Source organism: Apis cerana, linkage group LG15 (genome assembly GCF_029169275.1).
Source record: "Apis cerana isolate GH-2021 linkage group LG15, AcerK_1.0, whole genome shotgun sequence".
Taxonomy (NCBI): Eukaryota; Metazoa; Arthropoda; class Insecta; order Hymenoptera; family Apidae; genus Apis; species Apis cerana.
This window is the reverse complement of record NC_083866.1, coordinates 199,139-1,203,326: the sequence shown is the minus strand read 5'-3', so window position 1 is coordinate 1,203,326 and position 1,004,188 is coordinate 199,139. Positions and strand designations below refer to the sequence as shown.

The following is a 1,004,188-nucleotide window of genomic DNA, read 5'->3' as shown; positions in this document are numbered from 1 at the left end:
ATTGTTACAATTTTTGATATATTTTCAATAAAAGCAATCATATAATATTAGATTAAAATTTAAAAACGATCTTTATAAAAAGAAACAATATTTTTTATAAAAATGTTTTATAAAAATATTATTGTTTCTATAAAATATCTATAAATTTGTGAGTCATTTAACATTTAAAATATATAATAAGTAAACCAATTAAATCCATTTCCTCATCAATTTTAATGAGCATTAGTTTCAATTTTAATAGCTTAAGCTAAAAAATCTGCGAAATATAAAAATAAAATATAAATTAATTCTTGAACAAAATTAGAATAATTGAATAATAATTTTTATAATTATTCACAGTTTACATTGCAAATTCTTCATTTTAAATATACGAGTTAGATTGTATAGATAATAAGAATAAGATTGATTGAGAATGAAATTAAAAATTAAAATAAAACAGTCTTCAATTTTTTTAAAGACTGGCAAGAGAGATAGTTTTGAAATAAGCAAATAAAAAAAATTATAATAAATATATGTAAATATATTATCTGTAGTATATAATATATAATATATAATATATAATATATATTATATATTATATATAATTATATTATATATATATATATATATTATATACATATACATATTATTATATTATATATTCTATATATAATAAATATAATAAAATATAGTAAAAATAAATAAGTTTTTTCATTCTTATATTATTAAATGTAACAAAGTTACCGAAAATGTAATATTAATATACATATAATGTACATATATATTAATAGAAAAGACTAAAATAAATTTATTAATTATAATAATTATTTATAATTTATTATAATTATCGATAAGTTATTGATATTTTAATGATACATCATTATATTGAATATCAATAATTATTCTGACTATCATTAATATTATTAATATTTATTGATAACCTTGTGTTATTCTACACATCTATCTCATGATCATATTGTTAATTTAGTTATATCTTTATAATTGATCTCCAATAAATCTAAATCAAGATCAATATTCTTTATTGTCACTTGAAAAATAAAAGTTGATATCTCAACGGCTTATGAAAAAATATATATATATATAGCATTTTAAATATAACTCAATATTAATTACAAAAAAAAATAAAATATATAAACTTATATATAAGCAATAAAAAATATAATTTTATCTAAAATATAATTCTGATTTTTATAGAATCATAGATTATCTCAAGAATCAAATAACAAGGTCACTATGTAAGTCACGTTTCTCAATACTAATTTCGACCATACAACTTTCATTTGCATTCAAGTTTGAAATTTTTTTCTAATATTTATCATTACGTGTAGATAATTAAAATAGAGATATTGTATACATTTTATATAAGTTTAAATAACAACATAATTCAAATTATATAATAAATTGTAAAAATTAGTAATAATTCTGTTTTATATAAAACACATATGAATATGTAAAAATATAATATATTAATAGTATATAACAGTATTAATAGTATATAATATAATAATATAATATAATTAATATAAAATCTTTTTTTAATATAAATTTGTAACTTACAAATACAAGATAAAAGAAGTTTTATAAAATATTTTAATGTCTTATTACTATTGTTAAAGTTTTATTGTCCTATTAATCTTTGTAAAATGTATTAGGTGAAATTATATTAAAAAAATTAAAAAATAAAGAAAACTTGAAAATACAAAGATTTTCCTTTGAAAAAGAAATTGTTATATATATCATTTATAATGCTCTATTTATATACGTACAAGTTTTCAATAAAATCAAGATTTTCGAATTAAATTATTTTTATTATAAAATAATACATGAAAACTGTTTATAAATGATAGTATATCTTTAAAAAAATAAAAAAATATATCTTTAAAAAAATAAGGAAAAATTACTAATAAAATGAATTTATACTTAGAAACTTTAAACTGCAATATTTTTTATTACCATAAATATGTATTAAATATAATACATATTTGTATGTATTAAATATAAATTGTAATTTATACTATATTGTAGATTAAAGCATTAAATGAAAAAATAATCACTCAATTTGAAAATTGTGCACAAATAAATACTTTAAATCTTGTATTACAAAGTTATTTAATATTTTTCTTACAATTTTTAACAAAAACTATATAAATCAGTAGTTTAGTTTTTAATATACTATATTAAGTCTTTATCGTATCTTGTTTAATAATATTTGTGACATAAATACGACAAATTACAATAGTAAAAATAAATATAAAATGCTTAGATTATAACGCATAATTTCAGAAGAAATATGAAATAATAGCAACAAATGGACATTATGTTGTATGGCCTTGACTGAGACTTAGTCTTTATAATAATATACTTATATATAAGAAAATAGTTATATTTGCAAATATAAAATAAATATAATTATATAAAAAATATTTATATTTATATAAAACATTATATATTTATATAAAACGCATGTATACTTCAGTAAATCATGCATTAGTGCATTTTTTGTATAATTTTTGTTAACATTGTTGCTAATTTAAAGATTATATCGACTTAAACTTTGAAGTTATTTATAAGAAAATAAATTAAATATTATATAAATATTATATAAATAATAAATTCAAAAACAATCTATTATATTATATTATATAATTATTATATTATATTGATATATATTTACAATAATAATTAATTAATCAAAATTATTAAAGTACGTGAAATATATGAAATATATATGTATAACATGTTTATATATGTATATATATACTTTCAACGTCACATTCAAAATCATTCATTATTTTTAAATTATATTCATATGATACTTTTCGAAACTCTATTCTAAGATCAAAATAAATATTATAAAAAGATTAAGATTCACTAAATTAAATTATATTATAAGCATTTATTTAAATTTGCATTAAATAGAACGAGCTATAAAAAAATAGAATACAATCTCAGTATAACAGAAACAGAATAATCTCATTTCTATCTTAATATAAAATTCAATTTCTTATAAATAATTATATATTAATTTTTTATATACACATTTTTTATATACATTTGTATATTAATTTTTTAGTTTTAGCTCTTAGAATTAACGCTTCAAAGAAATTAAAACTAACTTTGATCATTACCGCATTATAATATAATATAAATATTCTATTCTATTCTAATACAAAATTTTTGATACATTAAAAGTTATATATACAGATATTATATAACTTTTATGTTAATATTAACATAATATAATATAATATAAATTATGTTTATATTGAACGCTGCTTTTAATATTTAAATATTATTAATGTAATGTATTTTTCACTATAATAATAATTAAATATCAAATAATCGATGGCTACGTCAGCTTCATATTAATAAAGAATCCTATCTATAATTCACAAAAAAATTTAATCGTTTTTAAGATATTAAATACATTATCAAATATAAAGTGATATTAAATATTATAAACAATAGAAAAGAACTAATTTAAATAAAAATATTTGGCATACAAATATAGCCGTACAATTAGTTATGAATGTTATTTTGAACATATTTCTAATAAAAGCGATTCTGTAATGAGTACTGGATTAAATTAGAAATATCTATGAAATAGTCTATGAAATAGCTGTTAATATTTGATTTTTCATAAAAGTAATTAAAAGTTTTATATTTCCCTAAATGAGACTTTGAGAGTGAAAATATCTATATAGGACAAAATATACTATATAGTACTGAAAGTTTTTCATTAATATTTCAAAAAGATTTAAAAAATTTATTTTAGTTTTTGGACTAAATTTTCCAATAATATTCTATATTAAATATATTAATATCCTATTATTACAATTGTTGTACATAATTACAATAATAACAATTATAATAATATACAATATAATACAAAATAGAAAAATTAAATAATATAATAATATAATTTTATAATATATATGGAAATTTGTATACACATATACATATTATAAAATACATTATTTATAGTTACAATAATGTTTTTTATAATATTAATTTTATAATATTACATATACTTTGTTTATAATATATTTATACATATGTATAATATATTTATATATTATATGTATATGTATAATATACAATATATTACGACAATATATTGTATATTATACATAATTAGATGTAAAATAATTAAATAATTAATAATATTATGTATATATTTTATACAAAATGAGTAGAATTTTAATAAGCAATTACATTGTAAATAATTCTCATACTAACTTAAATTAATAATAAAATATACGTTTTACTTCAAAAATAACAAGGAAGCAAAGAATTAAGTGTATTCAAATATGTCTATATTATAATTGTTGTAAATTTATTATATTTATTATAAAGATTATATTATAAAAATATATTATAAATAAAAATTAAAAATGATTTCTTCAAGGAAAATATTTTATATTCCATGTTATAATAAAAAACAAAAACTTTAAAATATATAAAAAACATTACATTTTTTTAATTTTCTTCTATATAATTTGAAATTTGTTTATAATTTATGTTTTAATGTTTTAATGTTTTAATATTTTTATCTATATTAAAACTTAAATAATTAAATTTATATTAATTAAGTACATTGGTAAGTATATTAGTAGTATGTATACTACATACAAATTAGATAGATAGATTATTGTAAATTTTTATTGATTGATAAATTATATGATCACGTTACATTGTTTCCATTTAATAAATTTTAAATCAAGCAAAATAAACTTCATTAGATGCACTTTAACAGAATATTTAGAAAATAAAAGCATTTTAGAAAATAAAAAATTTTTTCAAAAAATAAAAATAATAGATAAATCAATTAAGGATTACAATTGAATATCTGAAATATACAATAAAATATTTAATTTGGATAAAATTTTTATAAAGTTTGATATAGAAGAGTGTATACAATTTTTATTAATTATATTGAATTATATTGAATTGTTAATTATATATGAGAGTAACTAATCTCAAAATTTTAATTAATAAGAGAACAAAATTTTCAACAATAGATTTTTTCCTACGCATCTTCTCGTTTTATTTCTATCTCACTTCAATGCAAATTTAAATTATTTATAATTTAATAAATAAATCTCAATTAATATTTTTACGTACCAATTTTTGTGTTTATTTTTATTTCTAAAATTGACCAATATATAAAAATATATCCTATATATATTAATAATATATATAAAATATGTAAAATATATTTTAAAATAGATATATATAAGATCCTATCTAATTCAATTATCTTGAATATCTTGTTTTTGATAATTAAAAAATATTTCAAAAATAATTTGAATACTTTCAAAAGAGGACAATTGAATGATTATTTCTTTAATCACTATAATTCGAATTTTAGAAAAAAATTTTTTTTTACAAAATACATATTTTTCTACAAATTATTTTGCCTTGTACATTTTTTTAATTTTAAAGAGATTTATTGAATAATGTTGAATATATATATATATATTTATTGTTGCTTTTTTAAAACAAATCAAAATTTTGTTCATCTTCTAAAATTATTATTTTATTCGTTATTAACATAAGGAAATATTGCATAATTTGATTAATAATATATTGTTTAAAATATTCACCATTAATTTGAACACATTTCAAAAATTGCTTAATCATTAAATTTATAACACTGCAGAATATGACAATTGTACGCACTGCAATAATTTCTTTTTTCACATTTTGCATTATCGTTTTGATTTGTAAGACTTTACATCTCAAAACATGACATTGTACACAATTGCACAATTGTGACAAGCTGCAATAGTTTATTTTTTTATATTTTGCATTATTATGCAATCTTACGTTGCATTTTAATTCTTAATATCAACACTTTTGTTTCTATCTATTTATTGTGATTTAAAAATAAATATCAACATTAATAAAAAAATTATTGTAAAATATCAAAAATTATACAATTATATAATATTATAAAAAAAATTGATACTATAAAATATAATACTGAATGTTGTAAAAAATGCAATAAAAAGAAACGTTTATATGTATATTATTCTGAAAGGTTTTCAACTAAAAATTAATCATTTTAACTAAAATTTAAAAAAAGCAGAAAGTTTTAAATCGAAAAAATTATTTGAATTTGATTTAGGCTTTTTTAATTTAATTTAAAAATTAATTATAACATATTTCAAAAAATATTTTAAATCTATCATAAATAAAATGAACAATTTCTTTAATTTTTTGATATGATATTTAATTCATAATAAATTATCAAAATAAATTATCAATTATGTTATATATAATAATAATATCTTTTAAACTTTTTGGCTAAAATAATATTCTTTTATAGGAAACTGAAGTTCAACTGAATCAAATAATAATAATATTAAAAAATAAAATATATAATTTCATTTAAAAAAGCATCAATTATCTCCATATGTTTTCTACGCATTACGAAAGAATCAATCGTATCAAATTATATCTTTTTCTACGCATTACGAAAAAATCAATCATATCAAATTATATTTCTTGTAATCATTCTTAACATATTTTTTTTTAAGTAATTTTTTATCAAACAAACGAAATATTCCAAATGATTAAATTAAAATAAAACATTTTGTATAAATTACTCAGAAATTAATCGATATCCTTTCTTCTAATCGATGAGAATAAACGCATATGTATGAGTAAACAAGAAAAGCAAAATATTATGAAAAGGACAGAGATAAAAATTTAGATTCAACACCATTTTTAAAATATATTTTCTTCAGAAGATATGAAGCATAGATAAGGAGAACAATAGAAGATTAAAAATAAGATTAGAATTGATTATTAACGCCATCTCTCGTAAACCATATATATTTTTTTAAAAAGTAAGATATAATGAGAATTGAAGACCGATATTCTTGAATGTTTAAATATCAAAAATATCTTTAACATTTAAGAAATAATGTTAAGAGAAGCAATTCTTATGAGAAATTTCATCATGAACATTAGATGTAAGAGTAGATCAATCATATATTTTTGTGTTTCCAAATTCCTAAAACTCTTCCCATTACTATTTTCATGTTACTCGTATCATTACCAACAGTAGAATTTGATTCTAAACATTTATCTGACGAGAATTATATCATATTTCCAATTGAAGAAATAAATGATACTTAAAATAATAAAAATCTATAACATAATTAATTCTTTAAGACTATTTTGCATGATAGCAATGAAAAAAACAAATCCAGATTAATAAAATTTCTTGAATTTTTTTAATAATAATTTTATTTTTAATAATTATTATTTTTATTAATTAACATTTTTATAATAAATAATTATTTTATAATATTTTATAATAATATGAATAAATATGACACATATATAAGAATTAAAGTGAATTTAAGAAAGGAAGGAGAAAATTCCAAATATAAAATTTTAATTTTAGAAATTTATTAGTTTTTAAAATATTAATGAGAATTTTTAATAATTGAAAACTGCGTTGAAAAACATTAATAATACATTAAATGTTGTTTATTCATCTCTTAAACACAATTATAATACAATTTTTTTCGCTGATATTATAATTTAAAATTGAGTTAATAATTGCCTAAAAATCTTATTCTAAGTTAATATTCAACACACTTCCTATTCAAAGTTGCAACATGATAAATGTTTTTATCTGCATTTTTTGTATTTCTATTTGTTTTTAATATTCCTCTAGAAATAATATGAATTTGAATAATTTAACAATAATCTTCGCGAATATTTATCTATTTAAAATGTTAAAATATAACATTAAAAAAATAATTCTAAAAATAATTTTAGTAAAAAACAATCAGTTTGCATATCATGTGTCCGCAAATATAGCCACAATTTCATTCCCTTTTAGTTTGCATGACAAAAATCATTTGTCTGTATTGTAATTGTTTAGTGAATAGTCCATAAGTATTTATGGTTCACTTGGCTCTTGCTAATATTTTAATAATTATTTTATATTAATAATGAAATATTATTTCATTCATGAACAGAAGACATTGAAATCATTAATATCAAAAGTCGATATGGCAGTTATTTGATTCTTGAAAATATAAATATAAATATTACATTTTATATCTTGAAAGTCTATAAGCTGATTAGTTTATTGTTACGTTTAATCTAACCTATCAAAAATACATTTTTCGACAAAATAGTTGAGAAAATAAAAAGATGGTTACATTTTTATGCTTTTCTATCTTTTTGTTTTTTTATTTATATGTTTCATTTAAGCTTCTAAAGATGGCACTAATTGTCTAATTATTATCCTATCTCTATCCTTCTCTTATTACTTATTTGCTTTTCTTGTTACTATAATAATATAATTCTTGATATAAAATTACTTACAAGGCATTAGATATCTGTCATTTGAATATACTTTTATCATTTCTTTTATCATTTTTAAAATTGATGGTGTGTCTTGTTTTTTTAATGTAAAAAATATAAATATTATCTTTTATATCTTTAAAACAATTATAAGAATAATAATAATATATTCTAATATACGATGCAAATTTTTTGATGCAAAGCATGATAACGATGATAACGATAAAATTTAAATAAATAAAAGCTTTAATCTAACAACAAAATAAGTAAGAAGTAATTTTGAAATATTGATAACCATCATTTTTTTTATATATTGTAATTTTGTATCTGTTTTCTATTTTGTATTGTAATCTATTTGTAATTTTGTACAACATTTTTAAATACAGTTAATTATTTAAACACTATTTAAACACTATCTATTGAATACATTTAATATTGTATAATAAGAATTTGATATCATATTTATATAGCTTTGTATATTTAATATTATATAACAAAATTGTATCAAAATATGAAAATATATTGAAATTTCAATGTTTTCATCCTCTCAAAGAGATTTTCCATTGATAAAAAATTATACATGTATGTATATTATCTAAATTATAATTATTTTATATATATAGAACATAAACATATATATATCATATATATGTTTTATATAATTATTTAGTTTAATGAAATACATTTGAATATTTCAAAAGAAATAAATTAAAATTATTATAAAAATATTTTAAGAAAAGTAGCTTGGTTTGAATAAAGATTTCATATTATCAAGATTAAAGTCGTTTCTTTATAAATAATACTATAAAAGTAATAATAATAAAGTAGTAAAAATATATAATATATAGTTTATAATACAGTTTATAATTTTTAATACATTTTCTAAAATTTATTTAAAAATAAAGTATTAAAAACTATAAATATTAAACTAAACTATTAAAAATTATATATAAAAATATAATAACTTATGTTAAAAAATCATTGATTTTTTAGCTTAAAATATACTCATATATATTTATAAATATATATATAAAATTTTAAAATGTAAAAAAACTTTAAAACTTACTACTAAAAAACAAAGATATCATGAATAATATTGCATATTCTTATTTCTTTCATTATAATTCATAATTTTTTTTTCCATTAATATTTTCCATTAAACTATTCGTTTTAATAAATATAAGTTTTAAGAATATTAATCTTTATATCATAAACATCAAAACTAAATGGAAATTTATATATAATATATTCAGAAAACAAAAATACTTAAAAATAATTTTAAATTTATTTAGATATAGGTATATAGTAAAAATTTACAAAAACATATATTTACTTATATTTATATAACATGTTATAAAATATATACACATATATATAAGTAATAACAAATATCTTATAATTATTGGTGATATTTCATTCATTTCAACAAATTACATTAAATTATGTTATCATATTATATTATATTAACGTTACTATTCGAATTATTTTTTTCTAATTAAACATAATTAAAGTATACATAAAGTATATATATAAATTTAATTTTAACATAAAGTTAAGTTTTAATATAATATTAAATTAAATTTAATAAAATTTATTTTTATCCAAGAAATTGAATTAAAAAAAATAACACATAATATAAAATCTAACTCAAACTTTATCAATTCCAGCATAAACACAATTTATACTTATTTAATTTAAATCTACCATAAATAAAATATTTGAGAATACTTATAGAATAGAATATATAAAAATATATAATATGTATTGTATTGAACATATTTTTGTTTTCATCTCTAAGATTAAAGTCAAATCGTAATTTCAACGAATTTGAAAATCATTTTAAAATTGATTAATTGTTCCAATAATTATCATAATTATATTTAATATATAATACACATTTATATTATATTGCATATACAATATACATATTGCATGGATAATATACATATGAAGATCATTATCAATTTAAGTTTTTAAAATTCTTTTTTTTAAGAACTTAACAAATAACAAAATTAACTTCCAAAATTTTGCAAGTTAAGATTAATAATTATAAACAAATAGATTAGAATAGATTACAGAATAGAATATATCTTATATTATATTCTCTTTTTTCAAAATATATGTTACAAATTTATAAAAAATAAAAAATAAATAATATAAAAATTAATAATTCTTTTTCTAAATAATTTATAAAAATATCACATCACTAAAATATAGAAATAAAATTTATGTAATATTATGTGTTAAAAATAGTATTAATTATAAAATTATAAATAAAGTTAAAAAAAAGAAAATACAAAACTGTTGAAAATAATAAATGATATGTACAATAGAAAATAATTAAAAATTAGAAAAATATATTTAAAAAAACTTAAAAATATCAAGAATTGTCAAGAAAATGTCTAGAATTTTTTAGAGATTAGTATTTTCAAAAATATATTATCAAAAAATTACGGATATTATACATACGTAACATAAATATATCTAGAAAACTTTTGTAATATATAACATAATAGAATAGAATATATTACTATTAATTAAATTGTATTTAATTATAAAGGGGAATTAAAGAAAATTAATATAGACTGTAACTCTGTTGCTAATGAAGATAGAAAAAAAATATAGAAAAATTTTGCTTGACATGATCTATTATAATATACAATTTTTTCCAAAAATACAGTAATGCAATTAGAAAATGGAATTTCATTTGTTTTTTATATAATGTTTTTTTTCACATAAATTGATTTTCAGCATAATTGTAAATAAGATCAATTATTAAAAACTTCATATTATTATTTTCTAAATAATATATATTATGAAAGCTATTTCACAAATATATTAATAAGTATATTAATTGTTACACTATTAATGTTATAATGTCATATCCTATATAACATCCAATATAAATTTAATATTGTACTATAATATCTTATATATATAATTTGATCCTATATAAATTTTCCTTATTGGAAAAATTAAAAATCATAAAATTAGAATTATGTTCCTGACAATATATTTCAAAATCTATATATTCTTTTTTAAATAATTATTCAATTTTTTACAAATATCTCAAAATATAAAATCAAGTTTTAATCTTATTATTATTTAATTATATACTATTTAATTGTAAATATTGTTTCTATAAACACATTTTCTCATAAATTTTGATATGAAATATTTCAATATTAATTTATTACGATTTTGAGAATGCATAGATTCTTCAAATCTGCAGAATGCGAAAATAAAATATAACAATTTTTGCGCGATCAAAATTGCAACAATAGATATTAAGTATGATACTGATGTCGTTATATTATTTTTCAATTTTTGTAATTTCATCTAAGAAATTTGTAGAATGTCCAAATTCTCTATATAATTCTTTATATATGATAAAATAACCTTACTTGTTATATTTTCAATTGCTGTGATATATTTGTAAAGATTAAATTAATGCATATATTATATATTTCTATATATTGGCAGAATATGATAATATAGTATCAAAAAATTTTTGTAAATATTTTGAAAATTAAAGCCGATCATTAAAAATGTATAAATATATATTGAAAATGTTATTTTTAATGACATACTTCACTTATTGAGATCAGTGAAAAGAAAGTTAATTGGTAAATGACTTGATTTTCAATTCATTAAAATTATTTCAATGAAAATAAATTTGACAGTTAGTGGCTAGTATAAATATAAATCTATAAATTCCTAGATTCTAAAAAATAATTTAAAAATTTTTTTGAATGTAAAAATTAAAAATATTATAAGTTTCAATTAGATTTATAATATTATTAAACAGCTTATGCCAGCCTTTAATTATATAATGTCAGTAATGTATGATGCGCCGAAAAGAATGCGTCTACATTTCTACTATACTTTACAATAGCGGAAAATGAGATTGTCATTTTTTTCAGAATTTTAGCCAATTGAAGTCAGAAAAAAAGAATATATATATATATATTCTTTACATACATGTATATATGTATATTTTTGTATTTTTTCGTAATATATCATAGTTATTTTTTTCTGTTATATAATAATATAATAATAATTATTAAAATATATTTATTATTATTAAATATGTATATGAATATGTGTAATAGTTAATATGAAAATTTTGTAAAAATATTTTTGAATTTTTCCTACGATAAGATAGAATGCCAGTATATCAATATAAGTGACATTAATCATAACGTTGAGAATGAGGTAATTTAACCATCTATAGTTTAATTTTCTATTTAGATTGGCATATATAAGAATTATATATATTCGGTTACTGATAAAGTTCATAATATAAATAATTATAAGTAATATCTTGTCTAAATCAAAAGAGAATATCGAAAAAAAAATGCGTGTAGAGAAATTTAAAAAAAAAAAAAAATGGAGAAAATAATATAGGAAAAGGAAGGATTTTGCAATAAGAAGAATTAATTCTGAAAAATCAATGATAACATATATGCATATATGCATATATTATTTTTTAGCTTTAAATTTTGTATTAAAAAAAATTAAAAATGCAAAAAGGAATAAATATAAATGTATATTTAATTAATTTTTAATTTAATTATATTTATACCTAATTTTTTAAAATTCTTATATTTTATTATACAAAGCTCAATAAAAATAATATAATATATCAGAAGAAATATATATATACTATATATTATATACAATATACAAAATAAATATAAGTTTTTAATTATAATAATATATTTTATTATAATATAATATAATATAATAATTATTAAAATGTATAAAATTATATGTAAAAAATGTTATATATGAATTTTTATCGATATAATATAAAACAATAAAAAAAAACTTAATGTATTTTTTATATACATTTCAAAATAAATGATTATGTTTTTCAAAAGTTTCCATATATTTTTTTTTCCCCTAATAGATTACATTGCATTGCAAATATTAAGTATAAATAATAACAATTTATTTGAATTATTAATAATATATAACGTATAATTTTATATTGAATTGTACTTTGTATATTTGGAATTGTAACAAAAAAAGATCATTAGATAAATATTTAAAAATAAGTACATACATTAAAATATATCTGATTCTTATTATATATAATAATCCTGAATCCTTTTATCATCTTCAATTAATAATATTAAAAAATTAAAAAGTTAAAAGTTAAAAAATAATATAAACTTTTTTACTTTTATATCAATATAATTTAATAAATTTTATTTATAATATTTTATTTGTTTAAAATTTATTATTTTTCGAAAATTCATTAATAAGTAACTTGAAAATTATAATTATAAATAGACTGTGATCAAATTAAAAAAAATAAAAAATATATATAAATTTAAAAAAATAATACACGTATTTACAATGCACATATTTCTCATTAATTTCATGCACATTCTAATGATGGTAAAATATATCTTTATTATAATATGATTCATTTGATATTATTCAAAATGCGCAATTTCCATTTAAATGTTGAATAAATTTAAATAATTTTTATTTATTCAGATTAAAAGAAAGTAATATAGTTGAAAATATATTTACTAATTGTATAAAAAACATTGTCATAAGATAAAAAATAAAATTAATAAGAATAATTCGTTATAAAGCAACTATGTTTTACTTCTATCAATGTGTAATATATGAAACAACATTTTTAGATCACTTTTTTTTTATAATCATTCTCTTACTCAATTTGCACTAAAAAAGATATCTCAATAAAGTTTTATTTTGATTATATAATTTTAATAATTTTATAATAAATTAGATTAATAAATTTTCATTTTAAAAGTTGTTATTAGATACTTTTTAATAATTATTTATTAATTTACTGTTTCATTAATTATTTATTATATTTTATTATTTATTATAATATAATACATATATATATTTAAGTCTAAATTTAAATTTAATAATAAAACATTATATGTACATATAATCAAAAAAATTAAAGAAAAAATCTTTTTTATTTAAAAATGCTATAAATAAAATTAAATTTAAATAGAAACATTTAAAAAACAAATATTTATCAAATTATGGAATATTTTATAATTTTAAAATAATTGAAAATATTATAAATTTTAAAATTAGAAAATCATATTTATATGATATTTAATAATTGAAAACTTATGAAGTTAATATCCTTAATTTAGTCAAAATTAATTATAATAATGAAAATGCTGTTATAAGAAACAAAAATGAACTAATGATATAAATTTGACTGAAATAATTTCTGAATAATATATTAGGATATTTTATTGTTTTAATTGTCATTAAAATATTTATCTTTTTGTGGAAAATTTAGTTTTCAAATTTTTCTTGAAATTTTTAAAATTTAATAGTAATAAGTGTAATATTTAAAACAAAAGTATTGGATATTTTATTATATATCAATATCTTTTATTGAAGATTTGTCAAAATTTAAAAAAATATATACATAAAGTAAATAAAATAAATTATTATTTTTTTATAATGTTATTTTGATAGTAAAAAAAATAATAATAAAGTGTATAATAATAATAATATAATAATAAAATATTCTCAGATTTTAGATTTTCAAAATGTTTAAATTTAATATAAATCTTATATACTATTTATTATTTTAAAAGAAAAATATTTCGTATTTTATTATATTATATTTTTTTTACAAATTTGTCAAAAATTGAGAAATTTAAACTTAAATATATTATTTTCTTATATGTATTATAATAGTAAAATAATAAATAAAAAAATATTTCTTTTATAATTGAAGTTTAGAAACATATTTTTTAATCAATATTTATTTCACAATGATTTTTTCAATAGAAAAAAATTATAATATAAATATTTATGTATATAAATTATGTAGAAAAACTAAATAAAACATCTGACGTCATTTACGGCATTGACGCAATTTTTTAATTTTTTTCTCCACTTCATTTTAATTATTCATTCACTTCATTTTAATTATTCATCAATTTTTTTTAACTTTTTTGAAAAAAAAGTATATATGTATATAAATATTCAATATTGAAATTAATTATTTATTAAATTATTTCTTACTTATTGATGCTTATATATATTTATTATTTTAAATATTATTTAATATTTTGAATTTATTAAATTAAATGAATATAATTTATTGTACAGACTGAATTTATTTAGACAAATTTCTTAGAAATTTCAATTAAATTAAATTCAATTCAATTAAATTTATTAAACAATAATGCTAAAAAATATTTGATATTGTATAAAATGATATTTTTATTAAACTTGTTAAAAATTTAGAAATTTATATTTAGTTTTAATTTATTTAAAATTAACAGTATATATATATATAACTAATCTAAAATTTTACATAATATTGTGTCTGTACTATAAAATTTAATTTTCCTACATACTTTGATTTATTTGTAATCTAATAATATTTTACTATAAAAATTTAATAAATTTTTAAAATTATTAATTTTCATGATTTTTGATTTTAATATAATTTTAAAGTTTTTTTTAACACATTAAAGATTTTTTAAAATTTAAATGCAATATAAAAAATTTAAGTATAAATAAATTTATTCTCAAATTATCTATAAAAAATTTAAATATATAAAAATGTAGAAATATATCTTTATATAATATATAAAAATATTTAAAATATTTAAAGCAAAATATTCATTATAAAATTTAAAAGTTTAGATTTCATTTGTTCAATTAATAACATAGATATTGGATCAAAATACAATTAAATATTAGAAATTATTTTGTAATTTTACATTATTATTAATGTCGACATATCAATCAAGGCAATAATTTCGATGATTAAATTATTTGATAGAAAATAAGAAATAAATATTTACAGGTTGATCGACTGAAAATGAAAACTGGTTTATCATATTACTTGCTGACCTTGCAGTTCTTCGCGAAATGTGTCAGTGCCATTGTTTCATGTTTCAAGATTTCTAATGTTTCATTTCAATTTCACTTACATTTGAAAAATTATCAAATTTGAAAATTATTTGAAAATAAAGACTTAAACAAAGACTTAACAAAAAAATTATTCAAAATTAAATAATATAATAATTATAATAATTATTCAAAATTATAATTATTAAAAGTATATAACTATTAAAAGATATATAAAAAATTAAGTAATATTTAGTTTTTTAAAAAATAAAGATAAAACTTAATATTTTAAAACTGATATTAAAGATATGATGTTTTAAATAATATAAAAAATTAAAATTGATTTGAAACTTTTATTTTAAATTTAATTTTTAATTTTAAATTTAATTTAAATTTAATAACGCATTAAATTTATCAATATATAATGTTGAATTAATATAATAAATAGATATAGAAATAAATATATAATCTATTAAGATTTTGTTTAAAATTTTTTTTTGGAATTGAAGAATAAAGTATTAAAGTAATATTAAAGTAAACATTGATATTCTATTAATCTAATTTTTTTAATTTTTATTTTTGATTCATCTTTTTATATGGAATTATTTATTTCCTCATTACATTTATTTAAATATTAATATTTAATAATTAAATAATTAAATATTTAATAATTTTGTATAATAATCAAGTGTAATCTAAATGATTTTAATAATTTTTGTATGCAATTAAATGTTATGTTAATTTACTGATCGTACTTTTTGTTTTGTTCATTATTCATAAATGATGATGACTAGCAAAATGAAAAATATTTCTAATCTTATTTTGTATCTTTAATCCTTATGAGAAAAATAAAATATAATTACATAATTACTGAAAGAAGTCAATGTAGATCAGACAGCATTATAGTTCCTGAATTCGATAAAAATCCATTATATTAATTCATAACTTTATTTCTCTTTTTTTTTTTTCTTAATGAATACAATATAATCGATTTAAAAAATGTCATTATATTTTTGTTTTTTTATATTCAAGGAAGCGAAAAGTCATAAAATCATAATTAATACTTAGTTTTTAAAACATATTTTTTTATTTCTTTTAAAACAGGTAATTAACAAAGCAAATAAAATATTAATATATATTTTATATTAGATTCCAATATATAAAATTCACATTTTTTTATCACAATTTATAAATGCTATTTTGTTTTTTTATTAAAAAAGATTAATTAGTTATCAATTTTGATTATTTTTATTTATTTTATTTTACATTATGCAATTTTGATATACTTTTAAAATTCAAAATTTTTATATTATAATTATATTATTAATACTTTTTAAAAATATATTATTTTGAATGTTATAAAATTTGTTCGCATTTATAATATATTTTATTTCGAGTTTTCTTTTTTTAATCAATTATTGAAAATTAATATTTTATTATTTTACCTTTAAATAATTTTTATTTAAAAATATAAAATTTCTTATTTTTTAAATTTAGCATTTTGTCTTTTATTTTTTTTCTTCATTTATTCATATCTTTCGTGATATAACAATAGATATTTTCCATAAGCAAACTTTGTAGATACTTTACTCCATGTCATCTCTTTAAATATTAATATCTTCTTCTCGTTACGTAAATGCACGTTTCCTTTCTTCTAGAAATTCATATAATAGAAATGTGTTACACAATAGTGGCAAAAATATAATTTTTATTTCTTTATTTTTAATTTAATTAATTTATTTCTAATAAGACAAATACATCTTGAATTTTCTATGAATTTTTTTCTTTTTTTGAGAAAGAATCTTATTTTTCAATGTTATTCTTAAATGTATATAATGACATATGTATATAAATAGAATTTATAGATTTAGAAAAATTATTTATACAAATATATGTAAATAATTATTTAAATTTTTGAAATATCTTCATTTTGAATTTAATTATATTTTAAAAGTTATTATTTGTATTAACAATTTATATTATAAATTTAATTTATAATTTTATAATTTATAGCTTATTTTTCAAATTACTTTCTTCTTTCACTGATTTAAAGAATTTTTATATTTTCATTTTATTATGCTTATTTTAGTAAATTAATTAATAAAATCATATTAAACTCTCATCTATTAAGTGAATATCTCTCTATAAACATTTTTATCGTGTAACTTGAGTAGAATACAAAGTTCATATTATGATTGATACATGGACATATGATGACACAAAATATAAGAAATAACATTAGCTTAGTCTTTGTAAATTTCGATTTTTATGTGACTAAAATGAATAAGAACAGAAAGTATATTTCTCATGAACTTGTCTTTAAATGATTTATGTTATGTACACTTACGTGCACATATACACATATTTACAGAATTCTTGACATTCTTCTTGGTATTAAAAACTTATTTCGATTCATGATAAACATGTTGACTAATAAAATGATGGAAAATTCTGTTTTTACGTTTAGAAATATTGAAATATATAAAATATTAATTTTTTATTTTATTAAATCTTAAAAAATTAAATTTAAAAAATTAAAGAGTTAAAAAATAAATCTATAAAATAAAATAAAGATATTTAAAAATATCTTATTAAAAATATCATATTAAAAATATATATTATATATCAGAATTTTTAATTTAGCTTAATAGATTAAATAAATTACATTTTTATAAAATTTAATAATAATTTAATAATATTTAATGATATTTTATTTAATTTTTTATAATTAAATTTAATAATATTTTATAAAATTATATCAATTATCTAAAAAGAAAAAATAAAATTTATAGGAAATTAAATTAAATTTAAAGAAGTTAAGTTTTTATAGAAAAATTAAGTTAATAAAAAATAAATTATGCAATGCAATATATTGTGTTTATATATTTAAAATTTTTATTCAAACTAATTAATATATAATTGTGTAATTATTTAATTTTCTCCCAAAATCAGATATTATATTAAATTATTAAAAAAAATAATTAAAAAAACTACAGAATAGAAAAAGTTACAAATTTAGGAATACAAGTTTAGGAATAATATAAAATTTCTAGCTAATTTGATTTGTACAATTTTTTGATTTTTATATTTAGATAAATAAATTCTACATTTTGTATGCTAAAAATTTTCAAATATAATATAAATGAATATTAAATGAAAATATGCAATATTTTCACATAATTAATTCAATATGCATATCGTAAAATGAAATTTCACTATATAGATCGTAAACAAAGATTTTAAAATTTATATCAAAATAACTTGATTCATCGTATATTTTCCAACCATTTTCGGTATCTATTCTTTTTCGTTCAAGGCCACATATGCAATTCATCGTCTAAAAGCATGCTAATAGTATTAGAGCCTTTAAATCGAATCATTTCCTTGACAAACCATATAAAGCACATTCTGGTAACAAAATACGCGCGTATCGATAATCATATTGCAAACCGGATATTCTCATTCGTCCAAAGACAAATTGGAATGGCATTAAAATAATGTATTCATGTCAGCTATGATTAGATTTCAGATTCCTATGTAAATGTATATTTTTTTAGCAAAATCAATGACAAAGTGAAATTTGAACAAAAAATATTTTGTATTATTATTAACTTATTATTAAACAAAAAATATAATATTTTTGAAATATATTTATATATTTCTGAAATCTGCAATAATAATTTTAAATTAAATTTTAATATATTTATAAATATAAAATGTATTAAATATATATTGAAATTTATTGTGAAATTTCTGATGGAGGATATTATTATATCCTTATTATAATTAATACTTAATACTAATTGATATTTTAGATATAATAATTAGATATATCAATGTTAAATAAATAATTAAATAAATATTAAATATTATATTAAATATAATATTAATTCTTTTAAACATATCATGCCTGTATATGTCTGTGTAAGAAAATTTATAAAGAATTCTTCAATTTTTTTCTTCGAAAAAAGAAATTTTAATCAATTTAGTTTAGTTTAGTTATTATAATGAGAACAAAGATGACATAAGTAGATCAACCTTGAAGTTTGTAAAATAAATTAATAAAATATAATTTCGCAAAATCAATTTTCCTCTGCAACACTTTCCTTTTTTGAAAAATCTTTTTTCAAATATATTATATTGATACTCTATTATTATAAAAATATATATATATTTCTTTAAAAAAATTAATTTTATTTTTATTTAAATTTTAAAGTTTCATAAACTGTTTTGATTATTGATCTTTATTATTAAAAAGTAATTTGAATATTGCATTAAGTAAATTTGATAAAACATATTTTATAATTTTTATAATAAAATAGTTTTAAATTTATCGAGTTATTTCTTTATAAATATACGTATAATTGATTTTTAAAATTTTATAAGTTTTGCACTTTTTTGATTTTAAAATATTAATTTCTCATAATTTATCTCAAAAAAAAAAACAAGATCAAACTTAAATTTGCATAACTTATATATTGCAATCATTAATTTTTTTTATTATAAAAAGTGAAAGTAGATATACCTATATTTTTATATTTTTTTGACACAAAAAGTTAGTAAAAAATTTGATTAAAGTTTATTTATTAAATTACAATGAAGTTTGCGTTAGAAGCGAGATGGAAATAGAGTGAAAGCGCTTTGTATCTTTCATATCGTTGTTACGCTCTATTTCCACTTCGTTTAATAACAATTTAAATTATTTATAATTTATTAAAAAACTTTCAGTCGATATTTTTTATATTTATTTTGATTTCTAGAATCAATCCTCCAAATATTCCAAATATTAAATAGAATATACTAATACTATGTATATAATTAGAAATTTAAGACAAATGAAAATTTTATCAATGTGTATTACATATTTTTATCAATATAATTTTTGATTCTTTATGAAATCAATTGCAACGCTTGAAAATCTCAAAATTTTTAATTTTTTATAAATTTCGTTTCACCTTATATCTCAAACTGGAAAAGCTTAACAATAACTCTATATTAAATATATATGTAATAAAAACTGTGAAAAAAAATTTTTTTCTCTGCAAAATCCATAATTCTTTGCAATTTTATTATATTATTAAAAGATTAAATCATTTCTTTTTAGCTATTATATAACAAAAAAAAGAAAATTAATTATCTATCTATTTATCTTGTAGTCGTTTAATTTTTTTTATATATCATATAAATACTTCTACATTTTCTTAATGTTATTTTTTTTTCGTAGCTTGTTACAAAAGAAAATTACAAATTGATTATTCTTTGGAACAATTGCTATATAGATCGATATAAATGCATAATAGCACAGTTTCGCACTTGATGCATCAAACAACATTCATTAAAGTATTAGGAAATCAACTAAGGAAATCAAACTAGTATTCACTTATCAAGTGCTATTTACTTATTACACCAAATGTTTCGATACAATCGGTAGTAACAAGTGTGCAGTAAAATACATATATTGGAATCAAATTTCCACTTGGTGAACTGAATTCATTAACCGGCACTCAATTTACACCACGTTGCTGCTATTGCTTTATACAAATTATATTTTTGAAACAAATAGATTATTACAACGAAAAATAAACGATAGTCAATAAAAATGGAAAATGAAATTAGATTTGTAAGTTGAAAGTTTAATCCTTATTGGAAAAATGAAAATGAGAATTGAAATAATTTAAGCTACAAAAAAAGAAACAAAACTAGAAATTGATAGAATGTTATGTAATAATATTTGTACTGGTTCATTATGATAATTTTTTTTTATTTTCTTTAGAAGAAAATAAAATTTTAATTTTATTAATTAATTTAAATTTTAATTTTAATTGATATAGGTAACATTTGATTAATATTATGAATTATTTTACATTGAGATACACAATTAATTCGAAAGATTAATATTAATTGATAATGAATAATATTCTTTCATTTTGTTTTTAACACAATTTTAAAAAAATAATATTTTAAAAAAAGATTTTATTTTATTTCAATATTGAAAAATAAAATGAAAAATATAAATTTTATGGTAAAATTTATTTTTTTTAAAAAAAAGTAAAAACTATTAATTAAAGAATTTATTATTAATTAAAGAACACAATGAAATAGTGCATTTTTCAAGTATGAAATAAATACATGAAAATAATACATTTAATTATAAATTTAAGTTTATTTGATAAAACTTTATTTTAATAATAATATATAGTAATAGTTTTTAAAATTATGTTAAGATTAGATATTTTAATATTTAGAAATTTACAGATTTTTTATTAAGTACAACTTTATCTATAATTTCTTCAATATACCTTGTAATATATTCAATCAATATATTATCTATTTGTACTATTTTCTTCTCAAATTTGTAATATAATAAAAAATGAAAAAAAGAAATGCTTGGAACAAAAATTATTCATATTAACCAAAATTAAATCAAATTGTAAAGACAAATTTGCTTTCATTCAGATTTTATTTGACATTACTCAGATGACATTATTCTTTTTGGTAAACATTGGTAAATTATAATTTATTAAAATAGTAATAAATAATTTTTATAATAACAAAAAGGAAATGAAGTAATATTTAAAATGAAAATTCATTGATGTTTTATTCTTTGAAAATTAAAAATAAAAAAAAGAATGTTCAAAGAAACAGTAAATAGCAATTATGAAAAAAAGAATATTTGATTAATATTATGAAAAATAATGTGACGTTAATTTGCAATTGTATTAATTAGTAAATATATTCAATATATTTATTAAAATATTCATTATATTTGTAAAAAAAATAATAATATTGAATTATTATAAACAATATTAAAAAAAACAAATGATTTTAATAAAATTGTCCTCGATCTTTTACCGATCTTTAACCAAGAAATATTTTTAAAATAAATAAGAATAAAATGATGTTTATAATTTTAATTTATCCATAACTTAATATAATGAATATTTTGAAAAATATCGAACATTTGATGTTATTATATATATATATGTAATATTCCAGTTCAGTTCAGAATTTTAATTAAATTTCTATCTATTGAAAATATTAATAAAAAAAAATAAAAATAATAGTTAAAAATTTTTATTGTTACATTATATTTATATTATTTTTATTAATATTATATTATATATTTAATAATATTTGTATAATACAATTTATATTTTTATCATTATTTATATCTTTTATCAACAATATAAAATCGAATGCTATTATAAATAAATAAATATTATTGTTACATATTGAAATATAATTTGATAATTAAAAAATAATTTTTAATAATATTTATTTATTATTTAAGTGTTATTTAATCTAAAATTGATGAATAATATGACCAATATAAATAAAGAATTTAAAATGTACATAAATATCTTTAGTAAAATAGCCGAGGAAAAAAGAGATCAATTCATTGAGATCAATTCATTTCCATAGATGAAAAAATAAAATAAATTGTTCATATCTCGTTAATCATTCATGAGAGACCGTTTCAACAAATTGAAATGATTTCATACAACTAAAAAAGAATTTATCTAAATTTTATAAGTATTATGTCCTCGACTGCTGAAGGTTAACACTCTTGAATTTAATCTTATTGCTTTCCATTTTATTTTTTTTTTATTTAAAATTACAATTTTATTTAGAAATAAAAGATATATCATATTCTTAAAACGTAATGAGAAACATACTTATACTATAAAATGACGAATAATATATAAAAATAATATTATATAGATAAAATAAGAAAAAAATTATGATGAAAATAAAATTATTAATTATTATTATTAATTATTAGAATTCTATAATTTTTTATTTAAAGAAAAAATGAAAGTAAAAATATTTAGAAATATAAACATAAAAATGTTTTCAAATAAATTGCAAAATTATATTTAATAAATAAATTATTTTTATATATTTTATTTTAAATTTAATATTTAGATCTAAATATTAAAAAAATAGTTTTAAATAATAAAAATTGCAGATAGAGAAACGTATTTATTAAAAATGAATTATTTTAAAATTTTGAAATTTTGTAATTCTTTGAAATTTAAGAAATTTTTTTTAATTTTTAAAACTTAAAATTCAATAAAAAATGTCATTATTAATAATTTATTTGAATTTAAATATTAATTTATTTTTGATTGATACGATTTCATAAATTCATCAAAAATTTGATGAATTTTATTAAATAAAAAATGAAACATTAAATAAATATTTTGCGTCAAAAATTACCTATGAATGCTATCTATGAACTTAAGTATTAAGAATTTTAAAAATTAAAATTTTTTTAAATTTTATTTCTTTTTTGACAAAATAAATTTAATAAAATAAATAAATAAATGAAAGAAAAAAAAGGAAAAAAATAAGTATTCTGAAATTGAAACTTTAAATAGTTATGAGACTTAAAATTTCAAAGAATAAAATTTCGTAATAATAAAAAATATGATAATATGATAATAAAAAAAATATGATAAAATTCAAATTTTATGAATCGAAAAATCAAATTTTTAGAGGATCCACTTATATTTTCTTAATAAAATCACAAACATTCTAAATAACTCTCTAGTCTAACTCTCTCTAAATAACTCTAAAATCTCTCATAAGATTAAATAAAATCAAAATTTTATTCAAGTATAAATATTTAATTTAATATATAATTTAATATATAATATATAATTGAATTTAAACAAAAGATTCTTATTCTATTTTAATCAAGATTTATTATCAAGAGTTGTTATCTTTATCAAACTTAGGATAATCTTACTTATTAAGTTACATATAAAGAGAAAGGAATCTTGTTACTCGACTTCCGCTTTCGCAGAATATGAATGTAAAAAATTGATTATTTTTGCAAAGATGAATGAAAAAAGTACATTCTTATACATTTTTTTCAATTTAAGATTCATCAATTATATATTTATATAATAATCAAAAATAATCGTTTTTGTATATTTAATAATTTTATTTAATAATTAAGTAAATAATTAAATAATAATTAATAATTAATAATTAAATTAAAAAAATACAAATTTATTATATTTTTTCTTTTTTATCATTTTTTTACCATAATATAACAATAATGTAAATTATAAATTAAAAAAAATTGAATCTAATTTTTAGATTAGAATATGAAATTTGTAATATAATTCTATTTTATATATCTAATCAAGTAGATTTCATAATTAACATAATTAATCAAAGAAATTAGAATAAAAATGAATGTTTATAAAACTTACCTTGAATATTTAAACTGACAACGAAATTCAACATCTCAATTTTCTAATAGATATTTTTACTAGTAATTATTGTTTATAATATGAATATGTTATGACAAATACATCTAAATTACGTAATAATTTATGATCATTTGTATCGTGATACATAGATGTTTAGATAATTGCACAGAATTATTTGAATATATAATATATTACAAAAAACATTTAATGTTCTTTTTTCTTATTTGATTCATGATCAATATAAAATACGAACATTTCCAATGCAAAATTATTCGTGTTTTCTTCTATGGAAAAAAAAGAAAATGTTATATAATATACAATATTTTTAATTTTAAAAATTACTAGAATTTTATTTTATATGTATATTATTTTATTATATTCTATATTTATGTTTTATATTATATATTTATAATTTTTGTTTGTTTTATTTAATATATTTTATAATATATAATTATTATATTTATTAATTATTATATATTTATATATTTATTAATTATTATTTTGTCTCATAATGATTAATGAAATTTTATATTGATATTAGAAAAATAGAAAATTATTATTTATTTAATAAATCAAGATACTAAGTTTAAAATAATATATGTATATATATATAATCATTATATATTATATTATATATATATGTGTTATATACATATATATATTATGATTTGTTATAATAATATAGTATAATTGTATGATTATATATATAATTATTTAATTTAATTATTTTTTAACTATTATAATCTATTAATTATTATAAATATTTAAATTAAAATTGCTTAAGTTAAATTGTTTATTTAATTGTATATTTCAATAATTTCTTATATAAATATTTATATGTGAAGATTAAATGTAAATTTTTCTATTCTATTTTAAATAAATATTAAGAACAATAAAAATGAATAAAAATAAAAAATAATAATTACTCTAAATAAAAAACAAATTATTAACTTTTATTACTTCGATTTTCTGAGTATATCTATTATTTGAATATTCGATTATTAGTGACAAAGAAAACGAAATATGTATCTAATATATTCTATATCAATTATATATTAAATTGAACACATTGTAAATAATATCATATAATGGCTTAAAAATAATGTTAAATATGTTAAAGTATATAATTATCATAGAAATTATTAAAAAAATTAAAAATAAATTTGGAAATAATAAAAACAACAGGGATTTATTCATAAACAATTTTCATAAACAATATTTCTAAATATTTCTAAATATTCATAAAAACTCATGACAAAAAACTTACATAAAATGCAAAAATAAATAAACTACAAAATTATCAATTTAAAAAAGAATAACTTGGCATCTCAAAAAAATGGAATAAAAATCGTAAAAAAAATTAAAAAAATATTAAAACATTTAATTAATGTTAAAAAATTATTTAAACAAATGTTTAAAAATGTATAAATAATAATAATAATAAATTATATTTCAAAACATAATCATAATTTTAATTATTCAATTATTTAAAATTATTTATTAAAAAAATTCGATTATCTGATTTTCCTAACATTAATTATTTTAATCAATTGACATTTTGTTATAGTATATGAATACAAAATTTATATTTTCTTCATTATTTGTAGAACATTGTTTTTTTTTTTAATAAAATGAATTGAAAATCAAAGATTATATAAATAGATAATATGTAAATATATAAAATAATAAATAAAAATGTTAAAAAAAAATTATACTTTTATTACATAAACTTAAATCTGACAGAATTTTTGCATTTATCTAATAATATAGAATAATATTATATGATTGAGAAAATATGCTAAAATTATTTTTTAAATTTTAGATTAAATAAAATAATGATAAAAAATAAAAGATAAAAATTAATGAAAATTTTATATAATATCAGAAATGAAAATCTAATAACATTAAAAAATAAAAGAAATAATTTATAATTTTTTATACTTATAAAATTATTTAAAATTATTTAAAATAGTAGAATAAATATTAAGTGAAATATAAATTGTATTTAAATAATATATAAATGTATTAATTACAAATTTATAATAATTATGTATTGACTATAACAAAAATTTATAATTAATAAAATTATTATTGGAATTATACAAAATATAATTATTTTTAGATTTATATCATGTAAAAAATAAATTAACGTAATACATACATAAGTAAGATTATGCTGAATATTAAAATTCTTTATCTTATGATTCACATTTCTTGTTCCTGAAAAATCTAAATAAATTTCATGTTATAAACTACTTAACAGAAGAAAAAGATATAAAATAAACAAAAAAAATGGAAAACTTAAGAAAATTTAATAAATAATTTGTAATTAATTATCAATTGGCAAATCTTAGGTTGAAATAAAATAACAAAGAAAAGCAGAAAATATTTTGTAGTTTCCTAACAATCATTGGCAAATCCTGGCTTGATTTCTAATTCTAATTTCACTTCACACTTTTTTCTTGCAATCTGATTTTAAAATTATGCTCTTATATTGTAAAATTATAAAAATAACATATTAATATTTTATTATATCTGTATCATAATAATTATGGAAACTATTAATTATTATTTAAATGTGTTTTTATCATTAGAATTAATTTTCAAAAAACATATATTTATTACATTTATTATATTATTACATTTATTAATCTTATGAAGAATAAAAAAATTTTGTTTTTAAAATTTATTTATATGTATTTATATTTATATTAATTTATTATATTAATTTATGTATATATATAATCCAATAATATTGGATTTGATTTGAAATTATTTTTTTATTTTTTCAATATATATCTTTCAAAGTATTCCTTAATATAAAGATTACATTAATATATATTATAAAAATATTAATTTTTTTAGCAATAGAAAAATAATGAATAATCACGAAAATTCATTATATAAAAATAAAATCATAAAAAAAATAATTAAAATAATTAAAATATTTTACGTTTAAATTATAAACTTTAATTGTCTCAATAATGATCATTATATAATCATTATATATATATATATATATATATATATATATATAAAATACTGATAAAAATAGAATTCATGCGAAATAATGGTGACGTTTTACGTTTATTATAAACTTATATAGTTTATTGCTATATATTATAGAATTCAGACTATCAATAAAGATAATACAAATAAGATAAAAATTTAAAATAAAAAAATTGTATTAAAAACTATAATAAAATAAAGATATAATAAAATATTAATATGTTATTTATTTTTTTCAAAAATAAATTTAGAAAATGAAATGAATGTAGAATAACATCTTTACGTTTACTGTCTATTTTTTAAGAATTTAAAAATTTGCTGAATAATTAACTTGATTATTCACATTCACTCATAAATATGAATATGAGTTTTGGCTATTTAATATATTTACATATTTCAATTTGATAAATTTCCATGATTATCATATCATTTAATCATAATCAAATTCATAAATTTTCCAATCTAATTTGTTCAGAAACGAAATTTCTAAAGCAATTTTATTCTTCTTGATTTTCATTTTATTTTGAATCATGCTATCTCTCTGATGTTATGACATCATTATATCACGAATTTTGATTTATAATATATGTCAGCAGTTTTGGTAAACTTGGTAAATTCTTAAAAGTCACGAAATCTTTATATGCAAATAAGTAATTAAAAAATTTAATATTTATTGCTTTATTTATTTAAAATAAATTTCTCTCTAAAAGATTTGAAGATTATTAATAATCAATTTTAATAAAAAAAAATAAACAAAAATTAATATATATTACAAGTTTTGATTTTGAGTTTAATCTTAAAGATTCTTTTATGTATAAAAATAAAAAAATTATTTAAAGAGAATTCATAATAATAAAAAGATTAAAAATTCATAAACAAAACATTAAAAATCTTTAGTATAAATATTGTATTTATATTAGTAATATAGAAGAAGATGACCAAAGTTAGATAAATCTTTAATGATTTTCCTTGTATAATTTTCTTAACATTTTATCTATATTTTATAATTATTTATTTAAAAATTTACTATATCAAAATTTATAAGAAATTATAATGAAAAGTGTTTTAAAATTTACAAAAAAAAATATAATAAAAAAAATGCTTCAACATCAAGTCTCTTATTTCTTGCATATTAAGATTATTTAATATAAATATTTTGTATACAGAAAATTAAAATATTTTGATCGTATAATAAAATGAGTTATTATTTAATATAAATCTCGAATAAATAAATCTTCTTTTGCCAACATTATTTGTAAAAATCAAAAATATAATTATAATAATATAAATATAATAATTTTCTATTGCGATTTGTTTTATTGTTTAATATTATTTTCCAGCTTAAAAAGAATTAGAAATAAATTAAAATATCAATATTAAAATATCAATAAAAAACATTGCAATTTTGATACGTCTAGTATCTAAATCTAAAATTGATATTCAATATAGGAAAAGATAAGTATTTAAAAAATATCTTTTATTATTATTTTTAAATTAAATTTAAAAATAATAAAACACTATATAAATTTAAAATACTATATAAATGGTTATTTTTATTCTATTCACAAATTATAAGTAGCAAATAAATGCTTATTAAATTAAATTATTCAAAGAAAAAAAATAATGAAATAATTTCATAGTATAAAAATCAATACATCATTCACAAATAAATAAGAAATAAATAAATAATCATAATTTTTATACATATATATATATATGTATTATATATTTATATATATATATATGTATATATATGTATATTATAAATATACAATACATATATATATATTGTATATTTATAATATTTATAATATTACTAATATTACTTAATATTTATAATTACTAATTATTTAATTATTATTTACATATATAGATAGATTATATATAATTAATTATAATTTATAATAATTATATATATACAATTATAATTATTACATGAATTATTATTTATATATATAATTATATATAAATAATTAATATATATTAATATATTATAATAATATATATTATAATATATTATAATAATATATTAATTATATATAAATAATTATATATATATAATTATTTTAAAATATTTGATTCACTTTTTATATGTTAGCAGCACTTTAATAACACCAAAATAAATCAAAAGTAAATATCAAATTTTGGTCATTTATTTTTTTAAGATTATTTTTTAATCCAAAGCATTATTTTCAATCTAATAATATAAAAATTAATATTTATTAAAAATTAAGAAAAAACTAAACTTATAAAATATTTGTAACATATATCAATATTTGCTATCATAAATTCGTATTCGAGCAGAAACCTATTTATATTGGTAACTTTTGATTGAACTGAATTTTTCAGTTTTAAAGAATTTACACTTGTTCGTGTAAATATAAGATAAATTAATTCGAAATATTTTCGAAATAATTTTTAATTATTCAATCAAAATCCATTCATTTATTTTTAGTAAAGTAACTTAATCGTTCGAAAATGCGACTTTATCTGCTTTATCGACTATTTAGTAATTTCAACGCCTGTATAGAAAAGCTCGACGAACATGCTATTTACATAATCAACGTTCCAACGCATATATTTCTCATAGAAAAGTAAATAATTTAAAGAATTATGTATACATCTGACGTATAATCTTTTGCAATTACGCAAGCGCTGTTACTTTTTAATACGTGAGCAGAAATTGTATGAATTATTTCGATTCAACCGAGTTTTCCAAGGTTTTATAGAAAGAGTCTATATTTTTATTCAAGACATGTTTTTTATGAAATTATTTTGAATTGTTTTATAATACTTTCATAATTTCATATGAATTCTTCTAATATGTAATAAGTTACATCATTATTTATACGGAAGTTCAGATACTTTCTTATTATCAGATAGATTAAGCAATGAAATTATTTATCAAATTTTTCTTTTTATGCGAAGAAAATAAGCATATAAATTTTCTTTTTATATATATATTTTTTAATTTCATATTATAATAATAAAACAATATTTTATAGTAAAAATTGAATTTCAAAATTAACATTAATATTTCAAAAAAGTCTTAAAAATGAAAGTGCATAATTATAAACTTATCTATATCTTTTTCGACAATAATGAAACATAGATTGAAAAAACTTTCCAGTGTCTGCAATTCACTTTCTCATAACACTGGCATCATTTAAGTTAAATCGAACAATTGTTAAACAGCTATTTGTGATTAATTATAATATTATATTTATATTATCTATTATATATATTAATTATATAATAATTAATAGAAAATAAGAAAACTATTTTTTAAAGAAATAATGATTTTATCATCCTAGAATCCTCAATAAAAAAATACTTTAAAGAATTTAAAATGAATAGATTTATTGTCATATTCAATATTAAATTTTGACTTAATATCAAAATTGATATAGAGAAAAAATATCCACAATCAGTAAAAATTAAAAATTACATTGCTAAAATTGAAGAACGAAAAAAAATAAATGTTTACTTGAATAGATATAAAAAATTCTGAATGAATTATTTTAATTGAATTTAAATTCTTTCTAAATGAAAACATATTAAAATTATTAATTATATATTAAATTTATATTTTTTCATAATCTAAAATGAAATTTTATAAGAATATATTTTTTTTAAATTTATAAAAAAAATAATATTTGTTTTTTATTCTTTTATTTTTCTTATACATGTATTCAGAAAGATAAAATGTATATAGGAAAGATTTTTTTGATTTTTAATATTACAAAAATTATAAAAATAGATGAATTTATAATTATTTATTATATTTAATATATTATTATATATATTGTTATATTTATACTGTATTTCAATAAATTATCAAATTACATAATTATAACATAATAATTTTCAATGGTATATTAGTGTATCATGAAAATTTTAGGTGAATCTTAAATTTTTGCATATAAATTAAAGAAAAGTATCATAATAAATATTATTACTTTCAAATTTTTCAATATTTTATTTCTGCTTTGAGCAAAAATGAAAAGAAAAATATTATTTCTTTGGGAATTAATTACATAGGTTATATTACATTAGTTATATAGGTCCAAAAATATTGGAATACCTGTAACTTTGTGCTCGATCATGTTGCGTATGCTACTGTTGCGGCTTGTCTGCGATAAGCTACGTGTTCTGTGATTGATCAATATTTTTTATTAACTCACTAAGTCATAGCTAATGTAATATTTCTTTTTGCAAAAGAAAATAAAATTAAAATTCTTCAAGAATTTTCTATATTGAAATATTCATTCAAATACTTTGGAGACACCATGTATCATATACATTTTCTCGTGAAATCGAAAAATAATTTATGAAATTTTTTTTTTAAATTCGTATATCATTTTAAAAATTAATTTGTATCTGTCATATGATAAAAAATTGCTTTTGATATAACAAATAAATATGTAATTTTAATAAAATTTCAATTAATTAAATAAAACTTATAAAATATTACAAAAACAATTATTCTCTAAAGTTTTCTTTATAAATAATTTTAGAAATTATAAATTAAAAATTTAATTTTTTATAAAATTTATAATTATATAAAATTTTTTATAAATATTTTTAATATTAAAATCTTATAAAAATGGTATTACATTTTTTTAACTTTTATAATTTATTTACTTATTTTTTTAATCAAATTTAATTTTTTTAATCTTTTTTTAATTTCTTTTATTTTTTAATCTAAATCTAACAAAAATTTTTATAAAAAAAATATCATATTGATAAAAAATTTCAAAAAATTCTTTTATCTTATTGAAATTTTATTTCTTGAAATTCTTTTACATTTATAAATGAATCAGAATATATCATAAACTTAAGAATGAATCTAATCTTAACCAAAAAAATAAATTCTTTTTTTCCAGTGATTCCAAGAATTCCGATTTGCCAATAATCTGACTTGAAAACAACTAAAATATTTTCAAGGAATTCCAGTTAATTTTTAAATTTTAAAAAATATAAGAAAAAAGTAAAATAATTTAAATTTTTCATTTTATCGAAAAAAAATTATGAAACTTAAATTCCAAAATTTAAAAGATAAATGTTTTAAAATTTAATATTTATATTATAAATTGTTATATTTGTTTAAATTTTGAAATCTGATATTTAAATTTCGAATTTTAAGCATTAAATTCTAAATTTTGAATTTTGAATTTGCAATTTAAAATTTACAATTTAAATTTTTAAACTTGTAACTGTAAGTTCTAAATCGTAAATTTTTATTATATAATTTTATTATATAATCTAAAATCTAACATTTAAAATTGAAAAATCTAAATTTTGAAATTTGGTATTTATATTATAAATTTTTTCTAAATTCTGAATTTTTAAATCTGAAAGTTTTTGAGATTCGAATTTTAAAATCTAAAATTTTAAATTTGACTTCTGAAGTTTAAATTCTGATTTCTGAATTCTGAGAAATAATTTTTAATTTTAAATCTGAAGTTTGCAATCTACTTTGAATTATAAATTTTGAATTCCAAATTTTCTATTCTGTAATTTTAATAGAATATTTGTTCAAAACAGATAGAAAATTTAACAATTTTAGAATTTACAATAAATACAATAAGTATTCTATTGAAATTTATTTTTTATGTTATAAACAATTTTATTTTATATTAAATGATTAACATATAAAATATGATATAAATCTATTCATTCTTCATCTTACGATAAAGCAAAAAATTAAATTATATAAAATAAGTTGAATTCCTTAAAAAATAATATTTCAACATTTTATATCAACATTTATATTTATATTTATATTTTATACAAATATTACATATTACATTTTTATTTTAATTTTAAAAAATCATTCCTTAAATTTTTTACTTAATTCCAACGATACATATTATAATTCGGATAAATTGCAAGAGCAGTAGCAACTTTTTATTAGTTGATACAGATGGTACATGTTCTTACAAAAAAAAAACCTCAATCTGCAAATACGCAGCAAACCAGTATTTTTAATAGCTATGGTTCGCAATATTCCCCACTGCGAACTGGCTGCCCGTTCCTTCGGCGGTGAATACGGCTGAAGGTGTTGCACAAGCATTTGATTCTTTATTCTGTAGCCAGCTAAGTCAGTTCTCAGTGATACTTCGGCCAGGTCACTTCATCACCTGTTTCCTAATTCATATTTCTCGACCGGTTCATAATTTATGTCATTAATGACGGTTCGAATAATCTTAGACTAATTATAAAATTTCAGAAAAGTAAAATAATTAGAAATCATTTGTTCTTTATTTCGTGTGAAGAAACAATAGATTAAGAAAAAACTGTCAGTTTCTGGGAACATTGTTTTGAATAAAATAATAGAGTGTTATAATAAAAGAAGAATTTCTCAAGTTGATTTGAGTTAGTTATTTTGATAAAGTGATTAAAGAAGAATGTCGGACTAATAGTGAAGTTTGATCGATGATTATGGAATTAATGGTGAACAATCGAACCGCGAAGTGTAACTGACTGAAAGAAATTTGATTTAATGATCATTGCTTACTAAGAAAGAAGCTTATATTCGACGTTGCTGGAGTCCGTGTCACAGGTTAGTGATTGCATGCTTGCATTTGTTAGATCAAAAAGTGAAAATAAGAGAAGACTTAATGATGACAAAGTGAAGGAGAAAAAATTGATGTTATTATTGCAGACATCGAAGAATTATTATAAATAAATAGAATTTTAATATTGGAATTACAATTTAAAAAATAATTTCAATTTTTGAAAAATTTTTATAATAATTTAATTAATGTATTTAAATTAAGAAAAATAAAATAAATTTTTTAATAAGCATTCGATATCAAATTAAATATTATAGGAATTTTAAAAATAGAAATAATACTTTTCAAAATTGATTAAAATTTTTGTAAATAATTTATAAATAATTATTTTTCTAATATAATTATTATGAATATAATTATACATTATTTAAATTATATGTAATGCTAAATTGATTATTAATATAAATAAAATGCGAATATTTGTATAAAATTTGAATAAAAATTTAAAGAATGCACATAACATGAAAAAAAAACAATAAAATATCCAAAATATTATACGTATTATAATATTTAAGAAATAAAGCGAATTTTTATTTAAATCTTATTTATTTAATTACATTCATTATAATGTGATTTTTCATAAAAATCTGTAATCTAATTGTATGACTTACAACTTATGAAAATAATTTTTTTTACAAACTTTCTTTAAATCATAAATAATGACAAATTGAAATATTTAATTATTTATTTTAATAATTGATAATTATAATAATAATTACAACACATTGCATTTTGTAAAAAAAAGAAGATCACATACAATATAAGTATTTTTTACGATTCGCTACGTTATTTTATGCAAAAAAGTAGAACTTTCATCCGAAATTTTATGTCTGAATTTACATTTTTATTTCGATGGATCGCATGAAAAATTATGCAAATATGCCATTATTACTCTATAATCTGTATATATATAATATGACTAATCAATAAAAAAATATGATAATAATCATAAATTTGATTTAAATCTTTGAAATATAATTATATTGAAAATCTTATTAATAATACAAGAAAAAAATTATAAGAACATTTAAAATTCCTTAAAAGAAATAATAAATATTTTAATTTAAAAAAAATGAAAAATTAAAACAAGAAATATCATAGAAATATATATTTGGAAAGAATTTCTAACATTTTTGTATCTTTTGATAATAATTTTATATTTCTTCTTAAAATAATCTCTTCAAAAATTATTATAAATACATATATATAATATACTTTTTATTTTATATTCATGGATGTATTACATATAAAATATATATTATATGTAATATAATATCAATCAACATTAATATCATATTATCATTTAATTTTAATATTATATTTTTTATATTATTTTTTAATATCATTTTTTATTTTTATTATTTATTATTAAAATTACGGAATTTGTAAAGGAAATTAACAAAAAATATATTTCGTTATAATTAATTCACTATCAATTATTATAATTAAAGTTATTATAATTAAAATTTTTTAATTCAGTTTTAATAATTGGTCCATATTCATACATATATATTCATGCAAGAATGTCACGCATATAGTTAAAAATTTTGTTATTAAAGATATTTATAAAAATATGCAATCATATTGTAATATATAATATATTAAAATATAAATTTTATAATACTTTATAAAATTTTAATGATATTATATAATGATATAATAATATTTTTAAATAATTTTTAAATAATAAATAAAATATAGTTCACAACTGATTTTTATTCACAAGACTTCACAATTATCTTAGCAATTTAAATTATAATTATAACAAGTGTAATAAATAATTGCGATTTAAATTGCTGTAAAAAACAGAAATAAACAGAAATGATTATTTAATAACAATATAATGATATGATATAAATAAAATTTTATAAAATTTTATAATTTTATAAAATGATGATTTTATAAAAAACATAAGTCTAAAAGACAATGCAGAAAAAAATATATTTAATGATTATTTCTTTCATATAAAATTTTAATGAATATTATAATCAATAATAAATTAAATAGTAAATAATATAAATAAATATATAATAATATATAATAATATAATATAATAATATAAATAATATGTATAATATTTATAATTATTTATAAATTACAGTATATAATTAATATTGAATGTTAATCACCGAAATTAAAATTTATTGTGATTCATTAACGTAATCATAGTACATCTTTTCAAAATTGGATTCAATATAACAATTAAAATAAAATTATATTATTGTTTAATGATTAATAATCATTGATTAATTAAAAAAATAATCATGATTATTGTCAAAAATCATAATCAATTTACTAATCATTAATTATGAGATTATATTGATTATGATTGATTACATATAATAATTTTTTAATATATATTTATTAAAAAATATATATTATAATTTAAAATATTTATATTCACATAATTTATATCAATATTTTAGAATATAAAATAAATTTTTTACAAATATTCGTAATTTATCTTTCTATTCTAAATTATAATATTTCAACATTTTCAATAGACATATAAAAACTTATAAAACATATAAAACATATAAAAACTTTTAAAATCCAATGAATTTAAATCCATAAGATGATTACGCAATATAAATCTTTTATATCCAATTTATTTATTTATTTTCCAATTATCTAAAATTTTCTTATATCTTATAAACGAAGACAAATTGCATATAATGTTTATATACATTTTTTTCATTTTATTTTAGATTCATGACTGATATAGATCTAATAAATTACAGGATATTTTGTATAATTCTCAATTTTAATTATAAAATTGTTAAATTGATAGTTTATTTTATTACTTATTATTTTTATAATTTCTTGATAATTATAGTATTTATTGTAATATATGAGAATAATTTCTCAACAAAACAATAATTGCATATTATACAAAAAAAATATTTTCTGTGAATAAATATTAAAAAATATTTAAATTTATTATTTACAAGTTAAATATATACACATATATGTATATTTTTGCATCATCTCAAAATTTAATTAATAATAGATAAATAATAGATAAATAATTAAAAAACGTCCTTTGTACAAAAAACTAGAAAATTAAAATATATTTTGTTTATTATTTTTTTTATTTTTAAAAAAATTACGTTTATACTATTAATAATTATATAACATATTATTAATAAATAATCAATTTTAATTTTTTTCCATCCTATTATACAAAAATTAATTTTAATAAAAAATTCTGAAAATTATAAGAATGATATAAATATTATAATAAGTTTTTTTCGTTAATATCATTTCATATATATATATATATATATATATATATATAGTATGACGTTTTCGCATACGTGAATTGCATATTTAAATTTTTTATAAAATTTAAAACATGCACAAACATATAATCTATAAATTTTTTATAAAATTTAAAACATGCACAAACATGTAATCTGTAAATTAAGTAATAAGATAATATATTGCTTTTAAATGATTTTAGTTATTTTCTTTATTTTCTATTATTAAAATTTTATTTCTTATTTATTTTATTTTTTTTTTTTGTCAATTATAATCTTTAGCTAATTTTAATTATTAAAAAACAATAAAATAAATATTGGTATAAAATAATAAAATTATAAAAGTAAAAGTTTTTTTATATTATTATTTATATTTATATTTATATTATATTTATATTATATTTTATATTTTTTATATTATATATAATTATATAAGTTTTATAAAATCAAATTAAAATTATCAGAAGCAAAAATCATAATAATTAAATCAAAGAAAAAATAAAATTGCGACACATTATTCAAATATTTCTAATGCAGTTTGTTTTATTATACATATACAATTATTTACGCAAATAGATTATAAATTAAATATGTAATTCTTAAATATGTAATTCTTAAATATTCTGATAACTTGATTGGAATATGATTTTTAAATTTTAAAAAATTTTTTTATTTATAAGATACGATAAATTTCTTACTTGTAATAATTAAAATGATATTTCAAGAATAAAAATAAATAATATACTAAATTATTGATTTTTATTTCGATATATAAAAATATAAGTTAATTATTATTAATTTATTATTTATAAATAATTTGTATTTGCTTTTTCATTATTGATTTCATAATATTTGTAAAATTTTTATTACATTATGTATGTATATATTTTTATGTATAAATAAAGAATAAAATAAATATAATTAAAGTTATGATATATACATATTACATGTATATATATATATATATATATATACACAATGTATGTATATATATTTATTTTTTAATTATTATAATTCATGTATTTACAAAAAATATTTTATTTAAAATGTTTAGTATATTTTTATTTATATTTTTATGTATAATTTTAACATTTACAGCAATTACTACTAATAATAATTCATATTTTTATACATATTACATATAATATTATATAATATTACATATTAATTATAATTCAATTATTACTTATATCTTTAATTGAAAAGTAATATTAATTTTTATAAATAAAAATATTAAAATATTCTCATAATATAAAATATTTAATATATAATATATAATAATTTATTAATTATTAACTAAGCCATATTTTTCTAACAAATATAATAAATATTTTATTTAAAAAAGAAATATAAATTTTGTAATAAATAAAAAATCATATATTGTTTATACTTCAATTAATTAAATATAAACATTTAATATAAATACATTTTTATTTTATACAAATTGCTTAAATGTTCAAATAAAATCCAATTTGATTCATAAAGATTTCATTTAATTATCGATTAGTTACAAAAATTCAACTATCTAAGATTATACCAAACACTTTCCTTTTTGGACTTTCATGACAATTCTTTTTCAATGATTTGTGTCTAAGAAAGATATTTCAAATTGCATAATAAACTCTTTAATTCTTTATATTTTTATTTTTGCAATATCAAAATTTATTCTTTGTATATTTTTTCTTTTAAAATTTTGCCTTTTATAAAATTAGAGTTAGAAAATAAATTCTAGATCAGAATCAACAAAAAATTAAAGGATATTAAACACATAAAATTTAGATTAATTAAAAATAAATATTTATCTTATATATTGTATATAGTAGAACAATTAATTGCTTTTTACTAATTTTATTAGTTTTAACTTTTTTAGCGATAAATTTTATGATTCTTTTGTTAAAAATCTTTTGTTAAAAAATATGTAATTTAAAAATCATTTATAAAATTATTATAGCGTACTTATAAAAATAATTATTAATAATTATTTTATTTTGTTATTTTATTATTAACAAATTATTTTATTATTATTTTATTATTAAAAAAATTATTGCACAGATATATAATTTCAAAATATGAATATTTAATTGAAGGAAAGAATTTCGCAAAAAAAAACACAAATACAAGATATTGATTTTTATTATTTGAAATAGAAATTGGAATAATATATTATTCTTCAAACATATGTAGCATAAAATATAATAATAAGATGTTATCTTTATTATTCAATATTGCTTAATAAAAAGAAATAATAATAAATGTCAAAGTAAATGAGTTAAAATAATTATTATGAAATTTATTCTTGCTCAATTAAATAACATAAATTGTTTTTTTAAAATGAATGTAATGAAAGTATTATATTATAAAGCTAAATGTTATGGAATTAATTTTAAATTTATTTTTATACATTAATATATGTAAAAACAATTATATTTTTTATAATTTTAATTATAGCTTTTCTTACATAGAAATATTAAGCCTTAAAATTATAAGTTACATATTATAATAACTAATTTTTAATGTAATTGAAAAATATCATAAATCATAATTTTATATAAAAAAAATTTTGTTTATAACAAATTTTATTATAATTACTTTAATTCTTACATATTATTTAGATCATTTTTTTAGTAGTAAAATATTTCTTAATACAAATAATTGAAAAATGACTCGATTTCAAACTCAATATTAAAAATTTTTTAAAACCATTATCTTTTTGTAAATAAGATTCAAAGGAATTTAAAATATAAAGATTGTAATAATAAAAAATACTTCTTAATATGGAATATCCTTTTCTTTTGTTTCTTCTAACTAATTTGCATTGACGAAATTTAAAATGTTAAGATTGAATTATGATCACATTTGTCAATATACAGAGCTAATGAGGTCAGTTTGAATGGATTTCACGATGGTTTTTTTGACAGTATATGGTTCTGATTAAACACATCCGGTCAATCTTCGAAGTGAAAATGTAATGATCTTGCAAAATGAGGTTTCGTAAACTGTCTTGCGCTAATCAGTATTTTAATTGTATAGAAACCAGAAGAAAGTTGATATAAAACATCATGATTTGCAAAATCTTTTATGTAATTATGTACTAAAAACTAAAATTCTGAAAATGATAAATTTTTAAATTTGAAAAATTTAATTGTTATATAATACTAATTAATGAAATATTTGTGGAAGAAAAGAAATTTACATAATTTTTATTTATAAAATAACAAAAAATAATTTTTTAAAATAATAATTTATTCAAAAGAAAATGAATTAAACATATATTTATAAAATATTATCATAAAAATTATTATATAATATTACATAATGTTACATAAAATTATTATAAAATTAAAATTAAAAATTATAATATAATATATATAATATTATCTATATGTATATTATCAAATATATTATATTATTTAAATTTTATTTATATTACGAATTTTTAATATTTCTTAGATAATCTAAATAATGGAAATTTTTCGTAGAGAAAATTTCATGATTACAATTTATGATATTATTAATTTAATAATATAATATATTTATTTTTCTCGTAGAGAAAATTTCATAATTACAATTTATGATATTATCAATTTAATAATATAATAATATATATTATATATAATTTAATAATATATATAAATATTTAAACAGTGCAAAATTAATTTTTCAATTATATGTAATTCTTTTCATAAATTTATTAGTAACAAAATAAAAAAAGTTATTAATACTACATAATGTAAAAGTAATGAAATTTAATTCATTATATTTTATTTCATTAGTGTAATTGTACATTATGCAAAAAGAAATTATAAATTATTAATATATCAATTTAGGTTTAATTAATTGTTATTTTCCATAATAATCTATTCTTTAAAAATATAGTAAAAATTTATTATCTTTATCATTATTATGCTATAATCATTATATATATATAATATATTATAATCATATTATATATATCATCGATTTATAATTAAAAATTTTGTTATTATGTTAAAAGAAAATTTATTTTTAATAATTTTTAAATTATTAAACGTAATATATCTAAAAAAAAAGTTATTGTGTGCTGTAAATTAAATACAAAAATGATGCAAACTAATATGTTAATAAAAATAATAAATGTCATTAAATATAAAAAAAAACAAACGATTATCTATATTTACTACATTTTGAATTATTTTATGTATTAAAAATTAAAATATAGATTGTTGTAATTTTGTTAATAATATAAAATGATATCATTCACTCTTAAAAGAAAAAAGAATTTCTGATTAATAAAATTACAAAAAATAAATTAATCAATAAATTATGTGTTTTATTGTCTATATAATAAAAAATAATTATTTTTTGATATTTTGGAATAAATTCATGAACAATTCTAAAAATTAAAATTAAAATTTATCAAATCAATAATTATTAATTATTATGTAAAAAAATGTATTTCTTCAATTAGTTAACATAGCTTTGATTTTTTATTTTTTATTAACAACTAATGTTTTATTAATCAAAAATTTTCTGTTCAATACAAGAAAAAAATTCTATTATAATTATTAATTTTTATTATATCTTTTTATTATATCTTTCAATATTATTAGTAAAACAATAATGATTTGTATTCTTGATATACAAAACACCCAAAAAATTCATACACAAAAAACCCAAAATCTATAATAACTTTTTTTTATTAATATCTGCATTTAGATTACTATATATATTAATAAATATAATTCTCTCTAATTATGTTAAATTGAAGCAATAATTTCATACGTTTCTTCTTTCTAATTTCTCTAAAGTTGTTATAAATGAATCTAATTCTTTCTTGTTACAAAATCTTCAATTTCTCTACTCCATCCTATTTTCACTTTTGGTATTTCTAAAATTACGTCTCGTCCTTGAAAAGATCCATTCGAATGGACTGCTCTTATCCACTTCTCAGAATCGAAATTACACAACGTAGTTGAAAACGTAAAGAAAAAAAAGAAATAAATAAAAAAAGCATTAAAAAAATGGTAAAAAGTATAAAAAAGAAATAACTATTAGTAGAGGATCGATCGACTATTTAAATGGACTCGATAAATAAAAGAAAATATGTGAGAACGAAAGCGTTTCTTTGAACGCACTCGAAACCACTTTCTTCGGTTGGCTGGTCCAGCCAACGAGATAAGTGAGAGTGAGTTTGTTACAAACGTTACATCACTCATGAATTACATATACATGATTGAGCATTGATTACGTATGAGTGAGCTTCCATTGCTTTGGCCTTCATTACGATTTTTATAGGTGAGATTTTTCAGAAAGTCTTTAAATTATAGATTGAGAATGAGTGACGATGATAATGAGAAAAAAATAGATTTTTGTTTGAATGTTTAATTTTGACAAAAAAATTATTATTTTTTGAAATGAAAATATTTCTTTCTGAAAATATAATTTTTTTTTAAAATGAATATTTTTTGGAATTAAAATATTCTATTCGAGAGAGAATTATGAAATGATTTTTAGAAAATCGTTACGATTATTTTTATTTATAACTATTTATTATTAAAATTTATTTAATATTTAATATTTAATAAAAATTTTTTTTTTTATTATTCAAATTTTATATTTAAAATTTGTAATTCTTATTATTTTAATGTGAGAATACATAAATAAAAATATCTTATAGTTTATGAATATCCTAGCCTATGAGTATTTTGGTGAATATTGAAAAAAATATTTATTATAATAATATATAACTATTATAATTATTTTATGTTTGCTATGATAGATTTTTATATATAACTATTTCATAAATTTTATTTTTATATATAATTAATATTTCATTAATACTTTGATTCCTAATTAAATATGTGATTCTTCACTGAAAATAAAATATTTATATCTTATTTGAATATTATAAAAAATCATGTCCCAAAAAAATCTTAAAAAACATTGATTTTAAGACATTAATAATTTTATAGAGAAAATAATTAGTTATTGATTGAAATTATAAATTCTTAATAAAAAAAATATTTTTTTTTATTACAAGTTTTTGTATTAATTTTTTAGAAAAAAATTTAGTAACTTATCTACAAAATAGATTATTTCTATTTTTAAAAAAAAATTTTTAAATTTTTAAATTTAAAAAAATTAAAACTGATGCAAAAAAAAATCTGTATGAAAATATTTTTATTAAATTTGTTCTATAATTTCTTAATCTAATAAAGTGTTTTTATCGATTTATAATACATAAAAATCAACTTTTAATTAATATTATTTTATAAATTATTGATATATATGAAATAAAAAATATTATTGATATATATATAAAATAAAAAATATTTATTGAATGATTTTTAGATTTGAAAAAACCAATATCTCTAAAAATATTAATAATTTAAGTATTTTTTTATAGCGAAATATATGAAAATTTTATGTTAAATAATTTATTTTGTATACGTCTAGTAATTCATGTGATATACATAGAAATAATTGCATTCAAATATTACTACAGTTAATCACTTTTACTTTTGATTCAGCTATTATTTCAATTAGAAAGTAGTATATAAATTTTTATTATAAAGATTATAAAATTATATAATAATCATACATAATTATATTTTAAATCGAAATCAATTTCAAAATATTGTTTATATTATTGCTAAATAATAAAAATTAGTAAAAATAAATATTTATTATTTTATTTGATTTCAAATATCATTTCAAGTTTTGAGATTTTTTTAATTTTTTGAAACTTAAAATATATTTTAAATAGCATCTATAAAGCATATATCAAATGTTTTTTTTTTAAGTGATTATGATTACATAATTATGAATAAATAAAATAATCTCATTTGATGTCATTTTAGATAAAAAATAATTTATATAAACTAAACTGATTTTTAAGTATATACATAAGTTTAAAATTACATAGATTCAAACAATAATTTGGATCGATGGGAACAAGATAGACAAGATAAAAAGGAATTTGAAAAGATAAATATATTCTTTTAATAAATTTATACCAAAAAGAATAAAAAAAATATTTGAATTAAAGATTATACAAATATAAAAAATAATATTTAAAATAAAATAAATAATTCGCAATAATTTTTTTGCCAAAATTGATCATCAAATGATTCATGAAAAGATTTAATTTTAATTATTCAGATTTAATTTGATTAATTTGAATAAAATAATAGTAAAATAAATAAAACAGACAAAAAGATTCAAATTATTTGTATTTAAAAAATATCATTAATTTTATATTAACAAAAGTTATTATTAAAAATAAATATAGAAAAAATACTTTTAATTTAAATATTAAATTTATATTGACAAATAAATTCAAGTTATTTTAATTCAAATTTAAACTAAATTCAATAAAAAAGATTATACAAATTTATAAGTAATATTATATAACAGATATATATATATATTTTTTAAATACATAATATACATAATACATAATACATAAATATAATTTGAAATATACATATTGAGACAAATTATAATTTTATATTACATTAAATGAGACAAATTATATTTTTAAATTTATAAAAGAATTAAACTTTTTATTTGATAATATTAAATGCAATTTTAAGCGATAGAAAAATATAAAGAAATATATTTCAAATAAAAAAAATTACAAAATTTAATACATTATAAATTATTTGAATTTAAATCAAATCAGCATTTTTCCATTTTTTATTGTGTTATCTATTTAATATATTCTTTTTTAATGATAATATCATAGTTAGCGTATCATAGATAGTGTACCATAGATATAATATATTGAATATTTGTAATATATTTATAATTCAAATATTTGTAACATAAAATTTTTAAAAAATCTGATAAATTAAAGTATATTATTGTATAAATTGTATACTGTATAAATAAATAATAAATAAAATTATGAATATTTATATATAGCTCCATTATGTTTCGAGCATTTAATTATTTTAAATATTTAACAAGAATTTAGAATATTTTAATAAAAATTTAATAAAAATTCGAAAATTTTTGAATAATTAAAAGATATATAATAATTTTATTTTTTGCATTATTATTTATAAGTTGATTTTTATATATTTATTATTTTTCTTCTGGACATTGTTAAAAAATTAAAAATATATATATAATCAAAATAATAATAATAATTAATAATATATAATATATAATATAATAATAATATATAATCAAAATATTTATCGTATTTTTATTATCGATTTTCCATAGCGAATTATTATTTATCTATTCTAAATTTTCCATAATATAATATTTTAATAAAAATTTAATATTTCAATATGCGCAATTTTTTACCATAATTTTTTTTATTATAATTCAACGAAAGCTTTATTAAGTTTTCCGATTAGTCGATCTTTTTTATCATTTTTCATAAGGAAAGAGTTATAGAAAATATATAAGTTATATTATTGCAAAGATAATAATATTAATATATTAATTTAATAATATTTTTAATAAATATTTTCTAATTAATTTTAATATATTTAAAAAAAATATTTTGATGATTTATACAGATAAAAAAACTATAATATAAATATGATAATATATTTAATAATATATTAATATAATATAAATATTTAAAGTAATTTCATCACTTATGTTTCTTTTATAATTTTTAAAAATTAATTAATTAATCAATAATTAAAAGTTAATTATTCTATATTGTATACATATATTAGGTTAACTATATTGTTATATACAATATAATAATTATTATCATATATAATTATACATAAAATTAATAAAAATTAATAATTATAATTAATTCTCTTAATCATTAAAAATTTAACAGCAATTGGATCACGAAAAAATATAAAAAAGACCAATAAGTTGAGAAACACTGTTTTAGACAGTGATCATAACAAGCGTCAAATGCTTCATCGATTATGAATCACTTTCACGGAAATACTAAGTAATTGCTTCTTTTACCTTGTAGAAATGGAGACTACCAACGAGCCACCGGTCATACGGACTGCTTCCTTGGAATTGAAAACCCGAAGACCACAGATGCAAACACAGATCTCTTCTGTGGAATCGATGCAAAAACAGGCAGTCTGTGTGAGAAGAGCTTTCAAGAAATATGGCAACAAAAATAATCCCAATATTATTTTAGATGGGTTGAACATGACTGTGCCGAAAGGCACGATGTAAGTTTCATAACTTGATATAAAAACAATTTTTTCCACATGTGACTATGTAATAAAAAAATTAAAATATATAGAAGAATCTAATACTAGTGATGATATCTGATATCGTAATATCAGGCAAAATAATTTTGATAATTAATTGATAATGAAATATTTCAAAATAGCACTAATTAGTTATAGAATATTAAAGACAAAAGAATTGAAATAAATAATAATATTGTATTTAAAAATATTTCAAATATTTCTTATGTATTTAATCCTCTATATATATATATATGTATATATGTATATAAACATATATATATATATATATAATAGGTATACAATTTAGTATAATAATATGTATATAAATATAATAGATATAATAGATATTTGAAAATTAAATATTTTAAATATCTGGAAAAATATGGAATGATATGAAAAAAATATTCTAGATAGAAAAACATTTGGCATAAAAAGATATGTTATAACTATTAATATTAATAGTTTTTTATAAATTGATGCATAGAAATTTACTTTTTTTAAATGAAATTATATAATTTTTAATCAATTGATATAGTTCATTATTTCTTATAAAAAAAAGAATTACATTATGTTTTGAATTAAAAATTTTTGAAGTTCATAAAAAGTTCTTATCATGTAAAAGAATAAGTATTCTATTGTTCTCGTTCTTGTTTGTTTTTTATATTTATAAAAATAAAAAAATACTAAAAATTTCGTAATCGATTTTACTCTTAAAAAAATTTTTTATTGAAAAAAAAATGATTTCATATATAATTGCATTATTGCTATACTAAGAATTTTTTGGAGAATAAATATATATGTAATGTTAAATAAATAATTATATATAATATTAAATAATTAATTAAAAAGTAATGGTAAAATTTTTATTTCATACACTAATGTTCAAAAAATTTGAAATATTTTTTATAATATAACACTAAAGTTGGAAAATTTATAAAATTTTTTTTAGTTTTGTTGTTATAATTGCTAACTATAATTTTAAAATAAAAAATTGTTTATTATATAAATATTTATTTGTTTGAAATATTATGAAAAATAATAATAATAAATAATAAAATAAAAATAATAACAGTTAAAAAAAAATGTTAGTACATGTTAAACTACATTTATTATATTTAGTAATATATTACAATATAATATTACAATATAACAATAAATCTAACAAGTCGAATGATGATGCAGAAAAATATGCAAAATAGAAATTCTATATCATTTATGAATCATTGTTTTTCTTCATTTTACTAGTTTAGTAGTTTAGTTTACTAATTTAAAAAAAATTTTAATTATATAAAAATTGAGTCATGTTATATATATGTGCTTAATCTTTTTTATTTAAAAAACTATTCTTTTATAATTTTTTTTACCTTATTTTTTTTTCCATTGAATACAATATGTTTCAAATTTCAAACACATAATAAATTCTTTTACATAATAACTAAAATTTTTTCTTTCAGAAAAAATAAACAATTTTCCATGTAATTTTATTGAAACTAAGAAAATTTCCATTGAAAAATAAATTTATCTTCAGTTTATTTTTTACTTTTGCCTCCCGAATAACGAAGAAGATTTTGAATAAATAACGGAACTGTTAATTGGACTATATGTATTCATTAAAAGTTTAAGATATTCAAAAGAAGATTATAAATAATTATTGAATTAATGTAAAAGTTGTTTTTTAAATTATAAAAATATAATTATAAATTATAAAAATAATAATGATATAATATCATATTAAAATGTGTAATGTAAATAGTATGTATGTAAAATAGTAATTATAATTTCTGATAACTAGTTGTTAAAACAATTTTAACTTTTAAATCAATATTTTTATTTATTTAGAGAGATAAAATTAATTGCAGTATTAATTTATATTTTGATGCATGTATATTTTGTAATATAATTAAGAATCTTATAAATAAATTTCAACTCTGATTAAATTTAAATATAAATAATATATATATAATAAATATTTGGAAACTAATAATATTAGTATATTTAAACTTTTGAAAAAAGATTTACTTTTTATGTATAATTCAATTCTACAAATTTTATTTCTATCTTTAAAAAATTCTATCTCTAAAAAATTTAAAAATAAAAATATTTACTAAAACAATGAATATCATTAATAAAAAAAAATAGACTAAAACTAAATGTTTTCATATTATTTTTAAATACTTACAAATTAAAAAAATAAAATGCAATTACAAATATTATATTAAATATATTATTTAAAATCTGTTATATAATTTTAATTTCTAAAATTTAAATACTACTGAACGATTTCTTTTTTTCTTACATTAAAATATTTATAAATATCATTTTGAAATTTATAAAGACTTATTCCAAAAATGTTAGCTTATATAAAATGAATATATTTCAAGTGTATATATTTCATATGAATATAATTATTAAAACATTATTACTTTTAAATAGTATTTAAAATTCGTGAAATCATGAAATTGATTCCTAATCATTAAAATTCATATTCATACATATTCATACATATCATACATTCAAATATATATTGAATTTAATTCCATTTTTATTTATATTATTTTCAACATATTAGAAATTAATCCTTGAATCTATTTGAAGAATAAAATTTCACTTTAAATACCTTAATTGATATTTCAATTTTTTTTAAAAAAACTTATAATAATTAATTTAAAAATCAAATGATAAAATAAATGATAAAATATTATAAATATATATTATATATTTATAATAAAAATAATAAATATTGATAAATAATTTTTAATTTTTTAAAAATTTTTATTAGAAAAATCTAAAGTAAAAATAAACTGAAAGACAGTAATGAAATCTTTTTCAATCTTAATGTATATATAATAATAATAATTAACAAAATTAAATTTAATCTGATAATATATATAATCAATAGTATAGTATTATATAATAGAATATAATATATATTAGTATAATATAGAATAAATTATAATTATAATAAATTGTTACATTATTATAATTCGTATATTTATCTATAGATATGGTTTACTTGGTGCAAGCGGTTGTGGAAAGACTACATTGCTCTCTTGTATTGTGGGTCGAAAGCGACTGAATTCCGGTGAGATCTGGGTGCTCGGTGGTCGACCAGGCTCCAAAGGATCAGGTGTTCCAGGCCCACGTGTGGGCTATATGCCACAAGAAATCGCATTGTATGGAGAATTCTCCATAAGAGAGACATTCATTTACTTCGGTTGGTGTGCTGGCATGAATACAAAACAAGTAAATGAAAAATTAGATTTTCTTGTAAAGGTAAGATTATTGAATCTTAATTTTAATATTATGTATGACTATATTTAAAAGAAATAAAAAAATAAATTATCTCATTTTAACAAATCAAGATAAACATCATAAAACAAGATCAAAAACAAGATAAACAAGAAAAATGAATTTAATATGTGATGTTAAAGAAAAAGAAAATAAATTAAATTGAATAAATAAAAAATTAAAATTCTCTCGTCTTAATAGTATAAAATGAGCAATGTATAATTTTAATATCATATATTTTAATATATTTTAATATGATATAAAAAATATTTCATTTTAATTTGCGTATATTAATATACAAATAATCAATTTCAATAAAATTGTTGACATAATCTTTTTTGTTTAATCGGATGATAAATACAATATTTCAATTAACATATTTCAATTAACATATTCATAATGATGATGATTATATATATATATAATTTTGTTATATGCATTAAATATTACGCAGAAATACATCTATTTAATATAAATTAATCACAGAGAAAATACGATATTTTCCTATAATGAGTTGAAATAAATTAAAAGTTTATATCATATAAAAATCTTTTTATATAATGTATATAATAGATCTTTAAAAAGTATATATATGATGAATAATATAAATATAAATAACTGTTTAAATATTTATAAAATTACCATAAATATTTAGTTATTAATCAGATTTTTTTAATTATTCTGTTTAATTATTATTTTTGAATAATAAAAATTACTTAAAAAATTACATAAAAAAAAGAAAACAGCACTTAAATAATAAAAAAATTTAAAAATAAATTAAAATTAAATTAAAATTATGTAATTTAAACATATTTTATTATTTATTAAATATGTTTACTATTTACTAAAAATACTTTGCTATTAACTTATAACACATATTTTAATTTTAATAAATATTTTATTCTAAATATTAAGAAATTAAAGAAATTTACATTAAAATGAAAAGAAAAAATAAAAATTAATGTAATTATTAGCATACAATTAGTAATAGTGAAAAAAATTTGTTTCTAATTTTAATTTCTAATTTTAATTTTTTTAATTTCTAATTCAGATTTAACATAAAAAAAATAGTTTTTATGAAATTAATTTTGAAATGTTACAAAAGCTTTTAAATAATTTTAATTTTTTTTAATTTTTTTTTATTATAATTATAATGTTATTTTCCTTAATTTTATACAATAAATATTGATAAATATTGATATTTAAAACATTATGAATATGTAATATTTAAAATAAATAAAATTAAAAATACTTATAAAATAATATTATTCTTTGATTTATTCAATATCTAAAATTTTTTATCCAAAGTTTTTATATAATAAGAGATATTATTTACTGAAAACAAGAATTATATTATTGTGAATTTTTGAAAAAAATTATAGAAGAAAGATTTTAATTTAAACATTACTATGGAAAAAAATTTTTATTCATTAGAAATTAATAATAAAAAGGAATAATAAAAATATATATATAATTATAAAAAAGTTAATCTAATATTCAAGTATAAAACAAAATAATTTAATATCGTTTGAATAGTTTTTACAGCTGCCATCAGAAAATCGTTTCGTGAAGAATTTATCCGGTGGTCAACAGAGACGTGTATCTTTTGCCGCAACTCTTTTGGCTGATCCAGAATTGATGATTCTGGATGAACCTACGGTAGGTGTAGATCCTGTTTTGCGACAAAATATCTGGGATCACTTACTCCACGTAACAAAGGACAAAAATAAAACCATTATAATCACTACTCATTATATCGAAGAAACAAGACAAGCTGGCATGATAGGTTTAATGAGAGGTGGTAAATTACTTGCTGAAGAATCGCCAACGAAGTTAATGGAAATTCACAATTTAGATACACTAGAAGATGTATTTTTAAAGCTAAGTAAACGACAAAATATAGGTCTTCGAAGAAGAAGTAGCATCCTCAGTAGTGTTACTGGTGTTCCTCCTGAAAGTGTATGTTTTCCATTTTTTATTTCTTAATTATCTTAATTAATTAATCTTTCTTAATTTCTTAATCTTTTAATTAATTGTTTATAAGTTTTTTTTACAATTTTTTATTTATTTAAATTTTATTTAAATTTGCTATAATATCCGCTTTGTCAATTTTTCAAATATAAAAATTGATTTTTAAAATAATTTTTCACATAAGTTTTTAGTATATTTTTTCTTTTTCAATAAAATTTTTTAAGAATATTTTTAATTGGCATTAAAAATTCATTTATTTTATATTTTTTTTTTCAGACAAACGTAGATGACGAAATGAGTGGTGAATTTGGTGACAATATTAGTATTTCTAGTAAAAGAAAAAGCATTGTGATCGATGAAGGAAATGTACGTTCATTTCTTTGTTTTTTTTTTATTATGTTTTTTTGTTTTAATTCTCTTCCACTATTTATTTTTGGGGGAATTTTAACAAATAATTTCGAATAAATAATTTGAACAGATTCCAAGTATGCCACCAGAAGAAAAAGGCACCACGAGTTTTAAGATGATCGATCCACAGCATATGAAAGCTCTTATATGGAAGAACTTTTTATGGATGTGGCGAAACGTAGCGTAAGTATAAATAAAAATAAATAAAACTTTTATAATATTAGTATTTTTTCAATTAATATACAAAGTATTATTTCTATTCGTAGAAACTTTTGATGAGCAATTTTAAAAATCAAAATAAATATATAAGATATATAAAAATTAAAAATTATTTATTAAAATAGAAGCAATTTAAATTCAAATGAAGCAAGCTGAAAATAAAATGTAACAGCGATATAACGGATAAAAAAGTCTTATTCTCTATCTAATACAAACTTCAATTATTTAATAAATAAGTCTGATATTTTTATATACCAAATTTTATGTTTATTTAGACCTTTTAATTTAATGTTAAAAATTCATATTTTTTTGAAAATTAAAAAATAAAATTTGAAAATTTTATTTTCTAATTTGAAATAAAAAAAATTTTTGAAAAAAAAAAATAAATATGGAAAACGTATTGAAAATAAAATAGAGATATATATTTATCATGAAAAATATGTTCATAAATTCCAAAAATATAATATTTCACTATTAAATTGAAAATGAAATTGAATAGATTAAATATTTAATAGATAAATTTGATTATTAGCATATAATTACTTTTAAATTATTCTTGTTACAAAATAATAAGTAATTTAGTTATAAAAGTAAATTAATAAAAGATAAATCATGTAAAAAATGAAATTTTAAACACAAAATAGACTTATAAATTTGACAATTGCAATTGCTTATGATTTTTTGAAGATTCAAATTTACACAAGAAAATTTGTATTACGCAAAAAATATAATTTAAAATTAGTCCTTAAAGAAATAACAGTAAAATATTACTAAAAATATTTGTTAATTCATTTTTCATACAATATTAAATAACTTTTTTACTATATACTCTTTAATTTTACTTTAATAATGAACTTTTAATTATTTGTACTATTTCAAAAAATTATAGCAAAGTATTCTAATAAATTAAATTTTATATCTGTTTTTATGTATTTTTAATGAAAATTGAACGACATTCAAAAAAAAAGAAAGAAATGTATCAATATATTTCACATCAAATATTTATACATCTGTTAATTTCATAAGCATATTATATATTTATAAGCACAAATTACATTTTTTGATAAAATACATTTATCAAAAGCAAAATAATTTAAATATAATACTTTAAAAATTATATTATATTTGATATTATTTTTTTTTCAGCATGATGTTATTCATTATTGGTCTGCCAGTTGTTCAAATTATTTTATTTTGCATTTCAATTGGCAGAGATCCAAAAAATTTAGAATTAGCAATAGTAAATTATGAGTTGAATAATAGCATGGAACCTTGTATACCAGCAATAGATTGTAATTGGACTCACTTAAGTTGTCGATATTTACATCATTTAGAAGAAAGATCGATAAAATTTCTACCATATGATTACGAAAAAGATGCTAAAGAAGCTGTGAAACGAGGCAACGTATGGGGTGCTATAATTTTTCCCTGGAATTACACAGAATCTTTAGAAACAAGAATTACATATGGCAAAAATACTGATGAATGGAGTACAGAATACTCTAACATGAATATCTATATGGATATGTCTAGTGAGTTTATATATCAAAATTTAATTAAATTTTACGAATCATTTTTTTTTCGAATTTTTTTATCAATTTTTCTAATCTATAACTAATAATTAATAAATAATATTATATAATCAAATAAATAATTATTAATAAATATTTATATAATCAGATAAATTGAAATTTCTTCAGATAATATGAAATTTCATTGAAAAAAAAGAATCTTTTTTCTTGATTCTTTTTTCTTTTTTTAGATCAACAAATTAGTCAACTTCTTCAAAGAAGTATTTATCTTTCATATGAAGCATTTGTTAAGGAATTATCAATTGCTTGCAATTATAGTGAGAAAATAGCAAAAATACCAATAGATGTAAGTGGGAAAATTTAAAAAGATATTATGATACAGTAAAAAAATTTATAAAAATATATATTTATATAGTTTAGAACACCAGTTTATGGTCCTCTGGATCCAAATTTCACCGACTTTGCGGCACCTGGTGTTATTTTAACGTAAGTATTTATTAATAAATATTTGCTCTATATTTAAAATAATATATATTTTTTTTCTTTAAACAATTTTTAATTTTTAAAAATTGTTATTTTATAAAAGTTTTTATATTGTAGAATAATTTTCTTCTTGTCGGTTGCACTGGCTTCTGGTTCCTTATTGTTAGAAAGAAATGAAGGTCTTCTTGAAAGAAGTTTAGTTTCTGGTAAATAAATTTATTATGAATAAAAATGATTGAATATATCTTATAAACTATTTTTTACAAATAGGTCTCACTGGAACAGAAATTCTTTTTGGACAAGTTATAACTCAATTTACAGTTATGACAGGCCAATCTATTATGGTTCTTTTAGTTACATTTGTTGCTTTTGATATCACTAATGAAGGAAACATTGGTTGGATTGGTACATTGACTATTCTTACTGGATTATGTGGAATGTGTTTTGGTATGAATCATTTTAATAATAATAATTATCATTATTTATTAATTTAATTAAATTTAATTTTTAGGATCTGTTATTGCTTGTTGTTGTGAAAGCGAAAGAACTGCTACATATCTTGCAATGGGTGCTTTTCTACCTATTGTAATGTTATGTGGAATAATATGGCCTATTGAAGGAATGGATCATGGATTACGATGGTTTAGTTTTATCTTACCTCTTACAAAGAGTACAGCTTCATTGAGAGCTATGTTGGCTAGAGGATGGTCGATTTCAGACCCTACCGTTTACAATGGTTTCATTGCTACATTTATTTGGATAATTATTTTTATGACTTTGTCTATATTATTACTTAAATTTAAAAAAGGATAAAAACTTTTAATTTGTTTAAAATATAAATCAAATGATGCATTAGATATTCTAAATGAAAGTATTTTATAATACAAAATTTATTAACATACAAAAATTTAAAATATGTAATAAAATTATGTATATTGTGAGAAGAAACATAAAAATATGCTGAAGATGTAATACATTTTTTTTGCTCAATATGATTATATGTTATTGAAAATGTGAAGATATTATATATTTATATAATATAATTATAAGTAGGATTCAAAGTAAATGTAAAATTAAATTAATATAATATTTTTATAAAAATTGAATCATTGATATAGAATAATCATACCAATGATCTCTTCCTTTATAAATTATAATAAATTCTGTTCATATTTTTTTATATTATATAATGAATAGTTATTTTTATATATTATTTTATTCTTATATAAATACATTTTATAACATATAATATAAAAAAATGTACATATAATTAAATATAAAAAATAAAAATATACAATAAAAAATTTACAAATTTTATTTATATTGAAAAAATTTTATATAATTCATTAAACATTATAATCATCACATGTAATATTTTATGCAAATTCATATTTTATTTATTTTCATTATTTTATGGATTTTGAAGGACGTAAAAATTGTTCATGCAATGTTTTATGGATTCTTTCTGCTTTTTGTAATCCAATACCAGGACAAAGAGCTAATGTATTTGACTGTGTTTTTATTAATTCACTTAATGTTCCAAAAGTTGATAAAAGAGTTGTGGCATCTGTTTTATTAACTGATCGAATTGTTGTTAAAGCATTAACTAACTGGAAAAAAAACATAATTATAATAAAATAAAATTAAACAGTCTCAATATAATTATATATATCTCAATATAATACTATTATTAATATATTATATATTATATTATATTATATTATATTATTAATATATTATACACATACTTTTTGATATGGTGCTGTATCACTTCGATCCATAATTGCATCAGGTGGTTTATTTTCATAAATTTTATATGTTTCGATAATTTTTCCTGCATCTTCTGGATTCCATGCTAACATTAATGTCAAATCTGCTAGAATACAAATCCTTGTTAAATGTTTTAAAGCATGATGAGGTTCTGGCACATCTACCTATAATATTTTATTAATGTATATAATTATTTAGTATTATATATAATAATTAAAATGAATTAAAATGAACCTGTACTAAAAGTACTCTTAAATTATACATGTTTCCTAAGATTTTCAAACGTTCATGAATATAGTCAGGATTAAGTTGATGATAACGTATTGACAAAAAAAGAGCACAAGTAGTTTTTCCCATAACATAATCTGGTACAATTTCAGAATATTCCCAAGGGACATTATTTATAAATTTCAGTAATGGATTACCTTTCTATAAAATGAAATAATATTTATAAAAAAAATTACTAAATAACAAAAAAAAGTACATATATGTATCTTACTTGTTTTAAACTAACTAACAATGTACTAAATTTTAAAGAATCTTTGGCTTTAGAAGGACCAGGTATAGCTTCATTAAAAAATTCTGATTTTCTTAATTCGTTAAATGCAGCTGTATATAAAATATTAATATTTAATATTTTCAATAAAAATTTATATATTAAATTTAAATTTAAAAAAATGATATATAAAATAACTCACATTGAAAAGTAGAATCAATTTTAGTTTGTTTAGGTGAAGAGACTTTTTCTTCAATTTCATCTGTGTTTTCCATATTTAGTACTTATTTATTTCTACTTCCAAAATTTATTATTTAAATTACTCTTATAACCTAAAAAATTCTTAAAGATTATATCATACATATAACAATATTATTAAATTAATTTTAATGTATTAAATATCAAATTTATAACATTAAAATAATCTTTTATTTTATGAATTTTTATTTTTAGTATAATCTTTTATATATAATATTATATAATATTTTATATATATTACGATAAAATTGAAATAATTAGAAATTAATAAGTTATTTACAAAGTTAGCAAATAAAAACAAACATAATATATATTAATATATGTTATAATATAGGTTATTTTAATAATGAAATAATGAAATGATGAAATAATAATAATAAATAACAAATTATTAACAATTAAATTTTATTTTATACAATAATATTTTGATAAATAAATTATATATACCAATGAATTAAAATAATTATTATAAATAATTATGAATTCATTAAAATGTCATCACTATTATAAATATTATAAATTATATATATTATTTATAAAATTTTCATAATGAATCTTCATTAAAAATATACAATTATTACATCTTTAATTAAAAAAAAAAATTAATAATATATAGTATCTTTTATTTTTCTATTGGTAACACTGTCAATTGATAATATTTGATAACATATGTAGGTATTAATTTCACATATTTTTTTATCAACTGGATTATTATTTTGACTATATTTGACTATATTTTTGTTAGAAATAAAATGGGATAAATGTTCGCGTATATTTTAGAATTGAGAAGACTCACTAATAACAAATCTTTGTAGATGTAATAAAATATTAATATATTCTTTAAATCTAACCTAAAATTTTTAAATGAACAAGGAAACGTCAGAGATTAAAAATGCTAAACATCCTCCTTGGAAGGATGTTGGCATATCAGATCCACGAGCACGATTGAAGTCTCTTTCTGACTATGCTTCCACTGTAGAGATGGATCGTAACATTCCACCACAAAGGTAAAATTCTATAAACCATATATTGAAAAACGAATTTAAATAAATCTAACGTTATTAATTAATTAAATTTTCTTAGATATTACCGTTCTGGTGTAGAAATGATTAGAATGGCAGACATGTGTATGAAAGATAATAATCTTGAATATGCATATTTTTTATATGTCAAATTTATAACGTAAGACATATATATATATAGTTTTAACATATAATACAATATATAATTATTATATTTTAATTATTATATAAGTATATATAATTATTATATTTTAAAATATTAAAAATATTTAAAATATATTAATATATTTTAAAAATATATTATCACAGAATTTTTGTTGAAAAAATAAGAAATCATCCACAATTTGATACAGTACCATTAAAGGATAAGGAACATAATCAACAAACATTACGGAAAGTACTTCCCAAGGCTGAGGAATTAAAGAAACAATTATTAGAACAATATCAAACAGAGTTAAATAAATATATGGAAGATGTAAAAGAAAGAGAAAAAATTGAAAAGGAACGACAAAAACGAGAAGAACTAGAAAAGTATTTCATAATATTTTAGAAATTGTATAATATTTAAATTCATAATATTTCATAATATGTACATATAATATTTGTTTAGATTGAGGGAAGAAGAAGAAAGGAAGAACAAATTAGCTGCACTAGCAGCTGTTAAAGCAGCAAAAGCTGCTTTATCTGTGACCATTGAAGATGACAAATCTAAAAAAATATCCACTATATTATCAAAACCAATAGTAACTCCATCTATTGATATAACTGCACAAACATCAAAAGAAAAGTAAGTGTAATATAAAAAAAAAGTACTAAATTATAGCAATTTATAAAAAATATTAAATTATAAATTTATATTTTTTACTAGACCTATTATAGATCGCTCAACAAAACCTTCTTTGCTTTGTGACACTTTTACTTTAAGAGATATAATACTGCCAACTAAATTAATGCATAACTTTCTCATGTTGGCTTTCACTAATACCATGAATAATAAAGAAACTTGTGGTATACTAGCAGGAAAATTAGAAAAAAATAGATTACTAGTTACTCATTTATTAATTCCTGAACAAACTGGATCTCCAGATTCTTGTGTAACACACAATGAAGAAGATATATTTGATTACCAAGATCAACATAATTTGATTACTCTTGGTTGGATACATGTATGTATTTTTTGTATTATCTAAAATCATTATTTAAATTAAAATCTATATGTCAAATATATAAATTGTATTCCAAATAGAAAAGATAATTATATTTCACAGACACATCCTACACAGACTGCATTTCTGTCTAGTGTAGATCTTCATACACATTGTGCATATCAACTTATGATGGCTGAAGCAATTGCAATTGTTTGTGCTCCTAAATATGATGAGTAAGTAAAACAGATTCAAATAGATTCAAAAGAATATAAAAAATAAAAGAATGAATTTTTCTTAATTCAAAAATAATTTTTTATTTTAGAACAGGATTCTTCATTTTAACTCCCGAATATGGATTAGAATTTATTGCAAATTGCAGAGAAACTGGATTTCATCCACATCCAACTGATCCACCACTATATACAGTAATTATATATTATACAATTTGTGTAAATATTATATACATTTAAAACTATTTCTTTTTCAGAAAGCAAAACATTGTAAATTGGACGTAACAGCAGTTATAGAAGTAGTGGATTTAAGAAGAAAATGACATCTTTTAGATATGTATACACATATTTTCACATGTGTATATTTTAAAATGTGCAATTAATGTATAACAAGTTATATGTATATTTAATTATCAAATACGTTATATCAAGTAAAAAAAGTGAAAAATTGCAAACACTAGCTTAAATAGCATAAAGATTTAGCAGTTCCAAAGCTTTCAATATTTTTATGATAAAGTATTTAAAGAAATCTTTAATATATTTAAAGTAAAATTATGCATTTAAAATCGATAGAATGAAATTAGTTAATCGCAATTAATATAACGCAATATTTAAATGATAAATTATAGTAGATTAAAAAGAAGAATTTTTATATAATTTAAGAGATTTAAACAATTAATGACTAGAAATTATTTTGACTGAAACTAAACATTATCATTAAATAATAGTATTAAAATTTTCATTTCATGAGCATTGAAAATTTTCAAACTCTTGTAATGAAAATAAAAAATTTGTTTACATATATAATTTATATGAAAATAGAATATTTATAATAATGAGATATAAATGTGCTTCTATTACTTTTTCATACTATTTATATTTATTTACTCAGGTAATATGTTACACTATGCGCCAGAAAATAAATGTACAACAAAAATTTTTATAAATATTAGCGGTGCGCAAAATCTGTGTATAAGTTTACGTGCCTTTCATGGAAAAATAATGGTGTTCATAACCTCATGCTAATCATATGAAGTATGTTCCGCGTTTAATAATTGTAGATACTGTACGACATTGTCAAATAACATTAATTATGATCAAATGAATCAATGGAATCGTATCATTACGTAAGATCGTAATCGAAAAATCAATAAATGCATTAACATACTGTACTAGTCATAATTTAATACATGGGCTTATTATGAAATATATTGATACTTTGAAATCAATATACCAGTTTTGTGTGATGCTTCTTTGTACGTATTTTATTAAAATACTGTATTTAAAAACTGTACAGTTCTAATAGATATTGTGTTAAATGATATTGATATAAAAAGTTTATACTAGTAGGTACCTGAGATAATTTTTGTGTACTTAAAGGTTAAATTACATACTGTTTATGAGATATATATTATTCACTCTCATAAATACGCAATATTTTGTATATAAATAATTATTCATTCCTTACTAAATGTAATTATTCAGTTTATAATGATAAATATTTAAATTGCCAAATCGTGATCAAGCACGTGCTATACATTGAGGGACGTAAATGCTAATTAAAAAAATTAATTCTAATTATAGAAGATAATTTATAATACTGGCCTATGTTCGTACCAAAAAATATTTAAATATTATATTGACTACTACATACATATTCAAATATTATTAATTATAATAAATAATTGAATGTTAATAAAAAATGTATATATTTCGCAAGGAAAAAATTATAAATTAATAATATAAATATGAATAAAATAATATAATAAATATATTATTTTTTATTCTTTATTATAACCAGAATTTTTAACAAGAAAATAAATTTTTATCAAGCGTTATAATTCATCTGTACTTTTTACGTGTATTAAAAACATCTGAAAACAATTATTTGTTATATATAACAAAACGAAATTATTTATTAAAAAGAAAAAATAAAAGAAAATTATTTATAATCAGGATTCTAAAGAGAATCCATTATAAGTATACATCAATACTTCGTGAGAACCCATTGTAGATATATACTAATACTTCTTTTCATTCACCTCTCATATATATTGAATTACTTACATTGAAGGGTTTCGCGCTTTACAGGTTTTATCGACAGGGTCAATCTATTTTTATATAGCTTATATATTCTTCATTTTAACATTTACAGATCAGGTATAAATCCACGTATAAATATTCTCTTTGTGCATATTTCTTTATTTATGATTTTAGTTCTTTGTACTATCTCTTGATCATTTTTTAGCGTTTATTGATATATTAATATAATGTTAGAATATTTATTTAATAATAAAATTTATTTGGAATATTAATAGTTGAATAACAATTATAAATTATTTTTGATAATATTTATTAAAATAGATATAAATAAAATATAAAATCTATTTCATTTGTGGTGTAAGATAATAAATAATATAATTTTCATTTTAAAATATTTTCTTGATCTTGAATAGCGTTGAAATATTTATAACATTACTATTAATTATGCAGAAATATTAAATATATACTTATTTTTGTATAATTTCTAAAAAATAAAATGAAAAATTATTAAATAAAGAATTGATTTTTTTTAAATACAAAATTGTAAAAAAACATTAATCACTGATATTTAATCTTTATAATTGTATATTTAATTAAAAATGTATACATTAATATAATGATAAACTATTTTTGTTTAATTACGCATATAAATATTAAGTATACAATAATATATACAATATACAATATATATACATATATACTACATATACAATATATACAATATATATTGAAATTTAAGAATTAATATTTCTATAATCTTAGAATAATTATAAAATAAATAAAAATTTAAATAAATAAAAATAAGAGATAAGAAAATTACTTTCAATAATATAAAAAACATAATTTCCTTTTGAGAAGTGAAATAAATCACAAACGTTTACTTTTATTTTACATTCTCAATCTTATCCGTCACATGTTTAGAATAAAAAATCTCATAATTCAATTCATGAAATCATTTATAATTTTAGATAAAACGATCAAAAAAATGAACTAAAGTGCATTTAATTATTCATTACTATTCAATTATTTTTCTTATAAATTCTTTTTATATAGATACAGTCAAATTTCGAAAATAATTAAGAGATATAAAAAAAATATTCAAATAAAAATGAAGAGAGCCATAATATAAGTATAAATATTTTTTTTACCGATAAAAAATATGTAAGATTTCAAGATGAAATGGAATAATATATATTTTTATATATAGCATAATAGTGCTAAAATGAATCCAAATCATTACAAAATTACTTTATTTAATAATATATTATAAAATTGTTGGAAAATCAAATAAATATATGTTAAATATGTTAAAATTAAAATTAAATAATATATAAATACATTTTCAGACAATTAAATAACTATTTCATATATTATTTTTGAAAATGAATTTATTTATTTATTGTTTGATAATAACATAAGTTTATTGATAATAACATAAAAATAGTTTACGAATTTTCTATAAAATTTCAATTTAATATAAGTTTTTAAAGAATTAAGAAATTAATTGAAATTATTTATATTTAGATTTGTATGCATACATAATTTGCTTTGTGATAATTACACACATATCTTTCAAAATTGTTATTTTACGAAATAATATAGTTGATCAATATAGATAATTCAAAAGATTAAGAAAATAAATTTTAAGATTTTTTTTTAAAAATTGATTTAATTAATAATTTAATAGATACATGATCACTTTATTTTGAATCTTTTCTTAAAAATCTCTTAGAAAAATCTTTTAGTAAGAAAAGATTAATCAACGATGGATATGGATAAACGAGAAGAGAATATAAGCAAATATGCAACTTACTTTTCAAATTTGTTTAATGATGTATAAAATACCATAAGATAAAATTATATTTATAATACTATAATATTTATAATACTATTTCCTCTGTTTTTAATTTTTTTGTTATTGTCGGATATTGAATAGTGGAAACTTCAATATAAAAAGTAAAACTATTTCATGAATATGAAAAGCTAATATATTTTAATTGTTAAAAATTAATATATAATTATCTAATAATAACTAATATTCATTGAGAATTCAATTATTATAATAAAAATTTTCAAACAATGTGAAAAACTTAATAATTGGAATAAAATGACATATATTTGTAATAATAAGTGGAAGTTATATAAAATACATAAAAAAATACATAAGTCGATGTAATGAAGTTTGAATAACTGTCAACAACAATGTCTCTGAGATTTTCGAAATTCTTTTTTATATTCTATACATATATAATTTAATATTTTATTTCAAATAATGTTTTAAAGTAGCATAATTAAAATAGTTAGTTAAATAGTTGAAATTTTCAACTTTATCAAAATTATATTATCAATATATTAATAAGTTATTATATAATATATTAAAATTATTGATTATTTAAAATTAATTTGCAATTATAGATATCAATTAAAAACAGAACAAAGGACCTAAATAAATGATAATAATAAATAATCTAAATCTAAATATTCATCATTAGAATATAATTCTTAAAAAAAAAATTTGTTCTTCAAAATAATCTAATTCTTCATATTTTATTTATAAGATATACATATATATATAAATTTATACGTAAACTATTTATAAATAATTTGAATAATCAATTTGGCTTATTTATATATTATAGTTTGAATAGATTTCGAATTTTGATGATCGGTAATATATATTTTTATTATCAATTTTATTAGCCAATTATATTATTTATATATGATAAATTTATAAATAAAATAAAATATCATAAATTGTCAAAATAAATTTTAATATTTTGTTTTTTTTATGTTTATATATTTGCTTTTTCTCTTAACTCGATTAATATTCAATTTAAACTCAATAAATTCAAGATAGTTAAGTCGAAAATAAGCTAAAAAAAGTATTCAAGAAGATGTCACTATTGTCGATGCAAAATTGTTTTTTATAATTTTAATCCTAACCTATTTTAATAAATAATTTCAAATGATTATATTAAAATTTCTTATCTTTTAAGACTCCACTTATAATACATAAATAATGACTTTTTTAAATCAACTGATAAATAAATACTATTAATACTATTATTTTATTTTTTTTTGTTTTTACATGTTATTTTATTACCCTTTCGTTGCTATTATGCTGTCACTATTATACTTACTATACCTACCTTTCCAGTCGCATAGAACGTACAGTAGTATGCTGTTTCTTTCAAGGGAAAGAACAACTCTTAGTGTAGTGGAAGTTAATTTATAGAGATTTTAATTTAAAATTATTAAACAATAGTGTTAAACAATATGGAATAGAATAGTAATGTGTAATTCGATAAATTAAAATATTTTAAAATTTATTTATCATTTTATTTTTATTTTATTATTAAAAATGTATTTTAAATATAATTAAGAAAATTATAGTAGTATAAATTATAATAATATTAAAAATTTGTTTATTTTTTAAATTCATTTTTAAAAGTTTCAAGCATTTTAAGATCAGATACTTATTTATTATGATCATTTTTTTCTGATAATAAAATGATAATAATTGCTAGCTCAATTAATCGATTAAAAAGTGTTAATTCTTTAAAAACTAATATGTATTAAAGAAATATAGTATGTTAAGATTTTAGCTGTTTATTAAAATAACGTATAAAATACAATTGAGAATTCAAAAATGAATAACAAGTGAAATAATTTGTGTATATTTTTTTCTCCTATCTTAGAAGAAATAACAATCGATTGTGGGATATTGCAATTGTCGGTGTAATTATCTATACAAATGTGAATCTATACAAATTATACGACGATTATTCTTCGAGTTTTGCCCTTGTTTCCCGGTTCTCTCTTAAATGCATAACGATTCTTCATTAAACGATTACAAATAGAGAAAAAGTGGAGCATTCTACTTTCACGTTTGACGAAGGTATGAACTTTTAAAGATTATATTATATATTGAAAAATAAATTAATATATCGTTATATATGAATTATTTTATCCATCAGAATTTTTCATGATTGTAATTTCTGTACTTTATTTCATCAAAATTGAAATGATTAAGATTGAAATATAAATGTTTCATCATAAAATATATTCAAAATACGTGACCAACGATTACATTCTATTGCTTTTGGTTATTTAATATGTAATAATAAAAGTGACATATTAATTGGACTATAATACACTCTAATTATCGACATCATTGTCAAACAATTCTGCATGCAATTATAATTATTTTTTTATTTCTTTTTTTCATTAGTATAAAATATGTATTAATATATAAATAATAAAAAGAAATAAACATAGAACAAAAACAGATCAAAGATTAAACAAACAATAATAAAATTATTTTTCTTACTTTGAAATATTTTTTTTATTTTTTTACTGAATATTTATCAGATATATGTTTACAATATATATATTTATATTATGTTCAGAAATTATTAAAATTCATATTATACTTTTCGTGAATCATTTTGTGTATAAATATGCATATACTAATTATATAAGTTTCTTCAGTTTTCTTTAATTTCTAAGAAAATAAAAAATAAAAAATAGAAAATAATAAATAAATAATTTCTAAAAAAATACCATCTGCATTTTAATTTTATAAATAATCAAAAAATTGTAAATCATTTAAAAATATTTCTTATTTTCTGTTCAATATATTGCTTATATATGCGTAATAAGACAAGAATTTCAGTAACTCATAAAACTAGAGAAGGAAATTTATTTCTGAGAAACAATCTTTATTAAAAACACTTTTACATTTTTGACATAATAACGCGTGAAGAGAATTTCGACAGATTTCCTGCGTATACAACATACTAATTCTACTACTATATTTTTGTAATGAAGCGTCATATTTTTTAATTTTCATTTTTAATGACATATATATATAATCTTTTTAATATACATATATAAGATTTTTTAATAATTTTTTATTCTTAAAAAATACAATGTTCATACAATAAACATCAACATAAAATAAAAGTGAATATTCATTGATGTATTCACATTATATAAATAATATAGCAATTTTTTTTAACATTGTAACATTTTTCATTTTTCTTTATGAAAAATAAAATATATAAATATAAATATGTATTATAAATATTATAGTTAATTAATTATATATATTATATAAATCATATTAATCATATTAATTAATTAAAATAAAGTTTATTTTATTAACTTTTTTAAATAAATTTTTCAAATATTATTCAGTTTAAGATATAGATAAGATAAGAATACAATATATATTGTAGTATTATAAGAAGTATATATCATGTTTTAAATTATTTATATACAAGTATAAATAATAATTGATTTTTTTTTATTTATTCATGGATAGCAAATACTTTGAAGTTCAAGGAGAAAAAAAATTAATAGGTAAGTAACTCAATTGGTATAATAGTAAACTGACAAACGGAAGCTGATCAGTCAAATCTATTTTTTTTTAATTTTATTATTTAAATTTTTTCTTTTTTATGTATCTTAAAAATATAATGTTTACAACATGTGCTACTTCGAAATAAAAATACAAATATAAGAGTATATTTATAGATGGCGTTACCTTATAGATAATTAAAATTTGATAAACAATTAATTTAATAGAGATATGTAAGATTAATAAAAAATAAGAGATAGATAGAGATAGAAATATAATAACAAATAAAAAAATTTTTTTTAACACAAATTTTTGGCTTACAAAATTATACAATTCATATAAAATTTATAGTTTTGTTTTAAATATTATTATTATTAATTATATTATCATAAATCATTAATTATTATTTATTATTAAATCATATAAATATTTAATAAAAAATTTCTGATTATATTGAAAAATCACTCATTCTTAAATAAATAAATTAATGAATTTTAATTATATTTTTAAGTTTACTTATATATATACATATTTCGAATTCAAAATATTAAAATAAGATTTATTATATTATATATAAATCTATATTATATAAAAAAAATATATTTTAAAACATTATTTAATATTTATTTATTTAATATTTATTTATTAAATTTAATATTTATTTTGGAAAATTTATTTTGGAAAATAATATTTATTTATTAAATTTAATATTTATTTTGGAAAATTTATTATATTTATAGATTTAAAAAAAATCTTAAAAGAAAAATATATATAAATATAAATACAAAAAAAATTATTTTGATATAAATATATTTAAAATATGCCAAATACACACACACACACACACACAATATTTACAATTATAATTTACAGTTATGTAATTAATCTTTTTTATAATCGAAATTAACACATTCAATAAAAAATATTTAGAAATTGATATTGATTATTTATTCATCTTATTATTTATTTAATTAAATATATTAAATCAAAATATTGAAGTCATTATTAATATCATTAAAATGCTATCGTACAATTAAAAATATATTTGTTTGCCTAAGTTTATCTAAGATAACAGATAAAACGAATAGTAGATGGTGGGGTTTTAAAATTGATAATTGCAATCAATTTGATTTCAGGTTCGATTCTGTCATAGAGATTAAAACTTGGGAAGCAATAATAGAAAGTGCAAAAACGTAACAGTTTAGAATTCGCAACAGTATAGAGAGATAAAAAGTAGAAATAGTAGAACAAAGAAAAAAATGTTTCACTTGTCGGTGACCTTTGTTTTGGTGATTTTGTTTGGTAAGAAGTGCTATGATATTTTTATTATATATCAATGATTAAATTAAACATTTGTTTAAATATGATACTCTAGCTACAGATAATGATTTCCTCAATATTTTAAACAATCGAATTAACAATAGATTTATCAAATAATGTAAAAATAAAAATATACAAACTTCTTTTATTTTTAAAATCAGAAATAGTTTTACGTAAAGTAAGTGTATGGTAATTGACGAATATTTATATGTTGTTAATTTTTTTTTGTATATATATTTTTATAATAGAATTAAGAATTTATTATTTTATGGTTCGTTATTAGTTGGTAAAGTATCTTCACTTCCACAAGATAAACAAGAAAATAAAATGAATATTGTAATAAACTTAAACAAAATGGCTAATATTTTGAATAATAATAAAACAATTAAATCTTCAATGAAGACTATAGAAAAGGGTAGGTAGAAATAATTTTTTTCAATTCGATTAAAATGTGTAGGATCAATATTTTTATATAATTTACACTTAATGATAGATAAATTATTGCTGTAAAATGTACTGAATATTTTACTATTTTTATTTTAAATATAGAAACAATAAACGAAAATAATAACTTTATATTTAAAAATTCAATCAATACAGTTGTAAGTACAATTGAAGTAAAAAAAAAAAAAAATGAAATACAAAATTGTACTTCTACAAAAGAACAACACGACATGCTTAATTGTAATGTGACACCACACGATGATGATGATGAAGACAACATAGAACAAATTCCATTATTAAATTTTACAGGTTTTTATTATAATTATATGAAATTTAAATAATTACAAAGTTAAAAAACGATTTATATTATTTGTATTATATATTATTTATACATTTTTTTTTACAAGAATCTACGATAACAACTGTGGATATTACGAACATTAATGTTGAAACAGATCACTTCATAAATAATAATAATTCAGGTATAAAAATATGTTTTATCGCAATAAATTATTTTCTAAAAATAATGCAATCATTAAAAATTAATTACATATTTTAAATATTATTTTAAATAAAATATATATTTTATTATAATAGATACAAGTACAGATTTAAAACATACTACTAATATTAATGAAGCATCGATTGATTTTATATCGCCATTGCTAGTAGATAAAGTTGTTGCAAATATAGGCTCTGAAAATATTATTAAGACTATGAAATCTGTCAATCATACAAACAACAAACATATGTCTTCAGGAATTATAGCGTTAATTACCGCAATCAGTTTTGCTGTAGCAATTGCATTGGTATATATTGGTATGATCATTTGGAGGCGGTATATTGAGTGAGTATAAAATTTATCAGTTTTTATTATATGATATAAATTATTTTATTTAAATATTTATATATTTTAGATATCGATATGGACATCGGGAATTACTTGTTAATGAATTAGAATTTGATACTAATGATTTGCGACATTTTGAGGTATGTTAAATAAATATTTAATAGATTAAATATATAATAATTTCATTTTATATGTTATAGCTGTGATTTAACAAATGCAATAGTTTGTAAAGAAAAAAAAATAATAATAATAATAATTCATAGCCAAGGCTGATAATATAACTATGAAGATTTATTGATCTGTGATACTAGACATGCATTGTGTCAAACAATCAAGACACCAAATATATTTGGAATAATATTGTACATTTCTTATAATATATAAATATAAATGTTTTATATATATTATGAATTTATTTTTTCAGCTTATTGATTATTTTTTCTTTGTCCTATAGAAATTAAAATAATGCTAAATAAATAAATAATGTTAAATAATATAATATTATAAGTATCAATTAAATGTTTTATAAAAAAATTAAAGATATTAAAATAATCTACCAATTTTTTTTTTAAATTAGTGTAACCAACAATCTTCATTTTTTTGCAATATTTAAAGTTGTTAAAAATGTATTAAATTAAATCTTTATAATGTATTGTTATCATTTTTTCATTTGTTTTTATATTATATAGAATGGATGTATAAATATTTTAATCAATTAGTGAATTTTAGAATTATTATTTTAATAACATTTTTTTAAACAATTTAATTAAAATAAAATAATATAATATTTATCTATTATATAGAAAATTACTACATTTATTGGACATTTTTGGAGAGTAATTCTAAAAATCAAAATAAACACAAAAATTGATATAAAAGAATATCAGCTTATTTATAAATTATAAATAATTTAGATTTGGATTAAAATGAGAGTAAAATGAGATTTCTATTATCTGACTTGTCTTTTGCTTCATTTAATGCAAATTCCAGTTATTTATAAGTTATATATAATAAATAAATTTCAATTGACATTTTATGTATTTATATATATATATATTTTTTATTTATTTTGATTTTTAAATCTTTCAAAGATATTTCAAAAATATATTAATATATAATTATATAATTAACTCATAATTATGTGATCATATATGACTTAAGTTACATAATTATTGACAAAACAAATATTTATAAGAATAAATATTTATTTATAAATTAATAACAAGTAACAAATGCGTATTTTGCATCTTGTACTTAACATTATTCTTTTATTTATTTTGAATATTTATCTACATCAATATTTAATGCATTTTTTTATAAGACACCTACATTTTTGTTTGCAGAAATAGTTTTTTTCTTGTTATTAATCAGATTGAAAGTACATACAATAACATTTGTGTATGGTACACATTAATCTTTCTTTCTTGTAATTACAAGAGGACCCACATTATCATTCATTTCTTGATTATGACGTCCATGAGCACCATCGCAATATGGCCACTGATATAATAAAAATTATTGTAAATATTAATCACAATTTTTGTCTGTCAAATTTTATTAAATTAATATTAATATTTTTTATATGCATATAATTTATATATAAACAAATTATTTAATTACATATTTATATGACTCAAAATTATTTTTGTATATTTGAAATATAGTTAATTAGAATGAATCAAATACAAAAATTTAATAAATAAGAATTCTTATAAAAAATATATAAACTTACATTTTTAGATCTCCAACAACGACAAAATGCAGCTTTTTCAGTAATATCTTCTATATCAACTGAATCTACTACTTTATTTACATCTTTTTTTACACTGAGATTCACAAGTCCACATGGCTGCATATAGATAAAAGATAGATAACATAATTTATTAATTATTCAATACAAGGAATTCTTTGTAAATGATGTGCATTGTAAATATAAATTTATATTATTATAAATTCATACAAAAGATAATATTATTTATATATAAAGAAAATACAAATGAAAATATAAATGTCTGAATATTGTTATATAATTAAAAGAGAATAAAATATAAACTAATATTTAATCATGATGTCCTTGATATTCTATAATAATAATAAGCAAATATATTATACTTACTGATCTAGCCAATGGACAAAATGCTTTGTATGACATGTAACCAATACCTGCTACTAATGCGGTAGGTGGAATTAAGGCAATCCAGTCTCGTACTAAATGAGAATAAAAAAAAATTCATAAACCCACACTTATAAAATTGATAGAGAAAGTGGTACAGTAGTAATTTGCAATGTCACGATTAAAATTTATTTCTAAAAAATATTCAATATGATTCTACTAAATTATTAAATATATTATAATTATATTACTTAATTTCTTACTTCCAAGTCGAAACCATCCTCCTATAGAATCTGGAATAGGTAATCCAGCTAAATAATTTGGAAGAGTTACTTTAACGAGATGTGCTATTGGCATCATGATTGTTACTACTATAGTCAATTTACAATTTCAAATGCAACTTGTACTTTGTATTTGAATAGTGATTATTTTTTTCAAATTTACAAAGAGAAATATATAAATTAAAAATACTTTCATATGCATTTATATAATATCTTTTAAATACAATATATAATATATTGCATTTTTAAACACTTTATTTATATAAAATTATTATAATATTAACTAAAATAACAAATTATTTAAAATTTGAAATACTTAAATATAATATTATATTTTTCTATATCTGATTCTTTTGTATCTATTACTTTTATTTTTATATTCAATTATTTTTAATTATAACATATACATAATATATAATATATAATATATAAACATACATCGCATTGTGTATATATTATAGATCATAAACTTTTTAAATCTATACAAATTTAAAAAAATTTTTTTAAATTCATCTAATTTTTAAAATCATTATAAAATATACTATTATAAAATAATACAATAAAAAATATTTATATTATATGTATATTTTTTAAATAAAATATATATATAAATAGTTATATATATTTTCAATTCTATTATTGCCGGTAAATTTTGATTAACGTAGTCAGAGAGGTGAAGGACCGGTAGGGTTTGTGAGATGCCTTGTAAGTGGCGCCATCCAGTCGCGAGGCATTCGCCGGGCAGAGTGGAGGTGGTTACGTTGTCCGCAAGGATATGTGGTCGGTTACCGCGACGCCGCCGCGGTTCGCGCAGGCACAGGTACGAAGTGCGCGCGTTTTCGAGGCGGTATCACGAAAAGCGCAGGAGTGGCGTTTCTACGTATTGTTCCGATATCACTGCTACAGTTCATCGTTGATGTACAGTGGGTAGTAGGAAGTTCGTAAATCGAAAAAGAGAGGAAAGACGAAAGGAAAAGAAGAAGAAAGAAAAGAGATAGAGCGCGATTCTATCGCGCGGTGCAGTGTGAAAAGTGTTCGCGAAGGGGCTTTTGCTTCCTCTTGTGTGTGCGTATACGTGCGTGTGCCACAGCAAAAGCACGTAAAACGTAACTAGTGACACACGGAAAAAAGAGAAAGAGAGAGAAAGACGAATAAACACGGGTCGCCGGATAATCCTTGTGTACGGTGTGCGGGTTTCGTGAATGTGCGTCAAATGACAGTGAGGTGATCAATGTGCTCGAAACATGGCTGAGGAGCTGGTGGTCACTCTGAACCGCGGCGACTCATCCGGATTCGGGTTTTCGCTCCTTGGTACCGCGGGTTTGCCGCACGTCATCTACGACATCGTTGAAAATTCGCCGGCAGCAAAGAGCGGCAAGGTGAGTATTTGCTTCAATCGTATTTTTTATACATTTGTGATTGCCTATTGCAAATCACAAATAGAGAGAGAAATTTGAAAACATTTAAAGATTAGGGAAAGAACAACCCCAAGTTCTACTTATACACACATTACGTGCTTGTCGAAAATCCTGCGAAGGCTCCTCAAAATAACGCCCGGTGTATATCGACCCGTGTTATTATCGCGAGCACCCTCTGTCGCCCTGTCTGTTTCTTGACCTCTGATTATTTTTTATTTTTACATTTTATAAGTCGTTGCTAATGTTTTTTATATTAGATTGTAACATTTAAAACATCCATTAAATATTTTATGTTCTCTATCAGGAACAATCTTAAGATTGATATAATATTGTTCAGGATTGGAAAATTACACTAAACTAAGAGAAGTTGACATCATTTCTGAAAACAATATTTGTATATGTCGCATAAGCTATATTCTGTAAGATAAAATGAGATAAAGCGATAAAGCTTTGTTTTAGCGAAGCGAAATGGAGATGCAAATGTTATACTGATTTGGAAAATATCGTATATATATATTATTTATCTGTAGTATGATTTATATAAAATACTGAATATCGATATATGCTCTTTTGTTTTGTGCATTTTTATTTTTTTTATTTTATTTGAAATATTATCAACTCTTTACAACGATATAAATATACATGAAATTCAAATCGTTTTCCTTTTATTCTATAATCAAAAATTGTGATAATATTAACATAAATTAAATAGGATGGTATTAAAAAATTATTATTACTTTGTATCGGTTTCCTAAAAAAAATCTTTTGTAACGATATTAATTTTGAAAATAAAAAATACAAATTTTATGAAATTCGTAAATAAGAAAATTATCATCGATAATTTTAATTGAATTTAATCGAAAAAAATAATATTATATTTCATATCTTAGTTAATATGTATATTACACCCGTCTTAACGTCGACAGTGCGGAGATGCTGATTGGTTGGGTGGGATCGGTTTAACGGCCACATTCCAGCCTGTCGGTCGGTCCCTCTGTTCGTATGCTCTTTCTCCTTTCCTTTTTCCCTTCTCTTTATATCTATCTTTATTTTTCTTTTTCTCTTTCCTGTTTCCTGGGGAAGGTATTTCTTCTCAAAGATCATATGAATCGGAAAATTTGAATTAAGAAAAATGGATATTTTATATATTTCTATATCTATATCAGTTTTATCTGATATCGTTTTTTTAAATGATTTCTCATATTTTCAAATCTGAAATATTTTTAGTTAATATTACAGTCGTTATAACTAAAAAAACGAAATTAACTTATTTTATATAAACAGTAAATCAATTTATAGTATCATATTTAATTTTCCAACATCTTTTATTTATATTTATTTTATATATTTATATTTTATATATTTTATATATTTATTTATTTTTTATTTTTTATTTTTTAAATTTTGAATATTCCAGTAATTTTTCATATCTTTATTACAAAAATATCAATATTAATTAAAAAAAATGTTATTTTTATAAATAAATATAATCAAATTTAATAAATAAATATAATCAAATTTTTCAATAAAAAATTTACATCAAATAGTATTATAAATTGATTTGAAATTATCAACTAATTTGCACATTTCAAATATGTATATTTTTATATATTATATATTTTTTTACGATTAATAATTTTTTTCATAATATCTCATATTTTTTTATGAATCGAATGTATTCTTTTTCTCTTCTTTTTTTTATTTTTCTCTTTTTTGATTTTAACATAGAATAGATCGATTATTTGTTCGTTTGGTTTACCAACGTCGGTAAAAGATACGAATTTTGAATAGCAGATGCAAAATAGATTAACCGTCGTTATGTGAACCAGTTTCACAACAAGTTTATAGACTACAATGGTGGTTGCAATATCGTAAATAAAAAGAACCATAAAAAATAAATTTAATGATTATTATAAATGATATATTTTTTTTCTAATTATGAAATAAATCAATATGAAACATTTTCTTGAAATTTTAACAAATTTCTTCAAAGATTGAATTATTTCCTTCTTTTTTAATTTTATGAATAGACATTTATAGATTAGTTTTATATGAGTGAAAATGTATATTTCTATGTATGGCACATTGGAGTGTAATACATTCAAGCAATCAAAGAGAATGTCTCAAAAAGAGCAGAGCGCGCATGCGTATAACTTTTTGTTCCGCATAACTGTCATTCGCAAGAAGAATGCATATAACAAAGGAGTAGTCATTACGCGTGATTGGAATGTTACTATATGTATACATATAGTTATCTCTTTTTCCTACTTTCCATTTTTTTTTTTTTTGGAATTCTTAAAATTCTATTAAGTAAAATGACGTGGTTAAAATATATATTATTCATGTGATTATTATCATATTTTGTGATATTAATTTTAGATCATAGTAATATATATTATAAATATGTGTACCATACATTTCATAAGTATGATGGACTTTGGATATCTTTTTAAAAAAACTCTTTATATAAATATGGCAATGATGAATTGCAATTCAAAATAGATAACATTAGATAACATTACTTATTATGAAGATATGAAAATATTTTTTGTTTCGATACGAAATACAAATACATGAAAGAATATAAATTCATAAAAGTCAGAATTAAATAAAATCATTTAAAAAAAATAAATAGATATCATTCATTATTATTACTGGACTGTTACTAATGGATATTTTCCATAGAAGATAAATATTTTCGTATTAATATAGAATATATAACAATATTGTTTATACTAAACAAAATAAAAATTTAATTTGCCATCATCGTTTTAATGATTTCTTAATTCATATTGATATTTTCCTCGCAAAAAATTGGAAATATTTTATTGGATTTATTTCTTTGGGCATAGTGATGTGAAAAACGAAATTGACGAATTGAATTATTTGTTTTATTTTAAAATATATACCATAAATATCATTGTGAATCTTGGAAGCAAATTAAATCACAATATTTAAGATTCATTATTTAATTATTACAAAAAGCATATATATTTAACAATTTTCTTAAAACTTATATTATAGTATTTGTAAAATTGTTTTCTTGCATTGATTGTAGAAAACAACATCAGAACAAGGTTAGAACAGTTGCTATTTAATGAGTCATGGCAAATTTCACGTTTAATATATGCTATTTTTACCAGTTATTTTGAGTTATTATTTTTACATAGAATTAATAACTGCAATATTAAACTTAATGAAAAAAAAATGCAAATATAAAATGCAAACAAATATGAAGCATTAAATATTTAAAAAATATTGAAATATATAAAATATTGAATATAAGTATTTTTACTAGGAAAGAAAATATATTTAAAATATTAATAATAATTTAGAATATCAAAATATTTAAAAAATTTAATATTAATTTTAATATTATTTAATTTGTAATATCATAATAGTATAATAATAGTATTAATTAATTATTAATATTTGCAGATAATTTTGATATTTCCAACTCAATATGTATAGAATAAAAAGGAATAACACTCAAATAAAAAGAAATTGAATTTTAATTTTTTAAAATTTTCCAAATAATATTCAATCGCTGCAATCATAGTTAATAATTAAAACAATTAAAACTACATTAAAATAATTTATTTAATCAATTCATTTATATTAATTTTATGATTTTATGATTTCATATTAATTTTGTAACGATTTTAAGATTACAAAATGTTAAATATGTTAAATGTTAAATGTTAAATGTTAAATGTAAATGTATGATTTAATATATGAAATTATATGTAAATATATGATTAAATATATGAAATTTTAGATTTTAATAAATTAATATTTAATATTTAATATTTAATATTTAATATTATTAAAATTCGGAATATTCAAGATGAATGTAATTTGAAATATTCTATAAAACTTATTAAAAAAATTATTGTGTATCTCTTCTATAATGTGAATTATTAATTAATTAATAAATAAAAACAGAAAAGTGAATATAGTGAGTACGAATTGTTTCATGTATCAAATGCAATATGCAACTTAAGATTTCCAAAGTTATATTTCTAATTATTGCATATAAATTTTAAGATTTAAAATTGATATTTATCTAAGATGATTATTCTTATAGTGATTTTTTATTTTATTTGATTAAGTTATAAAAAAAATAATTTTATTATTACTTTTTTAATATTATAAAATAAAAATTGGAATATTGTTATTTTAAATTATTTACATTGTAATAAAATTATTACTTAATTTTTCAATTAGATTAAAGTTTCAGATATTATTATTTGAAATATAAAATTTTATTATATTATTTTATATTATAGTTTTCCTATATTATTCACTTTATTCGTTTTCATTCTCTATAAAATTTTTATTTATTTTAAACAAACAGATATTTTAAATATGCTGCATTTCCTCCATTAATTTTGAATTTATTTTATTCATGTTAATTTTTTTTTAATATATTGAATTTTAAAAAATTTCAGTATTTAATTATTATATATAAAATAATAAAATTTAATAATAATATATAAAATAATAAAATAAAATTTTAATTTCGTTATTTACATCCTTTATTAATAAAAATTTTTAAATTAATTATTGAATAGTTTTTTATATTACAATCAATTTTAATTTTTGTTTATATAGATATTAATATTTATTGATATTTCTTGAAGAGAAGAATTTCTTTTTCTTTTTCTAGAAACTTCAATATATTTTTTATTTAATATTTCTTTTTTTTTGTTATTCAAAATTGAAAAAAATTATTTTTAAATATAACTAATGATTCAATTAATTCGATGGCTATTATTTGAAGGTACTTATTGTTATTTTTTATTGAAATAATGTTTTTATGTTGAAAATGAATGATTTCTGTATTAAGAATTTTAGATATTCAATTAATCAATTCACAAAAAATTATAAATTTTATTAATGTTTACAATTTTTTTTCATTAGAATCAAAGAAAATTATCAAAAATCATTATATATTTACTACATTATATATTTTATAAATACAAATAAAATTTTATATTTCATTTCAGAAAAAAATGTAAATTAATTAGAAAATTCAAAAAAGATAAAATTCTTTATACAAATTTCAATTTCACCAAAACAAATATATATTTCATTTAATAAGAAAAAATTTAGAATTAATTAAGTATAAAATTAAAATAAATATAAATTACAAAATTTAACTTCAATAAAAAAAGAATAAGAAAAGAATAAGAAAAGAATGTTTAAATATTTTATTTAATAATAAAAAACTTATTATAAATTATATATTATAAATTATAATTAAAATTATATTTAAATATAAATTTTGATTTTTAACTTCATTAATGAAAAGATTTATATTTTTTTACATTTATAAAATATATCCCAAATCATAAAATAAATTTATTGATAAAATAATTTTTAATTTTATCAGTAAAACAGAAGATTTATATTAGTTTCAACAATACATTTAATAATATACCGGTAAAAAAATAAAGTTAAAAACTTTTTCACATTTTAATTAAAAAAAAAAAGTAAATTTATCTTTTCATTTATCATTTATCTTTTAGATACAAATGGATTTTATTTTTTATTCCTCCATTATTTTTAAATATAAACATAAATTCAAATAATTAATCTAGATTTATTAATCTAATCTTAAAACAATCTTCAATCCATTCGATCAATCAAAAATTTCCAGATTTATCATAAACTACAATTAAAATAGAAATTCCGAACAGTAATATAATTCTTCAAGTTTTCGAACTTTTTTTATCAACCTCTGCAAAATCATATGTTTTCACGAAATATATTAACAAACTATCGTGAATCCATTTCATTGTGTATCTATTATTTTATAATATAAAATATACAAATATGCATATAAGCATATTTTTTCCTACTATATGCGATGCATGCTTCTGATCAACTTTCTTCTTCCTTTTAACTATGAAATTAATTTCGACCTATTTGTTTTTAGTAATTAAATAACGTATATATATATCCACCTGATAAGATACACGTAATCGCAAATGTGCTCGTTAAAATGAAAACGAACTTTGTTTATTCACAGAACTGAATTTTTTTTGATCTCTTTTTTTTTAATAATGATGATTTCTTGATTAACTCTATTAGTTTAACTCTATTAGTAAATTAGCATTGGATAATAGAGCGTGATATACTTGAGAGATATGATAATTTAAAGTAAAAATTTAAAAATAACTGAGAGGAAATATAAATTGAATTTTGTATATTGTACACATAGAAATATTATTAAATTAATATTATTAAATTTTATAAATATCACTTCCAAATTCACTATCCCAATATGGAAAATATTATAATATTTGTAATATCTGTAATATCTGAAAAATATTTTTAAATCTCCAAAATCTCATTTAAAAAATTTTTTAAAATTTATATAAAATATAAAAAATTTTTTTATAAGATAATTATTAAATAAAAAATTAAGATTTTTTGTTATATATATATAATTATATATATATAATTATATATATATAATTTTGTTATATATATATAATTTTTAGATTTTCTTTACAATTTTTTAAATGTAAAATATTGGAAATGTAGCTAATATTGGCGATTTGACAATATAAATTAATGATTTGATAGCTTATTGAGGAGACTATGTTTGTTCAAACTCTGACAGCAATAGTTTTCATTACGGTTTTCTTTTCATTTTCATGATACATCGCATGTGAACTACATGTAAAATATGCTGACTTATAAAATTTTTCTTCTTATGCTTCTTTTTTTCATGAAAATACCTCAAAGATACTTGTTTATCTATTATTTCTTACTTCGCACTATTATTTTATAGTTGTTCAATCATAAACATATACATATATGCAATTATGTGAAAGATTATTTCAAATAATTATAAAAAAAATGTCATAAAATAAATACTTATATTTTATATCAGAAATCTTTTCTATTAGGATGTCAATAACTGATTGATACCTTTGCAAAGATTATAATATTTGAAATGAAAATTTTTTTTTTGGTTCATAAAATATGTGATATATATATATATTATATTTTTTACAAAAACTACTTTCTATTTAGCAGATTAGTAGTTTTTTTTAAATAATTATACAATTTTAATTTTTTTTGTTTTATCTATATCGTATAATCATAATTGAGATTTCGATCATTATATATATATATATATATATATATATATATATATTATACATATACATATACAATATATATACATTATATATTTATACAAATATATATTTCTTTGAATTTTTCTGTGACAATTCAAAATAATTATGGTCAAATCACTGACGGATTTTACGATCTCAGTATATCGCATCTCGTTTCAGGTATAATTCACTGTTAGAATAGTATTATGCAATGGTTGCGTGATAACATATACGACAAAAGAAGTTGAAGTTTCTTGATAGAACCTGCACGCGAACCTGAACAATTAGTCTGACGCGCGTATACATCGTCGAATTTCTCGAATTTATCGATTGATCGCCTTGATAGCTGGAAGACGAATGATCCTTCCTGGTTTATGTAATTAGGGTTCTTGAGCCTGTTACCATGTCTCGGTAATCTTGTGGATCGGAATAACGATTGATGATGTAGAATCATTCGAAGATTTACTGTACATGTATATTAGAAATTTAATAATGTAATATATTTAATTGTTGATTTATATAATTAATAGCATAATTTTAATATATATATATATTTATGTTATATTTTTTTATGAATTATGAAATTATATTTTGTTATTATTTATATTTTTTTTTATAAATAATAACAATTTAATCATTAAATATAATTTAATTTAATCATTATTATAATAAGATTTTAAATATATTTTATATATTTTAACAATTAGAAGTAAATTTTTAAATTTATAAAACATAAAATTTAAATTTATTTTATTGATTCTTCACTTATTAAATTCTGAAAATTTAATTATTAAAAAGAAAATATTTAAATGTTATCTAAACAAATATATTCAAGTTTTCAAAATATTATTTCTTAAAAATATTTAAATCTTTTTCAATTTCAATAAAAAAATGTCTAAATCTAATCACTTAAGAAAATAGCTAAATTTTTTACTAATCAATATTAATTTTCTATAAAAATATCTCTAAATTTCTTAAAATTAGATTTTAAAATCTAAATTTTTTAAATTATAATATTTTTTAAAAATATTTCTAAAATCTGATTTTTTTAAAAAAGATATCTATTTCTATAATTATTTAATCTTAATCCTTCATAAAGATATTTTAATTTCTAAATAAAAACATTAAATCTCTAAATTTTTATATTTCTTAAAAATATATTTATTGACTTTTATTATATTATGTTTATGTAAAGCAACAACACGCTGATTTGTAGTAATGAATATAGCGGGTCAAAGATCAAATTTAAACCTTTTCTATATATCTATAGATATTGTGCCAGAGAACTGGCAAAATCGAATCTGAGAAGCCGTAGTTATTTATCCACAGCTTCTGCAATATCGGATCGACGTTACGATCGATACTTATATCTTACATCGTGCACTTATCTGACGTATTAATTTCCGTTGAATTTCCAAGGGGTAATTCGATCTAAATCGATCACGATCGAAAGTGGGACATTGCGTGTAGATCCTCGTGTCAAGGTATGTACTTCCATGACACTTTATTTTCTACAACAGTATTTCCCAATCTTTTTTGAGTATCGAATTTTTTTTATATTAATTTTCTGTGATATAGAATAGTATAATTAAATTTAATGAAATAAAAAAAATAAAAAATAAAGAATAAATTTACATTTCAAAATGTAATTTTAATTTAATGAAATTTAATTATTATTTTTTTTTTACTTTAATATATATATACTTTTTAATCTGAATATTAGAAGATAAATATGTTTTTATAATAGAACTTATATATTATAAGAGAACTTCACGTTTATGTAAAAAAATTCCATAAAACTTTTTTTTTTAAATAGACAATAATAATCAAATATCATAAATTTGGAAACAATTTTATAATAAATAAATTACAAATATTTATGCATTTACAAAATTTGAATGTTCAAAAATTCACTGAATACACATAACATATAAAAAGATATAAAATATCTGAAATATAACATGTATTATTATTATTATTATTTTGAAAAATGAAGCGAATCTCTATTTAAGTTATATTTAATCATGTTTATAAAAATTTAAATTTACATAAAAATCTGCAGTCTAATAATAATGAATTAATTTTTTACTTATTTTCTAGATATATAATAAAAGATGTAATTTATATTTCTAATTGTATTATATTATATTATAAAGACATTCACATCTACATGTATCTACATTTGAAATGAATTATGTACTTATCTGTTAAAGTATTCATTATTGAAAGAAATGTTTCAAATAAAAATTTATTTTGTTTCAGGAAGACATATTATAACATTAAATAGACATATTATAATATTAAAATTTTACGTAATTGAATGTGCCTTAGATATTTTAAAATAATCTTTATTTTTTAAAATGGAATTATATATTTTCAATTGTATATGTTCAATATATTGTATATATTTAAATGAACTTATAACATCTTTTATAATGAATTCATCGATCTAAATATATTAATGTTCTAAAGTTATTCAAGGTTATTTGTTTTTTATTGTTTTTTAAAATTTATCTTTATCTAGAAATTATTTTTCAATTGGTATTCAAAATGATGATCCCAATTAATGCATGGATTTACTTTATCTCTAAAAGATATCTTACATTTTTAATATTGTAGAAATAATTTATTAGTAATCATTCTTTATGATTTTTTATATTATTACGAATAGGAATATTTCTCTTTCATAAATCTTTTATAAAATTTCTTCTATGAAATTCCATAAAAATACATATTATATCTACATATTATATCAAATCAAAAATCTTATAATTATATCATTAGTGTAATTTAAAATAAAATTTTAAATTATATTTACAATTAGATCAATGAATAAAATCTTGGAATACTCGAAAAGTTCTGAACGAAAGTAAATAACTCTGAATGACCTTGGAAGACTAATATATTGAAATCAATGAATTATTTATAGAACTACATATCTGTATGAATAAAAACATGTAATTCTATTAAAAAAAAATAAAGATTATTATTGAAATATATTTTTTTAATAATAAAAAGGTTAAAAGATAATTACATTCATTTCAAATACATCTTGTATAAATGAAATGATGTAAATAAATGGAATTTATAAATTAAACTCCAGCCATATATTTAATAAATTTATTCATGTATATAATATACATAATATATTCAACAATAATATAGTGTTAAGTAAAATTAATGATTAATTAATGATAAATAAATTAATGATTACAATTAAATTTTTAATCAGTTGCGATTAAATTAATCGAGAAAGATATTTGAGATCTAATTGAGATTAAAATAGGATTTAACCATTAATATCATAAATAATTTTATCAATTTAATTGTGATTTTTTAACGATTAATGTTATATTATGATAATAATCGTAATTTTTATTTTATCAATATCTAAGTTTTGTCACAATTGATAATGGCAACATTTTTGATACTTATCTCTCGCTCTTATTTATAATTATAATTTTTAATTATTTATAATATTATATTAGTATATTATTAATAAAATAAAGTAATATAATAAAAATATAATTAAAATAAAAATAATGACTTAAACAATATTTTGCGATCTCTATAATAATTTTATTATTCAAGTTTTTTGACATTATTCATATATTATAATTCTAAAGTTAATATTAACGATTTAAATTCATTCATTTTTGATTTATTTCAATTTTCAATTTGATTCATTCTTTTGCACTGCAGAGATCTTTAAAATAAAATTAAGAATTAGCCAATGTTAAAAATATTTCAATAAAATATATTCAATAAAAATATTTACATAAATTCAAGAAAATTATTTTTTTATAATTTCTATATTCTTCGATTACTAAATGAAATAATATAAATTTCTCAATTCAATATTTTCAATTCAATATTAGTTCATTTTTGTATTAGTATTTTTTCTTAAATATTTGTTTAAATTATTTTAATATTGAAAAATATTTAATAAAATTAATTAAAACTGATTCTAATGAAATACGGTTAAAATAAATTTTAAAAAAATTGATAAGAGAATGTAACAATTTCGTTTGAGATTTTAAGTAGATTTCCGAAATTTAAGATCCTAAGAAATTTAAATCAAATGTTCAGAATTTAATTTTCTTTCTCTAATATCTTAAATAATATCTATATCTAATATCTATATCTTAAATCTTAAAATATTTAAAATTCGATTTTTTTAAAATATTTAAATCCATGAAGAAAATCTTTCAATTTACGCTAATAATGAGGGAAACTATGAAATTATAAATAAATTTATTTAGTTTAGTTATATTTTTTTTGAAATCTGAAAAATAAGAAATAAGAAATAGATATGATGAAATCAATAAATATACAATACGTAACGAACAATATTCAACTATATATATAATATATTATCAGAATATAATCAGGAATTCATTATATTCTCAATATAAACATGAGAAAACTATCCTTCATGATTATTTTTCGATAGCACAAAACTATTCAGCTTGTGATATTCGTGTCTAAATCAAATTAAAAGATAATGTGATTATTTTTTCGAAAAATTTTCATTAATAAAACGTTTGAAATAAGTTTTTCAAAATATTTAATATTCTTGTTATAAAAAATAAATGTTTTTTTTTAAAATTAATTTTAATTATTTTTAATAATGAATGATAAATAATGATAAATAATAAAAAATGAATGGTAATTTCTATTAGTTTCTTTAATTAATGCATTCAAAATCAAATTAGACATAATATTTGTTTGAATTCAGAATTATATATCGCTTAATAAATATTTGCTATATATTAATAAATTTTTCAACTATATCTCAATTCGCTATGTATTAATAAATTTTCAACTATATCTCAATAATGATTATATTAAAGAAGAATTTGTTTCATTTTCTAATTATTATTTTACAATAAGTTTTAATAAGTTTTTATTTTAGTTTATATTTAAGTTTTATATATTATATATTATATCTATTTTATTAAATTTTTCATAAATATATAATATATAAACATATTAATACATAATAATACGATTCTATCAAAATATGTAGAGCATAAAATATAAATTCAAATTTTTTAATAAAAATTTTATTGTCTTTTTTTTTCGTTTATTCAATAAAATAAAAGTATAATATTAAATAGTGATTTTAATTACGTTGAGTTGAAAAAAATTGTGAATAAATTAAAATAAATATTTATTGTAAAAATGATTCCATACGTAAATATTATGGAATTAAAAATATATAAAGATAATATTTCATTTAATCTAAAAATTATGAGTATATTTTTATTATTTATATATACCAAGAATCAATATAAATAAAATATTTATTTTTTGTTTCTTTTAAATAAGCATCAAAGATAAATATGTTTTATCTTTCTTATATTTTTACTTTAAATGATGGAAATAAATTGAGTTTTTTTTATGTTATGTTATATAAAATTTGAAATTTGAATCATTATAACAAAAATATAATCAATATATTGTAAATATTATAATAAAATTATAAAGTTAATTTCTCTTCAAAATAATTGAGATATTATTTTTATATATATATAAATTTTAAAGAAAAATTTAGTTTCAAAATTCTGTATTGTTTGAAAAAATTTTTATTTATCTATTTCAAAAATCTATTTTTTTCAGTTTTGTATCAAATATAGTTTTTTAATGATCTATTGTTCTACAAAGTAGCGACGTGGAAAAAAATAGCTTGATATGGACTTTGCATAAAAATATATCCTTGAATCGGGAATACACGTAACTTTGAAGTATAGTTAAGCAAGTTGTATAATTTTCCTCATGCTACTTTATCGAAATATATCATTTTAATAAAATTGAATAATGAACGGTATTGAAAACTAAGCCGTAAAGTATTTGTTATGTTGAAGATATGTATTCATAAAGTTGTTGATCTCTTTTTAAGATATTTCTATTGTTTTTTTTATTACTTTGTTAGAAAATGTGAAAATGAAAAAATAAATATATTTATATTGTTATTATGTAACATTTATTAAAGCTACATCAAAGCAAATTATAATTGCTTTTGTCAAATTTTAAATTTATTCATTTCTTTTAAATTGTTCAGGGAAACAACTTAAAATTACAAAAACTTTTTAAATTTTAAACTATTGTATATATATATATATATAGTATGTATATACTATAAAAAAATTTATATGTATATATAAAAATGTATATAGTAATTTCTTAATTTCAGATTAAATTTTATAAAAGATAAAAATAAAATAAAAATATTTTAACTTAAAATCCAACTAAATTTTTTAACTTTGAAACTAGAAATAGAATAATATATGAAATAGATGATATATAATTTTTTTAAATGCAGAAATTATAATAAATTTTATATCTTTTTTTTTTACTTGAATTGATATTTGGAAATCAAGTATAGAATCATACAGTTTTGAAATATTAGTCATATTCCATATATAGATAAGATAAAATATATCTTCTTCTTTTCAACATTTTATTATTATATTTTTATTAGAAATATAAAAATATAGAAAATATAATTCTTTTTATGTTAAAAGAGAAAAATTAAATAAATAAATCATATTTAAATAATTGATTCAAATAAAATATAATAGATAATCTGATTATTTACAATTTCTTATGATTTAGTACTTATTTTTATTTTAATTTTGTAAAAAATTTATATTTTTGAGATATTTAATAATGTTGATAAAAAAATCTTATTTAAATACTTCTTCAAGTATCAGAAAAAAATCATTTTCTTATTCAAATGAACTGAAATACTAATTATATAAAAATAATATCTATAGAAACAAAATATATTTATTTATATATATAACAATTGTTTAAATATTGTATTTAAGTAATATTTATTTATTACATTAAATTTAATACTATATTCTTATAATATAATATTATAAGATTGAATAATATTGTACATAACAATATATAATAATAATAAGATTCGATTGAAATTAAATATATCATAACGAGATATCAAAAAAAATGAATAAATAATTAATTTGAATTGATTATCGTTATAATAATAATAATAATAATAATAATAATAACTTATTCTATGTTATTTATAATATATTTTTTCTATATAATATTTATATATAATTTATAATAATATATATATTTTTATATATTTTATAATACTAGAAAATTGAAGGAAATTTTCTTTTTGTTATTTATGATTTGTAATAACGAGTAAAAATTGCTATAATATTCAAATTATTAAAATTTGATTTGATAAATTTTTCAACAATTTATAATATCATTTTATTTTTAATTTCATTATTTTTAATATTTCTTTCGGAATATTTGGAATATATTAAAGAAAAAATTATTTACATTGCTCATTTATATTGTAAATATCATTTTTTTTATTCATTTCGAAATATTAATAAATTTACGATATAAAATTATAATATAAATATAAAATTAAAAGAAAAAATATCAAAATTAGTAATATAATAAAAATAAAAAATCGATAAAGTCTTGAAATATTAATTAGAAATTCTTCTCTATTCAGAAATTAATTTTATAGAAGTTATGTGTCTAATGGAAAATTAGAAACAAATTTTTTAGATATTATTAGAAAATATTATTATAAAAAATATTATTATCATAAAATTTTGATTTTTTTTTCATCTTATTAAATATGAATTTATGAATTTCTTATAATATGATAATATTGGTTGAAGATTGCTGAATTAATGAAATAATTATTTTTCTATTAATTCGTATTGTGCCATATTATATATAATAATTCTGTAAGTTATCGACTACAATTCTTTACCTTTGATATTTAAACACATTGATTCTCTAATGTGCGCCAATGTCATTATCATTGCAGTTTTAAATGTGCAATCATGCATTGTATGATTAATTATTATGCCTAACGAGACGCACGATTATCGGGGAATTAAGAAATTATTGGATTTCATCAGTACGCGAAAGCTGTCTAAAGACATGAGTCGAATGTGAAAATCTTGCTTCTTTTAATGGTGAAAATTGTTAGTTTAAAGGGAAAGTTTCATTCCATTAATAATTGATTTTATGCATGTTATTAGTGAAATTGCGTTTGAATAAAATTATAAATTATCTAAAAGTTTTTATTGTAATATAAAATATTACATATGGATATATATAAAATATGTATTATAAAAATATGTATTGTTTTATATATTAAATAATATTTTATTGAATTGTTCGTTCCAATTCCAGATTATTAAAATTATTAATTCAATATTTCATTGTTGAATATAATGTAGCAATTCTTGGAATTCTGTATAGAAAATTGTTAATTTAGAGAATTTTATTTTAATTATTTTTTTATAATTAATTAATTGATTAATTATAAATTATAATGCGATAATAAAAGAGTAAATATATTGTATTTATTTTATGTTTTAAAAATCATAAAAAGAAAGAAATAAATAAATAAAAAAAATACTTAGAAAAATATTTAAATATTATGTAAAATATTTTATATAAAATTTTTATATTATAATTTTTTTCAATTATCTAATATTTAATATTTTTGAATGATTTATAAATTTTATTCAGTAAATTGAGAATAGAACACTTAAAAATAGAATATCTATTATCAGTCAAGTATATAACTTTTTATGAAATATATAATTATCATAGCTTCATAAGATTTTTCACTGTTATTATACATATGGATATATACATTTAACATTTGATTTTGTGATTTCATAATATACATCAATGAATTCATAGAAAATTTCTATTTAATAAAATTTTCAATATTAGAAAAACTGATATTATAAATAGTAAACTGAATTCAATAAATTTATGATTAGATGTAGAAACTCAGTAAAACATTTTGTGTTATTTTTTTTTTTACTTTTATAAAAATTATTTATTTAGAACTTTGTATATTTTATTCGTGATAGTAAAATATTTTCAAGATGTAATGAAAAAAATGAAAAAAATGAGTTTAATAAATATTTTTAAGAAAATTTGAAATAATAATTATATATCATATTATATCGTATATATCAAATATCATATTAACTAAAAAACAAAACTAAATATTTATATCTATATAACTAAATGTTTATATCTATATTTATATTTGTTTTTACTAAAGCAAATACAATAAATACAATAATATTTTTTTTCAAATTATATATAGATTTATAAAATATAATTACAAATTATTATTATGTTATATTTTCACTTTTTTTTTTATTTTAAGGTATTTCATATTGTTAATATAATAATGTAATAATATAATAATTTTATTGAGTACATTATGTATTTTTAGTAGTAATTGCTCCTGGTCAAGAATTCACTTGTTACAACAGAGTCTTATCTAACTGTCAACGATGATAATCAAAGCAATCAGGACAGTAAAACAGATCACTTTGATTAATAATATATGTTAATCTTTTATATCTTGAATAAATCTAGATTTTAAATCTAGTTTTCAGAAAATTTTTCAAAATATTTATGATTATTAATTATACACTATTTTTTAATATTCAATATTACATCATTGTCAAATATTTCTAAAATGACTCGTACAGAAATAAAAGTTAAAAAAATTTTGTTAGAACCAAAAAAAATTTAAAAATCCTTATTTAATACTACAATGTATATTGCTATGATTTTTCATGCATTTTCAAGTAATATGAAAAAAAGTTATATAAATATCTAATTAAACTAATCTATTATAAATTGCAATATTAATAAATTATAAATTTAAATTTAAAAAAAATTTATATAATAAATAATATATTTTAATGATCTTGAATTCAAATATAAGATTTAAATTATAATTTTTTTAATTATGATAATATTTTGATAATACTTTACATGTTTTATATTATAGATTTGCAAGAATAATTAAAATCTTTAATTTATTAAGCATTTAATAAAGTACAAATATTTTCAAATTTTAAAAAAATTTTTTTTAAATGATCCACATTTATAATAAAAGAATTAAAATATAATATAAAAGAATATTTCACATATTAAAATTGAAGGTTGACTATAATAAAATATCAAATAAAGAGGAATCAATATTGAAAAAAGCATTCACTAATAATGTCTTCTAAAAAGGGGAAAAAAATGTAAATATTTGAATAATTGAAATTTAAAAAATAACAGACGCAATATTCTACATGTATATTCTAATATTCATAAGAACTTAGTAATACTTCCAAAAGTGGATTGTTTTCGTTAGAATAAAAATGCGGTTTGGCGAACATTTCCAAAGGCATATTTTGCGCAGTCGCTTTCGATTGCGCGCCTGCGCGTGCGCTTGCACGTGTGAGAATTCAAAGATTCGTCCTGGTTTTAATTGGTTCTCGTAAGTTGCGTTTTACTGGCACAAATACTCGGCATGCCATGCGCTCATTTCTTCTTTTCTTTCCGTTTCTTTTTCGTTTTTCTCTATTCGTGACTAAGTTCTGTTTGCTGCCACTGTTTCTCGATTCCTGTACTTCTACTCTCATGTGTCCGCTTTACGAAAAAAAGAGGTCAACGACTCACGCTAGAGGTAAAATATTCTTATCTCACGTTGCCACAAAATAAATCATGATAGATAAAAAAAATAAATTTTTGAAATCGTTGTTGCTGAGATAGATGACAATCGATAGAATTATTTTATAAGATGGTTTTTAAGAATTTGATTAAATTTTGTTGATATATGTTAATTTTTTAAAGATAAATAGCACATCCAAAAAAAAAAACTTAAAAGGATAATAGAATTTTTACCTTTTTTTTTTTTATATTATAAATGGGAGAAATATGAAGGATTTATAATTAGAACATAAAATTCAATTAGAAACGGAAATTACATATCCAATTTTAAAAATTGATTCAGCATATTTTTTCTTTCATTTACTATATCTTTATGATTTTGTATTTACTATTAAAAAAGTTTTGAAAAAATAAGAATATTGTATTATAGAATTATAAATATATTATAATTTATTTTAAAAGATGACTAAAATCCAATAAACAAAAAGTTACGCTAATTTTAATTTTTTTTAATATAAATTAGACATTGCTTGTACAAAAATTATTTTTTTTCATGAAAGTATCATAAAAAGTAATTGGTTATACTTTTGGAAATGATTGATTTATATTTTTTTTAAAAAAATTTTATAAATTTATAAAAACGCATTTTTCATGAAGAAAATCTATTACAATTTTATTTATTTTTTCTAAAATAAAGGATAATTTAAAATTGAATAAGTCTAAAATCTTCTTATATCTCATATATTAGATGAAGAGAATTAATATTTGAACATCATCAAATATCATAAATGAAACTTATTGCTCAAGTAGGATAGGCAAATAAGCAAATGTAATTGTAATTTGATCTTATTGTTAGTGTTAAAGTATGAAATATGAGATGTTTCTCATGTATCTGGTTAAATTTCAATGATATGATGTATTACTTGCAGTAACATATTTGTGATTGTATATCTTTTACAATACAATTAAAAAAATGTTTTAATCAAATTTTTAGTTTGATAAATAATTCAAATAATTTAAATAATTACAAGTAATGAATACTATTCTATTACAAATATTTTATTTTTAAATTGAACTTCAAATAAAAATTTAATGATTATGAAATTAAATTATATAATTAGTTTTTGTGAACCATATAATTTAAATAAGAACATCCCAATTTTTTATAGTAATTTTAAAAAAACAGTTTGTCATGCTTTATATATTTTATTCTATCTTTATATCTTTTTATTATATCAATTTTATTATATCTTTATTCTATATCTTATTATAAATATAAATTATTTTTAATAATTATTTTAATTATTCTATTAATATAATATAAGATTATAATATATTTTATTTCTACAATATAAACGGAATTAATGTTACTACCAAAGTTATTAAGATTTTTATTATTTTATGACTGCAATTATTTATGTGTATTTGTGATTCGATATAATATTCATTATATTTCGAATTTCAATGTATCTCAATAATTGTAGATATGTAAGTATTTTATATGTACATAAATATGGTTTAAAAATTTAAAATGTCATTAAAGGATCTTATTTGGAAAGATCTAAAGGAATTCGAATACTATTATGAATATAGAAATTATTCATTGGTAAATAATCTATTTAGTTACATTTAGTTACATTTAGTTACATTGTATTATAATAATAATAATAAAATAATATAATATAATAAAATAATAAAATAATATAATAAAATAATAATAATAAATAGCATATAAAATATTTATAATAAATATTCTGAAAGTATTTGATTAATAATAATAATAATAATAATAATAATAATAATAATAATAATAATGATAATAATAAAATGATAATAAATAGCATATAAAACATTTATAATAAATATTTTGAAAATATTTGATTAAATAATAAATTTAATAAGTAATATATTCTATTAATTATGATAATACATATTAGATTTTATATTGTAAATAGAAAGAAACATAAAGTACAATTAAAATTTAATTTTTTATTTTTAAAAAAGTTTAATTTCAAATAATTTTAAACAATTAAATATTTTTTTGTTATTTAAAAAAATTTTAAATTAGATTAAATATTTTCGAAATACTATATGAATAATGAAATGAATATATTTTTCATATCATTTGGTGAAAATTTATAATATTAAATATGAAAAAATATGAAAAAATAACACATTTAATCGTAAAAAAAGAAATAGTAAAGTATTTTAATACATCTTGTGTACATTATTTGTATAATGATCTTATTAAAATATTTGAAATTAAATTAAATATATTCACTAAGCAAAAATAAAATTAATCAAATAATTAAAATATTAATATATAATTGTTTATTATATGATAATTATAAATTAAATAACTAATCTAATAAATTAATTGTTTAACATATAAAAAATTTAAGAAAGAATTGAATTTTATTTAATTAAATGAAATTAACAATTATTAAAATAATTGTAATTATATTATTGAAAAATTAATTATTTTATTATCTAATTTACTATAATTTATACTATTCTAAACAATATAATATTATTTATTCTGTATTAATTTCACTATTTATTTTCATCAAAATTTTTATTATATTATTTAACTATGTTCAATTGAAAAAACAAACTTGAAATTACATTTCCTTTATTGTAATAAATTATTGTCGAAAATAACGCCTGGAAACAAAAGAAGAGAACTTTTGGAAACTCGTCTCGAATTGGAATGGTCTAAACGTGCGCATTGCCTTCAACCTGCGCTTGCACTGTCTGTAAACTATTTTTTTTGCCTCGAAGGCACGGCACGAATCTCGAGGAACGTCGTAGTAGAACGAAGAAAGGAGAAAGAGAAGTTAATGTGCCAGAAAGAGAGAAAACAAAACATAGAGCGTTCTGTTTCTTGCGCTCGTCTCTTTTCTGTGGCCTGCTTGGCACGAGACTGGAGTGAATAGCGAGCAAACGATATCTGAAAAACGGAATGGGATGCAACGTCCTGCATTGTGAACGGTGACGGTAGAACGAGTCGATATATCTTTTTCTCGAGGTGAAGTATCACCGGAGTAAATATCGTCTTATCTGCACTGCGAATAGAAACGTGCCGCCAGCTAAAAAACAAAAGACCTTCCATTCGAAATCTCACGAAGTTCGATAGCATACCATCGTATGTGAAATTATCGTGTGGAAGTGCTTTTCAACGATATCAGTTGTCATGATTTTGCTTTTCACTGCGAAATCACAGTGAATTAATCTCAGAATGCTTAATTTATTTTAATCTGTTAGTTTTTTTAGGACAAATGTTTGAAATTGAATTAAAATATATATATTATGGCGGAATTTAATTATTAAATGCGATTTGAAGTGATTAATCTAAGATTAATAATTAATGTTTAATAATTAATAGCTAATAATTAATGTTTCTTAAAAAATTTATAGCATGAATCGAAATTTTTTTAAAATAATATATAATTGTATATTATTATATTTTATTATATGTATAATATATTAAAATCGAATGATAAAAGACTAATATATAAATTTGCGAATTTAATATTATTGATTTGGAAAGTATTATATTTAATAAATATAAATTATTTATTTCTTACTTATCTTTTTCTATTTAAAGAATAAATAAATAAAAATTAGATAGAAAAACAGAAATTTTTTTACTAAGAAAAATTATTTTAGAATATTTTTTTATAATAAAATTTATATAATTTGTATAAGATATTAAATGAGATTATATACAATATATAATAATATTGAAGCATTAAAGTTTATGAAGCATATAAGTTTTCAATAATGTTTTGTTTAACAATATTCCATATTTATACTGAAATTGTTGTTTTTAATATAAATATAAAAAATAAATAACTCAAATTTATTGTTATCTCGGTGGAAAATGGATCAATTGATATTTGTGAGTAATTAATTTTTATTTCATAATTATTGTAGCTATCGAAAAAACATTTTTGTACGATGTTACATATTCTAGTTATATATATGATAAATATATTATATACAAGGATAAAATATTATATATACTGCATCTTCTTTATTAAGTCTTTATTGTTAAAAGACAATCTTGATATTTTTTAATCGCCTAATATCATTATTTTTATTCATTTAAATTTCTAATTATTTCAAAAATTTCTTATACAATAAAATAAAAATAATTTGATATAATAAATAATACGGTTTTTTTTTAAATATTAAATCATAAGTCATTTGATTTTAAGAAAACAAGTATTTATTTGAATAGGTTAATTTTGTCGAGAGTTTATGTTTCCTTAGGACAAACACCATGAACGAGCTCACTACGGAAATGGGTGCGGCGATTCTACAAGTATATTATACGAAGTCTGTCCAGGGCCGTGTTTTTCGCTAAACATTGGAGGCGCTACTCTTCGAAGAGAAAATAGAAAAGTTGGAAAGCTGAGTACAGCTTCATATTAAATGAACTCTAATGTATCATAGAAGTCATGTTGGAAATTAATTTTAAAGTGACTTTATTTATTTTTAAAGAATATTTCTTAGAAATTGGAAAAGAAGATTGAAATATATTTTTAAATAAAATTTACTTAATTTACACTGTTATCATTATTTTACAATAGTAATTTTAAAATTTAAATTTTAAAATATAATTTTTAAAAAAGCTTGAAATGTTTTGATTTTTTATTAAAAAATTTATAAAATTTTTTTATATAAAATTTCTTAAACTTATATAATATATTAATCTAATATTTTCAAATAATTTCAAAAAATATTTTCAAATTTAAAAAAATTTTAATTTTTAATATTATAGTGATAATACTTAAAATACCTATAATATAATTTTCATCTTTTTAATATTTTCATATTATGAAAAAATAATGAAAATATTGAACAGAATTAATGTCATAATAAATTTCATATGAGCAGAGGTCTGAGTAAATTAAGACACAGCAGTGATATCGTTTGACCGATTGTGTTTACTGACGCGAATGAATTAGCTATTATACTGTGTATTAGACAAACATTTAGATAAATGTTATATCTAATAAGTATGTTTGCAATGTTTCATAATATCAGGTGCAGAATCATGCTTTTAGGGTAATAAGAGAGTTAAAAGAGTAATAAAGAATATAATTTCGATTCAAAACATTTTTGTTACTTTTTGATTTATTAAAAATAATAAAATAATAAATAACAAATTCTAAATTGATAATGCTAATTATTAAACATTAAAAAACATACATGGCAAGAAAGTAAAGAAAATGTTTTAATGAAACATAAAACAAAATTAAATGTAAATAATTTAATAATAATTTTTAATATTGGAGAAAATATATAGCATAATATAAAAATAAAATATGAAATGAATATCTAGAATAATGTTCATAATATTACTTATAATAAATGATATGAATGATAGAAATGAATGATTATTAATTCTATTAAACTAGAACGCTAATATAGTTTAATATTCTCATTTAGCAAATAATCTTATCTAAATGCGGACTATAAAAATTTTATAAATAGATATGTCAGAATTGAAAACATATCCATTATTTGCTTAAGTAAATAAACCAATATAAATTTATTTATAATAAATGGAATAAATGCTTGAATACAAATAAAGAGAATATATAAAATAAATATTTTATAATGAACTGTTTGAATCTATATTAATTATATTTGAATTTATATATTTTTTTATGAATCGAGTATTAACAATATTTTGACAATATTTATCAAATTGAAATTTTTTAATATTTCAAATTGTCTTCAATAAAAAAAATTATTTAAAAGAAAAATTAAACAAAATATATCTTTATTATATTTTTTTAAAAAAATATATTTTCTGTTTAGAGATATATATACAAAAAATATACTTATAATTGATAAAAATAAAAATCCTAAGTATGTATATATATAGTATTAAAATTTTGTTCTACGATAATAAAATATTGTTCAAATTGTAATATTAGACTAATAATATAGTTTATATAAATTATGCATAATGTCAATCATAGAAATTTTTGTATACTTTATACAAATTCAACTAACAAGTTGTAATATCAAAATAATAAATTAATTTTATATAAAATTTTGAAATTTTGAATCAATTTTTAAAAATTCCAATATATTTTCTATTTTTGTTTTTAAATATAATAGTATGAGATAGAGAAATCTTTTTAATCTAGTATTTAATAGTAATTTAATATCTTAGTAATCTAATTATAAAATATTTAGATTTTAGTATTTTATTACTATTGTAAAAAATATTCTTAAGCGAAATTATATACAAAAGGAAAAAATGAAAAAAATTTGAGATTTGATTTTATTCCTTCTAATTAATATTTCGTTCTGTGACAAATTTAGAATTAAAAATTTAATTTTTGTTGTTTGGTGGTCATTTTTATCGTATTTAATTCATTGATAACGTCAATTAAATATTTTATAAAAAATTAAGTAACTTTTAGCAAGTTTAAATTTATCAATGTAAACTATTTTTGATTCAGTAATTTCAATCAAGTCCATATTTCAAGAATTAAATGTAATTAGTTTTCAAATTTTTAATCTTTAAAATATTTTTAAATCTTTCATTGTAAGAGGATATATTTCATGATTCATCGAAGATTAAATGTGATTATGATTTTAGATTTTTTTTATCTTTAAGTTTTCGAAATTTTTGAAATTATGAAATTATAAGAATTGAATCACATTTAATCAATTCAGATTATTTTATATATTTTGAGAATTAAACATAATATTATGATTGAGGCGTTTTCGAATCCCTTATTATTTTAAAATTATGGCTATTATCAAGATTCTGATTTTTTCGAATTTTCGTACATTTTTGAAGATATAAAAAAAGTTCAGAATGGAAACTCTTCACTTTTGCACTTTTATCCATTGTCTTTGAACCGCCGCTTTATTTTCTTATCCGAAGTAGAGCATCGATTCCGGCTATCGAAACCGATTTATACTTATATTCGGAGAAGGGTCCGGAAGATGAAGAGTGCTTTGGTACCTGAGGAACATCATGTGATGATAACCGTCTTCTTGGCGCCATCTGACATCTTAGTAGGCTGCTTGAGCCTTCTCGATACTTATCGAAAAGAATCGACTGTTCCATAAGATGCAGCTAATTTCCGTTAATTCATTCTGTCTGATGCTTCACTTGCAATTTTCTCGAATCAAAAGAATGGTTTTTCTTTTGTATCTTTGTAGGTAAAATTAGATTTGAGTTAATTGCAGACACGAGAGTTTCGAGAATCAAATTGTTTGATTAATAAAGATTTGATTAAGGAAGGAAAGCTTTTATATGTTTTGATAGTTTAAAATTTTGATTAAACATTGAGATAAAAATAATTTAAATATTTCAAATTATTTTTCAATAATGTCACATAAATATGCTAAGTTAGAAACATGAAATTTATTTCAAATAAAAATTTAAAAAAAATTATTTTAAATAACATTAATTATAATTTGATGAATAATTTCAAATGATGTCATTTTGTCATTTTATTTAATTAATTAAAACTTGAGCAATATTTGGGAAAATAATAAATTGGAAAATTAATTATTTGAGGAACTATTTTATATTTCATGATTGAAAAATTCTTGAAATAATATTTAAAATAAGTAGATATATTAGATAATAAATATAATAATAATTGGAATAATGTGTAATAATAATAAAAAGCAATAACAATATATTTCATACATATTAAAAAATGATTATTTTTTTCAAATAAACTTTTAATTACAAATACATTAATTTATTTTTTATATATAAAATACTACATAAAATAGGTTATTTTAAAATAATTAAAACAAGTAATAATGATAATCAAAAGCAATAATAATATATTTTATGATATATTAAGAAATAATTATTTTCATCAAATGCAAGTATATTAATTTATCTTCATAAAGTATTTATTAAATTTTTGAATTTGAAAATTTTGTTTCAGAAAAGTTTTAAATCTTTTACTAATAATACTATTCTAATAATACTATTATTTTAAACAAATTTTATGTAGAATTATAAATGCTTTCTTGTAATTTAAAAAATGAAAGTGTCTATATTCTTTCGATTTTTATTATCTTATAAAATTAACCAATGTTCCTTTTACTAAATAATTTAATTGTTATTTTTAAGATTAATGTTATTATTAAAGAATTTAACAACAAACATATTTTTAGAGTGATAAAAACTTTTAATAATGAAATAGTAAATAATGAAATATTCATATAACTATTTTATTATTTACATTTGATATTATGATATTTTATTATTTACATCAAAAAAATTTTTTTTAGAAGAAAATTTATATATAAATATCTAAAAATATTATTCTTAGTATTATGACAAAGAAAACTTTTTTTTATAATGATTAGATTAAAGAAATGATAAATAATATTTTTCATTGTCAATTATGTGATTGCAAATAAATCGCAAAAGTGCATAAAATGTGAAAATGACTATTCAGAAAAGTTTTAAATCTATTATAATTTAAGAAGATTTATATTACTTGCATAAAATATCCTCTTACAAAAAATTGAAAATCATTTAATTTATAAAAAAACTTATAAAATAATTATTTTATTCATAAAATTATTATATTAATATTATATTAGTTTCAAAATTGATAAAAAATTTAGATTCGAATTTACATATAGATTTTCTTTTTTAAAATGTTTATAAATCATTCTAAAATATTCATAATTAATTAAATCTAAATTTCTTTGCAAAGTATTTCAAAAAATTTGAAATAATTTAAAATGTTAAAAAAAATATTTTTATAAATAAATAAATACTATTTGAAAATATATTAGTTATTAAATCATATAAAAAATACAATTTATATTGGGATTCGATATAAATAAATATTTTATATTTAATTAAAATAAAATAAAAATATCGAAAATAACAATGTTTCGTTCTTATTTTTTAAAATATTGAAAATGAATTAAGTTTTTTATGTTATATTATATACATAATGTTATATTTATATTTACATTTATCGTGTTATATAATATGTTAAATTATATATATATATATTTATTGTAAATTTATTACAATCTATTCTATTCAATATTCTTCTATCATTAATTCATTAATGATCTTCTGATTACTATTTGAGATTGTCCACTCCCCTACGAAACGAACTAACTACTTTTGTCCACGAACTACCACTTGTCGGCTCTCTCTTCTGCATTAACTCTTCTGATGACAAATGGTCTGGTCGATTTGCTATTCTTAAGCCATTCGATCGAACATGATAATAAGGCTGTGACAAAATGTATTAATTAAAGATCATGAAGCCGCTGAAGGTACTGCTCTTTATTAAAGAAAGAGGACATCGTTAACGTTCTGCTACGGTTTAACGAACGACGTTGAAGAGCAGCTTCTGGGGATAGAAGATCATGGAGTTAGAAAGAAAAAACAGAATTAGAAAAAAAAAATAAGATAGAGAAGAGATAGAAAATATATAGAAAAACTAAAAAAAAAAAATAAAGAAAATATAGAAACATAAAGAAAAATAGAAAGAGTAGAAATATAGGAAATATAGGAAAATATAGGAAAAGAGGAAAAAATAGAAAGAAGGTTAAAAAATAATCTTCTAGTAATAATAGAAAAAAAAACAAATAATTAATAGAAAAAAATGATGATAAAATATAAAAAAATATAAATGAAATAGAAAAAAATGAAAAGAAAATAGCAGAAAAATATGAAGATAAATGAAAGAAATAACAAAGATAAAGAATAAAAAAAAATTAAGGAAAAAGTGACGAAGCAAAAAAGATAAAAAAGATAAAAGAGATAAAGATAAATTAAAAAAATAAAAAGAATTAGTAAAAAAAATAAATAGATTGATAAAAATAAAAAAGGAAAAGAGGTAGAGAAAATAAAAAAAAATTAGAAAAAATAAAATGAAGAAAATAAAAAGATAAGAAAAAGAGCGATGAAAAGAACAAAATTAAAAAAAATGGAAGAAGAAAAATGAGAACAAATAAATAAAGAACGAAAATATAAAAAAAAAGGGAAAAAATACAACAGAAGAATATAAACCAATAAAAAAAAACTATATTAACTATAAAAAAGACGAAGATTTAAAAAATAAAATGGAAAATAAAATTGAAAGAATGAAAGATAAAAAAAAGAAAGATAGAAAAAGTTATAGATAAGATAAATAGATAGAGAAGGTGAGGAAAGAGAGAGAAAGAGAGAAAAGTGGGAGAAAAAGCTAAAGCATTATGTTGCGTTAACGTAACATTGCTGCGAAATGGGTTAAGGACGTTAAAACCAACCCTCGTCATCAATCGAGAGAGAGTAAGCGGAAGAGGATATACCCTATGGCGATGCTCCACCGAAGAGAGGAAATTCTGTGAACTAAGCTTTATCTACAATTATTCGAGGTTAGGTAATCTCTACGAAAAATTTGCAATCGATTCTTATTTCTAACTTAGATATGTCCATATTTGTCATCCATAATATATATTTTTGTTATCAATCGAAAGTATTCTTATAATCCATCTATAAGCTAATTTTTTTTAATTTAAAAAGATATTCTTTGTTTTTTTTATATTTTTTTATTATGATTTTTCTTTAGGTTGTTTATCTATAAGTTATGATGTGTAAATATGAAATTCATCAATAATATAGTGATTAAGAGAAGTTTCAAAAATAAACTGCAAATATATAAATTAATTTTTTTTTTCTTTTGATTTATTTAATGCATTTTGGTTAGTTTGACTAATTTGATATTTTTGATATCATCATATATAATATGAGTATTATATATAATTTACGATAATTTGTATCTATGAATATAACAATATTTTTTAATTTCATGACATTATTTATCGAATTAATATTATACTCGATTTATTACTAATAATAACGTACATCAAATTTTATGCGATAATAAAAGTATTATTTTCATTATTTACATATTATTACATATTATTTACATATTATTAAAGATATAAAATTTTTAACATAATTTTTTTGTTACAAATATTAAACATTAAAAAGTAATCAATTATTTTTTTGTATTTACAGAATACAGAAATTCTTTTTAAATATACATAATACATAATTTTAAAGAATTAATAATATTTGTTAGAAGAAATAAAATAATAATTTTAATTTTTCAAATTTAAAATTGTATTATTTTAATAAAATGTTAAGTTTGTAATAAAATTTTTTATGGAACTTTTTATAGGATTTATAATTAGGATATCAAGGATATATATATATATATATTTATTTATTTATTTTTAAGAATATCTATATTTTTTGAGTATAATAGATTGTTTTTGATAGATTTCATTTTACATATCTATTATTATTAAATTTTAATAAAACTTAAATAAGAAAATATAATAATTTGATCTTTTTATTTATAATTGGATTTTATCTACTAAATAAGAATCACACAATATTATTATATTTAATTTTATTATTTGATTTTGTTAAGTACTCTTCAATATACGATATACGAATTCCTTCATTGTATATGCAGTTCTCAATTATTTCAAACATGAATGATACATAAATCTATAATATCAAGAACACCTGTGTCTCTTGATGCACAATTGCTTAATGATATAAGACCAAATTTTATTTAAACAATTTATAATTAATATTATAAAAAACATTCATTCTATGGAGCAACTTCTATAATATAAAAATTATTATATCGAATCTATAAAAATAGCTACCGATTATGTAGAAACTCGTTTAGTTAAAGAAAAATTAGAAGCTGACCTGTTATTCTGATCCAAAGTGAAAGTGTATTTAATACCAAGTCTCGTATCATTTACGTCAATGGTTTTCTTTTGATATATGTATGCAAATAAAAGTTGTACATATATTTATAATTGAGGACTATAATATAATTATTATTTGGATTATATAGATCAAAATTTTACGGAAACAATCTTTTTATTTATATAATAATTAATATATATTTATATAATTTATATAATTTATATAATTAAAATGTTATTTATTAAAAAAATATATAAGAACTTAATTTTCACATCCATTATTCATTATCACTTTCCATTAATTTAAAGTAACTGAAGGAATTTAAATAGAAATTTGTATTTTCATTCCTAAATATTACAATGAGTATTTTATAACAATTATTTTGGATATCTTATGTTCTTTTATATTATTTTATACATTAGAATTTCTTATAAATATATATAAACATTCACAATTAAAAACATTTAAAATGAACAGATTAAATTATAAAAAATATAAATATATATATAATATGTAATATTTTATATTTTTAGTATATTCATAGTTGCAATAATACAACAAATCAACTAATCTCTCTTAGAAGAGATAATTGAATAATTTTGGATTATTCAAAATTTTAATTAAATTTTCAAAATATTTTAATAGATATTTTAATTGAATTTAAATTGTTCAAATATTTTTGTGTAGTTATATATATTTACATACTTATTTTATAATATATACTATATATTTTCAAATACTTTTATCTTTTAATTATATTTTCGTTTAAATATATATTTTAATAACATATTAATAATATTAATAATATTTTTCTCTCTTTCTCTCTATATATATACATTGTACCATATATATTAACGTATACACATGTGTAGAATTGAAAAAACGATAAAGAGAAACATTTAGTAATAACAGTAAATGATTTCATTTCATTTCATAAAATATACATATGTATATTTAATCTGACAGAATCTGGCATCGCGAAGGTTAAATATAAAATTAGTTGTATCTGGTTCACATTTTCAGTGCAAACATAACTACACTTATTATTATATTATAACTACTATTAAATTATACCATAATTGAAAATTAACATAACGATTTTAATATAGATTATTTATATCGCATTAGATAAATACGAAATTGGCGCGAAGTAACCACATTGATCTCATATAAAAATGATTTTATTAGGAATATCTAAGAATGCGTAGCTTTACTTGTATAAATTTTATACGAAAATTTGAGAATTTTATTATTTAGAGAGTCTTATTTATTTTATATAAAGTATTTAAATAAATAAGGATCTCAGATTTTGAGAGTTTCACGAATTAGTATAATTATATTTGAAAAATTATATTAATATAAAAAGTAATTTAAAATTAGTACTATGTATATGTTTTTCTTTATTTTTTAAAATTAAGTTCATTAATATATTCTTAATCTAAATATTTATTCAATTAGAAATTTCAGTTACTTTTTTTATTCTCCAACAGATATCTTACTGTTTTCTCATTCACTGTTCGCTTTTAATTTTTGCTTCAATATATATATTTTAAATTATTATGAAACGTGAATCTTTAAAAAATATTTATTATAAATCAATTGACATTATAAGATCAATTTCATTTTCTGATTTTCCTTTACTTACAACATGTACATTATAATGAATCAACTAATACTTTTCACTACTTTCACAAATAATATTTAAATTCTTGGTGCTATTCAGTATTGTCAAATTTTAAATTATATATGTATTATTAATCTTTATAATGTTTGTGCACAGATTCTGATATCGTTTCCAATAGCCAAAATCGGTGCATCATACATTTTTATTTATTATTATATAGAAGAATTAAAGATAGTTAAAAAAATATGAAAAAATCTGAAGTAACAAATTGTGATAATATTTATAATGCCATTTACAGTGCAGAAATAAGATATCATCTGAGAATTGGGTCATCTCTGAATGGAATTTTGATCCACATATTCGAATACATACATATGAATACTAAGATGATTCATTCAAATATTTGGTAATGCTATCCAAGATATTAAGTAATTATTATTACTTCAAGATATATTTATATTTCAAGATATTTCAAGATATTGATATATATTTTTGAAATAAAGTTCAGATTATAATGAGTATTTCAAATATTTAGATATTTATGTTTCTCTTATTCTAATACTGTATGAAGTAATTTGAGAAAAGATATCGAAATTATTTAAAGTTGCAAACATAAATATATATACATATATGTGTGGATCTTATTACGAAAATGGAAATCTGAATTATTAAATAAAAAATCAATATTATCAGATTCATTAGAATGAATGAAATTTCTAATATACAATAAATCAATAGCAATAATTTTTGCGGCTATTGAAAAATGATTATGCATATTTCTAAAAATAATGTCATTTGTTATTTTCAGTGACTTTGACACATGTAAATAAATGTTCATAAATGGATAAATGTTGCATTAATGGATATAAATCATTTATCCATATTTTCAATAATGACAGATCTTTGAAAACTTCAATATTTTTTTATGATTTTGTTACTAATATATGTATATATAATGAGGATTTTTATATTCAATGAATTTGAGATGGATAAGTGCGGGAAATTTATTTTGCAATTCATTGGAATCAGATTATTGAAATAAATTATTATTTAAATAAATATTCAAATAAAATTTGTATTTTATATTTTATATTATTATATTATATTTATATTATATATTACATACATAAATCATTTTAATATTTGTTAATTTATTTTGATATTTATATATTGTTATTTGATTTCATTGAAAAAAAAAGAATACATATATATATATATATATACATATATATATTATAATATATTATAAATAATATTAAATATAAATAGCATTCAATAATAATAAAAAAAAAGTTTATTTTTTTTGTTCGTGATGACAGAATAATTTTTCTATGTAAAATATTTATTTTTCAAAAATATTTTTTATCTAAAACTAATAAATATATACATTTTTTTTCTATTTTTTAATTTGAAATGAAATCTTTATTTTTTATATAAGAAGATTTTTATTATTTGTTATCTTTTATTTTCTATTATTATTTAAAATAATCAAATTATATAAATATTTCATAAAATAAATTATTTGAAAATAATTTATATTTCTTATATAAAATTTTAAAATTCATATCTTTATTCTAAATAAATTTATTTTTATTATTTAATTATTTTATTTTTTATGTTATTTATTAAAATAAATATTATTAAATATTGAATAAAACATAATTCTTTCTATTATTTTTTTTTAATCTTTATAGAATTTTTATTGCAATTTTCTTATACATATATATATTTTGTATTATATTATTTTATTATTTTATACATTACATTATATTGATTTTTATATATATCTTCACATATCTTGTGGAAGAAATATAAATATAAAATTATTTAAATTTATTATCATATAATATATATACATATAACTTTTTTATTATATTTTTATAATTTTTAAATATTATAATTTTTATTATTTTTTTATTATATTTTTAAATATTTTTTTATGTGTATAATTGCTACATAATATAACAATTTATTGGAATTGATTACATTAGAAAACTTTCCTTATGTATTTAAATTCATATTATGTTTCTCTCTTATATTAAAAGAAATATTTCAAAATTTGTGAACTAGTTTATTTATGAATTATTAATAATATATTTTTCTAATATATATTTCATTATATTTTTTAACATAATAAATTATTTATTATGTTTTTTAATAATATTGGTCATTATTATCATTATTTGATGTATAAAAAATTAAAATTGTTTATAAGATTATAAAATTTATATATAATATTATTTAATATTATATTCATTATAAAACGATTAATAAATATCAAAAATATTATAATTATATAGTCATTTTATTTGTTTGTAATAAAGCAAAATAAATATATTGTATCTAGTGATTTTTTTCCAGACATAAATATATCTTATTCTTATTCATTTATATAAATTAATAAAATATAGTTGAATAAAAAACTATTTTTAAAATAATATATATATGTAAGTATATATAATATAATAATATATATATAATAATATATATAATAATAAATATTTTTGAGTAATTAATTTAATATTACTATAATTTATAGAATATAATTTTAAAATTCATTCAATATAATTTTATTTTTCATAAAATATTAATTTGTACAAGAAAATATTAATATTTCGTGGCATTTTATTGTTATTTTTAACAAATGTTTCAGTTTTTTTATTTACATATAGATATTTAAATTTTGCAAGTCATAAAATGGAGATGACAACAAAGAAAAATAAATGGAGAAAAATTGAGAGATTTTGGGGGAAGAGATGCAATGGCAATCGTAAAATAACATTTAAATGAGTTTACTCACTCTTCTCTGGTACAGAATCAGGATAATACGAGTATACTCGCGGAGTTATACGACTTTTTCGCTAAATTTAGTTCCTGGTAGAAAGAGTAGAGAAAACAACGATGAGAAAAGCTGTCACGTAAAAACCGAATTACCACTTTTTTCAGCATTTTTTCGTGTATATATAAATTTTCCGTCAGATGAAAATTTTGATAAAGAATATGTTGTATTTATTTATATCAAATAGAGAGATATTTTAAACCATGGTAAATAGTAAATATTAATATAACATAAACGGAATTATTATTTTTTTGTTAAAATCGTATATATATATATATTATATATTAATTTTGCTATTTTTATTATTATTCTTTAAATGCAATGAATATATAATAATAAAAAAAAATTAAACTTAATCTTAAATATTTAAATTTTATGAATTCTTAACAATTATGTTAATTTGCATGGAATAACTTATTAGATAAAATGAATTAAATTTTTTTTAGAAAGTTTAATAATTTTATATATGAATTCATATTATCTATTATGTTTTAAATAAATCGAAATCATATATAAAAATTAAAAAATTTATTATTGTTTTCTATATAAATAAATTATTTTGTTTTTATTTCATATTATTGAATAATGAATTTTTTTCTTATACTTATTTCTTTTTTATTAAAATTAATCAGTTTTTGATTTGATTAATTTTTGAAATCAATATGAAGTATAATTTAACATTTTTCTCACAATATATTTTTATAAAAGAAAATAATTTTTTATTCTAAATACGCGAATCAATATTAATATTAATATTATAAATAATTTTTTAGGATACTGATATTGATATTGATATTACGATATTGATATATCATATATATATATATATATATATATATATATGTATTTATTTTGTTTGTTGGATACATACATAATACATACATAATAATAAAATTATTTAAATTTATTATCATTATATTATTTATTATTATAAATAAAACATTCATTTTTTTTAGCAAAGTGTTTTTACTAGAAAATTTTATTTGTCCGTGATTTAAAACTTTGAAAAATAGTACGGAATATTAATTCTAATTTGAAAAAAATATCGTGATTGGACTGTTGTCATAATTTGTCGTGAACATTTGGATTTGCTCTCGTTTTATTTTGAAAAATATTACATTGATGAAGTTTTAAATCAATAAAGTTGCATGGATAAAATAACAGAATTCTACATGACCTCAATTATCTGTTTCTATTTCTGATGATTTCCTCATTTATTTTTTTTCTCTTGTTTATTTATTTTTATTTTTTTCTTCTTTATTTTATAAAATTTCATCGTATTTTCTCCATAAGTAGTTAGATAGTTTCAATAAATATCATTTTAAAGTAAATGATTTCAATAATGATATATAATTTCTTTTAGAAGAAATTTTTAATTTAAAATTTTTAACTCTATTATATTTGGACCGATATATTTTTAAAATTATGTTAAGTTAAAGTTAAAATATTAAAGATTTACAAAGATAGACATGCAATAATATTGTTGACCAATAAAACGAACTCTGAGCATTTTTTTAACGATTAATAATTCGGAAACTAAAATATATGTGTATAGAATACATTTTGTATCAGAAAATTATAAAATTTCAAGGATCAAGATCTCATTCGATTCTATCCAAATTTTTCCGATTCATCTCGAAATATTTGAATTTTCGAAACTCGAATAAGATGACACATTTCTCACGATGCAATATATATATATATATATATATATATATATATATATATATATATATATATATTTGTGGAAGAATAATCTTATTTGCAACGATTTCTGTCAAACTTTTACATCATATACATTAAAAAAATTGGATTCATGGAAATGGAATGAATTGCAGACGATTATAATGCGCACGCAAATGTATACATGCTAGTGCACACGTGTATAATATGCATATAATTATATTCATAGCGCAGGAAAATTTGCGCTATGAATTTGCGCTTGTAGTTTTAACGAACTGGTACATTGCCGCTGTTGCTACCTAGTTACAATGAAATTGAATCAGGCAAGAAAAACGAAACCTCGATGACTACGGATGTGATGGATGCGACATTATGTTCGACAACTATGCTGCGTTTAATTGAAAACATTATTTTTTTTCTCATCACTCGAATAATACTTCGTGTGACAATGACTTATTATCTTTTTGATTATTGTTTTAACTATATAACGTGATTCATTGATTTGTTGTATGTTTTGCGTTACATATTTATTAATTCTTTGAATAAATTTGAGTCATGTATTTTTTGAGTCATAGTGTATAATAACAAATCGAAGTGAATTGAGACAATATTTAGTAAATTTAAATGCATCATTAAAGTCCAAGAAATATAGCAGAAGATATATACTGCAAACATAAAATTAACAGAAACATTGTCTGATACTTTTACATATGTCTATTTGGAAAATTTCTATTTTGAAAATACATTCTTCAAAATTATTTGTAAATAACTTATTATTATCTTGAATTTGAATTTATTTATTTTTTGCAATATATAATAAATTTTAATAATTTAAAATTACTTTAATATTTACTTTATAAAAATAAATTAATTTTTACATGAAATTTATCGATTTATTATTAGTACGTTACAAAAAAATTAAATTTAATTCATATGAAATATTTCTTCACATTAAATTCATACTTATTATATTTAAGAAGTTAATGATATTTATATTGTTTAAAAATTTTTAAGAAAATTTAAAGAAGATGTTGGTATTGGTTATAATGATTAATGATATGAGTTCTACATGTAAAATTTGGAATATTTTAAATATTTCAAACGATTTTAGAATATTTTAAAAAATTTTTAAATTTTGAGATTTTTATAATATTTTATAATATTCGAAATATATGGTGCTTAATATTTTAAATTTGAAATAAATTTATTAATTTTTTTTTAAATTTAAAAAATTTTGAAATTAAATATAATATTTTCTTTAAATATTTCATACATTTAAATATTAATAAATAATTTCAAATGAAGTAACATACGAAGTAAAATATGGAACAAAATATTATTAATTTGAGTAAAAATATTATTAACAAGCACGCGAATATTTATATCCATTTTTTTAAGATTAACTTTGTTATATTTGAATTCTTTTCAAAGTAAAGGAGAAATAACTCGATTGAAAGTATTGACCTCGATAAGCTTGCATGAAGTAGAATTACTGCTATCATTTACTATTAAACTAACAAAGCAATGAAGTTTATATTTTATTATAAATGACAATAATAAGAAGTCAATAATGATATTTCTTTACATTTATTTATCTTCAATTTTTTATATTTCAAAAAAAATAAATAAAAAGTTGCAAAAAATTTAAATTGCTATTTTTTACGTTGATTTGAAAATTAAGAATTAATAAATATAATAAATGATATAATAATAAAATATAATAACATATAGTATTTGAACAAATAATTAAAATAAAATTCAGAAAAAATATAAGTATGTACAAAATGTTAATAATATAAATATTCGTAGATATTTTTAGAGGGTTAATTCCAAAACAAATTCAAAAATTGGTATACAAAAATATCGATTAAAAGCGTTTTGGTCACTTTTATTAGAATCACACTATTAACTTATGAATATATTAACACTTATATTATAGAAGTGCGTTACTTTTATATATTAAAAATAAATAATATAATTTTATGTCTTACAAAAAAATAGATAATATAATTTTTTAGCTTCTTTCCACATGTTGAACTAATCTCACGTGTAATCTTACACAAACTAACTTCGAATCTCATCATGTCATACTCAAATAAATTATCAAATTAAAAAAAACTTTTAATCACAGCTTCAATCTCATACCAATCAAAATATTAAAATATTAAAATATTAAAATTCGTTGTATATATAATTTATCCCCGTATTCCTCGATCTTGTTTCTTATTCCACTTTTCCTCCAAATAATCTCTCAGTTGATTCAGTTGTTCAATCCTATCATTCCGTGCCCCGAGGAAAATGTTAAGTTTTTTCAAATCTCCAAGCGGTTCGCCGCAAACAGACGAATTTGGACAAATGGTCCATACTGGGCCATCGTTCCACAATAAATCGAATCCACCGATCCTTGTTTCCCTACCGCAGAAACGTCCCTCAAAGTCGAGAATGTTCAACGTGTCATCGAGGAGATCGAACTTGAGCCGATAATCTTCGCTATCGGTGCCGGTCAAAGCTGGTGAGGCGTTCACTTCGAGCAACCAAGGCTTCAAATCCTCGTCGAGCAGTATATCGTAGCCGTACAACTCGAACGAGTTTCTGCCTTGCATGATCACTGACTGCACGGAGAGCAAGCTGGCCATTATTACGCCTATAGGATCGATAAACGGTTTTATAAAGAAAGGTTAATAAATCGAGAAGAGGAATGATGTTTCATCTTATTCTGAGTGAAATATTGGGATTGGTTGAGATTCTATGAGGATTTTCTTTTTTTTTTTTAATATTGCTTGAGAAAATTGAGGATTATTTGTGGATGAATGATTGGATACGCTTACGTTTCATCTTACGTAGATTTTCGTTTTTTTTAAATCAAGATAAAGATATTTGTTTCATGCAATATTTTTATAAATTTATCTTTAAATATTGATGGATAAAAGATTAGATACCTGATTTTAAGAAACTTTTTTTGTTTTTTTGTTAATTAAAATTTTTTATCTACTTTTTTTATTTTTCAAAATGTATTAAAATATTTGAAATATTTCTATGTTATTTAATTTTTATATTAAATTAGAAAGCTTATATTATTATATTATTATGATAATTTTTGTAAGATTTATCTGTTCTAAGAAAAATAATGAAAATGAAATAATAAAATTTCATATGTCTTGAAATAATAGTTAGAATTTTAATAATTAAGAAAGATATAGTATTTTTAGATACTTTTCTAAATCGATACAAAAACATCCATTTAATATTTTTTTACATTCATAGAATTTATTTCTTGAATTAAAAAAATTGTTTAAAGTAAAAATTAATTGAAAATTAAGTTTAAAAATAAAAATAATTAAATTATTAGATTTAAAATATTAATTATCTATGTCGAGTTGATTTTCTAATTATTAAATTAATAAGGAATTAAAAGTAAATTATGAATTTTATTTAAATATTTCTATAATCTTCATATTCTTAACCTTATATTTTCTTTTATAAATCTGTGAGCTTAAAAAAGTATAGAAAAACAATCAAATATTCTAGTAATAAAATATTTTAAATATTGTATTATTTAAGATTATTATTTGAGACTTCCAACATTTAATAATATATCATAATAAATCAGATCAAGTAAAAATATTTTCCTAACGTTTTAATAGCAATGCAGCTAATTCATTCAGCAATCAAAACATATAAAGGTAATATAAGAAATATTGAAAAAAAGATAATATAATTTCATAAATTATAAATATGAAAATTAATATTCTCTGATATTGGATGAGATGATCGAATAATATGAATGATTATGATTTTATTATTTTAAAAAAATTTTGCTTTATTTATAATATATATTTAATATTAAAAATCATAAAACAAATCATAAAGAGATCAAATTTTTTTTTTTAATAACTGCTCGAAGTTTTGATACTAACCAGCGATTCGTTGGAATAAAATTTCCACCTCCTTTGGCCCGTGTCTCGCAGTCAAATATTCTCTAACTTTGATCAGCGCCCACTTATACCCTTTTTTTGAATGATTCTTCTTTTCATCACCATGGATCTTGAGTTGTATAGCCATGTTGGTCAGATGCACTCTGCTATCGTCGATATTATCCAGGTCGAATAATTCGCTCGATAATCGTGCGAAACCTTCTCTGGCCAGCCATGCTTTCAAGGGATGAAACGAGGTCACCAGAGTGTAAATACGTAGATCGAATTTCCTTCCTGAAACATAGAAACGTTTACAAATGCTCGGTCCTATTCGACATTGGAAAAATGGCTTCTGCTCTCTATGGCTGGTAAGCCCATCGAAGAAAGTGCTTTTGAACGGTTCTACATTCAAGTATTCTCCTTTCGGCGACGCCATTTAGCACAATGATTTCAGCTTCCGGCTATCCATCTCTTTCGAAGATACCAAGACATCCTCGACAACACAGTCATTCTTCGATGGCGATAAGCGAAATGAAAGGCAAGGAGAATTGATGTGTGCGGCACGAACCTGCCAAGAGGTAAGGATTCTCCACGTATTTTTGCACGATGAAAGTTTCAATTGGGGATAATTCGATCTGCGAACCACCGAATTCCTTGCTGCGCCATTCGGATAAATCCTTTAGCTTCCTGAATAGGAAGATACCTGTTAATGTGGGGATGTATATTTTGAGGTTCTTTTGTTTGTTTTAGTGATATTTTTATTGTTTGATTGTGAATTGCTTACTCGAAGTTATTGATAGATTGCTAGTGGATGATAGTTAGATCAATCATATCATTGATTAGTGAATTCATTAGAGTGCGAATACGAATTAGTGAATTCATTAGAGTGCATATATATATTTGATCGTAGAAACAGACGAAATGCATTATTAAATGGCATTTATTCACATGATAAGCAATATTAGCATAATTTTTATATAAGCAAAATTTATTGTAAACTATGTTGTTTTTTACAAACAATACAAACAATAATCACAAGCTTTAGTATATTTAAAATGTTGTTAAATGATTTAACTGTTATTCTTGAAATCGAAGAATTTATTTTCATATTTTCTAATGTTTTCAAGAAATTTTGTGAGACGTTTTTAATAAGACATTCAATATTTTTTTTTTTAAATAACTTCATAATTATAATAGTTTTTTTTAATTATATAGATTTTTTGATATTTTTTATTATTTTGTTTGAGAATTCGATTGACAACTTTCAAGTTTTCGATTCATATTTTATCAATATGATTTTTTATTATCGAACGATAGTCGTCGATAATATCATATTATAATCATAGTCAACAATACATAACAATGTGCGAATTAAAAATTAAGATTATGGTTATTATTGAAAATATGTTTTATTAAAAAAAGATATTATTATGTTATTATATAATATTATAGATTATAACATAAGTTCTATCCTAAAATATGTCTTTTAATATATATATATATTAAATTACAAAATCTTAAATTTAAAAATTCTGAAAATGTTAATCTGCAAAGTATTTTGTAAACTATAGACATTCAATTAAAAAAGTAATTCCATATATAATAATAAACCGGAAAAAAAAATTTTTGTTTGTTTGAGATTTCGTTTTCGAATATTGTAAAATTAGCTAATTTATTAGATATCAATGAACTTGAAAAAGATTATTCTAGACGTGAAAATAAATAAATAAAAATGTAGAATAAAATTTTATTGTATAATTTAATTATATAATAAATTTGATTTTCATAAATATATAGAATTACCTTCTATTTATGGATCATTTGTATCCAATTAATAATTAGCTAATTTTGAACTTATTTACTGAGAATGAAACTTTAAATAAAAAACTTTATCTTTATTTTTTTATTGATTTATTGTTGCATGTAGAATTAATCTTCAATTCATATTAAGTAGACTGAATATTCTACCTCATTATGTTGATATCAAAGTTATTAAACTAATTTATAATACATATTAAACTAATTTATAAATTATCGTTTTAACATATATTATTTAAATACAATATTGTTAAAATTGTATTTATAATATTAATATATTTGTGTGATACTTTTAAAAGATTGATTCTAGGGATCAAAATAAATGTTAATTATAAAAATTATAAATATATAAAAATCGGTTGAGTCTTATTTATTAAATTATAATATATAAAGTTTGTATTAGATGAATCAAAACAAAGATCATCATCATTTTATATTTTTTGTTATAAAATTATTTGTATAAACTAAATTTCAATCGGGTAAAAAATTTAAATGATTGGAATTAATATGATTTAAAATTATTTTACATAAATAAAAAAATGATATTCGTTAAATTATTTTATAATAAAAATTGTATCAAATTTAAAGAACGTAGTGAATATAATATAAGCAATATTCCTATTTTAGCTTTAATATTGTATGATTTCATGTATTCAATATGTAAATGTAAAAAACTCTTTCGATTTATTCAAAATAATTTTTTTATTTGTATTTCTTGCTACATTTTTTTTTAGCAATATATATTAGTAACTGTTGTAAGTCATAAAAAATTTTTTAAGTATGGAACTAATCTCTTTTGTTTTATTACTTTTATTTAGCAAAGCTTCTATAAAAAACCATCAAACTATTAGTTTTATTTAACAATATAATATCATATTAATAAAATTTATATAGAATAAAAAATATGATAGATATTATTTAATGTTCTAATATATGCTTATAGAAATGTAATATGTATTTAATATTTGTTATTATTATGAAAAAATTTTTTATAATATATTTATATATAACATATTTTGTTCATCTGCAATAGAAAACTTATTTTTATTTTTATATATATTTTATAAATTATATTTAAATTAAAACCTTTATTTTCTAAAACTTATAAAATGTGAGAACATTTTTTTAAAAAGTTTCATATCATAAATAGAATATTTTTCACAAAAATGTAAAAGATACCTCTGCCCTGTGATCTTCCTGCAGGTTTCACAATCCATGTAGAACCAGGTTGCTTATGATATTCTTCCGTGAACAATCTATAGTCGTTCGGCAATTCAAAAGTCAATGGCATACTATCGCACATTTGAGCCTCGTCGATCTTCTTCGATTTCATTAACAGCTTCTTGTATCTCTTCATGTTTCTGTAGAGATAATTCTTCCGCGTCAATTCATAATGATTGCGAAAATGAGGTATCTTTTGATGCGTAGCCAACTTCATGTCCAAAGCCTGGCGAACATCGTTGATCTCACACCACCAGAGATGCCAGTTCTGGTCGATGGGGTCTGTTACCTTGAAAAGAGGTTTTGAGAATTGCGTGGGAGGACTTGTCGACGTATTAGTGTCAGGAAATGTAATTTATTCATGGATATGATTAGGACAATTATGGTGAATAATAAATTATTTCCTGCTTCTGGAAGTAGTAACGTGATGAGGAACTTTTTGAATAACTTTGGAATATTTTATACCATCTGTGTAATTTGAATGAATCAAAAACTTTCTCTTAGAGTTACTCTGTAATTAATCTATAATAGAGTTAGTCTGTAAAAATTCACGAATGACTCGTATTATTATAGTTAATTTATTTATTTATTTTTTTTTTTTGATTTTCATTTATAATTATTGAATTGTTCATTCAAATATATTTTTCGATTTGTTTTATTCATTTGATGCTAAATTAGCAATTTGATTATTGATTTATATTTATATAATTATATCTAATTTATTTAAATTAAATTTTTATATATAACATATTTAAAATAATGATACATTATAGAATATAAAAATAGTAATAATTAAAAAATATATTTGATGAATATGCGTAATAAACATAAATATACAAATATTTTTATAAACATTTTTGCTATCTTTTCTATTTTTTAACCAAAAACTAATTATCTTTATTTAAATTATCTTTCTCACTTCTGTAAAATTTCATAAAGTAAGTCGTAAAATTCATTTTATCGCAAAATTATTCTTTTTTGTGGATTTCCAATTTACAATAATAAAAAGAAAAATGAGATAATTCTTCTCTTTTATCGTGCTATGTATATTATAATCAATTTTATACAAAGATACATTTTTTTTATTATAAGATTTTTTAATTATTAATTTAATTATTATATATTATTAAACTTTATTTTTTATTATTAAAATTATATATATTTTATAATTTATATAATTTATATAACTTAATTTATTACTAAAAACTTAAACTTCCAAAATTAATATTTCAATTATGTAAAGAATCAAATATGTAAAGAACAGAAACCTGTCGAAAAACCACAAGTTAATTACGTTGTAAAAACAAAATATCAAAGGATTAAATTCATTTTCGTATACAATAAGCTTCATATTAGACAATTTAAATTCAAGGGTAACATGCGGTCATCCTGTAGAACAATGTGGATTTTCGCATAATCACAAGTTTTCTTCACATCCTTTTTTAAAGCGGTTTCGTTTAAGTCATGAAAGATCAAGGGGATATACGGCTATGATCCGTTCCCACCCTCCGCTCGTTAAGATCGAAGCGTAAACAGGGGACATTCCATTACCTGGATCCATCCTCTAGCTAACATCACCCTAACCTGCGTTGAGGGAAAGTCGCATCGGAACTTGATGACCTTGTCGTCCCCGTTCAACCTCTTCTTCGTGGTGATCATGGCTGTTGTGGCCGAATGCCTTGCGGACACAGGTTCTCTTCGGCCTTTTTCTTGCGGAAACGAGTTCTCTTCGGTCTCATGGATCAGTTCTGTGTTCTTGGACATTTCTCAATGAATAGAACTATCATGAAGCGAAAGTTTTGTTTAATTAATGGAAATTAATAGTTAAAGTCGATTTGATTATTGGTTAAGATGAATAGACTGATATTGTTGCGTAATTTTATTTAATCAAGTTCAGAGTTTAGATTTTTGGGTATAATGAAGATTGTTTGATAGTGTTTTGCATGGATTTTCAATTGAGTTATAATATTGAGAGTCTTTGCTAATATTATATAATAATATTAAGTACAAGTTGAAGTAATGAAATTCTTGTTTGTAAATTTATATTTTATTATTTTTGGAAATTAAAATAGAAGTTCAAATTTGAATTTGAAAACATTAAAAAATTAAATTAACAAAAAGAAATTAATTTGAAAACATTAATAATAAAATAAATAAAAGTTAATTTAACTAACGCAATATTTAATGTTATGTAAATTAACTATAATCTTAAATAATTTAATAATGTTTTTAATAATTTGATAAAATGACTATTTGCTTTGAGATTCAAATTTGATAAGGTGGCAGCAAAAGATTATTATAATAATAATTGATATAAAAAAATATTTAACAATCAACTATAATTAAAGTGAAATTAGATAAAAATAATCTATATGTAAAATATATTATAATATAAAATATAAACAACTTTACTTTTGTAATTACTGCCAAAGTTTGTATAATTTAATTTAGAATATTCAAAATCAAATAAAATACGTTCAGCATTGAATATATAATAATGATATATATAAATATATAATAATGAAATATTATTTATTTTATAGTTTTATTACTAATTATAATTACATTATTATAATAGTTATTTATAATAATTATTTTATTATCTATTAATCTATTATTTATTAATTATCTATTATAAATCTATTTTACATAGATAATTTAGTTTAATTAATATTGTAATTTGATTAGAAAAATAATATTTGATTTATTAATTGTATATATTTCAAATTAATTATATCATTTTTTAATTAATATTAATTATTTAAATAAAAGAATTAATAATAGAATAAAAATCTATTATAGTTGTCATATGTCGATGTATATCTCATGTATCTAAAATATATTTTAATTAATATTATTATTTATAATTTATAATAAATATTTAAAAATTTATAATAAATATTTTAAAATTATTTATAATAAATATTTAAATATATGTAATTTGATTTCTTTTATTATTGAAATAATTATTAATTGTCAATTTTATTTTAAATTGTTATATATGAAATTATATAATTATTTGATGTAAAATGACCAATTTGCGCTTGAAATTTGATGATTAATAATTGTTTGAATATTTTAAATTAGAAAATATAATTATAAAAAATAACTATAAATAAAAATTTTAGAAGTTATTAATAATAAATTAAGTATTTAAATTACAATAATTAATCTTTTTCAATAATGAAAATATATTAAATTTATTGAATCAATAATATTTTTAATTGATGTTATTTCCAATAATGTTATTAAATATTTTACTAACAAAGATTTTATTAAGAATATGATAAATTATATTTAATATAGTTGATTTTATTTTAAACATACTAAAAATCTTGAAACTTATAATGATAATGTATATCAAAAAATGTGTATTTGTATTAAACTATATTAATATATATGTATTTAAATAAACCATATAAATATATTTATTTTTTTGTGTAAATTAAATATTTCTAATTGTCAAAATCTTTGAACATGGATGTGACTAAATAATATTAATAAATAATATAATATTATGATCGATATTTCGTTGTTTCATACTATGTAAAATATCGAAGATAATATGTATTGTTGACTAAGTAATTAAGAATTAAAACTTTTATTTTCATTTTCATTTTATAAAATAATTATATAATATAATATTAAAAATATAATATAATATAATATTAAAAAATATTAATAGTTATTAGTTTATAAATAATTTTTTAATATTTCTAGAAAATTTCTATAAAAGAATTTTTCTAAAAAATCTACTTTCAATTCTGTCAATTTCTTACGAAACTCGTAATATAAATTTCAATTATGCATGTATGCAATTTAATTTGTGTTTTAATATGAGATTAAGATTTTTATCATTCTAAAAATATTTATTTTATTATAAATAATGAATAAAACAACAAAATATTGGATAAAAAATTAATAATTAGAATATAATATAATTCAATGACAAAATGTAAAAATTTAGAAGTATATTTTTGTGAAATAAAATTTTTTGCAAATATTATTAATTATTTAATTTTATAATTATTTTAGAAACATTAAACATTAAATATATATTGAATATCCATTTGTTTAGAGATAATAAAAAGAAAAGATAATCATTTTAATGAATCTGATTTTAATTTATATTTTAACTTATCAACATTTTATGGTTGTTTTTATTTCAGTATATATTATTTTGTTAAATGGACAAATATATTGAAAATTAAATATATTTTATAATTAAATATATATATACATACATATTTATATATAGTTATATACAAGTGTGTGTGTTACAATATATTTTATACAATAATTTTATTTAAATATCATTGCAAAAAATATTTTATATTAGATATATATTTGTATAATGTAAAAATCTTTAATTATTATATCTAATTTTCCTTTGATTTACACACAATAAAAAATAGTGGGTATAAGTAAAGTATCACAATGTTTTACAAATTAATCCATGAATTAATTTTATTGGAATCGTATACTGCAGAATATGAAAGAAATTTACTAAAGTTTTATATTGTTTTATCTTCACTTTGCTATCCCGGTACCGGCATGGTGCAATATCGCTGGTAATATTGGAGAGGAAGAAGGTTAGATAAATGGCTAGTCATTAAACAAAATTTTGAGTTGCTTTCCTTTATATTTAATAATAATATGATTACAAACAAATAATATAGTTTATGTGACTCAAATGAGGATGCGAAACAATTGATAGATAATGTATAATCGATGTGCCTTCTATTTTTTATTTGAAGAAAATTAAAAAATCAGATGGATATGATTGAATAATTAATCTTTTTGAATATATATATTTAATATTAAAACTAACAGTTATAATATGTATATAAATATATTGTAGATAAATAATTAAAAATAATAAAATTGAATGTTTAATTATTAAAATATGATTATAAGAATAATTATTAATTTTATTATATAAAAAAAGAGGGATGGTAGAGATATATTATATTCATAGAACACTTCTGATGGTCAGTTTTAAAAATTTTATTTAGATACAAAAATATATATATTATTAAGGCTTTATAAATTAAATTGTAAGTAATTTTAGTTTACGTTAAATAAGTAGCGAAATAAAAAAGAAAATAGAAAGATAATATACGTATTTACATATACACATTATTAATACTGAGTATATATATATTTCTTTCTGAATAAAAATGAAATATAAATTTTGGAAATTGCATATTTTTTTTTTAAATTATATAAATAAATGCAAAGTAAAAAATGTTATTTGATATTTATTTTAATATTTATATTTTAATGTTAATAATGAAATAAATTATTATTATATTAAGAATTACATATTTTAAGTTCACAAAAAACAGAAAAAAATCTTTATTAAAAATATTAAAGATTATTATATATATTATTATATATAAGATTATTATAATATTATAGATTATAGATTATATTATAGATTATAGATTATAATTAATATATTATAGATTATAATATTATAAAATTATATAATAAATATTAAAAAAATGAAAATTCAACGCATTTTTTTTTCCATCAAAGTTTGTATTGTGAAATATTTTTATAAGAATCTAAAATTTTATTGAAAAATTTATTTTTCTTCTTAAACATTAAGTTAATCTGTTTAGAAATCGAAGATACCATAAATATTTCAACGATGCAATGCTTTCACGATAATTTCCATTCACTTCAAGTAGTGAAATGTTCTTCGTTCTATATACTACTTTTTACACAAGTGTTAAATCATGAAAGTGAATCAGATATAAAAAATTTCTAATATAAAAAAATGATGTTTTATATTATATTTTTATCAAAATTTTTATTTATTATTTTCCATATATCAAGTAGAAGATATCTTATTAAATTATATTAATTTATTGGCTATTCATCATGCATTAACTTTTTTGCTTTTTATGCGAAATAATTTTTTTTTATTTATGATATAATATGCAATATTATAAAATATAATAATTGTAAATTTACAAATTAATTTTTTTTCTTCTGTATCCAAAACATTTAGTAAAATGGAATGACGAATTTATTATGATATTATTTATGAAATGGAAATATCTATTTCTTTTAATCTTTCTTTCATCTTGATAATTATTTCTTCATGTTTTTTAAAATATAAAGAAAGTTATATCTATTAAATAATTAAATATCTATAAAAAAATATTTATAAAATATATATTATTAAATTAAATTAAAAATATATATTCAAATAATTATATTATGAATAAAACTTTATTATTATTTTTTTCTTATATTTTACAAAAATCCACTATTTACAAAAATAAAAATAAAAACATTAAATGTTAATATTGAGAATAATCTATATAATATAGTAACAATTAGATAATTGTATGGAACGATCTATGGGCGTAAATGCATAATAATCATTTTTATTGATTATGAGCAAAATTTTCCTAACACATGACGAATATCATTGATATGTTTATTTTAATTTTCTAATTTTTATTATACATATTTTATCATGTACTAAAACTTATATACTAATAAATAATGTATTCTTGATATATTTTTAATATATTTTCTTCTAATTTTTTTCTCAAAATAAAAAAAAATAAAAAATGCTAAATACTATATTAATAATATCCTGTGTAACATATAATATTTTGTTAGCCAATATTTTATTTTAAGAAAATCAAAAATTAAAACAAATTTTAATTTTATGTTAATTATTTATTTCTTTATAGATGTTAATATTTAACTCAATTATATTTTTCAAATCAATTATATATAAAAAGTAGAAATATTATTTTCTTGTTATAAAAGAACAAGAAAAAATAAGAATTAAATGAAAAACCAAAAGATTAAAAAAGACATAATTTAACATTTATTATAATAACAATATATAAAAATTTATATTTTCGAAAAATTAAAAAAGTTACATTAAAATATGAAAATAAAAATACTGTGAAAAGAATAAATAAAATGAAAAAAAAATTAAATTTATTTTTTATGAATATTTAAAAAGTTATAAATTATATTTATAATATTTATAAATTTGAAAAGTTGACAAATAATTTTTATTGATATAATAAAATAAATTTACTTCCTGAAATTTAAATAGTTTTGACATACATGTAAAATTACAAAATGTTACGAATTAGAAAGATATCATATTCTTAAATTTGACTTATTTTGAATACATCCATATTTTTATATTACATTTCACAAATCTAAAATTATTTAAAAATAATTAAATATACCATAAAATATTTATTATATGTTAGTTTTTAAACTTTTTAGTTTTTAAAATTTAAAATTAAAAAATATAAGCTGAATATTATTATATATATAATATTGTTATAAAAAAACAAAATGTATATAATGAATTATATTTTATTATATATATATGATTTTTTATTTAAACTACTTAATTTAAAATTGAATATTACATATAAAAGATTGTAATATAGTAATGTTAATAAAATTTACGAACAAATTGCGTTAAAGAAACAAACAATCTTTCATTGGTACATAAAAAATTAGAATTCATAAATATAATTATGAAATTAATCAAATCAATAATTTTAAAAAAAGTTGAAAAAGTCAAAATATGTATATTAAAAATTCAATCATTTCATGTGCAACAATCTAATATTAAAAAATATCTTCCTAATCAATTTTTTTCATATTAACAAAATATTCATTTTCATTTAATTCATATTCTTTACATACATATATACATAAAAGAATTAAATCCAAGCATGAGTATTCACGGAAACCATATATATAAAAATATCTCTACATTTTTCCATTTTTTTTTCTCTAATCCCCAAACACATTCCGTATAGATTATACACATTCTCATGAGAAACTGGTTTCTTCCTTCCTGAATACATTTTGTGTCACGGTACTCAAGATTAGCGATGTTTGTTCAGTAACCAGTAAAAAAGGAAAAAATGTACAAGCTCAAGGATGGCCGGGTGCGATCACATTGTAATGTGTTTCCAGGTAAAGTTTTGTTGTATCAGTTGTAACGGTAATGCACGTGCGATGTGCCGGATGCATGTTGTCGCAGCTTGCATACGCGATATACAGAAACGGTATATCGTCTAGTCGCATTGTATTTACCTGTTCTTTCAGATGTTAAGATCCTCTTCTCAGAGCTCGAGGCGTTGATCGGGTTGAGGATTGTTCAAGAAACTTATGTCGAAATGATTGGAAATATTTAGATAAGAGGATATATCAAGAGTAAAAATAATATAGGACAAAAGCGTATTAAATTTTTAAAATATTTACAAAGTATATTAATATAAATTTTGAATATCGTGAAAAATAAATATACATGTTCTAGTATACATTAGACCGAAATAAAAAAACAAAATTATTTGATTATTTTTTAATAAAAATTTCTCATTTAATTTTTCAAATTCAATACGCAAAAAATAATTTTTGTAAAATCAATTTTAAAGATGCTAGAAGAGTTTTTTAATAATTATTATATTATCAATTATAAAATCTCTTTTTATTTCTATATTATAATTATATTTATTGATACTTTAAAATAAACATGAAAAATTTATTAATATAAATTAATTAATATAATTAATAATTATATATTAAAATTAATTAATATAAATTTTAAATTTTATTTTAAATATCATTATAAAAGATAATTGTTGCTTATTATATTTATTATTAGAAAGCAATTCAATCATCCAATTGCCATTCGATTTACAATATTTCAATAAAAGATATTTTTATTAAGTATTTAATAAGATTTCTATTCATCAATGCTAAATAGTTTTGATAAAATCAGTTTTCAACAATATAATTAATGATATATTTTATAATATATAAATATATTATCCTTTTAATTTTATTTTAATAATATAATATAATGATGTAATTATTTAAAATTTTAAAAACAACAGAATATACTTATTGAAATAAAACATAAATATAATAAATAAAGCTTATGAATCATTTTAAAGTATAAGAATGCACATTTCATTATTCATTTTTTTATTTTTAAAATAAATAATATATAATAAATAATATAATAAATAATAATTATAAATATATAAATATAAAATAAATATTATAATATAAATATTAAATATATATTAACATAATATTATGACCAAAAATTATGTTAATATCATTGCTAATATGCCATTTGTCATGAATTTTCGCATAATAAAATATTAATAAAAATATAGTAAAAATATTAATAACTATTTTCTAATTACTTTCATATTTTTTTTAAATCTTAAACTATAGCTAGAATATATATATATATAAAATATATAAAAAAAGAGCTTTCTTAGATAAAAAAAATTGAATAAAAAAAAATTGCTCAAATTAAATCATCAACCCAAATTTAACTTGCCAAAATACCAAATAATCGAATAAAATCTCTAAACATGTCCTATCATCCTAATCCCTTAAATAGATTTGTTAAATCTTTTTCTTTTTCTTTTATAACATCATAAAATTTTCTATTCAATTTTCATTTGAATTTGCCGAAAAAACATTACCAGCGAAAAGCAATGAGAACGCGTGTTTCGGTTCGGCAAACCTCTCGGCCGATAATTGATACCGATTTTATCCACGTAAGAGTTGGCCGTATGCACGTAAGCCGATCGACGCATGATCCATGATCCATCGAATGCTACTCTCGAACGCGCCGACAATGTTGATCGTCACGGTAAGCAGAGCCACGTGGCTGGAAAATAATAGCTATTTATATGATGCCGTTATCGGACGAACTGCGTTTCCGCTTGACGCTTGCCGCGTTGATGATGGCTCTCCTTGATGAACGTGCACCGCTCTTCCGCTTTGAGTTTTTATAAGTTTCTTTATGATATTTTTAATCTACTGGTGTTGATTGGTTACATGCATACACGCTGTGTAATATTTTTTTTGATTCTTTATTTAGAATATATTAGATTATTTACATAACTAATTTTAATAATAATTAACATTTATATTATTTTTTTATATTTATAGTAATTGATAATATAATTAATATTTGTTGTTTGAGAAAGTTATTTTTTTAACATTTTAATCTCACTTTTAGAAAAATATTTTTTAATATTATTTTTAAAAATTTTCAAAAAATATTTAGTAAAATGAAAATGTTTGAAATTATTTTATAAGTTAAAAGTAATTGTCATAATTTGAGATAAATAAAAATAATTAAATAAATAATAATAATACACGAATTATATATTATAAAAATAATTCATTAAAAGTTTTATTTTAATTAAATATATTATAAATTAATAAATTAATGATAAAATAAATAATAAATCAGAAATTATATTAAATAGAAAATGAAAATAGAAAAAAATAAGTAATAATTTAAAATATAATAAAATATAAACATTAATTTAACAGTTATTTAACATTTAAAATTCAGATTAATTATCAAAATTATGTATATATAAAACTTCTAATCTGTCCAAAAATACGAGATGAAAGCAATTAATCAAACAATTTTATTATGTCATAAATTTTTGGTGATGAAAGCAGTATAGTTGTTATGGAATCAAGAAGGATGTCGAGTTTCCTAAGATGAGTAGTAGGTATAATAGGGATGATTGGAAGTGTTCACATCTGATTTTGATGGGTTTGTTGAATAGGTAATAATATATGGATTATTAGACATAGCCATATGAAAGAGATTAATAGTAAGCATTTAATAATAAAGAGATCTAAATTGTTAATGAAGTGTAGTATTTCAAATATACATTTAACTGTCTACTGTCTATAAATCACTTCTTGATTTCATCAATTCTTATACTTATAATATATATAAGGCAGAATAGTACAGAATAGTGTAATTACAAAAACAATAATAAAAAAATAAGATAAATCATTTTTATTAATTGTTTTATAAGTATTTTATATAATATATTTAATTTTATTAAAAATTTTATCATAAATTTATTAACCATAAGAACTGTACAATCTTACGCAAATTTTGATATCAATATTTTATTTAACTGATGAATAGATTAATAGAAAAATATGTATTTAATTTTTATAAAATTATATATAAAATGTATATTCAATTAATATTTAATTTATAATAAAATTTTTATAATTTTATACAAAATAAACTAGTATACAGTATTTATAAAATTAATTATATTTTTTTAAATTAATTCTTTTTAAGTCATTCTTGATTGAATTAAAAAAAAATATATTTCATAGTTATGTTTCCTATTACTATTATTATTACTATTATTTTATTTGTTAATAATTACATGTTAATAATTAATATGTTTATTATAATGTGTATTAATGTGTTATTATATGTGTATTAATTATTATTAATTTATATTATATTTATATTTATATTATGTTATATATTATATTATATATTATATTTATATTATTTTTTTTTTTGATAGAATAATTGATGATTTTTAGAATTTGATTAATAGAATAATTTTATTAATAGAATCTTCATTGTCTTAGAATAAAAATGAAAAAAGAAATGAAAAAAAATATGCGTAACGAAAGATTTTTATTAATATCAAATGAAGAGAATTTAATAAACAATAAGAAAAACAAAAGAAAATATAATTAATACTTTTTATTTTTGCAATTCTAAAAATTTCTACATATAATTTCAATTAAATTCTCTTCTTATATGATATGATTTTAACTCTAATTACAATATATTAAAAAGAAAGTCCAAAACTTTAAATGCTTATAATATTCATCAAGAAAAGAAAAAAATATTTAATCAACATAAATTGAATAATCAATGTTTTCTAAATATAAATGTAAATACTTAAATGTAAATCCTTAAAATTTTTTTTTTAACATCGCACATTTCCTTAAAATTATATAAATTTTTATAATATTAACTTTTATCTTTAATAATAAATAATGCTCTTTTTAAAAATAACAAACATTTTCGTTTTATTTTCTTTTTTTTTTCTTTTTTGTCTTTTTTGACTATAATATAAGTATATGTACAACTCGAGAACAGACAAATAACATTCTGCTACTTTATTTACTACAATCTTTTTGCAAAATTTTTTAGAAGCACAGGAATCTGTACAGTTAATTTTTAAATAATGCATATTTGAATAGTGTGATTTTTTTGTTTAACACTAGATTTACGGAACTCATTAATTTGACGAGTTTTTAATTTTATGTTTAAAAATTCTGAATATGCAAATATTATTCTTTAAACATTATATATTGGTTTTTAATGATATAATGCAGCAAATATATATTTCCTTTTATTTTCTCTGGAACATTTATATTTTATTATTTCTAAATGTTGTATATCTATTTTTAAATCCGTCAATTTAACGGGTTAATTTATATAAATCATTTGTTATTGCGAAATAACAAAAATGAAATAACAATGAATAAGAAAAAACAATACCAAACAAACTGACGACTGTTTAAGAAATAAATACATAATCAAATAAATTATTTATAATTGTGATATAATAATCCCTTCAATGATGAATTTTGCAGAGAAAAGAAATGATTTTTTTAAGTGAATCTGTTTTATTATTTTATAATAATAAATAGATTTACGTGAAAGATAATTTCAACAGTTTTATAAAAAAAAAAAATAAATAAATGCTATTTGGAAGCTTAACAAAAATTTATTTTCGTAAATGAAGATTTGAATTTTTCAAGATATTTTCAAAACCTATCCAAAAAAATATATTTTTTTACATTTATATTATTATGGCCAAGTCTTCAAAAGACATGAAATTGATAAAAAAGTATACTAAAAAGAATAATAAAAAGAATAATCAGCATAAATGAAGATTAATCTGGGTTAGATTCTAATATAAACGAATTATAAACAAAAGCGACAAAGAACATAAAAGAATTTGAATAAATAAACGAAATTGAAAATTCTGACATAGAAATGAAAATTATTATAATACATATCGTAAAAGAAAAAGATATTGAAAGCGAAAGTGAAATAAAAGATGTTGATAATGAAGAAAATATTGTGAATTCCATAGATGGTTTTTTCATATGTTTTATAATTGTTTTTAAATTTGACAGCCATTAATGCCTGGATTATTATACAAAGAGATCAAAATTGTAATAAATTGGAGTAAACAAAGTTCAAAAGAATTTTCTCTTTCAATTAACTGAAGGATTGGAGAGTAACCATTACGAAATACTTCAATTCAATTTGGATCTATTTATCTATATCTAATATATTTGCATTATATTTGCAATCTAACTATATTTGCATTAAATCTTATATTATATATGCGGAAAGTATATATTCAAGATAGAGTTTACATATAAAAAATGTATTGAAGATAATAATGAATTAAAATCTATATAGATTAATATATATTTTAAATAAATAATTTAAAATTACATTTTAATATAAAATGTAAAAAAAACGAATTTCAGTAAAAATATAGGTATATAATCAATGTTCGTAAATCTAATAATCTGATGGTAATCTAAAAAATCTATTAAGTATTTTCTAGTCAATTATATCCTTATTTAATAATTATTCTATTCAGATTCTTTTTATTTGTGAATTATACTTAATATAATTATAAACAATAATATAATACGATCTTATTAAGTTATAATTTTTGTTTTTTAACATGGTTTAAAATAATTGCCAATAGATAAAACATAGTAGATTTAATTATGATCTTAAATTTTAACAGAGTTCTTTTTTTTTATCTTCTTTATATTTTATCTTTATTTTAAAATATTATAAATAATTATGTCTATTATTAATGTCTATTATTAATAGTTAATAAAAAGATTTTCCTATTAGAAATAATTAAATTATATTATGCTATGCTCAAGACAAAACAGCCTTTATTTATCTATTTATTATATAAATTATAATATAAAATGATTAAAAAATGTTTTTAAATTATTCAAAATTGTTTAAATCATTAAATCTTCATTAAAAATAGATAGAATAAAACAGCGAAAGTGTTAAATTTTTATATTTGAACATTATGAAATAAAATAAATTATAAATATTTGAAAAAAATATACTTATGATTTATTTGCAAATAAAAAAAATGTAAATTCCAATTACATTAAATAAGATTGACTATTAAATAGATCTTATTTCCTATTAAAAATTATGAAAAATCCTAATATTTATAATTTCGATAAACATATATAATAAGTGGCAATATTATATTTTTGCAAAAATGAATTATGATCGGTATTGAGGTTGCAAATATTTATGCTTATATTTTATAAAAAAAACTTCAATTCTTTTTTTTTTTTTTATATATTAGATGAAAAAAAATTTAAAATGGTAGAAATTTTTCTGTCAGAAATTATGAATAAGTGAATATGAGTGAATATGAATTTTGTAATATATTTTTAAATATTTATATATTTCAAGTTCATAAATATTAATAATGATACTTCTTGCATCAAGCCACAGATATATAATCAATATCTTCAATTCTCAAAATGCTCGTGAGTTAATGATATATTCCTCGACACTTGTCCAAGGAAAAGATAATTCTTGTTATGTGAGCCATGCGTAAGCAAAACGAATCATGAATTCCAATCGTCATCCCGACTACTTCTCGTCTACCGACAATGAGTCAGAACCACCTCTTGATTCGTCATCGTCGAAGTGTACGTATGTCCTCCTCCGAGTTGAAGACTTGTCTGCACGCGAAATTAATTCCAACCAGCTTCCCCCCTCCTTCTCTTCGGTTGCGCCTAGCCGGCGTCGAATTTACATTTATTTCTTGCCGCACCGGCCGCTCTTCGGTCTGGCCCTACCCAAATTTCCATATTTCCAACCTCGACGTCTCGATATCGATCGCGCTCGTCGTATAAACCTATTCGACGAAGCGAGCAAAGTGCTCGGCTAGACGACGAGAAGCGCTTTGAACGTGGCGACGACGAACAGAGAAAAAGAAGCCCCTATTGCCTTCGTATTTGGATCTCCACCGTGAATCGTAATAAGGGGGATGGAGGCAAACACTCGGTTATTCTCGGTTGCCTTCTTACTCTTTTCTTCGAAGGTGCTTCATTCTTCTTTGTCGTTGTTGTTACTCTCGTCAACCTTTCTCTCGTGTTTTGCGGATTGAGAACGGTTGAGAATGGTGAGCGAGAAAGAAGATTGCTCACGAAGATGATAGAGATGGATATTAAGTGGAGCTTTGATGGTTTTCAAGACTATTTTCCCGTTATCGAAGTTGCATTTCTAAATGTTTGGTTTTTGTCTTTGAAGTTGTTGTTTTGATTGTTTTTGGAATATTTATAAAATGAAGTTGTTGAAAGATGTTGGAGAATACTTCTTTAAAATTCAGTGAGAATTGATAGAGTTATTGATAAAATATGATAATTTCATGGAATTATTAAATATATCTAATTTTCTATATCTATATATCTTTTTAATTTTAATTATCTGTATATTTAATTTTATTAAAACACAGATCTTAGAAATAATATATTTTAATAGATTTGAAATCAGGTAATGTATTTTATGAAAATATTTTATTTGTTTATATTTGTCTGTCTTTATGTTAAAATTATTTAGAAAAAGACTTTCATACATAAATAGAAAAATTGTTTGTTTTGATATTATTTATTTATTTATTTATATATAAAATAAAAAAAAGAATTTCACTTTATATATATGTATTCTCATAAATAATTTTAAATCAAAAAAATATAAGGAAATAAAAATATATATAAACAAAGAAAAATAAATATGAACAAATTTTATAGAAATAATTTTTTAATTATTGATATCATGATAAATTATAAAAATTAAAAAATTAAAAATTATAAAATTATTTTAATTTTTTTTAAAAGAAAAATATTAAAATTTAATAATATATTAGTAATAATAAAATTTAAATATATCATATAAATAATTATATATTTTGTATACAGACGATTATTAAAATTATATATTATCATCAACAATATCATCTATTAAAATTAATTAATATAATTTAAATAAAAATTAACTAATATTATTTAATATTATTTAAAATTATATATTACAAAAGAAATAATTTCTTAAAAAATATCTATATATATTTCAGTAATAAATCCTTCATTTGAAAAATTTATCTTGTCTTGAGATTTTAAATATTTGCTTTTTCCTTTGAAGTTGACTTTTCGATTATTTTTAGCTTAATCACGAGGTGTGCTATTAAAGATAAATTGTTATTAAATTGCAAAAAATTTTATTGCTTTTGAATTTTACTTTTTTGTAGAAGTGATGAAAGTGATTTTGATGATGAATATTTTATTCAATAATAAAATATTATTATTGCCAAAATGATTATTTTCTTTTATTTGATTCATTACTAATTTATTGCTAATTTAAATTTGTAATTATAATCTTTCCTTTACTGATCAACCAATATTTTCTTTTACTCTATTTCGTTGAAATATAGGAATTATAAATAATATAAATAATATATTCATATTATACTATTGTATGTTACTTGATTTTTTGCTAAAATCATTAATCTATAATTAATTTATTTTACTTAATTATAAACATATATTTAAAGTAATCAATCAATTATTTTATTTTATTTTATTACAAAATAAAAGAAAAATAAGATAGAATAAAATAAAGAAATAAGATAATAAGGTAAACATCATATTTAGTTAAATTTCATAAGATCATAAAAGATAATAATAATAAAGATCATAAATTCAAGAAAAAAATAAATTATCAGAATTTTACTTGCGTGTATTGAAAAGATAAAATTATCCAACTCAACAAGGATATCAGTCATGACGTTAACAGGAATACCGTATTTTATTGGTTTGTATTCTTAAGAGCTCTGCCAACTTTGTGTTACACGAGTAAAAGACAAGGTAATGTCGGATAAATTTAGATTTGCAGATGTTTAATTGAAAAAGTATAATTTATTTGTTTAATATGGAAATACCGATAATGGTTTTTTTTTAAGTAAAATTTAAGACAAAAATAGATATACATATAATTTTTATTTTTTATATTAATTTATTGAATTGAATGTATTATATATGTATATTATATATTATATATATCAATTCACTAAATAAAATTAATGAAAAATTAAAATAATTTTATATAATAATAATTTTCAGATTTGTAAAACTTAAATTCAAAATATTCGAATTTTCTAAAATTCAAAATGCTTATTATTTTTTTCTGGATAGAATAACGATAAGAATTAAAATTTTAATAAATATCGATTTTCGAAATTTTTCAAATTTAGTTTAATTATAAGTAATACTTTTTATAATGCTTTTATAATTATATATTATCCTTTTGATTTCGTAAAAAATTAATTTTTTTTTATATTTTATTTTTTTTATAAAATACTGTAATGAGTGGGAGAAATTAAAATGAATCTAAAAATCTAAACACAAATAATTAAATTATTATTGATTAAATAAATATTAATTCCTTATATAATAAATAAGCTTCAAATTTCAAAAATAGAAAAATATTCTGGAATTGAATAATTCGAATTTTTTTTTGTTTCAAAGTATAATATTCTGAATTATAAAAAAATAAATTGTTTGAATTTAACAAAGATTAAAATAATAAATCTAATAAAATTTTTATTTTTCTAATAATTATTTATACTAATATTGAAAGAAAAATCGTTTTGAAACAATGCAAATTCAATTATGTAATTCGGAAAAAATACTTTCTGATTCTTCGTGGGAAAAGTCGAATGTCGCAAAGATTGGAATGCACGGAATGACCCATTTTGCGTTATAAATGGATTTTACGATCGGAAGCTGCGTTGAATCGTAAAAATCGAATACAGGAAGGCCTGGTATAAAATAGTTCGAGAGATTTGTTAGAATTTCGGGGAAAAAAATTGACTGACAGATTTAGTGATGAGTCTTCGAGATCGTTTAACATTTTTTAATGCTTAATAGTCTGTTAAACTTGTTCAAAATTGATAAGACGAAAAGATAACGAAAAATCTTTTGAAAAAATTTAAAGATAAAATATTTCATTATTGTGAAATAAATCAAATATTTATAACAAAAATGATCCATGTTGAATTTTAATTATAAAGTTTCTATTATAACTTTCTAATTTAATATATACTTCTTTGATATTATAATTAATAATAGATAATAGAATATTTATGTAACGATGTATTAAATATGTGTGTAATGAATATTTTATTAAAGAAAATTTTAATTTCTATTCAAGAAAAATTAAAGATTTTGAATTATTTTTATATTTTTCTGTAAAAAAAAACAAAAATTCATTGTTTTTTATATGAATTTTGAAATTGCGTGATTGCATAAAATTTAAATATTTTAATATTTGATTTCAGTTTTCTGAAAAAATATTATTGAAAAAATAAATCACCTAAAATAAGTATTAGACGAGAAAATATCTTAGCCTAAAATGAAAAATTTAATCTTTAGAATATTTGTCTAGAGATTATTTATCTTGTAATGAGAGATTTTCTTTTATTGTGGATTTCATCTTTTAAATAGTTGTTTCATTTCTATATATACAGACATAAATTGTATTATCTTTATATATAATAAAATAATTGTGATGAAATAATTATAGCTTAAATTAAATTAATTTATTCTTAATAATATTTAATTCTATGATCGAAAATGTAGTCTGATTAAGAGATAAAATTATTCACTCATTATATTATTCGTACAGAATCATTAATTCTGGACAATTAAAAACTAATTATATTTTAATCAAAATAAAACATCTTTTTTTTTGTTTAATTATAAATATGATATTAATGATATTAATATAAATATAAAATTTATGAAATTTCATAAGAAACTACTTTTATATTTATAATAAAAAATGAAATATCTTCATTAATGGTTACATAATTTTATACAGGAAGAATTTTAAATTAATACATAACAAACATAAGTTTATATTATACATAGTTAAGGTTATGAATTTTGATAAATGAAAACTATACATATAAGTATACTTAATTTAATTTAATTATCTTTATCGATATTTTATTAATTTTTTAAATTAATTTAAATTTTTAATTTCTTATTACATTCTTCTTTGATAAGAATTTTTCGATGAAATCTATTTTTATATTAAAATGGGTCGTGTTGCGTTTCGTTAGTACTGATGTGATATAAGATATGTTATTTCGATTTAAATTTCAGGGTCCTCAGCGAAAATGAAAGTGAATATCTGTTTAAAACCTTGAGAACATATATTCTTTATTGCATCACGTTTTATTTCGGTTCCTTTATCGTTCATTTTACATGTCACAAAAACATATGGGAATTTGAATTTGTTTGGAAAATTTTTTTTAAATATTATAATTGAAGCATATTTTAAATAATAAAATAGAAACAAAATAAGACAAATATAATTTTAAAAAATATTTGCTATTTTCGTTATTATTTTTTGGCAAAATTTTGACCATCCATTGAGCATCCATAGAATATATTATATTAGTTATATTGACTATTAGTCAATGACTCTAAATATTTTTTATCATTTTTTTACTTTTTTTTTTCAATAATAGTTGATGCTATATTATTTTTCATGTTATACTTATCGTAAATTCTATTTTGCTAATTAAAATAATTTAAATTCTTACTTAAAATTTTTCGTACTTTTACTAAAAAATTTTTATTCATAATGATTTATATTGTCAGCTTCAAATACATTTAAGAATTTAAATTTATTAATTAAAAAATTTGTATTTATAATTTTAACATAATTTTTTATTATTAATTTTTAAAAATTTTTTCTTTAAAACTTTTATCTAATAAATCTAAATTATTAAAAGTTTTAATAAAAATATAAAATTTCTACTCTTTTTTCCTTTTATAAAATAAGACAAAATAATTCTCATTTTTTAAATTGAAATCATCATCAAAAAGGAATAAAAAAAAAAAAAATTAGAAAACTCCAAATTTAATTTTAAAATAAAAAAATATATATATTTACGATATTACAAAAAGTATGATAATTTTATTTATTAAAAGTTCGCAAAGTTCGCAAACTAGACAATGTTATTTAATCCTTTCGATCAGAATCGAGATTGTAATTTAAATTCAGCGCGCCGAGAGATCTCCCTCTCTTGGGAGAGGATGATAGATGACCTTGAACAGTCAACAGGAGATGGCACGGTTATTCAATGATCGGAAATGGTTCGTCAATGGTGGTTAACCTAACGGCTTTTATTACGCAAAACAGTCGACGATTATGGTTGCTGTGTTACGCACGAAAATGTGTGTTACTTCTTTCAATAACTATTTATAAACTGGGTGTCAGCGATTATGAACAGCGTTACAACAGTCAATTATGGTTCATTGTAATGATATTATAAATGCATTTCTAATGAAACGGATGATGAATTCCTTTAAACGGCTCCATTATATTTTCCCGATGACGAATGAACTTTTCGGTTCATTTATTTTTAATCACATATGTATGGTTGTATAAATGTATGGGAATTGTATGCATTTATTAAAAAAAAATCACTGCTTAAGTATATTCGTATTTTGTATACTTCCTATATGTAATATATATTCCTATATGTAAATAATCTTTTTATACGATAATTAATAATATTAATAATACATTGACAGTTTTTTTTAATAAATTGAAGTTTCAATTTATATATTAATAATAATTTATATATAATTTATAGATTAATTATTTTTAATATAATTTAAATGGGAATCTCAGAATAGATATATATATAATATATATATTTATTATATATAAAAATCAAATAAATAAGAGCTTTGAAATAAAAAAAATATTAAGAAATGTTATAAAAAATGTTGAGAAATGTTGTTTTTTCTAAACTAATATAAGCAATATAATTTTTTAAGAAAAAATGCAAATAAATTATGAAACTGTGATGAAATGTTAATAAAGCTTTAATGAGATAAAAATCTCAATACAAATCTCAAATATAATAATATTATAATTTATTATTTTTTTTAATATGATAATATGATAAATAATAATATAATTTAATATGATAAATAATTATACGTATAAATTCCATTCACAACTATTTATAACAAATACTGATTTTTAGAAGATTATTTTAATCTTAATTTTATTTAATACTTTTAATCATCGTTAAAAATATTATTATAGATTAAATTAAATATTATAGATTAATGTCTCATATTTCTATCTTCTTTTCTAATAAACGTAAAGTTATAAATTATTATTAATAATTTAATATTTAATAATTTAATATTTAATATTTAATAATTTAATAAGTTAATTTATTTATATCATCAAATTAAAATAAAATTTTCTTTTATTTTTTTTCCTTTTTTTGTTATATTAAAAATATTAAAGATTATTATTTTATCAAATATTATACAAAAATTTCGATCTATTTTTGAAAAAATAATTTTAAAATGTATAATTGTAAATAGAAATTGTGTATCTTTTATAATTTTATAATAATAATAGAAATAAAAAAAAATTTTTTGATTTTTTAACTAATATGATAGATAACAACTAACAAAATGATAAATAATTTTTATTTTCTGATAATAATTATTCACAATCACAATTTAAATAATAATATTAATTTTATCATATTATGATAATAGATTTCTTGCATAAAATTATGCAAGAGAAATGAATAATTCATATCAATATATTGATATATCATATTTTCCAATATTTCTCTTTCTTTTTTTTTTTTTCTTTTTCTTTCCCATTCGGCAAAATGCCGCAGAAATTTGACGCAGTGTATCGATGTCCAATTGGTCGATAAAAACAGGATTCGGCAATGGCTGTGTGGAAAAGTGATCCAGGGCATTAATGTCTTTGGGCAGTGCTTACAATAGTGGTATTAATTGGCGCTTGGCAATCAGCTTTAATTAAAATCGTTTTTTACCATCTTCATGAGCAAAAACAATACCGATGATGACTATGTTATTGCGATCAGTTATTAAATGATTTGGATCGATACTAAAATATTTCAGAATTGGAAGCAAAGAACAATTTCGTCAATAATATTAAATACTATTCTTTCAGGAATGCTCATTGTAAATTAAAAAAATTATAATTATTAGTTATTATTTATAATTATTATTTATTTTCATTGTACAGAATGTTCATCCAGAATATTAATTAATTTGTGGATCATCTTTAGAATATCAATTTTAGAAACCAAAAAAAAACGCAAAAGTAAATATATAAAAATATCGGTGGAGACTTATTTATTAAATTATAAACAATTTAAATTTGTATTAAATGAAATGAGATGGAAATGGAGTGAGACAATAGAGAAGTAGGAGAAGAAATGGAATTATTCATTTTATCTTACTTCATCTTGTAATTAGTCTTTTTTCACTCAGATTTAAATTATTTATAATTTAATAAATAAACTTTAATCAATATTTTTATATATCAATTTTTGATTTAATCTCTAAATTTTTAAAAATATAGTTAAGTTTAAGACTCGCTTAAATTTCCGATTCATATTACAACTTTTCGTAGAAATTACTGCTGTTATTTTTAGTAAAGCAATTTTATTTATTTCTTTCATTATAATTACATTACTATATTTCATTATTGGATTCCATAATCATGTATCAAGATCATTCTCTTTAGTCAAAAATGGTGACGTTAGTTGTTTCATGACGATAAAACTAGTGCTAGTTTTTTTTACATTTTTCCTACCTTACATGGAGGAAAGAGGTCGAGAGTAATTTACATATTACGAAAGAAGGTCATACTTCAAAGAAGATCGAAAAAAACTATTTTATATGTCTTTTATAATATAAATATTACAAATAATTTTTTTAATTTTCTATTATATTTGTATATATACTATATTTGTTGAAAAATTAGAAATTATATATTTTTGAAATCTGATTTTTAAATGATTAACATTATATTTTTTACAATATATTTTTTAATATTATTATTTAATATGTTCCAAAAGAATGAAAAAATATGAAATCATGCAAGAGATTGAACATATTTATATTCTTCTTATATATGTATGTTTTATATATAAAAATTATTATAGAATTATAGAATTATTTCAATATATCAAATATAATTTAAAAATTAATATCCAAAACAAAGAATATAAAAATATATAAAAAATGTATTTGTTTTAATTAACGATATATTATGTAATAATTATAAATATGAGTTTTTTAAAATTTTTCTCTATTGGTTCATTTATATTATTATTTTTTCAATCTATTATATGAATGTAAAGTTATCAAAAAATACAGATAATATCATTTAGACATTATTTACTAAATAGTATATTACTATATACTATATTTCAAATATAATTCTAATTAATCTCATTAAAATTTACTCTAATATGTAAAGAAGCGATTTCATTGAAACAATAATGGAAATATTTTATTGCTTATTATTATGTAGCATATTATATGAAATGTTCAAATTATAAAAAAAAATATGAAATTGTAAAAACATTTGGATTCATACTAAAACTATATTTATTCCGTTTATTAAAGAAACACATATTCCGATTACAATTACAAAGTATTGTAATTACATATTTTTTATTCTTCTTTCATTTACCAAACAGAAACAGACAATAATAACATTTGTTACTAATAAAAAAAATTTCAAAGATACATGGAGAAACATTTAGCTATTTTTTTTTTATTATTTTTTTCAATAAGCATACTAATGGAAACAAAAAATTATGAATCAAAAATAATTTCTATAAAATTAAAAAATAATTATTAAAAAATTAAAAAATTTAATTTGTTATTTTTTAAAATATTTTTTTAAATATATTTTTAAATATATTTAAATCTTATTTAAATTATGACTTTTTAAATCTTATTTTTATTATATTACAAATTATTTTTATTATATTTTAAATGCAAATTAAAAATTATCTTTATTGAAAAAATCTCTATACATTTTAGATTTATTCTAGATGTAAAATTTTTTTACTTAAGAAAAGTTCTTATATAATAAAAAATATTTAATAAAAACAAAAATAAATATTGTAAAATACAAGAATTTATAAAGTTAATGAAAATGATAATTTGAATGATTTGCGATATTTAGATTACGAAATTTGTTTATATATAAATTTCCAAATACAGCTTGTACAAATACAAGATGATAAACATCTCAAATCATAATAGTCAGTAATATTTTTGTAATTTGTAATTATATCGATTGATTCAAAGATGAGTGATATAATTATACTGATACTTGTGATTTCTGATAATTATTTATCTAAAAAAAAAGAAATATGAATATGATGTTATTGTGAAGATATATTCATGATTGTGTCATCGAAAGTCTCTCTTCAAAAAAACTAATACACAATTTGTTTATGTAATAATAATATTCATATAATAGTAGTTTACATATTACTATATTTTTTTATAATTTCTCTTTGCTATTAAAAGTTACAAATAGCAAAAGAATCAATTGATATAACTTTGTATTGATATTGAATTAAGTTTTCAAAAATTTTGAGAGTGGTTATAATTTTAATTTTTCTATATTATTTTTTATATTATATTTTCTTAAATTTATTCAAGAATTTATTCAAATTACTGCAATTATTCATATATTAAGATATAAGTCTAGATAAATATTAAATTATGTTATGTTTATATTATGTTTAGATTAAATTTTGATTTTAATTTGAAATAGGCTAATAATATAAAAAATATATAAAAAGCTTGAATTTTTAAAGACTTTTGATGTTATTTTTTTGAGATCATTAAAATTTTTAATGTGTACGTCATTGTGTATATATATTAAGACACTTAACAGGGTATAGAGTGATGTTATGTAAGTGTCATTTTCATGAAGATTTAGAAGATCTTTGGAACTGTATATTTTTTTAGAAATATTTCAGCATAGCTGGAGTGTGAATGTGACTTGAGACGATATTTCCTAGCCATATTAATCTCAAATGATAATCAGCATCACTTTACATTCTAGAAAATTTATTATAAACAGTCGTGGATTAGTTTTCTAGGAATAATAAATTCTATGGTCATAATCATCAGTCTAATTCTAGGAATTTTCCTTAGATTGGAGATGTTACATAATCAAGAGAAGCTGTGATCATTGGCCGCTAACCCATCAAAGATCCGCGATTCTTCAAAATAAATATGGAAGGAACCTCAGAGGATACGAGTATTTTATAAAACTCGAAGAAAAATTAAAATTTAAAATTATTCGAATCATTGAATAATCCGATCTAAAAAAATATTGAACTATTAAAGTATTAGGACGTTTAATCTCGAATTTACAAAATTTTTAAAATCTCTTAAATTCACACATTCATTCAATAATAAATATAAACTTTCATTGAACTTTGTCCTTGATCATTTAAAAATTTTAAATATAATTTCATTAACAACAGAACTACATAATAAATCAATTTTATTAATATTGGCAAATCAATAATGTGCAATAATTTATATTAAAATTAATATTGATATTTCATTTTTTTAAAATCATTAAGATCTAATTATATAATATTACTTTTTTGATCTTAAATCAAGATTATAATTATATATTATTATAAATATTATAATTATATTATAATTAATCTTTTAGAATTAATAATATTACAAGTTAATAAATTTGTTTCAATAATTATTATATATACATATTATCAAATATATATATATATAATATTTTGTATATATTTTTAAACATTATATTTAGTATATTACAATGAATATTTTATACATCTATTTGTATATAATCTTATATTTCTTGTCAAGATTTGAGCCATACAATTTCTTTTTAGATTAAGAAAAGTCTCGTACAAATTCCATTTCAATGAAAAATAAATCAATATATCGACATATTCACTAAATATATTTTTATGTATAATTCGAAAAGATAAATACGTTTCGTTTTATCTTTGTCTCATTTTTAAATTTAAGTTTAATTCAAACTTAATAAATAAATCTATATTTATTGTATATTTGTATTGTATATCAACTTTGATTTTTGGCTTTGAGCGACATATTTCAAATTATTAAAATCAATAGTATTGTTAAAATATTATCTTATCAACAAATTCACTCAAAAAAAAATTATTGCTATTATTTCATTTCTAAAGAACATTACTAGTAGAAATTCTTATCAGAATTGAAGTTGATCAGTATATCATAAAATGAAAATCGTGATAGTTTAGTAAAATATAAAATAAAATTAAGCATAATTAATAATTTCAAAATTTTTTTGAAGAATTTTATTTCATTTAACTATCATAATTCAATATTGTTTTTTCCAATCATAATTAATCATTTATGTACGCAGTTGTCTACATTCGTTATGCGTATTCTACTGCTATCTAGTTGGACAGAAGCCCGAGGAAAGTCAATGTCATGGCATACAAAAATACTACTATTCGGCTGGCATCGGGACGCCGTCTGAATTCTGATCCGTGACCGAGATTCTCGATCAGTCGGGATTTCGCGGGCCACGTAGTTGCGGTGTTGTTGTTGTTGTTCTTCCTTGGCTGCGTCGCATAGCATTGGGACGTGCCTTCCGCCAAATGCCCAATTTCACGTATTGCCTGTGGTGCTGCTGCCGGCCCTTTGATCGATACTTATCAAAGCGCGGGGACAGCTTCGATTACGTCAAGTATATGCCTTTGTATCAGGTGAACACGCTTTATTGAATGGCCTCTATCACGGTATAATATACGTAATTGGTAGATGGACCATTGGAACGATATTTTTCTCGATAATTTTTTCTTTTTTTTTGTATTTGATTTAATCCTTTGAGTAATGTAGGATAGTATGTACTATCCTTATAATTAAATTTGGTGAAGTTGGAAATAGAATAAGTAAAATGTAAATGATAGAAATACGTCATTTTAATTCTGGATAAAATATTTAATGAATCATTTAGTTATAATATTTAATTCAATAGTTGAAATTTAACGAACTCCATGAAAAGTATTATAATTTGCATTTTGTTTGTACAATTAAATTATATAAAAATCAGAATACAATTAAATTAAATTTAATCAATTAAGTTTTAAATTGTTCAATAGAGATATATTAATTAAATATTTTTTGTTTTTCTTGATAAAAAAAAATTATAAATTCTATGAAAATATCAAACTTTTGCTTTAAATTATAATTAAGTAAATTCATTAATATAAAAATATAACTAATAATAAAGTATTAAAATAAAAAAAAAAGAATATTTCATCTTTTATAAGTATATAGCTTCTAATATACAATAATATTATAATTCAAAGAAATATATAATTGAAACTCAAAGGATTAATTTATTTTAATCAAAAATTTTTTAAAATATCACCACGAAGTCGATAAGGATATGTTTTTGCACAATTTTGTTTGTGTTATTGTTGAGTGATTTTTCTTTTTGCATATTATGTCTTTTAATGTATTTTATATATTTTGATTTGATCAGTTGTTTGAACTTGTTTGAACATGTGTGATAAAATTTGCTTGAGTTATTATGGAATATATGCGAATTCTTATATTGAAATGGGAAGTTGTTATAACGAATGAATATTTTAGGAGTAAAAGCTGGGACATTTCGAGTATCTGACTTTCCTTTGGCAGCTGTCCAATTAGTTAAAAATATGTAAGAATATAAAATCTAATGGATTTTATGAATTTAATGTTTTTATGAATTGACAAGATGTTTATACCATATCATATAATAAATTATATTATGAGAAAAATAATGTTAATTATTATGAATATTATGATGCGTTGATGTAATCAATAATATTAATCTGATATCTAATTTTCATAAAAAATAAAATTTGATTTATTTATTTATTTATTGATTTCCTTGTATGTATTAAAATAAAAAATTAAATAAATAATAGATAATAGATTAATTGTAAATTCTGATAAATTTAATTGATTTAATAATTTTTTAAATGAAATATGAATGAAAAATAATAATTTTTAATTTTTATATATGAAATAATTTTATCAACATATAATTAATTTTTTTTTATGTTATTTTTGTATGAAATGTTATGAATATTCACGAAGAAAATGAAATAAAATAATTATATTTTAAAATTAATTATTCTTGTATTATATTTTAATTCTTAGTTTCTGACTAAAATAGCATGTCTTATTTTCATTATTACAATATTTAATTACATATTAATCAAATAAAATAAATTCATCTATATTGTATAATATCATATTGTAAAATATTCCATTCTTCAGAAATTCTATGAAAAATTTTTTTTAATAAAGTATACAAAATATAAAGAAATTTATGAAAGCTGAATATATTGGAAATGATTTCATATTGGTAAACTCGATTTTCTCTAGTTTATGATGCAAGATGACTTCTTTTTGTTCATAATAAAAGATAAATTATTATTACTGGAAAATTCTAAATGTACATGTAAAATTTATAGGTTTGTATTAAATAAATATCAATAAAATAATGAATAAAAAAAGTATTATGAAATTATTTTAATTATTAAGTACTAAGAACTATAATTTCTAAGTTTTTTTTTTATTTATTTTTCTTAAATGATTCTTAAATGAAATGAAACATTTAATATGTAACTTTCTTCGTTTACGTAATTAAAATAAGAAAACAAAATTATTAACAAAATTTTAATGTTTTTGATAATTTAAAATATTTTTATTATATAGAGTCATTTAATTAATTATATGTTTAATTTATTTGCAAAATATTATTGTATATAAAAATGAATTAAAAATATATAATAATTTTTTACTCAATAATCAATATTCATTATTTAATTATTTAATATTCTTAATTTATTATTTAATATTCAATATTTTTTCGAATTGTACATTCAAATATTATATATTGTTATTGAAAAAACTCAAATTCATTTTCAAATTAAATGAAAAAGCGAAATATTAAAAAATTAATTATTCTATTCTATGCTCTTTCTGTTTACTAAACATTTTTCGTTTAAAAGATTTTTTTGTATAAATAATTATAAATTACAACAAATTATAAATTCCAAAAATTTAAAAAAATTGAATGATTTATCTTATGACTTATAATGATTTATATAAGAAACATAGTTAAGTGTTTACAGACAATAAAACAATCCAAACGATATATTATAGCTAAAAAAATGCTCTATCATTTTTATGAATTTTATGAATCAATTTCTATGATTAGAATAAAATTATGTTTTCTTAACTTTACATTAACAACAATTTAAAATTCAACTTTAAAAATTCATAATCTTTATTAAACATATATGTGTATATATGTTCTCGTTATTTTATTTTTTAAATTAAAAATTATAAATATATATTTTTACAAATTTTTTTTTTAAATTTCGTTTAAAGACAGAAAGATTTTAATTTTATATTAATTTTAATTTTAACAAAAATATATTAGATTTTGCTATTTGATTATAAAAATACTAATTAAATATACAAAATGCATATACGCAATTAAGTAAAAAATAAATGGGATATGGATTAAAATATTTCTTCATTACAAATTTCTCATATAAGATTGTTATATAAACCTATAAATACGGCGAGACCCACAATTATATAGCGTACAATCGCCCACGCGTAAAATCGGTATGCATAAAACTGCAAGAAATCAGTACTCGATACTAGATAGTTGACTGGAGGACGAACTTCTCTCACGAAATTGTTTTGCAACACTAGACTCAACTTGAGAACTTTCACGGGACGTGGATGAACTTTCTACGTCTTATGCCGACGATGTTATCAAGATTTTGATTTATCAGAAGGAACGAGTATTAGAGCGTCACTTAATGAGGTCGAGATGAATTAATCTGATGATGTGAGCTTTTTTGAAACAATGGAGCAATAACTCGAGAATTTTAAATAATAAGCCTCTCTTAGATTGGCAGACATCTGAAAACTTGTTTCAGATTCCATTGAGATATTCTGATTTTTTTTCTATTTTTTTTTTTGTTGAATTTTCGTTTATTGAAAGAAAAAATATGATTTAAAAAAGAAATTAATAAAAATATTATTTTATTTTCTCGATAACGAATTTTTATTTATTTGAATTTAAATGAATTAAAAGATGAAAATGTTTACGATTCACGAATATTTATTTTAAATTGTCTTTTTTTAATAAACAAAAAAATTTTAAACAAAAACAAAAAAATTAAATGTTTTTAGAAAAATTTTAACATAAAATTGAGATGAAATACATTAATAATTATTCTTTGATATTTATTTTGCACATAAAAGATATTTTTAATAATAAAAGAATATTAAAAAAATTGTTTCAAAAATGATTTAAAATAATAAGTATAATAAAAAAAAATTTTTCAAAAGAGAAAAAAATCTATTATGACATTTTATAAAATCATATTTCCTTATAAGAAATTTTACTTGATTTTTAATTACAGCTATGGTGGCTATAAAAAGTATTTATATACTGTTTTATTTTTAAATTTTTAAATGTTTTTATTATTAAATTCTATACTTTTTTATAGTTGTATGAATATATTATTAAATGATTCAAAATCGTGGATTTAATAAGTGCGACATTTTTACTTTTTAGAATGATTTTAAGGTAAAAAATATAAAAGTTGGTATGCAAGAATACAATGTTGATTAAGACATATTTATAGTTATATAATATTATAAGTTATAAATAATTTAAATTCGCATTACACGAAGTGAAATAAAGATAGATATAGAAAGTGAATCACATTCATCTAAGGTAAATTTAAATTGTTTATAATTTGATAAATAAGTTTGAATTAACATTTTTATATACGAATTTATTATTAATTTTGTTATTTATTATTAAGTTTATTAAGTAATTTATATAATATTATTATATTATTTATTATTATTATATTAATATAATATTATTATATTATATTATTATATAATATTATTAAGTAATTTATTATTAAGTTTTTAGAATTGATTTTCCAAAAAATATATTTTATAAATATATTAAAGTAGATATTTTATGATACTCATTGATGATAATGGAAATAGAAATGGAGAAACAATATTTCATTAAATATATGGTACGGATATATATATTTTCATAAATAGAAAAAAATAAAAATAAAAGGAATATAATATAATACAATAAAAAGAATTTTATATTATATTTTATTCTAAGATATTCTTCATTTTTTACTTGATAACTTTTTTTAACCATTAACCTTTTATAATGAAATTCTAGATTATATTTGAGAATTATAATGAAGTATCCGATTGCAAATAATACACATAAAGTATACATAGTAAGTCATCTGATATTATCATCTTGGCTTACATCAATATTATCTTAATATCAGTATTATTTGTAGCAAATAAGGATGAAATAAAAATGTTTTCGAAAAAAATATATTTTGATATTATTAGATTTTTTGAACGAAATATTTAAATATTATATTATATTACTTCTTCAAATTTGACAAAAGTTGAATTAAAATATTTAAAATTTTTATACATAAATTTTTTTATAAGGAATATGAAATATCAATATGTAATATAAATTAAGAAATATATATATATTTATATATATATATATATAGATCAATTAAAAAATAATATTTAATTTTCATTTACAGAAAATATATATACAGAAAATTTAACAATCCTTTCTTCTTATCAAAATCATTTAATCTTTATTTGAAAACATCTTTAGTTATAGATAATATTATTGATATAAACCGAAATAATATCATAACCGAATATTACATTGTATAATAAAAAAATAAATACTTATATATAATATATATTAATAAAATTCCATATCATTTATAAATATATATATGTATGTATATATACATATATATAAAATGTTTGTATAAAATATATATTAAAAATTGTAGAACAAATAATAAAATAATTTATATTCAATTTATCTTAAATAACAAAGTATAAGTAAAATAAAATATGCAATAAAAATAAAATATATGAAATGAGTATATAGTAAATAATAAAAAATTGCACATAGTGTAATAATATAATAATAAATTAATATATAATATATAATAAAAATAATATAACAATAAAATTAATATATAATTAATAAAATAATACAAATAAAATATATAGAATACTTAAAAATATATATAAAATATTAAAAATACGAAAAAAAAGTAATATTTCACACGATTAAAACTAAATGTCATTAATAGCATGAAAGTAAAAATACATGTGATAGAAAAACGTATGTATATACATATATATTCTGATGCTGTTACAACGCGATTTCACACATCGATCAGTGGCATGAGGACACGAAGGTCGAGTCGGCCGACAAGCCTTCACTTGTAAATCAATTTCGAGGGTGCACTCGTGTAAACGTCGATGCATTCCGTAATAGATTTCGACTAAACAGGTCAGAGAGAGATCCGACGGTTCTGAAATTCGGTGTAAACGCGCCAGACTCGGTCAGCGTACAAAGCGTTTTGGAGAGATGTAACATCCATTTATGAATGCGGGCCCAGTAATTGGACGATGCTCCTTCAAGAAGAGAATAGCTTTCTGACGCCTGTCGATTTTCGTAATGAAAACTCGTATATGCTTAAAATTTGTGTTATAATAAATTATTGGTTTAGATTCTTAACGAATATTTTCTTTATTTTTTTTTTGAACATTCTTTTAATGGATTTTTTAATTCATGAATATTTAATTTTATTTAATAATTAGATTTTATTTTATTTAACAGTTTATATTATATTATTAAAAGTTTATAAGTTTGTAACAGTAATATTATAATATCATTGGATATAAGAAAAATATTACTTTTTTAATCTTTTAAATATATTTTTTGACAATTAATTTAAAAATCCTGGAATTTTTCAGTATTTTTAAAAAATTAGATTATTGAGAAATTTTAAATGGATAATGGAATTAAATAATTTATCATGTACAAATCATATATAAATTAAATGATTTTTTTTGTTTAATTAATTTTATTTTCTTTTTTTACGTATATTTACATATATTTTTATATAAGAGATTTTTACGATTTGTACTTTATGAAATTCAGTTATTTTCAATTTTATTATTTACTATAAAATTACTATAAAATATTAACAATAAGAATAATACACGAAAAAGATTCGAGATTCGCTTCTGATATTTTTCGAAAATAGAAAAAGCATTGTTTCTCATTACAAATATTAAATATATTTACGTAATCTTACATATAATCTACCTGTATTATTTAAACAGCTTACGTTTTTATTCTTTCTTAATAGTTATTCATTTTTCATTATAAATGCATAATTTAGTTTTACATTTATTACGAAAAAAAATAAATATTTAATATCTCTTCCCTTTCGTTTAGATTTGCAGATAAAAATTTACATTAATTATATCTTTATAATATATATCTTTATAATACATAATACATAATACATAATTTTATAATAAATTGTAATAAATCTTAAATTCTGTAATAAATAACATCAATTATCGTCATATTAAACTATTTTTATAGTTATAATAAAATTATATATATTAATTTAATTATATAAAAGAGCTAAATTATATAAAAGAGATTGAAAGAGATTGATACATTTTTGAAAAAAAAGATTATAAAAAATATTAAATAACATTTTAATAAATATTTTTACATTTTATTTTACAAAAACAAACATAAATTTTTTAAATTTAGAAAAATATATATTATAAGAATATTTTCTTGTAAATGATATGATAAAATATCTCAAATATCTTCCCTAGATATGGAAGAATTATTATGATATGTATTATAATTGTAGAAAACATAAAAACAAAATAGTTTATTTCATATAAATTTTACAATAAAATATTTTTATTCAAATATTAGTATACGTGTGATGCCATTTGGAAGATATGATATTGAATTCAATAATTCAATTTATTTAACTTCAAATGTAAATATAAAGAATTATGATAAAAACTTTCATTTTTATGTATATTCTTAATATGTGTTTCATTTTCAAAGTAATATTAATATCGTTATCACCTAACGTAACAAAGATTATAATTAAGATTTGTTAAAGTTAATAAACATTCTGCAAATAATTTTTCTTCTTTGTTAAATTTAATAATAATAATTTGTGATATTATAAAATTTGTATACATATAATAATAAATATTAATTTTTTAATAGAATTTTATTATTATTATTATTAATTTAATAGAATTAAGATATAGAAAAAATAAAGATTTTATATTAAAATACAATTATGAATCTTAATTTCAAGGTTATTTATGTTAATTAAAAGTAAAAGTTATGAAATGATCCTATAATAAAAGTTAAAAATTAATTTTTAATTCTTTGTCATTTATTAGATGGATATTAATATTTTGTGATATAGCCAATATTGACTCTATTCTATATTTATATTATATTTTATAACATATTTTGATAAGAAAATATGAAAAAGCATAAAATATATTACACAATAATACAAAATATGAATATAAAATAATCTACGTTGTTTTATAATGCGTTTCTTAAGTTTCTAAAGACAATTCTAAGTGTAATTCAAAAACTGCGATTTTAGATTGAAAATTAGGATAATTGCATAATTAAATGAGCAGAAAATGCAATGAACATTATTATGAAAATTAAAATAAATATAAATGCATAAAAAAAACTCACAGAGCTTTTGCTTTTATGATAACTAGAATGAATATTTATGAAAAATTTAAATTCAAAGAAATTTGTAGAATGTATATAATAAAAAGACAAGACAAAGTAAAATACATATTTAAACCATAAAACCGATCTTTATTCCATATATAATTGTGTTTATAAAAATTTTAATTTGCATAAATATTTGCAGTCTAATGATAATAAATTTTCTTAATTTATTAATTATAATAATTGTGTTGCTCTTTTCCTACTTAAGAAGTAAAGTGTAAAATCGTTTTTCAATGAAATTAACTTATATGACGTTTATTCATTTCTGATAATTATGATACCTCTGAAATAGTAATATCGGCATCCACATGATAATCCGAGCTTAGGAACACGTGTAAGCGGTAAATATACCATGAACGTTGAAATACAGCAAATGTCACAGGCAATGGCAATTAAATTAGTTTGCGCCGTCGATAATACACTTGTGAACATTGTTGCGCAAATAAACTGACCTAATCTTCACTTATATATGGGGTGTTTTTTATTATCGACATATATTTCGTTATTTTTTAATTATTAAATACGATACATGAATTAATTTTTTAAAATAACATTGTATTTTTGATTTCAACATAAATTAAAAATATTTTTTTTTATAAAATTATTTAATTTTTTATAAAATTTTATATTTTATTAATTATATAATATTTTTAATTAATTTTATCTTTTATCTCTCTTTTCAAAAATTTCATAGAATCATATTTTTTATTAATATAGTAATAATAATAATAATAATAATTTTAGTTTTGTATTTAAAATTTCCAAATTTTTCCATGTTGACTGCCGTATTTCCAACGAAATTTCCTTCAAACTACGCGTATTGCTGTATGATGATTGCAAGAATCATCTTTCGCATCATTTCTATTATTACATTTCTAAGGTCCTCTATTTGTTATCTCTACACGAATAATTCGAATTTTTGTCGAGTAATGAATGGTATAACTTTTAAAATTTCTGCCCTAATTCGTTTTAATGTCAAAAAAAAAAAATAGAAGATTTATAGTTTAGTGAATCATATAGTAGACATACAGCAAACAATTTTTTGTCCAAATTATCCTGACTAACTCCAGCTTTGTATAGAATGTTTTAAAGTTTTATATTTTAAATAATTTTTTTAATAAACCATTTTTGTATTATTTTTATAACAGTTCGATAATTTTATCACATCCTGTTGAATATTTTTCTATTATTTTTTTTATAGATTTTCCCAAAATAACATTATAATCCCTCATTATTAAAAAAAAAAAGTTTCCATATTTATTTTCAAATTAAAACTTTTTCATTTAGAAAAAAGGAATAAAAGAAATGAAAAAAAAAACAAATTTTTAAGTTTCAAAAAAAAACTTTTCAGTTTCAAAAGGAAAAAGAAAAAGAGATGGGGAAGAGGGAATGGAAAAAAATGAAATTCCATGAAATTTTTCATTCGGTCGAACAGCAATAAAAATCACTTTCGACATAATTCGCATAGAACACACGGTATATTTGAAAAATTTACATTTTCCGTCCAGCTGAGGACAATGTTTCACAGGGAAGTATGACACTAAGCGACTGTACATCGAAACAATAACGCGAGACGGTCGCATATATGCTGGAGATACACATATATCTACGTGCACTTCTACGTTATTGTTAACGCAAAGTACGATACATAAGTGCATGCGACATTCAAGCTATGTACAAATCCAAATTAGACGGTGTATCTTCCATGATAAACCAAGATTGCATTTTTCGTTATCTTTCTTAAATTGTGATTAAAATTGTTCATTATTATTGTATTTTGTATTGTATATTGTAACGATTAAAATCGTTCGTTTTGATTAAACGTAATGATAACAATATCAAGACTAGAAGTACAAATTTTATTATAGCTTTTTATTTATATTATTTTATTGAGAAATAAATACTCTTTTGTATTTCATAAAATATAATTGATTTAAAAATAGTAAAATATTTCCAGAGAAGAAAAATTTGTTTTTTTATTATAAACTTTAATGTATGAAAAATGATTTTAATGCAATTTAAATTTAATATTTGTAAAGCAGCCTGAACTTATAATCAATATAGGAAAATTATTCTATTCAAAGTGAACGAAATAAATATCAATTGTTTTCTCAGAAATTATTATTAAATATCGACATGATTTATTTATTTATTTTTGTTTTATTATTTAAATTAAATGATATATAATCAAAAATAATATACAGTACAGAGTCAAAAATTAATAAAAAAAATTATGAGAGTAAATCTCAAAGGATGGAAGAGATACAGCTCCTTTTTTTAAATAGAATATTATATTAATTTTTTGTTATTTAAATGCATCAAATTTGATAATTAATTTCTTTGAAACATTTTGTTTTATTTCACATAATTAAAAAATTATAATATTTTACATATAATAGAACATAAAAAAGAAAACTTACATTACTAATGATATAAAATTCTTTTTATTATTTATAAAATTTATAAAAAAATCATGTAAATGTCTGCAATAGTTTTAAATAAAAAACTATATTTTATAATATTCCATATTATATTTACAATAAATAGTTTTATTCCATTCTAATTTTATTTTTAATTATTATTCGTATTATAAAATTTTTTTAATAATTTTAATTAATAAATTGAAAATAAATCTGTGGATTAAGAGATTTAATTCTCGCTTAAAATGTAATCATATTATATTTTGTCATAAATTAATTGCCTCTGTTAACTTCGATTACTTCGTACGCGTCAGCTGCTCCTTTGTCAAAGAAGAAGGAAGGAAGCATTTGTCCGTGTTAATAGAGCTTCCATCTAGCGTTTTATCTGCCTTTCTATTCATGATGGATAGCTTCGTCTAAACAATTTCGTTTTCTTCTATTTCACTAGGAACGACTATTTGCTCAGAGGCAGGCCGCAGGAAATCGAAGAGACGATAACGGAAGAAATAGGAGAACGATTTTTCAGAGAAATTCGAACCGCGAAGTAATGGCGTTAAACTATATGGAAAGTTATATTTCAGATGTTCAATGATTAAAATATATTTCATAATTCTCCATGTATTTAACCTCTATTTCGCAGAACTACTCGCAGAATTAAATATTTTAATAAATAAAGAAAATAGTATTGAATATAATAAAGAATAATAGTTTTCTTGTTTTGAATTTTTTCAATCATGATTTATATTTATATTACATTTTGTATTAAAATATTTTATATTAATGATAACAAAAAATATTCCGAATTTTTATTTTTTAATAAATTTAAGTAATATATATATTTTTAAGTTTTTATTATAATTAGTGTTGAAATATTTACTATTTCTTTTTATGAACAAGGAATTATCATTAATGTTAATGAGTTCATTAATGAATGATTTTATTTATGAAATATTCAAAAATATTTAAAATTAAAATTAGTTATTAATTATTAAATATTTATGATTAACTATTGTATTAACTATGTAATACAATAATCTTATAAATTAAATATATGATATTTATTTTGTTTATTTTATTGTAAAATAATAAAGTATAATAGTATATGTAGTAATATTATATTTTAACTTAATTACTCTATATTACATTTAATATAACGTAGTATAATATAATATAATAATATATTACGTTAACTATTATAATTTAATTTTATTAACTATAATTAATAATATTAACTACTAATATGCAGATAAATAATTATTATATTATGTAATATAGATTTTATTATATATAAAATATTGACGTTCTTTCACATAAATATTTAATATTAATAAAATTAAATTAAATTAAAAAAAAAGTAAAATTAAATTAAATTAAAAAAAAATAAAATTAAATTAAATTCGTCTTTATTATATTAAATTCTTATATTTCTATTTAAAATAACTTTAAATTAATCTTTCGAATTTTCGTCACAATGACAACATCGAATAAAAGTTATTATAGAATATAACAATGTAATTCGTCATCATTACATATTCGAACAATAGAACCATAATAATATACGTTGGTCCTTGTAAGTGGAACAATTCGTACCACTTTTCTGATTGCAATTAAAAAGAAATGTTGGAGAAAAAAGATGAATGGTTTAAAGAGGACGATATTTTTAGTATAATATTTTCTTCTCAAGTGTAATGGTGCATGTTCATTTCACCGTTGCATTTCTTCTAAATTAAATAAATTAAATAAATGCAAAAGAAAGTTTTTTTTATAAATTTTTATTTTCATTGAATCAAATTAATTTATTTTAAAATGAAAAGAATTTGAAACAAAAGTTTTGGTTTTTAATAAATTAAATATTTTTTAAAATATTTAATATTTTTATCACTATACTTACATCACAATTTCAAAGAAGATAATAAAAATTTTTTATATAATAAAAGATAAATGAATTATTATTTTAAAAATATTATTAATATTAATTATATATTAAAAAATATTTAAGAAATAATTATTTGATAAAAATAATAATTATAATAATATAAATTATTAAATTAATTAAAATTAAAATTAATGTTTCTTTATTTTATTATTTAATAAAATTATTATTTTTATAAAATTGATAAATTTATAAAATGTATAAAAATTTTTATAGATTATTGTAATATAATTAAAAAGATGATTTCTTATAAAAAATTAAATCGAGAATACATAATAAAATTTTATATATAAATCTTTATTTAAAAAAACAATTATTTGAATATCTTATGTAATGTCTGCTTAAGTAAAAAAATTACTCATAGTAATAAAAAATCAAAGCAATTGGTTAATTGATTAAAATATCTAAATTTTAGAAATTACTCTAAATTTCAATATAATAATCGATAAGAACTCATAAAATAATAAGTTAATTCCAATTATTATCATACTACAATATCATCTAATATTAACAATATCATTTTTATTTATATTTCTGTAAAATAAATTAGAGAATAATATTTATTGATTTCGTATTATAATATTTGATCAGATATTGCAAATTACAAACGTATAAGTTATATAAAGTATATTCGTTTATAAAGTACATTCCACAACTGTTCCATTCAGCTGATGATACGAAGATTACGTATTGTTACGCAAGGCGTGGGAATAGTATAGCAAGCCAAGTTTTAGCAATAGTGGGACTACTACGATTGTTTGATTTACTTGTTCCAGTAAATCGCTGCTATTGTTGAATAACCAGCGAAATATCATTGAAAACTCTGTTTTGTTACTATGTTAACCACATTGATTTGATTTCTCGATGAATGCTGAGATAAATTTTAATACTATTTTTAATATTTTTAATATTATTGAGATATTATAAATTTATTATATTCTTAGAAATATTTAAAATTTTTTGTAATGATATAAAAAATTATATTAAATGTTTAACTTTAATTTCAAAAATGTTATTATCATATAGTAAAATGATTATTTTTATCAAATTTAACTCTATTCAATACGTGTTATTATAATTCAACTAATTTTTATAACTTTCAATAAGCATTATTTCAATTTTATTATGCTGTATACAAATCTAAGGAACTGTTTCTTTTTAAAACACAAAGTTTTTGAAAATTCAATTTAAAAAAAATTTTAATTTTCTAAATTTGAAAGTAAAAATTGAAGTTTTGTGATTTTATAATATTTAATAATTACTTTTAGCATGAAATGATTTTTTAAACTATTTCAAAATAACATAAATAATTATTAGATTACTTAAATATTAAACACTTAAATATATTTAAATAAGATCAAATTTAAAAGGACGAAAAAAATCCATTTTTACTGATATTTTTTAATTTATTTCAAAAATTAAAAATTGAGAAAAAATTTAATCTTATATAATAAGATTTTTTTTATCTATATTGAAATTATAAAAGCATTAAAATATTAATAAAAATTAAAAATATTTAACTTTTGAAAGATGAAAAGAAAAATTTTCGTGTATATAGTGAGTTATTTTTAATTTGCAATAAAATTTTTCTTGTTTGAATTATAAAATAAATTGACGAATCATTTTTCCGTAACAGAAACTTTTTTATTTTTGGATTAAAAAATTGATGTTGGATGGATGTTGAGTTTTGATAAGAAAATTTTCATAATAGAATTTTTTATTTGAGTTATTGAGTTAGACAAAATTTTTCTTGACAATATTATTTATTTTCGAAATGAAAAATATTTAATAATAAATGTTCAATTCAATAAAATAGCAATATATAATTCTACATATTTAGTACAAAAATCCCACGTATTTCTTTTTGAAAGAAATGCATATCATAGTAGCGAGATATTTGCATAAAAGCGATTCCGCTAATCTATGAGCGAGAATTCGAATTGCTGAAAGTCATAGAGCGAATAAGTTTCTTTTGTTTCTTCTCACGGCAATTTGTCATTCCTGACCAATTGATCTTCAGCAGAATGCGTTTTCATAGAAACGGTTGGTTTTGCAGGTCGAGGCCGGCGACGTCATACTCAGGGTGAACGAAGTTGATGTCAACCGATTTAGTACTAAAGAAGGTAAGAACCGACCTGCTTCAGCCTCTCTCTCGCGATATAATGCATATTCGACGGAGTGCACTTTCCTCTTTTTCCCTCTCTCTTTTTTTTTTATAATCTCTCCACTTTTGTTCTTGTTAAAATGTATCGCATTTTTACATTATATCGAACGAAAGTATAAAGTTTTTGTGTGTTTGATAATTCGATTGATGATCAATTAAGATTATTTTTGCATTTAAAAAATGTATGTTCTGAATTTTTAGAAAGTATTTCGAATTTTTTGATAGCTTTTTTTAATTTTATTTTTTAAATTTTAATTTCCCTTTCTATATTCGAACGATAAAAAATATTTTCCTATAAATTGTTTATTTATTCCTATATTTGCTATGAATTAAAATTAATTTTTCTATGAATTATAATTAATTTTATAAAATATATATAAAATATATATAATATATATAAAATGAAATTAACGTATATTTAATTAATGAAAGATATTTTTGTATAATTTAGTAAAAAATTATTAATATTAATATTTATATTATTTTATAATTGATATATTTTACAATTATTTTTTAGAGTTTTATATTTATTTATTTAATATTCAAGATATTTTTTTTTAAAACATAAAATTATAAATTGATCAATTTCAATTATATCAAATAAATATTAAAATATCAAATAAATATCAAATATGAAGTTAAATTTAAATTAAATTTCAAATACAAATAAAAATTTAATAAAGAATAATTTAAATATAAATTCAAATTCAAAATAAAATCAATATAATTTATGTTATTAAAAATATAATAAAAATTCATTAAAGAACTATATACTCAAACTTTTTGACAATATATTTCTTTCTTTAATTTTTGTTCATAAATTCACAATAATTGAAATATAAATTTAATTTAAATTACATCAAATATATATTTATATTTAAATCAAACATAAATGAGAATTGAATTTAACTTTAAATAAACATAAACTCAAATACTAATACTATATACTAAAAATTATTAATAACAAATATTTTTTCATTATTGTCCATAAATTCACAATATTTAAATTCAATTGAAATACGAATTCAAATTAAACTTCAAATAAAAACTAAAATTTCAAATTTAAATAAATTTATTATAAATTATATTTATAAATTCAAACAAATTTAAATAAATGCTAATTTATATGATGTAAAAACTTCATTACAAACAATTATATATTCAAAATCTTTATTAAATTAAAATATAATACAATTAGAATTTTTATCAAAATAAAATTTCTCAGTATAGGAAAACGAAATCTTTAAAGGTCAATGAGATTAACTTTCTCGTAATTGCTATATCCGGGATCGAGCAAAGAATTATGATCAAAAAAGAGAAGAAAAATGATCGATCGAATGAAAGTCAGCTCATGGTTTATCTCTTGATTATTCTTGTTTTGAAGGTCAATGCAACCCGTATTCGAGTGAAAAATTCCCAAGAGTTCGGTTTTGCTGATCGTAAAGCAATCGGAAAATGCTGCATAGCAAAAGGCAAAGATTTACGATTCGCGTTTCGCGACGCGTTTCATGTTAAGATGGCAAATAATTCGCGAGGATTGATTGGTTTATCAAGATTTATTGATAGATTATCCGATTGAAATTCCATACACGCAAAAATTCCTCCCCAAAGAGACGAAATTTATACAGTGATTTTCGACAAAAGTCGATCTTTAGAATATATATTAAGAAAAAGATCAAATGTTTGTAAAGAATAAGAATGATAAATAATTTTAGGTATTTTTATGATTGAAATTTTTATGATTGAAATTATGAAGTTTAAATATATATATATATATTTATAAGTAATAAATGATATATCTTGATAATGTAACTAAAATAATACATAATATAAATATTTATCTTATTTCTAATATTGAAAAATTTTATTTTAAATTAAACAATTATTACATTATAGATTATTACATTTTTTTTAAATTTAAAAATATTTATATAAATCATATATAATGAAATTATATAAAATTTCTTTATTTTATGACTATTTTATGACTTTACTTTATGAATTATTATTAATATATTTCTTATAAAAAATATATTCTTAAAAATAAATTTAATTATATAATGTTTTAATATAATGTTAAATTATATAATAAAGATATTTCTTTTTAAATTTTAATTTATATTTGATTAATCGAAGATGTTGATTGGCTTTACTTATATAAAATATGAACTTCTATTAAAATCTAGTAATATCTAATATATAATATAATTAATTAATTCTAGTAATATCTAATATATAATATAATTAATTAAGATTTCTCTAATTAATTTAATTTAAAAATATATTTAAAAAATAAATGTATACTAACTTAAAAGTAAAATTTGTACAAAAAAAATCAAAATTAAAATTTATTTTTTTTATAGCATATCTATAGCATATCTTCTTTTTTTATATTGCAAAACTAGTATCTTCAGATAATTATTAATTCAAATGGAATAGATATATTAATTTATTCAATCAACAAAATAATTAAAACTTTTATTATAAAAAATTTATAAAATCTAAAAATTACATAAAATAAATACATAAAATAACATACGTAATAAAATATTTAAATTAATTCATTATAAACACAATTTTATAAAACTATTTCAAATTTAAAAGAATAAGAATAAAAATATTCCTTCATTCAAAGAAAATATTTTCTAAGGTTTATGAATATCAATTTAAATTTAGCATCGTCAATGAATATCATATAAATATATATAATCACATATCTCATATAAATAATATTATTAATGTATGCAAATATTTTAAGATTCCTTGAAGAATTTCATCTGAATTCTTTGACCAGAATCATCTCGATCTTCGTTTCATTCTGGTCGCGTTTTGTCCGATTGGTATGGATCCGAATTTTTTTCTTTAATTCATCGTGATTTTTGAAGAAAATTTGTGGAACATCTAAAAGTAAGATGGCCATTGAAATTGAACTAGATAACACCAAGGAAAATCGTATATGTAAGCGAATAGTTTATTCCTTTGAGATTCGAATCAAACGTGAGGTTAAATTCACTGCGTGTAGCTTAACCTTTTGATTTGTCAAGTGTGTTCCATTCGTCATGCAAAAAATATTTATTCGTAGAACTTCTCGATATTCGAATAATAAATATCGATTAGACGTAGAGATTATAAGAATTGGAGTTGGATTAAATTTTATATTTCATTAATATATCGTTGTCCTTGAATTATATATGGTTGTTTTTCTATACAAGATTATGACTGTTTTATAAAAAAATTATTTGTAGAAAATGATTGATTTATGATTGCTTTACAAAAGATAATTTACAGAAAATGACAATTTTATAACTGTTTTATAAAAAAATGATTTATAGAAAATGATATAAGAATTTTATATTTTTGTTATTGATTTATTGTTCTCATATATATTTTATATTTTTTCTTTTTTCCTGAATTTTGTCTTATATATTTTTATTTATTGATTTATTTTATGCTTTTAAATACTATTCTTTTTTCTATATAATTTTTGTTTAAATAATTGTTATAATTTTATATATGTATTTGTTATTTTTTATTTTATTTTACTCCTTTTATCTATATATAAATCATATTGTTTAAAAATACATTTTATTATATATTTTATATATTATATATTTTATATATTTTATATATTTATTTTATATATTTAAATCATGTTATTAAAATATATTTAAAAAATTATATATTTATAAAAATTAAGAAAGAAAGAAAAGTATAAGTGATACTATTCAACTTGAAAAATTGTATGTATTTTTGAAAAATATGAAAAATTTTTCTACTATTAAAATATATTTTTATGAATTTTTAAATCATAAAATGAAAAAGAAAAATAATTAATAATTATATTTATTTTAATTTTTCATTTTTATTTTTTTAATATATTATTTGATTAAATATAAATCAGTTTTATATTGACAAAATTATAGAATTTTCCTAAATAATTATAATATAAATAAAATTTTTTATATAGATTAAAATAGAAAAATTTGTTTTTTATTGTTATAAAAAAGAAGAAAAATAAAGAAATGGAATTTTTTATTGATCATTTACAATATTTTTTTATAAAAAAAAGAAAAATTTTAACAAAAAAATTTAATCTATTTTTAATTTAATCTATTATTAATTCAAGAAAAATTTTCTAAATATTAATAAACGATTTTTATTAAAATTTACACATAATTTTCAAAAGAAATATTTAATTTTTTAATATTTTTTTATCGGTAATTGTTAGAAAAAGAATAAAAATTCAAAGTTAAAAATATTACTAAATCATTTTGAATAAACATAACAAACAAAAAAAAAGAATATTTACATGTACAGAATTCTTTGTTTTCTAGATGATCTTGCAACAAAAAGAAAACAAATCCAATTTTTATGTATAATATACTTAAAAAATTTTAAGTATATTATCTAATATAAACTATGATTTTGAATTTTTTTACATATTATTTCATGATATAAGAATACAGAAGTAATTTTAATCTGTTCATTTTCTAAATCTGAAGAAAAAACGACATTTTTGATCAATCAAACAATAGCAAATAAATTCATATATTTAAATTTCAGTAAGAAATTAACATTACTAATGTAGTAACATTAATAATTTACAAAATTTATACTAATAAATGAATAATAAATGAAATATATCATATTTAATCTATAATATTTCACAATGGATAGTAAAGCCCTTTCATACGTTTTGATTTTAATTTTCGAAAACAATAATTACATACAAGCTAAAATATATTTTTTCATTATATATAATATAAATAATATATTTTTATTTAATTTTAATAAGAGAAATTTTTTAATTTCAAAGTTTTTTTTAAAAATGACAAAAAGTACATTACTTTTTTAATTTTTCTTGATTAATTTCTATTTCTAGATAGGTATCGCTCAAATATTATCATATTAACCATATTTTCATTAATAAAAATAAAAATTTATTGGCTTAATAACTACATTTTTTTAATTATTGAAATATTTTTTCTTTTCAATTTTCTTTTTTTTTTTACATTAAATCAAAATAATAATTTTAAAATAATTTCAAAGTAAGTTTTTTGTAATTATCTTAGTTTCATTAAAAATGAATTCGTTCTTCTTGCTACGAAGTTCTCAATTTTTTATCATCAAGGTATCGAGAATTTCATACATCCGAATAAAACATCGACGAACCAGCCCATTAGTGGGAATTTTACGATGACATGATGTTGAATTCGCATAACATACGCGAAATAGGACACTTGATTGACTACATTATAGAATTACAGGTAATCTACGAGTTCGGTACATCAAACGAAATAGCTTTTGATTAATTTTATCGACAATATAGTTACTTTTTGGCCTTTTTGACCTATTCTTCATTTTGGGATGTCGTTACAACGTGATGAAACAAAATTTAAAAAAAAATATATTTATTGTGTTTTTTTTCCTGTATTTTAAAATGATTAATGATTGAATTTAAGAATGATATGAAATATTATATAAATTCTCAATTCAGTTATTTTAAATTTATTATTGTGAATGTAATTGAAACAAAATTTTAATTTTACAATTTTCATTTTATCTTGTTAGTTATTAATTTTTTTTCTTTTTTTATTCAACTTTATTTTTTTATCAATTATATTGTTTATTTATCATAGTTTATATTTTTTATTTATTATAATTTTTTATTGCTATATATTATTATTCAAAATATATTATCAATGTTATAAAATCTAATTTTCTATATTAAATGAAAAAGAAAATTTAATAAAAATGAATGAATTATCTATTTATGTAAAAAAATTATCTGTCCAATAAATCAATCAACGTACAATGTGTAACAATGTTTCAATATCAAATCAAACGATGTTTAATAATAAGGTGATTGTATAACAAAATCATTCACGTTTATTATATATTTTTAATACAGACATCTTATATATAATTATCTAATCAATTATATTCAATGATTTTGTTCCAAGATTTTTTGCCACTTGATCTAACCTTGATAGATCAATAAAGTAATAAGATAATGAAAATGAAAAAACTATTCAAAATTTTAATTATTTTTAATGGATATTATCTTTTGTAAAGATTTTGTAAAAATTATCTTTATTATGTATATAAAGATAAATTATAATAAATAAATGATTATAAATTAATAATAAATAATACAGTAGTATCTTCTTCTTGATCGAAATTTTATTTTAAAAAATTGGAAATCGTTGTTTCTATCACTTCTTAAGAATGCTTTCATGAAGAATTATCAAACATTCTTATATAAAAAAAAAATATTTAAAAATATTTAAAAATAATGTAAATAATATTATCTCATTTTACTTTTATTTTTATCTAATATTGAAATAGAATTCTTGATATAAATCTTGTTTTGCAAATTTCAAGTTTAACATATAATTAAGCAAAGTTTATTTTAATAAATCGTAATAATGACAATAAATGAAAGTTATGAAATCAAGTATAATAATCCATATACGTATGATAATTTTATTGATTAAAAATAATAATTATTTTCACAATAATTGCATTGAGCAAATAATATTTCTTTCATATCTTGATCAATGAGACAGCTTAGATATTCATGACTTGGCACAACATCTTAAAAAAGAATGCAACTAGTGTTTCGAAAATAATACTGTGTCTTTCAATTGCGTAGTTAACATTAAGCTAAACATACCTACTTAATTGATACATTCTGGCATCTATTATTAATTATAATATTGTCGTATTAATATCATAATCATAATTTTTCTAATTATTATCTATTATAAATTTGTTATGATTTATTGTATGTTATTTGTTATATTTTATGTAATAATTAAGTAATTTTGAATAAGCCTTTTTTCATTTTTTTTTCTTTTGTATTTTCTTTTCTTTTTACTTTCAGATCAGTTTTGAACATTTTTAATTTGTATTTTTATAATGTACTTTTATGACATACAGTTAAAGAACATAAATTCATACATCTAGTTTTTTCATAATTTTATATAAACATATAAATGCAAATAAGGCTAAAAGTAAGATTAAAATTATATTGTTTATAAATATATAAATTAAAAATTAGTAATATCACTTGATAAAGGATACAGAAAAAGCAATAAAATTTTTATATATTTGTAACTTATTAGCAAGAAATATTGATATCAATATTTATAAAATTAAGATATTAATTTATTTTATTTTAACATTTAACAATATAAGATCTTATAAAATTGATAATTTATTATAAATAATTTTTTTTAAATATTATTTATTCATAGAAAATTGTAAAAATAAATTATTTGCTAAGAGAAGATATTTCTATATATATATATTGAAAATTTATTTAAAAACATATTTTTATAAAAATACTTATCATTTATTATAAAATAATCTTATATATAATTATAAAATATTTTAAAATACATTATCCAGATGATATTGATAAAAAAATGATAAAATATTGTCTAGAAAATATTAGATATCATGTTCATACAAACATATCATAAAGACGCACATTCAAATCACATATTAATTCTCATAGATAATTGTAATAAATCATACATGTATGATATACAAAGATTAATTTGAACAAAATTGTATAAAAAAAATTTTAAAATTTAATAAAAATTTTTTCAGATTAAAAAAAAGAATTTTGCAAATTCTTATGATTTTTTTTAAATAAAATTAATCATGTTTAGTATAATATTTAGTACAATAATTTTAAATTTAAACTTTCATAAGATTTTATTCATGACTAAAACAGTCCTTTAAGAATTTGAAAACTAAAAAAATATTCCTAATTATGATTACTAAAAAAAATTATTTGTAAATATTTGAATATTATTTATTAAATCATGTTAAAAATAGAAAAGATCAGGAATCAAGTTCTCAAATTATATACTACTATATTATTAAAATCAATATCAAAATTTAAGATTATTAAATTTTAAATGAAAAATTATCTTTCAGTTATAATCTCAAAAAATTATATATCTTCATTTTATAGAATAAAATTTATTAATAAATAATAATAATATTATAATTTTCATTTTAAAGAGTTTTTATATTTTTATTTTCCTATTCTTGATATATTTTTCTCAAAATTATGTAATACAATTATGTGATGTTTAGTTTTGGCGAAAACTTAATTACATGACTTATCTCTAATATAGTAATGGAAATAAAGTTAATGATGTTATATATTTTTTTCCTAAGGAAATTCAAACATATAGAAGAATTGAGTTTTAATAAAACTTTTAATAAAAGAGTATTGTTATTATTTTAATTGAATAATTGTTAAATCTTGTCTTTCTTTTAAAATAAAAATAAGAAAAAAGGATAAAAAATAAGAATATATTATAAATGTAGAGATTCTAATGGTGAAAATATTATAAATGTTGAGAAATATTGATAATTTATAATAAGAAAAAAAAAATATTGCATTAAATATATGATCGAAAAATGCTCTATAATAATCGAAATAAACTTTAACATATTTTTAAATTATTGTGATAAATAAACTATTGAGCAATTGAAATTTGGAAATATTCAAAGAAAAAAAAAGCTATGAAAATGAAAAATATGATATTTCAAAAATAGGTAAATTAAGAATTTTCATTTTAGAGAATAAAATTTTTTTTTTGTTTGGAACAATTTTTATTTTATAGTTTTCTTCTAGAATCGATTTTCTAAAAATCTTTTATGAATATAACAGTAACATTTTATTTATAAAAAAAATTCATATTGTTTTATTATTAATTAAATAGCATTTCTTATAAATCGGCACACTTAAATTCACATGATTAGATTTACATAAGAAGAACAATAAAAGATTGGTCAAGGTGTAGGAAACAACGAAATAAAATTCCGGCAATGCTTGTTTCGCAATGGTTAGTACAAGGAAGAACGTTTACATAGCCGAGCGTAAAGCGGCCGAGGCAGGGCAATATCGGGCACCAGCCTCGTATTTTCTCCTAGTTCCCGTTTAATTTGACAAGCTGACATCACGTACAGAGGCACGAGGCGATATTTCAGTCCTGTGAACCGTGAACTGTTCAGCGTCTCCTCGATTCGCCGCGTTTGCGTTTCGAGGATATAATTGGTAAACTTGGCCAAACTGTTGCCCGGAAACGGAGGACGCTTCGGATATCTATTCCTTTGAGACATGCGCTACATGGAGATGGGAGAGTGAAAGTTTGACGAAAGTCTTGGGAATGAGAAAATTTGTTCTTTCAAACTTCGAGACTTTTTTCAAAATGTTGGCTGTTTTTTAAGAACGACAATTTTTTATGGGTTTTATAGAAGATGTTTTTTGGTAGAAGATAAGCTTGATATTTATTAATATGCTCTTTATTCTCTAAATTTATAATAGCAACTTTTACTTATTTTTGTTTTGAAGAATTTTGTGGAAAAAATAATTTAAATTTTTATTATTTTTTTCATATTTAATTTTGCGTATATAATTTTATTAATTATTATTATTATTATATTTATTAATTATAATTATTATTATATTTATTAATTAATTATTAATTATTATTAATTATATATTTTGCGCTTCAAATTTATTCTTTTGCAAATCAAATTTTTCTATAAATTTGTTTTATTAAATTATTAGAGTAAAAATAAAATCCAATTTAAATTTATTATTTCAAAATTTAAAATTTTATATATATATATATATATACACATATATATATCTAGCAATGAACAAAAAGTACTTATTTAAATAAACATAACTTTATTTATAATTTATAATATATATATTATAATTTTATTTATATTTATTTATATATATGTTATATTATTTATATATATAACATATGTTATGTTTATATAAGCTATGTTTATTTAAATAAGTATTTTATGTTCATTGCTATTATATAATATAATATATAATATGACAATTTGAAGAAATTACAATAGAATGATTAATAATATTTATTAATTAATTTGTGATACATTTCTCTTGCTAATTTTTTATACTAAATATATTTTTTTATGTGATAAATATTCATCTTATAAATATTCATCACATATTAAATGATTCTATTTAAAAAAAATATAAGTCTTTTATATAACCGCATTTATTTAGAGAAAATTACATTAAATTATATTCCTATTGTAACATTAAATTTTAATCTAAATTATTTTTATATATAGTTAAAATATGAGTAATTCACTTATATCAGATTATTCTATAAGTAATATTAATTTAAAAATCCATTTCAGTTGCAAAGAATTATTTATAATAATATCATTAATAAATTATTAATATAAAATTTTGTAAAATCAAATTAGTACAATTGCAATTTATAGTAAAAAATAAAACAAATAACTTTAATAAACGGATAATCGATAAATTGGAAAGTTTACCATTGATACTTGATTGCAATGAGGAAAAGAATAAACAATTTAATTAATATGAAATATATTGCATCTATTTTTTGTTAATAATTAATTACCGTTTAAATATTTTGTTCAATATAAAATATTTTATAGTTATAGTAATTTAAATTTTTAAAAAGAAAAAAATTTTTTTAACTAAAAAGATAGAAAAGATAAAAAAAGATTAAAAATGTGCTTAAAAATGAAAAATATTATAAATTAAAAGCACAAATATTATTATTTTTTTATTAAAATCAATTTTCTAAAACATTTATTTTTAAATATTTATAATTAATATAATATTATTAAATATATAAAAATATTATTTATGGTATTATTTATAGAATGATCTAATAAATTAAAATCGAACATTGTATACTTATTAATCGAATATTATTTTTTATTTCATTCCTTAAACAATTTTAATATAATAAAAAGATAAGATTAATTACAATCATAAAAATTTTTACATGTTATACAAGAAGATATACTTATCTTGAAAAATCTGATTTTAATGAAAATTGATATACATACAAATTATAGTGAATTATAAAATAAAATTTATTTTTCGATAAAAAATCTCTTTGAAGAATATGAAATTAACTCTCAAATTTTTATCATTTTTTTGTTTGAATACAATTTCTACTAAAAATTTTTTATAATAAAAGAGCATTAAAATTTAAATATTTTACAGCTTACAATTTTAGTTTTTTTTACTTTTGTATACAAAGTTATATTTAAAAAATAATAATAATGAGATTTTAATGAATGATTTCATTTCCTTTAAATATAATAAAAGAATTAATTCATATAACTTATTATTATTTACATTCGAACATAAAATAGAATTTTTGATTTTAATAAAATAAAATAGTTAAAGAAAAATTATATTAATTAGTTAAAGAAAAATTATAAACAAAATTATACAATTAAAATGAAACAATTGAAAGAATATTATTTATTAGTTGAATTTATATAAAATATGAATATTTTTGCATATTATATATTTGCAATATCTTCGTAAAAATCTCTAGCATTTTAACAATTTTTAGTAATCAAATATATTTCTAAGAAAAGGTTCCAGACAAACAGAACGTTTAATTAAATCATCCCGTCTAGCATCTTAATCTCGCTAAACACACATTCCTCCCATCTCTCTCATCCCAAATTCATCTTCTCACAGTGTCCTATTAACGCGTCAAGTTAAATTTTCCATTTTGCTCGGCTTAAAACCGAGTTTCGCACGAAACGATTTAACCTTACTTTGAAATTGCGATCCATCTTTTTCGCCAGGAAGCGCTTCATCCTTTTCTCGTTAATCCAAGCATGAGAGTAAACCAGCTTTTCCAAAAATAACAAAACGGAGAACGTCCTTAAATTCCGCTTGCAAACACGCAAGGAACACACGGCTCGATCTAACTACTTTTCATCTTACTTTCTTTTTTTTTTCTCATTTTTTATTTTTTTCAATCTTTTGCTTGATATGATATCTTTTCTTATGATATTCCGTCATTTTATATTTCAGTGCTGAAATGTCTGCGGCTCTCGTCGGATCCCGTCACCCTGAAGTTGAGAAGGGGTAAGTGAAGTGCGTCTACAAATTCTTTTATTCGCGCGAAGACTTATGTCGAGTCAGCTATAACTTGGATCATTAAAAGAATTTAGACTTAACTGATTTTTCTTTTGTTTGAAAGATTGGTGTTGATAAATTTTCAAATATTAACAATAATTGTTATTATATATATTAAAATTAAAATTGATCATTTATACTATTTAAAAATTGATATTTTTTTTAATTATAAAAAAAGATTGAAACTATTAAAAATTTTAATATTTTTATAAAAATTGATATAAAAAGCGCATTATAAAAATATAAATAAATTTCATATAGATGAAATAGCGAAGAAAATTTCAAAATAATTTTTTTAAATAGCATTCTATATTTTTTTATTCTTGCTGTTGAAACAAATTCAATTTATTTACTATATCATTTCATATAATAAATTATGATTTCGACTTCGAAGTTATTCGAAGTCGCATCGCTTTATCATACATGATTTAATCAATCGATGTTTAAAATGACATTACTGCATAGATTTGCAATTAAATGTAACACTTTCTATGTTGAAGTAATCAGCTTTATGTAATGCTTAAATTAATTCATTACGTAATTATTTACGTTCATTATTAATGTAACGATGTAACTGTGTAACATTTACAACTTTGAATTCTACAATTTTATAATATATATCGATATGTTATCCATAACAATTGATAACATTATTATATTGTTGATAATTCATTATTATATTATTGATAAAAACGTTAAGATAATATGTTAAGATATTGATAAAATCAAAATAACTATAATTCTTATTTTCTTTATTCAAAAGTTATTGTTAAAGATATTGTTAATAATTTTCTATAAATTAACTAAATATTTTTACTGATTTTTGATATATTTAAAATATCGTTAAGATATATTTAAATAATAAGATACATTTCAATAATAAGAAAGTGATTTAAACTATAATATAATTTTTTTATTTTTTCTATTTTTATTGCAACATTATATAATAATGTTTTTATGCGTTTCAATAATAACTTTTAATAATAATAAAAAAAACTCATTTCATCTATTAACAATATCTTAACGATATTCAAAAACTAAGATAGTTTAAATTAATAAAAGTAATAAAATATGAATAATCAATAATTATAATTCTATTTTATAGTCGCATTTCGATCAAGATTAATCTTTGGATCTTAATCTATCTAATTTTAATATATCTATATAATTTTAAATAATATTTTGCAGATTAGAATCAAGAATATTTGAAACAATATTTATTCTTTTTAATCTATGATCTTATTTATATATATATCTCCAATAAACAAATATTTCTCCTTTATTTTTTTCAATCTTTTATTATTTATTATTTTATCAATGAAAATTCCGATAAAATTACAGATATCATTAAATTAGAAAAAAAATTTTTGCAACATTTATAGTAATTTTTATGATAAAGATTTTTTAGAGATTAGAGAAAAATCTAGCGATAACATTATTAAAAGTTATTAGCACTATCATTACATTAATGTTACTATCGTATAAAAAATTTGAAGTGGAAATTGCATTATTGATAGGACATTGGAACTTTAGGAAAATAATTGAATTAATTTGAAAAATGTATTTTTCTAGAACAAAGTTCATATTATTTTACGATAAAAATGTAATTATAAAGTAATAGAATGTAATTAAGAATAGTATTAAATAATTCTCTATAATTCTCGATAATAAGCTGGAATTTCTTTATAATATGTTTTAGATCAATTCTTTCATTGAAATTAATTCTTTTTTTCCATATAGTAGTGACAAAAAGATATATATCAGGATTTTTTATTTTTATAATTTATAATTTTTATAAAATTCATTTTTTTATCAAAATTTATAATAAAATTTTTATTTAGATTCCATATTTAATTAATTTCTTATGAAATTACATATTTATTTTTTAATTTTTTATTTTTATCATTATTTATTATTTATTATTTATTATTTATTATAATATTTTTCGTTTTCCTTATTTTTTTTAGACTTGCATTAAATTTATTAATATTTTTAAATGAATATTATGTATATGTATATAATAATAATAAATATATATAATATATATATAATAATGATCATGATATAAATGAATAAATTAGAATACTTTATAAAATAATTAAGAAATAGTAGTTTTCTTCAATCTTCTCTAAATTTAATTTAAATCTTTTTATTTAAAATTATTTTTGAATATTAATTCTATTGCTTAAAAAAAATATTATTTGTTAAAAAAATTAAATTATTATTAACAAAAATTTATAAAATCAATAAATTTTTTATTCAAAATTATTTCTACATAGAAAAAAACATTATTTTTGTTAAAAACAAAAATTATTTGTGTAAGTTTTCAAATAAAAATTTATAAAATTCACAAAAATAATAAATTCTATATCCAAAATTATCCAAAATTATACAGAAAGAAACATTATTTATTGAAAAAAAATTAAATTACTACTATTGAAAAAAAAATTACTGAAAAATTGTAAAAAAAATTTGTAATTAATAAAAATAATTTTTAAAATATTCTTCACAATATAAAAAGAATTTGTTAATCAAATTTATATTTCAACAATTTATACATTATATAGAAAACAATTTTACAATTGAAATTCACGAAAAAAATTTTATCTCTCGTTTCGTTCTACTCTAATTTACTCATACGCGTAAATATTTATAATCTATTAACTTCTTTCTTTTAATTTTACTTCCTTCATTTATAAAAATCACTTTTTTCTTTAAATTTTTATCTAATTTCAATTTATAATTCCTTGTTAAAATGTGTATTAATGATCATTTCATTTAATGTTGTACTCATTAGTTCCTGAAAGTTGGTGAGAAAGATCTCGTCGGTGAAAGTATTTGTATAGTAGGGATAAGTTGAAAGAAATATCAGTAGACCATGTTCTGTGATACACATATGCTCTGTCGATAAGCGTAATCGATATTGCGTGAGTGGTGAACTTAGCCGTTTTTCCAATCCTCCGGAATTCATGAAGCGTATCGTGCCACGCGCGAGTCCGCCTCGTGCATTCCTGTCAGATGGATGCAGTTGAAAATGTGCCAGGAATGCAGAGGAAGTTGACGTGTTTGGCCTGCTGAGGAAGTTCCGGTTTCTGGTGAATGTAAGACAGGAATTTTGTAGTTGAATATATTTCTAGAGGATGGAATCGGCTATTTGTAAATCGATGTATTTTTTGTTATAAAAAAGAATAATTGGTAATTGATCAGAATTTCTTATTTTCTTGTTTTTAAAATGTAGTAGATTATTATCCAATTATCGCTATTGGAAATATTTATATCCCATAAACATTTCAATATTGCCAAAAATATTTACATTTTAATGTTCAACATTATTATGTATTTATATCTATATATTTTTAAAAATTATTTTTAAATTTAATTTTATCAGATAATAAATTTCATAAGATATAAATACTTTTATTATTTATTATTTTCATTATTTATAAATACTTTTTATTTATTATATACTTATTTATTATTTTCATTATTTTTATTTAAATATGCTGACAATAAGCCAAATATATCATTTATCTTAAAGATACTGCTTCTATATAATATTAATAAGTTTGTTTTTTAATATTTAATTTAATGTAATTTATGTTAAATCAATTATAAAAATATTGTGGTGTTAATAATGTAATATTGGTGAATAATACTTATATATGTTGATATATATATATGTCTATGTCTATGATATATGTCTATATAAGAATATCTTACCAATTATTTATAAATAAATCATATTACTTATAAAATGAAATTATGTATAATATTTTCCGTATCGATTCGTTTTTTTATTCAACATAAATTTATTTTCTTCTTTGATTCATAAAATATAATTAAAATAAAAAGTGTCTTTATATTTTATTAGATAAAAATGATTCATTATAAAGACAGTGAGATACATGTTATTCAAATTGTAACGAAAGAAACAACATTTATATATTTTTTAATTCCATTTTACATTATAATAATCATCAAAAAAACATATTTGTATAAAAAGGACAATGCCAAAAATCGATTTTTTGCATTTTAAAATCGATTTCAAAAATCGATTTTTTGTAGCTTATTATTTGTTATGAAGAAGAATTATTTTTATTTTTCTTATAATCTTTATAATTTTTATAATTTCTTATTTTAATAAGAATTTTAAAAAATAATAGATTGCATTGGATGAATATAAAATAAAAAATTTTATAATTGAACTGATTTGTAGAGAATCGACTTTTTATAATATATCTTTATATAATGAATGTATAATGAATGTATCTTTTATTATGAAAAAAAAATTTTGTTTATTAAATTAAGAATTTTTATTTTAGTGAGAATCTGAAAAAAATAAGAAAGAAATAGAAAAACATAAATATAAAATGGAAATTCTATAATTAAAATTGTTTTTTAACAAAAATCAAAATCAATCTTTCATAACTTTTATTATAATTAAATAATATATTTTAAAACCTGATAGATTGTATTAAATGAATGTAATGGAAGATAAAAATTGTGTAGTTAAAAAACTACTTTTAAAAAAACTCTTTATAATTAAAATTATAAATTAAATATATTTTTCATTATAAAAAAGAATTATTTTTGATTGATATGAATTTTTATTTTAGTAAAAGTTTTGATAGGTAACAAATTGCATTAGATGAGTATAAAAAAGTTCTATAAGTAAAGGTATAAATGAGATAAAATTTTTAAGAGAAAGAGAAAATCATTTTTTTATAACTATCATTATTCTCTTTGAGTATCAAAAAAAAATAAAAAAATAATTATTTTTTTATTCATTATAATTTTTTATCTAAAATAAAAATAAAAAGTAATGAAGTATATGTATAAAACGGATCATATAATGGAAATTTTATTATTAAACATGTTATTTGGAGAATGGAATCATTCCGTTGTAGCATATTTGTTTATGAAAGAAAACAATTATATTTGATTGATTATAACTTCTTATAATAATGAAAGATTTTAAAATGTAGATTATATTTATAAATTATATATATGTATAATATATATGTATAAATTATATATATGTATAAATTAATATTTATATATCTTTTGATTAAATGTTTTTAATAAATAATTTTAAATAAAATTTTTAAGTTCTTATTAGTTATTACTCGATAATATTTTGGTAATTTTATTTTTTATAATTTATTATTATTTATTATTATTTATTAAAGAAATTTAAAAAATTAAAATATTTATTTTTATATCTTTTATCCTTTAAGTCTTTTCTCTCTTCGATATTATTTTCTCTATATTATCATATCATAATATTATGATTTAGATTAAACTTCAATATTATTTCTGTTGAATCTATTCCATTTCTATCGAATCATTGCATTTTTCAAGTGTTATTTTATTATTATATCTCTATCAAAATGATCACTTACTTTCATAAAATTAAATCGATTTCGATTTTATTTCGCTTTTAAAATTCTATTATATTAATATTAATATTGATTATGAATTATAATTTTTGTTTTCATAAAATTAATATTTAATATAAACTAATAAATTAAATTTAAAATTATATTCCAAGTTCTTTAATAAATATTGTATTTAGATTTATATTTAAAATTATAAATATATAATCATGAGATATACACTTTCACAAAAAATAATTTATATATTATATTTTTATATTATGTAAATAATAATAATATTCTATTAATTTTTCTTTAAATAAAATATCTATATAGATAAATCATCAATTATTTCAATTGGAGAATTTCATCAATTAAAAAAAACTAAATTCATTAGGTGTAAATATATAATGTATAATATAAAATGGAATAAGTTATGAATATATTGTTTTTTTTTATTAATATATTAAATTTTTATGCAAAAGCATATTTTAATATTATTTTGCATACTTTATATGTATGCAAATTAAAAATATTTATTAATGTTAAAAATTTATAAATATTGTTAATTACAATAAAGAGATTGAAAATTATCAATCCATTATCTTTAATAGATTCTATGTAAATTATATTCATGAACTGCATTATTTATTTAAAGAATGTATCCCATGGTAAATAAATTCGAAAAAAAATAAAAATAGAATGCAATTTTTGAAAAACAATCCAGATATATTTAAAATATTTAAAATTGTAAACATATAGCGATGATAATTAATTTTTATCTCAATAATTAGTAGGGAAGAAATTTTAGATAAAAAAATTTTCAATAATGAAATAAACTTTTTTTTAGGTAAATTATTTTAAATTTTAAGAAAAATAATAATCTTGTTTACAACAAAATTGTAATAATAATATAGAAAATGATTTTTATTTATTTTATGAAAATTAAAGATCTCTCTTTTTAATTGCTAAATTATATAAGTTTCTAAATTTACAAAGCTAAATAAAATTGTATTTCAAATTATAAAATTGAGTTTCAAATCATTTCTTTTTTCTAGTTTTTCAAATGCTTCAAAATGAAAAAAAATTCAGATTTTGTTTCTATAGTTAATATTAGTTTCTATAGTTACATGTTTACATTTTTGTCATTGTATATATTATATATCAATTCAAATCAAATTCAATGTTAATTTCAAATTAAATTTTATTTTCATTATTGTACTAAGAAAAAATATCTTATGTTTGTATTATGAAAAGAAATAAAATATAATAGTCAATAATAGAATCGAATAAATATTAAAGTATTGAATCTTTAAATAATAATATATTTGGATAATGAATATTGTTATAAAACATATTACAAATAAAACATATTACAAATAAATCGTCTAATTAATATAATAATTTATTTTTCATAATTAATAATTTATTTATTTTTTTATGATATATATAATAAAATAATGATATTATTCCAAAATTATTTTTTAAGTAACTTTAAAAAATAACTTTAAAAATAACAATATAAAAATAATAATTTAAAAATTTCTTGAAATATATAATATATATTATTATAATATGTATAATGAATTTAATTTTTGAAATATTTTCCTTTAATCAATAATTCATAAAATAAATTATTATTCATTAGTTAAATTGCATTTAAAATTCTATTCACCGCACTTTCTTTTCATGAAAATTCTTATCCGATTTATAATACTGCAAATATATAGAACTGATGATACAGGACAGCTGACCACGGTTGCGTGAGTGGAATCATTGTGTAAACCTGCCAAGGGACCAGATACGATGTTACTTCAGAGCAACCGTCGTGTTTAACCGATTTACACCGGATTATCGTTATCAGTGCATGCGCACCTTGAATTCATTCGATGTTAGAGGTTAGGCTCTATCCTCCTAGTGCTGTCCGTACTAATGAAGTCTGCGTTGAATAACCTGATGGCCCTGTTGAACGATTACTACGTTCATTCATTGGATGATAGGAAAAGCTTCTTTGATAATCTAGATATACGGAGAAACAAGAGAATAGGATAGAATTGAATTTAAGGAATTCGTTCGAAATGAATGAATTTATTTTGTTATTTTTGTAGATTATGAATTGCGATTTCGAAAATTCAATCATTAAGAGATTAATATAGAAATGTAATTATTTTAGAAATCTAATTATTTAAAAATATAATGAATTTGAAAAGTAATTTAACATTCAATTGTTATGATATGATTTCATATTTAATTAGAAATTAAGTTTTAATATTAAAATTTATTTAATTATGGAATTTTTTTTAAATTAATATAATTTATATATAATAGTATAATTTTAAAATCATGTGCAATTTTATTATTGTTTAAATAAATTTTGTATTTTATTTTAGAGAGTTAATATCGAAGTAACTTATAACAGATATTTGTTTCTGAAATTGAAAAGTTTTTTTGAAAAGTTTTGCAACTTTAATTTATTTTTCTATAGTATTTGAAGAATAAGAATATAATTTATAAGCTTTTCTATGAAGTATAAATTTTTATTTCATAATAAAAATTATTATTTCAAATGTCATTAATTTAAAAAATGAATATTTAAAAAAAATCATAAAATAAATAATTTAAAAAATTACATATATATATATATTTTATTTTAAAAATTGGCATTGCAAAATCTTATATCTATTTTTCAAAATATTAAAAAATTAATCTTAATTTCAAACAAATTTATACTTTCTGTATACTACTATATTTTACTTTTTGTATTCTTTATATTTAATAAAAATAAAAAATAAAAAAAACAATTATTTTACACAAGATAAAATATAAATTTAAAATAAAGATTTATGCAAATAAATTGCAAAATTTATTCAAAAAATAATTTAATTTCCAAATGATTTATTTATTAAATATTTAGTTATTTCAAATAATAATAGAAAATAAAAACAATAGAGCAATAACAATTTTTTTTAATATTATAAAAATTTTATCTCAAAATTAATTTAAGAAATATGAATATCAAAAAGTATTTTAAAGAAAAAATAATTTAAATAAATTTAAATATAATTTTCAATCTTTAAAGAATAGAAATTCCATATAAAATTCTATATAAAAGCACATTTTTATATGTTGTAATAAAGTCTAAGAACAAATATCTAAATAGAAAATTAAAATATCAAAAAATAAAATATAATAAAAAAGAAATAATATAAAATAATATAAAAAGAAATATAAAATAATCTTTCAAATTAATATTCAAATAACATTATTAAACTTAGCGTTAAACTTAAGCTTTTTGAGAAATTTAAAATTACACTATTTTACTTTTTAAAATTTTTAGAAAAATAATTTATTTTATTAATTTATTATTTTGCCAAATATTTATCTATTTTATTTCTTTGAATTGATTAAATAAAAAAATATAATTTCAATTAAAATATGCTAATAAATAAGTTTTTATTTAATCTTAATTTAAAATAAAATTAAATTTAGAATTAACATAAATTAATTGATATAAAACAAAAATTGTTTTCATTATTGATTTCATAATTTATAATTTATAATTTGGATTTGGATTAAGTCAGATCAGATTAGATTAATAACTTTTTAATAAACAATTGCGCAATAAAACTTTTACATACTATTTATAATGACAATCTTGACAACATAAAAAAATCATTAAAATTAGAAAATGGTATCTTTTTCTAATAAATTTACCTATATTTATCAAATAATAAATAGCTTTATTTGAAATAATTTTTTAATTATTTGACATAAATTTTATTTAAATTTGCAAACAATCGATATAGAGAATAACATAATTCAAAAAATAAATGTCCAACTTTTATAATAATATTCAGTAATATAATTAACATATTATTGATTGTTGGTTTGCTAATCGGTCTCTGGCAGCGTTCAGTAACCGAACATCGGTTAATTGGCTTTTCTCACTTATGTATACGAAAGGGATTGCAGGATGCCGGGGAAAGCAGCATATCGATTTAAGAGGTGCATTAAACGCAAAGGAACCCCTATCAGCTAATTTAGCTGAGAGTAAAAATGAACGAAAGAGAGAAAGAGATGGAAGAAATGCGATTCAATGATTTATTTTGCGGAAAATGCATATATGATCGAGATGATGAAGGCGAATGATTGGTGCGCGGTAAATCAATCGAAGTTTAATAGAAAATTGTCGTTGAATATTATCGGGTAATTGGATATAAAAAGAGTTGATAAATCATTTCCTCGTATGAAATTATTAAAAAACAAACGGATAATATACTATAATTTCTGTGACGAGGTATTTTCAAATTAAAGAAATATATGAATTGATAATTGTTTACTTTCAAATACGTGTTTGGAATTGTTACAATTTCTAAAATTATAATTTATTGATTTTTTCGTTATTTAGTAATAAATAATAGATATTTTTCTTTTTTTTTTAGATTTGGATTAAATTAAATTGTCCAATTTTAATTTTGATTAGTATTAATGTGATAAATTAATTTTTTTTAATTAATCATTACGTCATTTTCTATACATCATAGATTCATTCTTTTTATTTTATCTATTCATCAAACTATATTATTCTAATATTTTAATAAATATTATATATAAATATAAAATTCTGAAATAACATGTCTCGAGAAATTTTCTAATTTAAAATCAATTTCTATTTAAAAAAAAGAAACTCAATATATTATTGTGCAAAATTGAAAAAATTACTATTAAAACATATTTAGTTAAATACATTTTAGCAACTAATGATATTACTGATATATGAAGAAACGATGCGATAATCTATATGACGTAAAGAGGTCGACGACATGTAACGAAACCGCAATCTATATGACATATGAAGGACGTCCTAGTAATTCTAAGCAAAAAAAAATTGAAACAGTTTTCATTATGTATAAAATCTTTTCATCCATATAAACTCGAATGTCTCCATCATTATTTTGTGTAAAATATTACAATGTATATATTTGATATATTAATAGATATATATTTTATATATATTATATATTATTAAGTTATTATTATTTATTATATTTAAATTTTACATGAATTTTAATAATTTATAATATCATTTTAATACTTTATGAAATAAATATTATATTGAAATGTTTAAATTAAATGCTACAATGCTATTACATTACATTATTAAATACTATTATATTAGATGTAAAAAAAGATGTATTAAAAATCACTATTATAAATTTTCATCAAAATTTTTTTCAATATAGTTATCTTATTAAAATAAGATAATATAAAATTTAAACAAACTTAATATTAATCTTTTTTCTCATTAGTTTTCTTCATAATAAATTCAAGAATTTACAAAGCAAAAAAAATCCAATATGTCTCTGATCGATAAACTATTCCGTGCTAAAAGGCAAACTAATTACATCCGTGTCGTAATGTTGATTAATGAACCAGCATATCTCGGTAATCTAAAATGCTAGATTCAACTTGGCTTTTTTCTCTCTTTTCTTCTCTTTTTCTCTTTAGGCTACGAGCCGTCTTTGCCATAAAATATGCGTTCGCAGTGTATGATAATCGCGCGAGTTATCTCGTGACAGTTTAATCCTTCTCGAGGAAATTGAACGATGCCGCAAAGCACAAAGAAAAATTGCCATCTAAAGCTTTGGGACTAACATCCTATCTAAGTAAATGATTGTAGTCTTATTGGAAATGCATTTGATTGCATCAATATGAAAATTTTCGACATTACTGTTTTGATTACTATAATTTTCTGATATCTGTTGTAATTAAAATATATTTTTTTTGTTTATATATTAAAAATTTGAAATTAGTTTTTTTTTATATCAATTTATAATTTTGTTATTGATTGGAAATTAATATTATTTTGTTAATATTATTAATATTAACAGGTTTCATTTGCTTAAATAGAATGATAGAATTTAATCTAAGCTAATCTATTTTTTAAATATTTAAATTTTATTTCTCATAGAAATTTTTAACTTTTTTTTATTTTATATTAATTTTTAATTTTATTTTTATTATTATTATTATTAATTTTAAAAAATATTAATATTATAAATTAATATTATTAATTTTATTATTATTATTATTATTATTATCATTATTATTATTATTATTATTAAAAATCTTATATTATAGATGTTAATAATAGATTATACTTAGTTAAATAAATTCTCTAATCTAACCTAACTTAATCTTAAATTTAAAATACTTAAATTTTATAGAAAATGAAATATCAAAATTTCTAATTTTTTTCTTTTTATATTAATTTCTAATTTTGTTATTAATGTTAGAAATTATACATACATTAGAAATTAATATTACATACATTAGTAGGTTTCACTTAAATAAAATGATAAAATTTTCTAATATAATGTAATCTAACGATTTTGAGCTAACTATTTTTTATAAATAATAAATATTTATGGATTTGATACAATGTATAATGTATATAAAAAGAAATTTCATTTATATCACAATTATTTAAAATTTAAAAAAAATTTTCATTACTTTTAATATAGTTAATTTAGTTCTTCCAATTAATGTTTTTCAAACATTTAAATGGTATTTCGGAATCTTAGAAAATTGATTCTTCTGATCTTTAATTTTTCTTGAACTTTTCTCTCAAAAGTCGTTCAAATTCTAAAAAAATTTATTCATATATATTTTTGGTCTATTTGGTCTACATTATATTAAATGTTCAAAAGAATTTCTTTTTTATATTTGTTGCGACATAATGAAAATAAATATCTTGCAGAGAAAAATTGAAAAATTTTTATGTATTATTAATTAATATAATAAATAGGATTGATTTAATGAAATACAAATCACAAATTAAGTTACTGATATTGATACGAAAAAATTATAAATATCTTTTGTATATTTAATAATAATAATAATAATAATAATAAAATAATAAAATAAAATAATAATTCTTAAATTTTCAAGCAATAAAAATTTAACAATAAATTTTTATATATAATTAATAATTTCAATAATAAATTTTTATAATATCATTTACTTTTATTTTCATTTTCATTAAATATTATAAATAATAAATTATATAATTTTATTTTTTCTTTATTACATTATTAAATTATATAAATCATTTATTAAGTAATAAAAATTGATATATTAATTTTTTATTGCGCATATTCTTTTTTTTATTTTTATTAGTATTCGATTACTAACTCATTAATTAGCTTAAATCTTAATGCTTTATTTAATATATCTTATTCAAGGAAATATAATTGATTCAGGATATATTTGTGTCATCGGAGTAAACTGGGATTTACTTAATACGATAGATTGTTCTAATATAAATCTTGGTTGACATAAATCTATTAGGATTACAATTTCAAATATCGAATTATATAATAAGACTTATATTATAATTTAATGCTAATATTTGGTATTAGAAACATTTACAAGCAAATATATATATATATATGAGTATTTTATAAATTCTGTATAATTATTGTATCAAAGAAAAATTAATGGAAAAATGAAACATAAATATATATGAATAATTTTAATGTTGTCAAAATTATCTTTTATGTGTTTCTTGAAATAATTTAATTTAAATAAAATTTTAAAATTTATTTGTATGTATTTTCATTTTAGATAAAGTTATTTATTTTACTTAATAATTCTTTGTTTCTTTTATTTGTTATTTTTATTCCAGAAAAGATATCTTCTATATAAGATAAATATCATCAAAGAGCATTTCAAGTACTATTATAAATTAATCGAAAACAGTTTTAAATGGTCACCATGTCCATGAACTGTAGACTGGTTATACGTCAGCTGGTGACTGAACTCTGACGATCTAATGATAGAACTCGTTACACGCGCATATAATCGCTCTTGAACTTGATCATAATAATAGAATTACGCGATAATAACTGATAGAAAACGCGATCATGCATCTGCTCACAGCTCCTTAAAGCATCGATCATCGTTTTTATCATTTAGTATCTACTAGCTGTTGTTGCGTATTCCATGCAAGAATATGAAACAACATGGTGAAAAAAAAAAAAGGGAGAAAAAAAAGGGAGAGTGTCGAGAGCAATTAATTAAGCGCATGAGCCAACGATCAAACGACGCGTTCGGATAACAAACGATTTTCTATCAGAGTGAATCATTGATTACTCACGGTCTGCAGGAAGACGATGCACGGAAAACTCGGTAAAAAATGAAGGAAATAATTGGGATTTGTAAACTTGTAAATTTATAGGTAAAATTTACGGAAAATTTTATGAGCAATTTGTAATTTTATAAAATTGTTATTTTATTAAAATTAGAATTTTATTAAAATAATTCTAATTTAAGAATTATTGATTTACTAGAATATGTATAATATAATTATTATCATATTAATAGATTGGAAATGTTTGTTTGAAATGTGAAAATGTTCATACCTTTATGTACATTTTTATAAAGAATTGGAAACAATTTGAATTAGAAGAATTTATTCGGAAAAAAATAGATAAAAATGCAGATTAAAAATTTATATATTTGATATTGATTTAAATTATTAACATTTTTAATAGTTTGTAATTTAGAAATTTAAAGAATAATAGTTTATAATATTCTTTTTATTCGTATTCAAAGTTAATAAATGTTTTTAAGTTAATAAATATTTTTTTAAAGAAATTATTATATTTTATTAATACTTTGTATTAAAGTAAAATAAAAATTTAAATAAAGTCTTTATATAAATATTTAGGAACAGAAAAACATGTTATATAAAATCTTCATTAATAATAGAAATATAAAAATAAAATTATACATATTTATAATCAATTAAAGATTGCTAAATCACTTTCAAATATATACATTTATTTTCTACTTATTATTTTCCTTTATAAATGAACGATAAAAGTTTTTGTATAGTTGAATTGAATTTGAAAATTAGTAGAACTATAAAAATTGTAATTTAGAAATTGTTATTTTCGTATGAATAATAATAAAATATTTTATTTAAAAAAAGAAAGATGGATAGTTAAATTGTATAATTCTTTGTTATTATTTAAAATAATTCAAAATTTATCCAATCTTTTTATTTGATATAAATTTAAAATAAATATGAAATCTTATAAAAGATGAAAAATATAATTCTGGTTTTTATATTTTATAAACATAGTTATATAATATATATCTATATTATATATTTTTAACATCTGAAGTATTTATAATTAATTTATTATCTTTTTTTATTAATAATAATTTATTTTTATAATTGTTTTACTAATAATAAAATTAAATAAATTAATTAAAATCACATTTCCGACTTATTTTGTTAAATAGATATTGTTAACAAATGGAATAAACATTTAAAAACTGAGATAATAAAATAACATTAATTTTTTATTTAATGAGTTATGTGCATAATTTCTTTTTTAAACTAGTAAATATTCACTTTTCATTTCTAATTATGAACTTCTTCTATAATAGAAGAGAAATAAATATTTGTATTATATCTATATAATAAATATATTTAACTATTTCTTAATAATAAAAGATGATGTGTTTTTATGTATTTCAAATTCGAGTTCCATATATTCTGAAGTTGAAACAATTTTCATCAAATTTTAATATAGTCAATTTATTTTTATGAATTTCTATAAACAATAAGAAAAACAGAAACTCTTTAAAGTAAAAAAAATTTTAGGAATAGAAAATTATATTTATGATTTTTTGAAAAAAGAAATTAATAAAAAAAGTTTTCAAATTTCCTAAATAAATTATTTTATTATATAAATTTCATTTATTATACAAATTATATTATGTAAATCATTATTAAAACATTTATTTTAAATCATCATTTGATATTTCATTATGTATTCTCAAATATTTTTTAATATAATTTTTTATATAAATTTTAATAAGACACGTTTTTAATTAAAAAACTTTTTGCTTTTATATTGAAAAATTAATTTTAATATAAAAAATAAGGAATTTCAAGAAATAACCGTCTTTAATTTATTTTATCTCTCTTCTCTCTATTTCTCATTTAATCCACTTCTATTTCAAAAATGATTCAATAATATTCTTTTCCGCTAAACACAAGTTAACAAACACGTAACATTCATTAAATTTCATTTACAGAGGAAAATGTACTCTTTGTATTTCTGGAAGTAATCAGACATTAAGCATAAACTAGATATTGCATTTCTTGATGACGGATCATAAACCCGTTGAATGGTTGCTCTCGTTGTGCAGAGTAAACGTAAAACAGTGTGGCGAGTGCAGCCACCGTTGGTCGAATAACAGCGACGAGACATAAGCATAAAACTACATTATTTAAGGGCGAATTCTGTCGCTCGCAAATCGCATTCTCGGCCGAGTCAACCCTGCGGGAATCGAAGTTCCTCCGCCGCATTTCCATCGAATCCAGCGAGTTTTCTTTGGTGACGGTTTTGGGACTGGTGGTCGACTGCTTTGAAATTCTCTACGCACTGGCAATAAATTTTCGTGAAGGGAAGCTCTGTTTTCTCGTTTGTTTCGTATTGCCATGGTGATTTTTTTTTTTAACCCTACTGGCACAAGATCGCGCGGAAAATTGCAAATTAAAAACGTAATGAATATTGTTTAAATGAAAGTAATTAAAGTAAATTTGAAAATGAAAAAACAAAAGGAAAAAAAGGATATTCGTTTTTTTATTAATTAATGCGAATTATTCGTAAATTATTGTGTAAAAAAACGAATAAGAATTGGTTAAGAATGGTTTCGAAAGTAATATATAAGTAATGGTGGAATTTGAGATAATTTGAATCGTTTCAAATTTATTTATATTTATTTTTATATTATATGAAAAATTCAAATCATTTTGAACAATTTTGATTTGAAGTTCAAAACTTTTGATAAATTTTTTTGAAATTTTTAAGTTACAATAATGTTTTGAAATTTTTAAGTTTTAAATATAATTATATAAATAACTTAAGAACAATAATGTTTAGTCGTTGTGATATGTTTATAGAAACAGTAGATAAGCAACAGTGATATATTGACGCACATATTGTCATATATATGTATATTTTCGAAATTTAATGTAATAATAATAATTTTTTTTCGAAAAAAATGACTTGAAAAGTATGGATAAATAATGGTTATATAGAAAAAATATATAGAAAAAAGTTATTCAAAATGTTTATTTCTGCAACATATTCAAAAATCATTAAAATTGAACATGATAATTCTAAATAATTACTAAATATAATTATGATAATTTTCTGGATTTCAGTTATTCTGAATTTCTTATAATAGATATTTTACATCAATGAATCAAAGTAATTAAAAATAGTAAGATATTGAATACGTATCACAATTCTTAAGATTTTTAAGACATCTAAAATAGTTAAGACTTTCATAACTTTTTAGAATTTTTTAAATGATTCAAATTGAATACTTGATATACAATTCAAAAGTGTTTGAAATCCTATCATGAATATACTTATAAGACTATTAAACAATTTGAAGCAATTTAAATTATAGTTGTTAATAATATAAACACTTTTACGAATAGTACTAACAAATATTTTCTAAGAATGATGATAATGAATTATCTAAGGTGATGAAAAACGCCTTAAGATAATTAGTGCTTCTGTAAATAGATAGAAATCATATCATGATGATATATATATTTTTTTAAATGAAATTTTTAAATAATTTTTAATTATAATTTTTGCATGATCGATATAATTTCTTATTGTTTTCTATAAAATTATTAAACTATTTATTAATTGATATAAATTATTATGATTAATAATTGCATATAAAATAATAAAATAATTGTAAAGTAATAAATTATTTATTATTCGTTGCAATAATTTAAATTAAATGAATATTTAGATATATTCTCATAAGTCTTAATTAAATTTGAATATATTCTATTTTAATATTATTGCAATTTAAATAACTATTTCAATATTGATATTTATAGCTAATATTTATAATGGAAAATTTTATAATGAAAAATTATTATTTGAATATTTGGATCTAAATTGACTAAACATCTGAATCGATTAATTAATTGAATATTTAATCTAAATTGAGTGGATCAAGAGTATTTACTCACCACAGATTCGAGCATTAAAAATTTTATTACAATTTATAATTAAAACAAAATAATCTGCTAAAGAGATATCAATAAGATATTTTTTTTTCATTAGAGTAATAACGAAGAATTTTTTATTATCTCTTTAAAAAAAAAAAGAAAAAAGAGAAAAAAAAGTTTATTTATTTCGTTTTTGGATAATCAAATTTACATATATTATTCCCAACGAAATAGATCCAAATATTAAAAATAGATATGAATATTATTCATATTTGAATAGTAATATGTTTAACAAATATTCAAATAATTGAATCTACTTTTAATGAATATATAATATGAACCAATAACTATTATTTAAAATTTCTATTGATTTTAAGGAATACATCGAATGAATGCAATCAAATTTTTTTATATCTTATTTTTTATAGCGATGTTGGATTCTGAAATATATTGATTTTGAAAAAGACAAATTCATTTTTAAAAAAAATCAAATTGCACCGATTCAATGTATCACTTAAAAATTACATGACACATTAAAAAAAATTTTGATATAATCAATAAATATAAATTTCCATATATTAATAATTCTTATTAATTCATCCCATTATTTAAATATCCAGAATGTGTATTTAAGATTAGCATCCCAAATAATAAGGAAATAGTAAATTGTTCTCAAAAACTTTACTCTCAAATTTATTTTTATAATTAAGTATTTAGTCCTGAACTTGTTAGTGAATTCATTAATAAATAAAACCATCTAATAAACCTTGAACTTGTTTCATTAAAGCAGAAACATTTTATTCCATATTCCAATTTCTTGAAAAAAATGACTTGCTTTTTTATATTTTTGATAATAAAAATAGGAACTTACTAACTAATAGGAACTTTTAATTTAAAAATATTTTTAATATATTTAATATATTTTAAAGTTAATTTAATATATTTAAAAGTTTATTATTATATTATATTATTTATTTAGTAATATTTAGAAATTTATAAATATTTTGAAATTTGTAATGTTAAAGGATAAGAAGTTTTTTTTTCGTAATAAGGAATTTAATGCAGTTTTAGTTAGATACAATACAAGATTAAAAAATATATTTATAGAAGATATAAATAGATATAATATATAGATATATAATATAATATAGAAGATATAATATAAATATTATGCGAGCATCAGTGAAAATTATTATTTCCTATAAATTTTTTTTATGGCGATTATAAGAATCTATCATAAAGATTTTGAATAAAAAACAATTTAATTATAAACAAAATGTGATTTTTCACTTATCTTTATATACATGTACAATAATGTTTTTCAAGCTTTTCTGAAATATAAATACAATTTTACAATAATCAAATAATTTGTCATCTCTTTATTTTTCACAATAAAAACATATTGTTAATAAGATAAAGTACATAACTATAACTACATAAGAATTTTATTTTTATAATATTCAAAATTCTTCAAATAAGTTTCAGTAAAAATTAAAAAAATTTATAAGATTAAGATCATAAAGATTATTAAAAATTACAACTATATAAAATATTCAATATAATCAAATATGAATCTTTTATTAAATCAAATATGAATCTGAAAATTTTTACTTTATGATATATATAAATATAATAAATATTTTTTATGTAAATACAATAATTCCCGAATAACTATCACAAGACGTATTCATTCAAGAAGCTAAAAATTCTGAGAATTATTATTGAGAGTTGAGTATATTCTTTCTTGATTTCGCTTACTTTTATCGTGAGAAAAAAACATTGCATATGAGTGAAATAGAAAAAGAATGTTTGTGTTTTTTTACGATATTTTAAATTTCCAAAGATATATACGTGTGTTAAAAACTAAAGTTTTCATTCCAAGTACTATTAGCAAAAATAATTCTATGACAGTTAATCAAATGAAAAGAGTGAAGGTTAACCAAGCATTATTATTATTATTATTAATTACAAATATTACAAATATTTTTATTTTATAAATACTTGTAACCTTTTTTAAAATTGTTTAGGAATCCATGATGTATAAAGTATTCTCAGAATGTTTTATTCATATATCATTAATTTTTGAACTACAAATGTTACACAAATTTTTTTATTTAATAATTATTTTTAAAAATTTCAGATTCTATTGTTTAGAATTAACAAATTTTTGTATTTATTAATTTTACTTGTGAACAGCAAATCGGAATCGAAAACAATTTTTAAAAGAATATATAAGAATATATATAAAATGTAAGATTTCGTGATTGATATATTCAGATGAATTTTCTAAAACTAAAATAGAAATTTCTAAAGCTTTAGAAGTTCTTTAAGAAAAACGTATCTAAAAAATGGTTTGTAAGGTTCGAAATTAACATGATTTCGAAGTTTGAAGTTTCGTCAGAACTTGCAACTACATGAGTTGCACATTTTTTTGTTATTAAAGATAATAGTTCTTATGAAGAGAAAGAGAAAAAATATACAACAAAAAAAATAGAAGAAAAAACATTTATATTATATCTATTTATATTTATTTGAGTTTTATTTCTTTATCTTTTGTAAATTTTTTTAAAATTTGAAATAAATATTTTTGATATTCGAATTTCTTATTTTTAATTTTTAAATATTTAATATATATATATAATATGTTGAAAACTATATATTAATAACTAATATATAAGAATTAATTAAGTTAATATATAAATTATAAATATTAAAATTTATTAATAATATATAAAAATTAAAAAATTAACACTAATAGATATTAAATAAGTATTATTATGGATATTATTTTATTCAAAATTAATAATTTATTCAAAGCATTTACTTTTTAAATTTATAATTATAATAAAATAATTATAATAAAATTTATAATTATAATAAAAAACACAATCAATTATAATTATAATTCTTGTTTTATATATATCAAGATTATATATAATTTATATATATATAAATTAATTAAAAAAATTTTAAATATAGTTTATCTTTTTTTAATGATATTGTAATTACAATTACAAGTAAATAAAATTCTGATTAAATACAAAATTGATAAATAATTTTAAATATATAAAATATTAGAAGAAATAATACACATCAATATAATACAAGTCAATGTAATATATATAACAAGCAAAAACATTGTAATGTTATGGACAAAATATATAAAATTTAAAATATATACAATTTATCGAACGTTATTTTGATCATTATTTCAACAGCCATAATTACCTTTAAAATCTAAAATTTTTATCTGTTATCTATTTCAAATCAATTTATCTATTTATCAAAATATCAAGATTGTAATTAATTAAAAAAATTTAAAATATATTTTATCTTTTTTTAATTACAATATTATAATAACAAGTTATTATATAATAATAGTAACATATTTACATTAATAAAATTTGAAAATAAAATATGTACTATTATTAAATATTTTTTTTAATCAAATAATTTAAAGTTTAATTATATATATGATTAAAATTAAAAATTAAAATAAATATTAAAATATCTGCAAAAAAAGTACCGTTTCTTGATCTCGACGTTTTTTTAATATATTATCAAGATTATCATATTGAATAATGTTGTGAAGTCGCTGACAGTTGTTTATTAAAAAATTATTAACCTAACTCAAATCCAATATAAATCATAAAATTAAAAATTAAATAAATTTTTATTTGACATTAATTAATTTATGTTAATTCTAAATTTAATTTCACTTTAAATTAAAATTAAATAAAAATTCATTTAATTGCCGATTTAATGATTTGCATTGGATTTGGACTAGTTTTCTTATTTCTGTAAGATGATCGGTCATCAATTGTGATGATAAAACCAACCTGACTTAAATTTTTTCAAAGAAAAATTTTTATTAATATCTTTTTAACGAATCGCTAAATAAAATCTTCATAATATTATTCAAGGTAATGATCTTAATAATATATCAAAAAGTCATCATCGGATGATATCTGTTTGTAGATAATTACCGAAAATTTTAGTTTTTTTAAATATAATTTTTTCGGAAATGTCATTTTTCATTATTTTACATTTAATTCATTTCAATCAAGACATCTATCTATCTTCCACTATTATCATCCTAACTCAAAAAAAAATCTATTTTCTCAGAATACTCTAATCTTCTATTTTACTCCAAAAAGAAGAAAAAGTATTTATTATCTCAAAATACAACCTTTAAATACGAAAAATCACAGTTTAAATAAAATATTCATATCATTTTTTTAGATCCTGCAATAAAAGCTCATGTGCGTCGATTATTATCACCTGGACAACCGTTATGTGACGAAACGGATTCGTCGAAGATATCTCTCGAGGCAACAACACCTGTGAATAACCCTAAAACAGTATCGTCCGGCAATGGAGAGAGCACGGAACTAAGGAAACCTGGAACGCCAGAACTTCCGGGAGGTTCGCCACAGGAACCAACTGGGGCGACACAATATGCGACCAGAAGCAATGGATCCTATAGTGATGCCTCTGGTTCCTCCGAGTTAGAGGCACTACTTCCACCAATGGATAGTTTCAAAGAAGAGGAACGCGCACAATGGGAGCCGCTTTCCGGCGACAAATTTTCCAGACAGAAGAATACGCCTAGGTAAGTGACAATGAAATTTTTTTTTTATAAGAAAAAATGTTTAATTGATATTATTGATTTTTTTTAAATAAATATTTTTCTTGTTTTTAAGATTATATTTGTTTTTGTAAAGAAATTACAAAAATATGAGATAAAATATATATAAAAGAAACATGAAAGTTTTGATTATTTGATTTGATATATTCAAACAAACAAAATAGAAATTACAATGATTTTTTACTATAAACATTATTTAATATCTTTTTATTTAATATGATTTTTTTTTCATTATAATAGGAAATTTTTATGTATAAATATATACTTAAATATAATTTTTTCTGGCTTTTTTAATTTTCAAAAAATTAATGAATGTAAATTATTGACACAATAATAATTTTAGAATATATATACAAAACAAATGGACATTTGAAATATATTTTGTTTTTGATCGTTATAATAACGAAAGCAAAATGTAATCATTCACATATTAAAAACAAACTTATAAACTTATAAAAAAAAAAATTTTTTTTGAAAATCAAAATTTGCTATTATGGATTCAATATTTACAGATTCATGCGTGATTATGCAAAATGAAATTTATATATATATATATATATATATATAATTAATTTTAAAATATTATATATATTTTTTAAATATATTATAAATATATTTTAAATATATATATATAATATTTTAATAATTTTAAAATATTATATATAAAATATTATATATATATATATATAATTAATATAAAACAAGATAAATTGTGATTTTGTTATTTGATTTGATATTTATATATCATTGAAAACTTATTTATTAATTATTTATTTTAACATTGTTTTAATTTATTTTTCTTAATTTTTATACTATTGTATTATTTTATAATACACTTATTTGATTTTAATTTAAAAAAACAAATAATTTTTAATAATAACTTTCTTAAAATATCTATATGATATTATGTTTATATCATTTTTTTCATATTATTAAAATTATTAAAATTATTTGTTTGATTTCATTATTTATCCTAAAACTTCCTATATAATATATAAGAAAATACAAAATAAAAAGAATATCTCATATTTTCTTATTATAATTTTTAAGAAATTACTTCAATTTTAAAAAGAGATTTTATATTGTATTTATATTATATTCTCTATCAAATAAAAATTTTGTTTTTATGATACATATGAAAATATTGATATTATTTTAATTTATTGTTATCTTTGAAAAATATGAACATAATAATATTGAATTTATTTAAAATATTCAATATTATTATTATGTGATTAATAATTGATTATAATATTACATATACAATTATAATATTATTATAATTGATTAATTATATGATTAATGATTAATTCTAAAAGTTCTAGATAATATTCTCCGAAGAATTAAATTTTTTTTCAAATATTTCTATTTTTTGTGTGAAGAAAAATATTGTATAATGGAAGATAACAAAGTATTTATCATCATATTTAATGTAGAAGTTAAAAAAAAACATTTAAAACATAATAGATTATCAAAAGAAAAGCAAAATTGTCATAAATATAAAAATTATATTTACAAAAACATTTCATTATTATTATATTATGCCAAAAAAATTGTAACAATAAAGTTCAGTATTATTTATAAATATAAATAAACCAATACAAATTAAAAATATATACATCTTGATTAAAAGATCTTGATTAAAAAACATACTTACGATATATTTTTTAAAAAATATTTTTCAAAATAAATATAAACAAAAAAATGATTTTCAAAAAATCATTTGTTTAAGATTTCGTGTCATAAGTGATTCATGGATCATAAATTTATGATTTTATTCTATACAATTAAAACTGTTTGAATGTAAGAATTTTATTGAGTAAAATATAGAATTGAAAATGAAATCATATTTTCTAAAATTAAGTAATTTGAATTTATATATTATTTATCTATCTTAATATTATAATATTTTTCAATATTTGTTAAAATATAATTCCCTTATATGTAATAGCTATATAAATTTCCCTTCTTTTCATAATAAAAATGCATTTTTAATGGAATAAAATAAATACAATATTTTATTTTTAGGAATGTAAATCGTACACATACTGCCCGATAAAAATATTAATGAAATATTAAAAATTTATCTTATTTTTTTATAATATCCTTGCTTAAAAATAAATGGCGAATATTTCATAAATGATAAAAAATGAAAAATAAGTAATTCTGATAATCTTTTAAAAAATATTATATTTTAGGAATCGCTAATTCATTGGTTCGAAAAATGCAATATTACTATGATTTTAATTTTTTTACATTTTTCTAACTTTATTTTAAAGAAACAAATGAAATTTTTAGTATTTGAATAAAAAACAAGTTAAATCAACTAACCGAAGTTTATTCGACCAAATGGGCCCAGGTTTGAAGCGTACATGATGACCGGTGATCTAATGTTGAACCTGTCGCGCACTCAGCAAAGCAGCAGTCTGCTCCCGAAGCACCAGAAGAAGGTCGACTCCCTGAGGTACAACAATCATCACACCCACCATCACCATAATCACCACAATCACCATCATCATAACTCGGTACCTACCAGTCCTAACGAGATGCTGGGCCATCACCGTGCTTACAAGTGTACCGGTTCGAATTCGGCCAGCACCTCACCGGTCGGGATCAGCAAACGTGAAAGCGGCCAGTGTCCGGGCCAGAGCGATAATAGCAAACAAAATACCGCGAGTTTTGGTTATTCGAGCGGTTTCGTCCGCACCTCGCGCTCCGAGGACCATTTGCAATTCCAAAAGGATCCGTCGATGAGCGCGGTGGACATTGACATTGACGATGACGTCACGTCCAGCCTAAACACCCTGTTGGACACGAGGCCTGACAGCGGCCAAGGTTTGTCCAGCGAGAGGATCGTCTGGACGTACAACGCGCCGGTCAGCTCGCCATCAGCCTCGGAGCGCACCTCCTGCTGCCAGAATGGCAGCTCCTCGCAATCCTCGTCGAGTAGCTCCTCGACCGAGGGAACTAGTCCCCAAAGATCCTTATCGCCAACTTCCCCTACCTCGGTCTCGTCCTCCGTCATGTCCTCCAATTCTGGATCCCGTAGGTTCCCACCGCCGGTACCCACGGGCACCACACCGTCAGCCCTGGGACCCTCCGGCGACGGAACCGCATCCTCGGCCTCCGGCCTTCATCCCACCAACGGCGACCTCAGCCAGTCCGAGGCGATCAGCAACATGTCCAGTCCTGACTACAACGACGAAGAGACTATGGACATACTGAGTGCACGCGATATCATGATGGTCAGTGATCCGAGTGACAGTGACTCGACGATACTCGCCAGCGAACCACCTCAGAGGAGGCTGAAGGCAGCTGCTGCGGCCACCGTGCAACAAACGTCGAACGTTTACGCATCGGCACAGGAGAATACCGAACATAGGATAGTAATACAGGTGAAGGGGCCGGACAAGGACATCGCGGTGGCGAGGAATACGAGTCCAAGGCAGAACAGGAGACGGGGAAATCTCGGTAATCCGGAACTCGTAGCCACGTCCACAGCGCAGAACATCGTGCAACGTCCGCCCGGCAATAACATCGCTGGGAATGTTACGCCTGAATTCGTTGGGTATCAGGTACGAAATTTAACTTTCATTCGAATCTTTACATTTTTCTTAAGAATTAGTCACGAATGGAATATTGAAAATTTTTAGAACTCCTTGAAATTCAAAAAATTTGATCTTTTGAAAAAAATTTGTCAAATGCTTAATTTTTCATGAAATAAATACTCTTTGCGAAATAATTTATTCAAAATTAGCAATTGAAAAAAATATTTCATTTGAATGTTTGGATTTTTCTTAAAAATTAATAAAAATAGAATACTGGAAAATTTAAAATGTTTGATTTTCTGAAGAAATTTTAATTTAAGACAAATATAAATATAATAAGTTATAAGACAAATATTTTTTACGAGAAAAGTTACTTGTAAGAAAGAAAATCAATTAAAAATCAAAATTTCGAAGCTATGATTAATATGATCATTACAATTTAAAATTTGTGAATAAATTATATTCAAAAAGAATATTTTTCAATGTTTCGCCATTTTTTTATATGACTAATACTTGAAAATATTAATTTGTAAATTGCAAATTATCAATTTTTAAAAATATTCTAAAAAAATTATTATTAGAAATTATAGTATTCTATATTATAAATTCATCTTATAACTAAAATAAATGTCATTGGCTCAAAAAATTTGAATATTGGCTAAAAAATACTAAAATTCGCTATAAGTGATTGAAATGAGTATAAATATTTTAATTTCATGATTTTTTTTTAAATTTTAAGATATATCATTCTTAAGATTCTATTCTTAAGATATATCAATAAAATAATTGATAGTCAAAAAAAAAAAATTGAATAATAAATATGTTTTTTGTATTTATTTCAAAGTTTAGATATTGATATATTTATAAACGAAATTAATTTTTTTATTTTAATCCAATTATTTTATATATGTATATTTAAAAAACATAAAAAATAAAAAAAATAAAAAAAATATTCAAAAAGTTATCAATTCTTATTTTCATTTATATCGTGACTTTACCATTTCTCTAGCACGTTCAATGAAAATTAATTATTAATTTGTAATTTCATCTTCAATGATGAAAATTTCTTCTTACATTTATTAATATATAATTATTATATTAATATAATTAATATAATAAATTTATTTACGAAAAATGACAATGGCCCGAAAATTTTAATTTTAATGAAAGATTATATGTATATAGAGCATAATAAGTTAAATTAATTTTTTTGTTGATGAAAAACCTCTTGGATAAAATGAAATCAATCCTCAAAATTTTACTATATTTTCATGTTTTGAATATATTTTTCTTAAAATTTTTTTATAAAAAGTGATAGAACTAAATTCTAAATATTTTATTGTACCATATAAAATTATATTTAAAAATAAATTCCAATTTTTTTTAAAAATGCATTCCAATTTTGATTTCATCTCCATTGTGTTCTATATATTTACGAACTTTCATTAAAAATAAAAATTATTCATTAATATATTATTAAAAAATATTTAAATATTTTCATGAATCATTACATATAACAATAAACATACTCAAATCATAAAATTTTTCAAGCTAATGATATTCATTTTAGTTAGATAGAATATTGTAATTCCTTTTCAATGCATATTTATTTTTTCAAAACTAATTAGTTATCTTAATTAGTTATCTTAGTATCTTTTCTTATCTTTAGGAATTAATAAGAATGAGATATGAGAAATCTTAAAATTCTTTAAAGTTTCAAAAATTTCAATTTTTCAAATCAATAATTTAATTTTCTGAAAAAAAAAATTATTAAAATCTTAGTTTCTCAATATAATAAATAATCAAATAAATAAATCAATAGATATTTGTTAGAAAAAGAAAGGAAAGAATTTCCAAATTTCAAGAATTTTGAAATCTCATAAATTATTTTGAATTTTGTGAATCCAACATTCATCTATTTGTTTCTAATTTTTGATAAATTTTAATTTAAATGTTGAAATATATAATAAATTTGAATTAATAAAATTTTATCTCATTCATTATCCACATCTGGAAATCTTGAACGATTTTCAAGGAAATTTTCATTGAAATTTTCATAGATAACTTTACTTTTGGGAAATGGAATTTCAGATAGAATTTAATCATAATATTAGAATTTAATAGCTAAATCAATGTTATAATATATTTTTAGAAAAAATAGAATATTCTTCTTCCTCTATATTTTATACATATTGTACGTATCTTAAATTCTAGGAGTTGAAAGAGAGTGAAGATGAGAATGAAGCTCTAAATATTGGAAATTACGAAGATAAGCACGCGTCGCCACCACAATCTGCAGATGAAGAAAGCGATATTGAAAGTCTACACAGCTTCCATTATAGTCCAAAAGCAGTGGACTTGCCATCAGCCGTTCGATTAGCCAAAAGATTATATTCCTTAGACGGTTTTAAAAAGTCTGACGTCTCTAGACATCTTAGCAAAAAGTACGTAATATTTATTTAATTAACATTACTTTTATCAGTTTAGATAATTAAGTTGAATCAGATTAGATTCGATTCGATGGACTTAGCCGTTCAACTAGCCAACTATATTATTCCTTAGATAACTTCAAAAAATCTGACGTTTCTAAATAGCAAGTCTTAGTAAAAAAAATATATAATAATATTTTCTTAATTGTGATATTTATTATTTTAAATGGTTAGGTTAGATTCGTTCAATGGATTTATCACTAGTCGTTTAACTGGTCAAAAGATTATATTCCTTAAACGGCTTCAAAAAGTCTGACGTCTTTAGATATCTTAATGTATAACAGTATTTATTTAATTATGATCATCTTTGTAAGTAAGAATATATTTCTTACGGCTTCAAAAAATCTGACGTTTCTAAACATCTTAACATATAATAATATTTGTTTAATTATACATATTTTTATTAGTTTAAATAATTCCATATTCGTATCAATTATTTAAATATTACATATAGTGTAAATTTTTTGATTTTCATCTTTTTGATGAAGATTTAATGATTTGAAAATTTTTGAATAATTTAAAAATATTTTGTAACTTTTTTTTGTATTATTTTGTATTGTAAGATTTATAAAATGATTCCTATTATTTTATGTTTATTTTTTTTAAATAAATTGTTAAAAAATAAAAATTATTAATTAAAAAAATTTTTTTATTATTTTACTTATCTATTTTTAATTTTTTATTATATAGAAATTATTTTACTTATCTATTCTTAATTTTTTATTATATAGAAATTAATATTTTAGCATAAAAAGAAAATCTTTTATTAAGTTTTAATTAATTATTGTTTTTTAATACTTTATATATTATTATTTATTATATATTTATATTTTTTATATTCTATAATAAAGATAAAATTATTTAATTATTTTATATTTTTTGTCTAATTTTAAAAAAGTAATTTATAACTAGAATGTTTATTAGTTTCTTCTTTTATAATAAGATATTTCTGTATCTTTTCAATATTTCATGTATCTTTTCATTTATTAAAAATCAGCATTGCAAAACTGAAAAGTTATGTAATACTTTCTCTGCATAAAAGTAATTGCAAATACTGCGGTAACTCTATGATTTATAAAATCTATAACTTAACTAACAAAAGTAAAACTTTCTCTGAAGAGTTAGATTGAAAAAAAAAAAAAGATAGAGGAAGTTATAAAATAATTGCAATTTTAAATAATCATGACGATCTCTTAATCTATAGGACTTTTATATTTGATAGTTATAGTTTGATTGAATAAAAGTGAAATTTCTCCAGAAAATTAAGATCAAGAAATGAAATAAATGATAGAAAATGTTGTAAAATATTTTCAAATTTCAATTAATTAATATAGAATATAATATAAAACTTTTATAATCAAAGTAATTAAATTTATATTGTATGAGAAAAAGTAAGTAAAATATATCTTATAATTAATTAAAAACATTATATGATATTAGAAAACAATGAAAACTAATATACCATCATTTATATGCTTAGTCAAGACTATATTAAGACTATATAAAGACTTCGTTTTTAATTGATCAATTTATATTTATGTTTTTACTTTTATTCAAAAGTTTAAAAATATTTTCTAATAAAACTTCAGTATCAAGAAATACATTTTAATTGCACACAATTTTAAATAAAATTATAATAAATTAATCTCTTTATGGTATGATATATTACATTTATATATAATAATTTTTTTAATTTTTATTAATTACTATATTTTTCAGTAAATATAGTAAATATTCAAAGATTTTTACCTAGATATATTTAAAAAAATATATTCTTATATATTAAAATATCTTTGGAAAATCAATTTTAAAAATTTTATCAAAATAAATACAAAAGTTAATATATTAAAATTTTAGTTAAGGTTTATTTATATAAATTATAAGCAATAAATTCACATTAAATAAAATAAGATAGAAATAGAATAAAATTACTTTGAAATAGAAATAGAAATTTAGAAATAGAATAGAATAGAATAACTTTGTCTCCATTACACTATTACCTTATTCCATTTCTTCATATAATCTAATTAAATAACCTTTCACTTATTATTAATAAATAAATTATAATTAATAAAAATTGATATTTTTATACATCAGCTTTTGCGTTTATTTTGATCTTTATTGATTTTTCAGAAATGATCAAATGATCACGAATATATATTTCTCGCATAATGTAAATAGCATAGTAATGAAACATTATTTTCAAGTACTTCATTACTTCAAAGTCATATTATATTAATAATATTATGATGTCAAAACTATCTTAACTAAAATCATTCTTTTATCATATTAAATTTTATCATTTAAATTTGTTTTATTATAATATATTCGTAAAGAATCTTTTTATAATATCCCAGTATCAATTTCTTGTAATCAATTTCTTAATAACTTGCATCCTTCTCAAATTTCATAAAGCTATTATGATGCAATAGAAGAGATTCTTAGATTCCAAAATTTATTTCATCATGTTTGAAATTGTTCGCATCTCACTGGTTGAGACACGTCTAACATGATGGATATCCCATTTGGGTTTCAGCAACGATTTTAGTAGAGCGGTAGCCGAAGAATATTTGAGATACTTCAACTTCGACCGAGACACGCTGGACGTGGCTCTTAGAAAGTTCCTTGCCCAGTTCTCTTTGACTGGGGAGACCCAGGAAAGGGAGAGGGTTCTTGTACATTTCTCCAAGAGATTTCTCGATTGTAATCCAGGCGCTTTCAATTCTCAGGGTAAATATATTCCTTATGAAGATATATATGAGATCTGATAATAAAATTAGCAAACTTGTTAAATAATCGTATATATGAAGAAATGCATTACTATGGTTTCTCTCCTTTGAGAAGCTATGTCTATGTACATAAGCAATGCCAAGCATTTCGGTTATTGCAATTTTACAAGTTTAAAAGTAGTTTTACACAATGATCTTCAAAGTCATTATTTTGTTATTCTTAACATCATTAAAATGTTTTTTTTTTTTTAAGAATTATAATTTTTAGCTAGTAAAAGAAATAAAATTGGAATGATTTTTTTATTTACAAGATATAACACATAATGATTTTTTTGGTTTACAAAAATAAGACATATTAATGATATTAAAAAATTAAATAAAAGTTACTATGAAAACTATTCCATAAAACCATTTTTAAAATTGTTTTCGAGATTAAATATTAACATCGATGTATGATTTCGAAGAAAATTATTTCAAAAGCTATATATCTCAATACGCAAATATATTTTATTAAACATATTAATTTTATCACAATGAATTCATTATTAACATACGTTACATATTTCTAATGGTCTAGTATTATATTTGTTGTTTATTGTATTTATTTCAGATGCTGTTCATACTTTAACTTGCGCTATAATGCTGCTCAATACCGATCTTCATGGTCAGAATATTGGTAGAAAGATGTCGTGTAACGAATTTATCGAAAACCTCTCGGAACTGAATGATGGCGATAACTTTCCTAGAGAGGTGCTAAAGCAGCTATATAATGCCATTAAATCGTTCCCCTTGGAATGGGCCTTGTGAGTTTGATTGAATTTTTTAAATTTTTTCATCATTTTTTTTTACAAATTTTTGTATAATATTTTTTAACAAAACTAATATTCACTAATATATTCTATAGAATCAAAAAATTTAAAACAAAAAGGATTAGAATTTTGCTAGGATTAGAATTTAGGAAATTCGTATAAAAATAAATAAAATTGGTCATAATATTTATGGCATTCATTTCAAATTAATAAAAAAATTTGATATTATAGTTATAATTGAAAAAATGATTTCAAACTTTTAACCCATATATATTAATATATTTTGAAAAATTGAAAAATTTATAAGAAAAACTATTTTATTAATTTTTGAAGATAATAAAAAAACATTTTAGAATTTATTTTTATTTAATAGATTGAAATTTTATTCATTACAATATTTATTATATGTATTATATAATTCAGATGAGTATTATCTCTAATTATTATATATTGCAGAAAAATTATTTGCATTTAATTAAAATATGAAATATTGTTACAATTATTTTTGTTGTGATTTGTTTGTTGATATTTGTTATGTGTGTGTGTGTGTGTGCGTGCGCGCGCGCGCATATTATATGTAGTGAGCGCATGCCTGCATTTGTGTAACTTTTATTTTTAATTTTAAGTATGATAATTTATAATTTATATAATTCTAATTTCTATTTTTACTATTTTTAAATATTTAAATAAAATTCTAAATTTAAATAATGTATAAATAAAGATTATATTTTCACAATTTTAGCTAATAGAATTGATAATATTTCAAAAGTGAAATAAAAAAACAAAAAAATTGTATATTTTTAATTAAACATATTTTTAATTAAACGAATCATAATTATAATAATTATTTCATTATATTAAATAATTAATTATTTCATTATATTAATTAATTATTTGAAATAATTAAATTATATTCGTAAATTGTTTATGGACATGAAATTTTTTTATTGTTTAGAGATGAAGAAGGGGATGAAACTGCAAATCAGGCAATTCAACAGGGTGACGGTCCAGCAATATCGGGTACCGGAAATCCATTTCTTGATGTGCCAAATGTTACAGGTGCTACGGAGTTCAAGAAGGGATATGTTATGCGGAAATGTTGCTTCGATTCCAACGGAAAGAAAAGTATATATTTTATGATTTTGTTGATATTTAATTTGCTACATATAGATTTGATTACAATTATTTATAATTATTACTTACATTATTATTACAATTATTTAAATTATAATTAATTTAGTGTTTTTAGATTTATTTATTTCAAATAATTTTAAATTCAAATATTTTTCTGCTTTATGATAATTTTACCAATAATTATTAATTTTATGTGAAGATTATAATAATAAAAAAGCATCAGATTATTTTAAAAAAAGTACATATCTATATATAAATGGATTTATTATATCAAATAAATATAAATAACTATTAATTAATTAATTGAAATTATAATTAAATAATTAGAAGTGAATTTCATATAAAACACATAATCAATTCAAAATTAATTTTCCTCAATTATTAATTGATTATAGATTTTATTTTACAATTCTTTTAGGTAAATTATAAAATTTTATTTTCAAAATTAAAATCAATAATCATAATTTCTAAATATAAACTTGTTTAGAAATATTTTATCAATAATAATATATTTAATTAAAAATATGTGTAATATATTATAATATAACAAAATATAAATCTTTAAAGATTGGAAAATTTAAATCTTTTCAGCACCATTCGGGAAACGTGGTTGGAAGATGTATTATTGTACATTGAGGGAACTTGTATTATATTTGCACAAAGACGAACATGGCTTCCGTAATGATAGTTTGCATAACGCGATACGCATTCATCATGCGTTAGCTACTAAAGCATCTGACTATACGAAGAAGGAACACGTGTTTAGGTTACAGACTGCTGATCAAGCAGAGTATCTCTTCCAAACAAGGTAATTATAATAAAAATATTTTTTGTTAATCATTGATTTTTTTTTAAAATTGTGTAAAATATAATATTATAGTAGTTACAAATTATTATATTATTATTATTATGTTATTCTTATATTGTTAATTATAATATATATTATATTAATGTGATACTCAAGTGTGTGTGTATGTGTGTGTGTGTGTGTGTGTGTGTGTGTGTGTGTGTGTGTGTGTGTGTGTGTAATGACTTGCATTTTTTATTATGATTAAAACAAAGTTTCAACAATAAATACAATTATATATAAAATTAAATTAATAATAAATTAATTAATATAAAATATTGTTCATAAAATACATAAATATAAAAAGAAATTAAAATATCAGAAATTCAATACAAAAATTCAATACAAAATTCAATTTTTTTCTATTTAAATTTTTTCTTTTAAAATATATTAAAATTATATTTGATAATTTAGAGATAATAAATTAAATTAATTCTGAATTTAAATATATCGCATATATATAATGTTATTATATTTTTAATATATCATTAATTTATTTTTTATTAATTATTTTTTATTAATTATATGTGATTATTCATTATAAATGATTAAAATTATAAGGTGAATTTTCAGTGATTCCAAAGAATTGCAGTCGTGGATTGACACGATCAATTTCGTGTGTGCCAGTTTTTCTTGTCAACCATTAGCAGGCGCGGTTGGTTCACAGCGAAAATTTCAACGACCTCTACTTCCGTGCAGCCACACGAAATTATCTCCTGTAAGTAATGTTCACAAGATAAAAGAGATTAAGAAAAGTGGTTTCTTCTGCTCGGTTACGCAAACGAATATAATCTGTCTTCATTGTTTCTTTATTTGCAAGCCTTCCTCCACTATTCCCGAAGCGAACTCCGTTCTCTAAGTTCTCGTACTCGAGATACGGACACCAGAATTAGAACCGTCGGAGTGTAGTGTACAAACGTATTAAAATATACCAATTTAAATGAACAAAGTAGAAAGATAGATTTTGTTTCGTTGATTTTTTTTTCTTCTCAAGAAGATTGCGCAAAAATGACAGTTTGTTGGATTTTTTTGACGTGTTATCAGAGAGAACAATTACGGGACCATGAGGAGAGAGTGAGCAAATTAGAAGCTGAATTGGAAGAGCACAGACGACATCCGCCTGAGAGAGGAGCTAAAGCTCTTACTGTACAGAATTATAAGGAAAAAGATGCTTATTTACATCATGAGGTAATATATAGTAATAAATAATAAATATTATTTTACATGTATGTGTTTAAAAGAAAAGAAAAAAAAGAAAATTGGAATTTATAATATTATTTAAAAGAAATTTGTGATTATAGTTTAATTAATTTGATGTTTCAGTAAGTGAGATGTAGAAGTAAATTCTTATTATGCAATAAAATTGTTTTGCATTTCCTATACTCTATGGATCTCATGTTTTATCGAATCGGAGCAAGTTACTTAACATTCAATGAGAAAAACAAAATTTGCAAAGAGTAGAAGAACGTGATACTTTCACCATGGTATATTTTATGGTTTTCAATTCATAACCATTTATATAAGTTTAATATCAAAGTGCAGTTCTTATATTTTTTTCTCATATTGTCTTTTTATTTCCAGTAAACATCTATTCGCTATTAATTAAAAAACAAATCTATTTATATTGTTCTTAAATTAAAATATAATTGATTTCCTTTTGTATTGTCCACATTGTTTAATTATTCCAGTAATATAATTCTTTAATGCAATAAATAATATTATTCCTATTTGAAATACTTCAATAAAAAATGTTTAGAATTCTCCGTTTTAAAACTTAATCATATTAAATAAAATATTTAGTTTTTCTTTATCTAAACTTAATAAGAAAAATAATAATTTATATAATTTCATTAATTTATTATAATAATAATTCATTCATTTAATTTCAATAATAATTTAAATATTTCAAATTTTATAAAATTGTAAGATCTATTGTATATGAAAATAAAAAATATTGGAATAAAAATAAATTCTTGGAATTTCTTTTTATAATTATTAAATTATTGAATTAATAATCTACTATTTAAAATTTTATTCTTATAAATAGCATTCAAATAAATTGAATTCTATTATAATGAAATTTCTTTAATTTTTATAATCTATTTCATATAATTCAAAATTAATAAATAAATTTTGTTACTTTATCATTTCAGCTTAAGAGATATAAAACATACGCATACCTGTTACGATCCAGGTTGGCTTTTACTGAAGTAGAACCATCGTTAGTTGAGAGCAGTATTGGGGAGGTGGATGAGGGAAGCGGAACTTTGTTGAATTCGGATGTTGCACTGGTACCACCGCCTGTTCCTGATCGACCAGCCATAAATAGGTACAGTTACAGGGCTGCCATTTACAACCGTAATCTGCTAAATGGTCAGGACTACGGCGGGGACATTGGTTGACGTGTGATGGGTGTCTTTTCAGCATGTGTGGTCTAATCTGACCTGCATGTGCAGGCAATAAGAACAGCTGAAATTTAGAAGAGAATATTAATGAAAAAAATAACGATGTATCCGACGCATCACTTGTTAAGTACTGTACTTTATCGTATCATGTACTCACCATTCTCTTTTACTATATTTAATCGTAAATTTATCAGCGGCCATTAAAAAAAAATACCGATAGTGTTAGCATTCGTAAGGTGCTCTAATTACAGCAGCGATTTTAATTTTTTTTGTTAAACTATTTTTTTATTATTTAATTCTTAATATTATTAATATTATTTTACTTTTTTAAATAAAATATTCGAATTAATTTATCATTGCTCAAGTGCCATATTTATCAATTAGTTTGCACATAATTGAGCATATAAAGCTGCTGTTCTAAGCACTCATTCGATACCGTCAAATTGGTGATTGGGTCAGGGTTCGCACCTAACTCAATAATGTAGTGTAAATGGTTCACTAATTATACCCGAGTAGATTGTTAACGCGTTGACAAAAATTTGGCAAGGCCCGATTCAGAATTCGTGCCTTGACTGAAGATAAGACCAGTTATGTATAGAACAATATTTCAACGAATATAAAGGATAGAAACAAATATATGGTGTTCGAATGTTGAATGATATTATTTATTATATCGTAAAGAAAAAAATAGACATATTGTAATCATTAATTTCAAATTAATCTATTGTATAAAAGATAATGAGCATATAACAATTTTTAAATGTATTGTAAAATTTGATCAAATTTTTCTGTATTAATAATATATATTGTATAGAAATGACTTTAAAACGAAATTGTAAAATCATCTCACCAAAATAAACAAATTATACGATACTTTGTTGCTATACTAAACTGTGTCTGTCTTCATATAAAAAAAAAAATTTTACATGAGCATCTTCTCATGCTTTCCGCTTTCAGTTCGCTGCTAACAATTTTATAACAAATATTTAACTATTTAGTTATATCGGGTATTTAGTGGTAATTGGTAATGCGAAGTAATATGTCTGCTTTTTTTGCAGTATTGAGAAAGTTTCATCAAAACTGTTATTTGAATGCATTTCCTTTTTTTTCTCTCTTATATATATATATATATATTTTTTTTTGATTTTGTGTGGTGCTTATTCTAGAATAGAATATAACAACAGACTGTTATCGATATATTTCCATGATCAATCACTTTCATTGTTTTTTATTTATCGTATCGATTTTCTTATTATTAATCGAAGAAATATGTGAAAATAGAATTTTTATAGATTAATATATATTAGAAAAAGATTGATATTTCGCGAAATTCTAAGATATTTTGCATATTGTTGATTATTTATTTAAAATTTGAATAGATATATTTATTTTCTAATTGAAATAAATTGAAAACGAAAAAAAAAAAAATAATAAATAGAAGTTAAAGAAAAATTAAAGAATGGCGCTTTTTTGCCATGATATCAGTTTTTACTTATTAGTTATAATGAAGATGATTATACGTTGGAAAAGAGTTTAAAATATAATAATGTATTATAAAATTTAAGACTGGATAAAAAAATCAATTAGGCGCGTAATCCCAATTCAAAAACTTATGTTCAGTTATAATGAAATTATGTATCAGCCATTTTACACTCGTAAATGTATGATATATTTTTATATTTGATATATTTATCACGAATAATTCGTGTCTCTGTATTATTCCATTTCATCCGCATACCCAAATTTTTCTGTGTTTTGTATGATTGATTTGTGCGGATGATCGATATATTTTTTCTGTGATTGCATTGTTGTTTTTGACGAATTTTATTAAATTGGTTGATATGAAAGAAACTATATCATTCCGATAGTTTAATTAACAACGATGATGATAAAATTAAAAAAAAAAGAGAAAAAAAAATCATAAGAGAAATCGAATCTTTCGTTTCTCGATATTAATTGAAAATAACACAGATAAAGACCATAAAGCCTCATCTTATTCTAATCTATTCCGACTTTACGTTTAGATGCATAATAAGTAGCAAATTATCGGAAATTATTCTAGCCTTTTTAAGTGCAAACTATCCAGTAACGTATATATATATACATGTATTATATGCACATATATATATATACTATTTTCTCGCATAGAATGTATTACGTAACAGGTTGGATGTTTTTTTCGAACGTAATTATTTTTTAAGAAATAACAAGTTTTTATTAAAATGTACAAAATAAAAATTTGTATGTTGTGTTAACAAATCTTTGATCTTTGATATATCAATATATTTAAAGAATTAAAATTGTTTTGAACTGTTTATATATTGTAAATATGTTGTAATAATAATTATTAAATATAATAATATAAAAGAAAACTTCGTTATCGATTAAAAAGCATTAAAAAGCACATACAAGTGTTACGTAATTATTTTATGCTAATAGTCTGAATTTAATCAAGCGATATTCTATACTCTTGAAAAAGCAGTATTAGAACCTTAATTTCATATTTTTCAATTAGAAAAGAAAAATAAATCAAAATACATGATTTTGAATTATGATATTAAATGAAGTTTAGCTTTTTAGTATAATATTTATATTATAAATTGCAAACATTCCAGTAAGATTTTTTTTAGAAGATCAAAATAAATCTGTTCATTGACTAGTCGAATTAGCATTTTTAGATATGGTTCCTGTAAATCATGTTGCTGCTCAGTATTTATGAATACATTAATTTTTAAGTATAAATGAATAAATTCTATTTCGTTATTTTTGTATTTTGATTGTAGATAGTCGCTTTGATTATTCGTTTACTATTTATTAAACATCATTCATTTATATTGTTCTCAAAAAGTTGTTCACTACATCTAATCATAGTGTACACTAGATCCCTTGTAAATAAAACTGTATTATATGTGGATAATATAATGATTATTATAAACTATATAAAGCTAATGGCAATAAAGATAAACAGTCTTCAAATTATGTAACAGTCTTCAAATTATGTTTGCAAATTTTATATATAAATCCCTGAATTTCAAATACTAGCAGGTATTTCATTAATATAATATATGTACTCACATTTTAGAATGCATCTTATTAATATTGTACAATGCCTATTTTTATTATGCATGCGTAGTATTTCCAATATACACTATACACAATATTAATTGTATTTTTAAGAATTAATATTATATTATGTTTATATTATATTTTATCTTTTATAATCTTTGTAAAAAAATAACTGCATGTATTATTAATATTATCATAATGTATAGTTATGGTATTGTGAACAATATTATATAAAAAAATTAATATTGTTCTCAATAATAGTCATTGTATGATCTATAAATCCTATACAATTAATTTACTTTATTTTCTTTAATTTTTTTTATTTATTTAAAATTATACTATTAGTATCAATAAAATTTAATATATGCAAACATTATAAAATATATATTGATATAAATAATTTTATTAAAAATAATATTTAATTTTCTATTGTATGATATATGTATGATATTTTCAAAAATTCAAAATTTAATATTAAATATATAAGATAAAAATGAATCAATTTCAAAATTTTTTAAAAAAATATTCTGAACTTAAAAATTTTTGCCAATAATTATTATTAATAAAATAAAAACTTTATATATTGATTCTTTTATTAATTTAACAAAAATTAATTATAATAAATTTTAACTTAAATTTTGTAAAACAAATCTAAAAATGAATCTTTATGGATCATATTAAGTATAGATTTAGATTTATTTGTAGATATTAATATGCAAAAATGAATTTTTAATAATAATTATTTTTTCTTTGCTCTTATTATTAATTTTATTATACTCTTATAATATTAACTTAAATATTAATTTAAATATATTTGCTGGAATTTTATTTTTATTGTATATATTAATTAATATTCATTTAATGATTTTATTTAATTTATTGCATGCAACAGGATTGAGCCAGTATCATCATAAATGAAGAAAGCAGACCATCATCAAAACTGTTTCAACATGCAGAAGTAACGTATTTATTCTTTTTTTTTAAATAAAAACTTATCAAAGATAGAACATATTTGTTCTTATCTATTACCTTAATAAGTATTTTCTTTTATTAAGAGAAAAAATGTTAAAATGTCAGATGCGAATTACCATAATATTGAAAAATATTGTAAGAATTAAAAAATTAAAAAATTTTACAATATTATTTCCATTATTATAGAACTTATTAAAGATTTAAATTTTCATAATAGAATATTTTTATTTTAATTAAGTTGAATAAAACATTTAATTTGAATTAAGTTTTTTAAAAAAACAAAGTCATATTGTCAGATTATCAGCAAACAAGTTTATTACAACTTAATTTTTAAAATTAAGACATGCCTCAAGATTTAATTACAAACTGGTACTAATGTCACCGATTAAATCTTACCTAACGAAGATTTTCTAATTGATCTGAAAAAGATAAAATTTAAGAAAAAAAAATATGAAAAAGTATTTAAATGATAAATTATTCTTGAAAATCATTTGTTATATCTATTAAAGAAACTTAAGTATTACGTTGAGAAATTATTGAATAAAATATTTTTACATAAATACATATCAGCTATAAAATTTAATAATACATGAAGTTGAGAACAAGTTGCATGGATTGCCATTATAATTGTATTATATATTAAAAACAAAAAATATCGCTCAACGTATTAAAGCTTTTTCTTTTTTTTTTCTCATTATTTCTTTTTTTGTTACATAAAATATTTAAAAAATCCTCGCTAGATGAATCATCACATGAGAAAGAATATACAATATACAATAAGAATATATGTTTAACCGCGCAGTATATACCAATTGAGTATGAATTTACAAAATCTGCGGGAAGCCGATTTTTATATATAGCAAATTTTACAAACGCAATATTGCTATTTGAATCCTCGATAAAAGTATACACAAATTTTTTGTAAGCGTCATATCTTGTCTTCATATTTACTTTTACGCTTAAGGTGATAGTTTTTTAAATTGTACATAGATCACACTGTGTATTGTAACGTTTAGACCGCCTTATACTTGTATCGTGCATAAATGCCAAAGAATCATATTTAAAAAATACATTTTTTTTATAATGTATTTTTTTTCGCATTTACTTTCTTATATATTTTTATCGATTACATCTTTATTCGCTTTTTTGTATATTATTGCATATTTTTGCATACTGCGTTTATCGTATTGCTCTTTTTCTATCTGATTTATTTCAAAATGCTTGCGTATTTCACAAATACAAAAAGCTTATTGAAATTTTTGCCAATTTTTTACTCTTTTTTGCTTCCTTTTTTCTTATTTGATTACATAATTAATTACATAATTAATAAGTGTTTCAAAGATTTCATCAGACATATTTGTTCTGTAATCGTGATACATTTTTATAGTTAAATACTCATTGTACATATTATTTTAGTTTTGTTGTATTTCTTTCTTATACATTAATCGAAACTTGAAAAACGACTATGTACTTTGTGTACATGAAATATATATTGCTTTGTAAATATTATTTTACAATTACGAAAATAAAATTGTAAACATGATCTGTTTTCGTTCTTTTTTTCACCTTAAATTATATTCTCCTTATACCTCTTTCTGTTACAAATTAAACAAACTAAATGCAATATACAATTTCTTAAATATTTCTTTTGTTACGTGATAAATAAAATATTAAAGTCGATATCAGAAATATTACAGTAGAAAATTGTATCTTAAAAATTTGATTTATAGATACATATATGAATATGTAATGTAAAGAATAAATTTATCTATTTTACATTATATGATTGTATTATATTAATGTTAAGTATTTTGAAATCTTTATAGTTTTAATAAAAATATAATATATACATTATTTGTATACATAAATTTGTAATTTATGTATAAATAATACAAAAAAAATTATTTGACAATGGAAGAATATTTTTTCTTTGAAAGTTTTATCGAATTTAAAAGTATAAATATAATTTGAGAATTTAAAGTTGATATTTATCACGATAAAAGATTCGAAATTGAATAATGAATACAATTTACCTATTAAACACTAATAAATCGAAATTCACAAAAAAAGGTATTTACAAAAACGAAATAGATCAGTAGATTTTGTACGGATTTATTATCATATAATGAAATAGTTATAATTGTATATAATTCTAAATTAGATACTGTTATTTTACATAATTCATCTGGTGATTCAAAATAACATGGATCTCTACTTATGTACAGATACAGTGCAATGTATATGCAATAATAATTAATAAACGATTTATATTACAATATTAGTCAACTAAATGTTGACTCTATTCAACATACAAAGATACAAATTTCCTGTATACATACACACGACTCATAAAATTTTTTTTCGCAATGTGTGTCGTGTTTTTAAAGAATGTCCGTAATATACAAGCGATCAATGTTTTGTAAAGTAAAACTAATATTGTACAACTTTGGAGGAATGTTGTGATGGCATAGCACCAACTTCACTATGAATCAATTAGTCAAACTGCAATGGCACTTTACAAATTAAATAATGTGTCTATTATATATATATATATTTTTATATGTATATATATATAATTTTTTCTTCATGTAAAACCTACCCAATAACGTAGTAACAATAACAACGGTGGATCGAGCTTTAGTTCATCCACTTGCGGCAGTTAGGCGCGCCACATGCGCATGCTATCTTGTGCTGGTCATCTTCAATATCGAATTTGTAATCATATGCCAGCTGTAAAAATAATATTATAAATTTTTTGTTTAATACTAATTATATATAAATAACTTGTTAAATAAAAAAAAAGATGTACCTCCTCGCCACGTGAGATTCTTCGTTTTGCAAAGATTATGATTCTAAGATCACGTTCGACCTCAACAATTTCAGCGACACAATTCGGGTTACAAGAGTGATTGATATATCTTGCGAGACCTCCACACAATGTTGCATCGACCACTCTTTCTTCATCCAAACGAAACATATAAATACCACGATTCTGTAATAAATATATTTCTAAAATTTATTTCTATTATTAAGATTAAATTACGATTGTAATATCGTAAACAAATAAATTATTATTATTTATCCTAATATTACTTATAATACACATACAAAATTGAATATACATACAATAGAAATATATTGAAAAAAACAATTAAATTACTAAAGATATCTTAAACTATAAATTGCTATTTTATTATTATATATTAAATTATATACTATAATTATATATTAAATATTATTTATAATATTATTTTTTAACTTAACATAAATTTGTAGATAAGATAATGTACAGTAAGATAATATAATAATAAATCAAATAAAAACATACCCTTGCTTCATACTGCTTTTCTCTCGTCTCGGCCAATTCAGTACGAATAATTTCTCCAATGTATTCAATAACCATTGTATGTTTCTCCAAATCACGTGCAGCATACAATCCCAAACCTTGGATCTTAGAGCGTGCTAAATAGACGTTATTCCGCCATTCTTGCTTCATTTTTTTGTACTGAGAACTCTTAGAATGAACAAATTGTTTCGAATAAGGACATGCCACTTCTCCAGCAACAGTTGCAGTTGGAACGAAGGCTGCTCGAGCTGAAGAACCTGTGCGCTGTGTGTGTGGCCTTTTCCAAGGAAGTTGATTTCGTAAACGAGCTTCCGTTCTCGCGCTGCCAGTAGGATTGATTGCTAATGGTAATTCTAACAAGGGATTTCGGCCGTATTTAAATCTATAATCGGTTAAAGTTTCAATGCCTGGAAGACTTTCGAGAACACGAACGACCGCTGGCTCAGTAAGTCCGAATAAATCTTCGCCAGAAACATAACGCGGAAATAGCTGGACACTGTGCGTCGATCTTCGTAACTCGGCAAGAGGTTCAAGGATTCTGCTCCAGACAGCGCGAGGAGTGGCGTCACGTAATTCAACGTCTTCTTGTAAAGGTTCTTGTACTAGAACACGAAATTCGGGTCGACCAGAAACATCATGGATAGAACACACATATCGGCAGCGTTTATTTGGCCGTCTCATACTCCAATAAAATCTGACAATTTTGTATCCAACTGGATATATATAATTTGGTGTGTGGAAATTGGCGAGCTGATGTGGAAGCAATTGTCCGACACTTAAAAATATCAAACTTCCGACTCTAAGCAGATGATTATGTTCTGAATGATGCATCACAGCTGCAACTTGTCTATTCTCGTCACGATTGACATACACTCTTCTGTAGACGGAAAGTGTAGTTAGTTCGTTATCTTTTTCGTTTTTTTGTACATGTTGAGAGCAATAGGTACTCTAAAATAAAATAATATATTTATAATACATATTATAAATTTTAAATATTAAATTCTTTGAATTTGGTATTTAATATATATTCTTATGATGATCTTTACCTTATTTTTATAAAAAACACAGCCATCTTTAACAGCGCAGCCAAGGTGGTACACATTGGTACAACGCATTTTAAAACATTTTACAGTAGCTCCTGGTTTCTCGCAAACAATACAATTTAATACAAGACTATGTTGCAAAGCAGTATCGAGATTCATCAAGGCACCATTTACAGTTTCATATACATTTTCCGACCAAAGAGCACAATTTAAATGTACCCATTTATCGACGTCAAAATTGAGTAATCTAGCAGGACCATCGGCTGTACCATCACCTTGACTGTGACAAAACATGCATCGTCGACTATCTTCTGCCTTAGCAGGTACTACGGTTACTCCCATACGGAAAAGCATCTATAAAAAAAATTTTATAAATATATTTTTTATTTTATATTATAAATCTTATTTAAATATTATATATATTTAAATCTTAATTTTAAAAATATTTTTATTCATACCTCCGTGATTTCTTTGTCTGTTGGTTTTTTGTATTTTGTTGTAGGTTGCATTAAGCCAACAGACCACGTCTTATACCGTAAACCTTTCCATACTTTCGCAGGTGGTTGTGGTTCAGTCAATTCAGTTAGAGATTCTTCTGTGACTGAATGTTTTTTTGCTCGTTTCTCTTCTGTGATTTCTTCTTTTGCTTCAAAAATATCATGTTCTTCTTTCTCTGTTTTTATCTTAATTTCTATTTCCTTTTCTGTTTGATCGACTTCCATACTTTCAATATGATCAATCGGTTGTTTGATCACATATTTTTTCCCTTTTTTGAAATCGTCATCCAATACCTTAGTATCTATCTTGTTATGACATAGATGATCTACTATTGTTGCAGCCTAATAAAAAAAAATATATTAAATTGTTTATATAAAATTATATAAAAACTTAATTATATAAAACTTCGTTTAAGATTTATTTATTTAAACAATTTAAGTTTGAATTAAATAAAATAAAAGGAAAATAAAATAGAGTAGAAAATGATTATCTCCACACTGTTATCTCATTCTGTTTTGCTTTTATTTTAATTAACACTAACTTAAATTATTTATAATATAAATAATTATAATATAAATAATAAATAATTAACTGATTTTCTAAAGATATCCAACAAATATATTAAATATATTAAATATAATATATTTTATATATTAAATATTTTATAATATATAATATTATTGCATAATATAAAATGATTACCTTATCTTGTGTATTCAAAGGTGTTCTATGCATGAGAGCAAATTGCATGTAACAGGCTGCTGAACAGAAACATAACTCATCGCCGGGTTCAGCCTCTTCTTTGCTTAAAAATGGTAAATCAGATACTTTTTTTCTTATCAAGCTATTCAATATCACAACATCGCAATGACGGCAGAATTTCGCGGCGCCATTTAAAATACTTTGTATATCAATTGGAGCTGAAAATTTAGACGTATATTATAATATCTTTCACTCGTTTGTAATAAAAAAGTAAATAAATAAATAAAAACCTTTCTTAGTTATTTTTATGGGATAAAAATACACACCTCCCTCTTTACCATCTTTTCCCTTGATTCTATAAAGACCTAATTTTTGACTAGGGGGAGTAGTAGTACGTTCTACTATCTGGTAACCAGTGGGAGGAGCAATATTTAAAATATTAGCCAAATCTTTAAGTACTCCCATTATGTCATCTGCAGCCTGACTATTCAGTGTTAATGTAACTGTTACGTTGCCATCTCTTAAAGGTATTGGAGGTGATTTTCCAAGTCTATTTTTAAATTATTAATATTATTAAAAATATTTTCAGTTTACATAAAATATATATATGAATATGAAAAAAAAAAATTTTGTTTTATACCGTGGTATTCCTAAATTCTCTTTATCCTGTTTGGCGATATCTTTACCGATATAAGTTGGTTTTAATCTAATTGGTATCGGTGATATTAAAGGTATTACAGGTGATACTCTTTTCAACCAATCTGATTCCTCATCTGATTCTTCTTCAATCAATCTTAAACCAGGAAATCGATGTATAAATTCTGGAATAACGCATTCTGGTGAAGATGAACTGACTATTGTATCAGGGGAATCCACATCGCGATTCATTGATAAGGAATTCTCTTTTTTATCGTCGGCTAAAAATTTAATATTTATATTATTATTAGATTTCTATCTACAAGAAATAAGATAAATTATTAAATTATAATAGAAAAAATGGACTCAGATCACTCGTTTGTTTTTGTTTGTTTTAAATATATTAAAAACCATTATATTAAATATTAATAATTTTTATATTAAAATTCACTAATTATGAGTTACAATAATTTTTTCTTTATACTATTTATTTCATTAGTCTGTAATATTTACAATTAATTTTATATATCAATTTTATATAATTATAAAAGAAATATTATTATTATTAACAGCTTTTAAATAGAGTTTATTTCAGTATTTAATATATTATTCAATAATATATTAAATATTGAATAATAATATATTATATATTGAATAATAATATAATATTCAATATTTAATATATTAAAGCATTTTTCAAATCCAATTTCTTTCTTTCATTTTAATAGAAATACTTACAATCGTCCAATTTAAGAGGTGGAAATTCTTGATCATAAAATCCTCTTTGAGTAGAAGCGGGTTGTTGAGGTGGTAAAGGTTCCAATTCACCAAATGGTTGAGTATTATAATGATCAGATACACCTGGTAATGTAGCAGATCCATATGAACCGATTAAATCACCTGTCCTGGTATTATAATCCTTCTGACTGCTTATTTTCGACAAGTCTCCCGAGCCAAAGATAGGACAAACGCCATAATTTCTACCTAGAAGTGGTTCTAATACTGCCATTGGTTGAAGCTGTCGTAATTGTGCCATTAAATTGTCAATGAACGTGTCATAATCCTCGTCTAAACGAGATACTTTCCTAGCACGCTTTTTTTGAGTTGCTGCCGTCGCGTCCTTTCCCTGGCTTTGCTTCCGTTTTTGTTGATACTGTCGCCTTTTCATCTTCTTGAGATCTATAAAGATAAAATTATGCATTTAAACAAAATATATACTTATTCTTATACAAGTAATAATATGATATATTTATTCTAACATTAGTTAAATAAATTTTTATTTTTACATATATCATATAGAAAATTATCAAATAATATTATCAGAAATAAAGAATTAAATTATAAGTTTCATTTAATATAAACATATTAATAATAATCAACATTTATATTTATATAATATAAATATTATATAATTTTTAATTTTTTAATTTATATTTGAATTATTTTATTTATGTATTTATGTAATATTTATATATTTATATATTACATACCAGTTTTATCATCAATCGATCCATCAATAAGCTCCTCTTTGGCAGTAACAAAGTCTTTGGTATCGGTTAATTGGGTAGGTGTACCACTAGATAGAACTTCATCAAGTACTTCTTTTTTGACTTCCACTAAAGGCACTGTGTGTTGTGCATTTGCACCCTGTGACGCCTGGGCTTGGTGACCCACTGTGTGAGACACTGTATGAGGCACTGATGGCGGTATTGTGTTTACATGAGGGGGTTGTTGTTGAGTCGAGATAATGGATTTTGGGGTAACTGGTATTTGAGATTGAGTCTGTGCTTGCGTTTGTTGTGATGATGGTGGCTGCACGGTTGTAATAGTTGTTAATGATTGTTGTGTCACTTGAATAGTACTAGATACTTGTGTTGTGGATTGAATACTTTTACTCGTTACAGTTGTAATCACAGGTTTTGTTTGTGATACTACTCGTGACACAGTTATGGGAGTTGATATACATTGTTTTTGGATTGGAACAGTATTACTAATAACGGCATCACTCACAGACTTTGCAGGTGACTGGCTAATAGTAGTTGATTCTTGTTTTATAGAAGTTGTAGTTTCTAAAGTTTTTGTCGTAAGCGGAACTTGCTTGGTCATTGTTATTGTTGGTTGTTGGTTTGTTTGAGTTAAAACAGGAGTAGTTTTTGTAGATTGCGTAGTTATTTGTTGTTTTGGAAACGAATCAGCCATAAGTTGCTGAGATAAAACTGGTGCAGAAGTTGTTAATGGCGGTGGTGGTTTCGGTGGTTCTTCTTTGGTTGGTGGACTTTGCACTTTCAAAGGTATTACTGATTGAGATAAGAATGATGTCTCTCTGTTTAAAACTTGCTTATTACTAGTAGTTTTAGGTGCTGGTACTTCATTTAATAAAGGTGGTAAAACAGAGAAAGGAGTGGGTGGTACTGGTCTTGCTAATTGTGCTTCTAAGGATGGTACTAATGGCAAACTAGGACCTTGTGAAGAACTGGAGCACAATGTAGTTGTTGCACATGCAGTATTTTGGAGCAATTGTTTCAATAATACATTTTGTGATTCCTCCATTCTATGAGTAGAATTTTTATTTATTTCCAACTCAGATCTAGTTGTTGATGGTTTTTCCAGCACTGATTGAGATTTGCAGTTAGATTCTTCTGACTCCTTTTTAGATGGTGTGCTCTGTGCCAGTCTCTCAAGATCATTTTTATTGTCTAACGGCAAATGACTGGTTGATTTATATTGACTTTGACCAGAAGTAAGCTGAGAATGCAAAAGAGTTGGTGTTTGAGATAAAGTAGACTGAAGTATGCTAGTAGTAACACTAATGCTGTTGGTGCTTGTAGTCACTATTGAAGGTACAATAGTTCTGACACATTGCATAGATGTAGTGGCTGTTGTCGATGTAGAGTTTACAACCACGCGAGAAGATGCCGAAGAACAACTTGAACTTACTTGTAGAATAGCTTGTAAACTTTGTGTACGTTGTACAGAAGTCGTTACCACTGAACTCAATAAGTTACCAGCTTGTGTAGGAGCAGTATTCGTTCGAAGACCAGCAATTGAAGATTTTGCTGAATTTGTACCAGACAACATTGCATTTAGCATTGCATTTGACGTAATCGAGATACCTGAATTTGTTGGTGGCCTGGGAGTGATCACAGATGATGTTTGTAGGGACAGACTACTACTAGCTTGCGACTGTACTCCGCTAGAAGTGACTCGTAAAAATGATTCCGAAGGTGTAACCTTAGTTAAAGTAGAAACAACGCTTACTGTAGAATTTGTACTTTCTTTTGTATGTGGGATATAACTGGTTGTCGTATTTTCTAATTCAGATTTACTTGTAATTGTAGAATGAGATGTGGTGATAGAAGTCTGTAGTCGTACATTTGTACTATTATGAATATTATTTACAGAGTTTGGTGAGGATGTATTGGTTGTAGACAGTATGTTCCCTACTTTTGATCCTGAGATCGCTGAGGACACCATAGTGACGATGGCGGTTTGATTTATAGTTGTACAGTTTGAATGATTTGTTTGTAAAGAAGAAAGTAATGTTCTCAACTGATGTGATACATTTGCAACATTGGACGTTAATTCTGTCGGTTTTGATAGAGGAGAGAGATGAGGCACTGTAGTCGTGCATTTCTGCAACTGTGCTATAGTACTCACTACTAAAGGAGTACTTTGATGTGGGATTGGCGAGCTTTTCTTAGGAGCAGATTCTACAGGAGGTGAATTGGCTGATCTTTTTGGTTCTTTTTCATTTGATAAAAGATGTTCATTATCTGAGTGTTCTTGATCTAGATCCATTAAAGAATCTTGAAGAATATTTAAAGGCAAAGTATCTAAAGGTGTTGGTAATTCATACATCATACTTGATTTTCTGGATCTATCTTCTTGAAGCATTTCAGTGTTAGCCATTTCTGGCTTAGAGGATATAATATTATGTAACATATCTAATATGTCATCAGATGATTCTTCCATTATACTCTTTTCTTCATTGAGACAATGCTGTATATAAGATTTACTAGTTTCAATTTCTGTACATAATTCATTGTGTTTTTTTTCTTTTTGAGAAGTATTTAAATTAGTATTTTCTACAATGTTAGTTTCAATTTCTTTTGATTTAATATTCATTCTTTGAGGTTCAGAAGTTACATTTTCTTCTTTATTTTCATTTTCAATTGATTCCGAATCATTTTCTAAAATATTTACCAATGATAAATCATCTGTAACTGGAAATATTCTTTTCAATGAAGAAGCAGTATCTGTCTTGTTTTCTGAATGAGAATTCTCTCTATTTATAGTGTTTTCAGCAGGATTATGAATTGCTTCAAGCATACTTTCTAATTCATCAGTAGTATTCAAAGGATCATTCTTCTTATCATCAGATGAAGTCAATTCTTGATTCACAGCTATACTTGTAGTTACACTGACATTTAAAGTATTTGATTCCTCTGAATTTTTTGTCGAATGATCAGGTTCATCTTTTTCGTTTTTAATTTTTACATTTTTATCTAAAATTTCTAATTGATTTTCTTTTGTTATTGTAACAGAATTATTTTCACTTTCTTTTTTAGGAAGATCAAGTATGGACATTTTAGGTGTTGATAACGTGACAGATGTTGGTTGCACACTTAATACTAATTTTGTAGGATTATTTAATATTTCCATTGTACTTGTAGCAGTATTTTGTAAACTTTGTAAACTAGTGAATTCATTCTGTAAATTAGATACTGATGTTATAGTTTTTTCTGAAATTGTAACTTGAGGTCTAGAAATTTCTGTATTTGATGAAGTAATTTTGGATAATGATTCTATCTTTGTAATACTTTGCTGTGAACTAACTATAATGTTCTCCAAAGCTGTTTGACTGAGTTTAGCAGCAATTTTGGCATCGGCCACTATACTTGCCATTGTTGATGGTAGTTGTTTTTGATTATTAAAAGAAGAAGATACTGTTTCTTTCGTTATGCTTAAAGTTGTAAAAATTGGAGTTGATTTAATGGTTGTATCAGTCACTATCAATACACTGGTAGAAGTAGTAATGGCATTTGTATTATTAGTATTAATAGTTGTATTTGCACAGGATGACAAAGAAACTGTAGACCTGCATGTAGATGATACATTAATGTTAGCATGATGAATATTTGACGGTGAAATTTGATTATAAAGAACTTTATCTGAGAACAAAAATGATGTAGGACTTCTATTTGACTTTAATTCTTTTTGTGATTTTGATTGATCTTCAGTAACATTTTCCGTGACAGTATTTTCTTTTGATGATTCGGAAACATTAATCGTATCTGTTTTTTCTATTTCTTCTGTGCATGATTCTTTGGATAAATTATCTTCAGGTGATTTTGTACTAGGATCAATAATTACTACTTCAGATGCACTAACAAAAGATACCATGAGATCTTGCTCAGGTGATTGATCCATATAAGATCCAGGCGATGGATTTACGCGAAGTTCTTCTTGATCAGGCGATTCCGGAGTATCTGTGACAGCTACGAGTCTTTTTCCTGATTGTAATGTTCTTACTATGTCTAATCTTAAACCTTTTTTATTTCTTGTATGGGAGGGTACTAAATCTTCATCACTTAACATTGGTTCATCTGTCTGAGATTCAGGATTTTCTATTTGTAATATTTGTACTAAATCGTGTCCTTGACTACTTTCATTAACCAATGCATGACAAAGCGAATCATTACTATCTGCTGATAAGTCTACGACCATTCCAGGCTCGAAAAGTACATACTCTTCTTGCATGTCACCTTCCAATGTTCCTGATATCACATCAACCAATTCAGAATCTCCAAACTGGTCTATAACAGTAATATCATCACTATCTCGTTGAGCTGTCGAACTTAGAGTCACTTCTGTATTTACAATAGTTTTATCATCATCATAATCAGTAGTATCAGGTATGGGTTCCATTTTATTACTAGGACTACCCAATGTTAAAGGTCCATTATCAGATAATGAAGTGGTTTGTTTGATTTCTAAACTTGTTGGTGGAGTTTGAGGTGGCGTATGTGAGTCATCATCGAAATCATTATAATCTGCACATACTAAAGAATTAATTTTTGACTGTGGTATGCCAGTTTTCCTATGAACAACTACAGATGTGTTTGGTTTTTCATCTATGTTTAAAAGATGCGATTCAGAAGTTTTTCCTTTACTCGTCTCTGCTTTTGTAGACCACATAGGAGAACCGCCTCTTAATCCAAGTTTAATATATCCAAATCGCCCGAAGGGCAATGGATTTAATGGATTATGAGGATTTCCTCCACCTCTATTTGTGTGATCTGTTGCAGTTGGCTGTTCCTGTGTAATAGACTGTTGTTGATGTGATTGTTGCAATTGCTGCTGTTGATCATTTGATACTGCATGATTATTTGAAGTTTGAGTTGTGTAAGAACCATGTGATGTATGTGGCGTATGAGGGGTATGTGGTGTTCTTGGTGTTCCTGGATTTTCTACACTTTGTGGTCGATCTGGCATTGCTGGACTATTTCCAGTAGATTGTCTTCTTTGCATTTGCATAGGCGAACCTCCAACCATTGGGCTACGTGGCATAGGAGAGCTAGGTGGTTGCGACGTTGGAGGATGATGTGCGTTATTTAATTGATGTTGAAGCATAGGAGATGTCGAAGGATGATTACGTGACATCGGACTTGGTGGTTGATATTGTGATATCATTGGTGAATTCGGTGGATGAGGATGAATTCTAGTATTCATAGGACTGGGAGGTTGCGAAGTTTGATTTAATTGTTGTTGCAACATAGGTGATCCCATGGTTTGTTGAACCATAGGACTACGAGGCATAGGAGAACTTGGAGGTTGTCCATAATTCTGTTGCATTTGTTGATGAAGTTGCGGACTTGGAGAATTGGCAGGTTGAGCTACCATTGGAGAACTTGGAGGTTTTTGCATATGTTGTTGTTGTTGTTGTTGTTGCATTTGTAAAAATTGTTGTCTCTGTTGTTGAACTATTTGTTGCTGTTGTTGTTGTTGTTGTTGTAGCAATTGTTGTCTTTGTTGTGCCATTTGTAACGTACGTTGAGTCATTGTATTTTGTCCATCTTGAAGAATTGTAGTATCATGCTGTTGTTGAATTTGATGTGAGATCTGTTGTCTTTGAAGCATTTGTTGATGCTGTTGATTCATTAATGACTGTTGATTAGGTTGTGGACTTCCAAGTGGGGAACGTTGTCCATATACGATCCCTCCTTGTAATTGCATTTTGGGTCTTTGTCCAGGTTCTACGGCAGGTGGACGGACAAAACGTTGAGTGAGACTATGGACTCTAACTCCTTGATCTCCGATAATTTGTTGTGTATTTCGTGTATCTGGAGTAAAAGCACCTGGACTAGTTGCAAGTCTTCCACTAATGATTGCACGATGCTGTGGAGACGTCATTCGAGCCGCTGAAGGACCACATATTCCTGGTGAGGGCATAGCACCAGGACTAAAAGGACTTTCTTCATTCTGTGAATGTGGAGTGCCAATTCTGGGTGACTGTTGCATGTTATGAGGTGATATTGTTCCTGGATTTCCTGATTGAGGATTACCAGGACTGTGTTGTAATAAAGGTGTATTAGGACTATGTTGAATGATAGGAGTTGCTGGTGAATGTTGTATTATATTTGTTGGAACGTTTCCAGGGCCTGGACTTTGTGAAACAAGTGCAGCAGGACTATGCATCGGTGAATGTTGAGAAGGCGACATCAGCGGTGAACATGGTTCGCTGCTTTGTTGTTGAGGTTGTCTTTGTTGCTGTTTACTCTGATATTCCTGTATTAGCATGCCATGTTGACGAGTTTGTTTGCGACTTGCATCTAGCTGTTTTTGCAATATTGCTTGCTCACTGGAAATACGTTGTAATTCAGCCGCATCATTTTCTGCCAATTCGTTGCCGGATTTTCGTAACTGTCGTTGTTTGCTATTGAGGGACTGTAAAATTAGAATAATTTAACTGTAACATGCCTGTATGATTTAAAATGTCAGAAAAACGAAAACGCCGCAACATAAAAACATTCTATCCTTACTTTTCGTATTTTACGCAGCTTTTGTACCTCAGTTTCGTAATACTTCAACTGCTGTGTCAACACTTGATGCTGATGATTTAGCCATTGCTCGTACTGCAGTTGTATTTGACGATCCTGTTCATTCACAATATTTTCCGGAGGTGTAGGCGGAGCAGGAATCTGGGAGATATTAAATGTGGCAACCCTTGCTATAAAAAAATTTTATTTTTATTTTATATTATTAAATCATTATCACATTATGTGTATAATATATTTCACATAAAGTATTCATAATACTAACGTTCTGGTGGTGTCTGAGTTGCAATTGGTTGTCTAGGCACCTGAGCTGTTAATTTCGTCGCATCCGGTACTGCTTGCTGCCAATTGGTACCTGGAGTGGATGGTGGGCTTGATGTACAAGATGGCCTAATTACAGGAACTCCTCCAGGTACTGATGTAATTCCTTGTGGAGGAGAAGCAAGGGGTGCAGAACCCAAAACATCTGCATTAAATTGTTCAAACTCACTGTCACTTAGAAGGGATCCTCCAGGAGTTGTAGTGTCACTTTGTTGTTGTTGTTGCTGTTGCTGTTGTTGTTGTTGCTGCTGCTGCTGTTGTTGTTGCTGCTGCTGGTGCTGCTTTTCTTGTTCTCGTTTTTCTTGCTCCAATAATTCTTCCAACAATAATGGTTGTTCCTGTAAATACCACTACTGACAGCTTATCGAATCTCCAATCAATTTATGAAATATTATGGAAAAATTTATGTGTTTTAATGAAAGGATTAAAAAGTGATATATAATTATATATGTACTAAATTCCTACATCATAATATTTTATATAATTACTAATTACATATTGAAACAAGACACACTAATTATCCCAACAAATGAAAAAAATAAATACAAACATGCAAATATTTTATTCCTAGCAATTATTAACATGAATATTATTTAGATAAAATGATGTTTATATAAAATATGAACATAAATTTGTAACTATAATAAAGCAAATTAATACACAATTTTTGAAGCTTAATATTTTCTATTTAAAACATACATGCACACATAAAAATGCAACATTTTTTATTAACAATATATATTATATAATTGTATAAAAAATCTATTAAATCTACTTTTATTTTTTATTTTAAACAAAAATTATGCATTCTTTATTTTTTAAATTTATTTTATTTCTAATGTGATATAGATTTATATTATTAAATTATTTAAAAATTAAATAATAAAAATAATTATATTATAATTTTATTAAAAATAATATAGAAAGAAATATTTTTAATAAATGTAGATTATGAAAGATTAAAAAAATATATTTTTAAAATATTAATATCTACATCAAAAAATAAAATAAAAAAGAAAATAGCATTAATAATAAAAAAATTTCCATTTTAATATTATATATAACAAATTTATTTTAGATGTTACTATGATTTAATGTTTATTGTTTGAGAAATAATATTATTTTTATCAGCAACAAAATGGGAAATAAAAATGGTGCAAAAATACTAAAAATAATTTATATAATAAAATTTTTGAATTTTAATATCATTGCAGGTGATATCATGAATGCTGAATGCTGAAAAGTCCCCAAGTCTTGCTCACCTGCAGAAGCAAGGGTCTTCGGTGAGGGTGAGGTGTCATTGCGGGCGTACCAGTATGTACCACAGGGGCCATTGGTGGACCCGCCACCGGTACTGGGTGCCCTATATGGATTGGGGGCCGCGTCATACCCCGCCCACCTGGACACAGCCCCATCTAGACATGCACCAACACCAATGCATTGCAAACACCCAGGCGAAAACACCATTTTACCAGCCAATACTTTTATATACTTTTATATTAAATTACTTGCCTACATCCTACATTCATAACAAATTTGAGATTTCCTATTCTTGTTTGTTATTATATTTAATAAGACTTGATACTTTATATTATACACTTATGATAAAATTCAAGATACTATAAAATTATAAAATTAAAAGTAATTATTTGACATTAAAAATACAATATCCGCGCGACCGTATATCAATTTGTATTGAATTATAGTATATTAATAAATATATATATATATATATACACACACATAAAAAGTATATATTATATAAAAATCATAAAAATAATTGTAAGTAATAAATTAATCTAATATATACTAAACTAAGATTATGATATTTAATTTTTATTATAAAATCAAAGATTGATTTTGTAATTTGTGTTATTTGTTTTTTGAAAAGCGATCATTATTGATTGCGAGATATTTAGTATTTGTGGTTAGAAGAAAGTGTTATTAGATATAATTGCATAAAAATACTCAAGATTAAAGCGATGCAAAAACATCAGAACATCAAGAATATGTCTAACATATACAAACCTGTATAGGTCCGGGATAAGGAGGTGGTGGTCCAGGATATGGAGGCGGTGGTGGTGGTGGTGGTGGTGCAAGAGGCATTCGAGGGCCAATCATATGATTTACAGCTACCACTCTACCAGCAACATTTGGTACTGTTACTCTCATACCAAGACGTTGTTGCTGTGATACTATAATAATAGATTTAAGTTAGAAACAATATTTAAGATAAGTTATTTAGAATATTGTAGAATTATGAAATTATGAACATATTTTAATATACATACCTTGGATATGTGTTTGTGGTATTCTCTGAGGATGTCCAGGAAATGTAGATGGATAACTGACTGTAACAGTGTTAGTTGATGTAACAACGCCAACTGCTCCATCAGGCGAAAGCAAGCGAGTTCCTGGAGGCATTGGCCTACCCATTGCTGCAGCTTGCTGTACATGCTGATGCATTTGTTGTTGTACAACAACTGCTTGAGCATGTGATTGAGGCATAATCGTAGATGACTGTTGTGATGTTTGTGATGTTACAGTAATAGGTGTTACTGTTTGTGCTTGCGTTGGAGCATTAGATGTCTCTGTTGGTGTTTGTACTGTAGTTGTCGTACACGTGTCATTTATGTCAGTGTGCACCGCATTCGTTACATTTAATTCTGTCGATTTTCGCTCTTCATCCTTAACCTCCTTCTTTTGTTTTTCGTCCTTTGTCTCTACTTCAACTTGTTCTAAATCTAAATCAAGTATATTTGTTTTCTCACCACCAGTAATGTTGTCTAATTCAGGATCTGCATATTCCAAAATATTAAAATCTGCTCCCATTTCAGCTGTAACAAAATGAAGAATTAAAATTTATGTTCAATTTTGGTATATAAGGAATATTTATTGTAATTATTTTTCCGTTAATCTAATAAAGAAATATTTTAAATAAAAATTCAGTTTGCAACAAGTTACAAAAATAAAAGCTTTTTCAATTCAAATTAAAGTTATCTTAATGATTTTGAAATTACTTTGAATTTAGAAATCTGGTATAATTATGTAAAAATATTAACTTGTAAAAATGAAATTTTAAAATTATTAAATTATATTAATTTATAATTTAGATACAATATAATAATAATAATAATTATAATATACAAGAATTTGAATATAAAATTTGAATCTAGTCAATATATTCATTATTTACATTAGAATGAAAACATCAATAAATTATGTTCATATTTGATTTTATATATTAGTAAAATAATTTCCTAAGTTAATTTTCTTAATAAAATATAAAAAAAAATTGATTATGAATGTAATATTATTAGACTTTTATTTTTAGACATTAAATATCAAATAAAAAATTTTTATTGAAAAATTCATTATAAATTAAACATGAAACTATATCAAACTTTTTATATATTAATGATATTCCCAATAAAATCAATATATTAATAATAAATCAATAAATTAATAATATTCCAAATAAAATCAATTCAGATTTATGAATTAATTGTCATAGTGTATAGATCATTTCATTTATCTTATATCAAATACAATTCAAGTTAAAATGAATATCAAAAATTACATAATACTATTTAAAAAGATTAAGATGATTTTTTATTGAAAAAAAGTTTTTTAAAAATATTAATATTTATTATTGTAATTTATTTGAAATTAATTAACTTTTTTTTAATGAAATTGATTTTGAAACTTTGAAATAAATAAAAAACCTAAAAAATCGTGATTATTATTATTATAAATATTCTATATATTTAAAAATAAAACAACTTGTAAATTATTACATATTACTTACCAAGCAGTTCATCATCATCATCTCCTAAGTCTCCCAATATTGCACTTACGCCCTCGACCTCAACTATTGGTGCTCCTTCTTGCTCTAACTTTTCAAGTTCTGCAGTAACATTATCAGGAATTTCTGATGATTCAGAAGGACTAACTGTGGCTTCGTTAACCGTTGTTGGTATCAAAGGAGCTCTTATACCAACTCCTTGATTTAACATTCTAATTCCTTGATTTAAGTTATCTTGAGGTGTTCGTACTATACGTTGAGTTATATTTTGTCCTTGATTGGGATCTATAAATAAAATATTTATTAAAGTATATATAATATAGGAACAATATCATATAATTTCAAATTTCATATACCTGGAAATCTTTGTTGTTGTAAGACATCATAAGGTTCTGTAATAGAATTTCTCACAGCTGGCATACGTGTTTGTAAAGTCTGATTTCCTTGAAAATGTTGAGGTATAGTTGCAGTTACTTGTGGTCTTTGCAAAAGCATTCTAGTTCGTGGATCTATATTCTGTATTCTGGCATCTATATTTCCTGCCACAGGATGTCTTGAATTTATTCCTAAGCACATATTAAGTAAAATTAATGAAATGAAATGACAGCAAGTATTTTGTAATATTATGAACATTTTCCACTAAATTGATCACTTTTTTCATTGATGTCTTGAATTTTGTTCGAATTGAAATATAACGTAATTCATATGAAATTAAAAAGATATAAGTCATCATTTTTTTCATTTTGTATTTATTTAAAATGCGAGATTTATAGTCTATTTTTATATTAAAAATTTTATTAGATTTTTCTCAAATCATGAAAAAATCTTTTTAAATATATTTTTTCGGATTACAATATTATTTTTTTAATATTAAAAATTATAAACAAATTTTTACTTTTTAATTTTTAATTTGAAGTCGACTTTTTTAAAAAATATTTATTTCAAAATATTTAATATTCAAAAATATTTATTATTTAAAAAATATTTATTTTATACATATTTCTCAAAATGTTTTTTATAAAATAGATAAATTTCTCGTTTTGTTATATTATTTCAATTAATAAAATAATGAATTGACAGCAATAGATTTCACTTTAGGTAAATAAACCATATATAATAAATAACAATATATATATTATAAAATATATAAAAACAAATTATATATATATATGTTTTTATATATTATTAAAAATTAATTTAATTATAATCTTCTGTGAGAAGAAAATTACAATCTTCAAGAGAAGAATATGGAAATATCAAAAAGAATGTATGGATAAAATAATTTTAAATAATATAGAATTAAAAATCATATATATAAGAAAAAATTAAACTGTTTTATGTACTTTTTATGTATTCTTTAACAAAAACAATATCATTATTAAATAAATAAATTTTTCATAAAGTTTTGTGATATTGCATAAAATTATAGAATTTCTAATAAGTAATGCAAAAAAAACATAAATTGATAGTATATTTTATTTGTTCTTTCTTATTTGCATCAAAAGTAATATTTGAAAATGATATTTTTATTCATTCAAATAATTCTCTAGAAAAAATTTGATTATTTAACGATTTTTACATTATATATATATTTTTTTTCAATTTTTTAAAATCTCAAACTAAAAATTGCAAAATAAAAATTTTTAATATTAAAAAAAATAATTTTTCGATCCAAAAAAAATTTTAAAAATTTCTCCATTTCTTCTAAAATAAAAAAAAAAAAGAAAAAGATGAAAAAATCTGATAAATATTTTCAAAATAAACATTCAAATCTATGCAAAATTCAAAGACCTATAATTTTTAAACAAATATAAAACCAGTGATAACTCATATCCCTCTAATTTTATGTGAATATTATTACATTTCATATTATATCTTTATATATCATATTATATTATATCGTAATTTGAAAATCCAAAACAGCGAAGAAAAAATAATTAATTTAGATATGACATGATCCAACAATAAGAAAAAATAAAAAATATAGAATATTACCAATTTGATTTCTTATTAAAACATTTGGTTGAATAGGCATCCTAGCTCTAACAATACCAGGAGGTAAAGGATGCCTGAAAGTACCTTCACCAGTACTTGTCGCTTGTTGTGGAAGTTGTACATGACCTGTATCAAATTGTTGATTGCTTTCCGTATTATTTTGACTATCTAGAAATTGATACAAACTTACTTGAAATGTATGATTTAATAAAATAAAATGACATAATTTGCTATATAATATACCTTGATTCCATGTAGTGCTCACAGGTTCCATTTTTTTATTAAATTGTTGTCTTTGCAAAAGATCACGTAACTGTCTATTATTAATCACTTCTGATTGTTGATTGAACACTTCAGGTTGTTGTGAATCTTGTCGAGATTCTGGCCTTGGTGAGGAATAATTTGGAGCAGGAGAAGGTGTGGGAGGCTGGCTACTGTATGGATCAGGTGTACGAGATGGTGCATATACATGAGTAGAAGGACGAGTAGTAGGAGCATTAAACATAGGCCGTGGTGTACCTGGTGGTTGAGAAAAGACATCGCTTCTTGGAGAAGTGGAGTATGATGATGTACCACTAATTTGTGACCTAGGAGTTTGAGAAGCTTGAGAATAAGCTTCAGTATTATCAAAACGTTGAAAATGATCTTGAGATTGTGATGAAGCTGGAGACTGTGGAAAATCATGAGGAGACTGTGGCGCTTGCGGAGAAAACGGAGAGGGTGGTTGTGTAAAATTATTTGGCATTCCTGGTCTAACAACATTTCCAACTGGACGTGTCATTGTTGTACAAGGTTGACTGGGTAAACGTGGTATACTCTGATGAGGACTTTGAGGTGCTAAACCTCGTGTAACTTTTATGGAAGGAGCGGCAAATGTATTGCGTGATCCTGGAGATGGTGAAGCTAATGGTCCCATATGATTTCCATCCTATAAAATAAATAATATTTATAAAACTATATTTCGATCATTGCAAAACATTATAATAATATTAATTAAAATTTTACTTGTGATGTGGAAACTTGTAGTTGTGTTGTTAATCCTGTAGTATTGTCGGCATTTACTTGAGTTGTATTATCTTCACTTATTTGTCTATGAACTCTAGTAATAGCTATTAAAAAACATTCGTAGTATAAGTTCAAAATTTAAATAGCGTTATAATGTGTATATATTTTAGTTTAGAATTACATACCATGTACACGTTGTTCGTGAATAACTTGTTGTTGCATTTGTGCTTGCTGTTGACGCAATGCTTGTAATTGTTTCCATTGACGTTCTTGTTCAGCTTCTCTACTGGAACGATCTCTATTGGAAAGTCTCTCTTGTTCCTGTTAAAAACAAATTTTATTAGATCTAAAAATTAATTATAAAAGAAGATCATTATATTCTTACAATCTGTGTCAATAAAATATTTAATACGAATTATTTAATAATAATAAAATATTTTATTTCGAAATTTTTAATATTTAATTATTTAATTAAACGAAATAATTTAAGAATATAGTGATCCATTTTTTCTTAAAGCAATATAAAATATACAATAAGGCAAATTGACAATCAGCCAAGTGTACTTTAAATTCAACATTCAAATGATATTACTAAATTAATATAATTAGCAAAATCTTAATATTTATATATGCAACAGTTATAATAACCAACCACCATCTAGAATAATTATTTAATCAAAAGTTTATATATTTTTTTTACCACACAAAACACCCATAAACATTTATTTCAGATTAATTTATAATATTTCCATGCATCATTGAATAGAAAAAAATATACTTTGTCTTGTATCAAAGATACAAGATCATTTTTCTTGTGCATATTAAATCAAATAAAAAAAATTTGTTATATTTATAATAAAAATCATATACAACTGAAATCATAAATATTTTAAAATTAATTTTAAATATATTGTTAGCAATTAAAAATTTAAATTATATTATTAAATATGATTAAATAATAATAATTAAATATATATAATCATAATATATATAAAAATAATAACACTAAATCTAAAATACTGTTGTGTTTATACTACTAAAAACATAAGCATCTGAAAATGTAAAAAGCGACAAACGTTAGTAAAATTAATTATAATATCGTTGTAGGGTATAACATATTACATTCAACAAATATCTACCAATAATTTATAACACAATTTAAAAAAAGCAATATCATATGGATAGATAGGAAGTTAAATATATTTATTTTTATATGAAATATAATTATATTTATATGAAATATTTTTGGAATGAAGGAATAGGAAAAAAGAAAAATATGTGCTACCAGTTGTCTTTCACATGCCATTACAATATAATGAGCTATGCAAAATAAAATATTTATAATAGTACAATCCAACAAATTATCTAATATAAAATTTATATAATAAAAAGTGTCTGATCAATTAAACTAAATATTATTAAATAAAAATAATATATATCTTAACAACATGAGATATGATTCATTACATGAGACTATTTATCATATCAATAATGCATTAAGAACTGGAATATTCTATATTTTTGATAAAAATAACTAAAGTATCATTGAGATTAATGCATACACAACAATAATTCTATTATCTTTGTTCTAAAAACGGAAAGGACACTAAATGACGATCAGACACGTGGCACAAAGCAAGACACTAGAGGCACAGAATAGGTGGCTCACCATAGCCGGGGACTGTACAGGTACAGTGTGAATAATTGCAGTGGGTGGCGGATCGTAGTGCTCCTGGCTGAGGGAAGGAAGGGTGCGCATGATTTCAGATGGGGTGAGCACTCTAATCTGGTGGTCTACCGAGGATAATTGGCGAACAGGACCTACTCCCACCATAACGTTGGTAGTGGGGGATGCCTGAGAAATGCTCAGACTGTTAGCGATAGTACTGGTACTGATCGTAATGTGAGCAGGTGTAGGACGTTGCTGGGATGGTGACGTTTGATGCTGCCCTTCACCGGCGCCCATGTTGCAGTAAGAAGCAGTTGCTGATGTGCAAGGCGTGGCTGACGACTGAGCTACTTTAGCCTGGCTACCGGATATCTCTTGGTGCGCCAGGCTGTTAATGGAATTAATAGAATTCACAGAACTGGGCCTGGGTGAAGAAGAAGGGGTTGTGGATGTTGGAGAAGGACTCGGGGAAGTAGATGTTAGCTGCTTCGGCGGTCCCTGCACCGCACACACCTCCGCATGATGATTACTGCTAACTGTTGATACTGTCACTCCTGCTGTCGACACAGACATTCCATTCTTTTCCTGTGTCTTTTCACTGCCCACTGAGGTCAAAAGTCCAATCTGCCTTTGGTTGGAAGCCATAGCTACTACTGGAGAAACTTGAGCTGATGTCATAGTTGTGACAGGTTTGGTGATGATGGTAGGTGCACTTGTTGCAGTGACTGGGGTCGTGCTTGGTATATCCTTGGATATCTGTCGGTTCAAGGGGTGCCTCGTTCACACACTTACATTATAGTATTCATGGCTTACATATTTCGAAAATACATCATACAAAGGTAATAATATAAAATTCAATTCTTCAGAGGATTCTAAGGAAAATGAAGGACCACTATTGGGAAAAAACTAGATTTAAATCGGTATTCCTAAAATTATCAAATTAGCATCTACATTTCTAATGAAACATGATCTGACTGAAGATATGATTAAATATTGTTAGAGAAATGATGATTTATATTTAGAATGTAAGTAAAGAATATATTTCAATATAATTAAATAATGTAATAACATTCATCATGATGATTAACATAAAGATAAAGCAATTGCATATTATGTCCAATATAAAAGAATAAATATATTTCAATGTAATATAATATCAAAAAATAATTATAAGTTAACATAATTATGAATTTTTTATATTGCAGTTAATTATCTATATTTTTATATTATATTATCAAGTTTCTTCTTTAAACAGATCATGTAAATGAAATTTCAATAATTGTAAGTACAGGTATTGGACACAAAGGACAAGCTGTTAGTTTGACCTGTGTGTTAGCACAAGACATCTTTAAAGATGACAATGGATACGATTCACATAAAGATTCACGCTTTTCTAGCACTTATATTCTCTTTAAAAGTATTCTAAAAACTATTCCTACCTGCTGAGTCTTTTTCATTCGAATTGCAGCTCTATTATCTCGTGCCAGTGTTAGATATGGAGCTTTTTTATCATTGGGCAATGCACGCCATTTTTTCAATATTTGTTTACATCTTTCTGACCAAGCTTAAATAATATATATAAATACAAATTAATATAATTATTTAAGTTTATATCTAAAATATATTCAAAATAAAAAATAAAATAAATATACCTGGATATTCTGTTTTCCATTCTGGATGGTTAATATTTGCATAAAGTACAGAAGATATAGTAGCTCCTGGACCTAAAGCTTCATCAGCTTCCATTTTAAGATTACTTCTTTGGTTATATGAAATTGTAGTATTGCTTGTTGATGAAGTACCCTCATCATCAGGATTAACCCATGGACTTCGTGGTTCAGAGAAAGCAGGACTAAATTGTGGACTACTATAAAATATAGAAAAAGAAAAAAGAAAAAGAAAAAAAAATTATTTAAAATATTTTACTTTTCAATTTTATTATATATATTGAACATACTTGCTGTATTCTGAATGATATGGAGATGGTGGTGGAAAACTCATTGGAGAATTTAAATTAGATTGACCAACAGAAGGTAGTGTACCAGGTACTTGAGGTCTTGCTATAGGCATTGTTGTCTGTATACCTATTATATTTTTTATAGAAATTATGTATTTTAAATTATAACTTTTTATCAAAAATAATTATTAAATTAGTTTACCAGGATGTGGTAATGGAGATACAAGAGGTGTTGTAGAAGATGTAGGATGTGGTGGTTGAGCTTGAACAGGAAAGACTGATGATTCTTGAGATTCTTGAGATTCATCAGTTAAAACCCCTTTAAATATTTCTTCAATATCTTTACTATCCATGTTAGGTAAACCTAATAAAAATGTAACTGATAATTAATATTATTATTATTATAAATAATAAAAAATTGATAATAATCTACCTGTATCTCTGACCATTGATTCTATATTAAAATGTGGACTGAGAATATCTGTTAATTCATCTTTAGTCGTTCCTGGTGTATCATCCAATTCATCTAATGCTTCACTAGCTTTTGCTAAGTCTTCATCTGGTTCATTCATTATAGTATTAACAAGATCATTGTCAAGTAAGTCACCCGAAATAGGCAATATATCACCAAGAGCTTCAGTATCACTACCTTCATCATCTACAATTTCTTCACGTTTTATAGGTGCTTCTGGAGGTACTTTCTCTTCTTCCTTTTCTTGTTTAGCTTTAACTTGTTCCATTGCTTTTAATTCATCTTGAGATAATTGAATAGTATCTGCATTTCCAGATACATTTCGCTCACTATCTGATTCACTGCTACTTTCCAATTCCTTATCTTTGGTTGTATCCATAAGATCTTTACCAAAGAACGCCTCTTGCATGTAGAGAGGAAAACATTCGGAAAGTTTTGTCTTTGGTTTTCTTCTCTGTGGTTTTCTACGTGGTTTATCATCGCTTACAACTGTTGAATCCGATGGTTTTTCTGTATCGCCATCATCTTCTTTATCTTTGCGAGTGCCTCTTAATCTAACAATAAAACCACCGATGCCTAACTTTTGTAAGTTACGTTGTCGTTTACGTCTTAAAATTGGTATGCCATTTTCAGTTGTATAAATACTAAAACCTTCTGGTGGTGGTTGATCACCACGTGGCGTCCATACCATACCTTCTTTGAGTACTTCTGTTGGTTCATCTTTAACATCTGCTAAATCTATTTTTCCTCCGTTTTCTTCTAAAGAATTATCTAAACTCCCACCAGCAACTACAGATTCTATAGTTGCCATTATATCTGCTTCTTTATCAATTAAAGGATGTATTTTTCTTCTTTTCTTTCTTGTTTGTTGATGTTCTGAAGTCAATGATTTTATGTGATTCATACCAGCTTCAGATAAATAAACGCCATCAATTAAATATTGTTGAGGAGAAGGTTTATAAAGTTCAGGACTGCGTGATGTCGGTGGTGGAGAGCGGGGATATTTGTTTGGTTGAGGTTTTGGTTGACTACATAAAAGATGGGGTGGTGGAATATCTCTTGGACGACAAAGTATACAAATATAGCCTTCTTCTGCACATTTTTCAGCTTCTGCTTCACTTTTAATCGAATCACATGCACAATGCAACCATCTTTCACATTGAATGCATTGTATTATTAAATCACCTTCATTATATGCTTCTTGACAAGATATGCAGGCAGTGTGAGATGCACAAGGACCACACTGTGTATAATTTTTTTGCCAACTACTATTAAATCCTGGATCATTTGAACCACATGTTTGACAATGGGCACACCATTTACACTTCCATGTTCCATGTGGTACATAATCTAATGGTGGATCCATGCAATAAATATGATAACTGATATCACAATCATCACATAAAATCAAACGACCTTCGTCATTTCTTTCACCACAACCTTCACATACTGTACAATCAAGGCACCGCCAACCTTTTTGTAATATTACTTTAGTAACTTTGACATTAGCGCAATAAGGATGATAACATTGACCACATTGTGCACAAGCAATTAAACATCCTTCTTGGTCAGTGCCAATTGCACCACACATTACGCAAATATCTTGAGTCAATACAAATTTATCTTTTGCAGAACATAATACAAGTCTATTTTCAATACCTGGTTCATCTTCTTTTGAAAATGAGTCTGACATTGGTCTCTGTAATAATTGATATATACAATTAAAACATATTTATTTTTGTAAAAGAAAAGACATTAAGATATTAACAACTAATATAAATAATAAATTTTACCTGTAGTCCTACACCAGGTACACCAAAAATACCTCTCATTTTTGCTTTGGGTCCCCTTTTTCTTCCAAACTCTGTCATTTTTTGTCGTTTTTGATATCCAAGTTTACCAATTCCTTTTGGTCGGCCAATGATTCCACCTCCAAGTCCTAGTCGCTTCTTTGCAATTTTAGATGCACAAAATGGCTTTCCTTTTCCAAGACCTATAGAATACAGTGCTTCCTCTGATCCTCCTTGATAATCAAATTCTGATGAATCTCCATCACCGTACAGACTTTCTTGTGATGCACTTAAACTCAAATCTCCACCATAATCGTCAATATTATCTTTTCTTTTTACAAGTGCCATATTTTTGCAATGTAGACAAACATATTCATAATCAGGTTTAACTTCTTTACGATGTTGATAAGTTAATGGATCAGCCTCAGGATCACAGGTACCATGAACAAATTTTTTACATGCACTACATTGAACCATTTCTCTATACGCGGCAGCTCGATATGCCTTTCTACAAAGAGGACACGAAAAACCTTTGTTCCTTTGTTGGTAACACGAATCACATACAGTGTAATGGGAATGCCACCGTGATGAAAGACCAGCGCCTGGTGTACGCGAACCACAGTCTGTGCATACACGGCAGCACTTACACTTCCAACCATATTTAGGTATAGATGTAACAATTGGTCGTAAACAACTAGGATGATACGCTTTTTCACAACGTTCACATAACATTACTTTTGAAACATCTTCTGGTTGACGGCACACTTGACATACTCTGCAAGATGCACACTGCCAGCCAGCTCGTACACCAGGTAATAATGCTAAACCAACACAACTACCATGGTAATGTTGGCCGCAAATGGAACACATTACTAAGTTGGAAACATCTCCCATTCCACAGCACTGCATACATGTAACATCACCGTTCACTAAAATAAAAGAGAATATATAAATATGTACATTTAATGTACATAAGTATTCTACACAAATAGTATACATATCATAACATACACAAATATTATATATAAATTTTTTAACTAAATAAACGATTACATAGCACTTACATAGAAGTGGAACCTGTCCCAAATGTTGACTACAAAAGAGAGATAAACTTTTTGTATCTTGGAAACAACTTGAAGCTGCAGCACATGGTAAATGAAAATAACGATTGCACGATGCCACCTATTAAAAAGTAAAATATATATATTGTATTTTTTATTATAATTGATTGTATTCTGTACTATGTATTAAAACAGATCAAATAAACAAAAAATTTAGCATATAAATCAAATGCTGAAACTTTAACTATTGGTTAGAGAATCAATCAATTGTTGACCAAATTTGTATTGAGCAAATTATGATATTATCAATTGAGTATTTTTTATAAACTATTAATAAATTTTTATCTCATTTTTATTGATTTTATTTTTCTTTATTTCTTTTTAATTTAAAAAATCTAATCTATTTTAATAATAAATTAATATTTCGAAAAATATTATTACAAAATATTAAAATATATTAAAATATTATTATAAAAATATATATTTTAAAATCGTTTTTATTATTTGTTACCTAAATTATATTTTTTTATAGTTCTTGTATTAACTCTTTATACAAAATATATACAAAACAATTATACAGAATATATAAAAAAGATTTAAAAAAAGAGAGCAAAAAATACTGACTTTGCAAGGAATTCCAGCTCCATAATGAGAACAAAAAGCGCAACGTCTCGATGAAGCTTGAACTATCGCTGGACTTAACAATTCCGTTGTTAATTCTTGAGTATTGCTTGACCATACTGCACAAGATTGGTGAACATAATAGTGCCCAGTTGATTCAAATAATGTTCCTATTTCTGGTTCTTCCGAATATCCTACTATAGTTAATTCTTCCACTGGTTCCGAAAAATTTGTTAGACTAGTATTTCTATAAATAATAATTTGATTATAGTTAATATTAAAATAATTACATATATGAAAATTTATTGTATCTAAATACCTGCACTTAGCTAGACTTTTTTGTCTACGACAAGTGACAGCACCAGGACCTGCTGCACGTGGACTTTTGTCTCCAGTAGATATATCAATAAGATGATCAGTTATTTCGTCGCGATTAGTTGATTTTTCAGGAGTGAAACCTTCAGGGCAAGTAAATCTTAATAATTCACCCTGACCTAATTGACTTCTTTCACCCAAATTACATAAAGCACATACTTTTCCTGGCCTAAAAAAATGATATTTTCTTAATAAATATTTTCTTTGTTACTTATAATGTAATTAATATAAAAATATAAAGAAAAATATTTAGTATTCTTACCATTGTTCTAGAAAATATGGTGGTTCTTCTGGTGCTGGCATACATCTTTCAGTGTTAGATGTCTCTCCATCAGGAGTATCTTCACCAAGACGAAGAGGACTTGGGGATTCTGAATGTGTATCATCATCTTTACTTTTAGTACGGCGTGGTACACCTCTTGCATATCCAAGACTAAAAAATGAAAAGAAAAATTAAATATAATTGCATATTACATATAAATTAATTTAATATAAAATATTATATTTCTGCATTTCATTTTTACAAAATACTAACCCTTTACCCCTAGTGGTCCCTCTTCCAAAAGGTCTACGAGTACCTCCACCACGTGTAATACCAAGTGGACGTTCTTTTCTAGGTCTACCTGGACCTCGCCTAATATTTAAAGGTTTACCTCCAGGAAGTGGAAATTTCTGGTACCGTAAAGGATCATGAAAAGCTTCATCTGGGGTTACTGCAAGAGAAACAAACTTTTGTGCTTCCTCTGAAATGATATATAATTTTTATAATAACATTTTATATTAAAAATATTAAAAATGCAATATAAATTATTCATATCATAAATTTATTAATATATATATATATATATACATATACATATATATTAATATATATACTCACTATTACCAGGAGTTGTTGGTACAGGACCAAGCAATTGATCTGAATTGGCTGGTGATACAGGAATTCCTGTTGTTTCTTCATCTTCATCCTCACCATCAGAGGCTTCATCTAGTTCCATTTCTTCCTCACCCTCAAGACGCTCTTCATCATCCATGGCACCTCTACTAAACCTCTGTTGCTATGTAGTCCTATGTAAATAAAAAAATTTGTATTATAAATGTGAATTTAAAAATCAATTTTTTGTAAATTTATGTTTATATTAAAAAATTGAAAAATTATAATGAAATTTTTAAATATATCTCTTAAATTTAATATATTTTTTTTCCTAAATTTTTTTGATATATTAAACTTATTGAACCTATTAAAATATATATGCTAAAACAATTAATAAAATATTTTATATTTAATATTCTTTGCATTATTCATAATTTTATAAGTTATTAACTATAATAAATTATTGTAAAATTATCATAAATTATATTTTTCAATTACATATATTAATTATATTTAATTATAAGTTTTCTTAATTTATAATTTTTCATCTAAAAACATTATAATTTTTATAAAATAAATTATATTATTTATTTTTACTTAATGACATTTAAAAGATAAAAATATAATATATATGAATTATATGTACATAAAAAAATTAATGACAGTTATAACAGAATTCATTATAAAAAAAAATACAAACAAATTTTATAACATATATAATATTATATGTATTAATTTCAATCTTGACTTTAATCTCAATTTCATATTTTTATATTTTTTTAAATAAAAAAACATATTTTTCTCTTTTTCTTTTTTTTAAACACAAATGTTTTAAAGTAATTTATACATAAAATATATAGTTCTATAATTAAAAACTTATTTAAACTTATTAAAATTTTTTTAAAAATAAATATTTTTTTGAACAAAAAACAAACTTTTAAAATATATTAATACATAATCCTAAATAAAAATTCTTCTTTAAAATAATAAATTTTCAATTAATAATTATTCATATATTAAATTATTCTTAAAATGTTCTTATTATAAAGATCTATTTTTAAATAAAAGAATGTCATATTTTACATAAATATATCTTAAATATACATAATCACAATATATATAATCACAATATTTATAAAATTTTATTTTATATTTATTCTTTCATTTATTTTTCATCTTTTAAAATCTTAAAATAATATTTATAATTCATAATTTTTTAAATTTATTTAAATTGTTACTAATAATTCATGTATAAGCGATGTACAAAACACATCAATCATTTTCTTACGTGTCAATGCTTATTCCTTAGTCTTATCATAAATTCCTATACTAATATTATTTTTCATAGGAAAAATTTGATTTCACTTAAAAATTACTTTCACTGTTAATAAAAGACACAACCTCATTTTTGGTACGAACTCACATAGTTTTTAATCTCTTTATAGTATAGTCCTCAGTCAGCTACAGCAGGATGGCGTGCCGCTCGACAATCGGCGGTCATTCCACAGTGGGGAAAACCGAGGCACTATAATCACCGAAAAACGCCACTTTTCATCACCAAAATTCACAAACTGTATTTGTCACTATGAACCGTATCATCACATACGAAACATTGTTTTGTGATTAAATTCTCGCGTGCACAATTAATTTAGATTAAGTAAGGCAAAGAACAATTTTGTTGGCACGGCCTTTACGGCGACAGTACGCCATTGCTATGTCAGAGTTTGCAGGCTATAAACATACCCGGGCCGCTCGTAATCACGCCGGATCACGTACCTTCCAGTTACTGTTGTCTCCGTAGCAGTTTCATGGCGGCTTTGCACGCGGAATTATCGGGATCCTCGTTGAAATTCGCAGGACTCATCCAAGTAAACATCTTGTAGTAACAGAAAAAAATGTCATAAGCTGCATGAACGGAAGAGTACGCAACTGACGAAGCGCTAAAGTCACGGAGTCCGGATGTCGGGACAAAGCCAGAGTGCGCACTCGCTTAGAACTGTACATGTGCTGCCATCATTGAATGATAGATGAAAATGCAAAGAAAATATTGAAGTAGAGAATCGGCGAAAAAATTCACTACTAAAATTTATCAGATATAATACTATAATATATTAATAATTGCATGCGGTTTTAATTTTATGAAAAATATGGTAAAAAATAAGTTTTATTCTACAGAAATCTTTAGAATTTTTTATTTTCACGATTTAATTAGTGATTTTTCTAAAAAAATATTATATATTTTTATACTTTCGTAAAATACTTTATAAATATTTTTATATTTAAATAATGTTTTATTCAAATAAAAATAATTTGCATTAACTATATATATACTTATTAATTAAAAAAAACAATATCATTATAATTTCTATGTATTATTACTAGAAGATATAAAGTTGGTACTTGAAATGTCACTACAAAATTCGAAACATTTTAAAATGTGTACATGTATAATATTCTTCTTATTCAATTTATGCAATAAATTTGTCGCAATGATGAAACTTCTGATGTTCCATGTTCTTCTAAGAAATTGAATATGTTTTTTACAACTATAAAGCAAAAGTATTGTAATAATTATATAGATATCATTTAATATAATTTTCATTGCGAATATACCTTGTTTATCTTCGCTACTCATAAACATATTGATAATTGAAAAACGCTTCATCTGACTGATTGATTTTAAACAATTATTCAAAAGTTCTATATTGTCAGATGTACAAAAATACTGTTCTAAACAATGCAATATGGTACTGAACTTGTTTCCATCTAATTCATTTCCTAAAACTAAAATATTTTTATACAATAAATTTTATACAGTTGCTACATTAAAATACAAACCTAAATTTAAATCTACTGATCTTAATAATTGAGCATATACTTCTAGATCAAAATCATTTTTCGATGAATTATTTGTAACCTTTGTAATAGGTTTCTCTTCTTTACTAGTTTTATTTTTATATTTATCTGCCATTTCTATTTTTCTAGGCTTCTCATTTAAATAATATTTTTCGCAATTTTTAGTTAGATTTTTAAGTTTTATTTGTTTATCGGATGTTTTATTTTTGTTCTTAATTTTTGTATTGGATATATTTTTATTCGTTGTTTCCTTCGATTTGATTTCAACATTTATATAATTCTTGTTACTAGATTCATTAGGCAATTCTTCAATAATAACTGAATTAGTTCCTATGGGAGATTTTGTACGAGAAAAAATTGATTTATGTTTTGCTGTTAAGGGATCAGGATCATTTTTTTCTTGGTATAATTTAGACACATTTGAAGAATAATTGTTAGAAGAAGAAACTGGACTTTTGAACAGTTCAGTGCTCACATTAATTACTTTTTGAATATTTTCAGATTTCTTTGAAATAGTATTTTTAATTATTGTTGTTCCTCTATTATTGTTTTCAAGACAATATTCAGCCTTAATATGTGGACTTGGATTTAAATTTCGTGATGGACCTGGTGCTTTATCGCAATAGCATATACTATTCGTGTTAAATTGTGAAACATAATTCTTTTTTTCTTCAAGTTCATTTAACTTCGATATTAATTTTTTATTTGTATCTTCAGTTTGTTCTTCTGTGATAGTCATTCTGAAAATGCAAAATTTATTTAAACAATTTAAATATACTAAATAATTATCTTTTTATTGTACCTTATTTTTCTAGATTCACAAGGTTTTCTTAATTTCTTTACACCTGCAATCGCTACAGCATTAGTAGGTTCTAATATCAAAGCAGCTTCACAATCTGCCAATGCCTAATAATTATATGTGTATAATTATATATATAGTATAATTAATAAAAAAATATAATTATATAATATAATATATATATATATATATATATATAATACATATATATATATAATATATATATATATATAATATATATATATATATAATTACATCATTATTTTTCAAATTCATGCAATCAAAGAAAAAAGTTTATTTGAAAAAATTTTTATTTGAATACCTGAGATGATTCTCCAAGATGATCTAAACATAAAGCTCGACGAAGAAGAGCTTTAATATTCATACATTCTACATTGAGTACTATATTACAGTCTTTAAGAGCATCTTGATAGCGTTGAAGTTTAATATCTGAAAAAATATAATTTAATCTGTAGATTTTTTTTAATAACATAAGTAAAATTAATTTTATTTACACGTCATTGCTCGGTTATTATGTGTAATTATATTCGAATTCATTTTTATGCTAATATTATAATGTTCCAAAGCTTCCTCGTAATCTCCAGCTCTATAAGCTTCGTTTCCTTTTTCTCTTTCTTGATCTGCCATCACATCTAATTCTGTTCCTGTTAGTGCCGCTAATACAAAATTATTTTCTTTTAGATATATTATTTATATATATTTTAAATAATTAGAAGCTTATTAAAATAATTATTACAATTTTTTTTGTTTTTTATTTTATTACTCTTTTAAATTTAAAGATACTACTATTTTAAATTTAAAGATTGCAACATACATGTATTGATAATCGCATGTTTTTCCAGCTTCTTTTTTTCTATAATTTCTTTTTGTTTCTGTTGTAATTTCTTTGTTTCAAGTTTTTGCTGATCTTCTCGTATATCTATTTTATTTAATTCAACATCAACATCATATTTATCCCAAGCAGAATAATCACAAGAAGCAATTCGTTTATTTTTAGTATTTTTTAAGTTTGTTGCAAAATTTTTCTAATTAAATTAAACAAAAACATAAATATTTTTAAATAATGATATATTATAGTTAATATGAAATTATTTATATAATTAAATAATATACGTAAAATATATAATATAATTTATATAAATAATATATGTAAAATTATTATTTATATATAATATAATATATATAAATAATATATGTAAAATTAAATACTTTTAGAGATTCTCCTTTAAATTCTCGGATGTTTGGTGAAGGTAAAGGATTTAATAAAGTTGTTTTCCCTTCTTCTAAATCTTTTTCTCGAATCTGCATTTCAGACATCCAATCATTAATATCTTTATCAATTTCTTTACATTCATTTGGTTCTAACATATCACGTTTAAGAATGGGTTCGGATTTTCTTAAAATTATACTCGTTGGCTTAATAACATTTAAACATTTTTCTGCATGTTTTGTTAAATCTGGATAAAATCCTTCTTCACCAGAACTGCGAACAAAATGTATCAATGTATAAAAATTTAAAATAATATTATAATAAAATATAAACTATTAAATATTAAAATATATAAGAAATATTAAAAAAATATTCAAAATAAATATATATTCAAAAATTTATTAGAATTTAATTTTTAAAAATCTCAATTTCTACTTACCGCAATATAGTTACTATACGCTCCAATTTTTTTGCATTTGTACATTCAGAAATATATTCATATGAAAGATGCTCGACCGGTATATCATATCTTTCGAGCAATGATTTTTGTCCACATTTTGTATTATGAATAATATTTGTATCTGTTTCGACCATGATATCAAATAAAATATTTATTCTTTGGAAAGAATATTTTTCTGTTACAATAAAAAAGAGAATATGTTTCTGTTACAATCTTCTGTTTAATTAGTTGCTATGGATACACGCATACCAAATTATCAGCTTTATCCACAATATCCTTGTATCAAACTCAATCGATAACATAGGGAGTATTTATGATGCATTTTCAACGAAAGATCAATAACAAATGCATATGTATATTCGATCATATTTTCGAGATCTAATTTAGTTTAAAATTTATATAATTGATTTAAAAAGTAATTTATTCTATATTATTTAATATTAAAATGTTTATTCACATAAATATATTTATTTAAGCCAAGCAATATATAAAAAAATTTAATAGTTAACTATATAGATTAAAGAGATATTTTCAATTAATGGCAAATTTAATATAGATTTATATAAATATTTATATTTTTATATAGAAATATTAATATTATTAATCATTATTAATTATATATTATTAATTATAAATAAATATAGAAAACATATTTTATATATATATATACATATATAAATTATATATATATATATATATATATATATACATATATATGCTCTATTTTAAATCGCTTTTAATAAAAAATGTTCTTCAAATTAATAATGTCAATATAATAATTCGAAGCAATAGATTTTATCTTATAAAAGTAAGCGCTTGCGTAGTTACTTGCATTAATGGACATGCGCTTGCATACTAGTGCTCGTGTGTCGGTCTACGCTTACCTGTTAACACAGCAGTCACCTTGTATTGTGAAGCAGTACGCCATGCCGTGATCGAGACGTGCTCGAGTGGGTATGCTGGAGAGTGCATATTAGACAGTGCGAAGCGCTCAGACTCGAGCATTCGCCGGCGAACGCTCGGTGAGTTCGGTATAGAGATGTTTTTTGTGTCGTACATTTGCTCGTTTTCGTTTGTATATTTTCATCAGTGATGTTTGTTTCGTCTTTTCACATATCATTAACATTATTGTAAACAGTATCAAATTTATGCGAACAATAATTAATTAAATAACTGGCAACAAATTCAGGAAATTTTTCATCGAGTGAATTTATTATCACAAGTGGAATACAGGTATTTATTTATGCGAATTTTTCTACGTTTCATATTTTTTTATGTCGAATCAATTGGTATCATCGAAAGGAGACAATCAACTTTCTTGAATAAATATAAATGACATCTGTTCATTGTTTAATATTTACGTGATCGACTTTCTAAAGATCGTGTTCATTTATGAGAATTTTATTTATTTTGTTATACTTAAATAATATTCAAAATAGTATTCGTTTATATATTGAATTTAATCTCTTCTCGCTTGGTTGGTCTCGCTCATATCATGTAAAATTTTGAGTATCTGTTATATTTCTATCAATAATAAAATATTTAAGCTGCAAACGAACGTCAAGTTTTTATAAAGGAAATGTTAAAAAATTATGTACACGATTTATCGGCCATTAATAAACAAAATATTGAAATATTTCTATATTCTGAATCATTCATGAATATTCGATTCCGTAATTTTGATTCTGTAAAGATAAAAATATATTACTTCTACGGATATATAATATAATGTATGATGATACTAAAATGTGTTATCTAATCTGTGACTTAAAGAACGATAAAGAAACAAAACATACAACAAATTGATTCATGATACCATTTATGGGAACGATATAAAATCTCATAAGTCTGGTGAAAATAATTTGACGACCATACGATGTCTCATCTGAAAATACATGGATATCCGCATGCACGATTCTCATGTATGTCAGGTTTTGTAAAATTCTAACTAATAATTTTTATTAGTGTTTGCGCGTGAAACGATGATTTGTCAACGATTTCATTTGACAAAAAAAAACGCATTTTGCAAAAATCCAATAAAAAAAAAATTTGAACGCGTCGCAAGAATTACAGGAGAGCACGTGGGCGGTGCTTGAAGTCTAGTTCTCTGCGCCTCTCGCTTCCAGTATTCGTCTGCCCGTCCGAGGGAGTGAGTGTTGTTTTGTTATAGCACTGGCGATCGCGCGCGCGCCTTCTAGCCTTTTTTCGTAATCCGGACGAGCCTGACGTTGGCGGCGCCAAGCGAGAAGAGAAGATGAGGTGGGAGGCCGTCGACCCGTTATAAATGGAACTAGCAAGACAGCATTTCTTGAATCGTTTCTTGTGTTATTATTCGCAGCGTGTCGGCGTACTAGCCCGCATGTTTGCTCGCGGCGTGACCGGAACGTCATCCACCGATATTATTAACTCCATGGTCCAGAGGATGCAATCGAATCGTGGCGATCGTGGAAAGTGAAGTTTTCGAAAGGAAAAAAGAGAAATCGAAGAAGCGAGAAATCGAGAGACAGAAAGTGGCATTTTTGATGACGCGAGAAACGATGATCGTTGTCAGTGTGAAACTCTCGACGCGTATTATAGTGCTGCGATTTCAGTAAGCGCAAACGAAAATTCGCGAATATACACAAGAGAAGTGACAATATAGAAGTGGTGGAATTTTTAAAGCTTGAAAACATGAAAAGTGATCAAAATTTGAAAATTGTGTTTCATTGTTGGTCAATACACGATAAATTCTCAGTTTCGTGATTGCACGCTCGTTTAAATTGGCTGTCACAATTCGAAATACTCGGTACCGATTTGTTCCCGAGAAGATTGCAACCGTCGAGCCAGTGAATCACATACGAGAGTGATATTTCGAAAGATCGATGTGTTGTTGAACTTAAAAAGGCTCTTACTCAATGCCGTTTATCGCGCTATTGGAGAGCATGCTTGGAATGAACGTTGCATATTCAACTGCTATGTGAAGTTGTCTTACAGTTTGAATGTGATTAGTGGATGTGCTGCAAGCGACCGAGTGTCATCGGTTGCTTTGCAATGCGAGTGTATAGAAGCTTCGTGCAGAGACAAAACAATTGAGAAACAAATTAAACAAGTCAGTTTATAGCTTTTCATTTTAAAATCTTTAATTCAGTATATATGCATTTAAAGGAAATATTTATAATCAACTTATAAAAATTGATAACAATTTTTTTTATATATGAATGTCAATATAAACTATAGTTTCTAAAAAATTATAGTTTTTGAAAATCACTCAGTATTGTGTTTATATTTATAAACATTTATTATATTATTTTTTTGTGTCACATATGCGATATGATGATTAGATTTTAATCAAAATAAAATAAACTTCCGATATAGTGGAAAATAACGCATAAAGTGTTATTCAGAACATATAATGTGCAAGCATAATTCGAATGACACTTAAGATCCACGTCTGATGACAAACGTGAACAGGATCAGGGTGGTCGTCCTCGGCGGCCCCAGAGTTGGAAAATCAGGTAACCTAAAAATTCTTTATTTGAATTTTTTTTAATAATACATATGATCCTCAATCTTTATATAGAAAATCATGTATGAGTGTTTTATTAATATAGTAATTAATACTATTAATAAGAATTAATAAGAAATTACTTTTTTTTATATTATTTATGATCTTTTAAAGCATATGTCTATAATTTAAAATGTAAATATTCAATAGATAAAAATATAAATATACTTAGAATAAATATAATATATAATAGAATAACGTGCTTTAAACTCAAAATCTTAATATTTTAAACAAAAAGAAGCTCTTGCCATTAAATTTAATTTTTCTATGTTTGTATAAAATCGGAGATTGACAAAAAAAAAATATAACAAAATGCATTGTATTATGGTAAGGTCATTAAGAATCAACACTTTTTGTTTTAAATATCTAATCCATAAAATTTATTGCTTTATCATAGCAATTTTTGATTTAATCATTCAATTTATCTGAATATAAAAAATGTATAATGTATAATGTTATGTGGACTGTATAATTATGGAAAAATATATTGAATTAATGGATGTAATGTCGTTAATGACTAAATGAATTTTTATTTATTAATAAATAGAATTTATTTATTAATTAATTATTTGATTAGGATATTTTATTTTTGAATATGTTTGATTTAAACTTTTTTTATTCATTATTCAAAATGAACATTTATTTATTTATTATTTCTATATTCGAAATTATTATATATTTTTTATTTTTATTTTCGAAATTATTCTTATTTTTGTTATCGAAATTATTATTTTTATATTTGAAATAACTTTTCTCTAGATTTCATATTTCCTATTAAGAATGTTTATTTATTTTAACTATATCAAATTAGTAAATATATATTTTTCGGTTTGTGTAGATAAACATCAGAGAGATATTAATTATAGTAGGTTAATATTGTATATAATACTAATATTATGTTGTGTAAAGCATGTAATTTCTGCACGTGTAATATCGTAACGACAGATTGAATGAAAGTGCCGTTAAGATGAATATATAGTCTTCGGTATAATATAGTACATTAGTTAACTGGACAGTCGTATGATGCGTATAAAGTAACCAAATAAATACAATAAGGGTAGTTCATCGACTTTGAAATTAATCCTATTAATAAATCATAGAACCGATATCGTAATCGAAGTATAATTGAAGCAACATTGAATTAGATATTAAATGATTAATATTTTTCGCTAGATATAACTATATGAAGAAAAATTAAATGATAAATAGAAAATTTTTCTGAGAAGAGAACAAATAATTTAATATTTTCTTGATTAAATGATTGATAGATTGATATAAAATTGATGATTGATATAAAATTTTTAATAAAATCACGATTAATTATGATATTTAATTAAACTATAAAACATCATAAGATATAAACATCAAATATTTTCCATTGTTTAGAATGACTGGAAAGAGAAGTTATAGATGAGATTATTGGATTATTTAATGAAAATAATGAATTGGCGATGAAGTGTAAAAATAAACTATGTGAGTATCGCTTAAATTGATAAAATTATTAAATAACAATAGATTTTCAAGAATTAATTGAATTATTTATTAAATAATTTAATTATGAAGTTTCGACTTATTAAAATTAAAAAACTTGAATTATAATTCATTAGAATGTTAGAATTCAAAGAAACAGGAAGAGACTTTATTTTTATAATAATCAAAAGCATATAGTATTTTTGATAAAATTAATATTTATTATTATTGAGATCATGAGATAGGTACTTATTCTCATCATATTTAACCTTCATGGATTGTTTAGTAGGAGTGTTAATGAATAACATCGGATTATTTTTGACTCATATTATTTTTTCTATAAAAATTGTATTTTATTAAACTCACTGAATGAAGAAATAATAATGTAAATAATAATATTGATTATTTAACTATATATTTTTATTATAACTTTTTTAAATTAGAAAACTTAATATAAAAATTAAATATAATTTTCTTATAAAATTCTTACAATTCTTAATGTGAAATTTGATATATCTTCTATTATCGATATTCAAATCGATAATACAAGTTTAAATATTTATTAATTTTGAAATTTAATCTTAAGATTATTTTGATTTTAAGTTCTTTGATGATATCGAAATCTTTTATAAATAGTATCACGTTTTTTTATATTTATTTTTTAATCAATTAATCAATTTTAAACATTTCTCAAGTGTTAATTGTTTGCTTTTGATGAATGAATCACAATTGTATTTTGAAAAAGAATTTAATAATGATGAATCATAATTTCAGTTTTGATACAATAATAAATCATTTTCATAATAATTCTCCTAGTATAAATTTTGATATATTATAATCTTATCATTTATTATATAATATTTATAAGTATCTATATTAATATTTTTTAAAATAAAGATATAAACAATTATATTTTATTTAAATTAGATTGAATGGGATTTATTTTTATTTATTTTATTTATAGAATATATTTTATATATTTAATAGGATATATTTTATTTATAGAATAAAATTATTCATAATATTGTTCAAGAAATTCTAAGAAATCTTATTGTGATTTTCCTTACAAATAATATTCATGTATTTGTACTTGTAACAAAACAAATAGATGACATCTATTATTTTTTTACGTTTTCTTTATTATTTTTAATGAAATATAAATTTCAATTTTACAATATTGGATATATTTTTTTCGTTAAATAGTTTTGCTGTAACGTATTTTATTTTATTTTTTATTTTTGTTATAGTTTTTCGTTTCTTTTAATTTGAACTCACAGAAAAGTATTTGGTGGAAAAAATCTATAATAATTTTATTATTTATGAAAAATCATTTTCAGTAATTATTTACAATAGATAAAATTTTATTGATTTTTCATTGATTATTCAGAATTGTTAATCTTAACAATTTATTTTAGGCTCGCTAAAATCGATAATATTTTTGTAATTAATGTAAAATCATTTATATGATATAATTATTATCAATTTTAATATCATTTATATATTTAATAATCTCAACATAACTTATAATTATAATGTATATAATAAAAAATATAATAATCTCAATAAAATCATATTTGACTTAATAAATATTTATATTAGAACATTTAATAATTTATTTAAATTAAAAATATATAAATTTTTTCTTTTCTCAATTTTTATTCACAGAAATTATAAAAAGAAGAATCATCATTTTTCAATTATAATAATCATTTTATCCCAAAATTCTTTCTTCTCTTCTATATTTTTTCTGTATGTTCATATCATAATATAAATATCTCAATATGATTATAAATGACCAAATAAACTTTATTTATTTTATTTATTAAAAATATAATAAAATATATAATAATATACAAAAAAATAATGAATAAAAAAATTATATGATTAAATTAATTTTAATGATTTACATAATATTGAATTATATAATATTAAATTCAGAAACATAAACATTTATTAGTATTTAAAAATTATTGTTAAAAAAATGATGTAAAAATTTTTTTACAGAATTTTTTTTTTGCATAAATATTTTTTTTATTATAAAAAAGATTTAAGCAATATTTTATTTCTTAAAATGAAATTTTTTTAATGTTTATTGAAAAAAATTTATTTATATTTTGTAAATTAGGAATTTTAATCAAAATGATCACGTTCAATACTTATTAACTTTGCAGTTCAGGCCTGTTTCGCTCGGTCGAATCAACAACTCCAGATGATTCGAACCCGCGTTCGGTGTATTCAATAAAATTTTTTATAGCTAATTTATGATTTCACATACAAATTAACGTATAAAACTTTCATATTTTAATATTTTGTATATCTTTACATATAAAGAAAAAAAATTATTGAATATTAAAGTCTATATTGTTATTTTGTGCGATATTTTATGAAACAATCACCAAGATGCATCCTCGGTTTGTATAGTTTTCTTTTCTTCTAATTTTTTATTGTATAATTATTTGCTTTGCGCATTAATAAGTTCATTAGTAAGAAATAATTTAAAAAAATTTAATGGTTCATTTGTATTCGAAAGTATCTGCGATCCTGCAGATTTTTCGTCGGGTACAAATTGTATTCTTCGCGGTATATTTTCCGATTTTCTGCATATTATTCATTTGGAATTTTCTGTATCTTCTGCGATATTTTTACTTCAACTATTGCTTTCACATTCGTTATCTATTATTTTTATTTTTCGCCTTATACCTCTTATTTCATTTCCATGTTCATCATGATTTTTTCTATCGTTAATTTCTTTATGAATAGAAATAATTTCATATTAAATAACAAAATTCATTTTTACTTGAGCTAATTTCATTAACTTATTTTATGCTTATAAAACTCAAAAACTTTGAAAATAATATTTCTATTGCCACAACCATCAAACTCAGCTGAAGATATCGTCTGATCCGCGATCACGATCTCTAATTTGAGATAAAAAATCTAATCATTTAACAATATATTATTTTATATCTCATAAGATTATACATAAAGAACTAGGAATCCATTTATGAAACAATATTCTAAAAAAATCAAACATAAATAAATATTGTTGCTGCATTAATGTAAATGGTCACCGCTGGAGTTATGATATTAACTCAAGTGGTGACCGAAAGTCACCGTTAGAACGCAAAGAATTAATAAATTATAGTTGAAAAATTGTGTCTTTTTGTAAGTTCTCTCGTCCTTCTTCATCATTCTATTATCCAAATGATGGTTTGATTAAAAAAAGAATATTTTTCGGATTCGAGAAATCCGTAAAAATCATGAGGAAAGATTGTGTATAGTAAGGATCTCCGTTATCGGATATCAAGTGAAGAGATTGGTCAACGGGTCGTTGGTGAGTCATAAAAAATTCTGTATAGCAGCAGGTTGAGAGATCTGGACATTCGATATATTCGAGCTTCGTTCGTTCGACCCTGAATAACCTAAGTTTACGTATTTAACGTGCTTTTTCTTCCTTTATCGACTTCTGGCGAGTTCATGATTTTCATGCATCCATATGAACATTAGCAATTAGATATTAATTTTTCTTTTTCTTCTTCTAATTAAATAAAGTTTTATTTAATTATATTTGTAATAGAAAGAGAAAGAATAAAATGTGATTTATTGAGGCATATATGAGAAACTATCCTATGTATTTAATGATAAATAGTTAATATGTAAAATAAATTAATTTATTCATGATATTGAAATTTTTTAAATTTCTGAAACCAAATTATACGTACATACTAAATTATATATTTACTATTCGAAACAATTTATATAATAAAATTCTTGTATCATTTATTCTATTATTTATATTTATATCATTCTATATTCTATTATTTATTATTTATATTATATATATATCATTCTTTTAATTATTTTTGTTTAATAAAATTTTCTTATATTTCTAATCATTTTAAATATTTGATTTTGATCAATTTCTGTAAATAGAAAAAAATATAGATGAATCGATATTTTTCTCTTTTTTTTAATAATTAATTTTTTGCAATTAATCTCATATCCTATTTTTTTATGATTTTAATTTAATAGAAAAATTAATTTTTTTATTATATTTTAATTTAATGGAATTGAATATATTAATGAATAAATATCGTTAATTTAATTATGTATTATTATAATTAAAAAATAAATTGTTGAGTATGATTGTAATAAATAATTGCTGCTTGATATGAAAGAAATTAATTTTTTTAGCGATTAAAATCGAAATATATATTTATAGATATTATAAAAAACAAGATTTTTATAAAATATTATAATATTTTTTACATATTTTTGATAAATATTTTTGTTGATTATGTTTTCGTTCATTAAAAATTGCAATTTATGTAACCATTATAAATATGTATATTAATTTATTTTTATAGATTTACTTTACTGTTTTATTGGATTAGAAAAATCTGGATAAGACAGTGGAACGTGAAAGTGGATACAATAATACTTTCACTTTATAAAAATAGTACTAATTGATCTTGAAAAGAATATATAATAATAATATAATTTTTAATAGTTAACGTAGTTAATGGAATAAATTTTATTTAATACAGAAATATTAAACTTATTAAATTAACTTATTATTTTAATTAAAAATAATTAAAAATAGTTAAAAGAAAGTATTTTTTTTTATAAAAAAATTTGAATGCTTGTACATTTTTTGTAATAGAAATAATAATGATAAAAATAAAGTATAATAACAATAAAAAAATATAATAAAATTAATTCTCTAAAAGATTTTATTTTTATGACAACAATCGGATTTTTAACACTGATGTATTTATTGATTTTAATTAATCTAGAATTAAATAACAAATAGATAAACATATAAATATTATTCATAAAATAAAATTTATAATTTTATGAATAACTGTTATTGTTATATTTGTTATTTTTGTTATATATATATATTTGATAAGATAAAATACTTATATATAATATTATTATAATAAAGCATTATTATAATAAAAGAATATTTTAATAAAAAGAAAAATGAATAACAAGTTATTTTGCTATTATAAAAGAAAATCTCAAAAAAGTTTAAGAAATATTATGTCATGTGAAAAAATCAACTCAATTTAAGGCTATACTTATATTTTAAATTAAAATCTTTTTTTATTATATTTTAATTAATCTTATGAGAATTATTCCGTTTTATTAGGGATTTTACATTGATAAAATTAAAGAGATTTATTAATAATTTTAAATATTAATGAATAATAAATACTTATTTACTAAAAACTATGGAGTTGTTATTATTGTTAAATACATATATATTAGAGATGAATTAAGATTCAGTTATCAATTAAAAAGATATATTAAAAATTTATTATAACAAATATCATAAAAATATTTAATACATATGATCATGTGATTTAATATTTTTTCTATACGTCCATTACAATAGATTATAAATAATTTCTAAATGAAATAAATAAAAAATACTGTTAATTTTCATTATAGAATTTTCTATATAAGTAATCACAAATATAAATAATTGTGATGAATGCATAAAAGACTATTTTTCGATTTTCTTGAGGATGATACCCATAATTTGAGAATCCATGGTATAGTATTCATAGAAACGATAAATTTTAAAAGAATGAATTTCGCAATATTTAACTCATCAATGATATGATTTTATAAAATATATTAATAGAAAAGCTCATGATAGTAACAAGAACATCGATGATTATGGTTAAGGGCCATTTATCTGCGTTAACGCCTATTGAAGCAGCAATTGGGAGCCGGTGTGCATTTACATGTCGCGTGAAGTATACATAAATTCATTTTGGCCGAACGATTCACTTTATTACTAACTCGTTAAAAAGCATGATTCAAACAAATATGGAAAAAAAATTTTTCTTCTTTTTTAAGTTTTCTTAATTTTAATTTTATTTTGCTTATTTTCTTTCTATATTCTAATTTATTAAATTTAATAAAATTTATTAAATATTTAATTAAATTTATTAAATTTTTTAATCTTTTGGTTTATAGCCTTTTTTAATATTTATAGAGTTTAATAATTATCATTTCTGCAATGGAGTATTTTTTAACTTTATTGAAGTGTTGTTTGTTATATTATATCAAACAAATGAATAAAAAATTTTATTGCATACAATATAGAATCAGATACTAAAATATTCTTATATATATATAACTTATATATAAAAAACATTGAATTTTTTGATATAAATTTAAAAAATATTATAGAAACAATAAAATATTGAATAATACAATTAATTATACAATATTAAAAAAAAATTAAATATAATAAACAATTATATATATATATATTGAAAGAAAGAACAAATAAGATTTAATTATCTATTTTGTATTTTATTAATTATATTATTTTGAAAGAAATTTTTTTCATGAAAAAAAATTATTATAATTATAATAATTATTAATTATCTTATAATTATTATTTTTTTCTCTTTTTATTAGAAAATTTAATATTGTGTATTGTAAAATTTAATACTAATTACTTTATATTTAAATAAAGTATATAATGAAGTATTCAATATTTCTTGATTTTATATTAGAAGTTTAATATTTTTCATGTATATATTTTTCTCTTTTAATATCTTCTGATTTCTTTTGATTTCTTTTGATATTATGGCATTCGATGTTTTTTCTCGGAATAAATTTTCTGTATTTAGGATTTAATATTTAATAGTTTTAAATTTTAATATTTTTCAATATTGTATGAAAAAAATACATGAATATTAAATTAATAATGTTTTTTATTTCTATACAAACATTATTTTTTTTATATTTAAATATTTTCGAGCGTTATTTGAATGTTTAAAATTGTTTGACTTATATTAATATTCTATATCTATTTACATTTGAATATTAAATATTTTTTTATCTCACTGAATATTAAATATTTTTTTATCATAAACTTTTTATCATAAATTCAATATTTTAAAATTATACATAAGAAAATTAATAGTGATTTTATCTTTAAATATTCGATAATTTTATATTTAAATATATTTTAAAATATTCAATAATTTTATGTTTTATTTTTTTCGTTTTAGTTATTTTTTTTTTAAATATTTAATATTTCGTAATACTTCTATACTATGAGAATATTATCTTTTATTTTTATATTAAAATGTTTGAAATATTTTTCTTATGCATTTTATTATTTTTTGAAGTTTTTTACTTACTATTATATTTCATATTTATATATATATATATAAGTAGAAAACTCATCTTAATTTTATATTATATTTACATATATAATATACATACGCACAGTGAGAGTGGGAAGGGGAGGGGGAGAGATTTTATATTATATTAAAAAATTTATTTTTTATATTTTCAAATATTATAAAATTTTTTCTAAATAATGTTTAAATTTCTAAATATAGTATTCTGCAACTTTTAAATATAAAAATGAAATTCTCAAATGGTTTCTTTTATTTTGTTCGAATTTAAAATTCTTTATTTCTTTTTAGTATTTAATATTTTTTATTTATGATATTCATATTTTATATGATATTATATAATTTATTAATATTTAAATTAAATTAAAAAATTTCCAAATATTAAAATGCACAAAATTGAAAGAATAAAAGAAAATAGAATTTACTAATAAATAATTTACTAATAAAATTATATAATATAAATTTAATAAGTCGAAATAGTAAGATTTTTACATAATTTATATAATATAAAACTGAAAAATTAAATATTACATTTTAAAATTAATTGAATTTTAAAATTAATTTATTAATTGAATATTAAACGAATTATTTATTTTTATTTCATTTCAATTTAATTTCCTAAAAGACAAGATTATTCTATTTTTTGGTATTCAATTTAATAATCAATTCTAATAAAAAAATTTTCGATTTATTTTTTCTTTCATTATCTTTAAATGTAAATGTATGGTTTATATTCATAGATAAACTCACCTAGTTGTTTCAATATTTCATAAATATACAAATTTAGCAGCCTTATGAATTTTTATTATGGATTTTTATTGCGGTGAGAAATTTCTTCACGCGCCTACGCATCTATTTCACAAAAATGTTCCAATAAGCGCACGCGCGTTCATAAATGAGCATATAAAGAGTGAATCAGCGATTCGCGACGATTTATTATCGTAGATAAATTCACAGCCTAAAGCATCTTGATTCATATGACTGGGTCGAACCCTCAAGTTACAAATATGAATAACCAAACAGAATGATAGAGCGCGCGAATAAAAGGCGAACCGACCATATTGTATATGTAGGTTTTATATGATGTTGATAAGAAAAAAGGTGATGATTAAAAAAAAAGATTTTATATTTCATGTGAGTTGTGTTAATGAGTTTCGTTAAGAAATAATTGTTATTTCATTCTCTTATAAGTTTATTTAGCTATTATATGTTTATTGAATTGAATGAAATATTTTTGTTAATGAAATGTTCATTTTGTAAATGAAAATTTAATATGAATTATGATATCTTCTATTAAAGAGAATTCAAGTTATTGAAAAATCTTAATGTTATAGATTTAGAAGTAGAATTGAAAAATTAATTAATAATATAATATTAATACATTATAGATTAAAATTTAAAAATTGATATTGTATTTTGTTTTTATTGAAAAAATTTATATATTAATAAAATTACTAAAAACATAAGAAAATTAATTAATTAATTAATTAAGAAAATATCTATATTTTGATTCATATTTTTAATCATGAAAATATTTTTAAATCATGAAAAAGACAATCTTTTATAATTTTAAATAAGTTTTATTATTAGAGAAATATCGCATTTTTTTTTTCATATCATAATTAAAATAAAATACAGCAACAAATGCTATGTACTGATATGTATTATGAAAATATTTTCAAAATTTACTAGAAATTCCATAAATTCATTCTATTATTTGTATATAAATTCATGTAAATTATAGAAAATATACTACTAAAAATAAAAAACAATATTTAATATAAAATAATAATATAAAATAAAATCTTAATTATATTTCAAGTCACTTAATGTCATATTTACTTCAAAAATTTCAAAGATCACACTTCATCAAAAGTGTTGATGATCGATCGAAATCATAAATTAAACAATATGAAAGAAAAGTAGATTAAAAATAATAATAAAAGCGATTAAGTCACTCTTCAATAAACCACGTTTTCCAGTCACAGAAATAGATTGATGATAGCATCCGCTTGCATATACTGGTCTATAGATAGATTCATGGTAGATAAAAACCTAGTACATATAAGAAAATAATAATTATGGCACGATTACTATGGATAAAAGAAGCAAGATAAAAGAAATTTGATTCATAGCATAGTAAGTGTTCCGGAGCATATCTTTTTGCTTATGTTTCGGTTCAACTGGCTGAGTTTTGCCGCGAATCTTCGTCATTGCTCCAATAAAGATGCATGTAATGCTCTCAATGTTTATTTGCGAAAGAATTATTCGTTTGGAGAAAAAAGATGTGATTTTTAAAAATGAAAAAGTGAAGATGAAGATTTTTAAAGATTTCAAATAGATTAATTTGAATTTGATAATATTTATTTGAACTTCTCAATATTTATAACAATTATTATAATTTATAAAATGTATTAATCTATAATTTGCAAAATATCCTAATACATAATAATGTATAAAATATTAAAATATTAAAATACTTTAATAGAATAATATTCTATCTAACGTGTTACGATAAAAGAAGAAAATCAAAATTATGATTATTTTTTAAAAGAAAAAAAATTCTTAATTTTCCAATAGTTTTAGCAAAATATAATTTTTGTAAAATTAATTTTTAAAATGTTGCAAAGATTTTCAATTTTAATTTTTTCTACTTTTCAAACATTTTTATGTATATTCTTTGACTTTTTAATTAATTTTAATTCATTTATTATTAATTATATATTTTATATCATTAATTATATTATTTTTTCTCTATCTTATATTGTAAATTTATTTATATTTTAAAATGAATATATAAAATAATATTCACGATATAAATATATATATGAATAAATTAATATATATAATATATACATATAATAAATATATACATAAATTAAGAATACTTGAAAAATAATTTTTTTCAATTTATATTCGTAGTTCTTAATTTATAGTTATTTTTGCATAATAAGAAACATTATTATTAAAAAAATCATTATAAATTACTAAACAAAAATTCATAAAATCAATGAAAATAATTTTTATTTTAAATTTATCAAATTTAGATTTTAAAATTGAATATTATAAATAATTTTTACCTGTTACATTCCTTTGAAATAATGAGTTTTAATAAGTTTCACGGGCATATAATGTGAACATTGTTTTAATTTATAGTAATATTTGCATTAAAATTTTTTTTATATTGTTTATTATTTATTTATATATATAACAATTAATTAATTTTTTTAATTTATTAAGTTCAACTTTTTAAATATGATTAAACAAATTATTTATTAAAATTTAATTATCATGATTGATATATTGAACATTTATAAAAAATTATTTTTATTCTATGATTTACAAAATTTACACAAAAATCGATCTATTAACATAAAAAAAAATATTTTAAAAAATATTTTATTCAAATTTATTATTCAAATTATTTCATTTATAATTCCAATATTTTTTATAGGAGTTTTTATATAGCAATGATTTCATTTACAATACATATTGAATTTAACAGATTGAAATAATGATTTTTCAAAATTTTGTAATATTTTCATTATTTTTCCGCAATTATACGATAATTATACGTATCGTGAAAATACGTGCTATCTTAAAACGCAAAAACATATATGGACGTGTTCAACTTAACGATTACGATTGTCCGCCCCGTGAATTTGTTTAACGATATGTATTATCATGTATCTTTGAGCACATAACGCCATATTTATGAGCACGTCCGCGATTCAGCCACGATAAAAGGCCTCGTTGACGCGTTCAATTCACTCTGTGTGCACGCGAACGGGTCATATTCACGAAGTCTCGAGAATACGACTTTCTTAAACCGACTGTCTTTACGAGAGAAATAATGAGAAATTTTTTGTTTCTACTTATTCTAAAAGATGTTCAACAAATATCGAATTGTAAAAATACTTTAATCATATCAAAATAACATAATAAGACAAACATTTAAATTTTACCTCAATTTAATTTATAATTAATTAAATCAATTATGTCAATGTGTATATAATTAATTATTAGTTGAAGTATATTATTATTACAAGATACAGATTTTTCTTTGATTTTCTTTGATTTTTGCATTAGAATAAAAATAAGCAATTTTGTAATAACAATAAAAATATAAAGTTCAATATTTCGAAACTGAAAATATTATTAATCATTAATGACGAACCTCTTGACATAAAAAATTTTTTATTGCTACTTCAATAAGAGTTTTTAATTTTTTCAAGTTCAAATTAAGCAACATTCAACATCATCAACATTGTATAAATTATCCGCATAAAATGTTACAATATTATTGTTCGATTATTCATAGACAATATCATGTCTCCATATTTAACTATAGTATCTTTAATTATATTTCTAAATATGATTGTCACGATTTATGGAATATATCTGTTTTTAAATTTATAGAAAAAAATAATAAATTATTAAACAATTATAGAACGTAAATTCTTAGTCGAACTTTATCGGTATAAAAATAATCTTCTTAAAAAACTAAATTAAATGAATTTTAGATTCAGAAATTTTGTGAGGATAAAAATGATTTTGAAATTTTATTAAAAAGTTGGTTTAAAAATAGAAAAATATATTAACTTTCATGCAAATTCTTGTTGAAATATAAAATTAGCTGTAACAATAAGATATTTAGTATTATACAGTAAGATTACAGGAAATTCATTTACTAGATGCATGTTTCTTGCTGCGGATATTATCTTTTGTTTTCTATTCCAACAAAAGACTATATAATTGTAGATTGTTCATAAATTTTCTTAGATTTGTATTTTGTTTAAATAGTCTTAAAGATTATTTGTGAACAACGTATGCGGATTATTTGCAAACATATTCTTGAACAATTCAGAATAAAAGTTATGCCAAATATTCAAAATATTTAATAAACTTTCAATATTGAAAGATTTACATTAATTTTACATCTTAGTTATTTATATTAGTTAGTTATTTTTGATTTATAACTATATATAAAAAAATTAATTAATTAATTAAAATTTCTGTTTATATTGTAACTATATTAAATGATTATATATTATTATATTATAACACATTAAATGATTATTTTCTTTATATATTTTTTTATGTAAAATTTTATATAAAAAACATTTATTATTATTCTTTATTATTATTATAGAATTTTATATTTTTGCATATAGATATGATTTTGTAAAGAATGACAAAAAGAAAGATATTTGAAAGATATTTATATAATATTTATTTTATTTACATATCATATTTATAAAAAATACAGAGCTAGATTAGAAAAAAATCAATGATAAAATAGAAAATATAAAAATAAAATTAAAATTGTGCTATTTTTAATTAGTTTATAAAATTATTAAATAGAATCTTTAAAATTTCCATTTAAATAAACATTTTAATACTTACAATTAATAATAATAACTAACTTAATAATAATAATACAATTAATAATAATAATAAAATATATAATAAATCACGTTTTATTAATTAAAATAACACTAAATAAAATATTTTAAAAATAAAAACTTGATTTAATTTTAAGATTTAAATATATAAAAAATAAAATAAAAAATGAAAGAATTTTCCAGACTTGCACTATTTAAATATAATCAAACAATAAATATAATCAAATAATGTAATTAAAAAATTGCAATTTTAATCACATAACTTAATTTTTATTGAAATATTAACTTTCATAAAAGTCTTAATACTACCATTGTAGTATAATTCCTTTTTGCATTTGCCTTTTCAATTGTCAAGACAAGGTTTTAGCGACACGTTCTCGCACAACGCAACACGATAGAGGAGAGTGCATAGCATTCTCGCGTATGTATATGGGATTCTGAGATGCGCGAGACGCCATAAATTTCCATGAGTCGTCGCGACGAACTTCTACTACGTATCTTGATACCGTGTGTCTCGGATTTCCTTCGACTCTGAACTTTCGTTTACGCTACGACTAGAGAGTTTAATGCGTATTTTTCGTTCGATACAAAAGTACAAATTGCGAATGACTAGAAATGTCAGCTACTAGGATTTCGTGGCGAATGTGCACCGTGTGCCATTTTAACGTTCGAAACGAGTTTTATGGCAGGAACAATTGAGCGGTCGATTTAATGCGATTCGTGACAAAATAAAAGCGAAAAGAGAAAACAGAAAAATATAGAAATAGTTAGGAATATTTTATTAAGAGATAATTGATGTTTTGAATTTTGATATTTTATTTTTATTTTATTCTTTTTCTTTGCTTTTTCTTTGGAAAAATTGAAATTGAATTTAAAAGAGGAAATTATTTGAATATTTTATCGAATAGTAAATATTGAATTTTTGATACTGATAATTTTTCTTTGATTTTTTTTAGTGAAAGATTAAATTTACAAAAGATTGTATAGATTATACATTGTATAGATTAGAATATTCTATTGAAAGGAATTAAAAAGTTTTAAACTTAATATTTTAATTTTCTTTTTAATTGCAGATTTTTCTTGTTTTTTTTTGTAAAAAATATGTAAGAAATAAGAAAAAAATCTATGCGCTTTTCTATATCTTTTTACTTTTTTGCTGTTATTTGCTGTTTTTTACTTAATTGAGCATTTCTGATCCTAAATTAAATTTGAATTGAGAAATTTTATTTTGAAATATTTTATTCAGAAAGAATAAGAAATTTTTGATTTCTTTTGATATTAGATTTTTTTTTATTCTTTTTAAAAAAAGATTAATTTTGGAAGAAAAAAAATTTTTTTGATATTTCTAAATTAAAAATTGAATTTAGAAGAATGAATTTAAGCTATTTTATTGAAAAATAGATATCTTGAATTTTTGCATTTTTTTTTTGATATTCGATTCTTTTTTATTTTTTTATTGAAGAAAATGATTGAATCTCGATGAAGAAATTTTATTTCTTCTGAATATATAAAAGTAATAAATGTTTTAAATTTTCAAAATTTTATTGATATTCTCTCATTTTTTTATCATAAATTTATTTAATTATACTATATCTGTATCTAAAAATATTCAGATATCACAGTTTTAATAATGATTAGAAATCAACATAAAGATACTGTGAGAAATAATTAATAATTGATAATTTAATAATTCATACGTAAGTTTTGCAATTCTAAAATTATTTTTTTAAAAGAAAAAAAAATAATTGACTTTGAATTATTTTTTTTTCTTTTAAAAAAATAATTACGCCTAGAACGAGTTTCACAAACTTACAAGACTAAAACAAGGAAATTCATTTTGTGTTTTCTGTAAACCTAACTGTTTGATGAAACTAAAAAATTTGCGTCAAATACATAATAATGATAATTAATGATCAGTTGTACAGGAAATGTCATTAAAAGATATGTTCGTAGATCAGCGATCGTACATATGCGGTCCTCGAGGACACATCGCTTCATAAATTTCTTCGTTGCTTCACGAAACATACGAGAACTTTAACATGTCGCCAACATGGCTGTCTCTCTCTGCCGAGGTTCGACCCCTCGAAGACTTATTGAGTACATAGATCGGTGCTGGTCCTGTACTCTCGTCGAGCTCTCGTATATACACCGTTTATAAATCTGTCGTCCATAGTCGATGCTAGAAGAAAGAGAGACCTCGAGCTCTAGCAACCTGGACCACTGTGAACATCGTGTTGATTCACCAAGTTAAGAGCTAACTGGTTCCTCTTTTACGTATGTTTTGTTTGTTGAGTCGAAGCAAAATCGAAAGGATTTTTAATAATGGCTGATATTTCAGATAAAACGAAATGTTTTGTTTTAGTGAATACCAAATAGAAAATCTTCAATAAAAAAAGAAAAAGTTTAATGTCGAAACTTAATGGAATTTAATACTTTATTTAATATGTTATTTATAACAGAATAGATAAGAGTTAATAATAAAAATAATTTTGTTTGTAATCATATTCTAATTTAAATTTATTATATGCAAGGTAAACAATATCTATGTATGAACAAGATATTATTCGTTAGAGCTTAGAAAACAAATTTTCTTTATCATATTTTACTTCAATATGGTTTTTTGATAAATTTTAATAATCGCTCAAATACATCATTTAACTTATTGATATCTTTTCAATTATTGAAATACAGATTTAATTATTATTAAATCTATTCTTATAAATATTGCATTTTTAAATATTTGTTTAGCATCTTTCAGCAAATCTCAATTGTCTGAGTATCAATTATGAATTAATGTAGCTATATATATATAATTGTAGCTATGGTTAACAATTAAATGAATATAATCTGAGTTCAATATGTCTTTATTCTTCGAATATTTTTTTTTTTTCATTTATCATCCAATTCAATCTAAAGTTGCTTAAGCTCAAAATATCCGCACAAAAATATTTATATTATTGGATTTCGCTTTCCATACTGAATACATACTGAATAAAAACAACTCATTACAGGATTTATCATTTTGCACAAAATGAAACGAATCTGATTTTAGATCTATTTTTTTATCTTTTTAAATATCGCATAATATCGCAAATTTCGATATATATGAGAAAGAAATGTCACAATCATTTCTAAAAAAATATTTTTTATTTACAAGAAATTTTTTTTTATAATTTTATTTTAATGTAATTCAATTATATTTATTTATAAGTAAGACATTGTTGATATTTTAAGATAGAGATTTTTAATATCGAGAATTTAGGATTTAATATTTTATTATAATAAAATATAAATATAAACATAATGTAATTGCTTAATACATGCATTATATTTAATAAATATTATGAGACAATATAAATGTATGTAAAATGATAGAAAAATTTGCACTTTATATGTTGATAAAGAATAAGTAGAAAGTTAAGATAATTTTATTGAAGAATAATAAATTTTGTCTCATATTCCAGAGAAATTTTAAAAACAAAATTAGAATTTTCATATTGAAAATTTAAGAATTAATATTTTAATATTTTAAATTAAGTTGCATTGTTATTAATAATAATAATCATTGAAATTAAATTTAACGTACTTACATTTAATACTAAGTATTAGTTATAAATAATAAATATTGAAAAGTATTATTATTAATATTATTGAAAATTATTTATAATAGCCGTTAAATATTTTATTAAATTTTAATATAATATATTGACTTTCTATAACAATGATAAATTAACATTTATTATTCAAAAATATCTTATTATTAATAATATTAACTTTTAAATAATTTTTGAATTTAATATTTTTTACATTTTATATATGTTATACTACTTTTAAATCAAGAAGGATTATATTAAATATATAATAGATCTATGTAAAAAGTTTTTTAGTTCAAGAATAATATTTAGAACAAGAATAAAATAGTTAATGTAGAATTTTAAATTTTTATATGGTAATGTACTATTTACATAATTGATAATTCTCTATAACCTGATAATTAAGATTTTAAGATTAATTGAGAGCATGCTTTATAAATTTGAATACTGATAATTATCAGAAATAATTATAATTTATAATTATTCAATAAAATAAAATATAATTATACAATTAAATAATTACTCCTAATTTAATTAAAATTTAAAATTAATTTAATTAAAATCATTCTATAAATTCAAAAATTTCAAAAATTAATAAAAATCAATGCAAATTCTTTTTTATTTTCTCAAATTTGTTATTTTAATTTAATATTTAATATTATATAATATTATATAATATTATATTTTAATATTATATAATATTATATAATATTATATTTTAATATTATATAATTAATAACTCTCATGAATTTAAAATGGAAAAAAAATATATTTATATGTATTTATTAATAATAGTTTACTATATATATGTAAAATATCTAAATTTATGTATATAATGTATATAATGTAAATAGTTATTAAAATTAACTATTCAAATAGGAAAAAATATAAATTAAAAAACAATAATATTAAAAAAATTAAATGATGATAATCTTAAAATATTGCAATTTTATATTTATTAAAATTGGAAAAAATTAATAAATATAATCATTAATAAATATTTAGAAAATATAAGATAAAATATTAAAATATACATATAATTACAGTCTTTGATCTTAGAATTAAACATTTTTAATATTTTTTATTTTTTTAAAAAAATTAAAAAGGATGTTAAAATTTTTATAATAAAATTAATTAACAGAATGTTATAAACATTATATTATAAACACAATAATAATATTTCATTTTTTAATCTTATTTGTAAGATGCAATTAAAATATAAATATGGATAATCATGACCTTATCTTAATTATTAATGAAAAAAACTTTATTTTTGTTAAACTCTGTAACTCGAAATAGTTTTAAATACTATTTTTATTTTATAATTTTTAAAAATTATAGATAATGATTAAAAGATATTTATTTATTTGCATATTTATAGCACTATAGTGTAATTAATAATAAATAAAAGTTAAACAATACAAAGAGAGATAGTAATAATTAATTATTATGAAATTTAAAATAATTATACTGAAGCATTTATTCTATTTTAATAATTAAAGATTATAAAGATTATAAAATTTACGATATTTATAAAAAATACTAAATTTTTATTAAAAATGATGTTATAAAATATTTTCTAATTCAATCAAATAAATTCCAAAACTATGTAATATTCGTTTTATTCGAATTCTACATATATTCCTTTTCTTAAATAACTAGATAATTAACATATATATAGAATATAAATAAATATTATGAATATAATACAATATTATTAATTAACTTTACTTCATTAAATATTAAATATAAATGATAATAATTATAAAATTATTAAAAAAAAGAATAAATAAAATAATACTATAATATTAATAAAATAAAAAATATATTAGAATAATAAATAGCTTACTTACTAAAAGTTTTTTAATATAATTTTATTTTTTAATATAATTTATTATAAAGTAATATTATTATAAATATCGATTTTCATTTTTCCAAATTTTATAAAATTCTTCGATTTATAATTAAGTTGAAAAAACAAATCATTATGAAAAAAATATTAAACAAATATTTAGAATTTTATAATAGCTATATTAAATAAGAAAAAATTCACAAAATTCACAATGTTAATCATTAATAAATTAATGAATATATGTATATTTAAAATTAACAAGTATACTATATGTATATATTTAAATTTCTTTTACATGATATTATAAGTTTCATTCATACTTGTATGATCAATATCGAATTATTGAACAAATTGAATTGTTTAAACGATGGGGCGATTGTGTGAAAGAATCTTGTCGAGTTTATATATGATAATTGATGTCCATGATTCAAATATTAAACGATATTTATATTGTTATGTGAAACAGAAACCTTAGAAATCATTTTCAAATGCGCAGCATTTTGACGAAAGCAGATTAATGCTCGCGATGCTGTGTTATTTTCAAGAGATTGTATTTGTTGGAAAGTAAACAATCCCAAAAATAGATCATTGCTGGGATTACTGCGAAATTTTTCTACGAATCTGCAAAAATTACCTTTCAGCCAATCTTTTTCTCTTCCTTTCATTTTACTTCGATCGCTCATTCGTGAGCTTATTTTTCAAGGTGCTAGGTCATTATAGCCGTGTAATTACGGATCGATAGGATAGCGAAATTGATCCTTCACGAACTGAACCTGTGCGAAATTGCAGGGTTGAAACGGAAAGCGAAACGAGAGAACGTATTTCTTCTCGTGTCGGTGAGCTGTCGACAGGAGGTGTGGTGGTTAGTTTAAGAGAATACTTTTATCGCGATTAATAACATACGATTCTCATTCTGTCGTTGGATGTTCTCTTCAACTTTGCACGCCTCTGAACATTCCCAAATACCGAGCGAAAATTCAATTAATCTGTCACGCGCGAATACGAATAATCCTTTCCCGTGTCTTTTTAATTAATTCCCTCATCTCAAAGTGTGCGAAAAACGAAGGAAATTAGTAATGAGAGAATTATTTACTGCCTCTATCGAGTTGCGTATAAACTAAAGTTGAATGAATCGTTCATTTTATGTTATGAGATGAGAAATTGAGTCTATAGATAGGAGAGAAGATTTGAGTAAAATAGTGATAATGAAAGAAATACATGATAGAAAAATAGAAAGATATGAAGGAAAGTATAAATGATAAAAGAATAGGATTATATGAATTTTTTAAAGAATCATGATTTATAAAATTATTTTGAATAAAAAAAATAAATATTTAAATATATTAACACTTAAACAAGTAAGATTGAACATTTTTTATTTGAAATGAAGTATGAAAGTAATTATTTCAAATAAGAAATAAATTTTTTTGAGATTTGCAAAAAAAGAAATAACAATAAGAAAATAAAGAAACTAAAATTGATTGGATTTTTGAGGAAATTATAATAAATTATAATTTGAACGAAAATTTTATTCATGTTTAAATCAAGATTCATCAAATTCATGTTTAAATCAAGATTGAGCATTCTTTATTTTAAATAAAAAACCAAATAACTAGTAGAAAAATACAATAGGAAATAAATTTATTTTTATATAAAAATGTAAATGTAAAAATAAAAATCAAAAATTTTAAAATTTAAAAAATAATAATTATTTTTAAAAATTTTGTTTATGAATTATCAACTTGATTAATTAAAATAGTAACAAATAATAAAAATTAAAAAGATAACAAATAAAATATATAAGAAATATTTAAAAATATTAAAAAGATTTTAATCAAGAAATAATATGAAAAAAAAATAGATCTAGATACAGAAAAATTCCACAGATTTTTTATAAAAGAAAAACATCTTTATTTTGCAACAAAATTAAATAATAAATATTTAATATTAAATTAAGTATCAAATAAAATGATAATTAAAATATAAAATATAAATAAAAATTAAATGATAATTTATTAAAATAATTTTAAACATATTATTATTCAAATAAAATTATTTAAAATAAAATAGATAGTTAATCAGTAAAAATAAAAAATGAAATAATAAAAATTTGAATAATAATTATATGAATAAGATAATTATTTAATATCTAAACTTAATTTTAACTTCTTATTTTATTATTAAATTAAGAACTTTCGTAAAGTAAAGAGTTTTAGTCAAGCTTAGCTTTTGAGCATAGGAAATCTTTACTTTTAAAATAAAAATCAATATTGATATGAATTCAAAATTTTGAGAAATGAGAAATTATTTGAAAAGTTTATATTTTATTAAATTTAAAATATTTAAAAAATACAAATTTGAAATACAAAAATAAAATACAAAAATAAAAATATGAATTGGAAAAAAGAAAAATGTTTTCTATTAAAATCTTTTTTTTTTTAGAAAACTGAATGTGAAAATTTGAAGAATATACATGAGATTAAATAGAATTTCTAAAATTTTCCATTAATTGATTGTTGATAAATAATGTAATATAAAAGAGCATGCTAAGAAACGGACTTTCTAATAATTGAGATACACTTGTCAAATTTATCGATGTCAATTAACCAGTTTAGGCAGGAAAAGTATGTTAAATATTGACATAAGTATATGTGACAGGCATTTTTAAATTATACTCTAATAAAGTATATTGATTTTGACGTTTACAGTAAATTTCTTACAAATTCATTTTCTTTATTATAATATATTAATCTGATAAAATAATTATATTATATTATAATGGATTAATAAATAGTTACTTATACACTAGTATTTTTATTTAATAACAATAATACTCAATAATAAAAATTTTACTTTTTCAATAATATTTTTAATATATTTATTTATTTTTAAAATTTTTTAATATATTTATTTATTTTTTAGAAATATTAAATAAAATGAGTTATATAATAAAATGAGTTTTTAAAAATATTAATATAATTTTAAACAATAACATGAATTTTTTCTTTTAATGACATTATATAATTAAAAAAATTAAGTAAATAATATATTATATAATGTATTATATATATTCAAACATACTAATTTTAAAGATACCAGATTGAAAGTTTTATAATAATCAGCAGTTTAAAAATTATCATGAAGTTTTTCATTTTTATGAAGTTGAAAAGCTTTTTCAAAAAAAAAGCTTGCAAAGATATGATATGATTAAACAGAGAAATTGTGCGATGATTAATTGCTTTTCACTTATATAAACCTGTTTTCGTTAAAATTAAGAAACGAGCAAAACTTTCATTCAGCCTGATAACGACAAGAACTCTAACTAAAATATATTTAAATTAATCTGAAATTGTGTCACCTCCGATTTTAATAAGCCAAAAGAAAAGAAAGAAAGAAAAGAAAGAAAAAAAAAATAAAAATGAGGAGAAAATAAATTCAAAATATTTTAATTTATTAAAAAATAATTTATTTGAATTTATTTGAATTATTGCTCCTATAAATAAATAATCTATTAATTTCTTTAATAATTAATCTTAAATTTACATATAAAATGCAAGCTAATATTTTATTAATATTATATATTATTAACTATATATATAATATTATATAATATATAACTATATAACTATATAATATTATATATTATTAATATTAATATTTTTGGGTCATGGATGACCGAATACTTTAAATTAGATTTGAATTAGAGTTCTTAATTTTAGATTATTTTTTCTCATAGATTTATATAATTTGAGTTAAATTTATGCTAAATTTATTTTTATTTTCATTTTCATTCTAAAAATATCAAGAATTCTAATGTAAAAACATTTATAAGTATTTGCACACTATTATAGTACATACAATTATAGTATTCTAGAATAATTTGTATTGGAAAAATTAAAAAAAACGTACAAATTTATGCAAATTGTATAAATTTTTAGAAAAAAAATATCATAAAACAATAACATCAATTAAACAATTTGTTATGATAAGAAGAAAAATATAAAACAACAAAGTTATAGATAATAATAATAATAATAATGATAATGATAATATAATAATAATAATAATGATAATGATAATATAATAATAGATAATAATAATAATAATAAATAGATAAATAATAAGAATAGATAATAAGTATTTATATTTTGTTAATATATAATTATATTAACAAAATAATTATAACAATTTTAATAATTATTAATATATAATTAATAATAATATAATATATAATAATTATTATAACAATAAAATAAAAAATTTATAAATAAAATTTATAAATTTTATAATTTAAATATAAAAAAAAACAAAATTTAAGTTATTAAAATATAATATAATAAAATATTATTAAACTTATTAAAATATAAGAGATCAATGATAATAGATAAATTATAAAAATCTAAATAATACATAATAATACGAAATTTAAGTAATACAAAATAATAAATACAATTAATATAAAATATAATAAATATACTAAAATATAATAATAAAAAATTAATAATAGTAATTTTACTATTTTTCTTAATTAATTCTTAATTAAGAACAAATTATAAGAACAAGAATAATTAAAAAATAACTATATAATTGTATTGTATTATATAACTAATTATAATATTATATATTTCTCGATTATTTTTCAATAATTATACAATATTTTAATTATAATTATCATGAATAATAATGAATTATTATAATATATAATGTTCAACTTTCACTTAGAAAAAAATCACATTATTATCTGCGATCAGCTTATAATTTTAATTGCCTCGATACTTATCTCTTTAAAAATATTTCACACGTTTAACTCTTATTTTTCTTTTCAGCCGTGGTAGTACGCTATTTGACGAGGCGATATATTGGCGAATACAGCTCAACCAGTGGTAAGTCGTTCTTTTTTCTGTTTCTTTTATATTTTTTATTTCTTTCATAACTGTCTGTATGCCGTTCTTGCTATGCGTTACTCGAAAATCAAACCTTTTCTCTCGTTACTTTCATTTTGACTATTGTTTTCAATATTTTGCATTATGGTATAAGTATAAAGTATGGTAATATGGTATAAGTATAAAGGAATTTAATAACTTATTCGGTGAGTTTTTTTACGATCTCTTTCTACAATCGATTGATTATTTTATTATACTAAGCCACTTTGTATTTTTAACTGCTATATTTTACAATCGAATAAAGATTTCATTTTTATCTTAGTAATACAAAATTATATTTTAATGGTATAGAATAAATTATTTCTTTCTTAATGAAAATAGTTGAAGATATTACATATTAATTAATTAAATTTTATGTTAGAATAATTATTTATAAAAAAAATCCTAATTTTGCTAAATTTTGAATATATTGAAATATTGAATATTGAATATATTATAGAAAAAAATATCTGATCTTGAGTTATCTATACATCCTATTTACAAATTATCGGTAGGTACTCAAATATATTATAATTTCAGTAATCGTAATTTCGATCATTATTATTTTAATTGTTTAACGATTATTTTATATACTATTTTTGGATTTCATGGATTCTTTGAATAATCCCAGATGATAGTTGTAGAATATGCTATTCTCTTTACCATCAAAAATAACTCAATTCTCTTTTAACGAATTCTCGCATGAGAAGAATATATGACATCATATATGACATCTTCACTATGACTACTAGATTAGAGCAAAGTCAAGTGTTATGTTACGTGACGTAATTTTGCTTAATCTAGCAATAGCAATGGGAATAATGTGACATCATATGTTCATATAGAAATTCGAAAAATTTGTTGTAGAAAAATTGAATCGCATTTAATAATAGAGGAAATACGATTCATGTCCAATAATATTGTTTTTTATTAAGAATGTAATTAATTCATCGATTATGTGTTTTGGATATCGGTTTGTATTTATAAAATAATAGATATAGTATATTTATAATTAAATATGCAGCGGTTTCATATTGATACATTATGAATGTATAAATGGTATAGAACATTCAATATATAATAATAAAAGATTTTAATATTTCGAAAATCAATATTCGCAAATAAAATTTTATATTTAATCTTTTTCTCACGCCATTAAAATTTTGATTTAATAATACTGGTTGGATGATATTTTATTTCTTTTTAACAATTTTTAATAGTACAGTTTTAAATCTGTATGTAACATATAATGATTTATTTTAAAACTATTAATTGAGAAGTATTAAATTATTCAAAATAGTCTTAAATTCATTATCATAATTAATTTTATAAATATATTATTAATCATAAAAAATATATTTTTAAATTGTTTTTAATATTTGATACAAAAAAATTCAATATTTTTTAATTTTTAAAATTGCTTAATTGATCTAATAAGAAATTCTTAATATATTTAAAAAATTCTTGAATATCGTTGATTATTTATTATCGAATTTAAAATATCAATTACTACAGTTATTCATAATGGATTTGTACAATTATTATTTTTGACTTCTTAGAACTTCTTATATCTTCAAGTTATTTTGATCCGTAATATTCAATAGATCATTTTTCATTCAATATAGATAACAATCAAAAGTATATATTTTAAAACAATTTAAATAATTTTAAATTTATATTAATTATTTATATTAATTTTTTTATTATTATATCATTATTATTTATGTTATATATCACTCATTTGTTTCTATTATGAAAAAATTAAAAATTTTTAATTTTCTGATAATTTAATTTACTATATATGAAATATGATACATTATATATGAAAAGAAAAACAAACTATAGAAAAACATGATTAGAAAAAAACATGTTTATATTAATTTTTAGTATATTGAAGCAAAATTTCAGAAAAATATTCTTATACAATTATGATAATTAATTAATATAAATGATTTATCGAAAAAAGTCTATGGATCTATAAATTATTTTTTTAGAAATACTTCATTAATTATAAGAAATTACAAATTAGAATTAAACAAAATTAAAAAAATATTGTTATATCATTAACTACTGTTATAAACATTAACTATAAGGCTTATAATGTATCATCTTCCAAGAATTCTCGAGGAATTACAAGAATATACGTTGAATTATAATAATATGATTAAAAGAGATCATAGAGATTACATATGATTTCTTTTCACGGCTCTGAGGACGATCATTGGCCGACCGTGAGTACAAATTGAACGATCGTGAAAACGGGCCTTGAGAGCATGCAACAACTTCTTCCCCGTAAAGTATCGAATTCTCGGAATGCGGACCATCGTATAAACGTGATTATCTAGACTCCTTTTACTGCGAGTTCCAGTTCCTCTTTAAGCTATGCATACCGAGAGTCGTGGCGAGCAACGACAAGATTTTCAACAATATTTGCCTTCTCGCATTTTTACTCTCGTATTTTTCTTCGTTTTTGCTTGGTTCATTCTTCTTTAGTATATCTCTAGGGTGAATTTTATGAGTATACGAAAGGTAAAGGTTAAATTATAAGTTCGAATGTGTTTTAATATTTGTTTTAATATTTTGGAATAATTATAATATTATAATATTATTCGTAATAAAATAAAAATATTAAATTTTGTTATCGTTATTTTTGAAAATAAATGATAGTCAATAAAAATGAATTTCGATTATAAAATATATATGTATATGTATTATGTAGTATTTCTTATTAAAATGAATTATAATATACCATAAATATATCAAAAAAACTTTATTAACTTCGTTTTTGAAAATAAATGACATATGAATATGTGTACATGTATTCAATGAATTCTAATTATTCTAATTCAATGATTCTAATTATAAGATCATGATGATAAAAAATTAATATTTTCAGGATTTATTAGTATTAAACATCTTTGTAAGTTAATTATGAAATATTTTTTTTACAATTTGTTTTTTTATATTTTATAATAAATTATAATAAATTATAATATTTTATAATAAATTAAAAGTATAGAAAAATTTTTATTTTCAGTGAAGATGAATGATATTCAATAAAATAAATTTTTATCATATATATAAAATGTTATATGATATTATAATATTAACAAAAAACTAATAATATTTTCAGACTGAAAAAATATAAAATATTTGTAAAATCATGGAATGTGCATTTCAAATTTGATAATTAAATTTTGAAATTCTAATTTTCGATATCTTTGATGATGAAATAATTTATTTATAATGAATTAAAAATCATGAGATATTAATAAATGTATTAATATAAAAATAATATATATTTTTAATTCTTTGATAAATATTACTGAATGCATCGATGGATTCTGTATATAAAGTTCGATTGAATGATTATATTATAATGATAATCACAGAAAGATAATTTCTGTGCAATTACTATATAATATAAAAAATGTATAATTTAGTTAATAAGAAATTTATAAAAAAAGATAAAAAGAAAGATGAAAATATATTGATATGAAATCGTTTATAAATTTATGAATCTTTTTTATGAAAATTGAGAATCTCAGACATAGAATTATAAATCGAAATAATTATTCATAATTAGATACTTTACGAAATTATATATATATGTGTATATTGTTAAAAAATATTATCAAGAGATTAAATTTTCTAGCAGAAAATTAAAAGAATATTGATTGTAATTCAATATCTTCGAAATTTTTGATATCTTCAATAAGATTCTACATCAAATTTAAATTTTAAACAATTTCAAAGAAATAAAAAAAAATTATAAAAAAACTTTAAAATATCAACATGTTTTCTAATTTAATTTTTTTATTTCTTCATAAAAAATTTTAATATAAACAAAGATATTAGATTAAGTATTGTTCTAAAATAATATTTAGATAATTTAAAAATTTAAATTTAAAAAATTTTGGTTTCAAAATATTATATATATTTTTGTATTACCTTGCAAATTGTATTACCTTGCATAATAAACACAAAATCAAAATCTTTCACTTATCATCTTTCAAATCATAAACTTTAGAAACTTATAACAAGCCGCTCATAGGCAAGAACGTTATCCGCATCGTGCATTATTTCAGCGCGAATCTCGCCAATGCGATAAAGAATTTAATTTCTCCATAGCGGCGCGCTGCCTGATGTCATTCACATCTTGAGACAGCACAATGGTCCATTTAATAGATCGCTTTTGTTAATCGCGCTACTAGAGGCGTTCCGCCATTATGGTACCGCGAAAACAACGCGTATAGGACCATGTAGTGCTTTGTGAGGGCTTGTATTGCGCTTATTATCAAGCGTTTATACACATTGAACGAGCTATAATTGATCTTTGAGCACAATATAATTAGATATTTTTAAAATTATTATTATTACAATTTACAATATAGTAAATCGAAGAAAAATACATTTTGAATTTATAAGAATATTCAAGCATGTTATAAATTTGTTATCTAATTAAAATAAGTATTTTTTTATAGTATGAATATTTCAATAAACTGAAATAAAATAAATATAATATAAATAAAATTGGTAAAAAATTTTAATGCAGAAAAGTGAAATATAATAGAGGAATAAAAAAACTTATTCATTAATAAAAAATAATTTTTAATGTTTAAAACTATTTAAAATATATTTATCAAAAAAAAAATATTAAATCAAATGATTTTTTTTTTAAAAAAGATTGCTATTATTAGTAGTTATTATTTTGGATTTATAAAAATAAAACGAATGATATAAAAAGATAAAACGATATAGTGATATTTTTTAAAAATTTTTATTATCGATTGTTTATTTAAGAATATGCAGAAAAATACATTATTTAAAATATATTTAAATTTGTTTCAATATGGTATTATCTATTCTATTTTCTGAATTTATATTATTACATATTTTTATGTCTAATATATCTTATGTTGAATTAACTCTTTATTATAAAAAATTTTTTTATTATATACTTATATTTATATATAAGATATATTTACATATATATCTTATTAGATATATAATTATTTATATAAAATATGCAGTATACATACAGTTAAAAATATAAATATAAAAAATATATATTTGCAGAAAATAATTTTATGTATTTGCAAAAATATATAAAAATTCGCAATTTAGCAATATAAATAAAATTAGTAAAAAATATATATAACAGAGAGAGAGAGAGAGAGAGAGAGAGAGAGAGAGAGAGAGAGAGAGAGAGAGAGAGAGAAATAAACTCAGGTCTTTGACTTAGTCTCGGTTTTCACTTGGCTAAATAATAGAGATCGCTCGATTTCACCTTCTTGCTTTCTGACGAATGTATTACGTTAAGTCTTGCCTACCTGTTTTGCCGGCACAATCAATTTATGATTCTCCTACCGCTCGGCGGATCTTGTACTTACATACGAAGAAATCTCTCATACTGCTTTCCAGGGAAGTTGTTCAAATTAATTTTCTTAATTCTTGCGACCGCTTTTGGCACACCATTTTCTGTTTGTGTTTTCGATTCTTAAACGTTCTATTGTTAATGATGATGCCTGATTTTGTTTTGATTGAATTTTATTGGACTTATTTCCATTGTGAATTTTTCAGGAAGGATTTTTTTATCGTTTCAGATTAGAAAAATTCTGAGATTTTGTTTGTATAGATCAATGATTCGGATGTATAGAGATTAAGATCTTAAGATTTTTGTTATGATATACATTTTTATACATAAATTATTGGATTAATTTTAAGCACGAAAAAATGAAACTATTTATGATGATAAACTTTATTTTTAATTAAATAAAAGAAATTACTTAAAATTTTACATTGAATTTATATTAGTTTAATATATTTTTTTGCATTTATGAATTACTATATTTAAATTTTTCTCAATAATTTTTTTATATTATTATTATTATTACTTAAAAATGAATATTATAATTTACGATAACTTTAATTATTGCCAATATTATAAATATAATAAATATATTATATATTATAAATATAATTTATATATTATATATAATATATTTTATATATATATATATATAATATAATATAATATATACAATATATATATAATATATATAATATTATAAATATAATATTCATTTATTACTCTGAAATTTCTATTTATTATACTCTGAAATATATTTATTATCTAAACCTTAATTTATTTATCTAAACTTTTTTATTTCAATAATTCAAATTTTTTTTAATAATGATGTTATCGTATGAATTTACGAGAAATTAAAGTTTATTAATCGTAATTTTTTAATTAGTTAGTAACTAATGCATATAGGATTTTGAATTTTTTATTATATTTATATGTATATTGATAATAATTTATGTAAGATTTTAAAATTTACTATTTTTATTGTTTATTTTTAATATTTTTTTCTTCTATTTTTAGTATTTTTAATATTTTTTTTAACCTTTCGTAATTCTTTTTTTATGTTTTTTATTTTTTTGGAAAAATAAATAATAATTATTTTAGAATTTTTGATTTTTTAATTTTTCTTTTTTTACTATTCGATGCATGCTATTGAGAAAATTTAAATATTATTTTTTAAAATATTTTTGTAAAGTAAATATTATATCGATAGAAAAATTATTTATGGTAAAAATGATCCAATTTGCAAATATTAATTTTTTAATCTCTATTATTTATCTCTTATTTTCTTTTTTTCATTATCTTCCGTTTACTTGTTCTATAGTCTGTTTAATATTTCCTTTTACAAATTGTTTCTTCCTGTTATACAATGTTTCTCTAATATCAATAAAATAGTATAAAAATTAAAGAATTCTCTATAGTAAATCTCTAATTAGAATTCAAATTATATTTCCATTAATTCATTTTCATATATTGTTAATAATCATTATTTTAGAAACAATGATCTCGTAGATCATTTATTTTTGTAATACTTTTAAGTTACAGTTATTACTCGAAGTAGCTTCAATTTAAAAAATTCTATGCTGTTTTATGAATATTGTGAAACTAGTCTAAATAGTTAACCAGATGAACATATATTAATTGAACATATATATCATTTCAGAACTAATTTTTGAAAAAAATATTGTAAAAAAATCATTTTAACTACTAATTTAATGTCTTTCAGTATATTTTTAATAAATAATAATATGTTTGTAATAATCTTATAATCTTAAAATTTTTTAAATTTATTTCATAGTTTTTTATTATTATAATTTATTGTAATAATATAATATATGTATTATAATCTTTTTTATTACAATGCATAATTTTAATATAATGATATTATAACGTATATTTATGTTAAACAATATATGAATACAGAGTAATTTGAAAACTTTTAATTTAAATAAATTCTTTTTTGTAATATTTCTATTTTTCCATTATTCTATTTTTATATATTGAAACTTTATTGATTTCATTTTAGTACAGTAAGTAAATAAACTTTAAGAACATTAAGATATAGATAACAATAAGATAATACATATACAATATAGAGCAATAAAATAATTGAATTTGAAGATATACTATCTAATGATAAGTATTATCATTAGACTTATCACTAGAGTGCGAATATTTATACATTTATGTATATTATATGTATTATATGTATATTTATATAAATAAATAAATATATACATATAATATATATATAAATAAATTATACATTTTTATAAAATTTAAAATATAATATAAAAAATAATCATAGAATACTCATAATATGAAAAGATACAAAATATTCAATATAGTTCGCATTATAATATTTGAAGTAAATATTTTAATAAAGTATTTATTAAGTTCCATTTTTTAATAATATTCATGAAAATTTGATTTCACATAAAAATTCGCAGATTTATAACACAATATAAAGAGAATTTTGAAAATTTTTAAATATAAATTTATAAATGTAAATGTTAATTAATATTATAATTATTTATTTTATTACTTTTATATTTTATTAAAAATGAAATTAAAAAAATTATTTTATTTTATAAAATATCTATCTTTTTAAGAAATTTAATAAAATTTAATAAAAATTTAGTAAAATTTAATAAAAAAATTTTAAGTACAAATATTTTATTTTTTCTTTCTTTTCATAGAATAAAAAAATGAGTTGTTTTTGAGATAATTTAGATTGCAAGGGTTTAAATGAACAATATATGAAACAAATAATAGAGCTAGAACATTGAGAAATTGAAAGGATTCCTTTGATTTATAAAATTTTTCTAAATCATTCCAATTTCTGATTGCAAATTTGAATTATACAAAGTCTTCTAATTTTTCTCTTTCTTTCTTCTAACAAACAAAAAGAAATTTAAATATGAGTTATAATCATAAATAAATAAATAAATAAAGTTTATATTTTTCTTATATTTGTGGTTTTTCATTCTTTTTCTTTTTTTCTCTCTCTTTTCCATGCATATATTGATATGAATCCTTAAATTCTTATTTCTTAATTTAATTTTTTTTTTTACGAAATACTGTTTATAAAATATAAATGTATATAATATATACAATAAAATATAATGTATATAAACTATAAATGTATCAATATTTTTCAAAAAATTATTAAAAAGATTAAAAAGATTAAATTATTAAAAAGAAGAATTTTCATGTATAAGTTAAAAGAAATTTTTTTTTTGCATAAATCAAAAATATAATATTTTAAAAATAAAATTATAAGAAATGCGCTTGAACATAATAAATAACAATTAATTAATAAATAAGAATTAAATTAAAAAATTTATTGCATAATTTGAATATTTTCTTATGTTTTTAAAAAAATTAATATTATGAATAATTTTCATTAAAATGAAAATGAAAATTTCATGAAAAAAAATTCATAATAATTATTTGCTTTTATAATTATTATGTAAGAATCCTCTTTTTAGCTATTGTCTATGATTGAATTAAAAAAAATGTATTTTGAACACTACTATTTATTATATGGAATATGGAATATATATGTATATATATATATATGTATGTATATTGTATATAATTGTGTATAATTGTAATTTCAATACAATTTCATCTATAAATCATACTTAATATGTACATAAGTTTCAGAATATGGAAAAAATGATTATAATGTTAAAATATGATTGTAATATAATATTAATAACAATTAGAGAGTAATAAATTAGATACTATATTTAAATATATCTAATATGATTACTATTATAATATATCTATAATTATAATATTATTATATTATAGAATGTTCATTCAAACTTTGATGGTATACTCTATAAGTCAAAATAAAAAATATATATATATTATTACTAAGTATATAAAACGTTATAATAACAATAAAATAAAATATGAAATAATCAATAATACGCGTATATTATATTTATAAAATATGATTAGATCAAAGCAATATTTACATGAAGTAATTGACAAAACTTTTTACAGTTTTAACATAAATACAATTTCATTTTAAAATATCTATCATTATTATTTGCAGAAATAAAAAAATTAAAGTGAATTGCAAAGAATTTTAAATTCAATCTTTTAATTCTTATACTTGTATTTTTAATATTTTTAATATGAATATACTCTAATTTATTAAACATCAAAGATTAATAATAATATGTAATATAATTGTAAATAATAGTAGTGTAAATAATTTGTTACAAAATTATTAATTAAATTAAATAATTGTATAATACAAATTAAGTAATTGTATGAAAGAATAAAAAGTATATTAGATAAATAAATAATAAATTACATAATTTTACTTCATTATACAAGTTTCAAGTATTCTCTTAATTTAAAAAAGAATTAAATTTATCATAGTATTATAAATATTTTTTGATTTTTTTTTAAATTTTATAAAATTTCATGATTTATAATTAGATAGAAGAAAAAATCATTACGAAGAAATATTAAATGAATATAAAATGCATATATATGAGTAATAAATAAATTACAGATTTTTTTAAAAAAATTTTATAAATTAATTAATTAAAAAAAATTAATAAAAAATGTATAAAAAAATGTTTATAATAAAATTTAATGTTTAAAAAATGCAAATAAGAAATATAGATTTGTGAAAATTATAGAAATTGAAATATAATTTTTATTTTAATTTAAAACAATTCTTAATAAAATTCTAATGTTTTTAAATTTCATAGAATATCCAGCATTTTAATATTTCAAACGTAATATTTGACTCCTAAACGACTCTAAAATTTTTCCTTGAAATTCTTGAATTAGAAACTAAATTATGAATACTTTTATTATATCTTTCCTCCATATTTGCTTTTGCTTTTCACTCTTTGCCTCTTTCGCTAGAATCATTAAAAATAGTGTTACGAAGAAAATTGTCAAATGGATCATTCCTCTTTTCAAGGAAAAAATCTTTTCAAGCATTTCGCACAGATTTTGATAGTATTTTGTTCGAATACGTTATTATATCTTTCCTCCATATTTGCTTTTGCTTTTCACTCTTTGCCTCTTTCGCTAGAATCATTAAAAATAGTGTTACGAAGAAAATTGTCAAATAGATCATTCTTCTTTTCAAGGAAAAAATCTTTTCAAGCATTTCGCACAGATTTTGATAGTATTTTGTTTGAATACGTGGGCGGTAAATGTTATTCGTGTATAACAATGTTTGGTAAGGAAGAGTTCATTTCATATCGTTTCTGTTGGAGAAACACTGTGTTCCGGTGAATGGAGAGTACGTGCTTCAAGGAGAATATGCCGGGCCTTGGATTTGTTTTCATTCGTTTTTCTTTTCGCGCATGGGTGGTAGAAAATCGAGAAATGTTTATGTTGACGGTGAATAATTTATGGAATAGTAATAAAGATCATGTTCTCTCTGCCGATGATTTAAGAGCAACGAACGTATAGTTATGCAACGTGGTTATCTAACTTATAGAGTTCGAACGGTGATTTTTTTATGTGGTGTATAGTGTTATCATGCGAAATGCAATTAATATAATACTTCTAAGCAATAGATATGTTTCTTAATGTTTTCTTAGATAAGATTTTATTTTATAATATATTTGTATTTTAATATATTTTAATATATTTTATTAATATATTTAAAAAATATATTTAATATTTAATTAATATTCAGATATTGAGATATCTTTGAAATGTCGATTTTAAAGATTGTAATAAATACAAAAATTGTATACAAAAATATTAATAATAATAAAAAGAAATAAAATGAAATAATTGTATCTCTATCATATTATCACATCTAATGTAAATTTAAATTACTTATAATTTAATAAATAAACCTCAATATTTTTATATAGCAATTTTTGTGTTTGTTTTTGTAGAATCCAAAATATGTCTCACAAATATATATATATTAACTTATATATTATAGAAAGATTATTTTCAAATAAAAACAAGCCTTATCTTTTTGTTACTTAAAGATAAATTTTTAATAAAATAAATATTTTTATTTTTAAAAATATGAATCACAAATAAAAATACAAATAAGAATAATTAGTGAATAATAGCAAAGTATTAAAAACACTATCAAAATATATAAATTATAACTATCAAAATATATATATTGAATTATAATGAATTTTTAATATTTTTTCAATTTACATTACAATATACTAATTTATCACATAATTATATAAATTTCATTTATTATATTGTTATCTATATAATTTATTGAAATAAATAAACGCTGAAAATTTTGTACATTATTTAAATTTATATTATTATAATATAATTTTACATATTTTATTTTATTACACATTATATTTGATAATTGATGATTAAATATATTATTCTTAACAAATGAAAAAAGGATTTTTTTAAATATAAAAGTGAAAAATATTTTGATTATTAAAAAAATTATATTTATAAGATTTATACTTTTCAACACGATTAAAATATTTTTATTTACTTTATATATATTCTACTGTAACACACAAAAAATAAAATAATTCCTAATTAATTTTAAAATATAATACTATCTTAATTCTCATCTTTTAAATCTCCATAAAATTTTACTATTTCTTTTTTAAATTTCATTTAAAATTTTTACTAAAGACCTTCACTAAATATCCTATGTTCTTTTCATAAATCCTCATCAGAAAAAGCAAATACGAAACTATCTTTCTTTACTATCGATTACAATCATAATGTTCAATTTTAATCATGAACTTTTAATCATGAAGAAAATCTTTGAGCAAAATTCTCAGACAATTGAGATATAACAACCTCTTGTATTTAATTAATCGTATCTGATTTCTCTTCTCATTTTATATACTATATCTATCTGCAACAATACGAAACGCAGTTGCAGAGGGAGTTTTCGTTTTCTCAAAACAATGTTATAATCGTCAGATTCTTTGTCGTTTTTCATGGAACAAGAGGCTATAAACAAGCATGGATGGTATTTTAACGCCATCGGTCTCGGTCAATGTTCAAGAACTGTAATTAGAAGACTTGATCGATGGAGCTAGACAAGAAAGTGGATGAAAGTCTTGTCCCGTGTCTACAATCTATGTGTTCTTGAATATCTGGCGAAACGGTTATCTCCGAATCTAACTTCGAAAACAATATTCGATAAATCTTGCACTTAGAAGGAAAGAAGGAAAGTGCTTTAATAATTTATTGATTTTTTATAAGCTTTTGATAAGCTTTTATTTATTTGTTTTTTTGATAGTTTTTAAGGTTTTTATGAATAAGACATTCTAAAAATGACAGTACAATCGTAAAAGAAGTGATTCTAAATGAAAGAATAAATCGAAAATATAGAATAAAATTTTTTTGAAATTTTGTTTTGAGTAAATCAAAGTTTAAACAATTTTTAAACGAAATTGGTTATTTTCTGATTAGATATGAATATATTGAAAATAATTCTAATAATATAAAATAATCCCAATAAAATAAACAAAAAATCTAGAAAAAAATTTTTTTATATAAAAATTAATTCGCAAAATTGAATTTAAAAATTTATAAATTTATAATTTATATAATTTACATAATATTTTGATTGTATATATTTAATTTCGATTTTCATAAAAATCAAAATAAAATAAAATTTTATTTATATTTTTTTATTTATTTTTATATATAGTTTATTTAGAAATAAGCTAATTTTATTTATATTTGAAAAATTCTTTATTTTTAAACTTGATTTAATTGAAAATAAATCCTTAAATGAAAAAATTTTATTCTATATTTTAATTTTTTCATGTCATCTTTTCTATAATTGTATCATCTATGAAATATTCTGTATAAGTAATTCAAATTTTCTTTCTTAATAATATTCTTTTTTTATTAATGTTATAACATTCATATAATATTATCTTACAATCTTATTAATATTACTATCTTATTAATATTATAGAAATAAAGTTAAGCAAAAAATCAATATAGAAAATAAATTATTTATTATTTAGATATTATATCATAGATCTATTATATTAAGATCACATGTTTACGAGGAATGGATTAATTATTCGACTTCAACGTTTTAATTTTCCTAATGATATATACAATCATTACAAAAAATATTTCTATATTTTTCATTTTATTATGTACATATAGTATATTTCTTATATTTATCATTCTCTCGTTATTATCATCCAAATATTTTATCATTTAAACTATATATTAAAAAAAGATATTTTTAAATTATAAAAGAGTTTATTGATGCTTTTATAACTTTTATTATAGCAACATAAATATATTTTTATATCATATCAGACTTCTATTTTTTGTATTCATGAAATTTTATTAATTTTGTTAATTTACATTTTTCAAGCGATTATAAACAAATGGTTTATAGTTATCTTCAAAATATATATTTTCTAAATCTATTCATATAAATATATAATTTTAGTTTATAAAATAGAAGTAATTATAAAAAATAATATTGATAAAACATTTTTCAATAAGAAATTTAAATTTTTTACTGTAATTTACTGTAATAAATTTGAAATAATAAATAATCAGAAGGCGTAAAGGCATAATAGACATAATATCATTCGGAATAATAAATTGAAATCTAAATAAGGTAATATTTAATTTTCATTCTTAACATAATATAATTTCTATTACGAAAAAAAAAGCCATTATCCACTCGATCATTCACAATACATCATCAGACGATAAATCTGTTAAATTCTTTCACAATCTAACCATAATTCACTCGTCGATATAACCGCAGATTATATACCGTAAGGATCTCAGGAAGAGATCAAACGAATCTTGTGGATCCGATCTAAAAGCGCCAACAGTTTATGAAAACGAGAATTTACGATTCCGCGTTACCCGTTAATCGGAACGGAATTATTCCGTCCAGCTGGAAGATATATCGGTGGAAAAACACCGAGTTCTCGACCGATTAACTATATACATCACGGAATTACTCTTCTGGAACTGATTGATCTATCGGATTAGAGAAACTCTTGTGTGTCGCCGTAGGCCTCTGTGTCGCGTGTCCCATGACCCCGTTTCGATCTCTCGTTCAAGAAAAGACTGACCATCTATTTTATGGGTAAAAGGATCATTTCTCGCACCCTTTCTTACGATACGAGTGCAAAGATCATCCAATCGGCTCAATTTCTTGATGCATGTGAAGTTGATTGCGATTGATTAAAATGTGATCAAGTTACGATAATAATTATTTAAAACTCTGTAAATGTCTATGTATATAATATTTTGTAATCTATATAAATTATCTTGATAAAATATTTTTAAAATTTAATAGAATTTAATTAATTTAATTAATAAGTATAATTGCTTTAAAAAATTTTTTTCTTATTCTTATAAATGTAATAAAGTTTTCTAAAACTTCGAAGAAAGTTTAGATATTGTAATTGTGTATTCTTTTATATTTTTTGGAATAATTATTTTTTAAACAAAGAATCTATAAAACTGTATCTATAATCAAATTTTTTTATACATATACTATATATATATTTATATATGTTCTAATGATAAAAAGTGAGATTTTAAATTATTTCTAATATTATTTATAATGAAGTGTAAATCGAAGATACATAAGATAAAAATCTAAAAGATTTAATATCTTAAAAAACACACACACATACACACAACATAATAAATATACAAATATAAAAAAAATATATTTAAAATTTATTATATAAAATTTTATATTAGTTGTTTATTTTAAATTTTGGTGTTACTTTGTCATATATTTAATGTTTGTATTATAAACATAAATTATTATTAAAAAAAATTATTATTACAACTTTGTTAATTATAATTATAAAATGTTTGTTAATTATAATTACAATTATAAGTTATAAATATTAAATATTAATTATAATCAGTTAAAAATATAAATATAAAAATATAGCTACAAATATGATTTTGAATACTGTAATTATTGATATTTTTCTACTAATATTTAGAATAATATATTTTTTGTATTGTGTATGTAGTAATATTCTGAAATGATAAGATTTATTCTATTGATGAGTTTTCTTCAATTTATTAAATATATTAAATTTTTTTCTTCTTTTTTATGATTCATAATATCTGCAGTCAAATATTTAATTTGATTAATTACATTTTTTTCCTTAATTATGCCTTTGTAAATAATATATATTTATAAGTATATTTTAATAATATATTTTAATAATATATATTATTTAAATTTATCATTTATATTATTTAATTTTAAAACATATCAATGGATATTTGTCATGAATAAAATTTTAACTATTTTATATTATATTTCTATTAAATTTGCTGGAATATTTCCATAATTTTATATCTATATCTATATCTATATGAACTTTATAATTGATTTGTACATTATAATTTTATTTTTTAAATAGTAATTTTTTTATAGTTATATAAATATATATTATAATATATAAATATATATAAATATATATATATATATATATATATAGTTATATAAATATAAATTATAGTTATATAATTTTTTCTTTAGATATCAATATACGTATATCTTTTGTTTTAAGATCTATTTAATTTCTTCAAAGAAAAAAATAATAAATAATTCATTTTCTACAAACTTAATTAATTTCTCGAGAAAATCGCAAGTAATCAGTGAATGTAATTAGGAAGCATATAATCTTGCTATATATCATATCTAAAGAGGAATAATCGCTTAATCGATCCTTAAAATCGATTACAGATCAATATTGATCAATATTGATCAATATACCAATATTCTATGTACGATGAAAAACTAGAATGAAATCAAAGAAGGCATATTGCATAATTATTCTGTACTCTAGATAAAACGCAAGAAGATCGAAACTGTAAATCTAACAAGAAACTTTTATGATTAAGATAATTGTAATCGTAAAATCAAATAAAAACTAAATAATATTGTTTATTTCTTTTAAAAAATCTATTTTTATGACTTATTATGTAATTTAATTTTGAATGTTGGACGGAAGAAATGATAATGATTTACATAGTTTATTACAATTATTGATTTTCTTATTTTATTTTTTTTTTTATATATTTGAACGTTTTAGAGTATTTTATAGCATTTCAAAAAATTTGGAAAAATAATATTTTCAAATAAGAAATAGATTAAAATATTTAAAATATTTGATTAAAATTAAAACAATATTAAAAAAATATAATAATGTTTGGTGATTATATATAATAATTATAATTTATTATAAATACATAAAATATTTCATTCATGTATTTAGTAAAACTAAAACTAATATTTTTCTATTGCTTTTCTTTCCTCTTTATCTTTCTTGTTATTTTTATATTATTATTCATTATTGTTCTTTCTATCATTGTTTCTTAACTTTTTTAACTTTACTTTTTTCTCATTCTATCGTTTATCCTTTCTCTTATCTCTTTTTTCTTTTTCTTCTTTCTTTCTTATACTTGTTTCTCTATCACTACTTTCCACTGTTCCACTTTCTTTCTCTTTTATAACCATATTTTTATCTTTCCATTTTATTACAGTACTTTCTTTCTTATTTTTAAATTTCTTATTTTTATTTCTCTTTTTTCTTTTCTTCCATCTTTATACTGTGCTTGCTATTCCGTACATTCTTTAATCTTCTTTGTTTTTTCAAAATTTTGAAAAATTTTGAAAAATTATTCAAAATCATCTTTTTTTTTAAATTTATATTTATTCTCTACTACTTATATAGCATTTTTAAATCGAAAGTGTAATTTAAAATTAATAAGTTATTAAACTGAATTTTATAAATCTTTTATTTATTTTATTCTTTCCTCTTTTTTCAGAAATAATCATTTTCAGAAATAATCTCTGAATAAAGAAAAGAATTATATCAAATAGAACAGAATTAAATATAATAAAATTTTTAATTTCATTTTAATGATTCTCCAAATTTCAGTTAGATTAGATTAAGTTAGATAAAAATAATTAATTTATTTTTTGTAATGCATCTCTATTATAATAATTAGTAATTAAATTATTTAATTTTAATTTTTTATGTATTTATAAATTTGCTAGTTGTTTCTAACCGATTATTGAAAAAATTTTATCTGAATAAATTTATTTTTCAATTAGTTGGGATAATCGATTTTCTCTGTAACTCTGGTCTAATAAAGATGTCTAAAATACTCAATGATCGCACCATATGTCGGAAACACTAGACCAAGTAAAATTCACTTATATCAACAACTAATCAAATAGAAAGCAGAGTTTTCTCTATCCTACAGAGAGTTTATCGATTTTCAATCAATTCTATATAATCTAACTAGTTCCATACATTCTCCATATATTTTCATCACTATTCATTATCTTTCTTCAGGAGAATAATCTGCATGGATAAAAAATAATAGTTAATCGAATATAAAAACACGAATTAAATTCTATTCATCTTTGAAGTATTGAAACAAGAACTTCGATCCTTATTGATAGTAATATACAAAAACTATTATTTCTTATCAAATGATCATGAAAAATAATCGATATTTTTCTATGTATCTATATCATTTCAATTTTCGATTAACAATATAAATTAATTTTATTATATGCACTTATTGAATGGAATAATTCTGGATGATGATTAGAAAGTAATGCACAAATGAATCCGTGTATCGTCTATAAATTTCGTGCTTTATGAAAACGTGGTCCAGCTGGAAACGCAGGATTAGATTGTGCATTATAGACAATCAATAGATCATTCATGTTCGATTGATAGATTACGTATACCAGTTGCTAGTTGCATAGTATATAAGTACATATATGAAGGGAATAGAATTAGATTAGCTATTAGAAATGATTCTCTTAAGCAATTGCTTGAGAAAACCGAGAGTGGAGGAAGTTTTGTAAATGTTAAATATTGATTAATCAAAATTGAATATATTTTATTTCAAATTAGATAAAAAATAATTATTTGAAATAATGAATTATATATGAAAAATAATTTTTTATTTCAATATTATTTATTTGATTCAAATAAAATAGCAAATAAGTTGAATAATAAGATATTTTATTTAAATTAATTAATTAAAAATATGGAAATATTTATAATTTTAATTTCTTCTCAAAAATCCAATTGTAATTTGCGAATCTGTTTCTGCAGTTTTTACATATTTATTCTTCAATAATATATTCTCAGCTTATATGTAAACCATTATATGAAATTTTGCATTTCAGGCATAGTCGATATAATTAAAAAGATTTTTTTTTTATTTGAAAAAATATTTGATTAAATAAAAAATAAAATATAAATTAAAATATTTCAAATGAATTTTAAATAACGAAATAATTTAAAGAAAAATTATTTTATGTGAAAAAAATTATTGTATGTTCAAATAAATTAATATATAATTATTTTCTATTGATTAATAATTATTTTAAATAATATAATATAATCAGATAAAATAATAATATAAATAATTTTATTTATTAGTTTTATTTTAACAAAAATTTTTCAAATAATTTATTTAAATAATATTTAAATTTGCGATTAATATTATTAAAATATCGATTATAATAATTTGATTTAGACAATTTAATTTTTTAGTATTTATTTATAATTGATAATATAAAAAAATTTTATCGATTATAATTGCTAATATGATTATATTATAAATCATTAATGATCATGATTTAATTTTAACTAAATTAATTTGCACTATTTATAATTGATATTCCATAAAATAAATAAAAATAAAGATTTTTTAAAAATGAAGTAATTTTTATATCTTTTACAAATAATAATAATCTTCTAATAATAGAAATTAGAGATTTATTATTAACAGAAATAATAGAAATTAGAAATTAAAAAGTCCATCATAGATAGTTATTATTATGAAGTATTTTGAAATATTATAATTATTTTGTTTGAAAAAAATTTGATTTTGCAATATTAAGAAATAAATATTTTAGTGATGAAATAGATTTGAAATATTGATTAATTTTTAAGATTGAATTTTACTTTTTGTCTTTTGTTTATTTTTTTTTATTATAATGGATAGATAATTTAATTTGAATATTTATTTTTTATGTAACATTTCGAAATTAATTTTTTATTTTTATTTTTATATGAAGCGAACAAAGGAGAACGATAATAAATAAATTATAATATTATAATATATGTAATATATAATATTTCTTATCTTTTATTTATATTTCTTTTTATTATATTTGTAGATTATATAAATTTTGAATATTTTCGATAAAAATACGATATTGTGAAATATTGTGAAATATGTTATAGAATGACTTTCTAAAAGAATAATTCATTACTTATGTAGTATATGTAAGTATATATATACTATCTATATGAAATTCATTATTCGTATTATTCATAATTAATAAATTTATTATTATTGAACATTCATTACAATCAAAATTAAACAAATACACAACTGGAATATTTATATATAACTAGGATATGAAAATATATATATAATAATATTCAATCTCATATATTTAATCTATTGTTTAACATTAACAATTAATCTATTTTTTATTATAAAAATGAAAATATTAAAATATAAAATTTATATAGATTATCTGTTTTATTTAAATACAATGGAATATTTTTGAAAGAAAGAATGTCATGAAAAATATACTATATACGAAATATAATCTTCAATGCAGAATATTAATTTTTAAATAAAAAATTAAATTTTTTCTTTCTATTTTCTTTATTAATTTTTACGTTTTTTTCCTTTTTTTATTTATGTTTAAGATATTAAGATAAGTTCTTTTATATAATAAATTTTGTAACAACAACTATATAAGAAATTTTGTAACAAATTTTGCTTTATTTATTTTCATAAAATTTTTTTTTCATGTTTTAGTTTTTTCAAACACAAAAATATTGCATATCATATATATATCATAAAAATCGTGTTTATTTTCTATTTTAAATCTATTTTTTTTTTATTTTACAATAGCAACATATATTGAAAAATCAACGTATATTGCTCAAAACATAATTTATTTTAATAAATATAAGCATTTGAGACAAACAATCATTCATAAATACTTACATTACAACATAAAAAAATTAAATTGTCTAAAATTTATAATATAAAATGTTTATATTATCTTTATAAGCTATTTATTAATATAATTATTGAATGCTTTTGAAGGATCGATTTTAAAAATTAAAATAAATATAAAAATTATACAAAAACTAAAAATTGCACGATTTTTATTAAATTAAGTATTATTCTATTTTACAATTATATATAGATATATAGATATATCATTTTTTGATGCATTTTTCATATACTTAGAATTGCATTTAATATATATTAATTTTTCATTTGATAACAGATAAAAAAAACAATATTTTTTATTGAATATTTTTTGTTAGTTTTAATGTTACAATCATTCTCAACTATGTTTTTGAATTTAGATTGTAAATTTTAATTAATAAGGTGCGGTTATAACGATCAATATCGTATCCAAAAAAATTTAAAAATTAAAAAAAAAAAAATACTTGCATATATAATATAATTTCAAAATTTTAAAAGAAAGTTATTTTAAGGTATCAAAAAATCACTCTTTTTATTATTTATGTTTAATATTAATTAATATTATATATATAATGCATATTATTAGGATTATATATATAATAGGATTGATGTATGTATCATATATTTAAAATTTGCTATAATGATTATATTAAGTTTCAAATTATTTTTAATCTTGAAATAAAAAATATTTCTTTTTCGAATCCTTTAAATAACAAATCTCAACCAATTGTAGTCAATTATTTCAATCCATCTCTTTATTTTTTATCTTATCTCTTCAGAAACATGCATTTGCACGAAGCTCATATCAAAAAAACCTCTCGAATTTCTCTCTTCGTACCTATCAAGCGCGCAATTTAACTACGTAGATTCACATGACATCGCATCACTTCGAATAACAGCAATGAAATGTTTGAAGAATATACACTTCGAGATAAACCACCAGATTTGATAAGCATCCGACTCCAGTGAAACTGATAATGCACACTATCTTGAAGCATTGATTCGCCTCGTTTCACGGATAGAGGCGGAAGACGATAGGCAAGTCGAGAATTAAATTTCTTTTAAAGTCCCTCCAGTCTTTTTTCTTTTCTCAAGTCATCACCCACACGCGCGGCGCCTTCAAGGAAATGATCGAGGAAATAATCGAGAGGGGACCGCGCACAGCTTTCACCGTTCGAGGGCGTTTCTTTGGAAAAGTGATGCTCGAACACGAACGAAAGTGCAATGTGTCGGGATCGCGGAGATCACTGACGTATTTTCGATTCGTTTCACGCGTGATGCGCGGATAAGTTGAGAGAAAATGCATGCTCGCGTGCGACTACCGGTTGATTTGATCGCAGGATGTAAATTATCAGGAGATAAGGGAATTCGCGTGTAATGTATATGCTATCGATAGCTTTTTGTAAGAAAGATGACGGTAGAAAGGAACAAGGATTATTAGAAGAAATATAGAATAGATAGGTCAAGAAATATATTTATGATTTCAATTGATGAATTGATTAATTCAATTGATAACAGTGAGAAAGAAATATAAACGGGTCGGAAGACTTTTGAAGAAAGATGTGAAAAAAAAATTTGTTAAAAATTTGATGAATGATAATATATTAATATTTAATTGTAAATTTTTGAAATGGAATTAAATGAGTTTTTTAAATAAGATGCGATAAAATATTGAACAGAAAATTTATAAAATGTTTTATAAATATTTATATTTTTGGAATATATATGTATACTAATACAAATTTATTTCATAAATATTAATAATTATTAATATAAATATTGTTTAAAAAGCAATGTTACTATCATATTATTATTGTATTATTGTTCATTTTTGTTAAATCTGTAAGAATTGAAATAATCTAGAATTGAAAAAAAAAAGAGATATCTGTGAGATATCTGGCAAGAAATAACTGTAACTGAATTTTATTAACTTATTTTTATTTCAAGAAATCATATTTAAGTTTTAGACGAAATTAAAATAATCAAAATTAATTTTCCTGTTTACATATATACATATATAATTTTAAACAGAATATATTTCTTGAAGTAAAACGAATGGACTGTCTTATAAAAGGTTAAAGTTCTTTAAAAAAAAAAAAGATATTATATACTATAAATTAATTTCTTGCAAATCAAATAATGAAAAACATTTTAAAATCAATTTTATTTTTTTAAATATATATATATATATATATATATATATATATATATATATATATATAATTAATTTATTTGGATATTCTGTATTCATCTATTTACTTATTTATATCATACATTATAAATAAAGTCTTAAAAAAGTGGGCATTCAAATCTATAAAAAAGTAGATTTTCAATAAATTTATCCGTTATATGTGTTTATGTTGTCAGTTATCCTTAAATTATAATCATAGTGATGCATTTTGATTACTATTAAATATTACAAAATAATATACGAAGATATTATTTCAAAAAAAAAAAGATTCACTCACTCATTTCACTCACTTTTTTATTCTATGAATATTTTTCTACTACATTGCAATAAATTTTCCATCTTTACGCTCGATTAAATCATTTCCCTATCGGTATTGTCCGGTAATAAAACTTTCTCGAATGTAATAACCGCTAATGCAACGAGCATCCTTATTTGCTTTCCGCACGTTTGATGCTCTGACATCGTTGACTAAGAGATGTTTATGAGTTTATTTATCGTTTATTTATCGTATTCGCCTTACAAGGGCTACTATTCCAAGTGATTTCCGTAGTCACATGTTTTTTTTTTCCGAGGAAACGTTCTTTTCTCTTCTAACGAATATTAATTTTGTTTCATTGAGAGAAATGAAATTGACTTGAGGATTCTCTTTGGAAATACAGAAAGTTTGTTTATATAATTCATTTTATAATCTATAGCAGCGGATTTTCAAGATATAAATCATTGAATTCAATCAAAAAAATAGTTCTTGAGGTTTGTTATTATTATTTTTATTTGCAATTATTATTTGCAATTATATGAAAAATTTTATAATGAATTTTTTAACTTATTTATTTTCAATATAAATACAAAATATAATGAATAGAAATAACTTGTTGTCATTAAATATTATAAAATGTTAATCATTTCTAATTTTATCCTTATCACGATAGATTGATATTTTTTTTTATTTTCTGAATATAATTTATTTCCAAAAATAAAATAATTCATTTAATTTGTCTTATCAAAAATGCATTTTTGTATAATGAAAAAAGAAAAGTCACAGGTTATTTCTTTAAAGAAGATAGTATCTCAAAAAAAGATTGAGAATCATTGATTCATATGAGATATTTTTATTATTTAAGAGATAACAAAAATTTTGTATAATATTTAGTAATAATTATAATTTATATTTTAAATTATTATTTAATCATTTGTTAATCATTTACTTTATTTTATAATTATTTATTAATCATTTAATATTTACATAATTCTAATCTAACAATGAATAATGAAGACTATTTTTTAATGTTTAATTTAATATTAGTATTATTCTTAAAAAAATGATTTTTTGTATAATTTTTTTAATTCATCTCATTATTAAAATATACAACTGGAAATAGACAAATAGATAATATTTAAAAGAACTTCTTATAAAAAAATCTTCCTCTTATTCTTCAAATTACATTATTTCTAAAAATAATGTATTGAAATAAATATTCTATGTGTAAGTTACATATAAAAATTAAAGTGATATCATAAAAATATATTTCTATTTCAATAAAAGACAATCATAATTACTAAAAAAGAAATCTAAAATCCATCATTTTAATTTATAATAATTTTTTTTTAGAACATTAAATCATATAATTTAATTAAAACACACATGTTTTGAATATAATTTGAATATGTTTCCAATAGATTAAGTTAGGCAGCTTTTATTATTCAATCTTATTAAAAATTTATGAGATAATATTGAATAATGAGATAATATTGAGATCCATGATTTATAAATTAAAAAACTATCTATTAATTTATTAATTTTTTTAAAAAATTCATATTAACGAATCTTATCTTAAAAAAATCTTATAAAAATTTTACAAAAATACTTATCTTATCTTCAATAATTCAAAAACGAATACAAACAATTTAGCTTCATTTCATTTTATGCAAGATGATAAATTTTTTAAGTATATTTATGTATTCGATGTGAAAAGAAAATGATATATTTATTTTTGTATAAAAATTTAGATTAAATTAACTTAAATTAAAATAAATGGAAGAAATATTCAAACATTAAAAACATATTGAACTCAGACTATGTTCACTATATTCACATTGCGATATGAATTTTGTTAAATTACATTGATGCAAATACTCAGAAAATTAAAGCCTAATTGAGACAGAAGAGAATACTAAATAGAAATTTAAAAATGTAAGGAATATATAAGGATAATTTTACCCGTAAAAATAAATTTTTTCAACAATTAAAAGAATATGAAAAGTAAATGGGTTGAAATGATGCAATTGCAATGAAATAGCTATTATTAAAAATCATTAAAGAACAATATTTATATAAAAATCTAAATAAATATAATGAAAAAAATTTGTTTTCTAATTTTCTTGTTGTTTCTTGCACAAAATCTAACATATTTAGCTTATTTATACTTCTCTATTGATATTCTAATGATAATTGATGCTTTAATGAATGATACTTTGTTCATAAGGACTCATCTTGCGTACAATGAAATCTAATCAACGATTTAAAAAACTAATTTTTCGAAAAATTTCAAAAACCTTTATCACGACTTCAGGGCGAAAGCAAACGCATCATTGTCAGTGGTCGTAATGACAGAGCAGCGTCAGCGTATCAAATCGAAATTATCGTTAGGAAACTGGTCCAGTACTTTCGCGCATTAGCCGCATTTTCTATTTGCGGGAAAATCTCTGTTCATTATTTGTAGTTCCTGTATGAGAGAACTGTCGTCGTTCGATTAACTAATGCATACCATTTTTCTACCCGAGACCGAGTTTCTTATCTTGCTTAATTAATCATCGATTGCGATTTCTTCTATTTGCATTTATAGTAGAGATAGGATATAGAAACTTCGTATACAAAAATAATTTTTAATTTTTTTACGACTACAAATGCGTATTTTAAATGAAATATTTATGTAAATAGTTAAAATAATTAAAAACTTATGTATATTTGAATAAATTTATAAATCAAAATATATAAAAAATTATTTAATAATTAGAATCAACAAACTGTAAATTGAAATTATTTGTTATAATTTAACTATTATATAATTCTTCGATTTTTCGTATAACATTAGATTATTGTGAATTAAATTACAGGTGATAACATGATAATTAAAATTATATAATTTTATAAAATGAGCTTATGTTTCGAATTAATATGGAAGTCTATATAAAATAGGAGAAACAATAAAAATCATATTTAATAAAAAAAAAAAGAAAGAAAGAGAAAGAAAAAGAAAGCTATAGCTAATGCTCTTGATCAAGATTCCCGAAATATACATAATATTACGCATTCGTTCGATGTTCGATGTTCTTCCTTGATCATAAATGCAACAAATTTTTATTCCACAATAGGATGTTCTTATTTATACTAGTCGTACGTATATTAATTTTTTCTCCTTAAGTAAATACTTAATTGTGAAATATAAGTAAATACCAATTAGTCAAACTCTATTGTATTCGACAAGTATTAATAATTTCCAAAAAATAAAAATCTCAATAGTAAACAACAATACAATATTTCCAATCTTTTTAAGTTACGACTTCCTTTTATAATATTCAATTAACTTGCAATTCTTTTCTAACAAGTAAAGAAAATAATAAAAATTAATATTATTTTATCACCTCAAAATAATTGCTTTTGAATAAATAAACGCGGAAAGTTATTAATTAAAAATAACAATAGCTATACTTATAAAAGAATTTACAATTCTTATAGTCGCAATAGAGATAGAATTGTAATAGGATTGACTACAACATTTATATCATTGTTTTATTACATTATTCCGAAATAATTATTTTTTTCATAACTGATCTAATCCTTTCTTTAAAAATAAATCAAGATCTAACTTTAATATTTTCATATCTACTTTTTTTTACATTAAATTAGATTAGATGTAATAGAAATACTGATTATAATAAGTATATATAATATATATAAATATAATATATAAGTATATATAATAAGTATATTCATTCAGATATTCCAAAATATTTATTCATCGTTAGTTTATAATAGTTTTTTGAAAAAGTAAATTAAAACCCAACTTTAATTATAATTATTTTTATATTTCTTTTATATTAGAATGCAATAACTTAAAAACAAACAAAAAAAAAACACGATTAAATTGTAATAATTTTCATCATAATTCTTTCAAAATTGAACATTCCTCACTTGCAGTATTATTCGTCCCCAATTAATCTCGATTTTCAATATCTTCTATTTATCTATTTATCTCTTTGTTTATCTACTACAAATCTCTTTTCTATAATGATCTCTATATAAATGGCGTGTGTAAATCACACAGAGCTAAGAAGACTATGTCGAGAGAAATAAGAAATGATAACGATTTCAAGAATTAACAGGGATTTAGCTCGAGCAATCGTTTCTCGATTCTCACCATGCCAGATCGATCTCTCTTTCTTTCAGTGTTCAATTTCAGTTATCGTTTCATAGATCAGTCAAGCAAGGACGAAGGATAGATCCAATGATTCGCTAACCAGTCTCAGATCTCTCCCGATCCTCGAAGAGGACTGACGAATCGATTTCATTATCGTTGGAAAGCGAGATCGTACATCTTCCCTTAGTACCTTTTTCGCAAAGCTCTGTAGACCGAGATTAGTGATAGGGATACTCAGGAATATCATTCTTCAAGTCGAATAATCTCGTTTCTGTTCTGCTTGTTACAGATTTCCTGTACCGGCACAGCGTTACCATCGATAATGTTAGTACCGAAGTCGAAATACTGGATACTTCCAGGTGCGAGGTAAGTTCTTTAAATGATCGAGAAGAAAACTTTGGAAAAGAGTTTGAGTGTTTTTATTAATTGAAGAATTTAATGAAGAACAATATAAAAAGTGAAATAGAAGTTGATTTTTAAATTATGAGATCGGACAGAATTTTATAAGAAGTAATGAAGCAATTAATTTCTTATGTTATGAGATTGCACGTTACAGTGAAGTTAAATTATATATTTTGATTAAAGAAAATATAACAAATTATGAAATTAATTTTTTAAATTCCGAGCTTTGAGAAAATATTACGATAGATAATTTTTAAATTCAATACTTTTTAAAATATTTTTATTTATTTTAAAAGTTTAGCATAGAGAAAAATATTGTAAGAAATATTAATTGATTTTTAGATTATAAAAATTGGAATATATATGATGAAAAAAAATTAATTTTTGATTACTGACTTAATTGATTAATTAAGACTTTTAGAGAAATAATAAGTTAAAATAAAATTGTAATTTATAAGAAACAACTTATTATGTATTCTTCAATCTCAGTTTAAAAATCAATATTATTTCTTAACATCTTGCTCTATATTCTTCAAATAAATAAAATTTAAAAAAAGAATTTATAAGTTTAAAGAATATTATAATAAAAAAATATAATAAAAATGATAATGTCAATTTTAGTTAAGATTTTCAGTTTTTAAAATTAAAAAATTTTTAAACAATTGATTATAAAAAAATATTAAATTTAAAATATTATACAATATATTTTTTAATATTATACTATAGAACATGTATATATTTTATTATATATTATATTTTACTCCTAGTGGTCACAAATCTTTAATTAAAGCTTCTATCAACCATTGCCACTTTTGCCAATGAAAAAAGGCAGAAAATTAACATATATCTATATGGCTATTATCCATGCGTAATCTTTCTTTGATATGTAAAACAAAAGCAACAATAATATTTCTATAGTATTTTCTAACTTCAGATTTATATCATAAAAAACATTTAACGAATGAAATTCTTTGTAACACCAATCGCAAATTATCATTCAAAATTTTTTCTCTCTATGTTCATTAAGGAAAAGGAGTGCCTAATGATCCCAAGGGATTATTGATGGATACATGACATAGATTGGCGTTAAAATCTCACTCGGACGAGAACGGTGAAAATGCACATTTACGAGTGTATGTTTATTTGACAGACTGATTTGCCTGCTTGAGTTATGCCTAGTCTCATGGTTAGTTGTAAATTATTATACGGTTAAAACAAGATTGTCGATCTTTAATTTCTGTTTTACTCTACTTTCTGTCAGGAATTGACAGATTTTACGATTGGTTCGTAAAATCAGTTATATTTTTATGATGATTTTATATTTTATATTACTAAATCTTTCATCGGTGTCGGTTATTATATTTCTCATTGATAATTATTATGATCGAAATAAAATTTCTAATAGATTGTGAATTTTTAATATTTTGTCTTTTTCATATTATATATATTTTATATAAACAATATAAATGAATGTGCTATAAGTATATTTATTTTCTTTATATTAATTTTATTTATGTAATATTCGAATATTATAAACAAACTTAATTCTAAAATTTCTGATTATAATATTAAAAGTTGAAAAAATTCGAAATAATTTATATATAGAAGCATTAGAAAAATATGCAATACATTGATTTTGAAACAATAAAAATATTACATGATGTTTGTGAAATAATTTCGTTTTAATTTCTTATCCCATATTTTCAAATAAAATTAAATTTCAAATAAAATTAAATTTACCATAAAATCACGAGAAAAGCTTTATATAATACTATAGTTTTATATATTATATATTTATATAAGTAAATATAATAAAATTTTTTAAATTATTAAAGTCTTGCAAATATTGCATAATTTGACATATTTTAATATATATTTTTATATAATTAATAATCTATTTGAATATTTGAATTTATTTAGCTGCATAAAAATTTACAGTTTATAATTAATTATTTATAATAACTTATTTTTATTAATATTAACAAAATTTTAAATAAAGACAATAAAGACTCAGAGTAAATAAAAAATAAATGATTTAGAGATAAAAATTCTATAATTGATATAGTCGATCAAAAAAATAAGATATCTATATATTTTATAAAATTGTATAATAACAAATTGTTATTACAAAAAATAATTATTCTGTTTTATATGAAATTTTATAAACTGATATGTATTATATAATATATAAAGCAATTTTTTATTTGTTTTTTATTATTTTCGAAAAGATAAAATCAATTTTTAAAATCTCTTTTTTTTATGATTTATAATTTTTCTTTTATTTTTATAAAAAATTTTATAATAATATGATACAAATTAATTAAATAATACAATTTTCAAGCTTACTTTATTATTTTATTATAATATTTATAAACGAAATTAAAAAAATACTTAAAAGATAAAAGAATAATGAAAATGAAAATTGATTTCAAGAGATTGAAAAAAAAATTACTATACGTATTATCTATTATGCTTTATATATAAACTTTTATTAAAATTATGATTTTTGTTTTATAAAATTTGTTAGATTAATTAATTTAGATTTAATGATTAATTAATAAGATTTTTTTATTTTTAACTAACAAATGTCTTCATACTAACTAAATGACTAAATCTAAATTAAATTTCTTGAAATTTAACTTAATGCATTTATAACAGATAATTTTCATTAAACTTTATGATCTTCTTATGACCATTTAAAATCAATATAACAAAATCTTTTTTTATTTAAATTTTAAATTCAAAATTAGAAAAAATGAATTGAATAAATTATTTTTTATTTTACTTATATATTAAATATTGTTTCTTCAAATTTATAAATAAAATTATATAAGTTTTATATTTATAATTTTACGATACAGATTAGATATTTTTATATTTTATATTTTTATATTTTATATATGAAATTTAATTATAAATAATTTATTAAAAAAAGATCTAATAATTTACTGAGAAAAAATGTTCCAAAAAAAAGATAGATCTTCTTTCTTTTTTTTTGAAACCTTCTTGTTTAATTTCAGTGAATTTCAGTGAACAATTTTTTATTTTTAAGTTTTCTCACTTTACATCTCCATTTTTAAATAATATACATAAAGCAAGATTATTCATTTCTCAATTTAAGTTTCCAAAGAAGAATTAATATAAGAATGAATAGTAAAGAGCATATCGATCCTCTTTTAAAATCGTCCACGGTATCAACAACGATGATTAGTTCATTGTCGATCAAACTTGACCAAAAATAAGATTAGTAAAAATCTACGTTCTTTGCTCAAAAAAAAGTTTGTTTCGTTTTGAAATATCAAGTATAGGATAAACGCTTGTTTCCTTTTGCATTTTTTTTCGACGTTGTATGGAATCGGCGCCTTTTATATTATATCTTCTGTCAACGTTTGTAAACACGACTATGGTAGTCCGAACCGATTTCGTGAATTAAACAATAAAAAACAGTTTTTTCTTGTTCATTGATTATCTTTCTCCTCTTTTTTTCTTCTGTCAGAGAGTCATTAGATCCTTCGTCATATTCATTGTGAAAGTCACGACGAATGATTTGCTCGCTGGACTCGAAGAAGTTTCATAAAAGATTTTTAGAATTTTAATAAGAATTATAAATATTAGATTTTCCATTTAGTACGAGCTTTTTGCTCATTCTGAAATTTACTGGAAAAAACAGAGCATTTCTTTTCTTGATGAAATCATTGATGATTGTATTTCTCACGTTTCTATTCGGAAAAAATTGATTTTATTAAAAATTGAAGGAATTGGCGATTGATTATTCCAGTTTTCAGATGATTAAAAATTGTAATAAATATTGGATCGGAGATTGAAAAATTTATTGATTAATCATAATCCTTACTTGTGAAAAAAATATTAAATTTTTTTCTCTTAATTACTGTTTGAAATTTTTGCCAAAAAATTTAAATTAAATTTATTCAAAAAATTTAATTCTGATTTGATGTTCTTATGATATATTATTGATTACTAAAAAACTTTTATTTATTTTAAATGATAGTGATGATAATTTTAAATAATATCTTGGATTTTAGATTTTAAATTCTGAAAATCTCATTATACGACTCTTTTAATTGATTCAATATATAAAATAATTTTTAAAATAATAATAATAGTATTATTATATTATTATATATAATATTATATTAAAATAGAAACAAAATTAATAAATATAATATTCTTTATGTTATTCCTTTTTATTTAATTTTATAATCTTAATTTATATTAAAATTAATATTATAAAATAATAGTAGCTAAAATAATATTAATAATAATTAAGAAATATTCATTATTTTATTTATTTTTATTTTAATTATATAATGGAAACAAATTAAAAACTGAAAATAAAAAAATCATTATTATTTTTAAAAAAATAATTTCTTGTTTATTAAAATGTTAATTAATGTCAATAATATCATCATTAATTTTTGATTATCATACAGATTTAATACTTATCTATAAAGATTAAAACTTCACAAAAATTTCTAAATACATTTACAATTTCATTCATGAAATTACTGAAAATATATATGTATACATAAATAAAATATTTAATATACAAAGTTCCTATTTTAATTATATTCAAGAATCTTCAGTTATTGCACTGGATATTATTTTATTTTATAATGCTATCTTTACTTTATCTTTATATATGTAGTTTATCTTTATATTATATAACTTACAATAATTTTTCATTTTTTAAAATGTTTTGTATTATTCTTTATATTAGGAAAAGAATTAATTTATATTAATTTATGAAGATTAAAGGTTTTTCCATATATTCTTACTATGCGATGTCATTCTCGAGTCTAAAATTCCATTAAATATATTTATAAAATTTATATCTTATTTCAATTATATAATCTATTATTTTATTAATTATATATCTAACAATCGCTATTTGCTTCATACATTATCTATAATAGAACCAAACAACACAGCCCTCACAATGTGATCTTCTAATAGCTTAATGATTCATGCACAGCTTTTAAACCGGGCTCGATTTACGATAATTTACAATCTCGAGAACAATGGCCCTTCTCTTAAATCTTCTCTAACAGAAAAAGATCCGGTGCAGTGGAATCTCAATGAGGATTCCACTTTATCTGCGACAGGTGAACACGCCGTTTCATGGACGTGATCGGAGTTACTCGACTTCTTCATTGGTATATACGTTAACTATACATGTGGCCTATGTATTCTCGCGCGCGCCAACTTGTATAAACGGAATCACCTAGATTCGAATTTAAAGGCAATCGTTATTCAATTCAAATACTAAAGCTAACGGGCCTTGTCGTAAGATTTCCGCTTCGATGTATTTCGCGTGCGGGTTTGTTACTATATTCTAGAAGAAGAATCGGGTTAAGGAAGGTCAGGTCTGGGATCCGATCGACCTGAAACTGTGGCCGATTCCGTCGAGATTTGGGTTAAGTAAGGTCAGGTCAATTCAAACGAATCAAAAGGATTGGGTTGTCGATCGATATTTGGAACATTGTCGATGAGCCATTTTTTTTTTGAATCTCGTCAGTATTTCAATTCTGATGTTTCAAAAGTGTTGGAGATGGTTTTGTTTTGCTTTTTTTTTTTTAGATAGTTTTTTTGTGAATATTTGGAAAAGAAATGTATACTGTTTCGTTTGATCACTTGATAGATCATCGAACTTTCTTTGTGTGTTTTTTTTTTTTGAATGATTGAAGATGATAATATAATAAAGTTTATTTTTTTTTTATATATATATATATATATTTTTTTTTTCCCCATTCATTTAGTCATTTTTTACTAGTTTCTAAATAATAATTTGATGAAATTTAAAGATGATGTAATCTTTTTTTTATTTTTATTTATTTTTTATTTGAAAATTATTGATGTAACACGATTTTTTTCTAGCATTTATTTATTTTTGATTCATTGAACTTTTTTCTTTATGTTTTATGAAAAATTTGGTTTGAGGCAGATTCATGATTAAATGAGATTTATAATTTATTTTTTTGATTTAATATTTTCTTCTTTTTTTAATTAGCCATTGAAATTTTTATTAGTTATCTTTTGTATTTTTTAGAAAATTAATTTTAGAGACTTTAATGAAATTTGTAGTTTATTATTTTAATGATATAACAATTTTTTTATATCGTTATATGTTTATAATTGATTTTATTTTATAAAAGTAATTTAGTATTGAGATGATAAATATTTTGAAATTTTTTACAAGTTTTTTTTGATGTAATAATGAAAAAATTTTACTAGTTTTTCAAGATATTAGTATGAGAAAAATTATATTTTATTTTGAAATTTCAAAATTATATAGAAATTAATATTTCTAGTCTATATTCGCTAAAATTATAGAAAATTATTGTATTTATTGTAAAAAAATTTTTGCTTTTTCATTATAATAAATAAAATTTATTTCTCATAATGTAGAATTTAAACAAATAATATAACTAATATCGTTTTTAATAGTTTAATAAATATTATAAATGTTTTTGTGCTTATTTTTCATTTCTCGATATAATTTTTACCGATAAAATTTTTTATCGAGCAATTATTTCTTTTCATATAAATATTCTAAAAGAATATAGATACTAGTAATTATAATAACAATAACGATTGGAAAAATATTTGTTCTTAAGAAGAATAATTATCGTTTTTTCTCTAAATTATATAATTGTAAATTATAATAACAAAAATTTAATAATGTTAAAAATAAAGCATAATAATAAATAGTCACAAACCAAATATTAAATTACGATTGCAATATTATATCCGAAAAAATATTTCTATAAAAAAAATATTAAATTATATTTTTATAATTATTACAGAAAAAAATTTCCAAAATTAGTGAAATAATTAAAACTTCTAATTTTCCATTTTCATGTTATTATACTTCCAATAATATAGTAACTTTGATATTTTCGACAGATTAAATATTTCCTTTTATTTCAATAAAAAAAAAAATAATAAAATCAAACGCTGGTTTATCCATCGTTCGATAAAACGAAGAAAAAAAATTGGTAAGAAATAAGGAAAACGAAAAAAAAAAAAAAAAGAAAGAAAAAAGAGGAAGAAAAAGAAATGAATCAACGTTCGGGAGCATGAGTATATATTTTCTGGTCTGCAAAAGGAATCCAACATATTCCTTATATGTTGCTCGTATACACCGTACACTGACTCGTCCCGGCTTATTCGGTAGCCCCGCAACAAGACACGATCGAGAGGCCAGGTTGTTTTTAGCAAACTGGTTTTTCTACCCGGGGCTTACAATTACTGGCTTCCTTTTTTGCGATGCTCCCCAAATGTTTGCACCTGTCGCTTAAAAGGCTGCGAACCATGGGCCAAGATGGCATACCTGACCGTTTCGGATTAGTCCTTGGGATTCGTAGCTAAGAATATTTAAAGTACCATGCCAGAGATTTGATCACGTTGATGTCTACGGATAAAGAGCGATTCATTCATGGAATTCTAATCATTCATTCATGAAATCTTCCAAGTTTTTATTCGTTGTTATCAATGATTATTTGATTGTTTATAAAATATATAATTCGTAATTTTTTTTTGTGTGAATTATAGTTTCTGATCATTGAATAAGAGTTAATAGAATAGTATAAAAAAGTCGTTAAATTTTAAAATGTCATAATTTTGTTAAAATTTAGTTAAAAAATAATGTAAAAAGTAAATAGACTTTTTTGGGATTTCCTTTAAACGATTTTCTATGTAATTTTAACACAATTAAATAATGATTTCGAAATTTGACAATTTTTTAATTATTATTCAAATTCTAATTGGATGATTAGAAACTACAATAAACACAAATAAATGATTAAATTTATGTCATACATATTTTTATACGCATATAGAATTTGAATATTTATTTATTTAAATATTTTATCTAATTTAAATATTTTTTTATAAAAAGTACGAAGAAAATATTATTTGTTTTATTTATTTATTATTTTTGAAGATTTTAAGATTATTGATATTTGAAATCATATATTTATTATCTAATAATGATATAATTTTAAATGCGAAACTTTTTCTTGAAATGTTTCTTAGATAATAATATGAAATCAAATACGGAATATTCATTAATATTAGAATGACCAAAGTCATTAAAATGATGAATTGCAGATTTTTAATTTTTGCACTTATTAAAATAAACTTAAAACTTCTGACAAAATTAATGTTGACTTTTATTGAGATAAGATATAGGTATTATTTAATTATTTCTATTATACCATTATAATAATAAACAGTTATACATACTATATTGAGAAGTTAGTAGGTCTAGTGTTAATAATAGTCACTATTGTTTATCTGTTCTTCATTTTCTATTTTCTTCTCTCTATCTTAATGTCCGAGTAGGATTCCTATCCATTCTTACAATGTAAAATCTTCTATTAACCTAGTGATTTAACGTTCTTTCTAAAAGTGAACCTCTTTCTTTTTAACCTTTCTACATAACCTTTTTTTCTTTTTTTAATTAAAATCACGTCTAGAAGTTTGGATTTTTTCCCATTATGATGAATGTTGTTTGGGATTATCACCATGAAAGAGAATTTAATTAATAAATGAGTGTGCATTTAAGAAGTTAAAAAAAACTAATTTAAAGCTGAGATTAATTCTTGATCCATTTATGGCTACTTTTTTATATCGGAAAATTGGTTTTAAGAAGATAAATGATAGAATTGAACATTCTTGTCGAATCAGAAATTAGTTTTCTCAGGAAACAATTTTTTTTAACTCTTTTGAATTTGCAATTTTTCATAAAAGTAACTGAAGATATTATATAACACATATATAAATTAAAATCGATTAAATTCTTGATGATGGCAACTTCTATAGTAAAAATTAGTCATGTCTCTAAGCGGAATGCAATATAATACTGAAATTTTTCATTAATATCTCAAATTATGAAAAAAATAATAAATAATTAAAATTAAAGTTTTATATATTGTTTTCCCTTTTTTTGATTTATTACTTTTGATTTTTATATTCTTTATATTTTATTTGATTTATACCTTTAAATTTCATCGAATCGAATCAATTATCGAAGATTTTTGGAATTTTATTTAAAATATATATTTAAATCAGAAAAAATATTAAAACTATATTTAAAAAAATACAAAATTAACTTTAAACTTTAAACATTTTAAAAATTAATTTTCTATCTTTTATCTTTATTTTTTATTTTAATTTTTTATCTTTACATACTAAATCTGAAATATTAAAGATAATAATTCTCTATTAAAAAGTAATTATACAATTTTTATTTTTTCATTCATTACACATTCATACTCGTAACGCGAGAGGAATAATAACCAAAAATTAAATGTAAATTAATAGTAGAAACGCAATCATATTATTTTTGCTTACAAACGATACTGGCGTGCTATCCCTTGTTTTGTAACACGCATTCTATTTGTGTCGAACATTCATGGGACGCCATTTCTAATCTAGTGCAGCTGATGCAACGGCGAAATGCAACAGTGTAAACAATGGCGGAGTGTTACACGAAGGGGACGCGCGAGGACGCATGCACCGTTACATAGATTAGATAAATAATACGATACAGGAAGCCGTGCCACCGATTTGTATGTACGCGCTTACTAACTGGTCTCGTGCGGCCGCCGATCGATCTGTTCGACCCGCCACTCTATCGCGAGCTCGATCTTGACGATCATTATCGATCGGGCCAGCGATTTATTGGCGACGACGCGTCTTCGGCTCGTCGTGAAAATTTGATTACTTTCTACGATAGCGCACACCGATCGATTCGATCGTGGATTTCGTTTGTAAAAGTACTATTGGGAGACTCGTGAGATTTTGAATTGGTTAGGATAGGTCTGGAACGCGAAGCGAGGTTTCCTTGGTGGATGTTTAAATTTTAAGGAAATATGATTTCGCGGATGGTTTGGATATTTATTATTGTTATTTAAAAAATTTTATTGTAACTTTATTATATAGTATGAGTAATGAATAATAATATTGTAATTGAAAAATTTTTTTAGAAAAGAGGATATAAAATAAAATATTATAATATTCTTTTTTATTTTTGTAATTTTATTGTAATTTTAAAATATAATTTTTAAACTTCGGTTTGATATTTGAATAAATAGAAAAAAAATTGAGCAAAATCTATTTTTAATATAATAAATTGGAACAAAAATTTGAAAATCGAATGAAAAAACACATGTCATATAAAGACATCTTTACATACAAATATTAAGAAATTATTAATCTGTGGATTATTGATTTAAAATACAAAGTAGAGACATGGCATTCAAATATCGCAGTTGTGAATAAAAGTATAAATTTATTTAATAATATCTATTTAATGCAATATTTTAGAAAAATTTAAAAAATAGACAATAAGATTAGACAGATCTTTCCAAAAATAAAATCAAATAATGAAAATATTAATGAATTTGAACTTTTAATTAATAGATTGCAAATAAAAACGATTAATAACTATTAATAATTATATAATATATATAATAATTATTATTAATTGATTATTAATATATTATTATCAATAAAAACATTTAATTATTAAATTTTATTATTATTATTATTATAATCTTTTAAAAATAAATATTTAAAATATTTTATATTATGTAAATGAGACGAATTAATTCACTTTACAGTATTTCAAATCAGGAAATTTAAGTCAAAATACATATAACTTAAAGAACTATCTTTAAAATAGATTGTATCAAACTCCAATTTCTACAATACAATCTAATATACACATATATTAAAGATATATCAAGACATATAAAAAAGATATATCAAATAGAAAATAAATTTTTTTAAGATTTCATTTTCGAAAAAATTAAATTTAAAATCTTGTTTTGAATATAAAAACACGTCGATAATTATCAAATTACGAGTGGATTATTAGTAGAAAATCATTTCATAAAATATATAAAAATATACAAAAACTAGAAAATATACAATAAAATTTTTTTATTTAAAAATTAATCTTTAAAAAAATCAATCTTGAAAATTTCTATTTTTTTGCAATATAGATTCTCAAAAGTTACAAAATAATATTTAAAAGATTAATACATTTTTATTTACAATTATTTATATATGTAAATATATACAAATATATACAATATTTATATTTATGAAGTATATTATTTATTATATATTATATACATTATATATTATATATTATTAAAGTAAAAATTTGTAATGAAAATTTTTGGGATGTATATATTGCACCATATTATAATAAATGGATTTATATTAATTTAATCTATCATTTAATAACTCGTTTATTACGAGAGAAACTGAAAAAATATTAAAGAATCTTTTTAATTTTTATTAAATCCTAATTCATTCTTAAAAATAAACATATATTTTATCTTATATTGGTTATTGATATTATCCTATATTTTAATTATTTTATCCTATATTTTAAAATTATTTTATATTTTATCTTATTAAAAATGCAATTTTAAAATTAAAAATTAGAATAAAAAAGAGGAATTGTAGATTACTTATCTACAATTACTTACATTATAAAATTGTATCGCTTTTTGTGGTAAAAAAATTACTGTAGAAAATATTTTTAGATATTTCTAAATATTAATATATAAAAATCATTATTGGAAATATAAATATTAATATATAAAAATTTTATTGCAATTATTCTATGTTTTAATTTCAAAAATTTCTAAGTTAAATACTTCTAATTGTTTTGTAAATATTTTCATGACTAATAACATTTAATACTTTCCTCATGCATTTGTGTAACTTTTTTTTTAACAAAAATATCAGTATATTTTGATACGCTATTATACTTGTTGTATATGTTTCATAATTTTTGTTTTACAATTACAAAAAATATTATATTTCATTAAGATAGAAATATAAATAAATATACATATTTATATTTATTTTCATCATATCATATTAATTATAATCATTTGTATCTATCTATATATATATATATATAAAATATTTAATATCTATTATAGATCGATATTGCTAATTTTAATCAAAAATTCAGTTGCATCACTAGTCATTCGTATAACCCAAAACCTGCTAACGAGAACCATTATACACGCAATTTTATTTATTATCTCACTAATAAATTCTACCTTATCCTCTTACGAAATTTCCTTTGCAATATATATACACTAAGCTCTAAGTTTTCTCCTACCAACTAACGAAGAAAATTTATTCGATGTGGCTAACGCGGAAAAAGAACCACCTGACAAAATCCCCCCAACTTGGTCCGGTTTAATGAGCCTCTATACAAAAGGAAAATACGAGCCACGAACAAGATTAGACTGTATTGCGTACAATGGGATTTTCTAACGGGCGCGATATATCGGCGCGAACGAACTAAAGTATCGCTGTCGGGTAGCGGATTTAACGATCTGTCCGGAGTGTGTACAGTCGGTGAGCTGATCGCGCACCACTGCCACACTGATCCACATCGATATTGATCTCTGTAGATCCTGTTCTTACCGATACTGGTCGTTGCACTGTGAATGGAAATCGGATTTGCCCACCGCGACGATCGTTTTATGCGAGACTTAATCGATGATTGGGAATTTTCTGGGATGTTTATGAATGATTATTTGTTCAATATTGTTATTTTTTTTATGATATATTTTATTTATTGAGATAATAATGATATTCTAATATAATCTTAAATATCTTTTTCATTTAAAGTAAGAGAATAATATTACTTATAAATTGCAGATTTTATACAAATACTTTTTATTTTATATATGTTTTGCACTTCATATAAATGATATAAATATTATACATTGACATTAGGCATTGAATAAAATATTAAGTATTAATTATTAAGCGTGTGATAAATAGATATATATAATGTAACAATTCATAATGTGAATGACACATTAATATGATATAATGATATGATATAGGAGCAAATTTAAATTTATTCTGAATATATACATATAAATATATAATCTTTTTTGGTTTACAAAGTGATTTTTTTAAATAAAAATATTTGTATATATCTTAATTATAAAAGTATAACTAAAGTAATATAAATAAATAAATTTGTTTATCAAATTTTATATTTCATTTTCAAATTATCAAATTGTATAGAAATAATTGTATAACTATATATAATATAATTGTATAACTATATATACAATTGTATAATTATATATAAAAATATTATTGAATGTATTTAATTAATTATACAGAATGTTTATACAGAATATAAAATTATACAGAATATATTCGTGAAATATTTTTAGAAGATCGATTTAAAAGATCAACACAAACATAAAACTTGGTATACAAAAATTTTGCTTAAGACTTATTTATTAAATCACAAGCAATTGAAGTTTGCTTAATTAGACAAAGCAAATATTATTTAAATACAATAGCTGTATAAGAGTTTGAAGATTAATTATTTATAATTAAAAAATATACTTAATAACTTACCAGTGCTTATTGAAGTTTGGTAATATACAATTAAATAATAAATATAAGTGTGATAAATACAAATAAATAAATGAATGATATCTTTTATTGGTTTTATCATTATATATTCATTGCGAAATAATAAAAGAAATTTTAAAACCTCTTAAAAATCTCTTAATATACCTTTACAATAACTACAAAAAAAATGAAAATTATAATCTTTAAAAAAAGAACAAGAATCTCATATACTACAGAATATTATTTGAAAAAGAAATTAAAATAATATTAATAGAAATTCTTTCTTTTCTTATTCCATTTAATTCTTATTTATTCTTTTATACATTAACTTTTTTACTTTAAATTTCCTATCTCTTATTGGATATTATTTATTATTATTATTATTACTCTAACAATTTGTACTGATCGGTACAATTAAAAAATCATCTAAACACAAAAATTTCGTTAAAACACTGTTATTTTTTTATTTTCAAAGCACTATTTTTAATTATCTCTATTTTCACCATAAATATAATCAATAACGAATGCTTAATTTTTGGATTTAAATAATTTGTTATTTTTTATTCGAATATCAAATATTTTTATTACATTTAGGTTTCAATATGAGTAGTAAATATTCCTTTTCTAGAAGCTAGACAACAAATGCGCGACTAGCCTCAATAGCATTTAACAGAAATGTCAAAAACACAGCGATCGTGATCAATTATTTTCATATCGAACAACGTTCCATGTCAACAAATTAAGTTGCATCGTGCATTCACTTCTTCTAATGGAATCTTGGAGTAAGAAGAAAAATTCATGATTGCGCCATACTTAGTATAATGTTTTGGTAGGTCTATTTCAATTACTTTTTAACTGCGACCTGTATAAGAGATAGAGACTCGAGATCGAATAAAGTTCAGTTCATACTTAATAATTGAATAAGCTTGCAGGTAGATTTATTTTTATCAATTTCAAAGAAATTAAAAAAGATTCTTGTAAAATTATTATTTCGAATTAATAATAAAACCTAATTAAAAAATATACTTTTTTATATAATATATAATTCAATTAAATAAATAAATAATTTAATTAAAGAAATAATTATTCAATTAATAAGTAATTTTTTGAATTTTTTAAAATTTAAAACATGTTGCTTAAAAGTATAATGAAAATAATCTCATAATTTACAATAAATTATTAATTTTTTATCAGATCTGTATCAAATACTTTGTTTTGAGAGATAAAAAATAATTTGATTATCATAATGTATCAATATATTCAATTTTTAATTCATTTGAATTAATAATATGAATATATATCATAACTATTGCTTTGTTTATTTTTAAATATTTTTTTTGTATTTTTTGAAGTGTTTGCTAAGAATTTATAAATAATATGATCATAATTTGGAATTTGATTTTTGTAAATTATTTGCACATAAATACATTTATTTATAAAATTTATTTCAAAATTTATTATAAATATTTTTCAAGAATAATTGCATTTATTAATTTTTTTTATATATAATACAAATGACTAAAATTTGTTTTATCTTATATTTAATTATATATAACTAATTTATCGATTTCAAATTCGATATTGATATCAATTCATTGATTTTCAATTCAAAACTTAAGAATAGAATATTTTATGAACACAAAATTTTTATAAAATAAAAATAAAACTTATTATAAACAAAATTTGAAATTTTTTATTTTATTTAAATTGAAAATTAATATAATTTTCTTACATATTGATTTAATACATATTGATTAATATGATTTGATTTTGATTTGCTCATTTTTATTAAAATATTATTAAATTAATATTAAATTTTATATAAATATTAAAGAAAAAGAATTCATTAAAAAGTATTTAATTTTTGCTAAAAATTTATATTATAGTGATTTTATTTTTTTACTTTTTATTTAGTGATATAATTGTAGACTTTTCAATAAAAGTTTTTAAACTTTTCAATAAAACGATAACAAAAAATCTTATATCAAGTTTTAAAAAAATCGATCTAAAAGAAATTTTAATTTTCAAATGTATCATGATTTTAGTTTTCAAAATAATTTTTTAATATTTTTAAAATCATTTGAATTGAAAAAATTTTCAAAGAATGAAAAGCATCTTCGTTTCTTCATGTGATATAAAAATTGGAGAAAATAATAAAGGATTCTTAAAAAATAGAAACTTTATTTTTTAAAATGAGTTTAAAATAACGATATGATTTTTTTATCATAAATTTATAACAGTTTAAATATCAGTTTAAATATCAATTTTGATTAAAATTTATTACTTTTTCAATTTTGTACTCCAATATATTTAAAGATTGCAACTCATTTTATGACTTTAAATGATCTTTTCAAAATTATTTTGAAGAAAAGATTTCAAAGTTTTAATGGTTAGTCTATTTCTGTGTAGTGATTAGATGCGCCGATCAAGTATGAACCAGGCTTAAAAGATTCCAGTGGCGCGGTAAAATGCATCGCAACAAGCTACGGTATAATCTTTCCAATTATCCAACAGCAATGCAACGCATCCATTTATTGTCCAACTGTAGATACAACGGAGAATATGCGCATTCTCTAACTTCTCTAGTATCGTATCTAGCGCGTAAAATCCTATGTCGACGTTTCTACTATGAACATTACAGGAAAAATTACTAGCATGTGAGCGTTTGAAACTTGCTATAAGTCTGCCCACCAAACTTGTTCTAATCTCCCAAATTATCAATTTTCTAATCGCAAATAGCTGATTCGTGAATATCTATTCTATTGAATATCTATGCAAAATCGAGTGAAGAGAATATTTACTTGATATCGCGTAGTCAAAGAAGAAATAAGTCCTCATGAAATTTATTTAAATAGATCTTAGTCAATAACCTCGATGGATTTCTATATTGTGAAAAGAAAAAAGTTGAATGTTTCATGGTTTTTGCGACAAAACTAAGATATGCTTTAGATGGATTTGATCGTGGATTAGATTTATTAAGAAGAATTATTAAGAAGCTGAATATTGAAATAAGAAATTATGATTTAGGATACGATATTTTTGTGGATTGAATGAATTTGAATATTATGGTTCTATAATCTAAAAATTTTAACTTTGATAATAGAAATTTTGCATTATAATTATAATTATAATAATTATATTGTATTATAATTATATAATCTAATTATAAAGATAAAAAAAACTTTTTTATTTAAAATTTTGTTTTTAAATAATTTGAAATATAAATGTAAGTATATATAATATATATATATATAAAATTTTTGATTGAATATAAATAAATTATTGATAATAAATTATTGTGTGTGTATATGTGTGTGTGTATGTATGCGTGTGTGAAAATAAGTGAAAATTAATTTTGAAGAAAATCACATTTAAAAATATTAAAAATATATTTAATCATGATTTTCTCAAAAACAATAATTTAAGAAAAAAAATTTATTTTATGCTTTTTAATATTTTTATGTTTTTTTACAAAATAATTTATCAATAGTTTGTTCATATTTAATCAAGAATTAGTCAATTTTTTTTATTTGTATTTGAAAAGTTTTTAAATTTGATTTATTTAAAATCAATAATGGTTCCAATTTAAAAATGTTTTTTTTCATATTTATTTCTGTATAAAATCATTTCGATTGTATTATGATTTTCAATGCATTTTTCTATTATAATTTTCTATTATGTTCAGTTATTTTTAATATTTTTAATATTTCTTTTCTTAGTATTATAAATTTATTGATATTTTAAAGTATTATGTATATAAAATATATAAATTATATATATAAAATAATATTCACAATATAAAGCAGCAAAATGATAATTTTGTTAATCTATTCCAAGTCTAATCCAAATTTCTTTATTTAAAATTATTCATATATTTCAAAAAAATTTCTTTTTCATTCGTATTTCTTAAGAACAGAGATTAAATTACAGTAAATTATTAAACAGAAATCTATAAAATTAATGAATAATAATAATTTTTAAATCACTTGCGGTACTTTAAGTATTACTGGGTATATAGTAAAAGATAATTTTTGTACGCTATTAGAAGTTACGAATAATAAAAAAGAATTTTGCCCGTATATTTCGTTTCACTCTAAGTATACATATAATACGACGCTACAGCAATACTTAATACTTACTCAAGTAGCTATATACCTATATTGTAAAGAAATCATAAAACAAGAAGTTAACGACGAGGTTTCCGCGTTTGATCACCTTTGACCGTCTTGCCCGTTTAACGACGAATACCGTTCTAACATGGTAGTCAGTTTCGATTCATCATGCCCTCTTTCGCGGTTCAATTACGGCCATTTTGAAACCACGACTCTGTTCTCCCTCCGAGAGTTGATCAGAACTTAACCGCGATGAGGTTGTCGCGGTTTCTCGTCTATGACTTCTGCATTGACTGTAATAACAAAACTCAATCTGTTTTCGCATTGCACTTTTTTCTTGGGACAGTTGCAGCGAAAATAGACATTGAAATCTAAAAATATTCAATCGAAAAGCGAGTCGTTTCGTATGAAATATATCTTTATAAATAATCTAGAATATTTCATGTTTTTTTCTTATTTAATAATTATATAAATTGAAACTTTTAATTTGTTAAATATAATATTTTATATTTATTATTTATAATATTTGCTGCAAGAAATATTATGTCAAAATGAAAATAATTAATATATGTTTAGAAATTATGATATTCAATGATAATGGTTTTTAAATATAATAAATGTGGTTTAAAATTTTTTAAATTACATAAAAATTACAGTATATTTTTTGAAAAATTATGATATTATAATATAATATAATATTGAAATTATTATATTATACGAGAACAAAAATAATAATAATTTTTAAATGTAATATTTTACAAAATATAATATGTTTGATATGTTTAAAAATGCTTGAACAATATTATTTTAATAAAAAGAATTAAGAAGTTTTTATTTAAATATTGTTTATAAATTTTTTATTATTTAAAATTGAAAAAAATATGACAATAAAAAATAAATGAATCTATAAAAAATATGATAAAAAACATATTTTATTCACAATTTTATCTATTATTATAATATAGTGATAAAGTTAAATGTTATTCATGTTTGATATTACATATAATTATATTTTAATTAGTTTATAATAGTTAAATAGTTAATTAAATAATTAGATAATAGATATATTTTATTTTGATAAAATTTTAGTAGTTTGATAAGTTATATCTTTTTTACAAGAAAATCGCAGAAATATATATTCCTATCATAAATAATAAAAAAGAATCTTTCGTTACTCTTAAAAACATTTAATTTAGAAAGATTTAATTAAAGATCAATTGATAATTAATCATATAATAATTTATCAAATAATAATTTATCAAATAATAAAAAAGATTGTAAACATTTACAAAAATATTTAAAACAATCTAAACATTAAAGTAAAATCGAAAAAAATAAAATCGAAATGATATTCATAGTTTTTTAAATAACTATTATTCATCAAAATCGATTTTCCTTCTTAAGCATAATATCTAAAGTAACATCTTAATGTTCTTCTCATCTTAATTCAAACTTAACTCACATCTAATCATCTGAAATAACTATTAAAAATTTTTTTTTTTCTGACTCTAATATCCGAATATATATTTTAATATTGATATGTTAATTCAAATTGTTGATGAATTTATATTTTTTAAATTTAACATCGATATTTCGATACTCTAATTCACATTTACTTAGATTTGTTCTAATTTATTGATGAATTTTCTTTATTTTAATCAGATATTTTATTTTTGAGATATTTGTAAAATCTTTTTCTTTTTTTTTTTTTTTAATAAAATTTGAAATCATTATTAATAGGAAATTAATTGTCAATAAAAATTGTAATTTTCACAACTATGAAAATAAAATATATTTTACTAAAAATAAATTAATATAATAATAAAATTTTTCTATTTCAAATGTAATTTTAAAATATTAAAATAAGAAATTATTAAATTAATAAATTAGTCGAATATTGTAATTATAAATGATAATCTTATTTTATAATTAGAAAAAAAAATAGTTAGAAAAAATCGAATAAAATATCATATTAAGAAAAATATTATAAATACTATTAATACTTTAATACTTATTATTAATAGTATAAATATTATTAATATTATAAAATCATTGATCTTTTATATAAATAAAAAAATTGAATTTCAATATTATAATAAAAATTAGTTTACATATACATATATACATATACATATATATATGTAATATTTATCATTAATTTTAACAAAAAAATTATCTATATATTTTTATTTCTAGGTTTTTAAAAAATTCTTTGATGTTGATATGTTTTTTATTTATGGTTTACTGAAAACAATTTTAATCTAATTGATGTTTCTTGTAAAACTATTTCGTTTCATATGATTATATTCTATTTATATATTATATATTTATAATTTAATTTTTTAATTGTTTGCATTAATATATCCGTTATAACAGAGCATAAAATTTTGTCATCAATTTATATTTGTCATAATTTATAATTTCTTTCAGCAAAAATTTATTTATAATTATATTTTCAATATATTAAATTTAAAAATAAATTAAAATTTCTAAATTAATATTTTCATTATTTCATGTTATTGCGTTTATATTGCTTAAATAAATTATTATAAAATAGCGGTAATATTTTTGTGTTAAAATTTTCATTATATTGAAAATTAAATCAAGCGTATAAAAATGTTATAAAGTTTATTTTTGTGAATTCTGAACTATTTTTTCATTATCTTAAGAAATCAAAATTATATAAACTAATTGCATTATATTATATTATAAGTAACATAATTGTTTCTTATCAGACATTATATTTAAATGTCATAATTAAATGACTAAAAATATAATAACGTTGTTTCATAAGATTATACAAGTTTTATACTATCTACATAAATTATATATAAAAAGTTAAACTATTTTATATGTTAGATGAAAAATTCTATTAAAATAAAAAGATAAATAATAGTCAATATTAAAATCTTTGATCACAGATATATACATATACGCATTCGTAACAATTTTAACTATTTATTTCTCTTCTAGTTTATAAATTATTTCTATTATAAATTATTATTATCGCTCTGAAAATACAAAATCAAATTCCAAATAAATTCAAAGACAATTGTATAATTATACTTCACATCATATAGTTTTAATATCCCCCATCTCTCCAACATCTACCAAACATTTCCAAACCGACATTCATCATGGCGAAATAAATCTCATCAAAGATTCCGCCATCTTCTTTTTATATCTTTCTCGTACTTCGATCACAGTCCTGCAAAAAAGCGCGCGCGGAATATACGTGGAGGAAAGCTGTCGGCCCGTTCGGCACGCGCTGCTGCTGTGCTTCGAGTCACCTAAGAATGAAAGGAGAACGACGACGAATCACGACAGAGACGCATCTCTTTTTGCAACCATTCGCAGGCCGGTCTGTGGTGCGAGCAGCACAGAGAGCGAGCAGCAAGAGAGCGCACCGCGATCGTGATGTCAATCACCAATGAAGACAGTTACCACGCTGACTGTCACCACGACGATCTCCATCGGTGACAGCAGCACGCGCCTTAAGGCTTATTCACAAGACACGAAAGATCCAGTGCGGTTAAAGCAATAAATTCTCTCTCTTTCTCTTTCTCTTACAGATGCTTGTTGCATGTTTCTCTTGTAAGTGAGGCTAACTGATGTAAATGTCTGCTTCATTCGTGCTGGAACTTAATTAATCTTCTTCCCATACCTTTTTCCGCCCTTACGCTATTCATTTCAATCGCGATCGATTGGCAGATCATTAATCATTAATTGTTTTCTGAATAATCGTAGACGTGATGGCAATGGCGATAGACTGGTTTCCATCCTCGATTAAGTATTTAGATTCGAATTTTTATCTCTTTTAGTTTTTTTTTTTTTGAAAATGAGTGAAATTTTTAATTTCATTTTTAATTTGGTTTATTGAAGAAAACTTTCAACGATAGAATTAGGAACTTATTTTGCTAATTTTATAAGAATTTTTGGAAAATTAGAATAAAGATATAACTGTGGAAAATAGATTTAAATATCTATAATTATTTAAAAAATTGTATTAATATTGAGGATTGGATCTATTTATATATGAGTAAAATTTTATTTTTGAATTTTTAATTTGTTAAAGATAGACTTTTGACAATTAAATTAGAAAGAAATCTCTTATTTGTAATAGAAAAGCAGATTAATATAAGAATGTATATCTGAATTTGTGAAAGACTAATTATGAAAAAATTTTGAACTAAAATGAAACTAAGAATTGTATAACTTGGTGAAAAGATATTAAAGAATATTATAGAATTAAAAATTAAAAAAAAAAATTTTTAATAGAAATGACTTAATTTTTTTATAAATAATATAGATATAAATAATAAATATAAATAAACATAGATATAATTATTATAGATATATATTCATAATAGATAAACATTATGAATTTAATTAATATTGTGAATAGATCTTGTTAATATTTTTTAAATTCTTCTTTCTAAATTTTCAAATATTCTTTTATGATGAAAAATATTTCTAAATTAATTAATAAATTTCTTCAACATTAAAATAAAAATCAAAATAAAATTTCATTTCTGCTCAAATAAAAAAAAAATCTAATTTAAAAAAATATGAAAATTAAGTTTAGAAATATAATCTAGAAATAAAATCTAATTATTCTATATATTACATAATGAAGAATATTTTAAAAAAGAAAAAAAAAGAAAAAAAAAAGAAAAGAAGAAATAAATGAATATAAATATCCCAACTCTCATAATCGTTCTAATCGGTATAATTCTCACGCCAAAAAAAATCTTCCTTTCAATTTCTTTCTATCCATCGACAGTCCATTGTATTTTAATCGTCGTCGATTTCGCAAATAAATTCTCCGCATCCCAGTATCATAATGCGATCACGTAGCATGGCGACACGGCATCTACTTGATAAGCCGTACGTGCCACTATTAGGCGCACACGATAATTTTATTTACCGGTTACTCTCGGCTCCCCTTCCCTATACGTATACGGTACTTGGCGGGTGTTTGGCCATGCGCCGGAACGTCAAGATAAATGATGTGAACGCACTCTTAGCGCTCATTTGCATCCCAACAGAGAGAAGCGAACCACCACCAACCACCACCATCAGCCATCGAGTACCACTAACATATAACAACAACAACTATGCGGCTGTCGCGACTCGGGAATGATTTATTCCGATTTTAATCCGCGACGACGTTGAAACCTCGATGCTCTCCGCGCGATACACGATGACAGCTGGCCTCCGCTAATGATATTTATGAAAGTCAACTCAATTTTCAAAGTAATGTCTGATGTAACGCGGAAGCGAAAGTTTCTCTGGGACTGTGTCGTTAAGAGGAAGGTTTTCTCTTGGAACATTTCGCCCGATTCGGAAGAAATCATTGTCTCGTCCTTTGTCAATAACCTGTATGAACGATCGCGGGTATATTTTGCATGTATAAGATGTAGCGATCGTAAAAGATTAGTTATTCAAGAATCGAAGATTACTTGAGAAGATTGATATAGAGAATTGAAAAGAAATCGAGTTTTTTATTTAAAATTTATTGTGAAAAATGGAAATTAATCATAACTTTAAGTTTTTGGAACGAACTTAAGAATAAGGAATAATGATAGTTTGAATGATTGCAATAGTCATAAGATAGGATGATTCAAATTGTTATGACTAAAAATATTTCGAAACATATTTACATCATATATATAGACACATTTTCTATTATTAATAAATACTTTATTTCTTTTTGATGTTTTTACATAATTTTAATATTTTTTATTATCGATTGTCATTTATGTACTTTAACATATTAAGAAAAATTATTCAGAATGGAATGAAATGTCTATTCACATATATTCTATATTCTATTATAAAATATAAAACATACTCATAAAACATCATGGTATACGAAGAAATTTAAGTTATTATAGATGGAATCATTTTAAACCTTTTTCAACAAGAGAAAATTACAAGAAAATTCCTTAATACAATTGCACAAAAACATGATATTCAGAAAATTTAAATAGAATGAGAATGCTCTAATCATTTTTAAGATAATTTGAAATCATCTCTTTTTAAGATAATTTGAAGCAATAATATTCAGAAATAAAATCGTAATATTATATATATTTTTTACAGAAAAAGATCACATTTTATATATGCATATTTTGCATATATAATATTTATATTTTGTATATTTAGATTTATTATAGAATAAAAACCTCAAACTTTAAGCTATGTAATATCCAGGAAGAAGATCACACTCTGAATACTTTACATATTTAGATATCTCACCCAGTATAGAAAGCAGAATATTGAAGGAATGAGAGAAAAATACAGTTCTCTGGAATCTTTCTCTTTCTCTTGTGTATGTTGTTTCTATGCTACGCCCAGCTTCCAGAGGTTCCACCAGAGTTTGGTTCGCGGTCTCCTGGTGCACGATTGATCACGAGGATCGCGGTAGGTATTCCAACGGGTATAATAATAACCGGCTAACAAGGGCAGCCAGAGTTCAGGTAGGCACACTTGGAGAAGCACACACAGTGCACGTAGGAAGTCGAGCAACAAATGGCTAGGTGACTGCTGCTTGGGTCCCGACCCCGTCTCGCCACGATTAATATTTCCATCATGTATTGTTCCTCGTCACGTAAATCTCTGGTCGGAGAGATAAGCACTTTGGAAATCGTTTATAAGGTCGATTTGTATCGTATACACGCGGTCTATCGTGACGAGAGAAACAGATTCGCCGAGTGTCTCCTCTTATCTTGGTTATCTTTCACGCGATTATCTTTGTGAGAAATTTCAATATTTTTATACTCCTTTTTTAAAAACTGTAATTAGAGAAATTGATGAAAGTGTTTATTATTTGGATTAGTTTCAAATTAAATTCTCTCTAGTCTTTAATGTTTTGTTTCTTTCTTAATCTTTAATTTCTTGATTCTATGAGAATGTAACTAATTTCAATCCATGATAACTTATATATATTTACATATTTATTAATAGTATATATAAGTTATATAAATTTTTATATATATTTACATATATATTTACATATATATATATAAATTTATATAATTTATATATACTACATTTTAGATATTTTTTCTTACTGTGTTCAATTTTATATAACATTATATGGATAAATATTGTTAATGATCGAATGTCAATTGATAAAACATTATATATAATATATTATATATAATATATTTGGATTCAGATTTTAACAATATTTATCTGTAAAATTCAGAATATCATAAATAAACTGCGGATTTTTTATACGATTTTTTTATATCTTTTTGCAAGTCATGAGAGACAGTATAGATTTTTTTATGTTCAATTTTTGCATAAATATAAATCTAAATTTATTAGTTATCACGAAGTTATCACGAAGATCTCAAAAATCCGAAAAGTAAAATAAAAAATGTCATTTTAATAAAATTTTTTAATAATTATAATTTTAAAATAAATTTTTAATTTAATAATAAAGTTATGAATATAAGAAACTTATTACTAACTTATAGAAAACTTTGAATGGAAAAGAAAAAATAATATAGTAAAAATAAAATTTGTATTAAAAATAATAATATTATTATTATAAATCAATATTTAATATGTAATAATTATATTTAATAATTTATAAGATAATTAAAAAAAGTTTTTTTAGAATTAATTTTAATAATAATAATAATTAATAATATTATCGTTTAAATGTAATCGATGTACTGTAAGATTTTTAATATTTTTAATTAAGAATATATTTGTTTTTATTATTATTATTATTATTTATTATTTATAATTTTTGAGTTTTTTAAAATTTTTCTTAAAAAAAAGTATATTTTTCAAAAGTGCAAATTAGTAAATTTTTTAAATATAATAATATAATAATAAAATATAATAACATTAATATAATAATGTAATTTTCAATAAGTTAATAACTACATATTAGTATAACAAAATTAATATAATAATTAGTTACATAATTAAAAATTGTAAAAAATATATTATTTCATTTAAAAATTATTTTAGTCTGGAACAAACAACAACAATTTAATATATTAAATTTTAATATAAATACAAAATCCAAATAAATTTGAATTATTTCAGAGATTGGCATTAGATCTCTCATTAACTTCTATTTTCTGATAAGTATTTTCTTCTAATTTGTATGTACAAATTTTAAATCATATTTAAATAATTATAAATCATCATATTTCACTGTATGTTTAATACAGATATTATTTATAATATTTATTTATGTTAATAGTAAATGTAAAAATATGTTTAAAAATACGATTATCTAAGAAAAAACTTATTACGTAGTATAACAATATTTTTAAATGAAAGAAAAATATTTTTTATTATTTACTTATTTTTTTATTTTTCTGGTATAATAAACTTTTTTGATCTCATTAAAATTGAAATTGGAAAATAATTAATTCTAATTTGAATTTAATATTTAAGAAAGTATATAATGTACTTAAATACAAATTCAGGCAAAAGGGTTTGTAAATTTTTTTAAATAATTAAAGTGATCAATTTAAACATTATATTGAATTTTTCAAAGATTAATTTGAATTGCATCTTATTTATAATTATTTTGTATATTTTTTTGTCATCACTCTTCTTTTCTTTCATATATACATATTTTATCTTTTTTTTATTCGTATCTTCTTCACCAGTATTAAGAAGTCAGTATGTCTAATGAATTATGATCATAACAATACATATTCTAAGAATTCGCATTTAAAATCACATCAATTCGATGATACACCACACGATCATTCGGAAGACATAAATCATGATGAACGATGTTTCCCCTTTTGTCAAAGCCCAAAAAATTCATTGTGTCTTGTGTTGACTATCGCGAAACTCGATTTTTGTTAATGCATCATGCTGAATGTGAATCAAGTGCGCATTCCTTGGACAGGAACGCGATGGATGTGGAGAGTATGTCTCTCGTGGCACACTTCCCCAATTCTCTCATTGTTTTGGTGCGCGCTCGCTCGAAATAAACGGTTCCCTTGGGCGGGAAGGTAAAACGAGCGCCTCTCGGCTGGATCGCGATCGTTCGAAACGCGTGGGAGGGCCATGGTTAATTGATAATTAAGCGCGACCGGTCTACTGGCCGCTGGCATGGTTAGTGCCGAATTTAACGACGCCATTTCTATGCGGCGTTAATCATTCGATAAATCATCGTAACGGATTTGTGGCCCGTATCCTCTTGGAGATCGTTCGTTGGTTGGTTCAGCCGCATTTTGCATTTAAGCAACTTCAATTGCATATTAAAAAAATTATACTGTTAAAATTTTTATTTTTATTTCTATATTGGAAACATTGCAAGTTTCTTGATTTTATAATATTAGAAGAAAATACAAAAGAGAGTAGAAATATAAAATTTTGATTTGTACATAATGATAATAACTATTATGTATATTATTATATATATATATATTATATGATCTTTAATGATAATTAAAATTTAATCGAAATAAAAATTGCCCAATAGTCAAAACAATTACATTAGTGATTTTTACTTCCTTTGCAATAAAATTTTTGTATGTTATTTTTAAATAAAATTTATTATTTATTTTCTGATCTTAAACGAATATAATATTGTCTTATTATTATATTATTATTATATTATTAGTATAATAATCTTTATGATTTTATTTATTATTTATTTATTATTATTAATATAATAATTTTTATATAATAAAAAATAAAATAATGAGATGATACTATAATGTATGAAACTTAAAGTATATTAATAAATAATAAAGTAGATTATATAGAAAGAAATTTATGTATGTGATCATTATTATAATAAATAAAATAAATTGTGATTATATTATTGGATAATGTCATGAAAATTGGCTTATTATTACTTTAACAATTTTATAATTTATATGTCTCGAAAGTTACTGTTTCTTTTTACTATCTGAATTTCTATTTGTTCAATTTTTTTTTAATTTATATAAAATAAAAACTTTATAAAATAAAAAATTTGTTTACGATTATAATATTTATGATAATATTTATGATTATCATATGAAAATTATTCTTCATGAAATTTCTTAAAATTATTTTTTTACTTATTTCTATATCAAATTTTTTTAAATTGAAAAATAAAAAAATGTCTGGTATTTTTATTTTTTTTTATATAACATTTAATATATTTAATACATTTTTTTATATAACATTTAATATATTTTATACATATTTTATTTATATTATACTTATATATACTTATTATACTATATTTATATTTTATAGTGGATTAATAAAGAAAAATAGATATTAATTTTTGTAAATATATTCGTTATAACATATTAATATTGAATCTATAATATATTAAATTATAAATATATATATTTGTGTACAAATTTTAATATTTAATGATATAAAGATCAATAAAATTTAAAAGTCAATAAAATAATAAATAATATAAAAACTGAATTTTCTAAAATAATTTATTATTTGAAATAAAAAGTTTCAATTATATTCTCTTTTCATTATAAAGATCATTACAAAAATTTCTGGAAAATAACCGTGAGAAACAACCGCGTCAAAATATCAATTTTAAAAAAAACTCATCGTTGTTTCTTTGAAAATAACCATGGATTGGCAAACAAAAAAAATATCGTTGGTAGGGCCATTTTTCATCGGAACAACCCAACGTTATAGCCAGCATTAATTATTTCCCTTCAGCAGATACCTGTAACGGCCACGTGACTAGTTGGTAATTAAGGTCAAGCGAAACGAGAAAAGCTCTCCATAGGATTTTATACCATGTGTTGTCCATTCTGTGCAACACTTTTTTAGGGATGTACTCCATTTGGTATTCATTGTCCGCCTTAATGAACAGTAGATAATAGACATTGGACATTCATGATAATGTCTGTTTTTGCAAAGGATAGATAAAAAATCGTGCTATAGGAATCGTTATTAAAAGATTTTAATAATGTATCTTTTATTTGCATAAGTATTTTTTATTATTATAAATATATAATATATGTATATAATAATACATACATATTATATATCTTTTATATTAATTTATGTTAATTATAGAAATATATACATATAGAAGATAATATTATTACTAAATATTTTTTTATAAGAAATATTGCAATTTAAATTAATATACAAATAATAATAATATATTGTAAATATAAATATGTATTTTCTATATTTTGTACATTGTACATAAAATTTAATAAATTCTAAATATTTAAATATAATATTTAAATTGTTTTTATATAAATTATTTTGATTATTTAATAATGTATCACTGAATTTTATTAGTAAAAGCAAAAATTTTAAAATACATTAAAAAATTTTATAAGAAATCTTTTTTTCAATTATCATAATTCTATTTTATATAATAAAATTTTCAGAAATAAACAATATATACATATTGTTATGTAACAAAAAAAGTGATGAAAAAATTTAGCTTATTATTTAATACGATAGAATGAATAAATTATCTTTTAATAATAAAGAAATTTGTCTTTAACATTCTAAATTTTATACATGAAATATATCTTGTATATATTTATAATATATTTGTAATATATCTAGAATTTCTCATTTTGAAATTTTAATTTTAATTTTTAAATTTTTTAAAATGTATTTACAAATATATGTATATTTTTCTTAATTCTTCTTTTCATTATATTATCAATTATAATATTTTTTCAATTTCAGTTTTTATATTATATATATATATATTTTATATTATATATATATAGTTTTTTATATTATATATTCATTAAATATTTAATATTTCAAAATGAATGTGTAAAATAATATTCATATTATAAATAATAAATAAAATAATAAAATAATAAATAATAAATAAATAAATAAATTAAGAACTTTTTAAATTTAATTTAAAAAATTTTTTTTAATTTATTCTAAATTTAATCATCTAAAATTGTTTTCAAATAATAAGAAATATTATTTGCGAATACAAAATTACATTAGTATAAATCATTATAAAAATTTATAAAATCAGTGAAAATAATTTTTAAATATTTTGTGACATCTTAAAAGATTATTAATCAATTCAAATTTATTATTTAAAAATTTCAGATAAACTATACGAAATAACTTTTGTTCCACCCTATTACTTAATTTTCTATGATATGACGTTTGCTGACAAGCATTCTATCCGGTTACACAGGCTGTCTTTATCCGCTAAATGTACTGTTATTCTTTATATAGACGTCCACCTAGCCGTATCAGCTGTAAGATAGAATATCGGGTCGCGCGTGGGTTGTTGGCGCGAGTTTAAGACAGTTTCGGTCGCGTACTACCTGACGATGAAAGCGGTGTGTAATGCGATACATAAGGGAAAGGTAAGAATATCTCGATTCCATTGAACTCGCGTCACGAGCCAACGAAACTGGTCAATGGATCTGCATGCTCAAATCGAATTTCGATGTTCGAAATATAACTTAAACGATTTTTTATTTTAAGTTGTAAGAAGCAATTTTGAAATTACTAACGTTGATATTGACATTGATATTGATATTGATATTGATATTGATACAAGAAAAATTGATATTTCGGAAATTTCAATTTATTTATTTATAGATACTAGAATCTTTATTAATATAGAAAGAAAAGCTATAAATAAAGAAAAATTTTTGATAATAGATTTTTTTTTTGAATGAATTATTATTTTGTTTTAAAGAAAAAAATACTTATTTACAACAAAATTGTGATAAAAACAATTTTTATTATAAAATTAACACTTTTTTTTAATATATAGAGAGTATATAAAGAAATTTACATATTACAAATAATTTTTTAACATTTTATTCTTTCTGATTTTATATTAATGATCATGGATTTCTCATGTTCTATATATTTTTACCACTTCTATAATATTTATTTATTATTTTAATTTATTAACATTCTTTATAATTTTTTTATAACATTCTTTATAATTTTTAAGATTTTATTTTAATATTAAACATGTTTACAAATATATGAACATGTTCTATGTTAATTTAAAATTTTTTATTTTTATTATATCATGGTAGTAACAGTGTACAGTTCGAGTAATAAAATGTTTTGAATAAGATAATCTGATATAAGATAATAAATATTTTATTATTTAAAAATTGGCAAATTAATATTTTATAACATTGTTTTTTTCTTTTAAATTGCTATTCTCTTTAAAGGAAATTTATGATCTAAAACGATAAATTTTTTCGCTGTTGATATTTTTTTAAGCTTTACTTAATTATTTAAGTAATAAGATGATTATCTTGATAGTTTCGTAGAATATGGTAATGTAATTACAACTTTAATCTGTCGTTTGCTGTATTGTAATTTTATTTGTTTTTGTATAATTGTAATATTAAAATAAATAAGTACAAAATGTCATGAATTAAAAATGGCAATCCTATTATAGCTCATAATGTAATTGTAAAATTGTAATATAATTGTAATTTTAAAAGTTATAACAAACAATACAAAATTATTAAATTGATATTGATATTGAAAAAATTATTTTGGAAGTTATATATAATATAATATATATATAATATATTATAAAAAAATAAATTGCATTATATAATATTGTATGAAATTTTATAAAATTTAAAAATTGTTTAAATGTAAATATATATATATATATATATATATATATATATATATATATAAATATTATAATAATATAATTTATTCATTGAAATAATTTTTTTTTAATGAAATTTACAATTCTTTAAAGCAAGAAAAATAAGTTTATTTGTACTGTCATATAAGCTAAGAAATTTTTATTAGTGATTTCATTCTATATACTTTTTCAAAATTATTTGGGAATTTTTAAAAAAGGCATTTACTGCTTTATGTTATCTTTGTTTTCTATTATGCGTATGTGTGTATATATATATAATTTTAATATAAGTCTTTATAATTTTTCTTATGACAAATAAATATGATTATGATATATGATATGACTTATGATAAATAAATATGACTGTATGTATTAAGCATTCAATATCATATATTCAATATAATATACTTATATTAATATATATATTATATACCTATATCTAAATGTTTGTAAAAATTTGAATTTTGTAAAAGATATCTTATAAAAAACAAGAACATGAATAATGTTGCTTTATATGTTTCTTGTTCTTCATATAATAAGTTTTATAAATTTTAAGTATAGTATTTTTTAAATTAATGATTTTTTGATATAAATAATTCAATATTTTTTGGAAAATAACAACTGTATTGATTAATATATATATAAATTATATTATATTATGTAAATTATTATATTATAAAAATTATTCTATTGCAAAAGTCAAATCTTCATGTACCTATTTAAGAAAAACTTACTATAAATATATCTTATACTAAACAATTTTTATAAAAACTTTTTTTTTATAATATATTTTCTCCTTAAAAATATTTTTACTTGAATTGAAATATCTTATATGATATATGTTTATAATATATATAATATTTATAATATAATATTATAAGAAATTAAATTTCAACAAATACTTACAATTATCTAGAAGATAGCATGATACAAATTATATAAATAGTTATTTATTTTATCATATAATTTATCATATATTTTATTATAATTAAACTAATAGCGCAATTTTTTCGGATACTTGATTTAATTACAACAATTGAGAGAAGTCAAATATGAAATAAATGTCACTTAGTATGGGGATGATTTTCGAAAATTTGATTTTAGTACCTTGGAAATTCGAGTTGTAAATGTCATCGATTTTATGAAAGATCATTCAGCTTTTCCCCATCCACGATAATAAAATTTGTTTCCTTCACAAAGAATATTAATCCGCTGTAAATTTCATAGTATGGCGTGTCCCTTATACACTCATTTAAAAGATCCATTTGTGGGAGATCGATAAGCTGAGTTCTTAGTTTCCGTAAAGAGAATAAACTAAATCGATGAATGAAATTATGATGAAGTATTCTTCACTGTTTCAATTTTTCAATCATTTTCTTTCTTTATAAATTAAAGTTTTTCCTATTATATATAAATATATCTATTAGTTAGAGTTTGTAAGAATTTGAAATAAATCAAAATAAATATAGTCATGCTCCGAATTATGTCCTAATTGATTAGAAGAGTTAGTCATAATATATTTTTAAAAAGAATATTTTTTTCCTGTATTGACAAATGTGATATAGATGCTTAATACAATTCTAGTGATGGCTATGATTGAAATGAATATATCTATTTGATATTTAAACAAGAATTGATGAGTAAATGAGAAAGAAGAGAAGATGAGAGATAATTAAAAAAATATTATAGAAAGTTTTTTGTAATTCAAAATATAATTCAAAATTTTTTTATAATATAAATCAATATTGAATAATCAAGCATTGCTTTTCTCAATTTGATAAAAATAATGATAAAAAATAATTAGAATAATTTCCTTCTATTCAATATTGATATCTATAATTAAGATTATATTGCAAAGATTAATTGCAGTTTGTTCACATATTATATTATATATAATGATATGAATATTGTATCAATGAATATTGTATCATATAAATATTAAGTTATATTATAAAATTAGATTCTAAAACTAATGTAAATAGAAATAGCTAGAAGCAAAATTCTAAATTTTTATGAAATTAATTTTTTGATAATTATCGAATTCTAATCAATTAATAAGGTCAAATTTTGATTAATTTCTGAAACAATATATCAGTCAACAAATTTAATTTTTAGCAATTAAATTTTGATCAATTCTCAAAGAAAAATCTTAATTAATTAATAAATTTAATTTTAAACAATTAATGAATCCTGAATTAATGATATAAAATCGTATCTAATTAAAAAAACATTTTAATTATTTTTTATTAGAATAATTGTTTAATAATAATTCTAACGTTTTAATATATTTTCTCTTTCATAGTCAAAGATGATTTCTCTTCCCAATAATTTCAAGATACATAATTATAATCGTTCAATTCGTCACTTCGATTCTGTATGTCGTAGAGATCTTAACATAACTATCGTTGTATTAGTTGTAGGGTTAGCTAAGAATTAACCAGGATCGTGGGGAATCCAGTAGAAAACAGTATCATTATAAAACTAAGAGTAATAACACTGTAATTCATTGTCATTGTGGTCGAGTAATAACAGTGACTTCCCGCGGAAACGGTTGTACATTGATTTTACAGAAATGTTCACTAGGAAAAAAAAATGAAAAAAAAGTGTGTTATTATAGACATATATTTTTTCAAAATGAATATTCTGATAACAAAAAATGAGAATAATTAAATCGATATTTCTTTCCTTCTTTTGTATTGATTTTTACATTTTTGCATACAAGCTTCTTCTAATTTCATTATATACATAAAATTTTCAGAACTGATTTTTTTTTGAAATAAAGAAAACATTTATTAATTATTCATGGAAGTATATGTTTTGTAAAAAAAGATATATATTAAAATTTGAGATCTATTTCACTGAAAATGAATATATCGATTATTAATTATTTAGTAATTAGTATTATGAAGTATTATGAAGTAATATATCGAGCATAAAAGGATTAAAATGCATTGGAAACTTATATCATAAAATTTAAGAGTCAATGTACGTACGCAGTGCAAAATATTTATTTTTATTAGAGATATGATAGTGAAAAAACAATATCTTTTTTAACAATGAACTTATATAATTTTATTTATTTCCTCCTGTGAAAATGAAAATAATAAAAAAATAAATAAATAAAATTTACTTTAATTCGAATTATTTGTTGCATATCCATTATTTTATCTCAATAACCATATTTAAAATAAATAATTTTTATAAGTCGAACTTTTATTATTATTCCTTTTGCAATTTAAATACATAATTATGTTATAAAATATCAAATGCCAATTATTTGATATGTATTGTATTTTTTTTTCATCTATTAAAATTATCTCAAATAATATAAGATAAAAATTATCAAGATAAATTATATATCTATTTCTTCATTTTTTATATGTAGATAAATTCATAGAAAATTATTTTTCGTTAATTATATAATAATTATATTTATATATTTATATAACAAAAGCTGTATATTATTTATATTGTCATATTATATAATATTTAATAAATAATTTAATTCTATCATAATTGAAAAATTATTAACTTTCGCATAAAACTTCTGTTTATTACTTTTGTTTATTGCCACGCCTAATTTTAAAATGTCTTTCCTCATGCCATCATGCCACCATATTATATTATTCTTTGGAATTTCAAAAACTTATTTCATGGTATATTATTAGATAACTATGCTGTTTACATACTTTTAATCTTTAACGTGCCACTTAGGTCAAAAGAAGCTAAAGTATTTTGACAAATTGATATAAAATAATGATAAAATAACATGGCGTATCAAATAGCAATCAATGTGTTAAATCTCCTTCATTAGAAAATTTCAATTAGTCAAAATCTCTATAACTCGAAAATTTTTAGCTCTTCTCGTAAGATTTGAATTATATATGTAATATCAAAAATAAAAATAATATTTTGGATAATAAATTTAAATGGATCTTGTATAGGTAATTATATTATCAATGATCATGTTAATCAATGGTTCCAATTTATAAAACTTTTTCAAATCTCTTTTATATTTTAATTTGGTTCAATTTTTATATCGAATTGAAATATTATATTACAATAAAAAAATATTATATCAACATTCAAAAATGATCGATTCATGTATTCTAATGGAATCGTAAGTTAAACCATTGAAATTCTATGCAGTATCGAACGGTTCGCAAAATACATGAATATTTTTTTTCATTACATTGATAGTTACATTGCATATGAAGTTGGTTACATAAGAGAAAAGTGGAAAGTCCACGATACGATATAATGTAACCTGACAATATCTTTTCTGTTTCTATCGTGTCTTTGAACATTTTTTCCGCAACGAAACAATGTCCCTTTTCAAGGGCACGTTTAGAAATAACAATCACATGGCTATTTACTTCAAGGGAATATAATTAGAGGAAAAAGGAGAGAGAAAGACACAAAATAACTATGGATGAAAGAAAGAAATTTTTTTCTCATTAGATGGTTCCTCGATCGAAGGATACAGGTGTATGATGACGATGATGATTGTTCAAATAGGAAAATGACAAGTAAGAAAATATGATTAACAGTAATTATTTACCTGTCAGAAAGAAAGATTTCAGATTTCAGATTTTTCCGAAATAATACTAGAATACTAGAAATATATAAATATATATAAAATATATAATATATAATATATAATAAATATATAATAAAGAAATATATAAATTATTAAAAATATATAATATTATAATTAACGTTGATATTTTAACTGAAATCATATATCAATGTAATAAAATATCTTATTTAATCTTATTTAATTTGAACATCACAAATCTTTTCTAAATTTTTTATTGTACGATTTCCATTTAAATAAACTGCAATTCTTTTTCCTTTTTTAATTAGTTATTTAATAAAATATTAATAATAATATAATAAATATTATTTAATAACAAATTTGTATTTATTAATTATATAGATATGTATTTTTAATGAAATAAAATAAATATAACATTATTTTTAAAATGAATTGCACGCATATATATACAATGAAATATTAAAAATGAAATATTAAAAATCTATTGTGAATATGAAATATTTAATATATAACATATAAGAAAAACACTATTTATTAATGTCTTCGATTTTTAATAATATATTTATATTAATAATTATTTATTATTAATATATTTAAATAATTGAATTAAAATAAATAATATTTAAATATTGTATGGTAATATTTAGCTATCGTACAAGATATATTCGTTAATATATTCGTCGATTATTTTTGTCGATTTTAGAGATCAAAATAAAAATGTCAATTGAATCTTCTTTATTAAATTGTAAACAACTTAAGTTCATTAAATAAAAAACAGGGATAGTGCTACTCTCTTTTTTATTTCATCTAATAAATTTCAATTGCTTATAATTTATAATAATTATATTTATTAATGTTTATTAAATAAATTAAATAATTAAATAAATTATTAATTAAATTAATATATTTATTAAGTTATATTAATAAATTTGAAGAAAATCTTATTAATTTGAAAAAATGTATTAATTTTATTGTAATAAATATTGATAATTAATAAATTAAATAAGCTAAAGAAATATAGCTTTTCAAATAGAAAAAGATTTTTTTACTGTTATAAGATATTTTTATAAATTAATTCTATAATATCACATTATTTCATTATAGATAGATATAATAATCATAGAAAATAAAATTATTATATATGCAATTATATCAAAAAATATTTTATTAAAAAATATATATTCAGATATTTTTGAGTGATAGCGCATCTACATATAAAGAAGTATGAATAAAAATACCGATTATTAATCTGTAATAAAAAATTAAATAATAACAAAAAATTTTTTATAAACATTAAAAAATTTAAAAAGTAATTATTAACTAATTATTAGTTAAATATTAGTAAAAAACTCTAAAAAATAGATATGGATAGAAATGGAAGATTTTTTGAATAAATGCAAGTGAGATATGTAGTTAGTAAGTTTATATATATATTATTTGAAAAATTTCATAAAAATTATTCTAACATTTAGAGAGGCTTTTGTGAAGACTTCGAAGCATTTCTGCGTAGCAGGTATAATCATCGCTTCTGTCATTCTAGTATATCATTATTGCTGGCAAAATATGCACGTTATTCTCTCCAAGCCATGACAAACAGAAGTAACGCGAAACGATCGTTAGATAGTGAAGTGGACTTAAGTTTTATGGTAGTTTTTTAAAGACATCTGTTTGATTGTGCTTGTATTATTTCAAAACCCGCAAAACATTTGTAACTGAAGGTTTGAGGTTAAAAAGAATGGAATGGATGAAATTTAAAGCAACTATTTATATATAAAGAAATTTTATTTCTTTTTTTAAATAATTTTCTTTTTCTTAAAATAATTGTCTGCCTTCTTGTAGAGAAATTTTTAAATTTTTTTTGACATGAGATTTTTATTGTACAAGTAAAATAATATTTCTAAATATTTTATTACTTTTAGTGTTAAAATGAGAAAATAGTTTGATATGAATGCTATTTTTTTTTACAATTTAGTATTTTAGAATATAGCGATGATATCTTTCATAAATGATTGCTTAAACAATTGATAATATTCCTATAATAAACAATTAATAATATTTCTTATTAGATCTTATTAGAGCTAATAATAATTCTTATTAGATATTTTATTAATTTTTCACAAGTACTCGCTTTCATCTCATTTCTTGTATATAAATGTATATAGGATTTATTAATATATTCAGAATAACTTTGAAAGATCGTTTTTCGAATTCAAAACAAATGCAATTCAAAATGCTATATAAAAATAATTAAAACTTATTTATTAAATTATTTATTAATAAACAATTTGAATTTCATATTGATGAAAATAAAGTATAAAAGCAATAAAACGAACTATTTTCGTGTAACACAAATTATTTATAATTTAATCTTAATAAATAAATATAATTGATATTTTTGTATCAATAACTTTTTATAAATAACTTTTATATTTATTTTGATCAAAAAAATTGATTCTTTGAAGATATTATTTTCTCGAATATATTAATATTCTATATTTAATTAATTAATTCAATACATTTAATAATATTTTTAATATATAATTATAAAAATTTAATAGCATAAAAATTAAATCTAATCTAAATCTATCTAATCTGATAAAAAAAGATTAAGATACATAAAAATACTTTTATCTGAAAAAAATAATTTGCAGACTGAAAAAGAAAAATTTGTAAATTATTCTACTATGAAAAATATGTATATTTATGTATAAATAAATGTAAATTTATTATTATATCATATTAATTTGTCATTAACATGAATTATATGTACTATATCTCTTTTAATATTCTATTTTATAATATTTATGCGTTGAATTAGCAGTAACTTTTTATTGCAAAAAATTTGCTTATTATATATTTAATATTTAATAATATTTATTATATATAATAATTTATTTAATAATATTTAATATATCGTATAATATTTATATTTATGTGAAATATGCAAAATATATTGTTAATGCAGATGAAGAAATCTTACACTTGTTTCGTAATGAATTATTTATTATCGATTAATAAAAAATTAATGAACTTTTTTGTATATTTAACTTATAAGTTTGTTTTGATCTCTAAAATCAATCTAAAATTTAAAATATTAATACTCTCAAAAATATAATATGAGGATTGGCTTGAAAATAATTAATTTTTTTCTGTATCTCGAAAACGAAAATAATTATCGAATTAAAACAAAAGGGAAATGAAAGTACGATTATTTAGTTACCATATTTATTTTTCAACATTTATATTTGACTTTACATTTTTTAAATATATGATAAGTTTTTTTTCTCTACGAAAAATTCTGTCAACTTCTCATAAACGAAGTCATGTCTTAAATTCACCATCCAACTGAAAATAAATAGCTTTGAATATTCTTTTCAATTATGAAAAGAAATGAAAATCTGAAGGAATCAAATCTGAACTATAAGATATGAATTGAATGCAAAATGAATTTCGAATTTTAAACTCGGAACATCTAAAGTCGTGCATATTCTATTCAGCATTTTCATTGACATCGTATATATTCGAATTTCATTCGGAATATTATAATACTAGAACATTGTTTGAAGTTATATGGAGCAAAGTTATTTGTATTCAATATGTTTATTTAAAAAAGAAATACACTTATAAACAAAATATTCACACAAAATTATTATTTCATCTATAGGCAAAAATTCATTACTTTTTAATTCTCAAATTAACCCTCGTATACGACAAAATCTCTTAAACAGAAAAAGAAGAAAACAATTCAAAATGCAAAAATTTAATACTATTCAAATTAAAGCAACCTCATATTCCAACAATTCAACATTAAAGCCATAAATCGCAGCATGACACAATATCTAGGAACAAACTCAAGCGCCACAGGATACCGGAATTCAAACGTGTTTATGGAACCGCGAGAAGAAGAACCCAGCAGAGAGGTCGCGACGCGAAGTCCTGTAATCGAGGGCTGCGTTATTAGCAGACAATATCGGTATCTATTCTCGCGAATAGCAGCGGATCGTTATCTCAGTGACGTTACAAACAGCGGAGATATAACTTGTCCCGTACGATCGTCGCTTATCCTGTGGAATCGCGTGGGTGTTAAAGCGCGCGGTTCACTCGCCCACTTGAATCGATTTCAAATGGACAAGCGCACATGTCGTTGTTGCCTCGTTTCGACCTATTCGCATGTCCTGTTAACGCCGTTAAAAACCGACACTGATTTGCCAACGATTCTTTCTTACGATTTTTTATGTTTCAGAACTCAAATTTGTCGTGAATGCTCATTTGAGTTGATTGATAGGATTGTTTCGTAGATTAATAGGAACAATCATCGAATTTCAGGAAGATAATGATGTCTCTTCGAGATGAATTCTATCTTTTTTGAAAAAATTAAGAATATTGAAGTTTAAGAAAATATGATAGATCGAGTGATCAATTTGTTTATCTTTTGAATGTTATAAGAATTTATTAAGAATATTATTAAGAATTTATAAAAATATTAATTTATTAATTTATTAATTAATCAATTTATTTATTGATTAAGAATGAATTGATTTAAGATAAAGAAATTTTTTACACGAGCCTGATTTTGTTGTGTATTAAAGAATAAAATAATCATAGTTAATATTCAGCCTTAATGAATGCATTGAATATCTGCAAAATGCATATACAAGTAATAGGCAATCTTTCTTCACCAAATAGCAAAATTAAATTATTTTGATAAATTGATTCGCGCGAAATTTTTTAAATTACTTATTATTATTAAATATTTAAAAATATTAACAGAAAATTATAAAATAAAAAAAAACAAAAAAAAATATAACATAATTGTTATGTCAAACAATTCTTAAATTACGCATTTTATTACACAATAAAAGATATAATGAAATGTTTGCCAAATTAAAAAAAAACAAGATACATCGATTTCATTAATTAGTTATACAAAATAGATTTAATTTTTTTATTTAAGTATAATTTAAGTATATTTTATGTTAAGTATAATATTAACTATTCTATGTTAAGTAATAATATTAACTATAAACCATAATTAAACAATAAAAACACAATTAAAATAATAATAAAATATTTTAAGAAATAAAAAAAAGATAGTAAAAGATAAAATATAAAAGATTCTATTTTTCATATTATATTATATTATATATATTTAATGATAATAACTTAATAATTTAATGTAATGAATATAAAAACAATTTCTGTAATAAAAAATCAATGACTCAATTATATTTTGTTCTATCTACCAAATTTATAAGCAAATATATAAATATATAACGTATGATTATTATTTTTAATTATTCATCTAATCCAAACTTTGCATAAAGCCTTTGCCATTCGATCTTCAGACACACCTACGAAATTCCTTCGAAATTCTCTGGAGACCAACTTCTAAAGTCTCTTTGTCATTCAATTTCCGACATTGTTCTTTCAATCTTCAACTGCTTGTCGTAATTATATCTTGAACGAGTCGAGGAATTCTGATACCAAGCGTCTGTATCCGGCATTATCACATACGCACTTCAATACTCACATAACTTCTCCAAGATTTTAATCGCTCTAATATTGACAAGGATTTGCGCTTCTCTTGCAATTTTTAGTGTTAATATTATATCTTATCAGGGTTAAGATATTTATGTATAAAATAATCATTTTTGAAATAATATTTTAAATTGTAAAGGCCAAAATAAGCAAAAGTTAAAATATACAAAAATATTGATTAAAATTTACTAAGTCATAAGCAATTGAAATGAAGCGAAAAGTTGTTTCATTTTCTTTTTATCTTCTTACATTATTTAACGTAAATTTTAATTGCTTAATAAATAAGCCTAATATTTTTATATATCAAATTTTATTTATTTACTTTTTAAAACCAACTTTCCAAATATATTTTATAAATATACATATATAAGATATTTCTTTTAATTCTATAATTACTTATTATGCAGTTCTATTATTACTTATTATACATGTATGCAGATAATAAATATATTATTATTAATATATAATTATATATATATATATATATAATTAAAATATGAATATATAATGAAATAATAAAATACAGAAATATTTCCATTTATAAATATTGTTTGAAAATACTAATTTCATTTTGATCAATTTAAAATATCATTAAAAATATTAAATATATGAAATAATTTCTTATATTTTAATAAAAATAACTTTAGAAATGTAAATAAATTGATATTAAAATGTAACTATATTTGAAATACTATTTTTTTATATAACTAATATTTTCAAATTTATTTGCAAAATTCTATCATTCAAAGTACAAATATATTTGTACTTCTTGTACTTTTGTTTCTCATAATATTAGAATTTTATAGAATATTTTTTTGTATGTTGTCTATTATGAATTTAGCATGAAAAAAGAAAACGAAATGTTTGTATATAATCATAATTCGAGTAATTGAAATTAATAAAAATTGATTTTATGATTTTATTGATTTTATATAATTTTATATTATTTTGATTATAAAAATACTCATAACTCATAAATAATTGAAGAATAATAAGGAAATAGGTACATATTAGTAATAGGAATGTAGAAAGTAAGAATAGTGTAAGAAATATAAAATAGCAAAGAATAGAAATAAAAGAAATTAAACATATAGTATATAATAAAATATTAATAATAAACATAATATAATGAAATAAAATATTAATATTGTAATTTTATCTAGTTATCTAGTTATAATTAGAATATCTTATGACAAAACTCATTAAAAAATATTTTTACAAAATTTGATATAAATAATTTATCAGTAAATAAAATAATAAAAGAGATTTCAAAATCAAGTTAATTTTTCTTAATTATACGCTTATATTTTTTTTATGTATAATATTTTATAATTTAAAATTTTGTCTTATCTTGTAACATTACAAAATTATCTAAAAAAAAAAAAAAAAAACAAAAATTGTACCAATATTTTAAGAATTAATTTTATTCCCTTGAAGTGATTCAATTAAAAAAATTATTTCATATACTGTATAATCCATTATATATACATATATATAAATACATATATATAAATATATATATATATATATATATAAATATATATATATATATATATATATTTATAATTTATATACTTAAAATTAATTTTATATAAAATAAAATTATTATTAATTTTGATGATATTTACTCAATTTATTAAGTGAACTTTCATAAGATATATGAAGACTTATGTGATGATTGTATACGTATAATATATATATTCGATACCACTATATATAAATACATATATTTAACGATTGTAGTTAAATCGAATTGCGAAATGCATTCACGCATCATACATTTTACGAAATCGTTTATGCGATAACGCGAATCATTGCACTCGATAAATATTGGAACAATTCACAACGATTCCTGGAACGATCATGCAATTTGTTATTGAACTGAAATGATTTGTCGAGGATTGGTCAATTAGTTGGTTAATGTTTTGAAAATATAGGATGTGTTGCAAGTGTTTCAGGGAAATTAACGGAAATGTTTTCGTTGGTATTATTTATGAAATATTACAGAATATTACGACGAAGATTATGGAAAGATTTATAATATTTTGGAATTCCACGGAAGAGTGTCATGTATGAACTAAATATGCACGTTTTGTAATTATTGTGATATAAATTTTGTTTTAAAATTAAAATTTATTTAATATTATTTATTATTAAATTTGAAATTATTATTTTAATTATTTTATTTATTTTAATTATTTATTTATATTTTTATTTATTTAATATTTTAATAAATTTATTTATTATTTTAATATTTATTTATTTTAATTATTTTAATTATTTATTTTAATTATTTTATTTGAATTATTATTAAATATGTTCAATTAATACATAGTAAAATATTCATATTTACATTTCATATTTTTTTTTAGTTTATATTTTTCTTAAATTATCTTTAAATTAAATTAAATTAAATTAAATTATCCAGAAGTTCCTGAAAATTATATTATTTTTTTATTCACATCATATCACATTACTGTATATTGCAATATTCAATTAATTAATTTTTCTTTTAGTTATTTTATGAAACTCTTAATCAGAATCATTTTATTTGACGGTTTTACAGCAATCAATTAATTACTTATCCTATTCAATATTTTTTCCTGTTAGATTATAATAATTCTTATGCTCAAATTAACAATATAATGACATGACGATGGCTGAGAAATTGAAATATTTAGTCATATATATAGAAAGAGCTGCGAATTTTGTTTTTGCGTGTCTCAATTATTTGCAATTTTTATTTACGATCATATATTAAGTGTTAATTCAATGAATTTGATCATAAATAACAACTATAAATACTATATACTATATATAAATACTTGATTAATTCAAATGTATATCTCTAGCTATAATAAATTCGTGCTGAATACGTAGTGATACGCAAGATAGCCAAGATTAAGAAGATAAACATCGTATATTTTATCAGATTGTTTTTTCAATACGGAATATCAAATCAGTTCACGAACCATAGTTGATCATTATGTTAACCTTTTAAGTTTCAAATTTTTCAATTTTTTTGACTTGAAAATTGTAAAACTGATTTTTGTACATTTTGATTTTAGTATTGGAAAAAATTATTTTTTTTTATTTCGTTTTTAACTAAATTATATATGTACATTTTGGAATATTTGTATTAAATAATAAATCATTTTACAGACTGAGACGATTATTAGACGATACGAACAATAGTCTATTGGAACTACAAATCTTAGAAGAATCTGCAAATTATTGAGACACTATTATTATTCATTTAATGACAACTAAACTAAACGCAGTGAAAAGAGAATGGAAACGGACTCAATTGATGTAACTGGAGACATTAAATTAGATTTAATAAAAGATTAAATAAAATTTTTAGAAATCCAATGTAAATATTTTAGAAACTAGAAAAATCACTTTCACAATCTTCCAAGCCATAAATGCACATTCAAACTCGTATGGGATAAATAATCGCATGTACTTGTAATCCCACAAATTTTGTGCAATAAATCACACAATTTTCTGCAATGCTGTTAAGATTAATTCTGTATGAATCGCGCAAGTACAAAAAATAGATGCGTTTTAATTGGCATCGAATAAATAATAATATATAATAAATAATATATAATAAATAAATATAATAATAATATTATAATAATAATAATAATAATAATAATAATAATAATATAATAATAATATATAATTCTTGCAGAATTTACATAACAAGACAAGAAACATAATATATCACTACATGTCAAACATAACAATTACAATAGAATATGAATTGATTTGAATATGAATTATAATACATTTTTGACAATAATAAAAGGGACAGTGAAGAAGATGTAATAGACAAAATCTACAACTCTGTCATATTTTTCACAATTATCTAGTAGGAATTTTATTTACAGCAGTAGTGATCGTAAGAGATCAATATAGACTCAAACATATACGGGGCACTGTTGGATTCGAGCTCTCAATTACATTTTGTAATTGTAATAGTAAAAAAACTTGGTTTATCTTGCACCGACTTGGACATATGCGTTGGCAATATGGCAATTGGGGATTTCGCGCGCGGAGTATAATGTAGCATAATGTAGTATAATGTATATAGAGATAGCGTTGAGATTTTCGTCACATCATACATTTCTCATTTTGCCTAAAATTATTGAATATATACCAAGAATCATATCAATTTCGATTAAAGGAGAAATCTAGATCCACACTTCAATAAATCTGGAATAGACATAGATAATCGACATATTATTGTGGGATCTCCAATGTATTGATAGACACTTATTGGATTCTAATAATCCTATTCTACAAAAAACCAAATTGAGATGGATTGTTGCAGATAGATTCATATTCTATCGTACAGTACACAACAAGAGTTATAGTTATTTTGCAATTCATTATTGGTGATAAATAAACAATTTCATCGAATAATTTTGGAAAATAGCATATCCAACAATCCAAATTCGTTTGTGAATGACCCAGTTGAAGAATACTATTTATAACGGATATTTTGTTGTAAGAATTCTATTTAAGGAAACAGTAAATAAATCAGGGGACTCTTAGGAATAGGCACATAAAAAGTTTTTATCACTTGAATAGAAACTAGATAAACATCCGAAACTAAAATACCAATATATAGAATTCATGAAATACAAAACATTAAGACATATGCATGAAATTAGAAGTCCAATAACTTTTATGAATTGAACACTATGATTTATGGAATTGTATCGGTATCTTTTTTAATGATCCGAGCGTTGCGACAGCTGGTTGAAAATTACAGCAACAACTTCTCTAGAAGCAGTCAAATCATTATTCGAAATTTTTATGTCGATGATCTGTTAATAGGAACAGATAATTTAATATATACATTAATTTTTAAGGACTACAATTTTACGTTCTGCAAGTTTTACACTTTGAAAATGGGCTACCATACTGAAATATTAATCCTTTGTGCTCCCACCCTTTTTCGATGGATCAAACTAACAATTCCAAACGATTTTCTGTACCTATTCGATAAATTTTTTATAGTTAACTTAAAATGATTTCACACATAAATTAATATATAAAACTTTTATATTTTAATATTTTATGTATTTTTATATTATATAAAGAAAGAAAATTTGTCGAATATTAAAGTCTATATTGTTGTTTTGTATGATATTTTAATAATAAAGCATTTATCAAGATTCATCCTAATAAAGCATTTATCAAGATTTGTTACGGCAAATATCACAATAAAATGTCATTTAATATCTTTTATTTTTCTTATTTCATTAAGAGCAAATCTCATATCAATAACATGTTCTCACATTCACTGTCTTATTCTTATTTTTTATCTTTTCTTATTACATCTGTATTTTCATCACTATCTTCTTTCTCTTTATCATCAATTTCCTTCAATAACGAAAAATCAAATTCATCTTATTTGAATTAATTTCATTAACGTATTCCATGCTACAAAATTCAAAAACTTTAAAAATAATATTTCTAAATAATTTCCACGACTGTCAAACTCGGTTTAACGCCGAAGACATAGTCCAATCCGCGATCACAGTTTAATTTGAGATAAAAAAAAGTTTAGCCATTTGACAGTATATTATTTTATAAGATTATACGTAAAAAGCTTAGGAATCTATTCATGAAGCGATATTCAAAAAAAATCAAAATGTTAAAGTCGAAATTGTGAATGACTTTGAATATTGCACAAATGGAGTGCTTAAACTAATATTAGGACAGTATATTCATTTGAATTATAAGCTTTGAGTGAACGAATGATGGTACGTTAATTTTTTGCGGCTAATGATTCTAATTGTATCCTGTATCGTTGCTAAATTCTATTTGTTTAATTTTTTATTTCTATTCTAACTCAACTGAAAGCCTTGGTTTTTCCTTCAACTCTTGTTTTTCGGGAAAAATGTACATGAGGAGTTGGAGGGGTCAATAGTCGCGTTGAAGGACGGTTTCGAAGGATGCCCTCGCGTCACATTGCACCAGGACCTTTGCGTTTGTTTCCACAGTGGTCCATCGTATGGCGTGCAAATGTGATTTGTGAAGTGGCCATTGCTGTGATTTACCTTTGTTTAAATTAAAGATCTGGATGCCCGCTCATAAATTATTGTCAGGCTATTAGAGGTAGTAGAATTATTGAAAATAAAAGCCAGACTCCGCTTCAACCGCTTCACGAGTGATGCCAGAAAGTTAGAGCGCAAAGGATAAACTATGGAGAAAGATCAGAAGTGGGCTGAAATCAAATCGGAAAAGGAAGCAAAAACATTGGGAATGTTTTGTGGAATGCGTATCGAAATAAACTATATTATTTTATAAGACCTTTCAATAGATTTCGCGTAATGAAACGCATTATCCTCTCCGATATATCACGGATATTCGACTCATTAGATTTATTAACCAATTATTACCAATTATTACCAATTATTTTGCAAATTGCTGCAACAATTAAAAATTTCCTGCGACGAATTTCTTTCCCAGGATATTCATACTTCATGGATAAATTTCCGGACTTAATTAATAGCATTGCGATCTTCAGAGCCATAATCGATTAATGAATTACATAGATTTTGTGATGCCTCAGAAAGGCCACATCTACTTGCCTGCATCTACTTACATTCATAATGGACAATGAAATATATATTTCTTATATACCAAATCAAGAATGGCATCATTAAAGAAAACAATCTACTCTGCAGGTTTGAAATTCTGCGGTGCTTTACTGCTTGCACAACTTATGAAAAAAATACGATGCTGGATTGTAATTTGAGTTAAGAATTCTGCTGGATCGATTTTATGATTGTGAATTAAAATACCACCATTACAATAAAAGATCATCGTAATAAGCAAAACTAAAAAAATACAATGATTAGGATGTATCATTTGGAATCATGTTTCAATGAATCAAAACCAAAATGATTTCCCGAGAGAGATCTTCTTTCACATAATTATATCTATCTATTAATATATCTTCTTTCATATAATCTTCTTTCATAGAATATGGCATATGATAGAATGGACTAGCATGGTTGCTGCAAAATTACATTCGATGGCTACAAACAGATTTCTATATCGAAGAACTATTTAGAAGAATATACAAATCGTGACAATATAGTCACATTTTTCTGATAATTGAAAATAAAGAAATAGAAATTTTTTCAAAATTTTTATTCTATAGTCGACTATTTCGTATCACCGCCTATTATTTTTGATTTATTGAAAATATACGAAAAAGATTATGTAAGAGAAATCTATTCAGAAATGATTCGATACATTTATCTCATTTACTTTCTCATACATATGAACTCATGCATGCACGGAAAGCGCTGATCAAAATATCACAACAAACGCACTTCAAATTAGAAATTCAAAATCTAAATAACAATTTAGATTTCTTAATATTAGATAGAAATTCTTAAGGGCAATGCACTGCAGTACACATTAATTCCATTCTTAGATATCTTTGATAAATATCTCTTAAGATAAATAGTAGATTAAGCAATTAAATTTTAACAAAAACAATTATCATTTATCCAGAACATAAATTAACTACTTATTGTCCACGAATACATATAATTATTGCATGCGGATTATCAAAGTGTTTTTTTTGCGCAAAAAATTTTAGATACTATCTTCTAGAAGAATAGTGAAGAGAATTTCATTCAGAAATGTTTAAGATGTTTTCGAGTGAAATTCAAAGTAATAATGAAAATGAATAATTCAATTTCTGGTTCATTTCTGGATGTTTCCTTTGCTATCTACGGAGTGGACTACGTAAATTCATATTTAATTAAAGATAGGACATGCACTAAACTCAATAATAATAAAGAGTAAATATAGTAAAATATGCTTTATTATGTTTTATAACAAAGACGGTTCATATTGATGCATTTCTAAATTCTACATAAAAATATTCTGCTTAAAAAAATTACCGAGAAAATTGCCGAGAAATTGTGCCATGATATTTATTTTTTTAAAATAAAACTAATTTTGTTGGGACATGAAATGAATTAATTGAATTTAAAAAAAGGCTCATCTCGAACAAAGAAAGAAATTAAAAAATCACACAATTTCTTATAAATAAAGAGATATAAATGGTATATGATTCCTCTTCATGTAGCTCAATTTGGGGATTTATGAGAAAGGGCTATAAAATCAGCGAAATCATATTTGAAGCGAGTCATCGGGGATACATATAAGGAATTATATATTTCTTGGTATAAGTAAAAGTCCTTAATTTTGATTTCCTAAGACTCTTATTATTCGATTCTGATGACCTAATTTCTTTCATATCTGGATTCCTTGAACCTGACCTGCAAAATCTAACAATGAATAGACTGAACAGATTCTAGGATATATGATCCAAGGGAGGATACAATATTTTTGCAGACGATGATAGAATGAATACAAATGAATGTATCAACTACAATAACGCAACTACATCAACGCAATAAATAGCATGCGATGTCGACTGGCAAATTTAGATTTGATATAATAGTAGTTATCAGGGATGATAACTTTCCCCTACTACGATTAATATGAATTTTAGAATTATATTATATGGAAAGGACAAAATCGCGAAGATAGCAATAATTAGAATAGTCGATGGGACAATTAAAAGACCGATAATTAAAGTCTATATTCTATCTCCGGACGAAGCTGCACCACTTTAGGATACACAAACCGAAAAAAACATCAAGAGATTAACTCAATACTAGACTCATATTTTAACATATTTTTTAATATAATAAATGTAATTGTGTGTGTAAATGTAATGTATTTTATATATTCTATTCATAATTCTAGAATTATTTACAATTTGTAATATATTGTATAAATTGATTTCGTGCACTTGTTCAATTTGTATTATGTGTGATTGAAAGTTGTTGCAGCATGTTCAGAACGGATAGAACAGGATAATTCTACATCAATGCTCATTGTGAGAGAAGAATTTGGATGAGAGAAGATTTGGAAGATTTTTCGCTTTGTATATTTATTAGAAACAATTCGGCGTGGTTGGAGTGTTAATTTGGTCTTTAGACTTGAGATAACATTTTCCAATTATGACAATCTCAATAGTAATCAGCATCATTTTTAAAATTATTGCAAACATTCTTCAGTTTCTTAGAAACAGCAAACTTTATAGGCTCTCTTAGTCTCATTCTAAAAATTTTCCTTAGATTGAAGATGTCGCTCAGGTATCACAATGTTTTCGCTTGTATATCTTAGAGTAAATCTATAATCTCGCAAGATGAGTATAGAGTACTTCTAGAAGGTATGAATGTTTTGAGAAAATTTTTTGAAATTTTTCAGAATTTTTTTAATTTTCAGAACTTTTTAAATTTTTGGAATCTTTTTAACATTAGAACCCTTTCAAAAAACTCTTATAAATTTCTTACATATAGGATTTCTTACATTTTAAAATCTTCCGAACTTGTAACTTTGAATCTTAGAATATTGTGAATTTAGTGATAAATGCAAATCTTAGCATGTGAATTTTACTTTTGAGTTTTACAATAAAACTTGTTAAAATTGAATTTGTAATAAATTACTACATAATAAATTACTACAGCTCTAGGAACTAACAATCTGTTAGATAAAATATTAATTTGAAATTGAATTTAACTTTTGCGGTTTAACGATGACTTTTAAGCACCATGTGAGTTAATGCCGTAATTCTCAGGTATTTGATGTGACGATTCGAACGGCGATAATATTTATTTATGTTTGATTTTTGAAATAGATTCATAAATTGGTTTTTTAGATCTTTACCTATAATCTTATGAGATGTAGACTAATATATTGTTAAATGGCTAGATTTTTTATCTTAAATTAAACCGTGATCGCAAGTGCGATGACATCTTCAGCATTAGTCTGAGTTTGACAATCGTGGCAACAGAAATATTATTTTCAAAGTTTTTGAGTTTTGTGAAATGTGTTAATGAAATGTGTTAATGAAATTAGTTTAAGTGAAGATTTGATTTGATTGAGTTTGATTTTTCGTTATTGAATGACGAAATAATTTTTATTCATAAAAAAATTAACGATAGAGAAAACAATGATGAACATGGAGATGAAATAAGAGGTATAAAAAGGCGAAAAATAAGAATAATAGATAGTGAATGTAAAAGCAATAATTTAAATGGAGACACAGAAAATTTCAAATGGTTAACATGCACAGAATCGGAATACCGCGAAGAATACAATTTATAAAATCTGCAAAAAATCTGCAGGATCGTAAGTATCATGAAATATAAATGAACCATTAGATTTTTTTATTAATAAATTTATTAATGAAATAGTGCACAAAATAAATAATTATGAAATAAAAAAGTTAGAAGGAAAAATATTATTGCTCTATTTGCTCTGACAAATCGAGGATGCATCTTACTTCGTAAAGTATCACACAAAATAACAATATAGATTTTAATGTTCAATAAATTTTATCTCTTTATATATGAAGATACATAAAATATTAAAATATAAAAGTTTTATGCGTTAATTTGTGTGTGAAATAATAAATTAACTATAAGAAATTCCACCGAACGCATCGAATGCATCGAACACAACGAATATGCGGATCCGAATCATTTGGAGTTGTTGGTTCGACCAAACGAAAAAAGCTTGGAGCGCAAAGAGTTAAAATATTTTCGAAATAATAATTACAATATTGAACTTATTAAAGAGTTATGATAATGAATATCGAATCATAATAATGATATGAATTATGAATTAAACATAATGATATAATATATATTAAAAAAAAAATTTTAATTTCGTTACATTTTAATAAAATCTAATTTTATTTAAAATTATAAGATTATAACTTAATGAAATATAACTCATATTGCTTCAAATTTATAAATTAGATTTGTATTGTATTAAATCGAAAGTAAAATTTATACATGCAAAGTCATATAACAATGAATTGATGTTATTTTTTTTAATAGTGAATAGAAAAATTGGATTTTTTTAATATTATTTTATATTTTGATTTAATTATTGTAGATAATTATTGTAGATAAAATAATTATTATATTATAAAACATATTAATTATATTTACTTATATTATAATGTATTATAGATTCATCAGTTTTTTAAATTTTGTAAAAGAATTATTATTTACAATTGTAATAGTACCAAATGCAATAATATAAAATTTTAGAATAATATAAAAATTAAAATTATAATAGTATATAATAATATAATATGCATATATAATATAATATTTATTAATATTATTAAATTATATTAGAATATTAAGTATAATTATATTTATATTGAAATATAAATCAATTATAGAAAAATGTAACATTATATTTATATTAGAATATTATTATTTATGTATGTAATATTATATATGTAATTGTCATAGAATTATATATATTATATTAACTATAAAATTTAAAATTATAAAATTATTTGAAGATATTGAAGATATTTAAAATATACAATAGCTATATATATATATACAATAATAAATATACAATGGAGGATTGTAAAGTGTTAGAAAGTATATAAAGAATAGATATGGGTAATAAATCATAAAGTAGTCTGTGTCAAATAGTTCTTCGATATATTATTATATGAATGAGTATTTATGGAAATATTGTAAGTCTGAGAAATTTTTTTGAATATTCACTATGATTGAGATATATGAAAAATGAGGATTCGAATGAGATTGACTACATATAAAAGTTATTTTTTCGATAGTTGAAAATATCGAAAAAAAATTTTCGATAGTATGAAATTTTTAAATAGTTCTTATCATTTTGATTTATTTCCAAGTTTTTGATTTTTTTAATTATTATTAATTATTTTTAATTATTGTATATTTTTGTTGTATATTTTTAAATTTTACATTACTTATTATATCTAAAATTATTCTTTAAAACTACTTTTCTTCACTTTTCTACTTCTTTATCCCATTATCTTAAAAATTCTCTTTTGAAAAAAATTCAAATAAATCATTATCTTTCAAATCTCCATTTTTCTAATCAATTAAAGTTTCTATAAAAAATTGTTATATTTTTAGAATTATAAGATTAATGACTGAAAATTTTCCAAATTGATATTAATAATATCTATAATTTAATACATAAGATTGAAGATTCTTTAAATTTATATTAATGATATTTACAGTAATTTTTCAATTATTCAAAGTTGTACTACTTTCTCTACAATTTCATCTCATCATTTCAGTTAATCTTAAAAAATTATATATTTTTTTTATTATCTAATTTCTATCATCTAGAATTTTTTTTATCAATCTCATAGAGTATTTTTTATATTTTTAGTATCTACTGTCACCTGTTTCTTATTTCATCCGCCAAAAGATTTTTTTTTCTTTCTGATAAACGTCTTCGAATTGTGCCAATTATAGAAACTAGATGTCAATTCTGGTTTAGCAAATTGAAAAAAGTTCATGATCAAGCTCGCTTTAATCGATCTCGTGAGATTAATACGCTTAGATCCTTTCTTGCTATAGATACCGATCGCCGATGATCATGATCCTGTCAATCCTGTTCCCAGATAATAATTACTGGCTAGCTGTCAGTGCCAGGTCAATGGAAAAATATTGGAACAGCCATGAGAATTGACAGCTTTCGTGGGTAGTTAAACCTGAAATACTTCCTCGCTACCATCAGAATACGTGGTTCCCTGATCTTTTCATGATTTTTTCGTGATCGATGCATTAGCAATTAGAATCAATAGATCAATTTCTTGGAATAATTTTGTGTTTTCTTAAATTGCGTTTACATTAGACAATTTTTTGTTAAATTATTGAATTGATCAATTCGTTCAGTCGTTCATAATTACCTGTATAAATTAATCCATGAAATGATTTTTAATTGTAAATTAGAAGTAACTTGTTTAATTTTGATTAATAGATTTGATCGTTCGATAAAAAGTTGTCTAATGTAAATATGATTTTATATATTGAAAATCGATGTACAAGATTGATTTAATTTTAGATTCTTTATATTTAGTTTTAATTAATTTTACATTGGCAGAAATTAGACTCTTTAAAAAACATATTTTTTTTTATATTTATATCTTTAAATTATTGTTATTTTTGGAATATTATATTGAACTATAAATATATTAAAAATTATATATTAAAAATCGTCAATTTAATTTGTTAAGTACTATTATTTTTATTTTCATTCTTTTAGTATGTATATATATTAGATTGATAAAAGAATATATTTAAAAAGATAGAAGAAAATAAAAATTATATCAATATAATATTTTTGATAAAAATTTTTATTATAATGTAATATATTCTTAAGAATTATTAAACAAAAAAAAAAAAAAGAATTGATATACGAAAATGTAATTAAATATGGTTTTTAATTTTTTTTCGCAAATATTAAAACTGAATTTTGTTTTTACTTGTTCTTGTGTATTGGAATTAATAATAAGACATATTATAATAAGACATAATAAGACAAGAAAATATTAATGTGTAATATTGATTCATATTATTAATAAATGATAGTCAGATTGAATATTATTTTTCTCTGCATAAGAATAGAAAATATTGAGTACAAGTGAAATAAAAATAAAGATTTGTCGTTGATTTGATTGGATGTTAATAATTTGAAATTCGAATTGATTCAAGTATTATTAATATTTAGGAATTTCTTGTTCATATGAAAATAATTAAAAAAGCGTCATGCATATAAAAACATATGTAACCTTTCTAATTCAAAATATTATAGAAATATTTGATTTGCTTTTATGGATTTCGATAAGGTAAATTGAATACAATGATTCATTTATTTTTAAATAAAATATTGTGTAATCATCATATAACTTCAAATTGTGAAATTTAATATGATTTGTTTGAAATAAGTTTCTGTTAAATAATAAATCACATATTTCAATTTGCATAATTAAAATTTTTTTTAATGATATAAAAATGTTGTATAATTATATTACACGATATATATTGTATATTATCTTACATTGAAATTCATTTGAAATTATCAATTGTATATAAAAATAATATCATATTTATTTTTATTGAAAGGTTCCATAACATTGACATTGTAACATGTTACTATCGCGCATTTCTTCTTTTTGCTCTTTTATTATCTCACTCTATTTAATACAAATTTAAAATGCTTATAACTCGTTAACTTTATTAGACATACTTTTAAGAATTATTGAACAAAAAAAAAAGGAATTGATATATGAAAACGTAATTAAATATGGTTTTTAATTTTTTTCGCATGTGTATTATATGTATGAACTTTTTTCATTGTTTAGAATCCATTCTTCAAAAATGTCTTACATTTTTACGAACACTGTATTAATATATTATATTATATATATTGATAATATTATATTATATAATATTGATATAGATTCTTGAAATAAATATTTTAAAAAATTTATTTTAAAAACTTAATAAAGATAAAACATTAATTATATTGTTAAATATAATTTCAAAAAATTATAATATGTTATTTATTTAATTAAATTGATATATAATAATTTCTGAAGTTTGATAAGATAAATAAGATTTAGTAAATAAGATTTAAGCTATAGTAATGGATGCTCAGATTAGATTATGCTCTTTCAAATTTTAAGTTTTAAATCATAAATATAAATATTTATTGAGAAAACCAAATGATAATTTAAATTTAATATATTGAATATTTTTTTATATAAAAGTTTATTCAAAAATTAAGTATGAAATATATTTTACTCCTTTTGAGAAAATAAAATATTATATAAATTAAATATAAATTTTTGAAAAAGTATTTTTTGTTGAATACTTAAAATATATAGTTATATTTTTTTCTTCAATAAACTTATTTTTAGTTTTATTTCAATCTATATATATATTTCGTATTCAAAGTAGTTAGAGTTATAAATCTATATTAATAGCGACACACAGTTATTTTTCTCTATTGTCATATGTTTGATTAGGAAAATAGTACAATGTTCTATTTTATAACTCGAGTAACATTGTTTCATTTTAATTTCCTATCAATATTCAATGAATATGAATTAAACAGCTATATCAATTTAAGAACAATCTTAATATAAATATAAATAAATATAAATTAATATAAATATAATTTATATATTTATATAAATAGATTTGCAATAGTATAGAATAGTATATATATACATATATATATATAAATTATTTCTTTAAAAATACTTAGTATCATATTTAATATTTATATTTTAGAATATATTTTAATCAAATGTATTTAAAAAATAAAGAATATTTATTCTCTTCCACTCATAATGAATTCTTTGAATAGATGGAATAGATTTTCAAATACTTCACAATTTATAATGATTAATTTTAACAATAATTATTGAGAATAATTACTTATTCATTTTAATGCTGTTAAAAATATGTTGTCAATATTTTTAATTTTGAAAAACTTTTTTCTATATATATAAACATTTTTCATTATATAATAACAGCATATAATAGTTTTCGAAACATATACAAAAATGTTTGTGATATATATAATTACCCAAAAATTATCCAAAGTTTGGAATAGATGAATTTAATATAATTTTAAGTATTGAAATGTATTTAAATTAAATTCCTAATAAATTTCTAAATTGGTTAGATTTAAATTAAATTAAATTATGTTATTATTATTCTATATAATTATCTTTATTTTCATTGTGTTATTCTGTTTTATTTTTTTATCAATTCTTTTTTCTGTTGAAGAATTTAATCGTAAATAGATAAACATTATTATTATCATTAACAGAAAGCGAAAGTTCGTTTTCATTGAATAGACACGATTCTCGAAACAAATAGAAAAAAATCGAGAACGAAGTGGCTGCACAGCCTTCTTCTTCTCCCGAATCATCGGATCGGAAATGTTTCGAGCATCGAGGATCGGTCGGAAGGTCATAGGCCAGCCTTCGAATGTGCCTTGAAAATAGAACGTGGTTAGTACCGATTTAGATTGTTTCTATTTCAATTATCGTCGCGACCAAGCAATTTGCTGGCGTTTAATCGATGCCGAATCGTCGCTGCTTACTTCGGACCCAGATTATAATTCTTCGATGTGTATACGTGTATGTAACATATGTATGTATATGTAAGGGATAAAACATAAAAGTGAAGCGTGTGCGCGATCATCGAAGATCTAGATCGGAACTTTCCAGCCGCTTTAGGAATGTTGATTAACGTGTTAATTAAGCGGTGCCCTGGATGGAAAAATAATGATTAGAAACGAGATGATCAGAAACGAGATGAAAATTTATTTTTTAACATGAGTTTCGTTCTCTTGTAATGCTTTTTTGATATATGACCAGATGATTAAAAATAACTAGAAATTAATTAATGAATTTTTTTTATATTATTTACTTTATATAATATTTTAATTTCATAATTTTTTAGTAGGAAATTGAATTATTTTTTACATTTTTATAAAATTATGATTAAGAAAATAATGTATTTCTTAGTTCTAATATCCTTTCTATATACATTCGTTATATTTAAAAATAATTCTTTTATGGATAATCAAAAATAACGATAAATGAAAATAATAAATAAAAAATAATAATAATAAAATGAATGAAATTAAATACGAGTTTTTATAAAAAAGAAAAACAGGAAATATTTTTTAAAATGAAAGTCTTTGAAATCAAAAATATAATAAAGTAATAACAAAATTGGTAACAAAAAAAAATATAGCTTATATAATAAATTATATAATATATATTATATTACAATAATAATAAGAATGTTCTTTATAAATAATATAAAATATAATGAAAAATAATAATAATAAATAAAAAATAATATATAATAAAATTAAATATGATTTTTTACGAAAGAAATTCTTTGAAATAAAAATAAAATATAAAATATTTTTCTATATATAGAAATAGTTTTTTCTATGAAAAATCCTTTTTGTTATTAGAGAAATATTTTTCTATATTTCTATATATCTATACTTTTCTATATTTTCTATATTAAAAAAAATCAAAATCATACGTTTATAATTTCGTCTGTAATTTCTAAATTGCGATATTGTAAAAAATCAATTATATAACAGCCATTTTTTTTTCAAATTTTCTAAATCTAGAATTTTAATCGACGATCAGAACTATTTGATAAAATTTCGATTAAATAACGAAAGAAATTAGAAGGTCGATTATATTTTAAAACATATAATTAAAACATAAGTTTATTTTTTTCATATGATTATATTTTAAGATATATAATTAAAATATAAGTGTATCTTTTTCATATGATTTTTTAGTTTTAAAAATAATTCATAGAAGATAGAGATGGAATTTATTTTAAATAATTTGAAAATAATTATTTCAAACATTAATTATATATTATTTAAAAATATATTTTAATTGTTATCATATTTCTTATTTTGTCAAATAAAAGAATTTAAAAGAAGATATATTAAAAATAATAAAGTGAAAAATTGATTATTTATATTAATGTTATATATTCTTTAATTGAAAATTTATTTCTGAATATTCGAAGTAAATAATAATATTAGTAAAAAAAAAATAATATAAACGTTTGATGTATATTAAAAATCTGTTATTTTCATCAAAATCTGTTATTTCATCAAATAATAAAATAACAATAGAAAATAAATAATTTATTTTATAAAATAATACAAAATCATTTAAATACATTAATTCATTTTTTCTAAATTAAATATTTTATAAAATATTAATATATAATAATTTTAAAGTTTTTTTAACAATTTTGGTTTTAATGATATAAGATATAATAAAATAAAGTTAAACAATTAAAATAATACTTAAAAAATTGAGATTGATAAGTTAGTCTATTTTATTAAGTAATATCAATTTAATATCATCAGTATTAATTATATATAAATGATATATATAATTATTTTTAATATTTTTTAATTAATTTTAATTAATACATAATTAACAATTATTTTAATTAATATTATTAATACTTTAATTAATATTAAAAATATTTTTTTTAATTACCAATAAAAATTCACATAGACTTCAATTCAAAATAAATAAAAAAATTTTTTTAAATAAATAAAGAAATAAAAAATTGATTCATATAGAGTCAAAAAGTCAAATAATCTTAACTAAATAATTGGATTTTATTTCTGTTTCAGGAAAATGGTTGTCTATATTCTCATATAAGATGGGGCGAGGCTTTCGTAATCGTTTACAGTGTAACATGCAAACGAAGTTTTCAGGAAGCCCGTGGATTGCTGAAGCAATTGGCTGATTTACGTTTACCATCCTACTTCACTGCTCTGTTGCTCGGCAATAAGAGAGATCTGGATCATGCTCGGTAAGTGTGTAATACAAGTTATATTGCAGAGATTAACAACCAAGTGAATTAAAGATCACAACGACCAAGAAAAATTATAATTTAAAATATGAATCGATAAATAATGTGTTTCGAATCCTATTAAAAGTATCGTGAAAAGAAAATATGTTATTAAAATTGAAAAAAATTGTAAATATAAGATATTGCAAGATAAATATCATTGATAGACTTCGTCACATTGATAAATGAAATAATATAAAATTAAATATGATAAAATGACTTGACTGAAAATATTGTAATTCAACTATTATATCAAGTGACAAACTGATATAAGAATAATAATACCAATTAATTTATTTTTACATAATATTTGGTATATTTTTTGAAGTCATTATACAAAATGAAAATAATATTTTTAAAAATTGGAAAAGTTTTCAATTATAACTCTCAATTAACTTCATTAAAGATTAAATTGAATCTTTGTTATTTTTACAATAATAGTATCACAATTTTAATATTATTGTTTTATTATTTTTTTTATATTAAATTTAGAATTTTATTACATTATGATAAAAATTGAGATTTATTTTTATTGAATAATAAATAGGAATATAAATAATTGGAACATTTATCCGCTAGTGAAAGTTTCGAACTGATTTTTCTTTTGAGTTCATTGATCACAAACAATATACTCGAAATATCTAACAGTTTCTATATAATAGTACATACATTCTATAATAATACATCTACTAATCGAGTATTCGATACTTCTAGTTCATAATGTAGGATGATAATTGTGCATTTAATTCTTTATAATTTTTTTAATTTAATTTTTTTATAATTTTTGCTAAATTTGAAAAACAAAATTAATAAAAATTACAGAAATTTTTAATTTTCATTGTACAATGCTTTGATTTATTTTTATATTTATTTGAAAGTTTATATGAATTTGAAAGTTTTTTGAATGATTGAAATTCAAAAATTCTGAAAAAAGATAATATATTTTATATTGTTTAATATAGTATAGATTTTGAAGTTAATTGTTAAGAGATTTTTTTTAACAATAACAATAATTTTTTCAAAATTTTTTTCAAAAAACAAGCAAAATTTCAAATAAATTTTTATTTTATTTTTTAAGTAAGTGAATGGAATATTCTCAAAGAAATCGAAATATAATGAAGAGTACTATAGAGAGTTAATTTGATGCTTTTTGTTCCTGTCATGCATAAACATTGAAATGGAATACCTAACGGTGCTTAGAGATGCTTAAGAGTCCTAGTTCGCAATTCAGGTGACAAATTACAGTCAGAGGTCTTTAAGAAATGACTATCATATTGATCTTTTTTTTTTATTTATATTAACAAACAATTTTACATAAAATATTATGTTATTATTAATAATATATTTTTATGATATATAAATAATAATCTAATTTTTTATTTGCAAATATTAATATAATGATATATATAATGATATATATATAAAACTAAATTTATTATTTTTTTGAAATATATAATTTATCAAAAATTTATCAGAATTTTTTATATATATATTTATAATATATACATATATTTGAATTATATTATAACTAAAATAAATATATATATGTATCATGAAAATTCTTTTATATTATTTTATTTAATATATCAAAAAAATATATAATATAACAAATACAAAATTTATATATAATGAAAAATTCATTTTACTATGAAACATTTGAAGTATTAAATTATTTATACAAAATTATAAACTAAATCTTTATTAATCCATTAATCTTTTATTATTTATATTTAAAGTTAAGTTTTTTATCTTTTTCTCAAACACTATTTAGTTTCAACTGTTAGTCATTATCACTTATTAATTTATATTCCATATTTTAATATTATATATATTATATATATTATATATATTATATATATTATAAGTTTAATATTATAAAATTATAATAAAATAAAAAAAATAAATAAATAAAAAATAAACGATAAAAAATTTTGAATATCGATAAAAGTATTATATTAATAACGATATTTTTTCAATGATATTCTTTATTTAAATTAATCTAAATAACAATTTTTAATTTTTAATGAAAAATTTTTCGAAAACTTTTATATTTATCTGTTTTATTTATTTACATTAAATACATTATTTACATAGAACATTTATCGATATCTGTTAAACAGATATATTCCTTACCATATTATTCTATGATATTCTACAAATTTCTTTAGAAAAAATAACAATTATTTTTGATATTTTGATAATAGCAAAAATATTTTTAGAAACTTTTGCGTTTGACTATTTTATCTATTTATAATCCATTTTAAATATCTATCTATGACTTACATATATTATTTTTCACATTTTATTACTATCTAATTCTTCTCTTTTACTTCTCAATCGTATAAAATTCCTGTCATAATATCATAACTTTCTTCGATATTCAGCCTATTAATCTAACAGTTCACTTTCCCGATGTATATTAACTTTGTTGCACGCATGTAGATGCGCTCTCACACATATACTTCTCGCATGTGTCCGGTAACAGAATCTTCGCGAAACGTTTCCTAGACGAGGCAAGATTTCGCGTGCACCACGCAATTCGCAGTCTACCGTCCTTATTTTTTTTTTTTCCTATCACCTGCTCTCTCATCATGTCTCCTCTCACGTGATCCACACACGCACATTGTCTATCCACAGTGACTTGGATCCGTGCCTGGTGGCGTGAAACGCGAAACGAGGCGCCACACCGACCGCACTCTCCGACATCAGAGACCATTTCGAGCACGACACCCGGTAGTGGTTGCGATTGCTCGCTCATCTAGAAACTGTTCACGCGATCTTCGCTCGGACATCGATCTGTTTACGCGCGCGAATCGTCCAACGATCGGTTGGCCGACTTGGACGAGCGAGTTAGACATGTTCCGATCGGTGGTCTATACTAGCGGACCGATTTAAATTCCGGATTCTTCACTTGTGGGTCGAGACCTCTGAACAGTTGAATGGTTGTCGACTCTTTTTGTTGTTTTTTATGTCTCTAATTAAGATTATTTTTGTAAGAAAGAGGTTTTTGTAAAATTTCTTGTATTTCCTTCACTAGTTTTACTTATTTTGCATTCCTCTAAGATATAAAGTTTAACGTTGTATTTGAAATATTTTTAGACGTATTACATTTATTAAATAGACATAAAATGTCATGAAAGTTCGAGTGATAATCATTATAAACATAAGTGGAAATTTAAATTCTTCATTTATAGCTAAGAATTTGTATATTTAAATACTGATGATCAAATTGTTATTATAGATATTTTTAATTAATCTTCATAATATCGAGAGGTATAAGTATATATAATTTTTCCACTTTATTATTTATTATATATTTATTTTTTAATTTAATATATAAAAGAATTTAAGTGTTAATTGTTTTTCTTTTGATTTAAATAAAAAAATCTGAATCAAATCTGAATAAAAAATAAAAATAGAAAATCATGAGATTTGCATATAATCAATATATATATATATATATATATATATATATATATATGCAAAATATTCTAAAAATATAATTCTTTTAAATTTATAGTTATAATATATAACATATTTATTTTTTTATCTAATTTTTTTCTATCTATTTTACTTACATATACATTTAGCAATAATTATAATAAAAAGAACATTAAATACAGAATATAATTGTATCCTATTTAATATGAGATCATGAAGATTAAGATTATTTTTAAATACAAGATTTTGTTAAGAAAATTCAATTTGAAATTTAAATATGCACCTGCAATTGTTAATTCTATTATTATATTTAACATCATTTTGCTTCTATATTATGTAAGCATATAATATTAAATAAAATTTGTAAAATTTAGTTGATAAGAAAAAGAATAAGAGTTATTAATATAAAGAGTTAATAATAACTATATATATATTTTCATTCGTTACCAGATTCTTAATAATTCATTTTAAATAAATATTAATAAAATATGAAATTAATTAATTTTTATGTTATAAAGTAATACTATATTTTTAACATAATATGATTTTAATATAAATTTATTTTATTTCGTTAGATAATAATAATAATATTATTAACATATATAAATAGAATAATTCATATATTATTATATTAAGATAAAAAAATATACTAGGTTAGATAGGTACAGTAAACAGTGCATTACAGAAAAATTTTCTTATTTAAAAAAATATATATAATGTTTGAAATATTTTTATTTTTTTAAATATTACATTATGGAATTTATGGAATGAAAGAAATAATTATTTCAAGAAGATAACAAATATTTTTTTCAGAAATAATTGTATTTAACTTTTCTTAGATTCATATAATACAAATGAAAACTAAATTGTCTTGTTTTATGTCTGATTGAAACAATTGTTTAATCTATTTTCAAGCTCAAATAAAAATAGAATTTTTTATGAACGTAGAAAATCATTTTCCATAATAAATTTATCATATAAATAACAATATGTATTTGAAGTTATCATATTTCATAAACTAATAATATTAATAGATGATATAAATAAAATTATCTTATATAGTGCTATGCTAAGTAACAATAAAAATAAGAAAATAGGTATTTCTAAAATATTGAAATTTAAAATTAAATAATAATAGTACAATTCATTATAACCTTTATGTGAATTATAAAGGATTGAATATCTGAAAAATTATCTTATTTTCCTTTCACCAATCCTCTTATCAATTTTTTTACAATACAAATTTCATTTTTGATCTGATACTAAGATCGTTAATTACAATAACACTTAATTTCAAAATTCAATTATAATTCAGATGATTGAATTAGTTTTGTTGAAATGATTTTTTTTTCCATCCTACGATAAATAAAAAATAATATAAAAATGAATTTAGTTTTAATTGTGCATTTTACGTAATCCCTGTTTTAAGGCTTAACTTAAAGTGCATCATCTAACGTTGCGTGAGTCGAATAGGAGAAAGTTAGGAAATCAAACCAGTTGCTATTTTTTTTTTATATCTTGAACGTTTATAATAAAAATCTATGAACAGCCACTTATTAACCTTGTCCAGCTTCTGTAATAACTTGATAGCAATGGATTTCGATTTGTTAAAGAGAGCTATATAATAAATGGAAGATATCCATTCATGTAATTATTGAAAAAAATTATGTATTAGTTAAGTTTTCTCATTTTTATTTTTGCAATGGAGATATTATATTTAATTTATTGCGAAGAAAAATATTGAATTATAATAATTTATTATTATTTATAGTATTTGTATGCTATTATTTATGTATAGATGTTTTATCATATTATATTGTATTATATTGTATTAAATAGTTTATTTATTTAATATGTAAAGATAAGATATCTAAAAATAATAGAATCTAATATACAAAAATATAAATAAAATATATAAATATAATAAATACAAAGAAATAATTTTAATAAATTATGAAATATATATATTAATTTTAATATAAACTTATACAAATAATAACAGACATAATATATAGAATTTTATTTTAATTTATTTTAATAAATTTCAAAAGAGATCAGAAATTTTCTTTTCAATTTTTTAAATTTTTTCTCCATAAAAAAAAAATTTTAAATCTAAAGTTTCAGAAAATATTTTTCAATACAAGATATATTTTTTATTTAGTATTCAATTATGGAATCGAGTAACTGTTGCAAAAGTTTTAAGGATTGTATCATAATTGTATTAAGAATTGTATCTGTTATAAATGATAAGTACAGCTTTTAGCAAGCTTATCAAAATCATTTAACAATCTCTTGAAAAGATATCTTAACTTGAAATCAATCAAAAATTGACGATGGAAAGATACACGATTTCGCTTTCATGGCATACAAGATTCACACAAAAGAGGGAAACTCAATTGCATTTCGTCTCGGCTCATTCGTCATTCCAATGTACTGAATGAATACTACGTATAGTAGAAACTTTTTGAACAGTCTTCAGGCTCCTTTCGAGCCTGTTTCATATGCAAATCTCACTATATTTTTCGCATCTTTTGAGCAGTCAATATCTGAAGACTACTCAAGAGTGAATCACACGGTTTGCGTGTTTTGTGTCGAATGAAGAGAAAGCTGGCAAACGGTAGTCTTTATCGTGTGTATCTTGCGATAACCTTCCATTTCCAGTTACAGATGGTTCCCTTAAAAATCTATCGTTCGTGATTGATGGACCGTTGAACGATGTTTAATCGTTCTTGAATGGAAAATCACGCGATGAAAATCTCGTGTTGAGAATCACGAATGAACATTTCTAAAACGATTATTAAAAATATTACAAGTATTAGGAGAAATTTTGATAGTTAGGTGATGCGATAAAATGAAAAAATTAAAGTTAATAAAAAATAATAAGAAATTTAATTTTAATTTTTCATATTTAATTATTATTACTATTCTATTATATTATAGATTCTTCAATTTTCTGTTAAAAAATAATAATTTTCATTAAAAAATTTTTCAAAAATATTTTGTAAAAAATCTGAAAAAAATCTGAAGGATTTAAAAAATTATTATTATATTATATTATTACTATTATATTACTATTATATTATACTTTTATATTATATTATTATTATTTAATTATTATTATTATTATATTAAATATAAAAAATAATTTCTGTAAAATTAATTTTTGAGATGGCGCAAAAACTTTGAAATTTTAATTTTTAATTTTACTATACCATTAATTATTATATTATTACAAATATTCAAATTCTACAAATTACACAATTTATTTTGAACTTTTATATACATATTCTTAATATTTTTATCTTATTGTAATTATAACATTATCTTGATAATCCAAATGTAACACATATTTTATTATTAAAAGTTTAATAATGAATATTGGAATATTTTTGTGAGCCATTGTATATTTCTTCAATTAAAACATTAATAATTTTCATTCAAACTTGAATATTGAACAAAATATCATTTTTTTATCAATTTAAATTATATTCATTATATTATATTTTATTATATTTTTTATATATAAATACATTTATACTTTTAATTTTATTGTCTATTATTATTATTTTATATCGAAATAAATAATGTTTTCGTATAAAATAAAAAATAATTATAAATACTAAGATGAAAAAAATAAATTGCATTTTTCTTTTTCTATTAATAGCTCAATAAAAACATCAAAATAATTTTTACTATTCTTATATCATTTGTTAATCGTTGATGACTAATAATCATCTATCTATATTTTTTATATAAATAAATAATGATACTTATATAAAAAAAAATATCAAAACTTTATATTATCTATATTTACATATTTTCTTCCATTTTATAATTTCATATTTAAATCAAAAAAATTCTCTCTATATGTAAAGAATTAAAATCATCCAGTTTCCACTATGATAAGCAACAAAGATGTATTTCCACATGAAATAGAATTTGACACGAATGCTTTCGCTTATCCTTGGTTAGAAAAGGCAGTGACACGTAGGTGAACCGGATATCGATATCTTATAGGCTGCAGTCCTGAAACAGGAATTTCCTGGGCGATCCCCATAGGAATGCGGATCGTCGTTAGCGAAGACACGTTTCCCACTTTTTTACTCGTCGCTTGTGTTCTTGTATTCATTTACCAACTTCTCTGCATACTCAGTTAGAATCCGATAGATGATCTAACAGCCATAATGATACCGTCACTCTGTTTCTTCTGTATTTTTTTCTTTCTAGTATTATTTAGATTACTTTCTGATCTTAATTGGAAAATTCTTGAATTTTTTTCGTTTCAAATTTCTTATTTTGTAAATTTTTTTTGTTTTTTTAAATTTGCAAATTTGTTTTCTTTACTTATTAAAAAGATTTATATAATTATATTTTACACAAAGAAGTTTATTTATGGACAATTTAAAAATTTATTAAATATTTTTTAATTTGATATACAATTTTGCTTATTTTCTTATATGTTATATTATAGTTTTAACTAAAAAATTTTCAATTTTTTAAAATTTTTTATTTTTTTTAAATTTTTCAAATTTTTTTCAGATTTTTTACAAAATATTTTTGAAAAATTTTTTAATAAAAATTATTATCTTTTAACAGAAAATTGAAGAATCTAAAAAAATTTGAGGAACTAATAATTGAAAAAAATAAATTTTTAAATTAAGATAAGAAAATAATAAAAAAATTTTATGTATTAAATAATATATATAATTATCTAATCTATTACAATTTAGATTATTTTTTGACTAGATAAAATTGAAAAATTTTCAAATTTTAATATAAAAATTTTTCAAATTTATTTAAAGTTTCAAATTTTTTTATTATTAAAAATATTTTTAGAAAATATTTTATATAGGAAATTTATTAACAAAAAATTTAAAAATTTGTCAATTATTATCGTTATGTACACTTATCTTTATTATATATAATTTTCTATTTTTTAAATCTCGTTTCCTATTGTTTTCATTTTAACGAAAATGATATTAAAAGAATTTCTTAATCATTATTATTTAGATCAATATAAAGAATAAAAAATAAATTCTAAATTGACAGATAATAGATAGATTGCTTTTTAATTCATTTGTGATGACATAGTAACTAATAAGTCATAATAACAAAAGATTTTTATTTCTTGCTTGAAATAATATTATTTATACTTATTTTTATTAATACTTTTATTTATACTAATTTTTATTAATAGTTTATAAATATAATGTATCATATAATTAAATATTTTTTTCCATTATTGTTTATTTTTATATTTTTATAAAGATCAAATTTTTATACATGAAAATTATGAGAAAACTTATATAAATAACAATCTTTAATTTTAGGAAAATAGTTATTTATTAAAAATTATCAATTTTTTTTCAAATTGTCAAATATCTTTAATTTTATTATGTTATTTTTTTTTAGCTGTCTCAATGGCATAAAAAAATTAATAAATATCAATTTATCATGCTTTTCTTTTAATTTTTCAAGTATCAAAATTGATCAGAAATTGAGAAATGATTCTTTATTAAGAAATGACTAAAGTAATAAATAATATAGTATAGAATACTAGTAATTATTTATTAAAAAAAAAAATCTAAATTCATTATAATACTGAAGATAACAATGTTCAACATTCCATGAAATGATTACTTTATTTTTTGTTTTTTTATTAATTAAATTTCGTTTTTTTTATTATTATTATCTAATAAAATATTGTAAGATTATAAGAAATGTATATATTTATTATTCATGTATATATTTAAATAAATAATTATAATAGCAATTAATAATTTTATACTGATGTTAAATATATTATAATATTTTAGCTATGGGATTGTGAGGAAAATTTTATTTAAAAAATGAGAATTGCATGACATATATGAATTTGATCTTCAAATAGCCATCTTAAAATTTTTTAAAGAAAAATATCATAAATAATATTAATATTTATTTACTGCGAATTCAAACTATAATCTATATGTAAAACTAAATTTAAATCTTGATATATAAATCTAGTTTTATTGAATATAAATCTATGTTTATTTAAATCTAATGATATAAGTCAAGTATAGTATATTATATTTAAATTTTGTTTATTATAAATATATAAATTAATATAAATATATAAATATATAAATTTCAAGATTATTAGGCTACGCGTCGTGAAAAACAGTTTCAGATTGCAGTTTTTACAACGTTTCATCTTTCAGAGACTCGCGGAGTCATTAATCATTATGGATTATCTTTCGTCATTGTGTATCCTTTTGTCTGCAGTTAATCTGTCAGGTAGATTAACGTTGGAATTACAAATATCATTTCATATTTATTGACTGTGTTTTTATAGCATCAAATATCACTTATGCTCGGGCAAATTTGTTTTTGAGGTTACCTATGGACTATCTATGATTCACTGTTTCTTTGAATCTCTTCTTGCAATTGTTTGTTTCAAATGTAAAATGAAAATATTTAATTGAATAATAATAATAATAATAATAATAATAATAATAATAATAATAATAATATAATTGAAATAAATATTTAGAAGAAAATTATTTGTACAAATTAATTTAAAACAAATTAATTTAAAAAACTATTATATAATGATAATATATAAATAATAAAATATTATGTTGTAAATATGGAATAAAGTAAAAAGTGTTAAAAAAATAGAAAAAAACAAATAAATATTTGATATTAAAAATGAAATTTAATAGAGAGAATCCAAGAAATTGATTATTTAATCCTGTTATACTTAAATAATTTAAAAATTCAAATAATTTTACAACTATTTCAATGATTTTATAAAGAATGCAATTTTAAATGATTTCAAATAATTCTGAATATCTAAAATCGATTTTAAAAAAGAAAGATTTTATTTATAATTATTTAATTTTATTAATAGTGATTGATTAGATATAACTGTAATTAAAATTACAATGTATTATATATTCTTTATTTATTTTTTTTGTATTACTCTTTATTTTCTAAGCGATTTTACTATTTTAAACGATTTCAAAAGATTTCATTTTATTAATATAATTTCATCTATTTTATTGATTTCAAATTGGTTTCATTTTTTAGAATTTACAAATTAATTTATTAAATAATTTAAATTTAAATAATTTTACAAATGGATAATTTTGGTATTATTATTAAAAATAAAATTTAATTTTACTTGAAAAGAAAAGGAGAATCTTCAAATCCACAAATAAAATATTTTTAAATTAGAATTATTTTTTTATAAAATTCTCGAAAAATTATATGTTTACGCATAATCGTATTTTTAATAAGAAAATTTTATAATAATAAACTTCGTTAATTCTTTTTTTATTTGTTATTGATTTTAATATTAATCTAATGAATATTTTTTAAATATAATAATTTAAAATTAAAACTTATTCCAAAAATAAATATTATTATTTAAATAAGATACCTTTTTATATTTTTTATTTTATTTATTTAAATAATTTTTGTATTTTGGAGTATAAATATATATTTTCTATGAAATCAATAATAAAAAATCAATAGTAAAATGTGCATTTTTATATATTATAACTAAAAGCATTTTATTTTATTACTTTATCTAAAATTTTTTTTAATTACTTTTTGAAAAATTAAATAGACATTTATAGTTCATATGGTGGATAAGAAGTTAAAATTAAATTTTAAAAAAATAAATATTTATAATTGAAAATAAAATGAAATGAAAGTAATAAAATAAAAACAAAAAATCATATAAAAATAAGAACTTTATAAGAACTAATATGTAATTTATAAATTGAATTATTAGAATTCTATTATATATTTAATAAATAAAAAAATGTTTCACAAATTTATTTTAATAAAGATTAATAAAGCTTATATAGTACAAAAAGATAAAAAAATATAATTATAAATATAAGAAACTTATAGTAACATTTTTATGAATAATATTCATAATATATTGTTATGTTGAATAAATTACTATATAATTATTGATACATTTATCTTACACGAATAAAACAAAATTCTTAAAGATGTAATTCAGAAGTGAAAAAAAAATAATTTTTTATGATATTAAACACAAATATTTTTTTAGACTATATTTTTTGTTTATTAATTTTATTATATGATAAATTTTAAATTTTAAAGTTAAAGTAAAAGTTAAAATTTATAATACTTAAAATGATTAAAAAATTTTGTATAAACATTTCTAACTTGTAAAAAAATTATAATATTTATTGAAATCAGGGAATCGAATTCGTGTGTGACTTCGAGTATAAAATATATATGTTTGATTTACAGTATTTAGAAAAGAAAAAATGTTTTCATAATTCATTATATATATATATTAAAAAAGAATATTATATGTTTTAAATTAATGATACTCTTACATTCAATAGATTTAAAATATATTTCTTTTTTATATTTCTTTTTTTTTTTTTTTAAATTTAAAATTCAATAAGATATTAATTCTTTTGTGACAACAAAATGAAAATTATTAAGACAAAAGTTTATTATTAATAATATATTAAACTACTTTGAATAATTTTTTAATTTTTAATTTGTAATTTTTTTGAATAATAAAATAAAATTTAATTACAAATAAATATCTGCTTATGGAAAAGAAAAACTTATAATAAAATTTATATTTCAAAATATATTTTTGAAATATATTTGAAATATATTTTTTATAAAAGAAAAATTATCTACATTATTTTTATAATGAATTAGTTATAAATAAATGTTAACAATAAAAAAGTTATAAAAATAAATATTGTTTTTCTATTAATTAATCATTAAAAATATATGTACAATAATGTAAAAAATATATGTAAATAATAATCTAAGCTTGTTTATGATATTTTTTATTAAAAATGCAATTATTTCCATTCTTATTTCTGTAGAATCTGAATCACTATGTGATATTCAGTCAGTTCAAAAATTTGCATTTGAGTTGCAGAGTACCGTAGCGAAAACTTGAAGTACCTCCTTCTCCTTTTCCTCCTTCTCCTTCTCCTTTTCCTCCTCCTCCTCCTTCTCCTTCCCCCAATCCTGACCAACATCTGCCAAAAATATCCTTGATCCATTACCATATGCACAACCTTCCTCATCCTCTTTCACACACTTACATATAGCCAACGTTCATCCAATGGAACGAGGAAAAAACTTGTTATTCTTTTTTGCGATCCGCTCAAAACGCGGCTTTCCAACCTCTCGTCTCGGTCGCGATTTTCAACTGGCGAACCAGTTTGTCAGCCAACGAGAGTCTTGCTCCGAGGGGATTCGCCAGCTGATATTTCGCGATAAGTTTATCGATGGACGATATTCGCGGCCGGACGCTGCCTCGAATGTATCTAAAGCGGCGATAACTCGTTCCTTGGGAGAGTGGTTTCACCGGACCCTCCAGCCAACCCAGCCTTCCTTCTAATCTTTATGAACTCCATTAAGACGGCAGTACTGGCTACCGGTCGCGACTGCTTACTAACGTCCGAGGACACCACGATTCTTTGCGAATCTTGGTGAAAAATCATCTGTTAAAAAATTTGAGTAAATTTGGTTAATTGGTTCACTATGAGATGGCAGCCGTTGTTGTTAGAGAACTTTGTGTTATTTAATGTATTTGATTTTATTTAATATTAATATATAAATGTTAAAAAATGGTGTAAGAACTAAAAAAATATGAGAAAAGATTAAATTTAAAGTTGAATAAAGAATATTAAATTTAAAGTTGGTTTTTTTTAAAACATACATTTGTTTACGAAATGTGTATATAAAAAGGAAATTTATTAAAAAGAAAAATTTATTAAAATTTAAAAAAGTTATTCTATTTTACGGTGCATTTTTATTTCCTTTATATTTATTTTTATTTAATATTTATTGACTTTGATTCTATATTATTATCAAAGAATTTGTCTAAACGATATTTGTTCAATATAATTTCGTTTATGATAATGGGATTGGTCTTTTTAAATAAAAATTATTGAAAAATATGAAAAATATATTTTTTTTAAATTATATAAAAAACTGATTTGTTTTGAAGATACAAAAAATATCCTAATATTTTCTAGATTTCGTATAATGAATATAAAAATATTAAATAATTATGGGGAAGTTAAGAAAATGAGAAAATTTTAGGATTCAAATCCTGATGACAATCTGAAAAATTTTGGTTTTTTAATATTATTGATTTTTTTAATTTATATGAAAATCTGAATTTTACAAAATTGAAAAATAAAATATGATAAAGCAGCATTATAATATAAGTTAAAATATTATGAAATTAATTATAAATTTCGTAATATGAATATTATAAAATTTAATTATTGATATATATATATAATTAAATTAAATTATTGATATATAATACTAATTATAATATTGATAATGTTTTGATTTATTAAGACTTAGGTTTTTATCAAGAATCTATTTATTAGAGTTATACATTACACTCTGTGATTAGAAACTTATAATCTTGATATTTCGTTTAGAAAAAATAAAAACAAAATTCTAAATGTTAGCATTTTTTATGTCAATTTAAATTTAAATTTTATGTGGATCTGATTTAATTTCTTATACATATAATATTACACATAAAATTTATTTATTTCTACAAAATAAATATAATATTAAAATGATTCTAAAGTATAAAATATATTATATATTGCAAAAAATAAATAAATAAATTCATTGAATAATATTTATTAATATTTCTGAAAAATATAATATTTTTCAGCAATTTTTGAAAAATGCAATATTCGATATTGTTTAGTAATAATGTTTAGTAATATTATTTAATAATAATAAATATACTAAAATGAATAAGCACAGTTAAATTTAAATTTGCTAAATATTGTCAATTATTCTATACATATATGTATGTATAGAATTTTATATATATAATTTTATATATATAATTATTTTGCATTTTATGGCAGAAATGTACAACCAGTTTAATAATTTATAATCTTTTTAAATGATATAAGTTATACAGCATTTCGAGATTGCTATTTTTTGCATATATATCTTTTAAAGTATTTCGATCGTGTTTTGGAATGACTTTGGTTGAGTTCAGAAATACAGCACTTTGACGCGACTGGCGCCAAGTAGAAAGCACATGTCTCGCGCAAATGGAGGAACAAGTCAAGCTGCGAGATACTATGTAGGTGAACAATGTTTTGATATTAGTCTCTGAGGGTTCCACATCGTTGTTGTAATTTCTGAAACTTTATGAATGAGCAGATGATATAATTGAATATTTAGAAAAATATTTTTAAATGATTATATTAAATTTTTTGTAATAATATAGAAGAGGTAGCAATTATATAAAAAAATTATATTAAAAAATTGAATATTTAATTTTTCAATTATTATTTAAATTTTTTACTTTTTACTATTCTTTTTAACTTTACTTTTAATTTTCTTGATTGATTTTATATAAGTATCTTTTCAACAAACAATGTATATTAATGTTTGTAAATATTTTATTAATATTTAATTTTACTAATTTTATTGTTTTATTTTAGTAGTAATTTTCTAATCAAATTTATTAACAATTTATTATAATCATCTTTTATTAACTGTCATCTCCAACTCGTTTCTAAAGATATGATATGTAGTAATAAAAATAATTTATTACAAAGTTCACTTTAACAAGCTTTATTATAAGACGATTAGTAAACTCTATTATATGAACAAAGTTCATATAATAATGAAAATTTACATTTATTACTAAAATCACAATATTCTAAAGTTCAAGATTATAAGTTTTAAGAGATTTTAAGATGTAAGAAGTTCTGAGGGTATAAGAGTTCTTTGAAAGAATTTTGAGATTCAAACAATTCTGAAGTTGAAAGAGTTCTGATGTTGAGAAAATTCTGAAGTTCCAAAAATTTTACACTCGTATCTTTTAAAATCCCTTTCATGCTTCTATTTCCCGAGATTGCTTAGAAGGAATTCACAAATGGTTAATAACATCATGGACCAGCCCCTGATTGAGTGATATCTCCAATCTAAATTTCTAGAATGAGACTGAGGCTATGCTATTCATAGAGTTTACTATTCCCAGGAAATTAAAGAAGTGTTTGCAATAATTCTTCTCGAGTAGGATAATGTTGATTGATGTTGAGACTGGCATGACTGGAAAATATTAAATATCTCAAAACCATGTTAATATTCTAGTCACGTCGAATTTTAACAAATATATAAAGCGAATATTGTTCAAAATCTTCTTTCACAAATAGCAGTATCCTGAACCATCTGTTCAATGTCTGAAGAATTATCTTTTAGCTAATTAAAAAATAAATTTCTTTTTTAATAAAACGAATCTGAAATTTCAGTGCATTATGTTTTTTTTTTTATTACAAAAAAATATATATTTCTATTATTAATAATGTTATAAAAATAATATTTATTTCTGTTATTATAATATTAAAAGTTTCTATTTATTATATAATTATGTATTATATAATTATATATAATTCTTTAATTTTGAAATTTATTTTTCAATTTTCCTAAAATTTTTATTTCGAATTAAATGTAACTTCTACATATTAAATTTGGACAATCATAGTAAAAAGTGTGGAAAAAAATTGTTTATTTCCTGGAATTATGATTTTTATAAAATTATATTCTTTGTTAAACAAAAATTATTTTAATATATTATTATATTTTTAAATTATTTAATTAAGTTATATTATTATATTTTTTATATCTTCATTTATTTTTTGTTATAACCTAACAAAAAATAAGAAAATTTTCTTAATTATATATTACAAAAATAAAAAAATTTATTAATTTTCAAAATTCAAAATTAAAAAGTATATGAAAAAAGCAAGAACTGTCAAAAAAATATATATTATATATTATATTTAAATATTAATATTAAAATTATATTATATATATATATATAAAGTGAAAAACAGAATAAAAAAAAACAGAACATATAATATGTATATTATAATATAATTTTAAATATTAAATTAGCCTTTGTTCTATTTTTTATCTTTTACTACTCTCTATCGTTCTCCTGTTTTTCCATTCAATATTCTAATCATTTATTCCACACTATATATCTCATCATAAAGATCATTTCATATCTTTCTTAGCGTAGAGAACTAAGTGCTAGGAAAAATCCTCTTAGTATGTTTTGGAACGCCAGTTAATCTTCAGATCATGCAAGTTTCCAGTCGTCGAATATAAGGAATCTCTGACGATTTGTTCAATGTAATTCGGTCATCGTGCTATGGCTCTTGTTCATCGTGGTTGTTTAAAGGTCGCATCGTTATTTCACCAGCTAGTGAAATGTCGAACCTCTCCCTTCGCCCAGTTATCATTCCTATACTACAGTGTTTCCCAACCGTTTTTTAAGACACCTTAATTCTATCATACGATTTCTATGTTATAATAACTAAATAATTTGAGATTTTTTTTCGATCTTTTCATAATTACAAAAAAGTCTTATAAAAGAATTTACGTGATTTAAAAATTTGTATTTTAACAAAAATTTATATCTATGTAAAGTATAACAGATGATTAGAATATCAAATTCTAAGTATTTTGTAATTTAAAATTTTGTATTATCTTATATTATTATAGAATATTTAAAAAATGGGAAAAACAATTCTTTTAAAAGTTATTCCAATGTTCTATGTACAAGATATTAATATATTCTTGAGATTTTGCAAAATCAAATCTATAAATTAAAATAAACATAAAAATTGATATATAAAAATGTCAATTGAGATTAAGTTATAAGCAGTTTGAGTTTATGTTGAATAAAACAAGATAAAGATAGAACGAAATAATAGTATGACGGAGATAGAGATGTTTCATTCTATCGCTATCTCGCTTTATTTAATATAAATTTTAATTGCTTACAATATAACAGATAAATCTCTATTATAATTCTTTTGTATCAATTTTTGTTTTAGTTTGTAGAATCGAGTCTCTAAAGTATTTCTTAAATATAAAAATGTAAAAATATAAAAATAGTCTATATATATCTATATATATCTTGAATATAAATAGTCTCTTTATACTACATATCATTATTAAATTAGAAATTAAAAATAAGAGAAATTTTTTATTTTTGATAAAACTTTGTGATTATATAGACTAAAGACTGTATTTAAAAACTATTCAATATTTCATAAGATGAAATATTGAAGATGGAGGTTATTTTATTAAAGAGATTTTCTATTAATAAAAAAATTGCTCCATATATAATTCATATGTTCTACATATACATAAATCTTTATTAAAAATTATAATTTTTAAATTATAAGATAAATATTCTTATAAAAGTATATGAAAATTCATGTTTTTCACTATATATGAAAGTATATATTAATAATGTAAAATATATAAATATATTTTATTTTTAATGTTCTTTCTTACTCTCTCTTTTTAAATTAAATAAAATTAAAAAAAAAATATCGTAATAAATAAAGTATTAGATATATGTAATATGAATCTAAAAAAAATAATTAAAATCCCTCATTAATAAATATTTCACAATAATAAAAATAATTTATTTTTGAATATTTTTTCATATTAAGTTGTATAAATATCGATTAAATTATTTTAATATTATAAAGTATTTAAAATTATACAATATTAATCTTATTCTATTTAAATATAAAAATGATAAATAGTACATTATTATATATACTATCGTAGATAATATCTATAAGTAGAATCAATAATATAATATCAAAAAATAAATAATTCAAAAATTGTATTAAAAAAAAATGTATAAAAAAAATTTTATCTATATATTTCAAAATTATTAAAATTCATGAAGACAATGTTGACAGATTCACATTGTCTCTTTATTATACGTTTAAGATCTGTAATAATAACTCTTTCTTCATCAAAATTATTTAATTTCCTTCCCATATAATTTTTTTTTATTTTTTTCTCGAAAGAAGATGAAATCGTAGATAGATAAAGAAAGAAAAAAATTTTGCTTCCGAGAGAGCGCGGAAAATAACACAGACAAACTCTCGAATCTAATACTGTACTTCGTAAAGCGGATCGCCTCATATAAAATAAAAGGGGACAAATTAACGACCGTGAAACGTGGGCTCCTGCTCTTTCCCTTGTGCATGCATTAGATGTATGCATGATCCTCCCACGTGCCACCATCTCTGTCTTTTTTTCTTTTACTCGCAATTTTTCATCTTTCTCGTTTCCTGTTCGACGCTTCGAGAATATCATGTTCCTGCGAATTTAATTGCCTCCATAAATATCGCGGGGCTTCTATGGCCGAACAACGTTGAAATACAGACGAACGATGGAGGTCCTAATTCCCCTTCTCTTTTGAATCTTCACGATGAGGATCCATGAAAGAAAAAAAAGTAGATTATTGTAAGCGATAGATAGTAGTGATCTTGAGAATGCTACATTTTGATTGGGAATATTTTATGAGGATTTCAGGCAGTCAAGAGGTAAGATCATAGATAAATTTTTGGTGAATATATAATATAGCGATAGGGTTTATTAAATATCTATATATATTTTTTTAAAAGAATTTATGAAAAAATATTTTGCATAGATGATAAAATCATTTTTAGAATTTTTACTTCAAGTATTTTTATTTAAATATAGAAATTTTATCTTTGAAATTATTATTTTAATTTGTGATTTGTAATAAAAAAACTTTATATATATGTTTTATAGAAATAAAAATTAAATAATAATAATAAATTAATTAATTAAAAAATAAAAAATAAGAGAGAATTTTTTTAAATATATTTTTATGCATATATCTATTAAGTAAATAAAATTGAAATTATTTTGAAAATTGTAAATTATTTTTGAAAAAAAATGAACTCGGAAGAAATCTTTAAAATAATAAAACAATTATCAATTATTTAATTAATAATGAACATTAAGATATAAGATATAATAATTTATTAATATATAAATAGGTATATAAATAAGTATATAATAGAACATTGAAAAATATTTAAATATATATTTTATCTGTCTATATTATATGCATGATATAATATTGCATGATATAATATTCAAAATATGAATAAAAATTTATTTTATATTAAAAAATGAAAGAATATACAAAGAAACTTTGAACAAAAAAGTTGTTTGTCTTTTTAAAAAGAGAAGAATTTTTATCAAATTATAATCTGTATATTAATATCTATAGAAATTAATTAATTAAAATTTAGAACTTTGCAACAAAAACGGAATAGTTTCATTTAAAACAATTTTAGAAGAATTAAAAAGAAAAATTTCCAAATTTTTTCTAAAAGTTTATAAAATTATTGCTTTTATTTAACATTAATAAAAAAACAATAATTGAAAAAATATATTTTTTACAATAATTAGTAATCTTAATTTTTTACAAATTTTTGAAATTACTCCGATTTACTGTAAAATATCAAAAATAATGATAACAATAATGATTATTTCTATAAACAATAAACACTAAATTATATAAATTATTATTTATTAATAAGAATTCATTTTATTAATAAAAAAAATTTCTATAGAAGTAAAAAAGCATTTTTATTTTGTAAAATAATAAAAAATTTAATAAATCACTTATTATTTATTACATTGTTAATTACATCATATAATATAAAAATTTTTTTTATATTTTTATTACAAATTTTTTATAACAATTTTATCTATGTCAAATTTCTAAAGTAAACTTTAAAATAATTAAGATTATTAAAAACGAGTAAGTGCATGTAAAGTAAATAGATTATAACTATAAAAAAATATATAAATTTACATCAATCATACGTGTGAAAATATTTTATTGACTATGAAAATTTTTTTATCATTTTCGAATAATAAATTAAAATCGTTTCTGAACGAAAACCATGTACGAACCACTAAAAAATAATGAATACATTAATATATTATTTCTTTAAAGATAGATATTTATGATTCAAACTATATTTAATTATATTTTATTTCAAAGTATTCGAAAGTAAATTTGTAATGATTATAAATTAAACAAGTCTGGCGAAATTCCAACGATTCAAATTCTTTTTGTAAGTTTTATGATCGTTTGCTTTGCTTCCGTTTGTTTGAAACACGTTATTTGCCAAGAAATCGTGACCAGTCTATTCGTTTCGATTTCCGTTTCGCGGACCTTGACAACTTCCGTTCATCTGCGACAACCAGAATTTATGGACTTTGCGATTTTCCAAGAAATCGTTACTCCGTCGAAAATTTGTTTCCTTCTTATTTCTCCATATATAATGATTCTCATGTTTCGAAATTAAAATTATTTTAATTCTTTAAAAATTTCATGAAAAATATAATAAATGATTTCATTAAAATTTATCGATGATTCTAATAATAATAAAAATTTTTGATAGAGAAATTATTGAATAACATTTTGAAATACAGAAAAATGTCGCTAAAATTCGAAATTTTATTGTTCAAATAACTAATTAATAGAATATAGCATTTATATTCTGGAACACGTATTCAAATAACACGAATTCACTATGTCTAAAAACAATTAATTTATTTTTTGTAATGTTGATTTTTTTATACAATGTTTATTTTTTATAAAATAATTATGTAATACTAAATATCTATATATAATAATAAAAAACATCTTGAAAATAATTTATGTTCCAACTCATTCATGAAGCTATGATATGTAGTAATAAAATTAATTTATTAGAAAGTGTTCGCTGTTAACAAGTTTTATTATAAGACAAAAGCAAAGTTTATATATTAACTAAAGGTTTACGTTTATTACGTTCATTAAATTCACAATGTTACAAGAGTTACTTTGAAAGAGTTTTGAGGTTTAAACAATTTAAAATCAAAATAGAAATTGAAAAAGTTCTAAAAGTTAAAAAGATTCAAAAAGATTTGAAGTTGAAAGAGTTTTAAAGATTTTTTTTTTCAAAGTTCTGAAATTCAAAAAATTCTCCCAAAACACTCATATCCTCTAAAGCCATTCATACCCTCTCACGAAATTGCGGTCTTCGATGAAATACACAAGCGATCGATAACATTGTAAACCAGTCTGATTGAGCGACACTCCCAATCTTAAGGAAAATTTCTAGAATGAGATTGTGGGACTATGCTACCCATAGAATTCGTTGTTTGCTGAAAAAATTGAAAAATATTTACAATAATTATTCTCAAGGATGATTGCCGTTATGTCATGTTAAAACTAACATGACTAGAAAAGTCAAGTTCTTCAAAGATTGAGATTCCAGCCACGCCAAATTGTTTTTAATAAATATATAAATCGAACGATGTTCAAATTCTTCTCTTAAACGATTGTTGCTTGCAGCATCAGCATGTACTATCTTTTCAATGTTTGAATAGTTTAATCTTTAATAAGTTCATATTGACAAGAGAAATATTGACAAATTTGATTTTTTTGGATGATCATTTAAAACTATTGATTCAAATTTATTTGGATTTATCTTTTAATTATTTTGGATAATTAACATTTGAATATATTATATTTTGAAGATTTTTTAAATTATATATTTGTATATTATATATTTTTACAATATCACAATTAAATAAACATTAGTAAATTTTATTGCTATATATAGTAAGAATAAAGATTAAAATTAATAATGAAACAATATAATATAAAATAGAAATAATATAAAAATTAGCTAACAGAAATTTTTTTGAGTAATATTTATGAATATTATTAATTTTTAAAGTTTGATATATTGTATTTATAGATATTTGTACAATTATTTATAATATATAATTTGATTTTTATATAATTTATCAAAAAACATTTTATATATGTATATATTTTAAAAAAGATATTGAAATATAAATTCTTAAACAATCTTCATTTCTTAATATTTTTAAATTGTAAAATTAAAATATTAGATAAAAAAATATAAGAAAAAGCAAGATAGTAAAATAATATATACTTTATAAAATGTCACATATATAACAGTTATATAATTGAAAAATTGCGATTTTAGGAAGAATGATTTTTAGAAAAATTTAATGATTTAAATTACATAAGAATCTCATCAAAAAGCTAAATTGAAAGTTCAAAATTGAGAACTCATTTACAGCTACTAATAATTCTATTAGTAAAAAATATAAGTAATAATAGTTTTTTTTATATTAATAATTTAAAAACTATAAATTAAAATTATATTATTTCTTAAGTTCCGTAAGTTATATTGATATTTTGATAATAAATTCCTATTAAGGAAGACAATAAAATTATACTTTAAAACTAGATTAATTGAATTTTAAAAAAATTCAGTAATATATTATATGTATATATTATTATATTATATATTATTTTTTTTCTTTTTCTTCTCTCTTTTTCAAAGAATTTATTTCTCTGATTTTTTTTATATAATTTAAATAATTGAAAATATATTCATATTAAATAAAAATCTTCATTATATGAATTTTGCATTTTTTACTCTATTGATGGCGAAAAAAAGACTTATCTGATAAATACAGAAATAAAAAAATAATAAAATTCTAAAATTCATCAATAGAATTAATCAAATGCATCAATTATTCTGTTCCAGAGAGGTGTGCGTGGACGAAGGCCAGCAATTGTCCTTGGCTCATGGATGTCAATTTTACGAGGTTAGTGCGGCGGAAAGTCCTGCGGGAGCAGCACTGGCATTCCAAGCGCTGCTCCGTGAGGCAAGATCGGTTCAATTGCTCCGAGCACTTCCTATCCGTCGAAAATTGGGCGTCCATTCGGTTTCGAGGGTACTCGGCACGATCTTTGGCAAGAATACGACGAAAGACCGCAAAAAGAGGCCCTCGTTAAGCATATGACGCCTTCTCTGCGCCCTCCTTCTCGGAGGTCGTGACGAACCTGACAGAAGGACCGATGTGATCGTTCTTACCAGCAACGTCTATTCGAATCATTGACGAGGACATGGAAAACGATCATCTGATCAACGTGGATCAACAGTCGCCTTTTGATATTTTCTGAAAAAAAAGTTCCTGGCGTTTTGATTCAGTTTCAAGACTGATATAGAGAAATATTGGGACGTTATCTGGCGGACAGGTAAATAGAAGGATCTATATCATAATTGAAAAAAAGTTTTGTATGTAGAGGATAAAAAGTATCTTTTTGCTACAAACGAATGCCATTATTATAATAAAGAAGTAATATTTGATGAATATATGTACTTATTATAGTCAATGTATGCATTTGAATAAAATTTTAAATCTTAAAATTTTATTTAATTATATTGTTCATATGAGAAGTATAAATGTTTTTTATAATACATTAGTATAATATGTGTTATATTTTAATTTAAATGGTCAGGGTTAATGTCTGACTTTATTGTCTCTTTATTTAGAGAGAATATATTAATAGGACCAAACAATATATGCATTTTAATTATATTAAAGAACTCGATTTTTATTTTTAATTAAATATGTCGAATTAAATCGCATTATTTAATGAAAAAAAGAATATCTTATATCTCATATATAGAGATATATATCTCATATATATGAGATATATATCTCATAATGACTCTGATCATTTTGATTAAATTTCATTATTTAAAAATTTATAATAAAACTGTGTTTATACAAACAAATTGAACAAAAATATTAAATAAAATTTTAATATCATAAGATAATATCTTATTATACAAATCTAAAAAAAATTCCTCTGAAACGAATAAAAATTTGATTGGTTAATTTTGATACAATTATAAACATATATATTTGTTAGTTTCATATCTATAAATAAGATTATATAGCTATGTGATAGTGAATAAAAAAAATACTATTTGTTTTATCTCTGTATCTATTTGTATCTCTGTATCTTCTTAGAAATTTAATTTTTAAATCCAGAATATAGAATTTAATTTAAACATAATCATAAAACACAAATACATAAATCTATTTAACTTCAGTTTTCTGAACATCAATTTCTATTGAAACTAATAAAAATAAATGAAGAAAATAGCTAATGAATTTATATTTTAAATTATGAATATAGTTAATTAAAAATGAAAACTCTCGAAAAATTTTTGCTTAATCATTGAAGTTGTTCTTAAATGAATTGATGAAATTTGAATGAGATTTCATTTTTACTGAGTTATTTAATGGAGCAAAATAAAAAAATCAAAATTATATAATTATTTTTTAATAATGAAACAACTATATTTTAATATCTACCAGATTATATAACAAATAATTTTTATAAAATTAATTTTTTGAAATTATTGATTACAAATTCTATTTTTTGAAACATCGTTTTTATACATTTTTTTTTATTTTCTAATATTATTATAATAATATTAGTATATTTTTTATTTAATTCTATACTATAATATTTTAAAAAGAAATATATAAAATGACATATAAATAAATAAATTATAAATATTTGTACATATAAATAAATTAGAAATGATAATTTTTTTTATTTATTCCAAATTTTCAAATATTCAATAATTCAAAATTTTTATTCAAAATTATTTTTACACGATAAAAATGATAAAAGAAATATTTGCTGAAAACAAAAATTATATTATTGAATTAAAATTTATAAAATCAGTGAGAATAATATCTAATCGATTTGTAATATTTAAAAAAAATTTGTTATTTAAGTTTAGATTAATTTTTAATAATTTAAAAATTTCTATAAAAGACAATTTTTGTTCATATTAAAAATTACGAAAAACTGAAAAAACAATCTTATCCCTATATTATCTAACCCAAATTGTTTAAAAAATAAACAAAGTTTTACTACATCTACCAAATGAATACATACATTGACTATTAAATATACATTATATTTGAATGAATAGATCTACCACAACATCATAATTTTCTTGACTGTTCGTCATTGGGTGAAGAGAGGGAGAGGGTGCAGTAAACGCGTATCTAGCGAACACCAGCTCCGTTTCACGCAATTTATAAGAATATTTCGGGAGTTCGATCGGAAAACGAGAGAATTATCTGGAGAGTATTTGTCTAGCGTTTCACTCGAAATTCTCAGGACATTTTTATTTAATATCCGTGAAGGAAAAAATATCCATGAGAAAGTCATATGAAAGACTGTCGTGAACGTGAAAAAAACGACAAATGACTTTATAAAATCGGGTCAAGAACCGAGTTATTTTGTCTCTGTTATATTTCATGTTCTTATTCTTCCTTTTTTTCTTTTTTTCTATTTTTTTCACTCTTTTACTTTTTCTATATCTTTTTGGTTCTTAGAGTGATTAAATCAAGTATCTTCTTCGAGGAATAAAGCCTCGAGGTATCAGTATTTTCGCAATTTTATCAGATCTCAACGGTTTGAGAATACCGTACTGCATGTGACTGTTGTTCCTGAACGTAGCTTTAACCTGAAGTCGAAATATGACTCTCATCAGGTGTTTTTTAGAATCAATAGTTCTTGAAATTTTTGTTAATTTTATTAAATATTTGGAAAAATATTTGTATTGGAATTGCTTTGATTTATTATTTTGATAATTAATTTATCATTCATTCATATATTGTTGAGAAAATAATTGAGAAAATAATTTAATTTTTTGATAAGAAATTACATATTAAATACAACTTTTATAAATATTTTGTTCGAAAAAAGAGAAGTTTTTTTCATGGAAACTAAATTTATATTTTTATATTCTTAAATCGAAATTTTGTTTGTTGTTTTCTTGTTTTTGTTTTACAGAATTTCATCACAAATATATATGTATATATATTATTTTTTTCTTATTTTTAAATTTAGTTCTGTTTTTTCATTTATATATACTTTAAAATAAAGTATATATATATATATATATATATATATATATATATATATATATATATATTATATATATATATAAATAATTTTCATAAATTTATAAATATTTTTTATTTTAAATTTTTTATTTTTTCTCAAATTATGTAATATTTATATTAATTTTTTTTTATATGTATTTAATATAAATTTATATTATAAAATTTATAAAAAAATATAAAATGCAAATCATTATATTATATTATAATATTAAATAATTTGAAAAAAATAAAAAATTATAATAAATAATATTTATAAATTTATATTTTATAAAATAAATTAAAATTACATTTTATGCTAAATATAGAATAAAAATAGTCGTGTTTTGTGCCAATTTCTATCGCGCACGTTTTTTAAATAAAGATGCTTGAAATTTAATCGTTTAATCTTTAATTAATTCTGTTTAATCAAAATAAAAAATTATATTTTCAAATTTAATAAACAATATTAATATAACATAAAATCGATAATTACTAAAGATAAACCGCATATAATTTATTTTATTTTCCACCTATCATATGAAAAACATAATCATTAATGAAAATTGTAAAATGATGGATTAATGCCTTCGACTATAAAACAAGGTGTTTGCTTTAAATTATGATGAATTATTCAATTTCCATTTCAATTGTATAAAAGAAATTATGAAATTCTGACTTATTCATTGTTTCTGAATATTTAATTTTAGTAAATGCAGATGAAAATATTACTAAAAAATTTAATATTATTCAATATAATTTAATATAATTTAATTTTATTTTATTATTATATTATTATTTTATTATTATTTCATATAAAAATAAACATATTGAAGATTTCTGACTGCCTCATCCTTTTTACAACAATCTTTGTTTTCATATTTAATCTTCATCATAATTGTCTTAAACAAATTATGGAAATATATAAATAAATTTATTATTTAATGTATGAAGAATATTTTAATTTAATATTCAAAATGGAATTTTTTAAATTTTTCGAAAATTTATATTTTGATCTCAATTGCTTTGATTTTTTAAACAGATTTTTAAACAGAAATTTTTTTAATATTAATTTTTCGTACGAAAGAAAATATCTTAAAATCAATTTCTGACTACCTCATCCTTTTTATAACAATCTTTGTTTTCATATTTAATCTTCATCATTAAATATCTCGTCCAATGTAAATTTATTTTATACAATTAATTAATAAGTCATTTAACAATTTTCCAAATATCATATCTGATAATTTTTTTCCGTTGCCATGATTTCATTTTGTATCTACGACGGATGTCATCAATTTTGAATTGATATAGTTTTAGTTTTTTCATAGGTAATTTTTTTTCCTAGTCCAAGTTTTATAAACCTCCCTGAAACTTTTTGTAAAGCTTCTTTAGATTATTAGTAATCGTTGTTATCAGATTAATTATTAGTCATTTCGTTTGATTCTGACATTCTGATAGAAAGACTATAATTTGATTTTGATCTTAATATTATTGCTATATTGCGAAAATTCCCATTGATTTCGATTTTCTTCTCATTCATATTCATTCATAAATATTCATTGTTAATAATTCTTTTGAACAATCAAATAAAAAAATTTTTTTTTGATTTGCTTTTCTTTAGAATTTTTTTGCAACCAATGCAATAAAAACATTTTGCATTCGAATTCTTTAAGATAAATCAATATATTCTCTTATATAAACGAATAAATAGAAAATCTACATATCTGAATTACAAATTTTATAATCTAATATTAAATAAATATTATAATCATATAATCTCATGATAGTATTGATGTTACATTGATTGTTGAGTTTTATTTCAATTTTTGTTTTATATCGTTTGAGTTGAAGCAAGAATATATTATACGGATTTTTTCTTGCATCAGTTTTCTGTATATTTTAATCCTTTTTGAATAAGTTCAATCTGTTTTAATTAATAATTTATTGCAATCTTGAATGTCAAAGTCTTGTTACAATCATTTTTTCGTATTTTCGTATTTTAAATCTCGACACACAAGCATGTAAATCATTATATTATTCGTTCAATATATTTCAATTCAGTTCAAGCAAAAGTATTTTTCTGCAATGTTTATACTATCAATTCTGTTTGACAATAGAAAGTGACAAATAGAAGATATCTTATAAATGTAAAATGTTAAAATAGAATTGTCATTTGAAAACGTTATTATGATATCCTATGAGATATTAAATATAAAAAAATATAAGATTTCAAAAAAATTATATTTTTAAATCTAAGATAAATTGCTGGATTGAATTACAATAATATGATAACTATTTTTTAATCTTAAATATTAAATTAAAAATAATTTTAATTAAATTTAAAAATTATTAATAATTAATATAAAATACTTCTATTTTATATTTAATAATTTTTTAATATTTGTACAATAATTAAAATAAAAATGTGCAACATAGATTAGATTTTGATCGATGTCTGGAGTGAAAGCAGAGATTTCTTTTAAATATATTTCTTTTTTTCAAATATGATTCAGACACATATTGCTTTAATTAAAATATTCTTCATATTTTCATTGTCAATTGCTTAAATTTAAAGTATCTGAACTTATGTAAACTTTGTACAAAATGTTAATACATTTGAAATATCTTTGATTCAAAAGTAGATTGATTCAAAATAAACATAAAGTTGATTAAAAAAAAATGTCTGTTGATGTTTATTTATTAAGTTATAAATATTGAAATTTATATTGAAAGAGATAAGATAATATGACAAAGATAAATATTTTATTTTTTTGTATCTACATTTCATTTAATTATTTAATTGCCTATTGTAATCTTATATTATTTATCATTTATAATTTAATAAATCAGCCTTAATTGGTATTTTTATGTTTATTATAGTCTCTAGAATTTGGTCTAATAATGGTCTAATAAAATATTATATAAAATTTTATATATATATCTATATTCAATAATATAAAAATATTTTATTTGAAACAAATTGAAATCGTGCTTAAACAGTTATATAAATTGATTTTTATTGATGTTAACTTTTTTGAATTTTTCCATAAAAATTCTTTTAAATCTATTTATCTTAATTTTTAAAAATGTTCAAATATTTTTTAATATTCAATTATCAAATCAAAATTCTTTTAAATATTGAGATTAGAATTTTCCTTAATTTTTTTAAATTAAATTTTCTAGTATTTTCTAAAATTTTTGAAATATTTCAATATCTGCATTTAATTTTTTTATTATTTAATTATTTATTATTAAATATTTTGAACGTCATTCTATTTTTATCAAACAATTTTCACTTATTTAAAACCGATTTTATAAAGAATTTGGAAATAATAAATAAATTGAGATTCCTAACTTTTGAAACTTGATATATCCCTGATGAGAGTATTTCACATTTCATGCGTGAATATTGTTCGCATTCATATCATCATCAAAATCGCGAGAAACTTCGATTCGATTTTCGATGCGCGTATTATCACCATAGAATCGGAAACAATTCGCAAATGAAACCCAATAGTCTTTCAAATAATCTTTCAAATTTCACAATCTCCGTCGAGTGAAGCATATTCATTCGTGTGGATAGCGCTGCAATATACTCAGTTCTATCGTGCTCTGTCTTCTATCGAATAGAAGAGTGTGTCATATTTTAGACGATTGAGACACGTGAATTTTTGTAGAGTGAAACAATCGAGGAACAAGAAAAAGTAAATTTAAAAATAAAAATGAATTATTATTTTATGAGCATTTATAAATTATAAAGTTTTAGATGATTACAAAATGTTTAAATCATATCTCTGACAATGATTGATTTTATTATAAGCAATGAAAAATTTTCCAACATCGAAAACTTTTTGCTATTTTTTTAATTTGAAAATCTTAAAATTAAAATAAATAATAACTATTATAAATAATTGAATTTATATAAAGATTTTAGATTATAATTTATATGGAGGAAAGATAAAATATAAAATTTTAATTTTTTCTATATCAAAAAAATGATTATTTATTATTAGATTATTATAAAATTTGGAGAATTTCAGAAATTAAAATGTATTAAAATTTTAACTCTTAATAAAGAAAAAAAGAAAATATACATTTTTGATTTTAAGATTTTCAAAATCTTGGAAAGCTTCGGATTCAAATTTCGATTAATTTTTAATTTTAAATCCATTATTACAAATGAAATGAAGCAATAAATAATTAATATATTAAATATAAAAATCATGATCAAAATATCAAAATTCATTAAACACGCATATTCTCATTAAATAATTATCATTATGTACTTTAAAAAAAGAAAAAAATAAGTAAATAAAAATAAGTAAATAAAAATTTTATTTATCTACTTTCATGATTCTTCTTGTTTTCGATTGTAGGTAAAGGCAAGAATATAATATTAAATCGAAATAAAACGCGAGTCTCCGTTCTCGAGATCGAACTTCCGGCTTCTGAATAATCAATTCGACAATCTTAATGTTCCTACTGAAAGTAGCCTAAGTGTATATAGCGCACATATATTCGCCGAGTATAAAATTCTCAAAAATATTCGATCGATTCATGAATTCGCAAGGTGGAATATAATATATTATATATGAATTGTTACGAATGTCTATGTTTAGCTACATATTAAACTCATAAGAAAACATATCAACAAACTAACCGATTTTATATGAAAAATATGATTTGTAATTATTATGCCTTTTAACGTTATTTTCAGAATTTTTTAATTAAAACAAACATTTTTTCTATTTCATTCTACTTTTCAATGTATTCAAAGTATAATTAAATTTTTTTATTAATAATTATATTTTTGCAAATAAATATTAAAATAAATTTCTAATTAATTCATTTAAAAATATTGAAAATGAAAAAATATTTAGAGGCCAATTATTGCGTGTTTTAGAAGATGAGAAATCATTATATTGATTATTATGTTTTCGTACCGAATATTGTACCAAATATTGTGTTTGATATATTGATTGTTTTGAGTTATTTATATTTTATTAAATGATTTTTCGTAATGACCAAAAAATGTTAACTAATTATTGTGTGACATAATAATTGGGAACAAATTTAAAATTTGTTTTAGCTATTCAAATTTTTTTTAGAGCACAATAATCGATACAAATATTTTAAATCAAAAAAATAATCAAATCATATAATGGTGTTCAAATAACTGTTTCTTGATCATCGATTTTCTCAGAAAATAATAAATTCCAAGAATTATTGGCGATTTTTTTTTAATTTCATTTGTTTCATTGAGAAATAAGAAAAACATTTTTTATGATAAGATAGAAAGATATATATCTTTCTAAATATAGGTAATTCGAAAATTGGAATTTTTACCAATTTCAAATGGTAAAAACAACTAAACACTATTAAATTAATTTTATCATTATTATTTTTGAAAAAAGTAAAATTAGAGAATCTAAAGCATATTTTTTAGAATATCTAGTGCAGAAATAGGATAAAAATTTTGTAAAAATTAGTCATTCTATTTTATAGCATAGAGCATCTAGCATAAGAAATATATAATAGAAATAAAAAAATTTCACAATTAATGACGATTTAAATAGATAATTGGTATTCTCATTGCGAATTCACGTTATTGTTCGTTTTCATTCGGCGACGAAACAACGCCATAGGTTGGAGCATTTTTTTTGTAAAAAAGAAAAACAAGAAAAAAATAATCGTTTTTTTCTATGATTATAGTAAACATGTAACTTAAGTCGAGTTTTTAAGATTCTTTAAATATAAGTCATGTTGTATGCATAGTTTCAGTGCCTTTTTGTATTGTCTCTAATGTTGGATGTACGAGAATTTATTTGGTCTCACGAATCTATCTTTTCTCAATTTCTTTCACGAATAAACTTCTATTGTCTATAAAATATCATAAATTTATATAATATACATTATATATTGTAATTATATTATCATAGCATATAATATATGCTATAAAAATTATAAAATGAAAACATGAAAAAATAACATGAAAAAATCTTTTTTTTAATCTTAATAAGCTAAAAAAAATTAAGCCTATATAATTATAGATATTTCTCTTTATATTATATAAACTGATTTGATCAATTTCAATATTTAATAAATATATTTTAGTAATGAAAGAATTATGTTATAATGAAAAAAAGATATTAAAATAAAAAAAGAGAAAAGATTAATTCGCGAATCATATAATCAAGGGATGAAAGTATGTGCTTCCAGAGCGTGCCTAAAAATATCGATACATTCCAAAATGTGTGAAATCTAATGTGGTAAATATATAAAAACGAGCGTGAGTGTGTCATGCGATTTTCCGAATTCTGGCTGATATCGATCGCTGTATTTGAAGTGCTAGTCACTTGTTATCGTGAATTGAAAAAGAATAAAATTTTTTTGTTAATTTGAGAGAATTTGATTTTCCTACATATCAAATTTTCCTTCAACCATTTTTTTATTTTATTATATTTCTCTATATCAAAATATATTACATATAAATTATTATTTAATTTTATTTGTAATTAATCCATTTAAAAAATATTTAATAATTAAAGGTATTTCTTAAATTATTCTTTTTGTATATTTCTTAAATTTTTTTTACATTAAAATTTATAAAGTTGATTATTTATAATTAAATTTATAATTAATTATTTTTTTATATTTATTATTTTTTTTCTAGATAGATTATTAAAAAATAAAAGAACTAGTAATCAAAACAAAATTTTTATTCACTGAACAATATAAATTTCTGATGATAAATTTTTATTAATTTAAATTTATTTTACTTATCTATTTCTAATTTTGTATAACAAATATTTTGAAATAAAATTATTGCAATTATATTTAAAAATAAAAAAAATTTTAGCTTGAAAATATGATAATTTAATTATATTCATGTTTCTTTTTTAATTTTTAAAAAATTGATTGTTTTATAATTGAATTTATTAAATATAAGATATTAATGGAATTATAATTTTTATTTATATATAGTTTATATTTTTTATCTAATATATTTCATGTTTTTTAAAATTATTTAAAATTGTAAATATTTGATTATATATTTGATTTACAATTGTAAAAATTATAAAAATTGTCCATTTTTGGATTTAAATTTGAATCATTTTAAATATATCGTATATATTATAAATTTAATAAATTTACTAAAAAAATTATTATTTATTATTTTTTGATCTGATTTTTATATATTTCATATATTCTTCAAATGATAAATTTTAAGTATATTTCAATAGATCAATATTCTTAATCTTTTTTTTTTCGTATAGTATATATTTATTAATATAATTATAAAGAATTCGGAACATTTCTATATTTTTCATGGATTATTATCTTTTGATTTTTTTCCTTTGGATCTCTTTATTTAATTATTTTTTTTTATATATAATATTTCATATTCATTTAAAAAAAAAATTCAAAATATTTTTTTATTTTCATGTTTCCTTTGATCTCTGTTTTTGCAATTTAGTAGTTTTTTAATTTCTTATATATAGTAGTTCTTCATATTTTTCCTTTGTTTCAAATTATAAAAAATTATAATGTTCTTCATTATTATATTTTCTTATTTTTTTAAATTATTTCATTCTTTTTGTATTTTTTTCATTTCAAATTTATAATTATTTTTATCTTAAAGTTTGACAAATAGATTTTTTAAAATAAGTAAATAGAATTCAATTCTTATTTTTTTTATTTTTATTTTAATGCAAATAATTTTTTTTTAAATAGTATAAAAAAATTTTAATATTTTAAATACAGAATACTTTATATAATCTAAATAATAGAAAAAAAAATTAATAGATCATAGGTTAAATTTCATTATCTAATAGCAATGATATTTCTATAGGATATATTATTTAGGATGATATATTCTATATCCTGATCTAAATAATAAAAGAATAAAATTAATGAATTATAAATTACATTAGATTAAATTAAATTTCGATAGTTTACACAATCGAATCGGCAAATTAATTTTCGTTTGATTAAAAATCTCTAATTATTTACGATAAATATTATATATTATAGTAAATATTATATATTATTATATAATATTTATTATATATTATATTATGCTATATATTAAATATATAATAAATATTATATATTTAGAAATTTATATAATTTTTAATAAATAAATTTCTTATTTAAAAATCTTATTTTTTTATAATCTGCGACTAATTCGCAAATACAGTATAAAATTTGCAGTATAAAAATATTTTCATTATTCCACTATCTAATGGATCACCATTGTAAATATAGTAATTGATTCTTCCAATGGAACATATAAATATTATGAATGAGTACTGATGCAATATTTTTTCTTTATATATCAACGTGTTTTTGTAGTCTAAATGTAAAGATCAAAAAATTTATCTGATTTTATCTATCAAACAATTCTTATTTAATTTTATATATCAAATATTAGAATTAATTTTATTAAAAATAATGATTCTCAAACTCAGTCTACAAAGATGTTGTTGATTTTATCATTTTATATACATATGTTTGTCGTAAATAATAAAACATTCGGAAGAAATATATATCAAATATTTAAATAATAACATAATATTAATATAACATTGAAAAAAGTGGAATATTATCAATTATAAATTCAAATTTATTAAAATTTTTGTAAATATCTTGGAAAGTCGAGGAGATAACATATTAAAGTAGATAGCAAAAAGAGAATCATGACATTAATAATATATTTCAAAATTATTGAAATTAATGAGAAATATACTTTTAAATAATTACAAAAAACCAATTTACTTACTGTATTAAAAAGAAATATGATTATATACAAAAAATTAAATAAGAAAAAAAAATTATGTAAAATTTTATATAAGATTATCTTATATCTTATATCAAAATAAAATGATATATCTATGATCTTTATGATTAGAAATTATAATCACTGGAGGGTTAAATCTTCTTTTATTTTCTGTCAAGAGACCATATACATATTTTTTGCAGAATTCAAAAAAGGCACTTTCTCTTGGAATAGTAATTTGTGAAATATAGATCTATTAGTTTATTGAATATGACGTAGAGGCAAGTATTCTTTTTTTTTCTTCTGTTTGGTTTAATTTAAAATATCGCTGAAACAATGCCTCTTTTAGGAAGCTAATTTACGGTTGACTAAGTCGAACAAGAATTCTCTCTCTAAATAATGAATAATTATATCTTAGATTAGAAGAATCTTTTGTGTTTGGGGAAATTACTTTCTCTTTGGAGAAATGCAATTCATCTTTATCGATTATATATGTTTTTTAATTTTCAAAACAATGCTCTTTTAAGATAAATAGCTTGTCTAATAAATAATTTGTTACGATAGTTAATGTAAAATTTTATTATAACCTGGAATTTTGTTAAAAAAATTATAAATTATTATGTTAATAAATGAAAAATATAAAATTTTGAGAAAAATAATTGAAAATATTTATTTTATGATAATATTTAGATAAAAATTGTAAACTTTTATTTTAAATTTTCAATTTTCAATGAATATTAATTATTTTCAATAATTCTTTTATGATTAAAAAATATATTTATAATATAATATATAATATAATATATTTATAATATATTTATAATATATAATTAAAATAATTGTTAAGATTATCTATATTTTGTAAATAAATTTGAAAAAATGTTTATAAATGTGAAAATAAATTCTAATAATAATTAGTAATCTAAAATATTTAAATCTTTTAGAAATGTGAAATAAAATCTTAATAAAATATCTTGTAAATAAAATTTCAATTGTTTGAAATCAATAATTAGAATGATATAAATATTCTATTCATCATACTATCGATTCTTATATTGTAATCGTGATTCAAAATAATGACAATATCAATCAAATATCAATACCATTATCAAAATTAATGAATAATAATTAATATAATTATTATTTCGAATTTTCATTTATTAAAAAAAAATTTTTTAACTCTAAAATTTTAGTTCTTTCTTTGAAATTCAAAATTTATTTATTGTGGTTTTACCATGTCCAAGAAAAATATAAATTTGACAAAATACATACCATGTGAAAGAGATCTTTGAACTTCTAAAATTTAAAACTGTTGCATTATATTTTCATACTTTTGTATAAAAGTCTAAAACTATAATTTCATCAATCTTATAAAAACATTACTAAAAGTAGTATAAGTCACGGAAAATAAGTCTTTGTATAAAAAATAATTTAACAATTAGAATTTCACTGCATATCACAACGAAGACAATAACTACTTTTGAAAGATAGAATTTAACGTTTGATATCTAAATGTCAATATTAAAATTTACGTGAATTTTTTAAAATTTCTCAAATAGATACCATTAGAGACTAATTTATTCAAAATTGATGTTGATAAAACGAATGTTTACAAAAACATTTTTAATAGTCGTAAGTCAGGTATTGACTGATACATTATTGGTTATTATGGTATATGATATATTTCATCGGAAAATCGTTTCTTAGTGAACTTGGAAGGGATTTATGAGGAAACTCACATTAAATACGAACTCACATTAAAAAATCAATCGGATCACTGGATATGATTAATAGATAGTTTTCTTGTAATAATATCATGCTGTAACCATCAGACACAATTATGTATCATGGAATTATGAAGAATTAATTAACAGTCTAATTAACAGTCTTAAAAAAATAATCTTCGTTGTGAAAATGTATATATATGATAAAAAATAGTTAGATAATTTTTTGTAATTATACATCGTCAGTTTCTAATCGTCGAATCAGCTCTCGTATAGACACGCATACAATATTTATAATAGAGTCGTTAAAAAAATACATCACAAGTTTCTAGACAAATATATATTTTGATCAAGGGAGTATTCGATACAAATATGTAATAAACATTCATATCGCGCACTATCGCGGGCGCGAATAGTTATAAATAATTAAAATTTTATATAAAATATTAGAATGAATGCGAATTATAGACAGCAATATGATAGAAATAGAGCTATTTTATTTTATCTACATATTACTTTATTTAATAAAGTTAAATTACTTATAATTTAATAAATAAGCTTCAATTGATATATACTAACTTTTATATATTAACTTTTATGTTTATTTTGGACTCTAAAATTAAATCTCTAAAGATGTCTGACGAATATATTAATATTTTATATATTTGAAATATTCATAATTATATTGTCATTATAATTAATTAAGAAAATCTGTAAAATTTTGTTTTTTGATCTTCTAGGAATTGATTTGTAACATATTATTGTTATTTCATTGATATTAAAATATCGTTGAATTGATATGTATATTTCTTCTTTATGCATAGCGAATTATTTTTTTCAATCGGAGCTAATTATAAATCAGATAATTACAATTTATCTCAGATAAATTGATTGAACATACATATTTTATTTTTGTGATGTTTAATTTTTACAACTGCACTAACAATAAATATCATATATTGACTTTATTAATATTTTGTATAGAAAAAATTTATTATCCGAATAAAAAAAACACAATTGAAAAAAAAAATCATTTATTGATAAGGAAAATTACTTGTAAGGAAATGATTGATAAGGAAATTATTGATAAAATTATTGATAAGGAAAATTGTTGCATAATAATATTACGTTACATATTGTTCGAATCATTCAAAAAATTATTCTTAACTTAGGCTTGAAAAATTTTTCTATTCATAATATATCTTCGAATATAATATCAATGAAACTTGTCAACTTGTCAACTTCAATATTTTCAAATTAAGTCATTTTTTTTATTATCTTTTTCAATTTACCAAAAAATTATAGAATAGAAGAAACATAGTAATTTAAAAAATTGATCACAAGTTATCTCTTATCTATTTATTGATATATTTCTGGAAAATCAATAAATTGATTTTGAATTAATTCAATATTCTTTGTGACAGAAAAATTTGGACGATTCTTCGCTTTGTATATTTATTAGAAATAATTCAGTTTAGTTAGATATCAATGTGGTCTTTGGATGATATTTTAACAATCATGACAATATTTTGATAGCCATAACAATCTCAATAGTAATCAATATCATTCTTAGAGAAAAATTATTGCAAACATTCTTCAGTTTCTTGGGAAACTTTGTGCGCATCTCTTGGTCTTAGTCTAAAAATTTTTTTGAGATTGAGGATGTTGCTCAATCAAGATGGTCCACAATGTTATCGTTTGTATATCTTAGAAAAAACGCATGATCTCTCAAGATCATGGACAAGAGCATGGACAGAGCATGGACAAGCTTTAGAAAATACGACCGTTTTGAGAGAATTTTTTGAATTTCAAAACTTTTAGAATCTTTTTAATTTTCAGAATTTTTTGAACTTTTGGAAGTTTTTTAATATCAGAATCCTTTCAAAGAACTCTTGTAAGCTTAAAATTTCTTACATCTTAAAATCTTCCAAACTTGTAACTTTGAATTTTAGAATATCGTGAATTTATAAATGCAAATCTTTTGATCGTTTTACAATAAAACTTGTTAAAAGCAAACTTTGTAATAAATTACTATATGCTATAGCTTTAGGAACTAATAATTTGTTAAATAAAATATTAATCTGAAATTGAATTTAACCTTTCTGCTTCAACGATGAATTTCAGGTACCATATGAGTTAATACCGTAACTCGAATATGATTCTCAGGCATTTGCTGCGATTCGAACGACAACAATATTTATTGATGTTTGATTTTTTTTGGAATTTCATTTCATAAATAGATTCTAAGATCTTTACTTATAATTTTATGAGATGTAGAATAATATATTGTTAAATGGCTAGATTTTTTATCTCAAATTAAACCATGATTAATTAACCATGATCGCAAGTCGGATGACATCTTCGGCATTAGTCTAAGTTTGATAGTCGTGGCAATAGAAATATTATTTTCAAAGTTTTTGAGTTTTGTAAACATAAAATATGCTAATGAAATTAGTTTAAGTGAAGATGAATTTGATTTTTCGTTATTGGATGACGAAATTATTTTTATTCATAAAAGAATTAACGATAGAGAAAACAATAATGAACATGGAAATGAAATAAGAGATATAAAAAGGCGAAAAATAGGAATAATAAATAGTGAATGTGAAAGCAATAATTGAAGTGAAGATATCGCAGAAAATACAAAAAATTCCAAATGGATAATATGCACAGAAAAATATATCACGAAAAATATAATTTGTATCCGACGAAAAATCTGCAGGACTGTAAATATTTTCGAATATAAATAAACCATTAGGTTTTTTAAACTATTTCTTTTTAAATTATTATTAATGAACTTATTAATGAAATAGTGTGCAAAACAAATAATTATGCAATAAAAAGTTAGAAGGAAAAGTATTATTGCTCTATTTGCCCTAAATTGAGGATGCATCTTACTTCATACAATATCATACAAAACAACAATATAAATTTTAATATTCAATAAATTTTATTTCTTTATATGTAAAGATACATAAAATATTAAAATATAAAATATTTTATGCGTTAATTTGTATGTGAAATCATAAATTAGCTATATGTGAAATCATAAATTCCACCGAATGTATTGAACACATCGAACGCGAGACCGAATCGTCAGGAATTGCTGGTTCGACCGAGCGAAACAGGCCCGGAATGTAAAGGATTAAATTCTTATTATCCGAATTATTTGATTATATTTGATTCTATTCGAAAGCTTTATTTTCAAAAGATATTTGCAAATAAATATCTAAAGCGATTGATACGATATTATTATAAATTAATAAAAATTTAATACTATAATATATTGCTTACAACACAGCATAATTGCAGTAATGTATATATAGTATTAATAATGTAATATATAATATAGTACCAATATATGAAAATAAAATATCAAGTAAATGAACTTGAAAATGCAAATACATTAATATTATACATTAATATATTTATGCTTTAAATAATGAATTAAAAATAATAATAAAATATTTTGAAGCAATATTTTGAAGCAGTTCAAATTTTAGAAATAAAATTCAAAATTATGAAGTACAATTTTGGAAAAGGAGACTTTAAGAACTTTATCAAATTATTAAATCTGCTAAAAAAGTTAAATAATATAATAAGTAAAAAAATTTGGAATCCATAAATTTTTAACAAAATTATATTTCATTTCATTATTAATGAATGCTATTAATATTATTAATATTTATGTGTATTGAAGATAAATATATATTTCGACAATGATAACTCGTGGCCAATGTCAATACTGTGGAAAAAAACGAGAGGACGAAGCTACTTAATTTGAATAGAAGGAAAAAAAATGAAAAAAATAAGCGGATGAGATTTCTCTATTGCATAAATCACGGATTAATAAATTTCGAAAAAGAAACTGTTTTAAGCTGCGGAAAAAAAAAGGAAGAAAAGAGCTTTTGTTTGAATTCATGGTAAGAAAACTTTATTTTGTTCATTAAAAATGAAATTTCTATATAAAAGAATCTGTATATAAGAATGAATTTTTATATCGTTACTGAAATTGGATGAATTAATTGTTTTTTGAATTTTTAACATTGAATAATAAATAGGAATAGAGATATGAAATATTTTTTTTTAATTTTTTGTTTTTTAACTTAGCGAATTTTAGAATAAATCTAGATCAAAAAATCAACGAATTTTAGAAAGTTTATATAAAAAATATAAATATTGCTAATTTTTGTAGATTTTTTTTTAAATCAAAATTAGACAAGAATAGAAATTTGAATATAATTTCTGAGAAAGATAAATTACGAATATAATATAAAATGAAATTCAAATGTTAATAAATATATTTTAACGAATCTTAAACGATATAATAATTTCTAAATAGGATAAAGAAATATGTAATGATATGATTTTTTGAAAAAATTTTTAATGAATACAGTGAATATAAAAAATATTAATGTTTATTATAGAAATTAATTTTAACAAAATTATCAAATTTTATTTTTAATATAATAATTTCAATTTTTGTAACTTAACATAATTTTAATATTAATATAAGTAATATGTATATTCTTAAAAATCTAACAGAATAGTTCACAAAAAAATTGTTAATATTTTATGTTGTTAAAATATTAAAATGTTTTTTATATGTATTTGTTTGTAATAAGTATAATAATCTCGAATTTTTAGTACATTTTACATATACTAGAATTTACTCTTATTTGGATTTACCAATATTAATTATAATATATTAATATAATTATAATATTAATATAATCGGAATAACTAAATTATTTGAATATTTAAAAAATTTAAATTATCATTCAAAATTTCAGAAATAGTTATATTATTTACAAAAGTGATTTTTTATACTAAATGTTATAAATTGACATTGATAATTCTTAAGCAAAAAAAAATTAATGAATAGAAAATTCATAATTTATTTAGAGACAATAAAAAAAATTATCGTTTTGATACATCAAAAATTTGATTTTAATATTTATTTATCTATTATTTATCTATAAAAAAATTTGATTTTAATCTATATCATTTCAGTGAATTAAGTTATATATTTTATATATTATATATTTAAGTTATTTATTATTCAAAGAGTTTTGGTTAAAATAAATTTAATACATGATCATTTTTAATAATTCTATTTGAAATTTCTTAACAATAATGTACATTCGGATATCTGAATATTTATTTAATTTAAATATTAGATTTGAATATAAAAATACATTAATTTAAATTGGAATATTCAAACTTATTTAATTTTGCAATTGAGTATTTGCATAAATATATGTATGCACATAAAAGATGAAAAAAAATTATATTCAAAACAGATTTGTAGATAATTATTTTTATGCGATGGATTATTAACAATTATTAAAAATTAATTATTGAGACATTAAACAGAGAGCACAGAATGATGTTTCGAAAACAATGTCGTTTTTATAAGAAAAATTTGTAAAATTTTTGGAATTGTATATTTATTAGAAATTTAGCGTGGTTGGAACTTGGTTTTGGAACTTGAGATATTTTTCAAACGTATCAATCAAACCACAGTCATTCTAATTGAAAAGAATTATTATAAATATTTGCAGATCAATTTCTTGAGATTTTGTATCAATCAAAAAGTTGTTTCACATTGTTATTGGTCGCATGTATATCTCACCGAAGATCCGTAATTTCGAAAGATGAGCGCGGAAAGGATTTTAAAATTTAGGGAGAACTTTTTGAACTGTTTGAACCTTAAAATTCTTTCGAAATCAGAATCTTTGTAACACCAGAATTTTTTAAATCTTTAAATTTTACAATTTTAGAATATTAGAATATTCCGAACTCTTGAATTTTAACTTTTAATAAACAGAACTTTAGAATCTTGTAAATTTAATGATAAATTTTCATTATTCATATGCATTTTGTTCTTGTTTTCAGATAGAACATTGTTAACAACGAATTTTGTAATAAATTAATTTTATTAAATTGATTTTATTTATTTTATTTATTATATATATAATTAATTGTATAATTAATTTTATAATTAATTATTTATCATAGTTCTAAAAGTAATAATAACATATATATTAATAATATATAATAAATAAACTTGTTTTTATTATATTATAACAGCAAGTTACTATCTTAGAATATATAATAATAATGTAAATAAAATATTACTTTTTATTATTTTATTTACAATTGCTCTCTTTACAATTCAATTACAATTCAAAAAAAAGAACATTATTAAATTTAGTCATGATGAAATATTGGATATTCGGATCCAAGTACGAATACTCAAATCCGGATTTCAATTTAAATTTTATATTAACAAGTAATTTGAGAATTAAGATAGTAAAAACACTAGTGCAAATTTGACTATTTAAATTAATCTCTGGCAATCGAAAGATAAATCAAAAATTGCGAAAGAGAAAAATAAATCCCTAAGTTGATATCTTTTTATTCTATTATTTACTAATGTGAGTAAAATTATTAAAGTTCTAATTTCATTGATTGAAATACGTTAATTAGAATATTTGTTAGCAATAGAATGTGTATCTTGGTGAAAATGACTCTCGTTTCATGGCAATAAATTGAACTAGGGCATTATTTTATAGATGTTCATGGATCGTTTGTCTTGTTCGTAGCAAAATAGCGACACAGTAATATGACCACGACTCACAGGGAATTTTTTACCGAACATTAGAACGAGTTCACCATTCCGGAGAAATCCTAAACCTGATCATGTTTTTAGTTCTTGTATCTGTCGGTTCGTAACATCGACACGATTGTCTTCCATGAGACCCTTATTTTAATTGAAAAAATCCCAAATCCAATTACTATTTCGACGCGTGTTTTGGTCCAGGTGAAAGTCAGCAATTGTGATATTTTTAATAGATGATTTTAATTAACTTCTGTAGAATAGTTTGTATTTAGTTAGTCGTTATTAAAATATTTAAAAGAAAATTAATAATTTTCAATATTATTAGATTTGTCTTGCTCTAAAATGAATGAATTAATCTAAAATGAACGAAATAATATGATTAATTATGCAATTTTTCAATAGGAAATATTGCAACTTATTTGTTTGTTAAATCAATATTAATCAATTTTGAGAAAAAATTTTGTTAATTAAGAATCTTTACAAATATCTTTTTTTTATCTTATTTAATTTGTATATTTTTTCTTAACTAATCTAATCTATGTAATCCAATAAATTTAAATATATTTATGCTACATAATGCATTTTATTTATATTTCTAATTTTTCATCAAATAATTCTCTTTTATTTCTCATTTTAACATTTTTTTACTGTAAGAAAATTTTTATAAGCCTATAATTAACTATTATTTTTTAACCATTTTTACATATGTAATAAAAATAAATTATTATTTCTATTTTCTTTATTTTACGAGAAGATTATTGTAATGATTTATATAAATTAAAGATTTAAATTTCATTTCGCAAATATAATAATTTCATTATTTTGTATTTCCTTTCTACTTTTTCAAAAATTAATTAATTGTCTAATAATTGAAGAAAATACAATAATTAGATCGTTTACTTTTTTCATAATTAATGAATTAATAAATTATTCATATACATAGATATCTATGTATAGCATTTATATGGAATTCAGAATCATAATTTTGGTTTCGTTTATTTTTTGTGCGATCTATCACAATTCTTCGAACCAAGATTATTTGTGAAACAAATAATAATATTTACGATAATTGCAGAATCGCAGTAGATTGAACGAAAAATGTACAACAAAATTACTATTGGTTATATATATTGTACATGAATTGTAATTCACGAATTGCCATGTGATAATGAATACTCGAATGGATATTACATATGCGAATCTCGTATGAAAGAAGTCTAAAGATAAATAAAGAAATAAAAAAGACAAATAAAGATAAATAAAACACAATTGATTATCCGAATTGAAATATTTTCGAATAATCAATTAAAAAGAATTATAAATACGTCATGAAATTAAAAATTAAACAATTTTTAAATGTGAATGTTTATTACATAAAAAAATAGATATTACATAAAAATTAAAAATATTATATAAAAAATTAAAAAAAAATTAATCATTTTATATTATTGAAATCTCAGATTATAAATATTTTTAAATATGTTAATTCAAATATATAGTGTTTTAATAATAATCTTGTATTTTAATAATCATGTATTGAACAATTGAAATTTGGATATTGATTTTAAAATAATTTATATTTTACTATATGTAATAATATTTTATAACTGCATTGAAAAATTGGAAATTTTATACAAATATAAATTATATAAATATTTTATGTCAAAATATTCAAAATATTATTGTCATCTTTATTTTTATTAATTTTAATAATCAAAATTTTTTATATATAATTTTATTAAATTCTTTTTTCAATTATTTTTCAGTAGTGATCAATAATGATAAAAAGAATTTAAAATATTTTCTATTTGAATTGAAATTGGATAAAACTTTTAGGTGCTTACTTAAAATGTTTTGAAATATTAATTTAGCTTTTATTTGTGAAAAAAAATGATAAAAATTAATATAATTAAAATTAGAACTACTAAAAAAATAAAAATATTCTATTAATGTTATTTTTTTCTTATATTGTATATGCATTATGTATTTTATATGTATATAGAATATATATGTATATTGTATGTATATATAATGTATATATATATATTAATAATATACATTTGCAATCTATTCATGATATTCATTCATTTATAAAATGTACCGAATATTTCTTAATAAAATAAAACAAAAATTTGTTTGATTTCTAGTATTGAAATGAGTGATATTGATTAAATCGTATTAGATTCTTTCGTAGAGTTACAATTTGTGTATAATATATATATATATATATATATATATAACGTGTAATGTGAAAGATATATATTATCAAGAAAATTTATTGTGAGAAGAATTTAAAAATTTCTTTTTGGCTATTTTATAATAAATATTTAAAATAAAAATCATTTTATATTAAATTTTATTCCTTTTTTAATTTTAAAAACTTTTAAAAATAAATAAAGTCTTTTCAAAAAACATTTTGCATTCTATGCTTTTTTTAATCAATTCAATCTAAAAACCTGCTTAATCAAATAAACTGAAAAAATCTATTCAATTTTTTCTTATGAGAAGCACAAAATAAATACTTATATATCCTCTATAACCCTATATCGCTCGTGTGTTTCTTTGTTCCCATCTAATTAATGACGTGGTGGCTTACGATTTTAACGATTATTACGATTATTACGATTATTACGATAATATACGATTATAAATTCAGAGTGAGCCACGCGGCTTACCGACAATGACCACCTGCCGATCACGATTCTAGAGGCCGCTTTCAACAAGGACGATAACGCTTTGCGACCATTGTGGAAAACGGCAAAGAACAGAGAAAGGGAGACGGTCGTCGATGAAAAAGAGACGAGGCTTGACAAGAATCGCAGCACGATATTTGCATGGCGAAAGCGATCGAACGGTTTTCATCAGCATTATCTGACTCAATGGTGAAAACGATGGCTAGCCGATATATTGTTCTTTCTTCTTCACTTTGGCTAGACTGTTTCCTAGATAAATCGGAGAGAGGAATAGAGAGATCAATCGCGCATTGAACGAATGGTTTGATTATGAAATATATAGGGTATTAATATTATTGAGTATTCTTGGGAGAATAAAAAGGAAGCACCTTTGTTTTGGTTCAGTCAATATAAATTTTAATTGCTTACAATTTAATAAATAAGTTTCAATTGATATTTTTGTAAACTAAGTTTGTTTGTTTTAGCATCGAGAATGAATTCTTTAAAAACATCTCACGAACATATTAACATTTTGAGCATAATTATTTATGTGATTATGTGAGAAATAGTTTGGTCAAAAAACTAACAATATTCTGATTTATGAATGTTAGTCACATTAGATTGTAAAATAAACTTTATGTTTCTTTATAAGAAATATTATATAATATCTTATAATATTATTATTATTTAATACTTTATAATATTAAATATAATCGACAGATAAATATTCTAAAAATATTGAAATTAGAAATTATTTTTGATAATAAATATTATCATATTATAATATTATATCTATATAGTTTTATTAAAATCAGTTGATATTAAAAGAGTTATTTAAATATACATATATAATATATAAAATGATATGCAACAAAATATCATTATAAAATTTTATGAAAATCTATGGAATATAAAATCTATGGAAATATAAAATTCCAGAAATATTAAATGAAAAGTTCCAAGTATTGAATAAAATAAATTAAGAGATTTTGCAGTTCGTCCATAAATGCGAAGAAATAAATAAATAGTATATGAAAGAAGTATATAAACAAACAGAATATAAAAGAATATGAAAGGTATTCAAAAATAAAGAAATTAATAATAATCACTGTTGTCCAAAATACTGAACAAATAATTGATCATTTTATTGACTATCATTATTAATTATGTATTTACACATTTATCATAACTGGTTCTAGATAACATATTAAAAGAAACTTTGTTTATGATAAAATATTGTGGTAACAAAGTATAAAATTAAACAAATAATAAAATATAAATATAAAAAACTCTTTTTATTAAATAAAATATCTCTAAATATTGTCTACATTCCTTAACTTTTCTTCTCAGATCTGAATATGTTATAATTCCAAATCGAGATTTCACTATTAATTTTATATAAAATTCAGATTAAAATTATATATATTATTTTATTTTATAATTTTTTGTTATTTTTTAAAATAATATATTTAAATATTTTTTCATTATAAAATTAGTCTTTTTTATTTAAAAAAGTAGTGTGTATTTATATTTTTGATATTTTTGAATAGTTTCTTTATTAAGAGAATTTTATAAAATATAAAATAAATAAAAATTAAATGAAAAATTTGATAAATATGATGCAAAAGATAAATCATTTCTATTGCTCATAGGAAAAATCACTACTTTTCTGCTATTAATCATATGACTATGTAAGAAAAATTCATAATAAAATAAATTTTTATAATTTTATCAAAAACGATGACACAAATAAATTTATACAATCTAATAGATCTTATGTATGAAAAGATATATTATTTATTATATTATTACCTTATGAAAGATATAAATCACATTGTAGAAAGCAATTAAATAATGATATTATATTTATCATCTCATCTCTAAAAAATAATTATTATATTAGAGAAAACATTTAAATTTTTGGCACATATCATTTTATTCAATAAAGTTAAATATAATACAATATAAAATATAATATAATATAATATAATATAAAATATAATATAATATAATATAAAATATAATATAATATAATATAAAATATAATATAATATAATATAAAATATAATATAATATAATATAATATAATATAAAATAATATAAAATATAATATAATATAATATAGTATAATAGAATATAAATAACATATTTAAAAATGTTTAATTCTAAATAGCTATTATAGACGAAATTTCACTGAAAATAAATATATATTAATAAATATAAATATTTTCTTTGATGGTCTTTTAAAAATTAATCCTTTAAATAGGAAAATGAAGATTTATAATTTATATAAATCTATAAATTAATTTTTCTGGATATTTGAAATAGTAATATAATAATATAAGTGAATTTGTTTAATAAATATAATTACTTTTCTTGCTTAGAGATTAAAGTAATATTGCTGATTCTTTTAATTATAATTAATAATATTTTACGGATTTTTAAATGTATATATTTATATTTAAATCTAATTTTTTTGTTTTGTTTTTCTATGTTATGTATTATATTTAAAGATAAACAAAAAATTGAAGGTTTCTAGAATTTTTAATATTCAAATTTGAATTAGATTGTTTTGTGAAGATGCTGAAACTGTTTTATAGGTAAAAGAGATTTAGAATTATTAATTCTTTTAATAGAAAATTAATTATTAGAATAGTATAAAAATTATTAAAAAATTATATATTTTAAAGTTGTATATAATTGTTTTATAATTAATGAAGTATTTAAATATTAATTATAAAAATGTTTTTATAAAATTCTTTCTTTAGAAAATTTATTTTTTCTTTCTTAAAAATGATATTTCTTATTATATAAAATATGATATTTTTTATATATATAAAATATATATATAAAGAGAAATGCAAATTCCTTGTCAACAAAATAATTATATAATAATTAAATTTATTTATTTATTATTCCCATTTTATTTTTAATTTATTTCATCAAAGAATTTTAAAGAGTTTCTCATAGTAACATCAAACACATATATATTTCTAATCATGACATATAATATTGCAAAAATACAAAAAGAAATCAGAATGTGTTTCATATAAATCTATTATAAACACATATGTATAAATTGATTCAAATTCAATCTAACGGTATTCAAATAAATCTATTTCTAATCTCTTCAATTTATAATTCATCAAATTTAAAAAAATCATACATCGCATTGTGGACAAAATTGAGTAACTTAATTTAATAAATAACAAAAAATCAATTTAATTTAACAATTTTATAATATTTTTTTCTTTTATATTAGAAGATTTTAATATTATGAATATCTTGATTTATGCATTCGACATTTATGTATTTAATAAATTTCATATTCACTATATGTTTAATTTTATTTTGAAATTTCAAATATTTTTTTGCGAATAGAAAAAAGATTACATTTTTTGATTTCAACTACCAACAATTTAAATTTACACATAATAAAGAATTATTTTTTTTATCGATCGATAGAATCTTGATTAATATTAAACCATATTTTAGGTCATAGTATATTTTATAGAAAAAATTGGAAAACTAGAATTCTGTATTATTCTAAATAGATTACAAGCAATGATAGAATAAATTACTTAAACTGAAAAATAAAACGATTACTTTATAATATAATTTTTAATTAATTTGCCTACATGATGAGCGGTTCGAAACATTAAAAACAATGAAGTAAATGATATGAAGTGTGTTATATAGATTTATTTATATATTCATTTCGAATAGTTTTCTCTTGAATCCATTCTTCTTAAATAATTTATTCTAGACCAAAAATCTCGTATCTATATCAGCCATGCATAATATTGCATGAAGAAGAAGGTGCGAGGAAACAATATTTCACAATGCACGCGTGCATCAGCGACGAAGACACAAACACAGCCATTTTGCACGCCTCTTGGTTGGTGGATGGTCGTGACTTCCAAGGTCGTAGGTCGGCTCAATGCACCTTGCATCTCTAGCTTCGAAGCTAGAAACCAACTGTGGCGTGTCTGACCTCAGGCGAGAGTTGAAATTTAATACATGCGCATAAGTCTCGATATTCATTCTTGCCTAAAGGATTCATTCCTTCGGCAATCATTGGTGGATTATCATGCTTCGAAGAATTCCATAGAGTCAATCTGGGTTCGAAAACGAGCCTTTAGGTTGTTGCGTGTATTGACTAGGCACATGATCGATTTGCACGTTTTTGTCTATGGGATTATATATGGAGGCTTGAAAGCTTGAATGTGAGAGATTGATCTTGGGTTTTTGGTTTTGATAGTTGAAATGAGTCTGATTGAAATATAATGTTTATGAGGATTGGTGAAAATGTTTGTGAAAAATTAATAAAGAGAATTTTATTGAGTCCATTAGTGTAAGTTAGAAATTTGCAAATGTTAATAGTTATAAAACAATAAATAACGAAAAAAAACTGTTTAATTAAATCTTTAATAAAAATGATGAAACTTAATCATGAAACATGAAATTAAAAAATTATATTTAAATAAATATCAAATGTGAAAAGATATTTTTCACTAGGACAAATAAACTGAAACAAAAAAAATTATAATTATATATATATATTTATTTTCTAATAGAAAGCAATTTATCTTTAAATATTCAGATGCAAAAAATTTTTATAAAATAAATTTTTTAAGTACAATAAATATTTTCTTCTACTTTTTTTTGACTTTTTAAATAAATATATAAAGTAATATTATATAAATATGTTAATTAAAAATATTTATTTAATCTATTTAGAATTTTTATTTTCATAAAAAAATTGTTTTATTTTCTAAAAGTAAATTGAATTATTATAAATAAAAATTTAAATTAATAAAAATAAAATAAGAATAAAATAAAATCAATAAAAATAATTTTTAAATAATTTGCAATATCTTAAAAGATTTATTGATTAGATTGGGATTTTAATATATAATTATAACTTAAATAAATGTAAAATATAATTTTTATTTGGTATTATAAATCACAAATAATAAAAAAAAAATTTATCTTTATTTTTTTTCTCTATTAAAATATGAATATAATTTATAATATTATATAATAATAATAATTTATAATATTAAATAATTAATTAAATAATACATAAACAAATAATAAAAGATTAAATAATAAGGAAAAATAGTTTATATATTTTTATGTTTTATTAATTTTTGAAAAAACGTAATATGATATCGAATGAAAAGACAAAAAAAATTTATTCATTTAGAAAGAAATTTTCATATAGATTTGTATCCAAAGTAAGAAAATTAATTTTTTATTTAAAAATATATTCAAAATTTAAAAAATTTCTCTTCATATAAAAAAAATAAAACAAAGAATAAATACGTTATTCTTGTTTACATAAATGCTGATGTTATCAGATTCTTTCAGATGTCTTTTTACTCATAGATATCATTTTCCATAGATAGAATTTAATATTCTTAGGACACGATCTAGACAGATTTTTTATAAGAGATTATTACGATATTATTTTCTTAATTTAAGTTTCTAAGAACCTGAGAAAAACGAAGACAACCACTTGAGACAACCAATAAAATTATTATTCTGATTATTCTGATTTAACATTGAAAAATAGTATTAGTCAAAAAGATATAGATTTTTTCATATTATAAACAATAATTATTGAATTAATATATCTATCTATTTATTCTATTGAATTAATATATCTTATTGAATTAATATATATTTCATATTTTTAATAAATTTTTTAAATTTGCAATTGTTTCTGATTCACATCAAAATATAAAAAAAATACATTATATTTTGTTTGTACAAAATAATAAAATAAAATTTATTTAATATAAATAATGCTCAAATCGTTATTCCATAGAATAGTTTAAAATTTGTAATAGATTTTTATCGATATCTATAACTAGCTTATCATAATGTAGAATTTTTAATGGACATATATATTTGATATCTATAGTATTAAAAACTATTAAAAATAGATCTGTTTTTGTTATATATTTTTGTTACCGTAAATTAAAGAATTCAACCTCTAAAGTTCGAAATCCAATCAATTTAATTTTAATTGATTTTACAAATTAAAACTTACAAATAATTAATCTTATAAATGTCAAATCCATTTAATTTCAAATCCACAGAAATAAAATCCAATCAGTCCACTGCTTATGTATTTTATGCCTAAATTCCGTCCAATTTTTTTTTATACTTTCAATAATTTTCGAAATTATTTTTAGTCGAACCACTATTGTAAAATCCCATAAAAATTCTATGGTACTCGTCGTAAAAGGTACAGAAAAAGTCAGTTGACGACAGTCAGAACGAGCGAAAGTAACTCCGGGAATTTTCGGCATCAGACGTGTCATTAAGGTAAATGCTCGCTTCAATTCACTTCGCTTCGGTTATGAATCCCTTTTTCGTTTAAGTGAACTCGTAGTTCTACCGCAAATATAAGGATGAGAAACGGTCTGCATTGTGGCGTGATAAATCAAGCTCCCAGGTTAACCGTAAACGTCAGAGATGACGGTCGTCGAGACTGGTCATTTTCAGTAGGTAATTGTGATGGGTTCTGATCAGGATTTGAAACGAGATGAACGCGGGCATCTAGCTGAAAAAAAAGATAAAGAAAGAAAGAAATGAATACGTCCACGTGTCTTGGATAACGAAGAACTACGATTTATCGCGATATTAATGACATTGTGGTCACTGAAAGATTTATGCCTAGTGAAGTACAATATAGGTGAAGATAATATAAAGGAGAATATGAAAATGTTATATTTGAAAGTGTTATATGTCAAAATAATAAATAAATTGATGAAAAAAATAGATATGATGAATTTTTAATAGTTGTAAATATCATTATTAAAAAATTATTAAATTTTAATGTGACAAAAATGATAAAACGAATATTATTTTATTAACAATAAAAAAATGTCTGATTTTTATTATATTATAGAATTTAGTACATATACTAATATTACATAAAATATTTCATCAAATTGAATATACAATATATTTTAAAAGAAAAAATCGTATAATAAAAGAAAATAACTCAATCAACTTTGTTTTTGACATCATAGTTAAATATTATTTCATCTTATAAGTGATAAGATATATATATTTCATCAAGAAAATAAAATTTAAATTAATTTAATTTAAAATAAAATTAATGAAAAACTAAAAATTATGAAATATTCAGGAAATACTTTTATAGTCAAGAAAACATATAAAAATATACAATTTAAAGAATATAAATATATATTACTTATGTATAGAAAAATATAAATCTTATTTAAATTTTAATTAAAAAAAATATTTAATTTATATAAATTCACACAAACAAAAGTTTGTTTTCAGTAAAATAATAAAAATTAATAAAATATCTGATTTTTATATAGAATATATATTGTATTTTAAAAATATAATATATGCATATTTGTATATATATTTTCAAATAAATAAAAAATAGATTTATATAAAGAAAAAAAAACATTTTATTAATATATTTATTATAAACTGACACTTCAAATATATCTTCCAACATCCATCCACATATTCTCTCTTTTTCTTTTTTTCTCTTTTTAATTTTTTATATATCTCGCATTCAATTTCCAAAAAATATGTATCAAGTTTATACTTGATACAAACACTTATAAAAATTCTACAAAAAACACTTGTGTCACATTCATTTGTAATCTTATTTTTTATATATTTTTTATATATTTTATTTATATATTTATCTTATATATATTTTTTAAATTTTATCAATCTATTCTTAAATTATATTTAAAAATTTCAATTCAAAATTTTATTTGTTATATTCAAACAGATTCCTATAATAAAATCTATAAAAATTCTTCTATCAAAAATAAAAAAGAAAATATATTAAAAACAGTTGATACATAATTAATTATAAAAATATGTTTATATGTTCTTATACAAGGAAATTTAATTTCAAATTAATATGAAATTTTTTAGTTCATGTTCTAACTCAATACTTAAAAAATTTCTATATCTCTTTCAGTATAGTAATTAATATCAAATTCTAAAAAAATATAATTTAAATATTTTGTCTTTTTGATTTAAAATATTCTATTTGGTTAATTTTTTTTTATTTTTCAAGAAATATTTAAATGTATTCTTTAATCTTTAAACAAAATTAGAAAGTCCTATATATGTATTTTTTAAGAATTCAGAATCAGATTTAATCTAATCTAATCTAATAAAGAAAATGCAAAGATAATTATAAAATTTTTGTTTTTTTTGTATATTAAAGTGCTAAATATTATGTTATAACTAAGAAGAATAATATTTGATTTCAAATATTTTTAATTGATCCTCAAAATATTCAGATTGTCCTCTTATAAATATATAACCTATGTTGGGAAACACTGATCTAACTCAAAGATTCTGATCTTAATGAAAATTTTATATACATTTTATATACAATTTTATATAACATATTGAATCAATGCAATAATTTTTTTTGTAATAGAAAATCTCTGCATATAATCAATCCTTAAATTTTCATCATTTTTTTTTATTTTTTGAATATAATTTAATTTAATTAATTTGACTTAAATAATTTGATTTATATTTAATAAAAATATTCAAGATAATATAATTCAAAATTCAATATTTTAAATATGAATTTAAATTTTTTTTCTGTATATACCAAATTATATTTTTAAAAAATGAAAAAATATCAAAAATTTAATTTCATTATTTCAAAACAATTTCCATTAATGAAAAATTGCTATATATATAATATATATATAATATATATAATATATTATGTTTTCTCACAACATTTCATAAAATTATTACTAGTTTTGATGATATTTATTATTGAATTTGATTTTATTATTGAATTTATTTGAGATGTATAATTAATTATATATTGCTCAAAAATTTTAGAATACATTGTTTTTAATAAAATTCTATTACATAAATATCAAATTGTATATATAATATGATATATGTTTTTTAATATAATACATAATAATTAATATATATAATTAATATATAATAATTAATATATTAAATATAGAATTTATATATACATATTTTTAAATAAAATTATTAATATTCTTTATTACATAAATATTAAGCTATATAATTTTTTTAATAATTTTTAATCAGGATTAGAAATAATTGTGAAATTATTTATATCTATATATTCTATTTATAATATGAATCGTTGAATTTTTTTACAAATCATTATTACATTATATTATATGTTACAACAAGAAATATATGAAAATAAAGATTTTAATTTAAACAGAACTTATAACAACAGAAAATATAAAATTATTTTATTATAGGAATAAATATTTCGTTTAAATATTTTTATAAAGAAATAAATATATTTTGTTGAAAAATTTATTTATCAATAAATTGTAATGAATACCGAATATTATTTAGTGAACAGTTCTATAATTATATTTTTTATTATTTTTTATTATTATTTTATTTTTATTTTTTATTTTTTTTATATATATAATATTATAAATATATTAATAACATTATATTAAATAAAATTTTTATAATTTTATTTATTTTATGAAATCTTTTTTGATAAACGTTCCAAAATATCTTATTTTCATAAAATTTTTATTAAAATAATTTTTTTAATTATTATAATTATTATACAACATCTTTTTATAAGAACTTTTTAGAAAAATTTTTAATAATGATTTTTATATTCCATAAAATTTTTAAAAGAATAAATATTTTTTTAAAGAAAACATAAATTTGGATATATTTTTTTCTAAAAAGAAAACAAAATCATATTTTTTTTAATTGTTATATAATTTTCTCGAATTTTGAAATAAATAAGTCATTTCATAAATAATATCATTTTAGAAAAATAATTTCAACATGTATAAAAAAAATAATATTATTTGTGCTTTCAATCTAATTATAATAATAAATCTAATTATTAATTGTAAAAATCATATTTTATGATTGAAGCAATTTTTTAATTCTTTTTCAAACAAATTTTTTCAATTATAAATTTTTTTTAATATTTTGTATAATTTGCCATTTAAAAAATTCTTTAATAAAAATAAATGATAATATTTTAATAACAATTTAGAAGGATATGGTGAATTTGATATAATTAATATTAATTTTATTATTTAATTCTTGTTATTAGTGTTATTGTATATAGTCATAAAAATTACGTATAGTAAAAATAAATAAAAAAAATATTTGAAAATTTCTAATATAATTATTTATATATCAAAGTTGCATTTAATTTAATTTAATTTTTTACTATAAACTATTTATGATGATTTGTTTTAAAAACTTACAATAAAATTTCTTTGCAATTTTTAAAACATTATTTATAGAATGATCTGATATATTAATTATTCTAATAAGGTTTTTACTGAAGATATAATTCAATGGTGCTTAAATTTGTAATTTGCAATATCTTTTGATTATGATGATGATCATATTAATATTAAAACATTACGATTCGAGATCGTTAATTGGTTTGTGCAGGTGTGTTCGTGCAGTCGCATTCCAACACGATAAGCGAATCGCGATGTTTGCGCAAAACAAAACTCGTCGCCGAGTCGAGTGACAAGAATGTGAGATTAGAATGCCACGACTTGAAAGTCGTATTTCTAACATGATTGTACAGTAACGACAATATTTTGTCAGCTGTTACTTGAAAACTGGGACCAACGTCATCTGAAAAAAATTTTAGAACGAACAATGATATCACCCATTGAATCGAATCCGGAGAATCGATTTTGAAATGGAATAAATAAAATTTATTCTCATTGTAATATATGAATCGAATAAAAAAATTCGAATAATGATAATTATTAAATATTGTCAAAAATTTAGTTTAGTTGAATTTACAATTGATTAATATAATATAATTAATTAAATAAAATTTAAAATTAAAATAACAATATCAATATTATGATTATGGATAAAATTATTATATAGATGGATTAATAAAATCAGAATTGTATGATTATTTTTTAATAATAAAAAAATTTGTTTTCATTCATTAAATTTTTCAAATTTAATAGTAATAATTTCTGCAAAATTAATTTTTGAAACTGAAAAAATAAAACTCATGAAGTCTTTTATCTATCTATCTTCTTAAATATATTTTAAATACATTTTTTAACTTTTTATTTTTTATTTTAATTATATTATTAATTATAATATTTTTTATTTGTATATATGAATATTATATATTCTATTTATTATTTTTAATTTATTAATATTTTAAAATGAATATGTAAAATAATATTTACAATAAATATACAAATATTTGCAAAATTATTTTAATAATTTTTTTATTTATTTCAAATTTTCAATTTTATTTAACTATTTGATTTTATTTGACTTTTTTGTTTCTAAAATTGCTCTTATATGATAAAAATATTATTTACTGAAAATAAAAATTCTATTATTATAGATAATTTACTGAAACAAAATTTATAAAATCAATAAAAATTTTTAAGAGATCTATAATATGTTAAGCAATTTGATTTTTATTGATCTAAATCTAAATTTTAGAAATTTAAATCATTATAAAAACAATTTTTATTTACTATGTACTACAATTTTTATTACTTAAAAGTTATAAATATTATAAAAGAATTTATATTTCCATTTTATTTTAACATTCCATTAAATATATTTTCTAATTATAAAATTATAAAATAAAAAATAGTTTAACAATAATAAATTGATACTTGTGGTAGAGATAAAATTGCAACATTTGATAAAAATCAAATATTTTTTCGAAAAGCATGTAAAAAATCTTTATTTAAGAATGATAACATGTCACAAGAAAAAGGGAGATGAAAAATGAAAGATGATGAATTTGATAAAAAACAATTGTTTAACGTGATTTTATAATGTCACTGATAAAGTTGAAGAGAGTTACAATAGAGCGATAATAAAGATGATTACAGATATTATGTATTTTATATATATCAATTAATATTTAATTGCTTTTTTAATACAAATTTTAATACAAATAAAAATAAATTAATATTTAATAACTATAATAAAAAATGCTATTTATTAAATTTTTTAATATTGAAGGATTGCTAAAATTTTTAGAAAAAATAACAATTTTGAAATAATTATTCAAGACTTTTTTAATATTAAAATCTATTAAAACAAAATAAAAACTTAATATTAAAACAAAATATTCAAGTTTACATTAAAGATTATATATAATATATGTAATTAATAAATTTCAATAATATAATTATTCAATTATTAGATATTAATCTTGTTAATTTTTATTTAATCTTATAAATTTCCTTCAAATGTAAATATTTTTTAAAAAATAAAAGAATAGGATTGAAAATCATTTAATATATCAGTTAATATTATTACAATTATTTTAAATATGTTAATGATAACAAATATATAATAACAATTTCTTTTTAGAACTGGAATTTTTATCATTGAATGGACAAAAAATATTTTTATATATTTAATGCATATACTTGTTATTAAGTAGATTGTATAAGAAATATATTTCCGAGAAGAATGAATTAACTTGTAACTAAGAGGCATTATTTAAATATTTCTGGCATATCAAAGAGATCATGGGACAATAATTCACCGATTGCAATTATCTTTCATCAACGTAGCACATTTCGATAAAAATATTTTCAACAACACAGACGAAGGAAAAAATTGTTCCAACAATTATCTAACGTGATCATAAATTTTACGATTACGGCTCAGCAAAATTTAAGTTCTGAGAAGCATCGAATTTGTAATTTTTTTTAAAACTTGAATCTTCTGCCAATCAATTCTAACTTTGAAATAAAGAAACCATGACATGTTCCAGAACCAAGTGATTCATCAAATAGCCAAATTTACCATTGAAATCGGCAACTTTTTCGAAGAGAAAAATAATACCAATGAACCTACTTGGCAGAACTTTATCTTTATAAAGAAGCGTTAAATTTAGGAACTGCAATCAATGTAGATAATTTTTTCAGTTTTTTTTTTTCAATCTGAAAATATAACAGAAGTGAAAAATAGAAGAAAGAATAAAAAGGAAAGATTGGAAACAATGAAAAATAGAAAGAAAAATTGAGAAAATTATCATATTTTTTTTTTAAATTCATGAGTTTATTATTATGATTTTTATTATTAAATTATAAAATACAAAATGTCTGTTTCAGATTATTTAAATTTTTGATTATTTATATTGATTATTGATTATTTAAATTTAAATTTCATAATGAAATATCGTTTACTTGCAGAATGATAAAATTAAGTATCGATATCGATATTTAATTCTTTCTTTTTATATCTTTTCTTTAAACTAATGTTATAATATAAGGTTTTTTTCTATTTGTTTTCTATATTTTTTTCTATATATAAGAATATGATAAACAAATATGAAATTTAAATCAAGATATTTTTTCCTTATAAATCTAAAATTACAAGGACAGTTTGGAAAAATCTCAAAAAAAAGAAAGTTCTGGATATTTTTAAAGAGTGATTTTATTCTTAAAATATTTTTTATAGGAGAAAAATTTTTGAAAATGTGTTATGTTTATTTCGAAAAAATTTTCCTTATTTGCAATTTATTCAATAATATTTGATAAAATGATTGAATAATAAATAAAAATTTTTATTTGCATATATATATAGGGAATGAAAATATAATATTTAATTGGATATTAATAATATATATTTCAAAATATTTTTAATATTTTATATAAAAATAAAATATTTAAAAATAAAAGTTTTATACTTAGAGCAAAACACAGGAACAAAATTCTTTTTTTGCTATTTATGATTATTGATACTAAATAAAAATTAATTTCTTAATATTTAAAAATAATTAAAATCTCAATTTGATTGACAAACTCTTTAAAATTGTAAATCATTTTAAAATTATTTTCATTAATTTTATAATTTTTTTTCTAATAATTTACAGCAATTTAGTTTTTTTAAGTAAAAAAATAATATTCATTTTTATATATAAAGAAAAAAATTTAGATTAAATTTAGAATAAATTAAAGAAAATTATCATTTCACAAATATTTTGAAATAATTTATTGATTTATATTGTAAATAATATTTTAAATATTCATTTTAAAATATAAATTTGATAATAGAAGATTAAAAAAAGAAATTTTATAATTGAATTATAATATAATAAAAATAAGAATTAAAAAATCAATAAAATATACAAAAATATGCTTGAAGAAAGAATAAAAAATTAAAATCTTTCAAAATCTTATATTACTTCGAATATTAATTTTATACATATTATTTTTTATAAATTATTATTATGAAATAATTATTAAAATTTTTAAGAAATATAAAGAATTAAGAAATTAATATATTAAATATATTAAAAAATAACAATTAAAATTCTTTAAGATTTTTTTCAATTTTCTAAAAATTGAAATAATATTTCTTATAAATAATATAAAAATATATATCAATAAATTTTAATAATAATAATATAATATAATATATAATAATATATAAAAATATAACATTTATTTTAATTTAATAAAACAGATATCTAATACTAATAAATAATTTAACAAATGTGACATATATTAGTAAAGCATATAAGAAATGATCCATTACTAATCATTTAGATCATTAAAATAAATTCATTTAGAATAAATTCGGAACAACTATAGTTGTATATTGTTCGCTGGTAGACGCCAATAAATGAATAAATGAATAGATATCATAACATTAAATCAATGGAAGAAGTATATACAAATATTTTTAAATAACGAAGCATTAACGTAGTGTGCATCGGTATAATAAATATATTGTATATTTGCAATCGTATGTCGCAATAAATATAAATATAAATATAAATATAAATATAAATATAAATATAAATATAAATATAAATATAAATATAAATATAAATATAAATATAAATATAAATATAAATATGAATATGAATATAAATATAAATATAAATATAAATATAAATATAAATATAAATATGAATATGAATATAAATATAAATATAAATATAAATATAATAAATACATTTCTTTTAATGATCAATTTGGAATCTCATGGTGAAAACATGGTGATTCCGAATAGAATAATTAACGCGTATAGATTAACTATAATTTCGTTCCAGTGCAGTTGTCCAGGTTTTTGATTACTACTCTCATTTCGGTTTTTTAAATGGATGTCTTGCCACTGACCTAGATTACTTCCGCTGATATTCCTTCCATGTGCATAAACGTCCTTCATCTTGATTCCTTTTGCTTGCCATTCTTTGTGTAACAGTTTGGTTTGTATTGCTTAGCTGTGAAAATTTAGTTTGCTTTTCGTGATGAAAAAATGTTGTAAATGATATAAGTTATTTAAATGATCGTGCCTCGGAAGTCAAAGAAAGTGTGAATTCCAAAGAGAATATAAGATGTAATATAAGAATGTTTTTTGAGATTGTTAAATAGATCGACAGATTTTTTGAACATACGTGACTGGTTGATTGTTATCTAAAATAAAAAATTTTGTTAATAAATTATGATTGAATATAAAAATATTTATTTGTATTTATTGATATTTCTTTTAAGAAAAAAATTGTTAAGTAAGAATTATTTTATTTAATTCTATTTAAGAATTAATATTTTCTCTCTCTCATGTTTTTTTTTATTATAAAATGATTGATATATTTTATTTATAAATTATTAATTTATTGAAAAAAGTTTTAAATTTTATATTTTTTAAAAAGAATATTTCATTTAAAAATATAAAAAATAAATAAATGAGATATTAAAATAATAGAAATTTAAAATAAAAGAAATTAATTTTCAAAAATAAGAAAAAATGGTTTTTTTATTCAATTTCTTTATTTCTCAATTCCTATAATATTTCTTTGTTGTTTGATGTAAACTTTGTTATTTTGTACAAAGTTTATAAATACAACGAGAAACACTTAAAATATATATTAACGAAATTTGTTTCTACATTGTTATATAAGCTTGAGAATACTGTATGTTTGTATTTAAGGCAAAGATTTGTATTAATTCAGTGTCGTGTGGAAATTGCTCACGTAATTTGCGAAGCTAAGCTAGAAGCTAATGAGATTATTAGAGTGAATGTAAAAGAGAAATCACATGAAATTCTGATGTAACATTAAAGTAGTTATTTATAAGGAAATGAAAGAAAATGCATTTTGAACTATTGGAAAGTTCATGATAAAATTTCACAGATATTTATTATTATTATTTTTGTTTATAATATAATTAAAACTAAATAGAGTTTCTTAGTATTCCCATATTTTTATTTATGAATTATAATTATGAATTATAAAAATTATAAATAAAGTCAGAAATATTCAAATGAAATCGCATGGAAGAGTTACGACATAAATGTTATTTATATTTATGGAATGAATAAATTGAATTGTCGGTATAATAAAAATTTATAAATGTCTACTCCTGTCTTTAAAAAATATTTTATAAGATAATAAATAAAACAATATTTAAAAACTATTAGCTTTTATATGTGAATAAATATAAAAATATTTTTGAGATATAATCTAATAAAATATAATATTCTAAATGTAAAATTTATTGTTAATATTTTCACATTTTTATATTTAAAAAATAAGAATAATAATAAATAAAAATACAGGTTGAAATAAAAATCTAATGAAACAAAATATATGTATCAGAACAATTTTCTATAGATATATTACTCAATATAATATAAGTGACATTGAAAATATAAATTCTTTCTCATTTTTAATTTAACAGTGTTCATTTTTATTGTGAATTCTAAAAGAATATATATCAAAGAGAATTAAAATGAAATACAATAAAAAGATTTAAAAGTGTAAAAAATTTAAATTAAAACTAAAATTTGTTGAATATATGAACATTTGTTCATTATGTTCTACTAATAAAATATCATAATTAAATATATAATTTTTTTTATTATTTTTAACGAAATAAATAAATATAGATAAATTATTAATTTTTTATCCAAAATTTAATAAATATTATTTTTGTAACATATTATATTAACATATATAAATAATAAATATAACTTATAAATGATATAATTTTATATTTTTGGATTAATCAATTTATGAAAATTAATTTATTATGCTTAAATTTACTTCCCAGAATATATATTTTAAATTTTATATTTCACAGGTTCTTTAAAACATTCAATTAATATTTATTATTATTATTTTTATGTTTAAAATTTAATTTGGAATTAATTACAGTAATGAATTTTTTATAAAGAAACAGTATTATAATTGAAATTTCAAAACGAGCCAACTGCTAATGTTCATTCATCTTTTAAACCGTTCGGTCAGTAGCAAATCTCATCTCAAAATAATCTAAATGTTTCGTTTATTATGTTCATCCTGCCAATAAATAAAATCATCAAAAAGGTGTATAAATCGCATGAATATATGCGGTGAACATATTTCACCTGGCGGGCGCAAAAGATTTAAGCGCCATTGGTGACACTAGCACGAAACAGATATTTCCGAGACCGATTTGTTCTTGATTACACATAACCAAGGATCAATCTATTAATCGTTCGTTGATCGCGTGGTGTTTGTTAAAGAGAAGTCTCGTGCGATTCTAGTATCTCAAAATATATATCCGGTCTCAAAGGCAATCATATGACGTTTTACGATTGTAAACGGTGCGTAGGAGGCCACAAGAGGAGCAAACGGCAGAAAATACTAGGGCGACGACGAGGAACGTCAAATACTTTCCCTCTTTCCTCTCTTTTCCATTCAAACCACTGTTTGGTTCGAAAGACAAGCGCATGGCAAATATTCTCGTGTTTGTGATTATAAAATTAGAAATATCGCAGTGCTCGGCAAGACGCCAGTTTCTCGGTCACTCTAGTTCGCTCTTTGACATTTTCGATGATAATGGGGAGAATCTTACTTGTTTTGAAAATTCTTTTCTTGCCAAGTTTTGGAGTTTGTATTTTCCAATCGTGATGTATAGTTATGTATGCATTTCTGTTTTTTTTTTTTTTTTAGATTAGGTTCGCTTCCTATAATATATAATATAATATTGCATTGAATGTTAAATTATTACAATTTGAATTTTAATTTAAATTTTATTATTTTAATTATAAATTTTCATTAATCATACATAATCAAAAATAAAAATAAAGTTACATAATCAAAATTATGTAAACTTTTGAATTTTTTATATACGAAAAATGAATAAATGATCAATGATAAATTAATGTAATTGCTTAAACTGAGAATTTCTAATAATTTCTAATTTCTAATAATTTCTAATGAATAATTTATAATAAGTTTATGGTTATATTTATTATATTTTATATTTTTTAATTTTTTGAATATATATATATACACATGTATATTATTTTAGAAATTATAGAGAAATATTTTAAGAATGAAAATTATAAAATATTATTATTCAAGATAAGTATTTTCTATCATATGATTATAACCTGTTAAATTATTCACATAATTTTATTTCTAATATCTAAAGAAAATTAAATTATAGATAATATATTTTTATATACCATCTTATTAATGTGAAAATATATAAAAAATTAAGTAGACTGATTGCTGCTTTATATTTCACTAAATTAATTTAGCGACAATATATTTGATTAAGATTATAGAAATTTGCACGATAAATCTCTTCCAAATCATTATCTATAAATCATTATCATTATCAAAACACAATTCAGTCTACTGAGCGACGATCGTACGCGATATCTTAAGAATAGTAATTTTAGCCTTTGCTTTACGATAGTCTTTTGCCTTCTGTATCGTAGTGGTTACTATTTATCTGACTCCATTGTTCAGTGTAGAAAGTCTTGCTGGTGGATAATCACTTCTAATTATCACCGGTTCAGAAGCACGATCGTGATAATCGTATTTCCTGAAAATAAACTCGTACATATCGAAATCGAAGCAGTCACGCTAGATTTCACCCGGAAATATTTTCCATTTTGTCTTAGATTCACAATTTTTTTTTGAATAGCAAACGTCGATAATCGTATTCCACGCGTGTGAATTCACATGTATTACTTACTAATAGATATGATCAATTGTAACTATGCAAAAATTATTGCACGCGACATTTGTTATCATACAACTGTAAATTTGCTTTTATTAATGAGATCGTGAACTACTTGTATGAATATAATTTCAATGAATGAATAGTTGCATTTTTTGAAATATTTTGTATCATATATGAAGCTATTTACGATTTCAGGTACGATAAAATAGTGCGTAAGAATTCCGAGTGAATAGCATTACTGAATAGCATTGCCTCGAAAGAGCAACTGAAAATAATTTATAAAATAGACTTTGCCATCGTTACCGATCGAATTACTGTCGATAATCATACTATTCAAATGCAATCTAGTTTTAAATTTTCAATATTGTCTATCTGTGATGTTATCTATGAATAATTATCTTTAGAAATATTCATTAAACAAATTCAAAATCTAATTTAAATTCTTTTTATTTTTTATATTATCTATATTATCTATATTATTTGTATTAAATAATCATAATATTTTTACCAATTATCTCTTAAACATTATTTTTCATATTTTTTATCTGTATTATTTATATTAAATTATTGTAGTATTGAAACATTATTTTCTCTTAACTCACAATATATATGATTTCATTCTATAAGAATAAAAATTTATCAAAAATATTGAAAATGAAAAAATAATGAGATAAAAAAATGGATATGGCAAAATAAGCATTTAAATCGCAAAGAGATATGACGTGTTCACAAAGAACATTAATCGGATTGAATTTTTCTTATACTATGCTTGTTAACAAATAATTTTATTGTTGTCATAGAAATGCAATCATGTATAATTCGAAAATTCATCGGCATAAAATGTAAAGTAATGTCATTTAGTAATCAATGATTAAAGAAAGAATCATATAAGTAAATACTAATCTCTAACGAAGCAATAGATTATCTTTGTATGCAAATAAATAGGGTTACATAGCAATAAACATAAATCTGCTACATTCGCTTTTTCTGAATATTATGCGAGCGATTAGTATTTTGCTATAATTATAATTCTATTACATGTTAAGTGTGGTATCATATGCTAGTCTACTTTTTTGCATTCATAGTTGTGACACTATATTATCGATTGTTTGTCAAGAATCGTGAAACGAATATATATCGGTTATGGATTGATTTTGCAGTGTTTCAAAAACGGCTTGTTAGATAACTTCGTAAATTTACTGTGATCTGCATAAAAACTTAATTAGATGTTTTTCCCTGTTTTATAGTTAACTTATATATTAAACTGACACCTATATGCTATTCGAGATCGTGTATATTTAATAAAATCATTAAAAGTGAATGCTGCTGATCTGGATCTTTTTACATGATAAATTTTTTAATATTTAATAATATAAATATTATGATAAATTGTATTTGATTTTTACTATCAATGAAAGATTTATTTTAATTTTTATTATTAGAAATTATTTAGAAATCGATTTTGTGCTGCTTATTTTATTGAATATATATATATATATATATATATATAGACATTATATTGTTTGATTAGAATATTTAAATGTAATATTAGTGATGAGTGTAACAAAAAAAAATATAAAAATAAAAGATAAGATAATTTTATTTAATGTATAAAATTGTTACATTTTTATGTTTTATATATAATTATTACCTAATTATGTAAAATATGTATCTTAAATATGTAAATATATATATATATAATATAATATATATATTAAATAATATTAATATATAAAATTATAAAATATCAAATTATTTTAATTATTAATTTATTATTTATAATTTATGTTTTTGATATAAAATTAAAAAAGTTAATAAAAAATATTAATTTAGTAAAATTTTAATTTTAATTGAAAAAATAATTCAATATTTATAATTGTATCCATCTTTGTGTTATATTTATTTTAATTCCTTCTGATTGAATCTTTTGTAATTAATAATTAATATTAATCACTTTTCTTGGAATTATTTTTTTGACAAAATACATTAACAGTTTATTTCAATAATATTAATATATATTTTTTTATGATAGGGTATACATATTTTAAATATATAAATATATATATTTATATATAATTGTTAGATATAATATAGATATAGTTCTTTTCAAAAGATATTTGTTAAGACTGTCAATATATCATCTATTTTTTTTTTAATAACTCAATATTTATTAATTAAATTTAATAAATAAGCATCAATTAAAGTATAAAACAAAATCTTAGTGAAATTTATTTAATATTAAATCTCCCGATATTAAATATAATAAATTATTATTTTATTTATCTGTTTTTTTTAATTTTTCATAATATAAAATACTTTTAGTACTCAAAACATTTTAATAAAATCTTTATTTTATTAATAATTATGAATAATTATTATTTTTTATTATTTTTTTTTATAATAAAAGTGAACAAATTAAATTATTTTACAATATATTTATAAAAAATATATATACAATATTATTAACGCAAAGTATATACCTATTTTTTATATTTATTCCTTAAAATTTAATAATATTTAATAAAACATTCTTAACACATTCTAAGAGAATCTCTAAAACTTTTTACGATTAACTATTTTTATTTTAATATAGCATTAATTATAATTACTATTAGTTTTCCAAATTTCTTATTTTATTTATTTTATGTAGCAGTTTCAATTTTTTTTTCTCAATAAAATATTCAATATTTAATATTCTGTAATAATATATTAATTATTTATGCAATTTTTAGCATATCTCTTTCTCTTGAATGATTTATTTTACAATCCTTTGATATCATCCAAATAAACAAGTTTTATTTACGATTATAAATTTATTTGTGTGCATATCAATTACTTATTTTAATATTTCTGGATATAAATATCTCAATAAATTATTAAATACTAAATACTAAAATTTCTAATAATCTTTGTATGAATATTGAGACCAATTATGCAATTCTCTAAATCAATTAGAGAGATTAGAATGTTTAAAAAATATTTTTTGATCTACATAAATATTTTGATATTTAATTACTTAACATTGTTCTTCATTAATTAGCTTATATATCTTTGCAGATATTTCAAAATTATTAATTATTATAATATATATTATAATATAAATTAAATAAATATTAATTTATATTTTAATTTTAAATTATGATAGAAATCATTATTCGAATAGCCTGTTCGAATAATTTCTGAAACTATTATCAATGTATAATATTTTCAAATTATACATCGAAGAACTTTTTTCAGGAAATGATTATTTCTTGGATATTTGCTTCTGTTATTTGTCTGTTGAAAATTGCACTTTGTGAAACAGATAAAAAAATCAGATAAAAGTTTCTATAATTTGTAAGTAAGACAATGTAATTGCAATATTATTATAAGTATTTATAAATAATGTTATGTAATTATATATTTTTCATTTCAACAAAGCAAGAATTTTTTGGTTGACATGTTAGAAAATTGAGATTATGATATGATCATATTTTTTTATTCTTTAACTTAATGAAATTAAATTTTTTATAAAAATTATTTATGAAAATAAATATTTTTGAAAAAAAACAATTTTTATATAAACTAAAAAAAATAGGCCTAAACAGAAACTAAAAAGAAAATAAAGAAAAAAGAGAAAAAAATTTTTTTAAAAATAAAACAAAGCAATGAAATAAAAGAATGTAAAGAAAGAAAACAATAAAAAAAATAAAGAAAGAAAAAATAGAAAAAAAGATCTTTTTTTTCTTTGTTTTTCTTTATTTTCTTTTTTTTATTTTTCTTTCTTTTCTTTTTTTATTTTTCTTTCGTTTAATTCCTTTATATATATATTTATAATATATATTATATATATTATATATATATATATTTATATATTATATATTATATATATATATATATATATATATATATTTATAATATATATTATATATATTATATATATATATATATATTTTAGTTTTAGAAAAAACTTTTCTTTTTAAATAGGAGATCTTTCTGAATTTTTTCATTTGTTTCATTTTTCTTTTTATTTAGTTTTTTTTCTTTCTTTATCTCTCTTTTCTATATTTCCCTTTTCATTTCTTAACTCCAACTTCAATTTTATTTAATATAAAACGAAAAGAAAATTCAAAACATAAAATGAAATAAATAAAAAAATTTAAAAAAGAAAAAAAAATGGAAAAGAAAAAATTCGTCACTATATAAACTATATCGCCATTTTGCCATTTTCGATCTTATTGCTTCAATTTCGATAGCCGTTTCTACCGCGCAGTATTGGATAATGTGATTTCTATATATTGTCTCGCATGAATGGCCATTCTTGCAAAATGTGCCTTTATAAAGAATGATCTCATGAGATCACGATTATATTGTTGCCATAGTGTTGTTGCCATATACACATCTCACTATCCATTATGTCAATAAATAAAATAGAGATGTATTGTCCTTACATATGCAGTAAATTGTATGTCTGCTACATTGATTATTTATTATTAGTTAAATAAATATATTTTATTGATATAAATATGTACCATCGACATGTAGAACTGAAACTAGGACGTGTTCTCTTATTATACCAGGAAACGCATAATATCATCGTTCTTTTTTTTCTTTTTTTTTTCTGTTTAATTTCTTTTTTGGTTTGGTACACAAATACTCAATAACGTTTCTGCTTTCTGCAATTGTGACTGGTAATCTCTTTTTCTTTTAAATTTTATGATTTATTTTAATATTTCGTTTTGATCTGATAATTGGCGAATTAGTAGATGAGATTATAAAATTATGAAAATTAAACAAATAGAAGTTGAGAAATTAGAAAAGAATTTTAATGATTTTTTGTGATTTAAATTTTCTGGTAATTTTAAATAGTTTAGTTTAATTTAAAAGAAATATAAATATTAGAGTAAAACGAAAAAGTTTAAATTATATGATTATTTTTTAATAATAATAAATTTATTTTTATTTTCAGATTTCGTATTTAAAATATAATTTGTATAAAATTATTATATTAATTTTTAAATGTTTAAAATATTTAGAAATTTTTTTTTAAACAAATTTTTATGTCTTTTTTAAAGCATATTTTATATATGTATTTATGTCTTTTTTAATTCTTACTTTTTTTTATATTGTTAATGAAATAATATATTTTTTTATTTTTTTATTTTAATCTTATATCATAAGTTTATCGATATTTTATAAAGATATGTATTATGATGTTTGAAATATGAATTTATAAATTATGAAATTATCATTTGTTAAATGATAACTTTTTTCAGTTTATTTTAGATTTAATCATTCAAAATTATTTCTATATATATAGCAGGAAATTTTATTTATTAAAAACAAAAATTACAGCTTAAATTACTAAATTCAAATTTATTATTATTAAACTAAAATCAATGAAAATAATAATTTTTATTTTATTTCTAACATTTAAAAAAAAATTGTAGTAAGATATATTTATATTGTTTCTTATTTTTGTTTTTATAAAAATATAAAATAAAAAGAAATAAAGAATAAAAAGTAAATAGAATAGAATTTCACAAATAAAATTTCTAAATAAATTTCATAAATTAATCTATTCATTTGATATTTTTAAATTATGTACAATATAGATAAAAATATTATTTTATTTTATTGTTATTTTATATATAATATTTAAACAAAAATTAAATAAATTAATTAATAAATTATTTGATTTACTAAATAGAAGTTATTAGTAATAGTTTAATAGTATCTATAATAATATTTACTAATTTAATAGAAATTATTAATTTATTGTTATTAAATAATTAACTAATGAATATTTAATTTTAATATTAAATTTAATTTTAAAGAATGTATATTAAAAGAAAACAAAAAAGAAAAATTAGAAATATAATATAATAATGAAATATAGTATTGAGTTATTGGATATAAAATATTTATTAAAATATTTTATTAAAATATAAAATGATTTTTTATCACATAAGTTTTCATATTTGTTTTTAATAAATTTAATAATATTTGTTTATCAATGTTTTTAATAAAATTATTTAACAAAATTTGTTAATTGTGCTTATACTTTTTAATATCCAGGATTTTATTATTTTTAATTTTATTTTAATTTTGTTATAATAAAAAGTATTTCATATTTTGTTCGTATATTTGATGATATACACATGATAAATACACGTAAATACGTGATTGTAACGTAGCTAAAAGAAAGTTAATTTTTAATTTAAAAATTTTTTACTAAACAAAATAGAACATTATTTCAATCAATGTTGTCATTTATAAAAAATAAAATTAAAAAATTTCTTATGATAAAGAAAATATATAAAAACATTATATAAAATAATCAAGCATTTTGATAATTGATGACTTTAGTCTATTTTTAGTAATATATTTATGATAAAAAAATTTGTATAAATATCTTTACTTTTGCAAAAATTTAAATATGTATTTTAAATATATATTTGGAATTACTTTGAATATTTTCTTTAAAGAATTCTTAATTAAATAATTAATTATAACAAAACTATTTTATTATATATAACTCTTCACAAATATTTGAATTGTCGTTCCTTTATCGTTGATAATATTCGAAAGTGTTTTAAATTTTTTCCTTATAAATGTTTAAAAATTCTTATTTTTTTCTAAACAAGTCGCAATAGGAAGCAGCAAAGCAAATATCTCTCGTGCACAGAGATTTAATTACTTTCACTGTTGCGCACGCAGCCCAGGGAAGTTAATTAATTTTTTCTTCAGCCCAATCGATCTGGACTAACAATCGTATTTGTTACCAATGTCTGAACTAATCTAATTCGTTTAAATCATTTCTAAGATTGTTACGAACCAGTCACGGACTGGTTCACGATTTTGCACGTGTTCTCGCAGTCGAATGGAAAGGCAATTAACACGATCTTTTTCGATCGATAGGTCGAGACAATTGTTTAAATAGCAATTATCAAAAAGAAATAGCGATGAACCTTTTATTTTAGATTGTGATTGAATCTGATAACATTATCATATAGAAAATTGAAAAAAGAAAAAAAAAGAATTTATATTATAGATTGTAATTTTAATGGAATTAATTTTTTGAAAACGATGTTATTTAGGATAATTTATAATATAAGGATAGATATATAAAATAATTTTTATTCAAATATTTTATATAGTAGAATGAAAAAAGTAAATTTTTAATTAAATAATGAATATTGTTGATATTTATTAATATTACAAATTAAATAATAAATATAAAAGTGAAGTGATTTTTTAAATGAATTCATATATTTTTTAATAAACTTATTGAGAAACTTATTGAAGTACTTATTCTCTATAAAAAAAAATAAAATAAATTTTTTAAAACAAAACGTTACTAGAATTTTATAAGTGATAATTGTAAACAAAAAAATCTGCCAAAGCTAAATTAAGAAAATAAAAAAAATTATTACATATAATATAAAAAGTATAAAAAAATGATTTTTCTATTTAAAAATCTTGATATACTATATGCATGCAGATGCATTGTTATATAATCATTATATATAAGTCATCATCTTCAATAACGTAATCAAGAATAATAAAAACAGAGTTTTTTTTTGCTTGAAAAAATGTTTATAATAATTATTCGCAAGTATTTATTACTCGCAAATTTTATAAACAGTTTATTTGAAGAAATTCCTGGTATAGAAACTCTTTTCTATTATCGCTTACAGATTTCTCTTAAGTCTAAATAAACGATGATATTATCTGAGAAGACTGTCGTTTTTAAGAATTTGCTTGACGTTTGTAATTCTATATTTTTAATATCAATCTGGCTGGACCAATTCTAAGAATGACATATTTCAGGTATAATTTTCAACAATCAATATTCTAATGGAATTTGAGAAATTTTTTCTTAACTTGAGGATCACGAATCAAGCACTGATATTATTGATTATTATCATGTCTCATTAAGAAACTGAGATCTTCCCAATTGAATTCGGGAAGAAATTCTTTATAGGCGTGAGCTTCACTTGAAATAAAGTCGCATGGTGAATAGATCATACTTTAATTGCTGTATACGACAAATAGATAGTTTTAACATCATATCGTGCTCTGACTATCAAACATGATTATTGTGACTTGAAAGAGAGTCTAATTATCGCTTATTGTGAATATATCGTAATCTGACTGTTGGATACAATAATAGGTAGTTTTTTTGTAATCTGCATCTGATCGTCGAACACGATATTTATTATGACATTATGAAAGACTAACTCTCTTATAGATATGTGTATTGCACTTGTAACGGCACTAATACAGGTCATTCCTGTAAAGAAAATATATCAATAATCATAAGTACCAACTTATTCACACATACACGCACACGCATACACACACACAGACACACACAGACACACACACACACACACACACACACACACACAGACATCAGTCAAAAGAGCAATCGATACATATATCCATGCACTTAACGATATTACTACTATGGATACAAATAATAATTATCTTCCTTATTCTTAATTTAGTATTATCTAATTTTCAATATCATAATTAATTACCATACCATATCATATCATAATTAAAATTAGGAAGATAAATCTGAAATATGATATTCAATAAATTATAATAAAACAATTCATAGCAATTTCTAAATTCTTTTAATAATTAAATAATCATTGATAAAAAAAATAATAATGATATACATATTGAATTGAATTCTTCAAAGATTAGTTTGAAGAAAGAAAAAGAAATAATTTTCAGTCTTATGTATAGTTATTTTTATATATATTTTATTATTTTCTTGTTACACTATATAATCTGATCAAAAAATTGGAATTATTCATAATTTTCAACATTTTTAAATAAAATTTAAAGGTTTAAATAAAATTTAATTGCAAATCTTATTAATTATGTATAATTGTATATTATTAATTATATTTTATTTATTTTCTTTAATTATATATTAATTATATTTCATACATAATTTATATTAATTTATATTATAATACATAAGATTTTACTATTTTTTATATATTCTATACCATACAATAATACAATTGAATTTATAAATTCAATTGAGAATGTTTGAATATCTAAAATATTTACAAATATATAAATCATCAAATTAACCAAATTAACTGACTTAAAGAAAAAAATTCTTAATATTTAATAAAACTATTTAAAAATAAAGAATTTGATAAAACAGTGTATATAAAATGTCGGAAAGGATATATACTGTAAGAGAAGAAAAATAAATTATTAATGTATATATATATAATACTTAATAGAACTTAATATTTAATTATTATTAAATTTTATTAAAAATACGAAAAATATTGAAAATTATGAGTGATTTTAAATTTTACTGATTAAACTTTAATATTATCTATATTTTATAAAAAAATTTCGTTTTATATTAAAAATTCAATATATACAATTTCATATTTCTTTTAATTTTTTTTTTAATCTTCTCTATTGACTATTTCAAACGATATTATTATGAATTAAAATAATTTGTTTCTCTCTCATTAAATTTTCTCGATAAATCTTATAAATTTCACTTCATATACTTCATTTTCCATAATTATTCATCCATATTCATTTCACAAAGCCATTTATTCACGAATTCTTATTACCACTTTTTCTTTAATTGAAATTCCCTTTGCAGGTAGGAAACGATCCAGTCAATTTCGAGGCGAAATGAAATGATATTATAATATCGATGATATACATATACATATACATATACATATACATATCGATAAAATATATAATTATTGCGCGATTATTTCTTAACGTAACACAATGATCAATTAGACATAATTCCTTTTTTCTTTCGTGCACACATGGAATGATTCTAATCGTTGGAATAGACCGATAATTGAAATTTGTATGATAATTTCACTTAATAACGCTGTTAACATCCGCACTGATGTTGCGTTAATCAAAGTGCAAAAAAAGAAGTCGGGAATTCACGATCAGTTTTAGAGACAGGAATGCGTACGCGTATCTCTTTGTAAACGTGAGTAACAGACGGAGAGTGACCTAGAAACACATTATCACGATACATAGCTCCTCGTCGACCCATTGACGTGACACGCCTAACAATCGATGTAAGTATATATATATAAACTATCCAATGGAGCAATTGTAAAAATACCTATAAAAGATAATTCTATTCTAAAACAGAATATTTTCGTTCTAAATTTCGTTTAAATTTTCAAGTAAAGTTTAAAAAATTTTCAAATGAAATTGTTTTAATTAGATACTTAATTAGATAATTAGATAATTAAAATGAATTATAATAAAAGATAATTTTACATATCAAGATAAGCAAAATAAAATAAATTATTTTCATATAAAAATTAATGATTCCTTATTTCTTTAATTCTTTATTGTCTCCATATTATGATTCATAGAACATTTTATATAAGTGTTTATATATTTTATCATGTTTTTACTTTCTTTTGAAATGTTTGTTAGAATTATATAATTTGGGCTGAAATTGAGATTTTATATATTTTCATCAAATTTTATATATTAATAAATACTCAAAAGTATTTTTAGCATATGTTTATTATGATTTTATGAATTAATTATGATTTTTATTCAGAAATATAATTATATATTATAATTAATTTATAATTTTAATTATTGTATATACATCATATACATATCATAGCTTTTTGTATCTATCTTTGTATTTGATTTTTTCTGTGAGAAAAAATTAAATTATATGGACTTAATTAATTATTATTAATTAATTTTTAAGAATATCTGTTTCTTGTCAATATTCTTATGATAATAAAAATAATAATTTCTTTTTTTTTTAATTTTAAACAATAATATTAGAATAAAATTCATTTTATTAAAAATTATTTCATATAAAAATTTTATATATTTTATGAATATTTATAAAAAAAAACTTATTAAAATTTTAATATAAATAATATTAAAATAATATTAAAGTAAGTTTTTTTTATTTCGGTGAAATAGAATTATTATTATTAAGAGACTGAAATATATGTTTTATTCTTGTGTCATCAAATATTTAGATATTAATTTTAAACATAAGTTTATGAATTTATTATTAATTAACATTAAGAATTCTTTTTTTTAATATTATAATTATAACATTTGAAAAATTTATTTTAACATTTTCTTCTTCTATTAAAATCTTATTAGCTAATAAAATATATAAAATTGAAAAAAAACAAATTTCTTTTTTAATTTATATGTTATGAATTATTTATTTATTTTTACTTATTATTTTACTTATTATTTATTCTTACTTTCCTTATTTTAATATAATAATATGAAATATGAATTCATTTAGATTTATCAACGATATTGTATATAATTTATATATATGTTTATATTATATATTATATATTTTATATTATATTATATATATATTTATATAATTGTATACAAATTATTTATTAAAAGATTAAAATATATTTATATTAAATTCATAAAAATATAATTTTTTTACAATAAATACATTTCTTTAATTAGTATCAATATCATATTAAAATTATAATATTTATATAATTGTATCTTGAAATATATTAATAAGTGACTAATGATTTAAAAATAATAATATATTTTTTCAATTTTATAAATTTTAAAATTTTGAAATTTTAAAATTTTAATTATAAATTTTAAGTATTTTTTATAATTATAAATTTTTAGTATTTTAATAATCTTTTAATAATCTTTAATATTTTATCAATTTATAATTATTAAAATTATTTTTAAATAATCAAAATCATAACTAATCTGTGGATATTCATGCAAATATATATTTTCATAGAAAATAAAAAATAAAACAATGAAATCTAAATAGTAATATGTTTTATAATTATAAGTTCTAAAAATATATTTCATATATTTTTTGTGTATTATTAACTTAATTTGCTTAACGATAAATTTTCGTATACGATTATATGTATTATATTAATAGTATATTAATAGTATTAATAAACAACATGTAATCAGTTCAAATAAAATCAGGATTTTGTATCTTTGAATTAATTGAGCATTAGGGATATATTTATATTTTAAATTTGAACATTATAATTTAATGCAATTATTGAAATGATAAATTTTGTAAAAATAATTGTCAATATTTAAAATATAAAAAGTTTCGAAAAATAAAATATTATTAGGAAATTAGATTAAGAATGATTCCAATTTCATTGTTAACAAAAATAATTATGAAATATTAAATAATATAATTAAAATTGTAATATAAATATAAAATTGTAATTAATATTATTCTGACGTAAATTTTCATGTATATTTGCATATCATGTCATACTTTTTGTATATTTATCATGCATAACATTTACAGTTTAAATATAATCTCTAAATAAATATTCCTAAAAAATCGCTCAAAATTATATTACTATCATCTATGTCGAAATAACTGTTTTCTTAAACGTATCCTCTTACGAGCGAATTATTTCGAGTCGATCGATCTTGAAAATGAGCTTGGATATAACTTTGGGAGATATTATAATCGTTGCCAGGTTTCCAAATTTATCCGTCTGTTTGTTTGATCGGGCGACTTTTGGTCCGTTTCAAGCGTCATTCGGCTACGATAATACACGAAATGGTTATTTTCATCGTGGTAATAACCGAAAATAGAAATAGTATTTCTTATTGACTGGATAATAATAATAATAATAATAATAACAAAATTAACGAACTCCACGAACCGAATTTAGATTGAATCTAAATATATGAACGAACGCTTTCTATGTCAATAACAAAAAATCTAAAAAGAATTTTTTTTCTTCTTTTAAATAATTTTCTACAAAGTAGTTTTATGTTAAATAATAGTAAAATATGATATTTTAAAAAATTTAATATTTTTAAACATTTTTTGTCTTTAGCAAATATATATTTGCTAAAAATAATATTATAAAATATATTTTTTTTAAATTTTAATAATTGAAATCTTTATAGTTTATATCAATTTTGAATAAATACTTCAATAGATAATTCCGGGATAAATAGATATAATAAAAAAAATATATTTGTAATACTTTTAAAAACATTTATTAAATGTTAATATTAGTAGCATATTTTAATTCGGTTCTTTTAACAAATATTGATTATTGTTCTTTTAACAAATAAAAACTCATATATTAATCAAATAAGTATTTTATATTTTTACTTTAAGTTGGATATAAAAATTGTTTGCTTACAATTCCATTTTTGTTATATATTTATTCCAAAATATTCTTAAATTATATGTAAATTTTTTTAAATATTATTTTATGTAACAATTTTCGAATTCTATTATTTAAAAATAAATCTTTAAAAATAAAATACAATATTTTTTCAAGACATAAATATTTAATAGTAATGAATTATGAAATAAAAATTATATAAATTATAGAAAAAATTATAATAATTAAACGAAAAATATAATTAGCATTCTGAATGTAAGTAATATAGCATTATAATTGTAAGTAGATAATTATGAAAATGATTATGTAAAATATGAATTTAAGCAATTATATCAAAAAAGCTCAAATTATAAACAAAATAAAAATTATTATTACAATAAATATAATATAAAATTTTATTCTAGGCTAACATAAAGAGATGTGCATATTTTGTTTTTCAACATCAATTCATTTCTATGATTCAATTAATCTAAAAATAAAATATAAGAAATATAAAACACTATTATAATTATTTATATTGTTAATTATAAAAAAATAATTATAAAAATAATAAAAAAATAATAATAAAAAAATAATATATTGTTAATTATAAAAAAAAATTTTACTTACTATATTATGTTAATAATTAAATATTATTATCATAATTTTATTAAATGTAACATTATAGATAATAGTTCAATTAAATTTATTGCATTATTTATAAAGATAAATTTAATAAATTGTTAATAAATTCATCATAGAATATTTTTGAGGAATCAAAATAAACATAAAATAAACATAAAAATTAATATATTTAAAGGATTGATGCTTATTTATTAAATTGCTTATTTATAACCAATTTAAATTTACATTAGATGAAATGGATTAAAATAGAATAAGACATTTTAATATTATACTTCATTTCGTTTTCATATGTAACTTAAATTATATTTTGTTAAATTTTTATTTTTTTTCATAGAATTTCAAAATGTCTCATGAATATATATAATATTCTGTATTTCATTTTTAAAAAAAAAAGTTTTTTTGTCTCAAATTTATCATTATTATTTTGCCATAGTTAGACAATTCATTTAATTTTCACTAATCGAAGAAAAAAAAGAAGAAGCAAAGAAATAAAAGAATTGGTGCTTTTGATTAAACATTGTTTTCGATAAAATATGATAGATTATAATATGGAATTCAGAAGATTAGGAGATAACAGTTGCGATTATTATCATTACATAAATCTATCTATTATATTTGCTATTTTTTTACCATCTTCAATTTCTTCTACTTCTTTTTCATGATAGCTAATCTTTTCTGAGAAAGGAAACTATCTGAACTATTCAATTCTGGATGTCACTATAGATTTTGCTTTTGAACATGATAAATTAATAATAAGTGTTTCGATATTTAGATACTTAACTTATTTGAGTGATATTATTTGTTCGTTTTAAGAGGATTTATGAACATTGGTTTGAATGAAGACATTTCGGTTGACGTTGATCATTTTATTTAAAACGATATTTTCATAGAAATTATTTGATTTCGAAGTTGGTAATTGTTTGTTATTTTGATAAGAGATTAGAATTTTTTTTTTTAGATTTTATAAATATTTTTTGCTTGGATAGTTAGAGAAATTCGATCTATAAGTTGTAATAGAAGAGCTGTTATCGTGAATAAGCAGTTTATTTTTGTTAAAAAATTCCAGGAAGATTAAAATCAGAAGTAAATAATAATTTGATGTGAAAGGCAAATAATATTTGATAGCAAAAAGATATGAATTTTCGAATTATTATATTATTATTATATTATATTAATTATATGCATAATATATTTAAAAAACATTTATTGAAAACGTATAATATAAGTTAAATACTCATATTGATAAGAAACGATTATAAGTTTTAGTCTGTTTTGTATAATAAAAATTATCTATCACTTTGTTATAGAAAATGATATTTTTAATTAATAAAACAAAAATGAATCAAAAAATTATATGTTTTATTGTTTAATGTTAATAAAAAATAAATATTTTTTGAATATTTTGGATATTTTGGAGCAAATCAATGATAATTATTGAAATTTGAAAAATTCACTAAATATTGAAATAAATTTATTAATTCTATTAATTATTGCGCAAAAAATTTTTTTTTCAATTAGTATTTCTTTTTTAATATTAACTCAAATCAATAATTTTATGTAGTTTTATTTAATTATCTTAAAATTGGATCTGTTCGTTTCTTATTAAAAAAAATTTAATTAACTTAAAAATTTTGTTCTTTTCATATCATTTTATTCATTGTGAATAAATAGAATAATTTTCTATTATGGAATTGTCACCGTGCAATTGAATTCATGTTAATTTTTGAAGTTAAAAAATTCTAATAAAACATTTTCATTAGAAAAAAAATTTTACCATTATTAAAAAAAAGAAAAATACATTAAGAAAAGAAATTTCATATTATAAAATTTCGTAAATTTATAATTTCAAGTAAATTGAATTAATTAATTTTCATTTATCTTTCAAAACTCGAAGCAAAATAAATCTAAGAAAAAAATATAAAACAAGAACAATTGAGATCTAAAATCTATTTCAATTTGAAATTCAATAATTATTACATTATTATATTTTTTATTTATATATGTATGTATGTAATTTAAATACCACTAAATAATATAATCGCGGAATGCACAGAATGAATCGCTTTTTATTATATATATCTTTAATATATCTTTAATATATCTTTTTTCGTAAATTTTTCTAATGAAAAATTTTAATTTTTTATAATTTAATAGAATCTTATCATCCTATAATTAAATTTTAAAATTTTAATTAAAAATTTTAATTTATTATATTAAATTTATTATATAAATTTATTATAATTTAAACACAATAATTATTTCATTAATTTATTTATTCAATTCTTCAATTAAAAGATAATTTATTATGTTATTTTTATATACTGTTATATATAATTAATATACTATAATATTAAATTATAATTATAATTCATAAAACAAATTGATCTAAAATTATTGACCTAATATTCTATAATATGTTTTTGATGTTTTTGAACAAGTGAGTAATATATTTGTCGAGTTTCTTTAAATTATTAAATAAATAAATTATATTATTAATAAATAAATCTCAATCGTTTTTTTTTTGTATATCAATTTTGTGTTTGTTTTGATTTATAAAATCGATCCTTCAAAAACGAATATTTCACGAATATTCCCAAAAAACATCAAAAAGATAGTATGCTTTATGATTTTCAATGTTTCTCGATATTAATGTCATTTATCTAAATTTTAAATATAAAATATATTTTCCTTAATAATATAAATATAATAAAATAAATATAATTATATATAATAATATAAAAAAATTTTATCTTATTCATATACAATATGTTAATTTATTGCCAATTACGAATATAATCATTTGTAGTTATTGATAAAATATTATATATCAATATGAACATATTCGTATTTTATATATATTCTAATATAAAAAATTTTGCATCAGCAAATTTTTTTTGCAATATAATATAATTTAAAATTTTTTTTGATATAATTTTTAATTTATTGTTGCACTTAAATACGCGAAATGTGAAAAAAATAATTTATTTACATTCCCATTGCCAATCATAGTATTATATTAGATTTTATACATGCAATCAATTATCTATGACAAAATATATATTATAAATAAATTTAAAGATTATAGGAATTTAAATAAATGCAAACAAAAATGACAATTCAAATAAAATCGCATAATTGGAGCACATAAGTTGGCAACAAATGAATTAAAGGATATTTTATATTTATTTAAATATATATTTTATATATTTAAAATTTTGATAAATTACGTTAATATTGAAAAATAGTAGAAATCATTGTATCTTATATTCTTTTTATTCAATAAAAAGTAAATTTCTGAAGTTCTCATTTGTTGGATATTTTTAACTTTTTTATAAGGTTTACAAAAAAATCATATCAGATTATTAAATTTAAAAAATTTTGTCAGAGTAAATGTTTTAAATTTTTAATTGCACTAGATAAATTAGTAGTTAAAGTTTATTTCTTTTAAAAATTAATTATTTTCAATTTGACTGTGTTACATTTATTACATATGCGCATATATTTATCATATATGTGCAAAAAGCAGAGATATAATAATTAATATAAATTGTTATTTCAATAATTATATAAGTATACATAAATATACATAAATATACATAATTAAAATTTGCATAGTTCTTTAATTATTAATGTAATTGTTAATTATTAATTTGTAATTGTTAATTATTAATCTGATAAAGTTTTATAAGTAAATTTTCAATTTGGAACTTTATCGTGATATTTTTATACATTTTTATAATAACTGGAAACATTTTTCCTAAAATTATAATTTTTATTATATCATTATTGTAGCAAATGAGTAAAGTAACGGAATGTATGTAACCGAAAACATGTTGTTTGTTGTTGAAATTTAAATTTTAGAAAATGATGCTTAGTTATAATGTTTATTTTACCGAAATAAAAAATCAACGTAATGTTTTTATCAATATAATATATATATATGTATTAAATAAAAATTTGAATTTCACTCAAATTTATCATAAAAAAATAAATATAATGTCAGACGAATTTTTATAATATTGAGAAAAAGTTGAAAGAACTTCGACAAAAGCAACAATATTATGATTCAGTCGAGCATTTCTTGTACATAGAATTAAAGGGATGGACCTCGCAAAACAACTTTAACGATTTTAATTAACTCCGTTAGTTCGTGGAGGTCTTGCATACGTAAATGCACGAGTTTGTACCGTTAGACCTTCTGATAGAGAAAAGATGCGACATTCCTTTTCGTGTTCCAAGCAGTGGAACGAATCTTAAGAAAAATCGAGAACATTGATCACGAACTCATCGTCCCTTCGATTCATATATTTTCCACTCGCGGAATTTTTCTTGACTGTATGCATAGGCTTCAACATCTCTAAGTTACGATCAAGATTCTCTGATCGGAGATGTGATCTTAAATGAAGAAACGTGTTTTTAAACTGTTTCTCAAGTGATCAAGATTTTTTATTGAACTATATTGTATAGTATTGATATTCTTAAGTACTCTAAAATCCAAAAATTTTTTATACAATCGAGATTCTTATAAAAAATATAAAAAATTTTTAGGATTTGGACAATTGAAATGAAAATAACAAATAAAAAGAATAAATAATTATATAAGTTAAAATAAAAAGAAATTATTTGGGATAAGAATATATATATAAATAAATTCTAAAATCTTTTAAATTATTTTCAAATGATTTGTTTATCAAATAGCTTATCAAAAATTTGTTTAATAAATTAATTATGTATAATAAATATAAAAGATAATAAAAAAGTCCTTTATATCAGAATTTGATATATTTTATTATTTTCATTTTATTATGAATAACACATGAAAAATAATATTATTTTATTCAAATAAATTGTTTTAAAATAATTTTTTTATTTTGAATATTTTTTTTTATTTGATTCAATTTCATAATAATTTTTTTTATTTTATTCGATAAATAAATGATAAAATAATAAATAATTTGATATAAAATATTGAACTGAAATAATTAATTGAGAATACAAAAATGTTTGCTCTCAAAAGTATGATTTGCAAGCAATTCATCAATTTATTTTCGCAATTTTTATTTACATATATTATTATATTATATACATTATATATTATATATTATATATATATACTAATATATATATATACTAATATATATACTAATATATATAATATATATACTAATATATATATATATATATATTATATATATATATTATTATAATATATATATACTATATATATTATATTATATTATATATTATATATATTATATATATACATTATATATTATATATATATTATATATACATTATTATATTATACTTATTTCTTAATAATATATGATTTCAATTCCTTTAGAAATTACACAACGAAAAATTATTGCATCGCAAAAAAGTATTTATATTTTCATAATGATATTAAATAACAAATATCTAAATATCGAATAAATTAATAAATATTAAAGTAATTTATTATATTATTATTGATACTATAAAAAAATTTTTAGATTTTTAAAATTTTTATTAAAAATGATAAATTTTATAATAATATTGTTGAGAATATAATTGATAGATAATTGAAATTGTTGTAGATTTATATTAATTTTTTGTATTTGAATGAAATCGAATTTTTTAATAAATAATTTATTTATAGAAACATTTTTGAACTTTATTTTTAGAATTTGTTGATTTTTATGAAACTTGGGATTTAAATTTTCGTGACAACAATATCATTCTTTTTAATATTGTTAATTTTTAATGAGAAAAGAGTTATGTTTGACTTTTATAAAAATTTATACGAAAATTATTCTAAATACACATTACAAATTTTATAAGGAAAATATAAAAATATAAAAAATTTGATTCAGAGGAATATTTTAAATATAAGTTTTAGATTCGACTTTATTAATATAATATTTTTGTGTTACATAATATTTTTAAATTTTTGATAAGTATTACATAATATTCTCTTCTAAAAAATAATATTTTATAATTTTATATATTTAATAAATAATTCTAATTTTTTTAAATGTTTTTTCTCTCATTTATCATAAATATAAGTGTATTTTATTTAATTTTCAAAGAATTTTATAAAATTTTCTATCTATATATTTTATTATATATTTTATACTTATTACATTTTTTTAGAACGATATCTGATTTTCTTTACAAATTTTCATGACTGTTATATAGAAATTTATAAATCGTACATGAGAAAAATTGGTCGAGGGAAGACAAATCGACCTATTAATAGGATTTACGGATTTCAACAGTCAGCGGTTTGGCATTTGCAGATATTTTGGAACGATTTCTCGTCGTCATATCATCAAACTTCGTAACGATATGAAATATATAAAAAAATTGTAAAGATAATTCGTGAAAAGTTAGCCGTATATTTCCAGCAATTGTGAAATTACATCAAAGAATTATTTCTTAGAATGTTGTATGATATGCATCTTATTTGTTCATACCATTGTATGTAATAATTGGGATTCAAAGGACCATGCAGAAATAAGGATTTGGATCTATATAAGAACATTTTTTATATTAATTGTTGAAATGGCTTCCCCACTGTTTTTTAATAACTTTGAAAAAATCGTCATTCTGAACAATTTTTTTTATATATATTTTCTATACATCTCTATGTGGTGTTATCATTCAATTTTAGTTTCCAAGATATTTGCAAAAAAATTTTTTTAACTTGTGAATACATTTCGTATGAATTTTGATATAGGCAGTCGTTTAAGCATATTTCTTTATAATATAACTTACACAATAAAGAAAAAATTTGTGAGTTATAAATTAAATTAATTTATATTAAGTTTTATTGGTTTATTGTCTAACTGTTTTTTTATATTTAATCTAAATAATGAAGGAAAAAAATTATTAGATTATAAATAAGATTAGATTAAATTGAATTAAGTTAAATTTTATTGCCTAATAATATTCCTATACAATTTAAGTTAAACAATGAAAAAGAAAAATTAATATTATAGATTAATTAATTAATTAATAAATTAGTTTTTACAACTTTATACAATTTTTCATAATGAAATTATTTTTGTTTGAAACCTTCCTTTAAAACTTGTAACAATTTATCAACTTATTATCAAATACATTAATCAAATTATTAAATACATTATAAATTTATAATTTCATTATGATTAAACTTCTTAATTTTCTAATAATCTTATCATTTTATATATATATATATATATATATATTTATCGTTCATAAATTAATAATTCATTTGAAAGAATTATATATCAAATTTTTAAGTATAAACAATATCTGTCATAAGAAATAGAATATATATATATTATAAATTATAAATCAAAGTATATTAATTTTTTTATAAATATCTCGAAAATTAAAGCTGAACAGCAATCATATATATAAAAAAAAATTATTCAGAATGATGATTTTGATAATATATTTCAAAATCATTAAAATCGAAGAGATGATCATACTTCTAAATAATTATTTTTTCCGGGATTATTATTATATTAAATGTCTTTAAAATAACACTCTATAAAATAATATAGAGAAAAATATAATATAATTTACATAAAAGATATCTCATTTTAATCTATCCATATAATTATCTCTTAAATTAGATATTATTCATTATTATTATTTAATAAAATTTATATAAAATTTATTATTTTTATGAAAACATCTTCTGATGACTAATTTTCGAGATCTCAAGATTTTTGTTTTTTTAAATAAAATTATATGTTTTTATTTAATTAGAATTATAATTCATTTCGAAACAAATTCATTAACAATTATATTGATTTTTGAATCATTCAAGGTTATTTAGAATTGTTTAAATTTTGTTTTATTTAGATTAGAAGATTTTTCTTATTTTTGAATTGAGTCATTGACATAATGTATAGTATTAATCAACATTTATTATATTTATTTACATAATTTTATACATAAAATATTTATTATTAAAATTACTATTTTACAGTATTTATTTAAAATTTTTTTAATCTATTCATGAGAAAACATAAACTAAAAAAAATTTTTTTAATCTATCCATGAGGCAACATAAAATAAAAAAATTAAAAAAAAAACCGGTTGATTTTTATATATGAAAATATCTACTAACAAATTATTTTTAAAAAATGGAATGTTATTTAGGAATAGAATAAATTATATTTTGTACATTGCATCAATATACAAAATATTCTTTTGAATATAAAATATAAGAATAATTTTTATATAATTAACGAAGGTAAATTTTGAATGAGAATGAATGATCTTGAATGATTTTCAAAGACGAACATATTAACATATACATCAATGAATTCGTTTCAAATGGATTACAATTCAAAATAAATAAAAGCATATAAAAGCATTTCCTTTTCAAAAAAGCAAAAATCATTTTGAAAAATCACAAACATCTCTATATAGACAAATTTAGGAACAAATCATAAAATATTTCTTAAAACATAATAAATATAAAATATTTTTTTCAATAATTGAATTTAGGAGATAATTGCATAAGATAATAAATTAAAATGAAATGTATTTTATAATAAATATAATATAATAATAAATAATAATAATAATAATAATTTTATAATAAATATAATAAATATAAATAATAAATAATATATTTATATGTATTATGAATATATAGTTTATTCCAAAACATCTTCACTAATGATACTAACAGAAACAAATTATTATCAATCATGTTATTATTATAAAAAATAATTATTATAAAAAAATCATAATAAAAAATATTTTTGCAGAAATTATTAAATAACTATCGAATTATAAAATATTCAGCATTTCCATTATACAGAATATTAAAAAAAAAACTCAAGATTTTAAAAATTTTGTAGCACTTACCAAGAAAACCAAAAAAAATCTAATCAACATAGCTCCCATTATTAATTTTTTCAAAATTAAATTTTTATTTATAAACATTCGATTTTGACTGATAACAATGAAAATGAATTGCAATGAATTGCAATAGCTTATATAATTAAATAATTAATTAATAAAAAATTAAATAATTATTTATTTTCTAATTGGGATATTGCTATTTTTAAAATTTTTATTTTTGATAATTTTGTTAAAGTATATTAATTATAAGTATTGTATGAAAAAATTCTATTTTAGATTTAAAAAAATTTTAAAGGAATATATAATATTTTGAAAGGAATATAAATATTTTGAAAACTTATAACAATATTTTCTTCTATATAACATATCTAACATTTTAATTTAATGTTCGTAAATATATAAAAAAAAAGAAAAATTAAAATTACTGTAATTTAAAAATTATTAAATTGCAAAATTATTAAAAATATCATCTTTTCATATTCTTTTATTTAGTCAAATCACGCGATCCAATAATTTGCAAGAATTCTCTTTTTTGAATAGATTTCCAATAATTTATGCACTTCTGTTGTTATTCAACAAATACATAAGAATGTATAATCATTACACGACCAATCTTGAATCGCTGTGCTGTTACGTCCCATCTTAGATAAAGTAGAGACGCGCAGTAAAAAATCAAAGTCTTGACGTTGAGCACGAGCATAATTTCATCGCTTTTCCCGAGATAATTTGATCGTATTTTCTTATGGTAGACGCGAGTCACGTGGACAGGTGTGTTAGACCCGTTTTGCTCCATTCTGATGTCATGGTGACGCGTTGCTCACATCTGTATTTTGCCTGGAAAGTAAACCGATGCTATTGAGAAGACCCCCTCGTGATGCGCACAGGCACATTGCATTTGTAAGTGCGAGCGACTATAAATAATCGGCGTCTACTTCGCTACCTGCACAAGTTACTTACTGCATACGGAACTGGCATGGTGTATATGTATACAGTAAACGATTGCTCATAAATTCGTCTTCATGGCGAATTAGATATCGAGGTGAATGGGTTTAACAGGCGACTTGGGATTTTTAGGATATACTTGGAAGATTGGTATGTTTGAAAAATATGAAAGATCTATTACAAATTTTTATTTTAAAAAGATTTTATATAAAAGATTAATGTATCGATTCTAAAAGCTGAAAATTAGTATACAAAAAATATTGATTAAAACTTATTAATTTATTATTTGTATAAGTTTGCCTTAAATAAAATGAGATAAAATGAGATTGTGACGAAGCATTATTTCCATCTCATTCCATCTCATTACTTATTATTAACATTATTATTATTATTAATAATCTTATTATTATTAATCAACATTATTTATTAATTTATAACTTGATAAATAAATTTCAATAATCGATGCTTTTTATATATGAGTTTTTGATATTTGTTTTTGTTCGCGAGTACTTATTGCTCGCAAGATTTATAAACAATTTATTCGCAGAAATTCTTCATAGAAATCTTTTTTTGTTATATTTTCTGTTTTATTATCGCTCACAGACCATTATTAAGCATAAACAAAGAATAATTTTATCTCAGAAGATTATCATTTTTTTGAGAATTTAGTCGACACTATATTTAAATATTTTTGACATATTTTAGCCTAGCGGAGCCCGATTCCAAAGGTGACATCTTTCAGATATGACTGACTTAGATATGGCAACCAACATCATTCTAGTTCGAGGAATTTTTTTCTAAGTTTTTTTTGGGAGTATTGCGATTCAGGCATTGACAGCGATATTATTGGTTATTATCATGTTCTATTAGAAAAATGTGATCCTCTCAATTAGGAGATTAGAGATTTTCTGAGGATACGAGCATTACTTTAAATACTGTAAATAAAGGTTCAAAATGAACACGTACTCTGATCATTGACAAAGTACAGTTCGACAATTAGCTTGTAAACATATCATGCTCTGACTTGGATTACGATTATCTATCGTTAGTTATAAAGTCTCATTGTGAACAGGATCTGACCGCAGGATACGGTATTATATGGTTTTGTTCTAACACTATATTGTATTCTGACCATCGGAAACAATTAGCTATCGTATTTTATTAAAAAATTAAAAATAAGATATTAAGATAAGATATAAAAAAATAATTTATAAAATTCAATTATCTTCTAAGAAAATTAAGAAATTCAAAATTTAGTTTTTTAAATTAATTATTAGTATTAAAAAATTAATAACAATTGAATAATGAATTTATGAATTAAAATTGTAAATTAATAAAAAGATATTTGACTAAAAATTAATTAAAAATTCGTTATTTGTATAAATTATTTTAATATTTCTTTAAATTAATTTTTATTAATTAGCTTTTATTTTTCATAGGCAATAAATAAATAGATATAAAATAATAAAATAATAGATCGAAATTTTAATATACTTAATATTTTTAATATTTTTTCCATTAGCTATTATTTCATTTCAAAAAATTCATTTTTGTCGTATTATACATTAATTAATTGAATTCCTTTCAATTAAAACATTAATGAAAAGAAAAATAAATCAGTCTTCAGAATTCTTTGATCAATAAAAAAGAAAACATAAATTTTCTCAATTAAAATAAATTTTAATTATTAAAATTTTAATTATTAATTAATAAAATAAATTTCAATTAACGATATTTGAAAAATAAGCATAAAAAATCAGAGGAAAAATTATAATGCAAATATATAATCGATTGCGACTACCGTGTATCCTCTCTCTAAGGGCGTAGAATGTTCTCGAAAATAAATCGTGGATGGGCGCTTTGTTATTTTTTTAGGGGATCCTATGCGGGGGTTTTCCAGCTTTATGAGACTATTTTAAATCGAATCGCATGTTGAATGTATCTGGCCAAGTATTAACACAGTCATATCATGGCTGACAACATTGTGTCACCAGAAGTTAGCAACAAAGCTGGTATGAAAGAAAAAAATATAGTTGGATGAGCCTCTTCTTATACATGCGAAATATTCGCGGTAATCATATGTACAAATGACAAAATGAAAAAATATTCGCGGTAATCATATGTACAAGTGGCAAAATGAAAAAAGGAAATTTCGTAAAAATGAGAGAAATAATTTTTGAAATCTTGATAGGTATTATCGTGAATCGGATGACTAAGAAAGAATTGAAGATATTTTACTGGAGTTATACATTGGATATATGTTTCGAAATGAACGACATAAAGTAGAAGTATTTTTGAAATTGTTAATGATAGATTTTTCAGATAAAAGTTTAATATCTTCAACAGGAATACAATATGGAAGATTCATTCTTGTAAATGAATAATTTTATTTTATAATAATGTTATATATTTTTGTATTAATCTTGTCTATCTTTAATTATTTTAATTTAATTTTTTTAAATTAAATTTAAAAAATCTTTAATTTTTTAAATTAAATCATATTTTTTCATTTATTTTTCAAGATTTTTTAAAGATGATTTTATTCTTTAAGATCATTCTATATTATTATTATTTGTTCTTAGATATTTTTCTTTGTTAAAATTACGATTTTTCAATTATAATAGATTGTGATTCTTAAGACTGAAGAAGTTGGCAATGATTTTATGATTTTTAATTATCGATTTTTAACATTTTTTTTAATATATATTTTTTATATTTTCCTATTTTAATATAATATTGATTTTTTTATAAATAAAAACAGGACGAAACATAGAAAATAATTAAACATAGAGAATATCATTAAAAACTTATAAAATAATATTGTCGTTTTATTCTTTTAATTGTAATATTATCGATTAAAAATATTTATTAAGAAAGATAATTAAATATCAATTAAATATCAAATTAAATTTATATTCTGAAATATTTATTTTTAATATATTTTTTATTTTATTAAATTTATTATATCTTACATAGAACAAAAATGAAAATATGAATTTTTTGATTATTTACAAAGAAAAGACTAATAAATATATATAATGAATAGTATATATAATATACTGAATATATATATTTTTGAATTAATAATTATTATTATATATCATTTATATATTATATATCATTAAACAAGATATCTAATATATTAAACATTGATCTATAATAAGATCGTTTTTTCAAGTTTATCAAAATTGATCGAAATTTTCTTATTGAAAAATTAATCTTATTTGAAATTTATTTTTATTGAATATTTCAATATTTCAATTTGCAAATATTATTTCCAATTCTTGATTTATTTCCAATTTTTCATTTATAGAATTCACATCTATTGTTCGAGATTTAAGTCTATATGAAAATATTGTTTTTTCTTTCGAAATCTAAATAATCCTGATTGGAAGATTCGAAATATAAGTAATTCTGATATAAATATTGTATTTACTTATACAATATATTTCGATATATGGTTCATTAATTGTATTTGTAACTTATAGTACTTACATATAATATGATTTCGATATATTAATTTATATGAAATCATTTGTTTATTTTTTAAAGAAGAGTATGTATTTATAAATAAATTGTAAATATTTATATAAATGCATATTTTTATGAAAGTCATATAAAATAATACGAAAATATAAATTATATTTTGTAATTAAAGGATTCTAAAAATATGTTTTTTATTTTACATTTTATTTTACATAATGAATATGTGTTTCATATTTTCCTTTAAAAATATATATAAAAATATAAATACATATATTATGCATATATTATTTTATATATGCGTGCATTACGTCAAGTTTATATAGAATATTTCGTTAAATTAATTTTATCGATTAATTTTCAATTATATATCGATGATAATATACACAATATATATTCAAATATACATATTCAATGCTGATTATATATCAGATCAAACTATATTTGTACATTTTTGAATTAATTAAACGTTAGATATAATTTTATATCTCAAATTTGTTCAGTTCAATTGATTGTTGCAACAATAAATAATATTTTCTAAAAGCTGGCTTTTAATGTACAATAATATTAATGAAAATAAAGAATTGTAATTTTTATTTTAGTGTGATTTTTATATTATATGTATGTTGTTTGGGAGCAAAGAAATTAATAATTATTTTGTAGATTTTTTAGTAGATACAATTAGTGAATTAGTTTTATTCGTATCGTAATATTAAATAGTAGAAAATTTTTAATATGTTTATTTTTCTTTAATTATTCATTTTATGAAAATTTAGAATTAAAATAAAATTGTTATAATATTATTCAACAATGTATAATAATATTTATTAAATAACAAATTGTTTTCTAAATCAATATTTTCTAATGATTTTTTTTCAGAATTTTTTTTTAGTAGAAATAAATTATAATTTGTTTTTCTTTCTCTTTTCATAATTAGATTATAATTAGATAAGAATGTATTTTTTATCAAATAAAATATATTTTTTACGAATCAAGGTTAAAGCATTAATAAAGTATTAATCAAATATTAAAAATTTTTAAATTTTTATTTCAAATTTAATATAAAATATATTGTTTAATATTTTTTTAACATTTGCCATGTATTTTTCCTTTCCTATTCCTTTATTATATTATTATATAGCTATTGAAAGAAATAAGTGCTAATATTTTCAATATAAAATTTTTTTATAATAAATAATTGCAAATAAAAAATTAGTAATTTTTTAAAATCATTTCACGATCCACATTGAGAAACATTGTTCTAAATTCATTATCTAAAAAAGAATATTTTGAATAAAATTTATTCCGTTATAATCCTCATATCAATATTTAGTATGTAGTTTGTACGCATTTTTGTACTTTTAGTATTATAAATTTTGTTTTTTCTTATCAAAAGTTTGAAATTCTGTTGAACATATTTAAATTATCGTTCATATATTTTAATATTTTTATAATTTTTTTTTTGTTATTTAAAAAGTATTTCTGTCTTTATTTAGGTGTATAGCCTACTTTGACGAGTTCATTGACTTCTGGTAAGTACGTTGGTCTTGCAAGGTCATTCAAGGTCATTTACATTCGTTCAAAGTTTTTTTTCCTTTATTAAATTATTTAAAACTTTAATTATTGATTATTTAAAATATTTAAATTTGTGTCATAAATACACATTTATAAAAAAAATATAAATTTAATAATATTTTAATTTCATTATAATTATATTTTAATTTAATATTTAATTTAATATTTAATATTTTAATTAATATTTTAATTTCATTAAAATGAAATGTTTTTTTAAGATTATAATGAAACAAATTTTGATAATAAAAAAGTAATAAGAAGTTCGAAAGTATTAAATTATATAAATTTTTTATTAAAATTCATTTTACGATTTATTTTGTAATTTTAAATTAATTGAATTGAAATATCTTAATAAATATAAATATTTTTAAAAATGAAATAAAATGTTGTGCCGAAAATAAAAGTTTTTTAGATAAAGTTTTGAAGAAAATTTTAAATATTTGCCGATACATATTTAACTATGTCTCGGTCTAATATATCTCGTACAGCTTATTCTTTCTTATTATATCAGTTTAATAATCTTATTATAAGATTATTAAAGATTAAAGATTAAAAGATTAAAGATTAAAGATTATAAGATTATAGTTATTAATCATTCTATGAATTCTAATAAATTGATAATTAAAAAATATATTTATTATTATCCTGGAAATAATAGTTGTTAAATTTTTAAAGATTAATAAAATAATATATATAAAAAAATAATATAAATAAGATATAAATGAATAAAATATAGAAAAATATAATTTTATTATTAAATAAATATATTCCTGAGAATAACATTAAATTATCAAAGATAGTAAACAAAATAAAACATAAATAGTTAATTAATATAAATATAATATTAATATAAATATAATCTCATAATAAAAAATATAATTTTATTATTTAATATATTCAAGATAATAATAACTATTATAAATTAATAAACAAGATTTATACAAACATTTATATTAAAAATAAAATATTATTGAATATAAATATTGAATATAAAGATATTATGAACAAAACAGATTTATGAGTTCATATATACGAGCCGGATTCAGATTTTTAATGCATCGTATACCATAGCAATTTTATTGGAATTTGGGATACTTATATATGCAAATTTCACATGTAATCAGACTGCGATTTACAAACGTGAACAAGAATATATTTCGATGTTTCTCGTGATTGTTATTTTCATTCGAAATTTGTTCCATCATTTTCCGAAAAACGGGATCTTCACGTGCATCTTCCACAACTGGAAACTTTATCGCGAGATCGGAAATCCATAGGAGTGAAGAGCTACATTCGTTTTAGATCCTTAAAAACACGAAGGAGAAGAGGTACTTTGAAGATAGCGATTTTTTTTAACAGTATCGTTATCGTTGTCTGCAAAGTAGTATCCTTGTAAAAGTATAAATCGCATTTTCGGCAACAAGAGTGAACGTTTGTTCCGACTCTTCGGTTTTTTCGGATTTTTTTTAAACGTCTTAGATACTCTGATTTGTGTTGACGATAAGGAAGCTTGTTTTAAGTCTACTACATGTAATCTTATGGTAACTCAGAGAGTTAACGTTGAATTTTCCTGAATATAAATTTCTTTTTTAAAAATACCTATTATTATATATAAAATATATTTTAATAAATATGATATATAAATTTATTTTATATTTTTTTATTAAAAATGTATAAAAATTTATATATATTTATGTATATAAGGCAAAAAAAAAACATATATTGAAGAAATCAAATGTTTTTGCAATTTATATTTGATAAATATATTTTTTTTCAAAAGATTGTTGTTCGCGATTATTATTTTATATTCTTGATCATTTTTTATATATTTAAATAAAAGAAACTTCTTTTCTATCATTTTATAATATTACTTTATTATGTAATAATATTAAATTATTTAAATATTATTTTTTCGTATATTAAAATACATAAAAATTAAAAACTCATTAGAAATAAATTCATAAAAATATGTATATAAATTATTACCAATGTATAAAAATATAAATATAATTATTTAATATATTTAAATACATAATGTCAATAATATAAAATTATATAGTATGATTTAATTTCTAATAATAAAATTATTTTAATAATCAATGACGAGATCTCTTCAAATGATTTAAAATTAAATATTAATTACATGATTATAATAAATATTTACATACTAATGATTATGTAATTCTTCTTGATCTTGAAATTATCATTGCTTTTCCAAATTATTTTTATACATACATATACAGGACTAATAATTACATCAAGATTACATATCTGTACATTTTATGATTTTCAAATGACCTTACTATTGGCATGATCTTATATCTTATGTTTTTTCATCATTTGCATTTTTATGATAATTTTTAATCTTAAAATGACATTAGAAACTTTGATGATTTCCAATTTATTGATAACAAACATGATCTTAATAACTTTTTTTGAAGATTAAAGTAATTTTATATGTCAATTATACAATTTCGATAATTTTTTATTTTTAGAATAATGTACATCATATGTTTAAGATATTTATAATCTATTAAATCATTAAAATTAAAATTTTGTGTAATTTATTGATTGTTTTCAATTTTATTATAGATATTTTATTAAAAGTTTTATTTCATTAAATAAAATTACATAAAGTAAAATTTCAAAGAAGCTCAAAAAATTAAAATATTTTTTCTATTTTATTACAAAAACATTTTTTCATTATATATATAAAAATAAATAAAAATATAATATTTTTTCTTTTTAATTTAATTTATTTAAAATTTACCAAATTAATTTATATTTATATTATATAATAAATAAATTTCCAATAATAATATATTAATATTTTTTATTTATATATTTTTGAATGCAATATTTTTATAATATAACTATAATATAATTATATATATTAATGTAATTCTTTTTTTGATTGCTTTTTTTGTTTTAATAATAATAATAAGACAACTTTTAAGAAAAAAATCTATAACGATATCCTTAAAATTGAAATAAATCACTAAACTAAACATATATTTTGATTTACAATTAATTTAAATTATAATTTTAAATTAATTTTATAATTTTAATAAAAATTATTTATTTAAAATTTCAAAAGCAATATATTGATATTTACAATAACTAGATTATCGAATAAAATTTTCTGGATTCATTAATACTATAAATTTCTATACTTCCAAATTTTTATACTTTCCATTTATCTAACAATCTTCAATATCAAAAAAATTTTTTTTTTCATTTCTTCACTTCTTTTCAGTATGCACAATATCTTATACCAAAACATTTATGAACCATTCTTTCAAACGTTTACATCTGCAATTGATTCAGCGTTGAATATATTAATATAAGTCCAATATTCAATGAACGAAATTATGATTAATGATCTACTATATGGATAACATTATCTATTTAATCGATTCCTATTCCTAGAGAAGAAAATTATTACGTAAATGTAACCATTTAGACAGTACTATTATTACAGATGCAAATATCACGCTTACTCAGACATATATCTCAGACATATATTGCCACCAAAAGAATTATGAAAGACAAGATTAATGAGACTGTTTGGATAATCGCCACTGCCACGACCATAGTTTCTGAATAAAAAAAAGAACTTTCTTCATAGGAAAGATATGAAAATGGGATCTGGACGAGATTTGAATACAATTGCACAAAACAATTTTAGATGAATGGAAAGGATGACCCATTTCCGGATGCTACATAACGATGATTCTTGACTCATTGGTTGTATGTTCTTTCTTACACCTCTGCATTCGTTGAAAACGAAACCGGTTGTTTTTGTCTTTTCTTTGCGAATAGTGGTCAAACTTTAAGCGAAAGTAAGTTATTTGGTAATCGTTGTCTCGGATATCTTTGTTTTGAAAGAATATTTGTAATGTGGAGAAAGGATTGGTTTATTTTTTATTTGGCTGGTTGTAGATTTTTAAGAACGTTTCAAGTGTCTTTGCGTTGATGGAATGATTGAAAGGAAAAATAAAGTCGTATGTGGAGATGAATTAAAAGAAATTTGTGTTTTAACATGGAATAAGTGATGAGAAACTACACATGAGTCAGAGTATAATATATGTTCAGATAATATATGTTGGACATATATTATCAGTGACGCAAGATTGTTAATGATCTTGGAAAATATTTTTGGCAAGATATTATTATTCAAAATGAGTCAGATTTGTAGGTTTTTTCGAAGAGTATTTAAAACTTGAATATAATACTTTTAATGTTAATTTTGTTATAATTTATTTAAATTTTCATTTTCTTATACGAAATTGTTTTTCTTTTTACAATTTACTTTTATAGTAACTAAAAAAAAAGAAAAAATTCATATACACTATATACACTAATTTATTTAACTTTAATGTGGAATTATATTATAATGATAAAATTAAATTAAGGTTCCTTTACATCTAAATATATAAAATGATTATAATTTTCCATCAATATATATTTTATTATTTGTTTAAAAAAATGAAATGAATCATATTAATTATATAATTATATAAATATAAATTAATATTTAATTGAATATCCTTTTGATTTTATAATTGTTTTAAACAGTATTTTGGCGTTTAAAGCAATTATAGAATTTATTAAATTATTTATTATTATATTATCTATTTTCTTTTATTTTTATATTAAAATTTGTTTAAAAAATTTTTTCTGATATTCTTTTTATTTTTTTTACAAATTTAAGGTTTAATTATTCCTATATATATATATATATATATATATATATATATATAAATTTTGAAATTTATATAAAAAAATATCAATCATTTAATGATGGAAATTAAAATTTTCATATAACGACATACAGTGACTTCTCTTCATCGAATTTCGAAAAAATTTTATTTATAATTCATTTTATAATAAAAAAGAATATTATCAAGAGCACATTAATAAAATATTAATAAAATATTAATAAAATATTAAATATCATTTAATCGTATTAAAATATATTATTATTAATTAAATATTATAATACAAGTAAAAGAAGTATATAATATTATGTAATATTAATCTTATATATTATAATATAATATTATATATAATCACTAATATAATTTCTATAATCAAAAAATTAAAATTTTTTAATATTTTCTATTTTTTAAAATAAAATTTAAAAGCATAAACTAAATTTAATTACAACTTTGATTAATTATTAATATATTTAATATACATATTAATATATATATATATATAATTTATCATTTATATATATATTATATTAATAATATAATATTAATTTATATTATTATAATATAATAATAATATTATATTAATAATATATATATAATTATTATATATTATAATAATTATATATATTTAAATACTATATTTAAATAATATTTTATTATTTTTTATATTTATAATTCTTTTGATATAAATTCAATTGAAAATTTCTTAAAGTAAAAATATTAAATAGTGTAAATATGTAAATATACGCATCAATCATCGCAATAATTAATTTAAAAAAAATCCTCAATATTTGATAAAAAAAAATTAAATAAAATCAAATAAAAAAGTGAAGAATATGATGAAATAATGTACACTTTATATATTGAAAAGGATATGTAACATGCAATTAAAATGGATAATATTTAAAGGATGCAAATACGAATTATTATGTACTTATATATATTTATATTTTTATATTAATTGATAAAAGTAAGAGTTAATAGAATCTGATAATCAAGCTAATAAAAATTATTACTAAATGATAAATGCCATACTAAAAATATTGAAAATTTTAATGTTTTAATGTGTTTATTAAGATACTATATATTTAATTTTTATATGTCAAAATAATTTTAATGTTTTTTTCAGTTAAAAAAAAGTTGTATTTTTTTAATTTTGTAATTTTTTCAATCGATTCTGTTAAAGAAATAAATAATTTTATCTATAATAAATATAATAACATCATTGCTAATTGATAATGTAATGAAATGAATATATTAATTAGTTATAATTATAATTAATAGCAATTTTGGAATATAAAAATAAATTTAAAATTTTCATGAAATTTTTTCAAATTCTGGAAATTTTGAATTTTATTTAAATATGAAATGTTTAAGGAATGATGTTGATGAAGTATTTTGATGAATTATAATGTTTTTTAAAATAAAATAATTAAAATAATTGTATTATTATTATTTCTTATTATGATAATTTTTCTTTTCATATTTTAATAATATTAATTTTTAAAAAAGAACAAAATAAAAAAATATTAATGACATTTTTTGTATATTTAATTTTTTGGTTACTATTCTTTCTTTCAATAAATAATTTTTAATTTGCTATTTTATATAAAATTTGATTTGATATATTCTTCTATTTTAATTATTTAAAAAATTTTAAATATAAACATTTAATTTAACTATTCATACACTACATACACTAAAAGTCATAATCTTTTAAAATTCATTTTTATAAAATTATTATTTATAAAAAATAATTCAATTATATAAAATTTATATATTAAGATAAAAATACAAAAAAAATTATTTTTATAAAATTTAAAAGTTAGAAAAAAATAAAATCATATCAATATGGATAATTCATTAATTAAAAAATTCTAAAAACACAAGTCCAACAATTTTATAACAATTTATGAATGTAACACAAAATACAAATTAAATAAATTAAAATACCATGTAAATAATAATAATACACATTAAGAACACAATAAGAATTTTATGTAATTAAATTTTTTTTTATTTTTTTTTTGTTATCTATTACACTTTCGTAATATTATTTTCAATTAAAATCTACTAAATCTAATAAATCTAAAATTTAATAAAAAAAATATAAAAATATATTTAGAATTTTTTTATATTTCAAGATATATTGAAATATTTGAAGTTTTATTTAATTTTTAAATAAATGTAACTTGTAATATCCTTTTAAAGAAATTTTAAATAAAATTAAAAGCTTTATGTGTTTCTTAAGATTCTATAATTAGGTCTAATTTATTTTTCTTAAAAAAAATAATATAAAATAAAAATTTCAGTTTTTTGATATATTTTGAATCTTTAGTAGAATATAACAAATATATGACAATTAATAATGGAAATGTAGAATCATATATTGATATATATAGATTAATATATTTAGAATATATTCATTTTAAAATGTCTTTTTTATAGTTTATTATAATTAAAGTTGATATATAAAAATATCAAATAAAGTCTATTTATTAAATAATCAAATTTATTATTATATAAAGAAAATGAGTAGAAAGAGTAATGTAAATAAACAGACAAAGCTATCTTATTCTAATTTTTTCTTATTTTCTCCAACAATAACTGAATTTAAACTTGTAATTTAATAAATAAATTTTAATTTTTTTATATATCCTTTATTGTTGTTTGTTTTGATTTATTCATATTAGAGTCAATCCTCTAAACATATCGTATAAATATAATATTCTATAATATAAATTTAACATTTTTATAATACATTTTATAATATTCGTAAAAATTGTTCATTTTACTCAAAGTATATTTTTTTGACATTAATATATCACATCACGCAAAATAAATCGGTCAACGCAAAAATAAATTTATAGATCTGCTATTGAAAGATTGCTGAATATTCTTGTCATGTTTGGAATATCATTATAGTGAATCGGATTCATTGATATAAATATTTCATTATATTTTTAGTTTTGAAAAGACAAATAAATTAAAATAAAGAAAAATACTAATAATCATAGAGATCTAAGTGAAGAATATAATAAATACTATTTATTTTTTGGCTAAAAATTCACGATCTGAAAAACAAGTACGTCGTTAAGATACCGTTAATTCGATATATTTTTGAAATGAGATATAATATTATTTTGGAAAAATTCTTTTGTCAAATATAATACGAAATTCATTAAAAATATTGTACAATAAAGGAATGTTAAATTGGTATAATATGAAATAAATAAAAAAAATTTTAATTATATTGTGTATATCGTGAAAAAATAAAAAATATAAAAAAATACTTGTCCAATAAAATTTTTAGAAAAAATATTCATTATTATGAATTAGAAATATAACGAAATAATATTAATAATATTTAATTATATGGACTAATAATATTAAAAAATCTCTTTTTTAATATTCTTTGATGTTATTAACTATTAAGTTTTTATATTGTTTTTTTTATATAAAAACATTTGAATTATTTCTTTTTATTTAAATTCATATCTGATCAATTTAATATTAATGAGTTTGATATTTATATTATAACATTTTATGTCATAAATAATAATTTTATTTTTAACTATAAAAAAACAATTAATTTACCAATTTTATATTTGATAATTCAAACAAAAACAAACAAACCATAAAATTCTTTATTTTTTCTTATTAATTAAACTCACTGTCAATATGGCAGTCTTTTCTATTCTATTGGATTTAAATTATAAATTTTAACTTTAACGCTTAAATCATTAAATAAATATTCAGTATTATTGTTAAATAAGATCAGTATTATTTTAAAAAAAATCAGATTATCAGATTTAAAGATTAAAAAATAGAAATAATATTATTTGCAAAGAGAATATTTGTATTATAATTTTAAATTAATAAAAAAAATTATTTTGTTTAATATATGTGTTTATTGTTTATTTGCATATAAATATTATTTGCTGTGGATGAATATATTTTAAATTTTTCGTATCGTATGTTGAAAGTTAATATCCATTATATAGTTTGAAATATGTAATATATCACATCCCTTATTCATTATTCTGATTCTACTTATAATAAAGTATAAATTACAATTTTTATATAAAACAAAATTATATTATTGTATTATATTTGTAATTTAAAAGAAAATAATAAATTTGTTCGTTATTTATAATTTTACATTATATTATAAATATTTAATGAAAGCGCGATTTATGTAAGAATTAATTTAATTATTTTTCAACTTGATTATATCATATAATCAAAGAAAATAGTTTAATCCAAATATTGGCTAGCCGTCACACAGTGCATCGGATATCACGTAGAATACCCCGCATTACGTGGGATTACGTGCACTACGTGATTCTATCCTAACGTCTCCCGTAAGCGACATCTTTTCTCTTCTGCCTGGTACCAGCTCGCCTCGTTGCCTGAGGCATGTCTTCAATGGTGAACACGCTGTTAAATATAGCCAGGGCATTCATAAATCAGGCGAATACCGGCGATGTTAAAGGGGCGGTCGACTCGCGTGGGTAGGCGAACGCGAATGCGAGGAACGTTAAGCAAAGGATAATAACCACGCCGGCAAAGACCACGACTAAATTCTTCCGGCGTGATACTGGGTCTCCCTTCCTCCTTGATATAACACACACGAGTGGAATCTTTTTCGAGTTTTTTTTAATCTTTTTTTATACATTCTGATCATGAACCTGTAAATACTCTTTCCGATACTCGTTGATCAATATGGAATTGATCGAAGACAATGATATCTCATTTTGAATCTGGAAGGTTGACAAATATTCGAAATATGAAAATATAAACGGAGATTATTAATACAACGAGTTTAGCATTAATTGATTAAAATTTTTAATTGATTGATTAAAGCTTACAAATGATAAAAATTAATTAACTACAGCTTATAAAATAATAAAATTGATATACTTGATTGATGAAATTGATAATTGATTTGAATAGTTGATGAAATTAATCGTTAATTGTTAATGAAGGAAATTAATTGTAAAATTTATTTAAGCAATTAATCATTAAATTTATCATTATAATGACTCATAGATGAATGCTGTTTGCTGAATTTTATAAATAAATTAATATAGAAGAATAAATTTGTATCTATTATTTGTTATTAAATAATAATTTTTTTCAAATTTTTCAATTATTATATAATATATAAATTTAGAAAATAATATTATAATTGATTTTATAAAAATAGAAAATTAATTCCGAGTTTCAAATTCATGTGTTTAATTGTTAATAAAATAAATATTTTTTCCTTTAGATTTGAACTGGTTAAATTTCAAAAAAAATATTGTTAATTTTACAAATTAAATAGGAAATTTATTAACAAAAAAAATAAAAAGAATAAATAAAAATAAAAAATTATTTAATTATGTTATTTAATCTTATTTAATTTAAATCACGGATATAAAATATTTATTTAATAAAAAATTAATTTTTTTTAAAATCGATTTATATTTTTTAAACAATTTAAAAATTAATAAAATGATAAATTAAAGTCTTTTCTATTTTCATATGAATTGTAACAATTTAAAAAATCCTAATTATTCATTAAAAAATTTAGTAATTTATTAAATAATTTAATTTAAATATGAAATAAATTTTGAATTATAATTTTTTACACTATAAAAACAAATTTCTTTGAAAATCAATTTATTAAATAGTTTTATATTTTATATTATATATTTTAGGATATTAAAGAAATAGATAAACTATAATAAAAATATATTAAAATAATAAAAAAAATATTTTATTATTTCATATAATTTGTACATTACAAAAATCATTTATAAAAATCTAAAAAAATATATTTTAAATTTATATTCATATAATATAAATTTATATTTAGAAAATATAATATTTATATTTCATATTTTATCTATAAAATGCAATAAAAAAATATTTCATTATTTCATAATTAATTCATAATGAATATTCTTATTCTTAATAGACATTTCTAATATGGATACATCAGAATTTTCTTCGAAATTTTCATTTACTTGTGGAATCTTTCCGTGGATGGAGAACAACTTTATCGCAAGCTTATCGCGTCAGATCGCTTTATCTTCCATAGAAAATTCGATGATGCTATTGTTATATTTCTCTCAACTTACATCTATTGAAGTCGATGTTCTTCAGAAAATGTTTGGGTGATTCTCGAAAAATTCGGAGAATTACCCGAATCATCGAAATAATTGAATGTTGTAATAATTGAATTTGTTTGCTGTAATAGAAGAATATGGATGAATGGCTTCATCCGTCTGCCTTGGAAAATAGGTATTTGAGAAATTTGAGAAATTTGGTTTAGTTTGGAAATATATGGGTGATTTGGAATTGTATTTGTATTTGTATTGAAAATATTGGATATTATAGTCCAAGTATATATTATACATATAAATTTGATTAAATTTTTGATATATTTCTGATATATTTCTATTAAAACTTAAAATTGCTTTTAATGAAATTAAAATAAAATAAATAAGATAAATTCATTTTATTTTAGAGAAATTAAAATTAATAAAATTACAATGTTTTTATTTAATTTTAATAATAAAATTTTAAGAAGAAATAATTGTATTTATATTTATTTTTAAGTTACAATTAATTTTCAATTTTTTAAATAGTAATAATAGTATAATATTTTTCTAATAATAATAAATTCTCTTTTCAAAAAATATTTTATTTTTTTAAATACTTTGTATTAATATATTTCTTTACGTCTAATAATTTTTGTAACATTTGTTTCATAATATTTTTTCGTTAAAAGATATTTTTCTATTTTTAAATAAAATGAACATTCCGACATTACATTGGATAACTAACAATATCATTATTAGCTAAATTATTTATTTTTTTTATTATTGCTTTTTTTATATATATTATATATATTTATATATATATATATTTTTATATATAATATAATTTGATATAGTTGTAAAAAAAATTTATTTTGCTGATCACTTATTTATCGAAGGCGTTATCTTACTATTAATAATAATTGTAAAAAATGTTGAATTAAAAGTTTATAATAAATTATTTTTTATAGCTGAAATAACATTATAAATATGATCTAAATATTTTCATATATTGAATCATAAATTAACTAAATAAATAAAATAATTAATATATAATTCAATATTTGAATTTAAAATTATTTAATATAAATATATTTTATATTTATAATAATAATTATATTTTTTTTTTATTTTAATATTTGAGAATTTTTCAAATTTGATATTGATTTTTATTAAAAGTAATGTAATTTATATAATAAAAAAGTAATTTTTTTATCAATAAATAATAAAATACACTATTTATTGATTTATTATGTATTTACTATTATTTTATTTATAAAAAAGGAAAAAATGATTACTTTTATTATTATAGAAATTATTGTTATAAAATTTATTGATTCATTGTTATTTTATTAATAAAAAATATTGTAATGATGCAAAAAAAAATTAAGTCTATATTTTTTTGTATTCTTATTATTCAAAATAATAACAAGGCAGTATTCAAGGTTCATAGTAAATTACTTGTTTTCTTTCAAGATCTATAGTAAATCGATATCTACATTTAAATTATATCCCACTAATGTAAATTTTTTTAGGTATATTACATATAATAACTCAACAATTGATCAAAAATGAATATAGCTTCTTTTTGCAACAGTTTTTTGTTATTTTATTACACTTGTTAATAACATTTACGATCATTGATATAATATATAATGCTTTCGGTTAAAGTAAAATTTTCTATATTTATTTTAAGTAATGATATAAAATATAATTTGAAAGCAAACTTTTCAGTTTCTGTTTTCTATGTTAAATGCATAACCTTCTAACTTTTAATTTCATAATCTCGAATATGTTAATTAATTAGTTTCCTTAAATCATTTTTTTTTCTTTCATTCAAGATTTAATATTTACAATAATTCTTTATAAAATTCTTTATAGAAAATAATTAAAATAAATTTTTTATTTTATTTCTAATCATATTAAGACAAGTTTTTTAAAAGAATCATATATTTATATATTTACATATTCTCAAAAATGTTATTTATTTTTATATTTATTTATTTTTTTTATTTCTTTTTTTTTAAGAATAATTTTCTTTTTTTATATTAATAATCTTTCTTAGTCACTTACATTTTTATTTTTATTAATGACAATTTAAAATTTTGAGAGTTTATAATGTCCTTTACTAATGATTTTTTCAATAGTATTAGATTTAATTTAGCTCAAAATTATAATGAAATAGCAAGAAGAGAAAGTATGAAAGAATAATAGTGCACTTGGAAATAAAAACGTTTTTAGCAGTGATACGTGATTAGTCGTTAATTATAATAAAATTTATTATAAAATATTACTACATATTTACTATATTTATTATAATTTATTATATTTTTAATTTATTTATTTAATTTATTATAATATTATAATGTTATAATGTTATATTATAATGTAATATTATAATTGTATTATTAATTTAATATTAATTTAAAATACTATATAAATTAATTAAAATTAAAATATTATAAAATTCGCAAATATTATAAATTATTATAAATTCATATTATAATATTATAATATTATATTTTGTTTTTACGTAATATAATTTATTTTACATATTTGTTCACAAAGTTGTTTTTCTGAAATGAAATGAATTACAATTATTCTCGATTAATATTTTTAGACAATCACTTTCGACGCAATCTTCATTTATGAAAAACATAGAAAACTATTTATAATAGTTTTCTCAAATGGACATATATCTTCAGATGTGCATAGAAAAACAAAATATAAATATTTTTTATTTCATTTTTTTATTTTTATGATTCTATAAAACGAGCAATATTAAAAAGAAAGCTATCAATTAAATTATGGAAATATTTATTTTCCCAAATAAACAACATATTTCAGATTTAATTCTCATTCAAAGACTACGATAGTTATCTGGGCATATTATTATATATAGATATGAAAATAGATTTTATTTAATTAAAAAGACAATGATCTTTAATTCTTTTCGTCTTTTAATCCTTAGTTTCAACGTGATTTATTCATTAATTTTGAATTAACATTTATACGATTAGTATATTCTGATTAATTTGTAAATATCTGTACTCAACTTTTTTGTTTTAACAATTGTTTTGCGAACAATATTGTTTTATAAACAAAGAAGAGATAATCATTTAATAATATGCATATTTATTAAAAAAATATTGTAAATATTTAAGATTTTGAATATAATTAATTATTATTTATGAAAAATTAAATATAATAATAGAAAAAAATTGTATAATTTTGATTGAAAAAGTCAAAGTCATTCCATTTAATTTAAGCGAAAAAAATTTATATTTTAAATTTAATTTATAAATTAGCTAAGTCATAAAATTTTGAAAATTTTGTAAGGTTTCAAAATTTTTGAAATTCAAAATATTTATCTTTTTCTTCTTATTTTTCTTTTTTTTCTATCTATTTTTTCACAAAACTAAAAGTTTTATCAATTTTTGATTTGATAAAATTTAATAAATCTAAATTTATCAGCCAATACAATAATAATAATTATTATTTTTCCTATAAAAGATTTAATTTTTATTTATTACAAATTTTTTTCTTATAAACTTACAAAATGTTATACAAATTATTATATATATAATTCATTATGTTTCGAAAATTTTAAATCACAAAAGTTACAAAAATATAATAAAATTTTATATCATTTATTTAATAATTGAAAATTTAGAATGTTTTGAATGTAGACATGTAAAGAAAAAACTGATCTATAGAAAATTATGATGTCAATTAATTAAATAATTCAATGATACAGAACTGAGAAATGATCACAAAAATCAGGTTTTTGTTTGCATATGCACATCTTCTCTCATTAAAAACAGATACATGCATGTGTACAAAAGATAATCTTGATCATCAAAAAGTTCATATTTCATAATCCAGCTATACTTCTCCAATTCTGTATTGTTTTACAGTGATGTTCTTGAATCGAAATATAAGATATGAATTAGACGGATAGTAGCTCTCATGTCGGCACTAAATATAGTCATCCGTCGTTGTTTCTGCTTAGATAACACTATGCAACTTCTTTTTGCGGTTGATCAATTTGTTTGCCGATGTTGATTTGTTGCATATTATTTATTTGTTTCTCTCGTCCGCTAAATCATGCTTCTTCACTTCTGTTTTTTTCTCTTTGACTTCTTTGTCTTGTAATAAGTCGAGTACTGAGAAGATGCAAAATGTATGTGTGCATGTGTATGAATGATATCTTATTTAGTTTAAAATGTTACGAATGGTTAAATTAAATGAAAATATATTTTTTTATTTTTTTTATTTATTTATTTTTTTTTTTTGTTACAAATGAAGAATAGGATAATTGATTTGAACTATCTTAGAAAATAATGTTTTATATTGATGGTACATGGTTATGTGTATTGTATATGTGAATTTTGTTATGTGTATAATATGTGAGTTTTCAATGTATTAAATATTCTATATATCATGTAGATAAACTATAGGCTAAAATATTATCTTGAAAACCAAAAATTTTACAATGAAATAAAACAATGTGAAATACAAGGAAAGAATAAATTAAAATATTGATTTGCATTTTTATACTATTATTCATAGACTAAATTTAAAAAATTTATTATTGATTTATTAATATAAAATAAATTTTTTTTATTAATAAAAAATATTATGTTTGAGATAAAGAATCTATTTGATCATCATCTAAAGATTAAAAATAATAAAATATATGTATAAGATTCTAAAAAATTATATATATCTTTATCATTCGAAATAATTTATTTGTTTTTAATTTTATTAATAATATTAAAAAATATTTCAAATTAAAAAATGAAATAATTTCAATAGAATGATTTATTTTTTTTATAGATAAATGCAAAACTCTTAAAAAATAAATATTAATTTTGTTTTTTTAAATGAAATCATATATTTTTAAATATGTATTAGATTGAGTTACAAATAAACTAATTTAATACACCAGAATATGTATCCTCCAACGAAACAATTCAATTTTTGTCATTATTAAAAACAAAAGAGATGCTAGGTAATAAAATTAAATATATTATCCTGTACATATATACTTATCCCTTTTTTTTATAATTTAATTATATTTTGTTATTCTCAAATAATATCCTAAATAATAATTGTATAAACATTTTATAGAAATTTAAAATCATATTTAAATTTAAAAAATTTTTTTACTACTAAAAATAAATACGCATACAATAGATTATTATTCGAATCATTTTATTCCATATATGAGGAAATTTTTTCCTACTATTTATATAAGATATAAAAAATAATAATTTTATATGTTTAAAATAGAACAAAATATATTTTTTGTACATGTTGCTAAGAGAAGAATTAAAATTTTTTTTTATAATTTATTTATTACATTTATCTTTGATATTCGTTAAATATGTCTATTCAAGCTAAGATGATAATATATAAAATTAGAAAAAAAAAGTAAAGATGCAAAACTCAAAACTTCAAAAATCTCTGAATCCTTTTTAAAAAAAAATTTTAAACAAAAAAATAATTGCAAGTTTCCAAATCTCACAAAATTTCAGATTCGAATCTAAAAATTAGGTTTTAATTTAAAAAAAAAGAGATTATAAAATCAGGTTCAAAAACAACTTTGTCCTCTTTTCATGGTGTTACCGCAATCTGCACATTTCTGTGTTCTAATCCCTGTAATACCTCGAGCCATAATAATTTGCATACATTAAGTCGATCAGATAAGGATCAAAGTTGAGTCCACGATGGCGTTATCCCGGATCATCGAACACTGGTATCAGATATCCTATTACGCGTGGCACTGTCGCCATTCTTCATGGGAATATAAACCTCGTTATAATTTTCTATGCATTGCACGTGTTTCCTTTTGTTCACTATGCATAAATTATTTAAGCATATGATTATAATGGAGAAATCTCAGAAAAAAAGAAACTTCATAAAAATGTTTTTCTATTTTATTTCATTTTCAAGTGAATGATATTTTATTTGGAAATTAATAAATTTAATAGAAATAAAATTTGTAATTGAAATGGTATATATAATCCGATATATTTTTCTATAAAAATTGATTTTGATTTGGATAAATTCTCATTTAAAAAGTTAATATATTTTTTGTTAAATTATTAATTATCATCATGTACGAATGAAGTATTAAAATTTTTTTTTTTTATTTATAATTAAAGGAAACTGTTACTAAAAATTGAAAATAAATGAAAAATAAATTATACATACAGTTACAATTATATTATATTATACATACATATATTATATTATACATACATATATTATTATATATATATTATAATGTATACACATAGTTGTTTAAAATTTAAGTCAATTTTACAAATATAATCTTTTAGTTTCGAAATTATAATAATTGTTACAAATTGTTCCAACTGCTAAAATAAAAATAGTTAATGATGCTTATTTACGTATATACATTTCAAATTAATACTGTCTTGAAATTATCGATTATCTCTTCGCATAATAATGCAAAATCATCGTCAGACCTATTGTCTGTATTTATTTATAATATATTTTATTTTTTAGAGTAACATAATATTTCTTTTATTTAAAATCTAAATTGAACATATTATTTAAAATAAAATTACTTTATAATTATTTCTTTAAAATAATAATAATTATATTTAGTATAACTTATATATAAAATTATATTAATAATTATATATAATATGTATATTAATAATTTGATATAAATTTATTACATTATTACACTTCGAAGAATTCGATAATATCAATTAACAATTATTTATTTATTTATTTATTTATAAAATAAATTCTTTATTATAATAAAAATGAATATAGAGAAAATAAATACATATTCAAAAACAAAAAGAAGAAAATAGATAATAATTCAAGAATGAATTGATACAGATAAGAATATTGTATACATTTTAAGAATTGTTTTAAAATATTTAAAATATGTATTGAAATCAAAATTTAAAAATTTCAAAATATCATGTATAATATATTAAATAATATATAAAATGAGTGTCTTATATATGTATACAGCCTTTTTAAATTATTCATTTGCTTGCTAAAAGATTAGCTTCTTATATAATTTAAAAATATATAAATATATAAATAAATAATATTAATATTGTTATTAATTTCTGGAAATTTCTAACATTTTATTTAGACTATGCTTATTTAGAATTAAGATACTTGTATATTATAACATTAAAAATATGTATGTATATTGTATATTATAATCTTAAAAATAAACTTTCTGATAACAAACTTCTGACAAAAAAATTTTATACAATTATTATATAAATTACAATAATAAATAATATGGATATCATTATTAGAAAATACAAAAATATATATTAATAATAAAAATTTATTAAATAGAATTTTCTATTAAATCGAGCTAAAATATTTGAACATTTAATTTATAATAATAAATTATAATTTGTGATGATATTCTTATCACAGTATGAAAAAAATACATATCCTGTACATTAATAGTTAAAATAAAAAAATTACTATTTTCTTGTTTCTAAATAATTTCAGATAAAATAAAATAAATATATAATTTTTTATTAATAGCTTATTTAATTTTTCTAATTTGTATGAAATTTTATATCAATCAAATAACTATTATTGGTGATTATTTACTTTGCAAACAAACAAATGTATTACTTCAACAACGTATCTTCTCTGTTTTATTAAAGACACAAATATACAATTCAATAATTTATTGATGTTCATATTTTAAATATAAAATATAATTATTGAGAACAAAATTTCCGAAATGCCAATATTTATTTCAAAATTAAATTTCATTTTAAAAGATTGTTTATTATCATGAATTGAAATTAAATATAAAAAAAAGAAAAAATTTAAATATAAGAAAAGTTCATTTTTTCTTTTTATTCAAACAGAAAATCTATATATTCATGCCTCTAGTATAGAGAAAATGATATTTTATAATTTTTTCATATTTTTTAATTATTATTTATTGAATTTAGTTATTGAATTTGTTCATGAATTAATCTTCAATTGTTCAATTGTTAGTTTGTTTTGATTTTTCTATATCTTTATTATTCTAAAAAATATCTAAAAAATTTGTTAAATTGGAAGAATAAAGAGAACTAATTCTAACCAATAATAATAAGTTCATTAATTTTCATATTTTCTGTTCGATTGATTTTTAAATAAATTTTTATAATAATTTGATAACATTGATTAATTATATTAATATATGTTGAAATATTTTGTATTAAACTATAATTGATATAACATGAATTAATAATTAATAATTAATAGTTAATAATTAATATAATTTCAAGAAAATAAAATGATGGCAAAACAAAGAAAACTATCATTTCTTCATTTATATTTTATACAAAATAATTCATAGTAGAAGTGAAATTATAACAATATAATAATATGGAAGGAAGATTCTATTTCAAAAAAAAATTTATTAAAAATAATAAAATTACATTAAGACTTTGATAAAATCGAATTTAAAAATTTATTAAATATTGATTTAAAAAATTCATTAAATATTTTAATATTTATAAATATTTGATAAATTTTCGCTCTTAGATACGATTAGTAATCAATATTATAATCTATCAAACTGAAATATGTTGATCAGTATTGATTATTCAATCAATAATCAATAATTAATCAAATTAAACAGTTAACAATAGTTAATTAAATATATGTAATCGATGAATTTTTAAATTTTTAAATAATTTATTTTTAAATTGAAAATTTAAATAAATAAATTTTCTTATATATTTTTTATTTATATTTTCATATTTTTATAATTTTTACTGATCTTTTTAATCTTTATTAATTATCCAGTTAAAAATATATCAATTTCAGTTTTACTTATTTCTTTAAATATATTTATTTTTTTAAATATGTTTATTTATTTTTATTAATTTTAAATATTTCTTTTTTTTAGAAATGAAATCTCTAACCCAATTTTGTTATTTTTTATTTTCATTTTATAAAGTATAGTTAATTATCTTATTGAATATTAGTTAATTGTTTTATTGAATAATTACTATGTAAAGAAATTCTACCTATATTATAAATAGACTAACTTGTATAACATTCTTGATTGAATTTATTCACATATTCAATATTCAATGTTACTTTCTTATTATTCAATGTTTGAAGATTTAATTTCTTAATTACATCATAATAATATGTACAATAACATTTCTATCTTACATACAAAAATTATTATTGAATTAAAATTTGATCAAAGATTTTTGGTAACAACTATACGACATCTATAACATAACAAATCAAATTTTCAGTTTCATCTTTTAGTGCGTGGTCACGCGAGTTCGATAGCTAATTACAATTTCAAAGAACAAAAGAGTATTATCGGTGACATAAGAGCATGATTCGCTGACGCAGTTGGTATACGAATTATCCACTCGTTATCGTGGCCTTTCGGTATTCTCCTGGCGTTATTGGGCGCCGAAGCCGTTCGTTGGATCCGCTAAAAGAGCTGGTTTCTATCAAGATCTACATAGTTGCATAACTTGAAACGAGGCATCGATTCTCGGAGGTAAGCCAGTTGATCGCGATACTCAAAGAAGGAGAGCCAAGGCGTGATGAGGCCGGTGCACTCGACTCGATGTCCGATAACGAACCACCGGCGCTTACCGCTCCAAGAAAACGATCTTACTCCGTAATCATCTAATATGAAAGTCTTCTGGATATTCGATACTTCTTCCCAGATATATGATATTACTTTTCGAGATTTAAAGTTGCTATTCAAATTTTTGACTTGATTTAAGTCGGAAATTTTTCTGTATTTACGTTGAAATAATAACATTTGAAATGGATGAAATTCTGTTTATGTGAACTAAATTTTATATATCTTTAGGCGGAATTCCAAACTTAAATTGAATTTTCATTATCTAACTAGCATCGAATGTCATTTTATTTATATAAACTTTATTATATTTTTACAACACTATAATATAATTATATATGTATACTATTATATTTAATGTAAAATAGATAAAAAATTATGTTTGTAAAATTATTTTTAAATTTATAATATTTGATATATTATTATACATTTTAAAAACATTTTAAAAAAAATGTTTCATGAGATTTTTTTATATAAATTTCTTAAAATTATTTGTTTGATTTTTCTTATTTAAAATTATTCTTTCTAAGTCAAAAAATAAAAAAATATCTTATATTTCTCTTTTCTTTTCTAATAATCTCATATAGGAAGTCTAAATAGGAACTAAAACAAGATATATAAATATATAGGGAATAAAACAAAATAGATAAAATAAGATATAATAATAAAATGATACAAATGATTTCACTACAAATGATTTAAATACATGAAATTTTGATATAAAAATAATTTTGATAGTTTCTCTATAATAATATTTCTTAATTTTTAGATTTTATTTCAAGTTTCATTGTTCATTGACATTTTACAATTTGATTTCTTGTAAATTATATTTAAAAAGTTGAAAACATCAAAAATGGCAATTATGAATCTAGATTTGATGGTTTTAAAGATATTAATAAATTCTTTTTAGAAAATATTGATATTGATAGATATCGATAATGGCAGATTATTTTTTTAATTCAAGATATAATAATGATAATTATTTCTGTAATAGAACATTAATTAAATAATTATGTTTTCTAAATTAATATTTTATATTAATAATAATATTATATTAATAATAAATTAATAAATATAGAAAAAAAATAATCATTCAATTAATTATTCAATTATGTAATTTATCTTTGTGCATATTTTGTACGGGTGATGCATCTTTGAGTTCATTCATTTCTCCATTTTTTTTGTCATCGGGATCATAAGAAACGAATAAAAGATGTCTTTAACGTCTTTTTAATTAGTCGACAATGTCGGCGATTACAAAGTCTTTTATATTGCAGCCAATTAAAGTAACCGATGCAACAGATTTGCTATAGTCGCGTTTCATTACGTATGCACAAATATCTATCATGATATTTCTGAAAACTCCGAAATAGCCAATCAAAAACAAACTATAAAAGATTACATTTTATAATTCTATAATATATTAAATTTGTTTCACGCTTAAAATTTTTAATTGTATTTAATATTTCTATTATAAATCTTCATTTTTATTTAATATTTAACATTTCTATTATAAAAATTTCATGTTTAGAATTTAAAGATTTAATATAGTTGGAACGTAAATAATACAATTAAATTGAAATTTCTATAAAGTGAAATATTTATAAAACTATTTACAAATTATTAAATTTGTAAATTATCATCTTTTAATAAAAATTATAAAATTTTACTATTTTTAAAGTTTTATACTATATATTCTATTCTATCAAAATTTTAATTATTCATTATGCAATAGCTATATTTTATAAAAAGCCATATTTAGTATATACATATATAGCACAATTTTAATTTCGAATTTAATAAATAATATTGTATTGAATTTTTTAATAATAGAATTTTTCCTAAAATTTCCTGAATTAATATGTTTTAGAGAAAACAATATGTTTATTTTTTTACAATAAAATTAAGATAATAGTGTGAAAACCGGTTCTTATTATAAATTAAAAATTCTATATTTTTTTAGATAATATACATAAATATTTTATATAAAATATATGAATATATAATTACACATTATATACACATTACATATAATATGATATAAAATAATATAATAATATATATAATGTAATAATATAATATTATTATAATATTAATATAATATTTGTATAATATTACACATTATAAATAGTTTTTTATTTTATTCTTTTGATTTTTAATATTAATGATTTCCTCATAATATATTTATTAATCCTATAATATATTTCCTGTAATCCATAATATATTTACTAATAATATTCTCATCGTTTTTTAATTTTATAAATATTTTTGATTTATTTCAATGTTTAATTCAGATATATATATATATCTGTGAGTAGAGATAGTTCACAGTTTGGATAATAAAATGTTTTGTTAGTAGAACACTTGGAAATAGAGATTTTGTTGTACTGTTATTTTCCAAAGCATTTCATAATATTTTTATATTTTTTATATTTTATATTTTCATAATATTTTTTTTTGACATTAAATGTCATAATGTTTGACATAAATGATATAAAATTTTAATATACTCGAATCTAATTAATTAGTATGTAAATGTTATATAATAGTATGTAAATATGCAAATATTTTTTATTTTTAACAATTTATAATGATTTTTTTTATGCATATATCTTAGACATATACGTTTTTATATATCTTACAAAAAAGTAATATTTATAATACTTTATATCTATAAAACAGTAATAAGTTAATATTGTTGAATTGATTTCTTTAAAATTTATTAAACTAGCTTTTTTTATTCATGTTAAAAAATTAAATTTAAAATTAAAAATTAAATTAAAAAATTAAATTACGATCTCAGTAATGTAATTTTTCTTAATACTAATATTAATATTAATACTAAAATTATTATTATATTAATATCATTTTGATATAGTATATATATAATTTTTCTATAATAATAGAATATTAATATGAATAATAATTCATATTAATAATTTAATCAATATGATGTTTAAATGATTCTGTTTCATATAGAGCATGCAAATATTTAACAATATAAATATTTTACGAATTTTCTACTATTTTTTATCTCTTCATCTTGAATACTTTTATTATCTAATCATTTCATCACCATTATTTATGCAACAGATTGAAAAGTAGTGAAATTTTTGCGTTTTACTGCTCGCTTCTTGCATAGAATGGATCAACTATTATATAATATCTTTCGAATGCAAATATTTTATGCTGGATGGATTTTTTATTTACTCTTAAGATTTTGAATGGTTTGATTACATAGTCTAAAATTTTATCCTATTTAAAATTACATGTCGATCGGATTTAGGCAATGTTCTGATATATGAATTATATCAAATTTTATTATCACATATATAATTATAACAATATAATTGTATTAATTAAATTATTATCTATACAAACAAGTTCTGTAAAATGGTGAACTTTTTCTCTCTATCACCTTCAAACAATATCTTTTTCATGTTCTGTTTACAGAGTTATATACGTTTTAGAATACTAAAATCGTAAAATGTTCAAGGTCAATTTAAATGAAAGTCATTTTATATCTATATAAAAAAAATGTTAAAATTTAACTTATTAATAGAAATAAAACTTAGAATAAAACTTATTAACTTATTAATAATATTATAAACTTATAATGTTTTATATAGGATGAAGAATGTATTGTATTAAAAAATATGAAAATAATATTACAAATTATTTGTGCTATCGAATATTTTATTTTTCTGATTTTTACATCTATTTATATCAAACATTTATTATATATAACAAGTTTAAAAAAATAAACATATAAATTAATATTAGTTTTAAAAGATATTTATCTATTTGTTAAGAGCCAACTAGTTTTAATAAATCAAGATTATATTTTATTCCAAATCAATGATTATTTATATATAAATTTTTATTAATGTTTATATATAAAAAATAATATTAATTTATAATATTAATTTTAATATTAATATTAATAATATTAATTTTAAAAAATCTAATATTTAATTTGAATATTTATTTATTAATTGATTTAATTTTGATGAATTAATAAATTAATTTTTAATGAATTTATTTTTGGCATAAAATGGAATTATTGTTCTTTTATACAAACTTTTTGTAGAGAATGTTAATACTCTTCTGAATATATAAAGTATAAAGTAAATAATAGTTTTGTATATTATGTATTCTAAGTATTTTTTAATCTGTTAATAAAATAAATTTAAAAAGATAATTATTTAATCTGATAAACTTTTTCCAATCTTGAAAACATTCATATAGTTTTTAATTTTAATTTTTGTTTTATTGTTTATAATAAGATTTCAAGTTCTGGAAATATATTTGATTTTTATGTGATTTTAAACATTATATACATATATATATATATATTCTTATAATAATATTTATAATTGATGTATCTATTAAATATTTATTAAATCCAAAATAATAAAAATTTTTTATTGAAAGAAAATAATTAGAATATCTTCTGACTAATTTTATTAAATTAAATTTGAATTAATTTGAATGCTAAGGTTATTTACCTTAATTTATAAAATATTATAATATATTATATAATATATTAACATATTATTTACATTTATATATCATATTAAATATAAGGATTATATTAATATTATTTATTCTAGATTTAAATCAACATTTATATTAAATTTATTATATTTTAATTTGTTCTTATTTTATGAAAATGGAAAATATTATATTCTTTAAGTTTTTCTGATTGAAATCTTTTTTTTTAATAATAAAATAAAGCTTTTTAAAAAACTAAAAGTAATATTGTCAAAATTAAAAGAAATCTTTAAATTAAACATTAAAAAAAAATTACTTAAAATAAATTAAATTAAACTAATTTTAAAGAGTAAAATATAATAGTATTTAATAAAAATAATTAATATTTTAATCATTTCATGTATTATTTTATAAGCATTTTATAATACATTATAATTATTTTAATAATACCAATTAAATGTTTTTATTTATTTTAATAATAAATAAGATTTCAATAATAAAAAAAAGTTTAAAAAATTAAAAAAAAGAATATGTAATTTTTTAATAAGACATTTTTCAATTTGAAAATCTAATAAAAGTTCTTATAGAAAATATTATCGCATACATAGAAAGATCTCCATTATTAGCAATCTTAAGCTCATAAACAGAAAATTTAAAGATATTCATAATTTTGAAATGACACAACGTAGTATGGCCAATTAAATAGCAAAATCATATAATTTTACAACGAGGAAAAATTAATTGGAGTATTTTAATTAAATATGTTTTAGATGTTGCAGAATGAGATTTTATGTGCTATAAGAATCTCGTATATCGCATGCATACGATGGTCAGCCTGCGAAAAAGGAAATGAGAAGAAACTGGTAACCAACTACTGTGGTCTACTGCAATTAATTTCTATTAATTAGATCTCGCGTGCACGCTAGAAAGTTATCCGAAACATGATTTATTACGTTGATTCTTGTGTCTCTGTTTTGATGATGATTTAACGATGTGCGTTTTAATTGGATTCGTGATTGTGATTTTTTTTTGTAATTCTACTAATTCATTACTCACTTTTGTATTGTAGTCATCCCAGCTGGAAATAAATAACACTTCGTGAAAATGTTGGAGATTTAATCTTTGTTTCATAAATAGATGTGGATTTTTATGCACTTAAAATATGTAATATTGAATTCTGATAAATAATCTTGAAATATTCAACTCTTAACAAGTACAAGATATATAAAACAATAATGTAGAATATTAAATAAATATTTTATATATACATATACAGTGTAATATATCTTTTATAATGCGAAAAGAAAATCTACATAAGTAGAGATATTTAATATAATTTAATAGATATATAATAAATTAATAGTAAATAAATATATGAAACTTAATATCTAATACGATATATAATAATTGATATACAATATTAGTATTAGTTATTTACAATAACTAATTCATGAATTTTTGTTTATTTTTTATTATTATTTTAGATTTTTTTAAAATTTCTATAAAAATGTATAATATTTAATGAAACAAAGTCTATAATATATTTAAAAAATATCTACAATATAAAAAAAAATCTTATAAAAAAATATCTATAATCTTTTAACAGAAATTCTGAAAATAATATTAAGAAGCATAATATTTAGACATATAATAATATTAATATAAAATATTAATTATCTATATCAATTATCAATTATTCAAATTTTGATTATTCAATAATTGACTATTTTATTGTTTTACAAATTTGATTTTTTTAAACTGATTATTCGAAAAATCACTCATTCAAAAAAAATTGTCTTAAAATTAATTCGAATATTTAATGTTCTATTACAAATATTTTATTTTTTATTTAAAAATAATTTTTAAATAATTTTTAATAAATTTTTAATAAAATTTTTAAATAAAAACAATTTTTAGCAATGATCTTAAGCTCCGCAACTCTTATAGCGTTGACCGCTCTAGTTGGATTCACGTAGAACGTGGGTGCGATTTTTTTTTAACATCGATTTTAATAAGAACAACGATGACGAGACGCTATTATGATGGCTCGAAGACAGTACAGTAAAACCAGATGATAAAGATATGCGCATATACTCTGTTGAACGGGATAGTCGCACGACTTGCGTGTATTTCGCCATTCTAAGAGAGGTCTCTTCTCCGAGATACTGTTACTAAGTATCGTAAAGTTTATTGCAGGGACTTTGCGCACTCTGGTGTTGGGGATGAGTTCATTGTGGATGCCTGGTTTTTAGCCACGTGTCTGGACACTTCACTTCTTTTTTCACTATAAATATGGCTCACCCTCCGAAAGCAGAATCTTTGAATTTATTATCGATCTTACTTATTATTTATTGAATAATTAGAATTTTTTAAATGGAATTTTGAATTATTTCTTTTTATTGAAAATTTTTTATTCGTTGATTAATCTTGTGTTTATTTTGAATTATTGAAAATTATTCTTGTAATTTTTTTATTTATTTAAATTTTTTGAAAAATTTTTTAACTGATTTATTAATTGATTGAAAAATTCGTCTTTTGTTTTTTTTGAATTATTATTATTTTATTTATTAAAAATTATTAAATATTATTATATTTTTTTATTAATAATTTTTCATTTTCTATTTCGAATCTAATTTGAAAATTAAATTTTTTTTATTTAAAATTCTGAAATGTAATTTGTTTTTTCAATCAAAAATTTTTGTCAAAAATCAAAATTTTTTATATCAAAAATTTTTTTTTAATTAGAAATTCTTTTTTGGAATTCAAGATTGAAATATGTTTATTTTTTTCATTTTGTTATATTTTTATCAATTAATAATATGGAAGATATATTTTAATAAAAAGAAAATATGTAAAATATAAAATCTTATATGATAATATGGAATAATAGTTCAACAACTAATAAAATGTTAAACTAATAAAATAGTAAAACAACTAATAATATGTTAAGATGTGCTTTCTTAAATGAAAAAAAAAAAACGAACTTCTCATAAATACATCAAAGATATTTATTTATTATTTTGAAGATAATGAAATCAGCATATTTCTAATTTTCTTTTTATTGAAAATTTTTAATTCTCTAATTAGACATTTAAAGTTCTTCTTATTTACAATATTATTTACAATTGAAAATTGAAATAATGATATTTACTTTCAATTTTCCTTATTGAAAACTTTCATTCATTTTTTATTGATTAGAAATTTAAATTTCCATTTATTTTGAATATAAATTAGAACATCACTTTTTGGATTCATACTTATAAGATTTTCTATGTATCTTCTTTTGTAGAAATATTCTATATGTATAGATTATTTATAAATAATTTTAAATATATATTTTTGAATTATATATATTTAAATTAACAATGAATATATAACTTTAATACAATATTCAATATAAATAATTTTTTTACTCTATTTCACTGAAAATATATTTAGCTTTAATAACAATCTTTTCAGATTTTGACTTATAATTTGTTAGATATCCAAAATATATTGAAATTATATAAATTCTACAAAATAAATTTTGCAAAATAAACTTCATTTTTCATCAATTTTATGTTCTTCAAAATTCAATAATATTACCATAGAATATAATAAATTTTTGCATATACACAAGGCAAATCATAATAAGCCAATAATAAACCATAATATTAATAAACCATAATAATAAATATATAACGTAAAAACAATATATTTTTTTCATCGCGGTTTATTAATTTCGAGACTAAATAAATATGCGAAAAAAAAATTTTAAAAAATTCAAGAAAAATATATTTCTTCTTATTTAGGAACATTGAATCTTTGTTGGTATCCTTGGGAATATAAAATTTCATGCGTCATAAATACAAACGAAGGAGGATGATTAATATTTACATGATATAGGGAATTCTTGAAATTTTTGCGTACATCTTCTTAAGTGGATTTAATTATCATGGCTCCTATTATTTTGTGTTTGATCGTCAAAATTAAATAACGCCTTGGCCTAAATGATTTTAACGTATTACACAGTAACTTTGCATACAAATTACATTTCGCAACTTTTTCATTGTCAATTTTTTGAAAATAAAAAAACTAATAAGATATTAATTACATTTTATGTGTGAAATGGTAATCAGTTAATTAACAAGACCTATTTGATTTTTTTGTAATTATTGAGATAAAAGTCATAATTAAAAATAAATTTATGAAAAATTAAAAAAAATTGAATAGAAATGTTTTTTTTATTTATTTTTATATGTATTTTTAATTTAACATGTTCTTTGCTTGTTTTAAATTTTCATCAATGAATATAATAATTAATAATTTTAATATAATTTTTAATGTAACAGAATTTTTGATGATTGTTATTTGTATTAATATTATTATTATTATTTTATAAATTTATTTTTTTAATAAATTTTCTGTATAATCCAATTACTATAATAAATTAGTTAGCTTAAATTTAATTAATAAAAAAATATTTTCGAATTTTGAATGATGTGCACATATAATTTTTGTTTAATTTCATATTCAATCATTGAAATTAATTTATACTTATGTTAAGAAATTATTTATATTTGTTAAAATTTTTTTCTTAAAAATAAAACATAATAAATAAATAAATATTAAATATCAATCAAATTATAATATTCTCAAATATTTTACATTCAACAAAACTCAAATCAATTGAATTATATTTCTCTATCTCTAAAAAAAACTTAAACTTTAAAATTCAAAAAAAATCTAAAAAATAGAAAAGAAAACAAAAATTAGTATAAGATTTAATTAACGTTTTTAAATACTTTAAAAATATTTTTTAATTGCTTACATTTGAATTTGTAAAAATTTGTAAAATTTGTTATCTTCAATATTCATTTTTTTCCAATATTTTTTTCACAATTTTGAACAAATCAAAATCAATAAATAATTTTAAAAAGTTTGCATATGCACAAAAAAGTATTATATTATATTTACATATGAAATGCTTGTGATGACAAGAGAATATAAAGAAATAGATAAAAGAAATAATGAAATAAATAACCAAACATGTTTAATAGATGCATTCAATACAATGCTAACCAATTTCCAAATAAATTCATTATTATTAACGAATTATCGATTGATTATACTTGAATAAAGAATTTAGAACTTATGGAAGATCATATTGTATACGAAATTATAATAATTAACAGCGTTTAATGAAACCGAAAAGATTGAAAGATGTTGAGACAAAAATATCATATCGATCATAAGTCTGGGCCAGGATAGATTTGATTTTATAATTGATCATATACCTAATTTTCATTTTTCCTTACTTTTATTTTTTTTAATGAAGAATATATATACAAGAAATATATACAAGAATCATCTAAATGAAATATGGTGATATTGTTTATCAGTATCAATTTTCAGAGAATACCAATGTTAAAATGTAAACATTTGTGATTATAATGTTAGATAAAATCTATTTGGAAAAAAACAGAATAAACAGAATTTAATAGAAGATTTTAAACTAATAGATTATGTTATTCATAAAATTGTTTTATACAATATTTCATATATTATTTTTATTTATTTTTATTATTAATTTGTGAAATAATAATATGCCAATTGTTGAAAATTGAAAAATCTTTTGATTTTATTTTTGTTTATAAAAAATTTTATAAAAAGTTCATAAAAATTTAATTTTATTTGTGTTTTACGTATTGTGATATGTTATTGTTTTTTGTTTCAATATAAATTTAATATAATTTATTATAATTTTTGTGTGATCATGATCAATTAATACTACAATTAATACTATATAGATTTTCGCTTCATATTGTTTCTGTATTTTTATAATACCCTATACATATAATAATAAACTATATAATTAATATATATTTTGTATGAAATAAAATTATTTTAATGGACTATCATTTTATTTAACGATATTGAAGATATTATTGTTTCTAAAATTATAAGAAATATTTTGCATATTCTTTTAAAATATATAGGCAATAAAGATAAAATATTCCACAATATATTTCAAAATATACTTTAATTTTATATAATATTTTTTTGTATCATAAAATAAAAGGATATGGTTAATTTTATTTTTTCATTCTGAAATACTAATTAATAGAAATAAATCTTTTTTTCACAATACAGTGATTCGATAACAAAATTAAATTTTAAAAATAAAACAGATTATAGAATATAAATATAAATATTATGTATAGATAATTTTCATACAAATCAATTGTCAAATTCATCATATCTCAAACTTATTATATTTAAAAAAATTTTCTCACAATATTTTTTTTCTTTCAACTTATAATTTATAAAGATAATAAAATAAATTTTAATAAATTTGATTATCAATTGATTGATAAACATAATTTTTTGAATTTTTTAAAAAATTTTAATTTTTAATTTTTACTGAAATTTATATAAAGAAAATATAAAAAATATTTTTATATAAATTATATAATTTTATATAATTCACATAAATATATTTTTATAGAGATTTTCTATATTAACATTTTCTTATATAAATCTAAAAATTGGAATCCATTCTGGAAATATATTATAGAAATACGGATATATACATAAACGTAAACGTATGTTTATTTTATTATTCAATTCAACTTCTATTGATTAATTATCTTAATTTCATTTATTATTACAAATTATTATATATAAAGATTTTTCAAATCTTTATATGTTATATAAAAATATTTTAATCTCTATAAAATAAATTTTGTCACTGACATAAAGAAAAAAATCTTAATTAATTAAAATTTTTAATTTAATTTTTAATTTTTAATTTTTAATTTAATGTAAAATTTAATAATCATTATAATGTCAGTATAATATCAATATAATATCATTGTAATCAATGTAATATCAGTATAATGGTAAAATAATAATTTACAATAATAAATATATAAAAAGTTTTAAAAACATATAAACTGGTTAAAAGATTTATTTTTTACAGATACTAAAAGCTAGAATAAAAAAATAAAATTCTTCTTCTTTTATTTAAATAAAAAAAGTATTATTATAACATATATTACTAATGTATAATTAATGAAAAAAAAATAAAATATGAAAATATTTTACATTATAACTTTATGTGAGAATTAATTTAAAAAATCTATTTTTTCAAAAAATATTTCAAATCTAATCTAGAAATATTCCCATTGAAAAATTAAATACTTTTTAAATTCAGTGTATACAAGAAATCCCAAAAACTAAAATATGAACTAAAAATATATGAATTATTATTTAAGGAGATGGAGATTTTTAATAATAATTTCAAAAAACATTTTTTGTTTGAAAAAATTTTCATTTCGATTTTATTAATAAATTATTGGTAAAAATTTCTTCAATCATAGAGCTCGATTTGTCGAGTTGCATCAATAATGTTGAAAAATGTTCATTTTGTGCAAATTGATAAATCTTATAATTAAATATCTTTATATATTTGACATAAAAATGAAAATTTAATGATACAATTTCAGATTTAAGTTAAGTAGTAAATAAAAAGAATATTTAAAGATTAAATACACGACGGACTCAGATTATGTTGACTTAACCATTAGTTATAACGATGATTTCATTAATCGTGCAAGAACTTAAATAATTAAAAACCTGCTGATAAATAGAAATAGAGAAATGATAAATAGAAATTTAAAAATGGAATCCATAAATCTTTTTTTCAATGAAAATAATGCAATCAGTAGAATAAATCCATTTGAATAACTATTACAGATTATTAAAGAACAATAATCTTCTATAAATCGAAATAAAATATAATAAAGAAAGTTTATTTTTAATTTTCTGTAATTTATGCTCTTTCTGTACAAAATCAAATATTCATATTTTTCTATTGACTTAACGAATCTAATAATATTTTGTTCATAGAAATCGCTTGCATATGATGAACACAACTTTCTAACACAAGTTTGGATATGCAATTTGTTTATTCAATTCAGTTTATTCAATGACCGAAACAAAAGTTTTTATAAACAAAAATGTTGTTTGAAATTATTTTAAAAATTTTCAATGAAAGAATCCAAATTTTTGAGACATTTTGTATATCTTGTGTTTAAAATAAATCATAAAAAAAATTCGTGCATTGATAAAATACTGTGTTGCAAAAAAAACCTAATTGGTCGCCATAGAATTATTTCTTCAATGAAAAAAAAGATTAATGACTATATTTAAAAACATATGATTAACGCAATATTCGCTGTTTCTTTTGAATATATGATTTCTAGAAGATGGAAAAAATAAATCGAACAATCGGAACGAGAATACTTTCATATCGAGTTTATTGGATTTTCGTAGCATCTCGAGAGCACGAAACGGATGTGTTCAACACAATTCAATAGAACTTTTTTTTTTACGATGTAATACAATGCAGTTAACAGATTTAGAAAATAGAAACCCTTTTCTTTGGGAAAAAGAAATTTTATTTCGGCCAATGTCTTGAAATTCATGGATCATATATAAATTCAATGATCGAAGATATTAAAGATTGATTTTAAGAATAAGATTATATAAAATTGAAGATATGTGGCTAAAGAAAAAATGCAAGAATTTCAATACGCAATTTTTTAAATGAATTAGTTAAAAAGTTGGTATTCCTTTTGTTTTTTTTTTTAATACAGAGAGAATTTTTATAAACAATCTATACATATCTGGAAAGATATATATAATATTTGTGAAAATCAAAACTGGTAAACGATTTTAAATATTGCACAAACTGATACTGTTCGAAAAACCATTTACTACCGTAAGACTATATATTCGTTTATATTATGAGCTTTAAATGAATGATGATACTTTGACTCTTTGCAGGTAACTAATAATTCTAACTGTATTTTGATGTACACTTTATCATCGAATTCTATCTTCTATTCTCTTCTCTTTCTATTCCTATATTAAGTTTATTGTAAGACTATCGTGAGCCTTGGTTTTTTCTTCAATTCTTGCTTTTCGGAAAAAATACACATAAAGAGGTGGTTAAAGGAATGGTCGCGTTGGAAGCCTCGAAGGATGAGCTGTTGCGGGGTTGCGTCGCAGCGCGTGAGGATCAGGATCTTTGTGCACACTTCCATGACGTGCAATATGGCTCGTGAAATGACCATTGCTGTGATTCCTTTGTTTAAATTAAAGATCTGGAAAATGTTAGAAAAACCATGTCTAAAATTTATTATTAATATTCATAAATTATTGTCAAGTTATTGAAAGTATTCGAAAATATAGGCTAGATTACCCAACCGTTTTGAAGCCCTGTTCTTAACAGAATGCGTTTAATTTTCATAAAAAAAGATAGAATAAAAATAGCAATTGTTATATTTATTAAGAATATTATAAGAATCTTTTATTTTTTCTTTTTTTTGTCTTTTATTTTTTTCTTTTTTTTTGTCTTTTATTTTTTCTTAAAATATTATATTTTATTTTTATTAATTATTTTTATTAATAAAAAATTTCATATATAAAATATATCATTTCTTCGTATATAAAATGTTTAAAACAATTCTAAATAATATTAAAATAATTAAAAAAAGCTCTAACTATGTTCTAAAAAATCTCTAATCACAATCATTTTGATAAACATTTATAATCTTTGTAATTATAATATGATTATCATGAAAAATCTTACTGAATTTATTATATGTATATACAATCCGATTTATCACATAAATTTCATGATGAAATATTATCGTGTGAAAAAGATGTTAAGTCATTGAGGTGATGCTACGAGGACAATGCCATTTTTGAGAGAATTTCGAAAATTCTTGAAATTGTATATTTGTTATAAAAAATTTTGTTATAAACTTTGGCATGATTGGAATATGAACATAATCTTGGGATTTGAGGTGATATTTTCCAGCTATGTCAATATCAACAACGATGAACATTATCCTATTTGAGAATTATTACAAATATTTCCGGATCAGAGTCCAAACAGCGAACTCTGTGAATAGCATATAGTTTCTTAGTGTGATTCTAAAAATTTTCCTTAGATTGAGGATTTGAATTACTCAATCAGGGAGCTAGTCTGATGGTATTGGTCCTATTCGATCGAGATGAACAAAGAGGATTTTAGAGGATACGAACGTTTGAGAAGAACTTTTTGAACACCAAAATTTTATAAAATTGTTTAAACCTTAAATCTCTTTCGAAATCAGAACTTTATAATCCTAGAACTTTTTATTTTAGAATCTTCGAACTTTTTATTTTAGAATTTTTCGAACTTTTGAACTTTGTAATCTCGAAGGAACAGAATTTTAAAACATTGTGAATTTAGTGATAAATATAAATCTTCATTACTATAAAATTTGCTCTTAATTTTAGAAAAGAAGAACTTTGTTAACAGCGAACTTTGTCATAAATTAATTTTATCATTATATAACATAGTTCTAAGAACGAATTAAAACTAATATTTTGGTCCTTCGAGCCGAATTTTGATATTAACCAAAAATTTAAAAAAAACTGTAAAGTGTAAAATTTGTGCCATTAAATCTGTCGTACTCTTAGTTCAACACAAGAATTTTCAAAATATATTTAAGATTGCTATTTGCTACTGTAATCAAGTGCATCATTTGTTCATTCTGCCAGATGCTTAATTTTTAAGGACGCTTGCATTCTATCAAACTACAGATCAACTCTGAGATATCTTCAATGTAAGAACATATCGTCTTGATCATTTCAACTTCTTTTTCTGTAAATCTTTTCTACTAAAACTATATGGAAATGTCTCAGTAGAAAATGCGCCTCGTGCAAATTTACGTTGATTTGCTTCAAGTTTTATTTCGATTGAACTTTGGGTTTACCTTCACGCTTAAGATTCGATTAAATAAAATAATTCCAGTTTTTGAAGCCTTTTATACAATTCAAAAGGCTATAAGAAAGATAAAAAATATGGAATTAGAAACAGCTTATGTCACAGTATGAAATGAATTTGAAAACTTGTATTGCAAGATGTCAAGAATTTTATAAATCAATGGTAATGACTTAATTCTGTTCAGATTGTATCTATTGGCGTATTTATATCTATAGTATCAAATAGTACATATTGCAAAATTAGTAACAATAGAATTATTAACATTCGAAACTAATTATTGAATTACAGATACACAATCAAGTCACACAATCAAGTTAATATACAACAATGACGTACTGACAAACATTGAAAAATTCCATTACTTTAATTTTTCTTTACAAAACGTTGAAGCAAGAGTTAAATAATCTTTCGATGTTTTCAAGAGTAATTACATGGTTAATTGTAACTATGGATTTAAAAAAAATTACTGAAACAAAATCATATATACTTTGGAATTTTTCCTGTATTGAATAAAGAATTATTTTATGATCCGTAAATCTGTAAACTACTACTAGAACATTATTATTATTCATTTAATCAAATTAATCAAATAACAAAATTATAAGCAATGACGAACAGAAAGCGGACTCAATCGATTATAATTAGAGGCAATAAATTATTGCATTTAAGAAAATTTTTAGAAATGCAATAGATACGATTTAGAAAGGATAATTATAGAAAAATTATACCATAAAATTCCTGTAATTTTTTTGCAATAAATCGCACAGTTTTTTGCAGTGTAAAAAGTTTAAAAGATTAATTCCAAGCACACAGATCGCGTAGGTAAAATAATTATAAATAATAACAATAAAAAATAAGCACGAGTTTTAATTATCTAAGTACTGGACATCGTAATAAGAAATGTATGATTCTTGTAAAACATCAAACATTATACTTGTGCATATCAAACATAGTAACAACAATAGAATACGAATTGATCCCGTAACAATAACTGTATCTCCGTCTTCGATAAACAAAGAGACAACGAACAAGACGTAAATGACAAAACCTATATCTCTATTACATTTTTCACAATTAATTAGCGGATTTTGTTTATTTATTTTGTAATTTTATTTATAACGGTAGTGATTATAAGGAATCAGCACAGAGTGCAAGCATGAGTACAAAGCATTGTTAGATTCGGATTTTTTTTGTAATTAATGCAATAGCAAAAATTTGATTTACCTTGTACTAATTCAAACATATACGTTATGGGAATTGGAGATTCCGCGCGCGGATAGCAATACAGTATATAAAAAAAAAATAAATGAGTTGTCAGATAGTCAGTAGATTGTCAGTAGATAAATTTAGCACAGTAGAAACACATTCATACTGCAACATATTGATAACAAATGGATGGCTTTATAGATAAACAAAACAATCTTGATAATAACTCAAATAATAAAAATTCTGAATTCAACGAACTGAAATTAATTAAGAAACATTTTATAAGATATAATATTTATAAGAAGCAAGAATGTTTCATCAAGAGGTTCGCTTAAAAAAACAAAAAATAATTCAAAAGATTTAGACAAAAGAATATCATCATCAAAAATTATCATGCAAAATATAACGGATAAAAAACAAAAAAATCATATTTTTTCCAATCGAAAATTGAATGATGTGATTTTTTGAAGATCTCAAAGTTTATAATTGGATTAATGGCGACATTGTGTTGAAACGAACCAACGCTTATTGAAGGAATATATATAATGGCCATGAACAAGGAAATCTTTTGCGGAAAGAACATAATTCTGTAATATTAAAATTGATAATAAAATGGAATTCTTTTAAATTTTAAGAACATTTATCGTACTTATTTCTATATACGAATTCGTATATGAATCCAATGAAATATTAATCACAATGTACTGTATTTAATATATTTATTTTTGCACATATCTGGATTTTTCAAGGGATTTTTCAATTGAACTGCACTTGAACTTCAAATAATAGTTTTTCCTATAAACAATTTTATCTAAAGATTTCTTTCAGAAGAGCTTTCGTATAAGGAACACAATAGATTACCGCGTTATACATTTCTGTATCCTTTGTGATATGATTTAGTTTTGATTTACTTTCTCAAATAAGTATATAGGATCGCACTTACTTGAGAACACATAATTACCTTGACTTTTTTCGATTTATTGGATAAGAGTTATGCCATGATATTTATTCGGATAATGGGACTAATTTTGAGGTACGAAATGAATTAACATTATGAGTTAAATTTAAAAAACTCATCTTGAATAAAGAAAGGAATTTAAAAATAATTTCTTATAAATAAAATAGCATCTTTCTTTGTGCACCTTATTTCGAATTTGTGGGAGAGGATTATAAATTCGGCGAAATTGTACTTGAAACAAGTTATCGGGAATATTATCGGGGATAGCGATATTAACATATGAGGAGCTATATACTATCTCGATATACTGTCTCATACAGGTAATAATCCTTAATTCCTATCCTCTAAGTTCTTTATCATTCAATCCCGATGATATTCTTGATCACTTCCTAGTCGATGATTCATTCTGCGCATTTGAATATGACCTACAAAATCTAATAAAAAATAAATTGTACAGATTTTAGATCCAGTAAAATATACAAGATTTTTGAAGGTGATTGTAGAATGAGTACCTGAATCAACTACGACAACGTAATAACGACATACGATAACGGTTGGCAAAATTTGTGATGAACGATGATGATTATCTAAAAAGAACTACATTCTAATTGGAATCATCCTAAGGGACGAAATCACTAAAGTAACAACAATTAGAATGATTGATGGATTAGGGTTGTCATTCATAAGGATGCTAGTCCATGGTTATTGGCTGCTTGTGTGCTTCACTGAAGATTCGTGATTTCATGAGATAAGCATGATGGGAATTTTGGAAAATAGGATTATTTTGATAGAACTTTTTTGATCATAGAACTTTTTGAATCTTTCAAAATCAGAATTTTTGTATTCTCAGAACTTCTTAAATCTTCTAACTTTATATTTTAAGATCTTCTGAACTTTTGAACTTTGTAACCTCGAACGAACAGAATTTTAAAATCTTGTGAATTTAGTGATAAATGTAAATCTTCATTACTATATGAATTTTACTTTTCATTTTATAATAATGAACTCTATTATTTTATAATAAAATTTTGTTAATGATGAACTTTATAGTAAATTAATTTTATTATTATATAATAATTAAAATTAAATATAGTTTTAGGAATGGGTTAGAGATAACATAATAAAAAATAAATATAATAATAAAAATAATATAAGTAGATAAACATCGTTTATTCTGATTTAACGCAATGTTTAGATACAAAATGTTTCAAATATAACAAATATATTATAAATTATGATTCAAATTTATTATATTTTCTTTTCTATTTTTTATTATTTCCGACACATAAATAACATCTAAAAGAAACTTATAACAAGCAATAAAAAAAATCATTAGCAGTGTAATTATATAAAGATGATAAGGCAAAAGAATGCATTATTTCTAATAGAATAGAATAATTAGAACATTTCTAATTAAATTTATAATGTGTATATATATATAAAAGTATTCGTTTTGATGCAAAGTACATTACATTCTAAATGAGATGACAACATAATGATAAGTGAAAAATGAGAATATCCTGTTATCCCTATACTATTCTCATATCCTCTTTTTCTTTTATCCTATTTTTTATAATAGCTTTTTGTATAATAGCTTATAATAGCAATATAAATAAATGATATATTCAGGAATCAATTAAGAAATAAAAATATAATACGATAGAAAAGATTTATTCGATTAGATTTTTTTCCAAATAAAAAATTGCCGATTAATCACTGAAATAAATAGAATTTATTATATGAGATGAGAAATAGATGACTTGAATATCTTGACTGTTACATGCAACATTTCAGTTGCAAGACAAATTGGCGAGACCGATTCCTATTTTGTCATGAGAAATCGCGGATATCTTTCCCCAGACAAACTTACTCTAGAGTTTCTCTCTTCAAGAGAAGTGTATAAATCCTGATTGCGTCTTTTCTGCGTTTGATCAAACGATTGCCAATCATCGATTTGGTCGATTTGAAATATGTAACCGACAATCACACCATTCAGAGAATATCATTACCTGTTTCTACAATTGAATAGCTCGAGATCTGTAATAATTATTATTAATTTTACTATAATAATTACTATTATTATTGCACATTACGCAATTACAAAACTAGATTTATATAATAAATTTTTTAATAACTAAAATAAATCAAACCATTATTTATTTTATCACTATAATAACTAATTTATAAAATTATTAATTATCAATTATTATATCAAGTATTGTATTGTAATTACCAATTAATATAGATTAAACAAATTTTTTTCAATTAATTGTTTTTTCTTTTTTAATGTTAAGTTAAAGTAATAATTTTATAGTCTTTTTTTAATTTTCATAAAATTGTTACATATAGATCTGTTTTCTTTTGTCATAAGATTCTTATTTAATAAAATGATAAATAAAATTATTAATATATAAAAAATATTAAAAATTCTACAAAATCTATAATTTTAAGAAACTATGAATAAGATTGAAAGAAAAATAACTATTCAAATTAAATAATTATATATGCTATATGTATGTATATAAATATTATTTTTATATTTTTTAAAAAAATGCATTTTTCCACTGAATTTTTTAATTATATTAACATTTTTTTCTTTACTTATAATGAGTACATAAAGTAGAAATTAGAATTGCTAAATATTATTTGTTCATTAAGTTATTCTATTACATAAGAACAGAAACTATAAGAGTCATTTATAAAAATGACTATATTATTAAATAGATATTCAGAAAGATTATAAAATATTAAATATCTACTTTTGCATATGATTTAAGTACTTATTTACATTGCAATTCTTATATTGAATCATAATGAAAGAACAATTTTAAAAACAATTTTCAATTTTATGAATTGATTATCACATATATTTTGAATTTTAAAGCGCGAAAAATAAAAAAAATAAAAAATCGAATAAATGTGAAAAATTTTTTTATGAAATTTTCTTATTCAAAATATGCATGAATATTATTTAGAAATTTTTAATTTTATTTTTAAGTATAAATAAAATAATGTTTTTATTAAAATTTTATTTTTCAATATTATAATCTATGACGTCATGAATACCTCTAGTTATTATTGTATTTCTATTTTTAGACATATTCTTACTTTTTTTAGTTATTTCCGTTTCGCAATCCTTTTAATTATAATTTTATTTAACATTAATTTTTAAAAATTTATTATTATCTTCTAAACATGTCCCTTAAAATGTTTATATAATAATATTTCTTACTATTTATTTGAATCATTGAATATTAAATTGATTAAAATTTAATTTTGATTAAAAAACTTATTGATTTTGTTAATTTATTTTAGATAAATATATTTTCTTTTTTTATAACTGCTAAAATATAAATTGTAAAAAGACATGTTGTTGAAAGAATTGGTTGTTTCAAATTATTTTTTATAACAAATATATCTTTATAATAATAAATTTGCTAGATACTAATAGTTTCACTTAATTATTTATTTTAATTATTTATCTTCTTTTATTACATTTTCTATATTGATTATATAGCAAATTTATAAACTATAAAATTATAAAATTTATTTAAACTATAATTTATAAATTATAATAATAATAATGAAGATATATAATATTTAATAATTAAAATTAAAAAAAAATAAATATTAAAATAAATTGAAATACTATATTAAGATACTATTTAAAAAAAAAAACTAGTATTCTTACATTTTTATATTTTAATATTGTGTTGATTTAAATTGTAATTGTAAAGATTAATTGAGTATTGTTTTTCTTTAATAAACATTGCAATATGCAATTTCTGCATGATAAATATAAAATCAATTAGAGTAAAAAAACGCGATAATTTTTTATTAAGTTTAAAAATTTTGAATTTAAAAGTTTTGATATTCTATTAGTAAATTGATTTTTTTGTCATTTAAATTTAAAGAATTTTATTATGATACGTACTTAAGTTATATTCTGAATTATATTTTATATAATATATAATATTATATTATATAATATTATAATAATTTGATATTTTTCACGAGTTTTATGGCATATTGAAATTTAAATATTTAATAGTTTATAATTATATTTATATTTATTATATTTATAAATTTAATTATATTATAATTTAATAATTATTTCATAGAATAAAATGAAATAAAATCAGTTACACAAATTAAATTATGAAATAGTTTTTTTTTAAATAATTAAAATAAAATTAATAATTTAAAATAAATTAATATTTATCAAAATGAATTAAAATAACTTTTTTTATTATATTTTGAAATAACAGAAGAAAAAGTTTTGTAGTTCCATTTTATTTTATATTTCTTTAAAAGATATTTTATCCTCATTCATTTTTCCCACGTATTTATAAATGAATATTTTCAAAAAATTGTATTTTCTCTTTAAATTAAATAATTTTCATTTCTTAATTTTATAAAGTTTAATTAAAACCTTCATCTTTCAAAATTTTCTTTACCATTTGATTTTTTACTACCAGTTAAAAATAGATATTTGATTTAAAAGTGCTAGATTTAAAAATACTAGATTTTGTCTCATATTTTCTATATTAAAATAATTTAAAATAATTTGAAATAATTAAAATCAACATTTCTATTTTTTGATTGCATTCATATTATTATTCTCAAGTTTTCAAAATAACTCTGAAAAAAACAGAAAAAAGTTCTCATCCATCTTACTTTATATTCTGTAATCTCAAAATTTCTTCCGTATTTCTATTCTCCACTTCTAATCAAAGAAAATTTCCAGTAGTCTCGTACCACAATGTTCATTATCGACGGATTGATCCATTCAATTTTGATATTAAATCAAAGTTATAAATCCTATGATCAATAATGCAACATTGTGTTTAGTGAGAAATCATCAAATGCAATGAATTCAATTTCCATTCATTGAAATAATATAATCGTCGTTATGCATCATAGATGTATGTTTGATTATGTCTCATGATCCTCGAATCGGATTTTTTTGATACATGATCGAGAAATTAGCAGTAGAACGATAAATTAAATGGATGTACATGTCGAGGAAGGAAGTCGTTTTGCATTGAAGATTTCCTGAGTAATTTTATGCCAATTTGTAGATACTTATAGCTTATACTTAAAACTGTGTTCAATTCGCTGAGTTCTTGATAGAAATGTTGTTGTACATACGTATTACTTGTTTAAGTAATTCGCCATGACGCTTTGAATAAGTGGAAATGATGAGATTTGAAAAGCGGAGTCGAGTGTTACTTGATTTCTTCAGTTAACTGAATTATGTGCTATTTCTTTAGGCTATTTTTACAATTGATAAAAAATTTGGAAAAGATAACTTATTTTTTGATGAAATTTAATATTTTTTGAATTGTATAATATAAGAAATGAAATATATATATAATAAATTACATGGATTTAATTATGCAGAAGTAAAAATTATATATACATTAGGTATTATATATATATATATATATATATATATACATAAGATACATTAAGATATGTTACAAACATGTATGCAGTATATTATTATTATATATATATTATTAATATAAATTATATTATTATTATTATAATACTGCATGTTTAAAACATATTTTAATGCATATTTTAATATAATAAAAGTAATGCATTAATATCAAAAAGTATGATACATTACATATACTTATATATACTTTTATTGTTTAAGTAATCATTATTTTATTATATTTTATTTTTAAAATATTTTATATCTGAAAATATTTAATTAATAAGTGATAATTATTTTATGTAATTAAAAAAATTTTTGGAAAAAAAAATATTTTTTAGCATATTATTTTTAATTAATTTTGTTTTATCTATAATTTGTTTTATTTGTATTATATTATTATCTATATTTCCATAATAATTATTATTCAATTTTTCAATTTTTTTTATTATATTTATTTATAATACATTATTAGAAATAGTATTATATAATATTACTTTTATATTATAATTTATATTTATAATTTTTTATTTATAATTTTATAATATTTATAATATTAAATTTTTCAATGTAATATTCTTTTAGAAAGTTCTTTAATCATATATTTAAATTTTATAATCAAATATTTAAAAAACTTAAAAATTTTTTTAAAATAACAAATTAATGAAATTGTAATGAATGAAATGAAACTTAAAATCATTTTTTATCATTGTTGAATAATTCAATAAATTTTAATACAATGTGATTAAATAATTTTTTAAATAAAAAATATTTAAAAAAACAAGTTGGATATAAAATAGAAATACATTAATTTGGAATTTGAAGTTATTTATATTTTAATTAAAATTATTAATTATAAATTTAGAAATAATTATTATAATTTCAACAAAATTTCATAATCAGAATAACTTCATAATTGTTGCACGATAGGAATTGGAATACTTCAATCAGAATAATGCATAAGTTTCTTCTCTGGAAAAATAGATATTGTATTGTGAGAATAGATAAGTTTTCTTTGATTTTACTTTTTTTTGGATGGAAAATAAGAGAGAGAGAAAGGGAGAGGGGAAGAAAGAGAGAGAGGGAGGAGAGAGAGAGAGAGAGAGAGAGAGAGAGAGAGAGAGAGAGAGAGAGAGAAATATTTCTTATGAATGAGATAAAAAAAAATGTTCATGTTTTGTTTTAGATGTGTATCTTAAGTTTAAAGATATATACATATTTAAAATTGGAATTGTTTAAATAATTTCACAAAAGTTAATCAAGTACTATTATATTCCAGTAATATAAAGTAATATAAAGTATAAATAAAATGTAATATATTATTTAAACTATATATCAATATAATATCAATATAAAAACTATATAATATTTTTAAAATTTTATTATATTTATATTATTGTATAATATTATTATACAATATATATATTTTATATATATAATTTTATTATTAATATAATTATATATAATAATTATATATTTAATAATATATAATTTTATTATATATTATTATATATATTTATTATATTTATTTATTATAAAATTTGTATAACAATATAAAAATAATTTTTGTATGTGTTTTCAATTAAATTATGTTTAAATTATCTAAGAAGATCAATCTGAAAAAGATATATTTTAATATTATAAATTATAACATATATTATTCAATATTGTATTAAAATTTCTTCTGCTCTTTCTATACAAAATTATAAAATTCGTCTCAGGTTTCAATATTATGTTATAATCAAAAGTTTTCAGAATATGATTAGACTTCTTTATAATATTTAACTGTAGCTGAAACGAAAAGACAAGAGTATATTAAATAAGATTAAATATAAGAAAGAGAGATAGTATTCTTTTTTATTTTTAATATAGAAAATAACATAGAAAAAAATCAAATAGTATTCAAATAAAAAAATAATTTTATAATATAATCGGTTTTATAATCTTTCGATATATTGCGAAATATTTTATAAATTTTTAAAATAAATCCTATTTTAATTAAAATATAATATAATCAATCAATATAATCAATATAATCAAATATAATAATTATCAATAATTACTTATCAATTCATTTATATATATATATATAAAATATAAATAATTGAGAACTATACGCTATATATAAAAATTTTACAAAGAATTTGTCCAATAAATCATCGATATTGAATATTGAATATTGAATATTCATTTATATCGTTTATTTAAAACATATAGAATATATAATATAATATAAATTATATATTTCTATAACAATAGACAATAGTTAGAGAAATTTATAACTATAAAACAACTATTTAAAATTACGATATAACGATATAATGATAAAACTATTTAAAATTCGAAAAACATGTTCAAAGAATAAATTATTCGTTATATATATATATATATATATATATATATATATATATATATATATATATATATGTGATATTGATACGAGGAACTGATGAAATAATATATGGTTTATGGTAATCGAGCGATTAGGCATTCTAGTCGATTTCACGAGAGGATTTGCACGCTCGCTAATTTAGTATTTGCGTGCAATAAATTAACGAGTTTGTAAGATGTTTTTAAAGATGTTTCGTTGTCACAGTGTCAAACGAAGCACATCGATTAATGTTACGCTTCGAAGTGATGGTTTCTTGAGATGCTTTTCAATTCGTTGCTAAGATTGTTGCAAATGAAATGCATGATTTCATAAATATAGTAAATTCATTCAAAATTTATTAATAATTCTATTAAATAATATTTATTACATGTTAAGTTAGAGTGAATGGATTAAAAAGAAATTCTTTAATAATAAATATTTTATTAATTATTTTATTGCGAAAATGAAATAACTGATATTAAATTCAAGAATTTTAAAGTTCGATATAAAATGATAAAAGCTTTGAAGAAAGTTATATTAAGAAATTATTAATATGATTTTAATTGAGAAAATATAAATATAAAAAATAATGCAAGAAATATGATATTAATAATTATTAATTAAATATAAATTGTATAATTTAATTAATATAATTAATATTTATATTAATTATTAGTAAATTATACACTTAATTAAATTAATTAATAATTAATATAAATATAATTAAAGATAAATGAAATAATTCTTTTTGTAACATGAAATTTAATATGTGATTTTTTTTTTATGCTGAATTTAAATTTGTAATTCGTTTTTATTCTTATTTCGTGTTTATGTATTTGATATTTGGTACATTATTTGATACATTTTAATATTTAATATTTAATAATCTTATACGAAACAGGATGTTGATATTATTACGAACAGTAATATACAAAATATCAATAGCCAACCAAATTATATATATATAATTATAATTGTTTGCGCGATATATTATAATGATGATAGTAGATGTAAGCTGAGTGCTGTAAAATGTCCTTCCACAAATGACGTAACAAGTGATATATTTCTTAAAGATGAGTGATTACATGTGCAAAGCGCGTGTCTATAAGTGAACAGAGTTTCTCACAATGTCGCAGGTAATCGAGTCCGATGATCAGAGCACGATGTAATGTTAGAATAAAACTATGTAATCCGACGGTTAGACATGTTCACAATGAAACTTTTTTTACAAGTAATGATCGCTAATCGTAAACGGTCAGAGCACGATGTAAGTTATCTAATTGTTGTATCCGGCAATCAGAGTACGACGTGTTTATTCTGAATCTTTATTTACAAATAATATTTTTGTCTTCAGAAAATTTGTTCCTAGTTCAATTGGATTTCAGTTTCTTGATGGAATACAATAATAATCAATAATATCAGTACTTGACTAGCAATATCCCCAAGAGCAAAATTCTTCAAACTAGAATGATGTTGATTGCCGTGGCTGGAGTAGTTCACTATTGAAATCGGGTTCCGCTCTAGCCAGATTAAAGTGTGTAAGAATATAAAATTATAAGTATCAACTAAATTCTTAAAAACAATAGTCTTCTCAGATAATATCATTCTTTGCTTAAGCTTAATAAAAAATATCGGCGAGCGATAATAACAGAAAAAGATTTCTATAAAAAATTTTTTTTTCCGAATAAGCTTTTTATAAATATATATTTATAAATCTTGCGAACATTAAATATTCGCGAACAATGATACTATGATACTATGATACTATGATACCCATCATGATCTTGCGAAATATAAAATAGGAAAAGAAAACTATATTTCAAAAGAAATGGACTAATTATAATATGAAAAATAGAATCGTATGAGTGAACCTCAATGAGTGAAAACGTGTGTATGTATTTAAATTTGTATAATCGCTATATTTATAAATTATTATTATAACTAAATTATAAATAAAATAATCCAAATGCAACAATATGTTTTTGAAATAATTTTGAATGCTCGATTCTAGAGATTAAAACAAACATAAAAATTATATAAAAATAGCATTAAGATTGATGTATAACTTAATTGAAATTTGCATTAACCGACATGAAATAAGTGAAGAAAATGCAAATATTTATTCAAATGATTATACTTTATAAATAATGTTTTTTCAATAGAATCTTGTTTATTTTTTACATAAATAATTATAGTTTCTATCATGAAATGATATCATAAGAAGAAATTTAAAAAATATATATCCTTAAGTTTGTATCAAATATCAATAAATTTTTCAAAAATTTGACAATTCTCTTTTTGACTCTTTGAATATTCAGTAAATAATAAAATTTATCAAACGAATCGAAAAGAAGAAATTTTCACTTATTTTTTGTTTATTTCCGATGAAAAAATTTGAAATATATATATATATTAATTATAATTTTTCCGTAATTAAATTATAAAATGTTATAAAAATAAAATAAAATTATAAAAATTATATAATACTATTACTTATGAATAATAGGTAAAATCTGATTAGAATTCAGCATTAAAAAATATATAAGGATTAATGATGTGCACGGTATGATGTTTACCGATATAATTAATTAAAAATTTTAATTATAATAATTAAATTTATTAAAATCTTAATTTATACAATGATCAAATACATTTTATGCATTATATGGTAATAAAAATAAAATATTATTTATATAATTATATAATTATAAATGTATAAAAGAATATCATTATTTTAAGTAAAATAAAAATATATATCTATATTTGAAAACAAGTAATAAGTTCTTAAATTGAAATTTTATTTTTAAGAATTAGATTACTTTCAAATCAAATATTTTTTTTTTTTAATTTTTTGTTACATCAAATTAAATTAAAAAATTAAAGAAAATAAATAATAAAATTTATTAAATAATAAAATATTATAAAAATATTTTATGATATGTTGAAGTATAATATATAAATTTCAAAAAATAAAAAAATTTTTTTAATATTATATAAAAATTTTATTAATATAAATTTAAAAAATTAAAAATTTTTATATTACAAAGATAATTAGATTTTTAAAAAATATTTAAATTAAAAGGAAGTTAAGAGAAATCGAAACAGTAGATTTTATAAATATTTAATAATTTGATTTAATGTTTCTTTTGTTTAATAATATGTTTTGGAGAATTTAACATATAATTTATTAATTTTGTTAATAACTGATTTTATATTTTATTTATCTATTTTCTATAAATTAAATTTATTATTTTATTTTAGTATTTATTGTTATTTTTCATATATTTTTAAATATTTCTAAAAAGAATATCAGAACAATAATTTTAGATGATAGAAAAATTATTTTAATTAAAATCAATCAAAAATAAAGAAAATTTTTCTTGTATTTTGTCAATTGATACAATCATCCAATTGTTTTAATCCTCAAATATAATAATCTATTAGTGATTTGATAAGGTAGAAATAGTAAAAAATTGTCGAGATCTTTGTAATTTTTTAAAAATTTGTTAAAAATTAATTTCACAATAAACAAATTAAATATTAAATTTTTTAGATATTTTTTAATTCCTTATTTTTTTAATTAATTAGAATAATTTTAATTTTCATTATTAATTATATTTAAATAATTTAGATTTTAATTTATAATACATTTTAAAAAAGTTCAGAAACAAGTTTGCAGTTTAATCATTTTTCATTTTCATTCATACTTAAATAGATCTAAATCAAACATTTAATGATAAGAGATCAAAGATTATAAACATTCTATTTTTTCTTATAAATTTATGTCAAATAAAATATCCAAATAATTTGTAATATATAAATAGATTGCAGATATTAATGTATTTATATAAAAATTTTATGCAAAACATTTATAATCAGACTGTGGATTTATGCATTTATATAAAATTTAAATATAAAGTTAAAAAATCTATATAATATATGTGATATCTAAAAATATCACAAAATATTAAAAATTATATGACTCTACTAATAATTAAATAAAATAAATCTTTATTTAAGCTATTATATAAAGATAAATATAATTTGTATATAATCTTTAAGATAAATCTTTATACAAACTTTTATTTTTTAAATCTCATTTAATCTCGTTCATATTCATAAAAATTTTACTTAAATATTCGCCGTTTGTTTATAATTTATAAACTTTTATTTGTTTTGTTATGAAAATTATTGTGTATTATTATTATTGTGTAAAAAAAATCATTAATATAATTATAATTAATATATTAATATAATTATCTTGCTAATTAGTATATTGCTAATAATTCATTCGTAATTAAATACTTCTAAGATTTTATTATAATTTCTATTATTATAATTATTTACTTATGCAAAAGAAATTTGAAATTTTTATATGATTATAAATAAGTATTTTTTTCTCTTTCTTTGATTTTTATCAATTAACAAGTAATCAGTAAATCTCAGTTTAGAGTTTCATTATTTATGAAATAATGCACAAAATGGTATATATATAATTTATATATAAATATTATTTCAAAATAATAGTGATGTTAATTTTTTGTTTTTAATATTATATATTGGTTACTTAATTATTTATCATATTATATTTTAAATATTATTATATATATTATATATTATATAAATATATATATATAGATATATTTATATATTTTTTGAATAGTATAGATCATATTATATTATTGAATATAAATTATTAATTTTAGTATATTCTTCAAGAAATAATTTTTGTATTATAAAATTGCATTCTTCAGAATTTCAAAACAGTTTCAAAATAAATAATATTATTCTTGAACAAGATATATAAATTATAAGTTAATTAAAAAATTAGACACAATTGAGATCTGAAAAATCTGTATGAACTGATCTGAGATTTGAAATCTATCTGTATGAAGTAAAAAAATCAAATGATAAAAATATTTATCAAAAACGAAAATATTAAGTAGAATTTTTATTAGATTTGTGTATTAAATAATTAAAATTTTTACTTATATTTTTAATGATATTCTATAAATTTTTTCCTATATATTAAATATTTCATTTTCAAATTTTTTATGAATTTTTTCATAAAATTAATAAAAATATTTTCAAGTTTTGTTAATCGAAACATATTAAATTAAAAAAAAAACATTATTAAATCAAAAAATGATTTAAAAAATATATTTATTATTTATACTTTTTTGTTATTAAATAATAAATTTTATTAAAAATTAAAAAATGAATTTAAAATAATTAAATATATTTCTTAATAAAAAGCTTAAATCTGTATTTATATAGATTTAAGCTTTTAACTATATATATACATATATATATACAATAAAAATTTTTTTTAAATTTAAAATATATTTTTTTGATACTAATAGGTGTTTTATGTAAAGTAAAATTTACATGAACATTAAAAAGATTAATATTTTTAAATTTTATAAATTATAAATTAAAAAATATTATAATTTATAAATTTATAAATAATTAAAATATTTATGAATTTAAATTAATGTGTTCGTTATTTCTGCATATTATATTTTAATATTTTGAATTTTTTTGCATGTCATGTGTATTCTATAAATTTGTAAATTTGTAAATTTTAATAATTAAGTTTATTATAAATATATATATATTTATAATATATAATTTTATAATATATAATATAATATATAATAAATATATATATATATATATATATTTGTAATCTAAATTTTTAAATTAAGTAATAATAATAATTGAGATTTTATGAACATTATAAGTAACATTGAACTATAAATTAACAACAATTAACAATAATTGTGTTATAACTTGTATATATAACTATACTTTGTCATCTTACGATATCATGCTATTAAAATTTAATTTTTTTTTCTATTATCTCATATATTAAACAATATTTGTAAATATTATTTCATGATACAATATAATTTTCAGTATAGAAAATATTAAGAAATTATAATAATCAGAGACTATGTAAAATATAAATTTCATTGCATTATGATGTAAGAAAATATGAGTATTAAAAATTTGAATTTCAATTGAAAAATTTATAATAGAAAAGTAATAATTTATCATTAAAAATAATAATTTATCATTATTCATATTTAAATTCATATTAAATGTTGATTAATATTTCTTTCATTTTTCAATAATTTTTCAAAAAAAAATAATAAACATAAAAATATAATTAATAATTAATAAACTTTTATTTATAAACTATAATTATTAATAAATTTTTTATAAATATCAATATTATAATTTTAAAACAAAAAAAATTTTAAATTATCTTCAAATTAATCAAAAATTTTCAAATCATTATGCTTTTTAGTTTAAGATTAAGATCTCTAAAAATTTGTATGTTTGAAAATAAATCTTCAAATATTATAAAAATATTTCAAAAATATATATATAAGCATTATTATAAGATATATATTATATATATATAAGAATTATTACGATATCATATTTAGATATATATATATATATATATATTTCGTTTTTCATACAGTATCGATTGATTCTAGCATCATCAAATATTTTTTTCTCAACGAATTCTTGCAGCACCTTTTGATTATCGAAAATAATATTTAAGCGCTGCGCGCATTGAACAAATTGTGTCGTTTCCTACGTAATTTTCAATGAGGATTCACCTTTAATATTGATGATTATTCGCAATGTACCATTTTGGAATTATATCTCATAGAAAAATTAAGATTGACACGATAAATCTTCACTATGTTCATTCTAAAGATTGTAAAATTACTCATAAACATGTTTTATATTTTTTATTTTAAATATTCTAAATAGTTCCTTAAAAGATTTGAAAAAATTTAAGTATTTTGGTTTTTTTTATTCTTATTTATAGGATGCTTATTTCATTTGAATACAGTTAAATATTTCAAGAAGGATCAAAAATATAACAAAACATAATTACTGCCACATATCTATTAGACATATATGAATATTATAATTACTTTAAATTGAATAAATTTTATTTCTAAGAAATATAATAGTTTCATTGAAGGAAATTAGTTTTTTAATTTAATTAAATAATAATTTATTTAGATAACTCTATTATCTATCTTATCGTAATTTGCATGTTATTTATAATATTTGCATTAGATATTATTTATAATATTTAATAATCTATAATATCATTTTGTTTATCAATTTTATAAAATAATTTATTTTTATATAATTTTTATATCATATAATTATTTTCAAATATTTTTCTTACTCAAAAAATTTTTCGAAAAAAATATAATGGAATAAATGAGAATAAATACTACAAATAAATAATATTAAGAAATGCTAAGTGCAGCATTGTTTGCTAAGTATGATATATTATAATCTTACTTTTTATCGATATAATATCTTAGTTTTTATCGATATAATTTCTATTTCTTTTTATTTTTATACACACAAAATCTTCGTCTTATTTTTTATTTAGCAGTTATTATATATTGCGTTTTTCTTTTAACGCATAATTTGTAATAGCAATGGATGAGATTGTTACATTAATATGCAGCATTTTTGATATGTTGGTTTGAGAATGTAATGTAAATATTGTTGAACAAGAAAAATACTTGAATTTAATTAATTTAATTAACTTTGAATGATGGTAAAGAAACATCAATATAGATTAAAATATAGAGATAAAATTTTCCTATCATTCATGATTTCTGATAGTGATTAAAAATTATATATTATATTATAGAACAAAAATTGTTCTACAGTAATTTTTAAATTATAAATAATATATTTTTTTAAAGATTGCATATAAAAATTTTATAAATTCCAATTTTATGAATTCCATTCTTGATGAAAATGACAATTAACAATTAATAAAAAAAATATTAAATAAATCCACAATTTTATAATATTTTTCTTAAATTTGAAAAATGAAAGTTAAAAATACATTTATAATTTCTATGAAGACTTAAATTTTCATTTTCAATTATTCATGAAAAAATTTTAAATTTCAGTTATTTAAAACATTTTTCTTTATTATAGGAGGAATAGAATAAATTATTGTAATTTTATCTTCAATGACAAAAGTTTTTTTTTCCTTGTTTTTATTTGATCATAAATTTACTATTTCATATTTATATTAAATACTGAAAAAACGATCGAAAATCATTTGATATTGCATTGTATTAATTTCATCAAAGAGATGTTCAGGAATCTTTTCAATATACATATATATCGACTTCGCACAAAATATATTAAAAAATAATAAAAATAAATAAAAATAGAAAGGAAAAATAGCAAAATCAAAATAAATTATTTAAATTATTTAAAAAACTAATACTTTCTAAATTTCTATTTTAAAATCAAAATGAATAATACATAATTAAATAATTAGTTTCAATAGAATTAATCAATTTTATTTTTATCAATTATATTTAGTTCAAATAAAGAAACAAAAAAAAAAAAATAAAAAAAAAATCATAGAAATTATAAAAATATATAAAAATTAAGAAGATGAAAGTTTCTACATACCCAATAAAATTTAAAATATTCCAAAAAAACGATGAATGCTACAAAATGCATTTTGACGAGCAGATAATATCTATCGAATCTGTCCATAATTTTAAATTGATGCAATAATTAAGACGCATGAAGACTGATACATGGAAAAATGGTGATCGGTACGAGTCATTAAAATAAGCTTTCTGTTATATAGACAAGAGCTACATTAAATGCTCGTTACCAGAACGCATGTTGTAATTCAATTTCACGCTTTCCTGCTCTCTAGCCTCGGAATGTTATCTCATTTCCATCAGGACCAATATTGTACGTGTATACACTAGTTGTTTTGTCTGTTGCATTGGATCTATTGTAATTTCCGTGAGAATTTACCGTAACGGTTTCTATCGTGATTTTCTTCATAATCGTCAACCCGATGATACATAATCGAATCACAATCAACAAACTTTAAGCTTCAGATCGAAATGATTAAATATTCACGTTCATATGACATTAATTTTATACAATACAATGATTTATATTAATATTCCGTTGTCATTCATAAAATATTATCATATTAAATACAGTAATATTAATATATATATAGTGTGTTTATTTCATTTTATTTAAATATAATGAAAATGGAAAAAGTATTGTGAAAAAAATATTTTTACAAAATATTGTTTAAATATAAAAAGAATAATATTAATATTAAAATTATTCAATTAATTAAAGTTCATATAATAATTCTATGGATTGATATAAAAATCATATTGATCTTCATTTTTTTTAAAGAAATTATGTAATTTTTGTATGCACCAATTGAAACAATTTCTTAATTTCTATAAGAAAATACTGAAATATTTATATCGAAAAATCTTTAATTTAAAAGATACTATAACTTAAAATTTTCATAAAACTTACACGACTTGTATGAAAGACTTATATAAGACTTATATAAAGTATATAAATTTATATGAAAGATACAGAACAATATTATTCATGCTTTTCTTGTCTATGAGTTTTAAAAATTTAAAATATTTTCTAAACTAATGATTTTTCAATATAAATAGCTTTTTTAAAATAAGGAATTGTAATAAAAATTACATGATTCCATTTAAAAAATTAATTTACTTTCACATGATCTCTATATGTCAATCTTTAGAAATTAATTATACTAATACTATTCTTTTTATTAAACAATTTTTGTAAAAATATAAATAATTTATTAGAGAATTAAATATAAATTTTTCTCAATATTCTCTTAAAAGATATTTCTTTATATTTGAAACAGACATATGTCTATATTATTAATCATTTATTTAATAATAAATATATTCATTATTATGTTGCGCGATCGAACCACAATTGGTAACTTTTTAGATTCAGATTGAAAAAATGGAATGTTCATATTATGGCGATTAATTTCATGTAATATAATAACTCTACTAGAGTATTAATATTTGAATATATCTTCATTATTATTTATGACACAGTATCATCATTATGATATTAATATTTATAATATAAATATTATTAATTGTTTATTCATTTAAAAACAATACAATTTCTAATCTCCAAAAATATAGTTATTATATTCTTTAAAATATCATATAAAATATATAACTAAAATTCTAAAATATACTAAATTTTTTATTACAAAAATTATACAAATGAAGAAATTATAATAATTCTAAAAAATAAGAAAATTTTTTAAGAATTAAATATGAATTAAATAAGAATTAAATATAAACTGAATAGAAACTGAATTTAAACTGAAAATGATAAAAATAATATTTCACTTTAATATTTTCCTTCAAAAAAAATTTTAGATAAATTATAATATAAATATAATAATAATATAATAAATATAAATTAAGTTTATAAATTTTTTCAAAAACTTAAAGATATTTCTACGAATGAAGAAAAAAAATATTTAATATTTCTGATTTGAAGTAAATGAATGTCTGTATCTAATTTATTTGAACAAATAAAGAGATAATTTTCAATATATGCATAATATACATTAAATATAATTTATGGAGAGATAAAATAAATTGAAAATTTATATTTTATCTTTTCATAAATTATGAATTTAATAAATATATAATATATAATTGCTTTATGAATTATAAAAAAAATGATAAAAGATTATATTTTTTAAATAAAAATATCTTGATATATTTCATTTCTTTCATTCATATATCAGATAATTGTCAAACAAGAAGAACTTATTTTTGTTATAGTATAATTCAATATTTGCTAGTGACCAATTCTCCCATAGTGTCAACGAATTTGTTTCTAGAAAATATTGACTTTCTGAGAATGAGTTTAATTAATCGCACGATAAACGTAAGTTCAAATAAAAACTTTGACTCTACTGCGAATTTGTTGTTGTAATTTTGACTATTATAAGTATTAAAAGTATTAAATGAATAAATAGAGAATGATACGATTTGAGATTTCAAATGAAATGAATATTGAAATAGTAAAGAATATTATATTCTATAGCGTCACTTATAATTATTCTAATTACAATAGTTTCTAGTTATCTTTCTTTAGCGTGCTTATATTTAAGATGATAATCAGATTAGTAAAAATTCTAATAAAATATAATGAAAATTATTTGTTTAAAAATGGAATAAATAATTGTTAAATAATTTTATTGGTGATTATATGTAAGAGTGATCTAAACAGTGAATAATCATCTAAATATTTAGTTTATTTACATATGGTATAATGGTATAAAAAAAATTGTTTAATTAAATATTAAAAAATTGTCACTTTAAAATTATTATTTTAAAGAATGTACATAACGATAAATATAAATAATATTTTTTCAAGATTATTATATTTTTGCAAGATATTAAACTCATTGTTTTCAACATCTATGTTTTTCGATATTGTTCAAAAATAAATTCAATTTTATTTTAATAATTATATGTTTCGATATGATTGTAATTGTACATTATATTTGATAATATTTAATAATATTTTTAAAAATAATTAAAATTTCTTAAAGATTTATTATATTTCACTTTTCTATTATTTCAATATTAAATATTTTATATATAAAAATAACTAAAATAATCATTTTTATTATTTCACTTAACATAACTTTACCTAAATATTTTTTTTTACAATTTTTCAAATGATCAATACGAAAAAATATCTTTTCTTTATATACTTTAATATATCGCAATATACCGCAATATTCTTAATACACCGCATTAATAGTAGCATAAGTTAAAAAATTTTGCTTTTATTATAATAATAATATCTATTAAATACAAAGTTTACATTATATATTTAAATATATTAAGTATATATTAATTTTTATATAAATTTATAAAAAAATATAATTAAACATAATTAAAAATTCAATAAAGTCAATAATAATAATAATAATTAATAGAACTTGTATATGTATTATTTTTAAAAATGTAAATTTTAAAAAAGCTTTTCTTTAAAATTTACATTTCTAGTTGTGCTATTATTAATGCCAAGTGATGTATGTATTATATATATATATATATATAATACGTGATAAATTCATCATTATCATAATCGTTTCGATTTTTGAATTTTTTTCTAAAATAGTCTCGAACATGAACGACTTATGAATCTTCACAAAAAGGAATTGCGCGACCTCAAAGAGATCAATATTTCAATATTTGCATATTTGAAATTCGCTTTGGTTTGGTCCATCCATCAGAGGCGGATTGGAAGCAGGATGGTGATGACCTTGGTCTCCTCTGCAATGCTTAGGAAGACTCTCGAGGTGGAAAGAGGACACTGAACCCAAGGCTTCAACCACTATTTACATATTTGTTTCGCTAAGTGAAATGCCGTGTTCACGGCTCTATATTCTGATTCCTGTTTCAAATTTTTCATTCGAATAAACTCGCTTCATGAGAATATAAGACAACCAGAATAATCGTGATGAAGGGAATAAGAGATAGTTGGTTTCGTTTTTTGAATAAGCGACAATGTGAAGTGACAATTTGACTTTCTAGAATTTGGGGTATTATAATGAATTTAAAATTATAAAATTATATATTATAAAATATATATAAAATAATACGATTTTTACTATTCTATATTTAAATGTTCATTCATTTTGTAAAATTATTAGAACTAGTTTTCATAATATGAAATACTTCTTTTATTTTACTTATTATATTTTATTTTTATTTATCTATTTAAAATTTTATAAAAATTCAAGTATAGATTTATTGGAATCATAGTCTTTTATCTATCATATTTTAAATCATATTTAAAATATAATAATATAATAATAATTTAAATAAAATTTATTATTTGTCCATATTTTTCATATTAAATGCACAACATTCATAATATTATACTTGTATAATATGAAATAATATATTATATAATAAAATTATTTACGTTGCATTAATAATATATTTATAATAAAAATATTATAATTTAAATTTTATGCTAAATTGAATAATAAATATCTAATGAATGCTTTAATATCTTTTTATATTATTATTTTTATTTTATTTTATTTTTATATACTTTAATATACTTTGTATACTATATTGTTATATAATATACATAAATATATTATTTTTCTCTTTGTTATATTATAGAACTATCTATTGATTTGAGAATTTGATTTCAAACTTAATCTTGGCAGAAAATATGAAATCTGATCTCATATTTTATTTTAGTTTTGCATGCATGAAATTACTGTGATTGCCGATAAAAACTAGTACAAATGCTTCTTGTTTTGTTATGTTTCTATATATATCGATTCTTTATTATTAATACCAGCAAATAAATTAGAATCCTCTAATGTTTTCTATCTTAAGAAAAAAATGGAAAAGAATTATTAACCTTAAATTCTATTATAACTATTTTATAAAACAAACTCACAAAAAAAAATACTGATAAAAATTAATGTTATTCAAATATATTTTGTCATTAAATAAATTTTTTTATAAATTTGCTTTTATAATTATATATATATACAGAATTTTAATAATGAATCCTTAAAAAATATTTCTTAATTATCACATAATGTCATAATATTTGAAACTATATCAATCAGTTAAAACATAAACTATTTAAAAATTTAAGCGAAAATAATTACTCCAAAATAAATCGAGTAACAAATAAATTTATTTAAAAATATATGAAGTTTAAAATTTTATTTGGGAAATAAATTATTTACTAAATATCTGATTAATTCAAATTATAATAAATAACAAAAAAAATAATAAAATAAAATAAAAGATAATAAATAATAAAATCTATATGTAATGTTCATATAGTATTTTAATATTTATATTTATAAAAATATGGAAAGATAAACATCTTTGGATGATAGATTCAAAATGATAAAAAGAATTTATATATATATATATATAATAAATATATATATTTATAATAAATTAATAAAACAATTAATCTCTCGAGATTTATATCAAATTGTTATTTAAATTAAAATAAGATAATATATATCTTATTATACAGTCATAATTACTGATTATTAAAACAATTTATAAGTTATTTATCATTTTAATGTTTATTAAAATTTATATTAACTATTTACGTTAAGCTTTGATCGAATAAATAAATTTTAATTTATATTCTTATATTTTTGTATAATATTTATGAGTTTATTTTTTTCAAATATACTATATTTATTTTTAAAATCGATTTTATAAATATATATTAATATATATATATTATATATATATAAATATATTTTTAATAAATTTAACTTAACGAATAATATAAAAGAAAATTATTAGTAGTTTTATTATTAATTAATTTATATTGAAAAAAAAACTATTAAAAAAATCAATTTGGAATATTATTTTTTTTTATTTTTGTTTGTATAATCTGATATTAAATATAAATAAAATATAATAAACAGTTTTTAATATTGGAATTGAATTGTTCAAAATTTATTATCTATATTGATCTATATATTATTAAAATTTTGGAGTACTATATGATTTACATTGTTATATGATTTATTTTATACATCGTTATACATTAACATTTATAATTAGATTTATTCTTAGAACACTTGAACATTCCACAGATTTTTTGATCCGCAAGAAATTTTAAATATAAAATAAAATTTTTGAGTGATTGAAATTATAATGACTGAAATTATAATGACTGAAATTATAAATAAAGTATAATCATAATGATATCAGTTTCATGCTTTATATTTATATTATATGTATATTTAAAAACATTATAAAAATATATTTAAAAATCATGAAATCATTGATGATACTTTTTCTATACAATTATTTTCAATATTTATGACAGTTTTAGTTTTCATTTGAATAATAATAAATCATATTTACAAATCTAAATAATTGCTGCATATCTAGAAATGATAAATTACAAAATTTTCACAAAACAGAATTAAAACTCAAGAAAGCAAAACTCAAAAAAATATAAAAACGTATTATAAAGTGCAATGAATTTTGAACACTGAAAAATTATTCAGTTGTTAAAAAAATTGCATTTTAATGGTTATGTAATGGTTATATAAGATCTGTTGTTTACACTTATAGCAAATATAATAACGTTAATAAAAATTTATAGTTTATCTTTAATAAATTATTTACGTATCTTAGTCAAAGAATTAGTTAAAATTATCAAGCAATATATAATTTTTAAATAAATACGTTAATAAAAATTTATAGTTTATCTTTAATAAATTATTTACGTATCTTAGTCAAAGAATTAGTTAAAATTATCAAGCAATATATAATTTTTAAATAAATAAATTCCGATATTAAAAATCATTTATATTTATTAATAATTATTAGATTATGCAAAAGAAATTAAAAAAAAATGATATTCCGAATCGAAATTTATTTGAAAAATATATATATAAATACAAGAAGAATCTATTGATTAAAATGTTCTGAAAAATTGGATCACTGTGCGCACGAAGCACATGTATCATCATATCAAAAGAAAAAATAAATATTATGTAAAATATTCATGCAACACACAGAATAAGAAATCGAAAGTTTAATCACGAATTCAAAAAAATCATTTATAATTTTATATATATAAATGTGTATTTTATACATACAATTAAATTAATTGCTTTATAATCTTAAAATATTTTTCTATATATATAAATATTTTATAATTATATTTGAAGAAAGAAGCTACATATAATTAATTTTTATAAAAAAAAATATAATTCTTTATTCTTTAAAATATATATATATATACAATTATATATTATAACAATTTAAAGATTAGATTTCCCATCGGTCGTTAATTCTCAATAATGTTCCTGGATTTAAAATGAATCAAGAAAAATGAATTCTTTGTCGAAATGAAAAAAAAAAATCATGATTCGCATTGGTTAATACTGATAGGAATTACTTTCACGATATCAGGTGATCCATGGAAGGTTTATTAGCCAATGGAAATAGGCGCGGCCGGAAATGTCAGTTTCGTGCCGAGCTAATCCTTGCTGGTAATCGAATTCTCCGCGTGTAAACGCGTGTCTGTTTTCTTTTACTATATCCACAAATTCAATTTGAGCGCCGTTAATCGTCGGTTGTGTTCACCAATAAATGAACCACTATTGGGAATGTTTATATAAATTGAAAAAAAATTACATTTGATAACCGTATCGTTCGAATTGTTTTTGCATTTATCTTGTAAAGATTTATTTTCAGATTCTTCAATTGAATAATCAACTTTATATTTTATATTATTTTTATTATATAGATTAAATTGATATATATTGATGACAGTTTGAAATAGTTTGAATCACATTGTGAGTTTTATTTTATTGTGGAACGAATTTCGTAATGAAGAAATTAATTAATAGTGATGGAAATTTATTTGAGAATTTGATTTTTATTATACATTATTTTTATTATATTTATTATATTTATAGAAATATATTTATAGAAATTTATTATATTTATATTTGAAATTTATTATACATAGATATACTATTATTTCTTATATGAATTATAGTATTTATACATATATAGTATATTATGTAGAGGATCCCAAAAATGAGAGAACATTCCTTAACTGATGATATCTAAGATAATTTTAAACAACATTTTTTATCGTAAAAATTTTTATTGTGGTTTCGTTATTGAGTTATTAACAGTCAATCATGAAACACATAGATTAATCAAACCGCGATAGTATAATATTGAGTAAGAGAATCTAATTCATACATTTTTTAAAAAGAAGATTGTATGACAAAATTAAATAATATTTTAATGATTTACATATTTACATTCAATATTCTAGTTTTTAATAAAAACAAATATAAACTTTTTAAATTTAAATAAAAAATGTTTAAATGTTTAAAAAATTATTTCGTAAATGATATAAAATATCTTAAATTTTTTTATTTGTGGGAAAATTGATATAATTAAAGAACTGCAGAAAAAAATTTTTTTTATTAATTTCACAATAAAAGATTTTAAATATATTTGACATTCAGTCTAATGCTCATTTGATTAAGCATAAATATAAAAAAAGTTGCAATGGAAGCTACATCTTCATCTTTGTCTATGCTCTCAATACTCATTCTCAAAATCTGTAAACATAAACATTAATATTAAATCTATGACATATGCATATATATAACAAATACCACAATTAATAATTAAAGTTTGCTGAAATTAATAAACATTTTGTAAATAATTTTTCTTCTCCGTTTATAAATATTTATGATGGTATAAAATTTGAATAAAATAAACTATATTTTTATTATTTTTATATTTAATTATATATCTTGATAATAATAGTTATTTTATATTTTTTATCCGTTATTTTTATTGGTTTATTTTTATTAATAATTTAATATAGCATTTTTAATATATTATTAAGTGAATTTTTTTGATAATCCTTAGATTTCCATTTAAAAGGCTATTTAAAAATCTATTAAAATATATAAATTTCTACTATAATTTGAAGAATATTGATTATAAATTAAGACTTAAGATTAAATTATTTTAAAGAAATATGGTATATATCAAACTTGTCTTGACTACATTGCTCACATTTTCTCAAATGTAAAAGATTAAAATAATAATTCTAAGAGTTTAATTTAATTAAATTTAATCTTAAACTGAAAACGAGTTGGCATATGAATATAATATTGAGTGTATTTTCATATAAAATTAATAATATTAATATACAAATCAATTCGATAGACATTTTATACAAATAAAATAAAAATATACCTTTCTTTCAATATAAATGTATTTTAATGAAATTTCAAATTAATAAATTTGCTTAAAACAATTATAATTTAATGTGATCTACAGAACATTTTATATTAAAATATACATTTCTCTTTTATTTTTAATGTAAAAAATATGTAAAAATTAAATCTTCCTATACATTAATTCTTTCCATATTCTTCTATGATGCTGACTGATGAAACTCGAAAAAAATTAAAGCAATAATGTTCAAGCAAATTCAAATAAAAAAATCTCAAAAAATATCTTCAATAATATAATAAATATATAATAAATATAATATTATATAATAATATTATATAATAAATATTTTTTATCGAAAAAAATTATATCAAATTATATTTTATTCATGAACAAACTAATTGAACATGAATAAACTAATTAATTACTTCACAAAGGAGGAATAAATTGAATTTATTTATCATTTAAAATGAATAATGTAAAATGATAAAAAGATAAATATAAAACAACAATTTTCTAACAATGCATATTTGAAATACATAATAATTACAATCTAATTAAATTAGACAATTAAACAACTCATCAAGTAAATAGATAAAATTAATCAAAGTCAATCATTCACTAAAAATTCAACTCGAATTTTGAAATGTATTAATGAATGTGTTAATAAATGATGAATTAATTAATTCTTTAGATAGATTTGCATGTCACAATAAATTATAAATATGGTTAGAAATAAAATATTATTAAAATATTATTAAAATAATACACACAATATATCGTTACATCATGTATCTACGTTTACTTCATTATATGGTCAACATTTATCAACTGATTATTTATAATTTAATAAAGTCAAAAAAGAATCAAGATGCTTGAATTATTCCTTCGTTAAAATAAAGTAATTAAAATAAAGTAAAATAAAGTAATAGTTCTGAAAAGGATCGATTTTTTTTATGATAAAGAAGATTCGATATATTTTTGTTTTATGGTGATAAAATTATATAATTTTGTAAAATACTGTATAATTCTTATCAGCGCTGTATTTTTTTTTGTACATTCGTAGATAACAATACATCTCATTTTTTAAATATTATCTCCAGAAAAAAGTTCAAGCGATTTATATCCATTGTTCATCACGCTATAAAATTGCCATGACCAATCCATTCGTTTTGAAAGTTTTCATTTAAATGTGTCCGAATTATTCTAACGTTTGGATTGATATAGATGGCTCTCTATCATGGAAGATTATGTTTAAGATTTCTAATGGGATTTTTTCTAAAAATTCCACAAGATATCCTCCAGAAATACTTTATATATTAAGTTATCTAGATTATCGAAAACATATTTCGTCACAAATACTATAAAATCTATAAAGTGATAAATTTTTGCCAAATACAAACAAAACGCAAAAGGATTTTCGTATTAATAAATAATTATTAAGTCCAATTCGTTCCTGAAGTTATAATAAAATTAAATAATAAAATTATTACAAAGTTCATTATTAATCAAATTTTATTTTAAAACAATCAAGAGCAAAGTTCATATGTTAACAAAGATTTATATTTATCAGGTTTTAAAGTTTTGTTCATTCGAAATTACAAGTTTCAAAAGATTTGAAAATGTAAAGTTGGAGATTACATAAATTCTGGTTTTGAAAGGTTTAAATAATTCTGATGTTCAAAAAGTTTTTTCAAAATATTCATATTCTTTCTTTATTCATATTCTTTAAAATCTCCCTCTATGCTCATCTCGCGAGATTGCAGATTTTCAATAAGTACATAAGCAGCCCATAACAGTCGCTTGATTAAGCGACACTCTCAATCTAAGAAAAATTCCTAGAATTAAACTGAGGGACTATGCCACAAAGTTCAGAAAACTGATTGTAATAATTCGTGAAAATTGTTTGTAATAATTTTTCTTAAATAAGATGATGCTAATTGTCATTGAGATTAGCATGACTGGAAAATATTATCTCAAGTCCCAAGTTCATTCTTCAAGCATGTCGAAATATTTTAACAAATATACAACTCAAAATATTTTAACTAATTACAACTCCAAGAATTTTCCAAATTCAGAATTGGATATTAACCTGCTGAAAAACTAATTAAGTTAAAAGTTTCGAATAAAGTTGCTTTAAGTAATTACTTATTAAAATATTTGAATAACATTTATTCGTATTAGTTATTATAATTGATTCGCTTTTCATATACTCTCGGTCGTTTGCTACTACAGTTATTTGTGATAACTATTATGTTTTGAACAATAAATTATTGAAATATATTCGCGCAACAATATTATTATAATGGTGGATATAAACTAAAAGGTGAATGCTTGTAGAATGCTTTTCGACAGATATTGTAAGAATGATATATTCTATGGTATATTTCTTAAAGATGAATGGACTATATAAGTGATTATATATGTGGAGTGCATGTCTATTAGAGAGCAGATTCTTTCTCAATGTCTCAGCAGTAATTGCGGTCAGAATATGATATAATGTTAGAATAAAACTAATTTTTGTATTTGGTAGTCGAACTATGATATCTTCATAATGAGACCTTTTTAAATGAAATTCGTATTCTCAGAAAAATCCCTTTAATTTGGAGAATCACAGTTTACCGGTGGAGTATACCAATAATCAACTAATAAATTCGCGATACCCTCCAAGTTCGAGAAAATTCCTCGCTTGAATAATGATTTGTATACAAAGATCTTACGATAAATAAGAACAGATAGACGCATCTCTCTTATAGATTCTTTGAAATAAAACAATATTATTTATCGTTGAATCAGTCGCGTTTGGAATATATCATCAGGATCGATTTAGCTAATTTTAAAGTATATCAGAAATATACAATAAGTATCAATTAAATTTTCAGAAATAGTTTTCTTGAATAATATTATCTTTTGTTTAGGCTTAAGGTCTACGTGTGGTAATAAGAAAGAGCTTTTTATATAAAAAATTTCTCCGAATAAGCTATTTATAATATATTTATAATATATTTTGCGAGTAACTATCGAAGTAACTTTATTCATAACTTCAACTTAAATTAAATTTTGCTTATCATCCAAATTCTTTTCTCAAAAACAATATTGTTCTCGCAACATTATCTTGTATTAATTGTTCAACTTTGTTATTACTTATATAATTTATCTTAATAATAATAATATAGATAATAGATAATAGTAACAGATATTATCATGTATTTTTTTTTATTAGATTTTAATTTTCTAGATTATTATTTATTCATTATTTAAATATTTATTATATAAATGTTCTATTATTTTAATATAATAATAATTGTTGACTGGACAGTGAAAACAATAAATAAAAATGGGTTTAGCTGAATATATTTGATTATACATGATTGCGCATATCTATTTACAAAACATTTGAAGGATGCGTGTCGAAGAAAAACAAATAGATACCAATTATAAAGTAGTGGTATTGCTTGAATAATAAAACCACAAATAAATTTTCAGTGAACTTTAAATTCCATAACAATAATATTTAATATTTAATTAATATATTTTCCATATATTCTAATTCAAGCTGTTTATTATCAAAAATTATAAATTCTATTTTATTAGATGCTTTCTAATATAGATTTTTTATTCAAATATTTTATTATCCATAATTTTTTTTATTCAAGTATCCTATTATCAAAAAATATACTATTTAAATTCCTTATGAATTAGATTTTTTATTGTCTTATCTAAATATCTTATCTAAATGTTTTTATTTGAATATTATATTATTCACACATTCCATATTAAAAGTTCTATTCATATATTTGTTGCTAAAAATATAAATATTATTCAAGTATATTTAAATTTTTTATTTGCAAATTTAATTTTTATATTTTGAATTTTGTATTATCCAAATATTCTAATATTCAAATATAAATATTTATATTATATAATATAAATAATATCATATATATATATATTTTATATTCATATATTTTACTGTCAAAATTTATTATCAATATGTTATACTATTAAATCATATAATATAATTCAGATTTTTTGGATAGAATAGAAATAGTTTTTTAAATCAAAGAATATTTCATTAGTTGGGCATTATAATTATAATCGTCTTTTAGTTGTTTTTTGTCAATAAAATTCTAATAAACATTCTAATATAATTCTAAAAAAATTTCTCTTTGCTCTTTAGATAATAGATAACCTATAAAAATATTTTTCATTTCATTAACATTACGAAACTTATTATTAATACATAATGCAATTAATATTTCAATCGGCCATCATTAACATAATTAACAATAATGAACAATTTTGTTTATTAAATTTTTTTCCAGAATTTTTCAAATCTTTGATTTCAATCATCTATGATTTTTGTTTATTAAAAGTTCTATTATCAAATTGTCAATATTATAATATGGGATATATTATTATTCAGTTTAAATCTATAAGAATCAAGTTTGCAAATAATTAGAAATTTAATATTTTATATTATAAGATCTAATATTTGAATATTCTATTATTAGAATTTTCTATTATTCGAATCTTATCTAAATATTTTGTTATTTGACTATATTTTCATTCAAAAATTTCATTATTTTACTATTCAAATACTTTATTTTGTTTGATAATATTTAAAAATAATTTTATAATTAAGTTTCAGATATTTATTTTTACGTATACAAATATTTACAATTTTTAATACATTCATTTCTTACTAATTTTGAATTTTAAATTTATTTTATAATAGAACTCAGATATGGAATTCAAAATAAAATAAAAATTAAATTGTAAAAAAAATTTCATAATAATTTATTTTATGAAATTTATTCATAATAATTACAGGATGTTAATTTCGTTAAATTTCATAAATTTTATAGAATAAAATTAGATTTTATTATTTCTTAGAATATGTTCAAATTAAACTATGAATACTCTAACATCATCCAAATGCACTGAGTATATATAATTTCTCTTGATTTTGCAAGAGGTTTTTTGTCTAAAATAAGTAATAAAATATGAAAATATAAATAGAAATTAAAGTTCTCATGAAGTGTTAAGAACATTTTATCATGATAATCAAGATCTCTTCTTTATTTTTTTCTTGTGTATCTTGTTCCACGTAGAAGTGAAAACTATGCTCGTAACCACGTGCAAATAGTAGCTATTGTAAATACAATTGATTGAGTAGACAAATATTTATTTCTAAATGAGGCGAAGAGTCGTAAATCATTAATAGACCAACTCACACATGGTTCTATCTAATAAGAAGTTGACAGTTAATGACTTAAGAGGAAGTCAAATACTTGTAAATTCTGAAAAAAAAAATACTTACCATATTAAATAAATCATAAACTGATTATAAAAATACAAATAAATTGATAATTATTTGTATAATTACGTATTTGTATAAAATTTAAATAAATATATTTATATAAAATTTATAATTGTGTATTATATAACATAACAAATATTATGTTATGTTATATGTATATTATATATTATATGTTATGTATATTATATTATATAATTATAAAATATAAGTAAATGACAATGAAATATATTGCTAAGTAACAAAATTATGAAATAACAAAAAAATAAAAAAAATAGATCTATCTTTTGAATTTAATAAGAGATTGATTCTGGAAAATTTAGTGTTCTTTTGTAATTTCTTTTTATGGTAGAATGAAATTAAGAGAAGATTTGAAATAAAATTTTCATTATAGAGAATGAGTCATAACAAGAAGAACATCTGAATATTTTTTTGAAATTTAAAGGTATGAAATATGAATATTTTAGAATTAGAATGGTTTTGAAGAATGCAGATCGCTAATAATATTATTTTTTTCAATGCAATTTTTTTCGATATTTTTAATAACCAAAAAATTTTTTAAATGGAATTACATACTTCTTTTCTTTGTATATTATAGGTAATATCTAAACGAGTTCAATCATGTAATACAATATAATCTTCAAATGATCTTTAAATCACTTTCAACCCAGAAAAATGAAATAAATAAAATTCATTATATAAAATTCAATATATTGTATTTTTAGAAGAATCGTTTAGAAGAAAATTCTCTTGAATATTAAAAAAAAAATGTACTATCAATATGATAAATATCCATTCTATTCTTTCATTTCGTATCGCAACACAATTCTTAAATCACAAGTTTTTAAATCGTGAATTTTGAATTTAATGTAATGGATTCGTATTATCCAGATCGCATCAGATTTTGCTTCCTTTGATTTCTATCTGTGAGAAAAAATGAAAAACGAAGTTGTCATTAGTCATGAATCAAGCATTAAAGAACATGAAAAATTATCAGAATTTATGCGTCGATTTTCTCAGAAATAAATTATAGAGCAATATATTCTATTATTTTATGGTTAAATAAATATATCACAGCTTAAGAAAATAATTTTGATGACAATCTGAATCTTTAAAACCATTTTAATTTTGATATATCCATATTTTATATCTTTAAATCCAATAAAGATATTCAGGCGTTTTCATGACTTATCCTGTAAAAATTTTGAGATATAATTTTACATTTTTCTTTTTCTTTTTTTAAAAAAAATGTTAAATTATCATAAATAAATGTTAAATGTAATATATAATCAATTTAAATAATCTTTTTTGCAATAATATTTCATATTACAAAAAAAGTAAATATTTTTAATTTTTATATAAGATTCATTAATATTTATTAACATAACAAAATAATAAAATAACATAGAAAAAAACTATTGTTGAAATTTTATAATTTTGAAACTTCTAATTTTTTTTTTTAAAAATTAATGTAATTATAGAAAAATATATGTAGTAGAAAAAATTTGTAAAATTATTTTTAAAATATTTAAAATTATATGTATTTTTTGCTAGATTATATTAAAAAAGAAGTATCTATCAAAATTTGAAATCAATTGGATGAAAATTATTATAAATTAATTTAATTAATATAAATTAATATAATTAAAATAAATTAATTAATATAAATTACAAGACAATATTTATCAGCTTTGAAAATCTAATTTTTTGATGAAGTTATAATTCATGTGAAATGTTGAGAAGAATTACATATAAATTATATAGAAAATTGTATAGATTGAAATAGTAAGATTTTCTAAGGCCAATGAAATATTTTAATTACAATTACAAATTATTAATAAGAATAAAAAAAAGATTTTTTTAAACTTTTAAAATAATCTAATTCTTTAATTTATTCTTGATTTAGAAAAAACACTGACGCTGGACAGAATGATAAGATCCTGCAATTTTTATTGTTTTTAAACTAATGCAATATATTTATATTTTCTGTTTCGATTTTCTAATTTTCTAATCATCAATTTAATTTAATAAATTAAATAATTCATCAATTTATATTAAATTTTCAAATAGCTTTAATTTTGAAAAATATAAATATTCTAATATAAATATTTTTTACTTAAAATTATATTTATATATTATAATTATATATTATATATTATTCATTTAACTTAAAAAATTTTGGATAAAATAAGTTTTCTTCTTTCAATATACAGTGATTGCGCTCGCAATAATAATATTATAATAGTGGATAATAATGGATAATAGTGGATAATAGAATATAGTGTTAAGTATATGTATACATACTTACAAATACTTTTTCAACTGAAGTGTATATATATGTATGTAAAAGATTATTTGTGACTTATATTTTCTTCACGATGAGTTAATGATGAGTTCAATGCATTATCAGTTATAGTGCAGTTAATAAATACGATACATATATCTATACAAAAGCTGAGTCTCTCATAATGCCACAATAGGTAATTGTGTCCAACGGTCAGAGCACGATGCATAATTACAAGAAACTATCTATTGTTATATCCAGCGGTTAGAATATGATATGTTCACAACGAACTCTAATTAGATTTTATCTTTCAAATAAGGCTCATGATCTCAAAAAATCTCTTCTTAATCTCTTCTTAATTAGAAGTTTTCCGGTGAGGCACGATAATCAATAATATCACAGTTAGTGTTTTACATACCCCAATTAAAAAAAAAATTCCTTGAATTAGAATAATATTAGTTGTTGTTGAATCAGCCGTGTCTAAAGTATGCCATTCTTAGAAAGGATCTACTCCAATCAGTCTGAAGTGTCAAAAACAAATAATTATAAATGTTGACTAAACTCTTTCTAAAAACAGCAATCTTTTTAGATAATATCATCCTTTGTTTAAGATTAATGGAAATCGTCAATCCATTATAATAGAAAAGGATTTCCATACAAACAATTTCTTTAAATATGCTGTTTATAAATCTCACGAACAATAAGTGTTCGCGAATACATAGAAAACTAAAAAGTTATAAAAATTATATTGTATACTATATTGTAAACTCTGTGTATCATATCATTTATTTCAATAATCTTCATCAAAGACGAACTCAAATTCTAATTATATTTACTTAATTTATATAATTCTTCTTTTCAAATTCTAAATCGATTAATTTTGGAAAAGAAAAGTTCAAAATTCATAAGCTTCGATCAAAAAGCAAAGTAAGCACTAAATTTGATTAATAAGCAACGCAATATTATATAGTAAATTTAATAATAAATTTATTTCTAGCATTAATTTTTTTTATAAATATTATAAATTTTAATTTTATTTTATTAATTTTATAAATATATTAATTATTAAATATATATTTTCAAATATAAAAAATATATTTTTTTATTATCATATTTATTAATGATCATATACAAAATGTAAAGAAAAAAAGAATTCAAAATTTTAAGAACTAATGAGGATAATATTCATTAAAAAATGTCGAATCAACATAAATCATACAATATTTTCAATGTAAAATAAATTTTTAAAAATTGATTATTCGATATCGTGAATGAATTTACAACATAGTAAATGCAAATAGAGGAATCGATTTAAACATTAATTTAAAATTTTCAAAATAATTATTATTAATATTAACTAATATTAACAGAAATTATTTCATAGACATATAATTGATAAAACAAAATAAAAACTATTGATAAAATCATATATAAAATATATATTTGCTATTTTCATGCATGTTTAAATAACAAGCAGATATAAATTGATCGGAGAACTGAAAATAATGTTTTCTATGTTCAATGTCAAATGAACATTGAAAATTTATACTTTGTTTATATGAAAATAATTTCTGTTAGTATAATAATTTTGTGTTGACAATCTTGAGATAATAAACTTTGTTGTTTCATAAAGAAAAAATTAACTCATTTATATGTATATGTTTACCAATATTAAAAATCGATTTTATATCGAAAGAATTGATTGGAGGAATCTATGTTAATTATATCTATGTTAATTAAATCTATGTTAATTAAATATTTTTTATTCCTCTTGGTGAGTATCATAAGTTCTTAAGTTTTAAATATTAATTCTTTTCTTTTTTCATATACTATAAAATATAACATAAAATATAAAATATAATTAAATAAAAATATGTCATACATTATATTTTATATTTATTATAACAAAAATATGGGAATACTTGTTAATTGAAAATTCTTAAAGTAATTTCAAGCAATATTTATAAAAATTTTTTATAAATATTTTATAAAAATTTCGTTACAGTTTTATTAATAAAAAAAGTCAATCACAAATGCGTAACTTAATCGAGTCACGATGTTATATCAACTATGTGTCATCAACTGAGTACGAACAACATTTGTCAAGAAGGTGTATTCAAGTAAAGGTGTATAATAAGTATTTTTTTATTAACATAAATTTATATAGAATTATATATTATTTAACAATGAATAAATTAATAAACTATTCTTCGTATAAAATAAATAAATTAAATTTATTTTTTAATTAAATTTATTCAAAATGAAAAATATCAAATAATATCAAAAAACATAAAAAAAATGAATATGAAACTTTTATATTAAACAAACAATAAATAATGCATATTTAGATTAAAAAATAAGCAATGCATTATAGCCTATTAAATTAAAAAATAATTTATTAAATAAATAAATAATAAAATCAATCATCATCGAATTCATTTCGAAACTTGAAATTCTTCTTTTTGTGATAAAATATAACAATGTGGAAAAAATTTTTTTTTAAATTTAATTCAATTTTTACGGGATTACAAATGATTATAATTGATTAGTATTGATAACTATGCAATAAAATGAATGATAGATTTGTCGAGAATATTTGTATATTTACATATATTATTTTTCGGTAATATTTGATCAATAATTATATTATATATAATATATATAATAATTATAAAAATCTATCTCAAAAATTAGTTCAATACTAAGAAAGAATATCTCTTAGAATACTGCCAATATTAAGGAAGAATATCCAAGAGAAAGGATTTCAAAGCAAATTGAATTTTCAATAAATTTCAATAAATGATTTTATATACTTGTTTGATGAATAGTTTTTTAATTTAACATAGATTGTAATATATCATTTATTTTTTATTTCAAATATACATTATTTATGAATCATTTGTTAGAAAAGTTTTATATTCGTTTTTTTTTATATCACAATTTAACATTTTTCATTTTATTCTTATACTAATAAGACAAATAAATTAAACTAATAAAATTTATTAATTTATTCATTGCTCATTCATTGTTTATTCATTTTCTGAATAAAATGTAATTCGATATAATTTTTTTGTTGATAAAAAATATTTATTATATTTAACATGTTCTTCAACACATATTGTTTGGATTTCTTTGTGCTCGATCGGCGCAGCAGCATGTAATCAATACTCGTCATGATTCACTAGCTTTTCCATGATTGGCCAATATTTGTTATTAGTAACTCGTTAACAAAGTCAAATTTTGCAGATGAAAATATTATTTGAAATTACTTCAGAAATTTCCAGTTAAACATATCTTATATTTTTGGGATATTCCATATATATATTTTTGAATTTATTTTGAATAATTTATTTCAAATTTATTTTATTATCTGGTAAAAAAAATTGATATAAAACAGAGAAAAAATTTAATTCTAGAAATTAAAATAAAAATGTTAATTGAAATTCATTTTTTATTTACTAGACGAAACAAAATGAGATGAGACAAAGATAAAGATATCTCATTTTGTTTTCATCTGACTGACTAATGCAAATTGCTTATAACTTAATAAAAGTAGAAATTGTCGTGTTTTTATTGATTTTATATTTTATTCTATTGTTTCTTTTGTTTGTTCTATAAGAATAAATTTATTAAAATCTCTTAAATTTTTATCAAAATTACAATTCTTAAGTTAAGCGAACTTCTGTGTAAGACAATATGAATATGGAAATATAAATATTCAAATTTGATTTTTGTTAATAACAACTATCGTCAATCATATACAAAATGACAACTTTTATCAATTAACTGTATATACAGCAAGTGCACATAATGTAGTCGAATCAACGCTTTTTATATTATGAAAATAGATCAAGAAAGAATTCAAATTATGCGATCTATTAGATCACACATACTACAATTAATCAATATTCGAATTAAAAATCCTCATGAGAAATGAATACAATTTCATATGGATGGATAATAAATAAGTTTCAATGCTATGTCCGATGAATAATAGATTGTTCGAATTAAAAATACTTCAAGAACTTTCACTACAGTCCGATGTAAACATGCTAAAATAAGTTATCTGCTTTCGAACTACCGGTTTTCGAAGGATTAACAAAACTAAGTAACTTTTTTCTGATTGATAAAATTATGTCGTTGTCGATGATAACGTTGTCGACTAATGGATTGTTATAAAATGATTTAATATGGATAATGGACAATCGAATGGATGAAAATTATAATTAAATTATAATTAAATTATTATAAAAAAATTATAAGAATTATATAAATATTTGAAAAGAATAACACATTTAAAGCAAGAAAAAAATAGCAAGAAATTCGCAATGATATTAGAAATTTACTATATAAAATTACTGATTTGACTTAAAAAAAAAATATTAATTGAAAAAATATAGATACATTTTCATTAGTTATTAATTATTATTTATTAAATTAATGTTATTTCAATTTTTAAAATTTGAATTTATGTTTGATTTATACCTTTATTAATTTTTTTATTATAATAAACAATTAAATATATGTTTTATAAATTTATTTATATCCTTTCTTATTAGATACAAAAAGAAGCAAATCTGAATTTCCATCAATATGCATTAATAAGAAATCTGAATTTCTTATTACATAAAATTGTAATGATCAACATTTTTATTTTATAAAATAGTCAAAAATAAATTGCTTTGTTTATTATTTATATCTATAATTAATTTATATTATAAAATATTACATTATAAAATAGTAGAATCTTTTTGAATATATTACATGCAACAACAAATTACCAAATTATAAATTATCAAAACTAGATTCCCCCCTTCCCTTGAGAATAAGATTTTATTATTAAAATCAATTTTATTATAATAGATTATACTCGAAATGAAATATTTGTTTGCTATACATGAAATAAAAATCATATATATTAAAACAAAATATTTATAGTTATATAAATTGGATATTTATAGGATAGATCATTACGTAGATAACAAAATAAAATTATAGTTAAATAAAATCATAATCAAATAAAATCATTATTATAAAAATAAAATAATAAAATAATTTTGTGGAATACATAGATAACTATATTATGTATATTATTATTATTATTATATACATTAATTATTAATTAACTATTATTATTATTAATTATTAAATATTAATATAATATATATAATATACATATAAAAGAATGAAAATATATATAATTAATATATAAAATATGAAATAAAATATAAAATATAAATAAAATCTCAAAATTTTATATTTAATTGTGTATAAATAATTACATTCATGATCATTAAAAAACTTAAAAAATGCAACTCACAAATCGTAGAATATAGGATTTGACAATATATAAATAGTATTTAATCTTTCGTGGTCAATCTGAATCTTTTAAAATAAAATTTTATTTTTGATTTCTTCGATTTTTATTTTTGTTAATAAATCTTTCCATTATACACTGCATGAACAATATGTAATGAAATAAAAAGTTTAATAAGTTTTGGAGTTTTTTAGATATTTTGAAAACATAAAAATATAAAAGAAGTTACGAACATAAATTTTAACCTAATAATTATTTTTGAATATTGATCGCACTATATGTAAATTCCTTATTACAAATTATTATTAATTTTTATTATATTGAAATACATAAATGTTTTTATGTGTTGGTTTCAATATACAAAAATTGAAGAAAAGAAAATAAATCTAATTTTTATTGCTTTTGAGTTATTAATTTATTCTACGAAAAAAAAAAGATTTATATTGTATGTAATGTAAGCTATATTACAAAAAACAATTTATTAATTTATATATAATTTTTAAGTTGTTTTGTATAATAAAAAATCTAAATTTTTATTATTTTATGTAATAAAAATATACATATATTTAATTCTATTTTATATTTCTCTTTTATTATACAATATACTATATATACAAGATAATATTTATAATTAATAAAACAACAATAAATCAATAAATCTTTACATTTTATTGTTTATTTTTAATAAAATTAATAATTTTTTTTTTTAAATTTTAGTGCAAATCAGAGAATTTCGATTATTATTGTATAATAATATATTTTTAATTAGTATTTTTAATTTGTATCTCTTATTAATGTTAAAACAATAATTATATAAATAGTTTTTTTAATTTCCCTAAATTCTCAATTAGACTCCATTTACAGGAACTTAGATTTCATACTTTGTATTTTACACAATAGTATATTTGAAATGGATAATAATTATTATTTAAGTATAATAACAGCTTTTATTTTTATCTACTAAGTATATTTTAAAACCTTTTGATTATTTTACAAATCATCTTATCAATTTTTATATATGTAAAAAGTTAAAAAATGACAATATATATACAATTTTGTTGTTTTTATGAAAAATTATTTCTTTATTATAACGATCAATAATTAATTTCACAATTTCAAATTTTATCGTAGATATTCTATCTCAATAATTTATTTATTAATTTATTATATAATAATAAACACTGTAATATATATATGGAATTCAAAATTATTTAATATATTTAATATATATATTTAATATATATATTATATAGAAATAATTTATTGATAAATATTGATTTTTTAATATTACTATAATATTTTGATATTTTTTTATTTTTTCTTTCAAACAACAAAAACTTTAAAAAATAAGAGAAAAAGAAAGGAATTAATTTATCTACTATATGAAATAAATAATCATTATATAACAAACAAGAATCGAATTAATAAATCGATTTGATCAGGATATTATTGACCATAAATCCAATTGAAGTTTAATTGTTTCTTATTTTAATCGATTTTGATGGATTGCGACTAGTCACTTATCTCGAGTTCTAGTTATTAACTTTCTAAAGATCATTTCGAATTTTGATTTGATTGCTAACTGACTTATTGATTGATTTAATTGTCCATTACTTACTAATTGTTTTTAATTTGATGTTTATTGTTTATTGTTTATTGTTTAAACTAATTGATAATTTATTGTAATTTTTATACAATTCTTATTACACAAACATTTATCTAAACATTTTTCTAATGAAAATTTTGAATAAAATAAATAATAACAAAATAATAATAAAAAAATAATATTAAAAATAATAATAAAATCAAATAAATAATAATAAATAATAAAAAGAGAAATAAAAAAATAAAATAATAATGATATTTAATAATTAACTCGCCTGCTTTTTAAAAATATTTAATTAACAATAAATATTATTGCTGATTATGTTCCAAATTATTTTCATTTTTAATTTATTTATATCATATATTTAATTTGATACAATTAATTTTAAATTTAATTATTAATATGTACATAGTAATATCGTTTTAGAATAAAATTCTTTTGTATTCTTGCAATTAAAAATCTAATATATATATGAAATTTTAACATAAATAATATTTTATTAAATATTTGCATGTAAAATATAATATTATACATTAAAATATTGTTTTATATATAATGTTTTGTTGTTGATATATATAATGTTGTTGTTATATATAATGGATTTTAAAAATCAATTTCATGAATCCTGTTAATATTATTACTTTGATGTGAATTATTTTATTATTTTATGGAATTAATTGTACACCGCAATTAATTTTGAATAATAATGTTAATTTTTTATTTATATATAATTTTTTATTTAATATGATTTATTGACTTCATATTTAATTCAGAAATTTATTATCTTAATAACATCACGTATGCATTTTGATACTTGATATAATGACTAGAACGGACATCTTATCCTAAGGATATACTAAAGATAACATAACTAAGGCAACCAACATCATTTGAGGAATTTTCCTCTAATTTGAAGGTCTGGCACAGATCACGATATTATTATCATATCTTACCCAAAAACTGTGATTTTTCCAATTGAACTGATATTTTTTGGGGATTCGAGCCTCATTTGAGATTCAGATTGTAAACATTGAATGCCAGATACAACAAATAAATATTGTTCACGCCTGCAATAATAGTATTGTAATGATGATGGTGAACGTAAGTCAATAGCTGGGTGTTTACAGAATGCTCTTCGACAGATGTCATAACAAATAGTATAATTCTTAAAGATGAGTGGATTGTATTATATAGTATGATTATAGATGTAAAACGTGTATTTATAAGAGAGCAGAATTCTTCACAGCCGGTAATTGTGATCGAGTAAATTTATCATATATATAATAATATTATATAATAATATTATTATTATATAATATATTATAATATATTAATAATAATAATATTATATAATATATTATATATATAATAATTTATTATACATAAAATTATAATAGTAGTAAATATTGATATTATCATTGCAAATTCTAATTTCTTTTATAAATTTTTTCTATTCGTTAAAATATAATAATAATAATTTGAATAACTTTATTTTAATTAAAAAAATTTATTTATGAAATAAATTTTAAGAACAAAATTTAAATATTAAATAGAAAACAATTTTTTCTACTAAATAACAAATTTTTCGTTAAGAGTCATGAAGAGTAAAAAGATAATAAAACTATTTTGTATAAAATAATAAACTATATTATTAATAGAATAAAAATTACATCATTGCATTTAAAAAATTAAAATTGTTTTTTTATGTAACTTCTATACGTTTTTCAATAAAAAAATCATATTAGATTATATGCTCCATAAAACTATTCAACTTTTATTTGAAATAATTTTTTTTATCATCAATAATTTGGTAAATATTTGAGTGGATTGATTTAAATGAAATATTCTATAGAGCTTGATATATAGCATTATATAAAATATATTATATAGCATATATAGCATTTTATAGAATAAATAGTATGAAAATGATATTTTTGTTTCGAACAAAATATAGAAAAATTCACTAATATAGAAAGATTATTCTATTTAATAATATTGAAAAATCAATTATTTGATAATGTGTACGTAGAACTATTAATTCTTTTTATTTATAAATTTCTTATTATTTATATAAATTTATATTTATATAAAATTATATTTATATAAATTTATTATTTTTATGTTATCATTATGTTTTTTTTCGTTTCTTACAAAAAATATATTTTATTTTTTTTATAAATTAGATATATTGAAAGAGATATATTTATGAAAGAAACAATGCAATAAAAGAGAATAATATTAATATTATTTCATTAATTGTTGTTTCTTCAAATACCAAAATTATAATATTATCCATTTATTTCATAATCAATATAAATACTATACTATCATTAATATATTTTTCTTTTTAATAAATTTTTGAATTAGTTTATTGAATTCCTTAATTTTTTAAGATGTATAACATACTAATATATAAGTTTTTCAATCTGGACATAATTAATTCGTAGCATATTTTTTAAATTTTTAAATAAGATTTTTTTATTAAAAAATAAAATTTTTTATCTATGATAAATATTTATGATAATTCTAATTTTAATTTTAATTTTAATAATTTTTTATCTATGATAATTCTTCTATTTAATTTATAAACAATGAAGTTTTCAAATTAATGTGTCTAACTAATTTAGATAAGATTAATAAATATAATTTAGCTATATTAGACTTTATAATCGATCTTATTAAACTTTCTATGTATTATTTCGTTTATTTTATTTCTTATATTTTATCTACATTAATCTGTTACAATTTTTTATATGACAAATGTTCAAAACAAGAATTTTTTAGCATAATAGATGCACATTCAGAATCGGAAAAAAATTTTGATAAGAAAGCGATGTCTCTTTCATAATTATTCATTGTGTTCTTTTTATAAATCAGGCAAATAAGTAAAAAATTAACTTAATCAACAATTAGTGTAATATTAAATAAAAAATATCGAACAATTCATATTATTATTTTTGAATATATATCTATTTAGATGTAGAAAGAAAATTAGTTTTTAATAATAATATTTTGCAAAACATTTTTGAAATTGGCAATTTTATTTTTGATATCGAAAAAATTCTATTTTATATTATTATTATGCTTGATAAGACAATAATTTAAGACTAAATATAAATATATATATTACAAAAAAAAAATAATTATCTTAACTATTTTCTATTTTAAAAAAATTTATAATGTTTGATTTAATACGTGTTCTTTTTCATTACTTTTTTTCCAATATGATAAATTTAACATTTTTATATTTAATTATTTAATTCTATTTATAATAATATTAATTTTGATACATTGAAATTATAACTTCAATATAAAAATTCATAAATAATATACAGTGTTGAAATAGTATTTATATGGTATTTATATTTATAATTTATTTAATTAATTAATCTAATCTATATCGAGAAGATATATTTTATTTTTTAAAAATGATATTTTTTAAAAAAATAACATAGAAAACCTTCTGAAAAACATTCAAGACACTAATATTGACAATATATTAAATTTTAACATATCAAAATCAAGATCATTGGAAATTCCTTACATATTATAATAAATTAATTTATTTTTTAATTTACTTTTTCAATAAATCAATAATAGTCCAAGATACATCAAATGTGGATCACTTCGCAGGAACTGCGAACATTGAATAAATACTGCTACGAAGTGCAAACATTTAATACTTGGAAAGTACTCGTAGCCTTTCGTTGCATGTTAAGTAATTCTTATATACGTATCGGTATACACACACATCTAATACAAATAAACGTGTCTACTACGGTACTAAACAATTGGTAGATGTTTGTATCCCCTGTTAAAGTACGTGAGAAGGAAGCATCATTAAGATGCGTCTAGGTTTCGAGGTAATGTACACATTCGATGGAAAGTTGGACAACGGTTTTGACTCTAAAATTTCGTGATCTTTTTATTCACAGAGATTGGTGAAATATAAAGGAAAAGTATTATTCGGCTAAATTTTTTTTAGAGAAAGTTCTGGAATATGAATAAATTTAACTATGATGATTCATGAAAGATCGATTCAATGTAACAAGTCAAAATAAATAAAAATTGGAGAATAAAAAAAAATTAATATGTATTTAATTCATATTGAAGAAAGTTTAGTTAAAGTTATTGCATTAAAATATTTTAAACTTAATAAGAATTGTTGAATTTTTTGTTTTCTTCTTCTGATATATTAATTTCTCTAAATAAAAAAAACAGAATATAGAAATATATAAAAATTCTTTTTTGTTTTTCATTGACTTTTAATGGCGAAAACTTCTAAAAATTGCTTTCACCGATATTTGAACTATTAAAATTTGAAATTCAATTAAATGAGGATTAATATAAAAATAAAAAGAATACTAAACCAAAAAAATAAAAATTAAAAGAATGAAAAATATATCAAAGACATATGTTTTAAAAAACCAAAAATTAAAACTTTAAAGTTATTGGAGTATCTCAAAAATTAATTTTATAGAAACTATCTATTGTAACTATCTATTAAAACTCTATAGTAGATAATTAAAAGTAAGTTTTTTTAAATAACTATTAGAAAATAACCATAATTTTAACTTTTTATTTTCCTATTTTAATAATTTATGAAAAATATTTTGTAATTTCGTAAATTTTTTTTAGTTTGAGTTAATAAATAAAATTTTAATTAAAGATATTTCTGTGATCAACACTAAATATCTTCTTTTCTCAATGATATTTCTATTAAATATTTTAAAGATTATTTTATGATATTGTTTACTAATAAGATTTTTTTCTATATAAATTTTAATACATAAATTTCGTTTCAAATAAAATTATCCAAATTATTTTTCAAAATACCATTTTTAATTCAAATTATATTTTCTTGTTCTTAAAAACTTATAAAAAAATATGAAATAATATTGTTAATATAAATATCTAATTTTTCATTATTTCAATTATTTTTATTTATTACTTTTCATTAAACTTATAAATATTTTTATTGTTATATTTATTATTATATTTTATTGATAACATTTATTTATATAATATCAAGTTATAAAACACGAAATTTTTATTAACATTCATTTATTAATAATATCAAGTTATAAAACACGAACTAGATATAAATTAAAAAGTTAGATATTATTAATTATATGATAATTCAAAATTTATACAAAATATTGAATAATTATTTAGAATTAAAGTGAATATTTGAAATTAATCAAGAACTTTGAAAATAGAAAACAAATATCCTGATTCATTCATATCTAAGTCAAAATTTAACTCTTGAATTTCTCTTCTAAAAAGAAATTTTTATTCTTGCTAATTAATTTTTTAAAAACATAATTGGATGTATAATATAATAAATTTAAAAAGTAATTCAATAATTTTTGGAATGTTATAACAAAAAAAAAATAAATATAAATAACTTAAAGTATAAAAAATACATCTACTATTTACATCTAATTAAGTTGACATAAAAAATAACAGAAGTAAAAAATAAATTAATGAATTGAATTTGGATTCCAATATAAATAAATAACACATTAAAAATAATTTTTTAAAATCAAACTTATTATTATTAATTTTAAGAATTTTAATAAAGTGTAAAGACTTTAACCATTAAATGAGTTACTATCATATTCTTTGACATTTAATATTAATATTAAAATATTTAAACATGAATATATATTTCTGTATGAATAAATCATTTTCTTCTAAATTATTGAAATAATTAAAGAAAGACTATTTTATTTTATTATAATATTTATTATATATATATTATATAAATATAGAAGAAAATAATATAAAAATTGTATTTTTAATAATAATATGACATAGAATAATATGATATAATATGATATATATTAATGTACTTAATAGATTTAATATATTATAAGCTTTGAAAAGTTACTAATTATCAAAGCAAATATAAATGGCATATTATACACATTATACATATTATACATATTATTAATATAAATTAAACATTATATCTATTAGACGGCTTTAATATATAGTTAAATATTGGTTTTTATGAAATGACCCTATATAAATATAATATAATACCTAATATATATAAAACCATAGTATGGATGAATTGTAGGAATCGCTAGTAATAAAAGTGTTAATCATATAGAACTTCGATAAATTATGGAATGAAAGAGCAATCAACTTCGAGAATTATTTGTCTATTACATATGGTTTTTGGAACACGATACATGTATTTAAAGAGTAATCGTTGATATGTTATGTGAATAGACAAGCAAAGTTCAGATTGCTGCAGATTTATCTGCGAGCCATACCAATGATGAGATTGTGAAATGGAACGAAATAAAATAGTTAGGAATGCATAATTAAGAGATACTATAGTCTAATAGTATATAGTGATTAGTATATGAGTAGAGGAATGACTGGATAAGAAACTTGACAATTTAGAGAATGATAGATATAATTGATTATTTGGGAATGTGGAAACTAATTCAATTCTATTATTAATAATTGCAATTATGACAAGAATTTGAAATGGATTTTTTAAGAATTTCTAAGAACGTAATTATTATTTAATATGAAGAAAAAGAAAATTTAATTTATTTTAAGTAAAATTTAAAAAAAAGTAGTGCAAGATTATGAAATAAATATTCTGAAAAAAATGATTTGAAATAAATAATATGATAATAAATAAATTTTAAGTTAAGTTTATCAAATCAAAGAAATAGCAAAAAAATTTCTTCATTCTTTGTTCAAAAAAGTAATATGTATTTTAAAATTTTTAAAGAAAATATATATTTGATACTTTGTGATTTTATAATCTTATGAGTGAATTGTTGAAAATTTATTAGCATATTTTTATCTTTATTAATTATTAATAAAGATTTAATAAAGAAATATAATAAAGATTAATAAAGATTCATTTTTTAAATCTTTTTTTATTTTTTTCTTTTTTTTATTTTTAATTTTTTTACATTTTTTATAGATGTTTTTTTGTTTAATTTTTAATATATAATAAAAATAACTATTAACAATGTAAACTTCTTGTTTTTCAATATAAATTTATATTTAAATTTTTTTAATCTTGAATTTTCATAATTTCTTTCTTTTGTATTTTATCTTTTTTATTTTATTGTATTTTTTCTTCAATGTATATATTTTATATAAATTGCAATATAATTAAGAAAAGTAATTAATTAATATTGAAATATATATCTTTTTATCATTATATTAATATATATTTTATTTTGGTTTTTATTTCTATTATCAAGTTTCATATTCTTTTCCTTTTATTTTATAATATTTCTATATCTTTCTTATTCAATTTATAATGTGCAATGAAAATGAATATTTATTATGATACGAATTAATATAAAATTAACGAATTTAAGAAAAATATATAAATGCTCAAGCTTCTAAATAGAATCAAAGAGTGCAAATATCATTAGAAATATAATCAATAAATCTACTAAAAAAAATATTAAAAATTTTTAAATCTTAAAATTGTCGTTAAGATTAATTCAAATCTCAACTGAAAAATTTAAAATAAGAACTTTAAGAAAAAGTTTAATAATTAATATTGAATTTAATTTATAATTATATTAAAATTAGGAAAATATAAGATACTAAAGTTTTGATTTTTGTATATGAGTCTCAATATGATTATTTTAAATAATTTGTAAATTATTTTTTTTATATTGTGTTTCATATTAAAACTTTATGATGTAGAAGGAGATATAAGATATAATATGGTGTTATTAATTATTTTATTAATGAATGAATATATTTTATTTGAGAAACATATGAAAACCAAATTTGTCTTTTTAAATATATATATTTTTATTTATATTTATATTATATTTTTATTTATATATTTTTTTAATTTATAAATTATTTATACGGCAGAAATTTATATTTTTTGTAACGGATATATAATATTCTATGAAATAATATAAAAGATAAAAAAAAAAAAGATCTCACGTTCGGAATATTTTTATAAAATATTTTTTGTCTAAATATTTAAAATATTTATCTCAAATGTATCAATCTAAGGAATATATATAATATATAATATATTATAATATATATAATATAATAATATATAATAATAAGATATATATAATAATATAATATAATAAGACTAAAGCATTATATTTCATTTTTTAAATATATATATTCTCAATTTTATAAAAAAAAAGCAAGAGAAGATATTTGTATTTGCACATTATTGCTTGCATAGAAATAAAAATAAGAAGAAAGAAACAACTTAAAATATTGAAAATAATATAGAAAATATAAATTATGAATAATTCATTATTTTTAAAAATTAAAAAATAATAAAAAAATAAGAATATTTAAATCATTGATAATTGCATAGAAGAATCGAAAAATGTATGAAAATATAGGAAGAAGTGATGTGAAAAAATTATTTTTGTTTTAAAAAGAATATAAAAAAAAAGACTATTTTATTTCTAATTAATAAAATTCGAAAGATCAATTATCTACTTAAGTATCTATGATATTTTTAATCTTTTTTTATATTTACGTATTTTTTTTTGGTTTTTTAAAAAAGAATGTATCTCGTTTATTTCATAAATTGATTGTTTAAAAAATAGTGATATTTATAAACAAACAATATAATAATAACATTATTTCATTAATTATTATTTTTTCAAATATCAAAATCACAATTATTTTATCAAATTCTATGTTATTATCTACATAATATATATTTTTTTTAAATAAGTTTTAAAGTCAGTCTAGATTGGTTTTTTAATTTTTCACTATTTTTTTTTTAGATGTAATATACAGACATATTTATTCTCTATTCTGAATATAATAGCAATTTTTTAAATAACTTTTAAATAATTTAGAAAACAAAATTTTTATATATGATAAATATTCTTCTATTATTAATATTTCATTCATAAATAATTGAAGCAGTTTCGAAATTAATCTGTCTAATTAGTTTAGCTAATATTAACAAATATAATTTACTTATATTAAAAAAATTTATTATCGATTTATATTTTCTTTCTATATTATTTCATTTATCATTTTTTGTTTTTTATTTGCACTGATACAATTTTTTATGTAATAAAAAAAGAAGTTTTTAATTTTTTATAATATATATTCAAAATCGAAATAAAATTTTGGAAAAAATAATTATAATGAAAATGATAATAAAAATAATATTTCTTTCATAATCATTCGTTGTGTCCCTTTTATAAACTTGATAATTTGGTGATAAAAGTTGCAAACTTAATCAATTAGTATAATTGATACAATTATATTAATATAATATTAAACAAAAGATATTGAATAATTCATATTGTTATTCTTGAATAAATATGTTAGAAAAAATTAGTTTTTAATAACATTTCGCAAATATTTTATGAAACTAGCAATTTTACTTTTGATGTCGAAAAAATTCAATTTTGTTATTATTATATTTGATATAACAATAATTTAAAATTAGATGGAAATATAAATGTATGAATCTATCATTATAAAAAAAAAAATAATTGTCTTAAATATTTTCTATTTTCAAAAAATTTATAGTGTCCGATTTAATAGGTGTTCTTTCTGTGTCAGTTCTCTCTATAAGAGAAAATTTATTAAATATTTTATATATATATATTTAATATTTAATATTTATATATATATATATATATATATATATATATATTTTTGAATGAATAATATTCGTATAGATTGTATAGATTTTTATGTGTAAATAATTTAATGGAAATTCAAAAATCAATTATATTGTCATATTCTCGGCTTATGGACATACAATCGTACAATTTAAATTTCAAGAAAGAAGTTTAAATTATATCTTAACAACTATCATAAATGATGGATTAAATTTTATAATAATTTTTTAAAAGATTTCATAACAATAATTTTTTTCATCCACTTGAATGATTTTTTTCATTCCCTATTATTGTTAATGATTTTGTAAGTTTATAAATATTGCATTAAAAGTCAATAATTTAAAGATAAATGCTTTATTATATTTAAAAAAAATAGCAATTTGTAATTTTGGACTAATTATTAAAAATAATTAAATTATTTTGAAATAATTTATTTGTTTCGTAATATTTTATAATTTTTTTTCTATGCGTTCGTATTAAATTTATTTTTTGATTTTAAAATATTATTTTTTTTTTAAAGAAATATATTCATTCTTGAATTAATGAACGAGTAAAAACATTTGAAATTCATTAATAAATAATAGAAATTGATTTCAGATTTTAATAACAAATTTGAATAAAAAAAAAAAACATTCAAAAATCTGATTCTTGGAAAAAATGGAATGTAGACTTGTTACATTTGTGAATTTATTATATAAATTGTCAATGATATAGAATTCCAAAATTTTTAAAAAATAAAATAAATTATGATTATGTTATTATATTTTGATACTTATGTGTCATTAAAATTTATGTATCAATAATTTATATTATTTCAAATTATTATTCAATAATATTTATTCCGGTAATTCAATTCTGTTTTTTGTTTAAAAAAATTCAAAAATTTTTGAAAATTCTTATGAACAGTATATTTATATTTATATAAATATATAACAATATATTATATTATAATAATTTAATAATATATTTATATTTATATATTTAGAACATTCTACATAAAATTTTTTCAAATTATTCATTTGATTTTTTATTTAATGTTGTTAAAACTTTCTAAATCATAAAACAAAAAAGGTATTTTTCTTCTATTATAAAAAAAAAAACATAATTAACAAGATTGCGAAAAAAATATCATTTTTAAATTTAATTCAAATTTCTAAAAAAAAATCTAAATAAATTATCTAATAATATCCAATTTAATTAATATTAATGCATTGCAACAATGTTGAACATTAATCCAAAGAGACATGAAATGATTGGGTTAATCCAGGAATAATAAATAATCTATTTGTGTTTTCTTTCTGTGAAGACGAGATTTCGCTGCGAATTTTATCCAAAAATCCATTGATCGAAAATGAATATACTCGTGATATATTGGACGTACTTCATTTCGTTGGAATCTCTGTTAATTGCCAGCAAACATGCTTCCCGACATGAGAAATTCCCTGGCGCCGTCTTGTTGGCACTGTCTGGGCAAAAAACCTAAGTATATACCTAAGCAGAAGGTACGGACGATCATTGAACATATTTGTAAGGCATTGACATTTGACGAATTGAACTATAGTTATGATGAATATTTTTTCTAAATTGAAATAATATTGACATAATATAAAATTAAATATTTTTTTATTAAATTAACAAGTGTATATTGAAATAATAAAACATATATGTGACTAATAAATTATTTTGCTTTTTAAAAAGAATTATTAATTATTAATACATTGAATCATTTCATCTTTTCTATAAAGCTATGATTCAGAAAAGATTATCTTATTATTAAAATAATAAAATTTTTTAGATTGTTTAAAATAATGAACATTATTAATTAAAAAATTTTATCAACATAAATTAGATAATAATGTGAAATAAAAATTAAATAACAATTAAATATTTATTATAACATATTTTATGAAATTATATATCTATTTCAAAGAGAAAATATAATAAATAATAAAGAATATAATTAATATCAACAATGGATCTGCATCTAATCTCTTGATTAGTAAATTTTATTTATTTATATAATTTTTTATCAGAATAATAACAGTATTACAAATTTAAAAAAGGAAAATGAAACATTGAAAAAATTTTTCGTTATGTTAAATAGTTAAATTATAAATAAAGTTATAAATGGAAATCTTTTTTCTGAAAAATAATAGATTGTTAGATTAATAAAATTAGTAATGTCAATAAATAGATCAATGAAATAAATATAAGTTTCAAAAAAAGTTTAGTAAAAATTCATTCAAATAAAGAATTTATTTTTCAAGATAACAATGATTTTGCATATAAAAGTATGAAATTTCTAGTATTTAAAAGTTATTGAATTACACAAATAAATGACAAAAAGTTTGGATTAAAACTCAATTAAAATTTTGAGAAATTTATTGAATTTTAATCTCTTTTTAAATAAACGGAAAAATAGAATAGTTTTTTTAGCAATTTAAAATAAGTATTTAAAAATTTAGTATTTAAAAAAGATTACTTAGAAAATTTAATAAAGAATAAAAATATATCAATACAGATATAACATTATAACAAGAAAAATATATTAATAATAATTTAATTTGAAATTATTTTTTTCCATTTTTTTGTCTATAATTTTTTATCTATAATTTTTTCTACAAACTTAATTTATGGTAATATATAATCTTAAATATTAATTTTAATTATTAAATAAATAATCTATATACTATAAAATATAAAAAGCGAAAGTATAAGAAATAAAATTTAATTATATATACACAATAGTATGATTTTTATTAAACTTCATCATTTTTATCATTTAGTAATTTTGGCTCTGACTGTGTATATGTATATATTTTTTTGAAATAATATTTGTTCACTTACATTTCATTACTTGTTAAATATAATGCTAAATATAATGCTTACTTGTAATATTTTTGATGAACATTGAATTAATACAATATTTCATTTAATTTTTTCTCTTACATGATTGAATTTTGTGTTTTAATATTATTTTTAATAAAATTTCAAAGAGATTTAATATTTTTTCATCATGATCCTAAATCTAAATCTTACAATTTTACAATTCAAAAAAAATATTTATATAAAATTTATAAATATAGCTGAATGAAAATTATATTTTTCTTTAAATTAAAAAAAATATTATATATAATATAATCTTTCGATAGATAAGGTTCTAAAAATTTTTAAGATCAAAAGTAAAATCTTTAGAAATTAATTTAAAGATTCTGGAATATGATACACATGAGAAATTGCAAGGAAATATATATTTAGTTCTGAGAAATAAAATCAATATTAGAGATTTTATTGTTTATTAATTAATTTAGAAGGAGTTCTATTTGTAAATTAAATTATAAATAAATATAATTTTTATTTTTTTATTTAAAATTTTAATTTATCTGTTAAAAGTAATAAATAATTTATTTATTATTTTTTTATATATGATATTTCACATTTTTAATAAAAATATATGTATTTAAACTATTAAATAATTTTTTTTCTTTAGAAGAATTTTTGTAAAATTCTTATATAATATATAAATATATTTTATCATTTTTTAAATTTGTAATTTTTATATTGTTTTCGAATTTTTAAAATTAAAATGAATTTATAACATTCAAATTTATATGATAAAATCAAAATCATTCAAATATTTATTTATCTCTTTGTCGAAATAAATTAAGATTTTATTGAAAAAAAAAACAAAAGTCATCTTCTATTCCCAAATTCATAAAAGCTAAAAGCATCTAAAATCTGATAATTGTGAATATCAAAACTAAATAAATATTATATCGAAAAAAACCTATGATGAAAACAAATGATAAACAAATGTTAATATCTAAAAACAATAATTAAATTAAGGTTCAAATAATAAAATGTTAAATAAATAAAAAAAATACATTGGTTAAAAATATATTAAATGCTTATTAATTAACGAAAATAATAAACAAAAAAAATTTATAATACAACTGTTAAATATAATATAAGCAATGAAGTTAGATAATTTAAATTTATATATATTCAAGCAATTTATAAATTAATATATAATAATATAATATATAAAATTAGAAATAATTATAAATATAATTTCTATAGATAATATATAATAAAAATATCTAACATAATACTATGTATTATAATGTCAATACTATCTAATACGGAAGAAAATTGTACTAAAAATATAGAAAAACAATTTTCTTATATTTTTAAATAATTTTTTAATATTTTACATTTTTACAATATCAAGTATATAAAATATAATATTTTAAAAATTAAAATATTTGTCTTTACACAAAACATAATATAAATAAGAAATAATATAATAATAAATAAATAATAAATATAAATAAGAAAAGCAATAATTATATTAATAAAATTATTCTTTATTATTCTTTAGAGTATTAATAATTGAGACAATCATGAATAAAAAATATTAATATTTATATCAATTTATCATGAATGAGTTCTTTAATAAATATATAAATATATTTTTCATAGAATAAACGAATACTAAAAATTATCAAATTTTTATTAAACTTGATTGTAAATATTTAAATAAATCTTGAAAATGATATTCACAATTTTTCAATAAAATTGAAACGTTTAAATTTAGATTAGGTTTATAATATAGATATATAATATAGATATAATATAGATTAGGTTTATAATAAATTGATAAACATTTAAAAACATTAATTTCTATAGAAATTATTAGCTTCATTCCTGAAGTTATGATATATAGTAGTAATAAAATTAATTCGTATATTAATGAAGATTTATATTTATCACTAAATTCACAATGTTCTAGAGTTTGAGGTTAAGTTCGGAAGATTTTAAGAAATTTTAAAGTTACAAGAGTTCTAAAAGTTTTAACAGTTCAAAAATTCAAAAGGTTCTGAAGGTTAAAAAGATTCCCAAAATTCTAAAATTCAAAAAATTTTCTGCTCGTATTCTCTAAAACCTTCTCTATGCTTATTTGCGAGATTGTGAGTCTTCGATGAGTATATAAGCAACCATTATAGATCAGTCCCCTGATTGAGCGATATTTTCAATCTAAAAAATTCCTAGAATGAGACTGAAAGGCTACAAAATCTGATATTTCCAGGAAATTAATCTGCGAATATTTATAATAATTCTTCTCAAATAAGATGTTGATTATCATTGAAACTGGTTGGAAAATCGTCTCAAGTCCCAAAACTATATTGATATATCATGAATTATTTCTAAATATAGAATACTAAATTTTTTTCTAAAAAACTATTGTATTCTTACAGCAGTTTGAACCATATATTTAATTAATACTGAACTTGTCTGAACAGAAACAGAGATTATTATATTATGATACAATAAATATCAATTATAAATAATATATTAATATGAACAGATATAAAGTTAATAATCAAATTCATAATTGTATGCAATTTATATCTTGCATATATTAATTGCGAATTAGGATTCTATTAGGAATAGAAAAAAAATATTTTCTTCCCTTATCAATGATAACAAAGACTAAAAGTCTTCGTTCAAGGATAAAATAGTACATGATCGATTTGAAACCAAACACCCAAAATTTTAAATTTTAATAAATTTCCAATATAGAATATTTATTATTCTTCAATTATTAAAAAAAATTCTATTTTTATTTATTATAATTTAAAAAATTAGATTAAATCTATAAATTGTATCAATATTGCTGGATATAAATGATATTGTTGGATACATATAAATTTGATTTCACAAATATATAAAATCATTTAGAATTAAAAGATTATATTATTATTTTATTAAATACAAATTTTACACATTTGAGACTTATTTTATTGGTAATAATCTAATATTAATATAATTTCATTTTCATTAAAAATAATTTTTTAAACGTCATTATTTTATTATATATTTTTTATTTTTTTTTCTTTTTTTATAAAATATTTCTAAAAAGAATATAATCTTATATTTTTAATGTATTTATAATAAGATATTTATAATAATATAGCAAGAATGTTATATAATAGTTTCATTAGATATTATTCTGTTTTTTTTTAAATGCTAATAATTTGCAAGAATAATTAAATATGTATTTTAAAAGATAGAAATTCAGAAACTTTTGAAATTTGTTTAAAAACATCGATCTCGATTGATTTTTCTAAATATATAGATTTTTTTTTTAATCATTTCTTGCACAAAAATGGAGTAAATAAAAAAGTTTATAACCATATTTTATCACTAATTTATAATAATGGTATTATGTATTATTACGTATATATTATTTTATTTTATATTAATTTTATATTATTTTAATATAATTATTTTAATATTATTTTAATATATTATTTTTAATATAATAAATCCTATAAGACAAGAATTAACAAGTTTTATTTCTGCTATCAAAATAATTAAAAAATCCATTAGAAAGAATCAAATCTTTTTCATAAAAAATTCTTAAAATAAAAAAAACATCCGAAGCTCAAATATAGATTCCGGATTTCTAATGTCAAAATAATTAAAAGAAAAATTGAGAAAGAAATTTATATTCTTTTAACCAAATATTCCGAAATTCAAAGTAGCAAGTGAATCGACACGAAGTAAAACCGGTAGCTTGGTGATTGCCAGCAGACGTCTTCTTTTATCGATCAACAGACAACCGTTTTCATCGTGGAGATGAGTCGACATAACACGTATTCGGTAACATTCGGGAACATCGACAACGGGTTGCGCGCGCCTTCTTTTCCGTCCCTGTATTATTGCGTTCTCCTTTTTCCCGATTCGTATACACGTCTGGGGTCAGCACGGAATATAACGGGGACCGCACAGTGTTCCTCACCATGGATTATTTGACCTCGAGCCAAGCGTTGTAAAGGAGGCAACTTCCTCGTATGTACATACACGTTTTGATCGGATCACTTTTGAAACGAACATTCGCAGCTCGAAATCGTCTCTTTTCGCGGCCGAAGTGACGCGAACCTGCAATTTAAACTATATATTCGTCCGTTATAATTGACCATCGACGACCGGCACTGATTTCCTTGATATAGGATAGAACGTTAACAATAGGATTATTGATATATATTTATAGTTAAATACTATTGATTTGAATTATGTAAAAAAAAGAATGAATATATGTTATCTTTTGTTTATTTATAATGAAGCTTATAGTGGAATGAAAGTGAATTATTATTTAATTAAAATTTTATAATTTTTAATTTTTAATGCTATAGTATTAAGACTGAAACAATATTCTTGCGAATATTCTTTTTAGAATTTCAAATGAAAAATCATTCTATAGAGGAGAAATGATATGAAAAAGAGACGTATCAAAAGGAATATTATAAATTTTTTAAAGATGGTCAGAACACAATTATAAACTCTTTTAATATAATTAAGTTATACTTATTAAAAACGTTATATATATTAGTTAAACAGACTAATTTGAAAATTTCATTTTTGAATCAAATATTGATAATAGAAGAATATTTTATTTTAGAATATATTATGAACTTAATTATTATTAAGTTAGGAAATTGACATATCAGTATCTATATATCTAAAAAAAAATACTAAAAAATTAAAAAAAACTAAACTGAACTTAAAAAGAAAGAATATAATTGATAATAAAATAGATAAAGAATATTATATTGAGAATAACATAATATTTATATTGATAATGAAATAAATGAACAATAAACTTTAATATCTAAAGAAATAATTAATTAAATGATATTAAAATTATTCATTTTTATTACAATTTCTTTCATATATATCATTTTCTCTTTAAACCAATTTATGAAAAGGATATAATACACTTTTTAAAAATGAAATAAGAGATAAAAAAAATATTAAAAGAAAGTTAATAATAAACGTACATTTATAAATAGATACTTGATCTTTTCAACGTTATCAATTAAAAATAAAATAGTTCTTTTTATATCTTATTCGAAACAAAAATGTTCCTTTCATGCCACTTCTTCCTATAAGATCAAATTATAAGCTTATAACGAATAAAATTTTTAATTGGAAAAAATTTTTAAATTATTAAATTATTTTTATATAAAATAAAATCAGAATTTTTAAAAATATTTTTTATATAATTATCGACTACTAGAATTATATTTTTTAAAACAGATTCCATATCAAATATGATTTTTTATAATTTTTTTATAAAGTTATTTTCAATACAGTTATTTTTATTTCTTTTCTATATATTTTCTTATTATAATAAAAATATAATAAATTAATTATTAAATAAATAATCTGATTCTTCAATAACTTATTTATAAGTTATTATTCTATTTACAAGTTAAAGTTTATTTATTATTTAATTATTTAATTAACTAATTTAAATATTTGATTATACTTATATACAACATATCTAAATAATTCGTTTTTTTAATTGAATATAAGAATTTCTTGTTTATAATTTCATATTTATTTTCTATTTAAAAGTGGAAATATATTATATTAACTTTTTTTGTATAATATATCAAAATTAATAATATAAAAATATTTATAAAGTATTTTTATAATATAAAATTTATTAAATATTATTTTATACAAGTAGTATTTAAAGCTGGTTCAACTAACACTTTAAAAATAGGATTTAAAATTAATAATGAAATAATAATATTTTCATAATATTTCTATACATTTGATATTCATTAATTTTTATTACAAAAAATATTTTAAATGAATTTAATACATTATTTGTCCAAAAACTTTACAACAGAAACATAAATTAAAATAGATTTGGATTTGATTATGTTATAGTTATAATTCTAGTATATACTATAACCTAGTATATACTATATATCTAGTATATAGGTACTGCATTCTATTTAAGTTATCAGCATTAATTTATGGAAAGATAAAATACAATCTTTTTTATTTTTTATTTTTTTATTTTTTAATCATTTTTTAGTGAATTGATTTTTTGTTATTAAATAATTTTATTTATTCGTCATATTCTATTATATGAATAATATCTTTTTGATGCTATGATATAGTTATAATTTAAAAAAAAATTATCAATATTTTGGTGATATTTTATGATTCATTCAAGTTTCAGAATGAATAGAATATTTTTCAAGAATTCCAAATCCAGTTTAATAATTCAAATTTAAGAAAACTTAAATTTTAATCAAATTTATTTTATAAAACTTATATAATTTTATAAAAATTGTATAAAATTAAACATCAATGTTGCAAATTCTAAATATATTTCCGAAATTAAAGATACAACAATTATATATAATAAATATATAACATTATAATAAATATTATATAAATTATTAAATAATATTATATATAATTAATATTATATATATATATTATATATAATTAATATTATATATATATATTATATATAATTAATATTATATATATATATTATATATAATATTATAATAAAAACTTTTTAGAAAGTTGATTGAGCATTTCAAGATCATTGAAATCTCTATTATGCATAATATCTAAATAGATACTTCTATAGATAGATCTAGATAGATAATAAAATATATTGACTTTAAATTGATTACGAAATAAAAACTCGTTTGTAACTTTATGCAATTCCTCTATAAAATTTGAAAATATTGTCTTATAACAGTTCTATAGGATACAGAAATACTATCAGATCGTATCAAATACTATCTACGATAGTCTTGATATCCTAGCATAGGCATAGATCTCTTGTTTCTCGCACTATCCTATTCGAGACGACGAAATGTGTCGCCCTGTGCCTTCTGGGTTTCGTTGAATAATGGGAATATGCTCGGATAAGCGGCATATGGTTTTCTAATACTGCGCTAGCAGTCGTACGGAAGAATACAGGTGGCTCGACGAACAATGCTCACGGTGCAGTCGTTACAATGGAGATCATAATCAACCAGTCGACGTGTAATGACTTATGGATCGGCTTCAGTCGTCCGCGTGGCGAACAATAGATCGACGACAGAGATGTTTATGGCGGGAAACTATATTTAGCTCAACTCGTTTCTAGAAGAGACTGTCCTGGTCAGAAAAGAAGTCGCGAGAAAATCGACCTTCTATTCCTCCTGGAATCGCCTCTCAGATCTTTTGTGAGTAAGAAGATGGAAAAATTGGATCGAATAATGAGATTCAATCGTGAATCAAGTGATAATTTGGGAAAACGAATTTCAAATGATTGATAGAATAGTATTTCGCTAAAATATATATATATAAAAGAAGCAAGAATACTATTCTTCATTTTTTGTATTTTTTATTCTTCATTTTGATTTTCTTGCAAATATTAATAGAAGGATATTATTGATAGATTGGAATTCTTTTAATAAATGTTTCAACAAATGAAGCAATATTTTCAAGTATATTCGAATTTACATTTCATCTAAATCAATAAAAAATTTCTAATAAATTATTCATAAAGCTTCAAATTTATTTGACCATTATCCGATCTATATATTTCTTTAAAAATATTTTTTTTTATAATTCTGCTTTATAAAAATGTATTATTTTTTTGGAAATATTGTATATTTTTATCTTTTTAATGAAATTATATTGTAAATTATATTGTAAAAATATTATTTTTAAACAATTACAATGAAAGGAAAAAAAAGTAGAAAAATATCTTTTTACAGTCTATAATTTTCCAAAATTTCTCGAAATTTTAATAAAACATATCTGATTCTAATATCTGATTCTAATTCAATTACTACTTATATAAGAGCATTTTTTCTAATATCAAAATATAATAAAATCGAACATTAATTATCCAAATTTTGAATATTTAATGACGATTATCGAAAAGAAGATTTGCATAATAATATGAAGATTTGAAATAATATATTTGAAAATGTTTATAATTTAAAAAACGTATTTTGTGATGGTACTTACAAATGAGATTTTTAATGAATGAAAATTTAAAAAAAATTTTTTAATTTATATTTCATAATTTCTTTTATAAATTGTGTTTTTTTACAAATAAATGTTAAAAATAATTATTTAATTTTTAATTTTATAATTTTATTCACGTATTCATAAATTTAATTTTTTTTCAAATAATTATGTTTTCTCTTCTATTAATATTAGATGCAATATATTAAATTAATTAAATTAATATTTATCATTTTAATTATTAATTAAATTAATATTTAATATTTTAATTAATAATTATATAAAGAAATTGTATAAAATATTAAATAAATTTTAAAAAAATCAATATCCTCTGCTAACGAAAACAATTATTTACGCAATATATTCATATTTAAAGATTATTAATTTTCTATTTATTTCATGATATATTTCTAATTAGATTTTTCCCGATTAATTATCAGAAATAATTTATTTTTTAATTAATTCAATAATCAAGTATTTATAAGTATTTCAAATTTTCAAAATTATTCTGAAATTTAAATTTAAAAAGGTTAAATATTTTATATTAATTATTATACTTTATTAATAAAATTATTGTGAAAATATTTCTATAAATATTTTGCATTATATTTGATTTAGATTTATAAGTATCTTTTGAACTTCTATTATTACCTGCAAACAAGTGAATGAAAATCGAATTGAATAACGAGATTCGATCATAAATATAATGAATAATGTAATAAATAATATAGTGATGCTTTATTAACTATTATCTCTATTAATTCCTAAAATTGGTTTGTGAAAAACATAGGTTATGTTTATATAAGTGTTGACTGGATAGTGAAAACAATAAATAAAAAATGGATGGGTTTAGCTGAATGAATATATTTGATTATACGTAATTGCGCGTATCTGTTTATGAGACATTTGAAGTATGCGTATCGAAGAAAAACAAATAGATACCAACATGAAATAATGGTATTGCTAGCAACATTGAATAATAAAACTACAAATAAAATTTCAGTGAACTTTAAATTCTATAACAATAAGATAGATTGAAAGATAAATTATTAAATTTTTTTTAATTAATATACAAATTTTAATGATAAATTTTAAATACAACGATGGAATCGTAATTTATTTCATTTACTAATATTATATTTATTAATATTACTAATATTACTAATATTATATATTACCTAACATTTTAATTAACATTTTAGCACCTGTTATACGTGTTCCCTTATCGATTTACTGCTTTTTTACCGTTTATAGCTATAAAAAATATTTTGAATTATAATTGAATGGTCTCAAAAATAATATGATCGATGATAAAAAATATTCTGAAAATATTTTATAAATTAAAGTCATTTTATATAATATAAATAAAATTATATGTCGATTATATTTTAAGCCATTACAATTCAAAATGTTTTTTGTTGTTATATGATGTGACTACAAAAATAATTACGTTATATAGACACTCCTTCGTGACAAACATTAATTATTAATTTTCATGATATTTGACAAAATTTGATTATGCATATTTATATATATAAGAATAATTAACTATACTTGCCCGTTATACTTTTACATTTTTTTACTTTTCTCTTTTATAAAATTAATATAATTAAAATGTTTTGAAGACAGTTTTGAAGTATTATGATTTTTAAATAAATTAAATTGCGATAGCGAATGTATTAATAATTAATAACATTGATATATAAATTTTATTTTGTTCAAACATAGTTTAAATTAAATTAATAATTGAATTTTAATTGAATTGAATAAATTTCATTGTAAGATAATTTTTTTCCTTTCAAAATTGAAAATTCAAAAACTTTACCGAAAGTATAAATCCGAGTTATTAATTATCATTTCTCTTTTTTTAACTCCATCTTACTTCAATTACTTTTAGATATCGGGTGATATCGGATGATCAATTAGAATCCGTAAATTCAGAAAACGATTAGAAACGCGGGAAATATTCACGAGTTGGCTACATGACTATAAATAGAATCGATTATAATTTTTGTAACCATCAAGATAAATAAAGGATCATATATTAAGAGTGCTTTTTTTTTACACATTGTTTCCGTTTATTTGACTTGCTCTTATAAAGCAATTCGAAACGATCAATCAATAAACAATGAATCGAGGAAAGTATGTTTATTTACAAAAGCGTTGAATCTGGTAAATCCAATAGAAATCGTTGAATCATTCTAATAAAATTTGCAAACAGTTTCGATACAAAACGGCTATTTTGTATTATTATTCTGGTTGCCGAATGAAGTTGATGGAAAATCGTATTTATTAACTCCATGGACAAGTTTAGAATGGAAGAAAAGAATGAGTTTTTTGATCAAAAAATAATTTCCTGTTACTGGAATTTTTAATTCATTTATAATTTATTGTAATTTATAATTTATAAGATTATTTGTAATGATTTTTTAAATAAAATAGATATATAATAATAGATATAGATATAGATATAGATATAGATATATAAATACAAATTACAAATATATAGAGATTTTAGGAGTAAAAGATTTTTGAAATTATAAAAACAAAAATTTTAGAAAGAAAATTATGGAATTATGGAATTATGGAATTATGAAAATATAATGTATTTATAGATTTTAAAAATAAAAATGAAATCGAAAATTCTTAAAGAATTTCAATTTAAAAAATATTTTAATTTTAAAAAGAAATAGAGAAATATATAGATTTTAAGGATTAAAAAATATTTCTGATAAAATTTAAAATTTAACATTTAATATTTTCAAAATATAAGATATATAGAAAAAATTAAGAACACATGTAAATTTGAAAAGTGAAAGTAATTTTATTGAAAGCAAATAGAATTTAATATTCTTGAAATCTAAAACCAACGAAAAAATGAGAATATATATGGATTTTAAAATAAAGGAAAAAATAAATTTATCAAGAAAATTAGAAACATATGTCAATTTCATAAATAAAACTATTTTTAAAATTATAATAATATAAATAAATGGATCATATTAAAATTCTTGAAATTCAAGAGAATCCTAACGAATTGTAAAGTAAAAATGTAATTATTTATATTAAAATTTCAATACAATTTTTTTACAAGTTTATTATAATTTTTTTTTTAAAAAATATTTTTAAAATTAAAAGAAAATACTTTATAAAAAAATTAGTTTTTATACTATATAACTAAAAGTTTTTTAAAATTTAAAAGAAATAAATTATTAATATATATAAATTACATAATTATAAATTTGAAAAATAACTAACATATTATTTTTTTTATTAAAATTGAAATTGATATATTTTTATATATATCAAAATAAAATGTTGTAATTCAAAATAAATAATAAATATTATGTAATTAAAAAAAACAATGGAAATAGATTAGATTTTTTTTAGAATATTACAAATTTTAAAATTAAAATTTTTTAATTATTATACTATATATTATATACTATTTACTATAAAATTATTATAATAATTATTATAAAAATTATAATAACTATTTTATGATAAAATTATAAAAACATGACATTATTGTAAAAACATGTTTTATTGTTATCATAAAAAATATCTATAATATTTTAATATGAAAAAAGTGCTTTATTTTAAATACTTAAAAAATTTATGTATATATATGTATATCTAAATTTCTTAAATTTTTAATATTTTTAAAAAAATATATTTGTATATACATGTAAATATGTATATATAATTTGTATATATAATATGTAAATATAAATGTAAATTATAACAATAAAATACATTAATACAGATAGATATCTGGATAAATATGTTTTCAGGATGATAAAACAAATAAAAGTATAAATATACAATAGTAAATTAGATTAAGTAGTAAATTAAAAACAGTAATAATAATAATATTTCAATGTATATTAACATGTAACAAAACAGATGATTTTAGTCTATAAAAATACTATATGATTATACAGATTGCGAAATAGAAAGCGAACATAATGATGAATAACTTGGAAAATAACTCCCAAAAAACAATCAGATCAACTTAATGTTTCAATGATTCATGATTCTCTTAAGCTAGTTATCACATATAGTTTTATAGAACTTTCGTTTTTCCCCCTTTCAATAATTTGTGAAATTAGAAACAGACACATTTTTATTCTGTAACATATGAAAATTTAATTTCACACTTAATTTATTGCTGTGTTTCATCAGAATAGTCATTGTACAAATCAACAAATAAAATTCTAAGCAATCTAATGAAAATATATTTATATTGCTAATTTTTATCATAATATCAAAATGTTTTCCAATAATTTTATTTTAATTTAATATTTTAATATTACAAAATACAAAAAATACGATTTTAATATTAATTCTCATAACATGCAATTAAAAAAATTAAACTTTAAATAATAAAGAAAACTTAGATTATAGATTATAGATAAATTTGGAATCATTAACATTGTATAGAATCCAGAAACGCATAAAATTTAATTATTAAGTTTAATTAATAATTTTTATATTTATATATTTATATTTTATTTTTTATTTTATTTTATATTTATATAATTTTATATTTATACTTATATTTATATTTTTATATTTATATTTATAATTTTTTTATAATAATATTATTTTTTATATTATTATATTTATTATAAATTATAATTAATATGATAAAATATTATATAAAATTTGTTTTTTGAATTAAAATAACAAAATTAATTAATATTATTGTAATAATAATAATAACAATATTATTATTATTATTATTATTAATATATAATATTATGTTATTATTATGTACATTTCGTTATTTTAATTCAAGAAAACAAATTTTCTAAAAATATTTTAATATAATAATAATAATAATAATAATAATAGTAATAATAATAATAATGATGATGATGATGATGATGATAATGATGATGATTATGATAATGATAATGATAATGATGATGATAATGATAATGATGATAATAATGTTTATAACATATTGTGTAATTAATTTTAATATCTATAATATTAATTTTGAATTAATAGTAAATTTAATAGAATCAATATTATTTATTGATAAAATAATTTTAAACTTTAAACCATTAATGTATATAGTTTGAAAGATTAAATATATAGAAGAATATGTTGATATAAATTTTATATTTAAATATTTTTAATAGAAAATAGAAAATGAATTAGAAAAAAATTTTAATATTTTTAATTTCTAAAATCAAAACAGTTTCTTACGTATATTTTGAAATAATGTGAATTTTATATTTATACTTTTCATGTAGATATAAATAATTGCTTTCTAAATTTCATTACTTTAATTTAAAAATAACAAAATATATAATAATATAATTTTTTATTATTATTATTGTTTTTATTGTTATTATTGTTATTGTTATATTAAAATACATTATAAAATTTATTTCTTGAATTAAAATAACAAAATATAAACAATTATTCATATCCATATAAAAAGTATAAATATAAAATATACTCATATTATGAATTACAATATGTGCATGTAAGAAACTGTTTTGATTTTAAGAAATTAGACTACTAAAATTTTTCCAATCCAATATTTATTAAAAATATTAAAATATTAAACTTACGTCAATATTTTTCTATGTATTAATATATAATAATAATATTATTATTGTTATTAATGGTAGAATATTATTATTTATATTGAAATATTACTACTACTAATAATAATAATAATAATATTATTATTATTTTGACATTCTTTTCTTTCGAATTATTATATTTCGCTAAAATTAAAATTAATAATGAAAATTAAAAAAGATTGTAATATTTAACTCAAAAATGTACTTTTTCAAATCTTCTGAAAGAAAAAATAAAAAAATTGTACTTAATTTTTAACATTTTTATGTAATACTTTTTAGTTATCTTATCAAAAGATAAAATCATAATTTACTTATTTTGTTATTATACATTCATTTTTTGTTACATTTCTTATTTTATTTATTATATTTTATTTTTATTTATTTATTTATTTTTAAAAATTTAATATATACAGAAAATATATTTGGAATGGCTATTTTAAATAATAAATAAAAATATTTGCATAGAAATAAATAATATAATATAATTAATTATAATTTATTATTATTTTAAATACACATTTTAAAAATATATAAATATATAATAATTATTTTATATATTTTAACTATTTGATATATTTTTTAATAAATCTAGCATAATTAATTAGATGAGTACTTTCTTTTATTCATTCATCATACATATAATGAAATATTTAATTATTGAAGAAATTCTATTTATTATATTTTATATTTATATTTATTATATAATTATATTTTAAAATTCATATTTAAATTTCATAAACTAATGTGAATAAGAAATTAATATTTATTTAATGTTTATTCATTGACAAAAAAAATATAAAATGTTTATTCCTATATTTTTATTTTATACATCTATTCTCTTTAAATTAATGAGACTATAAGGAAATAATTTTCTTAAAATTTTTACCAAGAATTCATAAAAATACTTCTAACTTGAGAAAAATTTTCCGACTTTTCTAATTTAAAATGCTTACACTAATTTTTGATAATATGTAGATATATACATATAAAAACATCAATATTTATAAAAAAAAACATTAAATATAAAATAATATAAAATATTACATATATGAAAAAGAATATTTATATTTCATAAACTTAAAATATCTTTTATAATCCAAATTAAAAAATAAGTGTGATAAAAATGAATATAATATATATTTATTATATATAATATATATTTAATTGAAGAAACTATATCTATATATATTTTTATATTCTATATATATATATATATTAGTTTTATTATATTATTATTACAATTACATAATTTTATTTTAATCATTTTAAGACATTGTATTACAATGTTATAATTATTAGCAAATATTTAATTTTATATAAAATAACGATTTGAAAAATTTGGGTTAAATTATGTGCCTTTTAAATTTGCCTTTTAAATTTTTATTTTTAAATTCACTTTAAAATTTTTTATCTTTAAATTCATTATCTTTAAATTTTATCTTTAAATCCTATTTAAAAAATTGTTTTTCAGTTTTATAACCATTTTATAATGAGACTTAATAATTAAGAGATTTAATTCAAAAAAGCTTAATTTATTTCTAATTATATTCCTTATTAAATAATAATCATAAAAAATAATGTTTAAAACAATCAATACAAGATAAATACATAAATGTTATTTCAAATAATTATTTTTAGTATAAAAAAAAAATATCATGAAAATTATTACTTTAATTAATAATTTCATTTTCTATATTTTAAATGAATATTTTCTGTATTTATAATTGTATTTATCAATATGATTGAAAGTCTTCAAATATTAATTAATTCCAATATTTTTTCTTTAAGATATAGTATTATTTGATAGAGTTGGAGAAAATTTGAATCTGTTTAAGACAAAAATTTATTTCCATGAGTAAATTTAAAATAATATTTCATTTAATGTTTTAATTTTGATATTAAATATTATTTATTATTTACATTTGATTATAATATTATTTGCTATTTATTATTCATATTTAATTATAGAAAATAAGAAATCGAAAACAATAAATTTAAAAATAAAATAACACAAAGATTAAATAATAAAAAATGCAAAAAATAGAAATATTATAAAGTATTTTTTGTCAAATATTATATTAGTCAAAATAATATTTGAATAAATATTTATTTATTTCTATTAATTAATTATTTCAAAAATTAATTTTTTTTCTAGTTTTACATCGGAAGTTAGTCTCTCAAATAATTGCGAATAATCATTCCAAACCTAAGATTAATGTTGAAATCGTAGCAAACTGGGCAGAATCGAGTTTCATCATCCGGTAACATCATCCAAACGAATCTTCTGAATTAGAAGATGCGCGATTAGAGTCGTAGAGAGCCGTCTTGCATAAAGGCAGTTGCGAATGCAGATGTGAGAATCTGGCTGCTCCTTTCTATTCTGCTTGTCTAGATGTAATATTCCTTCCGTAATTTATAATTCATTCTATGGATAGATACGGAGGCTCCATCATGTTTCTCATAATTAAATCTCACCTCCCTTGGCCATGGCAGTTTCTCTCGTCAAGTTGATAATTCTGTTTCATTTCTACGTATGATCCTAATTTCCTTCTAGAAATAAACGCATCTTTGATGCATCAGAAAATGAATATAAACTTTTCTCATGAATCTTTAAATTTTTTTGCTATTACAAAAGTTAGAAGTTTTCTATTTTTTATTTGTTGCGTTGTTAATAAATACGTTGTTAGTTTATAAATTGTCTTTACTTTTGTGATACAGTAAAATATTATGAAATATCAATATATTCTCATTTTATGATATGGAAATTAATTATATAATATGTATTTATATTTTTTAATCGAAAGATTCGAGTTATCATTCAATCATTCATTTAATATATATGTATGGTTACATATATAGTTCTATAAATCATGTTTTTTTGCATTTAGAATTGCAGAATTTTTCATTAATAATTTTTTTTTGTACATAATTTTTATATTATACACAATTATGTATGTAATATGTACATATATTTATATTATAAATGTTTAGACAAAAAATTCTGCGATTCTAAATATATAATATATATAGATATCTTATATTTATATTTATTAATTATATATATCTTTCTTTGAATTTTTTTTTAATTTTCATATCATATATAAATATATTTAACTATAATATATAATGAATGAAACATAATACGATATTCTATATGAAATATTCCATATTAAACTTATTGAGGTATTCCATATTAAAAAAAAATCATTGTTTCAATTTTCAATTTTCAAAATATTATATTAACAAGATAAAAATTAATAAATTGAATTTTGATTGATAATCAATTGAAATTGATAATTTTACAATCTCCATAACTTTAAAAAATATTTGGATGAAAATAAACTTGTACTTTTTCATTATATGAAATATTACTTCAAAAATTCTTTTTTTTAAAAGAAACTGAAATATTCATTTTTTCAAATATTTTATATAATTTCTTCATATGTACAGTTAAAGTAAATGATCTTAATGTATTATATTCAATCAATAAATAATTATATTAAATCATATTTAATCATATTAAATCAAAGAGTGACTTTAATATTTATACAAAAAAAATTGCCTCAACTAAATACCATTAAATACTTAGAAGGATCCATAATTATGATTATATAGCTGTTTTTAATGACTTTAATAGATTCATTCTGTTTTTTGCAGCTGACTGACGACTGAATTCTGTGATATTTAATTGTGATGTGATTAACTTTTGTTTTCTGATTTCTGCACTAATTGTTATCTGATTAAATATTTTGAATATTTTTCGCGGTTTCTGTTTGAATTCTTTTTTCTTTTTTAAGAATTATGACGGATTTTAGTTTTTTTTTTTAATAATTATTTTCAAAAATATAATTAAAAAGAAATGAAAGAGAATCAATAGTTATTTTGAAAAATAGTTTCCAAGAATAGCCTTTATGACATTTTATTGCATGAGATTTAGAATCTTTATGATTGCTGTGTTTCATTAACCTGAAATATATCATTAAACTCACCCGCTATTTCTCAAAAAAAAAAATCTCATAAAATTTAACAACGCCATATATAACCTTTTCGCATATTTCGTTGATACGAATCAAGATTAACAAACGTTCGTTTCATATGTTATTTGCAGAAAATATTCCACATACAATGCAACATTAATAAGTCTTCCTTACAGTAGTAGTTCCTCCGCATGTCTCGTGGTCTTAAACAAGTTTCAACTCTAACGAATAGCCGGGCTAAGCCTCTGAGCGTCTTAATGTCCTTCGTAATGATCGTTAGAGAGCCACTTAAATGGAATTAAGGCCTTCGTGAAGAGGAATTCTTCTCTCTGCTAGTGATCTCGCACATGGACACCTCGTTCGAGTAATCGTTAAAATACGAGAAAAAGTCGCGTCGTTGCGAATAAATTCGGCAACATTACCGTCAGTTGGGCTAATGTTCCTTGGAAGGATTGCCAGACAGAATGCTTTTAAAAAGACAGACAAAAATAATAATTTCCATAAAACATTCGCTCATCTCTTTTCATTGTTTCATTTCTTTTTCTGTTGTTTGAGAATATTTTAACTGTTTCTTCATTCGATTACGCATTGAAAGGCGATGATACGGAAATTGAATCGGATAATGAATGTTGTTTGCACAATTCTTTTTGTGAGTATTTTTTGTAAAGAGAAATTATTTTAGTTCGTTTTGATATATTATATGTGGTTGACTGTATTAAAAATGAATTGAAGGAACGTTTGGTTTGTATTTTATAAACCCTACAAGATGAATCGTTGATTTATTAGACGAATAACATAAATAAAGAATTTATTTAGAGATATTTGGAAGTATTAAATTTAAAAATTAATTTCTGGATTTGTAACAATATTAAACATTATTAGAAATTAAGAAGTACATTAAGAAATCTTAAAGAAGTTCTATTTTGAAAAATAATTATTTATATTTAAAGAAATATAATCTAAAAATTAATTATTCATAACTCTAAATATTCCAAAAAGTTTCATTTTTTCTATTCTTAAATCTACCATAAAATGAAACTTAAAAAATTAAATGAAAAACTAATTATTAAATTTGTAGTTCCAGAAATTTTTATATTATCTATCTAATTCTTTCATTTTTTTTTAATATATATGTATATTTTATGTATGTTTATTATACATACAAATTACAATATAATATATACAATATAATAATATATAAATATATATAAATATAATATAATAATATATAAATATATATGATAAATCTTTCATTCATCTTTCATTTAGTTCATTAAATAATAGTATGATTATAATTACTAATAGTAATACTAATAATATAATTATATTGATTATTTTTAAAATATTAAAATATTATTTTTAAAATATACTAATAGTATAGATATATAAATATGGATGTATTAAATAGATGTATTATATATATGATATAATGGATATTATATATAACAATTAGATTACAATAATTTTAATATTTTATTTAAAATAATTTTAACTAACATATAACAGTTTGTAGAAATCAAAAATGGATATATTTTTATATAATAATAGATAATAGATAATAGATATATTATATAAAAACTTTTTTTTCTTATTATAAAATATGAACAAAATTTATTTATAAAGAAAAAAATAATGAAAACATATTTTCAAATATTTATAAAATTTCAAAATTAATGAATTTTTTAAAGTAAGATTCATTGCACATCATGAATTTAATAACTTGAATAAAATATTAAAATATTAAATATTATAATATGTATGAGTAAAATTAATATAAAATAGAACAATTTATAACAAATATCTCATATATATAATTAATTCTCTCATTGATTATGTATTAATGTCCATAAACAGTAAAAGAAATATTTTTTATATTCAAATATAATTAACGATTAATATTTACTATTTATTATTTACATTCAAATACAGAAAATAAGAATTATTTAAATATTATAATATATATAATATATACAGGAAAAAAGTTTTCAACTTATAAATTCTTAAGTTAAATTATTATTTTTAATTTAATTTAATTAATTTTTTTAAATTTATTTACAATTATAAAAAATTAATGAATTATTCAAATAAAGAATTGTATTTGATTGTTATTTATTATTTACTGTTTATTCTAATAAATAAACTATAGATCTTTATACAAGTAAAATAATTTTAAATATTCAATATGTAAAAAAACATTATTTAAGATATATGTTAAATAATATAATATTTTATTACTAAATGTTAATATCTAATTTATGTGCATTTTAATATTATGTAAATTAAAATAGTTTTTCATAATTTTCTAATAAATTGCTATTGCTTAAAAAAATTAAATTGATAACGTTTATTTTATAAAATGCAATAGAACATATTATTTTAATTGAAAGTTTTCCAATTTTTTTTATAGATAATTTCAAATTAAAATTGTTTTATTTTTCAATATTACATAACAATTAGAATTTTTTATTTAAATAATATGACTAAAATTTATATAAAAAAACATTAAATAAAATAATATTAAAAATGAGTAAATATATATATATATATATATATATATATATAGCATGTACATTTATATCATTCATGTAAAATATTTCATTATGAAAAATAAACCATTTGTAATGTGAAAAATATACATTACATAAAAATCTGCAATTGTAATAGAATTTACTATAATAGAAATTCTATTGAATTTTACAATCAAATTTGATCACTGTGCATGCATAAAGAGCAAGAAAAGAATGATATGCCTGTCAAATATTTGCTTTCACTGAGTCCGTAAGTGACCCATAAAGTGTTCTCATTTATGTTCTGGAAATGTAGATCGGACCAGGTCGAGCATGATTTATCAAAGATAAATTGGTTTCGTGAAAATATTGATTGATTTTTAGTTAATATTAAGATAGAGAAAAAGATTCTGAAAATCTGTTTGATTCGATTCGAATATTGCGCAATTAAACATAATGAAATATATCAATTAACTATTAAAAATTAAAAAGATTATATGATATAAAACTATGATATAATCAGCAATTAAAATTACATTAAATTTTTCTAATAATAATTTTTTTTGATAATTTGTTAAAATGATTATTTTATTTTATAATGAGATTATATTGAATATGCAAATTTCTGTTTAGTATTTTAAATATTCTATTAATTATTCAAGAAATGAAATAACTATTAGGAACAAAAAAATCTAAATTTTATAATTATTTTTTAATAATAAAAAAAAATTTGTTGTTGTAATCTTCCATATTTTATACAAGATAATTTTTCTAAAATTAAAATTTTGATCTTTTAATTTTTCTAAACATATTTTTTAATTTGCTAATATTTGTTATAATTTGTTATAAGTTTTACTTTTATTATATCCTCAATTATAATATTTTTCTTAATCCAATATTATAATTTTATTGATATTTTATAATACAAAATAATGTTCAAAATATAAATATACAAATTAAGAATTTTTATAAAATTATAAATCTTCAATCTATTCCAAATTAAGAATAAATTTTTTTAACTAAAATTATTCTTATACGATAAAAACATTATTTGTTAGAGACAAAAATTACTGAAATATAATATAATAAAACTGGAAATAAATTTCTAAAAAATTTTTATAAAATCAATAAATATTATAATATTATAATCAATAATTATTATAATAATAATTATAATAATATAATAATAATTTTTAAATTTGCGATACAAACAAAAATTATTTAATAAAATATGGATTTTAACAGATTAATATTATTATTGAATTATTATAGAATTACTATAGAATATATTAAATTATATATATATATATATATATTTCAAGTCAAATATTTCATATTTATAAATATGTATTTAAAACTTGGAAGTCAAAATGGTATAACATCTTTCAATAGCTATTTTGTTCAATATAATGTTTATAATTGCATTTTGTTTATTGATTTTTTGTAAACATTTAAATATAATATTTCATTTATAATTCTTGGTTTTAATTTATCTTTTTTTTTGAGAATATTCTTTCTAAAAATACAAAATACAAAAATAATCATTATAAAGATAGAATTGAAAAATTGAATTATGCCTAAAGATAAAATAATCGATTTTAAAATAACAAATTAGAAAAATTAGAACGATTAGAACATTTTTTAGTAAGATATTAAAATTATAAAAAACCAATTCAATCAAGATTCTTCAAGATATTTATGAAAAATTTGAAATTTAAGTGATCAAATTTCAGTTTTAATTCTTGAATAAATCACTAAATTATTAAAATTATTAAAAAAATTATTAAATTATTGAAATTTGCTTAAATCTTTTTTTATTCTCATTATCTTTCTCATTTCATTCAAACGCTAATTCCTATAATTTCAATTCTACAATCTCTATATATATACATAAGAATGAATTTATTTATATTATGATGCTTTGATGTATTTTGATGATTCTTAAATATATTTTAGAAAATAAAATTTTGTCCTCTATATTATATTTAAAAATCATAAAAATCTATCTAATGAGATCTATCTTTCAATCTCTTTAAGCACTATCAAAGCGCATTTTACAAATCTTAACTTATTCTATATCATCTCAAAGATTGTAATCACACAATGCCATCATACTTCGGAAAAACGAATCACGAAAAAAATTTGCCAAGGGCACAGACATTCTTTACATTATTCTTAGCAAGCCGGTTGGAAGAATCAACAATAAGAATGCATGATGAACGGTGGTTCCATCGTGCGTCTCGCGTGAAATATTTTATTATCGAAGACCGCGCGAGAACTGTCAAATCTTTGCTTTCACTGCGTTTGTATATGACCCAGAAAAAATTTGCATATATGGCAGCGGTCTTCTCCCTGTTGACCGACCACATACAACCATGAATTATCAATACTGAAGAAGATATGGGGAATGCATGCGTGAGAGTGAGTGCGAGCTGCTACTGTATGAGCTCATTACCGGCGCAGTGCGATGGAATATCGCCTCGTGACTCATGGCACGTGAGTAAAAAGTACAAGTAATGAAGCCTCGTGAGAGATAGACCAAAAGAGAAAAGAAATTCGGAGGAAGATAATCGACCACCAACTTCGAGAAATGGAGATTCGAGATTCAGAGAATTGGGGGTGAATTTGTGATGGTTAATATATTGGATATATTGGATGAAGAAGTTAATGGATAAATGGTTTAAGAAAAAATTACGTAAATTATAGTATTGTAAATAAATTGAATTTTTTTCATCTAAAATCGAGATTTTTTTGTTTTCATAAATTACTTGTAATAGATAAAAAATAATTTTATAATTATTTGAATCTTGTTTATAAAAGATTTAATAGATTTGAAATATTGCGAACTCATATTGGATATATCGATGTTTTGAATCAATCTTTAAGAAAAAAGTTTCATTATGTGAATAATTGAATAATAATAGCAAAATTTTTTTTAATTTAAAGTTGAGATAGACTTTTTTAATAAATTATTCGTAATCATTAAACAACTTTTATTCTACAATTATTCAAGTTTTATTTGTCAAACATTGAATATTTAAAATATTTTAAATAGTGCAAGTTTATAACAAGAGTTAAGTTTATAAAAAAATTGCTAATATATTGATATATTGAAAAGATTGTTGGAAATAAAATTAAAAGGCAATTTGTGTAGATTTTATGATTTAAAAGCTATATCCTACAAATAAAATTTTATTTTAAAAAAATATTATTTTAATATAATTTTCATTGATCATATTTATTAAGAATTAATATTTTGATTATTGTACTATTTTGATTTAAAGTTGAAACACAAAATTTTTCTATGTTATATATTATTTTGTTGATTTATTCAAAGTTAATGATATACGTTTTGGTTTATAAACACAATATAAAAATAATACAGGATAATTTAAAATTTTTAATTTTAAAAATCGATGAGGAAATTGACGAATATGGTTTGAGAAAATTGAATGTTTGTTTTTAATTTTTATAAAAGAATTAAATTATTTTATTCTAAAATCAAGAAACTGTAGAGTAATTTTTGTCATTTATTAATTTATATATAATAGATGATTATTCAAAAGCACCATATTTTTAATTTGAGATATTTAAAATATAAATAAATTATATATTTAAAATATTTTATATTTTTTCATTTTAATATAAAATTCATTTTGTGACATTAATTATGAAATATAATATGCATTCAAAAAAATCTTTGATTTTTTCATGAATTTTTTTTGTTTTATTTAATTTTCAATTATATTTTCGCATAGCTTTATTTTATTAATATATTGTTTTTCAACTTATCATTGTTATTTTTAAATTATTAAAATAAATTTATAAAATAATATAAATTTGTAAGATAATGTCATATATTTGAAAAAAATTATAATATTGTATAATTATTAAGAGAAAATTTCCTTTATTTCGATCTTGAAATAAAATAGAGATGTAATAGAATGTAATTCCTATATTGATAATGTAGCTTTTTCATAATTTTTCATATTTTCATATGAAAAATTATATATAATATATAATAAAGATATTTATATTATATAATATATAATAAAAATATTTAAGTTAGAAATATATTTACATTTAGATTTATATATAAGAAAATATAAATATTTTGTAATAGATTTTATATCATATAATAGGATAATATATTATGTATACAATATCACTCAAAATTTAAAAATTATTTTAATTTTTATATATCTATTACTTGGTTTTAATTTTAAAAATATTTTTAATGTTACACATTGTAAGTTATTATACATTTTTAAAAAATCAGTTCGTTTGTCTTTCTAACTTTAATTTTTACATATGTTCTACGAATTATCCTAATATGTTTCAATAATATTATGCAGATTTTTCTTATACATGCGTCATATTATCATATCATATTATACATCTTTTGCAATACTTTACAGATTAAAGTATTGAATTTGAAATAAATTACATTATAATTTTGTTTTGATTTAAGTAGTTACTTCAATTTTTATCAAAATTAATTTATGGAAATATGAAATTTTATTTTAAATCATCTTTTATTGAATTGATGTTGAAATAAATATAAATATGACAGTTTACATCAATATCGATTTCAAAAACAATATAATAGTCACATATATATTTTTATATTATAATTTTTTTTATACTATATAATATAAGTTTTTCTAAATTATTATATACTATACTATTAATTATAAATTATCATATTATACTATACTATTTTAATAATAATATAAAACTTTAAACGAATTATTTATTATCTAATTTAAGCTAATCTAATCTAATTTAAATTAAACTTAATTAAAGTTTATTTTAAGAAATACGATATGTGCAATATATATTTTATATATTAAAAATTAAAATTGAATAATATACTTATACATATAAAGAAAAGTTATTCCAAATATTGACTTTGATAATATTTCAAGATTGGTGAAAAACTTCAATTTTCAAAATTATTTAATTAACCAAATAAAGTTTATATCAATAATCTAAAAATGATTGATGAATTAAAAACAATATTATAATAAACATTAATAAAATAAAACTATCATAATGCAAAAATATATTGTGAAATTATGTAAAATTAGTTAAATTTGTGAAAAAAAAGATTATTTAAATGATATTATATTCTATAATAAATTTTATAAAATGGATTTTATATTAGAATAAGAAAATCTTAAATATATCAAATAGTTTGTTTTATTTCAATATAATAATAATATTTAATTTAGATTTATAAATATTATTCAATAATATTTATTTTATTGATTCATTTAATAATAGATTTAAAATATGTAGTAGATTGAAAATAATAACAAATAGTAATTTTTCGTAAAATAAAATTAATATTTATTTTACGAAAAATTAAAAATTAGCATATTGTATTATATTTTATGAGAATTATAATGTAAGGAATAAATTATTCCTTATATTGTCATAAAATCTCTTTAGAAAACTTTCCCAATATTCTTATTTAAAAATAGGTTTAAATTAATGTTATTGGTTAAGCAACACCTCCATCAAATGTTTATTATAATTTGCCATCATGAATAACTATACTTCATTCATACTTCATGTATTATTCATGTAACTTCACGTATTCATACATCAAAAGCAGCTAATAAATAATCTGCTTTCTAGAGGAAGTAACTATGAAAAAATCTCTCCACGAAATTCTTTCAAAAGCTATGTATTCAGCTTTAGTTTTAAATCCGTTCTTTTATTTTAAATATATTTGTCATTTTTTTAGAAAGTATATGATTTCTTATAATTAATCATTTCTTATAATTTATCATTTAAGAATGGCTCATATTTAAGATCTTTCTTAAAATTATTTTTATTTATGTAATTTGAATAAATACGAAAAAAAATTTGTTCAATTTAAATCTTAAATAAAAAGAAAATAATATTATTTTGAAAGATATTTGAAACTCATTTAAAGATAATAAAAAAATAAAATTTAATTAATTTAGATTTAAAAAAATAATTATATTATTTTGACAATATACTATAAAAATTAAATTGAATCAATTCAAATTTCAAATGAAAATAATTTAGATTATTATTGAAAATATATAAATAATATTGAATTTATATCATAATTAAATATAAACTAGATCTGAAAGTTTTTAAAAATTTTCAAATTATATTATTTTAAAATTGTTTTTTTTTTAATTTAAAATTTGAAAAACTTTTTATTTTTAAAACAACATAAATATTTCAAGTATTTCGAAGTATGAAAGATAAATTAATATATTTACAATTAAATGATTTATTTGTTATTTGTTTTTTATCATCTATTTATATTATTACTATTTTTTAATAAGATTATTATACATTTATTTTGATTGTAGAATATTTATCGTTCGATAAGTATTTATTTTGAATATCGAGGAATAAATTTTTAGTTAAAAAGTAAAAGTTATTGTATCAAATAATTAATTTCTCAGTATTCCTCATAATTTTATTGATAATTATTATTTTTTTAAGTATTCATTTTATCTCAAATTGTTTTAATTTACCAAAAGAATATAATATAAATTAAAATACATTATTTATTAATAATAATTAGTATTATTTAAAATGTAATTGATTTTTTTATAATAGAATACTTTATATATATAGGTATTTTAACATATATAATGCGATATATATATCATAAATTATAGTAATTTTTTATATAAATTTATTTATAATTTTTTATAAGTATATATATCAAATAATAAAAAATTTCATAATACATATAAAATTTCATAATATATTCGTTTTTAGTATTAAATGAAATTTTCAAAATTAAATAAAATTATGATCACTTTATTTTGATTTGATAAATAAAATTTATTATTTTTGTTATTATATTTTATTTTGAAAAATTGTTTTTATACATAAAATCAATTTTGATACAAAATTTAATGCGATTTTTATAAATTTTTGAAATCTAAATCTTTCATATTATACAAAGATGATTCATAATTATTACTTTTAAATTGTTATTTGAAATAAATTTTGATATTATATAAAATATTATATAATTTTTATATAAATTTAGAAATTACATCTATTTTAGAATGTATATTCAAATGCTAAAATATTCGTATCTTATAAAAAAATTCATTTTATTTAAATATTTTAATTTTATTTGAGAAGTTTGTATATATATAAAATATAATGAATTATGTATAATAATTTTTTTTTCAGCAAAATATTATTTTAAGAAAATTAAATGAATACCTAAAGTTTTAATATCTTTTCTTTATTTTCAATGTAATTTTATAACAATAATAGAATATTTAAGTTGTAAAATGTTTGAATCTAGAGTTTTATCATTTTGTTGTTAAAAATCTAGATAAAATTGTATCAAAAAAATATCGAAACTTTATGATTTTACACTTTCAAAATCTTTCAAAGAGATTTTCTCTAATAAAAAAATTGCTTTATTATACTTATTATATGATATTATATATATTTATTTATATATAAACCCTATATATAAACTTAATAAAATCACTTTCAATAAAATCAATTTATAATTAGATAATATTTAGATAAGATTTTTTTGTAAAATTGAATTTGTAAAATTGTAAATTATAAAATTGTAAAATTTATAAAATTTTTATAAAATTGAATAGAATATTTAGATAAGTTTTTTTTGTAAAATTTAATTTTTTAAATTTTTTATGAGCTATACTTTTGCGATTGATTAATAGTTCAAATATAATTATAATTTCTATATAATTCTTTTTCTTATAAATTATAACTTTTATTTGTTATTTGTTTTATGACAATTATAATTTTTATGACAATGAAATATATCTACAAAATGTTATACTACAATTCATTATCAAATATAAAAAAAGAAAGAAAAAATTGGAAAAAAAAATAACATTTCGATTGATTGGTATAAATATAGCAGGAATTTCTTGGTGAAAGTATTTATCATCGATAAGATCGAAATTAATTCCACGCAATGGCAATAATCGATCGACGAAAACTAGTGAAACGACGAAAAGAATCAAACAGAAATACGTATAATCATTCGATCGAATAAATTTCCAGACACCACCCGCTGAGAAAGCAAATTCTTTGTTCGATATTCAACGCGACTCTCAAGCTACGTTTTAGTGTCAATTGTTAATTATTATGTGAAATACGGAAACAATCAAAACGATAAATTGAGTTTTCAATTGATATCTATTTTAGAAAGAAGTGATTACTATAGTTATACAGTTTATGATATGTTTTATTATATTTTTGAAAAAAATTTGGCAAATAATTGATCTATAGTTACTGAATTTAATTTTAGATAATGTATTAAGAAATGATAATTATATAATAAATGATTATATTTTTGCATATGATTATTTTTTTAATTTTCTTAGATACGATTAATTAGAAATAATAATTATTTGTTTCTATATAGATTACATTTTAATTATTAATTAATTTATATTATTTAAATATAATTGATGAATATTAATAATTTTTAAAAAAAATATTAATATTATAGTATTAAAAAAGTCTTTTATTATATTTTAAATAAATTTAAATATATTTTAAATAAATATTTTTCTATGAATTATTATTAAAAATAAAAAATAATAAAAAAGTCTATAAATATTATAAAAATCTATCAATTTTTAAAATTTTATTTTAACAGAAATATTTTAATAATTATAACATTTCTAATATTTTTTAGCTTACAATACATTAGCTAAAAATAGCAGTTTTAACATTGCTGGAATTGAATAACTTCTATTGATTTTTGATATAAATAAGTTAACACTTTTTTAAAAATAAAAATAAATAAAATAAATTGATGAAATACCTAATACATAAAAATTATATAATACAAATATATTTAAAATTTGTTCCATTTCAAAAAATGAAGTTAACTTTCTTCATTTTTTAATTTTTAATTTTTTTAATTTAAAAAAAATGTTTGCTGTAAAATATTTGACCATATTTAATTAAATAAAATAATATCTATATAATACAAATAAACCTTCTTTTAAATAAAAGTTAAAAAACGGTATTTTAAATAATAATATTTCAAATAAACAATTGTTAACATTAATATTATTGCAAAAATTATATTATTATATACTATTTTACTATATATATATATATATATATATATATATATATATATATATAATTTATTATATAAAAAATTCAATCTATTTTCAGTAATGGAAACAAAAAACGAAAAATGAGTATATATTCATTTTCGACATTTATTATGTTTTGATTGAAGAAAAAAAATATTATATAGTTTATTTACATTAGATAAAGTATTATTGTTTATGGATTTGTGTAAATTGTTTTAATTTCAATTTATTTAGATATTATTAGATTTATTTGAAATTATTATTGTTGTTATGTTGTTGTTATTGATAATGTTATTGTTGTGATTATTATTCATTGTTATTGTTATTATTATTGTTATTATTGTTGTTTTCAATTAATAAAATAATATACTTAAATAATATTTTTTATGGAAATAATATTAATTTATGGAATAATAATTTAAATAATAATTTAAAATTTATCTTAATTCTTTTGAAAAATAAATTAGATTTATTTTAATAAAAAATTAAGCAAATTTTAAATATATTATTAATAATATGTTTCTTTTAATTTTTTTAAAATTTGTCTTAATTTTCTGAGAAATGAATTAGATTTGTTAGAGAAATAATAAAAAAATTTTAAATTAAATTAATATACAAATAAATTTTTTAATTTTTTTTAAATTTCTTATTTTGATATTAATTAGAATAATAAATTTATAAAAAAGATTAATTTTGATTAAATTAATTTTAGTTATGAAAAGTATAAAGAATGTGAAATCTATCACATGAAACTTTATAACTTCATTTTTTATTTTCGATAATTTCTTTATTCTAATAATTTCTTAGAAATAGATTTTACAAGAACCGATATAAATGTATTGAATTTATACTTACTATAAAAATTAAAAAATTAATTAATCATTTACAAATTTCTTTATATTTTTTTATCTTTATTTGATTTTTATAGAAGCATATTTTAAAAAAATATTATTTTAAACTTATTGTTTATTGATTTGTGTAAATTGTTTTAATTTCAATTTATTTATTTGAGAAGATGAAAAAAAAATAAATTTACAAACAATTGTTTTTTAATTTTTGTCAATAAATATATATTTCGTATTGCATAAAAAATTTTTAAATTTTTAAAGTTTTATTTTAATGTATTATTTATTATATATAGGAAGGAATACTTACTTATGAGAAGAATTTTATATTTTGATTTTAATTCTTTATAATTAAAAAAAATATATTTATTTATTTTTTACATTTTTATTATTTATTATTTTTGTTCAGAAAGTTTTTCAATTTACATAAGTAACTGTTATATAATATATTATAAAGACAATGATAGACATTGTATAATTACATTATTGTGTTGACTTAAAATGACTACGACTTTTATATGTTAAATAAATATATAAATTAATTAGTATACGATGATACATTATTGTTTCTTACTATATATATTGTATATTATATTAATATGGTATATAATAATATATACACTATATATATATTGTATATATTGTATATAATTATTGTATATAATAAACTGAGGAATAAAATGTTAATTAAGCGAAAAGTGTTAAATAATTAATTCATAAAAACTTTCATATATAATACTCTAATATATATTATTTGTTTATATCAATGCAATACAGCGGATTTTTTTTAATTCTATTATTAATTCGAAATCAATTTTATTAATACCAATAATAATAATATTTTTTATAATAGATTTAAGTAATAGATTTTTTATGAAAATATAATCTAAACAAAATTTTATTTAAATATTTTTCTTAATTTTTCAAATATAACTTTGTTTATTAGGATAATGAATTGAAAATCTTCAATTTTATAAAAGATGTTAACGATTTCAAATTTTTAATCTATATATCCCGAAAAAATACATTAGATATATCTTTTAAATATATATCATAATTAAAGAAAAGTAATATCATATTATAATATTTCTTTAATATCATATTTTTTTATGTGAAATAAATGAAAAAGATTAAAACTAAATAAAATTAAAGATAAAATAAAGATAGATAAAATTTTTTGATTTTGCGAAATTGGAGTCCAAAATTTTTTAATGTTTTAGAATTCTGAAAATCTGGTATTTCTATTTTTTTCCTTTTATTTTCTAAAATATAATTATTTTGGAAAATAGTAAAAAAATTTAAATCTTAAAAATTTAAATAAATTTTAATTTCTTCAAATCTTGGGTTTATTTTTTGAAATAAAAATACAAAATTTAAAAAAGATAAAATTAAAGTCAATCACATTATTATAAAAATATTTATATTTCAGGTATTTATAAAAAATTATTTTATATTAATATATTATATTTTTTTTCAATATAAATAATAATCGATAAAATCGTGTTTATTGTAAATAATTCTAATCTAACATTAATAAATATTTTAATTATTATTAATTAAATAATTAAGATAAATATAAATATTTTTGCAAGCTTTTTATACAAATTATTATAATAATTATTTACAAAAAATCGATTTTGATGACCTTATATCAGAAATGATTCTAAATAATTTTCCCTTATACTCTTATGTATCCCTTATCTTATATGACATCTTCGCTCGGTTTTAATTTTTAGCAAAGATACATTAATGCAATATACATATATATGGAATCATGTGTAGTATACTATATTATATATAGTATATTATCATGTATACATAATTTTTAATATTTGTAATATATATATATGAAATTAAAATTGTTTAAGTTAAATTAGATAAAATAAAATAACAAATTAGATTTAATAATACTAGCCTAAACTTAATGGCTGGCAAAAACATAAATTGCTACAATTATAAGTAGAATTCTAGAGTTATCGATAATTTTTTGAAAATATCTCAGAAATAAAATTAAGTAACGATAACTTATACAATGAAAAGTTGTTCAGAATTTTGATAACGTATTTAAAAGGAGGATTTTTTAAATAATTGCTATTATTATTTGGAGGTTTCAAATATTTTAAATTATAAAAATAAGAAAAATTCCAAATTTTTGAAAAGTTTAAAGATTTCGAATGTTTCATTCCTAATTAAAATTACTAAACACTGTCCAACAAAAGTAAAATATTCATTTTTTTATATCGAATCCTAATCAATTCAATAAGGATTATTTAAATCAAAATATATTTTCAGCAATGAATGTTATCAGGATTATTACATTCGATTTCGTAAATGGATTATCGCTATACAATTATTGAATTAAGGATTTCGTGAATGAATCGATTAAATTCAATTGATTCTTGATCTTTGTTTTAATTAATAGATATGGAAATCTTTTAGATGTTAGGATAATATTATATATTCAAATAATATTATATTATAATATTATAATATTATATATTCAAAAAATATTCGCATATGATATATATATAATGAGAATTGATGTTTCTCTTTGGATACTAATTAAAATTATCTGAAGCAGAGAAGAAAATACGTTTTATGAAAAAAAATTTATTTTAAGAAATAAAATGATGATTTTGAAATAAATTTGTGATTTTGTGATTATATCTTATTCATGATTTCTGATATGTAAAAGATCATGATATTTGTTTAAACGTTAATTCAATTGATCGAATTGAATTGCAATATTTGAATTCTAATAAATTTAATTATAATTTTTATTCTTAAGTTAAAGTTATAAATAATCTTATGATTATTTTATATATTTTAAAGAAGTAATATAATTTGATCTAATAAGTAGACTATTGATTTTATATTTTGATTTGATAATTTAAAATTTTATGATCAATTATAAAAAAAAAATTCAGATAAGTATTTCTTTTATTCTTTATAATATCATTTATTATAATCTCTATTATAAAATATAATATCTATTATCTATTATAATAAATATTTTTTGAATATTTTATGTTGATATTTTATATTATATAATATGTCATATAATATGTAAATTTTTTATAAATTTATAATTTATTGATAGGTATATTTTTAAAATCAAATTAATTCAAATTTCTATATCTCTAAAATAGTTTATGTAATTTCGAAAAATTATTTATTAATAAATAACATAAAAGAAAACATTAATTAAGTCAATAATTACTAAACAAAAGTTAATTAAGAGATTTTTTGTATTTTAATATATTTTATCTGACAATATATTATACAATATATTCTATAATAATATATTGTAAATAAAACTGATTATTCGAATAATTAAAAAATAAATTTGTTTTGATAAGTGATCAGGAAAATTAAATTTAACAATTTGATATAAAAAAAAATTAAAAAATTAAAAAATATAAATATTTATTACGTAAAAGAATACATAATAAATAGTAATAGAAATAATAAAATAATATAATAAAAGAATAATAGAAGAAATTCTAAAAAATAAATTAATTATTCTTAAATTTTCTTAAATTTTTCAAAAAATTGGTTCTAGATAGATATTCTAAAATATAAATATCATTAAATATGATAGTTTAAATATATATTTATTTAATATTCGGATAATTGGTTATTTAAATTGTTAAATAAATCCCGACAAAATTTGATAATATTCTATTTATATTTCTATTTACATAGTATTTATATTTTTTATAATTTTTTAAAATATTAATGTAATTAATTGTTCTTTTCTGAAATAAACAATCTTAAATAAATAATTCCTTTTTACAATTTTTTAATTCTATTTAATATTAATAACAGAAATTTTTTATTAAAAAGTTATCAGATTAATAAAACAAACAATAAAAACAATAATAAAAATGAGAAAAAAATGATTGTTTTCTACAATTTTTTAATTCTAATTGACAGATATTTGTAAAAATTTCAATCTAAAAAATTAAAATTTATAAAAATTAAAATTAAATATTAAATTAAATATTAAAAATATTAAATCTACTATTAATAAAAGTTTTCTTATCATAATTACTAATCAAAATGCAATTTTAATAATATAAACGATCAAACAAGCATTCCATAAATATTTTACAAACTAATTTTTACTTTCTCTATATATTTCCTTCATAAATAATTTAAAAATCAATACTTTAATAACTATATATATATATAATTCTTCTTCATAATCATATTTTCCATATATGCAAAAATGTTCCCAATAAATATTTGCATTTTACCGTATAAAATTCACTTTAATATCAATCTTCTAAAAAAAGAAATGAAGAACCTATTTCCATGAACAAAGAATCGCGCAGAAAGCATTCGATTTATGAATTTAATGCAAAGTAACTTCAGATTCAACTTTTACCAGATCATGAAAGCTTTTCGATGGAAAATATACAAAAAGAATTCGTTGCCTCAATAAATTTTATTTTTTTATTTTTGGCAGTGTCATTGTAAGAATCGGGAAGTAAGATTGATAGAATTGATAGTTCGTTATAAACAACATAAAACATAAAAATTCTTATTTTTTAGGATTTTTTTTTCTTTTCTAATAAAAATCGACCAAGGATAACCACGGTGTGACGTCGGAATTCATATCATTTTATTTCGTGATAATTAAAATGCGAGGATGAAACGAAGAAACAGAGAAAAATTTAATTTTTATAAAATTACTTATAAAATATATATTATATAACATATATAACATATATAAAATTTATATTTATAAAATTATTAAATTTATAAAACTTGAATGAAAATTATTCAATTTATAAATTATAAATTATAAATCAAATTCGAACATTTAAATTATGGAATTTTTCTTTTATATATTTCTTCTTTAAACAATATCTATATATATTTATATAATATATCTAATATATATCTAATATATATCTAAATATGATTTATATAACACAATACAATAATGATTTCATTCTGATGAATGTGTTTTGTTAGTTTTCATGTAAAAAATTAATAAAATATTTAATTAAACCAAATAAAAAGAAAATTATAAAAAATTAAGAAAAAAATTAATTATTTAAATTATAGAATAATTATACTATTTATTCAAAATAAATAAGATTTCATGTTATCATATTAACATGATAAAATTTTTAGATATAATAATTAAAATTCTTAAGTAAATAAGCTTAATATATTTGTAATAATTTTAAAGAAATTAAAAAAATTAAATTAAATAAAATTATAAAATTCTCAGTTTAACAAAAAAAATCTTTATTTTAATTTTCGATAAATTTTCCAAATTTGAAACTTTTCAATTTATAAAATATAAAATAATAAAAATAAAAAATATTTTTTATTATTATATAATTATATAATATAATAATATATAATAAATATATAAATAATTTCTATACAATAACATATACAATAACATAAATAATATAAATAAATAATATAGCATATAAATATAGCAATATAATGATTTGCATTTTTATTGCATAAAATAATTCTACATTAAATCATTTATCTTTTATCAATTTAGTTTATACCATAGTTTATACCATACGATATAGATTTTTTTTTAGATATATTAAGCATAAAAGATATAATCTTACTTTTGTTACATAAATGATGTTCTTCGTTATTTTTAAAGATTATATTGGACATTGTTAATTTGATTCCGTTTTGAGATGATGAAAAAACCTTTTTGCTCATAAACTTATTTATTAGGAATGATAGTGATATTACTCATAATATACAGATAAATATTCAGATGTTTTGAATTTCTTTAAATGAGGATTTATTATTGCCTAAATCAGGAAATAAACCTTGAGATTTTATCTCATAACTTTTACGAAATATTTAGTTTTATAAAGCGATATATTTCATTAATTTTTTTATTCCTTAATTATAAAATAAATACTTGTAGCTTGTAAGTATTACAGATATTTAAAATAAGTTAACAAATAAACAAATTAATTCTCCATTCTAGATTTATTTAATTTGTCTTTGAACTTCTTATTTATTTTAAATTATACAGAATAATTCAACTAATATTATCATTATAGCAATAAATATTTGAAATAAAAATTAGATAATTTTAAAAAGAAATCACATTTAAAAAATTGGTAAGAGTTAATTTATTCTTTTAATGAAATCATATATTTTTTAATACAATAATGTTAAATTTATATATATAAAGATGCAACTCATATCTTGTATATTTATGTTTGAATTGAATATCATTATTTCGATTCTGTTTTGTCTATTTTCCTTTGTCTATTTTCCAACCGCCGTGCGACTCGATATAGTAAACTTAAATAGTAGAACAAAAGCATCAGTATGATTCACATGTATATAATATAGTTTATTCTTATTCTTCTTTAATAAATATATTTCTTTTTACTGTTATTTTTAGTCAAATCATCTATTCCTATATAATCTATTCATCAATTCCTATTCTATATAATCTATTTCCTACTATAATAAATGCAACTTAACATTTTCTATGATGATAATCTATTTATGTAAAAAACTATTAATTAGAAAGATATTTTGACTTGAATTTTGTAAAACTTAAAGTAAAAATATCGTATAAAAGATGAGGAAAATATAAATAGAAGAATATTGTTTTATATATTCTTTATCTTTTTTTAGTTAAATAAAATTTATAAAATTCATGGTAAAATATCTTCTAAATTAATAATTTTTATTCATATATTTAGATTAATATTTTTTTTATAAAGAACATTGAGTATATTTTTAATATATTATAAAATATATGAAATAAATATATAAATATCCAGAAATACCATTAAAATATTTAATCTTTACAAATTTATGTATGATTAAATAATATAAAAATACTTGCCATGGAAATATTTTTGTATTTAAAATAATTTTAATTATAAATAGTAATATTGATTAATTATAAATAGTAATATTGATATAAATTAAAATGAATAATCAAAAATCAAATGAATAATCTTGTATATTATATATATTTAAAATATAATAAATAATTTACTTATTTATTTTTACATAAATAATTTATTTATTTATTATTGTAATGCTATCAATAATTATTATTAATAAATATTTACTTTTTAATTTTATTATAATTATTATTATATTATATTAATTTTAATATAACTAATTTTAATATAACTCATAAAAAAATAGTAATTATCTAAAACAGCAAAGAATTTAAAAACTTTTTGAACTATATAATAATAAATTTATTATATATTAATATGAAATTTCATGTTATTTAACTCAACCAATACTATAGATATAATAGTTTCTTTTTCATTAGATCATCGTTATCAATTCTCTATCGATGAGGTAATAAATATATAACATTTCATAACACATGTTATATATTTATTATTGAGACAGAATTAATGGAAATTTGATTTGCATTGAAAGTTATTGTTAAACATTAAATTTTTAAATTTCATCAAAATTAATTACATTTCAATCCTTCATTGATTCAAGTTTTCTTTAATAAGGCTTTTCGCATTTTTCTTGTATAACAAGAAAGCTTTGATACATAAAAGCACATCCAATGTAGAATCAAGCGATCAATTAAATCAACATCAAAACAATTGGCACTCGATTTATTAAAGTATTCCACCATTGAAAAATCAGCCATCGAAAGTTTACCTTTCTCTATATCTTTGTATGTAGTTCGTATATATTTCATTACTGCATTAATTGGCTGCATATTTTTAACTGTTTTTTAGCCATTAATAATCGGAGATGACTGGCTGAAAATCAATAACAAGTACGATTAATGCAAGAATCATATTTAATTCTTTATTTCTTTATTTCAAATTGTTAACTCCAATCTGTTTGCGGAGCTATAGTAATAAAATTGATTTATTACATAATTCATTGTTAACAAAATTCTATTTTAAATTAAAAACAAACTTCGTGTGTCAATAAAAGTTTACTTTTGTCATTAAATGAATTTATAAGACTCTAAAAATTTTATTAGTTCGAGATTAGAAAGTTCAACAATCCAAATGTTTTTTTCTGTTCAATGATTGAAATAATTCAGAGATTCAAAATGTTCCATTAATCTGAATAGTTCTATTAATTTAAAGTTTAAGGTAATAATTGAAGGTGTTCTCTTAATATTGGCTCTTAATTTGGAATAGTTCAAAACGTTTGGATATTTCCTCGAATTTTACAAACATTCGCGCTTTTCATGTTTATTTCACGAAATCGCAGCCACATAAACCACCAATTATACCAACTGATACCATACTGAACCAATTCCTGGTTGTGTGAATTTCAACCTAAGGAAAATTTTTAGAATTAGGCTGAAGAACTATCTACAAAATCCGCTATTTTCAAAAACTGATCTGCAAATTGTAATAAACTTTTTCGAATAGAATAATATTGATTGTGGCTGGCTAGAAAATGTTGTTTCAAATGACAAGCTTATATATTTATATTTATATATTTATATTTTAATTATGCTGGAAGCCGAAGTGTTTCTAAAAAATATAAAATTTTTCTCTCAAAAAAAAATATTGTCTTTATGCAACATTAGCCTGTACCATCTTAACATAAATTGAATATTATTTATATTTTCTTATGTTTTCTTTTATTATATTTATTTACTTGTTTATTATTTAGGAAAACTTACTAAAGAATACGTAATTACAAAGAGTAAAAAAAAAAATCCATATACAAGATATTCCATTTGAAATAAACTAGAGGATTATCTTCGAAACTCATTAATCATTAAATTCGTTATAAAAAAAAATGTAAAAAAATTTCAAATAAAACTTTGTTTCAATAAAGATCTTATGATAGTCATAAATATTATCTAACATGTTTCTAAGATTTCAATGTGATTTTTTTAAATGTATCTCATTTCATCAAATCATCATTCATCAAATATGTTGATATTTTCAAAATCATTCAAAATTATTTACTGTTTGTTACAAACTTATTTTTATTGAATTTTATTTTTATTGTGCAAATATTTTTTATTATCTTTTATATTCAAAATAATGGCATTAAACAATAATAAAAATGCCATAATTTATTCTATTTCTAAAATACAATTGCAATGTTTTAGAAATGTTGACAATATATCTCTTATACAATTTTTCATACCATATTAGAAGTGGTCAGTTTTTTTTGATACATCTAATTTTTTACTTCTTAAAAAAATTTGTAAGTATTAAATTTGTAAGTATTAAAATTAGATATTGACAAATAAATATAAATTTAGATATTGATAACAAAGATTGCTTGCTCTCTCTATACAATGACTAAGAAATGTAGAAAAAATGCAATCATGTTTTAGGGATAGAATAATAATACATTTGATATCTAAAATCATTATTTGGAATACGAAAGATAAAGAATGATAATAAATGATCTTGATTGATCTTGAAACTAACATACTTAAATGAGTTAAAATAATTATGAAATAATTGAAATTATTACTGTTGAGACATTAAATAGATGATATAGAGTGCAAGGCAATACCGTTTCTGAGAAAATATATTAAAGAGCCTTTAAAATTGTATATTTGTATATTTTAGAAATTTGGCATAGTTGGAGTATAAGCATGGTCTTTGAACTTGAACATTGAATATTCTCCAGCTATGTCAATCTCAATGGCAATCGGTATATCTGCTAAAAAAAGTTGTTATAGACATTTCTGAATCAGTTTCTTGGAAATAGCAGACTCTGTGAACGATATGTCTCCTGAATCTAATTCTGAAAATATTTCTTGGATTAGAGATAGATATCGTTCACTCACGAAAATGATACACAATATTATTGGCCGCTTGTATGTTCCATTAAAAAACTTTCGACCTTGCAAAATAAGCATAAAAAAGATTTTAGAGTATTGTCATATAAATGTTTCGGTGGAATTTAAAAAAATCAAAATTTTTTCAACATTAGAACATTACATTTTAGAATATTTCAAATTATTGATTTTTGCAACCTTGAACAAACAGAATTTTAAAAAAATGAATTCAATGATAAACATAAACCTTCATTAGTATATAAAGTTTGTTCTTTGTTTGATTTAAAATAGAACTTTGTTACAGAACTTTATAATATCATATATCAATTTTATTATTATATACCATATTATATACTATAAGTTTAGAAATGAGTTAACAATTACAATTAATTAAAATTATACATTATTTTACACATATTTTATATAAAAAATAAAAATATTTTGAAATTTCGGAGACATACTCATTTAAACTACATTTTCATGTTAATCTAATATAAGATGTTTCTTTCAAAACAAGTTTTATTTGAAACATTTTTTTTTCTTAACAAACAGAAATGATTATGTAAATATGATTCATTTCTAATAGGACATTCTATATATAAAATGAATCATGGAAGACCATTTTTTTTAAAGATTTTAAATAAACAAAATTTGTTTTTTATAATAATGTTTTAGTCTTTAAAATCTGAATTTCGACAAATTTTTAAAATATTTCAAAGTATTAAAGTATAAAAAATTATTATTTTTATTAAGATTTTTAAAATTTTTATAATTTTTGTATATTTTATAAGTTTTTGTTGTGTGTCTTAAATAATTTAATTTTTATTTTTTAATAAATAAAATTTCCTATTAAATATTTCTATCTATATCTATAAAGTCATGGTGATATTTTTAAATAAATTTTATTTTTAATTAATTTTGCTTTTAATTAAGAATTATCTCTTACACACTAAATCTAAAATTAAAGATAAACTTTTTTCATTATTAAAAAATAATCATAAAATTTTTAATTTTTTGTTTCACCTCAATAAATATATTTAAAAGTTAATTAATTAATGTGAGTAACAGAATATATTGCTCGAGTTTTTAATATCAATAATTAATAGTGGCAATAAAATATATGAACTGTCCTAAGATTAAATATCCAATAACGTAAGTTATTTTAAGGATATTAGAATATTAACTCAATTTTTGAATAATATGAGACTAATTTAGATATTAGGCCAGTATTAGATTATCTCAAAAATCCTTTTTATTATTTGTAAGAATAATCATGATTTAACAAATATAAAATCTTATTTATTTTTTCTTGATATTAACCATTTAATTTTTCTTTTTAATTTTTTTTTGCAAAATTTTTCAACTACTGATATTAGAAAATTAACAATTTACAAATTGATTATATTTTATTTTTATATTACTATATTATCATTATAAGTTAATATAAAATAAAATAATTAGATGATTTATTTTCCATAAAAAGAGAATTTTTTAATTTATATTATAAATCGTTTTGAATATTTTAAAAATGAATTAAATCATTTTGAAAAAATAACTGAGTAAATTCTACAATAAAGATCTTTTATTATATTATATATATTTTATTATTATAATCAAAATATATATATATATATATATTATATATTCTATAGATTTTTTTTTATTCTCTAATTTAATAAAGTTTAATTAACATAACAAGTTTAGTTAACATAAGCTTATAATAAATAAAAATAATTTTACTGTGATAGCTCTAATTAAAATAATAAATTATAATAATAGTTAGAAGATTATTTTTGAAATATCTGTAAAATATCGTAAAATGTCGTTTTTTAAAGAAATTCTAAGTATTTCATTTTTATTTTTTTATAAAAAAAATTATATAATTCAATAATTAAATTTTTATCATTATTACCTATTATTATTATTATCTATTTTGAAATAATAGTTATATTTAAAAATGGTTATATCTATAAAAATTATATTCATATCTAAAGATAAAAATATTTCATTTTAAAAAGAGAATGAAGAAGAGAAGAAATTATTTTCTATTTTTATATAAAATTAAAGATTAACAATAATAATAAAAAAAAAAGTATAATAAAATATAGAAAGTAATTACTTTATTTATCGAAATATTTATTTTTAATCATCTATAGAACCAGCATATTAGAATTAGAGATGCAATGAAAATATCAGAAATGATATTTTTTATTATTCAAAATTAAACTTTTAATATATAATTATATTTTTATCAAACACATATAGCTAAAATTAATCACTTCCTATAGTATTTAACATTTCCTATCCGTATTTAACATTTTTATTCTATTTAAATAATATTAATCATATAAATTTTTTATTTTGAAAGATTATCAATTAATAAATACTATTAAAGAATTTGAATCAGAAAATTATTATAATCATTTTATTATAATAATAGTATAGTTTAATATAATAATAATAATCAAATAATTATAATCAAATTATAATCAGAATCTATAAAATTATTTTCTTAGTACCAATTATTCCATCTTATTAAATACTAGTTTAATTTCAAATAATAATATTTATTTGAAATAAGAAGTGAAAAATAAAAATTGAATATAAATATTTCAATAATATATTAATTTATATTAAATATTATTATAGTTTGAAATAATAAATTTTATATTAAATATAAAATTATAAAAAGAAAAATATAAAATTATAAAAATATAAATTATATATAAAAATATTAAATTCTATTCAAATATTAATTTTAAATTAATTTAAATTATAATTTAAATTAATTTACTATTTTAAATACTATTTTATAAATATTATTAATAAAATTTTAAAAATACGTAATATTTAATTGTGTATTTTTTTAATATAATATATATGTTAATATATATATATATATATATATATACATATATCGCTGTTTTCCGCGACAATTAAATAATGATTAAATATCTAAATAAATTCTGATTTTCTAGAAAAACTATCACAATCAACTTTCTCTTCAGTAATTATTTTTAGCAAAATAATTGATAGAAATTAATTAATAGATAATTAAGATAAGTTAAAAGAAATTAGTGATCGCATAGAAGAGTAATTTTTTATCTTTTTCAAAGATGAAGCCTCATAGAATTGCATTGTGTGAGAATCAGAATTCTTAATCAGTGGCAAGGAATTTGGCGCACAAATATGACTTGATTATAAAATGGCCATTGTTCCTTATTTTTTCGAATATTTACTTGCTATTGAGAGTTTCATATAATATAAGACTGTATCATATATCATAAATATATAGGTACATATATATAATAAATTACTTTTAAAAATTTTATTCTAAATTACTAAAAACTACTATCCACGATGCTGAATCTATTAAAAAATGAAATTCGAATTATTTTGATCTTTATAAGTCAGTCTTGATTTATGTTTTTAACATAAGGTTATCAATATTGAATTTAATACTGATCTGTGCATAGATTTAATAATAAATAATAAAATATATTTTATAAGTGCATATAATTGATATATAATATTAAATTTCTTCATATTCTCTCTTCATGATTATAAAGTTTAAACAATTATTTTTGTTTTTTATTTTTGTTTTTCATTTTATTTATGCGAATTTTTATCATGTTCTTGTAAATTTTCTCTTTGCTTGTGAATTTTTTTTTATTTGCAACTTTTTTCCTCATTCACGCAAATTTTCTCTTTATTTGACTGATTTTTTTTCTGTCCTTTGCACTTTTCTTTCTATTTGCATGAATTTTCTTTTTGTTTGTGTAAATTTTCATGGTATTTAAACGATTTATCTTTCTATTTACGAATTTTTTTTTGTTTTTTTATTCATGCAAGTTTTTTTCCTATTTGCACAAATTTTCTTTGTGCTTGCGCGAATTTTTCTGTCCTTGTATATATCTATCATAGAAAATCATAGATTTTATACTGTTTTTAAGTATTGTGTCCATCCCTGTCCATCCCAATTGCTCAGATTCTTCAGAAAATTTCTTAAATTTTGTCAACGCCTTGATTGTATTGAATTCATTGACTAATATTTTCAATTGAGTTATTATGTAAAAATCTCTTTCATTTAAGATATGAATTTGCTTATAAGAATTAGAATAAAGAAAAAAAATTAGAATTTGAATAATTTAATTAGAATTAAAAGATTCTAAAGTTAGAATAGACGATGTTACAAAGTTGATTATCACAGCATTGGTTGCTATAGAGATATCATCTGAAATTACTGTTGTGTTGCATTGCTTAGATCGAATAGATTCGAAAGTTCGAATAGTTTCTTATATTGTTAATTGTATTAACTTTTTTTTTCAGGATGAATCAAAAACACATTGATGAATCTTTGGTATTAATACTGAATGAATTCTTTTCTAATGATAAGAATATTAAGTTGATTGAATTCACTATTGAATACTCATTTTTACTTTTTATTGTTTCCGATTATATCAAACAATAAAGTTCAGAGATCAAATGATAAAATTCAAAATGTAATTTTAAATATTGCAAAAAAAGGAGTTCCTGAACATTATCATTATCACTATCACTCGAAAGAGCATTATATTATCGGAATTGTTTATATTGTGAGCTTCAATGAATAATATATCGCAGGATTTATTGTCTCTTCAATAATTATTTTCAAAAAATAACTGAAGCAGATGAAAGAGAAATCAATTATCGTGAAAAAGATATGAAACGGTCTATAAGAATAAATCTTTGTGATAGAGCATCAACTGTGCATTTATTGATTGCAAGATATTTGACGCGTAAATATGATTTATAAAGTCATTGCTATTATGTCTTTATATTTTATTAAATAACTGAGAATTTGAAATAGTATAAAGGAACTATACTCATTCAAAAATTACTAAATTATTAAAAAACTAAATTAATGAAAATATTAAAATCTATTAAATTTTTATAAAATCAATTCTAATCTTTAACAATTAATAATTTCATCAACGATCATAATTTCAAACAAATTTTTTTATTATAAAAATATTTATTATTATATTATGAAATAAATATTTAAATATTATTTTATTTCAATAAAATTATTTCAATAATTCATTTTAGTACATTTTTGCCACTTAATCGTCATTAAACTTATCAGAATCGAATAAAATAATTAACATTCTTCATTCCATTTAAATTTCTATAAATCTACATTTAATTATAGTTGCATTAATATATTGTAAGTAATTATTGATTAACAAATAGATTAATGGAAGTCCAATAGATTCAGTGTTCGAGCAAAATAACAAAAGGATGCAATAAAACCGATTCATATAAAAAGCTCTATCACCTCCGCGCCCAAAATTTTCATAGGTAAGCATTTTCTTAGAACTCAGTAAGAAATCTTTAATTTCTTGTGATGTACTGTAAAAGCAATTTGCTTTCGGCTATTTCTTTTTTATCTTTTTTTTGATTATCGAAAAATTGTTCATTAATTATTATTTATTAAATTACTTATTAATTTATTAAAACGTAATTCAGCTTTATATATCATAAGGAATAATGAACATTTTCGATTCATGACATGAAAAATTGGAAATTGATTGTTTAAAAAAGTTCATTGCTTTAAGTAAACGAGATCAGAATAAAATGGCGAATGTAATTTCTTCTTTTCTATTATATTATATATTCTATTATATTATATATTAATATTATACATATTATATAATATATATATTAATCAATATATTAATTATACAAATCAATGTTATTATTTATATATTTTTATATATGAAGTATTGTAATAATATATTCGTGAAACATCTTTTAGGAGAATTGATTTTAAAGAAATAAATACAAAGCTAATACAAAAATTAATATATATCTTATTATTATTATATATTTTATTATCTTACTTTATTATCTTACCAAATTGAACTATTTTTAACTTATGTTTCTGATAAATAATATTTAGCATTTATAATTCCGAGATAGAACAGTATAAAATGATCGGAGTCAACTATTTTTTGATTGACGATTGAATGATTAAGGTATAATCAATTTAAGTTTTCACTAAATGAAATGACAAGCAGTCACAGAAACGAAACGTTTTATATAATGTTTTATCCTAAAATAGACTCAAATTACTTATTAAAAAGATATTAATTACAAAGATATTAATAAAAAGAAAAAAGTCAAATCAAGATAGATCTCGTAATCAATTTTTTCGACGTAAAATTAATTTTTATTGTTTATTCAGTATCGTAAATGAAATTTTTCATTGGATGTAAACAAAGGGATTAATTGAGAAATATTAATTCAAAATTGTTAATACTAAATAAAAAACTGTTAATAATAAATAAAATTATTACTAATGTCAACAGAGATTATCCCATAAATGTAAACAAAAAACTATTGGTAAAACCAAAGTAAATACAAAATATTTCTATATTCGAATAATAAAGAGACACTATTGTTAATAAGAACAATGCTTTCTTTTGTTGTATTAGATACAGCGAGACGGCAAAAAAGCGAGAACGCTTAATTGGGTGCGCAGCAATACTGTATTGCAATATCGTTTGCATAACAAACCTCTCAATAAAAGTAAATACATTGATTTTCTTTTGTATATAGATGATTATTTCAAATTAATTTCAGTGTAATATAATATAATATAATATAATGTACATTTTATGTAACTTCTTATTTAACAAAATCTTACCTGGAATAAATTTTTGTAAATTCCAGAATATTAACATATACATTTTATATAAATCCATAGATAAATTATTTTATGGTACAAACATATTATTTAAATCCATAATTGAATTATTGTATAACACTTAATCTATTTATTTACCGAAATCCATAGAAGTAAATCAAAACACACTCCCATAAAATTTCAGATTAGAAAGGTTGAATGTATTTTTTTACACATAAACTTGATTATCCTCATATATACAAAAAAGTCACTAATGATAATTGAATGAATTTGAAATTCATAGACCAATTGAAGCATCAATTGAAAAACTTTTGTTTATATTTCACTTAAATTCAATATAATATAATTTTCATATAAAATTAAATTATATAATAATAAATAATAATCGAAATAATTTTATTCAAAAAAAATTAATGTGAATAAAAGAAATTTAATATATAAGAGTAATATAAAAAAAATATAATGCTAATATAATCTACTATCTTATATCCACTAAAAAAATCATATAAGCATTACATTTTTTTTATATTACTATTATATATTAGATTTTTTTTATTCATATTAATTTCTTTGAATAAAATTATTTCGATTATTATTTATTATTATATAATTTAATTTTATATAAAAATTATTTAATTAAAATATTTTATTTTAAAAAATATTTAAATATGTATTATTTCATTAAATTCTGAACTGATTCCGCGACACAACAATATGTTACTGAAATAGCGTTGCTAACAATTGAATTGAATACTAGGCGTTAAAAAAAAAGAGTTGAAAGACTTGATAGAAAAAAAAATGAGATAGTAATATTCAAAATCAAATGTTATGTTTGTATGTTTTAAGTATAAAAATATGAAAACCTAGGTCAATAATCTTTCCCGTGCAATAGTATTGTTTTGTTCTGGATTCAGTTCGTTCGTAACGTTATGTATACGTATGTACGTATGTATATACGTATGTAACGTATACTAGAAATAAGAGTGTGAAAATAAAATTAATGAATTTGTAATATTCATTCATAAAAATAAATAAAAATTCATACATAAAAAAAATAATTGCGATATGTATGCATTTTTTATGGATATGTGATAATGTGTAATATTGATTCATATTATTAATAAATATATTCAGATCGATTATTATTTCTTTTTCTTGTATATATGAAAATAATTAAAAAAACAATTGTGCATATAAAAACACATTCAATCTTTCTAATTCTTATAGAAGTGTGTTTTGATTTGCTTCTATGAATTTCTATAGATTTCGAGTAGGTTGAATGAAATACAATTCATTTATGATTTTAAATGAAATATTATATATCATATAACTCCAAATATTGTGGAATTTGTTATAATTTCTGAGATAAGTTTCTGTTAAATAACTAATTAAAATTACATAGATTTTAATTTACATAATTAAAACTTTTTTTTAAATGATATAAAAATATTTCATAGTTATATTACACGATAATTATATACATTGTATATGTACATTGTTATCTTATATTAAAATTCATTTGAAATAATTAATTGTATATAAAAAAATATCAGTATATTTATTTTCGTTTCGTAATGCAAGCGACATTACAATATGGTACTACCGCACAGCTGAGCGTTTCTCGTTTTTTTTGCCGTCTCGCTTTATTTAATACAAACTTAAAATGCTTATAACTCGATTTAATTATATATGTATATGAACTTTTTTCATCGTTTTGATCTAGAATCGTCTAAAGTCCACTCTCTAAAGGTGTCCCACATTTATTAATATCCTATATATTCAGTAATATTTATATATGTCATTAATTAATATTTAATATGTCATTATAATTAGTTTATATATGTTAAAGTGTAACTCATATCTTGTATATTTATGCCTGAATTGAGAATCATTGGACACGATCGCTGTTTCGATTCTGTTTTGTCTGTTTCCCTTTTTGAACCGCCGTGCAACGTAACATAATGATAATATAATAAAGATATCGGTACGAGCCTCACATTTATATAACATGATTTATTTTTATTTTATTTATTAAATATATTTTTTTTTTACTGTTACTTTTGGCTATAATTCTAATAGATTATAGGCCTTAATAGATATAGTGTCTTCCATTATTGTATAGTGAGTGATTTGATACAGAAAAATAGTAAAAAATGTATAGCTGTAAAGTTTTGTGATTTAGTACGAAAGTATGTTTTAGTACCTGTTAAAAATTAAAATTAAAAATAAAATAAAAATGTAGCAAAACTATCACCTTCATCAAATTTTTCAATGGACGAAACTATTGTTGACTGAGCAGTGAAAAATAATAAATAAAAATGTACGGGTTTAGCTGAATGAATATATTTGATTATATGTAATTGTGTGTATCTATTTTCAAAACATTTCAAGTATGCGTATCGAAAAAAAATAAATAGGTACCAACTATGAAGTAGTGATATTGCTAGCAACATTGAATAATAAAACTATAAATAAAATTTCTTTACTTCTGAACTTTAAATTCTATAACAACTATCAACTTTGAAAACTACAAATGGAAATTTATATGATAGAAAATAAATTGAAAATCGTATTAAATTGTATATCGGTTTGATTTTCAGATCTTAAAAAGAAGCAGATACTGGATTTAAGATATCACGGATTTAAAAAAAACTGAAGCTCAAACATTTTTGATAAGAAGTCTTAAATTCTATCTTAAGATATGTTAAGTTATTTATCGGATTGTTCTACTGTTGCATAAATATGAACAAGATTGCGTATTGTATACGCTGAGAAAAGTGATCAATTGGTACAAATACTTTTGAATTAATTTATAAATGCAAAAATGGATCCAAAAGAATCTATCGCAAATCACATTTTGAAAATAGTTTCGCTGGTACAAAGACTTAAAGATATAAAAAGATCCTGTTATCATTGACAAAATTTTATCAAATTTAATAACAAAATATGATAATAGCCTATGCCATGAATGTACAATTTTGAGTGATTAACAGATCATTTAATAAATGAAAAAATGGTGTTAAAAATGCGAGGTATATAAATATCCTATGAAGAGACGGAAGAAGCCTGCAAAAGGACATCAAAAAAATTATATTCGCTGCGATTCTCATGATTTTCATATATCGTGGTCCCGATATAGATATAAAAAGAAATAATATCTTTTCTAGAACTCAGTTATTGAGTTTGTGATTGTATATTGAAAAAGGCATATAGAAAAGAATAATCATTGGTAATTCAAAAGAATGAAAAAAAAATATTAAACATATTGTTTTAGTTAAATTATTTAACGTAAAGAATGTTTTATAAATGAAAGATAAAGATATATGATTTGACTGACTCGGGACGGAACTTAACAGAAGAAAATGAAAACAAAAACATGAAATAATACGTAAAATACATAAATATATACGGTTTGTGTGGGCTATGACAGTAATACAGTGTGTTAAAAGCAAAAAAAGATATCGATATTGAAGTGGTAAATAATATGATAAATAATATGACAGAATATATACACGTCACACAATTGATGAAATATTATATATATTGCAATTAAAGAAGAATTTGTTCAATCAGATGTGCTTCTAAAAAAGGAATGAGAATTATTTTTTAAAATAATGGACAAAGTGTATATTTCTACAGAAACGATAAATTAATTGTTAAGAGAAATAAACTTAATAATAAATTATATAAATTAAATTTTACCGATTCTAACAGAAGCAAATGTGCTAATGAATCTTACACCAGAACATAAAAGATTAGGACACATAAATTTTAAAACATTGCGATACATGATAACGAATTCGAATGTGCAAGATTTAAAAATCGATAATAAGATCGGTGCAAAAAAAGTAATATTTTTTGAAGGATATTATATATCCCAAACAGATTGGATAATTTTTTCAAAATAATGACAATTTGCAAAAACCAAGCATGCAGAAGAAGTGTTTCATGCCAATCTATAGTTATGCAATAATATAAATCATCTATTAGAGAATTTCTTATTGAAGAATAATTATTCAAAGTATTTTTATGTTTATTTCTTGAAAGAGAAAATAGAAGTTCTCAATTATTTGAAATAGTTTTATGCTAATGTACAAAACAGATATAATGTAAAAAGACTGAAAACTGATTGTAATTTTGTAATAGAACAGTCAAAAAATTATTTACTTTCGAAAAACATCAAACATGAAACACCATGTATAAAATAAAATAGATTTATCAAGAGATAAAAATTGTTGAATCAGCGAAGTTTATGTCGCATGCAAAGAAGTTATCATTGTATTTATGGATTGAAGCGACGGCTACAGTTGATTACGTTAAAAATCAGATAACTATAGAAATCTTAAAAAGATTAATGCCATATGAAAAATGGTATGGCAGAAAGCTATCTAATTTATGAATTTATGAATTTTTGGAAGTAACTATTATACTCATATACCGAAAAATCAAAGGAACAAATGGGAAATAAATTTAGAAAAATATTTAATAATAGATTACAGCGATGCAAACAAAATTTATTGATTATTCGATTGCGAAGAAATGTTATAAAGATGTTAGAGATGTTATTTTTAACGAATCCTACAGAGATAATTGATAACAAGACAGATAAAATAAATGTGGAAGCGGATAGCAAGCGAATAAAATCAATAAGGATGAATCTATATCGCTATTGAAAAAAAACGAAAAATATTCGACAATCAGATCTCTATCTGCTTTGTGGAAAATGTCAATAGAAACGCATGGAATGGTTGCAACATTTTTAGCTATTTATGAGTTACAAATAGTTCAAGAAGCATTAGAAGCAGAAGATTCGAGAAAATGAGTAAATGAATAGAATCAATCAACTAAGAACTTGAATCTCTTGAAGAAAATAAAACGAATTCTGAAAGTGTTTTAAAAGATTTATGTAGAAAAAGCATTAGATAATTTTAATCATATGGACTTTCCCAATTGCAGTGTCTGCTTAATGTTAAATTCATCAAGATTACTGATAGAAATGAAAAGAATGTTGAATCATTTCGTTATAGAAAAGATATTGATTCCTTAATGTTTTTAATGATGACTACAAGACCTGATCTGACATTCATTATAAACATGTTAAGTCAATTGCAGAAAAATAGAAATCACTAAAATGAAATTAAACGATTTAAAGGAACGAAAATTTATGATATAGTTTATGATTAAGCGTCAAAATTTTAATTGCATATTGTGATTGTGATTGGACAGGTGATATAGATACCAGAAAGAACGCCATTGGCTGGATTGTCATTTAAACGATATCTTGTAGCATGATTATGACACAACAATTAACGGTTGTTATCTAAGCAAGAATTTATAGCTTCGTATTATTTTCTTTCGACAACAAAGAAGCTATGTAATTAAGATTTAAGTATTCTTCTTAGAGTTAAGTTGTTTTCAAAATTTGCCAACACCGATTTATTGCGATAATCAAACTGCAATTATTTTAGTAAAGAATCTAGAGTCATGTAAAAGATTTACATATAAATACATAATATTATTTTACTTGCGAAAAATATAAAATAAGAGAAATGTTAAATATATTAAAATTAATAAACAATTAGCCGATCGATTTAAGAAAACAATCAAAAACCGAAGTAAAAATTTCAGAGTTTATTATCTCAGAATGGTATTAAAAGAATGTAAATATAATTTATTCGACATAAATGCATAATTTTATAAAGATATTCGAGAGAAAATGTTGAATTTATATATATATATAGAACAAAGACATGATCCACATCTATATAAAATAGTTTATTTTTATTTCCTGTATTTTATATATATATTTTTTACTATTACTTTTGGTTAAATCATTTCACAATCTATTCCCTAATAAATCTGTTAATCTAATAATCTCATGTTGGTAATTTTGAATTAATGTATCTCTGAATTAATTCCTTTAGATTTATTGTGTGAAAAAATTTATTCATAATATGAAATATTATATAAATAATAAAAATCAATTTTACTTTCGAAAGGATTGAAAGGTTGATTGTTAGTTTATATTGATTGGATTTTTGTTTTATATAAACCATTGTTTAATATAAACCATTAAAATAAATTAAAATATATATTTCCTTTTTTTTAATATTCTATATAATTAAATCTATGTTTATTAAATTAATATATAATTTTATTTTAAAAATATTTTAAAAATTAAATAAAATGACGAATTTAATCATAAATTAGTTTTATACATAACTGTAATAAAATATATTTCTTTCTAATTACTTTAATTGTTAAATATGAAATAAGAAAGAAAATGTTGATTTTAGAAATATTATAAAAAGTTAATGTTGTGTATTATAAAAGTTAATATAAATAAGATTTATAATTTTGTATTACTATGCAAAACTGATATATAATTTTTATTTTATATAACTTTTATGAAAAAATCGATATTCTATTTTCAATATACATTGAACATTTTATCTTTTATGGTTTATATTATACAGAATTCATTTTATCTTAATTTCAATAATTTTAACTTTTAATCAAAGATAAAAATTAATGTTTTAAATAATATGCATATAAATTGCATATTCAATTTTATTTATTTTGCTATTGCATTTTATATTTTAATATTTTAATTTTTAACATATTAATTATTTTTTTAAAAAATTATTATCTATATTGGGAAATTGAAAAACTGAATATTAAACACTGAAAATATATTATAATATATTCAAATAATTAAATTACAAAAATTGCAAAAGAAGATTGAATAAACAAATTAAACATTTAAAACATTTATCTTTCTTTTCCATGACATTTCTTTTCTGTCATTATTCATGATTATATGGTATGTAGTCTTTAAAATTTCTCACAAATTCCAGTCATCATAAAAATTTGACTTTCAACGGTCCATACGTAGAATTCGCAAAATTTCTCATCGTCGTAATCGTAGGTCATAAAGTTTCACGAGCGGCAATAACTTTACAAAGCCGGAAGCGCACGTGCTATTGATATCCGGATAACGGCGCGGAACTAACAGTGCGTTCATCGAAAGTTGTCAGGTGTCAACTGTCAACCATTTTCACTTGTACGCTTGATTTCTTACATAAAATGATTTTCTAGTCTCGCATTTCTCTCGTTCTTCGTTGATTATTTATATAGATTTTTATTGTTTCTTACGTATATTCTTCCGTATGCCATGATAACTGAAAGAGGACGCAATTGAAAAATTAATTGCTATTATTTGCAGTGAATGTGCAATTTATATTTGATTAAAAAGCAAATAATAGAAATAATACTTTAGAATTTAGTTTATGTTTGAAAAATGTCTTGCAATTAAAAGTTATGGAGCAGTATTTTTTAATTTAATATATCTTTTAATTTTATTATATATATATATATATATTTATATGTGTTAATATTAATAATATATGCAATTTAATATTTTAATTAAATAAACTAAATGATAATTAAGTAAATGATAGAAAATATTTATATATTAATCACTGACATATTGCATAATTATATGTTCATTAAATAATATAGTATAATATAAAAAAATATATATTTATATATAGGGAATTAATATATATTTATATAAAATTTTTGAAAAATTGATTCTAGCAGTCAAAACTGATTGATAATAGTCAACAAGAATATAAAAATTGATATATAAAAATATCAGTTTTTTATTTATTAAATTACAAATAATTAAAATTTATGAGCATTAGACGATAGGTCTAGGATAAATAGGTAATATTCTGCTTCACTTTATCTGATGCAGATTTAAATTCTTTTTATTTTATATATTTTATATTATTTTATATAAATTCTTTCTCATTTTTATATATTATTTATATTTATATATAATTGATAGAATTTTTATGAAAATAATATATAACAAATATATAACAAATATATAAAAAAAAATATATAACAAATTATATGCAAAATTACAAAATAATTATGCAATATTATGAATGTAATTTTGATTGATTTGATTGTTATTGTTATTATTATTTTTAATAATTATATTTTTAATGATCTAAATTTTCTAAATATATAATATTTATGTATAATATTTAAAAAATATATATATACATAATATATATACATATTTAGAAAATATATATATATATAAATATATACATTTTGTTATTTCTCTTTTTTTTATTTATTGAATTTTATTTTCAATTTCGTTTTTTGTAAATTAACTATCTATCGTAAGGTAAATTTAAAATATTTTTTTATTTGAATTAAAATTAAATAAGAAATTAATAGTGCAATTATAATGTTTCAAAATATTAATTTTTTATTTATAAAGAAATATTTATAAAGATATATATATATATATATGTATACTTCACAGTTGTACATCTAAAGATATTATGAATTAAAAAATAATGAATAATATTATAAATAAATATTAGTCTTGTTATACATAATTTTATGATTTTATGATAATTTCATATTAATTAATAGTATTTCATATTAATAATTAAGTATATAATAATCATATTAATAATTAGTTAAATAATTAATAGTATAATATATCAATTATATAATTTAATATATAGAAAATATATAAGGAATACTTACAATATGCAATATGCAAAAAATATGCAATATTCAAAATATATTTTTTTGGATCTGTTAAATAATAAAATAAATTTTTATCTTAGTTTCATTTCTTTATAAAAATATGTATTTGTACATATTGCAATTTATTTATAATTTAAATATGAATTAATAATTATATATAATATGTATTATAAAATTATATTATTATTATATAAATTAATAAGTTTTAACTAACATTTAACATTTTTTAACATTTTTATATTAATTTTTATTAATCAATTATTTTTATAATAATTTTGTACCAACTTTTGTTTTTATATTTATCTCTAGAATTGAGTTCGAATTTTCTTTCAAAATGTTCTAAAAATATATTAAATACCTTGTATATTTAACAAAGTTCTTTGAAGAAATATTAAATATTAAATAAAAGAAGAATATTAACTTTGTTTATATAAATATGAAATTAATAATATAAAATAGCAGAAATAAATGCTATTAAACTAATTAGTATTAGTGTAATCTTATTTTGATTTTATTATAAATTTTATAACTTAAATGTCATAAAAAATAAAAATTTATTTAATATTATCTGAATTTTTATGATCTGTTATTTATTATTTACGCATTTATTATTCACGAGATTTATGATCAGTTTATTCAAAGAAGTTTCTCGTATGAAAACTTTTATTATCATCGATTTCTATTAAGCCTAAATGATAATTATGAAACGATCTATTTTTAATAGTTCGAATACCTCCAAAAAAATAACAATAATTTATGAGCGGGCATAGCGTTTTTCTAATGTTTTCTAGATCTTCAATTTATACAGAGACATCACAGCAACGACAACTTCACAAACTATACTTAGTGAAAGCGAGCACAAAGATTTTCCATGCGATACAACGCCCATTCTTCGAAACCGCCCGAATGCGACAATTGGTCCTTTCAAACACTTCTCAATTTGCATTTTCACGAAAAGCAAGGATTGCAGGAAAAAAATAAGGTTTGCGAGAATCTTGCAATTAAGTTAGAATATAAATAAAATGCAAAGCAAATAAAATTCAGCGATACATTTTATATTAAAATATAATTAAAATCACTACAGTTAATTGTAAAGAATTAAAGTGTCACTATTCGTTCATTCAAAGTTCATAATATAAATGATTATATAATTTTATTATATAAGTAATTCTATATAGGTATTTATTATATATAGGTAATTCTTCGAGCAATAGAATCAGTTTAGGCATTACATTTGTGCAATATCCAAAGTCGTTCATCATTCTAGGAAAATCACCATTTTGAGGAAATTTATAATAAATATACGCTAATCAATTTCTAATTATCAACATCCTGATATTTTTATACAGTAATCATCTCTATTCCAGAAATTTTTTTCTGAGTAACTAAAGGCGAATCGCGGTTGTTAAAGTCTAAACTGAACGACTTTAAATATTGCACAAATGTGGTGCTTGAACTAATGTTTTTATTTGAAGAGCCGTATACAGTAGAACTGTATAATCGTTTATCTTATAAGCTTTAACTGAATAAATGGTGATTTAATTCTTTGCAGACTGATAAATATAATGATTTGTACTTTGATACGAATTTTTATTGTTTTATTTCATTGTTACTGGATTTTATCTGCTCTATATTCTATTGCAGCGTGTGGAGATTAGAACTTGTATGTTCACGGTAGTCCATCACAAGACACTGAATGCGCAACCGATGAACATTGTAACTTCTTTAATAGCTGTTATTGCTCTGTTATATCTGTTTAAATTGAGGATCTGAAAAGCGTTACAAAATACCTGCTCACTTTAAATTACCGTTATACTATTGAAAATACTTGAGCTGTTAAAAATAAAATCAAGCTGTCTAACCGCTTTACGTCTTGGGTTTGTATATATCTTAACAACAAATATTATTAGTTATTATTATATATCTCATCGGGATCTTCTCAATTAAATTAAGAGATTTACTGAAGGCACAAGTCTCACTTGATGGAAAGTTTAATAAGCATTCGTTGTGTCTCATTTCAATCATCGAATGTAACAAATAAATTTTTCTGTAGCTACGCATTATGTTCTGATCATTAGACACAATTAGCTAGTTACCATAATATTATGAGACGCGTACCATACTTGCAATATAATCATAATTTATCATTAAGAAAATCATAATCGCGAACATATGTATATTTTATTAAAACAATATATTCGTTTTCAATAAAACAGAATTCAAATTTTTTGTACATTAAATTTTTTTACAATATTTTCTTTTTATGTTGAAAAAAATGTATAGTAAATGTATAGTAATAGTTTATAAAAAATAATTTTTTCTAAAAATTAAATTTAAAAACAATTAGAACCGAAATATAAATTTACATTATATACATATAAGATGTACTTAAAAATATAAGTCACCTTTTGAGGATAGATTTTAGACATCAAAACGATAAAAAAAGTTCACATATGTCCAATAAGAGTTAATTAATGAATTATAACCATTTTAAGTTTGTATTAGATAGAGCGAGACGGCAAAAGAGCGAGAACGTTCAGCTGATGCATAGCAATCGTAATATATATATTATATTATATTATATTATGTTATATTATATTATATTATATCATATTATGTTATCTTATATTATATAAGAATAATATATTTGCGATACATGTTTCAATTCTAGAATTTAAAAATTTAAATATACAATATATAATATAATAAATTAGCGGTTATTTATTAAGTTATATATAATTGAAATTTACGAACAAACTGGAATAATACAAAAAAAAGAAAAAATAATGTTATATATCTATATAACATGTAATATACAATATAAAACAAAAAATGATTTTAAACAAAGAGAATGAAATTGTTGGAAAAATTTTTATTACATTCAGTCTTTATTCAGCCTTGTATATCTTTCATTATTTTTGTATTGATTCATTTAAATGTGACTTTATATTTTTTATAACTTAATAAATAAACTTTAAAATTTTTTATATCATACTATTTATGTTTATTTTAAAATCTACAATTATATAATAGTCTTTCAAAGATAGAATTTCACGAATATATACATTAATATTTTGTATACTATCTTATGTGTATAATATAATAGATGTATTTTATGTAAGTAATAATCTCTTATATTTCGTTTTTAAATGAAAATATATTGTAAATTCATAATGCGTAAAAGAATTATTATCGATATATAGTTATATATACATATTTAGCTGATATTTATATATATTTATCGATATTTTTATTTTCTCAATTTTAATTTACATTACAGTTTTTTTGAAGATATTAAAAAATTTTTTATTTATCAAAGTAAAATTTGCGAGATAAAAATTCGAAAATCATTATAGAATTAATTAATAACAAAAAAAAAATACATTTTTGAGCTAATAAATTATTAAATCTTTACGAATAAAAAATGATCATGAAGTATTCCTAACATTTTAATAAAATATATCGCGTTAATATTTCCATTATTAATAAATGTAATATTTTCTTAAAACAAATTATCGAATTTCATAAAGAACAAACGTTTTTTCTAGCATTCTATTTTTTAGTGATCATAACTTTGTTAATATCGTGTTATTCTTTCTGGAATAATTTATGAAAAAGATATCCACTCAATTTGAAGAAAAACTGAAAATTAGTAAAATTAGTAAATTAGTAAAACTGGAAAGAAACTTTCCATTTCTTTTTACTATTATTATAATAAATTTTGATGTTTCTTATTATGCTTAAATAAATAAATATTGAATAGAATATTTTATATTTAAGATAATTTAAAAAATTTTTTTTCAATTCATAACGAATTTTTCAAATATAGATATAGATAATAATAAAAATTAATATGTATATTATATTAATAATAACTTTATGTTTTTTTATAAAAGTATAAATTATAAAAGTTTTTAAGAAAATGAAGAAAAGTTATTATTTTTTTATTGATTCAAAAAATTTTTTTTCTGTTTTTTCAAATCATAAACAATCAATGAAAATGAAGAAATACAATTATTATTTTATTAAAAAATAATTTACTCAATATCATCAATTTTAGAATGATAATTTTTTTTGTTCTAATAATACAAATGATAAATATCTATTTATGACTTTTTTCAATTTTGTTATCATTTTAAATTTCATTTAAAAAGAAATCTTATTCCATAAATAAAGAATTTCTTAATTTTAATTAAAAATATTTAAAAAATAATTTCTATTCATTTTTATAAAATAAAAATATATATAGTATAATAATAAATTTAATATTTGCATGATTTGATATATTTTTACGAATACATATATAATATTTAAATGAACTCCGTGCATTTAAGTCCAAAAAGAGTAAAAATGTTCAATAAACAAAATATATTATGTATTTTAAGACATGCAAAAATCAAATGTATAAAATTCTTTCTTATTTCAAAAAAATAATAAAAAATAAAATATTTTTCAAATATTAATATTTTGTTTTAATGATAGAAATTTAAAAAAAATCTGGAATGAATCATAAACAATTTTCAAAATTGTTACTAAAATAAAATTACTAAAATAAACAATTATTTATAATTTGAAGTAAAAAAAATAGTAATATGAATTTAAATTTCTGTTATGATTTTTAAATATTTAAAAAATAAAAAATAAAAAACGATGAAGTTATCTTAATACATTTTTATAAATGATTACGTCTTATTGCTTAATTTCTAAATTGTGTGATATTATCCTTATTTAATTTTATGCAATGATCGTTCTGGATGGAAATCATTTGACTTTCCAAGTGAAATCCGTTTGTGGAACGCGCATCATTGCGGTGAAAACATGAATACAATGTATTTACATAATTCGAAGAATGATATATTGCAGCCATACATATTGTAACATATAAGTATATTCTCATACATGTAAGTGCAATTGTTTCAACTATCAAGTTTACTTGTCAATTTTAATTCTTCTCTTTTTTGCTTGTCCATTACATTTAATGAAACACTTGGCGGACTATTTCTTAGAAACATTTTATTAATGATAAAATATAGTGACAAAGCAGAAAGATTTGGTCAGGAATAATTCTTTGCTTTTAACTTTTTTACAATTGTAAGACTATACGTGGACTTCAGAAGAAATGTTTATCGTGAATTATAATGTGTTAATATTTTAAAATTTCTTTAATTACTTATATTTGTATTTTACTTATATCAATTTATATAAATTTTTACTTATTTTATCTTATATAAACTGAAATGTCTTATCTATGATTTTGAAAGGAAATTACTAGATTATTAAAAGACTAGATTATTAAACAAATTTTTATTCAATTTATATTCAAACAAATATTCAAATGAAATTTTTTCTTTCTAATAATACATCAGTAATATATGATAATATACATTTGAATAATATAAGATAAATTTCTTTAATAATATTTGATTTGATAGCTAAGTATTTGTTATATAGCTATAATATATTTTATATTTTAAAAAATATTTTATATTTTATATTTTAAAATTTAAAAATAAAGATATTTTTTATAACGAATTATAAATTATAATTATTATAATATATTATATTATTATTTAAAAATATAATTATAATTATATTTCTCTATTTTTCAAAATCATTGTAATTAAGTCTAGATATATTCTTTTTTATATTTTTTGAATTTCTTTATTAATCTAAAATGCAATTTTCTTATATATTCAAAATTTTATTATTTTTTATTTTTCAAATATGATTTTAGAATTTATTTTTACACATTCAAGTAAATATACTTTTTATTTCATTGGATTTGATTTTTTTTTATTTCTAATAAAATGTAATAATATTATTTGAAATATATAAAAAAACTGAATTTATAATTTTCTGTCTTAATTATAAAAAATTACAAAAAAATTATAAAAAATTAATTATAAAATAATACATAAAATAATACATAAAAATAAAAATATAATTTAAAATTCCTAAAAACTTTTAAGAATCTAATTTTATTTCTAACTTTATTTGAAAATTAAAAGATTTCAAATGTGAAATTAGAGTATAACTTCAAATAATTTAATATATTTTGAAAAAATATAAATAAATAAAGAAAAAAAAGTATTTGAGATATTTTAATGGAATAATGAGAAAGAAAAATAGGAAAAAATACAAGAAATTTATTAAAGCAGGAAATAACTAGATATTCTTATAATCCATTTATATATTACTTTACTTTATTTGATTCGTATTTGATAATTATTCGCTTTCATGAATTGTTCATTATTTAGTTATATTTTTATAATAAATATTTATATATATATATTTTATAGTTTTATAGTTTTATATTTTTATATTTTATAGTTTTATATTTTTATAGTTTTATAATTATCCATATTTTATGAGTTATTGATATGATTCTAATTTCTTATTTTTTAAGAATTTTAAATTTCAATTAAAAAAATTTTTGTATTATTAACTTATTCTATCTTAAATTTCAAAAAATTATAAACTATATTTTTATAAATTTTTAAATTAATATATATCAAATATTATGAAAATGTATTACGAAAATAAACATTGAGGGATTAAATTAAATTTTAGTAATAAAGAAAACATATTTGATATTTTGCAAATAAAATATTAAAATCAAATAACATAAAATAATGTCAAGTCCAATTCAATAATATTACAAATGTTACGAATTATTTACTAAAAAGAAAATAAATAAAAATTAAATATATATAAAATATTCGTCAAATAGTCATCAATATTACAGATTAATTATATTTAAAAAAAATAAAAAAATAATTAAATTATTCAATCTCTCATAATTAATTCATTCATCTTATTTTACTTAAAAAATTATTATTAATTTTAAAAAAAATTTTCCTAAATTCCTAAATAAATTTATATTTGAATAAAATTCGATATCAATATAAAATTTAATATAATAAAATTAAATAAAATCATTTTCAGAATTTAAAAAAATTTGAAGACAAATTTATTTTCTCCATATCCATCTCCATATCATAATATGTTTATCGTTAATTTAATTTTCTTCGTTAATTTATTCACGTTAACAAGTATCGCATCGATTATCACATAGTTATTATTTGTTTCAATTATGATTTCTCTAACGGAATCGATTAATGATATCAGTTATTCGATTCTTTTTTTCTTCAACTCATCTGTCGATTTCCAACTGATCGATTAAATTTTTCAATCCATTATTGAACACATGGCATACGAAACAAGATGTATTTATGTTTTTAACATAATATTCTTCTTCTTTTATATAATTGTTCTTCTATATAATTGGCTATTAGCAAACAGATTTTAAAATATGGACCAGATAATTAACTATAATAAACCTTTTAACAAATTAATGCTGCTAGATAATATATTCTTAATAAACAACAAATTCTACACGAGACATTAATTTGTAGAGAGAAGGAAATTGCTTAATAAAATTATACCAATATCGTTAATTAATTTGAATCCATTTTGATTATTTTGGGAATATATCATAAATAATTTATATCATAAGCGTGAAGACGCTTATGATATTTAAAAGTAAGATTCAAATTGAATGATAAGATCTTCTAAGTTATATAATTTTTACAATAATTAAAATAATTCAATTAATTTCTAAAAATATATGATTTTATTTTGATTTTGGTAATATAAATAAATTTAATCATTATTTAAGAAGAATTATGTTAATTATGTATTTAGCTTTATAAAAGTATTTGTTATAATTAATGTTTTTAGGAAAATAATATATTAGATTGATTGTATTCTAATTTTTTAATAATTATTTTCATGATTGTATTTTTTTAGACATAATTATTATTTAAATAAAATAGATAAAAATTATTTCTCATTTTTTTCTTTGAAATTACTTTAGTAAATTTTTATACTTACTTTAATAAATTTATTATACTGCTTATTTACTACAATAATAATATAAATAAATAATATAAAATTCTAGATTTTGAGTTATTGACATAAAAATAATTATCTTTATATTTTTTTTCTAAAATTTTAAAATATACAAAAATATATAATAATATATAATATATAATATATAATAATGTATAATAATAAAAGTACTATTTCTAAAATATACAGAAATTCCAATTTATAAATTAAATTTGATATTACTGTGCATTTTTAGATTGAAAATATTCAAATAATTTTTCTTTCTATTTTCTATTCTTTTTTTTGCATTATATTATTGATACAGCAAATAAATATAAATATATAAATATATATATATATATATATATATATATATATATATATATATATATATATATATATATATATATATATATATATATTATATATATACATATATATATAATAATATATATATTTATATATATATATATTAATATATATATTTATATATATATATATATATAATAAAAATATATATATTTATAACATTATTATAAATATAATATAATATAGTATAATTACAGTAATATATTCTGCATTATATCATTTTAGTAATAAAGCTAAAAGTAAATATAATTAAATTTTATGAAATGATAAAAAAAATTATTAAAAATAGAGATATTAATTTTAATGATTTTCAAATATATTGTTAAAACCATTGCTTTAAACAGTATTCAGTTTTAATTTCGAAATATATGTAGAAATGCAAAAATTATTTTTTTATTCTATATTTCGTATTAAGTATTTGAATGAAGTTTAAATTAAATTTGTATGCGGACGGAAATTTGACATAGATTTCAGGTTTAAAGTTTTAAATTAGATTTTGATTATTTTTCTAGATTCAATTTCTAGATAATTTTTAGATAATTTGATCATCGTATTTTCTGTTTAATTAATTTTTATGTTAATTTGGCGGAACATTCATATATTTTTCCTTATAGATTACATTTCTTTAATTGAGCCATTTCGCAATAGCAATTAGTTAAGTTTTAAATTAGTTAAGTTTTAATTTGATAAATTCAAATAGAACTAAAAATTAAAATTGATGATTCCTAAGATTGATTTAAAAAAATAATCTAATCTAATTGAAATGTAATTTAAATTTAATTCAAATTTATTTTAAATCTTAAAAATAAGATAAAGTTTCACATTACTTTGCTTTATGAAATAAAGCAAAATTAAATCATTTATAATTTAATAAATAAGTTTCAATGGAAATTTTTGCAATATATATTAATTTTTATATTCAATTTTTAGAATTACTTTTTACATTTTTTACTATTTTTGTCTAACAATATTATTCCTATATTGTTCTATATAAAATGCTTAACACCTTATATAAAAAAAAAAGAAAAAAGGAAAAAAAAGAAATTCTATTTTTTTAATTCTTTCTTTTTTTTATAAATATTCATCAAAACTTTTTCATTTCCATATTTTTGTCTTTTATAAATTAACATAAATAAATAAATATTTCTTCGTTCGAAAACATTTTATAAAAATTATTAATGATGTGGTCACATATTTTCCTTTCTCGATTAAAATGATTCAACAATAAAATAATGAAGAAAAGATATTGATCGGCACGAAAAGAATCACGCAAAACAAAAATTGTGATTTACATGTTCGAAGTATGGGAGGACAAATAAAATGCCTAGAAAGGGAATTACTTTTTAAAAAAAACCCACTCAACTCCGCCTGCTCATACTCCCCATTTACACAGATAAATTTATATGAGGTATTATTATTTATTTTATTAATTCTATAATGCACGAAATATACGATTATGATTCGTTCAAATATCGTGGGAACACTCTTACTGCTGATATATACTCGATTATCTTTTCGACTGATTCATCGTTACGATTCGAACATTAGATTGTAATTTATTATTTCTGGTAAGATTAAATTAATGCCGAAATCAGTCAACGAACTCTTTTTTCAATTTTGAATATGTGTACAATAAAAATGATATTTTAGTGAAATTTATTTTTAATGGATTTTTAATAATAAATGTAACTTTTTATATCGTTTATTATTCCTTATATTAAAAATAACATATAAAATTTTATTACATGATATAAATAATAGCTTATAAATTCTTCTTAATAGCAATAATTTTTTTATCTTAAATCATTAATTATTTTTTCTTATTATTAATTTTTATAATCCTCCAAATTAAATCAATCGTATTGATCAATATTTATTAATTCTTACAAATCTCTGCTTATTTTTAAATATATTATTTAAAAAATTGTTTTTTCTTTTTTACTTAATTTTATTTTTACTTTTTTAAAAATTAATTTTTTAAAACTTTTCTTTTAAGATTTTTTTTTCTTTTAAGATTCTCAAAAATTCTTCAATTTACAATTTCTTACAATTAGTCAATGTATACGAATCTTTATTTATTTTCCTATAATAAAAATATATTCTTCGATGTAAAATCAAATATTATTCTTAAAAATATTTTTTTCAAATATAAAATTATATCACAACGTTAAAAATGTTTTAAATCAATAGTTATCAAGTTAGAAGTGTAAATTGTGAAATATAAATATTTTATAAAAATCACTACTGTTATTTTTGATGACTCTTAGTACTTATTACATTATAATATTCTATGATATAAGAGCGATCTTCTTATTATTATTATTTAACATAAATATTTTTAGTCATTTTGCTACGATAAAATTTCTTCAATCAAAATTTCTTAAATTTTTCTATGATCTTATTAAATTCATTACTGTTGTTCATTTTTCTCGATTAATAAATCCTTATAAATTCATGCTCTTTTTTCTTCTGTCTTCAATTTCAAAAGTTTAAAAAAGAATTTTTATCCATCGAAAAATCAATTAAAGCGAAAGTCTTTACAGCTATCTAATTTTCTAAAAACTGATATGAGGTGATAATTCGAATCTTATTAATATTTTTAAAAATATCTCAGGAAACGTTCATTATTATTCAAACGCGAAATCTCTAGTTAATTAAGCACATAAATATAAATAAATTTATATTTAATGAGCATTTTTTAGTGTAATATAAAAAATAATGCAAAATAAAAAATTCAAAATATAAAAATAATATGTATAAAATATGTAAAAATATGTAAAAATATGTAAAAAATATGTATAAAATATACATATATAATTTCTAATTGAAAATATTATTATAATATTCAAAATTCTGCAAAATTTAATATACTTTCATAGTGCGAAAATATTGTTGATGAATAGAAATTCGGTGCATTATGTACAAAATCAACTCACTTATCTATATATCTACTTATTAGTTAAAAATATTTTTCTTCCCTTATATTAATATCAATTTATTTGATTATTGTATAAGTTTCCTAACTTATAATTTCCATAGATTTAATTTTTGAAACGAACTTATCTTATATATATTTTCCATCATTATTTTTATCAATAAGAACATTATGTATTACGTCTTTTTTAATAAAAATATTTAGATTAAAAAAAGTTATTGCATTTTACATATAATATTATTATTATGTTTTATGTTATGTACTTATATTACATATGATATGATTTATTATATTTTATGATGAATTATGTTTTATTTTATATTTACATCGTATAATATTCTATTATATATAATATAATATTGTAATATATATTTTATTTTTTATTATATTTATTATTTATAAAGATTTAAATTGTTATTTTATTCTTAAAAAAATAGTTTTCATAAATAGTTTTTTTAACATTTATATGTTAAATGATATAAATAATATATTAAATGATATGATTTATATTTAATTAATTAAAAATTTTTTAAAAAGTTTATTATTAAAATAATGAGGATTAAAATAAAGGATGATGTTTAATTAATATTTAATATCACATATAATATTTAATATCATTTTTGACATTATTTTATACTGCCAATAATAAAATAATATTATTTATATATATATTATTTTAATAATAATATCTTTATAATCCATATCTATAATAACTAACTACGATGATGGAATTAACTAAAAATCAAAGAAAATTTATTATATTAGCTTAATTTTTAATGTAAAGATGTCTAAAATTTAATAGATAATAATAATGTTATTTCCTTTGAAGTGAGTTATTTTTTCGATATTTTATCAGAATAACTAAAGAAACGAACAATACAATATTAAAACTATTTATATTTATCATTATGTTTCTAATTCTATTGAGTAATAAGTTGTAATAATAAAGTAAAATAACGAATACATATGTAACATTATAATCTAAAAAAAACAATCTCTATTTAGTCGAAAAATCGATTCGAGCATCAAATTATTTCAAATTGTTTAATTGTATATAATTATAATTATAATATAATATAATATAATATAATATTAATATAATATAATATAATATAATATTATTATAATATAATATTAATATAATATAATATTAATATAATATTATATTATATAATATTAATATTAATATTATATAATATAATATTAATATAATATAATATAATATAATATAATTTCCAGCAACTGAATAACCAAACCATATTGATCAGACAATCATTATTGATCGAGATTGTGAAACGAATACGGTAGCAATCTTGGTTCATTTATTGGGTTTTAAAATAAATCTCTATTTAATATAATAAATATATTTAATAAATATATGATATATATATATATAAATCTTAGTAAATATATGATAAATATATTTAATATAATATATAATTTCGATGCTCGAGACAGGAGGAAAGAAACGTATTGATTCGATATAATTTGAATAAATTCAGTCACGCAATTATCTGCGTCTCTGATTGATTGCATTAATTCTATTCTTTAATGTTCGAGTAGCTTTGGCCCTATATGATTTCTTTGGAGACAAATGAATGAAACAAGAAGTGAAAGAAGAAGAAGAAGAAGAACAAAAAGAAAGGAAGAAGAAAAAGAAGAAGAAGAAGAAAAAGGTTTAGTTGATATCTTTGCTTTATGGCAGTTTTCATGTATTAAGCAGCCGGAGTAAATTGACGCAAAAAGTGCACGATTACTTCCAATACCTGATGGTCAACTTTCTCAGAAAATTCTTAATCATCCTCGGAAATGAATGATCTATCGTAACATTAGAAAGAGTTGAGAGAGAGTCGTACGAGATTGGGATTTTTGAGAAAAATTTTATTGAAGATTTGGCGTTGGTAGAAGAATTTAAAATAATAAAAAGATTCAATAATTGGAATTAAGAAGATGGAAACGTGTAATTAATTTGCGATATTTGTATGAAGTTAATTGATTTTAAGAAATTTCTTCGATGATGATAATATATGGTCGATTAGTTTAGATAATTTGTTGTTTTACAATAGTGATTCGTGATTTATCGAATTTTTGTGAATAAATTGGATCGTCGTCATTGATAATATAAAATTTTATCATTAAACTTTTTTTTTAATTTTTATTTTTATTGAAAATAGATTAAATTTGATTTAATATAAATTCATTGATTCATAATTCTGTTATAAGTATAAAAAATAATTAACAAAAACAAAACAAAGAAATAAATAATTTAAAAAGAACTTGAATTTTTTTCGTATAAAATAGTAATAAATCGTAATATTTCTCAAACGCTTTTATCGATTTTTAATCGATAAAAAATTGATATCGCGTGTATATATAATTTTCTGGTTATCAAAAGAATTCAAACCATAAATAATAGTTATTCATTATTTCGAAGTTATATAAGTAAAAAGTTTCTAGAATTCACTTGTTTTCATTTCTCCATATTTTAATTTTCATTCTATCCTTGTTTCTTATACTTGATATAAATAAACAGAATATAGAATGTTTTTTTTTTTAAGTAAGAATGCTGAAATTCCTTAAAAAATTAAATTATCAAACAAATATTTTAATGTAAATTATTTCAAAATATGTAAGTTAGTTCAAAAGGCGACCATAAATAATATTGATATAAATTATTTTAAAAAAATTCGGAATGTCAAATATCTCAAAAACAAACAAAAAATATTTGAAAAAAAACTTTTAAATTTAAGTTTTAAAAGTAAGTTTTAAAAGTTTTATTAAATGATCATATCTATTTTCATATTTTGATTTCAGTAAAATTCACATAAAAATAATTATCATTTTTTAAAATAAAATATATTATTTTTTATTATTATTATTTATAATTATTTATAAATTATTATATTATATTAATTATTATTATTTAATAATTATTTATATTTTATTATTGTCTATAAATCTTTAAAAATATTAAATAAAGGATTATATAACGAAGTAAAAATTTCAATTAATATTTCTCAAAATTTTTTGGATTTTTCTTGAAAATCTAGAAATAAAAAAAAAGAAATAATAATAAATGTGGGTATAAATAAGCTAGATTGTCCATGAAATATACGTCCATGAAAAATATATTTATATAAATATAATCTATAAAGAAATTTGTTAAATATTATTTTAATTGACAATTGACAAATTAGATCATCAGTCTGTATCGTAACACAAGAAATACAGGATTGTATAACTTAAATGTTTGTCAATTTTTCATAAAATTAAAGGTACCAAGGACAAGAAGCAGAAAAATGAAGTAAGAAGATTTAAAAAAATTATTTACATTCAGATTAGTATCAAGATATAAAATAATGAAGATTGCACGACGATCAATTTTTGATTTTTCAATAGTTACTTTTGCATCCTACTTTTGTATCAGTCAGAAATATCGTTTTTCAATTATTAGCATAATTGTGCAATGCTTAATTGTACCCTGATCTTTTTCTGCTTGCTATTCGAAGAATGCGGGTAATTATCTTTTTATAAAAATACATGTCTCTCGAGCTCGAAAGATGATATGATTACGTATTTCATTACGGAAAGAAATTCACGCGCGTCTTGCAGACGAAAGATCCCTGTAAAAATTCGTTCAGAGTGTTGCCATTTTGATTAATTGAATTAATTAGGTAAGATACGAGGAAAATTTGATGAATAATATACAAACAATTCAGTATGAAAATTTTTTATTAATTGTGGTAAAAATTTAACTTAATGAAATAAATGAATTTATTTTTAAAATGTATAATTAAGATTAAAAATTTATAATTTATTCAATTACATATATATTATTACATATATATATATATATATACATACATATTAATTACATATATATATATATATATGTAATAATTACATATATATTTATTTATAATAATTATAAATTATTTATTTATATTTATATTTATATTTATATTTATATTTATATTTATTTATAAGTATTTATAATAATTATAAATTATTTATTCATATTTATATTTATTTATAAATATTTATAATAATTTTAAATTTTATTTATTAAAATTTAGAATTATTTTTTATTAAAAGTTTAATTTAAAAAAAAAAAATATTATTTATTTTATTTTAAAAATTTTAAATTTAAATTTTAAAATTATGATAATTGAAAACCAAGAAAACTTGTAACTAAAATTTTTAGAAAAATGATTGATTCTTTCAATATAGAAATATATCATAATCTATTTATGTCTATTATTGATCATTTATTTTGACGTTTTTATTTTAATTATTTATTTTATTTTTATTTATTTTATCTTAATAAGTTAAAGTTTTAATTAACAAAAAAAAGAAATTATGAAATGTATTTATTATATGTTTTTAGTGTTCTTTAAATATTTTTTCTTACTATTTTTATTTAGTTAAAAAAAATAGTTTTATTAAATATAATATAATATTTACAATATTTTTTATTATTAATTGAGTTTTTTTTCTTAAGAGATATAGTTCATAAATGATAATTTTAGAAAATCTATGAATTATAAATTTTTATATTTAAATTGAGATTGATTTAAGCAGGTTAAATATTCAGTTATTTCTCGAAATTGGAACAGATTTATTTTAATGAAAACAAGATTATAAAACGACTGAAAGATTTGCTATGTGAATTGGAAAACTATAGAATTGAACTCGAAAGAGATCCAAAAAATTCAAGGATACCGATAACTTAATTTCGATTTTGTAGCGCTAGTTTAATTGCATTTTTTATTACAATTCGAAATTAATTTATTATGAATTTAATAATGAATTCAATTATTATTATATTATATATTGCTATAATAATGTCTATGATGTATATATTTATTAAACTTATAAATTTTATATTTTAAAAATTTATGAAGTAAATTTTATGTTTTAAAAATTTTAAATAAATTAAAATAAATATTTTAATAAATATACAAATATTATTTAAAAATATTATTTTATTTAATATCTAAATCATGAATAAATGTACAATATTTATTATTTACACTCAAGATTGATATAAATAAAATATTTTTCATATAATTGAAATACGGTAAAACACAAAATTAAAAATGATTATGTTTTATTTTTCATTTCTTATTTTTTACGCATTAAATAAGATTTTTCTATATTATATATACAATTTTTTTTTGTTTTATATTACATGCAATATTGTATAATTTTATTATATTGCATTATAAAATAACTATAATTACTCTAATAACTATAAATACTATAATTAATAATGTAAAAATTAAAAATTTCTTATTTAAATTATATTATTAATTGAAATATTAGATTTTTAATTGTATATATAATAAAATTATATTATAATATATTATAATATAACATAATTATAATTTTTTACTCCAAATTTAATCTAACATTTAAAAATTCTTTTCTCATAAAATCTAGTTAAAAACAATTAAAAATTATAATTACAATTAAAAATATAATTATATTATTAAATCATTATAAAAATAATGATGAATATCATTATAATAAAATAAAAAAATATAAAAAATTATAAAAACAATATAAAATAATTTTATATTAAATAATAAATATTTAATATTTTCGTTTATATAATATTTCATTTTTAATTCATTTTTCTTAAATAATGAAAACAATTTAAAATGTAAAAACAATATTTCATTATAATGGAATTATAATTTAAGAAATATATTTAACATTTATTATATTTATATTTATATATTTACTATAGTAAATAATAATTATATTTATAAATATTGCATTATTTTACTGCTTGATTTTTAATAGGTTAATAGACATATATAATTACTCAATATGATATATTTAACTTTAATTTAATTACATAATAATAATAAATATAAAAAATATAAAAAAAACATAGGAAGAAAAAAAAAAATTTTTTCAAACATTATCAATAATTATCTTAAATAACAAAGATTCTTGATTTTCGAAAAATTTCTTCTTTCTCTTTCGTATTTTTTACCGTGCGACATCTCATGGCGCTATACATTATCGTAAACTGAACTATCGGCAACAATCGAAAGAGACCATGAAAAGTCGCACAGTGAAACATAAGAAAGAGAAAGAAGAAATTCTGCTCCAGCTGTCGATTATTTCCGTTTGAAATTTACAATCAGTTGGCAAACCGGTTTTTTCCTTCATGAAATCATTTTGAATTCAATTGAGGTATTTTTCAATGTTAATCAAATTATGTTTAATTCTTATTCATCATTTAAACAATAGAGATTATTCATTGGATCTTGGATGAATAATTATCAAATTATGATATTTCAATAAAATTGATTCGAATTGCCATATAATAATGACTCTTTTTTAATTTTTAATTTTCTATTAGTTTTCTTTTTTTACAAGTAATAATTAGAATTCTGTTTGAAAAAGAAATTTTTTGAAGTATAATTATATATATATTCTGAATAATTAAATCTTTATTAATATTTGATTAGGAAATAATTTTAATTAATTTTTAATTGTTTTTATTTTTTTTGTCGATTAATTTTATTTTTATGGATAATTTGTAAACTATAGATTTTTATGTAATTAAAATTTAATTCTATTATAAATTTTATTATTATTTTATTAATATTTTATTATAAATTTAATAATATTTACATATATTATATTAATACCTAGAAATAAATAATAATACTTCTCAATCGATGATCGTCACGACATATCAATTAATATATGTTATTATTTCAAGTATAAATAAAAATTTTTATATTAACAATTATATGTGCTTTAAAAATCTAATTGATTGTAAGTCTAATTAAAAATTTAACTAAATATTAAAATATATCCAAAAAGATTAGAAAACATTAATATAAAAAAATATATACCAAATTATGTAAAATATATGCACATAATATTATATATAAGTATATATCTATATATTTTTAGAAATTCTATTAATATTATGTATTGTTTATTATATTCTAAAGTTTCTATCATAAATTAATATTTATTTAAAATAATATTATAATAATATAATTTTAAGAAAATTATTTTTACATTGCAAGCTATAATTGAAATATAATTATATATAAATTTGTCATTTAAAAAAATAAATATATATCTAATATAAAAATTATATATTTATACAATTTAATGTCTCCTTTTTTGAAAAATTTATTTTTTTTACGAATTTGATGAAATGTATATATGTATTTTGATTATATACTTCTATCGATATTAATTTATTGGTTTTATTAAAAAAAACTGGACAAAATATCTTAAGACGATAATGATTATTAATACATATATATATAATTATAATAAATATTATTTAAAATATTGTAAGAAGAAAAATAAAAGATAATAATAAATTAACTTGCATTTGATTTATTAATTTTTTAACATATTATACAAGTGAATACAAGTGAAACAAAGTGATATAATACTCATTCAATATGAAAATTTTTTAAGATTAAAAAGACAAAAATTTGATTCTAAATAATTTAAGCATTATATTTTTTGATAATAAATTAATTCTTTACTATTGGCATAAACATATAAAAATATGATAATTAAATTTAATAAAGATGATTTCATTAGATTTAATTATGGAAATGAATTAAAATTTTTTTCTTATTAGCATTAAAAAATTAAATTCAACAACAACAAACTGATATATGAAGAAAATTGAAATATTTTATTGATACTTTCAACAATATCTCGATAAACGTTCAAACGTGAAATCTCAATCGGAATAATCAAGATTTTTATACGATTATCGTCCTTAATAGTTTCGAATACAATCTATATAGAGTGTTTAAGCAAATATGGTCCAAGTTTTTGAAATAAAATATAAATTTTTTTTTTAAAAATATGAATTTTGATTCTTCAAATTTCAAATTATAAGATTTTATTTTAATTCGATAAGAATTTTAAATTTTACATTTTAGTAATTTTTATATTATTATCTATTTTAATATATTTAATATAGTTTTCAATTTATTACAAATAAATTGTAATAAAATAAATGTATTTTTATATATATTTAAATTATTATATATATCTAAATTATATTTTTATATTATATTATATTTTTCCAAATGCATGCGCATTAGTACATATATATACATATATAATTTAAGAAACTATTAATTTAAATTGCACAAATTTTATTTCAACTATCAAAATATCTTTATCTAAATAAATCTTTATTTAATTAAATTTTTATTCAATTAATTAAAATTTTCCAATATTAATATCAAATTGTTTTGATAACTTTTGAAGATTTTTTTTATTTCTTAATAATGTTTTTCTAAAAATATATTTTTTTTTAAAATTTAATTTTTTTCTAAATATTAATGTATCTTATAAATTTTTTTAAAAATATTCTCTTTTATAAAAAATAATCATTCAATATAAGTTTTTTCATTCCTGTAACGAGTATAAGTATTAATGAAAGAATTTACAATAATAAAAACATAACTTTAGTTTTTATATTTTTCATTTTTATATTTTTTATGTATATAATATTACATTTAGTATAGAAAAGAAGTAATAAAATAATAAATATAATAATGTTGAATATCATTATGTGTTTCATATGTTTTATGTAAAATTGAAATCTTTATGTAAAATTTTATCAACAAAAAATAAAAAAGAAAAAGAAATATTAATTAAAAAAGAAATATTTCATTACAAAATACTAATATTAATTGCTACTGTTAAATTAAATACTACTGTTTCATTGCAAAAACTGTTATCTAATTTAAAAAAGAACAAAGAATGCAACAAAAATTATAAACACAATAATAAAAGTTTAAAATGAAATAATAATGAATATTAAAAAAAAAATTGATAATATATAAGAAATTGATTTATATATTGAAATTAATAATTGATTATAATAATTTTAAAGCAAATTTTATAATTCACAACTATTAAAAATTGTAAAATATAAAAACATGTTACAATTTGCAAAAGAGTATAAGAAGAAAATAAAATATGATTTTATAATAAACTTATATCTTATACCTTATACTTTATACTATTCAAAGTTTATATTAGATGACTCTGATGATATAAAAGATATATAATATAACAAAAGATGATTTCATAATTATAATAAAATCATTGGAATATTATTACTTCTAAATATCTAAATATCTAAATATATTGATTATCATAAACGTGTTTTGCATCTTTAGAATATTTGATGAAAAAAATTTCTTGCAAAAATTGTTCTTGAATTTGAACTGTTTTTGCATTTTAATGTCAAATTTTTATATTGTTGTATCGTATTCTGTTAGTACTGATTATGAGGATAAAAAATCTTAAAAGAATTATGGATTATAAATGATTTTCTAGAAATAAGAAAATTGTAAAAAAATTTTATTGATGTTTTAATTTATTTTATTTTATTAATATTTATATTTCGAATAAAATTAATAGTTATTTAATGTTTTTTTCATGTACTATAATACTAAAATTATAAATAATTCAATATTAACAAAATATAATATAAAAATCAAATGTAATCTTATTTATAATAATAAAAATATTCATCTTCTATTTCTTCTAATTCACAGAAATTATTTTGATGTATCTTAATTGTGTTTGAATATCTTCATATAAGTTTATAAATCAGAATAAGATTATAAATAAATTATTAAAGCATTATAAAAGATAAATATTATTTTGCTGTATTTGTATATATATATAGATTGAAATTGGAAATATATAATATTCAAGATCCAAAAACTTATTATTTATTATTTATTTAAACAGTAAAAATATGCTATAGATTTCATATTCAATACAAAAGTTTATTAACACAAATATTAATTGTCTATAAATTCATAATAAGTTTAAGTCACAGTAAATTTAAAACAATACTTGATTTTTAATTATTTCTTTTTAATTTAATTCAAATTATCTAAAAATGAAATTGCCTTTTTTCTCTTGTCATTAACAATGAATTCTTTTTGAAACATCCTATATTTTCATTACGTCTTATATACGAGCATGGCACGATTGATCGCATTTTTTTTAATCGGACACGTCATCAATTATTGGCGTTTTATTGTACGTTATGATCTTTCGAGTGCGGGGCGTAAGAAAACTAATAAGACGAGGTTGAAAGTGAATTAAGTATGACAAGGTTAACAACCGAAACCCGTATGCTTTCTTCTTCTTCGTTGTGATGACGACGATAATCTCTGAAATGACTGTCGCATATTTGAACAAGTTCTGTTTCGTTATTGAATATTTAATATCCGAATAAATTGTTCACGCTACTGCTCATATGGTTAGATAGATATCTTTGATAGAAATTATTCTAAAAATCATTAGACCGTTTAGTAAAAATAATCTTTTAAATAATCTTCGACGTATTTATTTATGTAATTAGAAATATTTTTTAATTTCTTTTTAATGGTAAAGTAGTAATAAAATTTCACTTTTAAGCTTTGATATCCTTCACATTCTTCCCTATGTTTTATTTGTAATGACTAATTTTTTTATTGAATTTGATTTATGATTATTATGAACAAAAGAAATTATATATTTCATTTTTTGTTAATATATTTTTCTAATTGTAAAAATTTTTCAAAATGATTAATACATAGCAATTATCAAATCAACAAATTAAAAAATTGAAACTGTTAGTCAAGAATTTTCTGAAATAAATTTTTATTTTTTAAATTGATAAAAAATATAAAGTTAACCATTTAAAAATGATATTTTAATATGATTTTAATATTTTCTGCGCATATTATTTTTTAATAATTTTGATTTTTTTGAATTTTCTTTTAGAAAAAATTCAAAAATAAAGTTTCTTTTAAAAAATTTATTGATTATAATGTAATCAATTAAAAAAAAAACATTTCATTTATTTAAAAAATAAAATTCATCATTAAAAACAAAATTCATTAAAGTATTCTATCAATTTTTTCTTTTTTTCTTTATGGTTTTTTTCTTTTAATGATAACAATAATTTTATTTCAAATTATAATAAAAATAAAAAATAAAATTGTATCAAAAAGAAATCATTGAAATAATTATAATTATATCACATTAATCATGAACATTATAAATATTTTTTATTATTTTATTTAAACATAAAAGAATGATTGATTGATCTGCATTAATATATAACATATGTTGTATATTTATAATTTCCTAAATTCCTTAATCAAATATAATAGATAATTGTGACATGTTTTTAGTTTTTTTTATAAAACATATGAATTTATTCTTTGTTTGAAAGAATAATAAAAAATAAGTTTAATATTATAGATATTATAATCTAGAAATAATATAATCTTGCGATTCTGATTGATGGAGTCAAAATAACTTACCATTTGAATAACTAATAAACTAATAAAAAGAGAATAATAATTCAAAAGATAATAATTTTATTGTCAAATATTTTTAATTGTAAGATAATTCAAAAATAAAATTAATTATCAAATATTACTTTGATTGAGTGATATAGAATTAAACATTATTTATTAAAAATTATGATTTAGGTTTATATGATCTATTATGTTTATTCTTACTTTCTTATAATTCTTGGCATATAACTTAAATTGAAAAATGTAAGTTTTTTGGCGGAAAGTTTGAAAATTAAATTAGAATATTTAATTAATTAATTAAATTAGACTCTCTAATTAGAGAAATGGTAAACATACAAAATATCTAATTTCTTAAACATATGTGTATATATTGAGCGTAATTATCTATTACAAAATAAAGAATATATAATAAGAGTATATATTTAAAATATTTAGAAAGAAAAAATATAATAAAAATATTATTTATAAATATTTTATAAATATTAAAATTATTTCATTGTAAATTATATTATATATTTATTTATTTATTCTTCTATCTATCATCTAATTGTCTGCCTATTATTTATAATAGATCTATAGTATAGTGAAGTATAGTCTAACTTTATAAAAGAATTATGATTTATATTATTTGATGTTTAATATAAAAGGAAAGTAGAAATTTATCTGTCAATATAATATTTTATTAAATTTTATATCAATAATATATTAATAAATTTTATATCAATAAGATATATAAAGTAATATTTGAAAATTAATTCGTTTTTTAATAACAATAATACTAATATATAAAAAAATCATGAATGAAATATCATTTTAAGTTCATTTAAATATATTTAAATTCTATAATTCTTATTAAATTTCATCAATAGTAATATTTAACATTTCATTATTTTTTAATAGTACATGTATAATAACACAATTGCGATATTATCATTTCAATATTACCTTGTCTTACAAGAATATTCAATTTAACAGAGAATTCTTAACAAGGGAAACAATGCTTAATTTAACACACACCATTAATTTCCTTTCAACAAAGTGCAGAATCCGCACATTTTCCCGGCTATATACGTTCCTTCAAATAGATACACGTGTTACGTCAGCAAAAATTATATCGTATGACCGACAATAGTTAACGGATTGCATTGTTTTATTACCGATAATTTCATGCAATTTCGCATTGACGATGTTTTACGCGGAAACTCGGTGCCGGTTGATTTTGTTGCTCAAGTCCGCTTTCCATTCGCGCAGTGCACCCGTGTCTCGTCGGCAATGTGTCATTATTGTTAACGTCATTACCGGCAGTGCGGTTAATGCTTGTTCGTGGCCGTACAAGAGGTAATGCGGTTTTTCCTTTCAAATACTGATAGAAAAATCTTGGACAGAGGTACGAAACGTGGGATTTCTCTCGCATCACGTCTTAATTTTACGAGACACCTCGTCCTCTTTTCTTGTCGTCATTCTTTTTTTATTCTCTTCATTTGTCCTTTTCATCGTTAATTATAATTTTCATTCTTCTTTGCTTGCTTAGAATTCTTTTTTTCTGTTTACAACTCTTCGAATCATTTTCCAGCCAATAATATATTTCTGTTAATTGTTTCTGTTAGTTAATGATATTTCAAATTTGAATAAAATATAAATCGATGCATATATAGTCAATAATTGAGAATTGTGCAATAAAATCAATTTTTGACAGTGAATTTTTATATCTATTTTAAATTGTTATATTTCTTATTATAAAAAAATTTATATTTTAAGCTAAATTAAGTAATTTATACTGTAAGTTAAATATCAATAAGAAAATAAACGATTTACTATAAAGTTTAGATTTTTGTTTATATTATGAAGATACAATTTATTACTATATAAAAATAAATAATAAAATGTAATAGGAATGCAAGGAATAAAAATAGGAATGTAATAGGAATAAAAATATTTTTAATTAAATAAAACAAATATATATATATATTATTTATAAACCAAACCAATAATTTTGTAAATAATTTTTAAAATTTTTCTACAATTAATACAAATATATCTGATTTTTTTTTTATTATAAGATTTTCAATCATAATTATTATCATATTTTTTTGCTAATATAAAATTCTTTTATGTTTATATATATATATATATATATATATATATATATGTTATGTATATATGTTTTTCATATTTTTTAATCAATAAAATTAAAGAATTTGAAGGAAATATAAATATATAGATAAAATACATAGATAATTGTAAAAATTTTTTTGAAAAATCTTTTTACTTTAATTTATTAGCACGTTATCTCTGAATATATTGTAAAATTTAATAAATACTTCCAATAAATATATATTTATTCGTTTGGCATCAACATTGATCAAAAAAGATTCTTTTAATAATCATATATAAAAAAAACAAAATATATAAAAAAATTTTATTTTTTAAAATAATTATTGTTTATAAAAAAAATTATAAATAGAGATTTTAAACTTTATAAAAGTTATTATTTTAAAAAATTGGAAAATTTTTTTCAAATACTCTCTATTTTTAGTTTTGGAGATGATTGTCTAATTAACAAGAAAAAATTTTCATCTACAAATTTTAACTTTTTCAGAATTGCTTTGTGAATTTATTGATTATATGAGCATAGAAATGCATATAATTCTAAATATTATCCAATACATTCAATTTTAAATCTCAGCAATTGTTTTAAATCGTTTATGTAATCGCTTATAATATAATTTTTTTAGATGGTTATTTATTATTTTATTTTATATATTTTTTTATTACAAAAGACAGAACTTTTTTATTAGTTATCTAATAAATAAATTAAAGTATATTTCAAGTGAAAATTATATACTTTGATGATTAATAAGGTTATGAATAAAGTTATAGAAAAACTTTACAAGTCAACTCAATTTTTTAAAGTGGAATCACATTTTAATATAAATTAGAATATTTATTTTCTATATAAAAAAGTATCAATTATATTAATTTAAAATATTTTAGTTTAACTTTTATATTGTGTATACATATTGTACATATTTTATGTATTTTATGGATTTTACATGGAATAGAATTAATAATTCGAAAAATTTATATGAAAAAATCATTAATAAAAATTATTTATTATTCGTCGAAAATAATTTCTAATTTATATTAAAAAAAAAACTAAAAAAAAAAGTAATACAATTTATAAAATTTTGTTACTAATTTTTATTAATAATAGTCGTTATGTAATAATCGTAATTATATTATGTGTATACACATTTATTATTAGAATGGTTTATATAGTCTATATATATGGTCAATATATAGAATATTTAATGATTTTAATAAAATATTTGTCATTATTATATATGATATCTTTTCCTCTTTGCATTAAAATTTCTAATGAAATCATTGTTAATCATTTTTCTGTGTTATTATTTTTATGAACAAGCCAAAAAATGAAAAAAATGTTGAAAAAAATATAAAATAAAATTCTGTTACTGTTATTTAGATACTGACAATTTCTGATAAAAATATCTATGCTCTGAACTTTTTATAAAAAGAATTTCATTTATTCATGTATTCATAGCATACATAATTTTTTATATTATGATATGAATATAATAAAATTTTTATTATAGTTTTTGATTAACTACTAATTCTATAATAAAAGAAAAGGAAATAAATTAAGGAAATAAATAATTAATTAATAAAAATATTTTCAGTAAATATTTTCTATATTTAAAAAAAAGAATTATTGGAATTATTCGAACAGATAAAAAAGTATTCAGATTTTATTTTAAAAATATAATTTAATTATTTTATGTTCAATCAATGTTCAATTTTTTAAAAACTTGATTGATTATGCGATAAGTTGAGATTAGCAAAGTGGTTAGTAGGAGATAATATAATAATTATATCATTAATTGTAGAATACATTTATATTTAACTATAATGCTACAAATATGTATTATTACAAATAAAATAATCAAATTTTTTAATAAGAATTTATCTATTTAAAATCTTTAATTACATATTTAATTAATTAAATTTTGATTGAATATATTCATTTTAATTATCAAAATTAAAATTATCAGAATTAAAATATGCAATCAATCATTATTAATAACTTTTTTATTTTTTTATGTTTATATTATTTTTCATATCAATGCCATTAAATTTGGAAACATTATTACTTGTTTATTGTATATATATATACTCATATATATATAAATAGATATATGAGTATATATTTATATAAGTATTTATATAAGTATATATTTATATAAGTTAATTTTTTAAGTAAAATTTAAAACAATATTGATTAATAAATTTTCCATTAAAATCAAACAAAATTCTAATTCAAAATGAGTTAAATCTCTTACGAAAATTTAAAACATCTGAAATCACTCATTAATTATCAAATATTGGGATCAGTTCTAATTCATTTTTCTTTTTCTTTTTCTTTAAATTTCAATGTGAGTTTCCAACTGAAAATGGGAAAAAGGAATAAAACCTGACAAAATGTATCGTCGAGCTAAACTAAGAGCAAAATTAATAGCCGACTTGTCATAACAGGCAACGATAGAAGGACCTGGCAAAGCCGAGAACCGGATTTTTTCTTCTCAATGTTCTTAAGCATAGATATGCATCATGTTGAGTTCCAAGCAATTCCCCATGACGAATTTCCTACATTAACTCAATTCTCTAAAGAGTCTCCTTTGCCCGAATGACGTATGCAAATCAGTCCTTTGCACCATCCAGGAAGCTTAATACCTTTGAACTTCTGTGCTACCTTTGTGTCTCTTCTTTTTCTTCACGATTCTTTTATTTTGCTTCAACGAAATCTTATGCTTTCCACTTTTTTTCTACTTTTTTGAAATTTATTTTTAGATATGTTTGCAGTTTTTTGTGATTATTTCTTATACAAGTTATATATTATAATCATTTCCTGATATAATAAATATAATATAATAAAATAAATATAATAAATATATATACGTATATAACAAATATTTATTTTATTTATTATTAGTAATAGTCTTATTATATTTTAATCTATATATAATAAAAATTTTATGTATTATAAAATACATTAATATGTTATTTAAATGTTATTAAAAAATGATTGTATATATAAAAATGTTTACAATTACAAATAAGAAAAAAAAAATAAAATTAGTCAATTTAATTTGAATTACAATTTCATTTGAAAAAAATTTTGATTATCTGAAAACAAAGTTTAAAATAAAAAAAATTTTATTTTTTTTTTATTTATTTATACATGTATTATTTTTTGCGTATTTATATTATAACATATTACATAGAATCTTAATATATTCTTGAACATTTTTGATCCTAAAGGCTTAAATAAACATAAAAATTAATAAAAATATCAGATATTTATAAGCAATTTAAGTTTGCGTGAAATGAAGCTAAAAAAAATAGAATGCGATGCTAATGTAATGAAGATAGAACAATCTCAATTTATTTGAAAATATATAAAAAACACATAAAAATCAATTTTACTTTTTTATTTATTATAATAATACTTACCACAAATATATTAAACTCATCATATAAAAAACAAACATATGAAATTAATGTGATTTATTAGCAAACAGTTTATAAATATTGTTTGCAAATAATATTCATTGCGTACAGTTTGCAGAAATATTTATAATATATCAGCAAGCATAACTTAGGAACTATCTGCCAATGTGAATTGTTGAGTTATTATTATTGAGTTATATTTAACTATTAAATTGTTGTTCACGAATAGCAATATAGATTCGGTTTTCTGTTCATGTTTTTTTATCATAAATATATTTTTTTATAATAAATTTTTGAAAATTGATTTTACAAATTAAAATAACAATTTAATTAATTAATTTAATTATCTAAATTAATAATTTTTATGATAAATGTAGATTTAGTGATATAAAGATAAATTTAGTAGATTTTTATTGATTACTAATTTTATTAATCGTATACTTATCAACTTACAAAAAATGTATGATTTTATTTAAAAAATAAGATTTTTTATTTTTCCTATATATTTATAAAATTACATATTTATAAATTTATATATATTTATTATAAATTAATTTATAATATATTATAGTTTAATTTATAAAATTAAATTATAAAATTAAATGTATAACGTATGTTATACATTTATTCAAAAAATAATCATTAAATTATTTTCCTTTTTATATAATGCAATTTTTCTATAAAATATATTTTTATAAAATAAATAATTTACAAATTAGTTGAAATATTAAGTTATTATATATAATTAAATAATTTTTACGTTTGATTTTTATAACAATAGTACTAGATATTGGTTTTTTGTAACATCAAAACGATTGCTATGATTTTAATTTCGAATTTTTTTATTTAATTTATTAAGAAAAATTAAATTCATTAAAATTACTATGATATGATTTTACTATATTTAATGTATATTTATTATATATTTTATATAATATTTTAAATATTTATTATATAATTTTCTATTAAATATTTTAATTTTATTTTTGTTAAAATATTTTTGATAAAATATAATAGTAGTTTATTATAAATATTATTGTTCTAGATTCTAATTCATAACTTTTCGAATTTATTGATTCTTTATTTATTCTTATTTATTAAATTCATATTTTTTTAATTATTGATTATTTATGCTAATGATCTTAGTTTTATATTATTTTTAGGCATCTATCTATTATTTTTTAATATTTAAATTCTTTAATTTATTATTTATATAGCAGATCTATTTTCTATTTTTCTATTTCTCTATTATTTATTTTTCCGATTATATACATTGTTCATGAATTTCTATTATTATATGTTTTTCTATTTATTTAAAGATATTGCCTTCGATTATAATATATTTTATCTATGATAGAAGTTTTTTAAAAATTTTTAACTTTATTTATTGATTAAATTATTTATTGATCATACAATTGAAAAAATCAATCAAAAAGTGAATAATTCAATGATCAAATTAATCGTTTAATAAAGAAAAATAAAACATTAAAATTAAATTTAAAGATATATTTATGAAAATTTCTAAAATTTATCAGAAGTAATTAAAAATAAAAAAGTTTTATTTCATTGAATTAAATATCAATATTGGATGAATCAGGAACATAGATTATTTACATCGATACTTTATCTTTAACGCAATTATTATTGCGAATGGCATTAAAAATAAACCGAAAACATTTCGGTAAAATTCAGATAAAATACTAATTTTAAAAAAAATTTCATTATTCAATTATTTAATTTACAGTTAACTTTTTCATATGCCTATTGACACATGTGTATACATTCTTTTTCAAATTAAAATTATTCTAAGAAAAAAAAATCTGAAGAATTCTTTATTGTAAATCTTTTAATAATAAAAATAAAAAACTCGAAACTGATAATTTTATTTTACTTAACTAACTAACACTATTTTGAAAATATCATAATGATGTCTTTGATATTTTGTGTCCCCGAATTAATAATTAAAATTAAAATTTTAATTATTAAATAAGAATTTAATCTTTGATTAAATTATTATTCAACTCTATTCTTTCACTATAAATATTTTCATATGCAATACTTATTTAAAAGAAAGATAAAAAATTTGTATTATAATACTAGTTATATGATATCGTTAAAATTCTTTAGCAATTCAACACACAAACAATCTGTGTACTTCGAATTGATTTAAATTCTTCTAATGCAACTAACACACCGCGCGAGATGAAAATTGAAAAGAAAGACAACTGTGCATGTAAATCAAATGTTTAAGGAACTAAAATAGATATAATAGATTTTGACAAATGAGGGTGAAGTTTGATGTAAGATTACATGCAAAGTAGTTTTTGATTTTGATTATATATGAATCATGAAAAATGATGTTTGATAAAAAGCGTTAAGAATTACAATATCATGAGTATTATATATTCAATGTAATTGGACTGATGAAAAAAATTGATGTAGAAATTTATTGAAATTGTAAGACATAGAAGGAACACTGAAATTTGAGAATGATATTCATTTAAAAATGTGTTAATAAGAAAAGATTCTTGATTAACTATTTCATAATCATATTTATAATATTTCATAAATATGATATGATATGATATATTTCTATAAATTTTCTATTTATTATTGAAGCAAATTTATTTAAAAAATTTGAATTAATATTTTTAGAGCTATTTATAAATACATTATATTTTTTTTATGTGTTTATTTTTAAAGAAATATTTCAGTTTAAATGTTTATATAAAAAGAGAATTAAAAGAAAAAAAATTACTGCAATTAATATTATAATAATCCATTATTATAGTGTAATAATAATAAAAAAAAAATTTATTCCTATTCTATTTTCATAATTTATTTTATTTTCTTTATTTTGTTTGTCAAAAAATATTTAAATATGGTCTTTTTAAGGCATTCTTATTTATTAATAATATCATGGCTCTTTATGACATTGTTATTTGTACTATTATATAACAATATTTTTCTTGTAAATAATAAATATTAAAAAAATTTTTTTTAATTATCTATGATCAAATATTAGCATATAATATTTTTTATTTTTTATAATATTTTTTAATATTTTAAAAAAAACGAAAGTAATCTTTAATTTTTTTAATGAAATATTATATACTTTTTTATATTATGAAAATATAAATCAAGCATGAATTCATCCATATAATAATCTTTAATGTTGAAAAATATAAGATATATTTTGAATATTTCATTGTTTTTTATTAATTTAACAACTTATTTTTTTATTTTCTAATTTTTTTTATTATAAAATTATAAGATATGTATATAAGTTATTTAGAATATTGTTTTCTATATTAAAAAATTTTATAATTTCATATCTATTTTATAAATTGTACAGTGATGTATTATCATAATTTTATAGAAGAATTAATTATATTTATAAATACAATAATAATAAAGAAGATACATTAAATTAAAATAATACATAATAAAATCAAATATAAATAAAAATAGAAACAATGATAATAAATGACAAACAAAAAAAAATAAATGAAGGAAATAATAATTAAATTTAATAAGAAATATTTGTAAAAAAATTAGAATTTTAAAAATTATTGTATAATACATAAAAAAATTTATATATTTTTGAATATATTCTAGAAATCAATATTCTAAACAACTTTTTTCTGTGCATGTTATTATCACTTGGTCTTAGTTTTCGATATATTTATAAAAAAATTGCTACTAGAAATTCTTTTATAATTATTTATATTTATATTACTGTCATACATTTTTTAATATAAATTTCTTTAATATAAATTTCTTCTTAATATAAATTTCTTTAATATAAATTTCTTCTTAATATAAATTTCTTTAATATAAATATAGTGGCAGTAAATAAAATGAATGAACTAGTAAAAAATCTACTTTCTCGTACATCTATTACAATAGATTTAAAATCTAAATCTCTCAAATCCAGTGCTCAATAAAAATTGGAAGAAAAAGAAGATATAAAATAATTTTTTATGATTGAAATACGATTGAAATAAAAATAATACTGATATTGAAAAATGAATATCAGTATTATTTTCAGTATTTATCATTGGAATCGATTTATTATAATTTCAGTCATCTAAAACTTATTTTATACTTTATTTTTATATCCGAGGAATCCGAATGACTAAGTTTAATATTAGATTTAAGACATTTTAGATATTTCCTTTATAATACTAAGTAGTTTTTTGATCATCTATATACGGCACAGACATATATGTATACAGAATGTTCTACAAATATGATAACATTCATTAACTGAAGATTCCTAAGTTAATATTAAGCAACATGTTCCTTTCCAAAAAAACATGTTCCTTTTTGTTATGATTTTGTTAATGAATTGTTAACAAAAAAAAAATTGGTTAAATCCATCATGGAGCACATTAGTCGAATGGTGATGATAGCGTTAACTATATCGCTGATCGAACATGAATAAATAATATATGTTGACAAAAGTATATTGAATATTATAATTTATTTATTGTTCATAATATAATTTATATATAATTTTTTTATCGATAAAAATTTGTTATATTCAGATATTTTTTTCGATATATATTGTTTGGATTTATTCGTGTTTGATTGATAGCAATCAACGCTATGTCTTGATTATGCGTTCTATGATTAGCCAGTATTTTTTATTAGTAACTCGTTAACAAAATATTATAATATTTTATATAATATTTAAGGAAAAATGTTACTTGAAATTACATTAGGAATCTCTACTTAATGGATATTCTGATTTTTTTAAGATATCCTGTAACAAAAAATTCTAAATATGCAATAGTAATAATCTTTTTTTTAAAATAAATCGAAAATTAAAATTGAGCGGTGTTAGTATAAAGATAATATGCAAGAAAAAATTCTTGAAAATCTTTTACAATATATATCCAAAAATTATCGGTGAGAATAATTCCAAATAATCAATTTTATATAAAAAATAAAAAATCATTTTTGTTTTTATTTTTGTTTTAAAAAAAATATATTGCAAATGTAAAAGAATTCATAATATTATTATATTGATAATAGGACATTGCAAAATTTTTTAATTTTTTTTTATACTTATCACTGTTTGCTAAAAATAATATTAACGATACAAATGTGTATATATATATATATATATATAATTTAAATTATTTAATTATACTTATCTTATGTATGTAATTAATCTAATTTTATTTGTTAATATCGACCTAATTTTAACATTCATTTTCTGAATATATGTATAATATAAAATTATTTCTTATAAAATAAAATACATTTTTACTTAATTATATTTATCTCATACATATGTAATTTTAACTTAATTTCATTTATTAATATCGACTTAATTTTAATATTCATTTTCTGAATACATGTATAATATAAAATTATTTAATATAAAATGAAATATATTTTCATTATATCTTTATTTATTTTATTTATCTCAGAATTTAATTTTGTTAATTTTAATTATAGATGAAAATTTTTTACTTATATATAATTTTTTTTATGGAATACCAAAATGTATATATATATACATTGTTAAATAAATTATTTTAATTATTGCACAAAAAATACTAGAATTAATAGTTGTTTCTCCAAGGACTATTCAATAATGTGGAAATTTTTATCTATTTATGTAATAAGCCTTCAATAAAGAGTAATAATTACTTAAATTTTTATTAAATTTTTAAATTTTTAATTAAATTTTATTTATCTAAAGTTATCGCGGATGTTAATAACAATTATAATCCCCAGCGAAAATAAATGAAACTTAATGAAAGTGAAAAAGAATTAATAATAAGAATGCTTTTGAAAAATGAATACACATTATAGATATTGCATCGTAATGCATAGTTAAGTCTCTTATGACTGTTTCTTCGGTGATCGATCACAAAATATTTGATGTATAAATGTAATTGAAATGATCATTATATTATTATTATATTATTGTATCTTGTATTAGTTTCTTCGAACTATATAAAAAAAATTTACTCGTAATTACTATTAAAAAATTGAAAAACTAAAAATTATTAAAAATATTGAACTATTGAGAAAATGAAATATAAGTTTCATAAATCAATTTTGACATCTGTTTTTTATATTCTATAACATATTTTTTCAACATATTATAAAAAGTTTTTAATGTTTTCTAATCCAAAAGTTAAAAGTTAATTAACTAGTATTTTATATAAGTAATTTCATATCCATTTTTTTCTTTAAAAAAATAAAATAGTTATATATTATTATTATTATATATGTAAACTTTTTCACTAATATATCAATGGAATATAATCAAGAAAATATTTTAGAAAGAGTAAATAAATAGAGAAAAAATTAAAAGTTTTGATGATATACTATTAAAAATGAAAAAATACGAAGCAATAATAATGAAAATTGGATTATGTACAATATATAAATTATGAATAATAATTATATAAAAATTACATGTAATTCGAAAACCATGCAATTTATAATAAAAATTAAAATTATAAAATAAAATAAAATTTTAATTATATTATAATAGTTATAATAAATAAAAATTTTTGTCGAAAAAAAATATGTGTAAATTTTTGTTTTGTAAAAATCTATTTATTTCTTATGAATTAATTCAATTAATTCATGAAGTAGGAAATAAATGAATTATTGTTACCATTTTTTATGTCTTTATGTACACAAAAATATAATTTTTTAATTGGATATTATTGTTATAAATTCGTCAAACATATTATATCATATATAAGTGTCGTTTTATTTTATTATTTACAGATGTAATTTGATTTAAAGAAAAATCTACTTAATTATTATATTCTTAATTATCTAGTTTTATTTATATCATATTATTTATAGTTTTATTTATATTATATTATATTATATTATGTTATGTTATATTATGTTATATTATCTTATGTTATATTATGTTATGTTACATTATGTTATGTTACAATATATTATATTATATTATGTTATATTTAATAAAACCTCAATATTTCACATAGTATTCTTTTATTACTATTTCTAACTTGGAAATGATTTCAGATAAGAGACATACCGCGTCATAGCAAACAAAGCAATGCTCTACTGTTTTTTCAATTTGTTAGATGCTGCTAAACCAGTATATCATTTATTTCGATGTGTATCAACATATGTTTGTTGAATGTAATCGCCCATGACTTATGCTGTTTTAATTACGTATATAATACACGATACAATGATTTAGTCTCGTCGGTTCTTGAACATGTAATTGCGTTATTCGGTCGTGATATCGCTTAGGATGATTAATACCATTAGTAAAGTTCCGATTATTTGTATGAATGATTTCTAAGTATATTTTAATTAGCCTATTTTGATTAAATATAATTTATCTGAGTGCCCGTATATCGGAATATTCATTAATAATGAATTCGATTAATTTAATTTTTCTGTATATATTTTATTATTTGATAATAGCGAGTATATAGAAATATTTCTATTCATAATGAATGTTGCTATATATGTAAAATAAAGGCAAAGAAAAAGTCGTTGAAATTATTTTATGAAAATATAATTTATATAACAATTTATATAACAATATATGTTCATGGATTACATAGAATTACATAGAATTGAATAAGTATGAAATCAATTTTTATATATTTTTTTTTTACTTCAAACTGGAGAATGCGGTGATAAAAATTGCACAAAAAATGTTTTAATAACAACAATTGCTTTAAATTTAATACATATCAAAACTCATTTCCATAGTTTACCACCTATAATACAGAAATTGAAAATTATAGGCTTGCCATTAATCGATTTGATTTTATATATACAAATATAAATTTTTTATGCAAATAAAAAAAATATATATTGTGCTAAATAAATAAGAAAAAAAATACATGTTAAAATAATAGTTTTAGATTTAATAATAGAATTACTAAAAATTTTACAAATATTATAATAATACAATGAAGATGTAAAACGACCAAAAAATTATAGGCTAGGTAAATGTAAAACATTATAGTACATTTAAATATGTTCCAATTACATTCAACAATGGAAATCATTTTCTGAATATTTTTAATTAATTTTATAGATGAACATGAATGAGAATTGAAAATATGAAAAAAATATTTATAATTTATTGTAATGCAAACTATAATTTGAATAATAAATAATGTTATTGTTAAATATACATTTTATTTTATTAATGGAATAGTATTTCAATTAATAGTCATTGTCAAAAATAAATTAAGTGTATAATAAGTTAAATGAATCTATTCAAATATTCAAATATATTAAATAGGTTTAAATTAAAGTATTCCAATAAGTATTCCATTTATTTATATTTATTTAAACACACTAAAATATCTATCATCTGAATCCAAAATATGCTATTCTGATAATCGAATAATTTTTAAAATTTGTTTATTGTGAAATTGAATATTGAAAATAAAATGAAAATGAATATTGTAATAGTTAAAATTTATTATAGATATTAAAAAAAAAAATTTTCTTAATTTTCTTTAAATTTTCATTTTAGCTTTTCAATTTTATTAACTACAAATTTGATAATCTTCTTAATATTATTATTTCATTCGTATTTTTTTATTATATTTCTATTTATATTTCAAATTATTTTATTTCGAAAGCACAAGAATATTTTTGAATATATATAGAAATAGAATTCGAATTATTATTGGATTCATCTTCTATTCTCTGTTTTCACATTCCACAATTTCATTATCTTTTCATTGTTTTTTTTTTATCCTAATAATATTACACACAATTTATTCTAATAATATTTAGCTATTCAATTATAACATATATATACTGTTATTTAATCTCCTACAATTTAATATTTTGCATAAAAATATATAGTAATTATATAATAAATCTTAGTAATTAAATTTTTTTCAGATATTATCAATATTTTCAAATTCTTTATATTTGATAACAATATATTCGAAGATAATATAAATAATGATTAAAAAAAGCAAAAGAGAATAAAAATACAAAATAAAATCGTATTGAATATATATGTTTCTTTCTTATTTCTTACATTGAACAATATAATCAAAATTCTAATAATTTAATTTTTTGAATATATATGTATATATATATGTATACATTTCATTATACATAATATGAATTCTAATAAATCAAGATTTTATTATATTATTATATTGGAATCTAAATTAAATGAATTAAATAAATAAGTAAATAAATGAATTAAATGAAATTATATGAAATTATTTTATAATTGGTTATTTTGAAAAAAGATATTATATGTCTTTTAGAATTTTTAAAATCTTCAAGAATCAATTATCGAGATTCTATTAGAATTTATTGGAATGGTCTTTGAAATTACTTAAAATTATATGTATTAATTTAAAATATTATGGAACAATTTCACAAATGAATTTTTTAAAATCAATTATTGAAAATTTTTTAAAATTGAATATTTGGAATCTATGAAAATTACATTATACCTAAAAATAATAGAATTGCGTCATAAAGTTTTCTGATATTAATTAATTGAGATCTTTTAAAATGAACTATTTGGAGTATTTTAGAATTAAATCATACTGTTCTTACCCTCAATAATAATATTGTAGATTTGATGGATGTAAGCTAATAACTAGATGCTTGTCGAATGCCTCTCGACAGATTCACAAATGTATAATTTTTAAGAATGAGTGAATTGTATAAGTAATTATACATGCGGAGTGCGTGTCTATTAGAGAGCACGGTCTCTCATAAAATCGCAAGAAGTAATCATGTCCATAATCAGATACGATGAGATGTTAAAATAAAATAATGTAATTATATTTAGCGATCGGACTACAACGTGTTCACAACGAAATCTTCTTAGCAAGTAACGTCCGTACCCTCAGAAAAATCCCTTTTTGATTAATTGGAAGGATTGAGATACGCCAATAACTAATAATATTATTGTCAATGCCCGGTTCGCGACAACCAAATTCCATGCTTGGGTAATGATCTGTATAACGATTTTATAAAGAGCGCATCGTTCTTATAGACTTCTTGAACTAGAACAATGTTATTTGTTTTTAAATCGCAATTAATTAACCGCATTTGGAATATGTCACTGTTAGGATTGGTTCAGCTGATCTGAAGTACGTCAGAAATATACAATTATAAATATTGGCTAAATTCTCAAACACAATCTTCTCAGATAACCAGCCTTTGTTTAGGCTTAATAGACCCGTGCGCGGTAATAATAGAAAGAGCTTTTTATATAAGAAGCTCTCCGATTAAACTGTTTATAAATCTCGCAAGTAATAAATATTCGCGAACATATACTGAAGTTATTTTATTATTTTTTTTAATATAATAGTAAAATTTTAATTATCTATTGAAAATCTGGAATTGATTACTTGTTTCATTAATTATTGATTATTAATTATCGTTGATATTCTTTAAAAATTATGAAAATCGAGAATCAATTAAACTTTTTAAAAAATTATTTTTGAAAAATGTTTTTAATTTGTTTTTTTAGTAAAAATTGTAAATCTGAGTTCAAAAGAAATTGTATTAAATTTGTAACGATTATGAAAGAAATTATACAAGATTATACATTAGACTATAAGTGTATAATATAAATTATAAGTGTACAAATAACTTTATCATACACAAAAAATCAATTATTGATTGAAAGATTATGATAAACATAAAAATATTTCAATAAATATTTCAATTTTATTTAGTATTTTTTATTTGTTAGGGAAATTTCAAATCGTAACAATAAATCAAAATAATAATAATAACATAATTAAAATATAACATAAAGATTTTATTAATCATTAGTAATAACTTTGTTTGTAGTTAATTGAAAATTGCAATTCAACGTATTCTTAATTAATTTTCTTAAAGTTTCGTTGCATGAATGTATAGCATCTTTTAATTTTTAATTTTCAATATAAATTTTTCTAATGAGCATATTCTAAATATTCTCCATTTAGAGAATAACTTATTTAAGATTATTAATTTCATTTACTTCATTTGATGGTTATTTTATTAATGTGAATTAATAATTGTCTTTCTGAATTGTCCATTCAATCTTATCTTTTTTGAAGAAAAAATATTTATTTCTAAAATTGTCATATATTTGATGTCATTCATTCTTTTAAAAAAGAAAATTTTTTAATTTTAAAATTTTGTAAAAACATTTTACAAAAAGTATCCTAAATTATAATCACCGAAATATAAATATTTTTTTGAAAAATATATTAATATATTGATTTATATATAATATATAATATACAATATATTGAAATATATTGATTTTAGGAAGATTTCATCAATAGAAATTATAATTCATTAAGATTAAATTTATTTTTATTAGAAAATATTATCTAAATAACAGAAAAGTTATTTAAGATAGTTATATTATTTTATTTAATTTAAGAGATTATAAATCAAAAAAAAATTTTAATATTTAAAACTGATTTATTCTTTTAAGAATTTCTTTTTTATATTCTCTTTCAATCTCAACAATCCATGTTTGTTTCTGCATATTCTACATTTGCAATTTTGTGTTTTGCGAAAAATAATACGAATATTAAGTTTTGTTTTACAATAATCGGATTTCGTTTAAGTATTTACATGATGCATAAACTATTACAAAACATCTTTTATGTTCTTTTATAATTCAATTGCTTTTTAAAATTATTGAAAGTTCTTTTTGCATATGAAGAAAAGGTTCTCCTTTTTTATTCTTAGATATATTACTTAAAAAAATAATTTAAATATATTAATATATTAAAATAATTTTATGAAATTAACTGAATCTATAAGAAATTTTTCTGATATTGATATTTTTTTTTTGTATGTTAAAATCTATTTTTTCTCTTTAATAATATTATAATAAAGTAATGTTAAAACATGTTTAAACATACATCTTGGTTACATGTTTCATATTAAACTTAATAAAACAAATATGAATTAATATTAATACTATTGTTATATAATAAATAAGGCTAAAAGTTGTAAAATAAATAAAATTATTTTTTTTTGATATTGTTTGTTGATATTGTTATATTTCACAAACGATAACATCTTCAATAATTTTTTACTGATCTTCAATAGGTTTTACTGAAATTTATTTTGTTATGCCTTTTTAGTTCATATAATTGGTTTTTTCACTTTTTATTCAATATATATTTTATTATATAAAAATATAAATAGTGTTAAAGTTACACATTACATCTTATATTAAATATATATATATAATATATATATTTATTTACAAAGCGAAAATAAATAATTCATGAAATAAAAATTAAAGTGTTTCTTAAACTAAGATTTTTACAAAATATTCGAAAATAAAAATATTATTATGTGTTATGTAATGCATTATGTTAATGTATTATGTGTTGCATTCATATGCATATATAAATAATATATTTTGTAGTCATTTATATGCAATATGTAAACATATTTTGTAATGAATATTAAAAATATATATTAAAAACAAATTGAATTAATACATCTGCATACATGGTAATTTATAAAATTGAGATTAAAATCTCTTTTAAATAAAAATTTTTTACAGAATTATTTCACTATCCTTTTTGGGGAAAAATAAACTATGTTTATAAGTTTGTAAGTTTAGGAAGTGAATTAAAATTAGAATTCACTGATAATATTTTTTATTTTTTTATTTAGTATTTTTTTTATTTAATATTTATTTTTTTATTTATATACGATTGCATTAAGATATGTTGTATTATGCATTTATAAAATATAAATTTTTAGAAAGAAATATGTCTTGATGTAATTTTTTAAATAATTTTTTATATGTACATGATATATATTTCGTATAATATATGGTATAATATATGAATATAGAATATGTGTGAAATACACTTCTAGAAATGAATTTCTATTTGAAAATTCAAATATGATCTTCACAAATCTTTTTAAAATATTGCAAAATCAAATAAATATTGGCATCACATATTCTTTAATAATTCTAAATTTAACCAAACCTTATATTTGTTTTAAATATTTTTCCATCTCATTCATATTTTTTAAATTTTTCCAAATAAATCACACAATATGACATTTTTAAATTTTAAATAAATCTTATCTTATCTAATTTTCATATTCCTATAATTATATTTTTTAAATAAATATAATCAAAAATATCTTAAATATCTTAAATATCTCTATGTGATTCCTATTTTTTTTACTTTCTTTGATTAATATTTTTTTTAACTTTCAAAAATTTACTTATCAAATATATAAAAAAATTTAATTAATATATAAATTCAAATCGAAAGTTTTCTCTTATCTTTTTCATTTTTGTAAATATTTAAGAAAAGAAAATTGAACATTATATTAAAAGACTTCAATTTGAATTATCTTCTAATTTCACTTCGATCTAAAAATATTCTGTACAAAATTACATCAATCCTATTTTATTACATGCGGATATGCTTCTCTTTTATTATTCTGGAGAAAGTAAGGATATTTCCAGACATATAACATATTAAAGTATTAAAGTATTGAGTAAGAAAGGAAGAGTTCAAAGAAAGAACGCGAAACATAACCCAGAACTGAGACAATGATGATCGTATAAAAAAAAACAAAAGAAATATCACGCGCATATATTAAAGCATTAGAAATTTTTATTGCTATGTTTCTAGAAAGATCGATTTATAAGACAGTTTTAACATATTAAAAAATATCTAACTATAATGAAAAAGTAAAATATAATGATAAATATAATAATGGTTTAAACTTCAGTTTTTTTTTCCAGATTTCATTTAGATTTGATATGATTTCTATATGTTCGAACCATATCAAACATTTTAAGAAAATTCATTTATGTATATTTATTCTGAGGATATATAATTAGATTTTTAAAAAATAATTTAATTAATTTTATACTAATTATATCGATTAGAATAATAAAAATAAAATTTCTGCATATAATAAGAAAATTTGTTTTATTAGATTTTTATTAGACTTTTAAAATTTCTAAAAAAATTTAAGTTATTTATTAATAGATGAATTACGTAAATGCATATTTTTATTGAAAAAATAGATACAGAAATGAAATTAAAATAGAAATTTGTTTTATTATTTAGGAATTCTAAAAAAGTATATTTTATTTTGTATATTATTATTTACTATGCATATTTCTTACATATTTGATTTTTATATTAGACTATAAACGATTCACTAAATTTGAAATTAAATCACAAAATTTTTACATAATATTTATTAATAATTTTAATATTTTTAAATTCATATGTTTGTATATATAATGAAATATAAATATCGTATAAATGTACATAAATATATATAAAATATATATAAAGAAAATGTAACATTAATGGAATGCTCTTGTTTCTGCAATTTAATCATAATAATTCTTTCAATTAGAATTAGCAGCCATCTATTGTCTTCTTATAAACATAAGTAAAATTAATATTTCAAAACGCTTTAATTATATTATGGCCTAATTTTAATTCAAATGAGAGAAATATTTTAAATTCTCTTTACTATATTGCTTTTCTATGAAAAAGAATTGAAAAATTATAAAACAAATTTTAATAAATGAAAGGAAAAATGAAAATATACAAGAAAAATTTAAGTTATTTAAAACATAACTAATAATATCAATAATATATATCAATAAAAATTAGTAATATAAAATATTATGTAATTATTTTTTATTTTGTACATTTTATCGTTTGTGTAAAGATATAATTTTAACATTCACAATCTATATATTATTCAAATTTCTATTTATTCGATTTTATCTTAAAAAGAATTTATGTATTTCTCAATATTTATGTTTATGCAATAACATTTCATATAAAATATTCTAATTATTTTATTGATTTAAATTATTTCATTGATTTTATAGCTATTTTAAGTTTCCTTAAATAAAACAAAAAAAGAATATCTTATTCGTACATTTATCATCTTATCGTACATTATTCGTACATTTTTTTGCTTAAAAGAATTAAATAAAGAATTAAAATTAAATAACTCGAACGATTTTTCCTAAATCAACAAATTTCTGTCTAATTTTTCTAATAAATTTTTTAATAATATTTTATAGAAAATATTATATCTTGATTATTTATCAAAAGAATTTCTGTAGCACAATAGTTCAATTTTTATGACAAAATTTTTGTCAAAAAATGTAGAAAATTATCTGGAATAAAAAATTGAATTATCTCATGATTTCTGTTTTGTCAATACGTTAATTATAGTTAGATTCATGATTAAATACTGTGTAAGCAATTATGCATGAAAAAGATTTTACCTTAAACATTTTTTAAATGTAAATTTAAATTGAAGCTTGAAACAAATATAATTTGTATTTATTATATTTGAAATATAATCTTAATTAAAAACTAAATTTTGTTAAATCAAGGAAGATAAATAAATATTAAGCTTCATTTTATTAAAAATAATTTATTCAAAAAAATAAAAAAACCTTAATATTAATTTTCTTCGATTTAATAAATTTTATTTGTTATCACATATATTTATAAAATTCTAATAATTGTTATTAATAAATTTTAAAATTTGAAAATAAAATTTAAAAATTTTATTTTTCGAATTATTTCGTTATTTATTTTTTTGTTTATTTCTTCTATTAAAATTTGAATAGATTGAATAACAAAATTTTTTATGATATAAATTTTATTGATAAAATTATTTTTAAATTTTAATAGAAGAAATAAAAAAAATAAGTAACGAAATAATTCGAAAAATAAAATTTTTAATGAAATAATTTTCATTGTACGAATTTCAAATCTTTTATTTCAAATGTACGAATTATTAAAACTTTACTTATTGATAAAATATTTTTAATATTTTTACTATAATATATAATACATAATACTATAATACATAATATATACATATTATCAATCTAGGAAAAATACAAGGAATGTCATAAAAAACATTTAACAATTAACATGTTAATTTTTTATTAATTAAAAAAATATAAATCTTATATAATAAAATTAATTACATAAAATTAATTCCATATATTAGGACTAAAATATGATATATAATATATAAAAGTGAAAGTGGATGATAAAACATGAAACTATTTGAAGAAAGTATTAACAGTTAAACGAATGTCGCGATTTATATGGTATTTATTGCAAATATAAATAATTTGCAAAAAATATATTAGCTAATATATATAACATATAATAATATATATAAATAATATAAATAATCGAATCGATTGTGTTCAACAGATTCATCCACGATATCGTAACGACATTCTCGCCCGCAAGACGGATATTCGCAAACACGGACAAATTATATAACAGCGCCATTCATTTCCAATCATTCTTTCCATTTTCAGAATTTTGCATTTTGAACAATTTTATCATCGAAATTTTAATAATAATTTGTTTTGACTACTATTATATTAAATATATTATATATAAGAATGTATCAATGAAAATATTTATTTATTAAGAAATAAAATTATATTAAATTTTTTAATTGAACAATTATATCTATTATTTTTTATTAATTCTTTTAAAAAAAAGAAAAAAGATATTTTTCTAAACTTTTATATTTCAAATTCTCTTTGATTATAATTCATTGAGATGAAAAATTAAATATATAGATGTTTTGTAATGTAAAAAAATTTTTATGTAAAAAAACAATTTTGTTTATATATAAATATTTTGATCATAGAATTGGAATTGGAATAAATTAGAATAAACAACTGGAATAAGAAATGAATTAATAATGATCGAAATTGAATTTTTAAGAAAAGGAAAAATAAATAAAAAATCTAAAAATAAATGAATAAATATCTGGAAATTGAATACAATGATGCCTCTGCGAACTATTAATTGAAAATATTTTTTCTTCTACATTTTTTCATATATAACGAATATATATATATCGTTATATAGAACTAACAGATTAATATTTTTATCTTATTCAACTAACAGATTAATATTTTTTAATTCCATTTTTTAATTATTTTTTTAATAATATTACTTATTTTTTCTTATTATAATTTTATTATATTTATCATCATATAATTGATGAAATAAAATATTACTACTTATTAAATATTATTATATTTAATTATAGTATTGTTTAAACTAGAAAAATTTTAAAAAAATCAGTAACATGATAGCAAAATGAACATCAAAATAAAAGAAAGGAAAAAAAAGAAAGTGAATTGAATTCCAGAGTAAAAATTCTCTTAAAATTCGATTAAAAATATTTCTGCTTTTCCTATTGATAAATTAAAAAAATAAAATGAAATTCCTTTGGCCTCATAAATATTTCTTAAGCATTGTAATAACATTCTAAAAAATTATTTCTATCGATTAACTTAAGCTCATAATTGGAACATTTGTTATTATATAATTGGAACGCTTGTTGATTAATCTAACTCGATATTAATTTTATTTAATATCATCCTCCGCTAATTCGCATGATTATAACTTGAGACATTGATTTTTATTATATGTAAGAAATTACAAATATACTGTATTTCATTTCAAATTTCAGTTTAAACTTGCAATTATCAGACATATATTTCATTAAATAATTTTAAATTATTTGATATTCAAAAGTATTTTTGGAATATTTTATTCTTTCTTTCAATATATAAGTATGATTGAGAAATTTATGACATAAATATTTTTTGTAAATTTCAAATATAAGATTTATAATTTTATAAGATATCATTATTTAATATAATTAAATGAAATTGTATAATATTATAATTATAGTTATCTATAAAAACCTATGTATGTATTTTATAAAAATATTACTTGTATTATTATAAAATTATATAAAAATCAATGTAGTATTTATATATTATATATTAAAATATAAATATAGATTTATTAAAAATTATGTATTAATAAATAAATAATAGTCTTTTTATAAAAAGATGTTTAAAGATTTTTCTGAATGATTTTATAATAAGATAAAATGAAGAATTAAAATGATTATCAATATTATAATTATCAATATTAATTAATATAATCAATTGATTCATATATTAAAAATGAATTGATTTTTCGATAAAAATTGAGTCAATACTGTATAAATATTTTTAATGAAAAATTTATAATAAATTTTCAAGATTAATAGAAAAATTCAATTTTTGTTAAATACGTTTTCATATTGAAAAAACATTGACATTTTGATTTCTATTTTTTTTTATTTTTTTTAAATATATTCTTAAACATGTGTTTTAATTTTTTTATTTTTATATTTATAATGTGATAGTTATAGTGTTTTTTTAAATCTCTTACAATGAATTTATTGTAAAAGTGATATGTATAATGTATACTAATGTATACTAATACAAATGAATATAAAATTCTATAAGAATTTTTTAAGAATTCTCATGAATAATAATTTCAATTTTAAAGTCTATTTCAAAATATATTTCATTTATAAATATTCTTATATAAACATTATTTGCTCATAATAAAAAGTAATTTATTATAAAAATAATTAATAATCATTTTCAAATAACATTAATATGTTGTTAAAGTAATCAAGTTCGCAATTTTTATAATAATTTACTTTTAAATATTCAGATTTTATCATGAAGTAGATTACAAAAAAAAAAGTTATGAAGAATATGGTCTAATTTCCCAATGATAAGAAAGTTTTGAATAAAGTAATTAAGAAAGTTAATAAATTGTTTTTAGTATTATTATTCACAATATAAAATGAATTCTTCAATAACTATTTAAACAATTTAATAACTTTCAACGAAAGTATTGATTATTGTCTTTGGAAGGCAATCAGATTAATTACAAAGAAAACTATAAAAGAAAATTTCATATATTTGAAACTCTGTAAAGTTGCTAAAAGTCCTAAAAAAAAACAGATATATTTACCATCCATTTTGTTGAATTTATTTAAATTTAAATACTCAAATAATGGAATCTGAAATTCAAAATTATTTATATGTTTCTTATTCAATTATTTCTATCAAACTATACATAAAATTATATCGAATATTATATATATACACATAATTATATCGAATTATATATATATTGAAAAAATTAAATTGATGGTACAAAATAAAAAAACATGATTTAATCATAGTGAAAATACTCAAAAAGCTATTTAATCATATTATTAACACTGATATTCAACGCACAGATCATTTTTTTATAATAAAAAATTTCACATATTATAATAAACAAATGTTTATAAAATTCCACACAAATATCGTTGTATTGTTCCATTAGTTTTTTATTCTTTTTTTCGTCTTTCAAATTCGTTCAAAGTTATTCGAAAAACTTTTATAGAATTTATATTAACTCAATTATATTTAATACTATAGCATAGATTTGGATGTAAAAACACGTCATATTTATATTATTCTTATTTAACCTTATTTAACCAATTAGAAAATTTAGAAAATTAAAAATCTAATTTCAAGATATAATTATTTTTTAGCCTATCTAATAAATTCTAAAATTTCATAGAAAAGTATATTAGGATTCTATACTTAATTTACACTGTGTAATATATTAGCTTCCACAAAAGTATCCTATTTGCAAGCAATAAGTTGTTCGCGAGATTTATGATCTGCTTATTCGATAAAGTTCCAAAATTTTTTCCTATTATTATCGACTACCGGTCTCCCACTAAACCTAAATAAAAGAGCTAAAATAATATTACCTAGTCAAGGCATTGTGTTGTTCTTTAGAAGAATTTAAATTTCGATATTTACAATTATATTATATTTATTATATTATATTTATATTATATTTTTAAAGTATCTCAATTTGATTTGAGCACAATATGATCCCAAATGTAACATATTTCAAACTAATTCAACGGCAATCAACATTAGGCTACATTCGGAAAATTTATAATTATACACTGATCGATTTTTAATTATCATTATATCTTTATGCAACACAAATCACTAACCTAGAGGAATTTTAAATTAAAAATATCGCAAATGAGAAGATTAACCTCAATTTAATAATTATTGTGCTGAGAAATCGTCGATCTTTCTAATTATAGAAGAAATTTTTAAGATCACAAACTCTCATTACAAAATAAAAAGAGAGAGATTTAATCAACAATAACGTAATGAATATATTGTATTTTAATTACCAGATTTCTTCAGATATTGCATAGATGATACAGAGATGCTGTGAAGACAATGTTGTTTTTGAGAGAAGAATTTGAATAATTTTGAAGACCTGCGATCTCGCAAGATGAATATGGAGGAGACTTTAGAAGATATGAACGTTTTGGGAGAATTTTTTAAATCAAACTTTTCAAAATCTGTTTAACCTTCAGAATTTTTGAAACTTTTGGAACTTTTGAAATCTTTTTAACATCAGAATCTTTTCAAAAATCTCTTTTAATCTAATTTTAGAATCTCTCACATTTTAAAATCTTCCGAATTTGTAATAAATTTTAGAACATTGTGAATTTAGTGATAAAAGTAAACTTTCATTAACATATCAACATTGCTTTTGATCGTCTTATAAGAATTTCTTAATAAAAAACTTTGTAATAAATTAGTTTTATTAGTATATAGAATAGCTTCAGGATTAGAATAAAATTTTAATATGGAAATTTTACAAAAATTTCAATCTAAAATTCTTCACAACATATATAATGGTCAACAAATGTCATATATAACAATTAACACAAAAATCTATTAGCTTTAAAATCAATCCATATGAATATTAGCATATATAGATTTAAAAAAAACGCTTAAATTTAATAAATAGATATAATATATTAATATATTATAATATGTTAATCTAATATTATTATAAATTACAACAGTAAATATATATAATATATTAAAAATATATCTATATAATATAATACAATTATTTAATATAAACACAATAAATTATACAATATTACATAGCAATGAATTTACTTAATTTTTAATTCCGTATTAAAAATTGATTATAATAAATAAATATCTGAAGATAAAAAAAATTTGTAACATCTTAAAAATATCTAAAAAGTTTGTAAATAAAATTCAAATTTTTTAATATATCTATTATAATGATTGATATTATTGATTGATAAATATTAATTCATTGTGATAATATTTTACCATTATAAATGATTTTTTTTATTTAAAAACCAGAAATAATATAAAAATTATAAACTTATATTTCGTCTCAACTTATCTCGATTTATTATAAAAAAAAATTTTTTTGAAATTTTTAATTACAATTTATTATTTTTAGTAAAAACTGATTAATTTTATTTAAAAAATTTTACTAAGTGAAAATGGAAAAATTATAATAATAATTATAATGATAATTACGTGATACATTTTCTATATTAGTAACGATTATTGATGTACGTTATAATATAGACGAAATTTAATATATAAGTAACAACTCTTTTTTGCAAATATCTATAAAATTAAAACTGAGTGATAATTGTATGTATAGAGAAAAGTTATTCAAAATCTTATTTTCTGTAATATATTTCAAAATCGTTAAAATCAATAAAATATATTTTTTTTCTATATAATTAATTAAATTATTATTAAATTAAATTTTATTTACTTAATTTTACATGATAATGATATTAAATTAATGAAATTAGATGTAAATTTAGTAGATGCAAATTTTCTCCAAAATTTCAATCGAAAGAATTTTTAAATTTAAATTTAAAAGAATATTAAATTTAATAAAACAAAAAATCTAAAAATATATAGTAAGATCAAAAATAAAGTTTCATTATTATTTTTTTTTTTTTTTTGCGGAACGAGAAACATTATAACATATTAATATTAATTGAGAGAAATGCTGAAAACGTGAAAGTATCCTATTGTATTCGAAATCGATTTATATTTTGAAGAAGTTCATGTAACTCATGTGGCTTGTATAGAAATCGACAAAACGAAAAACGTAGAGAAATAATTGAAAGAAATATGTATATATAATACGACATCTTTTATATAAAATTAAAGATCATGAAATCATTATCTTACCAATTATTTAATCGCGATTTGTATAAGAGTAGCTTGATATAAATTTAAGATCTCAATAAAAATTTTAAAAATATTAGTTAAGTATTAATAATAAAAGTATTAATTAATGCTTGAACCTCGTTTTATTTTTTTTCTAATTGTACGCTTTTTATTAATTACATTGTTTTAATAATTAATGAATTTTATTAATTAATAAAATTTTTATCAATATATTAATTTGCTTTTAAAATTGTGTGTACAATTAATGATATTGATATTAGAAAATATGATATTTAATACTTGTAAAAGAATTTTATTATATTACATTAGTTATTTAAAAATATAAATTGTTTTTATAGTTATAAATAGTAAAATTAAAATCTATAGTTTTTTTTATAACAATGACACATATTGTACAAAATTTTTTGATCTTTAACAGAATACTTTTAAATTATTATTTGAAAATATTGTGAAATTAATATTAAATCATTCTATAATTTATATTATTTATTGTTTTATTGATTTCGATATTGAATTCGATATTGTTCTAATACAATTTTAATTAAATAAAATAAACAATTGAAATTGATTATTTTGATTGGTAAGAATTGCTTGAGTTATCTAAATTATAAATTATAATTTATAAGTAGAAAATATAAGAAAATTGCTAAAAATATTATTAATCTTTATCAAAAAATAATTCATAGAAAAAAATATTAAATCAAAATAAAGTTTATCACATTTTCTAATTGAATATTATAACATTGAAATCCAAAAGATTAAATAAAAAAAATGTTATGTTTTTATGTTTATTAATATTGAGATAAGTTACGAAAAAATATATTATATGAATTTTATATATATTTCCTCTGTTTTATAAATTCATTTAAACATATATATAAATTAAAAATTTGTGGAAACTTTATTTTTACATTTGCAAAATTAAAAAATTAAATAAACTTTGCAAAATCTTGAAATTCTTGAAATTTTTGAAAATCCAAACTTTTGAAACTTAAAAACTTTTTTTTTCTTTTTTTTCAATTTCAAAGAACAATAAAATTTTTTCAAAAGAATTAAAATTTTAACAAATTTTGATTTTTGAAATTTTTTAAATTCGAAATCAAATATTATATATTAGTCAAATTAATAGACAATAATAATGATTTTTTCTTGTAAAAAATCTAATTTTTAAATAAATTCTGTATCTTAGTTTCAAAAGTTTTGAATTACAAAAAATAACAAAAAATTTTGAAATTTGAAAATTTTTTAAGTTTCGATGGATCTCTAATCTAGTAGATATAAATAAAATAAATTTTATTATTTATATTGTAAATGCAAAAATAATAATTAGATAATAATTAGGAAACTAAAAGAGTATATATTTTTGAATAAATTTTATCAATTTTAATTTCACATTCTTTAAATTTACCTTAAAAATAATGAATTATGAAATATATTTAATTTCTCATTACATGATCATAAAATATGTAGAGCAGTATTTTTTTCGATAAATCATATTCTGATATCCTAATTTTAAGGGTAATAATTTGAGAAATCAAAAACGATCACATTGATAATAAGAATGGCTTGCGAAAAATATTTATTATTCATTGTAAAAAGAATAAAATTGAATAATAAAGCTTATATAAGTTCATTTTCAAATATAATCTTTTATTTATTTATTAAATTTCATTATTCATTGAATAATTATAATAAGATAATAATTAAATTTACTTTATTCTATATATATATTTCTATATTTATTTTTTTTTAATTTTATAAATTTTTTATTTATTGCTTAATTTTTTATTATCTGTTTTCTATTTTCTCTAATAAATCTTCTAATTTCTTATAAAAATATATAGTTTATCTTTTTTATTTTGGATATTAAATTATTTTAACATTTCATACCGTTATTTCTATTAATATTATATTTTTACTATCAACTGTACTCTAGATATTGATGTTAATTTATATATTTATAAATATTAAAAAAATAATAAATTTTCCATAATTGCATAAACATCGAATTAATTATTATGAATGTTCAATTATTAGTTAATACTTCATCTTTTTAAAGGAACGGATTATTTTGTTATTTAAAATTATTTGTTTAAAACTATGCTTAACAAATTTAAACTTCAAAAATTATTGCTATTTTTATGATACTAAATTATATATCTAAATGAAACTTACAATTAGATAGAAAAAAAAATATATAATTTACAAAAATATGTAAGAGACAATATGTAACAAAAAAATGTAAGAGAATGTTATGGCATATAAATTTGTTATTTATTTATTTAAATAATAAATACTAAAATAGATTTATTTTTTTTTTTAGTTAGATTTATTTTATATTCAGATTTATTTTTTAAAATCATTTTAAAAAATAAATATTTAATTTCTTATAAGTCAAAAAAATTATTATTATGTGAATTTAAAAAAATGTAAAGAAATATAAGTTCAAAGAAATAAATTTTGATTTTGAAACTTATTAAGATTTTAATATTTGTAAAATATTTGTAAAATAGATACTCTTAAGAAAAAAAGGAAAAAAAATACAAAAAGAAATAAAATAAGTATATAATATAATTTATAGATTTTAATAGTTTTGAATTTGAACTTTGCAAATGTAAAAATCAGATCTCTATTTAAAAATTATCATTGATATGAAAAAAAAGATGACATAAGAATCCATATTTTCAAATTTTTATTTTAAAAGCAACTTAATTTTCATTTGAATGACTTTAATAAACATTAAATTTAAATTATCAAGTATTCAATAATTTATGAACAAAAGTATGTATAAATCTCGCATTTTAATGTTAGTTTCTATAATTTATTCTACTAGTCGACAAATGAACATCAACGACTACCCAAGAATCAATCATCACCCCTCAAATAGGTCATGTCTCATCTCTTGTCAATAAGATCCTTAAATCGTAAAACGTAACGGACGCATGACGATCGCAATTATTGGTTGTCTCGCGGGCGTGCAGACACGCGACACTGTTTCGTGAATAATTTTATGGCGTGTTCCCTCGTTATCGTTGGCCGGCGTTGACCCAGAAAACTGAACGTTCCGTTGGTGTTGACTATTTTCCGGATTTATGTCGCTCCAGTTTCATGTCCTTTGTGTCATTTCTCAATGGTCACTTTTACTTGCTCTTTGGTCGATCGCACTGACATAACATGTCGGATTCCAATTTACTAAGGAGACTATATTTTCAACTCTCTATTGCCAATGTCGAATATGTCGAAACGATTATCGTATATTTGTGCAATTTTTATTAATATTTCAGTTTTTCTATTAATATTTGACAATTGATTTATAAACATTTATTAACTTTATAATATGCTACTTTTTTGTTGATATATAAATATCATTTAATATTTAATGATGATTTAGTTTTTAAATAATTTTTCTTTTGTATTAAGATTTGTAAAAGATTGATTATTTACTATTTTTATATATTAATTATTTTTTATATAAAAATATATATAAATTTTTTAAATAAAAATAATGAATTAATTGAATTAAAAAATTAAAAAACTATTAATAAAAATATATAAAATAAAATCTTTGTCGTATTTCTCGGACATTATAATCGATTATTACAATCCTGTAATGATAAATTTTTATTTTATTTCTAATTTTTTATAATATAAACATTTTTAGCATTTATAACTTTTGGTTAAATTATAGTATATCAATTATATTTTCAAAACATAACTTTATTGATATATAATATATATAAAATAATGATATGAATCTATGCATTGAAATTTATATTTTATCTTAATCACTCTTTATTATAATGAAAATGATCAATAATATTTTTATTAACTTTTTATATCTAAATATTACAAGTAATAGTATTTTTAGCAAATATTTTTTAAATTTAAAAAAAAATGTTACATCAATAATTTATAATAATTTTAATAATTTATAATAATTTATTTATTTTAATTATTTAATGATTAAATGATTAATACAATATTAATCATTTATATTTCTTTTTTTTTTTAATTAATCGATTATTTAAAAAGAAAATATAAAAGAAAGTATATAATTCGATTTTATCATAATATTATTAAGTCTATTTTATTTTATTCAAATTTTTTGCAGTTTTTTATGCTAATAATTTTTAAAAAATTTTTAAAAAACTATAATATTTTATGTGAATATCTTATTCATTTCTTATTTATTCTAAAAAAACTTGCTTTATATATTTAAGTTTATTTAAAATTCTTATATATCTATTATTTATATATATTTATATATATCCAAAAATCTCAAGAAAACCATAGAATCTTTGAATTTATTTTGATCATTTTAAATTCATTTAATTTTCTAACCTTTGAATAATTTAAAAAAAAATCTAACATTATATTATGTTTAGATCAAATTTTTGCAATTTTATATATTAAAATATTATATATATATATATATATATTATAATGAAATATATATATAATATATATTATATATGAAAAATTAAAAAAAAATTTTTCTTTATATTATCCATTTCTATATTTTAAGAAATTATTTAACAAATAGTAAAATTTACTTTATTTATTATTACTTATTATTACTAAAATCACTATTTAATTACTTAATTTTAATATTTAAATTAATTAGTAGAAAATTTTCTCATTAATGAAATAAAAATTAAAAATATTTAAAAATAAAATTTCATTTGTGCTAAAATTACAAAAAATTTCAAATAAGAAATAAAAATTTCCGATATTTTTTTCATGTACTTTCCTTCATCAATACAATACAATTCGGTCGTTTCCTGTCCCCCCGCCTGTAACAAGTTAATTAACGTTCGAGGAAGGATAGTATGTATCGTGGAAAAAAAGAGGGATCTCAGGAGAAAGAATACGGGTCCCTGAAAGATTTCTTGCGCGGTGTACACACGGATTTTAACCGAAGGGAACACCGTGAACAAGCTTGGACGCGGTTTATGGCGTCTGGAAGTCGAATGTCACGCGACTGTTAAGGCCAGCAGGATCGCACGTGAAACGTCTGGCCTCGGTATAATCTTGTCGAAGCGGTTCTTAGCCTCTTAAACGGTTGGTACCAGTTAGCGTACCTTTTGTTGAAAACACGGACATGTTAGAAGTAATCGAACGAAGGAAAGAAAAAAATTTCGGAAACTTCTTCAAATAACAAATGAAGTTTGCTTTGGATGAACGATAATTTCAATGAAGGTGTTTACTTATTTGAGAAAAAAATAGGTTTTATTTTTTTTGTCTAGAAAATTTTGGAATAATTATAAAATTAAATGAATAACTTTAAGAAATTTTATGAAATGTTGCATATATAAATATTATTATAAATGCATAAATGTAATATAATTGCATAAATATTATAAACTTCAGAAAATTTATGAACTTTTTATTTTTTTAAATCAAAATAAAATTGAACAAAATTCACATAATAATATAAGAAATATATTTTAACAAAGATAAAATATGAAAATGTGATAACATGTTAATAAATAAATATTAATAAATAATGATTTCATTATTAATTATATTAATGATTATATTATTTTAATTATATTATTTTAATAACATATAAGACATATAAAAATAAGAAAAATCATAATTTATTTTGTATTGTAGTAATTATATGTATATATAAATTTTTTTCTATATCATAATAAATATGACAAGTTTTTTTCAAATTTGTTCTATTTAAATGAATAATTAAAATCTATTCTATGAATAAATTATTATCTAATATAATAAATTCTCATTATTCCTCATATTACATATCATTATATCATAATCAATAATATATCAATAATATAATTTAAATTCTTACTGATAAAATTTCTAAAATTACAATTATTTTATAATAACTACAGTATATATGTTTAGTACTATAAATATATATTATATATTATATAATATATAATATATATTATAAACATATTGTCCATATTATCATAACATCAATATTATTCTTTATTGAGAAAAATAAAATAACATATTTTTCAAATTCAAATACATTATTTTTTAAATGAAATTACAAAGATAAAAATTATTAATAATTAAATAATAGAATATTTGAGATATTTTTTTGATATAGACCAAGATTATGAATTCTATTAAAAAGTATCATTCAAAATCATCGATCATAGAAATTGATTTGATTGAAAACTAATTAGCAATAATATTTAGTAGAAATATTATAAATTGTATTAAATCAATAATTTTTAGAAGAAAATATATATATATATATATATATATATATAAATTACTAATGTTATTATTATAATGCCACAATAAAAATTATTCAATTTTTTTTTAAATTTTCGAAATTTGTAAATACGTTATTTTATTAATTTTTACATCTTCAAAAAATAAATCAATTAAGATTTGTTCTACATAATTTCTTATATAAAAATTTTTGTCGATTTATTAATAACGTATATAAATAATTAATATTGTCATATTAGATAATTTATCCTATATATTTTCTAATTGTGTAAACTATAATTTTAATATTCAATTAATATCATTATTTGATAATTCAATTGATTTATGATCTCAGAATATTTTAATCTGTATTTATATTTCAAATATTTCTACTAATTTCTAAATTTATTCCTATTATTAATTCTATTATTTATTCCTATTATTATTTTCTATTATTACATTCACAAAATCTGCTGCATTGAATATAGATAAATTTTATATTTATTATGTTATTATTTTTGAATTTCCATATATAAAAAATTGTTAAGACATTGAATAGATAATATAGCATAATATTAATATTAGGACAATATTATTTTGAAAAGAAAAATTTAAAAAATTTAAAAATTTAAAATTTGAAATTGTATTCTTTTAAAAACTTTTGATGTGGCTAAAATATGAACATAATCTTAAAATTTGAGATAATATTTTTTTAGCATACCAATTTCAATGATAATCAGTATTATTCTACTCAAGAAAATTCATTAAAAACATTCACAGATCAATTTTAAGAAAACGAATTCTATAGTATATCTCTTAACGGATCTAATTCAAAATTTTTTTTAAATTGCCACAATTAGAAATTTAATTATTTACCGCTTATATGTTTCATTGAATTCACGATCTTGGAGAAACGAACATTTTGGTAAGGTTTTTAAAGGACACGAGGGTTTGTAAAATTCAAAGAAAAATCAGAATTATTAAATCTATGAATTATTTAAACCATTGAACAATCCGGATTAAGAGAACATTTTGATTATCAAATTTACTCGAACTAAAACATTTTGAATCTTAGAATTATTCTAATTAGCAGAATGTTTTAAACTGATATGAGATATAACTATTAGAACGTATTTGAATTTTGTAATCTCGAATTAACGGAATTTTAAAAATCTCGTTTTTTCAGTGATAAACGTAAACTTTCATTAATATATGAAATTTTTATTTACTTATTGAAAATAAAACTTTGTTAATAATGTATAAATCAAAATTTAAATTTGTTAACAATAATAAATCAATTTCATTATAGTTTCTCGAATGGATTAGAACTAACAAAAATCTCTATTTAAAAAAATAGCATAATAATAAATGATATTTAAGATTAAATGATTTTTAATTATTTTGAATCAAGATCATTAAGATTTCTTAACTTCATTCTTAACTTTTTTTTTAATACATCGCTCGGTTTTAATTTTTCAGATATTTATAAAAAATTTTTGATAAATTTAAATTTACAATAAGATTATTAGAAAGGTAAGAAATATAATTATAATGAAATTTTAAATATATATAATAACAATAAATTGTTATAAGTTCTTAATTAAACGAAAAGTAATTTGCACTATGATGAATTATATAATATATATCAATATATAATTATTATACTATATAATATAATAAATATGTATATCAGTATCAATATAATATGTAATAATATATATATATATTTTTTTTATATATTTTTATTGATATAGTTTTTATTGATATATATATATATCAATAAAAATTAATCCAAATAATTTTTTTATTTTTTTATTTTATTGTTTACGCTATATAAAAATATAATCGTTGTTAGATAATAAATTAATAAAAACTAATCTAATCTAATTTAATCTAATATATAACCATTAATTTTTTTCTTTTTATGCTTACTATGCTTAATTTTTTTTAAATTTTTTTTTCTTTTTTTTTTTTTTACTGTGCTAATGCGGTCGATATTAAGTAGAAAATAAAACCTAATCTAATTTAATCTATTAATCTATAATTTTTCTTTTTATTATTTAGATTAAATTATATAAAAACTTATTTATTGTTAGATGACTATCTATGTTAGAATTACACATCCTAATTTGATGAAATTTACAAGATAAAGAATTCAAGAATAATTTTTCACAAATATCTTAGAAACTAAAGAAAAAAATTCAAAATGATAACTTTGAAAATATATTTGTATGCTATTGAAATCAATGAGAAACACAAATAATTATATTTCTAATAAATATTAATCCATTTTCTAATTTCTCATCATCATGAAAATTATTATTTAATAAATCTCATTCTCCAATTTCCACCACGAATCTTCTCCAATAAATTCCATCCTTTCACTTTTTCTTATCCAAAATTCCTCATCTATCGAACTATCAATGTATATTTCTCATTAAAGACTTTTTCAAAATCGACAAGGAACATAACGCTTGACGATTAATTATGAAAAATGCTAACTGATGGAAAAATGTTAAGCCACAAAAAAAAATTGCACGGTGTTATATCGATTTGTATTTGCATATCAATTTCAAGCATGCTAATGAACTGCGGAACATAATTACGAGCACGATCAAAGTAGCCTCGGCAATATAAGAATTGACGCGACTTAGTTACTTTACACAAGTATCCTGTTTATTTGATTAATCTTTGTAATTAATATTTTTCTCATTTCAAATTCGATTGAATGAATACCAATCAAACTTGATAGATGAAACGATACATCATTAATGGATATTCTCTTTGAGATCTTTAGCATTTCGAAGATGTTTTCTTAGCGATCATAGAATTTTTCTATATCTTGATATATTTATATTTAAACAAATTTTTGTGCGATAATAGAAAATATATATATATATATATTTTCTAAATGGAATTCGTTTAAATCTAATTAATTAAATCTAAAATCGAAACTTTGCAGATGGAAAATAAAAAAAAATAAAAAAATTAGAAAAAAGTAAAAAAGTAAAAAAATAATAAAAATAGAATTGAAAAATAAAAAATGTAATTACCAATTAAATTCTCGAATTATAAAATTCACGAAATTCTTAAAAAGTTATAGCTAGATAATAGTAGTTATATATATAATTATCACTATATAATTATATAACTATTGCAGTTACATATAACTTAAGAAACATATTTGAAATATTATTTTTCTTAAAAAAAGTTTATTTTCAAAATCCTAATTTTTAATTACTTGAGAAATAATAATATTTATTTCTATTTATTTATTTTTTTGAATATTGTTTATTTAATAACAATAAATATAAAACATAAAATAACAAATTTATCAAAAATAATCAAAATATTCATTTTTTCAAGCGATGCATAAGTATATCGTATAAATATAATGCATGTATATAATAAAAAATGTGGATCTTTATATAAACTTTTAAAAATAATTTTTAAAATTTTAATTATAAAAGATTGATATATGAATTTTGAATATATTTAAAAATTTATAAATTATAACTAAAATTCATTAAATTAACATTTTGAGTGATTTTCTACTAATATTTAATATTTATCCATCTAACATAGACAAGTACGTATAGAATAATTTTTTATAAAAAAAAATTAGGAAAAAAATACAATAAAATTTTTTTGAAAGCTTCGTTGAAAAAATCAAGTTCCAAAATTTTTCTTAATTTGTCTTTATTTTGTTATTTTTTTTTCGTGAATTAATTTTTTTTAATTTCATTCATAAGTTTTTTTTTTATAATTGACTTTAAGATTGAGATTAAATTTCGATAGTAATTTTATTATAAAAATTGTTTTAAATTGTTCTTTTAAATAATTTTTTAAATTCATTATTTGTAATTTCTTTGCTAGCAGTTTCCATTATCGTTTTATCGAAAGAAAAATGCTTTTAAATTTCCAAATCAATTTTCAATACTTGATATTATATATATATATATATATATATATATATATATATATATATATATATATATATAATATATAATCTGAATATATATATGTCTGAAAATTAAAATTCTGATAAATTGTATATAATTTTCCAACATCTAGCATTAGCATGCAATTCAAAATTACACGACTCTGGATATTTTTTCCATTATTAAATTTTAATCATTTTTTATGAAGTTATGTGCTCAGATATATATTCATCACATCTTCGTCAAACAAATATTTCTATATTATCTCTAATATATATACGTAATTCATTACTGAAAATTTTTAATCACAATTTAGTTCTTTATTGTAATCTGTAATCATTTCTTTTTATGAGAAAAGAATATTTTATTTACACTTTATAAAATAAAAATCTTATCTTATTTATTTTATTTTATCTCATTTATTTTATTTTATTTCACAATACATAGTCCACTGTTCATTAATTTGTTTTTTAAATAATATATTTATATTTTTAATGATTAGAATTTTAAATCAATTTATTGCATGGGAACAATTACATTTTTTACAATTAAAACTATTATCTATATTATTATATTTCTTTTTATTTTTATATTTTTATTATATTTTTATATTATTATTTTTATTTTTATATTTTTATATTTTATTTTTATATTATATTCATAATATAATTTGTTTTAATTGCATCCAATTATTTTGCAATGTTTCTTTAGTGATTCTCTAGGAGTTCAATTATTTTTTTTCTTACATTGTTTGAGTAATGCTGATGTGATGGAACTTTGTATTGAATGATATACAATGTATTAATTTCTTTGAATGGATATTGATAAAGTAATAACAAATATGATTTAATATTTATATTCTTTTATAGTTTTCTTTTGTACATTTACATACATACATTTTTTTTCGTATTCTATTATTCAATTATCATTAAAATAATGTTATATTATCGAATTTGATCGAAAATTTTTTATAAAGATATATATTTATAATTTTAAATTTAAATCATATAATATTTCGTACAAAAAGAAATAGAACTTTTTTATTATTAATTATTTATTTTAAAAATTTTTATTAAGATTTTCATTTCTTTTAATCGAAGAACACAAAATAAATAATTAATATTGATTACAATTTAATAACTAATAATAATTCGCTATTTTTCACTAATTAAAAAAATAACAATTAAATAAATAATACATAAAATAAATAAATCTGATTAAATTATGTCAATTTTATGTTTTATTTTAATGAAAAAATCTAATATATATTTCTTAAATAATAATTCGTAAATATTTTTTAAATAATTAATAATAAAGAAATTTTATCAATTAAGTTTTATAGTAATATATAGTAATATTATCATTGGCAGTATTCTTACAATGATTATAATGATTATCTTACAATTAATTGATTAAATCAATTGCTTGATTAATTTCCTTAATCAATAATTAATTTTGTCAATCAATTATATTAATTGCCAATTCTTCAACAATTAATTTTTTTAATAAAAAAAATCTTAATTATTTAGTATTTAATAAATTAAAATTTCTGTTCAGAATATAAATATTGTTATATGATACTTAAAATACATAATTATTTATCCTCTATTTAAATAATTTATCTTTTGAATAATCAATCTTCGAATAATCGACATTTTATCTTTATATTTTCATTTCATAATTATTAATATTTGTTAATATTTTCATAGTTTAAAATTAATAATAAGAATTAATAATAAGAATAAATAATTAATAATAAGAAAAAATAAGTTTTATATTCCGTTAATTATTTCTTTTATAACGGAATTATAATGGAATCTATATGTTCGATCATTTAAAAAATAATGATCATTTAAAGATCAAAGCAGATACATGTTAACTATATAGTAGTGAGTAACTACCGATATTTATTAAATTTTTACGATCTTGATATCCTCGTTGTCCAACCGCAGTCAAAAGGAAATAGATTTGTAATACATTACGGTCTTTTCATACATCCAAGGTCATTGCTGATGTACATGAGAATCAAGAATTAGTTCGAAGAGAGGTCATCGCTTCAAATCTGATTAATGACCACTGAGATCGAATGTATACACTGCCGCGAGGCATACATTATCTATATCGACGATCAAGTACATTGACTCTGAATCACTTTAATCAAAACTTTTATAACGACACCTTATGACTGAATAAATCAATGGAATACATAGAAATTGATCGATTTACAGGAGTTTCAGGATTTTCTGAATAATTATGCAACATACAAATTTATTGTTAATAATTTATTGTTTAAATCATATTAATATGATTTTGAAAGATAAATTGTTAATGATAACTCTTTATTGAGATTAAATAAATTTTGAATTAGCGATGAAGATATTAGAAATATTGGATTTAGAAAAAATTTACTTATGAAAAAAATTTAATATAAACATAAATTTAATTTAAATATAAATTTAAATTTTGTAATATAATTTTACAAATTATTAATATTTGTAATATAATTTTAATTATTTGTATTTGAAATTTTGATAATTTAAGTACGTGAAGAATCATTAAATAAATATATTCTTAAATTTAATTCTTAATTCTTAAATTTTTTTTATATTTATATATGATAATATAAAATAATATTATATTCAGTTTGGAAGTATTATGATCAAATATTAAGAAATGTTTTCTAAAGTCTATCATAAAAGATAGTCGTATAACAATATTACCAATTTCTATCATATTCTGACCAAGTTCTATCATATCCTGAAATAATTTCGTTTATTTTCATTTATTCTATTCAATCGTTTATATACTCAAATTTCAAAATTATTATTATATAATAATATTTAATTTCCATTATATATTTAATTATTATATAATACAATAAATTTTAAAAACCTATATATATTATTTTATTAGGAAAATTATTTAATCTAAATTCTAAGTTTAATGAAAGTTTATGTAATGTATTATACATATATAGTATAATATACATAATGGAAAAATATATAAAAATATTTTTGTCAATGTAAAATTTCTTTGAAGAAATAAAATTAAAAAAAGTTTTAATATTTTTTCAATGTTTTAAATATGATTGTACTTAGAAAATTTTAATTATGATAAAATTATTAAATAAAAGTATTAAAACATGATAAATGATAAAAATTAAAAATTTTTTTCCGTATGAAAAGTCTTATTTTATTTCATATAATTACAAAATTCTATTCAGAAATCTATTCTATTTAAAAAAAATCATTCATATATAATTCATTATGCTTTATATATTTATAAAACATCATTAAAAATAAATTTTTTTATAAAAATAAAAGAATTACAAAATAAAAAATTTTTCCATAAAAATTTTTGAATTAAATAAATTTTTTTGTAAATTGGTGCATGTAAATTTTTTGTAACTGATTATATATTCATTAAATAAATGATAAATTAAAATAAATTAATTTTGATAAATATTCTGATCTTAATTTGAATATTACAAAGATTTAATTCATTTATTTTTTCATAAATATTTTATATAATTAAATACATACTTTAATTTAAATAAAATTAAAAATATATATATAATAATTCTATATAAATAATTCTAAATTATTATTTATTATCTATCTGTAATTTTTGACCAATCATTCTACAAAAATCTTCTACAAAAATACAAAGTAAAAAGAAGAATTAATGATCGTGTTGGAAGGCGGTTTCCAAAGACGGTGCCTCGTGAAGTCACATTGCACGGTTAGAGTCTTTATGAGTGCTTCTATGATGGTCCATTTGATGCGTAAATGTAACATGTGAAGTGGTTATCGCTATTATATCTTTTGAGAGTTTGAAAATAATGAAATAATTGTACTCATTCATAAATTACTAAATTACTAAACTATTAAAATTGAAATTCAAGCTATCTTGATCATTTCACAAGTCGTTGCTTTTATCCTTAACATTGCTTCAATAAATTTTTTCATAAAAATTAATATATAATATGATAAAAAAACAGAATTATTATTTTTAATCTATGTAAAAATTAATAAAATCAGAAAATCAATTCCATATTTTTGTTATTATTATTATATATTTGTTATTATATACTTTATCAATATCCTCATATACAACAAATACAAATCAAAATCTCATAAAATTTCATTAAATTGAAATAAAAACTTTTTCATTAATTGATTTATTAATTAATATCTATTATAGCAATGAACCTATTTTCCAATGAAATATGTAATGTATTAATGTGATATAAAATTAAAATTAAAATCATAATCAATCATCTATCTATTCTAAACATTTTCTAATATTTTATTTTTCTTTTCTTTCTTTTTTTTTTTTTAAATAATAACTAATACTTTTGAATTTATTTTGTTGATTTTAAATTTTTTAATATTAACTTTTAAATTTTCAAAAATTCTGATAAAATAATTATTTATTATTATTCTTATTGTTATGTATTTATTAATAAATTAAAAAATAATAATTGAAAATGTCTTTAATTTAAATATATAAATATATCTTTATCCAAATGTTTCACTATTATGTCTATGTATAATATAAACAAAAATAAAATCTTCACAGAACATTATTCTTGCATTATATCTTAGACATCAATAAGTGAGAACGCAATTAATTCTAAACATAATAAAAGTACTATCAAATTAAAATAACGACGAATAATATTTTGAAGTAATATCGGTAAAATTTGTTTAATGTCTTAGTATTTTCTGAGCATTAAACTTACATCGTGTAAAAAAAATATAATAATATTTTTATGTAACTATTAAAAAAGAGAAAAAAATTAATTCCTCTAATAGGAATAAAATAATAGAAATAAATTATTCAAATTTCAATTCTAATTCAGAAGTAGAAGCGGAAAAATAATTAATAATTAATGGAAAATCAAATAAAGGAAAGGAAACTTGACTAACCAATTCGAAAAAAAAAAACAGAAATAAGAAAAAATAAAAAATAATAAAAAACAGGATAATCCACAACTTTTTAGATATATGATATTAGATAGAATCTGAATCTTCGACTATAGAATCAAGAAATGAAACCAAATATTTGTAAATTTAAAATTATAAATTTAGATTTATAAATTTTTCGAATTCATTTTTTTTTCGTTCTATCTCATAACTTGTGTTAGTTTTTGATTTTGTTCTGTAAATAAATATATAATTCCATATTTTTATTTTTTTTTAAATTACTTTCAAACTATTTTTTATCTATTCGATTTAAATGTTCTATTCAATAATTCAATTGTAAGTTAAGATATATATAATGCAGTAATATTCCTTCGAATCTATAACAAATAGGTTGTAAAATGAGTTAATTGGTAATAAAAAATATAAATAGCAATATATATATTTAATAAAAAGAAATAAGAAATAATAAACTATATATAATATATACATGTATATAACTATTCAATCTATCAGTTACTTTTATATTTATATATTCCATTGTCGTATCTCAATTTATATAATTTAAGATTCTATTTCGCTTTCACTAAGACTCCTAAGACTTCACCTAAGACTCTTTTAGTTTCAATAATATACTCTTTGAAGTAAGTAAATATATCATCATATCATTCATATCAATCAATAATAATTCATATAATATAGTAATAATATCTCTTTCTATTTCAAATCATATCTTAGATTACATATATTACATATGTACTAACTCTCTGCATGTGTTCGCAATTTTCAAAAAAGACATTTTTGATTTTGTTTCTATACATTTTGCAGATCTCAATCTTATTTCAATATTTTTACATAATTTTTTCCCACAAGTTATTAAGAACATTCCTGGTAAAATTATTTTTCAAGATAATTTTTTCATATATACTTCAGATATCCAAATTTATTGTGTCATTTCTGTAATTTTTCTTGTCTTTTCGCTAATAATGTTTCTTTTTTTTTTAATTTCCTTTAAATTTTATAATATATTCCATTTTCTTTTCTTTTTTTCTTTAAAAATTTTCTTTTAGCTTTTGTATATTGTTATATTACTATATTTTAAAAAAATAATATTTCTATTTTTCTTCAGTTACTAAATATAAATTTTGTTTCAGTTTAAGTACATATAAAGAATAATATTATATAACTTTCCTAAATTTCCCTCCCTTTTTTTTAGCTCCCACTTTTTCTTTCACCAATATATTTTTCTTTGTAAAATTTAGTTTCTTCTTCGTAAACTTTTTTATAAAACTTCAGTTTCTATTTCTTTTAATTTTTTTTAATGGTTTTATTTATTGTGTATTATGACAAATATTTATTGTCGCACTAGAATCTTTTGTGTCAAATAGCTTACTATTTTCTTAGATATCTGAAAAATTTACTTTTTCAGTTTCTTGTTTTGCTTTTTTCGTTTATTTTATTATTTACAATAACATTTTTTCTTAAGATGAAAATAATTGATTCTTTTCTTTTATTTCTATTTCTAAATATCCTATTTTATATATATACAAATAAAAGATAAATAAAATATTTCAATACATTATCTTTTTCCATTCTTCTTACATACTATTCCTCGCTAAATATCTTGAAAAATTACATTTTATTAGAGAATAAATTCTGAAATGATTTGATTAAAATAAAGAATATACAGTAAAAATATATAGTAGTAATATATAGAATATATTTAATAAAAAAGAATAGGAATAAACTGTGTCATTTAGATTCGTGCCAATGTTTTTCTATTATCCTAAGTTCATTATATCACATAGCAGTTCAAAAAAGAGAAAAGAAAAGGCAAAAAGAATCGAAATAATGATCGCGTCCAATAACATCCAATTCATATATAAATATATAAGATATGAATCGAATCTTTATATATATAAATTCAATATTCCGAATCAATGAATATTTTTTTAGAATACATTCATGTCGAACAAATTATATCTAATCATATCTTTTTAATACCATTCTAAGATAATAAACTATGAAATTTTTGCTTTGATAATACTTTCGTAAATGGATCGGCTAATTGCTTGCGAATCAGTTTTAATATATTTAAGATTTATTTATCTTATTCTATATTTATATATATATTATTTATATTTATATATTTATATTTATATTATATTATCTATCTTATTCTATATTTTTTGCAAATAAAATAATATTATTTAATATTATATACATATTTAAATCTTTTCATGATTCTAACTTTTTACTAAAATAATTGCAATTTGATTATCACAATAAATTGACGTTAGCAAATTTTGAAAACAATTTAATTCCGCAAGAATTCATCTTAATCATATAGTTTCTTTCTTTGCCGAACATAAAGCTATAAATTCTTATTTAGATAACAATCATCGATTGTTAAATGACAACTACACTATAGAACTATCATTTAAATGATGAATTCATCCACTAGTATTTTTTCTAATATCTATATCATTAGAGTCACAATTAAAATTATGCAATTAAAATTGAATTTTTTGATGTTTGTTCATAAACTAAATCATAAATTATTCCTTTTAAATATTTAAATACTCGTTTAATATTTAAATATTAATTAATACTAGATAATACTAAATAATATTAGGAATTACTCTATTTCAGTAATTTCTACTTGGTTTTACTGCAAATTAATTTAACACGATTACAATAAATGTCAGATCAGGTCTTGTAATTATCACTAAAAACATTAATGAACCGATAACTTTTTTATAAGGAAATAATTCAATATTCTTTTCGCTTGTATCAATAGTCTTAGTAAATTTAACATTAGAATCAATAGATATTGCAATTAGAAAAGTCTGTATAATTAATACTTATTCTACATAAGCCTTTTGAAACACTTTCAGAGTTCGCAATTCTCTTTTTCTTTCTATTTGCATTCCAACAAAATATTCAGCCTCCGAATATTTTATTTTGAACTTTGAGATTAGAAAATAAATCATTCATTTTTAAACGACTAATACAACAGATTATACCATCATTAAAATATATATGTAATTAAAGTTTCTGAAAGCAACGAATACATATCGGTATCATTTTTAGATTATATCAAATTATACTTATACATAAATTCACCAATTTTTTTATTCTATTGGTTTGATGCTTGTTTAGTTCATACAAGTTTTGTAACAAATATACATGATCATCTAATTCGAAACCAATTAAATGCTCCATTTAAAGTTTTTTTTAAATCATACAGAAATGCAATCTTTACGTTGAAATGTAATATTTACATCTATTAAAGCAGTAACAATCAATTTATCATATTTCATGACCGGAAAAAATGTTTCTTTGTAATTCTTGTTCTTCTGTGTACAATCTTTTACAAATCTTATATTTACAAATTATCACATCTATCATATATATATTTGAAAATCAACGATTTGAAATAATGTAAATGTCTTTGTTTTATTGTTTTGAGCTCACTATAGGTCGCACAGCGCTTCAAAAAGGAACAAATTAAACAGAATCAAAACGATCGCGCTTAATGACACTCAATTCACAAATTTAATATACTTAAAATTATTTTCTAAATTTCAAGAAACATTTAAAGAAGAAAAAAAGAGAAAGATTAAAAAATTATAAATTATATTAAATTATAAATTATTATATAAAATTATATTATATTACATTACATTACATTACATTACATTATATTATATTACATTATATTACATTATATTATATTACATTATATTATATTATTATATTATATTATAATCTTTTCTTTATTTTTTATTTGCTCCGTAAGCAATTTAGCTATTAAATTATTAAGTTACGTTAAGGAAGATTATGTCTTTCTTTAGTTGATTATATCCGAAATAAAAAATTTATATGTATTTTGTAAACAAAATTTTGATTATTTATTACATTTCTTAATTATTTAATTTATTTTACAATTCAAAATCTAATTTAAAAATATTATTTTTGAAATAAATAAAAATGCGTAGCATCATAATTAATCTTGTATTTATATCTTGTATTTATAGTGAATATTTCTATATACCTCTCAAATATTTAATTATCTTATATAATATTTTTCTCTATTCTGTTATGAATTAATTTGTTGATTTTATATAGTTGTCACGATTAAATTCTATATTTTTACTTCCACCATTTTTCTAATCTTCTCTTTTTAATATTTATTAATACTGTTATATACTTTAATCTTAATATCAGGTTAAATTGAAATTTTTAAATTTGATATTTATCTATTTATTCTATCAATTTTTTGATATTTTCAAAATTTTTCATGATGCTTTGCGTTCCTAACATTATCTAATAATATTTTCTACTTTTATTTATTTATTTATTTTTTTTTTTAATAAGTTTTCTCCTACATATTTGTCGTGATAATGATGGAAAATTCAATAGATGTGCGTGTGTATATGTATGCGCGCGTATGTATGCATGTGGAATGTTAATGCTCGTAATCAATAATGTTTTTAATAATTTTTTTAATAATTTTAATAATAATATTTTTAATAATTTTAATATTTTTTTTAATAATAAATAGATTATTAGAAATTTATTTGTCTATACGAAATATAAATCATATTACAATATCACAATAAATGATCGTGTGCAACGATCAAAGCATAATATATAATTATAAAAAAAACTATTTATTTGTCATATTCAACAGTCAGTACTTACGTATTCACAAAAAAGCGTTAATTAGATTTGTTTGGCCTTTTTTTTTAGGTGCTTTTAGAAATTCTTTCTAATTCAATTAGAAGCATCACGATGAGGTACAATAATAGACAATAATATCGCGATGTGTCTCCTGTCTGCGATACCCTTTAGTTAATTAAAAATTTCTTGAACTCAAGTTGCATAAAAATTATACGATAACAATTAGGAATATATAACAATCAGTATTAAAAATTTTTCTAAATATAGAATTATATCAATATATTAATATTTGTTTAAATATATCAAAAATTTGAACATGTAGAAAAATGCAATTATATGTAATAAAATTAAAAAAAAATATATCGGCTGATTGTAATAATCAAATAAGAGGAGAAACAGATTCATAAATCATTCTAAAAAAAAATACTGTATTTACATATAGAATTTTTATATTTTTATATTTATAGAATTTATATATAGAATCATTCTATAAAATCATTAAAAATTATTAAAAATATTATGCAATAAAATATATATAAAATAATCAAAAAATATATTAGAATATTGCTAAATAAATATATTTTTGCGAAATATAGTCGAAATATAGAATAGTCATTTTTTTACATACAAATTAATTTTTATTAACAAATTTCAAACTAAATTATTTAAGTTCAAAATATAGAAAAATGTAAAAATGTGAAAAAAAATTATAATTTATTTTAATGAAAATAAATATAATATCTGAATAATTAAATACTATTCTTTTTTTTTTATTGAATAAGGTATATTATTTTATTTTTTATATTTATTTTCTGTACATATTTGCATATTTTTCCATACATAAATTATAGTTTTCGCATATATATCTGCAGTTTATTAATTATAAAAATAATCTTATTAAAATACTTGTAAGTTTAGTAAAAAATGAATACATTGATTCGAAATAGCTTTTTATTTCTTTAATTATCAACTAATTATTATAAATGCTGAAAAATTGATAAATAATCGGTCATATATTTATTATTATTATTATATTAAATTATATTCATTATTATATATATCATTATTATATATCATCATTATATTAAATTTAAAATACTTATAAAAAAAGATCCTGAATTATAAAACTGATTTTTTATTGAGTTTTTAAAAAAATATGTATTATTTTCATACCTTAAAAAACTAAAATCAATGTTATAAAATAGTAATTTTAAAAGGAAATGGTTAATATAAAATATTTATGAAATATTTGACATTCAAGCTATATTTAATAAATCTATTTTATAAAAGGATTTGAATTAATAATAAAATATCTAATAATAACTGTCTAATAACCATTCCATTTTAACACTAATTTCGTTGCACATAAACAGCATCTTATTACTATAGAATATAAACTATAAACTATGAAATAAATATAAAGAATATAATTTTAATTTTAAATATCTCATAAATTATTGATTTGTTCCTAAATTGAAGTTTATTTTCTAAGATATATTACATGTTATTGTGCATAATCTCATTAAAAATTAGCATTATACTTAGCAGACATCTTCTTATTATATAAATAATATTTATTGCTGTAACATCTCTGTGATTGTTGTAATCTTAATTGTGGACAATATGTTCATCTTATCTATTTTACTTATCAAACACTTCATCACCCTACTTAATTATAAGAGAAATCTGATTCACATTATTCCATCTAACTATTATTCCTTCAAATCTAGTTAAACCAACAGTATCATTAATATCGCCATTGGAATAATCAAACATTGTTTTTTCTTCTTATACAAACTAAAACCATTCCCTGAGAGTACAATATCCAACACGATTCAAGCAATCTCCGAATACTCAAGGCATTTTTGATTACTCATGCACCGCCGCGTATTATCCGTGATAGTCAGGTGTACTTAGCCACTTGACCAAAGGAAAGCAAAGGAAAGCCGTGCAATCGATTCGAACGGGCGCGGATACTTACGCAGAAATAATGTTAATGAACACTTTCTCGCAAGGGGAAGCGACTAAGAGTAGCAGCCCAACTAGAGATCGTCAGTCGATCCTGATTAATGGCTTCGAAGATCTCGTAGGGCTGTAAACAGTATTAATCAAGATCGAGTTTACTAAGCACATGGTCGTGTCACGCATTAATCAGAATCCAAGCCGACCATGGTACGAAATATTCATTTAGCTATATATATCCGACGAGACTTAGTGTATGGTAACGCTATACTATTGATTTACGAGCAGAGACTTCCAAATGTCCAACAGTTTGAAACCGAGCAACCTCGTGGCACTACTTCCATTGCTGTTTAAGAAGATATTGTGATTGTATCATTGTGGGAAATTTTTATACATATTTTTGCTATACATTGCCTATAATTGAACTACAATGAACAATAAAAATACAAAGAACATATATTATTTATGCACGAAAAATATGTATTTATAAGTACAATGTATTAATATATTAATATATGTTCATATATTAATATATATGGTACATAATATACATTATATAATACATATGCTAGTTCTTTAATCTGGATAGCGATTAATTCGTAATTTTTGCTGAATTTTTAAATTTGAAAGACAAGATTCTTCATTTATGATAAATATCTTTCTATTAAAAATATTTAATTTATAAACAAATAAAGTAGTTTCTAAGTTAATCTGTCTAATTAGTCTAACTAATATTATTAATAACAAATATAACTATATCATAACAAATAATACAATACATAATACAATACATAATAATAAATTTAACTACATTAAAAGATTTTGTAATTGAATTCATTGAACTTTATTTTTATATTATTTTGTATATTTGAACTAAAAAAAATAAAGAAAAGTATTCAAAAAGAAGTTTTTTTAACATATAATACGCATATATTCGAAATAATTTTGGAAAGAACAATTATGAAAGTGATACTTTTTTCATAACTATTTATTATGTTTTATAAATTTGGCAAATAAATATAATAGAAAATCTAAACAATAATTAATATAATTAATATAATATAATTAATATAATATAATTAATATAATATAATTAATAATATATAATATAATATAATATAATATAATAATTATTATAATATAAAATGAAAAATATTAGATAATTCATGTTAATATTTTTGGATAAATATCTATTTATCATATATATCTATGTATCTATTTAGATATGGTAAGAAAGAAATTATTAGTAACAATACTTTATAAAAAAAGAAATTTTGAGAAATTTCCAGAAATTTTATTTTTTATATAGAAAAAATTCAATTGTGTATTATTACAATACTTGATACGACAATGATTTAAAACTGGATTCAAATATGAATATTATTATAAAATAAAAAAAGTAATCTTCCAGGTAGATTTTCTATTTTCAAGAGATTTATAATTTATAATTTATTTATAATTTATAATTTATTATTTAAATGAAAGTGAAACTTTTGAATAATCTTAATCTTAATCTTAAACATATCTTAGTTTTAATTTTAAACATGTAAACAATAGATATTTCAAATTATAATTTTGTAATGGAAATTTTTATCAAATATAGAATATAATAGAATATAATAGAAATTTAATTGTCAAACAATGTTAATGCATATCTATCTTTGAATAAAAAAAGTTATCAATATTAATTCGATTCAAGAATATTATAGATGATTAAACATTAATTAAAAACTAAAAACTGTATCCAAAATAATAATATTAAAATTTTTTGAAATTTTTGTAAAATTGAAAATGAAATTAATTGATGAAAAAAATTTTATTTGAATTTGTTAATTGATTTGCCATTCTATAATTAATCAATTTTTAATATAATATATTTTTAATAATAATTAATATGAAAGGAGCTTAAGCTGTCTTATATGCTTTAGATAAAGACTTTAGATAAAGATTTTTTTTTAAATTAATACTTTCAATCATGAAAAGAAATATGATTTTTAATTTTATATTCATAAATATATATTAAATAATTTTTCGTAATAGAAGATTTGCAATACGTTCGCTTTATAATTACTGAAAACTATTTTTTGTTATTATCCGATAATAGTTCTTTTATGATAATGAATATAATAACGATATAATAACTATTATATTTTTTACTCAATCCATTTTTATTCAATCATCAACTAAAATTCTTAATAATTTATTATTCATTAATTTCACAAGATATCCATTACATAATTAATATAATATCCATTAATATAATCCACCGAATTATCATCATAAATATTAAATTAGTCTGATTTTATAAATTCGACAATTTTTGGAAATAATAATTTATCATAATTATCAACAAAGATTAATAAATAATAAAATATATAAAATTTTTATTATATTTTATTATATTTTTATTTTATTATATTAGTTAGTTTATAGCATTAGTTAAAAATATTTTAAATTTTTTAAATTATATTGCAGTTATTTTAAATATGGAAATTTTTATCTCATATGTTTTTAATTCATTATAAATTAATTTAAATAATAATAACAATAATGTGTTTTTTTATATTATTATAAAAATAAAAGTTATTATGTTAAAAAACGCTATCAATGATAAATAAAATTTTAATATCAGTGATAAATAAATAAATATAAATAAAATATAATTGAAGTTAAGAATAAACATATTTAATAAATTATGAATATCTTGTGAAATTAATTAAATTATTATTCAAAGTATTGAATAACTGCTATTTAATTAATTATAACACAGAATGAGATTATATAAAGAGCTGTCAGTTATAATAGCTATGAATAAATGCTATTCGAAATAACATTAAATAAGTAATCATTATTTAAAGTATTTTTATTTGAAATTTTAGCTAATTAATTTTTCAATCCGTTAGTGTCCAATTTTGAATATCCACCATTATCTTAATGATTTTTTTATATGTTGTTGTTAAGATTATTATTCAAATCTATTGTTGTGAAAATTATATTTTTAATCGTTCATCAAGTTTGAATTAGATTAATAATGTTATGTTTAATAAACATAAATTTAATAATACATTTATTTTTGTAAATATGTACTAAAATGTTTTAAGGAATCTAATAATAAATTCTGTTTTTAATAATATAATTTATATTTATATATAAAAATTATAAATAATTTAAAAAAAAAGAAACAAGTAATTCAAATTTATGAAAAAAAATAAATACATTTTTTTATACTAAAAAAAAAACTTTTAATTTAATTTTAAAGCTAATTTATATCAATATCATCTTTAGATAATCAAAGACAAATCATATGTATCCACTATTTGTTTCACAAGTCATCAAAAAAAAATGCAATTTATCTTAAACAAAAAAATAAAACTTTAACAAATAATAAATGAAATTTTACGCTTAAATATCTTCATTTATTCTGTTTAACACAGCTTAAAATAACTTAGTTTCGTCTTCATAAAAAGAAATATGTCAATGCCAAATATGTTGCTCCAAAAACCATTTTTAATAACATGTGAAAATCATAAGCGGCATGTACATTCTCAACGTCTCCTCATTTAATGCAAATTTGAACGATCCAAATTTTATTTGTTAAAAAATCCTTTTATTAACTATTAACTAATAAAGTAAGTAATAGTTACTCTAAGTTAATTTTCGAATAGTATGTATTTATTGCAGATACATAATGATAAGATACAATACATATTATGAAAAAAAGTGCATATTTCGAACTATTAATGGATTTTTTAATAGAAAAAAAACTTTTTTTGATTAGAAATAATATAAATATAATATAATTTACAATTAATGATTTACATTTATAATTTTTTTTCATTTTTAAATTAATATTATAATAATATAATAATATTTAAATTAATATTATTGTATGTTTCTAAATTCTATTATTGTTTTTATCAATTTTAAGGTAAACTTAATTTTTATTATTGATTTAATGTAATATTTATATCTATATCGATATAATTTATTATCTAAATGAAAAATTATAAATTATAAATAGTTATAGTGATATAAAAATTAGTAAAATTGTAGTAGTAATATAAAATATTGTTAGTAAGAAATTATCAATCATTATCAATCATTTTATAATTTACATGATTTTATATATTTTACATATATTATATAATTTATATATTTTTTAATTTGTGAAAATAATTTGTGAAAATAAAAGAGCGTAGAAACAAATATTTTAATTTGTCAAATATTCTTAATAACAAATTAATATTATATTAATATATATAATTAATATTATATATTTAAAATATTGTGTTGTATCATTTATTCATAAATAATTGCAACAATTTATTTTAATTTTGAATAACGTTATTCAATTTAAAATTATTATAAGTAATATAAACATAAAATATTAAAAGACATTCTAAATATTATAATTTTTAATTCAAATAACAAACACTAAATACTAGAATCAATAAGTAATTTCTAATTAGATTCTAATAATCTAATAATAATTAGAATTTAAATTAAAATTAAATTTTATAATTAAAAATTTTTAAAATTCAAATTTACTTTTAGATTCTTAAAAAAAATTCTATTAAATATATATCTATTATATATTCTTATTTTTTTAAATTTAAATTTCGATACTCGGAAATATTAACTAGAATCTGAATAATTTTTATATTTTTTATATTTTTTATATTTTTTATATACCATTGATGATTTTAAATTACAAAATACAAATTAAAATTAAATAATTTGACTTTTTGAGTCTTAAATTATTAAATGAAAATTGATATCTTATATTGCAAATTAGGCAAATTTATCGGCTTAAAATATTTAAAAGTCATCAAGTCAGTATAAAATAAACTAAAATAAATGAATAAAAGTGACCAATTTGACTCAATATAAATCTATCTTAGATAATATAAAAGAAAATTATCAAAATTTATTATTACAATATTATGATATTATAAATCTTATTATTAATCTTTATTGAAAAAAAATACATATATATTTTAATAGAAAAAAGAAGTTAGTTTACATTTTTCCATAGTAATTTTTGTAAAATTTTCTAATTTAAGTTAGGGAATTAAATTTAATACATTTTCGAAATGAATATTGATGCAATATTTAGAAAAAATTAAAAGATTAACTGAAATTTAATTATATTTAATTCAAATTACTATCTGTTTATTCTACTATCTATTTATTATTATCTAATTATAATTCGAAGATCCAATTATTATTTATGAATTATAATCCAAGATTGTCGAAGATTAAAGATTTATAAAAAATAATATCATTAAAGATCGACTATCATTTATTTTAATTTTAAATTTTCAAATTTAGCATTGAAATTTTTGAAGTTTTTAGAATAGTCTATAATTCATGATACAAATAATGTCAGAAAGATTCTATGAGTCAAAATAAAACAAAAATAATAATATTTTTTCATTCTAAACTTTATTTTTGAGTAGATCAAATTTGAAAATTTTTTAAATTTTACAAATCAGATTAATTAATTGAATACAATTGAATACAATTGTTTATTTATCAATAAATAATTATTTTATATAAAAATGAAAAAAATTTTGAAAGAACTTTTTGTTTTTGAAAAAAAATTAAACATATAATAAAACCAGTTTAATACTTTTCAAACAAGAAGTATAATCGATGATATTTTTAAATTCGATTTTCTTAAAAACTAATTTTTAATTTGTATTTTATATTTTTTACTTATTTTTGTATCATTAAAATACTCCTTTATTAAAATTTTCAAATTTATTTTACTTACTACTAGTACTAAAATGAAATCTCTTATGCAATTTTATTATTCTTGATTTTTATTTTGAGTTAGTTATTTTGAGTTAGAATCTCCTTGATCTCATTTAATATCATGAATTATATCCTACTTCTTGTATAAATATATATATATATATATATATAATATATATATGTATAATATATAATATATATATATAATATATATATATATATATATATATATATATACATATATATAATATATATATGTATAATATATATATATATATATAATATATATATGTATATATATATATCTTAGAATTTCTTAAATTTTTAAAAGTAAACATTTCACTTTATGATTATTTATTTTCTAATTTTTAAACATTCTCTTGCAATTTATACGTTTTTCAATTTATTTTAAAATTTCTTTTTAAAAAAATTTTAATTTTTACATTTTTGGTTTTTTATTTAATTTTTAATTTTTCAACAAATATTCGAACTTCTAAAAAATATTTAAATTTTAAAATTTATAAATTTTTTAACTTTTTAACATCTATTTATCATTATAATCCACTTACAAATTTATAAATTATCATATCGTCGAAGATTGATTTATTATTCTTAATTGTAAATTAATTGCAATGACATTATTATAATATATATCTAAAGCATTGATTCAAAGATATCGCAAATAATATGTCATCTTAATTCCATATAATAATTTCAAAAATATATATTTGAACAGAATGCATGGACAATAGATACATAGTTCAAATGTTTAATTTCGATGATTAAGAAACAATCAATATCGATTATTGAGTATTAAATCACAGTATCCGTAAATCTACTATAAATTTTACAACTATCCACGTTACATGAGATATCGAATTTCAATTGAATGATTTGTGTGATTATATATATCATATATATAATATATATATAATCGAATATATATTGCTTATTCTATTTCTTATTGTTATTATATCAATCATTTCTTGGTAAAAAGTTTTCATTGTAAAGTTAATTTATATTCCATATTGTGTCCACTATGTATTTTTAAATATAAGTCACTATTTTTTTAGTTGCTACTTCCGAGAAGAAGTAATTCTAGAAAGATCAATTTTGAATAAAAATAGTTTATTATTTTATAATATCATAATTCATGTCAATATAAGTTCAATGATTCCTTATAATTTAAAAATGATTTTGAAATTATAAATGTGAAATCAATAAACAAAAATTTTTGTGAAAAATTGTTTTATACAGAATTAAAAATTCACATTCTTAGAAAAAAAAAAAAAATTTATGAAAAAAAATCAGGAAATTCATTTTGCTATGGAATATGTTTTATTAATTTTCTTTGTCTTATATCTTTTTTAGATTATAATAATAATAATAATAATTAAAATTATAAGTACTTAAAAAATTAGCAAAAATCATCGTAACATCCCATATATTGTATATAAATGATTAAATTGATATGAGTGATATGACATAAGTGATATGACAAAACAAATATAAGGTATAGATAAGATTCTATTAATTTATTTATATGTTTTCTATAATTACAAAATCTGAAAAAATATAAAATTTAAAATTCAATATTTTAACAAGTTTGGTAATTTCAATGTTAAAAAAAATAAAAGAAAATATTGTTTTTTTCAATTGTAATATAAAAAAATAAATCAATTGAATTGATAAAATTAATGATGTGAATATACAGATAAGAAAGGGAAAATTATATATTATAATATTAGATAATTAGAAAAGTTTTGTTGTTTTTCATAATGGAATAACAAATACAAATGAAAAAGAAATTGATTTAATTATATAATTATTCTTTTTCTGTTTAATAAAAAGAAATTATAAATATTAAATTTAAAATTCATTTCAGAAAGTTTTTATTCAACACTTTTTATTTTTGATTCTAAGATTGTAATTTCTAAAGCTTATAATTTACTTTTAACAAAAATTACATTATATATTAAATAATACATTATAATAATCTAAAAAATAAAATTTTTTAGTAATGAAAATTAATCAAGAAATTCTTATCTACGAATTTTAAATCTCAATAATCATTTCAATACAGCTGTTTACAAATTAATATAGTGAATTATTCTTATAATATAGTGAGTTATTCTTGTAAATAGTAATTTATTTTATCCATTATTTTTTCATAAAAGTAACACTTTTTTAATTATCTGATATTTTTTTATAAACTAATAATAGAGAACAAGAAAAATAAATTATATTATTATAAATATACTATAAGATAAAGTTATATTATAATTATATTATAAGTAAAAAAATCTCAAATATATAAAGTATAAATAATATAGTAACTCTATTAATGTTTTTAAAAATAATTTTTTTCCTTGATAAAGCTATCTACATTTTACAATCTTCTACTAACTCTGATATTAGTTATTAATGTCACTGAATGTTATCATGAATTCGTGGAATTTCAATCGATTATATTTTTTAAATTAATTGAGATACTAATGTAGAAATTTAAAAATATATTAATGCTCTTTCTTTCTAATTATTTGTAAATCAATTTATTGTATATAAATATTTTTAAAAACTGAATTAACTAAAGCATTGATTATATCTAAGTTAAATTTTATATTAATTACATCATATTATATATAAAACATTTATTAACATTAATAATTTACAAAAAATTGAACTCAAAATATAAACACGAACAAATTTCGTGTTCGAGTAATCACAATCTCTCAGAAAATCATTGTTTAAAAGCTAAAGTTAGATCACTTTAGACAAGTGAAATACAAAGAATCGCACAGCTGGATATCATGCTCTCAATAGTCCTTCGCGAACAAACCAAGTCTTCCAATTCAGAATCGGTCGAGCATGGATCTCGGAATGGGTTAAGGATTTTTTGCTTCCGCGATTACACGTTGCGAAAACAATGACTCGGAATACATCAAAGCACAATCGTTTGAACCTGCTTGGATCGATCAACTTTCACTGATATCTCTCGACCCAGCAGTTTGTACAATTTGACTTCAGGGCAAAATCATTTTTATAAGTAGAGAGATTAAATTGAAGAATGAATCATTTAACATTTTAAAAAATATGTTATATATGATAAATGATTCATTTAAAAAACAATTAATATCGAAAGTTTATAAATTTTATAATTTTATAATTTAAAAGTATTTTTTAATTTTTTTTATATTGTAAGATGTATAAAATATTATTATTATTTTTTTACTACGTTCATTTTTTGAAAGGAAATAAAAAATATTAAAAGAAATATTAATTAGAATATAAAATAAAAAATATGTAATGTTTATAAGAAACTATAATATTTTTGACAATAAATAGTAAAAACTTTTATATAATTAAAACAAGTTCAAATATTCAATTTGTATATAAAAAATATATCATGTCATATTACTAAATATGTCATATTACTAAAAGTATATATCAAACTATGTAATTTTTATAAAATATTTATAGTTTCATCATATTAATTTATCTACATAATATTATATGATATTATATAAAAGTTTTCTAATTATTTTTTCTTTATTAAATTTTCTAATTATTTTTCCTCTATTATGTTTTCTGATTATTTTTTTAATAAATTTATTTTTATTAATATTATTATATATAAAATTATATAATAAAATATAATAAAATATATAAAATTATATATAAAATTCTGACAAAATTGAACTGAAAAGAAAATTATTCTAGAAGACATAATATATTAGATATATTTTTCTAATATTATATCAAATTTTTCTAATTCTATAATTAATTATATTTAATTATTATTATAATTAATTATAGTTAATTATTCAAAATCAATTATATTATTCAGCTTATTTATTATTATTTGGCTTTCAATATATCATTAGAAATCTTATTCAAAATAATGATTAAATATTTTTATATAATATGAAAAATATATACTTATATAAGAATCTATATATCGCAATAATTTTTAAAAAATTTATATCAATATTATATTGAAATATAAGATGTCCCAAAAAATATGGGAATATGCATTAATTAGAGATAATTTGTTAAAATAATTTCAAACAACATTTTTTTTGCAAAAACTTTCATTGCGATTTTATTAACGAGTTATTAAAAAACATGGAGTATATATATACTTTTCGTTGAATTGTGACGATAGCGTTGGTTTCGTCGAGAGAGCACAAATAAATTCAAGCAAAACATTACATGTCGTAAAAAATATATTGAATATAAATTATTGTTAAAAAATTATATCGAATTATATTATAAACGGTGAGTAAATTATATAACAGTGAGTATAATATTCAATATATAATATTAATAATAATATAATAATAATTAATAGATTTTCTTCAATATTAGACTTATTCGTGCTCGATCAGCAGCACATAACTAACGGTCGCGTTACTACATTTCTAATATTTTTTTATAATTGACTAATATTTTTTATTAATAATTCGTTAACAAAGCCATAATGAATGTTTTTGCAAAGAAAAATATTACTAAAATTAAAAATTCAAAAATCTTCAGTTAACAGATATTATCATATTTTTAGAAATTAATACAAAATAGTATACAAGTATTTTTTGTATTATATCAATATTTATTTAAAATATTTTAATATGGAGAATCAAGTATCATTGAAAAAATTAAATCTTATTTTCATTATTTTATAAAAAAGATTATTCATAAAAAGATTAATTTTAATGTTTACAAAAATCTAATATTTATAAAATATTTAATTTTTCCAACGAAAGAAACACAAATTTTTTTCTTAAATTAAATATTTTATACTTTTATTGATTTTTCATTTATTTTTTCTGTATTATTTTGAACATTTATATCTAATACTTTAATATTTAGAATGTATATTTAATGAAAACGTATAGAACGTAATTAAAATGTATATTTAATGTTAATAATTAATATTTAATTTTATATTACAATAATTATATAATTATATAAAGTATTTAATTTTTATATATTCAATTATATAAAAATAAGATTTTTAAAAAATATAATCTATTCTTATTTTTAAATTGCATGTTAAATTTAAACTTGATATTTAATATCATTTATAAATTATCATATAAATTATCATATAAATTATCTAAATATACAAAAGTATATATTTCAATTTTAACAAAAATGAAATAAGTTAAATTTTGCTAATCATAAAACTTTTTAATAATTATCTTGAAAAAACGTTCTTTTTACATATACTACGAAAACAAGACAAATGAAATAAATAGGAAAAATTCTTTTTTTATTATTCACGATTTTTAATAGTTGCCTTTTATACATATTTAAGTAATATTTACAATATTAAGATCTCAATTTGACGAAAAATTATTTAATTATTATATGAATATATTTAAATAATTTATGGTTTTATCTTAAATAATATTTTTTACTATATAAATGTAAAATATATTTTAGATAAAATATAAAAATATTTTTAAATAGAAAAATTTGGATTAAATTTGAAAGAGATTAAAATCATTATTTGGTATTATTTATTCTTAATTTGATTATTTATATCATTTATATAAATATTACTTAATGTATATTTATATTAATATATTAATAAGTTTATACTAAAAGACTAAACAAAAAGATTATAATTAATAATATAATTAATAATATAATATAATAAAAAAATAATAAAAGATAAAAAAATATATTTAAAAACATATTCAAAATAATAAAAAAAATAAAAATTTTAAAACGTTTATAATATCTCAAAAAATAATTATACAGGAATTATTTTTTGCATATCAAATCTAGAAGATTATGAATAAGTTTTTTCAGTATTAAATATTATAATAATCGTACAAGCTTGTTTTTTCGTTTTAATATATATCCTTCAAAAAATATATATATATATAAACTTCTCACAAACATTCCACTAATAATACAAATAAACTACTTGAAATAGACGCGAATTTCATCGCGTTAAGTCAGAAGATTGTTCACCATGAGCGAAGGTTAGCCGAGATCGGCCACCTTTGAGGGTGGCAGTTTAATTTCGCCAGACGATCATAAAACTACACCAACTCATTGCAGACAAGCCACTCGACTGAGAAAAGGTCATCTAAAAGGATAACGTCTTGACAATATGAACGACAGAACCAATGCTTAACTGGCGGCTCGCATCTTGCCATTTTCATTCCATGAAACTTCAAAAATATAACATCATATCAATTTCTTATTATGCATCAATGATAATAAAAATACGACTGGTTTTAATAACTCGACGATCTTCATATAAATGAATGTAATCGTATCATCAAAATTATTATAGAATTTTTAAGTTCAACCTGTCTGTGGGAAATTAGATTTACGTTGTAAGTTTAATTGATATATAATATAGCGGATAGATTGAAGTTATGATTATCGGTGGAAATATTTTTTAATTAGATTTTTATATGAATTTTTTTTATTATTATTTCTTATTATTATTCTTTTTATTATTAACAAACGGAAATTAAGAAATGGAAAGAAATTTTAATCTTTGTATGTAATATATAGATTATAATATGTTGTATGTAATATATAGATATAGATTATAAATATAAATTAAATATTTTAAAAGAAAAGATAATAATTATTTCAATAAAAATTAAAATTTTTAATATTATAAAATAATATTAAAAGATTACTTATTATAATATAAAAATGTTTATTTTTTATATTATTATATGTTTATGAGAAAATAATGAATATATAGCTACTTGCATTGAAAATTTTTAAGATATAAAACTTTTTTAATTGATTAATTTTGTATTGGTTAAATATTAATATTGAATTAAGTAACGTATTGAATACAATTTTTGAAATTTTCTTATTTTATTTCATAAAATCAAAAAATATGAAAAAATATTAAAAAAATTTTTTAATTTTTAACTGTATATTTTATAAGTTAACTTTATCTTATTATCTGTTATAATATTTATTCTATAAAATAACTAAGCATTAAAATATATTTGTTATATAAAATATATTTGTTTCCAAAAAATATTTTTTAATTTTGATAATTTTTTAATATTATCTTGAGTACTATTTTTTAATATTATCTTGAGTAAAAATTTTATTTAATCGTTCGAATCAAAAAGTTATTAACAAAATATTTTGAAAATTAGATTAAGAAAAAAATCAGGTTAAGAAAAAATTAAAATTAAGAAAAATTAAAAAAAATTACATTAAAATAATTAGCTTAAATCTAAAATAATTAGCAAATCATGAAATCAAATAAAAAATTTCTTATTTAATTTTGATTTGAGGTGAAATTAAACTTAAAATTAATATAAATTAATTAATAAAATAAAAATTTATGCTTTTATAGTTAATTTCTGATTTCATTATATTAAATTCATTGTATTAGATTTAGATTAAATTAGCTTAATAACGATCTAATTTAACTTAATATAAACTGTTTTTATAAATTGTTTTAAAAACTTTGTTTAATAAATTTAATAAAGTTTTTTAAATAATTAACGATCAAATAAAATTTTTAAGTATTATATTTTTAGTATAATGATCTTAACCATGTATTTAAAAAATTATTGAAATTAAAGGTGTCTTTTTATAAATATTTATTTATATTTCTAGCTAATATATTTCTAAATAATCTAACATATAAATACATATTATATAATATATATTATATATATTATATATAAATACATATTATATTATATATATTATATATATTATATATATTATATATTATATATATTATATATAAATACATATTATATAATATATATTATATATATTATATATAAATATATATTATATAATGTTTATATATTTTATATGTATAAATACAAATTTTTAATTAAATTTAAACAGAATTTAATGAAGATCTATAGAGATCTGGAAACAAGAAAGAAAAATATTATAAAAAATAAAGTTTCATAAAATTAACAAAAAATTCAAACAATTTGAAAAGTAATTACAAATGTAAATTTACAAAATATCAAGAATATTATAATATTATACATATTAAAAATATAAATATTATAATATTGTATATAATATTTTAAAAAATAACATTAAAAATTATAACGTAATGAATTAAATGATTTTATTACATAACTGGAATTAAATAATTTTTTAACATGAAAAAACGTAATTGCATGATTTTTTTAATGCATGATTCATCATCGAATTTCAAAGCATAAAGAAAATAAAGCAATAGCATAGAAGTGAAAAAGTGAAAAAAGATATTCAGGAAGACATTAATAAGCAATAGCTTAAAAATCTAAAAAAGAACATGAATATAATTGACAACAGAAAATTATATGCTAATATCATACATAATTACGCTTACAATAATACGAGATATCGCTTGATACTTGGGTGAAAATTGTGTTATTAAATAGTATCAACAAATCATTGTCATAGAATTGTCATTGTTAATTAAAATTGATGAACTTTGGATCGGTTGAATCTATCAACACAATCATCTGGAAAATTTTTTTTAATTTGACCAGTTTTTTGAAAAAAAAAACGAATAATAATAGAAGTTTTGTGACTAATTTATTTCTATAAAAAATAAATTATATATATAATTTAAAAAATGTATAATTATATGTATAATTTTTTTACATGTATATGTTTTTATATGTATAATATTTTTATATTATTAAAATTGAAGAAGAAAAAATATTAATAGAAAAAATATTTTAATTATCAAATCATATAATTTATGATATAAGTATAATTTTTACAAATCAAATAAGAGATTTCATGATTTAAAATCTTTTGATTTTAAGAATAATAAAAGTTCGCTAATTTCATTTTTAAGAAAATGAAATTAAATACATGAATTTAATTTATTTTAATTTATTGGCTAAATACAATTGAATAGATTATTAAATTTAAATATGTTTATCAATGAATATATTGAATTAACAATTATTTACCATTATGATTTGAACAACCAAATTATTCAATTAATTAGATATTGATGTTCGAGGAATTTTTAAATTTCATTTTCTCAAAAACGAAAGTCTAATAAAATTGTAATATATATTTTTCAATTTATTTTTCTACGAAAAATAAATATTGATTATCTAATTTAAATGGAAATAAACCAGATACAATAAATATGTATTTATTTGTACGTACTTACTTGTATAACATTTAAACATATTGCTCCAAAATGAAATCTCCAATTCAATTTTGCTATTCTTAATTTTCGATTTAAAAAGTTTTTTTAATTTTCTGAATATTTCTTTAATTTTTTTTTGTATTATGAATTAATATATAAGCAAAATATACAAAATATATTATTTATAATATGTTTATATAACATTAATAATGTTTAATAATATTTTGTAAATCTATAAAATATTAAAAAACTTCGATATATAATACTATAAATAGTATTATTAATAGTTAATATATAATAAAACTATTATAAAAATTTGATATTACTATTTCGAAAAGTGTTTCAAATAAAAAAAAATGATTTTAAAAGATCTATATTCTTACTAATTTATTTATAGATTTTGTTTTTTAATGTATTAATTAATATTATAATATAATTTATAGAAATATATTAAACTATTTATAAAAGATCATTTTAAAAAAAAGATTTTAATTTGAATTTTATAAAATTTCTTAATAAAAACAAGAAATATTTTCTATCCATAATTTTTCTGTTTTTCATATAAGTTTCTATAAAATTCAAAAAATTTACAATTACAAAATATGTATTTTAAATTGATTAATGACATAAATAGATTAACATTTTTTTATAAAAAAATATTAAAAAATATGATTTCATTTAAACAAAACAAATTTAAAAACCAAAATTAAATTTATAATAATAACAACTTTAAATTTATAATAAACATTTTAAATTTACAAAAATTCTTTAAACATCAGCTTAATAGCATCGAATTATGTTCACTTGGAAAATCCATCTAATTTTTATTTTTTGATGAATAAAATGATATGAGGTGAATATAATATGTACAGAACAATATAATTATTTATGATAATTAATATTATTGATATTATTTTATTATATTAAAAACTGATTAATGAAATATAAATATTCTATAATAATATGTATTAATATCCTATTTAATTAATTAATTTAATTTTTAATTTCTTAAAACAAAAAATATGAAAAATAAGGAAAATAAGAAAAGTAAATTTTTGTAAACATGTTATATAACATCAAGCAAAATAAATTATTATTTATTTAATTTTATTTCTAGACTGCAAAGATTAACATTTTTAAATTGGAATTTATCTTTGTAACTACATATTATTAACTGCTCTAAAAATATTTTTAAAATATTATCTAATTGTTTTAAAATAAATTGTATACGATATGTTCAAAATATAAGCTTTCAAATATGACTTTTTATTTGTATAGGACTAAAAAAATATTTTTCAAAAAACAATGATTTAAACAATATCAAAATAACATTTTTATATAAGATTATTTAAAAAATAATATTTTTTAAATTTAATCATTATTTAAGAATATTAAAATTCAAGCATACCAGAACCGATAACAATAAAAAATTGATAAAAAAACTTGTTCGAAATAAACAATGTTGAGTTTATATTATATATATGAAGCTGTGACTTATATCGTATTATATTTATATATGAATTGAATATTACTGGACGCAATCGCTGTTTTAATTATTTTGCCTATTGTTTTTCTTTCTAAACTTCCGTGACACGATATAGTGAGGGTAATAATAGGACAAAATATTAGCACAATCCCCATCATATATAACATAGTTTATTCCTATTTTTTTTTATTAAATATATTCCTTCTTACTATTATTTTTAGTCAAATCATTTCACAACTTATTCTCTAATAAAATTTTAATATATATAACATTAGATCCATATTGTTATGATATGATACACACATATATATTGACATATGTATATATTATATATATATATATTACACACATACATATATAAAATTAAACAATTTTTTTTTAATGATATACAGTATTACAACTTCGAGGATTTGTATTTCAAAAAAATATACTTATAAGCTCTTATACTCTTATACTTAGAAGAACAAATTTAAATAGTATTTAAAAATATCTCAATTATTATACAATGAAAAACAATAAAAATTTCAATTATAAAATTCAATATTAAAATTTGAAAAAATTTGAAAATATTCATGAATATTGCAAAATTAAATAATATATAATTTGTTGCCTACGATATTATATAATTTTTATCTAAAAATTTTTCTCTATTGTTTAATTTTTTTTCGATATTTTTTAAAATATTTGTTCTGAAAAATTAAAATACAATTTTTTAATTCTTAAATAAATTAAATAATAAATTAGAAATTTAATATAACTACATTATTTATAACCATATCATTTCTCTTCTATAATTTCTAATTTATAATTCGATTAGCAACATTTTATTCAAGTTTGTAAAGGTTCATTTTACAAGTCTAACGAGAAATTAAGTCGAAGACACAAATTGAGCCTAATTGAGTCAATGTCTAAACTTACTAAATTATTGCAGAAATTTGCGGCAGAAACGCATGATCGCAATGATTCATAAAAATGGATTAAAAGTTAATTTCACTTGATAATAGATATTCGATGGAATTGTGAGTGATATAACACACATTAGATAATCAAAATTATCATGTTTATGATCGAGTTTAAATTTAATCTTAAGGTTCAAACGATTGCTCTTTTTCCGTTTTCGAACCACAATTCATTTCCAATTATTCGTTATTTCAATTATCTAATTTATATCCAATCCATTTCCAATTATTCGTTATTTCAATTATCCAATTTATATCCAATCTTTTAAATAAATGTTTGATAACATAATATATATCATGGAAATTTTTATTAACGTGATTTATTAACAAGGAATTTTAAATGAAATGTGAAGAATTTGAGGAATGAAATTGTTAAAATTTTAGTAAAAGTATTTTTGAAGATTTTTGATTTTTTTAAAGTTTTAAAGTTTTTAATTTTTTGGAAATTTGAAAGTTTTAAAATTTCTAAGATTAAATTCTTCAATGAATGATTGAGTTTCTTAAATTCTTAAATTTTTTTTATATATAAATTTTTAAACTTTTCAATTTAAAACTTAAGATAAATTTTAAACTTATAATTATAAAATATTTAAAAAAAAAATTAATTTTTCAATTATCAAATTTTTAAATATTTCAATTTTTTAATTATTTAATTTTTAAGCTATTTCTATTTAATTTTAAATTTTCCAATTTCTTATTTTTCGAGTTTCTTTTCAATTTTTAATCTTTTTAATTTAGAAAAAATTCTCGAGTTTTCAAAAAAACTTTTAAATTTTCAAACATTTTCATACATAAATTTTTCAATTTTCGAATATTTAATTAATATGTTTAATTTCCAATTATTGAAGTCGTCAATTCAAATTTATTTAATATAATTTAAAAATAATTTTAATAATAATTAATTAATAATATTTAATAATAATTTAATAATAATTTTAAAAATAATTAGTTCAAATAATTGTAATATGATAAATAATATGTTTCAATTTTAAATTTCTTATTTAAAATTAAAGAAATTTGTGAATATTTGAAAAAATAATTATATAGAGAATAAATATTGTTATCTCATTTTATGTTATTACTGTTATTGATAGCAAAAAATTTTTTAATATAAAGTTGAATTTCAGAGAAAGCCCATTCTGATATTATTTTTTTTTTTAAAATAAATGTAAAAAATTTATGAAAATTATTAATATTTTTAAATGGTTATATTATTGGTTATATTTTAATGATTAAATGATTATATATTTTTTATTGCATCACTCCATGCAAATTAATATTGATAAAAAAAATTAAATTAAAAATCATCTATTTTAAAGAAAGAAAATATTTTAATTTAAATTTTATAAAATTTATCATACGAAATATAACGAATATAAGAAATAATATTTCATTATGCATATTCTTCTTGTCTTTTATATAATTTTATAAATTTTACAAATTTCAAATTAAAATATCTTTTAAATTAATGATTTTTGGATATAAATAGATAAGTAGATAAATAATATAAAGTTGTATTAAATAATATAGTAAAAATTATGCACTTATAATAAAAATTATTAACACCAGAATATGTCTTTCCTGAAATTATTTAAGAAAAATATTTTTTGTTATGGATAATAACAATAATAAAAATCGAGTAAAATTTGATAAATCTTATACATTGAAAAATTGAGAAAATAATTTTTATTTCTTAAATCAAAATTTATTTTGAAACATATTAAGTATTAAATGCAAATATTGAACAATAAATAATAGAAATAATAAAGAATAAATAATAAATAATAATAATAATAATATAAAAATGTCGATATTAAAAAATCAGTTATTTTCAATCAAATTTAAATAATAAATAATACTATAAGTTTATTTTAATAAATAATTCATTTATAAAATAATAAATATATTATTTAATGATTAAATATATTTACTTTTTATATAAAATATTTTATGAAATATTCAAAAATAAATAATTCTCAATTAAATTTAAAAAATAATTTCAAAATAATAATTTCAAATAACATACAAAGAATATGAAAATTTCTTAAAATTTTCAGATCTAATTTAGTTATCAAATTTACAGTTTAAATATTTTTAACTGGAATCATTAATTTTACCAATTATTTTTAATCAAGCTCTTCAATCATCACTAACCATAAATTAAAACCTTTTTTCAAATAAGAATTCGAAAAATTCACTAACCAAATTCATATTCTCAATGTTGCCATAATTTCTTCAATTATTTCTTCAATTAACGGGGATGGTGCGTTTGCGATGAATATTCGAAAAATTTACGTTTTCATTATCACAATCATTATGATAAGAATACTTATATGAGTTGGAACATAGGAAGAAAAAAAAAAGAAAGATATTTTTGAATGGTGCGCGATTTGTATCGAATATGAAAAATAGTAAATTATCGCAACAATGCAGATAAATGTAGGCTAGGTACACCAACTAAGATTAGGATAATAAATATGGCTGACTTTACTGCCATTTCCAAATCGCGAAAAAGAAATAAGAGAAAAAAAAATAAGATGAACATGTAATATATTTCTTATTTCACAAAGCAGCTTTATGCGTTAGCATCTTTTATGCGTTTTAGACATAATATACATTTTAATCATGATATATTCATCTTTCAGTAAGAAAGTTGATGTACGAGAATATATGTATATTAATTCCCATTTTTTTCTTTTTCCACGATAATCTTTGAATTTTTAAATATATAAATGTAATATATATATATATATATATATATATATATATATATATTTTATCATATAAAACGTGAAACTTACAATGTGGTTATTATAATTCATTGAGTGACTTTAATTTTTAAAAAAAAATTGATACGATAGAGAATTTTGTTTGAAAAATATAAAAAATTATAATAATGAAACCTCAAATTTAATATTCATTTGAATCAACTGCAGAATAATATTGAAAATAGTTTTGATTTATTATAAAATTTTGAAATATTATACTATATATAATTTGAAAGTAAAATTGAATTTTTAGAATTGTAATTTATAGTATAAATATGATTACAAAGCGAGAATTTTAGATTAAATAGATAATCTAAAGAAGTAATAAAAAAAATAATTAGAAATGGAATACAGTAATATATATATTTTTAATGCACAACTGTTTATATTGAGACATTGCTGGAAAAGTACAAAACATTTGTGAATCATTTTGTTCTTTATTAAAAAAAAAAGATTAACGAAGTATTTTGCAAGTAATATTTGCAAGGAATATTATATATTTATAATAATTATACAAATTAAAAAGTTTAAAAATAAGAACAATTTATATTATCTAGTTATTTATGATATTATGAAAAAAAATTTCAGATCAAAATTATATTACTTAAAACAACATATATAATAATACTTTATATATAAAATTATATTATATATATATTATATAAATTATATATATATTATTATATTATAATACTTTATTTTTTTATAAAAATATTGATTTTTTTAAATAAATTAATTCTAACTCTATATTTTTTTTTCTTAGAGCAAAAGAAAACAAATCTAATGACTTATAAACCATATTATTCTAATCATTCAATTTTAAGAAGTTTATAATTTATTTACATATTGGAAAAATATTTTTTGTTCAAAATAATCATTTGTATTGATATCATTGCAATAATTAAGTTTCGTTAATTATTAAATTCCTATGCTATAATTAAAATATATGTTGCATTAATTTCTTGCCTTATATTTTTTTTTAATTTATAATATAATTAAATAAATAATTTTAAACATTTAATTATGAAAATTATGACGAATAGTTAAGTTAATTAAATTACTTAACAATAGCATAAATTTGTAATATAATATTTTATTATATTGTAATTATGTATTGTAATATGGATATATATTATACATATAATATAGATATATATAAATTTATATATATTTGTATATATAATTTATGATAATTATCTTTTTACTCTATTTTATTTTATTTATAACAAGAGTTTATATTATATCATATATATATTATATATTATAAACGAAATTTCAAATATATATTCTTCAAATTCAAAGAAATTTATAATATTACACAATATAAAAAGAAATATTAATATGTTTTATGATTTTTAGAGCAGTATACCTTAATAAAAAAAAGTTTCATTTAAAATAGGATCTAATTATTGCTTATGATAAACACATCGTAGTATTATCGCCGGATATGATAACTTCTTATAAGATATATATATATCTTATATATATATATCATATTTTTATATAATTATACTTATTGTATATAATTATACTTCTTTGCTTTGATTGTAGAATATCTATTGTGATTTGAAAGAAAATCTCATTGTGAACAGATCGTAGTCTGATTGCTGAATAAGACAAATAGATAATTTGTAACCATATATTGTGTTCTGATCATGTTTATATTTCATAGCGTCCAAATCAAATCCTATAAAAAATATTTAAATAATATGAAAAAAACGAATTATTATATATTAAATTATATTATTATAAAAATCATTATATTATAAAAAAGAATATTATACGTATTTAAGTAATAAAAGAATTTATTTTAAAAAAACAAATTATGAAGAGTAATGTTAATGGAATTATGAAAAAAAAATTTCGATATTATAAAAATTTTTCTCTTCTTTTTTGTATTTTTGAAGAGAATCAATTTTATTTATTATTAATTCATTTGTTAGCTCCAACTCGTTCTTGGAAGTATATATAATATCATATAAAATATATTAAGAATAAAATTAATTTATTATAAAGTTCGCTTTTAATAAAATTTTATTTGCAAGAGCAAATTTCATATACTATAATGAATTTATATTTATCACTGAATTCACAAGATTTTAAAGTTCTATTCGTTCAAATTTACAAAGTTCAAAAATTTGGAAGATTTTAAGATAAGTTATAATATTCAAAAAGTTCGAAAATATATAAGAAAATTCTAATGTTGAAAAAATTTTGAAGTTAAGAAGGTTTTGATTTTGAAAAAATTCTATTAAAAAGAATCGTATCCTTTAAATATTCATCGAGCGACTAGCTTTTTAATTGAGTTTAATCCTCAATTTATGAAAAATTCTTAGAAATAGATTAAAGAGTATCCAATTATCTGTTATTCCAGGAAATTAATCTGCGAATGTTTGTAATAATTATTTTTAAATAGGATGATGCTAATTACTGTTGAGATTGACATGGCTCAAAAAAGTTGTCTTAAATCCCAAGACCACGTTTATACTCCAGTTATATGGATATGTTTTTAACAAATAGAGAATTCTCCTCTTTCAAAAATTCTTCTATCAAAAACGACATTATCTTCGCAATCATCCTATCATTTGTTCTGAAATTATTAATAATTTATTATTAATATTATTTATTATTAAATTATTAACAATGCTAGAGTATAAATTTTATTATAATTAATGAAGAAGTAATTTATAACTTTTTATTTTCCTTTATTTTTTCTTCTTTAATTAATGATTAAAAATTAAATGATTATATTATGATTATTATTTTTTTATACTAAATTCCATTAAACTGTTCTTTTTTATAAAAGAAACACGAAAAAACATATCTCAATATTTTATCTTCGAAATTCAAATAATTTTATTTAATAAAAAAGAAAATTTATATGTCAAAAGCAATATACATATGAAATATGTAGAATAATGTATACATATTTGCATATAAAAATAAAATTTATTATTGAGAGAATAATTTTAATATTTTAAAAAGTTACAAAATGCCTATAAATTTTCTTTGAACATATTTTCATTTCCTAAAAAAAATTTCTATGAATAGCAATTATGTAAATTATTCTTATGAAATAAATGATGTAAAAATAAACGATGTATTTTCTTGTATTAATGTATGCGTAATTCTTTGAATTCAGTCAAATATTATAAAGTAATTTAAGTACATATAATATCAAAAAAATTATTGTATATTGATATATAATTAAAAAAAATTATTGTATATTGACATATAATTAAAAAAAATTATTAAAATACTCATTGCAAGTACATATTTCATTAAATCAAAAATAAATACAAAAAAATTATACTTTTCTAATGTAAAAATATAAGAATATATTTATTATTATTTAATTTTATATGTAATAATATTTATATATTAATATGATATGAATTTACTTTATTATCATAATAGTGAATAGAATATTAAAGTTTTCCAGGTTATTGCTTAACTCGAATATCATATAATATCATATAATATGATAAAATCTAATATGAATCATATATAATAATTGAAACTATGAAAATATTAATAAAAATATTTATAAAAATATAAACATATGATAAATATTCCATTTATCATTTTCATTTATTTTTCTACACAATAACATCCTATTTATAATTTCTAGAAATACTATTTATAGAAATATTTTAAAAATTCTGAGTTTCAAAGATATTTTTTTTTTTAATTTATACTGATTATAGACAATCTGTTACAGTTAATAATATTTTCTATTCAAATAAGATAAATGATTTAAAAATTTTTCAAGAAACAATTATCGAATTGTAATCATTTAATTAATAAAAAAATGATCTTTATGCTAAATGTTATTATTTAATTTAATTTCTTAATCATTGAAAAAAAATTATTTCTTTTGATTTGTTGCATTTAATCATATAATATATAATTAATTGAGTTGATACGTTATTGATATATTTGTATAATTAATATATTTGAAATTGTTACTAAATTTATGGGAAAATCACGTATATTTTATTTATAGTTTATCAATATCCTAATAGAAATAACAAAATTAATACTTTTTTTTAATCCCAAACATTACAAAATATTGTATAATAATATCAAAACTTCAACTTTTTTTTCTTTTTTTTTTATTTTTTTCGTTCATTGATTTTTCGCTCGCAATATAATATTCAATCGATCTATTGTTGAAAAGTCATACAATGTTAGAATCGATCACTGCGAAGGCTGCAAAATTATTTGATTTCTTTTTTTTTTGTGAATCATTACGATTGACAGCCGATCGTTTGTAAGAAACGTGATAAAATGATATAGAAAAGGCAAAAAACAGTAAAAGCGCGACATTTCGATTACAACCAAAAGATTAGCTGAGGGGATAGCTAATTATCGAATTTCAGATTATTTGAACAATTGAAGAACGTAGCCACATATTTGTGATGCATATAAACATCGGTCTAACAGACATCGCCAACAATAAAATTCAATGCATTTACCTTTTGTTTGAAAAAATAGATTGTATATTAGTGATATTTTTGTATATTGATGAAATATCTGACAGTTATGTGAAATTCAGAAACGTATTTCTTAAATCTAGTTTCTTGATCATTTAAAAAAAAAATCATTCAATTATTCTAAAGATAGAATGAAAAACGAAGAAAAATTTAAAGATATTAGTATTATATATAAGTAAAGTTGAAACCAAAATTTTCAATAGAAATAGAAATAAATAAATAAAAAAAATGAAAATTTAAGATAAAATATACATAAATCTATAATTGTAAAAACATAATTTGAGGAACTATTCCATTTGCCTTTAACACAATCATTAAAAAAAGAATTGAAATATAAAGTTACTAATAAATTATTAATTATAAATTATTTGTCAGTTTAATTTTTTCTCTTAAATTCAAAATTCTACATATCGAAGTTTAATTTTGAGTTTTTTATTATCTTGTTTATTATCTATTATTATCTATTGTTTATTATCTACGATTTAGAATTACACTCAATAATAATACTAATTAAACATATAAATATATAAATATAATATAAAAATAATTCTAATAGTAATAAATATAATATTAAAAATATTATTTTATAAAAAAATTCATCTAAATTCATAATTTTCATTTTTTACATATAGCATAGTTAATATGGAGTGACTTTTTTGTCGATATTTTTATGAGATAAAATCAATTTCTGTATCTTTTCTATATCTATTTATTTTTTGAAAATAATTTGTGAATTTCTTTTACAATGTAGTAATAGCATGGAAAAAATTAAACGTTTTTTTAATATTTTTTCTGTAAAGTTTTGCTTTATCTTACATAATTATACTTAAAAAATCAAAAAAATATTGAAAATTGTTCCATTTATAATCCATACATTAATAATCCTATAATCCTATACAAAGTCATAAAGTATTTAAAAACAAAATTTTTTTTTAAAATAAAAAAATTAAAATTAAAAAATAAAAATTTTTCTTAGAAAATAAAAGTATTACAAGTTTTTCAAATTATTTTCTTTTTTTTACTTATTAAAATTATCTTGAAAATCTAAAAACAAAATATGACATTAAAAAATTTTTTTTCTTTGAATCTTTAAAATTGAAAAAATATTATTTCTTAAAAATACCTTGAATTTAAAAAATACATTGAATTTTGTTGAACATTATTTATTATAAAATTTCAATAACAAAAGATATATAACTGGAAAATTTTTCTTTGATTCAAACTTTTGACTCTTTTCTATACAATGAATAACGAATAAATTTCTTTGATGAAACATATATGTAAATAAATTTTAAAATCTAATTTGAAAAATAAATCTTTTTTAAATGATCTATTTTTATTGAATACTTGATTTCTTCAAATTAGAACTATTAGAAAATATTAGAACTATTAGAAAATAAAATATAACAAACAATGATTTTTATACATAAATAAATACAATTTTATCTCAAATGATTAAATTCTAACAAACAAAAAAAAAATAAAATAAAATACCAGAAAAATATTTAAAAAATAAAAATTCTATATGAAATAATTATTATTTAAATATTAAATACTAATTTTTATATAAATACTAAATATAATTATTATTTAAATACTAATATCATATAACAATATACTAAAAATAACAAATATTAAAATTATTTATCTTTATTATTCAAATAACACCATTTGAGATAAGTTAATTATTGGAATAGAAATAATTGAATTATATTGAAATATTACAAAAAATATCATATTCTATTATATTATTAATTTATTACAATATAATATATTATATTATATAATATAATATAATATAATAATTTATTTATAATATAATTAATTTTTAAAATTTCGTAAAATTTTTGGATATCGGAATATATAATAATAATAAAATAAATAAATAAAAATATATTAATAATATAATGTATTTATAAGTGATTTACGAAAAAGAAATTCAAATAATTGAATATATATAATTATATAATATACATATGTACATAATTACAAATAGAGACTGCGAAATTCAATTAACATAGATATAGAACTAAAGCTCAATAAACTTAATTAATCCTTTTACAGATATAATTAATTTTCTTCGGTCTTAAATAGTTATTGAAAATTGTTAACATGACTGTTAATAATTGATTACAGAATAATAAATATTAATCACGATTCAATATAATCTTTGCGATATTTTGTAATAGTTTAAGTATTAATAGGTTTTACTCACTATTATTTTAAAACTAAAGAAAGTTTTTGAGGGAAATTTTGAATTTTAAAAAATCTTAATTAAAGTAATATTAATTAATAATAATTTCTATGAAAAAGATTGTAAAAATTCTTTTTATTTTTTCTTTTATTAATTTTTTTTATTTATTCTCATATTATAATTCTTTTAATATTTATTATTGTCATTTCAATCTATTCTGTTTTATTTTATCTATTATTGTGAATTTAAAATTAGTTAATTTTATATTTTTATAAAATATATCACATATATTTAATAAATCTTATATATTTATAATATATAAGATTATATATATAATAATTATCTTATAAATTATCTTATATATTTAATAATAATAAAATATTTATTAATTGTTTAATTTTTCTTCCGTGAGTTTCAACAAATAATTGATTTTTTAATTTTATTATTATTTACAAAATGTTGTATAATAATTATTAATAAATGTTTATATTAAGTAGATATTATTAATTTATAAAAAATATTACTAATTTATAAAAAAAATTTCGAATCTCAAATTTTTTAATTTTGTTTCATTTATTGTGTTTAAAAATAATAAAAAATTTAAACTTTAATTACTCTTAAATAACATAAATTTCTTTATATTTTAATAATTCAATAATTTTCATATTTTACAATAAAATAATTAAATTAAATGAAAATTGATTTATCTAAAAAGTAATTACCAAATTTTTTCATCGAAAAATAATAACCAAAAGAAAATTAAATCCACTGATATTTTAAGAAAAGTTAACTTTTAATTAAGAAATCCAAAAATTTTATTTTCTATTTCAAAAATTCATCATTCATAGAATATATTTTTACAAAAATCCAAACAAACTAACAATAACAAAATTGAATTAAAATACAAATTTATTTCGAATATTCTAATTAATGATAAGTCATTATTAAAAAAAAATATTTATAATTTACAAAAAAATTGCTGTTTAATATTGAAGCATAATTTCATATATCGAATATATGATCGAATATTCGAATATAATTTCAATGATCGAATATAATCTTCAATTTTATTCAAATTATTCTTTGAATCAATTTTCCTTAATATCATTAATTTAAATAATTTCTTTTGTCTTTTCTTATGAATAAATTTATTAATTTCGGCTGATTAAAACAATTGGAATGTAATCTTTATTATTATAATTCGTATCTTAATTCTTTTATATTTTTGTTTATAAATCATTGAACATTTAAATAATAAGTTTCAGGATAATATTTGTATTATAATATTGATATTAATTAATATTGATACCACTAAATCATAAATTAAATAAAATATTATGTTTCATTAATCTTATTTAAATATATTTTTATTAATTTTACTTAAATATATTATTAATCTTATTTGAAAATTGTTTAAATAAATCTATTTCAATTAGTTAAATATTAAATACAATAACACATAATGTTATTAAAAAGTATAAATAGAACAATTCACATATTGTTATTTTAAACTATAAAAATAATTATTTAATGTCACAAATAATATATTTACTTTAATTTAATGAAAAATATAATTTATTATAATTATTACAGAAATATTATATTACAATATTTTATTATATTTTTATGTAAATAAATCAAGTTCATATAATTAAAGAATATATAAAAAAATATGTTATTTAAAATATATATAATATTTATAAAATATTATTATATATATAAATATTTATTATTATATATATAAATATTATTATATTTATAAATATTTATATAATATTTTTTAAATAAAATATTAATAATTTCAGTACTAAATTTATCTACATAAATTATAATATTATAAATTATATAAATGCTTTTTCATGACTTTTTGATTAACTGTTATTTGAATTGAAAAATTGATCTGCAAAACATTATATTGTTTCAATATTACATTTATTATTTTTTTTGCTATTTCTGTAGATAAACTAAAGAATCAGAATCTTTCAAATTTTTAATATTATTATATAGTAATGAGAAGTTTTATTCAAAATATATTTAAGTTTGCTTATAACGTTTAAACTTTATTATGAATAAAATTAATATGAAAAAAGAATATATATATATTCATTTATGTTGTTTATAGAAAATATACTAATTAAATTAACTAAATTATATAATACAAAAAATGTATATTTATGCATAAGAATCCTTAATTTATTTGTAAGATTTTCCGATTTAATTTATTTTAAATTTTCCAATTAAAAAGAAAAAGAAATTTTAATTAGAATAATTAAAATAAAGATATGAAACAAATACTTAAAATATTATAATTGAATAAAAAAACTAAATAAAAAGAAATATTAAATTCATCAGTAATAAACATAGATGTTTAAAGTAGCGAATATTCGATATAAATGAATATATATCGAAGTGAGAAATAGTTTTAACAATTCTTCAATGAAGGACTACGTCCTTATAATCTACATGTAATCCAAAATTACACAATTATAAAATGCATCACTACTTGAGAAACCGCATAATGAGTTAATAACTCGTTGTACTTTACAATTACAATTACAATTATAATTTTTTCTATAATTTCCCGATATCGAAGATATTGTGTATTTTATAATTTCGATATTTTGAAGAATTGCTTGTTTCATAATTTCTATAAGATTTTTATGAAATTGTTAAAAGAAAAGTAATACACAATGAAGATTTGATTTTTTTTTTGAAAAATTTTAATAGAGAAATATTTTTTAAAAATAAAAATGAAAAACAAAATTGTTCTACATAATAAAAATTTTAATTTAAAGATAATTTTAATTAAAGATTTAGATAAAAAGTTTTTAAATTATATAATTGATAATTAACAAAAACATGCAAATAGCAATATATAAAATTGAATAATGACTGATTACATTTTTAAAATAATTTATTTATGAGAATTTTAAATATTAAATAATCAAAAGAATTCTAAGAATTTCGTTTTTTTTATGATAAAAAAATACATGTTAAAAAAAAATATTTAAAAATTATACAATGCTGCAATTTTTACAAATGCAAATTGATTAATAAATTGATTAATAAATTGAAGTATTTATTAAATTGTATATAATTTTATATGAATTTATTGAGTTTTACAATGAATTACATAATTTTTTGTTTCTACAAAATAATAAATCAAAAGGAAGATTTTACGATGATAATGCAAAAAATTTATTACTTATATGATGATTTCGTATCATATTTAAAATAACAATCAAATATTTTAAAAAAATAACCATCTTATAGTGATGTAAAAATCATTATGTAATTACAATTATACTGTAAAAAATCAATTATAAAATCATAGCGAACGAAAATACTTCAAACATTCAATACTTCATTAATAAATATAAAAAGAAATTGAATTATATATCATAATCATATATTGAAAAAAAAATTTTTAAATATTATTTGATAAAAATTTCATTAAATGAACAAAGTATAATTATATCGATTCCTGTATTTATTTTTATTAATATTTATTTTTATTTTATTTTACATAATATTATAATAATCAATATTTATTATATTAAAAATATAATTATTTACAATTTTATTATAAAAATTATATAAAAATTACAAAATTAATGATAAAAATATAAATATATTAGAAGTCAACATTTAAGAAATACCTATGTATATTTGAAATATTACATATGAAAATGAAATTAAAAAATAAAATTTAAAATTTCATTTGTAACATTATTTATATGGTAAATTTTACAAAATTCAAATTAAAAGAACTAATTTAGTCTATTTAAATTAATACGTTTTTATTGTAAATAATTTAATAATTTTTTCTAGAGAAAATAATAATTTGCAATAATAATATTTTAATACAATAATTTAATTTGTAATTAGTACAATATAAAATTAATTTTATTTAAAAATACAAAATTGATCTTATGTTTAATTATAGATTACATCTATATTATAAAATATTATAAATTCGTCTGATATTATAAAATTTTATACAAAATTTTTTTTTATATAATAATTATAAGTTCTTTTAAGTAATCACATTATATAGTATACATATAATATTTATCCGTATAATTAATTCAATGAACTATATTTAAAAAAATGTACAAAATAAATCAGAACATATATTGAAAATTATTTAAAAAAAAATCGAAAATATATAATAAAATTTTGCTTTTGAATAAATCAAGTTTGAAAAATTAATTATTTCTTAATTAATTACTGTAAAACAAATGCTAAGAACAAAAACTAGAATTGACATATGAAGCGAGTAAAATTGAATTTCATTTTTAATTATATTTTCAATAGTTGTAGCATTTTCAATAGTTTAAATTCTAGCAGTTTAGATTCTTAACAGTAATTTATGAATGCACAATTTACATACAATTTCTTCATATTTTTCTAAACTCTTAATAATAGTTACTCGATTAAGATATATAATCACCAAATAAGTCAGAAATGCCTTGCAAGAAACCACCATAGAAGTGATCGCAAGGATCTTGATTCTCATGTAACATAATTATGCAAGGATTTATATTCTCATTTTTAAAATCCATTTTCCAATAAATTTGCCGAAAATAATTATTGAAAGAAAAACCAATGTGATACTTTCCAAAATGAGAATTCAGATTAGTGTTCGATTAGATACTAGAGAGATCGCAATCAAAAATCATTTAATCATCATGAAAGTCAATCAAATATTAGTTAAAAACGAAATTCAATCAATTAATAGCAAAAATTAGAATCAATCATTAATTTCACAATATAAACAATTTATTAAAAGTTTACAATATACAGTCTCAGAATAGTAGATTTTTCAATGATAATATTTAATTAAAACATCCTTTTTTGTTCAATGTTCAAAATTTAATTAAATATTAACAACAAATATAAATGAACATAATGTAATAATAAGAAGAAAAATGTATAATAAATAATTTTTTTGTTTAAAAATTAGTTTAAAAAAAATTGAATTTGAAAATTCGTCTATTATATAAGTTTTAATTATATCTTTAATCTTGATTTTTCTGATTTTTCCCTCGATATGAAAAAAACTTGAGAAAATTTAAGCTATTATTAATTTTAATAATTTTAATAATTTTATTTTATATTATATTTTATATTTTTTTTAATTACTGTTTTTCACATATTTTTCACATATTTAGAATACTATTTAAAATAATTATTAACTATTTAGAATAATCATCTATCGATAGTTCATTTGTATCTAACTAAGAAATAATCAATTTCATTTAAAAAATTGTCAAACTTGATTTGTTCAAAAACAACAACATTAAATAAAAAAATTTTATTCTATTTCTTTGATTTATTTTTCTCTCAAAGGATAAATTTTTATTTCTCACATATTCTGACTTATTCTATATTTCATTAATTCTGTAAAATAATCATTACAAATACACATTAAAAATATTTCTATTTAATTTAATAAAAAATAAAAAGAAAGAAAAAAATTAGAGTAGAATTAAGAAAAACTAGTGATAATTAATGAAAAATATCGTTATAACGATGTTTTTATAAACTTTTATGATATTTCTTCGCGTAAAGTATGGGAAGCCATTTAGTATCATCTTATAATATCTTTTCGTGCGTACGCACATAACACAAGAAAGACAATGAGACATGTGTGTAATACGAGCAACAAGATAATAGGGCGTAACCGACATGGCTTTGCCTCGCGGTGAAAGTTAACACCATAATGTTAATTGAGTACCTCAGCGTTATAAAATTAAGAGTTCGAGAGCCTAATCGACGTTCACCATTTCATTTATGAAAGAAAGCATATATATATATATAAAGAATTCGCATTCCTTACATCGATATATTTCGGTTTAATTAGAGATCATGTGTAAAAATTATTTCCTTATACGATGATATTTCATGTTTTTTTATATATTGTCTTATAATCAATAAAAACAACAAATTTATAGAATTACTTAAGAATGAAATTTAAATTATTAATTTTTTTTAGGTATAATAAACAAACTATTTAAAAAACTATTAAAGAACAATCGATGAATATTTTTATAGATTGAAATTATTTTTTTAATTTTGTTTCATATTCAGATTTATAGAATTGATAACTTGTTTATATATTTATTATTTTTTTTTTCGAATAAATTTAGGAAATGAAAGAAATATATAACAAAATATAGAATAAATTTTTTATTCTAGTTATTAATCACTTTTTATAATTAAAAACTTAATTTATAATGATTTCTTTATCATAATGTAATAAAATCTTTATTTTATTAATCATTTTTTATTTTATTATCAATTTTGATTAATCATTTTTTTATAGAAAATAAATTATTTGTTCGCTTTGTTTAATTTTTTTTGTGCCCGCTATAGTATTAATAGTGATTGAAAGCTTGATAGATGTATATATGCACATAAAATGCTGATTCTTGTAACCGATGATATTTTTTTTAACATAATAAATGTATTACAAATGCATGCTATATGAGACTTAGTATTCTCATAATATTACAACAGATGTTCATGTCTGATCATCACAATGAATAATTACAAAGAAAATTATCTATTTATCATATCCAATATATATATAAATGTATGATGATATATAAATGTATGATTTTATAATAACATTAAATGTTAATTAGATTTGCTTTGTCATATTTTTTGATGAAGGTTCATGTCTTTAGAAATCTCTTCCAATCCAGTTCAAGAGTATCATGGTTTCCTCATTGAGCACTATACATCGTAATTCGTAATTTGCAATATTCAGTTAAAAAGAAATTCCTTGAACTTTAACTTAATTTAATTACAACACTGCATAAAGATATATTTATAATCAAAGATTAATCAGGATATGTTTCTTATAAATTTCCATATATAAGATGATGTTACTAAATTAGCAGTTTCTGTATATTATTTATATATATATATATATATTTATTTATATTACATATATTTGGATTTACGATTATGTTGCATTCAGATTGAGATATCTTGAAAATTGTAAGTGTTAAATTTTCCTCAAAAACAACTTTACCAGATAAATTATCTTAGTTCCTTTGTTCAAGCTTAATAGCAAGTCTAAGTACAAAGAATTTTTTCGAATAAACTCAATAAATAAATCTTATAAGCATTTATTGCTCGAAAATAAATATATTTTTAATTTTGAAAGAAGATTATTGTAATAAGTTAAACAGATAAATAATTTTAAATTTTATTTTTAGAATATAATAAAGTAAAATCTCAATACAGACAAATAAATAGCAAGAATAGAAAAATAAATTTTTCTGTATTAAATATCATATATTTTAAATCAAATGGTTGAAACAAACAATCTTATAGATTGTATGTTTTTTTAACTACTGAACTGCATAGATTTTTTACTTTAGTAATTTTTTAAAATTGCATTCTTTTGTACTTAAAAGTACAAAAGTATAAAAGTAAGTAAGTTTTTTTCGAGAACTAATAAATGTTTCAGAATAATATCATATCAGAATAATATCAGAATAATATATTTGTTTTATTTTTTGATAGAGAAAGATATAATTATCTATTAATTTATATGTAACAGAACTTAATACAAACTCTTAAAAATCTAAAGAAAACTAAAAAAATGGAACAAAATTTTATTACTATTCTTACTATTCTATTTTATTTTCATTCTATTTTATTCATTCTATTCAATTATATAATTATATCAAATATCGAATTTTTAATAAAAAAGAAACAGAAATGCGATAGAAAGCATCATTTTGTCAGGAAGAAAGAATGCTGATAAGATACAATCGACTGCATAAAAAATTCTCAATTGAAAGATAAAAATTCTATTCTTTTTCGAGACCGTAATTGTAGCCTTTAATCTAATTCTATCAATGCAAATTAACTGTCCGATGTCAAAGAATCGATAATTGAATACGATGCATTCAGGACATTAAGTAATAGTGATAATAGATGAATAGAAATTATCTGGTATTCTGATAGATTTGAATATAATAATTTTTTCATTTGGATATAAAGCTAAAATCAAATGAATGTACAAATTGAAGACTATTTTTAAACTTATTTTCAAAATTTTTGTTTTGAAATAAATATATGGTTATATGAAGTTTCATTATTTCAATACAGAATAGAATTCATTTTAACAATATATAGATAATTAGAAAACTTTAATAAAGTCGTAATTTTGTTTATTTTCTTTGGTTATAAAAAGTTCTGCAAAAAAAAACTTTTAAAACAATAACAGTAAAAAATATAAAAAATTATTATTTTCATTGATTTTATCATTTGTAATCACTAATTTATATTGATAGAATTTTTGTTTTTAACAATTAATATTCTTTACTATAAAAACCCTTACTAATATAAATACACAATTTACATTTAATATAATACACAATTTTGAATAAAAAAATATAAACAAAATATAAAATAAATTAAAATTATTATTTTATAAGAATTTTTAATTCATCTTATTATTATTTAAAATATTAATAAGATTATAAAAAAATATTATAAATAATAATATAATAAGAAGATAAAAATTAGAAATATATTTATAAATATATTTTTATAAAAAAAAGCATAAAATTGAAACTTTGAAATTATGATATTTCAAAAATTAATTTTACAGAAATTATTATATTATAATTATTATTATATATATATATTAAGTTTTGAATATTAAAATTCTCACTATGTAAGAATTAATCAACTTTGATTATTTTCTTTTATATTATTGTACTTAAATTTATTGTTATTTTCTTCTTTTTTTATAAACTTTGTCTTTCTATTTTTATAAACTTCAGTGGTTTGTTATTTTTTTCAAGTTGACAATCACTATTGCCATTAAATAAATATTCGAAATTAAAAAAATAATACTAATTTTAATAAAGAAAATGAAAATGAAAAAATTAATTATAAAAAAACTGCTAATTTTAAATTCTATTCTCTAGTATCTAGAATAATAAAAAAAATAAACTAAAATGATTATATAAAAAAAATTTAAATAAAAATTATTGTGATAAGTACTTATATAAGTGTAAAATTAATAAAATAGAATTTTATCAAATGCATATATGTTGATTATGATTCAAACAATGTAAAATATATTTTCAATGCAATTATATTTCAATTCTAAAAGTATTTTAATATATTTTATATAAACAAAATGATAATCTGTGATAATTTAAATAATAATAGTTTAAATAATATAATAATTAGAATTTAGATAATGAATTTAGACAATTTCACTCACATAAATAAAATTTTACTGTTATTCAAATAGAGAAATTTTTTGTTGATTTGAAATAATCTATTATTGTTTTTTAATTTTTTTCTATTCTTTTTTTTAAATATTGATTTTATTAATAAAGTTACATTTTATTAACAAAGTAATTTTAAATCCCCAATAAAATTCGGAACATTTTCATTATCAATATTCCATTATTAATAATAATAGAATCCATTATTAATAATAGATATCATTAGTAAATAAATTGATTTATAATGAAAAATTAAATTAAATTGAAAAAGGTTCTATTAGTCCAACTTATCAAAAATAAATCATTTAACGATTTTCGAATCGTAAAAAGAATAATTTCAATAGCATTAATAAAATCACAAAACGAGCTAAATTTGAGATACATAACACACAAAACAAACAACGAATTGTTCATTATATTCATTATATTCATTATATTTCATTATATTTCATAAGTTTCATTCATTATATTTTCATAAGTATTTATATAAGTATTTATATAAGTATTTTTAATTCATCATTCATAGTCCTGCCAACCAAAATAAAAAAAAATTAAAAAAAAGTAAAAAAGAAAAGAAGTAAAAATGAACAAATAATAAAATAAAAATGAAACGAAACAGCTAATCTTCGAAAAAAATTATTTTTTAATAGTATGCCGAAATTCTGTGATTCTCTATTGGCCAAAAGACAAATCAATAACTTCTGAATATATTAATTTTTCAGATCGTTTATCAGCTTGTTTGATTTAGAAGAAAAAAGTCAAATGAACCATATCGCGCTTTGGATGAAAGAGGATTCATTAATAATTGTTTCGTTCGCGCAAGCCATAAACGGGTACATCGAGCTTGAAACATTCATGTATCTAAATGAAAGTGAAGAGAGAGAAAAAAAGAGAGGGCGAAAAAGGAGTATTTTCCTTCTTAAGCATATAATGTAATAAATAATAAGTAATTAAGAAACTTTTTGAAAAAAGGGAATAAAACGAAATGATGTTTTGTTGAATAAATGATGTTTAAAATTTTGTATTTTATAAATATTATATGATAAGAAAGAAATAATGATGCAATAAAAATTATAACAGAAATAGTAATTAATTTAATTAAAAAAGATCTAATCTACCAAAAACTTAAATATATATATATATATATACTATATACTATTATTACTATATATATATAATATATATATATAGAATATATATATACTATATATATATATACTATACTATATATATACTATACTATAGATATTTTTTTCTAAAAATTTCTAAGTGAACTATTAGTGAATATTTGATTAAGTTTTTGAATATAAAGAAATATAAATTTATTATTATGATTGCTATGATTTTTTATATAATAATCAAATAGCCTATTCTTTTCAAATTCACGAAAAAACGTTTTTAACAGAATATAAAAAAAACATTATATATTTTTTAAAACATATAATTTTTTAAAAATATTTTATATTAAAATATATAATATAAAATATATAATTTTAATTTAAAACTAATATTTATATAATTTTTTACAAAATATTTTAAAGTATATTCTAAAATAAACTTTCTTGAAAACATTTTGCAACTATTTATAGATAATATTTAAATAATCAGATAGAAACAGAAATTTGAAAGCATTTTCAAATTAGATGTGTTAAAGATAGATCCAGGACTTGTGAAATGATCGGATAGTCTTCGTATTTTCAATAGCTAGAGTACGTCCATTAGCCTAACAATAATTTATAAACAGGTATAATTTCCTAATGTTTTCAAGATCCCCAAATTAAACAGAGATATTACTGCAATGGTTACTTCGCAAGTCACACACGCCTTGCGATCACCGTGAAAGCGAGCGCAAAGATTTTGATCCCCACGAACTGCGTTGTCCTCACAACAGCTCATCCTTCGAAACGGCTCTCCAGCGCAACGATCTCTTTAAACTTTTCTCGGTGTATATTTCCACGAAAAGTAAGGATTCCAGGAAAAACCAAGTCTTATAGTTAGAATAGAAATAGAATACAGAGCAGATAGAATTCAGCGATGATTTTAGTTTACATCAAAATTAGAATCATTACAATTAGCCACAGAATTAAAATACTACCATTCGTTCACTCAAAGCTTATAATATAAATGATTATACAATTTTATAGTAATAGTATCAGTTTAGACATTACATTTGTGCAATATCCAATATCGTTCAGCTTTTGACTTTAACATTCGGTCTTTCAAGTTGGATACAGCCAAAGGATACAATCAAAGAATAAATATTCAAAGTAAGCTTAATTCAATAATCAGTGAACAATGGTGAACAACAACCAAGAATCTTTAATACCAAGAAAAAATTCACCTCAGCATCAGAGGACTGCCAATGCGTTCTTGATTTTACCTGAAAGATCAATGCAATTATCAACATGGGAAGCTACACGGGATCGAGCATCAGAAATTCAGTATCAGGAATCTTGCAGTCCCGTAGCAGTTAACATTCTAATTGCAATCAACTTTAACATCGTCGATTTAATTTCGCATCTAATCTAATCAATTCTGGTAAACAAATTTTGTCCTTACATTAGAAATTAAAGGCATTAATCAATGAACATCATTCAATCAATGACTCATTGACGAGAGTTAAGAAATTTTTTGAAGAATTCAAGCAATCTGTTATACTTGTGGTAATCAAAAGACGATATGAGAGGTGTTTTTTATACGTACATATGCAAGAAAGTATAGAACATATGCATGCAAGTATAAAACATACAACAAATATAAAATTGTTTAAGGGAGCGAATCAGTATCGTTACATGCAGTTTATATCGTCGAGTTTGAAAATGCATATTTCAATACAATGGCTGTAATAGAAGATTTTATACAAAACACTCACATCAAAAGAAAAAAGAGAGTGTTTCTTCATTAGGATCGGTCACATCCTCTTCCTATACCCAGCAGCAATTTCCGGCAATTTTGTCCTAAATAAACTTACCAATTTTTGATCCTCTAAAAATTGAATTAATTTTAGAGATACGTTTGTTTCATTAGTTTAAAATAATGAATCTTTATTGGACTTGCGAAAATTTCATTATTCATTAAGGGATCATACTGCTTGCATGATCCAGTATTTAAGCGTACAATCAATCGCAAATCTTCCTATTTATTATGCGGATGAGCTTCTAGAGCTGTTATCAATAAAAAATAGATCTTCCATCACTTTAAAAAAATTTATTGATGGCGCAAAAAATTATTTTCTCGCATTGGAGAAATTGGATGAACCTTTGTGGGATATCATAATTTTAATAATTTTTACAAGAAAATTAGGATCGTTAGGCAATTGGCAAGGATTGGCTATAACGCGCAATCCTACGTTCAAAGATTTCCACGAATTCTTAGAAATGCAAGCTATATGTTTGGAAGTTTTCAGCGAATAGTCAATAGTAATACCTAACACATAATCAACAGCAACATCTGACGAATCCTCCGATATGCTAGAACGAGCGACGGCGCACATAGTTAATGTTTTCTCCGCGTGTCCAGCCTATCGGGGTAATCACTCTTCGTCACAATGAAAAAGATTTAAAGAGTTAGGATAAAAAAACAAAAACCATACAACAGATGAATTTTTATTTTAAATTTTTTACAACTAATTTTTTACTTTTTCTTTACAATCTGGACATCGCATACATGCGCCAGATTTGTGGGAAACATGCAGATGCAAGCATCACTTGTTATTACATCGAGACAATATTGAAATAGAAAAACTCAAGGTCTCTTCGGAAAATCATAAGTCTTCAAAAAAATAGGCAAAGGATGTTCCATCAACTTCATCCTGCATTACAAATATTGCAAATCCATTCTTTTTCCAAGGAATATGCTATATTATCATGCGGTCATTTTTGTGAAGGATATCCAAGAAAATAAACAGAAATATTGAATTTATTAGATTTTATTAGATTCAGGTTTTTAATATAATTTTATTATTCCGAAGTTATATAAAAGCTTAGAAATAAAATGTAAAACAAAATAAAACAAAATTGAATATTTCGCATATCGGAACGAGAAACAAGAATTATTAAAATTTCAAGATATAATAATTTTAGCACCAGCATATAGATTTGCTAAATCTTTCACTAGAAAAACACTTTCACTTAAAGAAAAATTTAAAAATCGTCACATATTAACTGATCTTCAATTCAATCAATGTAGGAAAATAGATATACTTATTGGGACAGGCACATTTTGACTATTATATGTTGGTCAACACCGAATATCCGCTTATCGTGGCAAAAGACCTAATTCGGTTGGGTGCTTTTCACGTGGCGTAATCGGATCCGAAGAATCCGACACACATTTGATGCCACTTAGCTAGAAATAGTTTAAACAAACAACTTGCCTAATTTTGGGAAATAAAGAAAATTAACTAGTTAATGTTTCTAAAAAAAATTAAATGAGGAATTGAAATTAATACATTTTCAATAAAATAAAATCAATAAAATAAAAGTTGCATTGATATAACATTGGAAAGACTAAAATGTTCTCTTTATTAATAAATTTGATTTTATCGCAATATTTATATATGATTTATAATAGTTTCATATCATGTCATTTAATATTTTAACATATTGATTATTTTATATTTAAAAGTTAATTTTTATAAATTTAGATTATTGTATATATAATATTGTTATACTTGATTATAAGATATACTTGATTATAGAATTTATTGAAATATATTGATTCGCTAATTTTTCGTTTAAAATATTATTTAATATTTTTCATAATTTCATTCTTAATACTAAATTTTTATAGAATTCTTTATTAATATAATTTTGTTTAATAATTTGTTTAATAATAATTTTGTTTAAATATAAATAATTTATAGTAATATATATTAACATGTATATTTTCATACATAAATTATTATATATTTAACAATACATTTCAAAATATGAACAAACGAATATGAATTTAATTATTTTATAAATTTAATGATATTAAAACCAATTAATTAATTAAATAAATTAAAAAATTCGTATTAATTATTGATAACAAATATTTAATAACTTAATTGATAAAAACAAATACAACGAAAGATCATTATATGATTATATAAAGAATTATTAAATTTATATTTTTATGTTTTTTATTTTCAAATTTAATAATCTATACAAATAATTAATACAAAATTACATTACATATTTGTATTCTTAAAATTTCTAAACTATATAATTAAATTAACAATCAATTAACAATAAATAATCAGTATTATTTCTGCTATTGTCCCCTCATTATTCTCCACATTCAAAAAAAAATAATACAAAAAAGTACAACACCTCCATTGAATATTTATCTTCTTTCTTATTAAAAATTGATCGATTCAAGAATTAGCTCTCATACGAATTTCCGTTTCCAAGAAAATTCTCAAGTGAAATTCCATTATTTCATCATTCCATAATGGAATGAATATAAATTTTCATCTGAATATAATACAATCTTTTCCGCTCAAATGTAAAACAATCGAAAAAGCAGAAGAAGAATGTAATCAATCGTTTTGAGTTTTATCTTACGTAGTGAAGCGTTAATGCAGTTTGTATCGGACATTGAGATGTCGAGAGATAGGATAGATGTAATGATTAATCGATCGAAAGTTTTTTATATAATTTTTATTGTATTAAAAAAACAATATTTATATGTAAACGATAGAAGAATATGATTTCGCAGCGTATCAAACCATTTAATTCGTTTCACATCCGATATGCGATACAAAACATGGTACACATTGAAAAGATACGCGTGTGCGTATTTAGTAATTAGTAATTATGAGTTACAAGTAATTATTAATTAAAACACCGAAGTCAAAATGACGATCAAAAGGGATTGCGAGTAAAGATCAGATAAGTTACAAATTTTGCAAGGCGTCGACATGTTAAAAGCGGAATAGAGATTTTCCTTTTTATAATATATTATTCAATGTTTAAGAATATATTGTTAGAAATTATTATTAAGAATCAATATATAAAATGTTTAATTTTAATAAACAAAAATTTCTTGCATATTCAAGAAGGGCAAAATTTGACAAAAAATAGAAACCTAATTAAAAAAAAATTAATCAAGGATTATAATATTGTTGCATAATTTTTTTACCAAAAATATATGTTTTTCTATTGATTCTAAAAATAATGATTCTAGAATACGTTCCAAAAGGTATAATTTACATTATATTTCAATTTATGTAATTATCAGCAAAAATTTCAAGCTATATGATCATTTAATAAAATACTGTAAATACGATTTTTTCCATCCATATTACTCATTAAGATATTCATATCAACGAAAGTAATGGTGATCTTAATCACTTGTTGATCTGATCTCTGATGATCGTTAAAATAACATAACATTAATTTTCGATTAACTTGTTGATTTGAATTTGAGATATAACAGAGTCAAAACATATTAAATTGAATTTTTTTTTTTGAATATAATTGTTTTTTTCATTGAATTTCCAGATATTTCGCGACTTAATGCATTATATCTACTGACTGATTTGTCAATTACATATTATCTATATTGTAATATTTCAATAAAAATATAAAAATATTAAATAAAATAATTTATGAAATTTTAAATTCGTTTTTCAAAATAACAATTCATTTGAAATTTATGATTTTTCTGAAATCTTTGAATATTGGAATAAATCACAATGAGTATTACATAATGGAATAAAAAAAATTTTGAAAATCTATATCAAAGTCATTTTTCTGGCAATTTTTTTATAATCTTTTATCTAAAAATGAATAGAATCATGTTATGATGGCTAGAATACTTATTTTTTATATACTTTGTATATTATTGTAAGGTAATATCTGAAATTAATTTATTAAAAATAAAATATTAAATCGTTTACAAATATAAATTTTTTATTTCAAATTAATAATTTTTAAAATATAATATATAATATAATATATAATATATAGCATAGTAAAAATATTACTTCTATTTTTTCATAATGGATTAGCTTTAAAAAACTTTCGTAAACAAAAATTAACATTTCTTTTCATTTTAATTTTTTTATTTTTTTAATTTTAAGAAAAAACTATTTGAAAAAATTAATTAAACCAATTGAATATTGAATAATATTGAATAAAATGGAAATGATATTTTGAATTTGATTAATGAAATTATTATATTAAAAGATCAAATAGAATGTTTTAAGAATACATAATTAATTAAAGTTTAAACTTTAAAGTTTCGGATGAAGTGAACATTTTTTTTTTTGTATTTTGATCATATTCTAGAAATGTATGCATATCTCAATTTTGTTTGAAATGAATAAAAAAAATTTAAAATGAAGGAAAAAAGAGAATTTGCAATCAATATATATATAAAAATTTCTCAAAACAAATGATGTTAAACTATCATAATTTGAACCAACTATTAGGTATAAATTTTAAAAATTTTTAAAAATTGAAATCTATAAAAATTACAGTTATTTCATCTGTAATAATATTACTGTCACTTATTACTATTCAAATTATAAAAAATCAATATGTTATATAAATAATATATATCATATAAATTATTTTAATAAAATTTAAATTATAAACTTACTCTTCCACAATGGATATTCAGACAAATAATACAAAAATTTCTTTATAAACATATATTAATTTTAAATCAATATTCTTAATCTTATTTTTAATCTTACTTACGACTTGTCTCATTAATCATTAATTAATTTTAAGGAATCAAAGGAATCATGACTATTGATTCCTTTTCCTATAAAAAATAAATATATAAATATTTATATAATGAATAATAATATTTTGTAACCGCTAAACAAATAAAAATTGAATTAAAATTATTTTTATGAAAATAATTATAAAAATTACAGTATTTATGCAATTAATGAAATATCAAATGTAAAATATATCGATTAATTGAACTTTAATTTCTTTTTTAAATTAAATTATAACAATTGATAATATCAATGTAATAAGAAATAAGAGATGTTATGATATTGTTACTGATCTTGATGAACTTTATAACTAATTGAGATCTTTCATTATCATGAATATTGAAATATTGATCAATACTTTATCAACAAATAAGAAGTTAAATTGTTTTAATTTCTTTCTTTTTTTTTTTTTTTTTAGATTTCATTTCTTTTTTTCAAATTGATAATTTTAATAAATAAACGACCAAGTTGCTATTTTTGACTCTCACTGATGACTAGAAATGCTACGGTTGAAACGAAATAAAAATTCATAAATTGGATAAATATATCACTATATCAATATGAAATTAAAATCGTAGTTGTAATTGAAATAAATAAGATTAGAAAAATGAATCAAAATTTTTTTTTAAATCCCATTATAAGATATTCGATGAAAATTATTTCGAAATATTTAGAAAATAATTAAAATAATTAGAATATTATTGAATAATTCGGATAAAACATTTAGATATTATTTTATTCGAATTAAAATTTATTTATCAAATATTCAATAAAATATTTAAATTCTTTAATAAAATCTTCGACATTTAATCTCCGACAAATATCATAATAAAAAAAAAAAACGAAAAAAATAACCACTTTAAACGTTAATAATATAAAATATCGTAACTCATGAATGGATTTTGATGTTATTGAGATGCGAAAAATTTTTATGACTTGTTCAGAGTACTGATCGATATTTGTCAGATAAAAACTTAAAGTTTTAAGTTTTCTATAAAATAAAATCTCATTATCGAAATTATTTATTATTATATTAATATAATAATATATGTTATATATTATATATTAATCTTCAAATAGAGTAGCCAGAATGATTAACATTACTGAAAGAATTAGAATAGAAAATGTGATTTAATTTTCTAATTTAGCAAAATAAGAAAATATTAATATATAGAATTTATATATATTATATAATAGAATTTATATAATAGAAAAGATTATATTTAAATTAAATTTCTTCATGCAAATAGAAGATATTTAAATAATCAAGTTTTGAAAAAAATTTTAATTTTTTATCAATTTTTAATTATTTATTTTTAATTTTTTTAAAAAAATATGATAAACTTTTTAATGTTAGAGATATTGATTCTTTTTTTTATTTTAAGGTATTTAAATTGGATTTAAATTGGAAATCATTACATATAGAAAGAAATTAACATATACTTTATAAAAACAATAAATTTTCGGAAAATTTATTAATTCTTCATTGCAAAAATCATGATTGAACGATCTATTTTTTGCAATCATAATATTAACTATCTCTTTCCAATTTTTAGTGATTAAAATTAATAATTAAGTATTATGATATAATAATTAAGTATTGTAATTCAATATTCAAATTTCTCAATAATTATTTTCATTCATTTTTCTATTTTAATCTTTAGATTTATATTACTCATATAACTCATTATATAACTCAAGAATAAAAATAAATAATATTTTATAAATATTATTCTTTTAAATTTTTGTATTACTTTTTTTAATAATAATATCAATTATTACATAAATAAATTAAATATTTATTCTTTTATAATTTAGTATTTTTTAATGAAAAATTGACTTTAAATTTTAAAAACTACAATTTAATTCTGAAGAAATATGTAATATATATAAAAAAATTTTATTTTAAATTTATTTATAATATTAGATAAAAAAACAATAATAATAAATTAATTATAATTATTTTGAATAGAGCACTAATTCTAACATCATATAATATTTTATTTTATAGTCTAATTTTATTATTGAAGTTTTATTGAAAATGTAATCTAAATATATCTTTATAATATTTAAAAAAAAAATGAAACAATTATAGGAAATAACTTTTTATTATCTTTATATTATTATCTTATAAAAAAATAATAATGTTTTATATAAAATCAAAGTAAATATCTTAATATTTGAAAACTATGTATTTTTATTAAAATTTAACCTCATCTACAATTGAATTATAAATTGAAAATTTTTGAAATAATATATATATATCTATATTTATTTCTAAACTTTTGAATTAATTTTAATTTTCATCAAACATATATTTTTTTAATAAATTTTTTATCCAAAGAATTTTTCCTAAATATTATTTTAATTACAAAAAATTTTTCAAAATTTCTTTAAAATTCAAGGCTTGAAAATATAAGTTTTTAAAAATAAATATTTTTAAATAATAAATAAAATTACAAATAAATTTTTTTTAATATAGTAAGAAATAATATTTTAAATATATATTGCAATAAATAAATCTATTTATTATAAGAAGTATTTCATTTCAATAAAAAAAAATATTTTAAATAATAGTACTTTAATTAATTTTATCATTATTATATTATTATATGATATATTGAAATTATATTAATATTATTGTGTACATATATAAATATAAAATAATGAATTTTCATACAAATATATAATTTTCATATTAAATTTTGCATATTTTTCTTCATAAAGAATATAAATCAATATGTTTTTCTTTATATATTAATTTTATATGATAGTTAAATATTATAACTAAATTTACTTGTATTCTAAAATTCTGATTATGATAATATTGAAAATTATAAAAATTTTGAAATTCTTTCATATTTAAAGATGAAATATAATAGATTCCGGTACAAATAAACTTTTTTTAATGTAATCGATTTTTTATTATAAAATTAAAAATCCCATATATTTTCCGAAAAAATTTTTAAATTATACAAATTTTTTTAATATATAAACAAATACTTTAATAATCTTTTATTTTATTCTTCTATTTTTTAATGTTAATAATTTTTTAATTTTTGAATATTATAAATTTTTACCAATAATTCTATAATACTCTTATCATCTTCTAGTTTTTTAATTCCGATTTCATTTTAATAATTAATTATAAATTAATTATAAACATATATTATGTGAACATATCAAATTAAAATTTATTTCCAATGCTGTGATAAGCAAAAATATTTATATAGTTGTGAGAAAAAATAATACATAATTCGAATACCATAATTCGATTATTAGAATATTCGGATATTAAAGTATTCCAAGAATGGATTTTCAGGATAAGATTATATAGTATATGCAGAGGTATAATAAAGGTTTTATTATATATATGTTATTATATTATATATGATGTATTGATATTCATTTAAAACATATACATCGATGATTATTATCTTTTATATATATATTATATATTATTAATATTATATATTGTTAAAATAATAATTAAGAATAAAATACAATTTTAAAGTTTTATTGACTCATAACAGCAATTAAAATATCAGCCTTTTCTAAATATAATAGAATACAATTAATAAATTAAATGAATATTTTGAAATAAAATCTAATAAATAAATAAAAAAAATTATTATAAAAAGTAATTAAATTGAGAAGTTAGATTTTATTTTATTAGAATATATTTAATATATTAATATATTTTATATATATATATTAATTTAAACTATATTAATTTATTCTAATCATTGCATACATTTAAAAATTTTATTTATTTATATATTTTCGTTATAATTACATTATTTTAATATTTCAATGATATTTTTGCAAAATACATGTTTATTATTTATAATTATTGACAAGACATTATAATATTTAGAAAGAATATGTATCAAATATTCAAATATAATAGGCAATATTCAAATATAATATGTTTTTATTATAAGAAACAAAATACAATACATACTATTAATTATAAATCTAATAAAAATAAATTTATCAAAAATTTTAAATATTTTAGAAATTAAAATCGTGCGTAGTAACAAAAGAAAATTATTCAGAATGATGGTAATATTTAATAAGGTTATTAAAATAAACAAGAAAATCCTTTTTTTAAATAATTATTTAAAATATTTAAAATATTTATATTTCAGTTTTCTAATATCTATTCTAATTTATCTGAAATTTTCTTCAGTTTTGTTATTCTTCAGTTTTATATAAAAGAAAGTCTTTCTTATCCAATATAAAATTTCTTTATTTTTGTTGCAGAGGCGAAAAAAACGTAAGTGATGTCTAAAAGTGATGTGTTATGAGTAATAAAAAAAAAAGATAGAAAGGAAAGAAAATAAATAAGAGGAAAAATCGACAACAGAACAGATAGATGAAAAGAGAAAGGTGAGATAATTGACGCCAGCACTAATAACTTCATAGTAGATAATAGATAGCTGTTTAGAAGATATGCGCTAATCGTTTAATCACTCAAATGTATATGATCGACCAAAATATAATGAACTGAAAACGTAGAGCAAAAATCGGTATCAAAAACAATCTATCTTCGAGATCGATTTGAACGAAAAATTGAATGCGTCATAATCATGCCTTCTGAAACTTAACTTTATAATATTTTATAAATGAAATTGAATCAAGATATAATGTTTGAATATTAGTTTTATTCGGACTAATTTTCTAAGTTATAATTTTATTCAATTACAATAAATTCATTAAAAATTTTTAAAAATACTAAAAAATTTAAGTATAAATAATATATATTTTGAAACAAATTTTTATTATTTAAAATAGTTAAATTGAAATAATAAATATGGTATATTTTTAATTATATTTTTAATAATATTTTTAATTTTTAATTATATTTAATTATATTTTAATATATCTTTTAATATATTTTTAAGTAATTTTTTTGAATAAATAATAATAAAAAATTAATATTATAATATAAATAATAATATCATAAATATTATAATATATATTATTAAATCAATTTTTACAAATTAATTTCATAAATTAATTCAATTCGAATTAAAATTTAAATTTAAAATACAATAGAAACAACAATATAATTTATTTTAATATTTTTAACTGTTATTATAATATTATATTTTATATATAATTATTTTTTTATTTATATATTATAATACTATATATAAATTTTATAACTGTTTATTAGTTAGTTAATTATTCAAAAAATTTATTTAAAAATATATTATAAATATCTCATATTTTATTTTTAACCATTTTTAATTATTGAAAAAAATTAATTTAAAATATACATATATAAATTGCGTTGATATCTTTTTAATTTTGACTAATCTATAAATTAACTTGTAATATACTTAAATAATAATATAAATATTAATAAATCTATAAAATGTAAATAAATAATTAATATTATCATTAAAAATTTATATAATTATATATATTTAACAAAATGAAATTATTATTTTTTGAATTAATGTAATTATTATAAAGTTTAGTTATTTCAAGTATATAAATATATATTATTAATTATATAAATAACAATTTTTAATAATTATTTTAAATTCTTTTAAATTTTTTGTGTATTTATATTTTATAAATTATAATAAATTTTTAATAACTTTACAAATTTTATGTAGAGATACAACAATAATATGATATTATTATTCTGAATATATAATATTTTTAATTTTTTAATTCAGTCACTTTCTCCAATTCATTTATATTTTGTATATATTTTCTTTTGTAACAAAATTTTAGAATTCATTATATTAAATTCAATTCATGTTATTTTATTCATACATAAATGTTTAATTAAATAATATGAAATTTTATATTTTAGTATTTTAATTTAAATTTGAAATTTAAATTTTATTTTAATTTTAATAAAAAAACAGAAAAAGAAATAAGAAAAAGAATCCAAAGAACTTTAAAAATAAAATTAATATTAATATTATTAAATATTTTAATAATTATGACAATTTTCATATTTTTTGAACCAAAATTTTTTCTCTAGAAATAAGAAAAATATGTCTTTATCAACTTCTTATAATTTTTTTCTCATACTTTTGTAAAAAAATATATAATACATCTTGAAAAAAATGTTAAAGAACGTACCGAATATACAGAAATATTTCTTTCACAAAAAAAAAAATTATTATTTAATTATTTAATGATTAATCAAAGTACTATATTAAATATATAATTAAAAAATAATTTTCTAAATGTCAATAATTATTATATTAAATTCATAATAATTTTCTTGAAATTATCATTATAATACAAACTTATATATTCATTTATAATAATTAAAGTTATAATTCAAATTGTGATAAAAATGAAAAAAAACCTTTTTTCTAAAAAAATATTAAAAATGAATTTTTCAACAAACGAGATACGTGTAAAAAAAAGCATATACCATTTCTTTAATTATTATATTATTTTCTTAATATAATAGAATATATCGGTTTTCTAAATGTTAATTATCTGAATAATTGATTATCCAGACAAAGTAAATAAATTAATATATCTCAAAATGTTTACATTCTGAAAAATACAGCCTGAGATAATATCTAAAAACTGATTAATTTTTTTATACATTTTGTGAATTTTTTTACATAATAAATATTCATAATTTGAAAATTGTATAGTTTTTAATTATTTTCCAAATTTTTATTTTTAATCAATTATATGAAAAAAATTAGTTAAAATAATTAATATTTTATTATATTATATATTAACTTATATCATTGACTTATATTTTTATTAAAATTTAATTATTTTCATAGTTTTCATATATTCTGTATGTTATTACAAAATTATAAATCTTACATTCAATTACAATCAATATATATATTTTATATATCTATGAAAATTATATATTTATGAATATTAAATAAAATATATGAAACACCAGAAATATATATAGTTTTATATAGTTATAGTATAGTTATCATATAAGACGCAAAACGCGCGTGTCCAGAAAATCTCACGCGTTCTCTCACGATTCGTCTGTGCGAAAATCATCAATTATAATCACCATACTTTTTTATTCAACTACCTATGGGAGCCGGTTTGTCGTGAAAAAAAATCACAAAATTAAATTATTAAACAAAATATCCGCATCCTCTCTTTTCTCCTCATAAAAAGATTACAAATTGAACACGAGAAGTCGAATTGCAAACATGTCATGCAAACATAGATATACACCAATAAAATAATGCGTCACGATTCTGTTTGTTCCATATAATGAAAACCGTTGCACGTAGTAATTGTTTCTAAAAAAGGAAAAAAAAAGAAAAAAAAATTAAGAAAAAAATATCGATCATTTTCTTTATGCGCCAGAGTATAATTCTCGTGAAACTAGGATGATGAAAAGGAATCGTGATCGTCTGTAATTGGAATGCCATTTAGGCGGCGCGGCGCGGTGTGACGATCAATTAATGAATGACAAACGAATTGGCCTGCGGATAGTTAACGTGCATCTTTCTTGCCAGCGTAGAACTTGTATACAAGACGCACATACGAATAAAATCAAAAGAGAGAGAACGCGATTATTTATCGATTCATTCAAAAGTAATGTTTGATATTGTTAATAGATTTCTTTCTATACAATTTGCTAATATTTGGAAAAAATATTGCAATGATATAAAATTTAAATGAGATGAAGAGAATGAGATTTTTTTAAATATGATTTGGTATAAAAATGAAGTTATACTAATGACAAAGCAACTTTTTTATAAAATTATTTAATTTGGAATTGAATTTACAAATTGAATAGTGTAAAAATGAATAAAAAGAGCAAAAAATTTTATAAATACAATGTCATAAAAACAAGATTGCATATTACAAATGAACTGTTTGTAGAATAGTATATTCATAATTTTATATAAATATTTAGGCGTGATAAAAACTAAATAGATACAGATAAGTTTTAATAGGAATTTTGCTTATGATTAGACATAATATATTAGAGATTATAAAATTAAAGATTATATATTATATTATGTTATATTATATCGTATTATGCTATATTACAATCTATTACATCGTATTATGCTATATTATATCGTATTATGCTATATTACAATCTATTACATCGTATTATGCTATATTATATTATGTTATATTATATTATATTATATTATATTATATTATATTATATTATATTATATTATACTATACTATACTATACTATACTGTACCATACTGTAGTATACTATATTATACTATACTGTACCATTCTGTATTATACTATATTATACTATGTCGTACTGTACTATACTATACTATATTATACTCTACTATACTATACTATACTATACTATACTATACTATACTATATACATAAATCTAAACTAAGAAAGAGATATGTTAGATCAAAGTATTGAAAAAGTTTAAGTGTACATGTACTTGATAAATATTTAAAATCGATTTTCTTAAAAACAAACAAAAATTTATTTTTCTATAATATTCTATATACTTCATATTTATATAATTATGTTATATATTATATTCTATTTCTATATTATTTATATATTATATAATTATATATCTATAATTATTTTAAATTTTCGATTTAATTTTTGATAAAGATTTACTTGCTTTCCGATTAAATCATCAGTTATTGACTATTCTTTATAATTACTCTAGATAATCTCTCAATAAAATTTTCCCTATTCATCAAACAAAAAGAAAGAGGATAAATGGAAAGAAAAAAAGAAACGAATCAGATGTTAAATAAATACATTTCGGTAATCGTGCAAGGATGACTTTAAAGGAGCGAAGGAATAGAGAGAATGTTGGATGCATGCATGAAATGAACACATTCTCGCGACATACAGATAAAACAAAATAGCGCGCGCAAGCATATGCATATAGGTAGTATGTCGCGTTGGAATCCAGTTTGCTAATAGTTTTCAAAACTCCCGATGGCAAGCACATCCAGCGAGAACTGATTCTTCCGACAACGTAATTATGCAACGAGTCACTCTTGTTCTCCTTTTTTTCTCATTCCGTCATTGTTCAATATTATTCTCATTCTTCTCATTGTTCAATATTATTATTAATCTTGAGATCTTCTGAATACCAATCTGCTTCTCTAGATAACCTTGTCCGCCACCGTGTTCAATCGCAATCATTGACAATATCACGATTTTGGTTTCGGCTTAGCACTTTTTTAAATATTTCTATGCAGTTATTTATTGAAATAAATCGGTACAATATGATCATGTCTCTTTGTATTCCGATTTCATCATATAATATCACGTGATGGAATGAGAAATCTTGTTATAAGATTAAATAAGTTAGCTTATAGATAAGGATATTATGGAATTTAATATTTATTTAATATTGATGATTATTTCATTCATAATACATACCAGTATTTTATTATATGTATAGTTGACCGAGAAGAAATGAAATTTCTAATCAGCACAATTAAAAGAAAGAATATGATAGTTAACATATTTTATGTTTAATATATCAATATTAATATCATATTTTATGTTCAATGTTATTCAATTCATGTTATATATTTCTTGACAATCAAGATTTGTTGTATTTGTGATATTAATATTTACGCATGAACTAATTTTTTAATAATTATATTTATTATAAGTTATAATATAATACTTATAAAATTATATTTTATAAAAAAGTATTACTCTTCAATCCTGATTTTGAAATATTTATTATGATATTTTTAATATATTGTCAAAGCCAAATTAATATTATTTTAATAAAAAGATTTTAAGATTTTAATAAAAAAATTTTTTTTATTAAAAAATCATTTGATATCTTATGCTCATAATGTTTCGTTAAGAAAATATTAATCAAAATTTTTAAAAAAATTTCCGTTGTTAGTTTCTTCGAACTAATTTAGCTTAATTTAAATCAAATTTATTTTTATAAACAATTGATAACTAATTTAACTAGACAAAAAAATCAGCTTAAATCAATAAAAACCATTAAATCAGTTAAATGTATTTTTATTTAATTTTATTTAATTTGAGATGAAATTAAATTAAGATTTATAAATTAACTAATATCTAAAAAAATTTATTTAATTTGCTTTTTATTGAATTTGAATTAGGTTAACTCAGATAATAACTTTTTAATAAATAAAAACTTAACTTAATCCTTGTAATAACCTAAATTAAATTTTTTTTTTAATAACTTTTTAATAAATATCGATTGTCAAGTAAAATTTTTACAATACTATATAATATGATGGCATGTATTAAAAAAAGTCATCAAGATCAGAGGATGCTATTTTTTTATAAATATTTAAATTAATATTAGTATATTAAAAATTAAAATAAATATAATTTGTTATAGAAAATTAAAAATAAAAAAAAACATGTTATTACTATATTATATTATATTATGATTATAAAATTAATAAATAATAAAAAATGTTGTTAGTATAATTTTTTTATAATTAAAATAAAAATAACTAAAGTAATTCTGGAGCAGAGAAAATTTATTTATTTATTAATTTATTAATTCTTAGCTTAATCTCAAAACTTTATTAGAGCGGATTAATCAAAATTTATTGCATAATTTCTATAAAATTATTGTATATATTTTAAGATAAAAAATTGAATTAGAAATCATTTTTAAGAAAAAGAAAAAATAAATTTGATATTTTAGACTAAGATACTTCCATTTATTAATTTTGTTGATTGACAGTTACAAAAATCAGATGTTATAAATAGTGGGTCGATAGAAGAATGAAGATTTCTTATAAAAATTGTTCTTCTTACTTTTTTTTTTAATTTTTCGTAGTAGAAACTTCATTTTTACTCGATTAAACTATATCGTAAAAACAAGTTGTTAGAACATACAAATTAATTTAATTGTTCGTTGCATTAAAGAAACATTATTATCAGTGTAAATGATGTCGAACAGATTTGATGGATTTTTTGGACTTAAGTAAAAATTAAATAAAAGTTATTAGATTATGTTTTGGAATCTTCTGCTATAAATCATATTCTTCGAGAGGTTTTTTTGTTATAAATACTGTTGAAAATATGAATATTATTAAATGTAATTTAGTAGAAATCATTTAAATTATTGATATTGTTATTTTAATTTGGATTATAGTTTGTTTTGTAATTACGCTGTAATTAGTTGTTTGTTTAATTAGAATTGATTTGCATCGGTAAAATGTATTAAATCATTGCAAATATGGAATGTTATGTTTACTTTTTATACATTATACTTTTTAATAATAAATGATAATTAAAAAAAATCAATCTATTTTTAAAAATGAATATTTTGATTTTGGAATATTTCACAAATAATTTTAATTTGTTCGTTTTTAATTAGATAATATAAAATTAATTAATACAAAACAAAATCTATAATGTAATATTCAGATAAGTATTTAGATAAGGATGATTTTAAACAAATTATTTTAAAGATAATTTCTTCTAGAAGTTTTACTTTTTTAAAATATTCGTTAGAAATTCTTTCTATTGATAAAAATAATTTTTTAATTAAAATTAAAATTATTAATTATTTAATATTATTTAATTAATTTTTTAAATTAAATTCTTTATAATTTTAGTTTGAAATTAAAAAAAATTTTGAATATTAAAAAAAAATTTGAAAAATATTGATTTCAAAATAGAATATAAATATCAGAAAAATTAAATATCAACAATTTTTACAAAAATTATCTTAGAACATTTTATCCTATTTTTACAAAAATTATCTTAGAACATTTTATCCTATTATTTTTAAAAGCGTTAAAATATATTTCAAATAAATTGTTATACAAAAAAATCAATAATAAAAATCTACAATTTACATAAAATTGAATTCATTAATTATTTTTCGTTTAGAACATTTATTATAACTGATAATAGGCCTTGAATAAAATTTATCCTATAATTCGTATCTCGAATTAAAATCATATTTATGATGTATTACTATTACTAAAAATATTTTACTTAATCAATATTTCATTTATAACAAATGACTAATTACAACGCATTGGCAAAAATATCTGTCATATTGACAACAATTGCTTTTTCAAATCGCAAATGCAATTCACTATAAGTTCGATTACATTGTATATTAAAACATTAATATTTTACGGCATTATGTTCAAATTATAGATAACTCGATACAAATTATGAATCTAGAATTATTAATTTACATACTACATGAAATATTGATCTTGTTTGAGATACTTAACTGGATTATTTAATGCAGTTTTCATTTTTTTCTAATTGATCATTAATATCTTGTGCTCGTAATATAAATTTTTTTGTGAACTTTTTTTTATGTAATTTGTATTTTTTATGTAAATGGATAATTTTGAAATAATATTGCAGTGTTCGAAATTGCTTTACAAAATTAATTAAATAATTTAATCTATGTTTAATAATTTAAAAAATGTGGTAAGACTGAAAGAAAAGAAATATATTAATAAAAAAAAGATCAAACTAAAAAGATTATTTATATTGAAATGACTATTATTCATATTAAACTAAAAAATGTATTTAATTTTAATAATATATTATTAGAAATATTTTATATATATTGTATATAATATTGGATAATGGTAATATAATTTAAAGATAACTTGAAATCTGATTTTTAAATTTTTGAAATTTGAATTTGAAATTTTCTGAGATCTTGAAATTCTCAAGATTCATTTTAAAAAAAATTCTTAAAATCATGTTTTCTTTCTTTTCTTTTTTCATTTTATTTTATTTAAATAAATATTTGTTTTAATAAAAATTAAAATCTTAATAAATTGTTTTTTGAAATTTCAAATTCAAATTCATAACTATATTATTAATAGAGGTAACAATCATTTTGATTTGCAAAAAATTAAATATTTATTTTAAGTTTAATTTTAAGTTTAATTAACTTTTTAAGTATTACTAATATTTTTAAATAAACTATTATAATTAATTGATGAAATCATACCAATTAAAATAGACTTAAATATAATCAATAAATTTAATTCGATTATTCCATATTCAATTGACTAACAAAATTAAATACACATTATCAATATTTTTAAATTATTTATTTTTTTTTTTTTTAGGTTTCAATAGTTTCAAGATTTCTATAAACTTATTCTTATACGATCATATTATATGATCATATATTTTCTAAATATAAAATTTATAAAATTTTGATTATATCACATTAATAATGATAATGATAATGAATAAGATTGTAATATTTTACTTGGTTTTAATCACATAATAATATTATAAATACTAATAACAATATTAAGTATTTTACATATTTTTTATAATAAAATAAAATAATATTACATTATATAATATATACTTATATATTACATATTTATATATACTTATTTATTATTTATTATTTTTTATTTTTTGAATGACATATACTATAATTTGTATATTTCTTGCAAGATGCTTTTTATTATTGTGACTTATATTTTTACTTCTTAAAAAAATTTTTCTTAAAAAAATTTTTCTTGATTGTTATTGAAATGATATGTTGATGAATTAATTCTTTGTTTGAATGAATCTGCGTAACTATTGAAATGATTTTATATCATTTTAATAAGATAATGTATCAATCAATCTGTATTCGAAATAACCGAATTTTTCTTGATATGTCCAAAATGCATGCTAATTATCAAAAAGTTAATTTTTTAATCAACTACAGTAACTTCAAATATCGCGATTATCATGTGCGTTCTTTTAGTACAAATAAAATGATATTTGAAAGACATAAGACATTTGATTTTTTGGGAAAAGTCACGGACTTTCTAAATGAAAATGATTTATATTTTATATATCTCTTAAATTATTGTTTTATTCTAGAAGTATTAATTGTATAGTATGTTTTCAATTACTAAAAGATTAAAAATTCTAACGAGATAATTATATATTATTTTAAAATTTTTAATTTCTAATATAAAAATAGCAATTGTAATCGACAAAAAGTTTATGTGTTTCATATGAATTATAATATCATCAATATTATTTTTTTCAACTCTATATTTAAAAATTTAAAATAATTAAAATAAAATATTTAAATTTTTTTATGATTTTTAAAATTTATCATTTAAATTAATTCGTTACCATCATATTATAACACAATATCAGATGCAAAATATAAATAAGTCATTATAATAATCAATTATATTATATTATAATTATACTTAATTATAATTATTTAATTTTCAATCCAAAGAAATTATTGAAGATGAGAATTGAAATTATAAGAAATGGAGTTAAATTATAATTAAAAATTATACTATATATAACTTTGAATATGTTCCTTTTTTAATATTGAAATAATATTGAAATAATCATCCAAATCATTATTTATGAATAAATTACGATGAGATAATTTGGAGTCCAAAAATTAATCGTCGATACACATAACAAAAGTTAAACAGTAACCGATTGATTGCAACCGGATCGAAGAAAAATGAAAAATATGAGAATGAAAAAACAAGAGAGAAAAACGAAGAAAAAAGAAAAAGTACTCGGAAGTTTTCTGAATTGGTTCTCCGATTATAATATCTGTTAATCATGTTGTAACTTGTCTGATATTCTCATTGCTGAAAACAAAAGCAGTTTACGTTTGAATCTATTGATATCAATCTTGTAACAATCTGTACTGCGAAAATAGTATTTTAAATTAGATATCATATCGACACATTATTAATGTTGAAGACAGATTCACACAGAAAATTCTCGAAAACCATATAGATAGCATACATTCACAAAATAATAGCATCTTTTCTTCAAACATTTATTTTCTTATAAAAAATATTTAGAATAAAATTCTAAAATTTATCTAAAAACTTAATTTTAAAAAAAACTTAAAAAAATTAATATAAATGAAAATCTATAATTCTAAAATATTATTAAATAAAATAAAAATTAAAATGTTTTTAAATTTTTTTAATATTTTTGATATTATTATTTAATTTAATATCATAATTTTTAATATTTTTAAATATTTTTAAAAAATTTTTAAAAAAGAAAAAATAGAAATGCATATACATTTTTCTATATTTTGTAATTAAGAAAATAACAATATAAAAATAAATAGTGTATATTTTTTAAACTATTTATATTTAATGATAACAAATTTCATTGTACTTAATATCACAAAATGTGTTTAAAACATAATTTTACTAATTTTTTTTTTAATCTTTGATTTTAAATATTATTTGAAAATAAAATTATCAATTAATATTAGTCATTTTTTCGACAATTCAGAACAATTTTCTTTATATTTTCAAAAATTAAACAACAAATATTAAACTAAACTTAATACTAAACTTAAAAATAATCAGTTCTTTAAATTATCATAGACAATATTGAACTTCAATTTTTTTTATTTTCTATTGTTTTCTAAAAATCATTATTTGCCATATTAATTTATTACATATAATGATCTTAAAGATATAAAATCATTACAGATTTTTTATTCGTAATTTCGCGATTAAATTATATTCTGTCAAAAATAAGCAAGTATTATAATCTTTATGATAAGTAATACATAAATACATATACAATATTTTCATCCCGCATAGAATATGAAAAAATTTTTCCTTCATAATGAACGATATTTTTTTTACAAAAACTCGACCACCAGTTCACAAAGTTTTGCAAATACTACATTTTGATACACAAGAGAAGAAGGAAAAGAAGCAGTGACTAGAATCTCTCTACGGTCTGCTACATCTATTTATAGCGTATATTATGTTAATGCATATACACCTACACTAATATTGCGTTCAGAGTATAACAGGCTTTTACATACTGCATTGGATATTCCATATGGATCCCCCTCCTTCTTAACATTTCTTCTTTCTTTAAGGATTGCTTGTTTCTTATAGTTTCACCATTGACCGCGGAGGTCTCATTTCGTGTGCGAACGCACGTGCGACTGTCTCAAAGAGAGAAAGAGAAATTGGATATCACTTCATATCACAAGATTTATATAGATTTATACAACTTATACATATAGATCCGTTTGTAAAAGTTAAAATATAATATAATACAACATATAAAACTCGCCATTTTTCTAATCTGTTTTTTCTAATATAATTTTTTTAATGTTGCGATCTATCTATCTCTTTATTAAGTTCAATTTTTATTAATCTTTTGATTCGATAATGTTTAGAAATAATTTCTTTTATGTAAAAAAGTCATATTTCAGATATATTGATGATTTATTAAAGAAATTATTATTGTAAATATATTATATTTTTAAAATATATTGATAATTTATTAATAAACTAAATTATTGATAAATTATTGATAAACATGTTATATTTTTAAAACAGATAAAATATTTATTATTATTTGTTATAGATAGATATAAATTGATATAATGATAATAATTATTATATTTGATATATGTTGTTTGATAAATATTCATTGCATAATATTTCTTTATTTACAGGTTTCTTTTCAATAGTTACTTAATTTATTTATAATTATTTACATGATACTTATTTTTTTTTCTAAACGATATAATTGTTCGGAGAGTAGAAAGATACACAATTGTGTTCGAAAATCGATTTTTCAATATTAATAATAATCAAGTATTTCTTATATCACAGTTCATTGGCCATAATATTCCGCTGTTTATAATAAATATAGATATGTAAATATAATAATAGAGTAATTGTATAATAAAAGAATTATATATATTAAAAATGATTGATTAATTGATCTATTTTATAATATGTAATAAAAAATTAATTTTTATTTTATCATTATTAATCTATATAATGTATTAATCAGAATTTCTTGTTTCTATATATCATCGTATTTAAATTGAAATAATTGTTTGTTTTAATATTTTGATTGTATTAAATTCTTAATATTTATTATAGTTTTTAAATATAGCATTCATATTTCCTCAAATATTTCCCCAAACACCTTATTAATCTTTAATAAATTAATTTATTTTTTTTGGATTTTTTGTATTTATCATTTTCATTTTTATTTTTCATTTTTAAGTAGATAAAAAACAAAATAAACGGAACAAACCTTTTTAATTTTAAAGCGATGATAAACGCTTTTTTGTAAGATATCTAAATATAATATTATAAAGACTCTAAATAATTCTTTTCTTGTAACTTAATAATCAATGAAATTTATATTCAATTCACATCCATCGCAAATAAATATAAGTGTTGAAATGTTATATTTTTGTTAAATCTTAAATGCTATAACTTTATTAAAAAATTTTAACTTTGTTAAAAGAATAGATTACAACTGATGTTATTTGACACAGATTGCTGGACAGTGATTGATGTACGAGGGATTTCTCTTGATTAAATTCTCCTGTATACACCAACATTGCTAATTGTATGAAGCTCTCGAATTCTCTTTGGTACTATTCTTTGTATTTTTAATTAGATATAACAAATAAAATACATACTATATTATATTAGCTTCAATAAAACACGATTAGAATCCTTTGGAAAAATACGTAGAATTTATACGAAAGAGAATTTAAAAATATATGTTGAAAATAATCAATGTAAGATCTGAAAAAAAATATTGATTATCCGAAACTATCGGAATAATTTAATTAATTTTCTTAAGTTAAGTTAAGTATTATCGCTGCTAATTAATATGATTAATTTTTGTTTAATTTAGGTTAGATTTATGATAGATTAGAAAATATTTCATTTTTATCACTTGTTAAATGAAAACGTTATATTGGAAATAAAATAAATAAATAACCAAAATATTTCATTTTCCACATATAATGTTTTTGGAATGTTTTTTGATTAATAAATAATTTATAATGAATAAGAATAAGATAAATGCATAGATAAAGTATAATTTTACATGCTGATTAAATTTTTATTTTAAATTTTGTATTACAATAAATAAATTATCCTACAAAACATATTCGAATTGCATATGTTATAGAATTTATCTTTAAATTCAATATGTTTAAAGCTAAGGATATATATTATTTATATATATTTATATATTATTATATTATATTTATATATTATTATATTATATTATATATTATTTATATAATATATAAGAATATATATTAAGGATATATATTATTATTTATAAGAATACGTTTGTAAGGATATAATATTTCATTTACTATGTGCTAGTGTAAAAGTGATGTATAAAAATAGAAATTAAATTTATATCAAAAAATCATATAAAGAGTTTACATAATGTATAATTTAATATTTGTTTAATATTTATTATTGGATATTAATAATAAATAATATATTAATAATTTGTTTTATTTTTTATTATTAATTATTATTATTATCAATTATATTATTATTAATTCTAATTCCTATTAATCAATAATAAATAATTGAATATTAACAATTTATAATCTTTTTTAATTCAAATAAAATGAAATATATCAAAAATCAAAAATTCAAAAATATCTGCATATTTAATAAGTAGATACAGATAAGAACATAAGAAAAATGAAATGTCAATCAACAACTGGAAGGTATGTATCTGATCTTTGATTTTATTCACTTTAAGAATCATGAGTAAAATTTTTTTCTTTGTTGTTCTTATTTATCATTAATATTATTGAATGCACATCGTTGTTTCATTGAAATCCATCTTGGAATGCGAGCTGCTCCGATTTCAACCACAGTTCGATCGGATAAAAATTCTTAACATTGCTGAAACTGGTTGATGAGGTTATCACATCATTCAATAACTCCGAAATTATGAAATACAATTATATAAAGTGCATTTTTATTTTCGTTAATTAGACTCTATTTCTTCTTGTTAATTGAACAACTGTTTCCATTAATTCATCAATTATAACAAAAAATTATATAATTTTTCTTATATCGTAAAATTTATATTCTGTATATTTATATGAATAAAATATTAATTTTTATAGAAGCACAATTATATTATGAGAAAACTATATATATTTCATACAAAGATTTACACATGAATAAAAGAGAGTCTTCAAAATTTAGATCTATACTGCCATCTGTTGATGAGTAAATGAATTAAATGAAAATATTCCTTTCATTATTAAACAAAAATTTAATAACGATTAATTGATAATTGAATTTATACATTATTGTAAATTGAAATTCTTTTTGAATCAAATTATTATAATTTTTTATATAAGCTTTATTCAAACGATTTGCATCTGCAATCAGACATCGAGGTAATTGATAATAAAGTATTGAAAGATGGTAACAAAGTTGGGCATTAGTCAAATAAACATTTTAATTTGCTAAATTCAAAAATAAGTATTTATTATTAAAAAAATTAAATCAAAAACTCATCAATCAACAAATCAGTATTTTGGTAATTAATTTTTTTATTTTTAAGCATAAATCAATTAATCGAATTAAAAGTTTTTAGTAATTAATATTTAATTTTTAATAATTTTATTTTTTATGACAATATCAAGCAAAATGTACAAAATAAATCTAAGATATATTAGACAAAATTGATTTTTGCATATTTTTTATATTTATTATTTTTTTTTTTTTTTCATAAAATCAAGCTTCATTATTTTCATATCATTCGCATTTTTGCTAATGCAGCAATTGATTATTTTAATGGAAATTATAATTACATTCCATATAATATATATAGATGATATTCATCTTAAAAGAAAATCAAATATTTAAAATTATTTGGTGAGATAATGACAAGAAGGGAAAGTCTAAATTAATTCTTTATAATTACATTTTTTAATTAAAAAAAATTATTATTTGTTTCTTAATCAGTATTAATTAATATTATATGAATAATATAAATATTTAATTTTCATATATTATTGGTATATAAGTAATTAATAACTAATAATATAAATAATTAATTTTTAATTTTCTAAATATTTTCAGATTAATTAATTTTTCTTTTTAATTAATTTGCTCAAAAAAAAATTCAAGAGTCAATAATTTTCTTCTTCAAATGAATATTAAATTTTTTAATTTTTATTTTGGTTAATATCAGAATATTATTTTTAAAAAAATTTTTTTTATATAATTTAATTATTAATAAATATAAGCGAAATATAACAATTTTTAATATAATGTTAAATATAAAAATTTATTTGTCTAAAAATTAATTAAAGTATAATTTTAATTTTAATTTTATTTTTTATTTTAATATTTTATTTTACATTATATAGCTAATTCCTTCAAGACTACTATATATTCTTTTGACTACTATGTTAATACATATACTATATTATAATACAATTGAATGTTTCATAAATTAAAAACAAAGTATTAATAATCATTAAGTATTAATATTTTGAATGTTATTATTGTAAGTTTACAATACATCTTAAATGGTGCAGTTATTAATATACAATTCTTTGAAAAAATTAACACTTTTTTGTAAATATTTAAAACGTTTATGCTTCTTCTCTTTTATGCTTTCTTTTATTTTTGGGGGGGGGGAGGGGGGGGCTTTATTATTCCTTGATTAATGATTTCTGAAAATAACTTTTTCTAGCAATTGAGCATTTAAATATGGTTTACTACGTTCAAATAAAAACTTTTCTAAGTATCTAAAATAATTACATAGAAAATATACTACCTTACTGATTTCAATAATTTTTAAATATTATCGAATAATATTATATATTTTAAATATATAAGTTGATATTTTTGAATATAGATAGATATTATCTTGTTAAATATAAGATTGAATATAAGTAGAAATTTGATGCTATCATTATAATTCGATTATTATTTTACATTTTATTTCTGCGGATAAGTGGAATGTTCCAACAAAATTTTTTAGAAATAAATTTAATTGTAATGTAATAAAATTATATTTAAAAATTAAAATAATTATAGTATCTAAGTATAATAAAATTATTATAATAATGAATGTTATACATATTCCAAAACATTAACTTTAATAAATAAATTTTAAATAAATGATATTAAGAAAATAAGATTAAGAAGATGATATTAAGAAATATTATATTTCATCTATATTTATCAATAATTCTTAAATTATGTAAAAAAAAAAAAATTAAAAAAACTATAAAAATACAAATTCCCAAATCTAAATTCAACAATTACTTTTATTTTCTGAATTATTTAAAATATATTGTTTTTCAAATTTTTTTTATTTAAAAAATTCAATTCTTGATTAATATAATTTTTCATATAATAAAATATCAAAAAGATAAGAGAATGCATTACGAAAAATATTTTTATTATAATTGCGATTTTTTTAATCGTAATTTCAATAATTATAATTTTTATTTATTTTTGTATCGTAATAACGAATAGTCTAACATGTTTAACATTAGTTTTAACATGAGTTTTAAATTAAAAGATGTTATTTCTTTTTATTCAGATTTAGTTTAGAATATAAAGACAAAAAATTGATATTTTAAATAAATTAAATAATTATGAAAAAATATGAAAACTTGAAAATGATTTTAAGTGAGAGAAAAATAAATATATTTTTCGATCAAAATTTCGAAATGAAATACTAAAAAGCATAGAAAAAAATAATATTAGAATAATTTATTTAAGATTAAAATAATAAATAATATTTAGTAATTAGCGATTGAAAAAAATTATAAAGTTTATTTAACATTTCATATTTATTATTCATTATTATATTATTATATTCATTTATTATTTTCGTTTAGTAAACAAAATTATTATCTAATATAAAAATTATAATTATGTATGAAGATACATCACATTTGACCGATCTGTATAATAAAATATGTGATATTTTTAAATTTTAATTTTTAATTTTTTTTACTTTCTATTTGCATAAATAAATTATCGAAAATTTTTGAAAATTTAAAATTTTTAGAAGTATTTAGGTATTTTTAGAAGTATAATAACGAATAATCAAATATTTATTTTCAAAATAACAGACTTGTTCAATAATTCTAAATTAAATTTGAATAATTTAAAAAATTTTTAAATAATATTATGAAATATTATGAAAATTTTTAAGTTATTTTTTTAAATAATTTATTATTACACACAATACAAATATTTCATAATATATTTGATGAAAATTAAATTGATTTATTTATTATTTCATGAAATAAATTATTTGATAATATTTGTTTGATAATATTTGATTGTGGTAAACGCGATTAGTTTCATAATAGATACAATAGATTTTCTTATAATGAGTTATAATAAGTTAATATATTAATATTGTATAAATTTGCATTACAGAAAAAGAAATTGTGCTATACAAGAATTTTCTTTGTATTGAATATATATATATACATTTCGTCATTTTAATATCTAGAATCCATTTTTTAAAGATGTACATAAACATAAATATAAATGTTTATGTACATCTTCTAGATGTACATAAACACAACATAAATATCCTGTATGTATATAATATGTTTGTTCTAAATGTATAGATAAATATAATATAAATGTATATAGATAAATATAATTTTTATAAGTATTGAAAAAAAAAAGAAACTTTTTAAGTGAAAATTGTATGATATTAAAAAAGATACATTTATAATTTTTTATCTTTGATTTATATTTAACCAATATTTTTTATTAATTATTTATATATAATTTTTATTATTAATAACCGTTACAACAGAAGTTTTTGTAAAGAAAAATGTTGCTTAAATCTCCAGATTATAGATGTTCTAATATTTTTGGAATACATTGTATATTTAATAAATATAACCTTATAAAATATTTAGATGGAATTTTCATTTCATATTTTGATAATTAATATTGAAAAATATTAATTATATATATTTTTCTTAAATCATTGTTGAATTATTAACTTTCAAAATTTATATTATCGACACTAGCATTCCTTATATATACTACAAAGAGATTGATTTTATATATATTTACTTTAAAATATTGCTTTAATTGTCCAATATGGAATTATAAGAAAAAAGAAATGTGTAATTTTAATAACATATAATAATAATATCATATGCATTTTTATATTATATATATTAGAGAAAGAAGTTGGTTACATAAAAATTTCCAAAATTAAATTGAACATATCAACTCAGTCAACAGTCAACATATCAACTATTGTCATCAACATTGTTAAATTATTCACCATACATTTCATTCTCTACAAATATCTAAAATAAATAATAGTAATATTTTAGTTAGAATGAAATTATATAAATAATACATATGCAAAAACATCTAAAATGTTAAAAAAGGTGAGAAAACAATTCCAATATAGATTATAAAAAAAAAAAATATTAAAGAATAATCATTCACATTATATTATATTATATTATATTATATTATAAATTATAGATTATTATTATATTATATTATATTATAGATTATAGATTATTATTATTATATTATATTATATTATATTATAAATTATAATATACTAAAGTATATTTATTTTATAAAATTGATTCTTCTTAGATCTATTATAATGTATGTACATAATATAATCTATAATAAAATCTGATTGATGTGAAATTTCCTTATGATTAAGATTGAATAATGCCAGCGATAATTAATAATTCAACAATGATTTATAAAAATTATTATATTTAAGTATTTGGAATGTTTTAATATTAGCCATAAAAACATGCAGTAAGAACTATAAAATTTCATTTAAAAATTTAATTGTGATTTTCATAAGGTTTTCCAATATAATTTCATAGTTAAATAATTATAATCATAATATGTTTCCTTCAATACCATATAATTTTCATTTTAAATATTTTGTCAGCATTTTTGATTCAGAAATATAAATACATAATACATACATAAACAAACATACATACTATATATTTTAGTAGTTTATATATAATGTATATAACTTCTTTCCTTTCCTTTATTTGATTAAATGAATTATGTCCTTTATATGATTAAATGAATTTGATTAAATGATAATAGTTTAATATGAAAATATATAAAATTAATAGCGTTTATATATTAATAATGACAAATCAACAGAAACATGTAATTCTAGCTATAAATAATATGATGAAAAATATAATTAAAAAATTAAAAAATAATATAAGTGCTACAAAATTATTAAAAATATATTGAATGTTAAAAAATCATATATACAAAAAACAAAAATATAACAGTTATAATTGAAAATTAGATGTATACTCCAAAATCTTGTATTATTGTGTATATTACAAAATCTTAAAGAATTCAAAAAATGATAGTAAACTTTACCATATTTGAATAGTTCCAATAAAAAAATAAAGACAGTCTGGATTATTAATGATATGCGAAAAAACTATACAATTAAATAAAAAATTAATAAAAAATGCAGATTTTAAAATAAATAATGATTAATAAATAAAACTTGAAACACATCATAAAATTATATGGATAATATAAATATTTGTGAAAAAAATACTCAGCAAATAATAAAAATGCTTAGAATTGATTTTAACAAATTTTTAACAGAAAAAAATATGAATTAACAAATAATTTTACTACAAAATTATTTTTAATATTTTTATAATTTTTATAATTTTCAACAAAATTATTTTGAAAAGCATTATTATAAAAAAAAATAATATTTTTTTTAAAAATCACCGTTTGTTCTCAAAGTTCTTATAAAGTTAAAAATACAATACAAACATCACATTATTTTATTATTTTGTGCCAATGTTACCATATACCATCAATTTTCAGTGTTGACTATTGAAAAAATTAAAAATTTTCGATACTTTAAAAATATCAATATGATTTCATTTCTAGTAAGTTATATAAGAATAGAGAAATGTCATGTCGCTTTACATATGATATTCTGAATAAAAAAGATAATTTTATGAAAAAAATTTTAATTCTACCTAATTTCGCTCATATAATCATTAAAAATTATTGAATCATTATAGAAGAGATTTTTAGAAAACATTTTCACAAATATTTTATTTTAACTTTAATTGTTATATTTTAATATTTAAGATAAAAAAACAAACGAACATATAGTTTTTTTACATTACATTTTACATATGTTATATTTCGCATATCAATATTCGAATAAAAATATATCGTTAGTAATATCTCAACAACATCCTCCAATCGAAATAAAAACGAAATAAAAACAATTCCAAAATCATCCTTATTATTTTTATTGACATATAATATTTAAAAATCTTTCATTATTTTTTGACTAAATTATTTTATTTAATAATTTATTTAATGATTAAACAATTTGTTTGTTTTTATATATATTATATATATTTTTATATATATTTATATATATTTTATATTTATATATATATATTATATATTTATATATATATATATATATATAAATATATATTTTTTATTTTTTTTATATATATTTTATTTTTTTATAATATATATAATAACATTTTCTGTTTGTTACTTTAAATTAAATTTTAAAGTTGCTTCCATTTGCTACCTCCTAATGCATTTAAATTTTCACGTTTAATAATCATTTTTGGTTTTTTTTAATTGAATTTCTTTTAATTTTTTTTTCAACAATCTACTGTCATGTTCCTATTATATTTTTTAAATTTTATAATTAGAGATTTTGATTTCATTTTCATAAAATTCATTTTCATTAAAATATAATATTAGATTCATTTGTTTTTGCTCTTTCACATTAGATCCACATTTTTTTTATATCAACATATTATATTATTTTCTCTCTTTTTATTCTATCCCGATCTTAGTCTTATTCAATTTTTTGTATTACATTTTTATTTTCAAATACTAATTTATAATCAATTGTTTCTTTGAGATATCAAAGAATTCTTTTCAGAGTATTTATATAAATCTTTTTAGATTAATTGAATTTGAATACTAAACAATTCAATTGAAAAGCTAAACAATTAAATACATCAATTGATTTATTAATTTGATATATTTTACTATCATATATTTTATTATTTTGTTTCTCTCATTTACTTACAATTTTTAAATAATATTTATAAATATTTTCATAATGCAATTATTTATTTTCATCCAATAAAACTCTTATGATTTCTTAATATCAATAGTAATTCTTTTGGTATACAATAAAAATAAAAACAATTTTTCTTTTTTATATTTTGCATTTTCAATATGATTGCTTTTCAAAATATTTTATATTAGTTTTATTTTTTCAATATTTTCTTCCAAAATTCATCATTACTTAATATCATAAATATATTATCAATATGAATACTATAATATAAAAACTTGTTTTCTTCTTAGATAGAATAAATTTTCTCTCAATATCTCTCAAATACTCATTTTAATATTTAACCTGTTTCAATCCCTTTTTTCAATCTATAAATATGTTTTAAAATTATTTTCATATTCTTTTCTAATTTCATGAATATTTTTTTTGTACCATATAAAAATGTCATTTTCATCAAATTTTCATTTTTTTTTATTTTTTCTGTACAATTGAGGAATATTCTATTTTTGTTTTTATTATAATAAATGTTTCCTGATAATCAAAATTTACTTTAACTATACACAATCCAATTTAATTTTTTTAATGAAATCTTTCTTGTATCAAAATCTTTTTTTATATTAAATATTTATTTTCTTAGATATTTTCATATTCTTGGTCATTTTTATTCCTTTTGGACAGGATACTATATTTCATATTTTGTAAATTCTCATTGAACTTCATCATTTCTTGTCTTTTTCTATTTACATTTTTTTTACTTTTTTACTTTATTAACTGATCTTTATTTTATCTTTTTATCTTTATACTTTTAATTCTCTCTGATTTTCTTATATCCATTTTCTTATTCCTATTTTCTTATCTTCTTTTTTTCTTGTTCAATAAATCTTCTTAGTTTTATCATTTTTTTTTTAATCTTTTGGTCTTTCTTCAGTTCTAATTTCAATTGATTCTTCTAATATTTTGTCTTCTAATACTATCTTCTTAATACTTCTGATTTTTATTTGAATTATTATCATTGTTCTCTTCTTTATAATTATCATTATTTTTGAATCTTTATTTTTATAATTTAAAATTGTTATTTATAAATTTCTATTTTATTTTATTTCATTACATCTTATTTCATTACATAACAATTTCATTTCTATTTTACACGCAACCACTTCTAATTTTATCAATTTTTAAAAAATATATATAATAAATATTATTCCCTTATATTTTTTACTATATTTATAAATATGCTTTTTACCATTTTTGCAACAAATTTATTTGTTTATTTAATATATATATGGTTTTTTATAAATTCAATCCTTTTAATTCTCTTTTTGTGTAATTTTTTCTCTATTTTATTATTATTATTTTATTATTTTAATTTATTAATTTATTAAATTTATTAAATTTTATAATATTAAATTAATATAAATATTAAATTTATTAAATTTATTATTAAAAATTGCATAAAAAATTATCTTTGAATAATCACTTTTTGATATATCTCTTTTCCTTATTGAGTTTAATGAATCAATTAAGTCTGTAAGTTATAATTTCACATTTAATCTTTTTTTTTCTATTCGTATATTTTATAATATAATTTATATATAATTGCCTATTTTTTCATATATGTGATTCACATATTACATATTTATTTGGTTTTTGCTCATTCTTCTTTTTATTTCATCAATAATTTTCTTGTTGGTATATTCTATGCAAAATATCTACTTATTCCATCATTTATATATATAATGAAATATATTGAACTAAAAGAAGTAATAGTAATAGCTGTTTATGAGAGATTAATATTATGTAAGATCATTTATCATAAATAATGTAATTGTAAAAATGATAAAATAAATAGGTATCTCACATAAAATTCATAAATAAGAAAATCATTGATAAAATAAAAACAAAAAAATGAGCAAAAACTATATATATATATATATATATATATATATATATATATATATACACATTAGTATAATTATAATTATAATTATTAAATATAATTTAATATCCATAACCTGACATTTTTATAGACTAATATGTTATAAATTGATATTCAATTCTAGAAGACATTTGCATAAAACATTTTTAGCCGCAGAAGTTTTTTTTTACAATTTTACAATTTCAAATGTTAATTTCTTTTTCTTTTATTTTCAATCTATTTTATGAAGCATCTTTGATTTGTCACATAAATTCTTTTTTATATTCCAATCAATTTCTTTTTATTGATAATTGTTCTACTTACATTTCTTTCTCTCATTTTTATTTGCAATGTAGATTGATCAGTTCTCAATGATATTTCATTTCAACTATTGTTTCTATTATTTAACATTTTCAAAGTTTTTATGTATATATATACATATATTTATAAAATATATTACATACATATTACATATATATATAAATTTCTTTTTTATTATTTTATTATATACTAATATATACTAGTATATACTAATTATATACTATTCATCATGAAAAATAAAGAAATTATAATCATAAATATATCGCTCTTTTGAAAAATAATTTTTTAAAAATTTTTATAACTCTTATAACTTTATGACTCTTTTTTTGATATATGTTTTTGTAATATGCTTTTATGTTATTATGTTATAATAAAAAGTAAGTTAAATAATCATGTCACAACATTATCATGATATTGCATATAATATTGTGTTTTCATAATATTGCATATGATATTTTAATATTAGTTATTATATAATTATATAATTAATCTGTACTAATATTTATATTACTGTAATACTTGTAATGATGTAAAATGTTTATATTTCGAAGAAAAAAATACAAATCTTATATTTTTTCCATGTTTTATTATTCTATATAGAATGACTAAAAACATAGATATTTAAACATTATGTAACTTGAGAACATTATATGACTAATTATTGCCAGATATTTTTATTATTTAAGAAAATAATGAGTATTTTATTTTTTGATAAGAATACTTTTTTACGTACTTTAAATATAATATTTATTTATATTTTAAATTGTTAATAAATTATTAATAAATGATAACTGAATTCCAATTTTAGCATCATAAAAATATATCAATATATATATCACATATTTTCTTATGTCAGAAATAAAATTTGCCAACAAAATTTGCATTGTATTATATTCTTAATTTAATATCAGTATTCATTAATATCACACATATTATTAATGAAAAATGTACTAAATATAAATAAAATTACAATAGCATACATCAGAAAATAATTGTGAAAAGAAGAAGAAAAAGAAGAAGAAGAATTAAATTGATTCCATAGAAAGATCATTCAAATGTACTTAATGATTGTATAATATTAGTGGAAAAATAAAAAAGGATTCTGGATTAAGTATTCCAAGAATTGTTTGTGAAAAAGAAAGAAAAATTCATTGTGATCATTCGTTCAATTTATGAAATAATAAAAAAAAACAGTTGCAATGTGAGAATTATACAAAAAAACTTATATATAAATGAAGTAAATTAAAAGAAAAGAATATATTTAACTAAAAAATATTTGAATATAAGAATATAAAATATATAATACGAATATATTTTAAAAAATTTTAAACAAACATAGTGGAAAAATGTAATTTTTGCTGACATATTCAATATTTTTGATCCTAATAAATGAAAACGTAAATGATGTAAAACAATAAGAATGTTTTAAACTAAAATCCTCAGATCAATTATGAAACACAAAAGAGAAAACATAATAATTTCAGTTTTTGAAATGGAAAAATTAGTTTCTATTTAGCATTTTAAACAAAAACAGTATTTAGATATTGTTAAAGAAAATTTATTAAAAAGTACTATTAAAATGAATATTTAAAACAATTTTAAATTTTTTCAAGACAATGATTCGAAATATAAATTATATATAATTTAAGAATACTTACTATACAGAATATTCATACAAATGTGGAATATCATATTAAAGAGTGGATTCTAAACATCAAAACGATACACATGTCCAACATTTAATTAACGAGTTATAAGCATTTTGTATTAGATAGAATAAGATGTAACAGCAAGAACATTCAACTGAACGCACGACAGTACCGTATTACAATATCATTACAAGCGAATCCCTTTAATGAAAATAAATACAATGATATTTTATATACTTGATTATTTCAAATGAATTTTAGTGTAATATAATATAATGTATGTATTATGTCCTTATTTAACAAAAACTTATTTCGAATAAATTTTTATTCGAATTATCAAATCCAGAATATTAACACATATATCATTTTATTTAAATTCATAAATAAATCATTTTGATACAAACATATTATTTAAATCTATAGCTGAATTGTATGTCACTCAATCTATTTATTGAAATCCATAAAAACAAATTAAAAACACACTCTCATAAGATTTCAGATTAGAAAGATTTTAGATTGAAAGTATTTTTCTACATAAACTTGCTTATCCTTAAGAAAGTCACAAATCATGCTTGAATCAATTTGAAAAGTAGATCAATTAAAGTATCAGTTGAAAAACTTTTGTTTCTATTTCATTTGAATTCAATGTTTTTTATTTCGATATGAGATCATTAAAAAAGAAAATAATAAGTCAAAATTCAATATCTATATTTTAATTATGTCATATTAATACCATATAGATCTTATATCCACTAAAAAAATCATGTAAGTATTACAATTTTTACGTTACTATTGCATTCTAGATATTTTTTTTTATTCACTATTCATACTAATTTCTTTGAATAAAATTATTTTGATTATTATTTATCATTGTATAATTTAATTTTATATAAAAAAAATTCAATTAAAATTTTATTTTAAACAAGTATTTAAATATATATTATTTCATCAAACTTTGAATTTAATTTTGCAACAAGATAATGTATTATTGAAATAACGTGCTAACAATTATTATTAACAATTAAATATTGATTATAAGCGTTAGAAAAAAAGACTTGATAGGAAAAACTGAGATAGTAATATTCAAAATCGAATATTACGTTGTGTATATTAAATATAAAAATACGAAAACTTAGATCTTTTCCGTTGCTAAGATAATGTTCTGATCTCGATTTGTTCATAATATTTGTGTAATATATATCAGATATAAAAGTGTAGAAAAAGAAATCAATGAATTTATAATATTCATTCTATTCATTTATAAAAAAAAAAAACAATTGTAATATGTAATATATTATTTATGAACATGTAATATTAATGTGTAATATTGATTCATATTATTAATATGTGATATCCAAACCGATTATTATTTCTCTTTGCATAAAAATTAAAAATATTGAATATAAATCAAATTAAAATTTGTTCGTGATTAAATTGGCTCATGTTTAAAATCTGAAATTTAAATTGATTCAAGTATCATTAGTTGAATATTTCGAACTTTCTTGTATGAGTATTAAAATAATTAAAAAAGCAATTGTATATATAAAAACATATTTAATTTTTTTTATTTAAAATTTTATAGAATTATGTTTTGATTTGCTTTTATAAGTTTCGATACGGTAGATAAAAAATATGATAAATTAAATAAAATACAATAATTTATCTATGATTTTAAATGAAATATTATGTAATTATCGTATAATTATATAAAAAATATTGTAGAATTTTCTATAATTTATCTGAGATAGTTTGTGCTAAATAATAAGTTACATAAATTTCAGTTTGCATAATTAATTGAAATTTTTTTTAAATGATATAAAATGTTGCATATACAATATTTATATACATATATGTACTCGTTACTTGAACATTGAACATTGAAATTCATTTGAACTAATCGTTTGTACATGAAAAGATATCAATATATTTACTTTTATTGAGAGGCTTCGTTATGCAAACAATATTGCAATATAATACTGATTCGCAATCAGTTGAGCCATTTTCGTTCTTTCTTTCGTCTTACTTTATTTAATACAAATTTAAAATGCTTATAATTCATTATCTAAGCTTTATACACATATATATGAACTTCTTTCATTGTTTTGATGTCTAAAATCCTTCTAAAAATGTTCCATTTTTATAAATACTTTATAAATATTATATAAATATTAAATACTTTTATATATATTAAATTTAGTTTTAAAAATGGAATTAATATAAATCAAATAAAGATTATTATTTTGAACGATTTATGATACTTGGATATGCCTCATCATATATAATAAAATAATAATATAATAAAATAAAAAATATGAAAATATCACGTGTAAATTTACTTTTAAATATTTTATTATTTGAAATAAATATAGATATGTTAAACATAGTCTAAAAAATATAGTTGAAAAATGAAAACAAAGGGTTACCTCTGATAAAAAAAAAAATTGCATTCTTTTATGAATAATTTAAATAACATGATGTTAATATAGCATTATTAATTATAAATTCAATATTGTAATTCAATATTATATCCCATGGAAAAATAAGAACTTAGTTAATGCGCATTATCAAAAATTATAAATCTAAGTAACGTTAAAAAATTATATAAAAATTCCTCTTTATATCAGAGATATAGAGTAATATTTTGTCACTTTGATTTTTATAATAATAAAATCATAAATCCAGTAATATAAGATTAAAAAAACATGACAATACATTACAATAACCAATCTAATCTTCAACGAATCATATTCGCATCCTCAATAGCGTTAATGGTGACTAGAAATTTGATAGACGTATATGTATGAATGTATTAAAAAATGTGAATGATTTTTATATTTTAAATATTTGTAAGAGATATTGTAATATTGTATTTTTTTAATATAAGTGAATTATATACAATTACAGTACATTTGTTTATTTGCAATTTAGATCTCTCTCAATTAAACGAGTAATTACGAAGTAAATTATCTATTGATCGTATTTGACGATTAGAATATAACATATTTATTATGAAGTACTAATTAAATTTCATTTTTTTTATATTATGACCTTCAGAAATCTCTTTCAATTATACGATATGAATACGATAGAATACGATAATAATCAATAAGATCAATCATATCACTTATGATACTCCCAAATTCAAGGAAAATTTCTTGAACTAGATTGATAGTCAACATCATATAAAAATATAATAATCAGAGATTGGTATATATAAAATTTTCCAGTTATAGAATAATGTTAATTACCATTAAATCATATTTGGAGTATGGACTTGCGATTACATTATGCTTTAATTAAACTAGAATATTTTAAAAATATAGAATTGCAAATTCTTCTAAAAAATAACAGTATTTTCAAGACATCCTAGAATATTTCTTAGTTATTTTTTCGAAAGAAACGGCGATAATATTTAAAAATGATTTTTATGCTATCGTTTGTCTTAGAAATATTCTACTTAGTGCTGTCATATTTATACAAATGAAAGATCACTAATCTGGAAAAAAATAAATCTTAAACTACTTATTGATATTAGGATAGATTCCTTATAAGTTAGTGTTATAGTAAAAGTTGGAACTTATCACTTATAAGATGAATGCTATTGATTCGTTATGATAGAAAGTTATGGTAGAAATTAGATTACTGATCACTTATTACTTATAAAAAGGAATGCTATTTATTATATATATATATATATATATATATATATATATATATATATATATATATATATATATTATTTGTATGTGTTTGCGAGTATTTATTGCACAGATTTATAAACATCATATTTGGAAGAATTTTTCACATAAAGAATTCTTTCTCTTATTATCGTATACAGACTTCTATTAAGCTTAGCAAAAGATGATGTTATCAGAAAACTTCCTTTGAGAATTTAGCTGATATTTATTATTATATATTTCTGACATACTTCAGAAATTCCTTGTTGAAACGATCCTAACGATGATCCTATTCCAAACACAACTGATTCCAAAGACAAATAATATTATTCTAATTCGAGAAATTTAGAGAGATGTATTGATTTGTTTCTATTTATCATGAAATCTTTTTGTACAGATCATCACTTAAGCGAAAAATTTTCTCGAATTTTGGAATGTCGCGAACAGGGCATTAGTCGCGATATTATTGATTATTGTACCTTATTGGGAAATTGTGATCCTTGTAATTGAACTAAGAAGGGATTTTTTCTGAGAGCACAAATTTCACTTGTTAAAAAAATATCATTGTGAATATATCGTAATCCGACTACTGAATAATTGTCTGAATAATTATCCGACTACTGAATAATTGTCTGAATAATTGTCCGACTACTGAAAATTACATTAATTTTGTTCCAACACCATATGCTTTGACTATCAGATACGATTATTTGCTGTGACATTATGAGAGACTCTATTTTCTAATAAATTCTGCACGTGTAACCATTTATACAGTCCATTCATCTTTAAAAAGTATATCACTTGTTATGATATCTGTTAAAGAACATTCAACAATTCAGCATTCAGCTATTATATTTATTAAATCATTATAATAATCATAATAATAATAATAATTGTTGCGGGCGCGAATAATAGCAAAGTATAAATAAGTCTTTGGAAGGCAATGATTATGTTTAAAATAATATTAATTCACTATTGACTTAATATAATTGAAAAAAAAAGATAAAAGTGTAATTTATGTAATTTAATTTTTGTTCTGAACTTTTACTAATTGTAAAAATTTCTAATCCCGAATGTGATTAGCATAAATCTATCCTAAGATTCTATTATCTGCTTGTTCTATTATATTGGCTTTTGTTTTTTCTTCCACTTCTGAGAAGAAAGTTTTTATTTTCGGAGTGGCGATTAAAAAGAGGCGATTATTCTAAATTTATCTCTAAGTAACAAATCTAACTAAAATAATGAGATTGAGTTGAGCACATGTGAAGATATAATATTGTAGACAAACATTTATTAACCACTTAAATAGTTTTTTAGTTAACTAGATGTGAAAATCATTACATAAATATTTTATGTATATTTTATATATGAAATAAAGATTATTGTATCATTGAATTGGACCAAAATCAACATTTTATTCCTTTACAATTATAAAAAGCGAAGAAAAAAATTTGCAAGAATATTATTGGAAATGTAATATAACTATATATAGTACGATAAATTGTACTGTTGCCATAATATTTTTTATTTCTTTGATAATGTAAAATATATAAAAAAATAAAGAAGATTAATAATTATATTAATATATAAAAATATATATAATATTAATATATAATTATAAAAAATATAATTATTTTTATAAAATATAATAAAATTATAATTATAAAATAATTTTTTATAATTATAAAAAAATCTTGTAAAATAATTATAAGTTTCTTTTTTTTTCTTTATTCTCATCTAATCTCATCAATGCGTTGATTCAATGTTTAATAAAAGATAAAAATATATAATATAAATTTTTCTTTTCTTTTGAAAATTCTCTAACAAAAATCAGTAACATAACAAAATGATATTTATTAAATACATAAACTATTCTTTTATATTATCGTATAGTTATTTATATTATTATATTAGACTGTCGTTAAAATATCAAAATTAGATTTAATAAATATTTTGATAAATGATAGTTCTTATAAAAAGAAACAACTTTTATCTGAAAATTTTTTTTGTATTTCTTATACTTTGCAAGATATATAATATAAGAAATATAATATAAAGTCGAAAAATAATAAAATAATAATAAAAAACCGAATTTTCAAGAGTTGATTTCATATCTTTAAAATAATTGTGCTCAGTAAAAAAAAATTGCACAATATATATTTAATATATATAATATAATAAACATATACATATAATTATACATATAATTATAAATGTCCAAAGTTTCATAATCTTTTAATTTCCATTATTAATTTCTTTTCTTCCTAATTTTCCTCATTTTTAGATTATTGAAGAAAAATAATGGAAGAAATTGAAAAATTACAACTGATTTACATATTGATCTATAAATAATACAAAATGTTGTAATACATTTATTGTAAATTTTTTTCATGTAAATATCTTAAATAGTGCATGTAACATATATTAGAAAGAAATTTATTTCACTCTCTAAAATACTATTTATTACTATTTTGTTATTGTAAATTACACGTAAAATTGTAATTAATTGTAAATTTTCAAATTTTTTTTTCGTTCGATGTTTGACAAGATGGATTCTACATACATAATATTATCTTTTCATTTCAGTTTTATTTTTTATTGTAAATATTCAAAGTTATAGGTTATTGCTTTGTATACAATAATTTGTTTTTTCTGATTTTCTGTAAAATTTGACCATAATTGTTTTTAAAGATGTTTTACATTTTTATGAATATTATTATACATCTATTAGTTGGGAATTTCTGAGATTTCGATTTATTTTTTGCAAAGAAGGTTATAGCTTAACAAATTATTGGAATATCTTTTATATTTAATATAGTATATATTTTTTAATATAATATATATTTAATACATATTTAACAATATATTTAATATTTTTTACAGTGCAGATCATATAAAAATATATCTATTGTATCTTTAACAACTTTACAATTTTACAAATAGCATGAGTATAATGCCATTATACTTATTTTGTAATTAACAGTGCTGTACTTCTTCACATGCTACATTTATTTTAATAGTACTAATGCAATTTGGCAATATTAATTTTATTAATAATCCGACGTACATATAATTATAAAGATTTAACAATATGAAAAATAAATGTATATTTATCTTTAAGAATGCTGAAACAATTGACAAGCTGTTCTAATTTGTTTTTTAAAAAATTTCAAGTTGATAGTGAGATTTTAATAGTTATGGATTATATGTGAGCTAAAAAAAAGAAAATTAACCAAACAAAGTTTTTTATTGGATGAATTTTTTTAGATGTAAAAATTAAAAATTCAAAAGATAAATATATTTTTATAAACGATTATCAATTTATTATTATTATTATTATTATTATTGTTATTGCTATCGTTATCGTTATCGTTATCGTTATCATTGTTATATATTGTTATTATATAATTTATTATTAGAAATCATACATATATTTTTTTAATTGCGTTTATTTTATATTCATTTTATATTTCTATTATTTTGTTTTATATCATAAGATTAATATCATAAGATACGGAAGATGAATTTTATCTGAATCAATCAAATAATAGTAATAAATAGTAATAAATAGTAATTAAATGAATTAATATAATTAATATATTTGTATATTACATATTTTTTATTATTATATCTTCTTCAAAAAAAACAATTTTTACTAAATATAAGTATATTATATATACTTTTATATTTTTTACTATATAAATTATTATATATAATATCTATTTTGTAATATTTTTAAAAAAAAAAGAGTTACATGATACATTTTTTTATTGAAAACAATTAAAAAAAATAATAAAGGAAAAGTAATTAAAAAAAAGAAATAAAAAATATCTGAAGCAATAAACAAAATTATGAGTAAATATATGTACAATAGAAAAAGAAGAAAACCGCAAAGTTTTTGAGAAATATATCAAGAATCCATTATTAGATAGTATATCAACTGTTTCCATCATTTTTTTGATAATTAAAAATTAAAAATTTAAAAAGAAAAACTAATTGACGTACAAAAATTACAAAATTACAAGAAGATAATCAACAATTTACATCTTATTCAATTTGTAAAAAATGAATATCTGTTATTTTTAAAAAAATTCGTTTTTTTTAATATTTTTTTTACATATGTCTCTGACATATATCTAAAATTCGAATTACAAAATTATTCGAATACAAAAATAATTACTGTAAATGTATTCTTAATTTTTCTAAAATATCTAGAAATAGATTTAAAAACATATCAATACTCTAGCTTGATGATTCGAATACATTTCTGCTCTCATATACATATCATTTAATTTTATATATATTCATTATATCTCATATCCTATTACGTTTCATTTACAACGAATAAATATTGAAATGTAATTTTGTAGAATAAGAATAATACTAATATTAAAATGATTTTAATAAGATAAAACATATTAAAAGATATGAGAAAGAAAGCAGAATGCATCAAATTCATGAGTTATTATTATTATTATTACGATATTTTTGTCAATAAATTTATCGTTTCAAAATTTCTCGTATTTCTTTTTGCTTTTATTTCTCTATTCAAATACATATATATTTATACATTGTATCATTCTCTTCATGATTCTTTTAATATGAATACAATAATTTTTCAATTATTAATTTATTAACAATTTTTTACATAATGTTTTGTATGAAAATATAATCTATATTTGTATTTACAATTATTTACATAATAGTTATATGCAATTATAATTAAATATTTTTCCTCTGAAGAAATATACTATTATTAATTTATAAATAATTTTAATTTAAAAATTAATACTTTAAATTTTTAATAAAAATATTGTAAATGTATAAAAATTTAAAATTAATGTTTTTTAATTTTGTATTATTTATTTTGTGTAATTTTTATTAATATAAATATTATTCATATAAATACAATGTATATTTTTGAAAAAAATAATATAATCTAAATTTATAGAAAAATCATTATAATGCAGAATAATTTTTATCTCATAGAACACTGAACGAAAAATATTTCAAAAAGTGATCCAATATTTACGAATGAAATCTTTATCATATATATTAATACAAGAAAATCGAGGATATCGAAAATTCTTGTACAGAGAAAATAATGCTTCGGAATATAAGTAATTCTAATTCAAAATAATTCTAAATAATTCTAAAATAATTCTAATTCGACAAGGAAGATAACAAAAGAATTTTCTGTATGGATATTAAAGAAAAATTATATCCGTTTCATTGGTAGAGTACAAAAATTAACTTCAGTAAATCATTCGCGAAAAATATTATATTATACACAAATTTGAATAAAATAAAGATGCAATTTTTATTAAGCGAATATTAAAGAAAAGGATAATTCTACGCAATTCGATAATTTTGTTAAATATTGCATTAGAAACATCAATATTATTGATATGAAAAGTATAAGCGAACTTTGGATGAATTGAAAAAAATATCTCCTTACTTTGATAATTTTAATGCAATAGAGAAATAAAATTAACTTAATCATATCATTAGAATAATAATGTAGTTAAAATTTTTATTGATAATTGAAAAGAAAAAAAATTGACAGTTACAATATCATTCTAAATATCATTCAAATAAATATTAATAATTTGCTTTTGACTATGAAAAAAATATTTTATTATTATTCAAATACAATTCTATTAAGTACTTGTTTTAAAGTAATATGGATATTAAAAAAATAAGGAATTTTTTGTGATTATTAATATGTTAAAAATATTATTTAAAAATAATGTTTATAAATGATGAAGAAATAAATTGATCGTATTATTAAAATTGAAAACATAGTAGATAAAAATATAAATTTAAGAAGAAATCAATATTTTCAGTTCACATCGGTATTAATTAAAACATAAAAATGTGAATATTAAAAGTTATGTATCAAAATATTTGTAATATAGTAAAATAGTGAAAATATCCTACGAAAAAACAAAATAATTCATTTCTATCAAAGATTCTTTATGAAAAATATGGATATTATTAAAAAACATGTTAAAGTCGAAACTGGTGAATAACTTTGAACATTGCACAAATGGGATAAGGGAAAAGGGAAAAGGGATAAGGATGCCTAAACTGATGTTATTGCTCGATGGATCACCTATTATCATAGGACTGTATATTCTTTATATTATGAGTTCTAAGTAAGCGAATGGTGATACTTTCACTTTTTAACTGATTAATTGTAATGATTCTAACTGTATTTTGATGTACACTGTATCATCATCGAATTCTATCTGTTCTCACTTTCATTTCTATATCAACTCTCTTGCAAGACTATTGCGACTCTTGATTTTTCCTCCAATCCTTGCTTTTTGGGAAAAATGCACATAAAAAGAGAATTGAAGAGATGAATGATCGCGTTGTTGTTGTTCGGCTTCGAAGGATGGGCATGTGATGGGTAGTGAGGACCTTCGCGCTTCCACGGTGGTCCATCACATAGCGTGCAAATGTGGCTCGTGAAATATGCTGTGATATCTTTACTTAAATTAAAGATCTAGAAAACATTAGAAAAATCATTTTCATAAATTATTATCAGGCTATTGATGATACTCGAACTATTCAAAATACAGGTCAGATTTTTCGACCGCTTCACAAGGTCTGTCCTTAACAAAAGATTTATAATCAAATCAAAAAAAAAAAAAAAAAAGAAAAAAAAAGAAAAGAAAAAAATCCTATTTTAAATAAGACAAGCTTGATTACATAATTTAAAATTATCTGAAGAAATCAAAGAAATTAAAAGAATTTGAAAAATGTCTAAAGAGTTTGAAAAATGATTGAATTAAAACTAAAGAACGATAATTTTAAATATCAATTTGAATTAGAGATATTATTAGATATTGGAAATCCAATATCATTTATATAAAAAACAATTTATTCCTAAATATTTAATTAATTATAATGGTATTAATTACAATGCAAATGAAAAAATAAAAGAGAATATATTATAGAGTATCTTAAAAATTAAAAAAAGCCGTAATAAAAATTTTTATAAAGAAAAATGATACTTGAAATTATAGTATATAATAATAATAGTATATATAATATAGTATATAATATCTCCAATTAGGATGTTGCACATTTTTTGAAACATTCTGTATATTCGTAACTGATAAAATAATGATAATATTTATATGAAATATGTTTGGACTATTTAATATTGATTTGACAAAATTGGCTGATTCTAAACATAGAGAATCATTAATATCATGATTAAAGATATATCTGCATAATTCTTTAAATGCATGGAACATTAATCCTAATTTAAATATAATTAAAAAAAATAGAATTTGTGTTTTGACAAAACTGATCGAATATGTTACTAATAAAACTAACAGAATTTCTAAAAATTAAAATTTACATACGTTATCATATTTTGAAAAATCTTAATTGAAATATTTTATAAGGAATCTTCATAAGATATTCGCAATATTTTTTTTGCAACTTTATTTGTAGTTATGAATATAATATAATATAAACAAGTGCTTTTTTTAAGTAATAATTGTAGAAATAATATCTCTCCGGATGTAATTCTAGAATATAATAGATTATAGAATATGTATATAACATCATTTGACGAAAAATTCAAATTCGTATATGACATTTTCAATTATGAATGCTAAGATACTTCATCAAAAAGAATTCATTGAATATATAGATGTAATAATAAGAGAAAGAATTATTATTCTTTTATAAAAAAATGACTGAAAATCTGTATTATGAAAAAAATTTAAGAGCATTCAGTAATTTTCAATTTCAGTAATTTTCAATATCCATCAAATATTAAAGAAGTTCACTGAAAATTGAAAATTGCAATTTTGTTCACTATTATTCCAAAAGTTGTGATATTATGAATAGTATGTCAAGAAATAACTTAATTTAATTCGCAACATTTATACATCTAATTTTTACGAACATAAGAACGAACTAGGAATATCTTCACTATATTCGTTTTCGCATTTCTGAATAAGCTAGCTGAAGATAAAGAGAGAACATTACGATTAGCTTTACAATTAATAGATAAACAACGAGATTGATAAATATTTGCAGTGGCTGAAATAATAAGCAAGAACATTATATAAAATAGAATTCCGTTTATATAAATACTATTTATGTGAAGGAAATTTTGATCAATTTTACTTATTATTCAGTGTGTTTATAAAAATGGGACATGATCTTTGGATTGTGGACATCAATACGATAAAAAAAGTTCATATATACATATGTCCGATAAGATTTAATTAAAGAGTTATAAATCAATGAAAGCAAATATATTGATAATTTTTTATATATGGAATTGATTATTTCAAATGAATTTTAGTGTAATGTAATAATATACATATATCTAACTTCTTATTTAACAAAAACTTACGTCGAATAAGTTTTAGTAAATTCCAGAATATTAACATATACATCACTTTATATAAATTTATAGATAAATTATTTTATGGTACAAACATATTTAAATCCATAGTTGAATTATATGTATGACAACAAACTCTGCCTACTTATTGTAGAAGCAAATCAAAACACATTCCCTTAAGATTTCAAATTAGAAAGATTGAATATATTTTTTTATACATAAATTTACTTATCCTCACATATATGAAAATCACTAATGATACTTGAATGATACTTGAATCAATTTGAAATTCATAGACCAATTGAACCATCAATTGAAAAACTTTTATTTCTATTTCATTTAAATTCAATATTTTTTATTCCAATATGAGATTAACAGAAAGATTGAAATTCAATATCTATATTTTAATATTCTTCAATCCTATCTAAGTCGAATTTTTCTTGAGTCTCATTCGTGTTAAAGCATGACATGAAATTATACGATGAGTTGAGGAAATTAATAGACAAGATCAGTTCAAATCTAATCTAACGTTCAAAAATTTTAAAGTTCAAAAATTATTATAACACATATGGAAGAATTACTTTAGCCGGCTCTTTTCAGAATTGACTGAACCGAAACGTACTATTGATCGAAAAATTCGAAGTTTTAAAAGATTATAGAATCGGACGCATTAGTACCGCGAAGGAGGAAGCGCATCATCAGTTCCGTGAAAACTTTATAACAATGTATTTCAAATTTATGAGTCCGTGAATACTTACAATGTACATGGGCATTTTCAATTTCTATAGTTAGATTCAGGAACATATTACCCTAAAGTACTTATACTGAATTTAAGGAATATCTATTTGATCTTGAGTTTCTGAGATATATTAAGCTATGATGTGCATTAAGCTCTATATAGTGGAATTGCATGGATTTTGTGATTTTTCAGAAAATGTCTATATATATATTTACAAGTTTCCAACGCTTCGAGAAATGTAACGGTCCGTTTATTATGTGCAAAAAAAGAATTAAGAATAAAGAATTCGCTTATTATATATAGGAAAATAGTATTCAGAATGATGATCATATATTTTATATTATTTAAATCAAAAATAATTTTATTATTTAACGAAATTACTTATATAAACGAAAATTAATATGGATACTTGGATTTATATAAAGATTAATCAATTTTATGTTTCTCACGGATCTTCTTTATTGTGAAATTTTCATGAATCTCTACCGTATCTCTACCATAATTGTTTTCTTTGATCATCATGCAATGTTTAATTTAGAATTGATATGACAACAATAATGACTCTCTTGAGGTCGAGTTGTATTCGATTTTTTTTATTATCTGGGAAAAAGTATAGATATAAAATGATTCGATAGTCTTGTATAATTTGATTCCTACTGAAACATATTTCTGGTAAATATTGATAAGATCAAGATATCATAATTGTATGTTTTTTGTACTTTGATCGGTACGATCTGAAAATACCATCTTAGTGAAATCCAATATAGATAATAGTATTATCGAAAAAAAATTAAAAACATATTTAATATTAATTAACAAAGACATCAAAATCATTATAAATTAAATAAAATAAATCTTAGATATTTGCACCTTCTTGTCTTGATTTATGTCTCAATAAACTTACAAAAAAAATTATCAGATCTGCTGGCAATGAAGATAAATTCCGTTGATCGAAATTGATTAATAAGAATTAAATTAATAAGAAAAACTAATAAGGAAATCATCATATTCAAAAATAATTAAAGTAAACAAAATATTTATCCAACTATAATTAAATTTTTAAACTATTATAAGCGTATTTTGTTTATTATATTAACAAATTCTATAAATAACTAATATTCTTATAATCTAAATAAAATAACAAAGCGAATTTTGCCATAATAATAGTTTCTATAGTGCAACTTCTGTTATAATTTTTTTAATTTTTCAGATATACAAGATGTTTGAAAATATGAGAACTCTTTGAAGAGCGAATTCTAGATATCAAAACAATAGAAAATGTTCATATATATATTTATTCAATAAAGGTTAATTAAATTTGCGTTAATAGAGTTTTAGAACGGAAGAACGAAAACACTTAGCTAAGTGCACCATCAATACAATATCGTATCGTAATATTATTTCCCTTTATATAAAAATAAGAGTAAAAATAAAAAATATTAAATGTAAGTGAAATCAAAATAAAAATTTGTTTTGTTAATTTATTGGTTTATATTTAGCAAATATGAAAAATTAAAATTGATTCAAGTATCATTAGAACTTTCTTATACATGTGAAAATAATTAAAAGAAATAACAATTATTTAAAAATACATTTAATTTTAAGTTTCTAATTCAAAATTATACTTTGATTTGTTCCTAAGGATTCCAGCTTAAGTGTAACTATTCATTTATGAATTTAAATGTAATATTGTAATCATTGCTAAATATTATAGAATTTCTTATAAGTTATACATATTCGAGATAAGTTTTTATTAAATAACAAATTATGTAGATTTCAATTTACGTTTTTAAAATTAAAAATGATAAATTTTTTTTTAAACGATATATGAAAATTGTATAATTATATTGTAAAATATTTATATATATTACAATATTACAATATTACATACATACATTACGTACAATATTACAATGTACTATTCAAAAATAATTATTTATATATAAAATATTGTATAATGTATATCAATATTTACTTTCATTGAAAAGATTTGCAATATTATAATATGATCGTTCATTCATGAACGTTTTTGCTATTCCAACCTTTTTATCTTAAAATATTATTAACTTATTAATTAAGTTATATCAGATATATGTATATGTAAATTTTTTTCATCCTTTTGATATTCATACAAAAAATGTTTATATTTTAAACACTTTTTAAAATTTAAAAAAAAATTTTTTAATTTAAAAAAAAAAATCTTAATCAATTAAAATTTATTTTATAATATATGATAAGTATCTAAAAATATATAATTAATTGTCCTCAGCTATATTGTTTATATTATTTACTCATTATAAAAAAATGTTACATAAAAGATTCTGTGAATATTTTTATTTTATTACAAGTACGATAATTTAAATTATCAAAATTATAATTTGCATTGAATACGAATAATATATCAGTATTCAATGTATAAATTTTATTCAGCAGAACGAATCTTAATTGATTATAAAGATGTTTTAGAAAGAAGATTATTTCCTAAGAATTTAGAAAATTTAAAAATATATCAAGAGCGAAAACATTTGCTACAATATCAATTACATAATATGTAATAAAACTAATTATAAAATATTGATATAGAAAAAAAAATTATTTTTATTGCGTCAAATTTAAGAAGAAAAGAAAATGTATGTACAGAATTGTACATACAGAAAAATACAGAAAAATTATATTATTTATATTGAAGTATTAGTTCGTAAATTAAATCCTGCTTACAAAAAAATATGTAAAATATAATATTTTTTTTCTTCTTTTTTAGCTCGTCTTACTCCAATAGAACAAGATTCTTCCAATAGAAGAATCAAGAAATTACGCAATATCGTTATCTAAGAAGAATAAAAAAAATCCAAATATATATTCATTATTAAAACTATTAATAATCTCAATATTGTTTCCATCATCAATTAAATCACAATATATTATTATAGAATTCAAAAAATTAAAATACATAGAGAGCAAAATGGACCATGTCTATATATAAGAAAAACAAAAATAAAAAAAGTTAGAGTAAAAGAATATATGGACACAAATATTCATAACGAAAAATTATATAGAAATATTTTATTAGAATTATATAAAATCATGAAATAATTTCATAAATTATTTGAATATGCATTGATAAAATATTACATATATAAAAAAACACATAAAATGCATTATTAATATATATGGATTGAATGATTCAAAGCATCAAACATTGTAATGAACGTAATATGAAAAGTTAAAATCGACTTAAATACTAAAGATTTTCAATTATTATCAAGTTATTATTGAAAACCTAATATATAGTGATTTCAATAAAATCAGATAGTAACGGCAAATACCGTAATATTAGGTAGTAGTAATAAAGTAGAAAAATAAAAAAGTCAAGCAATATTGACTGAATAAAAGCTAAATGAATAGTTATCTATTCATATATAAAAAATAATATATATTTAATAAATCGGACATAAACTTAGAGATTATATAAAAAAAGAAAATGAATTACTTACATATGTGAATCGAATAGAAACAAAAATTAATAGAAAATTCAACTCTGACTACATAAGAAATATTAAAATAATTAATATTCAATAATATTGAACAAATACTGAATAATCATTTCACTGACAGAGACGGAATATATCACGTTGAGCAATAAATGTTAAGAAATATTATGAATAGAAAAGTTATTAAAAGAACTTTGATTCAAAATAAAATACTCAATTACACTCTATGAGGATAATCAAAATTATATTAATTGACATAAAGTCAGAAGTTTAATAAAAAAAACTGAATATATCAATATAAAATTTTATTTTTTTTTAAATTTAATGAAAGATAAAAAAATCAATATTATATGATATGAAAATGATAAATTTATTTACTAAACTACCTTAAGATTGAAGAAACTACTATAAAAATGCAGCTTAATAGAATAAAATACAAAATAGAAATGTGCAATAGTGATTGAAAAAAATATTGCAAAAATCAAGAGTAATCAAAAATTAATTACATAATAATGTCTATGAAGAATCATTTATGAGAAATTTATGAAATTAGATCAATATATTTATTTATTTTTACATATTTATATATTATTTATACATATTCATGTCATAAGTAGTTTCAGTTCTATTGTAGTATATTGTAGTATAGTATATTGTATGATAAACATTGTTAAAAAATTTAATTATTAAAAATTTAATTTTTAATTTGTTATTAAAAACATTTACAATTCATTCTTTCCATTATCTATCAAATTAACAACAATTTTTTGTTTTTTTATTTTATTCTTTTATTATTATTTTATTCTACTTTTTATTTTATTGGTCTTAAACTGTTTTATACGTAAATAAGTAAAATTGTCATTTTATATCTTTCGCTGTCATTTTCAATCAGATTTTTCTTTCATTAGAAAGAAAACTCTTTAGAGTTTGAATTTGAAGATATATTCATTTTCTTCATCCTTTTAGTTACTTGTGTCTTATGTATATATAATTCTACGAAAAAGTGTGTAGATCATTTAAGTACTATTTTTTATATTTTCATTTATTGTCGTTGTATCTAGTACATAAATCTCTCTCAAATCTTTGATGCTAATAATATTACAATAAAGTTATGTCTATTGCTATTGAGTAGGAATATCAAAGATTTTATTGGCAATTAAAAATAAATCAAATAGTAAATAAGTTCAAAAAGATAGCTCAAAAAGATTTCTTTTGATTTTGAGATAGATTAAAAATAATAATTAATTCTAGACAATATAGAATCTTATGTAATATCGAGAACAGTTTTAAATACAAATTGAAATACCACGTAATTTTAGGAATTTTAATATCCAATATTCGCATCGCATTCTACGAATAATCATAAAAACTTACAGTGAAAAATATAATAAAACATATCTCTTTTTTTGGAAAATAGATTTCCTATAGACAAATATACAATACAGAGACAGCAATCTCTTAAAAGAATACACGTGTAAAAAATTTTTTGAATTTTTATATAAGATAATAATAGATAACGAAAGATAACAAAAATAAAAAATAACGAAAGATAAATCAATACAATTCTCCGCAAGAATATGAATAATGAATTAATATCACACAGAAATCGAACAAAAAATACTAATAACGATATATATAACGAAATTGTAATAGGATAAACATAACATAAAAGGAATTTCTAGATGAAAAAATATAATAGAAATAGAAACGGTAAATATAAATATGAATATAAATATACCGAAGGTATGATCTTATTAAAAATTATACATAAATTACGTACAATCATGTATACATAAAAAGCGAAATTATTTTCTATACAGAAATATCGATAGTTTCAAATTAATTTAAATATGAAAAAAATAATATAATTCTTGCTCTGTTGAATGATTTTCTTGTTCAAATAGATAGTATATTAAAATATCATTTTATAGAAAAATACATATCAAATTATGTAGACTTGACCAACTTTTTTTTATCACTACATATATATAAATATAAATATAATAAAATAAAAATATATAAATATAATAAAATATATATGTAATATATATTTATAATAATGTATATATATGTATATAAATTTTAATCTTTTTTCAGAAAAATTATATATGTAATTATATATGTAAATAAATTATATATCATATAATTACTATCATATTTACCCCATAGAAATAAAAAACAAATATCCCACTAGAATAAAACATTGCAATTTGTTTCATATTATTTGCATTTCTCATACAGCTTTTTATAATATATTTCAATAATATAAGAAATAATTACTTCCTAATACTATATCTTAATTATATTCTATTAAATACTTTCTCCGCTAATTAAAAATAATAAAATAATTGTTATATATTTATACACATATTAATATTATTACATGATTTGTATTTTTTCTTTATGATACTAATACTATTTTTTAGTTTCTATATTTCACATATTTATTATTACAATGCTTTTATAAATATATTTGCAGATTACTTCCTTAGTTAATAATATTTCTTATTATAACATTTCAATTTCATTATTCGTAATTTTTTTTTAAATGATATTTTAAAATGATATTAATATTTAATATTAATTTTTATTTTTCGCTATTTGTATTGCATTCTGATTATCTATCTATATTTCTATTGACAATTTGATTTCTAATCAAATTTCATCAAAGTTTCCTAATCAAATTTTTAATAATTTCTTGCAGCAATCTATCATTATTATAAAATTCGCCTTCATACTAAATAATATCAACATTAGTTATTTATGCTTTACTAATCTGTCCATTCACAAAACTTCAACAAAAATTCTTTTTATCTCTAGATTATCTTCACAATCTATATTACAAAAAATGATTAGTTTATTAATTTATTAATAATTATTATTAATTTATTAATTAATTATTAGTTTTTCAGCATTGCGCAAGTTATTATTTCTATATTTTTTGTTTCCTGCAAATATCTAAGAGTTTGTATTTTTAATATTAGTGAAAGCCGAAATATATCTTGCCTATTTGATTCATTTGTCGATATATTTATTGATTTAACATTTCTCTTTTCTTTTATTCCATAAATTTCAAATATTTTCTTTGCATAGACATTCTGAATAATCTTTATTTTTTTCTTTATCTTTTGTATCTTTATACGTGAGAAAATTTATTGGTTTTTCTTTGATATTTATTTTATTCGTGAGATATTTTCCAATTTTTTAATTTTTTTTAAATTTTAAGTTTTTTCACATTATGATTCTATTTTCTACATATCCAATAATACCCAATATTAATGTATTTTGTACTTTTTTAAACAAAAATATATATATTAATGATAACGTTTTATAATCATGATTAAATTCTGTATTTTTACATTTATTTTAGATGTAATTGTATTGTTCTTACTCAGCTTCCTCTTTCAATGATTCATTAATAATATGAAATATTAAAAATTAATATCTTTCAAATATTAATATCTTTAATCTAAATGCTAAAATGAATTAAAATTTCTAAATTTGAATTCTGTTTAAATTTTTTATAGAGCAGAATGTTTATAAAAATGTAAATCATTTTTAGAAGATAGATTCTAGATATTAAAATGATGTAAAAAATTCACATACACATATATCCGATTATTTAACGAATTATAAATTTTTTAAATTGTATTAGAGTAAGAAGACGAAAGAGCGAGTTGTGTACTCAGCTAGTTGTACGGTAATATCGCATTGCAATATTTGCTTGCTAGCGAAATCAAATTATTTTATTATTATAAATGACTTTATCTGAATTCCAATATACAATGTAATATAATAATACACAATGTAATATACAATATATTATATAACTTATTTAATAAAAATTTTCCTAGAATTAATTTGAATAAATTTCAGGATATTGAAACTATACAATATCTTATATAAATCTATAGATAAATCATTTAAATTTATTAATTTATTAATTTAAATTTAAATATATAAGAATTGCATGACTTACAATCTATTTACCAACAAAAACTCAACAAATTATGTGAAATTCTACCATGAAAAAATTATTTTGATTAATTCTAATATACCGATAGGAAAATTGCTGTTACGGCAAATTGGCCGCAAAATGAAAATATCGGGGAAATGTTATCTAAATACAAACTCGCAATGTTAAGACAAAAACGCTGCTATGTCTCTTCGATATCATTTTCATTTTATGGCCAATTCGCCATAATAGCGATTTTTCTATCGGAATGTTAGAATTTTAATCAAAATAATTTTTCATGGCAGAATTTCACATAATTTCTCGAGTTTTTGTTGGATATCATATTTCTGTTTGTTTGTCGATGCCGAATTCGCAGTAGCAGCGTTTTTAGCTTTGAAAAGCAACAATTTTGATCGAAACGAAATTTTCGTGGCGAATTCAACGTTACTCGAGGTATCAGCTTGAAAACGTCAGTTTGAACGATAATTCTCAATGGAGAATTCATCGAAACTGCGATTTTCTTGCCGAGAAGCGCCAAGAAGCATAATTCAATTTTTCGATTCAGAATTTGAAATAATTGGCCGAATTTTTGTTGGATAACGTCTGTCTGAATGTTTTCGATAAAGAATTCGCCGTAAGAGCGATTTTCATGTCGGAAAGCTACAATTTTTATAAGAATCGATTCTTTAATTTAATTCAATTTTTGTAGTATCGCGGCAGTTTTATATTTTTTTTTGTTTTATGTGTTTGGGATCAATTTTGATTGAGATTTCTCCGTAACAGCAATTTTCGTGAGTTTTTATGATTAAAATTTGTCATTAATAGTTCTAAAGTTTTAAAAATTTCTTCTTTTTTATAGACGTTTATACCTTTTTTTATAGATGTTTTTGCCTTTCGTCGTGTAATAATTAGCAGAAATTAGATGTAAAAATTAATGTTTCCCAATGCAATCATCATTAAAATTCATATATTCCTCATCAATGCCTTCTTCGTATTACACAATTCTAAGGATTCCGAAATTTCTTCAACTTTATTCGACAATAGAGTTTGAACTGCCTGTCGTAGGATAACTAGAGAAAATTGATTGTAAATAACTGTTTCTCGCTTGCAATTATAATAAAAAATCATATGTATCTTTACTATCTTCAGTGATATCATCAATTTCAAATTATTCAATTCTAAGAAATCCAAAATTTCTTCATGTTTATATAATTATGGCGTTTGAAACCTCTTGTCGGACTTCTTACTCAATTTTAGCTGGTTATTCTATGACAAGTAATAGAAATGTTATTATCACATAAAGAACAGGAAATTTTGTATTCTTTAGATACTGTTAAAACTATTTTATCTCCGAACATAATAATAATAATATAATACATATATCATTATAACTATACAGATATCCATACACAAATCATATACTTATATATACAAACGTATATATACATACGTATATACACATCAGAAATAATTCATATATACATACATAGAAAAATACACACACACACACACACACACACACACACGTACCTACAAACCAAAAAGACGCAATTTTATTATATATTATATATTAAGGGTTAAGTTATTATATATTAAGGGATTTATGAAAAAGAAGAAATTTTAGAATCTTTAGTTTTGGGTACTACTGAAACAGCTATATCTCCGTAAATAAAAGAGGTACAAATTTCTCATCTGATTTCAAACATTGCATTTTACACACAATTTTAGCTGATTACTCTTTTACAAGCGGTTCATATGCTAGTCATATAAAGAGGACATTTTAGAATTTTTTTGCATTATTAAAATGACTGTATCTCCGAAGATAAAAGAGATACATATGATTTCCTGTGTTCATTGCAAACAGGAAATATTGCTCTTTACGTTTTATTATATACATTTTTATACTTTTCATGCTTCATTTGTGCATTTGCCAAATAACATACAAGATTGTCAAAAGAAATTTAATTATGAATATTTATTTAGACCAATAATTTAAGCATATCAAAAGAACATTAACATTAACATATGACGTAACAACATCAACAAAATAAAAAAGTAAGCATATTGATAAGAATTGATAAGATTGGTATTAAGTTTTTATGATATATTCATTTTACATAAATAAAATTTTAGATCTCGATAATCTAACTATGGATGATGATACATTAAAAGTTGAAAGTTTAGATGATTTTTAGGTATAATCTAAAAATAGATTATATTTGAATTCAACGACTCAATTTAGAATTTATAATTTTACCATACAGTATTGTTGAAAATTTTGAAGTTGAATGTGATCGTTCCTTATTAGAGGATAATATGATATTTATCTAATATATTTTTATATATTTAACATATATTCAATGATAGGCAATCATAGGGATTGGTATGGTGAAATTAGATACAAGTTTGAAAATGATATGATAAGTAATATGTAATTGAATAAACAACAATAAACAAATAAATTATAGAAAAAAATTGAACATAAATTTATGAGCAAAAATAAATATAAATCTGATAATATTTTCGTTAACATGCGTATTGCTACGCATTTAGAAGCATTGAAAAAAAAAGAAAAAAATGCAATAAAGTACTAACAATTTGAAAAATATTTTGATAGATAAGAAGGAAAAAGCTGAAAAAACTGATTGAAACAAACATGTATATACATATAAATATATATATATATATATATATTACATGAAACGCAATAATATAAATTATTGGATTATCTAATAAATTATATTACACACTTAGACTAGTGATATTACTGCTATAAGTTTGATTAATCGAGGTTTTACTTGTAATTTAATCTATAGTCACAAACATTTTTTTATACTGTCTTGTAAAGAAATTGAATTATTATGAAAGATTTCAATGAAAACTTATATATATATATTAAAATCTCATATATAGAATAATTTATTTTTGGATAAAAAATTTTTTTGAATATGTGATATCAACTCTCATTTTTTCATATTTTGCATACAATTTCTTTTAGAAATATATTTTGTTCTATCTCCGATGATAGAGTTAGAATTCAATATTTTATAATTTAAAATTTTGTTTTATCTTGAATCATTATGAAATAAAATTATGTAAAAAAAGAAAAATAATATTGAAATTTGAAAAATTGATTTCAATACTTTGAAAAGATATTCCATAATAAAAAAAAAATGGTTTCATATTATTATACTTTCAATATTTTATATAAAACGAAATTATCGTTGATTTCGATAACATAAATTCAATTGAATTTGTATAAAGTAATATGTATAAACTTCTGCGACTAACTATATATATAATGTTCTTATTTACGAGTTAATAACGAGTTAAAGAAAAAAATAAATTTTATACAAAGTATAAATATTTAAATTGAAAGAAGTACTTCTGACATATTATCTAAATTAATTTAAAAAAATTAAGACTGATCTTATTTTATGTGTGTGTATATGAATATATAAACGAATACAATATATATATATTTATATATGTACATATATATAGTATATATTGTATCCTTTTATAAAAATGAAAATTAAAAAAAAATAAAGATTTTTAATACTATAAATAATTTATATTTTTATGAAAAACAGTTATATATATCGTCTGATAATATTAGTATTACTAGTATTTTTTGTTGATAAATAAATTCATGATACGTATATTTGATAATTAATTAATAGAATTAAATATATAAATTATCAAAATTATGTTAAAATAATATTAAACAGGTATTGAACATTATTAATTTATAACAATGTGATTGATATATTATGAATATATATATAATTCTTTAAATCGAATGCTGTTGTAAAAGAACTAAAATTCATTTAGGTTATTTAATTTAAAAATCGTTTTTTTACCGTCGTATTTAATTATTTTTCAATAGACATTCTGTGAATTTATATTTTGTAAATCATATTCGTATATATATATATATATATATATATATATATATATATATACGAATTGTTGACTGGGCATAATTAACTTAAAATAGTAAATAAAAATGTACGAGTTTAGCTGAATAAATATATTTTGAATATACGTAATTGCGCATATCTGTTTACAAATATTTGAAGTATTCATATCGAAGAAAAACATAGATATCAATTATGAAGTGCTATATAAGCAATAATATAATATATATAATTGAATAATAAAATCACAAATAAAATTTCAGTGAATTTTAAATTCTATAACACGAATATATACTAATAATATATTTAAAAATACGATATAAACTATGAATTATAAACATATAAACAAATTTAACACATAATTTTAAAAAATTGCTACGAATAATACGAAATAATATGTAACCTTAATGATTATAACATAATATATTTTGTTATTTTGAAGATTATACTTCTTAAAATTATATGATATAATTAGTAGAATTATAATAATATACAAATAATTAAATTCATAATAATTTTTGTGTTTAAATATATTGATAAACATTCGTAATGATAATCCATTTTAAATATATTTTGTTCCATAATAAAATTTATTATTAATTAGGAGTAATATTATTTAACTATATTACGTGGAAATCGACAATGTGTAAATATTCGATAATGTAGAATTTATAATGGCCTAATCTCGTGGTTTGTGTTGAAAAAATAAATACTATGATGCAATATTTAAAAAACCTGATGGAAAAAGAAAATTCATCAACTCCAGTTCATGTAACTTTATTATCGGACACAATTGCTCAATTTTTTTCTATAGAAGATAAAGTCGAGATAAAGGTCCAAAGTAATATCGTATGGATTTATTCAATTAATAAATGCAAGAATTGGTAATAAAATGATAACACTCATTTAGTTTCATTAGAATCCATTGCATCGTAAAATGTATTTTTTTGTAAAAGTAATGAAGCAAATTTTAACTCTAGTGTTCTTAAATGTCCTGTAAATTTTCCTAAAAATTATAAAATTAAAAATTAAACTCTATATTATTGGAATAAGATAAATATTAATGTCAATGACTTTTATGTAAATATATCAATATTTTTTTTTTTATAAGGAAAAAATTCATCCTATATTGCACACCTGTCATTGCACATATACTGTCAATGTACACAGGCAATGTACATCTTACGATATTATGCAGAGGCACAATCATTAATTTTAAGACTATTCTATTTTATCATCTTTAAGCGTAAATAATGAAACGAATCAAGAAATTTGATTATTAGAACTTATAGGAACTTTTGATCCTTCGGTACAATATGTACCTAAAAATGTTTTGTACGAAATGCGCTCGCAATAAACCTAATCTATATATCTTATAATCTTAATTTAAAACTAAGATGCACGCATTTCACGATGATTCAACGACGATGCCTTCGATGAGAGTTTATTAAAATGGTACTGCAGTCCAGTCTAGACAATCAAAATATCTAAAGGAAAATTGGTACAGTTTTTTTTCTGAATTGGATTGCCGGTACCGCGTAGTTCTTAACTTAATATCGATTTTTAAAAATTTATTTTTGGAAAATTTTCGAAGGAATTTTTTCGAAGAGTAATTTATGATAATTGATATCACTTAACAGATCTCACCACGAGGAGATAACTACGCATCGAGACTAAATGTAATGCTAAAAAATTAAATGCAACAGAAATTAAATATATTGAGAAAACATAAATAAAATACGGAATATTAAAATTAATAATTAATATAAATGAATTAGAAAAATGTAAAATATAAATAATTGATAATCGAACTGATTAATAATTATGATTAATAATTAATATTAAATAAATCTGAAAAGAAAAATTAATTCGAAATGAAATGATTATTTAAATTAGTGTTTTAAAATAGCAATTTATTGCTCGTAATTAATCCCACGTTGTGACAACAAGTCTTAATATTATTTTCATCTATCTTAATTTATTTATTATTATTAATAATAATGTAAATTTTAAATTTATAACGCGTAACAAAAATACTTTCATTTCACTTAAAGCAAAAAAAGAAATTATATAATTAATTTAACATCAAGAATTGCAATGCTTAATAAAAGAAAATTATCAAAATATTATACAAAATATTTACAAAATATTATACAAATGCAATCTAGTGTAATAATTGAGAAAAACAATTAATCATGTAAGATTTAAATTGGAGTGTATATACATGTAGTTTTTGGCTTGCCATTCCATTATAATAAATAATGAAATATTTTTAAGTTTCAAAATATTTTAAAAACTTTTTAATGAAATATTTTCCCTTTACGTGAACAAAATTTTGAAGAAATGAATTGGAAACCTATTACCAGCGAGGAGATAACTATATTGAGATCCACATTCAACTATAAATTAAAACATAAATCAAAAAATAAATGTAGATTGCATGAAAGAATAAATAAATGAGTATGAGCTAAAGAATAAATCAAGAAATAAATTTAAAAATGAATAGATAAAAGAATAAATGAATAAATAAACAAAATATATATTAAAATAATAAACTATAAATTAAAAAAAAGAAATAAATAGGTAAAAGAATAAATAAATGAATGAAAATTATATATTAAGAAATATGTTATAAAATAAATGTTTAAATAAATGAATATGCAGATGATTAAATAAATGAATATACATATGATTAAATAAATGAAGCGATAAGTAAATATTAATCAAAAAATAAAATAGTATATGTTAATATATACATACATAATGTTAATTTTATTTCATAATAAATGATTAAAAAATGTTCTGGATATTATAAAAATATTAGTTAAAATAGCATTGATTCTCTCGACACGTAAATTCGTTGAGAAATGACCTCTCTATCGCAATGTAGAGGAGATCACTGCCATTATTTGTCTACGAAAACGTATGTTTACTACCAATCGCGCCAAATCTGATTTATCAAGTACAATGAAAAATAATTCAATAATTTTTTAACTTTTATGACTAATTTATAACATCGTAATAATTTATTACGATAAAAAATTAATGTATCTTTACCATTTTTATTGTTTTATCACGCCTTTAACAATTTATAATTGTAAACATAATTTATATATTTTTATAAATTAAAACTAAATTTTATATTTCTGATATTATGATGATATTAGTTTTCGATTCAACTATAATTATTCAATTATAACTTTATTAAGATATTTTAAATTCCATTTTATATGAGAAATAGTTAAAGATAATTTATATGTTATGGGCCGTTTTATAACTATAAATTAAGATGATGGATAACGATCAATTGAAAATAATGAATTTTAATATGAAATAAAAACTAATGAATAAGAATTATAATTGATATTGAATAATTCTTGTTTTGTTTGCTAATAAATATTTCTGCTATAAGTCGTTGCAATTGAATTTAAATTAAAATTTAAATAATCATGCAACATTTATTTTATTATTGAAATATTTAAATCATTTATTAAATTTACTTTTCGAATCAATTTATGTGTAATTGATCGATTGAACATTTTCTTCAGAATGAATATTATATTTCCTTCAGTGATCTTTATTCGATTTTTTACTAAATCCTAAAATCATCTTCCAACCAATATATATATATATATATATGTGTGTGTGTGCGTGCGCGCGTGTGTGTGCATATGTGTGTATATATATTTGAATTTGGAATTTGTATATATAATATACTATTTATTGCAAAAATTATAAATTCATTGTAATTAAAAAATTTTCTACAAATAGAACAATAATTTTATAATAATAGCTATTGCAAATAGAATAAATAGAACAATAATTTTATAATAATAGCTATTGCAAATAAAAAAATTAGATTGAAATAAATTTAAAATTAAAATTGAAAATTGAAAAATTAAATCTAAAATTAAAATTGAATAAATAAAAAAATATTATAGATTAAATTAAAATAAAATTAATCATTGAAAGATAAATTAAAATCTAAATAATAAATAAAAATAAATTTAAAAGTTAAATTTTATTAGAAATTAATTAACAAATTAATTAAAATAAAAATAAAAAATAAAAATTAGTATAAATTAAAAATTGAAGAATAAATTAAAATAAAATTGTAATTTAAAGTTATAAATTAAAATTAAATTAACATGAATTTAAAAATTAATAGTTAAAGTAATTAAGAAATTTAAAAGTAAAATGAAAAATTAATCAATAAATTAAAAATTAAAAGTTAGAAATGAAATAAAATTAAAAATTAAAAAGCAAATAAGAATTAAATTTAGATAAAAATGGAACTCGAATTTTGTGTTTCTTACAAAAATTTGATGGAAAAAATGATTCCTAAATCAATGATGTTTTCTCTCTGAAATTACAACGAGACATAATATAAGAACGGTTAGATTTGAATGTATTTTATCTGTTCATGCTTGAAAAATAAATTTTCTTTTATAATTCAATTATTAATTAAATTTTTGTTTTTAATTTCTATTATAATATTAATATATTCTTACGCATTATAAATATAAATTAAATATGATTTTATATTATTTTTTTTAATTTGTAAATTATATTAAAATATTTTAAATGTTATTTATTAATGTTAAAAATAATTATAATCATAAATTAAAATCGTCAACCAAATGAAAGTAATCACGATATGATGAAATAAAATTTCTAATTTTTACTATATTAAAACTGATTAAAAGAATTTTTATATTTGCTTTGTTTTTAACTTATTTTTAACTATTTTCGTATATTTTAAATTTTATTTATTATATATTCAATTCTTATAAATTTTTTATCTTCTTTTTAAACGTTGTTACTAATTATTCATTATTATTATTGAGTTATATTTCAATTTTCACACGATAAATGAATAAGAAACTGTATCAGCCAATCAGAAGACTGTTAAAGTTCAATATTTAAACGAATCAATGCGCATGACGTTAATCTATTGTCAAAAATCATAAAGACGAATTGTGTTACATCAATATAGATACATCGAAATTTGTGGAATTTGATATTTATTTAATTTGATGATTTAATTTATAGATTGTTATTGTTTTTTTTTAAATTAATATTGTATTATATTAATACAATATAAATTTATTATATTAATAAATTTGTATTGAATCATTTTTTACAAATATTGTTACATCAAAATTAAATTGATTTTCTGTCATTACCAATAATGCCTACTAAAAACATCCAAAGTCGGATTTGAATTTAGTTATTGTTTTATTTTAATATTGTTTAATGTAAAATTGGTTTCACGGTTCTAAGTTCTATTTATATTTATACAGGTTATCATTTAATTAAATAATGATGATTAGATAATTAATGGAATGATTTTAAAGATATAATAGATTATACATTACAACTTTCATACAAATATGGTAAGATTTGATTTATTTTAATAGAAGACATATAAGAATAATTATTATAAGTTTCTCTTGCATTTTAATCATATATAAAGTAATTAAGAAATAAAAGTAATTAAATGAGATTGTTGTCAATTAATTTTATACATATAATATATTCTCATATATTAAATGTCTATTTAGCATTTGATTCAAAGCTAAGAATATTTTTAATAATTCTGTTTGTTTAGAAAATAGAATGTATCGTTTTTATATTTATTTTGGTATTACGTTCAAGGTAGAAAACATTTTGTTTTTGGATAATCAACTATTCATAATTGTACGTCGCTGGATATATTTCGATTTGACGCACTTAAAGCCTATCTTCTCCCTCTTCATCCAATTATAAATTGCAGGGCGAGATATTCTTCAAGTTAAAAATCGTCTTTGGATGTTTCGTTTCAGGTGACTAATCTATCTTGTAATTTCTTTTTATTATATTCTCTGATTATATTACTTTATATTATATTACTTTTACTATATTATATTATATATTATATTATTTTTACTATATATTGTTATTTAATTTATTCAATAATTTATAATATTATTTATTACGTATTATTATAATTGATAATTTTCTCAAGAAGAATAATTTATTCAATTTTTTGTAATAAGTTATTACGTTGTTAAATTTATACGTGAAAGAGATATTATCAATTTCTAAAATTTGTGCTTGATTATTGGCTTATTTTAATAAAATTACATTAAAACATTTTCTAATATTTCTATAAAATTTTATATGTTTATTCTTAAAATTTTATTATTTTTTCTGCAGATTACTATTTTACCATAAGACGGAAAAAAGAAATTTCAATATGAACAATCATTTCAGCAATTGTTCAACACGATGATTAATTAGATAAGTGGTAACATTTGATTTTTCATATGGAAAATATATACATTTTTATTTTCTTCATTATTATCTTTTACTACTACCAATATATATCTAACTTGATAAGTAACTCATAATACAGATGAATTATTAAGACTATTATAATAATAGTAGAAAAGACAAATTACATTCTTATTTCGAATATTTATTGAAATAAGAATTAGTGCAATTATCGATTAAAAGGTTATTATCTTTATTCAATATTTTCCATCAACTTAAAATTTCATCTTTTTACTTCAATTTTTTTAAATAATTCTTACATATATATATATATATATATATTGTTTTAAATTATGATTTTTCATTTTTTTTTTATAGAAATTTCATTTTTCTCTACTTTCTTTTACATTTTCCATGCATCATTGACAATGCATGATTCTTCCTATTTAATGGCGAGTCATATGCATTTTTGTTTTTCTGATCATTCCTCTCATGGTCGTAATCTATCACGAAAGATCTGAATCGATATGAGTGACTGTTTGTATATGTAGAGTTTTACACATAGTGAGTACAATATTTATTACATTATACTCATATATACGTATAATAGTAACATTTTATTGTATTTTATTTATTAATTTACATTTGGTTATATTAATTAATATTTGAAATATAAAAATTGAAATGCTATTTAATCATATTATTTAATCATATATCGAATTTTATAAAAACATAAAGATTAGAAAAAACGAATAATCTTAATTGAGAATATTATCATATCTAACGATATATATATGATAATAATATTATCATATCTATTATAATATCTAAAATTGTTTATACGCTTTAAGAAAAAAGAAGATATATTAATAAATAAAAGAAAAAGAAAAAAAAGGAATAGGGAAATAAAAAAAAATAGAGAAATCGTCCAATTGCATTTTGTTGTCGTTTTTCCTTCATTTCTTTTTGTCTTAAACAACAATAATTATTTAACAATAATCAGACACTGAACACATGCTATTCAAATATTGAACACTAGAGTGATACTGTAAAGACAATGCCACTTTTGAGAAAAACTTTGTTTTGTAAATTTAGAAACAATTCGGGGTAGCTGGAGATTTTTATTCATATGACTTCAGATTATTTTTCCAACAATGTCAGTTTCAACGGCAATCAGCATCATTCTATTTGAGAAAAACGCAAACGCGGAATGTGCGCAACAGTTTCCTGGAAAACGGACTTGCGTATGGCATAGCCTCTTAAACTCATATTAGGAATTTTTTTTGAATTAAGAGTATCACTCAATTAGGGGGCAGATGCATATTGTTATTGGATAATGTATCTCACTGATGATTCGCAAGTTCGTGAGATTAGTATGTAGAGAGGTTTAGAGAATATCGTTGTTTTGGGAAAATTTTTTAAATTGTCGAGAATCAGAACCGTTAGTACTTTCTGAACCATTAAATCTTTTGAACTTTTAGAATTCTCCATCTTTCAAGAACTTTTTGAATTTAGAACTTCTTCCGAATATAATTTCGAATCTTAATAACAACGTAAACCGTCATTAGCATATGGACTTTTTGTTAATTGTTTTTTTCATCTTTTTGTTAATTGTTAAAACTTGTTAACAGCGAATTTGATAATAATTATTTTTATTATTACTGTATACCACAGTTCTAGGAATGGGTTGAAGCTAACAGTAATGTAACATTAATTATAAACGTTAATTCAGAATTTAAAAAAAAAAAGAAAAATTAAAATTCTATTTATTTTCTCTTATCTTGAATGTTGATATAATTAAATATTAATATATTAACATATGAACTATAAATCATTTTTTAAAAATTAAAAATAAAAATATTAAAATGTTTCCTATACGTACATTCACTACAGAAAAAGATTTTCATGAAAAGAATGGTTTCATTAGTTAATGTGGTAATAAACGGCTATTTTTACATATACTTTTGTTTTGAACATAGTATTTGTATATTAATTGTTTTGATTGTGAGAGAAGCAATAAAATAATAATCTAAACCTCCATACATTACTATATGTATGTAGATATAGAATTCAGGATATTCTAACGTATCCATATAATATAAAAAAATTTTTTTAAATATTTTCTATATTTTTTTTATAATATCTCATAATATATATACGAATAAGCTAGACATATTATAGGTATTTTATTTTTATATCGTTAATTTATAGTTTCGAACATATTTTAATTCAATTCATTTAATTCATTCAATCTTAGATGATTATCTTAACGGAAAATTTATAAATGGAAAATAATTATCACTATTTTGAATATTTAAATTATGGCAGTTCTTTCACTACTAAGTAGCGTGTGGTATCAAAATGTGGTATAAACAAAATTTGAAAGATCCTTGCAAAGAATCTCTCTTGGTCCTATTCCGTTTCGCAAAGATTATTTTTAACAGTGAATTACACATATTTTCACCACTTCGTCTAAGTTTCAATTTTGGCTATTTTATTTCACCTCTTCTAACAAATTTCATTCTTTTCTTTTACTTCGCTTATTTTTATAAATTTTCTTTCAAAACTACAACTAATATCTTCGAATCGATATCTATGACGTCATCTTCGTCTTCTTATTTTACATTCAATTTAATCTAAATAGTTTGATTTATATTGAATCAATTTTTTTTCAATTTTTTGTCCTGAGTCATATTTCTTTTTTAAATCATCGATATATATATTCTTGTAAAAAATTATAATGCAAACATTTAAAAATTGAATTAAATAAAATAAAAATATGTGTAAGAATATAAAAAAATTATATTTAATTACAATTAAAAGATCTAGGAAGAAAATATATTAAAAGTACTAATAATTTCAATAAGAACGATCAAAAAATTAAGAAAGTAAAAAGAAAATATCATTAAAATTCTTTTATATAATATTAACTTTATTTATTTAATATTAACATCGTATTAATTAATAATAATAATGAAAAAAAATTATCAAATTATTGATAAAATAAGAAAATAAACCAATAAATTTAAAAAACTTAAAAACATTAAAAATTATTTTATAAACATCAAATTGCAAAAATTGTAAAAACAAAGAAATGCTACAATAACAATTGATGAAATTTAAAAAATTAATATTAAAAAATATTACAGCGAACGTGTTTCGTAACGATTGTCATTGAATATGCTTGAACTGAATCGATTAGTAGTAGTTGTTTTCCGAAGACGGAGCGGAACAAAATTCTTTTCTGCTTTTCGAATAATGATATAATGCTATATGAAGATTATTAAAATGTAAATAATTATAATATTATAAATGTAAATATTGAATAAATAAAATAAAAATAAATAAAATAAATAAAATATCAAAGGATAAAGATTTTATAATATATAAGTCGATGAAATAAAGAACCAATTATTTGTCGAGTACGATGATATAATAAAGTAAATAATAAAGTAAAGAACAAAACGAATTTATCAAAAGACAAAAAAATAATTCCTTAATCGATAAATAAAGTTTTAAAATATATATGTACTACATACTAATAAAAATCACGAATAAAACAAATATTTAAAGTCTTCATATTTAAGATCTTCATTTCTTTTGTTTCATTTTCGATTTACATATTTTTCTTTTTCTTTTATATATCGAGTATTGATATATCGAAAATTGAAATTAAAGTACGGTTTAATCATATTGACTACGTTAATTGATATATATAGCTTATCGAATTTATAAGATAAAAGTTTCATTTTAAATAGAAATTTAAAGAGAAACGAATAAAATTTGAATACAAAATATATTTTATTAATGTATAAATATATTTATAAAGTAAAGAGAATACAATAACAAAGAACGATAAATAAAAAGAAAAATAATAAAAAAATAAAAAATTCGATTGCGTTTATCTCGTATATTTACTTTCCTTTCGTTTTTGCTTGAAATAATAAAAAAAATATATAATATTGAATCCTATAATACATATATATATATATATATATATATATATATATATACATATATATATATAAAATTAGATATACAAATAAATAATTGAAAATAGATAATTATATATATAATTGAATATATAAGTAGATAATTAGATATGTAGATGGATAATAGTATATATATGAAATTAGAATTTAAAGTTTTTCAAAAAATTAAATCTGCGATTTTAAATGTCACGGACTATATTTGATAGGATAAATATCAAATAGAGTAAATTGTTTACGAGTTTTATTACAGCTTATTCAGAGAAATTCCTTATAAAAAATTCCTTTTTTATTATTATCGCTTGCAGACAATATTAAATCTGTTAAATCTAAATAAAAAATGATGTTATGTAAAATATGTCATTTTTGAGAGTTTTATCAACACTTGTATATTTTTGGTATATTTCAATTTAGCTCAGCTGATTCTTTTTTTTTGTCGTGGGAGAAATTCTCATTGGACATTCCAATGACACTCCAGTTCTCTCTGGATGAGAGACGATAGTGCTAAAAATTTTATCGACCAAAATCTTTTCTGGCGCTTCCGAGAAAAACTCTTAACAAATATTTTTAGTGTTCCCCAAGCGTTGTCTATTTCACTTAGGCACATCATTGGAAGAGTACATAGCGTTGCCCACCGAATTATATTTTTCGGTATGGTCATATCGGCACCGAATCGTGCTCTCAAGTGCTCGCTGACATGATTGTGAAGCATCGTGACCTGAGCGAGAACTGTCTCCGCAAGGTAGTGCGGTGACTTGATCTGGTTCAAATATTATTTATTGAATCGAAGCCAAGAAAAAGCTATCACTTCTCCCACTATCGCGAGATAGGACGGTGAATCCCTCGCTTTCCCTTCATCCTCTTCTTATGCGACATAAAGTCTTCACAGAAAGAGGCTACTATATGTCAATTATTTCCCTTCACTAGCATGTACAGAACGACAATTAATGAAGAATGATACTTCTATCTGCCTAATTAGGATATGGCGGTTTTCGTGAACGCTTCACGCTCGAGAAGTATACCAAGTCATATTGTGGAAAAGAAGAGTGACGCAGATGGTACCGCTCTGTGGCCTCTCTTCCGATGCGACACAAATAAGAACCAAAGCAACCGTGACCGGTTAGTACATTTATCATATGGAAAGTGATTCTAACGTTTTCAAGCTCGACACATCCATTCAGAATGAACAGAGAGTCCTGATGTGCTGAGAGGAACAATTGCGGACTTCCTAATGTATCTTTGTAATGTATCTTTGTTGATTTGTAATATAAATTTGTAAAAATATTGATAAGAATGTTTAAATTATTTAAAATTCTTTTAAACTTTCAAATTAAAGATATAAAAAAATTAAAAATACTTTATAATGATTTGTTAAAATATTTATTTATTTCATCGATTGATATTTGTTTTTTATTTTTTTTAATGTCAAATTTCATATAGGTTATCATATAGTAATATCATTGATATTACGTATTACATATTCATTGCAAAATTATGCAATAAATATACTTATATTTTATATTATATATTTTATTTTTATATATATTATTATATATGAATATGAATTACACATTATGTATACAAAGAAGTTATATTAAAAAATAAATAAACGTAACGGCCGAATACAGTATTAGTAATTTAAATTTGTTAACTCTTAAAATAACATTCGATATCAAATTATTATAATTTAAATATACGTGTTGATAATATTATTTTAACATAATTTGTTATATATACAATTTTAATAAATTAATTAACAAATATAATTGGTAAGTATCATGAATTTGTTTACCAAATAAAAAATACGGATATGAACAGAGAATATATATGAAAATTTTTCATAAAAATAAAAATTATTTATTTTAAAAATTTGAAATAATATTATCAAAAATTTTATTTATCATAATTTTTTAGCTATATAAAAGGATACAATAAATATTACATACATATACATGTATTCATTTTTTTAGATTTCATTTCATGATTCAAAATAAGCAAAATTTTTAATTATAAAATATTTAATTGCTCTATTATCGGAGGTAGAAAAATATATATTTCCAGAAATTATATACGAAACACGAAAAAATGAGAACTGATTTTACATACTCAATTTTTGGACAAAATCAGAAATTTTTTGTTCAAAAATAAATTATTCTATGTATAATATTTTAATATATTGTTCTTTATAAATTTTCATTGAAATCAAATCTTTCATAACAATTCAATTTTTTTACAAAATAGTATAAAAAAATTCTTATGATTATATATTAAATTAGTAAAAGGTCGATTAATCAAACTAATAATATAATAGTAAACTAATATCAGTAGTCTTAATGTGTAATATAATTTTAAATAATCCAATAATTTATATTATTGCGTTTCATGTGAAATATGACAGTTTTACTATACCTATTATATATTTGTTTCAATCAATTTTTTTCAATTTTTTGATTTCTTTTATTCTGAACTATCAAATTATTCTTCAAATTGCTAGTATTATATTTTCTTCTTTTTTTTTTTTTTTAAATGCTTCTAAAGGTCTACTATTGTCAAAACATCATCTGATTTATTTTTATTGTGCTCATAGATTTAGCTTCAATTTTTTCTGTAATATATTTTTACAATTACATATTGTTTATCATATCATTTTCAAATTTCTATCTAATATCATCTTTATAAACTTACAGTCTTTATAGACTTTGATATAAATACAATATATTAGAATATATTAGATGGATATTATGTATATACTATCTTCTATATGATATATTATCTTCTAATAAAGAAAGATCACATTCTATATTAAAATTTTCGACGAAAAATTGTAATAGAGATATTACAAATACAAATAAAAAAAATTTATATTATTATATTTCATGCGAAATATTGTTGCGAAATAACATAGTATATATAAATACTATATTACCCATTGTTATATATAAATTTTAATCCTTTAAGCCTGTTAATCTATTTTTTTTTCTGAACTATTAAATTACTTTACAAATTACTTGTACTAAAGCGCATATCTTTTTTAAGCAAATATTAACATTTCAAGATTCCTATTATTTTTAAGAATAAAAAATAAAAATAATTAACATGATATTCCAAGCTCAAACTCGTCGAGTTACAACGAATTTAAACCTGAAAAATTGATTTTGATAAAAATTATAGCATTTCTGAGGAAAATCATTGCTACGCTGCTTAGAATTCGATCAGAAAGACGATTCCTAGAACAAATTCATGTTAAATCCAATTCTAAAAAAACAATTATTATCAAAATGGTTAGTCTTTAGAGAAAAAAATTACTATTAAGGCCATAACAGTAATTGGAAATCGTTCAGAGTGATATTTTAATGCATCACTTTAAACTATCCACTGAAATTATGCAATAAAAAAATGAATTTGATAATTTTAAAATTTGAACAAAAAAATTCCTGTTACGGACATATTCTGCTTTGAAATTATATTCATGGAAAATAAAGGTTTTCTATCTGAACTCAAGTCAAGTTGAATTCCGCCATAAACATTCGATTATCATCAAAAGTAATTTCTCAGAAACGCTATTAAGGCGAATTCGGTTATGAAAACAATCAGAAACACATTATCTCACACAAACTTGCCGAGCTATGTTAAGTTCTGCCATGAAAAATCGATTTTATTAAAGATTTATTAAAGATTTTTCGATACGAAATCGCATTTTCGGCGAATTTTGTTTTATAATCGTTGAGAGTAATGTTTTCAAACATGACTTGAGTTACGTTAAATTCTGCCACGAAAATTCGATTTTGATAAAACTTATAGCTTTTTGACATTTGAAACGTTGCTACAATGAAATTTCTTTCGTAAATAATCCGAAAGATGTGATCTATCACAAACGCGTCGATTTATGTCTTATTCTGCTGTAAATAAATTTAATTTTTATAATTGAAACATTTCGACATAAAAATCACTGCTACGATGTTATTTAGAACAAACTTGATAGTACGTTATGGTAAATTTAGCTATGAATAATCGATTATATAAAATTTTGTGAAAATACTCACGAAAGTCGCTCTTAAGTGAAATCTTCAAAAATGATCAGAGAAATGTGATTTAGCATAAAAGCGTCGTGTCGTATCAAATTCTGCTGCAAATAAACTAAAATAAATTATTATCAATATTGTAAAAATATTCAGGAAAATCGCTGTTAAATAATCACTCCAATGATTTTCAATGTAAAATTTGCAGTAACAGTGTTTTAAGCGTCGGAAAACTACAATTTTAATCAAAATCAATTTTTCATAGCAGAATTTAACATAATTTGGCGAGTTTTTGTTAGATATCGTATTTCTGTTTGTTTTCAAAATCGAATTCGCGATAGCAGCATTTTTAGCGTTGAAAAGCTATAATTTTGATCAAAATCGAATTTTCGTAGCAGGATTCAACGTAACTGGAGTATCATCTAAAAAACGTCACTCTCAACGATATCAAAGCAGAATTCGCCGAATTTACAATAATTTTCATGCCGAAAAACTACATAATTTATCGATATCAATTTTTCGTTCCAAAAGCGGAAGGTATGCTGGAACTTAGATTTCGATCGACGGTCATTATCATTATACAAACTGCTAAAAAAAATTAAAAATATATTAACAGAACGACATAAACAAAAGATCAATAATAGATTTTTACAAAAAAATTAAATTTTTTTTGTCGATAAGAAAAGTTACGAAAAATCAATTTAAAAAAAAAATTAATAATATTGTTTTAAAAAATTAAGAAAAAACACATTAAAACATATTAAAAAATTGTGAAGGATAAATATAAATTGATTAATGAAAAAAAACATACAATTATTTTTCAAGAAATTAAAAAAAAAATACCGAGTCATGTCGATTAGATAGTCCAGCTGTATGCGCAGTCCAGTTCCAGTCAAGTCGGTTTGCACATTCTACACGTATCGCTCTGATTTTCCCGGTCAGGTCGATCCACTCATTCTATTTGTATCGTTTAAAATTCTCCGATAATGTTGGTTCGCTCGTTCAAGTCGTATCGTTCTGACTTTCCCGATCAGTCGGTTGTTCGTTAAACTCGTATCTTTCAAACTTGCCCGATCCGTTCGCCTATTTAACTCGTATCTCTTCAATTTCCCCGATTAGATATGTTCCCTGCAATATAAGTTTAATGTTTTGAATGATAATTCCCCACTCTCTAATACTATCTTCAAGAAGATCATATCTATCTATTCTACACATTCTTCACGTACATTCCATGTTTTGGTCCTGAAAAATATTTTATTATTATTGTTATTGTTGTTGTTGTTATAATTATCATCGTCGTCGTTGTCGTCATTACTTTTTTCTTCTTCTTTCTTTCTTTCTTTCTTACTCTTTTTTTCTTTTTTTTTTAATAGAAACTATACTCGCATATAATATTTTTATGAATACAATTATTTTATTTTTTTATATTAATTTATTTTATATTTTATATCTATTATGAATATCCATAAATATTTATATTTCTTTCGTTTTTTTTCCTTTTTTCTCCTTCCCAACTCTATTTTCCTTCGATATTTTCTATCATTATAAATATTCATTATTTTTATTAATTACATTACATTATTATAATTACATTTCTTTCGTTTTTGTCCAATAATTCTATACTATACATTACGACTCAACGATATGTTTTGTACTTTTTCAATTTTCTAATAACATCAATTTTTCGTTTTAATATCTCTAGTTACATCGCTTCGGCGCCATCTTGACGTTTGGATTAAAGTTCCCGGTCATGTCGGTTTTGTATTTAGTAAATTCAATCCCTAGTAGCGGCGTATTGCTTTGTATCGGATACCGTCTTTTAATATCCCAGCGGCGTATTGCTTTCTGAAAAAAATAAAAATTTTTTTAATTATATATATATATATGTTTTTTGATCGGATATATATTTTCTCTTGCGCCTCTTTGTCTTTCTCTCTCCTTTTTTTTTCTTTTTATAGTTTTCTTATCTATATTTCACGAATTCCCAGGCATAAAGCTGAATCTCAACAAATTGCAACATGATAATTGTTCTATCGAGTACAACACCCCGCCAAATACCTAAGTTATCTACAAACGATTTCGAGTGTCGACATCTAAGTTGGAATATGGTCGACCGTTAAACCGCCATGGCTAACGATCGGCGAGATCTCATCAATGAATTCAAAGACGTCCATATGGCAAATTGAGGCCAGTACGGTGACCAGTCATGAGAACCTAGTGATAACCTAGGATCTAGATTACATTGTTTTGAACCTTCCGATTCACATGAAACTCTTAGAAATATCATTGTTATCTTGGACTAGAAAGAATACAGCCTTAGAAGTGTTCATAATCCCATGGATGGTAGCTTCGTACGATCGGCTGCTCGATCGAGTGTGTGAACTAAATGTGCGTGAACTAAATGTACGTGAACCTGCAGTTCCTCTCATACTGAACAGGATTACTATCGCAATGACTAGTTATCAGTAGGGTAAAACTAACCTGTCTCATGACGATCTAAACCCAGCTCATGTTTCCTGTTGGCGAGTGAACAATCCGACGCTTGGCGAATTCTATTTCGCAATGATAGAAAGAGCCGACATCAAAGGATCAAAAAGTGACATTGCTATGAACGCTTGGCCGCCACAAACCAGTTATTCCTGTGGTAACTTTTCTAACACCTCTTGCTGAAAACTCTTCAAGTTAAAAAAATCGATAGGCTTTCGCAGTTTTTATGCATACTAAACATCGAGATCAAGCCAGCTTTTATCTTTTTGCTCTACGAGGTTTCTGTCCTCACTGAGCTGGTCTTAGAACACCTGCGTTATTTTTTGACAAATGTATTGTCCCAGTCAAACTCCTCAGCTAGCAGTGTCCTTGAATCGGATTACGCGGGAGTATTTTTGGCGATCGGCTGCAAAGACCTCCATACCACTCTTACACACTTGGCTCTAAAACACTGTGACAACCGAGTCGAAATACCAGTGCACGCGCTCCGAATAAGTAAAGAAATGATGAAAATAGTGATATTTCGACGATGTTACCATCTCTACTTATACTACACTTTTTATGTCTCCTTACAATGCCAGATTAGAGTCAAGTTCAACAGGGTCTTCTTTCCGAATTAATTTTTTCAAGCCCGTTCCCTTGGCAGTAGTTTCGCTCGAAAGTAGATAGGAATAATTGATATTGACCATGCATTGTCAAGATGATGGCGCCGCTCCTGAGAGTGATACTTCTAAATGACTTGACTCGCTAGATGTTTAATGGCGTTATATTTTTAACATCGCTCTACGAAGGGAGGCGGGCGTAGGTGTTATGTCACCTTTGGGCTTGGAAAAACTATAGGCTATTATGCGGTATGGAACAAGTTGAATCTACTCCTTTGAGGAGACGATTCGTTTAGTTAGCGGATGGACACGATCATACTACATCAATCGCTGTCCAGCGAGAAAATGCCGTACGTCAGCCACCCTCTTGATTTATTCCATCTTCTTTGGTTGATTTGATCCCACCTCACGAGGAGAACCGCTCTTGTATATCATTGAATATATTTATTACACGCTATGAAAAAAGTCTTTCTTAGTTCCATTGCTGCCTTTTATCCAATACCTAATTTCTATTTTTCTGATTTTCAGATCTATTGGGGGAGGGGGAGAGACATCCGCCATTAACGACAAAACATTCATCGATGTTGTGCGATATACTTTCATGATTTTGGTAAGAACTAAACGTTGTGCTTGATCTAAAATTCGCAAATCTGATTTGTTAAATCTGTCACATTATGCTACCGCTGCATATATTGCTATCGGTATAAATATTCCATATGTACAATATTGACAGACATACGTACTAGACCGTAGTCCCTTTTCGCTATCGCTTTCGTTATCGCGTTGAATTTTTCGGTGCTTTGATTCTTCCTATGCATCATCTCTCACAAATCTGTATACAAATACGCCCAGTATCTGACGCTTGTTTTCATTCGTACCTGGCATCTTAACCTTATAATTGGAAGTCTTTTCCAATGCGTCCTTTAGTAAAATCATCTCGGTCTTCTGCATCGAGAGGATGAGCTTTTCCTGTGCATACTCTTTGATTATTGACGAAGTATGACGGACTGTCCAATTCTTTTTATTCAGATGCAACTATCTCCGAAGACTATTATCAGGAGATCGTCTACGACTGCGATCGTATGCGACTGTGTGCATGCCTTTCCGATCAAGAGTGAGAAGTAGATTGTCGAATACCAGATTCCAAAAACTTAGACCAAGTATGAATCCCTCTAGGCAGCTCTCGTGGCGTATTTCGAAACAATTCCGTGCTTACCGACAAGGCTCATCATTCATCCTCATAGGTAATCTACAATTAGAAGGACAGTCTCCTCTAGCAGTATGTCGATGTAATATGCTCGGCTACCATACACAGTCGAAAACTCCCTTGATTAAATAGAATGGCGAGGACATACTTGTTCATTGATTTGTCACCATTCCCTCATAATCAGGATCGCATCTGTCGTCAACTCTTTTCTTGGGAATCCGAACATCGCGGCTGCATAACGGGAGTCCGAAAACATCGGAAATCTTTCAACAATTTCTCTAAATAATTCCCAATCACTAAAAGGAGGCAGATCGGATAGTAAGAAGCCGGATTTGAAACGTGTCGGCATCCTATAGTAGAACACGAATTGAGCCTTCTTTCCAGATCCCGGTGAAGAAAGCATAACGTAGACACGCGTTAAAGAGATCCCTCAACTCTTTATGAATAACGGCATGGGAAGCCTTAAGAACTTTAACCTTGATCCTGCGCTTTCCCATTCTTCATACTATTAATTACACGGATTTTTTTCTTATCGATAGACGGCGTATTGTCCGGCTTATTAGAAGTTTACCCGCTACTCGATGTGTTACTATTTGCGGAGAGATAACATCTAGTATGAATCTGGTAAGTGAATCTAATAATACGCGAGCGCACTTCTTTTTGATCTTTGATCTTTTTCTTTTTGATCGTTCTCTCTCATTGTCCTGCCAGTTCTTCGGCGTTGTAACTACGACTTTGGCGCGATCTTCCTGCTGCAGAGTTTGCGTCCCGGCTTGTTCAGTACCGTGAGATCGAGACTTGCCAAGGCAAACTCGATCTCTTCGCCACAGGCATCCATATGATGGTAGTACCAGAGAGATGATCTTGCTTTCACATCAGCCGATATTATTAGTTTCTCTCCAAAAAGAGTGAACGTGATTTGTTCTATTTTCCGAATATATGGTTCTACGCTATCGGAATATTGAAAATAAATACTTGTTATATACAACCAGCTGAAGGCCCATTTCCACACATACATGTGGTCGTCATAAATAAGTCAACTTGGAAATCGTAATCATCGAGTTTCATACCCCTATTTTGGCCATGACTGCGGTGCCAGGTTTAACTCTGGAAATAACGAACACACACCGCTCGAATGTGATGAATTTCATTTTCGAGTCATACAGCTTCTGCATAAGCAAAATGTTAATACACTCCTCGGCATAATTTCAAGGGTGATGCATTGCGCATGTTAAGCTGAGCCAAATATAATTCATATCCGTTTTTATAGTTCTTACTGGCTATAGTCTATTCATAGTAGTATGTGATTCAAAGCAGATCTTGTCCGTCCGGGGCAGATCTTGTCCGTCACGGTATGTGATAACGGCTTTTTGCCTCTCTTACAGTTATAACAAAGCGGATTTTTGTTTTTATTAAGGTTAAAGTTTTTAAAGGCGTGATCTTTCTCTACACAATGACTGCAGATCTCGTTATTATTTCGCTAATACTTTGTATGTCCGCAGTTATGACATTTGTAACATCATGTCGTTACTAGATAGTCCTATATTCTGCAACAACTTCAACCAATATAAATCCTCTCCTTTTTGATGAGAATCTCTCGGGCTTTTTTCCTTCATCAATTTTGAATACTAATATTACCTGTTAGCAGAACTTGTCTTTGATGTTTATTTCTAGATTCTGTTCTATAAGAGTTCTATAAGTTCTTTTTTTACCTATAAGTTCTTTTTTTACCTCCTCATTACTGTCAGTTCTAGGGACGTCATAGATTATTACCCATGGACTTTTCCTCGCTGAGACATCGACAACGAAACTGTTTCTCTCTGTTTTTGATTCTCAAGGAGTCATAAAGTCTTGACCGGCTGTTTCCATGAGGAAATTCCGCTCCTGCTTATTCTTTTTACATGTTTGACTTTTAATTTGTCTGCTATAGGCGAGACGATCTCTAGTACAACTTCCTTCGTTTTATCGGAGTTGTTTGCGATTCCTGCGTCACTATCGTTATGGAATTCGGAGGGTCCCGTTTCATATTTGTAAGGGCCGCGATTGCATACCCGCATGCTACACGTAATCATGTTTAGTTTAACCGGTTGCATGATTTTTTGGGATTGGACAGCGCTTTCCAACGTTTGTTGCTGAAATTATGTTCTTTAGTATAACGTCTTTATTTGACTTTCTAAATTATTACTATAAATTAGACTCTGTCAGAACAGTATCTGGAATTTAGCTACTCTTGATGTTATTTGTTCCAATATACGTTTCGGAATACTATTCTCAAAGTCAAAAAAGATATTGAAGATTTCTTGATATGCTTTTTCAGTTATCTGAAGAGTGGTATTTTCCTTTGATTCCTTCTGGAGTTTTGCCGTTTTAACTGTTGCGCTTTTCCCGGATTTCCATTCTTGCGTCTTGATTTTTCTCTTGGGCTGTACGGAGCCAGAGCCTTCGTATTCGTACTTCTCGCCAGAGGATCTTTTTCAAATAAATAAATCGCGAATTATCACAGTCCATATCGGAAGTGTCAATAGCGTGTTTCGTCGCCTTAGACATATTTACGGCATTCAGCGGCACCGCGCTGCATTGGCGCATCAGCCCATCAGCGGTGAACACACCGGGTGATACACGTAATAGAAGCTTGAGTACGCTCCGGTTGCTCAGTACTGGCGAATACTCAACGCTAGTCAATAGTAACAGTACATGAATATCTGATGGCGCAACGAGACACACCGAAACACTCAATATGGCCAACAAGCGTCCCTTGATACGATTATTTTAGCATAGAAATTTTAATAATTAAACCAAAGTCACCAGAATATATAACAATATTTTTTCCACTATTTTTAAGTGACATAAAAGAAAGCAGGACTATGTCTTCAATGAAACAGAGAAAAATAGAAATATAACGTGGCAGCTCACGTGGCGTCGCGCGGAGGATAAACTATCGAATATTATTTGCGATTTACCTTCTATAAGTTCAATCACTTTAAAATCGCGGCCACAGGCATACTTCCACTACAGAAACATTTTGGTTGATACTTTATAAATTATAACGAAAAATCACTCAAAATTTATTAAGAATACGAAACAACCTAAACACGCGTCCGTTAATAGATCCCAGTAGATCCAGTCTCTTCATCTGAACAGTGGTGAGATCTTCTTTTAAGTCCTCTTAGAGTTTTGTCGTTCTATTTATCGCACTTTTTCTGGAGCTCTCATTCTTGCGTCACGCCTTGATATTTCTCTTCGATTGTACAGAGCTGAAGCCTTTACGTTCAAATTCCTTGCTAGAGAACATCTTCCTCTTCAAAAAATTGAATCTCAGATTCTCACAATCCATGTCGGAAATGTCAGTAATGTGTTTCACCACCTTTGATATTCTGCAAAAAAAAAGAAAAGATAAGGTCGAGTTACGATTTAACGGCACATCATTGTCGAACATTGAACCCGACGTTTAGTTATCAATCAGAAGGATCGTGGAATTACGAGAACACCTTCTCATGGAGTACATAATTTAATATTATTAAAACTGGATTTCGAAACTAGAGACTATTGAAACTAGAGCCTACTTTCTAATAACACTGCTAGGGATCTGTCCGAGAGCTTGGAAGAATTAGGAATAGGGACTCTTTCGAAAAGCGCACTTAGCCGCACGTCGTAGCGAACATCCACGGAATGCCTCGCGAAGGCGTCTTCCCAGATTCTACATAGTAGAATCTCCCCTTAACATACTTAATAATGCATCAGTACTCGCATTGATGTAAAAGACCGAAACAAGTCAGTTGGCAGTTGCTTCATCTTTTTAAGTATCGATCACAAGTCTCGTTCGCTTTTTAAATTTGGATTGCGACTTCGTCAATATTCAAAATAATGAATAAATAAATAAATTAGTATAATTTTTAACAATCACGTTGTATGATCGTAGTCCAAAAGTTCATTTACCATTTCTATCGTCGATCGAAGAGCGTCGGAGCGTGTTTTGTTTGAAGCTCTAGGATTTTAAAATTTTCGATAGTGGCTCGGGGCATTGCCTATCTATATTCGATGACCACTCATATAACGCTGCTTTCCATCGCATTTAATTTCTGTCTTAATGTTTTCGCTGTATCTTTGTATTTCTTACATTTTTTTTTATACGCTTTCATTAGAGAGTCATTGTTTTCATAACGTACTGTGACGTCTATGATATATATCTTTTCATAGTCTTTTATAACCATATCTGGTTTACGTTTTCCTCCTTTTGTTTCTATTTCTGGCTCGCTAAATATGACGTATTTTTTGGAGACATTATTTGCGATGAGTTTACAGATTTCATCGTGCCTTCTTATTCTTTTACTATTAGTATGGATGCATAGGTCCAGAATATCCTAGGGTTTCGACTTGGACATTTCATCTCTGACAATTTACGTCTATATTTTTTTTTGCTCTATGTTATTTATATGCCGTATGTATTGGTTCTTAGTTTTATTGTGTCCAGGTATCGGGACAATTTCAGCAGTTTCGGATTGTATAATAGATATTTCCTATTTTATCCTTGAAAAATTCTTTGATGTCTTGTCCATGTGAGGCTAGTAGTTTCTGGTCGCCATCCGCCTTCTTCAACTTTTTACATGCCTCAATTTCCTCTGTTTCGTATGGCTATTGTAGTCGTTGTCGTATTGTAGTTGTTGTCTGCTGTATAAATGCAGCATATTTTATAATAACTTTAAATACTCTTCGAACGGCATTATCCTCTGATATTGTCATTTTAATATTATTTTTTAATTTTTCTACGCGTTGAACGACTAAATCTCCATGACTTTTATCAATATAAATTATTCCGTTCGTCGTGGACGGATAGAGATGCAATATCTCTTTTATTATTTTTTTGATTTCTTGGTCTATTTAATCCAGAATCCTCGCAATGGAGGAGGATTTGCGATTAATTTGTGGATATATTTCGGCAAGAGCTATATCCTTATTAGATTGATTTTCTAGTATGGCTTCTCTTTTAAGTTCTTCTCTGTTTTTAGGATCTTTACACACTTAGTTGGGATTTATATAGGATTTCTTGGATTAAGGTTTAATTTTTTCTATGGAATAAGAGTGGTTCCTAAATATTTAATAGTCTTTTCTGGATCAGCATACAGAATACGTTGCTGATCTAACGTCAGCTGTGGATTTTCTAAGAAATATTTTGTTTTTGTTTTTGAACTGAGACGTTCTCGCTTTCAAATTTGATGCCCTCTGTCGTCTCATCTAATGTCTCTATTATGAGATCAAGAATTTGATTAAAGAATAATAGCGAGCAGAATCTTCCTTGACTCCTCTCACTGATACGTTCTTATTCCTCTAATGTATTATTGTTTTGCAACCTTTGTATACGTTCTGAATGTATTCGCTTATGAACATTGGAATTCCTTTGACTTCTAAACTTTATTCCGCTGCCAGGAACCGTATCGAATGCTTTTGAAATATCTATAAAATATATATATATATATATATATATATATATATATATATATATACACATATATTGTTACATATATATACATATATTGTTACGACTTTTCTAGATCTTCTTTCATTTTAGTAAAAACAGTGCTGAGAATAGCTATGTTATTTTTGCAGTCGTCTTCTTGGATGAATCTCTTTTGTATAGGCTGTAGCTTAATATTAGATAGTCGAACTTTCAGTCGATCATATATATTCTGTCAAGCAGAGATCCGACGGTAATTGGTCTCCAATTTTCAACTTTTTTCGCGCTCTTCCCCGCTTTTGGGGATAAGTGTGGTTCGGATGGTCTTCCACTGTGCCGAAGATATTCGGTGCAGCATGAGGAGCTGTGCTACATAATTTATCAAATACGTGCAGCGTACCTTTCTTTTTAAAGTAGAGTTTCTTAATTTGGTCCGTACGAGCTGCAGTATCGATCTTAATATCTTTGAATTTTTCGATAAGCTTCCCCACAGTAATAGGAGACTAAATTTCGTTTATTTATATTTTATTGTATGAAGGTTGTACCCCTTTCATTTTCTCTGGTTCAGTTTGCCCATAGAGATAGTTGTATAATGGACTTACTAAATCAGCCATGACACACCGCTTGTTTGCCATTCTGTTCATCCGACAATGCCAAGTCAAATAATATTTGAAATAAAATTCAATAAAATTAAAAATCAGAATAAAAAATTTTACTTTACTTAATTAATATCCTTAAATAATATTCGCATCCATTACTCATAAAAATAATCAAACATAAATGTATATTTAATTTTAATAATAGATCTATCTATTTGTTAAATATAGAAATAAATTTAAACTTTCTTTCGTTAAAATATTTATTTTATTTTGCAAAATTAACGATTAATTTCATATAATAAAATAAAAATTAAATTAAATCATAATTATTATAAAAATGGTATAAAGATATTCAAATACTTTAAAAATTTATAGTAAAATAACTAAAATAATAATCTTTTTATAAGAATTAAATATTATCTTTTTGATTCTATATCATATGTTGATGTAAAATAAGATATTAAAAATTATTTTTTTTTTAACAATACATTCTATATATTTTCTTTATTTCTTTACATTCTTTATGTTTTACATAAATTTTTGTTACTTTTATTTAGTTTCATATTGTTGTTTCTTATTTATTCGGTTATTCCAATTCATGCAATTTCATAATATTCATCAATTTAATTTGATAACTTAAATTTATAATCTTTTCGAATATTCTTACAAAAATAAAAATATACTTTTCTTCAATTTTTTAATCATCCGTAAAACTCAAATCAGCAGACTTTTCATTTTTTAGAATTCTACGTGCAATTATAATATAAGAATTATTACTTATAATTTTATAATAAAATATATAGGTAATAAAAGTAAGAAGTTTGTTAATTTATTCTTTAAAATACATAAAATTAAAAATCAATTTACTATTTGAGTATTACAAGATAAATCAAAGAAAAATGAATTTTACATTTATTAATTTACAAGTATAATGAAACATTTTTTTTGCAAATTTAAATTATAAATTAAGTTATAAACTAAGTTATAAACTAAATTATATCAATATATCATACAATTACATGAATATCGTTATGCAAATAATTGAACCATTAAATGAGTAAATAAAGAACGACATTAAAGAAAAATAACAAATTTATATAAAACATAATCTTAAAATATTAATAAAAAATAATTTTTAATATGAACTATTTTGAACTATATTTAAAATATATTATAATATTAAGATCAATATTTAATTTTTATAAAAAATTATTATCTTATTACAAATTTTTAAATTATTTGAATATTTTTGCCAGAAAAATAATTGTTTAATTTAATTTCGTTCTTAATATTATCTTAATATTATATTAGAATACAATAGTATAACAAACACTTTGTCGAAAAAATAAGTTATTAAATTAATTTTTTCAATAATTAACAAAGATATAAGTCGTTAAAATTAAAATTAAATATATATGTGTATATTTCTTTTGTTTTATACATTAGTATATTTTTACGAGCAATTATAATAATTTTCACATAAATAATATATTTAAAAAAAACTATAAAGAATAATATTCAATATATTTATCTATTTCTTTAAAAAAAGTTTTAAATATTTATATCCAAAAAATATAAAATAAATTAATAATACTATATAATTTTATTATTCATTACAGCATAATTTTAATCTTATTTCTATTTTCAATGAAATATTTTAAAAATAAATATTAATTACTTATATATTATTGTATTACTTTCGTGTATTATCTCATTCAGAATTTTTCTACATTTTTTCACATTTCTTTCAATTTTTTTTTTATAATACTTTTTTTCCAAATAATTTTAAACAAAATAATATATGATATAATATACAAATTCTGATTTAAATTAAAATATATATTTTTGACAAATATTTCCGTATATTTGAAAGTAAATGTATATTTAAATATAATGAAATACACATTTTACGTAAATAATATTGATAATTTTAAAACGTAATAATCTTGAACTTTTTTAATAAAATAATTATAAATGTACGTTTTATCATTAATGATCTTTTAATGATCTTATCCATTTATAATTAATTACGATTTATGAATGGTTCATATTTATATTTTCATATTATGTATATTCATAACCTCAATCTCAGTCATTGATAAAAATTTTATTTTTAATGCACTTAATATATCTCACTTATATATTACCTTTAAATAATTTATTCCACATCTCTCGTTCCATCATCTTATTTAATTATATTTTTTTTTCTTCAAATTTTCACTTTGAATTATTATTTCACTTATCAAATATCTGGCACGTGGCTCTCCATAGACTTGGCATGAAATGATTCTTCTGATTTATCATGAGTGATTCGTTCATGTTCGTTTTCTAACTATAGTGATATCTCATATGTATACTTTCGTAACGTTTCGTTATACGTATCGCTTCTGATTGGTACGGAATATAACTATTCTTTGTACACGCCACATAATTTATAATTTATTTTATGCTGTATCGTCAAAATAAAAATATGAATTACATCGCATAAAATAAAAGAATAACGAGAAACAATGAAAAATAATGAATTAATCGTAAAAAATTGTGAAATTCATTATAAATTACGTTGATTTTTATTTCGAATATGAAACATTTATTGACTTTTTTCTTTCGAATCTAATAATTTTTTTCAAATAGAATACAAAAATGTTGATTTTAAATTTAAAAATCTATTGATTCGCAAGTTATATATATGTTAATACATGTTAGATATGTATGTCAAATGGATACTTAAAAAAAATATATATATATATAAATACTTCGAATTTTACAAATACAAATCTCAGAGATAAGAACTTTATTAGAGAAAAAGTTTGTAAGAAAAAATGCTATGTAATGAAAAACACAAAATATATTAGAAATATTGCTGAAAAGAAGTCTCGCGAAGCAATGTCTTGCGAGTCTAATTGATTAATTGGAAAGAAACGTCTATTTACACGTGCATTTTAGCATAGTATTTATCACATATATTAATCCAAAACAACGATCTATCGATATTATTATTATTATTATTATTATTTTCATCATTATTATTTTCATCATTTAAAATAAATTCTCTTTATGTTTTAGTACTTTAAAATATTATTGTATAAACTGTTGTATAAATATGTTTATAAATAACACAAATTTTATTTTGTACAATTTAAGAAAAGAATTCTTAATTATGAAATTCTTTTTTCGTTTTTGTTTATTATTATGATCATCACAAATTTATTCCAACAGAATAATTTTAAGAATTTTCATTCGTGGAAATTTTATTGAAAAAACGTAAAAACGTAAATCAAATTTCTTCCTTATTATAAGAATATTTGTTGATTATTATGATATTCAATCAATTTATAAGTTTTAATAATTTTTTTTTTTCGTGTTCTATAAATGAAACTATTCTTACATATAGTCGATACTTACCTATTTTTCAATAATTATATGTCCATAGTTTAAAAACGATTTATATACGTTTCTTATACGTACTGTTTCCTACTGGAAAGAAGTCTCGCAGAACAGTTCAGGAGCAAGAGAAATCCTTCGCTAAGATCATTTATCTCTATTTCAGACGCTTTATTGACAATTTTGTCACTACATAGTAACACGGTAATAAAAGAGCTATAATTTGAATATTCAAAATCGTAAAAATTATTTTCATTTATGAAGTTATGTTAGGATAATTGTCTAAGAGTGGAAGCTGAAATATTTTTCGAAACTATTAATTATTTTGATATAATATCAATATATTTGTAGTGTATTTAACTTATTCATATATTCATAAACATACAATTATTATCTTAACTTAAATACAAAATTACGTTTATAAATTAAATTATTATTACAAATCATAATTAGTTTACACATATTATATTATATATTAGAATAAAAGAAATAGTTTTCACATATTATATATTAGAATAAAAGAAATTTTTATATCATATTGATACGTTAGAATTCTGTGGATTCTATGTATCTCTGTTAATGTATCGAAATTTAGATATCGACAGATCGTTGTTTTGGATTAATATATGTGATAAATACTATGCTAAAATGCATGTGTAAATAGACATTTCTTTCCAATTAATCAATTAGACTCGCAAGATATTGCTTCGCGAGACTTCTTTTCAGCAATATTTCTAATATATTTTGTGTTTTTCATTACATAGCATTTTTTCTTACAAACTTTTTCTCTAATGAAGTTCTTATCTCTGAGATTTGTATTTGTAAAATTCGAAATATTTATATATATATATATATATATTTTTTTTTTTAAGTATCCATTTGACATACATATCTAACATGTATTTGACCGACATAGCTATTGTTACAACTCGTCGACTAGTCTATTCGCTCCGTAATTGATCAAAGTTTCTTTTAAACTCGTTAACAAAATCGTAACGAAAATTTTTGAAAAAAATGTTACTTAAATTACTTAAAAATATGTAGTTAACTGGTAGATTTATATTTTTGGAACACCATGTATATATTCAAAATTTAACATAAAATTAACATTATTATTCTATCTCATAATTTTGATTTTTTGAATTTTTATGATAATACTGATTCGATATCAAAATTAGCATCACATTCATTATGAAATTAAGAAAAATATGTAGGAAGCAGTATATCAAGAGTTTTCGTTTGAGAATATGTGTTGAATTTTGAATTTTTCTTAAATTATTTATAAATGGATCTAAAATCAATAATAAACCATTAACAATTTTTTAAAGAAAATTTCATTTAGATAATTTAGATAATTTTGTTGTTAGGATGAGAATACTTCTTGTTTTGACAGTTTTCATTAGTTTCAATTGACAGCAACAATGAATTTTCAATAAACGATGCAAAGTTTTATAAATATATTGGTGAGATATAATATGAGATATCATAAATAATATAACTCAATATATCTATAACATAGAATACAAATTTTGTAATGTCAATTCTACAATCGCTTGAAATAGTTTTTAAAATTATTAGGTTGTACCATATAAAATTGCCAATAAATGACAATCAACTATGACTATATGGTGGTCTATAAGGTGAATAATTCATTATTTTTTTTTCGAAACATGGAGATATTATAACAATTTCTACACTACAAAGAAATTGATATCATGCATCAGAAATTGATTACAAAATAATTCGCATTAATCAGTACACATGGATCTATTCTTGTACGTGACCTCACTCGACTTCACTCCATCACAAATCATTCTATAAAAATTAGTTGAATTGAAATCTTAACTAATACACTATATTCATCAGATATTTTATCCGATATTTAACCGATTATCATTTGTGTCGTCATTTACAAATGTTTTTAAAAAATGAAGTATTCGACTCTCGAGAAGATGTAATCGCAACATTAGAAAAATTTCTTCACATTAAAATCATGAATTTTTATAAAAATTTCAGTTGGAGTATGTCAATTAGAATCTTGTTGAGAAAAGATTAAAATTAGTTGTTTATATTTTAATTGAATAAAGATTATAGTTGCGAGAATATATTGTTTTTTTTCTTTCGACTGACAAAAATGGCAATTTCGTGTGATACGATCTAATATTTTTATCTAATAATATACATGTATTTCAGATGTATAATAATTCAGGAGTTAAAAATAGTTGTGATATCAATTCTAATTTTATATCGATTCTAATTTTATAAAACTGATATATCAATTATATAATAGTGCCACTTCAGTTATATTGGATAATAATATATATGGTGTTTGAAAAATATCCGGACATCCGGATTTAACTAAGTAAACTAGAGATTTCTGAAACATTTCAAGCAATATTTTTCATTGCAGAAATTTTCGTTACAACTTTGTTAACGAGTTATTAACAAAAATAGTAATCAAAAACGTGAAGCACGTAGACTGTCTGCGGTCGAGCCGCGAGAATAGACATATAAACATATCTTGATAAAATGTGTTGAATATAACAAATATTTTTTTATCGATAAAAAATTATATCGAATTACATCACGAATAATAATCACGAATAAATTAATTAATTGTCATTGATAAAATTGTGAAAAACCAATATAAAAAAGCCAATATAAAACTTTTCTAACAAATGAACGATCAATATTACATATTTTAAATAAAAAAAATAAATCATGCACTACAATCTATATTAAATCAAAGAACAGTTTTTATTAGTAAATAGTATCAGTAAATAGATAAAATCATCGAAAATTCAACTTTAGCTTTGAAAATGGTATATCAAATGGGTCATCAGCTTCTGAATATTTTTCCTTAACGTTGACGAACGAACAAATTTACATACTACGTTAAATAAATTAGAAATAAAACATTATTGACAAATATCACACGCATACTATATATATCATCGAATCAATATATCTATGGTTCATTTCGTAGCATTATCATCAATATTGATCAGTTGATTATTTGTAATTCAACAATTCCAAAAGATAATCATGAATTATCTCTAAAGATATTGGTGCAAAATGATCGGATTTTGTATATATGATATGATAAATAATATTCGATATATTCATTGCTATAATTTTGTTGTTAATTTGTTGTTAATCGTGTTAATTATATTTTTTTGAGAAAATTAGAATAAAATGATCTATCATTAAATGAATTATATTTATTATTAAATAAATATTCAATTGATAATTAGTCATATTATTTCGTAATGAATCTTATGTCAGATGGCAAATAATAGTACCGTCTTCTTCTATCGTCGACATTCTTATGACCGCATCGCGTTGAAATATACGCAACTAAGCCGAAGCAGATAATTTGTATTTCATTTTCAATAGATCCAGCATTTTGAATAGTTTGGTAATTTATGAACGGATACAATTCCTTTATATTTTTCAAATTCTCAATAATAGTCGAGATCGAGATATAACAGCGACTTGGCCACTTTACAAGTTATAATTGCGTACCAAATGGTCCAAAACCAAATTTTGCAATGGATCACTATAGAAGCGGACGTAAGATTCTTACTCCTGCTTTACGTGCTGCGACGCAATCTCGAGAAGGCTTTAATGCGATCATTGGTTCTTTTTAAGCTTCTTTCAGTTTGCATTTTCGACAAAAATTTTCATAGAAAATCACGATTAATCCACGATTAAAAATAACAGATATATTTTCTAATGGAAATCAATTTTTTCATCACTTATATTCTGTCAATGATTGACTTTCAGATTTTCAAGATTCAATTATGATATTAAAAATTAATTAAAATTTAAAAATTATTACACATTTTATATATTTTATAAAAGAATCATGTTATATAAAAGAATTGTATTTTTAAATATTCATACATATTCGTACGAAATAGTCTCTATATAGTCCTTTCCGATTCAATAAAATGAATGATTTAGCTGGTTCAAAATAATAAATATAAGAACTCATAGCTGGAAAATTCATTTGGAAGGTAAATATTTCAAGTATTTAAAATATAATATTATCATATTTTAAATATTATTTTATATACTACTTAAATATAATGTAAATATAATGCAAATATATAATATAAATATAACTATTTAATAATAATATTATTTAAATACAATATTTTTCATATAAAATGAAAAATTTATTTTATCCAATATTGAAATAAAAATAAAAATAATTTAATTTGCTTTTTCTTATCTTATCTATCTGTATATCAATATTTCGAAATATATAATATTAATTTCTCTTATTATACGATTTTAAATTCATAATATTCATTTAAATTGTAGAAAAATTTTACAAATATAAATTTCTTTTATAGCATACGTAATGAAGTCGATTCGACATCGAATGTTGCGATATTTCGTAATATTTTATTTTCCTATGAATAGTTGTATTCACGAATCGTTAATAAATTAAAAGAAACTTCAATTTACATATTTTCTTTTTTAAAATTTAAAAATAAGAATATAATAAATTCGAAGAAAATGGATATCCAAAAGATATTCATTCTAAACATATTGAAAATATTTAGAAAAAAATATTTAATCGCAAACAATGTTAGTTAAATCAAATTAAAAAAATAAAACATTTACATTTGCGAAGCCGAATTTTATTTATCGTATTTAAATAATCATGGCATATATACAAACTTGCCAAATTTGCCTTAAAATCATTAATTTTACGGATAACTTTCGAATCGATAGATTTTTAAATTTAAAATCAACATTTTTGTATTCTATTTGAAAAAATTATTAGATTGGAAAGAAAAAAGTCAATAAATGTTTCATATTCGAAATAAAAATCAACGTAATTTATAATGAATTTCACAATTTTTTACGATTAATTCATTATTTTTCATTGTTTCTCGTTATTCTTTTATTTTATGCGATGTAATTCATATTTTTATTTTGACGATACAGCATAAAATAAATTATAAATTATGTGGCGTGTACAAAGAATAGTTATATTCCGTACCAATCAGAAGCGATACGTATAACGAAACGTTACGAAAGTATACATATGAGATATCACTATAGTTAGAAAACGAACATGAACGAATCACTCATGATAAATCAGAAGAATCATTTCATGCCAAGTCTATGGAGAGCCACGTGCCAGATATTTGATAAGTGAAATAATAATTCAAAGTGAAAATTTGAAGAAAAAAAAATATAATTAAATAAGATGATGGAACGAGAGATGTGGAATAAATTATTTAAAGGTAATATATAAGTGAGATATATTAAGTGCATTAAAAATAAAATTTTTATCAATGACTGAGATTGAGGTTATGAATATACATAATATGAAAATATAAATATGAACCATTCATAAATCGTAATTAATTATAAATGGATAAGATCATTAAAAGATCATTAATGATAAAACGTACATTTATAATTATTTTATTAAAAAAGTTCAAGATTATTACGTTTTAAAATTATCAATATTATTTACGTAAAATGTGTATTTCATTATATTTAAATATACATTTACTTTCAAATATACGGAAATATTTGTCAAAAATATATATTTTAATTTAAATCAGAATTTGTATATTATATCATATATTATTTTGTTTAAAATTATTTGGAAAAAAAGTATTATAAAAAAATTGAAAGAAATGTGAAAAAATGTAGAAAAATTCTGAATGAGATAATACACGAAAGTAATACAATAATATATAAGTAATTAATATTTATTTTTAAAATATTTCATTGAAAATAGAAATAAGATTAAAATTATGCTGTAATGAATAATAAAATTATATAGTATTATTAATTTATTTTATATTTTTTGGATATAAATATTTAAAACTTTTTTTAAAGAAATAGATAAATATATTGAATATTATTCTTTATAGTTTTTTTTAAATATATTATTTATGTGAAAATTATTATAATTGCTCGTAAAAATATACTAATGTATAAAACAAAAAGAAATATACACATATATATTTAATTTTAATTTTAACGACTTATATCTTTGTTAATTATTGAAAAAATTAATTTAATAACTTATTTTTCGACAAAGTGTTTGTTATACTATTGTATTCTAATATAATATTAAGATAATATTAAGAACGAAATTAAATTAAACAATTATTTTTCTGGCAAAAATATTCAAATAATTTAAAAATTTGTAATAAGATAATAATTTTTTATAAAAATTAAATATTGATCTTAATATTATAATATATTTTAAATATAGTTCAAAATAGTTCATATTAAAAATTATTTTTTATTAATATTTTAAGATTATGTTTTATATAAATTTGTTATTTTTCTTTAGTGTCGTTCTTTATTTACTCATTTAATGGTTCAATTATTTGCATAACGATATTCATGTAATTGTATGATATATTGATATAATTTAGTTTATAACTTAGTTTATAACTTAATTTATAATTTAAATTTGCAAAAAAAATGTTTCATTATACTTGTAAATTAATAAATGTAAAATTCATTTTTCTTTGATTTATCTTGTAATACTCAAATAGTAAATTGATTTTTAATTTTATGTATTTTAAAGAATAAATTAACAAACTTCTTACTTTTATTACCTATATATTTTATTATAAAATTATAAGTAATAATTCTTATATTATAATTGCACGTAGAATTCTAAAAAATGAAAAGTCTGCTGATTTGAGTTTTACGGATGATTAAAAAAATTGAAGAAAAGTATATTTTTATTTTTGTAAGAATATTCGAAAAGATTATAAATTTAAGTTATCAAATTAAATTGATGAATATTATGAAATTGCATGAATTGGAATAACCGAATAAATAAGAAACAACAATATGAAACTAAATAAAAGTAACAAAAATTTATGTAAAACATAAAGAATGTAAAGAAATAAAGAAAATATATAGAATGTATTGTTAAAAAAAAAATAATTTTTAATATCTTATTTTACATCAACATATGATATAGAATCAAAAAGATAATATTTAATTCTTATAAAAAGATTATTATTTTAGTTATTTTACTATAAATTTTTAAAGTATTTGAATATCTTTATACCATTTTTATAATAATTATGATTTAATTTAATTTTTATTTTATTATATGAAATTAATCGTTAATTTTGCAAAATAAAATAAATATTTTAACGAAAGAAAGTTTAAATTTATTTCTATATTTAACAAATAGATAGATCTATTATTAAAATTAAATATACATTTATGTTTGATTATTTTTATGAGTAATGGATGCGAATATTATTTAAGGATATTAATTAAGTAAAGTAAAATTTTTATTCTGATTTTTAATTTTATTGAATCTTATTTCAAAATATATTAAAATTATTTTGATTTATTGTTAGTAATTAATTAATTGTACATTAATAAGAAATAAAGATAATTTGAAAATTTTTATTTTGATCATAATTGACGTAACTAAAAATTAATTGAATTAATGCAAATTAATTGAATTCATACACTCATACATACTAAAATATAGTAATAATTTGAAATACATTGAAATATCAATTAGAAAATATATGAATAAATCAGTGTTGATTATTTAATTGTTTTTTTAAATATACAATAGAATGAAAGGACAACTTGTAAAGTTAATATAAGTTAATATAATATATAATTCAATCTTAAATTTCATTAAGATATACATTGAAATAAAATTAAAATTATTGATTTTTCATAATTAATTAATTCATAATAATTATTTACCATGAATTATCAAAAAGATTGAAATATTGAAACATAAAGTAGATTGTAATAAAATATAAAAATTGATAATAAAATAAGAGAACAATTAAGTATGAATATGAAAAATAGTGTACGAATGAAATAGAAATAAATTCTACAGATTTTACATATCTTATTGTAAATAACTTTTGTGTATATAAGTTACACATCTTATTGTATATAATTTATTATTAAAAATGGAATTTAAGAAATTATAGAAATTAAATTTATTGAAATTTGTCGGAAAAAATAATTTCTCAATTAAAGAATTTTTAATAAAAAATTATTATTGTTTGATGGTTTATCTCTTAAATAACCGCTTAATTCAATGATTTGTTATTTTTTGCAAAAATGACAATGTTACTTTCAATTCTTTAAATTTTATATATTCTCTAAAAATAGAATTTTTAATTGATTTTTTATCAAGAAATATTATTTTAAAGATTTATTTATTTTTATATCAATTTTTGGTTAAAAAAGTATAATTTTTTTTTCTTTGCTTGTACATAATTTTATTTTATATTTATTTTATTTATTTTACATATTTATTTTATATAAATATTTTTTTATTTTTTTATTTATATTTTTCCTTTTCTCTATTTATATTTTTATATTTACATTTTTCTAAAAATTTATTGAAAATGCCTATATTGTTAATTTAATATAAAATCTATTATATTTATATAATCACATGCATTTCATTGTGAAATATATCGCATTCTTATGTAATATACATATGTCGGTATAATTATATTATTACGAAGGAAAATTTGAAAAATTTTATAAAAAAGATTTTATGAAAAAGATTTGATAAATAAATGAATATATTTGATAAAAAATATCATAAATTTGTAATGAGTTGGCAAAAAATTGTTGTTTTTCAACAATTTGAAGAAATTAGACATAAATTAATCCATTGTGCAATAATTTGTTCTTTTTAAATTAATTAATTATTAATAGTTTTTATTATTTGGTTCCCCAATAATATATTTCTCTTTTATTTTGTTTTTTCTAATTGCAATTTTATATTTTTTAAAGAAGAAATTGATAATCCTCGGTTATTTTTAATCATATGTAAATTCTAATCTTTTTTAATAATAAATTGGTTGTTAATTTCATACTATTATAAAAATTACAACAGTTGAAAAATGATATTACACTTATTTAAAAAACATTCTATTACCGTCATAATTATACATATATCTTATAAATATATAAAATATATGCGTACATATATTTAATTCAAAAGCAATGCAATTGTACAATACTGCGTCCCTTCATATATAAAGAAAAAAAGCATGGATATATATGCTTTTCGGCACGCATTAAAAATAAAGTAATATATATATATATATATGTATATAATAATTTACAAATATATATATATATATATATATACGTATAAAATTATATTGAGTAAAATTTTAGAATATATCCGAATTAGTAAAATAATTAATAATTAATTAATTTTATAATTTTAATTGCAATGCACTTTGAAAGATTTTTTTGTTAATTTTTGTAAAAGAATCATTCACAATGAAATTTTGTAATTAACATTAACAAAAATAAATAAAAGTGAGTTGATCTGTTATCCAACTTTTTAAAATTATACTTAAAGAAAAAAACATTTTGTAAATATTTTGAAATGTACATATAACATTTGATTATATATATAACGATTATATATTTTTTATATTATTTATATATTTTTGCTCCCGATTTTTTTAATATTACTTTTTCGTTACATAAAATTTTATTTATGCAATCCTAACAATTAAAAGAAATAAGAATAAAGTTTTAATTTTTATTTCTTTTAAGCTGAGATCATTGTTATAAATTCGAATAAAATATTGTTATTTCTTTATATTATTTTAAACAATATCTTAACTTTATTTTAATACAATTTTTAAAATTTAATTTTTAAAATGAAGGAATAATACATTATCCATTGTAATGTGCAATTAATTTTAATGAATCTGAATACAATTATCTTTCCAAAATAAGCATACAACTCAGGATTGGCCAATTGTTATTGGATTAAATATACTATTTAGCTTGTCCTTTGTCCTCGGAAGAAGATAAGGAAATATACAAAGAACGAGCGAAGAACTGGAGGTTATAAAGTAAACCAAAACAAAACATCAACAGTGTTATTCTATAAAAAAAATAAAATGTCATCTTACTTTATTACTTAATGATTTCAAATGATATAAAGATTTATGATCTTTTACTTTGATTTTAAACAAAGAAATGAGGTTTGTTTATTTCGAGTGAAACGATTGTTGCTTATTTTAAAACAATATGTTATTTTTATAAATGTATTTAAGATATAAATAATTTTTAAATAATTTTTTGAAAAATAAAGAAAAACGGTTTTTTAAATTTGATAAAATTTTTTTCTATTAAAAATAATCAATTTTAAGATAAGATAAATAAAATATTTGAAAAAACTTACGCTACATAAATTATTTTTTCACAGAATAACTATATATAATTTTCGAATCGTGTAAATAATTTTGGAAATTTGCTGGATGGAATATCTATAAAATTTTTATTTTGAGAAACATGCATTTAAACACATATGATTTTTTAAAATTTATTTTTAATTTCGCATTTCAATAATTTCTATCTATGAAAAATCATAAATTATTCCTTTTTGAATTGTTTTAAGGTGAAAGATTTTTCAGAATTTATTAATGTTCGAGTTATCGCGTGTTTCATTTGTCCTTCCTTTTTTTTGATAAAATTAATTGACATTGTTTTCAATCAAATAATAATTTTCACAATAATTATTAATAATATATTTTCAAATCCGTAATTGAAAATAGAAATACTGTGATTTTCAACATTATTATTTTCATCATTATTATTTTCATCATTTAAAATAAATTCTCTTTATGTTTTAGTACTTTAAAATATTATTGTATAAACTGTTGTATAAATATGTTTATAAATAACACAAATTTTATTTTGTACAATTTAAGAAAAGAATTCTTAATTATGAAATTCTTTTTTCGTTTTTGTTTATTATTATGATCATCACAAATTTATTCCAACAGAATAATTTTAAGAATTTTCATTCGTGGAAATTTTATTGAAAAAACGTAAAAACGTAAATCAAATTTCTTCCTTATTATAAGAATATTTGTTGATTATTATGATATTCAATCAATTTATAAGTTTTAATAATTTTTTTTTTTCGTGTTCTATAAATGAAACTATTCTTACATATAGTCGATACTTACCTATTTTTCAATAATTATATGTCCATAGTTTAAAAACGATTTATATACGTTTCTTATACGTACTGTTTCCTACTGGAAAGAAGTCTCGCAGAACAGTTCAGGAGCAAGAGAAATCCTTCGCTAAGATCATTTATCTCTATTTCAGACGCTTTATTGACAATTTTGTCACTACATAGTAACACGGTAATAAAAGAGCTATAATTTGAATATTCAAAATCGTAAAAATTATTTTCATTTATGAAGTTATGTTAGGATAATTGTCTAAGAGTGGAAGCTGAAATATTTTTCGAAACTATTAATTATTTTGATATAATATCAATATATTTGTAGTGTATTTAACTTATTCATATATTCATAAACATACAATTATTATCTTAACTTAAATACAAAATTACGTTTATAAATTAAATTATTATTACAAATCATAATTAGTTTACACATATTATATTATATATTAGAATAAAAGAAATAGTTTTCACATATTATATATTAGAATAAAAGAAATTTTTATATCATATTGATACGTTAAAATTCTGTGGATTCTATGTATCTCTGTTAATGTATCGAAATTTAGATATCGATAGATCGTTGTTTTGGATTAATATATGTGATAAATACTATGCTAAAATGCACGTGTAAATAGACATTTCTTTCCAATTAATCAATTAGACTCGCAAGATATTGCTTCGCGAGACTTCTTTTCAGCAATATTTCTAATATATTTTGTGTTTTTCATTACATAGCATTTTTTCTTACAAACTTTTTCTCTAATAAAGTTCTTATCTCTGAGATTTGTATTTGTAAAATTCGAAATATTTATATATATATATATTTTTTAAGTATCCATTTGACATACATATCTAACATGTATTTGACCGACATAGCTATTGTTACAACTCGTCGACTAGTCTATTCGCTCCGTAATTGATCAAAGTTTCTTTTAAACTCGTTAACAAAATCGTAACGAAAATTTTTGAAAAAAATGTTACTTAAATTACTTAAAAATATGTAGTTAACTGGTAGATTTATATTTTTGGAACACCATGTATATATTCAAAATTTAACATAAAATTAACATTATTATTCTATCTCATAATTTTGATTTTTTGAATTTTTATGATAATACTGATTCGATATCAAAATTAGCATCACATTCATTATGAAATTAAGAAAAATATGTAGGAAGCAGTATATCAAGAGTTTTCGTTTGAGAATATGTGTTGAATTTTGAATTTTTCTTAAATTATTTATAAATGGATCTAAAATCAATAATAAACCATTAACAATTTTTAAGAAAATTTCATTTAGATAATTTAGATAATTTTGTTGTTAGGATGAGAATACTTCTTGTTTTGACAGTTTTCATTAGTTTCAATTGACAGCAACAATGAATTTTCAATAAACGATGCAAAGTTTTATAAACATATTGGTGACATATAATATGAGATATCATAAATAATATAACTCAATATATCTATAACATAGAATACAAATTTTGTAATGTCAATTCTACAATCGCTTGAAATAGTTTTTAAAATTATTAGGTTGTACCATATAAAATTGCCAATAAATGACAATCAACTATGACTATATGGTGGTCTATAAGGTGAATAATTCATTATTTTTTTTTCGAAACATGGAGATATTATAACAATTTCTACACTACAAAGAAATTGATATCATGCATCAGAAATTGATTACAAAATAATTCGCATTAATCAGTACACATGGATCTATTCTTGTACGTGACCTCACTCGACTTCACTCCATCACAAATCATTCTATAAAAATTAGTTGAATTGAAATCTTAACTAATACACTATATTCATCAGATATTTTATCCGATATTTAACCGATTATCATTTGTGTCGTCATTTACAAATGTTTTTAAAAAATGAAGTATTCGACTCTCGAGAAGATGTAATCGCAACATTAGAAAAATTTCTTCACATTAAAATCATGAATTTTTATAAAAATTTCAGTTGGAGTATGTCAATTAGAATCTTGTTGAGAAAAGATTAAAATTAGTTGTTTATATTTTAATTGAATAAAGATTATAGTTGCGAGAATATATTGTTTTTTTTCTTTCGACTGACAAAAATGGCAATTTCGTGTGATACGATCTAATATTTTTTATCTAATAATATACATGTATTTCAGATGTATAATAATTCAGGAGTTAAAAATAGTTGTGATATCAATTCTAATTTTATATCGATTCTAATTTTATAAAACTGATATATCAATTATATAATAGTGCCACTTCAGTTATATTGGATAATAATATATATGGGTGTTTGAAAAATATCCGGACATCCGGATTTAACTAAGTAAACTAGAGATTTCTGAAACATTTCAAGCAATATTTTTCATTGCAGAAATTTTCGTTACAACTTTGTTAACGAGTTATTAACAAAAATAGTAATCAAAAACGTGAAGCACGTAGACTGTCTGCGGTCGAGCCGCGAGAATAGACATATAAACATATCTTGATAAAATGTGTTGAATATAACAAATATTTTTTTATCGATAAAAAATTATATCGAATTACATCACGAATAATAATCACGAATAAATTAATTAATTGTCATTGATAAAATTGTGAAAAACCAATATAAAAAGCCAATATAAAACTTTTCTAACAAATGAACGATCAATATTACATATTTTAAATAAAAAAAATAAATCATGCACTACAATCTATATTAAATCAAAGAACAGTTTTTATTAGTAAATAGTATCAGTAAATAGATAAAATCATCGAAAATTCAACTTTAGCTTTGAAAATGGTATATCAAATGGGTCATCAGCTTCTGAATATTTTTCCTTAACGTTGACGAACGAACAAATTTACATACTACGTTAAATAAATTAGAAATAAAACATTATTGACAAATATCACACGCATACTATATATATCATCGAATCAATATATCTATGGTTCATTTCGTAGCATTATCATCAATATTGATCAGTTGATTATTTGTAATTCAACAATTCCAAAAGATAATCATGAATTATCTCTAAAGATATTGGTGCAAAATGATCGGATTTTGTATATATGATATGATAAATAATATTCGATATATTCATTGCTATAATTTTGTTGTTAATTTGTTGTTAATCGTGTTAATTATATTTTTTTGAGAAAATTAGAATAAAATGATCTATCATTAAATGAATTATATTTATTATTAAATAAATATTCAATTGATAATTAGTCATATTATTTCGTAATGAATCTTATGTCAGATGGCAAATAATAGTACCGTCTTCTTCTATCGTCGACATTCTTATGACCGCATCGCGTTGAAATATACGCAACTAAGCCGAAGCAGATAATTTGTATTTCATTTTCAATAGATCCAGCATTTTGAATAGTTTGGTAATTTATGAACGGATACAATTCCTTTATATTTTCAAATTCTCAATAATAGTCGAGATCGAGATATAACAGCGACTTGGCCACTTTACAAGTTATAATTGCGTACCAAATGGTCCAAAACCAAATTTTGCAATGGATCACTATAGAAGCGGACGTAAGATTCTTACTCCTGCTTTACGTGCTGCGACGCAATCTCGAGAAGGCTTTAATGCGATCATTGGTTCTTTTTAAGCTTCTTTCAGTTTGCATTTTCGACAAAAATTTTCATAGAAAATCACGATTAATCCACGATTAAAAATAACAGATATATTTTCTAATGGAAATCAATTTTTCATCACTTATATTCTGTCAATGATTGACTTTCAGATTTTCAAGATTCAATTATGATATTAAAAATTAATTAAAATTTAAAAATTATTACACATTTTATATATTTTATAAAAGAATCATGTTATATAAAAGAATTGTATTTTTCAAATATTCATACATATTCGTACGAAATAGTCTCTATATAGTCCTTTCCGATTCAATAAAATGAATGATTTAGCTGGTTCAAAATAATAAATATAAGAACTCATAGCTGGAAAATTCATTTGGAAGGTAAATATTTCAAGTATTTAAAATATAATATTATCATATTTTAAATATTATTTTATATACTACTTAAATATAATGTAAATATAATGCAAATATATAATATAAATATAACTATTTAATAATAATATTATTTAAATACAATATTTTTCATATAAAATGAAAAATTTATTTTATCCAATATTGAAATAAAAATAAAAATAATTTAATTTGCTTTTTCTTATCTTATCTATCTGTATATCAATATTTCGAAATATATAATATTAATTTCTCTTATTATACGATTTTAAATTCATAATATTCATTTAAATTGTAGAAAAATTTTACAAATATAAATTTCTTTTATAGCATACGTAATGAAGTCGATTCGACATCGAATGTTGCGATATTTCGTAATATTTTATTTTCCTATGAATAGTTGTATTCACGAATCGTTAATAAATTAAAAGAAACTTCAATTTACATATTTTCTTTTTTAAAATTTAAAAATAAGAATATAATAAATTCGAAGAAAATGGATATCCAAAAGATATTCATTCTAAACATATTGAAAATATTTAGAAAAAAATATTTAATCGCAAACAATGTTAGTTAAATCAAATTAAAAAAATAAAACATTTACATTTGCGAAGCCGAATTTTATTTATCGTATTTAAATAATCATGGCATATATACAAACTTGCCAAATTTGCCTTAAAATCATTAATTTTACGGATAACTTTCGAATCGATAGATTTTTAAATTTAAAATCAACATTTTTGTATTCTATTTGAAAAAAATTATTAGATTGGAAAGAAAAAAGTCAATAAATGTTTCATATTCGAAATAAAAATCAACGTAATTTATAATGAATTTCACAATTTTTACGATTAATTCATTATTTTTCATTGTTTCTCGTTATTCTTTTATTTTATGCGATGTAATTCATATTTTTATTTTGACGATACAGCATAAAATAAATTATAAATTATGTGGCGTGTACAAAGAATAGTTATATTCCGTACCAATCAGAAGCGATACGTATAACGAAACGTTACGAAAGTATACATATGAGATATCACTATAGTTAGAAAACGAACATGAACGAATCACTCATGATAAATCAGAAGAATCATTTCATGCCAAGTCTATGGAGAGCCACGTGCCAGATATTTGATAAGTGAAATAATAATTCAAAGTGAAAATTTGAAGAAAAAAAAATATAATTAAATAAGATGATGGAACGAGAGATGTGGAATAAATTATTTAAAGGTAATATATAAGTGAGATATATTAAGTGCATTAAAAATAAAATTTTTATCAATGACTGAGATTGAGGTTATGAATATACATAATATGAAAATATAAATATGAACCATTCATAAATCGTAATTATAAATGGATAAGATCATTAAAAGATCATTAATGATAAAACGTACATTTATAATTATTTTATTAAAAAAGTTCAAGATTATTACGTTTTAAAATTATCAATATTATTTACGTAAAATGTGTATTTCATTATATTTAAATATACATTTACTTTCAAATATACGGAAATATTTGTCAAAAATATATATTTTAATTTAAATCAGAATTTGTATATTATATCATATATTATTTTGTTTAAAATTATTTGGAAAAAAAGTATTATAAAAAAAAAATTGAAAGAAATGTGAAAAATGTAGAAAAATTCTGAATGAGATAATACACGAAAGTAATACAATAATATATAAGTAATTAATATTTATTTTTAAAATATTTCATTGAAAATAGAAATAAGATTAAAATTATGCTGTAATGAATAATAAAATTATATAGTATTATTAATTTATTTTATATTTTTTGGATATAAATATTTAAAACTTTTTTTAAAGAAATAGATAAATATATTGAATATTATTCTTTATAGTTTTTTTTAAATATATTATTTATGTGAAAATTATTATAATTGCTCGTAAAAATATACTAATGTATAAAACAAAAAGAAATATACACATATATATTTAATTTTAATTTTAACGACTTATATCTTTGTTAATTATTGAAAAATTAATTTAATAACTTATTTTTTCGACAAAGTGTTTGTTATACTATTGTATTCTAATATAATATTAAGATAATATTAAGAACGAAATTAAATTAAACAATTATTTTTCTGGCAAAAATATTCAAATAATTTAAAAATTTGTAATAAGATAATAATTTTTTATAAAAATTAAATATTGATCTTAATATTATAATATATTTTAAATATAGTTCAAAATAGTTCATATTAAAAATTATTTTTTATTAATATTTTAAGATTATGTTTTATATAAATTTGTTATTTTTCTTTAGTGTCGTTCTTTATTTACTCATTTAATGGTTCAATTATTTGCATAACGATATTCATGTAATTGTATGATATATTGATATAATTTAGTTTATAACTTAGTTTATAACTTAATTTATAATTTAAATTTGCAAAAAAAATGTTTCATTATACTTGTAAATTAATAAATGTAAAATTCATTTTTCTTTGATTTATCTTGTAATACTCAAATAGTAAATTGATTTTTAATTTTATGTATTTTAAAGAATAAATTAACAAACTTCTTACTTTTATTACCTATATATTTTATTATAAAATTATAAGTAATAATTCTTATATTATAATTGCACGTAGAATTCTAAAAAATGAAAAGTCTGCTGATTTGAGTTTTACGGATGATTAAAAAAATTGAAGAAAAGTATATTTTTATTTTTGTAAGAATATTCGAAAAGATTATAAATTTAAGTTATCAAATTAAATTGATGAATATTATGAAATTGCATGAATTGGAATAACCGAATAAATAAGAAACAACAATATGAAACTAAATAAAAGTAACAAAAATTTATGTAAAACATAAAGAATGTAAAGAAATAAAGAAAATATATAGAATGTATTGTTAAAAAAAAAATAATTTTTAATATCTTATTTTACATCAACATATGATATAGAATCAAAAAGATAATATTTAATTCTTATAAAAAGATTATTATTTTAGTTATTTTACTATAAATTTTTAAAGTATTTGAATATCTTTATACCATTTTTATAATAATTATGATTTAATTTAATTTTTATTTTATTATATGAAATTAATCGTTAATTTTGCAAAATAAAATAAATATTTTAACGAAAGAAAGTTTAAATTTATTTCTATATTTAACAAATAGATAGATCTATTATTAAAATTAAATATACATTTATGTTTGATTATTTTTATGAGTAATGGATGCGAATATTATTTAAGGATATTAATTAAGTAAAGTAAAATTTTTTATTCTGATTTTTAATTTTATTGAATCTTATTTCAAAATATATTAAAATTATTTTGATTTATTGTTAGTAATTAATTAATTGTACATTAATAAGAAATAAAGATAATTTGAAAATTTTTATTTTGATCATAATTGACGTAACTAAAAATTAATTGAATTAATGCAAATTAATTGAATTCATACACTCATACATACTAAAATATAGTAATAATTTGAAATACATTGAAATATCAATTAGAAAATATATGAATAAATCAGTGTTGATTATTTAATTGTTTTTTTTTAAATATACAATAGAATGAAAGGACAACTTGTAAAGTTAATATAAGTTAATATAATATATAATTCAATCTTAAATTTCATTAAGATATACATTGAAATAAAATTAAAATTATTGATTTTTCATAATTAATTAATTCATAATAATTATTTACCATGAATTATCAAAAAGATTGAAATATTGAAACATAAAGTAGATTGTAATAAAATATAAAAATTGATAATAAAATAAGAGAACAATTAAGTATGAATATGAAAAATAGTGTACGAATGAAATAGAAATAAATTCTACAGATTTTACATATCTTATTGTAAATAACTTTTGTGTATATAAGTTACACATCTTATTGTATATAATTTATTATTAAAAATGGAATTTAAGAAATTATAGAAATTAAATTTATTGAAATTTGTCGGAAAAATAATTTCTCAATTAAAGAATTTTTAATAAAAATTATTATTGTTTGATGGTTTATCTCTTAAATAACCGCTTAATTCAATGATTTGTTATTTTTTGCAAAAATGACAATGTTACTTTCAATTCTTTAAATTTTATATTCTCTAAAAATAGAATTTTTAATTGATTTTTTATCAAGAAATATTATTTTAAAGATTTATTTATTTTTATATCAATTTTTGGTTAAAAGTATAATTTTTTTTTCTTTGCTTGTACATAATTTTATTTTATATTTATTTTATTTATTTTACATATTTATTTTATATAAATATTTTTTTATTTTTTTATTTATATTTTTCCTTTTCTCTATTTATATTTTTATATTTACATTTTTCTAAAAATTTATTGAAAATGCCTATATTGTTAATTTAATATAAAATCTATTATATTTATATAATCACATGCATTTCATTGTGAAATATATCGCATTCTTATGTAATATACATATGTCGGTATAATTATATTATTACGAAGGAAAATTTGAAAAATTTTATAAAAAAGATTTTATGAAAAAGATTTGATAAATAAATGAATATATTTGATAAAAAATATCATAAATTTGTAATGAGTTGGCAAAAAATTGTTGTTTTTCAACAATTTGAAGAAATTAGACATAAATTAATCCATTGTGCAATAATTTGTTCTTTTTAAATTAATTAATTATTAATAGTTTTTATTATTTGGTTCCCCAATAATATATTTCTCTTTTATTTTGTTTTTTCTAATTGCAATTTTATATTTTTTAAAGAAGAAATTGATAATCCTCGGTTATTTTTAATCATATGTAAATTCTAATCTTTTTTAATAATAAATTGGTTGTTAATTTCATACTATTATAAAAATTACAACAGTTGAAAAATGATATTACACTTATTTAAAAAACATTCTATTACCGTCATAATTATACATATATCTTATAAATATATAAAATATATGCGTACATATATTTAATTCAAAAGCAATGCAATTGTACAATACTGCGTCCCTTCATATATAAAAGAAAAAAAAGCATGGATATATATGCTTTTCGGCACGCATTAAAAATAAAGTAATATATATATATATATATGTATATAATAATTTACAAATATATATATATATATATATATATATACGTATAAAATTATATTGAGTAAAATTTTAGAATATATCCGAATTAGTAAAATAATTAATAATTAATTAATTTTATAATTTTAATTGCAATGCACTTTGAAAGATTTTTTTGTTAATTTTTGTAAAAGAATCATTCACAATGAAATTTTGTAATTAACATTAACAAAAATAAATAAAAGTGAGTTGATCTGTTATCCAACTTTTTAAAATTATACTTAAAGAAAAAAAAACATTTTGTAAATATTTTGAAATGTACATATAACATTTGATTATATATATAACGATTATATATTTTTTATATTATTTATATATTTTTGCTCCCGATTTTTTTTTAATATTACTTTTTCGTTACATAAAATTTTATTTATGCAATCCTAACAATTAAAAGAAATAAGAATAAAGTTTTAATTTTTATTTCTTTTAAGCTGAGATCATTGTTATAAATTCGAATAAAATATTGTTATTTCTTTATATTATTTTAAACAATATCTTAACTTTATTTTAATACAATTTTTAAAATTTAATTTTTTAAAATGAAGGAATAATACATTATCCATTGTAATGTGCAATTAATTTTAATGAATCTGAATACAATTATCTTTCCAAAATAAGCATACAACTCAGGATTGGCCAATTGTTATTGGATTAAATATACTATTTAGCTTGTCCTTTGTCCTCGGAAGAAGATAAGGAAATATACAAAGAACGAGCGAAGAACTGGAGGTTATAAAGTAAACCAAAACAAAACATCAACAGTGTTATTCTATAAAAAAAATAAAATGTCATCTTACTTTATTACTTAATGATTTCAAATGATATAAAGATTTATGATCTTTTACTTTGATTTTAAACAAAGAAATGAGGTTTGTTTATTTCGAGTGAAACGATTGTTGCTTATTTTAAAACAATATGTTATTTTTATAAATGTATTTAAGATATAAATAATTTTTAAATAATTTTTTGAAAAATAAAGAAAAACGGTTTTTTAAATTTGATAAAATTTTTTTCTATTAAAAATAATCAATTTTAAGATAAGATAAATAAAATATTTGAAAAAACTTACGCTACATAAATTATTTTTTCACAGAATAACTATATATAATTTTCGAATCGTGTAAATAATTTTGGAAATTTGCTGGATGGAATATCTATAAAATTTTTATTTTGAGAAACATGCATTTAAACACATATGATTTTTTAAAATTTATTTTTAATTTCGCATTTCAATAATTTCTATCTATGAAAAATCATAAATTATTCCTTTTGAATTGTTTTAAGGTGAAAGATTTTTCAGAATTTATTAATTCGAGTTGTCGCGTGTTTCATTTGTCCTTCCTTTTTTGATAAAATTAATTGACATTGTTTTCAATCAAATAATAATTTTCACAATAATTATTAATAATATATTTTCAAATCCGTAATTGAAAATAGAAATACTGTGATTTTCAACATTATTATTTTCATCATTATTATTTTCATCATTTAAAATAAATTCTCTTTATGTTTTAGTACTTTAAAATATTATTGTATAAACTGTTGTATAAATATGTTTATAAATAACACAAATTTTATTTTGTACAATTTAAGAAAAGAATTCTTAATTATGAAATTCTTTTTTCGTTTTTGTTTATTATTATGATCATCACAAATTTATTCCAACAGAATAATTTTAAGAATTTTCATTCGTGGAAATTTTATTGAAAAAACGTAAAAACGTAAATCAAATTTCTTCCTTATTATAAGAATATTTGTTGATTATTATGATATTCAATCAATTTATAAGTTTTAATAATTTTTTTTTTTCGTGTTCTATAAATGAAACTATTCTTACATATAGTCGATACTTACCTATTTTTCAATAATTATATGTCCATAGTTTAAAAACGATTTATATACGTTTCTTATACGTACTGTTTCCTACTGGAAAGAAGTCTCGCAGAACAGTTCAGGAGCAAGAGAAATCCTTCGCTAAGATCATTTATCTCTATTTCAGACGCTTTATTGACAATTTTGTCACTACATAGTAACACGGTAATAAAAGAGCTATAATTTGAATATTCAAAATCGTAAAAATTATTTTCATTTATGAAGTTATGTTAGGATAATTGTCTAAGAGTGGAAGCTGAAATATTTTTCGAAACTATTAATTATTTTGATATAATATCAATATATTTGTAGTGTATTTAACTTATTCATATATTCATAAACATACAATTATTATCTTAACTTAAATACAAAATTACGTTTATAAATTAAATTATTATTACAAATCATAATTAGTTTACACATATTATATTATATATTAGAATAAAAGAAATAGTTTTCACATATTATATATTAGAATAAAAGAAATTTTTATATCATATTGATACGTTAAAATTCTGTGGATTCTATGTATCTCTGTTAATGTATCGAAATTTAGATATCGACAGATCGTTGTTTTGGATTAATATATGTGATAAATACTATGCTAAAGTGCATGTGTAAATAGACATTTCTTTCCAATTAATCAATTAGACTCGCAAGATATTGCGAGACTTCTTTTCAGCAATATTTCTAATATATTTTGTGTTTTTTATTACATAGCATTTTTTCTTACAAACTTTTTCTCTAATGAAGTTCTTATCTCTGAGATTTGTATTTGTAAAATTCGAAATATTTATATATATATATATATATATTTTTTTTTTTAAGTATCCATTTGACATACATATCTAACATGTATTTGACCGACATAGCTATTGTTACAACTCGTCGACTAGTCTATTCGCTCCGTAATTGATCAAAGTTTCTTTTAAACTCGTTAACAAAATCGTAACGAAAATTTTTGAAAAAATGTTACTTAAATTACTTAAAAATATGTAGTTAACTGGTAGATTTATATTTTGGAACACCATGTATATATTCAAAATTTAACATAAAATTAACATTATTATTCTATCTCATAATTTTGATTTTTTTGAATTTTTATGATAATACTGATTCGATATCAAAATTAGCATCACATTCATTATGAAATTAAGAAAAATATGTAGGAAGCAGTATATCAAGAGTTTTCGTTTGAGAATATGTGTTGAATTTTGAATTTTTCTTAAATTATTTATAAATGGATCTAAAATCAATAATAAACCATTAACAATTTTTTAAAGAAAATTTCATTTAGATAATTTAGATAATTTTGTTGTTAGGATGAGAATACTTCTTGTTTTGACAGTTTTCATTAGTTTCAATTGACAGCAACAATGAATTTTCAATAAACGATGCAAAGTTTTATAAACATATTGGTGACATATAATATGAGATATCATAAATAATATAACTCAATATATCTATAACATAGAATACAAATTTTGTAATGTCAATTCTACAATCGCTTGAAATAGTTTTTAAAATTATTAGGTTGTACCATATAAAATTGCCAATAAATGACAATCAACTATGACTATATGGTGGTCTATAAGGTGAATAATTCATTATTTTTTTTTCGAAACATGGAGATATTATAACAATTTCTACACTACAAAGAAATTGATATCATGCATCAGAAATTGATTACAAAATAATTCGCATTAATCAGTACACATGGATCTATTCTTGTACGTGACCTCACTCGACTTCACTCCATCACAAATCATTCTATAAAAATTAGTTGAATTGAAATCTTAACTAATACACTATATTCATCAGATATTTTATCCGATATTTAACCGATTATCATTTGTGTCGTCATTTACAAATGTTTTTAAAAAATGAAGTATTCGACTCTCGAGAAGATGTAATCGCAACATTAGAAAAATTTCTTCACATTAAAATCATGAATTTTTATAAAAATTTCAGTTGGAGTATGTCAATTAGAATCTTGTTGAGAAAAGATTAAAATTAGTTGTTTATATTTTAATTGAATAAAGATTATAGTTGCGAGAATATATTGTTTTTTTTCTTTCGACTGACAAAATGGCAATTTCGTGTGATACGATCTAATATTTTTATCTAATAATATACATGTATTTCAGATGTATAATAATTCAGGAGTTAAAAATAGTTGTGATATCAATTCTAATTTTATATCGATTCTAATTTTATAAAACTGATATATCAATTATATAATAGTGCCACTTCAGTTATATTGGATAATAATATATATGGGTGTTTGAAAAATATCCGGACATCCGGATTTAACTAAGTAAACTAGAGATTTCTGAAACATTTCAAGCAATATTTTTCATTGCAGAAATTTTCGTTACAACTTTGTTAACGAGTTATTAACAAAAATAGTAATCAAAAACGTGAAGCACGTAGACTGTCTGCGGTCGAGCCGCGAGAATAGACATATAAACATATCTTGATAAAATGTGTTGAATATAACAAATATTTTTTTATCGATAAAAAATTATATCGAATTACATCACGAATAATAATCACGAATAAATTAATTAATTGTCATTGATAAAATTGTGAAAAACCAATATAAAAAAGCCAATATAAAACTTTTCTAACAAATGAACGATCAATATTACATATTTTAAATAAAAAAAATAAATCATGCACTACAATCTATATTAAATCAAAGAACAGTTTTTATTAGTAAATAGTATCAGTAAATAGATAAAATCATCGAAAATTCAACTTTAGCTTTGAAAATGGTATATCAAATGGGTCATCAGCTTCTGAATATTTTTCCTTAACGTTGACGAACGAACAAATTTACATACTACGTTAAATAAATTAGAAATAAAACATTATTGACAAATATCACACGCATACTATATATATCATCGAATCAATATATCTATGGTTCATTTCGTAGCATTATCATCAATATTGATCAGTTGATTATTTGTAATTCAACAATTCCAAAAGATAATCATGAATTATCTCTAAAGATATTGGTGCAAAATGATCGGATTTTGTATATATGATATGATAAATAATATTCGATATATTCATTGCTATAATTTTGTTGTTAATTTGTTGTTAATCGTGTTAATTATATTTTTTTGAGAAAATTAGAATAAAATGATCTATCATTAAATGAATTATATTTATTATTAAATAAATATTCAATTGATAATTAGTCATATTATTTCGTAATGAATCTTATGTCAGATGGCAAATAATAGTACCGTCTTCTTCTATCGTCGACATTCTTATGACCGCATCGCGTTGAAATATACGCAACTAAGCCGAAGCAGATAATTTGTATTTCATTTTCAATAGATCCAGCATTTTGAATAGTTTGGTAATTTATGAACGGATACAATTCCTTTATATTTTTCAAATTCTCAATAATAGTCGAGATCGAGATATAACAGCGACTTGGCCACTTTACAAGTTATAATTGCGTACCAAATGGTCCAAAACCAAATTTTGCAATGGATCACTATAGAAGCGGACGTAAGATTCTTACTCCTGCTTTACGTGCTGCGACGCAATCTCGAGAAGGCTTTAATGCGATCATTGGTTCTTTTTAAGCTTCTTTCAGTTTGCATTTTCGACAAAAATTTTCATAGAAAATCACGATTAATCCACGATTAAAAATAACAGATATATTTTCTAATGGAAATCAATTTTTTCATCACTTATATTCTGTCAATGATTGACTTTCAGATTTTCAAGATTCAATTATGATATTAAAAATTAATTAAAATTTAAAAATTATTACACATTTTATATATTTTATAAAAGAATCATGTTATATAAAAGAATTGTATTTTTTCAAATATTCATACATATTCGTACGAAATAGTCTCTATATAGTCCTTTCCGATTCAATAAAATGAATGATTTAGCTGGTTCAAAATAATAAATATAAGAACTCATAGCTGGAAAATTCATTTGGAAGGTAAATATTTCAAGTATTTAAAATATAATATTATCATATTTTAAATATTATTTTATATACTACTTAAATATAATGTAAATATAATGCAAATATATAATATAAATATAACTATTTAATAATAATATTATTTAAATACAATATTTTTCATATAAAATGAAAAATTTATTTTATCCAATATTGAAATAAAAATAAAAATAATTTAATTTGCTTTTTCTTATCTTATCTATCTGTATATCAATATTTCGAAATATATAATATTAATTTCTCTTATTATACGATTTTAAATTCATAATATTCATTTAAATTGTAGAAAAATTTTACAAATATAAATTTCTTTTATAGCATACGTAATGAAGTCGATTCGACATCGAATGTTGCGATATTTCGTAATATTTTATTTTCCTATGAATAGTTGTATTCACGAATCGTTAATAAATTAAAAGAAACTTCAATTTACATATTTTCTTTTTTAAAATTTAAAAATAAGAATATAATAAATTCGAAGAAAATGGATATCCAAAAGATATTCATTCTAAACATATTGAAAATATTTAGAAAAAATATTTAATCGCAAACAATGTTAGTTAAATCAAATTAAAAAATAAAACATTTACATTTGCGAAGCCGAATTTTATTTATCGTATTTAAATAATCATGGCATATATACAAACTTGCCAAATTTGCCTTAAAATCATTAATTTTACGGATAACTTTCGAATCGATAGATTTTTAAATTTAAAATCAACATTTTTGTATTCTATTTGAAAAAAATTATTAGATTGGAAAGAAAAAAGTCAATAAATGTTTCATATTCGAAATAAAAATCAACGTAATTTATAATGAATTTCACAATTTTTTACGATTAATTCATTATTTTTCATTGTTTCTCGTTATTCTTTTATTTTATGCGATGTAATTCATATTTTTATTTTGACGATACAGCATAAAATAAATTATAAATTATGTGGCGTGTACAAAGAATAGTTATATTCCGTACCAATCAGAAGCGATACGTATAACGAAACGTTACGAAAGTATACATATGAGATATCACTATAGTTAGAAAACGAACATGAACGAATCACTCATGATAAATCAGAAGAATCATTTCATGCCAAGTCTATGGAGAGCCACGTGCCAGATATTTGATAAGTGAAATAATAATTCAAAGTGAAAATTTGAAGAAAAAAATATAATTAAATAAGATGATGGAACGAGAGATGTGGAATAAATTATTTAAAGGTAATATATAAGTGAGATATATTAAGTGCATTAAAAATAAAATTTTTATCAATGACTGAGATTGAGGTTATGAATATACATAATATGAAAATATAAATATGAACCATTCATAAATCGTAATTAATTATAAATGGATAAGATCATTAAAAGATCATTAATGATAAAACGTACATTTATAATTATTTTATTAAAAAGTTCAAGATTATTACGTTTTAAAATTATCAATATTATTTACGTAAAATGTGTATTTCATTATATTTAAATATACATTTACTTTCAAATATACGGAAATATTTGTCAAAAATATATATTTTAATTTAAATCAGAATTTGTATATTATATCATATATTATTTTGTTTAAAATTATTTGGAAAAAAAGTATTATAAAAAAAAAATTGAAAGAAATGTGAAAAAATGTAGAAAAATTCTGAATGAGATAATACACGAAAGTAATACAATAATATATAAGTAATTAATATTTATTTTTAAAATATTTCATTGAAAATAGAAATAAGATTAAAATTATGCTGTAATGAATAATAAAATTATATAGTATTATTAATTTATTTTATATTTTTTGGATATAAATATTTAAAACTTTTTTTAAAGAAATAGATAAATATATTGAATATTATTCTTTATAGTTTTTTTTAAATATATTATTTATGTGAAAATTATTATAATTGCTCGTAAAAATATACTAATGTATAAAACAAAAAGAAATATACACATATATATTTAATTTTAATTTTAACGACTTATATCTTTGTTAATTATTGAAAAAATTAATTTAATAACTTATTTTTTCGACAAAGTGTTTGTTATACTATTGTATTCTAATATAATATTAAGATAATATTAAGAACGAAATTAAATTAAACAATTATTTTTCTGGCAAAAATATTCAAATAATTTAAAAATTTGTAATAAGATAATAATTTTTTATAAAAATTAAATATTGATCTTAATATTATAATATATTTTAAATATAGTTCAAAATAGTTCATATTAAAAATTATTTTTTATTAATATTTTAAGATTATGTTTTATATAAATTTGTTATTTTTCTTTAGTGTCGTTCTTTATTTACTCATTTAATGGTTCAATTATTTGCATAACGATATTCATGTAATTGTATGATATATTGATATAATTTAGTTTATAACTTAGTTTATAACTTAATTTATAATTTAAATTTGCAAAAAAAATGTTTCATTATACTTGTAAATTAATAAATGTAAAATTCATTTTTCTTTGATTTATCTTGTAATACTCAAATAGTAAATTGATTTTTAATTTTATGTATTTTAAAGAATAAATTAACAAACTTCTTACTTTTATTACCTATATATTTTATTATAAAATTATAAGTAATAATTCTTATATTATAATTGCACGTAGAATTCTAAAAAATGAAAAGTCTGCTGATTTGAGTTTTACGGATGATTAAAAAAATTGAAGAAAAGTATATTTTTATTTTTGTAAGAATATTCGAAAAGATTATAAATTTAAGTTATCAAATTAAATTGATGAATATTATGAAATTGCATGAATTGGAATAACCGAATAAATAAGAAACAACAATATGAAACTAAATAAAAGTAACAAAAATTTATGTAAAACATAAAGAATGTAAAGAAATAAAGAAAATATATAGAATGTATTGTTAAAAAAAAAATAATTTTTAATATCTTATTTTACATCAACATATGATATAGAATCAAAAAGATAATATTTAATTCTTATAAAAAGATTATTATTTTAGTTATTTTACTATAAATTTTTAAAGTATTTGAATATCTTTATACCATTTTTATAATAATTATGATTTAATTTAATTTTTATTTTATTATATGAAATTAATCGTTAATTTTGCAAAATAAAATAAATATTTTAACGAAAGAAAGTTTAAATTTATTTCTATATTTAACAAATAGATAGATCTATTATTAAAATTAAATATACATTTATGTTTGATTATTTTTATGAGTAATGGATGCGAATATTATTTAAGGATATTAATTAAGTAAAGTAAAATTTTTTATTCTGATTTTTAATTTTATTGAATCTTATTTCAAAATATATTAAAATTATTTTGATTTATTGTTAGTAATTAATTAATTGTACATTAATAAGAAATAAAGATAATTTGAAAATTTTTATTTTGATCATAATTGACGTAACTAAAAATTAATTGAATTAATGCAAATTAATTGAATTCATACACTCATACATACTAAAATATAGTAATAATTTGAAATACATTGAAATATCAATTAGAAAATATATGAATAAATCAGTGTTGATTATTTAATTGTTTTTTTTTAAATATACAATAGAATGAAAGGACAACTTGTAAAGTTAATATAAGTTAATATAATATATAATTCAATCTTAAATTTCATTAAGATATACATTGAAATAAAATTAAAATTATTGATTTTTCATAATTAATTAATTCATAATAATTATTTACCATGAATTATCAAAAAGATTGAAATATTGAAACATAAAGTAGATTGTAATAAAATATAAAAATTGATAATAAAATAAGAGAACAATTAAGTATGAATATGAAAAATAGTGTACGAATGAAATAGAAATAAATTCTACAGATTTTACATATCTTATTGTAAATAACTTTTGTGTATATAAGTTACACATCTTATTGTATATAATTTATTATTAAAAATGGAATTTAAGAAATTATAGAAATTAAATTTATTGAAATTTGTCGGAAAAAATAATTTCTCAATTAAAGAATTTTTAATAAAAAATTATTATTGTTTGATGGTTTATCTCTTAAATAACCGCTTAATTCAATGATTTGTTATTTTTTGCAAAAATGACAATGTTACTTTCAATTCTTTAAATTTTATATTCTCTAAAAATAGAATTTTTAATTGATTTTTTATCAAGAAATATTATTTTAAAGATTTATTTATTTTTATATCAATTTTTGGTTAAAAAAGTATAATTTTTTTTTTTCTTTGCTTGTACATAATTTTATTTTATATTTATTTTATTTATTTTACATATTTATTTTATATAAATATTTTTTTATTTTTTTATTTATATTTTTCCTTTTCTCTATTTATATTTTTATATTTACATTTTTCTAAAAATTTATTGAAAATGCCTATATTGTTAATTTAATATAAAATCTATTATATTTATATAATCACATGCATTTCATTGTGAAATATATCGCATTCTTATGTAATATACATATGTCGGTATAATTATATTATTACGAAGGAAAATTTGAAAAATTTTATAAAAAAGATTTTATGAAAAAGATTTGATAAATAAATGAATATATTTGATAAAAAATATCATAAATTTGTAATGAGTTGGCAAAAAATTGTTGTTTTTCAACAATTTGAAGAAATTAGACATAAATTAATCCATTGTGCAATAATTTGTTCTTTTTAAATTAATTAATTATTAATAGTTTTTATTATTTGGTTCCCCAATAATATATTTCTCTTTTATTTTGTTTTTTCTAATTGCAATTTTATATTTTTTAAAGAAGAAATTGATAATCCTCGGTTATTTTTAATCATATGTAAATTCTAATCTTTTTTAATAATAAATTGGTTGTTAATTTCATACTATTATAAAAATTACAACAGTTGAAAAATGATATTACACTTATTTAAAAACATTCTATTACCGTCATAATTATACATATATCTTATAAATATATAAAATATATGCGTACATATATTTAATTCAAAAGCAATGCAATTGTACAATACTGCGTCCCTTCATATATAAAAGAAAAAAAAGCATGGATATATATGCTTTTCGGCACGCATTAAAAATAAAGTAATATATATATATATATATGTATATAATAATTTACAAATATATATATATATATATATATATATACGTATAAAATTATATTGAGTAAAATTTTAGAATATATCCGAATTAGTAAAATAATTAATAATTAATTAATTTTATAATTTTAATTGCAATGCACTTTGAAAGATTTTTTTGTTAATTTTTGTAAAAGAATCATTCACAATGAAATTTTGTAATTAACATTAACAAAAATAAATAAAAGTGAGTTGATCTGTTATCCAACTTTTTAAAATTATACTTAAAGAAAAAAACATTTTGTAAATATTTTGAAATGTACATATAACATTTGATTATATATATAACGATTATATATTTTTTATATTATTTATATATTTTTGCTCCCGATTTTTTTTTAATATTACTTTTTCGTTGCATAAAATTTTATTTATGCAATCCTAACAATTAAAAGAAATAAGAATAAAGTTTTAATTTTTATTTCTTTTAAGCTGAGATCATTGTTATAAATTCGAATAAAATATTGTTATTTCTTTATATTATTTTAAACAATATCTTAACTTTATTTTAATACAATTTTTAAAATTTAATTTTTTAAAATGAAGGAATAATACATTATCCATTGTAATGTGCAATTAATTTTAATGAATCTGAATACAATTATCTTTCCAAAATAAGCATACAACTCAGGATTGGCCAATTGTTATTGGATTAAATATACTATTTAGCTTGTCCTTTGTCCTCGGAAGAAGATAAGGAAATATACAAAGAACGAGCGAAGAACTGGAGGTTATAAAGTAAACCAAAACAAAACATCAACAGTGTTATTCTATAAAAAAAATAAAATGTCATCTTACTTTATTACTTAATGATTTCAAATGATATAAAGATTTATGATCTTTTACTTTGATTTTAAACAAAGAAATGAGGTTTGTTTATTTCGAGTGAAACGATTGTTGCTTATTTTAAAACAATATGTTATTTTTATAAATGTATTTAAGATATAAATAATTTTTAAATAATTTTTTGAAAAATAAAGAAAAACGGTTTTTTAAATTTGATAAAATTTTTTTCTATTAAAAATAATCAATTTTAAGATAAGATAAATAAAATATTTGAAAAAACTTACGCTACATAAATTATTTTTTCACAGAATAACTATATATAATTTTCGAATCGTGTAAATAATTTTGGAAATTTGCTGGATGGAATATCTATAAAATTTTTATTTTGAGAAACATGCATTTAAACACATATGATTTTTTAAAATTTATTTTTAATTTCGCATTTCAATAATTTCTATCTATGAAAAATCATAAATTATTCCTTTTTGAATTGTTTTAAGGTGAAAGATTTTTCAGAATTTATTAATGTTCGAGTTATCGCGTGTTTCATTTGTCCTTCCTTTTTTTGATAAAATTAATTGACATTGTTTTCAATCAAATAATAATTTTCACAATAATTATTAATAATATATTTTCAAATCCGTAATTGAAAATAGAAATACTGTGATTTTCAACATTATTATTTTCATCATTATTATTTTCATCATTTAAAATAAATTCTCTTTATGTTTTAGTACTTTAAAATATTATTGTATAAACTGTTGTATAAATATGTTTATAAATAACACAAATTTTATTTTGTACAATTTAAGAAAAGAATTCTTAATTATGAAATTCTTTTTTCGTTTTTGTTTATTATTATGATCATCACAAATTTATTCCAACAGAATAATTTTAAGAATTTTCATTCGTGGAAATTTTATTGAAAAACGTAAAAACGTAAATCAAATTTCTTCCTTATTATAAGAATATTTGTTGATTATTATGATATTCAATCAATTTATAAGTTTTAATAATTTTTTTTTTTCGTGTTCTATAAATGAAACTATTCTTACATATAGTCGATACTTACCTATTTTTCAATAATTATATGTCCATAGTTTAAAAACGATTTATATACGTTTCTTATACGTACTGTTTCCTACTGGAAAGAAGTCTCGCAGAACAGTTCAGGAGCAAGAGAAATCCTTCGCTAAGATCATTTATCTCTATTTCAGACGCTTTATTGACAATTTTGTCACTACATAGTAACACGGTAATAAAAGAGCTATAATTTGAATATTCAAAATCGTAAAAATTATTTTCATTTATGAAGTTATGTTAGGATAATTGTCTAAGAGTGGAAGCTGAAATATTTTTCGAAACTATTAATTATTTTGATATAATATCAATATATTTGTAGTGTATTTAACTTATTCATATATTCATAAACATACAATTATTATCTTAACTTAAATACAAAATTACGTTTATAAATTAAATTATTATTACAAATCATAATTAGTTTACACATATTATATTATATATTAGAATAAAAGAAATAGTTTTCACATATTATATATTAGAATAAAAGAAATTTTTATATCATATTGATACGTTAAAATTCTGTGGATTCTATGTATCTCTGTTAATGTATCGAAATTTAGATATCGACAAATCGTTGTTTTGGATTAATATATGTGATAAATACTATGCTAAAGTGCATGTGTAAATAGACATTTCTTTCCAATTAATCAATTAGACTCGCAAGATATTGCGAGACTTCTTTTCAGCAATATTTCTAATATATTTTGTGTTTTTTATTACATAGCATTTTTTCTTACAAACTTTTTCTCTAATGAAGTTCTTATCTCTGAGATTTGTATTTGTAAAATTCGAAATATTTATATATATATATATATATATTTTTTTTTTTAAGTATCCATTTGACATACATATCTAACATGTATTTGACCGACATAGCTATTGTTACAACTCGTCGACTAGTCTATTCGCTCCGTAATTGATCAAAGTTTCTTTTAAACTCGTTAACAAAATCGTAACGAAAATTTTTGAAAAAAAAATGTTACTTAAATTACTTAAAAAATATGTAGTTAACTGGTAGATTTATATTTTTGGAACACCATGTATATATTCAAAATTTAACATAAAATTAACATTATTATTCTATCTCATAATTTTGATTTTTTTGAATTTTTATGATAATACTGATTCGATATCAAAATTAGCATCACATTCATTATGAAATTAAGAAAAATATGTAGGAAGCAGTATATCAAGAGTTTTCGTTTGAGAATATGTGTTGAATTTTGAATTTTTCTTAAATTATTTATAAATGGATCTAAAATCAATAATAAACCATTAACAATTTTTTAAAGAAAATTTCATTTAGATAATTTAGATAATTTTGTTGTTAGGATGAGAATACTTCTTGTTTTGACAGTTTTCATTAGTTTCAATTGACAGCAACAATGAATTTTCAATAAACGATGCAAAGTTTTATAAACATATTGGTGACATATAATATGAGATATCATAAATAATATAACTCAATATATCTATAACATAGAATACAAATTTTGTAATGTCAATTCTACAATCGCTTGAAATAGTTTTTAAAATTATTAGGTTGTACCATATAAAATTGCCAATAAATGACAATCAACTATGACTATATGGTGGTCTATAAGGTGAATAATTCATTATTTTTTTTTCGAAACATGGAGATATTATAACAATTTCTACACTACAAAGAAATTGATATCATGCATCAGAAATTGATTACAAAATAATTCGCATTAATCAGTACACATGGATCTATTCTTGTACGTGACCTCACTCGACTTCACTCCATCACAAATCATTCTATAAAAATTAGTTGAATTGAAATCTTAACTAATACACTATATTCATCAGATATTTTATCCGATATTTAACCGATTATCATTTGTGTCGTCATTTACAAATGTTTTTAAAAAATGAAGTATTCGACTCTCGAGAAGATGTAATCGCAACATTAGAAAAATTTCTTCACATTAAAATCATGAATTTTTATAAAAATTTCAGTTGGAGTATGTCAATTAGAATCTTGTTGAGAAAAGATTAAAATTAGTTGTTTATATTTTAATTGAATAAAGATTATAGTTGCGAGAATATATTGTTTTTTTTCTTTCGACTGACAAAAATGGCAATTTCGTGTGATACGATCTAATATTTTTTATCTAATAATATACATGTATTTCAGATGTATAATAATTCAGGAGTTAAAAATAGTTGTGATATCAATTCTAATTTTATATCGATTCTAATTTTATAAAACTGATATATCAATTATATAATAGTGCCACTTCAGTTATATTGGATAATAATATATATGGGTGTTTGAAAATATCCGGACATCCGAATATTTAACTAAGTAAACTAGAGATTTCTGAAACATTTCAAGCAATATTTTTCATTGCAGAAATTTTCGTTACAACTTTGTTAACGAGTTATTAACAAAAATAGTAATCAAAAACGTGAAGCACGTAGACTGTCTGCGGTCGAGCCGCGAGAATAGACATATAAACATATCTTGATAAAATGTGTTGAATATAACAAATATTTTTTTATCGATAAAAAATTATATCGAATTACATCACGAATAATAATCACGAATAAATTAATTAATTGTCATTGATAAAATTGTGAAAAACCAATATAAAAAAGCCAATATAAAACTTTTCTAACAAATGAACGATCAATATTACATATTTTAAATAAAAAAAATAAATCATGCACTACAATCTATATTAAATCAAAGAACAGTTTTTATTAGTAAATAGTATCAGTAAATAGATAAAATCATCGAAAATTCAACTTTAGCTTTGAAAATGGTATATCAAATGGGTCATCAGCTTCTGAATATTTTTCCTTAACGTTGACGAACGAACAAATTTACATACTACGTTAAATAAATTAGAAATAAAACATTATTGACAAATATCACACGCATACTATATATATCATCGAATCAATATATCTATGGTTCATTTCGTAGCATTATCATCAATATTGATCAGTTGATTATTTGTAATTCAACAATTCCAAAAGATAATCATGAATTATCTCTAAAGATATTGGTGCAAAATGATCGGATTTTGTATATATGATATGATAAATAATATTCGATATATTCATTGCTATAATTTTGTTGTTAATTTGTTGTTAATCGTGTTAATTATATTTTTTTGAGAAAATTAGAATAAAATGATCTATCATTAAATGAATTATATTTATTATTAAATAAATATTCAATTGATAATTAGTCATATTATTTCGTAATGAATCTTATGTCAGATGGCAAATAATAGTACCGTCTTCTTCTATCGTCGACATTCTTATGACCGCATCGCGTTGAAATATACGCAACTAAGCCGAAGCAGATAATTTGTATTTCATTTTCAATAGATCCAGCATTTTGAATAGTTTGGTAATTTATGAACGGATACAATTCCTTTATATTTTTCAAATTCTCAATAATAGTCGAGATCGAGATATAACAGCGACTTGGCCACTTTACAAGTTATAATTGCGTACCAAATGGTCCAAAACCAAATTTTGCAATGGATCACTATAGAAGCGGACGTAAGATTCTTACTCCTGCTTTACGTGCTGCGACGCAATCTCGAGAAGGCTTTAATGCGATCATTGGTTCTTTTAAGCTTCTTTCAGTTTGCATTTTCGACAAAAATTTTCATAGAAAATCACGATTAATCCACGATTAAAAATAACAGATATATTTTCTAATGGAAATCAATTTTTTCATCACTTATATTCTGTCAATGATTGACTTTCAGATTTTCAAGATTCAATTATGATATTAAAAATTAATTAAAATTTAAAAATTATTACACATTTTATATATTTTATAAAAGAATCATGTTATATAAAAGAATTGTATTTTTTCAAATATTCATACATATTCGTACGAAATAGTCTCTATATAGTCCTTTCCGATTCAATAAAATGAATGATTTAGCTGGTTCAAAATAATAAATATAAGAACTCATAGCTGGAAAATTCATTTGGAAGGTAAATATTTCAAGTATTTAAAATATAATATTATCATATTTTAAATATTATTTTATATACTACTTAAATATAATGTAAATATAATGCAAATATATAATATAAATATAACTATTTAATAATAATATTATTTAAATACAATATTTTTCATATAAAATGAAAAATTTATTTTATCCAATATTGAAATAAAAATAAAAATAATTTAATTTGCTTTTTCTTATCTTATCTATCTGTATATCAATATTTCGAAATATATAATATTAATTTCTCTTATTATACGATTTTAAATTCATAATATTCATTTAAATTGTAGAAAAATTTTACAAATATAAATTTCTTTTATAGCATACGTAATGAAGTCGATTCGACATCGAATGTTGCGATATTTCGTAATATTTTATTTTCCTATGAATAGTTGTATTCACGAATCGTTAATAAATTAAAAGAAACTTCAATTTACATATTTTCTTTTTTAAAATTTAAAAATAAGAATATAATAAATTCGAAGAAAATGGATATCCAAAAGATATTCATTCTAAACATATTGAAAATATTTAGAAAAAAATATTTAATCGCAAACAATGTTAGTTAAATCAAATTAAAAAAATAAAACATTTACATTTGCGAAGCCGAATTTTATTTATCGTATTTAAATAATCATGGCATATATACAAACTTGCCAAATTTGCCTTAAAATCATTAATTTTACGGATAACTTTCGAATCGATAGATTTTTAAATTTAAAATCAACATTTTTGTATTCTATTTGAAAAAAATTATTAGATTGGAAAGAAAAAAGTCAATAAATGTTTCATATTCGAAATAAAAATCAACGTAATTTATAATGAATTTCACAATTTTTTACGATTAATTCATTATTTTTCATTGTTTCTCGTTATTCTTTTATTTTATGCGATGTAATTCATATTTTTATTTTGACGATACAGCATAAAATAAATTATAAATTATGTGTATACAAAATCAATAGAATCATCAATATCTTTAATGTAAAAATAATTCAAGATTCTATTTTGAAATTACTGAATTACAAGTGATCAGTGTTAATAATAATGCAATGAAGTGAACGATAGATGATGATTCTTGATCGGATGATATATTATGTTTATGTTATTTATCAGTAATATTTTATTTATAATCTATTTAGAGGTATGTGAAAATAAATCAAAAATTAGTTCGTTCATCAGTGTTAAGGTATTGAGATGATGATCCATTTGGCACATGTTTTAAAGCTTAAATTGAATTTTCGGTGAATGATTAATTTTATTTATTTATTGATTTATTCTTAATTATTTCTTAATTTAGCTTCTTTTAGTTATTAATGTAATATAGATTGTAATATATGATTTATTTTTTTTATTCTAAATATAAAATTTGTTATAAATGTTTTATATTGGTTTTTTTTAAACCACAATTTTATCACATTAATGTTTAATTAATTTATTCGTTGTTGCTGATGTAATTCGATATAATTTTTTATCAGTAAAAAAATATTTGTTATATTCAACACGTTTTCTTCGAAATCTTTACTTGAACTTATTAATAATCGATTGGCTGCACATAGTCAATGCTATTGTCGCAGCTCGATTACGCGTTGCGTGATTTGCCAGCACTTTTCGTTAATAATTCTTTAACAAAATCGAAAGATCGAAAGAAAAATGAAGATTTTTTCTTGAAATTATTGATAGATAATCTCTAATTTACAGATGTCCGAACATTTTTTTGACATCGGTATTATGCATTGATTTTAGTTTTTTAATTAGTAATTATTTTAGTTTTAGGTTTTAGTTTTTATTATTTAGTAGTTATTTTATTAGTTAGAAAAAATGTTTTGTTACATAAATTTAATAATTTATATGCGATTTTGTAATTCAAAATCAAAGAAATATTTTTTGTATGCTTATCCCTAAATAACTCTAAATAAAAGATACTGCGATAAGATACAAATATATTAAATTTCGAATATTTTGATTCAAAATATATGATATTGTATATTATAATCCATTTACAGAGTAATGATATATTCATAAAACATCTTTGGAGGATCATTTAAAGATTAAAAAAAATACAAAAAATAATTTCGATATAAAAATATTTTCGATTAAGATTTAATTATTAAATTTATTAAGTTATAAGTAATTTAAATTTGTGTACAATGAAGAGATAAAAACAGAATGTAACAACGAAAAAAATAAATCTTACTTTCAATTATTTTCAATTAATGCAAACTTTAATTGTTTATATATATATATAACTTAACAGATTAATTTTAACTAATATTTTTATAAATTAACCAATTCTTGCGTTTCTCTTATATTTTTTCTAGCAATAAAATTAAGACAAAATGTTCTTGTTCTCTTTATTTTTATTATTATTCTCTTGTTCTTATGTAACTTATAATTTAATTGCTTATAATTTAGTAAGAAAATTCCAACATATTTGTGCCATACCAATTTTATATATTTTTTTTTTGTTTATTTTTTCTTTAAAATTAATGTCAAAATATCCAATGTTCCACGAATACGTTATATATCATTTCATATATCATCTCGTATAAATATATATATATATATATATTCTATAAATAAAAAGAATAACAAAAGAAGTATCTATGTTATATAATAATCTATATTATATAATATATAATTATATATATATATAATTTTTCATTTCATTTTTTAATGATATATCATTGAAATCTTTCGATGATATATGATAATTCTCGTTCGTTTTTTCAAAATTTTTTATCTTATGGCTTCGTTAGAGTTTAAGAGTAAATAAATGAATAAATAGATGGATTAATAGATAGGTTTTTCAACGATTACACTGTGGGATTGTAGTTCAAGAATTCGTTGACTAATTCGATTGACAATTGGAGGGCTATTAGTGAAATTGGTTGAAGTCGGTATGTTTTGTTTGAAGAAGTTTGAGGTTTTCTATGTGGCTCAAGACATTAATCTCTGTGCATTTGATGACTATTAATATTACACGATTTTCTGATATTTAGTTTTTATCTTAATATCTATTGTTTCCTTGTATTTTTTTAATTTTTCCTACAGGTTTTCATAATTTTCTACAGGTATTCATAAGGGAGTCATCATTTTCGTAGTGTATTATGACGTCTCTCTTATAACTCTTATCATAATATTTTATGATCATATTAGATTTTCGCATTTCTCCGTTTGTATCGACTTTTGGTTTCCTAAATATAATATATTCTTTGGAGACATTATTCATTATCAGGGTGATATTTCGTATCTTATTATTCGTTTTATTTTTGTGTAGATACATACATTAAAAATATGTCCTAGAAATTTTATCTGGACGTTGTACCTCTGATAGTTTACATCTTATGGATCATTTTGGATTTATTATTCTTTTTGGATCTGTGGAGTGCTATTCTAATACTATATTGGTTTTTAGTTTGATTTCGTCCAGGTATCACGACAGCTTCGAGGTTGTTTAGTTAGGCATTAGTGATTTTTATCTCCGAAAAATTCTTTGGTCTTTTTTTCTTATGAGTTAATTGTTTCCATCTGGTAATATCTATTTTTAATCTTTTGCGCGCGGCCTCGTCTATTTTATATGGTCATTTTAGATTTATAGATACAGCGTACTTTTTAATAACTTCTTCTTACTCATAAAATATTCTTCGAACAACATTATCCTCTGATCTTATCATTTTGATTCCATTTCTTAATTTGGTCAGCTTTAGCTTTATTACTGTTTGCAACGCGTTGGTCATCTAAACGTCCATGATTTTTATCTATAAATTATTCTGTCCGTCGTAGCCGGATGGAGGTACAATATTTCTTTTATTATTTTTTTCATTTCTTTGTCTATTTGGTCCAAAGTGCTCAACGGAAGAAGGTTTTATTAATTTGAGAAAATACTTTGGTAAGAAGTAAGTCCTTATTAAATTGACTTTTTGATACGGCTTTTTTTACCCATTTTATTGCATGTACGATTTCTTGGATTGAGGCTTTGTACAATCCTTTTTATAGGTTAAGAATGGTTTCTAGATATTTAATTGCCTTTTTTTGGATCAGCGGAATACGTTGCTGATCCAACGTTAATTGTGGATCTTTTAGGAATCATGTTTTGTGTTTGTGCTGAATTTGAAAAATCGTGTATTTCTCGGTGGATACTTTCATTTTTAGATCTTTCTCTCCGGGAAGAGCGGATATGATTTGTACTATTTTCTGGATATATAGTTCCACGCTTCCAGAACACGCTTCCAAGAAGTAAATACTAGCCAGATATCCGGCCGAAAATACATACTCTGATCACTTTCATATATACGCATTAATCATCGCATAGAAGCGCCAGTGATTAGTGATTATTAGTGGTTGTGTTCATCATTACCATGTTGCCTGATTTGACCGGAATCTGTGTGCAAACGCCGCCCGATCGTCTACGCATCGCGTAGGTCAGATTTTATTTAGATGCTTTTTGGACAATCTTTTTCACAATACTTTGTAATGTTTGCTGTTGAAACTGTGTCCTATGGTGCAAAGTCTAAATTTGATCCTTTAAATTATTCCTTAGATACTACTTTACATTGAGCTTTGTTGAAACAGAATCTACAGTTTAGCAACTCTTGATATCATCTATCCCAATACTCGTTTTGGGATATTGTTTTCTGGATCGGAGAGGATATTGAGATTGTCTTTTTGTATGCCTTCTTTTTGGCTTTTGTCTTTATCTAGACAACTAATATTAGCTATGTATCAGACGATAGCGCCGTTCTTAAGAGTGATAATACCTCATATCGGTTTGGCCCGCCAGATGTTTAATGACATTATATTTCCAATGTCATCCTGCGAAAGGAAGCGGGCGATGTAGATGTTATGCCGCGCTTGGAAAAACCCTGCTCCGGGTCATTATGCGGAATAAGTTAGATTTATCTTTTTGGAAAGACAGTTTATTTAGTCAGCAATGGATGCAGTCGTACCGCGCCAATCATTGTCCAGCGGAGACCACAAAAAGATAGAACCGTCGGTTATTGTTCCTATGCAGATTGATTTTTAAACCGTTAAACCCCACTGCATCGATACTTAAGTATCTGCTATCACAATCAGGGTTGCGTTTTCAGTGTTTTTCACGTCCTCGGTGTTATCGCGTTCTCACATTAAATTCGGCAATTGTCCGTCTTCGGTTCTTGTTACAGAAAATCTTAGCTGCTGTTTTCTTAAACTCCCTGTATGCCCACAAAGCACCCGTATCCCTGGCATTATTCCTTTCTTCTCGTATCTTTCTCGGAGTTGCAGCCGCTCCTGCAGTCCGAACGATCCGGCAGTTCAGAAAAATGTTCCGTATGTTTCTCACTTCTCCTTGCAAGCGCACGAGGCAGATCGTCACAATCAGAGTTTCATGAGCTTATCCGTAATTTCCATGATTTTTGGGGAACTGTGTTACAAATAATGATCAAGCATTAGCCATTTACATAATAGTCTTTTCTTCACGTCGAAGAAAATGTTGTACGTTATCCTCCCCCTCGTGAATTGATCTCACCTCTTTTGCCACTCCGCGAAGAGAATCGCGCGAGCCTCTTGTATATCGTTGAATGCACTCATTGCACGCTGTGGTAAAGATCTTTCTTGAGTCTGTTGTTGTTCTTTATCCAGTACTTGATCTTCATTTCTTTGATTTTTAGATCTATGGGAGGAACACCCGTCACTTGGCAGACTATCCGACGATGCGATATTTCGTGATTTTAGTGAGAACTAAGCATTGAGCTTGGTCTAGAATTCGCAATCATGATTTGTTAAATCTGTTACACCATAACATACGCTGCATACGTTGCTATCGGTATAAATATTCTGTTGTATAGTGTTGTACAGTGTCGACAAACATATTGTGATCTAGATCCAGTTCCTTTTTGCAATCGCTGCAAGAGAATTGAATTTTTCAATGCTTCTTGCTTTTTATTTCTTCATACATGTATCATTACTCGCAAATCCGTGTCCAAATGTACGCTCAGGTATCTGACGCTTGCCTTCATTCGTACCTGGCGTTCTTGCAACCTTGAAATCGGAGGTTTCCTGCAATCCAGTGTGCTCTTTAACAAAATTATTTCAGTCTTCTACGCAGAGGTGAACTTTTCTTCTGCACACCATTCCTCGATTGTTTCTATGGCAGTCTGTCCAGACGTTTCGATTCGAGTGCACAACTATTCCCGCAGACTATTATCAGGAGATCATGTCTGCGTGTGTAATCGCACGCACGCCTTTCCACTCGAGAGTGAGAAGCAGATCATCGAAAACTAAAAACTTGAGCCAAATATGGATCCCTGCGGGCATCTCCTCATGGGGTTCTTCGAAACAATTCCGTGTTTGTTGATTAGACCCACCGTTCGTCTACGTAGGTAATCGGCAACAAGAAAGAAATGATTTCTCGAACAGTTTCTCTCGCAGACGGTGCAATATACTCGGCCACCATGGTCGAACGCTCCCTTGATACCAAAAAATCAAATAAGATGGCGAAGATATACTTGTCCGTTGATTCCGTTATTATTTCTCTCATTTCCAGGATTGCGTTTGTTGTCGATCTTCTCCTTCGGAATCCGAATTGGTTCGCGGCTGCGCATCGACTGTCGATCTGAGTCTTTCTGCCAGCAATTTCTTTAAATACTTCTCAATTACCAAAAGGAGGCAGATCGGGCAGTACGAAGCCGGATCTGATACATCCCTATCGGGATCCTTTAGTGGAGCACGGATCGAGCCCTCTTTCCAGGTCCCGGGGAAGGAACCGTAGCGCAGAAAAGCGTTAAAGAGATCTCGCAACTCTTTGTGAATGACGGCGTGGAAGATCTTAAGGACTTCGGCCTTGATTTTGACCCGGCACTTTACCATTCTTCATACTGCTAATTACATGGACTTCCTTCTTATCGAAGGGTGGCGCTTCATCCGTTATCGGGGGTTCAACCGCCATTCGACGCTTTATTATTTGCGCAGTAATTAGGATATTATTTGCGTAATATCTTGCGTGTCATCCGGAACAAAGGAATTCAATAATATGCGAGCCCACTTCTTCCATGTTGATCGTTCTCTCACGCTGGCCTGCCAGTTCGGCGTTGCAACTACAGAACAACTCTCTACTCTTCCTGCCGCAGAGTTTTTAATCACGCCCCATGGATCGCGGTTTCCTTCTATGATGACGAATCGTTGCCATCTCTCTCGTCTGGCTTTTCAATTGTCGTTTTGTATTCTCGTTTCGAGATAGATAGTTCTTCTTTCTCCCTAAATTTAGGGGCACGTTCCATCTGAAACGCCTTTCTTGTAGTGTACATCTTTCTCTTGCGCAGGGTTAAGGATTTCGTTCACCATGTAATGGATTTTACATGCGCTTTTTTCGGTTTTATTGCATCGTTGCATGCCTCGATGACAGGGCAATTGCTGCAGAGGAAACTCCTTTGACCGAAAAGATCTCGGCGTTCAGGCGTCCCTAATTTTGCAACTCCACAATACATTTCCGGAACTTCGTCTACTCCGCTGTTCTTATATTGTATCTAGGAAGTGTCAATTCATATTGCTGGCCACACATGTCATTGCTTTATGATCGCTAATTATCCATCCTTTCACGACACACCATTTTCTGATGAGTGTCAGGATGCCTCGAAACGCAAGAGTTATATCAATGGTCGAGACCCAAATGTGAGCGGAAGATCGGTGCATTCCTGGCTCATTCAGTACATTCAGGGAGGTCGAAACTCGCCGGGACAAGCTCGATCTCTTCGCCACGGGTATCAGCATAATGACAGTGCCAGAGAGATGATTTTGCATTCATTCAACCGATATTATTAATTTCTCTCCGGAAAAGATGGACGTGATTTTTTCTATTTTCCGGATGTATGGTTCTATCGGAATATTGAAAATAAATATTTGCTATATACAACCAACTGAAGGCCCATTTCCACACATACATGTGGTCGTCATAAATAACTTGGAGATCGTAATCATCGAGTTTCATACCCCTATTTTGGCCATGACTGCGGTGCCAGGTTTACCTCTGGAAATAACGAGCACACACCGCTCGAATGTGATGAATTTCATTTTCGAGTCATACAGCTTCTGCATAAGCAAAATGTTAATACACTCATCGTTCATAATTTCAAGGGTGATACATTGCGCATGTTAAGCTGAACCAAACATAATTCGTATCCGTTTTTATAGTTCTTACTGGCTATAGTCTATTCATAGTAGTATGTGATTCAAAGCAGCCGGGGCAGATCTTGTTCGTCACAGTATGTGATAACGGCTTTTCGCCTCTCTTACAGTTATGACAAAGCGGATTCTTATTTTTGTTAAGACAATTTTTAAAGGCTTCCTCTACATAGTGATCTTAGATCTCCTTATCATTCCAGCAGTACTTGGCAGTAGTTCGAAGTTGTGACATCTGTAACATCTTGTCGCCACTAAATAGTCCTACGTTCTGTAACTTCAACCAATATAAATCCTCTCCTTTTTGATGAGAATCTCTCGGGCTTCTTTCAATGTTTCGAGCATCAAATTACATCTCTTATTTTTCCTGTCGCCGGTTTTGAATTAGCCTTATTTGTTGACAGAATTTGTCTTTTATTTCTAGATTTTGCTTTATAAGAGCTTTCATTATGATTTCATCACTGTCAGTTCTAGAGACGTCATATATTATTACGTGTGGACATTTTTTTGCCGGAACACTGATCACGAAATCTGCTTCCCTCAGTTTTTGGTTCTCGAGGAAGGTCTTTTTGATCAAATAACGTCTCCAATAAATGTCTCCACGAGGATTCTGTTTCCGCTTATTCTTTTTACGTACTTGACTTTTAATTTTTTCGCTACGGGCGAAATGATCTTTAGTACAGCTTCCTTCGTTTTTCGGAGCTGTTTGTGATTCCTACGTCAGTAGGGACTATCGTTATGGAATTCGAAGAGTTCGTTTCGTGTTTGTAAGTGTTGCGATCCCAGATCGCACGCCCATGCGCTCCGCGTAAATTATGTTAAGTTCAGTCCATTGCCGTTGGATGTCTTTTTCTACAGCGCTTTTCAATATTTGTTGTGAAATTGAAATTGTGTTCTTTGATGTAACTCCTTTATTTGATCATCTAAACTACTACTATAAATTAGGCTTTATTGGAGCAGTATGGAGTTTAGTTATCCTTGATGTTATTATGATATTCCAATACACGTTTCGAGACAGTTTTCAGGATCGGAAAGGATATTGAGAATTTCCTGGTATGCCTTTTCTGCTTTCGTTCCATATGTGTTCGTTCTTAGTTTCAATGCGTCCAGGTATCGAGACGGCTTCAGCAATTCGGGATTATATAACTACGTGTTGTCGATTTTATCCCCGAACTCTTCTATGTCTTGTCCTTGCAAGACTAAAGACTTCCATTTGCTTGTATCCGCTTTTTTTAATCTTTTTCGTGTTCGATTTCATCCAATTCGCATAGCCAAAGTAGGCCTATCGATGCAGTGTATTTTCTTATTATCTCCTCTTGCTGGTCAAATACTCTTTTAGTGGTAATATCCTCAGATCGTATCATTTGTATGCTGTTTAACTTGGTCAATTTTACAATGTTGGCCACTCGTTGGACACCCAGATCCCCATGGCTTCTTTTGCTGTATATTATTCCGTCTGTTGTGGACGAATGGAGGTGCAGTATATGTTTGATGATTAGTTTTATTTCATAATCGATTTTGTGCATCAATTTATGAATGTATCTCGGCAAGAGATAAATTTTTTTAGGTTTACCTTCTGATGTGGCCAATGCTTGCGCGCCGCACTTTTCTGAGTGCGTCATTAGCCGCTGCAACGACGCGCACATATCCGACAACCAGCGGCGCACAACTTACAACCACCAGAGGCGTATCGCTTTGCGCCACCGCTGATGCGTTGTTTTCAGCGGCGTATTGGTTTGCTACCACTAGCGGCGTATTACTTTCGCTACCGCGGTACAACGAAATCAACCCAACAGCAATCTGCTCATTCCTTTGATTTATTATAAGGCTTAGCGGCGTATTGCTTTTGAAACCGGTATACGTTATAACGGATTCCTTATTTAAGTATATGGTTTATTGTATTGTCTATTGTTTATGGTTTATGATTATAGTCGTCTATGGCTTATATGTATGTTTGATATCAGTTGTGGAATGAGCAAGAATGTCCATGTGGTGTTTCTGTCGAAGCATCATCGGCAGCTTATTTTTAATCTTAGATGGCGTGATCGGTTGGATAATATATATCACGCTCGTTGCAGTATCGTCAATGGTTCTGCGCGGACGGAGCGCTACCGCTACTAGAATAGCGAGGCATTTGGTTACCAAGAGTTTCGCTAGAAAGTAGATAGGGACAGAGGGAATCTCGTTAATCCATTCATGCGCGTCACTAATTAGATGACGAGGCATTTGGCTAAATTATGCGCCTACGATCAGAGCGATCGTGGCGGACTTCCGAGGATACCTCCTCGTGGGGTTCATCGTTTAAGACTTTGGATCCGCGGGCTCACTTTCTAGCGGTGCTGCCAAGGAATCTGCCCGCGAGCTTGGAAAAATTAGGAACGGGGACCCTTTCGGGAGGCGCACTTAGCCGCGCGCCGTAGCGTGCGTTGTCCAGGGAGTGCCTCGCGGAGGCGTCGCCCCAGATTCCACTATGCGAACATAGTGGGATCTGCCCTGCGCCCTCGGCGCACAATAGTGCGTCAGGACTCGCACCGCTCGGTGTAAAAGGCCGAGACGGGCTAAATTGTTCATCAGCTGGCAGCTGCTTCGTCTTTTCGTGTGTCGACCAGTGGTCTCGTTCGCATTTAGAAATTATAGTATTTGCCTTGCGGCTTCGTCAGTTTTTAAAAGATATAAATAAATAAATAAATAGAAATAAATAAATAAATAGTTTTAACGATCACGGTATGTGATCGTAGTCCAAGAATTCATTTGTAATTTCGATCGACGATCGGAGGGCAATTAGTGAAGCCGTCAGGGCATGTTTCGTTTGAAGCCCTAGGATTCTGAGACTTTCCACAGTGGCCCGGGGCACTGCCCTCTGCACCCGATGACCACTGGTATAACGCGGCTCTCTTTGGCCTTAAACTTCTTCTTAAGTGTTTCGGCCGTTTTTTCGTATTTCTTGCATTTTTCTTTGTACGCCTTTCTCAGGGAGTCGTTGTTTTCGTATCTAACGGTGACGTCGACGACGTAAACCTTTTCATGGTCTTTTATGACCATATCCGGTTTCCGTCTATCACCGTTGATTTCTATCTCCGGCTCCCTGAATATTGCATACTCTTTTGGTATATTGTTGGCAATGAGGCCGCATATTTCGTCATGTCTTTTTATTCTTTTATTCTTTGTATGTGTACACAGTCCCAGAATATGTCCTAGGGTTTCAACCTGGACGCTGCACCTCCGGCAGTTCACATCTATGTCTTTTTTGCCCTGCGGAGTGCTACTCTGGTTCCACATGTATTGGTTCTTAATTTTAGTGCGTCCAGGTATCGGGACGACTTCAGTAGTTCGGGGTTATAGAGCCATGCATTTCCAATTCTATCCCCGAAGAATTCGTCAATTCCTTGTCCTTGCGAGGCGAAGGACTTCCATCTGCTAGTATCCGCCTTTTTCAATTTCCTTCGCGTAGCCTCGATCGCTTCTATCTCGCATGGCCAAGATAGGCCCATCGACGCAGCGTATTTCTTTGTAATCTCCATCGAATGCTGTTTTGGTGGCGATATCCTGCGATCTTCTCATTTGAACACTGTTCCTTAATTTGGCCAACTTTACTATGTTGGCCACTCGTTGGACATTTAGACCTCCGTGACTCTTTTCGCTGTATATTACTCAGTCCGTTGTGGACGGATGGAGGTGCAGTATTTGTTTTATTATTTGTTTTATTTCTTGGTCGATTCGGTCTAGCGTGCCAACAGAGGAGGATTCGCCACCAATTTGTGTATGTATCTTGGCAAGAGGTAGATTCGTATTAGGTTTACTTTCTGGTATGGTTTCAACTTCAGTTTCATGACGTTTTTGCTGCGTCGATGATTTCTTTGATCGAGGCTTGGCACATTCCTCTCCATGGGTTGAGCGTGGTTCCTAAGTACTTTATTGCTTTTTCTGGGTCAGCATATGGTATACTCTGCTGACCCAACGTCAATTGCGGGTCTTTGAGGAACCACGTCTTCAGTTTGTGTTGGATTTGGAATGTGCCACATTTTTCAGCGGATACTTTCATTTTCAGTTCTTTGAGGTGTTTGTACAACAGCCGATTTTGTTTTTCGGCTGTTTCTTTGTCCTTCGCCAAGAGGACGATATCGTCTGCGAAAGCGAGAACTGAAACGTTCTCGCTTCCGAGTTTGACGCCCTCCGTCGTCTCGTCAAGAATCCCAATTATGGGATCCATTGTTAAATTAAAAAGTAAGGGAGATAGCGGGTCTCCCTGCTTGATCCCTCTCAGTAAGTCCACGGGCAATGTTCTGTCTTTACAATGTATAACTGTTTTGCAACCCCTGTACATGTCTTGTATATTTACTGACGAGACTTGGCACTCCCTTCGTTTCCAGCCCCTTACTGATCGCTTCATGGGGAACCGTATCGAATGCTTTTGATATGTCAATAACTGTTATTACTCCACCTGATTCATCTTTCATTTTAGCAAGAGCGCTGCTGAGGATGGCTATATTGTTTTTACAGCCATCCTCCTGTATAAACCCCTTTTGTCTTGGGTGCTGCTTAACTTTGGACCGTAGTTTTCGGTCGATCATTGCCGAATATATTCTTCCCAGCAGAGACCCGATGGTGATTGGTCTCCAGTTCTCAACCTCTTCCGCGCTCTTTCCCGGTTTGGGAATAAGCGTGGTTCGGTTTACCTTCCACTGTGCTGGGTATATTCGGTGCAGCATGAGGAAATTACACAGTTTTGCAAAAACATGCAGCGCTCCTTTTCTTCTCAGGTGGAGTTTCTTTATTTGGTCGATACCGGCTGCCGTATCGATCTTAATTTTTTTGAATTTTTCTAGTAGGTTCCCCATTGTGATGGGAGTCCAAATCTCGCCCATTTCTATTTTATTATTTTGGGCTTGCAAACCCGCCAATTTTTCTGGTCCACTTTGGCCCCAAAGATTTTTGTATAGTGGACCTACCGAGTCGGCCCCAGGGAGACTGATCGCTCCTTCTCCCTTACCTGACTCACCCATTATTGCCAAGTCCAGGAGCTTCCTTGGGCATTTTCTGTATAACTCCTGGTGCTTGGCGTATAGAAACCTTTTCCTCCTGTTATGGGTGGTCTTCTTGCTTTTCTTTGTTGCTCTTTGTTGTTTTTGTCGATTCCCTTCTTTATGTTGCGTGTCTTCTGTAAGGGAATCGACGAATTTTTGAAGTAGCCTATCTATTTCTTCTTGTTTAATATGTCTCGCCAGCGCCAGTTCTTCTATTTCTTTTTCCACCCCTCGAAGGAAGTCTCCTTCGTCGAGGTGGTTCGACGTTATATACTGGAGAAACGGCTCTTGTCAGCGATCTTCTTGTTGAGCCGTTTCTCGGATTTCTCCTCCTCCTTCGTCCTCCGTGGCCGATTCGTAAATGCTTTCTTCCGAGGACTCGGAGGAAGAGATCTTGTTTCACTTTCAGTCATGGCCACTTCTTCCTCTTGAACGGGCAGGAGCCTCCTTTTGTCGCTTATTTGTTTCAGGGTCTTGTCGGGGAAATATTCTCTCAGCGCTACATTCGGTTGTTTTAAATGTTTGTAGCACTGGTTTAATTTGATTAACAGTTCCGTTTCTTCTTTAGACCAGACCGAGGCTCTATTGACTGGTCTTGTATTTCCCCGACTTGTGCTTTGTGCTCTCTTTTGGTTCCTTATCGCCGGATGTCTATGTCTCTCATGCATAGACAATCCTCTTTGCGATAGGAACGATTCCTCGCAGGATTCGCATTTGAATTTTGCAATATCCTCCCATATTTTTCGCCCCTTACACTTTGGTAAGTGGCACCTGCAGCCATGGAGCTTTTCGAACTCCTTATGGCATGCAGCGCACCTCCATATAATTACTTCTTGGGGGTGTTGCGTGTCTTTATGTTTGGCGTATTGCGATTCCTGGAGGAATCTAATATCTTTCCCCTTTTTTGAGCACCAGTAGCATTTTATTTGCCCGCTCAATGGTAGATTTATCATGTCCAAATGTGTCTGTATCATGTCTGTTTTGCTCCTAACGCTAATACCTGACCCTCCAGATTGCTATTGTAAATTAAACTTCGTTGGAGGAGCGTGTGAATTTTCGTCACCTTTGATGTAATCTGTCCCATTACCCGTTTCGGGATACTGTTCTCGGGGTCTGAAAGGATGTTGAGTATTTCCTTGTAAGCTTTTTCTGCGCTTGTTCTCATCTTGAGGGAGGATAGGATTTCTTTTAATTCGTTTATTTCGTCCCGAGATTCTTCCGATATAATGGCTGATTCTTTCCCGGGACTTCCGTTCTTCCGTCGCGACTTTATCTTCCTCTTTGATTGTACGGGGCCCGAGTATTCCTGTTCGGACTCCTCGCCGGACGATACCTTCCTTTTTAGGTAGAAGGATCGCGAATTCTCGCAATCCATATCCGATGTCTCGGTTGCGCGCTTCGCAGACTTAGACATTTTGCGATACTCCACCCTACGCTCGTTCGATAAGGCCGGTCGACAAGGCTGGTCACGCCCTCCAAGCCTGGTCGGCAAGGCAGGACACACTCTCCCGAGCTAGTTCAGTAAGGCAGGTCGCGCTACCTGCGCGTACACGCGACCGCAGGTAGAGCGCTCTCCGGTCGTCAGTAGCAACCGTACACGAACACTTGATGGCGCTGCGATCGACAGACGCCGAAACTTCCAATATGGCCGACAAGCGTTCTCTATCGGATTATTTTTTAGCGTAGAATATTTATCACTGAGACATGTATCACAACGATGTACAAAATCGCTTCTTCTCACCGTCCCCAAGCGGCACAAGTGAAGGCAGGGCAGCGCATTCAGTGCGAAAGAAGGAAATAAGAAGACAACGTGATCGCCCACGTGGCGTCACGCAGAAGACGGACGCGCGAACGTTTTTCGCGATTCACGGCCCCCTACACTTCCGATCACACTGATAACACGGCCACTAGTACACCTCCACTATAGGAACACTTTGAAAAGCACCTTATAATTAATAACGCACAAAAAACCACTCAAAAACCACTTAGAATACGGAGCGACGTGAAGACGCGTCCGTAGTCCACCGCACCTCACACCACTCTCAGTAGATAGGGACATATGTTGTTGGCCATTATTCGCCGTGGCGAATGCGCCGCACCTGAGGGTAATTTACCCCATATCGGCTTAGCCTGCCTGATGTTATTGGCATTGTACTTCCAGCGTCGCCATGCCAAGTGAAGTGGGCGACTGAGATGTTGTTCGCCGCCCGTGGGCTTGGAAAAACCCTGCTCCGCGCTGCGTAGCAGCGCGGAACAAGTTGGACCTACCCCGATTGGGGAGACGGTTCACTTAGTCAACGATGGACGTGGCAAAGCCACGTCAATCGTCGTCCAGCGGGGACCACGAGGAGGTGGAACCGCCGGCTATTGCCCGGTCCCGTGCAGGTTGGTTATTACCGTTCAACCCCACCGCTTCAGTACTCGCGTACCGCCTGCTGCCACGGTCAGGGTTATCCATATATATATACGTACATATACAAACATATATACATACATACATACGCTCATCCATACATTGTCCGTTGAACTTCTTGATCATTCCCAATTTTAGTGAAGGATTAAAAGATCGTCCAACTAATACTGTACCCCAAGGAACCGATCTCGGGAATAATTCCACAGAGTCGGAAATCCACTGGGGAAAGTAGATAGGGACATATGTTGTTGGCCATTATTCGCCGTGGCGAATGCGCCGCACCTGAGGGTAATTTACCCCATATCGGCTTAGCCTGCCTGATGTTATTGGCATTGTACTTCCAGCGTCGCCATGCCAAGTGAAGTGGGCGACGAAGATGTTGTTTGCCGCCCGTGGGCTTGGAAAAACCCTGCTCCGCGCAGCTATGCCGCACGGAACAAGTTGGACCTACCCCGTTTGGGGAGACGGTTCACTTAGTCAACGATGGACGCGGCAGAGCCACGTCAATCGTCGTCCAGCGGGGACCACGAGGAGGTGGAACCGTCGGCTTCAGCCCGGTCCCGTGCAGGTTGGTTTTACCGTTAAACCCCACCGCTTCGATACTCGCGTACCGCCTGCTACAGCGGTCAGGGTTTTACCTCTTTTCATCTTGTCCTCCTTACAAGTTCGATGTTGGATGAGGTGTCCTCTTCCGTTCCTTCTTGCGGAGGATCTTACCCGCTGTAGCTTTGAAAAGCGGGTATATATCTCTCGCGCAGAGAGCTCTTATATCAGGCGGCCACGTTGCTCCGTTTCCCTGGCACTTCTTCCGGAGTTGCAGTCGCTCCTCCTCGAACCTTCGGCAGTGCAGAAGCACGTGGTCCGCGGTTTCCTCTTCCTCACCGCAGGCACATGTCGCGGTCCGCCGAATTCCCAATTTTGCAAGTTTCCCTGCAAAATCTCCATGCCCTGTTAGGAACTGTGTCACATAGTGGTTCGTACTTACCCATTTATACTGGAGCCTTTCCTCCACATCGGGGAAGATGCTGTAAGTTTTCCTTCCCTTTGTGGATTCGTTCCACCTACTCTGCCATTCGGCAAGAAGGGCTTCCCTGGCCTCCTTTGTGTCTCTCGGCAGGTATCTTGCTAGCTCCAGTGGGGTTCCCTCTTGAACCGACTGTGTCCTCTTCCTTATTTGATATTTTATTCCTTGTTCTTTTATCAATAAGTCTATCGGTATTACTCCCGCCACTATCGGCAACGCCGCCGCCGACACTGTCCGATACGCCTTTGTTACTTTTGTAAGTACTAAACGCTGCGCTTGTTCTAGGATGCGCAGTCCTGACTTGTCGAGTCTGTCGCACCACGACGCCGCCGCGTATGTCGCTATCGGTATGAATATACCGTTGTATAGCGTCGACATACATGTATGTTCCAGACCCCAGTCTCTTTTGGCTATCGCTGCAAGAGCATTGAATTTTTCGATGCTTCTTGCCTTTATTTTCCGCACGTGGGTCTTTATCCGGAGTCCCGTGTCCAGGTGCACGCCCAGGTATCTGACACTCGCCCTCATTCGAACCTGGCGGCCCTGTAACCTTATGGTCGGAGGTCTTCTGGGATCCAGCGTGCCCTTTAGCAATAGCATCTCGGTTTTCTGCGCCGAGAGGGTGAGTTTCTCTTCTTCGCACCACTCTTCGATTATTCCGATGGCGCTCTGTCCCGAGTTTTCAATTAGGGCGCGGCTCTTCCCAGGAATTACTATCAACAGGTCGTCCGCATATGCAACCGCACGCACACCTTTCCGCCCGAGAGTGCGAAGCAGGTCGTCAAAAACTAGGTTCCAGAGACTCGGACCGAGTATGGATCCTTGCGGGCATCCCCTTGTGGCATTCTTCTTAACGGTTCCGTGTTTGCCGGCTAGGCCTACCGTGCGTCCTCGCAGGTAGTCGGCAATGAGGAGAAATAGGTTCCTCGGACAGCCCCTTTCCCGCAGGCGGTGTAGTATACTCGGCCACCATACGTGGTCGAACGCTCCCTTGATGTCGAATAGTATGGCGAGAACATATTTCTCCGTTGATTCTCTTACCATTTTCCTCATCTCCAGGATCGCGTCCGTCGTTGATTTCCCCGTACGAAATCCGAATTGATTCGTGGCCGCGTACCGACTGTCCGAAAACAGCGGTCTGAGCCTCTCCGCCAGCAGTTTTTCCAGGCACTTCCCGACCACTGAGAGGAGGCAGATCGGACGGTACGAGGCTGGGTCCGATGCGTCCCTGTCGGGATCCTTTAGCAGGGCGCGGATCGAGCCCTCCTTCCAGGTCTCAGGGAAAATACCGTAGCGCAGACATGCGTTAAAAAGGCCTCGCAGCTCTCTGCAGATGATGGCGTGGGAGGCTTTAAGGACTTCGACCTCGATCCTATTCGGGCCCGGCGCTTTGCCGTTCTTCATCTTGCTTATCGCCCGCCGGACTTCTTCCTTGTCGAAAGGCGGCGCATCGTCCGTCGTCGGTGGTTCGACCGCCGCTCGACGTTTCATTGTTTGTGCCGCTGTGATATCTGGTGTGTCGTCCGGGACGAGGGAATCCAATAATGCGCGAGCGCACTCCTCCCACTTTGGTCTTTTCCTATCGCCTGCGTGCCATTCTCTCGGCGTTGCAACGACGGCCTCTGGCGCAACCTTCCTACTGCAGAGTTTGTAAATCACACCCCATGGGTCACGGTTCCCTTCTTCGGTGACGAATCGCTGCCAACTTTCTCGTCTAGCCTTTTCGATTTCCGTTTTGTACTCCCGCCGAATGTTCAGATATACGGTTCTTCTTTTCTCCCTGAGTTCGGGGCACGCTCCGTCTGGAACGCTTTTCTTGCAACGTACATCCTTCTTTTGCGCTTGGTCAGGGATTCTGTCCACCATGTCACTGACTTCACGTGCACCTTCTTCGGCTTCATCGCGTAGTTGCACGCCTCGATGATGGTGTCTCGCAGGGCAATTGCCGCGGAGGAGACTCCCTCGGCCGAGTGGATTTCGGCGTTCAGACGTCCCCCGCTCCGCAACTCTTCGATACGCCTTCGGAACCTTCCCCAGTCCGCCGTTCTCGTGTTATATCTGGGGAGTGGCGGTTGATACTGCTGTCCTCGCTGCGGAGCCACACTCGTCAGTATAACGTTATGGTCACTGGTTGTCCATTCCTCCACGACAGACCACCGCCTGACGAGCTTCAGAACGCCTCGGGACGCGAGAGTAATATCGATAGTCGAGGCGCCCGAATGCGAGCGGAAGGTGGGGGCTGATCCCGGCTCGTTCAGCACCGTGAGATCGAGGCTCGCTAGAGCAAGCTCGATCTCCTCGCCACGGGTATCCGCATGACTGCAATGCCACAGAGGCGACCTTGCATTTACGTCGGCCGAGATGATCAGTTTCTCTCCGGGAAGCGTGGACGCGATTTCTTCTATTTTCCTGATGTATGGTCCAACGCTATCGGAGCACTGAAAATAGATGCTCGCGAGATACATTCGTCCGAAGGGTCCGATCACCTCTACACACACGCAGTGATCGTCACATAGGTGAGTCAGCTTGGTCGCCGTGATCTTGGGGTTACGGATCGCTATTCCGGCCATGACCGCGGTGCCTGGTTTGCCTCCGGAGACCACGAGCACGCGCCGCCCGAATCCGATGAATTTCCCTCGGGTTATATGGTTCTTGCATGAGCAGGATATCTATGCATTCTTCATCCATGACCCGCGCGATCTCGAGCGTAACGCACTGTGCTCTCCGCATGTTGAGTTGGGCCAGACGTAGCTCGCGTACATCTTCGTTGGTTCTACTGGCCATAATCCGTTCGCAGCAAGACCTGATTCAAAGCCGCGGTATAACAGGGACAGGCTTTATCCGTCACGGAGTGTGTTGATGTCTTTCCACCTCTCTTGCAGTTGTGGCAGACTGGGCTTTTGTTTTTATTAGGGCAGTTTTTGAAGGCATGGCCTTCTTCCGCGCAGTGACCGCAGATTTCTTTGTCGTTCCGGCAATATTTGGCTGTGTGACCAAAGCTGTGACACTTGTAGCATCTCGTCGCTACTATGTAGTCCTGTACTCTGCAGCAGTTCCAGCCGATGTAGATCCGTTCTTTTTTAATGAGAATTTCGCGCACTTCCTTGGAGGTCTCGAGCACCCAGTTGCATCTTTCTTTTTTCCTGTCACCCGTCTTGAATGCTAGCCTTACTTGTCGGCGGAACATTTCTTTCGTGTTCGAGTCTAAGTTCTGCTCTATAATGGCTTTCATTGTCTCCTCGTCGTTGTTGGCTCTGGGAACATCGTATATTATAACTCGTGGGCTTTTCTTCGCCGGGACACCGACCACGAAACCAGCCTCTCTCAGCTTTGGGTGCTCGAGAAGAGTCGCGAGATCCTTTTGACCTGCCGTTTCTACGAGGATCCCATTGCCACTAATTTTCTTCACATGTTTGACCTTGAGTTTTTCCGCCACGGGCGAGACTATTTTTAATACGGCTTCCTTGGTTTTCTCGGAGCTACTCGCGACTCCTGTGTCGGAAGGGGTTATCGTTATGGAGTTTGGCGGATTCCGTTTCGTGTTCGTGAGCGCCGCAATCCCGGAGCGCACGCCCACGCGTTCCGCGTATGTCATGTTAGGTTTGCCCGGTTGTCGTTGCATGGCTCTTTCAACCGTTTTTTCCACCGCTTCTTGCATTTGTTGGGTCTGTTTTGCTCCTAACGCTAATACCTGACCCTCCAGATTGCTATTATAAATTAAACTTCGTTGGAGGAGCGTGTGAATTTTCGTCACCTTTGATGTAATCTGTCCCATTACCCGTTTCGGGATACTGTTCTCGGGGTCTGAAAGGATGTTGAGTATTTCCTTGTAAGCTTTTTCCGCGCTTGTTCTCATCTTGAGGGAGGATAGGATTTCTTTTAATTCGTTTATTTCGTCCCGAGATTCTTCCGATATAATGGCTGATTCTTTCCCGGGACTTCCGTTCTTCCGTCGCGACTTTATCTTCCTCTTTGATTGTACGGGGCCCGAGTATTCCTGTTCGGACTCCTCGCCGGACGATACCTTCCTTTTTAGGTAGAAGGATCGCGAATTCTCGCAATCCATATCCGATGTCTCGGTTGCGCGCTTCGCAGACTTAGACATTTTGCGATACTCCACCCTACGCTCGTTCGATAAGGCAGGTCGACAAGGCTGGTCACGCCCTCCAAGCCTGGTCGGCAAGGCAGGACACACCCTCCCGAGCTTGGGCAGTAAGGCAGGTCGCGCTACCTACGCGTTATCCCCGGGCCCCGGGCCGGGGCACACGCGACCGCAGGTAGAGCGCTCTCCGGTCGTCAGTAGTAACCGTACACGAACACTTGATGGCGCTGCGATCGACAGACGCCGAAACTTCCAATATGGCCGACAAGCGTTCTCTATCGGATTATTTTTAGCGTAGAATATTTATCACTGAGACATGTATCACAACGATGTACAAAATCGCTTCTTCTCACCGTCCCCAAGCGGCACAAGTGAAGGCAGGGCAACGCATTCAGTGCGAAAGAAGGAAATAAGAAGACAACGTGATCGCCCACGTGGCGTCACGCGGAAGACGGACGCGCGAACGTTTTTCGCGATTCACGGCCCCCTACACTTCCGATCACACTGATAACACGGCCACTAGTACACTTCCACTATAGGAACACTTTGAAAAGCACCTTATAATTAATAACGCACAAAAACCACTCAAAAACCACTTAGAATACGGAGCGACGTGAAGACGCGTCCGTAGTCCACCGCACCTCACACCACTCTCCAGTAGATAGGGACAGAGGGAATCTCGTTAATCCATTCATGCGCGTCACTAATTAGATGACGAGGCATTTGGCTATATCATGCGCCTACGATCAAAGCGACCGTGGCGGACTTCCGAGGATACCTCCTCGTAGGGTGATTTTGATATCTTGGGAAGTTTAAGTGTTCCCAACACTTTTCCAATTATTCCAACTCTTTTACCGTCGTTCCAGGTCGTGGCACAAGCCATCGAAGGGAGCGAACGATCCGCCAGCCACTAGACTTATTCGATACGTAAGTTTAACTTACGTTGTGGGCACAAGGTACCCCTCCCTTAACCTTTCCGTACATGATCAAAAAGAAGAAATTTTTTAGCACCAGCGGCCGGTCGACCGCTCGCTCTCTTAGCTATGGGTAGGTGGGGTCGCTGCTCCCCATCGGTGTGCACCTCACCGCCCATTCCTCGCCGTAGCCGGTTTCGAACTCTATGATTCTCCGAAGAGCAATCGATAGGCATTCCAGCGGGACCACGTGGAGGTACGAACTACGACTTGAGGCATAAGAGGCTCTGTATTGCGCTTCATGCCCCCAGCAACTATTACTCTCAAGAGAGTAAAGTACTCTAAGAGAGTCATAGTTACTCCCGCCTTTAAAAGATAGTCCCAAGTTCACTTCCACAGTTAGTTTTACAAAGTAAACAAACAATTTTCGATGACGACACGGTTTAAAAGGCTGTACGTGAAGTACCGGACACATGATGTGGTCTGTTAAATGGCCGCATAATGCGCTGATTTTTACCTGGGAAGCATCAGACTATCCAAATTAAGAGAGTCATAGTTACTCCCGCCGTTTACCCGCGCTTTTTTGAATTTCTTCACGTTGACATTCAGAGCACTGGGCAGAAATCACATTGCGTCAACACCCTCGGGGGCCATCGCAATGCTTTGTTTTAATTAGACAGTCGGATTCCCCTAGTCCGTGCCAGTTCTGAGCTGAGCGTTGAATGGCGGCCGAAGAGAGCGACCACGACGGCAGAGCCGCCACGGAAGCCTCGCAGCAAGGAAGATCCGCGGGAGGCCAAGGCACGGGACCGAGCTCGGATCCGGGGTGCGAGGTACAAGACCACGCCCCGTTCAGCTCGCCCAGGCCCGGCACGTCAGCCAAACCCGCTTCCCGACGAAGCCCGATACGCCGCGCTCCTCAGAGCCAATCCTTATTCCGAAGTTACGGATCCAATTTGCCGACTTCTCTTATCTACATTCTCTTACCTACATCTATCGACTAGAGGAGACCTTTATCTTGGAGACTTGTTGCGTATATGGGTACGAACCGGCGCGACATCTTTGCGTCTCCTGGATTTTCAAGGTCCGAGAGGAAGATCCGGAAGCCGCTGCAACTGTGGTACTCTTCATGTTCCAAATCCTTGCTAGAAGTTTCCAGGGAACTTGAACGCTTATACAGAAAAGAAAACTCTTTCCGGATCTCCAGGTCATTTTGGGTTACCCCGACGAACACTCTTACGAGGGCTTGAATGGTTTGTTGTTCCGCTGCCGGGTTCCAGAATAGAAACCGGATTTCCTTTAGCTCAATGGGTGTGTTTCTGATCTTATATTTCAATTTTTATATATTTGTGTGTATCATCTTAGGACACCTTATTTATGTAGGATTTCTCTTAAAGCTTAGGATCTACTGACTCGTGTGCAACGGCTGTTAACACGAAACGCTTCTCCACATCAGTCTTCCTTGCTGGGGACGTTGCTGGAGTATTTGCTACTACTACCAAGATTTACACCGACGGCTCCAAGCAAGGCTCACGCTCAAACTCTTCTGTGCACATCGCCGCGACCTCCTACACATCAGGACTTCATGGAGAATGGTCCCGCCCGAAAGCGGGACTCACGTGCCTCCCTATTTACCGCTGACGGCAGAATATAGACGCGACGCTTCAGGCTAGTTGGTTTGGCAGGTAAGTTGTTATACATTCTTTAGTGGATTCTCACTTTCATGGTCACTGTCAAGTCCTTCTGTCTTAAGTCTTTCATGGTATCCCATAAGCATCGACTGCCTTTCATCCCACAGCGCCAGTTCTCCTTACCAATATTGACCCACTTGGCACTCTGATCCAAAATCTCGTGGCTTCATCCAAGCAAGCCAGAGATCTCACTGGTTTAAAGTTTGAAAATAGGTTGAAGTCGTTTTGGCCCCAAGGCCTCTAATCATTCGCTTTACCAGATGAGACTTTTACGCGTTTGATGAGAAATGGTCGAGTGCCAGCTATTCTGAGGGAAACTTCGGAAGGAACCAGCTATTAGATGATTCGATTAGTCTTTCGCCCCTATACTCAATTCCGACGATCGATTTTTACGTCAGAATCGCTCCGGATCTCCATCAGGGTTTCCGCTGACTTCGTTCTGACCAGACATAGTTCACTATCTTTCGGGTCCCAACGTGTACGCTCTAGGTGCGGCTCTTCTCACAATGAGAATGAGACGCCCCGGGAATGCGGGGTCGCATAGTAAGTCGCATAGCGGCCCATCTTCCCTCGATCGGCACAAAGTCCGATCTTCATTTTCATTTCGCCTTTAGGTTTTTGTATCTCGCGCACATATTAGACTCCTTGGTCCGTGTTTCAAGACGGATCTTGAGAGTATTCAAAGCAATAACGTCGCCGATTGATAATTCGAGTCTTGGCCCGTCCAAGGATATCGTCTGCTAACAGCTGGCCAGGCCCGGAGACGACACCAGGTCCGTACCTCTGGATAAGAACTGACCGAGTTTAAGGCGGGGCCTGACGCACACACATTCGAAAAACTGGATTGGTTGCAATCCGGTACCGTGTGAGTACCGTCGTGCAGTTGGCCAGACGACCGAGGGTCTGCCGTGCGAAGCGACGCGATAGGCACCCTCTCGGGCCATAGACCGATACAAAACGGGTCGCGATGTTCTAAGGGAGAAATGCAGGACTACGATACCGAAACATTCAAGCCGAAGATGATGTGTCCTCGTCAATGAACCATCCGGAGCATCGTTGCCAATGAATCTCCCCATTCGATTTTTTGGATTTTTCAGGTTACCCCTGAACGGTTTTACATATTCTTGAACTCTTTCTTTAAAGAGAGTTCTTTTCAATTTTCCCTCACGGTACTTGTTCGCTATCGATCTCGTAGTAGTATTTAGCTTTAGATGTAGTTTACCACCCACTTAGAGTTGCACTCTCAAGCAACCCGACTCTAAGGAGAGATCTTCCCGAAATCCTACCTATCACTACGGGCCTGGCACCCTCTACGGGTAAATGGCCCCATTCAAGATGAACTTAAACGAAGTTCGACGTCATGGGATAAACGGATCCTCCCAAACACTACATTTCCCAGCGGCGGTACCGCGGGATTCAGTGCGCTTGGCATTCCTGTTCGCTCGCCGCTACTAAGGAAATCCTTGTTAGTTTCTTTTCCTCCGCTTATTAATATGCTTAAATTCAGCGGGTAATCTCGCCTACTCTGAGGTCGTTTCTACATATAACACGAAATATATTCATGACATGTAGCGTGCACCAATGAGAAGAATAAGAAAATTAACGAGAGAAAGTTAAGTTATTTTTTCTTTTTCTTTCCTCTTTTTTTTTTTTAATTAATAAAGAAAGGAAAAAAGGAAAAAAAATAAAAATTCGAAATAGAAGAATTTTTCCACTTGAATATATACTATCATGTATTTTTTCCTTGCGCCTTCACTAGATATATTTCTTTTCTCTTTCGTATTACAAATTCTTTTCCCTTTCTTTTTTATACTTTTTTTTGTCTCCCATGTATATTATTGGTATGTATTCTTGCATCGATAAAGAGACATCGACTCTCATCGTTCGAAATTTCAGACAGGCAGGGAATTTTTGTATGGACAACGATCGGGTCAGCTCGAGGTGGAGACGCTGTATTATCCTCATCAATCATGATGCTCGCACGATCTCGATTGTACCAACGAATAACTTTTTATTTATCCCGACCCAAAATCCCAATAAGTCGAACTTACTCTTTTTTTTTATTTGTACGATGAAGTTACAGCCAGAGAAAAAAATAAAAAGAAAGTAATGAAAGAATTCGTCTTTTTTAAAAAAAAGAGAGAAAAGAAAAGAGTATTATTGCGAAGAAGAAGAAGAATATTCCTCTTTATTGCAATCGTAGTATTTTAAATATATACCACACCATAGTGTCAATTATCGTATGTGATATTTATGTTCGAGCCAAGACTCTCGCAAGATATCCGAATATCGGTTTTGTTTTAACGCTCGTCCTCCTCCTCTATTTTAGCTTCCGTTGACAATTCCAGCGGTTCCTATTTTTTTAAAACGTCCGTCATTTTCTCATCTATACAGAGATCAAAATTATGGATGCACGCCTTCAAAGATCAACCCAATTACAATACCCTGATCCATCAAGGACGATGAACAGGCTGAACAGAGATGGTATGTCGGGACGAGTCTCTTTACTGCTGTACAAAAAAAGAGAAAAAATAAAATGAGGTAGTGAAACTCACGCAAGGAAAAATATCACGAGCCATTTCCAGGGACTGGACGACTGACATGGACATGCAGTCCGGCGATACACAACAAAAAAGGCATGGGATGACCAACATTAGATTCAGGAAATTTCTCTTTCTCTGTGCGGAGATATCATAATTTGTCGTCTCGAAAAAGAAAAAAAAAAAAAATGAACGAAAAGTTGAACTAACGTATCTCTAATCATTTTCTATCCCCAATTCGCCGTAATAGTGATTTTCTTGTCGAAAAAATATAGTTTTAATCAAAATCAATTTTTCATGGTAGAATTTGTCATGATGTGGCGAGTTTTTGTTCGATGTCGTATTTCTATTTATTTTTGAATCCGAATCGCGGTAACAACGTTTTTAACATCGAAAAGCTAAAATTTTGATCAAAATCGACATTTCGTGTCGGAATTCAACATATCTGTGAGAAATCGTCATTTTTAACGAAATCAAAGAGGAGTACGCCAAGCCAACAGAAAAATATACCCCCACCCCTCCCCCCTTCCCACACACACATACGTGTATCTACAAAACAAAAATATATACAAATAAATATATACAAATCAAAAGGCAATTTCATACATTATTACACGTCAAGGCATTTATGATCATATGAAGAAGAGGAAATTTTAGAATCTTTAGATTTAGGCACTATTGAACCGACTATAGAATAATTGTATAAGAGATACAAAGAATTTTTTTGGCTCATTCAAGCAGGAAATGTTGCATATTATATTCAATTTTAGCTGGTTACTCTTCTACGTATGCTACGGTCGAATAAAAAAGTGGAAATTTTAGAATATCTTGAATAGTGTGTTTCATTAAAACGACTGTATCTCCGAAGATAATATATATATATATATATAATACTTAATACAATACTTAAACTATAATATTTTAAATCGAATGCTGTTGTAGAAGAGCTAAAATACGTTATTTAATCTAAATGTCGTTTTTTGCCGTCATGTTTGATTATTTTATTAAATATTCTGTGAATTTATATTTTGTAAATCATATGCGTATATATGAATGTACACACATATTTAAAAATACAATATAAAATATAAATTGTAAATATATAAACATTTATAATATAAATATATATAATATATATATATATTACATAATATAAACATTTATAACATATTTAATGCATAATTTTTAAAGATTGCTATGAATAATGCGTAATGATGATTTTAACTTATATGAAAGTTAAAAATTTGATAGTAAAAAGAAATAAAAAAAGAAAAGGAATTTCAAACAATAAATATAAATGCTTTAATAAATGTTTTAAGTTGAAGTGTTTCAGTTTTCTTTAGTTTACTTTGTTTAATTTGAAAGTGTAAATAATTTAACTATTTTTCTGTGGAATACTTTTACCATTTATAAAGTAATTGTTTATATAATAGAATTTTAGAACATAAGTAAATATAAATCTCACATATATCTTCTCTCCAATCTTAATATTCATAGTTTCGTTCATAGTTTTGTTATTTTGAAAATTATACTTTTTAAAATTATACGATATAATTAGAGAAATTAATGATGCAAAAATATTTAAATTCAAGATAATTTTTGTTTAATGTGTTTAAATATATTGATAAATATTTGTAATAATAATAATAATAATAATAATAATAATAATAATAATAACAATAATAAGAATAGGAATAATAATCTATTTTAAATATATGTTTTATAATAAGATTTAATTATCTATATTATTAATGTCTATATTAATATTATTTAACTATATTACGTGCAAATCGACAATGCGGAATTTATAATGGTCTAATCTCGTGATTTGTGTTGTAAAAAGAATCTTGTGAAAAAAGAAAATTCATCAACTCCGAAGCACATGTAATCATTATTATGGGCACGATTGCTCAATTTTTTACTGTAGAAGATAAAATCAAGATAAAGATCCAAAAGTCCGATAAAGTGTGGATTTGTTCAATTGTTATTAATAAATGCAACAATTTAAAATGATACGATAACACTGGTTTCATTAGAATCCACTGCATTGTGTTTTCTTGTGAAAGTGATGAAACAAGTTTCGACTCTAATATCTAATTTCCTAAATATCGTGTAAGTTTTCCTAAGATCATAAAATTAAAAATTAAACTCTATATGTATTATTGGAATAAGACAAATATTAACATCAATGACTTTTATGTAATAAAGATATAAATATTTTTCTTTTTTTTTTATAAAAAAATTCATCCAATATGCAATATGTCACTGCATACTGTCAACGTACACAGACACCCTTAAGATGTTATGCAGAAGCAGGATTATCATTACTGATCTCTTCAGGAAAGAGATCTATATGATTCTGCAAAACGTGATCTTTATCTGGATCCTCAGAATGTTGTTTAGAATATTCGATATGTTAAAATAGTTGGATGAACCTGTACACAAATGTCCTGCAAAATTCCTTGATATTAGCACAAGAAAGATAAGATATCACTATCTTTTGTGAAATCAAGATCACCGAAAATGACACGGCAAATCGAGCACGCGCTGCCTGGATAAAACTCGACAGTATAACTCGACGCATAATCACTACATTAGTGCTACATCTTGACATGGGACTACAATATTCCCACGACAAAAAATGCATATTTGTGAAGAATGGAAATATTGTTGCAGTGGAAGAAAGAAAAGATAAGTTATTTGTAATGAAATTTAAAGTCATTACAGACAGATCATCAGGAAAATATGGCAGTGTGCAATTCTCTTTTCTTCTGGCACAAATCAGAATGTGGATCAAGTGAAGAAAATTTTAAGATCCCAAAACATCTTTTTTAAGTATTAAAAGTTTTATTGCGAAGATTGCATCATAGGGAAAATGTACAGATCTACCATTCCGAAAAAGCGATAAAATCTGAGCGTATTGGAAAACTCATGCATGCAAAACCCATCTTTCAGATCCAATGCAAGAAAATTCGCTTGGAGGAGCTCGATATTTCTTAATGATGAAAGGTGACTATAATCACTGGAGAAGTCTATATTTTATCAAAAATAAATCAGAGACATCATGTTTAGAGAATTTCTTTAAGGAAACCGATAAGCATTTAGAAAAAGAAATCAACATCTTCAGATCGGATAACAATCTTAAATTTGCCAATAAAGAAATTAAGGAACTAACACGTCGATATGGCATTATGCATCAGAGAACGGTACCATTTACTCCGGAACAGAATGATTCGCCGAACGGGAAAATAGAACCGTAGTTAACTTAACGAGAATGTCGTTGCATGCAGAAAAATCATCAATCAAAATGTGGGCTGAAGTTAATTACACCATTTATACTTTAAACAGAACCGGAAGAGTGAGGAGAAAGGAGTAATACCCATTAAACTGTGGCTCAAGAAGAGATCAAACATTTTGAACCTCAGAATCTTCAGAGAAAAAATATACTTCCATACCCCTAAAGAAAAGAGACGAAAATGGGACGTCAAAACTCCGCAGCGGAACAAGTTGGACCTACCCCGTTTGGGGAGACGGTTCATTTAGTCAACGATGGACGCGACAGAGCTACGTCAATCGCCGTCCAGCGGGGACCACGTGGAGATAGAACCGTCGGCTTTTGCTCGATCCCATGCAGGTTGGTTATTACCGTTAAACTCCACCGCTTCGATACTTGTGTACCGTTTGTTGCCGCGGTCAGGGTTTTACGTTGGTTTTTACCTTTGGCCTTTGGTTCACGGGTTCGGTATTTGATGAGATAAATCAAATACCGCATCCGCTCCTTCCTACGAAGAATCTTACCTGCTGTTATATTGAACTCTCGGAATATATCTCTCCCACACAGCATTCTTATTTCTGGCGGTCATGTTATCTCGTTATCTTCGCATTTTTTTCAGAGTTTCGCTCTTCTTTGAACATTCGACAGTGCAGTAGCACGTGCTCTGCAGTTTCCTGTTCCTCGCCGCAGGCGCACGTTGCAGATCGTCGAATACCAAGTTTTGCAAGTTTGTCTGCAAAATCTCCGTGGCCCGTTAAAAATTGTGTCACATAGTGGTTAGTGCTCATCCATTTATATGGTAGCCTTTCCTCTACATTGGGGAAAATGCCATATGTTTTTCTTCCCTTCGAGGACTGATCCCACCTTTGCCACTCCACAAGAAGAACCACTCGATCCTGCTTTATGTCCTTAACATTGTTATATATATTCATTGCTCGCTCTGGTAAGGATCCCTGTTGAATCGGTTGGTTCCTTTTTCTTAGTCAGTATCTATATTCCGTTTCCTTGATTTTTAAATCTATGGGCAGGACACCCGCCACTATCGGCAAAGCATCCGCCGATGCCGTGTGGTATGATTTTGTCCTGATTTATTAATTAATTAATATGATTAATTCTATCGCACCACGACGCCGCTGCATATGTCGCTATTAGTATAAATATACCATTGTACAGTGTTGACATACATGCGTGGTCCAAACCCCAATCTTTTTTCGCTATCGCTGCAAGAGCATTGAGTTTTTCAGTGCTTCTTGCCTTGATTCTTCACACGTGTGTCATTATTCGCAGGCCCGTATCGAGATGTACGCCCAGGTATTTGACGCTCGCCCTCATTCGAACCTGGAAACTCTGTAACCTTAGAGTCCGTGGTCTTCTGGGATCCAGTTTGTCCTTTAGCAAAATCATTTCGATCTTCTGTGCCGAGAGGGTGAGTTTCTCCTCTTCGCACCACTCTTCGATTATTCCAATGGCGCTCAGTCCCGAAGTTTCGATTTGGGCGCGACTTTCCAGGAATTATTACTAAGAGATGTGATCGCACGCACGCCTCTCTGCCCGAGAGTATGAAGCAGATCGTCGAAAACTAGATTCCAGAGACTCGGGCCAAGTATGAATCCTTGCAGGCATCCCCTTGTGGCGTTCTTCTTAACGGTTCCATGTTTGCCGGCTAGACCTACCGTACATCTTCGCAGGTAGTCGGCAACGAAGAGGAATGAGTTCTTCTGAGGACAGCCTCTCTCCCGCAAATAGTATAATACGTGCTTGGCTACCATACATGGTCAAACGCTCCCTTGATGTCAAATAGAATGGCGAGGGCATACTTCTCCGTTGATTCCTTTACCATTTTCCTCATCTCTAAAATTGCGTCTGTCGTAGATTTTCCCGTACGAAATCCAAATTAGTTCGTGGCCGCGTACCGACTGTCCGAAAACAACGATCTGAGTCTATCCACCAGTATTTTTCCAGACACTTTCCAACCAGTGAAAGGAGACAGATTGGGCGATCCGATGCGTCCCTGTCAAAATCCTTTAGTAAGGCACGGATCGAGCCTTCCTTTCAGGTCTCGGGGAAAATACCGTAGCGTAGATATACGTTGAATAAACCTCGCAGCTCCCTACAAATGATGGCGTGGGAGGTTTTAAGAACTTCAACCTCGATCCTATCGGGACCCGGCGCTTTGCCATTCTTCATACTGTTTATTGCACACCGGACTTTCTTCTTATCGGCGCATCATCCATCGTCGGTGGTTCAACTGCCATTCGATGTTTCATTACTTATGCGGCCGTTATATCTTGTGTATTGTTCGAAACGAGGGAGTCCAATAATGCGCGAGCGCACTTCTTCCACTTTGGTCTTTCTTTTTCGCCTGCCTGCCATTCCTTCGGCGTTGCAACGACGGCCTCTGGCGCAATCTTTCTGCTACAGAGTTTATAAATCACGCCCCATGAGTCGCGATTTCCTTCTTCGGTGACGAATCGCTGCCAACTTTCTCATCTGGCCTTTCCGATTTCCGTTTTGTATTCCCGCCGGAGGTTCAAATACACGGTTTTTCTTTTCTCCCTAAGTTCGGGAGCACGCTCTATCTGGAACGTCTATCTTTCTTGTTGCGTATATCCTCCTCTTGGTCAGGGATTCTGTCCACCATGTCACTGATTTCACGTGCGCCTTCTTCGGTTTCATCGCATAGTTGCACGCCTCGATGATAGTATCTCGCAGGGCAATTGCCGCGGAGGAAATTCAACCGAAAGGATTTCGACATTTAGGTGTCCCCCGCTCCGCAAGTCCACGATACGCCTCCGGAATTTTCCCCAGTTTGCCGTTCTTATGTTATATCTGGGGAATGCCGATTGATATTTCTGGCCTCGCTGCGAAGCCACACTTATCAATATCACATTATGGTTACTGGTTGTTCATTCTTCTACGATAGACCACTTCTTGACGAACTTCAGAACACCTCGGGACGCGAGAGTAATATCAATAGTCGAGGTGCCCGAATGCGAGCGGAAGGTGAGGGGTGATCCCGGCTCGTTCAGCACCATGAGATCGAAACTCGCCAGGGCAAGCTCGATCTCCTCACCACTGGTATCCGCATGATGACAGTGCCACAAAGGCGACCTTGCATTTACATCGGCCGAAATGATTAGTTTCTCTCCGGGAAGCGTGGGCGTGATTTTTTCTATTTTTCTGATGTATGGTCCAATGCTATCGGAGCATTGAAAATAAATGCTTGTGAGATACATTCGTCCGAAGGGTCCGATCACCTCTACACACACGCAGTGATCGTCACAGGTGAGTCAACTTGATCGTCGTGATCTTGGGGTTACGTATCGCTATTCCGGCCATGAACCGGAATGCCGGGTGTTGGGTTTGCCTCCGGAGACCACGAGCACATACTGCCCGAATTCGATGAATTTTCCTCTCGAGTTATATGGTTCCTGCATGAGCAGGATGTCTATGCATTCATCGTCCATGACCCGCGCGATCTCTAGAGTGACGCATTGTGCTCTCCGCATGTTGAGTTGGGCCAAACGTAGTTCGCGTATATCTTTATAGGTCCTACTGACCATAGTCCGTTTGTAGTAGGACCTGACTCAAAGCCGCTGTATAAGAGGAACAGGCTTTATCTGTCACGGATTGTGATGTTGTCTTTCCATTTCTCTTGCAATTGTGGCAGACTGGGCTTTTATTTTTATTAGGGCAGTTTTTAAAGGCATGGCCTTCTCCTGCGCAGTGACCGCAGATTTCCTTGTCGTTCCGGCAATACTTGGCTGTATGTCCAAAGTTGTGGCACTTGTAGCATCTCGTTGCCACTAGGTAATCCTGTATAATTTCAATTTTGCAGAATTAGATATCATTTCTTAAGATATATTATATTTTAAAATAAATACTAAATAAAATAAAGAATATAATAACAGTGAGATATCATTAGTTTATTGATTTTAATTTTTAACATTATTGGTAAATGTTGGAATGGAAAATAAATATTGTAACATATCAAAAGTTAAGAATAATAGCTACCGTTCTATGAGGAATTGTTCTTTTTATGCTTTCATCTGATATGTACGAGATACTTTTATCTTTGTCAATCGAACGAAATTGAATTATTGTCTGCATAGTTATAAAAATTTTCTAATGTAACATTAAGATTATATTAAGATTGATATAATAATATACAACTTTAGATTTTTAAAAATAAAAATAAATTAATGATTATACCCTAATATGTGAGATATAGATCATGGTATTAATGAGAATTGTCACGATCGTGGATATCTTTTCACTAATTTTAAATGAACTAATAGACCCTATGCTTATGCTCAATCACGATTCTCAAGGTATTCAATGGAGATTACTGCTTGATTAGTTGTGCCGTGACGTTTCACATTCAAAAAACATTATATAACACAATAGTACTAGAACTGACATTAAATATTTTAATATTACGATATGAAATACGAATATTACGAATGTCTAAAATTGCTTGAATTTTTTTTTCTCTTTTTCAAATATTAGAATCGTAACATTAATTTGCATTAATTATGCAAATTTGTTGAAAATTATTTGACTTTCATGTAAATATAATTCTAAAAATCTAAATTCTGTTTTTTAGAATCATTTCTTAACGCTCCCTAGCATATATTTTGTCGAAAATTTTTAAATTAAATTTTTAATTAATTTTTATTTCTAAATGATAAAATTGAAATAATAAATTGATGAAAAAAAAATGTTTCATGATTCAAATCTAAGTTATATTTTTAAGTTAAATTATTTTTAAGAGAAATTTTATTACGAAAATAATACTTGTTTATTCTAAACTGGAATATTTTATTATAACATAATTAATATTGCAATATAAACGTATTGAAAAATTTATTGATTATTTTACTATTATTGTATTGTATTGATACTATTGTAGATTTTTTTAGAATCATTTCTTAGTGCTTCTTAACATTTCTATTCCATCAAACTAAACTTTTAAAAAAATTTAGTTATAAATTTTTATTAATATTTCTACATTTTAAATTAGAACATTCCACAATCACAATTATATGTATTCCATAAATTTGTTAAAAAATTTTTAAGCTATTGAAAATTATATATGCAATATTATCTAAATTATCTTTTAGTGCTCTCTAGAATTCTTTACATAAAAATAACTTAATTATCAATAATAATAATAATAATAATTTATATTAATAATAATAATAATAATAATTTATATTAATAATAATAATAATAATAATTATTATTATTATATTATATAATTATTACTATTATTAATAAATATTATTATCAATAATTAATCCTTTTTCTCTCTCTCTTTCGCAACCAATAAGAATCGTGAAATTGATTGATCCTCCACATCTTGTTTAGAATACGTATCCAAGACAGAAAGGTGTAGTCATATACGTATTCGATACAGCCTTGAAAGTCATCTATGGCATGACTTCCGGTCAAAGTCAACGTGTCGTTCTATCTCAAATCGTCTATGTGAATTATATCAAGAGAAACGTCCTTTGCTTTCTCGAACATTCAGATGGCAGTACTTGCCTAATTTTCACTTGTTTAAGCAGGAGCTCAAGATTATATTCTCGATAAGAAATGAATTCACAAGAAAGAAGATTCATGATTTCGGCATGAAACCGAAGAAAATGGTTATCTTGGCCATAGACAATGGAAGTGTCTTCTTCCAATATGAGGGTAAAGCGGATATTTAGATGGAATGCGATCAATCCTTTCAATCCAAGGTGTTTCAAGTAGATGTTCACACGCTCAGAATGGAAATCACTTACGTTGCCATCTGAATGCGAGGGAAAGCACAAAAATCGAATTTCTCGGATTATACACAGGATAGAGTCGAATGCGGTGCCACTCAAATTTTGAACATTGTATCTGTGATGTTAGGATAGTTTTTTGGAATTGAATAAATTAATTAACGTGAAATAGTTTTTTTTTTTTTTCAAAACTAAAACTCTCGAAAGTTAACATAATTTAACAATAAATATTGTTGAAAAATTGAATATTTTAAATATTTAGAATACACGTTAGAATATACGTTTGTCGATATTACTTTTGTCGATAATTACTCGTAAAGTATTTTCTATCTATCTTTATAATTTTAATTGCAAATTAAAGAATTATAAAATATAAATGGCTATTTTTACACTATTGCAAGGCTATAATGCAGAAGCATAAATGATTTCATAAGTGTATTCTATATCTCGAATATAATTTTATAAAAATCTTTTTGTCTTACAATCTCTCGTTCGTTACTTCGATTAATCAATAACAAATTGTTAAATCGAACAGATCATACAGATTGAACGAGGTAAATAAGATAGGATTTATTTTATATCAAGAAGCAAATGGAATTATCCGAGTTGGAATTTTAAGTGACGCGATTAAAATTCGTAAAGAAAGTAACAATTTATATCATAATATGAATGCAATGAGATATTTTCAAGTTTTTATTTTGTTATTGTTTACCTTTTTTTATTTCTTTTCCGTCTTGAAATTCTTGGACAGTAATATTAAATTAGGAATACTTATTAGAGAAAAGCAATATCTACTCAATAATAATAAAATGAAATGATAATTTGTATTGAAGGATAAAATATACATAATTGTATAAAATATTTGTCATTATATATCATGCAAAGATAGAAAAAATTTTTATTTCGTGACTGATTAGTGTAGATTAAATTTAGATTAATTTCTATCAATAATTACATATATATATATATATATATATATATAACAATTAATATACACACACACACATATATATATATATATGTGTGCGTGTGTGTATTAATTGTAATTTGCCGTGTTGAGTCAAATTATGGTAAGCTCCACTCCTAATGGTGCCCTTCCGTCAATTCCTTTAAGTTTCAGCTTTGCAACCATATTTCCTCCGGAACCCAAAAGCTTTGGTTTCCTCGAAGCTGTCCGCCGAGTCATCGGAAAAAGTTCGGCGGATCGCTGGCTGGCATCGTTTATGATTAGAACTAGGGCGGTATCTGATCGCCTTCAAACCTCTAACTTTCGTTCTTGATTAATGAAAACATTTTTAGCAAATGCTTTCGCTTCTGTCCGTCTTGCGACGATCCAAGAATTTCATCTCCGCGATGGGATATTAGTTGGACTGCCCGCAAGGAGCTAAGCCCGTAATAGGATGTACCACATGGCACCGCAAGTGGTGAACCGACACTGTGAGAGATTCAACTTCGAGCTTTTAACTTCAACAACTTTAATATATGCTATTGGAGCTGGAATTACCGCTGGCATCAGATTTGCTCTCCAATTGGTCCTTGTTAAAGGATTTAAAGTATACTCATTCCGATTACAGGGCCTCGGATGAATCTCGTATCGTTATTTTTCATTTATTTCCCCGTGCCGGGATTGAGTAATTTACGCGCTTACTGCCTTCCTTGGATGTGATAGCTGTTTCTCAGACTCCCTCTCCGGAATTGAACTCTGATTCCCGTTACCCGTTACAACCATGGTAGGCGCAGAACCTATCATCAACAGTTAATAAGGCAGACATTTGAAAAATGTGTCACTGTGGTGCTGGATGATCATGCGATCAGCACAAAGTTATTCAGAATCACTAAAACAAACAATGGACGAACAAACGAGCCGTCTGCTACCGATTTGATCTAATAAAAGCATTTCTCCCATCTCTAAGAGGAATTCTGTTTGCATGTATTAGCAAACAGAATTTGCTAGAATTACCACAGTTATCCAAGTAAATGTGTTCACGATCTAATGAACCATAACTGATTTAATGAGCCATTCACGGTTTCACTTTAATTCGGTATGTACTGTGACATGCATGGTTTAATTTTTGAGACAAGCATATGACTACTCGCAGGATCAACCAAGGATGTTAGTTTATATATATATAATTATATATATTATTAATATATTTTGCCAATTTTGACATATATATTGTCATCGATGTTTCCTCACAAATCGACTATAATAAGTCTTTATAAATATTAGAGCACGTATCAAGCATGCTAAACATTTGAAAAAATTACCTTTTGAAAAATATAATTTAATTTCATAAAGGACGTAATATAAATTCACGCTGAGGTATCCCATCCTATATATCCCAATGTTATCAGCACTTTCTCAATATGTCCCTATCATATCATCAATTATTCATAGTTTCAAGAATCATACTTCACAATATCATATATATAAAATCTAATATAATATTGTGTTATTTAACAACGTGTTATAATAACATTACACGTCTTTTCTCTTACAAACTCAAAGTTCATGATATGTTTCTTCTCTTTCTTTTACAAACTCAAAGCTCATCATATGAAATGTGCCGTATTGCAAGCCAACAAGAATTACAAGAATTCAACACGCTCGTACGCCTTAGAGATTTATATCCTTGGTGTTAGAAAGTATTAAAAAAATTAAATTGTATTAAGAGGAATATATTCTCAGACAGATATTAATGAATCAATTAAGGAATTCAAAAAAATTAATCATTATAAATACAGACAAATAATCAAATATAAAAAAAAAACAATCATTATATTCTTTTTCATTGCTATTTTTCATTGATCTTAAAGAAAAGATAAAATAATATATCTAATAAAACCTTCAATAAAGAAATAACAATTATAAAATACAATAGTAAATAAATAAAAATTATTAAATATAATAGTAACTTTTCAAATTTTTAGAAACAAAAGAGATATCTCGATCAAGCTTATGGACAGATTGATAATTATTTTAATAGATTTTTATGTATCAATATGCTCTTAACTTCACTGTAAAATAAATAATGAAAAATAACTTTTTTTAAAATGTTAGAATTATATAGGTTATAAGATTAATCTGTAAATATATAAAATAAATATGATGAGAAAACAAAAGCAATATTTCTCATATTAAAAACAATTACACAAAAAGTCTTTTATTTTAATTTAAAACTCTAGACAATGTTCACAAACAAAATAACGTTATTACGCAATATGGACAACTCGAGCAAACAATTCGAATATGGATAACTCGAAAAAAATATTTCCTTTAATAATTTATTAGAAATTATGAATTAATATCTAGGAAAAGAAAATTTATTAATAATATTAGTTAAAAATATAGAAGTGATATTTAGGAAGATCAATTAATAATGTTAATGTATATAACATTACATGATATGCAACATATACATGATAATAGAAACTAATTTAAAAGTATTTATATAAAAATGCAAGATACTCATAAAAATTCCCAAACAGCAGAAATAAATTTTACAAATATAATTTAGCCATCAGACAAAAGCTAAAAATATTTTTGTTTTATCTATAATATATTTTGTAAACAATTAAGCAAAAAATTAAATTAAAAAGTAAATTGAAAAATATCTAGCAAATACAAAAACACAATTGAAAAAAGACAATCATTAATTGAATGCAAGTAACAAAGAAGTGAAGCAATTATTTAAAAATCATTATTATGAATATCATTGAGAATATCATATTTCTATTCTCAATCTTTTATTCTCAAATGAAATTATTATTTATTATTTTTTTAGTAAGAAAGGAAAACAAACACATATTAACATATTATAACATATAACATATTAATTAATAACTAGGAAATTGAAAAGATCAAATATTCTTTTATTTGCCATAAAAAAAAATATCTTTAAAAATCATTGTTTTTGAATACTTACAATATATATTTAAATCAAATATAATTAATACTATAGCTAATCCAGATTTATATTTTATCCATACATGATGAAATTAACATAATCTAAAACAAGCTATGAAAAATAAAAAATTCATTACAGAAATGTGGAATAAAAAATCTTTAGCTCATGATACATTCTGTTCAATTAAAAATTTAATGAATTGTTATAATTATGATATGATAATTCAGAAATTCATATAATTTCTGCAATTTTTGTAATATTTATAATTTCTGCAATTTTTATAATACTTAATTTTTGTAATACTTAAAATTTCTACAAGTTTTATACTATATATAAATATTTAATATAAATACTACAAAAATATAAAAATTTTCAAAATTATTTTTAATTATTTTTAATTTTTCATATTAAAAGAAGAAATAAATAAATCAAAAATAATGACAGAAATAAAATTAAAACAAAAATAAAATAAATTCAATGGCAATACTACAAGAATTCAATTATAATCGATAATAATCGATATAAGTAATCGATAACTCCTAAAATGCAAAAAAAAATTTCAAAATGCAATCGATGAAATAAGTAAATACCTCTAAATAAAATATAATGAAAAATATTATTTAATCAAATCATACACAATAAGATTAGATTATATAAATTTTACACCAAGAAAAAAGAGTATTTATTATAAAATAAAATAATAATATCATAGAATAATATAATGATATAACATCATAGAATGGTTATATAAAGAATTTAAAGATGAATGTCTCCAAATTTAGATGTGAAATAAAAAAGAATAAAAGAGACGTGAATTAGTCGCAAAATATAAAAAAAAAAATATTATTAATTATTAATTGACTACACACGATCATAATTTTTCTTGTGAAATAATATAAAATTTTTATCAATATAAAGCTATTAAAAGTCATAAATAAAAACTGTAATATTATAAAAATATTAAAGTAAAACATGATAATTCCAAGAATCTTATTATATAAGAAAAATGACTGTATCCAAAATCTTTAAAATAAAAGAAATTAAAAATGAAAGCGAATATGACAAATAATTTATGCCTAAAAAAATATCATTTAAATATTAAAATATCAAAACATATAGAAAACACGATTCTTCATAAAAAAAAAAAAAGATTCACAAATCTTATTACAATGCATGACATTTTGATGAAGGATTTCTTGGGAAGTATTTTACATATTAATTCTTATTAATCTAATAATATAGAATATCCATAATTAATTATTCTTGAAAAATTAATTTGAAAGAAAATTAGAAGTAAACATTTTTTTAAAAAAAATTATACTCTTCATATTAATTTGTATCTTCATTGATAAATAAATAAAATGATATGTGCGATATTCGATTAATCATAAAGAAAAATTATATTGAGAAAATACAGTTTCAGATAATATGACGATTATTTGTATTGCAATAGTTATGAAATGCAAAGGAAACAGGCTATAAAAACAGGCTAATAAATAAACCTATTCATTTTAAAATTTTCAATACTATATAGCAAAAAAAAAAGACATAAAATAAAAGAAATTGATAATTTATAAAAAAATACAAATTTTTTTAAATTAATTAAATATATAGTTTTTTTATTAATAAATATAATTATATACATAAACAAAATTAAGAAGAATACGAAAGAATATAAATATTAATATGAATTTTCATGTAAAAAAATAATTTTTTCACATATAAAGAAGTAATAGAGAAATATTATTTTTATAAAAGAAGTTCATCTCATTGAGTTCTAAATTATTTACATTGATTCATTTTTCTTGTTTATTAATGTTATTTACTATGTTATTTTATAAAGATATTTGAGACATTTATAAAAATCAACTAATGTAATCAATAAAAAAGTTTGGTAAATTATTTTTCTTTATTATTATTCTTATTCTATTCATTATTATTCTTTTATTATATTACATTATATTATATTAATATTTAATTAAATTTATATACTATATATATTTATATACTATATAATTATTTTTATGAAATTATAGTATAATTATAAATATAATATAATTATAAAAATTATATAATTTTATAGTAATTTCTGAAAATTATTATTTTATAAATTTTTTTATCAGAATTTTAATATATACTTTTGGACACAATTGTGGCGTTTAAGACAAAAATTTTAGCATCAGAAATCCAATATGCTTCGCTAATACATATCATTATCATTAATGAGGTAATTACTCTACATATATTTGAATCAAAAAAACAATTACGATATGCCTGGAATATAATATATTATGATATGACTGGCACATTATTTTATATATTGTATTTTTAAATACAATAATAAATATAAATTATAAAAGATGGTTTGCATACAATGAAATTGGTTATAAACTTCATACATTAATATTAATACATCGTGATTTTTATAGATCTTCTAAAATGTTAAATACAGAAGTAAGTATTTTTAAATTACATAATCAAAATTACATAATTACATACATTAAATGATAAATAATAAGATAATAATATAATTAAATGAAAATATTGAAGAAAATTTTTAATTGATATATATAATAGTATTCATTTTAACATCTTGATTTTTATCAATTTTTATGTTATTACTATTCCTACTAATTTTCAAATAAAATTTTCAAAATATTGAAAACTATCATAAATATTAAATAAAATTAAATGATAAATTAAATTGATCTGATTCTTTATTAGACTCGTATATGTATTTCCTTTTTTTTTTTAAGATTTGTAAAAGTCACGTAATATTCAGGTAAATATTCAGGCTTTCAGCATTTGCAACTGCAAATATTAGCAAACATTACTGTGGTTAATTTTAATTTTAATAAATTATCATATTAACGTATTTAAATCAACTGCAATAATATAATATTTAAATTTATACATCAAGAAATTTCTAAAACATGCTATGTTTTACAGCAATATCTGGTATTTTATAACATTATTAATACATTATAGAAGATAACATTATTAATACATTATTAATACATTATATTAAGAATTATAAAAAATTACAAATGACATGTCTAATATTCAATATTGTATTTTGATTCTAAAATTAAAAAGTGACTTACAACTAAAACTAAATATAACAAATATTAATGTTAGATATTATATTTTTTTTATTTTTCTAGCACTCATATATTTCTTATAATTTTTTTCTTTTTTCATTGTAGCGTTCGAGAAAAATGATTGCAAAATGTGAACAAATAGACAATACTTTAAAATCATTTGAAATTGAGAAAAATTACCGAAAAACTTGTTTTTGTGTTACATAAGCATTAATTAAGTCTAACGTAATAATGATAAGCATTATTTCGCTAGATTATTATCCATTCAATACCAAGTCGATTTAAATATTTTTATATTCATATCAATAATAACTATGAGTTTAGGTATTCTTACCATATTGATAAGGTAAATTATATAAAGAAAGAAATATTCATGACTTTAAAATTATTTAAAGAATAAGAAAATAAAAGAAAAGATATTATATTTTTGGATTTAAAACCAAATTTTTATAAAAGTCTAATAATTTCTAAATTTTTCATAATTTATAATAATATCATCAACTATTAATATTATTCATAAATTAAATTACATAACTTATTAAACAAATCAATATTTAATAAACTTATAACAAAATATTGATTTTCATGAACAACTTCATTAATATTTTTCTCTAAAAATAATGTAAATTTATTTATATTTTTTCTTTTATAAAAAAGAGATTTGTAAATGAAAATGTGAGCAAAAATGTTTTTGATCTTGAAATTCAAGATTAAATTTTTTATTGCATTATATTTTCGCAGAATAAAAAGTCTCAAAGAAATTCTTATAATTTGTCTTTTGAAAAAAAGAATTTAATTTCCTTTGGTCGTAGAAAAAATTAATTATAAAAATATAATTAATTATAAAATATAATCTCTGAATTATCATATTTTTATTTTTTTTTCTTTTTTTGTTCTTTTTTATCATTTAAATAATTGATCTGATATTTCTAAAAATATCTTTCTACAATGAAGTATATTGCGATATTTTGTTGATATTTTGTGCGATATGCATGTGTTCAACCGATGAGTTTATAAATCAATGATTGATATACGAAGTAGATGACTAGGTAAAGTTTCAGGTTCATGTATATCTAGGAAGAAGAAGAAAAAAAAAAAGAAAGCTGTTATAAAAAATTTTCTCAGAAAGAAAAGTCTATAATATATAATAATGAGAATAATTCAGCGTGTAAATAGTATAATATAGTAAAAAAATCTATGAAACGATTTTATTAGAGATATTACGCTTATGACAAATATTGAATGTGTCTCACTTTTTTTTGGATTAAGAAAAAAAAGGTACTATCATAGGCAACATCATATTCACAGGATATTTAAGTTTTTTGTTGGTTCATACCACGTTTGATGCTTTATAGTAAGGGATATGCTAAATTTCTATATCATATGCTACTTTTCTTGGAATTAATCGAAGAATATAAACAAATTTTAAGTAAAATGAATTAATAATGGAAATATAATTTTTTTTCAAGAGAATAATTCAGTTATGATTCATAATTTCTTTGAAACTTTTTTATTTTTGCAATGAATAGAATACGATGCAATAAAAAAATTTGTCTAATTTTTAATATCAAGGTCATGCTTATATTCATTTTTAGATTTTGATATAGAATCATGACTGATTCAGAATCATATAGAATAAAATTATATAAATATAGAATCATATAATATTCTTTACATGTACTTTTTATATGATGTACAATATTATAATTATACTATAAATAATAAATTCGTCTATATTTTTACAATTTTTATAAGAATGAAATAAAGATTGAAAATTTTTTATGTATTTCTGTAATGTGACAGAAAAATTAAGAAAAGAAATATAGAAACAATATTCTTCTAATTTTCTGTTAAATATAAAAAATAGAATGTTTTTTAATGATATGTTGAAAACGATAAAATCACTATATAATTTTAATATCCTTATATTTAATCAATTTTCTTTCATTTTGAATATAATCAAGCAATTACAAACATTAAGTTATTTAAGCTTTCTTGAAAACATTTTTATACAAGTGAATCTTGTATATTTTTTTCAAATAATTAATTTAGTTTCTTTGTTAATTTATAATTCTTTTTTTTCTAATAAATATTTTGCCAAAATACAATATTTTTAATGATATCAAAATCAAGATTTAATAATGATTATAACAACTCCTGAGAAATTAGTTCCAAAAACTTTTTTGGTGAATATCGATAGCTTTGATAAAGTCACTATTCTCAAAAAATAGTTTTCTCAATCTCTATCAATAAATTACATCTCTCTAAATTACATCTCTAAAATAAATTACAAAATATAAATAATATTAAATATTTTTATAATAATTGTTAATTTGATTTAATATGAAATGTAAATCCAGCTTTATAAAGTCTGTAAAAAATATACAAAAATAAATTCTTTGGAAAATTAAATATTAGAAATTTTTATAATAAAACATTTTTTCTAGATCATGTTAATAATAATTGCAATCATAAGATCTGTTTAAATTAAATCTGTTTAAATTTTTTTTTCATTATGAACAGTAAAATGTTTATCTTTATGCTTTTTTTTCAATATATTTTTTTATTGACTTTAATTTCACTTTGATATGATTTTTATAATATTTATTTTTATTTATTTTTATTATTATTGATATATTTTTATAATATAATATTTATTAAAAAAGCTTTATTAAAAAATATATAATATTTAAATTATAATATTATTTTATTATAATATTATAATAAATTATAATATTGTTTTCTAAAATAATATTAATTTTTTCAAAATTGATATTACATGTCACATTAAATAAACTCAACAAATGTGCAATTATATATTGTCGTCATTCATAACGTTGATAAAAAAATAAAAAAACTAATTATATCTTATATTATATATATTTTTATATATTAATTATATATTATATATATTTTAGAATATTTAACAGAATAGTATTCTTTTCGATTTAACATCTTTAATAGAAAATATCTCAAAAAATAAAAAGCGAAACCGATTACGAAACTAAATTTTAATCTTAACAATAATCGATGATTTAATATTCTATTCTTGCAAGAATAATAATAGATAAGAAACCAAAAATTAATAATGATAAAAAATATTAAAATTTATTTAAATAAATAAAACGGAAGAAATTTTCGTGAGTAATACTTAAATTTAGGTTCAATCACATCCAAGCAACAATGCTTGAAAATAATATTTTATATGAATAAACTCGGATTTGTTCGAAACTAAATCGATAATGTGAACGTGTTTCTCAATTTATTATTAATCAATTTATTATTTTCTATCAAGTAATAGTAATTTTATTATTATCTTATTATATATTTATTTTTTTTTTATTAGGAAAAATGTTAGAAAAAATGTGTACACTGGTATAATGATAAGTAAATAATTTTTTTTTTAATATCAATATTATTATATTATATAGATTATACATTAAAAAATAAGATAAAATTTCAATATAATATTTTTATATTTAAATGAAGTGCTCAACGATGATTTTATATAATATGATTTATAACCACCATTATATAATGATGGCAATTACAAAAAAAAAATTTGAATAAAAAATCTCTAAACCAAGATTGTAATAAAGTTTTATTACATTAAATTTATAAAACTTACTAATCGATTAATAAAAATAATCGAATCAAGAATAGATCATTTTAGATTCAATAAAATCTTCAATTACAAGTATTCGTGATTACTTGGTAATAAAAAATTATTTCATATTAAAATTTACAAAATTAAAATTAATTCTAAATATAAAAATTTAAAATAACATATTGAATTCATATTATTCTGTAAATAATATAAAAAATATAATTTTAAGAGAATATTTTTTTTTATAAGATTTATAAGAAAAAATTCTGTTTCTTCATTTCATTTCTTTATTTTCTTTTTATATCACATTCTATTAGTACAAAATTTTTTCAATTCTTTAAAAATTTTGATTTTTTTGAAGATTTTTTTGAAGATTGCTTTTGTTTTTGTGAAAATTATAAAAATATGGATGAGTTTATAATATTAATCATAGCATTATATTTATTTCAATCATTATTATTTCCAAAATCATATACTAGCTCATATAGCAGTTATCAAATACAAAAGATATTAATAAGGCATAACATGCAACCACTTATTTTATGTAAATTTGTAATTATAATGGATTACAATAATTGATAATAGAAAATATTTTGTTCAATATTTTTTTCAAATTACAAGATAATTTCATAACAATATATAGAATTTTGCATTTTTGTTAGAATATTTAGTAAAGGAGTAAAACGGATATCCTCAGATAGTGGGTAGATAGATTTTTTTTTTAATTTAATTTTGAAAACATATTTTTAATATAATTTTTATAATTTTATAATTTTCGATTATAATTTTTTTATGCTAAATAATTATAGGTAAAAAACAACATTATAGGTAAATAACAAATTAGATATTAAAATCAATTTTTTTTTTATTGATATTACTACGATATTATCAATATGAAATTTAAATATTTAATTAAATTTTAATGATGTTTATTATATAAAATATTACGATCATTAACATTGAATATAGATAAAAGAATCAATAAATAAAAAAAATATATAAAAAATATAAAAAGAAATATAAATAAAAATATATTAAATATTTTATAGATTTTAATATTAACAATACAATATTTTTTAAAGTTTTCATTAAACTAATTTTGATTAATTATGGCAAAAGTAAAAGGATGAAATCAATCAGATATTTCTGAGTTTTCAAGAATCTCAAATATAACACAATTAAATATATTTAAAAATTTAATAAATTTATTAAATTTTTAAAAATAAAATTTAAAAAAATTTAAAAAAAATAACATTAAACAGATTTGTTTTTTAAATTTAATAATATATTTATTAAAGATATTTAAATATAATTATATAATAATATTTTTTAATTGATTTATGTATTAATTCAAAAGTCAAAATCTATCAATTATTTTTTATATTTCTGAACAGCTTTTTACAATAATTTCGTAAAAAATTTTTTTGAATCTAGATTCAACAAACAATGCAATGAATGCAATTAAATTATTATCATCTTTGCTGTTACTTCTAAAAAATTTTTTATATTTCAATATAATTTCAATTATATTTTAATAAAAAACATAAAAAAATGAAATTTCAATATTTTGTAGGATAAACTTTTCGTAAAATAGATTGCCACTAAACATAAATTGTATCACGGAAAAAATAAAATATTAAAATTTTTTTAATCAAAACGAATATCGTCATCACATGCAATGCATTTTTTATCAAGAAATCTTTAAAAAATATTAGGTGATCTAAAAATTCAAAAATTGGATATATAAATAAAAATGTTTAAATATTAATATATCAAGCTTAAATTGTGATACATCAAGCTTATATTTTAAGTATATGTGAACATATAAAAAATGATTGAAAAGTATGTGTAATGCTACAAATTATTTTCTTGTGATTTGTAATGTGTAAACATATTTTTTCAATATATTTTTAGTTTATTAATGTTTTTTTTTAAAACTAAAAATTAAAAAATTCATACGTTTATCTTTAAAAAGAAGAATTTTATTAAAATTTATAGACTATTTATTTATTTTTTGCTTTATTTAAATATCTGGGGCTATTTGCTTTTCACTTATCAAATAATAAGTTATTAATTATCTTATCTGGTAATAAGTTACTAAAATTTAATAAAAATAATGATACTCACGTTATTTTTATTTCCAATTAAACTATTTCGTTTCACACACACACATACACATATATGTACATATTAAAGGCATATTCATTTTGAAGTTCTCAAATTTTCACGTGAACTTAACCAAACTTATATATTAAATTATATTAGATTTAATAATGCAATTTTCATCACTATTGAGAGTGCTTTATAATGGATATTTTTATTTAATATTCTTAAAATTGTTAGAAGTATTATCAAATAAAGGACATGTAGGATTCTTCGTATGGATTTTTCTATTTTTTATAAAAATTGTTTTTTAAATAATCATTGCATTAAATTCACGAGATAAGATATCTTTTTATATCATGAATAAAGAATTAACTATAGATATAGATGCATTTAATTTTAAAATTTTAAGTAGAAGTAACAACAGATTTACTTCAAGAACTGGATATTTGCTATTTGAATAATTCCATTAAAAATGAGGTAAGATCTATATTAATATATATATATATATATATATATATATATTCAATTAAAATTTACTTTTTGATTTATTTTCGTTAAAGTTTATCTTTCCGTACTCTCTCTTTACTAATTTTCATGATCTTGAAATATCTCAAAAATCATTGTTTTAAGTGTTTTCTTTATATATTGTCAGTGAGATAATCTACATATTATCATTTTAATTTTTAAGTTATTCTAGGAAAACTTTTGTTTCTGTTTACAATGTTACAATTAAATTCTGCTTAAAGAAGTATGAAAAATTTATGATTGTATCAATATTGATTTTAAGAGATTCTATATTCTTGGATAGATGGAAATCTGTCGAAAAAAATAATCACAAAATCGATTTTGAGGATGATTTTTAAAATTAAATTATTTTTTTTATAATATCTTAAAATATTCGTCACAAAGATTAACAATCTTAAAGAAATTATGGATTTCAAATATATTGATCTCTTAGGAAAAAATGTTAATATTTTATGTTCATTTAAATTTATTTATGGAATACTAATTCATAAATACTTTTCTTTATGAAATGAAATTATAGAATAAATAAAATTATAGAATTTCGCTTATGTTTGTAATAAAATATATTTTAGCATATTGTCTCTTTTCAATTATTTTTCAATTATTTGTATACAATTACTGAATGAAAAAATATATAACAGTGAACCAATACTATTTTTAATATTTATTCATGAACAATTTTTGCATTTAAATCCTATGAATAGGAAAATATAAAAAACTTTTGAAGAATTGAAATTGCAATGAATAATATTATGAAAATAGATATAATTATGATTACATTTATAATTATATTATTATAATTAATTATAATTATATTATTTGTTAATATCGCTACTATTTTAAATTCCGTTATTGTAATTTCGATCATTTCATTCACTGTATTACAATGTAATCCGACTATTAAATATATCGAATCAAAATTTTGATAAAGGATTCTAAATAAAGTTTTACGATTATTTTTTAATTTTCGAGATAATAACAAAGATCTATATATATTATACTGCAAGATATATATGCGTTATTCAGTATTGTTTATGAATATAATGAATATTGTCTATATATAATGTGTTTATAATTATATGCGATTTTTTTGTTTTTGTTAGAATGCGATCCTTTTTTTTATTAGTATCATATTATATTATCTCTTATTTACTCTTTGTAATTTAACGTAGTGGTATCTAAAATATCTAATTGATGACCTTACATTATATCGTTATAATTTCGATCATTATGATTTTAATAATTTCAAGTTGTAATTATTTTATATCTTATTTCCGTATTTATATATTTGAATAATTCGTAAAATATATAAATTTGTTATAAATATTAACAAATAATTATATTAATATTAATTCACTTATTATATAAGATTGTTATGTAAGAATACTTATTATGTAAAAAATGTTAGAATGTTTTTATATAAATAATAAATAAACGATAAGTATATCAATGCAATCATATATGTGTAGCCAAAATTCAATATAAGAATAAAAAATAACAATTTTTTGTAATTGTTGAAAAATATTGAAAATTACTAATTTGCACCAGTGCAAAAAATAATTGTATGATATTTAATATAAATTTTTAATTAAGCTATCATATCATTCCAATCGATTTTGATTAATAAAGTTTTTTAAATCTTTTGTTAAAAATAAAATTTCTTTAATTATATTTTATATTATATTTTTAGGATCGGTAATCATTGTTATTTTATTTGTAATTCATGACATAGCTATCGTTTCACCTAGTTTCAGTTGTTTGCCTTCTTTATAATATTCACAATTTTTTATATACGTATATTTTTTCTAAGGTGTACTATTGCAAGAAATGTATTTTAATTAAATTGTTTACGAATTCTGCATTCATAATCTATTGAAAAATGAAATTTAATGAAATTCTCATTTAATATTTTTATTTTTTGTTGTATGTGAATATAGAATAATTTTCAAAAAGAAAAAAATAAAATAAAACAACGAAAATAATCGTATTGTGTTAATTGTATGAGTTATTACCAAAAAATACTGGTCGTGAAATGCATATGTTGATATTATATTTATTTATTCATTGATCGTGATATAATTCGATGTAATTTTTTATTGATGAAAAAATATTTGTTAATTTTTTGTTTTTTGGATGTTTCAATATTTCTTGGATAGGATTCATTTTGCAATTTTTTTATAAAATTTGAGAAATATATTAATGAAATACTGATACTGCTTTCTATGTGTTTTAATTAAATAACAATAATATATTAATATTAAAATAATATAACAGTTAATAATAACAGTATAAGAATATAATAATACAAGAATAACGGAAACATTAATTGTTATATATGTATAGTTATATATATTTTATTTATATATTTTATATATGTATATTTTTAAATTTGACTTATTCAGAAGCAAACAAAAGAAACAACTTTATTTTGAAATAAATATAGAAAATAATTAATATAGAATGCAAAAATAATTAAAGAAAATAAATTGTGGTAAAAAATATTTAATTAATTAGAAGTATAGAATTTTTTAAATTCCGTATATTTCATCAATTGAATATTATACAATGATTTACTTATGGATTTCAATAGAAATTATGTAACGATTCATTTATAAATGTAAATGCTATAAAATATCAAGTTATATATTATTATATATTATATTCAATTTAAATGCATATAATTATTATTTATTTTCCTAACTATCAATTTTCTTAACGAAAGAATTTATCGTATAAAAGTAATTTTTAGTTAATGGAGGATTTATTTAATTTCTTTTGAATTGTTTTTTCTTCTTTACAATGAAAGTTATAATAACAATTTCAGATACAACAATTTTTATTACAACTTCTACTTCACCCTTTCAAATTTACTGCTGGTGGTTACATTCTAGCAACAAATTATAGTAAATTAATAGAAGTATAAATAATTGTATAATAATAATTGACTATTCATTTAAGAATTTAATGAATTCTTTTTCAGTTTTTTGATACTTTGATCACTTATTTGATTGTATTCATATAAATATGTACTTCAACAAAATATGAAATAAAATCTTAGGCAAAATCCTTAAGGATTAATGATTTATTATTACTAAAATCATAATTTGTGATTATTATATTTTCGAGAATATCGAGATTATAACATCGATGATGATAGCGAAAAATTATCATATAACTTAAATGTTAATCAGTCAATTTTATAATTGCAAGTACATTTGCAAATTATATAATACACTTAATATAAATATTTTGTGAATACAATAATATAATTATATCACTTTATAGAGATATTACTATATACTATATAAATCTGATTAACTGTAATCTGATTAACAAACTTGCAAATATATAAAATATATCTCGTGTCTTTTTTCGTTTGTTCAAAAGAATCGTAAAAAAATAATTTTTCATATAAAGTCTAAAAAATTTTACTTTCAAATATGACAAATATGAATTTTATCATACAAACAGATTGTATAACATTTCTTTAATGGCTTCGTTATATTTTATATGTTTTGTTTCACTGATTATGAATAATTAATGGTGGTTTGTAGTTATATTTAGATTTTAGTCTTTAGTCACTTTATCTATAATTTTGTTACTTTATCTATTCTATTAAATTTGTATAAATATATTAATTTAATTTTAATATATATATATTTATATATAGCAAAATATAATAATATTATAACAAAATAAACATTAATCATTCATAATTTTTAAACTTGTAATTTATTTTTTTGAATATAATACATTCTAATATTTAATTATTTTTTTAGATGTAGTTTAAAAATATAATACATTTCAAATGAACTGAAATTTTGAAGAATATTTGCGAGGAGAAAAAAAAATTTTTAATTATGTTTTTCCATTCTAAGGTATCATAATTTCTAAAATATTAATAAAAAACTTTTAATACAATAGTATTATATATTTATTAAATAATATTTATATGTATATATAATGTATATGTATATGTTTTGACAATACCAATGCAAGCTTTCTTATTATTATTGTAAACATTATAAACAGATAGTACCAAAATGTATAATTATATGAACTAATCGAAAATCCTTTATGGATCATGATAAATTTAAAATGTTTTAAATCCAATATCGAGTTTTTACATCATTCATAAACAACTTAGATGAATTACAATAATTAAATATTGTAATGACTATCAGTATAATTATAATTTATATTATTTTATTAATTGCAATTATATCCATAAAAATTTCCATCATAATTCATAAAAAGAAAGTTTTTAATTGATTTATATTTATATTATTTTAGTTGCATACTGTGATTATAAAAATAGTAAATAATTGCATAGTACTGATTCATATATTTGTGTATAAAAATATACACAAATAGAAAGAATATATTATATCAAAACTTTTTATTAAGTTTAAATATAAATAATTGTAAGCAAAATAGATCATATATAAAAATTATTATCAAAATTATAAATTGTTTGTTATAAAGATTCTATAATGAAAAAACAACTATAAAACTGTAAAATTATTTGTTGTATTAAGAAACAAAGCAATTACATAAAATTCATATCTCCTATTTTGCCATTTTAGACAACAAGACAGCATTAATATAAAAATAATGATATGAATTATATCCAAGCAATTCGAAAATGGATAATTCAGAAAAACGCATTTCTTCTATTTATTTTAAAATTATGATCTAGAATTAAGAAAAAAATTTAATAACAGTTAAAAAGAAATAAATAATATTGAATATATTCATCATATTAATAAATATAAAATCACAACAATATACAACAATAACACAAACTGAAATCAATTTAAAAAAATATTTGAATGAAAATATAAATTGCAAAATATTCCTAAAAATCATACAAAATAGACAGCGATAATAAAATTTATAAGTATAATTTAGAAAGCAAGCCGAGTAGCTGTCTAAAGAAGATAAATCTAAAAATATTGTATCCAGAATATATTCTATTTAGAAAATTTATTTAAAAAAAATAAATTAACATGAAAAATAAATATTTGATAAAATCTAAAAACACAATTGAATAAAACACTAAATGCAATTACTAAAGAAATGAAGCAAATTTAAAATTAATTCAAAATTATTGGTAATAAAGAATTTTATTTATATTTCAAATTTTTATGTATAAAATAGTTATTGTGAAATAATTATTATAGAAAGCAATTAGAAAATTGAAAAGACGAAAAGTTATTTCTCTATTTACTACAAAGAAAAGATTCCAATTAACAAAAAATATTTTTGAAAAAAATTATTATTTTTATCGCAAAAATACATTACATTCATCACATATATCTATAAAATATATTTAAATATATATAATTAATATTATTTATTAACTATATATATTATAATATTATAATTATTTTAAGTTTAATTTTATCTACTGAAACAAACTGAATTCAAAATATTAGATAAAATATTAGATAAAATACAAGTTAAAAAAAATAAAATAAAAAATTATAGAAATTCAAAAAAAAAAATCTTTTGACATCGATCTGATCAAAAATAAAATTCTTCTTTTTGATTATAAAATTTAATAAATTGTCATCGTTATGACAGACATTTAAAAATTCATAATTTTATTAAACTTATATAATATTCACAATTTCTACATTATATAAAGATTATAAAAATACGGGAATACTTATAATTATTTTTAATCAATCTAGTTTTATATTAAAAGTGGAAAAAGAAATAAACCAAAAATGGTATAATCAATAAGATTTATGTAATAAATTCAAAAATAATATCAAACGAAACTAATCATAGTATAAATAAATGATAAAATTTTTAAAATGCAAGAAAAAATTTTCAAAATCAATAAAATAATTGGATAAAATGAAAAAATGAAATAATGAATATGTACACAACTTATATATAAATACTTTGAGATAAGTCTCTAAATTTAAATATGAAATATATAAAAAAAAAACAGATATGAAATCATTCACAATTATTTTTATACAATAAAATTCTCACATAAAATTTTTATAAAAAAGAAATTTCTATAAATAATAAGAAATTTTTTATCAACAAAAAACAATTAAATAATAAGTAAATGTATAATAAATATATATAAGCTATAATATTAAAGATACTTATTAATATTAAAGTAAAATATTATGATAATTACCAGTATTTCATGATATAGAAAAAAATGATTATATCTCTTTCAAAAATCTTGGAATTACAGAAAATTAGAAACGAAATTTACAACATGTTACAAATCATAATTTGTATTTAAAACGACATTCAAACTTTGAAATATCGAAATATACAGAAAATAAAAATTTTTATAGACTGAAAAAAGAAAAAACCATAAAATTTCTAACTACCAATAGAAAGCACTCTAACTCTCCTAATCCCTCATAATACATACAGAATACTGATTAACTAATAATTTAATAATCACATAACTTAGAATAAATTGTTGAATAACGTTGAAAAAAAATAGATTGAAGTTAATATTTTCTTTCAAAAAGAATTGCAATCTTTGTTTAGTTTGTATTTATATTAATAAGTAAATAAAATGACATACAATTTTCCATTAACTTTAAAAAAGAATTATGTTGAAAATATATAATTATAAATAATTCTAGAGAATATGAAGATTATATTTAATCATATTAATTATAAATGAGATATGAAGGAGATTATGACGATTAACAAACAGATAAACTTATTCATTTTATAATTTGCAAGTATAAAACTTTGTGGTATACTCTTATTCACGCAATTAATATCAAAGATTTGATAATATCAAAACCGTGGTTACTTACTTTAGACATTCGTGAATATTATTGGTTAGATTCGTACTTATGTGGATTAAAATTCGATTCATTCAGCAGATGAAAAATCTTCGTAAGACTATGGAAAGCGCATGCATCATCGGGCATGGCATCACATAACTTCATGCAATAATATGCAATGCCGATCTTATATCTCGCGGTGCGAATAGAAAGCATCAATACATGCGCCGTCGTTCGCTCTGATCTACGCGCTAAAAAAATTCGGTCTTCGCTATTCTATGGGCGTTATCGCTATTCATTTTTACAAACTAACCCCGTGTGATCAGGAGTTAAAAGCAAGTGCTAATGGATAGCCTATTTCAACGAATAAATCGACAATAAGCGATATTAAATTTAATACAAATTCGCGCATAAAAACGAAGAATAAGATTGGAAAAATCAGAAAGAATTTAGTAATTTGACTAATTTGACTTGCCGAAATGATAAGTTTGTGAAATATCTTATTTAGAAGGAAACCTTTTACTTTGGATTCATAGCCCACATTATGTAGGACAATATTTTCAGATAACAAAACAAATTTTATAAGCGCGCAAAATAAGTTCCATGAATGATGAATTAAATATGCTCTTAAAGAAGAAGAGCACAATATAAAGATATCAGATGCATTAGAAAAATACAATATAAAATAACGCCTGAATCCTTCGCATGCATTATATTTTGAAAGAAAACTGCGATAAAATCTGTCAAAATCATTTGCGTCGTATCATTGAAGAAAAAAGATTAATGTTCTAAAGAGCATTATACACTTTGCTAATATAAATACGGTCTTACTTTCATTCCTTTGTTATCCAATCGCGACGATCTGAATTCTTTGACTTCAGGCCATTCCTGATCAATGATGTATTAACTGCAATATCACAGAACAATTTGCAAAAGATCAAAGTGATTCGCCTCGGCCAATTAGCTAATTCAACAAATGTTTCAACATTTTTGGCAGCATTGGAATAAAAAATATTTATAGCAGTCACATCAGAAAAATAAGTGGTATAGATCAGTAGACACTGCACAACTTGATAATAATATAAGAAGAAAATTTTTCCTCTCTACAATAATACAAGAATGATACAATTTGGAAATACATGGTATTCCGCATATGGCTATTTTAAAAATTGCCAGCGGCTAACTACTAGCGGCAAAACTGTGTTCATACCAAAGATAGCGGATTATTAATGGATCCAAACAACGATCAAGAGGAAGCAAATCAACATATTTTGGCTTATTTAGATGATAAATGTTACAGAAATATTTTATATTCGAATTTGTGTTAATGATACTGTAATATATTACAGTATTGAACTCAGTGATTTCATGGTGGACATATTAAAAACAAAACCAAGATCTATGAAGTAGTCAGAATTTTATTTTTAATTATTCGAGTATCTTCAATTCAGTCTAACAATAATTTATGAGCGAGTATAGTTCCTTAACGCTTTCTAAATCCTCAATTTAAATAGAAATATAGCAATAATAATTACTTTATAACTCACATTATACATTGCCTTGCGACTTACCATCATGAAAGCGAGCATAAATGTCTTCTTAACCTCCACACGTTGCAATGCAACCCTGTCGAGAATTCATCTTTTGAAAACGCTCTCTACCGCGACTATCGATTCTTCTAATCTCCTGTTTGTTTGCATTTTCATGGAAAATAATAATTGAAGAAAAAACCAAGGCCTGTGACAATTTAGATCAGATCAGTTAAAATAAAATAGAATTTAAATCAGAATTCAGCAACGATACAGTTCACATCAAATTAGAGTTAGAATCATTACAGTCGTTAATCAACCGCAAATAATTAAAGTAAATTACCATTTGTTCACTCAAAACTCATAATATAAATGATTGTACAATTCTACGATAGTAGGTGATTCTTCGAGTAATACTTTCAATTCAGGCATTTATGTAATATTCAAAATCATTCAGTTTTAGAATTTAACAATTTGTATTACAAATTTTTTGTTGTTCGCACCCGTGATAATATTGATAAAAGCTTGATGCATGTTTGAATTCTAATATTTGTAATCAGTGATGTATTGTATCAATAAAAAATACAATTAAATTATAAATGTAATGTGGGAGACTATACGAAATTAAATCTCTCATAGTATCACGATAGATGATGGCCAGAGCATGAATTATAAAGAAAACTGACTATTGGTTGTATTCAGACATTAGAGAATGTGTTCGCTACAAAATGTTAAATTTCTTCTTATTTTTTGTTGCGGATTCGTGCCTTCAGAAATCTTTTCCAGTTCAATTTAGAAGATCGCGGTTTCTCAATAATATTCTCAATAATAACATGATAATAACCAATAAAATTTCTGTTATTAGTTTAACTTATTCCCAAGTTAAAAGAAAATTCTTAGAAAATTGAACTAAATTGTTTAGCGCATTTTTATAAATTTTTATCCCTCAATGTATAAAATTGATTATCATTAAATCAATCGTTCACTTTTGGATTTAAAATCATATTGCACTCTAATGAGGTTGAGATATTTCAAAAATATACAATTGAAAACTTTCCTTAGAAATGGCAATATGTTCATTGAATAACATCGTTTTGATCCCTTTATTTAGATTTAGTAAAAATGATCAATAATAATGAGAAAAAGTTTTTGTATGAAAAATTTCTCTGAATAAATAATCAAACTTAAGAGCGATTTTTAGATTATTTTTGTATTGCATTGTAATGTATTCGTACGAAGAATAATGATCTCTTGAAAGAAATGTTAATATTTTGTACTCGTTTAAATTTAGTTCATTTAAAAAAAAATATTTATTTATATATTATATCTTTTTTTTACGAAATAAAATTATGGAATAAAAAGAATATAGAATTTCGCCTCTGCATATACGTCTATAATGAAATGCTTGAACATGGAATTATTATTTTTCAATTATATATACAAATATACAAAAATTATTGATGCATAAAATATATAATGAATAAACTAATATTATTACTCTTAGTATTTATCATAAAAAGATATTTTCCGAATTATATGGAAATGAATATAGAATATAGAATTCTTTAAAAAAATTGCAATAAATAAAACTATAAAATAGATTCTAAGAACAATGTTAATATTGCTACCATTATAAATATCATTATTACAATTTTGTTCAAGTTGTATGACTATAATGATCTAATATGATTTATATGATTTAATTATTATGTATATTGAATTTAAATTTTGAAAGATGGGTTAAGTTAAAATTCCAAATATAAAATTTTAACTGATTATTTATTAGTCTCCGAAATATATTCTTCTATTGATTATATTATAATACATATATATATAATATATGTTAAAATCTAAACTGAACGACTTTGAATATTGCACAAATTTGATGCCTGATTATTCGAAGTACCATTTGCAACCATAGAACAGTATAATAGTTTATATTATGAGCTTTAAACGAAATGGTGGTTTATTTGAACTATTTACGGTTAATTTTGCTTTAATGTAAAATTGCTGAATTCTATCTGATATATATTCTATTTGATCGCATCTATAAAACTGTGGCGAGCCTTGGCTTTTTCTCCAATCATTATTTTTCGTGAAAATGCAAACTAAGAAAAAGCTAAAAAGATCAATCGTCGCGTTAAAGAAAAGTTTCGTTGTATAAGTCCTCGTGATAATGTTGGTATGCAATGGTTCAAATAATATATTTATAATAATTAATAAAATTCATTTTCAAATTTATAAAAAAGTTGTTTTAATGTAATGTATAATCATATATTAAAATTCTTATGCTTAAAATTTTAAATCTTTTTTAAACGTTTACAGATTAAATAAAATATGCGTATATAGACAGACAATTAATTAAATAATTGATTGATCAAATTTCAATTTTATAAAGTACATAACATCTCAAAACATTTATTTTAACTTAAATTATTATAAATTATCAATTATCAATTTTTTTAAAATTAAATATTTCATATTCAAAATTTACATAATATAATCATTTATTATAAAGATTCTAAAATTTATCTTCTTTATACGATCATAGAGTTTGTCATAGAATAATTAGCCAAAATTGAGTATAAAAATTCAATGCTTCCCGTTAGCAATGAGCACAGGAAATCGCATATATTTCTTTTATCTTCGGAGTTACAATGCACTATTTTAAAGATTCTAAAATTTCCTTTCCTTTATAGGAATCATAAATCCTTTGACGTGAAATATCAAAAAAATTGCATCTTTTTGGTTTGTAGTTGTATGTGTGTGTGTGTATGTGTGCGTCTATATATACATATATATATAGCCTCCTTATCCGTACAAATGTACAAATTTTAGCTTATTTTACGACAAGCGGTTCATATGCTATGATCGTTATGATACGTTATGATCATTACGATACGTTGATAAAGAAGAGGATTCTAGAATTTTTAGAATAGTGCATTATTAAAACGCTGTATCTTCGAATATAAAAAAGAAACATAGGATTTCCTAGGCTCATTGCAAGCGCTAAAATTGCTCTCTATACTCAATTTTGATAGGTAACTTTACAAGACAAGAGATTCATACGCTACTATCGTATAAAGAAGAGGAAATATTAAAATCTTTAGAAAGGCGTATTATTAAAACGACTCTCTGGAAATAATAGAGATACATACGGTTTCCTGCACTCATAGCAAACTCATTACGTTTAATTTTTGCTGGTTACTCTACGACAAGCGATTCGTACGCTATAGTATATATATATATATATATAGTATATATATAGTATATTATTATGCTTTTTATATTTCATTTGTGCATTTTTAAAATAAAATACAAGATTGTCAGAAAAATTTAGTTGTGAATATTAATTTAGACGAAAATGATTTAAGCGTATCAAAAGAACGTTAACATTAACGTATCACGTAACAAGATGAGCAAGATAAAATAATAAGCATTGGAAGCAATAAGAAGATTGGAAAAGATAAAATATTTTTATGAAATATTCATTTTACTTAAATAAAATTTTCGATAATCTAACTGCGGATGATACAAATACACAAGTTTTCGAAATTATACTTTAACAGTTGAAAGTTTAGATGGAAATAGATTATATTTTAATTCAAGACAATTTAGAATCTACAATTTTATCACACAGTATCATTGAAAATTTTGAAGTTGGATGTGATCGTTCCGTAGAGAATAATATGATATCTATTTATATTTTTATATTTAACATATATTCAATGGTAGAGACTGGCATGGTGAAATTAGATAGAAGTTTGAAAATGATATAATAAGTGATACATAATTGAGCGAAAATAAATATAAATTTAATGATATTTTCGCTAACAGTATTCTTATGCATTCAGAAGCATGCAAAAAAAAAGAAAAAGAAGGAAATGCGATATAGTACTAGCAATTTGAAAAATAATTTGATAGGTAAGAAGGAAAAAAAATAAAAAAGCTGAAAAAACTGATTGCAACAAACATATATAATAAAAAAATAGTTTCATATTATTATACTCGCAATATTTCATATAAAACAAAATTATCGTTGATTTCGATAACACGAATTCAATTGAATTTGTATAAAGAATTTGAAAACTTCTGTGATTAACTGTACATATAAAGTTCTTATTAACAAGTTAATAATGAAAAAATAAATAAATTTTACACAAAGTGGATTTATATATTTACATTAAAAGAAGTATTTCGTTCAAACATATTATCTAAATTAATTTAGAAAAATTAAAGAGTGATCTTATTTTATGTGTTTATATATATATATACATATACACATAAACATATATTAATAATATATTTAAAAATACGATATGAAATATAAATTATAAAAATATAAACAAATTTAATGCATAATTTCAAAAGATTACTATGAATAATACGAAATAATACGTAAGCTTAATGGTTATAACCTATATGAAAGTTGAAAATTTGACAATAAAAAGAAATGAAAAAAGACAACTAGTGTTTTGAAATAATAAATATTTTAATAAGTGCATAGTGAAGTGTTTTAGGTTTTTTTATTTTTCTTCATTTGTTTAATATGAAAGTGTGAAAATGTAATAATTTAACTATTTTTCTGTGGAATATTTTTACCAACTTTGTATAATAAAATTAACAATTATTTATATAATAGAATTTTAGAACATACGTAAATATAAATCTCACATATAGTTTCTCTCCATATTAATTTTTATAGTTTCGTTATTTTGAAGATTATATTTTTTAAAATTATACGATATAATTAGAAGAATTATAACAATGCAAAAATATTTAAATTCATGATAATTTTAGTATTTAAATATATTGATAAACATTCGTAATAATAATAATCCATTTTAAATATATTTTATTCCACAGCAAAATTTAATTGTCTATATTACTAATTAAGAATAATATTATTTAACTATATTACGTGGAAATTGAAAATGTATAAATATTCGACAATGTGGAATTTATAATAGTCTAATCTCGTGGTTTGTGTCGTAAAAACAAATACAATGATGCAGTATTTAAAGAACCTGGTGAATAAAAAAAAATTCACCAATCAAAGCATATTATTAAACTTATTACGGGCACAATTGCTCAATTTTTTTCTGTAGAAGATGAGGTCGAGATAAAAGTCCAAGATAATATCGTATGGATTTGTTCAATTACCATTAATAAATGCAATAATTTGTCAGCAACACCACTATTTCATAATTCATACATATTTTTTTTTTTAATATACTTACTTCAAATGTTTTGTAAATAGATATTATGCAATTATTTATTATATTTATTTTTGTATTATATTATTTATTATTTATTATAATTAAATATATTCATTTAGCTAATCCCATACATTTTTATTTATTAGTTTCACCGCTCAGTCAACAAGTAAGTAATTGTAAAAAAAATATATTCAACTTTTTAATTTGAAATATAAGATTTTGTAAATTTCATATAGTCAGATTGAATGTTATCCAACGACTTATTTCTGGATTTGAATAAAATGATATAAAAGATTTATCTATTAATTTAATTTTTTTTTAATTTGCTTATTAAAGAAAATTGTCTATTATAAAATAAAGTTTGTTACAATTTTTTTCGCAATAAATTGTTAAATAACAAATTTTCTGTGATAGAATTCACTAAAATTTTATAAATAACGTATAAAAAATACAAGATTATTATTTCATTGATACATTACAATATTATAATGTAAATGTAGCACACTAGAATGCTTTACTGCCATTTCGTTCTATCTGAAATGGTTATAACTCAATCATTATGGAACGTATATATAAATTTTTTTATTATTTTGATATTTGGAATTTATCGTCCAAGAATGTTTTTTATAAACATTGTATATATGTATATGTATATATTTAGATTTATTTTCATTTAACTATAGATATTTTGTACATTATAATAATTATATATTCAAATAAATTATTTTTTCTATTTTTTGATCTTATTTAGATTGTTTGTTTTATTATTTATTGTTTATTTTGATTTTATTCAAAAATTTTTTTTCATTTTTTTAAAATGTTATAGAAAATGCTATGAATATGAATATATATACAAAAGAAATTGGTAGAAATTAATATTTCTGAAAAATATTGCATAAAAGAAATTAAATAAATTTTTTTTGATCTTTTTACATATTTATATTTAATATTCTATTCTTTAATAAAAACAAATATAAATTTTTTAAATTTAACCAACAAATGTGTTTAAAAAAGGTTTTTTCGTAAACAGTGTAAAATGTAATATCTCAAGCTTTTTCACCTATTAGAAGATCGATATTTTGTGGAAAGCATGAAAAAGAAAATAATTTATTTTCTAAAAATTTCATAATAAAACATGTTTGTTTGAATGCTTATATCAGCATATTATGTGAGCACTTTGAAATACATTTGATATTAAATCCAATATTCATTTAGTTTCGAACGCCAATATAAAATATTAAAGCAAGATTTTTATTTTCTGTATGTACTCTTAATACTTATATTATTTTCATTTATATTAACATAAACATACAATATAACAAATATCATAATTAAGATTTGTTGAAGTTAATAAATATTTCATTAATAATTTTTCTTCTTCAGTTTGTAGATGTTATGAAATTTGAATAAGAAACTATTATTTTTATATTTAATTATATATCTATATATGTTATTCTATTAATTTTATATTTTTTTTCGTTCTTATTAATTTATTTTCATTAATAACTTTCAATATAGCATTTTTAATATATGATTAAGTGAATTTATTTGACAACTTCTAAATTTCTATTTAAACGACATTTATTAAAATATATAAATTTCTTTCATTCCTTTATATAAGAATATTTATTATAGACTATGCAAAATTAAATTATTTTAGAAAAATTTAATATATCAAATTTTCTTTGATTGTATGTCTCATAGCTCTCTAATAGAAATTTAAAACAATAATTATAACAATATTTAATTTTACTGAAACTAACAAAAGTTGGCATATAATATTGTATTTTCATATAAAATTAATAATATTTTATAAAAATCATTATATATATCGCTATATAATGATAAAAATCTTATATAAATAAAATAAATATTTATATTTTTCAGCACTAAAAATAATTTCTTTACTAAAATAGAATAGTTTTAGTTAATAAAATTATTTAAAATAATCATAACTTAATGTAATCTACAGAGATATATAATAAGATACACAAAGATATGATATAATCTACGCTTTTTTTTATTTTTAACGTGAATTTTTTTAGACTTTCTTTTTTTCATACCATCTCCATTTGTATTCGATTTATCATAGTTTGAATTTACCATAAAAATATAATAATAATAATATCAAATCCAACAATTTTTATTATAACTTCTACATCTTTTAAAATTTACTGTTAGTGATTATATTTTTAATAACAGATTATTAACGCTGCTATGTTAAATAAATATAAAACTATTCATTTAAAAATTTAATCCATCTTTTAATTTTTTAGTACTATAATAGTAACTTATTTGATTGTAAAGGATGTTCCAAAATTCATGCAAGAAATAATTTTGATAGAAAACGGAAATTTGTTACTAAAAATTGTAAATTTTTTATTGATTCATAGTAGAAGTATACAGTATAGGATTATGTATGGAATAGCATATCGGATAAAAAGTCTCCATACACATTTTGCTGGCACATATACACTCTTTTGTTGAAATTTTCTATTATCGTTTTGTATAAATGTGACTGAATTTCATTGATACAGCGTTCAATTTTCTCCTTCAAGATATAAGTAATCGTGGATTTGCCGGCATAAATTTTAAATTTCAAAAATCCAAAAAAAATGTCCAATTGTATTAAATGACACGATCTGGGCGGCCAATTCTGATCAAAAATGGGAAATTACGATCAGGAAATAACTCATGCAGTAATTGAATTGTTTTTCAAACTGTATAGCATGTGACACGGTCTTGTTGAAACCACATGTTGTCCATATCCATATCTTGCAATTTAAGTATAAAAAATGAATTATCATTTGTTGCGATAGCGAGCATTAACTATTATTATCCCATCAGCCGCATTTTCGAAGAATATAAAATGGTTCTATGAAGTGCAAATTTCGTATCAAACAATGATACATTGTGAATGTGAATTTTTCAATAATTACGCATGGATTTTCTGAATCCCAAATGTGACAATTTTGTCGATTAACCAATTCATCAAGATAAAAATGAGTTCATCGCTGATTTTGTTCGAAAAACATTATTTTTATTTTTTCATTATTTTTAAAATATTGTTCAACAATGAAAACGCGTTATTCTTTCGTGTAGCATTCCATTTTTAATAATCCTGAATTGTCAGCTATCACGTTATCTTTTTTTTTTATTGGCAACATTTTATCACACAAATGGCACAAATTCAAATCTTGCGTGAATTTTGGGACACCCTTTATTAATACAAATAAATTCATCGTTAAATATAATGAAACCTTTAAAAAATTTTGAAGATTAATGATTTATTATTATTAAAATCATAGTTTATCTATTATCTATTTCATACCTCGCTGTTACATTTTCAAATAAAAAGATAATAAAAAAATTGGAAAAAAATATCGATTTGATATTCGCTCTTACATTTATTGTATGATTCTCTCAGAAAACATACTAAGATGACATCAAAATAAACATTAAAATCAAATTTGACATAAGTACACAAATGTTTATTAAGTCTTATTTATTATAAATTTCCTTTAGATTTTTTTATTCGTCTTTGTATTTATTTTATATTGTTTTTGCTTTTTCATCTAACGAAAATTTAAATTGGTTTTAATTATTTAATAAATAAATCTCAATATATTGTATATATAATATATTTTTGTATATTAATTTTGAAATTGTTTTAAATGGATATATTATTATAAACGATTGTTATAGAATTTAAAGTTCACTGAAATTTTATTTGTGGTTTTATTATTCAATGTTGCTAGCAATACCACTACTTCATAATGTTTCATATTTATTTTTCTTCGATACGCAAATGTTTTGTAAACAGATCGCAATCACGTATTATCAAATATATTCGTTCAGCTAAACCCAGTATATTTTTATTTATTGTTTTCACTGTTTAGTTAACAGGTCATGAACCCAGATTACGAAAGAAACAATAAATAATTAGATAAAGTACAATTAAATCGAAAAAGCTTGTGGGTTAGTTATCCGGCCTTGAGCAAACGTGAAATATAACCTAATCGTGATGGAGTATGAAACTGTTCATATTAATAAACTGAAAGAATTGGAAAATTGAGTTTCATGGAAATTTCAAGTGCGCGTTACTTTGAAATTCTGCGATACATAGGAAATAGTTACAGGTGAATCAGTTCTTTCTATCCCAGGAGATAACGCGGCAAATCGAGCACGCGCTTGACATAAAATTCGACAGAACAGCTCAACGCATAATTGATACATCAGTGGATGAGAAACCACTTTTATATATTATCAACTGTGAATCATTTAAGGATATATGGAAAAAGCTGGAGTCTACAAATAAAAATCTGGAGTCTACAAACAAAAATCTGATATTAGTGTACATATGCTGTTGCAGCAATGGTACAGTTATCAAAAACAACCAGATGATGATGTCACTACTCACATCGTAAAGCTCGAGAATCTTGCACATCGGCTGCAAACTTTGAGTGAGAAAATTCCAAATCAAATGATTATTACTAAAATACTCATAACATTACCTCCATCATTCAAATACTTTATTAGTGCGTGGGAATCAACTCAACCCAACGAAAGAACTTATCAATCTTACTTAACTCACAAATCTTATTTCAAGGCTCACCATTGAGGAAACAAGGACAGGAACCGAAGAAAGAACAGAGAACATTGTTTTTACTATCAATAAGCATCAATATAAGAAAAATTTTAAATCTTTTTTATCGTTAAGGACAAAAACTAGGATTAATTATGAAGCAATCAATATAGTTTGAATTTCGTTTTCAATAGCTTCAATATTTTTAATAGTTTAATAATTTATGAACGAATACAATTTCTTCATATTTTCCAAACTCTTAATAACACTCGAAACTAAGATATAACAATTGCTAGTTCACACTTGCATGCCAAATATTTTGCAATAAATGCGGTCGCAAGAATTCTGATCCTTATGCGTTATAATGAAATCTCGCAAGTCCATTCTTGAAAATCGTCTTCCGATACTGTCATTAATTCTTAGTCATTAGTTTTAATTTGCATTTTTGCCGAACATATCTATTGGAGATAGAATCAAAACTCGACAGTTCTCCAAAATTGTAATCTTAAAATAGATTTCAGATTGTTAGATAGAACTGAAATAAAACTCAGAACGAAATTAAAATTGAGATAGAGTTTAGATCAGATCGCAGTTAAATGTTACAAAAATCGCATTTAATCAAGAATCAATCAGAAAATATTAGAATGTGAGAAATCATAGAATTTATTCAGTTATTAACCGCAATATAGAATTAAGATCACATATAAATATATAATATTATATAAATTTTATATAATATTTAAATAAATTTTATAACAATAAATGATTAAAAAGTATTCTCAATATTATAAAAATTTAAAATATCATCGATCTTCTTGATACGTAAATTTGTTAAGACCGCTCTATTGCATCACATCGCGTGTATAGAAAACCGCTGCCATTATTACGAAGTTCGATGAAAACGTATATTTTCTACCGATTGTATCAAATCTGATTTTTCGAGTAAAATATCGACGAATAATCCAGCTGTTTTTTAACTTTTATTATTAATCATATAAATTATTAATCAATATTAAAACATCATAATAATTTATTACGATTGACAATTTATTGTTTTATCATGTCTTTAACAATTTCTTAAGATAGTAAACGTAATAATCGATATATTTTTATAAACTAAAACTAAATTTACTAATTAATTTCTATGATATAGTTTTCGACTTATTCAACTATAATTGTATTAAGATATTTTAAATATCATTTTACGTGAAAAACAATTATAGATTATTCATATGCAATAGATTGTTTTATAACTATTATATAAATTAAAATTATATTAAAATAAAAAATATTGATTGAAATCTTTACTGTAAAACTAATATGTGTAATATGAATAATACCAATAACCTCAAACAATAAAACTATCGATCGAAGGAAAAAACATAAAAAAAATCGAAATATTAATTAATTTTGTTGTCACAATATTTATTAGATTCTACTAATAAATTCCACGATAATGTAAGAATAAATAGAATGAAATATTTACCGCGTAATTGAGACATCATTTGCACCGGTAATATATTTTGTCACGATGATTTTCTACAAAAAAAGAATTATATCATGCTATAGCCTTCATTACTTAGGATTTTCTGATTGGCTGAAACGATGCAAATTTAATTTTCTTAATTGCGCGAAACTTGAAACATAAAACATAAGATAATATTAATTTTAGTTTTCTGTACATTGAGATCCTATGAATGTCCGTTAATGAAAAAATATAATAAGAATTAAACATAAAAATTAATTACCAATAAAAATTAATCAAATTAGACAGAATTAAAACGCAATGAAATAATAATATTTAAGAAACTAAATAAATATGTAAAAAGTATAATATAAAAAAGAAAAGAAATACAAAAGCTCATTAAATTAGGAAAAACTAGAATTTAAAAAATAAAGCATAGTTCTTAGCTTCATTCATAGTTCTTATCTTTTCCAAGAAACAAAAAAATTAATGAATGAATGAAATGAAAATTATTGAATCTCTTTTTAATAAAATATTTTTCATATATTCTTTTTAAGAGAATTTTGAAAAGAAAAATTTTGAAAAATGATGCCAATTACCAGATCTCACCACGAAAAGGTGACTATGCGCTACTATCGAGACTCATCTATAACTAAAAAATTAAGAAAATAAATTGACAAATTAAGAATATATATATAATATATAAATGAAGTACGAAACATTAAAATTAACGCTTAATATAAAATATAAAACATGAAATACAAATAATTGATTATTGAAATAAATTATAATTAATGTTAAATAAATTATGAAAAAAACAAAAAAAGAAATAGAAATTAAATAAATAAAATGAAATAATTATTTAAATTAATGTATAATTGTTTTTACAATAATCTCTTACAATAATTAATCGTTCGCAATTAATCCTACGTTATCCAAATCCAACAATGAAACTTAAGTCTAGTTTAATTTATATTTTAATATTATTTAATATATATCTTGATATATACTTTTAATAGTAAATTTTAAATTTATAACGCATAACAAAAATATTTTCGTTTAATTTAAAGCGAGGAAATAATAATAATAATTAATTTATATGAAAAATTGCAGTGTTTAGTAAAAGAGAGCTCAACACATGATCAATAAAAATGAATAAGAAATTTAAAAAAATCCAACTTTCTATGAATCATTGCCATTCTCATATCAGGAATTATATCGTTGGACTTATAAGAATTAGTAGACAAATAATTAGTCGTGATTAATCGAGAGTTACGATAACAGCTTAATAGAAGAACTATTTATTCCAACGATACAGAGTTGTAATCTTTAGTCTACTAGAGCCGGATTACAAAGATAAGTTCGATCTTAAGCAGGACTTTTGATTAAGTACTCGAAAATACTAATCACGGACCTAAACACGGACTCTTGACTGACTACCAAAAATAGAGCATCCATCCAACGATTCTTCTCATCGTTGCATGACAACATATGATTGACAGTGAATTAAGAAAAGCTAGAAAAAACTTAACGAATAACCACTGTAAGAATAATCATAGAGATAAATACAAGAAAAAAATAAGAAATAAACGTTTCGAATAACTACAGAAATGAAAATTGGAGATGAAAGTGGAAAACGAAAATTATAATAAAACTCTAGATACTCGAGATCTATTTTAAAGTAAAAAAATTGAGATTTTTATTTTACACCTTAAGTTAAATAATATATTTTTGTTCGCATTAAACTTAATCTATATATTTATCTTATAGTTTAATTTATTTTTTATTTGATATGAAATGATTATTTAAATTAAAAGTAACACAATTATTTTTATAATAGTTACAATTATTATTATTTTTTAATATAACAATTATTATTATAATAGTCCTTACAAAAATCTTTTATATTTATATTTTATATTTATCGCTTAAAATTTAAATCTAGTTTAATCCAGATCTCAAAAAATTTTACGAACTTTAAATCTACGATTCAAGTATTCGCGTTAAAATTCGCATTACGCTCGCATTTTATTTCGCACGAAAAAATTTAAATGAAATTAAAATTATACTTAAATATTAAGGAATAATAAAATTCAAATCATTGCTCCATTACTATTACATCAATCGACTTATTTAACTCATCAAACGGATGATATTCACATTGACAAGCAAAGGATTACGATATGGTCTTATACACGAATGCACGATGTCGACAATTACAGGAAGGAATTAGAAGTTGTTCCAGAACCATCGAAGCCGGATTATTATTACGATGTCATCCTAACGTCACGCAGGAAGGAACTGGAAATCATCTTAGAACCACCGAGATCGATTTACAAAAGATTGCATTCGATGTACAGAATCTATCTCAGATCAATTGGTATCCAATAAATAAATTTTGTTATCTTGTTAATGTTTACCTCATATATGGAACAAAAATAATGATGTTCGATTCTGTCTTTTCGTTCGCATTAAACTCAATTAACAAAAAAAAGAAGAACGGAGGAAAACAACTTAATGGATATTTAGGTAAAGCTTTGTCATTTTATTGCCAATATATTTTTAGATATACTTTGTATTAATGTTTGTATCAAAAGTTTTTTTAGCTAATAACCAAATTTCTTGCTTTATTTATGTTTAAAGATGATAAAATAAAATTTCTTAAAGTTAATGGCTATACTTCTGTCTAACTTAAAATTGCTTGTTGTTGACGTGCAGTGACATATCGGATGAATTTTTTTCTTATAAAAAGAATATTAAAATTTTTATAACACGAAAGTCATTAATGTTAATATTTGTCTTATTTCAATAATATATAGTTTAATTTTTAATTTTATAAAACTTACATGACATTTAGAATACTAGTATAAAAATTTCTTTTACAACTATTAAAAAAACACACTGCAATGGATTACGAAATGTATTGTCATTTCATTAGAATGACATTTATTAATGACAATTGAATATAAATCTTAAAATCATGTTTCGCAGGTGATTTTAAGTGTGCGATAATAAAGTTGAGATATTTCTTGTAATATAAGTCTCAAAGTCTTATTAGTTCAACATTAATCGCATATTAATTCTTTTAAAAAAGAATATATACTTTTTTTTTAATTTGTAGAAGACAATTATATATAGTTTTCTAAATATAAATGTTAAAAATGTTAGAAATATTAGAAATTAATTTGGAAACTGAGCATTGTAACAAGAAAGTTGTAACAAGTTATAAATGGTAAAAGAATCGTTTGAATTTTAATAATAATTTGTTTATTTATTGTAAATATTGTAAAGTGAATAAAATATTTGAAATGAAAGTGAATAGAATGAAATATTTGAAAAAGCATTACGTTTTTAATTTAATCTTCCCTTATATCTTTCACATGCAAAATAACAGTTCTTCCACAACAATATTATAATGGTTCGGTGGATGTATGTTAATAATAAGTGCTTAAAAAATATTTTTCGACGTATATCGTAACAAGTGGTATGCTTCTTAAAAATGAAATGGAATGTATAAGACTGTGCAAGACTATGGTTATTTGCGGAGAACGTTTACTAGAGAGCAAGATCTCTTTTCAATATCATAGGTATTCGCGTCCGACAGATGTGGTGTTAAAACAAAATTAATGTAATTGTCGTAGTTAGCGATCGGACTACGACGTGATCACCATGAGACTCTATTTACAAGTGGAGTTCATATCCTCAGAAAAATTCCTTCCTGTCTTTATTAGGAAGATCATAGTTTTCCGGTGGGGCATGGCAATAACCAATAATATCTTGGTTAGTGCCCAATTCGTGATTGACCAAGTTCGAGAAAATTTTTCGCTTGAATGATGATCTGTATACAAAAATCTCTCAATAAATAAGAATAGAACGGTGCATCTTTCTTATAGATTTCTTGAAATAAAATAATGTTATTTGTTTTTGAAACAATTTGGAATAAACGTCAGGATCGATTCAGCAGACTGAAATATATCAGAAATCCACAATTATAAGTGTCGACTAAATTTCTCAAAAACATTTTTTTCAAATAATATCCTTTGTTTAAACTTAATAAAGAACTGCGCATGGTCATAATAACAAATATAATAACGGTTTTTTTATACGAAAAATTTTTCCGAATAAGCTGTTTATAAATCTAATGTAAACTTACTTGTAGCTTTGTAAAGAAGAATTGTAGTAATATTCTTTTTATTTTAAGAAAGCTGGAAACTTCTCTGTAATTTTAAATTTGATTTATTTTGAAGATCGTTTTTTATGGAATAAAAAATCAAGAATGATTTTTTTTTAAATTTTATAAATTTAAGTGAATCGATTTTATGTTGAATTATTGAATTTATGTGATTGTATTATATTTTATTTTTTTCAATAATATTACTTTATTTTTTTAATTATTTATATTTACTATTACTTTGTACTTATATATTTCTAATATATTTATATATTTATATATTTCTAATTTTCAAATAATGAATACAACTTCGATGTAATTCCAATATTTATATATTTCGATTACGTTTCTAATATTCTAATATATTTTTGTTGTATTTTCTGATTTCTAGAATGAAAAAGAATAATTATTTTTTTTTTTTTTTTTTTAGTATTATTAAAAATAGAATCAAGACTTGTAAAGCGATCAGACAGTCTGGTTTTATTTTCAACAATTCGAATATTTTCAACAGCTACAGTATGTTCAATAGTTTAATAATAATTTATGAGTAGATATAATTCCCTAACGCTTTCCAGATCCACAATTTAAACAGAGATATAGCAACAATGGCCACTTCACACAAGTCACACCTGCACATCTTGCGACGAATCATCGTGGAAGCGAGCGCAAATCGCGCTGCAACGATTTCGCGAAAGCTCATTCTTCGAAACCGCTTTCCAACAACCGCGACAATTCCTTCTAATCTCCTCTTAGTGTGCATTTTCACGAAAAGTAAGGATTAGAAGGAAAACCAACGCTTGCGATAGATTATTTGGAATATAGGTTAGATAAAATTCAGCATAGTTTGTACTAATACAGTTAGAATTATTACACTTAACTACAAACAGTCAAAGTACCACCATTCGGTTGTTCAAAACTCATAATATAAACAATTAAACATACAGTCTTATGAGTAGGGAGTCCTTCAAATAATAACATCAGTTCAGTACCACATTTGCGCAATATTCAAACTTGTTTAGTTTCGACTTTAACAAATACATATTAAGCATTAAAGTTTTGTATAAGTAACGAAAAAGTTAATATTTTATTTAAAGTAATGAAAATAAGTCAATATTTTAAATAGAAATTTATTAGAATTAATTAGAAAAATAGAATAAAAAATAGAATTATTGAAATAAAATGTTCGAAATATTTATGATATTCTAAAAAATATTACAACTGTAATATTAAATTGTTTGATTTCATTAATCATTATTGTGCAAAAATATTATTGTTCAAAAACATAAATATATATTTTTTTAATTTTTCAAAGTTTAAATTAAAAGTTAAATTTACAAAATATTTTCAATATTTTTATATTTGCATTAATAAAATAATTTTAGTTAAAATAAAAATTAATAAAAAATTAAAAATAAAAGAAATCTTAATAAAAATACAATAAAAAATTCATGTAATAAAAACAAATTGATTTTTTATGAATAAAATGGAAAAAAAGAATCTTTAATAGTACAAAAATAATTTTATTTGAAAGCAATTTTTATAGAAAAGAACAAGAAGTATTTTGATGTAAACTATTTACTTTAAAGATTTATTATATATTTTTTAAACAATTTTAAAATTAAAAAAGCAATGAAGTAAATTATTCCTATCATTGCAAGAATTAAAAATATTTCTTACGAATACAATATCAACGAATATAATATAAAATTAAAGTTATTGTAATAAAAAGATATCGATTTGGTCTGGAATGACTCATATATATTGGAAATGAAAATGGAAATTAATAGTTCTAGATAATGAATAATAACATTTTTTAATAATTTTCATTTTTCATTTTAATAGTTTTCTTTATATATTAATTAAATATTTATGTGTCCTTCTATAGTAAAATCAGAATATTACTTTCTTCATTTAAATAATTATAATTTATATAATTTTCTGTGAATTCAAAAAAATTCAAAAATCGCATAATTTTGTAGAAATTTATATTTTTTGAAAATTTTGAGAATAAAGCATTTCTATTTCTAGATTCGTGCTTTATTTAAGGATTTTTATAAGGATTTAATAATTGTGATAAAACAAAATATGGAATTTCATTTGAAATTGAAAAATCGAAAAATATTATAAACAAAATAAACAAAAAAAAGCATGCTTGATATTTTTAAATGAATAGAAACATTTTAACAGTATGACATAAAAGATTATTATAAATTACACAAAAGAATATTACATTAGAAATTATTATTTAAGATTATTATTTTAGATTATTCTATAATCTAAAATTAATCATAATATATAATAGCTTAATATTGAAGATAAAACATAAATAAAACGAAATTAATGAAATCAAAATAGAATAATGTAAATAAATCTAATAGTAATATTACAAAACAAATCCAATTATGCCATAATTAATCGATAATTTCTAAAATACAAAAAAACAAATTTCAAAATGCATTCCGTAAATTAATAAATAACTGAATGAAAAGTGTAATTAAAATATACATTAATCAAGCGACACATAACGAGATTAAGTTATATAAACTGTGCACTAAGAAAAAAAAATATCTTTTGCTTATTATAAAATACAATGATATAATGTTATATTATAAAATATATATTATAAAATAGCATATAAAAAATTTAAAAATAAATCACAATTCCAAAATGTGAAATAATGTGTAAATTTTATTTATTATATTAAATTTATTATATATTTTATTTATTATATTAAATGTGAAATATATGTATAAAAGAAAGAAAAAAAATGTAAAATCAAAATATAAAAAAAATATATTGACTACATTAATGATTATAATTTTCTTTAAAATTGTTGTTTTTTTAAAATAAAGTTCTCGCAAAAAGTTCTCATTAAAGAAAGAGGATTATATTTAATTTATTTTTTATACAATAATTTTTATAAAGAAAAAACTTTTATACAAAACGATATTACAATCTATATATATGAAATCATATAAATAAATCGGACATTAAAATATTACAAAAGATATATTAAGAAAACAATATTATGAAATTAATATAAAAACTTGCCAATGTTTCATGACATAAAAAAAAATGATAAAATTTAATAAAACTTTAAAATAATGGAAAATAAAAATGAAATAAACAAATATTTATCATAATTTGCATATTATAAATACCAAATTATACTATTAAAAAAAATGAAGAAAAGGTAAATAAAAAAAAATATATAGAAAATACGGTTTTTCATAAACTGAAAAAAAAAAGATCCAAAGATCTTATTATAATATATTTTTAACAAGGAATTCCAATGGCAAGCATTCTAACTCTCATTAATTTTATAATATGGAACGCATGTAAATTATTCTTGAAAAATTAATTTAAAAGAAAATTCGATCGAAATTAACATTTTCTTTCAAAAAATCTATATGCTTCATTTTAATTTGTATCTTTATTGATAAATAAATAAAATGACACGTACCATTTTCGATTAGTTTTAAAGAAGAATTATGTTATATTAATCATAAAGGAGATACGAAAGAGCTTATAACAAGCAGATGAACCTATTCATTTTATAATTTACAATTGTACGTAGTAATTTAGAAGAAATATAAAAAAGAAGAAATTGATAATTAATAAGAGAAGTGAAAATTTTTAATAAAATAAATAAATATAATTTTTTTATTAATAAGTATAATTATTTGCATGAACAAAATTAAAAGAATATGAAAGGTTAGTAAATATCAACAAATAAATATAAAATTTCTCTTCATGTAAGGAAACAATCTTCTTGATAGAGAATTATTATTTCTTTTAGAAAGATCCATCTCGCTGATTTTTAGATATTAAATCTATTTTTTCTTGTTTTCATATTAATTAATATGATATAATATGAGATATTGTACATAGTTTATATATTTTAGAAAAAAATTTTACATTACAAATTTGAACATGTACTTTTAAAATTGTATTCACAATTTGAAATTTATGAAAGAAATGTCCAAAAAAGTTCATAATAATTTTATTAAACTATAATGTTAAATTTATATAATTATTTTTATAAAATTGTAATTTATATAATATAATTATATAATTTTATAAAAATTTGTGGCAATTCTTATTTATGATAGATTTTTTTATCAGAATTTTAATATGCACTTCTAGAAATAATAATTGATGCATTTAAAACAAAAATCTTAGGATGGACCAGAAACTCAATATGCTTCACTAATACGTATTATTATTATTAATGAAATATTTGGTATATGTATATTTGAATTTAAAAGACAATTACGATATAACTAGTGTATAATATACGTTAGCATATGTATCATTTTATATGCTACATATATGAATGAAATAATAAACTAAAAATAATAAGTTATAAAAATTAATCTGCATCAAGAGATCAGTTATAAACTGACAATTAATATTAATATTAATATTATAGGCATCATAATTTTTATAATTCTTGGAATGCTGAATATAGAAATAAAAATTTCTAAAATAACAATAATATATAACAATATATATAAATAATTAATAAACTAAACTAAAAAAGCTTGTATAATTGGTATATATAATAGTGTTCGTTTTAACATTCCGTTTTTTGTCAATTTTAATGTTCATTGTTATTTCTATTAATTCTAGAAATAAAATTTCAAAGGAAATGTATATACTTACTTCCAAGTAAATATATCAAAAGTATTGAACTAAATTTGATTTTTTAATCGATTCTTTATTTCATTCGTATACATTTCCTCTTTTTCGTTTACATGTTAAAATTGCATTTGTCAGATATTCGATTTGAACTTCAAATGTTAAAGCTAGTACTATTTTAGTTAATTGTATATAATACATATTAATACAATATGTATAATGTGGATTAATTTTATTAATATAACGCATAATATTATGAACAAGAAATTTTTAAAATATATTATATTTTATAATTAGTATTTATCATTATTAAAATATAATATTATCGAATATAAAAAATATACTTCATAAAAAATATATTTCATAAAAATAAATAAAATTATAAATAACATGCCGTTTTTTGTTAATATAAAATACTTTTGTTATATTATTATTTTTTTATACTGAAATTAAAAGAATACTTATAAATATTATAAATTTTTATCAAAAGCTGATATTTATTATAATTTATTATATAAATTATTATAATTTAAAAAAAATTATATTACAATTTTTTGAATTTATTTTAAATGTTTTTATTTTCTCATTATTAGATTTAATCCATGATTTCTTTTATCGTTAAAAAGATCTTTTTTTTTCCTTTGAAAAATTTATAAAATTTTTTCCGGCATTTGATTATTAAGGAAAATCTATTTTTTATAACTGTAAAAAATTAATATACTATTTTCTAATAAAATCTTTATTTTATCTAACTTATTAAAAAAAGTTTTCTTATCAATTTTGTTGATTTTTAGATATTTCGAAATCATTCATTTCAACATTTTAAATAACTTTTTTTTTTGTCTTCAGTCTTATTTTTCGAAATATTTCCAAAATAAAAATTATTATTATTATACATAAAATTTTTTTATACATTATTTTTTATACATTAACATTCACATTACTTGTGCAATATGCGACCCATATTTATCTTCTTGTTAATATAAATATATATAGCAGCAATATGGATTAACAAGATATAATAATGACTAAAAATTTACTTTCTAATTTATAATGGACTTTAAATGTCTTAAATCTAAAAATTATAAAATATAAAACAATCCTTGGACATTCAAAATTACAATGATCAAATTACAATAATATCTTAATTTTCAAGCAAAAGATCACTAAAAAATATTAAAAATCAATTTTTAGAAGAAAAAATTCTAAATTATATAAATTATGTTCATGAATCTTATAACTGTTTATCATAATATTATTATATACAATATAAAAAAATATCACTTTATTGTATTATTATTTGATAATAGTCAAAATTAGTTAAAAAATTATGATAGGAAAAATTATTATGATAGGAAAAATTTTTCGCAACCAATAAATAGTCATAAAATTTATGATTTGTCTTATAATTTATGATATGATTCAGAGAAAGTTTGTTTGCATGAAAAATCTTCTTTTATTGTCATGGACTATAAGCAACTATATTAAGTAAACTATATTAAGTATATCTTCTATTAGATATAAAATGTAATATGTTACAATATTTTTTAAAATTTTTTATATTATATATTATAATATTTTCTACGAATATATCAATATTATATTACTTGATGAAATGAGAAGATTTTATATGACCATATTTCCAAATAAAATAATGTAAATATTTGCTTTCATATACAAATATATTGAATCATATTAAATATATTGAAACATAGAATAATGTTGATATTATTATATTCTGAAAATGGTATTAATTAGAATTATCTAGAAAACAGGTTTCCTCATCTTACGATCTTACGATATGTTATCGAAGAAATCAATAAGCAATTGTAAGCAATTCTTCCCTATGCATATAACTATTGCTTAGTCATAATTTTTTAATCTTATTCTTTTTATATTACTCATATTATTCTAAAACAAATAAAACAGTTGATATACGAAAATGTTGAAAATTTTTTTATTAAATTTTGACAATTTAAATTAGTAATAAATAAAGCAAATGAAATGAAACCGGTTTGTCTCTACCATAATGCAGCTTACATCGTTTCATTTCATTTAATGTAACTTAAACTAACTTAAACTAAAAATTGTACATGACTTATTAAAGAATAAGATTCAATCAATATTTATATATCAATTTCCATGTTTATTCCAGAATCGAAAAGTGACATACAAATATATTAATATCTAATATTATATATTTTTTGATTTTTTAAACTTTTTTTAAATTTTTATATTTCTTTATCTTTTTCCTTTTTTTTATTGTAGCATTCAAAGAAAATTATTACAAAATGTGAACAAATAGATAATATTTTAGAATCATTCATAGTTGAGAAAATTACAAAAACATCTTCTTCCAAGTAATACAAATATTAATTATATCTAACACGATAATGATAAATATTATTTTATTAAATTTGTTTTATATTCTTTCCAAAGAAGAAAGACAAAAATTCGATTTAAATATTCCCATATATATAATAGTAACTATGTATTTGGAGATTTTTACTTTCATAATATTTGTAAGATAAATTATATATAAGAGAAAAGTGCTAATGAAGATAATAGTAATTGAATAAAAAGATATATATTTCTGAATTTAAGATTACGTTTTTTTTTCAATTGTATATTATATATATATATATATATATATTTATGATATATTTTAAATTTTTCATAACTTATGGTAATATAATTATTAATTATATAATTGATAAATTTAAGAAATATTTATTTTTCATGAACAACTTCATTAGTATTTTATATTAATACAAGTTTATTTGTATTTTTTTTTTTCAAAGATTTTTATATACAGAATATATAAAAAGTATGTATAAAAAACGTGATGATTATAGCGTGATTTTATATCTTTGGATCGGTGAGAATTTGATAAATAAAAATGCGTACAAAAATGATTTTGATAAAGAGTACATTTTCACGTACTCTTTATAGATCTTTACGAAAGATATAAAATCATGTTATAATGCATTTTATATTTATTATTTACATATTCCATAAAGTACTATGAGTAATTATGAAATTATTTATATTATTACAATTTTTATAAAAATGAAAGAAAACATATTTATATATTTCTATATTTCGGTACAAAAAAAAATACAAGGAAAAGAAATATGGAAATAATATATTTTTTTTTAAAAGTAAAAAAGGAATATTCTTTGTTGCATTTTAGATTGTGATAAAATCAATATGTAATTTTAATCTTTACATTTAGTATTCATTAAATTTTTTTTTATTTTTCATCATTTATGATCAAATCATTATGATCACAAACATTAATAATTAAATTATTTAAATTCTTTCTATCATCTACATTCAATATCATATATGTGTAAACACATATATAACATAAAATTTTAATATGAATATTTTTTTATGATGAATATTTTTATTATTGAATGAAGTACTTTTCGAATTGAATGTGACTAATAGTGATTTTGTATAATTTATAGACTATATTATACAATGGCAATAATTATATAAATAAAATTTTGCATAATAAAAGAGATAAAAAAATCTAGCAAATCGAACCAATATTGTAATTATAGTAAAATTTTACTGTATTATCTTTTATCGTGTTGCTAATATAAAAAAAAAAAAATCTATTAATCGTAAAAAAAAAGTAATCTAATCGAAAATGGATCAATATGTATCAATAATTGAATCCAAATTATTTAATTATAGATGTTTCTATTCTTCAATATACAATTAAAAATAAAATTATCAAAATTAAAATTATATTTAATAATAAGTATTAAAGTATTATTAAAAATACTAAACATAAAAATATTAAAATTATATTTTTAAGTTATATTTTCATATACATTAAAATATAATTTAAAAAAAATTTTGTTTTCAAATTTACATGAAAAAATTTTGTTCCTTTATTTTATTTCCTAATTTTCTTTTGTATTATATTCTAGAAATAAATAAGATTTTTTTTTTCATTCTTGAAAATTATAACAATATGAATTAATTTAAAAAATTAGTTACATTTCTTTATAATATTAATCATTCAATTATTATTACTTTCAAAATTATATTATTTGAATTTTTTTAAGAATTTTACATTTTACATTTTATACAAATTGTATAAAATGAACAAGCTTATAAAAAAAGTAAATTAGTTAAAAAATTATGATAGGAAAAAATGTTTTCGCAACAATAAATAGTCATAAAATTTATTATTTATCTTATAATTTATGACATGATTCAAGGAAAATTTCTTTGCATGAAAAATCTTTTATTAGGTATAAGATGTAGTATGTTATATTTTTTAAAATTTTAATATTATATATTTCAATATTTTCTACGAGTATATCAATATTATATTATTTGATGGAATGAGAGAATTTTATATGATCAAATAAAATAATGTAAATATTTGCTTTTATATACAAATATATTGAATTATATTAAATATATAGAATGATGTTGATATTATTATATTCTGAAAATGGTATTAATTAGAATTATGTAGAAAACAGGTTTCCTCACTGATTTTACGATAAGTTATAAAAATCAATATTGTAAGCAATTCTTTTCTATGCATATAACTGCTGCTTTGTCATAATTTTTTAATCTTACTCTTTTCATATTATTTCTAAAACAAATAGAACAGTTGATACACGGAAATGTTGGAAATTTTTTTGTTAAATTTTGACAATTTAAATATAATAAATAAAGCAAGTGAAATAAAATCGGTTTGTCTCTGTCATAATGCAGCTTACTCCGTTTCATTTCATTTAATGTAACTTAAACTAATTTGCTTAAACTAAAAATTGTACATGACTTACTAAAGAATAAGATTCAATCAATATTTGTATATCAATTTCCGTGTTTGTTTTGACTTCCAGAATCGAAAAGTGACATACAAATATATTAACATCTAATATTATTTATATTATAACATAATATAATATAATATTATAACATATAATATATTTTTTGATTTTTTAAACTATTTTAAATTTTTATATTTCTTTACTCTTTTCTCTTTTTTTCATTGTAGCGTTCAAGGAAAATTATTACAAAATGTAAACAAATAGACAATATTTTAGAATCATTCATAGTTGAGAAAAATTACAAAAATACCTTCTTCCAAATAATACAAATATTAATTATATCTAATACAATAATGATAAATATGATTTTACTAAATTTGTTTTATATTATTTCCAAAGAAGAAAGACAAAAATTCGATTTAAGTTCTCATATATATAATAATAGCAACTATGTATTTTTACTTTCATAATATTTATAAGATAAATTATATATAAGAGAAAAGTGCTAATGAAATTAAAAATAATTGAATAAAAAGATATATATTTCTGAATTTAAGATTATGTTTTTTTTTTCAAATGTATGTAATGATATATTTTAAATTTCTCATAATTTATAGTAATATAATTATTAATTATCATATTATATAACTGATAAATTTAAGAAATATTATTTTTCATGAACAACTTCACTATTATATACTTCACTATATATTCACTATTTTATATTAATACAAGTTTATTTGTATTTTTTTCCCAAATATTCTTATATACAGAATATATAAAAAGTATGTGTAAAGAACGTGATAATTAAAGCGTGACTTTATGTCTTTGGAGTGAGAATTTGATAAATAAAAATGCGTGCAAAAATAATTTTGATAAAGTCATTTTCACGTATTCTTTATAGATCTTTATGAAAGATATAAAATCATGCTATAATGTATTTTATATTTATTATTTATATTATATACAAATATTATTAATTTCCATAAAATACTATGAGTAATTATAAAATTATTTATATTATTATAATTTTTATAAAAATGAAAAAAAACTTACTTATATATTTCTGTATTTCGGTACAAAAAAAAAATGGGGAAAAGAAATATAGAAATAATATTTTTTTTTTAAATGAAAAAGAAATATTCTTTGTTGCATTTTAGATTGTGATAAAATTAATATGTAATTTTAATCTTTACATTTAATATTCATTAAATTTTTTATTTTATTTTTCATCGTTTATGATCAAATAATCACAAATATTAATAATTAAATTATTTAAATTTTTTCTATCTCCATTCAATATCATATGTAAATACATATATAACATAAAATTTTAATATAAATATTTTTTTATGAATAATTTAATATGAATTTAATATGAATATTTTTATTATTGAATGAAGTACTCTTCGAATTAAACTTCGAATTTTTTGTTGGTTTTGTATAATTTATAGACTATATTATAATTAATATAGTATTATATTAATTAATATAGTTATTAATATTAATATAGTTATTATATTATAAGTAATATAATAATAGCAATAATTATATAAAAAAAATTTTGCATGATAAAAAAGATAAAAAAATCTACCAAATCAAACTAAGATTGTAACTATAGTAAAATTTTACTGTATTATCTTTTATCGTATTACTAATGTAAAAAATCTATTAATCGTAAAAAAAAAGTAATCTAATCGAAAATGGATCAATATGTATCAATAATTGAATTCAGATTATTTAATCATAGATGTTTCTATTCTTCAATATATAATTAAAAATAAAACTATCAAAATTAAAATTATATTTAATAGTAAATATTAAATATAAAAATACTAAACATAAAAATATTAAAATTATATTTTTAAGTTATATTTTACATATACACTAAAATATAATTTAAAAAAAATTTTGTTTTCAAATTTACATGAAAAAAAAATTCCTTCATTTTATTTCCTAATTTTCTTTTATATCTTATTTATATTCTAGAAATAAATAAGATTTTTTGTTTCATTCTTGAAAATTATAAAAATATGAATTAATTTAAAACATTAATTATATTTCTTTATAATACTAAATATTTAAGATTTAAGATCATGATTCAATTATTATTATTTTCAAAATTATATTATTTGAATTTTTTTTAAATATTTTACAGGACAAATTGTATAAGATGAACAAGATTATAAAAAAAGTATATGAGGTATTAAATACGACAAATATTGATATAAGATATGAGATACAATTACATATTGCATAAAAATTTATAATTATGGATTATATAATATGGACATAAATTTATATAATGATTATTACAATAAAAAATATTTTGTTCAACATTTTCTTCAAGTTACAAAGTAAAATCACAACAATGTATGGAATTTTATAATATTATTGAATTGAGAAACTTCAGAATGGATAGTTCTAGATATTTTTAATTTCTTGAATGTTTGTATTTACAAACAAACATTCTAATCAAACTAATTTATTTTCTTATTAAAATTATACCGATATTACCGATATCAAATTTTATCAATGTTTATTATTAAATATATTTATTATATTTATTATTGATTTTATATTTATTATGTATTTTATTGATTTTAATTCATATATTCATATATTTTCATATAATTTTTTAATATAAAACTAATATTCTTTTATATTATACAAATTAATAGCAAAGATATTGGGTGAGATTTAATTAATCAGAATTTTTAAAAACCTATATCATGTTACAAGATATAAAATTAAATATTTTCAAAGATTTATTAAATTTATTAGACTTGAAATAGTATAAAATGAATTTGTTTTTTAAGTCGTAATGTATTAAGCGATATCATAGTTCTTTTCATAAGTCATATGATAATTCAAGAATCAAAATTTATTGATTAGTTTTCTATGAATTTTCTTTTGAACTTCTTTCTCTACAATAATTCCATAGAATTTCTATTTAAATATCCAATAACGTCAACGAACAATATAACATGCAATTGAAATATTGAAATAATTAAAATATTGTTTTTACCTATTATTTATAAAAAATAAAATTTTGTACTTTATTTACAAAAAAAATGAAATTTTAGTCTTTTTTAGTTAAGGATGACTTATTATAAAAGGGATTGTCATTTTATGTAAAAAATGTCATGATAAAATAAAAATTTAAACTAAAAATTTTTTTAGTATGAGATACAATGCCTTTTTTTGTGAAAAAATATTATAAAAAATATTATAAAATAAATAAAAAGATTAAGCATGAATGATAAACAAATATCGATGTATCATGTTTATATTATTATCGTGATGATTTGCTGTATATAGGAACACATAAAAGATAATTGAAAATTATATGAAATTATCTAACATGTATAATTTTTTTTTCTTCTTTTTTTTTTTTTTTCGTATTTTAAATATCTGATTATTTCCCTTTCTCTTATTGATGACAATTATATTGATAAATATGATAATATAACGAAAATAAAATAATATTAATATTATTTTATATTTATATTAATATTAATATTATATTATTTTTTATTAATTTTTTTTTATGTATTAAAGATATGTTCATTTTGAGATTTTAAAACTTTCGTGTGAACTTAATCAAACATATACTTATCAAATTCTATTTGAATTAATAGTGCAATTTTCATTATTATTGTATAAATTTTGTAATAAATATATATTCTCAGAAGGATTATCAGATAAACAAAATATAAGATTTTTAATATGGATTTACTTATATTCTACAAAACTTATTTATATAAATAATCAATATATTAAATTCTATTGCGAGGTAAAATTATATTTTTGTACATTATAATGAAGAATTATATAATAGAATTAATATTCAAATGCTAAAATTTTATAGATAGATGTAACAGCATATTTGTTTCGAAAACTAGATATTTACTATTTAGATAACTTCATTAGAGAGGAGGTCCACATTAATATAATAAATTGAATTAAAATTTACCTTGATTTATTTTTGCCAAGTCTCTTTTTATTGATTTTCATGATTTTAAAACATATTTAAAATCAATTTTAAAAATTATCATTTTAAATATTTTTTTCATATATACTCAATTTTAATCCATAATAATAAATTTATAATAATAAAGTTTTGAATTATTTTGAATTATTTATTTATAATATATAAAAAAATTTTATATATTGTGTTATTGAAATATATTTATACAGGATATGAAAAATTATTTGTTATTAACTTTGATTATAAATATTTAATTTTGAAAGAAAATTTTACATACCTTTGAATCGGTGGAAATCTGTTTAAAAAGTGATTGCAAAATTGATTTTACAATTGTGTCGTAAAGTATTCATCATGAAAAATAACAGTCTCAAAGAAATCATGAGTTTCAAATATATTGTTCTCTTAGAAAAAAATATTTATTTGAATTTACATTTAAAAATTTATTTTTTTACGGAATATAAATTTTTTATAAAATAAGTTTTTTTACGAAATGAAATTGTAAAGATTATAGAATTTAATATACATTATGAATATACATAATAAAATATTTCTATCACTATTTCAATTGTTTATATAAATGCAAATATATAAATAAATGTATCATCATTCTTAGTTTTTATTCATAGAGATTTTATATCATGAATTCTTCGGATGTAAAAATAAATAAAAACAATTTTTGAAAAATTGAAATTGCAATAAATAATGTTACAAATATAGATATTAGTTATGATATCATTTTAAATTCAATTCCTGTAATTTCCCTCTCCCAAGTTTAGTTGTAATGATATAACTTAATCATTATACATATATATGTATATATATATCAAATCAAAATTTTAAAGTGAATAAGAGGACAGAATTCGAAATATTATATTTTATTTGTGTATATATATATTATAGTACAGTGTATTATCTAAGAAATTAATGAATAATTATTAAAATTATATATTTATTTTTATTTTATTTTTATTAGAAATATTATTTTATATTTATTAAAAATGTTTTATATTTATTAAAAAATATAATCTTATATTTTATATTTATATCATTTGTTAACATAGTCATAATAAAAATTTTACAAAGGAAAATGTTATTTACAATTATCTCAAGAAATTTTTATTTTTTAATATTTTTTAATATTTTATTGATAAATATTTTTACTTTTTTGAACTTGTACATGTTTCGAATATTTATTGCAATATATTTATCAATTTATATATTTAATAATATGATAATATTATAGATTATATGTTTATAGGAGAAATAGATAACAATCATATATTTATTAATGCATATATTATATTATTTTAATTAATTAATTAAATGGACAGATGATCAAAATTCAATTTAGTAATGGTAACAATTTTTTGTAAATATAACAATTTACAAACAATTTAAATACAAAAATTGTTATACTTTACAACAATTTACAACAATTTAGACCATAATAACCATAGTATTCCTCGAGACATATTTCAATAAAACTATCATAAATATTCATTTTTCCAATATTATAATAATCACAAAGAAAATATACAGTAGCTTTAAAATATATTTGTTAATTTCTTTTATATCTTATAAACCTATAAATGAATGAAATGAATATATTAAGCACTTAATAATAGCTTTTCTATTTTTTTATATTTACAGTACATATATAATATTGTACATTACTATATTCTGATAAATATTTATTTATTTTATATTATATATTAATTGTTTACTTATTTTTCGATTTGAAATTTATTTTTTATTATTTATAAAAATATTCTTCAATTCGGAAATTCAAAAAACTATGAAACTATAAAGATATGTAATATTTATGTAAGTATGTATTATGCAATTTTTATTTTTCTGTCCAAAATCACTTAAAGATGATCAATCAATCTTCATTAAATTCGACTTTATGTTATAACTCGTAAATTATAAAAAATAGAAAAAATTATTCAAACAAATATTTCTTTTTAGAAAAATTATTGTCCAGCAAAACATTTATTAATTATTTATGTATTTAAAATACTTATAAATAAAAAATTAATAATTTTTTTAAATTTGTTTTTTTACTAAAGTTTTAATCAAATAATTATGCCATGATATAAAAAAACAAAAAAAACAAAATAAATATTGTTTGTTTTTAGTAATAAATAAAACTTTTTTATGATGCTGATTTCTGTTGAATTTTTAAAAATAGAGAAATTTATATTATACACTTTTATCTTTTATTAAATATTGGATTGATATATTAGATGAGAATAGAGAGAGAGAGAAAAAAGAAATTTATACATATATATTTTATAAGATCCTTTTATTTTTAATATATTAGTTATTAAAAATAACTTTGTTTTTCTTTATGTATTATATATAATCATAATCATAGAGATAAAAAATGTTACACAATCTGTATCCGCTACTTTATATAGTTACTATATTTCCAATAATATTAACTTTTTGCAAATTTCTTTCTTCTCTTTGTTCTATAAGAACATTAGAAAATAAAATAACGTTCAATTTTTTATATACGTACATTCTTTCGGAACTATATTTTTATAATATATAAGAAACTGAAACTTAATTAAATTTTATAGTTTATAATTACTTAATCCATAAGTTTGAAAAATAAAAAATGAATGAATCATCATACTTTTGTTGTTGCATATATACGTGTAAATCGATTTTTATTAAAAACAAGAGAATAACAAAAATGACTATTGTATTTATTCTTTCCGATAACGCCGAATAATATCGTTGTCTATACAGTTTTTTATTTTTACAATTTAAACGGTTCATATCAAGATATGATTATATATTTGATATATATTTAAAATAATAAAATTATATGTATGGTATCTTGCAATATATCATTTTCAATGAAATTTAAAAAAAAACAACCAAATTTCTTCTTGTAAAAGTATAGTAATACAATAACAAAATCTATTTTTATAAAAGAATTTTGATTTGCTTGATTCAAAAATATTTCTCTTAAAGACTATTTTATATTTTTATATTTTATAGCTTAAAAGTTTTTATAACTTATCGAATAATAATTCATTCGAAATCTAATTTTAATTCCTATATTTAAAATCTTTTAAAGAAATTTAATGAATGATATTCCAAAATTTATAAAAAAATATTGTAAAAAAATATATTATAAAAAAAATGAATTTTCGAATATTCAATTGTATCATTATGGAATAGAAAAATGCAGATTATTATTTCTTTCATAAAAATCATATCATATCATATCATAAAAATATTGTAAGTATAAAAATATTGCCTCTATCTTATATCTAAAATTTTTTATTAATGAAATAAAATTACACTAATCATTATATTTCATTTTTTACTTTTCAATTAATTCACTGATACAATGATCTATGGAACTGATTTAAATACAATTGATTTTTTGTTATAAAAAATCAAGCAAATTTATATTAGAGCAATTTTTAGAGAGTAATTAAAGGAAGCAAATAATTGTAAAAAAATATTGTCAATTTTTTTAATTTGAGATATATAATAGAATTACATGAATTGTTCCCATAAATTTCAGCAAATAGATAGATTGAATATTATGTATGGATTTAAATAAAATAGTACATAATTTATAAATTTAAATAACGTGTTGTACAATACGGAATATTATACAATTTGCGATAAATTTGCATTAAATAATTATAATTTATTAAAAATAATAATTTCTTATATAAATTATATAGATATTAAATAGATAAATAAATTATTTATCATACATTATATATATTACTAAATTACTAAATATTACTAAATTACTAAAATTCTATAAAATAAAATTCAAAATATAATCTAAAAAAGTAATATAAGATTATTATTTCGTAATATAAAAGCGATATTGTGATACGATAAATGTAATTCACTAACTTAAACGCTTTTAATTCTATTATGATTTCATTCAATTTAAGGCAAAATTAATTACTTAAACTATTATTATAGAACATATGTATAAAATTTATTTTGTTATTTTGATATTATGATTTTGTTATTATGATATGTAGAATCATCTAAAGATGTTTCATATTTTTATAAACATTCTACATATCTATATAGATTTTTCTTCGTTTTTAACCGCTACTCTCTATAATAATAATCTATCTAATAATAATCTATTATTCATATTCAAATATTATTGAAAATATTAGATTTTACACTTTATATATTTCCGTACTGTAATAATACAATAATAATTATTATATAATAATATTTATTATTTATTAATTATTAATAAATAATAATAATATAATAATAATTATTTTAAGCAAATTCTTTTTTCTAATTTAACTTTTTATTTCCTTTTTTATATATTTTCTTTTTTTTTATCTTTTTAATTTTACTTAAACATTTTTCTTTTTTAGAATGTTAAAAGATACTATGAAATGTGAATATATGATGTATGAATATTTTTTCAAACTTTTTCTTTTTTATATACTATATAAAATATTTTATATTTATATAAAACATTGAATTCCCATTTATAATTTGTTACTATAAGAACGTTTACAGAATAAAAATTAATAATAACCATAACTTCTGGTACAATAATTTTTATTACAGCATTTTCTTCATCCTTTAAAATTTACTGCTGGTGATTATATTCTTAATATAAATTATTTATTTAAGAATTTTTCTTTCAGTTTTTTTGGTATAATCTCTTATTTGATTATATTAATACAATAATAAATAAGTTCGTCACTAAGTTTGATGAAACTTTTAAGCAAAAACCTGTAAGATTACTTTTATGATTTATTATTGCTAAAATCGTAATTTACTTATTATATTATAGCACATCAATTGTAATTTATAAATAACAAAGTATATATAATAAAGAAATAATAATTTCAATAAAGAAATTGTTGGAAAAAAAATTTAATATTAATTCTTATCTATTTATATAATATTTTCAGTTTAAAATTAATATTTTAATTATTTAATATAAGTATACTTTTTTTTTCATTTTATTAGATTTATTATTTTATCTTTCTATCTATTTCGATATGATTATTTTCCATTACCATTCTATTCCATATTACCACTAAATTCGAAACAACAATAATGTTGAGATTTTTCTTATTTAATAAAATATTTACAATTTAGAAAAAGCAGAAATAAAATAGAAGAAAAAAATAGAAAAAATAATAGCAAGATATAAAAGACATTTTATTTTTGTTACAATTCTAAAAATTTGAAAAGGAAAGAATTCAAAATATCGTAAATTCAATCCAATATCATAAATTCAAACGTTCAATCACGAAAAAATATTCGACATGCAATTATAAATTTTTTAAATTTGGAAATTTTGGAAGATTTTGAGGTTTAGAAATAATTTTTTCATATTGTAACTGAGACTTGTATTAAATATATATATAATCTTTATTTTTTACATCTTATGTTCTAACTTAACCTTATTTATTCTAATTCTCAATCATCATACAAAAATAATAGTTATAAATATTTAAAAGTGATCGCAATCATTTAATAGAAACATTAGGTTGTTAGTCGCGAAAATCTATGCATTTTTTTAAAACGAAAAATTTTATTCGAAATTGAAAAAGAGCGGATTAAATCTTTCATGCGAGAAATAAATCTGACTATTTTTTCTAGTTATTATTAAGATTAAAATTATTATATGACTTACTTTATTACGATATCTTTACAATTTACAATTAATTTATAAAACAATATTATCCTACATTTATTTTAAATTTGAAAGATCTTTGAAAAATTTAGAAAACTCATTCTATGGATCTTTTGGAAAAAATACAAAAATAAAATAAAGAATTTTTAAATGATGAAAATTAAAATCACCGAAGTTATAATGATAATGATTTTAGTATGTACATCTGGTAATTTAATTATAATCTTCTTGATTTAAACCTTAAGTTCTATTTTCCTTTGGACTTTTTTTAGGAAATAAGATATTTTTTTTTTAAAATTGACAATAGACAATTATGAATAATAAATATAAATACATAATTTTAGAAAATAAAATAAATAAAATAAGTATTAAAAGTTAATAGAAAATTTTATTTCTATATTATATTTTTAAAAAATATATTTATTCAAGTTCATTAACTTATTTTTATAAATTAATTAAATTTAAATAATTTTATTTGAAGATTTTCAAATTAAATTTTCTCATAATTTTCTTAAATAAAATAATATAAAAAATATAAGAAGTATGTGATAGTAAATAATATATTAATATTTTTAAAAGGATATTCAATTAATTGTTTATCTAATCATGTTAATAAAATAAAATTATTAATAAATATTCAATAATAAATTTTATTAAATAGATTGAATTTATTATTTATTAAATTGTTATTATATAAAAAAGTGATGTATAAAATTAAAATTGATATTACTAATCCAATTACTCTACCAAGTTTATTAGGAATTACACGTAAAATTGAATGTGCAAATAAAAAGTATTATTCAGGTTTAATATGCGTTGGAATATCAATTGGATTTGTAATTTTAAAATTATCTCCTAAATGGTATGGAAATTAAAGATTAATATAAAATATATATATATATATTTATATTATATATAAAAATAAATAAAATAATATAGAATCTTAATAGATCTTTAAATGAAAAATATGGATGAAATGAAATTTTATAATCTTTGTAATTTGAACTTAATGGATTTCATGAACCAGTTAAATGAAGTGCAAATAAATAATAAAATAGTAAAATAACGATAATATAATAATAATATAATAAATAAAATTACTAATGGTAAAATAAAATGTAAAATATAATAAAATAAATAAAATAAAATGAAAAAATCGATTTAAAGTGGCATTAATAATTGAAAATCCACCTTAATTTCATAATACAATTCATCACTAATGTATGAAATTACTGATAGTAAATTTGTAATAACTGTAATTCCTCGATTTGATATTTGTCCACAAGGTAAAACATAATTTATAAATGCTGCTGCTATTGATATTAAAAGAATTAAAATTCCAATTCCTCATATTTTAGGTAATTTATATGAACAATAAAATATATTACCTCTAATATGAATGTATATAATTATTAAATAAAACTATAAAATAAAAAACTAAAAATATAACTATATAATCAAATGATTTATATGAATTAATCGAAATAATCAATCTGAATGTATATCTTTTATAATATTTGCAATTGATCAAAATGCAATATCAGTATTAAGACAATTGATAATATAAATCCAGAAATAATTTTAATTATTAAAAGAATTCCTAAAATTGATCCAAAATTACATATATAATTAATATTTATTGGTATTGGTAAATAAATTGTTGATATAATTATTTTTAAAAATTTATTAAAATTAAAGAAATTTAAAAAATTTTTTATTTTGGATTTAATTTAAATATTGAATTATTTTTTCTTTCAAAGAATTTTTTTTCAATATATGTAATTTTTGTTATTAATAATAAGGTAAAAATTAATATAAAAATTATTGTAATAAATAATGTAATATTTATTTCTGTACATAAATATGTTAAATCAAAATTTTTAATTAGATTAAAATATATTTCATTATTTATTATTATTTTTTTTGATAATTTAAATGATAATATTATTAAAAATAAAATTTGTAAAATTAATTTAATTTTAAGTTTTGAAAGTTCATTTATTAAACAAATAAAATATGAAAATATTACTAACATTCTTCTTAAAAAAACAATTAATGTTATTATAATTAATAATGAATTTGTTGGACAAGTTAAAAATAATATAGTAGAAATATAAATTGAATATACAATTAAGTAAATTAATAAAAATTCATGGATTATTATAAATATTATTTAAATACATTTTTATTTAATTGAAATTATAGTTCATAATAAAATTTGAGATAAAATTAAAATTGTTATTATAATAACTTTATTATAAATTATAATATTAATTATATATATAATAAATATTTATTGTTCAAAAAATAGTTTAATGAAAAATGGTAATTTTGAGAATTATCGATATTTAATAATTTAAATTTTTTTGAAATTTTAAATAAACTTAGCTAAAATATTATTTTATATATTTTTAATTTATAAAATTAATATTTTAAATTTAACTATTTAGGTAAATAATAATTAAAATTTATTAAATTAATATTTTTAATAATTTTATTATTTTTTATATTCACATATATACTACAATGTAAATTTTCTAAGATTTTTAATTTTAACAGAATTTTTGGTAATTACAGTTTTTGTTTTATTATTTATTATTGATAACGAAATTAATACACAATTATTTTTAATTTTTTTAATATTTTCTGTTTGTGGATTAGTTTTGAGTTTATTATTATTAGTAAGAGTAAATTATGAATTATGTCATCGAAAATTAAGAATATTAGATTTAATTTATTAACTTAGGATTATTATAATTTTATTAATATTTGTATATTTATTTATATTATTTATTAAAAAAATAATTTAAATTTAATTATAATATTATTAATAAATTTTTTTTACTTAATTTACTTACTTTTAATTGAATTGAATGAATTTTTATTTTTTGTAATTTTAGTTTCAATAATATTTCTTACTATTTAATAATATTAACTTTATGAGTTTTTTGATTAATTTTTTTATAATTAAATAATAATAGAATAAATTGTTTGTTTATAAATTTATTATTAATAATTTCATTATTATTAGTTTTTATATCAATAAACTTATTGGTATTTTATTTATTTTATGAATTAGATTTATTTTATTGATTTTTTATTTAATTGCCAAATGATGATGATTAAGAAAATCCTTAATTATCAAATTTAATTAATATTTTATACAATAATTTTTTCATTAATTATATTATATATTATTTATTATATTTATTGAATTGTAGATTAAATTTAATATTAATTGAAAAATTAAATTTAAATTTAAATTTAATATTATTTATGTATTTATTAATATCATTTTCAGTTAAAATTCCAATTTATTTACTTCATGGTTGATTATTAAAGACTCATGTTGAAGCATGATGGTTATTATGAATCAATAATTTTAGCTTCAATTATATTGAAATTAGGAGGATATGGAATATTATGATTAATAAAAATTTTTAAGAATCAATTTATTTTTATACAAAAAATTTTAATTGTAATTAATTCATTTGGAATTTTAATTTTAAGATTAATATGTTTATCTCAGTATGATATAAAATCTATTATTGCAATTTCATCAATTGTATATATAGGATTAATAATTATAAGAATATTAACTTTTTTTAAAATAAGAATAAATGGTGGTTATTTAACAATAATTTCTCGTGGTCTTAAATTTTCAGGATTATTTTTTCTTAGTAAATATAATTTATAAACAAACTAGACGTTTAATATTTGTTAATAAAGATATAATTAACTTTATATCTACAATATTCTTATTTTGATTTGTAATATGTTCATCTATATTTATCTATATAATCTATATAATATAGGATCACCTGTTTCATTAAATTTAGTAAGTGAAATTATATTAATACTTATGGTTTAGTAATCATGATTAAAATTTATAATTATTATTTTAAAAATATATCGTTTATTTAGATTTATTTATTTATATTGACTAATCATGGAAAAACTTATATAAGATTTAAAATTAATAATTTTATTTATTGGTTGAATATTTTATTTTAATAATACATTATTTTAATAATTGAATTCCATTAAATTTAATGTTTTCAAAATTATATTTTATTTAATATTTATTTAAATAGTTTAATAAAAATATTGATTTGTGAAATTATATAAATATAAATTTATTTTAAATTATCATAAAAATATAATTAATTGGAATTTTGTTATTTAAATTTACATTATTTATTATATTATTAAGATTTTTATATTTAAGTAAAATTGTTATTTTAAATAAAATATTTATACATTTAATTCTATAAAATTTAATTTTTTAATAATAATTGATTATAAATCATTAATACTCATTTTTTTAGTAAGGATTTTTCTATAATTATTATTTATTGAATTAGATATATAAATTTAAGAGAATTAAAAATAAATCGGTTTTTATATTTAATAATTTTATTTTTAATTTCTATATATATATTAATTTCAAGACCAAATATATTATCAATTATTTTAGGTTGAGATAAGTTAGAATTAATTTTTATTTTTTAGTAATTTATTGCATAAAAATAAAATCATTTACTTCAGGTAACTTTAACTATATTACATATAGTTTATTTTAAAACTTGATACTGGATTATTATTAATTATTAATTATATGTTTAATAATTTATTATGGAAGATGAAATTTATCTTTTATAAAATAAATAAATTTATAATGATTTTTTTATTGTTAATAGCTTTCACTAAAAGAGCTCAAATTCCTTTTTCAATTTGATTATCAATGGCAATGAAAGATCCAACATCTGTTTCATTTTTAATTCATTGTTCAATATTGATAACAGCTGGAATTTATTTATCAATTCGTTATGTAGATTTATTAGAGCGTAAATATAAAAATATTATTTTATTAATTTAAAAAATATTAAAAATTAACAATATTATTTGCTGAATTACAGCAAATTTTGAATTAGATTTAAAAAAAATTGTTGCTTATTCAACATTAAGACAATTAGGTTTTATAATAAGAATATTATCTAGGATTTACTGAATTAGTATTTTTATTTATTTTATTTATTTATTCATGCAAAATTTAAGTCATTAATATTTATTTATTAATGTGTTGGAAGATATATACATTTTATAAATTGAAATCAAGATATTCAATTATATTATGCTTCAAATATATTATGCTTATCCATTAAAAAGGATAATTATTATTTGTTCAATTTTAAGATTATATTTTTAGTTGGTTATTATTCTAAAGATTTAATTATTGAATGTTTTTCTCTAGAAAAATATATTATTTTTCAACAGTAAATTTAATTATTGGAACAATTTTAACTGTTTCGTGTTCTTTTTGAATAATTTTAGTTTTCTTTTTGAATAACAAATAAATATTTAATAATTAATGTTGTATTTAAAAAAGAAGATGAAATTATGGAAATTTCTATAATAATAATAATTTTAAGATTAATTTATTATGAATTTATAAATTAATAATATTTAAAATAATAATTATAAGAATAACTATAGGACATAATTTTTATAAATTTATTTTATTAAGTAATAATTGCTTTATTGCAAATATTATTTATATTTATAAATATAATTTATAAAAGAATTGATAAAAAAAATTAATTTTATCAATATTTAATTATAAAGTATTCATTGAAAAATCAATTATTAAAATATTATCAAGTAAATTTTTATTTTTAACATTAAATTTACATAGTTTTAAAATTACTAATATTATATTAAAATTAATGTATTTTTAACTAGTATAATTTATGTAATTTATTTTTTAATTAACATAATTAATTTTATTAATTAATTAATTAAATTATTTATTTAAATAGCTTATATATAGAGTGTAATATTGAAAATATTAATGAAAATTTTTAAATTTTTTAAATAGATAATAATATATAATTTAGTTAGAATAATATAATATCTAAATAATTTATTAACAATAAATTGCTAAATAATTAGCTTTAATTAATTTAAAATTTATTAAAATTTATTTATTATAACAATATATAAGAAGTAATAATTTACATTTAATTTCGACTTAAAGATTGATTCAATTAATTAAATCCTTATATTATTTTAGTTATTGTAATTATTATAATCTAATTAAAATATTCAATTTAAATAATTGTTTATTCCCTCAAATGATAATATTAAAATTAATAAAATTAAAAAATATGAAATTATTCTATATGAAATTAATGTTCTATAAGATTTTAAATAATAAATAACAGGTAAAAATAAAATAATTTCAACATCAAAAATTAAGAATATTATTGTTATTAAAAAAAAAAGGAAGTGAAAAGGATAAATTAGATTTTGTAATAGGACTAAATCCACATTCAAAAGGAGATCTTTTTCAAAATCTTTTTTTTTTATTGAAATAAATTTATTAAAAGTATTAATGAAATTAAAATGATTAATAAAAACATAAAAAGATATATATATATATATATAATTATATTAAATTTAATTAATTTTCTTAATTGAAAATTAAACGTATTTATTTATACAATACATATATATATATATATAAATAATTAAAATTTAATTTTTAAATTTAAATCAATAAATAAACAAAATATAAATAAACAAAAATAATCAAATTACATCAATAAAATGTCAATATCAAATGGCTAATTCAAAATTTATATTATGTTTATTTCAAAAATGAATTTTTAATAGTCGATATGGAGATACTAAAAGAAAAATGATCCAATTAGTACATGTAAACCATGAAATCTAATAGCTATAAAAAAAATTGAATAAAAAAAAGAAATAGAATCATAAATTTTATCATTAAAGCAAAAAAAAAAAAAAGAATTTAAATATTCAATTGTTTATAAAATAGTAAAATAAATCCCTAATAAAATTGTTTGTGTTAAATAAAATTTTCTATATTTTAATTTATTAATAATTAAATAATAATGACTTAATGTTACTGTAAATCTTACCTGGAGAAACTAAAGTAAATGAATTTAATAATGGAATTTCTATTGAATTAAAAAATTTAATATTTTTGGTGGTCATAATATATCAATTCCAATTTCATATTTGGGAAAATTGATGTATGAAAAAAAGTCAAAAAAAAAAAAAAAAAATACAAAAATACAAAAAATATTAATGTTCTTGTTAATTCAAATAATCTAAAAGATAAAATAATTGGTCATGGGCAATTTATGATTACATTAAATGAAAAGTTTTTCTTCATTATTTATTAATTAAAATTCATTTGATTCTGAAAAATATAAAATTAAGAAAATTGAAAATACATATCATTGAATAATTGATATAAAAATTTCTAAAGTTAATAATGTATTTTGAATTAATAAATTAATTGGAATTATTGCAATAAAATTTCTAATAAAAATACCTAATAATGTTAAAATTAAATGTCCTGAAATTAAATTTGCTGATAATCAAATTAATTATAAAGTTCATTGATAAAGTTAAATAATTAATTTAACTAATTCAATAATAACTATAAAATTAATTAAAAATATTGGAGAGTCTTTATTGGAAAGCATTTTTTTTATCATATATTTCATATCAATCTTCTTACCAATACTTACTATTTTATCTCGTTCATCTTGTTACATGATACATTGATATTAATGTTCTTTTCATATACTTAAATCATTTTCATCTAAATTAATATTCACAACTAAATTCTTCTTCTTGTATCTTATTTGGAAAATGCACAAATGAAACATAAAAAGCATAAAAATGTACGCAAATATGTTTGTAATTAAATATTAAATTATAAAGATTATAATCATAGAAGAATAACAAAAATAACAATGTTTGATTCTGTTTGTTTTAATTTTCTAATGAAAAAAGAAAAATGAATATTTTAACCTGATGGACATTTAATCCAAGCTTAGTATTTTATTGCCATTATATTTTCAGATATTATGTTTTACCGAAGGACCAAAAGTATTCCTATATCTAATCCAATCAAATTTCTTGTTCCGTTTCATTACTTACATTTAAAAATGATAGAATTGAATAGCTGTAAAGTCATGCTTCTGCATAACATTTTAAGGCTGCCTGTGTATTCTGACAGTGTGCAGTGACAGGCATATTGGATGAATTTTTTCCTTATAAAAAAAAACAAAAAAATATTTATATATTTATTACATAAAAGTCAGATGTTAATATTTGACTTATTCCAATAATATATATAGAGGTTAATTTTTAATTTTACGATTTTATGAAAACTTACACGACATTTAAGAACACTAGAGTCAAAACTTTCTTCACCACTTTTACAAGAAAATACAATGCATTCTATGGATTCTATGGATTCAATGCATGCAATGGATTCTAATGAAACACGAGATGACATTACATTACAAATTTTTGCATTTATTAATGACAATTGAACAAATCCACGGACCTTTCGACCTTTATCTCGATTTTATCTTCTACAGAAAAAAATTAAGGCAATCGTGCCCGTAATAAGGTTACGTGTGCTTCGGAATTGATGAATTTTCTTTATCCACATGATTCTTTAAACACTGCGTCATAGAATTTGTTTTTACAAGACAAATCACGAGATTAGACCATTACAAATTCCACATTGTCGATTTCCACGTAATATAGTTAAATAACATTAATATAGACATTAATAATATAGACAATTAAATCTTATTTTAGAACAAGATATATTTAAAATGGATTATTATTATTATTATTATTATTACGAATGTTTATCAATATATTTAAACACCAAAATTATTATGAATTTAAATATTTCTGCATTATTATAATTCTTCGTATTCTAATTATATCGTATAATTTTAAAAGTATAATCTTCAAAATAACAAAACTATGAAAATTAATATGGAGAGAAACTATATGTGAGATTTATATTTACGTATGTTCTAAAATTCTACTATATAAACAATTGTTAATTTTATAATACAAATTGGTAAAAATATTCCAGAATTGATAAAAATTTCCAGAAAAATAGTTGAATTATTTACATTTCCACACTTTCAAATTAAATAAATAAAGAAAACTAAAGAAAACTAAAACACTTCACTAAGCACTTATTTAATATTTATGTATTAAGCATTTATTAAAATATTATTATTTCATACCATTGATTTTCTTTTTTTATTTCTTTTTACTCAACTTTTACTTCAAATTTTCAACTTTCATAACTTTCATTTTATAATCGTTAAGGTTACGTGTTATTTCGCATTATTCCTAGCAATCTTTTAAAATTATGCATTAAATTTGTTTATATATTTATAATTTATATTTTACATCGTATTTTTAAATATATTATTAATATATGTTTATGTATATGTATATGATTTACAAAATATAAATTCACAAAATATCTATTGGAAAATAATTAAACGTGACGACAAAAAACGATATTTAAATATCCTAAACGTATCTTAGCTCTTCTATAACAGCATTCGATTTAAATTGTTATATATAAATATATATATATATATATTTACAATATAACAATTACATTGTTATAAATTAATAATGTACCACACCTGTTCACAATATTATTTTAATTATTTTAATTATCATAATTTTGATATATAGTTATAAAATTTTGATATTTAGTTATAAAAAATTAATTAACAAATATATGATATCACAAATTTATTTATCGAATAAATAACACTAATATTATCAGACGATATATATGACGTTTTTCATAAAAATATAAACTATTTATATTATCAAAAATCTTTATCTTTCTTTAATTTTCACCTTTATAAAAGGATACAATATATGCGTATATGTATGTACATTTGTGTTGTATACATATACACACATTTATACATGTATAAACACATAAAATACGATCAATCTTTAATTTTTTTTAAATTAATTTAGATAATATGTTTGAACGAAGTACTTTTTTTAATGTAAATATGTAAATCCACTTTGTGTAAAATTTATTTATTTTTTAATTATTAACTTGTTAATAAGAATTTTATATGTACAGTTAGTCGCAGAAGTTTTCATACACTTTACACATATTCAATTAAATTCGTGTTATCGAAATCAACGATAATTTTGTTTTATATGAAATATTGCGAGTATAATAATATGAAACCATTTTTTTTATTATGGAACATCATTTCAAAGCAGTGAAATTAATTTTTCAAATTTCAACATTATTTTTCTTTATATATAATTTCATTACGTAATGTTTCAAGATAAAATAAAATTTTAAATTACAAGATATTTAATTCTAAATCTATCATCGGAGATAAAAAGAAGTATATTTTCAGCAAAAATTGTATCCAAAATATGAAAAAATGAAAGTTGATTTCACATACCCAAAAAAATTTTTTGTCCAAAAAAAAATTATTCTATACATAACACTTTAATATATTGCTATATATAAGTTTTCATCGAAATCAAATCTTTCATAATAATTCAATTTCTTTACAAGATACTATAAAAAAATTTGCATGCCTATATATTAAATTAGAAATAAAACCTCGAATAATCAAACTAACGGTAGTAATATCAGTAGTCTAAGTGCGTAATATAATTTTTTAGATAATTCAATAATTTATATTATTCATGAAATATGATAGTTTTACCTGTTTATATATATACGTATACATATATATATGCATGCTTGTATATACATACATATATATATATATATATATATCAGTTTTTCCAGCTTTTTCATCTTCTTCCTTCTTATCTATCAAATTATTTTCCAAATTACTATTATCGCATTTCCTTATTTTTCAATGCTTTCTTTTTCAATGCTTCTGAATACGTAAGAATACCGTTAACGAAGATATTAAATTTATACTTATTTTTACTCATAAATTTATCTTCAATTTTTTTTTATGACTCATTCGTTCAATTACGTATCGCTTATTATATCATTTTCAAACTTCTAATTTCATCATGCCAATCTTTATCATTGCCTACCATAGAATATATGTTAAATATATAAAAATATATTAGATAGATATCATATTATCCTCTAATAAGAAACGATAACATCTAACTTCAAAATTTTCAATACTGTGTAGTAAAATTGTAGATTCTAAATTGTGTTGAGTCGTTGAATCCAAATATAATCTATTTCTATCTAAACTTGCAACTGTTAAAGTATCATTTCGAAAACTTGTGTATCTGCATCATCCGTAGTTAGATTATCGAAATCTAAAATTTTATTTAAGTAAAATGAATATTTTATAAAAGTATTTCATCTTCTCCAATCTTCTTATTCCAATGCTTATACTATTTTATCTTGTTCATCTTGTTACGTGATACATTAATGTTCTTTTGATACTCTTAAATAATTTTCATCGAAATTAATATTCACAACTAAATTCTTCTGACAATCTTGTATCTTATTTTGAAAATGCACAAATGAAATGTTAAAAGCATGATAATGTACCATAGCGTACGAATCGCTTGTTGTAGAGTAACCAGCTAAAATTGAGCATAAAGATCAACGTTTCCCGCTTGTAAAGAACGAAGAGAACTATATTTGTCTCCTTTATCTTCAGAGATATAATCGTTTTAATAATACACTATTCATAAAATTCTAAAATTTTTCCTTCTTTATATGATCGTAATGTATGAACTGTTTGTAGAGGAGTAGACAGTCAAAATTGGGTAAAGGATTCTCACGATAAGGAATGTCGAACGTTATGATCGTATAAAGATGAAGAATTTTGAATTTCTTTAGAATTCGGTAATCTCTTTCGTTATACATGTATTGTATCGTTTTTATATTTACCACATATTTATTCAATACATGTATGGTTCTTTCGTATATTTGTGCATTGCTATTATTATGCGTATGTACTATGTTTATATTGCGTTATGTTATATTTATTATGTTATTAGATATATATATATATATATATCTTTGAAATATATCGGAATATATGTATTTAAACTTGGATACTTAACGATGATTTAATGAAAGTGTTCTTCTTCTTATTTGTATGTATATACATCTTTTCTGTATGCTTTGTGTATAAATATGTATATATACGTATGTGATTATTGTTCGAATGTATATCGCTATTATTAAATATCCGCTATATTTATGTTACAATATATTTATTATATATATTTCATATTTTCGGAGTATGAAGGAAGATACATTTCTTTTTAGTTTAGGTATATATCGTTTCTGTGTGTGTTTGTACATATATATATGATTTTTACATGTGTGTGTAAATCGTTATTATTATATACCTACTATATTTATATCGTGTTATACTATGTTATGTTCCTATTATATTTGTACATATATATCGTTTTAATTGCGTGTGTTTATATATATACCATTTTATCTGTCCATATATGTGTGTTTCTTAACACCACCACTCTTGTACATAAGAACGTTAAAACATTTTTCAAGATATCGTTTTTATATGTCTATTATATATATATTATTCGAATAATGTATGTGTATGTATATCTTAAACGAACGTATGTGTGTATATATTATTTTTGTGCGTTTGTATAGCGCTGTATCGTTTACTTACTATATTTATATTACGTTGTATATGCGATATATTTTCGGAGATACAACGGTTTTAAATATGAAATTTTTTCTTATCTAAATTCTATTCTTATCTAAATATAATACGTAAATCCAGAGATGTAAAGTAACGAATGAAAATACGTTTTCTTTTTATCTTATATATGTAGTTTCTGTATATAATCTGTATATATATTATTTCTTGTCTGTATGAATTTATATATGTACTTATACGATTTATGTATGGATAGCTATATAGGTATAATGTAGCTCTAATATAATAAAATAGCTATAGTACATATATATGATTTATGTATTATATTATTATTATATCCAGAGATAAAGTGGTTTTAACATTACCTAATTCTAAAAATTTCAAAATTTCCTATTCGTTATACGATCATAATGTAGAATAACCAGCCAAAATTGAATGTAATGAGTTCTCTCGACAATGGGTTTCATGCTCGTATGAAGAAATTTTGGAATCCTTAGAATTCGGTAATCTTAAAATAGGCGAATTACTGAAGATAATAGACATATATATATTTTGTTATAATTGCAACCAGAAAACATTGTCATTTACACTAAATTTTCCCTAGTTATTCTATGACAATCGCTTCAAATCTATTATCGAATAAAGTTGGAATTAAACTATTTAGCTAAATAATAATTAAAATTTATTAAATTAATATTTTTAATAATTTTATTATTTTTATATTTACATTATACTATAATCTAAATTTTCTAAGATTTTTAATTTTAACAGAATTTTTGGTTATTATAGTTTTATTTTATATTATTGATAATGAAATTAATACATGATTATTTTTAATTTTTTAATATTTTCTGTTTGTGAATTAGTTTTGGGTATATCATTATTAGCAAGAATAAATTATGAATTATGTCATCGAAAATTAAGAATATTAGATTTAATTTATTAACTTAGGATTATTATAATTTTATTAATATTTGTATATTTATTTATATTATTTATTAAAAAAATAATTTAAATTTAATTATAATATTATTAATAAATTTACTTAATTTTAATTGAATTGAATGAATTTTTATTTTTTGTAATTTTAGTTTCAATAATATTTCTTACTATTTAATATTATTAACTTTATGAGTTTTTTGATTAATTTTTTTATAATTAAATAATAATAGAATAAATTGCTTGTTTATAAATTTATTATTAATAATTTCATTATTATTAGTTTTTATATCAATAAACTTATTGGTATTTTATTTATTTTATGAATTAGATTTATTTTATTGATTTTTTATTTAATTGCCAAATGATGATGATTAAGAAAATCCTTAATTATCAAATTTAATTAATATTTTATACAATAATTTCTTCATTAATTATATTATATATTATTTATTATATTTATTGAATTGTAGATTAAATTAATTGTAGATTAAATTTAATATTAATTGAAAAATTAAATTTAAATTTAAATTTACTATTATTTATGTATTCATTAATATCATTTTTAGTTAAAATTCCAATTTATTTACTTCATGGTTGATTATTAAAGACTCATGTTGAAGCATGATGGTTATTATGAATCAATAATTTTAGCTTCAATCATATAGAAATTAGGAGGATATGGAATATTATGATTAATAAAAATTTTTAAGAATCAATTTATTTTTATACAAAAAATTTTAATTGTAATTAGTTCATTTGGAATTTTAATTTTAAGATTAATATGTTCATCTCAGTATGATATAAAATCTATTATTGCAATTTCATCAATTGTATATATAGGATTAATAATTATAAGAATATTAACTTTTTTTAAAATAAGAATAAATGGTGGTTATTTAACAATAATTTCTCGTGGTCTTAAATTTTCAGGATTATTTTTTCTTAGTAAATATAATTTATAAACAAACTAGACGTTTAATATTTGTTAATAAAGATATAATTAACTTTATATCTACAATATTCTTATTTTGATTTGTAATATGTTCATCTATATTTATCTATATAATCTATATAATATAGGATCACCTGTTTCATTAAATTTAGTAAGTGAAATTATATTAATACTTATGGTTTAGTAATCATGATTAAAATTTATAATTATTATTTTAAAAATATATCGTTTATTTAGATTTATTTATTTATATTGACTAATCATGGAAAAACTTATATAAGATTTAAAATTAATAATTTTATTTATTGGTTGAATATTTTATTTTAATAATACATTATTTTAATAATTGAATTCCATTAAATTTAATGTTTTCAAAATTATATTTTATTTAATATTTATTTAAATAGTTTAATAAAAATATTGATTTGTGAAATTATATAAATATAAATTTATTTTAAATTATCATAAAAATATAATTAATTGGAATTTTGTTATTTAAATTTACATTATTTATTATATTATTAAGATTTTTATATTTAAGTAAAATTGTTATTTTAAATAAAATATTTATACATTTAATTCTATAAAATTTAATTTTTTAATAATAATTGATTATAAATCATTAATACTCATTTTTTTAGTAAGGATTTTATTTTCTATAATTATTATTTATTGAATTAGATATATAAATTTAAGAGAATTAAAAATAAATCGGTTTTTATATTTAATAATTTTATTTTTAATTTCTATATATATATTAATTTCAAGACCAAATATATTATCAATTATTTTAGGTTGAGATAAGTTAGAATTAATTTTTTATTTTTTAGTAATTTATTGCATAAAAATAAAATCATTTACTTCAGGTAACTTTAACTATATTACATATAGTTTATTTTAAAACGTGATACTGGATTATTATTAATTATTAATTATATGTTTAATAATTTATTATGGAAGATGAAATTTATCTTTTTATAAAATAAATAAATTTATAATGATTTTTTTATTGTTAATAGCTTTCACTAAAAGAGCTCAAATTCCTTTTTCAATTTGATTATCAATGGCAATGAAAGATCCAACATCTGTTTCATTTTTAATTCATTGTTCAATATTGATAACAGCTGGAATTTATTTATCAATTCGTTATGTAGATTTATTAGAGCGTAAATATAAAAATATTATTTTATTAATTTAAAAAATATTAAAAATTAACAATATTATTTGCTGAATTACAGCAAATTTTGAATTAGATTTAAAAAAAATTGTTGCTTATTCAACATTAAGACAATTAGGTTTTATAATAAGAATATTATCTAGGATTTACTGAATTAGTATTTTTATTTATTTTATTTATTTATTCATGCAAAATTTAAGTCATTAATATTTATTTATTAATGTGTTGGAAGATATATACATTTTATAAATTGAAATCAAGATATTCAATTATATTATGGAATATATTATGCTTATCCATTAAAAAGGATAATTATTATTTGTTCAATTTTAAGATTATATTTTTAGTTGGTTATTATTCTAAAGATTTAATTATTGAATGTTTTTTCTCTAGAAAAATATATTATTTTTCAACAGTAAATTTAATTATTGGAACAATTTTAACTGTTTCGTGTTCTTTTTGAATAATTTTAGTTTTCTTTTTGAATAACAAATAAATATTTAATAATTAATGTTTGTGTATTTAAAAAAGAAGATGAAATTATGGAAATTTCTATAATAATAATAATTTTAAGATTAATTTATTATGAATTTATAAATTAATAATATTTAAAATAATAATTATAAGAATAACTATAGGACATAATTTTTATAAATTTATTTTATTAAGTAATAATTGCTTTATTGCAAATATTATTTATATTTATAAATATAATTTATAAAAGAATTGATAAAAAAAATTAATTTTATCAATATTTAATTATAAAGTATTCATTGAAAAATCAATTATTAAAATATTATCAAGTAAATTTTTATTTTTAACATTAAATTTACATAGTTTTAAAATTACTAATATTATATTAAAATTAATGTATTTTTAACTAGTATAATTTATGTAATTTATTTTTTAATTAACATAATTAATTTTATTAATTAATTAATTAAATTATTTATTTAAATAGCTCATATATAGAGTGTAATATTGAAAATATTAATGAAAATTTTTAAATTTTTAAATAGATAATAATATATAATTTAGTTAGAATAATATAATATCTAAATAATTTATTAACAATAAATTGCTAAATAATTAGCTTTAATTAATTTAAAATTTATTAAAATTTATTTATTATAACAATATATAAGAAGTAATAATTTACATTTAATTTCGACTTAAAGATTGATTCAATTAATTAAATCCTTATATTATTTTAGTTATTGTAATTATTATAATCTAATTAAAATATTCAATTTAAATAATTGTTTATTCCCTCAAATGATAATATTAAAATTAATAAAATTAAAAAATATGAAATTATTCTATATGAAATTAATGTTCTATAAGATTTTAAATAATAAATAACAGGTAAAAATAAAATAATTTCAACATCAAAAATTAAGAATATTATTGTTATTAAAAAAAAAAAGGAAGTGAAAAGGATAAATTAGATTTTGTAATAGGACTAAATCCACATTCAAAAGGAGATCTTTTTCAAAATCTTTTTTTTTTATTGAAATAAATTTATTAAAAGTATTAATGAAATTAAAATGATTAATAAAAACATAAAAAGATATATATATATATATATAATTATATTAAATTTAATTAATTTTCTTAATTGAAAATTAAACGTATTTATTTATACAATACATATATATATATATATAAATAATTAAAATTTAATTTTTAAATTTAAATCAATAAATAAACAAAATATAAATAAACAAAAATAATCAAATTACATCAATAAAATGTCAATATCAAATGGCTAATTCAAAATTTATATTATGTTTATTTCAAAAATGAATTTTTAATAGTCGATATGGAGATACTAAAAGAAAAATGATCCAATTAGTACATGTAAACCATGAAATCTAATAGCTATAAAAAAAATTGAATAAAAAAAAGAAATAGAATCATAAATTTTATCATTAAAGCAAAAAAAAAAAAAGAATTTAAATATTCAATTGTTTATAAAATAGTAAAATAAATCCCTAATAAAATTGTTTGTGTTAAATAAAATTTTCTATATTTTAATTTATTAATAATTAAATAATAATGACTTAATGTTACTGTAAATCTTACCTGGAGAAACTAAAGTAAATGAATTTAATAATGGAATTTCTATTGAATTAAAAAATTTAATATTTTTTGGTGGTCATAATATATCAATTCCAATTTCATATTTGGGAAAATTGATGTATGAAAAAAAGTCAAAAAAAAAAAAAAAAAAATACAAAAATACAAAAAATATTAATGTTCTTGTTAATTCAAATAATCTAAAAGATAAAATAATTGGTCATGGGCAATTTATGATTACATTAAATGAAAAGTTTTTCTTCATTATTTATTAATTAAAATTCATTTGATTCTGAAAAATATAAAATTAAGAAAATTGAAAATACATATCATTGAATAATTGATATAAAAATTTCTAAAGTTAATAATGTATTTTGAATTAATAAATTAATTGGAATTATTGCAATAAAATTTCTAATAAAAATACCTAATAATGTTAAAATTAAATGTCCTGAAATTAAATTTGCTGATAATCAAATTAATTATAAAGTTCATTGATAAAGTTAAATAATTAATTTAACTAATTCAATAATAACTATAAAATTAATTAAAAATATTGGAGAGTCTTTATTGGAAAGCATTTTTTTTATCATATATTTCATATCAATCTTCTTACCAATACTTACTATTTTATCTCGTTCATCTTGTTACATGATACATTGATATTAATGTTCTTTTCATATACTTAAATCATTTTCATCTAAATTAATATTCACAACTAAATTCTTCTTCTTGTATCTTATTTGGAAAATGCACAAATGAAACATAAAAAGCATAAAAATGTACGCAAATATGTTTGTAATTAAATATTAAATTATAAAGATTATAATCATAGAAGAATAACAAAAATAACAATGTTTGATTCTGTTTGTTTTAATTTTCTAATGAAAAAAGAAAAATGAATATTTTAACCTGATGGACATTTAATCCAAGCTTAGTATTTTATTGCCATTATATTTTCAGATATTATGTTTTACCGAAGGACCAAAAGTATTCCTATATCTAATCCAATCAAATTTCTTGTTCCGTTTCATTACTTACATTTAAAAATGATAGAATTGAATAGCTGTAAAGTCATGCTTCTGCATAACATTTTAAGGCTGCCTGTGTATTCTGACAGTGTGCAGTGACAGGCATATTGGATGAATTTTTTCCTTATAAAAAAAAACAAAAAAATATTTATATATTTATTACATAAAAGTCAGATGTTAATATTTGACTTATTCCAATAATATATATAGAGGTTAATTTTTAATTTTACGATTTTATGAAAACTTACACGACATTTAAGAACACTAGAGTCAAAACTTTCTTCACCACTTTTACAAGAAAATACAATGCATTCTATGGATTCTATGGATTCAATGCATGCAATGGATTCTAATGAAACACGAGATGACATTACATTACAAATTTTTGCATTTATTAATGACAATTGAACAAATCCACGGACCTTTCGACCTTTATCTCGATTTTATCTTCTACAGAAAAAAATTAAGGCAATCGTGCCCGTAATAAGGTTACGTGTGCTTCGGAATTGATGAATTTTCTTTATCCACATGATTCTTTAAACACTGCGTCATAGAATTTGTTTTTACAAGACAAATCACGAGATTAGACCATTACAAATTCCACATTGTCGATTTCCACGTAATATAGTTAAATAACATTAATATAGACATTAATAATATAGACAATTAAATCTTATTTTAGAACAAGATATATTTAAAATGGATTATTATTATTATTATTATTATTACGAATGTTTATCAATATATTTAAACACCAAAATTATTATGAATTTAAATATTTCTGCATTATTATAATTCTTCGTATTCTAATTATATCGTATAATTTTAAAAGTATAATCTTCAAAATAACAAAACTATGAAAATTAATATGGAGAGAAACTATATGTGAGATTTATATTTACGTATGTTCTAAAATTCTACTATATAAACAATTGTTAATTTTATAATACAAATTGGTAAAAATATTCCAGAATTGATAAAAATTTCCAGAAAAATAGTTGAATTATTTACATTTCCACACTTTCAAATTAAATAAATAAAGAAAACTAAAGAAAACTAAAACACTTCACTAAGCACTTATTTAATATTTATGTATTAAGCATTTATTAAAATATTATTATTTCATACCATTGATTTTCTTTTTTTATTTCTTTTTACTCAACTTTTACTTCAAATTTTCAACTTTCATAACTTTCATTTTATAATCGTTAAGGTTACGTGTTATTTCGCATTATTCCTAGCAATCTTTTAAAATTATGCATTAAATTTGTTTATATATTTATAATTTATATTTTACATCGTATTTTTAAATATATTATTAATATATGTTTATGTATATGTATATGATTTACAAAATATAAATTCACAAAATATCTATTGGAAAATAATTAAACGTGACGACAAAAAACGATATTTAAATATCCTAAACGTATCTTAGCTCTTCTATAACAGCATTCGATTTAAATTGTTATATATAAATATATATATATATATATTTACAATATAACAATTACATTGTTATAAATTAATAATGTACCACACCTGTTCACAATATTATTTTAATTATTTTAATTATCATAATTTTGATATATAGTTATAAAATTTTGATATTTAGTTATAAAAAATTAATTAACAAATATATGATATCACAAATTTATTTATCGAATAAATAACACTAATATTATCAGACGATATATATGACGTTTTTCATAAAAATATAAACTATTTATATTATCAAAAATCTTTATCTTTCTTTAATTTTCACCTTTATAAAAGGATACAATATATGCGTATATGTATGTACATTTGTGTTGTATACATATACACACATTTATACATGTATAAACACATAAAATACGATCAATCTTTAATTTTTTTTAAATTAATTTAGATAATATGTTTGAACGAAGTACTTTTTTTAATGTAAATATGTAAATCCACTTTGTGTAAAATTTATTTATTTTTTAATTATTAACTTGTTAATAAGAATTTTATATGTACAGTTAGTCGCAGAAGTTTTCATACACTTTACACATATTCAATTAAATTCGTGTTATCGAAATCAACGATAATTTTGTTTTATATGAAATATTGCGAGTATAATAATATGAAACCATTTTTTTTATTATGGAACATCATTTCAAAGCAGTGAAATTAATTTTTCAAATTTCAACATTATTTTTCTTTATATATAATTTCATTACGTAATGTTTCAAGATAAAATAAAATTTTAAATTACAAGATATTTAATTCTAAATCTATCATCGGAGATAAAAAGAAGTATATTTTCAGCAAAAATTGTATCCAAAATATGAAAAAATGAAAGTTGATTTCACATACCCAAAAAAATTTTTTGTCCAAAAAAAAATTATTCTATACATAACACTTTAATATATTGCTATATATAAGTTTTCATCGAAATCAAATCTTTCATAATAATTCAATTTCTTTACAAGATACTATAAAAAAATTTGCATGCCTATATATTAAATTAGAAATAAAACCTCGAATAATCAAACTAACGGTAGTAATATCAGTAGTCTAAGTGCGTAATATAATTTTTTAGATAATTCAATAATTTATATTATTCATGAAATATGATAGTTTTACCTGTTTATATATATACGTATACATATATATATGCATGCTTGTATATACATACATATATATATATATATATATATATCAGTTTTTCCAGCTTTTTCATCTTTTTTCCTTCTTATCTATCAAATTATTTTCCAAATTACTATTATCGCATTTCCTTATTTTTTCAATGCTTTCTTTTTCAATGCTTCTGAATACGTAAGAATACCGTTAACGAAGATATTAAATTTATACTTATTTTTACTCATAAATTTATCTTCAATTTTTTTTTATGACTCATTCGTTCAATTACGTATCGCTTATTATATCATTTTCAAACTTCTAATTTCATCATGCCAATCTTTATCATTGCCTACCATAGAATATATGTTAAATATATAAAAATATATTAGATAGATATCATATTATCCTCTAATAAGAAACGATAACATCTAACTTCAAAATTTTCAATACTGTGTAGTAAAATTGTAGATTCTAAATTGTGTTGAGTCGTTGAATCCAAATATAATCTATTTCTATCTAAACTTGCAACTGTTAAAGTATCATTTCGAAAACTTGTGTATCTGCATCATCCGTAGTTAGATTATCGAAATCTAAAATTTTATTTAAGTAAAATGAATATTTTATAAAAGTATTTCATCTTCTCCAATCTTCTTATTCCAATGCTTATACTATTTTATCTTGTTCATCTTGTTACGTGATACATTAATGTTCTTTTGATACTCTTAAATAATTTTCATCGAAATTAATATTCACAACTAAATTCTTCTGACAATCTTGTATCTTATTTTGAAAATGCACAAATGAAATGTTAAAAGCATGATAATGTACCATAGCGTACGAATCGCTTGTTGTAGAGTAACCAGCTAAAATTGAGCATAAAGATCAACGTTTCCCGCTTGTAAAGAACGAAGAGAACTATATTTGTCTCCTTTATCTTCAGAGATATAATCGTTTTAATAATACACTATTCATAAAATTCTAAAATTTTTCCTTCTTTATATGATCGTAATGTATGAACTGTTTGTAGAGGAGTAGACAGTCAAAATTGGGTAAAGGATTCTCACGATAAGGAATGTCGAACGTTATGATCGTATAAAGATGAAGAAATTTTTGAATTTCTTTAGAATTCGGTAATCTCTTTCGTTATACATGTATTGTATCGTTTTTATATTTACCACATATTTATTCAATACATGTATGGTTCTTTCGTATATTTGTGCATTGCTATTATTATGCGTATGTACTATGTTTATATTGCGTTATGTTATATTTATTATGTTATTAGATATATATATATATATATATCTTTGAAATATATCGGAATATATGTATTTAAACTTGGATACTTAACGATGATTTAATGAAAGTGTTCTTCTTCTTATTTGTATGTATATACATCTTTTCTGTATGCTTTGTGTATAAATATGTATATATACGTATGTGATTATTGTTCGAATGTATATCGCTATTATTAAATATCCGCTATATTTATGTTACAATATATTTATTATATATATTTCATATTTTCGGAGTATGAAGGAAGATACATTTCTTTTTAGTTTAGGTATATATCGTTTCTGTGTGTGTTTGTACATATATATATGATTTTTACATGTGTGTGTAAATCGTTATTATTATATACCTACTATATTTATATCGTGTTATACTATGTTATGTTCCTATTATATTTGTACATATATATCGTTTTAATTGCGTGTGTTTATATATATACCATTTTATCTGTCCATATATGTGTGTTTCTTAACACCACCACTCTTGTACATAAGAACGTTAAAACTTTTTTCAAGATATCGTTTTTATATGTCTATTATATATATATTATTCGAATAATGTATGTGTATGTATATCTTAAACGAACGTATGTGTGTATATATTATTTTTGTGCGTTTGTATAGCGCTGTATCGTTTACTTACTATATTTATATTACGTTGTATATGCGATATATTTTCGGAGATACAACGGTTTTAAATATGAAATTTTTTCTTATCTAAATTCTATTCTTATCTAAATATAATACGTAAATCCAGAGATGTAAAGTAACGAATGAAAATACGTTTTCTTTTTATCTTATATATGTAGTTTCTGTATATAATCTGTATATATATTATTTCTTGTCTGTATGAATTTATATATGTACTTATACGATTTATGTATGGATAGCTATATAGGTATAATGTAGCTCTAATATAATAAAATAGCTATAGTACATATATATGATTTATGTATTATATTATTATTATATCCAGAGATAAAGTGGTTTTAACATTACCTAATTCTAAAAATTTCAAAATTTCCTATTCGTTATACGATCATAATGTAGAATAACCAGCCAAAATTGAATGTAATGAGTTCTCTCGACAATGGGTTTCATGCTCGTATGAAGAAATTTTGGAATCCTTAGAATTCGGTAATCTTAAAATAGGCGAATTACTGAAGATAATAGACATATATATATTTTGTTATAATTGCAACCAGAAAACATTGTCATTTACACTAAATTTTCCCTAGTTATTCTATGACAATCGCTTCAAATCTATTATCGAATAAAGTTGGAATTAAACTATTTAGCTAAATAATAATTAAAATTTATTAAATTAATATTTTTAATAATTTTATTATTTTTATATTTACATTATACTATAATCTAAATTTTCTAAGATTTTTAATTTTAACAGAATTTTTGGTTATTATAGTTTTATTTTATATTATTGATAATGAAATTAATACATGATTATTTTTAATTTTTTTAATATTTTCTGTTTGTGAATTAGTTTTGGGTATATCATTATTAGCAAGAATAAATTATGAATTATGTCATCGAAAATTAAGAATATTAGATTTAATTTATTAACTTAGGATTATTATAATTTTATTAATATTTGTATATTTATTTATATTATTTATTAAAAAAATAATTTAAATTTAATTATAATATTATTAATAAATTTACTTAATTTTAATTGAATTGAATGAATTTTTATTTTTTGTAATTTTAGTTTCAATAATATTTCTTACTATTTAATATTATTAACTTTATGAGTTTTTTGATTAATTTTTTTATAATTAAATAATAATAGAATAAATTGCTTGTTTATAAATTTATTATTAATAATTTCATTATTATTAGTTTTTATATCAATAAACTTATTGGTATTTTATTTATTTTATGAATTAGATTTATTTTATTGATTTTTATTTAATTGCCAAATGATGATGATTAAGAAAATCCTTAATTATCAAATTTAATTAATATTTTATACAATAATTTCTTCATTAATTATATTATATATTATTTATTATATTTATTGAATTGTAGATTAAATTAATTGTAGATTAAATTTAATATTAATTGAAAAATTAAATTTAAATTTAAATTTACTATTATTTATGTATTCATTAATATCATTTTTAGTTAAAATTCCAATTTATTTACTTCATGGTTGATTATTAAAGACTCATGTTGAAGCATGATGGTTATTATGAATCAATAATTTTAGCTTCAATCATATAGAAATTAGGAGGATATGGAATATTATGATTAATAAAAATTTTTAAGAATCAATTTATTTTTATACAAAAATTTTAATTGTAATTAGTTCATTTGGAATTTTAATTTTAAGATTAATATGTTCATCTCAGTATGATATAAAATCTATTATTGCAATTTCATCAATTGTATATATAGGATTAATAATTATAAGAATATTAACTTTTTTTAAAATAAGAATAAATGGTGGTTATTTAACAATAATTTCTCGTGGTCTTAAATTTTCAGGATTATTTTTTCTTAGTAAATATAATTTATAAACAAACTAGACGTTTAATATTTGTTAATAAAGATATAATTAACTTTATATCTACAATATTCTTATTTTGATTTGTAATATGTTCATCTATATTTATCTATATAATCTATATAATATAGGATCACCTGTTTCATTAAATTTAGTAAGTGAAATTATATTAATACTTATGGTTTAGTAATCATGATTAAAATTTATAATTATTATTTTAAAAATATATCGTTTATTTAGATTTATTTATTTATATTGACTAATCATGGAAAAACTTATATAAGATTTAAAATTAATAATTTTATTTATTGGTTGAATATTTTATTTTAATAATACATTATTTTAATAATTGAATTCCATTAAATTTAATGTTTTCAAAATTATATTTTATTTAATATTTATTTAAATAGTTTAATAAAAATATTGATTTGTGAAATTATATAAATATAAATTTATTTTAAATTATCATAAAAATATAATTAATTGGAATTTTGTTATTTAAATTTACATTATTTATTATATTATTAAGATTTTTATATTTAAGTAAAATTGTTATTTTAAATAAAATATTTATACATTTAATTCTATAAAATTTAATTTTTTATAATAATTGATTATAAATCATTAATACTCATTTTTTTAGTAAGGATTTTTCTATAATTATTATTTATTGAATTAGATATATAAATTTAAGAGAATTAAAAATAAATCGGTTTTTATATTTAATAATTTTATTTTTAATTTCTATATATATATTAATTTCAAGACCAAATATATTATCAATTATTTTAGGTTGAGATAAGTTAGAATTAATTTTTTATTTTTTAGTAATTTATTGCATAAAAATAAAATCATTTACTTCAGGTAACTTTAACTATATTACATATAGTTTATTTTAAAACGTGATACTGGATTATTATTAATTATTAATTATATGTTTAATAATTTATTATGGAAGATGAAATTTATCTTTTTATAAAATAAATAAATTTATAATGATTTTTTTATTGTTAATAGCTTTCACTAAAAGAGCTCAAATTCCTTTTTCAATTTGATTATCAATGGCAATGAAAGATCCAACATCTGTTTCATTTTTAATTCATTGTTCAATATTGATAACAGCTGGAATTTATTTATCAATTCGTTATGTAGATTTATTAGAGCGTAAATATAAAAATATTATTTTATTAATTTAAAAAATATTAAAAATTAACAATATTATTTGCTGAATTACAGCAAATTTTGAATTAGATTTAAAAAAAATTGTTGCTTATTCAACATTAAGACAATTAGGTTTTATAATAAGAATATTATCTAGGATTTACTGAATTAGTATTTTTATTTATTTTATTTATTTATTCATGCAAAATTTAAGTCATTAATATTTATTTATTAATGTGTTGGAAGATATATACATTTTATAAATTGAAATCAAGATATTCAATTATATTATGGAATATATTATGCTTATCCATTAAAAAGGATAATTATTATTTGTTCAATTTTAAGATTATATTTTTAGTTGGTTATTATTCTAAAGATTTAATTATTGAATGTTTTTCTCTAGAAAAATATATTATTTTTCAACAGTAAATTTAATTATTGGAACAATTTTAACTGTTTCGTGTTCTTTTTGAATAATTTTAGTTTTCTTTTTGAATAACAAATAAATATTTAATAATTAATGTTGTATTTAAAAAAGAAGATGAAATTATGGAAATTTCTATAATAATAATAATTTTAAGATTAATTTATTATGAATTTATAAATTAATAATATTTAAAATAATAATTATAAGAATAACTATAGGACATAATTTTTATAAATTTATTTTATTAAGTAATAATTGCTTTATTGCAAATATTATTTATATTTATAAATATAATTTATAAAAGAATTGATAAAAAAAATTAATTTTATCAATATTTAATTATAAAGTATTCATTGAAAAATCAATTATTAAAATATTATCAAGTAAATTTTTATTTTTAACATTAAATTTACATAGTTTTAAAATTACTAATATTATATTAAAATTAATGTATTTTTAACTAGTATAATTTATGTAATTTATTTTTTAATTAACATAATTAATTTTATTAATTAATTAATTAAATTATTTATTTAAATAGCTCATATATAGAGTGTAATATTGAAAATATTAATGAAAATTTTTAAATAGATAATAATATATAATTTAGTTAGAATAATATAATATCTAAATAATTTATTAACAATAAATTGCTAAATAATTAGCTTTAATTAATTTAAAATTTATTAAAATTTATTTATTATAACAATATATAAGAAGTAATAATTTACATTTAATTTCGACTTAAAGATTGATTCAATTAATTAAATCCTTATATTATTTTAGTTATTGTAATTATTATAATCTAATTAAAATATTCAATTTAAATAATTGTTTATTCCCTCAAATGATAATATTAAAATTAATAAAATTAAAAAATATGAAATTATTCTATATGAAATTAATGTTCTATAAGATTTTAAATAATAAATAACAGGTAAAAATAAAATAATTTCAACATCAAAAATTAAGAATATTATTGTTATTAAAAAAAAAAGGAAGTGAAAAGGATAAATTAGATTTTGTAATAGGACTAAATCCACATTCAAAAGGAGATCTTTTTCAAAATCTTCTTTTTTTATTGAAATAAATTTATTAAAAGTATTAATGAAATTAAAATGATTAATAAAAACATAAAAAGATATATATATATATATAATTATATTAAATTTAATTAATTTTCTTAATTGAAAATTAAACGTATTTATTTATACAATACATATATATATATATATAAATAATTAAAATTTAATTTTTAAATTTAAATCAATAAATAAACAAAATATAAATAAACAAAAATAATCAAATTACATCAATAAAATGTCAATATCAAATGGCTAATTCAAAATTTATATTATGTTTATTTCAAAAATGAATTTTTAATAGTCGATATGGAGATACTAAAAGAAAAATGATCCAATTAGTACATGTAAACCATGAAATCTAATAGCTATAAAAAAAATTGAATAAAAAAGAAATAGAATCATAAATTTTATCATTAAAGCAAAAAAAAAAAAGAATTTAAATATTCAATTGTTTATAAAATAGTAAAATAAATCCCTAATAAAATTGTTTGTGTTAAATAAAATTTTCTATATTTTAATTTATTAATAATTAAATAATAATGACTTAATGTTACTGTAAATCTTACCTGGAGAAACTAAAGTAAATGAATTTAATAATGGAATTTCTATTGAATTAAAAAATTTAATATTTTTTGGTGGTCATAATATATCAATTCCAATTTCATATTTGGGAAAATTGATGTATGAAAAAAAGTCAAAAAAAAAAAAAAATACAAAAATACAAAAAATATTAATGTTCTTGTTAATTCAAATAATCTAAAAGATAAAATAATTGGTCATGGGCAATTTATGATTACATTAAATGAAAAGTTTTTCTTCATTATTTATTAATTAAAATTCATTTGATTCTGAAAAATATAAAATTAAGAAAATTGAAAATACATATCATTGAATAATTGATATAAAAATTTCTAAAGTTAATAATGTATTTTGAATTAATAAATTAATTGGAATTATTGCAATAAAATTTCTAATAAAAATACCTAATAATGTTAAAATTAAATGTCCTGAAATTAAATTTGCTGATAATCAAATTAATTATAAAGTTCATTGATAAAGTTAAATAATTAATTTAACTAATTCAATAATAACTATAAAATTAATTAAAAATATTGGAGAGTCTTTATTGGAAAGCATTTTTTTTATCATATATTTCATATCAATCTTCTTACCAATACTTACTATTTTATCTCGTTCATCTTGTTACATGATACATTGATATTAATGTTCTTTTCATATACTTAAATCATTTTCATCTAAATTAATATTCACAACTAAATTCTTCTTCTTGTATCTTATTTGGAAAATGCACAAATGAAACATAAAAAGCATAAAAATGTACGCAAATATGTTTGTAATTAAATATTAAATTATAAAGATTATAATCATAGAAGAATAACAAAAATAACAATGTTTGATTCTGTTTGTTTTAATTTTCTAATGAAAAAAGAAAAATGAATATTTTAACCTGATGGACATTTAATCCAAGCTTAGTATTTTATTGCCATTATATTTTCAGATATTATGTTTTACCGAAGGACCAAAAGTATTCCTATATCTAATCCAATCAAATTTCTTGTTCCGTTTCATTACTTACATTTAAAAATGATAGAATTGAATAGCTGTAAAGTCATGCTTCTGCATAACATTTTAAGGCTGCCTGTGTATTCTGACAGTGTGCAGTGACAGGCATATTGGATGAATTTTTTCCTTATAAAAAAAAACAAAAAATATTTATATATTTATTACATAAAAGTCAGATGTTAATATTTGACTTATTCCAATAATATATATAGAGGTTAATTTTTAATTTTACGATTTTATGAAAACTTACACGACATTTAAGAACACTAGAGTCAAAACTTTCTTCACCACTTTTACAAGAAAATACAATGCATTCTATGGATTCTATGGATTCAATGCATGCAATGGATTCTAATGAAACACGAGATGACATTACATTACAAATTTTTGCATTTATTAATGACAATTGAACAAATCCACGGACCTTTCGACCTTTATCTCGATTTTATCTTCTACAGAAAAAAAGGCAATCGTGCCCGTAATAAGGTTACGTGTGCTTCGGAATTGATGAATTTTCTTTATCCACATGATTCTTTAAACACTGCGTCATAGAATTTGTTTTTACAAGACAAATCACGAGATTAGACCATTACAAATTCCACATTGTCGATTTCCACGTAATATAGTTAAATAACATTAATATAGACATTAATAATATAGACAATTAAATCTTATTTTAGAACAAGATATATTTAAAATGGATTATTATTATTATTATTATTATTACGAATGTTTATCAATATATTTAAACACCAAAATTATTATGAATTTAAATATTTCTGCATTATTATAATTCTTCGTATTCTAATTATATCGTATAATTTTAAAAAGTATAATCTTCAAAATAACAAAACTATGAAAATTAATATGGAGAGAAACTATATGTGAGATTTATATTTACGTATGTTCTAAAATTCTACTATATAAACAATTGTTAATTTTATAATACAAATTGGTAAAAATATTCCAGAATTGATAAAAATTTCCAGAAAAATAGTTGAATTATTTACATTTCCACACTTTCAAATTAAATAAATAAAGAAAACTAAAGAAAACTAAAACACTTCACTAAGCACTTATTTAATATTTATGTATTAAGCATTTATTAAAATATTATTATTTCATACCATTGATTTTCTTTTTTTATTTCTTTTTACTCAACTTTTACTTCAAATTTTCAACTTTCATAACTTTCATTTTATAATCGTTAAGGTTACGTGTTATTTCGCATTATTCCTAGCAATCTTTTAAAATTATGCATTAAATTTGTTTATATATTTATAATTTATATTTTACATCGTATTTTTAAATATATTATTAATATATGTTTATGTATATGTATATGATTTACAAAATATAAATTCACAAAATATCTATTGGAAAATAATTAAACGTGACGACAAAAAACGATATTTAAATATCCTAAACGTATCTTAGCTCTTCTATAACAGCATTCGATTTAAATTGTTATATATAAATATATATATATATATTTACAATATAACAATTACATTGTTATAAATTAATAATGTACCACACCTGTTCACAATATTATTTTAATTATTTTAATTATCATAATTTTGATATATAGTTATAAAATTTTGATATTTAGTTATAAAAAATTAATTAACAAATATATGATATCACAAATTTATTTATCGAATAAATAACACTAATATTATCAGACGATATATATGACGTTTTTCATAAAAATATAAACTATTTATATTATCAAAAATCTTTATCTTTCTTTAATTTTCACCTTTATAAAAGGATACAATATATGCGTATATGTATGTACATTTGTGTTGTATACATACACACACATTTATACATATATAAACACATAAAATACGATCAATCTTTAATTTTTTTTAAATTAATTTAGATAATATGTTTGAACGAAGTACTTTTTTTAATGTAAATATGTAAATCCACTTTGTGTAAAATTTATTTATTTTTTAATTATTAACTTGTTAATAAGAATTTTATATGTACAGTTAGTCGCAGAAGTTTTCATACACTTTACACATATTCAATTAAATTCGTGTTATCGAAATCAACGATAATTTTGTTTTATATGAAATATTGCGAGTATAATAATATGAAACCATTTTTTTTATTATGGAACATCATTTCAAAGCAGTGAAATTAATTTTTCAAATTTCAACATTATTTTTCTTTATATATAATTTCATTACGTAATGTTTCAAGATAAAATAAAATTTTAAATTACAAGATATTTAATTCTAAATCTATCATCGGAGATAAAAAGAAGTATATTTTCAGCAAAAATTGTATCCAAAATATGAAAAAATGAAAGTTGATTTCACATACCCAAAAAAATTTTTTGTCCAAAAAAAAATTATTCTATACATAACACTTTAATATATTGCTATATATAAGTTTTCATCGAAATCAAATCTTTCATAATAATTCAATTTCTTTACAAGATACTATAAAAAAATTTGCATGCCTATATATTAAATTAGAAATAAAACCTCGAATAATCAAACTAACGGTAGTAATATCAGTAGTCTAAGTGCGTAATATAATTTTTTAGATAATTCAATAATTTATATTATTCATGAAATATGATAGTTTTACCTGTTTATATATATACGTATACCTGTTTATATATATATGCATGCTTGTATATACATACATATATATATATATATATATATCAGTTTTTCCAGCTTTTTCATCTTTTTTCCTTCTTATCTATCAAATTATTTTCCAAATTACTATTATCGCATTTCCTTATTTTTTCAATGCTTTCTTTTTCAATGCTTCTGAATACGTAAGAATACCGTTAACGAAGATATTAAATTTATACTTATTTTTACTCATAAATTTATCTTCAATTTTTTTTTATGACTCATTCGTTCAATTACGTATCGCTTATTATATCATTTTCAAACTTCTAATTTCATCATGCCAATCTTTATCATTGCCTACCATAGAATATATGTTAAATATATAAAAATATATTAGATAGATATCATATTATCCTCTAATAAGAAACGATAACATCTAACTTCAAAATTTTCAATACTGTGTAGTAAAATTGTAGATTCTAAATTGTGTTGAGTCGTTGAATCCAAATATAATCTATTTCTATCTAAACTTGCAACTGTTAAAGTATCATTTCGAAAACTTGTGTATCTGCATCATCCGTAGTTAGATTATCGAAATCTAAAATTTTATTTAAGTAAAATGAATATTTTATAAAAGTATTTCATCTTCTCCAATCTTCTTATTCCAATGCTTATACTATTTTATCTTGTTCATCTTGTTACGTGATACATTAATGTTCTTTTGATACTCTTAAATAATTTTCATCGAAATTAATATTCACAACTAAATTCTTCTGACAATCTTGTATCTTATTTTGAAAATGCACAAATGAAATGTTAAAAGCATGATAATGTACCATAGCGTACGAATCGCTTGTTGTAGAGTAACCAGCTAAAATTGAGCATAAAGATCAACGTTTCCCGCTTGTAAAGAACGAAGAGAACTATATTTGTCTCCTTTATCTTCAGAGATATAATCGTTTTAATAATACACTATTCATAAAATTCTAAAATTTTTCCTTCTTTATATGATCGTAATGTATGAACTGTTTGTAGAGGAGTAGACAGTCAAAATTGGGTAAAGGATTCTCACGATAAGGAATGTCGAACGTTATGATCGTATAAAGATGAAGAAATTTTTGAATTTCTTTAGAATTCGGTAATCTCTTTCGTTATACATGTATTGTATCGTTTTTATATTTACCACATATTTATTCAATACATGTATGGTTCTTTCGTATATTTGTGCATTGCTATTATTATGCGTATGTACTATGTTTATATTGCGTTATGTTATATTTATTATGTTATTAGATATATATATATATATATATCTTTGAAATATATCGGAATATATGTATTTAAACTTGGATACTTAACGATGATTTAATGAAAGTGTTCTTCTTCTTATTTGTATGTATATACATCTTTTCTGTATGCTTTGTGTATAAATATGTATATATACGTATGTGATTATTGTTCGAATGTATATCGCTATTATTAAATATCCGCTATATTTATGTTACAATATATTTATTATATATATTTCATATTTTCGGAGTATGAAGGAAGATACATTTCTTTTAGTTTAGGTATATATCGTTTCTGTGTGTGTTTGTACATATATATATGATTTTTACATGTGTGTGTAAATCGTTATTATTATATACCTACTATATTTATATCGTGTTATACTATGTTATGTTCCTATTATATTTGTACATATATATCGTTTTAATTGCGTGTGTTTATATATATACCATTTTATCTGTCCATATATGTGTGTTTCTTAACACCACCACTCTTGTACATAAGAACGTTAAAACTTTTTTCAAGATATCGTTTTTATATGTCTATTATATATATATTATTCGAATAATGTATGTGTATGTATATCTTAAACGAACGTATGTGTGTATATATTATTTTTGTGCGTTTGTATAGCGCTGTATCGTTTACTTACTATATTTATATTACGTTGTATATGCGATATATTTTCGGAGATACAACGGTTTTAAATATGAATTTTTTCTTATCTAAATTCTATTCTTATCTAAATATAATACGTAAATCCAGAGATGTAAAGTAACGAATGAAAATACGTTTTCTTTTTATCTTATATATGTAGTTTCTGTATATAATCTGTATATATATTATTTCTTGTCTGTATGAATTTATATATGTACTTATACGATTTATGTATGGATAGCTATATAGGTATAATGTAGCTCTAATATAATAAAATAGCTATAGTACATATATATGATTTATGTATTATATTATTATTATATCCAGAGATAAAGTGGTTTTAACATTACCTAATTCTAAAAATTTCAAAATTTCCTATTCGTTATACGATCATAATGTAGAATAACCAGCCAAAATTGAATGTAATGAGTTCTCTCGACAATGGGTTTCATGCTCGTATGAAGAAATTTTGGAATCCTTAGAATTCGGTAATCTTAAAATAGGTGAATTACTGAAGATAATAGACATATATATATTTTGTTATAATTGCAACCAGAAAACATTGTCATTTACACTAAATTTTCCCTAGTTATTCTATGACAATCGCTTCAAATCTATTATCGAATAAAGTTGGAATTAAACTATTTAGCTAAATAATAATTAAAATTTATTAAATTAATATTTTTAATAATTTTATTATTTTTTATATTTACATTATACTATAATCTAAATTTTCTAAGATTTTTAATTTTAACAGAATTTTTGGTTATTATAGTTTTATTTTATATTATTGATAATGAAATTAATACATGATTATTTTTAATTTTTTTAATATTTTCTGTTTGTGAATTAGTTTTGGGTATATCATTATTAGCAAGAATAAATTATGAATTATGTCATCGAAAATTAAGAATATTAGATTTAATTTATTAACTTAGGATTATTATAATTTTATTAATATTTGTATATTTATTTATATTATTTATTAAAAAATAATTTAAATTTAATTATAATATTATTAATAAATTTACTTAATTTTAATTGAATTGAATGAATTTTTATTTTTTGTAATTTTAGTTTCAATAATATTTCTTACTATTTAATATTATTAACTTTATGAGTTTTTTGATTAATTTTTTTATAATTAAATAATAATAGAATAAATTGCTTGTTTATAAATTTATTATTAATAATTTCATTATTATTAGTTTTTATATCAATAAACTTATTGGTATTTTATTTATTTTATGAATTAGATTTATTTTATTGATTTTTTATTTAATTGCCAAATGATGATGATTAAGAAAATCCTTAATTATCAAATTTAATTAATATTTTATACAATAATTTCTTCATTAATTATATTATATATTATTTATTATATTTATTGAATTGTAGATTAAATTAATTGTAGATTAAATTTAATATTAATTGAAAAATTAAATTTAAATTTAAATTTACTATTATTTATGTATTCATTAATATCATTTTTAGTTAAAATTCCAATTTATTTACTTCATGGTTGATTATTAAAGACTCATGTTGAAGCATGATGGTTATTATGAATCAATAATTTTAGCTTCAATCATATAGAAATTAGGAGGATATGGAATATTATGATTAATAAAAATTTTTAAGAATCAATTTATTTTTATACAAAAAATTTTAATTGTAATTAGTTCATTTGGAATTTTAATTTTAAGATTAATATGTTCATCTCAGTATGATATAAAATCTATTATTGCAATTTCATCAATTGTATATATAGGATTAATAATTATAAGAATATTAACTTTTTTTAAAATAAGAATAAATGGTGGTTATTTAACAATAATTTCTCGTGGTCTTAAATTTTCAGGATTATTTTTCTTAGTAAATATAATTTATAAACAAACTAGACGTTTAATATTTGTTAATAAAGATATAATTAACTTTATATCTACAATATTCTTATTTTGATTTGTAATATGTTCATCTATATTTATCTATATAATCTATATAATATAGGATCACCTGTTTCATTAAATTTAGTAAGTGAAATTATATTAATACTTATGGTTTAGTAATCATGATTAAAATTTATAATTATTATTTTAAAAATATATCGTTTATTTAGATTTATTTATTTATATTGACTAATCATGGAAAAACTTATATAAGATTTAAAATTAATAATTTTATTTATTGGTTGAATATTTTATTTTAATAATACATTATTTTAATAATTGAATTCCATTAAATTTAATGTTTTCAAAATTATATTTTATTTAATATTTATTTAAATAGTTTAATAAAAATATTGATTTGTGAAATTATATAAATATAAATTTATTTTAAATTATCATAAAAATATAATTAATTGGAATTTTGTTATTTAAATTTACATTATTTATTATATTATTAAGATTTTTATATTTAAGTAAAATTGTTATTTTAAATAAAATATTTATACATTTAATTCTATAAAATTTAATTTTTAATAATAATTGATTATAAATCATTAATACTCATTTTTTAGTAAGGATTTTTCTATAATTATTATTTATTGAATTAGATATATAAATTTAAGAGAATTAAAAATAAATCGGTTTTTATATTTAATAATTTTATTTTTAATTTCTATATATATATTAATTTCAAGACCAAATATATTATCAATTATTTTAGGTTGAGATAAGTTAGAATTAATTTTTTATTTTTTAGTAATTTATTGCATAAAAATAAAATCATTTACTTCAGGTAATTTTAACTATATTACATATAGTTTATTTTAAAACGTGATACTGGATTATTATTAATTATTAATTATATGTTTAATAATTTATTATGGAAGATGAAATTTATCTTTTTATAAAATAAATAAATTTATAATGATTTTTTATTGTTAATAGCTTTCACTAAAAGAGCTCAAATTCCTTTTTCAATTTGATTATCAATGGCAATGAAAGATCCAACATCTGTTTCATTTTTAATTCATTGTTCAATATTGATAACAGCTGGAATTTATTTATCAATTCGTTATGTAGATTTATTAGAGCGTAAATATAAAAATATTATTTTATTAATTTAAAAAATATTAAAAATTAACAATATTATTTGCTGAATTACAGCAAATTTTGAATTAGATTTAAAAAAAATTGTTGCTTATTCAACATTAAGACAATTAGGTTTTATAATAAGAATATTATCTAGGATTTACTGAATTAGTATTTTTATTTATTTTATTTATTTATTCATGCAAAATTTAAGTCATTAATATTTATTTATTAATGTGTTGGAAGATATATACATTTTATAAATTGAAATCAAGATATTCAATTATATTATGGAATATATTATGCTTATCCATTAAAAAGGATAATTATTATTTGTTCAATTTTAAGATTATATTTTTAGTTGGTTATTATTCTAAAGATTTAATTATTGAATGTTTTTTCTCTAGAAAAATATATTATTTTTCAACAGTAAATTTAATTATTGGAACAATTTTAACTGTTTCGTGTTCTTTTTGAATAATTTTAGTTTTCTTTTTGAATAACAAATAAATATTTAATAATTAATGTTTGTGTATTTAAAAAAGAAGATGAAATTATGGAAATTTCTATAATAATAATAATTTTAAGATTAATTTATTATGAATTTATAAATTAATAATATTTAAAATAATAATTATAAGAATAACTATAGGACATAATTTTTATAAATTTATTTTATTAAGTAATAATTGCTTTATTGCAAATATTATTTATATTTATAAATATAATTTATAAAAGAATTGATAAAAAAAATTAATTTTATCAATATTTAATTATAAAGTATTCATTGAAAAATCAATTATTAAAATATTATCAAGTAAATTTTTATTTTTAACATTAAATTTACATAGTTTTAAAATTACTAATATTATATTAAAATTAATGTATTTTTAACTAGTATAATTTATGTAATTTATTTTTTAATTAACATAATTAATTTTATTAATTAATTAATTAAATTATTTATTTAAATAGCTCATATATAGAGTGTAATATTGAAAATATTAATGAAAATTTTTAAATTTTTTAAATAGATAATAATATATAATTTAGTTAGAATAATATAATATCTAAATAATTTATTAACAATAAATTGCTAAATAATTAGCTTTAATTAATTTAAAATTTATTAAAATTTATTTATTATAACAATATATAAGAAGTAATAATTTACATTTAATTTCGACTTAAAGATTGATTCAATTAATTAAATCCTTATATTATTTTAGTTATTGTAATTATTATAATCTAATTAAAATATTCAATTTAAATAATTGTTTATTCCCTCAAATGATAATATTAAAATTAATAAAATTAAAAAATATGAAATTATTCTATATGAAATTAATGTTCTATAAGATTTTAAATAATAAATAACAGGTAAAAATAAAATAATTTCAACATCAAAAATTAAGAATATTATTGTTATTAAAAAAAAAAAAAGGAAGTGAAAAGGATAAATTAGATTTTGTAATAGGACTAAATCCACATTCAAAAGGAGATCTTTTTCAAAATCTTTTTTTTTTGTTGAAATAAATTTATTAAAAGTATTAATGAAATTAAAATGATTAATAAAAACATAAAAAGATATATATATATATAATTATATTAAATTTAATTAATTTTCTTAATTGAAAATTAAACGTATTTATTTATACAATACATATATATATATAAATAATTAAAATTTAATTTTTAAATTTAAATCAATAAATAAACAAAATATAAATAAACAAAAATAATCAAATTACATCAATAAAATGTCAATATCAAATGGCTAATTCAAAATTTATATTATGTTTATTTCAAAAATGAATTTTTAATAGTCGATATGGAGATACTAAAAGAAAAATGATCCAATTAGTACATGTAAACCATGAAATCTAATAGCTATAAAAAAAATTGAATAAAAAAAAGAAATAGAATCATAAATTTTATCATTAAAGCAAAAAAAAAAAAAAGAATTTAAATATTCAATTGTTTATAAAATTAGATCTTCCCTAATGGAGTCAAAATGCTTAGAAAATAAAAAAAATGACAAAATGCAATTATTTACGATAAACTAACTATAATAATCCGATTTAGGTACATTTAAATTTTTCTTCGTACGCCATATGCCTCGTTCGTTTATCCTCATCTATTCAATCCCGTTGGAAAAGTTTTCTATTGTCCAAAGGCATAACGCTGTGAAGTTTTCACGGTACATTTCGAGGAATACTCGTCACGTAAACAATGCCACGTTTGAGTTGCACGAGCCACGGGGAAATTGAAGTCGATGCGGTGGAACAAACCGTGTTTCGAAAGTATGAGCATTCGATGAGAGGAATCATCCGTCAGATTTTCAAACAAGTCAATCTCGAAAGTATTCCAGATAATAACGTGGAACGAATCATTTTGTAGGAGAGCCAACTTTAAAGTAGATAGAAATGACAGTATATCGGAGTGATTGCTTGAACGAATAAGCTCGTGAGTAATCGTCAATTGGAATTCACTCAGGAAATGAAGATTGTAATTGCTTTACGCGGCTTTCTCATTTTGATTCAATCTTGCGTACAATAACTTTCTAAACTGTTATTTCATCGATGTAACTTTGAGAAGAAAAGAATATTTCGTTATATACAAAAATTTTTCATCAACTTTTTCTTCTATACTATAAATGCTTTAATTTTACTTTAATTATAACAAATTTTTGGTACCAATATTTTTAAATATTCGTATACGCCCAAGTGGCAAAGATGTAATTCCAATTTTTCAAATATCATACAATCAAATATTCGAAGTAATACTTACAGTTATACTTAGTTCGAAGTAAAATATAATCGAAAAAGTAAAGAGACTAGTCTCTTTCTCTCTCTTCTCCTCTCTTTCTTTCTCTGACCGCAATGAAATTTTACGAGTACCATTTGCAGAGTTGTAGAAGTCGAAAGTTTTTAAAAGAACTTGGCATACATAATCTTTGGAAAGTTAAATCAGGAAAGAACGTGCGTTCCTGAATCTCTTTCACACGGTAAAACTATTATTGTGATATTTAAGTACTTATTATTAATGATTTCTGTAATGTGTAAGTTTTATAGTTTGTGAACATTTATAAATCGAAACGAGTGTAACTGTAATTCACAATCATGTTTTATTTTCTTAAATTCCATGTTCGATCGAAAATCCTTCAGAATTCAATCGACGTTGCTTCAGGCAACGACTGATGTATGAAGGCTTGCAGCTGATGTATATCGTCAGTTATCTTGCTTACATCTCAATAGCAAACTACAATATTTAATATTTTGGAAAAGTTTGTATTCTAACTGAAAATTAAATAGAAATTGAATGGAAATTATAAACTTTAATTATAATCCGTACATATATATATACTTTTTAATTTTCTACACAATTCTATTAACTTTAATTCCTTTTTTTTCAGAATACTTTTATCATAATATTTTTATCAAAATACATGTTTTGTAATTTAATTAAAAAGGAAATATTTTCTGATTTTTTATATCATTCTCATAGTTACGTAACAACTATTTATCATACCTCACAATTTTAATTACTCTTTTACATTAAACAAATATTCCTTTTCCAAAACGAAATGTATTTCATCGTATTCCAATTAATTAAATATTCACATCAATTCTATCGATCCATCCTTCAACATTTGTCGCTTAATCATCCATATTGGTTATGAAATTGACCTCTAAAAAGGAATAGGCAACCGACAGTGGTAGCCATTTAATCGATTGCGGATCTCTACCACTCGCTAGAGTCTATTAGGAGATAATCAACGTAACAATCTTTCTTATAGCTTCGTTTTGGCGTGTCCGAAGTCATAAAGCAAGGATATTTGAAGCAAATTCAAATTCGAATCGATCGGTGAATGCAATTCGCTGTACCGATATTATCGACTGAACTTCTCTAGTGAATTTAACGCCCGATAACCGAACCAAAGAAGCATCTTTTCGAAAGAAAAGGTAACTAGCTGCTCTCGGATCTACTTATCTTACATGGCACGCAGGCCGCAGTGACAGGCGCAATTGCATCCATTGAAATATAAGGGAACATTTGAATCCCAGAGCGGAAAGACAGTGTGTTAATTTATGGAGAATCCGACGTTACACGTGAAATTATTCCACGCACGGTGCGAACCTCAACGAGATACTTTGTTGTGAAATTAAAACGACTGTAATTTTTGTTAATAATTGGAATTTTTACTGAAATTTTATTCATATAATTTTATTCAAATATTGTAGTTTATGTTATGACAAAGTTGTAGTATAGTTTAATAATATATTTATTGTTTTTTAGATAATAATAATTACGGATGAAATAATTGGTTATTTTTAATAGTGTTTATTATATTTCGAAAAAGAATCTTCTAAAATTTTTGTTAATAAATTTATACCATGATTTTTTAATTATATGTAGAGATTAAAAATATCAAATCAATATCATATAAGATTTCAAAAATGTGAATATATCAATTAACTGGAGATTCCTGAGGCAATTTCGATCGATATTTTCCTTTTTAAAAATTTTAATCGTTTTCTTTATTAGTGAATTGTTAACAAAAAAATATCGATCATAGAACGCATAGATTTAAACAAGTCGCGATGATAAAATTGAAGAAAATATCTTGAATATGATAAATCAACGTGTTAATTATATTATTTGGAATGCATGGAATAAGCCTCAATAATTAATTCTATATTTCACTATTGTATTTTGTCTGATTCTGAATTTATATGTACAATTATATAAATTCTTAGCCCTCTTTATCTTTTTTCCACACTCAAAAAAATAGAGGAGGAATACAGAGATGAATATATAGTGAACGATCATTTGTTCAGATTTGATATTGAACATTCGTACAGGATTTTTCCAATCCTTTATAATCCTCTTCTTTCTTCCCTTCTTTATTATCTTCTGTTCCTCTTCATTTTCAGCTTTCCTTTCCTTTTCCATTTTTATCATCTTTCTCTCCTTCCTTTTCCCCCTTCTTTTCCATCGCTTTTTTATTATTCTTCTCTTTCTTCTCACCTTTATTAACTTCCTTTTCTTCTCTTCCTTTATTACTTTGTTTTTCCTCTCCTTCTTTATTATTTTCCTTCCCCCTTCTTTATCACTTTCCACTCTTTACCATTATTTATCATAATAAAAGTACACTTTTATAATATTTTCATGTACTCTTTCCGTTTTCTCAATCAAAATCGGATCCTCATTGGCCACAACTACGGTAACTAAACGGAGCGTTTAACCAAACTATCCAAACATTCAGCAAATTAAATTGATCAACCTCTGTGTCAGCCACGGCACGCTAGCCGCTATGACAGTTACCGCTACATCGTAGGAAACACGTGGAGTGGATATATCTATGCGGGAATGTTGGGATTTCCGGGATTCAGAGACCAACCTGGTCTCGCCTCCCGTATCTTAGAAGAGCTATGCGCCAAGTGCGAACGCACTGTGCGACACGAGTATGCGATACGCGTAAACGCGCCGTGTATTAACGTTTACGTCGCCGCTTTTCAACCGACCGCTGATTCATTGAGCGCCACTACTGTTTCGGCCTACTGAAACGAACAAATTCTACTGTCAGCGGAACGGAGACCGAAGCGCGCATCCTTCATTACGTCCAATGATTCGATTTAAAGTGGATCGACGATCGAAGTCTTTTCTGTTTTCAGTCGATTCCTTTGATCGATCGAAGGGTTAAAGAATTTTGTAGAGATTGTTTGAAAAGATGAATATTTTCATAGTTTGTTATAGTTGTAATAGTAAGTTTGTTTTGTATTACTTAAACGAATCTTTGATTTTCTAATGATCTTTCTTTAAATTCTTAAAATCCACTTTTTAACATTTTAAATGTTATTTACGATATTTATTTGATTTTTAAATATATATCTCTTTATATATATATGAAATAAAAGGAAAACGAACAAGATGGATTTACATATATATAACGATGCAATTTTTTTTACTTAATTAACTAGCAATTGCATTTCTATCAAAAAAACAATATAATTATCATGTTGTTAAAAATTTTGTAATATTTTATTAGTAATTCTTTCAAACAAATTAAGAAACATTAAATCATCGGATTAAAACGTGAATTATCTTTTTATTCGTAAGTTTTATAATTAATTCCTCTTTTCTTATTGTTCATAAGAAATTAGAGATGCGTTAATAATATGAACTTGATTATTTTTTTTCTTTTTTCTTCAAAATTCTTCTAAATACAGTAATATCTGTGCAATTTGTTGCACTGTATAATTATTTTTGCACATTGTAACTGGCTTTTACGCATACATACATATATATTATATATATGTTTCGCTCATTACACATTTTAAAGCCATTTTTGTTTTCTTCCTTTTTTCTCTTTTTCCTTTTCTTCGTTTTGTTTTCGAGCCCCTTTCCCGTTTCATGACTCACAAAGAACGACATCTTTGAAAAAGAAGTATTTTATTCAGTCTCTTTTAAATTGCCTTTCATGTTTTTCGTTATTTCTTCTTCCTTTTCTCTTTCCTTCTTCTTTCCACCCCATTAAGCTTAATAGTACGATTATTAAGTCTTTATCGAGTAAAATGAAAATCTTCCTATTAAAGGGAAATTTGATTTTTTGATTTTTTTTAGAAACGATTCCTCGTTATTCAATTATTTATTATATTTGTATATTATCAATTATAGATGATACGCAAATAATTTTAAAGCAGAGGAAAAACATAAAAACACAAAAATGACAAATTTGTGTTAAATTGAAGATATAATATCATGTAAGTATATTACGATACAATATCAACAGAAAGAATGATAGACAATAACACGAAATATTCAAGTAATTTAAAACAATAAAATAGAAAGATAGAGAATAAGATCTATGCTGAAACTACTTTACGTTTTATGATTTGCGTGTAAAATCTGGAATAATAATAATAAAAAAGACTGAAATTTGTGTGCCTTATACTTCTCATATTGAAATATTGCTTTTCAATTATTCACCGATCTTTTTTCTCTCTCTTTCTCACGTATTCTACAAATATAACATATTTATAGTATACATATTCGCAGAAAGGAAATAAATTTTTAATACGAATTAAAAAAGAAAAGAAAAGATGGAATTCGAATCCACTGACTAAATCTCTATAATAATTTTAATAATTCCTCTATTATTATATGCCTCCACTTAAGCGAGCATCTAATCCTGCGTTAATGAATATGCACCATCCCTCCTTCTTTAGATTATATTTTCTCATTATATCTTCTCTTCGAGAATACGGATGATCCAATTTACTAGCAAATAGTGTTAAGCAATTTGCATCTACCTTCTTCATAGAGGAATTTACACGCGTGGCTTCATTCCCTTTATATCTTCGTTCGTCCGTCTCACTTTGACTTTGGATTGGGGCTTTTAGTAGCGAAACGTGGTTTTATTGGCAGTGTATCGGACTGTATCGACTGTTTGATCTAAATCTTTCCCTTTGGGGAGTTGATCCGGAACCGAGTTAAGGATAGTATAGATTAGAATGTATGGAGGTCGTAAAATCAGTTTGGAATTAAAGTAAACGGGTGTTGGAACGAGCGAATTGATAAATGCGAATGGATGAGAATTTAGAATTTACACTATTATTTTACGTAAAGAATCGAGTTATGAATTGATTGAAATAAATATATGTATTTCTTGGGAGATAATGAAATACGAGTTTACGAAAATGCAAAAATCAAAAGAGAAGAATGTACTTCGTATTGATACAATTATCAAGATCGTTATGAAAATTAAAGATTTATAAATGTCATAAGATATTTTCTACTTATGATTTTCTGTTAATTCCAATTTCTCTAAAGTTGAAATACAAACAAATAATATAATAATTTTAATCTCAACTCAATTCTTTTGAACTCAATTCTGGAACAGTATCTTAATACAGAAAGATTTTTTAATACAACAATGCTCATATCGATAAAGAGCAGAGAATTTAAAAAGAATTTAAAAGGCAAACGTTAGTTGTACTATCGTATAATGCAGTTTCATTACTGTTTAGCATGTTTAACGTCTCTTTGAAATTAGTAATTTAACATTGAATGCGGAATATAGAATTTATCCTGGCACGTTAACGTGTCCCTTTTCACTCCATCGATGGAGCGAAGCTCTTCATGAATATCATTCCATCCTGTCAGATTAAACAGAATTAAATGCGTGCATGGGGATAAACATTTCGTTGGTCATCCTCCATGCTCATTCTCTCTATCTCACTGTCGCATCGTTTCATTAAATCATCAAAGAAACGAGATCGACTCTATATATTGTATTCTGTCATTTCTCAAACGTTGCTGTTTAACCCTTAATTTTCTCAAAAACTCTTCTTTTGTTGTCCTGATCTCCCATTGGATTGTGTGCATAATGCGAAATTTCTTAATTGTTATTTTAACGAACAGAGTATAAATTTTCCAATAAAAAATAATTGATCCGAAAGGAATCTTGAACAATTTTACTCTTCTAAATTTGAAACATGAAATTGTTAACTCCTCTTTTTTTTTCATTTCGTTATTATTTTTTTATTTATATTTTTACAATCTTTTAATTAGAAAAATTTTCGTTATTTACTAATGAAACATAAATCAAATATGATCAAACATTGCAACTGTGTTGTGAAACAATTCGGATAGAGCTGCAAAAAACTTCAAAGCAAAGTTTTCTTTTCGCAAAAGTATAAATGGTCCCTCGTTCGAGAGAGAAAAATTGTTCCTTTCCTCGAGAATCGATGGAATACTGTTCGGAACAGTTTCGTGACACGAAACATGTCGATTCGTTAAAAGGAAACCGGATAGAGCGATAAGTAATGAAAACGTGGACGTGGTATGCAAGGAAATGCTGAGCTATGGCACGTTGGCGTGTTCATCACGAAGGCTCCGTGATTTTATCGAGACATTATCGATGAATCGATTAAATCGGTATGCAAGGATATATCGAGACATTTGGAGAATTGTGTTTACTGGTCAGCATTTCTTTGCTGCGAAAAAAATAATTCTGTAGCGATGCATCGTGTACATTGTACAATTTTTAAATATTTAAAAAAATTTCTCTAATTTGAACATATTTTCGTATAAAAACATTATAAAACTATTATATTATCAAATCATGACTGAATTCTTCGAACAAAGATTTTCAATAAACATTTAAACATTTAATTTGGTAGAAAATTAAAAATTTCCATAATAATGAAATTTCATTGTTATTCTTTCTATTTCGACAAATGTTTAAATATTTAACAAATTTACATTTATGAAAAAATATATGATTTGAAAACATTTAAAGTTTGAAAATCTTATCAAGAAACGATTAATATATTATAATAATTCTTTATATATAAACTTACATAGAGTTACGTAGTTTGTTTAGAAAAATTTTACATGTGATAAAAAGCATCAAAATTCTCGAACAATGTGTCTGCGATTCTATGTTCGTGAAATTCGCATAGAAAATGCTCCTAAATTTCTCAATAGAGTTCCGTTTCTGCTTTGATTAGGAAACACTGAACAGCTCAAATACTCGTGCTGTTGGAAATTTTACTTTTAACTATTCGTTATTTAGCTATTCGTATGTCGGCTGAAATCACATTTATTTCACTTTTTTATTGAACTAAAGAAAATGTTGATTAATCGTAATTTCGAATTAATAATAATTTATTAATAATAATTAATTAATAAATTATCACGAGATTTATTTTATACAATTAAATAATAAGAATACAATTAAAGAAATAAGATTAAAATTTTCAACCAATTCGACATTAAACATAAATTATTTCAGTTTATAGAAAAAAGAATACATTCATAAATTAAAAATGTAGAGATTATAAAAGATAACACTATAAAAAATGTATTAATAGTCAGAATGTTTAAATATAATCATAAATGAATCGTTCTAATTTCTGAAATTTATTGTTTCTATATATTGCTTCGAAATGAAAAGATCTTACGTAGTACGAAGAATAAAGACTATTATTACATACACATTTGTAATATTATTCTGAATTCTATATTGTTTACAACATATATAACAGCAATAATAATATGTATACTTTCATGTATTTTTGCTATGAATATTTATTTATAATATTTTAATATTAAATACTTTAAAATTAGTTTTAAATAAATAAACTAAAAAACGTAAATTTGAGAAAATGAATAAAGATATAAAATAATGAAGAAATGTTCATTCTTCAACTTCAATGTAATTTAGTAAATATAACTCTGCTTTCTTATATCTAATAATATCAAACTTTGCGTATATATATCTATGTACTAAGATGTTATTGTTTCTCCAAAATTAAATTTGATAATTAAATTTAATATAAATTGGAATTATGATTCCAAAAAATATTTATAAAAGAACCATCAAATAAAAAGCTCAGAATATTCATCAGAATGAATGATCATGAGAATACATTAAAAAAAATCATCAAAATTAGAAAATAATGCTATTTCTTTGTTTTTTCTTTATAGATTTTCAAGAAAAAATAAAATTTAATGTTCTATTAGAAGAAATAACACTATAGCGAATATATCAATAAATTAAACGAAGATTTTATTATTAATTGTTATATTCTTCAGGAAAATAACCAAAATAAATAAATAATTGAAAATTCAGATCACTCAGTCGTATAAGAATGATTATTCCATTCCATTTCTGTCAACAGTTATAGGATTTCAAAGATTAATAATTTTTATTAAAATTTTCTTGACTTTTTTTAATTGTCACGAAGTAAAAATAATACCCCCAAAAATATAGAATTTTATGTTATTCTAAATTTTTTTTAAAATAAATGGGAGAATAATTATTATTATTATTTTTATCTATATGAATGAAATTTTAAGATATTTTTTTTATATTAAAAATTTGACTTTTTTAATTGTCATGAAGTAAAAATAATATAAAAATAAAGGGCTCTATGTTATTCTAGGCCTTTAAAATGAGATTAGAACGATTATTTTATTCCATTTCTATCGTTAGTTATAAAATTTTAAAAATTGATGATTTTTAATTTAAAATTTTTTCGATTTTTTTTAATTTAATAATAAAATTTAATTTTTAATAATTTTTTTATGATTTTATCACATTTTTGCCCAAAAACATTAATAAATTTTTAATTTCATTGTAATATCTTTTAAGATAATTTTGTAAAAGCAGATTCTAATTTTGAACAATTATTTGTATTTCTATTTCATACGAAAAACATGTAATACATATATATTAAACCATAAAAATGTAGTAATTAATAAATAAAATAACTCCTCATTTAAATCAATTTCTAATTACATCAAATATGTTTCAAGTATTCTTTTAGTATTATTTTCCTAATATAATTCTAATAGAAAAATTTCCATTTTTTTCAAATCCTTTATTATTTTCCATCAAATAAATTATTTTTATTCGAAATGTGAATCACTGAGTGCAGAGTTATAATAAAATATAACGAATCCAATTAATATAAGCAAATTTTGCATCAACAATGAAAAAATTATTTGCACCGCTAGAAAATCCAAAAATTTTCCTTCGGTATTATATTCGAGGATAACATCAGGAACGGTAGTGGATTAATCCATTGAATCGTGGAGGCACGATATTGCCAACGAACGACGCGGCCCCACTTTTTCCATCGTGAAAGTTCGCGGTGGTAAAAGTCGAGATAAAACATCTGTTCTGCTCGCTCGAAACTGCTGTGCAATTCTTCTAACTTACGGGATAGCGGAACCACAATCATAAACCACATTTTAGTCGGCCACTAGTAAATAGAGAGGCCAATTTTAGTTTGGGCGATGATCTGAAGAAAGATTGAAACCTCAAATCAGAATGGCCAACGAACAAGTGTAATTGCATCGAATTCCTTTATTCTTGCTCAATTCGTAGAATTATATTTTAGTAATCGTTCAAGTAAGTTTCGATATTTCTAAGTGACTTCGATGTTGAAACGTATCGCGATATATTTATTCCAATTTTTTATGGATATTTCAATTATTTACTAACGTATTACCTTAATTTATTATTCTTTTATATATATAAATTCATCACAACAGCCATAGAGTTATCGTAACATTTAAAAAAATCAAGATAACATTATTTTTTCATTAAGGAGAGTTTTTTGTTTTTTTTCCGATTAAAAAAAATATCGAAATGCAATCATAATTTTCCTAAAACACATCTTTGCAAATAAAATTGCGAATGCATTTAAAAAAAAATTGTTGAAGAGAATTATATTTATCAGACCTCTCACCATGAAGACCACTGTATTTCACGAGTTGCAGCAAACTATTCAAATTCTGTCCAATTAATTTTCGAGTATCAATTCTTGGACATGTCAGTAGTCAAATTTCATTTCAAAATAAAAAAAGGGGCAGTGGTAGAAAGCTGACGTACATGGTCGCGCACGTCGTGGCTTATTTTTCAAAATAATACATACTGCTTTTTTTTCTTTTTCAATTGGCCAACGTACTTCTAAAAAAACCAATTGTTGCGATCGATCGCTGGTTCCGCGTTTTTCGCGTCGAGATCGAAATCAAGAGAATATTAAAAGCCCGAATGAAAAAGTAGAAAATAATGGAAAAAGAAGGGGAAAAATGGAAAAATAGAAAAATTGGTAGATTTTGTTTGGAATACTATCCGTGATGAAGACAGTAGTGGTCATTGAAACTCGGTGATATAATAATGAAACTTCGCCAATTTGTTGAATTAAAGGGATTACGCTAATCCGTCGTGTCAAATTCGAATAATCCAGTCATTCCTAGCAACCAACCAAAACAGATTATCCGCAGTCGAAATAAGAACGAAGCAAGCTCCCGAGATGACGATCGAATTACATCGACGTTAATATTGATCTACGTAATTTAATAATAGAACTGTATTTACGAATTATTCTATTTAATAAATTGGAGTTATAAGTCTGAAGAATGTAAGAAAAAAAAAATAAACCTAAATCGTATGAAGTTTTATTAAAAAATTATAACGAACAGCGAGCTCATAATTACTTACGATGTAGTATAGAAATTTATTTTCAATGTATTAATGCAAGTTGAAATAAAAATGAAATTCATCAGATAATAAATTTTATTTTTAGCCGTTGTTAATCTTATCAAAAATAGTAAATATTTAGAAAATTAATTAGCTTGTATAAACACATTAAACATGAATTATCGATTTATTTTTATATTATATCGTAATAACGAAGCATCTGCTACTATGTTTCATATTTTTATTACAACATTTTAAAAACGTTTTACACGATTTATAATTACATTATTTTTTTATTTGGAATATTCTTCAGATATTTCTATCGTGATGTAATTATAAAAGATTCGAAATAACAGTATAGTGATGAATACTTTTCAAGAAAAATTTCAATTTATCGAATGTAAAATAATTATTTTCGTTTGAAAAATATTATTGAAAAAGATAGCTTTTCCTCTGAAGAAAAATTATAATAACGAGGCAATTTTATTATGAAATCTTCGTATTTCTATTAAATAAAAATTATGCGATTTATTAATCGATATTAGTCATTATCAAATTTTAAATATGCAAAACTGTTTAATTATTCCTATTATTCAAATTCTTCGAATTTATAGATACATGTGTAAACTATTATAATACTAATATACAATTTTATCAAATTTAATTATTATAAAAATGAAACCCAACGGGAATAGTTATTGAAAAATTGACTATTAAAATTAAGCGCTAAAACTATTGACAAATTAGCATTAGAAAAAAAGAAGCCAAAAGAAAATCATTTATACTCGTAACCTAATTACAAAAGATAAATAAATGTTTCTATCTAATATTTTCTCTCCTCCTCCCCCCTCTATTGAAAAACAGAAACTGCAACTGATTCAAGCACAGATGTGTTGCGCTCCCAAAACAGAAATACGGCTAAATGGTTTGACGTTCAAAGTTCATTCGATTCCGCGATACTAGAACATAGTATAAATATATAAACATATAGTATAAGTTTGTTATCAATTCCATTTGAAACGTATTCCATTTACTATTAGTGGCAAACACTGATCGAATGTAAAAGCGGATACAAAGAAACGGATAATTTTAAAAAGATAAAAGAAGACAGAGAATATTCGTAACATCGTAACAGTATACTTGTAACTTGGATCAATTAAATTTGATCCCTTTTGTCAAAGGGGAGAGGAGAGGTTTGTTTCTCTTTACCGATCGAAGAAAGGACGCTTAAGAGTGACGGATCAAAGCGAAGGTGCGGTGAGCGATCGATAACCACGTTAACGGTATCGTTTTGCCCGAGTTTTCGAATATCGCAAGGTCCAGTCCACTTTACGACATTAGAGTATGCAACGCGAAGACGTTGCACGTGTCACCAGCAATTTCTAAAGCCGGCCTGTGCTTTCACCTTCCCCTTTGGAACGTGTCAATGGCTATTCCCCGGACAACGTTTTAGAGACGAACATGCGTCGTGTGCGCACTTCGAACTGACAATAATAAACGAACGAGTATTTTTTGAATTCTTGTAATGTAATTTTCAATGATAATGTTTAAATAAATACTATTGGTATTAGTAATAAGAGATAATTAACCTACGTATTGAGACAAGGGCTATACAATTAATGCAAACGTTTTATTTATTTTTGTGCTTTTTTCGTGTTTTAAATTAAATACAACGAAAATGCGTACAAGTCATATGACATTTGCTTCTAAATGGAATCATATAATTTTTAATATGCGAATAGATGCAGTTCGTCATTTTCTACAATGATTTTGTGATTAATAATTTAATTATACTTTTTTGTAGAAAATAATAAATTACATCAATTAATATATATCATTATATAATTTTATATAAAAAGAAAAATCATCTTCATACGATAGTTCATTTACGGAAAATTTATTAATATTGCATAATGCATCATCTTATATTAAACAAATTTTATAATACATTTTTTTACAAGATATTTCATTGTATTTAGATAAAACAGTTTATATATCCTATGTATAATCAGAAAATTCGAAATATTTTAACACATATTTCTTAACAATAATGTTAAAGTCATTAAATCTAAAATACATTGTAATATAAATAAATAAACATTTTTGTAAAATTTAAACAAAATAAAGAATTAACCATTTGGTATTGTGACTTATTTTGTATAATATTTATTTCTGACTCTTCTATAGTTCATTTCTCTTAAAAATTCGTAATTGTTAAGGGTCAATATTGTAATTTATCTAAAAATAATCTGGATAAATCGAATAAGATTTGATTTTAAACAGATATTTTTCAAATGTTTCGATAATATTTAATACTTGCAAAAATAATTAGCATTTTCAAATCCTTCGAGATATATCAAATTGTATCTATTACAAAAAACACAAATATTTATTACAATATAATCGACATGTTCCAGTAACATGTTCAAATACATAGTAAAAATTTAAAAAAATCGAGGCACTGAACGTTCCATTGAAAATATGATTAAAAATAAAAGAACAATTTTCCGGCTGTTAAAGATTTAATGGCGAGAGATAAATAAGAACCATAACGGTCTCCCACAGGAGCAATAAAATACTTTTAACGTTCGAAGCAGGTAATTTTTAAATTCATAATTTTTTTACACGTTTATAAATATTGATAAATTTTGATATTCGATGATTCATCACGAATCATTTATTAAATTTTACATAAATTATAATCGTTTATCAGCATCATTGAGAAAAGAAAAGAGAATATCGTATCGAAGAAGGAATATTTCGTTTTTTCAAAGGATTTTCAACGTTTATTCTTAACAGTGTTTAACGAGATTAATTTAACAAATTAACAGCAGTTTCGAGAATGTTATTTCCTATATATGTTTAAAAAAAACAAATACTACGATTTCATAAAGTTTTTAAAAAAAATTTCGAGGAAAAAAAAAGAATAAAAGAAGAAACACAAACAAGTAAAAAATAAACGTTGTGTATTTTTTTCGGTGAAACTCGTGTTTTACAAGTGATATATGCGAATACGAATAAACAAAAATAATAGAATTTTTCGAATAAAAAGTGCATTTAGTTACTAATTTTTCTATAAATATTAGTAATATTTCATATCCACTAAAGAATAAATATAAAAAATTATTAGTTTATTTAAAAAAGTTAAATTTGTGAATTCTAAAAAAAAAGTTGACAAAAGATTCATAATACTTTATTTTTTTCTTGAATCATGTTGGGCAAAAAGAATCAATTTTGATCTGTCCATTATCTGTGTATTACACTATTAATATTACTAATTAATAAAAAATAGTTATATAATAGTATATTATTCTTATAATTATAAAATAATAACATAAATTGATTTAAATAAAATATGCAATTCTCTATTTGTAATATTGTAGTTGAATAATTGAGCGTCGATTTATTATACACAACGAAGATAATTATAAATAAGAAGTTGAAATAACAGATACCGTGATTCTTCATTTTCGTTCCCATTCTGCCCGTTTAAACGACTTTATAAAAGAAGCTGCATCGAGCAAAGAAGTGAGAGAAGAATGAATAAATCTGCATAGTTTAAATATTAAGGAGTGGTGCGTTCATTTCTTTACCTCTAGTCTTTGAGCATAAATAAGGGGTTGATAAAATTCTGCTAAGTATCAAAAAAGAAAGAGGGGGAGGAAGGGGAGAGGAAGAGAGAGAGAGAAGAATAAAGGCGAAGAATAGAAGATCGATGAGGCGACGAGTGGTCGTTATCGAAATAACGATATACATCTATGCAAAAGTTACGATTTCGTGAGTTTTTCGTGAATTTTCTTTAATACTTGCGCGCTTTTTGAAAAGACGATGATGAAACGGTATTTCCTGCGCGTTATTACAAATTTTGTCCCACCTCCTTCCTATATTTTATCTTAAAACGCGTTCACGCCTTCTTTCTCAAGACTCACTTCTGAAATTCTGAAAATAATGTAATAAAAGATGATGTTCTATCGTGGAATATTTTTTCGAGTTCCCTTTCATACCCTACTCCTAAAGTTCTAGAAACGATGTAATAAAGTATGCGAAAAATGGTAAAAGATGATATTCTATTCGTGGAAAATTTTCTCGACTTTCTTTTAACCATTTATTCTTGAAATTCTACAAATAATGTGATGAAATTTATGAAAAAAATATTAGAAGGCGATCATATCGATCATCTTGATCGAAAGTATCGAAATATTTGTTACGTTTCTTTGAAAATTGGCAAAAATTAACAATATCAAATAATAACAAAAATAAATTTCAATTTTTCAATATTTTTCTTTAGAAAAAATTGTCCAAATATTGTCAAGCCAAAAGAATTAATCGCTACTTCCAAGTATTCAACGATACAACAAAACCACGTACTATTTTTAAAGAACGCAACAATGGAATATTTATGTTATCATGTTATCAATCCTCGATATTATATACATGTAGTGAAAAATACGCAATTCTCGATATTCTTCGAATTTTTCACCAGGATGCAAATCAATCTCCCACGATTAAAAAAAAAAAAAAAGAAAGAAAAGAGAGAAAGAAAGAAACGACCATTCGAATCAATGATCCTCGGTTTAAGACACAAAAACGGACAATCGTCCCAATTTTTCAATCTCGTTTCCAGCACACGATGGCCTGAAAAAGCCCGATGGCATCGCCGCCGACATCGAAATCAATAGTTCTGAAACGAAAATAAATTAGCCGCAGTTATCCGAAACTCGGGATCGCCGCAAGCTAACCGATTTAATTCGAATTTATCGGGTACGCCGATTTCGCGAATCGATTCTTTCGGAATCGTCTGCGGTACCCGCGATCGGATGAAAATATTCGAAAGGCGAAAGTTTTCTCGTTTGACGTGCAATCCCGTTTCGAGGATGATTTGCCTCCGCGAGAAGGAGGAATCGATGTCAATTTGCGTCAATTGTTTTGCATTTGAACAACTCGTTCATTTGGTCGCGCTGAATGCTGACTCGCGTAACACCGATGTCTACGGATTATCGTAATTGAACGGTTGATGGGCTGGCAAATGCTCGCGATAGTTTGACAAGGTTAAAAAGAAACGTGATGGAAAGGAAAGAAAAAGAGGAGCAGACGTCTCATAAGAAGTACAACATGATCGAGCTCTTTGAATACCTTGGTACACGATGGTATTTTTGTCGAGAACTTAAAGTTTGGTCCAATTTCTTTCTTTTTTTTTTTTTTTTTTACTTTAAATGGAACATCGAATTTTTAAATATTTTCGAATCGTTATTATTTCCCATATTTTTATATTAATTTACATTTTGATTATATATTAGTGGAAAATTATTGCGATCAAAATATGAATAATCTTGGAAATTTCTTGTTCTATCTATTAGAAAACACGATAGATATTTCATTTATTTTCAAAAAAATTTATTGATTAATATTTATCATTAATAACTATCATTATGCATCAATTTTTTTAAAATTTTATCCATATGAAACGTGAATTACACATAGATTGCGGACTTTTTATGCAAATAATATATTTTTCATTCATACATTCTTTCGTTACATATGTACTGGATATTTTACATAAACTGAATATTATAGACAAATTTAATCATATTCTGAATAAAAATTTTAGAAATTGGAAAAATTTACAATACATTATCCGTAACAGAAGTAAATTAAATATAGAATGATTTTTTTTCAAACGACCAATAGCTTTTATCAAAATTTTTATATAAATTTATATAATAAAATTACTATTAATATTTTCTAAATGCATAGTTGAATCTATGTATTGAATAAAACGAATATATTTTCTACATATTAATCGAATATTTGAATTTGTTTCAACTATATAAAATCTGCAGTTTAAAAAAAGGAAGTCGAAGTGTTAATAATAATCAATAATAATATACACGTTAATATACACGTACAAAAATCTTATTGTTCAGAAAAAAGAAAAAAGAAGGAAAAATTTCAAATCAATTTCTGGATAGTCGATTTCTACAGATTGTTTGTGTTATGCGAAACCGTGAGAAATATAAATATAAGTAACGAAACCTAGGGAAAAAGGAGAAAATTTAAAAGAGCAGTATAATCTTTAAATCGCAGCTTTAGCAGGATTTCCGGCGAGAAGATAATAACGTTCACTAAGCATGAATAGAAAATTTTATAGTTATACGATTTTTTGACTAAAATTTCACGTAGATTATTACTGTAAATATTACTGTAAGTCACTAATTGATATTCATATTTTATTTTTATCTCATTGAATAATAATAATTAAAAAAAATTGTATATATATATAAAATAAATAATCATCTCTTATATTAAGTTTTCTTTATTTTTATGAATTTAATTTTATATTATTTTCTTTATTAATTGTAAAAAATAATTGAAATATTTGTGTAATATTTGATTCCTTTATTTAAATTTATTTAGGATATATAACATTATACTAATAATAAATATTATACACATATATATTATCATACACATAAAGAATATAATTGAAAATTTGTCAAGCATAATAGATCAAATTATTTTTGAAATTGTGCTTATGAAACTGATATTATATATATATATATATTGATATAATTGATATTGAATTATAGAAATTGAATATTATAAATGAATGACAAATAATGAGATACAAAAATGAAATAACAAGCAACAATGAAATAAAGAACCGAATATTTGGAATAAATAGAAATTTAAAAACTCATCCGACATTTCTTTTTTTATAATACCATTCTATGAAATATTTCATTCAAATATTACACGTGCAAACATTTCATGCATCGTAGTGTTGCATTTCTAATATATTCATCTAACTTCTCCAAGTTTAGAATATGAATAAATGTAAACGTCTAAATAATTAACTAATCTCCTACGTGATCTGTCTTAAATATTAAAATATAGAATGACCTAGAAACAGAATAGAATAATTTAGAAAACGAAAGTGTACCACGTTCCTCTTTTATAAATAAATAATAAAATGAAAAAAGATTATTTGATAAGAATAGAAAAATTTATCCGGATAAATTTAATATTTCTTCTTGAAATATAATTATATTTTTATTTTGTTCTTCGTAATTATGAATAAATTCACAAATGGAAAAGTTGGATGAAAGAATATAATATATTTAAAATATCTCAAAATAAAATTCTGATTTTAAAATATCAACCTCACTATTAAAATTGATTTTTTAATTTTACACATCACGTATCTCTAATTACTATCTTAATCCTTATTTTTTATTTTTGGTTATTCATATGTAAACACAAGAAAATTTGAATTAAAATACTTTACTTTTAACATTAATTATAACGATAATTATATACGAATATGTGAGAGAAGATTCGCAAATTGTTATAAGAGATTGTTGCAATTTGAAAATTTTAAAAGATTATTTAAATTATTCTTTCTTTGATACACGAGCCAGAAAATTTTGAGAAATGAAATGCGAATTCTGTCTTATACAAAGTTTAAAATCAAATTTATATGATTATTCCTTACTTTTTCAAGAACTAAACAATCTAAAATATCTTAATGAAAATTGTGCAATTTCGCTTTCTTCCGCGTGACTCACGTATGCAATTTAATTCGAACACGTAAAAGTATATTCGTTATAACTGAAATCCACGCTAGATCGTAATTCAGTCTTATCTATACGTGTACATATCCGAAACTACATATTAACTTGTTTCTAAAATAAAGATGCGGATTATTAGAATAAAAAAATATAATTATAGACGTCATTTTAGATAAATTTATTCTTAATTAAATATTTATTACTTTAATTAAGAACTTGATATACAAATTTACTTTTATATCTATATATGCATAGTTTTAAATGATTATCGTGTAAAAAGAATATTTTCTAATTTTTATAAAATGAAACAAAAATCTTTAAAAAATAAATATTTTTTTAAACGAATATTTTATTCCACAAATAAAAATAATGAAAATAATTATCAATATTTGATTTAAAATAAAAGTAAAATAAATCAATTTCGTTACAAATTTAGCTTTCCTGCTTTTCGCACGCAAATTTATTATTCTAAACATTATCGATCAATCCAATACGACATTATCGTCGTCACTGTATGACATAATTCAAAGCATAAATGAATTCAATAATTATATGTATATTTTTCTATAACAATCATATATAAAATTAATTTGATTGAATTTTATTTAAAAGATTGATAATTATAAAAAATGATGATATATTTATTAATCAAAATTTTATATAAGAAATGATATCGTGCGCCTATTGCATCCTCAAAGCCTGCACTACCTATTGCAGAGCTGCGGTGGATGTTGCGAAAAGTCGAACAGGATTTCTGAAGAAATAAGCTCGTGCCAGGAGTAACACGAGTTCCGTGTCGATTACAATACGGTCGGATAGCTATTGATCCGCAGTCTGAAATATCGGAAACAGTTTGACGCGCGTGTGGAATACAAATAGCCAAAAGATTCACGGCCTGCGTCGCGTCGTACGTGTCTCTTCTTTAGTTATACGGGATGTCCATATCCATTCTTTGCTGACGATGTGAAGTAAAATTTATATAGCTCGCCGTGTCAATAATGCGTCATCTATCAAAAACTTGAAACTATTTTTCCAAGTCATAGCTAATTATGTCGTTAAGTCAAAATTAGAGCTAAAATTAGATGTAAATAGTAGAATTCTTACATCGATGAGATAAAAAAGAATTTTTTTCAAAAATTATAATCTAAATTTGGTTAAGTTCTTGAGAAATATATATCAGTAATGAGTTTTAGTTTAACTTTCAATTTATTCTTTGTGTCATACTTTCATTTGTTTTTTACATAATTTTTCTTTTTTCTTTTTTTATAAGTCTTGACTATTTTAAGGAAAATTTTTTCGTTAATTTACTATGGTTCTACTTTTACTTTTTCATTAGTGCCTGCTTCTATCGTGATTCCTATATACAGAATATATGCTTTAACAATATTCATAAGTATTATATTAAGTAAGTTTTTATCAATTTTACTAAATTTATCTATCTCATATACAATAATAATAGAAAAGAATAAGATTAATCAAATATTTTATTTAAAAACTAGAAAAATAAACACTTCACTAGAAAAGTTATTAAACGAAATTTCAAATCTTCTATTTTCCACTCGAATTTATATTCTGCGAGGTTTCGATATAAATTTTTTCATTAACAATCTACGAAAACTCGTTTCAAGATAGTTAATCCTGTACCGTGGCAAGGGTTATAAATAAGAAATTGTTAGCAGGCATTGAATTTTAAGCCATGTTATAGCGGCTGAGCGGCGCTGTAAGCGCGTTCAAACGAGTCAGAAGTTGAAATGGAATTTTAAATGTTAGTCGGTGTTGGTTTTTTATTACGGTCGAGATGGTGGATCGTTGTTGGAAGTTCTTCGTTAAGCCGTTGAATCTTTAGAATTTAAGGTACACCTCGTTTCTTTTTTAGTCGACAGCGCAATTTTTTTACCAACATTCTACGTTCGATTAAGTTAGGATTAATAACGATTTCCCAACTTTCCGTTATTCCAACAACTTTCTTTCTTCGATTCTTCACCACGTACAATTAATTCGTTATCCTTTGATAAACGTAACCTTTTCCTCGATTTTCTTCGGTTCATAGAACGATTCAATTTTATTTTTCTAAGAAAACAATTAGAAGTGAGAATACGTTTTTTCATGAAAGAAGTCGTATTTTTAATAAAACAATGAAAATAAAATAGAGATTTGTTTCACTATCTATTAAATTCAAAATTCAAATTTATTTATTAGATTATACTAAATTCTAATATTATCAATTTATTAATTATCGACAAAAAAATTTGCTGCAAATCAAGAAAAATATTAAAATTTTATTCAGAAATCGTCACGATTCGTCACGAACAAAATATTCATGCAAGTTTCTGATTAAAATTTAAAAATAACACCGAAAATACGATTTTATATTTTATATGGTTTTTTGGAAGTTCTATATCTACGATTTTATATACTCTATTAATCTAAATCATAAAAAAAAAGAAAAAAAAGGAAAAAACGATCTTGCTTTCGTACAAAACAATTTTGAAAAATGCGTAAAAATAATTTTTACAATTTTATTTTTACAGATTCCAAGCAAGAAATTCATCGAATTATTACAAATAGCCGCACTAAATCTCAAATTTTTGTAATAAAATTATCAAATTTCTGCAGTTCGTCAAACGACATACGGGAAATTAGCCAATAACCGAAATGAGATTAACAAATTCGTGGAAATTAGTCCGCTCCATGGAATACCATTCACCGAACGAGCGCAATAGTGTCAACAGTCGTAAAGGGTTGGCCGATAATTTAATCGCGACCGGCCGCGAAAAATAGAAAGAGACGAAACGAAACGAATGAAACGCGAGGATTCGCAGAGTATGGCCATTTAATGCGAATCGAATCAAGTGTTCTGGTTTTGCGGGCAACTGATTTATCGATGTTTCGTTATTCCTAACACATTTTCGGTCGACGAAAGAGAGCCTGGTGAATATCGATAGAAATAATCGTTCTATTCCCGTCACCGAAAATATTCTCTTTCTTTCTCCCTCCCTCCCTCCCTCCCTCCCTCTCTCTCTCTCTCTCTCTCAAACATAAACTGAAAAACTCCATCGTTCCATCCGATTCTTGATATTTCGTATTTATCTCTTCGTTTCATTGACTCGATCCGCTCGTAATCCCCACAAATTTATCCGAAGCTCTATGATAATTATTAATCGTTTTCATCCCTTCGTCATCAAAAACACGACGCGGTTTTCCAGTACGTTGAAGATTACTGTCGTTGAACTTTCAAAGTTGCGTTACGAGGAATCGATCTGTTTCGTTGAAAGGATTCTTGTTGAAACCCTACGTAGATTTCGTAACACGAGGAGAAGGATGTTTTTGATGATTTATTTGATGTTTGAGTTGATGTCTTACTGTAATGTTGTATCGTACATTTTTCATTTGAAATGACAAATAAATAAATAGATAAATTTATATAGAAATAAAAATATTTGCGAATTTTCAAACGAATCATTTTTCAAATATTTAATTACATCAAATAACAATAGAAGATAATAAATAAAATTCCTCGTAATAATCAAAAAAATATTACTTTTGAAAATAATTCAATACGAGTTCTTCGAAGATGAATCTAAAATAAAATTTAAACGAATCAATTTCATTTTTTATCAATTGTTTGCTTTCTATTCTCATTATTCGATTTTTCGAAGAATCATTCAACTTTTATAAACTAATTTGAGTTTATTTATTGAAAGCAAATATTGAACTTCATTTCTTTTTTTTTTATTTATTTATTTTCATGTAGAATAACCACATATCGATAATTTTGATTCATACCTAATCTCAAATGGAAATATTTCTACATTTATATTATCATTCTTTATATAATACTGATATCGATCATCGAATATCAAAAATGAGCGGATCACTACCGTATTATTAATCGATAATTTTACCATATTAAACACACAAAATTGCTGCAATTTAATGAAATTAAGTATTTATGGCGACATTTTTGCGATTCGACATCACATGTTCGATATAAATATTGCAAACATGAATGCAGTGCATGGTTACAATTAAATCGCACGCGAAAGCTTTTAGCAAGTTATCTTTACAAAATCGTACGCTCGTGTATATCGGTTGAAAATATACATCTGCATGGCATCATCGATCACAAAGATACAACGACGCTGTTTCTTAAAACAATGATTTTATATGCGATAAAACAATCGATTCGAAGGATCTTGCCCTGAAGTGCGAATAAAATTAATACACGTTCGAATGACGAAAACGCAAAATTGTGCGCCTGGATTATTATTACCGATTCAAAGAAATAAGCGCATCGTTTAAACTAGCCGTTATAGGGATGGAATGGTCGGCAAGGAACACTCGAGAAAATTGATCCGAGACGTTCGTTATTCCGTGAGAAATCGTTAAGGTTCCTTTTATCCATCGTAGCCGAGAAATTCGTTCGCGTTTCAATGACACGATCAAGGGTATTCTTAAACCAGCTTCTCCGAGGAGCTGTGTTCACGAAATTTATCGTGTTACGCCATTAAAAGTAAGAGTAAATCCTTTCTCTCGGGATAGAAATTAACTCTGCGTTATAAAATATTCCAGTGGCAGTTTATAGCAACGATAAATGGGAATAATTCATTCGTGATATTTTCGTTTAAATTATTCTCTCAAATGTATTCTGAAATTTTTCTAATTCCTTTTAATTTCTATTGATCGCTCGAGGAATAATTAATTTATATATATATATTTTCCTTTAGTTATTTTTATTAACAATTAAAAAAAAACTATTTTTCAAACGTATAGTAATATGAATCTCTAGAAATTCTTATTTTCGTATAAATTTGAACTTATTTTTGAAATAAATAAAATAGAGTATATTTCAATCAAATGTTAATCGTGTCATGTTTACGCGATACATTTACTTTCTAAATGTTTAAATTTTGATCACGATCAATTATTTTTACGTTTGCTTTGGAATAATGTTTTATTATCGGAAAATAGACGGTATAACATCAACATGGTTGATATAATCTTGATTTTCCACGGTGGATTTTAACGATGCACATTAAAACGTTTGATAAATATCATGGTACTAAATTTACTTATCTCGTCGAATGACGAGACACACTATATCACAAACAGTGTAAATTATAAAAGAAACCAAGGAGAGATGCGAATATTCGCTGTTTGAAGTGGTTCAGCAATTATCGGTTTTAACGACTTCTAAAATTCGATCACGAGTTCAAAAAGCCAGCCCTTCAATTAGTCTCCCGACATCCTACAGGATTTTACTTATTGCTTATTAGATTAGATTCTTCTTCGTGAAGAAGCAATTAAGCTTCCCTCTGTTCATTACTTTCCATCGATATCTCCCCTCGGTTGAAAGGTTATCTCTACTATGTTTTGAATACCTCGATTCATATCTGATGCCTTTATTATAATCACGTGATCAACAATTTAATTATCCGTTCGATACATTGTTGGCACGTTGTACACATTAAGCATTATGTGCATTGTTGATACATTACGATGCATCCGATTGTTTCGTTTCTATTCTGTTAATTTGGAAATGTTTTAGCGTAGAATGATGTATAATAATATACGATGTATACACTTTGTACATTTATTAAAATGTGAATAATTAACATTAATAATTAAACATTACAATTAACACGTTCAAGCAATGACAACTAACGATTAACGAAATATACGAGTTCTTTCAATTAGTTGAGATTCGTTTCTTTATGTACTTTATTTAACATTATACATAAAACTATGATATTCATTGATAAATTTTTATTAAAAAGCAACGAAAAGGAAAAAGAATTAATTTTAATTAAATTAATTAATTAATTAATTAATTAAAATAAAATATGTATATCAGTTCTTCATGTATCAATATACCATATTTTATATAGAACAAAGCTTCGATGCAAAAGAATAAAACACAATTCGTAATCACCATAAATTCTTGCCGAATAACAATCTCAAATTGCATTAACGTCATTCCAAATAGATAAAAAGACAAAATAATGGAAAACAAAATAACACGGTTTTTTTAACTCAATTCGCACCGTGTCCGGGAGCTCAATGGAAACTAGTAAAATACACGAGTGCAACGGTGAAAAAAAGGAAAGAGTGGTGAAATAAATACACGCGATGGTCCGTTTTAAAAATCGCGCAATTTTCCAGGTAATTGCGGACGATCGTGGAAGAATGATTTTTCTTTAAGCCAACGGTAAACTAAAAAAGTAAAAAAAGAGGGAAAGAGAGAGAGAGAGAAACGAAAGAATGTTTCGAAGTCATCGTACGTTGCATTACGTAATGCATTTGGTTTCTAATACTTTGGTTCGCGTAAAGATATCGAGAAAGTAAAGAACGGCACGAGGGGAATATGGATTCGAAATAAGAAAACCGAAATAATGTCGTTGGATTTACATATAATGGAAAATCATTTTAGAAAATGGATAAAAAAGAGGATAATGGAAATCGTGCCGTCGCGTTATCCTATTCTTCTAGATTAATCGGTGGAAAGAAATCATTTCGAAACTTGAAACTTTTAAAGATGAACAGAAAGTATCGTTTATATATTTTTGGTCCAAGTATTTTTATTTATACTTGTAAATATATAGTATATAAATCTGCTCTTACTTCTCTTTCAAAATGGCTTTAACTTTAATTGATTATTTTTTAAATGATGAATAGAAATTAAAAAAATTAATTATTTTACTCGTTCTACGTTCTTTTAGACCAACTTGAACAATTTTCTTGGAATTTTCTGGGAATAAAGTTAACGTAATTAAAGTAAAACTTATATCTTGTTTTCTTAATTTTGGCAGACTTTTTCTTAAAATTTAAGACTTTTTCTTTTAAGACAATAAAAATTATTTAATCGAGAACGCGCTTATTATTACGCAAGCTATATAATAGATGTGTAAAAAGAAGAATATCGTTCAAGATGTAACAACGTGACCCACGTGAAGCGGTTCACGTGACAAGAAGTACGACTCGGTTACGTAAATGGAGGGAAACAGTTTCCTAAATTGGAACGGCGCTGCACAAGCGGTTCCCGGTTTTAAAGTAACAAGATACCGTGCAATTTGAGGAAGAAGCTAAGTATTCGCGATCAAGTATGCGGGGCTTGAATCTGGCATTCATTTTCAATTCGAAATTAAAGTGTTCGATTTCGTGGAGGCTCTTCGAAGAATTTACCCGCCGACTGTTTTCCCTCTGTTATTTGTCAATATCTTCCATTACGTTACGATCATTCGTTTAATCATTCCCTTCGATAATTCTTTCGTATTTCTAAATAAGAAAGACGAGACTTCGTTATTCGAATTTTTCATTATTTTGAAAGTAAGATTTATTACGATTGAAACACATTCGATTCGATTAAAATAATTTATTTATAAATCTAATTGTAATTAATCGTTCAATTTCAAAATTTTCAATTTTTCTCGATATATATCGTATATCGAGAATATATATTTCCCTTTGGAAAATTATTAATAACATTAAATTAATTTTAATTTTGTTTATTTTTTGTTAATATCTTTGTTTTGTTTAATATAATTTAAAATATTCTACAGCTTCATAAATTGGGATCGATCGTTTTACATTTTTCAAAATTATTACTTTATCTCGTAGAACTTTTATAATAAATAAGAATAAAGAATAAAGCTGAAATAGAAAATTTTAAAATTATTTAAATTTTAAATAAAATTTTATTCAAATTTTAAAATTAGAATATCCAAAATGGAGTTGATATTATTTGGAATTAATAAATGAATATATAGTGTAATCGATGCATTTTTTAATTCTTTGATACAACTGAACAATGAATTATTGCAAAAAACTGGCTTATAGAACGATCGATTTTTTTTCTCTATCAGCACGTCATATCGCACGACATGTGCAAATGTATCCTCAATGTCGTGAAACGTTATAACCATAACCATGTAAATATATTTCTAAGACGCATTTGGAGAATCGATTTCAAAACCAATAAGAATTTGCGTATAAAATTATCGTTGAGGCTTATTTATAAAATCATTGTATTATTATCTATCTCATTATGTCAGTATCGATCGAGTTTTCCTTTGAAAACTTGAAATTATTTAAAATATTTCTCCAAACAACAAATTATTAATTCGTAAAATTCTCTTAACAATTGCTTCGCTTTCGTCTCTCTAGGTCGACAACTGATCTACTTTCCATTCCGCTTAAGTTCACCCTTTCAATTTTTTCGAAACTCCAAAAAGAAGTATCGAAACCAAGTAAGCTTGTCGATCTATGTGAAAATTTAATCGTTCTCTTTTGCCTTGATTATAGAAGTGAGAGAGAAATATCGATTGATGTCTCGTGAAAGAATCATTTGCTTCTGTGCATGGTAAAAAAAAACTTGCAATCATAAATGAAAATTAAATTTTAACCGCTGCTAGTTTGAAAAAGTTCTCTAATTTGAAATGTATAGAGTTTCACAAGAATAAAAATTCTCAAGTTCACGAAGTCGAAAAAGGACGATTTCAGAGATATAAGATAATTAAATTAGCGAATCGAGTCTCGTATTTAATTAACGATTCTAAATTTAAGGGAAATCTAAATTTTCACTATTACTGAAATGAAATATAATTTCGCTACGACGATAATAGGTAGTTGGGCCCGCTATGTTCAAAATCTTCGACGTTTTCAACGTCATCTAATCTGACAGACAGTCACCGACGAACGATGTTATTTGGTTAATGTCTCTTAAATACATCGCGGGATAATGAACGCGAGAAACACGGGGTTAGCCGCGAATAATGGAGAGTCTACGGATCGATGATTAATTTAATTTTCAAAGGATGAAATTACGGGCAACCCGGCTGCCCCCGAGATATGAGTGAGTTAGCCGGTATTAAATCCCAAGCGGCGGTATTTTCAGCTATACGGAGCGAGGAGGAGGTACGGATGGTGGAACGTCACGGCATGTGGAACGTCTGCCAGCATGTAGTCTAATTACGTCAATACCGAATTTTCCTCTGAACAGACAGTGTACCGTACATTCCAGTTCCTCTGAAGTTCGCCTCTATTATCAGAGTTCCTTGTCAGCAGCCGGCACGTCCGTCCGTCTCCAATTGCGCGACCAAAGCTTGAATAAGCTGACCACAGAATCGGATTCGAGTCGAGGGGGTTAGGCTCGCCCTGCTTCAAATTATGCACACCCCTTGGCCGTGTATCGGCGGCGTGCATGTTGCAAGATACCTGAAGCCAGAAATCGGGTCCTGCCATAACTAAGCCGAACTGGCTTAGTAAAGGAATCCAGTTCCATAGATTTCGTGCATCCGCCGCCAGGTGTCAGCAGCTGGATCATTATTTATGGATCATGAGCCAAAATACAAAGTTTCGTTTTATACCGGTACAATATGTCGAGAGGAGAAAAAGAAAGAGAAGAGAAAGAAGGAGAAACGTTTATTTTTAGAATTCTTGAAAATGTAAAGCTTTAGGTGAGGAACAAAATTCGATCGTAAGAGGAAAGAAAGAAACGAAGAAAGTTCGTATATCGATCAAGATTTTACTCAACAATGAGATATAAACATTTCAAGTTCTCGTGAAATGACGTGGAAACAGAGTGCGATATAATAGAGATAAAGTAGTCTCACGTTCTTTCTGCATCGTTATATAATGTTTGCGTTATATAACGCAAATTTGTTTATAATTTGATAACAATTTGTACATATATATTATTCGATCAATTTTCATTTCATCAAAACTGTTAAATTTTTAACTTTAGATTCAAGAATAAGATCGAATGTTTTCATAGAAAAAGAATTCTCAAAAGTATATCCATAAAAGTCTACACAAACAAATATGCAATTTATAATCTTCAATCTACTTTCTTTGTTTCTTTAAAATTTTTTTGACCAATTTGATTTTCTGGAAATAGTCTATCCGATTTAAAATTTACAAAGCATCTCATGAATTTATATGATAGATTTATATGATAAGATTCGTAAAATTTTATTTTATTAAGCATAAAAAAATGAATTTGATTTTTCATCTGCTAAACTATAAATCTTCTTATAATGTGTTATAATAAAGATCAATTCATTTGGAAAAAAATGCTTTCATAATTCTAAAGTGTCAGAAAAAACCTCCAATTTTACTTTTTCCTGAAAATTTTCTCACAAATATCACCTTTTTCTCTTAAAATTTTCAAACGAAACGAGAGCAATATTTCTACAATGAATTCTAAAAATAATCGAGAATTTCATTAATCATTTGATTTTTCACGTGAAATTTTATGCTTGTTTTATTATACTTGATCTACATTTTCTGATATTCGATCAATCTAATTATTAATTTGATTTTATTAATTATAATAGCATTTTGTTTATTACTTACAGATTCTAATTTCATTATTGTAATAAATTGCATCATCTACCGTTACAATTACATTATTTAATAATTAGGTCAACGACTATATATATAATTTTATATGTGATATTCAGGTCCAATAAATTCAACTCAATTTAATGAAAATGAAACGACAATAAGATTGATTTTGTTCGATATTACGTAATTTCATAGATAATAAAATCACGTACACGATAGAATCGTAGTAACGGTTCGTAACTGTCCACGAGGTAAAGATCGAAAGATTTTTAAGAATTCCGTGAGAAACAAGAGTCGGTCAATTTACAGGCAATCTACTAATAGGCGGTGGATGCAATTCGCGTAATGTAATTGAAGAATCCGGGAAAAAGAAATACATAAGTGGGTTTAGAACGTCGTTACTAAGATTGCTTTTCCAATTTTACCCAATTCCTGTTTGTCACACGCAAAATGTTGCTTTTTCATTTGTGCGGTGGAAAAGGCTCGTAGTCGGATAAACGCAGATTGTACGAGCGAAAATACATTTTACGAAACTAAAGAAACATTATAGAAAAGGAAGAAAAAAGGAGGAGAAGGGAGGAAAGTAATATAAGAGAAAAGTCTACATATTTTGCAACGGTCAACTGAAATTGAAAATTTGAAACTGAGATACGTAGTGGCTATTAGTTTCGTGTATATATTAGTTTCGTAAAATATGATAAAAAGAACATTGAGATATTTTTATGGAAAATCTATCTATCGCGTATTATTTCAGTAAAAAAAAAAAAAATTAAAGGAAATGTAATAAAGAATTCAACGAACCTGATGGACAGAATTTTTCTTAAACATTTTATGCGATCGATAAGAATCAATAAAATAAGAACAAATATTCCTTTATGATATTATGAAATGAAATAAATTGTACTTTCTAAATTATATAAAAGTTACGTAAAATTATTTTTCTAAAGAAAAAAATCCATGATTATCTGCAAAAGAGGATTTTTCTCATTCGATAATCTAAAAATATGTTTTCGTTTTTCTATTCAAGATTAACATTCCGAATAACGTCTTCTTTCTCGATATATATATATATATATATAAGATTTTAATTACATCAAATTAGATTAAATAAGTTAATAAATAATATCGATAATTTGCTTGGAATATTATAATATGTTATTATTAATGAAATTAATTGGGACCAATTTTAATTGAAAAAGACTTTATAATAACTTATGTTAACCAAACCAAACTTAATCTAATTATTTAACTTAATATTTTAAGATCATGGTAATTTTTTCTAGATAATTATTAAAGAATATTTGTGGAAAATATTATTCGCTCAGAGTTTGTTATTGAAATATTTATCGTTACATTTAAAAAAATTGTATGTCAAAAGATAATTTACCATAAAAGATAGTCCAATCGTTAAGTTTCTTGATTAAGCGTTCATCATGATAGAGAAACGACATGGTTGTTACAAGTAATAATAAAACGACAGTCTAAGGTGAAAATTTACTCGAATTTATTACTCACTTTCATCACACGCAACGTGTCAAACAAAGTGATGCATAAAGCCAGCTTGATCCTAATTGCTATGTTTCTTCGTTAAAAAATTCACGATATAGTTGATAGCGCAACATTCAACTTACAAGCTGAATTATTTAAAAATAATTTATTATATTATCTCTATTAAATATCGAAATTTAAAATATAATATCTATAATTATTTCAATTTATTTAGATCTAAATTTCTTCGAGAAATTATATTTAAAATCTATATATAGAAGAAGAATACAATTAAATTTTAAAAAAAATTTATTTTACTATATCTTGATAATATCATGATCAGGATAATTTCATGACCAACTATAGCTTCGATCCTCCTTTTTATAAATAAATTAAAAAGTTATTATAAAAAGTTTTATATCTTGCTCTGTTTTAATTACATTTCAATTAAAATAATCGATTTTGGATAAAGATTCGTTTAAAATACTTTTGTAGAAATGATTTCTAATAAAAAAAAAGATCAATTAACAAAGAAAATTTTTCATCAATTACATTTTAAAATTCTATTATTTCATACTAATAATATAATATTCTATAATATTGTAATATAATATTTTATAAAACTATCCGATCAACTGAAAAAACAGATTTATAAAATAACAAAAAATCACAAATTTATTTCATTACTTAAAGTTTTTATCTTTAAAAAAAAAACTCATGAATTTTCATTTTCGAATTTTAAAAAATTTGTTTTCTTTGAAGAAATTTGTAATCACGGAACGATACGAAAAATCATCAATATCCGAATGTCACGTCCCCGAAATGTAACCAAAATCGGTCTTTTCCTTTCGCAAGAAAATGATAGAATGGAAAAGTTATCAATGAAGCATGTAACGATGTTCTTCCAGCGGATCTTGTTCGTACAATCGTTCCTCGCTCTATCGTCGTCAATTCAAAAGTACGTGTTGTCGAAATTCCGAGGAAAAATCGGGTTTAATAAGCCGGTCGTTCGGGCACGAGAGACGAACCAAGTCTAGCAGTGGAGTAGCGCCAAATTACAAATGAAAACGTGTGCAGCATACGTCGAAAGTCGGCGGAAATGGAGGACAAGTTTTGGAAGTGAATCTCTGAGCTTTGAGAGTGTGCCTGCATGGCAGTTACAAAATCGTTCGAAGAAGAAAGACAGAGTTGGATAATGAAAGAATAATACGAGGATGTATCGCACGAAACTGTGTATCAGCTTGGGGAAAATTTCTTAATATTTTAGATAGACGTAAGAATAAAGTTCTTGAGCAAAATATCCGAGTTTTTGAAGAAAATGATTTCACTTTCACAATTATCATTGAGATTAACATATTAGATTGGATCATATTAGATTAGATTTCAAGAAAAGATCAATCGAATCCAAATTAAACAGAAATCTATTTAATTATTGGATCAAAGGAAATGCTTTGACTTTAATTTAAATATAATACAACCTAATTTATCATTAACCTATAATAAAACTTCATTCAAATATTTGTATCGTGCGGAATAAAGAATATTTATTAAAAGTACAAATTATACAATATTGTATCAATTTCTTTCTGTTTCTATAATCTAAATTCAAAATTCGTATCCAGAATAAATTAGTTGCATCTTTTATTAATTGCAATTAACTCATTATATGAATGAGTTTTTCTAATCCCTGAAAAAGTTGGCTAGAATACTGATAACTTATATCCAAAAGCTTCGATAAAAGGATTAAAATATTTATTAATATATTTGATAATTATAATTTTATTATATTATATCAATTTAATTTTAAACAACTTGTTCGGAATTTCTTTATGAGATTCAATTTCCTTTGTTTTTTTCTAGTAAATTTCTTTTAAATACTTCTAAATTCTAAAAAAATGAAACTAAATAATTAATCAACGAAATATTCTACTAGAAAAATAAAATTTAATAGAAATTTTCTAAAATAAAATTAATATTCCTAATATATTATATTTGTTATATTATACTTTTTTAGAAATTATTTTCAATTTTTATTTATTATTCGCTCAAATTTTATTTTGCATAAAATCAAAAAAACTTATTCTACATGAAACTGGTAACAGTTTATAAAAGTTTAGGTTATCAATACTAAGTTCTATATCGTAACGTTTATTCTTGACTGGACACGATACGAGTATTTTTTTCACAGATATGTTTCTAAACCAGATTTATTATATTCGTCCAAATCAATGGTATTTTTTTGTAACACCATACGGACGTCTACGTATTCGAAATCTTTTACGACGTCTCTTGCACACAAGTTGGAAGTACAAGACATGCATTTTTCGCAGTGCTTCTCAAGCTTTCTAATTTCGTGGCTCGATGTAATAACGCGAAAATTCCAATGCCGCTCTGATTAAAACTATTAATCCTAAAACGCGTGAAATATGAAAAGCATGGGGGATTCAGTTTGATGGAGAGAAGGGGGAAAAAAACTTCAAGCGAGAGTTGCATATTTTCTTACGGCAACATGGTGAAAAATTAAACGAGAAAAGTTTAATTCACATTTATGAATGGAATGTTTTTTTTACTTTTTTGAGAAATCTAAAAAATAATTACAATAATATATTTGAAACAATATATTTGGAGAATAATATATTTAGAGAAAAATATTTAGAAAAAAATAATAATATTAGCAGTAATGAAGTATATAAAATATATAAAAAATTACGGATTATATAACGAAGCGAAATGTATATAAGGGAAAAAATGTTTCTTAATTCATTAATTGCATATAATTTTCTGCAATTATATTTTGAATTATAAAGTTAATAAGAGAAAGTTATTTTGTCAAAGTTTAAGTTTAACAAGTTACTACAAAATTCGAAATTATTATTAAAACATTATACGAATTATTGAAACTTTATTAACAATCTAATGCAATAACTCAAAAGAGACGATTATTTTTTCGAAATAAACGTATAAACTTAAAAAATATCATTATAAAAATCTAAAATTCACATCATCATCTTTGTCGAAAATTCTACGATATATACAATATTGTTCCAAAATAAACAAATCGCTATCTCTTTATCAAATTCGTGAAAACAAGATCATAAATCTTTGCATCCGTTCAGAATTTTTTAATAACGCCCAATATGATATGTCATTCTATTCTTTTCTAAATAATATTATTACTCAATCATTAATAAATTGCGATTTGCTAATATCTCGAGCATAATATAATAATTCGATTTTCTCCAACGGTGAAGAGACTTTTATATATAAAAAGTGAAATTATTTTTTCGCGTAACAAATTCGATCGTTTTTCCGACAGAAAAAGAAAGAAAAAAAAATTGAAAATGCGAATCTGGATTCGAGTTAGGCGATTCATCGAGGTTGGTTTGAGAATCCATGGTTCACCGCGTTCCATGGAATATGTAGCGCGACATAAGTCTAGAATACAAGGGGCAAAAATAATTCTTGGAAGAGTTGATCGTAAATTCCTTCCTATGTGGCAGGCGACTTATTTCCCTTCTCGACTCGAGACTTCGTAAGATAGAGACGCTCGAATTGGAATGTGTAGAGTATGTACCGATATAAGGTTGCTTCAGATCATAAATAAAAACTTTCGACTATTTTTATTTCACATATGCTTTGATGTGCTATTAAGATATAATTGAAAAGCTATACGATATAATTTATTTAAAGGTTTTATATTTGCTAATAGTAATATAACTAGTTAGAAAAGTTTGCCATCTGAAAATTATTTCGAGACATTTTTATTATTAGATTTTCCATATTAATATAAATTTAAATTTTTATAAAACTACTAAAATGGAATTGACATAAATCTGAATTGACAGATCTGTTTTAGTTTTTAAATATCGTAAAATATTGAAAATATTGAATATCTTATGTCTTTTTATATATTATGCGCATTTCGCAGATGATTGTACATTTGAGTTTTTATAAATTTATAAATTTCTACAATTTATTTATTACATCGTCGAGTTTAATTTTTATTTTTGGAGATGGTTATGTTTTATTTATTTTTGTTTAAATTTATTCGGTTTGTTTATTTTTTTCATTTCAATTTCTAGTTGTTCAAATTTTTATATCGATAATTTCATCGAGTTTTATAAAACAATAATTCGAAAAATCTTTCAAATGTTATTAAGCTTTATTATCTACCTTTATTATCTATTATAAAGATTCAGAGATGTTTATTTATTTTCTTTATTCATGAAAAAACATGCCTAAGAGCCATATTTTATCTCTTCGTTTTATATATATAAGTAATTTTTCGTATTATAACACTGTTTTTATTGGTAAGATCTACAAAATATTAAAGAAAAGATTTTATCAAGAATCCAACAATTCAAATTGTATTAAAAAATAGAACAATTTAAATATATTTTAATTTTTAAATTGAAATGTATACATAACTCTAAATATTCACATTAGAAGAATAAAATAAATGATTTTAACTTTTTTTGATAAAAGCTTTTTTGAGAACGTTGATAAATCAATAAAAATTTCGAAGAATAGATTGAGAAAAAAAATAAATACATACATAAATCGAAGAAAATTTTGTTGTACCTTGTTCTCCTTCGTTCAACATCGACGAAGAATATACTTTATACCATCTTTCGCCAGTATCGATAAAACATTGACCCTTTTTCTATCTCGAACCTTTATCTCTATCGTACGATCTATATCCTACATATATGTTTCAAGTATGTAAATATTTCAGAACATATATCCGATCGATACATACACCTTTGCCCTTATCGTGAAAAAATAGCCAGGAATTATGACACACTGCTAACGATTATTTATTCCAGAAAATTTTTATCTAAATTATCTTTTTTTAATCTAAGATCAAATCGACGCAGAAATAAAAGATAAATATAAAATAGATCAAACGATAAAATTCCCCATTCTACAATTATTTTCCATTTATTTTCACACGTAACCAATTAGCCAATTTCATTTGAACGCGAAAAATGTTCAAGCTTGATTCGTTCGAAGAAAAAATTATTATTCTTACGTACAGAATTCACTTCCCAACCGATTGGACCCAGCAGTTTACGCGACATCCTGTATAAAAGATAAGAACGTTCTTCGAATAATAATTTATACTCCATTCAAAATACATTCATCTTCGATTCATCTTCAATTCACATTCAAAACAAGATCGGACAACAAGCCAATTTATCGAAGCCCGTTAATTCTGTCGTCGCCTTAGAGACTATTTTTCATCGTCGATCGGTTGAACGCGTGGAGGAAGCGCATGAAACAATAGGAACAATAGCGATGATGATTTGGTAGTGACCAAAATGCGGAACAGCAATGGCCGCGTGAGTTGCATTAATATTAGTCCCGTCGCGTCGAGGCCTTCCCATCGGAACGCTTTGCATATGCGATAATTCGCTCAATTATTTGCCTATTTCGATTACGCCGGTCAAAGGCACCACCGACTAAACTAAACGCGCCAATGATCATTTCAGCGAGCAAACCGCGTTGCATTTTAGGCCGCGCGTTATTCCACCAACCGAGGTCTCTATCTCGCTAAGATCGATCATTTATTTACAATAGAGAGAAAGAGAGAAATGGTGTGGGTTAATAGTGCGATACTTTATTTCGAATAATTAACAGAGACGCTAGATGTCACAATGCGCGAAACCGACTGAATTAATTCGTTTTATTTTCCAAGCTATTAAATGGATCGAGACCTTTCCAATTTCAAGATCTCGTCGTTTCTTTCTTTTAAAGAGTTAGTTCTCTCAATACTCTGCAAACAGGAGATCACGATCCTAAACTTTTTCTTATTTTTGTAAAAATAACTAATAAGTATTAACGTACAATTTTGATCGATCTTTTACTTACAAAAGTTTAAGTTTCTTTAAATCGATAATATTCGTAAAATAATTAAAATCAACGATCTAATTGCTTATATTGAATTTTTCAAAATTGTTTTTATAAAACATTTGAACGAATTACTCATCAACTTTCTCAAACAAGATTTTTTATTAAAGATACTACTTTTATTCGTAAAATTTTTTATTGAGAAACGCACTTTGCTACGTAATATATTTAGCAAATTAATCGTTGTAAAATTAGCGATATTACATTGCTCCCGCGTTTTATACTTTGCCGATTAAAATTATGGAAGTATTTATAAAAATAATTTCACATTCGGATTTTCTTTCAACTCTAATTATATTTTAATATTTGACATATAATGAAGAACATATTTACTGATGATGTTTTATATTTTCTATAGAAAAATCGATTAAAAGGATTCATATTTCTTTACGAATTGAAGATCTTTTCTTTCTTAATTAATAAAATTACGACCAGTACAATCCGAACACGTTACAATATATATGAATTAATGGGGATAAAAAAATCGAGCTAGAAAAGCGTAACCTTTTCATCTTTCGCTCGAAACTCAGAATCGATGTAAAAGCATCATCGAAGCGTACGAATCGAATTAATTTTTCAATGGAACGCCTGGAATCTGTTAATTCCATAACCCACTAACGAACACACAGTTCGAGTTTCCGAGTAGTAGAAAGTAATTCTCAAAGAGAATCGAACCAGAGTTTGAGCCGTATGCTCGTGTCTCACGGGGAACCATCTCGTCACGACCATCCCTCGCTTCCGTTTCACCGTTTCCTCGACAAGTTTACAGGAAGATCTCGCTCCCCTCTCGCGAGACAATCTTAATTTATTCGTGCATCATTAACGCGCCCCGTAAATAATTTAACAGCGAAGCAACGCGGTGAAATTGAATTTTCAGCTTGACATTTCTTTGGACGTTTCGATCTTGCAACGAAGTTTCTTGTTGAAAGCTTTGAATTTATGAGATTGGATGATTCTGGATTCGTTTCTTTCCGGAATCGTTCAAAATTACATACGTACAATGAATTATTATATGATTTTTCTTTGTAACCTATTTTTATATCCAACTATCAACTATATCAGAATTTATTATAAATTTATTCGAATTAGATACACCAAAGTATACAAAGTATCTACTATATAATATAAATATTCTTTAATATTTTTTTCGCTCAAAGATTAGGAAAGAAAATAAACTTTATGTATCTTTGATACATAAAATTAGAAGATTGTTAAATTGAATAAGAATTTTTTGAAATTTTTATAATATTTTTATAATAAGTCTACTTTTTTCTTGCTTCTCTCTCTCTCTTTTCTCTTTATACTGTTTAAAAAAAATTCATTTGTTTTGTTTATTAAGTATATCGCGTAAAAAAATAAAAATCAAGGGCGATTGGTATCCATCGAATTGCGAAATTTATCGAATTAGAAGCTTCGAGATTTTAAGATTCTAAGGTTCGTCTATCAAATTCCAAAGTTTAAAGGTGCAATAGTTTAGAAGACCTGTTCACTGGACTTCATTGGCTATAAAATCCGGTCTAAAGTTTTTTCTTCGAGTTTTGATTTCTTCCTCGAAACTATACTTAAAGAATTACGAATGAAGAAATCGTTCAGAACTCGATAAAGATCCTCCCCCAGATTTTTTCAATTTTACATTCTTAACTTTCCAAATCTTACGATTGTCGAAAAGGAATAATTTTTATTTGAATGAAATAAAAAAAATCTATAAAAACCGTGAAATAAGTTACATAATATGAAACTCGTTTTTTTTATAAAATTAAAAATTATTTAAATTAATTCGTTGTATCGTAATAATTCATTGATCGCTATGTACATTTTTAAACTATTTTCTTATTTTGTGTATTTTCAAGTTGTGTATTTTTACACAAAATGAAAAGGGTAAGTTTTGTTCTTGATATAATATAAGTTTGACAGGCGTAGATTTAAATCGATTCAGATTTCAAATTATTCGGTGACAAAAAACAAGAACTGGCTTTGATACGAACAAATCACGCAAGTTCCTCATGCTACGCAATAACATCACGACAGAGGCATGTATCGTTCTCGTACAACAGAAATTCTATTCTAAATAATCGCGTTTTTGCCTTCTGTAAAGTTACTGAAATTTATACCATCTCTATGTATTTATTCCCTAGATAAATTTTAAGCTCCTGAATTTGAAATTTCATTAGGAAAAATACAAGCAATACTTGTTATACACTATTGTATATTATCGAGAAAAAATTAAATTTTATAATTTTAATCTAAAATAATTTTAATCTGAAACAAAAATATTTAAAATTTTATTTCATCATATTTGCGAAATAATAAAATGATATAAAATGCTACCCTCTCAACGTGTCAAGTTAATGCAAGGGAATTGAAGCAATTGAAATATTGAATAAAATATAATAATGATTAATAATTCATGTTGTAAATGGAACAAAATTTCACGTTATGTAAATGATGTTATGGCAATGACTTGTGATAACCGGTTCGTCACATCTTCGAACGATACGTCAAGCATTAGTAGCAAATATCATTTTAATGAACGAACGTGCTGCAAGGCTGGTAATGCATTTGATGTAAATCCTTTCCTGGAAACATGATAATCAGCTTACTAATCAAATGTTTGTTGCGTAAGTATCATCAACGTTGTAAATAATACGACAACAGAGATTGCTTTTTTGAAGAAAAACTAGAAAATATATATTATCAAAAAATTCTTGAAAAAAAAAGTATTTGCCAAAGAAAAACAAAGAGTTAAAACGAAAAAATATTCGTCTCGAAGAAACTGTGTAACGTTGAAATCTAATAAGAAGATTTGCAGGATTTGGATAAATAAAAATATTATCATCTGTTATATTCTATTTTCGAAGAAAGTATTTGTATTATTTTTTCATTTTTATTTATTTAAATGAATTCCAAAATGTCGTTTTTCTTTCGTGAAATAATTTTTAAATACAACGAAAAAATATATTTGAGACACGATTGTAAATTTACACAATCACTTATCAAGATATGCACAATATAATTTCAGTTAATTTATTACTTCTTACTTTAATGAATGAAATTACATTAGAAGATTATACAATGTATATGTCTATACGAGTCATGTTGAATACTACATGTTGAATAATACATGTTGAGTAATTTCTGGATATTACAACTTCTGTCTAAACTAGAGAAATACCACACGAAGATGTTCCAGATACCTTTCGTTCGTGCAATTACTTGAATTTTATCCATTATATTCGAGGAATTTCATATCTCTTCGTTAAGCTTAGTTATCCAAACATTTTACATAAATGCTAATTATGCACTACTCGTTTCAACGTTAGTTGCTGAAAGATTCAATCTCGCGAGGATACTTGAAATTTCTCTGAAAAATTTCTTTCCCATTTTCTTTTTTATAAAAACTTTAAAAATTTTTTATTTCGTCTCGGTATTTTCGATATATTCAATATTTTATTAACAATTGGAAATATTTTATAATTAAAAATTATAAATATACTTCTTCGAATCAACATAATAAATTCCCCAATAATAAATTCCCACATTGTACGAAATTTTTAAATTTGAAAATCAGTCAAATGTAATTCTCCCCTTTAAAGCTGTAATTCAAGACAATACTTCTACAGATTTTTCACACTTGATTATCAATGAATTATCACAGCTATTAAGCAAGACACTTTGATAGATCAATAGATCAATAAATAGAGTGCATTATACGTGCAGCTGCGTAGCATCCAAAGGAAATCCATCTTTGAATATCTAGTAATGAGCTTATTAATCAGATCCGTTTGATACGTAAGCGAGATTGCATTTGACGTGCAAGTTAATCTAGTAGGCCAATTTAGTGTATTTAGCGCTGTAACCCATTGAATTCCACTTCGAATGGAAAGATCATAAGCCCATTAACGTAACTTCGATATCGAGTACCATCATGTCTTGTTATCAAGTTTTGACGATGAATTCTGTATCGCGGATGTTGCCCGATTCAAGAGTATCTCGTATGTTTATATCCTGAAAATCCGCTATATCGAATCTGAATTACAATTTACATTTGACAAATAACAGTTTATCGCTACGGATTTACTTATTAATAGAAATTTCTATTGGAAATTTTAAATCATATGTATATATCTATGAGCGAACGTCTATGAGTGAATGTAACAACGTAGTCTAAATTTTTAAAAAATTTTA

The 1,004,188-nt window shown here is 20.8% G+C and overlaps 9 protein-coding genes and 7 long non-coding RNA genes across 80 annotated transcripts; 7 read left to right on the top strand and 9 right to left on the bottom strand.

Annotated features, from left to right (window-relative positions):
• Positions 1-34,462: 34,462 nt before the first annotated feature.
• On the top strand, positions 34,463-56,655 carry LOC108003738 (ABC transporter G family member 20). Its single transcript, XM_062085348.1, has 12 exons — positions 34,463-35,007; positions 47,216-47,426; positions 50,453-50,723; positions 52,275-52,697; positions 52,986-53,075; positions 53,188-53,300; positions 54,483-54,868; positions 55,099-55,214; positions 55,284-55,354; positions 55,469-55,557; positions 55,622-55,798; positions 55,863-56,655. Exons 2-12 carry the CDS (start codon positions 47,218-47,220, stop codon positions 56,162-56,164), a joined length of 2,247 nt encoding a protein of 748 aa, XP_061941332.1. The 5' UTR covers positions 34,463-35,007; positions 47,216-47,217; the 3' UTR covers positions 56,165-56,655.
• On the bottom strand, positions 56,651-58,514 carry LOC108003737 (DNA excision repair protein ERCC-1). 4 transcript variants are annotated; one of them, XM_062085350.1, is made up of 6 exons: positions 58,323-58,514; positions 57,820-57,949; positions 57,621-57,730; positions 57,356-57,550; positions 57,100-57,285; positions 56,651-56,961 (listed from the first exon to the last, which is right to left on the bottom strand). In XM_062085350.1, the coding sequence occupies exons 2-6, from the start codon at positions 57,890-57,892 to the stop codon at positions 56,758-56,760; spliced, it is 768 nt and encodes a 255-aa protein (XP_061941334.1). In that variant the 5' UTR covers positions 57,893-57,949; positions 58,323-58,514; the 3' UTR covers positions 56,651-56,757. The 4 variants fall into 4 exon arrangements, with proteins under 4 accessions (XP_061941334.1, XP_061941335.1, XP_061941336.1 ...); XM_062085351.1 differs by having other exon boundaries at positions 58,272-58,332; XM_062085352.1 differs by lacking the exon at positions 57,621-57,730 and having other exon boundaries at positions 58,323-58,468.
• LOC108003736 (STAM-binding protein) lies at positions 58,515-62,047 on the top strand. 2 transcript variants are annotated; one of them, XM_017066209.3, is made up of 8 exons: positions 58,515-58,882; positions 58,959-59,057; positions 59,207-59,428; positions 59,508-59,684; positions 59,766-60,063; positions 60,166-60,278; positions 60,373-60,470; positions 60,533-62,047. In XM_017066209.3, the coding sequence occupies exons 1-7, from the start codon at positions 58,740-58,742 to the stop codon at positions 60,452-60,454; spliced, it is 1,134 nt and encodes a 377-aa protein (XP_016921698.1). In that variant the 5' UTR covers positions 58,515-58,739; the 3' UTR covers positions 60,455-60,470; positions 60,533-62,047. The 2 variants fall into 2 exon arrangements, with proteins under 2 accessions (XP_016921698.1, XP_016921697.1); XM_017066208.2 differs by having other exon boundaries at positions 60,368-60,470.
• A 3,418-nt stretch (positions 62,048-65,465) lies between these two features.
• On the top strand, positions 65,466-70,696 carry LOC108003731 (probable ATP-dependent RNA helicase ddx42). Of its 15 annotated transcripts, none has more exons than XM_028669666.2 (10): positions 65,466-65,607; positions 66,017-66,216; positions 67,645-67,682; positions 68,817-68,982; positions 69,284-69,415; positions 69,550-69,753; positions 69,852-69,926; positions 70,042-70,291; positions 70,362-70,434; positions 70,495-70,696. In XM_028669666.2, the coding sequence occupies exons 4-10, from the start codon at positions 68,940-68,942 to the stop codon at positions 70,498-70,500; spliced, it is 783 nt and encodes a 260-aa protein (XP_028525467.1). In that variant the 5' UTR covers positions 65,466-65,607; positions 66,017-66,216; positions 67,645-67,682; positions 68,817-68,939; the 3' UTR covers positions 70,501-70,696. The 15 variants fall into 15 exon arrangements, with proteins under 15 accessions (XP_028525467.1, XP_028525469.1, XP_061941319.1 ...); XM_028669667.2 differs by having other exon boundaries at positions 65,493-65,614; XM_062085342.1 differs by having other exon boundaries at positions 65,496-65,906.
• Positions 70,697-71,533: 837 nt separating this feature from the next.
• On the bottom strand, positions 71,534-73,047 carry LOC108003730 (CDGSH iron-sulfur domain-containing protein 2 homolog). 2 transcript variants are annotated; one of them, XM_017066185.3, is made up of 4 exons: positions 72,671-73,047; positions 72,411-72,502; positions 72,027-72,143; positions 71,534-71,794 (listed from the first exon to the last, which is right to left on the bottom strand). In XM_017066185.3, exons 1-4 carry the CDS (start codon positions 72,765-72,767, stop codon positions 71,705-71,707), a joined length of 396 nt encoding a protein of 131 aa, XP_016921674.1. In that variant the 5' UTR covers positions 72,768-73,047; the 3' UTR covers positions 71,534-71,704. The 2 variants fall into 2 exon arrangements, with proteins under 2 accessions (XP_016921674.1, XP_061941331.1); XM_062085347.1 differs by having other exon boundaries at positions 72,659-72,792.
• A 361-nt stretch (positions 73,048-73,408) lies between these two features.
• LOC108003729 (PH and SEC7 domain-containing protein) lies at positions 73,409-211,316 on the top strand. 9 transcript variants are annotated; one of them, XR_009832778.1, is made up of 14 exons: positions 73,409-74,067; positions 157,585-157,651; positions 169,586-169,639; positions 191,369-191,738; positions 194,134-195,349; positions 197,537-197,766; positions 200,348-200,541; positions 201,151-201,343; positions 202,305-202,474; positions 203,075-203,291; positions 203,904-204,048; positions 204,375-204,518; positions 204,654-204,814; positions 204,912-205,088. XR_009832778.1 is itself a non-coding variant. In XM_062085323.1 (14 exons), exons 1-14 carry the CDS (start codon positions 73,933-73,935, stop codon positions 209,713-209,715), a joined length of 3,333 nt encoding a protein of 1,110 aa, XP_061941307.1. In that variant the 5' UTR covers positions 73,409-73,932; the 3' UTR covers positions 209,716-211,316. The 9 variants fall into 9 exon arrangements, 7 of the variants coding, with proteins under 7 accessions (XP_061941307.1, XP_061941305.1, XP_061941309.1 ...); XM_062085323.1 differs by lacking the exons at positions 204,654-204,814; positions 204,912-205,088 and adding exons at positions 205,484-205,659; positions 209,694-211,316; XM_062085324.1 differs by lacking the exons at positions 73,409-74,067; positions 204,654-204,814; positions 204,912-205,088 and adding exons at positions 142,867-143,175; positions 205,484-205,659; positions 209,694-211,316.
• LOC133667360 (uncharacterized) lies at positions 94,197-96,374 on the top strand. The gene is made up of 2 exons (XR_009832785.1): positions 94,197-94,758; positions 96,006-96,374. It is a non-coding gene; the product is annotated as an uncharacterized LOC133667360 (long non-coding RNA).
• Positions 211,317-211,869: 553 nt separating the features above from the next.
• Positions 211,870-241,988, bottom strand: LOC108003732 (histone-lysine N-methyltransferase 2C). 25 transcript variants are annotated; one of them, XM_062085294.1, is made up of 36 exons: positions 241,777-241,945; positions 241,424-241,525; positions 240,007-240,194; positions 239,662-239,869; positions 239,389-239,559; positions 239,071-239,295; positions 238,755-238,998; positions 238,134-238,251; positions 237,073-237,998; positions 235,241-236,978; positions 235,010-235,171; positions 234,808-234,934; positions 234,503-234,717; positions 234,290-234,414; positions 232,851-233,606; positions 231,367-231,502; positions 231,182-231,285; positions 230,420-231,104; positions 230,177-230,344; positions 228,538-228,747; positions 228,185-228,466; positions 226,668-227,213; positions 226,405-226,571; positions 225,639-225,791; positions 224,321-224,726; positions 224,041-224,228; positions 217,489-223,945; positions 216,737-217,177; positions 216,003-216,279; positions 215,653-215,912; positions 215,363-215,580; positions 214,621-215,001; positions 214,166-214,516; positions 213,102-214,067; positions 212,583-212,765; positions 211,870-212,503 (listed from the first exon to the last, which is right to left on the bottom strand). In XM_062085294.1, the coding sequence occupies exons 3-36, from the start codon at positions 240,158-240,160 to the stop codon at positions 212,411-212,413; spliced, it is 17,841 nt and encodes a 5,946-aa protein (XP_061941278.1). In that variant the 5' UTR covers positions 240,161-240,194; positions 241,424-241,525; positions 241,777-241,945; the 3' UTR covers positions 211,870-212,410. The 25 variants fall into 25 exon arrangements, with proteins under 25 accessions (XP_061941278.1, XP_061941287.1, XP_061941292.1 ...); XM_062085303.1 differs by having other exon boundaries at positions 239,662-239,839; XM_062085308.1 differs by having other exon boundaries at positions 239,662-239,839; positions 240,013-240,194.
• Positions 241,989-242,353: 365 nt separating this feature from the next.
• Positions 242,354-246,351, bottom strand: LOC107995197 (RNA polymerase II-associated protein 3-like). The gene is made up of 10 exons (XM_062085328.1): positions 246,231-246,351; positions 245,326-245,521; positions 244,886-245,159; positions 244,491-244,701; positions 244,171-244,332; positions 243,978-244,105; positions 243,659-243,762; positions 242,839-243,596; positions 242,614-242,784; positions 242,354-242,546 (listed from the first exon to the last, which is right to left on the bottom strand). Exons 1-10 carry the CDS (start codon positions 246,349-246,351, stop codon positions 242,464-242,466), a joined length of 2,208 nt encoding a protein of 735 aa, XP_061941312.1. The 3' UTR covers positions 242,354-242,463.
• Positions 246,240-479,943, top strand: LOC107996040 (ras-related and estrogen-regulated growth inhibitor-like). Of its 6 annotated transcripts, XR_009832781.1 has the most exons (8): positions 246,344-246,579; positions 247,685-248,840; positions 273,209-273,265; positions 300,598-300,674; positions 360,085-360,266; positions 383,243-383,736; positions 453,822-453,857; positions 479,609-479,943. XR_009832781.1 is itself a non-coding variant. In XM_062085332.1 (6 exons), exons 2-6 carry the CDS (start codon positions 248,780-248,782, stop codon positions 383,499-383,501), a joined length of 636 nt encoding a protein of 211 aa, XP_061941316.1. In that variant the 5' UTR covers positions 246,240-246,368; positions 247,685-248,779; the 3' UTR covers positions 383,502-384,291. The 6 variants fall into 6 exon arrangements, 3 of the variants coding, with proteins under 3 accessions (XP_061941316.1, XP_061941314.1, XP_061941315.1); XR_009832780.1 differs by lacking the exon at positions 453,822-453,857; XR_009832779.1 differs by lacking the exons at positions 453,822-453,857; positions 479,609-479,943 and adding an exon at positions 385,499-386,362.
• On the bottom strand, positions 372,568-373,030 carry LOC133667361 (uncharacterized). 2 transcript variants are annotated; one of them, XR_009832787.1, is made up of 2 exons: positions 372,848-373,030; positions 372,568-372,795 (listed from the first exon to the last, which is right to left on the bottom strand). It is a non-coding gene; the product is annotated as an uncharacterized LOC133667361 (long non-coding RNA). The 2 variants fall into 2 exon arrangements; XR_009832786.1 differs by having other exon boundaries at positions 372,568-372,781.
• A 7,313-nt stretch (positions 479,944-487,256) lies between the features above and the next one.
• On the bottom strand, positions 487,257-796,002 carry LOC133667359 (uncharacterized). 3 transcript variants are annotated; one of them, XR_009832783.1, is made up of 5 exons: positions 795,550-796,002; positions 785,537-790,725; positions 784,282-784,900; positions 783,899-784,183; positions 487,257-487,987 (listed from the first exon to the last, which is right to left on the bottom strand). It is a non-coding gene; the product is annotated as an uncharacterized LOC133667359 (long non-coding RNA). The 3 variants fall into 3 exon arrangements; XR_009832782.1 differs by lacking the exon at positions 487,257-487,987 and adding an exon at positions 781,091-783,643; XR_009832784.1 differs by lacking the exon at positions 487,257-487,987 and adding an exon at positions 781,091-783,640.
• A 59,093-nt stretch (positions 796,003-855,095) lies between these two features.
• On the top strand, positions 855,096-861,635 carry LOC133667353 (uncharacterized). Of its 2 annotated transcripts, XR_009832767.1 has the most exons (4): positions 855,096-856,503; positions 856,591-856,694; positions 856,781-857,068; positions 859,469-861,635. It is a non-coding gene; the product is annotated as an uncharacterized LOC133667353 (long non-coding RNA). The 2 variants fall into 2 exon arrangements; XR_009832766.1 differs by having other exon boundaries at positions 855,096-856,694.
• Positions 861,636-931,859: 70,224 nt separating this feature from the next.
• Positions 931,860-933,614, bottom strand: LOC133667433 (uncharacterized). 3 transcript variants are annotated; one of them, XR_009832944.1, is made up of 3 exons: positions 932,969-933,531; positions 932,316-932,843; positions 931,860-931,981 (listed from the first exon to the last, which is right to left on the bottom strand). It is a non-coding gene; the product is annotated as an uncharacterized LOC133667433 (long non-coding RNA). The 3 variants fall into 3 exon arrangements; XR_009832945.1 differs by lacking the exon at positions 931,860-931,981 and having other exon boundaries at positions 932,471-932,843; positions 932,969-933,069; positions 933,143-933,534; XR_009832943.1 differs by lacking the exon at positions 931,860-931,981 and having other exon boundaries at positions 932,471-932,843; positions 932,969-933,614.
• An 8,714-nt stretch (positions 933,615-942,328) lies between these two features.
• On the bottom strand, positions 942,329-944,322 carry LOC133667432 (uncharacterized). 3 transcript variants are annotated; one of them, XR_009832941.1, is made up of 3 exons: positions 943,677-944,239; positions 943,024-943,551; positions 942,329-942,689 (listed from the first exon to the last, which is right to left on the bottom strand). It is a non-coding gene; the product is annotated as an uncharacterized LOC133667432 (long non-coding RNA). The 3 variants fall into 3 exon arrangements; XR_009832942.1 differs by lacking the exon at positions 942,329-942,689 and having other exon boundaries at positions 943,179-943,551; positions 943,677-943,777; positions 943,851-944,242; XR_009832940.1 differs by lacking the exon at positions 942,329-942,689 and having other exon boundaries at positions 943,179-943,551; positions 943,677-944,322.
• Positions 944,323-953,249: 8,927 nt separating this feature from the next.
• Positions 953,250-954,570, bottom strand: LOC133667437 (uncharacterized). The gene is made up of 3 exons (XR_009832956.1): positions 954,362-954,570; positions 953,710-954,237; positions 953,250-953,375 (listed from the first exon to the last, which is right to left on the bottom strand). It is a non-coding gene; the product is annotated as an uncharacterized LOC133667437 (long non-coding RNA).
• Positions 954,571-1,004,188: the final 49,618 nt, after the last annotated feature.

Bases quoted from the DNA above. Each gene is read 5' to 3' on its own strand.
- LOC108003738 (XM_062085348.1), top strand. From the start codon at position 47,218: ATGGAGACTACCAACGAGCCACCGGTCATACGGACTGCTTCCTTGGAA. The intron at 47,427-50,452 runs GTAAGTTTCATA...ATTTATCTATAG, and splicing joins ACTGTGCCGAAAGGCACGAT to ATATGGTTTACTTGGTGCAA. The intron at 54,869-55,098 runs GTGAGTTTATAT...TTCTTTTTTTAG, and splicing joins TATCTATATGGATATGTCTA to ATCAACAAATTAGTCAACTT.
- LOC108003737 (XM_062085350.1), bottom strand. From the start codon at position 57,892: ATGGAAAACACAGATGAAATTGAAGAAAAAGTCTCTTCACCTAAACAA. The intron at 57,286-57,355 runs GTTCATTTTAAT...AAAATATTATAG, and splicing joins TAAGAGTACTTTTAGTACAG to GTAGATGTGCCAGAACCTCA. The intron at 56,962-57,099 runs GTATGTGTATAA...TTTTTTTTCCAG, and splicing joins ATACAGCACCATATCAAAAA to TTAGTTAATGCTTTAACAAC.
- LOC108003736 (XM_017066208.2), top strand. From the start codon at position 58,740: ATGAACAAGGAAACGTCAGAGATTAAAAATGCTAAACATCCTCCTTGG. The intron at 59,058-59,206 runs GTAAGACATATA...ATATTATCACAG, and splicing joins TTATATGTCAAATTTATAAC to AATTTTTGTTGAAAAAATAA. The intron at 60,279-60,367 runs GTAAGTAAAACA...TTTTTATTTTAG, and splicing joins TGTGCTCCTAAATATGATGA to AACAGGATTCTTCATTTTAA.
- LOC108003731 (XM_062085335.1), top strand. From the start codon at position 69,187: ATGGTAATTGACGAATATTTATATGTTGTTAATTTTTTTTTGTATATA. The intron at 69,927-70,041 runs GTATAAAAATAT...TTATTATAATAG, and splicing joins CATAAATAATAATAATTCAG to ATACAAGTACAGATTTAAAA. The intron at 70,292-70,361 runs GTGAGTATAAAA...TATATATTTTAG, and splicing joins ATTTGGAGGCGGTATATTGA to ATATCGATATGGACATCGGG.
- LOC108003730 (XM_062085347.1), bottom strand. From the start codon at position 72,767: ATGATGCCAATAGCACATCTCGTTAAAGTAACTCTTCCAAATTATTTA. The intron at 72,144-72,410 runs GTAAGTATAATA...ATCTATATGCAG, and splicing joins TTTGTCCATTGGCTAGATCA to CCATGTGGACTTGTGAATCT. The intron at 71,795-72,026 runs GTAAGTTTATAT...TTATTATATCAG, and splicing joins GTTGTTGGAGATCTAAAAAT to TGGCCATATTGCGATGGTGC.
- LOC108003729 (XM_062085321.1), top strand. From the start codon at position 73,933: ATGGCTGAGGAGCTGGTGGTCACTCTGAACCGCGGCGACTCATCCGGA. The intron at 157,652-169,585 runs GTAAGAACCGAC...TTTATATTTCAG, and splicing joins CCGATTTAGTACTAAAGAAG to TGCTGAAATGTCTGCGGCTC. The intron at 169,640-191,368 runs GTAAGTGAAGTG...TCATTTTTTTAG, and splicing joins CACCCTGAAGTTGAGAAGGG to ATCCTGCAATAAAAGCTCAT.
- LOC108003732 (XM_062085296.1), bottom strand. From the start codon at position 240,160: ATGGATGATGAAGAGCGTCTTGAGGGTGAGGAAGAAATGGAACTAGAT. The intron at 231,503-232,850 runs GTGAGCCACCTA...TGTTTTTAACAG, and splicing joins CTGTACAGTCCCCGGCTATG to GAACAAGAGAGACTTTCCAA. The intron at 212,504-212,582 runs GTACATCTTTTT...TTATTTTTACAG, and splicing joins GAATCTCACGTGGCGAGGAG to CTGGCATATGATTACAAATT.
- LOC107995197 (XM_062085328.1), bottom strand. From the start codon at position 246,351: ATGCTCGAGTCTGAGCGCTTCGCACTGTCTAATATGCACTCTCCAGCA. The intron at 244,106-244,170 runs GTAAATAAAATT...ATATTTTTTCAG, and splicing joins TAATAACCGAGCAATGACGT to ATATTAAACTTCAACGCTAT. The intron at 242,785-242,838 runs GTTTGTATTTTA...AAAATATTTTAG, and splicing joins ATCAGTAGATTTAAATTTAG to TTTTAGGAAATGAATTAGAT.
- LOC107996040 (XM_062085332.1), top strand. From the start codon at position 248,780: ATGACAAACGTGAACAGGATCAGGGTGGTCGTCCTCGGCGGCCCCAGA. The intron at 248,841-273,208 runs GTAACCTAAAAA...TTTTCTTTTCAG, and splicing joins CCCCAGAGTTGGAAAATCAG to CCGTGGTAGTACGCTATTTG. The intron at 300,675-360,084 runs GTAAGTTCTTTA...TTTCTGTTTCAG, and splicing joins TGGATACTTCCAGGTGCGAG to GAAAATGGTTGTCTATATTC.